This window comes from Odocoileus virginianus, chromosome 9, assembly GCF_023699985.2.
Source record: "Odocoileus virginianus isolate 20LAN1187 ecotype Illinois chromosome 9, Ovbor_1.2, whole genome shotgun sequence".
NCBI classification, from domain to species: Eukaryota; Metazoa; Chordata; class Mammalia; order Artiodactyla; family Cervidae; genus Odocoileus; species Odocoileus virginianus.
This window is the reverse complement of record NC_069682.1, coordinates 22,358,150-23,511,582: the sequence shown is the minus strand read 5'-3', so window position 1 is coordinate 23,511,582 and position 1,153,433 is coordinate 22,358,150. Positions and strand designations below refer to the sequence as shown.

The window sequence follows — 1,153,433 nt, the reverse complement described above, 5'->3', positions numbered from 1 at the left end:
TTGCCTTAACCTGAGCAATAGGACCCTCAGTTTTTCCACTTATAAATGGTGACAGTGATATTAGTTGCATAGTGTTTTATGAAAATTGTGTAAAATAGTCTAAACTCCTAAGCACAGTTGCTGACTCATGATAACCACTCAGTGAAGTGTTTTTATTGTAATGTCTGTTGTGATTTTGTTGCTGATAATGAATGAAGTTTAGAAGAGAGAGAAAGAGTTGTGGGTTGTGTTGCCGATGATGGATGATAGACATTGAGCAGCTGGAAGGGTCAAAATATAGAGCAGGATTCACCTTCATCCTGGGGCAGGACATGGGTACAAGGAGCAAGGTCGGTGATTGTTAAGTGTGGAGATGAATCAGAAGATCAGTTTGTTCAAAGTGTGTACAGCTTCAGGAGGAGGCATTAAGAGTGGACAGTAAAAAAAAAAAAAATGTTTTTCATAACCAGATATGATGAAAGACAAGATACTAACTAGACTTATTGTGACAATCATTTCATAATGTATACACATATTAAGTCATTATGTTGTACACTTGAAACCAATATAATGTTATATGTCAAATATATCTAAAATTTTTTTTAAAAAGAGTAAATAGTGGCCACACTGTGAATCTTGGTATAGAAAGTTTGGGTTTTACTCAGTGTTATCCAGAATCTCTGAAGATTTGTAACAAAAAAAATAGCATAAATGGAAACAATCTTTTAGTAAAATTAATTTACAAATTGAGAGCAGTAGGAAAAATGATGCTGGGTAGCCTAGTACCTCAGATATGAGATGATGCAAGGTTAGTAGTGGAAATTGAAAGGAAGGAGAATATTTAGGAAACATTCAAAAGAGAAGAATCAATTCAAAAAAGAGGAAAAGGGTGTTAGGTTAAGATACAAAGTCATGGATGGAAGTAGGCGTCTCTTTTCTTCACATCGGGATCTCAAGGTCAAGTTTCTTAAAGAATGTCTCACTAGTCTGCTTGGGCTTCCATAACAGAAAACCAGGTAATTCCATGGCAGCCCAGTGGTGAAGACTCTCTGCTCCCACTGCAGGGGGCATGGGTTCAATCCCTGGTCAGGGAAGTCAAATCCTGCAAACTGCATGGACAAATGAACAGAAAGAAAACCAGACTGGTTGGCTCAAGCAACAGACACTTATTTTCTCACAGTTCTGAAATCCAAAAATTCATAATCAAGGTGGCAACCCGGGTGGTTTATGGTGAGGCCTTTGTCCCTGGTTGACGGGTGGCTGCCTTCACACTGAGTCCTCACACGGTCCTTCAGTTGTGCATGTTCAAAGAGAGATCTTTTCCTCTTCTTACAAGGTCACCAGGCCTGTTGGATTAGAGTCATACACTATGATCTCATTTAACTGTAATTATCTCCCTATGGGCTCTGTCTTCAAATACAGTCCCATGGGGGCAGGGGGTTTAGAGCTTCATCATGTGAACCTGGGGCACGGGGTGGGGAGGGGACCCGCTTCAGTCCATAACAGTGGTGTTATGTGCTACTGTGAGACAAAGGACTATGATGTTTGAGCTAATGGAGAGGAAAATAATTTTGGCTTTAGACATGATGGTTGGTAAATCTATAGTGCCATTCAGTAAAACAGTCTGCAGTGATAAAAATGTTCTCTATCAGCATTGTCCATTATGGGAGCCACTAGTCACATGTGACAACTGAGCATTTAAAGTGGCTAGTGAGATCAGGGAATTGGAATTTATGTATATATTCTAAGTTTAACTATATTGGACAGTACAAGTTATAGAAATGCGATGCAGAAGCAGAGTAAAGAGGTTTTATCAGTAATTAGATAGTTAAGGCTTCTCCTAGCCTTAAAGTCTTGTACTATAGCTATTCACTTCAAACTGCTGCTTGTCAGGCATGGAAAATCTGAAGCTCTGAAAAGATATGACTGTTTCAGGTTAATGCAGCTAGTTAGTTACAGATCCTCAATCAGGGCTTAAATATTTATATGGCAACAGTCATGCAATTAGAAAGGTTAGCAGACGGCTGTAGATACACAACTGTTTGTCAAAGACTGAGATCAATGCTTTGGTGTCATCCCATGGATGTGACATGAAAGCAGATATAAGCTCGAAAGGAAAGAGTATGGGACTCCGTGCCAAGCCTTGATAATACTCATACCTAAATGGAAGGAAAAGAAAAATGACAAAAGGAGATAGATTCTTATCTGCCAAATGTATACCAACAATAGCCCCAGATCACCATCACCTAACATACTCCAAGTTTATCTCATAGAGGTGATCACAGTTTTAGAGTGAGAGCTCTTACACCCGCATCTCCACTACACATTAGCTGGCTGTCCGCAGCAAGCCTCTCAACCTCTGGTGTGCCTTCTTTTCCTCCTTTGCATGGGATTAATGGGGGCTTCCCTGGTGGCTCAGCGGTAAAGAATCCATCTACAATACAGTAGCCGCAGGAGATGCAGGTTTGATCCCTGGGTCTGAAAGTTCCCCTGGAGGAGGGCATGGCAACCCACTCCAGTATTCTTTCCTGGAGAATCCCATGGACAGAGGAGCCTGGCGGGACAGAGTCCACAGGATCACAAAGAGTCAGACATGACTGAAGCAACTTAGCACACATGCACATGTGGGAATAATGCTAAGACTTCCTTCTGAGGCTATTGAGAAGATTAAGCAAGATGGCTTGTAACGTACCTCCAAAGCCCTGGCACATAGTACATATTCTTTTGCTGTTGATGGGGCGTTTTTTTTGGTTTTTTTTTTTTTTGCTTTTTTGTTGGGTTTTTTTTTTTTTTTTTTGCTTTACCTATTTTTTTATTATCTTTTTTATTCTAATTTGTTGATTATATGTGTTATGAATACCTTTGCCCACTCCATCCATAGCTTGCTTTTTCACTCTCTCTTTTTCTTATTTTGGTCTTTGGGTATGTGGCACAGATGTGGGACCTTAGTTCATTCCCCAACCAGGGATCAAACCCACACTATAGGCAGTGAAAGCACAGAGTCCTACCCACTAGACATCCAGGGAGTTCCGCATGTTCTTTATGCATTAGATTTAAAAATGAAACTTGTTTTGTCCCCAACCTTGTTCCTCTTCCTGCATCCCTGATCTGGGCTAAAATAGCCTGGCCCTTCATCTAGTTGGTCTTTCAGGAAACCCGAGTCATCTTTGATTCCTTCTTCTTTGCCATTCCACACATTCAGTAACTCAGCAAGTGCTACTGATTCTTGCTCCGTAGGCTCTCAAAGAAGCCTCCTGTGTGCCCACCGCTCCTGCTCTCACTCACACTAGCACGCCCTGTCAAAAGTGTCTCTTCTCTGATGTGTTTACTGTACCCATCCATTCTCTACACCAGGGTGGGATCTGTAAACCCTCTGTCATTTTGCTCCCTCCCCTAATAGTTCCTTTTTGCAGACAGTGTTGAGATTCCTCAGCTCAGCATTCAAGGCCCTTCACAGCTTGCCCCTAACCTGCGTCTCTTTTCATATTTCACCTTTTACTTTGAACCAAGAATACATTAAATAAGAATCAGTGCATTTTAAAAATTCAAATGAATATTTGTCTTGTGACTCTGTGTGGCCCTGGGAGGAGGAAGCAGGTTTGGGTTTGTTATGGTTTTTTTTTAATTTGACTTCTGGGGAAAATGCAAAAGTCCCTATTAAACCTTGCAAAGAGATTCCTTACCAGTACTTCCTATAATTAGAGGGATCGTGTGTCCTCATTTGCCCAGGATAATCTTGTTTACAACTGTTGATTCTGTATAGTCTTTAGGAGCAACCTCCTTCCATTTCACCCACAAAAGCGTTCTTTGTTTAGTCCCTAAGTCATGTTTGACTTTTGGCAACCCCATGGACTGTAGCCTGCCAGGGTCCTCTGGCCACAGGATTTCCCTGGAAAGAATGCTGGTGTGGGTTGCCGTTTCCTCCTCCAGGGAGCTTCCTGAGCCAGGGAGCAAACCCACATCTCTTGTGTCTCCTGAACTGGCAGGGGGATTCTTTACCACGGAGCCACCAGGGAAGCCCCCAGTGTGTCCTAGTTTGGACAATAGGTTATGTGGTCACCTAGAACCTACCTTGCCAAGAGAAGTCAGTCTGAAGAAATGAAGGACAACCATGAAATGATTGTCCCCACACACGCATCTTCTTTGACCTTTGGCTTTGGAGTCTCTCTTCACTTCTGTCAGCACCTCCTATTTCCTCTGGAACCACCTCAGGGCCGCTCAGTCGTTTGCTGAAGCATCTCTTCCCAGGTACTGCTTCATATGTCCCACACCTCTTTATTAAAGATCAACTCGTGGCCCCATTCTCTGAACCTACTCAATGAGAAAACTAATAACTAAAAGGTGGCTAAATGTGCCACTTTCCCAGAGAGCATTTATGAATTTTGAAAGGACCTTAAGAGCCCTGACCAAAGGAATGACTAATGGAGGAATTTTAGAACTGTGTAGGTGTCAGCAGTGTCATTAAAGCGATGCATCAGAGGCCACGGATGGCATGAGGGACCAGAGGGACCAGGGATGACGTGAGCCATTGCTCACACCCCTGACTGACAGAATGAGGAGAAAGAGATGGGCAGGGGATGGATGGGGGGTGCGTGGGGAGCACATAGTAATGAATGATCCTGGAAATGAAGAGAAATGTGACAATTAAAGAAGGAAACGACAGGGAAATCACTGCTGGGGACTCCCTGAGCATGTATTTGGAAATTGAACATGAGAAAAAAAATCTTCAGAAGTAGAGGATACACAAGCTATTACAAAGAACCAGCAGTGTTCCAGCCGACCAAGTCAGGCAGCCACGGGGCAGGATGCATAGGATGATCCTGTTTTCTGGCGCTTCTCCCTTCCCACCCCCCCCCCAACCCCACCCCACCTCCCCGCAAGCTTTGCTTTGCTTAACACTGAGGGTTGCTCGAACATGAGCTTCTTGAACAATGAATGCCATTTGGGAAAAATAGATGAGAAGAAACTTTCTCAAGTGGAAAACTAAAGAGCTGACTTTAGTCAAGAGAGTATTTAAAAGGTGTCGGAAAGGGAAATGGGAAGAGAGAATAGATCCTGTGTGAGGAACACTTTACAAAGTTAAGACAAGAGAAAGGCATTTCGGAGTCTAGGCTGAGAAGGATAACCCTAAATGGGGCAATGAAATTGTATCTAGGAAGGAATTACGTAGAATGGGAGCCCTTCCATCAAAAGGGCAGGAGAAATAGACACTGGAGGCAAACAGGGTTGTATTTTCAGCAATTTGTTTCTTTCTTTCCTCACCACTTTCCTTCCTCCTTTCCCATGTTCTTCTGAGTCTCCTCCTTCACTTCCTTCCTTCACTGTCTTCCTAGCTTAGATGTGGACCTTTGACTGGGGTGCCTAACTCTGCCAACCCATATGGGACTCACCACACTCAAGGCAGTGACCTTTAGCAAGGTCAAACTGTCTCAGGACAAGGGAGAGAGATGATGGAGGAAATTGTTACAAGCAGAAGCTCAGTACCAAATATGGCCATATTCCTCTTTTAATAGAAAGGTTTGATTATTATATCTTTTCAGGGTCATATAGAAATTGGTCAAAACCTGATTCATCATCTGTGTAGAAGGCCCTGGGAGGTTGGGCTTTGTCAGCCTAGAAAGACTATTCTCAAAATATTGAAATGCTAATTCACACATGACTGATAATTCTGTGGAATAAAAACTCAATCTCATTTGTAATCAAGAGAGGAAAAAAACCAATTAAAATACATGCCTTTCATAAAAAAAATTGTATTAGTGAAAACTTAAAATCAAAAAGGAAAAATACCAAGATTTGTGATGATGGAGTAAAATAGATAATCATATACTATTTGTGGAATTATAAATTGGCATAACCATTTTTGGGAGACTGGACAATGTGTATCCAAAGCCCACAAAAGTTTACATAAAGAAAGAAATCACAAATATGCCAAAATAATTTTATACAAAGGTATTTATTCAGTGTTTTTTAATAGTGAAAAAATAGAAAAATATGCAACATTAAAAATTTATTTATCTAGGATTTTATTTACTTATTATAGAAGTATATTTGGCATATAACATTGTATAAATTTAAAGTGTAAACATGTTCATTTGATCGATTTCTGTATTGCAATATGACTGCCACTGTAGCAATAATTAAGTCAAAACCACTGTGAGATCCCTCTCACTTGTTAGAATGACTAGCATCAAGAAGACAGAAGATAACAAGTGTTGACAAGCATGTAGACTTATTTTCTGTTGGTGGATATGTCAATTGCCTTCAGCCACTATGGAAAACACTATGGAGGTGCCTCGAAGAGTTAAAATTAGATTTGTCATATGATCTAGCAATTCCACTGTTGGTTATATACCTAAAGGGTTTTTTTTAATAAATTATGGGGCCAATTAAAAATCATAAGAAATATATACATGAAGAATGCTCACGTTCTAACTTAAATTTATAAAGCACTTTATAGAACAGTATTACGTGTGAGTCCAACTCTTGTCATATTATATATGCACATTAAAAAGTTGTTGTTTAGTCGCTAAGTCATGTCTGATTCTTTTGTGACCCCATGGACTATAGCCCACCAGGCTCCTCTGTCCATGGAATTCTGCAGGCAAGAATACTGGAGTGGGTAGCCATTTCCTTCTCCAGGGGATCTTCCCAACAGGAGATCAAACTCACATCTCTTGCACTGGCAGGTGAATTCTTTATCACTGAGCCACCTGAGAAGCCCATATTTGAAAGTAAGATGGTTTATATATATGTAGATTTCTAGTTAATGTTATTTTAAAGAGTGAACTCTTTCACTTTGGCCAGGGTTACTGTACAGGTCCTGATGTGCCAGTATGTGTCTTGGCCCAGAACTCCTGGCCCTTGTGCTGCTTTATCTGACTAGCTACCTAGAATGCTTTCCCCACCCGTTCTGTCTTCCTCTCCCTCTAATCATTCTTCAGAAGACAGTTAAAAGATGACTTCTTTCCTAGAAGCCTTGCCTGATACCTGGCCCTAGTCTGGTTTCTCTGTTGTGTGCAGTCTTCGTATCTTCTTCCTTCAGAGATACTCCCAATTTGTAACAATTCACATATCTGTTAGTATAACCATCTTGTCACCATCATTCACACTTGAAGGTAAGCTGTACCAGCACCAAGACAACATTTCTTTTTATTCACTATCATATTTCCGTACCTAGCCAGTGCCTGGCCCGTATTTTGTGTTCAATAAATACCTACTGAATAAATGGATGAATACCTGAATATTCATGTTTCAATGAATGAATGAATGAGCATCAAGGTTCATCCTAACTTGATCTCCTAGAAATCTTCCAGATTAAATGATGCTCAAAATTGGTAAGAAACCCACAGGAATCCTCCAAGTTTGTTGTGATCTCAAGTCAAATAGACTTCGTCACTCAAGAGCATAGGTACCAAATCCTCAACATACATTTATTCATCTATTATGCAGTATAGAGGTTAAGATCACAGGTTCTAGGCTCAGTGGCCTAGTCAAATACTTGCTGTATGAACCCCAGAAAGTTATTGAGCAGTTCTGTGCCTTAGCCAATTCATCATATAACAGGAAATTTAATAGTACATATCTCAAGAAGTTGTTGGGAGAAATAAGTTAATAGAAATAACTCATAGAAACTGGCACATGGCCACAGTGTATGGGATCAATAAATGTTAAGTATTGTTAGCATTACTATTAATTTTTGTATCCCAAAACCCTTGCACTATGAACTGTGGAGGATGCAATGATAAATTAGGCAAGAATTGCCCTACAAGAGCTAGCAGTTAATCAGACAAGATGAAGAATGTAATCTTGGAATGCACAGATGAAAGAGGAGAGCTCAGAGAATTCAGAGGAGGGAGCAAGGTGCATCCAAGGTAGATTCTTTTCTGGGCATAAGATCAAAGACAAACTCTGATGTTGTTTAAACAGCAAGATCTATCTTGTTTACATTTTAATGAATTCAGATAGATACTCTTAACCAAATTAGACAAACTCTGCTCCAGCCTGGTTAGCCGCTCTAGCTTATTGGGGATGTAGTCCCAGCAAGGGGCAGCCACAGCTTCGTGCATGTTTTGAAAGGTTTCACACAAAGACATCTCCATGCCCATTCTCCTGAAGCCAAGCTGACCAGTGCACATCAACACCAGACTCAGAACGCTCCCAGCTGGCCAGTCATGGTGCACTTTTCTACAGACAATTCTCTTCTTATTTTTGCAAAAAGTTTGAAGAATCCCATGAACAGAGGAGCCTGGTGGGCTACAGTCCATAGATTCGCAAAGAGTCGAACACAACTGAAGCGACTTAGCCCGCACGTACACTTGGGTAAGGAACCTTCCCTGAAACCTTGTTATTCTTCTGTTGAGTCCGGTGAAGATGAGAAACCACTCTTCTTCTTGCTTAGCTATGGCAGTTCTCTGCCAAGATAAGATTATACCAGAGAAGACGATTATTACTTAATAAAACAGCTTGCCCAAGTCACTATTAATCATGACAGTTATTTTATGAACTTCTTAGAGAAGTATCACCTCCTACAGCCCAGTAGGCTTTTCTTGTATACATTTTCCCTTTCTTCATAACAATCAACAATCAATAAAGGGCATTTCTGTGCAATATTGCTTGCAGGCAGATAGCCCCACGAAAACTCCCCACTATCCCCATTACCTTCACCACTACTCCTCACGCATCCCTCCTTCCTTCAAGAAAGGCCTATTTATCAACCCTCCCATAAAGAATCAACCTGCAATGAAGGAGATCTGGGTTCGATCCCTGGATTGGGAAGATCCCCCGGAGAAGGGAAAGGCTACCCACTCCAGCATTCTGACCTGGAGAATTCCATGGCCTGTATGAGGGCTTCCCTGATAGCTCAGTTGGTAAAGGATCCACCTGCAATTCTGGAGACCCAAGTTCAATTCCTGGATAGGGAATATCCCCTGAAGAAGGAATAGGCTACCCACTCCAGTTTTCCTGGGCTTCCTTTGTGGCTCAGCTGGTAAAGAATCCACCTGCCAGGTGGGAGACCTGGGTTTGATCCCTGGGTTGGGAAGATCCCCTGGAGAAGGGAAAGGCTACCCACCCCAGTAATCTGGCCTACAGAATTCCATGAACTATATAGTCCTTGGGGTCACAAAGAGTCGGACACAACTGAGTGACTTTCACTTTCCATAAATGTACTACACTTGGTTTTTGGAATGAAATGACAGAGTAACACAGCTGGTGGACAGAAAACAAGGTCAGTCAAATCCAAATACAAAACAGTTTGGACTTTAAAGAGACCTAATTCATGTCATCTCGAAGTAGTTCAAAACCATTAAGTGACCACATGAGTTTTGTGGTTACAAACTCACACTGGATTTATTCAACAAATATTTGACCACTTTCTCTGAGTTATACACTGCGTTAGTTGCTGCTGATTTAATAGGGAGGAGTCTTGCCAAGGGAGTTTACTTTATATCCCAAAACTTGATGGTATTGTGGGGAGTGTCCTTTACTCCCAACTTCCAGAAGATGTGCTGATGGCAGTGACAGGAGCTGAATTTGCTTGTGTTCAACTCTCATTTTCTCAGCACCTATATGGTGCAAAATATTTTTTCAGTATGGCAGGATTACATTCAGGTCACATGATACATTGGCCCTCTCCTCACAGATACTACAGACTACTTGGGAAAGACCAATATTTGGACAGGTCAAAATACGTAACCCACAGCTTGAGGCCTTGAACACCAGGTTAAATTGAACCAAACTATCGGGATAAAATCAATTGATGGATGTTCTTTGAGCTACTCCTTCAACTTCCTCTTGGCAAGAGTTTTATTTCCCATCTGAAGCTGCTCTTTCCCGAGAAGGTCCAGATTAAGACTGCATAGAAGAGGGGCCTATGTAGAAAAAACAGCCTCCACAGGAAGCATGACAAGTGACATGTGTTTGTCAGAAAACCCAACTCAAACTGTACAGGAAATGAAGAAATAAATTGCATATGCTGTTGAAAAGTACAAAGATAGAGTGAAATTCAGATGCTCTTTGATCAGGACTCTGGCACAGCCTTGGTAGTGGTCTCCACTCTATCTTCCTCTGTATGTTATCTTCAATCTTAGGCTAGACTCCTTTAAGACAGGATGGATCAATGGATACATCAGTCCCAGGCCTCCAGTTTCCACATGGCACCACTTTGGAGGAAAAGGGAGCTTTTATTTCTCCAACCACCAAAGTCTTCCTCTCTACTGGGTCCATCTTAGTTCTTATACCCCTTGGAACTAATCACTAAGAACAGAGCAGTGTCAGGGGCTGACTGGCGTAGGTTTAGAAATAAGAAGGTGATCTCTAGGCAACCATGGCAACAGGGATGAGAATATGCCTTGACTGGTTCAGGTTAGTCAGGATCTCCCTGCTTTGGTTGAGGATTGGGGTGGTCAAGAGTCAGTCCTACCCACCTACCCCCTAACGATGTGTTAGGAAGCAGGAAGGGGGGCGTTTTGCCAGAAAGGAAAGCAGCAGCTCATACAACAGGTAGACCCTCCAAAACTGGAAAGATTCAGACTCATTGACTAAAAGAAGGCAGTAATATGGTAAGTGATATCTGGGGAAATGCTTCAGTCCCTGTAAAGCATTTAGTAAGAATGAACCACTAAACAAGAAGAGTGTAATCACAGGGCTGCTCTGTACACACAGCAACTCTGCAGACTGCCGGAGCTCAGGGTGACTACTGCTGTTGCTCTGGCAGCAAGCCCTCCTTGTCAAGATGGTTATTATGGGACCAGCTGAGCTATAGAAGCCTGGAGGGTACTTTAGTGCCTCCTTCATCTCAGCGACATTTATTACCTACATCATAACATAGCCCCCTCAACATCAAAAGGAAAAAAAAAAAAACTGGAGGAAGATCAGTGGCAGTGGAACCAACATACCTCCTTCTGGCCCCTTCTCAACACAAATCTAAACACCTTACCAGGCATGGGAGCAGGGTCCTTCATGGTTCAGAATCTCATGTGGCTCTCTTCTCTGAAGGGAGCAAGTCAGTTTCAGTTGCCACCTGCATGGGGGAGATACCACAGTGGCCACACGACGTGGATTAAAAACCCTGGTTTGGGGGTCTTCGAAGCTGGGGTCAGGGCCTGGCCACAGTGTGATGTCTCTTGTGTGACCTCAGTCCTCTTATCTTTCTGGGTCTCAGCTCCTCCTGTAAAATTAACTAACATTGCCCTATCACGTTTTAAGAGCCTAGGTTTTTATGATAAACTTCCGTGGTAGAAGAGTCTACATTCTAGTTCAAGATTGAAAAAGATGTTCTATCGTAGTTCTAGTGCCCCAATATACAGAGATCCGAATAGGGATTTTGTGGGGACCTCCCACAAGATCAACACTCCTGAGAGGAGACAAGAAGTAGAATTGGGAGATGGACAGACTGAACTGTGATGCAGTCTTTTGTTAGTAATTTTTTTTTTTTTTTTTTGGCTGCACCGCAGGCATATAGGGTCTTAGTTCCTCAACCAGGGATTGAACTCGGGCCTTTGCCAGTTAAAGCACTGAGTCCTAATCCATGGACCACCAGGGAAGGCCCTGCCTCACAGAGCCGATACAGGCCTCGCTGTCACCAAGCAGGAACAGTGGACCTGGATGGACCGTCAGGGCCCACGCTGAGGTGGGGAGGGTCTGGGTTTTAGCAACAAGGCACCAGGTGCAGCTCCGCTCAGCAAGAGGGCCTGACCTAGGTAAGGCACTTCTCTCAAGCTGTTGGCAGCTGCCTGATAAGGACGCAGCGTTACACTTCCAAACAGCCAACACCCCTGGAAACCAGGGACAGAATGCCTCCATCCTGAAGCGGAATTCAGGGGTCTGAGTGGCAGCAGCGGTACCCACTGCGTGTCCTGTACCCACATCCTCTAAGTATGGGGACCAGGGCCACGAGGGCTCTGTCTCTTCCCTTCCCAGTCTCTGGCCCTATAGGATGGCCCGGGGCACCCTTCTTTCCCTCTAGTGATTTCCTGAAGGGAAAACTAATGCTGGAGTCCCCCCTTGCCTAGCTTTCTTGGATGGTATCACTGAACATAAGTCAATTATGCAAACAGCCCTCAGAGGAAATCAGGCTCCTTAGTAGTACAGAGGATATCACTCTAACCCAGTGAGCACTGCCTTTTAAAGGGCATTTTAATTTATCCCCCCATAAAAAAAAAAAGAATTTGACGTGTTCAGTGTTACCTTTGAGATAAGCTCTACCCTTGTATATTCTTGTGACAGTCCCCTTGTGTGATATTATTAACATGTCCTTAATTTATACCTAGGGGAACCAGAGGCCCACAGCCTTTCTCTAGAGGGACCCTATGTCTGAGGAACTCTCACTTGCCTTTGGCTGAAAGTAAAAGAAGAAAAACTTTCCTTACAAACTGAAGCAATGTAGCTAATTTTAACATTCATTTTTTTCCCTTTACTCCACTGTTTTTCTCTCATTTAACTGTTTTAGAGTATACTTTTCTTCTATTTCTGTCCTTTGGTTTTGAGTGAAAGGCACATCTTAAAAATATCTAATCAATAAAGAAGATGCAATTCCATTATGCATCACTTCCTTTAATAGGTCCTATTTTAAACCTGGACTTCCTGGAACTAAGATAGCCAGTGGTTTATCAGAAATAATTAGACAATTTGAACAGAGTATATTTGCAGGTCCACAACTGCCTCTTGGGATATAAATTTATACAAAGCCATCAAAAGAATGCTGGTAAAATCACTCCACTTGAAATGACGTTCTCACTTAAATAGAATTATCCTATCGAGATTGTTCAGGGGAAAGGATGTAGAGACAGAACCCCAAAATGGTCTAGAATCAATCAGAAGTTTAAGTGAATTCAGCTTTCCAAATGTAACTCCAGTGTATGAGAAGACATATTCTTGGCTGAGGAAATTCTCACTGTTATAAATCAATTGCACTTTTGTTTAAAAATAAGAAATTTATTTATTTATTTGGCTGTGTAGGGTCTTAGTTGCAGCACACAGAATCTTCGCTAATGTTAGTTGTGTCATGCGAGAGCTTTAGTTGCAGAGCACAGACTATCTAGCTGTGGCACACGGGCCTACGTGCTCGGCCTGAGGGATCTTAGTTCCCCAACCAGAGTTTGAACGCACATTCCCTGCGTGGCAAGGTGAACTCTTCACCACTTGACCACCAGAGAAGTTCCTAATTGCTCTTTATTTTTTTTTAAACTGCAAGTCTACATTATGCTCCTCACTATTGGTCAGAGAAGAGTGTATCAAGAAGTGTTTTTAAAAATGTCCTGCCCTCAAGAAGTTATAATCTCACTGGGGCGAATAGACCAGCATATGAGATCAATAAAGCACAATGGAATCTAAAATACCCTGAGTGGAGTGGTAGTTTAGGGAGGGGAGAACCCAGTCACCGCAGGCTGATGTAGCTATGAAAGCTCTCACGAAGGGGTTAGGAGTGAAGCGTTTGAAAGCCCCAGTCAAACTACAAAAAATACTTTCTGGGAGGGGCAGTGTTTTAAGTGTTCATTACTTTTTAATGTCTTATCCGTAAATTATTGATTAGACCACTGAACACTGAGTTGTATTAATACTTGAGAGGACTAGCAGTGAGTCAGGTGAGCTCGGAGGGAGGAAGGGCCAAGAGAAGGTTTGCAAGCTGGAGGCGCCCCCTGAGGAAGGTCAGAGTGCATGAGAGTCCCCAGGGGATCAGCATGAGGGTGCTGACTCTGGAGCCCCGTGGACAGAAAGCCTCAAAGAACGGAAGATGAGGCAACCGAAGAGAAGTTCTCCCAAAGAGGTCTGCCTGCAACATGATTTAGGGCCAAATTTGCTGCCCCTCCACTGAATAGAAAGGGCATTGAGGAGTTTTATAGCTTCTCTTGTTATTTCAAAAATCCCTGGTCCTGGCATAGTCTGAAGGTGGAACTTCACAGCCCCACCCTTCTTTGCCAATTCTCAATCTTTCCAAGTTCTGGAGGGCATCACAAGCAGACCTGAGTCACAGCAGCATGACTCAGTACTTCCAAGGAGAAACCGAGAAGAGTGGGTAGTCACAATTGATAAGAGTAATTATGAACTGAGCAGGTATCCTGCCTGGCACTGCTGTACACAGTTACTAGTCAGTACTTCAGTTAATCTTCAAAAATCATACTTTGAGACTGTGGTTGTCCCATTGTACAGATGAAGACAGTAACCCTCCTGGAGGTTACATAACCTGCCTTAAAGGAGGTATTAGAAATGCGCTCCCTAATCCACTCATGGAATGAATAATTGATTGAACAATCAATCAAGAATGCTCCATAACCCCAGAGGTGGAGGACGCTACCCAAGAGGCTCACTGCATTCTCATTTCACTGAGAATGACAAGGGAGTCAGCATGGATGATGGCTGGCAGAATGATACTGGAAAGTCATGAGGACTCACACCAGCCAGGGCTTAGAAATCCAACAAAGGGCTGTAGACCCTACAAACTGCTCTCAGACTCCATCAGGAGGCTTGCACACCAGAGCCTGCAGTACTATGCCTGCAGACACTTCCAACTTGCCCATGGACACCCAAGTGCTCCAGACACCTCAAGCCCTACCATAGGTCTGGCTCCCCACAGGTCCCGATGATGAGCACAAGCCTCCATAGGTGACAAAAAAGAATGCTCCATGAGAACAGAAATTACCAAAATTATGAAGACTTGTAAAGTGCTTAAGTATGAACAAAGTACTTACATACATAGATGACCTCTCCTGGTTCTCACCACAATTCTCCAGGTAAGACGTTTTGCTTTCTCCTTCAGCAGATAAGAAAACAGACAACCAGAAAGGGTACATGACTCGCCTGTGACTTCTCAGCTGGTCGGAATCGCTTGAAACAAGATTCCAACGCAGATGTTTGGGCACCAAAGCTATTTTTGTTCCCACCAAGGGCTCCAAGACTAAAAGAACGAAGACCATCTGCTAGGGGAAAAGCTGCCCTCACCCAGATGAACACAGTTACAACTAACAGAATTGGTTGACTTTCCTATGACTATTATTTTTGTGATTTCCTCTATCCCTATTATCTTGCGTACAAAGCTGCCTTTTTTCAAAAGATTTGTGTGTGTGTGTGTGTGTGTGTGTGTGTGTCTGTGTCTGTGTCTGTGTGTAAGCAAAGAAGGCAACAGTACACAACGATTGCAGCCTACCCTGAAACTAGTCTTGGGCAGAAGAAAGGCTTAATCATAGTGATCTCAAGAATCCAGAGAGGAGAAGCCAGCAGAATCCTTGAGGGAGAGAGGGCATTTGAAAAAGAGAAAACAGAGCAGAGAAGAGTAAGAACAGATCTGAAAGGTGACATTAGGGCTTCGCTGGTGATAGACCTGCCCAGTCCCTGCCGCTGGGGATGTAACCACGGCATCGAGGTCCCTGGGAACAGACCTCTTCAGCCAAGCTTCCTGCCCATCATCCCCCAGGATCCAACCCACAAAGCCAACCCCTCTCTTGGAAAGACTGCGTGGAAACCATTAAGATAATGCAGTTCCTTCCTTGCTGACTTTGCCACTGGGAGCACCAGGCAGATCCCTTGAGCCAGACTATCTTTGAATGGAAGAAGTAGAGGAGCTGCTACCATGGCAACGCAGTTCCCCTGCCCATTTACACCATCCCTGAGCTGGGGGAGATCCTTGGAGGAAGGGGTTCCCCACTTACTTCACCAAGGCAGGGAGATCGCCAAGGACACACAGATGGAGAGGAGCCTTAGGGAATGTTCCCTCCAGCCCGAACTGGATGCTGGTTGGTTGCCATGGCAACCGGATTCCTTGCCCACCAAACCATGAAGGAGGGAGAGCAGCAAAGCCAGAGGGCTGCAGAGGAGCCTGCTCTTTCCAGTGCGGCTCTGGGCACCTCTTGGGCTGTGTGGGTAGCGTCTGTCTTAGATCAGAGGCATCCTTGGGAGCCCAGCCCTTTCCAGAGCATCTGTAAGGATGAGCTGGGTACTGGCTCTTTTCCATGACAAAATAGTACTGATGAAGTAGAAGGGCCAAAAGGAACAGCTAAAGAGATGGTTGCTCTCCATCTCAGCAGTGACTTTGTTATTGAGAAGCATCTGAATTGCAGTTTGAATTGAATTTCCTTATTTTGGTCTGAGTTTGAGTTTCCTTGGGTACATCCATCAACTAATTATATAACCTAATATTCAAATAGGTGGGGTTTGCTTCTTGGGAACTGGGAGTTGTTGTTGAATAGAGCAGATCCTGGAAAAGAACTTGATGCTGGGAAAGGTTGAGAGCAGGAGGAGAAGGGACAACAGAGGATGAGATAGTTGGATGGCATCACTGACTCAATGGACATGGGTTTGAGCAAATTCCAGGAGATAGTGAAGAACAGGGAAGCCTGGTGTACTGCAAGGAAGTCGAAAGGAGTCAGATGCTATTTAGCAACTGAACAACAAAAACAGGTTCTAGTAAGTTCACATATTAAAATTCAGTTTACACATGTGTGTGTGATGTACATGATTTAAAATTCACCAGAACTATGAAAGAAATGAAAAATGAACAGAAATAACAAAACTGTTTTAGGAGCCAAAAGGCATGAGTTCAAGAGTCAAAATGCTATTGATAACAAGAAGTATGTGACCCAATTAAATCATGACCTTTGTTGAAGTCAGAGAGCTGAGGGTCTGCATGCCTGTTTATTATCATAACTACTAGTCAAATCCAGAGACTAAAGAGTGAAAGGTGAATAAATCACACTGGTATATAATTGATTGGCCTTTTTTAAGATAGCTGTATTGAGGTATAATTGACATACAGTAAATGGAGCACATTTAAAATGTATTATTTGATAAGTTCTAACATGTGTATACCCTTTTGAAACCATCAGTGCAATCAAGTCAATATGTTCAAGTCTCCTCATACCTCTTTGTAATTTCTTCTTCCTATCTTTACCTGTCCCCCCATCCCATTTCACACCCAAGCAATCCCTGATTTAGCGTTTGTCAGTATAGATTCATTTGGATTTTCTGAAGTTTTATATAAATGGAATCAGACATTATGAACTTTTTTCAGTCTGACTTACTTTGTTCAGTATATTGATACTGACATTCATCCATGTTGTTCTGTGTATGAATACTTCATTCCATTTTAATGCTGAGTGTATTCCATTGTGTGGATATAGAAACTTGTTTATCCACACGTCTGTTGGTGGACATTTACGTTGTACCCTAGTGGCTCAGACAGTAAAGAATCTGCCTGCAGTATGGGAGACTCAGGTTCAAACCCCCTCCCCCAGGTTGGAATGATCCCACAGAAAAGGAATGGCTACCCACACCAGTGTTCTTATTTGGAGAGTTCCATGAATAGAGGAGCCTGGCAGGCTACAGTCCATGGGGTTGTAAAGAGTTGGACACAACTGAGCAACTAACACTTTCACACTTTTTTTCAATGTCTAGTTTGGGATTCTTACTCATAAAGCTGCCAAACATTTGTGTACAAGTCTTTCTGTGAACATATATTTCCTTTCTTTGGGGGGAGGGGGTAACCCTATGGTATATGTGAGTTTAACTTTTTCAGAAATTGCTTCCCAAAATGATTATACCATCAAGAGTATATGTGAGTTCCTAACAATGAGAAATCAGGAAGAGCAATTAAGGAATCAATCTCATTCACCATTGCAACAAAAAGAATCAAATATCTAGGAATAAACTTACCTAAAGAGACTAAAGAACTGTACACAGAAGATTATAAGACAGTAATGAAAGAAATCAAAGGTAACATAAACAGATGGAGAGATAGTCCATGTTCCTGTGTAGGAAGAATCAATATCATGAAAATGACTATACTACTAAATGCAATCTACAGATTTAATGAGATCCCTATCAAATTACCAATGGCATTTTTCACAGAACTAGAACAAAAAAGTTCACAATTCATATAGAAACACAAAAGACCCCGAATAGTCAAAGCAGCCTTGAGAAAGAAAAGTGGAGCTAGAGGAATCAAGCTTCCTGACTTCAGATTATACTACAAAGCTACAGTCATCAAGACGGTAGGGTTCTGGCACAAAAACAGAAATATAGACCAATGGGACAAGATAGAAAGCCCCAAAATAAACCCATGCACCTATGAGTACCTTATTTTGACAAGGGGGGCAAGAATAAACAATGGGGCAAAGACAGCCTCTTCAATAAATGGTGCTGGGAAAACTGGACAGCTACATGGAAAAGAATGAAATTAGAACACTTCCTAACACCATACGCAAAGATAAACTCAAAATGGATTAAAGACCTAAATGTAAGACCAGAAACTATAAAGTTCTTAGAGGAAAACAAAGGCAGAACACTCAATGACATAAATCAAAGCAAGATCCTCTATGGCCCACCTCCTAGAGCAATGGAAATAAAAACAAAAGTAAACAAGTGGGACCTGATTAAACTTAAAAGTTTTGCACAGCAAAGGAAACTATAAGCAAGGTGAAAAGACAACCTTTAGAATGGGAGAAAATAATAGCAAATGAAACAATTGATGAAGGATTAATTTCCAAAATATACAAGCAGCTCATACAACTCAATACCAGAAAAACAAACAACCCAATCAAAAAGTGGGAAAAGACCTAAGCAGACATTTCTCCAAAGAAGACATACAGATGGAAAGCAAACACATGGAAAAATGCTCAATATCGCTCATTATTAGAGAAATGCAAATCAAAACTACAATGAGATATCACCTCACACCAATCAGAATGGCCCTCATCAAAAGGTCTACAAACAATAAATGCTGGAAAGGGTGTAGAGAAAAAGGAACACTCTTTCACTGTTGGTGGGAATGTAAATTGATATAGTCACTATGGAAGGTGGTATGGAGATTCCTTAAAAAACTAGGAATAAAACCACCATGTGACCCAGCAATCCCACTCCTAGACAAATACCCTGAGGAAACCAAAAGTGAAAGAGAGACGTGTCCCATTGTTCACTGCCGCACTATTTACAATAGCTAGAACAGTGGGAGCAACCTAAATGTCCATCAACAGATGAATGGATAAAGAAGTTGTGGTATATATACACAATGGAATATTATTCAGCCATAAAAAGGAACACATTTGATTCAGTTCTAATGAGGTGGATGAACCTAGAACCTATTATACAAAGTGAAGTCAGTCAGAAAGAGAAAGATAAATGCCGTATTCTAATGCATATATACGGAATCTAGAAAAGTGGTACTGAAGAATTTATTTATAGGGCAACAGTGGAGAAACAGACATAGAGAATAGACTTGTGGACATGGGAAGAGGGGAGGGGAGGGTGAGATGTATGGAAAATATAACATGAAAACTTACACTACCATATGTAAGAGAGATAGCCAACAGGAATTTGCTCTATGGCTCAGGAAACTCAAACAGGGGCTCTATATCAACCTAGAGGGGTGGGATGGGGAGGGATGTGGGAGGGAGTTATATGTATACCTATGGCTGATTCATGTTGAACTTTGATAGAAAACAGCAAAATTTTGTAAAGCAATTATCCTTCAATAAAAAATAAATTAATTAAAAAAAAAGAGTATATGTGAGTTCCATTTTTTCCACATTCTTCCCAACACTTGGTATGGTCAATCTTTTTAGATTTTAGCCATTCTAATAGGTGTGTACTGGTATCTTGCTGGGTGATTGATTTTTATTGCATTTCCTCTCATTGGATCATTTTCATTGCCTTCTGGGTTCAGAAAAGCAACATCACATGAAATATAATGGGGGTGGATGGTGAATCAAACCAACTAACAGGCCACATGCCTAAATCTGCATTAATGAGAAGAAATTACACTTATTTCACCATAATTTTACTGTCAAATAATAACAGATACTGTGCAATGAACTTAGTACAAGATGTTGGGGGCAGATGACATTTTATGCTTGTCAGTGATCACAGTGACAGCTACTATTTATCAGGTTCTTATTATGTATCAGACCCTAAGCTAAGGGCTGACATAAATTCTTTTATCTCCCCAACAACACAGTGAAGTAGGCATTATTGTGCCCATTTAGCTGTTGATTGTTTCCATTTCATCTCAACATACATATAGAGTACTCACTCCTAAATGGGCAAATCGAGTTTTATATTACTATCTGCTGCTATAAAGAGGAACCTAAAGACAAATGATATATATAAATACAAATCTTATTTTAACATCCTTACAAATCTGCTAGGAAAATGAATATAATTCAGGTTCATGGCTGATCATTTAATGCATGTAAATATCAAAGTAAAAGTACTCAACCTTACTAGTTTAAAAATATGCAAATTAAGGGACTTCCCTGGATGTTCAGTGATCAGGACTCTGAGCTTTCACTGCAGGAGGTGCAGGTTTGATCCTGGTCAGGGAACCAAGATCCCACATGCTCTGTGGCCAAAAATTAAATAAATAAATAATATAAAATTTGAAAAAAATAAAATGATAGGGGATAATATTTTTTAAATGCAAGTTAAAGTCAGGCACTATCAGTTATATGTCAGCTATATCTCAATAAAGCCAAGTTTAAAATTCTGTTAATTTCAAAAACAGACCATGTCTTATTATCTATATCATTTTATGTATTTGCAGAGGTATGTTTACATGCACAACACACACATACACACACACAAACTAACAATGCTGATGAAGTTGTGATGGCCCTGGACCTTTCATGCATAGCCAGTGGGATTTTTAAATTGCAACTGCTGTTCTCAAAGGAAACTGGGCAGGATTATACTGGATTGGCCAAAAAGTCCTTTCAGTGTTTTGGTACCATCTTATGGAAAACCTAAGTGAACTTTTTTGGCCCACCCAGTATATATATCCAAAAGCGCTCCTACCACTTGACCTGGGAATTATCCTTCTAAAAATCTACCCCAAGGAATGAGGTTCATTACCTAAGATTTACCTAAAGGCTATTTATCATTGATTTGTCATAGTAAAAATGATAAAACCACTAAATTGTTGACAGTAGGAGAGAAGTTAAATAAACCTTGGTCCAGTCATATATGGTAGACTATTGTACATCTATTAAAAATTACATCACTGAGGCATATTTAAAGACAGCAGCCTCTGCCACCTTGTAATGCCAAGTGAAAAGAAAGAGGATACAAAATTATATGTAGAATATGGTTCCAATGTTGTAATAGAAATCACATATATACATACAATGAAACTTCATCAAGTATTTATATTTTGGGTTTTCAGAAAATAAGCTATAGATGGAAAAATACCAAAATGTAATAACAGTGATATTTTGTGGGATTTTAATTTTATTCTTTATGTTTTCCCTGTGTTTTCTACAGTCAGAAAGAGTACTTTTACAGCCAGAAAAAATATAAAAATATTTAGTTTTTTTAAAAAAAAAAAAGCAAAATGATAAATCAACCAGGCTATGACAGTTCATTGCCCAACTTCCTCCCTCACCTCTTCCATATAAAACAGGGTTGACAAGGCTTGGGAGAGCCACCCAGATTGGAAGTGGCAGCATTGTTGTGTGAAATGCAATGACTTTTCTACTCGTCCTCTAGAATCTGTAAAAGGAAGACTGACCCCTGGTGACTTGTATGGAAGCACTAAGACCTAATAAAAGCGTCTTGAATAAGGTCATTACCCCCACAAAGGAGGAGGAAGGCTGTGTCATGGCCTGATGTGCCTATTTCTAGCACTCGCCTTTGTGTGACAACAGTGCAACTGGATTATCAGCAGTAGAATCCTAGGAAAAGGCCCGACCAATAAGGAGTCAAAGTCATGTGAAAGGGTCAGAGGGAAAAAGACCAAGGACGCAGGGTGGAAGGGACTTCAAAGACATATTCTACTGCAGACAGAAAATAGACACCCATATATCAGCTGCATTCCCGACCGTCATGGGGAGTCACTCACATCCGGTGACATTGCTTTCTGTCCTTGATTATCTCAAATACAAGAAAATATTATCAATCAGCCTTTCTGAAAAATACCAACTAATGAGCCACATTTCCTTTTCCTTCATTTGTCTGTGTTAGCAGTGTCGATGCAGACCTTCCTGAAATAGAAGCCAGCACATTTCTTAAAACATTTTTTTGATGAGTGGCACTCCCAACTTTCCCTTTCCTATTATTTCTCGTCCTTCTCACAAGAAAAAGAATTCAAAAAATTTTTCCGATTGATTATGCTTTGGTTACTGGAAACTTTTTTAAAGCTATCTTTCCCAATTTGTTATCTCCATAACAAACTAAAAAGAACTCTATTGCCGATATTAATAAGAACTAAGAACATGGATAAAAATATGTTCAATCCATTTCAATAAGCTAATCACAGGCATAAAGAAACATTCAGAGAAGTTATTCATTGTCATGAGAAGATCCGAAAAACTGTCACTTTCAGATGCAATATTTATGAAATACTCCCATGCATTGAATCAGCCCTCCAGCATTTGCGCTGGCCAGATTCCGTTTAGTCAAGGCAACATTTACGGAGCAGCACAAACAATGCCTTTCAGAGACAAGAGACATGGTCGGCGGTAGGAGCCAGTCTTGTGTGACACGCCAGCACAGGCCTGCTGATGAAAAGCCTGTGAAAGGACATCATGGAAAATTCCTAGGTCCTGAAATCCTAGCACGGGGGAAAGGGAAGGTGCAGAGGCTACAGTGTGGGTGCACAAGAAAGGCTACGGAAACACAGCACAGAGAGACTTTCAGGTCCCCCGGCCCCAAAAGGAGGCCTGGAGAATGTTAATTTGCAGAGCTGCAGGATTGATCCCTTTCACTGTAGGAGCCTCTTAAAGAGTAGATAAACTTTCAGGGTCCCTTATGGGGAGATTCTTGCCCTGGGCAGGCTACTGATCATCGTCACCTGAGTACAGTCATACAGAAGGACAACACGAGGAAGCCTAGCTCTGTGCCTTTGGAAAGAAAAGCATCACACTCAAGAGAGTCTGGAGGGCTTTTATTAAGCAACATATTCACAGGTATCAATACAAATATAGAAGACAAACTTCATTTAAGTTCTGTAACTGTAGGAAAGCCTGTATATGACTTCCAGATCCTTACAAATCCATTTATTTCAGAAAAGACTCTAAAGATATTCCAGTTCTTGGACGAGGTCTGAAAAACCCTTAATTAAATTTTGAGATGTAGATGATGAAGGGACACAGAATAAAGGAAGACTCAGTGATCTTTGAGGTTGATCAGATTTAGGAATTTTCTTTCAAAAGTGTTAGAAACCTATTGGCAGAGAGGTTTGAAGACAGTGAGGCTGTCCATAGCAGGCAAGGGCTGGAATGGCCACAGGCAGCAGGTGAGTCCACTTCAGCCACAGATCTGCAAAGGCTCAGATCTGCTCAGAATCAGCCTTGGGATTGAGGTCCCTGGCTTCTCCAGGTCAGCCTACTCTTCTGAGTACCATTGAATCTCCTCTCTGTAAACAGAATCTGCCTCATGCCAGGGTCTCTCAAAGATAAGGTTGTTCAGGAGATAGCCTTCTGGAGATGCCTGGGATTAGAGAATTTGATCAATGTGTCTCAACCTTTAAATTCATATTTGGGTGCATATTAAGTTTGTCAAAAAGGTGGAGATCAGAAATTGAGGAACAAAATGAATGATCTTCAATTCTCGTAGAAAGAAATGGGAAAAAGAAGGATATGGCAGAGGAAAGCATCTGAAATGATAGATAAGATACGTTGAGCTAGAATAATAGGGTTTAAATTGAAAGCAAGCAGTTAGAAATAGAGACTTCCTAGTCCTTTCTACTCATATATGTTCAAGAGATAGATAGAGAGTAATCAAGAATGCATGATGTTCTGTGTCACAGTTATCATAGAGAACCAACCCCCCTACACACACACTTTAAATCTGAATAAAGAAAAGAACTCATGCTTCTGTGCACAAGTGGGGAGTAAAATATCAGTGACAGGCAGAACAGGTGTATCTGCCAGTCCCAGAGGGGCACCTTTACCATGGCCCAGGATTCAAGGTGGTTGATACACACTACAGGGATGTAATTGCAATGGACCAACATTTAGTGAGCACCTACTAAGCCCAAGGACTGGAGACTATGGAAACACAAAGACAAGTAAAAAGATTTTTCCCTTCTCAAGTTCACAGCCATCTTTTGGGTACCAGATGAGAATAGGAATAAGAAAGATATAAGTGAATTCAGTCTTTAGAGTTGTAATAAACCACCATCAAAGAAGCCAAACCTTTTGTTCAGAAAAACAGCAATCTGTTCAAACATAAGCCAAAGGCAGTAGGTCTCAGGCTTGGCCAGTCTGCCAAAGAGACATCACTTGTGATTTTAGGGGTTCCCAGTCTAAAATGGCAAACCACACACCCCCCACCACCACCGTTTTTGAACCCCCAGGAAATTCAAAATCCAGCATTTTGCATCTTTGAAGGCTTTTAGTATTTGGAGCAAGGTATAATGTCTGAGTACAGGCTCTGGGGTAAAGAGCCTCTGGTTTCAAAATATGGCTCCACCACCATCTACTGTGAACTGAAGTTGCTCAGTCATGTACGACTCTTTGCGATCTGATGGACTGCAACCTACCAGGATCCTCCTAGAATTTTCCAGGCAGGAGTGCTGGAGTAGGTTGCCATTTCCTTTTCCAGTGGATCTTCTCAACCCAGGGATCAAACCCAGGTCTCCCGCACTGTGAGCAGACACTTTACCCTCTGAGCCACCAGGGAAGCCCTGTGTCATCTACTCTGTCTTTGAGTAAATATCTTCCCCTCTCGGTGCCTCAGTTAGTTTATCTGTAAAATGGACACCTTCATCACGATATTGTTGAGAGAATTAAGTGACCCAACATCTGTAAAGCCTTTAGAAGCATTTCTGGGACACAGAAAGCACTGAGTAAACATAAGCCACTTTTATTGTTGAGGCCCTTGACTGGGAAGTTCTCACTAATCCTTATTAACCAACATCCGAACCAGGGCAGGAAGAGCCGTAGGCTTGGGAGGCTGGGGGTGAGGAGAAGTGGGGTAAGGGGCGAGAAAACAAATGGCTGGCTGGTTTTCTGTGCGGCAGGGTATCTCCCACTGTGGCAGTTCCAGGCTGGGACTAGGAAGGCAAGAGAGTTGCTGGGGCATAAAACGACAGGAGGCATTTGCGCTCAGTCTCAGGCAAACAAAGTGTTGCCTGGGCACCTCGCTTGCCTCAGCACAGCTCCAGCCCTGCCACACGTGCAAGCTGGTTTCCTCCTAAGGCTGGTTCCTTGGCTCCTGGTTTACTGTCATCGTTTTTGCTGAAACTGGAAAGGACATGGCCAAAGAGGTGAGAGAAATAAAAAGTTAGTCAACTAATTAGTCACCGAACATCTGTAAAGCCACCAGGAGTGAGTGATCCCAAGTGCGATGCCCTAACCGTGGCTGCCCCCAGGAGTAGTCCAGTCAACAGTGCAAGAGGTGGTGTCAGGACCCCCAGCCCCACCCACCCCACTCCCTGCCTGGAGAGCAGACCCTGTAAAGGCGGGTCTGTGACTGTGGTTTGCCGGGACGGCTGGATCAGCAGCAGGGAGAGAGAATGAGGCGGCTCCCAGAGTTCCTGAGTCTCTTGGAATGACTCAAGCTGACCTCATTTAATCCTACAGAAGCATCTTCCCCATGTTTATGCTTAGCATAGCTACCACCATAACGTCAAGTTCATAACCAGGAATCCACTCTGTCAGAGTCTGCTGTGTCCTGAAAGGGCCCCTTGCTGGGGCGCTCTCTGAGATGTGTAGGCGCCCCCTAGTGGTAAAGGTTTGTGCCATGAGCTGCAGAGAACCCTCGCGACCTGGAAAGCAAGGAAGGGCCTGAAAGGTGATGGGAAGACCGTAGAAAAAAGTGCCTTCTCCCTTCTCCAGTGCCAATGGGCACACCAAACTGGCTAGACCAGAGGCCACGTGCCTCACCTCTGCCAGAAAATATGGAGGAAGGATGGGATGCTTGCCAGGCAGAGGCCACACTGAATTTTCAAGAAAAGTCACTATCCGTTTGTCAAACGTTCTCTCTAAGTAGTTTCTGGAGTAGGGTAACAGGCACAACTTGTATGGACGCTGAGCATTGGGTTTCTTGCTTGTTTCCAGAGGAAACACACTGGATCCTCTCCGAAAACGGAATGAGGTTTCCTTCCCATCTGGTCCACAGGCTGGTAAGGGGACTGGAGATCAAGCTGCAGAGCCGGCTCAGACCCTAGGGCTGATCTTGTGGATTGACACGCTGGCCCTCAGTTTCCGAGCCGAGACTGAGTCAGAGTTGTTACTCATTATTTATAGTTAACATATAATGATCATTTGAAGAAATATAGTTGTTAGGATACATGGGCTCAGGTGCCAGACAGCCCAGAATCAAATCCCATCTTCATCCATTACCAGCACTGGGACCTTTGGAAAATGACTTCACCTTCCTGTGCTTTTATGTTCTAATTTGTAAATCAGGGATAATATATAGTAACTACCAAATAGTGTGACCCAGAGGACTGAATGAGTTAACTTGTATAAAGCCCTTAGAATAGAACCGGACAGATCATAAGTACTGGATGTTATTGTTGTTCTTGCTGTTGTAATTGTGTGCTAGGCACATAAATTATTGTGATTATTTGTCTGCTATCTTTTACAATAGTTTATAAAAACCTTGATGTGGACCAGTAGTTTTTCATTCCTTTTTGGACTACACTGGCCCTAAGGATAGATAATGTGGCCCATTTTGAGGGTCATAGTGGGGTCTAAAAGCATGTGTAGTGCTTGTCACATAGTAGGTGCTCAACCAAAGCCAGTAGTAACAGTAACCATCACTAGGAAACAAAGAGAGATGAAAATTCAAGACGGGTAGCAGCCTAGGCACGGATACTAACTAGATATGAGAATTGCAGCCTTCCCAGGCAAATTGCTTAAACCCTCTGGGTCCAGTTCCTCATACTGAAAAGTTTACAGTTGGCTGTTCTTTGAGGTAACTGTCAACTCTAACATTCTATTGTGTTCAGAGAATAACAACTGGCTGGGTAAGATGGAACTCTCATCAGGAGCTTAGCAAACACAGTAGTCTGGTGACTGATGAAAAGAAAGAATGGGAAGAAAGGGCAGCAGATAGCATTGCGAGGTGTGGTGGAGCTGAGTCATCCCTTCCTGGACCTCATCTGAAACAGCCGTCTACATCCCTCCTCCAGCTCCTACGGCTGACTCCATTTCTGGGTTCCCAGTTCATATGGTCTGATTAGGCATTACTAGTGAGGGGATATGCAGATGACACCACTCTTCCCCCCCCCCCCCATTTATTTTTATTAGTTGGAGGCTAATTACTTTACAGTATTGTAGTGGTTTTTGTCATACATTGACATGAATCAGCCATGGATTTATATGTATTCCCCATCCCGATCCCCGTTCCCACCTCCCTCCCCACCCCAGACACCACTCTTATGGCAGAAAGCAAAGAAGAACTAAAGAGCCTCCTGATGAGATTGAAAGAGGAGAGTGAAAAAACTGGCTTAAAACTTGCCATTCAATAAACTAAGATCATGGTATCCAATCCCATCACTTCATGGCAAATAGATGGAGAAGAAGTGGAAACAGTGACAGATTTTCTTTTCTTGGGCTCCAAAATCATTGCAGACAGTAACTACAACCATGAAATTAAAAGACTCTTGCTCCTTGGAAGAAAAACTATGACAAACTTAAACAATGTATTAAAAAGCAGAGACATCACTTTGCTGACAAAGGTCCATATAGTCAAGGCTATGGTCTTTCCAGTAGTCACATACAGATGTGAAAAAAGAAGGCTGAGCGCCGAAGAATTGATGCTTGAATTTTGGTGCTGGAGAAGACTCTTGAGAACCCCTTGGACAGCAAGGAGATCAAACCAGTCAATCCTGAGGGAAATCAACCTGGAATATTCATTGGAAGGACTGGTGCTGAAGCTGAAGCTCTAATACTTTGGCTACCTGATGCAAAAAGCCAGCTCATTGGAAAAGACCATGATGCTGGAAAAGATGGAGCACAGGAAGAGAAGGGGGCAGCGGAGGATAAGATGGTTGGATGGCATCACTGACTCAATGAACATGAATTTGATCAAACCCTGGGAGATGCTAAAGGACAGGAAAGCCTGGTGTGCTGCAGTCCATGGGGTTGGACATGACTTTGCAACTGAACAACAACAATGAGTGAGGGGGGATCTAAAAAGTACATTAACCTGAAATCAGAGAAGCAGATTCTTCCTGTTGCTCCATTACGAACTGGGTAGAAGTCACAACTTCTCTGCACCCCAAATCCACTCCCTCTTCAAAATAGGGAGGACACTGTCTCCCTTCAGGAAACTTCCCAGCAATCTTGGGAAGGTAAATGATTTCAACTTAGTAAAATGAACTTTAGGAATTTTGGACTGTTTGAGGAAAAGAAAATGATGATGCTCTGAACCAACTTTGGGTAGACTTTTAAAGACCAAAAATGTATACTATACCGTTTTGATGAGCTCTTCATTAAAAAGAAAAAAAAAAAGACTAATGCATACTAGAGGTAGCCTCAGAAAGTTGACAGTGGGAATGTCAATCAATAGAACTGAAAGCACAATGTGGATAACTTAAAAATTTTTTAAATTACTTGTAAACATCCTGCTCAGTCCCTCAGAGAACTTCAGATTCCATCGTTGCAAGGCTCTCAGCTTCCCTCCTATACTGTCCATCCAGGGCACTCTCAGGGAATGTATTACTGTAAATTTGCATACATTAGCATTATCAAGAACACAAAATGGTCCTATTATTATGTAAGCAGCCTCAGTTTTAACAGGCTGTCAGTCAACTGCCTCCAGGCTTGGCAGCATCTAGTCTGTTGGCAGATAGAACATTCCAACCTGCTTTTTCCTGTCATGTTTTTGACAAACATTATCATGAGCCAGGTGCCTTTTCGAGCCGTCACCTCATCTCGGGCAGCTGCCTTATCTATCAAGAGGAGCACCCATTAAGAACTGGGGATATTATTTCAGCAGGTAATTAACCAAGCTAAATGAGCATATAAATTCATTTCCAATTCAACTTTCCGTTTCTTTTCCCAGCTGTTAATAGAGGGAGCAGAGTCAGTAATGTGTTATGAATGAATGATGTGTGAGGTTATGTCTTAATAAAGAACACATGTCCGTGCACATTTTTACAGCCAACAATTAGGAGAACTCTGACAATTTCAAAACATCCACAACACATCCAAAAAAGCACTATTTTGTGTTTCATGATTGATTATAAATATGAAAAATTATGTTTTTTAAAAGGAGATTTTAAAAATGCATTTGCAATCAGAGCCTAATGCACTCAAAAGTCACTATATGCCTCCCCCACAGCCCCTGCAAATCTCTGCACCTGACCATGACCTCATTTCCCTTAAATGCCACAAACCAGGACATTCTCCAGGAAGATGAACTGAGTGTCCCATGTGAACCCTCCTCAACAGGTTTTATTTCAAAAGGAATGGGACCGAGGACAATGTCTTTAAGTTTGGATTCTTTGATTTAAAAGAAGAGGAACATTGGGTTTGCAATCTACCCAGTCACCACCTTCTCCCTTCAAGTAACCCAGACTTCAATCATGTGAACTACATTTGACATTATGCCCAAGACAATGAGTTTTCCCTCAGAGTAAAACAGATCTGTGCAGTTGGAAAGCCCAACTCGCCAAAAGGATGAGAAGGAGGACTCCAGTTACTCAGACTGGTCTGAGGCTAGGCCCCAACATCTACTCCATGACAAAAAGAAGACGACTTTCTATAAATGGAGACTCCAGTGAATTCAGGGTCGGGGGTTTCTTGGAACGGAAATCAACAGAAATGGAGTTTCTCTTAAATGATTAGTGGTTAACACTTCCCCTCTTCCACTCATAGCAGGGGCGAAGGTGACAGGACCCAGCTTCAAAAGATAACCCCTTCCCCATATGACAAGCTAAGTCCTGAGTGCAAATTGGTCCTGAACTTTGGGAAGGGCCAAGAGTAAACTCGGTGATGGGGAAAGAATAGTAAAGGTGAAGAGATTCCCGTCAAAGCAGAAACCAAGAGTCAGGTCCTCACACGTGGACCGTCACGCCAAGGAGCCACAGGATGCAGTTTGGCTATATTCAGAGTGCTCTGGTCAGGCAGGTCCCTGCCAACTTCTGTGCTGAGGAAGAATTGTGTTGACTAATAGGAAATGTGCATGAAGAAAACAAACATCACAGCAAATGCCTCTCGGCTCTAAAGCCAGAGGATTTTGATCTTCTCCAGGGTTTGGGGACATGGCATTAGGAATAAAGCCCAGAGGCACATCACCCTCTGTGCTGACTTCCTTGCCGTCTTCATTAGCCAGGTGACTCTCAGTGACCACTCATTCACTGCCGCCATTTACACAATTTGTAGAATATCTCAAATGTTCCGTGTTTCACATCTCAGGCCTGGTTGTAGGCATTGGGACTGCACATAAGACTCTCAGATGGGGTTTTTGGCTTCAGAAATTTATCTATGACAGCTTAGCCAAAGAAGAGACTGTTTACCTGTGGGTAATTATGAAAACGAAACCAGCCCTGATCTCGCTTCTTGGAGAAAAGGCCCTGTCAACACTCACTTCTCTGGAAACTAGCTGCTCCCCACAGGCCCTGGTGAAGGGACAGCGTGTCCTCTGACCACAGCTGATGGGATCAGACCTAGATACAGGACCCAAGATGAGCTAAGAGATGTTTTGCCCTGAGAATTAGAATTGTAATCCAAAGACTATCATCCCAGACAGTGTGGCTGAGAGACAAAGAGACCTGGTTTCCAACCAGGTGTACCTTGACAAACAGAGAATGTCTGGCTATGGGAAAAGGCAGAAGGAGTCAGATACCAAGAGGGAAGCAGAAGTAAGAGATTGCCCAAGGGCCGTGCAGAGATGAGAGAACCACTTCAGGTCCTGATTTGTTCAGCCCCGGTGGAACCTGGCTGTACGTCCCACCACAGGGTCCTTTGATACGGACTGGATTGAGGGTCCTTTGATATGGACCAGGCCCTTTAAGGAGCCAGGGCAGACACTGCTGGGCAGGGGAGGGGGGTGGCTGGAAGCCGATGCTGTGAGCAGGCCTGTAGGGCCAGGAGGTTGGACTGGCAACCTTTGCAGTTTCATTCCATTCATAGAGGAGCAGGTCCTGACATGTTCCCCTACCCTCTCTTACCCTGCCTCGGGCCCAACAGAGGGCCCACTCTGTGGCTGAGGAACACTTTTCAAATCCTTGTTAGAAGATATGGCTTCCATGACCTTCACCTCCTCTGTTTAGTTTCCAGCTTCTGCTTCTGCTTTCCCCCAAAGAGCTCTGTTAACGTTACCTGGTGGCTGCTTCCTGAGCCGTGAATCAGCGCGCTGTAATCAGTCCCTCTGTGAGCTATGAGAGAGCCTGTTCCTCTGAACACTCAGCCGGCACTCGATGCTTTCGACGAGTGCTTGGAAGCTGCATTGCAGTCTGGACCGATTTTCCATTTGTCATAGGAACATGTCTTGTTTTCACAGTTAGAACTCCTTGAGAGCCAGGGCTAGGTATTGTTCTTTTTAAAGCCCTGATATGTGATCACCTCTGTGTAAGAAGAAGACCTCTGTGAGCAAAATGACCATCAAGTCGTCTCCCCGGCTCCCGGGTGCAGCGCTTCTCTGCTCATCAGGGCTCGAGGAGATGAGACGACCCTGGACTTGAACTACCTCTTCTTTCACCCACAAGCCCCTTCTGCCCTCCATCCACCCTGGGGCGGCCCGGGAGAGACCTAGGGATCCAAAAGACCAACCCATCTTCCAGAGGGGGAAACCAAGGCCCAGAAAAACATCCCCCTCTCCACGTCACCCACCTCACCCCTCTCCACTGGCCTCTGTCAAATAGGTGGCTCCCTTTTGGTTTATGATGGTGAGGAGGAGGGGGCAGGCTGACAGTCTTTCTCTGCTTTTTTGTCCAGACTCTGGAAGCTGTGGGGAGCCTGGCTTTTGACAAGTCCCCCACCCCTGCTTTCAGATGCTAGTGAACCTGGCCCACTCCCTCCTGGCCACCTTTCTGGTCACAGAGTCCAGTCCAGCACTGACCTCGAATGACTGGTCACAGAACTTCTCTAGGCTTTTCTGATTTAAACTGTTTTCTCTGCATCACCCCCGACCACCCGCCAAAGAATTCATAAAACCAGGCAGCCTGGCCTCACTCCAGCTCCAGGCTTCCCCCCACCCCACAGGAGTTTGCTAAGGCTCCCTCCTGGGGGAGGGCGTCCCAGAACACATTTCTGTACCGATGACGTCCAGCCTCAGACAAGGCACATGTTATGCAAAGCAGGCACAAGATGGACAGTTTGGCAGGAGTTCAGTTACCTCAGTTCATGGCAACTCTCGCCAGCTGTCTCTGCAGAGGAAGTAGTGTGTTAATTAATGGGAAATTCGTGTGAAGGAGGTTCACGCCACTTATCAGAGCAAAGTGCCCCTCAGGAAGCCCAAGTCTCTCGAGAGTCATGGTGTTGAGCAGGTCGGGGGTGTTTGTGAAGGAAGAAGTGGCCCTGCCTTTCCTCCACAGCCTAGTACAATCTCTCCTGTCCCTCCTCCCCACACTAATGAGACACTTTCCTCCCCGTTGTCTCCCACGGCAGCGGAAATGAGTCTTTTCAGAACAGTCAGCGCCTGCAGAACCCAGCTCTGCAGGGAGGCCCAGCCGACAGTCACAGTGCCTCTGGCTGCAAACGTGGGCTCTAAGGATGCTGCTAGGCAGCCTCAACTCCTCGCCTCCCTGGGGGTGTTTCTCTTCTACTAACACCCCCTTCCATCAGCCCCTCGCAGAGCTGTGGCTTCTCTGTGCAGAGCATAGCGGACACCCAGCCCTGATCATGCTGCATGTCAATTACTGCTCCAGGCATCTGTCTCTCCCACAAGGCCCTGGGCACCCTGACACCGCCCCACCACAGTCATTGGTGCATATTGTGGGATGATTAAACATGTTGAATAAATGAATGATTGACTAAACTCCCAGGACTGGCTCTGGTAAACCCAAATAAAAGTGAAAACTACACGAGTACATGTGTACTATATCAAGCAGTACTACTCCAGAATATTTGCATTCTGAAAATCTTTCACCAACCGAGCTAAAGGAATTGGAGAATTTTAAGCACCAGGTCAGTGGGAGCAAGGAGGGTTTGAGGAAAACTCAATGACCAGTTAGGGAACTCTTCAAGCCCAGGGTGCAGGCAATAAGGTTGTGTGTGTGTGTGTGTGTGTGTGTGTGTGTGTGTGTGTGTGTGTTAGTTGCTGAGTCATGTCCAAATCTCTTGCGACCCCATGAACTGTAGTCCACCAGGCTCCTCTGTCCATGGAAATCTCCAGGCAAGAATACTAGAGTGGAGTGGGTAGCCATCCCTTCTCCAGGGGATCTTCCCAACTCAGGGACTGAATCCAGGTCTCCCACATTGCTGGCAAATTCTTTACCATCTGAGCCACCAGGGACCTAATAAGGTGGTAGAGAATTTAAAAGCAATAAGAAATCTGACCAAAATTGGTTTACTTTTTATTACCACTTTCTCCAGCAAGTTTAAACAATGTCATTGATAAAATACCTCTCCCTCTCTCCCCAGAATCTTTACCTGGTCTAAGTCGTAAGCAATCGTTGCAGTTTATTGTTGAGTATTGGTAACAAGAAAAGAGAAATTCTACTAGATTTCTTTTCTGAATGCTATTCTTTTAATTTTACAATTATTATTGAAAATTGTTTTGTTGTATAGAAGAGGTGGTTGTTAAAATAGGATCCACTCCAGATGTCAAGCTAATAATGCTATTGGGAAAATCCAGGCCACTAAAATCATATTATGTAAGTGATGCACCCACTGCAGACCAGCTCTGTCCCTACCATTCACTCACTAGTCCATCTCTGCTCATTTATCTTGTTTTCCTTTCTTCATAGCATTTTGCACTATCTGAAATCCTTCCTTCCCCCACCTCCTCCCCATCCTCTTCTTTCTCTCTCTCAGGCCTCCAGCTAGAATATGTTGTCAGGAGAACAGACTCTGTGTTTGTCTTTGTACTGTATATAGAAGGTGCTTAAAGAACATTCATTGGATTAATCAATTAATTAGATAACCTACATTTAAGGCCAATTTCTATTCCAGTCTTGAAATGCTGACCTGTGGATGGGCCTTGATGCCAGAAGTGGGTGGACCTTCGGCTGCAGGTCCATATCCTCTAATTAAGTCACTCTTTTTGCTCAGTGATGCTATGATAGCTCAAGTCACGTTGCTAAGGGCAACACACCTTTGCTTTTCCATCTTCATCTACTCCCTCAAAAAACGTACAAAAAAAGATCTTTTAGAAGTTCAGGTGTGAAAAGTCCCAAGGGAAGAAAAATGTCCCCAAACTATACTCTTATGTAGTCTGATCATAATTATAAAATCTCAGTTCATCAACTTGAACAATTTTTTTTAGCTACTACACTAGCAGATTTTAAAGATTTTGCTTCTTATTTATTTTTACATTTTGTTTTGGGGTTTTCAGAGAAAAAGAACATTAAAGACTTGAAGATGCAAAAAGATAAGTTTCCAGACACCATAGTTTATAGTCTAAGTTATATGGGGCAGGAGGAAGGAACACAGGTAGCTCATCACAGCCCTGAGGCTGTGATGAGGGGTGAGGCTGACAGTGGGACCCTTGGTCTGACCAGCACTGATTCCTCCTTCTCCCACATCCCCACGTGCAGTCTCCAGTTCTTAGAGACTTTAACTCCAAACTATTTCTCAAATCAAACCCTTACTATCCATTTATTAATAACAGTCTTCTGGTTTCTCCATTATCAAATCCCCCATCCATTCTACCCAAGGCCAACAATCAAACCATGCCTCTCACTGTATAAAATGCTCCAGTAGCTTCTCTTTGCCTAGAAAAAAGGTTCAAGCTCCTTAACGAGCCATATGTAGGCTCTCCATGTTGACACATGTATTTCTTGTTCTTCTTGCTCTTACCGATCTAAGAAACCCAGCTCTTGTAGTTCTTTGAACACCTTCCGAGGCTACTCATCTGTGTATCTGTGTATAGGTTGACCTTATGCCCCTAATCCTTTACCCAACCCTCTATTCTCTGATTGATTCCTACTTATCTTTAAAGACTCAATCTGTGTTACCTCCCCTAGGAAGCCTCCTTGAAAACACTTCACCCAGTCAGAAGTAGATCCATCCCTTCTATATTCCCAAAGATGTTTTTTTATCGTTCCTTGTATGTTCTCAAATAGTAACATGCCTGTGGATCCATTAACCTTTTAGACAGGAATTCCTGAGGTCAGAGACTGGATCTTACTCATTAGTGCTTAGAACGGTGTCTGGCACATAGTTAACCCTTAATGAGTGTTTGCTGAATGAATTAAATGAGTATCTGAATGACAGAGTAGCTGTTTTGTTCTTTTTTAAGTCATCCTTTTTTGAATTGAATTATTTGAATATATTTCCACTGAATTTTTATTTTATTTATGACTCTGACACAGGGCATGCAGGATCTCAGTTCTCCCACCAGGGATCAAACCCGTGCCCCCTGTAGAGGAAACAGAGTCCCAACCACTAGACCACCAGGGAAGTCCCAGAAAGAAGTTGTTATGACTTGAGTATATATTCTTAGAAATATCAAAAAGTAAAATTACATATCATCCATTTATGGACATATCCACATCCAAAGAAGAACTGTTTGTTTGCAAAAACAGTCATGAACATGTGATCACCCTTGTCATCTGGGGAAAAGTTGGCCCAAGAGCCAGTCTAGCTGCTGTTAGCCTTGCTTTCTCAAATTGCCCCATTTTGTGCGTGGAGGACTTTATTCTCTGGAGTTGCTTAGTTAGCACTTCTTACAGGCTCTGAAATAACTTACTTATCACTGGGTCTAGTTGCACCTCAGTTCAAAGCAGAAATAGAAACACAATGAGCTGGAGACAGGACCCGCTCATTTGGGAATTTGCTGAAAACAGAATCTTGATCTGGAAGCTTCTAGGGACAGCAGTTAATTCCATGACGATACATCTCTGTGTCTGGAAAGAGCTCTTTCAGCCTACACAAAACCTACAGATATTCTGATAAAACTCCCCAGTCTCTCTAATATGTGCTCAGCTTCACCCTGCTAAACACAGCCCACCTGGACAGCTGATCAGACTGTCCCCTCTACTCTTGAAGTACGAGGGTCAGAGCATGACAGCAGGTGTTTTCTGGGACTGGACACTCAGCCTCTGTATTTCTGTCATGTTTCCCTCAGCAGTCTTTAAGAATTAGGAAGATGTAGCATCACGGGTCATTGGAAAGCACATAACTAGGTACTGGAAGAATATGTGAATTGGAGGATTCTGAGGACATGAGTACAGGCTGGTCTTCCGAGATTGCATAACCCCAAATAGGGCTTTTCCTGGCAGGACCATGCCCAGAAGATGCCCTTGTAGTCATCAAGCCCGGGCCATGTGGTAAGGGCACACATTAAACCCTCAGTGAAGGTCCCCAAAGACAGAGGGGAGAAAGGAACAAAGAATAATAACAGTGACTGCCAGATGATGTGCTTTCATCAGGCTGGGACTAGAAGATTGTGCAAACTCCATGATAGAACAAGGTTATTGTCCTCATTACACTCCCAGTGCCTCTAAATGTCCAGAAACCCAGGTAGCAAGATGTTCCAGAAATTTCCCAGATCTCCTATAAATAACAAACAAAACAAAATCAGAGAAAAATGTGGAATCTGGTCCCAAGGCCACAGGTGCAAGGCCTGGCACCAAGGCCACAGAGGCAGAGCCCAGAACCAAGATCACCTCTGAAACTGACAGAACCCTTTGGTAACTGTTGCCAAAAGCACCTGATCATCACCAGCAGGCTTCCTGACTCCGAATTAGGCAAATAGCTCAGTTGGTAAAGAATCTGCCTACAATGCAGGAGACCCCAGTTCGATTCCTGGGTCCAGAAGATTCTCTATCCCCTAGAGAAGGGATAGGCACTCACTCCAGTATTCTAGCCAGGAGAATTCCATGGACTGTATAGTCCATGGGGTCGCAAAGAGTTGGACACCACTGAGCAACTTTCACTTTCACCCACCCCAGTAGTCCCTATAGTGCCCTAAGCAATCACCTAATGCCAACCTTCCAGCAGGAATTTTGTCTCAAGGCCATAAAAAATTGGCTACTAACTCATGAAAAGGGCCAACTCTCCCTGTCCTGTCAGGAGGTCAGCCCGATACTCTCGCAGTTCCCATATTATCTCTACTTTTCATCCTTAGTAAACTCACTTCGTTCTGAAATGCTCTGTGTCTGGAAATTCTTTTCCAGCCCGAGTTCAGACTGTCTCAACAAAGAAACACTTCTGTCAGCCATACATTTATTTGACATATATTTATTGACATCCCTCCATATGCCAAGCACTTGACTGGATCATCAACTAAAAGACTATGTCCTTTTTGTTCACTACTGTACTCCCAATACATGTTATAATACGTGGCACACAGTAGGTGCTCAATAGAATGTCCAAGTGAATTTTTAAAAATTTTTTTATTTGATGGGAAAATTAATTCAGTATATGAAATGAAACATTTTTCCCTTTTCTTTTTTTAGTGTTTGACATTTTCTTCATTCAAACTGATACAAAGCCCAAGGTTACCAGACTAATATACGAAGAGTGCTGTTTTGACTAAAAATATGAGTATGACTTCAACTACACTTCCGCTATATGTGAACTCTAACAATGAGCTAATTATTTTATCACTCATAAATCTGACCCAAAAACAGTCTCAAAAATGTGCTCCAAAAGATTTAAAATATGAAATGTCCAAATAAATTTTACAGAAGATCAGTTTCTAATATGACAGCGTGAGGGGCTCTGCAGACTTGTTTCCCAGTGAAATTGGTGAAAATTATTTTTAAAAACACCCATTTAAAACCCCTAAAAGTGGTTTGAAGGGCATACAGTAAAGGGGAAAAAGAAAATCCAAGAAAATCTAGGAACTTCCCTGGTGGTCCAGTGGTTAAGACTGTGCTTCCACTGCAGCGGGGGGCTCAGGTTTGAGGCCCTGGTCAGGGAACTAAGATCCCACATGCAGTGCGGCCAAAAGAAAGAAAAAGAAGATCTATAAAATTCAGTAAGAAAAAGGAATCGCTGGTATTTGAGCCATTCGCTTCCTGGGCTTCTGGGTTCCCTGAGGCACAGACTCCCCTCCAGGCTGGTGGAGCCAAGATCACAGTGCCTCCTCCTTCCAACCCCACCCCCTACCCCCAGCTCCCACTGGAGGACTGTCTTCCCAGGAAGAGAGGGACATCAGCATTTTCATCCAGCCTCAGCTCCCTGTTGCTGAGGTTAAGTTGTGGGCAAGTGTCTTGGAGAGGTGGGGGTTCCCGTAAGGCCCCACTGTTGGAAGGTAGGCTTTACCCTGGGTGCAGTACTGATGAAAATCCTGGGGCCCCCATCACTATTGGTCCAGCTTGGCAGGCAGTGGTTCGTGTTAGAAGTGGCAAAGAGTCAACTCCTAGGATGGGGAGTCACGCAGAGGAAGCCGTGCCATTGCCCATGCTCCTAGCCCTGCCTCAGAAATTTTGCCTGGAGGGAGCAAAAGATTCTGCAACTGATGGATCTTCAACTCCTTCCAGAGGAATTGGCTTCTTTTTGCAACAAATTTATAGAGAAGTTCAAGCCTAGGAGCTTTCATGGACAGTAATTATTGTAGTTGGGAGGGAGCGGGGGCAGGGAGGGATAGGGAAGAGGCTGGCTACTTTTCAGAAGAGCTCAGGTCAGAGGTGGCCTGGGTGGACCCCCTCCTGGGGTCAGAACAAATACCAGTGATCAGGGAACTTTTCCTTCAAGGAAACCTGAATGTGATTGGATTTGTCTTCAGAGCAATTTATGCCTCTGGGGTATTTCGGAAAATAATAGAGCGATTAATCAGCCAGCAATAGTGGAGCCTAACAGCTGGGTGTGGTCAGGAAAAGAGAAGACTAAAGCTCTATCCAACCCACTACTTTCCAGTGTGACTGCCCCCCAACCCACCCAAAGCTGTAGGTCCATAAGGAGCAAAATCTGAGGTTCAACACTGTGTGTGGGAGGGTGGGGGGAGGAGGGGGCAGGAAACTTCATTAAAACAATCTTGCCGATCACTAAAAAACTAAATTGGCAAATAACAAGCCCTGGGAAGTGGGAGTGAGGAAAGTACCAGAGTTGTGACAATATGTCCAGTTTCCAACAAAAAATTCCAAGACATGCAAAGACATAGGAAAGTATGACCCAGATCCTGGGCAGCCAACAGTGACAGCCTGTGAGAGCAAGCAGATGGTAGAATTAACAGAAAAAGACTTCAAAGTGGCCGTTATAAATCCTTCAGTGAAGGAAAGGAAACTATGACTAAAGAAGTTAAGAAAGGTATGATGATAACTGTCACATCAAAGAACATCAACAGAGTTATTAAACAAGTTCGTATATAAATGAATCAATGAACAGGTAAATGAAAGAACAGACTTTTAGCAGCAGGATTACCCCTGGCATTTGCACAGTCTAGGATAGACTAAAAAAATGGAGCCCTATCTACCATATATCTAAATATTTAAAAGTTACAAATCAAACTGACAGTTAAATAAAGTATGTGTTATCCTCATACTTTGAAAAATGTACTTTCATAATCACTTAGATACTTGGAGTATGACTGTGAACAACCCAACCCACAGAGTTCAAGCTCTGTCTCCCAGCCTTCCTCCAAGATCTGCTTTTGGCCATTGGAGCCACATCTGTCCTCAAAACCCCTCTGCAGGCCCTGGAGGGGGCCCACAACCATCTGATCAGGGAATCTCTGGGTATGAGATCCCAGAGTCTGGTCTAGATTAGTACAGGCAGAATCACCAAGAGGGCTGTTAAAAGATGGGACTGACTGCTGGTCCTATCCTTCAGAGTTTCTGATAGAGTGGCTCTGATTGGGATCCGAAAATCTGCATTTCTAACAAATTCCTGGATGACCTGATGCTGCCATTTTGGAGACTGAGATCTGAGAGCCACAGGTCTAGAAGGAAGATGGGCCATGGGCTCTGGGTGGGTGTAGCTTCTTTGGCCTTTAGGGAGGGCCCTTTGGAAGAGAGCCAGAGCAGGGTCTTCTTAAACACGGGGCCCAGGACAGGGCTGTCTTGTCCGGTGCTACTTGGCAGCAGCAGAAGGTATACCAGGTAGCCTGGGAGATGCAGGGGATAATGTATAATGGGGTGCCTGCAACTCTGAATGCAGCCATTTTTCTTTCAGCACTGGAGTCCAGTCATTTGATCAGAAAACACATACTCCCTAGCAACTGACCAGCCACTTTACTTCAACCAAGTCCAAGTGCCAAGGGGTATAAGGATGCTCTCATTCCTTCTCTCACTAGTCATGGGATGACACAGCAGCAGGGTCAACCGAGGTTCCAGAGAGAACAGGAACTGCTTTGTTCATTCTGAGAAATGCTAACTCAATTCATTTGAGCACAAACCCTTTTTCTGGAGTCTCCTCTATTAATGTCACGTGCAAGTATTTTGGGAATCGCAGTACTGCCCTGTTCTAACAGGAGATTCAACTGCCTCCCCCATCACTTTTAAAAAGATAACCAAGTAATCAAAAAAAAGAGAGATTTATTTTCTTACTTTCTGTAACCAAGGTGTAAGAGATGTCAAATGACAATCTGTGGTCACAGAAGAAAAGACGGAAAACAAAATGACATGGTAAAATCACAGTGTCCATTGTCTATGAAAAGACCCTGATGCTGGGAAAGATTGAAGGCTGGAGGAGAAGGGGATGACAGAGGATGAGATGGTTGGATGGCATCACCAACTCAATGGACCTGAGTTTGAATAAACTCTGGGAGTCGGTGATGGACAGGGAGGCCTGGCGTGCTGCAGTCCATGGGGTCACAAAGAGTCGGACAAGATTGTGGGACTGAATTGAACTGAAAGAGGCAGAGGAGTGGTCTGCAAGGGTTCAAGTTAACTCTACCGTGTTGGACAATCTTTTGTCCAACAGATTGATTTTATAAAATCTGCAGCTATAATCTTACTTTACATTGGGCACACCAAAACAGTAGTAGGCTGCTTTATTAATTTTTTTAAAGTTCATGCATTCTTTCAACAGGATAGCCATGACTAAAGTTTGGAAACAAAACACCAAGTCACGAAGGAGCCAAATAACCAAATCACCATTCCCAGGACCTACCTTCTCCCCCTAGCAGACTTGTACATCTTGAACTTCTCTTCCTTCCCTGTGGTCAGGAGGTCACCATCAGCCCTCTCATTTTCCAGGGGACAAGCCAGCACACTGAGGAAGTGACTTTCTCAAGGCCGCTGACCACTCATCCCTCCCAGACATGGGGGAGCAGCAGGGAGGTCATGTGCACCAGCAGATGAAGGGTTAATATGCAGCTTAGCCTCGTGAAATAAAACCCCCAGAATTTGCTCAAGGACATCCTTTAAATTCCTTTCCTCCAGCACTTTGTTTGCAAGCCCATAAATAGCTCCTCTTCAAACACAAACTGAAAGCCCAATCTAATAAAAGAGGTAAAACTGTTTCTGGGCTGAAGTGCTTATTGTATTTGCACAGGTCACGGCTGTAGTGTTCATTCTGATCTCAGTTTAAATAAGAGGGAAAGAATTTGGAGTACAGCATCCAGGAAGGTTTTCTTCACCCACCACAACTGCACATGTTGTCCTAGAGGCTGCCTGCTCATCAACGGACATAGACCTAGATGCTCAGAAGCCCTGGTCAGAACAGCTACAGACTCAAGTGTCAAGGGGACACTTGAGCTGGGAATTAGAAAAAGGAAATAGTTCCTGCTTTGTTGTTGGAACTCGCCTTAGATCATCAGCCAACAATAATGGTGGTGGACAGAGGGGAGAAACCTTCTCGTAGACTGCTCTCTAAGAAGGGGCTAAGTGTGGGTTTTTCACACTGGTTGGAAGAGCTGCTGACGTCTCATCTAATTCCATCCTCTAATTTTGCAAATAAGAAAATCTAGATCCAGAGCTTTGGTGTAGGTAAGCAGGCAGAAAAGGAAGGCGGAAAGGAAGGCGGTATAGGTAGCAGGCGAGGAGGGAGGGAGGCGATAAGTAGGTAGGTGGGCTCTTTACCAGGTACCAGTTCACCTCATCTGGCCATAGCTAGACTTCTTTATAAGCTCGTGAAGAGATCAGTAAGGGGTTTAGACAATTTATGTGTGAAAGCTTCTCAATTCACTCTTAAAATAGCAGCATGCCCATCTGAGGTGACTGGCTAAACTCCGAAAAAGAACATCACAGAGTCTTTGGACATAACCCTCATAAAAATAAGTGATTTGCTGGTAACTCTTGTAATATTCTCTTCTGTTTTTCTCAATGTTCCTAAATTTTTACATTTATAGGAAGGCAAAAGGAAGTGCTTTTATGACATTTTTCCAGTAGTTTATCTGAATATTCTCAGGTTCCCAGCTGCTTTATTCTGGGCTCGTTCATATTAGCAACACTTCTAGTGCATGGCACAGCATAAAGTGAATCTGGACATAATAACTGGTGAGAAAGAAGCACAACCCAGTAGATTGCTGAATTAATTAAAAGAAAAAAAGAGGCCAGGATACTGCCCTGAAGAAAAAAAAAACCTCCCCTGATGTCTTGTCTTGTGGCAGCAGTAGACACAGATGGCCTGTTAAAGACAAAAGCTTCCATGCAGTGGGAAGAGTCTCCTTCAGAAACACAGCTTCCATTATTTCAGGAGGGCATTTAAGGACACCAGTTCTTGGCTTCTGGACCTTGCAGGGGAGAATCAGCCTGTTTGACTATTGCTGACATCCACTAGGGGGAGGCAGCCGCCTTCTGTGGATTTCTACAGGGAGGAACTTCCAAAAGGCGATCACCTGAAATGCAAACAGAATGATGGAAGCTGGGAAAGGAGGAAGGTGTCTCTTTCGCCATGGACACGCCTCTCTGAAGAAGGCTCAATTCAAGGCTTTAGCTCTTCGTTCAACAAACAGTCGTTGAGGGGCTATATGATGCGCGTCTAAAGTAGGCAGTGGGAACCGTGGACATCACCACACGTGGAAACACCAGCCTCTCTTTCATTTTGGAGCCACGTATTGAGCTTTCCTAGTGGCTCAGATGGTGAAGAATCTGCAATGCAGGAGATGCATGTTCGATCCCCTGAAGGAGGAAATGGCAACCCACTCCAGTATTCTTGCCTGGAGAATTCCATAAACAGAGGAGCCTAGAGGGCTACGGCCCATGGGGTTGCAAAGATTCGGGACACTATCGAGCAACTAGCTAACTAACATGGAAAGTAGAAGCTGGGAAGCCTGTGATCTCATTTTACTAGTTGAAAACCGGTCAACTTTCACCCCACTTTCATCCTTCCTAAGTGATAATAAGGGTGTGTGAAGGAGTCAATACCAGTTGCTTCATCTCTCTCTGACTTCAGCCACATGCAAAGACAGTTAATCCCTTTAGCAAGAAAATTAAGCAAAAGCCCCTTTTTCCTTCAAAATGATAACTCCTTCCCGTAACCTAATTTCTGTAGTTTTATATTAAAGACGCAGCTCCTGGAGTCTTTGGCTCCCCTGGTGGCTCAGACGGTAAAGGGTCTGCCTGCAATAAGGGAGACCTGGGTTCGATCCCTGGGTCGGAAAGATCCCCTGGAGAAGGAAATGGCAACCCACTCCAGTACTCTTGTCTGGAAAATTCCATGGATGAAGGAGCCTAGTAGGCTACAGTCCATGGGATCGCAGTCAGGCACGACTGAGCAACTTCTCTGGTTCACTTGGAGTCTTCAAGAATCCCCTATTAAAACATCATTGACATGTGCAGGGAGAGTATGTTATAGTATTATTTATTAAAAACAGTAGCAAAGATGGGGACTTCTCTGGAGGTCCAGTGGCTCACCCTGCACTTGCAGTGCAGAGGGTACAGGTTCGATCCCTGGTCAGGGAACTAGATCCTACATTGCTGCATGGCACAGCCAAAAAAAATTTTAAAAAGCAAAATGGGAAAGAGACTAGATGCTCTATACCAGGGGAACAGTACTGATAAAATAAACTATGATGAAACCACAGGATATAATATGAAGACAACTTTAAAATCATGCATATGATTTTAATAATATGAGAAATGGTCACCAAATAGTGTTAGTTGAAAAACAGCATGCTGGAAGTCTAATATAAAAAATTATCTCTATTTTTTAATTAAAAAAAAAAAACCAAAGACACCAAAATCCTGAGACCAAGATCTCTAAAAGGTAAAATTACAAATGGACTTACATTTTGTTTTATTTTTATATTTTCCCACCAAACCTGTAAAAATGAATATTAATTTTATAATCAGAAATAATTTTTTGTATGCCATTATTCCTGAGAAAGGTGGATAGCTAAGTTTTTGTCAAAAGAAAAAGGGAGATTTACCAGCTAACAAGAGCTAGGGATAATTGACAGGATTACACAGGCAGGCCTGTAGGGAGGTGGTGGAGAGTGGGTGAAGGGCAGGAAGGAAAGATTGAGAAACAATTCTTTTTCTGGCTACCACCTTGGGTCATTCAGGCCTCACTTCAACTGCCTCTGTAACAGGAGAGCAGCACCGGACTCAGCTAACCACTGTTATCCAGAGTCAAGAATCAGGCAAAACAGAAAGACATCGTTGAAGACATTGCCTAAGGAAAACAAACCCTCTTGATAACAGTCAGATTCATACATAGACTTTGAGATCTTTATTTTGGTGACTTCGCAAGGCAGAGAGAACAGAATAATCAGTCACCATTTAAAGTTTTTTTTTGCTCTGCTCAACTCAATTCACATTGATTATGAATGGCCCAAATAATATTTAATAAGCTCTAAATGATGTTCTGTCCTTCATGGAATTCATTTGGTCATTTGCAGGTGTCTATGATTCAGTTCAGTTCAGTTCAGTCACTCAGTCGTGTCGAACTCTTCACGACCCCGTGGATGGCAGCATGCCACACCTCCCTGTCCATCACCAACTCCCAGATTTACTCAAAGTCATATCCATTGAGTCAGTGATGCCATCCAACCATCTCATCCTCTGTTGTCCCCTTCTCCTCCTGCCTTCAATCATTCCCAGCATCAGGGTCTTTTCAAATGTGTCAGTTCTTCGCAGCAGGTGGCCAAAGTAATGGAGTTTCAGCTTCAGCATCAGTCCATCCAATGAATATTCAGGAATGATTTCCTTCAGGATGGACTGATTGGATCTTCTTGAAGTTCAAGGGACTCTCACGGGTCTTCTTCAACACCACTGGTCAAAAGCATCAGTTCTTCAGCACTCAGCTTTCCTTATAGTCCATCTCTCACATCCATACAGGACTACTGGAAAAACCATAGCTTTGATTAGATGGACCTTTGTTGGCAAAGTGATGTCTCTGTTTTTTATTATGCTGTCTAGGTTTGTCATAGCTTTTCTTCCAAGGAGCAAGCATCTTTTAATTTTATGGCTGTAGTCACCATCTGCTGTGATTTTGGAGCCCAAAAAAATAGTCTGTCACTGTTTCCACCATTTCCCCATCTATTTGCCATGAAGTGATGGGACCAGATGCCATGATCTTAGTTTTCTGAATGTTGAGTTTTAAGCCAACTTTTTCACTCTCTTCTTTCACTTTCATCAAGAGACTCTTCAGTTCTTCACTTTCTGCCATAAGGATGGTGTCATCTGCATATCTGAGGTTATTGATATTTCTCCTGGCAATCTTGATTCCAGCCTGTGCTTCTTCCAGCCCAGCATTTCTCATGATATACTCTGCATATAAGTTAAATAAGCAGGGTAACAATATACAGCCTTGATGTACTCCTTTTCCTATTTGGAACCAGTCTGTTGTTCCATGTCTAGTTCTAACTGTTGCTTCTTGACCTGCATACAGATTTCTCAGGGGGCAGGTCAGGTGGTCTGGTATTTCCATCTCTTTCAGAATTTTCCACAGTTTGTTGTGATCCACCCACTCAAAGGCTTTGGCAGAGTCAATAAAGCAGAAGTAGATGTTTTTCTGGAACACGCTTGCTTTTTCAATGATCCAGTGGATGGTGGCAATTTGATCTCTGGTTCCTCTGCCTTTTCTAAATCCAGCTTGAACATCTGGAAGTTCACTGTTCACATACTGTTGAAGCCTGGCTTGGAGAATTTTGAGCATTACTTTGCTAGCATGTGAGATGAGTACAATTGTGTGGTAGTTTGAATATTCCTTGGCATTGCCTTTCTTTGGGACTGGAATGAAAACTGACCTTTTCCAGTCCTGTGGCCACTGCTGAGTTTTCCAGATTTTCTGGCATATTGAGTGCAGCACTTTCACGGCATCATCTTTCAGGATTTGAAAGAGCTCAACTGGAATTCCATCACCTCCACTAGCTTTGTTCATAGTGATGCTTCCTAAGGCCCACTTGACTTCACATTCCAGGATGTCTGGCTCTAGGTGAGTGATCACACTGTTGTGATTATCTGGGTCATGAAGATTTTTTTTTGTATAGTTCTTCTGTATATTCTTGCCACCTCTTCAGAATATCTTCTGCTTCTGTTAGGTCCATACCATTTCTGTTCTTTATGGAGCCCATCTCTGCATGAAATATTCCCTTGGTATCTGTAATTTTCTTGAAGAGATCTCTAGTCTTTCCCATTCTGTTGTTTTCCTCTATTTCTTTGCATTGATCACTGAGGAAGGTTTTCTTATCTTTCCTTGCTATTCTTTGAAACTCTGCATTCAAATGGGTATATCTTTCCTTTTCTCCTTTGCCTTTTGCTTCTCTTCTTTTCTCATCTATTTGTAAGGCCTCTGAGACAACCATTTTGCCATTTTGCATTTCTTTTCCTTGAGGATGGTCTTTATCCCTGCCTCCTGTACAATGTCATGAACTTCTGTCCATAGTTCTTCAGGAACTGTGTCTATCAGATCTCATCCCTTGAATCTATTTATCACTTCCAGTGTATAATCGTAAGGGATTTGGTTTAGGTCATACCATCTTTCACACCTTCATTTTTCTCCCAAAGGAAATAACTCCAGTTCTTTCATTAAAATGAAAAAATTACCTTGCACTTAATCACTGTGGGTACCATTGTAAGAAAGCATTTTTAAAAATCTGAGCCTAAAATGATTTTTCCCCCATATTCTTTTGCTTTCTTACCCAGAAAAACTGAAAAATCATTCAGATATTTGGGGTCAAAAAATACAATAAAATGCACTGAATATTGCCATTCTAAACTAACTTTCTAGGCATCGTGTCTTATATGGAACAGTAGCTTGCTTGGGTGTACCTAGAAGTCCCAGAGTCAGTGGAGGTTGCCATGCCATTTTCAAAGATTCCCCATTCCAACCTTCTTCTTCCCAACCCTACTTAAAGCATAAAGCCATGTAAGAAACATAAAAGGCCATGATGGTTTTCTTCAACTACAGAGACATATTACCTTGTACTTTCCTTAGCTTGACAAATGTTTCTAGTTTTAGGGAGGAAATGATTCCATGGAAAGAAATTGAGATTTCTATTTAAATATTACTTTAAATATTATGACACTACCTCAAGATAAATAAACATGTTTGAGAAACAATTGGAAGAAAAGGGACTATAGACATGGTACATGCTTGCACGCTGAGTCCCTTCAGTCATGTCTGGCTCTTTGCAACCCTATGGACTGTAGCCTGCCAGGTTCCTCTGTCCATGAGATTCCCCAAAGAAGAATAATAGAGTGGTTGCCATGCTCTCCTCCAGGGGATCTTCCCAACCCAGGGATCGAACTCGCATCTCCTGCATTGGCAGGCAGGCTCTTTACCACTAGAGCCACCATGGACATGACAGTAGAACACAGAGAACCCCCACAGAGGCTTCTCAGCAGTGGGGTGAGGTTCCAGTACCCAACTTAAGATATTTTTGAGGAGCAGTAAATAATTGGGGGTAGGACCTACAGGGCATGTGTAATGACTCTCAGAGTGTCCTGAATGGGCAGAGTATGTAAATCATACCTTATAGAATGGTGCCCAGAGCTGATTCATTTTGCATATGTGTCTGCTTATAGATACACTGATATATTTTTCCCCTCAGATGTTGCATTATATAGAACTGTTACTGAACCAGGTTCGCTTGTTAGATGCACAGCAAGCCAGACACTGAAATACTGAGGTTTGCAGCAGGGAAGGAGTTCATTCACAAGGCAACCAAACAAGGAGATGGGAGAACAAGTCTCAGATCTGCCTCTCTGAAGGTGAGGGGCTGGAGATATTTATGGGATAAAGAAGTAGGGTGGTCTTGGGTGTGGAGGAAGGTCCTTGGAGGTAGGTAAAAGGTGAGGTTATCAGTGTTCCATGCAGGTGTACTTGGGTTACATGCTTCTTCACGGTAGGCATAGTCAAAAATGGAGGCCCTTAATGTGATCTGACAGTGGTGTTTTTGGTCTTTTGATGTCAGAAGGTCATTTATTGACATGTCCTCTTTTAAGGTTGGTGGTTCCAACCAGTCTTAGCCAGTCTGCACTGGATAAGAGCTGAATCCAGGTTACTAAAAAACAGTGTAAGCTCTTGTTACCATAGAAACCCATATGCTAGAGGTGTTACCTATAGGGGTGGTTAAGAAGTCTTGTGATGCATTAGGTAGACTCTGTGAAGCTTAGAGGATATGCAAGTAAAGAGAAGGGGGAAGAAAAGAAAGAGCTAAAGCAAGCTTAATCAGCAAAGGGAGTTTACAAGAAGAAGGGTTTTTAACAAACTGTTCCTTTATCTTGTTGTTCTGTAAAACAGGCTCAAGAATTTCTGCTAGTCATCAGCCTCTGTTAATCCTTTGGGGCACGGTTTCTGAATATCTTCTTTAAGCTCAAGGCTATTTTGATTTCAGTATTTAGGGGACATGGGTAAGTAATTCAGAGACTTGACTTTCTCACAGCTGCCAGTATTTTAGAATTCTCCCGAGATTGCTTAATCTAAGAAAATTCTAGCCTCTTAAGCATTACCTCCAGGGAAGTTGTTATAAATTCAGAAACAAAACATTATGATTCATATAGAATTATAGGATTTTAAGGTTAATTTTCAGCCAGATTTAACTGTTGGCAATTCTCCTCCTCCTCCTGCTTTATAAGCATGAAATCTTTTAAACAAGAAATGAAATTCTAAGTGTTTCCAATGCCAAAAAGGAGAGAATTGATAAAATACAGTTGTGGGAATTTTCTGAAGTCCATACTGTTTCCTTGATTAAAAACATTGTGAGCCTGACAATCCCTTGGGATTCCTTAAAATTATTCTATGAAACAATCATAATGACATATAGTTGTGAGTGAGGCACCCTTATAAGATTAATTTCACCATCCAGCTGTTGAGATGTTTGCTATCATTCATTTTATTCACTTTATTATTGAAATGGCATATTAGAAAATAAAAATAAAATGAAATCTCAGTATAATGAGATTGAGACTGTTATTATCTTACCAGCTTTACACAACATGAAGTCTTTTAAGAAATATAGTGAACTATATCGTGAGTCTGTCCTAAGCACTGTATGGTGCCTATTCTCAAATAATGAAATACCTGCAGAAAACTTGTAATGACTTATTTTTGTCTTTGGCTGTGATGCCACTTAGTGATTCATGGGCTCTTGCCAGGAAGTTTAGTCTTCCTAAAGGGCATGACCAATTGTCACATTCATCAAAGGAACAATAGCATATTTGCATTTTGTTTTTGTTTTCAGTGAGTTTTTTTTTTTGGCTGCACCATGCATTTGGGATCTTAGTTTCCCAACAAGGGGTCAAACCCGCACCCTCTGCATAGGAAGTCTTAACCACTGGACCACCAGGGAAGTCCATAGCATAATTCCATTTTGCTAAAGCCAAGGAAAATTCTTAAGAATGAACGTAAACAAACCCCATCAACATGACCACAAGTAGAGTCAATATACAACCAATGTTCTGTTCATCTTACCAAAATAGGGAGCCAAATATTTCTCAAATGTATTCAAACCCATTTTACAGGAAGCATCACATTTCAGCTGCTTGCTGTTGTCTTTATTCTACTTGGTGGTGAAAAGAGCCACTTAGTCTTAAAGGCATAGCTTTTATCCTGTTCAGTGTGTCTGCCCTCTGATGCCCTCTCACAACACCTACTGTCTTACTTGGGTTTCTCTTACCTTGGACATGGGGTAGAGAAACGCAAGTAAGATGGCAGGTGATGTGAGAGGGCATCAGAGGGCAGACACCCTGAAACCATAATCCCAGAAAACTAGCCAATCTGATCATAGGACCACAGCCTTGTCTAACTCAATGAAACTAAGCCATGCTGTGTGGGGCCACCCAAGACAGACAGGTCATGGTGGAGAGGTCTGACAGAATGCGGTCCACTGGAGAAGGGAATGGCAAACCACTTCACTATTCTTGCCTTGAGAACCCCATGAACAGTATGAAAAGGCAAAATGATAGGATACTGAAAGAGGAACTCCCCAGGTCTGTAGGTGCCCAATATGCTACTGGAGATGAGTGGAGAAATAACTCCAGAAAGAATGAAGGGATGGAGCCAAAGCAAAAACAATACCCTGTTATGGATGTGACTGGTGATAGAAGCAAGGTCCGACGCTGTAGACAGCAATACTGCATAGGAACCTGGAATGTTAGGTCCATGAATCAAGGCAAATTGGAAGTGGTCAAACAGGAGATTGCAAGAGTGAATGTTAATTTTCTAGGAATCAGCAAACTAAAATGGACTGGAATGGGTGAATTTAACTCAGATGACCATTATATCTACTACTGTGGGCAGGAATCCCTTAGAAGAAATGGAGTAGCCATCATGGTCAACAAAAGAGTCTGAAATGCAGTACTTGGATAAAATCTCAAAAACGACAGAATGATCTCTGTTCGTTTCCAAGGCAAACCATTCAATATCATGGTAATCCAAGCCTATGCCCCAACCAATAATGCTGAAGAAGCTGAAGTTGAACGGTTCTGTGAAGACCTACAAGATCTTTTTGAACTAACACCCAAAAAAGATGTCCTTTTCATTATTGGGGACTGGAATGCAAAAGTAGGTAGTCAGGAAACACCTGGAGTAACAGGCAAATTTGGCCTTGGAGTATAGAATGAAGCAGGGCAAAGGCTAATAGAGTTTTGCCAAGAGAACACACTGGTCATAGCAAACACCCTCTTCCAACAACACAAGAGAAGACTCTACACATGGACATCACCAGATGGTCAGCACAGAAATCAGATCGATTATATTCTTTGCAGCCAAAGATGGAGAAGCTCTATACATTCAGCAAAAACAAGACCAGGAGCTGACTGTGGCTCAGATCATGAACTCCTTATTGCCAAATTCAGACTTAAATTGAAGAAAGTAGGGAAAACCACTAGACCATTCAGGTATGACCTAAATCAAATTCCTTACGATTATACAGTGAAGTGAGAAATAGATTTAAGGGACTAGATCTGCTAGACAGAGTGCCTGATGAACTATGGATGGAGGTTCGTGACATTGTACAGGAGACAGGGATCAAGACCATCCCCATGGAAAAGAAATGCAAAAAAGCAAAATGGTTGTCTGAGGAGGCCTTACAAATAGCTGTGAAAAGAAGAGAAGTGAAAAGCAAAGGAGGAAGGGAAAGATATTCCCATTTGAATGCAGAGTTCCAAAGAATAGCCAGGAGAGATAAGAAAGACTTCCTCAGTGATCAATGCAAAGAAATAGAGGAAAACAACAGAATGGGAAAGACTAGAGATCTCTTCAAGAAAGTTAGAGATACCAAGGGAACATTCCATGCAAAGATGGGTTTGATAAAGGACAGAAATGGTATGGACCTAACAGAAGCAGAAGATATTCAGAAGAGGTGGCAAGAATACACAGAAGAACTATACAGAAAAGATCTTCACGACTCATACAATCTCGATGGTGTGATCGCTCACCTAGAGCCAGACATCCCGAAATGTGAAGTCAAGTGGGCCTTGAAAAGCATCACTACAAACAAAGCTAGTGGAGGTGATGGAATTCCAGTTGAGCTATTTCAAATCCTGAAAGATGATGCTGTGAAAGTGCTGCACTCAATATGCCAGCAAATTTGGAAAACTCAGCAGTGGCCACAGGACTGAAAAAGGTCAGTTTTCATTCCAATCCCAAAGAAAGGCAATGCCAAAGAATGTTCAAACTATCACCCAATTGCACTCATCTCACACGCTAGTAAAGTAATGCTCAAAATTCTCCAAGCCAGGCTTCAGCAATACGTGAACCATGAACTTCCAGATGTTCAAGCTGGTTTTAGAAAAGGCAGAGGAACCAGAGATCAAGTTGCCAATATCCTCTGGATCATTGAAAAAGCAAGCGTGTTCCAGAAAAGCATCTATTTCTGCTATATTGACTATGCCAGAGCCTTTGACTCTGTGGATCACAATAAACTGTGGAAAATTCTGAAAGATTTGGGAATACCAGACCACCTGACCTGCCTCTTGAGAAACCTATATGCAGTCAGGAAGCAACAGCTAGAACTAGACATGGAACAACAGACTGGTTCCAAATAGGAAAAGGAGTATGTCAAGGCTGTATATTGTCACCCTGCTTATTTAACTTATATGCAGAGTACATCATGAGAAATGCTGGGCTGGAAGAAGCACAAGTTGGAATCAAGATTGCTGGGAGAAATATCAATAACCTCAGATATGTAGATGACACCATCTTTATGACAGAAAGTGAAGTGGAACTAAAAAGCCTCTTGATGAAAGTGAAAGAGGAGAGTGAAAAAGTTGGCTTAAAACTCAACATTCAGAAAACTAAGATCATGACATTTGGTCCCATCACTTCATGGGAAATAGATGGGGAAACAGTGGAAACAGTGTCAGACTTTATTTTGGGGGGCTGCAAAATCACTGCAGGTGGTGACTGCAGCCATGAAATTAAAAGACGCTTACTCCTTGGAAGGAAAGTTATGACCAACCTAGATAGCATATTAAAAAGCAGAGACAGTACTTTGCCAACAAAGGTCTGTCTAGTCAAGGCTATGGTTTTTCCAGTGGTCATGTATGGATGTGAGAGTTGGACTGTGAAGAAAGCTGAGCCCCAAAGAATTGATGCTTTTGACCTGTGGTGTTGGCGAAGACTCTTGAGAGTCCCTTGGACTGCAAGGAGATCCAACCAGTCCATCCTAAAGGAGATCAGTCCTGGGTGTTCATTGGAAGGACTGATGAAGCTGAAACTCCAGTACTTTGGCCACCTCATGCAAAGAGTTGACTCATTGGAAAAGACCCTGATGCTGGGAAAGATTGAGGACAGGAGGAGAAGGGGATGGCAGAAGATGAGATGGCTGGATGGCATCACCGACTCGATGGACGCGAGTTTGAGTAAACTCCGGGAGTTGGTGATGGACAGAGAGGCCTGGCGTGCTATGATTCATGGGGTTGCAAAGAATTGGACATGACTGAGCAACTGATCTGAACTTTATCCTATTCTAGACACTTGCCCAATGGATGCAGAGAAAAAGGTATAAAGTAATGAAGAAAAAATGCTTCTAAGATATAAATGGGTTTCCAGGTGGCTCAGTGGTAAAGAATCCACCTGCCAATGCAAGAGATGCAGGAGACACAGTTTCCATCCCTGGGTTGGGAAGATTCCCTGGGGGAGAAAATGGCAACCCACTCCAGTATTCTTACCTGGGAAATCCCAACAACAGAAGAGCCTGGAGGGCTGCAGTCCATAGGGTTGCAAAAGACTCGGACACAACTGAGTGACTGAGCACAATCACAAAATATAAATAGTTGAAGTAATCTGTTTCTTTCATAAAGTAATGTGTCTCTGCTTTTCAAAAAAAAGCCCAGAAAAAAATTGACACATGTTTAGCCCCAGTGTTGCCAATAAAAAACACAAACTCCTTCTAGATGGCTAGATCTATTTTTTTTTTTAACCTATTCACAAAGTGTCTACTTAGTGTCTACCTTCTAAAGAAAGACCTGCTCCAGAGGCAACATGGGAATTTCCTGGTTATGTGAAGTTTGTACACAAGCTATAGCTTGAGAATATTCCCCATTCAAGGATTGATTGGTTACTGCAAATTGGATAAAATAACTCAGGCTTTGGATTTATCTGAAGTTTGACTATTTTCTGGAAATTAAAAAAAAATTGACATTTAATAATACTGTGAATTTACTTGATTTTTTGAAACAAGATTTCCTTGATTTTTGGCTTTAAAGCCCTTGTTAGTTTAAAGTCATTCTGGTTTTAAAGCCAAAACGGCCTCTTTCAGCCACTCCTGTGCTTCAGTAAGTGGACCTAAAAACCCAACAATTTGATACAAATAATTTACAATTCTACCTGTTTTCCCCCCAAATCAAGCAAAAGTCTCACAGAATATACCATCCTATCAATAAGACTGGCCTTAATATTAGCTATATATAGGATAAGTACATATATAAATATTATATTCTATAATAATGTGCTGCTGTGCCGTCTCTTCAGTCATGTCCAACTCTTTGTGACCCTATAGACTGTAGCCCTCCAGGCCCCTCTGTCCAGGCAAGAATACTGGAGTGGGTTGCCATGTCTTCCTCCCGGGGATCTTCATCAGCCCAGGGATTGAACACGCAGTTATTAACATAAGATTAAACTCTTATGTCTCCTCATTGGCAGGTGGGTTCTTTACCACTAGTGCCACCTGGGAAGTCTATAATAATCGAACTGATCAAGCAGAGATACAGATCATTTGAAAACTAAAAAGTCTACTTAGGAGAAAAGTTAAGGATATTAAGATATAGGATCAATATGCAATAAAGCCTAAATATTCATTTGGGAATGTTTCACAAAATAAAAAAAAGTTTTATTTCTCATATGGAATTGTTATAGAATATCAGGTAAATGTTAAGCAGCACCTTACAGACAAATCTTTATCCCATAGGTAAATTCAGTTTGCTTATTATTAGCTTCTGTTGAAATCACTTTGGAAAAGAACTACCACTAAGGCAGCTCCTTCCATTTTTTTCAAGTCACAGGAGTACTTCCATATATTGAGCTGAATTCTACTACACTGTCCAAGTGAAGCTTGGTTTACTCCTCTTTCCTCCACATGACTCCCGTTCCACCATTGGATGCTAATCCTCACAGCTCCTTCCCAGGTGTCTCTATGGAAGGTCACACATCTCTAATTAGCTCATGCCCTTGTTCATTCATTGATTGAATATTTATGGAGTATCTATTAGATACCAAGTACTGGAGACATAAAAAAAGCTTTAACAGAGCTAATGGTTTTTAGGTAGAGATAGACACATATAAAGAGGTTTACTATAAAGTATGGTGTGTACACACACAGAGGTTAAACAGGCTTTGTGAAAGCCGAGAGCAGAGATATATTATCTTGGTTTTATGGGTGGGTGACCAGAAAAATCCTTAGAGTTGGAGTTAGCTAGGTGACTAATAAAAAACCATAGTGATCCCATTTTCCATATGCCAGGCACTGAGCTGAACTTCTTATAGATGTAATCTCATCCTTAGTAATATTGTAGAGAGTGGTTTTTCTCCCCCATCTTATAGATGAGAAAGTGGGGGCTTAGAAATATAAGTGCCTTAAGCAAGTTCACACAGCAAGTATCAGAGAGCTTCCGACCAAGAAAACAGCATATGAAACAAGCTGCCCATGTGAACCTCGTAGGTGGGACTCTATGTCTGAAGCTGCAGCCAAGCCATGCAGAGTTGCTGAATTAAATATTTTGGATTTAATCCCATAGCTATGAAACCTCCTGAAGGATCCACACTGGACAGGGGGATAAAAGGAGAATATTTACATGTGGAGGCTTTAGTTTGTTTATTTTTATTTGAAACCTTGTACTGCCAGTTTGCATGACTTAAATACCATCCATTCCACCACTGAAAATTTTACTCCTAACATCCATTCTGCTCATGAACACACTCTGTGTGGTGTAGACGTCAGTAATAATATTTGATGCCGAGTCACTCCCTGCACTCTGAAGTGTCAACCCCTAATTAGTACATTTCAGATGCTAACTAACCACCTTTGGAATGTGGATGCCTGATTAAGACACTTCAGCTATTTCCTCACTACTCTCAGGATGTAGATTACACCAGAATGTTTTTAAAATAATCAACATAGAGACAACATAACCCCTAGAGAGGGCTTGCTGCTAAAAACAGAAGAGAAAAGGGTCCCTTTGTGTCTATGTGTGTGTGTGTGTGTTGAGGACAAGTAGAGACGCCCTCTGAGTGACGAGGCTCCCAGTCATTTCCTTTTCCTGATCAGGTGTGCGGATGATGACTTAGGAACGCGTGAGCCTCTGTACCCCTTTGTCGGAAAACCCTCATGACGCCCTCCAGCTCTGCAATCGTGACCCATATCCCTCACGCCTTTTCCAGAACTGGGCCTTGCGGATGTGAAGTCAAGGCAGAGAGACTGTCACACCTGAGAACTGAGAGCATGAGCTGAAACGGAGGCTCCAGCGGCACCGTGTCTCCGCGTGGCTGGCCTTGAGGTAGCGGCGTGGTCTCTGGGCTCTGGCACCCCTGCAACAAGCCAGCCAGGCTGGGGTATCGGTGTGTGAGATCAGAGCAAGAGCCCGTCTGTCTTCCTCGGGTGTACGACAAAATCTACTCAGCACAGCAATTCACAAACGGCACAGGCCCTGCGGGACCCTTGGCCTGCCAGAATCCCACAAAACCTCTGACTCCCATTCCCAGAAAAACAGTAGAAGAGCTTATAGACACATACCCCATGATTCTGTGTGTAATTTCAAGAGGAATATGGCCCTCCCCCTTTCTTAAAGTACTGTGTCTCTTTCAGGGCCACCTAAGATAGACTTGTTTTGGAGGGCGAAAATATCACCATAAAATAAAGACTTTTTCTCTAATTTCATCTCATTTCAAATCAGATTCAAAATGAAGACAGAATTGTCTGGTCTTTGGAGTGCCCGACAGTGACAACAAGCACCCTGATTTCCATACTCTTGGTAATGTTTGGCCACGGCTGGGTGCTTCCTGGCAAGGATGCTAAAGAGGGGATTCCTGTACCAGATGGATGATTGGGCAAGATGCCCTACATATGGGCCCTTCAACCCTTAAGAGTCTGTGAGCTTCCGTTTTGAAGCATGTGCTAGGGAGGAGGAAATTTCCCCCTCCACCCCTTGAGCACTTGTGTCTGGGCTCATAGTAAAACTGACACAAGACAGGTTAACAAAGAAAACGGGACCCATTTTAGTTCTTGTACATGGCAGTCTCTCATAGAAATGGGACCAAAGAAGTAACAAAGCAGACAGCTTTTATACTCTTTAGACAAACAATAAATCTGTGAGGAATTCACAGGACAAAGAAACAAAATAAATAAAGAGCCAGACACATCTTCCCTGGGCCAGAGACTATGAGGAGGTGGGAATTGAGAGCCTGTTTCAGGGAGAGACCGGGGTTGGGTGGAGGCTGGGGGTGGCGGGGACCTGGGGAGACGAAGAGAGAGACGCCCTCCTTTCCTGGCCTGTCCTTCCACGTTGTTTCCCCGCAGCCCCAGTGACTGGGTCTCCCCCGTCACGCTGTGAGTCACTGCCTGTCTTCTCTGCCCACGCCCGAGAGCAGACTGCTGGAGGTCAGCGCTGTTCCTAACGTCTTCCTCTGGACCAAGTGTCAACAGTTAGTAACAGATGAGGCCAGGCCCGCTGTGTCACCACCCGCCAGAGGGGCCATCACCTCCCCGACCTTGCCTGCAGACAGATTCCTGCCTCCTAAAACAGGACAATGCCCTCGGGGGTGGGAACTGGGGCAGGGAGGCCACGAAGAGGAAAAATAGAAGGAGAAAATAGAAAAAAAAAAAATAGAAGGAGAAAAGTCTTCAAGAGACTGTGACCTGAGACTTCCCAGACGGGAAGCAGCCATGCAAAGCCCAAGGTTTTTCTCGAACGATTCCAGAATAACTATTTAAAAAACTGGCTTAATTACCTCTCTTGTCCCTTCCCCAAGGACCCTCACGGGAATGTGAGGAAAGAATAAAAAGCCCGAAGGAGAGCTTGCCCAAAGCTTTTTCCTCTCCTGTGTGAAGCCGGAAACGTATGGGAAACACAAGACTAGCGTGACGGAGAGGAACAGAAGGAGAAACAGGGTGTCTGCTCCTGCTAGGAGTGACCGCCTTCCTTCTGCCAGAGGCCAGGTACAGAGGAGGCGCCGCCCGCAACAGGGAAGGTGGCTGGAGGATGAGGGGCCCTGACCTGGTTCTCAGTGCTGTGCCTGGGGTCAGGTTTCTTTTCCTCAGCCGGAGTGTCTGGCAGTGTCCGCCACACAGTCACAAACAGGCTCAGGCACCCGTGAGCTTCCCGGGGCACCCAGTCACCACCGAGCAGGCGGCTGGAGGTGGCGCCCCAGGAAAGACTGACATTCTTGGGCTCAAAGATTTTGCATCTGGGCAGCCAAGCCCATATCAGGAAACCCAGGAGACCCCTTGCTTCATTGAAAGAAACACGGTGGTGGGTGCTGGGGGTGGTGTTTGACATAATCATGCATTACATCCTCACACCCCCCGGGGGGCGCTGTCTCCTGTGCCGACACGGTGAACTGCCTACCATTCAGTTCAGATTCAGCCACCACCCAAGCTTTGTGACTTACGACCACAAAAATTGGACGAGCTCCTTCTGGGAAGATGGCCCCATGGTTTCAGTGTGGTGAGTCTGCGTTCATGGGGAGCAGATAGTTCTTCAGTTCCTTCAGTACTCAGAGACTTTCAGTGTTACGTCTCCTCGGTAGACCTTGCTGAAGATGAGCTCCGTGTTTCTGCTGATGATCTGTTGGGAATGAGAGCAGCCTGGACCCATTTCTGGTGGAGGTTTACTCTGACCTTTTGTTGGAGGGTGTGTGGACAGTAGATGTCAGCATTCCTCAACCCTAGTCTTTCCCAGTCCAGCCAGCTTACCTGGAAGCCTGGCACCCTGGCTGATTGTACAATACAATTTTAGACTCTGAGTCACCTTAAGTTCTCTTCTTGGTATCATTTTGCATTAAACTCAGCAGCATTCTAAAACCTTGGTTTCTCCATGGACAGACAGGTAGACCTTCCAGACGCCTAACCTTCTGAAGCAGAGAGGCCTGGGCAGATGAAAGGGTTCTATATATGAGATGCCCACTCCCCTGGGACAGCTAGGTATTGGTACAGGGTCTGACACTTCCATTCCTACAAATAACTCACACCAGGCTGCCCTCAGCAAGATGGTGAAATACATCCAATTCATCTAAGACTTTTGCATCTCTCCTTACGTCAACACTGGCCAGCACATCCTTCCATTCCCACCAAACGGACCTTCATGCAGTAAATGTCCCTTGACATTTTTTTGGCCAAGCATTGTGTGCCAGGCTCTGGTCCAGACTGTGGAGGTGATACAGTGAAGATGCTATTTGCTATATAAATTTTCTTGTATACTTTCTACAGATACCAGGACAAAATGAACATCAATCAAGTATCCTCTTAAATAGAAAAATAAGTTACAAAAGGGAAGCCAGCAATGGAAGCATGGCTGAGGGGCGGGAGTGGGCAGGGGCTTCTCAGAGCGGTTGGAGTGCTATAAGCCTCAGTAGTCCCTGCCATGGGCCCCCACCTCCCCCAACCTGCCAGACACAGCTTTCCTGCTGGCTGCCTTCGATGTCCTTAGTCGGCTCTCTTGTTTCTAATCACGGTAGGATTTGATCAAAGGTGAGAACCAATCCCTGCTGTATTTAAAGTTAAATGATATAGGACAGACCAAGGGGCTAGCAGTAGACGCTTAATAATTATCAAGCCCCAATGACACACTTTTACAACATTAGACTTATATTAGTAATGTTGTATTCATGGGAACTACTCTGTAGTGACACCCGAAGAAGTTGTACCTTTTCAAGACCCTCCTCTAATCTCTCATTTCCCCCAAATGAGTTCATCTTTCCTTAAACGTGAGTTAATCTTCCCCTAGGCTCACACGATGTGTTGCTAGTCCTTCTTAATAGCAGTCCACACGCTGGGTTTGCGCTGCAATTGTTCCTGTGTGTGTCTTTTTCCTTTCCATTGAACTGGAAACTCCTGGGGTAACAGGCAGGTGTTGTCACCTTTGCATAACTTAGAGTACATAGTACGTAAGTGACAGAAGCGCTCCATGAATGGATCACTTTTTTTTTTTTTTTTTTGGTCGTGCTGTATGGTCTTAATTCCCTGACCAGGGATTGAACCCAAGACCCTGCATTGGAATCGCAGAGTCTTAACTAATGGACTGCTAGAGAAGTTCCACAAGCGAACCGCTCTTTAAAGAACTCAGACTTTGATTACAGACAGACCTGCATTCAAAATCTGATTCTGTCTCTTACTAACAAGGTGAACTCAGGCTACTTGATTAACCACCCTGAGCCTCAGTTTCCTCATCTGCAAAATGGAGATAACAGTCACCTCAAAGGAGTTCTAAAGATAGTACCAGGAATATGGTAGTTACGCTGTACTGTCTGACCCGTGTTATAATGACGATGGTGGGTGATGATGTAACATCTTCAGCTTCTGTGCATGAGCAATGTAATAAAACAGGCACCACCAGAAAACAGTTAAGAATTTCCAAAGTCTTCCTCACACCTGCCATGCTAGAGATGCTCTAGATGGTGGCTGGAATTTCTCTAATAAAAAAGAAGGTTGGCTGTGCTGCAGGAATAGACAGATGAATCATAATGTTTGCAGACATCCTCAATGAAAGTAAAAAGAAAGTAGCTGAAAAGATACATAAAAGAGCTTCATTGCATCCTTTTGTTAACCATTCAAAAAGAATATAGTTCATTCGGTAAAGAATCTGCCTGCAATGAGGAGATCCAGGTTTGATTCCTGGGTCGGGAAGATTCCCTAGAGAAGGAAATGGTAACCCACTCCACTATTCTTGCCTTGAGAACCCCAGGGACAGAGGAGCCTGGCAGTCTAGTCCATGGAGTTGCAAGGGTTGGACACAAGTTAGTGACTAAACCACCACACAGAAAAAAAAAAAAAAAGATAATTATTTGATCATCGGTATTTCTAAGGAAACTTCTGACAAAATTAACATTCCAACTTAGGCCAAATCTAGAGTCATCTTAATGGAAATTGCCGCCTCGCCTCCCCCCCCACACACACACTTTTTTGCCAATTTATTTGCTCCCAGAAGCTCATGTCCTTGGAGAGAGATTCTACCACACAGGAGCAGTTTAAGCACATTTTGGAAGCGTGGACCTTTCTGACAACATCAAGTTAAAGTCATGCCTCTACTCAGGATACAGGCCTTAGCTCGGAAGAAAGGTGAGTCAGAGCAGCAACAGCTGAAAACCAGGACCATTTCTTAAAGATGTCACCTCTGATTTGCTGTGTGACTCAAATCAGGGCTCTGTAACAACCTAGAGGGGTGGGAAGCGGAAGGGAGGTTCAAGAGGAAGAGGACTTACGTATACCTATGGCTGATTCATGTCGATGTGCGGCAGAGACCAACGCAATATTGTAAAGCAACTGTTCTCCAATTAAAAATATTTTTTTAAAAAATGTGTCCTCTAAGGTAAATGACACTGTATTTCTTCTCCCCAGTCAACTTTTACACACAGGCAAAATCGATTTAAAATAAAGATGCAAGCTGGCACTTAAATTGAAGAGATCATGAGAAGGCAAGGAGACAGGATAAGGAAGGGCCACCATTTACTTTTGGGGACTTCAGTGGGGGAGAATGGTGGTGACCCTGGGATATTTCAACAGAAAAGCCACCCGACTCTGAATCCAAAGATCCAGATATGAGTCCTGATTCCTTCACTTGAGAGCTGAGAGATCTTGAGATACTGTCTTATCTCTCAGGACCTCTGTTCCTCATCTCAAAAATGGAGATGAAAATACATCACTGACCTCACAGGGAAGTCAGTGAGTGAGATGGGAACCAAAGTAAAAGTGAAAGTCGCTCAGTTGTGTCCTACTCTTTGCAACCTCATGGACTATGCAGTCCATGAACTTCTCCAGGCCAGAACACTGGAGTGGGCAGCCTTTCCCTTCTCCAGAGGATCTTCCCGACCAGGGATCACACCCAGGTCTCCTGCATGGCAGGCGGATTCTTTACCAGCTGAGCCACAAGGGAAGCCCATGGGAAACAAAGGCACCTTGTAAATGAAAGAGCCACATCAATTTTATTTTATTTTATTTATTTTTATTTATGCCACACTGAGCGGCAAATAGAATGTTAGTTCCCCGATCAGGGATTGAATCTGCACCCACTCTACTAGAAGAGGGGTCTTAACCACTGGACCACCAGGGAAGCCCCATTCATTTTAAAGCAATTGTTTTGAACCCAATCGATTTTGTGAAGTATGTAATAAGAGGAGCAAAATGGATCAAAATACTAACAATGGTATTTATACTGTTGTGTTTAGGACAATAATTTTGTTTGAATTCTTATTTATACTTCTCTTTATACCTCATTATCTTGCCAACCTTTCCACAATGAGCATGTATTAAATTTGCAATCAGAGAAGGTTATATTAACTGGTTAATATATGTGTGGCTTAGAAATACACACCATGTAGTGAAAGCATAAAGGAATATGGAAGAGTGTTATGCACTGACATCAAGACAAGATTACACTGGGATAAGAAAAGAGACTTATCCCAATGTAAGGTGGAGAAGAATGCCTGGAGGCTCCCACTATATTGGTAAAGATCAAATTCTTAAGCAGGACCGTAGGTACACAGGTATTTTTTAAAATGATTTGTGCATTTTATATGTTTTAAATATTTCATTATAATTTTATAACAAGGTATCAGTGCTGGGTACAAAGGATTATGCACAAAGAAGCTTATTAAACGGTTACTTGCAACAGTCAGAATATTTTAAACTAGGGCACTTCTCCAGTGGCTAACACTTTGTGCTTCCACTACAGGGGGCATGGGTTCGAACCTGGTCAGGGAACGAAGATCCCACATGCTGCTCCGTGTGGCCAAGTATGTATACTAAGTGTCCAACGAAAGAAAATGGTTTAATAAGTTATGGCACAGTAAAAAAGGGAGGATAATATTAATATTATTATGATCGTCCTATGAACCCTAAATCACCTCATTTCGCTGAACGAGCCACTGCCTCTACCATTGAGGGTGGAAGATAGAAAACTCGAACCTAATTGAAAACTTGACTCTTCTTCATTTTCTCCAGTACTGTATTAAGGCTATGATCAGTCTAAATGTATTCACTAGATGAGTATTCCTGAGGAGTTAGAAATGTTCAGTTAGTATTGCACATCAGCCCATAACATGTAAGAATATTTAACACTTAAACAAAGAGATATGAAGAAGGAAAAATCTGAAAGGCCCAAGTGAGGTCACCACTATCAAGATCTACAAAACTTAGCCTTTCTTTAGCACACTTGTCTCTTTCCTTTCCAGATGAGAAGGTTTGATTTAGGTTGACTTTCTGTTTCCTTCCTCTTATCAAGTTTTGAAACTCAGGGGACAGTTTTTCACTTATTTAACTAGCCGTTAAGACTGATATTATATTGTAATGGACCTTGCCAAGGATTTTATATTTCTGTTCAACTGCTTCTGCACATCTTATCTAAGAATCCTAAGGAATGTAACTTTCAAGTCAATGATTAAATACAACTGGCTTTTTGCTCTGTTCTCCGGTGGTTAAATGGTGATCTTGCAGTTCAAGGTAAGTTATTTCCATTTTTAAAAATCCAAAAAAACATCTTATAAATGTGTATGTTGCTGATGCAGACATGGCTGCCAGCCACTAGATGTCGCAATGGTGAATTACAACCCTCCTCTCAGAGGGTTGCCAGGACAGGTCTCTAAGCAGAAAGGTAAGCTGGGTTTGTTCTCAGCCCTTCAAGGCCGCTGCTTCACCTCTGTTCATGTCAACAGATTAGTGATCTCTCCCCAACTTTCAGGAAAGGACCCTGCAGAGTTTTGTGTGAATGTGAAAACACAGATGACTTCACCAGGACTATTTGCCGTCCCTCTAACCCGAGGCTGACATTTTTACCCTAGGGGTTCCCCCACCCCTGGCACTTAGCAGTGGAAAACCCTTAATATATTCTTTCAATTCTTTTCTTTCTTCTCCTCGTTGCTAATATTTCCTTGGCTTACTTCCACCCTGTGACCACTGGTTTCACAAGAGAACCAGATGCAGTTTAGGGAACACTTCCTAAGTTTTCCTGCAGAACCTCTGCAGAGTTGCTGGGGCAAAGCCATTTGTGCTGACACTAAGGTAGACATTTCTCTGTGGTGCAGAAGGTGGCTGAGAGAGGTCCAGGGTCTTGACTTTGAGAAACAATTCAGAAATTGTGTGTAAGGGACCACAGTAATAAAAGGCATATCAAAAAAAAAAAAAAAAAGAGAGAGAGAGATGTGACCAGGAGAATATCCTATAAAAAATAAAATAAATTAAGATCTAATCAATGCTATTATACATGCTTCCCTTTTGTGCTATGCATGTGTGTCAGGGAAGCTGCTGGGACCATCTGTTAAATGTTTATTTCCATTATTACTTCTGAGGTGCCAAAAATCCTGTAATGGAAAAAAAGAAAAAAATGGCCTTTAGGATTGTTGGAAGATGATCAACAAAAAGCCAGAAGCCGAGTTCAGGCTCAAGTTCTGTCTTCCTTTTTTAAACCAGAAAGTTCTAGAAACAGGCAAGTTCACCTTCTCAGGGAATGACTACCTAGATATATTTTTGATACCACTTCTTTACGGCCGAAGGAAGGGGACTCTTGGGAGGAAGACAACTTGTCATTTGTCAATAGTTCTTTGAAAGGGCAGAGGAAGTAGAGCAAAGACAGGAAACAAAGCTTCTACTTTCCTTCTTAGCTCTTTTGGAAAAAAAGTTTTGAGAAGAAGGATGAAGTCGTCGGCCAAAATAAGGTACTAATGTTTGTCTGTACAATTTGATTATTCACGCTTTCCTTGCCCACAATTAGTCTGGATAATCAAATACTGAGTGACCCAGAAAGGCTGAAAGACAATGAGGCATTTTAGGGTGGCCTCACATGCTCCTGGGGTTTAATCCTGCTCACTGACATCCAAGAAGGGCCTCATCACGGAAAAACTGAACACGAAAATAATTAGCATCCTTGAACGAACCTTGAAAGTTTGTGTTCACATTGGATTAAGTTTTTAAGAGGAGAAACTGGGTTTTTCTGTTCTCTGAACTGTAAGAATTTGGATAGACTAAAAACTGAAACTGCCAGCAGCTTCAGAGTCAATAACCCTGAATCTCGTTGCCAAAAACTAATTTTAGTTGGTGAAAAGGAAAGTGAGAGTCTACTGTTTTGGCCCAGACTTGCAAATGACTAATTGTCATCCCCCACCCCCCGGCCCCCACCTAAATAAAAGCTTCTACTTAAACACTGGAGAGATCCCTGGAGAAGGGAAATGTTACCCCCTCCAGTATTCTGGTCTGGAGAATTCCATGGACTGTATAGTCCATGGGGTTGCAAAGAGTCGGACACGACTGAGCAACTTTTCACTTTTGCAAGACTGTTGCGTATTGTCCTCACAACCCAACCAGGCAGGTATTTAATCCATATGTTCCAGATGAGAAGCCAAGGCACAGGAATATAGAGTAACTTTCCCAGGATCTTATAGCTGGTTCTGGAACCAGGGCCTGGATACAGGTGATCTAGTTACAGAACTGCCTCTATAGAGCATATGGAAAGGTTTTCCACCTCTGGGATATTATAAAGATGGTAAGATGCAAGTAAACCTTTAAATTATAGAATTAGAGTTTACCAGCCACACAAGAAAATGGAGGTGATAGTTCTAATGATTGACATAATACTCTCATCAAAAGCCTATGATTCTATTGATTATGAATTCCCCTTTTTGTCAGTGAGGTTAATTCTGGACTTGATACAACATACCTTGGCTTTTAATAGATCATTTTGGCTTTGCAAAGAAATAGCAAAATGTATCATTTTGATCCTACCACCAGGAAATCTCTTATTTCCCCAGTGAAGGAGAGAAAAGAGATGAATCAAATCATTATAATTAATAAACCCCCCTCCATAGCATTGGTAAAGCACTTCTCCACATCTTCTTGCAGTTTTTTTTTTCTTTCAATTCTTTTACTCTTGACAAAAAGGAAGCTGAGAAGATGCATGTTGTTCAGTTGCTGAATTATGTCCAACTCTTTGCAACCCCTTGGACTCTAGCCCATCAGGCTCCTCTGTCCATGGGATTTTCCAGGCAAGAATACTAGAGTGAGTTGCCATTTCATTCTCCAGGGGATCTTCCCAACCCAGAGACTGAAACCATGTCTCCTGCATCTCCTGCATTGGCAGGTGGATTCTTTACCACTGAGCCACCTGGGAAGCCCATTTGAGAAAATGTTCAATTCAGTTCAGTTGCTCAGTCATATCTGACTCTTTGCAACCCCATGGACTTCAGTATACCAGGCTTCCCTGTCTATCACCAACTCCCAGAGCTTGCTCAAGCTCATGTCCATTGAGTTGGTGATGCCATCCAACCATCTCATGTTCTGTTGTCCCCTTCTCCCACCTTGAATCTTTCCCAGCATCAGAGTCTTTTCCAATGAGTCAGTTCTTCACATCAGGTGGCCAAAGTATTGTAGCTTCAGCTTCAACATCAGTCCTTCCAATGAATATTCAGGACTGATTTCCTTTAGGATGGACTGGTTGGATCTCCTTGCAGTCCAAGGGACTCTCAAGAGTCTTCTCCAACACCACAGTTCAAAAGCATCAATTCTTTGCTGCTCAGCTTTCCTTATGGTCCAACTCTCACATCCAGACACGACTACTGGAAAAACCATAGCTTTGACTAGATGGACCTTTGTTGACAAAATAGTGTCTGTGCTTTTTAATATGCTGTCTAGGTTTGTCATAGCTTTTCTTCCAAGGAGCAAGCATCTGTTAAGTCTTTAATCAGTGCCAAATCAAACCAAAGATTGACTGAAACAATTTCTGGATATAATTTCCAGGTCATTCCACATCACTGACATCATGAGACACAGATACCATTCAGGAACTATTTAGGACAAAAAAAACATAGTTTGAAATAAAAGTGTGTATTAAGATCATCTTGTCCCATTTGATTTCAGTGTCAAAAACTGGCATTCATTTCAGAAATCAACCTAAAAGGATTTCAGGGCTCTTCATGAATACATTAAATCATTCTCAGGAAAGAAAACTACTACTGAAAAAAAAAAATCAGAGTTTTTCTTAGTTATCTCAAAATTTAAGACAGTATCAGTAATGGCACCCTAAGAGTTGTTTTTGTGTTTTTTTAAGCACACCACACAGCTTCTGGGTTCTTAGTTCTCAGGCCAGGCATTGAAGCCAGGCTTATGGCAATGAAAGCTCAGAGTCCTAACCCCTGGACCACCAGGGAAGTTCCTGGTTTTCTTTATGTCATTTTTCTTTTTAATGGCACTCTAAGAATAATGTACACCTTAAAAAAATCTTCTCACACACATCATTTTATTAGATTACTGTAACAAACAAACATATACCAATTTTAAGATTAAGAGATTAAGAAATAGATCAAAAAAGAGAGGCCTGTACAGATGAGAGAAATACTCACTGATACTCTAATAAGAGTATCTTTTAAACGTAAGCTTAAGTACCCTAAGAGTTAAACAAATGTCTAATGCCTAGTTCTCTTACTATTGGAAGTGGAGATCACGACATGTGGGCGTAGGCAGCACTGAAACCTGGGAAGTGGGGACATAGCGCTGTTCCAAGTCCATTCAGAGCACAAATTTCATGGGAACCTTTCAGCCATCTATCATATTTCTGCCATCTTTTGTGATAACCAAAACACTAAGATAACTCCTTTCAAAGGGAAACCATTTCCTGTGACACTCTACCCTAGAACACAAACAAAAAAATTGTGAGTAGATATTAAACAAAAATGGTGCCCGCAGGGGCTTCCCTGGTGGTCCAGTGGCTAGGACTTGGCACTTCCAGTGCCAGGGCACGGGTTTGGGCGCTGGTCTGGGAGCTAGGATCCTGCATGCCACATGGTGCCACCAAAAAAAAACCAACAACAACAAAATAAAATAAAATTAGAGATTTTTTAAAATGGTACCCACAAAGAAACTGAAATATCCTATAATATTATGCACCTTAGGAAATGACTGCAAGACATAATGTTACATTATGTGAAGAAGGCTGCCCAACAAGCTTAGAATTCAATCATTTATTGTGATTTCTGTTTTATTGTCCATTATCAGAATGAGGTGAATGAAGTATACCAAGAATTCAATTAACTAAGACTTCATCTTTTAGATAGTAATGTACTGATACTCTGTCAGATATCAAAGAATTTAAACTTATAAAGAACTTTATAATTAAATTTTTAAATGATAAATGTTTATAATAAAGCAGGACAGTATTTTAGCGAGTTAACTATAGAAGAACATATAAATGCTAAGGCTAAAATGAACAAGAATGGTGGTTGCTCAGGGGATAATTTAAATGAAATAAATTCTGATTTGCAAATTGAAAATGCTAACAAACACATGGGTAGGATTTAGGAATGTTTTTAGTAGAACATGCTAAGAAAAGACAGGAGGAAAGACAAGCAAAACAGGTTTGGGAGTTAGGGGAGAAACAGAGATGCATTTGTTTGGAGGTAAAGTTCAAATCTCCACATGCTTCCATTAGTGAGTGAGTTGGTTTATTTTCTCTTCTTTAACGACGGTTTGGAGACTAAGATTTGATGGAATATTAGAGTGAATATTAAATGTCCAGTGAGATGAGAAAAACCATCACCAGCTCCTCTCCACTCTGTTCATAACAAATTCTGCACAGCTTTCTATTTCTGTGAATAGTAAAACCATCCCACTAGGTTATAAACCCTAATCCTTCTCCATGCCCCTCTCCTGTAATCTGTCACCAAATCCTATAAAGCAATGTCCTAAGTATTTCTGGAAACTGCTCACTCCTTTAGGTTCCATCATTGCAGTCCATACTCTGGCCTCCTTATGAGTCTTAGGTCTGCGAGTCTACTCCCTTCTATCTACCCCACGCAATTGCCAGCACAATCTTTCTAAATCAAGTGTTGATTATGGTATTCTACTTACTCTAAGTTTATGGCAAGTAAACTTATGTTACCATAAGTGATATCTCTTAGCTTTCAGACACATGAAAACTCATGGATCATGCCTGATTTTCTAGCTTCATCTTCACAAACCCATACATACACATTTTGTTCCAGGCAAGTTGAGTGATACATCCAGCACTCCCCACCATATTGTTCCCTCTGCTCACCAATTCACTTATATCAACTGTAACCTAACCTTTAAACTTTGACTCACCTGTGTCTCTCCTCTAGAATGCCATCTTTGATCCCTCAGTCTGATCTCCATGTCTGTCTTTTTTACTTCCATCCCATAGCCCCAGGTCTAAAACATGACCATGGCCTGAAGTGATTTAGGGAAGAGCCAGCCAGGCAGTGGTCCAGGGCACCAGTCTTCACAAAGATTTACATGTTGTTAGGAACACTGCAGGGCTTCCTTGGTGACTCAGCAGTAAAGAATCCACCTGCAGTGCAGGAGACACAAGGGACAAGGGTTCAATCCCTGGATTGGGAAGATCCCCTGGAGAAGGAAATGGCAACCCACCCTAGTACTGTTGCCTGAGAAATCCCATGGACAGAGGAACCTGGTGGGCTACAGTCCATGGGGTTGCAAAGAGTTAGACATGACTGAGCACATACACACAGGAATATTGCAGGAAGAAAAGATAGTGTTTATCAATACGATTGGCGCTTAGGATTACTGACAAGCTTCTAGAAATTAGAAGGTGAGAAGACCCGAGAATATGCTTGAGTAGCAATAAGGGGTTTCTAAACTGCCTTTCAAAGAGGATGAGTTTGGTTAGTTTTCATGTTTTTGTTTTGCTAGTAAGGTTTGTCCACGGGGTCGCAAAGAGTTGGACACAACTGAGCAACTTGCACTCACTTCTCTTTGCCAGAGCTGAGCTGCTTAGGACAGCACAGGAGAGGGTAACCTCTGCCAGAAGGTGTCCCTCTTTGTCCTTCGCTGCAGTGTTTGTCGCATGGGGGTCTGTGAGAAAACTGTAGTCACGCTTCAAAAGAAAAGTGCAACACATACTTAGAGAGTATCAGTTTGAATGGGGACCAAATATCTAACCAAATATCTAACTTAGCTTTCTCAGGGTACACCAAGTTTCTGGCTGGTCCTGATGATTGTATTTACTGTATGCTCTTATAATTAAGTTGAATTACTTGCCTAAGTTCTCCATAAGCTTCTCAGGGATTGAGACTATGAATTTTTTGCTTTGTTAACAAATCTGGAAAAGGTGCATATTCACCCAGAGTGTGTCATCTTGCAGAGTAATGATCCAAAGATCAAAAGTTGGCAGTATATATTTAGCACTGTTCAGAGAAGAATCACCTTGGGTCAAACAGGGAAGAATACTCTGTTTACTGAAGAGGTATTCTATGTTGTTTGATAAATCAGATAATTGTGAGTGAAATATCCCTGAAAACTATCCTTCTTTCTGTGGTTTGACTTCATATTTGCCAAATGAACTACTGTCTCCTAGATATCTTCATATAAGGGATGAAGAATCTTGGGTAGAAAAGACCAAATCTGTGGTCACTGGAAAAACACATCAACAATTATAAATAAATGTACATTTTAGTTTATATTAACTCTTACAAATGTGACTAGCAGAAGACAAAATCTCTAAATCTGTGCAACTTTGTGTACATGAACAAAATTTAATTTCTGGACCTCTCACTCTGGAAACCACATCTAGGCACTCTCTCCCTTTCTGAGGCCTTGGGAAAAATCAAACAATTTGTAATCATTTTACAAATCACAAATCTCCTACATGTGATTTTTCCCCTCTTTGACAAGAAGGACCTGCATATTTCAAAGGATATTTTAGGTTTGTTTTCTCCCTAAAATTTTGTTTCATTTCAGTATGACTTTTTTAAAATTTTGTTATGACTTTTGGCCAGTAGAAATTTTATCCTCTTGACCCAATTTAAGCTAATATTTTCCTTCTTTCTGCTGCCAGTAAAATAGTTATACTCAACTTTTCTCAAGAGAAAGATGTTCTGTATTTCTTCATAGTAGGCTACAACACTGAAGGGAAAAGGGGATACCTTTTGACCTGATGACTCTTTTTCTGGAAAATATACAGAATACTGTGAATAAATACGCTATTCAGATCTTTTAGGGTTAAATTACATGACTTTAATAGAGAAGAACCCTACACAGATGTGAAATTTACAAGAAATGATGTATTTTCTGGTAATGACCCATCTTGATTTGGCAGTTGTTTAAATATTATGTCAGTCAGTCAGTTCAGTCACTCAGTTGTGTCCAGCTCTTTGCTACTCCATGAACCATAGCATGCCAGGCCTCCCTGTCCATGACCAACTCCCAGAGTTCACCCAAACTCATGTCCATTGAGTCGGTGATGCCATCCAACCATCTCATGTTCTGTCATCCCCTTCTCCTCCTGTCCTCAATCTTTCCCAGCATCAGGGTCTTTTCAAATGAGTCAGCTCTTCGCATCAGGTGACCCAAGTATTTGGAGTTTCAGCTTCAACATCAGTCCTTCCAATGAATACCCAGGACTGATCTCCTTTAGGATGGACTGGTTGGGTCTCCTTGCAGTCCAAGGGACTCTCAAGAGTCTTCTTCAACATCACAGTTCAAAAGCATCAATTCTTCGGCACTTAACTTTCCTTATAGTCCAACTCTCACATCCATACATGACTACTGGAAAAACCATAGCCTTGACTAGATGGACCTTTGTTGACAAAGTAATGTCTCTGCTTTTTAATATGCTGTCTAGGTTGATCATAACTTTCCTTCCAAGGAGTAAACGTCTTTTAATTTCATGGCTGCAATCCCATCTGCTCTGATTTTGGAGCCCAGAAAAATAAAAGTCTGCCACTGTGTCCACTGTTTCCCCATCTATTTGCCATAAAGTGATGGGACCAGATGCCATGATCTTAGTTTTCTGAATGTTGAGTTTTAAGCCAACTTTTTAACTCTCCTCTTTCACTTTCATCAAGAGGCTCTTTAGTTCTTCTTCACTTTCTGCCATAAGGGTGGTATCATCTGCATATCTGAGGTTATTGATATTTATCCTGGCAATCTTGATTCCAGCTTGTGCTCCTTCCAGCCCAGTGTTTCTCATGATGTACTCTGCATATAAGTTAAGTAAGCAGGGTGACAACATACAGCCTTTGATGTACTCCTTTTCCTAATATTATGTCAGCCAATTATATTTAAAATCTCAGATTGGAGAGAGTTCAAGAAAAAAGGTAGCATCAAGAGCAAGTAAAATTATTTTCTGAAAACTTCAACTATTTGATTTGAGCCTTGTAAATAAAATTCAAAACAAATAATTTCAGGGCTCCATCACCAAATATAAAAATTGATTTAAAATAGCCCCTTGTGGATTTAAGTAACTTAAAATTATAAACCCGCCTAATATTTGTAAGTGAAACTAAACGTGCCATTCGCAACCTGCATTGTATAGGCCCAATAAAGTCTATGATAATAACTGAACAAGTAGCGCCACATCTAAACATGGAACCTCAGCTCAAGACAACTGTTACCACCACTGAAATAAAGACCCAAGAATTCAGACAGCAAGCAATAAAGAGTTTGGATAGAAAAATAGCTGAACTGAGTAATACACCTTCTGTAGGAAGCAAACAACTTTTTGATACAGGCCTCTGGTCTAAATCTTGCCAACTGAGTAGAGAACTGCTGTACATGATGTTGGTTTGGTTTCCTGTGTTTGACAGGTCCCTTCTCCATAACACAACAATTTGCTTGACTTTGCTTTCTTTGAACCAGAGGAGCTTATTCTACCTCTGATTTTAAAGGAGGCTGTTTGTTTTTTAAGTTTTTAAAGTTTCAAAGAGTGGCTGGAGTACACAGGCAGGGCCCACACCAATAACTATTTCACACACAGGTTTTAATCATCAGGCTTTAATCATCTTCCTACACAAAACTCTATTATTTATGTTCCCATGAGTTTGAGGCTCATGTGAAAACAGCTACTTTTTTTCTTAATGTTTTAAGTAGTCTGAATTACAAAATGTTTAAATGATCTAATGGATTGAGAGAAACAGTATTTGCCATTATCATTTTTGGAAGTGAATTGCTATTAAAATCTAACAAAAACTTCAAACAGAACAATTTATTACCTCCTAAACTCTATTTTGATGAAAAAAATTTTTACTATTCTCACTGATATCCAATTAAAAACCTTACAAATTCACCATATTTTTGACACTGTAAAATAATTTCAAAGATTGGAGAAGCAAGAAATTATAACCATTGCTCAAGAACTGATAATTTTTCATATTATAAACAAACCACACATTTTTATTTTAATACAGCTAAGATATGAAATACATTTTGATATACCATTAGAAAGAATCACAGATGTTTGGAAGTTCATTTTCACTAGCCTTCAATACAAATTTTATGAAACAGTATACCTATTGGATGCAAGTACAGATAAATATTAGACCATTTAAATGTCCACTAACATAAATGGATAGACTGTGGCATTCATTCTATAGATTATACAGTAATTAAAATTAATGAACTCTGCCTTCTGTCATCTGCATGGTTAAATTTCAAAACTATTGAATAAAAGAGAGTCATGGAATAATATGTATAGTATGATTCCATTTACATAAAATTTAAAAAGAGGCAAAACTGTACATACAAACAAGGAAATCATAAAGAGAAAATTTAGGATAGTGGTTACTTCTGAGGGAGAGAAGCGAAGATAATCAAATAGGAGCCACAGGAGGTGTCAAACACGAGGTATGTTTCACTCTTAAAGCAAAGTGGGGAGCAGCACATATGTGTTCTAATACTCCTCCCTGAACAGTACATGTACTTTACACATTCTGGAGAACATAAGAGGCAAGAAAGTGGAGACGACACGGGTAGACAACTCTTTTCGAAGAGGCTGGGTCTTGAATGGAATGTAAGTAAAAAAGTAGATGGTGGGGGAATGTGGCTGTTGACTTGTTTTGCTCTTACACTTTCTAAGATGTGAAAAGAGAGCATCCGAATGGTATAGAAAGGATGGTCCCATCAGAGGGGAGAAGCTGAAGCAGCACTAGAGGAGATAGCTGATGAAGCAAGTGACAGGAGTATTCTGACAGGAACAGAAGCCAAGACATTCCTGAAGGAATATCACCCAATTCAATCCAGGGGGAGCAGGAGAGGAGACAAACAGGCACAGCAGTTTCAGACACTTGGTGATAGGAAGCCATGTCTTCACTGATGGCTTATTTCCTCTTGACTGAGGCAAGGTCATTAGCTGAGAGGGAAGGGCTAGACTTGGTATTAAGAAAAAGTGAAAACATGAAATAAGAGAACCAACCAACTGGAGATAAAGGAATGTGCTCTCTTGAGCAACTCACTGTAACTATTTCCCTTGTCTGCCTATAATGTACTTCCCCTTCCTTTTCACCTAGAAAATCTTGACATCCTTCAGGACTCACTGCAGCTTGTGTCTTCTGTGACGCCTTTTCTGATTGGCCCATGGTAATCTGACAGCTCTTAACTATATCCCTTACTTTTTACTTTCTCATGAACTGTCTTGCAATAACTTCTATGTTGAACCTGATTCAATTTTACACATTGTCTCCTTCACTACAATCATGTGGGCAAAAATCATGTCTTTTAAAAACAAAACTGTCCCTCCCACTTTCAGAAAAATAGTGCATTTTCATACACATAGGAAAATTTACATGTATTTTCTAAACATATTGGCTACTGAAACACTTATCCTTAAAAAAATATGATAAAATAACTAAGACATACAGGAGTAAGTGAACTTTGAATCCTCCATTATTTTCTTGTAACTGCTCTTGGTTTTCAAGTTTTGGTTTTAGAATGTACTTTTTAGAAGCTGGAGATCCAAAGTTAATATAGTTGGTTTAATTTTTTAAATTTTTAAATGAATCATTTCTGCTCATTAAACTTTTACAATTTTTTTCTTGACAACCTGCAACATGTTTCTTTATGGAGACAGTTCTCCCAGAAAATGAAGCAGAATGTTATCAGCAAAGACAAATTATGTTAGGAATGCCATCTTGTGGTTGAGAGTAGTCCATTACATTAACAGGTCCTTTCAATGACAATCTTTTAATTCAGAAATAAAACATCCAAGAAATTCACAAATGGAAATCATGATTATAATGTATTGCTACTACAAAGGAAACACTAAATATGTGCATCAATTGCATGTGGTTTTAGCTGCCAAAAGGCAATGTTCACTGAAAAAAAAAAGACAACAGACAAATTATATAGGAATAGAGTCCAAATAATACAAGAAAACTGCTATAACTATAACCATACTTCTCTTAAGACTATTCAAATACTCTGAAGTTTGGAAAGCTTTTCTCTTGAAACAGATATGTAATTTTATTTCTATATCTACTACTAGGTAGTTCTGTTGATGATCACATCAGATTTAAATCTTGGGTCTTGATTTTTTTTGGGGGGGGTCTTGATTTTCAAACTACATCACCTTAACTATACACACCCCAAGGGGAGTGAAAGCTGGAACACTTATCTAATCCAGATGGTGTAGGATCCACTTAATTAACTATAGTCCAAAATGGAATCTGAGGAGAGTAAAAAATGCCAGCCATTTCTTAATAGATGAGCTTACTACTTCTTCCAAATAAGTTAACCATTAGAGTGTAAATTATCTTTCTAGTCAATAAAGAACTAATAATGGTTACAGATAGACTATGTTACAGCTATGCTGAAATATTTTAAGTGTCAGAGTAGGAGACATTTTGGTCCATTTAAAAGTGGGGGTGAAGGAGGAGAAACTGATATATCCCTCATGGGTGCAGAACACAGCACAAGGGTCCATGCATTATGCTACTTTCTGTCACTTCTAGATTAAGGATCCAAGGAGCATGTGTAGGGACAATGGACAGACCTAGAGACGACGCTACTGAAATTCCAAAAGATAACATCTATGTATAGACATATTTACATAAAAAACAAAATGTTATTTGTACTCAAAATCAACTTTTGTGATTTATTACTGCATGCTTTTCACCAGAATTTTTCTTTTACTCAGAAAACTTTCATATGAATTGATTTTGTACAAGTTTTTCCACGTGATTCTTCAGGACATTCACATCAGCTGCACAGACCTGGTGCTCCACCTTCCCCTGCTGTTTTGTTCTCTCTAGTAAAGCCTCATGTGGTGGAGGTAAGGCATTGTATGAACTTAGTAAGTAAACCTGACTTGATGAAGTCTGGTTGATTTCTCCAATCTTTAAAGCCTGCATGATAGCAGGTGCAAACTTGGAGTAATGAGCTGTAGAGGAGACGATCACTGGGCAAGTTTTGTCTTGCATTCTGTCCGCAACTACTTTCGCAATAGCAGTGTGTGGGTCCAAAATGTACCCCGAAGTGTTGTAGGTGGAGTGAATCGCTGCCAGGCACTCTCCCTCAGAGCACCAGTCAGCCACGAAATCCTGCTGAAGTTTCTCAACTAGGATCTTCTCTATCTGGAAGTGATGCTCCTCTTCTAGTTGATTAAACAGTCTTCTCATTAACTGTCCATCTCTATTAGCCATCAGGTGTAAATGTCGCTCCAGGTTTGAAGATTTGAGGATATCAATTGCTGGTGAAAAGGTCTGTGCTAGTTTTCTTTCCCTTATATCATAATGTCCTGTTTTTATAAAATCAGTCAAAACATGGTTCTGATTAGAAGCACAGATAAATTTTCGAATAGGGACTCCCATGGTTTTGGCATACACTGCTGCTAAAATGTTACCAAAGTTTCCTGTGGGAATACACACATCAACTGGGCTTCCAAAAGAAATAAATCCTTGGCTAACGAGATCAAGGTATGCAGAAGCATGATAAACTACTTGGGGAAGCAGTCGGCCCCAGTTTATGGAATTAGCTGAACTTAAGACGGTTCCATATTCCACAGCAAGAAAGCCAGTAAAATCAGAATCTTGAAAAATTCTTTTTATAGACGTCTGGCAGAAATCAAAATCTGATTTGACACCTACTGCCCATCCATTTTCGTTCTGACTGCCAATTATTTGTGCTTTTTGAAAATCACTGACTCCGTCTTCAGGAAAAAATGTGGCCACGGCTATTCTCTGCTTGTCATTCTTATTAAGACGACTAAAGCCATTTAAGACTGCACTTCCAGTGTCTCCTGAGGTGGCTACAAGTATCATAAAATTGCAACTTGGCGGAATACAGTGTGCAAAAAGATGGGGCATGAGCTGTAAAGACAGGTCTTTAAATGATCCTGTTGGTCCATGAAATAACTCCAGGATGAACTGGTTGCCTGACAGGTGCCTGACAGGGGCGATTTTTGAGCAGGCAAAGTTTTCCCCATAAGCAGTTTCAATCATTTCTCCCAGCCTGGCAGCAGGTATGTCAGCAGGATGTATACATTTTTCCAGAAGTATCTGTGCTCTTTCTATGTATGTTGCTCCTACCAGGCTTTTCCACTCCCCACAGTTTAACTTTGGAAACTCCTTTTCAGGAACAAAAAGTCCACCATCAGAAGCTAACCCCTCAATCACAGCTTCACTAAAGAATTTCATTGGAGCTTTCTGTTCACAGTCTTTAGGCCAAATGTGTCTTGTGGAAATGAATGTTTCTGAATCCACATCTTGGTATCTTTTAACTGCACTCAGCACTTTGTTGGCTACCTCCTCTGGGGAAGCCCCACTTTCACAAAAAACACGAGTATCATACCACTTCTTATAGTACTGTCTTCTAAATTTAAGTAAGTCTTTCACAGAGGTTCCAGAATTCTGACCTACAATCCTATCTGTTTTCATTAATTTTAGACGACTGACTATATCTAGTAGAGGTACATCCAGATAAACAATTATTCCATTTTTCTTTAGATGCCACATGCTAGCATCATGCATTGGGTTGGACCCAGTAAGGGAAATCACACTTCCAGATGCAGAGAAGTTTAACACGGCTTTTCCTTCCTCTTCTAAAAATTGCTCATTACCAACATCCTGCAATTTTTCAGACACACTCATATTCCAGGTTTTTTCAAGGATATCATCATCCACATCGATGACACAACAACCCAGTTTCTGGCCTATTATTCTGCCTACTGTTGTTTTCCCAGCACCGGGAGGTCCCATCAGGATAATATTTTTGTCTCCAACAAGTGAGTAGATGGAATGCCATGACTTCCTTAATTCCGCAAGCGCAAAGGTTCTTGAAAGAAATAGCTGTGGATATTTACCTGTTTTCACATGGATGCGAGACAAGCATTTCTGAGTTATCTGTTTCAGATGCTGACATTGCTTCAAGTGGAGCATTCTCTTTTCACTTTGCTGCCCAAGCCAACAGAAAAACTGGCTTTGACCCTTTTCAAAACATAAAGACAAGGAAAGACATTTGGTTACTAATTTCAATAGGCTTAACATACCAATAGGATTAAGTAGAATCATGCCCACAGTACATAAACTTAAAATTCTTCTGAATTTTATATGGCATTTAAAAAATTATCCAAACCTAAATTCTCACATATTGCATACTAACTTTTTAGTAATCTTTTCAAGCCTTAAGACAATGACTAATCAAAACTTTAACAATTTGTAACTATGAGCAACAGAAACTTCATTCCAAAAATGTTGTATCACAGATACTTTTTTTAAAAAGATACTAAATCAAATTACTATTTCTTTTCCTATAATGAAAATTGTCTCATGGTTCGTAACCCAAGTAAATAAGGATTACTTGGAGTTGGAATGCTATATACTTGCAATTCAAAAAGCTGAATAATCTCCATATTTCTCATTAGTTATATGAACATGTTGATAGACTATCATGTTACTCACAATTTTCTTAGTCAAAGAATTCACAACAAACCAGAATAAAATATCTGCTTATACAATGCTTAAATAATTTTCCAAACTATAGAACAAAGGTATGACCTTTTCTTTCTTACATGTCTTTTACATGCATACTGTTAAAAATCATTCTTATATGTTTTTCATGTTTCCCAACTAGCTTAAAAAAAAAAGCTAGTGAAAGATATAACATTATGTAAACACTTAAGGAAAATGGATAATCGACAGCAAACTCAAAGGCTACAGACCTATAACTTTCTCTGACTCAGACCATCACTTTCATTTCTATCCTATAAACATCACCAGTGGAGACACAACTCAAATCCCAGACTCCAGAGTGATAGCAAAACAACTCAGGAATGTTTCCATTGATAAGTGGACAAACTCATGCTGGCATCTGGAGAAGCCCTGTAATTCCCCATACTGGTCAATTCCTGTCTTTGGAAATACACTCACCATTACAACACCAGATGTTTGCCAGACAGGTGAGATGTTTAGTCATATGTAAAGTACAATTTAATAACTGCTACGATATTTATTTAAAGTGACTAGTAACTTTACAGGCATGTAGTGAGACTTTCCACATATTCCGTGGTACAACCAATAGGCAACTAAGCAGTATTAAACGTTAGATGGTGTGTTTAGACATGTTCTGAAAACTTTCCGTTATTTACTACTGTGATCATTCATGCTACTCAAACTGTGTTCTCTAACAAAACATTTAAACCATTTTCAGCTTACACTGAATTTAACTTACAAGTTAACTCAGAACTGCTGGGAGAAAGAATGCATTTCCTTATCTGGCTTTTCAGCTGGTATATGCTTAACTCCCACTGACTTGCAAACAGAAAACACACAGGAACCAATCTGAGGTGAAGAGTTTGTGGATGCTGAGGTAAATTCAGTCTGCAAAAAGTAGAGTCTATAATGGAAAAAATTTGAAGTTAATCATAACTGCATATCATATCATAAAATTCCACATACAGCCTATTGTTAAAATGTCCAATTGGAATTTTTTAAGTATAGAAAAATAATAAACTGACCCTTTTCATGGTTCTCTAAAGCTATTATTGAAAGATTAAGATACTATTTTCCAATATGTGTATCTTATGATAAGAAAGAATTTTACTAAACAGTACTGAATTTCTGCCATCAATATACAAGATACTATAACAAAAGGATAAATATAAGTTTACACAATGACACCTAAAATTTTAATGATTTAACTGTACATTCAGTGATCAGATGGAAAGAAATCAGTGGACTGAAAAGTATAAGTATCTGAATTACTCTTTTAGGTTGTTTATCCATCTGAATCATGATTTATATGTAATATCACCTATAAAAAGTGCAAACAAAGTGTCTGCCACACATGGGTACCTCTTGGCTATTTAAATGATTTATAATAAATTCAAACCATATAGCGCGGTGATGGGCACATAAGAATATTCACTTATATAGTAATATTAATATAATAGTAATATAGTAATATAGTAATATAATTATATATTACTATAATAGTAATATTAGCACTGTCATTCAGTGCTAAAAGACTAAAAACATATAAATTGAATCAGAATATGTAGGCACAAAACTAGGCCTTTTTTTTTGTTTTTAAAATAGTTTGGTTTGTTTATAAACCTTCAGAGAAAACAAGGGGCTAGTGTCAGTCTGTGTTAGTCACTCAGTTGTGTCTGGCTCTTTGCGACTCTATGGACTGTAGACCGCCAGGCTCCTCTGTCCATGAATTCTTCAGGGAAGAATACTGAAGTGGGTAGCCATTCCCTTCTCCAGGGGAACTTCCTAACCCAGGGATTGAACCCAGGTCTCTTGCATTGGAAGTAGATTCTTTACCCTCTGAGCCACCAGGGAAGCCCTTGTTTACAAACCTTCAGAGAAAACAAGGGGCGCTCATACATGTTGTGCGCAGGTTAATCCTTTCCCTGAAGTAAACGAAGGGTCAGAGAACTATACACTTGAACCCCATCAGCAATTTCTTTTCTTAAACTACTTTTATTTTGGTACAATTCTTTAACACTAATTATTTTGAGGACACTGTATTAAGCAGCTTGCTTAATCTCCTATTCAGGTAGCTTTTGCTTATAGTATCACAGAGTATCATCTCTTTTAGTTCCCAATGCAGAAATTTCTGATATATGTATTGGTAATAATTGTGTATTACCTGAGTAGCTGGTTTGTTTTTATGGACACTAAATTTTTTATCTGATCTTTTCCACTTTAGGTTGGTTGCTACAATGCTCAACACCAACTCCATTAAAAGCAAAAGACAAGTGTTAATGCACGTTAACTTCACCTTATCCTTTGTAACCTTACTCTTCCTTTGTTTTATACGAATTCAAAGTAGAAAATTGTGACAGTTCAATTTATCAATTCAGTATCAATATTATTTCACCATAAAAATCTTCCTGACACTAGCTTATAAAGTGCTTTAACATGTAACAAATATTATCATTTTAAAGAAAATTAAAGAAGTTACATACTAAATTTTGTTTTGTAACATGCAGCCACAAACTAACTTTAGGGTTTCAACATCCACTGTAGGCAAACCAAATGGCAAGAGAAGATGGAATAATGCCCATGGCATATAATATTTATCTGGAAACTGAATTTTTACTTAAGAGGTAATACAGTCAGTTCTCATTATTCATGGTAGTTAAGTCTATCAAGTCACCATGAATACGAATTAGTGAATACTGAACCATTGCTTCTGGGAGAAACACACACTGTTCCTAGGTTCTTGTGAGCCTCTGGTTACAATATTTTTGCCAACTGATCAATACATAATGTTTTATGTGTGTTTCTGCTTGCAGACATCTTATTTAATGTATACATAATGATTCATTACCACTGAACTCAGACTTTAATACATGCCTGAGGGAAACTTATCTAACGCACACATTTTCTCTGTAAGGCACCTGGTGGCCTCACTGCCTTAGGAACACAAGGCAGCACTTCAGCAGTCTGCTTGGGGGCCATTTTAGACAAGAAAACCAGCAACTGGAAGCACAAAAATGCAAAAAAATGTGGCACATAAATAGAATTCAGAAAAGACCCTTGTTTGCAGCAGAAGCTGAAACAAGAAGGCAGAGCATCACCTTACCTGACCCCAACTTGAAACATGCATATCTCCTGACTCAAATTTTTCACCACTGTGCATGTGGCCATGAGTGACTGCAGAAGTGCTGTGAGCATTAATTTGGGGTTATAAATAAACTTGAGCAAGTAGAATTCACAAATAGAGAACTTGTGAAAAGTGAGGACCGACTGCAAATCATTTTCCTTTATGATTCAAAGCCATATTATTAGGTGTTTTTCATTTACTTATATTTTAATATGCTTTTCAGTAAAGGGGTCATGAATAGGCAATTTTTCTTCAGCCCAAGAACAGAACTATTTCAAATTACAATGGGAGTCAATTACGTAAGAGTCAAGAAACAAAACCAGTACTTAAAGACCAAATCTCTCCACCTTAAAGTACTAAGGCTTTACTCAATCATTGATGTTTGCAAATAATTGATGTAGAGCCAAGTTCTACACAAAAGTATTTTAGTAAACTCTAATTCCTCAGGGGATGGAAGATGTATACCACTCCATTACACATTAATAATTTTTAAACAGGTTTTCTTACTAGTCGCTTACAGTGTAGTTTTTTGATCCACTAGTTCCAGTAGATAATTCTTAGACATAAAAGACCTTGTCAGAGACAAATGAAAAGGTAGTGATGTGTATCACAGCAAGAACTTTAAAAAACAGAAACAGAATGTCCACATGTACATATTAAATACTGTGTGACCTCAAGGTATGAACTTTAACAATTTTACTGTGGCAAGCTAATCAAAACTGAATATAGACTTCAAGGGAAAGAAAGTACAGAAACCACTTTTTAACACATTTTAAAATTATTTTCTAAGAATACTAACAAAGTTACATTTTTAAACCAGAAATACATATTACCTTTTAGCAAAGTATTCACAGTGATATTTTCCTATGCTTACACTAGATGATTGATAATTGAAATTATAAGCACATCAATTTTTACTTTCAAAATAGTCCAGAAAATTTCAGTTCCATTATAAAATTACCTAGTTTTCAATACTAACGGTAAACTTTCAAAATCTACTTAGTGAAAATGATTCAGCATTTATCACCCATTTACAATATTTGCTATTACTCTCCCAATAGGACACAGTACTTCAAAAATTATTTCATGATGAGAAGTTCAATGAACTTTTGAAAATATTTGTGCAATGATTATCCTTGTCATCCTGTTTTAATACAATCTCTATTTAAATTTCTAAGAATGACTAAATCTAGTCCACTATTTTATGAAGATATTCTAAAGTTTTAAAATATTCTTAAAAATTGCTGCATTTTCACAGCAATGTTGTTTTCCCATAAGTAATAAGAAAAAATGCAAATATACTAGGATATAAACTAACCAGAAGGTTAGAAGGTTTGCTTTTAATACGTAAAAATCCTCTAAACAAGCCCTCCAGTTAATTAGCTGACTGAAACAGCGTGGTGGAAGGCCCACACTTCAGTGCCACATGGTAATCACAGGGATCTTACAATCAAAGCATTTTCCAAATTCACCTCTCATCTTTGCCTTTATCTTAGAATCAAAGCCAACTAAGCCTTTTCTGTTGTTAGTCTTTTGCTATTAAGTATTCTCTTAAAGGTCTTGAGTATCTAATTAAAATGATTAAGTACTCTTTGTAATTCTATAACTTAGAAAAATATTGTAAAGACTATGTCTTATTTTCTTATTTTTTTATGTCTTATTTTTTATGTCTTTTTTTATGTCTTATTTTCTTCCCAGTTGTCCTATTTCTACTCCCATCTCTGACCATTTTATTCATCTAAGTAGACTGAAATAATCCTTAATTTAAAAAAAACAAAAAGCTAATTAGTATGTACAACCATTCATATAAGGTGTCTATGAAAACTACAACCCACAGGCCAACTGTAGCTCACTCCTGTTTTTGTAAATTACGTTTCATGGGAAAAAAACTTTGCTCATTCATTTTTTTTTTCCCCATTTCTTAAGTATTGTCTTTGGTTGCTTTGGAGCTATAATGGTAGTACTTGAGTAGTTTCAAAAGAATACATCTGGCCTGCCAAGCCCTAAAATATCTATTATCTAGCCATTTACAGAAAAGGTTCACTACCTCTGATGGCATACCAGTACTAATTCTCTGTGGACATACTGAACATAGGCATTTCCTTGAACAGGACTGACATTTTGAGTGAATTATAAAAAATCAGAAACATACTCTTCGTAAACATGCTTTCAAAAGCCAAGAATTACAGATAAATACCTAAAGGGGAAAAAAGTTCCTTTCCAAATGATTTAACAACTTCACTAAGACTGTATACTAAATACACTACAGTGAGACTTTAAATTCTGTTCAGTATTTTTAAAACCATAATAAATATACTGACATCAGTGAAATTACTGTATTCAGTAACAGCAGAAAGTCAAGACTAGCTGAGGTCAGTGGGTACTTACTAACTAGAGAAATCTAGTTTGCCCTTATTGGCTCTTTTAGGAACTGATAAACATAAAGAGTCCTTAATGTCTAATTAGACATGTTATAAACTTTGGCCAAGGACTGTACATTTGGCTAACTATTATCATTTCAAGTCCTCAGTTCAAACCTTAGCACATATAGAGAACAGAATTATTCTCTACACAAGCTAAGCAAAAATAACCAAAAACATGAAATACTCAAAGTGGAAAGAAAAAGGGCAAAGTAGCATATACATACAAGTATTTTGTAAACAGAAAATCTGATGTGAAGAACAGAACCATCAACCCCAAGGTGCCATTCATCTGAAATAAAATCTGTTAAACGCCTGGGATGAAAAAATAGAAACCTGACCAACTGGATAAGAAAAAACTAAGTTTATTCTTATCATCTGAAATTCACCAAGAGCCCAAGAGGATAAGCACCTACACATTCAGCAAACTTTGTTTTAGGTAAGAACTGGATTTATTTAGTGAGAAACAAACTCCACAGAGCATGATGGATCATCTCAGAAGGCAGAGCCTATAAACTCTTTTAAGTCAACAAAGCTACCACGCTGCTTTGTCTGCACCACCGGACACCCTGGCAGTGACAGGCCCAAAACTGGCCTCCTGTCTTCAAGCATCCTTACTCCTTTTGGGCAGAATGGCTTCTATAAGGTTGGTCAGAACCATACTGCCAAAATGTCTTTCAGAGCCTCTGGATGGCAAAGGCTTCTAAATGAGAGTCTTTCCGCAGTCAATATGGGAATCAGTAAGTTCATGGAAGATCACACGGATCGAACGGAATAAAACGGCTCCCAAGACTATTTTCAAAAAGGAACGCCAGAAAAATGGGAGGAGCATAAAATTCAAAGGCCTGTTTAAAAGGATTCTTCTGGTTTAGGCTGCTTGCTTAGAAAACAAAGTCAAGCCCTATAAGAGGAGGGGCCCGATAAAGAGGTAAACAGGGGGAGAAGGAGCGAGGCGCGAGAGTAAGGGAGACAGGTGGCCGCGGGGAGGACGAGGGGAGCGGTCCTGAGCGCACGCACAGGTGGCCGCACAGCTGAGCGCGAGACGCAAGCGGCCGGGAAGGCGGGCGCGGCCAGATTGCTGGGATCACCGCCCAACAGCGTACAGGGGAAGACACGGACCGGAAAAGGGCATGCGATGGGAACGGACTGATTCTACAGTTTCCCTTTCTCCTCAAATAACTCACCAAGGAAATCACACTGAGAAGACGGGGGGAAAGGAAAGGAAATGGGAAAGAGCTTCCGGGAGCCGTCAGCGCCGCCTCGGGACAAAGTCCCGCACCTCGGACTCCTGCCCCTGCTGGCCCACAGCCCAAGACCCAGGCCTCGCTAGGTCTACCTCTCCCCACCCCGCGCAGCGGCCTCTGCGCCTGCGCAAGGGCTGGCCTCCCCCGTTCGCGCGCCACGCCCACCGCCGAGCTGCCCAGTACCTGGTAACCGACTCGTCCTGCGCCTCACCCACTCGATCCTAGGCCTCGCCCTCCCTCGTCCTATCCTTCACGTGGGACGTGCGTCAGCGTGGCCTCAGTCGCTCGCCCCGCCCCCTAGGGTTGACGCCTGTGGATGAGAGTATCGTGTGACGCCTGCACAGCGGCACGGTTTCCAGTCTGTCTGTGGTAGAATTTATGTTTTTTTCCCAAATACACAGAGAAAAGAGCAACATTTTTAAGGGGACTCCATTTTCCACCCCTTTACTCCCAAAGGTACATATAAACTGTGGTTTTCACGTTGAGCTTCTCTGACAGAAAAGGAGCCTTTGCAAGAGGAAAGTTTGGAAAACTAGATTGCGACGCCACCTTCTCGTTGCCTAGTTACTGTTTCCACGGCAGTCGTTCCGTCAAAAACGCTAGACGAGCCCAAGAGTTGTAGAAGGGGTATTTTACTTTCTTGCCGAGAGAGGACGCGAAGAAGAGGTCACGGGGGAATTGCGTGAAAGAAACGTTAGTTCCTTGAGAAGGCAAGAGGGTAGGAGAGGAAAGGACAAGCTGTGAAGAAAGGGATGGAGATACTGCTATAGTGAGAAAAAAGCTAAGTAGTTTTCAGGACTCATATGGTGGCCATGGATCCAACGGGCCCTTCTGAGAGCATTTATAACCTCATACCCAGTGACTGGAAGGAGCCTCCACAGCCTCCTAGGTATGTGGGTAAGCAACGATTATCACTTGAAACAAGAATGGAGAAGAATTGTTCCATTTCAGGATTAAGTAAGCATCCTATGACTTTCAAAACGAGATTACGTTATTTTTAATCTCAATAAAGTAGCCTTGGGTGACAGCTGCTTAAAGAAGGAAGTTGTGAAATATAAGTATTTAGCTTCTCATAATTCAGAGAGAGGGTGGTCCAGTGCTGTGAGAGGGCCATTTTCTTATGTCAACCTCCTGTTCATACGTGTGTAATTATTCGTGTGTGATGTGGTATACAACATAGCCTGAAATGTCTTAGTGTTGAAAAAAGAGAAGTCACAATTTTATTATCCTGCGTTAGGATACTTGATATCTTGTTTCAGGAATTCACTGTTTCCTTTCTGACTACACTGCTTTCTCTAAAGAAAGATAATACCAGTTTTTTCCCAGGGGTATTGTCAAATATCAATTTCTATTTGTTTCTGAGCCCCTCTCTCTCTCTCTCTCTCTCTTTTTTTTTTTTTTTTTTTTGATGAAGCAAATGCACAAGATAGTGCCTAAGGTCTTTTTTTGATCTAATAGTTGATAGAAGAATGGATTGACAGAGACCCAAAAATATGTGATAGAGTTAAGATTTTTATATAGGTGTTAGAACCCCTTTAGTTCCCCAAATTTTCAAAAAGGTCTCACACAGTAAAGGTCTCAGTTACTCACCTGGGACTTAGCACTTACTTAAATCTCTAGGGACAAAAGAAGGTAAAGAATAGGGAAAATCTCTTTCCTCCTAGGATTTTGCAGCTTTTTACCTTTCTCCTTTTTCTTGTTCCAAGTCAAAACTACATTAAAAGAGCACTGAGCTAAAAACAAAAAATTAGGCTCTGCAACTGATTGGTTTTGTGATCTCTAATACATTATTAAAATTTGTTTTCTGATCTGTAAAACAAATTACATGAATGGATAATCTTTAAGGTCTTTTGGATCTAATTGTCAATTATCTTTTTTAGTAATTACTTGGAGTGCCTAACATCTTCAACAAGTGGACAGATCCTTCCATTTTTAAGCCCGAGTATCTTTTTTTAACCAGACCAATACCTATTTTGTTTTCCATTAGCTTCTCAAAATCTAGTAGAGATTGGAAATAGGAATTCAAAGTAAGATTTGGTACAGTTTCAGAGTTGATGAGAAGTGTTCAAATTAACTATTGCTGAATGGAGTTTTGGTCGAAAATTCCTGTATATTGTACAAGATAAAAGCTCCTCTTCTGTAACCCACTGGCAGATTATATTTTTCATAGAATCCTGAATTTGAATTCAAGATAGTTTATTAAATAGGTATTTTGTTTATTGGTAAATTTAAAAAGGTTTACTGTGTCTAGGTGGCTTTTTCAAGAAATTTTATAGGAAAAATCTTTATTTAGTTGGCAAATGTATAATATCACCATTGGGTAATGTTGCAGTGACAGCTCAAATTCCTTGGTTTACTCTGAAGAAATAAGTAGGAAAAACTGACTTATGGTGAAAAGAATAGAAGGCATCCAGATGTGATGCCAAAGAACTCTTTGTGTTAGGATAAAGTCAACCTACACTGCCAGCAACAACCAAGAGGAGTTTTTAATTTGACAAGATGTCATGCTTGAAAGACACTTAATTTATTAAAAAAAAAACCACACAGAGCATAATAAAGCACTTAACCAATTCTTTCTCTCCACTGTAACACAAATTGCCCTCACAGTAACACAATTGCCCTTACCCAGTCCACTTATTAGTAGTAAGAATTCTTGCTAAGAAAGAAATATATTAAGCTATGAGTCTTTGCATCACTGAGTTATATACCCAGTTTCAAGAAAGTTCACTGCAGCTCTTTGCAAGTCTTGAAGATGATTGTTCAGCTTTCACAAAGAGGCAGATTCCTTGGGGAAACCACAATTGATGGTACCTGATCTCCCATACCTCAGAGATTACAGTCTCCTTGGGGAACTGAAAGATAAACATGAAAGTGTTCGTTAACAATAAAACCATACATCATTGAAAACCCTAATGAGAGATGCAGATGCTAAATGAGAATTTAGAAAATGGATATGTGAAATCAAAGTGTGATGAAGGACACCCTCTTCCAGTTGAACTGTGAGCTCTGAGCAGTCTGTAGTTTACATGATTATGAAATGCTATAATAATATTGGCCTGAAATTTTATTATTATTATTTTTGGCCTGAAATTGTAAAACAGGCATATAGCAATAGTTAACCAGATGTTCGTCTAGTCGAGTAGGATTAAAAAAAAAACAACGAAACATCATCAGATTGTACCAACTTTTGGTCACTTTCAAATAAATTGCCGTGGAAATGTTTATCTAAAGACTCAGTATGACTTAATATATCATGACTGTTGGCAAGAAAATATAAGTATGGTATGTTTATTGAATATGACAACTTTAGTTTTAGAAAAATCTATAGCCCACATCTAATAAAAACTAAAAAGTAGGGCCAGTTGTCTTAAGTCACCCCTAGATCTTTACAATAAAACCACACCATCTAGAAAAAGGAGTAAAATGCAACTATTGAAAGTGTAGTGGAAGCAAGCTCAGTGTTCATCAATAGCTGAATGGATAAAGAAGATGTGGTGTGTATATGTATATACACACATATACATGCAATGGATTGCTACTCAATTATAAAAAACATGGAATTCTCCCATTTGCAGCAACATGTATGGATTTGGAGAGCATTATTCTTAGTGTAATAAGTCAGAGAAAGACAAATACTGTGATGTCACTTAAATGTAGAGTCTAAAAAATACAACAAACTAGTGAATAAAACAAAAAAGAAGGAGATTCACAGATAAAAAGAACAAACTAGTGGTTACCGGTGGGGGGGGGGGGGGGGAGCGGAAGGAGAAGGGGAATACAAGGGTGGGGCAAAAGGGTTGTTATGGAATTATATGAAATGTGGGTGAAACTCACATGATTTGAAAATTGTAAAACATTATAGCATTGAAAAAGCCTTTCATTTTAAAAAAAAGTGTAAGCTTTACATATATTAATTATGAAAAGATACCACATTATCAAGTTAAAATCAAGTTACAATTCATACATAGAGATACAAAATTTTTTTTGGAAAATTGAGATTAAGGGAACCTATTAATAGATCTTTTTTCATATGTTATTGAGATATAATTGACATACACTATTAGTTTCATCATTTAAAAAATTTGTAATTTTGAAAAATAAAATTATTCATATAGAATAAAATATCTTGTTTTCTATGACATGGTAAGCTTTTGGTTCACACACAAAATAGTGTAATTAATCACAAGATGCAATTTTTAAAAAGGTGAGTATACACACTCCTTTTAAGCTCAGAGAAGGTTATTAGTCAAGAAATCATATATGCTAATTACAGTTTCCATGGGAATTTGAAGACACAGATTTGGATTGAACATTATTTCTTGAAGGTATCTAATGTGCTCATTCATTTTGGACTGTAATTAATTCCTAGCCGTTGAGTTCAAGATTGAGGAAAGTCTTCTAAAAGCAAGAAAAAATTTAATGTTTCTCCACACAAACTTATCTACATAGTAAGATGAGAATACAAGTTACTGAAAGTGATATAGCTGAATTTCTGCTTCCAGTCAAGAATGGAATTTACCCTCTCACCTTAAGCAACTAAAACACCAGGAAAATATATGTAAAACAATGGTTTTTTAGACACTGAACAATAGGCAGCACAGAACGGTCATCCCTAAGTGAAGGGAAACAAGGCCTACAGTTGTCCCAATCTTCTTCCTGAAGAAAATCTCCAGACAAAAGTTCAGGAAAGAGAAATTAAAACAAAATCCAGCAGTTTCACTGAGTTAAAGTGACAGGATTCAGAATTTGAGGAGGTCAGTAAGTGAAGTGAAGTCACTCAGTCGTGTCCAACTCTCTGCCACCCCGTGGACTGTAGCCCACCAGGCTCCCCCATCCATGGGATTCTCCAGGCAAGAATACTGGAGTGGGTTGCCATTTCCTTCTCCAGGGGATCTTCCTGACCCAGGCATCAAACCCAGGTCTCCCGCATTGCAGGCAGACACTTTAACCTGAACCACCAGGGAAGCAAGCCATGTACCATTCATAGCACAGAGTACTATAGAGGAGAGAACTGCATAGATAGAAAATTATGGAAGTATACAGGAGGATTTCCCTGAAGTCTTTAGTTGACAGTCCACATGTATGATGAAACTACCAAGGCCAGAGAAATAACCAACAGAAAGCAGCAGAGCCAGATAAAGTTTATGTTCCCACCAACCAGAGTGAATCTCGTAAGATACAGGGGATTGAGTGGTGTGCTCAGAAATAAGACCAACTTAGAACTGGACTAAAAGCTTCTAGTCCCAGAAATATAATGTATATAACCAAGAGAAAAATCAGTCAATACAAACAGACAAAGAAATGATATCAGTGAGAGAATTAGTAGACAAGAACATTAAAACCACTAATTAAAATATTTTCATGTGTTCTAAATGCAGACAAAAACATGAGCAAGACATAGAAGGATAAAAAAAAATCTACGTTGAATACATAAATAATACTATGTCTAAATGAAAATAGTATACTGAATGGGGATAATAGCTAAGACACTGAAGAAAAAATATTTTTGGATTTGAAGACATACTAATAAAACAATACAAAATGAAAATGAGAGAGAAAAAAACTGAAAAGGAAAACAGAATCAGTGAGTTGTTGACAACATCGAGCAACCTAACACAAGTGTAATTAAGATCCCAGAAGGAGAGTAGACTGATATAGAAGAAATATTTGAATAGTGGTCAAAATTTTTATAAAATTAATGAGATATTTAAATTCGCAAATCAAAGAATCATTATGAACCCCAAGAAGGAAAAGGAGGAGGAGTAATAAGAGAAGAGGGAAACCATTCCAAGGGCAATTAACATAAAATTTCCTAAAACCGGTAATAAAGAGAAAAATACTAAAAACAGCCAAGGAAAAAAGAAACATTGCATACAGAGGAAGAAGGAAGGTCAGCAAAAAATTAATCAGAAAATACAAGAAGCCAGAAGTTTTAAAAGTCCATAATGCACAAGAAAGTGGTATGAGCTGGAAATTGGGATTTATACAATGACATAAAGATTATATGAAATGGTAAATATGGCTTCCCAGGTGGCTCGATGGTAAAAGAATCCTCCTGTCGCAGGAGACAAGAGTTTGATCCCTGGGTCAGGAAAATCCTCTGAAGGAGGAAATGGCAACCCACTCCAGTATTCTTGCTTGGAGAATCCCATGGACAGAGGAGCCTGGTGGGCTACCGCCCATAGGGTCACAGAGAGTTGGACACAACTGAGCATACACACATGCACACAGATGGGTAAAGTTAGTTTTTTTTCTTTTTAAATTTCTTTACAATATACTTAGCTTTTTAAGGGGAAAATAACCACAAGGAGTTACAAGTTTATAACACTCGTAAAACCTAGGATTAAGATGGGGGAGGGGTAGATGCAAGTATGCTTTTGTGAGGTTCTTATATCCTGTAGTATGATAATACTTGTAGTATAATACTTGAAGGTAGACTGTGATGAGGTAAACATATATATTGTAAGCCTTAGAACTTCTACAAAATAAAAACAAAAGATAAGACAGCACAAAATAAGAAAGAACCAGCAATGGGGTATGTAGAAAATAGCAAGATGGAGCAAGATGGAAATTTTAAATACCAACACATTTTTTAAACCACATTAAATGTCAATAGTCCGAACAAAATAAATCAAACTGTTAGAAAGGATAAAAATTCTATGTTCTCCCCTTAAAAATAAAGACACAAGAAAAAAGTCAAAGAATAGACAAATACTGTATTATTATAAATTAAAGGAATACTGGATTGGTTATATTAATATCAAACAGTAGATTTTGGACTATAGAATCTTAAGAGGGATAAAGAGTATTACTTTACAATAATGAAGTGATCAGTTTTCCAAGAAGGTATGATAATTCTAAAGGCTGTGCACCTACTTATGGAGCTTCAAAATGCATGAAGCAAAAGCTGACAGAACTAAAAGAAGAAATAAGTCCACAGTTGTAATCAGAGATTTCAACATCTCTCTTTCAATGATTATTAGAACCCTTGAAAATAGTATCCAACCAGTTTGTCCTGTCAGTTATGGAACACTCCAGCCAACAGCAGCAGTGTAAATTCCTTTTTCCAATGTATATAGAACATTTACCAAGATAGACTGTGCTTTGTGCCATAAAACAAGTGTCAGGAAACTTTAAAGGATTGAAATTTTACAAATTATATTTTTTTAACCATAATAGAAATTAATTAGAAATCAGAGTGCTATCAGGAAAATCCCCAAATATTTGGAGATCAAGCATAACACATGTAAACAAACTTCTAAAACGAAGACGACATCAGAAGGGGATTTAAAAGGCTTTTGAGCTGAATGAAAACGGAAGCATATCATATCAAAATTTGTGCTATGCAGCTATGAAGCAATGCCTAGGGGAAATTTTTGGCTTCTATCAGATAAGTCAGTTCAGTCACTCAGTTGTGTCCAACTCTTTGCAACCCCACGGACTCCAGCACACCAGGCTTCCCTGTCCATCACCAACTCCCAGAGCTTGCTCAAACTCATGTCCATCGAGTCGGTGATGCCATCCAACCATCTCATCTTCTGTCATCCCCTTCTCTTCCCACCTTCAATCTTTCGCAGCATTAGAGTATTTTCCAATGAGTCAGCATCAGGTGACCAAAGTATTGGAGCTTCAGCATCAGTGCTTCCAATGAATATTCAGGACTGATTTCCTTTAGGATGGACTGATTGGATCTCCATGCAGTCCAAGGGACTCTCAAAAGTCTTCTCGAACACCACAGTTCAAAAGCATCAATTCTTTGGCGCCCAACTTTCTTTATAGTCCAACTCTCAACATCCATACATGACTACTGGAAAAACCATAGCTTTGACTAGATAGACCTTTGTCGGTGAAATAATGTCTCTGCTTTTTTTTTTTTAATTTATTGATTTTTTTTAATTGAAGTATAATTGTTTTACAGAATTTTCTTATTTTCTGTCTAACTTCAACATGAATCAACCATACGTATACGTATATCCCCTCCCTTTTGAACCTCCCTCCCATCTCCCTCCCATCCCAACCCTCTAGATTGATAACAGAGACCCTGTTTGAGTTTCCTGAGCCATACAGCAAATTCCCATTGGCTAGCTATTTTACATATGGTAATGTAAGTTTCCATGTTACACTTTCCATACATCTCACCCTCTCCTCCCCTCTCCCCATGTCCATAAGTCTATTTTCTATATCTGTTTCTCCATTGCTGCCCTGTAAATGAATTCTTCAGTACCATTTTTCTGGATTCCGTATATATGTATTAGAGTACGAAATTTATCTTTCTCTTTCTGACGTACTTCACTTTGTGTAATAGCTCTAGGTTCATTCACCTCATTAGAACTGACTCAAATGCATTCCTTTCTAATATGCTGTCTAGGTTGGTCATAGCTTTTCTTCTAAGGAGCAAGCGTCTTTTAATTTCATGGCTGCAGTCTCCATCTGCAGTGATTTTGGAGCCCAAAAAAAATAAAGTCTCTCACTGTTCCCATTGTTTTCCCATCTGCTAGCCATGAAGTGATGGGACTAGATGTCATGATTTTTTGAATGTTGAGTTTTAAGCCAGCTTTTTTACTCTCCTCTTTCACTTTCATCAAGAGGCTCTTTAGTTCTTCTTTGCTTTCTGCTGTAAGGGTGGCGTCATCTGCATATCTGAGGTTATTGATATTTCTCCTGGCAATCTTGATTGTGGCTTGTGTTTCATCCAGCCCAGCATTGTGCATGATGCACCCTGCATATGAGTTAAATAACCAGAGTGACAATAAGCAACCTTGACATACTCTTTTTCCCAATTTGGAACCAGTCTGTTGTTCCATGTCCAGTTCTAACTGTTGCTTCTTGACCTGCATACAGATTTCTCAGGAAGCAGGTATAAGTATAAATATTTAAAGTCAAATAGCTAAAATTGCGCCTTAAGAAACTTAAAAAGAAGAAGAAAAATTCCAAATAATGAGATATAATAATGATCAGTGCAGAAATCATTGAAATGGCAAATGTGAACATTAGAGAAGACTTATAAGCAAAAGAAAAAGAACAAAGGAGAGAGAGAGACAGACAGACAGACTACCAATATCAGATATGGGAGAGGTTACATCATTATAAATGCTACAGATGGTCAAAGAGTAGTAAGTAAATACTATGATCATCTTTATCCTGGCACTGTTTTATCAGAGTAAAACTTTAATCTAGTTTGCCTAAGCCTGATGGACAGGGCTCAGATAATTATGTTTAATGACTATCTCCAAGTGAATATAGATATATATTATAGAATATAGATATATGTAAATTAGAAATGTATATCCTTTTAAAAACTTTGTATGATTCTTATTAAAGATAAATGCTACAGCCTTTTTTAAAATTTTAGGTATGTGTCGATTTTTAAAGCAACTGTAAAAGATGACATGCAAAAATTTAAAACTGCAATGAAAACTATGGGACCAGCAAAACTTGAAGTACCTTCTCCAAAGGATTTCCTGAAGAAACATTCAAAGGAAAAAATTCTACCACCCAGTAGGTTTTATCACTTTTAAATTTTAAGTGTTTATGGGTAATTTAACTAAAATTATTTTGTCTGTGAATATTAAATGTTCATAGTAATAACAACTTTAGCTCATATTAAACAGAATTTTAGAGGCTAGGAGAAAGCAGAAATCAGGAATATAGTACACCCACCATAGTATTCCTAGCAGCATTATTTATAATTGCCAAAACACGGAAGCAACCTAAGTGCCCATCAGCAGATTAATGGATAAAGAAGTTGTGGTATATGTATACAATGGAATACCACTCAACCATAAAAAAGAATGAACTATTGCCATTTGCAGCAACATGGATGGACTTGGAGGGTATTATACTAAGGGAAATAAGTCAGACAAAGATGTAAACTTTTTTATATCACATATATGGAATGTAAAAGATAAAGCCAACTGGTAAATATAACAGAAAAGAAGCACACACAGAGTAAACTAGTGGTTACCAGTGGGGAGAGGGAAAAAGAGAGGCAATAAAGTAGGGGATGAAGAGGCTCAAATTATTGTGTATAAAATAAGATACAAGGATATATTGTATAACAGGTGATATAGTCAAATTTTATAGTAATTATAAACAGAGTATAACCTTTAAAAATTCTGAATCAGTGTATGGTACACCTGTTACTTACAGAATACAAATCCACTACAATGAAAAAATGTATTTTAAATAATTCTCAAAAACCCCACTATGTAGTAGAAAAGGAGAGTAGAGAATGCTAAATTTCCTCCCCCAAAGACTTTCCTTTTGAAGGTGCAAGCATCTTGAACTACATCTTGGACTATATGATAAAGCCCCAACTCCAGCACCATCTTCAGATCTAGCCATATAACATCAATAACAAGCAACAATTATAAGAGTTCTAAACCCCAAATGGGCAAAATTGCTTGGCTCTAAACCATATCTAGTCTTTTCTCCAGGAAATGAAAATACAACCATTACTATCAGTTGTCAAAGCAATGACCAGTCTCATTTTAGCTCTGAGTATGGGCTTTAAATTTCTCAGATCTCGAAGACCATTAGGACAATGAAAGAATTGGATGTAATGGAAGAGGCTTCATGAATGAGAATCAGTTTCTTGGGCATGCTACCTGTGCAGCCACACTGGGCCCCGTGCTTCAAAGGATCCCACACTTGGTTTAATGCTCTGCTTTTGTTATCTTGAAATTCCTTTTATCAAGGAGTCCCACATTTTCATCTTGTGCTGGGCCTCACAAATGTTGTAGTCAGTTGTGGTCATAGAGAATATGGATATTGGGGGAAAGGCCATCAGAAAAGTGGAGAATAGATGAAAAAGGATTTGTGACAAGTATGCACGAAACAGCTTCTTCCCATCTTGAGTATGTCTTCCCTACTGGTTTTGGATAATAAACTCGAGGGCAATGTCTTTTAAACAGTTAGCCTCTTCCCGTCTTCTTGGATCAAAGAACTAACACAGTATGTCAAGCCCAATGAGGGTATCGCCTTTTGACAAAAGTGTAACTCCTTCTCCCTATGGCAATGTTTTGTGTCTCACAATCCTCTCATAACCCATATGCCATGATAAAGGATGAGGGCATTATTAGGAAAGATGAAAGAAGCAAGTGTAAAAATACAATATTAATGTTTAAATTCAGTTCTTTGAAAGTCTCTTGTCTTTTCCTCAAGTGTTATTTTGCAACCCACAACCACTTGAGAATACTGGAAAATCTTAAAATAGAATTTAATTCCTTAAGTGCCTTAGGACCAGTGACATTACTTGGGTCCTTATGAATACTCGCCAAAGTTAAGCATGTTACATAGCACAGCTACCAAACTGTAAATCCTAAGTTTCAAATAAGGAAAAAGAGATGAAGTCTGTCTCTCTTACAAACATATAAGGTAAAACAAACACAAAAATTCATTGGCCTTAAGAATAAAAAATTTGGGGTTTTGTAAGAGCTCTAAAGGTCCATCAAAATAAGAGAAAATAAAAGCCCATGCAGTGAAACAAAGTTGTAGGTAACATAGGCCAAACAGCTACCAGTCTGTGAATATGCTGCCTTTTTGAACACAGGAACTTGCTAGACAGACTGAAAAATACCTACCAGATATATGAACATTTCTCTGAATTCAAGTAATGGAACATCTGCATGACTATGAGACCCTGTTGATACTGCCATTTTGTTACAGCCTAACGTGAAAAGTGAAAGTCAAAGTCGCTCAGTTGTGTCTGGCTCTGCCACCCCATGGACTATATATACAGTCCCTGGAATTCTCCAGGCCAGAATACTGGAGTGAGTAGCCGTTCCCTTCTCCAGGGGATCTTCCCACCCCAGGGATTGAATCTCCCACACTACAGGCAGATTCTTTACCAGCTGAGCCACCAGGGGAGCCCAAGAATACTGGAGTGGGTAGCCTATCCCTTCTCCAGCAGCTCTTCCTGACCCAGGATTCAAACTGGGGTCTCCTGCATTGTAGGCGGATTCTTTACCAGCTGAGCTCGCAGGGAAGCCTAGAAAGACACCAAATCATTTGGCTTTCAGATTTGGAAGTCAGTTGTGGTCATAGAGAATATGGGTATCAGGGGGAATAATTTATGACTAGACATCCTCACTCCTTTTTCCAAACCTTCCCCCATTGTCCGCAAAGATTCAGACATGCCTGAGCAACTAAGCAGCAGCCCCATTGCCATCCTCTACTCTTGGGTTGATAGATGAGATGATGCTTAGGTAGATATACCATAGAGTAAGATGGGGGTAGGCTTTAGGCTTTATCCAGCACACAATCACAAAGCAAGATTTATAATTTACTTACTCAACGAGGAATGAGTTATCAGTCTTCCTAAACTGTTGCTTTATTTTCTGAGAATTCACTTTTGCCTCTTAAATGCATTTCTAAAGCTATAGTTAAGGAAGTCATCTGCATGCACTTTCAACTCATAATTAAATTTGGCTTCTAAATATTTCTCATGTGAACATATAAAAGCCTCTGGTTTTGAATTGAAAGAGACATGTGTACCCCAATGTTCATCGCAGCACTGTTTACAATAGCCAGGACATGAAAGCAACCTAGATGTCCATTGGCAGACAAATGGATAAGGAAGTTGTGGTACATATACACAAGGGAATATTACTCAGCTATTAAAAAGAATGCATTTGGGCCCCAGTCACTGAGCCACCGCCGAGGACTCAGCAACCTCCCCCTTGAGCCCCCTCGCTTCCCGACGCTCCGCCCCCCCTGCCCGCCTTCTCCCGCCGCCGCCTTCCGCAGGCCGTTTCCACCGAGGAAAAGGAATCGTATCGTATGTCCGCTATCCAGAACCTCCACTCTTTCGACCCCTTTGCTGATGCAAGTAAGGGTGATGATCTGCTTCCTGCTGGCACTGAGGATTATATCCATATAAGAATTCAACAGAGAAATGGCAGGAAGACCCTTACTACTGTCCAAGGGATCGCTGATGATTACGATAAAAAGAAACTAGTGAAGGCGTTTAAGAAGAAATTTGCCTGCAATGGTACTGTAATTGAGCATCCAGAATATGGAGAAGTAATTCAGCTACAGGGTGACCAACGCAAGAACATATGCCAGTTCCTGGTAGAGACTGGACTGGCTAAGGACGACCAGCTGAAGGTTCATGGGTTTTAAGTGCTTTTGGCTCACTGAAGCTTAAGTGAGGATTTCCTTGCAATGAGTAGAATTTCCCTTCTGTCCCTTGTCACAAGTTTAAAAACCTCACAGCTTGTATAATGTAACCATTTGGGGTCTGCTTTTAACTTGGACTAGTGTAACTCCTTCATGCAATAAACTGAAAAGAGCCAAAAAAAAAAAAAAAAAAGAATGCATTTGAATCAGTTCTAATGAGGTGGATGAAACTGGAGCCTATTATACAGAGTGAAGTAAGTCAGAAAGAAAAACACCAATACAGTATATTAACACATATATATGGAATTTAGAAAGATGGTAACAATGACCCTATATGTGAGACAGCAAAAGAGACACAGATATAAAGAACAGACTTCTGGACTCTATGGGGGAAAGCAAGGATGGGATGATTTGAGAGAATAGCATTGAAACATGTATATTATCATATGTGAAAAAGATCGCCAGTCCAGTTTCGATGCATGAGACAGGGTGCTGAGGGCTGGTGAAACTGGGATGACCCTGAGGGATGAGATGGGGAGAGAGGTGGGAGGGGGGTTCAGGATGGGAAACACATGTACACCCATGGCTGGTTCATGTCAATGTATGGCAAAAACCGCTACAGTGTTGTAAAGTAATCAGCCTCAAATTAGAACAAATAAATTAATTTTTTAAAGCCTCTGTTTTTTTAGGCAAACTGGTTATACCATCCTTACTTGGGTATGTTTAGTAGATGGGAAATATTTGGGTTGTAACAGGTTTATTCTCTGCTCCAGGCTTTGTAAGAATACCACAATTCAATTTCTGACAATGTTCACAACATCTCAGTAGTATGTTAAATAGGAAGAAGATAACTATTTTTGTATGTCAAGAACAGTAAACAATTTTACATATTGTTTAAGCAAATATATACATCATAGTCTACATATTACATTTTTTCATCCCCACTATCATGTAAACTCCATGAGAAAGGGAACTTTGTCTCTTTTGTTCACTTCTGTACCCACAGTTCCTAGAGCACTACTTGGGAACATAGTAAGTATTCAACAAAAACATATTGCATGAATTAATGACAAAGTGAATATTGAAAACTTCCTTTATAATGTTTGCAGGGGGTGTAGAATTATCAGGGGTATATTGGTTTGCTAGCGCTGCTGCCATAACAAGTATGTGCGTGCTGAATCACTTCAATCATGTCTGACTCTTTGAGACCCTATGGATTGTAGCCTGCTAGGCTCCTCTGTGCATGGGACTCTCCAGGCAAGAATACTGGAGTGGGTTGCCATTTCCTTCTGCAGGGGATCTTCTCAACCCAGATCGAAACTCTGTCTCTTACTGTCTCCTGCATTAGCAGGTGGATTCTTTACCACTAGTGCCATCTGGAAAGCCCCATAGAGTAGCTTCAATAGAAATTAATTTTGTCACAATTCTGAGAGCTAGCATCCCAGATCAGGGTGTTTCCTGGAATTATGTGAGAGTCCAATGGTTAGGACTCTGTGATTCCATTGCAGGGGTTATGGGTTCAATCCCTGGTCAGAGAAACAAATCCCACATGCCTCAAGGTGCAGCCAAAAACAAACAAAAACACCATCAAGATATTTCCAGGGTTCATTTCTTCTGAGACCTCTCTTCTTGGCTTATAGATAGCTGTCTTCTCCCTGTGTCTTCACATGGTCTTCCTTGTGTGTTTGTGTCCAAATTTCCTCCTTTTATAAGGAGATCATTCATATTGGATTAGGGCTCACTGTAATGACTTCATTTTAACTTAAGTCCCTCTTTAAAACTATGTCCAACTACAGTACCATTCTGAGGTTCTGGGGTTTAGGGCTTCAATATATGAATATAGGGGTCAGAACACAATTCAGCCCATAACAAGAGATCAATCCATTTCATAGACCTTCAATAATTAAATATTGTTTTTTTTCTGATAATAGAAGTTATATAAAATGATTTAAAAGTTCAAACTACAGAAATGAATAAAGACAAAGTAGTAAATGTGTGTGGGGTTAAGATTTGAGTAAGGTTTTGTCAAGATAGTTGTTGCCTTTGGTTCTGGGAAATAAAATGTAGTTATTTTACATTTTAGCTTTTTGACAAACCATTTCTATGTGGCTGTATCGGAACAGGTGAGTCAGAATGGTCAAGTCAAAGAGACTGTGTAGAAACAGCCATTTTCATCTGCTGCTAATTAAGAGAATGTGGAATAGAGAAATAGGGTAAACTCTGAATAGTAGTTATTTAAGGAGGTGAGATGTAATCAGTGAGGAGTGAATAGGAAACCTCAACAGTATTGGTAATCTTTATTTCTTAAGCTGCATGTTGGATGCACAGCTATTAAATGATTTTTATGCCTTGTAATAATAATCAATGATAAACATTATAATGATAATCTGCAAAAAATTTCACTGATTCTTGGACTTTCAATACCTCAAGTTTGATTTCTTTACTTGGTGATTTTAGAGTAACTTTCCTCTGAAAACAATTATTCATAATATTGAAAGTACTCAGAAAAACGTTGTAATGTTTCTTTGAACTTTTTTTCAATGGGCAAACTGAATATTTGTTGTTGAAATCTTTATAAGAAAATATTTTTATAATAGCTAGTAAAAATGTATTAGCTCACATATGATTTAGGGAGTTTATTTTCTTCCCTTAGATTTTTATATTGTTCTTCAACATATTGATTATTTCACATTTAATTTTTTGCATTTATTATTACTGATTTTTACCTTAAATATTTGAATATATTTTTAATACAACTCTAATATACTAATGGCAAAACATCTGGATGTTATAAATAATATTGAGTAGACATGTTTATGGTTTAACATTAACAGTGGAAATGTTATGTTTAACAGAAAAAAAGTTTGAATGGAATGAGCGCAGAAAGCCACCTGTGCCACTGAGGACTGAGCATCCAGTCATGGGAATACAGAGTGAAAAAAATTTTATAAATACAAATGCAGCTGATGTCATTATGGGAGTGGCTAAAAAGCCTAAACCAATTTATGTTGACAAAAGAACTGGAGACAAGCATGACCTTGAAACTTCAGGGCTGGTTCCGAAGTACATCAATAAAAAGGTAGCCTTATGATATATTAATAACATCTGATATGTGTAAAATAGATAGCTAATGAGAACCTACTGTATAACACAGAGAACTTGACTTGATGCTCTATGGTGACCTAACGGGAAGGAAATCCCCAAAAGAGGGGATGTATGTAAACATATAGCTGATTCACTTTGCTGTCCCAGAAACTAACACAACGTTGCAAAGCAACTATACTCCAGTAAAAATTTGTTTTAAAATTAAGTAGTATTGTTGCTATCAGCACAGGATTACAAAGCAATTACCTTCTAATAAAAAATTATAAAAATAATAGAGGAAGAAAATGGAATTTTTTCTAAAATTCAAGGTGAAGATTTGGCATAGATTGACCTATCACTAGCTAGTTAGCTCTTAATAGTTAGTTTTTAGCAAGCCGACAGCTAATGTGCAAGAAAAACAACGAACAAACTCACTAAACTTGGTTATTTATAAGATAATTATCATTTGTTTATATCTTTACCTGTCATTTGTCCCTATCAGTTAGGATGGCAATTTCATGTATATACTTTACTGACTTTGTCTACAGAGACCCAGACTCAGTATTTCACATAGTGCTGCCTATAATTTAAAGTGTTAGCAGTACTTCAAGTGATAATGCTTCTTCACATTAAAAACCTCTTCAAAGTTATGGTTCAGTAATTTCTCCTTTTTTTCCTATTACTGCTATAGTTTAGCTTTCCTAAGACTGCTATAGTCTTAGCTTCCAAAAGAGAAGATCTTTCATAGGATGACCAGCTGTCCAATTGCCTGGGACTAAAGGTTTCCCCAACATGCAGGGCTTTCAGTGCTAAAACCAGAATGGGGAAATTTTTTAAATAATAAAGTGTTATATAATTGAGTACTGCAATTTTTAAAAAGACCTGATATTCAAATTATTCATAAAGATTCTATTATTACTAATGGTGCTTTCTGACAAACTAATGGCTACCAGTGGGGAGTGGAAAAGTAGAGAGGATTAAGAGGTTCAAACTAGTATGGATAAAATAAATAAGCTACTAGGATATATTAAACAAGTCAGCTACGAGGGAAATATAGCCAACATTTTAAAACAGCTTTAAATGGTGTGTATAATCTATAATCTATAAAAATTTTGAACCACTATGTTGTACACCTAAAAGTGATATACTATTGTAAATCACCTTTACTTCAATTAAAAAAAAAAACAGTGCTCTCACTGAACAAATTATCTAGATTGTCAGTTCTCATTCCCCTGAAGTCTGTGTTTCATCCAAATCTAGTGTGGTGAAAGTACAGACAATTTGGAATGAACAACGACATGTAGTTTAGTAAAGGAAAACTGTAGTTGTTTTCCTTAATTTCAATTATTAATATATTTAAGAATTATAACACGCATTCTCTAAAGATACTCATTTTTGTTGAGGTGGAATTGTCGCTAGAAGCACAGTCATTATTGTAAATCTGGAAGGAATAACCTTTCAGAAGATTCTAGGGTTTAGTTATTAGTTTACATTATCTTGGGCTTCTCTGGTGGCTCAGCTGGTAGAGAATCTGCCTACAAAAAAAAAAAAGAATCTGCCTACAATGCGGGAGACCTGGATTCGATCCCTGGGTTAGGAAGATCCCCTGGAGGAGAGCATGGCAACTCACTCCAGTATTCTTGCCTGAGAAAAGAGTCAGAGTCAGACACAACTGAGTGGCTTTCACTTTCACTTTCTTCCACTTTACATTATCTTCGTAACAGAATGAGAGAAATGAAGAGCAACACAACTTTAGAACTGTCCATCCTATCAGTGTAGTATAAATAATTCACAGTACTATTTCAGTTTGAATATATTCACTTGTGTTTGGTTTGGAGTAAAACAGACCTTGAAAGTACTGAACAATAATCTAGTCTTTTCAGGACCTTCATTTCTATCTGAAAAGGTGCTTATCAGATAAGCATATGATTTCATTGCTGAAATTATAGAAGCATGGGTTTAGCTCTTTAAATGTAGAAGTTTAAAGCTTAAAAAGCTTATGAAAAGTACCTTAGAAGCCTATTTTACTTTGCATGTTTATGAAACACAAAAATGCTGGAAACACACATAGTATGAGTACAAAATTCTAAGAATAGTAATGCATAATAATGAACACGCTCAGTCACTCAGTCGTGTCTGAGCCTTTGTGACTCCATGGACTATAGCCTGCCAGGCTCCTTGGTCCATGGGATTCGGCAGGGAAGAATACTGGAGTGGGTTGCCATTTCTTTCTCCAGTACATAATATAACGTGTGCTTGCTCAGTCACTTCAGTGGTGTCCGACTCTTTGTGACCTTGTGGACTATAACCCACCAGCCTCCTCTCTGTCCATGGGATTCTCCAGGCAAGAACACTGGAGTGGGTTGCCATGCCCTCCTTCAGGGGATCTTCCCAAGCCATGGATTGAATCCACATTCCTGTGGCTCCAGCCTTGTAGGCAGATTCTTTACTTCTGAACCACCGGGGAAGCCTATGCTTAATAATAACTTGTGGCAAAAAAGAAAGGAAAGGAAGAAGGAGAGGAAAAAGGAAATTGTAATAGTAAGTGTTGAGGGGCTTGCATTGAGGTCATCCGGTGATCCATCATGATGAATCCAATGCCTGTTCACAATCAAAACAGGAGCCTCAAGGCCATTGTTAGAGAAAAACTACTTAGTCCCTGAGAAACCCCTGATGCTCAGTTGGCTAAGACACCTCAATAGGAGTCTAGGAGTTGGCAGCACATGACAATGAAGATTTCAGGCTTCTCTTTGAAACTTCCTCCTTCTATGGCCCCTGGAGGCTGCTCAGACTTCCTGTCCCATAGGGTGTGGAAAAGCAGAAATTTCATTCTCCTGGCTTTTTAAAACCATTTCCAACCCATCATTTCTCCACCATCTCACACACACACACAAAACACCCCTTTTCCTTTGACAATCATGCTGCAAACCGCCACCCTGTGCCCTCCTCCTCATGGCTACATTTTGTATCAGCCGCCCACTTTGATACATTTTCTGCCTTGAACAAGAAATTGAGTCTCCATCACAGAGACAGAAAAATGTTAGGTTAGTCTACCTGAGCTTGTCTACCAAGCAATGCAGATTCTCTGCTCCTAGTAATACTCTTGGTGGCTAAGCAGTCAGAGCTCAGGAAGGACTAACTCAACTTACTTTCCACTTATCAGAGTTAAGTTTTTAAATCTATTATTAAGTGAGACAGCAGGTCCATTTTAGGGTGATGCCATTTTTTAAAAATGAGCGAATCTCATGTTTTAGTTCCAAGTAAAGTATTGTGTGCCATGAGGGTAATTTGTTAGCACAGTGAAGCATGGATGTTGGCCTGAGTTATACAGCGATAATAGTAAGACAGCATTTCAAATTCTAACTCTGCCACTTATTTAACTCCATAATCTTTTTAACAGGTTATTAGATTTATCACAGCATTGTGAGGATTAAATGATATAAAATACATTAAGCACTTGACACAATACCTGGCACCTAGTAAAACTTCAATGATGAGTGGATATTATAATACATGCAATTATTAATAGTATGCATTAGCTCTCAATGATTCAGCACATGAGAATGAATATTTCAGATCAATGCAGCTTTTCCTCATCTGTGAGGTAGTTCTTTTTCTTAAACAGAATATGCCAAATATAATCTCTTGTGATGACACAGAATCATCATTATGAACCTCACTGATTGTACTGAGCTGAAAAGAGGTGCTGCTCTCAGGGTTTTCTGAAGTGGACTGAACTGGTTACCATTGAACTAATTTACCCAGAGTACTAATAACTAAATGCTCAGTGTACTGAGCAATTAGAGTTTATCTGTATAGTGCTTTGCAACTTTCCAGAGCACATTTATATTAATAGCTAAGGTTTCTATCCCTTGTTCAGTCAGGATTAGGTTGTGTTATGCTGTGGCTAACAAATAACCCCCAAATTTATGTAACTAAAAGTAACTAAGTTTTAGTGCTTCCTTGTGCTGCATGTCCTTTGAGAGCTGCTGGGAGCTCTACTTCCAGTCCTCATTCCAGGACTCAGCAACCCAAAGCATACCAGAGAGAAAAAGAACATGGCAAGCCATCCATTAGTTCATAAGATTCAAAAAGGACAGAAGTTACTTGCACTCCCATGGGGTAATGCAGGTCACATGGCTACATCTTACTTAAAAGGGGAGCAGGAAAGTATTGCTTCCAAGGAGAAGAACCAGGATATTTGTGCATAGTTTCAATGACTCATATCTCTCAACAGCTGCTTCCTCAGAGAGATCTTCCCTGACATTTTATCTCAATTAGCTCTCATGACTCTCCTTCTTCTTACTATATTTACAAATATTATTTTATAATCTCTTTTTGATGAGCTTTTCTCCCCACAGAAAACACATTCTGTGAGGACAGAAACTGCCTTTCTTATTCACTAGTGTGGGTACCACCAAGTACATCCTCAAATAGTTTTTTGGAGAATGAACAGGGAGTAGTTCTGTGTCTCTGCACAGTGGTATCAACACATTCACTAACTTGAAAGAATCACAGCTGATTGCTTCACTGTCAGTCCTTATAAGCAGCCCAGGAGCGTAAAATTGTATGTTGTATTTCAAAAAACAACCTTAGGGGCCCAAGTCATTTTTTTTTTTTCTTAAAGCAGATGTGCCTAGTAGTTTTAAGAGTCAGTTTTTACAATGCATTAGAAGCATTTAACTTCTTTTTTTAAAAAAACAAAATTATGCAAAAGAGAGCTCAAGATAAAAGCTGCTATTTCCCAATAGGAAAAAAAAAATCACTGACTTGTCAATTTGTAGTGTTTTGAGCAAAGGCTTTAAGTCTGTAACATTTCTTTTGCTCCTAACTGTTGCTTGGTATGTACACATATACAAGATAACTTTCAGGGTGTTTTTTTTTTTAATTTCTGAAAAATCTTTATAAGGATTACGGTGTCACACCTGAATATATATGTAAGCGAAATGAGGAAGTGAAGAAAGCCCAAGAAGAATACGATAACTATATCCAGGAAAACCTCAGGAAAGCAGCTATGAAAAGGCTATCTGATGAAGAAAGGGAAGCGGTTCTGCAGGTAAGTGTTCTGTAATTCACGACTGCGTGGAATTCTTTGGAACATTTCTGAAGGGAGGGCCTACCATCAATGATCATTAAGCCCAGCACTTTGATTTTTGGAATCAGAACACTGTCTTTTAGTTACAGTGACAATTACATGCAGCAAATCTGTTTCTTTGGGGAGAGCAAAATGTTATAATATAGGGATTGTTGAATAATAATTCGTTTCCAACTGAGTGAGCTTGTTTTTTCCTGAGTAGTGTCATAAGAAAGTTCACCATCTCCTTCAATGAACATGCATAAATAAAGCAAAAATGCATTTTTATTTCCATTTCCATGGCCCTGAATTTTTCAAAAATAATATTCATAAAATAGATATTTTTCACTAGGTGGAGCTCTAGAATAATTGAAACTGTCCTGTCCCTAGACCAACTGTTTTTTCTTTCTTATAAGCAAATGTCTAGATTTTAAAATAAAGAAGTGTTAGGTTTTACCTATGTTTTCTTTATTTTGACTAAAATAGACTTAAAGACACTTACGTTGGAGTTTTTAATGTAAGACTTTTATCTGAAGCATTTAAAATATTCGGGGGATATGAGCACAGTTGCTCAACCATCTTTAGAGAGTATTTAGTAAGCATCTACTTATATTCTTCTAGAGTCATCCTGTCTCCTATAGAGGTAAAAATAGTACTTGTTTTGTTACTGTGAAAGCTTTCTACAAAACCAATTCTAGTGACCTTTTCACAACAGAAAAAATATATATATTTTTACATTAATTTCTATTGAAAAATGGATTCATAGGCTGTTATAAATTCTTAACATTTTATCAGTGTCATCATAATCACCAATAAACATTTATTAAATACCTGTTCTGCGTAGAGTATCTTGCTAAGCCCCAAGGGTCATACAGATAAAATTTCTGCTCTGAATAATGTGATTTAGTTGATGAGAGGTGCTCTGTATATGTGTACATACAGAGATATGTGTCTATGAACTGATCATGTTTTATAAGGTTCCCAGGCATGAACATCCACTGCAAGATGTAGGTAGGTCTTTAGCTGAACCTTAAACTGCAGAGTAAGAAAGTATACCCCACAACAGGAGTGGCCTGAGGGCAGGAACCAAGTCTCTCTGTGGTCAGCAGTCTCTGCATTGTCTAACCTGGTGCCCAGTGTAAGCCTGGATGACTAATAATAGTGTGCTGGAGAGAAGAAGGGAGGACAGGCAGGCAAGAAGGCTGGCGGACCTGGCTGCCTGTCACTTTCAAGACGAGCTCTGCTCTAGGTTCCCTCCCTCCCTCTTTCTCTCCTTTCTTCCCTCCTTCTTTCTGACTCTGCCATTCTTAAACTTACGTGCTTTTGTGAAAGCCATTTTGTATCTAAATAATGCTGAAAGATAGGAAAAGAGAGGAAGAACTTCCCTGGGAAGGAAAAGGCTCTTTCCTCAGGCACCTCTGTAGTAGATCAGCAACCCTTGGTTTCCTAATGTGGTCATGCAGTTTCTTTGCATACACTCTGATGGACAATAGCTGACCCCACTTTGGATGCCTTATTAGCCTGAGTAGTGTAGTTGCCATGGTAACAAAGCCACTGGCTCTGTTTCTAACAAGCCCTGAACACTGCTCCCTCCCCTGGTTGAGCTGCGTGTAGTTCTGTGACAATATGTTCACATGTACCCGAATAGGATTCATCCTGCTTGTTCTTTAGAATTACAGTCCCATTATCCTGGAAGGAATCATCGGGCCTAAAGATTCCAAACTTCTCATTTCCCAGGTGAGGATATAAAATGCAAATATAGTAAGTGGACTCTTTTCTTCATCCATCCGTCCATTCATCTCCTGAACATCTACCATGTTCCAGGCCTTCTACCCAGCCCAAAGGATACTGTTGTGAGCAAAATAAATGTGGTCCTTACTGTCAAGGAGCTTGGAGTTTGTTTTACATTTGCCTTGGTTCACAAAATTATCAACTTAGCTAAGGAGGGACAGCTTCCCTGGTGGCTCAGTGGTAAAGAATCCACCTGTCAATGTAGGAGATGCAGGTTTGATCCCTAAGTCGGTAAGATACCCTGGAGGAGGAAATGGCAACCCACTCCAGAAATCTTGCCTGGAGAATCCCATGGACAGAGGAGCCTGACAGGCTACAGTCCGTGGGGTCACAAAGAGTCAGACAGAACTGAGCAACTAAACAACAACAAAGAGGGACGAAAACTCACATCAGCCAGTTTCCGGGCAGGTGTCTTCTCACCACATAGCACACACGTGCACAGAGTATAACAGATGGAAGCTCTATCCACCAGGGATTCAGAAAACATGCCGGACAGGGATTCTGAAGAGAATTCACAAAGGAGCTATTTACAGAGGTGAAGCAGCGCTAAGGGAACCAGTGGGAAGCACTGAGGCACCCAGGACTAGGGACAGTGGGAATCACCACCACCCTAGGCTGGAAAGGCAGGGGCTGGAAACAGCGTTACCAGAGCCAGGTGGGAGCTGGAGCCTGGAAGAGAGGGGTCCCTGGCGGGCACTGCAGTCACAAATGGAAGGGCCAGTTGTGTCCAGGTGACATCGAGGGAGGGGGAAGAAATGCCCCAAGCTCACTTTGTTCCCACCTGTGCCCTCCTTGGCTGAACTCAGGCAAGTATCCCCCACGTGTTGCTGGGGCAAACACTGGGGAAAGAGCAGCCCATAGCGATTAATACTGTCACCCCTAAACCGTGCCCCCTAGTTACAGAGCAAGACTAGAAGGTAAAAAATGGATGGGGGTGGGGTGGCATCAGAGGAGCCTGGAGCTGAAGACACTTCTCACTATTTTATGACAGTTTCTCCCTATATGAAATTTTTCCAAAATTAACAATATTGCTTCAGTATCAGACCAGAAGGGAGAAAAATTAAGACATAAAAATAAGGAAAAATCAGTATTGCTGCAGTGCATAAAAGATTTTTTTAGATGCAATATCTAAAAAACAGCAAAGAGGTTATTCCAATATAATCTGAAATATTAATCACATTTAGTTCCCATACCTAGCAGTTGACTTTGATCCAAATGTTATTGTACAAACTAGAATATAAAGCAAACTCTTCTTTAAAAAGAAATATTGTGAAACGTATAGCTGCTGTGACCACAAGTAATAGGGAAATATCACGCAAGGAGCTTTGAAAAACCTTTGATATTTCAAAGTGTATAAATACATAGATTTCACCTCTGCAGTGGGCACCCCTGTAGAGCGCTGTGGAAACACATTTCCCATTTCATAATGAAAGGCTGTGGAAAAATAGAACTCTTTTGAAGACTTCTCTTTGGAATACTTCTCAAACACTATTAAGAACTGTGTTAACCCATCCCCCTCTTTTTAAAATTTAAAAGATATTTTTCCTTCTATCTTGTTTCTTGATGTAATCTCTCTCAAGAAATGTTCAACATCGGTAGCCTTTTTTCTCAACAAATCTTCTCTATAAAGTATGTCCAATCCTGTAGTCATTTTTATCTTAATATGGAAATAAACCACTTTGTCCCCTGAAAGTTTATAAGATTGTACTCTGAGGGCTTATTATGAAGGTATTGTTATATAAGACAGTTCTAATTCCCTCATAAATCTAAATATATAGCCATGCTTTTTAAGGACTACATTTTCTTTCTTTTTTTGTAATCAATAATTTTAAATTATGCCACTCTTGAGCTCTTGCTAGGACTTCTAATACTATGTTAAATAATAGTAGCTAGAGTGGGCATCTTTGTTTTGTTCCTGACCTTAGAAGAAAAACTTTTAGCTTTTTATCTTGAGTATGATGTTAGCTGTGGGCTTTTCATATTTGGCCTTTATTATGTTGAGGTATGTTTCTTCTATGTGCACCTTGTTGAGAGTTTTTTTTTTTATCATAAATGGAAGCAGAATTTGATCATGCTTTTTCTATATCAGTTGAGGTGATCATATGATTTTTGTCATTTATTTTATTAATGAAGCATATCACATGGACTGATTTGTGGATGTTGCATCCCTAGAATAAATCCCACTTGATTACAGTACCGGCATACCTTGTTTAATTGTACTTTGTTTTATTGTGCTTCACAGACATTGAGATTTTTACAAATTGAAAGTTTGTGATAACCCTGCACTATCATATGATGGTGAGCACTTTTTAGCAATATGGTATTTTTTTTATTAAAGAATTTATTTTTTAAGACATAATGCTATTGCACACTTAATAGATTATGATATAGTGTGCATGTGTGTGCTTAGTCGTTCAGTCATGTCCATCTCTTTCAGGACTCCATGTCCTGACCCCATGAACTATATAGCCCATCACGCTCCTCTGTCCATGGAACTCTCCAGGCAAGAATAGTGAAATGGGTTGTCATTTCCTCCTCCCTAGATCCCGACCCAGGGCAGGTTATTTGTTTTATTGATGTGGTCTGGAACCAAGCCTGATATACCTCCAAAGTATGTTTGTATATGGGTCTTTTAATGGATTGTCAAATTCAGTTTGCTAATATTTTGTTGAGGACTTTCACACTTATGTTCCAAGGGATATTGACCTGTGATTTTCTTTTCTTGTGGCACCATGGTCTGATTTTGGTATAAGGATCATGCTAGCCTCATTAAATGAGTATGAAAGAGTTCCCTTCTCTTCTCTTTCTGAAGAGTTTGAGAAGGAGTGGTAATAATTCTTCTCTGAGTGTTTGGTAGAATCCACTGTCTGGTCTTGAACTTTTTATTTGTTAGGAGGTTTTTGGTTATGAATTTAATCTTTTTCCTAGTAATTGGTCCGTCCAGATTTTCTCTTTCTTCATGATTCAGTCTTGGTAGGTTGTATGCTTCTGGCAATTTATCTGTTTCTCCTAAGCTTCCATTGTGTTGGCATATAATTGTTCATAGCAGACAACATGATTCTTTGTATTTCTGTGGTATCGATTATAATAGCTCCACTTTCATTTTGTATTTATTTGAGTCCTTTCTTTTTTTTCTTGGTGAATCTAGCTAGAGCTGTGTTAAATTTGTTCATCCTTTCAAAGAACCAGTCATTATTTCACTGATCTTTTCCATTGTCGTTTTAGTCTCTATTTTATTTATTTATGCTCTAATCTTTGTTATTGCCTTCTACTAACTTTGGGCTTTGTTCTTCTTTTTCTGGTTCCTAGAAGTGTGTAATGTTAGGCTGTTTATTTGAGATTGTTCTTGTTTCTTGAGGTAGGCATTTATTACTATGAACTTCCATTTTTGAACTGCTTTTGCTGAATCTTATAAATATTAGTATATTTCCATTTTAGTTTGACTCAAGGTATTTTTAAACTTCTCTTTTGATTTCTTCTTTGACCCATTGATTGTTCAGTATCATGTTGTTTAATCTCCACTTACTCATGAATTTTCTAATTTTTTTTGTATGATTGGTTTCTAGTTTCATACCACTGTAATCAGAAAATATATTTGATATGATTTTAGTCCTCTTAAATTTATTAAGACTTGATTTGTGACCTAATATACGATATGTTCTGGAGAATATTCTATGTACACTTGAGAAGAGTGTGCTTTTTTAGTCATTTGGATGGAAAATTTTTTATATTTCTGTAAAATCCATCTGATATAACCTGTCATTTAAAGTCAATGCTTCCTTACTGATTTTCTGTCTGGATGATCTATTCATTAGTGTAAGTAGGGTATTAAAAGTCCCCTACTATAATCATAGTGCTGTCTGTTTTTTGCTTTAAATTTGTAATATTTGCCTTGTACATTATGACACTCCTACGTTGGGCTTCCCTTGTGGCTCAGCTGGTAAAGAATCTGCCTGCAATGTGGGAAATCTGGGTTTGATCCCTGGGTTGGGAAGATCCCCTGGAGAAGGGAAAGGCTACCCACTCCAGTATTCTGGCCTGGAGAATTCCATGGACTGTATAGTCCATAGCGTCGCAAAGAGTCAGACACAGCTGAGTGACTTTCACTTCATTCACTTCACATGTTGGGCACATAAATATTTACAGATGTTATATACTCTTGTTGTATCAACCACTTTATCATTATGTAATGCCCTTTTTCTCTTATTACAGTCTTACTTTTAAAGTCAGATTTTTCTGACATAAGTATATCTACCCCAACTTCCTTTTGGTTTACATTTGAATGAGATATCTTTCTCCATCTGTGTGTCAGGGATCATAATTTCGAGGCAATATTCCATTTTGTTTTACTTTCCATTTTTGTGTAAATAACATGATTGGTGTATCCATTGTGAACAATAGAAAGTATTAATTTATAAAATTTCATTGCATGAGTTCAATTAGTTTGATCATTTTGTCAGTGGGGCTTCTAGAGCATTGTGGTAAGAAATAATAACTAAGCAGAGATGGAAATAACCATTATTGTTCCTAAAGAGATTCCTAAATTTGAATTTGTTGGTTTCTGAGAACATTAAACATTAACTACCTTATTGAATTGGTGGCTCAGATGGTAAAGAATCTGCCTGCAATGCAGGAGACCTGGGTTTAATCCCTGAGTTGGGAAGATCCCCTGGAGGAGAGCATGGCAACCCACTCCAGTATTCTTGCCTGGAGAATCCCCATGGACAGAGGAGCCTGGCGGGCTGCAGTCCACGGGGTCACAAAGAGTTGGGCTTGACTGAGCAACTAAGCTCACACACAGACCTTATTGAATTAACATGACATTTCAGTCATTTGTAGAAGAGATTAATGGGGAGTATAGATCTCTTCACTATGTGGGGGAAGAATTCCTCCTGATATTGAAAGCACATAAAAGATCATCTCTTGTTAATTTGAATTTCATCATTTTATATGATTGCATTTAGTTGGAGACAAGAAAACATGTCCATGTATGTTAGAATCTAGTGTTTTGATGATTTCTCTGTTGAAGAATAAGGATAATATTTTTTTCTAAAGAAAAAAACTAAAATTTTTATAAGAAATATTTTCCTGTTCAAAAAAATTTTTTTTTTTTTGCTTGGGGATATCAGTTCTAAGTTGTTTTTACCAAAGCATATGCTAAGAGCTTAGTTTCATACTACTTATAATTCCACATACATGTATTTGATGGTAAAAACAAGTATAGTAAGATGAAAAACAAAGAAAATAAATACTCCCAATGGGAATTGAGCACACAATCAAGGACAGGGTTTGGCCTCTATACAGTCCGTTTTGTTACTGTGGCCAAGAACTTGATAAACACGTATCATTTTTTGGTTATTTTTGTCAGTTTTCTTTACCTGTTTACATTTTTCCTCCCAGTGCAATTTTCTTTGTGATTTACTCTGCTCCTGTGGTTTGCTTTGGTATATACAGTTTTCTTTACCATTTGCAGGGGCTGAAAAAGAACTGGGAAGAGGTGCATAAGGAGTTTCAGTCCCTCTCTGTCTTCATTGACTCCATACCAAAGAAGATTCGCAAGCAGAAGCTGGAGGAAGAGATGAAGCAGCTGGAGCACGACATTGGTGTCCTCGAAAAGCACAAAGTCATTTATATTGCTAATAAGAAATAGTGGGTTTTAAAAAATAAAATCATTTTAGCACATGGAAAAAAACACAGAAAACATAAAAATGAAACCATAAATTTTTTCAAGGAGGAAAATACTATGAAGAATAGAAAAAGTCTTTACCAAAATGCTTAAGCAGTGTTTAAAGAATAATTGGATTATTTACTTACATAGAAAAAAAATTTTTTTACTAGCATCAGGGTTTCCTTGTAACCTGATTAAAGTTTGAGTTTAGATTTTCCAGTTCTATAGCATAATTCATTATACTTGTTTCAGATAAACATTCATTTCTGGGTCCTGAAAAACTCAGCACTCAGAACTTCACATTTTTTTTCTTCACTGTGTTAATGCAAGAAACACCAGGTTAAAAACTGTAAAGTATTTTGAATTAGAAATAACTGTGTACTCTGTACTTTTACTACTCTGAAGTGTTTTCTACATATTGTTCCAGAGATCCACAAATTACATGTATTCTCTGGTAGCCTATGTCATTTGCAGCTATTCACACCTATTAATATTTTCAATATCCATAATGTTATATAGGCTGAGAGGTTTACATTTGAAGGAAGAAAAATTAAGAAAATAACATAAAATCACGGAGAAAACTTATAAATTGCATCACTGAGGATTGTTAAAGAGAATCACCTTCTTTCTGACATTCGACTTTCAAAACCTGCTATTCTAGGTGCCTTATATTCTATAATTTACTATATGTATTCCACTAATATGGGATATTATTTTTACTTTTTGGCTTTCTCTATTTTGTGTATTCTGATGTTTCTATTTGTAAGGTTACATAATTTATTAAGCAATAAGTTTATGTAAGTAAAGCTGTCTTCAACTCAAAATAAATGAGCCTATAAGTATCCAAGAAGGAAAAGATTATTTTATGAAATTTTAAATTATATAAATTTGGTAAAATATATGAAATTACAAAATATCAGAGCAATAGCAATTTTTACTATTTATGCCAATTTTTATTCTACAGACAACACAGGAAAAAAAATGACAATTTTTTTCAAGCTTTTTCACAAGCACAGAATTTGTGAGCATTGTAGAAAAGCTTACTTTAGTTAAAAATTTTTGTATAGGGGGTACTCTTTTGCCCCCTTCTGATGCCTATGTCAGAAGCTTTCTCTATCTCCTTTATACTTTAATAAAACTTTATTACACACACAAAAAAAATTTTAAAAAAATTTTTTTGTATACAAATATTTTTGAAAACTCACTGTAAACTTTTTGTCACATCTGTGTATAGGCATCATTTCTTTATTCCTTTATTGCTTCAGGACAGATGTAAAAATATATATAGCTGACCCTTTAACCATACAAGGGCTAGGGGCACTAATCCTCCACCCAGTTGAAAATCTGCGTAGTCAGCTTTTTGTCTACTAGGTTTCTCCATGTTCATGGTTTTGTTCCCTCAGAGTCAACCAACCACAGGTCACATAGTACCATAGTGATTACTATTGAAAAGAGTCCACATGTAAGTGGACCCACACAGTTCAAACTTGTGTCATTCAAGATTCAACTGTATATGATAAATTCTCACTTATCTAGAATTTTCTTCCTTTGTAAAACAATAATACTCCATTGTCTGGGGACTTCCCTGGCCATCCCATGGTTAAGACTCCGCGCTTCCACTGCAGGGGCCGTGGGTTCAGTCCCTGGTTGGGGAAGTTCTGCATGCTGTGTAGTGCAGCCAAAAAGGAAAAAAAAAGAGAGAGAGAACTCTGTCTGTATATACCACATTTTGCTTATCTGTCCTTCTGTAGATGGACACTTGATTTGCTTCCACGTTTTAGCTGTTGTAAATAATGCTGCTATGATCATGAGTGTACATATATCTCTTCAAAACCCTGCTTTCAATTCTTTTGGTCATAAGTCCAAAAGTAGATTTGCTGAATCATATGGTTATTATATTTTTAATTTTTTGAGGACCTGTCATACTCTCCATTGCTGCTGTACCATTTTGTTGTTGTTTAGCCGCCCAGTCACGTCCAACTCTTTGCAACCCCATGGACTGCAGCACACCAGGCCTCCCTGTCCCTCACCACGTCCCGTAGTTTGCCAAAGTTCATCTTCATTGCATCAGTGATGCTGTCCAACCATCTCATCCTCTGATGCCCTCTACTCCTTCTACCCTCAATCTTTCCCAGCATCAGGGACTTTTCCAATGAGTTGTCTGTTCACATCAGATGACCAAATACTGGTGCTTCAGCATCAGTCCTTCCAGTGAATATTCATTTTACCTTCCCACCAGTGCTGTACAAGGGTTCCAATTTCTCCACATTCTTGCCAACACTTTTCTGTTTTTCGGTAGTCATCATACTACCACTCCCACTAATAGTTGGGAGGTGTTACCTCATTTTAGTTTTGATTTGCATTTCTCTCCTGATTAGTGATGTTAAGTATCTTTTCTCGTGCTTATTGTTGTGTGTGTAGTGTGTGCGTGTTCAGTCGTGTCTGACTCTTTTGGGACCTCATGGACTATAGCCCAACAGGCTCCTCGGTCCATGGGATTTCCCGGGCAAGAATACTGGAGTGGGTTGCCATTTCCTTCTCCAGGGGATCTTCTTGATCTAGGAATCAAACCTGTGTCTCCTGCCTTGCAGGTTGATTGTTTACTGCTGAGCCATTTGTATATCTTCTGTGGAAAAATGTCTATTCAAGCCCTTTGCCCATTTTGTAAATTGGGTTGTTTGGATCTCTCTTGTTGAGTTTTATGAGTTTTCTGTATAATCTGGGTCTTAATCCTGGATCAAATATAAGATTTGCAAATATTTTCTTCTATGGGTTACCTTTTTACTTTATTGATAGTCTTTTGATATACAGAAATTTTCAGTTTTCATGAAGTCAAATGTGTCTGTTTTTTTCCTTTGTTAGCTGTGCATTTGGTATCATATCCAAGATGGTATCCCTACCAAATCCAAAGTTGTAAACATTTTATCCTACATTTTTTCCTCCCAAGAGTTTTATTGTTTTAGGTCTTACATTTAGGTATTTGATTCATTTTGAGCTAAGGTTTATATATAATGTTAGATGGGATCCAGCTTCATTCTTCTGAATGTGGATATCCAGTTTTCCTAACACCACTTATTGAAAAGTCTGTCCTTTCCCCATTGAGTGCTCTTGAACCCCTTGTCCAAAACAATATCACCATATATGTAATGGTTTATTTCTGGGTTCTCTATTCTATTCCATTGGTCTATATGTCTGTTTTATATGGTATCACACTTTATTACTGTAGCTTTGTAGTAAGTTCTTAAAATCAGAAAGTGTTGAATCCTCCAGTGTTGTTCTTTTGTGAGATAGTTTCGGTTAGTCAGAATGCTGTGAGATTCCACATGAATTTAGGATAGTTGCTTCTATTTCTGCAAAAAGGTAAAAGGGATTTTGATAGTGATTGAATCTGTAGATTGGTTTGGGTAGTATTGACTTTTTAATTAAGCCTTCCAATTCATGAACATGGGATGTGTTTCCATCTATTTTAATTTCTTTCAGCAACATATTTCAGCAATAATTTTCATTGCACAAGCCTTTCACCTCCTTGGTTAAGTTCATTCCTAAATCTGTTTTATACTATTGTAAATGGAATTATTTTTGTAATTTCCTTTTCAGATTGTTCATTGTTGGTCCATAGAAATACAACTGACTTGTGTGTTGATCTTATATTTTGTTGCTTTGCTGAGTGCATTTATTAATTATAATAGATTTTTTCTTCTGTGTATGAAATCTTTAGAGTTTTCTACATGGAATATCAAACAATCTGCAGATAATTTTATTTTTTCCTTTCCAATTTGGATGCCTTTGTGTCTTTTTCTTGCCTAATTACTCTGACTAGAACTTCCTGGGCTTTCCTGGTGGTTCAGTGGTAAAGAATTTACCTGTAGTGCAGGAGATGCAGGAGACGCAGGTTAAATCCCTGGGTCAGGAAGATCCCCTGGAGTAGGAAATGGCAACCCACTCCAGTATTCTTGGCTGGGAAATCCCATGGACAGAGGAGCCTGGCGAGCTAGAGCTCATAGAGTCGCAAAAGAGTTGGACATGACTTGGTGAATAAACAACAACAGAACTTCCTAATTCTAATCAAACATCCCTACCTGGTTCTGGATCTTAAGGGAAAAGCTTTCAGGTTTTCATGATGATGTTCATTGTGTGTGCTGAGTCACTTCAGACTCTTTGTTACCCTTTGGACCGTAGCCCACCAGGCTCCTCTTCCATGGGATTCTCCAGCCAAGAATACTGGAGCGGGTTGGCCATGCTCTCCTCCAGAGCATCTTCCCGACTCAGGGATCAAACCCTTGTCTCTTCAGTCTCCTGCATTGGCAGGAGGGTTCTTTACCACTAGCACCACCTGGGAAACCCTGTTTTTAGTATACAGCTTCCATTATGTTGAGACAAGTTCCTTCTATTCATAGTTTGTGTGTGTGTATTTATCCTGAAAAGGTGTTGTGAAGATCACTTTTTAAACTCAGAGATATCTCTCAAGTGATCAGTGCATTCTATCCTAGTTATCAAGCTATGTGGGAAGAAAAATCATAATCAAAATGGTATCTTGGCTAGAACAGAGCAAAAAAAAGTTATAAAAATCTCTTCAGTTAACAAAGCTCATTCATTCTCATTCAAAAAATACTGTCTGCAACAAGTCAGAAACTGTTCTGGTTGCTGGGTAGAAAAGTGAACAAAATGACTATATTGGAAGACAGACTATAAATATAAATGCATTTATTTATATTGAAATTGAAACTAATTGAAAGAAAAAAAAAACTGGAGGCTATTTTGCAAGGGAATAAAAAAGGAGCCCTAAATCAGATTTTGTAGTTAAGAGGCTGCATTTCTGAGGATCTGACATTTAAAAATAGACTGAAAAATGAGTAACAGTTAGGAGAGATGGAGAAGAGAAATATTGTGGAGAGAATAAAATATGTAAAGGATCTTGGATAGGAAACCCTCAACCCATAGGAGGAAGGCAGTCATTAGGGCTAGAGTGTACTTAGAAAAGGGAGAAAGATTTGGGAATTATTTTTGGTACCTTTTTTTTTTTTGGTCGTGCCTCTAGATCCCCTGGAGAAGGGAAAGGCTACCCACTCCGGTATTCTGTCCTAGAGAATTCCAAGGGGTCCCAAAGAGTCAGACACGACTGAGCAACTTTCACTTTCACTCGGCATGTGGGATCTTAATTCCCCGACCAGGGATTGGAACCTGTGCCTCCTGCATTGGAAGCACAGTCTTAATCACTGGACTACAAGGAAAGTCCCAAGAAGGGAGGAAGGTGCAGGTGAAGATGAAGAGGCAAACAGAGGCCATCGATGTGTTTTAAGTAGGGCAGTGGCACAAGGCAAGAAGTATTTTTCAATGATCACTTGCTACGTGGATTGAAGTGGAAGAATGAATGAATCTGGGGAGACTATCATAGTCTTCCAAGTAAGGAAGATGGTGGCATAGATCAAGACTAAAGTAGTGAAGACAAAAAGTAGTTGTTGGCTTCCAGAAATATTGGGTTTCCCTGGTGGCTCAGACAGTAAAAAAGTCTACCTGCAATGCAGGAGACCCAGGTTTGACCCCTGGGTCAGGAAGATCCCCTGGAGAAGGGGAGTATTTAAAAAATAAATATGTAACCTGATAACAGATTCAAAGAAGAAGAGAGCAGTTTTAAGAATGACAGTCACATTTCTGATTTGAGCAACTGGGCAGTGAGGGTACCACTTTCTGAGTTGGAAAAATCTAGAGGAGTAGTAGATTGGAGGATGCTATGGTAAAGAATCAAGAATAATCTTTACTATTGTTTCTTTCATTTCTTTTTCATTTATTTCTGCTTTGATCTTTATGATTTCTTTCCTTTTACTAATTTTGGGTTTTTTGTTTTTTTGATGGTGGTGGTTCTTTTTCCAGTTGTTTTAGGTGTAAAGTTAGGTTGTCTATTTGATGTTTTTCTTGTTTCTTGAGGTAGGATTGTATTGCTATAAACTTCCCTCTTAGAACTGCTTTTGCTGAATCCCATAGGTTTTGAGTTGTCGTGTGTTCATTGTTATTTGTTTCTAGAAATTTTTTTATTTCCCTTTTCATTTCTTCAGTAGCCTGTTGGTTATTTAGAATGAAAATAAAAGCTGGTTCTTTGAGAAGATAAACAAAATGGACAAACCTTTAGCCAAACTCATCAAGAAAAAAATAGATAAAATCAACAAACAAAATTAGAAATGAAAAAGTTTACAAAAGACAATGCAGAAATACAAAGGATTATAAGAGACTATTGTGAACAACTATATGGCAATAAAATGGATAACCTGGAAGAAATGGACAGATTCTTGGAAAAGTTCAATCTTCCAAGACTGAACCAGGAAGAAATAGAAATTATGAACAACCCAATTACAAGCACAGAAATTGAAGCTGTGATCAAAAATCTCCCAGAAAGCAAAAGCCCAGGATCAGATGGCTTCACAGGAGAATTCTATCAAACATTTAGAGAACTATTGCCTATCCTTCTAAAACTCTTTTAAAAAGATTGCAGAGGAAGGAATACTTTCAACCTCATCCTAAAAGGCCACCATCACCTTGTCACCAAAACCAAAGACACACACACAAAAAAAGAATATAATTTTTGACATGTATTTTTGATAACCGTGTAACATCTAGTTGGAAGTTGAGACAGATAGATATTTGAGTCAGAAAAGAGATCTGGGGTAGAATGATAAATCTGGAAGTTAAACAGCATATATGAGATCACCTTGGGACAAAGTAGTGAATGTGCTCAGCAACTCTTGCATTTAGAAGTCAGATGGGAGAGCAGGAAGACGCAAGGGCTGCTGAGTATCCTGAGAGGTCAGAAGAAGGAAGGAAGACAAAAAAATTTAAAAAGAAGGGTACCCTTCCCCCACAAAAAAAAATCTTGTTGTCATAATAAAAACATACTGAGGTCATTTTTCCTCACACATAATGTGCTTGATGACAAAGAACTGAAATTAGCCACAGACTAAGTTAATGCTAATTATCCCTGAAATTTAAAAATACTGTTTCACAAGATTGGTGTAAAAAGGCCATGCATATATTAATTTTTATTTTTAAAATTTTTTTAATTTTTTAATTTTTAAACAGTACATGCAGATATGGCCTTCAGATGCAGACTTTTTACTCTAAAGGATGCTCCATCTATAGGAAATAAGACTAGATGGGAATTTTTTTTTTTAATCTGCCTTCACTTAGGCAATCAGATGAGTGTTGCCTGTGAAGCAAGAATATACACATATCTAAATGATCCTGCTGATGTGGAAAACATCTGTGGAATTCTTTTGTAATAAAACGCATTCCTCTCACCCCTGAACCTCTACCACCAACTTGTTTGCTGAGACAGCCAGTGCTTTCAATTTTTATGTACCTTTTCAGAAATATTTTATGAAAGCAAAAGAATATATGTATGTATATATGAATGGATATTTACTGATGTGTGTATATATGCGATGTACATACATATATGATATATATAGATGTATATATGTCTATCACACAATATACATCTAATTTTATATATATACTTATATCTTTCTCTCACTTTTTAAAAACTCAAATAAGGGTACACAATAATGCTTGCCTTTTTCAGTTAATAAGCTCATTTTTATCCACATAAGGTTCTTCGTGGGGCTTCCCTGGTGGCTCAGTGGTAAAGAATCTATCTGCCAAGCAGGAGAGGTGGGTTTGATCCCTGGGTCAGGAAGATCCCCTGGAGAAGGAAATGGCAACTCATTCTAATATTCTTGCCTGGGAAATCCCATGGATAGAGGAACCTGGCAAGCTACCGTCCATGTGGTCGCAAAAGAGTCAGACACAACTTAGCACCTAATCAACAACAAAAACAAAGTTCTTCATTCCTTTTTGTAGATATATGGCATTAAATTGCAAGGTTGTATATATTTTCATCAACACCCTTTTGATGCATATTTAAGTTTTTTTCATTTGAGTTGTTTTCAATATTTCCCATTAAAAGCAATGCCTAAGCAGCTGACCATGAACATATACCATTTTACACATTTGGCTATACTTACAGAAAATCATTCCCAGGAGTGAAATAATTAGGTCAAAAGGTAATAAAATTTCTAATTTTATTAGAAACTACTTTTAATTTTGCTCTCTCTGTGTGTGAGAGAAAATATATGATGTATATACATGGTCCAAAATTCAAAATTCATAACTACCCAAAGGTGTGTAGCCAAGAATCAAGTCTCCTTCATGCCCCATTCCTGCAGCCTCTGAATCCCCTCCCCAGGATCAACCACTGTAACCAGTCTCTTGTGTGTTTTTCAAATAGTATTCTAGGCATATGTATATAAGAGAAATGTAACAATATATGTATCTATAGGAGAGTTACTCCAATTTGACAGATACATTTTTTTTTTCTGTCAAGTCGATGGGGATCAGAAGACTCTTGCCAGGACTTCCCTGGTGGTCCAGTGGCTAAGACTCCTCATTCCCAATGCAGGGAGCCCGGGTTTTATCCCTTATCAAGAAACTAGGTCCCACAAGCTGCAACTAAAGATATCCCCGCAGGCTGAAATGAAGATTAAAGACCCCATGTGCTGCAACTAAGACCTGGTGCAGCCAAATAAATAAATAAAATTTTAAAAAAGGAATTCCTTGATGGTATAGTGGATAAGAATCCACCTGCCAGTGTAGGCGACATGGGTTTGATCCCTGGTCCAGGAATATTCCATATGCCACACTATCGAGTGCACCACCGCTATTGAGCCCAAGTGCTGCAACTACTGAAGTCCGTGCACCTAGAGCACATGTTCCACAAGAGAAGCCACTGCAATGAGAAGACCAGCCACCAGAATGAACAGTAGCCCCAACTCTTTGCAACTGGACAAAGCCCACGCAAAGCAAGGAAGACCCTGCACAGCCAGAAATAAAATCTTTTAAAAATAAACTCTTTCCAAGAGAGAGATCATATAGTCCGTGAAAACACTTTTTAAGTAAGGGATAGCTTTTTTATTGTCCCGTCATTCATTACCAGCTACATGCCGTCAATACTGTAGATTCCATCAAGAAAATAGAGGTTTTGTTGATTTTTATTGTGTGTTCATTTTGGATGGAAGAGAGGCCACAGACATAGGAACTTGTTCTGTCCTCAGCCACATCATGCTGAATTTCCAATCTGGATTCATTGCAACCACCTGACATTTGCTTTCATCTTCCTACTGGTGGGGGTTTGTGTTTTCTGCTGACTCTTGTGTTTTGTGTTTTTTCTTTTTCTTAGAAAAGCACTGGAAGCCTACACATTTATAACTTCAGATTGCAGGCCATGTTCGGAGAACTTTCCTTAACACTATCCATTCCCATCTTTCTGTGCAAACTGTACTCCCCTGGCCTGAGCTCTTCATTTTCCTAGTATCTTGTTAAAAGCAACAAGGAACAGTCAACCCACCAAAATATTCTAAGATTTTACAAGCAGTCCCCCTTGAGAATGTAGCTAAGTCATGTGGTTTCTCTTCTGTGACAAGAGACAATTTTACCAGAAATAAGCTTCCCAGCCTGCCAGAGAATTTTTTCTGTCATCTCTCTGCCACCCAGTTCATGACTGTTAGAAGGCCTTTCTAGGGCTCAGAAACCTGTCAAGTCTTACTTTTCATAGGATTCTATTCCAATAATGACTCTTGTATCTTTTAAGTGGACATAATAACCAGATACCACTCTAAAGGCAGAAAACAAAGAGAAATTAAAGAGCCTCTTGATGATGGTGAAAGAGGACAGTGAAAAAGCCAGCTTAAAACTAAATATTCAATGGCATCCAGTCCCATCATTTCATGGCAAATAGAAGGGAAAATGTGGAAGCAACTTTCCTCTTTTTGGGCTCTAAAATCACAGTGAATGGTGACTGCAGCCATGAAATTAGAAGACGATTGCTTCTTGGAAGGAAAGCTATGACAAACCTAGACTGTGTTAAAAAGCAAAGACATCACTTTACTGATAAAAGTTCATATAGTCAAGGCTATGGTCTTTCCTGTAGTCATGTTCTGATGTGAGAGTTGGACCATAAAGAAGGCAGCACCCTGAAGAATTGATGCTTTCAAACTGTGGTGCTAGAGAAGAGTCTTGGGAGTCCCTTGGACAGCAAGGAGATCAAACCTGTCAATCCTAAAGGAAATCAATCTTGAATACTTCTTGGAAGAACTAATGTTGAAGCTGAAGCTCCGATACTTTGGTCACCTGATATGAAGAGCCAAGTCATTGAAAAGATCCTGATGCTGGGAAAGATTGAAGACAGGAGGAGAAGAGGGTGACAGAGGATGAGATGGTTGGACAGCATCACCGATTCAATGGACATGAACTTGGGCAAACTCTGGGAGGTGGGGAGGAACAGGGAGGCCTGGGGTTCTGCAGCCCATGGGGTTGCAAACAGCTGGATACAACTTGGCGACTGAACAACAACAATAACCAGTTTGGTATTACCTGCTCAAGGCCCCCTATTCACCAATAGAGTTCAAAGTTTCTTTTTGGCAAGAGAAACAACAGAACAGAGGGACATGGAAGCTGTCTACTTTCCTTTCTATCTCCTGGCCTTTCTGAGGACAATACAAGGGGTGAACCTTAGTCTTGTGCAATTCCCACATGTATGAGCTGTGCTTTTTGGACTCGTACAGGTTTCTTTTATCTTTATTGGCTTTGAGGAGACAAATTTTCTCCTGGGTAAGCTCTATGGCTGTACACAGCCAAGAGACTAGGCTTCAGGCCCAGAGCACCCTGGAGGTCACATGTGGTTCCATCTGGACAAACGCTTTACAAATTCCCTGGCTTCTCTTCAGAATGACTGAGATGACAGGCAACTTGCCACCCACGTGGTGAGATGGTGTCCAGCACCAACACAAAAACCTTATAGGATATGGGTGGTAGAAAGAGTGAGACTAGTGATTTAGGCTTCAAAATATAACTTCATCTTAGAATTTGGAACACTATCTTACTATATCATTAAACTGCTGTAGTTCTTTTGTAATGCACGCTAAAGCCTTTCCAGAAATCACTGTGACACACCCTTTGGGGATTTAAAATACAGTAGTAAAGCTTAAAAGAGTCTCTTTCTTCTAAGGGTATTTTATAACATAAAAAATGAAGAATGTGCCAAGGTTTCAAGTTTTCGAAATTTCTTGTTATTTTGATATTAGCCAAACAAGTTGATGACAATTGACCCATTACTTTAAAAAGTTGAATAAAATGGAAACTTTTCATACAGTAAAAATCTAAGCCAAGGGCCTTAAAGTGAATAATCCTCTTTGTGAAAAATGCATTCATCTTATGTTTTTAGTAGTAGCTCCTAAGTTTATTTTAAGCAATTATCTGGCAGAGATTCATCACATGACACTTTGGGTATTTTTTAAGACTGAGATATTTATTATATAAAAGGAATTTAATTATATTAAATGTTCCAGTTGATATTATTATAATCCCTTTAACACAGATATTGAGGTTAATTGTCTTAAAATAGTTTAAATGATTAGATACACACTATTGATACTATGTATAAAATAGATAACTAATGAGAACATACTGTATAGAACAGGGAATTCTACTCAATGCTCTGTGGTGACCTAAATGGGGAGGAAATTTTAAAAAGGGAGGATATATGTATATATGTATAATTTTATGTACCTCTAAGGAAGGAAAAAACCCTAACAATTAAACTGTCAGCAATGCTTTCTTATCACTTAGAATTTTTATTTCACACTTAGTGAAATAGCTCTTTTCACCTCAAGATGGAAATTTTTTCCTATGTATTCACATGTGACATAAAAAGACTAAGGTTAAGGATTTTTACCATTTTCTGTGCTGTCAGTAGTGTTGGTGATACATTCCATATGAGAGGACCCCAACATTGTCTTTAAGATTTTATTTCAAGCAACTGACCCTTCTTCTGCAAGTTTTGATGATAATGGTCTTTCCTCCAATGGCAAACATGTCCTTCAACTAATATCAAAGTTTGCCACTCTGCTATTCCCATGCCTTTCTGCATACACAAAATTTCTTCATGTCCAGGAATAATAGTAGTATCAGTTCAGTTCAGTTCAGTCACTCAGTCATGTCCGACTCTTTGTGACCCCATGAACCGCAGCACGCCAGGCCTCCCTGTCCATCACCAACTCCCGGAGTTCACCCAAACTCATGTCCATTGAGTCGGTGATGCCATCCAGCCATCTCATCCTCTGTCATCCCCTTCTCCTCCTGCCTTCAATCTTTCCTAGCATCAGAGTCTTTTCAAATGAGTCAGCTCTTCGCATCAGGTGGCCAAAGTATTGGAGTTTCAGCTTCAGCATCAGTCCTTCCAATGAACACCCAGGACTGATCTCCTTTAGGATGGACTGGTTGGATCTCCTTGCAGTCCAAGGGACCCTCAAGAGTCTTCTCCAACACCACAGTTCAAAAGCATCAATTCTTCTGTGCTCAGCCTTCTTTACAGTCCAACTCTCACATCCATACATGACTACTGGAAAAACCATAGCCTTGACTAGACAGACCTTTGTTGGCAAAGTAATGTCTCTGCTTTTCAATATGCTGTCTAGGTTGGTCATAACTTTCCTTCCAAGGAGCAAGTGTCTTTTAATTTCATGGCTGCAATCACCATCTGCAGTGATTTTGGAGCCCCCCAAAATAAAGTCTGCCACTGTTTCCACTGTTTCCCCATCTATTTGCCATAAAGTGATGGGACCAAATGCCATGATCTTAGTTTTTTGAATGTTGAGCTTTAAGCAAAGTTTTTCACGCTCCTCTTTCTCTTTCATCAAGAGACTCTTTAGTTCTTCACTTCCTGCCATAAGGGTGGTGTCATCTGAATATCTGAGGTTATTGATATTTCTACCAGCAATCTTGATTCCAGCTTGTGCTTCCTCCAGCCCAGTGTTTCTCGTGATGTACTCTGCATGCAAGTTAAATAAGCAGGGTGACAATATATAGCCTTGATGTACTCCTTTCCCTATTTGGAACCAGTCTGTTGTTCCATGTCCAGTTCTAACTATTGCTTCCTGACCTGCATACAGGTTTCTCAAGAGGCAGGTCAGGTGATCTGGTATTCCCATCTCTTTCAGAATTTTCCACAGTTTATTGTGATCCACACAGTCAAAGGCTTTGGCGTAGTCAATAAAGCAGAAATAGATGTTCTTCTGGAACTCTCTTGCTTTTTTAATGATCCAGTGGATGTTGGCAATTTGATTTCTGGTTCCTCTGCCTTTTCTAAATCCAGCTTGAACATCTGGAAGTTCACGGTTCACGTATTGCTGAAGCCTGGCTTGGAGAATTTTGAGCATTACTTTACTAGCATGTGAAATGAGTGCAATTGTGCAATGTAGATGTCAAGTTAAACTTAACAAATATACAGTCAACAACGGACAGAACTCAGTTGAAGTAATGACCAAGTTTGCTTATGTGTGTATAATGAAACATCAGAACTGCACCTGGTTGACAGTGATTATGAGATAGCATGAGTTCTAAGGCAGGCTTTTTTCAGAGACATTCAGATGTGAAAACTTCACATCTTATTATTATTATTATTTTACTTTTTGGCTGCACCGTGCAACATGTGATATCTTCATTCCCTGACCAGGGATTGAACCCATACTCCCTGCATTGGAAGTGTGGAGTCTTAACCACTGAACTGCCAGGGAAGTCCTGAAAATATATATCTTAAAATAGACGTAATATAGTAGTAGCCCTTCTACTAAAACATCCCCCATTTCCTAGATGTTACCTTTCTTTTAAAACCTAGCTCAAATCCAGCTCATTGTAGAAGCGCCCACAAATATTGCATCACTCAACACATCACATTGCTCACAGAACCCTGTGTATCCACTTACACAGTGGTATGTCACATTTGCTCTCTTTTTCAAAATAAACTCTTAGGAACAAGGCTGTAAGAATCCTCTTTGATATTGCTTAGCATGGCTTTCAGCTAAGACCTGGGGTGATGTCTTTCTGGGAAATTCAAGGAGCATAAAAAAGCAGTGGACATAAAAATGCCCACTTTGATGGTTAGTTTAGCAAACTTGCAGTTTGATCATTGAATGTGCAAACATTTTCCCTTATATTATAGCTCTTATCCTCACCCTGTAACACCTATCTGTTAAATCCACAATCTGTTGGGTTTGACTTCCAACAAATGCTTAATTTGTGCAGCTTAGATATTTCTGTGGAAATTTCCTACCATGATTACTCTACCATCTAACAGAGAAAGAGTTCTGTTCCTATGGTAACTGTTGTAGAACAGTGCATACTTACTATACCTCTAAAATATGCAGCCATCCTTATGGGAATACACGTCATCTTGAAAGGATTTTCCCCCTGCAATAAACATTGATTCCCCCCCCCCCCATATTTTCACCTGATTTCAAAATAAAACTTCGTTAAGATTTGCTAAGGAATAGTTTGAGGAGATGAGAACCATGGATGAGTCGGGCCCCTGCAGCTGTCTTGGGAGAGCAACACAGTCCTCAAGTGGGTTCTGGGAACACGTACCCAGTCCCTCTAAGGCTGTATTTCTCCTAGAGTCTGTTTTCCATGTATCATCATGTTTTCGGTGTTTGAGACGTTGCTATGCAAGATGATATAGAAGAGTGGGGTTTTTTTCCTAAGGCAATCAAGTTCAGCAAATGCAAGTTTAGGATGATGCTAAAGTTTCTCAGAAAAAGTTTAGAATTCCTTGAGGAATGATCTAAGAATGTTCATGATAAGAAAGAATAAATGTTGATAATGGCCTGAAATGTCATTCCACATGGTAGTTAATCAGTTCCAGGGTTTCTGTAACTATTGGTATTGCTTAAGCCACAATTTTAAGAAGGTTTTTCATTTGCATTTTTGCAAGCAGGAGAAGTTCTCCATTTTTTTTCTTCAAATTCATTAGCCTTAGGACTTCCCTGGTGGTCCAGTGGTAAAGAATCCACTCTTCCACTGCAGGGGGCGTGGGTTTAATTCCTGGTCAGAGAACTAAGATCCTGCATGGCTCGTGATGCAGCCAAAAAAAGAGAAATTAATTAGCCTCTCTGCTACAGGGACTTCCCTGGTGGTCCAATGGCTAAGACTCTACACTCCCAATGTAGGGGGCCCAACTGAAGGAGTTAGAAGGCACCTAAGTTGGTAGGGCAGCATAGGGGACTGATAAAAGAAGTGGGTGTGCAGTTACACCATTCACAGCAGGTCCAGGGGGAGCCTGCACAGCAGAGGCGTTATGAAGGATCTTAGCTGCCTGATGACTGAGGCGGTGTCAGCATCTGTGTAAAGAGGTTGGCGGAGGACGTAGAAGGTGTTTCCTGCTTCTGAGTTGGCCATGCTGGCTCTCAAACCCTCATTTCTGTGCCATCTCAGATCTCATGGACAGGAACACCTCAGAAAACCCCATTTTATGCTTTGCTTTCCTTGTTCATCAGCCCCAGCCAGAAAAGGATCATTGTCAGAGAGAAAGAAAACAGAGTTCTTCCTCATGGGCTTGGGAAAACCTTGCTCCCTATATCTGGATAAGAAGGAAGAAGGAATGGGAGCCTGAGATCTTAATAGCATATTGATTTAAAAATTTACCAGTAAACATTTTCCACAAATATTTTCCATGCTTTTGGTGTCCCAGTGATGATGTAGCTGATGACCAGAAGTACCAGAAGCCTGGTCTCTGGTTAAAATACTTTTTAAAAATTACTTTATCACTTATATACATAAGAAAACGTATCACTTTACATATATATATATATTTAATTAATAATTTATTTGGCTGTGTTGGGTCTCAGCTGCCACACACAGGATCTTCACTGCATCATACAGGGTCTTTGCTTATGGTGCAGACTCTCTAGTTACGGTGCTCAGACTCCAAAGTGTGGGCTAAGTAGCTGTGGCACACAGCTTAGTTGCTCCATGACATGTGGGATCTTAGTTCCCTGACCAGGGATCAACCCTGGGTCCCCTGCATTGCAAGGAGTGTTCTTAACCACTGGACCACCAGGGAAGCCCCTCTTATATTTTTAGGCTGCAGCTGATTTATTTCAGTCTTGGGCGTGTGAAGCCATCATTATTTGGTCAACGGGGAGGTATATGTATAAAAACATCTATTTCTATGTGTGCATATATGTTATATATATACATCTACCTATATCTCTCTATATTTATTAACCATATGTACCTATGTGTATATATAGAGAGATGGATGTATATATACAACATATATAAAAATAGATGTTTCACAGGAAAGTATACATACAGATGTCACTACTATCCAAATAAAGGCATAAAGGAGGGTCAGGATCATAGTGAGACTGAGAAAGGTCTCTTGTAAAATTTTTGTTCAACAATCTAAATGTAGAATTAAGCAAAGAGTAACACAATGAGAAATACTAGGGCTTAACCAAAAGAAAAAAAGACACAGAATTCATGATCTTTCATGCCTTACCTCCATGGTGAGTATTCAGCTCATTTGGAGGTTTATTCCCCTTTGTAACAGCCAAAGTCTTTCATCATTTCTGGGCATAACAACCCTCAGAGACAGACCAGGTGGTACCAGCTGCACATGATGAAAGAAATCACACGCTTTCATTGTGCAGAGTAATGAGAGAGGAATGGGCAGTCCAGACCAGCTGGATCCATTTCACTCTTTCAAGTGTGCATGCACACACACATACACACACAGAGCCGAAAAAGAAGACTCTGAATTTGTAGAGGCAGGTATGGAACCTGCTACCCAAAGGTCTAATATCTTCTGGGTCTGTTATGGTGAGCAAAGCAGCAGGTCTTGCTCATAGTAAAGAGTAAATTTGTTTATAAAATTGGCCAAAAAAAAGCTAAATTATTACATGACTACTCAAAGCCATGAGGAGCCAAAAAAAAAAAAAAAGAGAGAAACAGAGGTATTGCCACATTTTCTTCTCTAAAATAGTACTAATAGTAAACATATATATACATGTATGTATGTATGTATGTGTGTATGTATAGCAGCTACTAGGCTGTACATTGTTCTAAGTGCTTAACGTAAATAAACTCACTTCATGTTCATAATGGTAAAGAATCCACCTGCAATGCAGGAGACCCAGGTTTGATCCTTGGGTAGGAAAGATCCCCTGGAGAACGGAATGGCAACCCATTCCAGTATTCTTGCCTGTGAATTCCATGGACAGAGGAGCCTGGTGGGCTACAGTCTATGGGGTTGCAGAGTCAGACATGACTGAATAACTAACACACACACTCACACACAATGTTCATAAAAACCTTTTGATTATAGCTCAGTATGATTTTCCTCCTTTTCTAGAAATAGGGAAATTGAGGCACAGAAAGGTTAGATAATTGTCCAGGATCTTACCACTACTGACTGGCAGTGGAAGAGTTGACAACGGACAGTGTGAATGTTATAAAGAGAGGCATGCACTCAGACACCTGAAGCGTAAATGATGTACACCTCACCAAGATTTCACTTCATCTTTAGCATCCTTCTTGTCCCATAGTCCATCCACTTTCAGTTCAGTTCAGTTGCTCATTCGTGTCTGACTCTGCGACCCCATGGACTGCAGCACGCCAGGCTTCCCTGTCTATCACCAACTTCCAGAGCCTGCTCAAACTCATGTCCATTGAGTCGGTGATGCCATCCAACCATCTCATTCTCTGTCGTCCCCTTCTCCTCCTGCCTTCAATCTTTCCCAGCACCAGGGTCTTTTCCAGTGAGTCAGTTTTTCACATCGGGTGGTCACAGTGTTGGAGTTTCAGCTTCAACATCAGTCCTTCCAATGAACACCCAGAACTGATCTCCTTTAGGACGGACTGGTTGGATCTCCTTGCAGTCCAAGGGACTCTCAAGAGTCTTCCTCACCACCACAGTTCAAAAGCATCAATTCTTTAGCGCTCAGCTTTCTTTATAGTCCTACTCTCACATTCATACATGACTACTGTAAAAACCATAGCTTTGACTAGATGGACCTTTGTTGGCAAAGTAATGTCTCTGTTTTTTAATATGCTGTCTAGGTTGGTCATAGCTTTTCATAGCTTTTTCTATCCACTTTAGTGCCTTTGTAAGTGAAGTGGCACATTCTAACAGAATGTTAGAGGCTGCATCATGGAAAAGGCACTGGGAAACCAAGCTGGCCGCACAGGCTGCTCAGTGGATGCCAGAAAGTGTCCCCAGAAAATGGTGCCCAGAAAAGCCCCAAGGCACTGAGAGAAAAGATGAAAGGAAACTGGAGGGCGTTACCATCTTTGAGAAAGTTGACACAGCCTTTGAAGTTAGTAAGTTGTACATACCATACTCAATGGGGTCTCTCCTTTATTAGCCACTTCAGTACTAAGGATTTTGCATGTTTGTCTTGTTTTCCTTTACAAAGGTAGTATAAGCGCCAATATGCAAATTGCATAAGAGCCATGATCAAGTTTCTTATGTTGTTTTTTGAACGAATGATGGAGTTTCCAATTCATACCCTTTATGGGAGTGTGTTTGACACATTTTTCTGGAGGAAAGCTAGGAATCTGAATGTCCTCTGGGCAAAGTATTCTTAACAAGTCAGTATCTGAGTGCCACTGCAGTAAAAAAACAAATGTAACTCATTTTCTCTACCAGTTAGCTCTCTTATTTTGAGGTTTGGATCAGCAGACTCACTGAAGCTTTTTATCTGAAGATCCCGATCTCTGGGAGTTCTGCAGTCTTCTAAGCTACACAACCCCCACTAAATGCAAGGTGTAGACTGTTTCAGGTGGCCGTGTGCCTATAGTATTAGCTTACTTGCTTTATATTTGATACATCCACATATCAAGTCTTTAAATGTAGTAAATGTATAGACCCATATGGCTGATGGTTGTATGGCTCATTAGTGGATAAAGAAGTTGATGTAAGTGTTGTTCCAGAAGAAAACCCAAAAGGGACAGGTTCAGGCAAGATCAGAACTTTCCAGTAACTAGAACTCAAAAATGAGATGAGGTGCCTGCGAAGGGCTGAGTAACTGTTAGTAAAAGCAATCTGACCATAGGTCAGGAGTCCTTCCTGGACCAAATGACTTCTAATATTCCTCCTGTCACAGTGCTAAGACTGGTGATTATTGTCACAGAGAACTTGTTTTTTTTAAATGTTCATACACATCTAAGCACTTGGAAATTTAACAGAACCATTTTTTAGTAAGAAATTGAAAGGCAGAACTCTTAGTTAATTTTATGAATCATGCAATCTTAGTTTTCTAATTACTCTGGATAAGTTGGCAAGCCCTCTGCAGTGCTGGGACTCAGAATCACAGCTGAACAAGGGTGTGAGAGTTGTGGCCCATGAGGGCCTGGGCGTGTGCAAGGAATAGATACACTGGAGAGGAAGGAAGGGGAAGGAGGAAAAGTGGAATAACACAAGTGACAGTAATCCTGATACCAATGCAATCATCAGAATAACCTTATCAGAGAATCATGACTGTTCTCATTTTTTACTTGGAGGAACTGAATCACAAGATCATGAGTTCCAAGGCCATCAGTAAGTGGCAGACACAGGGCACAGACCGCACTGCTGTGACTCCTGATTTAGTTTGCCCCTACGTAAGGTGGGCTCACCTGTGCAGCGGCTTGCTCAGTTTAGCATGGGTGACTCTGTATTAAAGATGGGTCTAAGAAGAGAAGCTCATTTCTGAATCCTGCCATAAGTCTAATGAATTGAAAATATCAGTACTTTGGGAAGTATATTGCTCAGCCTTGAATGAAACTCACCTTTCTTTATATGAGATGGAAATAATATTAATGAGTCCTATAAGTGCATTAATTAATTACTTAATTTTTTTTTTTTTTGCACACCACGTAGCTTGTTAGATCTTAGTCCCACAACCAGGGATTGAACCTGGGCCGCAGCAGTGAAAGTGCAGAGTCCTAACCACTGGACAGCCAAGGAATTCTCTATATCTATTAATATTAGAAACTCAAACCCCCATTTTGAAAGACTAAGAAAAAATAGAAATGATTGAATCCATAATAAAAAGAGTGTAGGAATCAAGTTTTGATTTTGCTTTTTGACTCAAGCTTTGATATATGTTTCTCTATGTTCAAAACATAATCAATGTTTTCATTGTGTTTGGTTATGTTTCTCTATTGTAGAAACCACGGAATAAAGAAAACCCACTCACAAACTTTTCTCATGTTATTCCATACAGAGAGGGCTACAGACTAATTAAACATGGGTGTACTGGCTATCAGACAAACTTTTTCCTTTCTCTCTTCAAAACAGAGTAGAAAGAGTTGAGACCAGCATAAGATCTGTTACCCTAGGACACGAATTCCTAACGAAATTTGTTCCCTTCCTCCACTCCAGGTGGACATCTGACACTTTCTAGAGATATTTTTATTGCCACAGCTGGGAATGATACTGGTTTCTAGCAGGTAAAAGTCAAGCATGCAGCTAAACTTCCTACAATCCACTGAACAGCCCAACGACAGATACTTATTTGGCCCAAATTGTCAATATTGCTAGAGCTGAGAAACCTTGGTCTAAGACCTGGTAAAATGCATGGCAGTTTACATACCTGGGCACCCCCACTTACAAAATCTTATAGACCTCCAAACCTAGGAAATCTCAGCACAGTAGAGCTGCCTAGAGCTCTGTGGAAAGAGAACATCTTGCCTGTATTCTCCATTAATTTTTACAAGTTCATAAACTGGGCTTAGATAATTATTTCCACTGTCTTCTTTCTCTATTTTTTTTTCTCATTATGCAAAGGCCAGCTGTATTTTGAGAATTTTTGCTTATCTGTTACTTCACATGATTTTTCATGGTTTGATTTTTAGGCCACACTTTTCCTTTTTACTGAGTTTTATTTTTTTACAAGAATAAAATGTGGAAGAAGATTTGGAAAAAAAAAACACAAACTCTTAAAATGTCTAATCTCTCTAAGAATAAGATCATTGGAAACTTATGTCTCAGGTTTTCCGAATTAACACAAAATGGCTTCTGAACAACTACTCAAATGACAATTTCAGTAACATTCTCAATATTTATCGTTTTTAAATTTTGCTATTTTAAAAAATTCAATCTTATTGATTCAACAACTGGACTGAATTCAAGAAGTATGCCAAAAGCAAGAGCTTGGTAACATAAACTAGTTTTAAGACAAAAAAGAAATGTTGAAAAAGAGTGCAAAAAGGTCACAGGTAACAACAAAAAGAAAATCATAAAAGGTGATAGAACTTGAGTAACAAGGTGAAAAGGTAATGAGTATAAAGTCCAGGTATGACATTTATGATTTTTGAGACAGTCTGTCTCTATCACTTAAGCTTTGGCAAAATCCCCAGACCCACAGAGAAGCCTGAGTCATCTCTCATTCCTTTATTCTCTGTAAAAGGTGACCTGGGTGTATATTCTGTGACTGACTATGCTGAACATGCTGAAAAATCTGAGAATAAAAAGCCAATGACATCAATCCTAGAGTGAGAAACATATTATTTCCTGGTTATACATTTGGCCTTATCATACAAACTAGATTTTTTTGGTTTTATGTTCCTTCAGATGTTCTAAACTTAGAGATGTGTTGAAAATTTCTCATCTGTGCAACTTTTAGCATTATTTGCTCTGTGTGGGTTTGGTATGAATCAATGAGAATCAGAAGGTTATTTGTCAAGCCAAGAGACAAAGTCAGATAATCACCAAGTTGGCCTGAGCTTTGAGTTCAAAAGGATCATGATAGTTTTGCTGAACTAAGAAACAGTAGAGAATTTAAGGTAATGTGAGTAGTAAAGCAAGAAAACCGCTGACCACAGTAACAAAATAGCATCTAAAATGGTCTATAGAAACGGAGCATGGCTTCACCCAGACCCTCATGCAGTGCCCACTCCTTCACTGAGGGACAGCTTTTGACTAAAAGACTTTCCCTGGGACTTCCCTGGTGGTCCAGCATTTAGGATTCTGCATTTCCAATGCAGGGGGCGTGGGCTGGATCACTGGGCAGGGGACGAGATCCCACATGCCACGGGGAGCTTTCAAAAAAACAAAAAAGACTTTCCCCAACTGCTCCTTACAGAGACACTTAGAAAAATGCTAAGTGACTTTTAATTTGATCCATTCATTCTATTCCTTAGCTGTAAGTTATAAATGCATTTATGTTTGATGGAAATCTATCTGAAGAATATTCATTAATCTTGAAGTTAACTTATGTTATTGTCCTTCATATTCTAAACATGAAGAGCATTAAATCAAGCTATTTTTTCTTTCTAATATAAAAAAATAATAAAGCAGTAAATATAAAAGATCTCCATTACTATTAGAATCCATCACTATTTGTATTGATTTTACAGAGGCTTTTCTTGTAGCTTACTTTTGTTAAATTTATATGTAAATTTTATGATATAAATTATATATATATATATCTTCACAGATGGTGCTAGTGGTAAAGAATCAGCCTGCAATGCAAGAGATGCAGACAGGCACAGGTTCAGTTCCTGGGTTGGGAAGATTCCCTGGAGGAGTGCAAGGCAACTCACTCTAGTATTCTTGCCTGGAGAATCCCCATGGACAGAGGAGCTTGGTGGGCTACAGTCTGATCCAGAGGGTTGCAGAGTTGGACATGACTGAAGTGACTTTGCATGCAGCACGCACATATATCTATCAAGCTGATAACACAACAAATATAATTTCACGGAAAATACTGGCTCATTTACATGAAGAAACTGTAAGTGATATAGTGTAGGTTTATTTACTTAAAACTTCTCAACTGATCTGTTTATTAACCCAGAAATTCTAATTAGGGATTCTATTTAAAATTATTCTTCTTAAATAATAGATAAAATGTATTGTGCACTCCTTAGGTTATCTGGAAACATTATTTAAGCCTCACAATAGCCCCGAGAAGTAGGAACTAACATTATCTTCATTGAACAGATGCAAAAAATACGGCGAAGAAATTAAGAAACTTGCCCAAGGTCAGGCAGGAGGTGGTGGAGTCTGACTTTAAAGCTGAGTCTGCCTGACTTGGAGCCAAAAGCCTAACACAGAGTACCATAAACTTTTCATTAGTCTAGGTATTACTTTATGGACTACAGCAATAAAAGCACATTGTTTTAAAGTAGTCTATAGTTAAGAATTTATCATAAATTCAAATTGACTTTTTCTTATTAGTTCCAATTACTAAGCTTTTAATATATGTTAGCTAATACTCTACCCTCAAACCTCAAAGTATTTTTGTAATAAAATTTTATTCATGTTCAGTTAAAAACCCATGAGATTTACTATAATTTTCCATTGAAGAAAGACATTAATATTGCAAGCTAAATTTAGAACTGTATATCAAGAGTCTTAAAAATATTTATAACCTATAAGTTAGAAATTCCATTTCTAGAGAATTTATCCACCAGAAATAGTTAAAATATACATAAATATTTTATTAAAAACATAGTTATTTATGTATTTTTATAAAATAAAAATTTGGAAGTAATAAAAATATATTGAGGAATGGTTGGCATTGCCATTTCAAGTGATATTTATTAAGAGTTTACTATCCCATGGAAAAACACTTGTGTTATATGTTTATTTTACATATAACATCAAAAGGTATTAATATTGTTAAAATGTCCATACTGCCCAAGGTAACCTACAGATTTAATGCAATCTTTATCAAAATGTGAAATGCCTGTATCTATTGTAATATAATATATATAACATAATGTTACATATTATCCATTATATTTATACTATACATTCCATTACATATTATATGCATTATCTTATTTTATAAACATAAATTACATTTTATTTCATATATATAGTGACTTATTACACAGCCATAAAAAAGAAGCAAATCCTCCCTTTTATGATAACATGGATGCATCCAGAGGACAGTATGCTAAATGAAATAAGACAAGACAAATACTGTATACTCTCACTTAGAAGTAGAGAAAAGAGTGGTAATTTCTGAGGACTCAGGATGAGGTGGAATTTGGGAGATGATAAAAATGTAGCAACTTTCAGTTATAAGATAAATAAGTTCTGGCCATCTAATGTATGGCATGGTGACTAGTTAATAATACTATCTGGTACATTTTATATTTGCTAACAGAATAGACCTTTAGTGTTCTCATCACACACACACACAAAGACAACTGTGTGATTACTATGTGGATGTGTTAATTAACATGATTATGGTAATTATTTCATAATGTATAGGTATCCTAAGTTACTACATTTTACACCTCGTTTGTGTGTGCGCGCATGTGTATGTGTGTGCACACTCAGTCATATCAGACTCTTTGCGACTCTATGGATTGTAGCCCACCAGGTTCCTCTGTCCATGGAATTTTCCAGGTAAGAATACTGGAGTGAGTTGCCATTTCCAGGGTATCTTTCCAACCCAGGGATCGAACCTGTGTCACCTGTGTCTCCTGCATTTGTAGGCGAATTCTTTACCACTGAGCCACCTGGGAAGCCCTTTTTTATATCTTAAATACATACAATTTTTATTTGTTAATTATACTCAAAAAAGCTGGAACAAAACCAGAAACTTAAAATGAAAAGATATGAACAGAATTATTAAAACTTAGCAATTTTCACCCTCTGTGAATCAGGTTTGACTTGCCATGAATCCCACTGGTGCAGCTGAGGTAGTCAGTAGAATTAAAGGTCCCGAGTTAGAAAACACAGAGAACTCAGTTCCTTCAAGTACAAACCCCACAGGACTATTAACCTAGCCATTGCAATAGAATCTCATTGTCCTGGCTATGACAATGCATGACTTGCTATATCACATCCCAGCTTTGCCTCCTGGCTCATCTGGATATTCTATATGCTGGCAGTGTCTAAAAACAATGGCCTTTGGAAACCACCGCAGCCACCGCAGTTACCGAGAAAGGCAAAGGAGATTGTCACAGTGAGATAGCTTGCATCTTGCTACTCTGAAGGCTGACCTTGTTCGTAGTTAGAGGGGAAATAAAGTATGAATGATAGAGGGAGAGGGAGTGGGTGTGAGAGTAAATCCTTGTCTTCTAGAATAATCAAGTTTCATGTCCACTTGAAGGATGGCACAAATTGCAAAGCCATGACCTTTCAGAGGCTGAGAAAGGCCTTAGCCATGTCCATTTAAGTTTACTGCATATTTTTGGAAAAAAAAAAAAAAACAATGCATAGTCAGAAAACTATGTTATATTTTAAATATTTAGTCCTCTCAAATATAGTCTTTAAGTTCATTGCCTATTTCCAGATAAGTATAAATTTAAATATCTTATAATAATGCAATTTAAAAAACCTTTTATAAAACACCCTCTAAGAAGATTTGCATGGTAAAAAAAATAAAGTTTGGGAAACACTGCATTTTGCTATAGTCTTCTTGACTATTGACAGTACATGTTGGCATATTTAAGACTCCCAGACATTCCACAAGATAGAAATGTTTAGCTTTGCTTATCTCATTGTTTCTCAAACATAATGAATCACAATTTCATCTTTTTCAAACATAAAGAAAAATGAATTGAAACACACTTTGAGAAATGTTCCTCTAGGTAGGTCAGTGTCCAAATCTCTTTTTCTTTCTCAGTCTCATTTCCCATGTGAGATGACCTAGTCCACAAACCACTTCTCAGCCTCTTCCCCAAGATAAAATATAACCCTAAAATACAATGCAGAACCTGACAAGAGCTGGATTCATTCCTGGGATATTGCCAGTGGATGTCATACATCAACTGCCATCTGAAGAGAATCCATGTTCAGCCAAGAGAACATTCAGCTCCCAGTCCAGTTGGTCCTTACAATTCCTACAACACCAGGAAAAGTTTTCACTAACTAAACTTTCCTTGTTTTGTGTGTATGTGTGTATATTTGAAGTAGACATCTTTCCATTAGGAACTGGGCACTGGCTGAGGTGCCAATTAATTTTGCATAAGCTGCCACTGCACCCTTGGATGCTAATCCGCTCATTCATAACCACAAGGTATTGTGCTAGGGTCATGTACATGACTTGTGCCTCCAGCCCTGTGGATTTATTTAGTCCTTAGCCTCTAGTTCCTGCAGCTGTGTCCTTTCAATGACTGCTTTATGGTGGCCAAGAGAGTTGAGGACTCTGCCAGGACTCTGAGATCTGGAGGAACACATGGATGCATTATTCTACTCCGAAGCTTTCCAATTCCTGTTCCGGTCAGATGGGGGAGATGGTGGGAGAATATCTCTGAAGCAGCCAGCACTTACTGTTGATGGTATTATTCGTGTCTGACATTATTGCAAAAGAACAGACTTAAATTTTACCCCCGTGTGTTCTTCAGGGTAAGGTTAATTACCAGTGAAAGTGTCATAATGCAAAACATAAATTCTGAATTTAGCTCCTGGGTTGTTTTGTAAGAACTGCTATGGAGTCATTATTTTTTGCTTACTCTAAGACTACACATTGGATCCAGTCTGCTTCAGACAAGAGTCCAGGAAAGAGGGCTTACTATGCTAATTGAATACTAATTAGGCTTTTGCTTAAGTTGTTTTGTGTTACCATCATTTGCAACTATATTTTTTTCTGTATTTATGTCAAGGGGAAAAGAATACCTCAAAGGTAGCAAGATTCTTACTTATCCTGAATATTTGGAATAAAGTATTTTGCCACTTTTTTTTTTGTTTGTTTGTACTTGTAACATTTGTAAAGGGTTTTGTTCTACATTAAGAAAAAGCAAAATATCATCATCATTATTACTGGCTTTTGTTCACAATGGACTTCATCCAGACTCTAACCAGTGACTCTATGACTAACAATCTGAGTCACTAAGTTTCACATGTTTATGAATTTCAACACAATTCCCAGGCTGAGAGTTTTTTGTTTATTTTCATGTTTCAGGACTCAGAAAAAAAGCAAATGCCTTTCTGGATTTCAAATCTGGTGTCACTGAGTGACTGCGTGAACAACTCAGCACATAGACTGCATCACTCCTTCAATAAAGATTAATATTGGCAAAAGTTCAAGGACTACCAACTGTCAAAAGGTTAGTATATTCTTTTGTTAGGGGAAACACATTGAATGAAACCGCCTACCCTGGTCAGGCACAATTACCATATCTGTGAGTTATTTTATGACAGGAGGTCCTGGTGAGGAACATATAACTAACAAGCCACCACAAACTGGAAGAATTGGGGAAATGTCAAAAGGAGACTCCATGTGTCCTACCACCTCCCAGAATCCTTCTCGATGGCAGCCACCTTGACTGAGTCATGTGTGTGCCACCAAGGAAGGGGCCTGAGTCAGAATGATTAACCAGAGAAAACCAGGAAACTAATCCCATCATCATAAAGCCTGAGACTGTGTGCCACGGTGCGGAGCAGTTCTCCTGGGTTCCCTCACCCTCCTGCTCTCCACCCAGGTGCCCCTTCCCAATGAGGTCTCTTGGCTTGTCAGCACGTGTGTATCTTTGGATAATTCATTTCTAAGTGATAGACAAGAGCCCACTTTTGGGCCCTGAAATCAGTTCCCCTTCCTGCAACACTTTCAGGACAAAAGAGAATTCAGGTAACCATAAATATTTGCATTTTCACCACGGTAGTGATACTAGACAATTTCAGGATTGAAAATGGAGGACCCTCCAACTAAAAAGTGGATCAAGAGAAGGACTGAAAAAATGCCAGTATATTTCTGGTTATTAACTTTGCAAAGATGTAGTCTTTATCCTTACAGCTTCTTCAAAGGAGTATCAGAAAATGGACAATCTGAGCTAAAATACCATTTTTTTGTGTGAAAAATTCCATTATTTTAATAATTTTCTTTTTTTTTTTTTACTGTATCCACTCTCATACCAGTTCCACCTTATCCCTTGATTATAACTGTCCCTGATTGGTCACCCTACACCCATCTTAAAAAGCAATTACTGTGTCATTTTACCATCAGATAACATTATAAACATTTGGTCACACACTGTCACAGTATCTCAAATTAACACCTTACAGTTTTATAGCATTTTTCAAAGGATTCTCTCACATGTCACCTCATGTTAATCTCATCTTCCCATCCAGTAGAGAAAAAAAAAAAAACTTCATATGCAGTATTGTCACTCTTACTGATGAGAAAATTGAGGCATACTGTTGGACGTAATTGGCTTAGCCTTATTATCTAACTTCATATGGGTTATTACTAAAAAAACCAGAATCGTCATCTAAAGCCATTGCAGTAGATGCATAACAGAAATCTGAGATTTAGAAAGAATTTTTGCCTCTTTGTCCTCATATAAGGATTAAGCATAAAGTCAGGACGGATGATGTTATTCTTGGGTATTGGTTCTTGTAAATGCAATTTGTGATGTCAAATGTATACTGTATTACATTAATGTAGTCCAAAGTAGAGAAGCATAATTAGATCACACAAAATGTTATCAAAATATACAAAGATAAAAAATAAAATGAATTCAATTTAAAAAAACCATTTGTGCATCATTCTGTATTCTTCACAGGCTGTCCTGTGGGTCTCTATAGGATCTTCTTGAGATTCTGTGATCATTCAAGTAAGTGACTTTTTTTCATTGTGAACTTACTGGATTTTACATTTAAATTAATGGCCATTTTAAGGAAAGATTTATCTGCCATTTCCTTTACATCTTTCACAGTGCCTGGGCTGAGCACACAGTAGCAGCTTTTTTATTTCTTTAGAGCAGCTACATCTGTAAACTGATACTGAAGTTTCTTGTTCCCAAGGCCCATGTACCCACGGGTAAACCTGACTTCGCTGCAGTAAGACAGAGGGATTCCTAAGGTAAACCACTGCATTCCAACCTCTGAGTGTCTCAGCAGTTCAGATATCTGACTCTGAGCACACAGCTTCTCCACCATAACCTGCCCTGACGCGGGGTGGCTGGCTTCCCAGCAGTCTTCTAGACACTTCTGTCTGATGATCACCTTCAGTTCCTGGAAATTTTAGTGACTTTGGTTGTGAAGATGCTTCCTGGGATTGGTCTTCGACAATGAAAATAGAAGATGGTGCCTTACCTTTGAGAAAAGAGGTGGGTCAGACTATAAAAATTGCCCCAAACAAGCACGGCTGACACGTTTATCTGTGCAAGAAGCACATAAGCGCTAGTTAACAGGAGCCTCCCTGCCGCCCTTCCCCTGCCCCTCCCCAGCCGCCCCCCCCCCCCCCCTCCGGACAGCGCCTAATCTCAGCGATGCACGTGCTGGCTGTAGACACACCAGAGGCTGAAGGCACACAGGGCTGAGTTGGGCCTAATGACTAATATTTTCCCCACCCGGAGCGACATATTGATAACTATTTTCCCCTCAAACCAAGCAAAATCAGCAGTCCTTCCCTGCTTTGCGCCAGAACTTGAAGATGAACAAAATAGTCTTTCCGAGAGGCCCGAGTCCAGGTCGGGTCTTCAGACCAGAGCGGGCTGCAAAGGATGAAGCGAGATGGCAGAGACAGGGCAGTGAATACATTTAAAGGGAGAGCCGGGCCCTGGAGGAAGGGACAAAGAACCAGGACCATCTAAGGGGGGATCTGGGGTTGAATTAACAAAAGATTCATAAAAGAAGGCTTGTGAATTTGAGAAGAGCTATGGCTTTAAGCTGCAACCTGAAACAATTAAACTGACCATACGTTCTTTAAAAAGTGGTGAAGTGGATGACATGTAAACCACCCCCGCCCCGCCCTGAAAGCAGTAAAGGAAGGGCCGTCTTTCCAAGTACAGATCCTGTAACCGCGGGTTTGGTTCAGGGGTAAACCGCCGCACATCTCTTTCCAACTCCTGGCTGGGCAGTTAAGAGGGTTTTAAAAACACATCATACTTTGGTCCACAGCCGCACTTGGAGAACATCCTATACCGCAGGCTCTTTCGCGGATTTACTTGCGGTCAAGAGCACCCAAAAGTCAGCAGGCAGGATTCCAGGACCTTGTTAGCCTGAAAGCGGGGACGGCAGACTTAGGCAAGCGGGGGACCTGGGCACGTGTTCTGCGGCAGAAAGGGCGAGCCGCGGGCAGCCTGGGTCCCCCGGGTCCCCGAGCTCGCAGACGGGCGGTGGCCGCAGGGGACCCGCGCTCAGGTGGAGCCGGCCCCGCGGCAGCTGCGCCCCGACCTCTCCCCGCCCCCACCGACGCCCCGGGCCCTTCCCTTCGCCCCGCCCCGCGCCCGAGGACCCGCCCGGGATGGGGGCGCGGGCCGAAGCGCTGGAGCCGCGCCAGGCCCGGGGTCCTGGGTGCGCAGCGGCTCTCCCGCCCTGCGGCCGGGGGCGGAGCGGTCCCCCCTCTCACCCCCCACCCACCCGCTCCTGGCCCGTCACCCTCCCCGCTCGCTCCTTTCCTTCCCGCTTTCCCCGGAGAAACATGGCCGGGAACCGTGAGGAGGCGCCAGACTACGGGCGAGGCGTCGTGGTAAATGCAAACTCCGATTTCGGGGCCGAGGCGCGCGCTCCCCGCCCCTCCTTCGTTGGCACCCTCCCTCCCCCACCTCCTTTCTCGATTAAACGCCCGAAATGCATTCGGGAGCGAGCTGGCCACGGCTTTGTTCTTCCCTCCCAGCGGGTCGGTTCCATCTTCCCCCTCCCCCATCTGACCCCGCGCTTAACAGCCCTTCCCCCGGGTCCTCGGCGTCCCCACCTCCCCCCGACAGCCATCCGCTACTCCCCAGGGTTGAGCCCGCGTGGTTCCGGGTCCCACTCCCGCTGGCCGCCCGGAGTCATCCCTGGGCGCCGGGGGGGTTGCGAGGACCCCCGCGGGTGGCTCTTACGGGCCTCCGTGCTTACGGGCTCACTCCTGACTCCCCCAGCGCGGGCTTCACGTGTTGTTTTCAAAAAGGATCCCGAGAGTTGGCCAGGGCAGCTAGGACATTACGTTTGAGCTTTGAAACACCGGCCAGGGCTCTTACTGTAGGGCCTCCGCACGAGATCGGACTCGAGAGCGCCCCTCGAGAGAGCATCCGTGTCTGCAAAAAGACCCGCTGAGCGAACTCGTGTGTGTGGAGTATCAGAAGGTGTGGGAGGATGGGGTCCCAGACCAGATCCTCTTTATCCCTGGGAACCCCACAAAGTCAGCCATCGCACAGTGGGTACCCAAGGATCAGCATCCTGGAATCAAATCTGGTCTTGCGATACGGCTGCTGGCTTCCTTGGAAGGTAGTGGTTTTAACGTGTCAGGTTTAAAGTGAAACTGTGGTGAGGGTGGTGGGTGGGTGGGGCCAACTTCCTACTTTAAGATTCTTTGTTCAGAAATCAGCCTGTAATGTACAGATAATCCTGTCTGTGACTGAGGCCTGCAGGAGTGGGAGAGTTGGATTAGGAAACATCTCATCGTAACTGATCTGTTGGGGTTGAACTCTGTTGCTCAGGGTTGATTTCACAGCCAGGCCTGTTAGTCTTAAAGGAGTTCATTTATTTGTCATTGGGCTCCTGTTTATTCTGCTGAGTTCCAGGCAGTGTTCTAGTCTCTGGGAAAACCAGACAAACCCCTGTGTTCGTGGACCTTACATTCTAGAGAGGAGCACAGGCAAGCAGTATGAAAGCACCTACAGGAAGAATATGCCCTCAGACAGTGATACGTGCAGGGAAGAGAAAAGAGAGTCTTGAGACAGTGATTGGAGGAGGGCTGAGGCTGCTATTTTAGCTCAGATGCTCAGGTTGGCGCCCTGAGTGACGTCTGAGCCAAGAGCGGAAGGCTAAGGGGGAGATTGCCACCTGAAGATTGAAGAAGGGTACTGTAGCAAGTCCCCTACGTCCGAACAAGTTCCATTCAGAGAGCGTGTTCACAAGTCCAATTAGTTTGTAAGTCCAACGAAGTCAGCCTAGGTACCTAACTAACATAATTGGTTGTATATTACTGTAACACGATAATGTTTATAATACTTTTCAAAAATAATAATACATTACAAACAAAAAAATAAGACTTTTAATCTTACAGTACAGTACCTTGAAGAGTACACTAGTCCAATACAACACTTGTGTATACAGGGGCTGGCATGCACGTTTGCATCTTTGAAAGTTCACAACTTGAGGGTTCGTATGTAGGGGACTTATTCTCCAAGACGGCACCTGCCAAGGGCAAAGAAATCATTACGTTCTGAGAAGGAATCATAACATCCAGTTTTATGCTTTTTAAAAAAAATGATCACTCCACTTGCCATGCCGAGGTTGGTCAGGCCTAGATTTGGGGTGAAAATGTTTGAAAAAAGGAAGTCATTCTGTTCAGTTCTGGACAAGTTGAGTCTCTAAATGCCTGTAAAGCCTATGGGTCATGATGCACGGGAGGCAATTTGAAATTCCTGTTTGGAATTCAGGAGGGGGACTGGATAGATTGGAAATCATCAGCAAACAAATATTTGATGCTTATCAGTGGGCTTCCCTGATAGCTCAGCTGGTAAAGAATCTGCCTGCAATGCAGGAGACCCTGGTTCGATTCCTGGGTCAGGAAGATCTGCTGGAGAAGGGTAGGTTACCCACTCACTCCAGTATTCTTGGGCTTCCCTGGTGGCTCAGCTGGTAAAGAATCCATCTGCAATATGGGAGACCTGGGTTCGATCCCTGGGTTGGGAAGAACCCCTGGAGAAGGGAAAGGCTACCCACTCCAGTATTCTGGCCTGGAGAATTCCATGGACTGTATAGTCCATGGGGTTGCAAAGAGTCAGACATGACTGAGCGACTTTCACTTGGCAATGGATGTGAATGCCTGGTGAACATGGTGGGGAAATAAAATTATTGTTAAGGGTAGAAACCTGGAAATCCCCGGATGTAAGACACTTAGTGGGAGAAGCCAGTGAGGAGACCAAGAATGAGTAGAAAAGTAGGAGAAAGCAGATAGGGTGGCCAGTGCCTAAGGAACAGAGTTTTATGGAGGTGAGGGGGCAAAAGGACGGGCTTCCCTCGTGGCTCAGATAGTAAAGAATCTGCTTGCAATGTGGGAGACCCAGGTTCGATCCCTGGGTCAGGCAGATCCCCTGGAGAAGGAACTGGCAACCCACTCCAGTGTCCTTGCCTGGAGAATCCCATGGACAGAGGAACCTGGCAGACTACAGTCCACGGGATCACAAAGAGTTGGACATGATTAAGCACACACACATGTTCATGAGGGGGTTAAGATTGAGCAGGAGGGTCACATACTGCAGAAAGAGCAGGTAGCATCAAGATGGCAAAGACAGTTATGAAGCTAGCAGTAGTGAGAGTCTTTTAAACAACTATGCCATCAGTAGAATGGTTAAATACAGTACTATTATTTAATAATAGATATTCTTTAAAAGGGATGAGACCCATAAATGTGACTAATTGGAAAGGTAGATTTTTAAAGTCTAAAAAGCAAATGGTGGAACAGTGAATAACTGTTGGTGTTAAAAGAGGGCCTCTTGAAAGCAAGGTGATTTGGTGAAAGATAAAGGTAGGCAGTGTGGGGGTTCACCGAGGTTGGAAATAATCAAGGTATTGTGGAGATACTTCCTGCACTCTTGTCATTCTCTCCTGTAGAGCTTGGGATAATTAGATTCACATCAAGTTGTCTATGGGCAACTTGATTCAGAGTGAATTCAAGGTGAGCTGATGGCATCAAGTGTCAGGAGGATAAAGACAACTCAGGAGGAACGGTATACTGGGAAAGTAGAGAGCCCTCAAGAAGGAGCTGCAAAAAGCCAAAGGGAAGTTTCAGTACCAGTGGGGTAATAATATTGGGTTGGCCAAAAAGTTTGTTCAGAGCTGGGGCTGCTGTGGCTGATGGGCTGTGGCCAAGGTGGAGTGGAGGTGAAGTCGTTTGAGCTAAGGTGGGTGAAGTTGCCTCAAGATGGGGTAGCTAGAATGATCATCGGAGTGTGTATTGGAGTATCCAGAAATGAGGTAGTGAAGAGAATTCTGAGTTGGTAGAAACTTGGTGATGAAAATGGCAAGGGGCCTAGAAAACTTAAGTGTAAAATGAGTATAGTTTGTGCAAGAGAAGGGAAAATGAAGAGATGGAAACTGCTCTTGGCTGCATATGGCTTTCAGTTGAATTGGGGAAATGGGACATTAGTAGATTATTAACAGTACATGGGATGGCCAAGCCAGAGATGTGGCCCTAGGTTCAGAGACTCTGTTTAGGATAGCTGGTCACCAGTGTCCCCCCACTACCCCTCACCCTACTACTCCGCTGGTGTATCTTTGTGACTTCTCAGGGAGGGAAAAGATCTTTATCTGTCTGCCCTTTGGGCATCAGGTTTATAGATATGTTTTACTTTTACAGAACCATTATCAGAAGAACCATAGTTAGTACCTACACATGTGAATTTGGTAGGAAAATAAGGAGAAGAGGAAAATCTAAAATAATTGTGCTTCTGTTGTCTCCCTCCCTATCTGCCCATGGAAACGTGGTGGGAATCAGAGAAATCCATTGGGATCACAACTTTCCTAGGAGTGATGGGTTTCACCTTCCGGGTGTAGAACCTTCCATGGAAGAGGAAGGCATGCAGGACACAAGGTGTTATTTGGCCTGTGCAGTTCTCCCTTCGTTCTCCTGGTGGCAGATCTCCGGGGCCCTTCTTTTCGGACTTTGTTTGGACTCACGTTTCTCAACATGTGGTTCTGAGGCATTCGTCACACTGCACCTCCCTCCCTGGTTCTGGGCCTGTACTAGTGACCCCAGCTGGGCCAACTCCTGTTCTTGTCTGGGGTTCCCAGAAGCAGAGACTCCCTTCCTCTCCTGCGGTGGATGGGTCGATGTGAACCTGAAATTGGCAGCCGCCATGGTCATGCCTGAAGGAGAGAGTGGGGCCCATGGTCTGGGGCTTAGCAGCAGAGAGGAGCCGAGATTAGCCTTTTGTATGTGTTTCCAAACTGTTTTTATCCCCAGGGCAGCCAACTTGAAAAATAAAGCAGGAAATATTCTAAGCAAAAAATTAAGATTTAATGACTTAGAAAGAAGGTCTTCAGTGTATCTTCAAATGGGGAACAGAGGGTCCAGGGGAGTTCTGAGGTTTGGATGTGATGTAAAATGGCTTGGTGAATGTGTTTGTCACTTCCCCAGCTTGGCCGTATTTTGCGTCTTTGAACAGAGAAAGCATTGTTCTGAAAAAACTTAGAGCATATTATCTGTGATACTGAAACTATTTAAAGACTTCTTGTTTTGATTTTTCAAAAAGCAGATGAATAACATAATTATCTGCAGTTCCCAACAGCCTCCATTCCCTCAGGTCTGGGACACATTTACAATGCAATTTTGCATGTACTATTAAGGATAAACCAGTGGTTCCCTCATCTCTAATTGTCTTTTATCTTGACAGTGAAAATGAACTATTTCAGACTCATTTGGAAATAGACTGGTTTGGCTTATAGAATAGTGTTTAGAGAAACACGTTTCTTCTACTTTAAAATTTACAGCTTTAACTCGGGCCATGAGACTTTAGCAAATAGGTTTGAGGCACTTCTTTAAATTAATTCAAACGTAATTTTTAAGTAAACTATTGATGTTTCAGTATGTCTTCCTGGTTAGCATTTATTGCAGGGTACTGTAGACCAGATTGGAGAAGGCAATGGCAACCCACTCCAGTACTCTTGCCTGGAAAATCCCATGGATGGAGGAGCCTGGTAGGCTGCAGTCCATGGGGTTGCGAAGAGTCGGACACGACTAAGCGACTTCACTTTCACTTTTCACTTTCATTCATTGGAGAAGGAAATGGCAACCCACTCCAGTGTTCTTGCCTGGAGAATCCCAGGGATGGCGGAGCCTGGTGGGCTGCCGTCTGTGGGGTTGCACAGAGTCGGACACGACTGAAGCGACTTAGCAGCAGCAGCAGCAATAGACCAGATACTGATGTAAGAGTTTTATATCCATTATCTATCTTATTTAATCCTCAAGTTAGCCATATGAGGTAGGCATTGACTGTTTTATAGAAGAAAACCCTGACCCAGAGAGTTTAACGCCTGAGGTCCCACAGCTAGTAAACGCACCACGAGGTGCGTTAGGTTACTAATCCATGCTCTTTGCTGTTACTCCATGCTGCCTTTGAGCTACAGATTTCCAGTACAGTTTTTGTCTGTAGGTTTGTTTGTTGTTTTTTGTTTGGCTGTACTGTGTCTTAGTTGCAGTATGTGGGATCTAGTCCCCTAACTAGAGATCGAACCTGGGCCCCCTGCATTGGGAGCACGGAGTCTTAACCACCAGACCTCTAGGGAAGTCTCTATAGGTTTGTTTTATTTGTCATTGTATCATTCTTTTCTTTTTGGGAGGCATCATTTATCATATATTTATATATCATTTATCATATATGGAAATAGAAATGTACTAGGAATCTAAGTACATTATCTGTCCTTTTTATTCTCAAAACAACCCTGTCTTTGGGTTTTTATTGTGTTCTATTTAAAGGAGGGGGAAATGAGTCTCAGATAGAGTTTTCCTCATGTCCATAGTAAGTGTCGGAGCTGAGCCCTAGAACATGGACTAGAGGGTGGTCTCAGATTCATCTGGGCAGGGGCTACCGCAGGATTTCACGGTGGGAGGACTAACCCCCGGCCAGCACTGCACGGGCTCCAGGAGGTGGTGTGTGTGTTCTGGCAGGGAAGCCAGAAGGTGCTGTGTCCCGGGGCGATCTCCCTGGGGCCGGGTGCTGCTCCGGCGCCTCGTCTGGTCTTTATCATGGCCTGCCAGTGAGTCTTCTGGAAGCTCCTCGTGTTCCCTGGTGGTTCCAGGCACTGACCCGCAGTGTTGATAGTGAACAGCCGGCCCTAGGAGGTCTCGGGAGATTCAATTGTGCCCCTAGCCGATTTGCTGGTCAAGGCAGAGCCGTTGTGACGCTCTGCAAATACGCAGATGACACATTGTTTGACCGCCCGTCTGCCCTTGGTCAGGTAGGAATTTCCAGAGCCGTCAACAGTGGTGTCCTTTATCACGAGGAGAGAGACTGAGGGTTGGGTAGCACGTGGGTGGAGACTGTGTCATGTCTTCAGCGTTTTTGAGCCCCTGCGATATTCCGGGTCAGTGTTCTGAGCGCTGGAATTTCAACAATGCATGAGACAGACAAAGTCTCTACCAGAAGGAGCTAACGTTCCAGTGTGAGGAGACAAAACACATAAGCACACGTACACGTCACCCCCAGTGGAAATAGACGCCGTGAAGGACAGTGAGGCTGGGTAAGAGAGGCACAAAGGTGCGTGGCACGGAACAGGTGCTTTTTCACATAGGTGTCCGGAAGGCCTCGCTGTGGGGGTGATGTTTGAGTGGAGCCTTGAAGGAAGTGAAGGGTAAGCCATGTGGGCTTCCAGGGGAAGAGCGCTGTAGGCAAAAGAAAAGCAAGTGTAAAGCTCTTGGGGCAGAAGATGCTTGGGACATTCAAGCATCAGGATGGAGAATGGTGGCTGAAGCAGGTAGACAGCCCCAGGGATGAGTCAGAGGCCCTGAATCCCGCCGCAGGCCATGGTGACAGCTCCGGTTGTACTCTTAGTGAAATGGGAAGCCCTTGAAAAAAATCTGAGCAGAAGCCTGCAGTGATGTACATGAGGTACATTTTTCAAAGGAGGGCTCCAGCTGCCACTTGGGGGTGGAGGATGGGCGGGATGCCGGCACAGTGGAAGCAGGGAGGCAAAGTTGGTAGCCATGGCAATGGTCCTGAAAGAAATGGTGGTGGCAGGGACTGGAAGGGGGCAGTGGAGATGCTGAGAGGTGTGTGTGCATGCTCAGTCACTTCAGTCATGTCTGACTCTCTGTGACCCCACGGACTGTAGTCCACCAGGCTCCTCTGTCCATGGGATTCTCCAGGCAAGAATACTGGAGTGGGTTGCCATGCCCTCCTCCAGGGGATCTTCCCGACCCAGGGATCCAGCCCGTCTTTTATGTCTCCTGCATTGGCAGGCGGCTTCTTTACCTCTGGTGCCACCTGGGAAGTCTGCTGAGAGGTGGTCCTGGTTAAATTCTGAAGTAGCTGATGATAGGATTCACTGCTGGGTTGCAAGGGGGGGATGATAGAAAGGGGTCAGTTACAACTCTGCGGGTGTGACCTCAGCAGCTGAGAAGAGTTCCCCTTTACTGAGAGGGAAGGGATTCGTCTGCGGTGGATTTGGTCTGGTCAGTGTTCCAGAGCCTGGAACCGGGATGGGAGTCAGTGGAGTCTGGACCCTAAGTGGCCCTTCCAGAACCTGGTTTTGAGCTCCCGGTGAGGAGGCAGGGGAGAAGCAGGGGGATATCCCAGCATTTGATGAAGTACAGATAGGTTTTAAAACAATAGAAAACAGATGCGATGAGGGAGCCAGAGGCAGGAAGAGACCGAAGTCTTCTCAAGGAGCAGAGAGCTCTGAGGGATACAAGGAGTTTGGGCGGCCAGATCACACAGAGGTGGGAACAGTCGGCAAGTACTGGGGCCTGTCCTGAATTTCTGCGGATGATGTGGAGTTTAGGGTACGGGGGGGAGTGTGTTAGACAGGGAGAGGGTGCAGGTGAGAGACAGCAAATGAACAGAACACAGAGCTGGGGAGGATCCCGATTTGACTGCGGACCAATCTGAGGACAGGAGGAGATGGTATGGGGAGTTGGGCTGGGAAATTAGGATAGGTCTGCATTAGGAGAGACCTTGAAAGCTTACAGCTGTATGGAGAAGTCTGATGGAGGTGTGTGGGAGTAACCAGAAAACCCGAGACTGCAGTTCAGCTATGGTTTGGCTTGAGTGCCTTTCTGGATGATCTGAAAGTAAAGGGAACATGGTCTTCACTGGCATTTTCTCTCCTGCCTCTTTACTGTCTTAACCATCAGACTTGCACATCCAGTCCTGAGCAAGAGGGAGGCTTGCTAGCAGTCTGTCCACTATCTGAATACACCAGTTTTCTGGAGCAGTCGGTTCCCAACAGGACTGACTTGTGTTCCCACCACAGCACATCCTTTTGAGGTCTTTACTAAAATGACCCAACCACTCAGAAGTTTGGGTGCACAATAATACCAGGAAAGGTGTACTTTTAGTAGGTAACCTTTCCAAGGCAGGTGAGGTGATTACAATGTATAATATATATACACACTGTATATATACAATGTAATAGTATATATAATAATATATTATAATAATGTGGAGTGATACTGTCTGTATCAGTAGCCAGACTTCAGAGATAGTGTGGCTTCAGTTCCAGTTCACCAAATTAAAGCAAATATCTCAATAATGCAAGTCACAAATGACTACTGTTTTGGTTTTCCAGTACATACAAAAGTTAGGTTTACCCTATACTGTGGTCGATTAAGTGTACAATACCATTATGTCTAAAAAAAAAAATGTACATACCTTAATTTAAAATGCTTTATTGCCAAAAGTGCTAAGCATCCTCTGACAATGCAAGGTTGCCATAAACCTTCAATTTGTAAAAAAACAAAAAATACTATCTGCAAAGCCCAGTAAAATGAGGTATGCCTATAATTACAAAATAATGTAACTTATATTCATGATAATATTTATAATGTAAATATACATTGTATCTTTACCTTTGTGCACTCTTACAAACAGTACTGTCATGTTAGCTGTAGGTTGGGTTTTATCTTGTGATGCCAGAAGTCAGGAATGGAGTTCCCAGTTCACTTCAGTAGGTCCTTCATCAGGAAACAAATTACCTTGCTCCACCTGGCTTCTCATAGGTTGATGGAATACAATTGAATGCCGTATGGATCGTCAGACCTAGTCTCTTGTTTTCAGTGGTATTTGTTTTTACAAAGCATGCTCTTGTTTATTTATGTTTTTAAAAATAAATTTCCAATGAAAATGTTGTAACCAAAATCAATTGGTTTGCAGATTATGGATGACTGGCCAGGGTATGATTTGAGCTTATTCACGTACCCACAGCACTACTACGGAGACTTGGAATACGTGCTCATCCCTCATGGCATCATTGTGGACAGGTGAGCGCTCTTTGCCGAATCCGTTTTGTCTAGTCCTCTCCTGTGTGAATCAAACAGTATGCTCAGGGACCCTATTCCAGAGTCTCTTCTATACAGTGGTGGATAGAATGTTTATAGGACAGATAAATTGGAGTAAAATAAATCTGTGATTTCCTTGGATATTTGTTCAGGGAAAACAGTAAGAAGGCTGTACATACAAAAGATAGTAGTGACTATAGATAGTAAATTAGTAAAGCCTCAAAATAACAATGTCCTATACAGACTGATAAAAATGAGGGCCGGGAAAGCATTTGTCTCATGTTTTTCACAGACTCTTACCGGGGAGAGTTAAGAGGTGACCTTTATCTTCATTTACCTTCACAGGCCACACCCCTGAAGCCCTGGCTTTTCCTGCAATTTGCATTTATCTCGAATGAGTCCTGTCTCACAGGTTGGCCAGTCTGTGGACAATGATGTTTTCAGGGGTAATGTTTTGGAAATAAGAATATGTGCAGCTTAAAAATAGCAGCATGGAACTGTTTCTCCACTACTGTTTCTGGTTCTTTTGAACCCCTTGACACAGATGTCCTCTGGCTCCTTCCCAGCCACTTGACTCTCATCTTCTAAGCCCCTAAGTCACCCCCATGTGTTTCTTAGTTTTTAGAGAAAAGAAAGTAACAGAAAGTTAGTCACTCAGTTGTGTCTGACTCTTTGTGACCCTATGGACTGTAGCAGCCTGCCAGGCTCCTCTGTCCATGGAATTCTCCAGGTGAGAATGCTGGAATGAGTAAGCGCCTCTTCCAATTCAGCCTACCACAGGCGTCAGCACTTAAAGGTCTTATCCCTTCAACAAAGCTGCCTTAATGCCCCGACCCTTGCCTTTCTATGGACTTTTGATTTCTAGCACAAGATCAAGTACTTAAGCCTTCACATTTATATGAAAAGCAAGCTTCCTGTATTTCACACTCAGAAATCGGGGTGGGAGAATCTCTGAGAAACAAGGGCAAGCTGAAACTCGGGGCTCCCACTCCCCCCTTTCCCTTGAGCCTTTGTACTTCTGCCCCTGTTTTCTTAAACTGTGACTTTCTTCTGAGTTAAAATTTAACTTATGAAATAGATCCTCAGCCAAAGGAAAGTTTGAAAAGCACCGGCTGGTCACTATTCCCAGGATGTTATCTTTCCATCAGTGCCTGTCTGTAAGCAAAAGGAAATGTCATTCTTTCACTGAAATTTCTAAGATTTCCCATTGGTGAAGATCTGCATATTGCCTGTTCTCTCAAACTATAAAATATTATTAAAATAAGATCTAGTTTGGGATTTCTCATGGCCTCAGGTGGCCTTCCATGGAATACAAGTTTTGATCCTTAAAGGGAAGAAAGGTTCTGAGAAGAAATAAATGTGAAAAATTTGGCATCTCCCAACTTGTCGAACCTCCCAGTTGGCAATTCCTATTAAAGATGCAGATTCCTAAGTCATTTCATTAGAGAACACCCGATACTTGCTACCATTCTATTTCACTGGATTGGGAGGTGGATTTCTAAGCCCAGTGATACTCACTGTATGGCACCAAGGAAAACAGTTGCTCAATAAATTTTTCCTTTTTCAAATGTAGACAAATATGAATGCAAAACTCCTATTATTGATATGGTAGGGGAAAAGTGGTCTCCGCTATTGAATAGAATATTTATCAATTTCTTTTTGCACATACTTGGAAAGAAATTTCTCCCAAATTAATTTGATTCAGTAGCTGCATTGACTCAATATTTTGTTTAGTCCAGCCTCAGCCATTATGATGAATGTATTACACATAAAATATGGTGGAAGGTTAGAAAACATAAAAATACCTAATTTTGAAAAAGGGGTAAATTTTATAAAATATATTCAGCTTCCTAAGAATCAGTCTACTGGATTTCTCCTACCCAAAAAACAAAGAAAAAGGATACAGATTCTTGCAAAGGAAAGGGGTGGGGTGGGGAAGAAATGTGCTTGACTTTGGTAGTTAAACCAACTTCTCTTGTGCGATGGGCGTCTTTGTACTCGATTCACCTCTTAATAGCTCTCAGAAGTACTTTGTCTTCACATGAGTTTGGGAACCCCCTGGTTTAAACAAATTTTGTCTTCTCTCATCTGAAAATTAATTTATGACTTAAGTTAATTGCATCATGATACAGTACAGGATTGAATCCTGGCAAGGTTACCAGTTGCCTCTACAGGAGGCTTTCTGTATAGAAATTCTGATTCGTGGGTCTGGGATTGGGCCTCAAAAATGCCCATCCCCACCTTTAAAATGAATTTATTGAGATATAATTTACATACAACAAAACTCACCCATTGTAGGTAAATGACTCAGTGATTTTTAGTACTAGGCATTTTTTTTAGTACTAGTGATTTTAATACTAGTACTAGATTTAGTACTAGATTTTAGTACTAGTGATTTTTATGGCTACGCAACAATTACCAGCATTGTTTTACAATATTTCGTTGTCAGTCAAAAGTTTGTTGTCAATCTCTGCTCCTACCCACACCATCAGGCAATCACTAATCTAATTTCTTTCTCTCTAAACTTGTGTTTTCTGAGCTTTTAATATAAATTAAATCAATATCTGATTATTGATTCATCGATTGATGAGCACTTAGATTTCTTGTTTTGGCTACTGCGAATAATGCTTCCAGGAACATTTGCATGTAAGTCTTTGTGTGGACACATGTTTTCATTTTCTTGGATGGGTTTTTGGAGAGGAATTCTGAGTTTTATGGTAAGTGTAAGAAACTGCCAAGTATTTTCAAAATGGCTACACCATTTTTCATTCCCACCAGCAACGTTTGAAGGTTCCAATTTCTCCACATTGCTGCTGCTGTTGTTGTTTTAGTCGCTCAGTTGTATCTGCCTCTTTAAGACCCCATGGACTATAGCCCACCAGGCTTCTCTGTCCATGGAATTCTCCAGGCAAGAATACTGGATTGGGTTGCCATGCCCTTCTCCCTAGTTTCTCCACATACTTGCCAACATTTCATATTGTTTGTCCTTTTTAACTCTAACCATTCTAGGTCTTCCCAGGCTCGGTGGTAAAGAATCTGCCTGGCAATGCAGGAGACAGAGGTTTGATCCCTGGATTGAGAAGCTCTCCTGGAGAAGGAAATGGCAACCCACTCCAGTGTTCTTGCCTGGGAAATCCCACGGACAGAGGAGCCTGGCAAGCTACAGTCCATGGGGTTGCCAGAGAGTTGGACACGACCTAGTGACTAAGACAACAAAACAAAAACGTGGATATATAAAAGTGTTTCATCGTGGTTTAAAATTTTCCTAATGATTAGTTTGCTTTCTAGCTGTTCATACTTCTTTGGAGAGGTGCCTATTTAAGTTTTTTGCCAGTTTTGCAGTTGGGTTGTTTGTCTTCTAAATGAATTGTTAAGAGTTCTTTATATATTCTGGACACAGCCCTTTATCAGACATATGCTTTGCAAATATTTCCCACTAGTATGTGGCTTGTCTTTTCATCATTGGTATATTTTAAGAAGAACGTTGGGTGAAGTATTCTGTAAATGTCAATCAGGTCCAACTATTATATGGTACTGTTCCTTTAACTATATCCTTACTGGTTTTCTGCCTTGTTGGATCTATCATGTACTAAGAGAGGGGTATTGAAGTTTCCAACTACATTAGTGGATCCATCCACTTCTAGTTCTTCAGTTTTTTGACACTCTGTTGCTAGGTGTGGACACATGAAGGACTGTTATGTTTTCCTGGAGAACTGACCTCTTTTTATGACAGTAATGTCACTCTTTATTCCTGACAATTTCCTTGCTCTGAAGTCTGCTTTGTCTGAAATTGATGTAGCTTTTCCAGGTTTCTGTTGATTATGTTTGCATGGTGCATCTTTCTCCATCCCTTTAATCTGGCTCTTTTATCTGCATCTTTGTGTTTAAGATGAATTTCTTGTGGACAACATCCCTTAGGGTATTTTTTTGATCCACTCTGACAGTTTCTGCCCTTAATTGATGTTTTTAGACCATGTGTGCATGCTGTGCATGCTAAGTCGCTTCAGTTGTGTCCGACTCTTTGTGACCTATGGACTATAGCCAGCCAGGCTTCTCTGTCCATGGGGATTCTCCAGGCAAGAATACTGGAGTGGGTTGCCATGCCTTCCTCTAGGAGATCCTCCTGACACAGGTACCAAACCTGCATCTCTCACATCCCGTGCATTGGCAGGCAGGTTCTTTACCACTAGCACCACCTGGGAAGCCCATTTTTAGACCGTTCACGTTTAAAGTCAGGATTGATATTCTTGGTTTAGTCTCTGCCATATTTGTAACTATTTATTACTCATTGCCCTTGTTGTTTGTTTCTTTTTTTGTCTGCCAGTCTGTGAAGACTGTCTCCCCCAGCGGTGCATAGCTGTTGATGATGTGCAATTTATTTTTCTTGTTTTTCCTTTTAGGTTTTGCTCACCGGGGTTCACACCTGTGTCTGAATAGCCTAGTCTTTGGCCTAATATTGATGAGAGAGTGTTCTCAAGCACCTCGAGATAGTGAGGCTTCCACTCTCTGCTGATGAATGTGGTGGGGTGCCTGGCAAACACATTCATATTTCCAGGCTTTTTTTTTTCCTTTTTAAATTAATTTTTATTGGAGTATAGTTGCTTTGCAATATTGTATTAGTTTCTACTGTAGAATAAAGTGAATCAGCTATGTGTGTGTGTGTCCCTTCTCTTTTGGATTTCCTTCCCATTTAGGTCACAGAGCTCTGAGTAGAGTTCCCTGAGTTATATAGTAGGTTCTCATTAGTTATCTATCTTATACATAGTATCAATAGTGTATATATGTCCACCCCAGTCTCCCAATTCTTTCCAGCCTTTTCCAGGTCTTCCCTGGATTTTTACTTTCCACAGAGCTTTCTTGTGTCTCTTCTGCACAGGCTTGCAGGCTTCACCATCCAGGGATGTTTGGGTGGCTTGGGCCCACACTCGTCTCTGCTGTGCAAATGCATAGCTTCCTTAGCTTCTAGTCAGCTTGGGATATATGACGAGTTTGTCATGGTCCCCTCGCCCGTGAGTGTAACCTCTCGGAACTCCCTGTCAAATCCACGTCTGGTCTGTCAGCTCCTCAAACAGGACTGCAGCTTCAGGACGGTGGGGGCCCTGGCCCTCCCTGTTCACGTGCTACCACGCTGGCCACGTCAGCTGACTGTGCTCCTCACCAGGGGAGCAGTGCCCTCCGCCCCAGTTGAACTGCCTGGTTGAACATGAGAGCTGACGGGGCCGGGAGAATGGGAGCGTTCTCAGACGAGGATGCCACAGACCTGCTCTGTTTCTGCCTGGTGTTCAGTAGTTTCATGAATAAATGGTCTCAGTTTGGGGCACGCCTTTGGTGGGTCTCCAGAGGGCTGAAATGCTTGTTTTTGACAGTTTCATTCAACTTTCTACTTGCTTTTTGTGAAGAGGATGTGTTGACCTCCTTACTCCAGCATGCCAGAAACAAATGTCCCTTTTTAAAGCTCATGTACATGTTTTGATGATCATATTTTTGAGAAGCCGTGGTTGTCATTTCATGTGTGTGTGTGTATATACACGTATGTGCATGAATGGTAAGTCACTGCAGTTGTGTCTGACTCTGTGGGACCCCATGGACCGTAGCCTACCAGGCTCCTCTGTCCAGGGGATTCTCCAGGCAAAAGTACTGGAGTGGGTTGCCATGCCTTCCTCCAAGGGATCTTTCTGACCCAGGGATTGAACCTGCATCTCTTATGTCCCCTGCATTGGCAGGCGGATTCTTTATCACTGTGCCACCTGGGAAGCCCATGTGCATATATATACACCCATATAAAAGCATATAAAAATATATTGTATAAAGTATATATTATATACAGAACATATGTGATATAATATTTTACTTTTTCATATCATTCAATTCATCTGTTTTATTTCTTTAAGACCTGGCTGCTTCGGGTCTTAGTTGTAGCACACAGAGTCTTTAGTTGCTGCTTGCAAACTTAGTTCTGCAAGTGGGATCTAGTTCCCTGGCCAGGGATCGAACCTGGGCCCCCTACAAAAGAGTGCAGAGACTTAGGCAGTGGACCACCAAGGGAGTCCCAGTTCATTTATTTTAAATCTAATTCAGTTTGAAGTGGCAGAGGGAATTTTTTTTTTAAAGTATGCACCTTAGAACATGCCTCCATTCAATATTTTAGTGTTGTATGCATATATGGACAATGGACTTACAGATCTGAAACAATGAGAGAAAATATAATGACACTTCCAAATTAGGCGTTGGGTGCCAGCCCAAGGTTGCAGAACTTCAGGAGATACCATTCAGACTGTGATCTGTGGAAATGGTGTCCACTGAGATTGTCTGGGGCACCTTTCACATAGGTAACATGCTATCTTCAGTAAATAAAAGACAAATATTATTCTTTTGATAGTTACCACGGGCTTGACTTTTCCTCTAGTCTCGTCTAACGTGGTCAGGTGGGTGAGTCATTCTCCATTTCCTCTCTCTTTGCTTTAAAGTGAGTGTAATATCACCACATACCATCATAGCCTTGTTAAAGCTAACAGCCAGGCTCTGTAGTGATCAAATGATTGCCTTCATGATCTTTGACATCATGTTTTACACCGTAATCACTTTTTTTGTGACACAGAGGAGAAAAAATGTACCACCGATGATATGGTTATCAGAAATATGTTTTGAACACTCTCTCTTTGTCCAGCATTAACAGAGCTTCTTTATCTGGAGGCTTTGGTCTCCCAAGACCCTTTCCACTTTTCTCCTGCATAATCAAATAGTAGAGTACATCATGCAGTTTTTTTTTTTTGAAAGAAACAAAAATGCTCAGAAATGGTTATACTTTAATATGTCTTTTAATCCCTTCTTTCAGAATTGAACGGCTGGCTAAGGATATTATGAAAGACATAGGATACTGTGACATTATGGTCCTGTGTGTACTCAAAGGAGGCTACAAGTTCTGTGCAGATCTGGTAGAACACCTAAAGAACATCAGTCGAAATTCTGATAGATTTGTCTCTATGAAGGTTGATTTCATCCGACTAAAAAGTTACAGGGTGAGTTATGATTTACTCCATTTTGATTATATGATGTTTAGAATGAACAGTGTTATAAAACAAAAAACTAATAATGTTATGAAAATGAAGGATGTATTTTAATTTTAATTTGCAAGATACTACAACCTGTCATTCAAATAATGTTCTTGGTGGGGCAGGGAGACCCTCCTATCTATTGCTCATATAGCAAAAGAAGCTTCAGGAATGATTCATGCTTTCTTTTATGGCTATAAAGTTGAGTGGTTATTTCCTGGCGCCTAGTCTCATGAATGACTGTGTGGAGAAAGAGTGTTAAGGAAGTCCAGTGAATACAGATGTATTTCTGCTCTGGATACTGCTCTTGGTCCCAGAGATCTGTGTGAGGGTGTCCCGCCAGCGTTAGTACTTGGGTGACTGCAGTCAGGGCCCAGATATGAAGCACTAAAACCTGTAGGGATAATGAGTTATCAAGAGCGGTGAGACAGAAGACCAGGAAATCTCCAACAGAAGGCTCTTCTACCAGTGTGTGCTGGGTTTTCATGGCCACTCAGTTGTGTCTGACTCTTGGCGACCCAATGGGCTGTAGCCTGCCAGGCTCCTCTGTCCTTGGGATTTCCCAGGCAAGAATACTGGAGTGGGTTGCCAATTCCCTTCTCCAGGGGATCTTCCCGACCCAAGAATCGAACTTGGATCTCCTGCATTGCAGGCAGATTCTTTACCATCTGAGCCACCAGGGAAGCCCAAATCACTAGCTTTGAATTGTATTTTCATTGCTTTGGGACAAAATAACCACAAACTTAGTGGCTTAAACCAGCACATGTTTATCATCCTACAGTTTCTCTAGGTCAGAACTTCTCTGCTCAGAATCTTCCCAGACCGAAAGCAAGGTGTTAGTTGGGGCTTTGCTCACTTCTAGGATTTGGGGTCCTTCTCCAAGATCACTGGTCATTAGCAGATTTCAACCCCTGATTCCCTGCCAACTCTAGACTGGATTCACTTTCAGCTCTGAGAGGCTGCCCTGGGGTCCCTGCCTCGTGGATAACAGGCTGTTCATTGCAGGGCAGGAGAACTGCTCCCTTCAGTGGGGCCCTGCTCCTTTCTTTTAAAGACTCCCTTGATTAGGTCAGGTCTACCCAGGATAAACTCTTTTTGATGAACTCAAAGTCAGTTGACTAATCACCTAATTATGAGAGTAAATTCCCATCATATTTACAAGTCTCGCCCACAGGTAAGTGGAGGAGATTATACACAAAGAGTGTGCACGGGGACAGGGGTGGGAGGGCATCTTAGAATTCTGCCTACCCTACTGTTCTCTTTCTTTGACTCAGTTGCCTCAGCTTTCAAGCAGCTAGTAAATTTTTCATTTCTTAAGATACTCTGTATTTTCCTTATGACCTGTCGGGTCAGGATAAAATTGTTTTTTGGTTTTGTTTAGGGGTGGGTGTGTGTGTGTGTGTGTGTGTGCGTGTGCGTGCGTGTGGTGTGGCCATCTTAACTCTAATTTATTTGTTTCATCTTTGAAAATCTTTTCTCTCTTTAATTGTCTCTCATCCTAGTTTAAGTAGCTGTGCTTCCTTCTTAGAAGATTTTTTCCCCTGCTTACTTGACTCTGATCCTTATTGTAGAATCTTCTAAAATCTTTAAAAAATTAAAGTCAGGTTTATTTGAGCCTAATTTACATGCAATAGAATTTACCTCTGTCACTTTGCTGTTCTATGAGTTTTAACAAATGCATAGTCATGTAAATCACCACAGTCAGGACACAGAACAGCCTTTATCGCAAAAAATGTCCTTGTGTCCCTTGGTAGTTAATCCTTTCCCCAACCCCCAAGCTCTGGCAACCGCTGATACAGTCTCTTTCCCTGGAATTCTGCTGTTTTTAGAATGTCATATAATGTAATCAGATACCATGTGGCCTTAGTAAATCTGTAAAACTTAGCATCTTTCATTTGAAATTCATCGATGTTGTTGTATGTCCCAATAAAGCATTTCTTATTGTCAAGTAGGATTTCATTGTATGGATATGCCAGTTTTAAAATCATTCATCCGCTGAAGGATATTTGGTTTGTTTCCTTTCTGGGGTGATTATGAATAAGTCTACTAACGGGGGTGGCAGAAGATGAGATGGTTAGATGGCATCCCTGACTCAATGGACATGAGTTTGAGCAAACTCTGGGAGATGGTGAAGGACAGGGGAGCCTGGCATCCTGCAGTCTCTGGGGATCACAAAGAGCCAGGCATAGCTTAGCAGCAGCACAACAAAATATCCACATGCAGATTTTTGTATGTACTTATGTCTTTGTTTCTCTTGAGCAGATTTGTCTTGAGATTGCTAGGTTATATGGGGAGTATTTATAAGAAATTACCAAACTATTTTCCAAAGTGATGGAAAAATTTTGCTCCCCCACCAGGACTATATGAGAGTTCCAGTTGTTCTACACTTTTGGCAACACTTGGTATTGTCAATAATTCTTTATTTTTTCCTTTTTTTGTTTTACCCATTCAGATAGCCAGTAGTATCTCACTGTGGTTTTAATTTGCATTTCCCCAGTGAATAATGATGTTGAGCATCCTTTTATTTGCTTTTTTGTTGTTTATACAGTTTCTTTGATGAAATGTTTGTTCAAATATCTTGCTCATTTTAAAAATTGGGTTGTTTCTTTTTATTGAGTTTTAAGTTTCTTATATATTTTGGTTACCAATCCTTTATTAATATGTTTTTGAATATATTTCCTTTCAGTGGGTTGTTATTTTTGTTTTCATTAGAGTGTTTTTTTTCCCAAAGGGTGTAATTTAAAAATTTTTATAAACTCTATCATTTTTTCTTTTGTAGATCATAATTTTTGTGTATATAAGTAATCTGCTTAAATCTTTGTGTATATGAGTAATCTTTGCTTAATTCAAGGTCATGAAGACTTAGCCTCTATTTTCTTTGAGAAGTTTCCTAGTTTTAGGTTTCTAGGTGTATCCAGATATATAATTCATGTTGTGCGTGCGTGCTTAGTTACTTTAGTCGTGTCCAACTCTCTGTGACCCCGTGGACCACAGCCAGCCAGGCTCCTCTGCCCATGGGATTCTCCAGGCAAGAATACTGGAGTGGGTTGCCATTAACTTATTAATGTGGTACAGATTAAGATTTAATTTTTTTTCCTTTTTGCAAGTGAATGTCCAATTTTTCCAAGATCATTTGATGAAAAGACTATTCTTTTCCATTGAATTGCCTCTGATCTTTTATTGAAAATCAATTGACTGTATATTTGTGGGTCTATTTCTGAGCACTCTATTGAGTTCAGCTCATCTCTTTGTTTATTCTTTGGTCAATATCACACTGTTTTGATGACTATATCTGCACAGAAGTCTGGAATTCAGAGAGTATGTGTCCTTCAACTTTGTTCTTTTTCATAACTGTTTAAGGAAGTTTATCTTTCTATGTAAGTTTAAAAATCATGTTGTTGATGTCTACAGAATAACCTGTAATTGGTGTCCTGTAAAGGAGTGTTGGAGTTACACGTTTCTTCTGGGATGCATGCTCAGAGAATGGTGTGTTAGGGTGATCTGAGAGTGGGGGTGTTGGTCCTATGATGTCAAAAGGTCATCCATCAGATATTTACACTAGACCAGTTTAAGCGTTGGGATCTTGGCTGGTTTGACTTGGGTAAGACTAACTTTCTGCCCCTGAAAGAACAGCTGTACTGTAGCAATCCATATGTCAGAGGTGTTATCTGTAGGGGGTTGCTGAAAGGAGTCTTGTGATATATTGTCTAAGCGATGTGAACCTTGGAGGGTGTGCAGTTTTCAAAACAATTAAAGAGAGCTTAGTCAGGAAAGGCGGTTACAGGATGTTATTTATGAAGCAAGTTATAGTTTAAGGGATCCAACTGATGACTGCCCTTGGTTTCACTATTATATGTGGTAAACTTTTCCTTGAATTTCAATTTCTAATTGTCTGTTGCAGGTACATAGAAATTTTGTGTATTGAACACTTGACTTTTCAAAACTCTTATTAGTTTGAATAGCTCTTTTGTAGATTCTTCTGGGTTTTTCTATGAAGATAATGGTTTTCCTTCTTTTTTTCTAATTTGTGTATTTATTTCTTTTTATTGCTTCGCTGTACTGGCTAGGACTTCCTGTACAATTCTGAATGGAAAGAGTGAAAGAAAACATTCTTACCTTGTTATCAGTCATGGGATATTAACTGTTGCATCCTCAAATTTTTGTTGTATTGTTTTCATTTTCATTCAACTCAAACTATTTTCAAATTTCCTTTGTGACTTCCTCTTTCATTCATGGATTATTTCTTACTGTTTAATTTCCAAATATTTGGGGATTTTCCAGACATAGCTCTGTATGATTTCTAGTGTAATTCTGTTGCAGAATGAGTACTTTGTATGACTTCAACTCTTTTAAATTTTTTAAGTCTTGTTTTATGGTCCAGAATATGGTCAATCTTGCTGAGACTAATAGCATTATGATCCATGTCAGATTAAACAGTGTTACTGCTTTTCACCGTCCATTTCTCTAAACATCCTCTATTTTATCAGTGTTTTAACCTAGAGGCACACATTCTAACACTTCTTATAATGTATCATGTTTGTTTGTTACTAGTTCTGAACAAACACTTATATGTATATAGCTCCAGGAATATTGTGATCATTTTTGCTGCATCTAAACAGATATTTTTGGACTTCCCTGGTGGGCCAGTGGTTGAGACTTCTCTATTACAATGTAGGGGGTGCAGGTTTGATCCCTTTTCAGGGAACTAAGATCCCACATGCTTTGTGGCACAGCCAAAAAAAATTTTTTTAAAGCAATGAACAGATATTTTCAAATCAACATTATTTTTCCTGGGGATCAGGCTGTGGAGGCTCCAACCCAGGGCTCTGATGAAGGAGGAGGGAGAGAATAGACTTTAAATGTTTACCACCAGCATTGGTTCTCAAACACAGCACATTTTAGTGTTTGTCCCACCTTTAAATCATGTAGGAACCAAGCATTAACTGTGGTATCTCTCCTCTTCCCTTCTTACAAAATGTCCTTCCTCTTGTCCATCACCAAGGTGACGCAGATCATCTGCTGATCGATCACCTCGCATAAAAGCCTGCCTGCTCACTCAGAGCAGGCTCTCCCCCTGATTAAATACCCTCTCAGAAATGGATAGAAAACCGTACTCATGGACCAGGCCCTGAGGCAAACAGCCCAGCTTTCTCTGCTCACAGCATGTAAGCTGTCCTCATCCTGAGATGTGTTCAATGCCTTCAGCTTAGTCTTGAGCTGACCACCCCTTTACACACTTGAGCTCTTTCCACAGTCCCGAGGACAGAGACGTATTAAAAGCCCAAGCTAATAAAACCACCAAGGAAGGGAAACAGGACTAACTCATTTTCCTCTGAGGGTGTCTGGTGTTCCTGCATACCTCCAAACCGATTCATCTGGAGCAGACATCTCAAAAACGTCTTGGCAGAAACAATGGCCACTGAGGTATTCTTTTCATTCCTTCAGAAGTTCCTGGAGGGCAGTCAGGACTCTGTAGGCTGTTGTGGGTGCTGGTCAAAAGCATCATGTAGTTTTACTCCCTCCTATCCTTCTACTCTTTGATTCTTTTATTTGTTTGAGGAAAATGTTGGAAGTTCAATTTACTGAGAGGCTGCATCTCCTTGTCATAGCCATTGGCATTCGGAGGTCACTTGAGGGGCTCCTTTTCTAGGAGGGGTCCCTGTTGTTTTACGCCCTCCACTAAAGTTTACTAAGAGACCTTCCTGGGGTGTGGATGGGTCAGACGTCTCAAGGCAGTTTGACTTGTCTTTGTGTTGTGTTACACTTCCCATGAAACATGAAATGAATTTGCTGAATGATACCCATCTAGACAAAGATTACTTAGAAATTAGCATTAGGCTAATTCATTGGAGAGCATGGCCCACATAGTCCTGTTTTTTAAATGAAATGAGAGGCGCTGGCAGCCTGAATTCCTTAATATTTCAAGTTTTCCTTCCTCCTTCCCTTCTTTCATTTTTTCTTCTGTCCCTCTTTCTGTCTTTTCAGAAGTTTTCACCTAGCACTTGCTAGATTAATTAATTTAATCTCATTTAATCCTGACTGTAACTCTGCCAAGTATCTCTCAGCTTTTTTTTTTTAAACTGGTGAAGACCACATTAACAAATTGAAAGATAAAAACCATATGATTATCTCAATAGATGCAGAAAAAACCTTTGATAAAATTCAACATCCATTTATGATAAAAACTCTCCAGAAAGCAGGCATAGAAGGAACATACCTAAACATAATAAAAGCTATATATGACAAACCCACAGCAAACATTATCCTCAATGGTGAAAAATTGAAAGCATTTCCCTTAAAGTCAGGAACAAGACAAGGGTGCCCACTCTCACCACTACTATTCAACATAGTTTTGGAAGTTTTGGCCACAGCAATCAGAGCAGAAAAAGAAATAAAAGGAATCCAGATAGGAAAAGAAGAAGTAAAACTCTCACTGTTTGCAGATGACATGATCCTCTACATAGAAAACCCTAAAGACTCTACCAGAAAATTGCTAGACCTAATCAATGAATACAGTAATGTTTCAGGATATAAAATTAACACAGAGAAATTCCTTGCATTCCTATACACTATCAATGAGAAAACAGAAAGAGAAATTAAGGAAACAATACCATTCACCATTGCAACAAAAAGAATAAAATACTTAGGAGTATATCTACCTAAAGAAACAAAAGACCTATATATAGAAAACTATAAAACACTGATGAAAGAAATCAAAGAGGACACAAATAGATGGAGAAATATACCGTGTTCATGGATCAGAAGAATCAATATTGTGAAAATGACTATACTACCCAAAGCAATCTATAGATTCAATGCAATCCCTATCAAGCTACCAATGGTATTTTTCACAGAACTAGAACAAATAAGTTCACAATTTGTATGGAAGTACAAAAAACCTCGAATAGCCAAAGCAATCTTGAGAAAGAAGAATGGAACTGGAGGAATCAACTTGTCTGACTTCAAACTATACTAAAAAGCCACAGTCATCAAGACAGTATGGCACAAAGACAGAAATATAGATCAATGGAACAGAATAGAAAGCCCAGAGATAAATCCACATACCTACAGACACCTTATCTTCGACAGAGGAGGCAATGATATACAATAGAAAAAAGACAACCTCTTTAACAAGTGGTGCTGGGAAAACTGGTCAACAACTTGTAAAAGAATGAAACTAGAACACTTTCTAACACCATACACAAAAATAAACTCAAAACGGATTAAAGATCTAAATATAAGACCAGAAACTATAAAACTCCTAGAGGAAAACATAGGCAAAACACTCTCCGACATAAATCACAGCAGGATCCTCTATGATCCACCTCCCAAAATATTGGAAATAAAAGCAAAAATAAACAAATGGGACCTAATGAAACTTAAAAGCTTTTGCACAACAAAGGAAACTATAAGCAAGGTGAAAAGACAGCCTTCAGAATGGGAGAAAATAATAGCAAATGAAGCAACAGACAAAGGATTAATCTCAAAAATATACAAGCAACTCCTGCAGTTCAATTCCAGAAAAATAAATGACCCAATCTAAAAATGGGCCAAAGAACTAAACAGACATTTCTCCAAAGAAGACATACAGATGGCTAACAAACACATGAAAAGATGCTCAACATCACTCATTATCAGAGAAATGCAAATCAAAACCACAATGAGGTACCATTACACGCCAGTCAGGATGGCTGCTATCCAAAAGTCTACAAGCAATAAATGCTTGGAGAGGGTGTGGAGAAAAGGGACCCTCTGACTCTGTTGGTGGGAATGCAAACTAGTGCAGCCACTTGGAGAACAGTGTGGAGATTCCTTAAAAAACTGGAAATAGAACTGCCATATGACCCAGAAATCCCACTCCTGGGCATACACACTGAGGAAACCAGATCTGAAAGAGACACATGCACCCCAATGTTCATCGCAGCACTGTTTATAATTGCCGGGACATGGAAGCAACCTAGATGCCCATCAGCAGACAAATGGATAAGGAAGCTGTGGTACATACACACCATGGAATATTACTCAGCCATTAAAAAGAATTCATTTGAATCAGTTCTAATGAGATGGGTGAAACTGGAGCCCATTATACAGAGTGAAGTAAACCAGAAAGATAAAGACCAATACAGTATACTAACACATATATATGGAATTTAAAAAGTTGGTAATGATAACCCTATATGCAAAACAGAAAAAGAGACACAGATGTACAGAACAGACTTGGGCACTTTGTGGGAGAAGGCGAGGGTGGGATGTTTCAAGAGAACAACATCGAAACATGTATATTATCTAGGGTGAAACAGATCACCAGCCCAGGCTGGATGCATGAGACAAGTGCTCAGGGCTGGTGCACTGGGAAGACCCAGAGGAATGGGATCGGGAGGGAGGTGGGAGGGGGGATTGGGATGGGGAATACATGTAAATCCATGGCTGATTCATGTCAATGTATGGCAAAAACCACTACAATATTGTAAAGTAATTAGCCTCCAACTAATAAAAGTAAATGAAAACATAAATAAATAAATAAATAAAAATAAAAAATTGGTGAAGAAAAAGAGGCTCAGAAAATTTAATTAACTCATGTAAGGTCACACAGTAGTAAATAGTAGAGAAGGCACCAGAGGGCTGACCCATGTATCTCTCAAGCTTGTGCCCTTGCAACATATCACGTTTTCCACAAAATTTCACTGTTTCATGAGATATAAATATGTTTGCTAACATTTATTAAAGGAGTCGGTTGTATTTTTCTTCTAAAATATATATAAGACAAATATTAAGTTCATATATCAGTTATTATTGTCATTATGCAATAATTGGCCTTTAAGAAATGGTGACATTACTTGAGAAAATCCAGAAGTGGCATGAGAGAGAGAACATATTACATCTATTACATTCCATGTGCCCACAGGAGGCTATACTTTGTAGCTTGTTTTAAAACATCAACAAAACTTGTGAGAGTATTCATTGTTTATTTTACTAATCTAAGAATCTAATTTCAATTATTTCTCAAAAGAATTTATCTGAGGGGCCTAATTTTTCAGCTGATCTAATAACCCAAAGGTAACACTGCATTATGTGCGCACTTATTTGTTTTACACCATTACATTACACATTAAAAAAATATTTTCTTTTTCTTGAAGTAATATATTCAAATAGGTTACCAACCCAAACAAAAAATTTAATTGTGACAGTTTTATGGAATAAACAACTTGAAAATGCTCTTGCAATGTAAAGGGGGATCTACGGGAAAGGTTTAAGAAAGCAGAGACACAACTAGATTTTTCTTTTAAAGGCACCCTTCTGGCTATAGCCTAGACAGTAAAGAGCAGGACGGCCAGAGGACATTTAAGGAGACTGTGGGGTTCAAGTGAGGGAGTGATGCTTGTGCCAGTGTGGTCCCTGGGCCCAGATGCCAATTACTGACCTGCTTTTCAGCCCCACACCACACACACAAAAGAAAATGCTCTTGCTACAAACATCTAATAATACTAGGGGAATATAATAATAAATTTTTAGTCATTTATTTACTGATCATGGCACATGGGATCTTAGTTCCCAGACAGAGGGTTGAACCCGCAACCCCCTGCAGTGAAACCATGGAGTCTTAACCACTGAATTGCTAGGGAAGTCCCTAAAAAGCCTTTTAAATGCTTACTGGAGTTCATAGAAGGTAGGGGATATCCAAGGCAGAAATGAAGAGTCTGAGAATCTAAGCATAAATGTGCATGGGGGTGCTCCTAGGAGTGGGGGTTGGGAGTTATCTTAGTAATCTGACTTTAAGCCCCATGCAGAGACAGATGGCAAAGCCTTGAACTTGTATCAGATGGGACGTTAGATGAGACCCTCATGCAAAGCCATTGCCTTCAAAGATACATGCCCTTGCTGAAAAAAAAAAATCCATCGTTTAGTAATGGGAGACCCTAAGAAGCTAGCTTGTCATTCTTGGACTGCCCTAGAGGGGAAAGTAAATATCCCGGGAGAACTTTTCAACATGAATCTGTACCACATGTGAGTCTGAGGTTTTCATTTACTTTACCTGTATCATCTGGGAAACTCCAACCAGAAAACTTAATACTGAAATTGGTCTCAGACCACAAAACCCTCAAGATGCCTCGTAGAAGCAAGTGTAAAACCTCTGTGGAGGAAATACCTTAACTTCGGCCAGATTCCTACAGATAAACCTCACTTAACCTGAGCTCACAAACCCAAAGCACGAAAGATGCATAGAAGCAATCTTTCACAGGCAAGATTGGCTGGAAAAGTAAATAACAAAAATATGACTAAAGACATAAACAAAAGGATTTAAATAAAAGATAAGACAACACAAGAGGAAAAAATAAATGAGAACTTTTGGACGAGAAAGAACAGAATGTCTAGAGTGAGAAAGATACTGAATGAATGGATAAGAAAGTAACTCAAATAATAGGATAAACAGCAGATTGAAGTTCTTATGGGTATGAATTTTGAACTGGAAGATAGATCTGAAAAAATTACTCAGGAGGTAGCATGGATAGAGATGAAATATAAGAGAGGATGGGAGACATGAAAAGTTGAGTGAGAAGATACAAAAGATGTCACCTAGGAGTTCCATAAGGAAAGGCTAGAGACAATTGAGGAGATGTAATTTTTGATAAGATAATGCCTAATCATATTCTAGAGCTGATGGGAGACATGAATATCCAGGAAGCACATATCCAGTGAGATCACACATAGACACATCTGGTGAAACTGAAAGGCAAACCTGCAGAGTCAAAGAACAGATCATGAAAGTAACTGGGAAGAAATTAAAAATCCCCCCCATCCTATCAACAGACTTCTCCAAAGCAACAGCAGAAATCAGAAGACATGGTGTAGTAGCATCGTCATTCTGAGAGAAAATACCTGGTAAGTTAGATTTTCATTCGAGCTGATCTTGAACTCAAGTGTGGGGGCCAGCTATAGACATCAATGGTCACCTTCCAGAAGAGTTTCCTGATAATAGATGCTGGCTGAAAACACCTCCTAATTTATTTTAGTATATTTAGGGTACGTTTTAGTAAAAAGGAAATTGAATCCAGGTGAATAAACATAATGCGAATGAATTGACAGGCATGTAGGTAAATCAGCAAAGATTGGTTCAAATAATAATTGGTGAAATAATAGTACTGACTATGACCCATTTTATGGGAAAACAATCAAGGTGGAATTAAATACCAGCTCACACTCAGTTTTAAAAGACCAGAGTAAAAGCATTCTAAGGTTTTCTATGGTTTAGAAGTATAGGGAGGTTTATGATTTACAAAATTTCAGTTAGGTATGCCTGTTAAAGTGTAACCACTGAAAGAATAAGAATACAGTGTATATTATGTATACCTTCCCAGCAAATAGAAAGGATGAAATGGAATAAAGAAGACTCCAAACTTGATTGATTCAGTAGGAGAGGGAAAATGAGTAACAGTTGGTAACATTTATCCTATTTTACAAATGAGGAAAGTGAGATCTGGACTGTTAAGTAACGTGCCAAAGGTCGAACAGCTTGTAATAGGACTAATATTCAAACCCAAGTTCAACTCCAGAGCCCAAGATTGTGACCACTAAAACATACTGTGAATCTAGAGATGTGTTGATGTATTGAGATGTATTAGGCTAAAAGGAGGGAAATTTCAGCAAATGAATCAGCCTAATTTTTTCCCGAGGTTTATTTTGATATTTACTTACCTAGGTTAAGCCAACTCCTGTAACTGCTGGAAGAATGGCAAAATCTTTAAATAGACAACTGCTTGTTTTTCTGACATGTGTTATATTTGATATTAATAAACTATAAAATACCCTCCAGGAAAAATAAATAATAAATATTCACAGGTTTTATTTTGTAAATGATGGGAAATTATGCTTATTTTTCATCTTTGCCCCCTATGCCATGGAGGTTTTCCAAAAGGTTAGAACATTCATTCCGCCTGCTTCCTCTCTGGATTCAGTTAAAGCTGCTGCTCTTGGTAAGGCAGACCTAGCAGAATCTCCAAGAAACCTTGAACTCCAAGCTCCCTGCCAACTCTGGAGGCTCTAGAGGCTTGAATCAGAGACAAATGGGCATCGTTCAGCTGCCAGTTGAACTCCTCACCTTAGTGTGTTCTGAAGTGTGTTCTCTTTTGGGGTAAGGGTGGGAAGCCTTTCAAAACATCTATTCTAAGGGGCTTGGGGGTAAAGAAATGGGAGGATATGAGAGAAGTCAGGTGGAATATTGGTAGGTGCTAACAAGGGCCAGCTCTTTTGTACGTGGACGTATTATTTGCAGGCCTTTTCCTTTTATTCCCTCTGAAATGTTGCCTTGATTTAAAGCTTCATCAATCTTTGTACAATCCAACGTGAGGATAAAGTGTGATTCAGGGAACTATACTCTGATTTCTTCATGTTCTACTATTTCGATAACTAACCCGTGAGCAAAGTAAAGTCTTCATCGAACGTCAAGTCTTTACAAACCGAGAATTTAATTTGAGGCGGCGTAGTCGCCCTGGATCCCTTCCCTGCGCTACTTGTACGTGCCCTGCTTGTATTCATCAGTAATTCCTGTGTGTCGGCAGCACCGAGAGGAAGCTTTCTGGAGATAAAATAGAATGCAGAGTGGGCTGCAATGGGACCGAGGCGTTTGCCATGCAGGGTATGTGGGCCCCTGGGGATGCTGGCACCTTTATTAAAGAGGCTCATTAGAGCAAAGAGTTGGCCACAGACCTATTCCCATGAGAGGATTTTCTTCTCTCATTCCCAGAGTGCAGAACAAAGGCTTTAAGTCATCCTTTATCATCCAGGCTAGTGAGGAATGGGTAAGGGATAGATAAACCAGACCCAGCATCCCGAGAGTCAGTGTTTTCACTTCATTCTGCAAAGCCTTTCACTGTAAGTTTTCCACATAGTAAGGGGGCCTGAATGTTTCCTTTCTTTTTTTTCAATTTATTTTAACAAAAACAAAGATAAGAACTGTTTACTCATTTCTTCCACCTCTTACTGCCCACCCACCTCATCTGCACCTCTAGTAACCATCAATCTGTTCTCTGTATCACCGAGGTTTTTTCAGTTTCCATGCGTAAGTGATCATGTAATATTTATCTTTTTCTGACTTATTGCACTTAGCATAATGCCCTCAAATTCCATCCACATTGTTGCGAATGGCAAGGTTTTGTTCTTTTTTATGGCTGAATAATATTTCACTCTGTGTGTGTGTGTGTGTTTGTGTGTGTAACGCATCCTCTTCTTTATCCATTTTTATCAGTGGACACGTAGGTTGTTTCTGTACTGATTATTGTGAATAATACTGCAGTAAATATGCAGAAATCTTTTCAAATTAGTGGTTTTGGTTTTTTCAGATAAATTCCCAGAAGTAGCATCGCTGAATCATAGGATAGTTCCATTTTTAATTATTTGAGGAATTTCCATTCTTTTTTCCATAGAGACAGTATCAATTTACTTTCCTACCAACAGTGCACAAGGGTTTTCTTTTCTCCATATCCTCACCAAAACTTGCTATTTGAAATAGAAAATCTTAACAGACCAGTTACTATTAAGGTGATTGAATCAGTAATCAAAATCCTAACAAACACAAGTCCTAAGACTCAACAACTTCACTAATGAATCCTCCCTTTCTTTTTGAGGTGGGAAGTCCACCTTTAGTAGAGTCCCATCTTGGGCTTGGGGTGAGGAAAAGGATCCCAGTTTGATTCTTTAGAGATAGACAGGTGGAGAAAAGAGGTCCTCAGTTCCTGGAGATGCTGGTTGGGTCCAAGACAGGTGTGTGTGTATGTGTGTGTGTATCTATATACACACACACACATACACAGATACACTATATACATTATATATACATTTTACATATATGCATTATGTATGTTCGTGCCTTTTCAAGTGAGAAAGGGAGGAAAAATGAAAGGGCTAGAAAAGTAGAAGAAAATAAAGGAATAAAAGAGGGAAGTTAAGAGAAAAGAAACTCCAGAACGTACCATATTTTGTTAAATTCAAGACATCATTGATTGTAAAGAACACTGTTACTTTGCCTACCACTAAGGGCTTCCCTGGTGGCTCAGTAGTGAAGAGCCTGCCTGCCAATGCAGGAGACAGAAGAGGCATGGGTTTGATCCCTGGGTCAGGAAGATGCCCTGGAGGAGGGCATGGCAACCCACTCCAGTATGCTTGCCTGGAGAATCCCATGGACAGAGGAGCCTGGCAGGCTACAGTCCGCCAGAGTCACAGAGAGTTGGACACGACTGAAGCAACTGAGCATGCATGCTGGTTTTGGGCAGTCCTGAGTGTTTGAGTAGCTAATATGTGACAGAAAACGCTGTCTTTATCCTTTGGTTATTCTTAAATCTCAGGTCTTGTGATATTATTCCAATATTGTTTTGCAAATGGTGGGATAGTCCTTTGAGGCTACAGATTTTTTTCCACCTTAGTATCTAAAATATTTTTAATATCCTCAAAACATTTTTGTAGACTTCAAAGGGAGACTTATTTACCAAAGAATAAATCGGGGAGAAGCCTGGGTGGTTTGATTCAATCCACATAAATCCTTAAACGAAATCAAAAGCACATATGAAAACCAGAACATAATTTCTCCATGACCTCTGGACAGAGATGCTGAAACATCTGTCATGTTTATATGTTTACTGAAACAAGGAGTGTTGACATTACTTGTTTTGTCTTTGACCTTCGGTTCTTAAGATATATTTACTGTTGGTTTTCAGGATGCATGGATGAACAAACTTGGCATGAAGCAAATATCTAGTTTGGTTTTAAAAGAGATTATTTACCGTTGCTCTGGGGAGGTTTACTTTGAGATTCCAATTCATCGAGTTCAGTACATTAAAGAAAAATATGAAACCAAACCATTTATGTAATGTAATAAGATTGTGTTGTGTTCAGTCACTCATTTGTGTCTGACTCTTTGCAACCCCATGGACTATAGCCCACCAGGCTCCTCTGTCCATGGGAGTTTCCAGGCAAGAATACTGGAGTGGGTTGCCATTTCCTCCAAGAGATCTTCTGGACCCAGGGATCGAACCTTTGTCTCCTGCATCTCCTGCATTGGCAGGCAAGTTCTTACCACTAGCGCCACCTGGGAAGCCCGTAAAAAGTTAATGAAGGAATGGCAACTTGCTCCAGTATTCTTGCCTGGAGAATCCCATGGACAGAGGAGCCTGGTGGTCTGTAGTCCATGGGGTTGCAAAGAGTTGGACACGACTGAGTGACTAACATACAGGGATTATAGCATACGTTTTTAGTTATCATTCCTAGTCTTTATCTTCTGTCTGTGCATTTTATTAAAGTATACATTCTTTGTATTCAAGTTTACTTTCCCATAGAACACTGAGAGGGCAAATAAAGGAATAATGCAGAAGCAATGATTAAATTGTAGAGGCAACCAAGTTTTCAGAACACACTCTGGGGTCAGAGCTGTGCTTAATTCAGTGTCTGCCTCAGGCTGTGTTTGGATCCGGGATAAGGAGGCACACGGGGAGGGGGTGGTATCTGTTTTACCCATGCAGAGCAGGGGGTGCTGGGGAAGGACTCTGCTGCCCGCACAAGGTGAAGTCCAGAACAGCAGGCATAAGAGGTAGTTGACAGATGGACTGAAGGACCACAGTGTCGTACTATTGGTTCTACTATTAATAAAGCCTGATATACCCTGAATACTCATTTATGGCCAACTCTCTAAGTGCCGTATGTGTACGGACTCTCTGAACCCTCACAAGATGCCTGTGAACTGGGCACTACTAATTCTCCCCTTTCACAAGTAAGGACACAGAGGCCAGAGAGGCTAGTTAGACCCCCAAGGACATGCTAGGAAATAAAGATCTGTCAGACTCGTACGAGAGCTTTTTTTTTTTTCCGAGGAAAATTGCTTTTTGTGTTGGTTTCTGCCGTGCAACAGCGTGAATCAGCTGTAAGTATAACCTATATCTCCTCCCTCTTAAGCCTTCCTCCTGCCCCCTCCCTGCCCCCCCATCATCATCACAGAGCATCGGACTGAGTTCCCTGTGTTATTCAGCAGCTGTCCATTTTACACATGGTGGTATATATGCGTCGGTGCTACACTCTCAACTCATCCCACCTTCTCCTGCCCCCGCTGCGTCCACCAGTCCACCAAACTAGAATTTCTAACCAAAGTACCCCAGCTGCCTCTTGGCGCTGTGGAGGGGACAAAGGACCCCAGTGCCTAAGAGGTAGACAGGCAAAAGAAGGGAGCACCCCGGTTCTTCACGAATGCTGGGCAGGTTTCCAGGAGGAGACTTGGGCAAGGAAACAGAACAAGACACAAATGCAGAGGACAGTGGGTCCTGATCTCGAGAACAAGGCGGGTTGCCAAAGCCAGCAGGAAAAATGTACTACTAAGCCGTGGGGTGTTAGGTTCTGATTGCCTGCCCAACAGTTCCAAAGAGTTCCAGTCCCATCTGATGTTGGAGTTGTTCCTAGAGATGCGATGAGGCCAACCAGTAGGTGAAGTGGGAGTGGGGATCAAGTGACTTAGCTATTAGAGGCACCTGCCGACGAGGCAGGGCCTGGCCTCCACAGCGTGTGTGTGCTAGGAGTACTGACGGCAGCACATGCCCCAGGCTTCCAGCTGTGTTTCACACTCCCGTGTCGCCCCATGTATCCTTCACATGCATGCTGGACCCATGAAATTCAAGTGTACTGCACTTCAGCACAGTTACGTGTTAATAGTATGCATAAGTATGCTGAAAATCATTTAAATCCCCTTGTACCTGACCTTTTCCTGAAAGTATGCAGTGTGGTATTTTATTAATTATGTTCAGACAATTTCTAATTTTTTGGCACAAAAATAATCGCCAGCAGCAAAAATCCTTGTCCGTATTTTCAAGTGATGTTATTTAATCAACATTTTGTAACTGATGTAGATTATAAAATCTAGCATCAAGACCATAAAGCCTTTAAGAAATTATATATTCCATAGGTACTTTATAAACCACATGGGCTTTATATGCTAGGGGAGTTACCAAGGAATAATTTGGATTTAGATGGGAAAAAATAGTTGGATATAATAAAATGACTTGGGGAAAATATTTTGGGGGAAATTAGTCTCTTTAAAAATCCTTTATGATGGTCATTGTTCTATAACATGGTTTGAGTTTAATGTTTTGGTTTCAATTTTAGATTATAATATGGGTTACTTTTATGGTATGAGTTTGCCGTTACTAAGCACAGTACTCCAATTAGGTAATTTCAATGTATGTTAATATAATTTTGACATATTAAAATGCTTGAGGTCCATAGTTTTAAAGGACAAGAATGATTTCACATTGTTTTTTATTAATTTGTCATTCTTCTAGAGGCTAGTTTTGAAAATACTTCTTTTTTTGTTTGCCTAGCACTATTTTCTCCTGGAGAATAGACATGGAATTCGAACAGACATTGACAAATGAGAGTCTTCCATGAAAACAGGATGACTCTCCGGGGGGGAAAGGGCACAGCAATACGTCAAGGGCCCCGAAACTCACGCCAGAGACAGAAATGACTGGTCAGAAGCGCCTCCGGAAGAGACTCAGCAGTCACTGTAGGGCAGTAGTCGCGATGAATCAGCAGTGCTTTGGCTACAGACGCTAATCTAACAGCAGTGGGGAGCACGGCAGGCATGTGACGCGCGGAAGCCAGGAATTCCTCTTTCCTCTCTCGTGGACCCCTGCAGAAGTGCGGGCATGGGCTCCGTGCCCTGCCAGCCTCTGCGTGTTGTTTGGGTTGTAGAGTCTCTTCTGCTTGGGAAAGGCCGCTGGAAGAAATGGCTTCCAGAATCTGCCCCAGTTAGCATTCTGGTAAAGGCACACGTCTGAAGTTCATCTTGGCCTGTGTTTCAGAAATCTGAGAAGTGAAAATGTACAGTTTTCGCTTCCTTCCTCCTGTGAGGATAATTTAAGAACTTTTCACATGAAGCATGGTTGCTGTGGGCCTCCCCGGTGGCCCAGCAGGTAAAGAGTCCGCCTGCCAATGCCTGCCAGTGCAGGAGACACGGGTTCGATCCCTGGGTCGGGAAGATCCCCTGGAGAAGGAAATGACAATCCACTCCAATATTCTTGTCTGGATAATCCCATGAACAGAGGAGCCTAGCGGGCTACAGTCCCTGGGGTTGCAAAGAGTAAGACACGACTTAGTGACCAAACAACAACAACAGTATAGTTGCTGTGCAATGTTATATGTTACATGTGTACAATACAGTGATTTCACAATTTTTAAAGATTATACTCCGTTTATAGCTATTGTACAATACTGGCTGTATCCCTCATATCGTACAATATATCCTTGTAGCTTATTTTATACGTAGTAGTTTGTACCTCTTAATCCCCTACTCCTATGATGCCCCTCCCCCATGAAGATAAGTTCTTAAAGATGAAAATAGGACTTTTCTTTTCTTCTACTACTTTCTGAGCCCGAGTCACTCAGGAAGGTATTAATTATGCCTCTATTGTTCAGTTCTTTAGATCACTTCTAACTGTTGTTGAATTGTAGGCAGGGAAATACTTAACAATGGCAAGACAGGAAGGTGTGGCAATCGGGCCATTAGAGGGAAGGTCTACAGATTAGGTGGAGACCGCCTTGTCAGGAAGTAGGTGATGATGCCAGAGGGGGATCCTTTGAGCACAAAGTTTCCATAGGCTAGTCATTCAACAAATAATTATACCGTGGGTCAAGCCCTGTTCTAGGTACTAGGGAGACAGGAGTGAACAAAACAAATTCCTTGCCATTCTTCAGCTTACCTTCTAGGTTCAACAGACAGAAAACTTCAAAACAAAAACCAAAAAAGATATGAAATATTTCAAATAGTGAGAGATACTGCAGGGACAAATAAAGCTGGGTCAGAGAGAGAGGGTGAGTTGAGGAGGGTCAAGGGAGGAGTGGTTAGAGAAGATGGATTCTGATGGGGGGCATCGGGGCGGGGGAGGAGGAATGTGAAGCAAAGACTAGAAGGAAACCAGAGAGCACACTATATGGATAAGGGAGGTAAGCTCCAGGCTTCGTTGGGTTTTGAGCAGAGTGACACGATCTTACTTCTATTCTAAGGGATAAGTCTGTTAGTTGAGAGCAGAATGAATGGGGTCAAGATTGAAGCAGGGAGACATCTGGAAGGCCATTGTGGTAATCTGAGAGATAACAATAGGCTGAACCAGGCTGAACCATGTTTCCTGAGCAGGAAACGTGGTGAGCAGTGTTTGGATTCTGTATGTGTCAAAGCCCTGGATTCACTGTCGATGGATTTGACATTGTGTTTCAAGAGTGACTCCCAAGTTTTGGGCCTGTGCAACAGTAAGAACTGAACTGCCATTTGCCTCAAATGAGGAAGAGTATAAAAAGAGGAGGTTTGGAAAGGAAACCAGAAGTTTGATTTTGCGCTGTTTTTCCTCTTGTACATCTAAAATGAGCAGCAGCTGGATGTGCCAGTCTAGAATTCAGAGAGAAGGTTGAGGATGAAGAGGTCAGTGTATGGAAGGTATTTGAAGCCATAATAAAGGATGAGGTCACGCAGGGAGTAGGTAGAGAAGAGATCCAAGGATTGAGCCCCAGGGCATCGTATTGTTTAGAAACTAGGAGGACAAGAAGAAACTAGCACAGCAGTTGGAGGAGAAGCAGCCAAAGAATCATCTCCTGGAAGCCAAGTGAAGGTGGGGCTGATCAAAAATTCAGTTGATGGATCAAGTAAGAAGATTGAAAATTGACCTCTAGCTTTAGCAAGGTAAAACTTGTCAGTGGCCTTGACAAGAGCCAGGTGTCTTTAGGAACAAAGAGAGGACAGGTTCAGCAAGTGATGCTGTCAGCAATAGCACCCAACCTAGACGACCAGTCATTAGAAGTGGGGTGCAACATGGAAAATGACTCCTTGTCTAGGAGGCGTGTTAGACAATTCTAACATTGCCTTTAAGGAAACAGAAGTCAAATTTGGACAGTCATTAAGAAGAAAATAAGAGGCTCTGGTAAAAACACCATTTGAGTAGTAAATTCCCTCTGAAGCCCTTATTCATTTGGAAGCTAAAAGACTCATTCCCCTGTCCAAATGTCAGAGGTCTTTGAAAAGGCTTTGAAAAGCGTAATAAAAAAGAATATGAAGAGAAGAAAATGGAAGCAATAAGCATAAACTTTAGAATAAAGAGGCATCTGATCAAATTCCAATATTCCATATGAATTTTTGGTATCAAGCTACTAAATCTTTCTGAATCTGAGTGTTCTCATCTTTTAAAAAAAAAGGCTGTTCACGCCTACCTTATGGGAAGATTTTATGAGCAGTAACTTAGATGGCCCATAGAACACCCCTAGAGTACAGATTCATGCAAATTGATGATCAATAAATAGCAGCCACTATTTATTACTATCATTCTTCTTCTTATTATTATTATATCCTAGTTAGGTCTGAGGTAGAGGCCCTTTGTTTTAATGTGGAAAAAAATGAAGTATTTCTTGACATGAACCTAGTTGGCTGTGCCTGCAGTTTCAGTAAAATTCTCTGAAAGGCATTTCTCATAGCTTAGACCTTGTACGTAGCAGAGCAGGGCTCACGGCCATATTTTCTCGATATATTCCAAAACAAATTTCACTGACTTCTCTTAAACTCTACTATTTAAACCCAGATCATAGCCTGTGTTGAGGTTAAGATAATACCACAACCCTGGGATGCTGAGGGCAGAAACCTTGAGCGGGAGAGAACACCTTTCTGCCTGAGGATGTTGCCAGGCCAAGAAGTACATTTCTGTGAGGCTCTCAATGGCCACAAACTCAGCTTCCTTCTCTGGCTTCCTCTCTCCCTTATGTGTTTTTACAGTATGTACTCATGGGTGTTGGTTCTCTTCTCGGCTGGTCCACAAAACAGAAAGCAGATCGCAGAGCCCAAGGAAATAATTTTGTGAAAGCATGTTATGACTTCTTTTTATTTTCACAGTAACTCAGACCAAACTGGCATCTTTATAGTAGAAAGTGTCACATTCCTCACACTTGAGTAAAATATTTAGAAATTTTTCAAATGGGTGCTATGTCCTAAAACAATGTTTACTTGGAGCTATTACTGACTCCTTTTTCTTATTTAAATATATAATTTTCAGTCCAGGCTCTTTGATTTGTTTTTTCTAACTGACTTTGACTCTGAAACTTTATGGCCTTGAAACAGTTGAGCCAAGAGGTTCACAGGACAGTGTTGGTTTTGGATTTTGTTTTTGTACTACAGTTCGTGGTCATTTAATTTATCAACAGAAAAATTCAAACAGATATTCCCAGAAGTCAAGTAATTTCCCCAGAGGGCAAATAAAATGTCATTAGTTCCTTAAGTTTAAAATCTTCTAACTCCCTTTAGTAATAACCTTGGAAATCCTATTTCTTCACATGTGACTCAAAGAAAGATTTTTTTGTGCATCTTGAACGCACAGCTGCTTTGTATGCTAACCCTTATGTTTTTATTGTGCTTACTCAGTTGTATCTGACTCTTTTGCGACCCCATGGACTGTAGCCCGCCAGGCCCCCCTGTCTATGGGATTTTTCAGGCAAGAATACTGGAGTGGGTTGCCATTTCCTTCTCCAGGCGATCTTCCTGACCCAGGGATCAAACCTGCATCTCCTGCATTGCAGGTGGATTCTTTACCTGCTGAACCATCGGGGAAGCTCTAAATAAATTCTAAAACTTGCTTTAAAATCGTTGCTTGAGTGACCTTTATCGTTATTAGCATCTGACTGTAATCTGAATGAAAATACATTCTAATGGGGCAATAGAAATTATTTAGGCTAACTCGAAAGGGCCATTTCTGGCAGAAATGACACTAGTTTATTATAATTAAAATTTTCATTAAGCATCTCATAAACTTACCATACACATGAAGTTACTTAATGGGTCAAGCTTAAAGGAACAGCAAGATTGATGCTGAAGCTGAAGCTCCAATACTTTGGCCACCTAACATGAAGAGCCAACTCATTGGCAAAGACCCTGATGCTGGGAAAGATTGAAGGCAGAAAGAAAAGGGGACGACAGAGGATGAGATGGTTGGATGGCATCACCGACTCAATGGACCTGAGTTTGGGCAAACTCAGGCAGATGGTGAAGGACAGGGAAGCCTGGCGTGCTTCTGTTCATGGAGTCTTAAGGAGTTGGACACAACTGAGTGACTGAACAACAACAAAGATTGCTTGATGTCATTGCCTGATAACGTAACACTCCCCTCTCGTTGCTAACCTAACTTTGAACTAACAAGAGGAAGCCAGTTACAGGGGTTTTTTCCTACATGAGGGCTTCCCCCATGGCTCAGCAGGTAAAGAATTTGCCTCCAGTGCAGGAGGCACAGGAGATGTGGGTTTGATCCCTGGGTCGAGACGATCCCCTGGAGGAGGGCCTGGCAACCCACTCCACTATTCTTGCCTGGCGAATCCCATGGCCAGGGGAGCCTGGAGGGCTACAGTCCGAAGGGTTGCAGAGAGCTGGACGTGACTGAGCATGAACATGAACTCAGCATAGAGTTCCTCTACTGGGTGACTCTGCCTTCGAAGCTGGGCAGCTCTAGAAAAGGTAGTGTTTACTATAAAGTGGCTGAAATTTCAGCGGCAAATAGTATTAGAACCGTCTAAGAGGCCATGCTTGAAATCTTTTGTATTTGGTTTAGTGAAAAGATTTTATTGTATTGTATTGCCAAGTCTACTTTTAAAAAATGTAAATGGGAAATATTTTCTGAGATGAAAATGTAAACATTTTGTCTGTTTTTATAACTGTAATTTTGAGTTAATAAAGGGAAGACTTTGGAAGGTTTTGAGTGGAAAAATGACAGGATCTGACTTTTGGTCTGAAGGGATCACTCAGGATGCTATGTCTGGAATAGAATGAAGGGGCAAGAGGGACCAGTTAAGAGGTTACTGCAGCAATCCCAGTGAGAGGTGGTGGAGCAGAGTGGGAGCTGTGGAGGTGATCAGAAGTGTCAGATCCTAGATACATGTTAAGACAGAGGCAGGACGGTCGGATTATGAAAGGAAAGAGAATGAGAGGTGTCAAGGCCGACTCTAAGGTTTGGTGCTTAGGCACCAATTGGAGAAAAATATTTGCAAAATGTATCTGATAAAGGTCTTGCATGCAAATGTATAAAGAATTCTTACAACTCATTAATGCGTGTGTGGTTGCTAAGTCGCTTCAGTCATATCTGACTCTGTGCGACCCCATGAACTGTAGCCTGCCAGGCTCCTCTGTCCATGGGATTCTCCAGGCAAGAATACTGAAGTGGGTTGCCATTTCCTGCTCCAGGAGATCTTCCCGACCCAGGGATCAAACCCACGTCTCTTATGTCTCTTGCATTGGCAGATGGGTTCTTTACCACTAGCACCACCACCCCTACCACAACTCATTAATAGGAGGGCACACACCCAACTTTTACAAATAAGCAAAAGAGAGACTTCCCTGGTGGTCCAGTGGTTAAGAATCCACCCTCCAATGCAGGGCACATGGGTTTGATCCCTGGTTGGGGAACCAACTCACATGCCTCAGGGCAACTAAGTCTGCAATCTGCAACAAAGACCCAGTGCAGCCAAAAAAAAAAATTAAAAATTAAAAAAAAAAAAAAAAAGCAAAAGATTTGAATTAGGCCATCCACCAAGAGTGATGTATGAGTCACAAATGAGAACACGGGAAAATTCCTAGCATCATTAACCATCAAAGAAATGCACATCAAAACCCCAGTGAGATAGGACTTCCCATCCACTAGGGTATGTATAATCAGAGTCAGAAGATGATGTCGAGAAATTGAAACCCTCAAACTGCTGGTTGGAATGTAAAAATGTTTAACCACTTTTTAAAACTCTTTGATAGTTTCTTAGAAAGTTAAATATGCATTTGCCATGTGACACAACAGTTCTGCTCCCAAGAACTCTTCCAAGTGAAGTTAAAACATATTTTACACAGAGACTTGTATACAAATATTAATGGCAACTTTATTTATAATAACTCAAACTAGAAATAATTCAAATGTCCATGAACCAGAGAAGGGACACATGGTAGTAATCTGTGAATAGAATACTAGTCAGCAATAAAAAAGAATGGACAACATGCAAAGAGCAGTCCATGGCAACATGCATGAATTTCAATGCATTATGCCGAGTAAAAGAGCCAGACTAGAAGAGCTGCACATTGTGATTCCATTTCAGTGAAATTCTAAAACAAAAAACCCCCCAAACACCCAAACTATCATAACAGCAAGCGGAACAACATTTGCCAAAGGCTGAAGGTAGAGAGGAGAGACACGAGGGGTGCGGTGAGCTCTGGGGGTGATTCTTGATTGTGTTTGTGGTGATGGGAGCACAGCTGTATACATTGGTCAAAACTCATTGAATTATATGCTCAAAATTAGCATATACAAATTAAGCTTCCAAAGAGTCGATCTTTTTTTTAAAGTAGTTATAAGTATCACTGTCTTTATTTTTTAAGTTAGTGTATTTTAATTGTTTGAGATTCAGTAAATAAATGCATGGGTATACAGTGCCTAAGCAAGATTGAAAAAGCTACTGAACACTCTGGCCGTCTGTCTCCTTACCTGTAAAATGAAACCCGTTGTTCCTGATTTAGTTTTTTTAAACCGAAAAAGTCACATGTAATAACCATTTTTGTAAATTGTATTGAATTTTAATTGCCTCAGGTTCAGTTTTTATTTAATGGAATCCAATAGTGATTCATATGGTCAAGTATCCTTTGCAGAATGGGCTTGAATTATTTTGTAGACTTGCATTTTTTAACATTTGATTTATTGAAGCCAGATAGATCTATAAACAGATATTTCTGAGGGGAGAAAAAGGCTTGCTCTCACACTAACAACCAGAAATTCTAGGATTTTAGTTGATTCTCACTGAATTAACATCGATTATGGGGTTGACTGTGACCGTACACTACAGTTTCACATACATTATCTTCATCTTCCACAGCTATGATATACATAAGGAGATAAAAAGAAAAATCTGTGAATTGTTAGATGACTTGCTCATGGTCACCCAGCTTGCGATTGGTAAAACCAGAATTAAATCTTAGGCTTTCTGGCTTTATGCCCTTTCCTCAACCAAAGCTGCATTCTTCCCCTAGTCCTTAAAATACTTGTAAGTTGTCAAGCTAATAATGGACCTTAATTTGCTGATCCTCCATCTTCTGCCATTGTTCGGCTCATTGGACAGGTTTGTTTCATTTTTTTTTTCCATTGTGTTGGACAAATCTGCATGAGAACACAGCATTGTTTGATAGTCTGGCCATGGCACTGAGAAGAGTCCTTGTACTGCTCAGTTAGCCCCCTACCAAATTTCACTATGGTGCTAAGGGTTTTGTGGACTTTCTGTAGGAGGTGAGATGAAGGAGAGTGTCATTTTTTAATGTCGAGGGTAAATATGGAACAAGACTCTTTGAAATCTAAATTTAGTGCCGAGAATAGCATATTAGTCTTGATGGCACACTCCCAATGCAGGGCTGTGGGTTTGATCCCTGGTCAGGGAACTAAGATCCCACATGCTGAGTGTGCAACCAAAAAATAAATAAAGATTTTGGGGCTTCCCTGGTGGCTCAGATGGTAAAGAATTCGCCTGCAGTGCAGGAGACCCAGGTCCGATCCCTGGGTCAGGAAGATCCCCTGGAGAAGGGAATGGTGACCCACTCCGGTATTCTTGCCTGGAGAATTCCATGGATTTCTGGTAGACTGCAGTCTTTCGGGTCACAAAGAGTAGGAAATGACTGAGTGACTAACACAGTTAAGCATTGGAGGAAAGGGACATTCTACCCCTCCACAAAGCTGTCAAAATTAAGAAGAAATATACACAGTGTTTTAAAATTCATCCATTTGACTAACATTCACTGAAAGTCTATGCATCAGTGATTCTGCTAGATCCCGTCAGTTTGCGAAAACATAAGCCCCGCACAATCCCTGTCCTTGAAGAGACCACAGCCCAAAGGGAAAACAGTGTGATCACAGATAATGGATATTTTTATAATAAAACGAGTGTGCATCCCGGCTACTTATTTAAAAGTCCTGCAGTATCTCTCTAATCTTTCAGGTAGATGTTCTTTTATTTAATATTTATTATTTAGTTGGTTGTGCTGGGTCTTAGTTGCTGCACATGGGATCTAGTTTCCTGACCAGGGATCAAACCCGGGCCCCCTGAACTGGGAGCTCAGAGTCCTAGCCACTGGACCACCGTGGAAGTTCCTGAGGCAGATGTTCTCATCCCCACTTAACATATTAGGTGACCAAGGCTCAGGAAGTTTAGGTGGCTTGTTTGAGATTGATCTTCCCAGGGTGGGAGTTGATGTTTCCAACATCCACCCTCTTTCCTGCATTCTCAGTCCAGCCAGAGGTCTGTTTTCCTTGAGGTAGATGGAGTCAAAGGGGCTGTTTGGGAGAGAGGTTAACTCCTAATGTTCATCTCTTGCCTCCACACCCCACCTCGGTTACTAGGGCCTGAGTGGAAATCGGTCTCAGATCCAGTGAAGGAGTACAGTTGCACATGGAAAGTTCTAGCACTCAGCCCTTCCCAGCTCCTTCCAGCCCTGGCTATGCTCGCAGTCCTTAGAGAAAAAAACCAGACACTTTGTCACTTAAAATATTTCTTCCTGCCCCAGACTGTGAAAAATAACAAAATATGTAAAGAAACACTGTTTAGGCATTAAAAATGTTGCCTTGAAATACAGCTTGGAATCTTCCAGCCCTTTATTCATTAAAGGACAGAAGGCATGTTCAATTAAATTCAATTCATCAAAAATGCATTGAGGATCTGTTATGTGGCAGCTTGGGTGGGAGGGGGGCTTGGGGGAGAATGGATACATGTATAGGTATGGCTGAGTCGAGTCCCTACGCTGTTCACCTGAATTTGTCACAACATTGTTAATCAGCTATACCCCAGTACAAAATAAAAAGTTCAGAGGTAAAAAAATAAAACACTTTTATTTTTTAAAAAGTGCATTGAGAGTCTTCTGTCACCACAGGAGTGGGCATGTAAACATGTGATGTAGCCCTGGGCCTTGGAAGACTTTGTTAACGATGAAGCCATGGTCAGTGAAACTTTACTCTAAAAGGCTCTATTCAACATTCATGTTAAATGTCTTGGACCATATCCTAGAAAGCAGTGTTGCCCTCAAGTAAAATTTTCCCACATTTAATGCTCAAAACAGTTGGTTGCTAGAAAACTCTGTAAAGAAATTTTACTGAAAATCAAACTCTGAGGGCAAAGGTTATGACATTTTGTTGCCTGGCTCCAGAATGAAATAGTCTTTTATTCTGTATTCTGTATTTACACTGGGTTAGAATACTTCACTTTGAAATGTATTTGGGTGTAGTTTTAAAATGAGAAAGGACAGAAATGAAAAGAAAGAAAACAATTATTCAAAATATTTTTTTGTTAAGACATTACATTTGAAAGAATAGAATTTCTTCAGTAGTGTGGATGAAACTGTTATAGATTTTCAGACTCAAGTGAATTTTAATTAGCTCCAAAAACTATCATGTTGCTTTTTTCATAGAAATGATTTTTTTTTCCCCTAAAGAATTTGCCTAGAAGTGATTCAAATCAGATACTTTTATCCTGTGGGAATTCTAACTCATAAGCTCACCATCTCTCCATCTCCATCTTCTGGGTCATTTTCCGTTTTTATTCATATCTACACTGCCCCATTTTTCCATAATGTGTTCATGTGACTTTTATATTCAAGAAAGTTAAGACGTGAACTGCTTTCTGTTATGAAAGGATAGCACTATGACATAACTGTATGCCCGTATTCCAAAGAAACCCATTAAAGGAAAGATCAGCTAGCAGCAAAATCAGGAAAAGTGCCAGAACTGCCTGACATCTTGTCCATTTCTATGTTCCTCGGACCCTGTGCCTTTCAGAATCAGGGCTTGTGATGCTTAAGTGAGAGCAAGCAACCAGTAGCCCTCAAGACATCTCTGAGGAACAGCTGAGGCAAACCTCTTATGTGTGTTGCTCCTGTAAAATGAGGTCTTGTAGCAATCTCGCTTTTATTTCTTTGATAAATAAAAATGTTCCAGTTCACTGGCCTCTTAGCAGAAATGCCAAGGATACCAAAGAATCAAAGACAGGCTTTCGTGTTCCTTCTGTGTGGTCTGTATTCTGGCCATGTATCATCAAGGGAGATATTATTCTGTTTGTTCCACATGGTCAGGTAAACTCATTCATTCATTCTTACGAGTCATTAGTTCCAGGTGTCAGTGAGGCCCATCTGCATCTAGGAATTAGTAAGTGTGTGTGCACACATGTACACATAAGCTAGTATTATTTTAGCATTCAAATTATGCCACATTGTTTTTATTCGTAGTATTTCTTCATATCCAGCATCTAAGGATCCTCGTATAATGGGTGACCCAGGCCTCTCTTAACTTCAGAGGGGACCTGGCAGTCACAGTGTCATGAGAACTGCAGTGAGGCATACAGGACACAGAGGCATGCAGTAAGAGATGCGGGTTCCATCTGAGTTAGGAAGATCCCTTGAGAAGGAAATGGCAACCCACTCCAGTATTCTTGTCTGGAAATCCGTGGACAGAGAAGCCTGGTGGGCTATCGTCCATGGGGTGGCAAAGAGTCAGGCATGCACTTGGCATGCACACGTGTTGTACACAAAGCCTGGGAGCAGAGAGACTGTGGAGAGGCATCCTCAGCCGGGTCATGAATGCAGAAGAGGGCTCTCTCTGAAGATAAGAGGAGATGGAGTCAGGCTGAGGAAGCGGCACCTCCCACTGCACAGGAACAAGAAGAAACTTCATCTGGGATGGATGGAGGCCCATGTGCTTGGGGTGTCATAGGAAACAGGTCTACAAAGATGGGCCTGGTGACCTCTGAGGAGTTGCCCCTGACCCTCTGGGTCTAGAGGATGAGTGTTATATAGTTGTATAGTGAAATGAGTCAGGTAGAGAAAGACAAATACTGTGTGATGTCACCTAAGGTGGAATCTAAAAAACCAGTGAATGAATATTACAAAAAGAAACAGACTCACAGATACAGAGAACAAACCAGTGGTTACCAGTGGGAGCGTGGTAGGGAAAGTCAAGATAGGGGTAGGGGATTGAGAGGTTATACTGCACAACATAAAGAATATATCCAAGATTTTTAATAATCATGAATGGAGTATAACCTTTAAAATTTTTGAATCACTATGTTTTACATCTGAAATATACATAACATTGTAGATCAACTATGAAAATTTTAGTCGCTCAGTCGTGCCCAACTCTTTTGAGATCCTGTGGGTTGTAGCCCACCAGGCTCCTCTCTCCATGGAATTCTCCAGGTAAGAATACTGGAGTGGGTTGCCATTCCCTTCTCCAGGGGGTCTTCCCAACCCAGGGATTGAACCTAGGTCTCCTGCATTGCAGGCAGATTCTTTACTATCTGAACCACCAGGGAAGCCTGCTAGATCAACCATACCACAAGTGTGGTATTACACACTTGTGTAATACAGAAACATGTATTACAGAAACGTGCTCAAATTGTGAGTATACAACTCAATGAATCTTTCACCAAGTAAATATGAATACACTTGTGTGATCACTACCAGTTAACTACAAATAGAACATTACCAGTGACTCCTTTGCTAGTTTTCAACTTTTTAATTGGAGCAGAGTTGATTTACAGTCTTTCAGGTATACAGCAGTGATTCAGTTATAAATATCTATTCTTTTAAAGACTTTTCCATTATAGAGTATTACAAGATGCTGGATATCTGTGCTATCCAGTAGGTCCTTGTTTTAGTTTTCAACTTTTAAGCGATGCTCAGTAAATAACAATTTACTTAGTTTGTGAAGATGATTCAGTTGTCTTTTCTCACAGAAGTCTCTGTCCTGTGTTATTCCACTCATAGTGGGGAATTTGTGCCAAATAATCTACTCAGTCTTTTATGGTCTTAACGAAATCAGTAGATATTTGTTGAAAGAATAAATGAATGACTATCCAAACCAACCATTATGGCAGAACACCAAAAAAAAAATGGAGAAAGTAAGTTAGCTAGACTCTTTTAATGTATATATTTATTTATTTGTCTGCCCTGCATCTTAGTTGTAGCATGTGGGATCTAATTCCCTGACCAGGTATCAAACCTGGGCCCTCTGCCTTGGGAGCATGGAGTCTTAGCTCTTTAGAGCACCAGGGAAAAGTGAAAGTGAAAGTCGCTCAATTGTGTCCAACTCTTTGCAACCCCATGGACTGTATAGTCCATGGAATAATCCAGGTAAGAGTACTGGAGTGGGTAGCCTTTCCCTTCTCCAGGGGATCTTCCCAACCCAGGGATCTTCCCAACCCAGGAATCAAACCCAGGTCTCCCACACTGCAGGTGTTTACCAGCTTGAGTCACCAGGGAAGCTATAATTTTGGTAGATGACATTTGCTTGCTTTTGCTCCTAGCTCTGTTCTTAAGACCTTGTCACTCTGTGGTGGGAGGAGAAAGCTCTCTAAGCTTCAGTGTCACTCTCTTTAATCTCAAGTGTGAAGAAAACTGTAAAAAGTAACTTCCTCCTGGACTTCCAGAAAGAGCCAGAGAGGCCGTTTGCACTGGATTGCATTTACGAAGACTAGATTCTAACCCTGGTTCTGGTGTGACCTACTGAATTGCACAGTCTCAGGGAAAAGTTGACTGGGTCTCTCATCTGTGAAAAGACAGAAGTAGACAATTGCTAGAAATTATTCCTACTCTAAGATTCTGAGAGCTTCCCTGGTTGCTCAGAGGTAGAAAAAAAATCTTTCTGTGGTGCAGGAGACACAGGTTCAATCCCTGGGTCGGGAAGATCCCCCAGAAGAGGAAATGGCAACCCACTCCAGTATTGTTGCGAGGAAAACTCCACAGACCAGAGTAGCCTGGCAGGCTACAATCCAAAGAGTCACAAAGAGTCAGACACAACTGAGCACGCATGCACTACTACTAAAATTCTGACGACACCCACTTTTTTCACATTGACTAGCTGTATGTAGTTCAGGGTGCAGCCTCTGGCCACAGAGGAGGTAAGAATGAACTGGGCCTCAGTAGTGAGCCACTGACATGGTTCTGTGAGTTGGTCAGTCATATTAACCAGGCAGAGAGAGATCTGTGCCTAACTAGGATGTGAACTATCGCTCTGCAAAAGAGCAATTTAAAGATTAAGGGGGGAAAAAAAATCCCAGGCAATCTTATCCCTCTCCCATCTAGCCAGATGGGCAGCTTTGATGAGTAAATCCATCGATCGCTCTAAACCATCAGCCTTCTTTCATCCAGATTTACTGCAGCAGAATTTTCACTGCCAAAAGCGACTCCAAGTGTGCAGCCTCGCCCTGTCTGAACAGTGCAAGAATTGCGGTGATAATTGGGGGAGATTCTGAGGCTTTGGGCCTTGTGGATAGCCTGTGACAAGTCATCTGGGCTTTGGACTGTCCCATTTGGGGGAGTTAGGTATTCATAGATGTTCAGGAAGAGAAATTCACTGGAGTGCAGTGGTTTAACACAACAGGAAGACGTTCACAACAGGAAGTCGTTCTCGGTGTGACTAGTTCCACGACATGGGAACGATTAGAAATGTTCTGTGGCAGCCTTTTTGAAAACACGCTTTCGTGTGTATTAGTGAGGTTAGGCAGTGGGGAGTCATCCCTCTTTAAAAGCAACTTTCCTTTGGTAACATCTGTTTTTGTCTCACTGTGACAGCATGCACACGCTCTGACCCTTGCTGGTTTCTTGACGCTTCTAATTGCTGACATTCTGCCAGAAGAGAAACACCCAGTTGGTTTCTTTCTCACACAGTTGCAGGTTCCTTTTTTCTTACTGGCTTGATGTTACGCTGCTTGGCCATTCAAGAAACAAGAGCCTGACAATTGAGAGATCTTAATTGTGGCCTGAGAGCCACTACACATGCATAAAGAAATGGCGATAAAATTTCCTATTAAATTGTGTGATGATCTTTGAGCCATATGATTTTGAAGAGTTTAAGAGGATGAAACTCATTTCTGATGCTAAATTATTTTTTCCAGGTTGTAAGTCCTTTGTACTATGATAGTTTGAAGTTCAGTTTTCAGATTAGAAATTTCAAACACCCATTCTTCACAGGTGGCCATGAAGTAATTTCCTTTCTTAAGGATGTGCACAGGAAGCAAGGTTCTTCCTTTTTAATGCAACCTTTATGCATAGATTTTATTTATATAAAGTGTGCATCCCGAGTCTTTGTAAATAGCATCAGCCCAGTTATTTTTTTTTTAATTCTGAAAGCAAATGTACAAAATTTAACAGCTAAAATCCAGACTCATTGGGCTTGCAAGTGATGTTATATAGATTTGTTGATTTGGTTTGTAGGAGAAATGGCTGATTAAAAAAACAATCAGTGAATGGATTTGAGGAAACTACCTAAAATAAAGAGCTATATATCCCAAAGAGCATTTTCTTTTGGTCACCCAATTAGCACCTTCTTCTTTCTCTATCCTCACTCAAGGTTCTAGAAGATTCTGAGGTGTTGTCTGTGTTAATTAGCCAGAATAAGAGGACAGCTTCTTAGGAGGTGCAGAAATTGGTGAGGAAAATTCAGTTGCAAAAATACTAAGTTCCCTAAAATTATATAAAAAGTCAGCTGCAGAGATGCAGTTTCAGAGTTTCTGTTTTTTCTGGTTTACATTCCTGTTTGAGCTGAGTCATGCAATGGTGTGGAACCTACTGATCCAGGGCCTCAAGGGACTCTGGCCCAACACCGCCACCATCTCTCTCATGTCTTCTCAATACTTGTTCATCTTTTCTTAAGAATTTGTATTTGGAAAGAAACTCTGAAGAGTCAAATGTTTTAAGTTCTCTCAGTTTAGCAATATAAGAAATGATCAAATAAATTATGTGCTTTTCAAAAGGGAAGATTAGGTTGTATCAAGAAACGAGGTGAGGTCTGAAATTCTGCCTGTTGATAGGCAGTAGGCAGTAATTAAAGTTGTTTTGTTTTTCATTGATTTTCAAACCTTCACCAGCTAGCAATCTCAGTAGATTTTTTTTTCTCTTCATAAATAAAATCTGTGAACTCATTTCCAATTCATCTTCAATCTGCTTTCTAAATCTCCCAATTTTAGTGGGTAAGAATCCATAGATATCCACATCTGAACAATAAAGAAAATCCATAACAGGCAGCAATATTATTTAATTTGAAATACTTCCTGCAACATTGTTGGCTGTTCTCTAACAGAGCATTTCACTGTTGTGGTAGCATGTTTAAAATGACCATCATTTGTCATGTCATTTGTCTCTATTGTCTTGAAATCTTGGATTTTTAAAGACTCATGCTGAATTTTTCTCTCTCTTTCTAAGCTATGTGTTTCAGCATGAAATCTCTAATGATAGCATGATAGAGTGCACTTTCTGGTTAGTTAGAAATCAGTATGTTTTAGAAATGCTAGATTTCAGTGGAATAGATAAGCTGCTGTTTCCCATAACCAGTTCTTACCCACTGTGTTCTCTGGAAGAGTTGGTCTTTCATTAGTGGCAGCAGCTCTTCTCTGGTCCCATTCAGACAATGAGACTGGGGATAGTCATGCCCAGGGTAACCCCTGTCCAGTGCCCTTTATCCCAGACCACTTCCCAGCCACCAGGGAAATTCCTCTATGTGAAAGAGAGTAAGACATGTTTCCTCTTTAATCTCTCTCACACACACACAAAATTCGGTCCAGCTATTGGAAAGGAAGCACTAACAAATAATATCAGCAACTGAAGTTGCCCAGGTGTCCCTGATCATGAGGCTCCAGCCTCCATGCCTCTCACAGGGAATCCAAATCACCCTGTCAATCGGAGTAGTTGATCTCAAGTGGTTATTTGACACAAGGCAAGCTAATCCTTCCAGGTCACAAATACAATGATTAGAGTAGACGTGCGATCCAAACCAGACCAACCAAGTCTTCCTTGGAATTTATCAGAGGGAGAAACTATTTTCTCTTGGGCGATGAGGTTATTGGGATGAGCCCAGAGATGGAGTGGAAGCAGGCACATGAAAAGGAGAGGGTCTTGAGACCATCTCAGTCTCCGGTTCAGGATGCCCTATATTCATCCTGCTTTCCTAAGCTTAGTCATTCAGCTCTTCCTTAACAATCACCTTTCTGTTTAAATTAGTCCAAATGAGCTTCCTATCACTTGCACTTCAGAAAATCCTGAGTTGCATGTGTACCAAAAAGAATAATTTCAAACTCAGAGAAAAAGAGGTCAGGTCTGTGGTTACCAGAGGCAGAAGTTGGGAGGTTGGGGGAAGGGGGTAACTGGATGAAGGTGGTGAATAGGTACAAACTTCCAGTTGCAAATAAAAAGGTACTAGTAATGGACAACATGATGAATATAATTGACACCACTGTCTATTATATATGAAACTTGTTAAGAGACTAAATCCTGGGAGTTCTCATCAGATGAAAAAAGGTTTTTTGTTTCTTGAATCTTATATCTATTTGAGATGATGAGTGTTCACTAAACTTATTTTGGTAATCATTTTATGATGTATGTGAGTCAAATCATGCTGTATACCCTAAACTTATACAGTGCTATGTGTCAATTTCAATAAAACTGGAAGAAAAAAATAGTAAAATATTTTTTGGAAGAGCAATTTATGATACCAGTTTTAACCACTAGTAAGCAATGCATCATATGCATATATTTACAGACTTTTCAGGTAGCCCACTATGATTAGATACTTAGATCGCTTAAAGTGTTCCTGCATTGTAAATAAGGCTGTGATACATATCCTTATTCATAATGTATTGTGCCCATCTCTGATTATTTCAGTAGGCTTGCTACTAAAACCATGTGTGCTTTGAAAGCTTATTTTTTTAATTGGAATGTAATTGCTTTACAGTGTTATGTTGATTTCCACTGTGCGACATCGTGAATCATCCAGAAGTGTACATGTATTCCCACCCTCTTGAGCCTTCTTCCCACCCACCCCGCTAGGTCACTGCCGAGCTGAGAGCTGAGCTTGTGCTCTATAGCAGCTTCCCACTGGCTATCTTGGTTTACACACAGTAGTGTATGTGTGTATGTCGGTGCCACTCTCTCAGTTGGTCTCCCCATCACTTCCCCCCCACTGTGTCCCCAAGTCCATTCTCTATGTCTGTGCCTCTATTCCTGCCCTGAAAATAGGTTCATCAGTACATTTTTTGTTACTTGTTTTTCTCTTTCTGACTTCACTTTGTATGACAGGCTCTAGATTCATCCACATCACTTCAGTTGACTTAATTTTGTTCCGCTTTATGGCTGAGTAATATTCCATTCACACTGGCCAGAATGGGCCATCATCAAAAAAAAAAAATCTACAAACAATAAATGCTGGAGAAGGTGTGGAGAAAAGGAAACAATCTTACACTGTTGGTGGGAATGTAAATTGGTGCAACCACTATGATGAACAGGATGGAGGTTCCTTAAAAAACTTAAACATAGAATTAACATATGACCCAGCAGTTCCACTATGGGGAATATACCCTGTGAAAAATGAACTCAAAAAGACACATGTGTGGCAATGTTCACTGCAGCACTACTAAACGATAGCCAGGACATGGAAGCAACCTAGACGTCCAGGGACAAATGAATGAATAAAAAAAATGTGGTACTTTGAAAGCTTTTGATACATTATCACCAGATTTCCCTGCCAAACAATTGCATTTAATATGTACTGTATCCCCAGTAGCAGTTCATGGAAGTGTTGGTTCCCCCCCCCCAACACTGTTACCACCTCAGGATATCATCATTCTATCTCTTTAATATATTTCTCAATTATACAGGCAAAAAGTGCCAACTCATTGTTTTCTTCAGTTTGTACTTCTTGGGAAAAGGTCATTCTTATAAAGAAGCCCTGGCTCTCCTTCACATTTTAGAGCGTCATCACCATTATCACTCCACTGGGCCTCTGTGGCCACCTCACTCTATCAAAATGCTGACACAGTTTCCTGCCGTTGGAGGGTTCTGTCAGAACATCACGTTGCCTAATTTTGATCCAAAATACCAACAACATTCTTCATTCTAATAAACAGGGAAGAGAAAGCATCAAATACACATCCTGAGAGATGATAGCAGGTGGTAGGAGCATTTCGGCTTTCATTTGTCTGGATTTGTTTAGATGTGGTGACTGAAGGACAGGTAGGAAAGTCCTTTTGTGGACAGGGAAACCAACCTTTCCCAAACCACAGGCAGGGAAAGCTGAGCACCGAAGAATTGATGCTTTTGATCTGTGGTGTTGGAGAAGACTCTTGAGAGTCCCTTGGACTGCAAGGAGATCCAGCCAGTCCATCCTAAAGGAAATCAGTCCTGAATATTCATTGGAAGGACTGATGTTGAAGCTGAAGCTCCAATTCTTTGGCCACCTGATGCAAAGAACTGACTTGTTGCAAAAGACCCTGATGCTGGGAAAGATTGAAGGCGGGAGGAACAGGGGACGACAGAGGATGAGATGGTTGGATGGCATCATCGATTCAGTGGACATGAGTTTGAGCAAGTTCAGGAGTTGGTGATGGACAGGAAGCCTGGCGTGCTTCTGTTCATGGGGTCGCAAAGAGTCGGACTTGACTGAACGACTAAACTGAACTGACTGAAACCAACCTTAAGGAGACTTTCTTTGAGCCAGCTCTTGATTTTTTAATGCACCCACAATAGTTTCTCCTTTGGTATGGAGTTGGAATGACCTTGGATTTCACAGAGGCGCAGTGCCTCTCATTGCAGACTGAATGACTCACGCTCTGTCCTTCCTCTGTCTTAGTTCCAAACAGGGTACGTTTGCTCTCATCTTTTTCTCCCCTTCCATTAGAAACAGACTAAATCTAGCATTACACTCTCAGAAGTTGAACTTAGTGAACTGTGGGATTCTCATGAAGAGGCTTGAGTGGAGAAAGGCCAGGTCTCATAATTAAAGGCTTCAGGAAGCATTCTTTTGGGCACATGCCAGTGGCTTCTGGACCCTATTGTCCAGCCAAAGGCCCTTCTCTGCGTGTTGCGGTGTGAGTGTGATGTGGCCAAAGAGAGTGGATGCTTGAGGTTTTTTTCTCTGGGACAGTGCAGAATATGAAAGAAGGGGGAGACACTATATTCATTTCATTTTTAGGTTAAGTTGATGTTGACTTTTAAATTCCATTGGTCTGAGAATTACTATATGAAAAAAATTTTAATGAAGTTTGTACTGTGCTGTGCTTAGTCATTCAGTCATGTCTGACTCTTTGCAACCCCATGGACTGTAGCCCGCCAGGCTCCTCTGTCCATGGGTATTCTCCAGGCAAGAATACTGGAGTGGATTGCCATGCCCTCCTCCAGGGGATCTTCCCAACCAGGGATCGAACCCAGGTCTCCCGCATTGCAGGCAGATTCTTTACCATCTGAGCCACCAGGGAAGTTTGTACTAATGTGTCATTATTACTGATGTAATGGGTTAAAAAGATTGCATTAAATCATATTGATTTCCATTTTAATCAGTCTATTATATGCTATATATATAGTGGATTGACCAAAAAGTTTGTTTGGGATTTTCCGTAAGATGCTATAGAAGAAACTGAATGGACTTTTTTGCCAACTTAATATGTTAAATACAGTTTCCATATTTAAATATAGATGTTTATGTATATACTTGGGCTTCCCTGGTAGCTCAGCCAGTAAAGAATACACCTTTAATGCAGGAGATCCCAGTCCGATTCCTAGGTCTGGAAGATCCGCTGGAGAAAGGATACGCTACGCCCTCCAGTAATCTTGGGCTTCCCTGTGACTCAGACAGTGAAGAATCTGCCTGCAGTGTGGGAGACCTGGGTTCGACCCCTGGGTTGGGAAGATCCCCTGGAGAAGGAAATGGCTGCCTACTCCAGTATTCTTGCCTGGAGCATCTCCATGGACAGAGGAACCTGGCAGTCTACAGTCCATAGCATTGCAAAGAGTCAGAAACGACTGAGTGACTAAGCACAGAGGTGTATATTTGGCCAGCTTCAGCTTCACACCCCTCCTAGGTTTTAAGGCTTTCTTTCACTTGTATTCCAGAATTACATCTTTTCCCTAACCTCGCATCAGGTCCCCTCATATATAGAAAACTACTTTGTGTATTTAAATAAGAAAAATTTAGAGGTTTGCAGAAGAAAGGAGAAAAGCTGCATGGATATAGAAACAGAATGTAGAATATAATTTCTAATTCAACCTTGGTGTAAGTCAGATCTTCTCTGGACCTCAGTTTTCACATTATGAAAGGAGAGTTTTATCATTAGAAGAGGTAACACAACTAAATGCTGCTCTTTCCCCTCCTCTTCCTCCTCCTAAATTTTAGTGCAATTCCCCTTTAGCTCTTCACCTGCTAATAAGGCCAGTCCATAGGGTTAATAACCATCATTGCTTCTTACTCGTTAGTCAGAATGGGTTTGAGGTTCAGAGGTTGGATTAACTTGCTCCATGAGGCACATAAACCAGGAGCGGTTGAACTTGGACTTGAACCTATGTTATCAAGCTCCAGAGCCATGAGCTTAACCACTGAACTATGCCGTCTCCAGCGGCCTGGTAGTTCTCCAACTTTTTTTCAGCACTGAAACTTTTTAAGTGATATCTTCCATAAAACCTCAAAATTGGGGCTGCTCTAGGTCAGTGGGCACCGGGGTCTCGGCCGCTCAGCCTCGTGTACAAACTCAGGTGGGCCCCACGGTGCTGCCACAGACCGCTGAGTGGCAGGAAGTGGGAAGGAAACCACTACACTCTCATGACTACACGCGACCGTGATGGACGGAGCAACACCCACCTTGCCTCCTCTCCAGAGTCTCTGGGTGAAGACCAAGCAGTCAGGGTCCACAGAGGCCGAGGCCAGAGCGTGACTCACAGCTTGAGCAGCAGTGCCAACAGCCAGAGGGCCCGCAGAGCTGCCCTATTTTCATACTTCCTTTGAGAGCCACAGAAACATTATCAGGAGACATGCAGCATCTGTGCTTCCTCTGCCCTGATCCCCCCTCGCATTTCCAATAGATATGACAGGGGAGGAGCCCTCGGGCCTTCATTTTGGAGCACTTCTGCCAGTAGCATTGCCAAGTTGATTAATGGTCATTTGTATCTTTTTTTTTTTTTTTTTTTGCCACATCTCGTGGCTTGCAGGATCCCTGGCCAGGAGTTGAACCCTGTCCCCAGAAGTGAAAGCACCAAGCCCTAACCACTGGACAACCAGGGAATTCCAAAATTTGTATCATTTTCATGACATTCACCATAATGGTCAAGTCTAAGAGCTCTGCCATGGGTGGACCTGGGTTCCCACTCTGGCCCTGCCAGTGAGTGGGCTTGGATCAGTTTTTTAAATAAGATGCCATTTTCTCATCTGGAAAATGAGATAAAGGGACTTCCTTGGGGGTCCAGTGGTTAAGACTTCACCCTTCTGATGCAGGGAGTGAGGGTGCAACCCCTGGTTGGGGAACTAAGATGCCACGTGCCCTACAGCAATAAATGTTTTTTTTTTAAAAGAAAGAAAATGAGATAAAGCAAGTAAAACCCAGCACAACATCTGCCACAATAAAGGTTAGCTATGAATAATATTGTAAGTTAACAAAAGATATGTTTCTAGTTATAAGAAAAGTCAGTGTTTTAAAAAACTTTATTAATACATATAGTTATATAATTTTTAAGAGATGGACTCATGAAACTTTTTTTTTTTATTTTGGGTACTTCCCTTCTGAATTGCATTTGAATATTTTTTAATGATTTCCACAGTAAGTCTAGTTAATATCCATTGCGACATATAGTTACAGAACTTTTTTCTTCTTATGAGGACTTTTAAGATCTACTCTCTTAGCATGATGTAAGGTACAGCCTGTTGACTATCGTTAATAATACCAATTATGATAGTATTATGTATTTCAGAGTTGCATTTGACTTGTAAGTGAGTTTTCTCTCATTGTATAATATAGGAAGCGCTACTTCCATTTCATGGCACTTCAGTCAGAGGTGCCCTTACAAACACAGATGTTATATGATCAGAGTTTGGGAGATTTTATTTTCTATTGGTTAGCTAAATCCCAGGGTTTGAAGAGAATTTGGAAACTCCTCTTCCAGTTCTTCTCAACCAAATAAAAAGCAGTTATAAAAGTCGAACATCCTACGTGGCAGGTTTGGGAATCATGAATACATCCTTCATATTTCGCCATGTTGCAGTGATAGCAGGGTTTCTCCTTCTAGGTCTTTAATGCTTCAGAAATAGCTAAAGCTTTCATAGAATTTGAATTGTCAGTTTTCTAGTGAAGGAGAATATGGTTTTCATTGCCACTTACCTCCTGAAATACCTCGGTCCCTTCTACTCTGGACAAGTGTATTTCTAGTACCCACAATTTGTTATTACATTTCAGCTGCTGAGTTAGATGTGCTGGAAGGGCATGTGAGCACAAAACCACGGCTACACTACCTAATTGACCCTGGCGGCACTTATCATCAGATAAGTGGGAGAAGAAGAAAATCTATTTTGACTGTAAGGGTAAAAATCATAGTGTAAGAGCCAATCTGAGCAGATGAGGATCAGGGGTGAGCATGCAGAAGAAACAGATGGTGGTGAGTAAAAAGAAGCAGGAGGCCAGGAGTTTTACATAAGAAGTGTGACCTAATCAGAACCCTGGCAACTTGAATGTGATTTAAAAGCACATCTGAAAAAAGTTTGCTTTACTGGTCTCTATGGTGGAAATGGAGTGAAAGCTCTTGGAGCAAGTTTCTAGAACTTTTGGCCACAATAGAGTGTAAATTATGTAACATTATTCAAATCTGTTTATTGATATTTTTTAAACTGAGTTTTTACTTTTGAGTTTTTAAAATTTTCAAATATTGTTGTTGTTCAGCCATCAAGTCGTGTCTGACTCTTTTTTACCCCATGGACTGCAGCACACCAGGCTTACCATCTCCTGGAGTTTGCCCAAGTTCATGCCCACTGAATTGAATGCCATCCAACCATCTCATCCTCTGTCGCCCTCTTCTCCTTTTGCCTTCAATCTTTTCCAGCATCAGAGTCTTTTCCAATGAGGTGGCTGTTCGCATCAGGTGGCCAGAGTATTGGAGCTTCAGCTTCACCATCAGTCCTTCCAATGAGTATTCTGGGTTAATTTATACTTCAGCCAGATACGAAGTTCTCTTTGAAAATGGCCAGTCCACAAACATGGTTCGAGTCACATGTGGTCACAGCACACTTAGCACAGGATCCTAGAGAAGCATCCACTCATCCACCTATTCACTTGCCAGTGTGAGGCATTTCTGTTTTCTAGTGCACAGCACCCTCCTGCCCACTTGGTACATGTTGATGGACAGAGAGGTTTTCAGTTTGGGGCTATTCCAAGTACAGCTGTTATGAACATCTGTAACAGATATTTGTATGGAGATAAGCTTTTTTTTCTCTTGGTAAATACCTAGTGGTGAATAAATACCTGGACTTGGTAGTAGAGGCATATTTAACTTTCTTAGAAACTGCTCAACTGTTTCCCAGAGTGGCTGCACCTTTTTATATTCCTATCAAGTGTGAGTTCCACTTGCTCTACATCCTCACCAGCATCTGGTATGGTTGTTAATTTCAGCTATTCAAAGGAATAAAACCATCTCATTGTATTTTAATTTGTATTTCTCTAATGAATGCTGATGTTATGTATTTCTCTTTCCTTTTACTTTTAACCAGTTTGTTTCTGAACATGCAAAGTTGGTGTCTGAAGGCAGCATAGATCCAAATACCATCATACTAATCTGTAACTGTTCTATAAGTCTGAAATTATTCCAAAATTAAAAGTTTATGTTTTAAAAAAGAGTTATACTAAGAAAAACATATTTTATGTTTACTCATGTAGTCACCATTTCCTGTGCTGTTCATTTCTTTATGAAGATCCGCATCCCTTCTCATATCATTTTCCTTTTGTCTGAAGTTCTTCCTTTAATGTTTTCTATAGTACAGCTCTGCTGGTGATGAATTATTTCAGCTTTTGTTCGTCTGAAACCATGTCTATGTCACCCTCAGCTTTTGAATGATAGCTTTTCGGGGTATAGAATTCTAGGTTGACAGTCTTTTTTCAGTACTTTAAATGTGTACTTCCATTATTTCCTTCTTGTCGTTCAGTTGCTAAGTTGTGTCTGACTCTTTGTGACCCCATGGACTTCAGCACACCAGGCTTTCCTGTGCTTCACTATCTCCCAAAGTTCGTTCAAACTCATGTCTACTGAGTCAGTTATTTCCTTACTTGATTAGTTTCTAATCAGAAATATATCATCATTATTTTTATGCTTTGGTGTATTTTTCTTTATGTTGCTTGTACTTGGATTTTATTGAGCTTCTGAGGTTTGTGGATTTATACTTTTCTTCTAAATGTTTTTTCTCTACTCTTTGGTTTCAGGTACTCTAATTACATGTGTATTAGGTAATGTCTTAAAATTGGGCGACAGCTAGTTAATGATCTTTTTACTTTAAGTTCTTTTTTCTCTGTTCCGTTTTGGATACTCTCTATGGCTGTCATCAAGTTCACTAATCATTTCTTCTGTCATGTCCTGTTTGCCATTAACTCCTATTCATTGTATGACTTCTCTGTTGCTGCATGACATATTCCTACAAATTTAACATATTAAAACAACATATAGGCATACCTCATTTTACTGTGTTTCACTTTGTTTAGTTTCATATACTTTTCTCATAGATAGTTTCATACCTTTTTTTACAGGTTGAAGTTGTATCATGCCATTTTCAAACAAGTCTGTTGTCCCCATTTTCCCAACAGCATTTGCTCCCTGGTGTCTGTGTCACATTTTGGTAATTCTCACAGTATTTAAAATTTTTTTATATTATCATACTTGTTATGGTGATCTGTGATCTTTGATGTTACTATTATAATTGTATTGAGGCACCATGAATCATGCCCATGTAAGATGGCAAAATAATCAGTTGTTGAAATGACAACAAAGGATTTAGACTGTTCCGTAAAATTAGCTGGTGATGGAGCAGCAAGCATTTGAGGGGATTGTCTCCAGTTTTGAAAGAAGTTCTCATTCTACTGTGGGTAAAATGCTACCAATCAGCATTGCATGCTCCAGAAAAATTGTTCTTGAAGGAAAGAGTCAATCGATGCAGCAAACTTCATTGTTGTCTTATTTTAAGAAGTTGCCACAGCCACCTCAGCCTTCAGGAAATATCACCCCAGTCCATCAACATTACAATAAAACCCTCTACCAGCAAAGAGATTTCAACTCACTGAAGGCTCCGATGATGGCTAACATATTTTAGCAATGAAGTATTTTTTATTGCTGTTGTTAAAAGTATCAAATCATTGTTTCAGTGTTAGTCACTCAGTCATGTCTGTCTCTGCAACCCCATAGACTGTAGCCTACCAGGCTTCTCTGTCCATGGAATTCTCCAGGCCAGAATACTGGAGTGGGTAGCCATTCCCTCCTCCAGGGAATCTTCCCAACACAGGAATTGAATCCAGGTCTTCTGCTTTGCAGGCAGATTCTTTACCATCTGAGCCACTAGAGAAGTCCTAAAGTATCAATAGTTGTTTTTTTCATTCATTCCTTTTTGACTGCACAGGGTCTTCATTGCTACACATGGACTTTCTCTCATGTCAGTGAGTGGGGGCTACTCTCTAGTTGCAGTGTGAGGGTTTCTCATTGTGGTGACTTCTCTTGTTGCAAAGCATGAGCTCTTGGGCGTGTGGGCTTCAGTAGTTGCAGCTTGAGGGCTCAGTAGTTGGAGCTCACAGGTTTAGTTGCCCCATGACATGTGGGATCCTCCTGGACCAGGGATGAAACTCGTGTCACCTGCATTGATATGCAGAGTCTCAACCATTGGACCACCAACAAAGTATTTTTAAATTAAGAAACATACATTTTTTAGGTATAATGGTATTGCACACTTCATGGACTACATATAGTGCAAACATAGCTTTCATATGCACTGGGAAACCAAAAAGTCTGTGTGACTTGCAAGAGGGTAAATCTGGTCTTTGTTATTCTGTCTTGGCAAGAAACAGAAGTCAGTTATCCAAAGTATAATGAAATTTTGAAACTACCACAATAATAAAAATCATTGCCTTAAAGTTTTTTAAATTAAAAAGCAAGGTGTATGAGAAAATAGTTTCACGAGCTCCATTCTGTTAAAGACATTGTGACTTCTACTGCAAATGAATTTCTTGTAGGCAGAGGAAGATTACCTAAATGCCAAATAAATACCTGAAATTTCCAAAACTATACGCCATTTTCTGTGTAGCTTTGACCTTTGGCGTTACCAGTTGGTAGATATAAAATTAGATCCATGTATGAGTAGGCCCAAAGTGCATTGAATTGGGGTTGAGCGTTTCACCTCTAGCCAGTCAAGAAAGTATTCTTCAGTTTCTGAGGGTCCCCAAATGGGTCCTTACGTGTGTCTGCAGATCAGTCTGTCAGCTACAGTTAGCACAGAGCACCTGCCCCCTCCCTGGCCAGCCCGCAGTCCATCTGCCTGAGAAGCCTCTTGCTAGCATCGTTAAGGAAGCCTTCCTTCCCTAATGGGCTTTATTATGAGAGAGCCAGCCCTCCGGGTCTCCGGCTGGACCAGGTTTCCCACAGAAGCAGGGGCCCTAGGCAGTTCTGAACCTACCGTGCTTCAGACCTATCACCCCTGGAAGGAAAGCAGTTCAATCCTCCCAACATTGGGGCTCAAATGTAAACCAGTGAGCCAGACAGGGAACAGAGAGCACATCACACTCCAGCCTCTTCTCTCCCTGCCACCTCTGCGTCAGTCAAACTTTCTCTGTTCCACCCCTGACAAAACAAAGGCCCTTGTGCTCATCAGGCAAAGACAGCAAACATTTGATGGGGCATAGGGGGAGAAAAGTAGGTATTTCGTGCATTAGCAGTATCTGGATACAAAAACCAGACAGCCCAAATGCCCTGGTCCATAGTTGCTGGAGCTCATTAGCCTACATCATGTGGACGTTGTAACCTTCAGGACGCAGAGGTTGTCGGGTCTGAAGCCTCAGTTGAATGTCTCATTGACTTGTTATTGGATCATCTAGAAAAAGCTAAGGGCGAAAGCCACCTTCCCAGAGTGATCTGACATTCTCCTTGGCAGTCTCGAATAAGGTACCCTCCTGGAGTTTCTACATTCCCCATCTTTTGAGAAGGCACGACCTCTCCTGCATCAGGCACAGCTGTGGACTTCTTCCTCCTCCCACTCCTCCTCCAGGCTTCCGCTGACAGATTGGTCCAGCAGAGTCTCATTTCCTTTGGTGTCCTGAACCTTCCTTTCCACTGCGATTATAAAAACATTTATTAGAGAATAATTTATTCCTCAGGCCCATTGATAGAGTCCAGATTCCGTTCGTCTTATATGGATAGACAGATGTGCAGTGTTTTGTGCTACTTTTCGATGAGCAATGCTGTTTACACAGAATTTTCCCAAGACCACCCAACTCAGTTCGCATGTCATCTTCAGCTACTTCCAAGCCCTGGCTTCCAGAGGAAAAGAAAAAATTTAATAAGTCAGCGCCCCACCCAGTTTTGAAGACATGACTTCATACTGAAGGAATCTGCAAGCCTGCACTGCCAATCAACATGCCTACATCAAATAAACCATCTCTTATTCTGAAGAAGGGAAGGTGGCTCTAGAAGCGTTCTGCCCTCTGACCTCCTCACATGGCTCATGGCTCATTTAGGTACCTGGAGCAGTTGGAAGCCAAGACCGTAAATCTAAAAAATAATAATAGTAGATGAAACGCTTAATAGTTGAACCTCCCCAAGTCTTCCACTTTCTGTAGGTTTCACATAAATTGCCTTTCCACTCAGCTCTGAGTTATATCCAAAGATACTGCTAATGATTTTTTACATATAGAAAGTCTGCTGGATTTTTATGGTATTTGCATAAATTGGCTTTTTTTTGCTCATTCCATGATCTCTGAGAACCAAGTAGGGTGGTTGATAGTATCTGTGTTTTTCAGATAAGTAAATGAGAGATCAGGTGAGTTTGCCAAGGTGTCCCAGTGAGTAATCCATAAAGGCAATAGTTCTGATTGATCATAATCATTTATTTTCTTTTGAACAGTCATGTTTAATCTGGAAACATTTCCTATTTTTAAATTTGGTTGTGTTGAGTTTTATAGATGTGCCATTACATTATAGATGGATATGAAATATGTTACTTTGTTGTTTACCAAGATGTTAAGGATACATCAATGCCTTTTATTTGTAAGCCCTGTCTGAATTTTAGCCAGCGATTTGTACAGGAAATGTGAACCAGGAAGCAATATTCTAGGTTTCTTCTGTAAACACTGATAAATTTTAGTCATATGAATGACTGGGAATGTTACTCACATAAAGTACAGTAGAACTTGACAGAGTGGAAAAAATGACTGGAATAAAGGTTAAGATCCCTGGCACTAGGCCTGGCTCTATCATTAACTCAATTTTTAAAGTCCACATCCTTTCCTTATTTGGATAATAAAAGAGGAAAATCCGATTCAGTACGTGCTTATCAGGGGCTTACTGTGGGCAAGGTATTTTACATAATTTTTTTTCTTTTTTTTTTTTGGCTGCATGGAGTCTTCGTTTCAGCTCATGGGCTTAGTTGCCCTGCAGCATTTAGGATCTTAGGTCCAGGGTCAGACCCACATCCCCTGCATTGAAAGGTGGATTCTTAACCACTGGCCACCAATGGTTAAGAAGTCCTTACACATGATGACATTTAATTTAAACCTCACAACCAACCAAATGGGTAGGTGTTATTGTCCTATTTTATAGAAGAGAGGACCAACATCAGGGGTCTAAAGAAGGGGCAAGGTGGGGTCATGTTCCTTTCTGCATACAAAGCCCCACTTGGTATTAAGGAACCTAAAAAGATGAAAGGGGGATAGAGTCTCTCTCAGCGTGCTTTCAAAATAGCAGAAGTGAACAGATGCACAGCCAGTGAGCAGAGAGGCACCAGTTAATGAGAAAGAAGCAGGCACTGCATGAAATGGTGCTGAAGACCAGGGAAGCCCATCAGAAGGACCAGTTGATTCTGGCTGTTGGTGGGGGTCTGGGGGTTGGTGAGGGTCAGGTGACGACTTATCATGAGGGTGACTTTAATTTGTATATCTGTATTTTTGACAAGCAGAGATGTGGCAGAAAGACATTCTGGGTGGAGGAAGTGTCGGTAGGCCACAGTAACGACTCAGTCAGCAGGTTGGTACGGGTGGAGCCCGGACCCAGGCCGCTTGGTGTGTCCCCTCTGGCCCTGTCCATCCTTGTCGCCCAGGAGCTCGTTGGAAATGCAGACCATCAGTCCCATTGTAGAGGAGATCACCGTCTGCACAGATGATCCATGTGCAGAGGGGTAAAGGGTCAAGTCGCACAGAAAGGTAGCTTCTGATCAGACCCAAGGGAGAAGTATAGGGCTTACAGGTTAAATAGAGCAAGACGTCTAACTTATGGGTTAGGTGGAGCAAGACAGAGGGTCAGTCCCTGCTCTGTCTTCAGCTCCCATCACTTTTCAGCTGTGGGATGTTTGGCAAAGTTTGTTGTTATTGTTGTTTAGTCACTAAGTCGACTTTGTGACCTCACGGACTGTAACTCACCAGGCTCCTCTGTCCATGGGACTTCCCAGGCAAGAATACTGGAGTGGGTTGCCATTTCCTTCTCCAGGGGATCTTCCTGACCCAGGGATTGAACCCACAACTCCTGCATTGGCAGGCAAATTCTTTACCACTGAGCCACCTGGGAAGCTCTCAGCAAAGTTATTTTTTTTTTAAGTTACCTGTTGCCTCAAGATTTTTTTAATGGGCTTTATTTTTTTAGAGCAATTTCAGGTTCACAGCCAAATCTAGGGGAAAGGACAAAGAATTCCCATATACTCACTGCCCTCACACACCCTCAGCCTCCCCCATTATCAACATCTCCAACCAGATTGGTACCTGTGTCACAGCTGATGAACCTACATTGATTCATCATCACCCAAAGTCCATAGTTTACAGTAGGGTTCATTCTTGGTGTTGTACATTCTAATGGGTTTAGATAAATGTATAGTAATATGTATCCATCACCATGGTGTCATAGAGTATTCTCACAACCCTAAAAATCACTTTAAAAATGTGCCTGACCTTTTCATCTCTTCCTCCCCCAAATCCCGGGCAACTACTGATTTTTTTACTGTCTTAATAGTTTTGCCTTTTCCAGAAACTCATATAGTTGGAATCATATAATATGTACCCTTGTCAGATTGGCTTCTTTTACTTAGTAGCATGCATTTAAGCTTCTTTTCATGGCTTGACGGCTCATTTCATTTTATTGCTGAATAATATTCCATTGTCTGAATGTATCACAGTCTGTTTATACCTTCACCCACTGTAAGGTATCTTGGTTGCTTCCAAGTTTGGCAGTTGGGAATAAAACTGCTTTAAATATCCAAGTACAATTTTCCTTAAGTATTGTTTCAGTTTTAATATTTTTTTATAGAAGTGATATATAGTTGTCTTTCTCTGCCTGACTTACTTCACTTATTATGGTAATCTTTAGTTGAATCCATGTTGCTGCAAATGGCATTTTTATTTTTTATGGCTGAGTAGTATTCCAGTGTGTGTGTGTGTGTGTGTGTGTGTGTGTGTGTGTGTGTGTGTTTACAGATGTGTCTTCTTTATTCATTCATCTATCGATGGCCATTTAGGTTGTTTCCATGTCTTGGCTATTGTGAATAGTGCTGCTATTAACATTGGGTTATAGGTCTCTTTTTGGATTAGAGTTTTGTCTGAATATATGCCCAGGAGTGGGATTGCTGGATCATATGGTAATTTTATTTTTTGTTTTCTGAGCAACCTCTATACTGCTTCAGAGTGGCTAGGGTGTGAATTTTGGTATGGACCCAAGTGTTCGACTCTGTGGGTAAATACCAAGGAACATGATTGCTGGATCACGTCTCACAGGATTTTGTTTGGACTCATGTAAGCAGTGACCTTAGCATTATAGCACCTAGCATTCAGTAGATGGTTCTCAAAGTCAGACTTGCCCCTTATATGTATGGGGTTCAGGGCAAGAGAAAAAATGGAGATTCACCTGTCATGTGCCTAAATAGTTAAGGTTTTGAAACTTTATAGATTTGTCCGTGGCCAGGCTCAGGTTTCCAGCCAAATCACCTGAACTAGAGGCCGTAGGAGCGGCGCTCGTCCCGGCCGTGGACAAGCCTGGGCAGGGCCAAGTGCCTTCTGGGCAGGGCGGGGCACCAGCTGGGCCTACAACCTGGGTGGTGACCAAGGCTGCAGGAACCCCGCATGGGACTGGCCAGGTTAAGCTCTCCAGCGGGTTGGGACAGCTGGATTCTTCATGCCTCTCTTTGCTAACTCAGATGCCCTCAAGACCCTATCCCTGAGCACAGAGGTGGGAGGGAACACAGGTATCCGGGGACTCCAGTCTCTGAGGCACCTGCTTTGGATGATTTAGGGCAGCCAACTTGAAAACAGACCAATCCCTCTTTGTCTGGTTTCCCAAGGTAGGCCACTGCCACCTTCCCTACAACAGCTTAACTTGACCCTGCAAGTGTGGGGGGGTGAGGCGCAAAGCCCAGCTCAGCACACATTTCCCTGTTGCATAATTCCCATTAGCTCAAACTGGCCCCGAATTTTCTCCCCAAACTGCCTTTTAAGACCAAAAAGAAAACAAATGTCTTTGTGTTTTGGTATTTGTGACGTGCAGGACTTCTCTTGCCTGACTCTAAGGCTGGCCCTGCCCAACGCAATGACAAAATGAGACTCCTTTCTGTAGGCATGGGCAACTGCAAAAATATTTTGAGCTGAGAAGTCACACAAGGAAGCAGAACCTTGTGGTCCCAGAGTACAACCAGGTGGGAACAAAGGTAGATTCAGTCTAATGCCAGAAAGCAGTGTGTGTGCTGGAGGTCTCCGCAGCTCAGGGTGTCCTAGCAGTCCTCCCCCTCTGCCCTTCGTGTTTACCATCCCAGCCCCTGGCAATCTTAAAATGGGTCTGTAAGAGCTGGTGTAAGATTTCTTTAGTGTTGAACAACAATTTCCGTTTGAATTCTTTTATTTAGAATTATAGTTATAAATCTTCCCTGGGTTATCTACGAGGAAAAAACTGTGTGGCGAAAATGACCTTTCAAGAGATAGTTAGGACTTCACTGATGGTCCGGTGGCTAAGAATCCGCCCTGCAATGCAGGGAATGCTGGTTCGATTCCTAGTGGGGGAACTAAGATCCTCCATGCTAAGGAGCAGCTGAGCCCATGCTCTGCAGCTGAAGAGTCCTGCTGCCTCAATGGAAGATCCACGTGACACAGCGAAGATCTTGGGTGCAGCAACTAAGACCTAGTGCAGCCAAATAAATAAATATTTAAAAAAAAAATGATGAAGCTTATGAGAAAAAAAGAAAGATAGAAAAGTTACCACTGGGATATGGTCATCTACATTTGAACACGTAGATTTTACTGAAGTCCTTTAGGGTTGCTGACATGTGTCAAGGGCTCAACTTGTTTTTTCCTTCTGATCCCTAATTTTAAAACGTAATTTAAATCAAAGCAACAAATCCATACCAGGTTTCAAAGCAGAAGGATATCCTGCTTCAAGGTTTCAGAGTCCATGTAAAGCAATGTCACTGAATCTGTTCTTAAACTTAGTTTCATCCTTTCTGGAGTCTTTTATAACTAAATTGAAGTAAAGGTCCGTTTTTCTGCTTTTCCCTCCCTTTTTCTTGATGACCCTTCATTATTCCTACCAGCCTATAGCTTCTTCTTCTTATTGTGGTCGCTTCTTCTGACCCAAAATTGCTTTATTTCTCATAAAGAAAAGAGCCTTTCTCTGTTGGGTAGGGATGACTCTTAGCTAACCAGTACCTCTCTTGGAAAATGGGAATACCAGTCACAATAGAGCAGTAAATCATTGTCATTAAACAGAAAGCCGTTTTGTCCTTGAATAAAGTCTCAACCGTGCTTGTAAGAGCTGCACACCAAATTCAGGAAATGCAGAATGTACATGTTCCTTCAGCTGAGCTAAATTGTACATGCTGACATATACATTTTTTTTTCCTGGTTAAGTGCTAATTTGGCTTTAAAATACATCCTTTACTAATCATGAAATGAATGACTGATCTTAATAATTCCTGACGCATCTTAATAATTCCTGTTTTCTTATTCTTGATGTTCAGAATTCACATGGATTTTTGCATTTATATTTTTTTCCAAGTATTGAGAAGGCTCTTGGAAACCAGTGTAGTAGAATAGTAGTAATAAGAGTAAAGAAATAGTTTCTTTATGGGTGGGAATCACTCAGACATCACAGAGGAAGGTCTGTATTCTTTCAGTCTTACCATGTTCCAGGTTGCTCAAGTCAGCTTCCTTTGTGTCCACTTTCAATCGAACTTTACAGATGTTTTCTCATGTGTTTGTTTATCTGTAGTTTTTATTTTTTCTGTCTCCATTGGGCAATAAGCTCCTTCCAGTTCCTGGACAGCTGGAAGAAGAACTTAGAGCGAGGGAAACCAAGTGCTGCCTGAGAACACTTAGTGTTGTACTGTGGGTAGTGGAAGAGGTATTAAAAACATAGCAAACACATGTATGCAGATACTTCAGTGTAGCTCAGCAAACACTGGATGTGCCGGCCACAGGGGCTGTAATTAGGATGAAAATCAGGCTGTTGCTGTTTGTGCTGAAGTTTTCATGCCACTGGCAGTTGCTGCATTCTCAGAAAATTGTAGTTGGATGTGATCTTTTGACATTTAGAGAGTGTTATCAGACACAGATCAAGTCCAGAGGACTCCAGGAAAGGTTCCTAGAAGAGATCATGCCTGAACTGAGTCTTGAGGAAAGAGTACGAATTACTCCTTTGAAGAAAGACAGAGAGATGAGACAGGAGCAGCTACCAGCTAAGACGTGGAGGAAGAAGCAGTACATCGTGTGCTGGGGACGCCTAGGATCTCATGCAGCACGGTGATGCGTGATGATGTGTCATGAGTAAGTTGTCACTAATCATACTTATCAATATTTGCAGATATTGAATTCTCCTATAAATTGGTATGAAATCTTAGTCAAGGTTCTGTTGTTGACAAGTAGTGTAAATCCATTTTAAATTACCTTAAGCTAAGATGGTGAATCAAAGGGAAGAATTGGAGCAGCTCATGATCCCCAAGCAAAAATGCAGCCAGGGTTGGGAAGATTATCAGGAGCCCAGCCATCCAGTCTCCTGTTCTACAGATCGTCAGCTGCCATCTTGTGAAGCAATTTCAGGGTTAACTCTTTGCTGTACTGACTGTAAACGGCTCCTGCAAAGAATAGATGGGAGGTGATAAGGACAAAAGTGGGTCCAAGCATGATTTCCAGGTGGCTTCTGTCCACTGAAGAGAAGGATGGAAACAGCAGAGTGGAGTGATGTGGGTAATTATACCCACAAAATGGTTCACTCTGAAGATTCAGACACCACAGCTTGGGAGCTAGGGGATCACTGAGAAACCCTGAAGGGATGTACAGTGGGGCTTTTTAAACCAAGACTGTAGCCCTGATGCACAGTTGCCACAGGACAGGAGTCCTCCTTAACCACACGCCTCACGGCCGGCCGTCAGCCTCAGAAACCTTAACCTCAGAGCACGAGGCATTCGCGTATCAGTCATGGGCTCAGTGAACTGTGCAAAGAATCATCCCGAGGTCCAAGTTGAGAAACTTGGGTAGACATGCAAGTTTCTTAGACTAAAAGTAGATGATGGTCCTGAGGTAAGCAAGGCTTTAGGAACTGCTTCTTGTTACGCACCTGGTACTAAGTGCTCAATTCATATTAATTCATTTACTCCTCCCAATAATCCTAGGAGGTAGGAACTATTAACATTGACATTCTCTTTTTATAGGTGAGGACACTAAAGTGCTGAAAGGTTAAGTAGCTTCCTCAAGGTTGGACAACTCAGAGAAGGTGGGGCTGGGACTGGAACCCAGGCAGTCTGGTCCCCAAGGCCATGTAGGGACACCAGCTGCCTCTTTACCGTCACCGTGTTTTCCTTTCTCACAGCTCATCCACATATTGTAAGAATGAGGTTCTAAACAAAAATGATCTCAGAAACAAAGGGATATTTAAATGAGCAGGAACCAAAAAGATGGCGAGTCTATTTAAAAGGAAGCAAAAATATTGACATAGGAGTTTTCAAACTTTTTGGCTCCCACCATCTTACCTTGAGGGAAGATTCCCTGGAGGAGGGCATGGCAACGCACTCTAGTATTCTTGCCTGGAGAATCCCATGGGCAGAGGAGCCTGGGGCGCTACAGTCCATGGGATCACACAGAGTTGGACATGACTGAAGTGACTTGGCATATCTTACCTTGAACCCAGTTAATACAACAGAGATAAGTGGAGCTTCTCCGGGTGAAGCAAAGGGCAGACATAGAAGCCACTGCCCTGTGACCTCCACTTTGACTCTAGGTGGCTTAAAGGACTCAGGGACCCAGTTAAGGGTCATGTCCTACATCCACCACTGGTTGAAAAGGAAACACTGGAACTGATTCATCTCTCCTTGTTATCAGACTTGGTACCACATGTTAGAGTTTTTGAAAAATTTTTCAACACTTTGCAACATTTTCATTAGAAGCTCTCCAATTTGATCATTGAAACTTCTTATAATGAACTGTTTGTGGTTTTTTTTTTTAATATTTCCTTACTTATTTGTTATTTTTGGTTGTGCTGCGTCTTTGTTGCTACACATGGGCTTTCTCTAGTTGCCCTAAGCAAGCTCTACTTTGGAGTTGCAGTGTGCAGGCTTCTCACTGCCGTGGCTTCTCTTGTTGCAAAGAGCGGGCTCTAGAGCCCAGGCTCAGTAGTTTCAATACACCACGGACTTATTTGCCCAGCAACATGTGGAATCTCCCTAGACGAGAGATTGAATGAGTGTCCCCTGCGTTGATGGCAGAGTCTCAACCACTGATCACAGGGAAGTGCTATAAGGAACTGTTTTGGTTGGGGGTTTGCCTCTCTATTTGATATAGTGTCGTTGACCTTACTAGAGGAGAAGAGCTGAGAGGAAGGATGAGGCTGAAAAGAAGAGGGAAACAAGCAAAGTTAAGGCATCTGTGGAGGCTGAGGATGTTGAGAAAGTCTGTGCGTGTATGGATTCTGAAGCACGTCTCTCTGACTTTGGAAATGAGTGGCTGAGAGAGTGATTTTTTTGTTTATTTGTTTTCTTCACTCGTCCCCTTCCCGTTCCTCAAGAGGAATTCAGGATATTTATTCTTACTTGGCTATGTGTTTTCCTGAACATTATCTAAACAGCCCAAATTCTCTTTTGTACGAGCAGTCACTGTACATGCTGAGCTCTTTTTTGTACCTGGAGACCAGGTCACCAAAACTAGTAATTTCCAATATGTTCCTTTCTGAGGATGCCTGGACTAAATGTCGGAGACTTCCTTTGCTCTTTATTCATTTGTTTTAATTTTTTAATTGGAGTATAATTGCAATGTTGTGTTAGTTTCTCCTGTGCAACAGCGTGAACCAGCTATATGTATACATATATCGCTCCCTCTGGAGCCTCCCTCCCACCCTTCCTTCGCCATTTAAATAAATCCACACAACCATTACCAGCATTTCTACCAAGGTGTGTATTTCTCCTAGCCATTTCAGCATATATATTTTACTTCCTTAGTACAACCAGGACCCAGTTCTTCTCCATGATACTCTCAAAGATGCACTATTAATTTCTACCTTCTAGGAATGTTGTGGGGGATGGAGGTTGTTAACACAAGAATAATGCCTCAAGCCAGGCAATTCTAGAACTGAACTGGTTTCCCTCACTTACCAGTAGTGCCTTTTTTGGGCAAGCTACTCTAACTCTTACTGCGTCCAGTTCCTCATTTGTAAATTGGGGATTAAATAATACCTATTCTGAGCTCTGCTGAACCTTAGCAAGATAGATAAATTCATTCATATACAAACTTCTAGCATACGGAAAAAAGACAAAGAACCACCCAACTCTTGAGGCTTGTATAACTTGCTTTAAAAATCTACAGAGGTAGCAAAAGAAACTACAGGTCAGTCTTAACTTATGAAGATCAGATGAACAATCCCAATTAAAATATCTTCAAATCAAAATCAATGATGTTAAAAAAAAAGGATACATCAATCCTAGGAATAGAAGGATGTTTTTGAACCACTGTGCAGAGTGATTGCATCAATGACCCTAATTAAATGGCTTCCCTGTGTCTATGTACTTTGTTCTGTTACTTGATGATTGCTTCTCAGATTAATGCTGGGCTTCTTCGTATGTCTTGCTTTGCTAATGGGACAGTAAAAACTTGACTCAAGCAAAGGTGTTAAAAAAAAAAAAAAAGCAAAAGATCAGTGGATTCTGGATAGTCTTTGATTTTCTCCTTTGGATATCAGTTCCCATAAGAAGAAAATTAGTGGTTTTATCTAACTTATGGGACACTTTCAAACATTTCAAGCATTGTCTCCACTCCTTTGCAGTTAGGAATAAATGCTTTCAAACTGGAAGTAAGAGCATTTTAATGTCATTTTTTTTTTTCTCTTGAGCAGTAAGGTGAAAAACAAAATGCTGCTTGATTGGTAAAACTATTATATTGGTTGATTGACTTTTTTCTTTTTTCTTTTCTGATGACCAGTGCCGTGACAGTGTATCTCTAGGTCTAGACTCTGAGTTCCAAGTGACAGAATCCAATTCAAACTAACCCAAGAAAATTCCTTTAGGGGAATGAACTCCCTCCCCAAAAGAGGCAGGGCCTTCTTGCCAGAATAAGAGAGTAAAGCACTGAACTGGCCAGAGCAACAGCAGTAACTGAAGATACTTCCTGGTTTAGCACATCATATGTCTATTCCCTTCCTTGGTGTCTTCTCACTTAGGTTATCATTCGGATGAAGGGATTGCAGTGTCACCGCAGTCTTGCTTGGTCATGAAACCAATTGCCTATAGGATGTCCCCTTCAGTTCCTCTGATGCATCTTTGCAAGGAAGCCAGAAAATAAGTTGCTTGCCTTCTGCTATCTTTTCTGCCCCCATGTTATTCTATCGTGATATTTACTAAGAAACAACCCATATTTTAGTGTGTGTGTGTATGTGTGTGTGTGTGTGAGGTTTAATTGAGGCAGAATGATGTCCCGTATATGAATACTGTGAAAAGGAATGCTTATAATCTCTAATAGGACTTAAGTGAAAACTCTTTTTTCTTAAACTGAAGTATAGTTGATTTACAATGTTGTGTTAGTTTCTAGTGTACAGCAAAGTGATTCAGCTATGTGTGTACATATACGTGTGTGTGTCTTAGTTGCTCAGTTGTGTCTGACTCTTTGTGACCCCATAGACAAACCTGCCTGGCTCCTCTGTCCATGGGATTCGCCAGCCAAGAATACTGGAGTGGGTAGCCATTCCCTTCTCCAGGGGATCTTCCCAACCCAGGGATCAAACCCAGGTCTCCTGCATTGCAGGCAGGTTCTTTTACCGTCTGAGCCACCAGGGAAGCCTATACATATATATATATATAAAATATTTCTTTTTCAGAGTCTTTTGCATTATAGGTTATTACAAGGTATTGTGAAAAGTCTTCTAAATGGGATTCTAGTCTCATATTCCTGAATTCCAGAAAGTTCCTGAGACTTCATCATCCTTGTCTCAAGATCTAAGTGTAATAGTTCCTGATCTGTGGCCTTTTCGAATTGCCCATGATACAGATAAGGGATTGGACCCACATTGGTAATGAGGAGAGGGGTCTCTAACCTCTCTGGGAACCACAGTCTGATTGTTCCCCACTGCAGGGCTGTAACTGGGGCTGTTGGCACAGCTGACAAACACTAGGCCCCCTCCCCAGCTCCCCCCGCCATAGCCCCAGCCACCCCAGGGAAGTCCAGGAGCATGACTGTCTTCTCCAATTCCATCTGCCTCAGAATAGGCTCGGGCACCTTCCATGGTTTTATTTTGTTCCAAAATTAGATTTGCCTGTCCTCTCCCCGCTCCCTCCATCCCCTCTCCATACAGGCTTGACTGTCAGCCATTAGGATGCTTTGTCTCAAGCGCCGTAGCGGGAGACTGGCTCTTGGTAACCATAGGCAACCATGAATCAGGACCAGCTATTTGTGCTATATTTGCAAGGCACAATCCAGCTCCTGGCTGGGTAGATGGGGAAACGTGCTTTACAGCTTTTCTTGTATAGTAAAATATTATCTCCCCATTTCTGTTTAGAATGACCAGTCTATGGACGAGATGCAGATCATTGGAGGCGAAGATCTTTCGACTCTGGCTGGAAAGGTTTGTTTATGTGACTCTGCCCTGTGCCCACTGAGGCCTGGGTGTTTCGGGGAAATCAGTAACCTTCATTTCAGGTCAGCGCTGCAGTCCATTTCAGATACTCTCCTGGGCTTGCTAATTCATGCAAATGAATGTGTGGATCCTTCTAATGATTCCTCCTTTTATAAAACACTCCTTTTATAATGCTTCCAAGGCCTGACTTGGACCAAATCTTTCGTCTCCAAGCTTCCTTCAAATCTTATTTCAGACAACCTCACATTACAAAACCCCCTTAGCACTCCTTCTCTTTCCCATTTTTTTTTTCCTACTCACACTTCAGGTACCTCCTGAAAGGGAATTCTTTTCCTTTATTTGTCTGGTTTTCACCCTTCATCTCCTCCTGGGCACCAAAGCACTTTAGTAAGGCATTTAAACATGTTTGTTGAAGTGTTTAAAATTTAGGCAGGGAATTTTAAAAAAGGATATCTGAAGACTTTTTCATTTTTTAACACTTTGCCTCCCCCCACCGCTGTCCCCCGTTGAAAAAAGTGTATCCCATGAGATTATGAGGCAGGCACCTCTGATGTTAACTTGGAGTTCCAAATCTGCCAAAGCTTAATAATTACGTGAAAAACTCTTTGGATTCTGACATAAATCCATGCATTGGGAAGGAAGAGTGTTTCATCAAGCAGATGGTCTTTGTGCAAGTGTGACCTGAAATGCAAGTTTCGCCATGAGTGAAAGCAACACAGAATTTGTTTTTGTTCAGCTCTGCCGACATTATCTTGTATTCGTTATCCTTGAGCAACTTAAGCTTTCTAGGTGAAACGAAGCAGTCTGCTACACAAGCTTAATCTCGTATCTACAGTTGTTACTGGTCTGCAGTGCCCACCTGGGGAAGGGATAACAGCCATATTTAATAAAAATGTGTATAATAACACTAGGAACACTGAAGAGCCACAAGGCCTAGCTGCAAAACAGCGTCCTTCCTCTCCTCAGAAGCTAGCTTAGCATCTGAGTGTTAAATTGCTACCTAGTAGTAAACTGCGTCCTACAGAAACTGGAATTCACTTGTTGGTGTTAATGTATGTATCACAAGGCCGCCATTTGATGTTACTACATCGCTGCATAATACAACATCCTGGAAAGATTAAAAAAAAAAAATCAAAGCTATTTCCAGAAATTCATAACTTTTAAAGGAGCGCAAAAAAAAAAAAAATTGCACAGAAAAAGTGCAGTGTTTCTCTCCTGCCTTCTAAAATCATCTCGTATTTTGTTTTAAAGTCGTTTTTCCTCTTATGTGAGCACTGGATAGTCCCTTCCTTTAGGAGGTAGAGAGAGGATAATGGTTATAATGTTTTCAAAAAAGAGAGACTGAGAAGAGTTTGAAGAAAGGGGAGTTTCTTCCTGGGGGTGAAATGAGCAGAAGGAGTGATAAGGCTGTGCCTCAGTTTCCCCTTCTGCAAGTACTGCAAAGACCACCCGCCTCATGAGAAAATAGACATCGTGGAAGTTCAGGTAGGAGAAACGGCAAACCAGCCAAACAGTAAGTGTGAGCAGAGGTTGGCTTCAGTTTTTTGCTAGCACAACGAATGATTCGTCCAGGTTACCAGGTGCTGTTAGGTGATGTCTTTCTAGTCACTGTGTGTGCAGAGATATATGCATTCAAATTCATGGCAAGTAGAACTCCCTGGGCTTCTTGGATAAATATTTCTAAGATGTGTTAACATCGATTGATTAGCCAGGTTCTCAGCTGTCATGACAGCTTAAGATTCTGCAGTTCAGGGTTCCTAGGCTCACATCAGAAGTCAGTGTTTAATGAGCCAGTGTAGACCACACTCTGTTCTCTCACATACATCTGGAATCTGTCCATGTCTCTCCATCTCCCTGGTAACATTCCAGGTCTAGACCTTGCTACTCAAAGTGTGTTCTAGGGCAGGTGTCAGATAAACTTTCCAGGTCGGGGCAGATAGTAAATATTTTTTTCAGTTTTGTGGCCCATACAGTCTTCTGTTGCAGCTATTTCACATTGCCGCCATAGCACAAAAGCGGCTATTTGCAATAGATGAAGTGCAAACAAATGGACATGGCTGTGTTTCAATAAAATTTTATTTACAAAAAACAAGCAGCAGGCCAGATTTGGCCAATCAGCCATAGTTTGCTGACCTTTGGTCTAGGAACCAGCAAGGTCAGCAACTCCTGGAGACTTATTGAAAATGCAGTACCTCAGATCCCACCCCAGATCTGCTTAATTAAGTGTTCATGTTAACGAGGTGCCCTGATGATTCTATGCACATTAAAGTTTGAGAAGACTGGTCTCTAAGGCGAGACAACCTCTATCCCTTTTCTGGGCGGCTGTGAGCCACGCCTAACCTGAACCACTGCCTTCACTTAACTGTTGTTAAGACACTCAGTTGTGTCCAACTCTCTGCGACCCCATGGACCACAGCACACCAGGCTTCCTTGTCCTTCACCATTTCCCGGAGCTTGCTCAAGCCATGTTCATTGAGTCAGTGATGCCATCCAACCGTCTCATTCTCTGTTGTACTCTTCTTCTGCCTTCAATCTTTCCGAGCATCAGGGTCTTTTCCAATGAATCAGTTCTTCACATCAGGTGGCCAAAGTATTGGAGTTTCAGCTTCAGCATTAGTCCTTGCAATGAATATTCAGGATTGATTTCCTTTAGGATTGACTGGTTTGATTTCCTTGCAGTCTGTGGCACTCTCAAGAGTCTTCTCCAACACCACAGTTCAAAAGCATCAACTTAACTGTTGCCACCCCTCAAACCAGTCTCCAAGAAGCAAAGGGATTTTCTTAAAATACAAATTGGATCCCATCACTTGCCTACTGAAAACCTTTCAGCAGCCTGTCAATTAGGGTTGTCAGACTTAGCTTAAAAAAAAAAACACAAAAGCAAGATGCCAGGTTAAATTTGAATTTCAAATAAGCAATGAATAAATTTTCAGTATAAGTATGTCCCATGCAGTATTTGGAACACACTTGAACTAAACTGTTGTTCTTTATCTGAAATTCAAATGTATCTGGATGTTCTATATTGTGCCTGGCAACCCAGTGCTCTGAGATTATAATCCAAACTCCTTATCACAGCCTAGAAGACCCCGATGATCTGGTCCTGTCTCCTTTGTTCACCGCCTCCTCTCAGGCCATCACCACACCGGCTAAGCTCCTTCCTGCCAAGACCCTGGACAAGCTGTGACCTCTGCCTGAAATTCACTTTCCTCCCATCCTTCAGATTTCGGCCTAAAGACTTTTGTGTCAGAGAGAGGCCTTCCCTGAGTCTCTAAAATGAGCACAAACTCCTCCCCTCTAAGCCCCTGTCCCCCTATTCTCCATTAGCCTCTGTATCAGCACCCTCTTTCCACTGAAGCCCTTTCTATAATTTCTGGTGTTTATTTGGGGCTTATTTTTCATTTGCCTATTTCCCCACCAGGATATGGAAGGAGTGGAGGAGTGAAAAAAAAATTCACTGAACTTTCTTTCCCCGTAAAAGAATAAAGGGCTTCATATGGCTTGCCCTCCCTACTCCTTCTTTAGCTTTTCAGAAATAGGCTATCCATTAGGAGTTTGAGAGAACTATAAAGACAAATTTCAGGAATTTCCCTGGTGGCCCAATGGTTAATTCTTTGCGCTTCTGCTGCAGGGGGTGCGGGTTCGATCATTGGTTGGGGAATTAGGATCCCACATGCCGTGCAGTGCAGCCAGAAAAAAAATTTCAGAGGCCCTCTAGCATCTTCCCATCATGTAGAATTTATACCAGCTGGGAAAAAACTTGAAAGGCACATAACAATGGACAGGTCCTTTTTTAAATGGTGGTGGAAGAAAGTCTGAAACTGCAATAAATATCTGCCTGGGATGGAAGATATATTGGATGAATATCTGCATTGGAAGGGTTGGTACAGGTCATCATCTAACTTCTCCCTTCTCACAGAGTAATCACACAATTTCTCAATTAAAAAATTCACACTGAAGTTACATTTGTCATGTTACTACTCTGCCATGAACTTGTTCATGTGTTCTCTTTTAATGCTCAGCATCCAGGGAAGAACATTTAGGGGGTAGGGGGCCTTTCCATGCGAGACTTTTCCTTGAGCTTAAAGAAATCTGAATAAGGAATGATTTCTTAGGATTGTAATTGTCTTAGAAGAAGGTGAGGTTTTACTTGGGACCAGAAGGTCAGGGAATAGTGCAGAAGAGGGAGAGAGAATAGCATGTGGAATCGGGGAGGAAGAGGAGAAAACAGCAGACTCAGAGAACAGGAGTGGCCCCGTGTGACTGAAGGAAATTCATCAAAAAATAGCAAAATAATAATTTAAAAAACTGAAATTGGATTTGGTTTATAGAATATATCGGGGACTTCCTTTTCAGTCCAGCGGTTAAGACACCTCACTTTCACTGCAAGGGATGTGGGTTTGATCCCTGGTCGGGGAACTGAGATCCCACATGCCACAAAATATAGCTAAAAAAGGGAAAAAGCCAAAAAATAAAAAGACTATGTTGGATAACAAGTGTAACTTGCTCAGAAAAGCAAAGAGGAGCCCCAAAAGTTGTTGAGCTGAGGTGACATCAAGAAGCTGTGTTTTAGGGAAATGCACCTGACCAGCAGGCAGAGTTACCTGAAAGAATAGAGAGACTCCAGGTAGAGAAACCAGTGGGGAGATGGTGTGGTTTGAGCACTTGAACGTCAGGACTGAAGTGGAGTGAAACAGAAGGGATAGCCGTCTCCGAAGGAGCAGGATAACATCAGTGGTTCATGAGGAAGGAAAGGTTAGAAAATCACCTGTGTAATTTCCCATGTGTTAGAAACCCAGTAGGTTTACTGTGTCACTTAAGTCCTCTGTAGATGCCCAAGTTAAAATACTTAGGAAAGGGAGACTCCAGACAGCCCACATGCTCCTTTCTGTTTCCAGGCTTCTTTTATTACCTCTTCTGCCTGCGTCACTTCCTTCCTTCCTTCCTCTCTCTCTCTCTGTCTCCATCCTTCCTTCTTTCCCTCCTTCCTTCCTTGCCTCTTTCTTTCTTAAAAGCAAAAGGAAGAAAGCCCCCCAGAAAGGCTGGCTGAATCATGGTTCTAAATAGGTCATGGCTGCTGAATAAAGAGAGCCCGCAATGATTCATTTCAATGGCTCCTTCAGCTCACAGCGTTAAAAGCATTTCATTCGGGGTGTTTAAGCTGCCTGCACAACGCGCTCTCTGGCTGATTTTTTTTTCAAAGTTGGTTTAATCCTAGCACTTCATAAAATGTGTGTATCCTTTAAAGCAAGGCGATTTTATTCATGTTCAGGAGAAATCTCTGAAAGGGCGGAATAAAACCCAAACACACAGAAACAGGCCCAAATCCGGCAATGGGCAAACATAGATGTGCAGGTTAAGTGCAAGATTTCAGGAGACCTACCACTGTACCTCCCCTGCCTCCGCCACCTCAAATAAGTTTCTAATCAAACGCCAGAAATGAAGCATCAGAACTTGTCGAAATTTCCTCCTTGCCTGCCTGAACTATTTAAATCATTCCTTTCTATTGCATTTGACTAGGCTGAAAACAGTCGTGGAAATGCCCAGTGACTGATGATTCTGGCAGTTTTGTGAATTACCACAGAAAATGAAATGCTGGACTGCATGCCTTTCTCCATGGGGTTTATAGTCACACTCCCACGCAGGCTCAGCATCCATGCTCAGCTCAGCATCACTCCTGCCATCGTCCCTCAGTGGGGTGCAGCCACAGCCACCAAAATACATTGCTGCAGATTAGACTGTGGTGTGCTGGTCGCTTTACATTTTAAAAGACTAAAAGGAATAACCTATTTAAGAAAACCATTCTGATTTTCATCAGTCTGTCCTTTCTTTTCTTTTTCTCTTTCTTCCTTCCTTGCTTTTTCTTTAGGAAACCCAATGGGATGAGCTTCCACCAGGATCATGAAATAGCAGAGATAGGACATGCCGTGGAGGTTCCCCATAGGATTCTTGCCTGGAGCTCCCAGGCTACAGATTTCATTGGCTTTCTGGGAGGAAATGAGCTAGGTGTGATGAGATGACTACGACAGTAACTGGCGAGCATCTCCATCTCAGATTCAGTGATGGGAGACAGCAGATTGGAAATGTTTAAAGAGGCACAGTGTGTTCTAGAAAAAAAATTCCCAAGGCAGCCCGCTCAAGAAAATGGGAATTTTAGAAGATTTCTTAGTGCAAAATTAAAAGCAAAAGACATTTAATAATAGCTCAGTTAAGGAGGAACTGTACATCATTAAGTGGAAAGATAGAGGGGGGGTATATGATGAGCTAGAGAAAGAAAGGAGGTCAGAATTGTTGAGTTGTTCCACAGGCATTTCCTAAGCACCTACTACATAACAGTTTCCATGTTATATACTGATAGTATAAAGATGGGTTAGTCTTCCTCTCTTAGCTTGTGTCGCTAATCTTGGTCCACTAAAATGTAAAGAGATGAGTTTTCTTAGATAGTATTGAAAAATGCTTCCATAGTTGGGGTAGTCACTTCCTCTCTATTCTTGGGCTACTTCTTATTTTGCAAGACAGAGCCAGTGCTCTGTCATTAAAGTCATTGCTCTCGTTCAAGGTAAGCTTTTCACACAACAGGCAGGCCACTGAAGATCCAGGAGTCAATTCATGTACCACTAATGAAAGGATTTGAAAACATAGCTTATGTTCTATAAAGGAAAATAAATATATATATCTGATCGTTGCTCTGTAGAGCCAATAAAAAACTGTTAATTTTCTGCTTAATCCATTTTCAATAGCAGATGGTTTTTCTATACTAGTATTCCCTTGCCCATCATTTTTGATCCTACTAAATAATTTTACTTTTTTAGTACTGTTCATAACACAGGAAATTCTTTCTGTTGTTACAGATTTTATCAACCTGTTTGCTTTCTTGATCCTCCAAAAACCCTTTGAGAAAGACAATTAAACCATCACTAGTCAATGTTTTCCTCATCATAATCCTTCTAAGAAAAAAGAGCTTAGAATGGGACTTCCCTGGTGATCCAGTGGCTAAGACTCCATGCTCTCAATGTAGGGGGCCGAAGTTCAATCCGTGGTCAAGGAACTAGATCCCACATGCCCCAACTAAGAGTCTGCATGCCTTAACTAAAAAAAAAAAGAAGAAGAAAAAGAAGATATACTGAAAACTGAAGATCCTGTATACCACAACTAAGAACCAGTGCAGCCAAATAAATATTTTTAAAAAGACGAGCTTCCTGGAGAAGAAAAAAAAGGGCAGGAAACAGTAAGGGTTATTACAGTATTATAAGACAATGGACTATGATAGGAAAAAACAATTAAGAACTTCAGGAAAAATAAACAAGCTCTAAAAAGAGATACAGTATACTACTTGACTTTTTAGTGGTAAAAAATGTAACCTGTATGAGAAGATACAGTCATAACAAGGTAACATTTGGGCATGGGGGAAGGAAGTGAGATAGTGTGAAAGAATATAGTAAATAGATGATGTATAAAGTTGTGAGAATGAGAAATAGAAGTACAGAAAGAGAGACTCTTCTAAATTAAAGGACATTAAAGATCATTGCATGGTCTTAGACAAGCCAGTTACAACAGAAGCCATTTGAAATATACATATACTTGTGACCAACCTGGATAGCATATTAAAAAGCATTACTTTGCCAACAAAGATCTGTCTAGTCAAGGCTATGGTTTTTCCAGTGGTCATGTATGGATGTGAGAGTTGGACTGTGAAGGAAGCTGAGTGCCGAAGAATTGATGCTTTTGAACTGTGGTGTTGGAGGAGACTCTTGAGAGTCCCTTGGACTGCAAGAAGATCCAACCAGTCCATCCTGAAGGAGATCAGTCCTGGGTGTTCATTGGAAGGACTGATGCTGAAGCTGAAACTCCAATACTTTGGCCACCTCATGCAAAGAGTTGACTCATTGGAAAAGACCCTGATGCTGGGAGGGATTGAGGGCAGGAGGAGAAGGGGACGACAGAGGATGAGATGACAGGATGGCATCACCAACTCGATGGATATGAGTTTGAGTAAACTCCGGGAGTTGGTGATGGACAGGGAGGCCTGGCATGCTGCAATTCATGGGGTCGCAAAGAGTTGGACACGACTGAGTGACTGAACTGAACTGAACTGATGGCTGATTCATGTTGTTATACAGCAGAAACCAACACAATATGGTTAAGCAGTTATTCTCCAATTTAAAAAAAAAAACCATTTGAACAACTAGGGAAATTGTCCTGGGAAACCTAGTGAATGTGTACTAAGTTTATATGATATTAAGAAATTTTGGGAACTTCCCTTACAGTCAGTGGTTAAGACCCCAGCTTCCATTACAGGGGGCATGGGTTAGATCCCTGGTCGGGGAGCTAAGTTCCTGCATGCTGTCTGGTGCAACAAAATAGTAAAAGAAAAAAGAAAAGAAATTATTGTCAAATACAGAAATGTGGTATACATACACAATGGAATTTTATTAAGCCATTAAAAAAAAAATCCAAGGAAATCCTGTCATTTTCAACAACATGAATGGACCTTGAAGGCATTATGCTAAGTGAAATAAGTCAGACAGAGAAAAACAAATTCTGTGTTGTCTTACCCATATGTGGAATCTAAAACACAATAAAACCAAACAGAAACCAAACTCACAGGAAAAAAGATCAGATTTGTGGTTACCAGAGGCAGGGAACGGGAGCTGGTCATAGATACAGATTTTCAGCTATAATAAAAACAAATACTACAGATGTAATGTATAACGTGATAACTAGTTAACACTACTTAGTAATACAGGTAAAAGTTATTAAAAGAGTAAACCGTAAGATATGGCAGAAACCAACACAATATTATAAAGCAGTTATACTCCAATTAAAAATAAATCGATAAAAAAAAAGAGTAAACCCTAAGAATTCTTATCACAAAGAAGAAACGTTTTTGCCCCTTTTGCTTTTTCTTTGTGTTGTATCTACCTGAGAGGATAGATGCTGACTAAACATTGCAGTAATCATTTCACAGTATATCTAAGTCAGAGCATCATGCTGTACCCTTAAACCAACATAGTGAAGTATGTCAGTTATATCTCTATACAACTAGGAGAAAGTGAAAAAAAATAAAGTGAAATGTATTGTTCTCAGTTTTGTGTGTCGTCGTTGTTGCTGAGTTGTATCCGACTCTTGTGACACCATGAACTGCAGCATGCCAGGCTTTCCTGTCCTTCTCTATCTCCCAAAGTTTGATCAAACTCATGCCCATTGAGTTGATGATACCATCCAACCATTTCATCCCCTTTCGCCCCCTTATCCTCCTGCCTTCAATCTTTCCCAGCATTGGGGTCTTTTCCAATGAGTTGGCTCTTTGCATCAGGTGGCCAAAGTATTGGAGCTTCAACTTCAGCATCAATCCTTCTAAAGAATATACAGGGTTGATTTCCTTTAGGATTGACTGGTTTGATCTCCATGCTGTCCAAGGTACTTTCAGGAGTCTTCACCAGTACCACATTTCAAAGGCATCAGTTCTTTGGCACTCAGTCTTCTTTATGGTCCAGCTCTCATATCCATACATGACTCCTGGCAAAACCACTGTTTTTGTTAGATGAATTAATAGTTTTTGTTAGATGACCTAATATTTTGGATATGCATAGTATAAAATGCCATAACTTTAATATAAACATATAAGCATTTTGAAATACTTTTACCAGTTAGAAACACATCAATATCTAGAAAACTTTTAGACTTTTCTATTTTATTTTAAACATGTGTATGCATTACCTTGATTTTAAAATGTGTTTAATTAATTTTGACACTCTATCTCTGGATTTGTGCCTCTCCGAATTCTAATTCCCAGCTATCACTGTATCTTGTAGTTGAAGCTAATCTCCTCAAGAATGACTCTTGTTTTGCAAGGCCCTGAACTTTCAAAAAACAGATTTAATTATGTTCAGTGCACTTCATTTAATTAGGCAAGAATGCAGACTAACAGTTTTAAAAGGTTTTTCGTTGTAAGATTGAAACAAAAAGAGATTGTGGATTAGGACGTTAAATTAACCAAGTATTCTTCCAGTGTTCTGGTTGGCTAATAGGCCTCAATCAAGCTAAAAATGCACATCCTAACTAGTTGTGATGGATTGATGGTTAATAATATAGCAAACGCATTGAGAATACTAAGGGGACTTCTCCATCAGTGTGATCCATGGGGTATACTGTGGGCATGACCTATTTTTAAAACAGACAAAATAATCTTATATTTTAATCATAAAATTAAGATTCTTTTGTGAATTTAATGAATAAAAATACTATACTTGAGAGAAAAACACTTCCAGAAAGATATTCCACCTAAGAATGCAGTTGACACATAAGGTAGTCTAGTCCAGATTTAACAGAGTGGTTGGTTGGTTCACATTTTCATCATTTAGATCTCTTTTGCATGAGAGATAAGTAACATAACCAAAGTGTATGGTTTGACAGAATTTTTAAAGTAGTGTATGAATCATAGGGATAAATGGAAAGTTATCTAAAGAAAGACATTACATTGAGGAGAATATCCAAACCTTTTTTTTTCAAACGGGAATAGCATGTTAACACAGTGGTATTTTAATTTGATGGGGCAATATTGACATGTGACTACAAATCCACTTATTGGTTAATTTTGTCTTTAATAGTGTAATTAGTTATTGTTCCTTCATTCACAAATAACTACTGAGCATCTGTTTGCAGTATTTGTACTCGTGGCTGAGACTATGGAAGTAAGCAAGAGAACTGTGATTCCCTCCATTTCTTGCAGAGTTTATAGTCTAGTGGGGGGAATAGGTATCATTCAAGAAGTTAAAATGAAATATAATCTGTGTTCCTAGGGGAAAAGCAGAGGGAAGCCTTGAAAGCACAGATTAAGGAGTGTAACTACATCACTAAAAATATAAACCAAGCACCTCCCCTTCCTTGGGGTTGAAAATCCAAGAGTAAATACCAGATCCCTGGTGACTGTGGTGGCTACCCTGGTGTAGGGGTTTCCCCACTGAATATAGGATCCTTCTGCCCAGGGCTGTCTCCGTTAACAATGCTGTCTATCTGGGAAGTTTGGTGAGTTTTGTATCCCAAAGGGCTCAGGGAGGTCACTTGCCAGAATTATGGTGGTGGGATGACATTATGGATAATTCTTCAGACAGTAAAGGATCTAAAATCAGCCTGCTTCCCTGGTAGCTCAGCTGGTGAATCTGCCTGCAATGCAGGAGATCCTGGTTCGATTCCTGGATGGGGAAGATCCCCTGGAGAAGGGATAGGCTGCCTACTCCAGTATTCTTGGGCTTCCCTGATGGCTCAGATAGTAAAGAATCTGCCTGCAATGAGGGAGACCTGGGTTCGATACCTGGGTTGGGAAGATCCCCTGGAGGAGGGCATGGCAACCCACTCCAGTATTTTTGCCTGGAGAATCCCCATGGACAGAGGAGCCTGGTGGGCTACAGTCCATGAGGTCGCAAAGAGTCGGACACGACTGAGTGACTAAGCACGGCTCAACGCTAACCTGAATATAGATGCCAATTTTGCAGCATCCATGATTCCAGAAAAACTGGAAAAGTAAATCTGGAAGTCCTGGATTGTCTCCAAGCATTTGAGTTAGATGGATGGTGGAGGACCAGCTAAGCTAACTGTGAAATTCTAACTCCAAGTAAAATATGTGTTTATCTTATGAGCAGATTTGCATCATATTCTAAATAGTTTTTTTTTTAAATTTCAGAATGTCCTCATTGTTGAGGTAAGCTGACTTTTCTTTATCCATACTTGGAAGTTGAAAGACTCTAATGGTGAGTTTCGAAGTATAGAACTTGTTATCAAATTGACAAAGATTTATTGAATTCCCACTGTGTGCAGACTTCTCCAAATTTACAGAATAGGAGTCAACTAGAATCTGGCTTCAAATAACTTAGAATGGAAGCTTTGCAATAATAGTGTTTGGTATTTTATCCTTTTGTATCTAATGCCGCTCATGTCTAAATTGGTTCTTAGATCTATTTGTGAATCAGACATTTTCAAAGAAGAGAAAACTAGCCCACAGAACCACATTTTTTTAATAGAAAAACCAAGGTTAGACCTCTCCTCACCCTTAGTTCCGTATTCTTGCTCGTGACCTCTAATGACTCGAAACAAGTCTCCCTTCAGCATCTAAATCATAAATAGAATCAGTATAAAAATTTGCTATCCAGGGGAAAGCTATAATTTAATTCGTTTTCCTGTTGTTTTTTTTTTATTAAAAAGAAGAAAAGAGAAAGAAACAACGGGTCCTTTAGCCCAGCAGGCCTGTCTTATCAGCTGGCGAAAATTCAGGGGAGCTGTTTTTGTCGCGCTTTTGTTCCAGCCGCCTGGGTGTGCCATATGTATGTGCCGTTCTGACTCAGACATAACCCTTGAAGTAGACCCTCCAGCGAAAGGCACTGCCTGACCCTGGCTAAATTCAGACCTGTTGTTTTGATAATCAGCTCCCGACAGCTGATTTCTGTCCCACGGACAATCAATTTCGCCTGCCCATTCTGCTCTAATTGTGCAGCAGCTCATCAGCCAGGGTGAGCCTCTGCTCACGGCAGCCTCGTGCCCTCAGAGCTCACAGGCTGTCACCAGCTGCTGTCCACATACATCTCACTTCCCAGCCATCGAATCTCCTATTAAGTGGGGAGAGCACGTGAAGAGGGAGAGGGGGAAGCATTTATCTGTCCATTCAGCATATTCAGATGTGCATCCCATGTCCATGAAAATTCATGCGCCCCGTGTTGTGTTACATTACCTCAGGGCCAAATTTAGTCCTTGAATGCGCATGCACGAGTCCAAATGCATTTGATAGAGAGCCCCACATGCTCTCCAAATGCTGAATGTAGCCTTTTGACACAGCTCAAGGATTCTAGGAGGAAACAGTCACCAACATATTCCCCCCAAACCCAGCTTCCAGAAAGATGCACCTGTCTAAAAAATATAACCAGCTCTGCCTCCTACTTGGACTCCTAATTTGATGGCAATTCTAATTATGATGCATTATTAATAAGGACTAGACTCATCTGTCTGGATGAAAAGCCTTTTAACGCAGCCCAAAGGCATCTGGTTGAATTTGTCTGTCCTCTTTTCTAAGGATGTTGTTGGAACTGGGAGAACCATGAAAGCCTTGCTCAGTAGCATAGAGAAGTACAAGCCCAACATGATCAAGGTAGCCAGGTGAGTACTATGTTCACATCATCACTGCTTCTGTCTTTCCAAATCTGCCCAAGAGGGATGCTAACACAGGATGCTGGTTCCAAAGAATGTAGTCCATTCCAAACCACTAACCCTTTGCCCTGGGGCATTAGGGTTGACCACACTGAACAAACAACCCATTTGACAGCTAGCCTGAGAGAGAGGAAGAGGGAGAGGACTTGCTTTGCTGTGTATCTGAGCCCCTTTCAGATGCCTCTGTTAGCCGTTTCCAGGAGCAGCTGGCCGAGCCCCAGTGCCCACGCCCCTCTCCCTCCCTTTTGTCCAGAATCTCACTGATAAGGAGCCATAGGGAATTCGAGGGCTGTCCTGATGCCCCACATGCTTGAGGGGGAAAAAGAAAAAAGCACGTTTCAAATATATATTTTAATGATGTTCAATTCTATTTGTAATTCACAAACATTTTATCTGGATCACTGTAACATTTTTTTTTCTTTTAATGGTAGTTTGTTGGTGAAGAGAACACCTCGAAGTGATGGCTTTAGACCTGACTGTAAGTGTTTGGCGGGGGGGCGGGGGGTTGTCGGTTGTTTATTGGCTAGTGGTGGTTTTGTGTTTAAGACTCTTTCGTTTCCTAGTTGTCAGCATTCTATGTGAAACGGAAGCTATAAAAGATTTGATGGTCCCATAAATGCTCTGTGTCTCCAGCAACAGAACCGTCTACAACCAGGGGTTTTCATTTTCTAATTACACCTTTCCCAGGAACTCTGTTGTGTACATTGGATGTTTTTATTTTTAGGTTTTCTAAAATCTTTGCACCTTCACTCCTAAGAACTCAGCTAAAATGGGGTTCAGGGGTTGGAGGGAGATGTGACCCCCCACCCCTGGACTGACTTGGATGCACGGGATTCCTGCCTTGGCCTCTGTTCTCACCCATCTATCCTCTCTGTGTCTCCATTGGACGCAGAGAAGCACTGGGAAGGTTGAGCGGTTCTACCATCTCCAGGAACTGTGAGCAGAGAATGCACAGTGCTGACCTTCAGCAAGTTGGAATTTTAGCACACAAAGGGAAATCTGAGACTCTGCCCCACCACCTCCAAACACAAGTATAACCACACAGAGAATTAGAGCAAATGTCTCTAGATACCATCTTCACACTTCAGTTCAGACATGTGTTCTCAAGGAGTTTTCTCATCTAAAGCAGTTTCCTCCATCCTCCCCAGGATACGAATAGTTGTAATGCCAGAAACGATAAACAAGCTGCTTGATTATTTATTATTCTAACACTAGAGGCGATTTTTTTTTCACTTGCATGGCAGACTTCAGCTGGATTTTTATAACTTACATTTGCACTCAAACCTCTGGGATAATTTGGCTACAGTTCTCATCAGCAAGCTGAACAAACATTAGCGCGAGAAGCATGCTATGGATGGGTAATGTGCCAATGACATTGAACCAGTGATTCTTTATTATGAAAACAAGTTGCATTCCTGGGTGGATGTCTTAAATCTAGACAATGTTAGCTCTGGCCAGATAGACCCAATAACATGTTCCTATCTAGTTATTGGTTTGGGGAATATAATCTGAATATAGTTAGGGTCAGACAAGGTTAATAAACAGAAATCTTCTAAGGAAATAATCTAAAATACTATATAGAGGAAATTTCAACTGAAGTTGAAAGACAAGCACTTCAGACATATCCAGCTAGTTACAAATTTCTTGTGTCACAGCAACAGTATTAATAAAATAATAGCACTAGTAAGAGATTTTTTTTTTTAATTAAAAAATCGAAGTGTAATTGATTTACAATGTCATGTTAATTTCCGGGTGTGCAGCACAATGCTTCAGTTATACATATATATTTGGATACACGCATGCATGCTCGGTCATGTCCAACTCTTTGCCACCCCATGAACTGTAGCCCATGAAGCTCCTCTGTCCATGGGAGGCTCCTCTGTCTATGGGATTTCCCAGGCAAGAATACTGGAGTGGGTTGCCATTTCCTACTCCAGGAAATCTTCCAGACTCAGGGTTCAAACCCACCTCTCCTGTGTTAACAAGCGGATTCTACCACTGAGCTACCTGGGAAGCCCATTTGTCTACATATATATTCTGTTTTAGATTCTTGTCCCTTATAGGTTGTTACAAAATAATGAGCATAGTTCCCTGTGCTATACAGTAGGTCCTTATATATGGAATCTAAAAAATAAGTTGCAGATGAATTTATTTACACAATGGAAGACTGATAGACATAGAGAGAAATTTTGGTGTGTCTGACTCTGTTTTAAGAGCTACAAAGAGATGAACATGTTTAATCCTCACAGCTTTCCTCTAAAGTAGGTGCTATTGCTGTGCCCATTTTACAGATGATGAAACTGAACACAGCCAGGTTAAAGAGCTTGCTGGGTCACAAAGCTGTAAGTGTACAGTCGCTGTTGAGCCCAGGCAATCTGATTACTCTCATGGCTGTTACTCTTACGCTCCATCTGTAAGTAGCATCTGCAATTGCAAATACAAAGGGTAGGAACTGCACTCGCTTACCAGCTAGAGACCAGTCAGCTCTTTCCTGGCTGTTCTCCTGACCTGCTGGTCCAAGGTTCTTTTACTCCATGACAGCTTTGAAGGTTTGACCTTTTGAACAGACTTTTCCCCAGTCTGAGCTGCCCATGCGCATTGTAGAGATTGCGTTACTCACTGTAAAGTCATCATTATCTTAACAACCAGGGGTTCCTGGGATTTGCTAATATTCTTTTAGCTAACTCAGAATCTCTGTTTTTTGTCTTTCTCCCCGGATTTCTGAGGCTTTGTACTTTTTGGTCCTTTTTCATAGTTGACTTTTTCCTCTATGCTCAATGACACTTGTATCTTCTGACACCTTTTCTTCTGCTCTGCTTCTCCTCTTTGATTATTTTTCTCAAGAAACCTACAGTTTGGAGGGATCAAACAGGCTTTCTAACAGTGACACACAATGCAGTCCTTAGAAAAACAAGCCCCTCCCCTCTAGCACTTTCTGCGGGCAGGAGCCAGTTGGTTTCTTCATGTGAAAGCATCCTTGATCAGGAGGACCAACGAGGAGGTGAGTAGTCAACCACGGCGGTAACTTCCTCTGTGCTGTAAGTCCACTGGCTATGCCAAAGTACTGTTTTGTAAAAATAAGCAAGTACATCTCTCATTTGCAATACTGTAATAAACTAACAGAAGATTCCCCAACGTTGGAAAGAATTTGAAAAATCATTGGGCTATAGGAACATTTATTCAGTTTTAAAACCTGAGGAAGAAGAGCTATTTCATGCTCCTTAAGAATCCTTTTCAAGGACTTCCCTCATGGTCTAGTGATTAAGACTTTGCCAGGGTAGATCCCAGGGTGGGAATCTGAGATCCCACATGCCTCACGGGCAAAAAAACAAAACATAAAATAGAAGCAATACTGAAACAAATTCAATAAAGACTTTTTAAATGGTCCACATTAAAAAATCTTTTAAAAAATTCCTTTTCAATAAAAATCATCTTTCAATATATTCATTTTTTTACTTAACCTGAGTACCTTAACAGGCTGTGGCTCAGTGGAAAAGAATCTTCCTGCAAATGCAGGGGATGTGGGTTCTATCCCTGGGTTGGCAAGATCCCTTGGAGAAGGAAATGGCAAACCCACTCCAGTATTCTTGCCTGGAAAATTCCATGGACAGAGGAGCCTGGCAGGCTACAGTGCACGGGATCCCAAGGAATCGGATATGCCTGAGCGACTGAGCGCACATGCACACTCTCATCCTGACCTCAGTGGAGACAGAGTTAATTGCTGTCATCTGCATTGTGGAGTCAAAGGCTAGCATTAGAGTAACCCTTAGCCTTGTCTTCCTCAAGCTGAACAGTCTCATCTCCTTTCACCTTGTCTCTCAGGTTTTGCGTTCTAGCCCTTTATCCAGCCGAGGACACTGAGTTCAGTGGGAGGACGGCTTCCTATTCCCATATTACAGCATTGGGATACCTTCTGATTGAACTGCGCTTCGTGCTTTTTGCAGTGTTTCCTTTGGCATGATAGCATTGGATACTGCTTGCTTTGAAAAAACAGCACTATATGCCTGACTCAGACGTATTTCATGTTATCCGTGGGGCTTCCTGACCCCTTTCTCAGCTTTGTCTACAAGGACTGCAGTCATTTTTCACTGTCTGTTTATTGGTTTGTCCTGTCTCCCTGAGTAGTCACTCTGACCCGGGTCCTACTGGGTTCCTCTTATGCGTCGTTTGCCACTTTTCTCTCTTCTTTCTGCCTAATGGAAGGTCCTCACAGTGCCAACAGCAGCTTATGGTGACTTTATATTTATGTTATTTAAATTGTGTCCTTTTTTTTCCCCCTCCCTCTCTCTGTTCAGATGCTGGATTTGAGATTCCAAACTTATTTGTGGTGGGTTATGCCTTAGATTACAATGAATACTTCAGAGATCTAAATGTAAGTCTTGCATGCAAATGCCTAGCCCCGTTTTCACAAGAACATTGCAATGATAGCAATTTAACAGATTTTTTAAATAGCCACAATGATGACTGCCATTTATTGAGTGTCTTCTGTGTCAGGAATGTTTTGGACACTTGGCATTCTTAGTCTCAGTGAATTCCCACCACTGCCCAGCAAGGTTGGTATTAGGATGATGGAAGCAGTTATGATTGCTCTATTTTGTACGAAGGAAATAAGCAGAAAGACAGCTTGCTGCTGAGTTTTCTCCATCGTCATCAACTGTGTCTCCATCGACCATACTAATAGTCAATACTCAATAAGCTGTTTAATGTCAGTGCTTGAGATCTAGAAGTTTCCAGTTACAGTGGCTTGTAGCTCATAACTCTTTCCCCTTGGGAGAAATGGCTATAGACCTGGACCCTCAGGTGTGTGACCCTGACCACTGCTGAATGATCTGGAGGTAAAACATCAAACCCAAAGTGGACCAGTCCGTCTCTCTCCCCTGGGATTTAGAAACTTAAACAAGAGCCACAGAGACCAAGAGGTTTGGGGTTTAGGCCTGGGCTGCTTTCTGGAGCCTGTTTCTGGCTTCCACTTGCTGCACTACTCTGCTCTTCCTCTGCCTTTGCGAGCTACCCCAGTGTCCTACCAGTACAGCCCCCCGCACCCCCCTCCGCTTTGCCTACATTAACCCAACGCCATTTCTGTTGCTTGCCATCAAAATACTTCTGACACATTTCTGGCTACCCAAAAAGGATCAAAGGAGAGTCGGTATTTGTGTTTACTACAACTGTTTCTCTCTGCACTGTAGAAGCTGTAACTTTACCAGTAGGACACGTCTATCTCCAGCACTACCTATATTCCACAACCCTCAGCGTCTATCTTGTTTCAGATCTACAAAGCCAGATTCAGAAAAGAGCTCAAAACTCAAACAGTGAAGAAATTTTTGTCTTAGTGTAGTGGTCTCTTTAGATTTTACAGATACCTGTATGTGTACATATATGTGTATGTGCACATACATAATATGTATGTGTTATGTATATGCATAATACATACACATATAACTACATACACGTATAAATAAATACATATTGGGTTGGCCAAAAAGTTTGTTCATCTTTTTCCATAAGGTGGCCCTAGTAGCGCTTGGCTGTCTTCATTCAAAGCAATTTTGTTAAATTGTATTGTGACAGCTGTCATATCAGTGTGCATCTTTTTCTAAAAAATCAAAATTAGTGAATTTTTGTGTAGCCATTTTAATATTGAAGATGGAAGAAAAAAGCAACATTGTCGACATGTTATGTTTTATTACTTCAAGAAAGGTAAAGACACAACCGAAACGCGAAAAAAAGACTTGTGCAGTGTATGGAGAAGGTACTGTGACTGATGAAATGTGTCTAGCTCTGTTTGCAAAATTTCGTGCTGGAGATTTCTTGCTGGACAATGCTCCATGGTCAGGTAGACCAGTTGAAGTTGACAGCAATCAAATCGAGACATTAATTGAGAACAATCAATGTTATACCATGTGGGAGATAGCCAACATACTCAAAATATCCAAATCAAGTGTTGAAAACCATTTGTACCAGCTTGGTTATGCTAATCACTTTGGTGTTTGGGTTCCACATAAGTTTAGTAAAAACAAAAAACCTTCTTGATCATATGTGCACATGTGTTTCTCTATTGAAACATAATGAAAACGTTGTCTTTAAAACAAATTTTGATGGGTGATGAAAAGTGGATACTGTACAATAATGTGGAATGGAAGTGATTTTGGGGCAACCAAAGTGAATCATCACCAACCACACCAAATGTCATTCTTCACCCAAAGAAGGTGATGTTGTGTATATGGTGGGATTGGCAGGGAATCCTCTATTATGAGCTTTTTCTGGAAAACCAAACGATTCATTCCAACAAGTACTGCACCCGGTTAGACCAACTGAAAGCAGCTCTCAAACAGAAAATGCATAATCTTCCATCAGGATAACGCAAGAGTGCATGTTTCTTTGATGACCAGGCAAAAGCTGTTACAGCTTAGCTGGGAAGTTCCGATTCATCCACTGTATTCACCAGACTTTGCATCTTCGGATGCCCATTTATTTTGGTCTTTACAAAATTCTCTTCATGGAAAAATAAAATTACAATTCCTTGGAAGGCTGTAAAAGGCACCTGCAACAGTCCTTTGCTCAGAAAGATAAAAAGTTTTGGGAAGATGGAGTTATGAAGTTGCCTGAAAAATGGCAGAAAGTAGTGGAACGAAACAGCAAATATGTTGTTCAATAAAGTTCTTGGTGAAAAAGGAAACTGTATCTTTAATTTTTACTTAAAAACCAAAGGAAAAAAAAAAAAACCAAAGGGACTTTTTGGCCAGCCCAGTTCATATGTATTTAAATGAAGAGTAACGAAGTAGGAGATGATATTACTGCATCCCATTTTCTGCACTTCTTATTTTGTTAAGAGGCTGATGCATTTAAATCCTTTATTGTTTCAGCACATATGTGTGATCAATGAACACGGCAAAGAAAAATATCGAGTCTAAAGAAGTAAAATTTTACCATCGCCTCTCCAGATAACATCCTACTTACGACTACACTCAGGAAGCCAGCTTGTAAAATTTGTCTCCCAGGCATCTTCACTCAGCAGGACTTAAAATGGAAAAAAAAAAAAATTTTAATGAATGAGCTTTCTTTCCTGAGATTATAACATAACATAAAGAGTCCCAAAGGTTTTTAAGGAAAAGAAAGCAGTGCTTTTATTTGACTTGGTCCAAATTAAACACTCCACCTTGTGACTCACAAGTTCAGTCTACCTTCACACCCCTGAGAAACTCCTTCTTTTGTTTTGATAAAGTCATTATGGTTGATTACTATACCCGCACCTACTTACTCAAATGTTTTTCAGTTAATTTTTTTTTTTTAGTACTTCACTTTGGTGATATTTCATAGTCTTAAAACCTGGAAGCGTTTTCAGTGAACCTCTGAGCCCTTATACTAGAAATGCAACTGGATTCCATACTAATAAAGGAGGAAAAGGACAATTTAATATAAATTTCAGTTTGCACACTTCTGACAGGCCCTTATTATCTGCTTTGACAAAGCCTCTCTGAACAGCAGTGTTCGATGCATCTTAATGATGTTATGAAATGGGCCTTTGCCCAGTGCTCTTGATTGGAGCTTCCGGTATGTGATAACGGTATGTCATGTATGCTTGGATTTACTCAACTGTGTTTAATACTCTGAATTTTAAATAGAAAAAACACAATGGCAGCAAGGACCCTGGTCTCTCAGCACCACTTGTTTATTCGTTTGAGACTTGAACAAATAGCAAAATTGTGGGGGGAGGTGAAGGTGTTTTCAGTGCTTGAAACTGGGCAAGTATAAATTGTTCTTGTATTTCCGTCAGAGGGCCAGACACTATTATGTATTATCCTAAAGAAGAATACAGAGGCTGAATAATTTTTTTAAGTGGCCTTATGAGACTGATCACATAACCCAGTGCGCTACAGAAAACTAGGATACTTAACAAGTTTTTTCTGAATAACATTTTTTTCCATTTCCACTGTTTTATGGGAGGTTTTCTAATTTATGGGCATTTTAATTGAAAATAAACTTGAGTGCCAATAGAGCTGTTTTTTCCTCACTTCCTTAAAAGAGCAAATGCAAAATAAATAACTAAGCAGCCTTTGTTTGGTTCTGAACTGTATGTAGTGTATTGTTATCGGGTTCCAGCTTCCTTTAAAGTAATAAAGAATAAGAAAACTTGTTATGTCTCATAACTGCTTACTGTTTTTCTTCCGCCTTCGTATCTTTTATATACTTGTAGCCAATAAACTGTGTGTGAGCCAGTAGCTTAAATATACGACTGCATACGTCTTCCCTGTGGCTTTATTTTTGTTAACCTGGAAAAAATCCAGTATATGCACCAATATAAGCAAACGATTAAGCCAGGCTTGATCTGCTGCTTTTTTTTCTCTCTCTCTTCTTAAGCTTGTTTGTAAGAACAAGGAATTTGAGTTGTAGAAAGAAGATTTTCCTGCATATCTTTGTTCCAGTCAGAGAAGAAAATAAACCACACCCAGCTATCCCAAGGGGCCAGCAGGCAGAGGGAATTCTTTCTAGCTTTGTTCTACAGAAGAATCAGTATCCAAGTTATAGGTTGAAAATTTGATCTAACTGGCCAGTTTCTTGAACTGTCAACATAAATCGTCTAAATATAATTTCCCACTATGCCACATTTATATCAGAGGACCTAGAAAAATCTAAAGACATTTGATTTTAAATATAAAATTATCCAGAAAGTATGTATGATTGAAAGATTTTCTTGAAAATGTTGAATTTTAGTAACCATAGGTATCATTTTTGAGGACTGTAGGTTTATTCAGATTAGAAAGGAAATAGATCTACTTCACAAGATTTCAAGAAGGAATTATGAGAGTTAATACTGAAAAAGAAAAATCCATTAAACATACAAGAAAGGTAATCATTCCTGAAATGTTTTCCAGTCAGACAACATTTTGACAGTGATATCCAAGAACATAATCTTGGGAAGAATATTATTTCCTTTTCTCTTGAAAACTCTAATCTGTTTAGTACCACTGAGTTTATTCAACCTAGACCAAAAATGTAAAAGCATATCATCTGATTAATAGCCAATGCATTTATTAATTTAGTGTCCCAAAGCTGAGTAATAAGGGGGAAAAAGTGTGTGGCATGTTTCCCTGGAAAAATTTGCATTTGGTTACAATCAGCATACTTACTAATACTTTGGGACCTTTCAAACAGATCAGAACCCCTTGTTATAAACTGGCCCTTATTGGACTGGAACATTTCGCATATTGAACCAGGTATCCCCAAGCTGAACTGTGTGAGGGTCAGATCCTAATGTGTCTCTTTGGGTTTTCTTAATTTATTTTTTTTATTGAAGGATAATTGCTTTACAGAATTTTGTTGTTTTTAACCTTTGGATATCTTTGGGTATCACTTGTTTTGCTGTGTCTCAGGCCTGCGGAGACTATGAACACAGCCACCTCCTCAGACTCCTGTGCCATGAACTTGGATCTGCCCAGCGGAGACAGAAGGTAACCCATCCCACTTCTGAAGACCTGCTGTCATGGAAATATCGCCCCATTTTTGTAAACGAGTTACTATGTTCTAGGAAATTGAAACCCTAAACCACACCCTCCACCCAGATGTCTGGCTAATTTGGGCAAAAAATAGCATTTGGGAGTTTTGCTTACTTTGCCATCATAAAGTTCCTTTGGGTCCCCTGATGACATCTGAAGCCTGGTGGGCCAGCGAGCTTCGTGAAGGGAAAAGAGGATCACAGGGAAAAGAGGATCACAGGAGGGACTCTGGGAGTTGATGCTGGGAGGTATACAGAGTAAGGAAGGAGGATGCGCTAAGGAGGGCTGCGTGGTCCGTGGCCCCAGTCATGCCCCATGAGTGGATCTGAACACTGTGGAGCAGAGAAAGACGCCCGCAGGAAGAGCTGTTTTCCTAGCAGTCTTCATGCTACACAGTGGGGCAGCCTGGTGGGTCCCTGCATTTCACCGAGGATCCTGGTGCAGCTTTGCCACGGGGAGGAGTTCTAGGAAGACATCTCCCTTTGAAGACCCCAGGGATTTTGCTCTTGGGATGGGAAGAGTTGGGGGAGTTCTTGGGCTGGGAAGGGGGTTCACATCCAGGGTGCTTCATGAGATGTCCCCTCAAGAGACTTCGTGGGCCACAGGTGTCCACAGGGGGCCAGAGCACCCCCATGAGATGAGTGTTGATGACCATGTGTGAGAAAGCTCCGGACACCCCAGAAACAGCAATCACCTGAGTCATGCTGTTCCATGATGCTGGTGCCCTGGGTGAGGATGGCTGGCCCTGGGCCCCGGGGGGGTGGGGGAAGGACGGGCTGAAATCCACCCACATTCACTTGTCCAGCCTCGGACTGTGTCAGGCTTCAGGTAAGTGTGTCTTAAAGGGGTATCTTCTACTAGTCTACCAGAAAAGAGTGCATTTTTTGTTTGTTTGTTTTAGCAATTTCTCCTCCAGGAGTGCTGAGTGCTGGGCTTAGTTGCTCAGTCGTTTTTGACTGTTTGCAACCCAAAAGGCTGTAGCCTGCCAGGCTCTTCTGTCCATTCCTAGAAGAATCCCATCGCTTCTGGGATTCACCAGGCAAGAATACTGGAGTGGGTTGCCATGCCCTCCAGGGGATCTTCCCAATCCAGGGATCGAGCCCAGGTCTCCTGTATTGTGGCTGATTCGTTACCATCTGAGCCACCAGGGAAGCCCAGCAATGCTGGAGTGGGTAACCTATCCCTTCTCCAGAGGATCTTCCTGATCCACAAATTGAACTAGGGTCTCCTGCATTGCAGGTGGTTTCTTTACCAGCTGAGCTACCAGGGAAGCCTGAGGTGGCTTTTTCTGCCAGAGTGAGATTTACTCAGAAACAGGTAGGGAAAAAGATGGGGTGGGTGCTAGAGCACCGCATTTTCCAAGTGAGAGGAATAAGCCTGAAATATTGGTATGGTGACCTCATCCATATCCAGATCCTAGTGGGTGTGGACTAGTGAGTAAGCTATGAGTAAGGATGGTGAAGTGTAGGCAACTTGTTCAAGAAATCTGGCTCTGAAGAGACACCACAGCTAGAGGGCTTTTGAAAGGTGGAGCAGGCTTGTGGATCCCTGGGGGTCGTGTGGATAAGAATCCTCCTGCCAATGCAGGGGACACCACTTGGGTCCCTGGTCTGGGAAGATCCCACAAGCCACAGAGCAGCTAAGCCTGTCCAGTGCAGTGGTTAAAACTTCTCACTTCTGCCCCAGCCACTGAAGCCTGAGCCCTGGAGCCAGTGGTCTGCAACAGGAGAAGCATTGCAGTGAGAAGCCCTCGCTTGCTGCCACTAGAGAAAATCCACTCACAGCAGCAAAGATCCAGCACAGCCACACACACACACACAAGATGGAAGAGGCTTGTGTATCTTTATTTGCTATAGAGAACAAAAAAATCAAGCAAAATAGTAGAGTGTATTCATTATCGACAGCTGTATAACAAATCACCCCAAAACTGAGTGGCTTAAACCAATAATTATTTATCTTGCATGCTTCCAAGAGCTAGGAGTGTGGAGAGAGCCCAGTAGTGATGGCTCGTTTCTGCTCCATGATGATGGTTGCTTCTGCAAGAAGATGCAAAGGCTGAGGGCTAACCTGTCCGATGTGGCAGCCATTAGCCACGTGCAGTTACTTGAATTTAAATGAACTGAAGTTAAAATTTACTTTTCATTCACACTACACATTGTAGTTGCTCCATGGCCTCATATGGTAGTAAGCACAAACAGAAAATATCCATAATGCAGAAAGTTCTATGGGTAGCTGTGATCTGAAGGTCTGTCTGGTGGTTGATGTTGGCCTTTAGCCTGAACCTCAGCTAAGGCTGGAATTCTGTGTGGTGTCTCCATGTGGTTTGGACTTCCTCACAACATGGCAGCTGGGTTCCCTAGGCAAGTACAGAGACAGAAGCAGATGGATGCTGTATCGCTGCTTATGCGACAGGCTCGCTGCTTTCACATTCTGTGAGTCAAAGCAGATACAGGGATTTTCCTGCATTCAAGGGGAGGGAACACAGATTGCCACCACTCGGGACAAATAGCAAGATTTCCTGCCTTTACTGCAGGAGTTCCAGGTTTGATCCCTGTTGGGGGTACTAAGATCCCTCACGCCATGAGATACGGCCAAATAAATAAATAAAATGTGATTTCTTTCTTTAAAAAAAGAAAATAGCAACATCATAGTGTAAGAAAATCAACTGAGGGACTTCCCTGGCCAGTCCAGGGGTTAAGACTCCTCACTTCTGATGCAGGAGGTGTAGATTCGATCCCTGGTCCGGGAACTAGATCCCCCATGCCACATGATGCTGCCAAAAAAAAGAGAAAATCAAATGAGATGGCGTATATACTGCTGTGGCCATTTTCAGAAACCAGAAGATGAGATTTGCCACAGAAAGATGATGTGCCCCTCATTTCCCTACTAATAAGATTAGTGAAGGAATTGACTATTCAGTCGTCATAATGCATAATTGAATGTATGCCTGCTTGCACAGATTCTTAAAGATTACAAAACACTAGCTAGCCACGTGGGAAAATATGAGATGATGAACAGCAGGCAGTAGCATACCTTGATTACAGAGAGAAATACATGTCTTCCCACTGACAGTATCTGGAATAAATTAAGAAGACTTTGAAAGAGCAGTTTTATTTCTGTTATGGTGCTTTAAGTTTGAAACATAAAAAACTGTAAAATATTTTTTTTCACAAGCATCCTATAGATGTAAATTCATTTTAGTGTTTCCATTTTTATATGAAAAAATTGCATAATAATTTGGCCAAGAAAGTGATTAAGGATAGGGTCCTTAAAAACACAATAAGATTTAAATGTAACAAAATGAACAGTTACATATATATATATGTAGTTATATATATATATAAAACAGTTACATATATGTATTACATATATTATACTAGAAACAATACCCACCAAGTGAATTACAAAACAATAGATAACTCAGTACTAATCTGTAAGATTTTTTAATGAAAACTGCTCTGACTTATCTAATCTCCTAATATTGAAAGACAGAGATGGTTGACTGAAAAAAGAAATCAATGTAATTTGTCTTATCTTTAGTAAGAATTTTGGCTCTGTTATGTGAAGAATATTCATCAATAGCCTGAGAAAATGACTAATAGTATATAGCTACTGAGTGATTGCACAAATCCTTATAATTGCATTCAAAAGAGATCTGTCATGAGCATAACAAAACATCTCATGAAAGATTCAAGCCCAGACATTGGGAGTGTTGACATTTCATGAAAGATTTGGCTGCAACTATCGTGGGGCTTCCCAGGTGGCAAAGGGGTAAAGAATTCACTTGCCAATGCAGGAGATGCAGGAGATGCAGGTTCGATCCCTGGGCCACAAAGATCTGGAGGAGGAAATGGCTACCCACTGCAGCATTCTTGCCTGGAAAATCCCATGAACAGAGGAGCCTGGCGGGCAGCAGTCCATGGGGTAACAAAAAGTTGGACGTGACTAAGCATGCACACACGCACGCTGTGACCAAGGGCTATGCAAGAACTTAACAATAACTCGATGTAATTGTTTAGCACAAAACTCAGAGGTAGGAATTGGCATCTCCACTTTAGAGATAAGGGAATGAGTATCAGAGAGATTAAATCGCTTACCCAGGGTCACACAGCTTTGTTCAAAGCCCATAAAAAGGACATGTGCTAACAGAGGACGAATGAAAGAATTTTGATCTCGTTGTAACTCTAAGCTGTAACTTAAACAAGTAAGACCTGAGAGGTTCCACTCTTTGAGTTAGAGGCAAAGGCATGAAATGCTGAAGCCAAAATTCCAAACCCAAGTAATTCTGACTTCTGCATCACAAAGCTCTACTCCAGGCCCAGCCAGTCCTTTCCAGGCCTTGCTTTTATTCATCTATACATCCAGAAGAGACAGGCTTCCTCACTGTGTAGCTATGAGGAAAAATTCATTAATAGAAAATTGGTAAACCTATCGGCAATAGCAAACATCAAGATGCTTATAATTAACTTGAGAAAAAGAGATGGCCTGGGATGTTTACTTGCATCAAACACTGGGCTTCTCTCTGAGTCCAGCCTGCTAAAGCTACTTCCATCCAGAACCAGAGCTACTTCCAAACCTCTTGGTGAAGTCAAATGTCATTGAATGTATAGAAGGTTCAGGGCAGAGCTGTTCAGTAGGAAGACAATCTAGGCAAGGTCACATGGTGAGCAAGGGCTCTAGAAGTAAGTGCTGATGCCTGTGCAATGTGCAGTTCATCTGTTCTTGTGCCGTCAACAGAATAATGGTCCCCCAAAGATATCCACGCCCTCACGCCCATAGTGGCAAAAGGGACTTTGCAGCTAATTTTAAATTAAGGATGTTAAGACAGGAAGATTATCCCGGATTGTTCAGGTAGACCCATTGTAATCATAAGGATCTTCATTAGAGAAGAGCAGAAGAGTCAGACTCAGAGAAGAATGCGATGGCAGAAGAAGAGGTTAGAGACAGAAATTTGGAGATGCTCCCCTGGGGGCTCTGAAGGTGGAGGAAGAGGCCATGAGCTGAGAAATGGAGGACGTCTTTAGAAACGAACCAGCGAGGAGATGGATTGTCCCCTAGAGTTTCTAAAAGAAACACCTTGGGGATTTCCCTGGTGGTCCAGTGGTTAAGAATCCACCTCGCAATGCAAGGGACTTGGGCTCGATCCATGGTCAGGGAACCGGGGTCCCACGTGCGATGAGCAACTGGGCCTGTGCGCACTGCAATGAGAGAATCTGTACCACAGTGAAAGGGCCCACAGGACACAGTGGAGTTCCCAAGTGCCACAGCTAAGATCCGTATCAGCCAAATAAATACATGTTTTTGTTTTTTTTTAAAGAAAGAAACCTCTTGATTTAGTCTGGTCAGAGTTGTTTTGAACTTCTGGCTTCCAGTACTGCAAAATAGCGCATTTGTATTGTTTTAAGTCACTGAACATGTAACAGTTGGTTACAGCAGCCCCCTGATACACCTCCTGTATACCAGTGCTGTATGGCAGGGGAACCTTTTCTTCCACAACTTCTACAGGGAGGCAGCACACCTAGACATGGGGGTACCACACAAGATGGCCGCCACACACTACCCCACTCCCCACCAGCAGAGCAGGAAGAGTGATGCGTGGAGGCCTGTCTCTCCACTGGAGTCGGTGACAGGGCAGGATAAACCCAGGACTTTACTCACACCTTTAAACATCCACGAGATACATTGATTGTTCACTGCATCTGAGTGTTGCTAGACCTCCTTACTTCTGAGTGACATAAAAAGTGCTGACTTTCTGCTGAACGCTCGTGACTCAACACACCTGTGAAAAGCACGCACCCCATCGGGGCTGCGTCTGTCTTACTCAGTGTATCGTGTGAGCCCAGCATCACGCCTGGATGACCGTGAGAAGCACCATCACCATTCCTGACACCATTAGGTCACGTCCTGGTTGGTACGGTGGTGATGTGCTGGGAAACGGTGCATGGACCCCTCTTGTGGTGTTGTCTACGACTGGTTTGTTCCTCAGCGCCATGAAACCAGGGCAGATTCCTGAGGGCCGGCTGCCTCATGGTGTAACAAACGCTTTTAATGCCAGTTTCACTTCATGACATCATTTCTCACCACTCTCCGTGCCCACTGGACAAGCCTGTTTGCTGCCTGTGTGGGTGGCTCTCACTGATGGCTCCTTTGTCCTTCGGCACAAGAGGTATTTATTTCCACATTGCATGTTTTTTACTTTCTCTCTACAAATTCACAGCCATCTTGTCTACCTCAGTAGGAAGCCAGGTGCACTTCTATTAATAGACCCCCTTCCTAGGTTCCATGGTTCTAACGTGATCCTCCCTTGAACTCAAGTCTCCTGTTCTTACTGTGATTGGATTCATGAGGGAAGAGTCGAGTGGTCTCTTTTTGACCAGTGGTCAATTTTATAGATTGTGTGTGTCCCCAGGGAAATTGTAAGCCTCGAGAGGGGAGGAATCGTGTCTTCAGTCTCCTTCCTGTTATATTTTTACCAAGACATCAATTAGCACAGCATTTGGGCTTCAGTGAGTATTTGACAGATAGTTCTAACTTGTTTTGTTCTCTTTAAGATTTTTTAAGGTGGACTATTTTTAAAGTCTTTATTGAATTTGTTACAATACTGCTCCTTTTTTTTTTAATGTTTTGGTTTTTAGGCCACAAATCATGTGGGATCCTCGCTCCCTGACCAGATATCAAACCTAGAGCCCCTGCATTGGAAGGCTAAGTCTTAACCACTGGACCACCAGGGAAGCTCCTGGTCTGTTCTTTTCTGCAGGTGGAGAAGCGGACCTTAGTTTTGCTGGGGTTTCACCCTTGAGCCCCCTGGCCCTTCACTTACAAAATGAGGCAGTGGCTGGACCATGTCTAAAGGCTCTTTCGGGTCCAGGGTCCCACGGGCATATTTCTGTCTTAAGCGACGTCCCCCAGTCTGCCCTCTCCTTTCCTGCTGCTACTATCTGACCCCTCTGAAACCCTCCCACCATCATCAGCAGTCTGGAGGCATATTGGATGCTCACGGTTGGCCTGGCCAGCCCCAACACTCAGGAGCACTCTACATGTGGGGCATGGCCTTCTGAACAGATCTATGGAGGGTCTCCTTGTGTTTGAATAATGGGCAGACATGAAAATAAGCAGCCTTTTGGGGTTGCCACTCCAAATGCCTTCCCTACTCAGATTAACAAGGCTTCTTCCCCCTTCCTCTCTTGTATCTCCTCAAAACACTGCCTGCCCTGTAAGCCCTCTCAATGCCCCCCTGAGACGTGTCTGTCTCGTGCAAGAGCTATGGATGCCATTCCATCACAGACATGGGGAGGAGGAGATTGCCTGCACAGGTGGCTTCACAGGAGACGCTGGGTATGTATCTGATAAGGCAAATTATGAACTTGGGCAAGTTGCTCAACCTCGGACTTCCCTGGTTGTCCAGCGGTTAGGACTTCCCGTTTCCCTTGCAGGGGGTGCTGGTTTGATCCCTGGTCAGGGAGCTAACATTCGATAAGCCATGCGGCATGGCCAAAAGGAAAGTTGTTCACCTTCTCCTGCCTCAGTTTCCTTATCTGTAAAATCAGACCAAGAATGTTACTCACCGCATAGGGTTCTGGTGAGGGTTCAGGGAATTAGAACTAGGCCTGCTACTTAAGTGCTTAAGTAGCTGTTGGCTGTTACTATTATCATTGTCATTATTTGGGAGCTATTCAAGTTAAGGCTTCTCTGGTGGCTCAGAGGTAAACAATCCAGTGCTGAAGATTTGGGTTCTACCCCTGGGTCGGGAAGAGCCCCTGGAGAAGGAAATGGCAACTGACTCCAGTATTGTTGCCTGGGAAATCCCATGGACAGAGGAGCCTGGAGGGCTACAGTCCATGAAGTCACAAAGAGTCAAACATGACTTAGTGTTCAGTTCAGTCGCTCAGTTGTGTCCAACTCCTTGCGACCCCATGAACCACAGCACGCCAGGCCTCTCTGTCCATCACCAATTGCTGGAGTCCGTGCAAACCCATGTCCATTGAGTTGGTGATGCCATCCAACCATCTTTTCCTCTGTCGTCCCCTTCTCCTCCTGCCATCAGTCTTTCCCAGCATCAGGGTCTTTTCAAATGAGTCAACTCTTCGCATAAGGTGGCCAGAGTATTGGAGTTTCAGCTTCAGCATCAGTCCTTCCAGTGAACACCCACCCAGGACTGATCTCCTTTAGGATGGACTGGTTGGATCTCCTTGCAGTCCAAGGGACTCTGAAGAGTCTTCTCCAACACCACAGTTCAAAAGCATCAATTCTTTGGTGCTCAGCTTTCTTCACCATCCAACTCTCACATCCATACATGACCACTGGAAAAACCATAGCCTTGACTAGACGGACCTTTGCTGGCAAAGTAATGTCTCTGCTTTTTAATATGCTGTCTAGGTTGGTCATAACTTTCCTTCTAAGGAGTAAGCGTCTTTTAATTTCATGGCTGCAATCACCATCTGCAGTGATTTTGGAGCCCAGAAAAATAAAGTCAGTCACTGTTTGCACTGTTTCCCCATCTATTTGCCATGAAGTGATGAGACTGGATGCCATGATCTTAGTTTTCTGAATGTTGAGCTTTAAGTCAACTTTTTTCACTCTCCTTTTTCACTTTCATCAAGAGACTCTTTAGTAGTTCTTCACCTTCTGCCATAAAGATGATGTCATCTGCATATCTGAGGTTATTGATATTTCTCCCGGCAATCTTGATTCCAGTTGTGCTTCCTCCAGCCCAGTGTTTCTCATGATGTAGTCTACATATAAGTTAAATAACCAGGGTGACAATATACAGCCTTGATGTACTCCTTTTCCTATTTGGAACCAGTCTGTTGTCCTAGAACTAATATCCAAAAAAGATGTCCTTTTCATTATAGGGGACTGGAATGCAAAAGTAAGAAGTCAAGAAACACCCGGAGTAACAGGCAAATTTGGCCTTGGAGTACAGAATGAAGCAGGGCAAAGGCTAATAGATTTCTGCCAAGAGAACACACTGGTCATAGCAAACACCCTCTTCCAATAACACAAGAGAAGACTCTACACATGGACATCACCAGATGGTCAATACCAAAATCAGATTGATTATATTCTTTGCAGCCAAAGATGGAGAAGCTCTGTACAAGTCAGCAAAACCAAGACCGGGAGCTGACTGTAGCTCAGATCATGAACTCCTTATTGCCAAATTCAGACTTAAATTGAAGAAAGTGGAGAAAAGCACTAGACCTTTCAGTTATGACCTAAATCAAATCCCTTATGACAATACAGTGGAAGTGAGAAATAGATTTAAGGGACTAGATCTGATAGACAGAGTGCCTGATGAACTATGGACAGAGATTCGTGACATTGTACAGGAGACAGGAACCAAGACGATCCCCAAGAAAAAGAAATGCAAAAAAACAAAATGACTGTCTGAGGAGACCTTACAAATAGCTGTGAAAAGAAGAGAAGTGAAAAGCAAAGGAGAAAAGGAAAGATATTCCCATTTGAATGCAGAATTCCAAAGAATAGCAAGGAGAGATAAGAAAGCCTCAGCGATCAAAGAAATAGAGGAAAACAACAGAATGGGAAAGACTAGAGATCTCTTCAAGAAAATTAGAGATATCAAGGGAACATTTCATGCAAAGATGGGCTCAATAAAGGACAGAAATGGTATGAACCTAACAGAAGCAGAAGATGTTAAGAAGAGAGGTGGCAAGAATACACAGAAGAACTGTACAAAAAAGATCTTCATGACCCAGATAATCACAATGGTGTGATCACTCACCTAGAGCCAGACATCCTGGAATGTGAAGTCAAGTGGGCCTTAGGAAGCATCACTACAAACAAAGCTAATGGAGGTGATGGAATTTCAGTTGAGTTATTTCAAATCCTGAAAGATGATGCTGTGAAAGTGCTGCACTCAATATGCCAGCAAATTTGGCATAGTTGGGCTGCGCTTTGCTGGAGCAGCCATGAAGAGATACCCCACATCCAAGGTAAGAGAAACCCAAGTAAGACGGTGGGCCCTGAGAGAGGGCATCAGAGGGCAGACAGACTGAAACCACAATCACAGACAACAGGCCAATCTGATCACACAGGCCACAGCCTTGTCTAACTCAGGGAAACTAAGCCATGCCATGTGGGGCCACCCAAGACCGAGGGGTCTTGGTGGAGAGGTCTAACAAAATGTGGTCCACTGGAGAAGGGATTGGCAAACCACTTCAGTATTCTTGCCTTGAGAACCCCATGAACAGTATGAAAAGGCATGACTTAGTGAGTAAACAACAATCTGAAACCAACTCCCAGTAGGACTTTCTTCTGCAGGAGGATGGGTGCTTGGGCAGGACAGAGAGAGGTGAGGTCATGGCAGAGCCAGTTGGCTTGCTGACAAGCAGAAAACCCAGAGAGCTTCACACCCATATTTTTATCAGAGATAGTGAATCACAAGCATTTCATGTCAGAAAGACTTAACACTGAAATAGCTTCTAACATCTCTCCAATGTTTTTATCACACTGTTTTATCTAGGCCTTAAAAAAAAAAAGTTAAATCGTGCTTTGCAGGGTGGAGAAAAGAAACATCCCAAACGCTTGTCATTGCTCTTCTTTGTCTGTGTGTCTTTCATGCCTGATGAACCGCGGGCTGCTCAAATGATGGCGTCTGTGGAGAGCTCTTGGTGAGGTGGAACCAGCCTACTGAGCCTCATTCAGCCCAGTGTGAGGACAGGAGATGAGTGCATTGTTCTGAAGGCTGTTTGTTGCCCCATTGTTCCTCCGGCCCAGGCCTGTGCGGGACGGTTTGTACTCCGGCACACACAGTGGCCATTATGCCCCCGGCAGCGCCCCTCACGCAGCTGTGAGCATCTGTGCCCGAGCCAGCAGAGTGCACTCAGAAAGAAGCCACACCAAGTCAGGGCCCTCCTCGCCTCTGGGAGCGTCCTGGGCTCTCCCACGTTCCTCCTCCCACTTGGCCGAAAACAGCAAGCAGATTGAAGCCTGCTTGGATGTGTACCCCTCTGGGCTCTTCAGAGGTGAGGCTTTGGGGTAGCAAGTTCCAGCCTCCATGTGGAATCCCCATTCACAACTTGCCAACCCAGAGTAGGGGCGATGATACCCAGTGACTGGAGGTGCCTTTCCCCCAAGCTGAGGGTCTAATCACTGCAAAGCTCTGGGTCAGCAGTGGACGGGCATCCAGCCTGGTCATTTGCACCATGATGGCTGTGAGTTTAGCCTGGCACGTGGCTCAACAAAACTCTGTGGTTCTTTCAGGTTCCCTTTGGCCCACCTATCAGAGGACACGCATGTAGGTCATCAGAACGAGAAATACCAGCTCCCAGTTTGAACATGGGCGGCCAGGAAGACTGGGGCAGTGAGCTCCCAGACAGACATCCAGGCCCAGCAGTTGCAGCCACCCCCTCTGTGTGTGTAGATGTGACAGCTTTCTGGCCCTCACATTGAGCCTAGGGTCAACAAGGGCAGCCCTGGAGACCTGATCATTTCGTCTTAGTCACAATGCCTAAGTTGTTGGTTGATAAACACTGGTGCTTGAAGACTTGCTTGTATTAACATGAACCAACCATCTGGGCTGTTCTTGGGACTGCAGTGCTGATCATCAGAACATCTAACACAAGGAGCCAAAAGGTAAACATTCCCATAAAGCATATGTGTGTGGATATGTATGTAAATCTGTGTGTATAGACTTATCAGTATCAATCACTAACAAACGCAGTTTCTCTGTCTTTGCCAACAAATTTCCAAGTGGGATGTAATTTAAAACATGAGTTAAATAAATACAGATACGTAGATGTCAGTTCAGTGCCTCGCTGGCTACATTTCCAGTTTTCACTGTTCGATGTCACCCTGCGGTTCATTCCCAGAACAAAGAAGGAGGTGAACTTGCCCACTTCCAGCCACTAAATGCTGCTTTGCTTGTTCACCAACAGAAAGGAGTGTGAAGATATTGAAGGAAAATGCTTCCCTGGGAAGCATTCATAGGAGTCCATCACTTTCTCCTGGGACACTTAATTCTTTTTCCAATCAGGAAAAGATTATAATCAGCTTACCCATTTCTTCTCCACTCTTCCCTCCCAACTGTGATTTGGAGGTTGGAAGGACAACAAAAATAACTTCACGGAAAAGACTAAGGATTACTCACTAATTATGTTCCCTTCCCACTCATCCTTCTTGCCAATCTTGAGTTTTGCCAACTTTGTTTTTAAATGTTAAAAAGCAGAAGGAGGAGAAGGCAGCAGAGAACGGGAACAGATGAGGCCTTAAATCAAACGTGTTTCTGTGGTCCCAGCAAGGTGTGTTCTCCCATGTAGCAAGTGGCAACCTGAGGTCTACTTGCTTAAGGCCAGTATCTAATAGCAGTAGATGGAGCAGCCCCTTCAGGATGGAGGATGAACCAAACTAACATTAACTCTATAACACAATTATTGTTCTTCAGGGTATCCAGTGAAAAACAGATTTGAACAAACACAATATAAAAAACTTCAATGAAAAGAAATCTGTGAAACAAAATTCATAGGAATGAGTCACTTGTCAAGAGCATCTTTGCAAAACACTTGGGACTTCCCTGGTGGTCCGGCGGTTAAAACTCCTGGCTTCCAATGCAGAGGAACATAATTCCTGGTCAAGGAATTAAGATCCCACATGCGGTGCAGCCGAAAAAAGAAAAATAACCACACTCTAAAGTGGAGGTCTTCAAACATTTTTGCTCACAGCTCACCTTTCTTTCCAAAGAATTTTGAAAAGCTCTGCACTCCCTCACCTGTTTTAAAGATAACTTCCACAGTTTTTCCATGTAAGTATCCATGGTTGCCAAGGGTGTAATTTCCAGCAGATTGCAAATGTTAATGTTTTAAAAGAAAAGTACACATCACTTTGAAATGTGTCTGATGGAATCTAAACATGTAGACAACTTGATACTCATTTTCATCTGTTACCAAAAAAATACATAAAAATTCTTATGTAATATCTGGAGACAGTATGTCCTTTATTTTTATTTTTTCCATCTGCCATATAATTTTGTCCTAATGAAATGTACTTTTATCCTTGAAAGTCTTTGATTAGTCACACTGTTAGGCTTCTCTGTAACAAAATAGGTTTACAAACTGCTTCTGGCTGGAATTTGGGAGGAGGATTGGAGATTTATGGTTCAAGGGAGTGAAGCACCCTTAGGAAAGTGCTCACCAGGTTGCTTCAGCATCATGCTCAGTGTGAGAAGAGCAAACAGCATGGTGCCCAGGACCCAGGAGTTCCCACTGGTCCATCCCCTGTGAGCAAACTGCAGTGACTCAGCGGGTGAGCGGAGGAGGCAAGTAAAATTTGAAAGTGCTGTTACCTCGCAAAACCCTCTGTGAGACTTTAGGAACATGGACTTCCCTGGTGTTCCAGTTGTTAAGAATCCACCTGCCAGTGCAGGAGACACAGGTTCAATCCCTGGTCTGGGAAGATCCCACATGCCGTGGGGCAACTTAGCCCCTACACCACAGCTGCAGAAGACTATGTGCTCTAGAGCTGGTGCTCTGCAACAAGAGAAGCCACCACAATGAGAAGACCACACATCGCAACTGGAGACTGATCCCCCACTTGCTGCAGCTCGGGAAAGCCCACTCAGAGCAACAAAGACCCAGCGCAGCCAAAAGTTTAAAAAAACAGACTTCAGGCACATAAAGCAGCACTAGTTTAGCCTGAAGTGTGAGAGTGTGGCCTGAAAGTGGGAGAAAAGGTCTGTACCTGCTTTAGGGAGGCCAGTCCTGGGTATCATGGACACAGTGCACCCTGGGAACAGCCTGCATACCAGCCTCTGTAGCCCGATTCTGGTGGTGGCTGCCCCATGGGGGTGGAAGAACCCATCCCAGAAGCAGCACTAGGGCAACATCTGTGGGCAGCAGCTCCATTGGCAGGCCCACGATGACGGCCCTGACTGGGCAGACATACCCCAACATCAGGTGCAGCTTCCCCAGAGCGGCGGTGCCTTCAGCAGTTGCCTGTGTCAGTGGCAGCTGATGGGAGCAAACTTGACCAAGTATCAGGTCTTCTGCTCAGCTGAGGTTGAGGGGTTTTGCTGCAACTTCCCGGGCGATGTTACAGATGGCCAACACAGGAAAGACTTGTTTGCAAACCCATGTGAAATACCATTTGGGTCCCCCTCAAAAACATTGGTATGAACTTTCAAGGGTCCCAGAGAAATTCACTCAACACAGCCCTCTTTCTTGGCCTTAGATACCTGTGACCTGGGCAGACTTGAGGTCTGACAGAATTTCTCCAAAACTTTCAGTAGACCCGTCCATTGTTACGTGATGAGAAGCAGCTTGGAAATAAAAGATCCTGAGATGAAGTGTATCAGGATGGCATCTGAGTTTAACCCAAAGTACACTCCAAGCTATGAGGGTTTGCCTTTGCATAAACTGGGACTTTTCCAATATGGGTGATGACCTGATCTAATTAAGGGGAAAATGGTGTTAGTGTAGGTCAAATCAGTACAAAATAGTAAAGAAAAACAGAAGTTAGCCTGTTAAGGCCTCCCTCCCAAATCTTACACAAGAGAAGAAAGAGAGGGGTATTTGTTGATAACCAACTAGAAGTAAAGAGATCTTGTCTAGAAAATAACCATAACCGTAATGGAAAGGCACTGAGCTGAGCTTAGCTTTGTCTTTGGAGTGTCTGAAGTTCTCTGAATGAGAAGTCATAGAGGTATGCCAAGTATCTTACTGATGCATAAGTCTCCATCCTCTCCGCACAAAATAGAGGAGGCAGGCAGGAAGAGAATCTTTGTGCTCTAGGAAAGATTTCATGATGTAAGACTGAGGCCCTGCTTCTAGCAAATCACCAGAGATTCAGAATCAGTAAGCAGCTGAACCTGGCCAAGAATGTGTTCTGAAGAGAACTTGCAGTATCCACTCAAGCTCCCTTTGGTTTTTTTCCCAAGAAGCTGAGAAAACCTTGGACTGTAACGGCTCTGGGCTGGGAAAGCATTTGGGCTCCTGAAAACAAGTCAGCATGGGTGTGTTCACGTTCCCAGAAGCCCCCAGACTCTGCCCCCCATGGACACCCTTAACCCCACTGAGCCTGGACGAGGTGATGCTTTGACTCTGTGGAAGCGGTCCCCAGCCTTTTTGACATCAGGGACAAGTTCTGCAGAAGATAATTTTTCCATGGATCAGAGCAGTGGGATGGTTTCAGGATGATTCAAGTGCATCACATTTCAGTTCAGTTCAATTCAGTTGCTCAGTTGTGTCTGACTCTTTGCGACCCCATGGACTGCAGCATGCCAGGCTTCCCTGTCCATCACCAACTCCTGGAACTTACTCAAACTCATGTCCATGGAGTTGGTGATGCCATCCAACCATCTCATCCACAGCATTACATATACTGTGCACTTTATTTCTATTATTATTACATCAGTTCCACCTCAGATCACCAGGCATCAGATCCCGGAGGTGGGGGACCCCTGTCCTACAGGATCATCACCAGGGCTTTGCACATCCTGGTGTCATCCAGACAGAGCCTGCCTGATGGGGGGAATCTGGTAAAGGGGGGTTTGGACTAACAATCATGGGTAGCTGAAGAAGGAGGAAAGAATGGGAGTATAGGACTTCTGTGATCGGCAAAACAATTTTGTATGTCCTAATGTGCTCATCTGCTCTGCGTTACAACACTGAGAAGTGTTTACTTTACAGATGAAGAAACCAAAGTTTATAAAGCTGTGAGAAATTGAATCGGGGTAAAGTTGGAACTTGGAACTGACAGACTCTTGCTCCTGGGCGCTCTCCAACCCATTGCAGTCCTCCATAGGGAGAGGAGTCAAGGGGAGGTCACCTGCTCCATACGCTGGTCCCTGGCTCCATGTGCAGGTCCTCCTGCCCACCAGCCCCAGCCTTGGGCACGGGCTCAGGGCTGCAGAGAAGCCACAGCGAAATCTCATTTCTCATGAAAACTCCTCATCCAGACCTGGAGCTGGTCATGGCCTTCCAACATGTTGCATCTATTTATAGACTCAGATAAGGAAGGGGATTTCCTGAAGAGAAGGAAAAAGGAAACCTAAGGGTGTCACGTGGGCGTCCGAGAAGTCCCCTGGACCCTTTCTATTCACGGGTGGAATACTAGCTTCATCAGGCCAACTCGAACTTTCACCTTGGAAATATTGACGACAATTTACATAGAAAAGGAACAAGGTGGGGTCTTCAAATACGAGTCTCAAATACGAGTTTGTCATTTAAGACTTGGTTACTAAGGAATCAGTTCCACATCTTGTATTTGATCAACAGCTGTGACTCCAGACTATTCAGTTTTGTTTTTCCTCTACTGAGTCTGTTTAAAACCAAAGTAACAATCCCAGCATCTTGCCATTTGTAATAACAGCAGCCATAATCACAGCTGAAAATTATATAGTAATTACTTGGTGGCTCAGTCATAAAGAGCCCCCCTGCCAATGCTGGTGACACAAGAGACGTGGGTTTGATTTCTGAGTGGGGAAGGTACCCTGGAGAAGGCAATGGCAACCCACTCCAGTATTCCTGCCTGGGAAATCCCATGGGCAGAGGAACCTGGCAGGCTACAGTCCATGGGGTTGCAAAGAGTCAGACACGATTTAGTCCCTGAGCACACACACTACTGAATTTCTTTAAACCAAAGTAACTGTCCCAACATCCTGCCATGTGAAATAACAGCCATCATCATAACCAACAATTATATAGTACTTACAATGCATGAGATATTACTTTAATTTTATTCCCACAATGACCCTGTGATCTGGTTACTATTGTACCCTCAATTCAATGCATCCCCACTTCAGCATTTCATAGATGAGGAAACTGAGACATAGAGTATCTTGCCCAAAGTCACAGGAGTAGAACCAGGGTTCAAACCTCTGCAGTTTGGCCCCAGCGTAGGTACCTAACAAGTCTACAGGAGATACACTGCAGTCGTCCTTCAGCATCCACGGGAACTGGTTCCAGGATGACCTATCTCCCAACCCCCGCCCCTGCAGATACCAAACTCTGTAGATGCTCAAGTCCCTCATATAAAATGGCTTAGTATTTGCATATAACCTGCACTCATTATCCCATACACCTTAGGTATCATGTCTAGGTTTCTTGCAATATATAATACAGTGTAAATAGTTGTAAATACAATGCAAATGCTATGTAAATAGTTGCCAGTGTGTGGCAAATATTTGCTATTTGGAAATTTTTTCCAAGCATTTTTCATCCACGGTTGGTTGAATCCATGGATGCAGAACCTGGGGATATGGAGGGTTGATTGTTCTCTGAATTAGAAGGGTTTCCCTAACTATTAATTAGAGAAAGAATATCAGATGCCTCATCAGTAATACAGCACAGCTGTATTAGCATCATGATATCAGCATCTTTCTTCTTGTGCTCACTCGTGTCCGACTCTTTGTGACCCCATAGACTGTAGCCCGTCTGTCTCCTCTGTCCATGGGGTTTCCCAGGCAAGAATACTAGAGCAAGGTGCCATTTCTTTCTCCAGGGGATCTTCCCAACCCAGGGATCGAACCTGCCTCTCCTGCATCTCCTGCATTAGGAGGCAGAGTTCTTTACCACTGAGCCACCTGGGAAGCCATCTTTCTTCTTGCCTTTGCTTAAATTGTAAAGAAAGAAAGAAAAGAAAAGAATTCAGAATCTAGTGCCCTTAAGATGAAGTAACATCTGGTCTCTACTATCTGGTTAACTATTTTAATAATCTGTTTAGGTCAGATTTGCAGATTGACACTCAGTGTGACTCCTGGCTCCATACTCATTGATCAAAATATATGAAATAGTAGATAATTTCATTGTCAGCAAGCAAGGAGGCATTGGTGAAGACAGCAGTGGGTAAGACTTCAGGCAAGAGGGAAAGGCTGGAGTTGATTGCTGTCATTTATATCACTTGCTGCCGGCAGGCAAGGAGTTATGTTTACTAAAGAAAAGAGAAAGGATATTCCTAATTCTTTGTTGTTTGGAAACGTTTTCCCAATAACTCCTTCCATAGCAAACTATGGCCATTTTTGTTTCAAAGACCCACTCTAAAAGCTCTTCAGACTTCTGGTGAAATATAGTGAGTTTAACACAAGCCTATACACTTAATAAAATGTCAGTTCTAAAATGTCAGGAATAAATACGTCAATGGTGCAAAAGACCAAATGGATGATAGAACATCTCTCCAGATTAAAAAAAAAAAAAATAGGTAAAATGTGATGCAGAATGGAGACCCAGCCACCTAAACACCTGCAAGAGTAAACGACAAAGAACAGAGCATCAGTTTGCCCCCAGGGAGCCCTAGAAAGCCTGGTCTTGAGGTCATCAAGTACTGTGGAAGGTTGGTGAGGCAAGGACCTGAAAACATGGATGAAAGTCTGCATACACAGTGCGGCCGCTCTGGTTTTCTCTGTATAACCAGACAGACTATCTACCCTCCTACACACACACACACACACACACACACACACAGGGCAAGAAATTATCTTCAACCCGAGTCTCTTGATTTAAAAGGCCTAGGGCTTCCCAAGTGACAGTGGTAAAAGAATTCGCCAGCCAACACAGGAGATGCAGGTTCAATCCCTCGGTTGGGAAGATCCCCTGGAAAAGAAAATGGCAGACCACTCCAATATTCTTTCCTGAAAAATTCCATGGACAGAGGAGCCTGATGGGTTACAATCCACGGGGTCGCAAAGAGTCAGACATAACTGAGTTCCTGAGCACACAGCGCAGCACCTCCCACAAAGGATCCAGACCAGAATCATCCCTGGGAGATTTCTGAACATCGAAAACCAAGAGAAATTCCTTAAAATGTCTAGAGAGGAAAAATAAAAGCATTCACGTAACAAGTATCAGGAATCAAAATTACATTGAATTTCTTCATAAGGATAGTAGAAACGAGGGGTCAGTGGATCCTTACCTTCAAAATATAGGACTTATCAAAAAGTACTATGCTCTATCCACATTATCAGGATCTTTTTAGATATTGAAATCCTCAAATGTTTTGCCTTTTGTATGTTCTTTCTCAGAAAAATATTAAGTGTTGTTTTTCAGAAAAATAAGTGAGGAAACCAAGAAACAGAAATTATAGGAATTGGAGGATCCAACAGAGGATGACAGCTGGACAGACCTAGAAAGAAGTGACCTAGGTAGCAATAGGAAGGAGGGAAGGCTCCAGGGAAAAGATCTGAATTTAAACCACGACGACAGTACTGGATTGTTTGGAAAATAGAATCCAAAGGCATATTACAGAGCTAATGGAGTAGTTAGAGTTCACGATTGTAAGAATTAAGAAAATAGCCAATAACTCCAGGAACATTTTTAAAATTTGAATAAGAAAGGGAACATAGTGATGCAACTCTCCTGAGCTCAGCCAAAGAAGAATCACATTTACATAATCATAATAACATAAACTCCAAATTTTGATTTACTTAAAAACGTAAGTAGGAAGATAAAGTTCAGATCTAAATTGCAATATAAATTAGGAAGAATGGGAAGTGCCATTAGATTTCTAAAACTGGGTTCATAAGTTTTTTGTTTTGGTAATTTTATTATTAAAAAGATTTTGTTTAATTTTTACATTGTATTGGGACATAGCTGATTAGCAATGCTGTGATAGTTTCAGGTGAACATCGAAGGGACTCAGCCATACCTATACCTGTGTCCCTTCTCCCTCTAACTCCCCTGCATCCAGGCTTCCACATAACACTAAGCAGAGTTCCATGTGCTATACAGTAGGTCCTTGCTGGTTATCCATTTTAAATATAGCAGTGTGTACATGTCCATCCCAAACTCCCTAACTATCCCTTCCCCCAATCCTTCGCCCTGGCAACCACAAGTTCCTTCTCTAAGTCTGTGAGTCTATTTCTGCTTTGTAATGAATTTCATTTGTATCACTTCTTTTCAGATTCCATATATAAGGGATATCATACAATATTTCTCCTTCTCTGTCTTACTTCACTCAGTATGATAAGAGATTGCCATCATAAGTTCTTTTAATAAAAGTTGAAATTCAGGATAAATCCTTGAAAGGCAGTGTGGATGTGTCATCCCAGACATCTAGGGTGGCATGTGCCATATTTTTGTGTTGTCAATCCCTGCAGGGATTGCTTCACAGAGTAAATGAATGAAGTAAAAGAGTAACACTTACAAGACAAAATGCACAAAAATTAGAAAAATCAAAAAGAGTTCAAAGAAATAAAAGGTAACTTGCAGTTTATACTTGACTTAATTACTAAAATAATAATGTAAGAGTCTATGAGGGATTTCAAAAGATAGATAAGGTAATTTGGAGAGTTTATTCTTATTCCATTTAAATATATCTATGTGTATAAAGGTAGCATCTTATATATGTATATATATGCATATATATTTATAATAAGCGATGTGTATATATATGTATATTTTACGTATATTCCAGAATGTTCACAGTGATGGATGGGTATTATGGTGTTGATACTGGTATTGTGAATGATCTGGAATTTCATCTATGTACTATTATTGGTATAGTTAGGAAAAAACAGTTTTTAAATGAGTTCTTTTTATAAAGACTGTGTTTTTTGTTTACTCTCCCTTTTGCATTTATAAAATTACAACATTTAGAATTGGAAGGGACAGAAGAGTAAATTAAGATGGCAAGCTGAGCACAGATTTCTAAAAATGACAGAAAGGAGATGACATGTTTAAAATAACAAACCCACAATATAACAGAAAAATAAGATGAGATATTCTTGGTGGACTAGAAATAAGGAATTCCTAAACAGGAGAAGGCAGGCAGGATTGGAATGATAGAGGAAGATTTTTTTCAAAGAGCAAAAGTCTGTTGTAGAAGAAAGAAGTCATTGGGGAATGCCCCAAGCCTCCAACACCAAGCTTGGAGGTAGCAGTTATGAGAAGCAAGAGGGAAGCCCAGAGGCTGATGTAGAGGTAACTGGTTATAGAAATACAGTAGGAGCGGTCAGAGCCCTGACCCCCCTCCCTGCCTGTAGGCGGGAACAATGAATGAGAGCTTTGGAAAAATGCTTTGGAATCATCCAGAATGGGGAATCTCTATACCTAGAACATTGACTACTGGCACACCCCACCTGATAGGGTGTCCCATTCCTGCTAGAGAATAGTAGGAAGCAAGAAATCATTCATGGGGTACTTCCCTGGTGGCCCAGGGGTCAAGGCTTTGCACTTCCACTGCAGGGGAAGAGGGTTCAGTCTCTGGTTGGGAAACTTAAGATCCCACATGCCCAATGGTGCAGCCAAAAAGTAAAAAATTATAAAAGAAAGCATTCATAGACAGGATTCTGGGAGATTCCAGCTACAGTGATGAGCTTCCAGCTAAGAAAGGTCAGTCATTTGAAAACAAAGCAATCCTGCAGTATCCTGAATTGTGGTACCAGACTCTGAAAGTACCACTAGAAAAGCGTCCTCTTCTGAGGACAGGGAGCTTCTTCTGAGGGTAATCTTGTGAGAGAGAATGGGATATAACATCCCTGAAACAAACAGCATATTTTTTTAATGGAAATTATTAAAGGCTTGGAAATAAAAACTATGATGGTCAAAACAAGAATCTGCAGGATGGAGTCTGTATATTCCTTTCTACTAATTTCTTGACTGTCTCTTCATGGACAGGGAGCTAATCTTATCAAGCAGTCTATTCCATTGCAGGTGAGCTCAAATTTAAAAGCTGAGCAGTTCTCTGTTAAATTGAATCTTTTGTCTTTGCTTTCAAACCCTTTGGTCCTGGGTCCTTCTCTGGAGCAAAACTAAGTTGACTTCCTCATCTGCAAGAAAGCCTTTCAAATACTTGCAAACATTTATTATGTCTCTCTCTTTAGTCTTCTTGTCTCCAAGCTAAAACAGTCAATTCATTCAACTGTTTTTATCTGACAGCTTCCAGATTTTCTTCTCCTGCTCTTGATTATTCTCAATACCTAGGATAGAGGATACTTAAATCAGTCCTGGAGTCGCACAAGATGTTTCAGATGTGGCCTAATTTTCCCACAGCAATATTATTACTTCCTTTGGTTACTCAACTGCTATTAATAACATCTAAGCTGACATGAGCATGGTGCTTTCCTTGAAGAATTCCAGGAAATGAGTAAGTAGGTCTGTTTCTCTCATGTTTAATATCTGGATCTCTCTAGTAAATATTTAATAACCAAAAGTTTGGTTTCAGAGATTATAATAGATGCTGTTGGGGTTTCAAGGATGAATGCCACATAGTTGCTGCCCTCTGGAAGCATACAGTTTAGTAGGGAACTTAAGATACATGTATAAATAACCTCCAGTGTAGAAAGTGTAAGAAATGGTAGAATAGGACAGATACAGAACTAGGGGATCCAAAGGAGATACATAATCTAAAAACAAAAATCTTTCCTGATGAAAATGTATCTCAAGAAGCTGAGAGCAGAGTTCTTATTGCCCAGGTTCCTTGATCAGACTTTGCCTTGTGGTCTCTTCCAGGTACCAGCGCAGTTCAGTCCTCGGTATGGGGTTTCTGTTTTTTAAAGTTTTTATTGGAGTATATTGTGCTTGTGCTAAGTTCTGTCCTACTCGTTGTGACTAGTGGACTGTAGCCCACTAGGCTCCTCTATCCATGGGATTCTCCAGGCAAGAGTACTGGAGTGGGTTGCCATTTCCTCCTCCAGGGGATCTTCCCAACCCAGATATCGAAGCCGCGTTTCCTGTGTCTCCTGCAGGTGGATTCTTGACCACTGAGCCACCCGAGAAGCCCTTATTAGAGTATAGCTGCTTTACAATGTTGCGTTAGTTTCCACCGTACAGCAAAGTGGATCAGCCGTAGATATACACAGATCCCCTCTGTTCTGGATTTCCTTCCTCTTTTTAGTCACTATAGAGCACTGAGTAGCATCCCCTGTACTATGCAGTAGGTTCTCACTAGTTATCTCTTTTATGTGTAGTAGTGTATACGTGTCAACCCCATATCCCAGTTCATCCCACCACCCATTTTCCCCCTTGCTGTCTTTTTTTAAAATTTGGGTTTTTTTTTAATTGGAAGATAATTGCTTTACAATACTGTATTGGTTTCTGCCATATATCAAGATGAATCAGCCATAGGTATACATATGTGCCCTCCCTCTTGAACTTCCCTTCCACCTCCCACCCCAGCCAACTCCTTAGGTAGTCACAGAGCACCGGGTTTGAGCTCCCTGGAAAGTGAAAATGTTAGTCACTCAGTCATGTCTGACTCTTTGCAACCCCATGGACTGTAGCTTGCCAGGCTGCTCAGTCCATGGAATTCTCCAGGCAAGAATACTGGAATGGGTTGCCCTTCCCATCTCCTTTGAGTTCCCTGGATCATAGAGCAAATTCCCACTGACTGTTTTACGTATGGTAATGTGTGTTTCATGCTACTCTTTTTTTTTTTTAAGTATTTATTGAATTTGTTACAGTATTGTTTCTATTTTATGTTTTGCTTTTTGACCACAGGAGGCATATGGGATCTTAGCTCCTCACCCAGGAATAGAACCTGCATCCCTGCATTGGAGGACAAAGTCTTAACCACTGGACTGCCAGGTAAGCCACCCCACTCCTTGTTGTCTTAAAAGAACTAAAAATAGAACTACCATGTGACCCAGAAATCCCATTCCTGAGCATGTACCCAGGGAAAGCTGTAATTCCCTATTTATTCTTATTGTTTCCTTCTAGGCTAGAAAATAGCCTGAGAGGCCTGGGTTTAGAAATGAGCCTTTCCAGTGAACTCATCCCTGGGTAAATGTCCAAAAATATTGAAAGCAGGAACTTGAGTAGATATTTGTACAACCATGTTCATGGGACCATTATTCACAATGGCCAAAATGTAGAGGCGACACAAGTGTCCATCAATGAATGGATGAATAAGCAAAGTGCGGAATATTTTTCAGCCTTAAAAAAGAAAGTAAGGACTTCCTTGGTGGTCCAGTGGTTAAGACTGCATGCTTCCACTATAAGGGGCCTGGGTTCCATTCCTGGTTGTGGAACTAAGATCCCACAATGCCAAAAAATAAACTAAAAATAAATAATAGAAAAATCTTTAAAATTAAAAAAAGAAGTAATTCTGACACATGCTAAAACATGGGTGAACCTTGAATATATTATGCTAAGTGAAATGAGCCAGTTACAAAAAGAACAAATACTGTAGGATTCCACCTATATGAGGTGCCCACAAGAATTAGTTCATTGAAACAAAGCAGAATGGTTGGCAAGCAGTGGAGCAAGGTGGGAATGGGGAGCTGGTGTTCAGTGGGTACAGAGTGTCAGTTTTGCTGGATGAAAAGGAGATGCTGGAGACGGATGGTGGTGACGATTATACAACAACGTGGTTTTTTATGATGCTGCTGAACTAACTGGACACTTGAAATGATTAAAATGGTAAGGTTGTTTTGGTAACTTATTTTATTGATTGATTGATTGTGGCTGTGCTGGATCTCCGTTGTTGTGCGTGGGCTTTCTCTTGTTGCTCTGCTCGGGATTCTCATTTCGGTGGCTGCTCTTGTTTGGAGCTTGGGCTCGTAGTTGTGACACACGGGCTTAGCTGCTCCATGGCCTGTGGGATCTTTCTGGACTAGGAATCGAACCCATGTCCCCTGCATTGGCAGGCAGATTCCTAACCACTGGACTACCCGGGAAGTCCCAAAATGGTAAGTTTCATGTTATGTGTATTTTACTACAATAAAAAAAGTGTCTGCATCTTCTTGGGCCTTAGATATTATAGCATTCAATTCTTCTTCCCTTTTCGCGATTCTGAGCCACAACTTTGCTCTTCCTTCTAAGGCCTGTGTTAGCTTAGAGGTCCCGATGCAGGGCTGCCTCAGGGCTGCTGTAACTTTGACACGTGTTAGCCTGTGTGTTCCCAGAGCAGGGACTTGTCTTCTGGGACCACAGCCAACTAACTCACACTAGAATCTTCTAGGGCTAGACTCTTTTGCCATGTGGGGATCTCATCTGCCCACAAACCTGCCTGAAACAGCCCATCAGTTAACCACGAGCATGTTGGGCTTTGGTCTGGCCTGAGTCTGAAGTGAAGGGTCCCTGCCCCACCCCTGCCAATCTAGCATTTTCCACAGAAACTCATTTTGAAGGAGGCTGTTTGCCATCCTCCATTCTCTGGAGAGGCACCCATCTCAGAGTTACTTACTCAGTAGACAAGCCAACAGACTTGAAGAAACTGAAGCGATAGTGTCGTAAAGAGCAGTCTCTTAATTTATGTTGACAAAAGTTGTTTAACGTAAATTATTTATGATGCTTTACAGTTCACTAGAGACTGCCCACAATTCACTCAATAGGAGGCCATCAGCAGATAACCTGAGACCTTGGCTTACCTCTCAACTGTCGAATCCTTATGAGGAGGGGTGAGTCTTTTCAGGAAAGAAGAGTTATTCATTAATCAGTAAATATTTATTGATATTGATGGGATGATTACATGGTGTTATAATAATAGGGTTATGATAATGAGTCTGTGATTGAGTGGAAATCCACTGGTCACAGGTCTGTAAACATTCTGCTTTAAAAAAATATTTATTTTGGGCTGTGCTGGGTCTTTGTCGTGGCACACAGGCTCTCTCTAGTTGCAGAGAGCGGGGGCTACTCTTAATTGCCGTGCACAGCCTTCTCATTGTGGTGGTTTCTCTTGTTGTGGAGCACAGGCTGTAGGGTGCGAGGGCTTCAGTAGTTGCAGCGCAAATTAGTTGCTCCAAGGCATGTGGGATCCTCCTGGATCAGGGATCGAACCCATGTCCCCTGCATTAACAGGATCCTTCTTTCTTGGACCACCATGGAAATCCAGCATTCTGCTTTTGTACAAAGACTATTTCACCACAATATTATAGACCCTAAAGCAGTTACATCTGCAGGGTATCCAAGGAGCCCACAAGGGCCTCCCGTGGACTGCATTGTATCCCCTCCCTCCAAATTCATATGTTGGACTCCATACCCCCAGTACCTCAGAATCTACTTAGAGGTAAGATCCTTGAGGAGATAATTAAGGTCAAATGAGGTCGTGAAGGTGGCCTTCATCTGATATGGGTAGTGTCCTTACGAGAAGAGGAGATTACGACCCAGACACCCGCCAAGGGACAACCACATGAGGAAAAAGGGAGGAGACGCCTCTGTACAAGCCAGGGAGAGAGGTCTTTGACACCTTGATTTTAGATTTCGAGCCTTCAGAATTATTAAGCCTAACAGAATTAAATTGCTGTTGCTTAAGCCACCCAGACTGTAGTATATTGTAATGACAGCTATAGCAGTCATACCCTCCATCACAACCAGTCCACTCCTCTGATGCCTTTATAATCCCATTCCCTTCCGTGACATCATAGCCAAGACATTAGGACCAAACTGCTTGGATTCACGAAGGAGCCAAAGGAACACACAGCTCATAAATCTTCCTAACAACACAGCATACCTTAGGACGAAAAAAAAAAAAACCAACATGGTGGGAGGAGGTAGGGATGTACCAAGTTATAGCTCGGCAAGCTGTGGATCTATTAAAGAAGCATCTTTGTTTTTACTTATATTTTCTCCCGGAGTCGGGCTCTTCCAGCTTAGGAAGGCTTCCCGGAGCTGGCACTGTTGCGCTGAAAGCTGAAGAGCCAGGCATCTATTCGCCACCGTTGCAAAGAGTCTGCTGAGATTGTGCAACCTCTAAATAGGGGCCTCACTTTGATTAGAATGCACATTAACATGAAAACTCCCAAACTTCTATCCCAAAAGAAGGATGCCATTTCCAGCAGCCAGAGAGCGTAGGTGGTTAGCTCGAGTTCTGCTCTCCCAAAACGTCTGCCTTGTATTTCTCTTCCCTTCACAACCACCTTCAGCACACCCCAGTGGAGGAGCCATATGGTCACACCGCCTCCTCGCCCCGGCCATGCCAAGACTCTGCTTCTTCGGGAAACACTGCAGCCCCCAGGCTGAGATGCCTGGAGTATGAATCTTTGGCTCAAGCGTGATTCTGGTGCCATGGACCCGACCTATCGCCCAGATTTTCTTGCCAGGATTGGGAAGTGTTTTCTCAGCTTTTCCCTGATTTCTTAAGCTCTGTGCCCCGTGTGCTTCATCTGTTACAGCCCCTCCACTCTGGGTTGGTCCCTGGCTGCCCTGCTGACACTTGGATATTAGCTTCCAGTTCTCATCTGCTCACCTGGATGGTGCCCAGGAGTTTTCCCATTTTAGGGTTATAAGCCTGTCACAGGTACCCTGGTAAACACAGACTACCTTTTGAGATGCAGTAACAACTCCTAGGCCAAACAAACTCTTTGTCCCTTTTTCAGATCTAACTGCCCCGAATCTGGCCAATAGTTGAATACTCTGCCTTCTCATCTTACCAAAGGAATCTTTGTGCCCAACGCAGTGGCAAAACTATTTTTTTTTTGCATTTTCTCTTTTTTAATTAATTTATTTTAATTGGAGAATAATTACTTTACAAAATTTTGATATTTATTGAAAGCCAGAAGACTTCCCTGGTAGTCCAGTGGTTAAGACTTTGCCTTCCAATGAAGGGAGTACACGTTCGATCCCTGGTCAGAGAGCTAAGATCCCACATGCCTCGTGGCCAGAAAATAAGCATTAAACAGAAGCATTGTTGTAAAAACTTCAATACAGGCTTTAAAAAGAAATCTTAAAAATAAGAAAGCTGGGCAAAAGATTCCTCCCTAATGTTGTCTGCCATTGATAGCAAACCTGAGTTCAGCGTATGTTCTCACTGGAATATATGTTATGGTATAACATTCCAAGCATCAGAAAACATCATTCACAAAATATAAACTTAAGGCTAAGAATGCTGCTTCTGACCTCTGTTGGGAACCACTGCTTTCTGTCTCTGTGAGTCAATTGAACCAGTGTAATCACCTTTCTTTGAAACTGACACTCATCTAAACCCCTCACCAGCTCTTAGGCCAGATGATAGGTGTGCTTCTGTCATTTTGTCATTTTTGTTTCCATTTCCTCTTTTCCTAGTTGGCCACCTACATGCTGAATCACCTAGGATTCTGGGATGCTTTTCTTTTTTCCTCTGTCTCTCCACACTTAGGACTTTCTGATTGCACCATCTCTATTTGCCCAGAACCAGAGGCTTGAGTGTGCAGAGTTGTTTGTGCCCAAGGCTGTGCATTGTATGCTGGGAACAGGGTGGATGCTGCAGGCCCCAGCAGCTGTCCTAAGGAACACTAATTGCTGTGCTGAAAAACTGAGAAATAAAAAATGCCTCAAGGACGATGCCAGACCCATTGAAGGATAGAATCCATAAAGCACAGCTCCAGAAACTCCAGTCTTTCAAAGAAAACAGTCTTTTTCTCTCCCCCCAGTTATTTTACTTCCTTTGGCTTCATCCTGTTTTCTTTGACCATTCTAGGATCCATCCTTCCCAGACCTGAATAAGGCATATCAAGCTAACACACACACACATACACACATGCACGTGCACACACACACACAGAGCCCAGAATCAAGGTCTCTGCTGTTGTCAAGTTCAGGATTAGCTGGAAAAGCCCTGCCTTTCTGATCTTGTCTCCCTATCATGAAACGCCATTTTCCCGACACATTCTTGTAATCCATGGCCATTCACCAATCAGAAAGCCCAGTGGGGTGATATTTAATTCATGTCTGTCAATCACAACACAAAGAAAAGTCCTTCAGCTGGCCACCGAGAGAATCCTCTGTACAGAACAAAGAGTCCGTGGGGATCTGTGGTCCCAGCCTCGCCTTGCACTCAGGGGCGGGCTCAGCCGCGCTGCTGGCCCTTGCCTGGTTTCAGAGTAATTGTGGCTTTGGAAGCAGCTAGGCAGATTAAAAAGATTAAATCCACAGCGCGTCCCTTCGACACAGTCAGGGGAGAGGAAGATTGGGACTTTCATGTTTTAGCTCTTCAATCGCAGATCAGCATGTCCTTGGCACTGGACCCTCTGCATCGAATCCAAATATTTGAATTTTAGAGTAATCGCCATTGCCCAGCCCTCTGCACGGGTGGCTGTAGGAGCTCCGTGGTTTTTACACTGACATATCAGCAAAACAAAGCAGCTGAGATACGAATCTCGTGTATGAAAATGAGAAAGCTTCACTTCCCCGCTTTGCATTTATCTTTGGAAGTTAGAGGGATATGAATAATAAATAAATGAAATGAAACGCTTCCGTGGCAATTGTGGGTAACACAAACACAGGATTCGAAGGCAGCAGCTGGACAACAAAGGAACAGTGCCTCAAGTTCAAGATTAGCTCACCAAAGCTTTTTTTTTTTTTTTAATTCTCCAAAAACAGTCACGTGGAAGTACAGTGCGCTTCCTCCTCTCCCTGCCTCTCCTGTACCAGTCTTGGAATCAAAATGATCTTTATGTTGTCACTACCTGTCGGGACTTCAGCTGAGGCTCCTTGGTAATGCAAGCCACATATCTTTTTACTGCAAGTATCCTTTCAATATATCTTACACATTATTCATTCTAAATACTTTCACATTTGTTCACTCAATTTTAAGGAAGGTGAGGGATATTTTAGCAGTCCTTTTCTAGGCTCTTTTTACAACTGGAGAAAAGAATGCAGTAAGGAAGGGTGATTTAGAAATAAATGAGGGGTCGCGCTGGGGGAAGAAAAACAGAAGTCAGTGGTTTGGGGGATGGGAAAATACCTCGTTTTGAACCTTACCCTTCTGATTCCTAGCATTCTGACATTGGCAGGATCTCTAAGTGCTTTGATCCTCAGTTTTCTTCCCTGTTAAATGAAAATAATTCCTTTCTCATAGTAATCTCACTACAATTAAATCAGGTAACACAGGTAGAGACTTCCAGGCACACAGTTCAGTTCAGTTCCGGTCACTCAGTTGTGTGTGACTCTTTGTGACCCCATGGACCGCAGCACACCAGGCCTCCCTGTCCATCACCAACTCCCAGAGCTTGCTCAAACTCATGTCCATCGAGTTGGTGATGCCATCCAACCATCTCATCCTCTGTTCATCCTCTTCTCTTCCTGCCTTCAATCTTGTCGAGCATCAGGGTCTTTTCCAGTGAGTCAGTTCTTTGTATCAGGGGACCAAAGTATTGGAGCTTGAGCTTCAGCATCAGTCCTTCTAATGAATATTTAGGACTAATTTCCTTTAGGTTTGACTGGTTGGATCTCCTTGCAATCCCAGGGACTCTCAAGAGTCTTCTCTAGCACCACAGTTCAAAAACATCAGTTCTTCAACACTCAGCTTTCTTTATGGTCCAACTCACATCCATACATGACTACTGGAAAAACCATAGCTTTGACTAGATGGACCTTTGTCGGCAAAGTAATGTCTCTTCTTTTTGGCTCTTAGAAATAGTAGTTTCTTTCTTAAACCAACAGCTCATTGCCCATAGAGAGGGAACTTCCACCTCCTAACAGGAGCCCTGGAGCCCTGGGAGAGTTTCATTGATCCTGGCAGCTGACTGGCCTTGCAGGCTTGGCTCCTTAGGCTGGATGCCCATGGGCTCCCTAACCTGCTCCAGCAGTAGCAGCGGCCCTTCCAGAGGTTCCCCTGCCTCTCCTTCACTGGATTTGCTGCCTCTCCCATGGGTGGGGAGGGGTTTGGGGAAGAAGTTAACTGGTGAGACCAAGAGCCTTCTTGCTGACTGGTACGCTTCTTCTAGCCTATTAGCCTAGGCTGCAATTAATATTTCAAAATTAGAAAATCTCCAGGATATCTCCCTTTCACATGTGTCTGCCTTACAAATGCAGAAGCAACAACAGCAGTGTTCAAGTTTTTTAAAAAATGCACCCTGAGGACTTCACCCTGGTTCAGACTCTGCCTTCCAGTGCACATTGGTATAGCCAGGATTTCCTTCAGGCTTGGGCTTGGAACTTAAGACCCAGTTAGCTTTTCCAAAACCTCTGTTACCTCAGTGGTAAAATGAGGTGCTTGAATGAGAATATTTCCATTTATGAGCGCATTCCTTACGTAGCCTCCGTGTTTAATTACTGTAAACTAGGGAGAATAATGGGGCTTCCCTAGTGGCACAGTCGGTAAAGCATCTACCTACAGTGCAGGAGACCTGGGTTCGATCCCTGGGTCGGGAAGATCCCCTGGAGAAGGAAATGGCAATCTGCTCCAGTAGCTTGCCTGGAAAATCCCATGGACGGAGGAGGCTGATAGGCTACAGTCCATGGGTCGAAAAGAGTCGGACACAGCAGAGAGACTTCACTTTCACGTTTAAGTTATTGTGAGGCTTAAATGAGGTAATCCATGTAGTAGGTGTAGCTGTCAAGCCACAAATTTTGATACAAAAGAGATAGATATGTAATTTTTGAAAAGTCACATATTCTCTGAGCCCCAAGCCTCTGGGTTACTGGAAATTTAACTTTGAAACTTCTTGGACCTTTCTCCCCGCATCCCCAGAGTTCCAGGGCCTTCCACAGTGCCAGCATGTCGTTGGGGGTGAAAAGGAAGAGATCCTAGTCAGTCTTTTCGATGTCTATCGCCCCAGCCCACCTGAGCCTTTCACCCACTCTGCTGCCATGCTTGTATGGATGGAAAACAAATGCACAGCCTAAAAGTTGAGAATTATATTTTATTCAGCAGATTGACCAGGATGAAAGCCCAGGAGTCAGTCTCTTCTATACCTCTGAGGGACTGTTTCAAAGAGGTAAGGGAGGAACCAGGATATATAGATATCTTTGCAACAAAAGCCGGGTAGTAGAAACATCAAAGAATTACTGTTAATTAAAGAAAACCCAGACATCTCCAGTTAACGAATTGAGTGCTTTTCCGTATGGGAAGATACAAGAGGCTGAGCTCATTGAAATCATTCCTTTGATATGCAGTTGTCTAGGGCCAGTATCCTGTTTTTCTCCATCCTGAATCCCCCTCGGGCTGCACTGTTGTGATGGCTGCAGTGGTTGATGGCTTGATGATCAAAATGTCCTTTGTTTGCTGATATGGCTGGCGACATTCTTTATCCACACTTGAGAACTGACAATCTTGACTATGAAACTGCACACCTCAGACCGGGACTTGAATCCACAGCTTTTTAATTGAAATCGCACACTTGGTCTCAGAACTTAATGAAGATCAGTTTCTTGATGTTTCAGCAAAGAGAGAATTCAGTGAGAGACAAAGTGATAGGTAAGAAGTGGATTTATTTAGAAAGATACACATTCCCTGAGTTTCCCTGGTAGCTCAGCTGGTAAAACATGCAGAACACCCCTGTTCGATTCCTGGGTCAGGAAAATCTCCTAGAGAAGGGATAGGCTACCCACTCCAGTATTCTTGGGCTTCCCTGGTGGCTTAGATGGTAAAGAATCTGCCTGCAGTGTGGGAGACCTGGGTCCAATCCCTGGGTTGGGAAGATCCCCTGGAGAAGGGAATGACTACCCCCTCCAGGATTCTGGCCTGGAGAATTCCATGGACAGAGGAGCCTGGCAGTCTGCAGTCCATGGGGTAAAGAGTTGGACAGAAATGATCGACTTTCACTTTTACACATCCCATTGAGAGAATGCAGTTCATCTCAAAAGGCAAGAATAACCCTGGGAGAAACACTCCGCAGAAACAGTATGGGCCACCTCAGAAGGCAAGAGACCCTGAAATATTGTGTGGTTAGTTTTTATGGGCTGGGTAATTTCATAGGCTAATGAGTGGGAGGGTTATTCCAACTATTTTGGAGAAGCGGCAGGGATTTCCAGGAATTGGGCCACACCCGCTTTTTGACCTCTTATGGGCAGCCTGGGAACTGGGGTGTGTCATTTAGATGCTAACACGTTCAGTTCAGTTCAGTTGCTCAGTCGTGTCCGACTCCTTGCGACCTCATGGACTGCAGCATGCCAGGCTTCCCTGTCCGTCACCAACTCCCAGAGCCTAATCAAACTCATGTTCATCGAGTCGGTGATGCTGTCCAACCATCTCATTGTCCCCTTCTCCTCCCGCCTTCAGTCTTCCCCAGCATTGAGGTCTTTTCCAATGAGTCAGTTCTTCGCATCAGATGGCCAAAGTATTGAAAACAGCTTTAGCATCAGTCCTTCCAGTGAACACCCAGGACTGATCTCCTTTAGGATGGACTGGTTGGATCTCCTTACTATCCAAGGGACTCTCAAGAGTCTTCTCCAACACCAGAGTTCAAAAGGATCAATTCTTTGCTTCTCAGCTTTCTTTATAGTCCAACTCTTACATCCATACATGACTACTGGAAAAACCATAGCTTTGACTAGATGGACCTTTGTTGGCAAAGTAATGTCTCTGCTTTTTAATATGCTGTCTAGGTTGGTCACAGCTTTTCTTCCAAGGAGCAAGTGTCTTTTAATTTCATGACTGGAGTCACCATCTGCATTGATTTTGGAGCCCCCCCAAAATGAGGTCTGTCACTGTTTCCATTGTTTCCCCATCTGTCATGAAGTGATGGGATTGAGTGCCATAATCTTAGTTTTCTGAATGTCGAGTTTTAAGCCAACTTTTTCACTCTCCTCTTTCACTTTCATCAAGAGGCTCTTTAATTCTTCACTTTCTGCCATAAGGGTGGTGCCATCTGCATATCTGAGGTGATTGATATTTCTCCTGGCAATCTTGACTCCAGCATGTGCTTCCTCTAGTCCAGCGTTTCCCATGATGTAGTCTGCATATAAGTTAAATAAGCAGGGTGACAATATACAGCCTTGATGTACTCCTTTCCCAATGTGGAACCAGTCTGTTGTTCCATGTCCAGTTCTAATTGTTGCTTCTTGACCTGCAGTCAGGTGGTCTGGTATTCCTATCTCTTGAAGAATTTTCCAGTTTGTTGTGATCCACACAGTCAAAGGCTTTAGCATAGTCAATAAAGCAGAAGTAGATGTTTTTCTGGAACTCTCTAGTTTTTTCAATGATCCAACAGATGTTGACAATTTATAATGCTGACACATTACAGTGAGCATATAATGAAGTTCAAGGTCCACTGGAAGTTTAATCTTCCGCCATCTTGGACTTGGTTGGTTCTAACCAGTTTTTGTCATAACGTCAATGGCTAGGTCATCCTCTTAAATGTTGTACCCTGCCCCCTTCTCTCTGGTTTCTGTTGGCCTGGGAAGTCTAATGCCTATAGTCTCTTGCCCTCTCCGAAGTTTTGTCCGCTCCACAGGTCCCTGCCAGGAAGCGGTTCTTCCCCAGGGCTCTGGGACCCGTGTCTTCCCAGCACTGACAGTAAATCCCCCACTGCTGTGCATGGCAGGAGAGACCTTCACAGTCGGATAGCCCCCTGGTTCCCAGTACTTCTGATGTCTTTTCACAGGTGTCCTCTATGCCAGCCATGCCCAGGCACTGCCTGCAGCTCTCTGTGTCTGCCACGATCTCACACGCTTTACAGCTTAGCCTTTGCTGTCCTTTCTGTGTAGACTCTCCTTCCACCCCCTCTTCCCAAGTTAAATCAGCTGTTGTTCATTCTTAAGCTTAGGCTTATTCGTTGCCTCATTGAAGTTTTATTTTACCTGCCTCCAGACACACTGTGTCACCTGCACACACGCACCATGGCACCCAGCCCGTTGCATTGGAGTAGCCTGAGCACAGGTCTCTTTTTCACTGCTCGCCTCAAAGCAATTTGCGTTTCACCTGTGTCACGAGCGCCAGCCTGAAACAGCGCATGCCCAGTGTAGGTTGAAGTCAGCTTTCTTCTTAACTGCAGCCCTGTCTCTCAGCCTCCTCTTCCCTCTGTTCTCTCCTAACTGCCCTTGCCCTCTGCACCTGACTCCTTGGCAGCACCGTCCACATTTGAGCCATTTGGGTTATTAATGTGACTACCGGGTGACCGCAGACTTGAATGAATTACATGTTCCCTCTCCCTGCCTTCTAATTACAGAACCGGGAAGGGATCTCAGTGGTCAGTCAGTCCAACCTCCCATTTAGCACAGGACCTACTGTATGGATGGTTCCTCAGTCTTTGCTAAAATAACTTCTCAGGCTTTTATAGTACACGGATATAATGGTAGCATCATGGAAGACACCAGCAAGTGGGGTAAATATTACCAAGGAGACATCCTGGCATGCAGAAGCTGATTCACTCCATGGAGGAGAACAGGGCAGTCCTGAACCAATAGGGGCAGAGAAAAAAAAAGGGAGGGCATTTATTTATTTTTTTTCAGCAAAGCTTATTTTTCTTTCAGATTACGGACCGGGTGAAAAGGATGCTTGACTACCTTAATCTTGTGGGCTGTGGCCTGTGGGCTGGTTTTGGCTGGGGTTCTACAGGTGGAACGGCTACAGCCTTCTTCTCAGTCTGCGAGGAGCCTTTGTTATCTCCGCAGCGAGTTTTGGACTCTGACAGTTTTTGAAGAAGAAAAAAAGAGGCAAGGACAGTGGCTCTTTGTGTCTCTCAAAGGCAGCACTGTTTCCTCGGGCTGGCACAGCCCACGGACAACGTGCCGCCCTTCATGCGGGATTGTTTTACTGCCCCGACACATGGAATGCCCGGTGCCAGCCTTCATGTAGGAGAGAGAGGCTGGATGCCCCCCTGCGATGCCAGGACAACTCACAGAGCAGCAAATTGAGATCACCTTCTGATGATGGCTGTCGACAATCCCTCCTCATCCTCTCCTCGTATCCCTGGGGAGCAAGTTTCAGGGCGTGCTTCCTGTTACCTGACTCACTTCGGGCTCCTGTTGCCTAGAGGTCGATGTTGGTCTTGACCTTAGAAGTGAGTTTCTAAAGAGCTCTCTCACGATTCCTCTGTTTAGATTCATTTTCAAAAGTTGAAAGTCAGTGAACAGCTCTATCTTTGGAAATGCTTACCTGTTTTATTTTAAATTGAAGTATCGTTGATTTACAATATCAGTTTCAGGTGTACAACATAGTGACTCAATATTTTTATAGACGATACTCTATTAAAAGTTGTTTTAGGGAAGACTTAATCTCTTGGTGCAATCGGAACCCTTCATTCACTGATATATTTAACAGGCATTTTTGAAGACCAGCCCTGTGCCACCCACTGCACCCGGTGCTGAGATACCAAGAGAAAACATTCCAGTCTTCACAGAGCTTCTAGGTAAGTGACAGTTCCCTAGGATAAGTAACAAAGGGGGACTGTGTACCCCGGAGCACAGAGGAGGGTTCGTGGAACATGGCCAGCGGGAGTCACGGGGGCCTCCTGAAGTAGGCGGTAACCGCGTTGTCGTAGTGGAAACACAGAATTCAGCCAGGGGCTGGCAGTGATGACGGGCATACAGCATTGGGAAGTCAGTGAGAGAACCCAGTGCATTTAGGGAACTGAACTGAAGTTAAAATGGCTGGGGTGGGGGGTGGAAGGAGACACTGATGAAAAAAGAGATTTTGAAAACAAGCCTTGGGTATCCTTTGGATTTTAGAGCTTATTCTAGAGCTAACTGGGAGCTTTTGAGAAATTTTTGCTGGATGATGACCTGGTCAGGGACACGATACAGACCATGAGTCTGGACAATAAATGATCTCACACAGAAGGTGATGCGTTGTGAGGGGGCTGTGCCTGCCCAAGGAACACTGCTTCCACAAGAGACAAATGCGAGTTTCAAAAAGCTGGGATGTGTCCTTCATGCCCACTAGACTGTGTGGTTTTTGAGTTCCTTTTATTCCTGGACTTCTAAAACTTGGCTTAATAAGAAGTCATAGGTGCTCAACAAGTTTGTTGCATGAATGAATGAATGAATGATTCTGCCTTCTGGGAGACAAGGGACCAAGCGTCATCTTTCTTTCAGGTGATTCACATCAGATTTTCTGATACTTGAAGACCACTATTCCTTTCAGTCAGTTCAGTTGCTCAGTCGTGTGACTCTTTGCGACCTCATGAACTGGAGCACGCCAGGCTTCCCTGTCCATCACCAGCTCCCAGAAATTGCTCAAACTCATGTCCATTAAGTCTGTGATCCAACCATCTCATCCTCTGTCGTCCCCTTCTCCTCCTGCCTTCAGTCTTTCCCAGCATCAGGGTCTTTTCCAGTGAGTCAGTTCTTCGCATCAAGTGGCCAAAATATTAGGGCTTCAGTTTCAGCATCAGTCCTTTCAATGAATATTCAGGGCTGATCTCCTTTAGAATTGACTGGTTGGATCTCCTTGCTGTCCAAGGGACTCTCAATAGTCTTCTCCAGCACCACAGTTCAAAAGCATCAATTCTTCAGTGTTCAGCTTTCTTTATGGTCCAACTCTCACATCCACACATGACCACTGGAAATTCCTTTAAGTCTTGCATTTTCAGGTTCCACACCCTGCACTCAACTGTGCTTCATGTGATATGGTTCTTTCCCTACCTCATGTGTCCTTTTTCTCATTTGTCATTGTCCCTCTGATTAAAATGTGCTTCTGAGAAGTAAGTGCAAACACCCAGGTAAACTCTGGTCTCAGGAAAGGTTCTCAGGAACTCTTCGTCTGATTGCTTTTCACCTGGTTTTTTTGGCAATCACTTAACCCTGATGACTCGGATCCTGCTTGTACTAAATTAAAATCCTGAAATCTTTCCCATATGTTCTATTTTTAAATCATAGCTCCTTCTACAAAGATGAAATAAATTTTAAAATATGTCCCCTATTTGGGATATATGACTTATATCGCTTAATGTAGTGAGGATTATACTTTAACTTTTTGAAAACACAGCCTGTTTTCTTGGATCCATTGTTGCAGCCTATTAAGGCCATCTTCCAGTCTGATATCGTCTGTCTGCAAACACGATCAGTGGCAGCTGGTGTTCACTCAGTGTCCTAAATCAAACCACCAGGAGAAATGTTTCACAGACTAGATCCCTGTGGCATACCAACTAGAAACTTTCCTCAAGTCAGTATTTTCAGACTGAGGTCCTGATCCTTTAGTGAAACAATGTAGTGGGTTGAAATCAGCATTTTAAAAGAAGTATAGAAAAGAACCTGTCAGAGTTATTACATGTTGTTGTTCAGTCTCAGTCGTATACAGTTCTTTGTGACCCCATGGACAACGCTGGGGTAGTCCATGGGGTAGACAGGCTTCCCTGTCCCGCACTGTCTCCCAAAGTTTACTCAGACTCATGTATATTGAGTTGGCGATGCCATCCAACCATCTCATCCTCTTTCACCCCCTTCTCCTGCCTTCAGTCTTTCCCAGCATCAGGGTCTTTTCTAATGAGTCAGCTGTTCGCATCAGTTGGCCAAAGTACTGGAGCGTCAGCTTCAGCACCAGCCCTTCCAATGAATATTCAGGATTGATTTCCTTTAGGATTGAATGGGTTGGATCTCCTTGCTGTCCAAGGGACTCTCAAGAGTCCTCCAGCATCACACTTCAAAAGCACCTATTCTTCGGTACTCGGCCTTCTTTATGGTCCAACTCTCAAATCCATACATGACTACTGAAAAAAACATAGCTTTAACTATACGGACCTTTATCAGCAAAGTAGTGTCTCTGCTTTTTAAGATGCTGTCTAGGTTTGTCATAGCTTTTCTTCCAAGGACCAAGCATCTTTTAATTTTGTGTAATTTTAATTTCCATGCATGGAGTAAAGACAAGTTAGATTTTGTGAAACTGTGTCACAGTCATACACATATACACATATATTTTATTAAGGTCTATATTGCACAGTCACAGATGCAAACAATACTGTCCCATGAATCACATAGTTAAACTGGAGGATAAATATTGTGCTATCTCTTAAAAACATAGTAAATAGATTAACACAGAAATGAACTGAAAGTTCCATTGTCACTCTTGTAATTCTTGACTTTTTAAAAAATTAATTTTTATTAGAGTTGCTTTGCAATGTTGTTAGTTTCTGCTGTGTAGCAATGTGAATCAGTTATACATATATGTATATTCCCTCTTTTTTAGATTTCCTTGCCATTTAGGTCACCACAGAGCACTGAGCAGAATTCCCTGTACAACAGGTTCTCATTAGTTGTCTATTTTATACATAGTGTATATATGTCAATCCCAATCTTTCAGTTCATTCCTCCCTCCCTTCCCACCTTGGGGTCCATAAATTTGTTCTCTGCATCTATGTCTCTATTTCTGCTTTGCAAATAGGTTCATCTGTACTATTTTTCTAAATTCCACATATAAGCGATAATATATTTGCTTTCCTCTTTCTGACTTATTTCACTCTGTATGACAGCCTCCGAGACAGCATATTAAAAAGCAGAGACATTATTTTTCCGACAGAGATCCATCTAGTCAAAGCTATGGTTTTTCCAGTGGTCATGTATGGATGTGAGAGTTGGACCGTGAAAAAAGCTGAGCACTGAAGAATTGATGCTTTTGAGCTGTGGGGTTGAAGAAGACTATTGAGAGTCCCTTGGACTGCAAGGAGATCCAACCAATCCATCCTAAAGGAAATGAGTCCTGAATATTCATTGGAAGGACTGATGCTGAAGCTGAAACTCCAATACTTTGGCCACCTGATACGAAGAACTGACTCATTGGAAAAGACCCTGATGCTGGGAAAGTTTGAAGGCAGGAGGAGAAGGGGGCTTCAGAGGATGAGATGGTTGGATGGCATCACAGACTCAATGGACATGAGTTTGAGCAATTTCTGGGAGCTGGTGATGGACAGGGAAGCCTGGCGTGCTACAGTCCATGGGGTCACAAAGAGTTGGATACGACTGAGCAACTGAACTGAACTGATGACAGTCTCTAGGTCTATCCATAATTCTTGGCTTTTTGAAATGAAAACTTCCATTGTTTGACAAAGAGACAACTTCTTTCCTTTGAAAAGTGTTCTTGAAGCAGCAATCTAGCGTTTTCCAGGGTTTCTGCAATATTTCAGGTCCACTGTGGGAATACTGGGCCTCCAATCCCAGTCTGAGAGGCTCAGACCCACTTTGTTTTGTATGCCATAGTGCTGCCTGAGATTTTATCTGGGCTCCCAATGAGGGTGAAAGTTTCCTCTGGGTTAAAAAATGAAAAAAGTCAAAGACCTTGCTTCCTAATAAATTCATTAGAAAATGTCTTTGACTTGCTAAGTAAGCATGTGGAGAATATATGGTACTAGCAGACCAGTTTAGTTTTGCCTGAAATGCATGTTGGGACCATTTGTCACAACTACTTGTATCCTTCTGTTCAACCTACATGATACGTTTTCTAGATTCTAATGTTAATATATTGATTAGCAGTAAATGTGAAAGTTATTCTTTTGAAGACAGCAAATACTTTCCTATTGTTGGTATTCTCCTTACATGTTGGACTGTTGGTATTCTGGTTGTCGGACTCACCTTGCATCTAATAGTCCTTGTCTACAACCAGTTATTCTTTCGTCAAATATGATGTGATACAGACTTAGAGAATGAATTTGTGGTTGCCAGGGGGTAAGGTTGGGGGGAGGGGACAGTTAGGGAGTTTGGGATGGACATGTACACACTGCTGTATTTATAATGGATAACCACAGGCCAGCTCTGCTCAGTGTTATGTGGCAGCCTGGATGGGAGGGGGATTTGGGGGAGAATGGATACATGTATATGTATGGGTGAGCATCTTCACTATTGACTTGACAACATTGTTAATCAGCTATACCCCAATACAAAGTAAAAAAGTACAAGAAAAAAAAACCACACACACACAAAAGTGATGTGATAGCCTTTAAAACTGTTCACAAATATTTTAATCTCCTTGCTCAGGCAAGCATATGATAGAATTGCACTTCACTATATTGAAATTAGTCATGACCATGTGACTGGCTTTGGCTAATGAAATAAAAGGGACATGTGTCACTTGTAGGCAGAGGCATTTCATTTCTGGGGTAGGTATTATAGAGCTTTATCCCCCTTCCCACGTTGATTAGGGAAGTACTGGTGACACGGATGAGCACACCTGCCTTGCAAACCCACATCAGACATGGAACAGAGTGAAAAATAAGCCGTTATTGTCTTGGGCACCTGAGATTTAGGATTTATTTGTAACTAGAACAAAGCTAGCCCATTCTAACGTGTGTAAAAATACACTTACTTTCCTGTAAACCGTATCTATTCTTTGTTTTCACTTGTGTCTTCGTTTCTATAGTGATAAATCTTGATTATTCTTCTTACAACTCCTCACTGTTTATTGAACTGTAATAATTTGCTCTTCTGATTTTCCAGTGTTTTTTCTTTCCTGTGAAAGAGTCATATTGCAAGAATCTTTCTTGAATGAGTATCAATAGTGGGGCAGTTGGAAGTTGTACTTTTTTCATTATATTTGGCAAAGAAAAAATATACTTCTTTTTAGAGGAGCTCCACCCTTCAGCTGCAATGCATTACTGTCTACCTAAATGCTCTTAACTAGCCAGAAAGCAAATGTTTCCCATTACAAATGACATTTATCAGTTAGTCTCAGGAATAGGGCTCCTTCATAATTGATCTCGCTTGGAAGTAACCATTATGACTCACTACTGGATCTCTCAGTGCTTTCAAAGTGAAAAAATGCAATGGAGGATATGATTAACATTGACCTATTGCATCCTTCATATGTGTATATCAACCATCACATTTATTTTTCCAATAGGACATTTTTTTGGCTATCACTATTCAGATACCCTCCTGAATATGCCTAGTAGCCTTTCGTGTGCATTACTGCTTTACATTTTAAAGTTTTTCATATAACCTTCATCATTATATTTTTAGAATCTGTTATTTTATTTTGTGCTGTTGCCCATGAATTGAATTATGGGCAATATATGCTGTTGCCCATATATTGTTTAAAAAGAAAGTTTGAGCCAGTATCATTCAAACTTTAAGCTTGATCAAGAGGACCTCTCTGAAAGTCCAGTGGTCAAGACTTCGTGCTTCCACTGCCAGAGGCACGGGTTCAATCCCTGGTGGGGGAGCAAAGATCCCACATGTTTCATGGCACGGTCAAGAAATAAATATTTTAAATATGTTTGAAATAGCGAATGTCCCCAACTTCCCATTGGATTATGTTCTAAAAACTTACAGTCTCCTTTTTGGATATTGGGTGACACTTCCCAGAAACTATTCTGAAATTCATCATTAGTTTCCACTCTAGCCACTCAAAGCCAATTTAACCCCTAATTGACAAAGGTACACATTTATTTGGAGAAAAGTTTGTTCCTCTAAACTTTCTTTTTAAAAAATACTTATTTATGTATCTGGCTGCACCGTATCTTTTTTAATTGCAGCATGCTGAATCTTTAGTTGCAGCATGTGAACACTTATTTGTAGCATGTAGGATCTAACTTGCTGACCAGGGATTGAACCCAGATTTCCTACTTTGGAAGCACAGTGTCTTAGCCCCTGGACCACCAGGGAAGCTACTCCCCTAAATTTTCTTATGAGAAGGGAAGAAATGTGGCAGCCCTAGGAACACATTTTTCCCTTTTTTACAACCATGGACAAAAAAGTCTTTGCAAATCAGATATTTCCTTCAAAACACTTGTACTTAATTTCATACAGTAGCTTAAAAGATACAGATTGCCACAGGACTGGAAAAGGTCAGTTTTCATTCCAATCCCAAAGAAAGGCAATGCCAAAGAATGCTCAAACTACCACACAATTGTACTCATCTCACACACTAGTAAAGTAATGTTCAAAATTCTCCAAGCCAGGTTTCAGCAATACATGAACCGTGAACTTTAAGATGTTCAAGCTGGTTTTAGAAAAGGCAGAGGAAGCAGAGATCAAATTGCCAACATCTGCTGGATCATTGAAAAAGCAAGAGAGTTCCAGAAAAACATCTATATCTGCTTTATTGACTATGCCAAAGCCTTTGACTGTGTGGATCACAATACACTGTGGAAAATTCTGAAAGAGATGAGCATACCAGACCACCTGACCTGCCTCCTGAGAAACCTGTATGCAGGTCAGGAAGCAACAGCTAGAACTGGACATGGAACAACAGACTGGTTCCAAATAGGAAAAGGAGTATGCCAAGGCTGTATATTGTCACCCTGCTTATTTAACTTATATGCAGACTACATCATGAGAAACACTGGGCTGGAGGAAACACACACTGGAATCAAGATTGCCGGGAGAAATATCAATCACCTCAGATATGCAGATGACACCACCCTTATGGAAGAAAGTGAAGAAGAACTAAAGAGCCTCTTGATGAAAGTGAAAGAGGAGAGTGAAAAAAGTTGGCTTAAAGCTCAACATTCAGAAAACTAAGATCATGGCACCCAGTCCCATCACTTCATGGCAAATAGATGGAGAAACAGTGGAAACAGTGGCTGACTTTATTTTTCTGGGCTCCAAAATCACTGCAGATGGTGACTGCAGCCATGAAATTAAAAGACGCTTACTCCTTGGAAGGAAAGTTATGACCAACCTAGACAGCATATTAAAAAGCAGAGACATTACTTTGTCAACAAAGGTCCGTTTAGTCAAGGCTATGGTTTTTCCAGTGGTCATGTATGGATGTGAGAGTTGGACCGTGAAGAAAGCTGAGCACTGAAGCATTGATGCTTTTGAGCTGTGGTGTTGGAGAAGACTCTTGAGAGTCCCTTGGACTGCAAGGAGATCCAACCAGTCCATCCTAAAGGAGATTAGTCCTGGGTGTTCATTGGAAAGACTGATGTTGAAGCTGAAACTCCAATACTTTGGCCACCTGATGCAAAGAGCTGACTCATTTGAAAAGACCCTGATGCTGGGAAAGATTGAAGGCAGGAGGAGAAGGGGACGACAGAGGATGAGATGGTTGGATGGCATCACTGACTCGATGGACTTGGATTTGGGTGGACTCTGGGAGTTGATGATGGACAGGGAAGCCTGCCGTGCTGCGGTTCGTGGGGTCGCAAAGAGTCAGACATGGCTGAGCTACTGAACTGAACTGAATGCAAAATTAACTCATGTGGGAGTCTCATCTTCTCATTCAGATCTTCCTGCCATAAAATATTGATCACAATCTAGTAGGAATAGCAATCTAATAATAATTTTTAATGAGGTAATTCAGCTGCAAAATCAAAGAGAGGAATTGGAAAGACTTTGAACCTCTTAAGCTTAGGTGTGGATCTTATTTAGTAATAAATTGTGGGTGGGCTGTGTTCTGTCATCTTGACCCATAGATGAGCTGTTATTAAATATTGCTGAATATTAAATCAGCAGGGAGTTTGGTTTTAGACCTTGCTTGCTCCATTTTGAGAAGGCAACGGCAACCCACTACAGTACTCTTGGCTGGGAAATCCCGTGGACAGAGGAGCCTGATAGGCTACAGTCCATGGGGTCACAAAGAGTCGGACATGACTGAGCGACTTCACTTTCACTTTTCACTTTCATGCACTGGAGAAGGAAATGGCAGCCCACTCCAGCATTCTTGTCTGGAGATTCCCAGGGACAGAGGAGCCTGGTGGGTTGCCGTCTATGGGATCACACAGAGTTGGATACGACTGACGTGAGTTAGCAGCAGCAGCGGCTGCAGCTCCATTTTGAAAGCAAAAAAAGGGTAGCCCTTCAACAAGGGAGGGAAGAGGAAAATCTGTGATCCTGTAAGGGATTTATGTTCTCATTCTGCCTTTGATCATAATAATACAGTACTAAAAACTCCAAAAAAGATTTTTTTTTAAGATATAGAGAAAGAGATCTGAAGAGTGATGAATTTTGAAATATTTCCCCTGATAGCTCAGTTGGTAAAGAATCCACCTGCAATGCAGGAGACCCTGGTTCGATTCCTGGGTCAGGAAGATCCCCTGGAGAAGGGATAGACTACCCACTCCAGTATCCTTGGGCTTCCTTTGTGGTTCAGCTGGTAAAGAATCCACCTTCAATGTGGGAAACATGGGTTCCATCCCTGGGTTGGGAAGATCCCCAGGAGAAGGGAAAGGCTACCCAATCCAGTATTCTGGCCTAGAGATTCAATGGACTATATAGTCCATGGGCTCACAAAAGAGTTGGACATGACTGAGCGACTTTCACTTTCACTTCACTTTCAAACAACTATGCTCCAAACATTCAATAACCTTGAGAGCCAAAGTCTTCGATCACTTCTTAAAGAGTAAATCTAAGATAAGGTGTCCATAGGTTCGTGGATTTATCTCTGGGCTTTCTATTCTGTTCCATTGATCTATATTTCTGTCTTTGTGCCAGTACCATACTGTCTTGATGACTATGACTTTGTAATAGAGTCTGAAGTCAGGCAGGTTGATTCCCCAATGTTCATTGCAGCACTGTTTACAATAGCCAGGACATGGCAGCAACCTAGATGCCCATCAGCAGACGAATGGATGAGGAAGCTGTGGTACATATACACCATGGAATATTACTCAGCTGTTAAAAAGAATTCATTTGAATCAGTTCTAATGAGATGGATGAAACTGGAGCCCATTATACAGAGTGAAGTAAGCCAGAAAGATAAAGACCATTACAGTATACTAACACATATATATGGAATTTAGAAAGATGGTAACGATAACCCTATATGCAAAACAGAAAAAGAGACACAGATGTACAGAACAGACTTCTGGACTCTGTGGGAGAAGGCGAGGGTGGGATATTTCGAGAGAACAGCATCAAAACATGTGTATTATCTATGGTGAAGCAGATCACCAGCCCAGGTTGGATGCATGAGACAAGTGCTTGGGCCTGGTGCACTGGGAAGACCCAGAGGGATCGGGTGGAGAGGGAGGTGGGAGGGGGGATCAGGATGGGGAATACATGTAACTCCATGGCTGATTCATGTCAATGTATGACAAAACTCACTACAATATTGTAAAGTAATTAGTCTCCAAATAATAAAAATAAATGAAAAAAAAATAAAAAATTAAAAAATTTAAAAAAATAAAAAATAAATATACAGCCTTGAATGGGAAAAAAAAGAGTAAATCTAGAGTCAGCCTTGAGATTAAAAGGTCTTGAGAAGATTGTCTTATTGTAAAAGTTAGTTTTCCATAAATCACCAGTATTAACTTGTTTGTTCAGGTCAATAGATAGTTCTAGAAAGTTTGAAAAATCTAGGAAAATGTGAAATCAAATAAAGTATACTATAGGGCTTTTCTGGTGGCTCAGTGGTAAAGAATCTGCCTGCCAATGCAGGAGATGCAGGTTCGATCTCTGGGTCCAGAAGATCCCTTGGAGGAGGAAATGGCAACCCACTCCAGTATTCTTGCCTGAGAAATCCTATGGACAGAGGAGCCTGGCAGGCTTTAGTTCATGGGGTCGCAGAAGAGTTGGACATGATTTAATGACTAAAAAACAACAATAAGGAAATACATAGGGTCCTGAATTTGAAGCCAGGAGGTCTTGGTTTTAATTTCTCTCCCATACTGACTTCCTGGTCGCTTTAATGACTGATACTTGATTTAACCTTCTGCAACTATTAATATATCTCCTTGGATGACTTGCTCTCTAAGCCTTTTCCAACTTCAGTATCTCAGTAACCTGTCACTAGTCTACTCAGATAGAGGTATTTCTAGAGACTAAGGGCCTGGGAGTGACATTTGATCATCAGTGTCCCTCTTGAGCAATAGTGGTGGTAGCAGGTATAGCTGCCATTCACTGACATTTACTCTGGGCAAGATTCTATGCCGAATTCTTTAAATGTATTATCTCACTTAATCCTCAAAATATTGTTAGAGAGTTTGTGTATTTAGTCCAAGTCTTCCCAGCTATAAAATATCTAATGTGGAAAGAAGTAGTGCACGTTGATCTTTTTATCATCTGCTCATAAATTAGCTGCCGTAGCAGCAGCTTTAAATGGACACATAAATCTAATATATCCAATTTTACTGGAAATCAGATGTCTTGTGTGTACTGGCAACAGATTTTAGTTTAGGTAACATTTGGATCTATTTGTGGATGTTATTTATGTGCAGTGAGTACACTCATAAAATCATACAATGTTAGAACTATCAGAGCTCTTAAAGACATCTAGTGATGCGGTGTCCAAAATAGTAGCTACTGTGGTAGTTTAGTCGCTAAGTCGTGTCCGACTCTTGCGACCCCATGGGGTATAGCCCGCCAGGCTCCTCTGTCTATGGGATTCTCCAGGCAAGAATACTGGAGTGGGTTGCCATTTCCTACTCCAGGGGATAACTGTATTGAAATTTTAATTTTAACTAGTTAGTTCGAAAGCTTAGTTCCTCAATCACCACCTGCAACTCAGTAGACACATGTAGCTACCATATTGATCAGCACATTTATGGAATATGTTCATTGTCACAGAAATTTCTATTGGAAATTTCCAGTGACTACATTGTAATTCAACCCCTTTGTAGCTATCAGGATGCTTTTGGTTGCAAGTAGAAGAAACCCTGGCCCAAAATGACTTAACCAAAGAGTGAAAGAGTGGGAGTTTCTTGGTTCATATAACTGGATAATCCATGACTTGACTCAGGGTTCTTAAGGCCAAGTGGGTACCTACTCCTGTTATCTGTTTCTTTCTCGTGTCTACCCTCCCCTCCACCCAGTGACTCCGTTTGTCTTAAGGCCAGATCCATTCGTTGTAACTATAGCTCTAGTTATTCCAGACCTTCCCATCAGAGGAAAAATTTGGTGAGAGGAGAGGGAGTAGTGAGAAGAGTGAGGGAACTAACTTCTCCAGAGACTTACGCTCTGTATAGACATGTCTCACTGATCCAAAATTGATGATCTTTGTCCCTAAGTAATCCTTATGGCCAGAGAGATAGAATGTTCTGGGTTTAAGCCAGTCAGGCCCATGCCTGGATCAGTTCCACTGTAATTGCTATAATTTCATGACTAATTTACAACAGATCCACAAAGAGATTCCACACACCCCCCCCAAATATCAGAGTACTTTAAGTAGAAGAAAAGAATAAATTTTGGTGAGTTGCCTTCCAAATATCCATGGTACCTTCGTTTTTACTGCTTCTCCAAAATTATGTATGTGTTGGTTCTGTGGCTAAGACTCCGTGTTCCCAATGCAGGAGGGCTTGGTTTGATCCCTCGTCAGCGAGCTAGATCCCGCAACTAAAAAAGATCCTGTATGCCCCAGCTGATACCTGGCACAGTCAAATAAATATATTTCTAAAAAACATTTCTCTTGCATTCCTTGTAATACAAGTCCACACAGTTGAGGCTTCTGCATCTAAATTAATATTTTCTAAATCTCTTTGACACTCTAGAGGGTGTTATTTAGGGTGAAGAATACTGTTAACTAGGTTCACTTACAGTGAAAGGAAAAGTTACCCATAATCAATTACATTTCTTTCAATTCTTTGCTCTTAGTGTTTAGTTAGTAGAAAATCTGGGCCTTATATTTTTAGATTTCTGAAGTTTATATAAATGTAGAAAAGAGGAATGCCCAGCCTGCTTCTTCCTCAAATATAAATATACAAGAGAAGAATCCACACAAATCTGTTTACAATTTAGGACAACAAGAAGAAGAAAATAGAAAAAGTCATGGTGATGAGTCCAGAATGTCCAAGCCAGTTTTCAAGCAGCTGGCCTTTGAGTTACTAAGTGTGTTTATTTTTTCCATTCTCTCCTGAAACCATAGTTGCTACAAAATCCCGGAAACAGAACTGCCCTGAATCTAAAGCACTGCTTTATTCCATCAAACCCCAGTCACCAAACTGTGATTAAATGGGTGTGAAGAATAAAATAGCCCAAGATTCCTAAAATGTCACATATTTGCAGTTTGACCAAAATGAAACCCAGCCTGTAGGCTTGTCTTATTACTTTTTGAAAGAGGGAAAAGTGAATCTCCACGGAGATGCTCTTAAAATTCTCTTTATTTTCTTCTGAGAAATCATACCAATTCATAAAGAAATTGTAGTGCTAGTCAAAGGGTTCAGCATACCCACCAAATGGAGCCTCTCAGAGAAGGATGAAACTACCCAAAACTCTGGTGTGAGCTTTACATGCTGGGGCACTAGTAAGACAGCTTACGCCTGTCTTTCAGAACATGCCCACACCTTAGCTCATGATGAAGAGCTCCCTGTCGCTCACACTGGCTGCCTTCCATGAGGCCTTGATATCAAGCCTTTGGGACAATACCTGCAACTCTTTTCTAAAGAGTGAACTAAATGAACCAGCCCCTTTGACCTCTTAATGACCATTGAGTGTGATGGGGTCAGTTCTTCCTACCTGTGAGTGCCCATTATAGAAATCAGCAGACCCAAACTTAAAGATTCCAACCACAGATTCTGCAGGTTGGACAGTTATTTTCTTGTTTGTTTATCTGCTTATCTGTTTCAGAAGTTTTGGAAGATGACAATAGCACATATTATCATCTCATATTAGCTTCTTTTTGAAAAAAAAAAAAAAATTATTCATTTGGCTGTCCCGGGTCTTTAGTTGCAACACATGGGCTCTTTGATCTTCTTTGTGGCACATGGGATCTTTACTTGCAGTATGCAACCTCTTAGTTCCAACATGTGGGATCTAGTTCCCCACCCAGGAATGGAACCCAGGCCCCCTGCGTTGAGAGTGCTGAGTCTTAGCCACTGTACCACTGGGAAGTCCCCAAGTTAGCATCTTTTTTTTTTTTTTTTTTTTTTAATTTTTATTAGTTGGAGGCTAATTACTTTACATAATTACAGTAGTTTTTGTTATACATTGACATGAATCAGCCATGGATTTACATGTATTCCCCATCCCAGTCCCCCCTCCCACCTCCCTCTCCACCCGATCCCTCTGGGTCTTCCCAGTGCACCAGGCCCGAGCACTTGTCTCATGTACCCAACCTGAGCTGGTTATCCGTTTCACCCTAGATAATATACATGTTTCAATGCTGTTCTCCTGAAACATCCCACCCTCTCCTTCTCCCAGAGTCCACAAGTCTGTTCCATACATCTGAGTCTCTTTTTCTGTTTTGCATATAGGGTTATCGTTACCATCTTTCTAAAGTCCATATATATGTGTTAGTATACTGTAATGGTCTTTATCTTTCTGGCTTACTTCGCTCTGTATAATGGGCTCCAGTTTCATCCATCTGAGGAAGCTGTGGTACATGTACACCATGGAATACTACTCAGCCATTAAAAAGAATTCATTTGAATCAGTTCCAAGTTAGCATCTTAAGACAGCAACCAAGCCTATCACCTTAACTATCTCCTATGAGTTTCTTTCTTTCTTTCTTTCTTTTTTGTTTCTTAAGGTTAAAAAAAATAAAAGGTAACCAGAATTCTTTGAGCCTTATCTCCACCCCTCACCACACACCTGTGTCTTTCAGGATGTATGTTTAACAACATTGAGACAATAAGCATGCTGCTCTGGGCCTTATGGTACTATAATAAAGTGGGTTTTTTATGTTCTTATATGACTTTTCAGGTAATAGCTATAAGTCACTAATTAGATGAAGTAAGTAAATACCTACCTGAGTCCTTCATCAAGTTTAAACCTAAGGAAACTTACATAATTGATGAGAAAAATTCGACCTTTCCCTTTAGTTGGTATTCTCTGTTCCAATAGAAAAAGAAATCCCCTAATATTTATATACCTGTGTTATCCCTATGATGGTAAACAGGGATTCTGAGCCTTCACTCCTTCTAACTTACTGACAATAGCTAAAATCAATATTTTAAAAAAATTTTTTAAATTTATTTTTGGCTGCTCTGGGGCTTCATTGCTGTGCAAGGGCTTTCTCTAGCTGCGGTGCATGGGCCTCTCATTGCAGTGGCTTCTTTGTTAAGGGGCAGAGGTTCTAGAGCACAGGATCAGTAGTGGTGGTGCATGGGTTTAGTTGCCCCCAAAGCATGTGGGATCTTTCCAGACTGGGGACTGAACCCATGTTCCTTGCATTGACAGGCAGATTTTTAACCACTGGACCACCAGCAAAATCCTAGTGTCAATCTTTATATTAGCAGGATCCAAATGTTTTTTTACAGGTTTCCTAGGGAAATAGGCAATCAGTTCAGTTCAGTCGCTCAGTTGTGTCTGACTCTTTGCGACCCCATGAATCTCAGCACGCCAGGCCTCCTTGTCCATCACTAACTCCCGGAGTTTACTCAAGCTCACGTCTGTCAGGTCGGTGATGCCATTCAGCCATCTCATTCTCTGTCGTCCCCTTCTCCTCCTGCCCCCAATCCCTCCCAGTATCAGGGTCTTTTCCAGTGAGTCAACTCTTAGCATCAGGTGGCCAAAGTATTGGAGTTTCAGCCTCAGCATCAGTCCTTCCAGTGAACACCCAGGACTAAATCTCCTTTAGGATGGACTGGTTGGATCTCCTTGCAGTCCAAGGGACTCTCAAGAGTCTTCTCCAAGACCACAGTTCAAAAGCATCAATTTTTCGGTGCTCAGCTTTCTTCACAGTCCAACTCTCACATCCATACATGACCACTGGAAAAACCATAGCCTTGACTAGATGGACCTTTGTTGGCAAAGTAATGTCTCTGCTTTTTTTTTTTTTTTTTGTCTCTGCTTTTTAATATGCTGTCTAAGTTGGTCATAACTTTCCTTCCAAGGAGTAAGTGTCTTTTAATTTCATGGCTGCAATCACCATCTGCAGTGATTTTGGAACCCAAAAAAATAAAGTCAGTCACTGTTTCCTCTGTTTCCCCATCTATTTGCCATGGAGTGATGGGACCAGATGCCATGATCTTAGTTTTCTGAATGTTGAGCTTTAAGCCAACTTTTTCACTCTCCTCTTTCACTTTCATCAAGAAGCTCTTTAGTTTTCTTCACTTTCTGCCATAAGGGTGGTGTCATCTGCATATCTGAGGTTATTGATATTTCTCCTGGCAATCTTGATTCCAGCTTGTGCTTCTTCCAGCCCAGTGTTTCTCATGATGTAGTCTGCATATAAGTTAAATAAGCAGGGTGACAATATACAGCTTTGACATACTCCTTTTCCTATTTGGAACCAGTCTGTTGTTCCATGTCTAGTTCTAACTGTTGCTTCCTGACTGCATGTAGGTTTCTCAAGAGGCAGGTCAGGTGGTCTGGTATGCTCATCTCTTTCAGAATTTTCCACAGTGTATTGTGATCCACACAGTCAAAGGCTTTGGCATAGTCAATAAAGCAGATATAGATGTTTTTCTGGAACTCTCTTGCTTTTTCAATGATCCAGCAGATGTTGGCAATTTGATCTCTGCTTTCTCTGCCTTTTCTAAAACCAGCTTGAACATCTTAAAGTTCACAGTTCATGTATTGCTGAAACCTGGCTTGGAGAATTTTGAACATTACTTTACTAGTGTGTGAGATGAGTGCAATTGTGTGGTAGTTTGAGCATTCTTTGGCATTGCCTTTCTTTGGGATTGGAATGAAAACTGACCTTTTCCAGGCCTGTGACCACTGCTGAGTTTTCCAAATTTGCTGGCATATTGAGTGCAGCACTTTCACAGCATCATCTTTCAGAATTTGAAATAGCTCAACTGGAATCCCATCACCTCCACTAGCTTTATTCGTAGTGATGCTAGGCCCACTTGACTTCACATTCCAGGATGTCTGGCTCTAGGTTAGTGATCACACCATCATGATTACCTGGGTCATGAAGATCTTTTTTGTACAGTTCTGTGTATTCTTGCCACCTCTTCTTAATATCTGCTTCTGTTAGGTCCATACCATTTCTGTCCTTTTATCGAACCCATCTTTGCATGAAATGTTCCCTTGGGTATCTCTAATTTTCTTGAACAGATCTCTAGTCTTTCCCATTCTCTTGTTTTCCTCTATTTCTTTGCATGATTGCTGAAGAAGGCTTTCTTATCTCTCCTTGCTATTCTTTGGAACTCTGCATTCAGATGGGAATATCTTTCCCTTTCTCCTTTGCTCTTCGCTTCTCTTCTTTTCACAGCTATTTGTAAGGCCTCCTCAGACAACCATTTTGCCTTTTTGCATTTCTTTTCCATGGGGATGGTCTTGATCCCTGTCTCCTGTACAATGTCATGAACCTCTGTCCATAGTTCATCAGGCACTCTGTCTATCAGATCTAGTCCCTTAAATCTATTTCTCACTTCCAGTATAGTCATAAGGGATTTGATTTAGGTCATACTGAATGGTCTAGTGGTTTTCCCTACTTTCTTCAAATTAAGTCTGAATTTGGCAATAAGGAGTTCATGATCTGAGCCACAGTCAGCTCCCAGTCTTGTTTTTGCTGACTGTATAGAGCTTCTCCATCTTTGGCTGCAAAGAATATAATCAGTCTGATTTCGGTGTCGACCACCTGGTGATGTCCATGTGTAGAGTATTCTCTTGTGTTGTTGGAAGAGGGTGTTTGCTATGACCAGTGTGTTCTCTTGGCAAAACTCTGTTACCCTTTGCCCTGCTTCATTCCGTACTCCAAGGCCAAATTTGCCTGTTACTGCAGGTGTTTCTTGACTTCTTACTTTTGCATTCCAGTCCCCTATAATGAAAAGGACATCGTTTTTGGGTGTTAGCCCTAAAAGGTCTTGTAGGTCTTCACAGAACTGTTCGACTTCAGCTTCTTCAGCATTACTGGTCAGGGCATAGACTTGGATTACCGTGATATTGAGTAGTTTGCCTTGGAAATGAACGGAGATCATTCTGTCATTTTTGGGATTGCATCCAAGTACTGCATTTTGAACTCTTTTGTTGACCATGATGGCTACTCCATTTCTTCTAAGGGATTCCTGCCCACAGTAGTAGATATAATGGTCATCTGAGTTAAATTCACACATTCCAGTCCATTTTAGTTCACTGATTCCTAGAATGTCGACATTCACTCTTACCATCTCCTGTTTGACCACTTCCAATTTGCCTTGATTCACGAACCTAACATTCCAGGTTTCTATGCAATATTGCTCTTTACAGCATCGGACCTTTCTTCTATCACCAGTCCCATCCACAGCTGGGTATTGTTTTTGCTTTGGCTCCATCCCTTCATTCTTTCTGGAGTTATTTCTCCACTGATCTCCAGTAGCATATTGGGCACCTACCGACCTGGGGAGTTCCTCTTTCAGTATCCTATCATTTTGCCTTTTCATACTTTCATGGGGTTCTCAAGGCAAGAATACTGAAGTGGTTTGCCATTCCCTTCTCCAGTGGACCACATTCTGTCAATAAGCAATAATGATATGAATTAAAATGACTATAGGTCTTAGATCAAATACATTTTTCTGAATAATCTTAGAAAGGATAGGTTGCAATGTGGTGTTAGAGGAGATGTCAGGGATGACATTGGGGTAAAATCCAGTTGTGATGCTTCCTGTCTGTGTGGCCTTGAAAAAACCACTTGAACACTCTGAGATTCTGCTGCTTCATCTACACAGTGGGGGAAATAATGCCCCCATCCTTTGCCTTAATGGATTATTTATTAGAATACATGTATTGTTATCCTGAAGTTTGTTCGTGATCTAATGATCAAAGTCAATGGCCCTTTCTGTCTTTACATTACTCAAGCTCCCCACATATTCAGTTAGGTAGCCTCAAACTCTCCTTTCATAATGTAGCACACTTCCAACTTTAGAAAACTTTATATATCCATATCTTTTGTTGACTTTCTCCTGCCTCTGGAGATAATACTCCAGAAATTATCTCTTTGGGCTTCTCCTCTTCCTCCTCCTCTCTCTCTAGAATCTCATTGTTCCCTAGGGCTAAGTTTCCCCTTTAGAAGATGATTCTTATGTCTATGTCCCTAATCCACAGCTCTCTTCTGGGATCCACACTGTTTCCAATTGCATGATCAATAGATCCACTTAAAAAGCTCACAGATAATTAACACTCAAGATAAATAACCCCTCAAACCAGCTCTTCCTATTAGATTGCCATTTCTCTAAATAGCACTGTTTTCCCCCTAATTCCCCACTCTCAAATTTTGGGTATATAATTGACTCCCCTGCCCCTTCTCCTCCTTGGTTTTCATGTTTTGTTGGTTTGCCCTTTACAAAATCCTTTGTGTCTGTTTCCTTCCAAATTCTGTGATGTCACTGTGCTTCAGGCTTACCTTGCCTCTTGTTTAAACTATTCCAGTAGCTTCTCTTCATCCTTGCCTCTCTAGTTCGTTCACTAGATGCTCCCATAAAAATCTCCCTAAATCATTCTCCTAAAGCACATACTTCTAAAGACTCTGATTGGATATGAAGTCAAATTCAGACTTCTTATCCTGGTTCCACTTATTCATTCAGTGAATATTCATTGTTAAATGCTGGAAATACAACAATGAGAAAAACAAGCATGATTCCTGTTCTTGCTGAATTTTAAGCCTAGTAGGGAAGACAAACATTGCATGAAAAGGCAAACAAAAAGTTGATTAGAATTGTTAGCAGTTGATGTAAGAGAAATTAAGCTTATTTCAAATGGCCTCACCTGGTTGGAAGGATCCATGAAGGCTCTCACACAGAAGTTTTATGTTTATATATCATATATGTAGGGCTTTCCCAGTGACTCAGCGTAAAGAATCCTCCTGCAATACAGGAGACACAGGAAATATGGGTTCGATCCCTGGGTCAGGAAGATCCCCTGGAGGAGGACGTGGCAACCCACTCCAGTATTCTTGCCTGGAGAATCCCATGGACACAGGAGCCTGGGAGTCTACATTCTGTAGGGTCACCAAGAGTTGGGCATGACTGAAGCAATTTAGCATGCATGCAAGGAAATACCTAGTGGTTCTTCCCTTAGTAATTGCTACTATCCAGAATTGCTCTGGTTATTCTTGTCATGTGAAATAAGAAAATGAAATCAATACAAATATCAGGAAGAAGAGGAAACAGAAGCTCTTAGAGCTAAGGAAAGAAGCAACTGAGCATACACACACGCATCATTTATGTTGTTGTGTGTTCAGTCACCCCGTCGTGTCTGACTCTTTGCGACCCCGTGGACTATAGCCCACCAAGCTCCTCTGCCCGTGGGATTTTTCAGACAGGAATACTGGAGTGGGTTACCATTTCCTTCTCCAAGGGATCTTCCAGACCCAGGGATCAAACCTTTGTCTCCTGCATTTCCTGCGTTGGCAGGCAAGTTCTTTACCACTAGCGCCACCTGGGAAACCCATCATATATGTAGAGACTTATTTTCTCAAATCCTCTACTCATAATCCAACTTTCATTCAAATTGCACAACTTGGAATCCTTGCTTATGCCTTCTTCTGTGCTTCGTTCATGCTGAAGCTTTTATCTACAGTATATTCTGTGTGTCTTTCAAGTCCCACCTCCTCCATGTAGCTTTGTTAGTAATTTGTCCATTCATCTGTGATTTCTTGTTCCCTTGGTCCAATGATCCAATGATCTTGTTAAAACCCTACTTGTTTGGAAGTCAAGACAGAAGAAAGTCAGTTGCATGTCTAGGTATTAGAAACAAGCAAATGGAAGATGAATGCGTAAGAATCCATTTGAAATAGCATCAAAAATGATAAAACACAAACTTCTGCTTCCAGCCCAGTTTTACACTGCCAGTTGAAACAACCAAGCAACAACTAGAAAATTGATAAATGAATCAATAGATCAACCCAGACAAGACAGAGGAAGCAGTGACTGAAGCCAGTGAGCAGCAGGCAAAGGCGAGGGGTTGCTCAGAAGCAGAACGTAAATGAGGGATGTGCCATGGTTGCTGACCAAGGTTCATAAGCTCGAGAGCTTGAGAGCTTTTCGACTTCAGCACATGCAGAGGCAAAACCAGGTAAAACCCAGTTGACTTCCTGAGTTGAAGATGGCACTGAAGGTCCAGAGAGACCGTGGGAACTAGAATATTCAGGACAGAGGAATAGAGAAGAAAACTTTGCAGAAAAAGAGAAATCCAGACGCCTGCAGAAGGTCCCCGTTAGGTATGCAGCCAGGAATTGATCAGTGGGTGTCTGTTAGAAACTACTTGAAAGTGGACTTGAGTTAGTTGTAAGTGTTAATTAAGAACAGTCGAAAACTGGAAATAACCCAAAGATCCGTCAACAATTGGATGGACAAATTGTGGCATATTCATAGAATGCAGTATATTTATACTCAGCCATACCAACCAATCTCTAAAACAGGATGTGAGTGAAAGAAGACAGTCACAAAAATGTAAGAACCGTGTCTTTGTATACAGGAAGTTAAAGAACAGGCAAAACGGATCCATGGTGATAAGAGTCAGAACAGTAATTGCCCCTGGGTGTTGAGGCTTAACTGGAAGAGATGAGAGAACTTTCTGAACTGATGAAAATGTTCGTTGTCTTTATTGGGGTGGTGGTTTCATGGGCTTATATGTTTGTCAAAATTTATCAAAATGTGTGCTTCAGTTTTCTGCCCTTTACCTACATCTTGCTTTAAAAATTAGACAAATATTAACCTTGTTGGGTAATTAGCAGATAGATGATAAGTGATTGCTTATAAAGCTTGTGTTTCTGAGTATTTAATTTTTTTAAGGAGGCTTTAAATTTTTACTCTGTCAAGTCATCAAATATATGACATCTATTCAGACTTAAAATGCATCTGTTTTTACAAATTGTATAAAAATTTCAAGCCTTTACTTCATCAAAGAGTTAAAAGGTTTAAGAAGTAAAAAAAAAAAAAACAAAACCACCAGAAAACTGCTGAACCATGTCTGTAAAACATGTTACTGAAACGGAGATGAGATAGAACGGACTTCAAGAAATGAAACTCAACTATAACAAAAATAGAGAACGATGAAGAAAGGGAAGAACAATTAAAAATTACAAGAATAATTAAGTGCCATAGGACAAATGCAGTAGAAGTCGTGAGTGTGAATAACCCACAAGCCAGCATCCATGTAGAGGACCCTAAGTCAGTAAACATGCATTAGAGCTGGGAGCCCTGCCGTGACCTTGGTGCTGCTCTCATACCACACATACCTCTCATTCCACGGGACACAAATATGCCTTTCATATTAGAAAGAAGACTCTTTCCTATATGCTCGGCCTTTCCAAGGGCCATCAATAAGCCCAGGGACAGATGTTTGGACCGAAGCTTACTTGAGTTTCCTAAAACCTTCATTTCTTCCCAGACAACTCAGTCTTATTCTCTGAAAGTTTATTCACTGAACTCATTAAGTGCTTTATTTGAGAATGAGATTTTAACATGTGTTTTCAAGAAAATACATAATTTGAGAAATTATGTTCATATAATTAATAATTATAAAGATCTAGAATGGAGGTGGCATGCTGGTGACAGCACTTTTTTTTTTTTAAAACAGAATCTTGGGGTTATGAGACCAAGGACATGTAAGTTTATTTTTTATTATTTTTGGCCGAGCAGCATGTGGGATCTTAGTTCACCGACCCGAGATCAAACCCGTGCCCCCTGCATTGGAAGCACGGAGTCCTAATCAGTGAACAGTCCTGGCAGCCACTTTCTTGTGATTTGTTCACTCCATTGTCTCTGTTCAGCTGTAAACAACAGGAGGGCAGGAACTGTTTTACTCTTCTCTGTATCTTCCTCAGAGCCTTGAACATGACTGGAGGTTAAGCATTGCTTTCTCAATTAAAATTAAGCAAATTGGCTTTCACGTTTCCTCTCCATTTCCAGGCACTCGGAGTCCTCAGGCACAAGTTCTTCTAGTCTGCATCTTCATTGCTCTCTTTAGTGTGTTTTGATGCTCAATACCCTTTATTCATTTGTGCATCTCATTGATTTCTTCCCTCTTGCCCAAGGAGCTCAGCAGCTAAATAGAGGAACTGTTTGCATCCATGGGATGAGTCCTGTTTTCTCTATGATTTCCTCCAAAAGAAAGAGCAATAAATAAAGCAAGGCAAACATGAGCTGTGTCAACAGAGTAAAACACCTGCGGGACAACAACTCGAAGCTGACAAAGACTTATGCAACTTTTTAATGGTTTGTCCTCAATCCAGCAGTAAGATTTTCCTGACAGTAACTCTCTCCCTGCCAAAGAGAGCATGACCCTTGAATCTGGTAGAGAAATTGAGTATAATACTGTACTGTTGTTTCTGGGAACGCTGGACAAAATATGTGATTGCAGTCTTGGTCCAGAAAGATGTTGTACATAGATTAGCATATGAGACGGAAAATGATTCTAGTGATAGCAGTCAAAACATCTAAAATATATACAGGATGTACAGTCTGCAAAGCAGTTTTACACAGATTATAGCCCCTCCTCCCCCAACACATATACACACACACACCCTAAACCAAGGGGGTGGATTTAATTTTGTTCATTGTACAGATAAGAAATGGACTCTGAGCAATGGAAGTATTAGTCACAAAATCATGTTCTTCCTTCATATTTCTGACTCTTATAGGTGTACATTGACCATCTGATTCCGTTTATGAAGTGTGTAGTCTTACTGACCTGTAGTAAAACCATTCCTCAGCTTTGATACACTATCATATAATTCGTCAGGGTTGGGACTTCCCTGGTGGTCCAGTGGTTAAGACTTGGCCTTCCAAAGCAGAGGGTCAGGTCAATCTTAGGTTGGGGAGCTATGATCCCCTCTGCCTTGAAAACATGAAATAAATATTTTTCAAAACATGAAATAGAAGCAATATTATAACAAACTCAGTGAAGACTTTAAAAATGGTTCACATAAAAAGTCTCAAAAAAATAAAAATAAAATTCATTAAGGTGACTTCTGATTTAAAAAAATATAAAATTTCTCCCAATTGCCCATTAAAATAACTATGAAACTACAGAATTAAAAAGAAAAGTTATCCTAATACAATTATACAACTTATTAGAATCTGGGGTGAATCTTGACCAACAGAAAAGTAGATTTGACAAACATCAATGGAAAATATAGCAAACACTTGTCTTGTGCCAGGCATGGTGCAAGGTACTGGGAATGTATTTTTCAGTAAATACAATTGCAGTCACACTTACAGAGTTCACAGTCTAGCTCCGCTGACTCTAATCTCTCAGACATAGATTCATAGTGTATCTAAACTGCCCCAAAAGAGGTAGGAATATGCTTTTTACCATCCCAGGGATTCTTGCACTCAGACACCCTATATCTGTAGCAATTGGAATATTGGGTAGATGGTACTTGGTCTAGCGTTCCTAATCTGTCTCAAAGCCAGAGCACTGATTCGTTCTTCTTGCTCCTCATGACACTCTCCATTCCTCCCCACCCCCTGTCTTTCTATATTTTTGCATTAGCTGAGAAGTAGGTATATAAAGAGGGCTTCCCAGGTAGTGCAATGGTAAAAGACTGCACCTGCCAATTCAGGAGATGCAAAAGACACAGGTTCAATCTCTGGGTTGGGAATATCCCCTGGAATAGAAACTGGCAACTCACTCCAGTATTCTTGCCTGGAAACTTCCATGGACAGAGGAGCCTGGCAGGCTACAGTTCATGGGGTCACAAAGAGTTGGACATGACTGAGCACATAGCACACAGGTATATAAAATCCTTAGCGTAGCCCTTGAGTCCTAATAAGTTCCCATTAATATCAGACATTGTCATTATCATTTTTATTTTTATGACTCAGAGGTGATTATCATTCCAGAGAGTGATGGCACAGAATGTAGGGCTCAGGAAAACTGGTGGTAGTAAATTGCAGGTGTAGATTCCATGTGTCATGTTCCAAGGGCAGAGGGGCAAGATCAGAGAATGACAGTAGGAGTGCTGTATTAGGGTTCTCCAGAGAAACAGTACCAATGCAATGTATATAAAAAGAGATTTTTTTCATAAGGAATTGACTCACCCAATTTTGAAGACTGAAAAGTCCCAGGAGCTGCAGTGGGCAAGCTGAAGACTCAGGAGAACTGATCATGTTGTTCAAGTCTAAAGCTGGCAGGTTTGAAGAGCCAGTGTTTCACCTTGAGTTGAGAGGCAGAGAGAAAAGCAATGCCCCAGCTGGAAGGCAGTCAAGCAAAAGGAGTTCCTTCTCCTTCAGCTTTTTTGCTCTATTCATGCCTTCAACTGGTTGGATGAGGCCCACCCACATTGGGGCAGGTAATCCGCTTTATTCAGTCTGCTGTTGTTCAGTTGCTAAGTCAGGTCCAATCTTTGCAACCCCATAGACTGCAGCATGCTGGGCTTCCCTGTCCTTCACCATCTCCTGGAGCTTGCTCCAGCTCATGTCCATTGACCCAGTGATGCCATCCAAGCATCTTGTCCTCTGTCATCCCCTTCTGTTAGTCAGCCTACTCATTTACATATTAATCCTATCCAGAAACATGCTCACAGACACACCCAGAATTATGTTTGATCAAATATCTGGGCACCCCTTGGCCCAGTCAAGTTGACACAAAAATTAACCATTACAGGTACCTAGTGAGGATATTAATTTTTCAGTGATTCCATAATTTTGAAGTGCAAGGGGTGAGATGTCACAAGTAATCACAACAATTGGAAAAGACCCTAAAAACTGGAAAGTGAGCAAGTAGAATTTTAACCTGCTCTCAAACGGTAGATTTGAGAAGGGAACTCCATCTTCCCACAAATATACAGATTGGGAGCAGGACAGTCCACGCTTCTGTCGGTTGACAAAAAGTGTGAGCGGATCTTATTGAAGAATGAGAAGCGGAAGAAAAATAAGGGTCTATAAAATATGGTATAAAGCTAGAGGAAGAGAATAATCTCCACAAAGTTTTGAAGAATTTCAGGAATCTCTTTGCCTTCCTCCACAAAGTGCAGGAAAATGCTATCTCAGTGAATGAAAGCAGAATGACAAAGAGGGAAGAAAAAGTCTGAAAGATGACAGGATGAGATAAAAAGGCAAAGTAAGGTTTAAAAAGCAAAGTGAGTAAGAATTAAAAAAAAAAAATCAAAACCCAAAAACAGCACAGGTAAGATAAAATTGCTTTTCATTTATGAGGAAAACACACTGAATTTTCTGAATATGCAAGGGCTAAGGAAACACCTAGTGTTTCTTCCCTTAGTAGTTGCTACTATCCAGAATTGCTCTGGTTGTTCTAGTCTTCATGTGACATAAGAAAATTAAATCAATATAAGTATCAGAAAGAAGAGGAAAGAGAAGCTCTTAGAGCTATGGAGAAAGTTCAGTAAGTTGGTTGGTTATAAAATAAATATGCAAATTGGTTATTTTTCTGTATACCAATAAATGGTTTGAAAATATATAATCATAAATCACTATAATGTATAAAATACCTAAGAATAAGCATAAATAAGGGCTTCCCAGGTGGCACAGTGGAAAACAATCTGCCTGTCAATACAGGAGACTCAAGTTCCATCCCTGGGTTGGGAAGATCCCCTGGAGTAGGAAATGGCAACCCACTCCAGTATGCTTGCCTGGAGAATCCCATGGACAGAGGAGCCTGGTGGGCTACAGTCCATGAGGTCTCAAAGAGTCAGATATGACTGAGAACACATGCATGCAAGCATAGTAAGAAATAGGAATGACATGAGGGTAATACAGGAAGACAAATGACTGAAGAGAATACCGATGTTCATGAATAGGAAAATGCAGTATTCTATTCTTATATACTAAAAGTGAATTCTTTCCAATTTATCCATTTAGTACTATTTGTTTAAAATTGTAATGGGATTTCTTGAGATGACTCATCAAACAAGAATAACCATGAAACAAATTAGAAAAATATTACTACAGAAAGAGGCTTACTTTACCAGATTATCACTAATGGTGGATACAAGGTAAACGATGGATTTTCAGCTCTGATCTTGTTCTGCCATCCTAGCTCAGCTTCCCCCTGCTGGTGCACCCCAAATCTAGCAGGAAGTTGGAAGTCAGCACATCCAAAGCCCCCCTCCCCGAATAGCTCTCAAATTATCAATTGAATCCGAGTCGTGTGGATTCAGACTGTCTAATACTTCTGTTTCCACTATGACTATCCTGATCAGGCTCTTACCTCCCGATACCCAGGCTTACTGCCACCGTCCTTGCTCAGGTTTCTGACTCTATTCTCTTCTCTGTATGGGGGCTTCATCCAGTATTTCCTCTGGCAACCATGGTGCTACTTGATTAGCTCCTGTGATATCACTCAGTTTCATGCCTCAACACTTTTAGTGAATTTCCCCCCACCCCCGGCCCCGCCATTTATCTACTATATAGACTCTCTGCTCTTTAGATTAATTTCATTAAAGGTTCTAGACTTTTCAGTCCTTACCTGTCTTCTCAGCTTTCTTTCTCATGAACCTTCTTCCTGCCAACTATGGTCCAGTCAACATGAACTGCTCACTGGGCCCTGAGGATGCATCCTACTTTGCTATTTTTGTGATTGTACTAATTCTAAAATGCCCTTTCTTCCAATTCTGCCTGTCCCAGTTCTACTCCTTTTAATCTCATTTCACTTCTAATTGATTCCCTAGACCTTGGGGTTTTCCTGTATGTCCTTTGGTACCTCGTATTCTACCCCAAAGCATGATTATTTCTAGAAAAGTTTTAATCTATTCTACCAGAATATAAATTCCCTACAGGACATTGCTTATTCATCTGTGTGTGTTAATAACCTCTATCACAATGCCTTAAAAAGAGTAAATGATCATTTTATATGTTGAAGTCATTAATTCATAGGCATGCCTACAATTGACCCAAATAATTGAAAGCTTAACAAGTATTTTCCCTGGTGACTCAGACGATAAAGAATCTGTCTGCAATGCGGGAGACCCGAATTTGATCCCTGGGTTGGGGCAATCCTCTGGAGAAGGGAACAGCAACCCACTCTAGTATTCTTGCCTGGAGAATTCCATGCACCGAGAAGCCTGGAGAGCTACAGTCCATGGGTTCTCAAAGAGTCGGACACGACTGAGTGACTTACACACACAAGGATTTAGTTAAAGGAAACTGAGTGACATATACTGAGCTATCCATTCAAGAAACTCTAGAAATAGAACATGGAAACAATGATAGCTTTTGATCATTGTGTGGCTTTCCAGGAATGTTTTTATTTTTTACAATATCAGTCCTTCTTTATATTTTCAACCTTCTCTAATTTTTTCATTTCTTGACTTTTCAGAATGAACAGAAAGAAACCTAATTTTTCTTATTCAGCCATTTCATTCCATTAGTATAGACAGGGAGATAAACAGATATTTATGAAGGTGATCCAACTAAGATTTTACTATCCCTTAGTCTTCATGTCAGGCAATCTTGATACACCCAGGAAAAGTCATTTTAAAAAGGAAAAATAGTGTGTCATCAAAATAGTTTTCTGTAATATTAAAAAACAAGATGAGTGTGAAGCAAATATTAAAATTTTTTGAAATCATATTATCAATTTTATAAAAGGCATTTTGTTGTTTTTGAGCCGTTCAGTCATGTCCGACTCTTTGTGACCCTACGGATTGCAGCACGCTAGGTTTCCCTTGTCCTTCACCATTTCCTGGAGCTTGCTCAAACTCCTGTCCATTGAGTCAATGATGCCATCCAACCATCTTGTCCTCTGTCATCCCCTTCTCCTCCTGCCTTCAGTCTTTCCCAGCATCAGGGTCTTTTCTAATGAGTTGGCTCATAAAAGGCATATGAATTTTATTAATAGAAATAATTGACCATATTACTTGAAGTGCTTTGCCTTAATTAAATCCTCAAAATAAGATGAACATTATTGCCATTTTGCAGATTGGAAAACTGAGGAAAGAGTGATTGACCAAGTATGCAAAGCCAGGATTCAGTTTAGCTAGGATGTGGACCTTGGCCATGTGAGAGCAGAACTTGATGCCTTAACTGCTCTTCTATTTTGACTCACCATAAAAGATAATGGAGTACTTTCCTTCTTGTTGCAGCTAAATACAACTGAAAACCTGGACAGTATATATAAAACAAACATAAGAAGACTACATGACAAGATGTTCTGTGTCAGTAGACATTAGGGAAATGCAAATTAAAACCACAATGAGCTTTTACTACACACTTATCAGAATGGCTACAATAAAAAATAATGATAACACCAAATGCTGGCAAGGATGTGGAGGAACTTGATCACTCACACATTGCTGGAGGGAATGCCAAGTGGTAGAGTCACTCTGGAAAAGGCTTTGGCAGTTTCTTAAAGAAAAAACAAAACCCTGTAATTAGCATTTGACTCAGCGATTGCACCCATGGGTATTTATCCCAGAGAAATGAAAACTTACGTTCATGCAAAAACCTGTACACACATATTTTTACTGCTGCTTGATTCGTGTAACAGCCCCAAACTGGAAAGAACCCAGATGTCCTTCCTCACATGCACAGTAAGACAGACTGAGATGGCCACATCATAGAGAACTACTCAGTAATCACGAGGAACAAGCTACTGATACACACGACAGCATGGATGAATCACCAGAGAATTATGTTGAGTGAAAAAAGGTGATCCCAATAGGTTACAGACTGTATGATTCCATTTATACAACATTCTTGAGATGACAAAATTCTAGAAATGGAGGACACTATAATTGCCAAGAGTTAAGAAGAGGTGTGGAGTGGGAGAGATACGTGGATTGCAAAACAAGACAGCCAATTCTTGGTTGCAGAACAGTTGATGTTATGGTGATTACCTCAAGACACCACACCCCACCAAGTGATGGTAAAAACATATTATGGAGACCGTTTTCCCTCACCCACCCACCTACATTAATGCTTCCTGTTCCCACCTTGATCGTGTACCTGTCAAGTCTTTCATACATTTTAAAGCGGTTTCAGTTTTAAAGCTTCAATGTTTACTTCAAATTCCCATTAATTGGATTTATATACTGTTCTCCATGAGACTAAGAAGTAAAGCTTTATGTTTTTATTAGTCTTTGAAGTATTAGGGTTTATTTTGTTTCTTAAAATAATAGACTCAAATCTTAGCTTAAAAAAATCTTTTCTATGGAAATAAGGAAGAAGGAAAAAAAATCCCTTTGGAAAGGATGAATCCTCTTCTGTACCACTCAGAAAATCAAAGCTATTTTGATAAGTTTTAATTGCCACCTCACCCTACTTGTTTGACTTTATTTGAAACCAGAATAACTTCCTGTTGCATTGCCAGATGGCTAGTGATTTCATGGCGACATCGCCCACACGTGCTTTCATGAAGTCTAAACAGAACAGTTCACATTTCTGGGCTAAATCAGAACTTCTTAAATGCCTTCTGCTCTAGAATAAAAGAGCACAGAGATGAGAAGCTTTACACACTTTTTGAAGAGTCAGGCTTCTGCACACTTCTGTGATGTAACCATTCTCTTTTCCTCTACTTGCAACCAGAGCTGTGGGTACCAGTCTTGGCTGTAGGATGCAATCACCTAAGCAGCTTTCAAAAACACTGATGCCTGTGCCCTATCCCCAGAGGGCTGCAGTGATAGGTTTCCAATGTGACCTGAGTCTCAGGAGTTTTTTAAATTTAATTTTTATTTTATATTGGAATACAGTTGATTTACAATATCATATTAGTTTCAGCTGTACAGTAAAGTGGTTCAGTTACACATATACATATATACATTCTCTTTCAGATTCTTTTCCCACATAGATCACTACAGAATATTGAGTAGAATGCCCTGTGCTATACAGTACATCTTTGTTGATTATCTATTTCATATATATAGTAGTGTGTATATGTTAATATCAAACTCCTAATTTATTCCCTCCCCCCACATTTTCCCTTCAGTAACCAGAAGTTTGTTTTTGAAGTCTGTGAGTCTTTCTCTTTTGTCAATAAGTTCATTTGTGTCACCTCTTCTGATTCCACATATATATAAATGATATCATATGATATTTGTCTGACTTTACTTAGGAGGATAATCTCTAAGTCCATCCATCTTGCTGCAAATGGCATTATTTCATTCTCTTTAATGGCTGAGTAATATTCCATTGTATGTATGTACCACATCTTCTTTATCCATCCCTCTGTTGATGGACATTTAGATTGCTTCCATGTCTTGGCTATTGTGACTAATGCTGGTATGAACATAGGGGTGCATGTATCTTTTTGAATTATGGTTTTCTCAGGGTATATGCCCAGGAGTGGGATTGCTGGATCATATGATAGTTCTATTTTTAGTTTTTAAAGGAACCTCCGTACTTTATCCATAGTGGCTGTACCAATTCACATTCCCACCAACAGTGTAGGAGGGTTCAGGAGTTTTTAGAGCTCCTAGCCTGGATTGAGAAGCACAAATCATTATGCATTTGATCAAATCCACGTGCTATTTAATTTGCTGTTTTTATCAACTCAGTTCCTAGCCTGATGAAGCTACAATTTTCAAAATTATAATTGGAATTCTAAATCAGATTTTTACATCAAGGTTCTAAGTTCCCTCTTTAGCAATTAGCTCAATTTTTAAAATTAGTAAATTAGGGCTTCCCTGGTGGCTCAGTCCTAAAGAATCTGCCTGTCAATGCAGGAAACATGGGTTCAATCCCTGATGCAGGAAGATCCCATATGTCGCAAAGCTACTAAGCCTGTGAGCCACAACTATTGAGCCTGTGCTCTAGAGCCCAGGAGCTGCAACTACTGAGGCTCATGAGCCCTAGACCCCACGCTCTGTAGCAAGAGAAGCCACCACAATGAGAAGCCCACTCAGTACAGCTAGAGAGTGGCCCCCACGCTCTGCAACTGGAGAAAAGCCCGCCCAGCAATAAGACCTAGTGAAGCCAAAAATAACTAAATAAAAACAAAATAAATTATTTTTAAAAATTAATTAAATTAGTAAATTAGTGACCTTGATCTTGGTAATCATTCTACATCTATTTATATAAAATCATCAGGTTGTACCCTTTAAATACAGCTCTATTAATCAACTATCCCTCAATAAAATAAAATGCTCCTAAATTTTACTAGTAAAAAAACTTTAGCAAATTGGATTTTGCAGTTTGGGTGTCCGTGAACAAACTGGAGGTCCCTGACATGTAGCAGGTTGTAATTTGGCTGTAGCACAAATTTGAATGAGACACTTCACAGGCTGGAGAGCTGGGGCATGTACTTTTCCATTCAATTTTGCAATTTTCCTGTTGTTATGGCTAGGCTCACTGTATGGCATCTTCATGAGCACCTTTGGAAATGGCCAAAGAAAATGTTGGTGAAAGTGAAAAGATCAGTTCACTTTTGGAGTGAAGATATCCATCAAAAACATTCCACTGTGAACCATTTCTATGTTTCTATATTCATGTATTTTACTCACCTTCCTGCTGCACCCCTCAACATATGCACTCATATTCTCCACCATTTTCAAGAGCCACTTTTGAAAACTATTTATTTATTTGGCTGCTCTGGGTCTTAGTAGCAGCATATGGGACCTAATTCCCTAATCAGAGATTTAACCCTAGGCCTCCTGCATTGGGAACACAGTCTTAGCCACTGAACTACCAAGGAAGTCCCCTCAAGACCCTAATTATTTCTATAGTGTATTTTAGCAAAAGAAATAGCAAGTATCTCTTCTTTCCCAACTCTACCTCCTTATCACCATCCTGTTTTTCCTATGACTTCACTCTCATCCTTTCTTTGCCCCGTAGTGTACATCCTCCCAACTGAAAATGGATAAACTATCTTATGCTGTTTCTGTTAATACCTTGTGAATGGACTGAAGCCTTTTTCATGGTGTGGTATATGGTCAGTTGTCATCACTGTTTCCTGGGAGCCCTGATGGCAGGTAGTCTTTTATTTTCAGAGAAGGAGTTTGATAGAGACTTATTTTAAGCTTGTTAATTATGTTTTTCAGGCCCTCAGTGTTTTTATTCTCCTATCAGTTTGCCCTGACAGAGACTGAAGAAAGGCATGTTAAATTTGTCATTTAAAAAATGGAAGTAATGGTTTCTCATAATTTTAGGGGGAAATGGTGATCAAATGGTGATCAAGGCGCTGCTTCTTCTCATTCCCCACTCTCAATTCCACACCCCAAAGACAAATTCTGTTAAGTTTCTGATTTTCGTTGTGCTGTGGAAATAGATTATATTGTATACTATATTATGTCTAAATATATTGTATATGTTATAGAATGTGTTTCTGATATGTCTTCAGAGCTTATTTTGTGTGTTTAGTCACTCAGTTGTATCGTGTCCAACTCTTTGCAACCCCATAGACTATAGCCTGCCAGGCTCCTCTGTCCATGGGGATTCTCCAGGCAAGGACTGGAGTGGGTTGCCATGCCCTCTTCCAGGGGATCTTTCCAACCCAGGGATCAAACCCAGGTCTCCCGCATTGCAGGTGGATTCTTTATCAACTGAGGCACCAGGGAAGCCCAAGAATACTGGAGTGGGTAGCCTATCTCTTCTCCAGGAGATCTTCCTGACCCAGGATTCAAACCGGACTCTCCTGCATTACAGGCAGATTCTTTATCAGCTGAGCTACAGGGAAACCCAGAGCTTATTTTAAAGAACTAAAATAGTGCAGCTAAACGCTTGCCCCACCCCTCTTTTCTGTCCTTCCTTCTTCCCTTCTGAAGTTGATGTGTATTATTCTGTGATTTTTACACTTTTCATTCAGATGTGTTTATCATAAACAATATATGTTGCACATATGGATACATAGGCATATAATATTTACTCAAACCACTCATCCCTTCACAACTTACCACTTCACTCAACATAATTCTCTTGATATAAATTGATATTTGTTGATATATTCATTTTACCTGCTAAATAGACTTGCTTTGCTTACATAAAACTGATTTTACCTTTCACCTACTGAAGAACATATTATATCTGATTTCCTAGAAAGGGTTACTTTATACTTTCTACTTGGATACAAAAGGGGCAGTTTTTCTGGGGGAGACATATAGAAGTAAATTTTTTTCTAGAATAGACTATGTAGCTATGCCATTTTCCTAGCTATTATATTTTTAAATATGCTTGGCAAAATGGTTTTCATTTACTCAGCACATATTTTATTGGGTGTCCAGTATAAGCCAGGTCTGTTCAAGGCACAAGGATTTAGCAATAAACAAGAGACACATTTCCCGTTCTTCTGAGGTTTACGTTCTAAGCTGGGAAGAGAGGCAATAAATAAAAATATAAAACACCAGGTGGCAATTAGTGCTTTGAAAAATTAAAGTCTAAGGGGTGGGGAGAGAGCAGTTGGCTTGGGGTGGGGTGGGTGGATACTATACTATTTTAAGTGGGGGCAGGGGATCAGGGAGGACCTGTCTAGTGAAGTGGGAACAGCAGGTGCAAACAGTAGGTGGGCTGCAGGAGTGTGTGTGTGTGTGTGTGTGTGTGTGTAAGTGTGTAATAGCAAGGGTATGGGTGTGGCTGCACTAGATCCAATAGCTAGGAGGGGGATCAAACAGAACCAAGGTAAGAATTTGGAGGATTTCTCTGGTGGTCCAGTGGCTAAGACTCTGTGCTCCCAATGCAGGCGGCCCGGGTTCCATCCCGGGTCAGGGAACTAGATCCCACTTTCCACAGTGAAGGTCCAGCACAACCAAATAAATAAAATATATGTATATTTTTTAAAGTTAGGGCTCTTTATCCAAGTGAAATGGGAAGCCAGTAGATGGTTTTAAGCAAAGAAGTGACGTGATCTGACTTAGGTCCTAAAAGGGATGACCCTGGCTCCCATGTTGAGAGCAGACCAAGTTGTGGGCAGAAGCTCCAACACTGGTTAAAGACTGTCATCTTCATTCAGGTGACAGATGATTGGCTTGGATTTGCATGAGAACTATGGAGGTGAGTAGAAGCTGGATACAGTTTGATATTAGAGCTGAAAGTTTACTGATGGTGAGATTAGGGGTGTGAGAGAAAGTCAGTCAAGGCTGTCTCAAAGCTTTTGGTCTCAAGCAACAGGATGATGTTAATATGGGAAAAAGAGATGAGGGCATCTTACACTTGAGACCTCTTTTGAATCTCAAGGTGGAGATAACAGTCATAACAGCTTTTGCAAACAACCCAGGGGGTGGGGCCTGAGCGACCAGAGTTGCCATTTGCTGGTTTGATGAATTTATATTTCCCACCTGCAGTGTGTAAGAGCTTCTGTTTTCATCAACATGTCAACACTTGGTGTTATCAGACTTATTTTTGCCAGTCTGATGGATTTGAAATGGTCTCATTATCATTTTAATTTGCATTATCCTGATTCCAAAGATACTGAGCATCTTTTATGGTTAGTGGCCACATGTGTTTCCTCTTTTGTGAACTGCCTATTTATCTTTTTGTATTTTATTTATTGGTTTATAGGGGCTTTTTATAAACTGTCAATATAAATCTTTGGTGGGTTATATCTCAGCAACATACATCTTCTGCTGGTTCATGGCTTGTCTTTTCACATTATTTATATTATTTAGTCACTCAACACTTCTACATTAAATACCATAAGAATACTATTTCCATAACTCCCTGTAACCATTGAGGAAATTACTACCATTAACACTTTTTTCGCCTTTCTTTGTCCTTTCACCTCTCAATTTTTTGTACCCTCATTCTTATTCTAGTATATTATACTGACAGCATTATTACTTTTCGTTTTAGTATTTTTCTTTCAAGATTTACAATGTGTACATGCTATATAATCATGAGAATAATCAGTTGTTTCATTCCTTTTATATTTACTCCAAGTCTTCTCTTAGTGAATGACACGATCATATCAGAGAATTGTTTTGAGGAAAGGTGATGTATTTCCGAAATCTCTATATAGTTGAGTGTCTTTCTGCAGCTGTTTTTTTTGGCTGTGGTGCTAGCCACGTGGCATATGAGACCTTTCCCAACAAGGGATCAAACCCATTCCCCCTGCCTTGGGAATGGGGAGTCTTCACTTCCGGTGGAGTGGGTCCACCTCACTGGACCACCAGGGAAGTCAGCTGCTCCTTTTAAATGTGGATCACTACTTGATTGTCATCTTTGTCACATTCCTTTTTTCTTCAAAACTCTGTTCCTATCAGTTCATACTGAGAAGAGTTCTGAGGTCAGTAATGTTTTTTTTTTTTGGATCTGAGGTCAGCAAACTTTTTCTGGAAAGACCCAGATAGAAAATATTTTAGGCTTTGCAGGCAATACGGTCTCTTGCAATTAAAGTGCTGAAGCACCCACAGACAAGTAAACAAATAACCGTGGTTGTATTCCCATAAAGCTTTCTTTTCTTTTTTCCAAAAAACAGGCAGCAGACTGGATTAAGTCTGTAGGCTATAGTTTATCACTCCCTGCTTTAGGCAATTCACTTTTAGGATTCTTTTCTTTTTTAAAATTATCTGAGTTTAACAACTTCCCCCTCCCCACGAGTAAATATTCTCTTTTAATAATTCCTGAAACATGGTAAGTCCTTCTAATCTTTGACATTACAAAATAAGTTCACATATAGTTCAGACAAAAGCTAACCTCCTATACCAAAAAGATCTTAGAAATATGATGGTCCTTACATATAGAAGTGGTGAGATGGAAGGCTGTGTCTGTTTCTGGTATTAATAGCAATCCAGAAGTAGTCAATTCAGGCCTGCCACATCTCTGGCATCTTCCACAGGTGACTTCCATCTGTGGGTCAAAGGAGATGCTGACATTCTCAGTACCTACTATAAGATTTCCAGATAAAACATAGGTCACTCTGTTTAATTTGAATTGTAGATAAACAACAAATAATTCTTTAGTACAAGTATGTCTCACGCAATAATTGAGATATACTGAAAATGTGTTCCTTTACCTGAAATTTAAATTGAACTGGGCATTCTTTATCTTTATTTGCTAAATCTGGAATCCCTTTTTTTCAGCCATCATGAAGAGGACAAGGGGCTAGAAAGGCACAGGTTCAGTCTTTTAAGGGAAATCTCTAGAGTGGCAGACCCTCATTCCTGCCCACCATTCATTGGCTTGAGTTTAGTCTTAGGGCCACACCTACTTAGAAGGAAGGCTGAGAAACCAGGTCTAGCTTACTGACCACGTGGCCAGCCAAAATGCTATTTTTATGAAAGGAGAGAACAGATATAGGAGGGTATATTACATCTTTTAATAATTTTCTTAGTTCCATTACTTCTAAACTCTTTGTTAGATGCACTGGTTTTTCCAAATTGGATTTTGGTTACTTGTCCTCCATATTTTTCACCTCCTATCTAATCATTTTAACATTTTTGTCTTTTTCTTAAATATTTGAAGAATTTTTTAAAAGCCTGTCATCCTTCCCATTTTCTGCCAGATGTTTCTTCTCTTTTTTTGTCCCTACTGTACCCATGTGAGATCTTAGTTCTCCCAACCAGGGATTCAACCTATGCCCCCTGCTTCCCCTGGAAGTATGGAGTCCTAACCACTAGAACATCAGGCAATTCCCCATATGTTTCTTCTTATTCCTTATAATTCAGTTATTATACACACACACATATATATAGAGAGAAAGAGACAGTGGCTGAATTATTTTTGAGTGGATTCACCCAATAAAGAGCCATAGTAGGCGGTTGGACAAAGGCAAGAGGGTGGTTTCATATAAAGTGGCACAAGATTGGGCTCTCTCGTAGTTGCAATATCTATTTTTTTTCTTTCTGTGTTGCAATTTTAGAAAATTAAAATGTAATTGAAAAATCTTTGGGGAGAAAAGTGATGCAAGCATGCAGCTATCCTACTGAAGCCCAAATATGAATTGCCCTATATCATCGTGCAAACCTTTCCTATCCAAAAGTAGAATCCTCGGTTAGTTGACCTTGGGATTAGAAGAGAATGCAGGCAGTGATAGGAATAGAGGAGTGGGATCTACAGTGCAAGGGAGTTTTGAAAGATAGTGAGTTTCACTGAGTCAAGGATTGGTGGGGTCTTTAGATGTCTCTCCTCCTTCTGCTCTGAGAAGGTGAACGGGAAGGCTAGGATATTGTTTTCATTCTGAAGAAAAAGATTTGATTGCTCTGGATCAGGCCTACAATATCAAAATCAATTGCTAACACAGTTTCTTAGTTGGAATTGTTGGTATTTAGTTTTTTTTCCCCAAGATGATGAAGACATATTTCAGTTCTCCAGTTTGACTCTGGATTGCTACCCAGATTGCACAGTATTTTCACAGGATGTTCCAGCTCATATTTAGTTGGGTGGGTGGAAACCTTTAAAAAACTGGTCTCATATTTTTAAGGAAAACTGGAGTGCTTATAAATGGAAGTCACGATTCTCAGGGTAAAAGAAAAACGTGGACATTTTAATTCTTTTTCCTCAAAATATAGACATAAACTCTTCATAATGCTGATGAATATAAATACCATACCACTCAATTTTAATTATGGAGGTGCTGAAATAAATATTTGAATTCAGAAGAGAATGTCTGCTACATGATTATGGTTAACTGTGGGCTTTATTATTACTCCCAAAGTGCAAGTCCTTGTGAGTTCTTGGCATGGTAATGTGGTCAAAAATCAGTCAAAGTGGTAGAGTCAGGTAAAGAGATAAAATGTGGTACTTCTGGAAATTGAAGCCCACATCAAGTGTTCTTCTTGTGGGCACCTCTCGTAATTTATATTTTCCCTTTTAGGCACGTGCACACAGACACATATATATATCTTCCAGCAACTCAAGAGTGTTGTTGGATGGCCAGGAATTTCTTGAGGTATAAATATTTATCAATAATAGTCACACATTCATCATTCCTTTCTTGAATAATTTTGTAGTGAAATGTGCAAAATCTGTGGTAGGTATTATGGAAGAAGAAGAACCAAATGCCCTAGGAATTGGCCCTAGAGAAGTTTATAGTCTAGGTAGAAAAGGATATAATAATCAGCTTCCTTGGAGAAGGAAATGGCAACCCACTTTGGATTCTTGCCTGGAAAATCCCATGGACAGAGGAGCCTGGCCAGCTACAGTCCATGGGGTTGCAAAGAGTTGGATATGACTTAGTGACTAAATCACCACCAAATAATAATATAAGATTGTTTATGATCAAGTAACTTATTAATAGCAACAAATAAACATATAAACCACAAAGAAACATTCAAGCAGAGTACTGGTCCAAAGAAAGGAAAGACCAGGTTAAGTCGAAGGCAGAGAAATTATTCAAGTGTGTCTATTGTGTGTGGCTATACACTTGCTACACACTTGCTACACACTATATACTTTGAATAAAACAGCATCAATACCTTATAGATTAGAAATTAATAATTAAAGATAGATAGTGATCTTGCAGACAGAAATAATAAATCACATATTTAGCAGATGCTGAACATTAAATTAGTAAATATTTACACTATTTAAAAGAGGTGATGAAGGAAAGAGAATCCTAGAAATTATTTTTAATTTTTAAGTTTTTAAAATTTTAATTGGAGGCTAATTACAATATTGTGGTGGTCTTTGTCATACATTGACATGAATCCGCCATGGGTGTACATGTGTTCCCCATCCTGACCCTCTCTCCCACCTCCCTCCCCATCCCATCCCTCAGGGTCATCCCAGTGCACCAGCCCTGAGCACCCTGTCTCATGCATCGAACCTGGACTGGCAATCTATTTCACTATTTTATATTATTATTTATTATTTCTATTTTATGATTGACTGTGGCATGGCTTTTGAGATCTTAGATCCCCCCACCAGGGATTGAACCTGGGCCCCTGGCAGTGAAAGTATTGATTCCTATACACTGGACCATCAGGGAATCCCCTAGAAGTTACTTATTGTGGAAAATCACTGCCTCTCCTTGATTACAATAGTTAAATGCCTTGCCAGAAAGGTGAGTTTTCTGTAGTTATTCAATTCAACAAGCAAGTTTTTTTTTCAAAGAAATATTAGTAGATAATGTGTCTTTTTCTATTGTATGAGTAATAAATAAAATATACAGTGTAGTCTTAAAACCAAAAAAAGGCTTAATCCTCTGGGGGCCATTGGTCTTAACTGCCTTAGACACATAGTTCTGCAAATGCTTCATCCCGATTACACATTTCATCTGTGGAATTTGCTGGCAAACACTTGTGCTTCTTAGAATTGCCAACTTCCATACTGAGAGTAGAAATCACCCATAGATTATCACCAAATGACATTAGACCAGGGGCTAAGACAATTTATTAATAGTTCTATTTTTGGCTTTGACAATTGTGTCATTAACAAACTCAAAGCTGAACATTTTGAGGTTATAGTTCCCATCTTTAACAATGTCTTGCCTACATTGCAAGAATTCCAGTGTACAAGGTTGTCTTAGAGTTGCTATTAATATAACTGTAGGTGGCACCAGTGGTAAAAAAGGAAAAAAAAAAAAAAGAAAATCCGTCTGCCAGTACAGACAGAATAGACACGGGTTTGATCCCTGGGTTGGAAAGATCCTCTGGAGTAGGAAATGGCAACCCACTCCAGCATTCTTCCCTAGAAAATTCCATGGACAGAGGAGCCTGGCACATTAGTTATGCTCGAAAGAAGAAAATATCAGCCTTTCAAAGTAAAGAATTACTGTGAGTTCTTGCTTAGCCATGACATTTGGGATAAAGAATACCAAGGTACCAAGTGCAAAACTCAGTTAATTCCAAGTCTCCTCAGCTCCAAAGCTCCCCAGACCTATTGTTTCACTAAATCTCTCACTGGAACAGTTTACAAGTAGCCACAGGATTTAGGTTTGGCTGGTTTTCCTTTCTCCTGCCCTCCCTCTGGTGGAGGTGTTAATGAGTGAAACACCCAAGATGGGCAGCTGAAAACAACGGCCAAGCCTTTTTTGCATCCTCCACCAATTATACTGTCAGCCTTTGGAAAGGAAAAGGCTGCTGCTTCCCAGATGCCTAGAGGGCGTCCACAAGGTCTACTCAGAATGCATCTAAATGAGAGCTCAAGAAGTTATTAAAGTATTGTTACTGTTCATGCCTTAGAAAGGAATAGACCTGATTTTTTTTAAGCTGGGTTAATATGTTCCCAATAAATGCCAATGAAATAAAAGTATAGAGTTCCTATTGGGAAAACAGGACAAACCCCTCCTTCATAGTAATATTTTATATTACTATGTAATATAAATACATATTTACATGTATTTATAATAGTAATATTTATAGTAATATTTATTACTATAATAAAATAGTAATATTTTAATTGAATAATGTTTTTACCTTTTAAAAAACTCCTTTATGTCTATTGTCTCATTTGATGCTCTCAACAGCCCAACAAGAGTGGGAAGGTCCTGTCATACTGGAGATCCCAGGAGAGGACTAGGACTCAGGTTACCCAAATCTTAGCTCTGTGCTTTTTTTCTTCTGCATCTAGATAGCCTAATGCACATAAGATACATATGGTAGGAACTTTCCTAGTGGTCCAGTGGTTAGAACTTCGAGCTCCCAATGCAGGGGTTATGGGTTCAATCCCTTTTCAGGGAACTAGATTCCACGTGCTGCAACAAAGATGGAAGAACTTGCATGCCACAAGTAAGACCTAGCGCAGCCAAATAAATTAATTAATTTAAAAAGATACATATGGTAGCAAGAACAACAGAATCCTACTGATTCTAGATGTAGAGTTAAGTCAGTTACACACAAAATACAATGATCAGTACAGGATAAGCTAAGTAAATGCTGGCTACTGTTGTTGTTATTATTAAAACTTGTGTTAGAAGTAAGGATAGTGTTGTAGAGAAAAACATGGACTCTGAACCCTATGCCCTGGGCTTGAATTCCTGCTCCGCAGTGTATCTGTCTCATTAAGTTTTGTGTAAAGCTCTGGGAGGACACAACTGAGCGACTGAACTGATCTGAAAGCTCTGAGAGGAATGCTCAGATGACAGTGCTACATAGAGAGTAGTCACTGTTACTTGTTAGCTCTAGTACTTTACAGAAGTAAAACTGTGCCCTAGGTCACATGGTAAATGATGAAGCTAGACTGTAATCCCCATCCTTCCACTTATCTCCCATAGAAATGACTTTCTAGATTACATTGTGGGCATGCATGCTCAGTCATGTCCAGCTCTTTGCCACCCATGTACTGTAGCCCACCTGGATTCTCTGTCCGTGGAATTCTCCACGCAAGAATACTGGGGTGGGTTGCCATTTCCTCCTCCAGGGGGTCTTCTAGGCCCAGGGATTGAACCTGTGTCTCCTGAATTGGCAGGAGGATTCTTTACCACTGAGCCACCTAGGAAACCCCCTAGATTATGTTATTTTCCCACAATTCCCAAAATGTGTTTTACCTTCTTTTCACATCTCCTTCCATGGCCAACATTTAGTCTCCTTTACCAAACTGATGCTGGGAGGGATTGGGGGCAGGAGGAGAAGGGGAGGACAGAGGATGAGATGGCTAGATGGCATCACCGACTCCATGGACATGAGTTTGAGTAAACTCCGGGAGTTGGTGATGGACAGGGAGGCCTGGCATGCTGCGATTCATGGGGTCGCAAAGAGTCGGATACGACTGACCGACTGAACTGAACTGACTGACTGACCAAACTGAAAGCCTTTATTTCCAAAATCAACGTTTATAAAAATTTCCATGATAAAAACCTTAACCCTAGATGTCCTCAGCTGTGAGAGACTCAGGTTATGCCATGCATGACCATTTGCATTTGTAAAGAAGCTGTTTTGTGCTTAAAATTGTTTTTTCTTTCTGGCCATAGTCTGTACGCTCACCAGAGGTACACTACTTGAACCCTGTCTTTCTATTCACTTCTAGTTCATTTACTCTACAGTATCCAGAAGTGGATACTGCTATAGCCCAGTGGGCTGTTCAGTAAATTACCCACTGACTGGCAGGCATTTCTTGTTTTATTCTTTTTCTTCTTTTCTTTGTTATTGGCTGACTAGTTTTGTCAGGGGCTGTCCAGACCATGCAAATTTCACAGCCATATAAAAATGAGTCCTTCCTCTAATTAAGGCGAAGGACTTAGCTGTATATTCTAATGTTTGGCACCTTCCACTCTTAGGAAGGTCTAAAAAACCACAGCACAGGTTTTCAGGCTCCTGAGAGTGGTTTTGGATTTTTTTCTCAACAACAAAAAAACAGGACCGGAGGCTCGGGACTGCGAGCTGGGTGTGGACGGCGGGGTGGGTGGAGCGGGGAACTGTCTCTAAATCTTATAGGGAGAGTGTGGTTAAAAAAAAAGAAGGAAAAGATACGTAGACCCCAAAGCTACTTGGTTTTGTTCTTTTTTTTCCTCCCTCAGCGGAGTGGTGGCGGCTGATCAGACACAAAAGCTGGTAGTTCCCCTCCCGCGTGAAGATAAAATGCCCCTCAACAGCATCACCAGGAGGACTGGGAAAGGGAGGAGAGGCGTGTCTGGGAGGAGGCGAGGATGAGGGTGACAAGGTGACAAACCCCGCCGCCGCGGCCCGCTCCTCCACTGCAGCCGGGCGAGGACCGAGCTGCGAGCCACCACCCCGGAGCGGGGCGGGGTGGGAAGGGGAGACCGCGGGGCGGTGGCTTTCCCAGCGGGGGCGGGGCAAAGGGTGGAGGGAAGCCTGAGTCAGCAGGCCCTGATTGGCTGATGTTCTCTCATCGCGTCCTCCGATTGGGCCATTTGCAGCGGGAGATGTTGTGAAGCGCGGCGAGGCGGAGCGAGCCGCCAGGGGTCTGGGGCGAAGCCCCGGGATCTGGCTGGGAGGGGCGGCGGTGGTGCTCCCGGCCCCGCACCGCTGCGACCTGCGGGGAGAAGCGCCGCCACCTTCTCTCCCAGTTCCGCTAGCCGCGCCGAATTGTTCAGCTGCCCTGAAGATATGAAAAGGGCAAAGGATTGAATGAATAACGCTTCGCTGCGAACCCCCAGCCTCCTTAAAGAGAAGCTCTTTTGCTGTCAGGCGTTGAAAGGACACTCCCTTCTCTTGTCCCATATCGCACCCCTCCCGCTGCAGACAGGGGCAAAAACTCACCCGGACGCGTACCCCGCAGTCTGGGACCCTGACCGCCCCCAACCCCCCAAATCTGAGTATGTAGCCGTAGAATCCTCCCCCGCTCCCCAGCCCTGACGCCGAGCACAGGGTCCCTTCCCAGTGGAAGCCCAGGTTCCTGGCTGCTCCCGCTCAGCGCTCGGGAGATTGGAGAAGGCGGGGAGGGTTTTCTGTTTGGTTTTTGGGGAGGTGTTGGGGGCGGGTGAGGGCTTGTAGGTCCCGACGTACATTGGGAGGGGGTTGGCGAGCACCCCCACCCACCCCCGCCCCAGGCTAATCCCCCTGCCTCAGCGTCGGTTCCCGGGACCATATTATTCAAGACAGAAAATATTCAGCCCCAGAGCCTCCCCTGGGGAGGGGAGGGGAAGGAGGTGGAGTGGGAGGAGGTGGATCCAGGGAGGAAGAAGCGAGAAATCCGCCCCCGGGAAACAGCTCGGCGCGGCTGCGGAGCGGAGCAGTTCTGTCACTTGGCGATCGCGGGCGCCCGAGCGCGGCCCCGGCCCGGCCCGGCGAGGCGAGGGGAGAGTCCGGCGGCCGCCGCCCCGCCCCACGCCCTCCCGCGGCGGCCGAGAGCCCGGGGCCGGCCGGGGCAGGTCGCAGCGGTGTCTGGGAGCGGTCGGCCGGGGGCGGCGGCCTCGGAGCGCGGCGGCGGCTGGTAGCGCCAGCTCGTCCTCCCGCTCGGTCCGCTCTGCGCCCGGCGTGCGGGGCGCGCCGTCCGGGGGACCGGTCGGGCCCGGTGCGGATCTACTCGGCGCGCTTGCTCCGGTGCGTGTCTGCTTGACTTTCCGCCTCGGCGGACAGGGCGCAGCGCCGGCGGGCGGGTGGAGAGGGAGAGCCGGGCTCGCCGCGGGCTCCCTCCCTTCCCGCCACCCCGGGCCACCCCACCCGGCGCTGGCGCGGGGCCGGAGAGAGTGGTGGCGGGAGCCCAGCGGGGGCGGAGGGGCCGCGCCCGCGTGTGCGGAGCGAGGGAGGGCCGACGGGAGAAGGGAAGGGCACAAAGGCCGGCGGCGGGCGCCGGGGTCCCGCCGGCCGGCCGTGGAGGAGGGGCGCCTCCCGTGCGCTCATGAATATTAACCGAGCCTGCGGCCTAGCGCTCCCCGGCTGGGCCCGGCGTCCGGCCAGCGTCCCAGCCGCTCGCCGCGGCGCCTTGGAAGCCGGGCCTGGCAGGGCGCGGAGGGTGAGCCCCCTCAGTTTTGGCTTTTCCGCCGGGTCTCCCCACTCGTTTTTGAAAGTACATATTTGGGCCGCCCTTCCCGGGAGATCGCGCTCCCCGACCCGCCTCTGGAAGGGGCGGAGGAAATAGTGGTAGGTGGGTGGTGGTTTTCTCCCCCCACCCAAAAAAATTTTTTTTTCCCCTAGGCGGCTCCGGGGAAACGGGACGGTCGTGTCGAGGCGTAGTTTGGGGCGCGGCAACGAAATAAAAGTTGCTGGGGCTGCGGCTTCATTTCTGTGGCTCCGGAATAATGCCCCGGAGAGGGAGTCCCTCCCGCCGCTGCGCACACCTCCCAGCCCGGCCCCGCGCCGTCCCCGCCCAGCCCCGCCGCGGGCCAAGGAAAACAGCCGCCTCCTCGGGGACACCGGCCGGTCGGGGCGGAGGGCGGAGGGCGGGCGCCCCACGTCCCCTAGGCTGCCTGGAAACGCCGGCAGAGCCGCTGGCCGCGTCCGAGCCTGACTTTTTGTTTTTATTTTAGGGAGCTGGGGGGTGGCGGGGAGCAAGGCGTGTTTTTGAAAAAGTATTCTCCCATTTTAGCCTCTTGGGGACAAAACTTCTTTAAAGTCTTCTTATCCGGGTGATGCAGAAGAACATAAGCTCCCTCTCATTTGCCCAGAAAATACATGAATTTAAATGCACTTGAAAGGGGAATGTTTTTTTCTTGACGGCTGCACAAAGTCCGGGCATGTTTGAGGTAACCATCGTGCCGTTCTGATGTTTCTCATTTCCCCCTTGATTTAAAGATTTCCCCTCCTTCTCTTTCTTAATTTGTATGGGAAGATTATTTCATCTTTTGATTCATCAGCATGGGCCGAATTATCTTTCCAAGTGTTGGAAGGGCGAGCTTGGAGTAGACGCGTGGGCAAGGCCAAGGTCAGCGTCTGGAGAAAGTTCATGTCCTTTAACTTTTCCCTCTTTAGGAAAGATCTCTTTGGGAGAGGCTTCACGACGCGCTCGCATTGCCCTCGGACTTGGGTGGGAGGAGCGCTAGGAACGGAGGGGACTGCTTTCTGCAGTTGGCCTCACTGGCTGCCCAGGAGACTGGTCTTTGTTTTTCACGTCTGGAGAAATGGACGAAGACGGTGAAGGCCGTTGAAGTCGGAAGAAATCATCCTCAGGGCATTTGAAAGGCGCTTCATTGAAACCTTCATTTGTCTCAGCAACCCTGCACCCTCTCGGAACCTGGTGTGGAATTCTTACCTTTTTGGTGCATGGTGGCATTTCCCTCCCAATGTGGACTCCCAAGGGTTGGTCCCTTCTTTGTAATTTGAAATGAAATGATGGCCACACGTCGGACTGGTCTGCCTGAGGGAGATGGTGACACCAAGCTCAAGGCCTCCGGGTCCCCCACCTGTGAGGTAAGTGCAGAGCTTATGTCCCTGCCCTGCTGTGTGGCTTGTGTCTCTGAGGTGTCTGTCCTGCCAGTCGGGGGCGGGGGTCAGCTGCCTTGGGGGTCTAAGAAGATGGATCGGCTTTTGGGGCTTTGGGCTGAATGGTGGGAGTGTCCCCACCATACCGGTAGGGAGGTGAAACCTTGCTGGTTTTGTTTCTAGACACTTTAGTGATTCTTTTGCAAGGGCATTTTCCTTACTTTGAAGTGTCCTTATCTTGATCATCTCAGATCACAGAATTCTCCATTTTCAGGTGACTAGGAATACCACCAGCTTGTTTGCCTTCACTCCCCAACATCTGATAGTTTTGAAGCAGGGCTGGACAGGGGTTGGCTTTGTATATTTCATGTGTGTATCCAGGGTTCCCTCTGGAGATTGAGAGGGGGCAGCTGGAATCCTTGTAGCTCCTGGACCACTTTCTCTCTCTGACACTGATGCAGGTCCTGCCTGCTTGCTGTTGCTGTGACTCTCTGCTTTGGGTAGAAAACCAAGTCTTTTCCCATGGATGGTTTAGGCACAGCTTTGGAAAATGGCTTAATGGAACTGTCATTCCAACTGCCTTAAAACTCTCCTGCCTTCCCTGTTCTTCTGTTTATGCCCTTCCTTTCACTGCTTAGAAGTCCCGTGAGTGTCAGCCTGAGCTGTCAGGGGGCTCATAGTGCCTTTATACCAGCATCTTCCGAAGAGCCCAGAAGATTTTATACCAGGCTTCCTGAAATTTTTTGAGCAGGCAGGACAGAAATAGAAAAGCCGAGTATTGGTGGCACCCCTATGGCCTCTTGCCTCTCCTGTCTTTTTTCCTCATTATTTTTGGTGTTTGTTTCTATAATGGCTTCTTTGTGTTTACTTTGTTATTGATGGTTTCTGTAACTAGGTTCTTTTAGACTTTGCTTTTGAGATGCCTCTGTTTTTATGGAAAGGTTGACAGTTACTTTAGATAACAGTAACATCTCCCAGTGGGACATCACTGGCATGGTTTATTTTGTGCCTTGTGTTACATTTTAACTTTCTGGTCATTGAAACTGGGTCTAGTTCTAAGTGTGTGAGTTTTGGCATTTTGATAAAAATGACTCCAGTTATGTTTTTGTTGGTAAAGCAGCAGAGGAGCTTGCTTCATGCAGCTGACCTCGTACTGGATTAGAAAGTTTCTACAGAAATCACGGTGAGCTAATTCAGTGTGCCGTTAGTATACAGTTGATTAGAACGACAGCATAGGTTTACAGTTAGAAACAGTGTTTTACTTTTCGACACCTGCAAACACCTGCTTCCAGGTAAAAACGTGATTAAGTATAACACCACAATCCTCTGATCATGGTGAACCATAATAACGCCTTTTGGAAGGCCTAGTGATTGCTTAATGTGTATTGTTGCTCCGTAATGATAGGTACTGTGGTCCTGAAGCCTTATTTGTCATTGACTCCTGAAGACTTTAATTAGCATGCTATTTTGCATTATATTTGCAGGAACTAATGTTATTTGATTTTTTTTTTTTTTTGTCATTTAAAGGATGTCCCGGAAGCCAAGAATTTGTAATAGACACATCTTGTCCTCAGCTAGAAGGCAGTTTCCAGTCGCAAACTTGGCTTTTATTAACAATGGCAGTTATATATCTTTTAAGGGTGGTGAAATTTGTCTTCATTTAGACCTTACTGCTGATATAACCATAGTATTTCTAGTTTGAAAGCCAAGGGAATACTGTATTGTCTGTATTATGCTCATTTAGAGACACTATACAGTAGTTGGATTTGATATTAGACTCAGGTGTTGTTTGGCTTTTTAAACAATAGGCAGATAGTTTGTTTAGATTCTATATGGAAGCAGAAATAAAGGGGCTCTGTGTTGTCAGAAAACATTTTAAATCTCAGGATGGGGGGAAGTTGTATAATTACTGTCTGTTGTCTCTTATACTCCCGTGCACATTAAATCTTGTGAATATTTAATAAAAAGAGAGTTGCCATTGAAATACTTTGGGTAGCAACTTTGGGCTGATAGATATTTAAGTTTTTGAATACCACACTTAATTTTTGTGCTTAATTTTGTTAGAAGAATTACATTCTGGAGTAGTACTGCTATTCTTTTTAAAATTTTAAAAATCACTGGCTAAAAAACTAACAAAGAAAAAAATAATAGCTACACTCCTGAAATGGGTATTTGAATAATAAATTTGTGTGTTTTTACCTAACTAAGAGAGAGTATATATCTTAATATTAATGGTATTAGCCAAAAATTAACTTTGGCAGCACAGGAGAAATCAATGTAGGGAATTAGAGGAGTCCCTGTCTTATGCCTTATCTAATTGACTAACTCCACCTGCTATGAGTAAGGTCTGTTGCTTTGTTGAAAAACAGAAGCTGCTTGTTTATCTTAAATGTTTAGAATTTAATTGTGTTGCCATGTGGATAAGTGTAGGCATCACCCCCTCCCCCCAGGAGTATATTGGAAAGGTAAAGAACAAACAAATAACAAACAATCCTTTTCCAATAAAGAATTGTGACACTTTAATAAAATATATCCAACATAATACAATAAAGATAGCATAGATGTCAAGAGAGATGTATTTGAACATCTAAAGATATTTATTTCAAAGTTCATTCACTCTGAGCCAGATAAGTGTTTCTTTGGTGTGTGTGTGTGTTGTGCAGACATGTGTGTAGGCTGATCTGTGATACCTAGCCTTGAATAACTTTGCTTACAAATCACTTTGTATAGGCTCCTGAATGTTCTGTTGTATTACCTCTTTTTAAAAAAAGATATCACATAGCGTTTCTTCTTTATGGCTCAACTTACTTTTTCTTTCTCTTCTTTTCTTTTTAGGCAAAGCTCTCCAGGTCATATTGGTTTTCCAATTTCTAACAGTTACTTCATTTTTAATCTCTAGTCTGCCTGGTTGTCCAAGTGTGTAGCACTTTCGCTGTCTATTATTAGAACAATCTTATTTACTCATGCAAATTAACTTAGTTCATTTTATGTCTTGCTTCTTCACCTAGACTCAGATGATTCTGTGACTAAAAGGTCCTGTAAGCTGATGAAAAATGTTTGTTAGTTGGTTTTGGAACAGTGTTTAAGTAATAAAATAAGCCATTTTCCCTGCAGGAATTCATTCTTGTAAAAATTTGCACTTCTGCTGTTTTTCTGAAACACTGTACATTTTACTTTTATCCCAGGCTTCTCCGTTCCTTCTCAGGCTGTCCCTCTGTCCATCTCTCTGTCTCTCTCTCTTTAGGCTGCTTCTTCCTCTGCTGCTTCCTTCCTGTTGGTGTTTACTCGAGCCAGGCCTTTCCACTCCTCTCCTCTTTTCTCTCTCCCTGGGTTTCATTTTACATTCTCCCAGGGCATTAATCTACATGCCCGTGATTCCTAATTTACAACTCTATCTCAGATTATATGGCTACTCTCTAGACCTAGATAGCCAATTGCCTATTTATCCAAAAGCTTTTTTGGGAGATAAACTGCATGCTTTTGAAATTCATCAGATTCTACTCCAACCAATATCCTGCCATCTCCCTGACTTCCTTCTTTTAAGGACTAATCCTGCTAGTTATCTGTCCAACTCAAAACCCAGCCTACCATCCCTGACCCCTCTCGCTCCTCCTCCCTCCTGTCAAAGTCTTGTTGAGTCTACATTCCAGGTCCTGTTGCCACTCCCTGAGCTCAGGTCAGCGGCATCTCGGCGATGGTGATGAATCACCGACCAGGCTTCCTAACTAGCGTCCCAGGCTCTCTGCCTTGCCCCCTTCCCGCTCTGACCTGCCTCTGTAGCCAGAGGGCGCCTCCTGAAATAGAAAGCTGATCATTGCATTCCCTGACCTAAAACAGTTTTCTGGTTTCCCACTGCCTTTGGAAGAAGGCTCAGACTCCTGAGAACAGTCTTAGAGGACTTCTGGCCCGCCTTCTGCTTATCTGTGACCACTCCAGTTCCCTCCATGGCTGGTGGTTCTTCTGCCTGCCAGTGCAGGAGATGTGGGTTTGATCCCTGGGTTGAGAAAATCCCCTGGAGGAGGAATGGCAGCCTACTCTAGTGTTCTTGCTTGGGAAATCCCATGGACAGAGGAATCTGGAGGGCTACAGTCCATGGGGTCACAAAGAGTTGGACACGACTGAGGGACTGCACGGCAACCAGGGCCTGGCAATCTCCCTCTCTTCCTTTTAGGTCCTTATAAATCCTGTTTTTTTCCCTGGCTTCCTTCCATTCTCCCCTCCTCCATTGCCACCCCTCCTTGGCTGATTTTTACTCTCATTCTGGTCTTTTCTTCAGCATCACTTCCTCAGGAAAGCCCTCCCTGACCTTCCAAACCGGGCTAGTTGGCCCCAGTGCCTTATCCTCCAGCACCCTGAGCTTTATCAGGAAGATCACTTACTAGTTCGTTTATGTATATTCCCCTGGATTGCAAGCCCCATGAGAACTGGCCCATGTTTGTTTCTGGTGTGTGGTGCATAGTAGGTGCGCAGTAAATGTGTCGAGATAATGAGTGAATGTGCAGAAAGGGCTTTAGTTTTTGTGAACAGTTATCTCAGACCCCAGCACACCGCGCTGTCTTGACAGTCCTCCTGCCTCACTGTTCCCGCCTTCTCAGTTCCGGAAGTTTCCTTCCTTCCTTTCCTTGACCTGTCAGTCTTCATATACCTCAAGGTTCAATTTGGCCCTCTCTCCTTTCCAGACTCAGTTTCACAGTTTTAAATATCCAGTATAAGCTGGTCATTCATATACATACGTATATACGCAGATATGTGTGTGTGTGTGTGTGTCCACCCCGACTTTGCCCTTGAATTCGTGTTCCCCCATCCAGCTGACCTGCCCGCTCGCGTGCTAAGAAGCCACATCCCAAACCAGATTCCTCCTCCTCTCCAGCCCCTCCCCCTGCCCGGCTTCCCCGTCTGCCCTTTGACTCCGTCCACAGTGTTCCTCGTCTTAAGCAATAGCAGCCCCGCCCTCCCAGCCAGCGGCTCCGGAGCAGTCTCTGCTCCCTCTTTTTCTCTCCGGCGCCTCTCATGCAGATCTGACCGCCGCCGGCCCCTCAGCCTAGCCCGCCTGGCCTGCCCGTGGTCTGCCCCCACAGTCATCTGGTGGACCCCTCAGACGTCAGGTCCTGGCACTCATCTGTTCTGCTTCTCCTCGTGGCTTCTCACCGCTCTCAGGATGAAAAGGCGAGGTTCCCAGAGCAGCTGCAGAGCCCCGGACAGTCTCCCCCGCCCTCCCCGAGCTCACCTCCCCGTGGCTGCCGCTTCACCCCACCCTCGCCCTCCTGGTGCGCCCCGGAGCCTTCCCACTGGGTACCGCCTCCTCGGAATGCTGTCCCCTGCTGTGTGCAGGGCCTGCTTCCTTGTCTCCTCCAGATTTGCTCAGAAGTCACCTTCAGGGAGAATCTCCCCTCCGGCTCCCCATGACACCACCTGCCTCCTTCCTCACTTCACTTTTCCTCCCCGTCACTGACTCTCCATCTGACCTGCTCAGACCGTCTGATTTTGCTTATGGGTCTGGACAGATGATCTATGTAAGTGTTAAAACTACAGTTTGTTTGGTTCACCTGGTATTTTCATGTGCCTGGAAAGGAGTCTAGCACATTGTAGGCCTCAAATATTTTTTCAAATGAATGAATGCTTAAGGAAAATTTCCAAAATGTTCTTGAGTTTACATGTAGGTGTGCAATACCTGAATTCTTAAGTTAGGTTATACAACAAGGTGTAGTGTGAGATATAGGTTCTTCCTCAGACCTCCATTTCCGTTAGGATGGCTGCTCACGTCTTTCTTACCTTTGGGAAGCTGGTAACCAAGAAACAGTAACCAAGGCAGTGTGTAGTATAAATGTGTGAAGTAATTTGGGCTAAGGTAAGATACTGGTAATTAACAGACTAATGGGAGGGGAATCAGATGGGTGGCAAAAATGAAATACAGTCATCCCTCTGTATCCACGGGGCTTTGGCTTCAGGACCCCCCACCCTGTGGACCCAAGAATCCTTGGATGCTCAAGTTCCTTATATAAAATAGGGTGGTATTTGCATATGCCCTTAACATCCCCCTTTATACTTTAAATCCTCTCTCAATTACTTATAGCACCTCATACAATGTGAGTGGTATGTAAATAGTTGCCAGTGTAAGGCGCATTCAAGGTTTTCTTTTTAGAACCTTCTGGAAAATTTTTTTCTGAATATCTTTGTTCATTGATTGAATCCACAGATGCAATACCTTCAGATACAATGGGCCAACTGTATGTCTGAGGTTTTCTTTCTTAAACCAATTGGCCAGTATAGGAATGCTCCTTATGTTTTTAATATTTTTGATGTCATAAACATTTCATTGGAAGTTTAAAATTGATCACAACTTTGACGATGGCAAAATGTTAACAGTTGTTCATTCTGGATGGGGAGTATACTGGAATAGTATTATTTTTGGAATTTCTCTTTTTTGTTTTAATTCCAATGTTGCAATGAAAATGATAGCATTTATAGATTTAAATAGGTTATATGTTATCAGTCTTGTCAAAATCTGGTTTCTAGCAAAGCTACATTGCTTAAAATAATACTTAGACATTTTTTGAAAAGGATACACATTACACAAAACAATACTTAAACATTTTTTAAGAAAACATATGTCTTCTTTAACGTCAGCTAGATTCTTTGTAGGCTACTGATAGTACAATATAACATAACACTGTTACTTAACTTGAAATGTGTGTTCCTTCATATACCTGAATCTAAATGACAGAACACCACTGTATAGCAGGAGCTTTACACTGCAAGTTAGGGTGAAAAGTACAGCCTGTTGGAATTTAAGAAGTGTGGCAGCAACAGAAGTCTAGAATTGGAGGTATAGAGTGGGACCCCTCTCTAGCTGTCATGTGAGCTTAGAGCTGGGTACCCAGGTACTCGACACATTGTTAGTGTTTTGTAGCGTTCATTCCTTCCAAAGGAAACATTTTATGAAGACCTTGTGCCTTGCTAAGGGACTCTCTAACCCTTTCCTCATTTCTTTAGGTCACAGAATCTGATACAAGCGTGATACTCAATTTCTTTTGTTCTTTGCTTTGTGAAGGGACCCATCATCTTATTATATTTAACAACATGCTGATTTAAGTATGGGCAGTACTGAATGGAGAGGCACAGATGCTGTTATCAAATGCAGCTATTTTCTGTTACAGAAAGACCATATGGTAGGCACTTGTTTTTCTCTCTGGTTGATGTGATTACATTACTAAAATGAAAGGATATTGGACGTAGATTGTCCTAGTATTTATTTAATTTTAATTGACCATAAGGCATTAAATGTCTTAAAAATATTATGAGCCATCTATATATTCTGTTGGTTTGAAGCAGGAAGACGTCTTCACTCAAAAGCTCAGTTTTGGATTGCTTCCACCAAAATAATTTTTTACTTTAAGTTGTCATATTCTTAAAAAAAAATTGAGTTATGCAGATAATTAATTTCACAAAAAAATCTGGAAGATAGCCTTTTGTACCCCTAAGATAATCTGAAGATTGGTTGATTTCTGTACTGTAGGTTTAAGAAGTTTAGTGTGATGGAAATTGTTTTTTTGAAGCCCTCTTCTTTCTAGTTATCTGTTAACATGGAAACAATTGCACTGTGTAGATTTGTGAATAAGAGAATGGATTTAGAACCCAAATTGGGTATTTCTGAAATATTCATCTATTTTGGGGAAAGTTTTTAGGTGGATCAGAAAAACTGTAATCAAAAAACGATGAGTTAAAGAGCGAATTTCTTTTTTTCCTTAGGCCAGCTACTATTGAGCCTTCCTTTTGTTTGATACTGGGCGTGTTCTTCATTCAGACTTGGTTGCTTATTGCCTTTTCCCCTGGTGGCTTATCTCTGTTCTGAATAGACACCTGGTGTAGTTATGAGTGGTGGTGATATGTACATAGTCTGTTTGTAATCCCACAAATTCGTTTTCCTTTTTATAACCTAATGAAGATGTAGTCATTTGACTTACACTCTTTGGTTCACTGCATTAATCTTTAATAGATCTTGACAGGACTAATATTCTTAAGAACTGCTTGATTTTTTTCCTTACTCAGAATGGAGAGTATCCTTAAATATTAGGAGCTAGAATGATCTTGGGGATTAAGAGTCTTTCTTTTTTTTTATAACCTTGAGATATCTAGATGTTTTTAATTCCCAATGTTTTCCTAAAAATTCTATATTTAAAATAATTTGTGTTGGGACTTCCCTGGTGGTCTAGTGGTTAAGACTCTGCTTCCAAGGCAGGGGGCTCGGGTTTCATCCCTGGTTGAGGAACTAAGATCCCACATGTTGTGTGGCATGGCCAAAAAAATAAAATGAAATTTTAAAAAAATCATTGAAATTTTGAAAAGTCATTGGAAAAAAAGAATTTGCTTTAGGTAGATCAGTGAGACCTACTTTCTCCTTTGGGTTCTACATACTGACTCCTGGAAACATTAAATACTTAGTAAATGTGATGGAGAGGAAGTACTCTGGGCACCCAGTTTAAATCAGATCTTTATTATAATGCTTTTAGGAAACTGTTTTCAGTTTACTTATTTTTTAGTTTAATACTACATTATAGAACTCTCCTCTGCTTATAAGGGAAATATATATATGTGTGTGTGTGTATGTGTGTGTGTGTATATATATATATATATAATCAATTTTATAAATGAAGGAAAAGACACTTTTTTTTAATTTTATTTTATTTTTTGTCGATTTTTTTTTTATAGGCTAATTACTTTACATCATTACAGTAGTTTTTGTCATACATTGAAATGAATCAGCCATGGATTTACATGTATTCTCCATCCCAGTCCCCCCTCCCACCTCCCTCTCCACCCGATCCTTCTGGGTCTTCCCAGTGCACCAGGCCCGAGCACCTGTCTCATGCACCCAATCTGGGCTGGTGATCTGTTTCACCCTAGATAATATACATGTTTCAATGCTGTTCTCTTGAAACATCCCACCTTTGCCTTCTCCCAGAGTCCACAAGTCTGTTCTATATATCTGAGTCTCTTTTTCTGTTTTGCATATAGGGTTATCATTACCATCTTTCTAAAGTCCATATATATGTGTTAGTATACTGTAATGGTCTTTATCTTTCTGGCTTACTTCGCTCTGTATAATGGGCTCCAGTTTCATCCATCTCATTAGAACTGAGGAAAAGACACTCTTAAGAAGCCCTGTACAAAGATATTCATGAGAGATTAGATTTGTTTTGTGTGGCTGTGATGAGCAGAACTAGGATCAGCAGATAGACAGATGGGCCAATTTCCAGACTTCAGAAGAAAAATTTTTGTTAAATTAGAAGTTAACTGAAATTGAATGTGTTTCTCACGGAGGTGGGATGATCTTCTGTTTTACAGGATTACAGAGGGGATTCCTGCTTTGGTAGGAATTTAAATCAGACAAATCTGGATGATCATTAGAATCCCTTGGACCACCTTCCGGACAACAGGTTCTCGTCCCCATCATTATGTTAATGAATCAGAATCCTTGAGGATGAGACCCCCCCAAACCTTTGCTTTGAAAAAAGTCCCATGGTGATCTTCTGAGTTTGAGAAGAACAAAACAAAATGACATTCAAGGTCTGGGTTCTTAGGGCAGCCTGATTTCAGAACAGTTGTGACCAAATTAAAATCAACATAAAGAAAATAAGAAAAATGGGAGAAAATTTAAATGATTGTAAATCGGTGAATATTTCAAGCTTAAAATTATAATCACTTTCTTTATATAATCAAATGTATTTTTGTATGTCATTAGTGTAATAAAATAATATTCTTTTCAAATGAAGTAAACATGTCAAAAGAGCACTTTAAAATTCGACAGTAATAGGTGTACTTTTTTGTATGTAATACTTTCTGTTGTTGTTACGCTTTAATCAAAAGTTAAATATTTTAAAGTGATAGAGCTCTGGTTATATCAAAACTATTGTTGTTACTTTTTAGACTTACAAAAATCATTTGTTTCATATCAGTTCCAGGAAGGCATATTTTCTTTAAGCAAATAGCCATTAAAATGATTTCACTTGCATCTTAAAATCATTTGTTCATGTTAACTCTTCATCAAGAATAGAAGTTAACAGTGAAAGAAAAAAGTGTCTTTCTTTACTAAAGTATACATTGTGAAGGGTTTAAGAAATCATTCTAACATAAATCATAATAAACTAATCATTAAACAGATAATTTCTCTTTACACACCCTTCTCATTTAATACCAACAGCTGTTCTGTCTGTTCGTTGAATCCATCTTGTCTTTTGACGTCACTGATTTGTTAGACCCTTTGGATGGCATGCTACAAAGACAATCTGAACTAATAACAGAGTCCAACTGCCAGTTCTGCGAAAGAAGCAGGATTTCTTGAAGTCAGTGAAAGTGATACTGCACAAGGAGCGAAAAGCTACTCATAGAATCAGCCTGAGACCAGTGAAGAGATGCAGAGGGCATCATCAAGGTTGATAGGCTTCTCTAGAGAGACTGATTTGAATTCAAAGGATTAAGGGAAGCTTTGAGAACACTGATGCCCTTGAGGGCATTTACAAATATGGAGAAGTGACATTTTCTTCTGGGAAGTGATGCTTAGTTTGGACCCCATGTCTTAAGCTCTGTTTACCAAGGGACCTAAAGAAGTGGGCATGAATCTAGAAGAAGGTGATGAATAGATTTCTTTTGTGCTTTCTAAGTAGAGACAGTGCCACTAAGAGGGAATAGAAAATCTTCTGTAGTTGACTTAGAGATAAAGCTGTTTACACAGAGGTCTAGGAGTAGCATTTTTAGAAGTCCTGCAGTGTAATATTTTTAGATGTACAAACACTTCAGAGTCTGTATATTTTAGATGTCTTCATTTCTTTTTGTAAAAAACCCCTTTATTGAGGTACAGTTGACATGTAAAATGCCGTATATATTTAATGTATACACTCAGTGAATTTGAGGATAAGTTGTACACCTATGAAACAATTCCCACCATCAAGGCCATAAACATATTCCTTACCTCTCCAGTTTTCCTCCCATCCTCTTTATTAAGAGACTTTCCTGGTGGCTCAGATGGGTAAGAATCTGCCTGCAATGTGGGAGACCTGAGTTTGATCCCTGGGTCAGAAAGATCCCCTGGAGAAGGGAATGGCAACCTACTGTAGTATTCTTGCTTGGAGAATTCCATGGACAGAGGAGCCTGACAGGCTACACAGTCAGTCCATGGTGTCGCAAAGAATTGGAAATGACCGAGCAACTAACACTAACTCACTCTTTATTATTGTTGGTATTAGTGTAACATGTGTGAGGCCCACTTAATATAAAAAAACTACCCCCTTAGCAAATTTTAAATATGTTGTTGTTTCGTTCCTAAGACATGTCTGACTCTTTTGTGACCCCGTGGACTGTAACCCGCCAGACTCCTCTGTCCATGGGATTTCACAGGCAAGGATACTGGAGTGGTGTGAGCAGAACTGCAATCCCTAGCTGAGATGGAGATTGACAGAACGTCATCATTTATGGCAGCTATAACTGCATCTGCACTGGACCAAGGAGGAATGCAAATTCTCTTCCGTTTAGGAGAGGAACTTGGAAGAAGAATCATTTTTCCCTGTTTAATCCTTGGCCACTGCTGCCATTCTTGGCTGTCTTTTCATTTGATCACCATCATCTTTTTATTTAGCTATTACTTTCATATAAGTTACTCAAACATTGTGTTTGGATCAAGTGGGATCTCTAGGAAAAAGGCAGACATATAAAGCCTAAAATTTATATATATTCAGGAAGCATAAGGATACCCAAAAACACATGTCTTAGAAAATGAATACTGCTTGATTTCTATGAACTCCAGTGATGTGTTTGTTTGGCATGGATTTGACAGGCAAAGAGTTCGTCTTTTCTCGCTGGCTTTGAATTGACAGCAGACAAGACAGGCATCTTTTGGTAACCCATGAAAAGGATTTTGAATGTCAGAAATCAGTTTGCAGGATAAATGAATAAAGAGGAAAAGCATAAAGTGTCCACGTCAGGATTAAAAGGGGGACACCATTCAGAGCCCACAGACATTAAAAAGATAAAAAGGGAATATTTGAATAACTTTATGCCAGTGAATTTGACAATTTAGATGAAATGGGCAAATTCTGTGTAAAATTCTGATACCAATTCAGAGGGCTGTGTGTGTGTGTTGGGGGTGGTGATGGTGGGGTTTTCCTCACCAAGCAATTCTCTGACTTCAGAGCATTGAATGTCCTACAATTGAACTTCATTTGGATGCTGTCTACCCGGATATGGAATCGGATCCCCCAGGTTAAGGACTCAGTCCCGCAAGACTGCCCCCTCCTGCCCCACCGCCTCCTTACCTTCTGCAACCTCAGCGTCCAGTTGCAGGTCCAAGTTGCCACCTGAGTTTCTAGCCTACTGACTTAGATTGTTGGTCCAATGACCCCTTCCTTGGTTTCAGTTAATTTGCTAGAGTGGCTCACAGAACTCAGAGAAACATACTACTTACTAGATCATGGGTTTTATAATAGAGTGTAACACGGGACAGCCAGATAGGAGGGACATGGAGGGCAGGGGGTGGGGGAAGGTGTGGAGGGCCCACCCCCTCTCCATGTGCTCCACTCTCCCCAAATCCCCATGTGTTCACCAGCCTGGAAGCGCTCTGAACCTCAAGCTCTCGGGTTTTCATGGAGGAAAGATGGTGGCCCTTGAGTGGAGTCTTAAAGGACACGCAGAAATTTCTGAAGCAGGTGGTGGCAGAATATTGCAGGCAGAGCGAACAGGATGGCAGAGGCAGAGTGTGAGAGAATGATAAAAGAGGAAACCCACCAGAAGATGAGGGAAAAGTCATACTAAAATAAGCGCTTGACAGTCTATACAAAAATTTCCATTTAAGATTTTCCTCTGCCTCTGCTTCCCCTTCCTCTTTCCTCTGCTTCTGGGTAAGGATGTATGTATTCTATGAATGAAACGTACAGCTTGGAGTTTGGAACTGAGTTTTGCTGCTTTTCTTTCCAGTTCTGACTGTTTTTGAGACATTAAAGTTCTCCATAGAGGACCTCTAGTGTATTTGGTAACAAGAATCTGATTTTTTATAAAAGCTCGATCTAGCTAGCTGTAAGCAAGTAATTTTTGTCAACCTGTAGTATCTGTGAATTCTCACAAGCAATTGACCCAAAGACCCTGAGAAACAGTGATATTGGTGACAGTATTTTTTTTTTTTTTAAGCTTTCCTTTTAAAAAGAGTTAAATAAGAGAATTCTCCTTGTTAAATATCTTAATGTATCCTGGTTTTGTAGCTGCCTTCATTTGTTTAATCTTTGCTTCATTTCCTTCCTCTACTCTTTTATAACCTGTGAAACTACTGGGGTTTTATGGTGTGGTTTTGCTTTTCTATAGGTATTCTGAACAGGCAAGGTCAGGAAAAGTGAATCGGTCTTTTCTTTTTTGTTAGATTAGCTGCATGTATTTGTTTGTCTGCCAGCATAGTCTCAGATTTCCTCATAGGGAATCGAGGCTACTGCTGATGTTTAGCCGATCAGTTGTGTCTGCCTTTTTGCGACCCCATGGACTTGTAGCCCACCAGGCTCCTCAGCCCGCGGGATTTCCCAGGCAGGAATACTGGAATGAGTTGCCATTTCCTTCTCGAGGGGATCTTCCCAACCCAGGGATCGAACCCTCATCTCTTGCATTGGCAGGTGGATTCTTTACCACTGAGCCACCTGGGAAGCGCCATGAGGTTGTATAGTTGATTATTTATTTTGCCTAAAAATACGTATCAGAATAAAAAGTTAGCAGTCCTTTGATTTCCAGCATACGGTGTGCATCTATTTGTCTCCAGTTTTGTGTCACATCCTTTTAATGTTTTTTATTCCTATTATAATTTAGATATTTATGCTCTTTGCATTAACCTTAATATTTATTTCATCTTGATATACTGTTTATAAGTGCTACTGTTTCCTCGACACATACCAGAGAAGGCAATGGCACCCCACTCCAGTACTCTGCCTGGAAAATCCCATGGATGGAGGAGCCTGGTAGGCTGCAGTCCATGGGGTTGTGAAGAGTTGGACAGGAATGAGTGACTTCACTTTCACTTTCCACTTTCATGCACTGGAGAAGGAAATGGCAGCCCACTCCAATGTTCTTGCCTGGAGAATCCCAGGGATGGGGGAGCCTGGTGGGCTGCCGTCTGTGGAGTTGCACAGAGCCTGGACATGACTGAGCGACTTAGCAGCAGCAGACACATACAGTGAAGCAAAGTCGACTTCAGAAAATGTTTTAGGGTTTTCAGAGAGAACACTGAACCCCTGGTAATTACCGTAATACTGATCATTTACCTTGTTTACTCTAAGCAACTCCATGACATGTCTACTATTATATCTATTTTAAGCATGTGGAAATGGAGGTACAGAGAGCTTAATTAACTTCACCAAGGTTACACAGCCGAAAGGGGAAGATAGAAATTTAATGGATAGTGTGTTAATATGACCATAACAGCTTTAGTAGAAGGAAGAAAAAAATTTCAAGGAGAAAGTCTCTCCTTTGATTGAGATTTACTGGTTTCACCTAGATGGAAATAGTTTGTGTTCCATTAGCTAAATGGTAAACAGTTCAATGGCAGATTGATAGACAGCTTGAAAATTTTGTCAACCCTCTCTTTTGTCTCTTGGCAACCAGAGAACCCGATGACTTTATGTCTTTAAAGTGTCAACTTATGGTACACAGATGACTGGCCTCTTCTGTTGCTTCAGTGTATTAAATTCCTGAGCTAAAGCCATGTGCTGAATTTATTGAGTCTCAGGAATGGTCTTTTAAGACTAAGGTTTGGAAGAGAACTTTCTATAAGTGTTTTAAGTTTCTGCTTATCCTTTCTCCAGAGTGGTAGGTTGGTCATATATAAGACATATTTTGCTGAAGAAAGCCTGCAGTTCATTTAGAGCTGAGTGGCTGTGATAGGATTTAAGGTATAGGTGCTTCCACTTGTGATGTCTTCTTGTCCCACATGAAACATTTGTTCAGAAGAAATGGCAGGTCCATTGTCTCCTGAAGATATATGGAATCTGAAGTGTTTTCATGTTTGTTCATGTTCATTTTACCTGAGATGCCTTTCCCAGGTCTCGTTGTTTATGTAAACCCCACACTTCCTTCCAGGTCTGGCTCACATTTTAACTACTTGCTTAGAAAGCTTTGTCTCACCTTCATTGCAGCAGGTAGAAAAGATATTCTGGGAGATGGTCTTATACTCTGTAATCTTCTTGCCCTGTTCCTTTTTTTTCCTTCTGAGCTCCTTGCTGTCCTGTTACCTTATTTCCAGTGTTGCTTGTGCAGATCTATAATCCATCATCCAAAATCCTTGAGCTCTTCAGAATTCAGAAGTTTTCAGGTTTTAGAAATGTGTGATGATGCAGATTGTGAGACAGCCCGCAGCTATCAGAGTAGTCATTTCTACTGTAAAATGTATGAATATTTATTTGTGTCAGGTTGGGACAGGTCAGATTTCACTATCAATGAGTTGCAAAAATGTTTTGACTTTCAAATCTGTTTGACTTTTGGGAGTGTAGATACAGGATTATAGGTCCAGATTGCCTAATTTTTTAGGAGTGTAAACTGTGTACGAATGTGAGAATTGGACCATAAGGAAGGCTGAGTGCTGAATAATTGATGTTTTCTAATTGCGGTGCTGGAGAAAACTCTTGAGAGTCCCATGGACAGCAAGGAGATCAAACCAGTCAATTCTCAAGGAAATCAACCCTGAATATTCACTGGAAGGACTGATGCTCAAGCTCCAACACTTCAGACACCTGATGTAAAGATCCGACTCATTGGAGAGGACCTTGATGCTGGGAAAGATTGATGGAAGGAGGAGAAGGGGATAGCAGAGGATAAGATGTTTGGATGGCATCACCAACTCAGTGGGGAGGAATTTGAGCAAACTCTGGGAAATAGTGAAGGACAGGGAAGCCTGGCCTGCTGCAGGCCATGGAGTTGCAGTTGGACACAGCTTAGTGACTGAACAACATAAGCTGTATATTGGGAAAATACCTAGTAATCATATGCTACTATGATTTTTTTTCATTCTTTCCCTAGTGGAAATGAATCAGTACTCTGATCAGCTTTCAGAGGTGACCCATGTGTGTATTCTCTGCCTATCTAGTATTAACTGGTAGATGTTTCATTTCTTATTGTAGCTCCAGTTATCCCAGTTTTGACTAGTGGTAGCCTTTTCAGGCTTTCTCCTGTGTCCCTTATACATAAACCTAAATTTCTTTGGTAGCAGTATGATCTTTCAGCATATCTTTTATGTATATTTCCTGCCCAAGACACAGAATCAGCTATTCCTCCAGGAAGCCATGCTCTTTTTAAGATTAACTAATTAATTAATTATTTTTGCTTGCACTGGGTCTTTGTTGCTGAGTGTGGGTTTTCTCTAGTTGTGGTGAGTGGGGGCTACACTTAGTTTCTGCACAGGCTTCTCATTGCGGTGGCTTCTCGTTGCAGAACATGGGTTCTAGAGTGAGGGCTAAGTAGTTGTGGAACATGGCCTTAGTTGTCCTGGGGCACGTGGAATCAAGCCCATGTCCCCTGCGTTGGCAGATTCTTAGTCACTGGACCACCAGGGAAGTCTGTCATGCTTTATTTTAGTGGTAGATGGTATGCAAGATTGCACCTGGAAGTTAGAGACGTTCGTTGCTACTGGGTTGCAACTGTTTATGGTCCTTTTCGAACTAACATTTCATTTTGAAATAACTTTAGGCTCACAGAAGGTTGGAAATGTAGAGACTTCCTTTATATCCTTCCTCCAGATTTCCCTACTGTAAACATCTTAAATAATCACAGTACAATAATCAAAAACAAGGCAATTAGTATTGCTGCACTATTATTATTAAATTACACACTGTGTCTAGGAATGAGTTGTAAAGCTTGATTACAGCTGTATCTTTAGTTTCCAAGTTCTTTTCTTTGGGTATGAACTTTTTTTTAGTAGTTCTTAACTATTAAGAATCACCTGAGAACTTCTGAAAATCAAGTACCTGAAACCTTTCCTCGCAGCCCATTCCCTCCCCGCCCAGTCCCCAGCCTCTTTCAGAATTTTTTAGAATCTCAAGATGGGGATACAATATATGGTGTAGGGATGTAGGATTTTCACTAGAAATCTGCTCCGACAGCTTAATGAGATCATTTGAGGAAAGGTACAATTTGTGTTTGGCCCTCAAGTGGTGATAATGACCCCTTTACTCCAAGACAAAACTATCTTAAAATGATTCATGTTTACTGCTTCTAGTGCCAAAGACTCCTGTTATACTTAGAACTGTCTTTCCATATTCCATACTCATTGAACAAATATTTGTTGAGTACCTTCTAAATGGGCTTCCTTGGTGGCTCAGACGGTAAAGAATCTGCCTGCAATGTGGGAGACCTGGATTTGATCCGTAGTTTTGATCCCTGGTTTTGGAATATCCCCTGGAAAAGGGACTGACTACCCACTCCACTATTCTTGCCTGGAGAATTCCATGGACTGAGGAGCCAGCCAGGCTCTAGTCCATGGGGTCACAAAGACTTGGACACAACTGAGCCACTAATACCTTCTAAATACCAGGCACTGGGGATGCAGCAGTGAAAAAGTACAGACACGATCTGGTTGCTGCATTCATGGATGTATCTGGATGGTGGAAAGTGGGAACAAGTGAACAAGGAATGATAACAGAGTGCTGTGAGTTACAGTATCGTAAGAGAAGAGCGGAGAGCTATGAGTATATGCGGCAGGCAGACCTCCCCTAGTATAGGGGTCAGGGAAAATCTTCCTGGGAAGATTGTGTTCAAGCTATGTCAGGTAGGAGTTAGTTAGATAGAAAGAAGAATGTTCTGGCAGAAGGAACAGCCTTAGTTTCTGAATATACCCCATGACTCCAGCAAGGAAAAGGTTCCAGTATCTTACTGGAGAAAAATGTACAGGACCAGGGAAGAGAAAAATATAGAAGTGAACACTAGCCTTTATTGGGTCTTTTCAAAGCTTTCACGTTTTCATAGAAATATCAACTCTCAGCTTTATTCATATTTTATCAGTTTCTGTATTGTCTAAGCTACATAATGCTACCAAAAGTAAGATTGATTTAGAGATTTGTGTAAAAGTTAACTGTGTTAAGCATAAGTCTCATTTGGTGGGAACAGAAATTAAGTGGCTAGAAAAAATTTTCCAAAACATGGCAGGTGAGCTTGCCATGGGACCAGCCAGCCTTCATACAGTGGGACTTGAGAATTCTGGTTTGTCCAGCAAGTGTGTTAGGCAAAGGTCAATTAAACCAACATTGACTATAATTATAGTTTGGGGAATAACATGAGCTCATAGGAGAAAGGGTGAGGAGAGAGAAGAAGGCCAGGGTTAAAACCTTAGGGAGCACCACCAGTTAAGGAGAGAGAGAAGACAAACCAGCTAAAGATTTTAAAGAACTGGTTAAAAATAAGCCTTCCCACAGCCTCACTCTTTAGATTTTGAGGCCTTTGAATCTGACTTCCTACTTAGACTATGAATAGCCTTGCAACTTTGTTTCACCTGGCTTTTTGAACTTATTTGCTTTTGAAGGCTTTTTCAAAGATTCTTTAGGTGGTCCTCTGTGGGCAAGATCCCAGAAGATCCCAGAAACAGTGAGAAAGAATGTTTGGGAGATCAGCTGGAGGCACTTGTGGAAGTCCACGAGCAAGCTGAGGAGGGTCTCAATATAGGCAGTGACAGAGGACTCTGGTTTCTGTTTGCCTGACCAGGGGAACTTATGATGCACGTTTATGCAAAGGAGGTGATACAGAGCTGGGACAGGTTGTGAAAGGGAAGACCAGTTCCATTTTGGACACGTGGTCTAAGGTTTTGCGTGTACTTACTGAGAATTCAGACACATAGATTTGGAGCTTGGGAGAGAGGGTAGGGCTGAAGAGAAGTTTGGAAGTAATTCATAATGAAAATCATGAAGGATGACATCATCTAGGGATAGTATAAAATATGAGAGGTAGAATTCTAATTGAGACAGGAAGGAAGCCCATCTTAAGAATAGTAGTAATCATTTATGAAGAAGGAAATGGCATCCTACTGCAGTATTCTTACCTGGAGAGTCCCACGGACAGAGGAGCCTGGCGGGCTACAATCTGTGGGGTCACAAAGAGTCGGACGTGACTGAGGGATTGAACCACAGCAATCATTTATTAGGTGTCTGTTAGATACTGTTTCAAGTATATTACAGACACTATGTTATTTCATACTGAAAACCCCATGAGAGCAGGTGTTGAAATTGTCTCCATTTTACAACCAAATGAGTTGAGGCTCAAAAGTTAAGCTGTTAGCTCCTGTTCATACATTTGTAAGCAGGAGTTGAAATGATATCTGTTTTACTAAAGGTCTAGTCTTTTTTTCTTTTTTTTTTTTAACAAGAAAGAGATGGTCAGAGAAGTAGGTTGATGCTGCCTCAACCTAGTGTTGGGAGCTGGCTTGTTGTGGGTGGCATGATAGATTATGCCATTTTCCCAAGTTGTGATTTCATTGAATGTATAACTGTGAGCCTGTGATATCCAGAAAGAAGGAAAAAACAGTAATCTTTTTAAACAGCAAGTGATCATAAATATAGAATAAGAACTTTCGGAAGAGACTGTCCTTCTTGATGTAACAGAGTGAATGTAGCATCTTTCGGAAGATGGTGCTGTTCTGCCCGTGAGCTATTGCTGCTTGGACAGGAAAGGGAGGGGAAGATCCTCCTTGTCGGTCGCATCACTGCAGAGCTCTGGGAACAGGAGCTGAGTCAGAGAAGACGCGCAGGCTGCACTCTAGGCAGTCATGGCCCAGTTCAGGATCTTAGACTGCATGATCAACCACAACTGGAGTTTATTATGCAATCTCTATTGTGCATGGAGTGGTCAGGTTTGTTGGATACGTATATATATATTTGCTTTTTTACTTCAAAACTGCTGTAATATATTTAAAAAAAATTGTCAGTGAAAATGCTGGCTATGAAATCACTGTCTTCCTTTAACAGTGAAAAAGTAATCTTTAGATTATGACTTTTCTTGAAATACTTGTTTAGCTTGGCATATCTCAACTCTCATCATCTGAATTTCTCTGAAAGAGTTAACTCTGATTAGACTTTATTTGGAGAGCTTTCAGTGTGGGGGAGGGGAAGTTAGAACAAATTACTGAAAAAATAAAACTAGGAAAAATTAAAGCAATAGAATTGAGACAGATGAATGTTAGACTTTTTAGACACATTTAATATTATATCTATGAGAAGGTAGGCAAGAGTTGGAATGAGTTGCTTTTTAACTAGTTTTTCATTTTTAATGAAATAATAGTTCTTGATTTCTTTCATTATGGGATTAAATGTAAGTTTATTTTTGGATTCTGTTACTAGACTACTACATTGCCTTTTGAGAAAGTAGTTATTCTGCGATAGAGAAATTTTGCCACGTATTTTTTATTTAATGGCAGTTATCATATGCTTTTGAGTTTTCTACCCTAGGAAGCAAAAACTCTTGTTTCTCCCTTCAACCCTCAATCAACATTATTATCAAGTACAATCTGCTTTTGTAATTCATAAATAATATTGTTCATATTTAGCATAATAGCTTCTGTTACAAAATAGAAGCCTTATTGATAACTTCTATTCCAGTGATCAGTGAATCTTATGAATTATTTACCTCATAGAATTATTCATCACTGTGGGTCTCTGTCTTTGTTATTTTTAAAAGTTCTTTAGTATTGTTTCAAGTTTATTAATAGAAGCAAAACTAAATTTAAAATATTGAAAGCAGTGAATGACGTGATACGTACCACCCCCTTCCCCCACCCCCCACACACATACAACCTCCACCATTTCTCATGTCCCCATAAACATGGCATTAACAGAAGTTTATGGAACATGAACTTAGTTCCAAGTGGGACGTTTGGGTCTCTGTACCTTTCTTTATGTCCTATTCTTTTTGTTCCGGAATGGTGGAAAGATATTTTCGTGGTTTATATTGGGAGCAATAGACTAATGTATCAGAGACACTAGAGATGGAGAAGGTCATTTAGTCTATATTTCATCCAGCAAGAGATTGATCCCTCAATGCACTTTCTAGTTCTTTCCCTAATGGATTTACATTACCGTAAAAATATGGATTTCAAATGGCTACTTAGAGAATAAAAGAAGATAGATACTGCAATTATCTTAGCATGTAAAATTCATAATGTCAGGAGCTTACCAGAGCTGAAACTTGATATTAAAAAAAAAAAAAGAGTGTTTAGTCACCAGTTTGCCCCTATCACTAAACTTATTGGTCTCATTGTCAGAAAACTCTAGTTTGCGATCCAGGACCTCGTCAAGACGTCTTCATTGTAGTTAACCCTAAAGAAATATTTGGGCTGCAAAAGAATCACGGGATAAGTTGATCCAGTAAGTCTAACCGAAAGTGCTTTTGGACATGCGTTGGCCTGGGCTTTTGCAGGATTGCTGCTGCTACCTACCCTGTGGTTTAGACCTGATAATAGGCCATTTTGTTGCTAGCATCTCTCAGAAGAAGAGTTTGCAGAACTTAGCATGAAGTAAAGGCTTCCCTGGTGGTTCAGATGGTAAAGACTCTGCCTGCAATGGGGGAGACCTGGGTTCGATCCCTGGGTTGGGAAGATCCCCTGAAAAAGGACAGGACAACCCACTCCAGTATTCCTGCCTGGAGTATCCCCATGGTCAGAGGAGCCTGGTGGGCTGCAGTCCATGGGGTCACAGAGAGTCAGACACGCCTGACTAAGCGCAGCACAGTATGAAGTAAAACTGGCATGTGGCCACTGCTGTGGCTTCTATGTCACCGCTGCAAGTTTTTGGTGGAAGTCGCCAGCTTGGTGCTTTGGGGTCTAGGCAGTTTCCATAAAAGGGTAAAGGCAGCTGGGGAGAGTCAAGTGGAGGCCACTCGGGCCTGGAGGAGACTGGCCAACTAGGGATTCAGCTTCGGGAGATGGACGCCTTGTCGGACCTATTGTCACATGACTGAGTTTTCAAGAGAAACTGAAAATTTGCATTTTTGTCAGCAATTCATGCTATTTAAAAAATGTTGACTGATTCAGATTTTTTAAAACACTGAGATCTATGCAAAACACATCTGTGGTCAGATGTGGCTCTCAGCTTTCAATGTTCTGACTTATAGAAGGACTTAGGGCAATGGCTGGATTTATTTGAGTTTTATTATGAAGCTAAGCTGCCCAGGGACGCTGCTGAACACCTTTGGAAACTTAGGGTGTTGGCAGGGAGTGTGGGAGAGGAGAGGAGTGAATGAAAAGGCAGGATGAGGGAGGAGCTGGTTCTGTGTGACTCCAGCATCACTCACTCCCTCTGCTTCCTTTTCTAACAGTACCTGCATCATGATTAAATGAGGTGACCTGGGTGCAGTATTTCACACAGTGTGTGGATAACCACTCAGTACATACTTGCCATCATTAATATATTCTAGTTTGATACAGTGTACCTAGAGGTGATGCTCTGGAAGATTTATATTAAAAATAAAAAGATGGGCGTAAGGGGACTCCATTAATTTAATGTTTAGAGTTGTAGAAAATGGCTGTAAATAAAATGCATGGTCATGTGTAAAAACTGGCAAGTATAAGTTGATTTACTTAGTTCAGTACAATTCCTATTAATATTTTGATATGTTTACTGCCAGCTTTCTTTTTCCTATGCACAGTGTTTTCTCCCTCTGTGTGTGTGAGGGGCATTTTTTAAGTTGTAGTCATAATATGCACATTTTGTCTTGTTAGGATGTCATTTTTTTTGTGTATGTGTGATATCATTTTTAATGGCTGTATAATGTTTTAGCCAGAGGATTGATACACACACACACACACACACACACGCACGCATTTGTAACATTTAATATTTTATATATATAAATAATATAATTGTTTATCTGTTGTTGGAGATTTAAATTGCTTCTGATTTTTTGCCATTGGAAATAAAGTATGGTGAATATTTCTGTGATTAAAATTTGTTTTACTGTTTAGGATCGTTTTCATTGGATACAGTCTCAGAAGTGAAATTACTGGGTCAGAGTGATGCATAACTTTAACAAAACGCATTTTGGATTAAGAAAATCTTAGGAAACTATTCTTAGGCTTTGTGAGAGATGAATGACGTTTTAAGTTTTATAGACAGCAGTACTGTTAATGCCAACAACAGCATTCAGGAGGGAAGAATCCTGTGTTTTTTTCCCTCATTTTCCATGTTGATACATGAGAAATTTTAGATGTTCTTATCAGCATTTAGAACTTGGGGCTGAATGTGGACAGCAGAGTCAGATGTCGGGTATTAAAGCTTCATGTCGATGACAGCCTGTCATCCTCGTTCTGGATTTTCCCACAAGTCCACTGACAACATTGCACCATTCTGAAGGAAAACGCAGATGCGCCAGGCACGGGAGGTCCTGGCTTCGCCATTCTTTATGTGTGTCGGTATAGAGCTCACAGTCGGTTTCTAGCTCAGCAGCCAGTCTGATCCTGTTAAACATCGAACGTTGCTACTCTATTCGTAACGTTCTAAGTCTGTAGTTATTCTGCTCTAGTCTGGGGCCCCACGGACCGCCCAGGTCACTCAGCAGGGCAGCCTGGGGCCTTAAGTGCTGTGCCCGCCTTCCTCCATCATCACCACGACCCTGTTTCCGCTTAGGTGTTTCCCTTTGCACCCTGGGCTCCTTGCTCATCAGCCCCGCGACCTTTGCCCTGACTGTCCCCTCTTCCAGAAATGCTCCTCTCAAAGATCTGTGCCTAGATTGCTGCTTCACTTTCTTTAGGTTTTTACTCACTTGTCCCTTTCTCACTGAAGTGTTCTGTTCAAATTTGTTATAAGTGTTACGAAGGGGAAAATAATCATGTCATCCTAGAAGATCCACTTTTTTTCCTTTGAAAGAAAATTAGAAGGATGATTAGAAACTTTATTGTTTCACAGAATAGTCATTCTGTTGATATATTTATCAGTTCAGTTCGGTTCGGTCGCTCAGTCATGTCCAACTCTTTGAGACCCCATGAATCGCAGCACGCCAGGCCTCCCTGTCCATCACCAACTCCCGGAGTTTACTCAAACCGTGTCCATGGAGTCGGTGATGCCATCCAGCCATCTCATCCTCTGTGGTCCCCTTCTCCTCCTGCCCCCCAATCCCTCCCAGCATCAGGGTCTTTTCCAGTGAGTTAACTCTTCGCATGAGGTGGCCAAAGTATTGGAGTTTCAGCTTCAGCATCAGTCCTTCCAATGAACACCCAGGACTAATCTCCTTTAGGATGGACTGATTGGATCTCCTTGCAGTCCAAGGAACTCTCAAGAGTCTTCTCCAACACCACAGTTCAAAAGCATTAATACTTCGGTGCTCAGCTTTCTTCACAGTCCAACTCTCATATCCATACATGACCACTGGAAAAACCATAGCCTTGACCATAGACGGACCTTTGTTGGCAAAGTAATGTCTCTGCTTTTTAATATGCTATCTAGGTTGGTCATAACTTTCCTTCCAAGGAGTAAGCATCTTTTAATTTCATGGCTGCAGTCACCACCTGCAGTGATTTTGGAGCCCCAAAAAAGAAAGTCTGATGCTGTTTCCACTGTCTCGCCATCTATTTGCCATGAAATGATGGGTCTGGATGCCATAATCTTAGTTTTCTGAATGTTGAGCTTTAAGCCAACTTTTTCACTCTCCTCTTTCACTTTCATCAAGAGGCTTTTTAGTTCCTCTTCACTTTCTGCCGTAAGGGTGGTGTCATCTGCATATCTGAGGTTATTGATATTTCTCCTGGCAATCTTGATTCCAGCTTGTGCTTCTTCCAGCCCAGCATTACTCATGATATATATATATATATATCATGTGCATATATATGATATATATATATATATAAAGATCTATTTCAAGGATATATATATGTGTGTGTGTGTGTGTGTGTGTGTGTGTAAAGATCTATTTCAAGGAAGAAGAGCCAGAGAGGAATCCTGGGTTGTTTCCTTGAATTGGAAACCAGGAGAGAGTCATACTGAGGATCTTGGCTTAAGGTTTTCCTCCCTTCTATGAGGAAACCAAATGGAAGACAGAGGGGCTGGCGGAGAACTTTAAAATTTTTTTTAAAAATTTATTGCTTCTCCTTTGAGCGTCTCTCCTTCATTATTAAGAAGTAGTTGGTAGCTTAAGGTTCCCTTTTTTCCTTAGAGCTGTTAGAACCAGCTGCTGCTTCTCACACCACTCCAAGGAGGCTTTCCTTTGGTAACCAAGGGAATTGGGAAATAGGCCTTTTGACACTTAAGCTACTCGGTATGGTCCACAGGCCTGCAGTGTGTGTGTGTGCTCCCAGGAAGCTTGTAAGAAACTTTGAGACTTTCAGGGCCCCACCCAGACTGAAGAATTTCATTTTATTAAGACCCTCCAGTGATTCTTCTGCACTTTAAAGCTCCACCTGGAAAGAGTTAAAGCTGTTTTTTAATTATTATTATTAATTTTTGACTGCACTGGGTCTTCGTTACTGCACGGATTTTGTCCAGTTGCAACAAGCAGGCTTCTCATTGCAGTGGCTTCTCTTGTGGAGCACGAGCTCTAGAGCACAGGCTCAGTAGTTGTGGCACGTGGGGTCTTCCTGGATCAGGGATTGAACCCGTAATTGGGTTCTCTCCTGTATTGGCAGGTGGACTCTACCATTGAGCCCCCAGGGAAGCCCTAAAGCTGGTTTTTGTTTGCTTGTTTTTTAAACAGATGCTTAGTTTAACTGCTTTTCTTTAAATATTATTTACATTGTGTGTGTGTGATTGTTAGTTGCTCAGTCGTGTCTGACTCCTTGCAACTACATGGACTGTAGCCTGCCAGGCTCCTTAGTCCTTGGAGTTCTCCAGGCAGGAATACTGGAGTGGGGTGCCATTGTTTCCTATAGGTGATCTTCCTTGACCAGGGATCGAACCCATAACTTTTGCATTGGCAAGTGGTTTTTTTTACCACTGAGCCACTAGGGAAGCCCCATTTAAATACTTATATTTATAGTAAAGTTCTAAGGGATTAAGTGCTTCCTTTTAATCACTGGATAGGAGACCAGTTAATCCAGAATACCTGAACTTAAAGAACAAGAGCTCAACTTTCCTTGTTTTATGCTTCGTTATTAACATAGAAGGAAAAACCGGAACTATCTTTAACTTTTATTATTTTAATTCAGGTAGCCTGAAAACGAGGACTCCAGGTTAAGGACCCTGAGGATTTTGCCTTGCAAGGCATAATAGTGTCAATGGCCTTTTCTCTTGACTTGACCTCCAGTTCAGCCCTCTGTGTAGCCTGTGGTGTGCTGACTGCCCACTTCTATGCAGATGGCCTGGGCCTGGAGATGTGTAGGTGATTCCAGCGGGAAGAAGCTAGCTGTCGGGCAGGGTGAATATAAGATTAGCAGAAACAACATCCGTGTTCAGGGAATACGAGTGACATTGCCAAGATGTGCCGATGGCTGATTCTCCACAGGTAGAGCTTACAGGTGAAACCAGGGGGGCTGAGAATTCACGGACAGAGGCCTCTTCACTGTTGTTAAGAGAAGTCCAAAGCAGATCGTTTCTGCATTTCACCAGCAGTGTCAGAACTGCTGACCTAAAATTGGAGCTCTCAGAATTACTGGCAGAAGGCAGAAGAGATAAAAAAATATCCCATGTGCCTCTGTGACCAGACTTTCAACACCAGGGCTCGAAAATGCTGAAAAAACATTCCAAGAGCTTGATATTTTGTAAGAGATAAAAATAGAAAACATTTAGCGACCACTTAGTAGGTGTCAGGCACTTTATGTTGTTAACCTCCTTTAATTCTTCTACAGAGATGATATTATTTTCTTTTTAAAATTTATTTTAAAAAATTTAAAGGCTTATGGAAGTATAATTTGTCTACAGAAATTTCACTTCATAAAGCATAGAATTGAATGGATTTTGACAAATGCATCTGGTCATGTAACCGTCAGATAATCCATATACAGAACATGTCCCTCATCCTAAAAACTCATTCATATCCCTCTGGGGCCAGTTCCCTACTGCAGTCCACATTCTCTGGAAACCACTAATCTAATTTCTGTCCCTACATAATGGAATCCTATGGTGTTTAGTCTTTGGGGTCTGACTTCAGAGATATTATTTTCATATTCGCATTTTACAGGTGAGGAAACAGATGAAGTAGGGGTTAAGTGGCCAGCCACACAGCCTAGAAGCTGCCAAGCAGGATGGGATGTAAGCATGGGGAGAGGGATGGGCGTGGGTCAAACTCTGAAGTCTCTGCCCTTACCACTCACACTGTGCTGAGGGATTTGATACAACATTCTACGCATCAGCTTTTAAAACTAGTCATTCGAAAGCTGTGTTAGGAATGTCAGTTCTGTTCAGTTGCTCAGTCATGTCTGACTTTGCGACCCCATAGACTGCAGCATGTCAGGCTTCCCTGTCCATCATCAACTCCCGGAGCTTTCTCAAACTCATGTCCATAGAGTCAGTGATGCCATCCAACCATCACATTAAGAATGTGGAGTAAATGAAAAAAATTTTGTATGTATATTGGAGTATATATATATATTTCCAATTAATCGCTGCTGTAGGGAGCAACAGAGAAAAATGGAAGGAAAAAGGAGCAGGAAAGGGGGGAGGGGTAAAGGGTAGGAATGTCTGGAATGATGACTACACAGGATTGAAGAAGAGATAAAAGGTTGAAGAGCTGGCTAAGAAAGGTAAAGGAAACAATTTGATTTTGCCGTAAATAGTGGTAGCTGTGAGATTTAAGTGCCTTGTAATGTTGGTTAGTTGATGTCACTTTCTTAGTCCTTCTGATACTGAGACTTTGTTGTTCATTGTTCAGTTACTGAGTCATGTCTGACTCTTTTTGACCCTGTGGGTTGCAGCATACCAGGCTTCCCTGTCTTTCACTACCTCCTGGAGTTTGCTCAAACTCATGTCCATTGAGTTGGTGATGCCATCCAACCATCTCATCCTCTGTTGCCTGCTTCTCCTCCTGCCTTCAATCTTTCCCAGCATCAAGTTCTTTTTCAGTGAGTTGGCTCTTCACATCAGGTGACCAAACTATTGGAGCTTCAGCCTCAGTCCTTCCAATGAATATTCAGGGTTGATTTCCTTTAGGATTGACTGGTTTGATCTCCTTGCTATCCAAGGGACTCTCAGGAGTCTTCTCCAGCACCACAGTTTGAAAGCATCAATTCTTTGGTGCTCAGCCTTCTTTATAAACTTTAGCTTTGTTAATATATAAAAATATAAACAAATATACTATGAGTATAAGCAATTCTTGATAAATATTGGGTCTGCATGAACAGAGAAAAATGTTGAAATAAAGTTTTAAAAAGTAGCATTGTACTTCCCTGGCAGTACAGGGTGGTTAAGACTTCACCTTCCTGTGCGAGGGGCTTGGGTTTGATCCCTGGTCAGGGAGCTAAGATACCACGTGCCTCATGGCTGAAAAAAACCAAAACATAAAACAGAAGCAATATTGTTGTTTGTTGTTGTTTAGTTGCTAAGTTGTGTCTGACTCTTTGTGAGCCCATGGACTGTAGCCCGTCAGGCTCCTCCATGGAATTTTCCAGGCAAGATACTGGAATGGGTTGCTGTTTCCTTCTGGGGATCCTTCTGACCCAGGGATTGAACCTGTGACTTCAAGATCTCCTGCATTGGCAAGCAGATTTTTACTACTGAGCCAAGCAATAGTGTAACAAATTCAATAAAGACTTAAATGGTCCACATTGTTAAAAAATTTCAAAAAGTAATGTCATTAATGTTCTTTAGCGATATTCATAATTGCTTTTGAGCTGAAAACTGGTGAAGTTAGAATGTTGAGCTTAGTTTAGTTAAAATATCTAGTTTATATTGATGTTGAGCTTCAAGCCAGCTGCCTCTGGACTTGTCACTTAGAGAGCCCAGAGGCTGACTCTGTCTTGGCCTAGTATTCTTCCTGGGAGCTTTTGATGGGTGAAATCAGGTTTAAATGAATGAGGAAGACGAAATGGAAATCTCTGAAGGAAAAGGCAGATTTCAGGACAGAGCAAGTAGTCTGCGGATAAATAGGATGACAGAGTCGCCTGTTTTGATGATAGCTGAAATTGACTGCAAGGAGAAAAGCACTTACAAACATTAGCTTTCTGTGTTCCTCCTCCCCAGCCTTGGGGCAAACTGCTTGGCATGTTGGATGGCCTGTTGGAAAGAGTGAGCCTTGGACTAAGAGTAGAGGTTCCTGCATATCTGTCTGCTCTGCCGTCTCTTGGTTGTGTGATTCTGAACAATTCTGTCATTTCTCTGGATTTTAGTGTTCTTATCTATAATCTGATTAGCGGATTTTCAGGGCTTCCTTCTTCCAGTTGTAACAATAAGTAATTCTTTACGTCATACAAAGCAAGGAGGAGAGCCAGACAGAGTGAGTGGGCAAGGCAGAGGTTGCAGTCTTTGGTAATCTAATCTCGGAAGTGACATCCATCACGTTGGCTGAATTCCAAACATTAGAAGTGAATCATCAGGCCCAGCCCACACTCAAGAGGAGGGGACTTTTCGGAGGCAGGAATGCCAGAAGGCAGGGGTCACTGTTCTCTTTCTTCCTCTGTTTTTCCACAGTTGTCATTGATCATTATCTGTTTAAGAATTGGGAGATTTGAGAGGGGGGGCCCCCCAGATCACCTCCTGGTTCAGTGACTTAGAGAATTCATGAGGCAGTGGTACCTAGAACGGTCATTGATTACAGCAGAAGGTTTCAAAGCAAAATCAGCAACGGGCAAAGACGCGTGAGATAAAGCTTGGAGGAGGCCATGCACAAGCTTCCCAGGGTCCTCTCCCAGCGGAGTCACACGAGATGCACTCAGTTCCTCCAGCACAAACTGTGACAACACGTGTGACACGTCTGTCCACGAAGGAGGCTCATTTAAGACAAAGCTTTCATTAGGGGCCAATCATGTGACTAGCATATGCCAAAATTCCAGGTCCCCAGAAGGAAGGCAGGGGGTCAGCATAAACCACATTGTTTGCACTAAGAATTGAGGCCCGGAGGGCCACTCTTATCTGTGAGGGAATGAGGGGAGCCCCCCTGAAGTCCAAGTTCCCAGATGCCAACCATGGCCAACCTCTTAAGCAGGCCTCTCTGAGGACAGCAGTCTCAGACCTGCTGTGGGAACCCTCTTCTGCACGAATGAGAACAGGTTAAGTTTATCATAAATAATGGTGAGCAGTCAAAATATTCTCTTATATTGATAATTCTGGGCCTATGTTTAGTGGGGAGGTGGGGATGGTGCTTTTTACGGCCTGGAGATTAAAGAAGTTTACCTCAGGCAATAATCCCAGTGTTTAGATTCTGACTGGCCTGTTACGATGTATATTTGTAGTGACCTTAGGAAAAAAAATTTCCGTGGTATATTTCTTAAAAATCTATTTTTATTTATTTATGTTTTTGGCTGTAGCAGGTCTCAGTTGTGGCTTGGAGAATCTTTAGTTGTGGCATGTGGGATCTAGTTCCCTGACCCGGGACTGAACCTGGGCCCCCTGCATTGAGAATACAGAGTCTTAGCCACTGGGCCATCAGGGAAGTCTATTGGTGGTGTATTGATATACTGCATCTTTTGCTTCCAGGCATACTGACTCAGTGCCTGGTTTTTGCCTGACTGCTATGTCAGGCATTCCCTATAAGATGGTGAGCATGTAGGTCTGTGTTCCCGGAGATTGTAATCAAGTGGGGAAGATAGATATTAAACATGTAAGCAGAAATAAATATATAATTGCAAATAAAACCTTCCCTTACAGGAGGAGAAAATGCTCAATTTCTATTCATTTGCTACATTTTTTTATGCACCTACTTTGTGCTACTATTCTGACATGAACAAAAGTCCCTGCTCTTATGGACCTTACATTTTAATGGGAGCCAGTAAATAATAAAACAATATTGTCCCAGATTGTGACAAGCAGTATGAGGAAAAACTAAAACAGGATGGAGCGATGGGGAGACTGAAAGTGAAAGTTGCCCATTCGTGTCTGACTCTTTGCAACCCCATGGACTGTACAGCCCCTGGGATTCTCCAGGCCAGAATACTGGAGTGGGTAGCCTTTCCCTTCTCCAGGGGATCTTCCCAACCCAGGCATTGAACCCAGGTCTCCCACATTGCAGGCGGATTCTTTACCAATTGAGCTATCAGGGAAGCCCCAATGGGGAGACTAATTTAGATAAAGGTGGTCAGGAAAAGCCCCTCTGATGTTGAGACAGGAGGGGAGGGAGCAGGGTGCAACCTTTAAGAGTGACATAGCAAATTTCTAAGTCATGTCTGACTCTTTGCGACCCCATGGCGTGCAGGACATCAGGCTTCCTTGTCCGTCACTATTTCCCAGAGCTTGCTCAAACTCATGTCCATTGAGTTGGTGATGCCATCCAACCGTCTCATCCTCTGTCACCCCTTCTCATCCTGGCCTCAATCTTTCCCAGCATCAGGGTCTTTTCCAGTGAGTTGGCTGTCTGCATCAGGTGACCAAAGTATTGGAGCTTCAGCTTCAGCATCAGTCCTTCCAATGAATATTCAGGGTTGATTTCCTTTAGGATTGACATAGTCATAGGACATGACAAAGCCTGGTTAGCACCAATTAGGTCCAAGATGGTGGAAGAGTCCCCCTTTCTTCCTATTTCAAAGTCACTTCTCTGTGTTGATAATGTTTAAGCAGAATCCTAAATGAATTAGGGAAGCAAGCCATACAAATATCTGCATGCCAGATAGTGGAAATTGCAAAAGTAAAATCCTTGAGATGGAAAGAGCTTGGTGTGTTTGAGGCAGCCAGATGAGTGTGGCAGGAATCTGTGAACAGAGGGAGAGGCGGGAATCAGACATATCCAGGACTGGGTCAGGGAGAACCTATGAGAAGGGTTTTGGAGTTTCTTCCCAGTGTGATGAGAAGCCAGTTGTAGGGTTTTCAGCATGAAACTGACTGATCCAGATTTGTATTTAAACAAACATGTAAACATTGTACCTAGAAATAAAGCAATACCTAAATTACCTTTAAATCATAAATACATAGGTTGATGAATTTTACAAAGTGAATGCACCTGTGGCATCATTACCCTAATAAAGCTATCGATGCAGCCCTTCAGCCTCTTGTATCCCTGCATATTATCCCCTCCTCCAAAGATTATAACTCTCTAGGCATCCATCACCATGTATTGGTTCACCTTTTTCAATTTTATTATGAATGTTATTGCATTTGTGTTTAACTTTTTTCACTTAGGATTAGCTTTCAATTCATCCAGGTTCTTGCCTTAGCTGTAAACCTAAAAAAAAGTTATGTTTAGTAGTTTTATGAATACACCACAATTTATCCATTTTACTTTTGATGGCATTGGGCTCATTTCCAGTTTCAACCATCCCCAATAATGCTGTTATGGACATGTTTGCACATGGCTTTGCATGTATGGATTTCTGTCAAGTGTTGATCTGGGAATGGAGTTCCTGGGACACGGGATGTTCACATTTTATGGCCCAACATTGACAGATGCTACCAAGCAGCTTTTCAAAGTAGTTGTACCAGTTTATATTCTCATAAGCAGTATTTGAGAATTCTTGTTACACTATGTCCTTGCCAATAATTGTTTGCCAGTTAAAAAATAATTTTTTTAGCCATTTTGGTCTCTTTGTCATAGTGTCTTATGATGGTTTTGATTTGCATTTGCCTGATGACTGATGAGCTTGAGCATCTTTTACTGGCCCCTTGGATTTCTTTGCCCATTATTCACTAGTTGTAAGAACTTGGATAAGTCACCCAATATCTTTGAGTACAGTGTTAAAAATACACAAAAGAGGAATAATGTCATCGAATTTTCGGGTTCTTTGAATAGCCTATTTGAATTTGTAAACTAATGGGTTTTATACTGTTGTACCTGACTCAGAATTGAAACAAAAATAAGAACTGAGGCCTCAACCATGGGTCTGTATGTATCTCTCTCTCTTTTTTTTGAATCACATTGCCATGGTTAATTTGAGTTTCAGGTTCACATGAACTAGGAAGTATTTAATATTAAATTAGTACCTGGTATTAATGTTTAAGTTTGTTGATGTAATAATAATAATATAGACAAGTCTTGGGGCTTCCCTGGTAACTCAGCTGGTAAAGAATCCACTGCAATGCAGGAGAGCCTGGTTCAGTCCCTGGGTTGGGAAGATCCCCTGGAGAGGGTATAGGCTACCCACTCCAGTAGTTTAGGGCTTTCCTGGTGGCTCAGATGGTAAAGAATCCACCTGCAATGTGGGAGATGTGGATTTGGTCCCTGGTTGGGAAGTTCCCCTGGAGGGGGGCGTGGCAACCCATTCCAGTATCTTACCTAGAGAATCCCCATGGACAGAGGAGCCTGGTGGGCTACAGTCCATGGGATTGAAAAGAGTCGGACACGACTGAGCAACTAAGCACGTTTGAGTGACCAAAGCGAGTTAGTCTCCTTTAAGCAGCTTTTATCTTCCAGATGTTCTTAGGAGCTGCATATTAAATATTTTCTGCATCGACTCTATCTACTTGAATGCCAAGATTTTTAATGATAGAAGGAGCAGGCACTTTCCTGGGGGTCAAGTGGTTAAGACCTCACCTTTCAGTGCAGGGTGTTGCAGGTTCAATCCCTGGTCAGGGAGCAAAGATCCCACATGCTTCCTCCCCAAAAAACCAGAACATAAACACTAGAAGTAATATTGTAACAAGTTTAATAAAGGCTTTAAAGATGGTCCACATTAAAAAAATCTTAAAAAATAAAGATCCACAGAGAATGGGATTGCCCTTTTAGCCTTGCTAAGATGGATGTAGGAAAAGTGGTTTTCCAAAGATATTTTATAGGCAGACTCTTGTTTCTTTCTATGGAAATTATAATTATTTAATTAAATTTGAATTAATGCAATAGCGGCAACAATCACAAGAATATCAATATCACTAACAAGGATCTGGAAATTGATTTGGGAGATGGTCCAACCAGCTAGTATTTAAAGAAGTGCCCTGTGGCATCCAATTGAACCATAAACTGCTTGCACTATAGCCAAAGCAAAGGAATGTAAAGGAGCATAAAAAGCCCTTCTTTTAATACAAAATTTTCTTTGGGCTGTTCAGGTTGATCTGCATGATTAATGGTTCTTATTTCTGCCTTATAAATTTTCAGTAAAGTTTAGGATAGATTGGATTTGTATTTTTATGAGTGCTGTGTGTACTTTATAATACTTTAAGCTCCTCCTTATATAATATCCAGCTGGTTTAATTATGCTTATTTAAAAATTGTGAATGCACTTGGAAATGATTTTAGAGATTTCTAATTGCTATATATTTACTTTCTGGATGTGTTGTTGAATCATTTCTGTGTTTTAACCAATTAAAGCATTCTTTTCTATGTAAAAATATTATCTATTCAAGCAATTCATTTTATAATGTTTCCAGAAAAAACGTTATGTTGAAAGGCAATTGTATTTATGGGACATAAATTATGGAGTGATTAAAATAATTTATTGCCTTCCCAAAGGCTTTCTCCCTGGGTTCTTTTAAATAGTAAGCTCCACCAGGGCCTGTAAAATATGTTCAAAATACTTCTTAGTATTTAATCATTACTTTTCATGAACAAATTATGAAACAAGGACCTCCTGCACTTGGAATGTTTTCACTTAGCTGGGTTTTTGAAATAAACAAGACACAATTGGGTTGTGCATCTGAGAGGCTGTAAGCAGACAGTACATTACCACATTAGAAGTCAGAGGAGAGCTCCATTTCCAAGGCCAGTCTTCCCCTGGGGGATCATGGAGGCAGTTAGTGAGCGTCACGTCATCTGCCTTGGCTGGACATAGCAACTCAAAGTGGTATCTGCCCTGGTGTCTGGTGTTCTGAAGTTAGGGTGCATCCCAGTGCTCGGATTATTTTGAGCATGAGCCGCTTTAACCCTATTTCCTTGGGGAGTTTGTCTCCGCTCTGCCATCTGGGGTCTGCTTCTCCCAGTTGTCACCTCTGGGTCCCTGTGCACTTTAAGTTCCCTTTCCAGTTCAGGAATTTTGCTTTGGTTTCTATTACTGTGTTTTAAGACATTGCTGTCAACCCTCATTTTGTCTGAGAACTGTGTTCTGAACAGTGACAATGTGTTTTTTTGCAATTCAGTCTCAAACAAGTTGAGACTTGTGTATTCTTTTCTATGTTTTTTTTTTTTTTTTTTTTTAATTAATTTGTTTATTTGGCTGCCCTGGGTCTTAGTTGTGGCGGGTGGAATCTTTAAGATGTAGCACCTGGCATCCTTTGTTGCGGCAGCTGGGATCTAGTTCCGTGACCAGAGATCTAACCTGAGCCCCCTGTACTGGGGGCTGTGTTATTTATATTATAGGTCTTTAAGAATTGGATGCTACCTGCAAAGATGTTTAGTTTCACTACAAATGAAAGAAACAAAAAATTAAAACAATAAGAATCAGTTTTCATCTTAGCTTATTAGCAAAGAATGACTACCCGATGTTGGCAAGTATATGGATATAGTAGTCTGATACACTTGTCAGTAGGTGTGTGACTTGGTCCCTGTTTTATAGATGGCCCTTTGACACTTTGAATATAAAACCATAAAACAAAGGAACAGCATAATGATGTTACAGCAACTCCATTCTTTGGAATTTATCCTAATGACCTATTCCTGGTTTTTCACAGAAATTGGTCCACAGATGGTTGTAGTAGCAGTAGTAATAAGCAATAATAGTAGCATAAAAAGGCTTAATAAACTGTGCATTCCAAATAGCAAAAAGAAAAGTGAATAAATGAAGTTTTATTTATCCATGTGGTGAAATACCATGCAGTCTTTAAAAATAATGTATAGGTGTATGTTATATTGGGCTTCTCAGGTAGCACTGGTGGTAAAAAAATCTGCCTGTCAATGCAGGAGATGCCAGAAACGCAGGTTTGATCCCTGGGTCAAGAAGATCCCCTTGAGTAGGAAATGGCAACCCACTCCAGTATTCCTGTCTGGAAAATTCCATGGAAGAGGAGACTGGTGGGCTATATATAGTCCACAGTGTTGCAAAGACTCAGACACAATTTAGTATGCACACACATGTTATATTAACTCAGAAAGACATTCATAACATATTAAGTAAAAATAAGATTAGAAGAGCATTTTTCTTGTGTGTGTTTGTATATATTTTCATATGAAAAGGTCTAATATATATATATATATATATATATATATATGTATACGTATATGTATATATGTATAATATATCCCAAAATACTGGCATCAGTTTTCTCTAGAGGGATAATGGTATGTAAATTATTACAGTTTTTTTGCTTTATTTTCTAATTTGTCTTGAATGAATATATGCATCTGATAAATATCACTTATAATGGAAAAAGCAAAGGGTGCCTGATGCAGTAGCTGGTATCCTTGAATTGCTAAACCAGTCTGTTTGTGGTATAAAACAGTGAGGAAGTTCCAGGATCAGGAGATTGGAAACTTAGGTTTTAGCCTAAACTGTGTCACTGATTGGTCTTGAGACCAGCAAGTCTCTCTGGATCTCTGTTTTTGTGTTTAGTAAATTTAAGTTGGTAGAACTACCTCTCTGATCTTTAAACTCCTTAACAGACTGTTCAGGTTTCTGAGGAACTAGCAAAAGGAAGCAGGTTTCTGTACAAACTCTCCTGCCCCTGTTCCCAGACAGAGCAGCCCTGTATATTTGATATTTTGTATATAGAGCTTCTATTTGAAGCTTTCTTTCAACAAAAGGTAAAGACAAGGTGAGGGGAGAGAGAATCCTCTTTCGAAGAGGTAGTTTTATGTGACTCCCTTTAAGGTTTACACCTCTTCCCATTCATGGGGGCAAGTTTCTTGTAGGACAGAACTTACCTTATGTATCAGGATGCCCTTGTTCTGGAAATAACAGACTATGATGATCTACGTTCTTTGAGAGCTAGTGAGTAAAAGAATAATTCACATGGTATGGGGTGCCTTCATCCTAGCTAACAGAGAGAGACCTATATTTATACACATTTCAAAAACCATTTCAACATCTTTTATGAATTATTTTCCCGTTTGCTCCTGGTCCATTGGAGTAATACTCTCTGCCCAGTCTATCCTACTTCAGTTGGACCCTAATGAATAGTTCGGGTCACCGATCAGCATGTAACTTTAAGCAAGTTACTCAACCTCTTGGAGACTCAGTGCTTAATAAAATGGTGAATGGCCAAGTTGGATTATATTATCTCCATGTTTCCTTCCAGCTATGTAAAAGTCTGTGAAATTTTTCTATAGTTCAGGCTGAGGAAATTGAGGCAACTGTTAACATTGGTTGCCAGCATAGTGTCTTTGATCATCTAAAATCAGCGTAGATTCAGAAAGCTTTTTTGTATGGACTTTTAGCAAGATGAATCTCTGGTACTCTAGGTCATTACAGTGCTTCAAGCAAAATAGGGAAACCACATGATATGGGTCTGACCTTCTGTACCCATCTCTTCACTAGCTCTATACACGGTCAGTATCACTGTGTCTGCTCAGAGGGGGCTACAGTATTTCATTAGTAGCTTAGATGAACTGAAATTTAAGCTTGCTTCTTAATTCGGAGATTCCTGTCTGCCCAAAGGATAGGGAGGTGATTGTTTTTCCCCTAAAAATACAGTCTGTTCTCTGATTCAGAGTAAACAAAATTTTATTCATATCAGAAAAAAAGCAGCTTCTGAAAATAACCCTATTATCTGGTCATAGAGACTCTTTACAAGAAAATATGTGTAAAAATAGACATCTATATTTGAGCTTCTGTCTGTTTCACTCTCTGTCTAATGATATGAAATAGAGCTATATGCCCTACTGTCTCTAATGAGAAAAATGGGGAAGTACTTAAACAGGAGTAATTCCCCATCGGAATTTTAAAGCAATCGTTTTGTTTTTCACTGTCCTTATTTTATGTCAGCTTTACTCGTTTAATTCATGTAGATTTCATTTCTTTCCTTTTTTTTTTTTTGAGTCCTATTTTTTGTCAGAATTTGTGATGGGCACTGAATTAAGACATTATTCTCCTGTGTCCCCAGGAAACTACTTTAGGATTGAAAATATAGATGTATAAACAAGTAATTATAAGATGGTAGGGTATACCCTTCGCTTCAGGGGCTCTATGAGATACAGGCCCTGGGACACGGCCTCTGAGTATTGCAAGGCACTGGTTGGGGATTTCTGCTGTAAGGCACTGGTACCAAGAAAAAAGTGGATTATTCCACTAACACAAAGTGTTCAAAATGCAGCTTGTGTGATACACAATGATGCACAGCGATGCAAGCTGATGTGAAAAGTTACCATTAACATGGGTTCCTTATAAAAATTGATGAATTGTCTAAAAAAAAAGGACCCTGGCCCCTTATTCCAAACTCTGTGTGTGTGTATGAGAGAGAGAGAGAGAGACTACAACACTTTGTCGAACTGTGACATTTTAACCTTACTTTCCCCCCAATATTATATTTTGGGCATTTCCCCGTGTCATTAATTTTTTTTCATATTTCAGCTGTATCATAATTTACGTAACTCTTCCTTTTTTTTTTTTTTTTGCTGTTGTTGGACTTTGAAATAATTTCCGAATTGAGTTTATTATACCTTAGGCTGAACATTTTGTAAAATGAATCTTCACCCTCTTATTATTTCATTAGTTATTAGGATAAAAGATATAAAATTTAAGTTTCTTGATAAATATTGTCAAGAGGCCTTACAGAAAGATTGTGCTCCCAGTAGATGGGTATGAGAATTCTCGTGGTTTTTCCTGATTGAGTTTCGAATAATATCTTTTCTTCAGTGTCCTTTTCTGCTAGTAGAGAATATTGTTAATGAGAGACTTAACTAAACTTTAGGTTAGTAAAGTAATTCCTTCAGAAGTCCTTTGCAGAAAAATATTTTGGAAATTTAATACCTTTCCTTTATAATTTGAAAATCTTTTGTCATGGAATGAGATTTTAAGCTTAATAATTTAAGAAGACTTCTATCAGTATGGTGTTAAATTTGAGAAAGAAGGTTTCGTTGTCGTTGTTGTACTAAATGGTCATTCTGTCATTCCATTTTTGTGATTAGCAAATAACTTTCTGGCGAGTTAGCAGCAAATGAGGAAAGTAGATAAAACTGTGTCCCCCGATTCTGGTAGACATGCTTAGAAATAGATTATAAATGTTCCGTATGGCTAGTTAGGCTTTGAGAGCAGGGGTGAGTTGCTTGTACTAGTGTAAATTGTACGAGGCTGTAGATATCTATAGTGATATAATGCTCAGTTATTATTTTGGGTGTGTGCTGAATGTGGTTGACCACCACTGTACTTTAAAATATGTATTTAATGGCTTATTTATTTCTTTATATTATATAATTGGCTCTCTTCTTGCCTGTAGAAGTTTTATATTTATTAAAACATAGGCAAGGAAAAAGCAATTAACATTGAATATTAATATATTTATTAAAACATTAAATATTAACATAGTGCCACTACATAGTTTTTTGGGGAAGTACTTGAACAGCTAAAATTACATTTTTAGATTTTTTTTTTTTTCGTTTTAGATGTGTATTTCATTCAGTCATTCTATTCTATGCTCCTTTGCCAAAGGAAGGAGAAAAAGGTGTATGGAAAGCAGATTTAAATAGTTTTCCCCATCCAAATAGCAGTCATCATTTGTTACAGACCCATTTTTAATATGTTTAGATGTTCAGCAGTCAAACTGATGAACTTCTGAAAGTTTTGTTTTTGATAGGAACTTAGTTTGGAATTGTTGTTTCTAAAAAAATTTAAGTTATCTAAGGCTTCATTAAAAAAAAATACTTGAGGTATACAGTAGGTCATTCTTTTGTACAGATTCTCCTATGTGGATTTAAGTCTGCCGTGTAATGTAAAGAGATTAATATATTGAAATAAATTGTTGAGTAAGTTTAGTGTGTGCTTAGTTTTATTTGCTAATCGGTGGACTGATGAACTTTTCTTTTTAAATAAAATGTTGTTTAGAAGTCATTAAAATTGTAACGTTCAGCAAGCACTCTTTTTCTGAAAAACATATGAAAAACATAGGAAAAGTAAGTAAAAATTGGATTCAGATTGAGTTGAGTTCTTGTACCTTTTTGGGTAGAGAGGTTTTTTTTTAGAGAGCTCTCGAATTGGAGTTATATGTTTTACAACTATGGGGAGGTCACTTTATTTTTTTTGAGCCTCATTTTAAAAAAGATGTAAATAGATGCCAGTCAGCGCCATCATGGTCATTCATATGGCAATACTGAATGTAACACATGGAGCATAACGTACCCTGTGCCTGCTCGCTGGGTGCCAGCTGAACTTTCATCTTCATAGTTAATGCTAGTTAATAATTGGAGAGGTTTTGGTATAGGGCTGGTGATGTATCTTAAAGTGGAAATATTCCCCCTACATAGAGTGTAGGCTTTCTCTCCTTTAGGAAACAGCCCTGCAGTGTATAAATGTTTTTAAATAAATGAGAGCTTTTAAAAAAATTTTTTTTTTATTATTTCTTAGGATAGCACTAGAGGAATATATGTGAAACTTTGAGAGTGGTATGTTGACAGTCTGTGCACATGCAAAGGGCAGGTAGTTCTCCTAGTCCACTTGCCCCTTTGATAGAGAAGATGGGCTAGATGGCGAGTAGTGGCTGATGGTGGTCATGGTCTAGGTCAGGTTTCTGAATTACACGTTTGAAACTTACTATGTTAAGCTATAAAGATCTATCCAATACGAGGTAAATACCTTAAAGAAACCATCTAAATACTATGTAAACATAGGTAAATACCATTAAAAAATAAACCAGGTAACTACTATGTAAATACCTTAAGAAACTATGGTGTAAAAGATGTTTTTATGAACAGGAGATGTTCTTAGCAACTTGGTTTTTTCTTTTCTTTTTTTGCTAATAGCAAAATGGGAAAACCCTATTATTTAGAGGATAATAGATAAAAAGTGGTACATTCACGATGAAATTTTATGTATCAGTGAAAATCAATGAACCACAGCAGAGATTGGCTAGCTGTTCATCAACCCTCTTCTTCTTCTACCTGGTAAATAGCTAATCACATTCCCCAGCCTCCTTTACTTTAGTGAATATTTTTAATAACAGAATTAGGAAGTAATGTCAGAAGCTATTAAAGATGAAAGGATGAATGCAGCAAGCATGCCAGTTAGATTCAGTCATCTTTGCTTCTGGAATCAGTAATAAAGAGGAATTCTTTCAAATGATATGGAAAGTTATACAAATGCCAGATGACACATGATGATCCCATTAAGGTATCATCTTGAAAATGCTTTTTCTATTTTAGGAAACAAGCTCAGACTTTCCTTTAATATCACAAAAACGTTTATTGTTGGTCACAGAAAGTCCAAGGGACAAAAGTAAGTGTAATCTGATCCCACCATCGCTACTAGTAAGACAACCATGAGAAAATGTCCAGGAAATGGGTAATTTGTGAAGAGAAGTAAATTCTGATTTTTACCATTTTGTGAGACTGATAATATTGACAGATTCCCTGGTAGCTCAGCTAGTCAAGAATCCGCCTGCAGTGCAGGAGACCACGTTTCAAACCCTGGATCAGGAAGACCTTCTGGAGAAGGGCTAGACTACCCACTTCAGTATTCTTGAGCTTCCCTGGCGGCTCAGACGGTAAAGAATCTGCCTGCAACGCGGGAGACTTGGGTTAGATCCCTGGTTGGGAAGATCCCCTGGAAAAGGGCACGGCTACCCACTCCAATATTCTGGCCTGGAGAATTCCATGGGCTGTATAGTCCAAGAGATCGCAAAGAGTCTGACACGACTGAGCAACTTTTACTTTCATAACGTGGCGTAAGTAAATTAGAAATAACATTTCAAAATCATAGTGGTAGTCAAAACTAAGCTATTTATAAACAGTTCACACCATTCTTTTTAATTATTTTCATTTACTTCAGGTTTTAACATAGCCATCTTCTGTGAGAGTGAAGTTCTAAAACTGCAGAACTAAGAACTCATGTCTTCAACATGATGGGATCTGAAAGTAAATCTTAGAGAGAGAAGAAAGAAGAGTACTGTCTAGATAAAAATTATATTGAAAACCAGAATGCTGAATAGAGAAGGAAATCACATAGGAAAATATCAGCCAGTTCAAAACAATCTATAGTGAAACCATACAGAAAAGCAGGAGAAAGGACCCATCTTGACAGTCAACCAAGATGAAAGATATTATAAATGAATGTCCAATAATGAACTTAAAAATTAAATTGTAAAAAAAAAAATTGAGTAGTATTTTAAAACTTAAATCCAAGCATTTAGATTTTTCTCTTTTTTTCTTTTTCTGTTTTTTGGCTGCTCTGCATGGCTTGTGGGATCTTAGGGCCCTGACCAGGGACTGAACCCAGGCCCTCAGCAGTGAAAGCGATTTATCTAGATTTTTCAACTTCAGTTCCTGAGAGTGTTAAAATTTCTTTGGTCATTATCTTTTATCACTTAAATATTAAAATGTCTATTGAAAACTGGAATTAATTATTGGAAAAGTATGTCTGGATGCATCTAGATAATAAACATCAAAGTGGTTTCAATTGTTATCAACCTGGCTAAGAAAGAGACTTCACTGTCAAGAGAAGCTCCAAGCCCAGAGTTGTCAGGTATACTTAGCATGTGTGTGCAGGCCAAGTCACTTGAGTTGTGTCCGACTCTGTGTGATGCTGTGGACTGTAGCCTGCCAGGGTCCTCTGTTCCCTCCAATAAAAAAAAAAAAAAGACCCCTTGGACTGTAGCCCACCAGGCTCCTCTATCCTTGGAATTCTCCAGGCAAGAATACTGGAGTGGGTAACCATTCTGTTCTCCAGGGGATCTTCCTGACCCGGGAATTGAACCTGGGTCTCCTGCATTGCAGGCATATCCTTTACCACTGAGATATCTGGGAAACCCCTGAAGATGCAATACATATATACAATGGAATACTCCTCAGGTATAAAAAGAGCAAAATAATGCCATTTACAGCAACATGGAAGCAGGTGTCATCTTAAAAAGGGGTTGCATCACTGTGAATAAGTCTGGCCCTAAAATAAGGAAGAAAAATCTTATTTTAAGTAACTGGTACTACTAACATTATCAGTGGTAAAATTTTTTTTTAAAATAGCAAAGTATTTTCAATAATCCATAGGAGATGGACAGGGAGGCCTGGTGTGCTGCGATTCATGGGGTCACAAAGAGTCGGACATGACGGAGCGACTGAACTGAACTGAACTGAAGGCTTATAATCTTAGGTATATGATGGAATCAGTATTAGGATCTTATAGAATGAACATAATATAATACTTTTTTATGCTTTATTGTGAATGATTCCTGGAGTATACTAGGAAGCTATCCCCATTCTATTTAAATTAAAAGTAATTACAAAAGATAGTTGAGAGCTTCTATAGTTAGTGTGTATACAGGGATTCTTTCTTAACTTATTTATGTTTGCTTTCATGACAGCCCTATATCTTTAACCTCCGGCACACATATAGACTTCGTACTTTTTACCTATGCCAGTTTTTCTTTTGAAGCATCTTTGGTTAAGTGTAATTTACATACCATAAAAAGTCACCCATTGTAAGTGTACACTTCAGTGGCTTGTAGTAAATTTATACAGTAGTGAAACTTTATTTATAATCTACTTTGAGAACATTTCTTCCATTATCCCCAAAGGTGCTGTCATACCTGTGTGCATTCCCTTCTGTGAGATTTTTATTACCTTTATTGTTACATGATTAGTGTGTCCCCCAACACTTTCTCTCTCACTCCTCTTTGCTTTGTCTAGTTGTATCTAGTTTTTATGTTTTATTTTGGTTTCTTTTAACCTTGAGATATTATTCAATCAAGCGACCTTGTTATGAAGTCTTCTAAGGGAATCAGATGACAGTTCTTCGTTCCAGGCATGTGACCACTATGATTCCATCCACTTCTAGGCTTCTTACACTCTGAGGCTATTAGTACACGAATTGGTGCTCACAGTGGAGAGCTGCGACATGTATAGAGAGATAGCGTCTGAAGGGTCCTCTCAAGTGGAGGAATCGGACTGCTGTGTCCTTCGCTGTGTGCCTGCAGTTTGCCCTTGTTATAAAATCCAGCAGATCAAAAGGCTCTGCGGGTAAGGAGGAGAAAGAGTGAGGCACATGTGTGTGTTTCTTTTCATCTTCTCTCTTTACGTAGGAAGAATGGTAACCCTCCCTTCTCCCTTGTAGGGAAAAGGTAAGGAGACTGCAGAGGATTCAGTGTGATGTTCTTGGGAGGGTGAAATAATTGAGACAGCAGAGCTTTGTGACATTAAAAAAAAAAAACAAACTTTGTCTGCAGAGAGCAAAAATGAAGTTGCTTACTCTTTATCCCGTTTTCTCCATTTTGTAAAGAACTCAGTAGAACAAGACACAGAAGGCTCTATGCAGCAACTCGAACTATGACACCAGGATCCTAGAGCCTAATTTATATGGTTCAAAGGAAAAAGGAAGCTTGAATATGTTTGGAAGCTTTGAGGCCCAAGTCATAATAATACACTAGAAATAAATTTAATGCATGTAAACTGTTTAAAGTTGTTAAAGTCCTGCAGAAAAATAAAAGCAATACATTAGATCAAAGCGCTACTGGGGGAGAAAATCTATGCAGATTACACAATAGAAAAGATGATGAAAAGTTCCTTGGTGGCTCAGATGGTAAAGAATTCACCTGCAATGAGGAGACCTGGGCTCGATCCCTGGGTCGGGAAGATTTCCCTGGAGGAGGGCATGGCGACCCCCTCCAATATTCCTGCCTGGAGAATCCCCATGGACGGAGGAACCTGGCAGGATAGTCCATGGGGTTGCAAAGAATCAGAAACTGTTGAGTGACTAAGCAGAAACACAGTGTGACACAGGAGAAACACTCTAGCCTCAGATTCAGGAACTATGATTTTAATTCTTACTCTGAATTAGCCTACAAAAATCTTACATATGTCACTTAGCTAAACTGGGCCTCAGTTTCCTCATGTAACAGAAAATGATTCACTTATGTCTATCATATCTGAGATTCTTTTGGGCTTTAAAATTACATAAGGAGATGGCAGCTGAGCACTTGAAAAGGTGTTCATCATGGGCCATTAGGGAAATGCAAATATTACCACACCAAGATACCACCACACACATATCACAGTGACTAAAAGAAAAAAATAACAATACCAAATGTGCTCGAGAATACACCCTTGAGAGAGACAGATATGGAGGGAATGAACTTAAATGCAAAGATAAAATAATTTTCTCCTTTGGATCTCAAAAGGAGAATTCAGTCACAACCTAAAGCTTAACTAAACTCTTTGGATAATTAAGCTTAGAATAAAAACTTTCCTGCTACAAATTCTACCTGATTATGTATCACTTTTGCAACTGAGACTCAGCTTGAGTCCCCCATGTTGGTGTTTGCTGTTATTCACCCCCCCTCAAAATTTCCAAATCTTAGAAGGGGGAATAAGGTAAAATGCATTTATGATAAATGAGTTTCAAATGTGCAAAGTCTCCATCAGTGACTCAGAGTCTTGATTACTGTAGCTTTAAACAAAGTCCTGTAATGTGAGTCCTCCAGTTTTGTTCTGCTTCTTCAAAGTTTGTTTTGGTTGTTTAGGTCCTACTTCGGAGTGAATTTTAGTTTATCAACTTCTACACAAAAGTTTCCTGGGGTTTTGATTGGGATTTCATTGAATCTATAGATAAGTTTCAGGAGCATTGACAGTATAATACTGAGTCTTGAGCATTGAGCATGGCATATGTCTCCATTTATTTAGATCTTCTTTACATCTGTCAGTTTTGGAATTACAGTTTACAGGTCTGGCAAATCTTTTCTCATATTTATCCCTAAGTATTTTGTATTTTAAATGTTATTTTTAGGCTGATTCACATTATATGGCAGAAACCAATACAACTCTGTAAAACAATTATCCCCCAATTAAAAATAAAATTTTTTTTAAATGTTGCTTTTGAAATTTTAATTTCCAGTTGCCTACTGTCTGTAAAAGGGCTTCCTAGGTGGCTCAGTGATAAAGAATCCACCTGCCAATGCAAGAGACTCAGGTTTGATCCCTGGGTTAGGAAGATCCCCTGGAGAAAGAAATGGTCACCTACTCCAGTATTCTTGCCTGGAAAATTCCATGGACAGAGGAACCTGGCAGGTTACATACAGTACATGGAATTGCAAAGAATTGGACATTACTAAGCAACTGAGAACACATAGTGTATAGAAATACTGTTCATTTTTATATTTTATAATACTTGCATTCCATTGAATAGGACTTGGTCCAGTCTCCCTTACTGCAGGTTTGGGGGAATGCTACTATCTAGTGTCTTCCCACATGGAAAAGAAAATGAAATTGATGAATAGCTGACTAGTAATGGGGCTTCCCTGGTGGCCCAGAAAGTAAAGCATCTGCCTGCAATGCGGGAGACCCGGGTTTGATTCCTGGGTTGGGAAGATCCCCTGGAGAAGGAAATGGCAACCCACTCCAGTACTCTTGCCTGGAAAATCTCGTGGATGGAGGAGCGTTGGTAGGCTACGGTCTGTGGGGCCGCAAAGAGTCGGACACGACTGAGTGACTTCACTTTCTTTCTAACTAGTAACAGCCAAAATATTGACTTATGATGAAAATATTTAGGAAGACTCTTGAAAAATGATTTTTGGGAACTTTTTTTTTTTAATTTGAATACCTTCATGTAAGGTATATCGTTGTAGAGGAATAGATAAGATTCACCAGTGAAATGAATTAAAAATGTAGTAGAATCAAGCATATTCACGTATTTGTCATTTGATAAAGGTAACATTTCACAACTGCTGTGATGAACTAGTAATTTCATACAAAATCTTAACAGCCAGGTAGACATATTAGGTTTGAGATACCTATTAGATTGGGGAGATGTCTGGGCTAGAGATAAAAATTGCAGATATCACCAAAAGCCAGAGTAGAGGTAGAAAGGTCCATGGACTGAGCCCTTTTGTTGTTCAGTTGCTAAGTCATGTCTGACACTTTGCAACCCAATGGACTGCAGCACAACAGGCTTCCCTGTCCATCACCACCTCCGGGAGCTTGCTCAAACTCGTGTCTGTTGAGTCGGTGATGCCCTCCAACCATCTCATCCTCTATCATCCCCTTCTCCTCCCGCCTTCAATCTTTCCCAGCATCAGGGTCTTTTCCAGTGAGTCAGTTCTTTGCATCAGGTGGCCAGAGTATTGGAGTTTCAGCTTCAGCATCAGTCTTTCCAATAAATATTCAGGATTGATTTCTTATGTTCCTTAATTCAGAAGTTGGGCTATTGAAGAGATAGCAAAGGAGACTGAGCAGAGGGAGCCAGGGAATTAGGAGGAAGTTCAGTGTGGAAAGTCACATGGAGAAATTTTTCCAGCAGGAAGTAATCCCTGCACCAACTATTGGTTACCAAAGATGAGAGCTAAGAATTGACCGTTGAGTGTAACGATGTAGAAGCCTTCAGGGCCTTGACGAAAGAGCAGTTTCAGGGATATAGGGAGGCCACAGCCTGATTTAAGGGGACTTAAGAGACAAATGGGAGAAAAAGAATTAGAGATAGCATTCATAGATAACTTCCAAGGGGTCTTGCTCTAAAGGTAGAAAAACAAAGTGGAAGCTAGAGAAGACTGTGGTCAGAGAGGACTTTTGTTGTCCTTTTAAGATAAAAGAACTTACAAAAATGTACACACGCGCCATGGGAATGAGGTCGTAAGGAGAAAGCGTGATGTAAGAGAGGGAGGGAAGAATGGGTGGGACCGTGTCTTCGTCTGGGAAGAGGGACTGGGGCCTACTGTGTGAAGTGGTGGGACCTTAGAGCAGTGGGGAGTGCGGCCATTGTCACAGGAAGGAGACAGGAGAGGTGGGACGGTGGCAGAGAGGTGGGGAGATGTGGAAGGCGACACGGGACTCATCTTGGTGCTTCTGTGTTCGGTGTAGTAAGAGCGGGGTCATCAGTGCCAGGTGAGGGCAGGGGAGAAGGTATGGAATAGTCGTTGGATGAATGGACTGCAGAGAAATGGACGCCAACACTGAAGACTCGTGTGAGCTCAGTGATCATGAACTTGGAAAGCAGCTGACTTAATTTTCTGTTTTTGTCTGCCTATGTTCAACGGCACGGGTGCAGGTGCAGAGCAGGCAATGTTGATTTTTTTCCAGGGTTCGGTTTTCTCACATGACTTGGAGGAGGTGAGAGAAGGCAGAGGAGTGACCTGAAGCTGGTTTAAGGGGGAGGTGAGGCCATGGGGCGGTGAGGGGCTGGGAAGGGGCAGTAGGGTCAGCCTCAGATGGAAGAATTTGTAAGGGATGACGTATGAGAGGGATGAAGGGGTGGGCTCTTCGGTTTGAGATTGCAGAGGGCTTTTACTCCTGAGCAGATAAAAGCCAAGACTGGGGGGAGAGGAAAGCACACAACCGGAAAGCCGGGGTTTGGGAAGGATTATTTATGTGGATACGGAATTTACACTTAGAACCTGAAGCCTGGTCTCTTATTTTCTAATGTCCTTTGCTGCCATTGGACTGACAGCATGTTTAGGGTTCTTACTCAGCCACAGTTTTGTGTTTTTTTCATGGTTTCTGTTTCTTAATCCTTAATGCTCTGAGATTTTCTTTGTGTTGTCTTTCATTTTTTCTATTGCATTAACATTTTTTTTGTGACTTCTTTTTAAAGTTCTGTGTATAATAAATATCCCCAGCCATAACTCATTTTTCTTATTACTGCCATCATTTTTAATGACCCTAAGAGTCCGTAGTATGAATTTTTATAATTTATTCAGTTCTCCTGCTGGGGTTATTCTGGTTGTGTCAGTTCTGTCTCCACAAACCATGCTGCTTATCTAGCCTTAGATATTGCATTTAAAATTTTAACCTGTCATTATATGTCTCACTTTCAAGAGTTCTTTCTTGCTTCTGATTAACTTTTCATAGCATCCCTTTCTCGGAAAAAAATTGAGTTTTTGATAATGTATGTGATTTTTTATGTCACATATAGTTCATGCATCAGAATACCGTTCTTTTTCTCTAGTCAGTTCCCCTCTGCACTCAGTTATTATATTTTTACACATAACATTTCCCCCAAGTGATGAAATATATGGTGCTATATAGTTAACATTTAAATGTCTTTTCCTTTTAGGTATCAAAAAGTAAAGATGGAAAAGAACAAAGTGAAACTGTATCACCATCCGAAGATGAAATGTTCTCCTGGCCAGGTCCCAAAACAGTTATGTTGAAAAGAACATCTCAAGGCTTTGGTTTTACATTGAGGCATTTTATTGTTTATCCCCCAGAGTCTGCAATTCAATTTTCATTTAAGGTAAGAGAAGTAGTTAAAGTAGAACACAAGGCAGTTGCTGTCTCCTTATCTTCCTCTCATCCTGCCTCCTGTCTTTCAAGGATTAAGTTCATTTGGGTTTTTCCATAAAATGTTATGGAAAAACTCAAATAGACTTTTTGGCCAACCCAGTCTGTTTGCATTTTTATTATATTCTTTCCCGTCTTTTAGATATATTCCTATCTTCTAGAACAAAACTTTAATCTCCTCTGAAAGATCATACTAATTTTGAACTATGTATCTTTTTTTTTTTTTTACCAGCGCTTCTAATTCTAAACTTCATTCTGCTTTTTCTAATATCTAGAAAGGGGTAGGTTTTCTGGGCAGAGCATGCAGAAGAAATAGTTCATTAAAATATTTGGATAGTTGTAGAGTTAATTGGAATTAGATTCATACTTAACTTTCAGATATGTAATATGATGACAAGTCAGAATTTAAAAACACAGCTTCTCACTAGAGTGAATTACACTGATAGGCTTCAACATATAGGAACACGACCTAATAAAAGGCAAATGGAATCACTGTAATCTCAGCTGATGTGCTGAGTACTTGTTTTGTATTCTTTATTATTCTTTATGAGCGTTATCTCATTTTATTATTAGCCCCATATAACAGATGTGGAGACTGATCTGAGTCATGTAATGAGTAAGTGGTGGACCTAGGATTTGAATTCGGCCAACGTGAATGCCTGATGCTTAACTATTATACAACAGTGTAATGGAAATAATGACATTCAGAAGACTTGGGGGACTTTGACCAAGACACTTAACTTCTTCTGGGCTCTAGATTTCCATTCTAATTCCAGGGAATCATACTAGAAGATTTGAAAGTCTCTTCTAAATCTAAATGTCTATGAATCTAGGGCTGTCTTTTATAACATAGTGTCAAATTGCTTCTGAAGACAACACACTTTTTAAACTATATTTTTCTTGGAAAATATAAGATAAACTTTTAAAACTACTAAAGAATTTTTAAGAATTATGAACTATTGCTACCTTTGGGATTTAAACTGACCAGATTGGTGTTCCTAAAATGTATAAAACAGTTGAACTGGATTCCCTAAACTTCTACTTTACCTTAAAAAATGCCTTAAGTGGTATAACTTAGATACTAGGTCACGTAAGAGAGTAATAGAGTCCCTTGCTTTAATTACATATTGACTGAATTTTGTTTTTTGTCTTTTGGTTTTATTTTGAAGAAGAGTGTGGATCTTGATGATATAGAGAGTACAGATTTTAAAGGATAATTTTACCAAACATAGGTTTAAAATGCATTGTTACTGTTGGAAAATATTTCTAGAAATTTCAGTGGCACAGTATAACTGTTAGCAGCACAGTCTTTGGAGTTGAGCGTCTGGGTTTGAGTCCTGTCTCTGCCCTTTGCCAGCTTTGTGTCCTTGAATGAGTCTCTTAACAGAGGGTGACAGCCCCTTCCTCATGGGTGGCTGGGTTGATTAAGTGATATAATACATGTGAAACAGCACAGAAATTGGCAGACAGTAATTGCTCATTAAACCTCAGCGATTAATGCTATTATTTAACACAGATGTTCTTGCAAATAGGTCTCAGTCTTATAACTTTTACATGGAAAATATTTATTGAAATCTTTTCAATTTGAAAACTTGTTCATCCACTTCAAAGGAGTGTATAGAAATTAATATTGTAGAGCTTTCAGAAAATGCACCATTAATACAACAGTGTCTTTATTATGTTACGTAGCTGGCAACCTTGTTGCCAGAACAGTCTCAGAACAGAGCTTGTAACCAGGAAAAAAAAATTATGTATTTGGGCAGCCAAAATAAAGGTCAAAAATTACATAACAAATTATCAGCCTTCACTAAATGTCTGTTTTTCTTTCCATAGTACATAGTACATTGCTTTTCATATGATACTCAACAGATATTTGAATAAATGCATTTTTATGCTAGGTTTTCAAAATTGCTTTTCTAATTGCCCGGCTAGAGGTAGACAGCATGGCAGCAATGAACACAACCAAGTAGATAAACCTCAAAGTTTTAAAGATATAGCAACTTGGAACCAATTTATCCAAAGATAGTTCTGAGTGCAGTAATAGCCTTAAAAGGCACATTTTTTAAGGTTTAGTACATAAGTAATGAACCAGCCTGGCCCTCTCTTCCAGGTACTAGCTTCATCCATACACTTGCCTGCTTCTGACAGCTCCCCTTGGATGTCTGTTTTAGACAGCTTACACTCGGTATGTCAGAGACTGAACTTCTGTTGTCCTCCTTAAATTGGCTTTACCTGAAGCTTTTCCATCTCCATGCACGACAGCTTCATCCTTCTGGCAAAAGGCATTGTTAGCGAGATTGTAATTGGCACATTTTCAGGAGAGCAATTTGAATTTAGTTGAGCCTTGCTGTGATTTTACCAGTTTTAAACATGTATTCACATGAATTTATACTTTTTGTTTTGTAGGATGAAGAAAATGGCAACAGAGGAGGTATGTTTATAAAGTTTTAATTTTTCTCTGATAGTTTTTCTACTCATGTCCTACCATTCTTTAAGTAACATTCAATAAGATGATATAGTTTTTGGAGCCCACGTATAAAAGAGTCTCTAGATGTGAGGGTCATAGAAATTAAACATTTTTACTGTAGTCTTCAAAATTTTATGGATTCCCTTGTGTCCCCATCATCTGAATGTGTGATGATTTTATTGTCAATTATATGTCAGTGTTATGTAGGGGAATGTATCATGGTTCTAAGGAAAGTAATTGAGGTTTTTTTTAATGCAATTAGTAATTTTTTTTTTTTGCAATTAGTAATCTTATAAATTTAGTGATTTGGTGTGTGTTTTATCTACTAGATTCATTGGTTCAAATATTGAGGAATATTTTGATCCTTCTAGTTACTCTTGATTTAAACTTATTTAATGGGCTTGAAAGTTAAATCAGCCTGGGGATAGAGTTATTTTGTAAAAACTGCCATTTTTATTTTTGTTTTAATTTTATATGAACTTTAATGACTTAAAATTTATGCACAATAAAATGCACCTATTTAAAAAACTTATTTCTTGATAATTTTAGATGTTTAAAAACTTGTAAAAATAGTGATGAGTTTCTGTATACTTTTTCTTTCAACTTCTCCCAACGTTAAAAACATAACTATGGTACAACTAAGAAAATCAAGACATCAGCATTGGTAGGACAATCCTCTCTAAACTGCAGAATTTATATGGATTTTGGCCCTTTTCTGTTCCCAGACTTCATATTGCATTCACTTTTCACGACCCCTTGATTCTTGTAGTCTACGACAGCTTCTCAGTCTTTCCTTAAAATCCGTGGCCTTGAGTAGTATGGTTATTTTGTACAGTGTTCTTCAGTTTGGTTTTGTCTGATCTTTTCTTATCTTTTGTTTGAAGTGGTGCCTTTTTAGCAAGAATACCTATTTGCACCAATTAAGTGTATTGTTTACTTAAGGTTTTGTTTTGATAAATACATCACTTGGGAAACCACCAGTCCAATCAAGGTGTGATTCTGAAAAGAACCTTTCGATCATCCGTCAAGTTCCCTTGTGCTGTTGTGCCGTCAACACTGCTGGCCCTAGACAACCACTGATCTGCTTTACGTCACGATAGATGAGTTTTGCATCTTCCAAAATTTCTTATAAACAGAAAATACAATGTGTACTCTTTTTTTCCCTTTCACTTGGCATGGTGTTTTTGTTTTTGTTTTTTCAATAAGAGTATAGTCGCTTTACAGTGCCGTGTTCGTTTCTGCTGTGTAGCAAAGAGAATCAGCCACGTGAATACATACATCCCCTCTTGGATTCCCTTCGCATTTAGGTCACCGCAGTAGGTCTCATTATTCACTACTTTGTGCATAGTGGTATATGTATGCCAACCCCGATCTCCTAATCCATCCCACACCTTGTCATAGTATTTTTGAGATTCACCATATTGTATGTGTAGGTACTAATGGTACTACTTTTTATTTTTTCCTGAGTGGTTTTCCCCTGCCCGAGTAGGCCATACAGTGTTCAACCTCTCCCCCAGTTGATACACCTTTGTAATAGCATCTCTGATTTGAGGTGTTATGTTCAGGGTTCAAATGAGAAGAAAATGGTTTCTTTCAGCACTATGAAAAAATAATCTGAGTGTGCAGGGTGAGGTAGAACCCTTCATAGTTATCACCGTTATGCAAGATGGGCCACTCCTGTGTCACCATCTGTCGTGCTCCAGGGCTCAGGATGGATTCCAAATGTTCCTTGGCCTCAGTGATGAAAGGCAAAACTGACAAAACCAGCATCAGCCTGAGAAAGACATGGGTGCTCTGTCTCCCCATCACCCTGTGGATTGATGTGCTAAAGCCTGAGCTACTTACTGGACACACTGCACCTAGAGTTTAACACCTCGCGTGCTCCAGTTTCTACTGGGAGAGATACACTGCTAATAAATGTGGAAGGGCTTAGTTAGAAAACTGTACCCTGCAGGTGATTATATTTCTGACATATCTGTTCACTGAAGTGAGCAGGTTTCATTACATGCTTTGACTGGAGAGAGTAAAACATTTATAAGGGAAAACTTGAAAGATACAGATCCAGCTGAAGATTTGGACTGGCATGAACAAGCGAGACTAAAGGGTGTGGTCTGCTGCGAAAATTTACAGTTTAAATACTGTTTTATTTATTAATTTATATTTAATCTCATTGAAAAAAGGATTTGTGTTCACATGCACGTATTATACTAAGATAAAAATGAGATTAAAACATTCATGGGGGAGAGTGAAAAGTAGCTCAGTTGTATACGACTCTTTATGACCCCTTGGACTATACAGTCCATGGAATTCTCCAGGTCAGAATACTTGAGTGGGTAGCCTATCCTTTCTCCAGTGGATCTTCCCAACCCAGGAATCGAACTGGGCTCTCCTGCATTGCAGGCGGATTCTTGACTGAGCTAGGAGAAAAGCCCCATCTTTTCGTGGGGGAAAGGATGAATTAAACTGACACTCAGGAGGTTTAGTCAATATGAATGTGTGCTATAGATCCTACACTGTTATCAAAGACAGGCTATAAATTTGCTTTTGAGCTTTCCCAGTGGGGAAAAAAGGGAAAGAAGAAAGGATTATTATTTAAGGATTAGCTGAGGATTCACAGTTACCGTCTGCGATGCTGGAGACCTAGGTTCTATCCCTGAGTTGGGAAGATCTCCCGGAGGAGGGCATAGCAACCCACTCCAGTATTCTTGCCTAGAGAATCCCATGGACAGAGGAGCCTGGCGGGCTACAGTCCATGGGGTCGCAGAGTTGGACACGCCTGAGTGACTAAGCGCAAGGATTCCTGTTGTCCATAAGAAAACATCTGATTTGCACTGAAGTCTGAGACAGATTTCTCCTGTGGTTCCTCATAATGGAAACAAAGATAATGTAGTAGGTAACATCCTCAATACCATTCTTTTATATGAATATTTTTAAACACGTTCCTCAGTGTAAGTTGATTTCAAAAGCCCGTGGTCCCGTTTAGTCTAAAGAACTTCTCAACTGGGGACAGATTTTCTCCCCGGGGGACACGCGGCAACATCAGTAGACATTTTGGGGTGGCAGTTGGGGTGGAGGGGAGGGCGTGCTGCTGGCACCCAGCAGGGAGAGCTCAGAGATGCTGGTGAGAATCCTTCAATGCATCTGAAAGACCCCACCCCCAGGGAATTATCCGGCCCAAAATTCAATAGTGCCAAGATTGAAAATCCTTAGGTTATAGAGATGAACACTAAAACTGTGGCCCCCAAGAGTACAGTTCCCCAACAATCCAGCTTGATCTGGTGATCAATACTGAAGACTATTTAGGAGAGTGGATATTCAAGACTACATATCCAGTGATCTTTAATGATTATTATCCCTCACAACTGAATTTTGATCTGAAAGTAATCACTATAGTTTGAGATTAAATTATCTGGCTATTCTCCTGGCACTGTATGCTGTCAATGAGGGAATAATCATATGTAAGAAAAATGTTACAGTTTAAGAAAATATAGAGTCAGTATATTAATAATAACTAGAAAGATATAGTTAATATCTTAAAAATCAAATTATGTAAATGATTGAAATGTAATAAACATCTGGAGTCCAACAGATGGAGGGAGATAATAATTATAAGCTTGGTTAGCAATTTAATTTAAAAGGCTAATATGTGTGTTAGTTGCTCAGTCATGTCTGACTCTTTGCAACCTTGTGGACTGTACCCCGCCAGCTCCCCTGTCCATGGAATTCTCCAGGCAAGAATGCTGGAATGGATAGCCATTTCCTTCTGGGGATCTTCCCGACCCAGAGATTGAACCGTTGTCTCCTGCATTGCAGGCAGATGCTTTACCTACTAAACTACGAGGGAAGCCCTAAAATGCTAATTATAGAATTAAAATAAACACAGCAAAGCTAAGATTTTTAAAATAAGAGAAATATAAATTCAAACACCTTATCTCCTCCAGAGCAAGATCTGTCAAATTAAGATTATTTATGTCTGGAACATCTGTATGTTTTCTTCCTAAGAAGAAGAATGTGGAAAGTTACGAGAATACCTAAAGCAAATCATCTAGGTATGTTTGTAATATACTTGAAGAACTACTGCTTGATTTTTAAAAAATTTTTGGAGGGTGGTAGAAATTAATATATGATCGAAGACTTTATGCTAGGTGTCATAATACATGCTATTATCCCATTTAAGCCTCGCTGTAATGTTTTGAGATCAAATTGCCATTGCCAATATCCGCTGGATCATTGAAAAAGCAAGAGAGTTTCAGAAAAACATCTATTTCTGCTTTATTGACCACGCCAAAGCCTTTGACTGTGTGGATCACAATAAACTGTGGAAAATTCTGAAGGAGATGCGAATACCAGACCACCTGACCTGCCTTTTGAGAAATCTTATGCAGGTCAGGAAGCAACAATTAGAACTAGACATGGAACAACGGACTTGTTCCAAATAGGAAAAGGAGTACATCAAGGCTGTATGTTGTCACCCTGCTTATTTAACTTATATGCAGAGTACATCATGAGAAACTCTGGGCTGGAAGAAGCACAAGCTGGAATCAAGATTGCCGGGAGAAATATCAATAACCTCAGATATGCAGATGACACCACCCTTATGACAGAAAGTGAAGAGGAACTAAAAAGCCTCTTGATGAAAGTGAAAGAGGAAAGTGAAAAAGTTGGCTTAAAGCTCAACATTCAGAAAACTAAGATCATGGCATCTGGTCCCGTCACTTCATGGCAAATAGATGGGGAGACAGTGGAAACAGTGTTAGACTTTCTTTTTTGGGGCTCCAAAATCACTGCAGATGGTGACTGCAGCCATGAAATTAAAAGACGCTTACTCCTTGGAAGGAAAGTTATGACCAACCTAGATAGCATATTAAAAAGCAGAGACATTACTTTGCCAACAAAGGTCTGTCTAGTCAAGGCTATGGTTTTTCCAGTGGTCATGTATGGATGTGAGAGTTGGACTGTGAAGAAAGCTGAGCGCCGAAAAATTGATGCTTTTGAACTGTGGTGTTGGAAAAGACTCTTGAGAGAGTCCCTTGGACTGCAAGGAGATCCAACCAGTCCATCCTGAAGGAGATCAGTCCTGGGTGTTCATTGGAAGGACTGATGCTGAAGCTGAAACTCCAATACTTTGGCCACCTCATACGAAGAGTTGACTCATTGGAAAAGACCCTGATGCTGGGAGGGGTTGGGGGCAGGAGGAATAGGGGACGACAGAGGATGAGATGGCTGGATGGCATCACCGACTCAATGGGCATGAGTTTGAGTAAACTTCAGGAGTTTGTGATGGACAGGGAGGCCTGGCGTGCTGCAATTCATGGGGTCGCAAAGAGTTGGACACGACTGAGCGACTGAACTGAACAGAACTGATAATGTTTTGAGGTGTGGGACAATATTTGCCTTCTGTAGATGAGGAAACTAAGGGTTAAAAATCTGTAAAGTAACTTGCCAAGGATCATACAGCTAAGTGACAGAGTTGGACTTCCAAATCAGGCTTGTATAACTCTGAAGTCGATCTTTTTGAAACTGTTCTGTTGACTTAAATTGTTCCACTTATATAGTGTCAAGAGTTAGTAGATAAATACCAGATATATTTACTGCATTAGGAAATTAATTCTGTGAAATGTCTCTGAATTGAAAAAGTTGAGAACAAATGTTCTGTATTTGTGAACCCGTAAGGAGAAAGAATTCACAAGAAGGTCAGGGAAGCACGAAGTCAGAGGCCCCAGAGACATCTTACAGAAGCAGCCGCCCCTTGTTCCTGGAGTCTGAATAGCTGGCTGGCAGTGGACCTGGAAAGCTGAATGGGTTTAAAGAGTTCCTGGTGCTCTATATCCTTTTGCCGCCCAGGGCCAGGCTTGCTTTTGTCATCCCCGTTGGCAGTGGGGGGCTACAGGCTGGTCTACAGGGGCCTACTGAACTTACATTTAGTACTAACGGTACCATTTCAAATAAACTGATCAGATGGTCCGCCAGAACATATTCTCTGTGAAAAAATTTCTTCTGACTTGAGAACAGCTATTTATAGACCTGTTTTAAAAATACAACCTATTTGGAGACAGACGACTTGTAATCTGTTATTTTGATTCAGCTGAATGTTTCAATATTCATTTTATAGTCTCATTTCCTTTTCAGTCTTATTTTCAAGAGTATTGAGACTACAAAATCCTTTTCTATGAATTTTATGTAGTGAACTAGAATCCCAGCCTCCGGTGCAGTGATCCGAGTCAGTGCTTAGAATCACTGGAGAGAAAAGAATTCCCAGAATTTTATTCAAGCTCCTAAGAGATCCTGCTCGGTTGCCAGAATTCTGTGCAACAGTCGAAAGGTTCTGTTTTGTTGTTCTTTTCCTTTTGGCAATTTAGTGGAGTCTCTTTTTGCCACTTAACTTTCTGATTATTCTCTTTAACCAAGTTTTACATTTAGTTATATATTATTTCTCATATCTTGTATATATGTGTACTCTCTTGTTTTTTTAAGATTTTTCATTCTTATTGGTTAGTTTTCTGCACTGTAATACAGATGCTGTATACAAGAAAAAGGCCATTGAGGTAGATAAATATTGTTTGGTGATAATAATAATTGCTGACATCCTGTTGTCCCTTAAATCATAACTTCATAAATAGTCAAAATAAGAATAACTGAAGGTTTGTAATAACCATTATTTCTGTTTCACTTGTTCTATGAGAAAAATTCTAACTCCGCTTAGGTGTAGGGACACATCCAAGATTCTAAAATTTGTATATCATTTTGTTGAATGCTTCAGTAACTGTTGGATTTCTACTTTGGCATCAAATTTTATATTCAAGCATGTTAATGGTAGGAAAAAGAATACCTGGGGATTCTGTAAACTTTTTCAGTAGTAAAAATTTGTATTTTGTGATTGCAGTCCCTTCTGACTGAACAGCTCTATAGACTATGTTAGAGTTTTCTAATGAAGGATATTTTAGTGGCAAAAAATAGAACCCTCCCCATGCCTAAGCCACCTTGGGAAGATGTGTTAATTCTAAAAAACAAATAGGGCATCTCCAAATTCAAAGTTAAACACCACAGGATACTCAAATGTGCCAGACCCCAGAAATAGGACCTGGAAAGCAACGAAAACCAGAGTATCAACAACAAAATCTTGACATATGATCTTCCAGATGCCCAAACTCTATTTACAGGATGATTTAAATAATATTTACAGATAGTTTTGATTATACATGATTGTCTCACATGCTGACCGCTGTAGAAAGTACACGTTCACCATCTCCTTCCTTCCTTCCTTCCTCTCTTATCATAATAATTCCAAATTCCCCCAGAGAGAAATATAATTGGCCTAGTTCATCATGTAATGAACAGCACTCACTATGTTTAGAGAGCAAATGTTCTTCACTTTAATGAAGAGCTAAATTCTGAAGAGCTGAGAAAATTGAGTATATTTTATGCCATTGATTTCCATTAATAGATTGAAAACCTATTCCCTCAGGATAATATAACACTAAAATATGGACCTAAAAGTTGGTTAGAAGAAGAAATTCTTATTATGCGTAGATCTATGGTCTGTGGCGTGGTGGTAGGGTGTCAGGATTGTGTTCTTGTTACTTTTGAAATGTAGAAATACTGAGTGGGGTTCACTCATCTCTTATTGAAAAGGAGCATTAACTGAACCCCTTTGGATCCATTTTTAATTGTATTGACAGTTAAATTATTTGAATTCCTCTGGTAGTTATACTAAGTATAACTTAGTAAATATGTTAACATTTGGTATATTAGGTCTTTACCAACTGAGCTATCAGGGAAGTCCATATTAGCATATAGTAAATATACTAATAACTTGGTAAATATACTAAGTAGTTACATACTTTTATTAACTTCTAGTGCTGTTCAGTTGAACGTAAGTGTCTTAAGCTGTCTTGAACGTATTTTACAAAGTCGAATTGATGATGATAATGTTCATGGTGATGGGGGGATGGTAATGGTGGGGGTGATGATGGTGGTGGTGGTGATGGGGTGGAGGTGGCAGCAACAGCAGCTAACTTACAGTGTGCCGGTTACTGTTGTAAGGCTCTGTGTGGTTAACTCATTTAATCATCACAACTTTCTGAGATGGATGTTATCACCTCCATTTTTTAAACAATTTATTTATTTATTTTAATTGGAGGCTAATTACTTTACAGTATTGTGGTGGTTTTTGCCATACATTGACACCTCCATTTTTAAGGTAAGGAAATCGAGGCACAAAGTGTCTATGTAGCAAGTGGTAGAACTGAACAGTCTGATTCTAGAGTTTTCTCTCAATTCCCACCCCAGCTTCTCAGAAAGCTCTTTACTCTCACATAATTCATTCTTGAAGATGTGTAATAAAGAGGGTTCTGTTCCCTTGAAAGTCAAGCAGTATTAAAAAAAAATCACTGATTCAACTTTGAGATAAAATTTGGTTAACATTGTATTAGCCTTGCAGACTTGTTCTTTAGTTTCTTCTTTGTTTTTATAATTGAACATGTACTGTTGGCTTAAATCTGCTGGGCTTAAGGATAAAGCATCATAACTTTAATGTCTGCAATTAGTTTTCATCTTTGATTCAGTTACATAATGACAGGTAACACTTTTGTGTGTGTGTGTGTGTGTGTGTGTGTGTGTGCGCGCGCAGGCGTGTGTGTGTGTGTGTATGCATGAAATGATAAGAGCACTTATAGGTGTTTACCCAAGATAAATGAAACATGCCTGCAAAAATACTTGTACAGAAATGTTCATAGTTGGATTTTCATATTAAATAAAACCCTGAATTGAGCTGACCAAAATAGTAAACAGCATATGAATGGGTGACTAAATTGTGGTATATCTGTTTGTGGACTACACATGGCATCAGCGATCAATCTCAAAAACACTTTTTTTCTTGAGGTGAAATTCACTTAATATAAAGTTCACCATTTTAAAAGTGAACAATTCAGTGACATTTAGCACAGAATTAAAAGGTGTGTGTACAATGTGTATCTTGTCGCCTCTAGTTCCAGAACATTCCATCACCCCAAAAAGAAACCCATGTCCAGTAGGCAGTCATTCACTGTTCTCCCTTCACCCTGGTCCTGGGCAACCACCCATCTGCTTTCTGTCCCCGAGGAACTTAACCTATTCTAAATATTTCATATAGGTGGAATCATACCATGTGTAACCTTTTTTGAATGGCTTCTTCCACTTTAGTATTAATGTTTTCGAGGTTTGTACATGTGTCACATGTATCAATACTTCATACCTTTTTATGGACGAACAATGGTATGTTGTTTGCACATACCACAGTTTGTTTATCCATTCATTGGAGCTGTTTCTGCCTTTGAAAGTGAAAGTGTTAGTTGCTCAGTCCTGTCCAACTCTCTGCAACCACATGGACTGTAGCCCACCAGGCTCCTCTATCCATAATTCTCCAGGCAAGAATACTGGAGTGGGTTGCCATTTTCTTACTCCAGGGGATCTTCCAAACCCAGGGACTGAACCCAGGTCTCCTACATTGCAGGCAGATTCTTTAGTCTGAGTCACTATGACCCCATGGACTATAGCCCACCAGATTCCTCTGTCCATAGATTTCTCCAGGCAACAATACTGGAGTGGGTTGCCATTTTCTTTCTCCAGGGGCTCTTCCAGACTCAGGGATTGAACCCAGGTTTCCTGCGTTGCAGGCAGATTCTTTACAGTCTGAGCCACTAGGAAGACGCCTTTAGATTGTTGTGATTAGTGCTGCGAACATGCATGTACAAGTGTTTGTTTACATTCCTCTTTTTAATTCTTTGAGATATGTATGCAGGAGTGGAATTGCTGGGTCATGTGGTAATTATTTGTTTAACATTTTTAGAATCTACTGAACTGTTTTTCATACCACCTGCACCATATTTACATTTCCATTGGCAATATATCATTTACATATATCTTCTCTCATTCTGTAGGTTGTCTTTTTATTTTCTGGATAATGTTCTGGGATGCACAGTTTTAACTTTTGGTGAAATCCCATTTGTCTACTTTGGTTTCTCATGCTTTTCCTATGAAGCTTTATTTTGATTAATGAAGAAGGCAAGCACAAAAGAGTACACGCTAATTCCATTTATGTGACACTCTAGCAAAGTCAAATCTAAACAAATCTGTGGTTGCCTAGATAGACTGGAAAGGGCCACAAGGGAAGTTTTTGGCTTGATGGAAAGGTTCTAGATCTTGACTGTGGTGGTGGTTGCATGGGTGTGTACATTTGTAAAAGCTTACAAACTGTTAAATGGGTACAATTTATGTTAAGACATAAGAAAGTTGATTTAAAACAAAAAGAACATATTCGATTCAGTTATTCAGTCTACTGTTGGTGGATATTTAGATTTGTTTCCAATGTTCAGCTGTTTCAAGCAGTACAACTATGAGCCATCTTGCTGCGTGTACTTTGTGCGTGTATGTACTCATTTCTGGTGGGTGTGTATAGCTAGGAATGGCATTACTGAATCATAGATAGGAATCATAGGTATGCACACATTTGGTAGGTATGGCTAAAGCTTTTTCCAAAGTAATTATACCAGTTCACACATCATCAGCAGGATATGAGAATTCTAGTTGTTCCATATCTTCCCTAACACTTGACATTTGTCTTTTTAATTTTATTCATTTTAGTGAGTGTGTGGTGGTGTGGAATTTGGGTTAATTTAAAGTTTCTTGACACTGATGAAGTTGATTACCATTTATTTGGTTATTAGATATCAGTCCTTTTAAATAATTAATTTGTAGGAATCTTCAAATATTTTTGATGAAGACTTTCTTAGTTTTGTATTTAGCAGATATTCTGCTGTGACTTGCCTTTCAACTTCTTATTAGTAATTCTGATAAAGGGAAGTTCTTTATTTTAATTTAGTCCAAATTATCAGTCTTTTCTTTTATGGTTAGGGCTTCCCTTATGGCTCATATGGTAAAAAATCTGCCTGCAATGCAGGAGACCCAAGTTCAATCCCTGGGTCAGGAAGATCCCAGATTATCAATCTTTTCTTTTATAAAGTTAACACTTTGAATGTTATTGTAGAAATTTTTTTCTCCTACAAGGTCATGAAGATATTTTCTTTTATTATTTTCCAAATACTTTATTGTTTTGTCATTGACAGTTAAACCTACAATTGATTATTTTTACATGTAGTATAGGATCAAGGTTAATTTTTTCCCCATATGGATATGAATTGACCTGGCAATATTCATTGTTAACTCTGTACTTTTTCTACTGCTCAGTAATACCACCTGATCACACAGTATCTCTGTATGTTTTGGTTGGTTTCTGGACCTTATTCTATTCCAGGGATTGACATATGGCTCATTTTTGTACAGCTTCCAAACTAAGAATAGTTGTATATTTTAAAAGGTTATTTTAAAAAAGAATATGAGACAGAGACTGTATGAATCCTGCAAAGGCTAAAATATTTAGCATCTGGCCCTTTACAGAAGAGTTTGCCAAACTCTGTTCCATTCCATTGGTCACTTTCTTTGGAGCAAGACTGATCTTAATTACCACAGCTATATAATAAGGGTTGCTGTTAGACAGAATAAGTCTTCCAGTTTTGTTTTCAAGACTGGATTGGCTATTCTTGTCCATTTGCAGTAACAAACACACACACACACACACACACATTATGGAAAATCCTGAATGAACTTTTTAGTCAACCCAATACAAATTCTTCTGGAATTTTGATTGGTTTTATATTATTTACAGTAGTTGAATATTTGAAAATATTTAAAATATTGAATCTTTCAATCTATCAATGTGGTATATCTCTTCCATGAATGAATTTTGAATTTTTCTGCATCTTTTCAGATAATCATTGGGCTTTTTTTCTCCTTTAAGCTCTTTAAAATAGTGAATTATGGGCTTCCTCGGTGGCTCAGATAGTAAAGAATCCGCGTGCAATATAGGAGACCTGGGTTTGATCCCTGGGTCGGGAAGATCCCCTGGAGAAGGGAATGGCTACCCATTCCAATATTCATGCCTGGAAAATCCCATGGACAGAGGAGCCTGGCAGGCTTACAGTTTGTGGGGTCACAAAGAGTTGGACATGACTGAGGAACTAAGCATAGTGAATTACATGGAGTTATTTTTAAAATGTTAAATTGACTTTGCATTGTAGAACTAAACCAAGATTGTTCCTAATGTATGATACTTTTTATATATTACCAGATTTGGTTTTCTACTTTATTTAGAATTTCTGCATCTCTGTTCAAGGATAGCTTTCACATAAAGGTGATCTTTGGCCTTTTTGATATTTGGTGTATCATTTGGGTTCCCTGAGAAGCAAACACCAAGACAGAAACAGTGGCAAAATACTATTAGACATGGCACAGGTTAATTGCGGGAAATGCCTGTAGAAAGGGGCAGGCAAGGATGGGGAAGACTTAAAATTGTGATATAGGTCTGTCACCTGTGAAAGAGAGAAAAGGAAGGATTTGGTAGGAAGGCAATTATGGCATAGCTCTTAGAAGGCCTGTATTGGGCCAGAGAGAAGTCCCCAAGCCAAATTGGCCCTTAGGGGAATCCTGCTTTGCAGGGGTAGGAGAGTGGCAAATGTGACCTTCCTGTGAACATGATGGTATTTTATTTCTATTTTTGTGTTATATTTATATTATTTACTTATTTATGTATATGACTATATTATTATTTATAACATTTATATATAGTAAATGTATAATAAATATGAATATAAGTATATAAGTGTTTTTAAAATATGTAAATATAAAATATATACAAATTTAAAGAGATTTATATATATAATTTGAAACTATGATGTGACAAACCTAGACAACATATCAAAAAGCAGAGACATCACTTTGCCGACAAAGGTCCGTACAGTCAAAGCTATGGTTTTTCCAGTGGTCATGTACGGATGTGAGAGTTGACCGTGGGGAAGGCTGAGCACTGAAGAATTGATGCTTTAGAACTGTGGTGCTGGAGAAGACTCTGGAGAGTCCCTTGGACAGCAAAGAGATCAAACCAGTCAATCCTAAAGGAAATAACCCTGAGTACTCATTGGAAGGACTGTTGCTGAAGCTGAAGCAACCAATACTTTGGTCCCCTGATGTGACTATCCGACTCTTTGGAAAAGACCCTGAGGCTGGGGAAGATGGAAGGCAAAAGGAGAAGGGGGCAGCAGAGGATGAAATGGTTAGATAGCATCACTGACTCAGTGGACATGAATTTGAGCAAACTCTGGGAGATAGTGAAGGACTTGGAAGCCTGGTGTGCTGCAGTCCATGGGGTCGCAGAGTCGGACACAACTTAACAACTGAACAACAACAACACAATATGCACTTTTTTTAAAGATTGAAAGAGCTTGTAACTTTTTGTTGAAGGGAGAACTTGATAGCTTTCCACATGTTCAATAGTTTTCAAGTGTTTGAAAGGATATGTTGGACAAGGGGGAGTAGATGCTGTTTCACAGCTAGTGGAAGATGCAGGTAGCCTCTTTCCCTGATTCTCTTCTGGAAAATCCCTACTCGTATTTTGGACACAGTTAATCTAAGTGATTGTGGTAAACAAGTAGAGACTTTCTGCTTCCTCGTATACCTGTTCCTGAGAAGTGAAGACAGTAACGCAGACCTGATACAGGAAAATAGAAAAATAAGAAGGGAGATTCTGTCTTTAATCAATAATTGGTCATCAGAAGGTTCAAAGTAAAATTTTCCTACGTACTCAGACTAGTCATTATGTTTATTAAGAAAATGTTTTTATGTGTTACTTTGAGAACAGAGATCATTAAGGGGAGAACTATCATTGAATTTTTGAATTTTCATTGAATTTTGAATTCATCATTGAATTTTCGTGCCTGTTAAGTGCATGACACATAGTAGGACCACAAATATTTGTTGAGTAAATGTGTTGAATAAAGGGGGTGCCACAGCTTTCACATGGCACTATTCCCAAATGACTTTTCCCCAAACTGCAGAAGTTAGCACATTAGCATCTGGCCTTCAGCTGTTGAACTGTTGTCTCTTTTCCCAAAACTGTTCCTTTCTATTTTTCTTTCTCCCATCAGTCCCCCTTTAACACAAAGTCTCAATGACACTTTTTAAAATTAGGAATCTTATTTCACATAGTTAATAAGTGTATAAGCTGGAACACTAATAGCAAAAATACAGTAATCCAGGACCTTAGTAGGAATTTGCAAAATAAACTGGTACACTGGTCAGGTTGCATGAGAAGTTTAAAAAAAAAAAAAAATCACTTTAGAAGGCCCCAGGAAACCATTTTTACAATCTAAAATGAAGGGAATTTGATTACATTACAAGTAGGTATTATCAGAAATCCAATTTTTGGAGTAGATTTTAAGGCTTTGTAAGACATTTTATGAAGGTAGTTTGGCGGTCAAGATGATAAATGCAATTTTAAAATCTCTTTAATGGTTCTAAATCCTTTATGAAATATGAAATCTAGGAGTTCAGAGAACTAATTGGAGATACTGAACAACAGAGCTATAAAGGTGAAAGTCCAGGGAAGCACATGTTTGAAGTATTAATGTTCCAAACTATCCTGGAAATCACTTCTCTAAAGAAAATATTGTTCCAGAGATTACCTGTAACTAGGTGATTCTGAGCTATCTTTTCTTAGTTGCTCTGTGACTTAAGACCTTGATCACAGACACAGCCAAATAAGCACCCTTTTTTTTTTCCCAGTTAGTCTGTACTCAAAATATGATTCATAGATCCAGTTAATAATAAAAAGTGAATTCTTTTTTTTTTTTGGCCATGCCATGTAGGATGCAGGATCTCAGTTTCCCAACCAGAGATAGAATCTGTGCCCCCTGCATTGGGAACATGAAGTCTTAACCACTGGACCCCCAGGGAAGTCCCCCAAAGTGAATTCTAATAATGATGTTTAAATTGCTTTCAAAGTTTTAGCAGATAACTTCATCTCTGGTGTGGAACTGCAATAGAAATATTTTGCGTATGAGTGCTAAATGCATTAAGTCTAGAAATATCCTTCCTGTTGTTTATTCATTCTCTTAGCTGATATTTGTTGAGTCACTGCCATGAGCCAGTCACTAAACTAATTGCTGGGAAGGGAGCAATATGGCCTCTAATCTCACTTCCTTTAGCTAGTGATTCAGATGTCACCTGCTAGAGAGGACTTCCCTGCCTGTTTCCTAAAAGTAGCATTCCCACCCCGCCTCTCCTCTCCTCCCCTTCTCACCCTGCTCATTTCTCTCCTTCACACCTTTCACCATCCCGCCTCCTACTTTTTTTCTCAGACGTGTTTCTGCCTCAGTTGGATTGTCGAGTGGAAAGATTATTATTATTTTTTAAATGTTAAAAATAATTTGTTTGTATGTATTTATGGCTACACAGCATGTAGCATGTTAGTTCCCTGACCAGGAATTGGGAACTCAGAGCCCTAACCACTGGACTGCCAGGGAATTCCCAACTTTATTTTATTTTTAAATCTTTTTTAGGTATTACAGTTCAATGAGCTTTTATTTATGTATTTATTTTGGTCACCTTGCACGGCATGTGGGATCTTAGTTCCCTGGCCAGGAATCAAACCCACACCCCTTGCCTTGGAAACACAGAGTGTTAACCACTGGATGACCAGGAAAGTCCTCCCAATTTTACTTTGTCTATTACTTTTTTCTTTAAACGCAGAACAGTTCCTGGCCTATATACGTTTAATAACTCTATAGGATGATAGAAGATGAAGGTGTAAAACAGTTACAGAAGTGTGGGAAAAAAGGAGTCTGCACAACTGTGGCAGGGTCTGAGCGCGGAGAGTCATCCAACCACCAGGGAAGGGTTTCTTAGGTAGGGTGTGCTTGTGCTGAATAGGATTTTATCAGGTCAAAGGAAAATCAGCATTTGAGATTTCAGAGGTATTTTAGAAATTGTATTTGCCCAACCTTGGTGGTAGGACTTGGGGGTAGAATGTGTGTCACTGGTTAAAGATGAATTGTGATTTTTGCTTGGTTTTTCTGATATGAATGAGTGGATGGATGGAGGTACCACTGATTGAGGGATACAGAAGGGAAACACACCCTCCTGCTTCCCCAGGGAAAAGAGTTTAGTTTGGGATAAGTTAGAGCTTCTTGATGAGGGTGAAAGAGGAGAGTGAAAAAGCTGGTTTACAACTCAACATTCAAAAATGAAGATCATGGCATCCAGTCCTATCACTTCATGGGAAATAGTTGGGGAAAAAGTGGAAACAGTGATGGATTTTATTTTCTTGAGCTCTAAAATCACTGCAGATGGTGACTGCAGCCTTGAAATTAAAAGATGCTTGCACCTTGGAAGGAAAGCTATGACAAAGCTAGATAGCATATTAAAAAGCAGAGACACCACTTTGCCGACAAAATTACATACAGTCAAAGCTATGGTTTTTCCAGTAGTCATGTATGAGTGTGGGAGTTGGACCATAAAGAAGGCTGAGTTCTGAAGAATTGATGCTTTTGAATTGTGGTGCTGGATAAGACTCTGTAGAGTCCCTTGGACATCAAGGAGATTAAACCAGTCAATCCTAAAGGAAATCAACCCTGAATATTCATTGGAAGGACTAATGCTGAAGCTGAAGCTCCAATACTTTGGTCACCTGATGCAAAGAGCCAACTCACTGGAAAAACCCTGATGCTGGGAAAGACTGAGGAGAAGGGGGCGACAGAGGATGAGAAGGTTGAATGGCATCACCGACTTGATGGACATGGGTTTGAGCAAACTCTGGGAGATAGTCAAGGAAAGAGAAGCCTGGTATGCTGAGGTTCATGGGGTTGCAAAGAGTTGGACACCACTTAGTGACTCTACATTAACAACAACAACATTTCTAATTCCTGTAGAATGTTCAGTACCTAGTTGAAGTTTTAGAAGTGGAGCTCATAAGGAGAAGTGAGAGTTGCAGATAAATTTGGAAGTCATCATTATGTATGCTACAGTTAAGCACTAGTCATAAATAGAATCAGAGAGCATGATGACATCCAGCATAAAGATAGACCCCTAGGGAAGGCAACATCTTAGAGCTGGTCAGAGAAAGAAGAATCAGAAAGGAAATCTGATAATAAATTTTGGAAGGTATAGGGCAACCAGCAGGAGTTGATGGCTTGTTAATTAAGAGATGATCATTTTAGGGGAGGGTGGATAACTTGTTCATCCTAGAAGATTCTTTAGGATGTAGACTAAAAAGATACTGTTTGATCTGACCTAACTGACAAAAAGCAGATTGGTAAAGTTACCGAGAACAGTTTCAGTGCAGTGGGCAGAGGGAATCAGGTATGTCAGTGGGCTGTGACGTGAATTAGATCAGGGAATGGGTGGGAGGTGGGGGGTGGGCGTGTCCCCCAAAGATTCTTGTCAATGTCTGAGAAACCGTGGATTAGAACTAAAGAAATGAAGGTAGGTGTGAGCATGGACTATTCTTTATGAAGTAAGAAAATGAAGGGATGGAGAATGAGAGATGGTAGCTGTGTGGCAGTGTGGGGAGAAGTTCTGTTGTCTTTTTCTAAGTTTGGAAAGCTTTTGTGTGTTACGAGATCTGGAGAGAAGAAGAAAGAGATTGGTTTTACAGCTGAGAAGAGACCATTTGGGGAGCAAAGTCCTGAAGAATACTGGTAACTAAATCCTCATCTGAGATAGAACAAAGGGAATTAAGGGTGTTTTTGCTGTTTAGTTGCTCAGTTGTGTCCGACTCTTTGCAACTCCATGGACTGTAGCTTGCCAGGCTCCTCTGTCCTTGGGATTTTCCAGGCAAGGATATTGGAGTGAGTTGCCATTTCCTTCTCCAGTGGATCCTCCCGACCCAGGGATTGAACCCTCATCTCCTGCATTGGCAGTCGGGTTCTTTACCACTGAGCCACCAGGGAAGCGGAGGTATGGGTAGGAAAAGATTTTTTAAAAGAAAAAAAAAAGAGAATACAGTAGTTGAGATAGAGTGAAGTAAGAGATAGAGTTATCTAAACAGTGTGAGGAATCAAGATGGCAGAGCAAGTCCTTGAAGGTTATGAGAAGCTTGATATGGCAACCTCAAGGGAAAGGGAATTAAAATATTCAGTACAAGGAAGAGAGTCTAGTCAGCAGTGTCAAACGCTTAGCTCAACTGGGGAACTCTAAATCAGTGGGTTACACAGTTTCACTCAGTCGACATCGCACCAGGAACAAGAGCAGAGGGAAGGTCTGGTTGGCACTGTCCATAACTGGACCCTGGCAAGTGGAATGCTCTGGAAGGTCAAGGGGGAGAGGAAGTTGAGGTTGCTGGTGACTTTGGTTGTAATACTGATCTGTGGGTAAACTTATGAGAAAGTGATTTCTGAGGGAGACTGGAGAGTCTTGACGACTAGAGAGGACTAAGGGTTTGAAGAAAGATGGGCAGGTTTTATCAGTTACGTGGTCGGGCAGTGGTATGATCAGAAATGGAAAGATAGTTGGCTGTGGTCAGTGCACTGCGGCACATTTTTCTGGGTTTGCAGAGAACTTAAAATCTAGTACAACTGGAATAACAGGACTCTGAATCCACATGCAATACATACTTTGTGAAATTCCTGAAGCTTCAGAGAGGGAAAAAAACGATGTTGCAGAAACTTCAAATACTCCAGAAGACAGATCCCAGTTCCGTTTTGTTTGTCGCAGAGTAATCAGCTCCTGGCAAGTTGTCTGTTGTCCGAGCTCAGTAAATATTTGTTGAATGAATAACACCCTCCAGAGTATCTCTTGACTGGGAGATTTATAATGCTGGAAAATTATGGTTCGCAACTGACACCTAGTGGTGTTACTATTCAGTGACAGCATTTTCCTTCTTATTTCAGAGAAATCATACAGATCAGTGGCACAGGGAGGCCTGGCGTGCTGCGATTCATGGGGTCGCAAAGAGTCGGACACGACTGAGCGACTGAACTGAACTGAACTGAACTGAACAATAATAGCTTTATTCCTGAAACAAGTCTCTGAGTTGATTTTGGGCAGTCTTGCTATTGGCATTTACCAGGACTTTAATTTGAAACAATCAGCAGTAATATTTACAGAACGTCCACTGTATGCCAGACACTGTTGTGTGTGCCAGAGATTTTCATGTGGTGTATATTCTCTTGTATATAGGACCTCACTGAATTTGAATACATAGGTAGAGCATTCCACTGAGATTGGAAAACTTGTTCCAGAACTTAATTTTAGGGGTTTTTTGTGTGTGTGTGATTTTACATGCAAGACCTTTCTAAATTTATTTCATAGCTTTTAGTGCTAACATTTCTGTCATGAAATAATTTTCATTAATCTTAGGTAGGCTTTTAGGGAGATTGAGGTAAGGAAGTCTTGGGTTTGTTGTCAGTTTATATGCTACACATTGTGAAAGATAACTTTGTAGTATGGAGAACTGTGAACAGATTTTATCTTTCCTTCATTGTTGTTCAGTCACTAAATCACGTCTGACTCTTTGTGACCCCCGTGAACTGCAGAACACCTGGCTTCCCTGTCCTTCACTGTCTCCCGGAGCTTGATCAAACTCATATCCATTGAATCAGTGATGCCATACAACTATCTTGTCCTCTGTCACCCCCTTCTCCTCCTGCCCTCAATCTTTCCCAGCATCAGAATCTTTTCCAATGAGTCAGCTCTTTGCATCAGGTGTCCAATGAGTTGTAGCTTCAGCTTTAGCATCAGTCCTTCCAATGAATATTCAGGACTGATTTCCTTTAGGATTGACTGGTTGGATCTCCTTGCTGTCCAAGGGACTCTCAAGAGTCTTCAACACCACAGTTCAAAAGCATCAATTCTTTGGTGCTCAGCCTTCTTTATAGTCCAACTCTCACATCTGTACATGACTACTGAAAAAACCATAGCTTTAACTATATGGATTTTGGTGACAAAGTGATACCTGTGCTTTTTAATATGCTATCCAGATTTGTCATAGCTTTTCTTCCAAGGAGCAGGAAGTAAAGTTCTGATATGTTTAGTAATCATGCTGAAGTATTTAAAGTATTTATGAATGAATTGACATGATACCTAGGATTTGCACTAAAATACTTCAGGAAGACAATTCGAGTATAAATGAAACAAGATGACAAGTTTTAAATAATTATTTAAATTATGTTCATGAGCATAGGTTATTTTACTGTTTTTCTCTACTTTTGTAAATTCTGGACATTTTCCACACTAAAAAGTAAACAAAAAAATTAGACTGGTGAGGGTAGAAAGAAAGTTTGTTGTGATTAAGTTAGAACATGATCTGTATTTTAATATTTAGCAGATTTTATTGCTTTGCTGTGTTCCATTTGATGTTCTTTGAAGATGAGGTTGAATCGCAAGTGTGTGTTTGCTTATAATGGATGAAATGTGATTGAGACCTGACAGGTGACTTTATACTGACATTGTCTAGAGACTATTGGAATTTGGACTTTAAAGCTCATGAAATTTGTTGGACAACAGATTGGAGGCCTGGGAGCTATAATTTAAAGTACTAGCCATCACTATGGAAATGAGAGTTGTCTTAAGTGGAAGTTTGGAAACACCTAGGTTTAGAAATCTGGAATGCGATTTTTTTTTTTTCTTTCTCTCTTAGTGCTTCTCCCTTTACAGGGAAGAGAAGGGAAAAGGGCCCAGTAATCTGCCATGACAGTCCTCTTAAATTGGATTCTACTTAATTTTCATGTAGGACTTTTTTCATCATTGATACATGTGGATTTTTGATGTTAAACAGTCTGTTAGGCTCTTAGAAGTCTTTTGTATGCCATTAGCAAACCAGACCCCTAAAATGAAAATTAGAAGCCTGTTTTCTTCTTTTTTTTAGAAGTCTGTTCTAAACAATTTAAAAGGAGTTAGAACATATTTCAGGCAAACAGAAAAATAAAGGGGAAATGTAACTTCCAAATGCTTACTACCTTTGTCATCCTAATATGCCAACACCACCTCATTCTCTCTTTCTCTAAGACATAAATTATTATAAATATGACTAAGGCCTTTCTAACCATTTCTTTTCTATTCTCTTCCCCCCAGATGTAATTACTAGCTTGAATTTCGTATTTATCACTTCTGCCTTAGTTCAGTTTAGTCACTCAGTCGTGTCTGACTCTTTGCGACCCCATGAATCGCAGCACACCAGGCCTCCCTGTCCATCACCAATTCCCGGAGTTTACTCAAACCCATGTCCATCGAGTCGGTGATGCCCTCCAACCATCTCGTCCTCTGTCATCCCCTACTCCTCCTGCCCCCAATTCCTCCCAGCATCAGGGTCTTTTCCAATGAGTCAACTGTTTGCATGAAGTGGCCAAAGTACTGGAGTTTCAGCTTCAGCATCAGTCCTTCCAATAAACACCCAGCACTGATCTGCTTTAGGATGGACTGGTTGGATCTCCTTGCAGCCCAAGGGACTCTCAAGAATCTTCTCCAACACGACAGCTCAAAAGTATGAATTTTTTGGTGCTCAGCTTTCTTCACAGTCCAACTCTCACATCCATACATGACCACTGGAAAAACCATAGCCTTGACCAGACAGACCTTTGTTGGCAAAGTAATGTCTCTGCTTTTTAACATGCTATCTAGGTTGGTCATAACTTTCCTTCCAAGGAGTAAGCGTCTTTTAATTTCATGGCTGCAGTCACCATCTGCAGTGATTTTGGAGCCCCCAAAAAAGAAAGTCTAATACTGTTTCCACTGTTTCCCCATCTATTTCCCCTGAAGTGATGGGACCAGATGCCATGATCTTAGTTTTCTGAATGTTGAACTTTAAGCCAACTTTTTCACTCTCCTCTTTCACTTTCATCAAGAGGCTTTTTAGTGCCTCTTCACTTTCTGCCATAAGGGTGGTGTCATCTGCATATCTGAGGTTATTGATATTTCTCCCGGCAATCTTGATTCCAGCTTGTGCTTCTTCCAGCCCTGCGTTTCTCATGATGTACTCTGCATATAAGTTAAATAAGCAGGGTGACAATATACAGCCTCGATTTACTCTTTTTCCTATTGGGAACCAGTGTGTTGTTCCATGTCTAGTTCTAACTGTTGCTTCCTGACCTGCATACAGGTTTCTAAAGAGGCAGGTCAGGTGGTCTGGTATTCCCATCTCTTTTCCACAGTTTATTGTGATCCACACAGTCAAAGGCTTTGGCGTAGTCAATAAAGCAGAAATAAATGTTTTTCTGGAACTCTCTTGCTTTTTCGATGATCCAGTGGATGTTGACAATTTGATCTCTGGTTCGTCTGCCTTTTCTAAAACCAGCTTGAACATCTGGAAGTTCATGGTTCACGTATTGCTGAAGCCTGGCTTGGAGAATTTTGAGCATTACTTTACTAGCGTGTGAGATGAGTGCAACTGTGCGGTAGTTTGAGCATTTTTGGGGATTGCCTTTCTTAGGGATTGACATGAAAACTGACCTTTTCCAGTCCTGTGGCCACTGCTGAGTTTTGTAAATTTGCTGGCATGTTGAGTGCAACACTTTCACAGTATCATCTTTCAGAATTTGAAATAACTCAACTGGAATTCCATCACCTCTGCTAGCTTTGTTCATAGTGGTGCTTTCCAAGGCCCACTTGACTTCACATTCCAGGATGTCTGGCTCTAAGTGAGTGATCACACCATTGTGATTATCTGGATCATGAAGATCTTTTTTGTACAGTTCTTCTGTATATTCTTGCCACCTCTTCTTAATATCTTCTGTTTCTGTTAGGTCCATACCATTTCTGTCCTTTATCAAACCCATCTTTGCATGAAATGTTCCCTTGGTATCTCTAATTTTCTTGAAGAGATCTCTAGTCTTTCCCATTCTGTTGTTTTCCTCTATTTCTTTGCATTGATCACTGAGGAAGGCTTTATTATCTCTCCTGGCTGTTCTTTGGAACTCTGCATTCAAATGGGAATATCTTTCCTTTTCTCCTTTGCTTTTCACTTCTCTTCTTTTCACAGCTGTTTGTAAGGCCTCCTCAGACAACCATTTTGCCTTTTTGCATTTCTTTTTCATGGGGATGGTCTTGATCCCTGCCTCCTGTACAGTGTCACGAACCTCCGTCCATAGTTCATCAGGCACACTGTCTATCAGATCTAGTCCTTTAAATCTATTTCTCACTTCCACTGTATTGTCATAAGGGATTTGATTTAGGTCATACCTGAATGGTCTAGTGGTTTTCCCTACTTTCTTCAAATTAAGTCTGAATTTGAAGCTCCCGGTCTTGGTTTTGCTGACTGTACAGAGCTTCTCCATCTTTGGCTGCAAAGAATATGATCAATCTGATTTTGGTATTGACCATCTGGTGATGTCCATGTGTAGAGTCTTCTCTTGTGTTATTGGAAGAGGGTGTTTGCTATGACCAGTGCGTTCTCTTGGCAAAACTCTATTAGCCTTTGCCCTGCTTCATTCTGTACTCCAAGGCCAAATTTGCCTGTTACTCCAGGTGTTTCTTGACTTCCTACTTTTGCGTTCCAGTCCCCTATAATGAAAAGGACATCTTTTTTGGGTGTTAGTTCTAAAAGGTCTTGTAGGTAGGTCTTCATAGAACTGTTCAACTTCATCTTCTTCAGCATTACTGGTTGGGGCATAGGCTTGGATTACTGTGATATTGAATGGTTTGCCTTGGAAATGAACAGAGATCATTCTGTCATTTTTGAGATTGCATCCAAGTACTGCATTTCAGACTCTTTTGTTGACCATGATGGCTACTCCATTTCTTCTAAGGAATTCCTGCCCTTAATAGATATGATGGTCGTCTGAGTTAAATTCACCCATTCCAGTCCATTTTAGTTCGCTGATTCCTAGAATGTTGACGTTCATTCTTGCCACCTCCTTTTTGACCACTTCCAATTTGCCCTGATTCATGGACCTAACATTCCAGGTTTCTATGCAATATTGCTCTTTACAGCATCAGACCTTGCTTCTATCACCAGTGACATCCACAACTGGGTATTGTTTTGGCTCCATCCCTTCACTCTTTCTGGAGTTATTTCTCCACTGATCTCCAGTAGCATATTGGGCACCTACCAACCTGGGGAGTGTCCTATCATTTTGCCTTCTCATACTGTTCATGGGGTTCTCAAGGCAAGAATACTGAAGTGGTTTGCCATTCCCTTCTCCAGTGGACCACATTCTGTCAGACCTCTTCACCATGACCCGTCTGTCTTGGGTGGCCCCACACGTCATGGCTTAGTTTCATTGAGTTAGACACGACTGTGGTCCTGTGATCAGATTAGCTAGTTTTCTGGGATTATGGTTTCAGGGTGTCCGCCCTCTGATGCCCTCTCGCAACACCTACTGTCCCACTTGGGTTTCTCTTACCTTGGACATGGGGTATCTCTTCACGGCTGCTCCAGCAAGGTGCAGCCGCTGGTCCTTACCTTGGACGCTGCTCCTTATCTTCTCTTGGCCGCCCCTCCTGACCTTGAATGAGAGTAGCTCCTCTCGGCCCTCCAGCGCCTGCAGCCGCAGCTCCTTAGAGGTGGGGTAGCTCCTCTTGGCCACTGCCCCTGCCTTAGTAGAGTCATATTCCTAAACTTAGGCTTAGTGTTTCCTCTTCCTCACGCCCTGGGTTTGTTTGTTTTTTTCTTTGCCTGTAGCAGTCTACAGTCCCAGAAAAGAGAAGCAAAGATCATTTTTCATTCTTCAAATTTAACTTTGATATATCTGTCTCAGTCTACATTGTGGTTTCAATTATTAGGGGTCTGAAAAATAGATTTTAATTTCAATGAGCTATTTAATTGATTTTCTTTAAATAATTAATGCCTGGAGCCTTAGCATTCCATTATGTGACCTCTTTAGCTTTCTGCCTTTGTGGAGAGCACATGCCTTCTAAGGCTTATCTAACTTTCATATTAAGCCCAGTTTAATTTCAACAGCCTTTTCTTGTGTAGAGAGAAATAGAACATTTCTTTGTTTTTGTCTCTCTTTTTTTTTATAGCAAAGAAATCGATAAAAAAAAACTCAAATCTGTCATTATGAAAACAGATTTGTTTTCATTAAAAAAGTTGTTTGATAACATGCTTGTGAACACAGGGAGAAGGAAAATAAAAAAAAAAATCTCAATCTGAGTAATAGCCATTGTTTTCTGCTGCTTTGCTTTGGGTTGAAATGTAAGATGGTATTTCTTTGTTTAAAGAATTTTTATTTTAACTGCTAAGAAATACATTTCTCTTGTCCCTATAGGGAACAGAGAACTATAGGATTCCCTCATCTGTCCCTCTATGTGTCTTCATTATAGGCTCTTGTTTGTAACCGGTATAGTTCAAAATCTGTTGCTTCGGAAAATAATGGGTTTGCTTTAGTCTGCTTGCTCTGTGTACTTCATATTTCAAATTTTGAAACAATTTAAATCCAATTGTTTTAGGTTTTAGCATTCTGCAAAGAAGAGGGTCATTAGAGCTTCTGGCATTTAGATACCCATCTCTTTAATACACTGGGCTTCCTAGATGGCTCAGTGGTAAAGAATCCTCCTGCCAGTGCAGGAGATGCTGGAGTCATGGATTCGATCCCTGGGTTGGGGAGATCCCTGGAGAAGGAAATAGCAACCCACTCCAGTATCCTTGCCTGGAGAGTCCCATGGACAGAGGAGCCTGATGGGCTATAGTCCTCGGGGTCCCAAAGGGTCAGACGTGACTGAGCGATTAAGACAGATTTGTAGTCTGTGTCAGAGTTACTGGAAATGTTTTAGTACAGTCTCTCTTCTTCTTTTCGTTGTTCTTTGCTCCTTGTTTCTACTCTACAGCTTCCCTCTAATATGGCAGTTAAGTTTGTATCGTTCCTCTCTAGACCAGTATTTAATCATGCCCCGACAGTATGACAGGGCCGTGTCCCTGGCCTCATTCATCCCTGCTCTCTACGTAAACCTAAAGGTTTATCATCAGACTTAGCATAGTAGTAACATTCCTTAAAAACCTACTTGTACGAGGCATTATATAAATGTTAATAGATTCTCTCTTCTAATCCTTACAACAACCTTGCCAGGTGAAAATAAAATAAATGATCATCATTCTCATTTTTCCCATGAGTTAACTAGGGCACCAATAAATCATTTGTCTAAAGCCACTTGGGGATGGGATTGCCAGATAAAATATAGGATGCTGAATCAAATTTGAATTTCTGATAGACAATAATTTTTGCAAAATCCAATAACCCTTCTTGGAAAGTACATGGTAGAGCTGGGATTTTAAACCCTATAATCTGGTTGTAGGTCTCAAGCTGTTGACTGCTACATTATACTGGATATGGAGAGTAAAAATCATGCCAGCCTGGATGCTCATTCAGCATTTGGATGGCAGCTACTACCTATTCATTATTGTTTCTTTCAGTTGTTTTCCCCCCAACTAATTATATTGACACATATAATTAAAAATTATATGTGTAATGTAAAAGTATGTGCATTCTTTCTGATTTCAGAGTGTCACTTTCACCTTCAAGTAAATTCATATATGCTTTTTACATCTTGTTATTTAAGTCTTTACTAATTGTATGTTAAACAGCAAAATAGAATAAAATGGGACTTTTCTGGAGTACATGCTCATTTTAGCCATTCTTACTTACATAAGATCACCACCATCTTCTTCCTTTTCTCAAAGACAGAAAGATTTAGTTACATGTGTGTGCTAAAAAGACACATTTCTCTTTTCTTCTGGTAAGGAAATGACACTTGAATAAGGTCTTTAGAAAACTAAGAAATTATAAAATACACATGCAGAATTGAAAGAGACTTTTTACTGAGAATTGCCAAGGAAACCAACTAACTCCACCAAATTATCCTATAGGGAAGTAAGGGGCAAATTTTCCTGATGAATTGCCACAGGGTTGGACTTTTTAGTTTTGCATATCTAGAAACTGTAAAAAACCAAAGGCATAAGAGATTGAATGACACAGACTTTAAATGTGATGCTTGTGATTTCCAGTTCTAGTGGAACTTCAGAGAGCATATATTAAAAAGAAGACACTCTTAAAATTAATGAACTATGTGTTTAACATAAGACTCGAGTCAAGGCATATAGAAATTGAAGAGAGGGCTATTTCTTATTAAACCTGTCTGTAATTAATGGATGCCTCTGGAAAATTTTTCTATTGTCCAGAAGAAATTGGATAACATCTATAATAGTAATAGCAAGTTAGAATTCTCTAGAGAGTCTAGGAAGGAAAGTGAACAAGAAGGATCAGAGTATAACTCTTAGTTACAATAGTGTTTGCTGTAAGATTGGCCCTTCTTTTAGTCTACTCCATCTTCATGTGTTTTCAGGCATAGTATATTGAAGAATTGGTCAATTTGTGGCAAAGTCTCTCTGAACTTTAGTCGTAGTCATTGCCAAATTATTGTTTCCTTTATGTAAATTAAAACCAAATTATTTTGAACTGCATTTATTCTGTGTAAGTGGAAGTTCCTATCAGAACTTTCAGAGGTCACTATATTGCTCTCCAGCCAGTTTTTTACTATTTTGTAGAAGTCATTAATAGTCATTTATATTTTTGTGTTTTTTAAATGTAGGTGTGATATAATCACCTTTGGGACGTGGTGGACTGCAAGTCATTAATAAAAAGAAAAATGTGTCCTTTCTTTTATTATATAAATCTTTTCATGAAAGCACTGACTTGATGCAGCAAAACTTATTAAACCTTCAAATCTCTAGTCAAGAAAAAAGTAAATGGTTTTCTTTAAACACCCACTACTGTGAATGTTGAGTCGACTACATAAGGGCCTAGCCTGATTACCAACTTTTTTGGAATTAAGTGTTTGAATTTTAAGTGACTTATATTGAAAATAATTTTTTCCCCTTTCAAACTAGTTGTAAGCGAAAGCTTGATGTAAGGTTTAAATAAGAAATTTGTTCATTTATTGAGTAATGATTTATCGAATGTCCATTCTGTGCCAGGCCTTGTTAGGTGAACAATGACACAAATTTGTGAACCTGGCACAAATCCCTGCTCTTCATTTTAGTTGAAGAGACAAGCAACATGTAAGCAAATAAATGTGTAATTGTAAGTAGTGGATGACAAGTTCTGTGAAGTAAAAGCTTGGCACATACAGAAAAATTTTCCAAACTTTGTATTATAATTTTCAAAGTACAACAAATGCCCTGTCTTACTCAACAGTGAACATGTTTAAGGTATATTTGCTTTATCTGTCCATCCATATGTGTGTCTGAGTGTGTGGCTATCTAAGTTTATTTTTTTCCTCAAATCATTTGGAAATTATGTTGCAGATATCCTTATCATTATAATAATGGAAATATAATAATATAATAATAACATATGATAATTGATGATTACTAATACTTCATCCCGAAGTATTTCAACAGACATCTCTTCAGAATGAGGACATTCTTCCTTAGTAGGGAGTTAACTAGCATTTAGTTCTCTTACTTCCTTCAGTTGGGGCTGTCATAGCTAATCAAAAGTGACCAAAGGATTTAGACTATTTTCAGGTCATCTGAACATACAGAGTTTATAGAGTTTCCTTGGGAAGAGATCTGATAAATATAAATAGTTTTAAAAATTGAATGGCAGCTACTTTGCAGGTGTATTTTTATGATGTTTCAAATTTTTAATTCTTGAAAATATAAGACTAGTCTTCATCTAAACACTGTGAGTGGAAATGAACATTTATTGAGAAATTGCTCCAGCTATGAAGCTATGCTGAGCACATTTATATGTTATCTTTTTGAGTCCTAGAAACTTTTCAAGAGTGTTAAAACGTATCTCTGTGCAATGAAAGAGTAATGATTTCCTTAAGTAAAAAAAGTTTAATTAATTACAGCTGGACTGTCTAGTGGCAAAGCAAGGAATTTGGATACCTGTCTCCTGCAGGAAAGCACAGTTTCCACTGTGTCTTCTTGCATTTTAAGGAGAGTTAGCATTCACTACTTTTAGAGGATTTCTTTCAAAATAAACAGCTAAATATGTAAGAGGAGTTGATGATAGATGTTGCTTTATCTGTTTCTTTTTTTGAGTCACTTTTGTGGTTCAGTTCAGTTTAGCCGCTCAATTATGTCAGACTCTTTGCGACCCCATGGACTGCAGCACACCAGGCCTCCCTGTCCATCGCCAACTCCCGGAGTTTACTAAAGTAAACTTATGCACATTGAGTCAGTGATGCCATCCAACCATCTCATCCTCTGTCATTCCCTTCTCCTCCTGCCCTCAATCTTTCCCAGCATCAGAATCTTTTCCAGTGAGTCAGTTCTTTGCATCAGGTGGCCAAAGTATTGGAGTTTCAGCTTCAGCATCAGTCCTTCCAATGAACACCCAGGACTGATCTCCTTTAGGATGGACTGGTTGGATCTCCTTGCAGTCCAAGGGATTCTCAAGAATCTTCTCCAACACCACAGTTCAAAAGCATCAATTCTTCGGTGCTCAGCTTTCTTTATAGCCCAACTCTCACATCCATACATGACTACTGGAAAAACTAGAGCTTTGACTAGATGGACCTTTGCTGGCAAAGTAATGTCTCTGCTTTGTAATATGTTGTCTAGGATGGTCATAACTTTTCTTCCAAGGAGCAAGCGTCTTTTAATTTCACGGCTGCAGTCACCATCTGCAGTGATTTTGGAGCCCCCAAAATAAAGTCTGCCACTGTTTCCACTCTTTCCCCATCTATTTGCCATGAAATGATGGGACCAGATGCCATGATCTTAGTTTTCTTAATGTTGAGCTTTAAGCCAACTTTTACTGTCCTCTTTCACTTTTCAACAAGAGGCTCTTTAGTTCTTTGCTTTCTGCCATAAGGGTGGTGTCATCTGTGTATCTGAGGTTATTCATATTTTTCCCGGCAGTCTTGATTCCAGCTTGTGCTTCATCCAACCCAGCATTTCTCATGATGTACACTGCATATAAGTTAAATAAGCAGGGTGACAATGTATAGCCTTAATGTACTCTTTTCCTTATTTGGAACCAGTCTGTTCTATGTCCAGTTCTAACTGTTGCTTCCTGACCTGCATGCAGGTTTCTAAAGAGGCAGGTCAGGTGGTCTGGTATTCCCATCTCTTTCAGAATTTTCCAGAGTTTGTTGTGATCCACACAGTCAAAGGCTTTGGCATAGTCAATAAAGCAGAAATAGATGTTTTTCTGGAGTTCTCTCGCTTTTTTGATGATCCAACGGATGTTGGCAATTTGATCTCTGGTTCCTCTGCCTTTTCTAAAACCAGCTTGAACATCTGGAAGTTCATGATTCACGTATTGTTGAAGCCTGGCTTGGAGAGGTTTGAGCATTACTTTACTAGCGTGTGAGATGAGTGCAATTGTGTGATAGTTCAAGCATTCCTTGGCATTGCCTTTCTTGGGGATTGGAATGAAAGCTGACCTTTTCCAGTCCTGTGGCCACTGCTGAATTTTGCAAATTTGCTGACGTAGATAGAGTGCAGCACTTTCACAGCATCATCTTTTAGGATTTGAAATAGTTTAACTGGAATTCCATCACCTCCACTAGTTTTGTTCATAATGATGCTTCCTAAGACCCTCTTGACTTCACATTCCAGGATGTCCGGCTCTAGGTTGGTGATCCACACCATCATGATTATCTGGGTCGTGATGATTGTTTTTGCCTAGTTCTTCTGTGTATTCTTGCCACCTCTTCTTCATATCTTCTGCTTCTGTTAGGTCCATACCATTTCTGTCCTTTATTGTGCCCATCTTTGCATGAAATATTCCCTTGGTATCTCTGATTTTCTTGAAGAGATCTCTAGTCTTTCCCATTCTGTTGTTTTCCTCTCTTTCTTTGCATTGATCTCTGAGGATGATTTTCTTATCTCTCCTTGCTATTCTTTGGAACTCTGCATTCAAATGGATATATCTTTCCTTTTCTCCTTTGCCTTTTGCTTCTGTTCTATTCACAGCTATTTTTAAGGCCTCCTCAGACAACCATTTTGCCTTTTTACATTTCTTTTCCTTGGGGTGGTCTTGATCCCTGCATCCTGTACAATGGATAAAAATTCAGTTTTATAGACAACAATTATGGATTCTTTATATTTGACACTCAATCAAATTCTGTCCAGCGTTGCAGTCTAACAAAATGGATTAAATTTACCCCATACACGTATATGCATTCTTTTCTCAGTTACATTCTTTTTAAAGAGTCAGGGCTGTGTGTTCTGCTTCTGTTTCTGATTCAATAGATCTGAACACACTTCCTGGGTATGTCACTACTGCCGGTCTGGGGACCACATTCTGAGTATCTACCTGTTTGTCCTCTCTCAGTACTTACCTTCGTACTTATCACTTACTTTAAACGTTCTCTCAGCCGTGACTCTTTATTTTACTTCTGTGTATTGAGACTGTCAGTTTTTCTCAAATGTTAGTGTGTAGGTGAATCACCAGGGAAAATTGTTGACAAAGCAGATTTATTTTTTTTTTTTTTTAATTTTCCATTTATTTTTATTAGTTGGAGGCTAATTACTTTACAACATTGCAGTGGTTTTTGTCATACATTGAAATGAATTAGCCATGGATTTACATGTATTCCCTATCCCGGTCCCCCCTCCCACCTCCCTCTCCACCCCATCCCTCTGGGTCTTCCCAGTGCACCAGAAAAATATGGAACGCTTCACGAATTTGCGTGTCATCCTTGCGCAGGGGCCATGCTAATCTTCTCTGTATCGTTCCAATTTTAGTATATGTGCTGCCGAAGCGAGCACGACAAAGCAGATTTCTGATTGGACTTCAAACACTGATTTTTAGCAAGTCCTTGAGCTGGTCTATGGATAGCAGTTGGTGAAGTCCTGACTTTCGCATTTGATCACCTGCTCCTCATCACCATAACTGTCTGTTGTATTTGTCTCTGTTTTTAAATACTGTAGTATCATTCTTCATTCATATGTCTGTCTCCCTCCAGCATCCCTAAAGGGAAAGAACTGTTTTACTTTAGCATTATGACTTCAGTGCTTAATACCATGCAGTATTAAAAAGCAGTAGACTTGATAAAAATAAATTACTGAACAAATGAAAAAAAAAAGGCAGTAGGCTTGAATACTACCTGTATAATTTAGCTCTGTGATCTTGGAGAACTTACTTAATCTCCCTAAGCCTCAGTGTCCTATTTTGTTCCATGGTGGTAGTAATATTTACTCACTATGGAAATTAGTTCTCAGGCATGGGAGTATTTGGTGTAGTAATTTACATACAGAATGTTCCGGATAAATGGAAACCATTGCTGCTCTGGCGGTTGTGTTGTGAAAGAAGCAAAATAAATGTTTGAGTTTGTGAAATACTCTTAATAATGACTTCAGCATTCAAATTCAGGATATGTGTTAACACTTCTTTAAAAGATCTTGGCTTAATTGTCTCAGTTAAACAGTTTCCTGTTTTGCTATTTTATGAAAATATTGTGAAGTAAAACCATGCCTTGGATCTTTTTTCTCCCACAGGAAAACAAAGAAACCGCTTGGAACCCATGGACACCATCTTTGTCAAACAGGTGAAAGAGGGCGGACCTGCTTTTGAAGCTGGATTATGCACAGGTGCTGATATTTAAACAGACTCTAAATTTCTTAACTTTGTTTCTTCCATGTTTCATTTTCCATATTTTTCTTTCTCCTTCTGTGTGTTTCTTCCTTTCTCTTCATATCAGTTGTTACTGCTTTTGAGACCTAGTTCCTTGTAAGCTTCTTGATACCCAAATAGATACATTCTGACAGAAATACAGAGCTGTACAGGACTGAGCAACTTAGCACACACACATGCAATTTGTGGGCACTTTTGTTGTTGTTCAGTTGCTAAGTGGTGTCTGACTCTTTGCAACCCCGTGTATTGCAGCATGCCAGGCATCTCTTTCTATCATTATTTCCTTGAGTTTGCTCAAGCTCACATCCGTTGAGTCAGAGATGCCATCCCACCATCTCATCGTCTCAACCATCGCCCCTTTCTCTTGCCCTCAGTTTTTCCCAGCATCAGGGTCTTTTCCAATGATTTAGCTCTTTGCATCACATGGTCAAAGTATTGGAGCTTCAACTTCAGCATCAGTCCTTCCAATGAATATTCAGGGCTGATTTCCTTTAGGATTGACTGTTTTGATCTCCTTGCAGTCCAAGAGACTCTCAAGAGTCTTCTCCAGTACCAGAGTTCAAAAGTGTCAATTATTTGGCATTCAGCCTTTGTTATAGTCCAACTCTCACATCCATACATGACTACTGGAAAAACCATAGCCCTGACTAGACAGACCTTTGTCGGCAAAGGTCCGTGATGTCTCTGCTTTTTAATATACTGTCTCGGTTTGTCATAGTTTTTCTTCCCAAGGAGCAAGGATCTTTTAATTTAAAAAAAGTGGGCACTTTTAGTTACCACTTAATAATGGACTCTCAGAGGCCCTTTAAAACAACCTATTTTGCATACATTTAATTTTGAAAAAAATGAACAAAATAGTAAAATGATGAAGATATTTATTGATCTAATTAAAATAATCTTGGAGCTCCAAATTCCAGAAGAGCCTGGCCTGCCAGAGATGAATTAGTTCATTCCACCACAAAGAGTAGCTTATTTTTTGGTTAAAATGGTAAATTTTCTTTATTTTTAAAATTTTTATCAGTATAGTTGCTTTATAGTGTTGTGTTAGTTTCTCCTATGCAGCAAAGTGAATTGGTTATACTTATATCTATAACCCCTCTATGTTGGATTTCCTTCCCATTTACACCCCATAGTGCATCAAGTAGAGTTCCTGTGCTATACAGTAGAGTTCTCATTAGTTATCTATTTTATACATAGTACCAGTAGTGTATATGTATCCATCCCAATCTCCCAATTCATTCCATCCCCCCAAGTCCCCAAAGAGTAACTGAAGTCTCCAGTGCAATGCAAGCAAGCCCAGCTGCATATCTGCAGGATGTGGTCTGTTTCTTCTGAAATATTTTGTGACTTGTGATTTTCATAAAAACTAGCTAGGATTTAGTTTAGAGTAATGCAGACACTAAAATAGTTACCCCTTTCTCTTGTTTTTAAACATAATGTAAAATGGTAATTAACGAAAAACTAGCTTTTACTGCCTTTTGATTAAAATAATCTTTTCAGCTACAAATGTAAGTATTGGGTATCATTCCTAAGATACATTAGGATGCACTGTTAATTTGTTAATTGGTTTTTTTGGTCATAGTTAAGGGACTGTGCTAGCCACAGGAACAGTACATTTTTTCTGTTTTCTTCTTTCCCTTGTCCTTTCTCTCAGTTATTTTCTTTTCTGCTCCATTGAATTTTTTTGAGTCATCCAGAGGTCCTTTACCCCATTAAAATGAAGAACAAGTTAGTATATGTAAAGTCAAACCCATGTGCATACCCATATTTCAGTTCTGCAGTGTAACACTAATCAGTAAACTAAAGAAATTGGGAGAATAGGAGAAAGAAATTAATTGGACTGAAATTGGAGAACACTGAACTTCCCTAGTGGTCCAGTGGTTAAGACGCCACACCAGGGTTCTGTCCCTGGTTGAGGAGCTAAGATTCTACATGTTGCACTGCATAGCCAAAAAACTTAAAAAATAAATAAATAAAATTAGGGGATTTATTTTATTTATATAAATATATAAATATTTAGAAATAAAATACTTTTTGAGGTTCCTAAATTAATCAGTTGCTGCACTCTTCATTTAAAACATCATTATATCTCATAAGCTGGATATATTAAAATTTAGGTTCATTTTTATAAAAGATACTTTACAAAACAATGAGCAAGGATATATCAAAAATAAGTATTTACTCAAGAAGTATTACAAAAGTACTCAGAAGTGACATTGTAAAGGAATTCCTCATGTGTTTTTTTAATTCCTCTTTGAAGGTGATCGAATTATAAAAGTCAATGGAGAAAGTGTTATTGGCAAGACCTATTCTCAAGTAATTGCTTTAATCCAGAACAGGTAAGTCTTGACATGATTAATTTTGGCCAAAGATGGGTTTTATAAATCAATGAAGAATGTAGCTTTAATACAATATTGTATTCCTGTAAGAAGCTGATGCGATGTAAAGATAGGAAACCTTCCTTTAAAGTTGAAAATGCATTTGAAAGTTGCCAAGAGCGTACTACCAGAGGATGGTGTATTTGGTGGCTTTGTTTCGGCAGATTTACTAGATTTGTAATTAAAATCCTTTTGAGCCTGAGACGCATACATTTTAGATTTGTCATTAAGTCTCTTGCTTTTATTTGAAGTGAAAATCAAATTTGTTTATAATATGTATATAAATAATTGCATATATAGTTTATTTTAAAACCACTAAGATAACTTATCTTTAAATAGCTTACTGAGTAATATTCTTGGCTCAAATTTATTTAACAAAGACCACAAGAAATCATCTTTGAATCCACTTGTTTGCCTACTTTCTACAGAATAGGATTTTGAGTTTTAAAGGTAGAGTAGTATTTATAGAGTGACTGACTGTAAAGATAGTTTAGTCCAACCCTATTTCTCTCTGTCACACACCTAGACTTTTTCTTAAAATTGCAAATACAGAAATCAAAAGCCAAAGAGGTTGCCATGTTAAATTTTGATCAAGAATAAACCATGACTCTACTAGGGTCTGATTTCCAGATCATCATCACAAGAGGTTCTGCTGTTGCTGCTGCTAAGTCGCTTCAGTCGTGTCCGACTCTGTGCCACCCCATAGACAGCAGCCCACCAGGCTCCTCTGTCCCTGGGATTCTCCAGGCAAGAATACTGGAGTGGGTTGCCATTTCCTTCTCCAGTGTATGAAAGTGAAAAGTGAAAGTGAAGTCGCTCAGTCGTGCCCGACTCTTTGAGACCCCATGGACTGTAGCCTACCAGGATCCTCCGTCCATGGGCTTTTCCAGGCAAGAGTACTGGAGTGGGCTGCCATTTCCTTCTCCAACAAGAGCTTCTACCCAGATTCAAATACAGTAACTTTTAGGTGACCTATTGCTTTATATTAGCCACACTCAGCTGTCTGCAATTAAATTGAAGTTCACTGTTTTCTGAAGACTTTTATCAAGCTCCTCTAACCATTTCTAAAGCAGTTCATGCTATAATCTCACTTATTTACACAAGGATACTTGGTGATGTCAGTGGTAAAAAAAACCTGCCTGCCAATGCAGGAGATGTAAGAGACACAGATTCAATCCCTGGGTCAGGAAAATACCTGGAGGAGGAAATGGCAACCCACTCCAGTATTCTTGCCTGGAAAATCCCATGGACAGAGGAGCCTGGCAGGCTACAGTCCATGGCGTTGCAAAGAGTCGGACATGAATAAGCGACTAAGCAACTAAGCGACAACAACAATTTACACAAATGCCCTAATACGTTGCCACTTTCAGAGGTGGGTGATCATGATTTATTGATCTCAGAGTGTTCTCTTTACTCTTAGATTCTAGGCATTTCTGAGTGACACCTATTTGATCTTAAGTATTGAGGAGACCTGGGGACTGGAGAAGAATTGAAAGCCTCCCCAGAGGCAGTGGGGAGATCTACCCAAATTTTCTTTTTGAAAACAATTTAGATCATGATAAATATACCAGTATGTTTTGTCAGCCTATAATTTGAGAGTTTTCAGGGTATTTATTAACATGTCTTCTTTAAAAGTACCATTTTCCCAAAACAACCATAATTTAATCTTTGTTTTCCTCAAACTCCACATTATTTTTTTTTTTCTTTTTTGTTACTGATGCAGTTCATCTTTCACGGTAATAACATTTTGGAATGACAGTCTTAATTTTTCACCAGTAAAACAATTTGAAAAATTAAATAAATAAATAAAATAAAATGGTTTTTTTTTATGATCTTATTTTTCTTTTAAAAAATTGTGTTCCTTTTGTCTGCAGTTGGTAGCAAATGGATTAATGCAGCACAAAGCCATTGAGATTCTGCAGTGTATTAATGTAAAAATGTATCCTTGCAGAAGAATTTATCTAAGCATCAGTATGTATTTTCTACCAACTCTAAATGTTGAAATTCAAGTACTTACATATTTTCTTAGTAGAATTTATTTGAACCTGTGGTTCTTACTGGTTTACTATTCTCTTTGCATTTATGAACCTAAAAATAAGGGTTCAAATAGAGACACCGGTAAATTATTAGATTTTGGGTTTTTTGTTGTTTGTTTCTCAATCTCATGATTGTATTGGGGGGAAATCTATCCAGTATTGTTAGGATAGATACTGAAGCCCTAGCTGGGGACAGCACCACTATCCTTGCATATCTCAATGTAATTCTGATATCACAGGACTCAATATAATTTTTCCCTTTGAGCTGTTTTAAACCTAGAGAAACTTGTCTATTATTTCAGCAGGACATTTGCGGTACCAAAATAAAATGAGACTTTGAGCTATTCCTGTAAAAGCTCTAAGTTAAATCATGGAGAAGAAAGCAAATAGTTGAGATGCTATGTGGTTTTTAAAGATAAGGCATCATTTTGATGGTTGTGATGGTGAACTCTTACTTCCTTCTCTTCTGAGGCCAGGAGGGAATATTTCAAAATTAGGATGTTTAGTATTGCCTAAAATGTTAAATTGGAGGGTTCTTTGATTATTTTCATGTTAATGGATTTTTAACTTGATAAACAATGAGACTATGTGGTAAAAAATTGTAATTTGTTCTGTGACCTGAGATAAAGGAATACATAATTATATGTTGATGAGTTTTATTCCAGGAATATTCAATATAAGTAATATACTTGGTGTTTCTAAATTAGAAGCATGTTGTAAAGAACACTTGACCAATTCTGAATAGCTCAAACATATGTACATAATTATTATATATGCATAAAAATTATTACTTTTCATTTTAATGATTTGGATTTGAAAGTAAAGGTTTTTAAAATCTGTAAGTTAAACTCATAATCAACTTAAAGAATACTTGAGTTACCTCTTTTTTCCTTTATGTCCTTCTTGTATAATTTTTGCCTCCCTTAAAATAGTTTATGTATATTCAATTTCAGTGATACAACATTGGAACTTAGTGTTATGCCAAAAGATGAAGACATTCTCCAAGTGGTAAGTTTTATTTGTTCAAATATGTGGATTGTTTTGTAGTTATGAATGTTAATAAAAATTCTCTAAAGATAGAGGTGATTTAGATTTTTAAAAAAGATTCTAAGGGGGAAAACCCTTAAACACTTTTTCTCTATGCTTTATCAAAGAGAGAGAGAGACAGACAGAGAAACCATTGTCAATTTTTTACAGTTAAACAACATGAGAATGTTTTATTAATTTCACAGTAAACTTGCTGTTGTCATTTGGAATGAGATTCCTAAAGAGTTTGTTTGCCCCAGTGTTGCGTTCTAGATTATTCCTTTGACCAAAAGCCAAACCTCAGAATGCAAGTACATATCCCCAGGAATTAGACTTTTTAAAAAAATAAAAAGTCAGAAGTTTTATGAAAGCCATTTCTTAATTTTTCAATAAGTATTACTGCTTATAAATTAACTTACCAAACAGTTTTCAACAGTATCCATTCATTCCATTAGAAGGAATGTTCACAATAAGTACAGTCCACACCTTAAGGGAAAAATATGTTAACATCTTAGGGAGGGAATGGAATTAGATAGCAGAAAACCTATAGCATTTGTCTTAAAATATCTTTCTCCTCTTGAGAAAGAAAAAGAAATTGAATGGAGTACTTAACTCCTTTATTAAACTTAGATATTGCTGATGGTAAAAAAAGATGACAGATTTCGTTCAGGAATACTTTTCCTCAATTGACTTCTGTAGTTCAGCAGAATAAAACAATTAGATTGGGGAAATAGTAATGGCTGCTGAAGTTTGTGGTTTTTAAAAAACTTCCTTTTAGAAAATTGTCATTGCTGTTTCGGAGAAGGCAATGGCACCCCACTCCAGTAGTCCTTGCCTGGAAAATCCCATGGATGGAGGAGCCTGGTAGGCTGCAGTCCATGGGGTCGCGAAGAGTCAGACACAACTGAGCGACTTCACTTTCACTTTTCACTTTCATGCATTGGAGAAGGAAATGGCAACCCACTCCAGTGTTCTTGCCTGGAGAATCCCAAGGAGAGTGGAGCCTGGTGGGCTGCCGTCTATGGGGTCACACAGAATCAGACACGACTGAAGCGACTTAGCAGCAGCAGCAGAATTGCTGTTTTACTCACAACTAATGGAATCTTTATGATAGGAATCAAAATAGGGATGCTTTTCATTTATAAGGCATTAATTTGAACTTGGCTCAACCAAAGTTCTAAATAATCTTTGTAAACACTTTTTTTTTTTTTTTTTACAAAAAATATTACTAAAGCTAATCCTAATAATTCCACTTAGGGAAGCCTGGTGTGCTGCAGTCCATGGGGTCGCAAAGAGTCCGACACGACTGAGCGACTGAACTGAACTGAACTGAACTGATTCACTTACACATAAGATATAATTAACCAAAATTCATGGAGATCAACCTTATGTTTTCAAGGCAGGCTGATTTCATTTTGAAATGGCAGTTTTACTGATAAAAGATTATCCTTCTTAAAGTGCACAGTTCTGTTGATGTCAGGGGTGTCTGATCAAGGAGGGATAACCATCCATGATGGTTTTCTTAATCAAGTAGAATTAGTTGTAGGGTTCCTACCCTGATCATTCAGCACAATGAAGGAGTAAAAGTCATAACCATGGAAGGCAGTGAAGTCACTAGATTGAAAATAAAGAGGGGCTTATTCTCTAGGACTCTACTTATGCAAAGGACCAGGAGGTGATACTTAGAGGGTAGGGCAGACTTGACCTTGAACTGTTGCATTCTCCTGACTCAGAGATAGAGTGCTCTTCCGAAATAGAACTCTACTGAAGAGTCATCTTTAGTAGACTCTTTCCTTGCTAAGGTGAAGGCACTGGTGGGACTTTGTTAGAACAGTAAAAGAAATAACTCATTTCAGAGTGGCTGGCAATGAATAAATGCGGAGGGAAGGATCAAGCACAGAATGATCATCCTAGCATGCTGGGTGGTTGATGCAGGGGATCAACAGTGCAGTAATGTTCTAAGGATGTGATCAGTGGGAACTTTAATTGATGAAGTCTCCTTGTGTTTTATCTAAAGTAGAGGGAAACTACAAATTGTTGCACCACAGGGAAAAGTTGGTTCACTGGTCTGACCCAAGCAGACAGATCCTGAAAGTTCCTCAGTAAAGGGTCCTGATATATTGTAACAGAAAAGTCATATTCTTACAACTTGTTGTTTTATTTTAAGCATAAGAAATCAAAAGCCCAGGGACTACCCTGGTGGTCCAGTGGTTAAGACTCCACCTTCCAATGCAGGAGGTGTAGGTTCCATCCCTTCTTGGGATCCCACAGGCCTCACAGCCAAAAAACCAGAACATGAAACAACAGAAGCAGTACTGTAACAAATTAAACACAGACTTTAAAAATGGTCTACATCAAGAAAGAAATAAAAATTCTAAAAAAAAAAAAGAAAGAAAAGCCCATATCCTTGATAATAAAACCTCACCTTTAAACCCAGTCTTCCTTCAAATTTGCATGTCCTGTAATTTGTTAGGAAATTGAAGGAGTGTATATAGTTAATGTAGGTTATGCATTGTTCCCCGAAGAACATCAAAATGCAGAAACTTCTTTTCCACATAAATGTTTTTAGCTAGGTTATCTACAAGTGTCATTTTAAAAAGTTATTATAAAACACAGAGAAGATCTGGGATTTAAAAAAAAGTATGTGAAAATAAGGGGCCTTCAGAAATATTTATGTTGCTCTTAAATCTGTTACTTAAAATACATGCTTGTAAAGATGTATTTGTCCCTGTGAGGTTGAATATTCATTGTAAAGAAAACATGAAACATTTTTACAGCCACTGTAAGCATCTTTAACCCAAGAGAAAGCTTGTTTTCTCAGTTTACATATGTTTACCTGAGTAACAGCAGGATGGGGTGTCCATGAACTTTTGCTCCTCAAGTGATGTATAGACCAAGTGGTTCTAGAGGTCCTCAGCTCTCTTTGAGAGGTGACGTAGAAAATTTGATTTAAAACTTGCCTCACGGAAGGACTGGTATATAATAATAAATCTCATAATTTACAGAAGACAGTGATACAGTGTTGAAAAGCGTGAAGTATTGGTAAAACTAAGAATTCTTCATTATGTTATTAAACTAGTGCTGGTAATAGTACTCCTGTACTTGGCAGCCTCGTTTTTTAAACATGTCTAGATCCACAATATGCTTAGTTTTGTATTCACTTGAGTCGTGTGATAGTCTTATGTAATGATCTTTTAGACTATGATCATCATCTTAGACAAGTTCATATTTTTATGGTGATATTACAAAATAAAGAACACTTCCTGTTGCACTTTTAAAAAAGCGAAATGATTGTGTTGCCCTCTCAGACACTGAATGAAATAGTCATCACCCATCAAGTCGCTAAAGGGCGATAGTAATAGTAGCAGGGTTGGTTGCTCGGTCGTGTCCGACTCTTTGAGACCCCATGGAATGTAGCCCACCTGGCTCCTCTGTCCATGGAATTATCCAGGCAAGAATACCGGAGTGGGTTGCCATTTCCTCCTCCATGCGATCTTCTGGACCCAGGGCTCGAGCCTGGGTCTGCTACATTTCAGGCAGATTCTTTACTGTCTGATCCACCAGGCAAGTCCCTGAAGGGCAATGCTAATGGGGAAAAAAAAGTATGTCCTCAAATGGACCCATTGTAGGAGGGCTAGGTCTGAGCATTCTTTCCCCTGCACACCTCAAGACGTTTTGTTAAGCCTTTTAGCACCATGGACTCAAAATTGAATTTTGAGTTGATCGGTTGCGATGGCTGTGGAGATTCTCAGGTGTGTCTGGTGTTTGACAAGGGCGTTTGGAGCCTACTTCATCTTGTTCTCTGTTAGACACAGCCAGCTTAAACAGCTTTTCTGGTGTAACAGAGAAGAAAGTGATGCACTAGGACTTGAACCCACGCAGGTCTGAGAGTGTTTATAGCCTGTAGTTGAAGCTAAACCACCTTTCAATACCACCATTGGGTCCAGATGAAGGATTCCGGTGGCTGACAGAGTCACACTGCCAGTCAGGGTCCGAGCTATCAGGTCAGCCAGTCCCTGGGCTGTGCATCCACTGCCCTAGTTACCACTCCATGAATATTGTGACGTCCACTGAGAAATGTAATTTAACTGAAGTTTTCCTTTAGATTTATCAGAAGTACTTTCTAATAAAATAATTATTTATTCCACACTCAGTATACTATTCGATTTAAAATTAGGTGTCCCGTGTGTCACATGTGCATCAGGGTGGTCCTGCTTTAGAATAGGGAAGCAAGAACAGGAATTCTAGAAGGTTCTTTCATAGTTTGAAAGTTTGAAGCAGTTACTTTCTTCTGCCTTTTTTTTTAAATCTTATTTTCAATATATTTTTTAAAAAGAATCTGCCTTTAATTCATGAGACCCTAGTTCAATTCCTGGGTCGGGAAGATCCGCTGGAGAAGAGATAGGCTACCCACTCCAGTATTCTTGGGCTTCCCTTGTGACTCAGCTGGTAAAGAATCCTCCTGCAATGTGGGAGACCTGGGTTCGATTCCTGGGTTGGGAAGATCCCCTGGTGAAGGGAAAGGCTACCCACTCTAGTTTCTGAAGAATTCTGTGGACTGTATAGTCAGTCCATGGGGTCGCAAAGAGTTGGACACGACTGAGTGACTTTCACTTAAAATAATTATAAGAATATACATGCTTGTTAGAAGAGTTTCAAATGATTTAGAAAGGTATAAGCTGTCCACAACATCCCCTTCTCACATGCCTCACTGTGACATATCTGATATATATTTGAAAATTATACAGACACGATAGGTGGTTATTTTTGCTTTTGTCATAGGTACAGGTATTAAAATTAACAGATCATCCTATTAACAGTGAACTGGTAGGCAGGAATTTTAATCTTAGTAGCTTATTTATTCTGCAGTCTTTTCGTTGGTTTGTTTTTATTATTTACTAGACAGTAAATACAGTATGGTAATAGTAATACTATAGTAATAGGTATGGTAATAGTGATTTTGATGCAATTCTACTAAAACTGAACTGAAAGAGTATTTTTGGATTATTTAGCTACTGTTAGGCACTGTACACATAATCAAGATCCAGACTGTTAACATTTCATTTTATTTAAATGCTCTTTACAATGCTAATTCCAAATGGAGACATCTGTAAGTCATCTTTTATTACTCACTCCCCTCAACCCCTGCTTAGAGAACCCTTTGGATCTGTAGGCATGACAAGGTTGCTACTATTGTGTTTTCATTAGATATGACTTGAATTTTAACATGATAAACTTCTAAACTACTAAGCTACTATAAGATATAAAACTTAAGAACAAGGGTAAAGAACAAGAAAAAACATAGATTGATATTTGAAAGGACTAACAAAAAAAATTGGCCAGAGTTTGTTTTTTTTAAATCATATCCTGTTGAATTCCCAAGTGCTAATCTGTTTGAAAAAAATCTGAGTATTGTCTAGTTCCTTCAAAACTTCTGGATATATACTGTGAAGTATCCATTTGGACTTAAATGTAAAAGGGATTATGAGCCAAATATGCAATTCTTATGACATTGGTCTCAAAAATTTCTGGGCCTTGCCATGGATGGTTGTTGTTCAGTTGCTAAGTCATGTCAGACTTTTTGAGACCCTTTGGACTGCAGCACGCCAGGCTCCTCTGTCCTCCACTGTCTCCCAGAGTCTGCTCAAATTCATGTCATTGCAGACACACTTATTAATACAGGATGATTTTGACATCATTATAACAGAATATAATTATATAAAAACTATATAAAAGAATATCGTTGGATAAAGAATACTTTAAGTGATATTTTGTTCTGTTTAGTTGGTGCCTGTTGACAATTCAGAGATTCCCAATGAGTAGTTAAAACATTGAAATGTCTGACTGTGACGTCTCAGTGAAAGACTTATTTTCTGACTCACGAGAAAGCACGCCACAGTCACAGCTATGAGCAAGTTATAGAGTTTTAAATTTTGTTTTCAGAATGGGAAACTTCATCAATGGGTTCCATGTTCACCTGGAAGAGCTGAATGCTATAGTCTACCCCAGTGTTTGCCCAAGCCCTGGCTACAGCTTTCCTTAGTAGGCTGTTTGTTTTCCAGAAGAAAACCTAATGGCATTATGGGAGAAGAGGACTCCTTACAATGCATATTATCTGTTCCTCGTCTACTCCCCTAGCTTATCATGGAGCTAATGTCTGTCTGTTCCACACCTCTCAGCATAGCCATTGAAGTTTATTCTCATGATTTATCTGGAACACAAACTAAACAACAGGGGCCTTGGAGCACTGCTGATTTCCCCAGGAATGTGAATTGAATGTGTTGGTCTCCAAACGTTATGAGAAAGAGAAACAATAGATAACAGCCTTTTTTAGTATCCATGAAATGAGACTGTGTGAGGAAATTAAATACTACTACTGAACACATTCTTATTTTAGTTGTCTCAAGCATATATGCTTACATTAGACAACAATACTGTATCTATAAGGTATTCTGTTCAGTCAGTCCACTGGTAATGCATGGTCCATGTGTTTGTATTTTAAGGACCCCTTTGCCATCACTTTACCCAGAAGTGGGGACCCATGAATATAGACTATTTAGGAATTTTAGCATTATCTAAAGTATGTCAAATACCTTTTCAAGTATTTAATACTGGTTGACCAAAAAGTTTGTTTTGGCCAACCCAATAGTTCTGGTTATATACTTCTATTATTAAAAGATAATACTCTTCCCCGAATTTGAATAAAGGAGATATCTCTAAGTTATTAGTTCTAGAGCAGCATTTCTTAGCAGAAATTTGAACTGTGTAAAAACCCCCAGGAAAAAAATGGGTTCCATGGCCAAGTAAATTTGTAACTTCATGTTGAGTTTTACAGCATATGTTAATATGGTTGAGGTTTTGAGATGTCACAAACCCCACTCGCCAACCTTTACTTTATCGAGCATAGGGAATACACCACCCCCTCCCCTTTCAGGTGATGTTTCCTAAAACTGCACACACATGCTCTGGAAATACCGAACCAGACAGCACACTCATCCACACACAGGTTTCCCGTCAGTATCGGTGCGACTGTAATAAGCATGGAAAAGATAGGCTGATTACATCAGTGGCAAATACCCAAAATGTCTATTTGGATTGACTGTTTCCATACCTTTACAGTATTGTGGTATGCATGTTTTCTTTCATTTACTTGGCTTTCGTTTCTCACGGTCTCCTGGTTCAGATTCTATAGTATTCATTTTACATGAAAAAGAATTACTCTGGAAGCAGTATTTTTTTTATGTCCACTAAGTAGTTTTTTCTAAGCGAATCAAACAGGATAAAAGGGACAGCGTGGAAAGATCTTAATTTTTGAGGGAAACCCATTTAACCCAACAGTCGTTCTTTCATTCCAAAGTCCTAGTGTCAAGGCAGCAGCAGTCAGCTGACAGCTGGTGGTTGTGCTCCGATTTACAGGGGAAGGAGGAGGTTGTACTATTTTAAATGCATAATAGAGCATTCGTTTCGTCATCTGGAAGCAGAGATGGAAGAAGCTCAGGGGAACTGAGAGGCATCAATGTTGTTCCCGTGGAAGGGAAGCTTCCTAGCACATTATCAGACAGCAGCGCAGATCGAAGAAAATATCTGTCAGGAATGCATGTTACCAGATGTATTTTGCTTTCAAGAATGGTAGACAAATCAAATCAGAGCCAGATAAAAGCCTGAGAAATAGATGCTCAGAAGGAAACTGAAGTTAATCTTTATGCCTCACTGCCCTTTACTTCTCTTGGTACCTTCCAGAGGATTCAGTATAGATGTATTTTTAGCTTGCTATTTTCCAGCATCAATATGACAACATGATTCTGTCTTTATGTCAGTAAGCAGCTTCTACTATGTTTTCCTATTTTCTGCTAGCTACAATTTACAAAGGATGTCACAGCTCTGGTAAGAACTGCACAGAAGCCATTTCCTTGCTTTTTAAGTCATGTTTTGTAGAAATTTGTAATAAGCCAATCTATTAAAACTGTCAGTTTGCTTAGAGGAATCTCTTCGTGGTGTTAATCTTACTAATTTGCAGAATGTGTTTGTGATACATTGTTTTCTTTATTATTTTTTTCTTTTTATGTTTGATTTTTGTATCCTGTGCATAACTGGTGTTAAAACATAACATTTATCTGCATCCCTGTATATTTTTGAAGCATCTCACCCTCTCTCCTTTCTTAGTACTTTGCTGTTATGTTATGTTATGTTTGTGGCTGCACTTGAGCTTTGCAAGCTGTCTAATGCAAAGACAGGATATGAGATAGTTTTGAATTAAGCTTGTTTTGATTAGGGAAGAATATGTAACATGACACCACACCTAACTGTCTCAGCTGTTGAACATAATTCTGAGTTACCTTAATTAGCTCTGTTTTGTAGAGTCTCTGTATTTAATTTGTTGCTTTTAAGTTCTTAAAAATATTCCTAGATAATTTTATAAATAGTTGATAAAAAAAAATTGGAACTGCATGCTTGCCTGTTCATAATAGAGAAATGTCTCCTTAAAACAGGTAAGAGAGACCAAATAAATTTGTACAATGCAATTTTGCATGAGTGTAAAATAAAAAATATAAATTATATACAGGAAGATGAATTACCTTTATTCATATTTTATACCTTTAATATGCGCATATTCTCTATTTGAAAAATTTTAATAGTTAACATGGCTGTTGGAGGACCTAATTTATCAAAATGGATTATTTTTAGTGATTCAGCAGTTATTAATTGGCAAGACAATGTTCAATATAGTATTTATCATAGCAGTAGTGCCTGGAGTAAAGATGTATTTGGTGAAGATTTTTAATATTTTCACCTCACTCTGGCAAAAGATCAGGTTCTTCTTTTGCTGTGAGATTTATTAGGCAGCCATTTAACCTGCCAACTGCTGGGGGGGGGGTGGGAAACAAACATAAAACTTAAAAGGGGAAATTTTTGAAAGCAAGATGTCCATATCTTATTATGGCAGGTGGCATGGATAGAATTTGGTGTGTTTCAGATCTTTTGAGAAAGTAGGCAATTGTAATTTATATTTTTTGCAAATTTGAGAAAGTAGGCAATTGTAATTTATATTTTTTGCAAATTCTACAATTTATTTGCTTTCTAAGAGACTAGCTGAATTTGTGGAGTCCCCTTACATTGTGTCTGCATGCATGCTTTAGCGAATGCCACTCGGGAGCAAGGCAGGGCACCGTAAAATAAGAGTATATCACAAGATTGGAAATGTGTTCCTTTGATGAGTTTGAAGTGACCCGTTTCTCTCCTCTCCATGTAGGCGTATTCTCAAGATGCCTACCTGAAAGGCAATGAAGCCTACAGTGGCAATGCCCGCAACATCCCTGAGCCCCCACCAGTCTGCTACCCCTGGCTGCCATCCGCCCCTCCCGCCATGGCGCAGCCCCCTGAACCACCTCCTCCAGACTCAACAGCAAGCAAACCACAGACTAGCCCCCCAGTATTGACGCAGCCCAGCAGGGCCTACAGGATGGAAATCCAAGTGCCTCCGTCACCACCAGAGGTGGCCAAGTCCAACACAGCAGTGTGTGTCTGCAATGAGAGTGTAAGGACCGTCATTGTACCTTCTGAGAAGGTTGTAGATTTATTACCTAACAGAAGCAACCACACAGTTCCCGCTCACAGAACTGAGGAAGTGAGGTATGGCCGAAACGAACAGCCCTCTTTCAAAACAGTGACGAGAGCCACCTCGCCGCCATCCTCAGTTCCCACTGCCCATCTCATCCACCAGCCCGGCTCCAGGTCGTTGGAACCTTCTGGCATTTTACTTAAATCTGGCCACTACAGCGGACACTCGGAAGGTCTGGTGAGCAGATCTCCAGCTGTGGAGTCTGCTTCCGTAAGTGTCAACCACTACTCTCCCAACTCCCATCAGCACATAGACTGGAAAAACTATAAAACTTACAAAGAGTATATTGATAACCGGCGCTTGCACATGGGCTGCCGGACCATTCAAGAAAGGCTAGACAGTTTAAGAGCCGCCTCTCAGAGCACAGCGGATTATAACCAGGTGGTGCTGAACCGCGCTGCCCTGCAGGTACGGCGTCGGAGCACCTCTCAGGACCGAGTGCCCCAGTCCATCCAGGTCCGGCAGCGCAGCGTGTCCCAGGAGAGGCTGGAGGACTCTGTGCTGGTGGCGTATTGTCCGAGGAGTGCCTCTCAAGGCGCGCTGACATCTCCTTCTATTAGTTTTAGTAACCACAGAACTCGCTCGTGGGATTACATCGAGGGACAGGGTGAAACCTCGGAAAACGTCCATTCTGAATGTCCACCACCGGATGCAAATGGTGAACGAAAGCAGACTTACAAGTGGAGTGGGTTCACCGAACAGGACGATCGGCGAGGTATTTACGAGAGACCCAGGCAGCAAGAAATTCACAAATCTTTCCGAGGCTCCAATTTTACAGTGGCTCCGAGTGTGGTGAATTCTGACAACAGGAGAGTGAGCAGCAGAGTAGGGGGATCAGTGTCTCAGTTTAAAAAAATTCCAGCAGATCTAAAATCTCTGCAGCCCAGCAGAAATTTTCAAACTACTTGCGGAATGTCCCAGCCTCGAGGGATTTGTCAAGACAGGTCACCTCTTGGGAAAGTCCGAAGTAATTCTCTGAAAGCGCCTTCTACGCATGTCGCGAAACCACCCTCCAGCCAGAACTCATTTGTTTCTATCAAAGACCAAAGACCAGTAAATCATTTGCATCAAAACAGCTTATTGAATCAGCAAACATGGTTACGGACGGAAAGTGCCCCTGATCACCAAGTGGACCCTGGGAAGCCCCCCTCTCTTTCCGGAGCTTCTGTTAAGCCCCCGACTCTGGCAAGTGAGAATACTAGCACTCCAGATTTTGAGTTATCCGTCACTCAGAGGAACCAAGATTTCAGTGTACAAGAGGTGGAAATTCAGCAATCGAATGCTGTAGATAATAAAGAAACTGTCATCCTAAGAGAAAAACCTCCGTCTGGTCGCCAGACACCGCAGCCTTTAAGGCATCAGTCTTACATCTTAGCAGTGAGTGACCAGGAGACAGGCTCAGACACCACCTGCTGGCTGCCTAATGATGCTCGCCGGGAGGTCCATATAAAAAGGATGGAGGAGAGGAAGGCCTCAAGTACCACTCCACCTGGTGATTCCTTGGCTTCCATCCCATTTATAGGTGAGCTCACCTCATAGTTGTTGGTTAACATGTAAAACATGTCACAAATCTTCCAGCAAACTATTTCTAGTTCAACGGATCCAGGAATTTTACTCTGTGATCTTGAAACACTTGCTCTGAATTTTCTACACTCTGCTAAAAACCAGAGCCATAAGCTTTTTTTAAGTATTTTTATTAATTTATTTAGGCTGCACCTCACAGCATGAGAGATCTTAGTCTCCTGACCAGGAATCAAACTCGTGCCCCCTGCATTGGAAGGGCAGAGTCTTAACCACTTGGACTGCTACGGAAGTCCCCAGAGCCATAAGCTTTTACTCTCAAAAATTATTTCTAGTATCAATTTTCCTTTTTTTTTTATTTTAAACTTTGCATACCCAGTACCCATTGTTAATTTCGATTTTGATGAAACATATCCCCACCATCTGGGGGAGACTCAGCAAACCAAATTGTGCTTGGTTGTTGATTCAGCTGAAACAATAGCCAAGTAGAACAGTTTGGATCACTAGCAATCGACCTTTCATATCATCAGTGCTTTTCACTTTCTGAAGCTGCTTTCTTTATAAATTTTAATTCATGGGCCTACTGAAAAGACTTCTTTGTTGTTAAATTACTCTATCTTAGAATAAATCCTGGAATAGATGGGGAGAAGTTACTTAAATGACAAGGCTGTGCCCTGATCTGGAGCACCTATCATGTTCACTGAGGGTTTAGACTGCTCCCACATGCCCCAGGTATATTATCCACACATCAACCAGTATGTTTTTAAAAATAGAAATCAGATCATTTCACTCCTGATCAGAACCCTGGTTTAGCTTCCTATGTTACTCAGAAGAGAATCCAAAATCCTATGGCAGGCTAGGCCCTCCATGATCTGCCCCACAACCGCGCCGCACCTCTCTGCCCCTACCTCCCAGCCGCCCAGCAGCCCAGGAACACCCCCAGCACACCCTGACTCCGTGCCCTGGCACCAGCTCCCAGCCCTGGAATGCATTCCGGAGATATTCACAAGACTGCCTCTCTCTGAGTACATCTGGACCTCTGCTCAGAATTTCCTTATCAAAGCAGCCTTCCAGACCAGACTATCTGAAATACACACAGAACCTGACGTTCTCTATGTCCTTAAGCTACTTTGTTTATCTTTATACCACGTGTTTCCACTTGACTTTTTTTTTTAATTGCATCTTTCTCTGCAGATCTAAAGCCTAAACTTTGTGAGAGCCAGGATTTTAGATCGTTTTATTCATATCTTTGTCCTTAATGTCTGGAACCACTGCCTTGCATAGAGAAGGGACTCAGTAAATATTTGTTGAAATACTAGATGAATGATAATTTTGAGTCAATAGTTTAAATGTATAAACAAAACAAACTTTCATCATGTCTAAGATACCATCTGCTAACAACATTGTCATATATGTCCATTAGTAAATGAGAAATTTAAGCTATGGAGAGGTTAAATAACTTGCCCAAAGTCACACAGTTAATAAGCAATAGAGACTTCGCTGATTCAGCCTCATCTCAGGGCACAACTCCAGAGGGCACCATTTGTACAAAGTGCATTGTGAAGAGCGCCCTCTGGAGGTGTGTGATGCCAGCCTTGCTTTGAGGCCAAGGTCATACATACACTTCTTCAGCGGATAGGTTCAGGAAGAGTTTGCCATGATTTTGTAATATAATGTGGTTATCTCTGAGTGCTAGTTCAGACTTCTTCTTTTCTAGAGAAATTTTTTAAAGCTCTTGCGCTGTTGGACTGTCATTTGACATTATCAGAATCAGCTATAAAAAAAATTCCACATAACTCACATTTTAAAAATATATATGACATATTCAAGTTGTAAACATTGTAGGGAATCTCAGCCTAAATTGTGCACATGTTTATATCTGTAACCTTAAGGCTAGCCCCCCAAAATAGTTTTATTGTAGATTAAATGGTATAGAAATGATTGTCTTATGATTTTTTTTTTAAAACAAAAAAAGCCCTACAACCCATGGCTGTATTTCACAGACCTGTGAGACCAGAATAAAGGCATTATATTTGTTCCTACTTCATAAGAATAATATAATCCAATTATATTAGAATAATAAAAAGTTTTCTAGTTACATCTGTTAATATTTCTTCCTAGTTACTACTAGGTATAGGAATAAACCAAAAGGTCAGTTATGTTATTAAAGAGAACTTTGGCTAAAATATAAAACAAAAATCTGTTTAATTGTGTATACATATAAAGACTTAGAAAAATGATTAAAAGAGACCATTTTGTTTGTTCGTTATAAAATAAAAATGCTCACTAATTACTTCTGATCAAATTCTACTTCAAGTACTTACTTGAATCTCTTTTATAGTTCCCAGTGAATGACATCTTTTGTTTTATGAATCATGACTTAAAAGTCCCACAATATAGAAATGACTTTATAATCCATTTATTTCTTATATGCCTCCCAGGACCTTAATGTACTGCGTATGATTACTCTTATATGTCATTTGATTGGCACCCATGGAAAAGGGTAGAATAAAGAACTGAGATATGAACACAGAATTGATTTCACTGTTCGGATGTAAACAGTGGATTTTTACATGGATGTATTAAGTGTTCTTAAGTGCCAAAATTTAATATTGAAACCCTTTTATATTATTGAGCTTCAGAGTTTTATCTGACCAATAGATCTTTTTTTTTTTTCTTTTTCTTTTTAATTTTTAGCCACATCCCATGGCACATGGGACCTTAGTTCCCCAACCAAGGATCAAACCCACTCCCCCTGCACTGGAAGGCAGAGTCTTAACCACTGGACTGCCGGGGAAGTCCCTGGTGTTTGTCTTTCCAATCTAGCTATTTTTTAAAATATAGGTCTTACTAGGATAGATATCAGCATTGAAATGGAGTAAAAGAGACCATTTGCAATGTTTCTCGAAGTATTTTCTGGGAATACTAATTCCATTTGATAAAGGCAGGGGGCAAAGATTAGTGATCAAATAAATTGAGAAATGCTGAGTTTTAAAAATTAAGTTTGTTGTTGTCATAGAACTCTCAGGATCATGAATGTACTCCTTATATCTATCTTGTGAGTTTTCTAGGCAGGATATAGTACAATTTGTCTCAGAAGTATTTGACCGTGAATCCTTTCTTTCATTTAGAGCATTTCAGTTTAGTGTACCATAAAACATAGTTTGGTGAATGTTGGACAATGTTTTGTGCTTTTTATGAAACATTTAAATTAGAAGGAAAAAGAAGAATTAAGGCTTGCTTTTGTAGCATCACACTCCAGAGTCATCATAGTCTGTGATTTTAATAATTATTTTTGTTACTTGAAAGCATTATAACCAATGCAAATAAATAGGTGCTTTGGCTTTATTTCCCAAAATATCAGAGAATGGAGCCAATTCATTTACTTCGTTATCCGTGTAATGCAAAGATAATGAAATGTCTTGCAGGAAGAAAATATTCCAGCCTTTTGTTATACATTTAACATCTAATAGTCCTCTGGGGTCACAAGATTTAGAAAAATGAAGAAAATAAACCACTTTGTGTGTAAATTAGGAAGATCAGTCATTAGCAGTATTTTGTTTATACCTACTCACCCTTGTGGCTCAGCTGGTAAAGAATCCACCTGCAATGCGGGAGACCTGGGTTCGTCCCCTGAGTTGGGAATATTCCCTGGAGAAGGGAAAGGCTGCCCACTCCAGTATTCTGGTCTGGAGAATTCCATGGAATGTATAGTCTATCGAGTTGCAGAGTCAGACACGACTGAGCGACTTTCACTTCCACTATACACACATACCCTGTAAAGCTTCAAAGTATGTCCTGAAAATAAATTTCAACACCTGTCACAAGTAAACACAAAATACAAAATGAATAATGAGTTCCTAAGTAGTTTGTTCTTTAGTAGCAGGTAGTAAGGAATATTCTCCAATCTAGATTTTTAGTGTTTTTTTTTTCTATTTTTCATTGGAGGATAATTGCTTTAAAATGTTTTCTTAGTTTCTGCTGTATATTGACATGAATCAGCTACATGTATACATATATTCCCTGCCTCCATTCTGAGCCTCCCTCCAACCCCCTCACGCCACCCCTCTAGTCATCATACTACTACTCATAACTATTAATATAAAAAAGCCAGTTGTATTACCCACTTCAATTTCATCTAAAATTCGTACTCCCCTCATTTTTGCCATATTTTAAATATTTTCTCTTGTTCCTCTCACCCCAGAGTTGGCCAGTACGTGTGTACCAAATTAGGATTAGCCTAATAAATTTGGTTGATACAGCCTTGTTGACACTGGCATTTTAAACCAATTCAGAAATCTTAGAGCTTGTAGGATAGAGCTGGATCACAACATTGTTCTTTACAGCATCAGACTTTACTTCTGTCACCAGTCATCCACAGCTGGGCGTTGTTTTTGCTTTGGCTCTATCCCTTCATTCTTTCTGGAGTTATTTCTCCACTGATCTCCAGTAGCATATTGGGCACCTACCGGCCTGGGGGGTTCATCTTTCAGTGTCTTATCTTTTTGGCTTTTCATACTGTTCATGGGGTTCTCAAGGCAAGAATACTGAAGTGATTTGCCATTTTCTTCTCCAGTTCAGGAGAACTTAGTTATCTGAAATTTACCCAAAAGACATGGGCCTGGGTGACTAAACAATAATTCTGAATTTAATATTCACTCTTCTTAGCTCAGATTTCCCAAGTTTGAGTTGGCATCTTCTTACTAGATAAATTTATGTGTTTCAAGTGTAACAAAACTGCTCACCACAGAATAATTTTAGATGTTCATTTATCTTCCTTTTGGTAGTAGTGTTGACTTTTATCCTGAAATATTTCAGTCTGATCTATAGCACACCTTGTAGAATACCATGCTTATTTACTTAGGAAAAAAAATTTTTTTAAAAACCTTGTACTTATAAAAATTATAGAATTGTTTCCCTCAATCAGATTTTCTGGATTTTCAACTAGTTCCTTTAATATTGAAAGTAGATCCAATAATAACTACACTCTCAGTCGGATCTGTCAGTTTTTAAAATAAATTCAAACCTGAGAAGCCCCCTAAGAAATCCCCAGCTTATGAAAGCCCCTAAGTATTTTATGTTCCTACATAAATTAAACAGATAATTTTACCCCTGTTGTGGATTTATTGTTGTAGTCCTCTTGAGCTATAAATGACCCTTTTGATAATCCTAACCCAATTTCTTTATAGGGAATGAATTTAATATCCAAAGGAATTAAGTAGCTTTCACAAAGTCCAGCAAAATAGGATCTAAATCCTTTGACCTGCAGCTCAGTCTTCCCCATTCCTAACAGCTGGCTCATTCTTTGTGCTAAAATTAATCATCCTAAAGATAAATTTGTGAAATCAGTGCCTAATATTCATTAAATTATTTTAAGGTAAATGTTAGATTCCTCAAAATTAATGTTTCCGGCATTCGTTTGCTGGCAAGCTGGGTCATCTCTCATACACATGTGCCTCTCACATACACCCAAGCATGCTGTTGTATAGGTTTAGGTTCTGAATACCTGTGAACTTTGGTATCTTGATGATCAGTTTGGTGAAAGTGTTAATTGTTTGGTGAAAGAGTTAGTTGTGTCCAACTCTTCTCGACTCCATGGATGGTAGCCTCAGTCCATGGAATTCTCCAGGCAAGAATGCTGGAGTGGGTTGCCATTCCTTTCTCCAGGGGATCTTCCCGACCCAGAGATTCAACCCAGGCCTCCTGCATTGCAGGCAGATTCTTTACCATCTGAGCCATGAGGGAATTCTCTTAATTGTTTGGTAGAAGCAAACAATTTAATTTTGGGTAAAAGCAACTCATTTCATTTCTTAGACCATATTCTTGGAGTTCTTTGGAATTACTAGATTAGAAACTGTGTGAGTAGACTTTTAACAGATGACTCTGTCATTAACTGTTATTGCTGTGGTTGTGTTCAGATCTGTATCTGGTTCTTTTAATACTGGGTACCGATGATTAGTTCTGTCATTGTTATCATTAATGATGATGAGGCCATTTAACATCCCAATATTTATTTTCATTTTATCTTATAGATGAACCTACCAGCCCTAGCATCGATCACGACATTTCTCACATCCCCGCCTCTGCGGTCATCTCTGCCTCCACCTCCCAGGTACCCTCCATAGCAACGGTCCCTCCCAGCCTCACAACTTCAGCTCCATTAATACGACGTCAGCTCTCCCATGACCAGGGTATGTTTCATTGAGTAGTTAACGTGAATTGTCTCACGTTCTCAGCTTTCCACTTAGGGTACTGTGGTGATCGTCTCACCCTGAAAAAAGAATCTGGAAACTACGTGCACATATCTGAATGTTGGGTTTTACTTGCAGAATCTGTTGGACCTCCCAGCCTGGATGCCCAGCCCAGCTCAAAGACAGAACGATCCAAATCATATGATGAGGGCCTGGATGATTATAGAGAAGATGCAAAACTGTAAGTCTCAAGCGTGTTGTTTTAAATGCCTGTTAGTGGGTGCTCAGTATGCCCTTGACATATAAATACTGAATTTACTGATGTATTTTCTAACTTCGACATTAGAAATGCAAATAAAAAATAAAAATTGTTACGTGATAATACATTCAATTGAATTTTTTAAAAAGTGTTTAAAAATCAGTAATACAGTTGTATTTTATGATTCAAAAATACACATAAAATCATTCCTGCTTTAGACCTCTAGTCACGCAGTCCTACTCTCAGACAGAGCTATGCCATCTTTTATGTTAATTCCAGAGCTATTCCTTGCGTAAAATCATGCACGTTTGCATATGCTTATATACATTCATGTGTGTATTCTAATTATTTTTATAAACAAATGATATGTGCTCTACACACGGATCTTGGAGAGCTTTCAGTGTGTGTATTCCTGGCTCATTCTTTTTCATGATTGTCTAATTTTCGACTGAGTAGTTACACTGTAATATATTTAATTGGTATTCTATTAGTAGACATTTCGATGATCAAATCTTATGCCACAACAAATAGTCCTTCGGTGACTATATTTATACATAGTTCATTTAGCATATATGTGAGTGAGTATAGTTGGAAAAAGGATTGTTATATCAAAGGGTATGTATATTTTTTACTCCAAAATCTATTGCCAGTTGCTGTCCAGTTTGCTCTTCCTAGACTCGCTGCCTTAGGGGAGTGTGTGTGAGGCGTGGCCAGGGCAGTGGCAGTGACTGGCAGGGATTATTCTAACGATGCAGGATGGGATGTATGAACCATCTTCGCCTTTACTGTCCCTCACAGAAAGATACCGGTAACAGCCTCCTTTCACAGTCAGCTTCACCTTATTCCCAGCTACACACTGCTTCCTGCAGAGATGGTGGGACTGAGAGGAAAGGACCATGCCATCTTCAGTCACACATTAAAATCCTGTGCTCCTTAAGTGAATCTTGAATTACAACACAAAACAGCTTTGTCCCGTGAACTTAAGTTGTTTTGAAAAATCAATGTGAACCTGTCCTCCGAAGCCCTAGGCTTTTTTAGCTGCTTTCAGAGTTGTTCTCTGTACTGAAGCACCCAAAATAGGGTTGGAGGGAGGGGTGGTGGCCGTGACCGGCCCTGATACTGCGCTTGCTGCCAGCACGGCCACAGGCTGGGTGAGTGTGCACGTGCTGGTCCTCTGACCACTGATGGTGACCGCAGACCGCTCATTATTGGCAGTGTGGAAATCCTTAATAGAGCATTACAGCTATAGGTAACTAATAACATAAAGCTCAGTGCTTATCCTGAGTAGCTTTTTCTTTGTTCTAAAAAAACCAAGAAAACAAAATCTCACCTTTTATACAGAGATGGTTTTAACTTATAGTTTAAGAAAGCTCTGTCACTGAATCAAAAATTTAAGTACTTATAAAATTAGCTGTTTTTCCTTACTTGCATTGAACCCCAAACACTTAACATGGTAAAAATGAAAGGTCATCTTATTAATGAAAGAGGAGTTGTAATAATCAAATTACTTTTACATCTTAAGTTATTTTTATGCACTTATTACAAATATTGATAGATTTCTTTTCCAACAGGTCTTTTAAACATGTATCTAGCCTGAAGGGAATCAAGGTAGGTAGTCAATATTTCTAAAATACCAGCAAATGATAAATGTTTCTGTTAACTTTAATTTACTTTAGCTCTTCATAGAGAATTGTTTCTTTTATCATTAGGTATTTTATATTTAAGTGTCATAACCCTTTATTTTCTAAGCTTCAAGTGCATTTGGGAAATTGCCTTCTAAGTTGTGATTTATAAACATATTCATCAAATATATAATACTTCACATACACTGTGCTGATTTTCTTATTCTATTGATATAGGTTTATGGACAAAACTCTGACTGTCCAGCAGTATGTCTGTTTTTCTGTCCTCAACATTACTTCCCTCAGCCATCACCCCCTCAATATAATCCACCCCATCCACTCTTGTCTACCCTCCCCTCATACCTTTCCCTCCAAGTTGTTAGACAGGAATTTTGTTATTTTGCCTTCTTCAAAAATATTAGGGTCTTCACTTATACTCACACTTTCTGCCTTCCTTACCCTTATCTTAATAAATGCCTATACCTATTTTTTTTTTAATTTATTTTTATTTATCTGGCTGCTTTGGGTCTTAGTGGTAGCACTCAGGATCTTCACTGCATCATGTGGGATCTTTCATTGTAGTTCATGGACTCTGTAGTTGTGGCACGTGGGCTTAGTTACCCTATGGCATGTGGGATTTTAGTACCCCAACCAGGGATCGAATGCACATCCCCTGCATTGCATGGCAGATTCTTAACCACTGGACCACCAGGGAAGTGCCTTTTTACTTGGAACATTATCCTGTTAAACACAAACACCCACATTTCTTCCTTGGATTCCATCACTTTTCCCTTTCTCAGGACCCTTCTCTCTTCTGCAGAATCACTCTTTCCAGTGATTCAGTCACCAGCATGTAAAGGCATGTTCTACTATTTCCTGTATGTAAAAGAAAAACCTTCCTGGAATCCGCAACCTCTCTCTTCCCTATTTACTGGTCCTATTTTACTCTTCCATTTTCCACAGCAAAATTCCTTGGGAAAAAAATTGTCTGTGGTTTCCACTCCCCCATGTCATGTCTTTCTCAACCCACACATATCAGGATGGCACTGTTTAGGCCGAGGTTACCAATAAAAGACTAGTTGGTAGGGCTTTTTGTGTTTTTTCTTTTCTGGTTGCATTGGGTCTTCTCATAGCACCTGGGCTCTTTGTTGTAGAGCGTGGGGTCTAGAGCACACAGGCTCAGTTGCCCTGCAGCATGTGGGATCTTAGTTTCTGGACCAGGGATCATAGCCACATTCCCTGCATTGGAAGGCAGATTCTTGACCACTGAACCACCAGGAAAGTCCCTAGTTGCTTGGGTTTTTAACATATTTGATTTGTCAGGAGTAACCAGCATGATTTCTCACCTCCTGAAACACTTTCTTCTGCTGTTCTCCATTTCTGCCTCTGCCTAGTATATAAAATGTTGGAAGGTCTAGAGCTGGTTCTGACTCCTCTGGCCTCTCCATCTGCCCTCATTTTCTCAATGGTCTGCCCCAGAGATCTCCCTGAGTATATATCACTAGCCTTGACCTCTTCCCCAAACTTCAGCTCATGTGGGCTCCTGCCCTGCACCATCTGCAATGGGGGGTGTGTAATGAGCAGCTCAAGGTTTACACACCCAAGTAGACTTAGATGACTCCCCCAGATATGTATCCCTCAGCTTTCCCCATCTCTCAAAATCTGCTTCAGGTTGCCTAGTTGTTCAAATGTCAAATAACGGTAATTAGCCTGTTTTTCTCTTTTCCGTTTCACGTGCCAGTCCACTCCACCTCCAGGGCATACCCTGAACCTTTCCATTCCTCTCCGTCTTCATTTTTGCTCCTGTAGTCCCAGCTCCCATCATCCCTCACTTGGATTTCCATAGGTTGTCCTTTCATAGTTGTTCCTTTCAAATCCACACTCCAGGTAGCAAGCAGAGCAACCTTCCAGCTGTGTGATCAGATGATGTTCTCCCCTGATGCGTCACTTCATGGTCTCTCCCCCAACACTTCCTGCCACAGCTTGGAGTATCCTGAACAATCCATAATTAGCAGTTTCTCTTACTCCCATGGAAGAGCGAACGTTTAAAATGATAACAGTGAAGGACTTCCGTGGCAGTCCAGTGGTTAAGATTGCCTGCAACACAAGGGACTTGAATTCGATCCTTAGTTGGGGAACTAAGATCCCACACGCTGCATGGCACAGCCAAAACAATAAAATAGAAAAGATGATGATAACGATGAATGTATATTCATTAGCTATGCATTCTCCCTAAATTTTTTCTTTCCCCTGACTTTTCATGGTTGCCCCTTTTAAAAGGGTTTTCTCCAAATTTCATCTTACGTCTTCTTTCTGCTGACTTCCCTCAGCATCACCAATTTATAGCCACTACTTGATTTTTCCTTTTATTGCATCTCATTGTTTTACTGTCCAAATGGCACTAATCACAATCTGATCATTTTCTTGTTTTTTATTTTTTATTCTTCTTTGTCTTTCCTCACTAAAACTGTGAGCTCTTGAGAAGAGGAAAATTATACTATTTCTATTGTTTTTTAATGGTTAAAAAAATATTCCTTCAGGTGACTTTAAAAAATGATGCTCATCTTAAAAAAAAAAAAAAAAATAAAAATTTGTCTTATGTAATTGATAAAGTTGGCGGTTTTCAAAAGTAGCCTTTCATTTGGAAGATTTAGTAGAAGACTTTTTCAGCAAAACAATTTCAACATGCAAGTACTTACAAAGGAAAAAGCTGATATTTTGCTGTGTTTTCTGTGGCCTTTTCTGTAGATCTTAGACAGTCAAAAGTCATCAGAAGATTCCGGATCCAGGAAAGACTCTTCCTCAGAGGTTTTCAGCGATGCTGCCAAGGAAGGGTGGCTTCATTTCAGGCCACTCGTCACTGATAAGGGCAAGGTAGTACCTTTTCTCAGCTACTGTGAGCTTGTGAAATGCAGGCCCTGAAAAACCAAGCAGTCAGTCTGTATACAGAAAACGGCAACATATCCAGAATAAGAAGAGTTGAAAACATTTATAAGTATCTTTGTTGACATACAGGAAAAATTATTTTTAAAAATTCTGATCAGTGATTTAATTTAATACCTTTTAAAATTTAATCCCTTTTTTCATTCTTTATATCAATTGCATATGGGATACATTGTCTTTTATCGTGGCAACATTAAAGTGACATCAGAGTATTTAAGAAGGAACTCTGCTTCTCTTATTAAATAATTTATTACCCATGGATTATCACAGGGTGGTCCTTTAGGGAGTGGCAGTTCTCCATATTAATATTTAAAAACTTTTATTCAGTCTTGCAGGTTACTCTGTTAGTTCAGTTCAGTTCAGTCCAGTCGCTCAGTCACCTCCGACTCTGCGACCCCATGAATCGCAGCATGCCAGGCCTCCCTGTCCATCGCCAACTCCCGGAGTTTACTCAAACTCATGTCCGTCGAGTCGGTGATGCCATTCAGCCATCTCATCCTCTGTCGTCCCCTTCTCCCCCTGCCCCCAGTCCCTCCCAGCATCAGGGTCTTTTCCAATGAGTCAACTCTTCACATGAGGTGGCCAAAGTATTGGAGTTTCAGTTTCAGCATCAGTCCTTCCAATGAACACCCAGGACTGATTTGAGTTGCCTGTAAAATAGCTTTATCATTCCATTTATTTTATAAACATGAGGTATTTAAATGAATATCACAGTATCAGTATAGGCTTCATGAAGCAGATAACAATATAATAAAAATTTTACTAGAAACTTCCCTACAATATTTGGGCAGCTTAATTTATAAGAAAACTACAATACTGTCAAAAGAGTATCAAACATGTCTTTTCTTTAGAAAACCCACCTTGCATGTTGTTGCTTGACTGTATAAAATTGATCAATTTTGTTAACTAAATTCATCACTTGTACATATCATTTTGGAGTCTCCTTATGCAGTGTTTGTCATTTGCGTGATCTAAGACTTGTCTTACACCTTGCTTTTAAGATTTTTCTGATTGATCTTTTCCTTATTTTCTATTTCCTTAGCATTTTTTATGTATTTTCTATACTCGCTTTATCCTAATTAACTTTGTTCATTTTATTTTCCGGGCCCAGTTAAAGTTGAGGTTTCACCACCCTTGACTGATAGGAATGCAGTGCCCAACTTGGTTTGCACTCCACAAATTCTGTCTTTCCCCCGCTGACAGATGTATGTTGACGTAAAGCAGGCACCTGCCACCTTGGGTGAACGTTTCTGTATGTTAACAGCGCCACTTGTTGTGTCTGTCCTGCACTGAGATTTAGCCGAATGCTGAGCCTGTCTGATTTGTCTCATGTTCTCCAGCGAGTTGGTGGAAGTATTCGGCCATGGAAGCAGATGTATGTTGTACTTCGGGGCCATTCGCTGTACCTGTACAAAGATAAACGAGAACAAACGACTCCGTCTGAGGAGGAGCAGCCCATCAGTGTTAACGCCTGCTTAATAGACATCTCTTACAGCGAGACCAAGAGGAAGAATGTCTTCCGACTCACCACGTCTGACTGCGAGTGCCTGTTTCAGGCTGAAGACAGGGACGACATGTTAGCCTGGATCAAAACCATCCAGGAGAGCAGCAATTTAAACGAGGAGGTGATTGTCCAAAATGACATCGATAAAACCAACAACCTTCACAATGGTTTTTTAAAGGAAGAGTGAAAGAATCTGATACATCACTTAAAAAAAATAATAGTATGCTATTTTCACTTAAAAATAGGTGTTCAGAAGGGAAACTCAGGGAATTCCCTGGTGGTCCAGTGGTTAGAACTCTGTGCTCCCATTGCCAAGGGCATGGGTTTAATCCTTAGTCAGGGAACTGAGGTCAGGAACCTCAAGCTGCATTGAACAAAAAAAGAAAAAGAAGGAGAATTCAGTATACATATTAATATTTTATATTATTTTCACTTACTGGAAAATCATCATTACTGAGCTAGAGAAATAGATTATTCAGATATTCTGCATACTTTGTCAAGCAGTGAACTGATCAGAGATCTAGGTTCCTAGTCCTGGTCATTACCTTAATGACGAAGTACTCTGTTTCTTTATCTTAAAACCAGGATTGTTGTGGGGCTTATGTTACACTGAAAATGCTTCTCAAATCATGGTGTAAATTCAAAGAGATACTGATCATGTGATTTTTTTTTTTTTTTAATGAAATGGTACAGGCAAGAGTATAATATAGCCTATAGTAATACAATACTTGGATTCCGAGAAAACTTGCATTATCAGAAATCATGTGATAAACCAGTTTTTCTTTTTAATAAGGAGTTTCTAACTCACAGCCATCAAGATATTTTTATAGCAGAAATTCCAGTAGTGAAGATACTGTTTTTATGTGTACATAACTATAAACTCTACAGAGCAGATTCAGCAATGATTAAGTCTAGATTTCACTCAAGGGTGCCTTTTTCCTATCAATACAGTTTTTCTTAGATATTGTTCTCCTTTTGTGTGACCCATTGTTATGACAAAAAAAGAAAAACACAAGGTTCTTTCCTCTTACGGTATTCAGGAACACCTACATCAAACATAAAATTATGCAAATTATGTTCTTAAATTTAGTCATTTCCATTATATCCAATTTAAATCGTGAAAACTTAGTTCATAAGAAAAATGCCTATGCTTTTTTCCCTCTGATAGTTTATGCTCTGCCTTGTTTGTCACTAACAATGAACCCCAGATCCGTATCAATACAACCCTTTTTCTACAACCACCACTATAAAAAAACATCAGTGAGTTTTGTCACAGTAAAGACGGAAAATCAGAACTTGGATATAGATTTCAGCTCTAAGTAGCAGTTCAGAGGAGTTCCTGTTTGAATCAGCACCTGCTCTGTGCCAGGTGTCGTACTGGGCAGTAGATGACTTCATCTCTGAGATGTAGGGCTGTTTTAAGGGTTGATGGAGGTGATGCTTATGAAGAATGCAGCCCAGTGCCTGGTAGGTCATGAACATGTACTTCATGTCAGCCATCATCACTCTCATCTGATTTTTCAGACACAGATATTTTCACCCAGTTTTATAGCTCAGAAAGTAATAATTCACTGAGCATATGCCATATGGCAGGCAGTCTTTTAAGCATTTTTATATCAGTTAATCACAGTAATCATATAACTGTGTACCTACTATTATCATTACCATGTTTCAAACATGGGAACTATTTGACAAAGAGAGGCTAAGTAGTGTCCCCAAAGTCACATAGCTTAGAAGTGTCAGGACTAGGACTTACACCCAGGCAATCTTATTCTAGGTCTTAACCATATCCTTTTTCAGTTGGTAAATGAGGAGAATAGATTTGAATCTGAGAATTTACAAAGCCTGTATTCTTTGTAAATTATAATGTTCACTATGATCAAAATGAGACAAGTGAAAAATATATTTGGGGACACATGTCAATATATAACTGGAATCAGTAGGGAAAAATCATCATCTTATGGTCAACTCTGAGTTTTCCATACAGCATATTGTTGAGGTTAAAAAAAAAACAAAAACAGTTTTGAGCGTTTCTATTCTAACAATCTTTCTGGGGTTAGCAAGAAAAAAAACTGGCTCTCTGTTTCCCAGTCATTTATTAAAAATAACAGATGAGTTCAATAAATTTGAACACTGGCAACTTGCTGGTTGTCTAGGTACTGCAGAGGTACAGGAAATAAACAGAAAGCTCTTGGAAACGGGAAAGGCACTTGGAGCATTTGTCACTTCATGATGTTGGGTTGTGATTTGAATAGAGGTTTTAGAACCACTCCATAGTGTCAGCATTGAATGAGCAAAGTAGTATGGAGCCCCCACCCCATGCCCCCTGCCACCAAAAAAAAAAAGTAGGATCCCTATTTGAATTTAGAATTGACTTTCTCATTTTACCTTCTGTTTATTCTATAGGACACTGGAGTCACTAACAGGGACCTAATTAGTCGAAGAATAAAAGAATACAACAGTCTAATGAGGTGAGAATCCCACTGTGCCTCCTAGGTCATCAGGATGTAAAAATTGCTTGCTTGTTCACAAATGTCCCTTTCTTTCGGCAGCAAAGCAGAGCCATTGCCGAAGACCCCTCGCCAGAGTCTCAGCATCCGGCAGACCCTACTTGGTGCTAAAGCTGAGCCTCGGACTCAGAGTCCACACTCTCCCAAGGAGGAGTCAGAAAGGAAGCTTCTCAGTAAAGGTACTGACACCAGTGTTCCTAGATAAATGTAGGATTTAAAATTGGGACCATAGGGACTTCTTTGGCAGTCCAGTGGTTAGGACTCTGAGCTTCCACTGTAGGGGGTGTGGGTTTGATCCCCGGTTGGGGAACTAAGATCCCACATGTCCCATGGTGCAGCCAAAAAAATAAATAAATAAAAAGTAAAATAAAACAGGGATTGTAGTAAATCAACTGAATATAGTTGAAATATCAGTTAAAAATATTTTTTAATAAAACAAAATTGAGATTGCAAAGACGTTTTCATATTTTTCTGTGGACCTCAGCTCAGGGTGAACTAACCCAGAGATCACTGGGCCCTGGTCTAGGCTAGTGGGGCCTTTCTTAAGATGGGAGTCCAAGACATCAGTTCTTGTTAATACAATAAAAACCAAGAGAGGGAAAATACAACACATATATACACATCAAAAACTACCAGTTTGATTAATAATGAAAATCCAGGCACTTTCATTTTGAAATAGAACCAATACATTTCCTTTTGCTAAAGTCTCACTATAAAGATGTCACATTGATTGTTTTCTTGACTGTTGTAGAGAAAATCATGGTACAGATAGTCAAAAGGTGAAGAAGTATACATGATTCCAACTATTAATAGATTATCTGGAAGGTTGAAAGGAGTGTTATATTTGGAAGAGAATAGAATAGAATATGTTTGATAAATAAAGGTTACATTCTTTATAGAACAGGATTCTGACTTATATAAATCTTGATTAAGAATCTTTAAAGTCATGATTTAGATACTCTGGTTTCCATTTTCTCTTCTTATGTCATTTTCTATTGAAAAACAACAATAGATGAGACCAGTCCTCCAAAAGACAAAGGCACGTGGAGAAAAGGCATTCCAAGTATTATGAGAAAGACATTTGAGAAAAAGCCGACTGCTACGGGAACATTCGGGGTCAGACTGGACGATTGCCCACCAGCTCACACAAACCGGGTAGGAGACACCAGCCAACCAGACTTCCTAAAGTCATTAATTCAGCCGTAGTCATACTGGGACCTGAGTACACAGCCCTGCAGATCACAGGGCATGTCTGTCGGTCTGTTGAATATTTTCCTTGTCTTAACAAACCTTAGTTTCTCTAAGTGTTTCTGACCTGTATGAGTGTGTTGAGTAATTTTTGTAATGTTTTTTGCTAATGTATTGACTCTGAAATGGAATAATTATTCAACCAGTGGGAATGTATTCAAAATGCTTGGTAAGAATTCATTTTCAAGTCATGTGTGTTTAAAGAAGCATGGGAACAAGGGCTTGATTGAGAAGGTGTTATAGATGTAAATGTGTGTGTGTGTTTACAATGCCCATGTTAAGATTCATATCACGAGTGGGTGAATGTTATTCTAACCCTCGTCTTCCCCTCCACTCTTCTTTTATTCAACTAAACTGTTTCCACATTCTCTTATTTGCTCTTATTTCCTCCTTAGACTATTGTTACTATGGATTCTCCTTTCTGTCTTGACTTACTCATTCTTTCCCCACTGACTCAAATTCCTGTTGGTTTTATCTCTTCCCAGTTCTGCAATGTCTGTATTCATTTTCTCTGTATCAAATAACAGCAATTCATATACTGTTTCCTTTTTGATGGAAAGGGTCTTTTAGCTATGATACACATCTACTAACTGAAGGTAAACATTTATATGGTGTTAAATAAATGTTTATTTCTTGTTTTGCAGTATATTCCATTAATAGTTGACATATGTTGTAAATTAGTTGAAGAAAGAGGTCTCGAATATACAGGTATTTACAGAGTCCCTGGAAACAATGCAGCCATCTCCAGTATGCAGGAGGAGCTCAACAAGGGAATGGCTGATATTGATATACAAGATGATGTAAGTTTGTGTCTTTTTTTTTTTTAATTTGGGTATTTCTGTTTGAATTACTGGTCTGTGTTGTTGGTTTTTGTTATTTTTTTTCCTTTGGTGGTATTGACTACAAAAATACTGTCTTTTTATCTTGCATACCCAGAAATGGCGAGATTTGAATGTGATCAGCAGTTTACTAAAATCCTTCTTCAGAAAACTCCCAGAACCCCTCTTCACGAATGGTGAGTTTACCTCCACCAAAGACACCCGATGAAACAGTTGAACCATACATTGTTGGGAACCCACAGCATATTCAATTAAACTGGGAGAAAATACTTTTGTCAAAGGGAACAGGAGGTTTTGTTTAGTTCTTATTAGTATACAAAGCATAATTATGTGTTATTTTTGTGATCTGAATTGTTTTTCCCTCCTAATATATTTCAGGGAAAAGTAGAGTTTATTAAAAAATTGTTACAGTTCAGTAAAAATAAATATTATTCTGTTCATTCATGTTTACAGCCAAGTTGAACGTTTATTATTGTTTTCAGTGAAAAGCCTTCAGACACTGTAAGGTACAATTAATAGAAAAACATTTTTTCAGCCAAGCCTACTATTTGACTAAGATAAGACCCTGTAGCAGGTATCGACAGACTGATGTACCCTCAGCGAACTCACATTTTAGGGAATTTCCTGTATTTGATAAGGCTTGTATGTGCGAGTGTGCTCAGTCCTTCATTCGTGTCTGACTCTGCAACCTCATGGACGGTAGCCCGCCAGGCTTCTCTGTCCAAGGGATTTTCCAGGCAAGAATACTGAAGTGGGTTGCCATTTCCTTCTCCAGGGGATTTCCCCAAACTAGGGATCAAAACCATGTCTCTTGGGTCTCCTGCATTGGCTTAGGAGATATTAAAAACTATAGCAGTTTCAAAGACAGCGTTTCAAAAGGCTATTTGTGGTCTTCACTATTTTTTCTTTTTTTTTTTTTTGTTTTTCTTTTTAATTGTGGTTTGAAATTGAATCTTAAAGGGAAACTTGATTACAGCTTACTTGAACAATTTAAGATGAATTTGTTTTTTTGTTCTTACTATTGTTGTCAGATAAATATGCCGACTTTATTGAAGCCAATCGTAAGGAAGATCCTCTAGATCGTCTGAAAACATTAAAAAGACTAGTAGGTATTATTTTGTATTTTTGGAGGTACAACAAAAGTTCAGCATTTAAATCCATCATGCAAATAATATGTTTCAGATTCACGATTTGCCCGAACATCATTATGAAACACTCAAGTTTCTTTCGGCTCATCTGAAGACAGTAGCAGAAAATTCAGAAAAAAATAAGGTATGTAAACTCTTTATTGAAGAGATATGCTTTCAGTGGCTTCAGCTGAAAAGACATGCTTCCCTGCTTCAGCCCAAATAATCAAAAATAGGTTATGATTAAACAAAAGCTCTAAAATACATCACATTGCTGATCAAGTCCCTCTAAAGATCACTCTTAAAAGCAAAAGATCCCCAAAATATCAATTACTGCTTTTTAAAGACATTCTCTTTTATGTTTATCCAGCAAGAAGAATGAAAAGGTTTACTTTTTATTTTTCAACTGTATCTTAATATTTTGAATGTGCAATGCTTGCATAAAACAACAGTAAAAATGTATCAAGTGGTATACAATGAAAAACAATAGACGTTTCATTTGTTTTGGTTTAAACAGATAAGACCTTTTCTTTGTTTTGTTTTAATACCACCATATTACCTTTATCAAACACACCAAAATTTAGTATTCCTTTAATATTTTCTAATATTCTATTCATGTGTAGTTTTTCCTGATTGATTTAAAGAAATATGTTTTTTATGACTATCATGGAATTAAAAAAAACTCACACACCAAATAAACGAACAAACAAAACCAAACAAAAAAATGCATTGATACAGAGAACAGAGCAGTGGTTATCAGAGGGGAGGAGGGTTGGGGGTGCAGGGAAGGAGGGGTGGGGGTGAAGGGAGGGTGACAGGGTAAAGGGGATCAACTGTATAGTGATGGATGGAAACTGAATTTTTGGTGTGGGTCCCTAGATCAGTTTGATTTTTTTTTTTTAATTCTACAATGGTGTTTTACTCTCTGGTATGTTTTTGGGATTGGTTATTTAATATTTTAATCAAATCTTGAGGTTAAAAGATTATACTAAACGCTATAAGATATAACAAAAAAGATCTGTACCTTTGATAACTGGGTAGTTAAACAGGAATACAAAATATGGAAATAAACATATGAACATCTAGGCATGTAATACTGAGGTATTCATATTGGTACAAGGGTTAGCAAAAGGCTTTGAAAGTCTTGATTTAAGTAAAGATTTTATCGAAAGAATATTTTCAGACATTCGATTTTTACATATTCATGATCTTAATGTACCACTCGGGCAAATTTGGAAAATTTTATACATTTCTAGTTTTTAGTTTTTGAGGGGAGAGGTTTTCCCTATTCTTTTACAAATTTGATTCCCTTTGATTTTAATACTTTTGTCAGTTAATCCAGCTTTGGTAATATTTCTTTTTAGCTGTGTTGTGCAGTTCTCTGACCAGGAATCGAACCCACGCCCCCTGCAGTGGAATCATGGAGCCTTAACCACAGGACCACTAGGGAATTCCCTGTAATACTAGTTGTGAACTAGATAAATTGCTTTCAATCAGACACTTCTTTGAAAAAATGTCAGTTGTGTTGTATATTGTCATTAAAGCAAAAAAAAAAAAAAAAAATTTACATATAGATTGGTTTATGGAAATCCCAACCAGGAAGCATTATTACTATTTTACACACATCAGTCAGCCATTGTTTTGAATTCTTTTTCATCAAAAGAACCTTTCAGAAATAAAATGCCAAACATGCAATGGGAATTGAAGCCTACTTTCTTAAGAAACGTTGTGATGTTTTCTAATATGCTGTGTTGCAGATGGAACCAAGAAACCTAGCCATAGTGTTTGGGCCAACTCTGGTTAGGACCTCCGAAGATAACATGACACACATGGTCACTCACATGCCAGACCAGTACAAGATCGTGGAGACGCTCATCCAGCACGTAAGTTCAGGCTTCGGCTCATTGGGAACATTCTTTTTCGTGAGCAGCTGACAGTTGGCAGGGGAGAATATGGTTATAATTTTTTTTTCCCCCCTAAGAAAATTACCCTTTTTTTCTGTGCTATCCTCCAAACTATAGATCTCTTTAGGGGGTTATTTAATTTCTCTTTCTCACCTTTTTTATTTTAAATTTTAGCATGACTGGTTTTTCACAGAAGAAGGTGCTGAAGAACCTCTTGTGAGTATTGGCTGCCAGCATGTATACTCTTGTTCTTTTCACTGGGGACACGTGAGATGCTGACCCTACGACAGTGTTACCTTCCTGCTTCGTATGCTATTGTCTGCTTTGCCTCTCGGAAGCAGGTCTATAGCGCCTCAGTTTCTGATCTAATGAAAGTCCAAGTATGATGCTTGTTTGGTAATTAATTATATGCAAACAGTGTAAAAAATTAAGCATATGTCCTCCACTCAGTAATGTGTCTTTTACTAAATGTTGTTTGAATTTTAAAGAAAGTGTCTTTGAAGAGATGATGAAGAGATCTTTGTTTATTAACCATAGACAACAGTGCAGGAGGAAAACACAGTAGACTCCCAGCCAGTGCCAAACATAGATCATTTACTCACCAACATTGGAAGGACAGGCGTCTCCCCTGGAGATGTATCAGGTAACTCTTGCCTGGGCAGTATTGATCTTTAGGTTAAAAGCTAAATTTTTATAATGTGAAAGAGCAAATCAATTATAAGTAACAATTCACTATGGTTTTTTTTTCCCTCCTCTTCTTCTCTTTTTCCCTTTCCACTAATAAAAGAATGTAATCTTCCTTTTCCGATTGATCTTGATTATCTTCCAGTGACTGTAATGCCATTGGCAGTGCATGGAGTTGTAATGCTTGTCAGAAAGGAACTATGAGGGAAAATGAGCATGCAAACCACTGTTTTGTTCTTTTTTTTTTTTTTAATTCACAGTTTCCATGTAATAGTCATCACAAGGTAAAACAGATACCCGCTACTGAGTATGTGGTTGCTGTGATGGCAGAAAGTGTGGTCTAGACTATTACAAGTAATTCTTACTCTCTAGCTGGATGTTCTGTTGAAAAAGCAGCAAGTTAACTATGTAAAATGCTCACGGGGCAGCATTTCCATAAATGCAGTATATATTATCTTGTCACTACAGAGGTCAGCGTAAAAGTCAACCTCTGACATTTTCTTCTGTTTTCTATCGCCACCCTAATATTTGGTGAAATACTAGTTCTTGCAGGCTCTTTCGATGAAAGTTTTCTCCTGCCAAACTGTTGCAACTAACCTAGCATGTTTTACACCATGTTCTCCCTTTGTCTCTAGTTCGTGTTTTAGCCCTAAAGGGTTTTTTTTCCAGCACTTTACTGACACAGGCAAATCTATACTGATGTTGAACAGGCGAGATGGGAGGAGTCTATCACACGGTAATGTCGCTAGTGGATTCCGTGGTGTCCCTGATGGACAGCTGGAACTGTAGGAAGAAGGACGACTGTTGTCCACACTGTAGCTGCCTTATCTGCAGAAACCCCCGATTCCTGTAAACGCACACCGAGTTGATCTGTGGTGTACATTTTCTCTTACGATTCTTGTAAACAGATCACGACTACTTTCTTAAAAGTTTTTCTGCTGTTTCTTGTTATTTCTGAAGCAGACCATGAGGAGAAATAGCATGGTATGGTCTACCAGTTCTTAAAGTCATAAAGCATTGAGCCATGTGTTGAAAGGGGCGTGGCATGGGGCTCAGCTCATTAACTCTGAAAATCCATTTCCCTGAAGTTGAAAGAGAACATTTCAAAAATTGGTGTTGTCCTAAAGACTGCTAGCCCCTTCCTACCCTCTTTGTACTTGTACAATCTGAGTTTTTGCCAGACAGTAAAATGATGCTCTCCATTTTTCCATTTTCATAATAGCATTTGTTACTAGATAATTGGAAAACTGGTAGCAGTGTAACTAGTCAAAAGGATCCCTGACTGCACAGATGTGAAACCAGGGTCCAAAGCAGAGATCAGCATGATTTAACATGACACCAAAGTGACCTAGAAGCAGGGTTATCCGAATGCATATTATGCATACAGTAAATGCTTCTCAAATTTACCATTGACAGTCTGACAAAAATCAAAGGAGATAACACCAAGTCTGAGCATCTCAATTTGTAGCGAGGGCAGCCAACAATCTCAAACGTTCTACATTGTGTATCAGTTTCAGATACAGGATGTGGTACATAGTGTGATTCTTCAAAAGGTCTTTGAGCTGCTTTATTGCTAGATTGAATACTTAGAAAATTTAATAAACACTAGTGTTTCTGTTTTGTTTAGTACAGGGCTCCTTTGCCATCCCTCTCATTGAGCTGATTCTGCCTACAATTCACAGCATCCTTTCATGGCGGTGGCTTTCTGTGGTGCAGCTTGCATCTTTGTGAGCTCTGACTATCCACTGTGTTCTATTGTTTTTTGAGTTTTGCTTTCACATTTTGTTCTGTGCCTGTCTCTTCCATAAGTTTTTGCATTGTTTGTGGGAAGCAGTAAAGAATCTGACCAATACTGACAGTGTTTTCCTTAACTTCCCACAGATTCAGCTACTAGTGACTCAACAAAATCTAAGGTAAATTGTTTCTTACAGTTGGGAAATATTTTAGGGGGGAATTGCTTTGTGGCTGATGGTTATGATTCATATGTGGTACACCCCTGTCTGCCTCTGATGACACAGACTATAACAGCATATTATAAAGGGGAAAAGTAATGCTTAGAATATAATAGAGAAATACTGGATTGTGAATTGGGGTGTTGGGTTTATCTCAGCATAGTTTAGTATAATACAAAGAAATGGGCATTTCTCCCTTTGTTCTTATATGTGGAAATTTTTAACATACACAAAAGTAGAAAGACTAGTATGAGTCCTCATTATCCATCCTCAATTAACATACGGTCAACATTTGTCTAGTCTGCACCCCGCCCACTTTCCTCCTCCTTGGGACTATTTTGAAGCAAATGCCAAACATTGTATTTCATCTGTAAACATTTCAGCAGTGATATACACTTAATCATTATATATTTTTTATAAAAATATCCTTGCTTTCTTTTCAACAAGGTCACTAATTTTGTTTTTACAGTCAATTTTTGTTTACACAATTTGTGTTCTGTTGACAACACCACCAAAGTACACAACTATTTGGGTAGTTTTAAAGACATTCTTATAGTTAGAAAGTTTTTTATTTCAAATTTTGCTCTGCTGAGATAGTAGCAAGTGAAATTGTCAATAAAATTTTTAATGTTCTATTTGGAAATGAGACATGAATGCTACATACCATTTCTAAGCATACTGAGGTCACATATGACTAAATTATAATTTAATTTCTTGAAGAAAATATTGCAAAATATTTAATGATATATCATTCACTATCACTTATATTGTGATTATTACTGTCTTTTTAAAAAATTTTTTATCACCTTTTTACCCCAGCTTTTTATTTTGGAAATTTTTAAGTTACTGGAATAATACTTGGCATTCAAACCTTTTGCCCTAGGTTGGTAACTTTTCAGTTGGTAACTCTTGATATATACGTATGTAATTTTTTCTATGTCACTTGAGTTACTTATGATATGATAACACTTTACCCCTAAGTGCTTCCATGTGTGTTACCTCAGAACAAGGGCATTCTTCTGTATAATTACAGTATAATTATTGTACTCAGGCAGTTCATGAGTACAATACATTATTATTTCTAATGTACAACATTTACATACATTTGACCAGTCATCCCAATGATGTTTGTTTTTTTCTTTTCTTGTATACAGGGGGCAATCAAGGATTGATCCTTGCATTATGTTGTCATGTCTCCTTAGACTTACTTATTTTGGACCAGTTTTCTATCTCTTTCTGCCAGAATATAAGACTTCAGATTTAGATTTTTATGTTTAAAAAACTTTCTTGAAATTTCCTCCATCCCTCTTACTAGAAGCATATTTCTAACCTGTGATTATAGCAATCTCTTCATCTTAATCAATTATGGTGCAGATATCCAAATGATGTATTTTTGTAACAATGTTTTCAATTATAAAAGAAGTGAAAGTCATTTGCTTTAACATATATGTGATCACAGAATCATCAATGTTGGGAATCTTAAAGATAATCTAATTTTTTTCACTTAAAAAACAATGAAATTGAGTTGTTGAAAACTGAATCATTTAGTCAGTGTCATATGCAGCAAATGAGGGAAGAACAGGCTAAAGAAACACCAGATCTTCTAATTCAGAGCCCAGTCATAGCCATCATTCCTTGAGGTCTTCAACAGAATGTGTTAAAATGTGAATAACCATCAGAAAAGTCCTGGATAATTAGACAGTCCTTTATAACTTAGAAAAACAAAGTTCTGTACATCTGATTTGATTTTGGAAAGCCCTTTTTAATACAACAGCCTAAATTTTTACTTTAATTTTCAAGACTTCAGTATAGCAGTTCTATCTTGTCTAAAATTTTTATGACAATAGAAAAACCATACTTTCTGCTTCTGACTCAGCATACTGCCTGCCTGCTCATCTTAAATGGGGTGTGTTAAACCAGCTAGGGTTTATTGACACCCCACTCCCCCATTAACTGAGCCTTGTAGGCATTATGAACATGTTAATTAAATGGTCTTAAACAATTGTCATCAGGAACCTATTAGGCATAGCTGATGAAGCTGGTTGACTGCACGGCCACTTTCTCAATACAGGGCGTGACAGAATTTCTATGGTAAGGATTTAAGGTCTTGAATTGACCTTAGGTTTTTTGAACTTTCTGATTTGATTGTTCCTTGAGATCAGTGAAGACATTACCAAGCTAGTTTGCCTAAGGCCAGTCCCTGCAGATCCAGCCTGACTGAACTAATGGGAACCCAAAAGCTTCCTTGTCTTAATCAGCTTATGCGACACAGTATCTGTATCATGTGACATCTGTAATTAGAAAAAAGGTAGTCATAAGATTTTAGTAACCAGCATCAGAATATTATAGTCAGCTGTCAGAATACTGACTGTGAAACCTGTGTTCCAGAGGAAAGAACCTGTAGACCCACTGAGTATAGCAGAAGCAGGGATGGTCCATAGATACAGAAAAGTTAAAAACAATGGAGGGTGGGGGCCACCGAACACAAAATGTGTCCCTGAAAGACAGGTGTATGTGAGCCGTGTGACTTGGCTGATAAATAACTATTAGTTAGTCCCATTTCTAATTAATTGAAAATAAAAACTTAGGCACAAATTAAAAGGAGGCGTAAAAACCACACCTTGTTGACTTTAGTGGTTAAGAAATAATTGAGGGTGGGGGAAGGAAGGACTGGGAGTTTGGGATTAGTAGCTGTAAACTATTACATATAGGATGGATAAACAACAAGGTCCTACTGTATAGCACAGGGCACTATATCAATATCCTTGATATACCATAATGGAAAAGAATGTCTATATGTATTATAACCGAGTCACTTTGCTGTGCAGCAGAGATTGGCACAACCTTGTAAATCAACTATATTTCAGTTAAAAAAAAGTCTTTAAAAAAAAAAAATCAAGCAATAGAAATAGCACGCACACACAAAGAAATATTTGGGGGGAAACTTTTTCAGAAAGTGAACTCGATGACGTTCTATTCAAAATGTTATCTCTGCTTCCCAGGGTTCTTGGGGGTCCGGAAAAGACCAGTACAGCAGGGACCTGCTCGTATCCTCCATCTTCGCGGCTGCCAGTCGCAAGAGGAAAAAGCCCAAAGAAAAAGCACAACCCAGCAGCTCGGAAGACGAGCTGGACAATGTGTTTTTCAAGAAAGAAAACTCAGAGCAGGGTCACCACGACAGTAAAGAAGAGTCCAAAAAAGAGAGTGAGACACCGGGCCGAAAACAAAGGACTGTTGCTCCCAAAGAAAACAACACGAAGAAGGACGGCAGCGGAGGCGGCAGAGCTGAGCAGAGGGCCCCGCGAGGGGAGAGCTTGGAGCCCCCGGCCCCCCCAAGCACCAAGCAGAGCCGGTCACCCACCCTGAGCTGTCGCCTCGCCGTCCTGAGAGAGAGCCCCAGGGCCCTCGCGGCCCAGAAGACCTCCCATCTGGAAGACACGGGGTCCGACTCCGGCACCCCGCTCAGCACTCATGCCCCGGCTCCCTCTGCAAGCTTTCCCACCAGGAAGCCCCCCAGCCCCGAGCCCAGGCACAGCGAGCTGCTGGTCAGTGTCGGCAGCATCACCTCCGACTACGCCGGCACACCGTCCGCTCCCTACCTGGCCGGCCTCGACTCCAGCAGGCTGAGCCCCGAGGTGCAGTCCATGGCCGAGAGCCGGGGAGACGAAGCTGATGACGAGAGGAGTGAGCTGGTCAGCGAGGGCCGGCCGGTGGAGACGGACAGCGAGAGCGACTTCCCGGTCTTCCCTGCAGCCCTGGCCTCCGACAGGCTCTTGCGAGGAAAACTCCAAGAGGCGGCGAGGACCAGCCGGAGAAACTCCGAGGGCAGTGAGGTCAGCTGCACAGAGGGAAGTTTAACGCCGAGTTTAGAAAGCCGGAGACAGCTCTTTAGCTCCCATAAACTGATCGAGTGTGACACTCTGTCCAGGAAGAAATCCTCCAGGTTCAAGTCGGACAGCGGGAGTCTAGGAGACGCCAAGAATGAGAAAGAAGCCCCTTCCATCACCAAAGTGTTTGATGTTATGAAAAAAGGAAAATCCACCGGAAATTTACTGACACCACCAGCCAGAAGCGAATCGGACAAACAGGAACCCACTTGGAAAACAAAAATAGCTGATCGGTTAAAACTGAGGCCCAAAGCCCCGGCCGATGACATGTTTGGAGTAGGAAGTCAGAAAACCATCGCCGATCCTGCCAAAAGGAAAAACATCAAACGCAGACACACGCTGGGCGGGCACAGGGATGCTACTGAAATTAGTGTTCTGAATTTCTGGAAAGCGCAGGAGCAGAGCGGGGACAGAGAATCCGAACTTTCAGCTGTGAATCGATTGAAGCCCAAATGCTCCGCCCAGGACCTGTCCATCTCAGACTGGCTGGCCAGGGAGCGGCTACGCACCAGTACGGCTGACCTGAGCAGAGGGGACACGGGAGACCCCCAGCCTGAGAGTCTCGGCACCTTAGAAATGCCAACCAGGGACCCGCCCCTGTCTTTCCAGTCTGATGCAGACAGTTCTTCCAGCACCTTGGCTTCAACTAACAGGGCCCCTCTTTCCACACCACCACAGTCACCTGACCAAATAAATGGAGAAAGCTTCCAGAAAACGAGCCAAAACGCCAGTTCTGCAGCCACGGTCCAACCTCATCAACTGTCTCAAACCCCAGACCACAAAGCACAGTTCCATCCCTGTCTTTAAACTGGGGGTCCTTTCTGGAGCGAATAAAAGCTACTGTTACACTTTCCAGTAACTCTGTAAATATTTTCTTGTACCAGAATTGTTATTATGCAGCCTTCATTTGGGCTGGTTTCATCATTTTGCACTGTGAAATAGCTTTACGGTGCATTACTACAGCCAGAAGAACATATATATATATATATAAATATATAAATAAATATATATTTAAAATATATTGGATAGTTGTATACAAAGGAGCAAGGTATTTGTTGCAACTCACTGCATAGTGTGTACACCCAAGATAACTGAAGAAAATCTCTGGCGTTAGTATGCGGCAGATGTGTTCTTTTGGTTTCATCACTAACAAAAGTGCCTCATCATAAAAATACATTTGGGTTTTAGGGTGCCATATTGTTAAAATTAGATAACATACATTGAGCAAAAAAAAAAAAAATGTGTTTTATTGGTAACAAATTTCATCACATTTACCAGTTTTAACACAGGTGGATACAGAACTTCCATTCTCTAGTCATTCCAGGTGGATCTCTGAGTTTTCTATTCCAACTTTTAATACAGTTTTTGAGTTTTGTGTGACTTGAATTTTTAATCTTTCTGTAAAATACGTAACTTAAATGAACATATTATATGTGTATCTTTTCTTCAGATACCAGATTTGATATAAATGTTGTAACATAGGTGTGTAGATAGTGACCTGGATGGAACTGGCTTCTTTATGGAGAAGAATATAATTCTGCATGAGGACTTAATGGATCCAAACCTGTGTCATGCCTGTGTGCATACCCAATTAAACACTGGAAATAAAAATTGTTTTGGTGAACTTTGTATGGCTTGAAACTTACTCTTATTACTTACTAATATATATTTAAATGCTATTCATTTATAACTGCCATTATTCTAATATTTAGTTTTTTAGATTTATTTGAAAACTATCTATTTATTTCTTTGGCTGCATCAGGTTTCAGCTGTATCACATGGGTCTTCCACTGGTTGTGCCACATGGATACATAGTTGCAGTGTGTGACTTTAGTTGCTTCTCAACAAGTGGGATCTTCATTTCCCAACCAGGGACTGAACCCATCTCCCTCGCATTGCGAGGAGTGTTGTTCACCACTGGGCCACCAGAGAAATCCCAGTTCTGCCTTTTAAAAAATTACCTGCTCTTAACATTCCCCCCTCCTCTTTTTGGCTGTGTCTGGCAGAGATCTCTTACAAATGTTTCCATTGGCCTAACTTCACTTGTGTACACAAGGTAATATTTAACTTTTCTGGCTGACATCTTGTATGCTGTTTACCTTTTCATGGAGGTAATGAGTAAAGAGAACATGCATTTAGAAGTCAAACCAACTCTATACTTCCTAAATACATAAACTTGGACACATTATTTGACTTCTCTGAATTTATTCCCTTGTACAAACAATGATAACAGTATCCACTATAAGGGTTATTAGATTTAAGTGAGATACTATTCCAAAATATTGCTTGCCACACAGTACTTACAAAATGTATATCAAAGATATTCTTAGAAATAATGGGTACTTAAAGATTATTAAATTTTACAAAAATCTGTCCAGTTTTAAATTTCACTTGTGTCTCATTTCTAAAAGTTCTGTTTAGTTGTCTCAGCTTAATCAATTTTGAGATCCATTTTGTTTATATCACATTTTAAGTCTTCTTTTATGTCTATGAAATATTTAATCCATTGATGTTAGCATGAATTCTAGAACCAGACTGCCTGCTTCAAATCAAGGCTCTGCCATTTACAAATTGGATGAGTTTGAACAGCTACCTGGCTTCTCTGTGCCTTTCCTTACATATGGAATGCAAGAACAATCCTTGTCTCACTGTTACATGTGTTTGCTGTTATTATTATATTTTAGATCTGATGCTTGCCATAGCTTCAGTTCTATCAGGTCTGATTCTTTTGTCTTTAACTCCTAATTCTTTCTTTTTTTAAAATTTATTTATTTTTTTGACTGTGCTGTGTGGCATGTGGGATCCTAGTTCCCTGGCCATTGGAAATTCAGAGTCCCAACTACCAGACTGCCAGGGAAGTCCATAACCTCTTAATTCTTTAATCTGATATTTCTATTGATCCTTGCTTATGGTGATTCTGTTTGTATGTTTGGAGTGTCTATTCATACAAGTCAGAATAAGAGATTTATAATTTTATCATTGTCATTTTTGTGCCAAAAAAGTAAACCTTTGTCATGGTGCACCATAATTCAGTGTACCCAAATAATCATTTTCCCTCTTTCTATTTTTGAGAATACCAAAAGGCTGCTTTTTGAAGAGAAAGTGGGAGGAAGAAAGGCATTTGAGATGCCACTTAAGAGCTTTGTAAGTCAACGTAAGATTCCTAGTATCTCATAGTCACACAAGAGCCTCTGGGGAGTTTTTTTTTTTAGAGGAGACCTTTAGATTCAGAGAATAACGTCTCTAGTTTCCTAGAGAATTCAACACAAAAGCTGGAATATGACTTTGTATTATATTTCTAGGATAGATACCATTGTAAATATTAGGAAACAGTCATCCTCCCATTCCTCTAGTCCATTCCAATGGACATCGGGCAAACAAAATTCTTAAATCATAAAATTACAGCTTAAGTATTCAAACTTCATGGGGTTCCTCATCTTGCTGAGAAGGGTCTGTGGACTGAAGGAGCTTGGGTCCACCTCACCCCACAATTCTCCCCACACACTTTTCGTGTGCCTGTCACCTCCCTCCTTTCTCCTCCCCTTATCCCTGGACTATTGGCCACTTCCCCTCAGGCACCACTTCCAGCCCAGGTTCCCACTAGGGAAGATGAGGAAAGTTCCTGGCGGAGAGGTAAGCAGATGAGGTCACTTAAAAGCAGCGCTGTGTCTTTTCTAATTCCGGGGAAGACAGCGTGGCAGAAAGCCCCGTTCGTTCGTGCCTCGGTGCTCTGGGGGCTGGCCCTGTGAGGGAAGGGCAGCCTGAGCCCCCGGGACGCCCCAGGCTGAAGTCCCCTGTGGACACGTGTGTGCGTCTTCAGAAGTGCATGTGCTCTCAAGTCGGGAGTTTGCGTGCCACTGGGGCGATCAGAAGTAGGTGGCATTCTTGGAAATAGCTAAGGCAGGACGATTCTGCCCTGACTGAGAAGGGGGCTGGTTAGAGCCCAGGGTGGTAGCTGGACAGTGTGGCTGCCCCCACCATACTGGTTCCTTGAGAAAAGTTGGGGAAGGGTCAAGGCCTTGGCTGGGAGGGCTTTCCTTCCTTTGGCTTTGGTGTGACTCAGTAATTAGTAAATGAGCTAACCTTTCAAGTCTTTGGTCACCAGTTTTTTGTTTGTTTGTTTTTAAGATTTTTTTTTTTTTTTAAGTTTTGGGTTTTTTTGTTTTAATATTGCCAGCTTTCCTCAGTGCCGCCATCTTCCCAGAAACCTCTGCTGTTGCTATGGTAACAGTTCCTGGTCCCATAGTGCCTGGGGGCACTTGCTTGGCAGCCTAAGCAACCACTAACGCTGCCGCAAGCCTGGGAGATCCTGCTTGTCTGTGTCATCTCGGGGCAAGCCCGAGGTTTACCTTTTCAGAAAGTGGATATAGAAGGAAGGGGCAAGAGAAACGAGACACTCCTCCTCCCCTTTTGCCTACATGGAAAAGCGCTGCCTTTGTGGCCTAGCGTGCGCGAGGCCTTTCTTATTTTGGCTCCAACCGACTTTGACGACATCACTGCTGCTCCTTGTCTCAGGAGCAAAGCGGGTGTCCAGGCCGGCTTCCCTAAGTGGGTTCTGCCTCTCCAGCTCCGTAGAGCTGTTCCTCAGCCCTTTCCTCCTCGCTGAGCTTTAGAACCAGATGATTCTCCTTAACAGCAAATTCCCGGCCTCGCCCTGGTCAGCGAGCTTTCCACGCCCGGCAGTTAAGGGCTGGGCGCCCTCAGCTTAGGGCCCACGGGCGGGCGTGCCCTGCGGAGCGTTCCAGAGCCAGCTGGGGGCGTGCCCTGCGGCCTGGGACGCCCCGGCCTCCTCCCTCCCTCCCAAACCCTACTTGTGACGGCCGACAGACGTAGCATAAGGGTCAAATTTTGAAAAGGCTAAACTGTGGGACAAAAAAAGAAAGAGCTGGGGGTGTGAAGGCCAGAGGGAGCAGGCCCAGGGAACTGGAGACCCTTTTCCTTCTTCCCTGCTGGGGGCCCCAGTGTCACAGTCGACTCCTCCTGAAGGGCTTACCTCCCAGACGAGCGGCTTTTGGCTGGAAAATGGAGTGCAACCCACTCCCTCCCTGGCATATTCCGAGGGCCCGAGAACTGGATGGATACAAGCCAGACACCATCTTCCCGAGCTTCCGCCGCGAGGAGATCGGAAGGTCTCAGAGGTGAGTGTTGACAAGCCGCGTCGTTCTTGGTTGTGGGGTACTGTCTCGTGCATTGTTGGATGTTCGGCAGCACCCTGGCGCCCACCTAGGGCCCCCGTTGCGAGTCCTCAAAATTGTTTCCAGTTGTCTCCTGGGGGCACATCCCCTCCAGTCGGAAACCTGGGAGGCAGTTGTTGGTCCCCAGGAGATGGCGGATCCTCTCTGCCAGCGATGATGGGAGTGATGGAGTGGGTGGGGGTGGGGGAAGTGGGGGGAGTCTACAACCGCTACAACTGGACTCAGCGCATGCGCTGTGAGAATTCCCCAAGCCAAGTGAGTCGACCTCCAGGAGTGCGAACCCCTGAGAGTTTTGGATGCGCAGGTACTGACAGGTGCTTCGAAAACACGCCAGGGCCGAATGTCTTCTTTTTTGGTAGTACGTGACTTGTTGCGGAGGAAAATTCCACACACCTACCCCGCCATCCTGCTAGGGCTCGGGGGTACAACTAGGGTTTCCCACAAGTTGAGAGTTACTAAAACACAAAGGTAATGTCTTGGCATTCCTTGCGTTGAGGCACAAGAGTCTGCCGAGCCTGTTGGAGATGGTAGGAGCTGCATAGCGGAGCCCCGTGGGTCCCAGTAAAGGGTTTGGATTCTATTTAAGGCGCCTGGAATGATCTGTTGACTCTTAACAGGTGGAAATGCAACAGGGATACATATAAATTCGTACTTGAGTGCAGAGTATCAATTAAACAGTGTAGAACGGGTCTTGGGTGGCTCGGCATTTGTTTACGTGAAAAGACCTCGAGTGCTTTTGCTAACACCAGTGAGTGCACTGTGGGGGCCCTGCTGCTCAGAGTCTGCTAGAGACATGGGGGCTCAAATAGGAGCCAGATCATGAGACTAAGAGTGGAGCCCTCTCGCTAGGCTGTCTTGTTCAGATTTCAGTTCCGGGTTGAACCTTTGCTTTAGTAAGCTTATCTGAGTCAGGCCCTGGGTTTCCTGGGCTTCTTCCCTCACCCACATGTCAGTAGCTTCCTGCTCCTCCATCCCTGTCGTGGTCAACACAACTTCCTGTGGAAATCCCGCAGGTAAAAATGAAAGGACAGTAAGTTCATGGTGAGCAGAGGCAAGAGAGAGGGCTGTCTTGTGTGGAGTCACTCTCCTGCCCGTGGGATTTGAGCTCTTAGGGTATATATAGGAACCACAGTTCCTATCTTAGCTTCTCTGGCCAACAAGCACCACAGGAGGCGTGGCTTGAACAGCAAACATTTATGTCCTCACAGCTCTAGAGGCCAGAAGTTCAAGATCGGGCTGCCAGCTTGCTTGGGTTCTGTTGAAGGCTCTCCTCCTGCCTTGCAGATGACCATCTTCTCAGGTGTTTTTTCTTAGAAGGGCATTAATCCTAACAGGATGGCCTCACCCTCATCATCTCATTTAACCTTCATTACCTCCCACAAGCCCCGCCTCCAAATACCATCATGTTAGGGAAGTCCTAACTTAGAAAGGACACCAGCATTCAATCCATAACAGTTCTGGCCTCTGACACTTGGAATGCCGCCATTTTATGCTTGACTCTGTGATTAAAAGTAGCCTTCTTCCTACAGCCCTAGAGCACTTAGAGGGAACGGAGGGAACCATTCGTTTTCTAGTGCTTTATTTATCAGTTCAGTTCAGTTGCTCAGTCATGTCAAGACTCGTTGCAACCCCAGGCTTCCCTATCCATCACCATCCCCCAGAGCTTGCTGTCAGCTTGCTGTCCACCCAGTCAGTGATGTCATCCAACCATCTCATCCTCTGTCATACCCTTCTCCTGGCTTCAGTCTTTCCCAGAATCAGGGTCTTTTCCAGTGAGTCAGTTCTTCACATCAGGTGTCCAAATATTGGAGCTTCAGCTTCAACATCAGTCCTTCCAGTGAATATTCAGAACTGATTTCCTTTAGGATTGACTGGTTGCATCTCCTTGCTGTCCAAAGGACTCTCAAGAATCTTCTCCAACTCCACAGTTCAAAAGCATCAACTTTATTTATCACTTTCCCCCAAATAGGAATGATGGGAGATACTGAGTAGTTCTGAGAGGGAGGTCCTGAAATGAGGGCAAATGCCACCTGTCTCACACATTCATCCAGGGCCATTGGTGGTTCAACCACCTTTTGGTGGTTCAATTGGATAACTGGCCAAAACTGAGAAGGATGTTGAATTTAGTGAGGAGCAGGGCTTGCAATGGTGTGTGTGTGTGTGTGTGTTATGCTTATTTGGCTGGACTGGGTCTTAGTTGAAGCATGTGGGTTCTTTAGTTGTAGCATTCAAACTGTTAACTGCATCATCTGTGGTCTAGTTTCCTGACCAGGATTCCAACGCGGGTCCTCTGCAGTCTCAGCCACTGGACGGCCAGGGAAGTTCCTGCAATAATATTTTAGAAATATCTAGAAATGACCACCAGGTGGCAGAAAGCAAACAGTTGTTTGGTAAAATGCTGCTGAACTCGAGGAAGTCTTTAAGTTTTGGATGACACATATGTGAGCTTCTCAGCCATCTTCCACCAGGTTCCACCAAAAAGCATGGTCCTTCATGGTTTGTAGCAGTCCTGATATGAATCCCTGTGCATATGGAGGGACTTCAATCTCTGTACTTCTTAAATTTTTACTGATTACTTCCCACCACTTGGGGGTATGCCAGCTCCCCCAAGGATTATGCAAGGGAGAGTGTTTATAGCAGGGCCCCTAATCCTGGCTTCTTAGAATATTCCAGGCAGAGAGAACAGTTTGTGGCTCAGGGTTGTCTGATGGACAGGACAGACAGCAGGGCAGGTGGAGCAGAGGGAGGGACATGGCAGATGGTTTGAGCTGAGATGAAGGGCGGGTAGCAGCCAGCTCCCATAGGGCAGGAATTTGCTTTGTTGTGGGAGTGTATCCTTGAGGAATTTTGGACAGACGGGGCAGAAGGGAGGACACTCAGTGAGAGGGCATTCTTTTCTTCTGGAACCTATAAGGTGTGTCAGACCCGGCCAGACCCACCCACTGTGTGCTTCTGTTCTGTGGAAATGAAGACTGTCTGACTGCAAGCACCATACAGTGCCCTGTTTATTCCTGAAACTCTGCTTTCCTGACCCCACCTCCAGGGGACTGAACTCTTTCTTGTTTGTGAAATATTCCCACTTAGCTTGGTTTACCTGAACTGATGGCAGGGGTAAATAAAAAAGCGCTTCTGAGGGTACTGGAGGTGTTCAGGTCCCTCGGCTTCAGAATGAGCAGGGACCAGGCCTGGCTGGCTCTTTTCTGGCCCAGAGGAGACCAGAAGTGAGGAGGTGAGAGGCGCCCAGGCCCCAGTCTCTGGCAGTAGTGTGTGTGGTCCAGAGATCGCAAAATCAGAGAGGGGGGAAAGACAAGAAAGGAAACTAAATGGCTCAAAGGCAAACTTCATCTTCCTTACAGATCTAAGGAATCTTAACCCTCTAATCTGCCTGGAATCTCAGATCTAATCTCCCTTAAAGGGCAGCACTGAAAACCACTTTAAATGTTGCCTCAAACAGAATGTGATTAACTTCTATGGAGAAGCATTTAACTAATGCATTACTGAGCTGGCCGACTTTTAACAATATTTTTTATATTGGAGTGTGGTTTATTTACAATGTTGTGTTAGTTTCAGGCGTACAGCAAGGTGAATCAGTTATACATATACATATATCCATTCTTTTCCTGTGTAGATTATAACAGAATATTGAAGAGTTCCTTGTGCTACATCCCCCTTGTTGGTTATGTTTTACACACACACACACACACACACACACACACACACACACATATATATATAGCAGTATGTACATATTAATCCCAAACTCCTAATTTATCCCTCCCCTCCACAGCCTTTCCCCTTTGGTAACCATAAATTTGTTTTCCTAGTCTGTAGGTCTGTTTCTATCTTTAATAAATTTATTTGTATCATTTTTTTAGGTTCCACATATAACTGATACATGGTATTTGTCTTTCTCTGTCTGATTTAGTATGATAATCTCTAGGTCCATCAATGTTACTGCTTTTTGATGGCTGAGTAATATTCCAGTGTGTGTGTGTACACACGCAAAAGCTTGTGTCTCATTACCTTTTTAATTGAATTTTTATTGGACTAACGTTGATATACAGTATTGTATGTGTTTTAGGTGTACATAATCTCTTATTTATACATATACAAATATCTATTCATCTTTGGATTCTTTTCCCACATAAGTTATTACTGAGTGTTGAGTAGACTTTCCTTGCCTTACCTAGGTCTTTGTTGATTATCTATTTTATATGTAATATAATAGTTTCTGTTTTTCAATCCCAGCTTCTTATTTCCCACATCTTTGTTTTTCGGTAACCGTAATTTTGTTTTCTACTTTTGTGTGTCTGTTTCTCCTTTGTTAATTGGTTTATATTGTTACTAATTTTTAGATTCCACCTATAAAAGATATCATATGATATTTGTCTTTTATTTCCAACTTACTTCACTCAGTATATTACAACTAGACCCGTCTAGGTTGCTGCAGTTGGCGTTATTGAGTCCTCTTTCCTACCTCAGTGTGGACATAAATGATTTCTTTATTCGTCCACCTATCAATAGACATTTGGATTGTTTCCATGGCTTGGCTGTTGTGAATAATGCTGCTGTGAGCACAGAGGCACATGTATCTTTCTGAATTACAGTTTTGTCTGAATATATGCTCAGGAGTGGGATTGCTGGTTCATATAAGGTAGCTCTGTCTTTAGTCTGTATTGCTACTGCCCTGTGTGGGTTGGTAAAGGTGAAAATTGGTTCCTACTGCCCTTCATCATAGAGCAGAGACTTCTTATTTGTTCCATAGGGAATACTAGTTGGTAAAGTGTTTAAGTAAAGCCATGAATAGGGACTGAGGGACGTGTTACCGACCAGAGTTCTTGGCCTCCTTAATCAATAGAAATGGACTAGAAGCAGACAAGAAGTTCAGGCCAGTTTTACTGGGGTCCCTGCTGCAGCAGGAGGGAGCAAGAACAAAGAGATTCCCTGGCTTGTTTGCTTCCTGAGGCAGGCAAGCTTGTTCCTTGTGTGAGGGAAGGGAAGTGATGAGGCCGGGGGTCAGGCCAGGAGGGTGCCTTATGTGGTTCGCCCATCCCTTAGGTGGTGTTTCGCTGTGGGCTCTTCAGAAGTGGCAGCTGGGTTCTTTGGTCTCTCTGAATCTTTTGTCTAGAATTTGTCCCAGCTGCACATGCACGTGCTTTTTGGTTCCATACAGTTTCTCTGTATTCTATTTATTGAGGAGAGGTATGTCCAGATGCAGACATTGCAGCACTGCAGAAAAGGGTCCCAGGCCTGTGTCATTCTTTTCTGAGAGACTGTACACACTTATTCTTTAGGGGCTCAAGTTCTCCTGAAATTTCTTCCTGCTGGACAGGGGCCACAGACCCTAGCCTGCCCTAGAGGTGCAGAAGTCCCTCACTGACTGTTCCAAGAACCTGCAGGGTCCTTTTGCTCCTGCCAAAATTATGAAGTCCCTTTGCCCGGGCATATATTTCCTTAATATTAACTTTTACCTGTCCTATCGCCTTGATCCTGTGTAGCAGGAAGTATTAGTTACTGCACAAACTACCTTGTTCTGCTAGAAAGTACTCAAGCGGCAGACGGTTGTCAAGAACCACACCAACCAAGGAAACAGGAGAGATCCCCAGTCTTGTTAAGACTTCCAGTTGGAGCCCCCTCCCACTACATCATTTTACTCGTCTGTTGATGGTGCCTGTCTTCTGAACAGGTATCTCAGATCTTCCACTGACACTCAGGTGTATTGTTCTATTGTGACCTGTGGGGCTTCTGGAGGTGAAAACTTTAGTCTGGACAAATGTACCCAATTTGACATCCCTTGACGTTTGATAGCGGGGGCGGGGGTGGTGGTTGAAATTACTTTATAGGGGGCCCTTCCATTTTGGCAGTGGTTGATCACCAGCAGACCCCTCTTCCCAGTTTTAAGAAAAACTTGGTCCCTGGGGTTTATTTGTGAAGGAGCTGCTCCTTTCTCTGTAGTTTCAGTGGACACTGCCTTATGGGCATAGTCCTGGATTGCCATCTGATCTTGTCCTAGATTAATAATGTACCCAGGGTCTGGCTCACAACCTCATTTAGCAGAATGTAAGTAGTAAGAAAAGGCCGCCTTTAGGTCACTTCAAATGGGCTAAGCCTCAGACCACTCCTGGGGACTACACAGACCCTGAAGAGTGCAGTAGGAAGCAAGTTGGTCCAGGCTTCATGAGTTTCTTGGCAGAGCTCTGCTAAGGTTTTCTTTAGAGTGTGGTTCATTTTCTCTGCCTTCACTGAGGCCTGGGGTGCCGTAAGGCGTGTAGCTTGAAGTCTGTCCCTCGGGCCATGTGAGCCCCTGTGTGACTGGCTGTAAAAGAGGGCCCGCTGTCACTCTGCAAGGACTTCAGAAGTCCAAATGAGGGATTGTTTCTTTTAGAAGGGACTTACAGGAACTTCCCTGATGGTCCAGTGGTTAAGACTGGGCCTTCCAATACAGGGGGTACAAGCTCAGTCCTTGGTTGAGGAACTAAGATCCCACTGCCTCACAGTCAGAAAACCAAAACATGAAGCTGAAGCAATATTGTAGTAAATTCAAGAAAGACTTAAAAAAAGTCTACATTAAAAAAAATCTAAAAAAAGACTTCCATAGCCTCTTCAGATCAGGTGGGAAAGGTTTCAGCCCATCCTGTGGAAGTATCAACAATCACCAGGAGATATTTACATCCTGATCGTGGGAGCATCTGGGTGAAATCTAACTGCCAGTCTTCCCTCTGCATTGAATTGTCCTGAGTAATGAAGGGGGAATTGGATGGGTCTGTGGGTGATTATGGGCACATAAATCCCAGGCAAGCATTTCTTGTTTTACCGGTCTTTTGAGCCCCTCCCCTGAAGAAGCCTTTTGTATCAAGTCCCATAGTGCCTCCCTCCCATGGTGGATGGCATCATGTAAGCTCTTGGTGAGTTTCCATTGTTGGGCCTCAGGGATTAGAACCTTATCCTCCTTTTTATACCAGCCTATGCTTCCTTTCTCAGAGCCTCATTTCTCAGCATATTTGTGTTCCTGTGGGGAGTACTGGGCCAGGCTGGGGAGTGCAGGGGGGCCCATCACTAGAGCCATAACTTGAACAATCAAGGGGCCTGTTTTGCAGTTTGATCAGCTTTGCCATGCCCTTGGCTCGCAAAGGATCCATACCCCTGATGACACCCACAGTGAACTACTGCTCCCCAGGTCGGGAGCTGCACTGCTTCTAAAAGAGCCAGAACCAAATCTTTATGTTCTGTGGAGGAGTTTCTAGTGGTTATTAGGTTGGTGCAAAAGTAATTACGGTTTCAGACCCTGAATTTTAAATCATTATATAACTAGGCTCAAACACATCCTTATTAATCGAAATAGGAACTGCTGCAGTCAACACGTTTTTGCCAATGAGAGATAAATTTGTTTATTCCCATAGCACAAAAATCCATGCTTTGGGATTTGACGAACTCTTGAAAAGCATTTTCTGCATCCTGCTGGTTGTAGAAGTATTCTCCCTGCAAAAAGTTGTCAATATGCTTGAAGGAGTGGTAGTCAGTTGGCAAGAGGTCAGGTGAATATGGCAGATGAGGCAAAATTTGTAGCCCAATTCGTTCAACTTTTGAAGCATTGGTTTTGCGATGTGTGTTTGGGTGTTGTCACAAAGAATCGGGCCCTTTCTGTGAACTGATGCCAGCTGCAGGTGTTGCTTCTCTTGTTGTAGGGCGTGGGCCTCAGACTGCGGGCTCAGCAGTTGTGGTACACAGGTTTGGTCGCCCCATGGCATGTGAAGTCTTCCCAGACCAGGGATCGAACCTGTGTCCCTGTGTTGGCAGGTGGATTCTTTTTTTTTTTACCCTTTTAAAAATTTTTTAATTGAAATATAGTTGATTTACTATGTTGTGTTAGTTTCAGCTATATAGCTAAGTGATTCAGTTATATATATATATATATATAAATATGATCTCTTTTTAGATTCTTTTCCATTATAGGCTATTTACAAGATAATTCACACTTTTGAAGCATACAGTTCAGTGTTCCCCATTTTACCCTCTTCTCAGACCCTGGCAATTGCTAATCCAATTTATGTCCTGACATGTATTTTCATTTCATATAAAAGGAATCATATAATATGTAGCTTTTTGCATCTGACTTCTTTCATTTAGCACAAAGTTTTAAAGATTCATGTATTGTTGGTCCTTTAATGGACTGGAACCTGGTGGTCTGGAGTCGACGATAAGAAAGTAAGATAGAGAAAGAGGCTGATATCCCCTGGTTTACGCGGAAGGCCAATAGAGCTCTATTCTTAGGGGTCACGCTGCTGCACGTAGGCACCAGGCACCCTCTCGAGTGAGGTGAAGGCACAGTGCGCCTTCTCGAGAGGGTCTTAGAAGACCGGGCAAGAAAGTGAGCTCAGCGGGCCTCCGCGCTCCAAGGAATTAGCCTGAAAGAGAGAAGGAAAGAGAGAAAGACAGACACAGGGACCCAAGCTCTGATGGAGCAAAGGTGTTTTAATCAACATGTCGTGGGCATATATACTGTCTTACAAGGGAGTTATTCTCAGCAAAGATAAAGATTAAAATTCCAGATTTACAAAATACAAGGTGATCCCTATTAAAGAGAGAAGAGGGTACTTATCACCATAATGAGAAACTAACGAAATGCCTGGATTCCCCAGCCCTGGGAAAGGCGTGCCTCTTCTCTTAATCCCTGAATATTCAGGAATTAATAAGGGCCAAAGGTTTCCTGACAGATCCATAACAGCACACAGGAAGCCTCCTGTTAAATGCTTCCTGACAATGTATGTTTTAACATGTATCAGTTATTAGTTTCTTTCTGATGCACTGGTATACCACGTTTTATTTGTTCATTTATCAGCTAGTGGACATTGGGTTGTTCCCACTATTAGGCTATTATGTTGCTATGAATGTTCCTGTGCAAGTTTTGTGGGGATATATATTTTCACTTCTCTTGGATGATATGTAGAGTAGAATTATTGGGTCATATGGTTACCATAAGCTTAACTTTTTAAGGAACTGCCAACCTGTTTTCCAAAGTGTCTATGCATCATTTTCTATTCTCTTCAGTAGTGTATGAGGGTTCAATTTCTCCACATCTTTGCCAAATATTGTTACTGTCTTTTTGAATATAGCCTTCCTAATATATCTAAAGTGGTACCTCATTGTGATTTTGAGTTAAATGTATTTTAATTTGAAAGCATTTTTGAGAGTTTTAATGTATCCTTTATAACTAACAGTCATAGCTATTATTTATTGAATATCTCTCTAAACAATATCTTGTGGGTATAATTGCAGCTAGTCCTTCATATTCTAGGGATCCACATTCATGGTTCAACCAGCTGTGGCTCAAAAGTATTTGGGAAAAAAATTCTAGAAAGTTTCAAAAAGCAAAGCTGAATGTGCCATGCTGTTGACTGTTTCCATAGTATTCACATTGTACTAGGTATTATAAGTAACATAGAGCTGATTTAAGTATACAGGTGGAATGCATAACATACATGCAAATACTTTAGCGTTCTATGTACAGTACTTGAACATCTGCATATTTTGGTATGGGGGGACTGGTGTCCTGGAACTGATCCCCTGCAGAGACCAAGGGACCACTCTATTCCTTTTCTATGAAGTGTGAAGTCGCTGAGTCGTGTCCAACTCTTTGCGACCCCATGGACTGTAGCCCACCAGGCTCCTCTGTCCATGGGATTCTCCAGGCAAGAATACTGGAGTGGGGTGCCATTTCTTTCTCCTTTCTATGAAGAGATCAAAGTAAAGAAAGTCAACTGCTGTTTATGGTTTTCTCTGAAGTAGAGTCAGTTTTTGCAGTCAGGGCTGTCCAACACCCATGTCTTTATTGTGCAAATCCTTTATATGTTATAGAGACAACACTCGAATCTGGTAGTTCTCAAACTCCAGCATTTTAATTTCTACCTTGAGACGCACAGCCCAGAGAATCTTCATTTCAATGGAGAGACTTTAGGTCTTGGAGAACATCCTGGTCCTAAATCCTGGAGAAGGATCAGAAGGAGCCTCACTTGAGCAATTTGTCTTTTCTACTTACCCAGCGTAATCAGCACCATTCTGGTAGAATATTCAGCTAAGTGATGTAGCCTTGACTCCACACATTTATGTTCTTGTACTGATGTAGGTAATTTCCTGGCAGGTGGATTCTTAACCACTGGACCCCCAGGGAAGTCCCGCTAAGCTGCTGATCAGGGACTGGCAGGGCCTAAGGAGTCCATGTCAAGTTTTAGGAATTTGCTGAGCAGCAGTTGGAGCCCCCTCAGGGCTCCCAGCTTTAAGGGGTATTGCCTCTTCCCAGGGCAGGTTCCCCAGGCCTTAACTTTATTTTAATTGGGGGAACACATTTTGCCCTTCCTGACACTGAGGTATCCTCAACTGCAGGAGCTACTTATTCTCTAATTTCTTCGGGGCTGTCTTGGTGAATATTTGATGCCCAACATGTGGGTCACCTGGGGCTCCTTATAGATGCGTTCTCTGTTTGGATTTTTTCCCTCCTTGGACTTTACCCTGTCCTAAGAATATACTGGCTCCTAACTTATCTAGTGAATCACCCAAGGCTTTCTGTCATCTACAGAAAGAAGTGAGTAATAATAATGGACCTGACTCTGCAGTCAAGGGGAGACATAAATCACTTACCTTTGGCCATCCATCAATTCCAGTCCAGTGCAGTCACAATTGGAGAGGGGGCCAGTTGGCCATGTCAGAACAGAGCTGACAGCTCCCGTGTCTACAAGGCATTCAGTTCTCCTATCCGCCACGTCAAGGGTGATCTGAGGCTCTGCTGGGGTGGTGAGGATGGATCTAGTGGGATGTGGAGCTGGGCAGGCACTGGGTCCTGTCAGATGGTGTGTGGGCAGGAACCTCTCATCTAGACATTTGCAAGGGGTTGCCCCTCCGGCATCCCACAGGAGGGTGCCCAGGATGTTCCCTCTTCCCGTGCCCGCCTTTCCAACAGAACGCACACTGCTTCGGACCAGGAGCTTCCTGGTGGTCTGTCCAGGCTTCTCAGCTCTCCAGACTCCTCTAAGGGTGGTAGGTGAATCAGAGCAGCTAGAAGCTGTGTTTTCTTTATTAGCCTCTTATCCTTATTGGATAACTGTTAAGTCTCAGTTGTTAGAGACCTTGAAGGCCTCATCTACCAAGATTGACAGTGGGGTTTGGGGCCCAGCCTCAAGCTTGTGTAATTTTCTCTGGGTATCAGGAGTGGTCTGGATGATAAAACACATGGCCAATAGTGTCCTTCCTTCTGTGGACTCAGGGTCTGTCTGGTGTCTTCCCTGATTGCCTCTGTTGCCCAGCTCAGGAAGACAGCCAGGTTTTCATCTTTTTCCTTTGTAATCTCTTGGACCTTCTCATAACTTACAGGCTTCACCATATGCCTTTTCATTGCTTCTGATAAACGAATAATGTCTCATCTTCTGGCTGACACAGTCTTCACAGTCTTAGTGTGAGTCATGTTCTGGGAGTGCATCCCCACCCTCCTGATGAGTTTGGTGGTGTGGGTTGGTAGCCAATAGGCCATCTGCATGTTCCTCGCCTTTCTTAGTATACACTCCTTCTAATCCAGGGTGCAACAGGGGGCCAGAATAGCCACGATGCTCTGCCAGGTGAGAGAGAGCGCCAACCTCAGCCTGATAAATTCATCCCTAAACTTGTCAAGGTTCTCTGAGAACCCGACAAACCTCTCCTTACAAATTAACCCAGTTAGTTTAGGATCTCTTTGGGATGAGAAGGGGCCCCTTGAACAAGCACCTCAAAGTTACTGAAAGTCAAAGAGAATTTCAATTAGAATTTCGTATGTGGGAAGTTTGTCAAAAATTTTAAAAAGTTTTAAAACACCTGGTCAGATAGTATCATAGGTTTCTGTGAACAATACTCCTTGAGCTAAAGTCGGGGGAAAAAAAAATCAAAGGTAAATACAGATCACTTTAAGGCACAGCAACTGACATGATCTGTTATCACAAATAGCATTCCAGGACAACTTTGTTCTCTTTTGAGAGGAACCAAATCCTTTTGCACCAGCCTACTCTTAAAATCCATTTGCCATTTGGAGAAGGAAATGGCAACCCACTCCAGTATTCTTGCCTGGAGAATCCCATGGACAGAGGAACCTGGTGGGCTACAGTCCATGGGGTCGCAAAGATTCGGACACGACTGAGCGACTTAACTTTCACTTTCCTTTCTTTTCACTCTTAAAATCCATTTGCCTAATTAAATTTAATCCCATCTTAGAAAATCCTGACCACTTACAAAATTCTTAGTGTTTCTCTTCTTCAAACCTTTTGCAACTTTCTGTCACCATACGTTGTCCCTTATTCTTTCCTCATTCAGAAATAGCCAGCTCTAGGACAAAATCACATTTTTTTCCTTTCAACAAAATATATTTCCATTCCTCATGCATTCTTTTCTGATAACACACATCCTACTTCCCTTAAGCAACCATGAATTGTTCTTTACATTAGCATCCATAAGTTGATAAAGAACTTGGCAAGTTGGCACCAAACATCTTTAGTTTCTCTCTTATAAGACAAGAGTAGGTAAATTTAGACCTGTTTAGAAATTAATGTTCCAGTATTTTATATCTTCTTTGAAATGACCTGGATATTCAATTATTTCCTATCTTTTAACTTGATTTTTAGTTTCAAATTTGCCAAAATTTAGAGACTGCTTTAGATGGACATTTCCAAAACATAACTATTCCTATAGAGTTTTCCAAAAAGTTCTTATTTCAGTTACATTTACTTTGGTGTATTAGTTGCTGAGCCTTATCCAACTCTTTGTGACCCCATGGACTGTAGCCTGCCAGGCTCCTCCATCCATGGAATATTCCTGGCAAGAATACTGGAGTGGGTAGCCATTCCCTTCTGGGGATCTTCCCAACTCAGGGATCAAACCCACATCTCCTGCACTGCAAGTGGATTCTTTACCTCCTGAGCCACCAAGGAAATGTTAAATTTAAATTAAATTTTACTTAAAAATTTAATCATGTCAGATTTTTTTTTTCCTGTTGATGGATATTTTAACAGAAACTAACCCTAGGTAAGTGAAAGTATTATACTTATTACTGTAAGGACAGGTCTGTATAAAACCCACAAGCTTAAGCTAGAGAAGTTAGTTTGTACGGAACCAGAGATCTTACAGTTTTCCCACTTGAATCTAAAATGGCCCTCTTTTTTCCCTCGGTTTTGGGGACTACAGATGAACCAGGTAGGTAGTTCTCGAGAGCCCAGGCAGAATAGTTACATTGCAAAGGCAGAGGAGAGAAAAGTACAAGTTCCTGTATTTTCTTTTTGTTCTTTAAAATCTCACTAGGTAACTCAAGGCTGGAGTCTCAGGCAGTGTGGGCTGTGTTTGTATTTCAAGGCTTAAGTGTTCCAGGGGCAGCTGGACAGACAAAACTACAACACAGAGACACCAATCACAAAACAAAGGCACAAACTAGAAGTTTTCAGGATAAAGGGGACAGCCGTGTCGGGGTGAGGACCAAGGGAGAGGTTTAGGAGGAGGGACAGGAAAGACTGAGAAACAGAAAGAGACAGAGGTTGCTAGTTCAGCCCCCCTGCACGTGCGTTTTCAAGCACCAATCTGCTAGTTTCTGGAAGGGATCCAGGAAGGAGGGAGCTCCCTGTCCAGTGCCCACTGAGGTGATCAAAACCAGAAACTGGCTAGTTGTAGATCATCTGTGGATCCCCAACCCACAGGTGGGACCCTCATCTACACATCCACCAGCGTATAGAAGTCTGCTGCTTCAAAACAACCTGTCCCCACAGGACTTCTCTTGGCAGCAGGGTGATAAAGGTGACTCTCCCAAATCTCTGGTCAGGGAGAACCCACTGGCCCAAAGTCTGCAAAGTCAGAGGCGAGCTCTCCCATCTTTGCTGGTCACCGTCAAGATAGGCCCTGACAGCCAGCGACCTCACAGGCTGAGAGGAGTTATGCTGGAGCTGCCCCCCGTCCAGTCTCAGAAGAAGAGGACGGAAGTAAGAGGACAGAGAGGACAGAGAAGTAGAGAGAGTTTAGGGGAGTGAAGTGAAAGTCGCTATGTCATGTCCGATTCTTTGCGATCCCAGGCCAGAATTCTGGAGTGGGTAGCCTTTCCCTTCTCCAGGGGATCTTCCCAATCCCGGGATCCAACCCAGGTCTCCTGCATTGAAGGTGGATTCTTTACCAGCTGAGCCACAAGGGAAGCTTTTGGAGAGGGAGGGGTCAAAGGGGAGGGGGAAGTGATTCTTGAATGAGGGTCCTAAGGCCCCAGGGGATGGGAAGGCAGACAGTGAGACAGAAGGTTCAGGTGGCCACTTGTGACCTGCGGGGAAGCTGCTTTTGGTGGCGCTGGAGGTGCCCAGATCCTCTTCCCAGAAGGGGACAAGTGCCCATGTTGAGCACCACAAAATAGGTTACCGATCAGGGTTGTTTAGCTCAGTCGTGTCCGACTCTTTGTGACCCCATGGACTGCAGCACACCAGGCCTCCCTGTCCATCACCAACTCCCGGAGCTTGCTCAGACACATGTCCATTGAGTTGGTGATGCCATCTAACCATCTCATCCTCTGTCATCCCCTTCTCCTCCAGTCTTCAATCTTTCCCAGCATCAGGGTCTTTTCCAGTGAGTCAGTTCTTCACATCAGGTGGCCAAAGTATTGAAGCTTCAGCATCAGTCCTTCCAATGAATGTTCTGGACTGATTTCCTTTAGGATTGACTGGTTGGATCTCCTTACAGTCCAAGGGAATCTCAAGAGACTTTTTCAACCACAGTTCAAAAGCATCAGTTGTTTGGTGCTCAGCTTTCCTTATGGTCGAACTCTCACATCTGTACATGACTACTGGGAAAATCATAGCTTTGGCTAGATGGACCTTTATTGGTAATGTCTCTGCTTTTTAATATGCTGTCTAGGTTGGTCATAGCTTTTCTTCCAAGGAGCAAGCATCTTTTAATTTCATGACTGCCCTCACCATCTGCAGTGATTTTGGAGCCCCCAAAAATAAAGTCTGTCACTGTTTCCATTGTTTCCCCATCTGTTTGCCATGAAGTGATGGGACCGTATGCCATGATCTTTGTTTTTTGAATGTTGAGTTTTAAACCAGCTTTTCAGTTTCCTCTTTCACTTTCATCAAGAGGCTCTTTAGTTCTTCTTCACTTTCTGCCGTAAGTGTGATGTCATCTGCATATCTGAGGTTATTGATATTCCTCCCGGCAATCTTGATTCCAGTTTGTGCTTCATCCAGCCCAGCATTTTTCATGATGTACTCTGCAGATAAATTAAATAAGCAGAGTAACAATATACATCCTTAATGTACTCCTTTCTCAATTTGGAAACAGTCTGTTGTTCCATGTCCGGTTCTAACTGTTGCTTCTTGACCTGCATACAGATTTCTCAGGAGGCAGGTCCGGTGGTCTGGTATTCCCATCTCTTTCAGAATTTTCCACAGTTTATTGTGATCCACATAGTCAAAGGCTTTAGCGTAGTCAATAAAGCAGAAGTAGATGTTTTTCTGGAACTCTCTCGGTTTTTCTGTGATCCAACAGATGTTGGCAATTTGATCTCTGGCTCCTCTTCCTTTTCTAAATCCAGCTTGAACATCTGGAAGTTCTCGGTTCATGTACTGTTGAAACCTCGCTTAGAGAATTTTGAGCATTACTTTGCTAGTGTGTGAGTGAGTGAAAGTCACTCAGTTGTGTCCAAATCTTTGCCACCCCATGGACTATACAGTCCATGGAATTCTCCAGGCCAGTATACTGGAGTGGGTAGCCTTTCCCTTCTCCAGGTTGCTAGTGTATGAGATGAGTGCAGTTGTGTGGTAGTTAGAGCATTCTTGGAGAAGGAACTGGCAACCCACTCCAGTATTCATGCCTGGAAAATTCCATGGACAGAGGAGCCTAGCAGGCCACAGTCCATGGATTCACAAAGAGTTGGACGTGACTGAGCAACTCATACACACTTTTGAACATTCTTTGGGATTGCCTTTCTTTGGGATTGGAATGAAAACTGACCTTTTCCAGTCCTGTGGCCACTGCTGAGTTTTCCAAGTTTGCGGACATATTGAGTGCTGCACTTTAACAGTATCATCTTTTAGGATTTGAAATAGCTCAACTGGAATTCTATCATCTCCACTAGCTTTGTTCGTAGTGATGCTTCCTAAGGCCCACTTGACTTTGCACTCCAGTATGTGTGACTCTAGGTGAGTGATCACACCATTGTGGTTATCTGCGTCATTAAGATCTTTTTTGTATAGTTCTTATGAGTATTGTTGCCACCTCTTTTTAATATCTTCTGCTTCTGTTAGGTCCATATTATTTCTGTCCTTTATTGTGCTCATCTTTCCATGAAATGTTCGCTTGCAACCTCTAATTTTCTTGAAGAGATCTCTAGTCTTTCCCATTCTATTGTTTTTCTCTCTTTATGTTGATCACTTAGGAAGGCTTTCTTGTCTCTCCTTGCTATTCTTGGGAACTCTGCATTCAGATGGATGTATCTTTCCTTTTCTTCTTTGCCTTTTGCTTCTCTTCTTTTCATGGCTATTTGTAAGGCCTCCTCAGACAACCATTTTGCCTTTTTGCATTCCTACCTCTTGGGGATGGTTTTGATCACCGCCTCCTGTACAATGTCATAAACTTCTGTCCATTGTTCTTTAGGCACTCTGTCTATCAGATCTAATTCCTTGAATCTGTTTGTCACTTCCACTGTATAATCATAAGGGATTTGATTTAGGTCATACCTGAATGGTCTAGTGGTTTTCCCTACTTTCTTCAAATTAAGTCTGAATTTGGCAATAAGGAGTTCATGATCTGAGCCACAGTCAGCTCCCGGTCTTGTTTCTGCTGACTGTATAGAGCTTCTCCATCTTTGGCTGCAAAGAATATAATCAGTCTGATTTTGGTGTTGACCATCTGGTGATGTCCATGTGCAGAGTCTTTTGTGTTGTTGGAAAAGGGTGTTTGCTATGACCAGTGCGTTCTCTTGGCAAAACTCTATTAGCCTTTGCCCTGCTTCATTTTGTACTCCGAGACCAAACTTGCCTGTTACTGTAGGTATTTCTTGACTTCCTCCTTTTGCATGCCAGTCCCCTAAGATGAAAAGGACTTTTTTTGGTGTTAGTTCTGGAAGGTCCTGTAAGTCTTCATAGAACTGTTCAACTTCTTTGGCATTAGTGGTTGGGGTATAGACTTGGATTACTGTTATATTGAATGGTTTGCCTTGGAAACTAACAGCGATCATTCTGTCGTTTTTGAGATGGTCCCCAAGTACTGCATTTTGGACTCTCTTGTTGATTATGAGGGTTACTCCATTTCTTCTAAGTGATTCTTGCCCACAGTACTACTATTATAATGGTCATCTGAATTAAATTCACCCATTCCAGTCCATTTTAGTTCACTGATTCCTAAAATTTCGATGTTCCCTCTTGCCATCTCCTGTTTGATCACTTCCCATTTACCTTGATTCATGTACCTAACATTCCAGGTTCCTATGCAATATTGTTCTTTATAGCATCAGACTTTACTTCCATCACTAATCACATCCACAAGGGGGCATTGTCTTTGCTTTGACTCAGCCTTTTCATTTTTTTGGAGCTATTTCTGCACTCTTCTTCAGTAGCATATTGAGCATCTACTGACCTGGGTGGTTTATCTTTCAGTGTCATATCTCATATCTTTTTGCCTTTTCATACTGTTCATGGGGTTCTCATGGCAAGAATGCTGAAGTGGTTTGCCATTGCCTTCTCCAGTGGACCACGTTTTGTCAGAACTCTCCACCATGACCCATCTATCTTGGGTGGCCCTACACAGCAGAGCTCATAGTTTCATTGAGTTAGACAGACTGTGATCCCAGTGATCAGTTTGGTTAGTTTTCTATAACTGTGGTTTCCATTCTGTCTTCCTTCTGATGGATAAGGATAAGAGGCTTATGGAAGCTTCCTGATGGGAGGAACTGGCTGTGGGGGAATCTGATGGGTGGGATCATGCTCAGTAAATCTTTAATCCAATTTTCAGTTGATGGGTAAGGCTATGTTCCCTCCCTGTAGTTTGGCCTGAGGTAGGGGGCCTATGGTAGGGGTAATGACAGAAATAGCATCTCCTTCAAAGGGGCTTCTGCCAGCAGCTGCAGCTCCCAGGACTGTTGGATTTAGTGCCCCTGACCCCACAGCAGCCACTTGTTGACCCACGTCTTTGCCGGAGGCTGCCGGACACTCACAGGCAAGTCTGGCTCAGCCTTATGTGGGGTCATTGCTCCTTTCTCCTGGGTCCTGATGCGCACAGGGTTATTGGCCTCCTTAATTGATAGAAATTGTTCAGGCGAGGCTTCTACTGGGGCCTTGCTGCGGTGGGGACTGGGGGGAACAAGTAACAGGAGGGTCCCTTGCTCACTCACTTCCTGAGGAGGGGGTCAAGCTTATTCCTTACATGGAGTGAGGGTAGGGGTGTGTCAGTCAGAGGGGTGGACCCTGAGGGAGTGTTGTGTGCCGGAGGCATGTGCAGTACTCTGCTTTTGCTGGGCTGTTAGAGGTGGCATTTCCGTCTTTTTGTACCTTCCTCAGGAATTTGCACTTACTGCACATGCATGCTGTTATTTTTAGCCCCGTCCAGTGTCTTTGTATCTTGTTGCTGGAGGAGAGGGGTGCCTGGGGTGAGCATTGCAGTGCTAGAGCAGAGGGTCCCAGGCCCCAGCCTGTCTCAGATGGGGCCTCTTGGAACAGTCTCCATCCCACACGCCTCGCCTTCTGACTCTAAAACTGTGAGGCCAGAGACAGGCTTGCTGTCCCGTCTTCCTCTGCTTATGTGGGCATCTTTGTTTCTGAATTCTCCTGCCCTGTCCCCAGGCCCTGTGTCACCCGAATAGCTCTTGTGTCTTCATGAGCCACCCTCCTGCCAGCCCTTTTCCCAGTAGGAGTGGTTCCCCACTTCTGCTTTTCTGCTTTCTACATTCATAACCTGTAAACAGAGACCAGCCACGACATTTGAAATAATCACTAAGATAATATTCACTGTCAAGTGGGGCCTCTTGATAATGCACTTGAAATGTCTCATTTAACCAAATCTTGGAAACCATTCTGGGGACTTCAGGGATTTCTAGAAACTAAGGGAGGAGCTACATCTGCATTTTCTTGAAGTCAGATCCTTAAATTACTCCAACTACAAAAGGCATTTGAGTTCTATATGTGTTAAGCTACCTGCAGACCAGTCAGTATAGCAGATGCTGGCCCCACTGGAAGTATCAAAACATAAGCAAGACTCTGAAAAGCACCAGGTGACAACATCTGCTCAGAGGGTAAAAAACATGTCCATAAATTGCAACTATTTAGGAAAAAAAAAACAAAAAACAGTTGGAAAGTTTGAAAAAACATCTGTGATGACTGAGCCATACTTTTCAAGGGTGAATCTGCTGTTGTGTGGTAATAGCCACTTAAAAAACCTGGAGTATAGTTGCTCTACAGTGTTGTTCGTTTCTGCTGTACAAGCAAATGAATCAGCTGTGTGTACACATATATCCCCTCCCTCTCACCCTCCCTGCCTCAGGTCACCCCAGAGCTCAGAGCCCAGCTTCCTGCACTATATGGCAAGTTCCCACTGGCTACACGGCAGGGCACGTTTGTCATTCCCGGCCTCCCAGTTCATCCCACCCTTACCATCTGCTCTCTACATTCATGTGTCTCTTCCTGCCCTGCAGACAGGTTCATCTGTACCATACAGATTCCGTATACATGCATCATATACAGGATTTGTCCTTTCTCTTTCTGACTGACTTCACTCCTTATGTAGGAATCATCTATGTCTCTGCAATGACCCAATGTCACTCCCTTTATGACTGTGCGTGTAGATGCACCACATCTTCTTTACCCTTTGATCTGTCGGTGGACGTTTAGGTTGCTTCCATGTTCTGGCTGTTACAAAGTGCTGCAGTGAACTTTGGGGTGCAGATGTCTTTTTGAAGTTTATTTTTCTCAGGGTATATGCCCATTAGTGGGATTGCTGGTTGATAGGATAATTCTTAGTTTTCTGAGGAAACGCTATACTGTTTTCCATAGTATCTGCACCAACTTATATTCCCACCAGTGGTGTAGGAGTGTTGCTTTTTCTCCACACCCCTCTACAGGATTTATTGTTTGTAGATTTTTTGTTGATGGCCATTCCAATCAGTTTGAGGTGATGTACTCAGTTTTGAGCTGCATTTCTGTAATAATTAGTGATGTTGAGCATCTTTTCATGTGCCTCTTGGCCATCTGTATCTCTTTTTTGGAGACATGTCTAGGTCTTCTGCCCTCTTTTTGATTGGGTTAATTTTTTTCTTGATACTGAGTGTCATGAGCTGTTTGTATATTTTGGAGATCAATCACTTGTCAGTTGCTTTGTTAGTATTTCCTCCCATTTGTGGCTTGTCTTTTCATCTTGTTTGTGGTTTCCTACAGAAGCTTTTAAGTTTACTTGAATCTTGTTTGTTTATTTTTATTTTCATTACTCTAAGGTAGGTCAAAAAAGATCTTGCTATGAAAGAGTGTTCTACCTATGTTTTCCTCGAAGAGTTTTATAGCCTCTGCCCTTACATTTAGGTCTTTAATGCATTATAGCTTTATCCAGATATATGCCCAGGAGTGGGATTGCTGGATCATATGGTAGTTCTATTTTTAGTTTTCTGAGGAACTGCCATGCTGTTTTCCATAGTGGCTGCACAAACTTACATTCCCGCCAGTAGTGTAGAAGGGTTCCCTTTTCTCTGTACTCTCCTCAGCATTTGTTATTTGTGGACTTTTAAATGATGGCCATTCTTACTGGTTTGAGGTAGTACATCATTGTAGTTTTGATTTGCATGTCTCTAATAATTACTGATGTTGAGCATCTTTTCATGTGCCTGATTGATCTTTTCATTTGCATGTCTTCTTTGGAGAAATGTCTGTTACAAAGTCTTCTGCCCATTTTTTGATTGGTTTTTTTTGTTGTTGTTGAGCTATTTGAACTGTTTGTATATTTTGGAGATTAAGTCCTTATCTGTCTCATTATTTGCAAATATTTTCTACCAGTTCATTCTGTAGATTGTCTTTTCATTGTTTTAAAAATGGCTTCCTTTGATTTACAAAAGCTTATAAGTTGGATTAGGTTCCATTTTATTTATTTTTGTTTTTATTTCTATTCCCTTGGGAGACTGATCTAAGAAAACATTGGTATGATTTATGTCTGAGAATGTTTTGCCTAAGCTCTCTTCTAGGAGTTTTATTGTCTCATAGGACTTTCTTAACTCCTCAGATTAATCCATTGTGCAGGCACTATTAAAGACCAGTTATTTAAATGAATTATTTCACATAATCACCTCATGTTTTCGTAATACTAAGTACTGTCATTTGGAAATATCTGTAGACACAAAGAATAACCATGCCCTCCCCACATGAACATTCTAGCACAGGTTTTAAAGTACAAGTGGAACCGCTGCCTGGGGCCTTCTCTGGTTCTGCTGGCTCCTGGTCCTGTCCTCAGACAGCTGTCCTCTCTGATCCTGGAGATGCCCCAGGGCTCTGCTTACTAATTCCATTCTCTGTCTCCATCAGGCTGTTGGACTTTGGAACCAGTGGTTTCTTCTGATGCCCAGTGACACGGAGCAGGAAAGCTGTTATACTCAGGGGGCTGAAGCTGCTCCTCGTCCCACCCTGGGGGAGCTGGGGGCTGCCTGACTCCAGCCTGTGGAGGCAAAGGCTCCTGCAGGGCCACTGGCTAACTTTTTGATGCAGCAACTGGCTGATGAGGTTGGTTACCTTAGGGGTAAGAGCACTTGGCTCACCATTGCTACCTGATCACCAGTAATACAAAAGGAAGCTAGGTATATATTCTACCTTTGTAAAGCTTTCTGTCAAAGAAAGCATCCAAGCCATTTAGATCTTAGTGGAGGGAAATATCCTCAAGTGATGGAACACAAAAATTACTTCTCTTTGGGGCCAGTGCAGGATAAGCCGTTTTTTGATTATTCGTGCTCATTCACCTTTCAAAAATTAGAAGTTATCTAGTGCTTTGTCATCCATTTGAAATAAACTGAATTGTGATTATTTATGCAATGATTTGATTATTTATACCATATTTGTTATGTCATTTATTTAATATTGGAATATAATTGATTTACAATGTGTCAGTTTCAGGTGTGCAGGAAAGTGACTCAGTCATACATACATATGTGTCATTTTTTCAGATTCTTGTACCGTTTAGGTTACCACAGAATATTGAATGGAGCTCCCCGTGCTATACAGTAGGTCCTTGCTATCTCTTTTATATACAATGGTGTGTATATGTTAATCCCAAACTCCTAATTTATCCTGCCCTAGCTGTTTGCTTTTGGAAACCAAAGATTTGTTTTCTCGGTCTGTGAGTCTGTTTCTGTCCTGTAAATAAGTTCATTTGTATTTTCTTTTTAAGATTCCACATATAAGTGATATCATATTTGTCTTTCTCTGTCTGATTTAGTGTGATAATCTAAATCCATCTGTATTGCTGCAGAGGGCATTATTCATTCTTTTTGATGGCTGAGTAGTAGTCCATTGTATGTACAACAGCTTCTTAATCTATATGCCTTGACTTTGTAAATAGTGCTGCAGTGAACGCTGGGTGCATATATCTTTTCAGTTTATGGTTTTCTCCAGGTAAAAGCCCATGAGTGGGGCTGCTGAATCATCTGGTAGCTCTATTTTTAGTTTTTTAAGGAACGTCCAGACTTTTTTCCATAGTGGCTGCACCAGTTTACATTCCCACCAACAGTGTAGGAGGGTTCCCTTTTCTCCACACCCTCTCTAGCATTTATTGTTTGTAGATATTTTGATGATGGCCATTCTGACCAGCGTGAGGTCATATCTCATTGTAGTTTTGATCTCTCTCTAATAATTAGTGGTGTTGAGCATCTTTTCATGTGCCTCTTGGCCATCTTATATATCTTCTTTGGAGAAATATCTGTTTAAGTCTTCTGCCCATTTTTTGATTTGATTTTTTTTTTTAATTGAGTTTCATGAGCTCTTTGTGATTTTGGTGATTAGTCCCCTTGTCAGATGCTTTGTTTGCAAATATTTTCTCCCATTCTGAGGGTTGTCTTATCATCTCGTTGATGGTTTTCGTTGCTGTGCAAAAGCTTTTAAGTTTGATTAGGTCCCATTTGCTTATTTTGTTCTTATTTTCATCACTCAGGGAAGTGGGTCAAAAAAGATCTTGCTGTGATTTATGTAAAATAGTATTCTTCCTATGTTTTTCTCTAAGAGTTTTATGTTGTCTGGTCTTACATATAGGTCTTTAATCCATTTTCAGTTTATTTTTGTGTATGGTTTTAGGGATTATTCTAATTTCATTCTTTTACATGTAGTTGTCCAGTTTCCCAGCACCACTTATTGAAGTGCCTGTCTTTTCTCCATTGTATAATCTTGCCTCCTTTGTTATAGATCAATTGACCATAGGTGCATCAGTTTATTTCTGGGCTTTCTATTCTATTTCACTGATCTATATTTCTGTTTTTGTGCCAGTACCATACTGTCTTGATTACCATAGCTTGCAGCATAGCCTGAATTCTTGAATTCAGCATAGCCTTGATTCTTCCAGCTCCATTTTTCTTTCTCAAGATTGCTTGGCTCTTCAGGTCTTCTGTGTTTCCATACAAATTGTAATGTTTTTGTTCTAATTCTATGAAAAATGCCACTGTTAATTTGATAGGAATTGCATTGAATCTGTAGATTGCTTTGGGTAGTAAATTCATTTTCACAATATTGATTCTTCCAATCCAAGAACATGGTATATCTCTTCATCTGTTTGTGTCATCTTTGATTTCCTTCATTGGTGTCTTACAGATTTCTGAGTACAGGACTTTTACCTCCTTAGGTAGGTTTATTCCTAGGCATTTATCCTTTTTGTTACTATGGTAAATGGGATTGTTTTCCTTTATTTCTCTTTCTGATCCTTTGTCATCATTGTATAGGAATTCAAGAGATTATGTGCATTAATTTTGTATCCTCAGCTTTACCAAAATTCATTGCTGAGCTCTGGTAGTTTTCTAGTAACATCTTTAGGATTTTCTATGTATAGAATTAGGTCATCTGCAAACAGTGACAGTTTTACTTCTTTTCCAATTTGGATTCCTTTCTTTCTTTTTCTTCTCTGATTGCCATGGCTAGGACTTCCAAGACTATGTTGAATAAAAGTATCAAGAGTGGACATCCTTGTTTTGTTCCTGTTCTTACAGGAAATGCTTTCAGCTTTTCACTGTTGAATAGGTTGTTAGCTGTGAGTTTGTTATATATGGCCGTTATTATGTTAAGGTATGCACCCTCAATATCCACTTCCTGGAGAGTTTTTATCATAAAGGAGTGACTTTTGTTAAAACGCTTTTTCTGCATCTGTTGATGATCATATGATTTTTATTCTTCAGTGGGTTAATATGGTGTGTCACACTGATTGTTTTGTGGATATTGAAAAATTCTTGCATCCCTGGGATCAATTTCACTTGATTATAGTGTATAATCCTTTTAATGTATTATTGGTTTGCTAGAATTTTGTTGGGGATTTTTGTGTCTACGTTCATTAGTGATATTGGCCTGTAATTTTCTTTTTTGTGTATATTATCTTTGTCTGGTTTTGGTATCAAGATGATGGGTGGTCACACAGAATTTGTGATTTTGGGGAGGAGTTTCAGGATGTTAACTCTTCTCTAATGGTTTGATAGAATTCACCTATGAAGTCATCTGGTCTTGCGTTTTTGTTTGTTGGGAGTTTTTATATCACAGTTTCAATCTCAATACTTGTGATTGGTCTGTTTTTATTTTCCATTTCCTCCTGGCTCACTCTTGGGAGATTGTATCTTTCTAAGAATTTGTCTATTTCTTAGGCTGCAAGTGCCAGACATTTTTATCTCTCTTAAGCAGCAGGAGGAAACAAACCAGCGATATATTTTTTTATTTTCTTCTCTATACACATTTAAAAAGAGGTTTCTCTTAAAATGCTGTGTTGCCATGACACCTGGTTTCACCTGAAGCTAACTATTCTCAAACCTTGAGTTAACCAATACATTTTTTTTTTTTTATGGAAATGTTTATCGTAAAGCTATGTTAATTTACCCCAGACTTTGTAAGTTCCGCCAAATGGCCCAACCTACTTACTCAGGTATTTTTCCCTAATCTATGTAAATGAAACTATTTGTTTGGTAATCTGCCCTTCTACAAGATTCAAGTCAATCATTTTATGTCCAGGGATGACTTATCTGGTGCCATTCTAAATTCTAAGACATTCCTTTCTTTTCATTTACAGACTGTGAGTGACTATGTAACTTACATCTAAAGACTGGGGTGGGGGGGGTATTCTTTCTGCCCCCTTCTGATGCCTATGTCAGACGCTTTCTCTGTCTCCTTTATACTTTAATAAAACTTTATTACATTAAAAAAAAAAAAGAATTTGTCTATTTCTTATAGATTGTCCATTTCATTGGCATACATTAAAAATTGCTTGTTGTAATCTCTTATGATCCTGATCCTTTGTATTTCTGTGATGTCAGTTATAATTTTTCCTTTTTCATTTCTAATTTTGTTGATTTGAACCCTCTCTTTTTTTTTTCTTGATTGGCTGAAGGTTTATCAATTTTGTTTTATCTTTTCAAAGACCCAACTTTTAGTTTCACTGACATTTTCTACTTACTTCATCTCTATTTTGTTTATTTCTGCTCTGATCTTTATGATTTTTTTCCTTCTAATGACTCTGTATTCTTTTCTCTGTAAGGCATAAGCTTAGGTTGTTTGCAGTTTTTCTTATTTTCTGAGGTAAGATTGTTTTGCTGTAAACGACCCTCTTAGAACTGCTTTTGCTGCATCTCATAGGTTTTGGATTTTCATTTGTCTCTAGGTGTTTTGTGATCTTCTTGTATTTCTTCAGTGATCGATTGGTTGTTTGGTAGCATATTGTTTAGCCTCCATCTTTTTGTGTTTTTTTTTTCCTTTTTTCCTTTTTTAATTGAAGTAGAGTTGATATGCAGTATGTTTTAGGCATACAGCATATTCAGTATTTCTATAGATTATACTGCATTTGAAGTTATTAGAAAATACTTGCTATATTCCTTGTGCTGTGTATCACATATTGCATCTTGTTTATTTTATTACCAATAGTTCGTATCTCTAATCCTCCTCCCCTATCTTGACCCTCCCTTACCACCTCCCGACTTGTAACCAAGCCTGTTCTCTGTATCTGTGAGGGTTTGTTTTTTTCTCTAATTGGGGGTATAGTTGCTTTACACTGTTGTGTGAGTTTCAGCTGTACAATGAAGTGAATCAGCTGTATGCCTGCATTTGTTCCCTCACTCTTGGGCATCCCATCCCACTCGTCTAGGTCATCAGAGAGCACCAGACTGAGCTCCCTGGGCTCTGTGGCAGCTCCCACTGGCTGTCTCTCTTACAGGTGGCCGTGCACGCACATCAACCCCAGTCTCCCAGATCATTCCACCTTCAGCCCCCCCCACCGGTCCACATGTCTGTTCTCTACATCTGCATCTCTATACCAGCCCTGCATATAGGCTCATCTGTATTATTTTTCTAGATCCCACATATATGTGTTAATATATGATATTTGTTTTTCTCTTTCTGACTGACTTCACTAGGTGTGACAGACTCTAGGACCATCCACGTCTGTCAAAATGACTGAGTGACGCTCCTTTTAATGGCTTAGTAGTATTCCACTGTATACATGTACCACATCTTCTTTATCCATTCAGTCTGTCAATGGACATTTAAGTTGCTTCCAAGCGCTGGCTATTGTCAGTAGTGCTGTAATGAACATTGGGATGCATGTATCTTGGAATTAAGGTTTTCTCAGAGTATATGCCTGATAGTGTGATTGCTCAGTCATATGTTAGTTCTATTTTTAGTTTTTTAAGGCGCCTCCATCCTGTTCTTCATAGTGGCTGTATCAATGTACATTCCCACCAACAGTGCAAGAGGGTTCCCTTTTCTCCACACCCTCTCCAGGATTTATAGTTTATAGATTTTTTTATGATGGCTATTCTGACCAGTATGAGGTGTGATACCTCATAGTAGTTTGGATATGCATTTCTCTGATAATTACTGATGTTGAGCATCTTTTCACATGCCTCTTGGCCATCTGTATCTCTTCTTTGGAGAAATGTCTACTACGGTCTAATGCTCATTTTTTGATTGGATCATTTGTTTGATACTGAGTTTCATGAGCTGTTTACATGTTTTGGAGATCAACCCTTTGTCAGTTGCTTTGCTTGCAAATATTTTCTCCCATTCTGAGGATTGTCTTTTCACCTTGTTTATGGTTTCCTGAACTGAACTGAATGGTTTCCTTTGCTCTGCAAAAACTTTTAAGCTTAATTAGGTCCCATTATTTTTGTTTTTATTTTTTATTACTCTAGGAAGTGAGTCAAAAAAGATCTTGGTGTGATTTTTGAAAAAGAGTATTCTGTCTGTATTTTCCTCAAAGAGTTTTATAGTGTCTGGTCTTACATTTGGGTCTTTAATCCATTTTGTTTATTTTTGTGTATAGTGTTAGGGAGTGTTATAATTTTATTCTCTTACATATAGCTGTCCAGTTTTCCCAGTGTCACTTATTGAAGAGATTGTCTTTTCTCCATTGTATATTCTTGCTTCTTTTGTCATAAGATTAGGCGATCATAGGTGAATGGATTTATCTCTGGGCTTTCTATCTTGTTCCATTGATGTATATTTCTGTTTTTGTACCAGTACCAGACTGTCTTGATTACTGTTGCTTGCAGTATAGTCTGAAGTCAAGGAACCGGATTCCTCCAGCTCCATTTTTCTTTCTCCATATTGCTTTGGTTATTTGGGGTCTTTTGTGTTTCCATACGACTTATAAAACTTTTTGTTCTATGAAAAATGCCATGGGTAATTTCATAGGAGTTGTATTGAGTCTGCAGATTGCTTTAGGTAGTATAGTCATTTTCACAATATTGATTGATCTTCCTATGTAAGAACATGGTATATCTCTGTGTTCGTGTCTTCTCTGATTTCTTTCATCAGTGTCTTAAAAGTTTTCTGAGTACTGGTGATTTACCTCCTTGAATCAGGTTTATTCCTGGGTATTTTATTCTTCTTGTTGCTGTAGTATTAAAAAATGGTATTTTCCCCTAATTTCTTTCTGATCTTTAATGATTAGTGTTTAGGAATGCAAGAGATTTCTGTGCATTGATTTTGTATCTTGCAACTTTATCAGATTCATTGATTAACTTTAGTAGTATTCTGGTGGCATCTAAAGATTTTCCTAAAGGATTTTCTATGTGAAGTCATCTATCATGTCATCTGCAAACAGTGACAGTTTAGCTTCTTCTTTTCCAGTTTGAATTCTTTTCCTTTCCTTCTCTGATTGCCACAGCTAGAGCTTCCAAAACGATGTTGAGTAGTAGTGGCGATAATGTACACCCTTATCTTATTTCAGATCTTAGAGGAGATGCTTTCGTTTCTTTACCGTTGAGAATGTTTGCAGTGGGTTTGTCATATGTGGCCTTTATTAGATTGATAGAGGTAGATTCCCTCTATGCCCACTGTCTGGGGATTTTTATCATAAATGGGTGTTGAAGTTTTTCAAAAGCTTTTTCTGCATCTATTGAGATGATCATGTGGTTTTTATTCTTTAATCCCACTTGATCATGGTGTATAATCCTTTTGATACTTGGATTCTGTTTGCTGATATTTTGTTGAAGGTTTTTACATCTGTTTATCAGTGATGTTGGTGAGTAATTTACTTTATTTGTGGTAACTTTGTCTGGTTTTTCTATCAGGGTGATGATGGCCTCATAAAATGAGCTTGGGGAGTGTTCTTTCCTATGCAATATTTTGGAAGAGTTTTTAGAATAATGGAGTTAACTCTAAATATTTGACACAATTCTCCTGTGAAGCCATCTGGTGGACTTCTGTTTGTTGGAAGATTTTTAATTGCAGTTTCAATTTAATTATTTGTAATTTGTCTGTTTATATTTTCTATTTCTTACTGGTTCAGTCTTGGAAGGTTGTACCTTTGTAAGAGTTTGTCCATTTCTTCCAGGTTGTCTATTTTATTGGCATATACTTGCTTATAGCAGTCTCTTATGATCCTTTGTATTTCTGTGGTGTCAGTTGTAATTTCTCCCTTTTCACTTCTAATTTTATTAATTGAATCCTCTCCCCTTTTTTTTTTTCTTGTTGAGTCTGGCTAATGGCTTATAAGTTTTATATTCTCAAAGAACCAGCTCTTAGTTTCATTGATTTATTTTTCTATTTTCTTCATTTCTATTTCATGTATTTTTCTTCTGATTTTTGTGATTTTTTTTTCCTTCTACTAACTTTGGGTTTTGTTTGTTCTTTCTCTAGTTGCTTTAAGGGTAAGGTTAGGTTGTTTGCAATCTTTCTTGTTTCTTGAGGTAGGATTGAGTCGCCATAAACTTCCTCTTAGGACCACTTTTGCTACTTCCCTTAGGTTTTGGATTGTGTTTTCACTGTCATTTGTTTTTATATATTTTAAATTTTCTTCTTTGATTTCTTCAGTGAACTCTTGGTTATTTAGGAGAGTATTGTTTAGCCTCCACGTATTCATGATTTTTACAGTTTTTTTCCCCCCTGTAATTTCTAATCTCATAGTGCTGTGGTTTGAAAGATGCTTGATTTAAATTTTCATAATTTTACTGAGACTTGATTTCTGACCCAAGATGTAATCTGTCCTGGACACTGTTCTGTGTGCACTTGAGAAGAAAATGCATTCTGCTGCTTTAGGATGGAATGTCCTGTAAATATCAGTTATATCAGTCTGGTCTATGGTGTCATTTAAAGTTTGTGTTTCCTAAAAAGAAATAAGGTAACTTATCCTTTCATTGCACTTTGAAACCATTGGAAATGGGGCTTATTTTAATAAGGCAGAACTCTGGGAAATTTTCAGTTTCTGGTTTGATATTTGCATGTGTACTTTTATTATGCATTGTGTGCCAGGTAAGATTATGAATACATTTTGAATACTTAAAAAATAAGGCTTCTGTTTATTTTCTCTCTGGGTGATCTGTTCATTTGTGTAAACAGAGTTAAAAGTCCTCCACTAGTATTGTGTTACTGGCAGTTTCTCCTTTTGTGGCTGCTAGCATTTGCCTTATGTATTGAGGTGTTCCTATGTTGGGTGCATATGTAGTTATAATTTTATGTTTTCCTCTTGGATTGATCCCTTGATCATTATGTAGTCTTTCCTTGTCTCTTAGAGCCATCTTTATTTTAAAGTCTAGTTTACCTTATATGAGTATTGCTACTTCAGCTTTCTTTTGATTTCCATTTGCATGGAATTACCTTTTTCCAGTCTGCCACTTTCAGTTTGTATTGTCTCTGCGTCTGAGGCGGATCTCTTGAGGATAGTGTATATATATATATATGTAGGTCTTGTTTTTGTATACATTCAGCCAGTTGGTCCTTTGGTTGGAACTTTTAATCCATTTACATTTAAGTAATTATTGCTGTGTATGTTCTTATTACCATTACCATTTTCTGTATTATTTGGGGTTTATTTTTTCAGATCTTTTCTTCCTCTCTTGTGTCATCCACCTCTTGTGTCTCTAGCTTTCGTGGAAGAGCTGATTTGGTGATGATGAAATCGCTTAGCTGTTTGCTTGTCTGTAAAACTTTTGATTTCTCTGATGAATCTGAGTGAGATCCTTGCTGAATCTGAATGAGATCCTTGCTAGGCAGGGTGAGTAATCTTGGTTGTAGGTTTTTCCCTTTTGCTACTTAAGTATATCCTGCCTCCCTCCTGGCCTGCAGTTTCTGCTGAAAAATCAGCTGATGACCTTAAAGGAATTCCATTCCATTTATTTTTAAGAGAGAGCTTATTCTTAATATTCCTGAACTGCTGTTTTCCTAGTATGAGACTGCGATTCTTAGCCCTGATTTCCCATTAGAATCACCTGGAAAGACTTGACAGTCCCCTGAACAGGCAGCACTTCTGATCCCTGATGTAGAATCTCTGCAGATAAGACCCAGGCCTCAGCATTTTAAAGCCTTCTATATGATCCCATATTGTAGCTATGTTTGAGAACCTGGATAACCAGGGTTATCCCACATGCAAGATTGGGCTGCTGGGGTGTAGCCCACTGACCACTCTGTTCCCCATCTTTTCACATTTAATCAGAGAGGAGAAAGTGTCTGTAGCAGGTTAGGACCTGGTTCTAAATGATGCAGCCCCTTGCTAAACCCAGAGGCTCAGCTCTTAGAAAAGAAAAACCCGTTCCCCCTGACCGTCTCGAGACTTCTCTTGCTCTCCTCCTTGCAGTGACTTACAGGTTGGATTTCTTCTGTCGTTGATCACTTGCTCTTCCAGGTGTGAATGAAGAGAGAAAAAATGCTAATATGGTTAGTGGCATCATGGGAACATTCCAGAAAAGGCAGAACATACAAGTAGACCTGAACTCTACACATGGACCCTAAGTGCTGTTATTTTGTGGGGAAGGTGTCTCTGGCCTGGATCCTCTCTGCTGGATCCTTGTGCCTTTGGAGTTTGCCCTGCATTTTTCAGCTGTGGAGTCTATGTTCCTTATTCTATGCCAGTGGTTCTCAGCCAAAGCAGCAATGCCCGTTGGGGGCACTTCATGGTATCTGAGGTGGTTTTTTTCTTTCGGTCATCACAGTGATGGAGACAAAACTGGCATTTCATGGATGCAGGCCAGGGATACTAGGTGTCCTGCAGTGAGCTGCCGAGGAAGAACTGTCCCCTGCAAGCAGGACCATGTGAGGTCCCACTGGGCGTTTATGTAGTGAAGACCTGTTTATAATGATCTGAGTCTAGGGGTTAATTCTGTTTTGCAAATAAGAAGGTTTTTTCTGCCCCTGCATTCTTAAAATAGGCAATACAGTTTCCAGGAATGGGTAAAATGAGGGAGACTCGTAATTTGCTTTGTTGGAAGCTTTAAACAGAGTCGTTCACTGTTTGGAATGAGTCATATCAGCAAACATGGGGCTTGTCTCCAAATGTAGTGGAAGGTATTTGTTATTGAATTCTGCTTATCAGGTATAGGCTTGTGACAGCTTCCATATGTTATCATTAGTTAGGGCATTATATTATGTCTTGCTGGAAATTAGGTAGGATATGTTATCAATCATTTTATCTCTTACAAAACATTTGTAATTTTTTTTCTTGTTTAAAAATTTATTTTAGTTGGAGGCTAATTATAATACTGTAGTGGTTTTTACCATACATTGACATGAATCCGCCATGGGTGTACATGTGTTCCCCATCCTGAACCCCCCTCCCACCTCCCTCCCCATCCCATCCCTCAGGGTCATCCCAGTGCACCAGCCCTGAGCACCCTGTCTCATGCATCGAACCTGGACTGGCGATCTGTTTCATATATGATAAAGTACATGTTTCAATGCTATTCTCTCAGATCATCCCACCCTCGCCTTCTCCCACAGAGTCTGAAGGACTATTCTATACATCTGTATCTCTTTTGCTGTCTCACATATAGGGTTATTGTTACCATCTTTCTAAATTCCATATATATGTGTTAGTATACTGTATTGGTCTTTATCTTTCTGGCTTACTTCACTCTGTATAGTGGGCTCCAGTTTCATCCACCTCATTAGAACTGATTCAAATGAATTCTTTTTAATGGCTGAGTAATATTCCATGGTGTATATGTACCACAGCTTTCTTATCCATTTGTCTGCTGATGGGCATCTAGGTTGCTTCCATGTCCTGGCTATGATAAACAGTGCTGTGATGAACATTGGGGTACATGTGTCTCTTTCAGATCTGGTTTCCTTGGTGTGTATGCCCAGAAGTGGGATTGCTGGGTCATATGGCAGTTCTATTTCCAGTTTTTTAAGGAATCTCCACACTGTTCTCCATAGTGGCTGTACTAGTTTGCATTCCCACCAACAGTGTAAGAGGATTCCCTTTTTTCCACACCCTCTCCAGCATTTACTGTTAAAACGTTTGTAATTTAAAAGCAAGGATCATTTCAGAGGCTCGCTGAAGGGCCAAACTGCCCACTCACACCTGGGCCTGGGAAACCTCAGGAAACAAATCCTCTAGAAATGCCTTTTAGGAGGCAATTGGGAGCCTCTTACCCCAGGACCAGGAAAGGGGCAGTTCAACCAGGTGTGCGGAAGATTGTGCGCTGCGATAAAGGAGTGGTCTAGAAGGCGTGGCCATAGGGGTTGGGGCGTGGCCTGGCCTGAGAGTGGTGAAAAGGGTATGTGGCCTGTTCAGGAGGGGTGGGACCTCTGTGTCACCTGGCTGGGTTTCTCTGCTGTCCTTGCCCCATGCCCTTTGGGTTTAAGTCCTCCTGGGGCTCAAGGAAAAAAAGAGTCATGATCTGAGTTACCCACCCACCTTCACCTGCCCTCCAGGGATGTAAGATGAGACTATTAATTCCCTGACTTGAGCACTTCTCTGCCTACCCCTTCTTTTGAAGGTGGTGGTGTTCAGTCGCTCAGTCGTGTCTGACTCTTTGCTACCCCATGGACTGCTGCACCCCAGGCTTCCCTGTCCTTCACTGTCTCCCGGAGTTTCCTCCAACTCATGTCCATTGAGTCGATGATGCTCCCTTCTCATCCTCTGTCATTCCCTTCTCATCCTCTGTCGCTCCCATCTCTTCCTGCCCTTAGTCTTTCCCAGTATCAGGGTCTTTTCCAATAGGTTGGCTCCCCACATCAGGTAGCCAAAGTACTGGAGCTTCAGCTTCAGCATCAGTCCTTCCAGTGAACATTCAGGGTTGATTTCCTTTAGGACTGACTTGATTTGATCTCTGTGCTGTCCACGGGACTCTAGAGAGTCTTCTCCAGCATCACAGTTCAAAAGCATCAATTCTTCATCAAGAGGCTCTTTAGTTCCTCTTTGCTTTCTGCCATTAGGGTTTGATGGTGATGGTGTTCAGTTGCTCAGTCATGTCCGACTCTTTGCAACCCTGTGGACTGTAGAATGCTATATTTCCCTGTCCTTCACTATCTCCCAGAGTTTGCTCAAACTCACATCCGTTGAGTTGATGATGCCTTCCAACTGTCTCATCCTCTATCAATCCCCTTCTCCTCCTGCCCTCAAATCTTTCCCAGCATCAAGGTCTTTTCCAATGAGTCAGCTCTTCTCATCAGATGGCCAAAGTATTGGAGCTTCAGCTTTATCATCAGTCCTTCTAATGAATATTCAGGGTTGATTTCCTTTAGCACTGACTGAGGCAGGCAAAATCTGCCATCCAGTAATCCCTAAATGGACGACTTCCTGAATGATGCTCCATTTGGTCCAGGAGTGAAACACTGCCTACTCTGATCTGAATGGTCAAGTGCTTATCCTCTCACCTCATCCCAGATGGTTGACCTGCACTTTCTGTCTCTTACCAGCCTGTGTCTGCAGCTATATGGGAGGAGGATAAGGGCAGGAAGTATCTCACACACTTTTGAGCGATGAAGAGCCAACATATGCGAAGCACTTTGGGCTTCCTTGGTGGCTCAGATGGTAAAGTATCTCCCTGCAACGCAGAAGACCCAGGTTTGATCCCTGGGTCAGGAAGATCCCCTGGAGAAGGAAATGCAACCCACTCCAGTATCCTCACCTGGAGAATATCATGGACGGAGGAGCCTGGCAGGCTACAGTCCATGGGGTCGCAAAGAGTCGGACACGACTGAGCAACTTCACTTCACTTTAGCCCATAATCTGGCTCGTGATAGGGGACAGATGGCAGTTATTGTTGATGTGACTACAGACCTGAGGATTAAACACACACACACCCATACATGCAAGGCTGTTGAATCAATTCAGCATTTTGTGTAAATCTAAGGTTTCCACTGTGAGCTCCACTACCTTCTTGGTGGAGTGTGTGCAGTGTGACTTGACCTACCTCCCTCCAGGGAGAGCTTGTCTCTAAAGTGGCTCTGGAGCTAGAGGGCCAAGAGCCCCGGCAGATTCTGGGATTCTGTCCCCTAAAGTACTCTTGTGACCAGTTCTTCCTTTTGGACAGTCTCCCCTCAGGAGCGTGGTTGAGTGGTGTGTTTTCCTAGATGATATCCCCTGGTTACTTTAGCAAAATTAACTTTTGAATTTTGGGTTGAGGCAGTTTTCATTCCTTGACTCCCTCCAAAAGGGTTTCCTGGTTGTTCTCAAATGCTGTCATTTACAGAACATGAAGAGGGGAGAAGGTTCCTTCTAATCACAGGGCAGGTGGTGGAAGCCATCTGAGATGAATCTGGTTGGGGGTGAGGCTTGGCCACACCTGCTCTGGGTCCCCTTTAGTAGTTGTGTCCCCTGTTCCTCATGGGATTCAGCTCAGGGATGGCCACCAGCACCTCTCACCACCCAAGGCATCTGGGTGGGGTGATTTGGGGACACTTCCTCCCAGGCTTGAAAAAAATGCAAAATAGGTCTTACCAAGGACTTTTCTGTAACCACAATTGGAGGGCCTTGGCTTGGCTCCTAGTCTGTTTAGAAATATGTATTTATTTTGGAAAGAAGTTTAGCCTCAAGCAGCATTAAAATAAAAGCAGCCTCTTTAGTGCTGAGACACTATTAAAAGTTCTATATTGTAGCAGCGAGGGCTCAGTGCCCTCACTGCCACCATACGGTCACTCTTCTAGACTCCTCCAGCCACAGTGAGACATGTCTTACTCCCTGCCTGCCCGCTTTTGTGCCACCCCCCCAGCCAGACTGACAGTTTTTAAGGGAAGTTTCCAGTCATGATTGTAGCAGTGACAAGGACACCGGTCCCAACTAATCTTTATTGAGTGTGCTATATGTCAGGCTCTGTCCTAAGAGTTTTACTACGTCATGTTTAACCTCAGCAGTGTCCCTGTGAGGTAGACTCCATTACTATTTTCTATTAAGAGACAAGGAAGCCAAGACAACCTCCAGGTTGCACAGCCAGCAAGTGACCTGGTTGATGGATTGGTTATTGACAGAATCTGAGAAGCCCCCATGGTTTATTTCTAAGAATCTTTTTTCAGGTGCAGCCAGTTGGTTGAATGATGAGCTTAAAAGAAAATTTAAGATCATGGCATTTGGTCTCATCGCTTCATGGCAAATAGATCGGGAAACAATGGAAACAGTGACAGACTATTTTGGGGGGCTCCAAAATCACTGCAGATGGTGACTGCAGCCATGAAATTAAGACACTTGCTCCTTGGAAGAAAAGCTGTGACCAACCTAGACAGCATATTAAAAAGCAGACATTACCAACAAAGGTCCATCTAGTCAAGACTATGGTTTTTCCATATGGTGGTCATGTATGGATGTGAGAGTTGGATTATAAAGAAACCTGAGTGCCGAAGAATTGATGCTTTTGAACTGTGGTGTTGGAGAAGACTCTTGAGAGTCCTTTGGACTGCAGTGAGATCCAACCAGTCCATCCTAAAGGAGATCAGTCCTGGGTGTTCATTGGAAGGACTGATGCTGAAGCTGAAACTCCAGTACTTTGGCCACCTCATGCAAAGAACTGACTCTTTTGAAAACACTGTGATGCTGGGAAAGATTGAAGGTGGGAGGAGAAGGGGATGACAGAGGATGAGACAGTTGGATGGCATCACTGACGTGATGGACATGAGTTTGAGTAGGCTCTGGGAGCTGGTGATGGACAGGGAGGCCTGGCGTGCTGCAGTCCATGGGGTCACAAAGAGTCGGACACGACTGAGCCACTGAACTGAGAATCTGTTAGTAGTGGTTTAACAAAATCCAAGAGCTCACCCTACCTGACATCATTCCCTCAGTTAAAGGAACCAAGGTGCACTTTTGTGAAGGGAGCTCTGGGCACCTGGGTTTAATCCCTTCAGGTATGATAGTTTCCCCTCCAACTTCCTGAGCAGGCAGGCAGCGCTTCAGCCTTCATTACACTGGCTGACGCTGACCATCACTTATGTATCCTGGCTAGGGCTCCAGGAAGTCTGAGGTTCCAACTGGAAACTGTGTTTATCGGCTCACAAAGAATTCTCAGCTTGTCCATATACAAGAGCAAATAAGCTGACATAAACAGCTAGTTTGTGTATATATTTTCAATATACATTGTAACATATACATTATAATTTATATAATGTAGTTGTTGAGATTATGGGACATGATTAAAATGTTGGAGGTCTTTATACTTACAAAGTATAAGATAATGACTTTCTTTTCTATTGCTTTAATTTTGTATCTATATGAGATGATGGATGTTCACTAAACTTATTTCTTTTTAATTTATAAAAAATTTTATTGAAGTTGATTTACAATATTGTGTTAATTTCTGTTGTACAGCAAAGTGACTCAGTTACACATATACATATGTATTCTTTTTCTTACCCTTTTCCATTATGGTTTGTCATAGGACATTGCATGTAGTTCCCTGTGCTATAGGAGGACCTTGCTGATGGTCCCGTATATAACAGCGTGCCTCTGCTGAGCCCAAGCCCCCCATTCATCCTCCCCCTCGGCAACCGCAAGCCTGCTCTGTGTCTGAGTCTGTTTTTTCATAGGTATGTTCATTCCTGTTACATTTCAGATGCCACATATATGTGGGGTACATGGTATTTGTGTTTCACTTAGTATGGGGTCTCTAGGTCTACCCCTGTTGCTGCAAATGACATTATTTCATTCCTTCTGATGACTGAGTGATGTCCCACTGTGCATATATGCCACGTCTTCTCGATTCTGTCAGTGCACATTTAGATCGTTTCCATGCCTTGGCTTTTGTCAGTAGTGCTGCTATGAACACAGAGGTGCATGTATCTTTGCAAATTATAATTTCATCTGGGTATGTGCCCAGGAGTGGGGTTGCTGGATCTTATGATAATTCTATTTTTAGTTTTTGGAGGAAACACTGTACTGTTTTGCATATTGGCTGCACCAGTGTACATTCCCACCAACAGTGTAAGAGGGGTTCCCTTTTCTCCACACTCTCTCCAGCATTTGTTATTTGTAGACTTTTTAGTGATGGCCATTCTGACCATGGTGAGGTGGTATGTCATTGTAGTTTTGATTTGCATTTCTGTAATTATTACTGATGTCGAGCATCTTTCCATGTGCCTCTTGGTCATCTGTATGTCGTCTCTGTACACTAAACCTAGTGTGGTCATCATCTCATGACATATGTAAGTCAGATCATTACACTGCACACCTTATGCAGCAATATGCATATTGTGTCAGTTGTGTTGCATTAAAAGTGGACAAAAAAGATACCTGCCCTGAGTGTACCCTGAAACATGTGATTACAATGACTACTTAGTAGAGATGTACTAACATTTCTGGTGAAGGCATCCCAGCTCAGTAAACCTAAAGTCTGAGACCATTAATAATCAGGTGCTAAAGCAATAGTAACATTTGTATTTAGCACCAAACCAAGTTAAATATTGGGGGTGGAGGGTCAAAAAATAATGATAAGCAAGTCCCTGAGACTTCTTGTAGTCAGTTCATAATCTTGGTATTATTTTCACTAGTTTTTCTGCTGATATTTAAATGAATACATAATAGGGTAATGTTAGTGAGAATATTTCCCTCTAGACCAGTGATCTCTTTTAAAATTGAGAACTCAAAAAAACCAAAATCTTAGTGATAAAGGCATTTTATTTCTACTTTACTTCTACTGGAGATGAAGAAGCAAAAGTTAGTAAGAGTCCATCTAGGAAAGGAGGGTGGTAGACACTATCTGGTTTGCTTGCTGTCAGCTAACCCTTGCTAAGCCAGGAAGAAGGTTGGAGGTTTCATGGGAAGGCACTATATTTGTAATGAATTTCTCAGAAACTCACCATGCACTGCCCCAGAGCTTTCAGAAAACCCATCTGCATCTGGTTACATGTTTTCTTTCCATGCCCTCAAAGCCAAAAGCATTTAACTTGGTAACAGTTATGTTTGTTCTTTGACTAGGAAGTAGTTATAGGGACAAGGTACAAAAAATAGTAAGCATGCAGCCCTTTATTTAGTTTTGCAAAGTCTCTGCTTATAGTTCTGTATATTACATGACTGTGTTATACAAATACACTTATTTACAAAAACACTCTAGCTGTGCAAACTTGTTGCTTTTTAAAAATGTCTGGGAAGTCCCATTTCTGCCCATCCCAAGATAGATGTTTAAAGCATGCATAAAAATGAACTTTGGTGTGGGAAAACTACTCTATGTGCTGTCACATACAGTATTTTTGGTGTCTATTTATATATTTACAAAAATTGATCAGTTTACAGAACCGTACAGAAGTGTACATTTTAAAATCCACAATGCAGTAGTGTGGGTTACCAGGTCTCAGAAAACAAAGGGAAGATTTAGATACTGCAAAGAAAACAACTAGAGAATCCCAACATGTTGAAAAGAAAGAAAAGCAGAACTAGCTTGCTTGGGCTGGCAAATTATTATACATAATTTTTATGGCAGTGCAGCAGGGTTGATAATTGCCTTCTACATGTGCCTCTGTGTCGGCTTGTGTAGAAGTTCATTGGCTTCTTGTCTAGCACGCTACTTCCAAATGTACAATGCTATAGTATCAAAATGTTTTGGCAAAAAAGATCTCGAAAGGAATCATGAAGTTTTGACAAAAATAGAAATCTGTAATAAAGCTAAATAACACTAAAATAAAAGGAAATATAATAGTATCTGTTTTACAATTTGTATAGTCACACTTGTGTATTTCTCTGTTCACTTCTAGTCTCCGTAATGAAAAATATTTTTATACAAAACATACTAAAATTCTGGAATCATACATGTTTTACATGCTTAATACATTTTTTATTTTCCTGTCTCACACACACCCTTCTCTCTTGCCATACTCTCCTTTTTGGTAACACATGCTTGCTTCATTTAACAGGTACTGAATAGAGACAGTAAACACTATGTAATTAGAACAGCAACAAAGTAAAAAAAAAAAAAATAAGCTTTACTGAAGTCTGTTAATCCAGTATTTAGCACATACTTTGCATTAAGCCTCAAACAGTACAGCAATATGTTACATTCTCTTGTGAAAACAGTAAGACTGTTAAAAAAAACTTTTTTTTTTTCTTAAATGTAACTCCAACTTGTGTTTAATTGGATTTGGCCTTTAAGAGGTTTCCTTTGCTGTGGATGGGGTGGCTTTGCTTGAACTTCCGTTCTGTGCCTTGTAGCTGGTGAGGCTAGGAGTGTGGCTGCTCCTGATGCTCTTTGCACCTTGATTCAGTGAAGTGGGGGAGGCAGGGGAGGGCGGGGAGGAGGAGAAGGAAGGAGGGGCTGCTCGGCCATTTTGAGTCTGCAGTGAGAATGACAGATGGTGACCTTTACCTGTATGAGTGGGGCTCTGAAACTTTAAGGAGCCATTAGAGACAGAGGGGATCAGGGAGGCGGAGGGAGCAGGTCGTCCTGTTTGGGGGCTGAGAGGGTTAGAAGGAACCGATGGTTTAGTAGCAGGCGGATTAGGGAAGTTAGGGCCGTCACCACTAGAAGAAGGCAGAGAACCGCTTTTCCCAGAGCTGGGAGAAAGGGCTGGAATCTTAGAAGCAGGTAAGGAGGGGAAAGTAGGCTTACAGTCCCCACCAGCTTTCTTAGCACTTCCATTAGCCTGCAAACAAAGATGGCGGGAGACAGTTTGTCAGAAAGCTGGTAACACCATCAGTCCACAGGCTCTGGCAACACAGCCCTTCTGAGGATCATTAAATCAAAGACACCAAACCAAACTTAAACCAGTTCAAGGCCTGAGCTAAGTCTTGTCATGCTGTACTGGGCCTGGTAGAAACCCCCCAAGTGCCGGGCAGAGGATGTACAGAACAGGGAAGAAGGAAGAAGAGCACTTGGAGGACAGGCACATCATTCTCCTACCGTCTCTGGGTTCGGGGGGTGGGGGGGGCATGCGGGGGGCTGTTACTGGGGTGGGGGTGGGGCATCATGATAGTTAATATGCCTCTAGTGCGATGCAGTCCACACACACATTAGTACTGGTGACTTTCAGGGCAGCCTTTTCTCTCGGTTTTCCCTAGGTGTTCTGACGAACCACTACACTCCCCCAAGGAAAGCCACCTGGCCTGCCACCTTGTTTTTACAGGTCAACTTTGGAGTCACACAGTGAAAGATGTTTTATTGCGAGCATGCAAAAGCTTGGTGAGAAGTTCAACAAAGGCTTTGAGACTCTCTCTTCATGCCCCCAAATCCAGGATGTCTAGATAAACTGTATCTTAACAAAGAAAAAAATGCAATATTTGGTATAAACTAAGTCAGTGACTTGCTTCTCTTAAGCGCAAGAGTGTCCATCCAAAAGTGGGTTTAAGGTAAAACTACCTGGCGGTATTGGCGGGGATCCTGCAGTTTGGACTGCTTGCCAGGTTTGTCCAGGCTTCCGGGTCTGTTCTTGGAACTCATGGGGACTGGCATCCTGCTCGTCTGAGGGGTCCCGCTGGAGCCCTGTGGGGAGGAGCGGCAAGAGGGGGGAGAGAAAGGATGGTGTGGGTGGGTCATTCGAGGCCACCCCACTGGTGCAGAGAAGCTCAACGTGAGAAGCCACAGCCCTACATGCAGGACAGATCTAGGAGACGGACATCAGGAGACACCACTGGGGTTAATTCGGAGAATCAAACAATGAAACTGCCCCACTACTGATCAAACGGATTTTAATGTGAGTATCAGAGCAATCACTTCAACGGCAAATAGCTGGCCCAGCATCCTTGGGGTTTTCCCAACACCAGTCAGCAACAGAGGTAAAAACAGAAATCGATTAGCTGTTAGACACCTAGCTGTTGTTGTTTTGAAGGCGAGGGAAAAAGTGTGAGAGAAAGGGATCATGGTGAACAGACAACAAAACAAAACGAGCCACCTGAAAGGAAGCGAGTCAATCACAAGACACCTTTTGCTAATGGTGATTATGGCAGATTTAAGAAAGCAGCTGGCTCTTTTCATTTTTCCATCAGACCAAGATACCTTACGTGAAGCTGAAGGTATAGATGAGGGGGGCTCTAAGGCAGTGGATGCTTCATCCAGGACTAGCAAGGATGGGGGACCGGCCTCCTGGGCCGTGTGGGATGAACTTGCAACAGAATCTCTGTGGGAAGAACATGAGGTCTCAACTAGGGCTTTGGGACTCATCTCACTGATGGTATTTTCCAGCTGTTTGATGGTCTGCTCCAGGCTGTCCAACGTTCTGTAGGTATTTTTTCTGATTTCATCAGTTCTCGAAACCAGAGCAGTGCTCTCCGGGCTGGGATGCTCTAGTCTCCTGAGCAGGCTTTTAGGGGCGTCTTCGGATGGAGACCTACTGATCTCGAATCGCTTGGCTTCCTTGTGCTGCTTCAGCGTGCCATCCTCCTCCTCCTCTTCGTAGACCACCACCTGTAACGTCTTCTTCCCAGTCTTGGTGCCTGTGCGAATGGCTTGCGTGAGAGCCGCAAGCTGCTTCTTTGGGAATTTGAACTTGAACTTTTTCTTGGGGCTTTCAAACTGGTCATCAGTCACGTTACCCTGGCTTTCTGAGCTTGGAGAATCGGTTGGGTTGAACTTGATCTGCCCGGTTTTATTCACTTCCTGTCCTCCTGACACTCCTGTCTCCACTGAAAGGAAGTGTGGCTGCAATTTACTCCTAGCTTCCTGCCCTGCTCGAGGGCTGCCCAAAGCCCCCTCCTTAGGAAACTTTTGGGGAGTGTCATTCTGGACTGCAGGGTCTCCAGTCTCCTCCTCTTCTTCTTCCTCAATCTTTTCTTCCCTCATCATTCTCTCCAGTTCCTCGTCACACTCCTCAAATATGGTTGAAAGTCTCTTGTATGCAGCCCGGATGTCCATGGGTTCATCAAAGATGATGATCACGGGTTTCTTGTCCAGGCACACCACAGGTTCTTCACTTTCACTGCCTTCCTGCTGGGATATCGTCTCTTTTTTTGCATCAATGTTGACCGTCTGTACATCTTCCCCCTGTCGGCTCACTATATCATGGACCTCCCCGCTGGAGAGAACTTGGACCGCGGTTTTGGTGATCATGAAGGCAATGTTGTCGGTTGCCTTCTCCTCGCTGGGAGAACTTGGTGTGGACTCCCCTTCCTCACTAGGGGTCATGTTAGTATGCTTAGCTCCCTTTGGTCTTAGGACAACTTGGCCGAATTCTGTCATGGGAACCTCTTGGTCTTGAGTTTTGACATCACGAGTCGTCAATTCGGTTGATCTAGTGGTAATGGGAATGTGACCCTTCTCTGCATCTTCTTGTCCTTGCTGACTCTTTGTCTTCCCATAATTCATCTGATTCTCAGCGTCAGATGCAGGGTACTGCAGCCCGGAGATTTTAGGTCCTTTGTTGATTTCACATTCGAATGAACTAACACCAGAGAAACTAGAATTGACCTTAGACACATTTTTCTGGGAATGGTTTTTACTGTCTCTAAGTAAACTCTTAGTGGAGAGGGAACTTTCCTTCATTGAGATGTCAGTTTTGTATTCTGCTGTTCTTGCTGCATCAGAAATACTGTTTTCCACTCCTCTTTCCCACTTAGGATGGTCACTCGGCGTGAGAACCCCTGGGGTAACCTGAGAGGAAGGGTGGAGGGGGGAAACCACACAGAGTGATCAGAAATGGATCTGCAGAGGAAGGGGATCAGTCTGCATGGTATCAGCTGGAACATATCTGGTGAACTCACCTTCCGGGACTCCATTGGGGGGCCATTTTCACATTCAACATCAGATTTCCGTACGTCTTCGTGGAAAAATTCCAAATTCTGGTAGAATAGTGTAGGACACGTTACTCCACAAAACCACACCCCCGCCCCCGAAGTGGACTACAACTAGAGTGTTCCTTTAATTACACTTCCAAAACATGCGGGCCAAGCACGCCTGTTACACACCAGTCCAAGCCTACAGCTGTTTACCTTGGGTTGCTTGGTTCTCCAACTTCCAAAAATGCCCTGTGTTTGCACAAGATGAAAATCTCAATTAGCAAAATGCTTCAAGGATTTCAAATGTTGATAGGGGGAGCAGTTAAGAGAATATAAAGGAACTGATTCTGGACCAGCACGTCCTCTTTTCACCATCTGACTGTGAGCTTAGCCGACTCTAAAACCAGAGGATTGGGGTGGTGTTGTAGAAAGCACAATATATCAGCAGGCAGATTTTGATTCTGGCCCAGATCTGCCACTTAACTGTGTTATTTTAGGCAAGTCATCTCACTTCCCTGGGCCTCAGGTTTCTTGCTTATGAACCACGGAAACATTGGTTGGGTGTGGTACTTTGAGATTAAAAAATAAACCCCAGAATCATTATTTTTCCCTGGCCAAATCATAGCTTTGAAAACTTACTTGTAGTTTGTACTTGCACTTGCCAAGCAAAGTGTCAAAATAACCTTCAGACTAATCATAGCCAAGATGATCAAATCCCCATTCAGAGTGACAGTGCCTCCAAAATGTCATCTAAACATTTAGAAAACATACTTGAGGCTGAAGTGGTGACTGTGCTGTCATGATTCAGCTTTGAGACGCTGGGTGCTCTGATTTAGAGGGAGATGTGTCTGAGGTTCCCACCAAGATTCAGAGGGTGAGAGCCCAGGGGAGAGGACCGGGTGTGGAGAACGTGCTGCCTGGGGGGAGCCTCGGGCCCCGTCCACAGCCCTGACACCAGCCCCGCCTTGTCACTTCCAGGGTCGTGCTGGCCCTGCTTCTGGCGGCAGAAGCCCAAGAGGAAGAGGTGGTCAGAGCAGACTGGGACGTGACCCCAAGAAGGCGGCTGGGTTTAAAGCAATGACAACATAACGAAGCACAAGAGCCCAGGCCCCACCAGGGACAGCCTCGATCAACCCTACTGCCCAGCCGGAAATAGAGAGTGTCTGTACACATCCAAGGAGTAACAGAGAGACGACAGAGTCAGTGTTAATCACATGGAAATACGGCAGGGGATCTGAAGCGTGGCAGCCATCAAACACCTCCTGTTTAACCTCTCCTCATCCCCATCGGGCCCCACACAGGTGCAATGAGATTCAGCTGCTACAGTGTAGCAATATCTCTTGTCTTAAGATTTCAACTCCAAAGAGGGAGTCAGCATAGTCTGCTAGGACCTGAGTGTGAATATACCCAGAGGAGAAGCTGGCATGTGCAGGGCTGCTGTTCCGCTGACCCCGTTTACTGGGGGGTTAGGGCTGGCATCTGTTCTGATTGGTCAGTCCACGTCATACCCAGTGAAATATTTCAAATGCCACCCAGAAATATATGTATTTTAAAACAGATCTAGCAGCAAGAATGGATCTGCTTCATGAAAGGAAAATGACTCTCCTCTGATGGGAAGTCACTAAGGTAAAGATGTCAAGTGTAGGTTTCACATGACCTAGCGTTTTTGGTGCTGGGCTAGAAAAATGAAGGCAGGGATCAAAGCAAGTGAATTAACTTTATCAAGGGTAACTTGTTCACAGTTGTCATGTAATCTCACAATGATAACTTAGTCTCAGATAGTCAAGACTCTGCATGAAATGTAATTAAGCCTCATGAATGTATCTGTTTTGGGACTCTGAGATTTGACTGTTCAGACAACTAGTGAAGCAGAGGTAATAAGCATTTGGACAAGAAACCAAAATTAGAAACATAAGTTATACAAGTAAGTACTAGGCTAGCACTTCACAATAGAGAAGAATTTTAAGAAACATTTGATTTATGGAAGAGAAGATGAATAGCCCAAGAAGAGGTTAATAATGACAACAATTTGGGGACAGTTCTGATAGTCATGGTTATTATGAAGGAGATCAGTCTACTCAACATGATTATCCAGAAAAAGCACCTGTAATTAAACCTAGTGTTTAATGGCCTGGTGTTGGACAATCAGTATAGACTTGCTCTGTATTTGATGGACCCTTGATTGAGATCTATGTGATTGATGGGATATGGATTTCTAATTGTAGGGCAAGAAACCCCATGCAGCATTTTAGCAAATTAGAAAAATTCTATAGTGAGATGATGAGTTTCTGGAGGGATCCTCAAGAAGCCCCTGGTTAGTATTTTAGAAGAAACAGTCACACTGGTTCAAGTACAGCATATAACTTGGGACAAGCCAGGGCCTTCTATAAGGCCACAGAAGGAAACTGCTCAGACTGAAGAAGCAACATATTTCCATTGTAACTGTCACACATTCAATTCATACTAATAGGAGATTTTCTTCATGAGAAAGGTAAATCAACAATAATCTCCCGTGGTGCCTAGAGATCCCCCTAGCACCTGGTTAACAGTTTCATTTGCCAGATACGTGGCAGGCGGAGTTTGCATGAGGCCCTGGGATGGCTGGGGGCCAGCGAGCAGCAGGGCAGCCTCTGGCAGGGCTGCAGAGCTGGCAGCTGTAAGCCAGGACTGCATCTCTTGAAGGACTGTGCTGGGATAGCCCTCTGGTTTTGTGATCCTGTATCTTTTCACTGAACTTACTTATCCCTGGACCGAGGTACCTACATGAAGTAGCTACAGGGCTCTATGTTATGGCTGATTTGTTTGACTTTACTTAAAGGAAGCTAGAAGCTTTGAATTCTAAGATACAAGTTCCTGGCAGAAAATGTTAAGACTTTTTACCCTGAAACTAAGAGGCTTCATTCATAGAAGATGACTGTTTCCAAAAATCACCAAAGCTCCAGATTCAATTTACAGAGTTGAAGTTCAGACATTCAGGTTAATCTCCTTAAAGTCCTTAGAGGAAAGGAATTTACGCTAAGCCACCAGGGGCTTCCTTGGTGACTCAGCTGGTAAAGAATCTGCCTGCAGTGTGGGAGACCTGGGTTTGATCCCTGGGTTGGGAAGATTCCATGGAGAAGGGAACGGCTACCCTCTCCAGTATTCTGGCCTGGAGAATTCCATGGACTGTGTAGTCCATGGGGTCGCAAAGAGTAGGACATGACTGAGTGACTTTCACTTTCTTTAAAGTCCTTATGTCATGACATTGACCTTGTTTCAGAGCCTAGTTATCTCTTTGGAAACTTTGAGAATGACACAAAGTATAGTAGCACTAAAGTGATACTGAGCTTGTTGACTTGGAAGGTGCACTTTGAGAATCTGTAGTAGTAACAAAAACTCTGGCATCCTCAAACATGTGTGAACGTCTCCATGGTTACACCTGTGGATGGCAGGTCAACAATTTTGCTGAGCATTTTCTTCCTGGAATCTAAAGCTTTTGCTTACTTTTAATGTAGACATCTTTGGTCCAGAAGACACATTAAAAATTAGAAAAAGTGCTACCTGCTTCAGGTTTCCATTTTTTTTTCTCTTAAGAGTTCTAGAGAGTCTAGATGATGTCTTATCTTTGGTTTGGGGAGAAAATGCCTAATTCTGCATCTACGGTTGTGTGCTGTGTACAGAACAAAGCATCCACTCTGGAAACCCGAACCAGAGGTCTCTAGTGAACCCCAAGCTGTGTCTCCATTAGTTTAAGGAGGGGGAAAAAAAAAAAGGTGAGGAAAAGAGAGAACACACAGAAGCTCAAGCACAGGGCGATGTTAGTGTCAGAGCCAGGAAAGAAGGACGGCCACGGGGTGGCCAACGTGTAACTGCCACGTATTACCTTCTTCTCCTTGGGTGGGGCGGTGGCCCCCGGCCTAGTGTCTTTAACGTGGCTGTCAGCCCGGGACTGCTCAGCGTGACTGTTTGAATTTACATCCATAAAGGAACACTTCTGGAATGCCTAAGGAATTAAAATACTGAGGTTAACAAGGATGGAGTGCAGTGAGGCGGTCAGAGGGAACAGCTGGGAATCCAGAGGATTTCCCGGTTGAGACCCCAGCCTGGTCCTGCGTGTGGGACGTGCTGGGGCCAGGGAGTCGGTGCCCTGAGAACCGACTCCCCAGTTGACCTCAGGTCAGCAAAGCCCTTATTTTTGGGGCCAAGATGAAATGGACAGAGCCTTTGAAATCCAAGTCCTTTAATTCTGTTTGGGTGAACCTGATTTGTACTTAGTAGGGCTTCTTTGAAAGAGTTTTGACCCTTAAAAATGATGACTGTGTAAACGAATTAATAAGCTATCTTTCCAGTTTCCATTATATTTTTGCCAGTTTTATTGAGATGAAAGGGCACAAGATACTGTAAATTTTTAAACCTTAAAATGGAAGTAATCTTTAACAGTTCATTGTTTGCAGTAGCAACATAGTCCCATGCTCTGGACTATTCTGCTGTAGAATAAAGTGAATTTTGATCAGCCTGGGAGAAACCAGAACTCCACAGACTTGTCTCTCAACTCTAATGACTGTAGTTACTGGAGTGGAGGGCAGCCAGCTTTCAGAGAGAAAGCATCAACTGTGTATAGGGCAGAAACTCAGCGATAATATACATGATGTAAGAGCAGGAGAGTAACCCAAGCAGCGACGTTCCCTGAAATTACTGGTTCAGTCAGGCTGTATGACATCCAGTTAAAAAATACTGTTACCTGGGCCACACCTGGAGAATTAAGCCAGACTCTGCACTGTAGGACTTTTTTTTTAAGTTTTCAAATTTTTGTTTAATGGGACTAGGGTTGATATATAATGTTGTGCCAATCTCTACTGTACAGCAGAATGACTCGGTTATATACATAATACACGTTCTTTTTTAAAGATTCCTTTCCATTATGGTTTATCACATGATACTGAATATAGCTCCCTGTGCTATATACTAGGACCTTTTCATCCATACTATGTATCTTTATATAATAGTTTACATCTACGAATCCCCAACTACAAGCACCTCCCTCCCCCATCCTCTCTCCCTCGGCAACCACAGGTCTGTCCTCTGTGAGTCTGTTTCTGTTTTGAAGACAGATTCATTTGTGCCATCTGATAGTATTTCTTTCTCTTCCTGGCTTGATTTAGTATGATAACCTCCAGGCCCATCCGTGTTACTATAGATGGCATTATTTCTCTGTTTTATGGCTGAATGGTATCTATTGTATGCATGTGCCACATCTTCTTTATCCATGTATCTGTTGTGGACATGAAGGATGTTTCATGTTTTGGCTATTGTGAACTGTGCTGCTATGAACATAAGGGTGCATTTATCTTTTAAAAACTGGAGTCGAGTTGCTTTATAATTTAGTTTCCGCTGTACAGCAGAGTGAGCATGTACACACCCATCCCCCTTTTGGGTTTCCTTCCCATCTGGGTCACCACAGAGCGCCGAGTGCCCTGTGTCACGCAGCGGGTTCTCGTTAGTTATCTACTTGATACACAGTAGTGTGCGTGTCAGTCCCAGCACCCAGCTCACCCCAGGTGCCCTCCTCTACCTCCCCGGCGTCCGTATGTTTGTTTTCTACATCTGTGTCTGTTCCTGCTTTGCAGATAGGTTCGTCGGTGCCATTTCTCTAGACTCCCCGTATATGCATAAGTATAATTGTTTTTCTCTGACTTCACTCTGAAAGACAGTCTCTAGGTCTATCCATGACTCTGTAAATAGCACAGATCTGTTCCTTTTTAAGGATGAGTAATTCCACTGTCATATCTTTTTGCCTTTTCATACTGTTCTGGAAGGAGGAGAAGGGGATGACAGAGGATGTGATGGTTGGATGGCATCACCAACTAGATGGACATAAGTGTGAGCAGGCTTCGGGAGTTGGTGATGGACAGGGAAGCCTGGTGTGCTGCAGTCTGTGGGGTCATGAAGAGTTGGACACGACTGAACTGAATAAACTGAATTCCACTGTGTTGGGTTGCCCAAAAAGCTTTTTTCAGGTTTTTTGGTTTAGGAGTTATAGAAAAACCCAAATGAACCTTTTGGCAAACCCAATATAGATGGACCACATCTTTGTCCATTCTTCTGTTGATGGACATCTAGGTTGCTTCCATGTCCTGGCTATTGTAAATAGTGCTGCAGTGAACAGTAGGGTGCATGTTCCTTTCAGATCATAGTCTTCTCCAGACATATGCCCAGGAGTGGGGTTGCTGGATCATATGGTAGTTCTATTATTAGTTTTATTTTTTAAAGAAACTCTATACTGTTCTCCATAGTGGCTGTATCAATTTACATTCCCACCACCACTGTAGGAGGGTCCCCTTCAATCCACACCCTTTCCAGGATTTACTGTTTGTAGATATTTTGATGATGACCATTCTGACCAGTGTGAGGGGACACGTCATTGTAGTTTTGATTTACATTTCTCTAATAATTAATGATGTTGGGCATCTTTTTATGCGCCTCTTGACCATCTATATGTCGTCTTTGGAGAAATGTCTGTTGAAGTCTTCTAACCACTTTTTTATTGGGTTGTTTATTGTTTTGGTATTGAGTTTCATGAACTGTTTATCTTGGAGATTAATCCCTTGTCAGTTGCTTTGTTTGCAGATATTTCTCCCATTCTGAGGATTGTCTTTTCATCTTGTTTATAGTTTCCTTTGCTGTGCAAAGTTTTTGAGTTCAATTAGTTCCCATTGTTGTTTTTGTTACTCTAGGACTTGGGTCAAAAAAGATCTTGCTGTGATTTATGTCAAAAAGTGTTCTGCCTGTGTTTTCCTCTTAAAGAGTTTTATAGTATCCAGGCTGACATGTAGGTCTTTAATCCATTAGAGCTCTGTCCAGTATATGCCCAGGGGTGGAATTGCTGACTTCCACTCAGCAGTTCTATTTTTAGTGTTCTGAAGAACTGCCATACTGTTTTCCAAGTGGCTGTACCAACATATATTCCCATCAGTACTATAGGAGAGTTCCCTTTTTTCTTCACCCTCTCCAGCATTTGTTAATTGTAGACTTTTTAATGATGGCCATTCTGAATATTGTGAGATGGTATCTCATTATAGTTTTGATTTGCATTTCTATAATAATTAGTGATGTCGATCATCTTTTCATGTGCCTCTTGGCAATCTGTATGTCTTGTTTGAAGAAATGTCTGTAAAGTCTTCTGCCCATTTTTTAATTTTTTTTTGTTGTTGTTGAGCTGTAAGAACTGTTTGTATATTTTGGAGATTAAACCCTTGTTTGTCAAATTATTTGTAAATATTTTCTGCCATCCCATAGGTTATCTTTTCATTTTTAAAAAATGGTTTCCTTTGCTTTGCAAAAGCTTGTAAGTTTGATTAGGTCCATTTTGCTTGCTTTTGTTTTTACTTCTATACCCTTAGGAGACTGATCTAAGAAAATATTGATTTATTTATGATTTATGTCTGAGAATGTTTTGCCTATGCTCTCTTCTAGGAGTTTTATCATAGGACTTTAACTCCTCAAATTATTCTAATGTGCAGGCAAGATTAAAGACCAGTTATTTAAAGGAATAATTTCAAATAATCATCTCATATTTCTTAATGTCAGGTACTGTCATTTGGAAATACCTGTAGACACAAAGAATAACCTGTGCCCTCCCCAAATGAACATTCAGCACAGGTTTTGAAATACACACAGAGCTGATGCCCAGCATCTTCCCCAGCCATTCTGGCTCCTGGTCCCCCCCTTAGACACCCTGTCCTCTCTGATCCTGGAGAGGCCCCCGGCTCTGCTCACTAAGGCCGTTCGCCATCTCCATTGGGCTGTTAGACCCTGGACTTCAGAGCCAGTGGTTTCTTCCTTCTGATGCCCAGTGACATGAAGCAGGAAAGTTGCCCCACATTGCACTTGGGGCTGCAGCTCTTGCTTGTCCTGCCTCAGCGGGGCGGGGGCTCCTAACTCCGTAGAGCCTGTGGAGGCGAAGACGCCAGCTGGGCCACTGGCTGACTCTCTAGTGCAGCGGGCTAACTGATGAGGTTGGTTACCTTAGCAGCGGGCTAACTGATGAGGTTGGTTACCTTAGCGTTAGAGCCCTTTACTCACCACCGTCACCTGACCACCAGTAACACAGCAGGAAGCTAGATACTCTGCCTTTGCAAAGCTTTCAGTCAAAGGAAGCATCCAAGCCATTCAGATCCCAGTGGAGGGGACATCCTCAGTGTTGGGACACAGGGGGGCGTGCAGGGCGCTGCACAAGCCTAGAGGCTTTCAGCTCTTTACTAGTCTTGTTCACCTTTCACAAGTTAGAATTACCTAGTGCTTTGCTTTCACTTGAACCAAAGGGGTCATGATTTATATACCATGATTGATTATTTATACTCTATTTGTTATTTAATATTGGCATATAATTGACTGACAATGTTCTGTTAGTTTCAGGTGTATAGCAAAGTGATTCAGTTGTACATATACACATATCTGGCTTTTAAAATTCTTTTCCCATTTATGTTATCATATATTGAGTAGAATTCCCTGTGCTGTACAATAGGTCCTTGCTTCTTATCTATTTTATATATAGTAATGTGTACATATTAATCCCAAACTCCTAATTTATAACCCCCACAACGTTTCCCCTTTGGTAACCTAAGTTCATTTGCTTAGTCTGTGAGTCTGTTTCTGTTGTGTAAATAAGTCATATTTTAGGTTCAGTATTTCAAAACCCTAAAAGATGATGCTGTGAAAGTGCTGCACTCAATATCTCAGCACATTTGGAAAACTCAGTAGTGGCCACAGGACTGGAAAAGGTCAGTTTTCATTCCAATTCCAAAGAAAGGCAATGCCAAAGAATTTCAAACTACCACACAACTGCACTCATCTCACACACTAGCAAAGTAATGTTCAAAATTCTCCAAGCTGGGCTTCAACAGTACGTGAACTGAGAACTTCCAGGTGTTCAAGATGGATTTAGAAAAGGCAGAGGAACCAGAGATCAAACATCCATGCCAACATCCATGTATCATCGAAAAAGCAAGAGTTCTAGAAAAACATCTGCTTTATTGACTACGCCAAAGCCTCTGACTGTGTGGATCACAACAAACTGTGGAAAATTGTTAAAGAGATTGGGAATAGCAGACCACCTGACCTGCCTCCTGAGAAATCTGTATGCAGGTCAGGAAGCAACAGTTAGAACTGGATATGGAACAACAGACTGGTTCCAAATCAGGAAAGGAGTACGTCAAGGCTGTATGTTGTCACCCTGCTGGTTTAACTTACATGCAGAGTACATCATGAGAAACACTGGGCTGGATGAAGCACAAGCTGGAATCAAGATTGCTGGAAGAAATATCAGTAACCTCAAATATGCAGATGACACCACCCTTATGGCAGAAAGTGAAGAAGAACTAAAGAGGCTCTTGATGAAAGTGAAAGAGGAGAGTGAAAAAGTTGGCTTAAAACTCAACATTCAGAAAACTTAAGATCATGGCATCTGGTCTCATCACTTCACAGCAAATAGATGGGGAAACAATGGAAACAGTGAGACACTTTATTTTGGGGGGCTCCAAAATCACTGCAGATGGTGATTGCAGCCATGAAATTAAAAGATGCTTGCTCCTTGAAGAAAAGCTATGACCAACCTAGACAGCATACTAAAAAGCAGAGACATTACTTTGCCAACAAAGGTCCATCTAGTCAAAGCTATGGTTTTCCCAGTAGTCATGAATGGATGTCAGAGCTGGACTATAAAGAAAGCCGAGTGCCGCAGAATTGATGCTTTTGAACTGTGGTGTTGGAGAAGACTCTTGAGTGTCCCTTGGACTGCAAGGAGGTCCAACCAGTCCAGTCCTAAAGGAAATCAGTCCTGAATATTCATTGGAAAGACTGATGCTGAAGCTGAAACTCCAACACTTTGGCCACCCGATGCAAAGAACTGACTCATTGGAAAAGACCCTGATGTTGGGAAAGATTGAAGGCCAGAGGATAAGGGGACAACAGCGGGTGGTGAGATGGTTGGATGGTATCACTGACTCAATGGAATGAGTTAATGGAATGAGTTTTAAGTAAGCTCCAGGAGTTGTTGATGGACAGGGAAACCTGGTGTGCTGCAGTCTATGGGGTCACAAAGAGTTGGACAAGACTGAGCAACCGAACTGAACTGCTATTTGTGATATCATATATTTGTCTTTCTCTGACTTATGATGATCTCTAGGCCCATCTGTGTGGCTGCAAAAGGCATTGTTTAATTCTTTTTGATGGCTGAGTAGTAGTCTGTTGTGTGTATGTGTGTGTGTGTATATATATATATGTACCACTTATTCTTAATTTATTCCTCTGATGAACATTTAGGTTACTGCCATGTCCTGACTATCATAAATAGTGCTGCAATGAACACTTGGGTGCATGTGTCTTTTTGAGTTATGGTTTTCTCTGGATATGCCCAGAAGTGGGATTGTTGAATCATATGTGGTACTATATTTAGTTTAAGGAACCTTCATCTGTTCTTCATAATTGCCTGTACCAATTTACATTCCCACCAACAGTATAAGAGGGTTCCCTTTTCTTCACACCCTCTCTAGCATTTATTGGTTTATAGATTTTTGACTGGTGTGAGGTATCTTTGACTGGTGTGAGGCAATACCTCACTGTAGTTTTGGTCTGCATTTCTCAGAAAATTAGTGATGTTGGGCATCTTTTCATGTGTTTTGGGGGCATCTGTACATCTTTGGAGAAATGTCTATTTAGGTTTTCTGCCCATTTATTGTTTTTTTTTTTTTAATTTTTTGATGAGCTATTTGTAAATTTTGGAGATCAACCCCTTGTCAGTTGCTTTGTTTGCAAATATTTTCTCCCATTCTGAGAGATGTCTTTTCATTTTGTTTATAGTTTTCTTTGCTGTGCAAAAGCTTTTAAGTTTAACTAGGTCCTGTTTATTTTTGTTTTCATTACTCTAGGTGGTGGGTCAGAAAACTTCTTGCTGTGATTTATGTCAAAGAATGTTCTTCCTAGTGTCTGACTTACATTTAGGTCTTAAATCCATTTTGAGTTTATTTTTGTGTATGGTGTTAGGGAGTATTCTAATTTCCTTCTTTTATATGCAGCTGTCCAATTTTCCCAGCACAGATTATTGAAAAGGCTGTCTTTTCTCCATTGTATATTCTTGCTTCCTTTGTTATAGACTAGGTGACCATAGATGCATGGGTTTATCTTGGGGTTTTCTATCCTGCCAATACCATATGTTTTGATCACTGTAGCTTGCAGTAGAGCCTGAAGTCAGGAAGCCTGAATCCTCCAACTCCATTTTTCTTTCTCAAGATTGCTTTGACTATTTGGGGTCTTTTGTGTTTCCACAGAAATCATAAAAAGTTTTTGTTCTCATTCTGTGAAAAATGCCATTGTTAATTTGATAGGGATTGCATTCAATTGTAGGTTGCTTTGGATAGTATATTCGTTTTCACAATATTGATTCTTCCCATCCAAGTATATGGTATACATCTCTTCATCTGTTTGTGTCATCTTTGATTTCTTTCATCAGTATCTTGGGTGGTTTTGTGAATACAGGTCTTTTACCTCCTTAGAGACTGGTTTTTTCCTAGGTATTTAATTCTTTTTGTTGCTATGGTAAATGAGATTGTTTCCTTAATTTCTCTGATATTTTTGTTGTTAATGCACAGAAATCCCTTGCATTTCTATACATTAATTTTGTAATCTGCAACTTTACCAAATTCACTGATTAGCTCTAGTAGTTTTCTGGTGGCATCCTTAGAATTTTCTATTTATAGTTATCATGTCATCTGCAAATAGTGACAGTTTTACTTCTTTTTCAATTTGGATCCTTTTTATTTATTTTTTTTTCTTCTGTGGTTGCCATGGCTAGGACTTCCAAAACTATGGTGAATAATCGTGGCAAGAGTGGACATCTTTACTTTGTTTCTGATCTTCGAGAAAATGCTTTCAGTTTTTCACCATTGAGAGTGATTTGGTTGTGGGTTTGTCATATATGGCCTTTAATACATTGAGGTAGGTTCCCTCTATGCCCACTATCTGCAGAGTTTTTGTCATGTATGGGTGTTGAATTTTGTCAAAAGCTTTTTCTACATCTCTTGAGATGATCATATGGTTTTTATTCTTTAATTTGTTAATATGGGTGTATCACACTAATTGATTCCCTTTCCTCGATTGTGGTTTCCTTTCCACAGGCTCCAGGGCTGTCCTTCATCTTGCTTCTGGTGTTTGCCTCTTGGGGGAGGAGGCTGATCTAAGGGGCTTGTGCAGGTTTTCTGGTGAGAGCGGCTGCTTCCTGCCCACTGGTGGGTGGAGCTGTGTCAAGGGGTGGGTGTTTGGAGGGGGCTATGGGCTCAGATGGGGCTGTGTTCCTATTGATTGTTTGGCCTGAGGTGTCCTAGCACTGGAGCCCACAGGTTGTTGAGTGGGGCCAGGTCAAAATGGTGACTGCTTGGGGAGCTCACACCTGAGTACTTTCCAGGATGTCTGCCTCCAGTATCTCTGACCCCACAGTGACCTCACACCTCCCCAGAGATGCTCTGAGACCAGCAGGGAAGTCTGGCCCAGGCTCCTGTGAAGTCACTGGTTTCTCCCTGGGTTGAGAGCGTACAAGACCTGGTGTGCGTCTCCAGGAGTGGAGTTTCTGTTCCCCTCCATCCGGTGGAGTACTCTGACGCCAACCCTGCTGGCCTTCAAAGCCACATGCTATGGGGGCTCCTCCTGACACCAGCCCCCCAGGCTGGGGATTTGGGTGTGGGGCGCCACACTCTCACCTCTGTGGGAGAACCTCTGCGATACAGTCATCTTCCAGTTGGCGGTCTCTCACCTGGTAGGTACTGGATTTGATGTTATAGCAGCAGCTGTGTCCCTCCTCCCGTCTTATCTTGGCTGCTTCTCTGTCTTTGGATGTGGAGTGTCTCTTATTGGTAGGCTCTAGTCCTTTTTGTTGATGGCTATTCAGCAGTTAGTTATGGTTTTGGTGTTTTTGTGAGAGCAGATGAGCTGGCATCCTTCTACTCCACTAGCTTGTCCTCTTCCCCTTCATATTTGTTATTTACTCCGTAATTTGGGAGCAAATGCTATAATGAATGGCCCCAGCATCTGCCTATGCATCTTAGGACAGGCACCAGTGCCCGGCAGCCAGTAGCCTTGACCTACCAGTGTCTTGGTCAGAGGGCCCTCAGTGGATAAGGCCTCCATGCACTCAACTGTTTCATGAGTCACTAACTATAATCCATGCTTCCTAAGAATGAAATTCTCTGGCCGGTCTAAAAACCTGTAAGCAAACTGTTTAATGGAGGGGATTTCTCAGGCCAGTCTGAGTTTTAATAAGGCTAGATAGGGCTCATGAATGTGACAAATAAACCAGCAGCTCGGCTTTCCTTGGAAAACCCAAGCAGCTTAATGTTGGCAGTTGTTACCATGGAGAGCAGGATGGAAGAGCGGAGGTGGACATATAGCATGGTCTGAAAGTTCTCCTGCTCCAAATGAAGAAGGCAAATCCTTGGGCTGCACAAAACCATTGGTACCTTGGCAAACATGTTCCAGAGCCCTAAAGAAGTTTGATCTCACCACTGAAGGGGCAGAAAAGTCCCACACTAATTCATGAATCAAAATGAAATAGTCTACAAATAGACTTTGGTCTAGGAATTGTGCTTTATGACTGATTAGATAAGTTCTTAGAGGCGCAGATTTACACCCAAGATCTGAATGTGGGATCAACTTTGGGTGTAGCCCTGCACCCCATCATCATTCCTAGGAGTAGACTGGGTCTGTTAACAAATAAAAATCTAAAAATACAGTAACATTTCTCAAATAGACCAAAGAAGATGGGAATCAAGACTATTCTGCTTTTTGGAATACCTGAAAAGATGACGTTGACATTGACTGGGAATTCGGCATGGAGGACAGAAGGTCAAATGATCCCAGGCCCGTCGTTCTAAGAATTAGAGTGAAAGAAGGGCACCCCACTTGAAGGGGGCTTGAATCAGTCCTTAGAAAGGACTGGTACTTCTAATCCCCATCTTAACTCGTTATTGACCACAGACATAGTCATAGGTCTTTTGTTACACAAATGTTAGTGACCTGAGATGTGTCAGTATTCACTTAACCAACTGCTGGCCACGGGCCTTAGTTTCTGCAAAAATCCCTCAGTCAATAATGTGTTAAGTGCTTTTAAAATGAAGCAGAGACTATTCACACTGGAAGGAAAGTAAATCCTACTGGCCAGAGCTAGGAAAGCTTGGAATTAATTTTTGGGCATACGCTTCCTGAGCTGTTTTATGCAATGGTCATGCCTTGCACATATTCAGCGCCACCTGAGGCCCAGCCCAGAGATGTAGGTGACATGACCCAGGTCCCACAGGGCTCTCCCCATGCCCGCTCTGGCTCATGAATCTGAGAGAGACACAGCCAGGGTCCCAGATGGAAACGGCCGGGAGCCATGGTCAGTCACCTCTCCACATACCTGAAGTTCCGCCATGATTTTGTCTCCCTCTTCTTCCTCCTCCTCCTCCTTTGCAGAAGCAGTGACAGGGGGTGGCGATGGGGCCCAGGCTGTCACCGGCTCCTCGGCCGGACACTTTGCGGCTCTAGCCTGTGGACTTGGTCCAGCATCTTCACTGCTTGCCTGTGGAAGATTTGAACTACAGTTACTGGCTTTTCACCCCCAGATGCTGGCCAAAGGGGGTCAGATCACAGAAGAGCATGCACTGCCTCACTGCTAGGTGCCTCGGCTTCCTAGCTCTTCAGATCAAGCTAAAAGGCTGTTTTGTCCACTCGCATGTAGTTTGGGTTTTACCTTGCCCAAGGTGTCATTTTGGCAAATGAATTGAAGAATTAAAACTCCTTAACTTCAATGCCTTTTAAAAAGGTCCTCCTTGGAAACTGTATTTTCATTTAATATAAAAGACAAAGCTTGCCAAGTTAAGTGGAAGTGAAAGCTCTCTGAACCTCTGTTGATGCCTACAACAGTGTCAGCTAATCGCAGTTACCTTTGTAAGATGATCTTTCTTGTGCTTGCCCCTCAGGCCCTCATTTTCTGTCTTAGTGTGTTTCGCTGGGGAAGTAGCTGGTGAATTGAATTTCACATAGTTGCAGCTAAAAGTCAAGTAAGGATAGGACTCCTGGGGCTGAGTCTATTCCAATAGTATACTGACTGACATTTTCCCATCTATGGCGATTCCTTGGAGATCTAGTTCATTCTCTCCTGTTTGCTACCTTTTATGTTCTAAAGGACAGCAGAGAAGACCTTGTCTAGGGACATCATCTGAACCCATAGACCAGTTCAGCAGGGCATCACCCATCAAACCTTAGCAGTGGCACTCTCCTTCCTGCCAGTGTAGACCACGTCGCCCGACCTTGTGGTAGTGAGCCCAGATCCTGGCAGGTAGCTCCGCCGTGGAGGTGGAGGAGGAGGAGGTGGGGACCTACCCCCCGGCTTGTCCAAGTCCAGTTCTGAATTTGGAGAGTCTTCTGGAAAACAGTGTGTCATTGCAAAATCAGCTTTCAAGATAACATCCAGAAAGTCCACTGTATTTCTAGAATGTCAGTGAACCTGACTCAAAACTTCTTTCTTCTCTCCATGGTGCAACAACTAAAAATATAGGCCCTGAAGCCTGACTGGTTTGAAGTCCAAGAAAGGCCCTGAACAATTTAATTAACCTCTCTCTGCCTCAGTTTTCTCATCTGTTTAATGGGTTAACAATATTGTTTCCACCGGGTGTTGTGAAGATTAAATGGTTTGATGCACATAAAGCATTTAAAATAATGCCTGGCTTATAGCAAACGCTATGTGCAAGTATTAGTGTGACTTTTAAACAAATTTCTTACCCCAAAAAACTTTTACCTGGAGAGATGAAAGGTCAGAACCCTTGCAGGGCCTCCAGAGCTTTCATCCCTGAGTCTGAAAAGGAGGGTTCGGAGGAAGGCTTCAGGCAGAGGAGGTGAGAGTACAATCTGGCCCAGGAAGGGCCAGAGGGAGAGTGGGAGGCAGATGGGGTCACAGGACAGAGTTGGGGAGAAAGTGCATTTTTTTTGGTCGTGGTTATGTGGTTAGAAAAGGTCTCTCTGCTAATTAAAGGGAGAAGCAAATGCAGAAATGAGAGAATCAGAAAGTAGTACTGACACCAAAGGTTAGGAGATGCAGCTATCTGCTGAGCTTTCCTGCCAAAAATGCCCAGAAAAAGGCATTTCTTACTCAAAGAGCTTCAATCCTGTCCTGTATCAACATCCTTCCCTTCCTCCTTTTACCAATACTCTATCCAAGAGCTTACAAATGTGGTAAAGCCAGAAATTCAGAATCGGAGCTTCCAGCTGGCCTTTGCCCCAACTTTGGGGACTCACAGGCCTGGCCTCCCAGGAGTGTCTGTCTTTTCTGAGCAAATGACATGGAGTTGTTTAGAGGAGGTGCTTGAGGACTTTCTACTGAAAGTTTTAATAAAGGCCTGGGTAAGTCATCAGGGTGACAGGCCAGTGATTGCAGTGGACGGTTTCTGGCTTATGCAGAGGGTGCTGGGTTATAGGGTCCCGTCCCAAGGCCAACAGCCTGGCTCTGGTCTCCCTCCCATATGTAATGACAAAGGTTCTGTCTCTGACCAACTTGAAATGCACTGGGCTGCATGTAAAATAATGTCTTTGTCCATAATTTTAAGATCAGAATAAGGCACATGGTTTGTAACTAGTTGAAGATTTACCAGCTTGAGTTTAACAGCTATTTTATATTATTATGGAGACACTGATGCTTAATTTCCATAGTTTGGTTGGTTAAATATACCATCTAATAATTTTGATTAAAAAAAAATGAATCCTCCCTGTGATCTGACATCCCTCTGGGAGCTCATAAAATCTGGTGTTTTCTAAGGAGAGCTCTCAATTTAAACACAGCCCTCCTGTCCCCCAGCTGCTGTGGCAAAGAGTCATAAATTGTAAGAAAGGCAGAAGCTACACTTTTCCTTAGTGGATACTATTCTAGAATCCTAATGCAGAACACAGCTTTCCTGCTATGGTTATAGTTCTTCACCAGCAGTAGTCAATAAAAATTAAAACAGTAGACTCTAGAGACATCTAAGGGTTTGTTGTTTTCAATTAAAATTTTTTTTTCATGTTAAAATGGACTTTATTTTCCTCCCAGATTTGAGATATAATTGAACAAAATTATACGTATGTAAAGTATGCAACCTATTGATTTGATAAGCATAAATACTGTGAAATTCTTAACACAATCATTAACACATCCATCACTTCATAGTCTGGTATGTGTGTGTGGTGAGAATGTTTAAGATCTACTCTCTCAGCAAATTTCAAGTATACATTAAATATTATTAATTATTGTCAACATGCTGTACCTGAGATACCCAGAGTGTATTCCTCTTGTAACTGAAAGCTTGCATCCATTGACCAGCGTGTCCCCCTTCTGCTAGCCTCCCTGCCCCATTAATCCCCACGTGACTCCCTGCTTCTGTGAGTTCACTTTTTTTTTTTTAAGATTCCACCTATAAGTGAGGATATACAGTATTTGGTTTTCTTTGTCTGGCTTCCTTCATTTTGTATAATATGCTCCAGCTTCATCCATGTTGGAGAAGGAAACGACAACCCACTCAAGTATTCCTGCCTGGAAAAATCCCATGGATGGAGGAGCCTGGTGGGCGGCAGTTCATAGAGTCACAAAGAGTTGGACACAACTGAGTGACTTCACTTCACTTTTTGTCCATGTTGTCACAAAAGGCAGGAATACCTTATTTCTTATGGTTGAATAATGTTCATATATATATAACACAGTTATGCACACATATACATGAGTATACACTATATACATATGCACAGACTATATGTATAAATATGCAGTAAGTATAATGTACACATGTATATATAATAGGCATATGCATATCACATCTTCGTTATCATTTTAGCTATGAACTTTTCCATATCCCTTCACAAATAATGCAGCAATGAACATGAGAGTGTTGATATCTCTTTGAGATGATTCTGTTTCCTTGGAATATATACTTGGATATGGATTGCTGGTTATGTGGTAGTTTTATATTTAATTTTTGGAGAAACCTTCATACCATTTTCCATAGTGGCTGTACAAATTTACATTCCCATCAACAGTGGACGATGGCACTCTTTTCTCCACATCTTTGCTAACATATGTTATCTTGATTTTTTTAATAAAAGACATCCTAACAGATGTGAAGTAATATCTCACTGTGATTCTAATTTGAAATTTCCGTGGTTATGTTGAACAACTTTTCAAATAACTGTTGGCCATCTGTGTGTATTGGGTTTCTCAAAAAACTAAAAACAGAATTACCAGAAGTAGTATAGTACTATTGGGTATATATCCTCCCAAAACAGAAACACTAATCTGAAAAGATACGTGTACCCCAATGTTTATAGTCACATTATTTACATTTGCCACAATATAGAAGCAACCTAAGTGTCCATCAGCAGAGGAATGGATAAAGAAGGTGTGGTGTATATATTCAATAGCATACTACTCAGTCATAAAAAGAATCAAATTTTGCCATTTACAACATGGACTCTTGGAGGGTGTAAGTCAGAGAAAGACAAATACTTTATGCTATCACTTATATGTGGAATTAAAAAAATAAAGTAGTACACATATAACGAAATGAATCAGACTCACAGATACAGAGAACAAACTAGTGGTTACCAGTGAGTGCAGAGGGAAGGGAGGAGGGGCAAGATAAGGGTAAGGGACCAAGAGTTATAAACTGTTCTGTGTAAAATAGCTACAATGATTTATGTACAAAACTGGGAATATAGCCACTATTTTATAACTATAAATGGAATATAACCCATAAAAATTGTGAACCACTATTGTGCACCCAAAACTTATAAAAGTTTTTTATTGAGGCATAGTTGAGGTACAATATTATGTAAGATCTTTAGGAAGTGAGAGCTTGATCCCCTTCGCCAGCTTGTGCCCTTGTGGGTGGTCAGCCCACACAGCTCGGATAGTACCTTACCTGAAAGTTCTAATTTGTCCACTGGAGCATCACCCTTTGGCTGGGGGCCTGAGGCTGGTGGCATCTCCAGGTTTGGAATTGACTTCATAATATTGGCCTGGGCTTCTTCTAGGAGTTTCTCAAACTCCTTCCCATTATAGTGGTCCAGATTTTGCCTTTTCTCTTCCCATTTCCTTTCTGCTTTCTGAAGGAAAACAGCAATGAAGAAAGTTCAAAAGTCAGAAGGGAACATGAATTGATAAGTCTTGAGATTTGATGCTGGGGTGGGAGAAAGGATAACTCAGTGAAAGCACTGGTCAAATGATGCTCTGGCTTCTGTGTCCAGGGACACGTCTGCACATCAGACAAACCTGACCCTTATGCTGTCTGCTACATCTTAAACAGGCTGCCACAGACGCCCAAGTGATGTTCATTCACTAAATTATTACTGAGCACTTACTACATATTCTCCCAGCACTCATGAGAGGGACACAGAGATACACATTCAAAGGCATGTAGCCCGTAACTTTCTTTTTTTCTACACTGAGCTTTCATCATAGAGGAAATGTTCAAAGAAACAAAACAGCAGAACACTCACTAATCCTGTCTTAGTTCTGCTGCTGTCAAAAGAATTGCCGTATGACCTTCTGGGTCACATTTTACTATTTACCAAATGAAGGGGGTATTGAGATAATCTCTAAGCTCCATTAAGTTCTACAGTCTCTACACAGAAATATATACATTTAAAAATACATTTTAAAATATCTGTACATTTTTTGAAAGAACATTTTCCTGTGATTTTGACATGTTACATTATCATTTCAAAAAAGAGTGGAAATGAGTACCAGGATCAGTGGAACCCTATACTGTGAAAATAAGAAAAGACCCAGGAGATCACGGAATCGATGTATTTTACAGTGAGAACATGGGGGCCTGGCGAGATGAAGGATTTGCCCAAGATTCATTCTCTAGGAGTAACAGCCAGCACTGTCACCATCCTGAGCCTCCTGTTTTTTCCTTCCTAGCATTTATCATCACCAGAGCCTGGTCCCTTCTGTTCACTGCCTACCCCAGAACCTATGAAGGCCTGGCACTCAATCAGGCCCAGTAACATCTTTTGAGTGAATCAAGCTCAAAGGCAGAGCCAGTAGGAAGACTCGGGCCTCCTTACCAGGATCAGAGCATTTCAGAGGTGACCTGTGAATGTACTGTTGAAATTTAAAATACACACATAACAATGGTAATTATGCCTAGTAGATTCTCAATAGACATTTTTAAATAAAAGAATCATCCTACTGACCTCTTTGCAATGCAGAGATGTTTAATGTGGCAGGTCCACTAACTTTCAGGAGCAAGATGTGCTTGCAGCCTCCTCCCCACCCTGATAGGCAGAATCATCATCAATCACATTTCACCCCATCTTACAATATGCATTTTATAAGCAGCTAATTTAGTTTAGGGGGCACAGCCTCTGAGTCTGGAGCAGAGGGGAGCTGCCTCGTGTTCAGAGGCCCAGTGGCCAGGACTGTGACTTTCGTGGTTTTAAGTTGTCACCTCTTGGAATAAGTTATCCACTGCTGACTTGCAATAGAGGCAGGACTGGGGACCGAGGACACAGTCCTGAGTGGAGGAAACTTTAGAGAAGGGGAAGGAGAGACCCAGGGGAATGCAGTGTGCTGCACGAACACTGACTCCAGCTCCTGCTGAAAAGAATATTTTAAAAACACAGCAGGTTCTCTCTATACCCTGTGACTTTGAGACCTCCCTCTCTCGTCTCCTCAGACTTTGGTAACAACTTCCCATTCAGCATCCTTTATTTGAGACCCACCACCTCAATCAGTTCTGCATACTGTTTCCACATGAATTTTCTGAAGACACCACGTTTTATCACTGGTCCAAGCAGCAGCATTTCTCTGATATCCATGGAATAAAACCGTAGTCATCTGATACCGGGGAGTAATCTCTCCCAAGTCAGCCTCCAGCCCCTTTGGCCAGCCGTTTTTCCTCCTCTTCCCAGTAAACAGGTGTACTCAAGGCCCGACCTTCTCCATCTGAGAATGCCCTCATCAGCCTTCTCTGCTTACCCAGACTCTACTTCATTTTCCAGGTCACTGGTGAACCCTGCATTCACCAGTGGTGTGCCTGGCTCAGGGGGGCTGACTTCACCTTTCCTCCCAGAGTCATGTTCAGTGAGGTCACACTGTTGCTTTACTCAAAATCAGTAATGGCTGATTAAGTCTCCACCACAGAAACTGGCAAATGCTACAAAGCAGGCTTTTCCCCATTGTTAAACACTGTTACCACTGTCTCACCTTCCTACAGGTTGGGTGCCTGATTCTTCTCTGAAATATGATGGCCTCTTAGTCTGGCCATTGAAACAAAAAAAATCTACCATATACGTATATAAAATAGCTATATTTTTATGAAAAGAATATCAAAAAACCTATTTTCTGATAAAAATATAAAGTTATATACATCTTTGATACATATATCCACTGTCTCCACAACCAGACTGTCAATTCTTGGTGGGAAAGGACCCCATCCTTCCCCCTTCACATAATTAGGAGAAATGGAAGGAGGACCTACCTCGATAGACACCGCCCTGCTCCTGGCGCTCACACTGTGGATTTCCTCGATGAACAGGCTCTGCACGGAGGAGCCGTCCCCAGACATCTGCGGGGACGGCAGAGCGGAGGGGGCCTCCGGCGTGGCGGCAGGGGCGCTGGCGGGGTGAGGGCCCGGGCCCCCGGGCGCGTGCTGGGCGGGGTTCAGCAGCGCGGAGGAGAGCTGCGACGGCTGGATGACCACGGGAGAGCTCTGCGCGTGGTGGACGGTCAGGGGCACCACCTCCGCCTTCACGTCGCCGGGGACGCCCGCGCCGGGGAGGGGCTGGCCCGACGTGTGGGGGGCCTCCTCTTGGGCCTTCAGGACCTCGGCGGCCGTGGCCTTCTCCATAGCCACGTACTGCGCGGCCTGGGCTGCATCCGAGCCTTTCAAGAGCCCGTCAGTGACATGCCTGGGAAGAGACCACACAGCAGCAACCAGTGAGCCAGGTAACGCGCGTTTTCATTGCGCGGTGTTTACTTGTGCTGTGTCATTTGCAGCCCAGGCAAGATTTTTGTTGCAGAAATTAAGACATGCTAAAACCCCGAGTAGCAGCTTAGAGTTGAGGGTTTCCATAGCAACAGAACTGCCTCCTAGTGATCTTTAGCAGCGGCTTTCCTCTTCTTGCCTCAGGAGGTGGTCCACCCGTACTGCTGTGTCCACTGTTGGGGTGGTGGTGTCCTAGAGTGGACACATGATTCTAACCACAGTACCTGCACCTGTTCCAGGCCTGGGCAGCTCGCAGATGCTCGGTTCTGACCCAAAGCGTCCTTAACGCTCCGCTCTCTCCTGCTTTCACGGCTGCACATCTCGGGAGGGTGGTTTACATGCCAGTTCCTTTTACTTGCTCTTCCTACCGCTCAGCCATCGGGCCACCCCACCTGGACCTGACTAGCCTTTTTGCAACATCGAGAGTGACTGTGAATCTGACTGCCCGGTTAGTCCTCATCCTCCTCTGCTTTGTGGGGGTTGGGAGAAAAGGCAGTCATCTGATGCTCTGTCCAGCTCCACCCACACTACGGTGGGAAAGACATGACCTTCAGGGTCAGACAGGCTTGTGTTCGGCTATCAGCTACCGTGTTCTAGCTCTGTAATGCTGGCAACTTCACCGCTGTGGGCCTCAGGTACTTTTCTGTGGATTATAGTGAAGATGATGATGGTCTAATTCCTTCCTCTGGGCTGGTGGCTACGATCAGCATAGTCAAATGAAAGACACTGTCAAATGTGATACTCAACCCATAATTTTTAATTAGCCCTGCATTCTCTTCTTACCAAAATGTGTTTTTCTTTTGCTCTGAAAACAAGATACTGCTTCTACAGCTCCCCTTTGCTGCTCACTTCTTTGTCTGGTTCCTTCAATCTCAAATCCCCAAGGGTCTGTTTCCTCCTTTCCTTCTCCTGTCAGAGCTACCTCTTCCATCTTCGGTAATCACCTACATGAAGGCAACTTTCAACTCTTAACCTCTTTCCCCCGCCCTCTGAGTGAGGCAAGGACTCCTTCTAACTGTCTCTTGAACTTCAGTCTGCATTTCTAAGGGCTTCCTGGGCAACTCTGCTCTGCTATCCTTCCAGCACCTCAAACTCAAGACACAGAGAACCCCTCCAGCATCTTCCCAACCCGCGCAAGTTGCTCTGAACCATGACTTGTCACCCCCTCTGTCTTTGTCGGGCGCCAGGACATGTGCCCGTCCCTGGGGGCGTGTGTATTCCTACCTTCCTTCTTGTGTCTTCCACAGCACTGAGTACAGCACGTTAGAAAGATCCCAAGGAATAATTAAATAATATAAAGACTTGTGATGGGCAGCTTAATGGAGGCTATATTTATTTTTAAAGTAACTTAACTGTCTTTATCTATATCATTTTTTAAAATCGTTTTTCAGGGAAGAGAGGGAGGGTGGGCACTGTTACCAGCCAGCCTGCTATCTGTGTAAACACTTAATAAGGAAGGTTTGATTTAGGCTTTGTGGCTGGGTTACCACATTTAGGGAAGAGTTTAATGAAGAATCCTTTTAACATATTTTTATCCTACTGGAAGAAAAAGTTCACGCAATTTACAGTAGTGAGCCTATGAGAAAATGTAATTCAAGTACAATTTCTTCCTGTACCCAGGCAGATGTCTTCTCTGCAGGAAGAGGCAAGAGTTGCCTTAATTCAGATTTTTGCTGGCCTCCTGAAACTTATGCAGGAGATTATAGAGCTCTCTGTAGCATCAGCATCTCAAAAGAGGCTCTTTCCTTGAGGTCACTATTACTAGAAAAATCTCACTTGCTCCTTACGGTTAATAATTCATCTAAAAGTCAACTGCACTTTTAACATATTTCTCCTGCAAACCTATCAAAAGATGATAGTGATTAAAATTCTCCCAAGAATTTAGATGTTACCTATGCTTGTGACCGGTTCTCAAGTCTGGTTTAAGATCTAAAGGGTAGCATCTCTGTAATTTTCCTAGTTCTGTTTTTTTAAAAAAAGGAAAATTCAGGACTGATGCAGTTGGGAGGTGGTTTATGTGGTAGCTGTGTCTATTTCCCATGTGGGAAAGGAAGTTTTATAAGGGCAAGGGTTCTGCCTGGTTTATTCTTATACTCTTGACACCCAACACCAGGACTGGAACAGATAAGAACGTCCAAATATGACTGACTGCCTGGCCATGAGATCAGAACCAACAAGTCTGGTGTCAGACTCTCAGGTCCCACCCAGCGCCGCCCCAGCCCCGGCCCCCCTGGTCACCTCCGCAGCATGGTCAGGGTGTCGGTCAGGCCGCGTACTCTCTGCAGGAGACTGTCCAGCCTGTGCGGCTCCTCCTTCAGGAAGCGCACCGCCTCCACTTCTATGCGCAGGATGGCTCGCATCTTATTTTGTAAGGTTGGAAATTCTCCTGCAGACCAAGAACAGTGAGTGAGCCGCAGGAGCAAAGGCAAGACTAGCAGGCCCCACCTCAGACCCCAACACTGGACACGGTTGGGAAGTGTGGGGGTTCAGGAGGCAGAGTGGGTTCAATGTGACCTGGGCGGAGGGCGCAGCCCCTCGAGGTCTCATTTCCCGTCTCTGTGTGTGGGGTGGTCCACTGGGCCCTGAGTTGTATTCAGTGAATTTGGCACAGGTGCCCTGGTGCATTGTAAGAGCCCAGAGAAGGGAAAGGGTTATTAGAATCATTTATTCCTAAATATTACAGCAGCCAGTAAAATATTAATACCAGCTCCCAGCAGAGAGAGGCGCTTCTTCTGCTGTTCAGGGATGCATCCTGAGCGCCCAGAACAGTGCACAGTGGGTGCTGGACGAACACCTGTCCACGTGCACGGAAGAATCCTTCACCGTCGGACGGGCTGTCGGGATTCCCCTCCCCTCCAAGGAGGATGCTCACCTTTCAAGGAAGCGACGGCCTCTCCCACCTGGCGCAGCAGGAAAGCCCCATCCTCCACGTCTTTCAGAGTCACCACGCGGCTGGCCGAGGTGGAGTCCTTCTTCAGATCGTCAACGAAGTCTTCCAGGTCACTAGGGGGAAAGCCGACCACAGGTGGAGTGAGCGCGGGGGCCTTCTCTACGGACAGTGGAGAGCAGAGGACCCCGGGCCTCACCGGCTGGCCTCCCCCCAGTACCGCGGGTCCCTCCATGCCCACGGAGGTGGGAGCAGCAGCTGGGGAGGAGTAGCTTGGTTTGGCTTAAGAGACCCTTCTGGGGTGTGAGGTGAGGTTTCTCGGGGAGGCCCGGATCCGCCACCTGGCTGACAAAGGACCCACTCTTTGTTTTCAGTGGCGCTGATGTCGACTAAGGGAGGGCTGCGTGGACACTGATGTGACAGAGGACAAAGAGGGGGAGAGACGGTAAGAGGAGGAGCCCAGGCGCTGCAGATCAGGCTTTTCTACCTTGGCGCTGACCTCTGTGGCCAGGTCATTCTTTTCTGCGGGGGGATGAGGGGTGTCCTGTGCGCTGTAGGATATTTAGCAGCACCCCTGACCTTGACATAGTAGCCTCCAGGAGCAGCAGCAGCTCTAAGCTGACAAAAGTGGACAAATTCTTAGAAAGGCACTACCTCCCAAGACTGAACCAGGAGGAAACAGAAAAAAAATGAACAAACCAGTCATAAGTACTGAAGTTCAAACTGTGGTTAAAAAACTTTCAGAAGTCTCTAGGTCCATTGACATCTCTACAAATGACCCAGTTTTGTTCCTTTATAAGTCTAATAGTCTATTGTTGATATACTGTATCTTCTTCATCCATTCCTATGATGATGACCATCATAAAGAATGAAGTAAAAGGGAAAAATATATAACACATATATATGGAATCTAGAAAAATGGTACAGATGATCTTATCTGCAAAACAGAAATGGATACACAAACATAGAAAAGAAATGTATAGACACCAAAGGGGGCAGGGGTGGTGGGATGAGCTGGGCGATTGAGATGGCCGTGATACATACACACTATGGATACTGTGTGTAAATAGATAAGTAATGAGACGCTACTGTGCTCTGGTGACCTGATGGGGAGGGAACCTAAAATCCCAAGGAGGGATATGTACACATACAGCTGATTCACAGTGCTTACAGGAGAAACTAACAACATTGTAAAGCAACTATACGCCAATAAAAATTAATTAAAAAGAAAAAACTTCCAACAAACAAAAGTCTAGGACCAGATGGCTTTGTTGGCAAATTCTATCAAACATTAGAGAAGAGATAGCAGCTATCCTTTTCTCAAACTATTCCAAAAAATTGCAGAGGAAGGAACACTTCCAAACTCATTCTCTGAGGCCACCATCACCATACCAAACCAGACAAAGATGCCCCAAGAAAAAGAAAATTACAGGCCAGTATAAGTGATGAACACAGATACAAAAAAAAAAAAAAAATCAATAAAATACTAGCAAACGAAATCCAACAGTACATTAAAAGGATCATACACCATGATCAAGAGGGATTTATCCTGAGGATGCAAGGATTCTCCAGTATCCGCAAATCAATCAGTGTGATACACCACATCAACAAAATGAAGAATAAAACCATATAATCATTTCAATAGGTGCAGAAAAAGCTTTTGACAAAATCCAACACCCATGCTACTGATAGATGACAGTAGCAACCTCCTCTAACTTGACAGAAACAAGAATGTTCCACAGACATTGTTGAAATGTCCCCAGGGGTCACGAGGGGAACAGACTTGCCCCTGAGAACCTCTGGTTTATACTGACTGTCCCGTCAGTAAGGACTGAGTGTCCTCTCCAGGATGCAAAGAGAATGAATGATCACAGGTCTGATTTCTGGAGGGGGTGCATGTGCACACATGTACTCACCTCTGAGGGTACGTCTCCCACTTCAACAAACACACCAGTAATAACATCCTGTCTCCTGAACACATCAACAACCCCACCCTAAACAGATGTGTGCATGATTTCATTTTGCCTGCTGATCTGACAGTAGAAACCCCCGCTATTAAAGAAACAGGAAAAGAACTTTGATTTGAAGAACCACTAGGTGGCAGTAAGCGGACAGCGATTCCAGCGCCAGAACCTTGAGTGTGGGGCAGGCAGCAAGTCGACAGACTTCCAATTACAAGGACTAGGCGTGTAATCAACAACACGATAAATATAATTAACATTGCTATATGTTACTTATGAAATTTGTTAGGAGAGTAAATCCTAAGAGTTGTCATCAGAAGGGAAAAAGTTTTTTCTATTTCTTTAATTTTGTATCTATAGGAGATGGTAGATATTCACTAAACTTACTGTGGCAATAATTTCATGATGTGTGGAAGTCAAGTCATTATGCTGTCCACCTTAAACTATATGGGGCTGCATGTCAATTACATCTCAATAACACTGGAAGAAAATTTTAACTGGCAATTCTATAAAAACATTAAAAGGCTATATACTTTTTTAAAAGAACTTTTCAAGAAGAAACTTGAGACCTAGTTGTAGACAGTCGGGCTGTCATAGACCCATCTCAGACAAATGACAGCCTTAACACCTCATGGTGGGTGATTGTCTATAAGTGCATGGACTAAATACAAATTTGGAGCCTGTTTTTGAGATGCTGATAAACAGTGGTCAAATTTATTATCTGACTCTCTAGACTGCCACTGAGAAGGGTATTCTAATTTTAATCAGGCACACTGGGTTGGCATCTGATTTGACATAAGCTCCAGCTCAAATATCAAAGAGGTCGATGAGCATAACACTCCCCACCCTGTAGGCTTCTGGTGAGTATAGTCATGGAGAGAATTTGAAAGTTGCTCCCTTACAGTCCCATTTTGGGACCTTTCCACTTTCCAAAAAAACAAGAGAATTTACACATCTACAATGGAATACTACTCAGCCACAACAAAGAAAGGAATTTTGCCATTTGCAGCATTTACATGGATGGGTGTGGTGGGCATTATGCTAAGTACAACAAGTCAGAGAAAAATACTGTAAGCTTATCACTTATATGTGAAACCTAAAAAATTCAAAAACTAGTGAATATAACAAAAAAACAGTGGACTCACGGATACAGAGAACAAACCGGTGCTTACCAGTGGGGGCAGCGAAGGGGAATATAGTGGGAGAGCAGAAGGTTCAAACTATTTAAGTGTAAGCCAGGCTACAGGATGTACTGTACAACATGGGAAATATAGTCAATATTTTGTAATAACTATAAATGGAGCAAAACCTTTAAAAATTAAAAAATTTTAAAGTATTTTAAATATTTAATACTTTAAGTACTTTAAATACTTAAAGTATTAAAAAATAATTTAAAAAAATTAAAATGGCTTTGTGAAACTCAAAAAAAAACAAACAGGAGAGCTACCAACACTAGAAGAACCCACACAAATGACTATTCATTATACTAAAAGGTGAAACTGTTCTATGATAAATCTTCACTGCATAACAAAACATACATTAACATAAACAGATGGGCCTGCCCCAGTGACTGGGGTGTAATAAAACTTCGCTTATTTCAGTAGTGTGACTTGATAGATGCTTTCAATAAGAACCTCACAGAAGATGGGTAGCATTCAAGGCAGCATCTTTCATTGTGCATCAGACATATTTTACACTGAAATTCTTCTTTTGTGATTTTAACTACAGCTGAATAATAGGCGGATAATTTTAGTGCTGTGTTATTTTGGCTATTAGTTTTAATTTATTGAGATTAAATTCAGATTTCCCATTTATCATTGGGTTGTGCCACAGCTCCTTTTAATTCGATGGGTTGTCAAGCCCTACAGAACAGTGTGATGCTTCCAAAGAGACTAATAAACTCAGTCACCTGAGGATTGTTCAATTTCCTGAGGTCGGATGGAGGGCACAAGCCAAGTGTCCACAGATATCCAGAACCAGCAGAACTCTAATGTGCACATTAGGTGCTCAGCAAAGAAAGAGCTTGAGAACACCGTCTAGGAAGGCCTCCTTGGCCAAGACAGGCTTGCCTTTCAGGTTGAACAGCTATGCACGCAACCAGGGACTGACTGCAAGGGCCCGGACTCACCACAGCTTCCGGACGATCTTCTCCTCTTCGTGCAGGTACTTCTGCCTCTCCTGCTCCACCAGGACCCGCTGGCGCTGCACGGGGTCCTCCAGTCTCTTCATCGTCTCGATCACCTTGCTGCTGATTTCCTGCTCAGCCTTCCTCATCATTGCCTTTAGCAGCTCCTGGTTCTGCAGCTGTTGGACAAAAGAGACCACCCTCCATCAACTCTTGCTGGGCTGATAGGAGGGTGCCAGGGCGCCTGGCAGCCCCCAGGTGTGGGTCTGGATAAACAGCCCCATAGCTGAGTCTTCCTTTATTTCACTGTAAAAGGGAAGGGAGCACAGACTGTATGTAATATTGCTGCTTCAGCCAGCATCCAAGTTTGAGCAGCCAGCTGACAAGCACACTTTCATATCCCTGTCTGCAAAAAGCAGTCCTTCCTGAATGCTGGAGAGACATACAGCAATGGGCGTGAAATCTCACATGTTTTCATAGCGAGAGCCAAGGGTACCAGCTCTGGAGCCAAGTGGACTTACAATCAAACCCTAAACCTACTCCCAGATGCAGTGAGAGACTCTGGGCACGCTCCTTATCTCTCAAAATGGAGGCGTTCATCTTCCTTGCCTCTTCTGCTCTGAAAATTAAATGAGATACTGTTTGGTATAGAAAGGTACTCAACAAATGTTCATTTGACTGTGGACTATTTCAGCCCATCAATTAAAGGAATATCTGTGTCCCTCTTATTAATGGGTCCATGGACCAAATACCACGTAATTACAGACCATCACAACATAGTACTTGAGAGGGTGGGGAAGGGAAGGCCTGGGATTTGGGATTAGCAGATGTAAGCTATTATATATAGGAAGGATAAACAACAAGGTCCTACTGTATAGCATAGGGCACTATATTCAATATCCTGTAATAAACCACAATGGAAAAGGATATATAAAAAAGAATGTCTATATGTATATAACTGAGTTGCTCTGCTTTGCAACAGAGATCGGCACAACACTGTAAATCAACTATAGTTCTTAAAAAAAAACAAAAAACCTCAAAACACAGTACTTGCTGTCAGTGGTGGCAATGTTATTTGCAGACGAACCCTAAGGCTTTTGGCAATTAACTGATCTCCCTGGATTATACGTAGGCTGCTTACATACATAAGACCACAATTTCCACATAATTTTCCCAGGTGGTTTCCAGAGTACTCTTGTTTCTCACCCCAAAGTATAGGATGTGTGAGTATCAATCCAGGCTTTACAAATATCTAGCCAAACATTTGAATCCTGTTTCCAAGAGTTGTTACGTGGCTCCCTGGGGCAGGACAATTTTCTGACAGCACATACATAAAGTGAGCTCATTCAATCAGCCTGAAAAGCAGTAACTCTATCATACCTATTATGTCTGAAGTTCCCCTAAAATTTCAATTAGCTGTTACTGTTTCCTTCGTTTTGTGGTTTCGTAGACTGTGTATCACCTCACAGGAAGGATGACGCTCTACCAGCTGTCCATCATCCGTGCAAACAGAGAGGAAATGCCATCTGACTGTGTCACCACCTGCCTGAAACCTCATCATGGCTTCCATTTTTCTCTGAATAAAAATAAACCGTTTCTGGGACTTCCCTGATGGCCCAGTGGTTAAGACTTCGCCTTCCAATGCAGGGGATGCAGGTTCCATCCCTGGTCGGGGAACTAAGATCCCACATGCCTCATAGCCAAAACACCAAAACATAAAACAGAAGCAATACTGTAACAATTCAATAAAGACTTTTAAAATGGTCCACAGTAAAAAACAAAACAAAACAAAATTCAACATGGACCAGCCCTACAAAACCACCATCATGTTTGAACATCACCATCATCAACTGTCCATCCAGAGAACAATAGCTTGAGTTTACTTCCCAGTCTTCCTAAGTAGTTCCCAGCCTTCCTAATTAGCTCCCAGTCTTCCAATTAGTTCCCAGTCTTCCGAATTAGTAGCCATGCAATTGTGGGCAAGTTATTAATCTCTCTATGTCTCTCCAAAACAAACAGAAAGGGACAGTAGTAGTTCGTATCTCACGGAGGCGTAATGGAGCTCCGTGAGGCAATCAAGTGCTCACAGTCGTGCCTGGCACAAACCGAGCTCTCAGTGTAGATGAGCTGCTGTTAATGCGGAGGATAACTGTGGGGGCAAGACCTGTGGTTTTGTCTGGGAGGGAGCCAGATAAAAATGTGCCACCCTTGTGTTACCTCCTCCTCTGAATGAGTCACGATCATGCTTTCACACTCTCCTCGCTAATGCTGTCTTTTTATTGAGGTCTTACCGACACGCAGACTCTTGCTGAAAGGCAACACGTCTGGAGACAGTGCGCGGACAACAGCTTCCTGCCATGCCCTCTGCAGCTGTGGCTCTGCCCGCAAGGCGTGGGGAGGTCTGGCCCTTGCCCATATCACCAGCCTCCTCGCACCGCAGGCAGCTGGCGCTCTCTCTGCTCCAGCCACAGGGCCATCCTCTCTGTTCTTCTGACAGCCCGACCCCCTTCCTTTCTGCCACAGGGACTTTGCATGATACTCCCTCCTCCTGGTTAATTTCTGCCCTCCACAGAGTCTCCAGGACACCGTGCCTGGTACATAGCAGGCACTCAAATATGGGGTGAGCCACAAAGTTCATTCAGGTTTTTCCACCAAATGTTACAGAAGAACACAAATGAACTTTTTGGCCAATCCAGTATTTGTTGAATGTGTGAACTGAATTGGTAATAACAGACAATGGAAAATCCACGATTATTTGCCAGATGGTAGAAATGCGAGGTGACCTATGGCTCAGCTATGCCTTGAGCTCAGTGCTAATGCCCAGTTACTAAACAGACATAATAAACCAGCTGTTATCAAAATGGCACGCTCAAATTCAAGGCCATGTGTCAAATCCTATAGACCTATTCCCTTTGGGGGTTGAGGGTGAGTGGTAATGGGTACATAAGGGACAAATAAGATGACTAAATGCGTCTGAAAGTGATGGATACCTAGGTCCGTCCCCGAGAGATCCAGATTTAACTGGTCTGAGGTGCAGCGTGGGCGCCGGGAATTTTAAAATCCCTCAAGGGCTTCCCTGGTGGCCCAGTAGCTAAGACACTGGGCTGCCAGTGCAGGGGTCCCAGGTTCAACCCCTGGTCAGGGAGCTAGATCCCACAGGCCACAACTAAGAGTCTGCATGCCCCAACTAAAGATCCTTCATGCTGCAGCTAAGACCTGGTGCAGCCAAATAAATAAATAAGAAATGGAAGATATAAATGTATTTAGAACCATCTGAGGTTTTTTTTTTTTTTAAATGTGCCACCACAGTCTGAGCACTGTGGTCTAAGAACACTTTGATGGACAGATGACATCACTGTGCTGTGAGCTGAGTGGCACGGCTCTCCCTAACTCTTCTGCCCAAATCTCACAGACAAGCTCCAATAAAATTATGGTCCAATCATCAGTGGATACTGACAGTGGCTATGAAGCCAGAAATTACTGCTAGAATATTTCAAATCCTTAAAATTGAAATTCCAAAGATGGGAGAAGTGAAGCCCTGAGAAGTGAGGGGACCTGTTTAGAGTCAAATTCAACCCAGTAATTTTCCGATCACCGTCTACTAGACAGCACCAGACAGCACACAAGCAGCTTCTGGCACACAGCAGATGAATCCAACACATGTTCAATGCTTGCAAGACAATACAGTTGACCCTTGAACAACACAGGGGTGGCGGTGCCTGCCCTCTGTGCAAAAATCCAGGTATAGGGACCTCCCTCCCTGCTGGTCCAGGGGCTTGGACGCCATGCTCCCAATGCAGGGGGTCTGGGTTCAATCCCTGGTCAGGGAACTAGATCCCTCGTCAGGGAACTGGATCCCCTCATGCTGCAACTTCAGAGTTCACATGCCAGGACTAAAGATCCCACGTGCCACAGCTAAGACCCAGCGCAGCCAGATAAATACATATTTTAAACAATCCGAGTATATCTTCAGATTTAATCAACCTCAAATGCCAAGATTTCCTGGGTGGCTCGGTGGTAAAGAATCTGCCTGCCAATGCAGGACACACAGGTTCGATCCCTGGGTTGGGAAGATCCCCTGGAATAGGCAATGGCAACCCCCTTCAGTATTCTTGCCCGAAAAATCCCACAGACAGAGGAGCCTAGCGGGCTACAGTCCCTGGGGTTGCAAAGAGTTGGACACAACCGAGCAACTCAGCACACACTGTGAAAACCTATAGACATATCATAGGAACACAACTGCCTGTGATATTCAAATTACTCAACTGGTAACAGAGTCAGGGAGAGACTCTCAAATTATTCTGTTTAAAGTGGAGGCAGGGAGAGAGGCCTTGAGTTCCAGGCTGTATGACTCTCCCACCCAGAAAGAGTGCCTTAACCCAGACAGAGGGAGAAGAAACACTGAATTTCCTATAGCACATTGGCTGGTGCATGGGCAACAGTAAGTAAAATCACAAAGGAATAAAGACACGCATAGGTTCTGTTTCTACTTTCCCTGGGCCCCCAACCCTCCCTGTCTGGAGTTCTTCCCACTGTCTCTAGGACTTGCTCCCAGTGTGCGCAGAAAGCAGGGCCAGTGCTGACTGCTACTATATATAAAACAGATAACCAGTGAGAACCTGGGCAGCACAGGGAGCCCTCCTCCGTGCTCTGAGGGGACCTGAGTGGGAAGAGAATCTAAGAGAGGGGATGTATGCATACGTATAGCAGACTCACTGCTGGACAGGGGAAACTAACAACGTTGTAAAGCAATTGTACTCCAATAAAAATTAATTAAAAAACAGTGCTGAAGGCAGGATGTGTGTCAACATCTCTCTAAAGATGCTTCAGATAAATTAGCCACCAGCACTTCAAATCATTACATTTCGTTTTTTCTCAGCAGGGATTCTAAATTTCAATTTAAAAGAAATCTATTAAGATATAGCTTAGGACTTCCCTGGTGGTCCAGTGGCTAAGACTCCACACTCCCAAGGCAAGGGGCCTCGGTTCAGTCCCTGGTCAGGGAACTAGATCCCACATGCTGCAACTAAAGGTCCTGAGTGCTGCAGCTAAGACCTGGTGCAGTCAAATTAATTTTTTTTTTAAAAGATATGGTTTACAAGCTATAAAACTACCCATTTTAATAGTGCACAGGTCAATGAATTTTGACAAGTGTATACACTGACGAAAGCACCACTAAAAAGGGAGACATCTGTTCTCACCCTAAAAAAGCCTTCTCAACACTCTGCACTCAATTTCCCAACCCCCAGCTCAAGGAAACCACCCACCTGCATTTTGTCCCTTAGATTAGTTCTGCCTGTTCTAGAATGTCACACTCATGGAACAGTACACTGTGAAATTTTGTGTATCTGGCTTCTTTCCTTCAGTATATTGTTTTTGAGATCCAGCCATGCTGTTCGGAATTTTAGGGCTTCATTCTTTTTCATACTTAGTGGTTTTCTATTGTATGGATTTAGTACGTTGTATGTACTAACATTTTAATGCTTTTACATATTGACTTGATTCTGATCTCGCTTATATTCACTTATGTCTAGAAGAATCTTTTTTTAATTTGATATTACACAATCATGATTGTGAAGTGATTGTGAGCAATGCCAATTACTACTTTTAACTTTTCCATCCATATGCTTTTTCCTTTCTTCTAGCCTTACTGCACTTGCTAGGACATTTAGTACAGAGTTAAAGAGAAGTGAGAGGAGGCTTCCTTGGCCACCACGCGGTCCCAATTTTATGGAGAATATGGTCGTGTTTCACCATTAACTATAACGTTTTCTGTAGGATTTTCAGACATCCTTTGTCAGATTAAGGGAGTTTGCTTCTACTCCAAGAGTGCTGAGTGTTTTTATCATCAGTATTGAATTTTGTTATATGTTTTTTCTGCATTTACTGAAATGATATGATTGTCTTCTTTATTCTGCTAAAAGGTCAAATACATTGAATCATTTTTTATTCCCTCCATATTAAAACCATCTTGAACTCCTGGGATAAAATCCAGGGTAATGTATTATTCTTTTTATATATTCTGGATTCAATTGCTAATATTTTGTTAAGGATTTGTTACATACATTTCCCAATGCCAGGGGGGCCAGGTTTGATCCCTGGTCAGAGAACTAGATCCCACATGCTGCAACTAAAATGTGGTGCCCACAAATAAATAAAAATGTATGAACTAAGCACTGAAGAGAAGGGAAAAAAAAAAAGACTGAAGCATGGCCTTTCTCTGATCACTACCGAATGCCCCAGGTGATTAATAAAACCGCTCCGTGCTTGCTGGTCAAGACATAAACATCTCCCAGAACTGTGTGAGCTCTGGGAATTCTCTGGCCTACAGCCTCCTACTTTGTGCCTGGATCAGTGTCTTTCACAACACGTGTGCTTGGCCTGTTAGTCGATGATGGATCCTTTCTCCACACTTTGCTCTCGTTTGGTACTTGGCTCCCCAAATCCTAGCTGCATCAGCTCCTTGCCCCTAACTGGTCACGTGGTCAGTGCTCTGTTTGGTTTCTCTCTCTCTGCACTTCTGTGATCTAAGAAGTGTCAACAGACAGAAAGCTGAGGAAGTTAGAGGTTTTCTCCTTTCCTTTCATTCTCCCAAGGGTCACACTCCTATGCTGTCTGTTGTCCGATGCTGAATAGAGTTATTTCATGCATTTATTTTTCGGTGTTCCAGTTGTCAACAGTAGAAGGGCAAGAACAGCTATAGTTATCCCTACATCCCTAGAAATTTCAGTTGGTTGTAAATGCTGTGGCTTGATGTTTTTATAAAACTACTCAAAAATAAAAATTAACTGGACCATGGGACTTCCCTGGTGGTTCAGTGGCTAAGACTCTGCACTCCCAATGCAGGGGACCCAGGTTCGATCCCTGTTCAGGGAACTAGATCCCATATGCCGCAACTAAGACCCAATGTAGCCAAACAAATACATGTATATTTAAAAATTTTTAACTGGATGAAATAAATTATTTCTGTCAGCTTCCCTGAGAAGGTAGGAAACTGCTTAAACCAAATTCCACTCACCTCAGAATGGACATGTGCCTCACATACTCATTGTGAGTTTCATAGTGAGTTCTTAGGTAAAATCTAAGACTATCCGGTTTGCCAACAGTGTGGTTTAACTGAACTGATTTTGCTGTCTGGTAGTGACAGTAAACAGGGGCTGTACAGTGCATCAGGAAGTTTCATGACTGCCAGACCAGTCAGAATGACTCCTGACCAGGAGTTTTTCCCCAGTTAGCTCCCCAGGCTGCAGGCAAGCAGGTACAGGATGCCTGCTCACCAAGCACATGATATCTGAGAGATGTGCCCCATCTTAGCCAGCGTAGGCATGTCTAGGGCTTGACACATTGCATGGCAGCCTGACTGTCATCTCCTGTGCCAGTTCCATTTATTATTTCTGCCAGGTGGGGAGAAATAGGTCTGCTCAGTATGGGCCAACATCCTGCATGCTTTTCTCAGGGACATACATTCCCATGACCGTTGTTTTGAACATCAGAAGATAAATGAGACCCTGGCACATTCCTATGAGGCACTATCTTATAAAAAGACACCTTACGATAACGGTACTGAATTATATCGTTTTAAGTACAAGGGCTCTGTGTCCTGCTGTGTTTCTTTTTTATGTTGACGTTTTACCTCCTCCCTCTCTTGGAAGACATGGTTAATTCTCAGTAGTCTTAAAAATGGAACACTGAGTTCAGAATAATCCAGTTTTTAATTTATCAAGAAGCAGCAGGAGGAGATGAGGGACCAAGAAGAAAACTGTGGCAACTGGAGAAACATGTATCCATCTCAACGTTAGGCCAAGTTCAAGTTCACAGAACTTGAACCCTCTCTTCCAGAAAGATCTCTCTCCCTTTAGCCCATAAAGAGAGGCAGAACAGCAGTCACTCCTGTGGTACTGGATGACCTGCATAAAACCTAAGGATAGTGGCATTTTGGGACAATGATGTAGCTCCTCACTTTTTTCCTAAATCATACCAGAAAGGGTAATAGACAAAGATGATCACCTTTGGAAGGGCACAGTTGTTAGGCGCTAGGCCTTCCCCTGTCTCTTTCTGCTGTTTTCAGCTAACTGCAGGTGCAGCTCCTACCTGGGATGGGACCATCACAATATAAAAGGTCCATGTAGCTCCTATCAGTTATGAGTAAGTAGAGAACATGTTTGATTAGTCTCTGGGAAAGAGGTACATTGTTTAGAGTTAGGGCTTTGAAATCACCAAGTGTGTTGTTCATGCATACAGGGTATTTCTGCTTCACTCGTTGTGACAGCTGACTGAGATGTCAATTTCTATGTGGCATCTCAATGGACTAAGAATTCATAATGTCTGAAAGCAGTACCTCTCACCCTGGAACATTCAGAGTCACCAATGTCTGGTCTTTGATCCACAACCAATGAAGTCAGACTCTGGCAGTGGCACTCAAGTATTCGCATTTTTCTGCAAGGCCTCAGGTGGTTCTCGTGGGTAGCCAGAATTAAGAACTGTTCTCTTAGACTGAAAATTCACATTAGCCTGGAGAGCAGGAAAACGGGAGCAAAGTTCCCGTGGTTTTCATCATCATCATCTCAGGCTTTCACCTCCCTCGACATTCTTTTTGCCGTATTTAAATCTACACACCCCATGGTGTCTGCATCGAATTTCTACTTCTGAGAATAATCCATCAATTTTGCAAATGAAATGCTCACACAGGCTATGCCTGACAGTCTTGGATTTTCCCATTGATTTAATTATCTAATTACCAGAGCCGGCTGCCAAGCACAAAAAAGATTTCATTCGTTTTCACTATTTTATAACACAGTTCAAAGAACATTTGAATTTCTAATTCAATTTTTGTTCTTTTGAGACTGTTCTGGAGTTTCGGAGCTCTCTAATGATAGCTCCATTATTGGGCTTATAATCACTGTGGGCCTGCACTTCCCTTTTGGTGTATAATACATGTGCCGAGGGAGAACTGGTGCTGAGATGGCTGAGTTATTCTAAACTGGTTTGGTTTCAAACAGACTCCCCTGAAAGCTGATGGAGGCACAGAGGATGCCAAGACTGAGGCAGAAACAAGAGCATCCAGGTTAGGGATCAAAATGCTTCTCCTTCTCTGCTTCTCCTTCTCTGAGTGTCTGCACTTTAGAACTGCACCAGCGTCTCAGCTCAGGAGTACACCTGGGGACTTCCCTGGTGGTCCAGTGGTTAAGAATCTGCCTTGCAATGCAGTGGATGCTGGCTCGATCCCTGGTCAGGGAACTAAGATCCCACATGCTGTGGGGCAACTAAGCCCACTCGCTGCAAGAACTGAGCCTGCGTCACTAGAGAGTCCATGCACTGTGGCAAAGGATCCCACGTGATGCAACTAGGACCCAGTGTGGCCAAATAAAGACCTGTTTTTTTTTAAACAAAGAAAAGAGCACACCTGCTCCATGTTCTTTACCCTGAAAGCCAGGAAAGCTGAGCAGTTCGGGGGCAATTAAGGAACCTGTGTAATTAAGATAGCGACCCGGGACTGACTGTAGCACCTCTTTGTTTGAGAAGCTATGATTCTGCAGCTGAGCCTCCTCAGTTCAAGGGTTACAAGGAGTGGCAAGTTGTGGGAGGTCCCTCCCCGGCCCCCCACCCCGGCCAGAGGACCAAACACGGCCAGCCACTAGCAGGGTGATGCCGCCACCCCATACATCACAGCCCCCGGGTATCAGATTTGCCACTTCACGGCAATTCCACCTCTGACCCCACACCAACAAATGCTCACTTTTGAAAGCAGTAGGAACCACCTTGCAAATGACACATTTAGGACTTTTTTTCCTTGTGAGGGTACAAATGTTTAGTCACCAAGTTGTGTTTGACTCTTGAGTCTAGGAGCGCACAATTTCCAATTTGATCAGCAGGTGGCAGTAGAAGGCAGATGCAGTGCAAGACGGAGGCTGAACCTCCTTACCACCAGCAAAGAACCCAGGAGCTCACACGTGTGCTGGCCTGCACGCATGCCCTCTGGCCTGCAGATTATGAAATGAATTTTAAATTACCTTCCAACATTTTTAGAATGAACGTAGATATTTTATATGAAACATCTATGTGTCCTGTGACTTCCCTTTGGTCCAGTGGCTAAGACTCCAAGCTCCCAATGTAGGGGGTCTGGGTCTGATCCCTGATTGGGGAACTAGATCCCATGTGCCAAACTAAGACATGCTCGCTACGTGCTCAGTCACTTAAGTCATGTCTGACTCTGTGACCCCATAGACTATAGCCAGCCAGGCTCCTCTGTCCATGGGATTCTCCAGGCAAGAATACTGGAGTAGGTTGTCAATTTCCTTCCCCAAGGGATCTTCCTGATGGAGGGACAGAACCCGCATCTCTTAGGTCTCCTGCACTGGCAGGTGGGTTCTTTACCTGGGAAGCCCAAGACTTGATGCGGCCAAATAAATACTAACAAAACAAAAACCTCTATTTCCAGATTCTCTTGAGATACTGAAACATCTAGAAATGCTGGACTCATTTTACCAGGTTAAGGGCTGCCTGGAGTGGAGCGGCGACTGTCCATCAGAGGTGCCAACTCGCCACTGCCCTGCGTCCACTTGCTTGCTGAGTTACTGCCTGTTCACTGCGGGCAGTAAATCGTGCCACCCTGTACACCTCATTTCACTGGAAGTGTCTTAAAAACAGCAACGCAAGGAAAAGTGAATGCAAAGGATGGGGAACTTCCTGGCGACATGATTCAGGGAGGACTGAAGTGAACTTGCGTGGGAGGTCCGAGGGGTTTGGGATGCGCCAAACTAGCCTTTGGAGACCCGAGCTGAGTTGTGTGGTCTGTGATAGGGCTCAGGGCAGGCTCTCAAGTTAACCTTCCCTTCTGTTAGTTCTCCCGGAGGTGGAGGGCAGGGGAAATCACTGTCTTAGCTTTACTCAGGCAGTGGGAAGTGGAGGGCTCGCGCATGGCAAGCTGAAGTGAGAGCAGCTGGGGTTTGGAGTGCCCCTTCCTTAGGGGACTCGCGCACAGGAGCCTGCCTGCCCCCGAGGATGCCACACCTGTGGCTACTCCCCGCTCCTAACGTTTGGTGGACCACGAGCCTCCTCGAAGTTGAGGAGGATGCCTGGGCATCGTCTAAGCCAGCACTACATCCTCAGTCACCAGCCTGCCACCAGGGGCAGGGAGGGGTGAGGCTGATCCTCAGAGCAGACACATGATCTCATAAAGATACACCTTCCCAGTTCCTTATCACCCTGGGCCAGCCACGCCAAGTCAGATTTATGGGATTTAGTCACCATGCCTGGTGACAGGAAGGGTCATTTTCCCCTGCCCTTTGATTCCCGTGTAGTTCATATATTCCTAAGAATGGGAAACGGTAAGGTAAGTATTACGGAAGGCACACTATGCAAATAACAATGCAGATGTTTCTCTCAAATCATCGGCGATGGCTCCTTTTCCTTATGAATTCACCCTCTTGCTTGAACTCCTAGTTCTAAATACAAAGTTTTTTTTTTTTTTCCTTGTAAAACCCCTGAGCTGCCGGCAGCGCCTCTGCACGTGCTCATGGGGGAAGCGCAAAAGCCAAACCCTAGGAAGCAGGAAGTCCTAACTGGCTGTGGGAACGCTCCACCACGGGGCTCCTCTGCTTCCAGCTCTCCTCAAAAAAAAAAGGAAAACAACAACAACAGATGCTTAATGGTTTTTTCATGTGTAAGAAGCACGCGCAGCTTATAGAAGTGGCTACAGACTGTCGTTGCGGCGGAAGGCTCTAGACCAAGATGACGTGAGAGAGAGAGCAGCCCAGGGTGTCACGGCGCCTGCATCCTGGCCCTCAGTTATCCCTACAGAAGGATGCCGCAGAGAACGCCACCAGCAAGGTGCTGTGCGGGAGGCGGCGGACGGGAGGAGGAACCTGTGTCAGGGGAGACCGTCCACGGGGAACGCGGGCCGTACCTGGAGCTGTCGCATCTGCCGCAGCTGCAGCCTGAGCTCGGCCACGCTCCGCCTCATGTCGAGCAGGCTCGCGTGGACCGCGGAGGCGCTGGCAGGCGCCAGCTGGCCGGGCGGCCCCGAGGACTCCACTGAGGCGCCGAGAGTCTTCCCACCGGAAACCTGGGGAGTTCCTAGGAAAAAAGAGCAGTGAAATCCCTGAGATGCCAGGAAGGGTCAGTCAAAGCTGCAAGTCCCATCCCAACACAGAAAATCCCCATTCCCTCATTGTGGGGGAAAAAAAAAATCTTTAAAATGATATTGGCTCTCTAAAGGACAAAAAGGGGGGAATTGGGTTTAAATAAATTGGGGAACGTGCATCCAATGTTATAGTACGCAGCCTGGAGAAGTCATGTTCTAGAAGTTTGGTGCTGTAAGAAGGCAGATCGCAGGGCGGTAGGTGGAGCATGATGCCATGTTAAAGAAGCTAGCTGCCTGTCTGTGTATCTTATTTATTGGCCTCACCATACGGCATGTGGGATCTTAGTTCCCTGACCAGGTATGGAACCAATGCCCCCTGCAATGGATGCACAGGGTCCTAACCACCGGACCATCAGGGAAGTTCCTACAATTTTATAATAGAAAAAAATATTAATAATTTAGACCTCTGGGTCCTAACAGGGTACTCATGTGACTGTTCCTATAGGCAGATATATTCCAAGAAGACCCACTTAGTTCTGGTCAGAGATTTGGCAGGGGGAAAGCTAATAAGGACTGGGTACTCTCCTGAGTCGCTTGGAATTTCCTGACTAAAAGCAGCAGGCCCTCTGCACACATCTCCTTTAGTGAGGAAATCAGGCTTGATGCTAATATTCTTTGGGAGAACAACCAAAAAAAGGCAGCAGACAGAAACTCTTCCTGAACAGTTTTGCCACTGCCATAATTTTTTGCTCCCTGAGTCCAACTTAAATCATCCTCTTGTAGTTCCTAAGTCCATTTAGGAAGGGCCTGATTTGAGCAAGCTTGCTTCAAAAATGCCCCCAAGGGACTTCCTTGGTGGTCCTGTAGTTGAGATTCCGAGCTTGCAATGCAGGGTGCGAGAGTTCAATCTCTGGTCAGGGAATTAAGATCCCACATGCTGAGTGGCACGGCCAAAAAAAACCAAAGTGACCCCTAACGGATCCCCAGTAACACAGGATCAGCAAGGTGTGGGAATCAAAAGGAGATGCTATGCTATTTCCTGTTTACGACAATGCAGTTCAGTGGAACAGGCTTCACGTAGAGAGTAGACAAGGAATCCACAACACACAGACACACACACAGACACAGACACACACACCCACCCACCCCTGGAGGCGCTGTTCAGCCCTCCTTCCTGGAAGGGAGGAAGCAGAAGGTGTGCCCAGCCCAGGCTGCCTTCGCTCGGCAGAGCCCGCTTGCTGCTCCGTGTGTGCCTGGAGTGCTTAGAGCACAGTGGCCCCTCCGTCCATCTCCTCTCCTTCCCCAGGACACACTGCCCCGTGAGCCTCCATGGGCGGCCATGGGCCATGGGCGGTGTGCCAGTGGGCATGGAGGTGCCTCCACAGTGGCCTCCTGCTTGCTTGGCCTCAGCAACGCCAGTTCAGAGCTGATGGAGCACCACATCCCTCATCCCTGTGTGCCCGTCCTAACAGAACCCATCTCCCAGCTCTCACAGTCCCCTTGAGAAGTCGGGGGAACAGATGGGAAGCCTTTTAAGGATTAACAAAGGAGCCCAGCAGACAGACAGCGAGCTTTCTGTTACCTTTATGAGCCAAACCGGTCCCTCGTGTCATCACCAACAAAAGTTGGGCTAACTTTTGACCACTTCCCCTCCAGATGGAAAATCCCCCTTGAAAGAGCAAGATAGGGAACTTCCCTGGGGGTGCAGTGGTTAAGACTCTGCTCCCAATGTATGGGGCCCGGGTTTGACTGCTGGTCAGGGAACTAGAGCCCACGGGCCACGCAACTAAGAGTTCTTGTGTCACAATGAAGATCAAAGATCCCGTGTGCCGCAACTAAGACCTGGAGCAGCCAAATTAACAAACAGTTTTTACAAGAGTAAGATTTGCTATCTCTGCAGTTACTCCAGAGAGTGTTCTCTAACTGTGAAGGTCCTCAGTGAAAGGACATCCAGTAACATTTTCAACAATAACAGCTTGACTAAGTTAACACAGCGCCTCTAAGACCAAGTATTCTGAAGGGAAGACAATGAATTGGAAGTCTTTAAATCAGTCAAGGGATCATCACTCCATATCCTCAAGCATAGATGCATGTGTACATGCACACACACCACACAACGTCATTTGTACAAATAACGACAACGACATCCTCAAAGTATTTCTCCAACAGAAATGACACTGCACTATAGCCAGTTACTCCTGTTCCACAATGAGAACTGTCCTGAGAGTTCCTCAGCCAAACGAAGACACATATTCCTTCCACGATCATGCTTCTCCTCTTCTATTCTGAGGGCACCAGCACACCTCACTGCCATCCTCCACAGAGGAGAGGCCCAAGTTTACCTACCATCTGTGAGAGCTGAACCCTGATAACTGGCTTTAAAAATACCTTTCAGAACCAAGCTTCTCACGCTTATTTATAAAACTTCCTCATCTGTAACCTCTCAATCCACTAAACCTGGCTTCCGTAACCATCATTCACTGCATTGGCCCTTTATAAAATGGCCAATGGGACTTCCCTGGTGGTTCAGTGGTTAAGAACCCACCTGCCGGGGTTCAATCCCTGCTCTGGAGAGGCCCCTCACGCTGCAGGGTGACACAGGCCATGCGCCACAATTAACTGGGCTCGCGTGCCCTCGAGCCTATGCTCCACAACAAGAAGCCACCGCAGTGAGAAGCCCTCACACCGCAACGAAGAGCCGCTCCCGTTCACTGCAACCACAGAAAGCCCGCGTGCAGCAACGAAAACCCAGCACAGCCAAATATAAACAAGTAATAAAATAAATACGGTGGCCAGTAGTCAGCTGTCAACCCAGTAGACTCTGGGTTGCCACAACAGCACCCTGATGTGACGCTGGGCTTTGTCAGTCACTTCTTTTCTTTCTCAGGAACTTTGAAACTTTCCTTGCCCTTGTCTTCTTCCCTGCCCTGTCTTGGTCAGCCTCTTTCTTAATTTCTTCCTCGGCCAGCCTTCTGCATCCTGGCCTGCTTCTCCTCTCACTGGACATGGTTTCAAGGAGGTCACTTCCATGACCACCACCTGCCAAGGTCCCCCACACCTCTGCCTCCAGCACACGATTCAGCCACATCCCCAGACCTTACCGTCTCTTCAGGACCTTTCCACAAGCAGGTCAAATTCATTATTTCTACCTGTTTCACCCCCCAAAACCTCTTTCTGTCTCTCTTGAACTAATTTTAGCCAGTGGCCCTATTATCCACTCAGGTATTTAAACCAGAAACCCAGAAATCACTCTCAGTATCCATGTCCTAGCTGTCTCTCTTCCTGTCAGTTTCCTCATCTGTAAAATGGGTGTGGGTGTGATTGTGCAGGATGATGGAATTCACCCACAGGGACTGCTCCACCCAGTTTCTGGCACAAGGGGCCCCACTGCGGTTGCTGGGCTGTAATGATTATTTCTCTGGGCAGAGCGAGCGGGAAGAGCCCCTGCTGGATCCCCCTCCCCACGTGGAGCGGCAGCAGTGACAGGCTGAGAGCTACAAGCAACTGCCCTGAAGTCTGCGGCTGGAGCTGGGTCTGGTGGGCGGGGACCCCGAGTGGTGAATGAGTTCCCGCTTCATACTAGAGCCTCAGGACCTGGGATCCACTCTCTGAACTCACATGCGGGATGGGCACTTTCTAGTCTGCGGAGGGTGGTCGGCGTGCGGGTCACTCTTGGCCGCTCCCTTCTGTACACCCAGCCCTGTCCAGGCAATGGCCCTTCTCCCTCTTTCCAAGTCTGCTCTTGGGTAACTTACTTCAGCTGAGGTGTATCTTAATGTGGACTGTTGTAACAGGAAGAACATGGGTTTAGGGGTTGGCCAGACTGGCTGAGAATCTTTTTTTTTTTTAATTTATTTAGTTGGCTGTGCTGGGTCTTAGGTTGTGGCATGTGGGATCTAGTTCCTCGACCAGGGATTGAACCCCGGCCCCCGGCATTGGGACCATGGAGTCCCAGGACCTGGACCACCAGGGAAGTTCCCTGGAGGTGTATCTTAACGTGCGCTGTTGTAACAGGAAGAACATGGGTTTAGGGTTGGCCAGGCTGGCGGAGAACTTACTAGCTCTGTGGCTAACATCTTCCTTACAGGGTTATGTGTTTAAACGATGTAATACACTATAAAACACAGGTTATGACTTTGAAAAGGGAGGTTCCTTCTGTTCTTTTATACCCACGGTAAACCAGATATTCCTAAAGTAACAGGAAGTCTGGGCTTCCCTTTTTCAGGTACCCTTGACCCAACGAGCTCCTTGACTCACTACAGAATTCCGTGTACTTGTCTACAGAACAGGGATAACACTTCCTGTCTTGTCACTGACCTCCTAGGGTTCCAGAAGAATTAATTTATTTTGCACACCATACAAGGCTGCTATGGCAACGAAAGCCCTGTGGACCACAGGTAGCCCTGACACATCACAATGAGAAAGGCCAAACTCTGCAGAGACGCAGAGGAGCAAACCCATGTGCGTGTTGCCGATGGCATCGCAAATTGGCTCAGCCTTTCAGAGGAGAAAGCTGGCGGTGTGTCGCCAGTGCTCCTCAGCTGCTCGTCCCTTCGGACTCATTGATTCCACTCTGGGAAATGCATTCTGAAGAAATAACACCTGCTCCTTCCCTCATGCTTCAAAAAAGACACTGGCAAAAACGTTCAAAACAAAGAAACGAAACCACCTTTCTTTAAAGGGACTGGGGCACCTTAACACAAAAGGATGAGACATCAGGACAGGCTGGTGGAGCATGTTGACATGTGTCACGTGTGTATGAATGTGTGTTCAGTTTCCTCATCTGGAACATGGGAATCATGAGTGTACCTATCCCATGAGGCTGCGTCAGGGGTTAACAAGTTCAGGCATAGAAATGCGCTCAGAATAAATATTGCCTGGTACATAGGAAACACTCACTAAATGCTTCCTATTATTATTATTTCATCCCAGTGGCGTGGTGGTAAAAGAATCTGTCTGCCAATGCAAGAGATGCAGGTTCAATCCCAGGGTTGGGAAGATCCCCTGGTGGAGGAACTGGCAACCCATTCATTCCTGCCTGTAAAGTTCCACGGACAGAGGAGCCTGGCGGGCCACAGTCCATGGAGTCATAAAGTCAGACACTACTGAGTGGCTAACACACACACACACACCCCCACCCACCCCAGCTGAGCAACTAACACACACACACACACACACACACACCCCAACTGAGCAACTAACACACACACACACACCCCAACTGAGCAACTAACACACACACACACACCCCAACTGAGCAACTAACACACACACACACACCCCCCAACTGAGCAACTAACACACACACACACACCCCAACTGAGCAACTAACACACACACACACACCCCAAAAGGGAAATTCCATAAAGAAGGATACAAAACAGCATGTACACATTGATTACAGTGGTAGTGGATATTAAATCATTTCTAGAATAGAAGCCAGAGGAACAGAATGTTTCAGTGTCTGTTTAATGGTAGCACCTGACTTTATTAGATGTAACAGACATACAATACTGTGTAACTTTAAGGTGTACAATGTGTCAGCTTGACACAGTTAATGCATGGCCATAGGATTATTACCTATCAAAAACGTTATGTTCATCCTGTCACATAATTACCATGTCTTTCTTGGGGTGAGAACATTTAAGATCTGTTCTCTTGGCAACTTTCAAGTGCCCAGTTCAATACTGTTATCTACAATCACCACACAGTATGTGAGAACTTATTCATCCTCTAACTGGAAGCTGGTCCTTTTTGACCAAAATCTTCTATGTCCCCCACCCACAGGCAACCACCCATCTGCTCTCCGTTTCTGCAAGGTCAGTTGGTGCCTTTTCCCCCCATAGGTTTATAATCAGAAAATAAGTGAATAAATATCTCCCAAGCAAACTGGCAGGTGCTCTGAAGACAAGCTCAGCAGTTGCCACAAAACAATTCTCTGGCTGCAGTCAAGGTCGTTGGTTGATTTCTAAGCAAAGCAACCAATCTCTGTGAGGACTGGGAATGCTGGAAGAAGAACAGCCCTGCTGGCTTTAGAGCTGAAGAGCCTGAACTGGGCTAGGGCAGAATCAGGACCAGCAGACATCTCAACATAAGGCCCCAGTTCTGTCCATTCTGCCATGTGGCACTAACACCCTCTGTGGCTTCCCCCCCGTTAGCGGTTTCAGCCAACGTGCCATGTGCTTCTTGAGTAATTCAACAGCCAGATGTGTCCCTGGTAATGATGTCTATTTCTAACCCAAGGGAAAGGAAGACACCATGTTCTTGAGAGAGGCCCTCCTTGAGCCTGCAGGATAAGATGGATATCAAGTATACATGGACAGGGACTTCCCTGGCGGTCCAGTGGCTGAGACTCCATGCTGCCAATGCAGGGGACCCAGGTTCAATCCCTGGAGAGGACTAGATCCCACATGCCGCAACTAAGAGTTCCTACATACTGCAACTAAAAAGATCCCACATGCCACAGCTAAGACCTGGTGCAGCCAAACTAATGAGTAAGTAAATATTGGGGGAAAAAAAAGAGATCAAATGAGGCCAGACCACCAGAAATGCACATTTTCTATTATAAAAATGCATATGTATACCCGGATACTAGTGAAGTCAACAGGGAATATAGCTGGGGCCTTTTTGGGGGGAGTGAAAGTGTTAGTCACTCAGTTGTGTCCAACTCTGTGTGACCCCATAGACTGTCCATGGGATTCTTCAGGCAAGAATACTGGAGTGGGTAACCATTCCCTTCTCCAGGGGATCTTCCCGACCCAGGGATTGAACCTGGGTCTCCTGCATTGTAGGCAGATTCTTCACGGTCTGAGATAGCAGAGTCAGGCCTTTGGGGGAGTGCTGGCGTTTAAAAGCAGACCTTGTTCCAAGTACACCTTCTCCTGCCTTGACCCCTGTGGGCTCCCTATCAGCTCATTCTGTTTTCTTATCCGGTCACATCCTGCTGCTGCGCTGAGGCCCTTCCCCAGTGCAGAACCTTCTACTGCCTTCCCTGTGCATTTAGAATAATATCAAAATTGCTCACCATGGCACCTGTACATGCTTTGCTCTCTGCCTGGGTGTCTCTTCCTTTCCCTCCTCATCCTTTTGGCTTCAGTTTGTGTTACTTCCCCCAGAGAAATGGCCCTGGTCAAGGCTAGCCCTGATGGTTAAACATTCATCCTGCTTTTTAAAATTTACTTTGTTGAATATCCAGTAGATGACCCTACATAATTATATCAAGCCAATTATGAAGCCAATGATTTTCTCTTCTTGATTTAAAAAAAAACAAGTTACTTTTTTTTAAGGGTCTGAATTTTATGTATCAGCTTTCCATTATTTTTTGTTGGGAAACTCATGATGCCAAGTACAATCCAGCTGCCCTGTCCTCAGGGATATGAACCAAGGATGAAAGCAACAGCAGATGGTATGTCATCCCACAGGTTCTGGACCATTGTGTTTTTATTATTGCTTGTCTGTATATCCTGTACTTTTTCTTAATGTTTAGACACTGGTTTGATTCTTGGGCTTCCCTGGGGACTCAGCAGGAAAAGAATCCGCCTGCAATGCAGGAGACCTGGGTTCGATCCCTGGGTTGGGAAGATCTGCTGGAGAAGGGATAGGCTACCCACTCCAGTATTCTGGCCTGGAGAACTCCATGGACTGCATAGACCATGGGGTGGCAAAGAGTTAGACACAACTGAGCGACTTTCACTTTCACTTTTCATCATACAATGATCTGTCCCAGATCCATTTTCTGCACTGGATTAGTGGGTAGGCAGCCCTGTCCTAGGTTGCCCACTGTCCTTACCCAGTCCCAGGCACATAAGTATTTGTAGAGTATAGAACCTCATCAATGAATAAATGAATGAGGAAGTGAATAACTGAAGATGGAAGGGAGAGGACGAAATGGCTTAGTCCCAAACCCCACCTCGAATTAATTACACAGGTGACGTAGGGAGAGGTTAATAGGTCTAGAAGCAAACCACCCCATCCAAGACAGCTCCCAGACCTCCTGTGGGTCTGAAGAACACTTACCTGCACCATCTGTTTGGTTCTTACTGGCTGTGGTTTTCATCATTTTCTCGCTGAAGGAAAGAAAAAGAGAGTCAGCTCTGTAGTTTCCAAAATGCTTTTCTTCCCTGCTTCCATTCACTATTCCAAGCAATCAGCAGCAGCTAGTGATGGTATTAAGCAATGAAGGTATTCCAGCATCGGCACCACTTTTGGCCGGAATGGAAAAGGCTTCCCAGGGGTGCAGCGGAGGCGCACTCATGACTTTCAGCTGATGGAGGGTGTGGAGATGTGCAGAGGGCGGTGGCAGGCACTGCGCAGTGGTCCACAAAGCCACATGCACTGGGAAGCCCATTTACCCTTCTTGGACCAAAGTGTTACCTTCGACCAAGAATTACCGGAAACAGACAGACAAACAAACAAACCATGATTCATAGAGACGTGGATATTTTCAGCCTTGAAATGATTACAAGAAAACGATTGGAATGAATGAATGATCTTAATCATTAAAGAGAAACAGATTGAATTAATTTTGAATCAGGTTGCTTTCTTCTTTTTACCTAGAGGCATCTTTGCTATTACTTGTAAGGGGCCCTTTAAAAAGCGCAGATTGAACAAGGCCAGTTAAACTGGCAATCTGTTTCTCCATGGCTTGCATTCTCTCTCTGTAAAACAAGAGAATTGTTTGTTAAAGCTCTGTTGACTTTCGGACTAGTTTGTCGAGGGCAGTGATCATCTGAGGGTTATAAAGGTTCAACCTCCACCGAGCAGGCCTCCAAAGTTCAGCCCCACCTGGCTTGCAGAAACCAACAAGCCTGCAAATCCCCACCGAGTTTGAGATTTGATGGTCAGAGATGAGTACTGACCCAATGATCTTACTAAAAAGACCCTGGAGAGATCGGCAGAGGCCTCATGGAGAACAGAAAAGCTTCTCCCTTGGAAATAATTCTCTTTGTGCATCTTTGTGTTTTTGAGCCTTCCTGCCCTGCTTTTGCTATTTATTAGTCCTCTGCACCAGAGGGGTCCCAGGCCAGTCGGGGGAGGGAGTGGGCCAGGAACACACACTTTCAAGCTGTGCTCGTTCCGAGGTTGCCGATTTTGCTGTGAATGATGGAGACGCTTGTTGTGTGCCCGGTGTAGGACCTGCTGCACAGCCCAAGAGTACACAAGTAACCGTCTCTTGAGAGCACGGGAAAGTGTGATTGAAATCAATGTCTTCACACTAGAAGGCAGAGGGTCCTCAAATCGATGCCATAGGAATCAGAGGGCTTTTACGGATTCAGCAGGGAAACAATTACCCCCACCAACTTGGTCATCTCAAGACACGAATGAAAACAGTTCTCAGTTTTTAAATCATGCACAGACACCACACCTCTCTGTTCAAGGCTCTCCAAGGCTACACACGATTCATTTGGCTTCCAAAACAGGCTCACATTTCTGTATGGTCAGAGCAACAACAGTGTCATGGAACTATCACCGTTATTTCCAACACATTACAGAGTTCCACCACAGAGCGACCTGTGCTAAGGACGGAGCCATCACACAAGGCACGGCACACAAATTCAGTTCTTCGTGCTCAGTAGTTCAAGAGAGTAAAAGACAGAAGAAGAACTAGAACAGTGTGGCTGCCTGGACTACCATCGTACCCTCATCAGGAAGTGTCAAAGCCCAGCCTGAGACAGAGAAGCAGCCCCCACTCTTCTCTGGGGGTGGGGGGTGTCTCAGTCCCACGGGCCTCCTGGAGTGTGAGCAGTGGTAAAGGTTCCTGGGTGACAAACTGCACATTCAGACACTGGCTTTTAAACACAAGTCAACCACTTTATCTGGTACCCAACGGAAAAGGTCATGGGGGTCCGTTCTTTCACTTAAAACAACTGGTTATGTTGCACTTCACAAGAGATGCTACATCTGTACCTTGAACTTCAAGGGAAGTAATAGGATCTTCAAGAGTAATTTTGCTCATACAGTTTTTTGGCTTTGCACTTTGCCTTTGGAATATAACCCTCAGTGATGTAGAAAACACTGAGATTCATTTCACAATTACAAGCTTCTGACTTCAGAATTCCATGCAATTTTTTCTTTAGTTTAAAATGAATGGTTGTGTCACAATATTGAGTTTCTAGGATGTAAGTCATGCAGTCTGGAGGATTAATGGTTGTCAACCCACCATGGGGTGGGGCCAGAGGGTGAGAATAGTAGTAGTAGGATCTCTCTCAGCGAGCAGAGATATGCGTCTACCTGGAGTGACTTTCCAAGTGTTTTAAACCTCTGAGCTTGTGAGCATTTTCAGTTATGTGTGTGTTCTCAGCGTCCTGTCTGTCATAAAGCTGTGCATGGGGCAAAGAGGAAAATTAGTAAGAAATCCCACTCAAGAAAGCAGGTTAGGGACTTCCCTGGTGGTCCAATAGTTAAGAATCCGCCTTGCAAATGCAAGGGATGCAGGTTCGATCGCTGGTTGGGGAACTAAGATCCCACCTGCTATGGAGCAGCTAAGCTCACGCACCACAACTAGGGAGTCCAGGGGCTGCAACAAAAGATCCCACATGATGCAGTGGCGCTCCCGCGAGTGGCAACTATGACCCTGACACGGTCAAATAAATAGTTAATAAATAGAAAAAGAAAAAGAAAGAAAACAGGTTAATAAATACTCACTGGCGATCCCAAGTTTATCGGACCCAAGTTGCACAGCACCTTAGGACTGATGGGGTGGTAGCTGATCTCCAAGTGTGGGGCATACACACACATGCATTCTGGGTGGACATTGTTCAGAATCCCCAGTCTTCCCATGGTAATGCTGGAAGCCAAACTCATGACCCTTAGAGCAGGGGTGCTCTCAGAACTACCTTGAGAGGCACTAGTTTACCCCTCTTATTCAATCCTAGACAAACGCAAAGGGTTTCTTTTCTTTTCAAGTGGGAAAGCAGGGACTTCCATCGTGGTCCAGAGGCTAAGACTCCATGTTCCCAACACAGGGGGCCCAAGTTCAATCCCTGGTCTGGGAACTAGATCCCATATGCTAAGAGCCAGCATGGGAACTAGATCACATATGCCAGAACTCAGAGGGTCGGCATGCCGCACCTGCCATGACTAAGACCCAATGCAGCGAAGTAATTAAATATATATTTTTACAAAGTGGCAGGACATTCTTTTGGTTAGGAAGAGGCTTAATTGATTCTCTGAAGCTGGAGTGCAGGATACAAAGGCATGGTGACAAACTAACTGCCCCCAGGAGACAATAATATCAAGAGATGTGAGCAGTAGGTAAGTCCACAGCTACAGAGAATAAGCAGGAGTCTGTGGGAGAGAGAAAGGGCAGATGGATTCCAGTGCTGGCCTAGGCACAGTGTAGCTGATTAGGGCTACATCAGTGTTCTCTCTGGTCCCTCTCTGGTCCCCAGCTATCATGACCTGGTTTAACAAATCACCAGAATCAACCCAGACTCAGGACTTTGATCTTCAGCAGATTCATCACCATGGTGAGAACTGCAGGATGGTACGGCACAGATGAGTCCTCTCAGAGAGGCACCCACAGGGCTTCCTCCATGCCTTTGGCATCCTCCGTGGCGCAGTTGTACTCGGCCTCTCACCGTTCTTACCCCAGACAATGCTTTTAGGGTGAAGAGAAAGAAACCCCTGAACAGCACGCCACTCTCCTGACTTCTAGGACTGACGTGGACGGAGCCTGCAGACCTGCCTGGGATGAGGGTCTAGATGTTTTGGAGCGAAAACCCTGTGTTCAGTCCAGATACTCACATACTTGTTCTTCTGTTTGCATCTTTGAGGACAGGACTGGAAGCTCCTTGGGTGGCCTCTTCCAGGTTATGTCACCAGTGGGGTCACCAGGAAGGAGATAAGATCTATCAGAACATGGAGAGCTCGGAACACTTGAGCTTGACGGCCAAGGAGGGAGCGATTCTCTCCCCGTGCCCAGGAGACAGTGCAGGCCCCAGGCGCTGTGTACACGGACTGCACATGCGTGTTCCACTGTCTCGGCCAAAACCACTTTGCAAAAATACAATTCTTTTGACACATGGTAATGAGAAAACTTTTTCCCTCCTGTTTAATCATCAAAGTGTTTCTGGTTTCAGGATTCATTTGAAGGAGATTATCTGATTTATAAATTCATAAATAAGATTGTCTTTCCATTTCATGGCTGGTAATCTGGAAACAATTTTATGGTTTAACTAAATTACAGCAACTGGAAACTTCGGCAGCCTTCTCTCATGATGAAATGTTATGAAGTATGTTTTAAATGTGAAAGGGGGAAGAAAGAGAAATGCAGTGGAAGAAGAGAAATTAAAACAACCCTGTCATTTCACTGCAGTGGCAATTTTGTATGATAATCATTAGAATATTAAAGATGTTCAAGCTAATTCTTGCCAATATTGCTTGGTTTAAGGTATTCCAGGGTGGGTATAATTACTGTTGAAAAGATGGCTTAAAAGTGATTTCATAGACCATTTTATTTCATTCCATAAACCATATTTATGTGATTAGTATGTACGGTTAACTAGTCATTTAGTGTTATAAGTCAGCTTGGCTCAATGAATCTTCTCGGGGCTCAAGCATAATATTAATAAAAAATTCAAATCCAATCCAGAGAAAGTGCTGATCTCAGTATTAAATTCCTGCTGCTACAACCAGCCTTCCTGCAAGTCCCACGTCTGTGAAGACGGAGCAAAACACAGACTGCTCGTGGTCTGGTCTCTGTAGAGTCTAGGGAAGGGGGGAAAAAAATCTGCATCTGGGGAGATATTTTTAATGAGCATATCCATTCATACAAGTTTTTGATTCAACGTTTTGTGACTGGGGACTTGTCTTTGGACTGACCGAGGCCTCGTTAAGCCTGAAGTAAGTCTTTATCATTGTGCATCTAGGTAAATGAATGGCTATTAAAAACCAAGTAGTATGAGACAGGTAATTCCCCTATAATGAATCCTTAAGGATATGTTTTTAAATATCCAAAAAAAGTGTCGGGAGCTGGCTGATACCAGCCTACCAAGCTGATGTGCCTAAACTCCCAGTCTGCATTCACCTTGGCAACCAGCTACTAACCTTGGAACCTGGTGGTACAGGATACTCAGTATCAACTGCAGTAACCAGCGCTGGCTTTCTGAGATTACTAACTAGGTGGTTCTCTGTTCACTTCTAGCTCTAGTATTTTATGATTTTTTTTTCTGGTTCCTGCTCATTCCTTGTTATCTCTCTCCCCCCAGAAAGTTATAAGTGGTCAATGAGTCACCACCAAACATTCCTGGGCACTCAGTATGTGGTGGGTGCCATGTGAGCCGCTGCAGTCACAGCAGTGGATCAGGCATAATCGTCCTTAGCAACACCTTCTTCTCGCAAAGCCCACTGTTTCTTCTTGGGAGCAATCTAAGGGCTCCCAAGAAAACCTTTCATCCCAAGATGAAAACCCTTTCATCTTGGCAGTGCCAACAGCGCATTCCAGAACCAAAGAGTGAACTGGTTTAAAGCAAGGCTGTGCCCTTGTTTGTTCATGCCCTGATGCTTTGGCATGAGAGGAAAAAAATAGCAGAGTTATTAAAGACACTGCTTTTAGAGGAGGTCAACAGAGCACTGGAATTCAAATGACCTGAAGTTGTGGTAAAGCTTTAAATAAAGGACTCTGAGCCATGAACTCAGTTCTTCTGCCTAATGTTAACCTTTTAGTGAAAGAGCCGGTAACTGAAGACGTTCTTCCAAAAATGCCCAGTAAATAAAACTTGTCATGGAAACACCTAGATTTATTCAGGACACTGATGGAGTTGGTGATATCTGAGTGGGGCCACCGTGGCATGTACCTGTGAGTATCTCGGAGGTCATGGTACTGTCTGGGTACCACAACATGCTCCTTAGGGGTACTGACCATGTCGTGTATCTTTGTTTGCATCCTTAGTCCTTAGAGGAGGAAGACTGGGCACACAGAAGGCCACGAAGAAGTGCTATCTACAACCCTGATGTTGAAGGCTGCTGTCTCTCCCCTGCCCTCTGCTCATGGAGAAAGGAGACTAGGGCTCTTCTGCTTTCCCTTTATCACTTCAATCCGTCATCTGTCCGAACCCTCCGCATCTCCCCTGCTTCTGAGTTCTGCATTACTCATCCTTCAGGTCCCTATCAGCACTCAGGAAATTCCCTCACACCCTTGGGTGACTTCAGCACAGAAAGCTGGCCTCCTGTCTGCCACACCCCAGACCATCACTTTACGTAGCTCTGAAGCTATCCACACTGCTAACCCTTTCAGCAAGTTGGCACCACAGATCTCAAACTCTTCTTCAGACATTCTGACCTTAAAATCCTTACTCAGCATGACTTTACATTCTGGATTTGAAAACTCCAAAATCGTCTTTAAAAACAGCAATCTTTGGGGACTTCCCTGGTGGTCCAGTGGCTAAGACTCTGAGCTTCCAATGCAGGGGGCCTGGGTTCAGTCCCCGGTTGGAGAATTAGATTCCACATGTAACAACTAGAAGATTCTACATGCTGCAACTAAAACATCCCACATGCCACAATGAAGATGGAAGATCCTGTGTGCCACAACTAAGACTTGGCACAGCACCGCCCCCCCCCCCCCGACACACACACACACACACACAAAAGAACAACAAACTTTGGTGTCTTCTGTTTTGGTAACACAAACCAGCTCTGTGCCTGCACGCTGCCCTTTCCCCCTTCATCCCCTGCCATCAGTACTGTCTGCAAGTTCCTTTTAATTTTCCTGCTGTTTACCCAGCAGACTCCTCTCATACTCTCCCCTGTCCTGACCTCTTTCTCAGCCCCGCTGTCTCCGCTGGTATGGCTTTGCTCCTGACTGACTGAGGAGTGGAAGAGATGAGACGAAAGGGACCAGCGTGGTGGCAGTGAGGCTGACAGCAATGGCTGGAGCATCAAGGCATCTTTGGATACAGATCTGCGAGCATCCTCTGGTGTCCAGTGTGGCGTGTGACCAACGACAACAAGACACCAGGACTTTCAGCCCAAGTACTGGATGAAAGTCATACCCGAGATGGGAAGACGGGAGTCCAGAGTCAGGAAAAGCCCCAGCAAGTCTGAACACAGGAAGCCAGTGAACCAGTTCATGGCAGGGAACCTAAGAGGCTGAATGAACGTGGCACGCAGAGGAAACAGCGCCTGTCTTCCCCCAAGGGGCTTGCACTCCTTATTAAAAAGAGGCACCCCTTCTCTTACCCCCTTAACCCAACAAGAACTGCATCCTGCCAGACACAAAATTCTAGACTCACACAATTTTCTAGTTGGAGGGAACTTACTTTAGACCCCCACAGTTTTCTCTCCATTGTGGTTTGGTGATCTCGACCGAAGCAAAGGAAAAAAAGGGAAAAAAAAAAAAGGTGTGACGGACCAGGAGGCCGTGCAAAACTCAGCCACACCTAGGCCTTTGTGTGGTAGGATGACCCATTCAGAGAGGGTTCTGCCCAGCACAGCACTGCACCTGGAAACACTCCAGGTTGCCTTTAATCTATTACACAACCTACTTTCAGGGCGGGCCGCTCTGGCTGAGACCAGAACACAGTCCGAAGTCAGCTTTTAAACACACCATCCCCAAATGGTCCACACACACTGCTCCTCTGGGCGAAGGGGCTATGGCTTCGCCGTGTTAGGTCACAAGGTCTGGTGTTTCTTTTAAAAAACTTGTTATGTTCTCCTGGAATACAGCCGATTAACAATGTTGTTGAGATAGTTTTCAAATGGGCAGCAAAAGGACTCAGCCATACATATACATGTAGCCATTCTCCCTCAAAATCCCCTCCTATCTAATTTGCCACATACACAAGGTCTCTTATTTATGGAGAACTCTGCAGTTCACAAGGTGATTCAATACCCGTTTTTATTTCAACAGAACCCGGAGGAGGTTCTGTTGCCATCTAGATGCCAACTAGAACCCTAGCTGCTATCCCCTGGTTACAACAAGGACACTGAGGCTTCCTGTTCAACAAGGACCGAGGGGCAGAACGTAAGAAAACTCAGCTGGTCACCTGCCCTGCACTCCCTCCCCATCCAGTGCTCCCAGCTAGGCTCTGGGCCGCCTCCCATGACTCACCCACTGTCCAGGGCGAGGCTCCACTTCCCTGGTGAGCGCCCTTGCTCCCCAGGGCAAGCCTACACCCTGCCTCATGAAATCACCCACTTTGCATTTTCTTTCTCTTACCTGAGGGCAATTTTTAATATTCCTGCTCTGGACGTGACATGTCTTTTTTTTTTTTTTTCCAGTACAGGTACAAACCAGAATGAACAGCTGTTTGTTCCTATTCTGGCTGCCTGATCACAGGCCTGTATTTGACATTGGATTCCAAAGAGTGTCAAAAGCTATGGGGAGATGGTCTTTTGAGTGACCCTGAGGGGGTTATGGAAGGAAGCTCCCCACTCCCACCTGCTTTAAAAAATTATTTTTTAATTGTATATTTGCTTTACAATGCTGTGTTAGTTCTTATGTACAGCAAAGTGAATCAGATATATATCTCCCTTCGTTTTTGGATGTCCTTCCCCTTCAGTCACCACAGAGCACCCAGGAGAGGCCCCTGTGCCGCAGAGCGGGTTCTCATTAGTTGTCTGTTCTAGACAGGGTATCGATAGTGTACCGATATCAGTCCCAATCTCCCAGTGCATCCGATTCCCCTCCTTTCCCCGTTGGTGTCCATATATTTGTTCTCTACGTCTCTATTTCTGCTTTGTAAATAAGATCATCCGTACTAATTTTTTCAGATTCTACATATTATACGGTATTTTCTCTCTGATTGACTTCACTCTGTATGACACTTTCTAGGTCCATCCGCATCTCTGCAAATGACCCAATTTCATTCCTTTTTGTGGCTGAGTAATATTCCACTGCACATATGTACCACATCTATATCCATTCCTCTGTTGGGCATTTAGGTTGTTTCCACGGTGCAGCTATTGTGAATAGTGCTACAGTGAACACTGGGGTGCATGTGTCTTTTTGTACTTGCTTTTGATCTGCAAAATCTCAAGGTGGACTCCAAAGAAATAAGATAATGATTTTTAGGGAAAAGGAGGAAGGCATTTCCTATACTTGGCCTCGCTCATGTTTCTCTCTCTCTTGTCTTCTTAGATCCCTGTACTTGTTGGAAGAGTCAGGACACCCGGCCTTTATTACAAAGACCAAGAAACCCTGAGCTGCATGATAGTGAAAACAGCATTTGACCAGAGAAGTAGCCCTCATTGGTGCTTTGAGAAATGTCCTGTTTCTCCTTCTAAAAGTCTGCAATTAAGAGATTATATCCTTTCATCCTGCACTGTTAGTGGCAATGTAAATTGGTGTAGCCAGTTTGGAAAACAGTACAGAGGTTCCTTAGAAAACTAAACATAGAGTTGTTATATGATCCAGCAATCCCACTCCCTGAGCATAGATCCAGAAGACAAAAACTCTAATTTGAAAAGGTACATGCACCCCGATGTTCATAACAGCACTCTGCACAACAGCCAAGACACAGCAGCAACCTAAACGTCCATCAACAAATGAATGGATAAAGAAGTCATGGCACATATATAGCGTATAACAGAAGATTACTTAGCCATAAAAAAGCATGAAATAATGCCTTTTGCAGCAACATGGATAGACCTAGAGATTGTCATGCTAAGTGCAGTAAGACAGAGAAAGACATGCCATAAGGTATCACTTGTACATGGAATCTAAAATACAACACCGGGACTTCCCTGGTGGGCCAGTGGCTAAGAGTCCATGCTCCCAGGGCAGGGGGCCTGGGTTTGATCCCTGGTCAGGGAACTAGATCCCACATGCTGCAAATAAGAGCTCACATGCAGTGACTAAAAAATCTCACAAGCTGCAACTAAAAGATCCTGTACATAGCAGTAAAGATCCAGTGGGTTTCAGCTAAGACCCAGTGCAGCTAAATAAATAATTGGTAAAATATGACACAAATGAACTTATCTACAAAACAGAAATAAACTCACAGACATAGAGAACAGACTACTTATGGCTGCCAAAGAAAAGGCAGGCTGGGGGAGGGATGGATAGGGGAGTCTGGGACTAGTAGGTGCAAACTATTATATATAGGATGGATAAACAACAGGGTCCTACTGTATAGCCCAGGGAACTGTATTCAATACCCTGTGATAAACTATATGGAAAAGAATATGAATCACTTTGCTGTAGAGCAGAAATCAACATAACATTGTAAATAACTCTACTTCAATAAATTCATAATGGTTTTAAAAAAGACTAGATCCCTTCAGCTCCAGAGACAGACAGGGAGAGAGGAGGTGTTTACTGGCAATACACGTTGACCCTACAAGAGTCAATGCAGACTTTTTAAGACCCACAATTTTTGGAAGTTCAAATTAATGCTTCAGTTCCTTTCAGTTGCTCAGTGGTATCCGACTCTTTGCAACCCCATGAATCGCAGCATGCCAGGCCTCCCTGTCTATCACCAACTCCCAGAGTTTACTCAAACTCATGTCTATCAAGTAGGTGATGCCATCCAGCCATCTCATCCTCTGTCGTCCCCTTCTTCTCCTGCCCCCAATCCCTCCCAGCATTAGGGTCTTTTCAAATGAGTCAACTCTTCACATGAGGGGGCCAAAGTACTGGAGTTTCAGCTTCAGCATCAGTCCTTCCAATGAACACCCAGGACTGATCTCCTTTAGGATGGACTGGCTGGATCTCCTTGCAGTCCAAGGGACCCTCAAGAGTCTTCTCCAATACCACCATTCAAAAGCATCAATTTTTTGGTGCTCAGCTTTCTTCACAGTCCAACTCTCATATCCATACATAACCACTGGAAAAACCATAGCTTTGACTAGATGGACCTTTGTTGGCAAAGTAATGTCTCTGCTTTTTAATATGCTATCTAGGTTGGTCATAACTTTCCTCCCAAGGAGTAAGCGTCTTTTAATTTCATGGCTGCAACCACCATCTCCAGTGAATTAACGCTTAGACCTGGCTACAATTCTGAATCACTTCATTTATGAACAATCAAGTCCCCAATTCAAATAAGGGCAAGTGTCATCTCTGTGATCTCCATCAGACAGTGGGACAACTACTCCCAAGATAGGCTGGATGGTTGGGACATCCTTGCGGCTCCGGAGTGATTACCTAGCCACTGAGCCGTCAGGCTACTTAAGACAGGTGGGGGTGCAGCCACATGGAACCTGCAGGGAGTTTTAACCTTGCCAGGCTGAACCTAAACATGTATTCCTCTTCTCTTTGAAGAAAGAGGTTTTAGTCAGCAAGGAAAGGGGCTTATCTGAGTCTCACTAAGTTAGGTTGTTCTTAGTTTCTGGTTTTAGACCTAAGGCATCTGACTGACAACATCTCATGAATATTCAAGGCAGATGCAGGGGTACATTTTAATGTGATCTAATTAGTGGCAGGTGATGGCTTTCCCTTTTGAGAAACCAGTTTGTGAGAGCTTTTCGACAGTCCTTCCACTGGTATTTTTGATACAGTATCCCCTGGGTAAGAGTAGGGCTGTCTTCAGACATTTGTCAGTTGGTTGAATATGATGTTTATCAGATAGCTCTTGACTGAACTCAGTAGTCTAAGGAATAACTAGCAAATATTACTTATCCATAAAGCTCTATTCCTGTGAATGAAGTCATAATTCAATTTCTCAGCACCTCTGTAATCTGAAACTGGCAAGACATCAAATCCAGATGTCATTTTTCTTGGTAGCATAATGGGAGAGATACAGCAAATTCTGGATACAGATCAATCTGTCTTTCCAAATGGTATCTTTTCATTCCATTATGTAAATTCCTTAAATGCGTGCCCATCTTAGTCGGTATTCTCATGAAAGCATCCAGCCCAGCCTAAGTTCAGGGAAGTGCTCCCAGTTCTGCATTCATAGCAATTATTCTCTGTATCACTTCTTTGGAATTAATTATGTACAAGCCGTCCCCAAATTATGGCAGGCTTGTAATTGAAAAGTTTTCTCCTACTTTCATTGTTAAGAACTTGGAATAAACGGTGGTTGAATCTCCAGCTGGCCCATGCAAGCCTCTTTAACCTACAGTGTATTATTAGTCCTTTCATTGTTCCTCATTGTTTTCAAGGAAAACGTGTCCTGACTTTCCAGCAGAACTTGGAGATGCTGGGAGCGAATCTCCCTCTGCAGCTCCAGCCTCGGGGAAAGACACTTCCTCCTGAGTGAGTTGCACATCCTCCTCTCTTTTCTCTGCTTCACTGGGAGACCCTGCCTTTCTTAGGATGACAAAAAGATCAGCTCTGAGCATCACCTACTAATGCAATCCTATTGCTGTGGCTGTTCTTAAAAACCAGTTATTTAATGCACATTTGTGGCGCCAGAGCTTCCTGCGCTGAACTGTGGCATAACTTACATGCTAAAATATGCTTTTAATGTTTTATGACTATCTTCCCAGTTTGTATTCCTTGCAGGTGGGGACATATCTAAGTTTCTGCAAAGCATGCAGTCCCCAGCTAAGTACATAAAGAGAAGCTCGATAAACATTTATTGATCCCTAATTAGAGCTACACAGGAAAGCAATTCAGACAACAGCTGAATCGGTCAGGCACCATTAGGCATCAAAACAGGCATCTGATAACCTAATAACTTCAGCTCTACCTGGTCAGGTGTCCTTATCATCAGTCATACTGCTCGGGTGCAATTTGAAAAAGATGCTGTCATCCTGGCTTGTCTCTTAGCTCCTGGACTCAAGTCAATGTGTAACCCCCACTACTCTCCTGAAAGGGACTTAAAAGTGGCTTTGATACTCTCAACATTCTCATTTTGATGTTTAATCCCAGCTAATTCCATTCTTTGTGCATGCTCATGTTTATTCTCTCCTGTGCCCCCCCACCTGCTTTATGTTTTTCCTGGTATTCTATTTAACAATTGTCTCCCTGCTTCCTCCGGTATAGTCTTTTGTCCTCGCCATCTCTGTATATTAATCTTGAGCTTAGTAGCATTAGTAGAGTACTTTGCTCAAAGCAAGAACTCTCCAGCACTTACTCTATGCTGGGGGCGGGGGGCACATGGAACTTAATTGTACTGAGTTGTTCCATTGTATGAGGTAGGTGCTATGATTATCTCCATTTTACAGATGAGCAAATTGAGGCAGAGCAAGACTCAGTGATCTGGCAAACTTCCAATTGCTGGCAAGTGTCAGAACAGGGACTTGAACTCAGGCTACCTAGCTTTGGAGATCACGTTCGTAAACATGACAAGTTACTGCCTCTCAGTAAATGGTTGATCACAGGTTGATTGAATCAAGGTGACAATAGCAAGTTCTAACAATAATGAAGCTGCTTTACCAAGAGGTAAGGGTAGAACTGAAGTAATAATTGTCAAGATCCATGCTTTGGATTTGACAGCTTCTGGAGACATCTTTGGTTGTCATGACTGGGGACTCTGATACTGCTGAGCAGTGGGTGGGATGGGGGAAGGCTGGAGCTGCTGATAAACATCCCAGAGTGCACAGGACAGGCCCAAAATATCAAGAGTGCAGAAGTGAAGAAACCCTGCTCTGGAAAGATCCCAAGTCTAATTATTGGGTTGGCCAAAAGGTTCAGGTTTTTCCATAAGATAATGAACTTTTTGGCCAACCAGATACTCAGGAGACAACTGACGTGGCTCCTCTCTGACTATACATTCAAAAGGAAAAAAACCAATCATTCTTTTTTCCATCATTCAGATTCATCCCTCTAGCAGGATACAAAGTCTCCAAAGGTCTGCCAGGCACTGAACATTTTAAAACGACACAAATCTGAATTTAGACTTTGACTCAGTCAGCTGGTAAACCAAAGACATGTCCTATCCCTCAACACTACCAACAGGGTGACACTTGAATTGGCATACATGGACTATTGCTACTGTGTATAAAATGGGTAACTAATGTGAACCTTCTGTAGAGCAGGGGGAAGGCTACGCAGTGCTCCATGGTGACCTGAACGAGAAGGAAACCCCAGGAAGAGGGGATGTATGTACATGTGTGGTTGATGCACTCTGATGAACAGCAGAAGCTCACACAACAATGTAAAGCAACTACACTCCAGTTAAAAAAAAGTAAAAAAAGATATTCAGTGCTCACAAAATGGAAAGCAATGTAAAATGATTAAGAACAGACACAAGCTACCAGTTAGGCTGCAGGCTTCCTCCTGTACATAGATATTTCCTTTCCTTTTCTTTCTAAGGCAGGAAATCTGCAAAGCTTTAGAAATCACAGCAGACCTCTTGTAGCTTCTTTTTCTCCACATACAGATGCCCAGACAGGCAAAAATTTGCTCCCAAGTGCATTCTTAACTAGTTTTGTTGAATTTAGCTATTGTCAGTGCAGAATAGTGTTAAAAATATGATCTCAGTTCAAGTTTACCATGTGTTGAAAAATGTTATATTAGGAGGAATCTATCACACATTTGGAAGGAGAGCTATTAGTCACTTTGCAATGAGCACCCTTGAATTTTGAGTGTGATTTCGATATATTTCACATTATATGAGCTAAACTATAAATAGGAAATAGCAAAACATAAATGTCTTAAGAGTTTTACAATTCTTAAGGGCTGTTTTATGTGCCATGGGTAGGGATAATGATGCTGTTTAATGAAGTAATTTTATAACCTTGGGAAGACAGAGCCTCATGCCTCCTGTCATCTGTCACACACCATCTCCCTGGCACTGGGCCTCAAAGTCACATGGACCCACTGTCTTCGTGGAGTCCTTGCTGATGGGAGATCATCTGGGTAAAACCACCTTATCACTCAAGGTCATTTTCTTTCCAGAAGCTCAGACTTGAGAATTAGTGTCAGCCCTCCATATTCACAGGTTTTGCTTCCTCAGATTCAACCAACTGCAGATTGAATTTTTCAGACTGACTGAATCTGCAGATATGGAACCATGGATGTGCAGGGCCGACTGAACTACAAATAAGAAACCTGTGGATCTGGGTACCCACGGGCTCCCAGAAACAACCCCCATGGATGATTGTACTATCATCAAGGTCAAAGCAGTTATAATCCACTCTTTTACCTTGAAGTTTATGGCCATCCCAGGAAGAGGATGCTACCTCAAATATGTTCTACACTATTTTTTCCAGATCTATTATATATAATTTGTCACCACTAGATGCTTTGTGGAAGCATCTTTATAAGAAAAGAGATGCCAAATTCATTCAATCAAGGCACATGGACCAAGTACAAGATCAAGGTGAAATTATTTTGTCTTCAATTCATTTTCAAGTCAGAGCTGTTAGAAAATAGTGTTTAAAAAAAGTTACTGTTGGAAGTTTCCTAAGTACAGATGAAAAAGAAAAATTTTCTGGTTTCGAACATCCTGCAGTTATTGGGCTATTTTATAAATGTGGTCTTCGGAAAAGCATCTCAATCCAGTGGTGTCCCAAAGAAAGCCTCTCTACAGATTTCTCACTCTTCCTTCTTTGTTTCTGCAGCTGTACATCAATAGATGTAAAATTTCACTTGAGAGTTTCATGCAAGAAACCCTCAGATTTATTTCTTCTTTAGTAATATGAAATTGCAAAAGAAATTGGTTTGGCACTTAATAAGACCCTAACTCTAAAAGTTAGACTCTTGGGGGCTAAAGTTTCTTTACCAATAGTTGCACAGATTAAATATATCTAAAATAGCACCACAGTATAGGTGTGACAATGGACTATAATCTTGTGCTTTGGTAATTGTTTCTGGCATTCTTAAAATTTTCTTTGACATGGTGCTCACATTTATTTTTTCAAAATAAAATCTACCAAGAATGTTCTCTTCTTTCTTCCCCTGTTGCTTCATAATTGTGCTAATATACTAGCTGGGGCAGTTATATTTTAAATGACATGTATATATTTAGCAGCATAATTATGCAAATTTTACCATGTTGATGATTGTAAATTTCCTTTCAGAGCAGCTACTTAGCATTTTGTCCTGGTTGAAATGCTTAGAATTCACTCCCGAATTCACTTTTCTATTGGGTGAAGGTGGGGCTTACAGTTCTTCACTTACCAGGCAGAATACTGCCTAGTGGTAAAAGGTATGGATTCTTTAACACACCTGGACATTCTATGCCACTTACTGGCTTTGTGACCTTGGGCAAGTTTCTTAACCTCTCTGAGCTCAGTTTCTGCATCTGTAAAGTAGGGATGACAATGGTATGAACCTCGCTGGGTTGTCATGATGATTACATCATATGATGTATGGAAACTACTTAACCTCGCATTTGGCCAATAAAAGATTCTTAATAAATGATAGCTACCATCAGTGTTCTTATATTATCCCCCAGCAGTACTGCATTTCAGCTTAGTTATTAAGCTTTCCAAAAGAGTTTAAAACTGCCGTTGAAGAAGAGACCTGTCTAATTAACAGTGGGGTGCTGGGTGGGAGTGCTAACAGCAAAATGTCCAGACTCAATTCTTTTTTACCAAAGAAGTCATTCTTTACATACTTTTTGTCATGTGCTTGGGTTGAGTTAGTGGGGATGTTTAGGTGTTTCATTAATAGCAACTCTAAATGTACAGAGAGGAGAGAGTGTGTGTGTGTCTAGGGTTACAGGAGAAGGGAGTCTAGCCTACCCACATATATACAAGTACGCCTACCCACATATATACAAGTACGCCTACCCACATATATACAAGCACGCCAACCCTCTGGTTCCACCCACTGGAGATAAGCTGATTAACAGGTGAGGAATCATGTAGGCAAAATGTGAGATAAAATTCCTTCTCTGCTATTTCACATTTACAAGAATGAAAAAAATTGAAAAATGTAAAACTGTATTCTAAAACTACAACTATATGTCAGAATATGGAAATGACCACGACAGTATATTTTAAGTGAACATTAATCTTATTTTAGAAAATTAATCAAATTTTCTAATACTTGTTATTTTAGAAAAATGCTAATCTGGATTTTCTAAAAGTAGCTGCTGACATGTATGTCAGACAGAAATCCATAGCATTTTCTGAGCTTCAGTAAAACAAACCTCTGAGGAAACATAGGACCTGAAAATATACTGATGCTGTGTGTGCACTAACTCACTTTAGTCATGTCCAACTCTTTGCGACCCTATAGGCTGTAGCTCGCCAGGCTCCTCTGTCCATGGGATTCTCCAGGCAAGAACACTGGAGTGGGTTGCCATGCCCCCCCCTCCAGGGGATCTTCCCAACCCCGGGATTGAACCCCAGTTTCTTATGTCTCCTGCATTGGGAGGCAGGTTCCTTACCACTAGCGCCACCTGGGAAGCCCCATATTGATGCTACTTGAGGATAAAATTCTTCAATACTGATCGGGGGGCAGCAAAGAGGCGATTCCACATAGCGGAGGGTCCTTCATGTTGGTCCCACCCATAACCCAATCCTGGGAACTGGGTTCAATGATGTCCAGTTATATACACGTGGTAACTGCATGCATGATAATGAACCAGGTGCTGAGCGAGAAGCCAGACACCATCACTGCCCAAAGTGTGCCTGGAAATCAGCAGAGTGTGGATGGCTTAATGAGATACATGGTGGAATCAAGCTCACAGTCCTCTCCTACCCTCAAGGTGGGTCAGCAGCGGGGGTGGGGGGGTGGGGGGGTGGGAGCAGGATGGGTTCTAGCCCAGGAGATGAATAGGTTTTGTCTCCTGGAAGAAATTCTTATAACTCCAAGTCTCATCCTATCAGGGACACACACTTCCCAACCAGCCCCTCACAGCCCACCGAGGGGGATGAATTGTCCTTTCTTAGACGTACAAGGTGCAGGCTCCCTTAAGGCCCATCATGAAGAGTCCCCTCTAGTTGTGACACTGGTCTGTTCAAAGAGCCTCAGTATTTATCCCACACCTCTCAGTATTTATCCCACACACCTTTCTATGGTCACAGGAGGTGTGACCATAGGAGGTTTCCTTTGATTCTTAGAATTTAACTTCCTAAGGACTTTGGAAGAGAGAAAATGAATATCTTTTTCTGACTCTTAATTTTTCTTTGTCCTGAATAATAAAGTCAGTCACTGTTTTTGTTTTTTTTTTTTTCCAATTGTGTGAGAAGGTTAGAGCTTTAAAAGAAACACAAAACTTATGTTTATTCTCTTTCCATCTTCCTGGAATCTTTCTTCTGTGACCAGATTAGAGATGGCCCTTTCAGGATAAAAATCTGCCAAATAGGACAGAACTTTCTGATTTGTGTGATTAAGATAGTAAGATAGACATTTCACATTCCAGTCACAATTTTGGCCTTCTCTTTTACAAGGTTATGTAATAGTAAGTGATATGATCATTTTTGGTGAGGAGGAGGGAAGAGAGGTTCCAATAAGATACTGAGTGGCTGAATATCTGAATTGTAAATTCTCACTCCCCTTCTGAATTCCTGTATGACAACAGGTTGCATGCTTAATCTCCTTTGAACTCTATTTCTTTGCCTAGATTTTTATGACTATAATTAATATATTTATTGCCTTCCATCAACAAATCCAGGCTAGAGAAATTCTCTCTGTCAAAATCGACTTTTCTATAACTCTATAAATTTGAGGGTTTTCAAGATGTAGTATGAAGGTTCTAGGCTACTGAATTACAAAAACATGTAAATTAAAAAAGAAATTTAAATACCCAGAGTATCTTATCCACAAGAAAAACTTTGCTGATCTCAGTACCACTCCCAAATGAGTATTACACCGACACCATCCTAATTTTATGCAGATTTATGTTTTTATCACCCTGGATGACAGATAGTGACACATTCTTTTCATTTCCCCAAATCACATGAGAAAACAAAATTGCACTTCAAGAAAAAAAAACAAAACACAAACTGCCAACTTAAACAGTGGGCACTTGAACCACTCACTCCACCTTTTCAGTGGGAGATCAATAACGATCAGCTCTTGACTGGTTTCTCTGAATGGTTTCTTCTAAGCCGCTAACCAATTTTCTTCTGAATTATTCAGATATACACTAATGATGCTGCTGTTAGACCCACACGCGGGAGGCCCATTCTGACATCTCTCGTTGGGGTGGCCTGCCTGCCTGCCTGTCTTTAGCCAGGCCACTGGCCAATGCCACTCAACCACCAGGTTTAGAAACTCTTTGCAGACAAGAACCACCTTTGATCCTACTTCCCCACACCCCCACACCCTCCACCCAGCACAGGACCCAGAGGGCACACTGCTCAAGGCTGGCACCCAGCTAACTCCTGCTCTCTCCTGCTGACTCCTGCAGAGCAGCCCCAAACCACCAGGGCACGGAGCAGCCTCCCGCCACCCTCCCCGCCTTACCTGGTCTCTCGGTCTTTGGGTATGGTAGCCGTGCTGTAAGCGAACACCTGCTTCTCAACTAGAGGAGGGCCCAGGTCCACAATCCCGGATAATCCTGGAGTGCTCCGTGGCTTCTCAATGTACACCAAAGTGCCGGGCTCCTTCTTGAAGCCCTGGCGGCTAGGCGAGGCCCGGTCTGGCTGCAACGTGTGGGGGGGCCCGTGGGCGTTATGGTGACCGTGCATCTCCACCATCCTCAGGTCGCCGACTCGGTGAGGGGAGGCTGGGGGCGTCTTGGAGCCCAGAGTGGGCAAGTGGCTCTCTGGGTATTTCCTTGGCTTCTGTCTGTACAGTGACTGCTCCATGTGCATTTCCGCTTGCAGAGATGGGTTGCAGTAAGCACTGGCTGACCGAATTGCGGTGCGGTGATACGCGATGATGTGATCAGGGACATCCAGTGGGTGCCCGCCATGCGAAGACGCTATGCTCATCCGCCCCTCATGATAAAGGTAAGGGTCGGCATAGAAACCCTCGTTCCGGTACATGGCGAGGTTCTTGCTGCTCATGTCTTCATCTGGCTTCACATCTCTTCTTTCCAGGATGGCACTGGGGCTGGGGGAGATGGATCTGGAGACTGGCAGGCTGGAGAGTCTGTCCCTGGGGATGGTGGCATTACCAGGAACCACCATTGGGCGGGAGCCTCCGTATGGAATTCTGGAAGGAGAGGGAGGCATGGAATGGGGCACAGGAGTGGATGGTGGAGAGTTTGGAATGGCGTAGGGTGGGAGAGCTGTGGGTCCAGGTCGAGAGGCACCAGGGCCATCTCCTCTTGCATAAACAACTTCTCTCTGCATCTAGAAAGAAAGAAAGAAGTTAGAAAATCTACTTTGATATTCATGTGTTTAGAGACGTCTCAGTGTGGCTTCCCCGATAAAACCAGCTGAAGAGTGGCTCCTGCAAGATGTCTGTGCCCCAAGCCTTATATCCTGTACCCATGTTCCCTTACATGGCAAAAAGGACTTCACAGATACCCCATTAAGGATGTTGAGAGGGAGAGATTATCCAGGAGGACCCAATGAAATCACAAGGGTCCTTATCTGTGAAACAGGCAGGAGGGTCAATGTCATGGAAGGGGATGCAATGACTGAAGCAGAAAAGCAAGATGGAAAGATGCTGTCACTGAGTCCAAGCTCAAACTGCTCTCTGCATGACAGGCCAATAATCAAAAGGCGAGCTGTTGGGGCAATGGATAGAGACTTTATTCAGAAAGTCAACACATTGAGAAGATGGTGGACTCATGCCCCAAAGAACCATCTTGCCTGAGTCAGAATTCAGGCTTTCTTTTTTTTTTTTTTACAGTAAAAGGGGTGGGAGTAAAGTCAGACACTTCCAGGTCCCCGCCTGCCTCCAGAGGGGAGGTGTTAATTTCTTCTTCTCTGTGGTCATTCTCTATTCCCAAGAACCTATTTCTAATAGGGAATTCTATTAGAATCCCCCACTATCACTGTCTGTTTCACAGTCCTGTGGGAAAAGGGACCAAGACCCCTTTGGCTGGTTACTTTCTGCTGAACGGAGGTGATGAATATTCCATAGTCAGTCCTTTACGGCTATCTGAACCCAATGAAACCTCTGAGCATTATGTTGTCTACTTTGTAATTGAACTTAGGGCTTTGGTTCCAGTTTTCAATACATATACTAAATTCCTGTACTATTTATTTGGACAAGTTAAACAAATCGGTTGACCCTTCAATAGCTACAAGGGAATTATCATCTACTTCAGTTGCATAGGTATGCCTGTTGGAGGCAAACTCATGAACAGAGGTTAGTATAGTGCCCAAAGTTTTAATATAGTTGGCCACTGCTACGTGTTTTAGCATTTATGGATTCCCCTGCCGTGGCAGACAGCTGGAATGGCCTACCACACAATAGTTAAAAGGGGCCTAATTTAAGCCTGCTTCTGGGAGTTACTGATCTGCAGCAGGGCAACTGGCAAGGCCTTATTCGAAGTTCAGTTAGTCTCCTGACATTTTAGCAACTCTCCTTTTTAATGTGTGATTCATTTTCTTCTTTTCCTATTGACTGTGGTCTCCAGGATCAATGTTGTTTTAATGCCTTAAGCCCAATCAGGGCATGACTTCCCTATGGATGGCTTTAACCACCTCAGAGATTTTCTGTCCAGGAGGGATATGCTTCTACCCACACTGAGAAAGTGTTCAGGTATCTGAAATTTCTTGCAGTTTGAAGCATCTGAGAAATAGGTATTGAGTATATTTCAGTCCTCGGTGGTGCAGCTTCCTTGGCATTGAGTCCCCATCTGGGGAGGGCTGACAACAGTCGCTGGGTTATTTTTAAGACCTTGGGGGAAAAAACTCAGTCTCCTTTGCCGGGGTTTTCATGAGCACCATCTGCAGGCTTAAAGCATGTTTAGGTGAGACTCCTGATACTGAGCTTTTGTTGTTGTTTAGTGGCTCAGTCATGTCCCACTGTTTTGTGATGCTATGGACTGTAGCCAGCTAGGCTCCTCTGTTCATGGGATTTCCCAGGCCAGAATACTGGAGTGGGTTGTCATTTCCTCCTCCAGGGGATCTTCCTTACTTAGAGATGGAACCTGCGTCTCCTGCATTGGCAGACAGGTTCTTTACCACTGAGCCACCAGAGAAGCCTGGTGATGTCAAGCTATTCTGAAAGAAAAAAAAAAAAAATTTTTTTTTTCAGGGTGAGGTCTATCAGAAAGTCAATCAGTTTTTTGTTTTTCAGTCGCTAAGTCGTGTTTGACTCCCGTGGACTGCAACACGCCAGGCTCCTCTGTCCACCACTGTCTCCTAGAGTTCACCTAAATTCATGTCCATTGAGTCTGTGATGCTGTCTAACCATCTCATCCTCTGCTGTCCCCTTTTCCTTTTGCCTTCAATCAGTTCATCCTCCACGTTCAATTTTACCCTGGGCTCCTGTGGGGAATTGGACACTGTAAGTCCAAGGGAGCCCCTGGGCCTCTTTATTCAGAGTGTTCCTCTCTTTCTACCATAGGAGCACCTCTTTTATTCTTCTTCTGTTTCAGCTGAGGGCAACCCATTTTCCAATGTTTCTCCTCCTTACAGTAAGTCCATCGTTTCTTCCTCAACGGTGGCTTACCTCTCTGAGTTATCTTCCAGGAATCCAATGCCAAAAAAAGGGGGAATTTTGATTTGCATCTTTTGTTCTTGCTCCCTGAACACTTTGTTTTAAAAAATTTTTTAATTTATTTATCTTTAAATTGGAGTATAATTGCCTTACAATGTTGCGTTAGCTTATGCAGCACAACAATGTGGATCAGCTTCATGCATACATACATCCCCTCACTTTTGAGCCTCCCTCTCACTCCCCCACACCCCGCTAGGTCATCACAGAACACCGAGCAGACATCCCTGTGATATACGGCAGCTTCCCACTAGCTCTCTATTTTACAGACAGTAGTGCATGTCAAACCAGCATTTTCTGATTGACGCTATGAGGAGGAGAAGTCCTCAGCCGCGGCGTCAGGAACTGAGCCTGGATAGGAATGGAAGGTGGTGGAAGGGGTGGCTATATTGGCATAATGGCCAGAGTGGCTGGGACAGCCAGCTCAGCCAGAGGAGTTAAGGTTAAAGCAACATATCCTCCCTTTTATTCCTTTATCTTCCCTGATAATAGTACAAACACTTGCACATAAAGGATTTCATCAGCCTTGCCTGCTTTTTCACGAAATAGCTATAGAGTTATTCAGAAGCCACTGTAAAACACATGGACAGCAACTGATCATCTAACCATTAAAAGGATGCCTTTTTGCTTCGGCATCAACCAACTGGGATTACAAAGCAATTGAAGAGAAAATCGATTACTGCTGTGGCTGTGATAATTACTAAAATTATGACATCATTTACCAGAGTATACCAGAATTTTAGCAGTTCCATACAATTTCTACAATATGTATGTTAATAATGTTTACCCATGATATAATCTAAGAAATTTTTACCATCATTCATTTGACAATGCCTCCCATGCAATTCAACACACCAGATAAGCCCAATTAGCTTTTCTGATTAGTAATACAGATTTATTTTTATTAACTTTTATTTTATATTGGAGTATAGCCAATTAACAATGTTCTGATAGTTTCAGGTGGACAGCAAAGGGACTCAACCATGTGTATACATAGTTTAATATTTCTCTGAGATGCAGAGAAAACAACTGGAAGTGTTCCAGGGATCCTCTGAAAAATCCCAAAGTTAGCTAGAGGTCAAATGAACCCCACTTAGAACTTGATCTTGGAGACGTTAGTCAGAAATATCAAAAAGAAATTCTAACCAGTGATAATAAAAGATCTGTGGCAAACAGAGATCACTTAAAAGCAGTTCAGTATTTTAAGAAAACTTTGTCCTCTTAGAGAATCAAATCCAGGTTTTGTACCACTTTAAGATTTTTAAAATTACGTTCAATCTTATCTTAGGACTTAAGTTTCAAGTTACGAAAATCTGGAGAGACTGTTCTAGACAGACATTCCCAAGACATTATTCCCATAGAGTTTACCCCAAACTCTTTACTTCATTTACATTTTATTTACTTAAAAGCTTTAACACATTATTTTTCTTGCTAACAAACTTCGTAAGAGGAATAATAAGGCCGTATTTGATTTCCAGTAAACCTAGATACAATAAAAGTATTATACATAATGTTGTTTGTTATTATTTAGTTTATTTGGCGGTGCTGGGTCTCAGTTGCACATGGGCCCAGCTGCTCCATGGGATCCCAGTTCCTGGACCAGGGATGGAACCTGTATCCCCTGCATTGCGAGGTGGATCCCCAACCACTGGACCACCAGGGAAGTCCCTATATTCAGTGTTGATGACTCAGAAACATCTGTATCGAGCCAACAAGCTTAAGCTAACTTTCACACCAGATATTAATTCAATACTGAGTATTTCCTAGAGCTCATGAACCTGAAACCCATTCTGGTGAGTTTCTTTTATGTTTGAGTATTCAAACTCACTTAGTTTCCTTTAAGTCAATTAATCAGAGCTCTTGTACAAATCCATTATGGCAATGTCGCACATCTAAGTTATGTGCAAACACCTGTATAAATACACAAGGACATAGCTCCCATTCCAAAATTTTAGTCATCAGTTAGGTGCCACAATGTAAAAGCCATAAGTTATAAAAGAGATTGGATTCAGATTGGGTTTCTGGAAGAGAGGACAAATCAAGGTCACCTGTCTAGATGACTAAACGCTTTTACTAATATTAATGGAAAGGACACTTCTATTTGTAGCTTTCGGTGACATTAGGAATCAAGTGAAACGTTTCTCTCCTCCTTCAGAATGCCCACTTCTGGACAAGAACAGACAGTTTTGCTTTCTTTTCTTCCCTGTTTCTTTCCTCCATTTGATATCAGTCAAGTTTTAAAACAGTGAAGTCAGAAACACCAATACAGTATATTAACGCATATATACGGACTTCAGAAAGACAGGAACAACGATCCTATATGCAAGGCAGCAAAAGAGACACAGATGTAAGGAACAGACTTCTGGACTACGTGGGAGAAGGTGAGGGTGGGAGGATATGAGAGAACAGAACTGAAACATGTACATTACCATATGTAAAGCAGATGACCAGGGCAAGTTCCATGCATGAAGCAGGGCACTCAAAGCCCGTGCTCTGGGACAACCCAGAGGGATGGGGTGGGGAGGGCGTTCAGAATGAGGGGACACATGTACACCCATGGCTGATTCATTTGATGTACAGCAAAAACCACAATATTGTAAAGTGATTATCCTCCAATTAAATAATTTTTAAAAAAATCACAAAACTGATCTGGCTGCAAGTGGAGGAACAGTACCAAACAAAATGAAACCGAAAACTCAGAGGCCACACATAATCCTAAATAAACCCTGAAGTTTGGTCTTGGGATCTTACATACTCCAAAGACACAAGAGACCATAAATGACGTAATTAACACAACAAAGGTTATCAGTACAGGGTGCACAGGGTCCCAGGATAGCCTTGCCTAACTACCGTGGAGATCCTAACAGGTACTGTGGCGATACACTGTTACAATAAAACAGGGGTCCCCAACCTCCAGGCCATGGATTGGTACCTCCTTGTCAGATCAGTGGCGGCAGAGTGCGCAATAAATGCAAAGCACCTGAATCATCCCGCAACCATTCCACCCCCATCCATGGAAAAATTGTCTTCCACAAAACTGGTTCAGGGGCCAAAAAGGGTTGGGGGCCTCTGCAATAAGATAGAATGTCCCTTTCACCCATGGGTTCAAAGCTATAATCAGATCCCTTATCCAAAGTACACCTCAGAGAACTATCTACAGGCACAGTTGAAATATTCCCCATTCTTAACAAATTCAAGACCAGCAAAACACAAACAACACACACAAATGGTAGATTCCATCCAGGTGGTGCTAGTGGTTAAAGAATCTGCCTGCCAATGCAGGAGCTCTAAGAGACGAGGGTTCGATCCCTGGGTCAGGAAGATTCCCCTGGAGGAGCACATGGCAACCCAGCCCAGTATTCTTGCCTGGTGAACCCCATGGACAGAGAAGGCTGGAGGGCTAGAGTTGGCAGGGTCGCAAAGTCCGACATGAACGAAGCGACTTAGCACGCGTGCAAAGAAAACAAATGGGTAGAAGTCCAATAACTCTTCCCTGTCTCTAAGAGGGTACCCCATTCAAACACAAAACCAATTTGGCTTATTCTGGAGAGAGAAAGAAAAAATAAGCCCCAGAGAAGAAATAAAGTTTTTAGTTGTGCACACTGGAGTGACTTACCCTACTGTATGGAGCCCGCCAGCTCTCAGATGTCAATTCCTTGTTCCAGTTGCCAAGCACTGAGGCAGCCGGTGCCACTTCGGGACACTCTGAAGGACACGTCCTCAGGGCAAGTGGTCCTGGCAGCTGCTAGGATCTTATACTCAAAAATCCCCCAATCCCTGCCAGATAGCCATGAGCAGCAAGGCTCCTAGGTGACTCCCCCAAGTTTGTTTCTGAGTCCAAGCTCACACTGCTCGACACAACAGGCCAGGAACTTGAGTTGCTGGAGCAAGGAATGGTCACTTAATTCCAAAAGCTGGCAAGCCGAGAAGAAGGCAGACTCCTACTCACTAAGGGCCATCTTGTCTCCGTTAGAATTGGGGCTGCTTTTATACTAAAAGGGGCGGGAATAAAGTCAAAGGTTTCCTGTTTCCGGTCAGCCTCCGGAAGGGATGTGTTACTTTCGCCCTCCCTGCAGTCCTTCACAGGTGGTGGACCTGATCACACAAATACAAAGGTATTAACGCTCGTCACCTTACAGGCAAGGTTCCCAGAGATAGGCTATTTTGTATAATTTAAGCTTATAGGCAACATCCCTTTAGAGATTAACTTGTAATACTGGGTTGGCCAAAATGTACGCTCAAGTTTTTCCATAAGATTTTAGGGGAAAACCTGAGTGAATTTTTTTGGCCAACCCAACAGAATACAAAACATTCTACGTTACTGACTTTGGAGATGGAGGAGACAGCCATGAGCCAAGGAATAAGGCAGCTCCCAGAAGCTGGAAAAGGCAAAGGACAAGATTCTCCTTGAGGGTCTTCAGAAGAAATGTGGCAGAGCCAAACCCTTGATATCAGCCAGTGAAACCAGTCTGGACTTCTGCTCTCCACAACTGGAAAATGACAAATTTGTGGTGTTTTAAGCCACTAAGTTTGGTAATTTGTCACAGCAACCACAGGAAGTGAATATATCTGCTATAGAACTCAATGCTGTGGAATTTCAGGAAAAAATGGTAACAATGGTTTAAAAATTGAGGTCACAGCCTTTAAGAAACATGTGGCTTTAATGTATCCAAAGTGCTACAATGTTTTCTAAGATCATCTTGGGCACATTTTTCTAGCCTTAGCCCTGGAAAATAGATAGTAAGCATCCTTCTCATCTTTCTAAGCTGATACAATGTTGGGACATGGCCAGAGAGAAAGGAGATGGCGTGGGAAAGACTGGGAGGGAAGGTTAAGGGACTCCTGGTGCTTCACCATGAGATATCAGCTCTGAGAGGTCTGGGGGAAATGATTTAGGAGGTGAGTGCAATTGGAGGCAAATTATAGTAGGGATGGCAAAAAGAGAGAAGGGGGCAGGGAAGCCCAGGTATGGTGGAGGAGGAAGAACACTAACCGTACATCCTCTGAAGCTGCCATATGATGAGGAGCAGCATGTTGGGATAGGTCATCATAAGCCCCAGGAAGCAGAGATTTCTGGGCTGCTTCATTACTGCCCAGTTCAGGAGAGTGAGGAATCCCATAGGGTCTCCCACTAGCTCTCCTTCAGAAGAAGCAGTGAGTAAAGAATAGACGCTACTGATGATCCTATTTGCAGGGCAGGAATAAAGATGCAGACAGACAGTGGACTTGTGGACACAGGGCAGGGTCAGGGGAGGAGGTAGGTGGGACGAGTTGAGGGAGTAGCACTGACATATATATACCACCATGTGCGACTGTGTAAAATGGGCTTCCCTGGTGGCTCAGCAGTAAAGAATTCGCCTGCAATGCAGGAGACCGAGGATCTTCTCTTCGGTCCGGAAGACCCCCTGGAGAAAGGAGTGACTTCCCACTCCAGTATTCTTGCCTGGAGAATACCATGGACCGAGGAGACTGGTGGGTCCATGGGGTCTCAGAGTCGGACACAGCTGAGTACCTGAGCACAGGTGTAAGACAGACAGCTGGTAGAAAGCTGCTGCACAGCACAGGGAGCTCAGCTTGGCGCTTTGTGATGATCTGGGGCTGGCGGGGGGAGTGGGATGGGGTGGGGATGGGAGGGAAGCTCAAGAGGAAGAGGATATGTGTGTACATAGAGCTGTTTCACATTGCTCTATAGCAGAAACACAACACTGTAAAGCAATTACCCTCCAGTAAAAACAAATGAATAAATAAATAAAAGTAAAAAGGTTGTTCTCATAGACACAGAGAACAGATTGGTGGTTGCCATAGGCAGAAGGTGGGGGCTGGGGGTGTGAACTGGGTGAAGATGGTCAAAAGATGCAAACTTATAGTTACAAAATACATCTAAGTCCTGGGGGTTAATGCACAGCATGGTGACTATAGTTAATAATGCTGTATTGTATTTGAAAGTTGCTAAGGGAGTAGGTTTCAAAAGTTCTCATCACAAGAAAAGAATGGAAACTATGTGTAGTAATGGATGTCAACCAGACTTAGTGTGGTGATTATTTTGCAATAGATGCATATATTGGACCATTATGTTGTACCTCTGAAACCAATATAATGGTACATATCAATTAAATCTCAATTAAAAAAATTCAAGTTAATGGCAAAAGAGGAAACTGTTATAATTTGCAACTACTAATGTATTTAGCTAGGGGCAGAGTCAAAAACACAAATGAATTCAGGATGTGAAGATGTGATATTTTTGTTTTGAATAAAACCCGCCAAGGTCATGCTCACTGAGATTCTCCAAATGGCTGCAAAGGGCGGGGACAGAAGTCAGTGGCACCTCTCAAGCCCTGTCTTCAAGTTCTGTGATGACACAGAAGCCACGCTGCCATTCAGTCTTCTCAGAGGTGTGAGAGACAAGGAGAGTATAAATGACTGGGCTGGGCGAGGTAGGAGCATGAGGGGTGAGGATGTGGGCTTGAATGGACGGCAGTCAAGACGAGCAGCTAAGAGACCCATTGTGTGGGTGATGGGGGAAGAGAGAAGAAATAGGAGAGGCAATAAGGAGAAGACTGAAAAGGAAACAGAACCCAAGGCTCTGAATACAGACAGAATACATATCTTATCAGCTCATTCACTTAGTCCCACAGTATTTACCATGCACTTGCTAAGAATCAAGCCTGATTCTAAGACACAGCTCTAATCAAGCCCCAAACTTCCTGCCCTGGACAGGACATACTCTTGCCTGCATCGGGTAATGAGGATGCAGGGGATGAACCAGCTGGTTTCCCACAGCTTCCTTCCTTATCTTGTCACTGGAAGGACCCAGCAATGCAGAATCTCTGACCCGGGAACTTTGGTACACTAAGGTGGATTTCATAATGGAAACAATCAAGCAAAAATGCAAGCAAGATGCAAATACGTAGCAACCAAAAGGAATCCTTTCAGGGTACACTCCTGCATGCGTGCTCAATTGTGTCTGAATCTTTTGTGACCCCATGGACTGTGTAGCCCGCCAGGCTCCTCTGTCCATGGAATTCTCCAGGCAAGAAGACTGGAGTGGGTGGCCATTTCCTTCCCCAGGGGATCTTCCAGACCCAGGGATCAAACCTGCATCTCCTGCTCAGCGGGCGGATTCTTTACCACTGAGCCACCAGGGAAGTCCTTAGTGGTACATTACTTAAGCACTATTGAATTGGCTCCTCAGCTCGCTAAGGGTATCCCTCCCAATGTATGCAGGCTCCTCACTTGAAATTACAATGTTATCTCCACTACCCCTGCTTCCCCATCAGACATACACACACACATAATATGCTAGTCTGTTCACCTCTAAACCAGACGTGGGATATCCTCAAGCTGTCCTCACCCCTGGGACCCTCTCCTAGACCTGGGGGAGTCACACCTAGGCTAAAGTCAAGATCCTCCAGCCCACGTACCCTCAAGGCTCGGGGGCTCAGGGCCTTAGACCAGGAGGGCATTCCCAAGGTCACTGTGTGGTAACATACCCAATTCCCATTCCGAGTAGCTGGGGAAACCATATAACCTATGTCTTGCAGCAGATCAACGTGGATCCTCTATAAATACCTCTCCCACCCTGTCTTCCTCAATGCAGGGCTCAATGAAAAGAAAGATCCAGCTCAGTGGTAAGCAAGGTAGGGCTTTATAGGTGATAAAATACAAGAGTGTCTGGCTCAGCCAGCAGTGCACATTTGGTCAAATTCCCCACCCAATCAGACCACACAATGCAATAATCAACCCCAATAAACATAAAGATGAATTCAAACATGCCACTGTATGCAAAGAACCACATAGCACTCAAGGCTAATCAGGTAACAAACAGTAGGTACTGTTGTCATTATTGTTATTAATCCCCCCAAAAGACTAGGGTTTCAAATGTCTAGAACCCACTTAGAGAGTTAAGTCGGTCAGTCGTGTCAACTCTGAGATCCCGTAGACTGTATCCTGCCAGGCTCCTCTGTCCACGGGATTCTCCAGGCAAGAATACTGGAGTGGATTGCCATTCCCTTTCCAGAGATGGAACCCTGGTCTCCTGCATTGCAAGCAGATTAGTTACCGTCTGAGCCACCAGGGAAACCCACTTAGGATGAATAAAATCCTAGCAGGGTGAGTCACGACTCCCTGTTCTCTTTTTTCTTCATCTGGCTTCATCTTCATTTGGGGAATCCTGACCCCAATTAACACACGGAAAAATCCTCCCCCCTTTTCTGGTAAGAGAGTAAAAAGAGGCATCAATATTCCTAGGAGTACAGAACTGTCTAGAAGAATAAAGAGTATTAATGAAATAAAAATGTAAAGTTAATTTTTTTTTTTTTTTGCCCACGCTGTGGAGCATGTGGGTGTTAGTTCTCAGACCAGGGATCGAACCTGTACCTCCTGCAGTAGAAGTATGAAGTCTTAACCACTGGCCCACCAGGGAAGTCCTTAATTTTAATTAATAAAAAGTTGAGTAAATTTCTCTGAAAACAACAGAGGTAGGTGCCTGCATGAATGTTTTAAAAACATGTTTGGTGATGTGAAAAGAAATCGCTTGGAGGCACATTATATAACTAAGTGAAATGAAGTTATGTAAAGTTTAAAATTAAACACATGTAAAAAAAATTCATTAGAAATATCTCATTATTAGAAATATTATTAAGATATTTAATATATCTAATATATCTAATAACAAATATTATTAGAAATATCTCATTAGACTTTCTGGATGTCACGTGCAGATGAATTCAGAAAGAAACGTAAAAGTTAATAAACAACAACTCAGATGCGCTGTACATTCATACAGGGAACACACGTAATAGTCAAAATATTTAACATCCGCCAGCCAGTGCTACATGGGCACCAACCAGCCAGAATGGGACTTCGGCCAATGAGGATGAATCACGGCCATAAGCAATCAGTATCACGTGCCCGATGGTAATGCTGTTATGTCAGCCTGTCTTGTCTACCTCAAAATAATCTTGCCATCATCCAACTGGGTCACTGAATCAGAGTCACTGTCCACCTGAGTTACCCACAGTGGAGGTGAACACAAGCCTTTTGTTATGCCAGGACAGGTGATATAAGGTTAAATGTCTCCATCAATATAGGTGACATAGAGGTTGGAAGCCTTTGGCAAAAGTCTTATGTTGCTTGCCAACCCATGACTGACTTGCCAAAACTGAGTTATGAAAAGCACCTTGAGATAATTTCAACCTTGGCTCTATCTGGAGCCCAAGAAAAGAATGACATGATCTTCCCATCACTTAGTGGGAAAATGTTTGAAATCTGCCACTTGAATAAACCCTTAAAATTAGATAACTTGGGTTCACACACTAAAGGATACAGATCAACTAAAGGCAACTCACCCCTAGGATAGAGTGGAACATATGGGGAGATAAAAAGGAAGAATCTGCTTTAAGTCTTCAGTGTGATCTCCCAAGGAGACCACTCACTATTCCAATAAAAACTGGACTTAATATGCAGGAGATAGTCATTGTCTGATTGACCGAACCAGGATGACGATTAAGATTCTATAATTCACAGTTTAAAAAAAAGTCCCAGCCCTTTATGTTAAAGGAGGTACCTTCCTAGAATCAAGTACCTGCAGAGTGTTTTTGGCCATACCACCAAGCATGTGGGATCCTACTTTCCTGAGCGGGGATCCAACCCGTGCCCCTTGCAATGAAGTGCAGAGTTTTAACCACTGAACTGCGAGGGAAATCCCTGTGTTGTATTTTACCTGTGTTCTGGCTAACGAATAAAGAAATGACATTAAACACACTCTTGGTTTTTCCTGTACTGTTAATCAAAGTCAGACCTTTTAGGAGAAAATTATTTTAAACTTTAAAGGTAAGATAAATAACACACACACATACACACCTATGCACACAGTTGCTATTCACCTTAATATATACCTGAATCTTTTCCTCTCCCACCAATCTCCCTGATCCTCACTAATCTTCCCTAGTCACTAACATTCTCTATTATCTCATCTCTCTTAGAAAGTTGAATATCTGAATATGTTATATCGTTGACACTGTTAGCCCAGAAGCTTTACACACTGACGTCTTGATGTGAGCTTTAAAAATACCATTTTATAGCAAGAGAGATAACATAAATAAAAAAATAAAGATTTTTAACAGCTCCCCAGGACGCAACACAAATATTTATTTGCCTGCACCTTGGCCCAGAAAAAGAAAAGCTCATTTATCTGTACTGGATATTAATATATTGGTATGGGCTTTCCAGGTGGCTCTAAGGTAAAGAATTCTCCTGCCAACCAGGAGACTCAGGTTTGATTGATCCCTGAGTTGGGAAGATCCCCTGGAGAAGGAAATGGCAATCCACTCTAGTATTCCTGCCTGGAAAATCCATGGGATCACAAAGTGTCGGACACACCAGAGAGACTAAACAGCAACAAGATATATCAGCTATGCATAAAGAGGCTGTTCCCCATCATTTATCTGTTTTGTTGGGCACCATATCCCTCCTTCCATTACTGCCCAAACCACGGCCAGCTCTGGGTTGAGTCCTTCCAGATCTTATAAACAGCATAGTTGCTTCCGGAGCTTCTGCACCACGGCCCCAGCCGAGAAGCTGCCGGCCCTGCCCACAGCACACAGCTCAACCCTCTGTTTGGCTCGTCCTTCCCAAAGACTAGAACAAATGTGGGGTGCTTTCAAATGAATCAACGGAAGTCTGAGTTAGGAATCCTAACATTTCTGTATTTCGTTTCCCCCCAAACACCGTAAGTTATATCAAATGTTAATCATTAACAACTTTCTGCAATATAACAGAGGAGGAGAAAAAACTTAAAACTATTTCTAGAAGAAAGAAATCTACCACGAAAGATGTTTATTTCAAGTCATTTGGGAGACTGTGTCATATAATTTTGTCTCATTGTAGAGCACTGAAAAAAATGTGTATATACATATATTCTTTGAGGAAAGGGACTATCATGTACCATTTACTGTATTTCAAACCCCACCCTTCCAAGTCTAGAATTTGTAAACACACTACTCAAGTCAGACCATACAATGAAGTCACCGGACAAAACTGAAAATGACTCTTAGGAGACTCTCTCATCCTCAAAGAATTAAAGCCACTTACTTTTTCTTAAGGAAATCACCTGTACAACTAACGCCGGGAAAAAGCACATTGGCTGAGCTCCCAATTACGCGATTCCTTTGTTTGCTGGTTTCATCTAAGTCCTCAGTTCCACCCTCGGATATTTTAGACAGCTTTCTCTTCAGAGAAGAAATCACACACACACACAAAACCACAGATCCTAAAATGTTCCCCAGCTCAGTAAAGACCCTTCTGCTTTACCCTGTCTTCTGAGCGAAGCTGCTACAGGCATGGATAAAAAGGCGTCCTCCCCGTGATAAGCCAATTTCTCCTCCCCTTGGCAATTAGTCACTGAATAACCTCAGCCCACATCCAACCACAGGCTACCCCACGGGTGACTCAGACCTCCGACAGCTGCTTACACGGAAAACACACACCGACAAACCAACTCGGGGAGGCCTAGGTAAACTGGGTAATAGTGAGGGAAATATTAATACAAGACGGATCTTAGTGATGTAAAGAGGGTCACTAACACAAGCAAACCACCAACCACCAACAAATGAAATCTTCAGAAGACCCAACATGCTCATTTCCCCCAACTCTCAGACCAGTGTTCTGCTGGGGACCAGAGGGCTCCAGAGAAAACCCAGGTCCCCCAGGTCTATTCGGCCGCCGGACTTTTGATGTCCCCGAAGCCGAAACAAATGTGAGCCTTTTCCCCTGGTTGATAACACCGCAGGGTAAACAAGGAAGGTGACAGAGAAGGCTGTCTATTAATTAACTAGGCTGGTTTTACCGAGCTGAACTTTGAGAATCAGGCCGAGGCAGCACCAGGCAAGCAAGTGCAATCATTCTAGAAAACACAACTGAAATGAGACGGGATGAGAGAGAGGGCCAGCCAAGGCTGAGCAAAGAGGGTATTCGAGAGAGGGAACCGGAGCCCTTCTGCCCCACCCTCAACAAGACGGGGGGAGGAGGAGGCCAGGGCGGTCTCCGGAGACCCTTGTGGGCGACTGCTGTCAACACAGCTCTCTTGGTCCAGGGGAACAGGCACTAGGAGGTCTGTGTTCCCAGCAAGAAGTGGCTTGTGCTGCTCTCAGAGGAGACAGGTATGAACGCATTACCGACAAAAGGATAGAGAGAAGAAGCATTTCCTTAGCTCCCAGGTAGGCTGCGTTTAATCACCATCATGCTTCCTGAGCCCTCGGGGGCTGAATGGAGTAGAAGGCTATTCAAGTGGGAATCCAGTGACAAATAACTCAAAAAGCTGGGCTGGAGGCCACGCAGACCTCATGCCACGCCCCACAACCATGCTCTGGGCAGCCCCTGCATTTTTCAAACATTTTAAGGCCTCTAGAGGTTGGTCTTGCTGACCAAAAGAATTTCGTGACGTCTCCAAAGTTCAAATCCAGTCAGCGTCGCAAGCTTGCTAAAAAAACTGTTTACTGCCATCAGAAAGCTCTGTGGTCATGAAAAGAGGGAGAACGCGGCGCCCATGACATCGCTTCCCTCCTAAGATGTCTCATTTGAAACAATATTTGGATGAAGTGGTTGTAACAGAGGCCACCTAAGAGGTTAGGGAAGAGGAGACGGAACGTGGAAAGCCTTATTTTGATTTTTAATCTAATCGGCGAGAGTTTGTTATTTCTCACCAGAGTGTGGAAAGCACACAGTCTCGGCCCCTGACGCATCTGGTATACATTTGGCAGGTTTCGTTCCCTCCATCAAACGCGTGCATTCCAGGAAAGGGGGTGGAGGCGTTGGCCTCTCTGCTCTGATGAAGACGTGGTTCCACCCCTACTGTCTCCCCAAAGCCCCTGTTTTAGGGCATAAGATGTCCTAAACAGCACCATCCTTGTAAGAACTGACTTGCTCTTTATTTTTAAGATGTTTTTGATGTGGACCATTTTAAACTCTGTATTGAATTTGTTACAATATTCCTTCTGTATTATGTTCCAGGTTTTTTGGTGGTGAGGCGTGCGGGATCTTAGCTCCCCAACCAGGAATTGAACCTGCATCCCCAGGACTGGAAGGCAAAGTCTTAACCACTGGACCACCAAGGAAGTCCCCTACCTGCTCTTTCTATGGGCAGGACTGTTTGTCAGGTGAAGGAATGTGAAATGTCTGGGTTCTGCCACGCCCCTACCCCCAGGACACAGAAGCACTGAGCTGTCACTGCTATGGGCTACAGGAACCCCCCAAGCTCAGCACAGGGGCTCATGTCTGCTGCTTTAGAGGCAGGTGACTTCCGTGGACCCGGCTACCTTGGGAGTCAGTGAATGCAAGGTGAGAGATGGTCCTGGTCTCTTCCCTTCCTGCAAGTTCACAGCAATCTCCTCTCACTTTCAAAATGCCTCTGGGCGGCGCCTGAGCAGGACAGGCACAGCTTTGTCGGGACTAGAGCAGTCATCCATCGTCAGGAGTTTGAAAGCTGGCTCCATCCTGCAGTGAATCAGGATGAGTGAAATGCTGTCTAGTAAGGCTTCAGAGCCCAGCTCACCCAAGAGAAAGAGGAGTGCAGTAACCCAGAGAGGGCTGGGGGATCAGGCAGGTGAATTCCCTGCACAGGATTATCGTACCAGAGAACTCGGCTTCACCTGGGTGGTGCATGTCCTCCAGAAAACATCTCCTACAGGACAATTTCCCGCAGAGTTTGGTTCATTCTGGGGGGAGCACAAGCACCAACATCCCACAATCTGGTTTAATTATTTTGCCAGGTTCTCAGCTGCCTACCTTGGGATGCTACAGCCTCTGTGAACCTGCTCTTGCCAGCAGTGTGTTCAGTATCCTGCTATTCATTCCCTCTGTTCCTTTCACTGACTGGCACTTTGCAAAGTGGAAGCAATTTATTTCTAGTGAGTATTAAGAAAAGACAGGCTAATAAACACTCAGCATTACCTCAACAGGAAATATTTTTTATGCTCTGGTTAAGGCCAATGGTCTTGTGCAATGTATTCCTATCTCCCCTTTCGCTTCTGCTGCTTTATTGGCTTTTTAAAAAATTACATATGCTAAGAGAAAATCTAAACTGGGCTTATAAACTCGAAGATGCTATTGGGAAGGGAAGTGAATTTGATGCTGGAAATATTTCAAGTTCATCTTGCTTACACTGTTAAAATTGGAAAGAGGGTCCTTTGGAAGGTCTATTAATGTCTATTCATGTTTCATTTGGTCATAAATGGAATGTCTCCCAGACACGAGACAGACAGACTGTTGCCAAAATTATTTAATTCTCAGGGAAGAGATGGTTAGCTTCTGGCTGTATTTAAGATGAGTGCTATTCCCACAAATATTTTGACACACACAACTCCGCTGAGCTCCCCTGTACCAGACCCGCCGGCTGACTTAACACTGTGCCCAGTGGTGACTCAAGATCTCAGCAGGGAAACGGGTAACAAGTAACATGAAATAAATAATGTAACTTCCAAGCCACAATCAGTCACTGTGTGGAGTGCAGCACAGATAAGAGAAAACTATCCTTCTCTCACCAACACTCAGTCTTCTGTTGGGATGCTCCTGTATGATCCAGGCCAAGGACAAGCTCCGGTTATATCTAAAATAGTTACGGTCTGTAAAAGGATATTTTCTTGCTACCACTTGCAACAGATGGTACAAAGAACTCCTCATTATTTATCGCCATCTCTGCACATCCACCCATTTCCTGGACGGACGCTGTCTTTTATACACAACTCCCTTCTGGTACTTCTAGATAAGTCATCTCCATCTACCACCACCCCCCACCCCCCCCACAAATACAAATGTTCAGTGCCTTAGATTTTTTCTTTCTTTGTAGGACAGTTCTCCAAACTCCCATTTAATTAGTCAACATACATCCTGCAACAGATCATATATTATTTTGTTTATTTATAATGTTTCTTATTCTACAAAGGACTTTGCTTCTGGGGGGTGTGCCATACCATGTAGCATGCAGGACCTTGTTCTACAACCAGGGACTGAATTCATGCCCTTGTGATGGAAGTGCAGAGTCTTAACCACTGGACTGCCACACAAGTTCCCACAAAGGATTTTAGATGGCTGTGCGTGCACACACACATACACACACACATCCCATAATCATCATCCTTTGATTTGCCGTTTAGACAGTGTTTTCAATGATTTTATTTCATAACTCTCAGAATGCAGTGATATATATGTTTAGGTCCAGTGTCACTCTCCCCATGTGAGTGGCGAGAAAATAGAAATGATCGAAGTATCAGGAGATAAGGACCCTGCCCACCTTCTCATAGTATTAAGTAGTGAGTGAGTGTGAAAGTCACTCAGTCGTGTCTGACTCTTTGCAACCCCGTGGACTGCACAGTCTGAGGCGTTCTCTAGGCCAGAATACTGGAGTGGGTAGCCGTTCCCTTCTCCAGGGGATCTTCCCAGCCCAGATATTGAACCCAGGTCTCCCTCATTGCAGGCAAATTCTTCATCAGCTGAGTCACCAGGGAAACCCAGTAAGTAGTGGAGCAGCAAGAATTCCCCCTCTTGGGACTTCCCCAGTGGTTCACTGGTTAAGACTCTGTGCTGCCAGTGCATGGGAAAACGGGTTCAATCCTTGGTAAAGGAACTAAGATCCCTCAAAAGAAACCATCTTCAGCCTCAGCACTGTTACTACTTCTTTCTCTGTATAAGTGTGAAGTTGCATGTCCTTCAGCTCTCTGAGCAACTCTGTGAGGCTGATGCTCCCAAGGTCTTCCCTACATGGATTACTGAGGGTTTATACCCTTGAGTTTTGACCTTGAGTAGGCAGTCTGGCAAACTCTGTTTGAGGAAATACCTCATTTGTTCCACTTTCGGGTCCAGATTTTCACAGCAAAGGAAAAGGGTAACAGAACATCTCAGTGGGTTTAGGATCTAACTACCCAGGTACTCATTAAGTTTTATCTTCCTGCCTCAAAATGTGTTATATAATTATACATCACATTTAACTAATATCCAGGTGACCCAGTGGTAAAAAATTCGCCTGCCAGTGTAGGAGATGAAAGAGACTCAAGTTCATTTCCTAGGTTGGGAAGATCCCCTGGAGAAGGAAATGGCAAGCCACTCCAGTATTCTTGCCTGGAAAATTCCTTGGACAGAAGAGCCTGGCAGGCTACAATCTATGGGGTCTCGAAGAGCTGGACTCGAATGAGCGACTGAGCACACACACACACATATTAGTACACATTATGCTTATATATAACATGCTTACATATATTTACATATTATATGAAAAGTGAAAGCGAAAGTCCTCAGTTTTGTGGTAAAGAACCTTCTTGCCAATGCATGAGACATAAGAGATACTGGTTCGATTCCTAGGTTGGGAAGATCCCCTGGAGGAGGGCATGGCAACCCACTCCAGTATTCATGCCTGGAGAATCCCATGGACAGAGGAACCTGTTGGGCTACAGCCCATAAGGTCGCAAAGAGTCAGACACAACTGAAGTGACTCAGCTTGCACACATGTTATGTATATGTGTATGTATACACACACATACATGTCTTCGCTAGTCAAAGACACCAGATTGCTTATGGGATAAAAGATCCAGACCTCATCTGATTAACATTCTTTACCACTAGGACCCCAATCCCTCTACTGGGTGACATTCCTGGGACGATATTTCTCAGAGACGTGTTCCACCTCTGCCCCGTGCCCTGCTTAACTTTCATTTGGGAAACGGGTCAAGGTGATAAGGTTGTAAATGAAAAAAAAAAAAAAAAAAAAAGGCTGATTTAATATCATATAGCTTTAGGATGCTCACAACAATGCAAGAATTTTAAAAAATATTTTAGTTTGATGATAAAACATATCCTTACTGTATCCAAACCTACACAGAAAACTGACAATGATCTAAATACATAGAATTTTATGCTTCACGGCTACAGCTTAAAGGGTAGATATTCTTTAGAGACTGCGGGGAAAATGCTGGTAAACAAACTAATGAATGGATGATACCGAGTTGGAAAACAAATGGTCTTTCATTCTTGGTTTGCCCTCTCAAATTGTAGCTACTCAAAGTGAGGTCAATCTCTTTCTCAGGGCTTTAAACAGCCCCGGCTTCTTTTTTTTGGCCAGGCAGCATGGTATGTTGGATCTTGGTTCCTCAACCAGGGTTCAAACCTTTGTCCACTGCTATGGAAGCAGGGAGTTCTTAACCACTGGACCACCAGGGAACTCCCTGAGGAGTTCTTAACATCTTAGCTTCTTAACACCAAGAGCTCCCTGGTAGATTTAACCCCGTCAGGCCTGTTTCCTGTCTCCCATCTTTCCTGGAATCTTTTCTGGAATCAATTCTGTGTGCCTGGGTTGTAGCCATGGCCCTTCTATCGGAATCATCCCACTGCCTGAATCCTGCTTTGTTTTGCATTGATCGCAGAAGGGCATGTGCTGGTTCTATTACTAAGTGCCAGAACCAACAACACAATACAAGATGAGTGCTTTCAGCAGAGTCAATCTTCAAGGGAATTTTATGGATGGCTTCCAATGAAAGGTGTTTCAATCTTGCCATTATTTTGACCCTCAGCTGAACAGTATTAGCCAGAGCGTCAAAAGAAGGGCTGTGTGCGTGAAGAGACCCAGAGGACAACACTCCAGGACAATAATTCAACAAATCCACCAACTTCAATTTTTAACCTCAAAATAAACATGAAAAAACAATGATGGTGATCCAGATCAAAACAGCCCCGGTGCCAAATTTTTCCTGGGTTCACGAGAGCCACTTGCTTTTCTCGTAACAGCAACTTTTTTTTAGGCTTATTTATTTTTAATTGAAGGATAATTGATGTCCAATATTGTGTTGGTTTCTGCCACACATCAACACGGACCAGCCACAGGTACACACATGTCCCCTCCCTCTGGATCCTCCCTCCCACCGTCTGCCCCATCCCACCCCTCGAGGTTGTCACAGAGCTCGGGTTTGAGTTCCCGAGTCAAACGGCACATTCCCACTGGCTATCTATTTTACATATGGTCTATATGTTTCCAGGCTTCTCTCTCCATTCGTCCCACCCTCTTCTTCCCTTGCTGCGTCCACAAGGCAACAGCAACTCTTGAAACTAAAAGAAGTTCCATGGGATGAACTTATGGTTACCAGGGGGAAAGGGATAGTTAGGGAGTTTGAGATTGATATGTACGCACTGCTGTCTTTAAAATGGATAACCAACAAGGTCCTTCTGTATAGCACAGGGAACTCTGCTCCGTGTTATGTGGCGGCCTGGATGGGAGGGCAGTTTGGGAGAGAATGGATACATATGTGTATGCCTGAGTCACTCTGCTGTCCACTTGAAAGTATCACCACATTGTTAAATTGACTGTACTCTAATATAAAATAAAACGTTAAAAAAAAAGAAACCAAACAATCCAATGTGTGAATGGGCAAAGGAAACAGACTATTTTTTCCAAAAAGACATGCAGATAGCCCATAGGAATACGAAAATGTACTCAACATGACTAATCAGTACAATGCAAGTCAAAACCCACAGTAAATATTATCTCATACCTGTTAGAATGGCTATTACCAAAAAGACAAGAGAAAATAAGCACTGGTGAGGATGTAGACAAAAGAGCACACTTCTGAATTGCTGGTAGGGATATGATTTCATACATTCATATGTATATAATTTCATATATCCATATACATTATACAGGTAATAACATAATGGTTTCTATAAATATGTAAATAAAAATTAAATTATAGGGCTTCCCAGGTTAGTTATAAAGAACCCGCCTGCCAATGCAGGAGATGTAAGAGACACGGGTTCAATCCCTGGGTGGGGAAGGTCCCCTGGAGAAGGGCATAGCAACCCACTCCAGTATTCTTGCCTGGAGAATCCCATGGACAGAGGAGCCTGGTGGGCTATGGTCCTTAGGATCACAAAGAATCCAACATGACTGAAGTGTCTTAGCCCGCATATAGCACACCCAAAGAAGTTCCATGGGTATCCCAGGTATACTGAACATGTGAACTGGGAATTTATGACTGAGAATAGATGCCATATGTTATGTAACTATATAGATGCACAAACTTTCCCAGTTCTCATTAATTATGAAAGAAACAAAAAGTTCCAGGTTTATAAGTTACATGAATATACCTTTGAACACCCATCTGTTTTCAAAGGGTTTGGTTGAGTCTGTGACAGCGAATGAGAAGCATCTGCTCCTCTGGACCAGGTCAATGGCCCCGATTGCCCCCATCCAGGCGTCTCTCAGCAGTTAATGCAGTATGTGGAAGAGGAACACCAAACTGGGCATCACAGAACCTGCCTTCTGATCCAGGTGTTAACATCTGGCTCTTAATCCATAAGCAAGAAGTCTGACCTCTTGGGTCTCTAAGGCCCATCCCAACTACAACATTCTGTGGGTCCGTGAAATATTTTTTTAAATTTTTATTTATTGTTGACTGTACTGAGTCTTCACTGCTGCTTGGGCTTTTCTCTAGTTGCAGCGAGTGGGGGTGACTCTCTAGTTGCAGCGCATGGGCTTCTCATCACGGTGGCTTCTCATGTCTCGCAGCATGAGCTCTAGCGCAGTCGGGTTCCAGAAGCCGTGGCTCCCGGGCTCCAGAGCGTGGGTTCAGTAACTGTGGCGCGCTGGCTTAGTTGCCCCACAGCACATGGGATCTTTCCAGGACACAGACTGAACCCTTGTCTCCTGCATTGGCAGGCAGATTCTTTACCACTGACCCACCAGGGAAGCTCAGTCCATGAAATATTTAGTGAGTGGTCACCAGGTATGCAAAGCCCAAGGTTGAGGCTGAGGAAGGGAAAAGAACCTTTAAGCCACACAATTTGTACCTTTTAAGAGGAGAGAAGATGAAGCATGTACCTGAGTAATAAAAATAAGACAAAACCTGGACTTCCTTGGCAGTCCAGTGGTTAAAATTCTGTGGTGCCAAGACAGGGGGCCTGGGTTTGATCCCTGGTCAGGGAACTAGATCCCATTTCCCACAACTAAGAGCTTGCACCCTACACCTGAGAGTTCACATGCTGTAGCTAAAGATCCAGCCTGCAGCAACTAAGACCCAACACAGCCAAATAAACGAATACATTTTTTTTTAAGACAAAAGCAAGAATAACTTTGGCAAGTTTCAAATAAGTGCAACAGACAAACCCTCTGGAATCTATAGATGAATAAGATTTTCCTTTCTGGGATAGTTGAAGAATACTTCTCTAAAGAGGTGAGATTTAAGTGAGTCCATAAATGATGAGAGGAATTTCAGTAGGGAAGAAAGAGTTTCCTTTCTTAGGAATTTTCAGGCAGGAAGTAAGGCATGGTCATAGACCAGAGGTGGGGAAGTGCCAAGTGTTGGGGAATGGACAGACCTCTGATCTAGCCAGCAAATTATTCTCGGGCAGTGGTTCTGCAAGTTGATGTAATTTAACAACATCAGAATCACTCAGAGGGCTTGATGAAACACAGATTAATGGGCTCCATTTCCTGAGTGTCTGATTTAGCAGGACTTGGGTGGGCCTGAGAATCTGCCTTTTTAACAAGTCCCCAGATGATGCTGACTGTTGGTCCAGGGACCACTCTTTGACAAAAACTGTTCTAAGGAGCAAATCGAAGAGGCAAGCTCCCATCAAAATCTCCATTCTATTGTGTTGCTGTTGTTTGGTTGCTGAGTTGTATCCGACTCTTTTGCGACCCCATGGACTGTAGCCCGCCAAGCTTCTCTGTCCATGGGATTTTCCAGGCAAGAATACTGGAGTGGGTTGCCATTTCCTCCTCCAGGGGATCTTTCTGACCCAGGGATTGAACTTGAGTCTCCTGCATTGGCAGGCAGATTCTTTGCCACTGAGCCACTTGGAAAGCCCTCCATTCTCTTGTGGGCTTGGCTAAATCCTCATTCAGAAAGCTGACCTCACTCAACTTAGGGTGACAATCGTTAAGTGTTTCTCCATCTGTAAATATTTGCAATTAAATCTGCCAGGAAAAGATGGATATAGGGAAAGGAAACATTTTTGGAGACTTCTTATTTACCAGATGCTTTCCAAAATTCCCATTTAATTCCCAGCACATTTCCATCAGAAAAAGGATAAAATCCCCATTTGACAGATGAAGGAATGGGGGCCACAAAGTCAATACACCAGAGCCAGAACAATCTCGAACTCTCGGGTTAAGAAATCAGTGTAGAGACCTGACCTTCTCTGAGTACTCTTCAAAGAAGGGTACTTGAACCATTGTTCAAGAATCACTAGGATCAGTATTACTCCCGTCCAAAATCAGGCCCAGAAATACCTGAATGAAGTCATTTGGATTGAATATTGCAAGAGACACAAGAGGAGAGTTAACAGAGATCAGACCGCAATACTGTTATCTACAAACGTGGGGGAAAACCACCTTCCACATGATGACTCCAGGGCATCCAAGAGCCCCACACGAGTGCTCCATTTCAAAGGAATACCTTTATGTTTTCAGTTCAAATATCAAGCCAGCCAGCCAGCCAGCCAGTGGACAAGGCTCAGAAATCTGAGATGGTCAGCAAAACCACTGCCTCTCCTTATTTGGATAAATAACAGCCTCAAAGACAACCAGTTTGGGAGTCGAGCATACCCTGAGGCTGGGCTTGGCATGCTTTCCGCCCACGCCCTGCCAGGCCTCACCCAGCACGGACAGTCCCGGCTCCCTACCAGGTTCTACCGAGGCCAGGAGCCTCCCCAGCAGTCACAAGATCTGCTTCTCTGCATCCCAGGGACACACTGCTGGGCCTCTGAACACTCCTCCCCTTGAGTGATGCCCTGCATTCCTGACACGGGGTAATCAGGAGAAACCACACGGAGAGATACCCACTCAGGATGTAAGGAAATCACATGCCACATGACCGCCACAGGCCCACATCAGGCAAAAGGGAGCCCTGGTCTAGATGTCCCCCCGTCCCCACCCCAAACATTGCCCCCTGAAAGGAAAGAATCCTCTGTCACACAGGAGTTGAGGCAAGTGACAAAAATGCTTTGTCATCTCGGAGAACCTTCCCAAGTTCACGATGAGCAGCAAGAGGTTGCAACTCCCTTCAAAAAGAAACAGGCTCTAGGCTGACCCTAGAGAAGCTAGCTCATCTTCCCCCACTGCCCAAGCCAATCTCCAGCTTTTTTTTCCCCCCTCTTCTCCTTCTTTGTATTATCCTTTCTTTTACTTTTCTTCCTTTCTCAGAAAAGCAACATTGGGGCAAAATTTCTCCCACGGAGGACAGGGAGATATGTGTTGATAAACAGACAAAGGGAGTTCCTTAAAATCAGAAGATGTTTTTGGCTTGATTCTGAAAACCCTCAACTCTCAACAACTTCTTCAATGTGTTGAAACCTACAAATTAGTTTCCAAAGTCTTTTTTTTTTTTTTAAGATGCAATCATCCTCCCTTTGATCAGTACTTTTCTCCACCATGATTCAGAGGGAAGGCAGTAGGGTGTGGTGGAGAGAGCCCTGGATTATGAATGAAAAGACTTGGTTTCTGTTCCTGAGGACCTCCTTGGGCTGTGGTCTCACAGCCCTGACTGTGGTCCTGCCACCGAGCTCTTCCGAGACCCTGGTTCTGCTGCAAATGGGTTTGAGAAAAATTGCAGTTACCCTCCTGGTGCCGTGAACATCAAAAGAGCTAAATTATTCTTACTATGACTTTACATGCAGAAGAGTGTGGTCAGTAGGATTAATATCATCAATGAACAGTGATGGGCTCACTCCATGAATCGAGAGCAAATCAAACAGATAAGCCCCGCTGTAATATAGGCATAGAAGGGGGAAGAGAATGACATACTCTCTTCTTGAGAAACAAAAGCTCATTAAAGAAGGAAGATTCTGAATGTAGCCAATGCAAGAACAGAACACTGTATTATTTTCCAGAGATCTCATCCTTGAGAAAAATCCAATTATATATGCTATCAACTCACCGTCAAGGAGGTGCTTTTCCTCGTTCCTATTCCCAAATGAATTGGCCATCCTGAATCAAGATCAGGCAATATAAGACTCTGCATCCACTTGATAGGGCTTCCTAAGTGGCTCAGTGGTAAAGAAACCACCTGCCAACGCAGGAGATGCAGGAGACATGGGTTCAATCCCTGGGTCAGGAAGACCCTCTGGGGAGGGAACGGCAACCCACTCCAATATTCCTGCCTGGAAAATTCCACAGACTGAGAGCCTGGTGAGCTACAGTTCATGGGGTCACAGAGAGTCAGACACAAGTGAGCGACTGAGTACACACACACACACACACATCCACTTAATACTGGTTCAACTAGTAGATTCATGTATTCAGTTCAGTCACTCAGTCCTGTCTGACTCTTTGCAACCCCAGGGACTGCAGAACGCCAGGCCTCCCTGTCCATCACCAACTCCTGGAGCTTGCTCAAATTCATGTCCATCGAGTCGGTGATGCCATCCAACCATCTCATCTCTGTTGTCCCCTTCTCCTCCTGCCTTCAGTCTTTCCCAGTATCAGGGTTCATGTATTAATTATTCATAAAAATTGTGAGATGGCTGATGACCCACAGTTTTGTTTTGGATCTTGCTTCTTCCCTTCCTATCTTACCACTGGTGAGAACTTCTCTTTTGGAATGAAAAGAGAATGCATGTCATCACTTGCCTGTGACTGGAATAAAAGTTTTGGTTGGTAAGGAGGAAGCTGAACCAAGTAGGTAAAGGCAAGATTTGGGATGCGCTCAAAACTTCAACTATACAGTCTGAGCCCCACATTTGTATTAAAAACATGAACCTGTGTGCTTTAGAATACTTCTGGATAGAAAAATATTTATCTTTCAGTACTGCTCAAAAATTTTTTGACTTTTTTGATGCTTTAATGCAAATGTCAAAATGTTTTGTTATTGGGCATACATGAAGAGATGGCCTTGCATGTATATTCACTGTCTCTACATTTACAATATGAAAATACATTTGGGTAGTTTTCATATTATTAAGATGCACTGTGAATATGAGTACATATCTGTAGATAAAAATTCTCTGCCCAAATCTAAAATATCCAAATACCACGTCTGACTCATTTTTTATGCTCTAGTCACAGAGTAATACTGGATAGAAACTTATTAGCATTTCACCAAGTTTCTTTGGATCATTGTTATGAATAATAAAAAATACAGAAACATTTTAAAACAACATATTTCAGTCTTCAAATGGTCAGATTAACATAATTATAGCCTGAGCTTGCCAACAGTGGCACATTTCTCATTTTCATGAGAATACAGAGGTTCTATCCTGGATCACAAGCTAACAGGCTCCTTGGTCTAAATATATACAGTAAAATCTGCAGCAAATTTCTGAAGCATTAAGATCTGAACCCTGGAGATATCTAGTGAGTAATTTGCACTGCAGTGGAGCAGATTTTTTGTTGTTGTTTTGTTTTGCAGTTACACAGCTGCTAGGAAATACATTTTTAGATCCGATTTTCAAGGCAAGCAAAAATGATATCCAGTTTGTGGCTATGTACCCAGAATGTTCCCTGGGTCCCTCTGGCAAGGGAGTAGAGACCCACCTACAAAATGTTCCATTCAGTTGCCTTCCTCCTTGGAAGTGAAGACAAGGAAGTGAAGAGAGTCCTAGACACTCATGTAGGTGAAGCATCAGACTCTGACTGTGACACTCAATGCTTTTCCCGAGAAATACGCTTTGAAGTTTAAGCGCGCTATAGATTCGGTCCCCACTCTCAATTACCGCATCACTGACATCGCTACTATTTCCTATTTGGCTTTTCTTTTGGCAGCTCTTGCCACCATATCAAGGGCAAACAAAAAGGAACAGGTTCAAAGAGTTCAATCAGAGCAAGGGCGAGCATGACCTTTGATTTCACAGGAAAAGGGAAAAAAAAAAAAGAAATTAAGTGCATGTGCCGAGGGAAACACAGTCTTTGTATTTCAGGATATAGAGGGAGTTAGTGCCGCCTGAGCGAGGAGAAGCAGTCCTCCAGCTGAAGTGATACACCCAACTGTCACATCTTTTATCTGGACGGGTCTTAAATACATAAATCTGCTGAACAGTTCTGAACTGAACCGATTTTCTTTGGGGCCAAGTAACAAGATGCCGAAGGCCTCCAGGACTCAAATAAGAATTAGATTTTATTCTGACATCAAAACGGTGCATTGTTGTGAACCGTATCATGTTTAATGATGTTTTGCTCTGTCTCCTCCATAATTTGGGCTTCATCTTAAAAGCCCTGGTTTCTCCGCTTCGCTCAATTATAAGAAAACTGTCACCATCTTGGCCACATTCTAACACTAACTATATTACTATCACTCATAATGCTTTTTTTTAAATGTTTTAACCAATAACTTTCTAAATTTTAAAAAAATTATTTATTTATTAATTTATTTTTGGCTTTGCTGAGTCTTCATTGCTATGCTCAGGCTCTCTCTAGTTACAGCGAGCAGGGGCTATTCTCTGGTTGAGGTACGCGGGCTTCTCACTGCGGTGGTTTCGCTTGTTGTGGAGCACAGGTACACGGGCTTAGTTGTGGGATCTTTCTGGACCATGGGTTAAACCCCTGTCCCCTGCACTGACAGGCAGATTCTTAACCACAGGATCACCTGGGAAGTCCAGTGCTTTTCTTGACATCAGTTTTAAATTGACTTTTTCTTTCTTTCTTAGTTGGGATGAACAATAATATTCATTAACTCTCAGGTTCCCTGTGCTACTTGTCTTTCCAACACGTGACACAACAACATAATACAATCATTAAAATGTAAGAATCTGTTTTCCTTTTTGCTATCGAAACTCACCAGTTCCAAGTGAAGAACAACTCTGAAAATATTCTCAGTAGGAAGACGTGAGAGTTTCCAGCTAGGTTACCGTAGGAGCCGTTGCTTCAGCAAAGAGGCTGACTTTTGCAAATAATGCTATAATATTACCCAACCCTTTTTAGCCAAGATTGCTTTATTCAAAGCATCTCATAATTTGAAGCAGCTGCTGTTTTTCAGTTGACTTGATGGCCTATTCTCCTTCAATAAAAATATTGGATAATCTAAATCTGGTTAGTTCAAAATCCATTTATTTTGGGGCCAGGCCCATGCATTTCCAATTAATGAGCTCTGGCCCCATGGCAGGGTTGTGTTGCTATCTGGACAGGAAGGGGAACCTGGCTACACTTAACTGCAACACAGATGGCTCAGGGAAGTCAGATATACAGTATTCTCCTACATCAACCAAGAGAACACACCTTGGTGGGTCCTGTGGGATGAGAGCCAAGGCAGGGAGGCACTGGAGATGGAGAAAGAGCTGGTCTAAGGGACCAGCACTTGGGGTCCAGCCCTGTTTTTGGTCAGTCACATCTTAATTCTGTGATCTTTACCAAATCACTCCATCCATGCCAGGCCTCCAAAGTCTCGACTGACCGGGGTGGAAGGGGGGCGGGTTATAAAAGATGATGTATAAGACCTTCTTTCCACCTCTGAAACCCTATGAGTCCAAGTCATCTGGGCCTATTTCTTGAGGTAACACCAATGACACAGATCAGATTGTATTTCTTCAGCCACCAAGCTGGAGTCGCAGTTCAGGTGTCTCAGGAGCAGACGTATCACTCCTGCAAATTGCATGCAGACCCCATGGGAACAAAACAGGACAGAGAGGAAATGGCTTAGCACCGGGTGATTCGCAGCTCGAAGACACATTTTTTCCTCTTTAAAAAAATTAGTAAGTGCTTTTTCTCCTACAAATATATATATAAGTAACCTGATTTATATAAAAGTAGTTATATAAAGTACTGAGAATTTTAGAGTAAGTATAAAGGAAAGAATGGTCCCCAGAGACACACTACTATACATAAAATAGAAAAGCAACAAGAATTTACTGTATAACACCAGGAACTATATTCAATATCGTGTGATAACCTATCATGGAAAAGAATCTGAAAAAAAATGTATAACTGAATCACTGCTATATACCTGATATTACAATATTTATAACATTGTAAGTCAACTATACTTAAATTAAAAACAAGAAATGATAAAAGAGTGACCCACGGAAGCTCTCTACAAAGTAGGACCTTGGAATGAGGGAGCCTGAGCAATGTACTATGTAGTCTGGGCTTCCCTGTTGGGGGCCCAGTGAGAAGACAGAAAAACAAAACCTCAGGAAGGAGGCAACATGTGGATGCAAAGAATACCACCTGAAAAGGCCAGGACTTAAGCTTCCTGTCAGAGGCAATTTCCACTAACATCTGTATTTGCAAGAGCCAAGCTGAGAGATACAGTTTGGATATCAAAGGGCAGAGGGTGTGGTGTAAACTTCTCCCCAGGAATGGCTAACAACCCAGCACTCCCCCCACCCCAACCCCCGCTGAAGGAAAAGGAAGGTCCTGTTCCCACTGACTTTCCAAATGTTGGTTGTGAGCCAGCCCTGGATCCTACGCAGCCATGGAAGCTGGAAGAAGTGGCCTTGCTCCTGCAGCCCAAGCCCAGGGCTGGGGTGAGCAGCTGCATCCCTGATGATACTGCTGGCTGTAATTACTTCGCCGAGCGAATCACCAGGATATTTCTGCAGCCGAGTGGATGTCTCAATCTTCAGACGGTGGGGGGTTGAGGAGAGCCACAGCCCCTGCCTCTGGGGTGGCTTGAACCCTCCACCTCCGACGTTCTGTAACTTTCTTCCCGTCCTTCTCCTAACAGCGCTGCCAGGAGTCTGGAAGTGCAGCAGACAGGCACATGCAGGCCTGTCTCCATTCAAAGACACTTTCTCCCTTGAAAATAGGGCTCATGAATCAGCTCCTTGCCCTGTCCTGGGAAGATGGTTTTTCTGAGTGCCACGGCACATGAAGTGAAGGAGGAAGCAGGAAGGAGGAGATGGTAGTTCATCCACTGTGCTTTTTTTTTTTTAATTGGAGGATAATTGCTTTACAATATTGTGTTGGCCTCTGCCATACATCATGACTCAACCTCAGGTATACCTGTGCTCCCTCCCTCCTGAATCTCCTCTCACCTCCCACTCCATGCAGCCCTCCAGGCTGTCACAGAGCGCTGGGCTGGGCTCCCGTGTCACACGGCCACGCCCACCTGTTATCTACTTTACATATGGAGACGTCTGTTTCCGTGTCACTCTCAATTTGTCCCACCCTCTCCTTCCCCCACTGTGTCCACAAATCTGTTCTCTGTGTCTCTGCCCTGCTTTTTGCTACCCCTACACTACCGGACACTATCAGACATTTACTGTTTTCTTTTCACTCCAAGTAAGTTGCAGCCAGGTCCCTGGATAAACAACCAGTCTGCTACTAGGTTCTGGATGTTACAGATGAAACCAAAAAATCCAAAACATTTCTCTTGAAGCCAAGTAAGCATTGCTTATTTATAATTACTATTTTCAAGATAAGTTATCGGTATCTGACTGCAGACTTGGAGCCTTAGCTACTGGTAAGGAAGGGAGTGCAGTGTAGGATTTGAAAACAAGGACTACAAAGACAGTCAGCCTGGGGCTCAGGCCCACGAGTGTGTGACTTGTCACTTGATCTCTCTCAGCCTCAGTTTTCTTACCTTAAAATGGGTATAATAGTACCTATGCCTTACGGTTATAATGACCAAATGAAATAACATATATTATTTAGACCACATTGGTTAACAACTTCTCATCCATATGAACTCATCTATAAACGGAGATAAACATATTCAGGCACACATGTACCTTTAAAAGGAAACAGACTGACTTAAAAAGACATTGATCTTATTAAATGTCTTTAAAAGACATATATACAAAATATTGTGATTGAACTGTTATTGCAAGGATAAGACAGAATAGTTATCTCAAGTATATACAATTTCTGCCACAGATTTTTTTCTGGATTTTTCCATTAAACCTCATATAACAGGGATAGATCTGTTATATAAAAATTGCAGACATTTTAAATGTTATACATAAAGCTTAAATGGATATATCTCAAAGAATTTTTTAAAAACCAAGATAAAAAAGTCCTTTATATTTTAAAATGTAAGGTGATTTTCACATGAAAAATACAATAGATAATGTTTTCCTTGAATATTGAAGGAAACATACTAACCTCCCCCTCTGCCCCCCCAATTTGTACCACGCCTTCAAATTTTCAATTGTTTCAGAAACTGAATGCAAGTCAAATATCTTCGTGAACACTGAAAACTGTCACAAAACACATGCATCAATGAGATCTGTACAAGCAAACAACATTGACACTTGAAATCCTTTTCTAAATTATAAGGTTAAACAGAAAGATCACGAGATTAAACAGAGATTTATAGACTGGAGACAGCCCAATGCAACTTAAGTGGATTTTAAAAAACAGACCAACGCCAATAACAAAGAAGTTTCCTTCTAAGCAGTGTGCAAGAAGTTAAAATAAAAACCTAGCATTTCAATTCCACATGGCATTGAACTTGAATACAGAAAAATTGACTCATTTGGAGGTAAACGTGCTACAACAGGAACCCCAAATCCTGAAAACCCTATTTTGTTATAAAGGTACAGTTCTTACCTTACATCTTCCACAAACTGTTCTCTTCTAGAAGAAACTTTCTAGACGTTCAGAGACCTTGAAACCACCCATCTCTCGAATGCTTCCAGCTCCGCCTGTCTTGATGGTAACTAAATGCAAGGCTTGGGTTTTTTTTTTTTTTTAACAGAAGGAAGCTTTTAGTCAAAATATGTGGTTTAAAGGAGCAGTATCCAGCCTTGTTAAAACTATTTCACGGACATTCAGAGGTTTTGTTTCTCCTCTATGAAAGTTAAATCTGAGTAGGAAGGCATTTTTCCTGTCCCGGAAATCAGCATAACTAAAAACCAATGCTGAGTTAACGAGAAATGTTTCTTCCATGTGTTCCGTCTGGCAGAAACGGCAAGCCATATCAAGGGAACACGTGATGTTTATAAATACAATATGGCTCGTGTTGTCATAACCTCTCAATGACAAAAAAAAAAAAAAAAAAGCAAGAAAAAGCAGGCAGCCACACAGCAGGAAAGATGAGATCTGTATCATTTGGAAGCTGCCTGTCAGATATGCATATATTACTAGTTCTTGCACCTTAAAAAATAAAATAGAGCTGGAAGCAGTGAGGAAGGGAAAAAAAAAAACCTGCTCTGTAAAGCCACTGTACGAAAGTGTATAAATGATGAGTTGTGTTTGCCCAGCTAACAATTTCAATAAGAATAATTCCCTACCAACTGCAGCAGAAACATCTTTTCGCGTGTCAGAAAGACATCATAAAAGGGACATAATGAGGTACATACCTGGTAAGCCAGTTTTGTAGAGGTAAATCAACTACACTCTTTAGCAGATAAGAGAATGAAGGAAAGCTGGCGCAAAGCTGGCAACAGATATGAAAGTTACAGACGTCTGTATCACTACTGATTATTGACTGTCTGATCTTCTACTACAGGGGACCCCAACCTCTAGGACCTAATGCCTGACGGTCTGAGGTGGAGCTAACGTAGTAATAATAGAAATAAAGTGCACAATAAATGCTATGCACTTGAATCATCTTGAACCCTGTCCCCCATCCCCAAATCTCCCCAGGGCCATGGAAACATTGTGTCTTCCACAAAACCGGTCCCTGGTGTCAAAAAGGTTGGGGACCACTGTTCTACTAGACTGGACGATCTCTGTAAGGCAGGTATCATACTTGGCCACTATTATATCTTCGAAATCTTATACAAGAGCCCAAATCACAATCAAGATTCAATGCATGATGGTTGGGTGAGTGGGTCAGTGAAACTTCACAATCACTGGAAGTAGTTAACTGTTCCAAAATCATCACTCCTACTTGATAAGCCTGGAGGTATCTGAAATACTGATTACCCACTCAGTCTAAAAACAAGATGTGTCCTGCTGAGTTAGAAATAACAGTAAACCAAGATCTGTCTTCTTTAATTCGTTATCCAGAGATTGGCTTACTTTCGATCATGGGTGAATTTTACTCTTGAAAATAAAATGCAGATCTGTGTGCGTTTCTGACAACCAGTTAGTTTAATCTGACAAATCTGTTATTCTCACCCTAAATTATAGAGTAATTAACTGCAATAAAATTATATTTATAGGATGAGTAATTTTGTTAAGATGTTCTTAGTTCTCATTTTGGTCAGGAATTACTCCTGGGATAAACAAGGGAATGTGCTGTAAATCTCAAATATTTACATGTGCACATCACTGCACTGGTTTTAGCAGAGAAGGCATTAACTGAAAATGTGTGACGGGAAAAGTGCTGACATAAGCCCCTTTTCCATCCACGTGTTTAAGGAGAATGTCCTCAAAGCAGGACGCTGCTGCAGGGAAACACAGAGAGTGTGAAGATGAGTGGAATAGGGGTTTGCTCCCACGAAGCATGGAGTTTAGAAAAGAACTTCAGATGCGTACATCAGTAACTACAACACAGATGGGAAAAGTTGAGGGTTCTCAGAGAGGGGAAAGACAGGTGAGGTTCGATGGAATCAGAGAAGGGACAGTGGTTAGCAAGGCTTGGATAAGAGAGGAGTCAGGAAAGGCATGATGAAGATAGTAGCTGTCGAGTTAGGTCTTCAAAGATGGACGGCAGAATAAACAGAATCCTTTCACACTGTTGGTGAGACTGTAAATTGGTGTAGTCAGTATGGAAAACAGTATGGAGATTCCTAAAATAACAGAACTACCATATGACCCAGCTATTCCACTTATGGGTATTTATCTGAAGAACACAAGAATACTAATTGAAAATACATCTGTACCCTCATATTCACTGCATTATTTACAACAGCCAATATATGGGAATAACCAAAGTGTCCATCAGTGGATGAATGGATGAAGATGTGAAATATATACATGCATATACACAATGGAATACTACTCAGCCATAAAAAAGAATGAAACCCTGCCACATGCAACAATGTGTATGGACTAGGAGGGTATTACACTAACTAAAATAAGTCAGACAGAGAAAGACAAATACCATATGACCTTAGTCATATGTGGAATCTAAACAAATAAAAACACCAAAGTTAATGAACAAACAAAACAAAAAACAAAGTCACAGATATAGAAAAGAGATTGATGGTTATCAGAGGGAAAGTGGGTTGGGGGAAGGGTGAAATGAATGAAGAGGTCAACTGCAGGATAATGGATGGAGACTAGATGTGTGATGGTGACCACTCTGGAGTTTGTATATAGATACCACACACCTGAAACTTATATAATTAAAACAATGAGTAGCACATGGGTCCTGATGATGAAGACAGCAGTGTGGGGAAGGACAGTAGGGACCACTGGAGGGATGAGGAGGCCAGTTTTGGAGCTGGTCTATCTGCCTCTGAAACTAGCTCCATCTCTGATGTGCTGTGTGGCTTTGAGAAGGTTTCCTGACCTCTCTGATCCACATCTGAAACAGGGGGTTCATAAGAATTCCTCTCACACGGGGTTGTTCTGAACAAATGAGAGTGATTATGAGCACAATACTTGGCATGGTACCTGGCACAATGTGAGTCTTAGTTATTAGAACCACTGCCATTATGTGAGCGAAGGGAACATAGGGCAGCTGGGTCAATGAAAGAATGAGAGAATGAAAGAAAATTAGCTAGGAGTGGTTTCCTAAACTTCCGTTTCTAAGGGGTTTTCTTGTCTTAGCCTAAATCCCAAACCCTTCTTTTCAACCAGAGCACTGCCCCGTAGAAAAAAGGGCCTGAACTCTGTGGCAGGCCAACTTCACACAAACATACTAAATAATACATATATTTTTTCTTTCTCTCTTTTCTTTTGTTTGGCCATGCCAGATGGTAAGTGGAATCTTAGTTTCCCAACCAAGGATCGAACCCATGCCCACTGCAGTGGTAGTGTGGAGTCCCAACTACTGGACTGCCAGGGAATTCCCTTCTTTTTTCCAGGTGGGATACCCTTTTAGCCCAGTCAGACGAGAACAGAAGGGAGCATGTTCACTATAAAAGGAGGCCAGGAAACAGATGCATAATAGACACACACAAGAGAATCAAGAAGTGAAACAAATATTTTTAAAAGATATTTCACCTGTTTTAAAATCTTGTTAACAGCATCATTTCAAAACTTGCAAAACCTGAAGGGAAATGTCAAGGAAGGGATGCTGTGGGCTAAGTAGAGTCATAACCGGGTTGAAATCCTATGTTTGACATATACCAGCTGTTTGGGCCTGGGAAAGACGTCACGCCTCAATCTTATCATCTATAAAAACTGAGTCAGTGTGAAGAGTTGTTGACTCATTTAAATAACATGTAAAGTATTTAACACATTGCGTTCTATGTGGATGCAGAATGGTCTCATATTGAGAAACACAATGGAACAGAATGAATACTACTTATATACCATGACTGATTTCACAAGGAAATTAAGAGTCTACTCAAATCACTACAATTTTGCTCCCCTCCCCAAAAGTCAAATTGGAATGTATGACAGAAAGAAGATGAAAGCTGGAAAATTAAAAATAGAGGCCAGGCACAAAGCCAGCGCACACCAACCAACACACACACCGTGAATGCCTGTACGCTGGCTGTGGGTGGGCCACAAATTTAATTCTAAGCCTTAGAGTAGCAACACAGAGGGAAAATGATCACTTACAAGATTCAAAGTGTCCATATGATAAAAATAAACCAGGAGAAGCACAACTATTTCTGGTGATGAGAACAGAGAGATATTTATACAGTGGGTTCTCATTAATGACAGAAGATGAATAATACACCGTTTGTAGCACCATCATTATAGTACTCAACACATCGGCTTAACAAGCGCTTACACTTGCAGCAGATGAGACACTAAGACTGGCTTTCGGAGGCCTACAAAAGGAACATGAACGGGCGTGTGCCTCTGGAGAACTTATATTCTTATGGGATGGGATGCGATGCACAAGCATCTAAATGACTAAAACACCAGGAGAATGTACAACATGCCCCCCTAAAAGGAAATATTAAATCTGACAGAGAAGGCTTCACAGAATAGGCAGTCTTTTATTCATCCTCTAAAAGCAAGTTTTGTTTTTAACATTTTATTATGGATATTTCCACCAACCATAAAACTAAGTAGAGAAAATAACATAATGAACTCATAGCATCCAGCTCTGACATTTTTCAACATTTTACCAGTTTTGTTTCATCAATTTCCACTTTTGGGGTTTGTTTTGCCAGAGCATTTTAAAGCAAACCCCAGCAGCTGTACCATTTTAGCCTGTAAAATACTTCAGTGGGTCTCATTTTTAAAAACATAACCACTGAGTCATTATTATACCCAACAGAATTACCGGTTATCCGTTAATATCATCTGATTCCTAACACATGTTCAAACTTCCCAAACAGTTTCAAAGATGTCTTTTACATTTGGTTTGTCCCAGTCAGGATCCAAACGTGGTGCACACATGGCTTTTGGGTTGTTAGCGGACAGAAGAGATCTGAAGAGTGGAAGAGTGCCTCCGCCCACCCTTTTATCATACTTGTCAAAGGAACTGGGCTATTGTCCTGTAGTATGGTGGGTGGCTGGATTTCGCAGGACATCATGGAGGGAGGGAGAGCGCATTGCAGAGACTCGGAGCAGGAACTGAGGTGGCTCAGTTGGGATGGAGGTGATACGATGATAGCCTCTGCTATTCCCTTTTTTTTTTTGGCTGTGCAATGCCGCTTGTAGGGTCTTAGTTCCCTGACCAGAGATCGAAACTGTGACTCCTGCAATGGAAGCATGGAGTTGTAACCACCAGACTGTCAAGGAAATGCCAGCCTGTGCTAGTATTTTGCACAATGGGAAGTCGGGAGGTGACTTGGGAAATAGCTGCTAGGTTGGAATAAGAGTTGGGGAGACTGGTTAAAAGCGGTTGCATTACCAACTGAGAGAAAAATAAAGCATGCTGTCACGACAGCATCACAGCAGCGCTGCTAAGAGCCTGGGGTCTGCAGCCAAGCTGCCCGGATTCAGATCTCAACTCTGTACTCTCTCGCTGTGCGGCCTGGGGCAAATGTCTTCGACAGACTTAAGAACTGTTTTCTGAGCTATAAATACAAGGGCTTGTACCAATACCTGCCTCAAAATGGTGTCTTGAGGATTTAAATGAATTTATCCATGAACATGCTTCGTCAAAGGCACAAAAACGTTAGCTACTGTGAGAGTCACGATGCAGGCCAGGGAAGCAGGGTGGTGTGTAAGAGGCCTGCAGAGTGAGATGGATAGGTTCTGAGGACTGGTGGGATGATTTGAAAAACAGAAGTTATGTCACTGATAACTCAACTTTCAAAATCTTTTCTCTCCCTCTCATTTAAATACACAGGCACTGCACTCATAGACACACCATCAGCAGTCACGCCTTCATTCACAAACACAGGAAAACAAGCAGAAAAACGTTTGTGGTGGAAAGAAAGATCAGGATTTATGTTTTCTTCTTTGACAGGATACACCAGAAACATTGGAAGAATATCCATATTAAGACAACTGCTTGGAAGCTGAACATTGGTCTTACACTCTACAGAAATGGCAGAACTAGGGACAGAGTTTCAAGGGTCATCTACACTGACCTAATGGTTAAATCAGTAGTAACACAAAAATGACAAGTGGAAAGGTACAGATGAAAGAAAAAGAGCAAATTAAAACACACACACACACACATACACACACTCGTAAAGCCTGGCTAAAGGCCCTGCAGACCATGTAGAGGACGAGAGAAAAAAGAAGTTAGTGAAGAAGGCTGGGGTGTGTCTGCATGCATGCAAGGGATTCAGAGATGGCAGTGTAATGGAAACCAAGGTTTCTAAGGAGTCCGCCCATCACTGTCAAATGCAGGGCTCAGACAGAAGAGGTCTGGGGGCAGTGACTGATTTTGGCATTTGAAAGTTATTTAAGATGCAGAGCCAATACTGGGGGATGTGTTCTCTATGCAAATATGGAAACTGTCCAACAAGCAAGTAAAAATTGAGGACATAGAGAAAGCAGAGAACTGACTGATTGCAGCAAAGAACCTCGGGAAGTAATCTCAAAGCACACATGAAGGTGGAAAAGGGGCTTCCCTGTAGTCCAGAGGCTAGGACCCCTCACACCCAACTCAGGGGGCCGGGCTTAGAGCCCTGGTCAGGGAACTAGACCCCACACGCCACAACTAAGACCAATACAGCCAATAAATACACGAATAAGAAGAAAGTGGAAAAGCCTGAAAACTGCAAAAAAAACCCATTCAGTGAATGGGAAGTCCCTGGTACCCTCTGAGTCATGGAATGGAATATCTCATCTTCTGAATTGTACATGTGTGAATTACAAACTCATGAGTACATATATAATTTTAGCAAAAGGGTCCATTCCATGTGATGAGCTCAGCCCCTTGGGAACTGAATTATCAAAGCTACTATCTAAAGTGATGAAACAAACGCCAGGCAATTCATTTAGAGCAGGGTGATTTGCACCCATGTGTAAAGAATCAGGAGATGCTCAGTTTGAGCAGAGAACCACAAGTCTCCCTGGGTAGATTAGCTTCAAAAATGCTCAGTTCTGGAAGAAAAGAAAACTTTACATTGAAAAGATACACGCATCCCATTGTTCACAGCAGCACTATTTAAAATAGCCAAGACATGGAAGCAACCTAATTCAGTTCAGTTCAGTTGCTGTTGTGTCCGAATCTTTGCAACCTCATGGATTGTAGCACGCCAAGCTTCCCTGTCCATCACCAACTCCCAGAGCCTACTCAAACTCATGTCCATTGAATCGGTGATGCCATCCAACCATCTCATCCTCTGTCGTTCCCTTCTCCTCCCACCTTCAATCTTTCCCAGCATCAGGGTCTTTTCCAACGAGCTGGTTCTTTGCATCAGGTGGCCAAAGTATTGGAGTTTCAGCTTCAGCATCAGTCCTTCCAATGAATATTCAGGACTGATTTCCTTTAGGATGGACTACCTGAATCTCCTTGCAGTCTAAGGGAATCTCAAGATTCTTCTCCAACAACACAGTTCAAAAGCATCAATTCTTCGGTGCTCAGCTCTCTTTATGGTCCGACTCTCACATCTATACACGACTACTGAAAAAAACCACAGCTTTGACTAGACGGACCTTTTTTGGCAAAGTAGTGTCTCTGCTTTTTAATATTATGTCTAGGTTGGTCATAGCTTTTCTTTCAAGGAGTAAGCATCTTTTAATTTCATGGCTGCAGTCACCATCTGCAGTGATTTTGGAGCCCCCAAAAAATAAAGTCTCTCACTGTTTCCATTGTTTCCCCATCTATTTGCCATGAAGCGATGGGACCAGATGCCATGATCTTAGTTTTCTGAATGTTGAGTTTTAAGCCAACTTTTTCACTCTCTTCCTTCAGTTTCATCAAGAGGCTCTTTAGTTCTTCTTCTCTTTCTGCCATAAGGGTGGTGTCATCTGTATATCTGAGGTTATTGATATTTCTCCCGGCAATCTTGATTCCAGCTTGTGCTTCATCTAGCCCAACATTTCTCATGATGTACTCTGCATATAAGTTAAGCCAGCAGGGTGACAATATACAGCCTTGACGTACTCCTTTCCTGATTTGGAACCAGTCTGTTGTTCCATGTCCAGTTCTAACTGTTATTTCTTGACCTGCATATAGATTTCTCAAGAGGCAGGTCAGGTGGTCTGGTATTCCCATCTCTTGAAGAATTTTCCAGTTTGTTGTGATCCACACAGTCAAAGGCTTTGGCATAGTCAGTAAAGCAAAAGTAGATGTTTTTCTGGAACTTTCTTGCTTTTTCAATGATCCAGCGGAAGTTGGCAATTTGATCTCTGGATCCTCTGCCTTTTCTAAACCAGCTTGAACATCTGGAAGTTCTCGGTTCATGTACTGTTGAAGCCTGGCTTTGAGAATTTTAAGCATTACTTTGCTAGCATGTGACATGACTGCAATTGTGCAGCAGTTTGAACATTCTTTGGCACTGCCCTTCTTTGGGACTGGAATGAAAACTGACCTTTTCCAGTCCTGTGGCCACTGCCAAATTTTCCAGATTTGCTGGCATATTGAATGCAGCACTTTCACAGCATTATCTTTTAGGATTTGAAATAGCTTAACTGGAATTCCATCACCTCCACTAGCTTTATTTGTAGTGATGCTTCCTAAGGCCCACTTGACTTCGCACTCCAGGATGTCTGGCTCTAGGTGAGTGATCACACTATCGTGGTTATGTGGGTCATGATCTTTTTTTGTATAGCTCTTCTGTATGTTCTTGCCACCTCGTCTTAATATCTTCTGCTTCTGTTAGGTCCATACCATTTCTGTCCTTTATTGTGCTCATCTTTCCATGAAATGTTCCCTTGGTATCTCTAATTTTCTTGAAGAGATCGATAGTCTTTCCCACTCCATTGTTTTCCTCTATTTCTTTGCATTGATCGCTGAGGAAGTCTTTCTTATCTCTCCTGGCTATTCTTTAGAACTCTGCATTCAAATGGGTATACCTTTCCTTTTCTCCTTTACCTTTAGCTTCTCTTCTTTTCTCAGCTATTTGTAAGGTCTCATGAGACAATCATTTTGCCTTTTTGCATTTCTTTTTCTTGGGGAAGTTCTTCATCACTGCCTCCTGTACAATGTCATGAACCTCCGTCCATAGTTCTTCAGGCACTCTGTCTATCAGATCTAATCCCTTGAATCTATTTGTCACTTCCACTGTATAATCATAAGGGATTTGATTTAGGTCATACCTGAATGGTCTAGTGGTTTTCCCTACTTTCTTCAATTTAAGTCTGAATTTGGCAATAAGGAGTTCATGATCTGAGTCACAGTCAGCTCCTAGTCTTGTTTTTGCTGACTGTATAGAGCCTCTCCATCTGAGGCTGCAAAAAATATAATCAATCTGATCTCGGTATTGACCATCTGGTGATGTCCATGTGTAGAGTTGTCTCTTGTGTTGTTGGAAGAGGGTGTTTGCAACCTAAGTGCCCATTAATACATGACTGGGTTAAGAAGATGAAGGGGTTTTCAGGTGGCATTAGTGGTAAAAAAAAAACAACAAAAAACCCACCTGCCAATGCAGGAGATGTAAGAGATGTGGGTTTGATTCCTGGGTCGGGAAGATCCCCTGGAGGAGGGCATAGCAATCCACTCCAGTATTGTTGCCTAGAGAATCCCAAGGACCGAAGAGCCTGGCAGTCTATGGTCCACAGGGTCACAAAGAGTTGGACACGACTGAAGTGACTCAGCACACAACATGTATAAGCACGTATATATGTGTGTATATATACACATAAATATATATATATATACACACACCCATGAAATACTACTCATCCATGAAAAGAATGAAATATTCTCATTTGTAGCAACATGGATGGACCTAGAGAATATTATACTTAGTGAAGTCAAGAGAAAGACAAATATCATATGATATCACTGATACGTGGAATCTAAAAATAGCACAAGTGAATCTATATACAAAACAGAAACAGACTCACAGACATAGGAAAAACAAAAAACATATGGTTACCAAGGGGAGAGAGAGAGAGGGACAAATTAAGAGTGTGGGATTAATAGATACAAACTGTTATACATAAAATAGATATTCAATAAGGATTTATGCCGTATAGCACAGAGAACTACATTCAATATATTTTTTTTTCTGATATAATGAGATTTTTGTTGTTAGTCGCTCAGTCATGTCCAACTCTTTGTGACCCATGGACTATAGTCCATCAGACTCCTCTGTCCATGGGATTTTTCTAGGCAAGAATAGTGAAGTGGGTTGCCATTTCCTTCTCCAGGGGATCTTCCCGACCCAGGGATCGAACCCAGGTCTCCCACAATGCAGGCAGGCTCTTTACCGTCTAAGCCACCAGGGAAGCCCCATATTCAATATCTTATGATAGCCTACAATGGAACACAATCTGAAAGAATAACTGAATCACTTTCTGTACACCTGAAATTCACACAATATTGTATGTCAACTATACCTCAATTAAAAAGATAAATCCATTTTAAACATGCTCGCCTAGATGCTCAATGAAAAATACAGCACATGTCTTTTCCACTAAGCATCTATTCCACATAGGCTCTGAGGTGCATGACCTTGGTCCCACCAATGTTTTCCGAGTCACGCATGCATACTGGTAACAAGTGGGCAGCTGAGGACTAGCTCAGGCTGCGGGGAGACTGGCGGAGGGACCAACAACCTCACGTGCGGGACTGCGTTAGCCGACTCAGGTGAGCAGTTATCACCGAATTCCTCCCCTCCGTTTAGGCTAGAGCTGTTGATCCTTGCTCTGTCCTGGATTTCTCTCCTTTGCCACGGGCAGTGGGCTTACGCAGCTGTGTTGCTGGCAGGGCTCAACAAAGCTTCCTTCCCTTTGAAGGCAAGGCATCCACCTTCATCAGGAAGGAGAAAGAATTCCGACCCCCAGAGCCAAAAGGTGACGCTAAAGGGATTCTAGGTCTTTTAGCTCCTGGATTCATGAATAGGGGCCAAGTTGCAAAGTGCAGACATGACACCAAGTCAGGTTTTGTTTTGTGAGTGTGATCAAGTGTGGTTTATTCCAGAAATATAAGAATTTTTTTAAGTGTTAATTTTTAAAAATGGTTTTTCATTAATACCAGTTTATGACTCACCAAATTATAATATTGACAAACGAAAGAATGTTTTTATATTTGCCAATCAGATAATTATTCCATGAGACTATACATTTTAAAAATCCATTTTGACACAAAAGAGAAAACTGAAAATTTTTCTGTACAGAATTTTTTTGAGTCTGCTGGATGAGAACCAGCTTGCTGAACTGTGTCCACCCCCTTCTTTGCCGAGTTGGTTTTAAAACTACACTCTCTGTCTCATTTCTAAGTTGTCTTCACTGAAACCTGAATGCTTTTTCTGTGGGTTGGATGGTGAACATTTGTTTCTTCTCCCCTGGGGAGAACAGTTTGACTCTCTCCCAGAGAAAAGCATTGTCTAAAGTAGGCTGTGGGCAACTTGGAAAGTGACCACAAGGGTCTCGTCTAAAAGTAAAAATAGAGAAACACCACTGAAACCCAGAGTCAAAGTTCTGAATCCTAGCAGGCTCTGTCCAGATGGTTAATATTTGATTTTCTCCGTGCTTTACTGCTGGTCCTTATGGAGGTTCCACATCTGCTTAAGAGTTAAAAACAGGTGTCCTCCCCAGCCATAAACAAGATTTTCAGAGGCAATTCTAGGGCCCCTGTGTGGGCTCCGTGTAACCAAAACACAACTCCGAACACTATGAAACTCTAGTCTGAAGGCTAGACATATCAAAGAATAAGGATCTCCAAGGAGCAAAGACTCTTAAGATGTTGCTTTAGCAAGAGATGAATGAGGTCATGAAAAGCAAAGAGAAGCATCGTATTCGGCGCATACTTCGTGATGAGCATGACTCCATCTGTCTTCACGTGGAGCTGGTTTACATGGAAAGTGTAACTGACTAAAAATAAAGTTCCAAATCCAAGTTTTTCTGCAGTAGCAGCTCAGCCTCCCCTTCAAGTCACATGTCATTTCGGACATAAAAAAAGCAGTCGCGGAGAACACAAGAGGCCTCTTTCTCCAAAAGTGTGTAGGCTCCGATCCTACAATGTCATCACTCAGCTTGCAGTCCAGAGCCACGTGGAAATTTCCCCCAGCACTTTCTATTGCACCTCCTGACCTCTTGGTCCTCAACTCACAGGTCCTATGTGGTGGGCAGAACAAAGACATCTCCATCCAAGTCTCCAGAACCTGTGACTACACGGGGAAGGGGACGAAGGTGCCCCATCAGCTGAGCCTAACATAAGGAGATTATTCTGGAGAACTGGACCCAGTGTAATCACAAGTATCCTTAACAGTGGAAGAGAGAGGGTTGGAGGTGTGATGAGGGAAGCCATGTCAGAAAGATGCTACTTGCATGTGTTTAAAGACGGAGGAAGAAGGCTGCAAGCCAAGGAATGGGGCTGGCCTCCAGGAGCTGGGAGAAACGGGAGTTTCTGGAAAGGAATGCCAATGATCCCTTAGTTTTATTAGTTCACTGAAGTTATGTTGGACTTCTGACTTCTAGAACTGTAAGACAGTAATCTGTGTCATTTTAAGCCAGTGAATATGTAATAATTTGGTACACCAGCAAAACACAACTAATACTCACTGTCAGGAAGCAGAGTCCTTCAAGAACCCTCCTGGAATTCTAGGACAGGCAGTGCCTGGGTTTCTTTGGCAGTAAAACCTAATCATTTATTATTTTTTTTTCTAGTTCAACTCCAGCATCCAGTGCTAATCCTTAGAAAGGATGATAGAAAATGTCAAGGCATGTTCTAAATTTGGGGATGGGGGATGGGGAGGGGAGGTGGAGGTGCATCTGGAGAAGTGCATCTTTTTTTCCTGCTCATTTTTACTGCAGAAGAAGGTAGCATTAGCATTATTGTTAGAAATGCAATCCCATTCAAATGGACTTGCATTAGTGCGATTTTACAATCTGCCTTTTCAGGTTCCCTGTGCTTTATTCTTCAAAACATGCCTGTATGCTCTGAATATTTGGATATCTTCTACGATGCTCTAAATCTAGAGAATTTTAGCTCACAAAACATGCAGATTTTTGTACTTTGCCCTCAACACCATGCAGGTAACATTTGATAATATTTAACACTATTTGCAGTTGTAACAGCAAACAGTCCTGAATTAGAAAGTGAAGAATTTATTCAATAATTAGAATTCTGGGACTTGGAATAGCTGACAGAAAGATATTAATAGATTTTACATGCATTTGTGTACAGGTTTTGCTGTCATTGGTATGTCAGTTTTGCTTTAAATGGAGGGAAAAAATAGCAAGAGATCCTCCGAGTAAGGTAATTTATTACCTTTCACGTAAAGATCTTCAGGACCCCTTTGGAGTGAGGATATAACTAAATTCCATGCTTAGAGATGAAATAGGATGTGTCAAGCCCCGTCTCAACCCTCTTACTCCAAATAATGAGGGAATCTGACTTCTCTACCAAGAAACAATGCCATCAGACAAGAAGAAGAGCAGTTAAGAACCCCCCGTATCTGGTGTTTTAGTGTGATCACACCAGGACCACATGCCAGAGGAGGGATGCTCGTTCGACCCATAGAATTAAAGCAAAAATAGAACAGGAACACTCACCCTCATGTCTCCGTTCACAGTTTTCGGCGTGTGGTTGAATGCGTGGGCAGGATCCTTGTTGTACACTTTGAGAAGGGATCTGTCCTGAATGTTCCTGGAATCAAAAACATCAATAACTATGGCAGATGAAAGGAGCCTTATTGTGGCCATTTCCTTCTCCTCTACTCATAAGAATTAGGTAAAAGATATCTACAGACAGTCCAGCCGTTGTGTGCAATCAACCAGACAAAAAGTTCTTTTACCGTAAAAACAGGCAAAGATAAATAAGGCAAAGGAAAAAAATGACTTCAGCTTTTCTTTCCTTTTTTCCCCCTATTCCTCAGGAAAGTATTACTCTTTCTCCGTAGCTCTCCACCCATAAATATCGGGTAGCACAAACCTTCTTTCAAGATTCGGAGCAAGGAAAGCTAACACTTCATGAAACAATAAAGTTCCTATATCTACAATCTGTTCAAAGGGATTTGGTTAATATTTAAATATTTAATTGTTTACTTTGCCCAGACACCTGGTTTTCTGCTTATCTCATGAATGGATGCAAACGAAAAATGCTTTTTTCCTCCGAACACCTATAGCCAGGGAAAGAAAAGGTATTTGCAGTCCAGAAAAAAAGTACCATAAAGATCAAAACTAGTACCTTTATGATTTTTTTTCCCTTCCATAATGGATTTTTAAAAGATACTGTTCCTCATACAAGTTGGATTCCAGAAAAAGCAGTGGGTAAATGCTTCCGCTGGTTTGTCTCTCCCTTGGAATCCAACATTTAGAAACTCTAGAGTCAATCAGACTGCAGCAAAGGACAGAACCGCATTTGCTAACAGCCTACCTTAAAATTATTTAAGAGCTTATGAATATCTACGACGTCCTTCGCCCTCCATCTTCAGTTTTCATCAGCAGGAGAGGCCCCCCCGGGCATGTTCAGCCCCGTCTACACGGTGATGCCTGCCAGGGCTGGCACGGTGAGCTTAGGGAATCTGGTGCAGGAAGACACATTCCTTTCCTCCAGGTGCAGCCACACGTATTGTGGGCCGATCGCAATCACTGGGATGATTGGCTTGTGTTTTTGTTTTCAATGAACTGGAGGATCCCTGGACTAGTCTTGCTTCCTTCCATCAAATATCTGTCAGTGTTTGCTTTTAAGCGGTGACTAGCCCCAGCTTGTACCATCGCTCCACATTTCAAGCAGCTCATTAGAAGTCTGCTTAAGGGGAGGAGTGTGGTCCTTGTTACTGGAAGAGACTCAGTGACTAGGAAGGGAAGAACTAGAGGGAAAGGGTGTGGGGATTCAATGCAGGAACTCACCCCGTGGACGAGGGGTCAAATTCCCAAGTGACGATGTGAAGAAACTGAAAACCTTACTTAAGCCATGAGAAAAAAAAAATTCATGTGGTTCTGAAGGTATTTAAAACACAGGAGGTTGGTTTATGATTAATTTAGAAACATGTTCATCCAAGATGAACCAACAGAAAAGGCCCAGCTTGCGTTTGCCATGGCAACATTTACAACACAGAATTTCAACCTAAACTCTCGGTAGCATTTCCCCAAGGAAAATATGGACAACTCAACACCATGATGAAAGCTCCAAATGTTTAACAAATATACCCTCACTTCAAAAATACTGGGCGTGAATGGAATTTGTCTCTGGGTTTAGGATATTAAAGCCAGTGTCTTCAGGTAAAATCTACAGGCTACATTTTTTTTTTCCCTTGCTGGGAGAGGGAGCAGGCAAGGTTCTATTTAATGCTGATGGTGAAAGTTTATTCTACCATTCAAATAAAATATACTTGAGGGATTTTATGCAAAAAAAGCAAAGAATAATAATTCTTTGAAAGAACATACATGTTATCATCTTGCCTAAATAGTATATTCATCACCAAATAAAGACATTTAAATATTTTTAGGTCCACTTAAATATTTTTAGATCCATTTTTCATATGTAAATCAAAACTCTGAAAAGTAAAATTATAGACAAATTTATAAACCAATGACGTTCCCCTTACACATTTTCAATGAGACTTTTTAAAAATCAGGCTATCAGTACCACAGCCTAAGAATCAACCAGAACATCACTTTTGCAGATGGAAACAAACTGAAACTATTAACATTTAATGCGATCACTTCTTTCAAGTGCTGCTTTGTTTCATCAACTGAATTTGCATCAAGAAGGACCATTTCAGTTTGGAAGTTTTGGGGGACCTTTTCCTCTTTGTCTTCCCTCCCATTTCTCTTTTTGTGACTACATCACAATACCCCCAAAGAATGTGCAAAGAAAGTCTTAGTAGTCATACTTTGAGGCTTGGGAAAGAAACTCATGTCTAGGAAATCATGACTAGTACTATAAAAATTCTTGCATGAGCTGCAAGACAGTGGGGTCCAACTGTTTACAATAATCTCATCAGCCTTGAACTCCACAATCAAAAGTGGCTTTGCGTAGTTTCATGTGTACTTATTATTACCCTTCCCCTCAATTTCTCGAACTGTAAAAATTCAAGAAGATGGTTTTAAAGCAGCACATCCATGTTAAAAAAAAAAAAAAACACAACTACATGAGATTATTTTGTTGCAAGTATCAGTTCAGTTCAGTCACTCAGTCATGTCCGACTCTTTGTGACCCCATGGACTGCAGAACGCCAGGCTTCCCTGTCCATCATCAACTCCCAGAGCTTACTTAAACTCATGTCCATCGAGTCAGTGATGCCATCCAACCATCTCACCCTCTGTCGTCCCCTTCTCCTCCCGCCTTCAATCTTTCCCAGCATCAGGGTCTTTTCCAATGATCAGTGCTTTACATCAGGTGGGCAAAGTATTGGAACTTCAGTATATTGGAGTATATACTGCAAATATACTCTCTAAATATTGCGTGATTCCTTCATGGTTAAGTTCATGCTTTGTACATTAAGGATATTTTTTGATGACAGCTTGATCAACAATTTATGTCAAAAAACAAACATGAATTTCCTGATACTCATGAATATTTAAACATACTTTAAAAAAACAGAAAGGTTGGGCAACAGACATAACACCTATACCTTAGGGGCATGTGTCAAACATTGAAAGCTCTAAATTACTCATACACCTTTGTACAAGCCTAAATATGTCATTTCTGATCACTGTTAGAAATCTATATGCACTAGAGGCATATTTTTAAAAAGTAGTTCTTATTAATTCCATGATGAAGAAACAGGACAGTCTGCTATCCCCACAAGGAAGGGACCCAGAGAAACCAACTTGGGGCCCAGATGAGTTGAGAGGAGAACACTCTGAGGGAATAAACAATTTCTGATCAAGAATGTGGACAGTCAGGTTTGGGGCTAGGCTTAGACATTAATTGGCTGCATGATCTTGAATAAGTATTAACTCTTAAGCATCTGAGTTTCTGGTCCCATCAAATGAAAGGGCTGGGTGAATCACTCAATCTTTTTCTCAGCTCTAAAATGTTTAACAGCTATACTAGCAACAGCTCATTTGGGTCAACCTCAGTCCTGATTCTCAGGCTTGTTTGGCAAGAAGGGCTCAGATGGTCCCTTCTTTTCACGACACAACATTATTGGCATTGATAAAGCGCCTCCCTTTCTGTGCCACTGGCCACAGTAGGAATCCCTTTAGCCTCCTTTTAAAGTACATCTTATTATATCAAGAGTGGACTTCCTGGTGGCTCAGATGGTAAAGAATCTGCCTGCACTGCAAGAGACCCAGGTTTGATCCCTGGGTTTGGGAAGATCCCCTGGAGAAGAGAATGGCTACCCATTCCAATGTTCTTGCCTGGAAAATCCCATGGACAGAGGAGCCTGGTGGTCCAGGAGTCACAAAGAGCTGGACATGACTGACAGACTAACACTTTCACTTTTCACTGTTATACTAGGAGCCCTGGAGAAAGCCCACATGGAAAGTGTGATCCTTTAGCAAAGGCCAACTATTTAAAAAACAAGAAAAGGAGACAGCTTCTTGGTCTCCTTTCTTGCGGACAATAGCGTTGCATCCACTGCTTTTATTCTAACTCATTCATGTAAATTATGGCCCAGTGGGATCATTACCTAAAATGTCCACAGCCTCCGTCTATGAGAATGAGATCCCTTGAAAAGGAGTTGGTTAAGTTCCACCTGTAGGTATAACCTTCTACTCATATGATCTTCCTGGGCCACTGCTTCCCTAACTCTTACAATAAACAATGGACTGGCTCAATTTTTCCATTTTTTTCAGATATAACCTGCAAACATCTGTGTGGGAGAAGTCTGTCCTCACCTCTGTAAACCAAACTTTGTCAATGAATTCTAGAAAACCAGAGAGTGGATTCACACCTGGATAAGGTAAACCTGCTCATTAAGACAACAGCCATGCTGTCTTCACTGGGACACGGAGAGATGGGGACTTGGTACCAATAGTCAGTGTAAGATGGTGGACACATGTGAATCACCGCTTACCTGACATCATTTAGTTCATAATAGACATTTCTGCTTTCATCTTTGATGTAAATGGCGACACTGGGCGACTCCAGCATTTTCATGGTGAGCTGCTGTGGAAAGGCACTTACGAAGAGAGCACGGATTGTGTCTGCACTTGTAATTTCGTTCGGCATCCTGAGCTGCTTGGTTTCATCTCCGTACTGGAGATAAAGAACTCCTGCACACAAGATGGACACAGTTATCAGTCACAGCTCAAGACTCACATGACACACAGCACAAGATAAGCCACTTCCGTCCTACTGCAGGCAGGAATGTTCCAGGTGCGCTTGAAAAAAACCATGTCACAAGAGACGTAATCTTGGAATTTTCAAGAAACGCACTCTCTGGTTATGATGTAAATACCTTATTCTTTAGAGTCAAGGCAGGTGTTACAGAGGCTCATTTTTAACTATTTTAAAAACCAAAGGACAAGAAGCTAACCCTTGGTGGCCTAAAGCAAAACACAATATTTAATTCCCTTGAAATGTGTATTTAGGAATCTGATCCCATTGGGTGAATTTTTTTCCCCAAGTCTTTAATGAGGGACACAATCATGATAGCAACAGGCAAGTGACATAAAGTCTTTTTCTTTTAAGATTTGTTTTGAAGTGGACCTATTTTAAAGTCTTTATTGAATTTGTTACAATACTACTTCTGTTTTATGTGTTGGTTTTTTGTCCTCCAGGCATGTGGGATCTTAGCTTCTGGACCATGGACCAAACCCACACACCCTGCATTGAAAGGTTAAGTCTTAACCACTGGACCACCAGGGGAATCCCTAGATTAAGTCTTTATAGTCCATCCAGAAATGTGCTGTAAGTGGAAATGCTACAATATTTCCGGGGCTTTACTACATATTGAATGTTTCTACCAAAGAAAATATCTACATGAGTCTGGTGTCCTAATGTGTCGGAAAGAAAGTGGAAAAATATCAGTTACACCAGCACAAGCACAGGATGATAGCATCTTAGAGTTCTGGGGGGCATGCGGCTCCTGTGAACCATGCCTCCCAGCCATCGTGCCCCTGTGGAGTGCAGTCCCCTCCTCCTGGAGTCTAGGCTTGGCCACGGGACTCGCTTTGGTAAATGAGATGCTAGCAAGTGTGATGCAAAACGGAGGCTCGGCACATGTTTGCACATGAGAGCTTGTCTTCTTGTTGAGCATGCCTGTCTTGTCTGCATCCTCACAGAACCAAACTTCTGTGGACTCTAACTGAGCCACGCTGGGAGGCCACAGGAAGAAAAAAGTGGGAGCCCTGACTGATGCCCCTCACCAGGCACCATTCTCCAGCCAGGACCACCGGCCAGTTATGTGGGTGTGCCACATTGAGGGGAGAACCCTTGGCCCCAGGAGAGCCCTGCCAGAACAGAAACAAGACCCTCCCTGGAAACCCTGCCCAAATGGCAGAATCACAAGCAAACACATAACTGTCTTCAGGAGCAGAACTCTGCATAATTGCAGGGCTGGAGAAGCTCAGGAAATGAGGCACTAGATCCTCCTGAAGGTAGGAATGCAGAGTGCCTGGAAAGCATGAGGGCTGACTGAATTTTTTTAATGGTGCAGCACGCTTTCCCTGGTGGCTCAGCGGTAAAGAATCCTCCTGCCAATGCAAGAGATGCAGGTTCAATCCCTGAGTCAGGAAGATACCCTGGAAAAGGAAATGGCAACCCACTCCAGTATTCTTGCCTGGGAAATTCCATGGACAGAAGAGCCTGGCGGGCTATAGTCCATGGGGTTGCAAAGACTCGGACACGACTTTGTGAGTATACAACAATAGCAACAAGTTTCCCCATCTCCTTTGCATCCCATTCAGCCAAGCAACTCCACAAATCCACAGCAGAACCTGAAAGGGGAGGAGCCAGTGGACTGGATTCTGGCTCACTAGACATAGGTGAAGGTGTGTGAGGTCCCCTCTGTCAGAGTTCTGGCAAAGGGCTGACATTTCTGTCAGGAAACTGGAGGAAGCCCTGGAGGAAAGCTGACTGTCCTCTGAGAGGACACCAACAGAGTTTTGAGCAAGGTAAGATTCTGATTCTGTCTGGTCACCCCATAATGAAGCAGCCCAGGCCACACACAAGAGCTTCCAGTGAGTACGACCATGCTTCGCTTATACATGAACAGACCAGCAAGTATTACCAGGCATTTCATAAAGCCTCTTTCATGTTAGAAACAAACAGAAAACAGAAACTCAGAAGCAATGAGACAGTCTGAGAAAGGGGGAACATTTGGAGAGCAACAGCGAGCTCTGGGAACCATGAGAACAGAAAGGACAAATTCAGTGGCGAAGACAAAGTTGACGAAATCTCAAAAAGGGCACCAAAATAGACTAAGGAGTGGGAAAAGGGTGAGAACCAATAAAAAAAAAGAGAGAGCCTCTGAATTCAGAGCCTCTGAATTCCTAATAATGGGGACTTGGGTAAGGAGGTCAGAAAAAACCGAGCAGTTTTTCAAAGGTATTATAAGAATTTTTTTTTGTCTCCCCAAACCAAAGACATGAGGTTGCAGACTGAACAGGTTCAGGAGGGAGGGACTTCCCAGGTGGTCCTGTGGTTAAGACTTGGAGCTTCTGATAAAGAGGGGCATGGGTTCGATTCCCGGTCAAGGAACTAAGATCCTGCATGCTGCAAGGCGTGACCACAAAAAAAAAAAAAAAAAAAGTTCGTGAAATGCTAAAGGCACTCAGAATTGGCACTGAGACATTCCAGATGGCAGGGGGGAGAAACAGAGGTTCCTACAAGTTCCCAGAGGGTGGGGAGGAAAGTCACAAAGGAAGAAGCGGGAGTTAGAAGGGCATTCGCTTTCTCAGCAGCAGCCCAGAAACCAAAGACAATGGAGAAATGGTCTCGAAAATCCAGGAGAAATATTTTCTATCTAGGTCTATATTTATCCAAACCATCAATCAGGTCTTTCATTCAAGTCAGCTTCCCAGCCATGCTTTCCCTCACCACCTTCTCCAAAATTTCAGCACCCTTTCTGCCTCATATTTCATATCCCAACTCCTGCTTCATTTCTGTTCCTGAGAGCTTTTCACTATTTACTCTAACCTATATATTCACAATTACTAGTGTTTATTGTCAAAAGTGGAAGCTTCATGGGGCTGGGGATTTTTTTTTTGTTGTTAATTTTTGGCTGTGCTGAGTCTTCATTGCTGTGCCTGAGATTTCTCTGGTTGAGGCGAGTGGGGGCTACAGTCTAGTTAAGGTAGGTAGGCTTCTCGTTGCGGTGGCTTCTCTCGTTTCAGAGCACAGGCTCTGAGCACATGGTCTTCAGTAATTAAAGCACATGAGCTTAGCTGTTCCCTGGCATGTGGGATCTTCCCAGACCAGGAATGGAACCTGTGTACCTGGCATTGGCAGGTGGATTCTTCTCCACTGTACTAGCAGGGAAGTGCAGGAATTTTTTTTTTTTTTTAATAAAATAGAAGCTTCATGAGACTAGGTATTTTTTAAAAAATAATTCCTCTGGTCTCCTTTTTATTTGTTTACTTATTGGCCATTCTGCACAACTTACAAGATCCTAGCTCCCTGACCAGGGATTGAACCTGCATCCTTGGCAATGTAAGTGCAGAATCCCAACCACTGGACCACCAGGGAAGTCCCACCAGGGATTTTTTTTTTTTAATTGCATTTTTAAAAACAGGTTTTGGGGTTTTTTTGGTCAAGCTGGGCAGCATGTGGGATGTTAGTTCCCCAACCAGGGATTGAACCTGGGCCCCCTGCATTGGAAGCACAGAACCTTAACCACTGGACCACCTGGGAAGTCCCAGGGATTCTTTCTAAGATGTTTTTTTGTTGTTGTTGTTTGCCTTGGTATCCTTTGACTTGTGATACTACTTGTGATGTAGTAGGTTCTTAACACGTGTTTGTTGAATGAATGAATGGTTTATTAATATAGGTCATCCAAAAGGAATGTTCATTTTGGGATCTATTCCGGCTTTAAGAGCTTTTGCAACATGATGTAGGAATCTCATTCCTGATTTGGACACACACGAGACCCACATTCTGAAGTGTCCATCTCCTTGATCAGAGTAGTCCTTTCATACAAGCATAAGCAGCTCACTCTCTCTTCTCTATCACTGTTTTGATCCTCAGCTTCTTCAAGGAGTTAGTTTTCCAGAACTTCCACACTGCTACACATTTTGCAGAGTACAGAAAAAACCCTTTCAAGCCTGTCTGACCATAGATTGTGCAATGTTTCTGCCCCAAACAGGAGATGCGGTGACTCTCCATGTGATTGCTAATGTCATATCCGAAGGCCAGAACCACGTTTGAGGTCTGGGCCGCAACCATGCCTGGGCGGGGCCCCTGTTCAAGGACCACTCGTGGCCTTCCTACAGTCAGATATCACGGCCTCATTCCCCCCAGAAGGGCCTGGTTTTCATTCCCACACGTGCATTCTGTACGTGTGTGTGCTTGAAATAGAATTTGTAGGCTGCTCTGAGGGAAGGAAAAAAAAAATTGGGCCTGAACTATGGTTACCTCAGGGTCTGGCTAGTGCGGCTGCCAGCTGGGTACACAAGTCCAGTTACAGATCATGAAAATCCAGAGAAGATGGAAAAGATGCCTTTATGAACAGAGGAGAGCAGTCTTTTTACACTTGGTTCAGCCTGCCTTCTCAGTTCACGAAAGGTATTTAGAAACGCTTAAACTCAGAAGGAACTCTCTTAATCTATGGTGGCATTTTGTTGGCACGGTGGTGGGATTCAGCATGCCCTGGCATTCTGCCCTCACTCTGAGCGAGGGCTGGCTGCTCCAGATTTAGAGGAAGTCTGAAGGACTTTGGATGAGAAGTTCCCTTTTTATGAAGAAGGAAAGAGGACCAGGGAAATTATTTATTTATAGGATGTCTGCTCTGTGTCAGAAACAGTACCCATGTAATTTCACAGAATCAGCATCTCTGAAGAGATTGGGGTGATGCCCCCATTTCTCAGAAAGGGAGAAGGAAGTTCGGAAGGTCCAGGTAGCTCGCCTCAAGTTACAGGTAGTAAAATGGCTTAACTAACTTATATATCCCATTTGATCAAGCCACAAAAGCCACGATCTCTCCCTGGAAGCACACAGCCTCTGAATTTTGCATTAAGCTACATTCATCTCCTCCAACTGTCCTCTTGGACCATCATAGCTATCCTCACACTTTTAGCCCTACCATCTGCTGGAAGATGTGGAAGTATGATGGGGGCAGCTTGGAAGAAAGATTCCTGTCTTGAAATCAACCAAAGTAAATGATGACATGTGGTTAGAATTAATCCACGTGCTAGGGGGAGCGGAGGAAGGCCCAGAGCCCTGAAAGCAGGAGTGCTGAAAGGAACCCCACAGTATCTGCAGACCTTCTGAGAAACCTCAAGTGTTCTTCCATCTCAATGGCTCTGCAAAGGGAAAGCCCATTTGTCACCAACAGCTTTTGGTGACATGTTGTAAAAAATGAAATGCACTTGGCAGGTCATGTGGTATCACACACTGCTATAATCTTCTGAATCTCAGAGTCCATTCCAGAGTTTGGGATGGCTTCTAAAGTGTTCTTTATCTTCATATAGGATGTAAGGGTTTGCACTGTGTGACCTCACTATGAACTGAAGATTTGTGTTCCTCCAAAATGCATGTTAAAACCTTAATTCTTACTGTAGTGGTATGTGGAGGTGGTGCCTCTGGGAGGTGATTAGATCATGAGGGTGCCCCCCCCCCATGGGAAGAGCACCCCATCATGGGAATAGCACCCTTAGAAGAAGAGACATGGGAGAGCTTCTTTTCTATCTCTGCTCTCTGGTTTGTGGGGATACAGTGTGATAGCAATCTGCAAACCAGGAAGTGGGTCCTCCCCAGTCACTGACCTTGAACTTTCCAGTCTCTGCAACAGTGGAAAATACATTGCTGTTTAAGATACTCTGTCTTTGGTAATTTCTCACAGCACCCCAACCTCCTCTTCTTGCCCATTAACCCCAAATCATGCTACATTCCTAGGGCATCACAGTTGTGCTGGAAATTCTGCCGGTCTCTGACTTTATCAAGCACGCCCACTCTCCACACCGGGCTGTCCGCTTGGAGTTCTTTCTCACCGCTTCTTTGCTTGGCACACACTCTACCTCTGAACCACTTTCCCAAACACTCCTCCAACACTTTTCCATTAACTATTTAAGAATTTTTCTCAAATACATCTTACTGAAATTGCAAGCATGGCTTTTAATTCTGCATTACAATTAGCTGTATTCATCAGAGGGTAATATATAGTAAAATATTAGGTGTAGAGTAGCTGCTCAAACATCTTTTAGTTGAAATGAATTGAATTCTCCCTGTAATGTGGACAACTTAATCTGATGTGTGCCTGCCTTCTGGAATGCCTTCTACAATTTCCCCTAAATAGCATTTTTCACAGCCAGATGATGGTGACAATTCCAAATGACCTAAATTCCTCAGTTTCTCCAAATTCAATTTAAGACTAAGCAAATCAATATGTGCACTGTAACTATGGCAAACGGCTAATGCCTTAAAAATAAAAAGAGCTGTTAAGAGTACTTTCTGATGGAAAACTAACAGTTTTCAGTTTAATAAGAAAAAATATGATTATTAAAATAAAGATAGCCTCATGAAATTAACAAAAAAAAATTTTATTTTGGCTACTTTGGGTCTTAGCTGCATCAAGTGGGATCTTTGCTGCAGGCAGCCTCTCTAGCTGCTGCACTTGGGCTCAGCAGTTGCAGCACGCAGGCTTAGCTGCCCTGACGCATGTGGGATCTTAGTTCTCCGACCAGGTTTCAAACCTGTGTCTCCTGCATTGCAAGGAGGATACTTAACCACTGGGCCACCAGGGAAGTCCCAGCAAAGGTTTTCACAATACAATAAATAGTGCTGACAGGAGATGAGGAAGTGAGTTTTCTCACATACCAATGTTGGGAAAGTAAGTTGATGCTACTTCTCCAAAGAGCTATTTGTCAGTACGCATCAAGAGCCCCCCAAATATACATATGGTTTGAGCCACTTCTACACATTATGCACAAAGATGTATTTACCAAGATGCTTAATAAAGCACTGTTTATAAGAATAACAGGAGATGGGGAGGGGGGAGTGGATTCCAACATTAGAGGATTCAGGATTCACTTAATAAGTCAATTCATCTATGAAACATCCACTCACTGTAACACTGCTGCTGCTAAGTCACTTCAGTCATGTCCGATTCTGTGAGACCCCATAGACGGCAGCCCACCAGGCTCCCCCGTCCCTGGGATTCTCCAGGCAAGAACACTGGAGTGGGTTGCCATTTCCTTCTCCAATCCATGAAAGTGAAAAATCAAAGTGAAGTTGCTCAGTCGTGTCCGACTCTTAGCGACCCCATGGACTGCAGCCCACCAGGCTCCTCCGTCCATGGGATTTTCCAGGCAAGAGTACTGGAGTGGGGTGCCATTGCCTTCTCCACACTGCAACACTACACTGTTATTAAAAGGAATTCTAAATGAAAATGGCAATGAGAAATAAAGTTGTATTTTGTTAAGTGGCAAAGTATATTATGAAACAGAAAGGAACCAGATTTTTAAAAAATCAGTTAATCACCTTAATGGCAGTGATGGACCCAAGTCTTGTGGGGCCTGAAGTTTATGACAATTTTGACTCCTTAAGAATAAGACTACAAAGTTAAAAACAAAAACTTCAGTATGAAAGTAAATTATTGATTTATATCGGTCTGAACCTTGGTTTCCCCAGGTTCATAGTTAAGTTTACCTATTTGATGAATGTCCAGAGAGGTTGTCTTCGGGTGGTTAAGTTCATGGGTGATGTCCTCTTCATCAAGATTTTCTATATTTTTTACATTTTCTCAATTAGTATGCTTTGATTTGATCATCTTAAAAAGTAACTACCACAGATCTAAACAGACTGGCCAATTAGGGTTCCTACTCAGTTAATTGGGTAATTTTTCAAGACAGAAGAGATGGGCCACAGGAGGGGAACATATTAAACTTTCAGTGGAGCTGGCAGAATGTAAATTGGTATCTGAAATGGGGCAGACATTGGTATTTAAAATAAGTGAAAGATTCCAGTGGCTAATATCGTGGCATATCCTTAAGAGACTGAATTTAAGAGTCCTCTGACTTAAAAACAGAAGTGAAGGGGACTTTCCTGGCAGTACAGTGGTTAAGGCTCCATGCTTGCACTGCAGGAAGCACGGGTTCTATCCCTGGTTGGGGAATAAGATCCCACATGCTGCAAAGTATGGCCAAAAACTTAAAAAAAAAAAAAAAATCAGTTATCAAGAAAAAAAGAAAGGAAATAAAAAGAACAACAAGAAGTGTAATGCACTGAAATGTAGCTTGGAGGGACCTGCAGAAATGACTTCATTCATTCACGAGACCAGCCCCTATACTATGCCGGCACCATGCCAGGACGGGGACGTACGACGGTAAACCACGGGTCACACCCTGTGTTCTGACCCACACAGTGGTTCCATAAAATGACCCTGTTATTTAGACCTTGACAATTCAGATCTGACACCAGCTGACAGTTTGTTTCAGACACAGCAGCAATTTGAAGACCAGGCCGCATATGTTCCTTGAAAAACGCTAGCATGCCCCCTGATGTCAGAAACGTTTCACATCCTGAGAGGACGCATGCTGCCACACCTCTTCCTAGGGAAGAGCTTTTCAAGTAGGGGACAAAGCAAGATGGCAAGCATTGTCTTACAAAGAAGAGAATGATAATAGAAAATTTATTCTCCACGTTAAGTCTGGATGCTCCTTTTTTCTGGAATAACTACTCTTAGATTTTACTTTGATTTAGGTAAAGACCAAATCTTTGCTGCGGTATTTTAGGTGGATGACATCAATCAGATATTTTCTTATGTCTTTCAGACATGTGATATTTAAAGCCAAGGCAAGACTCCATTAAGTCTTTTAACTGATTTATCTTCTACTAGTTATAACTAGGCAACTACGGGAGACCCTCTGGAGAGTCTTAATGAGGGACTGAAAAATTGCTACAGCAATTTTAAGAGAAATTCTAATTTAGATTGTGCTTTACAGAGTCATGGGGCTTCCCTTGTGGCTCAGCTGGTAAAGAATCCGCCTGCAATGCAGGAGACCTGGGTTTGATCCCTGGGTTGGGAAGATCCCCTGGAAAAGGGAAAGGCTATCCACCCTAGTATTGTGGCCTGGAGAATTCCATGAACTGAATAGTCCATGAGGTTGCAAAGAGTCAGACACAACTGAGCGACTTTCACTTACAGAGTCATAATTGTGGAGCAACCCATGTATAAAAGTTAAATATTGTAGGGAATTTCCTGGTGGTCCAGTGGTTAAGAATCCACCTTCCAGGGAAGGGGACCTGGGTTTGATCCCTGTTCTTGGGCTTCCCTGGTGGCTCAGAGGTTAAAGCGTCTGCCTGAAATGCAGGAGACCCGGGTTCAATCCCTCAGTCGGGAAGATCCCCTGGAGAAGGAAATGGCAACCCACTCCAGTATTCTTGCCTGGAGAATCCCATGGAGGGAGGACCCTGGTAAGCTACAGTCCATGGGGTGGCCAACAGTCAGACACGACTGAACGACTTCACTCAGTCACTGGGAACCAAGATCCAGAAACGAAGCCCATATGCCGCAACTAGACTACACACCATGACTAGGGAGAAGCTGCAGACCTCAAATCAAAGATCCCGAGGCAGTCAGGGTAATACATACACATATACTGTATGTACTATATATGTATGTATACATATACAGTATACGTATAAAAGGACAACAATCAGGGCCCCAGAAAAAAATTAATTGGCCTTTTAGGGATATGAAAAGCGCAACTTCATAGAATTGCCAAAGAATGTTTACAAAGTATTAGAAAGACTTCGCTACAAATCAAATGTATATACCCATCCCTACTAGGAGATTTAAACATTGTGCATGGTTCTCAATCATACTGATTAGCAGATTTAAGCCCAGAGATTATGGACATTAGTGAGAAACCATCTGAGTTAACTGGAAATCTATTTTCTTCTACGTTAAAGTAGTAGTGTTTTACATAATAATAACCAGTAATTATTTTGGATGAATGAATATATCTTTAGAAAACTTTTCAGTATGAAATGATAGTTTTTATAGAAGTTACCTGTAGATCTATGAATTTTATTATTCATAATTTATTTTCTACTACTATGTGAAAATTAGCCTACTTGAAAAGATACCACCTGTCTGGTCCCCGAGTTGGGAGGAAAAGGCTTTGGGAGGTGTGACGGGCCGAACTTCTTTTCCCCTCTGGCCAGCAAACATCAGGATCATCAACAGTTCCCAGAGGAAACTTTCGGGGTAAATGGGAACATTGCTGCTTCTTTACACTTTCACAGCCAAAGTCAGGTGAGTGACAAAACACTACTATCATCCTGTGATGACTAATGCTGTAAACAAACGCCAGTAGGCCCATAGCCGTGACTCCATTTCATTGGACAGACTTCCTACGTTTCAAATTCACGTTGTTTCTAAAAACTGGACTATAATTGCTTTACAAAAATGTGGTGTTAGTTTCTGCTGTACAACAAAGTCAGTCGGCTCCCTCCCTCGAAGGCATCACTCCCACCACCACCCCCATCCCACCCCTCTAGGTCATCACGGAACACTCAGCTGAGTTTCCGGTACTTTGTAGAAGGTTTCCCACTAGCCACTGATCAACTTCATGTTTTAAAAGCAAGAAGTGGAAATGCTTGGACTCCAAAGAGCCTTTGGTGCCGCCTCTTCCTACATCTTTCCCTTCCCCACCCTCGTTTCTGGACTCCACATCCTAGTTTCCTTCTGAGGCCCAGCCTTCCGCCAGGGTCCCTGTCCCCAGTAATTCTAGTCTGTCTGTCTCTTCACTCTGAGGGGACTCATCCACTTTTCCAGCACCTCATGGAAATACATGGGGGATAAAAACCCATCCTTTTGCAAATGGCTGGCCTTTGCCACCCTCAGGCCTGGGGGTGCACACACACGTAATAAGACCTGAAATCGGGGAGCGCTTCGGTCAGTCGGAGGGTGATGTTCTGAGCACAGGCAGCCACTGACAAATATTCGGGAACACTCACATCCCCCTCCTGGCTCTTCTGCCCCCAGGTCTGTGGAGAAGGCAGAGCAGCTGCAAGCGTGACGGACAGGGAGGGTGCGGCACGCGCCAAGCGGCTGGCCCTCCTCGGGGCTCTTTTTTTCAGCTTCTTTCTGGGTGCCTGAGGGGGAGGCTCAGAATGTTTTGTGCTGAGTGGTGAGAAAGAGGGTGTGGGCCGTTCAGGGAATTCACATTTCACTGGCCTTCATTTCAATGCTTTTAAAAAAGACTTGCTCCATCACGTGAGAAACATAAAGGAACTAACCCATGCCAGCTCGCAGAGGAATCGTCAGTCTCTCTCAATGCCAGTGATTTGATTTTTTTTTTTTAATTGAAGTACAGTTGATTTATAACGCTGTGTTAATTTCTGCAGTACAGCCGCAAAGTGGCTCAGTTATACATATCTGATGGAAGGGCGGGGCTTCTGCGTGTAAAGTCCTGATGGAGTAAGGGGCTGGAGAAGAAGGTGACAAAGAGGCTTGTCCCGGGGGGCTACACTCCGGAGCCACTCCCCACCCCCAACATCGGCGTGTGCACCCCCAAGCGCTGAGGGTGGGGACCAAGGCTCTGCCGTCTGCAGGGAGTGTGTAGGGAGCTTGTGTCGGCAGGTGAGCATCACTTACAAGTGAAATGTGAAAGCAGCTGGTGGGAGAGGGGACCTCCCTGACGGCCCAGGGGTTGAGACTCCATGCTTTCAATGCACGGAGTACAGGTTTGATCCCTGGTCAGGAACACAAGATCCCGCATGCCCGTGGTGCGGCCAAAAAAAAAAAAACAGAGAGAGAAAGACGGAGGGAGAATCAGAAAGAAGCTGGGCTGCTGCAGGTTGAGGGTGAGGCAGAGCTCCTCCACCTCATGATCAAGCAGAGAACTCTGAGAATTTCAAAAATAATAAAATCAAATCTGCCTTGAGAGGTTGTTACGAAGGTACGCTGGTCAAAGCATGAGGCTAGAACATACTCCACCTAATAGGGGTCAGCCGGATTTCCAGCTTTAAAAACATTTAGACATTTGGGGTAGGAGGCTCTGTGTTCTTGCCCCGGGCAGGCTCCTGTGTGACACAGAAGTATGAGGGATGTTTCCCAAACATGGGCTAGGAATAGCATCCTCTACTGACAGCTGACTTTATGTCTATTTTTTGAGTGGTCCTCACACATGTGGGTACCTGAAGGTCCTCTACTTCTCCAGAGATTTACTCATTTTATTTTTGGTTGAATGTTGGCAGGAAAGTTGAGTCACGCTGAGCTGTTTTTCGTGTCTCCACGGTGTACACATGGGTGGACTGCTTTGGTGACAATTTCAGCTTCACATTTTTACCATGATGATTATGCACTAATTGTTCTGCTATTTGTTCACTATCGGATTCTTCTGAGATTTTTAACAGGCTTTCCCAGGCTGCTGTACATGTCCCCTCCACCATAAGCGGCCCCAGCTGCCCTGTGGACTCTCCCAGACAAATCCGGCGGGACTCCAGCCTGGAGTGGGCAAGTGATGGAGCGCGAGGTGGGTGAGGCTCTTCCTGCTCCTGCCCACCCGCTTCCACTCCCTGTCCTGCTCCTCCCATGTCCTCAGGCCCATGCCAGAGGGTGTGACTCTTCTGGAAGCCTCTTTGGGGTCTCCTGTCTTTGGCCCTCTCCACATCCTGCCCCAATGGAGAGATCTGAAATGTCCTTTTCAGCCCTGCCTGGAGGAATAAAGGGGGTCTCAAGAGACAGCACTGTGGAAAGTGTCCCCATTTCTCTAAGCCCCAGATGGGTGCTCAGGATTGTAGTCATGTGTGTGAGGGTGTGTGAGTCAGAGAGGACAGAGAATGGGGTGAAGATGGATCTGGCGGTCAAGTACGCCAAGCTGGGTTGAAAAATGAAAGTGCCATTGAAAAATGGCACTCGTCCTGGCTGGAAGGCGCTTTACAAAGCTTTGTAAATCTCTGTAAGAGCTTTTTTTTTTTTCTTGCTTGCTCTTTTTCTTCCTTCCTTCCTTCCTTCCTTCTTTCCTCTCTCCCTCCTTCTCCTCTTTCTTTCATGCCAGGTCTTAGTTGCAGCTTTGAGCTGTGGAATATGTGATCTAGTACCCTAACCAGGGATCAAACCCAGGGTACCTGCGCTGGGAGTGTGGAGGCTCAGCCCCAGGGAAGTCCCATAAGAGGTATTCTTATAATAATACGTTGGTTCTTGCTTTACAAGCAAGTGGGAAAGGAGAGAGATACAGCCAGTGGAACTCCAGGTACAAGAGGGTTAGGAGATGGGGCCACGGTCTCTCTCCGACACCTGGCCTCCAGCCCGCAGGGGCTCTAAGGAGGGGCTGGCCCTGAGCGCTGGGTCCCAGGACGTGACTCTCCAGGGCTGGGCTTGATGAGCTGAGCTTTCCAGTCTGTCCTCAAAAGACCCCGAGGGACTTTATTGTACCTTTACCTTCTGTTGTCCCCTGGTCCTTTCGAAGGGCATTTCAGAGATGTGACACATGGCTACTTCCTCCTCCTCCCCTTTTCCCCTTTGAAGTTTCGGCGCTGCCTTTTGAAAGCAGCTTCTGTCCTCCAGCACACGAGCACAATCAAGAACAGATGTCCGAGGGTGGTAAAAGCAGCCTGGGAGCAGTGGGTGGGGAGGGACGTGATGACAAAGTGGCCTGCTAAGATCTGTATCCCCAGTCTCCCCATCACTGCGGGCAAAACGCAACCCCTGCTTCCAGATCAAGCAGATCTGGTGATCCCCAATCACCTTTCTCCTTGCTTTCAGAGGCAAGAGCCCCTCCTCCCCACCCCTAAATGCCTCAAGATCAAAATGACAATTGTTGTTATTCTTTTCCTATTTTTTTGGCTGCGTCATGTGGCATGTGGGGTCTTAGTTCCCTGACGAGGGACCAAACCTGTGGCCCCTGCAGTGGAAGTGAGAAGTCCTAACCACCAAACCACCAGGAAAGTCCCATCATTTGTGCTCCTACTGTAATCCCTGGGAATGGCAATACGCCCACAACACTTCTACCTGCTTTAATAGCTAAAGAATTTATCAAGCAAAGCTGTCTTGGGCTGCCCCATCACAACACACATTGGACATGCAGAGTCCCTCCCCTGGGCTGGAGGTAACCTGGAGAAACAAGACCCAACCCCAATTGCTACCGTGTCCAAGCATCTGTGCATTCTCTCAGCTTTATCTTCTATAATAGCAATTCAACTGATACATAAACATCATGCTTTAAAACAAGCATACCAGAAGGGAGAAACACAGAGTATGTTCTCTTTCCATAGGACAAGTACTTCAACCTACACAGCATGCTTACGCTGGCTAAAACAACTAAAAGCAAAGGCAGACTCAATTGTTATTTTGATCCTGAAATGAAAGCTCTAGGGAGAAATGTTTATGAAACTTGGGGCGGTTTCAGATTGAGAGCAGCAGCACTGCATTCACTTCAGCAGAATCAGTACCGTGACAGACAGATCTCTCTCCTTCTAGAAGTATTTATTGAGTACCTGCATGTGCTGGCCAGCCTTCTATACTGGGGGTACAGCGGTAAGCTCAGAGGTCTGTTTCCACTGATGTACATAGACAATAAGGTCATAGAGGAGAGTGGAGATTGTGCCAAACAACAGGGAGTAAAACAAAACAGGGTGTGGGGGGCAGATAGCAGTGGGGTGGGAGCGGCTGGATTGCTATTTTATTCCCAGTAGTTGGATGTCCTGCTGATAAGGTATTTGAAAGAAGGGTGGGAGCCAGGCTTACAGATATTAGGGTGAAGAAATCTGGGAGAAGAACAGTCCAGACAGAGAGAGGAGTCTTGGGTCAGGAGCATGCCTGGGGCATGCAAAGGACTAGCATTTGGAAGACAGAGAGATGGCAAATGGATGGAGATGAGATCAGGAAGGGAGCAAGTGGTCAGACCGTGTAGACTGTTTACTCTCCATGAGCTGGGGAAACAACAGAGGGTTGTGTGCAGAGGTGAGACAAGGTGAGATTTATTTACCAGGGCTGCTTTTTTAAGCACTGACTACATGGGACAAAGATTAACATCAGAAGACCACAAGAACATAAGGCAATAATCCAGGGGACAGGTTATGGTGGTTTGGACCTAAGCAGAGGATCAGAGGTGTACGAAGTGGTCAGATTTCTGCATAGAGTCTGACAGCACAGTGAAGTGATTTCCTGAAAGACTCGACATGGGATGAGATTTTTAAAAGAAGAGTCAAGGAGAATGGCAGGGTTTGGGAGTGAGCAGCTGGTAGGAGAGGGCTGCAATGTACTGATGTTGGAAGAAGTAGGTTTGGTTGGGGGAATTAGAAGTTTATTTCTAGACTTGTTAAGGGTGAGATGTCAAGAGTGTGCATGCTCAGTTGCTCAGTCCCGTCTGACTCTGTGACTTCATGGACTGTAGCCCTGCAGGCTCCTCTGTCTATGTGATTTTCCAGGCAGCAATACTGGAGTGGGTTGTAATTTCCTTCTCCAGGGGATCTTCTTGACCCAGGGATCAAACCCACGTCTGTTGTATTGGTAGGTGGATTCTTTACCACTGAGCCACCTGAGAAATCTGAGGTATCAAATAGGTGATATGAAATACATATCTGGGGACTTCAGGAGAGAGGTCTGGGCCAGAGGGGTCATCATCATGGTTATGCACAGAGTGTTTGTATCCCCTTCCAAATTCATATGTTGAAGTCCCAACTCTCTACATGACAGTATTTGGAGGTGGGGACTGTGAGAGGTGATTGTTTGGATAAGGGGGTAAGGGTGGGGCTCTCATGATGGGATTAGTGCCCTTATAAAAAGAGACACCAGACAGCTTGCTTTCTTCCTTTCTCCATGCAGATGACCAGGGAAAGGCATCTGCAAGCCAAGAAGAGAGGCTCAGCAGAACCTGATCATGCTGGCCCCCTGGTCTTGGACTTCCAAGCCTCCAGAATTGTGAAGAAATACATTTCCATTGTTTAAGCCACCAAGTCTACAGTATTTTGTCATGACAGCCTGAGCTGACTAGGACAATCAAACAGGTGACACGGGGCACCAGGAGACTCCATCAGACCACTGAGGCTAGCGTTTAAGGGTGAGAAACTGAGAAGGAATCAACAAAGAAGGTCTAAGAGGAGTGGCTGGTGATAATGAAAGACGGCTGGGAGTGAGAGGTGTCCAGGAAGCCAGGAGAAGCTCACGTATTAAGGATAGGAAGTCCCAGCCTGCTGAATGCTGACAAATCAAATGAGAAAGGGCTGATGAACACAGGGTGGTCGCTGGAGACCTTGACCACAGCTGCCTGTATGGAACAGTGAAGTTTGGAATGGACAGGTTCAAGAGAAACCACAGGAGAGGAACTGGAGACAGTGCTAACAGAGAACTTTCTAGCCATTCTGTCAGATAGCTGGAAGGGGATATTGTAAAAAAAAAAAAAAAAAAAAAATGGGAGCGCTCAAGCTAAAGCGTTGGGTAATCCAGTCTCAAAATAGTCTCAAAGGATTGCGGAAGACTGGCAGGCAAGTCAGATGAGACACGGCTCAAATGCCATCAGTAATACGAGACATATTTTTTAGAAGATTTCAGAGTTTTGTTTTCGACCAAAACATTTTTGTGGTATTGTTACAATCTTAATGGAAAATTATAACAAACGTAAAAAATTGCAGTGGATCTTTTCTTTCAGAATTCTGCAGACACAAACAACTTTTGGTCACAGTGGTATCTGGCAATCTAGCTAGACCTTGTTTCTACACAGATATCTAATCTACCCTTGGCGGTGACTTTCTTGTTTATAAGTCATGTTCTGTGCATGGGTTGGATGTTACCTCCGTGATCTCTGTGGTATGCTTGGCCAGAAGCAAAAGCATCAATTTCCATTAGCAACTTCCTACTGATAGTATCTAGTCTCCAAATTCTAAAGAGAAACTAAAAATATTCAGTGTTCCCAGCTAGACTCAAGGAAACACCCTAGTGTCTGTTTAGATGTGAGATGTGATGCAAATGGAAAAATAATCACATTGGAGTTTTCATTTTCCATTGTTTTCTTTCTCTCTGCCCGAATAAGCTTGCCTAAGATTACTAAGCGATGCTTGCAAATATGATGGAAAACGCTGTCCCAATTTAAGAAAATCATATTTGTGTGTATGTGTATATATTTGGAGATGTGTGTGTATTATATATATACACACATGTATGCATATACACACAATTTCTCATAATAAATAGTCGAGTAAATTATACAGATGATGAAAGAATTCACCAAGCATACCCTTTTAGTAATTAGTATTCAAATGCACTTAAAATCACAATTATAAATTATTTAACCAAGAGTCTTGGGAATATAAGTGAAATAAAGGAGGTAAACGAATCAATTTAAAGCTAAAAGATAGGGCCTCCCCTGCTGGCTCGGTAAATAATCCATCTGCCAATGCAAGAGACTCAGGTTTGATCCCTGGGCAGGGAAGATCCTATATGCTGCAGGGCAAGTAAGCCCATGCGCCACAACTCCTAAACCTAGGTGTCACAAGAACGGAGGCCCATGTGCCCTAGAGTCTGTGCTCTACAACAAGAAAAGCCACCACAATGAGAAGCCTGCACCCACACTAGAGAGCAGCCCCCACTGGCTGCAACTAGAGAAAAGCCCGCCCAGCAGTGAAGACCCAGCACAGCCAAATAAAAAATAAAAACTTTTTAAAAAGCTAAAAGGTAGATTCAGTAACAATTCAGAAAAAACAAAAAAAAATGGTCTTGTATGCTTTCCTTACTTTCCAAAATACTTGTCATTTATTCTATTCAGTCTCCTTGAGAGTTAGGCTGACCTCTTTGCATCCTTCTGAATACTTTGCATTCAGTAGGTACTCAGTAGTACACAGCAGGAAACTTTAAAAATGTCTTCATTTAACTAGAAAAAATATTGATCAATTTGAGAGCAGCTGCTTTCTCAGGAACAGGTTTATTGAAGTGTGGCTTACTTGACTACATCAGGTGGAATTTCAGCCTTAATTTGACCTGACACATTCATCTGGCTGATACCCTTTACTGACTTCAGTTCTATTGATACTTTTTTCAATAGAGGGTCCCTCCCTTAAATAGCAAATTTTATAAAAAGAGTTTCGTAATGAGTCTTGTATGTGCCAGAAGGCATTTAGAATACCTCATTCACAAAAGGGAAAAAGAAAACAAGCTCAAAAGACTTGGAGAAGCAGATAATTTCAGTACTTTGGGGAAAAAAGTTACAATTTGCCAATAAAGAATGGAAGGAAGAGAAAGGCTTTTAGGCTGAGAAACAAAATTCAGGGTTATTTCGTTTCTACTTCTTATGCCAAATCTGCTGTTTGGTCAAATCATTTAATTCTTTTAACTTGCTCATCTGAAAGTTCCATAAACCTGCAATTCCTCAAATACTACCCAATACTTTTGGCTGTTTGGGGACATAAGTGATAGAGAACATCTCCAAACTTTAAAATCAAAGTTCCTTTTCCAACATGGAGGTATACAAAAATAAAACTGTACATTGTTACCGTTAACAAAGACCCAAGGGATCTGCCGATGTGGCTCCAACCAAACTCTGCCATTAAAGTATTGCCTGATCTGAAAGTTAACTAATTTTCTTTTTTTCGAAACAACTTTAGGGCATTACCTGGTGGTCCAGTGGATAAGACTCTGTGATTTCACTGCTGAGGGCACAGGTTTGATCCCTGGTGGGGGAAACTTGCCCCAAAGCAGTGCAGTGCGGCTGAAAATCCCCAACAAACAGAGCTCCCCCATCCCAGTTTTATGAGAGAAAATAACATACAGTAAATCGTACATATTTAAAATGTACAGACTCCCTGGTGGTACAGTGGATAAGAATCCGCCTGCCCATACAGGGGACACAGGTTCGATCCTCGACCTGAGAAGATTCCACACGCCATGGCGCCATGAAGCCCTCAAGCCACAACTACTTAGGCTGCGCCCAGGGAGGGCCCTAGAACCACGACAAGCGAAGCCACCTCAATGAGGAGCCCACAGACCTGCGACTAGAGGGGAGCCCCCGGTCTCTGCACGAGAGAAAGCCCACACACAGTAACGAAGACCCAACACAACCGAAGATAAATAAATAAATTAAAAAATAAAATGCACAAAACGTGGTAAGTTCTGATACACGCCTGTATCCATGAAACATTCACCACAATGAGGATAACGAATATCTCGTTGCTGCCAGACGTTCCCTCATCCTCTCTGCGATGCTCATCATATACCAAACAACCAAGGATTTCACTGCAGCCATCTTGTGAGGATGGAACCCTTTCTTTACAGCTGTTTGTGCAAGAAAAGAAACGAGCCCCCCTGTTGATTGCTACTTCATGAAATCAAATAAACTAGTGCATGTAAAAATGCATTCAAATATAAACAACCACATCACCTACTACAGTTCATTAATATATTCAACACATATCTACTGAGCATCTAACTATATGTAGGTTCTATATTAAAGCTTGAAAACACACCTAACAAAATGAGACATCTGCTCTCTCGTATCCTTTATGAGTCAGAGAGAGACAGGGGTGCCCCAGTAAACATACAAGCATATATTACATCAGGCAGTAACGATGAATGGTCCCCGAATTAAAATGGTTTGACTTATGTTTTTTGACTCTTTGATGATGCGCAAGTACTATTCGTTCAGTAGAAACCCAACTTCAAATTTTGAATTCTGATCTCTTCCTGGGCTAGTGATACACGGTAGACAATCTCCTGTGATGCTGCCAGTCAGCCATGTAACCACCAGGGTGAACAACCAAGACACTTAAAACTGTTCTGGACCCAGACAACCATTCTGTTTTTCACTTTCAGCACAGTATTCAATCAATTACATGAGATATTCAAACTGTATTATAAAACAGGCTTGCTGTTAAATGACTTTGCCCACCTGTAAGTGAATGCAAGTGTTCAGAGTATGTGTAAGGTAAGTTAGGCTCAGCTATAGTGTTCAGTAGGTTAGATGTGTTAAATGCATTTTCAATTTATGATACTTTAAAGTTATCATGGGTTTATCAGGACATAACCCCATCATAAGCCAAGGAAAATCTGTAGTCCACTGTAAGGAAATAAGGCAGGATATGGTAAACCTAACAACAAGGGAAATGATGTTTCAGAGAGGGTGAGCCCACTTCAGATAAGATGACATGTGAGTAAATACTGAATGAAGGGACTTCCCTGGCAGTTCAGTGATTAAGACTCCACCCTTCCACTGCAGGGAACACCTGTCTGATCCCTGGTCAGGGAGCTAAGATCCCTCATGCCATGCTTTGAGGCCAAAAAAAGAGAAAAAAGGTTGAATGAAGAAGCCACTCTTCTCACAGATGTCTAGGAGAAGAACACTTCAGAAAATATAAATATTGCTTGGGTAGGAATAAACTAGGCTGTTAAAGGAACTACCAAGAGGTCAGGAGCTGGAGCAGAGGGATGAGAGCAGGGTAGCAGAAGATGAGCCCTGATGGGGATAAACTTGAACTTATCCAGAGGGTGGGTGGCCTGGACTCTGAAGAGATGATGGTTATAGAGTACATGGAGCAGTGGAGTGATGTGATACAACTCAGGATGACCACTCACGCTGCTCTACGGAGATTGTTGGTGGCAAGAGGGAAAGCAGGAGAATCCGTTAGGAGGCCTCTGCAATAGTCCTAGCAATAGGTACTGGTGGAATAGGAGCAGAAGCAGTAAAAAGTGGTCAGGTTTTAGATATATTTTGAAGGTGGGCTGATTGCTCAGGATTTATTTGCCCACAGTGCTTTGAAGAAACACTTAATAATAATCCCAACTATATAGTAGTTACTATGGTTCAGGTATTATACTGAACATTTAACATAAACTAATTTACTCCTTACTACAACACTATGAAGGAGATCTACCTTTTATTTACAAAGACACTGACACACAGAATACTTGGGTAATTTGACCAACATCACATAGTGGTAGATGATGGAGCTGGGTTGTGATCCAGAGTAATCTGACTTGAGAGTCTGTGCTTCAACTATATGCTATCTGACTTCTCAAGGTTAATGGATAAGAGAATTAATAACTATGTTGATCCAGGTAAACCTTATGGAATCAAAAAATTGAGGAAAAAAATTTAATGGTCATTTATTGAAGACTCAGAGTCTCAAACAAAAATTTCAGAAATAACTTCTCTGTCTTTTGTGACAAAGAAGATAAATCAATTTTCTGTAGAGCCACTTTTTGTAGGTCCCCTCGACCAACGCTCCCTGGTCATTCTTCATGACTGTGGCCACGTGAACGGTGAGTCATGTTAAGACTACGCTGAAGGTGACCTTTGGGAAAAGTACTGACTCCAGAATAGGACTGGACATGAAGAATCAGAGCATCAGGGTCACTGTTGCCTGCTCTTTGGGGAATTCTTTCTGGTACTTTCCTTTTGTTCTTGCCTTACTAAAAGTATATTCATTTATCAAGGGCACCACATACACCCAGGGTTCCCCTTTTTAAAATCATCACTATAAATTTCTGGAAGATATTCTGCTTTTTATAACCACCTCTCTAGTGTCAATGTTGTTTTTTTTTTTTTTCCCTCAAATATCCTGAGAAATGGGTCAAGATTTAATAGATGAGAAAACTAAAGCCTCAGGAGGAGGCAAGGTTTGTCCAAGGTCTCCCAGTGGTTCTAGGACAAGAGCTGGGATCAGAATGCTCCTGATGTTTTTATAGATGGTGGTGAGCTCAGCCTGTGACAGGTGTGTTTCTGTTGTTTCATCAGATAAAACTGTTGTAGAGGGGCCAGCACACACATTCTGAAGTCTGTGCACAGAGAGGTGGGCGATCGTATATATTTTCAGAGTCTGGGGCTACATTTTGCTTAATGCTCTATTTGGGCTTACTTCAAGACTTCCTGCCAAGGCAGAAATCTGTACACATTAAGGAAAGTTGGATGGTTCAATAGTACACCTGATTATAATTCTAACTTCAGGAAGCAACACACTTCAAATCTTCTCCCAGTACATTCACCGGAGTCATCCGAAGTACAACAGATGAGGCATAAAATCTTTTATGAGCCAGTAAATAGAAGCTTCTGCTGAACAATGTTTCAAGTAAGATAAAAGTACTCCTTTTCAGTCCTATAAAATGGAGGGCTTTAGTCATTTATTCCAGGCAAAAAAAAAAACCCAGAAAAAGTTTGCTAGATCAGAGATGAATCTTCAAGGTTTCTTTTTTTCAGAGCTTTCAACAAACAGGGGAAACTCAGCCCTAACACCTCTTTCCTAACTATCCATTACCAACCTGTGTGTGTGTTTCTGTGTCATCCCCACAGGCTCCGTGAATGGGTGTGTGAAAAGGTATCTTAGAATACTTGAGCTTCAAGATCAATTTTAGCATCAGAAGAAACAGAAACAAGATTTACAAATGGGAAATTAACCAACAGTTAGATAGATTTGTGGTCTTCTTTGATCTTCAAAATATCGGCTTTTTCTCGTCCACACAGGACAAGATAAAAAAAACTGTATGCCTAATGCTCATAGCTTTATTGGGAAAACACTAAATTTGAAAGTTAACTGATGCTCTTTACTCCTGCAGATAACACAACTAGTTGAAGGATGGGTTCCTGTGATACCCAGCTTCACAAGGGCTGTTTAGTGTTGACAAAGAAAAAGGGAAGCTATGAAAGCTTTCTATTCTGCTATAAGTCGTGCCCATAGTTTGGGCAACGAAATGAATTGCAAAGAGTAGATGTGAAAGCTTTCTGTTTTGTCCATAGTTGAGGGATGATTCATATTTCAATCCATAAAACATAAAAACATTTCACCTTCAAAACAGTGTGAGCATTCTCCTTAGAAAAGTAATTTATTTCAATATTCATTATGCTCAGGAGGGCAGAATGGAGTTATAAAAATACAGACACATCAGAGAGCTCTGGGTTCAAATTCTGCCTCTTGGGACTTCCCTAGTAGTTCAGTGGTTAAGAGTCTGCCTTGCAATGCAGGGGACATGAGTTCAATCCCTGGTCAGGGAACTAAGATCTCACATGCCTCGGAGCAACTAACGCAGCACGTCACAACCAAAGAGTTCACACATCCCAACAAAAGATGCTGCAAAAAGATCCCACATGGTGCAAATAAGACCCGACGCAGCCAAATAAATACCATCTCCTCTTATTAAAAAAAATACTGCCTCTGTCACCTCCTGCCTTTGTCACCACCTTTAATAGATGTCATTGACCCCCATTTAGGGAGGCTGTTTCATCATCAGTGAGAAGGGGATAAAACTACCTTCTTTCAGAATGAATGACAGGAATTAGTAATGTTCGTAGGTTTCCAGACACAGAGCAGATACTCAGTAAGTGATTTTTGTATGAATTAAAATAGCATTGGTTGCTTTAGATGTCATTCTACTTTTTCATCATAAAGGAACATTAAATATTTGGTTTTCTGTTCTGAGACAACAGGAAGCTTTCTGAATGCTTTCACTCTGATCAGGTGCTCTGGTCTTACATTGTTTCTTGTTGGCATTTCTATTTTATTTTGATTTCAACTCCCGTAAAGAATTCATTAGAACTGATGCTTATTTACAATTTTCTGGAAAACATGACTACCAATTTATTTTTCTCACCATCACTTCACATATTTTGCTTCTTCCTCCTAGGTTTATTATACTTCTCAGTAAATTGTTTTTGCACTTTTTGATTTTGAAATAATTACAGATTCACAGAAAGTTAGAAAGAAATGCATAAGGAGGTCCCATGCCCCTGCTTCCAACAACAATGACATCTTACATAATCCAGTAAGAAAACCAGGCTATTGACATCAGAACCACCCATAAAGGTTACGCAGATTTACTTGTGTGTGTATGTGTGTGTGTGTGTGTGTGTGTAATTCTATGACATTGAACTGAAACTACTATCTAATCACAATACATAATTGTATCATCATAAGAAGTCTCCTTCATGCTACCTCTTTGTAGAAAGTCCCTTACCCCTGACAACTACTAATTTGTTCCCTATTTGTGTAATTTTAATAGCATTTTAAAATTGTTATTTATTTGGCTGCATTGGGTCTCCGTTGCAGTACATGGGCTCAGTTGCCCTGTGGCGTATTAGGTCTCAGTTCCCAGACCAGGGGTTGAACCCACGTGCCCTGCACTAAAAGGCGGATTCTTAACCACTGGACCACCAGGGAAGTCCCTTAATACTGTTTTCTATAAATGCAATCGTACCTTGAGAGAGTGGCGCCCCCTCCCCACTGTGCATGATTCCCTTCAGGGACATCCAAGTTGTCATGGCAGCAGTATTCCACGGCATGGAGGTACCACATTTTGCCTTCTGTTCACCCACTGAGGGACACTGGTGTGTTTCCAGCTTTTGATGTTACAAACAAAGCTGCTGTGAACATCCATGTACAAGTTTCTGGGTGTGTTCTCATTTTCCTGAGATAAATGCCAAAAAATGTCATTGCTTAGTCAGACTGTAAGTCTATTTCTAGTTTTAAAGGAAACTGTAAAACTCTTTTCCAGAGTGGCTGTATGGTTTTCTATTCCCACCAGCAATGTACAAGTGACCTGGTTCACTGCATCCTTGCTAACATTTGGTGTTATCATTAAAAATTTCAACCATCCTGATGTATGTGTAGCGATACCTCTGTACGATATTTAAATCTGCACTTACCCAAAAGCTAACGATGTACATATTTCTACGTCCTTATTTACTAGCTGTACATCCTTTTCTGTTGCAACATTCTTCCTGTATTTTGTCTATTTTCTAATTGGACTGTTTGATTTTTTTTTTTACTGCTGAGTTTTAGAGTTTATATATTTTATTTATTTATTTTAAAGACTTTTTTTTTTTTTTTTTGGATGTGGACCATTTTTAGTCTTTACTGAATTTGTTACAATATTGTTTCCGATATATGTTTTAGATTTCTGGCTCCAAGGCAGGTGGGATCTTAACACCCTGACCAGGTATCCAACCCACACTGGAAGGTAGTCTTAATCACCACCAGGGAAGTCTCTGAAAGTTCTTTATGTGTTTTAAATATTACTCATTGCCAGTTATATGACTGCAAATACTTTTCTTCCAGATTGTAGCTTACATTTTCACCTTCTTAACAGGGTCCATGTTTTTGGACCTATTTTTGGATGACGTCCATTTTATCAATTTTGCTTTTGATGTGCTTTTGGTGTCACGTCACTCTTCACAAAGCCCAAAGTCCTGGATCACATCTCTTATTTTTTTCCTAAAGGTTTTTATAGTTTCACATCTTCCATTAAAGTCCATGATCTATTTTGAGTAAACCTGTGTACAAGTGGGAGAATTACATTAAAGTTCTCATTTCTGCCTGCGGATGTCCAACTGGTCCAGTATCCCTTATTGAAAAAAGCTTTCTTTCATTGAATTACTTTTGCAATCTTTGTAAAAAAAATCAGATCAGCATAATTTTATGGGTGTATTTCTAGGTTCTCATTGATCTATGTGTTTATTCCTCTGCTAACACTGTACAGTTTTTAAATTTATTTGTATTCATTTGGCTGCACCAGGTCTTAGTTGTGGCATGCAGGATAGTCTTAGTTGTGGCATTCAGAATCTTTAGTCACAGCATAAGGGGTTTAGTTCCCCAATGAGGGACTGAACCCAGACGCCCTCCATTGGGAGCGTGGAGTCTTAGCCACTGGACCACCAGAGAAGTCCTATGGAATAATCTTGATTTGCATAGCTCTGTGGTAAGGCTCGAAATCAGGCAGATGTGAGTGCTCCCATTCTGTTCTTTGTCAGAATGGTTTTAGCTATTCTAAACATTCTATACAAGACTCCTTTGCCTTTTATATGAACTTTAAGCTTGTTTATGTTTCAAAAAAATCTTGCTGTAATTTTAATAGGGATTATTTTAAAACTATAGATCAATATGGAGGAACCTGACACCTTCACTTATTTTGAGATTTCCAATCAATGAAAACAGTGTCTCTTCATTTACTGAGCCTCGATTACTTTGCATACTATAATTTTCAGCATGCAGATCATATACATGTCTTGTAAGATTTATACCTAAATATTTAATTTTCTTTAGAGCAACTGTAAATGGCATTAAGCCTTTTATTTTAGCTTCCAAATGTCTGCTGTTAGTATGCAAGAATGCAACTGAATTTTATGTTAATCTTGGATCCTGTGACCTTGCTGAACTCACAAGGAGTTGTGTTTTATTTTTTTGGTACATTCTTTGGAATTTTCTGTCTAGATAACATGACTTGGCAATAGAGACAGTTTTATAGCTTCCTTTCCAAATGGCATGCTTTCTATTTCTTTTTCTTGTCCTTTGCACTGGCTAGAACTTCCAGAATTACGTTGAGTAAGAGTGGAGAGGTTGGTCATTCTTGCCTCGTTCCCAATCTCAGAGGGAAAGCATTCAGTCTCTCATTATTAAGTATGATGTCAGCAGCAGTGTTTTTTTGGTAGACGTTTTTTATGAAGTGAGGAAATTTCCCTTCATTCCTAGTTTGCTAGGAGTTTTGTTTTGTTTTTTAAATCATGTATGGGCATTGTTTTTTAAAGTGCTTTTTACATGTCCGCTGATACAGTTGATATAATCATGTGATTTTTTTTCTTTTCTTGTCTATGGACAACGACAGGCTTCCCTGGTGGTTCAGACAGTAAAGAGTCCACCTGCAATACAGGAGACCTGGGTTCAATCCCTGGGTCAGGAAGATCTCGTGAAGAAGGGCATGGCAACCCACTCCAGTATTCTTTCCCAGAGAATCCCAGGGACAGAGGAGCCTGGCAGGTTATAGTCCATGGGGTCGCAAAGAGCTGGACATGACTGAGCGATTAACACTTTCATCTTTTCATGGTAAATGACACTGATTATATTTCAAATATTGAACCAGCCTTGCATAAAAAGTGCAAAAAACCAGCACTTTTTAAATACACTGTTGGACTTGATTTGCTAATATTTTCTTGAGGATTTTTATGTGAAATAAATATGCTACTAGTTCTTTCAGCCAGAGTCTGTGAATGCTAAATACTGTTACTCTGTTTACCTGAAAATATGGCCCTCATTCTTAAGTAATGATCTTGTTGGTTAAAGGAATATTTGTTAGAGGTGATATTTCCCCCAGGATTTGAAAGATACAATGCCATTGTTTTGGGACTTCTTGCTTTCTCTTTTCAGCACAGTGTAGTGGTTTAGCACGTGGGCTCAGGGAACAGAGCTCAGGGTTCTGATTCTGAGTTTTGCTGGGCTGTGTGTTAGATTCTGCCTATCTGGCATGGAGTGAGTGCTTGGTAAGTGTCAGCTGCAATGGTGATTTCTTATACGTATGTCTCCTTCATTAGAACTCCTGTGTGGCAGTGATCCTTCTTATTCTAATTGCAAAACACTTATAGAACCCCAATTCTTCTCACCGCTTCCACTGCTAACACTCACCTCCCTGCTGCGGCTGCTGCTAAGTTGCTTCAGTCGTGTCCGACTCTGTGTGACCCCAGAGATGGCAGCCCACCAGGCTCCTCTCCGTCCCTGGGATTCTCCAGGCAAGAACACTGGAGTGGGGTGCCATTTCCTTCTCCACTCACCTCCCTACATGATGGCAGGACTTCTAACTGGTTTTCCCAACTTCTGCCCCAACCCCTTTAGTCTGTTCCAAGCCCAGAAGCCAGAATACAGTCTTTAACATGGGAGCAGTGCCACTGCTCATAATGCAACAGAGCCATTCCCATCTCAATGAGGACAGCGGGGCCCAACTCTCTGCTACTGTCAAAGCCCTGCATTGTCCAGTTCCCACTGCCTCTCCAACCTCATTGCCTAATCCTCTGTTACTATGTGACTCCAATCACAGTGGTCTTCCTGAATGCTCTGGGTATGTCCTTTTCTTAAAGTTTTTTCACGAGCTGATCTTTCTGCCTGGAATTCTCCTCTCTCAGATATAGGTGTCATTTCCATCTCTACATGCTCTGGATCATGGTGCCACTTTCTTTAAAAAAAAAAAAAAATTTATTTGGCTGCCCCGAGTCCTTCGTGGTGGCAGGCAGGATCTTTTAGTCACTGTACGTAGGCTCTTTCAGTTGAGGCATGCAGGAGATCTAGTTCCCCGATCAGGGATCGAACCTCGACCCGCTGCTTTGGGAATTCGGAGTCTTAACCCCTGGGCCACCAAGGAAGTCCCTCACATGCCACTTTCTAAATGATGCTTTCCTTGTCCATCCTTTTCAAAATGACAACTAATCAAGCCTTCATCTCTTCAGCACTCCCTGTATCCCTGCCCCTATTTTATTTTTCTCCTTAGCATTTATACCATCTACTCTATTAATATGTTTTGTTTATTCTCTGTCTCTCGCAACAGAATAGAAGCTCTAAAAGATCAGAGGATTGTGACTTTTTTGTGAACTGCACCCAGGGCTGTCTTAGTTGGAATTCCTATTTGTTAAAAGAATGATTTTCTTGCTGCCTACTTAACATAGCATCATATGTATTGTAGGTATTTAAAATGTATTTAATTAATGTTAAATTTTACTCTTTTACTCTTAAAAGGATTCCTTTATCACTTGACTGTTCTTACAAAGGCAAATGAAAGCATATGAAAGAATGCTGTCCTAGAAACACGTGAAACTCAGGGAACGCTCCCCTCCAGGAAAATCTTCACTGCACTGGACTCATCCATCTGCCTCGACCTCTTCAGCATAATAAGCAGCAACAATACTGGGGTGTTAACTGACCATGACCAGGGCCAGAGGTCCCCTGGGGCAGACAAGGGCTGGACGCCAATGGGGGAAATCCCTGAAGTGAGGAAGCTGGGACGTGGAACAGAAAGGCATGCCCTATGAGAAGTCCAGCTACTTTTCAATGTTTGACTCTACTGACATTTCCGAGTGTGTCAAGGGGCGGTGATGAGATGGAAGATAAAGATTAAATAAGGATCAAAAGCTCGAATGGCACAGGGCAGAAGGCAAGACAGATCGAGGACTTCCTTGGTGGTGCAGTGCCCATACACGTTCGATCCCTGCTCTGGGAAGACCCCACATACCACAGGCGCCACAAGAAGAGAAGCCACGGCAACAGGAAGCCCATGCACTGCAACCAAGAGCAGCCCCCGCTCACTGCAACTAGAGGAAGCCCACACACAGCAGTGAAGGTCTAGGGCAGCTAAAAGCAAATAAATAAATAAAAGGCAAGGCAGATCTAGCTAAGTAGGTTGGCTCTACAGTTTGCTGCAGTAAGACGGGTATTCCCATACTTCTTGTGAGGGTCCTGTGACTCACATGTGCTGGAATTAAATGCTCTAGTTCAAAGATGTGACATTTAAGGCCCCCGTATTTTCCTACCAAAGGATGAGGACAACTTTCCATCCCCTCCTGGGAGCCAATTAAAGCACCCTCACGTGGTGCTACATGGTAATGACACATTAAAATCTCCTGCAGGCCTGCTTGGTCGCTTCAGTTCTGTCTCTGTGCCACCCCATGGACTGTAGCTCTCGGGGCTCCTCTGTCTGTGGAATTCTCCAGGCAAGAATACTGGAGTGGGTTGCCATGCCCATTCCCCAGGGGATCTTCCTGATCCAGGGATCGAACCCGCATCTCTTACATCCCCTGCATTGGCAGGTGCGTTCTTTACCACTAGCACCATTTGGGAAGCCCAAATCTCCTAAGGTACAAAATCAGTGACCCCCTGACCAGCATCACCTGGGAATGAGTTAGAGCTGCAAATTCTTGGGTCTCACCCCAAATCTACTGAACCATAAAGCCAATAAGCAAAGACAGACATCGGTGTTTTAATGAGGTCTCTGCTAAAATTTGAGAACCACTATCCAAACTACCGCACAATTGCACTCATCTCACATGCTAGTAAAGTAATGCTCAAAATTCTCCAAGCCAGGCTTCAGCAACATGTGAACCATGAACTTCCAGATGTTCAAGCTGGTTTTAGAAAAGGCAGAGGAACCAGAGATCAAATTGCCAACATCCGCTGGATCATTGAAAAGACTACGCCAAAGCCTTCAACTGTGTGGATCACAATAAACTGTGGAAAATTCTGAAAGGGATGGGAATACCAGACCACCTGACCTGCCTCTTGAAAAACCTGTATGCAGGTCAGGAAGCAACAGTGAGAACTGGACATGGAACAACAGACTGGTTCCAAATAGGAAAAGGAGTACCTCAAGGCTGTATATTGTCACCCTGCTTATTTAACTTCTATGCAGAGTACATCATGAGAAACACTGGGCTGGAAGAAGCACAAGCTGGAATCAAGATTGCTGGGAGAAGTATTAATAACCTCAGATATACAGATGACACCACCCTTATGGCAGAGAGTAAAGAGGAACTAAAAAGCCTCTTGATGAAAGTGAAAGAGGAGAATGAAAAAGTTGGCTTAAAGCTTAGCATTCAGAAAACTAAGATCATGGCATCTGGTCCCATCACTTCATGGAAAACAGATGGGGAGACAGTGGAAACAGTGTCAGACTTTATTTTTTTGGGCTCCAAAATCACTGCAGATGGTGACTGCAGCCATGAAATTAAAAGACGCTTACTCCTTGGAAGGGAAGTTATGACCAACCTAGATAGCATATTAAAAAGCAGAGACATTACTTTGCCAACAAAGGTCTGTCTGGTCAAGGCTATGGTTTTTCCAGTGGTCATGTATGGATGTGAGAGTTGGACTGTGAAGAAAGCTGAGCACCGAAAAATTGACGCTTTTGAACTGTGGTGTTGGAGAAGACTCTTGAGAGTCCCTTGGACTGCAAGGAGATCCAACCAGTCCATCCTAAAGGAGAACAGTCCTGGGTTTCATGGACGGACTGATGCTGAAGCTGAAACTCTGATACTTTGGCCACCTCACTCGAAGAGTTGACTCATTGGAAAAGACCCTGATGCTGGGAGGGATTAGGGGCAGGAGGAGAAGGGGACGACAGAGGATGAGATGGCTGGATGGCATCACCGACTCGATGGGCATGAGTTTGAGTAAACTCGGGGAGTTTGTGATGGACAGGGAGGCCTGGCGTGCTGCGATGCATGGGGTCGCAAAGAGTCGGACACGACTGAGTGACTGAACTGAACTGATCCTAAATGATGCGTCAAGAGAAAGGATGCAAAAGCGATTGGGACAGTGAATCTTACTTGGGGGAGCATTCACTGATGAGGCCACTTGAGCACAGCTCTGAATGAAGTGAAAGGGGGCCGTGCAGAGGCGAGGGTCTGAGAGTGGGAGTTGAATCCAGGCATAGTGACAGCAGTGTGTCTAGTCCTGATGTAGCATGGCTAGGAGTCCAGTACGACTGAGGAAATGCACAGCATCAACTGTGTAGTTTTGATTTACGTATATTTTAAAGACTTTTCATGGTTACCATGTTTCCTTAGTTACACTGAAAATTCCTTGAATACAAGAACCAGATTTCATATATTTTCTAAACAACTCACTATGCACCTTTAACAATGCCTGAGACTAAACAGATTCTTAATAAATGTATAACCACATGAATGCAGAAAAAAAACAGAAATGGGCAAAACCTGTGGAGGAAAAAAATGAAGGATTTTTCTTTTCACGTTTAGCTTTATATTATTACTGGGAGAAAGTTAGCCAGAGACATCTGAAAACCAATTAATAGCTCCTAGAAATTTTGAAAGTAGATAAGTTGGTGAGAATCATTTTTAATGACATCACCAAACTTCTGAGAACTCAAATTCAGATGATAAGCTTCCGAGCTTTTCTTGATGGGATCCAATTAAGTCACTCCGACATGAAACAACTTTCATTTGCTGAATCAGAGGATGGCCCTTGAAAGACACCAGACAGAAAAGTAGTTGTGGATGATGAATCTGTCCCAGGGGTTTTAAAATTTTCCCTTGCAATGCTAAACAATCAGGTTGAGGCACTGAGCAAAGGTGGAAGCATGCCTGCATGCTAAGTCACTTTGGTCACGTCCAACTCTGTGTGACCATATGGACTGTAGACCTCCAGGTTTCTCCGTCCATGGGGTTCTCCAGGCAAGAACACTGGCATTGGCTGCCATTCCCTTCTCCAGGGGAGTCCCAACTCAGGGATGCAGCTCACGTTTCTTAAATCTCCTGCACTGAAGGCGGGTTTTATATCACTAGTGCCACCTGAGAAGTCCCAAAGGTGGAAGAGGCTGGAATGAAACCCAACTTAAACAGAAAACTCGACGCATCTAATTTTACTGTCTTAAAGAGAGAAATACTTCAAGTTTGTGACAACTGCCGTCAGCCTGTCCCCTTATATGAGAAAGAAAGTGTGAGGATACGAGTGACCTGAGTCCCTGTTTGGGCTTCCTGGGGCCGCCGTAACGAAGTTTGACAGACTAGGTGGCTTCACAACAGAAATCTATTCTCTCACTTTCTGAAAGCTTAAGTCTGAGACCAAGGTGTCAGCAGGGGTGGTGTCTTCTGCAGCATCTCTCCTTGGCTCATAAATAGTCATCTTCCCCATGTCTTCACGTGGTGCTCCCTCTGCACCTGTCCATCTCCTAACCTCTTCTTATAAGGACCCAGTCCTATCGGAGGAGGGTCCACTCTTATGACCTTGTTCTAGTCACCTCTTTAAAGCCCCTTCTCCTAACACAGTCACATTCTGAGATACCAGGGGTTAAGACATTAACATATGAACTTGGAGATGGAGGGGTGGGGAGAAGATACAGTTTGGCCAATCTCAGACCCTCAGAGAGTGGCTCAAACTGGTAAGTAACTAAAGACCATTGTGGTGGTGCCTTGGGGCTCACCGACTGTCGTGCTCAAAAGCAGCTTCTGGATGGAAACTCAGTCCCCTGGTGGTGCAGGTAGAACCTCATTTCCAGACCAGAAGCCACTTAGTTGCAACCCCTTGTCAGAGAGCTTACTTGAGAAATTCGGGTGGGAATTCACCCATTTCTTTGCCTAAAGAAATACACATAGATACACATAGAAGATATATATCTCCTAACAATGCCCATGTGTACTTCCTTCTGTTCTTAGACTCTGCCTGAAACATAAAAAGCTGCCACAAATCTCAGTTTCCAGATGTCAACTCTCTGGAGGCCACATTTAGGATGAGGGCACCAAGGATGGAATTTGACTTGGGTATGTAACATAAAGCTGGCATGCATCTTCATATTATTTTTAGTAGTTCATAGAATCATCTTTAAAAGCAGGTGCAAAAAATGTGTGTGAACTCATAGAATGAGATGAACATTAAGGATTATATTTTAGAGTCAGCTTTGAAAGAACAAATTAACTTGGCAAGGAACTCTTTAGGGTGCAATGAATTTTGCATTTACCAAAAAAATAAATCAATAAAAATAGCAAGGCATGGTCAACAGATTTTTAGGTAGAGTTTTCTTGGCAAAGGGAAACAACAGCAATTTATAAATGAAATATTTTTCCCTAAAAGTAATTCAATAGCTCAACTCTTGTTCCAACCAAACCATAGCAGAGAGTATCAGGGAACATCACCTGAAACCAGATACTTCCAACCTCATCCCTGGAGTCTAGAGTAAACAGTTGGTATTATCAGGAATTTGGAATTTGGGGAGAGATTTCTTCTCTAACTCTCTTCTGCCTTTCAAGCCTTCAATAATGACTGGGGACTTCCCTGGTGGTCCAGTGGCTAAGACTCTGAGCTCCCCATGCAGGGGACTAGGTTCAATCCCTGGTCAGGGAACTAGATCACACATGCTGCAACCAAGGGTTCACATGCCACAATTAAGACCCAATGCAGCCAAATACATAAACAAATATTAAAAACCAAAACAATGACCTGCTCCTCAAATTTTCCTCTCTATCTACCCACCCTGATGAGATTATTAATAGCCAAGGGTCAATCACCTGGGGAGTCAGGTCAATTATCAAGACTATATCAGCTTTTTCCATGTATCAAATTAGATCACTAGAAACCTACAGAGCCCAAAAGACATTGTTGTTCCATCTCTAAGTCACGTCTGACTCTTTGTGATCCCATGGACCACAGCAAGCCAGGCTTCCCTGTCCTTCACTATCTCCCAGAATTTGCTCAAACTTATGTCCATTGAGTCAGGGATGCCATCCAATCATCTCATTCTCTGTTGCCCCCTTCTCCTGCATTTAATCTTTCCCCAGCATCAGGGTCCTCTCCAATGATCATCTCCAATGGGCTTGGCCTTTGCATCAGGTGGCCAGAGTAATGGAGTTTCAGCTTCAGCATCAGTCCTTCCAATGAATATTAAGGGTTGATTTCCTTTAGGATTGACTGGTTTAATCTCCTTGCAGCCCAAGGGACTCTCAAGAGTCTTCTCCAGCACCACAACTCAAAAGCATCAATTCTTCAGTGCTCAGCTTTCTTTATGGTCCAACTCTCGCATCCGCTGGAAAAACCATAGCTTTGATATATGGACATGTGTCAGCAAAGTGGTATTTCTGCTTTTTAATATGCTGTCTAGGTTTGCCATAGCTTTTCTTCCAAGGAGCAAGCATCTTTTCATTTTGTGGCTGCAGTCACTGTCTGCAGTGACTTTGGAGCCCAAGAAAATAAAATCTGTAACTGTTTCCACTTTTTTCCCACCTATTTGCCATAAAGTGATGGGACCTACTAATAAGACGGTTTCAGACAATATCCTTGAATTTTGAAGTTTTATACAAAGAAACTTTCCATAAAGCAACTGTTAAATAAAACTATTACATAATATAATGTCAACAACATTAAGATACAGGAGGTCTTGGATTAAATGCTCTAAATGAAGGGCCCTAAACCTCTTCTTAAATAATGAAATTCACTGAACTCATTACATTTCTTCTTTTATCTTCTTTTTTCATCTTGGCTACAATCATAGCAATTATTCTTATCTTAATTTTCTTGACACACATATTGCGCCCAACTGGTACTTGTGTTAACTCTTGTCTTAATGATTCTTATATACTTTTATTGTTTTAAGCCAAATCAAATCTACTTTGGATGTATAGATTTATACGGATGAAACTTGTCTTGCTTTCTTTTGCTGACTTGTGAAATTTGATGAATAGTTCTTTTTGAATAAGAGTATTTTTATAAATACATCAGGAAAAAAAATCTAAACATTGTCTAGGTGTCTGAGTTTGAATGGATTTTATGATTGTGACAGAGAGAGAGAAATATTTCATACTGGCTAACAGATGGGCTTCCCAGGTGGCTCAGTGGTAAAGAATTCGCCGGCCAATGCAGGAGACACTGGAGACTCGAGTTCAATCCCTGGGTGGGGAAGATATCTTGGAGGAGGAAATGGCAAATCCACTGCAGTATTCTTGCCAGGATAATCCCATGGACAGAGGAGTCTGCCAGGTTCCAGTCCACTGGGGTCTCAAAAGAGTCAGATATGACTTAGCGACTGAGCACACACAAGTTATGGGGGGGCTGGTTTTCTGAAATAGCTTTGGAAACTGAAGTCACCTTTTCCAGCATTTAACCCTAGAGCTCCACCTGCAGTTTAGAAATGGTTGCCGATAAATTAACAAAAGGACTGGTGCTGAAGCTGAAGCTCCAATACTTTGGCCACCTGATGTGAAGAACTGACTCATTGGAAAAGACCCTGATGCTGGGAAAGACTGAAGGCAGGAGGAGAAGGGGACGACAGAGGATGAGATGGTTGAATGGCCCCGACACGATGGACATGAGTTTGAGTAAGCTCTGGGCGTTGGTGATGGACAGGGAAGCCTGGGGTGCTGCAGTGCACGGGGTCACAAAGAGTTGGACATGACTAAGCAACTGAACTGAACTTAACAAAAAGTATAACAAAAAGTAAAGGCCCAGGTTTAGCAACATCCCAGCTATAAAGGAGGAGGCAGAAGCACCACACTCCAAGTCTTCTCCAGGCCTTCTCACTGGTACTCAGCCAGCCAACGGCAAACCCTGTAATTTTTTTTTTTTTTGGACCAAATCATGGTCCATGACCAGGCTTCGAACCCATACTCCCTGCACTGGAATATCAGAATCTTTGTCACTAGACCACCAGGGAAGTCCCAGATTCTGTAAATGAATGGTAGCTTAGGGAGGGCCCTTAGATTCCACCAAATCTTCTATTCACCTTCACTGATGCTTTTCCTACCAGCATCCCGTCTGCAAAACAATCCTCAAGATGTTGGTAAAGGGCACAGAACTCCATAGGTACCACATTAACTGAACCATTTCCTCAAAATCTGAGAAATCTAAAGTTTCAACCCAGGAATGTTAATAGCAAGGGATTTCGAAAGACACTGGACTAACGTTATTTTTTAAAGTAAGTACAAACAAATCATGAGTCTACAATCTTCTACAAGAACACTCTTTCCTATGGGTGAACTGAGAGCCAAGAGGGTCAAGTTGGATAAGTACTGCCCTCCTTCAGAGGGCAAAGGGCAAAGCCAAGTTTGCCCTCTTGGCTTCTCTTTCAGAGAAACTCATATATGAAAATCCCAGGTTATAAAGGAGAATTGGGGGTGATTACCTGCATCACAAAAACATGTTCTGTGATACCAGAGGATTTCTTTTTTAAGAAACATTCTTTATTGAACTTGTTACAATGCTGCTTCTGTTTTACGTTTTGGTTTTTTGGTCATGAGGCAAGTGGAACCTTAGCTCCCTGACCAGGGATCAAACCTGCACCCCCTGCATAGGAAGGCAAAGTTTTAACCAATGGACCTCCAGGGAAGTCCGAAAGGTTTCTTGAAATATTTCCTTTCAGTGGTTAATTCCCAGTCCCAAATCTGTTTTTTCCCCTTAGCTTAAAGATCGATTCACTTTTTAAAAAACATTACCTTTCAGGACATTCATTACATCAAGAGCAAAAAACCTAAGAGAGAATCTTTTGACCTACCTGATACAGCCAAATAGAAGAGCTCAAGGAACCCATGTTATAGAAAGAAAATGTCTTCATGACTTCTCTATTATTCTCCAATGTCCCTTGGTCTACTTAATGCTTTTTACTGTGTGGGTGTTAGCAGTCCAACACAGCTCATTTGCCAAATGAAATCTTATATGAAAATGCAATATTTATGGTAGAGAAAACGCCACAGAACTCCAGAGCTCTGAAGAACACAGTTGGGAAATCACACCTCCAGTTCATTCTCCAGTTCACTGCCAAGTCTTTAGAAGTCATCAGTCTGTCCCTCCTGGTACCTGCCATCTTTTCTCGAACATGCGGAAGAGGTGGCACTATAATTGCTACCAAGTACAGCCAGTCAGATACCTTGTATCGGTGAGGGTTCAGTGCAGAGAACTGAACTGACTCCATCCAGCTGGTTTAAGCAAAAGAAGGATTTATTAACTGGCTTGGGAGTCACTGGGCTGAATGTTAACTGTAGAACTAGGAGATTGCACAACTCATTTGACAAGGGGGAAGCTTCCAGTGGTCCTGGACCACTGTGACTCCTCTTTGGAAGTCCAGAAGATGCTGGTCCCACTGCAAAGTCACACCAGGCCTGTGCCCTCAGCAGAAGAAAAATATATGCCCAGATTGCAACTCTATCAAGTGAGTGGCTATGCCCTGAGACCACTCAGCAAATGATGCTGAAGAAAACCCAAAGCATCCACAAATGTCTTGGTCCCTACTTCTGGAACCCAGCATATCTGCTATTCCAGAATGATTCTGCTTTCCAGCTTCCAAAGTAAAAGAAGGAATGCTAGAAGGAGACTGGAGTGGACCACAGTGGCCAGTCGCTGTATCCTCCTACCCCACTCACTGAGTTCCCAAGCTAGAAATGACCCTTTCACCTTTTCTTTGATGGCATCCTATAAAGGTCAGGAATGTGCTCCCAAGCTACTGACCTACAACCAAACTCTCTTCTGTAAATTTTAGTTTTTATAATATTGCATGTCAACCACTACTGGCACCTAAATCCCTTAAGTGCTTTCTTTACTCTGTACAGCAATATTGTTCTTTCCATGTGTCTGAAATTCTTTTTTTTTTTTAACTGTCCAGAGGCCAACTCTTCATGCTCAAACAATCTTAATACGAGGCTCACAGTCTTTGCCCATAAACCTTCTTGGTTTTCCACTTTACACATGGACGTTTCCTCCATCTTTTTCTCTAACCTCCTACTCACTCTTCTGCACAGGTGGGGAGGTTCTGGTAGCGGTGAACTTTCTGTTCCTATATGGTACCCATCACTGTCACCACCTCAAAATAAGAGAACAGCCCCAAAGATACTCAACAAGTCACATGCATTAAGCAAGTTCTCCCTTGAAGAGTCTCAAATCCTCTGGAGCCTTTAAAAATCATTCTTGTTTATTGAGGCTGAGTGTTTAAGAGGAATCTGCTACAGAAATGGCAGCACCTCTGGCTCCTGGGCTGGTAAGGAAGGTATCTTTTTCAAAGCTAACCGTTCAGGATACGGTCACCCAAGGCATCTGGCTGCAGCGAGGAGGAAGTTGCTGCTCTGTGTTTTTATATGAGTTTTATTTTCAAATTCCTGAGGGTACACGGAAGGGTGGGAAAAACTTGTGTCTCTTCTTTCCCTCACGGCCGACTGTGGAGCAGCCAGACCCCAGCCCCTGCCCGTGGTTGCGTTCCAGACAGACATTTATAAGACAGCAATGACTAAAAGGAAACGACTCCATCATTAAGACCCAGACCTAATAACCGCGGGACAATTTTACACGGAAATGATTTCTAAAGCTTCACTCTATGGCAAAATGGTTTTTACTTTCTTTTGGAGATTTCCTTTCCCCGAACCATCTCTCTTTTCACCAAAGAGAAAGGGAAGCAGAAATGGCATAAATTCCACTGAGAAGAATTTCATTTGGTCTCTGCATGTGTGGAGTGTGCAGGGGAACCCACTACTCCGTAGAAGTAAAGATTTAGAGGTGACAGATCTTTGGAACTTGGTCATGTTATAAATCAGAGCGGCTGAGCGAATTTCTTTCTTTACTTTTCAGCTTTGTCAATCTCTGAGAGTGACTAGTTGGCTCCCAGCATCAGACAAGATTTCTGCGTTTTGCTGTCACTTGGCCCCACCTGAAATCCTGAAATGAGAAGCTCCCACCTTGCATGCAGGGCAGCGCTGGAGACTAGTACCCGGGCACCAGCAATGCCTCCCTTCTCTATCCTAATCAGCGCCTCAGAGCTGTCCCATCTTTCTCTGGCACATCTTCTAAAAGCCTCTGCGCAATGCACCAAGCCCGCGCTCCTCCCATATCCTAAATACGCCAAAGCAGTAGAAAGGTAGGATTATTCAAGTGAAAAAATGATTAAGCCAGCAGGTTTATCTCCAGGCACAGGCTGCCTGAAGTGAAAGCAAGGTCGCATCCCCTCCAGGGAGCGGGAGCGGTGGGAGAATTGGTCCAGACCCTGCCCAGGACTGGGGAAGGGCGCCAGTGACACACTGCGCATGTGCAGAAGCAAAGCCTGGAGCCGGGCTCTCCCGCCCCCGCCTCTTCCGGGCCCTGTGGCTGGAGGTCGCCTGGATGATACGCGATATCCTTGGGGTGACACAGAGGCAGATATTGGGGTGAGGCGAGGGAGGCACTCACCTCAGGCGCACAATTTACGGGCCCCCCTCCAAAACTCAGTAATCAAGATAAACCAAAATTAACGCAATAATCCATGAAGAACCAGCCATGACAAATTTAAACACAAGGTGAACAGGACTTGGGTGGGAAGGTGCTAAAGTTCCGTGGATTAAGACAAAATGACACTGCACTGACCCCAAAGGAAACCCGGGGCTTGCAGGTGGCTCCCAGAGTGGGTTTGCAGATCACAGCTCAGTTTCGCCTGCAGCCTCTGTGGTCTGGGATCCTAAATGGCCTTCACCACTGAAATGCTGGGGGACCCCGATGCTCCCAGTTCTGCTCTCTGGGGAGCCTTTTGTTCCCATATCTGGGTATTAAATACAGTCAGGCACACAGGGACTTTTTGGAACAGGAGGCCAGCAAGGCCCCTGGCAGAGAGATTGTATATAGATTCTCCTTGACTCACTTTCCTGTTTATTTCCCACCCTGGCTCAATCAGATTATGTCCGGAAGGCCAGGTGCGGCCAGGGGACATTCCCAAGTCGGCCACAGAGAGGCGGCCAAGGGCAGCGCCAGGCGCACTGGCCCGGGCCAGCCTCATTTTCTGGCCCCAGGGCTCCTCTCGAAGGGGCAAACTTCACACTCCTCTCCTCTCCTTGCATTTCTCTTTCCATTCAGGAGTTGGGGAAATCACTGGCCCCAAAGCTCCTCCTGGAGCAGGAAGCATAAGCACCTCCTTTGCATTTGGGAATCTGCTGGGACTTGCCAGAACTTCACAGCAAGGTGTGCTTAGAGTAAAACAGCGTTTTGCATAAATTCAGCAGGCCCATGAGAAAATACCAGCCACGCTCAGCAATTCTTAAGGCAAGGTTGCCTGTCCTAACTCCTTCAGCCCCGAAGCCCAGAGGTTGGCTTTCCAAGGCAGCCAGTATCTATGGATACCTGCATTGCCAAGTGCACTTGGCTGTAGGGGAAATTCCTGCCTGTAAGACAAAGGCTCCATTATCCCACAGGCGTGCAGGTAAGGGGGAAGGCGCAGAAGTGTTTGTTCTTCTCTTTCGTTCTGTTTTGCAAAGCACAGCCTATCTTTACAGAGAAGTGAACCCCATTCATTTCCTGCAAAGCACAAAGGAGAAATTCCACTCCTTGGCTGGTTCCTGGGCTCCTGCCTCAAGCAGGAGTGGGGTTAAGAGAACACTAAGCCCTGTACTCTAGATGGAAAGTCCCAGGCTGGCTCCTACTGCCACTGCCAGGGCCCCGTGTGCTCCCTGGGGGCACTGCACCCTTGCAAACCCCACGCCTTCATTGGTAAATGGCGTTAATAGGAACTAGAGGGTCTTCCCACTCCTGCCATTTAATTAACTATGTTCCTCAGAAAACAAAAAGGAGATTTTCCATGGCTTTCATCTTTCACTAGTAAAATGAGGACCTGGATTATTAACCAAACGTGAAGTATACAAAACTGAAGGTTAAAAATGAATACCAATAATGCAAGAAAAAATGGGGTATTTTTAAATTTGTTTTGCTTTTCTCTTTAAAAGACCTGCGACAGGGCTTTCCTGGTGCTCCAGTGGTTAAAAATTCACCTTGCAATGCAGGGGACATCGGTTCGATCCCTGGTCCGGGAACTAAGATCCTACATGTCTCAGGGCAGCTAAACCTGTGCACCACAACTGCTGAGTCCATGCGCCCCTGCAGTCTAAAGCTTATGCCCCACAACAAGAGAAGCCACCCCAGCGAGAAGCCCACACACTGCAACTAGAGAACAGCCTCCTGCATGACACCAGAGACTCAGAGCAGCTTTAAAAAAAAAAAAGACCTAGGACAATGTCTGAACCCAATTTGCTCTGGTTACCATCTGTGACTGAGGAAACAAAATCAGGATACCTCCCCACATCCTTCTCTGTTCTTCAAGCAAGGCGTCTGCTCAGTTTTAAGAGGCAGAATTCAGCTGTCTTCTGCAGAGGCCTACCCTGAAGCCTTCTGTGGGTTGATCCGTTCCTGTCCCCTCTTTCTCCTGACCCCAAATGTCTGCAAACACAGGTACCGAATCAGAACATTGAGAAGGCAGGTTAACCTTATGAAATACCAACATGATGTCTAAATCTTGAGGATCTGTGCCTTTTGTTAAAGGGCCAGGAAGAAAAAAGAAGCAAAGCGAGATAGAAAGTGAATATCCAATATGAAAAAGCAGATGCTAAGTGAGGGCAGGGGCTTCCCAGGTGGTAAAGAACCCACCTGCCAATGTAGGAGATATAAGCGATGTGGGTTTCGATCCCTGTGTCAGGAAGATCCCCTGGAGGAGGGCATGGCAACCCACACCAATATTCCTGCCTGGACAGCCCCAGGGACAGAGGAGCCTGGGGGGCTACGACAGCCCATAGGGTCTCAAAGAGTTCCACGCAACTGAAGCGGCGGAGCATAAGCACAGGTAAAAGCAGGACAGAATCCTGTGTCTCTTCAAAGCCTGTTGAAAGAAAAGGCTACGCTAGACTCTTGCTAAGCCCCTCCACCCTTGCATGTGGTGGCAGGGCCAACAGCCCGGTGTTTCTGGCTTTCATGACCAGTCATGGGGGTGCTGGCTACACTGCACCTCTTCCTCCTGGAGCCAATCATGTCCTCCCCTGGACTGTCAGACAGTGGAGTGGGGCTCATACCCCATCTGTCCACAATTCTGAAACTGGGGAGGAGGTTCCTGAGAAATGAGGCTCATTTGGCAAAGTGGCCCTTGCTATTCCCTACCAGGACACAGACAAGCACAGCCAGCCTCTTGTTTGAGTGGCCAACCCCAGCCCGTTCTGCACGTGCCCAGCCCCAGAGACCGCCTGGACTAGATGCTTCTTCAGCAAGTAAATCCTCAAGGCTTCATGTTAAGTTGTCGGAGTTTCTGAGTACTTGAGGTTTTATAAGTCAAGATCAAATTAACATTCCGATGTAGGGGTCTGTGTTCAGAAGTATACACGCACACACATGCAGTAACAAAAATCAGAAGCCGCCTTTTGAAGCTTACCCAGAGATCTTTCTTTCGTCTGGTTGGTGGACCTCACCACCGGAAGGCTCGCCCGAGTCCGGCTGCCTCTGGAGAAAGGACTGGGAGTTTCTCCCTCAGACATGGCTTCCAAAGAATCAGCGGACGCCTCTGACAGATGCTCCACTGGGTCGCCCAAGTTGGGAGGCTGAGGACTGTGAGAGAGTTTGGGGCTTCTTGTCTGCAAAAGGCATTTGAAAGAAAGTGGGAAAACAGACTGTTACTACTTATGCTGAAGATATTTTCTATACCATCAAGATTTGCTGAGCTGGAAAAACAACATGGCAACGAAAAACAGTCCATTAGAAGGACTGGATATAGAAATAAAGATCCAGTGGGTCAGAATTTCAGTTGTGCAAGTTATTGGGAAAAAAGCTGTCCTTATCACTGGACATCAACATTGCAAATGCCGTTTCAAGCAAGGAGCTGAGGACAAGCTACATTACAGGCTTCCCTGGTGGCTCAGGTAGTAAAGAGTCTGCCTGCAATGCAGGAGACCCAGGTTCGATTCCCTGGAGAAGGAAATGGCAGCCCACTGCAGTACTCTTGCCTGGAAAATCCCATGGATGGAGGAGCCTGGCAGGTTGCAAAGAGCTGTGACACGACTGAGTGACTAACACTTTCTTCTTACACTACAGGAGAGGATGATAGCAGGGACTTCCCTGGTGGTCCAGTGGTTACGAATCTGCCTACCAGTGCAGGGGACTCGGGTTCAATTCCTCACTGAGGAAGATCCACATGCCGTGGAGCAATTACGTCTGTGTGCCACAACTACTGAGTTGCGTGCTCTGCAACAAGAGAAGCCGTTGCAATGAGAAGCCTGTGCTGCGGTGAAGAGTAGCCGCCACTTGCCGCAACTAGAGAAAGCCTGCTCGCAGCAACGAAGACCCAGCGCAGCCAATAAATAAATAAAAAGAATGATGGTACATCAGTTCCTTTTGCCAGACAAATTCGAGCGGTGGTTATAATCACAGCAGATGGGACTGTGCATGTTTTTATAACCTCACACGGAAGATGCCCTCACACCAGAGTAAATTGAACACAACCAGTCCTCTAAACTCCTCTATCTAGACTGTTTGCAAAAATCAATAAAATACAAATGTGAGAGAGATATTTCTATCACACTTGATTTCTTTTCTTTTGAGGCAGAAATTCCATAATTTAGACTATGTCTGGTTTTGGTTATCAGTTAACCTTGACAATCAGCAGAAAGTACCTATAATAACCCAGACACACATAATATATAATTGAATTTCTCTCTTGGTTATCTATGCTGTAATGAATGTGTAAAACATTCATAATTCATGTTGGTCAATAACACTTCTTGAACATATACTGAGCACTGTGAGCAACTGAGACAGACAGACAGATATCATGTTGCCTAATGTCAAAGATTTTCAAACTAGTTGGTGAAATTAGTGAAGGATAACAACACAAGATAGCGTATAATTAAGCTTACACCATGAACTGTTTGGTACGTCCATTCAGCCTTTCAACGAACACCTATCAAGTGCCTAGTATATTCCAGGTATATGCTAGTACACGTTTGGTGCTAGGAACAGAACAACAGACAAAACAGACATGATCCTGCCCTCACGGTGCTTACAGGGGACAGACACAGAAGCACTGATGGTGTGGATCCAGACTGGGGAGGGGGTGTATGAAAGTGGAGAATTGGAAAAGCAAGGTAACGGTAAGGGCGACGGAAGATGGGAGGAGGGGATACGCCGGGGGTGGGGGGTCGGGGGGGATGAAAAGACGAAGGCAGCGTGTGCAAAGTCTCCAAGGCAGAAAGAAAGAAGTGGTAAGCACTGGAGACCAGCAGACCCCAGGACCCACAAAGCCCTGGGGTCAAGGGGAGAATTCTCACTCTGACTCTAAGCTACCAGAGTGCCGGGAGAAGGGGGAGGGGTCAGGATCAGATACATTTTTTATAAGATCATTTGGGCTGCTGTGTGGAGGCTGGGGATTGTACATGTAGAAGGTCAGAGAAAGGAAGTCAGGGAAACTAGGGTGGGGGGGGGGGCTAATGCTGAATGAATGTGCAAGTTGCTTACTCGTGTCCAATTCTTTGCGACCCCATCAATGGTAGCCTCCCAGGCTCCTCCATCCATGGGATTTTCCAGGCAAGAATACCGGAGTGGGTTGCCCTTTCCCTCTTCAGGGGATCTTCCTGACCCAGGGATCAAACCCATGTCTCCCACATTGCAGGCAGACTCTTTACCATCTGAGCCACCAGGGGCTTCAGGTGTTCCTATGTTGGGTGCATAAATATTTACAATTGTTACGTCTTCCTTTTGGATTGATCCCTTGATCATTATGTAGTATCCTTCTTTATCTTTTGTAATATTCTTTATGGATAGGTGTTCATTGAATGAATGCCTGATCTCAGCTTTCCCCACTCCCAAAGCCCGCCCCTGCTTTCATTGCATGATTCCAGGCACCTTCTAGATGGCAAATGGATCTGAATTGATCAGACAGTGAGTCTTCTCGTACTAAATTGCCAAAGGTGCAGATGGTGGTGGGATACAGGCAGCCCCCAGGAGCTAGGTTTTTTGTTTTGTTTTTTTGGGGGGGAGTTGTTTGCATCCCTTAATTTCCTCTAAATTTTCCTAAGGATACTACTGTGCTTTGAAATTCAAAACACCAAAGCACTTACTTCTCAAGGCAGGACCAACTTTGTGGGCGAATAATCGACTCAAGTGTTTAAAAGGGTTCTGGGTTTTGTTTCATTCTCTGCTGTGGCTGTCTTGAAACCCTTAATAATTTTTGGAGCAAGGGCTTCCCAGGTGGCACAGTTGGTAAAGGATCTGCCTGCCAACACAGGAGACACAAGAGGCATGGGTTCGATCCCTATGTCAGGAAGATCCTCTGGAACAGGAAATGGCAACCTGCTCCGATATTCTTACCTGAAAAATTCCGTGGACAGAGGAGCCTGGTGGGCTACAGTCCAAGAGGTCACAAAGACTCGGGCACGACTAAACATGCACACTAAGAATCACACAGAGTCGGTCCTGCCTCAAGGGCACAGAACTCTTTCAGGGATGCCCAAGTGTGCCTGGCACTCTAGGGAAACCCTTTGAGGATGGGATCATCAGCTCCTTTTCCTTTTGCTAAACGTATCAGGAGACCCGTCTTGGTAGGAGCACTACTGTATTATCTAGACAGCCACACCTTGCTACAACTCTCAGGACATTTCCACAGAGGAAAACAGGAATAAGGTCAGCACAAAGCCCCTGGTACCCCCTTCATGGAGGTGGCCAGCCTGGGTGTTCTACAGGAAACTCTCAGCTCCGATGACCAACCCATGTCATAGATCCCCTGGAGAAGGAAATGACCACCCACTCCAGTATTCTTGCCTGGAGAATTCCACGGACAGAGGAGCCTGTGGGGCTATAGGCCATGGGGTCACAAAGAATTGCACATGACTGAGTGACTAACACAACACATCATGTCCAGAAAGACAGATGACCTATCTATTTGCTTGGGGTTAATTTTTCCATGCAAGGTCCCAAAGTAGTTTATTTTTCATAAAATCTGCTTCTGTTACAAAGATCCGGATCTGGCTTTGGTACTCTTTAAGAGTATTATTAGACTTAAAAAAAAAAAAATTAACCCTAAATCATTGCCCAGCTCACCAAGAGTTATATAAATTCATATCATCTTCAATGAAGTAGCTATCTGGTTACTATGCTCAGTGGAATATCAAGCCAAAATGTCCTCAGCCCTGACTTCGATAAGAAAAAAAAAAAAGAGAGAGAAAATACATTCGGTTTAGCAAAATGGACAAGTAATAATATTACTTGAAGCAGCATGAACACAATGACAGCTTCTGCTGTCTGGTCATCTTTGCAGCCTACAGCAGACATGATGCATTTGATGAGTTGTCATTTTCCATTGCAAAAGGCAATAATCCTTGAAGAAAATCAAAATAAAATTTCGATTTCTTGTTCAGGGTCATCTTGGCGGGCGTACGTATAAAAATAAAGATATGAGGGCTCAATCTTTTTTTTGAAACTTCCTATCCACAGCCATTCAGTTCCAAATATAAACGCCTGTTCTCGTTTTTATGTTATTCACTTTCTCATTGCAAACTATCACCGCATATTAGCAATCTCCTCACACCACGCTCTCCCTGCGGATGCCAGCTCGCTGCTGAGACATCATTTAGGGCAGAAAAAAGACAATGAAAATTGCTGACACTGGTGTCAGGCACTCTGTGATTTGACATATTAAAACAAAAAAAAGTCAAAAAGCATTTGAAACAGGGACTTGGTATTCAGTGCAGTGTGAGGTTCCAGGAGTTAAAAGGGCTGTATGTGGTTGTTGAGCTCACAACACATATAAGGGACATTTGGGGGCCAAGAATAATATACATGTAACAGCTGGACAAGAAGTTCTAAGAGGTGCATCACTGTGTCAGTGCAGGGCAGAGTGAGGTTTAGGGGGTAACTGCCGACATTAAATAATGGGTCCAGAGAGGAGGAAGCGCAGAGGTGAGGAAGAGCTAGGTCTGGTGAAGTCACGCACTCATGCTTTCTCTCTGTATGATGGCATTATGGCCAAGAGAAAGGAAGGTTTAAAAAAAAAAAAATTAACCTGTTTATTTTAATTGGAGGACAATTACTTAACAATATTATGTTTTTTGCCATACATCGACATGAGGCAGCCACAGGTGCACATGTCCCGCACCCTGAACCCCCTCCCAGCTCCCTCCCCATGCCACCCCTCTTGGTAGTCCCACAGCACCGGCTTTGAGCGCCCTGCTTCATGCATGCAACTTGCACTGGTCATCTTGGAAAGATATTTTAATATCCAAAAAATGGGTGGGAAGATACACAGTTCAGATTGGTTAAGAACACAGTCTTTCTTTTTTTTTTTAATTTTTATTAGTTGGAGGCTAATTACTTTACATCATTACAGTAGTTTTTGTTATACATTGAAATGAATTAGCCATGGATTTACATGTATTCCCCATCCCAGTCCCCCCTCCCACCTCCCTCTCCACCCGATCCCTCTGGGTCTTCCCAGTGCACCAGGCCCGAGCACTTGTCTCATGCACCCAACCTGGGCAGGTTATCTGTTTCACCCTAGATAATTTACATGTTTCAGTGCTGTTCTTTTGAAACATCCCACCCTTGCCTTCTCCCAGAGTCCACAAGTCTGTTCTATACATCTGAGTCTCTTTTTCTGTTTTGCATATAGGGTTATCGTTATCATCTTTCTAAAGTCCATATATATGTGTTAGTATACTGTAATGGTCTTTATCTTTCTGGCTTACTTCGCTCTGTATAATGGGCTCCAGTTTCATCCATCTCATTAGAACTGATTCAAATGAATTCTTTTTAATGGCTGAGTAATATTCCATGGTGTATATGTACCACAGCTTCCTCATCCATTCGTCTGCTGATGGGCATCTGGGTTGCTTCCATGTTCTGGCTATTATAAACAGTGCTGCGATGAACATTGGGGTACACGTGTCTCTTTCAGATCTGGTTTCCTTGGTGTGTATGCCCAGAAGTGGGATTGCTGGGTCATATGGCAGTTCTATTTCCAGCTTTTTAAGAAATCTCCACACTGTTTTCCATAGTGGCTGTACTAATTTGCATTCCCACCAACAATGTAAGAGGGTTCCCTTTTCTCCACACCCTCTCCAGCATTTATTGCTTGTAGACTTTTGGATAGCAGCCATCCTGACTGGCGTATAATGGTACCTCATTGTGGTTTTGATTTGCATTTCTCTGATAATGAGTGATGTTGAGCATCTTTTCATGTGTTTGTTAGCCATCTGTATGTCTTCCTTGGAGAAATGTCTGTTGAGTTCTTTGGCCCATTTTTTGATTGGGTCATTTATTTTTCTGGAGTTGAGCTGGAGGAGTTGCTTGTATATTTTTGAGATTAATCCTTTGTCTGTTGCTTCGTTTGCTATTATTTTCTCCCAATCTGAGGGCTGTCTTTTCACCTTGCTTATAGTTTCCTTTGTTGTGCAAAAGCTTTTAAGTTTCATTAGGTCCCATTTGTTTATTTTTGCTTTTATTTCTGAAATTCTGGGATGTGGGTCATAGAGGATCCTGCTGTGATTTATGTCGGAGAGTGTTTTGCCTATGTTCTCCTCTAGGAGTTTGATAGTTTCTGGTAGAACACAGTCTTTCTGTGGGGCGTTATTGTCCTCGTTTTGGCTCAGGAGAAGCCTTTACTCAGACACGCATTGTCTACAGCATGGCATTGGGGGCCCCTGCCCTGAGCCTCTGAAGAAAGCTGCCCCTAACTGGAAAGCTTCAGGAGGCAGAGGATGGTGGAAATGCTTTCTGAGCAACCAGGGCAGGACTTGAGGGTCTGGAAGGCTAGATTTCACTCAGCACTTCATGGACACACATGACACCAACTCACCTCCCTCTTCTAGAGGTTTCTCTAAACCATCAGGCGACCCCAAACTACCCCAAACTGGGAGTCATTTGGGGTCATGCAGGAAGGGGCAGCCCACATAACAAGGCCACCTGAACCCCACTCATCCATTCTAGTCTTTCCTTTTTCAAAAAAGGCTTTCCAGGGTGGTCCAGTGGCTAAGACTCTGTGCTCCCAATGCAGGGGGCCCAGGTTCAATCCTTGGTCAGGGAACTAGATCCCACCTGCCACAACCAAGAGTTTGCATGCTGCAACTAAGATGGAAAATCCCCCATGCACTTCCCAAGTGTGATGATTTCAACTCAAAATTCCAATCAAAAATGTGATGTCAATCAAAGAGAATTCTCTAGGTGTCATGCACTCTTATCAAAGATGCAAGGAGCAAGATACTTGAAATTCACAAATACTGAATGATTCCCTGGACTTTAGGTTTCTTTACCACCCCTCCTTCCAGCTCCACTAATGTCAGAAGAATTGACAAATTGCCCCATGGAAGGTTTAAACTTCAAAATTTCCTCACAGAGTCCTTTCTAGAGCCACAGTGCAGTTTTTGTTTTTTGTTTTTTTTTTTGCTCCCTCCTCTGCCCCTCTGGTTTCTGAAGTCTAAGGCTTCTGCTGGGTTTGGGTCTGAGGATGTGAAGACCAAGAGCTCCAATATGGCGCATGGGCTTCCATCTTTACATAAACACACCCAGGTTGCCAGCTGCAGCTGCAGAAGACCTGCCGTTCTCAGGTGTATCCCAAGACTTATAGCCTGGGGTGGGCGCTTTTGGAGCAATGGGCCCCGGTCTCCCCATGGCTCTTTACCACTTCTCACAGCTTCTGTGGCTGATGGCCAGAAAAATGAGACCAGAGCAAACATCTCCTTTCTTATGCTGATGGCCAATCTGGGGAATACACTGAAGACATCCCTGGTTCTAGAACATAACAGACTGATGTGAGAAGTGTATTAAGAGAGAGCTATACTTAGTTTTATAACAATTATGTAGTTGTTTAATTTGGATGGGCTTGGAGCTAACGACTTAGAGGAGAAGAAATCAGCTTTTGCTTTTTAATAGAAAACTTGGGTTTCATGCATTAAAGGGCCCCACTGGTAATACAAGTACACATGATTGTTTAGTGTGTATTTGGTTGCTTCATGGGAGTGAATCTGTGGACATCTGTCACTTCCGGAGTAACCAGGAACTTCTGGGCCTTATAACAAGCAGGACATGTATGCACACACGCCTCCCATTCTAATACCAACCTTCATCTGTGCATATCTGAAATCCTCATAAGGACAGATTTAAGTTTAGCCCTGAAAAATCAGTATTTCCCTTCCCCAGCTTGGACAAAGGGAATACATTTTTCTCTAGGATTTATTTTTGATGAATTATCCTTGATAAACTCAATTTATACCCTGTTTCTTCAAGGGTAATATTTCAAGCCCTTCCTCCCTCTTTCTACCAAAAGGGTACCCAGACATTTTTCATGATTTTCACCTGTGAAAACAGAAAGATGTTTGGTCTGGAGTAAAATCAGACGATTCAGCAGTTGAGCAAAGTACAACTGTGTCTTTTGTTTCCCCATTTTCCCTTCACTGTGGGTATTACTTCATTATCAGATGAGAAAGATGAAAAGGCCGTGAGGCTAAGCAGCCACCACCCCTTGCCTCCCCGTTGAGAGCCGGCCACAGGCGAGCCGAGGGAGCCAGGCAGGACCCCTTGACCAACCTGCTCTCGCCAAGCAAAGCCCCTTCTGCAGATGCCAAAAAACACTTGACAAGGACAGCTCTGTGCAGACACAGGGACTGCCTTGGCGGTCCAGTGGTTAAGAATTCACCTGCCAATGCAGGAGAAATGGGTTCTATCGCAGGTCTGGGAAGATCCCATATGCCTTGGGACAACTAAGCCTGGGCATCACAACTCCTGAGCCTGTTTTAGAACCTGTGAACCACAACTGTTGAGCCTACGTGCTGCCATGACTGAAGCCCATGAGCGCAGAGTTCATGCAACGAGAGAAGCCACTGCAATGGAAAGACCGCACACCGCAACCAGAGAAAACCCGTGCGCAGCAACCAGCGCAGCCAAAAAGAAATGCATCTGAAAAAGTGAGTTTTTTAAAAATTAAAACAGAGAAGCATCACGTGACACAAACACTCTCTCTCTCTCAGCATTTGTGCATCAAACGACTCTTCTGAGATATTACCAATTTATATTCCCTGGTAACTCAGCTGGTAAAGAATCTGCCTGCAACGCAGGAGACCCTGGTTTGATTCCTGGGTTGGGAAGATCCCCTGAAGGAGGGATAGGCTACCCACTCCAGTATTCTTGCCTGGAGAATCCCCATGGACAGAGGAGCCCAAAGGGCTACAATCCATGGGGTCTCAGAGTCGGAAATGACCGAGCGACTAAGCACACAGCACAGCTTGTCCTCGTAGCTGTCACCCAGAAACAAAAAAATGTTGGGACATCTACCCCCTATCCCCAATTCCTAGGGAAACTGCCAAACCTTTGTGTCCCAAGGTCTTTCCAGGGGGAAGGGCTGTGACAGTGCCTTAGAGTTACAAAGGCCACCCCAAAAAGTTCCTCTCTAGACTGAACTCAGAAGGTAAAGGCATTTGGAGGATGAGTCTGGGGTTGCCCACTCTTCCCCCAATAGGAGAGGAGGAAGGCTGCTAATTGGTCAGGAAGAGGCAGGTAAGTGACTTTCCCGGGCCAAGAAGAGGGTGCCAGTGTTATCGGTGCTGGTGGTGGCGATCTTCAAATTATGGAGATCTGGATTTCATTTACAGGGAGTAGCTCCCGGTGGAGGAGCGGTGTGTGGTGTGCTCGGAGCGGCAGAAAGTGTGTGCCTTGGTTTAGCTCGGCAGACAGTCCCAAGAATCGACCTGCAAATAGACCCCCAGGAGACTATCTAATGAGTCCCAGGGATCCCAGAAACTTTATCCAGTTCTATCAGATTAGACTCGATCCTTAGACTTTCTTTATGACCCCAAGTGATAAGAATATGCATTTCTTAATAACTGCTGAAATCAAGTCAGATTAATCGGATTTACAAAAATTTAAAAATTTGATACTTCCTATACTAGATGGTTAGGGAGAAAATCTGTACATAGTACATCTTTAATAGAATAAATCAATCTAGAAACGATTTAGAAGTCTGGTTAACAAATCACAATGGAGCCACTCTGTGGAATATGATGCAGTCATGATCAAGGTGTTTTAAAGAATTCTTTTTTCATAATTTAAGAAATGAAAGCAAAGGACTTCCCTGGTGGTCCAGTAGCTAGGACTCCAAACTCCCAATGCAGAGGGCCTGGGTTCAATCCCTGGTCAGGGAACTAGATCCAACATGCTGCAACTAACACGAGTTCACATACCACAACTAAAGATTGTTGTGGAAAGGAAAGATCAAGATCCTACATGCTGCATCTAAGACCCACAGCCAAATAAATAGAAAGAAAAAAGAAATGGAAGCAATACACCCAAATATGAGCCTTGGTTTCTTTTACACAATAGTATTATGAGTAGTGCATGTGTGCCAAGTTGCTTCAGCTGTGTCCGGCTCTTTTGAGACTTCATGATGGACTGAAGCCCATCATGATCCTCTGTTCATGGGATTCTCCAGGCAAGACTACTGGAGTGGGTTGTCATTCCTTTCTCCAGGGGATCTTCCTGACACAGGGATGCAACCTGGGTCTCCTGCATGGCAGGCAGATTCTTTAAAGTCTGAGCCACCAGGGAAGCCCTGAAAATGAAAGTGTTAGTCACTCAGTTGGAAGAAACTTAGCATATTGTGAGTAATGTGCTTTCTTCTCCTTTATTTCTCCAAAACGAGGATAATACTGCTTTTGCAGATGAGAGAATTACCGGGTAAGCATGATATTTTTAGAGTGGATCAGTGGAAGGGAAGACTTTCTCACAAAGCATTTAGAATCCAGAAGGATTCACATCTTCAGTGACCTGAAGGTACCCACACCCATCTCAGGTTTCTCATGTGTTATCTCCTATGGTTAGATTCCACGTAAAAGGTTCATCCTCCCAGACGGCCCCTGAAATGAGGACACGAATTCATGGGGAAAACACAGAAATGGAGTCTAATTTCCATTCTCATGTCATGCAAACTTTTGCAGGAATCCAGAATTGCACAGACTTCCAACTTCCAAAAAAGCAACAGTTAAAACAGAAGAGCCCAGAGCCGTCCATTCAATTTTGAACATGCAGATCATGCATTCACATTTTAAGGAAACAGACGCTCTCCTCCAGAGCTCTGATACCATTATAGTAACTTCATTTTAAGGCTCTTTCAATTTGACTCCAGGTAAATTTGGAATTTTAGCCATTTTCTATTATCTCTTGGATATTTTTCTACTTTCCAACCCCTTCATAATGTGTAGATGATGTGATTGTTTTATTTTTTCCTTTAAGAGGTCTGGCTCTGCCTGGAGAAGAGGACAAAGCAGGCTGACCCCCAGACAAGGTGCAGCTGCTCCCACTTCCGGGATTTCTGTCAACCGGCCGACTGCCCACCTCGTGTCCTACCTGGAACATAGCAGACTCGCTTCTAAAATAATACCTTGAATCAGCTGCTCTCTGACTTCCCTTCAAAGCCAGAAAGAGGTAAATCCTATTTAAAGGCTATAAGGCCTGGCTCACCATTATCTCTTTTGAGCGTTCTTCCATCAGCAAGTTCCAAATCTGGATCTCATTAGCTCAGCCCCCCACCCACCCCTTTCAGAAGCACGTTCCTGCAATTATTATTTAGTGGTGTGTTTCCTCTTGAAGGAGTTGATGTTAAAAAAAAGGCCGGATGAAGAATAGTGCTGTTTTCCTGTTGACCCTGTCTGTTATGTTGATGGATGTCCCTTTTCTGAAAGCATGAGCAAACAACGCTTCTTTTAGAATTTAAAACAAGGAAAACAACTTTGTCTCATGAAATAGTAGTATTTGTCTTATAAGGAGTATATCACATTTATAGAAAATATCATGTATGTCATAAAAGTCGAAGCTACATTTAAGGTTCAAGCTAATCAGTTAGCTACATTCGTAAATTTGTCTCCTCCTCTTAGGAGGTTTTGCCTTTTGATTTTTAGTTTATCCACCTGAAGGTAGGTGTCTCCTTATGGCAAGCTGCCTTAAATCAATCAGGGTTTTTTTTTCTCTCTCTCTCTCTTCTTTACTTTTGACAATAGACGGTGCGCATTATAAACAGTAGTTTCCGAGGCTCTGGCTCCTACCATTCTCCTTGGAAGAGGCTTGGGGCAAGGCGGCAGGTGCCATTGTAATTCAGAGAGCCTGGAATGCACTTAAAAGGCTCCGGGATAAAAGGTGTCCGCCTGAGGACCGCTGTTATTACAGTGATGAAAGGCACCTGCTTGCAGGCTTTCAAATTCAAGTAACATACGAGTAGAACACACAGTATGCTAAACATACACCTTAGAAGGCATCCTCATAAAAGCCATTAGTAAGCTCATCCCCACAGCCCAGACTTCGGTCTGGAGAGGACGTGGGGTCCAGGCCCCGGGTGATGCCCTTGGAGCTTAACTGCCTTGTGAAACTGAAGAAGCTTCCCTGCCAGCAGCCTGTCCTGGGAGGTCTGAAGATGTCCATCCCCACAGTGAAGAGCGCCTGGGGAGCGGGATCAGAGGGGATACTTGGTGCCCGAGGTCACCAAGCTTTGGGGCTTGTGGCCAGACCCTCTCCAGGCATCCTGGGGGTAGAGGCTGCTGTTATTTTCAAGCTCTCGTTTCTAAACACACACAGCCCATCACCACCACCTACTGCCCTCCAGTTTCCCTGGAATGATTTTCAAATGAAAACACACCTTGTGGAAATTCTGAAGAGGAGCTTTTCACGCCAAAGATTCTTTTTTTATTTTCTTTTTCAAATTTTTGGCCACATGTCATAGCATGTGGGATCTTAGTTCCCTAACCAAGGATCAAACCGGTGTCCCTAGCATTGGAAGAGCTGAGTCCTAACCACTGGACCGCCAGGGAAGTCCCAGGCCAAAGATTCTATTTCCCTCTAGTTCTGCTACAGGAAAGAATACCAGGGTTTGGAGAGGGAAGGAAAACAAAATTTAGAATGAGAGGACTTTCCTCTTGTTATCTGGCTGTTCTTGCAGAATGAGACTCCAATCCTGCCGTGCAGTGGCAGAGCGACCCCACAGGGAAGTTCTGTGAACCTTAGTTCTCACTTTTATAAAAGAAACAGTATCAGCTTGATGTAATTATGGTGAAGAGTCATTGAAAAAGATTCACAGGAATCTGTCAACTATAAATGATGGAAAACGTTTAGCTGCCCTTATACAGTACGATTCTCTTCAGGATGGTTTGAGATGGCTTGCCTCCCTACTGTACCAGGAGATTCCATGGTTTGTGGGTCCTATGTGAGGAGAGGATACAGCCCACCTCTTACTGCGATCACCTTGCCTAAAGTCGGTAAATGATTACCAACTTCAAAATAGAGATTCTGACATCCTTGGAGGCTCTGAGAGTCGCTCCTTTATCAAAGAGAAAGAAGAACATCTTCAATTTCCAACCTTAAATCTCATGCACTCCTCCTTCAAAAAAACCCTACTGTCATTGTAACTTGTGTTTTTAAAAAAAAGCTCTTGGGACTTCCCTGAGGGACCAGTGGTTAAGTGATGCAGGTGGTGCAGGTTTGATCCCTAGTCAGGAAACTAAGGTCCCACATGCCATGAGGTGCGGCCAAATTTTTTTTTTAAGCTCTTGAAAAAATTCTCACATATCCCATTATTTGCTGCTGCATCAAAAAACAAAACTCAGCATTGATCATTTATTTCAGGCTCTAAGGAAAAAAGAATAGTGAGGGGGACTCCAAACTAGAAAAGCCCACATCACCATGTCAGGTCTCCACCCTGTAAGCTAATGGCAGCCTGTGAAACTACAGGGAAGAGCTTCTATGTTCGCTTCCTTTTCTGGGTTTCTGTTTGGTGCACAGTATGTGTGCAAGGAAACCATAAAGATGTCTCTATTTTGCATGAATTACAGAAAGGCATGAGAACGGTTAAAAACACGTGGAAAAAATTAATGGTAAACACTCCCTCGGAATTGAGATGGGAGGGTAGGACCACAGGTCTCTGCAGCATGCGCTGCCCAACTTTTCTTTCTGTGTCTATCTGTTTGGGCAGGAACTTTCTAATTTGAGCTCCTGACCTTGGAAAAGGTCAAAGAGAGTGATTATTAAGAAAAGGAAGGGGAAGAGGTCACTGACACCTGACCGAATGGACAGGAGGTCACACAGACACAAAAGCCAGACTGCTGGATGCTTCTTCCTAAGCACGGGTGTGTTTGGGGCCTCACGGTAAATACCAAACAGTTCTTATCTAGGAGATAATAAAGAAACAGGCCACGTCTGGGACCAAAGGATGTGAGTGACCATGTGCCAATGGACTGGTTGGCACAGGTATGCAACTTCCCAGGTTTCCAAGTGCTGGAAATTCTCCTACTTCCTTCCAGCTGTAACATTCTAAACTGATGTATTAGGAAACAGGGGGCCCTAAGGATCATGGGGAAATAAATAATATATTGACACTGACTCTGGAGTCCCTACTCTGTAACTTACTAGCTGTGTGGCCTTGGGCAAGTTACTTAACATCTCTGTGCCTCAGCTTCCTCATTTATAAAATGGGACCCATAGGACACCTACTCCTGGGGTTGGTGTGGGAGGTTTAAGGCTTGTAAAGTATTCAGAACACTGCTTGGTGCTAGAGACATGCCTGCCCCTATTTTAACTGCAGTTTTGTGGGGTGTTTTTTTTAAGTTATTTTATTTATTGGCTGCACCACACAGCATGTAGGATCTTAGTTCCCCATCAGGGATTGAACTTGCACCCGTCGCATTGGAAGCGCAGAATCTTAGCCACTGGGCCACCAGGGAGGTCTCCATTTTTACTATTAAGCTGTATGTCAGTGACATGGTCTGGATCCCACACTGGATGTTTTGGAGTCATGTGAAGGAAGACTCCCCGGAGCTCTGAAGGTTGTTAGAAGGCAAGGTTTCTGTTTTCTGCCATGAGGAAGCTGATGCGGCCAGAGCCTCACTTTTCAGAAGGGCTGAACACATCTCTGAACTGCTGTTGCATTCCTGCTGACCCTACACCTCCAGCTGTGGGCAAGTACATGAAATACTTTGAAGCAAGCATGCTATTAGTGTTAATTTTTAATATTCACTCTCACAATTAAAACAAAAACGCACAAGTTTGGGAATGCTGCAAGCGTTTGGCTCCAAAAGGGTGAAACCAGGGCAGGAAAAGGGACAGGCTGACACAGATTAGAACTAAACACACAGCCGAGTGAAAAGGCAACGGGGCGAGGTGCGACGAGAAGAAAAGGTAAAGTACTAACTCGCTGAGATGATTCAATTTTCATCAAGTACCTTTGAATGTCAAGTTCTGCCTGAAGAGAGACCAGCATGCACTGCAAAGCCTGTGTATCAGGAGAAAAAAAGAGAGAGAGAGAGAGAAATAGAAAAGAAAAAGAGTGAAAACAGGAACAGAGAAAGAAGACTTTACCCAAAGGAGTCATCTATTTGTTCACAATGAAAATGCAGCACAGGGAAGCCCTCTCCCCCAGAGGAAAGGCAGGAAGGTGGCAGTTCCATCCTTAGGACTCAGAGAGATGCAGGGAAGCCAGCCCTGATTGGCAATGAGTTTCCCCCTAACTATCTCACCATGGGCCCTTCTAAACTCCCCTGGGTCAGGGGAGAATACGTCACCCTGGCTTGCTGTCCTTGAAGGTGTCTCAAGGCTGCAGGGGAGTAACCAGAGTCGGAATGAAATTCCTTCCTCGGTTAGAATGCAGTCTGCTGGTGAGCCCCAACCTGCCACCTGATTGGCACTGGTCACTGGCCACCTGGCTACTTGACGAGAGAGTCCAGGACTCTGTGCCTATGCTCTGCCACACGGGATGACCAGGACTTTTTCATGAGAAGATCCAAGGTGATCTTCTACTTACAGGAACAGAAGATCAGAATTATTGTTCAGGGAACAAACTCTGACATCTGAACCTGATTGACCTTGGAAGATGTCTTCAATTGACTAGGCTCACTGTACTGGTGTTTAAATATTTCAATTCTTGTTGATCCACTAATTTTTGGACTACTTAATTTTTTAAAAAACCATGGTGGAAAAATGTTGGTTTTTTTTTTAAAAAACAGAAACTTCATCATCTTCATGCAAGAAGAATAACTCACTCTTGCATCCAAAATTGGCCAATAAGAATGTAAAGCAAAGTCTTAAAGAGATGTCTATACAGCCATGTTCATGGTGACATTATTCACAGTAGCCAGGAGGTGGAAGCAACCCAAATGTCCACCAGCAGATGACTGGATAAACAAAATGTGGTCTATACATACTGAAAGACATTCAGCCTCATAAAGGAATCCTGTCACATGCTACAACACTGATTAACTTTAGAACTTAATACAAAGTGAAATAAGCCTGCCACGAAAAGACAAAAACCGTATGAGTTCACTTATTTAAGGTACATGGTCAATTCAGATGGATAGAAAGTAGTATGGTGGTCTCCAGGGGCTGGGGAAGGGGGTCCCCACATGTTTTTAATGCATGTGGATTTTCTTCCCCTATTTTTGTTTTTTAAGATTTTTTTTTATGTGGACCATTTTGCAAAGTTTTTATTGAATTTGTTACAATATTGCTTCTGTTTTTATGTCTTAGTTTTTTAGCCACTAGGCATATGGGATCTTAGCTTCCCAACTGAGGATCGAACCTGCACTGCCTGCATTGGAAGGTGAAGTCTTAATCACTGGCCCACCAAGGAAGTCCCATGCAGAGCTTCAATTTAATAAAGTGAAGAGTTCTGGAGACTGGCTGTATGACAACATGAATGTACTTAATGTTACTGAACTGTACACTTAAAAATGGCTGAGGTGCTAAGTTTTAAGTCATGTATATTTTTCCATAAATCTAAAGAAAAGAAAAAAAAAGGAAAAAAATTAATCAATGAGATTTCACGGCTTGGCAGCTCACTTCATAACTTACTGCACACACATAGAGATATATCTATATGGATAATCAGCATACACAGAGCCTCTAAATGCCGTCATAATTGAATTATACAATATCTATGATTCATATCACCACCACAGATTTAGATATAGATATGTACATGGACGGAGGAGCGCGGTAGGCTACAGTCCATGGGGTCGCAAAGAGTCGGACAAGACTGAGAGACTTCACATGTACTATGTGTATACTTCTTTTATCTCTGAATTTTTTTGTATTATTTAGAGCCTAGTCTCACACATAGCAGACACAAATCTCCGCAAGAAAAAGAACACTTGAATTCAGAGGGCTATTACCAAATGTACAAAAGGCAGGTTTCTAGACAAGAACTGTACTAAAATATTCTACCCAGATTGCACTCAGGGGTTAAAAAAAAAAGGAAAAGACCTCAAAGGAACTTTTAAATGAAAAGGGGAGTGACCCCATTAGAAGAACTGTTAGTCGACCTCCTAAAGCCCTTTTTGAGGTAAATATATTCTTGGTTGAAAGGGGAAGGTTGCTGTAGGGGGTCTGATCCATCAACTATGAAAGAAAGACCCTAATGCAGACCACAAGTAATAACACCCTGTAGGTACATGATAAATAAAAGAGTAAGATGCAAATAGGATGACAGTTGCTATGAAGAGACAAGAAGGACAAGGGTACAGAAAGTCACAGAGTTTCCATCTCAAGGAGATGTGGAATAAAAGGCCGAAGGCAGAGGACCTGGGAGGACATCGCCCGGCACAGAGACCATAGAGAACGGGAGGGTGAAGGAGACCTGTGCCCCGATGACAAGGCTGCCAGGAGGCGAGGGGCAGAGACCCCAAGCTCTCTCTGCCGGGAGACACAGCAACAAGCTTAGAGAACCTGGGCAAGAGGGGACAAAGGAAGTCACCAAAGCAGCCACTGTGGGTGAGAACCACCTGAAACTGAAGGCAGAAGGCCCAGAGAAACACCTAAATGGTTACAAGGTTCCACACTTAAAGCAAAACCAACTCTGGCTGCATCTTTCTTGCCTTTGTTGACTGAGGTCAGGGAAACGTAGAAGGTGGAAGAAGCAGAGCAGGAAGGATCCAGGGGTCCTGAGGAGGCAGGAGCTCATCTCAGCAATGGAGAACCTCCCTGGGGGTCCAATGGTTAAGATTCCATGCTCCCAATTCAGGGGGTGTGGGTTCGCTCCCTGGTCAGGGAACTAAGATCCCATATGCCGAGTGGCACATACCCCCCACCAAAAAAAAAAAAAAAATCAAAAAAGAAAATGCAATAGCTTCCACACAGAAAGGGCTTGAGAACTTGAAGCCACAGAACTGCAAGTCTCTACAATGACATAAATTTTCTCAGGATTACAAAATGAAACTCACAGGAAACTTTTCACTTTTCGCCAGGCTCCATCTGCGTGGAAAATGTTTTGAGCCCGACAGTAAGAAAGCAGAGAAAGAGAAGTGCATTTTATGAGGCCACTCACATACTCCTGTCAAATCAAGTGTGTAGAACTCAGAAGTCTCATTTATGGATTTTGACTATAAACTAGAAAATTGTTCCTTAAAAAAAAAATAAGTAAATAAAAGGACTAGGTGGGAAAGGAGTTGAATGTCTGTGAGTCTCTTCAGACAATGACAATGATGATCAAGTACTTTAACAATATAACGAGCTTACATCAAGACTAAGGGAAATGTAACTGGAAAAAAGAATGACAGGTCACCACCACAGGGAAACAGCCGGAGCAGCAAAAATAATAACGCTGTACAAATTAAACAGAAAGTAATTACCTGAAAGACTCCTAATAAATCTAATGGCTATCCGAGGACGTAAATGGCAGAGAAACTACAGATGTCACTGTTATATGGAATGGTACTTGGGATGTCTTTGAAAGACCAAACGGGGCTGGAAGGAAAAGAGGATCAACAGTTTTCATGCAGCAGACAGAACCAAAGATGAACAACATACAGTATTTATGGGACTTCGCTGGTGGTCCAGTGGTCAAGAATCTGCCTCGCAAGGCAACCAAACAATAAATGTCAAATGTCTTAAACTTTTGCACACTGCTTTGGTTTAGCCATTCTATTTTGAGCAATTAATTATAAGGAAATCTATAATAACCCACAAGAGAGCCCCACATGGTGCTGTGTTTGTATATTGTGAGGTGAGCACATGATGGAACCAATCAAATCAAGCATTCAATAAAGATGATGAGTAGCTGACTCTGTAACAACACAGAATAAAGTTCACACATATAATCATGCTAGAAAACTGGCAAATGTGGTTTTCTTCTGAATTTATATGCTGAGAAAAAAATGGATATAAAACAAAATGCTAATCCACGTGTGCTGTTGTTTCTTCGCTAAGTCATGACTGACTCTTTTGCAACCCCACGGACTGTAGCCCACCAGGCTCCTCTGTCCATGGGATTTTCCAGTCAGGAATACTGGAGTGGGTTGCCATTTCCTTCTCCAGGGGATGTTCCCAGCCCAGAGATCTAACCCACATCTCCAGCATTGCAGGCGGATTCTTTCCCGCTGAGCCACCAGGGAAGCCCCATGTGGGTTATGAGAGCATAAATGATTCTTTTATTCTTTATCTGTTCTTTCTAACAGTTCTAGAATTTACAAGTATATTACTTTTGCAATTAAAAAATAAGAAGTTATTTTTAAAAGTCACCTGGGATCTAGCATCAACTTATTTGTGCTTTTTCTGATTTCTTCCTACCTCCAAAAAAACTTAGCATTGAGTATGACTTATGAGTAAAACAAAAGGAGGAAAAATACTGTATTCATTAGAAAGTCTTAAAAATGGGAAGAGCGATAAGATTATATTTAAAGGCATTGCTTTTATCGCTTGTAATCTTGCCATTTTGCTTTCTCATGTGATTGGTATCAGTTGCACCACAAGGGGGCGCCTTGAACTTAGCAAGTACAGGAATGCAGTGGCCAGCATGATGGAAGGAAGCAGCTGACATGGGAAACTCAGGGAGCAAGACACACTCCACAAGGATTGCTTTGCGACGTCTTCACCCTCCTCAGTATATCCTCACGGGGTCCCTTGTATGAACACAAACTCACTTCGGCCAGTCTTTGACATAAAAACCACAGTGGGCTGACTGCTTGTGTCATGACTATCAGTGATGGAAGGGAAAGAGAGTTGATTTAAAATTAGAAGCCACTGTGACACAAAACGAAAGAAACCAACAAAAGCAGGCGTTGGGAAAACAGTCTTAGAAATAATTCTGTCCTAGAGACACAGAGTAACCTAGAGATGAATGCAGTTTCAGGTTATGCAGGGTGGGGGGAAGAAAAGGTTACTCAGTTGAAAAGTGTTCGTCACTCAGTCTCCTCTCTCCATGAGCGCTTCCGGGCAAGAATGCGGGCGTGGGTTGCCATTCTCTTCTCCAGGAGATCTTCCTGACCTGACTGAACTCAGCACTGAGCTCTCCTGCACTGTAGGCAGATTTTTTACCGTCTGAGCCACCAGGGAAGCGCCACCAGTTGAGAAACCCAACTGTAATACAATGCCTTTTTAAAGTGCTGAAAATAATAAAGATGGAATAAAATTAGGTGGACCTGTGAGGCTCTGTAAGTCATGCTAAGATTTATAACTGATACAACAACGCAGTAGACCTTTGAACAATTTGGGATCATAATAGGCTCCCCCATCCCCCCTGGTAGTTGAAAATCCATGTATAACTTCTGACTCTCCAGAACTTAACTACTAATACAGCCTACTGTTGACAGGAAGCCTTACTGATAACATAAACAGTTGATTAACACATATTTTATATGCTACATGTATATGCTACCTATATTTTATGCATTCAGTGACATATCTTAATTTTTTTGGTATTTCTAGGTTATGAGGTTCATCTGCAAGTTTTTTCAAACCACTGCAAATCTCAAAAAAGTTTTCCAATGTATTTATTAAAAAAAAAATCCACATAAAAGTGGACCCATGAAGTTCAAACCCATGCTGCTCAAGGGTCGACCGTAATCTTAAAATATAGCATGAAGTCTGAGGATTCTGAAGGACAAACACACAAATTAAAAAGGCTGCAACATGTAATAAAAAGAGTTCAGGGTAGAAATCATAAGAATTTCTGATTAAACTTCTGATTAAATAAAAACCTTAAGAAATCTTGAGAATTTCTAATTAACTAAAAACCCTCAGTAATTCTGTAGTGAATTTAGGACAATGATTGGTAATATGACTTTTGGCAGGAAAACTGGGCTTGAGCCTCAGTTTCAACACTTAATATCTCTGAAGACCTTGGGATGCTATCTTGGGCTGTGTACCTTGGAAATGCCACCTTCCCTGGTCATGTGTAGCTTCATTATCCATAAGATAGTAGAAATAGTAATAATAAGACTTAAATTAAATTACAGTTTGTTGTATGAAATAAGGTAACTTATGAAAAATGCTAACCCCAGTGCCTAGCATAAATAAGGCAGCACCTGGTTTAATAAGAGCCTGAGTGGGACTTCCCTGGCCGTCCAGCGGTTAAGACTTCACCTTCTAATGCAGGGAGTGTGGGTTCGATCCCTGATCAGGAAGGGAAGATCCCACATGTCTCAAAGCCAAAAAAACAAGACATAAAACAGAAGCAATATTGCAACAAATTCCTAAAGACTTTAGAAACAGTCCACATCAAAAAAATCTTAAAAAAAAAAAGTCTGATAAATAATAGGATTACTACCACTCCTGTGCAGTATGTGGCTAAGAGAAGTATCTGAACACCTCTGTGAAATGGGGGAAGGAGCCTGATTTTAAAAAAACAAATAAACAGTACATGTATGCATACAACGGAGTGCTGGTCTTCAAAGCAGTGGGTTTGCAGGGTCACACAATTACTTCTCTGACCTTACTACCATCTGCAAAAAAAACAGATTGTGAAGGAAGCCAGCACACCTGCTGCCTGTAGGGCCCCCAATTCAGCCAGTTCTTCCTGGAGCTGCACCACCAAGGTTCATGGTGGGCAGCCACGGGTGCCACAGCGACTCCAAAATATTCTAAGACTAACCCTGGTCATTCATCTTCAGTTTAGTGTTTTCAATCTCATCCTTTCTACCACCTAGAACAGGAGACCTATGAGATGCAATAGGTTGATGAGAGATTTGATACAGTCAATTCTCATGGAAATGAAAGGTGCACTGGGCATGCCTTTGTAAGAGTGACTGGTGTCTAGTGATCAGACCTCCAAGTCCCTTCCCTGATCCTCCACGTTCCCACATAACAGAGGGGGAAACAGTGACTTGGAAATACACCTGCCACGTGACATACAGTGTTAGGGAAGAGTTAACCCAGGTCATCTCCACTAGGGTGACAGGGGTCTCCCCACCAGGTACAGCCTACGGCCATCCCAATGACCAGCTCCTTCAAGACTGCTGACCTTTCCTTCACGGCATTTAATACCACTGGAAACACTTGAGACTTAACATACTTAGTTGCTTCTTCTCTGTCTCCTTGGCCCCCTACACACACACACACACACACACACACACACACACATATGACCACCAAGAAGTCAGGGTACCTCCAGGTCTTAGATTTCCCTTCTAGGATGAATGGATGGAAGAAGGCTGGAGGAGGTGGTGGTCTCCGGGAGCCTGGACTTCCTGCAGCCTGCTTGACTTGAGGGCTCTTCCCTGGACCGTCAACCACCTCACTGGGTCTGAGGAGTTCAGACACACGTCTCAGGGGCTGTTCTTACACCCAGCAGGCTAGCGAGCTCAGCCACACTTAACACCAGCCTCTCCAGCCCACCACGGGTCCTTGCTCCATCGAGAGCATTCCAATCCATCACCCCCGCTCCCCTATGCTTTTGTGCTCCTTGGCTGCTCTCTCTCACACCTTCTTGAAAGGAGGAAAATCTCCATCAGATATGGAATTTCTGTTTGGCAGGGTTTCCCTTCCATTTTCACCAATACCCTCCTCCCCTGGAACATGAAACTCAATCAAAAATTCTCAAGAAAAAAAGGCCTTCCAAACCGGAGGTTTCCATTTCTCCCTCATTATACAAAGGCTTTGCAATACATCCCATGCTCGCTTTAATATGGGCCTGTCCGGCAAGCTGCTACAGAGGAATTCGGCTTCATGGTGGGATGGAAGTGCCAGTTAACACTGGCCTTGGCTGTGATCTGACTAGACCTTGCCCTGGGAGCAGGCTTCTCATGCTCAAGACCTTAAGAATTTGGGGGTGGGGGGGGCGGGGGGTATAAATCAGAAGCTTATGATGAACACATACACACACTACTGTATATAAAATATATAACTGGGGCTCTCCTGGTGGTCCCGTGGCCAGAACTCCAGGCTCCCGACACAACGGCCAGGTGTTCAATCCCTGGTCAGGGAACTAGATCTCATGTGTCAGAGCTAAGACCCAATGCAACCAAATAAAATAATTTTTTTAAAAGATTTTTTAAAAAAGGACATAAAAAGATAGATAATCAACAAGGATCTACTACTGTATAGCTTAATATTCTGTTGTGACCCCATGGGCTGTAGCCCACCAGACTCCTCTGTCCATGGGATTGTCCCAGCAAGAATACTGGAATGGATTGCCATGCCCTCCTCCAGGGGATCTTCCCAACCCAGGGATTGAACTCAGATCTCCTGCACTGCAGGCAGGTTTTTTACCATCTTTTAAGGGAAGCCTCCTAATATTCTGTAAGAATGTAAATGAGAAAAGAATCTAAGAAAGAATGAATATATGTATATATATAACAATCACTTTGGTGTATATTTGAGACTCACACAACACTGTAAATCAACTATACTCCAACTGAAATAATCTTAAAGAAATTTTTTTTTTAAGAATTTTCATAGGGAGGAGAGGTGGAAGAACTGAATTTTAATAGGGAGGGGAGGCGGGGTGAAAAAACGGGGTCCTCTATTAAGCTGAGAGTGCAATTCCGATTCTCCTTTTTCTCCCACAGGAAAGGGTCTCCAGAGTCTGGGACCTCTTAGATCCCCAAATGTACCTCAGAAACACACTGATTCACACACCCCCGGCGCTGGCGCCTAGACCCACTGCTGGACGCGTCTGAATATCTTGTCTTTGTTGACCTACAATGAGGAGAGGCTGGCCTTTTCACACCCATCTACTCTGGAAGCTTCCAGGACGACTGGCAGGGGTATTTCAGGGGGAGGTAGTGTCCTGTGTACATTGTGTGTGTGTTGGGAAGTAAGACTGAGTGGTCCAGAAAACACTGGACTGACAGTAGGAGATGCCCATGTAACCTAACACAGGCATCAGCCTGGGCCTCAGTTGCCTTCAGTATAAAACAAAGAGTTTGAGATTTCTCTGATAGTCAAGTAGTTAAGACTTCACCTTCCGACGCATGGGGTATGGGGTTCGATCCCTGGTGGAGAAGCTATGATCCCATATGCCTCACATTCAAAAAACCAAAACATAAGACAGAAGCAATACTGTAACAAATTCAATAAGGACTTTAAAATGGTCCACATCAAAAGACCTTTCAAAAATAGAAAAATACATAAATAAAATAGAGACTCAACCTGTACCACAGAGCTTAGCTTTAGACCTGACTGCCTCTCAACACCCTGGGTCATACCAGAGGGCCCCCCTCACAGTCATTCCCAAGGACTGCTAAGCACATTGGGTCAGAGCTGCAAGTCCTTCATCACCAAAGCTTCCGCTGCAGGCGGGAAGAACCCGAAGCCAGAAGCTCCAGGGTCCTGCACCTGTTAACTGTTTTACTCTGAAGGACTTACTTAACCTGGCACCGGGTTTTGTACAGAGCCCATTAAACCACTGGGTCTCCCTTTGTTGTTGTTGCTTAGTTGCCAAGTCATGTCCGACTCTTTGCGGCGCCATGGACTGTAGTCCGCTAAGCTCCTCTGTCCATGGGATTCCCCATGGAATTGCTATTCCCTTCTCCAGGGGAACCTTCCCGACCCAGGGATTGAACCCGTGTCTCCTGTGCTGGCAGGCAGACTCTTTACCACTGAGCCACCTGGGAAGTGCACGTCTCCTTCCCACATCTGCAAAATGACAACAGCCATCCAGCTGACCTCACGAGGTCACCAAGAAGCACCAACGAGGTAAATGAGACAAAAGCACTGCTAACTATAAAGCTTTAAAAATAACAAAGCAGCGGTGTTGTTATTCAGGAGCAGAGCTTGAGGCATGCACACGGAGAAAAGAGCCGCTACCGCGTTTTGCTGCTTAAGAAGGAGCCCGCCTGCTTGGCTGCAGGGACACAAGACCTTCCACACACAGCTTCAGTTTGGGAGAGGATCAAAGTCCTGGTGGCGGATGTCAGCTCTCCTGTCCCCAGTTGGGGGCCTGGGCCACGATGAGAGACTTGCTGTCCTGAGATCCCGACACCCTCCTTCCCACGGAACTGCACACTTTCCTGACCCCGACCTAATTCCAGGTCAGATCTCTGGCTCTCTGCTGCCACATACGTGTGGATCCCAGCAGAGAGCGGTTGGCCAACCTTCCCACGCCCAACAGCCCATGTTCCTGAGAGCTCAGTGCAGGCCTCTGGCCTCATTTCCCAGCTTCTGGCCTATTAACCTCCAGAAACAACCCAAATACCTTTTCGGAGCTGAAAATTACTATGAAAACAAGTAAGCTTTACTGGCAGATAGAAATACCTTCTCATACATATACTCTTTTTTAAAAAAAATAATGATATACATTAGAAGATCAATGCTTTATTTTTTGTGTTTATTTTTCAGCCTGCATGGCATGTGGGATCTTAGTTCCCCGACCAGGGATCAAAACCATACCCCTTGCAGTGGAAGGGCAGAGTCCAACCACTGGCCACCGGGGAAGTCTCACAAATACTCTACTTGACAGTTCCATTTCACTGTAATAGCCAACACCTAAGAGAGTGATGCCATTTCTTCAATTCAAAAGTAGATGAATGTTATTTAAATAGACAAGGAACACAGGCTATGATCAATTGCTAATTTGTGTGATCAAACATCACCGTGATAATAAATACAACATAACCGGGGCCACAATTACAAATTAGTATTTTTCACATTAAACAATCTGTGGCGAGGCAAAAACACCAACACCACTACTAACAACAAAACCCAAGCAACAGCTCTCTAATATGATTTTAAGATTACAGGAATAGAGTTCATACATTCTCCTAGCTGGGTGAATACTATTGAGGGTCATTTTTAACATCCAGTCAAATCTTTTGCTCATAAAGTAAGTAAAGATTTCAATCTTTTGAAACAGAAGGTTGGATCTTAGCAGTTCTTCTGGAAGAAGTTTAATACGTGCACCCCTAATTACAATGAATTAAAATAGAATGTGTGCACATAACAATTCAACTCTAAACAGACTTTGCTAATTGCTTGGAAACAGCAGAAGCAAAAAGTTGAAAACAGGCTCTAAGTTACACAAACAGCCTCTGGCCTTACACTGAAAAACTGAGAGAGTGTGATCAGAAGAGAGCAAAGAGCCCTTTAGCAAAATTAGAAGTCGCAGAGCTCCTGCTCATCATCACAGATAGGGAACTGGGGGAGCTGGGGTGCAACCACAGTTCATAAACAATCACCAGGGCACTGAGTGATACCATTAAAAAGCTTTAAAAAAAAATTTAAGTGAATTAACCAAGAGTCTGTCACACAGAGTGAAGTCAGAAAGAGAAAACCAAATACCACATATTAACGCATATACATGGAATCCAGAAAAGTGGTACAGATGATCCTATCAGTAGGGCAGGAACAGAGATGCAGATTAGAGAGCGGCCAGGTGGACACAGCAGGGGAAGGAGACGGCGGGAGGAGCTGAGAGAGTACCACTGACATCACACTCACTGCCACGTGTAAAACTGAGAGCTAGCGGGGGGCTGCTCTACGGCTCAGGGAGCTCAGCTCTGTCCTGTGATGACCTTGAGGGGTGGGATGGGGCGGTGTGGTAGGCTCGAGAGGGAGGGGATCTAATCATGACTGATTCGTGTTGATATACATGGGGTTCCTAGGGGGCGCGAGCAGTGAAAGAACCCGCCTGCCAATGCAGGAGATTTCAGCGACGCCAGTTTGACCCCTAGGTGAGGAAGATTCCCTGGAGAAGGAAATGGCAACCCACTCCAGTCTTCCTGCCTGGAGAATCCCATGGACAGAAGAGCCTGGCGGGCTATAGTCCATAGGGTCGCAAAGAGTTGGACACGACTGGAGACTCAGCACAGCTCAGCACATGTGGAGGTACACCAGAGACCATCACAACGCTGAAAAGCGATTATCCTTCAATGGAAAAAAAAAAAAGAGGGAAGGGATACGTGTATACTTCCAGCTGATTCACACTGTTTTACAGCAGAATAACCCGGCATTGTAAAGCAATTATTCTCCATTTAAAATTTTTTTAAAAAATTAAAACTACCCTTCCAAGAGAAAGGCATAAAAACGTTAATGCAGAGAGGAAATACGTTAAAAATATATGTTGGAAGAAATCTGATGAGCAATAGGCTGCAAGAGAAAGATAAACACAAACGGTGACTCACAAACAAAATACAGAGCTATTGCAAAGGTGGTTTTCACCATAAACAAGCTCCAAATGGGTCACAGGCATTTCCACCTGGATCATCTGTTTGGTTGCACCATCTCCTGTCCTTGAGAACATCAGGCGAGTGCAATGCTAGAATGTCAACACCACGGGCTGAAGTGGCCTTCTCTTCCTTCCTCTTCTGGAGATTTAGTTTGGCAGTGTGGAGGTGCAGTAAGGTGACGGGGGAACTGCAGACATGGAGCAGAGGAAACCCGTATCATTGAGATGAGTACACCCACTGGTCTGAATACGTCTTGCGTGGACCAAGCCTCTCCTTTGCCTCAAAGATTCCTGAGCTGCCGTGGGTCTGAGGCTGCTGAGTAGGCCTATGGGGTCATTCTAGCGCTCGTGGGGGAGAGGGGGCTCGGCATCATTTCCATCCTCCAGCACTCCCTGGAGAATCTCACCAAAAAAACTGGCCAGCCTCCATCCCTCCCACCCGCAGATCCCTGCCAAGTCACATTCCCTGCTTGGGTCTGCACCCTCAGGCAGGAGGATTTAGGACAAAGAGGAGAAGGTCACTCTCACTTTGCAGGCTATTTGCTCCATGGAATTTCAACTCTCAGCCAGGGATGTCTGGCATCGAATCTCCCTCTTTTTGATCCCCTGGCCTCTCTCATAATTTACCAAGTATCATGATGGCCTTCTACATCGTTCATAAAGTTAATAAATTCCACTTGCATAGCAGCAGCTAAAGCACAGCAGCAGTTCCTTGGCCTCTGGGCCCAGTCACTCACGCTTTCAAGGCAAGACTGCAGAGCAAGGATAACCCTGAGTCTCCACTGACTCCTAGATTGACACTGACCTGAACATTTTGAGATGCAACAGAAGAGTTTGAAAATCAGAGCTGAGGGCAAAGTTGAAGCAGATAGGGCATTTGACTGGCTGGCATTTTAAAAAGATTATATTTTTAATGGAATGGTGGGGCTATGGCCACCATAATCTACAGCAGGCAGATCAGCGCCCACTTAGAAGCATAAAGCACAGTTTTTTAAGTTTATACTTAAAGTATACACCATACCTGGCAATTAACTGACTGCATTAATAGATGTAGAACTATTATGCTGCTCATAACTGTTCTGCGTGGAACACTGGAAAGAAGATAAGCCTTCTACGCACTCAATCGCTCTAAAGATTATCTTGTTGAGTCCCCCCTCCTCTCCATTCATCATGCAGACCTTCTATCAGCTGAAAAGACATGATGAAGTGGAATCCAGTGTTCAGCTCTGTTATAGATCGGTCTTCTCACTTCTTTCCCACTCCAGTGTCGGCTCAGAGGAGGAAGACAGGCTTCCCTGGGGCATACAGAGCCGTCATGCTGATGACGAGCAGCTGCCACCCAGGAACAAGAGAAAACAACGCAGCTGGGCAAGTGCTCCATCCCAGGGGTGTCCAGAAGGCTCATCCCTGACACTGAATTGCATTACACAGCCAGGCAGGTGAGCACAGCTCTTCCCCATCATGTTACCAGCCACCAGTGTATTGGGTTGGCCCATAAGTTCATTCTGAACAAACTTTTGGACCAACCCAATATATGGACCCTTGTCCTGGTCACCAATGACAAGGGCAGGATCTGACTTGTAAGCAGACAGGATAGTAGCTTGTGGATGAGCTGCGAGAGGAAGAGGGTGATTTTGTGGGCACTAAGGAATCATCATGTTGTTCAAAGAATGCCCCACCAACTGGCCAATGGAACCCTGAAGATTTCCAGCTCCATGGCGGGCTAAGCAGGGGCTTTGGATTCCATCATTAAAAGTGCAGACATGACTGGGAAAGAAACAACAGCAGCCTTATCAGATAGTGAGACTTAAGTGTCAGTAATTCAGGAGAATGTTTCTTGAGAGGAGATCTTGATAAGATGCAGGAAGCAGGAACCAGAAATGAAATTACTGGTGCAAAGGCGACTATTCCTGCTGTATAGTTCAGGGAGCTAAGCTCGGTACTCTGATGACCCAGGTGGGTGGGATGTGGGTGGGTGGGAGGAAGGAGATATATGTATATATAACTGATTCACTTTGTTGTATAGCAGAATCTAAGACAAACATTGTAAAGCAACTATATTCCAATAACAAAAAAGGCAACTATTCTTTACTTCATTGTTTTTCACGAGTTCATGAACCTAGACCCACAGTGGGAAAAGTCCAGTGCTGTCCAGCTCCCCTTCCCCCACAGGACAAATCTCCCCCATATTACCATGGGCAACAGGAACAGACTGTGGTCCAGACTGTTAGTATTCCTCTCTGGCCCACAGTGGTGGAACACAGCTTCAACCCACCCACCTGGTCAATGACCAAAAGGAGACAAGAATGATGCCGACCCTGGACTGTGCTGTGAAGGGCATAGTTATAGGGACTGACAGGAGCTCCAGAAAACAATGAAACGGGGCAGGGGAGAAAAGGAGGACTCTTAAGATGGGAAGAAAGGCAGCCAGATAGAAAGTTGTTAAGAGTTAGATTCCAAAAATTTATTAACAAGTCACATATTCACTCTTCTAAAAAGTAACAGTTAAAATATATGGCCCATTAGGTCTGATCAACCATAAACATCACATATCTACTGTCAGCTAGCTCCAGTGAATGTAGGAGGACAGGATTTGGAAACCATCTGTTTTATAAAGTTTCTTTCGGTCCCAGCACTTAACCTCATGCATGCAAACAAGACTAAAATGAAGACTCACTAACACAGTACAGAGGAAATTCATATCCTATTATAAGATCAACTCAATGGGTAAAAAGAATTCACTGTGTCCCTCCAGAGATGTCAAAATTAAATAACGGAAGCAGAGTTTTCTGGACTCTTCTCCAAAGGAGAGTTTTTCTTAATTGCTGGTGTTTTATGGTCATCTTGGGTAGTCTGAACAGATCGTGAAAGCGCATCAAAAGCATGTAGTCTATAAAAGACTTTCAAAAAATATAACAGGCAAGACAAGTTTATCAAATGACCATTAGAACTAAAATGCAATAAAAAAAATTATCTTTACATACAACAGAAGTCACACTGAACAATTTTGCTTTGGTTATTTCATGATCTCAATCAGACCGCCTCCCTCTCCTTCCAGTTTCATAAAGTCTGCCCCATGACTGCTACTGGAATTACATGATATGGAAGATTATTATCCTTCTGAGTTGATGTCATCATTACTTGGAAGCCAGGTCATAGTTTTTAAAACCAGGAAGCATCTGCAGTGTATAAAATTACTTTCAACTTCTGTAGCTTCTAGGCCTAAAGCCAAAAAGGTAATGAGTTACCTCAAAAATATTTTCTTCTCTTTAACAACAACAAAAAAATATGTATGTGGAGAGTAGGGGTTGAAGCAAAAAGCAATTTACACCAAGTTATCCAGGAGTGACAAGTAACTACTTATCAGGCCTGCTTTTAATCTTATTTTCTCTTACCTGTCTTTACCTCCAAGATCAGAATTCTTTTCAAGCCCCAATTCTGCATCCTTTTGACATCAGTCCCCCAAGGCCTGCTCTTTCGCTCTGGGGGGGTTAAAGACATTCCAGGCCCACAAGCTTTTCATTACTGATTAAATATCTTTTCTGCTGACCATGACTGCATGTGGACTTGTCAATGATCTCTATTCAGGAGAGGGATTCAATTCTTTATAAGAAGAAAAAGCACTTGGTGCTTTATTTCTCCACGAAACTCTCATCATCAAAAGATGTTCCATGCATCTACCAAGTGACTCATTTTCCCTTAATGGCTTTCAGATATTGGCATACCCCTTCTAGTGTTTATATTCCATCACTCCAAGCAGAGGAGGTAACACAGCCTCAGGTTATATGAGGAAGGTGCCACATCAGTGCATCTGGTAGAACAAGCTGGCCAGGCACAGGAGGGTGTCTGAGAAAGGGCACAGGCTTGGAACTAGACCGTCCTAGATATATATATGGTCTACCAAATAACTTTATTTTCTTGGGCTCCAAAATCACTGTAGATGGTGACTGCAGCCATGAAATTAAAAGACGCTTTCTCCTTGGAAGAAAAGCTATGCTAAACCTAGACAGCGTATTAAAAAGCAGAGGTCCATATAGTCAAAGCTGTGGTTTTTCCACTAGTCATGTACAGATGTGAGAGCTGGACCATAAAGAAGGCTGAGCACCAGAAATTGATGCTTTTGAACTGTGCTGTTGGAGAAGACTCTTGAGAGTCCCTTGGACTGCAAGGAGATCCAACCAGTCAGTCCTAAAGGAAATCAATCCTGAATATTCACTGGAAGGACTGATGCTGAAGCTGAAGCTCCAATACTTTGGCCACCTGATGAGAAGAGCCGACTCACTGGAGAGGACCTGATGCTGGGAAAGATGGAGGGCAGGAGGAGAAAGAAACGACAGAGGATGAGATGGTTGGATGGCATCAACTACTCAATGGACATGAGTTGGGCAAACTCAGGGAGATAGTGAAGGACAGAGAAGACTGGTGTGCTGCAGTTCGTGGGGTCGCAAAGAGCTGTACATAACTGAGAGACTGAACAACAATCAAATAACTTAGCCTGGCTGAGCCTTGGTCTTCTCAGCTGCAAAATGGGAACACCACCATGTAGCTTATCCAGAGTTTCAATGAAGAGTAAATGAAATCATTTCTGTGCCTGGTAGATGGTCCACACTCAACAAATACTTTTGCTTCGCTCATTCTCCAACCTCTGTTCAAAAAATTCTGCTAGAACACACCCAGATGTATGTGGATTCCCTGCTATGGCAAGGTTTTCTATATTACACATTGTCTGATTCTGCCTTCAGTCTTTCCCAGCATCAGCATCTTGGAGCCCAAGAAAATAAAGTCTGTCACTGTTTCCATTGTTTCCACCTATATGCCATGATATAATGAGACCAGATGTCGTGATAAGTATATTTAAGTATAAATAAGATATATAAATATATAAATAAGAGTATTTATGCTCATAAATACAGACTAAAAAGAAGTATCTGTTGTGAGCATATACTCAAGATCAACCAGTAAGTCCATTTGCTACACTGAAAGTGAAAGTTGCTTAGTCGTATTTGACTCTTTGTGACCCCATGGACTATACAGTCCATGGAATTCTCTAGGCCAGAATACTGGAGTGAGTAGCCTTTCCCTTCTGCAGGGGATCTTCCCAACCCAGGAATTGAACCCAGGTCTCCCACATTGCAGGTGAATTCTTAACCAGCTGAGCCACAGGGGAAGCCTAAGAATACTGGAGTGGGCAGCCTACCCCTTCTCCGGCAGATCTTCCTGACCCAGGAATCGAACCAGGGTCTCCTGTATTGTAGGCAGATTCTTTACCAACTGAGCTATCAGGGAAGCCCATTTGCTACACTACTCTGTTTTAAATCTTTTACCTCTTGGCCATGCTGCACAGCATGTGGGATCTTAATTCCCCAACCTGGAATCGAACCTGCCTCCCCTGCACTGGGAGTGCAAAGTCTTAACCACTGGACCACTAGGGAAGTCCCATGCTACAGTATTCTAAACCCACTGCATCCACGAGCAATTACAATGCATAAGCACTTACACGGTTCTAGCTGTCCACGTATTATCAGGTTATGTATCAGGAATGTTCCCCAAAGTTGCATAACAGTCAAACAAAATTTAATGGAATTAGTTTTCATTTCTTAGCTAATTATCAGGACTTATCTTTTTATTCGTATTTTGTCTTCAGTTAAAATTCTGCCATTTAATGTACAGCTGTGAGATAATTTGAGTCAAGTATGTCAACGTTGAAATGAACTAAAGTCACTTCTATCTTAGAAGTAACTTGATTGGTAATCCCTTTAGGATAAGAATAACCAAACCTTGATTGCATTGGGTGAGCAATCACCTCCTAGTTATATAGCAGTGTTCTTAAAGCCAATAAATAATATGTGAACCACATATACAAAGGGATCCTATCCTGTTTATTCACCTCAAAACTCAGCATTTCTTCACAAAACTCACAAGGAATTTGAGTATCTTTCTGGGTATGTGTGTGCTTCCTATTTTGGATTTTTAAAAAATTGTGCTCTCTCTTTATTCTATTACATTTTTCATTCTCCCTCTCCCCATGCTAATAGCGTAATCCCCAGCTATGAAAACAAAATGTCTTAAAAACAAAAATTGTGATGTAAAGACTTATGGCTTTTTCCACGGCATAACCCAGACCATTAATCTCCCACTCGCCAGTGCCAAGAGTGGTCAAAGCTGGCACGTATGTAAAAAATAAATGTACCAAGTTTCCATGTCTTTCTTCCTCTGAGAAATGTGAGGCAAGCGTTGAAGAAAGCGAGTACTCCAGGTCAAAGGATGTGAAACAATCTAAACGGTCCCCTTCCTCCCACTTTCCAGCCCTTGGAGTGTTTATCTAATGGAGCCTTCCAGAGTGTCTGGTGAGAAAGATCACGTACTGTGTCTTTGAGGAAATAAACTCACATCTCAAGCTTAGAGGCCTGAAATGTCCGTAGAAAACACAGCTTTGTGGATCCCAGGTGGAGGCCAATCAGTTGAAGAAAGTAAACACCTCTCACCAAGCGGCTGCCACCTCTGTCCTTCAACTCCTTTCACAAATGCTGCGGTTGCCCGAACTTGACGTCAGGGAGACTTGAGGTCTGAAGACTAGTTAGAAATTGCTGTAAATGTTTTTAAAGCAATTGTCTGGACGACTGCTCTGTGCCTGAACACGTACCAACCCAACTCACAGTTACTGACAGTAGTAAAAGTCTAACCAGGAAGTCTCTTCAGATTCTAAAACTATTCAGCTGACATGCAATCACATGGGTAACAGTACTGTGTGTATATTTTACTAATAAAAAATGAACAAAACCTGAATGCCCACTGACACACAAACGGATAAACAAAATATGGTCTATACACACAATGAAATATTATTCAGCCTCAGAAAGAAGAAAATTCTGACACATGCTATAGTACCGATGAACTTCGAGGACATTATGTTCAGTGAAATAATAAGCCAGTCACAAAAAGACAAATACACTATGATTCCACTTATGTGACGTACTCAGAGTAGTCAATTCACAGAGACAGAAAGTAGAATGTTGGTTGCCAGGGGCTAAGGAAAGGGGACTGGGGAATTGTTCTTTAAAAGGTACAGTGTTTCAGTTTTACTGGATGAAAAAGTTTGAGAGATCAGCTATATAACACTGCAAATATATTCAACACTATTGAACTGAATGCTTAAAAATGGCTAAGATGGTAAAAATTCAAGTAAAAAATAAAATTAAATATTCTAAAAAAAAAAGTAAAATCCTGTCAACTGTCAAAATAAAATGAGAGGGGGAAAAAAGTGATCAAGAAAGGGTAACTGCTAGTGTGGGTTCTCTACAAAATATTGGGTTGGCCAAAATGTTCCATCGGGTTTTTGAAACATGTTACAGAAAACCTTGAACAAATGTTTTGGCCAACTCAATATCTAAGTATATAAGGAGGATTCAAATGGAAAATTACTTCTAGCATATCATTTGTGATGGGGAAGGAGGTTAAGTCCCTGCCTGTGTATTTAGTGAAAGCTGTCTTACCCTAAGGGCTCACTCCAAGAGGGGCATGGCCGTGGACTTGATCGAGTTTGAATGAAGATCTCAGCCACGTTTCTCTTGGCCTGATGCTCCCTTTGGTATTTCCCCAATCTTTTAATTCCTTGAGATATTTAAGCACGCTCTTACCCCAGATGGGGCTTCCCTGTTGGCCCAGACGATAAAAAATCTGCCTTCAAGGCAGGAGACCCAGGTTTGATCCCTGGGTCAGGAAGATCCCCTGGAGAAGGGAATGGCAACCTACTCTAGTATTCTTTCCTGGAGAATTCCATGGACCGAGGAGCCTGGTAGGCTACAGTCCATGGGGTTGCAAAGATTCAGACATGACTGAGTGACTAACATTTTCACCCCAGATGCTGGACTATGTATAGATGCCCTCTGACTGTGATAACTGAGGTACATACATTGTTGCTGAGTCTACCTGGCCCTTCTTACTCAAGGCGAGTGTGATGTGTCGGCAAGTAACTGTAGTGTTGATACCAAACGGGCAGCTCCATATGCAGGGCTGAGCAGAATTCAACCAAAGCACTACAACACTCTCTCCAGTACCATCTGCCAGAGCTTTTCACTGACCTTCCTTACGTACTGAAGGAAGACACAGGCGCTCACGTTCAGTGTTAACCATCGGTGAAAAAATCACTATGCTTGATGTTTCAACCATATTGCTTCTCTGACTGGAGTCTGGGACCAAAAAGGACCCATGTCTGTTTAATTGAAAAGAAACAATCAAACTGCCCGTTCAGATTAAGATGGATCTCCTGCCTGGCTAGTCAATATGGGATTCTCAGAGATGGTCTCCAGAGTCGATTCTGAGATAAGAACAGTTCTTTATCGCAGCAACTCCTTGAATCCACCGTCTGTTTTAACTCAGGGTACGATCCAAGACACAAGCCTACCATTAAACATATGGAAGACAGAAAGAAATCTCATTTATTTTCTCTCCACATAAATGGTACGGTTTCTCCTTTGAACTATAACATGTACAAATAAGGAGATTTTAAAGCAAGGACCATTCTCTGACCACGTTTAAAATAAGTTAAAAGTTACATTCTTATTATTAAAAGTTCATCCTCTTTTAGAAAATACTTAATTAGCTCAGGGGAAAAAAAATCCTTCACTATTCACATTATTAAGTAAAGGAAAGCGTTAGGTTTCCACATTCCTCAACCGTAAGATCAGAACAGACTCTTGGAATCTACCCCAAAACCTCAACTTCCTGCTCTGCAAGATTTACCTCGGAGAGTGAAGAAGTTCCAATCGTTGCCAAAAAAGACCTTTATACGAAATCAATCAGATCAGGGCAACCCATAACTCTGTTTGATATGCCACATACTAAAAACGAGGCACAAGAAATACTAATACTTTCCTGGCTGATCTACCAATGTACAAATAGATAGAGTAAATGTCTTATATTTACGGAATACTGCCACGGAAGTGAGATTTCCAGATAAGATTTTAAAAATATCTTCTTAGATGCTATTTTTAAAAGATCACCTTATTTATTTTTAATGTGGCATACACTCAATCTCTCTAAGCTTTGTATCACTGCAAAAGCTAACACTTTTTGCATGACAAGATGTCACAGTGAATGTTAAGTTCTGATGTTAGTAGAGAAAATTGAGAACAGAGGTCCCCTCATTAAGTAGCCTCAAAATAGTGTGCACATGAATGGATCAGACTAATGACTAACCTTCTCTTTGTTCCCTTGCTTGACTCATATCTGAAACTATTGTTAACTCAGACATACTTGAATTGGAGAAAGAAGAAAAAAAAAAAAAAAAAAACAGTTCAATGAAACCAAACATACAGCCCAGGAACAGACTCAGAACCAAGCAGAATCTGAGGGTGTGGAGGTGGGTGGGAATGTAAATTGGTACAGCCATTATGGAGAACAGTATGGTAGTTCTATTTTTAGAATATTTTTACCACTGAGTGGGATCCTGCAATCCCTCTCCTGGGCATATATCTGGAGAAAAACAGGATACATGCACCCCAGTGTTCATTGCAGCACTGTCTGCAATAGCCTGGACATGGAAGCAACCTAAATGTCCATCAACAAAGGATGGATACAGAAGATGTGGTACATATGTACAATGGACTCAGCCATAAAAAGAATGAATAACGCCATTTGCAGTAACATGGATGGACCTAGAGATTATAAAAACTGAGTAAAGTAAGTTGGACAGAAAAGGAGAAATATTATATGACATCCCTTACATGTGGAATCTAACAAGAAATGATAGAAATGAACTTATATACAAAACAGACTTAAAAGAACAAACTTACAGTTGCCGGGGAGAAGGATGGGGGTATGGGATAGTTAGGGAATTTGGGATCAACATATACACATTACTATATTTAAAATGGATAACCAACAAGGTTCTACTGCATAGCACAGGGAACTCTGCTCAATATTAATTACGTGGCAGCCTGGATGGGAGGGGAGCTTGGGGATGTTTATGTATGTCTGAGTCCCTTTACTGTGCTCCTGAAACTATCACAACAGTGTTAACAGACTATACTCCAATACACAATTAAAAGTTAAAAAAAAAAAAGAGGGAGAGATGTAAGGTTAAAATTCATGACCATACCAAAAAAAAAAAAAAAGAAAGAAATCTGGATCTCACCAGGTGGTATTTTGAATCAGTGGCGAAAAGATTAATTGTACAGTCAAGGGTAGTGGCACCACTGATTAGCTTCTTAGAAAAAGAAAGAAAGCTGGGTCCCTATAAAACTTCTCACTTCAAAACAAACTTCAGAAGGGTCAAATATTACAACCTAGGAAAATTAAACTCTAAAGAAAAGTAAAAGGGGTCTGGATTTGATCTCTGCTCAGGGAACTAGATCCTACATGTCACAACTAAGACCTGGCCCAGCCAAATAAATAAATAAATAAAAAGACTAAGAAAAGAAGCACAGCATGGAACAACTGCATTTAATCTATACAAATATAAAAAGAAGCCAAGCATATATCTGGGGCTTCCCATGCAGTGCAGTGGTAAAGAATCTGCCTGCCAATGTAGGAGACACAAGAGATGTGGGTTCAAACCCCGGGTTGGGAAGATCTCCTGGAGTAGGAGCACTCCACTCCAGTGTTCTTGTCTGGAAAAAGAGTCGGACACGACTAAGTGCTGAGCATGCACACATGCATATTATCTGCTGGGACATGCATGTACCACCTTTAGAAAGGATCCAACAAGAGATTAACAATAGTTACTTTTAGAAAGAGGAACTGAGAATTGAAGGCAGAAGCTTTTAATTTTTTGGGTGTATACATGGCTTCAGGTAAGATTTGAAGATTGTACCACGTACCTACATCACATTTGGGCTTCCCAGGTGGTGATAGTGGTAAAGAACCTGCCTGCCAATGGAGGAGACGCAAGAGACGTGGGTTTGATTCCTGGGTTAGGAAGATTCCCTAGAGGATGGCATGGCAACCCACTGCAGTATTCTTGCCTGGAAAATCCCACGGACAGAGGAGCCTGGTGGGCTATAGTCCATGGGGTCACAAAGAGTCAGACATGACTGAGCATGAGCAGGCATAGTTTGTTTTCCTGATTTAATTCCCTAAAGTTTTCCCAGGAGTGTTTGGTTCAGATAAGGGAGAAGCTATACTTATCTAGAAGTGGAAGCAATGAGATAAACACCCAGTCTCACTGAAAAGAAAAGCATTCAACTCCAGATAGTGATTTAAATACAATTTAAATAAAAACAACTCTGTGAAGCCTCTATCAGGAATAGAGGAGGAGTCATCACTTTGGCATGACAATCTTCCAAGCCATCTCATGACTGTCAAAATTCAACTGGGGTTAATAAAGATTTTGCCAACATGCAGAAGACATGAGGGAATCAATCCTATTGCGTATGATGATAGAATGCTTCCAGAAAGAAAACATTAATTTGTAAGTTGGGGCACCGAGCCCCACTTTAGCCCAGGAAGAACACATTTCTTTTGCATAATGATGGCTGGTTATTTTGACAGGAAAAAGAAAAAGATAACAAGCAGCGCTAATTCATATGGACTTGGCAGCCTACTGAGCATAACACATATACACGGTTAGGAAAAAGTAGAGCAATCAGACCAGAGGATTTGCATTTTGATGGATTAGACGACAGAGAACTCTCTCCAAGTAACATGCGTCAGACACATTTTCACATTCTCTCTCTCTCACACACACACACGCAAAGAATATTCCTGCCACTAACAAGCTCGATTGAATGCTGAGATACTTCTGCCTACTTGAAAATAATTTCCAAAAGAAAATAATTTCCAAGCAAAGCCTATGATTCCTTGTAAGATGGATATCACAGAAGAAAAGAACAGTCAACTAAATGTGAGAGAGTGAACTCCATGACAGAGGGTGCTGTCTGGAGAGTTCTTTCGGTGGCAGCTTAAGGCCAAAGAAGACTCCCAGGAATAAATTTCGCCAAACAAAATTTCTCCTGTTTGGGTCAGAGGAGACTTGCCTGACCTCAGCCCTGTAGTGGTTGCCATGGGGATGGGAGGGGAGAGATGGGAGTTGGGACAAAATAACACGGCACTTGTGGTTGAGCTCATGCTTCTCCAGGACAGATGCTAAACCAGGCAGACCCCTTTCCTCCTGGATCCCCAAAGGCCTGGAGATCAAGTCCTGATTAGGTTCTCCTTTCATTCTTCTCATTTAAAAAAAAAATTATTATTATTTTTGAATTATTTTTTGGCTGTGCTCGGTCTTAATCAAGCACATGCATGCAGGCTTAGTTCAGGCGTGTGGCATCAAGTTCCCTGACCAGGGATCGAACCCGAGCCGCTGTATTGGAAGCGTGGAGTCTTGGCCACTGTACCACCAGGGAAGTCTCATAGATTCTCCTTTCCTTCCACATAGAACTACACAACCTACAAAGTAGGTCTTTTTACTGATATCATGATACTATGAATCCTTGGAATTAGCTACTCTGATGAACACATTCTCAACAGTCACCCTATTATCCCTGCAAGCGGGGAGAGTGGAGAGAAGACGGCAGCAGAAGAAAGGAGAGACTGCCCTGTGAGATGAACACTGGCTTTGGTGGGATCCTGTTGCCCTGCATGTCAAGAGATATTCATGCAGGATAGCCTCCACATAGTCATGACCCCTGCTGCTGCTGCTGCTTCAGTCGTGTCCGACTCTGTGTGACCCCATAGACAGCAGCCCACCAGGCTCCTCTGTCCTGGGATTCTCCAGGCGAGAATACTGGAGTGGGCTGCCATTTCCTTCTCCAATGCATGCTAAGTTGCTTCAGTCGTGTCTGACTCTGTGCGACCCTATGGACAGCAGCCCACCAGGCTCTTCTGTCCATGGAATTCTCTAGGCAAGAGTAACTGGAGTGGGTTGCCATTTCCTTCTCCGAGTCATGACCCCTAAATGCAATCAAACTGTGGAAAATACTAGAAGACTCAGGCAGACCTGGTGCAGCCCTGGCCTAGAACCTTCCCAGTGTGACGTCCTGTGTGAGAGGACTAGCCTCTCAGGATCTTCACTTTCTTTCCTCTAAAATAGTGACAATCCCCAGTGGAGAGCTGTGAAATTAGACTTGAAACACATGTAAAGCATGTTATCTGGTCCCGGGTTACTGGTACAAATAATACCAGAATTCCTGAGTATCATCTTCATCTTACCTGGGAGTTTGCTAGCTTCTGGACCGACTCATTCAATAGGTCCATGGAAGGCTGAAGTCAAGTCCTAAACATGCTACTTTGACAGTAAGACAGAAAATCCTTTACAAAGGATGGCACAGGATTTCTATCCACTTAGAAGGCTAATTTTCTTTAAATTGAAATTTTATTTAAGTAATTGATTTATTTATTTTGGCTGTGCCAAATCTTAGTTCCCCCACAAGTGATCAAACCTGTGCTCCCTGCAGTGGAAGTGTGGAGTCTTAACTACTGTGCTGCCAGGGAAGTCCTTAAATTGAAATTTCAGATTTAGGTAATAACTAATGAGCGGCTTTCCAGGTGGCATAATGGCAAAGAATCTGCCTGCTAATGCAGGAGACATGGGAGGCGTGGGTTTGATCTCTAAGTCGGGAGTATTCCCTGGAATAGGAAATGGCAACCCACTCCAGTATTCTTGCCTGGAAAATCCCATAGACCCGTAAGCCTGGTGGGCTACAGTGCAAAGGGTCAGAGAGAGTCAGACACGACTAGGTGACTGAGCACACACATGCAGTAATTAGTGAACTATGATGGTTTTTTTGAATGGACAAAAATTGGATGGCAATGCCCAAAAGGGGAAAAATATGTTCAGTGACTAAACTGCAATGTTACAACCGAGAAAAAGACATATTTTCTGTGCTCATAAAGAGATATCTAGAGACTTCCCTGGTGGTTCAGTGGCTAAGACTCCACGCTCCCAATGCAGAGGGCCCAGGTTCAATCCCTGGTCAGGAAATTAATAGAGTCCACATACCTCGACTAAGAATTCACATGCCCCAACAAAGACCCAGTGCAGTCAAATAAATAGATAAATATTAAAAAAAGAGAGAGAGATATGTCTAAAAAGGGATAATATCTGTTAAAAAAAAAAAGAAGAAGTTAGGAAGAGATGGAGAAGGTACGGGAAGACAAAGGATTATCTAAGAAGCTACCCTGTGTACCTGATTCCTATCAGGGTCTTTCACATGTAACATTATATTCAGCTTACACAATCCTGAGAAAAATGTGTTTCTTCAATTTATAGATAAGGAAATCAAGCTTGAAAATTTGCTTTAAAAAGCTGGTTCAGGCACCAACCTGGATCTAAATGTGTCACTTGGACCCAAAGTTTTCCTTCTCTATGTAAATGGAATTTATTCTAGAGATATTGGTTTACATTTTTCTAGACGTCCTTGTAAAAGAGTTTCTACATAATTCTGTTATGATGAAATTACTCTTCCTTAAGAGTTATTTGTATCATAAGAATCAATTCTGTCTCAATTTCAAAGCCACAAGAAAAGAATCTAGGAAATAAACTTAAAATATCTTAAACTGACAACCATTTAAAAGGAACATGTATTATTTCTATGCCAGGAAGAATATATAAATTTATACTATGTGAAAAGAAAACCCACTTCAAACCAGTTTTAGGTTAGACACAGAGGAATGCCTTGAGCATCCAGGTCAAAATGATAAAGTATGCTCAACATCTGAAAAACTTGACAGTTGCCTCTCTCTGAAGGATTAAACTCAGCCCAGCTTGAAGGCATGAATAATTTCATGAGGTTCTTTCCAGCATGGGCACATCCTAAAGGGCTTGCAGAGTCTCTCTCCGTCCTCCAGAAAGAAAGGGCCATTGAAGTCATTCACTTCACTGCCATTTAGATGTGACCCTTAGGATTGGGGGACGCAGGCTAAGAAGGTGGCTCTAAGTTTCATAATGAGACGGTAAGTGTTCTGAAAGAAAGTAAAAATGAAAGTCGCCCGTTCGTGTCTGACTCTTTGAGACCCCATGGACTATAGCCTGCCAGGCTCCTCTATCCATGGAATTTTCTCAGCAAAAATACTGGAGTGGGTTGCCATTTCCTTCTCCAGGGGATCTTCCTGACTCAAGGATCACACCCAGGTTTCTTGAATTGCAGGCATATTCTTTATCATCTGAGCCACCAGGGGAGCCCAAGTATTCTGAAAGGTACAGACAAAGGTCTTGTATTTTGGACACTAGAATCTCCTGGGAAGGTCCCTGAAAGAATCCTTGACAGAAGAACCTAGAAAATGACCCACACTGGGACAAAGACTATGTCTCACTTCTGAAGACTCTAAGGCTGAATTCAGCATTTGTTGGTTGTCTTCTAGACCTCAAACTCACTTGAACTTAGAAAACACTTTAAGAGTTTTCTAAAAATGTCCTATTCATTGTTAAAAATGGCAAAAAGTCTAGGAAAAAGGCAAATGAAAAGTGTGAAGTCTGCAGATTAACAAACTGCTGTGTGTCTTGCTCCCACAAAGTGAGGTATGCATGGACAGACAGTTCAACCCAAGATGGTAAGCCATAGGTCATGGAAGAAATAATGTATACACAGCACCCATTTTCCAGACTCCTTTCCAAGCATCAAAACGGCACTCCATCGTTATCAGGAAGTTTTTGGTTTCTAGTAAGAAACAGCTTATGAGATGTGGTATTATCTTTAAAAAATGCATTTCTTATAAATATATTTTTAAATTACTGAAAGGAATAAATTAGTGAAAAATTAGTAGAGCACTAATAACAGAAACAAAACCACTATGGAGTCTCCCAGAGTCTGGTCGAGATGATGACTAACAAATCCCACAGTTTTTACAATAGTGTGTAAAGCACTGTTGAAAATATTGTCAATTACTGGTTGGGTCACTGAGTAATTTGGAGTAAAAGCTGTGAAAGAATCTAGGTGAGGCAAAGCTTACTGTGTTTGCTATGTTCTAGAGGAAGCAACTGAGGATATTTACGGTGGGACAGGTGACATGGGAACTTCTATGGCAGCCTTTGTCTGTACATGTAAATGTTCTCATTTGAAAATAATATTGTCTATTTTTTGAAAATAATATTTTTATTGTGGCAAAGTATACTACATAAAATTTACCATTTTAACCACCTTTAAGTGTACAGTTTTGGCATTAAGTACACCTGCACTGTTGCGCGACCATCAGCGTCATCTTTTTCAGCTTTCCCCAGTGAAACTCTGTACCCTTTAATCAGCAACTCCCCATACCCCTTTCCCCCTAGTCTCTGGTAACCACCATTTCTCTTCCCATCTCTAGGAATCTGACCACTCTAGAAATCTCCCATGAGTTGGAATCATGCAATATTTGTCAGTCTCATTTGCTGAAGACCGTCCTTTCCTCATTGAACAGTCTTGGCATTCTTGCTGAAAATCATTTCAAAAACATTTTTTTCTAAAGCATTTTCTAAGCAAGCAACTCTGTCAAACTCAAAACAGAGTCTGTACCTTGTCTGAAAGCAAAACCTGCCCAGCGCTCTATACTTAACTATAGATAACGCAATAAATACTGTGGTCCTCCTCCTCTGTGCCAGGTCCCGGGTGAATCAACATGAACGCAGTGCTGAACTGGATGGGGTCACAGTGCCCTTGTCCATGCCGTAAAGGGTGACGCAGACACAGAAATCCACACTGAAGCTCCTCTGTGCTACATGCAGGGGTAGGAGGTCGGCACCCTTCCTGAGGCAAAACAGCCAAGACCCTACACTGCTTGTTTTGTAGAAAAAGTGTTTGCCAAATATAATTCTTAAATGCTGTGTGCTGTGCTGCGCTCAGTCACTTCAGTAGTGTCCAACTCTTCTGCACCCCAGTGGACTGCAGACTTCCAGGCTCCTCTGTCCATGGGATTTTCCAGGCAAGAATACTGGAGTGGGTTGCCATACCCTCCTCTAGGGGATCTTCCCAACCCAGGAATCAAACCCTCGTCTCTTGTGTCTCCTGCGTTGGCGGGCAGGTTCTTTACCACTAGCACCACCTGGGAAACCCTAATTGTTTAGATACCCTTGGCCAAAAGCAAAACTGGACAGTAGAAAAAAAAAAAAACCCTAAATTTTCTACTGTCTGAATATGTTCTTCATGTTCTTTTCTCGCTAGAGGTCTATTATCAGGGTGACTGGCAATAGGAATGCACCTATTTAAAGTGTGCAACTGGGGACTTCCCTGGAGGTGCGGTGGTTAAGTCTCCAAGCTTCTACTGCAGGGGGCAGGAGTTTAATTCCTGGTTGGGGAACTAAGACCCTGAATGCCACGTGGTGTGGCCAAAACAACAACACCCCTAGAGTATACATCTGAGCACAGAAAATGTAGCCAAAATTTTATAATAACTTTAAATGGAGTACAACCTATAAAAATATTGAATGACTATGTTGTACGAACATGAAATGGTAAATCAATTATATTTCCAAAAATAAATAAGTTTTTAAAAATTGCAAAAAAAAAACAAAGGGACTTCCTTGGTGGTCCAGTGGTAGAATCCAGCTTCCAATGCAGGGGACACAGGTGCCACCCCTGGTGGGCTTTGCAGAACAACTAAGCCCTTGAGCCACAACTACTAAGCCTGCAAGCGTCAACTAGAGAGAAGCCCATGAGATGTAACAAGAATCCTGAGTGCTGCTTCTAAGACCTGACACAGCCAAAAATAAGTAAATATAGAAATAAATATTTTTTTAAAACTTCAGTACACAGTACTTATCTTTTAAAAAAAAAACTGCAAAGCAAAGGTACACAATTTAACGGTTTTTAGAATATTCACAGGGTTGGACAACCACGATGGCAGTCATGTTCAGAAACCCCATGCCTACTAGCATTCGCTTCCCATCTCCTCTTAACATTCTCAGCCCTAGGCAACTACCAGTTTACTTTTGATCTCTGTGGATTTGCCTGTTTTGGACATTTCACAGTAAGTAGAATCATATAATACGTGATTCTCTCTGAGTAGCATAATGTTTTCAAAATATATCCATGATGTAACATGTATCAATACTTCATTCCTTTTTATTGCCAAATACTATTCCACTGTATTGCTGCTATTGTTTAGCCGCTAGGTTGTGTAGGGATACCACTCTTTGTTTATTCATTCATTAATTGATGGACATATGGGTTATTTCCACTTTTTGTTAATTATGAATAATGTGGTTAGGGACATTCAAGTACAAGTTGTGTGGATCCCATTTCATTTCAAAGATGATTAGAGAGGACATCTTTTGATTCAAACGACAGACAATTTCAGCAACAGGACTTCAAAAAAATCCTCAAGATTGGGAAATCCATTTTAGTGATATTCTAGCCTCTGCAGTCCATGGGGTCGCAGAGTTGGACACGACTGAACAACTGAACTGAACTGAACTGAGCCTCTAACAAATCATTCTAAAAATGACAACCTTCTAAACCCACAACCTAAGTCATACTTCATTCCACGTTATCATTCATTTTACAAACATTACAACTGTGTGCCAGGTAATGGGTTGGAACTGAAGTCAAGATGGTGAACAAGATAGACTTTGTCCATTTACAGAGCTGAGGGGCATCAAGGAGACTGTTAATTGAGCAAACAAATATAATACAAGCTTATATATACTACCGTAAAGTAATTACACAGTCATTAGAGGGCAGCTAAACACAGAGCCTCTTGATCAAGGTGAAAGAGGAGTGTGAAAAAGTTGGCTTAAAGCTTAACATTCAGAAAACTAAGATCATGGCATCTGGTCCCATCATCTCATGGGAAATAGATGGGGAGACAGTGGAAACAGTATCAGACTTTATTTTTGGGGGCTCCAAAATCACTGCAGATGGTGACTGCAGCCATGAAATTAAAAGATGCTTACTCCTTGGAAGGAAAGTTATGACCAACCTAGATAGCATATTGAAAAGCAGAGACATTCCTTTGCCAACAAAAGTCCGTCTGGTCAAGGCCATGGTTTTTCCAGTGGTCATGTATGGATGTGAGAGTTGGACTGATAGCTGAGTGCTGAAAAATTGATGCTTTTGAACTGTGGTGTTGGAGAAGACTCTTGAGGGTCCCTTGGACTGCAAGGAGATCCAACCAGTCCATCCTGAAGGAGATAAGTCCTGGGTGTTCATTGGAAGGACTGATGTTGAAGCTGAAACTCCAATACTTGGGCCACCTCATGCGAAGAGTTGACTCATTTGAAAAGACCCTGATGCTGGGAGGGATTGGGGGCAGGAGGAGAAGGGGACAACAGAGGATGAGATGGCTGGATGGCATCACCAACTCGATGGGCATGAGTTTGAGTAAACCCGGGGAGTTTGTGATGGACAGGGAGGCCTGGCGTGCTGGAATTCATGGGGTCGCAAAGAGTCGGACACGACTGAGCGACTGAACTGAACTGAAACACACAGCCGTAGTAGGAAGAGGAAAATGCCAGTAAAACCAATACAAATACACAGAGGACTTCCCTGGTGGTCCAGTGGCTAAGACTCCGTGCTCCCAATGCAGGGGGCCTGGGCTCAATCCCTGGTCAGGGAACTAGATTCCACATGCCTCAACTAAGAGTTAGAATGCCACAACTAAAGAGCCCAAGTGCTGCAAAAAAGATCAAAGATCACGTGTGCTGCAAGTAAGATCTGGCACAGTCAAATAAATAAATAAAAATGAATATTAAAAAAAAAATACATAACAGTTGAAAGCGATCCCAGGGTTTATCTCCTTCACTGCCTAGTTAATATCTAAAGTCAAACATAATTGCTCATACTTTTAAAGATCTCTTAGAAGGAAACATACATTGTTCCTCACAACCTTATCTCAACATTTTATAAGGGTCATACAATCTTTCTTTAAATCTATTTCAAATCCTTTATTCAGGAAAGTCTTTGCTCTCCTTTTTATCAGAAGAAATATAAAACATATCACTAATGTGGCTTTTTTAAAAAGTCCTTCAGACACTTAACATTAATAACTTATTCCTGGGGACTTCACTGATGGTCCAATGGTTAAGACTCTGTGCTTCTAATGCAGGGGGGTGTGGGTTCAATCCCTAATCAGGGAATTAAGATCCTGGCAGGCCAATAATAATAATAATAATATCACTTTATCCGAGTTTTGTTTCACCTGGACACTTTATTTTTCCCAATTTGTTAACCACCCTTATGACTCTTATCAATGACTTCACTCTTACTACAGAGCTAAGACTAGATCCTTGCTTACCCAAAGCTAAGACCTGAACTTACTACAAGATCCTCTCTTACCTGATCTTGTAGTTTGGCCTATTGATTTTGAGCTTTATACCTACAAGACCTTCTTTTAAACTATTCTGAGAGGGTAGTTGGTCCAGAAAAAAGGCAACTTACAGGGCTCAGAAAGAAACCAACTCAACACTGCTTTGGGTAAAAAACAAACCATCAGATAAACTCAAAATGTTTGTCTTCTAGGCGTGCACTCAAATTACTACCATCATGAGGCTCACATATGAAAATGCAAGCATCCTCCTATGCCCCCTACCCTTCTGCCTGACATTACCTTCCACTACTTCATTTATAACCATGCCTCCCAATGGCCAAGACCATCTTGACCTAAATCGCTCCCTTCTCCCCATTCCCAACAGCAGCCTGGTCATGTTCTGTGCTTCACACTGGATCTGGTACTGATGACTTTTGAATTGTCTCACTATGACCCTTTTTACCCATTCCACCAAGAACATTAGTTCCTATTTAAACACACTTTCAATATGCTCTGACAGGTAGCCACTTAGCTCAAGATTTGTGTAGTGAAAATAAACACTTCTGGAACTTCACTGGTAGTCTGGTGGCTAAGGCACGGAGCTCCAAATGCAGGGGGCCCAGGTTCCATCCCTGTTCAGGGAACTAGACCCATAAATAACAATAATACACACACACAGCCTGCTAAAAGATCTTTCCTCCAGCTCTTGTGATAATGCTCCCTACTCCCACTCAATACTACCAGATTCTACTAAAACAATGAAGTTATGCTTCTATGCAAGGGAAAAAGGTAGACAACCTGACCTATCTCTGTCATTTAAAACCAACTCCTTCCTCTGCGAACAGAGGAACAACATTTCCCTGTCTTGTTGTTTCCCATGTACTTAAAGAAGGTCTCCCTTGATGTGTTTTGAAAGTTGCTTCTCATTTCCTGCTAGAGCTCTGCTGTGTTTCTTTGTCCTCCTTGGCCCTCTGCCAGGCCCCTGCTTGGCAGCAGCATTCCTGTTCAGGTCTCAGCTATTCAAGCACTTCTTTGTTCATCCCACTGGGTTTCCTTCTACCTTCCCTACCCTCCTGAGACTGGCCTCTCATTGTTTACCCAACTTTCATTAAAGCACAGCCAGGATGGCAGGACTCTCCTGTTTTTTTCTATTCAACCTCTGTAGTGAGAGTTTCCTCGGAAATACCCGAAATCCACTTTCACAGATTAAGGTGTATTAATTCTGCTGACGCTTAGCCACTGAAGGGTCTAAAAATACTAAAGTCTTTCGCAATCGACATGCATCTAATGCTACGTTTGTAACAGCCATCTTCGCGGACTTTTCTGCTTTCTTCTCTAAAACAACCCCACTGTTTCTCTAGGAGTTGGTTTGGATCCATAAGGCAGAGGAGGGCCAGGAGACCCCTGACACCACCCATACTGATGACAGGGTCAGAGGTTCAGAAAGCCTGCACACCTCTTGTCTTCAACGAGAGATCTGCATCAAGATTCCTTAGAAGGGTTCCCTTCGCCTCATCTAAAATGTTTCTTTGGAAACTATGCGCTTCCTGTCTCATGACCTCCGCTTATATCTTCTTAAGTCACTAAAAGAATTGTTGAAAGGGTCAAACAGCCTTACTTTTCAAGTTCCTCCTTATTCTGAAAACAGTCCATGCTTTTGAGTCTCATGTAAGTTACACGTGAGACAAATCAAACAAGGTCTTAAGTCAACAAGAGAGATTCTTTTACCCTTATTTTTCCTTATTTTTTAAAAAGTATTTCCTATGTTTTAGGCAAACCCATAAAACCATATTCGCTTGGTGCATTTGCCTAAGTGCATTTCTCATTATTAATTCTCTGCTAGCTAATGGCTTATTCTCCAAACCTGCTCAAGATCCTTTCAGTAGCCTACTAATAGTAATCAAATAATTACCCCTTACTGAGTGCCTACACTGGGAGAAAGGCACAGCACTAACTACATTACATGAATATACTTAGATGTCAATAAAACCAGTATCATAAGTATTCTTGATCTTAATTAACTGGTGAGAAGATGAAGGCTCAGAGAAGTTAAATAACGTCTGGTTTGCTAAATACAGGAGTGTTTACACTCAACCTCCCACTGACGTGCTCCATCAGAGGGGACGCTCTATCACTGCTCCCTTAGGTCTGCAAAGGGCTAATTATCCAATGAGATGTTCTTACATCTTAAGACAATTTACCTTTCTTCCTTGGCTCTAGTAACAAGGGGAGTACTCTATAGTGTCTTACCTAGAGAAGAGATTTTTTTCATTAAGAGTACAGGAAGTCTTACTTTCCTCTGAGTAACAAGCACAAAGGCATGGATAGTTTAATACAGTACGAATGAACATGTTATAAATCATAACAGTGCTATTAGTGAATCCTATCAAACAATACCATTAGCTCTGAATCTTGGAAAGATACATACAAAAGGACAGTGATTTCCTATCTCATGCTGCAAATTCAATTAACAAAACTGGGACCCCAGCTTATACGGAGATATATTCGGAGACCAGTTCAGCACATGGAATCAGAGAGGTCTTAAGACAAGCTAGGAACAGAGACATAAATGTGGGTCTCAAAAATAGAGACAAAGCTATATTTAATCACACTGTTCCTGTGGACATTTTGTAGCTATGAAGAGAAGAGGGATGCAGTCATGGAAATTTGAAAACAGCATATCAATTACTCATTTATTCCTAGTAAATAAATAATAAGGACACTGACATTTCTGTTAACAGAGCTGTTTGACTGCTCAGTGGCCCCAGTTTGGGTCCCAATCAGAACATCACAGGGTCACACACAAAGATGACTAACATTCCAGGACAGAGGGCCAGGACCACATGCAGCAGATGGAGAACATCAGGTCCCAGAACGCTGGAACTGAAAAAAAAAAAAAAATCCACAGACCTGAGACTACACTCTTTAGGACTAGGGGTTCCATCCTGGCTCTGCCATTTGCTTGTTCCGATCCCAGGCAAGTTATATATACCCGCTGTGCCTCTATTTCTTCATCAGTGAAATGGGACTCAAAACAAAAGTAAGTAAAGACCAGAGGGCATTTGAGACTACCCCAGCAGTCTAGCGGTTAAGACTCCACCTTCCAATACGGTGGACATGGGTCTGATCCCTAGTCAGGGGACTAAGGCCCCACACGCCACGTCGTTGTGGTTTTTGTCCCAATTTTAGTATATGTGGTGCCGAAGCGAGCACTCGTTGCGGTCTTTATTCAGCTGCTCAGTTGTGTCTGACTCTTTGCAACCTCATGGACTGCAGCATTCCAGGCTTTCCTGTCCTTCAACATCTCCTGGAGTTTACTCAAACTCATGTCATGTGATGTGGCCAAAAATCTTTTTTTTAAAAACAGGTCTTGAGAGGTATTAGCACATTATAATATGTAAAGCATGGAGGACTCAATGAGCAATTCTCTTACGTTTATACTGAAAGGAGACTTTACGCAAATTAAGAAAATAGCAAAAAAGCATAATTAAAAATCACATATGTAACCACATTTTAGGAAAGACTGTTAAACATCTCACTTTCTTGCTATGCCCAAACTGGGTGTCACAGCGATGCATGTCTGTTGAACTAGTACTTATGAAACATCCATAACTGGCATCTTACTTTGCCTTGTGAAGCTAACACCAGGAGAGGTTTTTTAAACAATGCTGACAAGGGACTTGCTTGGTGGTTCAGAGGCTAAGACCACGCTCCCAATGCAGGTGGCCCAGGTCCGATCCCTGCTCAGGAACTAGATCCCACATGCCGAAACTAAGACTTCACAGCAGCCATGAAGACAGAAGATCCTGCATGCAACAACTAAGACTCGACGTGGCCAAATAAATAAATATATTTTTTTTAATAAATACAATTCTGACACTACTTGGGCTAGTTCTCACCAAAGAAGAAGCGATATCAATTTAGAAGACTACCACTACCACTTAAATGAATGTGAAGAGTTTGTACTTTTCATCTTTCAGAAAACAAAAACCAAACATTTATGCTATCTTGAAATGTCAAGAAACAAATACAACCAATGAAAGGAAGACTAAAAGTGGTATGCACAAAACAGTTCCAATGTGGACAAGAATTTGCCGTCTTACTCTGCTTAAAATTATTAAGCATCATTAACAAACCATCAGCTGTTGCATATCACTCTCTTCCCTAGTTACCCACAAAACACCATTCTATCTCAACTGTACCCTTCCTTACGTAAGAGAATTTTGAGAACCAGTATTAATTCATATAATACAAAGCAATTTCTATTTCCATTTCCTCCTCACTGCAAAATAAGAATGCCACAAACCAGTTTGTGGACAGCCCATTTTAGAAAATGCAAAAACAGAAGAGTAGGAAAATCCATTTTTGTTTGAGATAATACATGACCAACAAATCAAGAAGCATGACATTTAATAACACAGCCCCATTCACATCTATTTGTTTTTGGTAACCATGCCCTTCATACCTTTACATTTGAGAAACGTTAGAGCTTGCTGGAAAAAATGAATTAGATAAGTACAACACCTGTGTTACAAAGCTTTTGTCAGATTTGCTCAAACTGAGCTCTCATAAGTATTTGTATGGCATGAGCTAGATATTATTCCGCCATCAAAAAAAAAAGTAGCACTCTTTTTAATTCTTAGCTGGGGAAAGGGTGGAGGAAGCAAGTAGAATTTTTGTGATTTAAGGTTCTACCTATAAAATGTTAATTTCAAGTTCCTGAAGATTTGTAAGATAACAGTTTATAGGAAGGAAATTTTCCAACTTACAACATCTAACAGCATCAATCTAACTATTCTAGTGATGAAACAGCTTGATGGAAAAGATAAAGAAGTAAAAAGTGAATGTAAAGTAAGGTCCCTTTACTTTCTCAGGTATTCAAAGTCCTCATAATCAGCTGTCCCCAACCCTTTTGGCCTCAGGGACCAGTTTTGTGGAATAGTTTCAGGATGATTCAAGCACATATTTATTGTGCACTTTATTTCTGTTATTTTTACATTGTGATATATAATGAAATAATTATACAACTCACCATAATGCAGAATCAGTGGGAGCCCTGAGCTGGTTTTCCTGCAGCTAGACAGTCCCATCTGGGAGTGATGGGAGGGCGATGGGGAGCGGCTGTAAATACAGATGAAGCATCTCTCACTTGCTTGCCCACCCCTCACCTCCTGCTGTGCAGTCCAGTTCCTAACAGGCTACAGACCAGTACCAGTCCACAGCCTGGGCGTCGGGGACCTCTGCTCGCAATGGGACTTTCATCCAGACAGTCCCGAACTTGCTGAAATAGGAACAGAGCTCCCTGCAAGGCCTTAGGGTAAGTTGTGGCTCCTTTAACTGGTATATTTACAACTTAAATAGCCTGTTCCTGGGGCTCACTGCTGAGTTGTCATCATTTCATACACATGAAAAGATTTCAATGTCTAACAACAATAATAATTTCATATCTTTAAAAAGTTAACAAACATCTTATAGTCATTAAAAATAAAATGACATTAAATAATAAAAACTACTATTTTAAAAGGGCTTCCCTGGTAGCTCAGCTGTTAAAGAGTCCACCTGCAACGCAGGAGACCCCAGTTCTATTCCTGGGTCGGGAAGATCCCCTGGAGAAGAGATTTGTCAAAAGACAGAAAATCATTTCTGTCTACCTGTAGGACAGGATTTTTCTAAATGCTTTTTGAACTTTCTGAATTTCCCTAATGGATGTGATTTACTTAAAAAAATTATTTCCAGAGAACTAGATATTAATTCTCACCTTTACTGTGATTTACTTTGCAAATGAGTAAAAAAGAAATTTTTTAAAGGGACAGATTTTTTTTTCATTTATTAAAAACACCTGAGCTTTAAAAACATTACTAGCTTCAAAGTGAATGAAGGATGATAAGCAGGCACTTCCCTCATGGTCCAGTGGTTAAGGATCCACCTTCCAGCGCAGGGGATGAACGTTCAACCCCTGATCAGAGAAATAAGATTCCCACATGCCTCATGGTAACTGAGTGATGCTACTAGTGAAGGCCACCTGTCACAATGGAGACCCAACACAGACCAAAAAGAGAAGGATGATAAACAGACCAAAAAATCTACTTTCATCATCTCTCCAACTGCTAACATAGATGTTTAAATAAAAATCAGGCTCCCAAGATTTTCCCTGATATGAGAATTTGGATATTGGACCTATGGACATCCACCCTCTCCATCAAGTAGCCTCAGGACCTGATATGATAATTTGGATATTGGACCTACGGACATCCACCCTCAAGTAGCCACACAGGGCATGGTTTAAACAGTGCACAGTCATACAGATTGAAGGCATAATGATGAAACTATCAAAAACACTTTCCAATGATCCCTGACCCAATAGGAATCTTATCCTTCAATCTCACTCCACCATCCAGTTCATCACACCCCAGTTTAGATTCTGTGGTCCAGCTTCATGAGCAATTCCTTACAGTAGCTTCATCTACCTGACTCCATGTTGCATTAGTCTGGCAATCCATACAGTTCCAGTCAGGACTTCCTGGTGGTCCAGTGATTAAGAATCTGCCTGCCAAGGCACGGGACATGGGTTCTATCCCTGATCCAGGAACTAAGATTCCCACGTGCTGCACGGCAACCAAGGCCGTGCGCCAAAACCAGTTGAGCTCGCGTGCCCTAGAGCTCATGCTCTATAACAAGAGAAGCCCAAGCACCGCAACTAGAGAGTAGCCCCTGCTTGCAGCACCTAGAGAAAGCCCACGCACAGCAACGAAGACCCAGCACAGCCACAAAGAAAATAAATTCAAAACAAATATAGGTTCAACCTAACTATTTTCCACTAAGGTGCTAAAACTGCTGGAAAGAAAGAAAAAAAAAAACAAACCCACACAACTCTGCTTAATGGTCTTAACTTCCTTAACATAAATCTCAAACTTAACTCTGCTAAATGATTCTTCTACGCTTTCCTCGTGATTTTACTTTTCTATTTTCCAAGATTACAATCTATTTCACAGAGGTTTTTTTCTCCCCTCAAACTTCCAATATCCTTTTCTTACTCTTAGCTGATCACCTCCCTTTCTGTGTCACTGACAGGTGAGAACTACCTCACTCTCTCACCCTTATCCGCCAGATTTACGTGCCCACATATGATGCCTTTCTGGCTGCAAAGATGGAAAAGCTGTCTCTGTTCCTAAGGCTAAGCCTCCCACTTAATCCCAAGGCTTTGTGCAGTTTCTTCCCTCCTATAATCACACCCTTCTTTTCTCGAGATCATTTTCAGGAGCATACAAGCTTATTTTTAACACTGTTCATTTTAAAAACCAAAATTGATCATTTTATGTTCATGATTCCCTTTAACTATATAACCCAAAGATATACACATGTATGCATGAGGTCTTGTGATCCCACCAGCCTCCTCTGTCCATGAAGATCTCTAGGCAAAGAATACTGGAGTGGGTTGCCATTCCATTCTCCAGGAAATCTCCCGACTCAAGAGATCAAACCCAGTCTCCTGCATTGCAGGCAGATTCTTTACTGTCTGAGACACACACACACACACACACACACACACACACACACACATATTTGGTGAAGTGAAACAAAACATTATAGCTCTTACAAAGATGACCTATCCTTTACCTGAGTAGCTCTAAGTAAGTGAAAACCAAGTAATTTTCAGGGAATTACTTAGCTGGAGAACATGCTGTTTCATTGACAATGAAGCACATAAATGGAACAAAACTGTGCAGAGCATTAACAAAAATCTAAAACAGAAATGTGAGTCTAATTACTTGGCATTGCCAAAGGAGCTTTTCTTTACAAATTCATTGGAAGGGTTAAGAGAGAGTGGCCTCTCTCTCAAAGCCATGGATGCCTGTGTAAATCTTCTGAGAAAGAGGTGGGGTAAGTCACTGAGGTGGTTGGGAATGGTACCCTCTGTTTATTCTGGGTTGATGGGTTCTAGGAAAAAGGAACAATGGTGTTCTCTTAGAAACATCTTGAGTGGGCCTGGGAACTGGACCGGCCTGCCTCCAAGGGATGCCTGGGAGAGAGACAATTCTGAAAAATGCTAACATACATAGTATGGATGCAAAGGAGACTCCAGCCTATAGCACACAACTTAGGAAAGAAAGAGGCAGAAGACCACTATGGAACTTCCCTGATGGTCCAGTGGTTAAGACTCTGCCTTCCAATGCAGAGGACATGGGTTTGATCCCTGGTGGGGGAACTAAGATCCCACATGCTGGGGGGCAACTAAGCTTGCACGCCGCAACTAGAGAGTCCGTGTGCTGCAAAAAAGATCTAGTGCAGCCGGAAAAAAAAAAAAAGACCAGTACTGCAGACAAGCAGGTGAAAGGTGAATCCTAGAAACGTCCTTAGGCCATCTCCTCTGAATTCCAATGTAGGTAATAATGTTCACTGCCAGGATAAACTCCTTTTGTTAACAAAAGCATCATTAGGGCTTCCCTAGTGGTCTAGTGGCTAAGAGCCCATGTCTGCCTGCCAATGGAGGGGACATGGGTTTGATCCCTGGTTCGATTCCACGTGCTGAGAAATTGAGCCCACGTGCCACAAGTACTGAGACAGTGAACTGAAGCGAGAGAGCCCGGTTCTGAAACAGGAGAGGGCACTGCCCATGCACCACGGCAGCAGATGAGCCCCTCTAGCCATGACTAGAGAAAGCCCACTCACAGCAAGGAAGTTCTAGCACAGCCCAAAATAAGTAAATAAATCAATGAATCTTTTAAAAAATAAAAGGATCATTAAAATTTTTCAATAGCATGCAAATTTCATTTAACAATTTAGGCAATGGACTCATGAGTAATTTAAAAGAGGGTGTTGGATAGGGAGGTGGCAGTAACCCACCCTTGGTACCAATAGTCCCACAATAGTAAACCACCAATGCAACCAATTAGAGAGGATGGGTGACTTAACCAGTGCACAGTTTCCCACCTATAAGTACAAATAATTCTAGAACCCTGGATCAGAAGAAGGAGAACACCAAATCCTACCCCAGAGAATATAATTCAAAGAACACAAATCTAGACCAAAAAAATGGCATAGGGAGAAAAACCCACAAAAATACTGAAATTGAGTTTAGGAGAGAAACTAGCAAATCAACAGGTTTCTGTGTTTTCTTCATCACCACGCCAGAGTGTACATACACATCCACACCTGTCCATTCATGTCCACATGCAGAGCAAAAAATTCTGTCCCATCACTTCCTACTGTTTTCCTCCCTCTGCATCAAAAGCATAATTTTATCTAATCTTATAGCCAGACCAGACAAATTGGTGCATTATAGGATCAACTGGCTGCTTGTAATTAGTCTTGTCTGAGAGGTTTAAGAGGATCCATCCATATTGTGCTAAAAACTGCAAATGGTAAATGGTATGGCGGCTGAGTTGCCATTAACTCCGGGAACTTGGCGAGAGCCCTGTGTTCTCCCCAGGGTCTCATTTGTAAGCTGAAGGGCTGAAGAGATGACCTTCCCACTCTCATTTTCAGCTGCTACCCCAGGGACCACACACCTCATCTCATCTCAGTTCTATATATCCCCCCAGTTGTTCCCAATTTATCCATGACCCCAGCAACTGATGACGGTGGACACAGCTGAACTGCCATAGCCTGCCTGAGTTTTCCTCCCTGAAATCAAAGAGCTAAGCTCCAAACTTGAAAGGGAAAAGAAAATCCCAGAGACAAGATTCTACCTTCAAAGAACTTGCAAATCATGGCTCCACATGTCTGTTACGAGGGAGTAATGGAAGAATGAAGACCAGTCAGAAAACAGCCTCAGTTTCAAACTGCTCATTTCCAGGTGACTTTGGCAGTTTCTTGATAAACGGAAATGAGGATTTCTAGGATTATTTCAAGTTGAGAAGGTGGCACCTGACCAGCACTTTGACGATCACTGGCTTAGACCTCCCCCAACTCAAGTTCTGAACAGCCAGTGTCTGGAGCAGGGTGGGGGTCTGGGGGCCAAGCTCATGATCAACCCAGGAGGGCAAGGCTCTTTCAAGCAGTCCACGAATAAAAGCACATAAAAGTATTGTTATGAACAAACATGATGATATTAGGCGTCTATCCAAGAAATTAACATAGCAGCAGTGCAAGTTTGCAAGACCTGACAAGACTAGCATACAAACAAGTATCAACATCACTTTTCAAAAAAGTAGGGTCTAAGACACAAAGAGTCCTGAAGCAGCAGAACTATGAAATAAACAACTAATGGGCCACAACTTGGGAAGAAAAATCCAAAAATTCTTAATAATATGCCACCTTGCACTCAACCTTTTGTTTGTATTTTCTTCTCCATATTTAGTGGCTCATCAGCCCAAGAGCTAATGCTTAAGTTTGCAACATTTAATCATTTATAATAAAATTATTTACAACAACCTATGATTAAAATTCCAAAATCACTGCAGATGGTGACTGCAGCCATGAAATTAAAAGAAGTTTACTCCTTGGAAGAAAAGTTATGACCAACCTAGACAGCATATGAAAAAGCAGAGACATTACTTTCCCAACAAAGGTCCGTCTAGTCAAGGCTATGGTTTTTCCAGTAGCCATGTATGGATGTGAGCGTTGGACTATATAGAAGGCTGAGCGCTGAAGAATTGATGCTTTTGAACTGTGGTGTTGGAGAAGACTCTTGAGAGTCCCTTGCACTGCAAGGAGATCAAACTAGTCCATGCTAAAGGAAATCAGTCCTAAGTGTTCACTGGAAGAACTAATGTTGAAGCTGAAACTCCAACAATTTGGCCACCTGATGCGAAGAATTGACTCATCTAAAAAGACCATCATGCTGGGGAAGATTGAAGGCAGGATGAGAAGGAGACGACAGAGGATGAGATGGTTGGATGGCATCACCGAATCAATAGACATGAGTTTGAGTAAACTCCGGGAGTTGGTGATGGACAGGGAGGTCTGGCGTGCTGCAGTCCACAGGGTCACAAAGAGTTGGACATAACTGAGTGACTGAACTAAACTGATGATTAAAATTATTATTCCTCCTTTAGTTTTTTAGAAATACTTTAGTTCATAACTCTAACATTAACTATGACACATGAGCTCTGGGACTTGAAGAAGAAATATGACAAACACCTTAAGTGAGACTCACTCACACACACACACAACCCCCAAAAGAAGACCCCGCCATTAGGCAATCTTAATGCCACACAAATTTATCTTCCAGAGAAACAGATTCAGTCAGGAATTTCTTCCTCCCTAGCACAGCTGGTTTTTACATGGTATTATAAAGCAGATGGAATGCTAATAACCAAAAGCTAGAGGGTTGATTAGGCTGTTTGCAATCTGCACTTCTCAAATAAAGAACTATTCCTGAAAAGTAAAGGTCATTTAAAATGAACTGTATTCAATAAAGAGCTTCAGTGGAATACCAGGGCAGCTATTATTGACCATCACGAGATTCTTCTGGCAAAGCAGAAATGCAGCCTTGTTAAGGGATCTCTCCTGGTACACAAGGATGGACTCAACTGAACAATCGTTCATCTGACTTGGTGAACAGCACGCACAAAACGTCCAGTGCGAGTGTAGAAACTGTATGGGTTAATGCATTAATCCTATGTTCACTAAGATGCTTCTGGGTCAGGAGAAGGCAGGGCTCAAGAAGCAACAAAGATATGAACCCAGGTTCACGTCCCCACAAACGAAAGAGGGAAGAGTCACTTGTAAGGAACGTCTCTCTCTGAAGCATCTAAAAAAGGTGCTTTATCCAGTCACGAGTGGCTGGTCTGTAGTGTGGTCTCTTCATTCTGAGCCTCCCTTCTATCTCTGCTTCGCTCAGAGCAGAGCGAAGATGAGTGTCCACTATCTTCCAGATTCTCACCTGAGCAGTGGGAGAAGCAGGACCCAGGGCAGAGTTGCTGCTTCTTGGAGGTGGGACAGACATCCACCCACCTTGCTTGCTTTGAAGGACAGTCGTCCAACTGAAAGACTGAAAGACTCTTCTGGCCCACATGCACAAATTATTCCAAATGCCTGAAATTCTGTCCACTGGAATAACCCCTTGGCCACACCAGGGTCATCTTCTTCACTGGGGCCTCCCTGCCCCTCACACTGCCATTCTCGCCTCCTGGTGCCTGGAGGCCCTTCCCGCCTCTGGGCAGCGTGGGCTCCTCGCTGCTGGCTGTGCCACGCGAGTCCCAGCAGTCCGGAGACCGTACACGCCTGAGCCCAGCATCGCTGCAGCCTGGCCCCGGCTGCAGACACACTGGGGCTGAGTTTCTGTGTGTCGCCCACTCCTCTATTGTTTTTGGTTTTGTTTGTTCAACGGTGGTAAAATAAACACGATATAAAGTTTCAGTCCTCACCATTTTTCCGTGCACGGTTCGGTGGCACTCAGCATGTTCACGTTTGCTGTGCAACTGTCACCCCCACCCATCTCCAGAGGGCTTTCCAGGCTGCGGACACTCCCTGTACCCACTCACTCATGACAATCACTAACCATTCTACTTTCTGCCTGTAAGCATTTCTCTACTCTAGGTACCTCATAGAAGTGGAATCCTATTTGTCCTTCCATGACTGAGCTAATTCACTTAGCATAATGTCACCCATGTGTAGCATGTAAGAGGATTTCATTCCTTTTTAAGGCTGAATAATATTCCATTGGGCTTCCCAGGTGGCGCAAATGGTAGAGAGTCTGCCTGCCAATGCAGGAGATATAAGAGACACAGGTTCGATCCCTGGGTCGGGAAGATCCCTTGGAGGAAGGCATGAATCCCATGGACAAAGGAGCCTAGCAGGCTATAGCCTTGCTTCCAGGGGTCACAAAGAGTTAGGACATGACTGAAGTGACTTAGCACTCATGCATGCAATATTCCATTATGTGTGCACATCCCATTTTATATCTATTCTTCCATTGGTAGACACATGGACTGTTTGGCTGTCATAAATAATCCTCCCGTGAACTTGGGTGCACAAATGTCTTTGAGTCCCAGTTTTCAATTCTATGGAGTATATACATGCCATGAAGTTGAATTGTTGGGTCATATAGTAATTCTATTTGTAACTTTTTTTTTGAGGAACTAGTGCACTGTTTTCATAGCAGCTGCATCATTTCTTCTGTAGTTTTTAAGATGTCCCTGGGTGTCTGTGATGGGAATGAGAAGGTGGAAAACCCCTGGCGGGTCCCTCAGAATGACCTCCATCCTATTATATCAATGAATGGTGACTGCTACTGAAAGCTGTCTTGTTTTTACACAGTAAAAAAAAAAAGCAGCTGTTTTTCTCCATCAGTTCTGTTATTCTGATAAACGGTAAGGTGCTGTGATGCTCTGAAAATAGCTCAAATCGGTACTGACAGTTCAATACGGGCCTCCTGAAGCTAAAACTTCAACCAAAAAGGAATAAAAAGTGTAAGCCAGGATTAAGAGAATTTTTAAATGAATTTTTACTTTTGAGTCACACTTCAAAAACGTTGCAGACACACTAAGGTCTAAATCTTAATTGTTCACATTGGACTGAGAAAGCAATCAGCAGCAAGCATACAATTTATATCTATGATTAGCCATTCTAGGTCTGATCTACGGATTTGGGGTAGATGGGTACCAATTTATTTTTCCTCTATGGAGCTCCATGCATGAAGTGTAATTACAACTTTCTTTGCATTTTCTGTGGTGGGGAATTAAAATCATAACCTTCTTGGAGAACTGGAACGGGATGCCTTTTCATCCTTTAGTTTTTCCTCAAAATAAAAATAGATGCCAAACTGATTTTCATCTTATATTCAAAATAACCCCAACGGTTCCAGCCACATGACCCTTGGCATCACTGCTTTTATCTGATGAAACCACCAGTGTCAAGATGATAGTAATTTCAAAAAAATCGAGAGCTTTATTTATATGCTTAATTATATCACCTTTCCATGTGTCACATTGTTGCTTCATTATTATGGGTTTTAGTTAATGCATAGAAAAATTTCCCTGAATGAACATTTCACAAAGCTAGATACCTGAATTTTCTTATGCGCAAATTAATTTCAACAAATGCCAAGAAATTTAAAGTGCTTTGGCAAAGCTTGGTGGCTTTAATGCTGTCTTGAGAAAACTATGGCTTTGACTTAAAGCAGAGCCCCACACCATCCATTCAAGCCTCTCTGCTAGGGTCTAGTCCAAGTGCAGCGTTAAGGCTCACCCCCGGGCTCCTCCCAGCTCAGCTCACCTGCACAGTTCTCTCGTCCTCTCCAGGGCCCGCTCCACCCCGACCCCTTCCACCTCCTGCTCTAGTTCGAGTGTCCTCAGCTTCTAACTGCAACTTCCTTGTTTGGACTTCTGCGAATCTGCTTCACCTCCCTAATTCTACTGAACATTTCATGAAGAAAAGCAAACCTGGAAATAGTTTTCTCTGTTACATCCTTCTTTTACTGTCTCCTCCGACCTATTCCTGTCCACATCCTCCTACCCCCAAAACACACTCACTTCCATACTCACACACACACACACACACACACACCTCAAGGCTGAAACTGGACAGAAGAGAAAACAATAAAAAATAAGAAGATCAGGTATGCTGAGTAACAAGAGAGCTAGAAAGCATTTTTTTTCACGGTTGCAAATAAATCTTTTTTTCACTATACAATGAAGACACAGACATGTAAAAAAAAGTTCAAAAAGAGAGAAGGGGTGAACACGTTACTATAGCTCCACCATCCTAACTCCCCTGACCAGGTAGGAAGTAGAGAATATTTCCTCCTGCCTTCTGTCCTAGGCCTGAACTTGTTTTTCAGCTGGGATCATATTTTCCTTGCTCTGAGCAGAGTGCATCAGTCTTTCCTGTGTCTCCAGTCTCCATCAGACTTGCCTCCCAAAAGCTCCTCCGCCGCTGCCTCTTCCTCGCAGGTGTTCTCTGGGGCTCATCTCTGCTCTTGGTCTGAGCTCATCTCATCCCCATGGTTCCTGCACACGGGTACGCACAGTTCCCAAAGTGAGCACACGGCTGCCCTGATGTCACGGCTAGTGCACAGACGTGCTGAGGGACGCGTTACATTTCTGAGGGAAATACAGCCATATTTGACAACTGTTGGATACCATACAAAATACCAGCTTGAGGTAGCTTCCTGTTTCAACATGAAATCACCTACAATTCTTTGGATGATATCATCTTTGCAAAGCAGGGTTCTGAGAAGTGGTGATAAAAAGCAAGTTCAAGGTGAAACAGGAAACGTCCCATCTGTTTCTAAGGCATGAGAAGCTGTGCAGTGCCCAAGGAAGCATGTAATCCTAGTGGTTAGCATTCTCCAGAGAAACAGAACCAGTAGGACATGTGCGTGTACATAGAGAGAGACTGATTTTAGGAACTGGCTCACGCCACTGTGGGGGCTGGCAAGTCCCAAATCTGCAAGGCAGGCCAGCAGGATGGGGACTTAGGGAACAGCTGGCGATACAGCTGAGTCTGAGGACAGTCTGGAGGCAGGATTCCTTCCTCCCTGAGAGACCTTGGCTATTATCTCTGAAGGTCTCAGGAAGATTGCATGAGGCCCATCCACATTATGGAGAGTAATCTGCTTCTCTCAAGGTCTACTGATTCAGGTGTTAATCTCATCTAAAAAATACCTTCAGAGCAACATCCAGACTGGCCTATGACCAAACACATGGGCTTCCCAGGTGGTGCAGCAGTAAAGAATATGCCTGCCAATGTAGGAGACACAAGATCCCTGGGTTGGGAAGATTCCCTGAAGTAGGAAATGGCAACTCACTCCAGTATTCTTGCCTGGGAAACTGCATGGACAGAAGAGCCTGGCGAGCTACAGTCTATGGGGTCTCAAAGAGTCAGACATGACTCAGTGGCTGAGCACATAGCACACACATGGATACTATGCCACGTCAAGTTAGCAGTTGATAGTTAAAAAGTTAACTATCACTTAAGACTGAAAAAGACAGAGACTTACCTGGTGGTCCAGTGTTTAAGAATCCAAAGCAGGGGACACAGGTTCGATCCCGGGTCCAAGAAGATTCCACATGCCATGGAGCAATTAAGCCCGTGCGCCACAACTACTGAAGCCCACGCACCCTAGAGACCATGCTCCACAACAAGAGAAGCCACGGCAAAGAGAAGCCTGCTCACCGCAATGAAGAGTAGCCTCCATTCGCCACAACTAGAGGAAGTCTGCACACAACAACAAAGCCCCAGCACAGCCATAAATAAACTTTTTTAAAAAAGAAAAAGATACATATATATTTCGATGTGTTCAACTGTATTTTCAATCGGCCACTAAATTGTTAGGACATAAATTCTCATTTGGTTGTATGAACTTTATTGCTAAAATGAACAGAAAGTGTCAGGTATTTCTTTTGGCCTATGGGCACTGAGGGTGCTGTGAATGGAAAAAAAGCTTAAGAATATACCTACACATTGATGGCTGCAGCCCAGTATCCCCCAAATCCATACAGACATATTCTAAATGCTCGTCAATATACATACGTTCTAAATACATTTCAATATACATGTAGGTTCTAAATGCACATCAACACACATGCATATTCCAAGGCGAAGAATTCCCACAGCTACCTTACTTCAAATGTTCCAAAACTCAATTTCTTATTCCCTCCACCACGTCAACTATCAGTCTGACTTCCAGAAATGGATTTTTTAATCCTCACCACTCCTCCTCTCCATTAACCATCCCAATCCACCCACAACATGGTATGTTCTTGAAGCATAATACAATGATTTTCACCTAGGTCACATTTTATTATCAAAAGAAAATTAAATACGGATTAAAGCCCTTATCACAATTTATGGGTTTATAACTTCTACAGGTAGAATGTTTATTTTTCACTTCTTCCACGTCTTCATATTTAGAAAAAGCAGTCAAGATAGCTTAGGAGAAGTACCTAGCCCAGTGATAAATAAGGATTTCTCTTTAAGGGAAATTCTCCTTGATTTATATAATGACAGCACTTTGCCTCTAGTGAAACATTTCAGAGGCAGAAATTTCATTAAAGTGAGTCTTGATATGATGTTGATGCTGTTCAGTCGCTCAGTCGTGTCCGACTCTTTGCGACCCCATGGGCTGCAGCACACCAGGTTTCCCTGTCCTTCACTATCTCCCAGAGCCTGCTCAAACTCATGTCCTTTGAGTCTGTGACGCCATCCAACCATCTCATCCTCTGTCATCCCCTTCTCCTCCTGCCCTCAATCTTTTCCAGCATCAGGGTCTTAAAAGCCATCTCATAATAATAAACTTGAGCCCCCTCTCACCAAACCCCACCTCTGTTCTAGCGTAGAGTCCAGCCTCACCCAAATAGCTGATGTGTGGGTGGCTTAAAAGACAAGTATTAACATTTGACCTTAAAAAGCAAAAACCAAAGGGAGAAAATGTTCAGAAAACCAAAATCAAACATTCAATTTATCTATTTTTCCCCTGAGAGCATAAGCATTGCTGAGTGAAAGATAGTAAACTATCCCTGTACAAAAAACTTCGATTGAAAAGTTTTTCACTTATTTCTCATAATTAGAGCTGGAAACTACTAGAAGTTATTTCTTCTATTATTTCATTTTTGTTGGCAATATTTGCTCTATTGAATAAAGATGTATTCCATCATGCATAATAATATTTATGGAACTGCACTCCTGAGATACCAAGGCAATGTGATTTTTCTCTTTTAAGAAGGGGGACTTCTTATTCATTGAAGGCAGTAGGTTTGCCATTTAAAAGAAGCCAACCCATTCAAATGGGGCTTCTGCTATCACCAGCCCTCAACATACCTAAAGATGCACACAGTGCTATAAAAAATTCAGTACTCTAGTGGAAACAAACATTAAAAGGCTAAAAACAAACAATAACCTGGGGAAAGTCCATAAAATATTTGGTGAACGCTAAAAACTAGGAAGTATTATCATTTGATTGTATTTATCTAGTAGAAAAACAAGTCCACACTACAAATTTACAATGAAGGCAGCAAAAAACAAGTGAACTCAAAATTGGGGCTTTGGGGATAAGCAAGAAACCTGATATAAAAACATACTTGACAAAAGAACAGCACAGTGAAATATATTTATATTTCTCTGTGAAAGTATGTTCTTGGTTTATTCTCCTTGGCCAATGTATACATTTTTGGGCAATGAACTAGGGAAAAATCTATAGGCTGACTTATACACTGCAGTATTTCTGGTATATGAATTTCTCCACCCGGTCGACGTTTATAATAATTTATAATTGCAGCATTTTCTAGACTACACAATCTCACCAGCCCCTCCAGACACTCCGAATAAACATAACCTGATTTTTCCAACACTACTGCTAAAAATAAAAGGACCACACAGTGAGTATCTCTCACTGTCACAAGAACCATTGGAACAAGCCGTTTTCTTTAAATTCATTTCATTCCAAGCCTTTGGAAAATTAGCAATTCTCCATAAAAGATCACAGACTACTGGAGCCAGAAGGGATACGTGGGCATCTAGTCACCGACTTGGAAACACACTACTTCTTAAAAATTTACAGTGTTGTGTCAGTTTCAGGGGTACAGGAACGTGATTCGGGTATACATTCATATACAGAAAAAAATTTCAGATTCTTTTCTATTATAGGTTTATTACAAGATGCTGAAAATAGTTCTGTGCTATACAGTAGATTTTTGTTGTTTATCTATCTTATATGTGGTAATGTATATTTGTTAATCCTAAACTCTCAGATTATGCCTCCCTCCCCTTGCCCCTTTGACAACCATAATTCGTTTTCAATATCTGAGTCTGTTTATTTTATAAAACAGACATAGAATCACAGATCTATCATTATATCGGTTTTTTTCTTAAAGATTTCACATATAAGTGATATCATGAGATGTGTCTGACTTATTTCACTTAGTAAGATCATCTCTAGGTCCATTTATGTTGCTACAAATGTACTATCTTTTTAAAAGTTTAGAAAGTTTAAAAAAAACTTGAGAAAAGTTTAAAAGTTTAGCTGTAAAACATTCCTCTTGGCAGGTAAGAGTGATGACACTTTGGCTGAAGAAGGGGGTGGGAGGTTGGAGGTGGGGACGGGGGTACCCCGTCTTTCCCAGCTCACCCTCTGCCCCAGTCTGCAAAAACACAGAAGACTCTGAAGGGGAGTGAGATGCAATCTGAAGCCATTTCAGAGGCATTTTCTAGAAAGAGAGTGTCAAGAGTTGATAGAGTCAGCCAGACATGAACACAGGGTTACTGGAACAAGTCCACTCTGTACTATAAAAGAAGTTCAAGAACATTCAGAATTTCAACTGCTAATACTTAGAAGTGTAATGCTAAAGTTTACAGTCAAATCCACTATCTCACACAGGGTGACAACTCAACCTGATTTGCCCACGACTTTTCCAGTATGAAAACTGAAAGTTGCATGTCCTGGGAACCCCATCTCTGCCAGCAAAGGGGGACAGGGACAGTTACTTACTCTACCCTCCACATAACACTATATAAAATCACTCCCGCTTGCAACTGGCCTCATTCTGGAGTGACTCAAACCACAGCCATTCAGGAACAGATGAATAGCCCATACTGAATGCTTTGGCCACCTGATGCAAAGAACTGACTCATTGGAAAAGACCCTGATGATGGGAAAGACTGAAGGCAGGAGGAGAAGGGGGCGACAGAGGATGAGATGGTTGGATGGCATCACTGACGCGATGGAGATGAGTTTGAGTAAGCTCTGGGAGTTGGTGATGGACAGAGAAGCCTGGCATCCTGCAGTCCATGGGGTTGAAAAGAGTCGGACATGACTGAGCGACCAAACTGGACTGAGGAATACCTATTGGAATAGACACATTACCTAAAGATGATGAAAGAAACCTGGTATTTCCTACATCATGAGGCTGTGTACTGAACAAATGAAAAGCAGTAGACTGGGTTTCACCTCATCTTTTAGGTAGAGAGGGATACCCAAAGTGTTTTAAAGAGAGCATTTTCAGCTTAGTAAACAACTATCTTCTATACTATTGTCATTATATCTGATCTCTTTTTGATAAGTTCCTTTTATCTACTATTATATAATATCAAGATAAACAGTTTGCATTTAAATGATCAAAGGTTAAAATCATCACCAATAATAAAATGGATGATGCATAATCTGATACCATTTCACTGTTTATGTTTTTCAAATACTTAACTCCCATTCTGGCAACAGACACAATGACAATAGTTTCCATCAGTGGATAGTTCATCTGAAAACATAGGAATACTTAGAGCCCAGGGGCAAGAGATCTGGCTGATGTGCTGAGCCAGCATGGGATGGGAATAAGTCTGCCCCCTGTGAAAACAGAAGTGCTGTTTTCATGATTCACCAAAGCCGCACCTCCTTTCTTTCAAATACTCTCCAGCACGAAGGATCAACTCTCCAGAGATTAGGTGGAGAAGCATGTAGTTTGCCCTGTGTTTCTATCTCCTCTCACTACAGGATTTCCACTTTTGAAGCAGAAGATCTGACAAAGAGAAGAATTCCTTTTTGTCCTGGGGTCCTGTGAAAATCTTGGGCTCATTTTCACCTTTGAAAAACACTTACTCTCTGTCTCAAAATTGGTTCTCCCTTTCTTTAAAGGAGCAGCGCTGATTTTTTGCAGTTTTCTTTAACATCAGAAGCTGAGGCAGGAGCTGCTGGTGCTCCTGACTGCTTAGTACCACCTCCTCCTCTTCTCTGTAAGTTTCCTGTACATTGCCAACAAAGGTCCGTCTAGTCAAAGCGTGGTTTTTACAGTAGTCATGTACGGATGTGAGAGCTGGACTATAAAGAAAGCTGAGCACCGAAGAATCGATGCTTTTGAACTCGGGTGTTGGAAAAGACTCTTGAAAATCCCTTGGACCGCAAGGAGATCCGACCAGTCCATCCTAAAGGAAATCAGTCCTGAATAGTCACTGGAAGGACTGACGCTGAAGCTGAAACTCAAACTCCAATATTTTGGCCACCTGATGCGAAGAACCGACTCACTGAAAAGACCCTGATGCTGGGAAAGATTGAAGGTGGGAGGAGAAGGGGATGACGAGGATGAGATGGTTGGATGGCATCACCGATGCAATGGACATGACTCTGAGTAGGCTTCGGGGTTGGTGATGGACAGGGAGGCCTGGTGTGCTGCAGTCCATGGGGTTGCAAAAGAGTTGGACACGACTGAACTGAACTGTACATTGCGTCCCTCCCTGCACCTCCAATCTTTTCCCACATACTCTCTTTTCTCTACATCGGCCTTCTAGAGATGCCTCTGGGAATTGCTGGGTCCCACAAAGGAACCCGCCTGACAATACAGGAGACGTAAGAGATGCAGGTTTGATCCCTGTGTTGGAAAGATCCTCTGGAAGAGGGCATGGCAACCGACTCCAGTATCCTTGCCTGGAGAATCCCATGGACAGACGATCCTAGCAGGCTATAACTCATGGGGTCACAAAGAGTTGGATGTCACTAAAGCGACTTAGCAAGCACGCAAGCACAAAAGACCCTTGGTGCTAGAGACGGTCAGCACCAAGGCTAGATGAAGAACCACCCAAAAGACCCACATGGATGGGTTCTTAAGTAAACAATGAGTTCATTTTGTAGGCAGCAGGTGGGATCAAATACCACACCTGAATCTCCATCAACAGTCAAGGGGGCGAAGCGGAACTGGAGGAGGGTTTCTCCCACACACGCCTGTGCTCATAACGCATGTGAGAGTGCCACCCTGGACAGATGACATGACTTTGCTGAGGGGTTATCCCTCTACAGAGCGTTCCTGGGCTGCCTCTTCACATCACCCATGAGTCTTCACCTTGTTATCAAGATGCTTACATTCAAATGTTAGTCCTCTGCAGATCCATGCAATGGGTTCATCTTATAATATGTAAACAGCATGCTTAGCAAGCCAGTAAGGATTTAGCTTTTAAATGAAAGAATGGAATAACAGGTGTTTTTGAAGCTCTCTTGCTGAAGAGTGTCTTTCAGCAGCGAGTAAGGTTGGGCCCATCACTCATGAGGACACCCACCAAAGCTGTTTCAGTCGGTCTATAAACCAATAATTGACTTCAACATCAGGGTCTATAACCCTCAGCCTGATGCCAATTCCAAGCTGGGCACTGGCATCGGATGGGAAAACTCCCACCCAAAGAATCCTCTCACAAGATGGTTTCGGCAGCTTTCTATAAAATAGTCAAAATAAACACATTTCTGCAGGTGGTAGCCAAAGAAGCAAAACAAATATTCTCTAAAACCACCCCCCCGCACCATCCTGTAGGAGGGCGTCTGACATGAAAACACTCCAGAATTTCACATCGACTTTGTACTGAAAAGCTCCATTTGGCTCCAAACTCAGACAGCTTTAGCAACACAACCCACTGATATTTCCACAGCCACCCTCCTTTTCCTCTTAATTGGGCTGTTGATGAGCCTCACACTCAATGTAACGGGCTCTTCCAACACCCCTGTGCCGCTCACTCGGAAATAAGAGCATTCAATCACCAGGCTACTCTTCCCACGCCTGCCAACGGGAGCACACTGTCCTGCGATAAAGTCAGAGCCTGTCAACAGACGGGACAACAGCTTCACTCTCAGCTCTGCTGACAACCAGGGGGCCTCCAGCAGTGCCCTCAGAGGAACGTTTCTACATCTACCCTCCCACGTTCCCTGCAAATCAACAGCAGACCTGCGAAATATGTCCCAGGGCCCTGCTGATTTTCATCAAGAGGTTCATTGGAGGAGATGATGGAGGGGAAGCAGAACACTGGTAATGCTAAATTTTCCCTTCATATGTCTTTTTTTTTTTTTTCCTTAAGTATCTGACACTTTATCCCACCCATGATTTTATTTATTTATTTAATTTTGGCTGCGCTGGGTCTTTGCTGCAGCACACAGGCTTTCTCTAGCTGCAGTACATGGGGCTGCTCTCTAGTTGTGGCACAGGTTTAATTGATCCTTGGCATGTGGGATCTTAGTTCCCCAGCCAGGGATCAAACCTGCATCCCTTGCTTTGGAAGGCAGATTCTTAACCACTGGACCACCCAGGGAAGACTCCCTTCATATGTTATTAAACCAAGTCTCTTTCGCCAATTTCCACAGCTGGTGTATCTTTAAATACTAATTTTCAGAAAATCTATGACTTAGGGTTCCACTTTAACTTTCCTGCAGCAGAAAACATACTCAGCCTTCCAGGCATTTCTATTTATATCCGTTTTTCCTGAAATGACTTGTGGATGGGCCCCGGTTAGCTGGAATCTTCTCCTTCTTGCTTTTGTGTGGAAAAGCTAAGTGAGGGAACAGGCCTCCTGAGCGTTAAGTCCCCCTACTTTGGAGACAAAGCCTTGGCCTTGAAGAGGAGGCCTGGATTCCACAAATAAACTGCTATTGATATCATCTGCTTCTCCTCATGTCACCTTGGGTATCCAGAGAATCTGACACCAGCCCTGGGAGGAACATAAAATTCCACTGCAAGAAGACTCCACTTTGCAGGGCCGAGAGCTTCTCATCGGTGGGCCAGGGGGTCAGTGTGTCTAAAACAGCTGCCGTGTTTCTCTTCTCTTCCTCCTCCCTCTGCTGCTGAACAAAATTCAGGAGTCATCTGCCGTCATCTTTTATTACCTGGTGGCCTTAGCATGTTTCCCTGAATGTTTCAGTTTCCTCATCTGCAAAATGCAGATAACACTGCAAACGCATTGGGTTGTTGGAAGGATTAAACGAATTTTACACATAAAGAGTTCAGAAAAGTGCCTGATACGTGGTATAAGCAAAACAAACATCTGTGGCTGTTATTATATATAGTTTCTGAACAGCCATTTATTTGGTGGGTTAATATTAATAAAAGGCATTTCCAGAAAGACCTTTCCTTTTTAATATCCAATTTAGAAGAAACTGGAGAGTCAAGAAAAAAAAAACTGGGAAACAATCATGCCAGATTTTAGGAGGCAGCAGCACCAACAAATCTGAAAGTAACTATGAGCTCTTTGCTGTAATTTTCCCTCGGGAAAGTAGTATCTTAAAAAAAAAAGATTAATTATTCACATGTTACAAGTGCAAACAGCAGTTTGTCTGCCACTGGTTGTAAAGATTAAGGAGAATAGGCTTCATCCTAAGAAGTTCCTGTATGTGAGGAACATGTAGTACAGAAAAAGGTAGGGCAGCAGATTGAAAATAAGGAGCCAGCCTGTGCCAGGGAATGGCTTATCGGCCTTTAATTCTCATATTTCAGGAAGTGGACATTACCTTCACCTTACAGATGAGGAAACAGGAGACTAGAGTTGACTTCATTAGACTCAGGTTCACATAGTAAGTGGTAGCTATGATTCAAACCCAAATCAGATGGACTCAAGTCTAGGACGATTTTGTAAATTTCTACCAGCATTGGCCAAAGTGTATTCAGTGGGTTCTGAATGCAAAGAGATGTGAAATAGAGAATTCTATATCCAACTCTGTTGGGAGAAAAGCTGAGTTAAATAAAAGTTATAACTGGGTTGTCTTCATTGCAGGTCTTTTCAGAGACTTCAGTATGCAAATATATACTGTGGATCCCATAGTGTGACATAGTGTGAAATATCTGTCATACCACGGAAGCCTGTGTGTGTGTGTGTGTGTGTGTGTGTGTGTGAGAGAGAGAGAGAGAGAGAGACAGAGACAGAGATTCATTATGCTCTACTGTTCCATGGAATAGAGTTTGGTAACCCCACATTCATCCTGTAATGCTTTCTCATGGCATTGAGGGCAAACTCTTTATCCTTAAAACTAGGATTTGTTTTCACCCTTTCCTCCAATCACTAACATCTTCACTGTTTTTTGATGCCAGTGCTATTCATTCATTCATTCATTTGTAAATATGTTATGCTAGACATTCATTCATATATACAGTATGTTACGTTAGACATTATACCTGAGACAAAGGAAAATGACCCCTGGACTTCAGTAGACATTTATTTATACACAACTGAGAACTTTACTTTAGAACCCTGTTTCTGAGAGAGGAGGACAAGAGAGATAAAAGTAAGGATGGATAAGCACAGGTTTTTCTGGCTGCATTCAATACCTTTGTCCCTTTCAGAGAACAACACACAAAGCTCCGGGCCCACATTTAAATTAAACCCTAAGCAAGTTGATGACCTGCCCTATTCTCCATTCAGTAGACCTCACCTCATTCTCAAAGGGTAGGGTGAATTGCTTGTGATTTTGAATTTGGCCCACATCCAGTTGTCCAGACCACCCTATTACTACTTCACTGCAATCAATTATATTAGGTCTTCAATTCCTTTGATTCCCTTCCAATCCAAATTCCCCCTTTCTGGGGGTGACTCTTGATGGTCTAGCCAGTGTATTATCGAATGGCGTATGGAATTTGGAATGGCATTTCCATACGAGGCCCCTATAACATTCCTTTTCCAGGTTCCATTCTGAAACACATGTGCTATCAGTTAGCACAGGAGTCTGAGAAGGGACATGGCTGAGGAAGGGATGGGGAAGAAGAGGCGGGTATTCAAAAGGCAGGCTCCTCACACTGGCTCCCAACAAAGAACACAGTCCCCAAGTAACAGTTTTGATATGACTTCACAGATGTGATAAATTGGTTTATTATACCCAATTGTCTTGGTCTATAGTTTTCACCTCTGGAACTTTTTTTTTTGACTATGTAGTATGTGGAATCTTAGTTCCCCGACCAGGGATTGAACCCATGTCCTCTGCTGTTGGAAGCATGGAGTCTTAACCACTGCACTACCAGTGAGGTCCCTTCAGTCTTCTTTTACAGTTTTAAATGTCAGTGGTCAGTTAAACATGGCTGCTGGAATCAAGAAGAATTTTCTGTGGCTCAGGCAGTGAACCTAGGACTCAGGTGACTTACCCACCCTGTGTTTCCTTCGATAACAAACCGCTCAGCAGTTATTTTGGCAGGTCCACGGGAGGTTTTTCTCTACAGTGAGTGAGACAGCCTTCCTGTTCTCGATGGAGGCAGACACAATTCTGTCCCAACGGGAAGGAAGGACAGAGAGTGGGGTCGGGCCGTGTCCACATGAAGATGGCCCCCCAGCGAGTCAGCTTTCTGCGAGGTCTGACAGTGGGAAGCTTGACACAGGAAATAACCCCACCAGCAGCCACATTTTCAGTGATTAATCACACCCACCATCCATCCCTCTGGGCTCGCTCACAGAGGCCTTAGAACCTAAGAACTCTTGGGAAGAAGTCTGACCTAGACCTCATGAAAAAGAAGAAATTACACTCATTAGTCAATACTGGTTTCAAAAAGGAGACTCGTGAAGAACTTCACAATCTAAATGATCATCTGATGTTGTGCAGGAAACACATCCATTGTCAGAACGAGGAACCAAAAGAACCTTTTGTGACGGGGGAATAAAATAGACTTTCAAGAGAATCATGAACAGGAAAGTTACTGCTCTGTAATTATCAGCTTAGACTTTAAAAAGTGGGGCCACAACAGAAATCAAAATATAAACATCTGTGTTAGTGAGTGCCTAGCAGGGAGCTGTCAATCTCTCCCTGTAGGTATGAGCAGTAGACATGAGGAGCTAAAATGCAAAGGTTCAAGAGGAGAGGACTCTCAAAATACACAAGAGGAGAACAGACAGCTAGACATTAGGCAGTTAAAGTGGCGAGACCAGAAATGTCACATTCCAAACTGTGGAAGACAAGATGTCCCTTTGCAGGACCCAACAGAGAACAGGAAGTGAAATGGGACACCTGGCTTCGGGGCTACTGACCAAAGCGAAGTTATTTTTATCACTTGGAAGACACTGCTGCTGGAAGCACTGTTTCCCAGGCACGGATGCGGTACGTGTCCAGCCTGCCCCGATATATGTCACAGCTTCGGAGAATCACTCCTGCTGAAGGACGTCACTGCCGGCTAGCCATTAAGACACCCCGAGTGGCCAGAGAGGTGGTTTTAAACACCAGGCTAAGGACTTGGGAGTTTTGGAGAGAATTCACAGATGTAGGCGTTTCTTACTCTTCCATTATTATTTTTTGGGGAATCCACATCGCTGGAAAGAGGAGGCTGTTCAGTTTTCTATTGAGGCATTCAGCTTGGGGGCAAAATGCTTCTCTATTTCAACTCCTTAAGATTCCAGAAGGCTCAAGTGCCACTGAGGGTTGTGAAATAGCAAGAATGGAACAGCCATACCCAAAGCCGCAAATTACCAGTGCATTGGGGAAGTCAAATTATGTAGTGACCATCTATGAAGACTGAACTTCCAAGTGGGTTGTGGTGGGTCTTCACAGTAGAAAGGGCACATTAGTAATGTTGACACTGATACCACCTAGCACTGTTTGAAGGGTGATCAAGTAGCTGCTATTCTTAAAACAAACACACAAAAACCAGATATTGTTTTCCCAGGATAGGTATCAGCTGGTTAGCCAGAGTAAAAAAAAAATTTTCTAAGAAAATCTTATATGAGATTACTGTTGTTCACTCATTCTTGTCCAACTCTTTGTGACCCCATGAGCCACAGCACGCCAGGCTTCCCTGTCCTTCACTGTCTCCTGGAGTTTGCTCAAATTCATCACCATTGAGTCGGTGATGCTATCTAACCATCTCATCCATTGTTACCCACTTCTCCTCCTGCCTTCAATCTTTCCCAGCATCAGGGTCTTTTCCAATGAGTCGGCTCTTCTCATCAGGTGTCAGCAAAGTGATTTCTCTGCTTTTTAATATGCTCTCTAGGTTAGTCATAGCTTTTCTTCCAAGGAGCAAGGATCTTTTAATTTCACGGCTGCAGTCACCATCCACAATGACTTTGGAGCCCAAGAAAATGAAGTCTATCACTGTTTCCATTATTTCCCTATCTATTTGCCATGAAGTGATGGGACTGGATGCCATGATCTTAGTTTTTTGACTGTTGAGTAAGAGAGTATATCAACTGGAATTTGGAGATAATTTTTTTTTAATTTCATCATTAGACTAGGACCATTGGTACAATACTCTCTGTGCTTTATTTTCTTTTTTGGAATGATCTCTTTCTTTCCCATCTAGATGTTGAAGACTTCTAAACATGTCCCAAACATGTCCTTCCAGAGCACAGTCTCCGCTGAGCCCCAGAGCTGTATTTCCAGCTGCCTAGTGGATGCTCCATGGGCTCCACATGCATGTCCAGGCAGAACTATGGCATCCAGTCAATCTCCCCGTAATCCCACCTGCTCTCCTTCCTGGAATGGCATCACCACTCATCCAAGTAGATGTAATCATCCTACCTGTAAGGTGTCTCTCTAATGTGGTGGTCCCCTGCCCATCACAAATGTTTCTACTGTTTAATTTTATTTTATAAAGACTGATTTAGTACTGACTGTGTCTAAGAACTTTCTAAGACTTTCATCCTTTTTTGCCTTCCATCACCAAGAACCTACAGACCAGTCACCCTCACCTCCCATTTGCTCTTCCTAAGGCAGTCAAAGTAGCTGCACTAAAATACAAATCTCATCACAGCACTTTCAGACTCTAAGCTCCTGAAATTCCTTGTTTTCTGTGCTTCTTAGCATGGCCCATAATGGCCTTTATTACCTGCTTGTCACTTGTTCTTCACATGCCCCATGAAGCTTACATTGCAGCCGTAACAAACTAGGCACCTGACCTCACCTTGTGTTTCCCTCTGCTGGTGAGGGTTTTCTCTACCTCCCCCACTGCCCTGCAAGTTTAAACCAGAAATAAGGAAGTTTACCAAGAGAAGCATTTCCCAGCCTGGAGAACCCTAAAGGAAAATAAAACCCCAAGTGGACCTAAAACCCAACCCCAAGTGAAAACAGAACAGTTCAACAGAATGGAAAACAGTTGGGTGACTTTCTTAACCATATGGCCAGGCCCAAAAAATAAAACACAAGAACCTAATATAAAATAACAAATGATGAAGCAATGACAAACTGGAATACTTTATCCGTGCAAAAAGGAAATGTGGAGGAATTACACAGCTGTAGTCACAGAAGCAGCTGTTGAGTCAGCCAACTAGGGGAAAGACAGGCATGGAAATCAGAGATGGGTGATTTATGCTAATTGACTTATATTTGGTCTGAGTCCTCTCTATTTTGTATTTCTAAACCTCTTGTCAGCATCATTTCAAGTTCTACCCATTTCCAGCAAGTTTCATACAGCATTTTTTTCCAACTGTCTCTTCTCTGCTTTTACAGATGATGATGAAAAAGGAGATGAAAATGCAAGTGAACCCACAGGCCACTTCCCAAAACTCCCACGTATGCACATTCCATTAACTCAAACACAAGTGTCAGGGGTTCTGTGAGTGAGAACTTCTCAGATTAAGTGGAGAACACAAGACAACCAAGACAAACACGTGACCTGGACTTCCAGGACTCACAGTTTGGAAGACTTGAAGCCAACAGTCTGGGATGACCACCAGGCACTTCAAACACAGTGCATCTAACACCCAACTTGGGTTTGTCCTTCAAATTTGAACCTCCTAAGACCTTCCCCAGGTCACTCAGTGAAAACAGGAATCTTGCAGCTGCTAAAAACCAGACCTTGCTTGTGATGACTCTTGACTTCCCTCCCTCTGATGGGCCTCTGCAATGAGACCAAGAGCAAACCTCGTCACCTCCAAGAACCAGGATCTGACTGCTTCTCACCCCTCAAGCCACACCCCTGTCATAGCCCGTGTCCTCTCCTCTTCAGAAGCCTCCTCGTGGGTCTTCCTGCTTCTACAGGTTACTCTCCAGGGGGTCAAACTCAATCTTTAAAAAAAAAAAAATGTATGTAGGTCCTCCAGATGTCCAGTTCAGTTCAGTTCAGTTCAGCCGCTCAGTCGTGTCCGACTCTATTCGACCCCACGAATCGCGGCACGCCAGGCCTCCCTGTCCATCACCAACTCCCGGAGTTCACTCAAACTCATGTCTATCGTGTCGGTGATGCCATCCAGCCATCTCATCCTCTGTCGTCCCCTTCTCCTCCTGCCCCCAATCCCTCCTGGCATCAGGGTCTTATCCAATGAGTCAACTCTTCGCATGAGGTAGCCAAATGTCCAGACATCTCCTCAACTAAAAATTCAAGTCTTTACCACGCCTGCTTAACTACTGACTTTGCCCAGGTCTGTCTTTAGACCCGCCCCCAACACCCCTCCCCTGGCCACACCCTTCCCCTAGCCACACCCCCCCTGGCCACACCCTCCCCTGGCCACACCCTTCCCCTAGCCACACCAGCCACAGAGACCCCCTGCGCCCTGATCCTCAGACCCCGCCCCGCTGCGAGGGTTCTTCCTCTAAACAGTATCCTCCTGATGGCTTCCTGCCCTCCTTCCTCCTTGGACTCTGCTCAGACTACCCCTTCATTCAAAACTCCTCTATAAAAAGCACCCGGGAATTCCCTGGCAGTCCAGTGGTTAAGACTCCACACCTGCACTGCAGGAGGCGTGGGATCCATCCCTGGAGGGGAGAACTAAGATCCCACATGCCATGCAACACCGCCAAAAAGCATAAAAATAAATTTAAAAACTTAAAAAGCGCCCCACGTCTCTCCATTTCCCTTATCTCACCTTATTTTTCTACACAGCCCTTCCACCACAGGCCACTTCTGAGACCTGTACCCCTCTTCTCTGGAAAGTCAGTGCTAAGAGGGTGGGTCCTTCTCCCCCTTACCACTGTGCTTGCACACCTGTACCGCAGGACGTGACCGGCCCTTATCAAACACAGGCTGAGCAAGTGAAAGGGCATGAGAGAAGGAGATACGCACATAAGAAATGAAATGCCAGGTCAAAGGTAGTTCATTTAGGTAGAGACTCTATACTAAAAGAAGAGTCATTTGCCTTCTCTGAAAGTTTCTGTTAAAACAATGCCCTTCTCTCTCTGTAGGATTCCGTTTTAAAAAGTCAATTTGCATGCAACTCTGTGAAGAGCTAGGGCAGAAGCGAAGCCTACTTGATTCCCCGCTCAAAGCACACTGTGTAGTGACTGACAAGGATCATTATTAGACACAGGAGAGCAAAACAGCAACTGGTCATCGCCTGCTCTCATGGAGTCTCTAATGTATAACATTCGGGATGACAGCATGAATATAAAAGACTGAACGTGGAAGTTTTGCTGCCATTTTTGTAAGCAAAAGACTTCGTGTAATTCAGAAAAGGGCAAACTACTTTCCACCTAGAGTGATCGTGAACCTAGCTAGGTTCAGCATGTGGAGACAGCTGGACTTTGGGGAGAGGTAACCTGGAGAATCCCATGGACAGAGGAGCCTGGGCGGGTTACTGTCCATAAGGTCACAAAGAGTCATACATGACTGAAGCGACTTAGCATGCACGCACGCACAGAGAGAAGACCTAGGACTCTTTGAGATTTGAAGTGGAAGACATCTGCAACACCAAGGGCAGAGCTGGGCATGACTGTGGCAATCTGGTGCAGACTGCAATTAAATGCCAATTTTTCAGATACTGAAGACCTTGGTTTGAAGTCACTTTCAATATGCTTTATAATCAATTTATATTTTTTAAAAAGGAGATGTAAAAGGTTAATACCCTTAATATTAAATGCTTCAGGAAATGTTCTAGTCATTTTTAAGGCTTTTTGGGGGTGTCCTTAACACTTCATTTTTTAGTTCATTATGAAAATGTCACTGATACAAAAATAATGACCTGGGTCTAACTTTAATATGCCAAGACCAAAGAGAAATGTCAGAGTGGAGGGTATTATCTGCCCCAGATGCACTGAATTTTACTGAGATGCCAAAGCTTAGAAGCAGCATTAAGAAGGTATATACTGCCCAAGATGCAGACAAGGGTTAAAGGAACCAGGCATGAATTGCTAAGACCAGCCTTGGTAACAGGACTGGAGAGGGATATATTTATATCACACTTAGCCAAAGCCAATCCTGACAAACACATGATCAGAAGGAACCTGTGTGAAAACATTGTTACAAGAGAATCAAGAGGTGAAGAAGGGAAAAATAAGCAGGTCATAAAGGTCAGAATAGACTCAAGGGCCATGTGGTCACTTTTCTAAGGATTAACATTTAACTTTCAAAAGAAATCTGAAATTATCCCTCCCAAAGTGAACTGACTAAGCAGCCAACTCTTTGCACTACAAAGTAGGGGATTCCTTTCATTACTATCACTTAAAAGAAATTTTAATGAAAAATAGTTACTCACATTGTCTCCATTAATCCTGCCTCCGCCCAGGACACGGTGGAGGAGGGGAATAGGCAACAAAGCATCCCTATTAGCATAGTCTTAGTGATTCCCCAAGTGGCTCAGTGGTAAAGAATCAGCCTGCAATGCAGGAGACTCTAGTTCGATTCCTGGGTTGGGAAGATCCCCTGGAGAAGGGATAGGCTACCCACTCCAGTATTCTGCAGGAGAAGCGGGTTTGATTCCTGGGTCAAGAAGATCCCCCGGAGTAGGAAATGGCAATGTACTCCAGTATTCTTGCCTGGAAAATCCCATGGATAGAGGAGCACTACAGTCCAATGGGGGTTGCAAGACCTGAACATGACTGAGCATGCACATGTGATCTCCAAAGTAAAAGTGAAACCACTCTTTATTAAAAAGATCCGGGCCACAGGAAGTCCTTTCTTCTCATATCTGAAATGAAATAAACTAGGAAAGAATCTATAGGTAAAGTTGTTGCTGGATCCAATCTTGCCGGGGTTCTGAGGGCACAAAGAGAAGGAAAACAGGAATGGCTTGATGAGGGAGGGAAGTTGAGTGGAGGGAGACTTAATTCTAGGATGAGATGGTTAGATAGCATCACCGATTCAATGGACATGAGTTTGAGCAAACTCCAAGCGATAGTGAAGGACAGGGAAGCCTGGTGTGCTATAGTTCATGGGGTTGCAAAGAGTCAGACAGGACTTAGCGACTGAACGACAATAACAAGGAGCTGACAGATGGAATCCAGAGAGAAAGGCCCTGGCGCTGCAGGACAGAACTGGGCACCACGTGGGCTCTGGGAAGAGTGAGGGGGATCAACAGGAAGAGAGTGCCTGGGGAAATACCTTTTCTCATCTCCTCTTCCTTCAAAAAATTGTAGTGACTACTAAAAACAGAAACAATGAACATGTGTCAAAAACGCTTAAGCTGCCACGGGGAAGTCATTGACTTGCCAGAGAGACTCTAGGGAGTATAGATGTTTGGTGGAATTTCATAGAAGGGTCCCTTTGGGGAGAAAAAAGAGTCCAGAAGTATTCAGAAGGACAGTGTGGTTCAAGTCGGGAGTTTTACCTGCAATTGAGTATGGGTGTTGAAATAACTTAAAATCCCGAATTTTGGAGTCTTGACCCAGTCCAGCCCTGGGGAATCACAGAAAGCTCAGCCAAACTCGGTGGAAGCCAGTGTTGTCGCTTGTCTATTTGCCATTTTCAGAGTCACATTGTTGCAGGGAGAAAACCAATTCTGACTCCATGTTGGAAACTATTTCTTTGACTTGCTTTTCATTGCCTTTATGATTATAATCATACTCAGTGGCTTGCCTGGAGGACCCTGCCCCTCTGCTTGACCGTAAGTGTCTTTGTTTAGTTCAGGGAGAGATGATTTGTCCCTGCCCACCTGTGAATATTAGAGATTACCACACCTCTTCTGAAGGTTGGACATTTCTCTTGCAGATGTTTTTGCCAGACTGAAGACCCTTTCCCTTTACTTCCCCACTGTCCTCTCCATCTCTATTCTGCCTTCTGACTTTAGTTCCTCATTGTTTTTAGTTCTCTCGCTTCCCCAGTAGCTCAGCTGGTAAAGAATCCACCTTCAATGCAGGAGATCCTGGTTCGATTCTTGGGTCAGGAAGATCCTCTGGAGACACGATAGGCTACTCACTCCAGTATTGTTGGGCTTCCCTGGTGGCTTAGCTGGTAAAGAATCTGCCTGCAATGAGGGAGACCTGGATTTGATCCCCTGTAGAAGGGAACAGCTACTCACTCATATTCTGGCCTGAAGAATTCACAGCCCATGGGGTTGCAAAGAGTTGGACACGACTGAATGACTTTCACTTTCACTTTTTTCTTTCTCTCTGATCTGTAAAAGAACCTGGCATCCAGACTCCAATTAGATGGTTATTGTGAGGTACTAGCCTGCCATCTTCTCTGTCTGCTGGCTTCCTGATTAAAGTCTCTTCCTTGCCTCAACACTTAGTCTGTCCGATTCACTGGCCTGTTGTGTGGAGAGCAGAACAAGCTTGGACTCGGTAACATGACATTGGGATTATTATACATATTATCTACAATTTTTAACATCTTTGTATCTCTCTGCCAGGTTCTTTAACGTCATTATCTCTAATATTCACTCTTGACCCTGTAAGGATACCCAGAAGCCTGACTTCTGGAGGGTGACCAAGGCCACCCAGTAATAAGAGGCAGGGAATAGCATGGCACTCAAACTAGGGCACCTCCGAGTCCAAGCTCTGTCTTTTCCTCCCAACACATGCTTTCCACGCAGCACCCCAAACCCTGCTTCTCTGTGGGCGCTGACTCTTCCTACTCCCTCACTCTGACGGAGCCTTTACCATCTCTAGACGAGAGCTAATGAGCTGTCTTTGTCAGGCAGGTTCTCAAATCTATCATACCTCTTTTTATATCCAGAGATATAATTAATAAAAAAACTTGCCTAGTCACATACATTTTCAAAAAATCAACATAATATCCTAATTACATAAAGAAGACATAAAAGAGAAATTTATAACAAATCAGATACACTTCAATATGTAAATGCTCAAGTACAACTGCCTCAGCAGAAGGCAGAAGCAGGAGGTGGGACTTCTGGTGGTCCAGTGGTTAAGACGCTGTACTTTCAATGCAGGGGACACAGGTTCGATTCCTGGTCAAGGAATTAGGATCCCACATGCCATGTGAGCAAAACTAAAATAATAAATTTAAAAAAAAAAATAGAAAGAGGATGCTGGTCCCTCTACATGAGACCAGTATCAACTCAATAGCTACCCATGCAGCTGATAGGAGCAGTGACATGATCTTTCTGAAATAAACATATAATAAAGTTCTAAATAAAACAAAGAATAATATCTTCTTGATTAATATAGTGGTTGCATTTCTTTTTCTGAATTTTTTTTTTGTTTTAAATAGTGGCTGCATTTCTGGAAAATTCAGCATGTATTTAAAGTGCTTTTTGTATACATATGTATACAAATATATAATGCTTTATATGTATACATATATAAACATTTTACATTAAAATATTTATTTATATGAAACATAAAATACAAAATTTAAAAATTATATAAAATAGGTTTAGATTTTAGTGATATAAACACTATTTCACCACCCTCCCATAATGTCTGGCTGGTATGTTCTGAAGTCATGGCCTTACAGGGCTCAACTCTCACAGTGTGAGACACTCCAGGCGCCGCAGGGCATCTAGCATTGCTGGCTGGTGCTCTTGCAGATGACCCCCCTGGTAGTTGTGACAAGCAATATGGCACAGCGGGCGGTGCTTTCCACTGCTCTAAGCCATAGACAATATTCCTCCTTACTTCACAAGTTTCTCCCAGATCTTCATGGGTCCCCAGGCAGCTAAGGATACTTTAATATCACTTTCTTCAGTGCTTTAAAAATTCCAATGTATCATATTGTCATCTATCTCCTCCCATGGTTATCAGCAAATATGTGTGACAAGGATCACTCCGTTTTTGACACAGTGACAGAGAACAGCCCCTTGGACTTTGGCTGTTCCTAACTTGCTCCTGAAGAAACAGCTGCCAGGATGACACCACGATACACACCATACGGGTGCTTATTTCCAGATGTGAGCAATTATTTTTTGCACATAATCTATATTTAGACCCACCTAGTAAACTTTCTATACTCATCTACCTAAGGCCACTACTGCCCTAAAAGGGGATTTTTTAAATAATAAAACAAAAAACCCAAACAACTACCAAAGTGACCTGCAAGTAACAAATCAAAGATTTTAAGAAGAGAAGAGGGTCCCCATGATTTAAGATTAAAAATGGTCACAGAAAAATAACGCCTGCTGGGTGACATTTTCGATACTCGATTATGAGATCATCTTTCCATAAGCCAATAGAACAGCCTCAGCTTTTAATGCCACTCAGTCATTAACAACTATCCCTGCTTCACACCAGGGTCTGTGCAATGTAACCGAGCAGAACTTGACATTTTACGTGTGCTGGAATCATGGGGCGGGGGAGGGGGCACGTCAAAATTGGGCTCATTGGATCTGGGATGAGGACTGAGAGCCTGGATTTTGAAGAAGCTCCCAGGTGTGGTTGACGCTGCTGGTCAGCACACCACATTCTGAGTAACAAGGTACTTTAGGGAATCAAATAATTAAATTAAACAGGGACCCTGCCTTCAGAGAACTTCTTAGGTCAGGAGACAGGTATACATATGTATACACACAAATACCTTCCAAGTAAACAGAACAGCTACCTACTCTAAGTGCCATACAACAGATAAAATGCTATTCAAAGTCAAAGGAGGGGGATTTCCCTGGTGGTCCAGGAGCTAAGACTCCAAGCTCCCCAGGCAGGGGGCCTGGGTTCTATCCCTGGTCAGGGAACTAGACCCCACATGCTGCAACTGAAGATCCTGCATGCCACAATGAAGAGCGAAGATTTCTCATGCTGCAACTAAGATCTGATGCAGCCAAGTAAATACATAATTTTTTTTGTAAAGAAAAGTGAAAGGATGATTCTCAGGGGCGGCTGGGTATCTCAGTAGAGATGGTGAGCAAGGTGGCATTTAGGCTGGTTTCTCAGTAGACATAAGCTTGGGCATGTGGCCACAGGGAAGATAGAGTTGGCAGAGAGAATAAGTCTAACCAAGAGACAGCATCAAGAAGTGTGGCGTGAGGAAGGAGGTGAGGAAGGAGAAGAGAGGTCCCTTCCCTGTTGGGAGGGAATGACTACAGGAGGTGTGAATAAAATGGTGGAACCCGGGGTTGGGAAGCTAGCTTAAGAGAAGACTGGGAAAGACCCAGGACACTCAGTCAGGAAATCTAGAGCTGAGCTTACGACAACTATCTACAGAGCAGTGGGAGGGATGGATGAAGAGGATGAAGAGCAGGAAGAGAAACAGAGGCTCCGGACCACAGAAGAGGCTACTGAAATGGTCATGAGAACATTCAGGAAGGTCTGAAATAGAGACGGTCATAAATCTTTGAAAAGAAAAAAAATGCTGAGCCATTTATATCTGCATTTCCTATATCAGGCTTTCCTTTGAATAATGATCTACCTTCTCGCAATCTGACAAGCAAAGTGACAAGCATTTCTTAAAAGGTTTGGGAAAAATAGATATGTGAATTAAAAGTTATAAGACGATGCTCTTGGAGCACTCGGTCCTGTGTTACATTAGAAATAACTAAGAAATGCTGTCATTTTCCCCCCCAGAGACTTAAGATTTAAGTTTGCTATTAACGAATAATGTCCCACCTAACACAAAATACTCGGCCATTTTTCATCCTCAGAAGAGGTGGATGCACTGTGATTAACCACATTTTCCCTGACTCTGATGCCTGGCTCTGTGTCAGTTTTAGGTCACCTGAGAAAGAGATGTATTTCCAGAGAAAAGGGTCTGGCTTTGAAAAAGAGTAAGAGGCTGCCTCCAAAACATTAATTTACAGAGTGGGAGGATTCAAGGTTGTTCCAAGGTGGAAAATATTATAACTTGAAATCCCCCAATTACCACATTATTTGGCTCAGTCTTGTGATTTAACACTCTGATAATGGGGGCTTCCCTGGTGGCTCAGCGGTAAAGAATCTGCCTGCCAATGCAGGAGACTTGGATTCAATCCCTGAGTCGGAAGATCCCCTGGCAAAGGAAACAACAACCCACTCCAGTATTCTTGCCTGGATAATCCCATGGACAGAGGAGCCTGGCTGGCTACAGACCATGGGGTCGCAAAAGAGTTGGACACGACTTGACTTAGCGACTAAACAACAATGTGGACAATGCCCAAACTGTGTCTACCTTTTGGATCTTAAAGTTTCTGATCACTGACTCTTTTCCTCTCTCAGCAAGACACAGCAGAAACCTCTGAGATGTGCAGCAGACTGAACAGATATCTTAAAGGTTTCCATGTTCCTTTCTGAATCCTGATTAAGTTTGCATTCTTCTAAAGAATAATTTTGCTCTGAAGAAGTTTGCAGAATTGTACAGGGCAGCAGAACTATGTTCTGTTAAGGAGACTGATACACTGACTACACTTCTGTTTACAAAATATATATTGTCTCTTTTCTCCTCAGCATGAGAGTACCTAACTGCCATTAATTTGCCTAATGGAAGCAACAAATGACACACCCCTCGATAACAGAAAATGTGTCATATCAGTGTTCAGTCTCCATCTCACTGACATTTTTTTTTTAAATGGACTCTTTGACTATTAAAAGAAATCTTTATCTATACCGACAATTGCACTAAGAACTTTAATGGATGCAAACTAGTGGAGGGAAAGTGTGAAATGTACATGAAATAGGAGGAAACTGTCTGGACCAAACTAGGAGAAATGAAGCCCCAAGGTGGGCTGTCCCACCGCCTCCCCCCTTGGGGGGAGGGGACTTCAGCAAGGACAGATGTGGGGACACCCATGCCAGGTGCTAGCAATGCTACTTAAATAGCCCCTGCATGGTCTTCTCTGTCCCAGATGTGAGTTTCATTCATGGGCACCATGGTGACTCTGGCAGATAAACTTCCGGTAGAGAGAAGCTATTAATTGAAAACACTGTTGATAATGCAGTTGATGGAAGAGCAGACGACAGGGGGAACTTCAGAGGTTGAAGCTCACCCACAAGACATCCTGAACCTTGAAGCCCCACAGCTCATGCTTGGGTTGGAGATCCACAATGGAAATTTTTAAGCTGAGCCCCTCTAATCCTGACGGCTGCAAGCCCAATAAACACACCTGGTGACAAGTTAGGAGGAGAGTCCCTGAGCATTTGTGACATTTCCTCGGTGTACCATGAAAGATGTTGGGTGCTTTCTTCTGATGCATGAGAGGGAGGGGAGAAAACGGCAGGGAGATGGGTGGTTAAGTTCACGGCAGAGAAGGCAAGACAGTTAATTTAGCTACCAAGGTTAAAAAACACTTTCTGAGCTTACATTTAGATGTATTTTGAAGAGCAATTCGTAGCAAGCAGAAGTCAGATTTCTGGTTCATAGGCTGCTGCAACTAAATCCTAGATGTCTGTATATTTCTAGTGAGTGAGTGAAAGTCGCTCAGTCCTGTCTGACTTTGTGACCCCAGGGTCTGTCCATGGATTCTCCAAGCAAGAACACTGGAGTAGATTGCCAATCCCTTCTCCAGGGGATCTTCCTGACCAGGGATCAAATCTGTGCCCCCTGCAGTGGAAATGTGGAGATTTAACCACTGGATCATCAGGGAAACCCCAGACCAACTTTTTTGTTTGTTTCTTCTTAAACCCAAAGATACCCTGTATCCCCTCGTCACCCTCAGTGAAGACCTTCCAGAAGTGGTCACAATAAGGCAGTGACTCCCCACACAGAAAGCAACACCCTAAATTTTAGCTTGACTCAGACTTGGATCTCGTCAAACAGTCCACCTCAACCACGACCTGGGAGTTCTTCCTTATTAGCGAGACAGAGCAGTGTGAACAGTTTCCTCATTTTTGGAGTCGGCACGTGTAATTCTGCAATAGATTATCAGCCCACCATGAACAGTCTGGGACAAATTCCACCAGGGTTTAAAAAGTTAACAGAGTACGTTTAACTCTAGATGAACTATACAGACACCCACTGCCTTCCCACCCTTCCCTCTAACTTGGTCACAGTTTGTGGAACAAACATCTTTGACTTCCTCTGGCCCCAGAACCACAAGGTCTTGGGGAAAGTTGGCTTGACCAACCTGAGCTGCCAGGGTAGAGGAAAGTGAACTTGGATGGGCAGAGTGTGCAGCTGGAGGAATACATGGGTGATACAGAGCTCCAGGTTATTGGTCCATATGGATCCAATACAGTGCTTCCTGGGCCCAGATTCTGGAGTTTTCCATCAGTTAACCAATTTCCACAGCAAACTGTTGTGCTCATTTAGCCTTCATTCTAAACTACATCAGCTCAATCCTTTGGTTTTTTTCTTTTTTTTCCCATAGCATCATAATAATCCCTTTTATAGTTTCATTCTCACACATGCCTTGCTTAATTCTCCCATGAGCCTTTCCTGATTAGACAAGAGCCAGAGGTCTCATCGGAGAGGGAAATGGCAACCCACTCCAGTATTCTTACCTGGAGAATCCCAGGGACAGGGGAGCCTGGTGGGCTGCTGTCTATGGGGTCGCACAGAGTTGGACACGACTGAAGTGACTTAGCAGCAGCAGAGGTCTCATCAACGCATGTGTCCATGACAAACCTGGACAAACTGTTTCACATGCTACTGAATGCCTGAGCCACTACATAAAACCCCTCCAACGTCACTTCATTACACTTTGGGATATAAATGTGGGCCAAGACACAGGGACACATGTTAACTAAGATTCACCTAAAGCCCCGTGTATAATTTCACCTGCAGCACATGAACCTAAAGTCTTCAATCTTAAGACTCTGAGAATCCCTTGTATTTTAGTCATAGCTCCTAATTTTAAAAAATCTGATCCTTCGTAGGACTCTTTTTCAAATGGGGGATAGGAAAGCAAAAGGAAATGGGTTAATATTAACACTGTGGTAGTACATAAACACTGCAGTTTGACCAAAAACATACTTCTGATAAAAGTTTATGAGTGGATGGGTACAGAAATGTCACTGTCCCCAAAGACTGCCTTACAAGTGTCCCCACATGCCAAGCAAAAATGGGAGGAACAGAAGTGGGATGTTTGATCAAATTTTCTAAGATAAAAGCTGGTGTGAACTTCCCTTTGGGGATCGGACTCTGGGGCTGCCCAGGAGTATATAGCAAAAAGAGGCAGCTTGAGGGTCCTTGTTCACAAGGCCACCTTGGGGCCTATGCTTCCTATCCCAACACAACTGTAGTCGAGGTGAGGGTGGTGGCACCAAACAAGTGTTAAGTGGTGGCACTTCACATAAAACAGAAGAATCCATACAGATGATGAATGCAAACCAAACTTTGCAAAGAGAGGACAATCGGCTATCCCCATGAGATAGATTTTAATTCTCCCAAAATAAAAGGTCTTAAGAAAGATGTCTGGAGAAGGAAATGGCAACCCACTAAATATTCTTGCCTGGAGAATCCTGTGGACAGAGGAGCCTAGTGGGCTGCTGTCCATAGGGTCGCATAGAGTTGGACACGACTGAAGCGACTTAGCATGCATGCATGCATTGGAGAAGGAAATGGCAACCCACTCCAGTATTCTTGCCTGGAGAATCCCAAGGACGGGGGAGCCTGGTGGGCTGCTGTCTATGGGGTCGCACAGAGTCGGACACGACTGAAGTGACTTAGCAGCAGCAGCAACAAGTGAGATGTCTGTTCATATGATGGTTTGAAAAGCCTTCCTCCTATCGTATTAGGGCAGTGAGTCCAAACTCAGCAAATGAGAAAGAACCACCTCTCTTTTTTTGGAAATTATAAAACCTCACCTGAGAAATGAAAGACAATATTTATAGGCAGAGTTTGTAGGATAGTTTCAGAATTCCAACAGATGCCAACTTTGGGTCACTTTTCCATTTTGAGAAATTGTGATGAAAATCAGATTTTACAAGTTAGATTTTTTTTTTTTTTTTTTACCACAAGGAAGGCTTTCTTCTACAGAGGAACACACCCATGATATGACTCCTTACTCCTCCTCAGAAAATGACTCGGGTGTTCACCCATGCTTGGAGCTCTCCTCCTCTCTTTTCACTCTAATTTCTGCCATCACCCTGGGCACTCCAGGGCCCTGAGAACCTTTCATACCTTTGTCTCCAGGATCGGGGGTCTTTTCTTTTTGGCCTGAGTCGCCAGGCATGTGGGATCTCAGTTTCCTGACCAGGGATCCAACCCGTATCTCCCTGCAGAGAAGGCCTGGAGTCCTAACCACTGGACCACCAGGGAAGTCTCTTGGGTCTCTTTAGAGAATCCTTGCCAGCTCTTTGCCCTCATTAACAGCCACCCCTTGGAGAAGAGCCCACAACTGTTACTCTGGGTCTGAATTTTTCAGCTTTCTTTTTAATAAATTTTTAATTGGAGGATAATTGCTTTACAATGTTGTGTTGGTTTCTGCTGTATAACAACATGAATCAGTCATGCGAGTGTGCATGCTAAGTGGCTTCAGTCATGTCCGACTCTGCGATCCGATGGACTCTAGCCAGCCAGGCTCCTCTGTCCATGGGATTATTCAGGCAAGAATACTGGAGTGGGTTGCTGTGTCCTCCTCCAGGGGCTCTTCATCACCCAGGGATCAAACCTGTGTCTCTTATGTTTCCTGCATTGGGTTTTTTTTTTTTTTTTTATCACTAATGCCACCTGTAAAGCCATGAATCAGTCGTAAGCATACATATGTACCCTCCCTCAAGTTTCTTTCTCATTCCCTGCCTCCACTTCTGATGACAACTTTTCAGTTCCCACCATCACCTCCTCGGACAGTGTCTTGTCTTCTTCCAGTTCCCTCCCTGTTAAGCATCTCTTCCTAAAAGTTCTGGACTCCAATATCTATCACTTCCCCATACTTTTCTCAAACCCTTCATCTCCTTTGACCGTGTGATTCTTCCCACACCCACACAACCAAGCCTCAACCCCCACTCAGACCTTCTCTGTTCCCATACCAGGCTGCTGATCACGGCTGAAGAAAGCTCCCTAGCCTTGCTGAATGGCACCCCATCCTTCCATGGTCCTCACTCTCAGATGGGCTCCCACAGGGCAGTGGTGACCACCTTCTCACCATTTCCACACAAATGCTCCCTCAAACCTTGCCCATTCCCTTCAGGTTCCTTCCTCACCAGCCTCTTCTCCATTCTCAGCAGAAGTTCATCATGGAAAACTCCAAGGCAAGCAGTAAGCCTTCCCCCACTTCCCACAGCACCACAGATAATCTCATCTACATGTCCTCCTCCCCAAAGCAATTCCACGCACTGACTTTCTTGTGCCTTTGGGCTCTCTCCTCCCAGGCTTCCTTGGGGACCATATGCTTCTTACAGTTTTCTACGCTTAACTCCTCTCTTTCACGGTAACGTTCCCAGAAACAGCATCTCTATTCCCTACTTCTTTATGGTGAGAGCTGGACCATAAAGGAAGCTGAGCACCGAGGAACTAAAGCTTTTGATCTGAGGTGTTGAAGAAGACTCTTGAGAGTCCCTTGGACTGCAAGGAGATCAAACCAGTCAATCCAAAAAGAAATCAATCCTGAATACTCATTGGAAGGACTGATGCTGAAGGTGAAGCTCTAATACTCTGGCCACTTGATGCGAAGAACTGACTCACTGAAAGAGACCCTGATGCTGGGAAAGATTGAGGGCAGGAGGGGAAGGGGGCAACGGAGGATGAGATAGTTGGATGGCATCACTGACTCGATGGACATGAGTTTGAGCAAGCTCTGGGAGACAGTGCAGGACAGGATAGCCTGGCGTGCTGCAGTCCATGGGGTCGCCAAGAGTTGGTCTCGACTTAGAGACTGAACTGACTGATCCCCCACTTCACCTTCCTGACCTGCTAGTCCCTGACCTACTGCTCCTGTTCCCTAACTGATATGGCTCCTTCCAAGGTTGCCTGGATTCACTGCCGCTAAATCCAACACTGATGGCAATATCCTCACCTAAATATCTTAGTAGTATTATTTCATTTGTAACACTGGACTTTGTTATGTTTATAAACATGGCATGGTATGAGGAAGATAAGAGCCAGTAGAGAGAAATGGATTAAAAGTATAGGGGGAAAAACATATATGGATAGGCCTAGGCACACAGCAGGGGGTTAATACATAGCAGCTATATAAGTGTGAAGGGATCTAGCTTTTTGTAAGATGAAACCCAAAGGCTTCTCATCAGACTTGCCTGAAATGCACATTTGATCACACCACTTCCCTAAGGATGATCCTTCACTTGCTTCCCATTGTCCACAGGATGAAACCCAGACTTCTTGACCTGACGTCCAAGCACTTCATTGATCCAGCCCAGCTCCCTCACTTTCCAGATGCCCCAGATATCTCCATGTACATGATTGTGTTGCAGGTTCTTTAAACTCCTTATAGGCTACTTCCTGGACATACCATGATCTCTTTGTTTCCATGTGACTCTTTGTGTCTGGCAAAATCTGACTCAATCTTGAACAGTCAGTTTGAGGACCAGCGTCTCTGGGCAACCTTCCCTGGTCCAAATGGCCTCTCACCGCCTTGCTCCCTCTAAGGTGAGGTGTCCCCCGCTTGGGTCCCCCTTCATGTTCTGTTCCTCAAGTCAGCACCTACATTCTACATAGCAACCCTGTGCCACCTCCCCCTAGAGAACTGAGGCAAGGGCTGAGCACCATCCACACTTGCAGGTCCACTGCCTGCCACGTGGTTGCTGTCCAACACAGGCAGACCTCATTTTACTGCGCTTCACCGTTATTGCACAGACCTCATTTTACTGCGCTTCACCGTTATTGCACTTTTACAAACTGAAGGTTTGTGGCAACCCTGAGTTGAGCAAGTCCCTCAAGGCCATTTTGCCAACAGCATTTGCTCCCTTCATGTATCTGTGTCACATTTTGGTAATTCTCACGATACTTCAGGCTTTTTCATTATTATTATATATATTAGGACAGGGTTCCCCAACCTCTAGGATCTAGTAATGCCTGATGATCTGAGGTGGAGATGATGTAATAATAACAGAAATAAAGTGCACAAAGTCTTGTTCTTGAATCATTCTAAAACTAGCCCCCCACCCCAAGTCCGTGGAAAAACTGTCTTCCATGAAACTGGTCCCTGATGCCAAAAAGGTGGGGGACCACTATGTTAGGGTGATCTGTGATGTTACTACTGCAAAAAGATTACAACTCACTAAGGGCTCAGATGATGGCTAGCATTTTTAGCAACAATTTTTGAATTAAGGTAGGCACATAGTTTTTTTTTGAGTCATAATGCTATCGTACACTTAATAAACTAAAGTACAGTGTAAATAAAACTTTTATATGCACTGTACTAAAGTACAGTGTAAATACAACATTTATATGCACAGGAATCAAAAAATTCGTGTGACTCACTGTATTGCAATGTTCAGTTTATTGCAGTGGTCTGGAACCAAACCCGCACACAGTACAGTATGCCTGTGTATAATTGTTGAAGGAATGTAAACAGAAGTAGGATACAGTGCGGATGCCTTGTACAGACTGCTGTGAAGAGTAGGAAAAAAAGCTAAAGGAAATCTAATCCTGGGGACATCCCTGGTGATCAGTGGTTAAGAATCCATCTGCCAAGGCAGGGGACAGAGGTCCTATTCCTGGTCCAGGAAGATTCTGCATACCTCAGAGCAACCGAGTCCATGCCATGCGTCAAAAAATGACTAAGCCTGTGCTCTGCAACAAGAGAAGCGACCACACCAAAACTAAAGAAAGTTGTGGGCAGCAACGAAGACCCAGTGCAGTCAAAAAAACAAAAGAAAATTTTTTCAATCTAGTTCTGGGAGCAAAAGTCCATCAGAATCATGTCTCTTAGTCTACATATCTGTGATACAGGCAAATACTCTTGAACACACTTTAACATTTTCAAATTAAAATAATACACAGGAAGAAATGCAACCATAATATATGCTGCTCGACCTGCATCCCAACATCTTTCAAATAAACAAGCTGTGTTGGCAACTGAGTAATTAGAGGAATTTAGGAAGTGGGCACCTAAGTTGTGTGTCTAACTACATTATTTTAAAATCCTGTAGTACTTGCAGCCATGAAATTAAAAGACGCTTACTCCTTGGAAGGAAAGTTATGACCAACCTAGGCAGCATATTGAAAAGAAGAGACATTACTTTATCAACAAAGGTCCATCTGGTCAAGGCTATGGTTTTTCCAGTGGTCATTTATGGATGTGAGAGTTGGACTATAAAGAAAGTTGAGCATTGAAGAATTGATGCTTTAGAACTGTGGTGTTGGAGAAGACTCTTGAGAGTCCCTTGGACTGCAAGGAGATCAAACCAGTCCATCCTAAAAGAAATCAGTCCTGAATATTCATTGGAAGGACTGATGCTAAAGGTGAAACTACAATACTTAGGCTACCTTATGCAAAGAGCTGACTCATTTGAAAAGACCCCCATGCTGGGAAAGATTGAGGGCAGGAGGAGAAGGGGATGACAGAGGATGAGATGGTTGTATGGCATCACCGACTCAATGGACATGGATTTGGGTGAACTCCGGGAATTGATGGACAGGGGGCCTGGCATGCTGCAGTTCATAGGATCACAAACAGTCAGACATGACTGAGCGACTGAACTGAACTGAACTGATTGCTTTTCAGATGAGGATAAATTTCAAAGGCTGGTTGGATTGCAATTGGAAATATTATATTCTGCCAGCTCGGTTCTTCTGCAAGCTTTGAACTGACTTATGATGCCTTACTCAACCCATACGTTTCTCTGGTGGCTACCAAGTGACCATTTAAAAAGAAAATCAAGGGACTTCCCTGCTGCTCCAGTGGTTAAGACGCTACACTCCCAATGCAGAGGTCAGGGGTTCAATCCCTGGTCAGGGAACTAAGATCCCGTATGCCTCAAGGTGGGAAGTGGGGTGGGGCTGGGGGCTGGGAGGGGGAGATAAAAAGAAAACCAAAAAACTCTCATGTTATTAAGTGAGACCTGTCTTATACATTTAAATCCTAACCAGTTTGGAGAATCAAATTATGGTTTTAATTAATCAATTCTCAACTCATAAAGGAATTCATTGGTCACAGAAAGGGAGGTTTAGATGGAAATCAGGAGTCAGGTGTCTGCTGCTACTGCTGCTAAGTCACTTCAGTCGTGTCCGACTCTGTGCGACCCCATAGAGAGCAGCCCACCAGGCTCCCCTGTCCCTGGGATTCTCCAGGCAAGAGTACTGGAGTGGGATGCCATTGCCTTCTCCGAGTCAGGTGTCTAGTTTGGTTTAATCATGAACAATGCAAACATTTTCTTTAAAAATGTTAAACCACTTCTACTAACAGCCTTTTAAAAAATCCTATTAAGTAATTTCTTTGATTTCAACAAAATTCATTTCCATATTCACAGCAGGAATGTTATAGAGTTTAGACTATAAGCATGAAAGAGTATAATATAGTATTTTTTATAATGAGCTTAGGGGAACAAAACATAAAAGACAAACAAGCTTCTCCAAAAGAAAAAGGCCTTTAATTGCATCTACAGTGGTTTATGATTATTTCCTGTAATTAAAATTTGATTTGTCAGTCTCAGTTTTCTCAAACATGAATGTGGTCCTTTTGGACTCACAAAAGTTCTGACTGACCTAAACTTCCTAATTGAAGACTAGTGAGAGATGCTTCTGAGAAGTCAAGTCCAGGATGCTATTAAATTCAAATCCATAGGCATGGATTGGGGAATTTGCGTTATCTGCTTGAATCAAACATAATCACCCCCGCTACCCCTTATGAGTGAAGCTGACCAGGTGGTTATTCCAATTATTGCTAAGTAGAAAAATTCAGAGAGGGTGGATATTTTCTGTTCATCAAGACTTCCCTTCCTGGAGGGGACAGAATGCTTTGCTTGAGAAACTAACCTTAGCACTCAGAGTCTGGAGTAAAACAAAATTACCCTGAATTAGAATTTTTAACATTCCTTCAGAGAATGCAAAAACATCTGGGGAAGGCTTCTGAAGTCTCAAAAGCCAGCATCAGCCAAGGATAAAGAAGATTTAAGGGACTAACTGTCCTTGAAACGTTCTGCCTTGTTTCCCATTAAATTAAGTCTATAACAATACCTCCCACTGAGTCTTCCTTCCTGAGTTGTAAACTTCTAAAAGTAGGGTCTTTGGGACTTCCCTGGCGGTCCAGTGTTTAAGAATTAGCCTTGCAATGCAGAGAACATGGGTTTGATTCCTAGTCAGGGTGCTCGCTCCGGCAGCACATATACTAAAATTGATTCCTAGTCAGGAGCTAAGATCCCACATGCTTCAGAGCTACTGAGCCGGCCCTCTGCAACCAGAGAGTTCATGCGCCAGCAACGAAAGATATCGCATGAGGCAAGGAAGATCCCAAGTGCTGCAACTATTAATAAGCCGGAGGCAGTCAAACAAATAAATGAATATTTTTTAAAAAGGATAGTAAGAGTATATAAGCACAATTTCATAGCAAAAAACTGTTTTAAAATAGTAGGGTCCTTGCCTGCCTCATTTGATGTGTACAATATATATACGTGTATACATACATATATATATATATATATATATACACATATATATATATGGAGACTCCTTTCGTATATGAACAAATATATATATATATGTATACATATACATTTATTTATAAATTACCACTGAGCCACCAGGCTTCCCTGGTGTCAGCTGTAAACAATCTGCCTGCAGAGCGGGAGACCCGGGTTCGATCACTGGGTCGGGGAGATCCCCTGGAGGAGGGCACGGCAGCCCACTCCAGTACTCTTGCCTGGAGAATCCCAGGGACAGAGGAGCCTGGCGGGGTACGGTCCATAGGGCTGCACAGAGTCGGACATGACTGAAGTGACTAAGCAGCCACAGCATACATATATAAACTAAATGAATAAACCTTTAACTTGTATTAATAGAGGAAGGGTGAACCTTATTCTAAATTAATAAGAAATCCTGTAAAACTGAAAATTAATGATAGCATTAAGGAGTCTTAAAATACGTATTTTGGTTGTGAAAAATAAGTGAAATTATACAGAGAGCTCTTAAAACTCAACAGTAAGAAAACAAACAACCCAACAAAATAAATGTCAAAAGATCTGAAAAGACATCTCATCAAAGAAGCTATCAAAAATTGCAAATAGGGACTTCCCTGGTGGTCCAGGGGTTAAGACTCTGCACTTCCACTGCAGGGGGCAAGGGTTTGATCACCGTCAGGAAACAAGATCCCACAAGCCATGTGGGACACAGCCAAAACAAAACAAAGATGGCAAATAAGCATAAGAAAAGCTGTTCCATATCCCCATCAATGAAATGATCCCCATCAGTGAAATGCAAATTAAAACAACAATTAGACACCACTATTCACCTACTTTGGTGACGCTGTGGAGCAATTGGAATGCTTATTCATTGCTGGTGGAAATGGTACAGCCACTTTGTAAGACAGTTCAGTGGTTTCTAACAAAGCTAAAGGTACTTTTAGAAAATGCTACAGCAACTGTGCCCATTGGTATTTGCCCAAAAGAGCTTACGTCCACACAAAAACATGTCAATGGATATTTACAGCAGCTTTATTCACAACTGACAAAACTTTGAAGCAACTAAGATGCCCTTTAGTAAATGAATGAATAAATAAACTGTGCTACATCTAAACAGTGAGATATTAATCAGTGCTAAAAAGAAATGAACTGATCAAGCCATGAAAAGATGGATGTGTATGCTCATTCGCTTCAGCTGTGTCCCACTCTTTGTAATCCTATGGACTGTAGCCCGCCAGGCTCCTCTGTCCATCAGATTCTCCAGGCAAGAATATTTAGTGGGTTGCCGTGCCCTCCTCCAGGGGATCTTCATGATCCAGGGGTGGAACCCGTCTCCTGCGTTGCAGGCAGATTCCTTACCTGCTGAGCCATCAGGGAAGCCCCCTGGAAAGACATGGAGGAGACTTAATGCATTTTACTAAGTAAAAGGAGCCAATCTGAAAAGGCTACATGCTATATAATTACAACTATGTGACATGCTACAAAAAGGGCAAAAGTACGGAGATAGTAAAAAAAAAAAAAACAAAAAACCAGCGATTACCAGGGATTAGTAGTTGGTTTAACACTGATTAGCCAGATTACAGAGAATTTTTAGGGCAGGGAAAATATTGTATATCAGCAGTCTCCAACGTTTTGGGCACCAGGGAGGGACCAGTTTTATTGAAGACAATTTTTCCATGAACCAAGGGTTGGGGGAGAAGAGGGATGGTTTCGGGATGATTCAAGCGCATCACTTTTATTGTGCACTTTATTTCTGTTATTATTACATCAGCTCCACCTCAGATCATCAGGCATCAGATCCCGGAGGTGGGGGACCCCTGTCATGTATGATACTATAATGGTGTATGTATATATATATATATATATATGTATGTATGTATATATGTCTTTATACATTTGTCCAAAACGGTAGAATATACATCATCAAGACTAAACCATAATGTAAACTATGGACTTCAGATGATTACCATGCATCAGTGCAGGTTCATCAGTTGTAACATATGTACAGTCTAGGGACAGAGGAATTATGCATGTGTGGGGGCAGAGGGTATACAGGAAATCTGTCTACCTTCCCCTCTTTTTGTTATGAAACTAAAACTGCTCTGAAAATACTGTCTTAATAAAAAAAAAATTTTCTTTTTAAATATATCAGGCAAGTCTCATCTGAGGGGAAGTCTACAAAATATCTGCCAGTACTCCTCCAAATTGTCAATGTCATTAAAAACAAGGGAAGTTTGAGGACCTGTTACAGCCAAGAGAATCCTAAGGAGACATGATGACTAAAGTACTGTGGGATCCTGGAACAGAGAAGAATGGGACCGAATAAACTATGGACTGCAGATAGTGGTAATACCTAGCCACACTGGTTCATGAATTGTGACAAATGTACCACTTAAGATGTTAATAACTGGGGAAACTGTTTAGGAGATAAATGGGAACTTTTTAAGTTATCTTTGTGATTTTAAAATTGTTCTAAAATTGAACCTTTATTTAAAATCTTTAAGTGAGGGTCTCACTGGTGGCTCAGTGGTGAATAATCTGCCTGCCAGTGCAGGAAACACAGGTTTGACCCCTGAGTCCGGAAGATCCCACAGGCCTGGCAGCAACTGGGCCTGTGGCCACAACTATCGACTCTGTGCTCTGGAGTCTAGGAGCCACAAACTGCTGAAGCCCACGCACCCTAGGGCCCATGCTCCACGACAAGAGAAGCCACCGCAATGAGAAGCTGGCGCAACTAGAGAAAGGCCCGCAAAGCAGTGAAGACCCAGCACAGCCCCAAAATAAATTAATTAATTAAAAAATCTGTAAGTGAAGTTTTGAAAGTACATTATTTTCTACCAAACACTGCCCTGGCGGTCTAGTATCTTTGCTTTTGCCTTTTGGCCTGCCATATGGACAGAGGAGCCTGGTGGGCTACAGTCCATAGGTGAAAAAGAGTTGGACACAACTGAAGCAATATAGCGCACATGGGCTTTGGGATCTTAGTTCCCAAACTAGGGACTGAACCCTGGAACAGAACCAGGGGCGGAATCTTCTGCAATGAAAGTGCCAAGTCTTTTTTTTTTTTTTTTTTCCCATTTATTTTTATTAGTTGGAGGCTAATTACTTCACAACATTGCAGTGGTTTTTGTCATACATTGGAATGAATTAGCCATGGATTTACATGTATTCCCCATCCCGGTCCCCCCTCCCACCTCCCTCTCCACCCCATCCCTCTGGGTCCTCCCAGTGCACCAGGCCTGAGCACTTGTCTCATGCATCCAACCTGAGCTGGTGATCTGTTTCACCCTAGATATACATGTTTCGATGCTGTTCTCTTGAAACATCCCACCCTCGTCTTCTCCCACAGAGTCCACAAGTCTGTTCTATACATCTGAGTCTCTTTTTCTTTTTTTTGCATATAGAGTTATCGTTACCATCTTTCTAAATTCCATATATGTGTGTTAGTATACTGTAATGGTCTTTATCTTTCTGGCTTACTTCGCTCTGTATAATGGGCTCCAGTTTCACCCATCTCATTAGAACTGATTCAAATGAATTCTTTTTAATGGCTGAGTAATATTCCATGGTGTATATGTACCACAGCTTCCTCATCCATTCGTCTGCTGATGGGCATCTAGGTTGCTTCCACGTCCTGAAAGTGCCAAGTCTTAACCACTGGACCACTAGGGAATTCCCAGCAGTCTCATTTTAATAAGTAAAAAATATCAACTTGAAATAGGCCATCAACACATCTGATTAAGAAATACTGGCCTTTGTATGTGCTGAGATCATACTACTTAAATATAAAAACATTTTTCTCATGTATCTGATAACTGTTTCTTAAACGGAAAACTCTCTCTCTTAGGTTGAAGAATTATAATTAAATTAGTATTTTTTAATTTAAATCATTTGTTTACAGATGGAGAGAACGTCATTTTTAACAAATCTAGGCAAATTTCAAATTAATGGTGAAGTTCAACACCTTCCTATTTGATTTTACAACATGTTATCACTTTATAGTACCCCACCAGAGAGGTGCGTTTGTGACAGCTGATGAACATACACTGACACATTGTTTAATCACACAAAGTTCACCTTTTGTACTCCAGATTATTTCAGAAATTCAAGCAAAGCAAAACTGTTTTGCTTCTCTCAATTTTCTGTTAGATTTTTGCAAATGTTGTTTTGTCCTTAAACCATGGAACCTCCTTCCTTTTCAATTCACTCAAGTCATGGTCTTAGGCCCATTTAGAATCTGTTAGCATGAACTATATGAAACTACAGATACTCACCTATTTTGATACATGTAAGTGTCAATTTCAGTGGTTCCACGTGAAAGACTTCCACACTCCTTTTCTAAAGAATGTCACCGATAATCTGAGCACAGAAGAATACCAACTCCTTCAAACCTACCCTCCATCATGTTAAAAATGGTCAAGAGCTCATAGATTCATTTATTTTAATGAACCATTTCTTCCAGAAGATGAGTTCCCTGAGCCCTAGACACAGTGAATTTTCAAGTTAGTTTTTAAAAAAGTCAAAACATTAAACGTGGAGAATCAAATGACCAAGACCTTTCTTAGAACATTACAGTTCCAACCAACAGATGAAACTGAGCTCTTTCACTACGTCTCACTTTTTCTTGTCCATGAGCAGTATCATTTTCACTTTTCCTCCATAATAACAGATGTACTACATAACTTTTCCCCCTACACTGCAAAAAGAAGCAGCAAGAAACTTTCAACTGGAGTTAGTTGATGAAATTTTTTTCTATTTTCAATTTATTACATTTAAGTTTTGTAGGTTTTCACATAAATTTCAGATTTTTCATCATAGGCTCTAGTTTAATTACTCCTTTTAATTATAACAGTAAATAATTTAATAGCTATTTATATTTAATATGCAGGATTCATAAACCTTAAACTTATAATATCTTTCTTATACACTCTTTTCCAAACAGCCTTCGTTCCTTTTCATAAAGACTTCATTTTCTAGATAAAATTTCCACATACTCCTTACTCATTAGCATTTCCCAGTTAAATGGCAGTACGTCCCTTTGAGTAGCATGGTAGGTTTTACAAGTGATATGTTAAAGACAATTATGTCTGAGTCAGATGCCATTAACGCCAGAGGACTTTGGGCATGCCTCTATGGTATATGACAGATCCAGCAAATATTTTTCTTTTTTTGGAATCACCTACAAAACAGTTACAAAGACCAGGAGAGGGACTTCCCTAGTTGTCCAATGGTTAAGAATCTGCCTTCCAATGCAGGGAACCTGGGTTTAATCCCCAGTGAGGGAACCAAGATCCGACATGCCATGGGGCAATTAAGCCCACGTGCCATACTAAGACCTGATGCAGCCAAATAAATAAATAAATATTTTTTAAAAAGACAAGAAGAAAGTATACGTCCCTATACCTACTTGGCCCTAGCCCAAATCATCTCCATTAATTTGAGTTCAACCTCGGCAAACTCAACTATCTCATCTCTTCTACTTCCACTGTAAGCAATCTTCACAATAAGCAATCTTCAATCTATTTTTTATTTGAAAACAACAAGATGAGTGGTCACTTGATGGAGGCAAATTTCTATCTAGCATGACACTGTAAAGCATGGCAGTGATAATACCTAAATTCATTTTCACAAGAACATCAGGCTGTTGGAATTAGTGGACTTAAACTGCTGTGCTTTGGTTCGATTCTGATTTTGTGGAATGTATCTTGTGACTTGAGCTAGCATTGGTGACTGACATCACCTGTGTGGGACTGAGCCCAGAGCAACACTGGCTCCTGTGATGCCAAAGCCGCACAGGAGGGAAAGAAATCAGGAGCTCATTCACCTACAGGAGTAAGTCCTTGAAGGTAGAGGTGATGCAGTGTAGTTTTCCTATAGATTCCGAGATACTCTGTCAATTATGTGACTCATACATGCTTTCTGATGAAGATGCTATCAGAGATGACATGCTACATATCCAGCTGGGATTTTTCTAAAACTGAATACAATAAATAACGGACTCTACCGGCCCTTCACATAGTTAACCTGACACCTTGGTATAAGTAAGAAGAATTATAATTATTTCTAAGAGTGCTATGACAAGGTAACTTTACATTTACTGTTTAAAGACAACCTCTTAAGGATGAGATTTGCTAAAGAGCAGCAAAGGGATCGGAGAGCTGAAGTAGGATGGATTTCCAGTCTCAAGAGGAGGTGGATGAAGTTAATTTATATTCCTTATTTTCATGACTTGAGAACATGCTTGTGAAATGTTGACAAATTTAAAGGATTAGAGTGTACCAGATGCTACTTTTGTTTAAAAATATCTATGCATTGATAGAACACTGAAAATTATGAACAAAACTGAACAGCAATTGCTTCTTGAGGGTAGGTTTATAAGGTAGTATCTATCTATCTATCTATATTTTTTGAATATATATATATTTAAAAAGCTAACTAGCATTGATGCCACCCCACAAAACGTAGTGATGCACTTCCTAACAAAACTGAATCTTGGGTTTAGAGTCATTCCCTCTGAAATGCATACTACACTGGACAGTATGAGTCAGGACAGAAAGGATGTGTTGTGAGTAGATACAGAGAGTGTGGGGAAGGTCAAGATGCAAGTCCTGTGTTTACTGGACAGGCAGACACTGGACAAGACTTTCAAGAAAAACACTTTCAGGAAAAGCTCGCATTATTTCAATATTTTGCTCAAACAGATGTAATTTGGGAACTGTCCCCACCTGTGATTACTTTAGAGAAAACCAAGAAGCTGCCTGCAACAACTTAGGATTCCATGGGAGGGAGGCGGCAATTCTCTAAGGCTCAAGAAGGAGTCTACATGGTCTCTTAGTCACCAGAACCTCACACATAAATAAACCAACCAGTTTATTAACCTCTAATTATAAAACAGACACACTCACTGTAAACTAGTGAGATGGTGTACATTGGACACGTATTCATTCTATAGTCTCAGCTTTCCATAAGCTCCAGATCATTAACTCTATGCCCATTTCCTCCACAGAAACTACTTTAAATAAAGTGCCTCAAATAGAAATGCAATTTAGAGATAATAAGATCAGAGTAAGTTTCCCAAAGACAGAACATCATTTCTCTCAATGTGCATTTTGGATGTTTTTTTTTTTTTTACAGCCTTTCCTGACCTGGACCACAGCACAGACTTTTAAAAATGGACACCAGAGAAGGGTAAGGAGTCTTCTTTCTTGTATACATTGAGAACTTATCTTGACTACTAGTCAAACAGGAAATCGTCACAAGACCGAGAGTAGAACAAATGCCATAAGACTTATAGTAAAACAAATGCCAAGCATCCCCCGAAATTATTTTGATTCTAGTACCCTAACACGACTGATGTGACTTAGCACACACATAGCCTCACAATCTTCCATAAAACCTGAAGAGCTTCAAGGATTTCAATTTAAATATCCTCCATGTTACTGAAGGGAACAGTTATATTATACAATTAAAACCAACTGTTTTTACCAGCAGAATTGAACTCTTTGTGTTCAATTTGATTTGCAAAGGTAAAACATGTTAGTGAGGCATGGTTGCTACTGTGCTGTGCTTAGTCGCTGAGTCCTGTCTGACTCTTTGAGACCCCATGGATTGTAGCCTGCCAGGCTCCTCTATCCATGGGATTCTCTCCAGGCAAGAATACTGGAGTGGGTTGCCATGCCCTCCTCCAGGAGATCTTCCCACCCAGGGATTGAACCCGAGTCTCTAATGTCTCCTGCACTGGCAGGCAGGTTCTTTAACAGCTGAGCTACCTGGGAAGTCCGAGGAAAGTTCCATTCAGTTCAGTTCAATCGCTTAGTTGTGTCCGACTCTTTGCAACCCCATGGGCTGCAACACACCAGGCTTCCCGGTCCATCACTAACTCACTGTCCATCCAGTCAGTGATACCATCCAACCATCTCATCCTTTGTCGTCCGCTTCTCCTCCCGCCTTCAATCTTTTCCAGCATCAGGGTCTTTTCCAATAAGTCACTTCTTCCCATCAGGTGGCCAAAGTATTGGAGTTTCACCTTCAACATCAGTCCTTCCAATGAATATTCAGGACTGATTTCCTTAGGATTGACTGGTTGGATCTCCTTGCAGTCCAAGGGACTCTCAAGAGTCTTCTCCAACACCAGAGTTCAAAAGCATCAATTCTTTGGTGCTCAGCTTTCTTTACAGTCCAACTCTCACATCCATACAAGACTACTAGAAAAAGCACAGCTTTGACCAGATGGACTATTGTCAGCAAAGTAATGTCTCTGCTTTGTAACATGCTGTCTAGGTCGGTCATAGCTCTTCTTCCAAGGAGCAAGTGTCTTTTATTTTCATGGCTGCAGTCACCATCTGCAGTGATTTTGGAGACCAAAAAAACAAAGACTCTCACTGTTTCCATTGTTTCCCCCTCTATTTGCTATGAAGTGATGGGACCAGATGCCATGATCTTAGTTTTATGAATGCTGTGTTTTAAGCCAACTTTTTCACTCTCCTCTTTCACTTTCATCAAGGCTGTTTAGTTCCTCTTTGCTTTCTGCATAAGGGTGGTGTCATCAGCTTATCTACTATTGATATTTCTCCTGGCAATCTTGATCCTAGCTTGTGCCTCATCCAGCATGACATTTCACATGATGTACTCTGCATATAAGTTAAATAAGCAGGGTGACAATGTACAGCCTTGAAGTACTCCTTTACCGATTTGGAACCAGTCTTGTTCTAATGTCCAGTTCTAACTGTTGCTTCTTGACCTGCATACAGATTTCTCAAGAGGCAGGTGAGGTGGTCTGGTATTCCCATCTCTTGAAGAATTTTCCACAGTTTGTTGTGATTCACACAGTCAAAGGCTTTGGCATAGTCAATAAAGCAGAAATAGATGTTTTTCTGGAACTCTCTTGCTTTTTTCATGATCCAACAGATGTTGGCAATTTGAACTCTGGTTCCTCTGCCTTTGCTAAATCCAGCTTGAACATCTGGAAGTTCATAGTTCATGTACTGTAGAAGCCTGACTTGGAGAATTTTGAGCATTACTTTGCTAGCGTGTGAGATGAGTGCAATTGTGCAGTAGTCTGAACATTCTTTGGCATTGTGTTTCTTTGGGATTGGAATGAAAACCGACCTTTTCCAGTCCTGTGGCCACTGCTGAGTTTTCCAAATTTGCTGGCATATTGAGTGCAGCACTTTCACAGCATCATCTTTTAGGATTTGAAATAACTCATCTGGAATTCCATCATCTCCACTAGCTTTATTCGTAGTGATGCTTCCTAAAGTCCACTTGACTTCACATTCCAGGATGTCTGGCTCTAGGTGAGTGATCACACCATCGTGGTTATCTGGATCATGAAGATCTTTTCTGTATAGCTCTTTTGTATATTCTTGACACCTCTTCTTAATATCTTCTGCTTCTGTTAGGCCCATAGCACCTCTGTCCTTTATTGCGCTCATCTTTGCATCAAAATATTCCCTTGGTATCTCTAATTTTCTTGAAGAGATCTCTAGTCTTTCCCATTCTATTGTTTTCCTCTATTTCTTTGCATTGATCACTGAGGAAGGCTTTCTTATTTCTCCTTGCTGTTGTCTGGAATTCTGCATTCAAATGGGTATATCTTTCCTTTTCTCCTATGCCTTTTTCCTTCTCTTGTTTTCTCAGCTACTTGTAAGGCCTCGTCAGGCAACCATTTTGCCTTTTTGCATTTCTTTTTCTTGGGGATGGTCTTGATCACTGCCTCCTGTGCAATGTCATGAACCTCTATCCATAGTCTTCAGGCACTCTGTTTATCAGATCTAATCCCTTGAATCTATTTGTCACTTCCACTGTATAATCGTAAGGGATTTGATTTAGGTCATACCTGAATGGTCTAGTGGCTTTCCCTACTTTCTTCAGTTTAAGTCTGAATTTGGCAATAAAGAGTTCATGATCTGAGTCACAGTCAGCTCCTGGTCTTGTTTTTGCTGATGGTATAGAGCTTCTCTATCTTTGGCTGCAAAGAATATAATCAATCTGATTTTGGTATTGAACATTTGGTAATGTCCATGTGTAGAATCTTCTCTTGTGTTGTCTAAAAACAGTGTTTGCTGACCAGTGCGTTCTCTTTTAACAAAGGCTCTGCTAGCCTTTGACCTGCTTCATTTTGTACTCAAAGGCCACATTTTCCTGTTACTCCAGGTATCTCTTGACTGCCTACTTTTTCATTCCAGTACCCTATAATGAAAAGGACATCTTTTTGGGGTGTTAGTTCTAGAAGGTCTTGTAGGTCTTCATAGAGGCGTTCAACTTCAGCTTCTTCAGCATTACTGGTCAGGGCATAGACTTAGATTACTGTGATACTGAATGGTTTGCCTTGGAAAAGAACAGAGATCATTCTGTCATTTTTGAGATTGCATCCAAGTACTGCATTTCGGACTCTTTTGTTGACTATGATGGCTACTCCATTTCTTCTAAGGGATTCTTGTCCACAGTAGTAGATATAATGGTCATCTGAGTTAAATTCACCCATTCCAGTCCATTTTAGTTCACTGATTCCTAAAATGTTGACCTTCACTCTTGCCATCTCCTGTTTGACCACTTCTAATTTGCTTGATTCATGGACCCAACATTCCAGGTTCCTATGCAATATTGCTCTTTACAGCATCGGACTCTACTTCCATCACCAATCACATCCACAATTGGGTGTTGTTTTTGCTTTGGCTCTATCTTTTCATTCTTTCTGGAGTTATTTCTCCACTGATCTCCAATAGCATATTTGGCACCTACTTGGCAACTACCAACCTGTGGAGTTCATCTTTCAGTGTCCTATCTTTTTGCCTTTTCATACTGTTCATGAGGTTCTCAAGGCAAGAATACTGAAGTGGATTGCCATTCCCTTCTCCAGTGGACCACACTGTGTCAGAACTATCCACCACGACCCGTCCGTCTTGGATGGTCCTACATGGCATGGCTCACAGTTTCATTGAGTTAATGAATCATGTGGTCCATGTGATCAGTTTAGTTAGTTTTCTGTGATTGTGATTTTCATTCTGTCTGCCTTCTGATGGATAAGGATAAGAGGTTTATGGAAGCTTCCTGACGTATGGTTGCTGCTGCTAAGTCACTTCAGTCATGTCCGACTCTGTGCAACCCCATAGACAGCAGCCCACCAGGCTTCCCCATCCCTGGGATTCTCCAGGCAAAAACACTGGAGTGGGTTGCCATTTCCTTCTCCAATGCATGAAAGTGAAAAGTGAAAGTGAAGTCGCTCAGTCGTGTCCAACTCTTAGCGACCCCATGGACTGCAGTCTACCAGGCTCCTCCGTCCATGGGATTTTGCAGGCAAGAGTACTGGAGTGGGTTGCCATTGCCTTCTCCGACGTATGGTTAGTATTGTATTAGTTGTTCAGTCGTGTCCAGCTCTTTGCGACCCCATGGACTGTAGCCCACCAGGCTCCTCTGTCCATGGGATTCTCTAGGCAAAAATACTGGAGTGGGTTGCCATTTCCTCCTCCAGGGGACCTTCCCAACTGTACATAAAGGAGACTTCATTAATGTGCATTACAGGATACCCCAGGTTAACCTGTTATAGAAAACTGCCTCTTGAGTCTTTGAATTCTATACCAATTCTACACCTCTGGTTGGCTGATTGCTTCTTTATTTAGGTTTTAAGGTGAATGACCTGGGGATATTTGTTTCCATCAACCTGATTGTGAATCTAAAGGCACCATTGAAATGTCTATTTTTCTTGCTATCCTCAGAAGAGACTGCTTCACATCTACTCTATGATTCTCATTCTTTTCAGCTTACAATACAAATAGCTTATTATTTTTTGCAATCTATGTCTTATAATAAAGTAGTGCTGAAAAATTAAATAGAAGAAAGTTCAGCTGCCATATAGGCTACGCAAATGATTTGCTGGTGGTGATTTTTAAGCTTGATTTTAAATAAATTTATGAAGCATGGCGCTTTGCTATTTAAGGTATCTTGAAATTATAGGCTCACTCTCCCTAAAATTTCAAAAAGCATAGAGCTTAGGCTCTTAAGGGTATAGCCGTGATAAAAGCTTTCATAGTTATTTCTAAAAAGCAACACTTCATAATTTTCTCTCTCCACTGGTTCTCTAATATACTTGTAGAAGGAAGGCAACAGAAAACCAAGACTAAAAATAGCTGAGCTTTCCACAATTGGGCTACCTGCTTACTTTCCCTGTTCAAAGAAAAGAGGAGACACCATCTTGCAATAGAGGCTTCATAGACAACTGGGCTTCTCCAGTGACAGTCGGCATTTGATGCCCCATATCTCTTGCTTCTTCTTGTTGCCAATGGTTGGCCTGGCGATGGTGGTGAAATGGGAGCAATTAATCTGTAGATGAGGGAGGGCTTCCTTTAACAGTTGAAGGGTACCATCTGGCACGATTCCAAAGACTTGTAGTGTTTTTAATGTAGGATTTTCTCCAAGTTCAAGTAAAGTTTCAGGTATTATGTCATAGCACCAACTGAGTGATAGGTGTTGGAGGTAGCTGAGTAGGTAAAATTCTGGAAAGCAGTCATTTTTCAGCATGACACCATTGCTTAAGTCTAGGTGGACAAGACTGAAACATCTTCCAACTAAGGTAGAGACATCTGATCTCTGTAGATTCTTTCAGTACCCACTGAGATTCAGCTGGGTGATGGTCTCTGACACATGTGCAACAGCCACCTGTACATGCTTTTCAGTGAAATCATAGCACCAAGAGAGGTTCAGTTCACCCAATCTGGAACAGCTGCTCAGCAAAGTCTTCAGGGCAGATTCAGAGAATCCAGAACACTCAGAAAGGTTTAGTCACAGTAGATTTGTGTTCTGAGTAAGATTATCGACAATGGGATCTGAAAGTCGGAGGCCTTCCAGGCTGAGATTCTGCAACTTGGAGCAGTGAGACAGAAGGCCGTGCAGGGTAGACACATCGATCACAGAGTTCAACAGGTCCAGGTGCTGTAGACGAAAAGGGCTGAAATGTTCAACTAACGGTTGGTCCATAAATGATCATGGGCAGCAGAAGGCAACCACCCCTCGGGACAGGAGCCGATCAACCACGTCTGGGTAAAGGTTTCTGCCCGCAAGGTCTACAGTCTGCCAGAGAGACTTGTCAAACGCTAGATGATACCATCTCTTACAAATACTGGAGACTTTCAGGAGTTCGGGGAGGCACAGACAGGAAAAAATTCCTAAGAGCAGCTCGTCTGCAAGGGAGTCCCAAGAAACACCTGGGAAGTTCTCTCAGTTTAGCTTAGGTCTGCGGACAATTACAAAGTCCTTGTCACTCCCTTTGCTTTTCAGCCGTTTTCGTGGGGGGCTCTGTGGGTGGCCCAGGTTTGAAAGCAGTTCATGGGGGATGTTCTCCGACGTATGGTTAGGGGAGCTCAAATCATACACCCGGAGGGAGAAATTTCATAATCCCCTAGAGAACAACGTTTCATTGCAAAACCCATGGGCAATTCAACATCAGTTCTGCTTTTGCTGGGCCTTGATCTATGTAAATAATCTCCCTTATTTCTTAGAATATTTTGTCTCTATTAAGTCCTCCCCACCATCTTCCTAATAAACTTGTCTCAAAATCTACATTATTAAAATATAATTTTGTATAATTAGCTAACAAAAGATGTAGAAAATTCCCTAACCTTCTGTTTACCCTTACGATTGTTGTCACTAATCAAAATTGGTAAAATGCAAAGACGTCTCCAAGAGAGTATGCAACTATTCTGGTTGGGAGCCACTGTGTGCAGGGTGGTCCTCTGCCCTCATCTTCTGGCAATGCCCACTCCCCTTGGTCACCCCACCCACTCCCTTGGCTTCAAATGCCCTATGGATATAGGTAACACATACAGATACATGTCAATGAGACACAAATCTGTCCCTTCAGCTCACATATTTCTTCAGAGCTTTAACCTCTGTTATTTCACTCCCCAATGAACACCTCCCCTGGAACGTCCTCTATAATCCCAAACACTGCAGTCAAAGGCCTCATCTACCTTGAGTTCCCAAACTTCTCCTTCCTCTTGAGAAAGACACTATGATCCACTCTAGAAACTGAAGTCACCCTTGTCCCCTGCTGCTTCCCCTGCCCTCTCCTTCATTCAACGAGTCCTGTCAATTTCAGCTGCTTCCTACACCCTGAATCCATCCGCTTCTCTCCATCTTCCCTGCCACTCCCTCAACCCGAATCAGAGGCTCCTCCTGCCCCATACACCTTCTGCACCAGTACACTGTCTTTCAACAGCATCCCTCATCCCAGACCCCATCCCATCTCCACCCTGCAGCCAGTGGCCTTTCTAAAAGCAAATTTCAGTGGCTGTCTTCCCTCAACAAAAAATCTGGATGCGGACACGGCCTCCTGGCTCTGCTCGTCTTCTCTCTACCTTTTCCAACCCATCCCGTTATACCTGTGCCCATGTGCTTTGACCTTAGTTCGGTTCCACTAAAGACCAAAGCTCTCAGACTTCCCTGGTGGTTCAGTGGTTAAGACTCCTCACCCCTGGGCTTCCCTGGTGGGTCAATGGTAAAGAATCCAATTGCCAATGCAGGAGTCATGGGTTTGATCCCTGGTCCAGGAAGATCTCACATGCTTCAGAGCAACTAAGCCTGTGTGCCATAACTACTGAAGCCCTTGTGCCCTAGAGCCTGTGCTCTGCAACAAGAGAAGCAACCACAATGAGAAGCCCATCCCTCCTTGCACCTAGACAGTAGCTCCCATTCCCCAAAACCAGAGAAAAGCCCAAGCACTAATCAAGACCCAGCACAACCAAAAAAAAAAAAAAGACTCCTCATTCCCAATGCAGGGGGCCAAGATTCAATCCCTAGTCAGGGAATTGGATCCTACATGTTCCAACTAAGGAAAATATCCTTCATGTCTCAACTAAGACCTGGAGCAGCCAAAAAAAGAAAGCAAGCAAGAAAAAGAAAAAAAGAGCAGTGCTCTCTTCTCCCACCAGATTTCTGCAGATGCTGGTCCATGCACTAGGAAGCCCAGTCCTCCCGCTGCCTGCCCGGCTAACTCCTCTTCGGCAGCTCGGTAGAGATGCTTTGCAATCGTGGAAAAGTCTCCTAGCTCCAAAGTATGGGTTAGGAGCCCCTCCTGTGTGCTCTCACGTTACCAACTTCTTTCATCACAAAACTTCTCAGAGTTTAACTGCCTATTTGTTGGCTGTCCCCATTAGCCCATAAGCACCAGTTGTTACCCTGTTTCTCTGATATCTTTTGTGTTTCCAGAGCCCATCAGAACAGCTGTACCTGAGTCGGCACCCAAACATGGAGAGAATGAATGGATGAGACTCAAGTCTAAGGAGGAGGCGGCTTATCCAATGCCCACTACATGGCTGCAACCTGCCCGAGGCTTTGACTCAATTATCTCTCATCCACACAACTCTGCGAGCTCTGTATTACTTTCAGATGTTTTACAGATGAAGGTCAGTGGGATTAAACAGCTTTCTCCAGGCTGCAGAGCTCACACGCATGCTGAAAACCTGGCCTCTATAACTTCAAAACATGTTCCTTATCTTTGCAAACACTGCCTGGACTCCCCGCAGCCCACGCACAATGGCCAGAGGTCTACACATCAGCCTCCCAGAGTGACTCCAATCCATCTTCCACTCGACAGTCCTTCAAACATGAAGACTTGCCAGAAGTGAGTGGTGGGGTTGACCCTATGCACCCCCGCTGGGGCTTGAACGGGCTTCTCCCGGGTGATGTGACCCTTCTCCATTGACTCAGCAGGGCTACTTCTCCCTGCTCTTTGCACACAAAGCCTAAGAGACACACAGCATCACCAGGCTTTAAAGCATCTCACCCGTGACTCCCCCTTGAGCTGCCAAGACAGGGCCTCCGTAGGACAAAAGGCGGAAACCATACAGTTGCCATCCAGAGGCATCACAAAGAAAAGCCAGCACACCCTGGGGTGGGGTGGGGGAACGCTGGCCTGCAGGCCTGGTGGCGGTGCTGGCTCTAGTCTAGTGCGGGCTCCTGTCTTCCTTTTCAGCAGCCACCCCCACCTCGCCTCTGAGGCTGCCTCTAGACGGACCACCAGCCACAGACCTTCTGGGTCCACGGTGTGTGGGAGCCACTCCAGGGCCTGCCTCAGAAACACCTGAATTATTGGAAGGAAATTCAGCTAAAACATTGTGCTCTGCAAGTGACAAATCCAGGCTGAGTAACTGACACAGGCTGGATTTGGTAAGCTGCCACCTTTGAATGGGGCTGGAGGTAAGACTTGGTTTGAGCAAAGCGCGACTCTCCAATCTACAAAACTAGCTTGTAAGAGGATAAAACATCTGACTGTTGATTTGAAAGTTTTTGAAAAACTCCCACCCAGAATTCCACAGGATTTAGTAGTTACCACAAGAACAGAAAAGGATGTTCTCATGGTAGGCAGAACTAGATGGAATTGTAAGTCATTTTGTCTTGTACGTTTCTGAAAAGATCTTCCTTACTCAGGGGACATCAAAGCTGAAATGTCACATAACTCTATTTGTGTTTCTGGGTTCTGTTTAATGACATGGAGAAGATGGGGGATCAGCACATGGCATCGCAGGTTGTTTGTACTATTCTAGGAATAACAACCTGTAAAATGATCTGAAATGAAACAGCACTGATTCCAATGACTTTGCAGCTCAATTCAATGACAATTTTGCTAAATAAGGACAAAGACAACAGTATTCAAGCTGTTGAATTTCTGAATTAAATCTAACTTTTCTTCGACATTCTGTGCAGGCCTGGGCAGAAAGAGAAATGGTCGGGACTGGGGCAGCAGCCTGCCTCTCCTCCATCGACCAGGACAACACTGCCAAGTTCACTGCAGGGCAGAGTCTGGAAGTGCAGGTGAGAAAAGAATACTTATCAAGGAAGCCAAGAAAGCAGAAGTGATGGCTGGGAATCCCACTGCCGTAATGGCCAGTAAACCCTACTTTGGAAAATTCTATCAAGAGCCAAATACACTGACTGGACTTCCCTGGTGGTTCCAGTGGTAAAGAATCCGCCTGGCAATGCAAGGGACATGGGTTCAACCCCCGATCCCACATGCCATGGGGCAGTTAAGTCCGTATGCGGCAAATACTGAAGCCCTGGAGCTCTAGAGCCTGTGCTCTGCGACAAGAGAAGCCACCACAATGAGAAGCCTGTGCCCTGAAACTAGAGTGGCCCACAAGCTGCAGCTAGAGAAAGTCCATGTGCCGCAATGAAGATACAGTGCAGCCAAAAAGAAAGAAATAAATAAAAACTAAAAGAAAAAAAAAAGCAATTATACTGGTGCTAAAGTCAACCAAGTCAGGAACATCAATTTCACCTGAACTTTTTTGTTCCTGGTCAAAAAAAATTAATTGAGGCACAATTGATCAATGAAATTTTAAGGTATTCAAATTGTACTTCATTAACTTACATCTCAAGCAAAAGCTTAATGGGAAAAGAAGGCACTAAAAACCACTGTATACCATCCACTATATACAATCTGTTCTTATTATTCACAGCTTTTGTTATTTAAAACTCACCTATCTGCTCCAATTTATGTGTAGCTCCCACGTAATCCTCCCAGAACTTTTGCTGTCATTTGTGACATACACAGTGTGTGTGCTCTGTCGTGTCCAACTCTTTGCAACCCCATGAACTATAGCCCGCCAGGCTCCTCTGTCCATGAAATTTTCCAGGCAAAAATACTAGAGTGGGTTGCCATTTCCTCCTCCAGGGGATCTTCCCAACCCAGGGGATCAATCCCTCATCTCCTGTGTCTCCTGCATTGACAGGCAGATTCTTTACCACTGAGATACCTGGGAAGCTGACATGCACAGAGCAGGGGACAATTTGACTTGCAGGCAGAACACAGCCCCAGGTGAAGTCCAACAAGGCCACACTCGGTCTTCTCGTTTCAGCTCAGACTGTTAGGAAAAAAGTGTCCTTTTCTGCAGGCTATGTAACACCACAATTCTGTGTGTGAGAAAGAGAGAGAGAGAGAGAGAGAGAGAGAGTGTGTGTGTGTGTATGTGTGTGTGTGATTTCATTATTAAAGTGGCCCCCAAGGGAATTCCCCGGTGGTCCAATGGTTAGGACTACACGCTTTCACTGCCAAGGGTCTGGCTTCAATCCTTGGTAGCAGAACTAAGATTCCATAAGCCATGCCAAAATAAACAAATAACAATAAAAAATTAAAAAATAATAAAATAAAATGCCCCCCCCCAAATCGTGCCAAAGTATTCCTAGTATTCCTGAGTGCAGGATGGTTGTGATGTGCTTTATGGACAAAATATGTCTTAGATAAGCTTCCTTCAGGCACAAACTGCATTGCCAGTGGCCATGCATTCAATGTTGAGTCGTGAACCAACAATAAAAAATACTACATACAGTTTTTTTAGACAGAACACATATACAACAAGGCTCTGTGTTGACTGGTTGACAAGACTATTGGGACTGGAGGCTCACAGGAACCTAACTCCCCAGAAAATTCAATATTCATGAAAAATCCAGTATTCTCTAATTCAGTGTCTGTAGCAACTTTTTGGAACATAACTTCTTAGAATAACAAGAAGCAACCATGTTTCCAAATTACAGTGAAAGTATGTAAAATAAGACTTGGGGGGAAAAAGCAAGGGCTATTCAGCTATAGGATATTCTTTTTCTACTTTTTGCAGGTTTAAGAATTCTACAATTTCTGATCACTAGCTTCTATTGGAAAATATAGCCAGCTAATACTTACATATCCTCTCTAAATTGTGATGTTTTATTAGCAATTAATCATAATTATTATGATTAACTGCTAAATAGAAGTATAGTTTCACCTTTAAAAAAAGGTTACATTTCTTAACCACCTGCAAAATGGGCTTCCTCGAAATGAGAATTTCACAGGTGTACAATTCATATTCATTGGGGAGTTAAGACTTCAAGACCTCAAGCCTAATCTTACCTATGCTTCAAAGTAAGACTAATACATGATCACTCTGCAAAGACACTCTTCAACTAAAGCAATATGCAACATTAGGCCACTGCTTCCACTCAAAAACAGACTGTTTATTCAGCATAGATATCACACTGCCACTGGTCTCCAAGACTTATTTCTATGGAATGCTCAGTTTCAACAACTTGTTGTTAGAACAAAAATAGACAAATCCTCTCAATACCAGCAAAGTAAAACTATTTAACACAGTGCGAACACTTTGTAAACACTGTCATCTGATTTGGGTACCTCTTTGTTAAATCTATGTCCAAGTTTCTTAAAGTAAGCAATATTTGAATTTTCTTATCACCAAGTCTTAGAACATGTTCATTACTCCCCCAAATTACCCACTACTATTGAACCAATTTGAAAATAAGCAAAATATCAGACTCGGGTCTTCCCCCTCACTCACATGTTTCTTGTTATTTACATAAAATTAGTTCATATATATGTGAACTATTAGAATGACTCTGGTAGGATGTGGAACAGAAAACATGACCTTATTATTTATGAGATTTCTATTGTTTTTTGTTTCCTCGTTTAAGGTACATATTTCTCACTTATTGGTACTGCACTGGAAAATTTGTGGCACTTAAATGTAGTTGGGATCCAGATCTTCAATGTTTATGTTTGGGAGTATTACTCATGTTCTTAAATTGAGATAGGGAAGGGATGCCCCATGCCCTTCTCAAAGATAACCTGGGATTCTAATTAAGGATGTGGTGTGGGATAGTTGCATATAGAAAGAAGCAAAAGGTCTTTTTGTGGGATCCTCACTGGGTTGGGATAGTGAGCTAGATGTGACAGATACTGCCATGTCATTTGCCTCATGTACTCCAGAAGGGGGAACTGGGGGAAAAAAAAAAAATCATGACACGAAAGTAACAAGGGTATATTTTGCTTCAAAGAAATCTGTTAATGCCTAGCATGGACTCTTTAAGAATATCTCTAGAGAAAGAGGAACGAAGGAGAGGGTAATACTTAATTTAACGTTTATTTTTCAAACGTTCCTGTTTTGCAAAAGTTAATAAGAGTCTGATCTCCTGATAGTAACCATAGGGAACTTTATCAGTTTCTAAACATAATTCTTACTCTCTCCCCTGAGCTGGGGAAAGGAAAGAGTTGTCTCACATAGAAAATGCCAGCTTCTCTCTCTCATATATTTAGTGTGGCTAAAATCACCCATAGAAAATGAAATACTTATTAATGCTTTTTTCTTCCCAAAGGCTACTCTTCATAACAGTCAACAAGCCAGCTGGCTAAGGGGCAGAAGGGTGTGGACTTTTACACAGTGGAAGTCCCCTGACATTCCTCCCACAATCAGAGACCTCATTCTCAGAGCCCAGACTGCGGAGAAAGAATTAGGGTAGAAGATAGTCCCATATTTGCTCTTTTCATTAAGACTCTTCAAAGGACACTTTATTCTAGCATTCATTTTAGATGAAAAAGAAAGTCAAGAATTTTTTCTCCAGGCAAATAACTCATAAGAAGAAAAAAAACCCTTCATTATGATTTATTTCATAAGGATCATTAAATAATATGTGAAAACAGACTGCTGCTAAAATTTCAGGATGGCTGTTAATGGTTACCCTGAAAGAAATAAGTGAAAATTTTCAAAGAAAATTATGAAATAAATGTTACTATTTTCACAGCCATCTCAATTTGACTAGAAGATGGCTAAAATTTGTGTATGTACAGTTAATTTGCCTAGAATGTGACAGGCAACCTCTACATTTTATTTTCAACAATGACACAGTGGCTTGGTAGGGCTTCCGAGAATCTGAGTTCAGGAACTTATACTCTTCTCAATGGTCCCTGTCTAAGGGCTCTTACGGCTGAAAGAAACCTCAACGTCATTTCTTCATCTATGCAACTCAAACATTTTTTCCAATAGATGAGATTATCGAAGCCTAAGAAATTAAGACTAAGGTGACACATCGAGTTAGAGTGCGGCTGGATCAGAGCCCTCCTGCTTCCTGGCTGGGCCTGCATCACTAACCGGGGTCTGCAGTGAGCATCCCTGTCAACTCTGACCTGTGATTTTCCTGATTGTTCCCTCTTCTCCAATTTTACTGCCTAAACACACTGCCATCTGTTACAGGAATGGGACCCTGCCTGTGCGGTGAGAAGGGTAAAGGAGGCCCGAGGGACCTTCTAAAGCCATTGCTAGTGACAGACGATGGGGGCAGAGAAATGCCAGGCCGCCTCCCCAGCCCAGAGCCCCGCCCGCAATATTTCTCGTTCTTCTGGGCATTTCCATGGACTTTGGTCTCTTTGGGCTTCTTGGAATTACCCTAAAATATAGTGAGTCTGCAGGAACCTGACCATGAGTGCCATTTTATCTTGTATGGGGCCAGGTACTATTTTGAATGAAAAGATTTTCAAGTGAAGAGGTTGGGGAGTGGGGGATGGGCCAAAGAAAAATATGTATCTTTAGAATGAGGTATGTGCAAGGTGGGGAAGTTTTTTCAAAGGCTTGTGTATGTATAATATCATTTCCCTATTCCCTACTTTCTTAGTAAAAGGCCAGTGTTCACTAGGGAAATGGCTATTGTAAGAACTGAAATTAGCACTTTATGGTCTAGAATCTCAACCAAGTTTCTGACAGCTTGTTGGTTATACTGTGAGGTCTTTCCAATATCTATAACCACTAAACTGTATTCCTAGGGAAGTGATTATAAAGCTCAATTTATCTGAGTTCCTTACCCCAAAATGTGTTAATATTTTCCCCTTCAGAATATGTCTTCTGTCGATCAAAATAGAAAATAATCCTAAAATGAAATAGCGTTTTAAAAAATAATGCTAATGCCAAATTGGAAAAGAAAGCTTCAAGAGTGCTTTGAAAGTGGGACCAAAGTACCAATTAAAAGAAAAATTACAGGCAAATTAAGAGCATGCTTTTTCCATCGACACTGAACCTCAGCAATTTTCTCCACAATGACTTGAAAACCCTATAATTCTCAGAGAAGTCTGGCAGTTGCACCCAGTTTCTTTCAGCAGAGTAGAGAACTATGTGTTGTGGTTTGTAGTTCAAAGAAATATTACTTTACAATGGAAATGGCAGGGGGGATGGGCATAGGGAGGAGGCCAGGACTACTCTGAAGTATCATCAGAAAGAAGAAATCTAAGCTACACTTAACCACCATGTAGTAGCTGACCCCATCACCTTTATTTTTCATGCTAGCTAATTGGCAAAAAGATTTTTAAAAATATCATATTTCATGTAATTTAATGACAGTGTACTCTATTTCAACAGAGCATATGCACATGAATTGCCTTTACAACGATGAAGAGGGATGCTCTGAGTTTACATAGCACGGGGCCCCAATCTTTAAGTTTTTTTCTCTAATACCCCGCTAAAAAGAGGAACATCCTGAGAACCAGTTGAGGGGATGAGAGTGAGCTGCCTAGGACAGAATTCACGCGAGTGTCACGAAGCTGTCAGTGACAGTGCTCTGTGACCAAACTTACTCTTTACGTCATTTGACAATCCTGGGTATGGGTCCAGGATCATCGTTCAAAATGTGAAAGATTTACCAACAGAGATGAAGAAAACTGACTGCTCTCCTTTAGAAATCAAAGAACATATTGAGGATTTTCCATTGCCAACACCGTCCTTCTAAAGTTAGGGAAACAGGGGGACTTCCCCGGCAGTCTAGTGGTTAAGGCTTCACCATCCAATGCAGGGTGTGTGGCTTCAACCCCTAAGCAGGAAGTTAAGATCCCATGTGCCTCAAGGCCAAAAAACCAAAACATAAAACAGAAGTAATATTGTAACAAATTCAATAAAGACTTTAAAAATGGCCCACATTAAAAAAAATCTTTGACAAAAAATGTTAGGGAAACAGACCAGATCAGGGACTTGGGTTGACCCCAAAACTCAGCAATCTGATTTGGGTTCTGGCTCCACCACCCACTGCTCTCTCCTGTGGTGGAGGAGACCCTTCCATATCTGTGTGGATTTAAGCATGAGCCTATGGCAGATGATGACATGTTGGGAAGAGACGAGGGCCCTCTTCAAAATCACGGAATTGAGGTTTATTTAGGAGTTTACATAGCACGGGGCCCCAATCTTTAGGTGAGGGGGAATCACTTGATACTTCGCTATTTCTGAAAGTGCCCCTTGATAAGTATCTGCATTGTTTGAACATTATCACAGAATCAAACCTATTGTTTGGTGGCGGACTGTACTGAACAGAGACCAACAGCTGTCCCAAAGCAACATTCCTTTGGGAGAAAACCAACCCCACTCCTTCTGCCTTCAATGTGATAAGCTGAGTGAGTGGCTGATCAGATCCAAATATTAGTTTTCCTGTTGCTGCCAGATCATCATTTGCTCTACGCTTCTTGAGGACTGCTTAAAGCAGTCATGTTTAAAATGGATAAATCTTGCCAGGAGGTTAGCAAGTCAATTAAGGTGCAGGGAGAAAGCATGGTACAGTTTTACACCTCATTTTAAAGAGGAATTTCAAATAAAACAGGTTGTTGACATTCTTGATACAGGGGACTGTTAGTTCACTCAGTTTTATGAAAATCCAATATAAGAAAACCAACCTTTCTACCCCAAAGAATTAGGGAGCAAAAGATTTGCACCAGAATCCTTTCCTGTTCACTGAGAGCTTTTTTTTCTTTTTTTAACAGCATCATCCCTAGTAACTTACTGTTAGTGTCAGGACACTGATGATTAAGTGCTGGAGTAGGGAGCTTTAGGGTAAGAAAACAGTTAAAGAGATAGCTACCACTGCCAATTACAGGGTAACCAGAAAGCACACCATCTCTTTAATTAAATATAAGATAATTGGAAAAGCAATTTGATTTATGAAAATTCAACCCACACCCAAATTTCAAGAGTCTGTTTATTGTGCAACATCAGGCAAACCCTGCAGCAGTGAGCAAAACGTGAAGTTGTTTCTAGACTAATACATGCCAAGTGTGACACTCAGATGAAAAGAAAACAGATTTGTTCAACTGGTGCTTTTTCTCTCTTTATAGCATTATTACTCATATTAAGCCTTAACTACAAAAATAATTCGACTCTTTAAAAATGCCTGGCTAGCTGTATTAACAGGCTATGATTCTTTTTAAGATCAATTCAAATACCTCCTTCTCTCTGAAGTCCTTCCAAGTTCCCTCACCTGGGGAGAACTTTTTCATCCTCTGGGTTCCTCTAATGTCTTACTCATGTTCTCCACAGAAGATTTATTCCATCAGTTCTATAGATATGAGTCTCTGCCACCAGACTGAAGATCCTTGAGGACACAAATCATCTTTATTAATCTTTATGTTCCCACCAGCTACATGAATTCTTAGCTCTTAATGGATGCTTGATGAAAACGCATTTCATCATCTTTATGGAGAAGACAAACATAAAGTTATAAATAACTCAGTCTCATTGTAATCAAAGCCGACAAATTTCTACTCTACACTCTACACTTCACCCCCAGTGACAGCTAGTCACATGAGCTCAGTAACACAGTGGCAGATTTGGGGGGAGGACAGGGTTCCTGTCATCTACTCTCAGAGGACATCAGTGTAGAGCGGCACAGTGATCAAAAGTAGTGTTATCTGGGAAAGAAACGATGAAGTATCTGGAAAAGCAATACAAGTTTTCAAAGCTGCACAGACTTAGAAACTGAATACAATATAGCCTTCAATGTTCTGTATTAAAAAAGCAGCATTTTGGGGGCATTCCCTGGTGATCCAGTAGCTAAGACTCCCCTATCTCACCAAAAGGCCTGGGTTCGATCCCTGGTCCAGGAACTAAACTCCTATAAGCTGTGTAGTGCAGTCAAAAAAGAAAAGAAGAGAAAGTATCTTTTACCCTTTTCTTCTGAAATTGTACTGCTTTCTCCTTCCTCTCCTGTAAAGATAAATTTTAGAGGTCTTTGATTGCCTCTCTGGCTCGACTTATTCAGAGTTCCCCGACTCCTCGATCCCACTCACAGATGTGTCAGTCCCCTCATTTGACATTCCTTCTTTTAAACATTCACCATTTTTATCTTACTTTATTTTTTGTCACGTGGCATGTGGGATCTTAGTTTCCCAGGCAGGGATCAAACCCTCACCCCCTAGATTGGAAGCACAGAGTCTTAACCACTGGACCACCTGGGAAGCCCGTATTTAATGCTTTCATCCCTGCTAAGAAGAGGGAAATTTTGTCCATCTTGCTTGCTGAGTTATGACCACTGCGTAGCACAGTGCCCAGTCTAAAACAGATACTCAATCTCTTTATTCAGTGAGCAGAGGATGAAAGAGAGGAAAGAGAAAGAACCTTCACAGGAAGTTGGTTGCAAGACCTTAAGACAACAGACAGTGACGGCAGGATGGCCAGGGTTTCTTCTCTGTCTACTGAACTGCTTCAGGAAAGAATTCAGATACTGTCTTGAATGAAGACAAGAGCTTAGGAAAGAAAGTTAAGAGGAAGGCTGGATAAGGGACAGGGTATCCTGCTGTGGGATTAAGGAGTGTGAACTAATACAAGGATGGAAGTCAGTGTTGTCGGTTACAAAAGATGTTTTAATATTTTCTTTTCTTTTTGCCCCAAGGCTCCTCTGTTCATGGAATTCCCCAGGAAGAACACTGGAGTGGGTAGCCATCCCATTCTCCAGGGGATCTTTCTGACCCAGGGATCAAACCCAGGTCTCCTGTGTTGCAGGCAGATTCTTTACTGCCTAAGCCACCAAGCAGGTGCTTTTACAAGGCATCTCTCTTGTCCCTCTCCACGCCTCGAAAATATTACCAAAAATAGTTAATGACTTAATTTCAAGCAGCCTAACACTGTTCTGACCTGTATATGTTTTACGCAGCCTGCTTGCCTCAGAGCAGAGAAAGAAAAACCACCTTGCATGTCTGTGGATTTGAGGTGTCTAATGGACAGAGTGGCTTCCCAGGTAGCTCAAGGGGGTAAAGAATCTGTCTGCCAATGCAGGAGACACAGGTTTGATCCCTGGGTTGCGAAGATCCCCTGGAGAAGGGAATGGCAACCCACTCCAGTATTCTTGCCTGGAGAATCCCCTGGACTACGGAGCCGGGCAGGCTACAGTCCAGGGGGGTTGCAGAGTTGGACACGACTGAGTGACTGGGCACACACGCATGCACAGACAGGGTACATCGACCATGAAATCTATGACTACCCTGCACATCCTTAAATACTCCTCCCGAACCTACTCCTCAATAAATTTTAAAAAATTATTTTCATAATAAAAAATGTTAGAGGCTCTTCACAGAATTGTAAACAATTTCACTCGGTTGAGTAAGGCCAGTCAGGAACAATGCTTCTCAGAAAGAAAGAGCCCCTCAAACCTAAAAGACTAAATGTTTAGTGGTTGGTCTGCCAGACACACATGGGAGACAGTTAATTTATCTTTGGAAAACAAGGTATAAAGAGGTTTCAATGCCTTTTGAGAGTCAAGAGGAGCCAGTGGTGGCAGAAGGGGAAGCCCATCCTGGTCTTCTAGAGTCCAGAGGCCCTTTAGTAAGACATTAAAGGTACCAATCCACCCTGCTGCAGCGGGCTCAGACCCAGGCAGGGGACAAAACAGTGGAGTGAGTGAGTGAAAGTTGCTCAGTTGTGTCTGACTCTTTGCGACCCCCATGGACTGTAGCCCGTCAGGCTCCTCTGTCCATGGAATTCTCCAGGCCAGAATACTGGAGGGGGTAGCCATTCCTTTCTCCAGGGGATCTTCCCAATCCAGGGATCAAACCCAGGTCTCCCGCATTGCAGGCGGATTCTTTACCAGCTGAGTCACCAGGGAAACGGGATTTCCCACAAGGGCTCAGCACAGCAGAATGACCCAAGTCTTTCAAGTCTTTTTTCCTCCCTCAAACGGCCAAACATTTTGCACTTTTTCAGTTCAAAGCCACCTTCATGCAGACACCTGCCTTACAGTCACCAACAGGGGTGAGAGTGAATTTTTTTTTTTTTTTTGCCATGAGGCAAGTGGATCTTAGTTCCCCAACTGGGAATCGAACCCCTGCCCCCTGCATTGGAAGCATGGAATCTTAACCATTGGACCACCACAGGGGAAGTCCCAGTGAATTACTAGGGAAGTCCAAGTAGAAAATATATAAATAGATGCTAATCTTCAGGACATCTGCATACAGAGAGAGGGGGGAGAGGAGGAAGGATGGAGAGTGGGGAAAAGGGAAAGATGGAGGGTGGGTGAGTGTGCAAGGCTCTACATGAGGCCCAGGCACACACATGTATCAGCAGCGTGTGGGACGCAGACGCAGGGAGACTGACTGGGTGACTTCAGCTCAAAAAGTGCCAAGACACAGAGAGAGGAGCCTTCCTCTAGGGAGCACTCCATACGTGAGGGGAGCTTGACCCCTGTCCACAATAAAGTTACAAATGCCTCCTTACAAGACTGTATTTTATCTTTAAGGACAGCCCAAGAAGAACTCCCACTTCCCCAAACCCCTTACACTGGGAATCCCACAAGTGGTTACTCTTTAAGACAGATAATCCAGAGAAAATCATAATTCAAAAAGATACATGCACCCCAGTGTTTACTGCAGCACAATTCACAATAGCCAAGATATGGAAGCAACCTAAACGTCCATCAACAGATGAATGGATAAAGGAAAGGTGGTGTGTATCTATGCGTGTGTGTATATACATATATATAGAGAGAGATTAATACACACACACACACACACACACACACACACACACACACAAACGGAATATTATTCAGCCAGAAAAAAGAACAAAAGAATGCCATTAGGAGCAACACGGATGGACCTAGAGATTAGCACATGAAGTGAAATAAGTCAGAGAGATTAAGACAAAGATCATACAATATCACTCATATGTGGAATCTAATTTTTAAAAATGACACAAATGAACTTATTTACAAATCAGAAACAGATGCACAGATATTGAAGAAAAAAAAACTTATAGTTACTAAAGGGGAAATGTGGGGAGGAGAGATAAATCAGGAGCCTGGGATTAACATATATCACTGCATAAAACAGAAAACCAACAAGGATCTATTGAACAACACAGGGAACTCTATTCAATATTCTGTAAAATCTTGTATGAGAAAAAATCTGAGAAAAAAATATGTGTATGTGTATGTTTAATATGTATATGTGTATGAATACACATGTGTGTATTCATAATATGTGTATGTGTATGAATATGTATATGTTTAACTGAATCAGTTTGCTATACACCTGAAACTAACATAACACTGTAAATCAACTATACTCCAATAAAAAATTTTTTAAAAGACAGATAATCATCCAGACTTAAAGCAGCAACAGTCCACCTACCTAACTGGTAACACAGGCCAGTGTTCTGTCACGGCGACTTGTCCAACTGGGTCAATGAATATTTTGCCTTAAAGCCTTTTTCTCCTTGTGTGGCTCTCTCTAGACTGTTGAAATGATGTCTGCATTCTCCAGGGCAATCCTTCTTCTCCTCCCAGACAACAAACACATCACTGGCAGTGTTCTCTTCAATAACAACTCCACTCCTCTTTCATTTGTCACCTTTCCCTCCCTGAATCCTCTGTGATAACCCAAACGGGCTGAAGGCTGTGGTGTGGATCCCAGACAATGCAATGATCCTGTGTGTCCATTTGTTTCTTTTTCCCCCACACACACACAGAGTCAGGGAGCTTCGTTCTTCTGTGAAACTGGATCCTCATAGGTCAAAAACTTGATTTTTCAAAGGCCAAACCATTTTGTCTACTGTGTCTTGGCTCAGCTGCTGGAAAGAACTAAGGTGTCTAAATTTAGATTTTTCCCATGGCTTAACTCAGGCAAATGTCCTTCCCATGCGACATGCATGGCAGCAGGCCCTGCAACTCTGCCCGGCAGTCAAGTGCCCCCATCTCTTCTCACGGCCCTGGTTACAGGTAACCAAGCTGACACTGCACCCCCAACCTCCACCAGCCTCACCCAGCCTTCTTCACAGGTGGAGTCTACTTCCCTTGCCCGCTACCCCTCCTGGGACAAAACTTCAGAAGCTGCTTCTTCCCGCTCCAGCACAAAGCCCGAGAAGGCTCTCGCCAACAACAGAGTCCCGCCACCCCCAGCACAGGGGATCAGCTCCCCTCTCTTGTACCAACGCTCCCCCCTCAATTCCCACCACCACCACGGCCGCCCTTACCCAACACCTCACAGCCAGGGAAAGAAGAGCTGGCTAACCTGAATACAAAATTACAACTCGGGACCCATTTATCACAAAAACAACAGAAAACCCAGAGCACCAAAGACCAGCTCATTTGCAAACTAAATGCACAGCTATAGGACTATTTGGAAGGCAGGTGCCACACAACCCGATTAGAAGATAAATCTTTCGTGGCCACAAACAGTCAAATGTGGAACGACCCAGGTATCATACGGACAAGGGCAGAGAGGTCCTGGTATGCTGTTTCTGTGGCTTTGAGAATGAGCGCCCAGAACTGACACACTGAATGCTGACTCCGTCACGTGGCTCGGTAACGAGGTCTCTTTGATGAAGAGCCATTTTGAGCCTCCACCTCCAATACTGAGAATCTACTGTTACTTCACTTTTCCTCACTTTTCCTCAGGGCAGACTAAGGTAAAGAAGAGCCACTTCCATTCACAGATAGAACAGGTGAGGCGAGACCATGTCATATTCCAGGATTTAACTATTCCTATCAAGTCTAGGGAAGAGGTGGTAGTTGGATAAAGTTGAGAGTGGGCTGTTTTACATCTCAACATTGTCTTTTTAAAAATGCTTGTGCCTTTTGGGACTTCCCTTGCCGTCCAGTGGTTAAGACTCCATGCTTTCACTGCAGGGGACACAGATTCAATCTTTGGTTGGGGAACTGCCGTCCAGTGGTTAAGACTCCATGCTTTCACTGCAGGGGACACAGATTCAATCTTTGGTTGGGGAACTTTGATCTCACCTGCTGCACGGCCCATACACACACACACACACGTGTTTTCACAGTTCAAATGTTGACTATGTCACAAACAAAAACAGCAAATACTTTGTTTTCCCTGGTATCTGCCTCGGTAGAGGCTCCCTATCCATTTGGAGAGAGCCCTTCTAAGGAATATGCATGAAAACATGCTGCCGGAAGCCTAACTGCTCCTGTTGCATCTCCTTGCTGATCCATCCAAGAGGTCTGACCCTATCTTCGTTTCTCCAGCCGGCACTGCACACACACAAATCTGGGTCTATGACTCTACAATGTGAGCAGTTTGATTCTCATGATCTTTCCATCCTACTCAGGCCTTCCTAATGAAGTCTTAACCTTCCTGATTTCTTTACAGGGTGAGAAAAACAAACCCAAGGAAGCCCCCCCACCACCACCACCTCTCCAGTTTCCTGCAGGGGGACAGATCTGTAGGATGGAATTGTAATGCCATGGGAAAATGTTGGATTTCGACACCTAAGCTTGTTAGAACAACGGAGCCAAACACAGATGAATGGTCTGGCCCGTCAGGATCCAATGTCACAGGAGGAAAAATCGCAACCTTGGAGGGGGTGGGGTGTGTGTGGTGTGTGGGCCTATGGATGTGTGGGGGGTTGGGCCTGAGGGCAGGGATTGAAGTAGAAGTCTGTTTGGGTTTCCTCTCACACCCTGCTGCTTTCTCTAGAGGAGAAAGGGTGAGGGGCGTTGGAAGCCCAAGACAGAACATTCTCCCTCATGCCTGGACAGACCCCTTCTGCAGGGCAGTTGGAGGTGGGACCCCAGCAAGGGAGCTCACCCCCAGGCTCCCCTGTGAGCCTTCAGGGGTGCTCGGGCTCTTGGAGGGAGTGAGGAAAGGAAGGTAGAGAGTACAGCTCCAGAATTCAGGACTTTCCAAAAGGGACTCCCCCAAAATAGGGCCCATTTTTAATGCCAAGTATTTTGACAAAGTTCCCATTAGGGTAATTCCAAGTGACCTGGAAAGACGATGAGAAATGGCCCCATTTAATTTGTGAAAAAATCTGTGCTCTCATTTTCCTACTGAAAGAAAGGCTGGGACTTCCTCGGTGGTCCAGTGGTTAGGACTCCACACGTCCACCGCAGGGGGCGTAGGTTCAATCCTTGGACGGGGAACTAAGATCCCACACGCCCTGTGGTGCAGTCAGAAAAAAATGAAAAGAGAAACGCTCACAAACACCGACACACAGAAAGATAGCTCTGCTTAAAAAAAAAAAAAAGAAGAAGCAGAGTTCCCTGCAAACACCGTCCCCTGATGACTTGAGCTGGAATTCCATCACAATTGAACAGGGCAGAAGTAGCTTAACTCCTGCCCACATGTGTCTGCTAGAATCAGACAGGGCTTCATTTTCCAAGAGCTGCCCCTGAGCCCAGGGCTTTGAGGGAAAATTGCCTGCTGGAGAAAGCGATCACCCTTGTGATGACACAACGCTGATAGGTGTCTACAGGCTCATTAAACTGTAAGCCCCCCGGATGACAGGGATTTTCTGAGTGCTCTTTGCACCTGGGCTGGCTCTGTGTTTAGTCCCCATAATGCTCCTCTTTAATAACAGACTGCAGTCCAAGTCCCAGGTCCCCATTCTCAGCTTGGATCTTTCACAAACATGTCCCCTTTTTTCAGTTTAACGTGAGGACGCTATTTTTATTTTATTTAAATTTCACCATTCAACACTGAACCTAAGTTTATACTGGCCCTATGTTCAGACTTTTGGAGTAAAGATAGCCGGTAGACAGCTTTAAGGGTGTAATGTATTAAACACAGCCTTTGGATGAAACAATTAGTGGAAACCTAGGGGGTGGTATAATTGTGTACTTTTACACACTGCGGCTACAAGCAGAGGGATAGCTGAAGGAAAAACCTGCTCAAGAACTGAAAGATCGTTGCAAACAGCTTCAGAGTCTCTTTTTTAAAGATTTTTTTTTGTGTGTGTGTGTGTGGACTAGTGTTTTAAGTGTTCACTGAATTTGTTATATTATTTGCTTCACGTTTTGGCTTCTCAGCTGAGAGGCATGTAGGATTTTAGTTCTCCTACCAGAGTTCGAACCCACATCCTGTGCATTCGAAGTCTCAACCCCTGGACCACCAGGGAAGTCCCAACCTCAGACTGTCAAAGCCAGTCAGGATTTCAAACATTCCACGACACTGTGTGTGTGTGCATGTGTTTATGCACTCACTCATCTGGGCTCTGGATAATACAGTAAACAGCTAAGTATGTAATAGTTTCCCTTTCTACCTACAATCATTTTCCTCTCCTGTGTGGCACTTGTCACACACTTGTCACAGACAGTACGCCTAACTAGAGTTGCTCACAGAGACGCATGAACCCGGGGCAGAGTGCTTCATGGGCAGACCACCATCCAGCTTCTTAGGGTACCCTGTGCGGTCCACCGAAGGAAGAGCCAGAGGAGGAGTCAGGAGGCAGGGCCTGAATCAGGTCAAGGAGCACCAGAAGGCAGGACACTGGGGCCCAGGGGAGCCATCGGGATGTGTGCCCAAGCCACCCTGGACTCCTGAGACGCCCTGCCTTATCCATAGCCTTCTGCCCTTCCTCAAGAAGGGTCAGGACTTCCCTGGTGGTTCAGCTGTTGAGAAGTCACGTGCCAATGCAGGGGACACGTGTTGGATACCTGGTCTCAAAAGACTCCACATGCTCTGGGGCAACTAAGCCTGAGCATCACAACTACTGAAGCCCATGCACCCTAGAACCCATGCTCTGCAGCAAGAGAAGTCACCGCAATGAGAAGCCTGCTCACTGTAACTAGAGAAAGCCTGTGCGCAGCAACAAAAACCCAGCACAGCAAAAATAAATAAATTTTTTAAAGTTAAAAAAAGGGTCGTAAACTGGGTTAAATTCTCACAAGACTCAGGAAGGCTGAGCTGTGACCCTGAATAAGTCACCTAAGCTTTCTGGCTTCAGTGACCTCTGTCACCTAGGGATGGCTGGATATAACTTTCAGCTGCTGTGTTCTCTGACTCTCTGAGTTGGAATTTGCTCTGAGTTAGTTTTGCCTCGCAGATCAAGAAGACTTCACTAGGCAAGAGCAGGGTCTTGGAGCTGCATGAGGGAATCAGGGGTCCAGTTGGATGCAGGTTCAAGTGAGTCTTGGGGAATTGGGAATGTGGTTTCAAGGACCGACCCCTCTCCCATGCACACCATCCTCCCTCAAGAATATGGTTGGCACTTCCGGCCAGTCAATCCTAATGATGGTTTCCTTTGCATTTCCTCATAGACTCAAGTTTTAAAAAGCCATTAGAAAGCCAGGTAGGAGAATTCCTTGGTGCTCCAGTGACCAGAACCATGGCCCAGGAACTAAGACCACAAGTCATGCAGCACGTCCGAAAAAAAAAAAAAAAAAGGAAGAAAAAGAAAACCAGGTAGAAACGAAAGGGTCCTCTCTAAAATGAGGTGCTCTTGAACGCTCCATTCTGAAAGGGGGCACAACTCATTACCTTTCCTTATCAGGCCACCGGTACCATGACTATGAATTCCCTGACCTCGCCCCACTCATATCTTCTTGGAAAAAAGTTTTTTCTGACCATCTTGCTGCTGCTACTGCTAAGTCGCTTCAGTCGTGTCCAACTCTGTGCGACCCCATAGACCGCAGCCCACCAGGCGCCACAGGCGGTCAGTTCCTTCACAAAAATTCAGTTCTTCCCTCCATCCTAGCCCTACGTCGAATTTGGTAACCATGACTCATTTCCTAAAGCTTCGTTTCAGAACACCTTGATTCTGGCGTTGGAAAGTCAGGCACATGAAATGACAGACTCATCCAACGAATTCCTGTTTTAGGGCTTTTCATTCTTGAAGTTTTTCTTTTCCTTTTTTTAAACGTGAGCTTCAGCCAGTCTCTTTGCTGCCTCTGTGGCCGGAAAGCATCTTCCTCTTGGAAAGGGAGCTGGTCAACTTCCGGGGCAGCAAGGAGAGGTGAGGTCTCTACCGTCCACACCCTGCGAGCTCCCTGGCAGCTCGGCACTGCCTGTGTGTACGGATTAAGTGAGGAAGGAACAAGATGGCACATGCCAGACCTCACGCTTTGAAAAGGCAATCCAGACCAGTTCAGAAGCAATTGTTCATGTTTTGAGAGTCTCTTAACCAAACTCAACAAATCTGAACCAAAGCGGGAGGAGGAAGGAAGAAAAAGCAACTGAGAAAATTCTTAATGAGAAGCAGTTGGTATTCTACTCTTTGTGGAATTTCCAAATCCAGACTCATTATTTCAGGGTTCAGCATGGTGAAGATGGATTATATCTTACCTGGAGACGTTCTGTATAATCACAGAAAAATGCTTCCTGCCTTTTGTACAGAAAATGAAGGGATTTTTCAGAGTAAAGAAAAGCAATCTAATTACCACTAAACAAGGTTGAACTGCTGTGGGCAGTCATCCTCAGCCCCGAAGCGTAATTTAACTTGAAAGAAACCACAGTGACCTAAGGCCTTCTCTGGCTCTCCCCAGCACCAAATGGCCAGGAAGAACTCAGGCCCAAGGTGAGATGCCCAGGCAGTCAGGAAGGCAAGACACAGCAGAGGACAGACCCCCGGGGGGGGGGGGGCGGCGAACCCCAGAATCAGGCCACTTCTGTACCTTGTTCTTGTCTGCTGCACGGCAGGGCCCCTGACAGCAGAAACTCAGGAAGCCTCCTCCCGTGTCTGGCCTTTTGACAGACGGGCACACAGATGGCTCCATGTCCAGATCCGAAAGCAGACATCAGCAGTTACCCGGCGGATCCCCTGGCAGCGGGCGGGACCGGCCCCCTCCGCACTCCGCGGCCTTCAGCCGTGCCCACCCTTCCCGGAAGCTGGCCTGCCGCACCCCTGACAGAGGGAGGCCCAGGATTTGGAGTGTGATTCATGGGTAGAAAATACCGGTTTTTCATAGCTATGCATATGCCACTTGGGAGGGGTTTAGGTAAATCTGGATGTGGACACCAAAAAGGAGGGCAGAGAGTGCCTCTTTTACGTATATTTCGCTAGGCCAAATGGGCTCCGCCTGCCCACCACTCATTTAAGAAAATTCAAGGACTTCACTGATTGCCCAGATACTAAGAATCTGCCTGCCAATGCAGGGGACATGGGTTAGATCCCTGGTCTGGGAAGAACCCACATGCCTCGGGGCAACTAAGCCCATGAGCCACAACTACTGAAGCCCATGCACCCCAGAGCCTGTGCTCTGCAACCAGAGAAGATACTGCAAGAAGCCCGCACACCGAAACGAAGAGCAGCCCCCGCTCTCTGCAACTAGAGGAAGCCTGCGCACAGCAACGAAGACCCAGCACAGCCAACAATTAATTAATTTTTTAAAAGAGAATTTGAGTTGGACGGAGTGGTCAGGGCACGTTCACAGGCCGTTCCACGTCTCAGTTCACATCACAATGTATTTATCGTGTCTCCATCCCCAGGAACCAAATCTCAAAGTGCCAACGGTCTCCATCCACCTCAGCCGCTGGTCAAACTGCCTCATTCTCCAACGCAGTGCAGTCAAGGTGAATACACTTCATTTTTGGCCTCATCTGCCTCAAAACACACCAGGCTGGAACTTCCAGGGTAGAATCAACAGATGGGGAGGCTACGACACCTAAAAGTTGAAAACTACCCAAAGAACACATCTTAGATTTCCAGATGGCAGGACCTGTGCTACGCCCTCCACACCAGCTGTTGGTTCTCAGGACATGGTCTCCAAAGCACACAGGCTGCTGTGCAAGGGGTCACTTGGAGTCAGAAGTCTGAATACCCAAGGGGTGAGGTCAACTCAACTCACATCACCTCTCTAAGGCCGTTTCTTTACCTGTAAGATGAGGCATTGAATGCTATCTAGTCACTTTTTCAGCACTTCCATAATTTTTACAAACACATCCAAGGTTAACAGTGCCCAGTGTTAAAGGTGCCAGAGGGACTCACATGCCCTACCCTGCAACGTTCTGCCAACCTTCTCTGGGTGCCATCCTGTGGATTCCACAGGGGAGATGGTGGTTTCCACAGTTGCCAACTGTTTAGTCTCAAAGTCACGTCCAACTCTTTTGCAACCCCTTGGACAGTAGCTTGCCAGGCTCCTCTACCATGGAATTTTCCAGGCAAGAATACTGGAGTGGGTTGCCATTTCCTTCTCCAGGGGATCTTCCCAGTCCAGGGATTGAACCCATATCTTCTGCCCTGGCAGGGGGATTCTTTACCACTGAGCCACCTAGGAAGCTCACTGTTGACAATATTTTACCTCAAATCAACTATCACAAAACAAAAAAACTGAGTTGCACTGAAATATAAGTGATTTTTTTTTAGTTAAGAGCAGATGAGGGGAAGGCTAAGGTTTGATGTATCACAAGGTCACTGGAAAAACCCAAACTCAGGGACGCATGACGCATGTATCCTGTTTCAGACAGTTGCTGCATCGACTTAACAATTATTTTGTGGTCGAGGGGAAACGATTTAGTGATCTAAGTATGCACACAGTACATGAGGCCAGTGGAAGTGTTGAGAATTATGAAAAATACAGACTAAAAAAGAACAGAAGCACCGGCCTTTGACCTCTGGGTTAATGACAAGAATACTGTATGTGTTTCTGGACACCAGGTGAAGGGTCCTGGGGGACAAATCACAGACCCTCAAGACGCTGTAACTGCCTGCACTGGGGTCAAAACTGTGGGTTATGAGGGGCTGTGGGGAGCCAAAACGCCCCTTTAGAGACATCCCAGAGATGGAGGGAGGAGAGACTGGCTTAGTTACAATCATCCCCCACCCGCAAGAGACTTCTGCATAAAATAACACCTCAACAAAAGCTAACACTATTCTTCACTCTTCTGATTACAACCCTTTGTGCTACACAAGGGATAAAGCTCAGAGACTTCCCTGGTGGTCCAGTGGTTAAGAGTCTGCTTTCCAATGCAGGGGACAAGGTGTTCAGTCCCTGGTTGGTGAACTATAATCCCACACGCTGCTTGACAACAAAGCCTGTGCACCACGACTTGAGAGCCTGTGCACCGCAACTAAGACCCGACACAGCCAAATAAATATAAATAAACAGATATTTTAAAAAGACAGACAGAGAATAAAACCCAAACTCCTCTGGGCTGACAAGGACCCCAGCCACCTCTCCCAAGTCAGCTGGTTCTTCAAACCAACAGAGTCCTTCCTGTCATCACGACCCTCCACTTACTGCGCCTCTTCAAGGTCTTGCCCCGCTGTCTGCATGACAGGGTCCCCTCACACACACAGTCCTCTTTATTTCCTTCGCATTTTTCTTCTCAATCTGAATTTATTATCCCTCTTATGTTTTCTCCTCTGCCTCTCCCTCCCACCTCCCTCCTTAAGAGTCCAGGCTCCCTGAAGGCAGTGGCCTCGTCAGGACTGCTATAATCCCAGGACTGGTCCAACCTAGAGACTCAATCCACGCTGATGAATGAATGAATGACAGGGCAACAGTTCATTCTTTCTAAATCTGAAGATCCTGAGTCATTGTGTCATCTTCATACTAATCAAAACTAGGATCCCCTGGAGAAGGGAAAGGCCACCTTACTTTGCTGCTGCTGTCTAGTTACTAAGTCGTGTCCAACTCTCTACAACTCCATGGACGACAGTGTGATGGGCCTCCCCATCCTTCACTAGCTCCCGCAGTTTGCTCAAACTCATGTCCATTGAGTCCCATTGAGTCTGTAATGCTATCCAACCATCTCATCCTCTGTCTCCCCTCTTCTCCTCCTGCCCTCAGTCTTTCCCAGCATCAGGGTCTTTTCCAATGAGTCAGCTCTTTACTTCAGGAGGCCAAAGTATTATCACACTTAGTATCACACTTAGTAATTCAAGAAGCACTTTCACACAGTCCTTAAAACCACACTACAAGGCCTTTTCGAGAGTTGCAGAAAGTCACTGGCTCTGGACCTTCTGCTTGGAAGAAACAGAGTAATCTTGGACCCAGGTTCAAGTCCTCCATAAAATCAGGATGTTCTGTGAAGCGGCTCTAGCCAGCCTCCCACCTTGAACAATCAATGAGTACTTAAGACTTTGATAGGTAGACATTCTCATAAAATGCTTTGTCAGTGAACTTTCCTGGTGGTCCAGTGGCTAAGACTCCAACCTCCCAACGCAGGGGGCCCGGGGTTCGATACCTGGTCAGAGAACTAGATCCCGCATGCCACTAATAAAGATCCTGTGTGCTACATCTGTGACCAGGTGCAGCCAAATAAATAAGCAAATATTTAAACAAAGTGCTTTGGGAGATGTTTCCATCTCACAGTTTCTACTGCTTCTGGGAATCGAACATCGGCTACCTGCCAGGACTGGGGTAAGTACTTCTCACACTCTGCCTCTGATCTGTGTACCACCTGGCAGGGCTAGAGGTCTTAGCCCTTTTCTTACAGATGCAGAAATAGAAACTTCCTCAGATTAAGGGACTTGCCCAAGACCACACAACAACTGGCAGAACCAGTTCCCAATCCTCAGTCTGTCCAACAACAAAGGCCAGATTCCTCCCACCTCCCAAGTGCACACACAAAATGAAAACAGTGGGCCATCCACCGTGGGAGTCAGGCAGGCTAGGGAGACAGGTGGAGGATGGAAAATAGGGGGCTGTGATGACTGCAGGGGTTTGTACCCCCATCTTAATGGGGGCAGCTGCGACACAGTGCCAGTAGAAAATATAATAAAGGAAAAGAGGAGCTCGGTGTTTACTGATCATCTGACTTTTTTCACCGTCTTAATTTAAGAAATTTGATTCATAAGTAAAAACTCCTAATTCTACCAAGTTTTGGTGGCTTGTCACAATCTGTAGAAGTCCTTGCCCAGGCCTGTCTGGAGAGCCTGGCCCCAGGCCTGGTGCCTGGGACCCATACTTATTCTGCCCTGTACCAGGAATTTACCTATGAAAGTTGCCCAGTTTGTCCCTTCTAGTCCAGTGAGAACTTTTGCAATCACTTGTAAAAATATTGGCAACAGGAGAGAGCATGTTTGCAGGATATTATGCAAAGGGCTGGGAGCCACACCATTTTGTGACTATTCGTGTCTAAGAACCACTAGGCACTGTTCTTCCATCAGGGTGAGTTCTAAAGGTCTGTACATGGAGCGCAGGTTTCAAACGAAGGGATTTGAAGGATGTAGGAGGTTTTCTTCCTCTAATGCCAGGAGGAAGACTGCTTTCTAAGTGCATTCCTGAGACACCAGCTCTAGGTTTGTCTTCAGAAAAACTGCTAACAAGTAGCCAAACTTGGATTACTTACTCCAAACCCTGCAAGTTCTCCCTGCAACCCTTTAGAGCAATGTTGAAATGGCAAAGAAGGTAGGAGGTGCAAAAGAGGCGGTGAGCCTACAGAGGCAAGAGGTAAATCATGCCCTGTGTGATTATGATTCCCTGTTTGGAAATTCACCCTTGTGAAATGAACAGTACTTTGCATAGAGAACGCCTCCCGATCCCAGGAAAATGCTGCAGGTTTGCGTCAGAAATGCTGAGTTCAAATCCTAGTTCAGTTGCCTAAACAATTAACTACAAGTTTGGGATTAACATACACACACTACTATATACAAAATAGATAACCGGGACTTCCCTGGTGGTCCAGTGGTTAGGATTTTGCCTTCCATTAAAGGGGGTGTGGGAGCAATCCCTGGCTGGGGAATTAAGATCCTACATACTGCAGGGTCAAAAAAGCAAAACAAAAAACCGATGTAATACTGTAACAAACTCAGTAAAGATTTTATGTATGGTCCACATCAAAAAAATCTAAAAACATAAAATAGATAACCAACAAGGACCTAGTGTATACAGCACAGGGACCTCTACTCAATACTCTGTAATAACCTATATGGGGAAAGAATCTGAAAAAAATGGAATATGTACAACTGATTCACTTTGCTATAAACATGAAACTAACACAACAAGAACAAGCGTGCAATGCAGGAAACCCAGGTTGGCTCCCTGGGAGGGGAAGACCCCTGGAGGAGGAAACGGCAGCCTGCTCCAGTATTCTCGCCTGGAAAATCCCATGGACAGAGGAGCCTGGCGGGCTATAGTCCATGGGGTCTCAAAGAGTCGGACACAACCTACTGACTAAACCACCACATATTCCAATATAAAATAAAGATTAAAGAAAAGAGAATCAACTGTCTAGATTCTTCTGAGCCTTGGTTTCCTTATTTACATGGACGTTTATATGTAGGTTGGTAGGGTTTTTGAGAAGATTGTGAGATAACTTGTGTGAAAGTTTCAGCATAGAGTGGCAATTGTGAGCGTTGTTGTTGATGTTCTGTGGCTAAATTGTGTCTGACTCTTTGCAACACCATGGACTGTAGCACGGCAGGCTCCTCTGTTCTCCACTATCTCCCGGAGTTTGTACAAATTTATGTCCATTGAGTTGGTGATGATATCTAACCATTAGATGCTATCTAATAATTGTGGGCATTACAATGTACTTACTTGCAGTGGTTTGAATACATACAGGGAAATTTTTTATTGTATTATGTTGGCATGCATAAAGGCATTTCAGATTTGGATGTACATGTCTTAAAAAGCCAGTGGTATTTAAAACTTGGAGGAAGAAAATTTTGTATTTACCCCATGATACCAAAGTTCATTCCATTTCTCTAATGATACAGAAAAAGTTCAATTAGGCTTAAAAGTGACCTGCCACCACCCTGAGGCTACAGTAATTATATTCTCTTTAATGGAATTGCTTAAATTACAGCTTTCCTTGTTTTGCACATCACAGCCACTATCCCGCCCTTTTCTCTGTAAGCAGTAATTCCTCATTACTTCTTAGGTTAACCAACTAGTGCCAGGCATACACTTCTTCTCAAACTACCACGTTAAGAGGCACTTATTTTATACTGATTCCCTTTTGCAAATATTTGTACTTTGCAGCAGAACTGTGATATTTTAAGAAGCCAAAAAAGGATATATCCGGGAAAGAAGGTAAAGTTTCAAAAGAAGCTTTTGAGAAGGAGAAAGGTAGAAAAGTCTACTGATAATTACAGTGGTGATTTCCACTGATTTGTGTGAAAGGAACGAATACATCATTTGCGGTTTTAATGAACTCCCGGCATCTGAATTAAAAAGGAACTGGAGTTTAAAATAATGACTCAAGCTTTCTTCAATGATTCGGGAGCATAAAGAAATGTTATTTCTTTTCTTTTCAAAGGCAACCTCTGACAGGATGCCTTCTGTTCTCAACTTGTAAAACAAAAATCTTTTCAAATCTAGATATTCTGGATATTAAAACATGGATTTTTTTTTTCACCCTCACTGAGGAAACAGAATCTTAGTTGTAGTTACAGACTTAGCAAAGCCTACGCACCTTTTATCCCAAAAGGATCCCCACTAGCTGGAAAGGGGTGAAGGTTGGTTGTAAAGTATTTACACGCGAACATGAAGTGAATGTTTTATATAATGGGTCAGACGATGACGTGATCAAGGGAAGGTGAATTTAGTGCTGTTGTTTGACAAGTTCGGGCAGCTTAAACATGTTTAATCCAAATACACCTGAGGTTCAGAACCCCAAACAGCATTTATTTAGGAAAATGGAATCATGACCAGAATAAAGTGGTTTAGGGAAGTGTCTGCTGGGAATAAGACTTAGCCCTCCATCTTCAAGGGACAATGACATCAAAGTGCAAATCTTCTCCTGGGCTGGCACACAAGATGGAGAAAGTCACCTCCCAGCCCACCTGGAATGGCTGCCTGCTTCTAGAAGAACATGGGCTAGGCTGCAGGGGAGTATTATGCCCTCAGTAAAAATACAAACATTGGAGAAGTCTAGAAGTTAAAAATAAAAGCTCCCATCCTTACCAGCCCATGTGTCCTTCTTTCTGATATAGATATCATTCTAGCAATGTTTAATGGAAAGATAAGTACACAAAAAATAGACATGGTTTTGGATCAGGCCTTTTAAAAATAAATAGGATCCCACTCTCTACATTGCTCTGTGAATAATATTGCTTACTTAATGTAATAAATAGTATTGTTCACTTAACATGGCTTGGTTACACGTCCACACCTGCACATCCAGTCTATTTCATTTACTGGCATGACTGCAGAGAATTGTATTATCTGAATGTACCGTAACTGACTCCCAAGCAATCATGTTGACAGAATAAATTGATAAGCCTTTTTGAGAGAAAGTTGGGCAATACTTTTCAATATGAGTAAGCCCTGTAAAAAAACAGTAGAAAACTAGTAATCTGTCATCTAGGAATCTGTGCTTCAGATTTACTGACACCTGCACTGCAACACAGAAGGTCATAGCAGTGCTGCTCATAACAGGAAAAGAAAAGAGAAATAATTGAAACAGCAATTAAAAAGAGTCAAGTTAATAGATTACAGGGTCACTACTTTAATTGCTCTGAGGAGAGACTAGCTCTAAATCAGTTTGGGCTCTTCTCACCATTGTAAATACACACATACATTCCCCAAAGAAGAAATTAAAAATGGTCCTTTATGAAAAACCTAGACATCATATTAAAAAGCAAAGACATCGCTTTACCAACAAAGGTCCATACAGTCAAAGCTGCAGTTTTTCCAGTAGTCACGTACAGATCTGAGGGCTGGACCATAAGGAGGCCTGAGTGCCAAAGAATTGATGCCTTCAAACTGTGGTGCTAGAGAAGACTCTGAAAGTCCATTGGACAGCAAGGAGATCAAACCAGTCAACCATAAAGGAAATCAACCCTGAATATTTATTGGAAAGACTGATGCTGAAGCTGAAGCTCCAATACTCTGGCCAAGAATACTGATGCAGAGAGCTGACTTACTAGAAAAGACCCTGATGCTGGAAAAGATTGAGGGCAGGAGGAGAAAAGATGACAGAGGACAAGATGGTTAGATGGCATTACTGACTCAATGGACACGAGTCTGAGCAAACTCCAGGAGAGAGCGAAAGGACAGGGAAGCCTGGTGTACTGCAGTTCTTGGAGCCGCAAAAAGTAGGGCACAACTTAGCGACTGAACAAAAACAAGTCAACTGGCTAGAATGGCTATCTTCTGCAGTCTTAAAATTTACCTGAAAATGATTCAAATAAAGTTACAAAGGTGAAGGAAGCCCATGTAACCTTTCCTGCTGCAAAATTCAAAAGAACAATGAAAAAAAATGTCCCTCTGCACCAGCAGGTTGCATGACGGAGGCACATTTACCTGACTGATGTCTCCTGTGATTTGACGTTCATGTGACATTCTCAGGGGTGTTTACAAACATTCTTAATGTCAGAGGTGGAAAATTACCAAGGGCTCCTCCGAATCTGTTTCCTCAGCTATTCCAAAAAGTGTGTGTGGCCGCACCTCCTTCTGAGTGGTAGGTAGTGAGGCCAAAGAAAGGCCCTTCTAGAAAGTTCACAGTGTGCACTATGGATCAATAAAGGCGCCTCTCAGTGGGGTCCTGGCTGTCCATCCTGTGACTCTGAGCAGAGTGCAGAGCAGGGCAGACGGGCAGGGAGGGACCACAGCTCGGAGGACAGCGCCACCGTCGAGTTTACAGAGACTGACGTGAGCATCTGCATTCGTGAACACTGGTAAAAATGCTGGTGGGAAATCCATGATCACTTTTGCTGCTTAATCTATTTTATTAATTTTCTTTGGTTTTTTAATTCAGTGATTAATAGTTTTTAACACAAACTTCTTTGTTTATATATTTATTTATTGGCTGTGCCATGAGCCACATAGGATCTTAGTTCCCCAACCATTTTGGGGGAATTCTTCTCACCATTGTAAACATACACACACACTCTCTCTCCCCAAAAGAAGAAATTGAAAGTGGTCCGCTATAAGCGGACCATGCACTGGCAGCTCAGAATCTTAACCACTAGACCACCAGGGAAGTTCACCTCTGTTACTTAATCTTGAGCAACTGAGCAGGGGTGGAAGTGAAGAGACTCATGTGTGAGGGGAAGCCACAGGCTAGAATTCTAGGGCTCTAAGAGGCCACAAAAGCTATCACCTACCCTTAACCTCGGAGAAGGCAATGGCAACCCACTCCGGTACTCTTGCCGGTAAAATCCCATGGACAGAGGTGCCTGGTAGGCTGCAGTCCATGGGGTCGCTAAGAGTCGGACACGACTGAGCGACTTCACTTTCACTTCTCACTTTCATGCATTGGAGAAGGAAATGGCAACCCACTCCAGTGTTCTTGCCTGGAGAATCCCAGGGACAGGGGAGCCTGCTGGGCTGCCATCTATGGGGTCGCACAGAGCTGGACACGAGTGAAGCGACTTAGCAGCAGCAGCACCCTTAACCTTGGACAGACTATATTCATGTCATCACATAAAGTCATGCTCCTTTCTGTAAGATCTCTAGAAAAAGATTTCTCCAAACATGTAACAGTTTACATTTACTCTTGTGATTCACACAAAGGAGCAGTTCAGAACTGTTCCTGCTGCCTATAAAAGGATGCAAAAGCAGCAGAATTTCCTGTCACTGGGGTAAACCTTATCCAGGTCTCCACCTTTTGTTCCTCTCTGGTCCCTCCCTAAAGCCCTCCAGAATTCCATTCTTTTTAAAAAAAAAAAAAAAAAACTTTTAATTTTGCACTGGGGTATGCTGTTGAGTTGCTAAGTTGTGTTCAACTCTTTGCAAGCTCCAAGGACTCTGGCCTGCCAGGCTCCTCTGTAAACGGGATTTCCCAGGCAAGAATACTAGAGTGGGTTGCCATGCCCTCCTCCAGGCAATCTTCCTGACCGCACCTCTTCCATCGCCTGCACTGGCTAGTGGGTTCTTAACCACTGCTGCCACCTGGGAGACCCCCATGCTGTGGGGCAACTAAGCCTATACGCTGCAACTACGGAGCCTGGAGCCCCAACTAGAGAGTAACCCTAACTTGAGAGAAGCCCTTGTACCTAAATTAAGACCTAAAGCAGCCACAAATAAACAAACATTAAAAAAAAATTCCTAAGCTCAAGTCTCTGAGGAATGTCTGCTTCCACCAAATTATGTTTCTCCAGCTTAAAAGTTAAAGAAAATTTCATTTATAAAAAAAAAAAAAAAAAAAAAGTTAAAGAAAGAAAACCGAGAGGCAGATAGGCCCTGCCCAGTCCACCCTTCTCAGACTCACATTGAAGAGAAAAGCAATATCTCCTCGGATGCCGCCATTTTCCAGGATGACTTTTTTAAAAAAAATAATAAACCGATTTTTGGAAACAACTTCCCATCAGGTTCAAAACAGGGGTGTTTCTGACAAACTGAAGTTGATGAATAGCAAGGACCAGGGTCTGAGCCTAAGTAGCTGCTGGAAAACATCTTCCTTTTCATTTAGAAGAGCTTCACGCATGCCTCCCACAAAGAAAGTCCTAGTTCTACATCCTGAACTGCTAGATTTCAGTGCCTTTCTTTCTGAAGAAACAATTCTCAAAATCTTTTTTAAAAGAGAAAACTATAACACAGTTGACCTCTGAACAACTGAGTTTGAACTGGGTCAGTCCACTTATACGTGGAATTTTTTCAATAAATACATATGTGTACTGTAAATGTGGGGCTGCCCCGTGGCTCACTGGGTAAAGAATCTACCTCCGATGCATTAGACACAGGAGACATGTGTTCGATCCCTGGGATGGGAAGATCCCCTGGGGAAGGAAATGGCAACCCATTTCAGTATTCTTGCCTGGAGAATCCCATGGACAGAGGAGCTGGGCGGTCTACAGTCCACAGGGCTGCAAAAAGTTGGACACGACTGAACCGACTGGGCACGCATGCACTGTAAAGGTACTTTCTCTTCCTTAGGATTTTTTCTCCAGTTTATTTTATTGTAAGATACACTTATAAATATAACATACAAAATGTGTTAATCAACTGTTTATGTCCTCTGTAAGACTTCCAGTCAACTGGAACTAGTAATAGAAGTCGATAAATTTTGGGAGAATCAAAAGTTATACGTGGATTTTATACTTGCACTGTTCAAGGGTCAACTGTAATGAAAGATCACAATTCCTTGTCCTAAGAGGCTTTTAAAATTCAGGCATTACATCTTATTTGTAATATGCATAGACCTAGGTATGTTCTTCAACAGGAAATCTCACTATTAGTAAGTGATGGAGTCAAGATTTGCATCCAGGCGACCTGGGCCTTGAATCCCTGTCTTCAGTCCCTGTGATTCAATAAATCTTTACTAAACGCTGCTGGGTGAAAAACATGTTTCTAGATGCAATCACTACTTATGAATCAGCACATAATCTCTGAGCAATGTATAAATTAAGTGCAATAAAAAGCTTAATGGACTTCTAAAACAGGGTCTGTGGGTCAAAAAAAAGAAAATTAGAATATTCTTTAGTGACTCCGAATCTATGTGGAATTTCGGCACCCTGTGGCTGTCTGATTTCATGACTGGTTTCTATTTTAACCTGCAGCACAGTGGTTCATATTTGGAATCGAAACTTAGAATGAAATCCATCTTTGCCTGCAGACTCTGACCTTGAGATAATCAGAGCTTTGCCCAGGGTCCCAAACTAGAGTTGGGTACCATACAGTCTGCTGCCTTTCAGATGACCACTTTTAGTGAATTATGTAGGACAGAATCAGTTCGTCCTCAGTAGCTCAGAGATCAGAATGCTTTTAGGATTCCTCTTGATGACCTTACCTACCACTCCTGCTAAGAACCTTCTTCTGGGAGTGGGGAACCCCAACAATTCTGAACAGCCTGAGGTGGACAACTTGGAAACATCAGAGAAGTCATTAGGAAAACTCTGGAACTAAGAGAGTGTTTTCTCTGGCTGAAAACCCTGCTGTTAAAAATAACACAATGAAAAACATATTTGTCTCTGACACACAATGGATGTAGAATATAATTATGGACTGTTTTGGTCTGGGAGGGAGGTGCCAAGGTCTAGAATACAAAAGAGGAAAGACAGTGTGTTCGACCCAGGCTCCCTGTGGCTGTTCCCACAACCTCCTGGTGACTTGGTTTCTTGTTCAGGTAACAGCAAAACCCGACTCTTATTGCAGGGCCCAGAAACACTGCAAGCAGGTAAGAGTTAACCCTGTAAGTCTTTGAAGGGAGAAGCTCTATCAACAGCTGACAAGAAAAAGTAAAATAAAATCACTTCTCTCTAGCCTGTCTAGAAAAAGTGTCACAAATATAATTAATGTAAAAACACGAATATCCCAGCTCCTTCCTTTGACACACTTAACATTTTGTATTTTAATTACTTTGTAACAGAAATAATAGTTGCCTCTGGGAGTCATTTCGGGAACCCATTAATTTTGTTTTTTAAGAGATCTCTAAAATGAGGGGGAAAAAATAGCAGGAAATGTAGAAGGACAGCTTATGTTATATCTTTCAGTATCTCTCTGAGCCATGGTTTCTTCATCTGTAAAGTAGGAATTAAAAGAGTGGGCTAACCTCACTGGGCTGTTACAGTGATAAGATGAAGTGAAAGATGAAACCCTGTTACCAACAGTGCAGGACCATGGAAGGAGTAAATAAAAATAATCACTAATACGTGGAGCGTGCATTCTGAGAACTGTGCTACATGTATTTTGTCCTCACCACACCATGATTATCACTTCCATCTTAGGGAGGAGAAAACTGAGGCTTAAGGACATGAATTTACTTTCCTAAGGGGACACAGGTAGGAGACGGATTCAACACCCAGGAGTTCTGATGTTAGGGACAGGGTTCTCTGTCACTCGAATTGCTTTTCTGCAGTAACCGGGGTGGTCACCCAACAATTTAATATGAATATCAATGCTGGCGTTAATTCACATAATTGGATGGCCAAATTTCAAGAGGCTTTCTCAAATATGCTAAATCCTGTCCACGTGCTCCCAAATAGTTTTGCTTTCAAAAGCCCAAATTCCCATTTCACAGGTATCTTTATTTTTAACGCTGTGTTTTCACCTCATGCAGTGCATGAAAGAGAAAAATAAACGATTTTCATCGCCGTTTAAGCTTGGTGTACCTAACTATTCACATGGCAGCCTGATGCCCCCAAGCTAACCCCTTTAAGTCAACTCCGCAGACACACTGCTACCTTCAGCAAATGTTATCACACCCATATCGCTGGCAAGACTGTTTACTCAGGCTTGCTAGTAACTGATGCAAACAGAAAACCTCATACCACCAAAGTGAGGTTTCCTTCTGAAAGCACGCTTTAAAAACTAGTTTTATCAAACCATTCCCCCCACCACAGAAGACTTTATCTGTCTTAGAATTTACAATTCCTACTTCCTTCAAGCCCAGAAACTCTGATAGCTCAAACAGGATATATTTCTAGTCTTGTAAAATGCTGCTGTGAGAAAAATATACAGACACACTTAAAAAAAAAGTGTACAAGACAACATTGTAAAGCAATTATCCTCCAATTTAAAAAAAAATAAAAGAAAAAGAAAAAAAAAGTATAAGGTTCATAAACCAAGTTCTATATGATTCCATGGGTTGTATTTTGGGCATTTTGCAACTTGAAAATACAAAAATCACACAGTCCCAATTTTAGGTCTGTTCTAAGAGTTAAAGGGAAAAAAAGAGAGCGAGAACAAGAAACCAACATCTGGGAATAATCCACAAATATATATAATATCTCAATTCCCAGATCGTCCTTCTGACCCTTATCTAGGCATTTTTTATAGCGTTATTCACAGGGCAGAATCAGCATAATGCATCACTTGTTTTTCAGCTCTATTCAAAAATCTCAGTTCATTCAATAAAAAGCCCTGAAAAAACAGCCCCTGAAGCAGGAACACTCGAACATTCGGTGTGGGAAAGCCATGCTTATTGATTCAGTGCTTCCTGCCAAGAGAACAATGCAGAGAAACAGACCTCACAATGTTTCCAGATAATTTTCTGCAAGAACTCAGAAGAAACAGAACCCAGATTTACCTGTACCTGGAGCTCCACAGGTGAAACGGCAGTTAAAGCAGAACATCTAATTCAGCTTCTGGAAGTTTTCGTCTCTAATGGACTCCGGAGTCATCTCCTGAGCTGTCAGGTAAACCCCCCTCCATGTCTCTACGGTTTTCTTTCGCAGTTTTTCCCAGTGAAACTCTTCTGTCATTTGCATAACAGCTACTTCCAGCCTATAGGACTTTTTGAGTAGCTACTTGTTAAATTGGCTGTCTTGACATGCTCTTTCAAGCATGACATCATAAATCTCCACGGAAACCCTAACCCCACCTGCCTGCGGGCCAACGTTACCTGTCGGGTGAAGACTTAAACAGTCCTCTGAAATTGTTCATTAATGAAACCTTTTTAGGGGCTCTGGATCTCTGCACGGTATAATTTGTGCTGTTGGCAGAAACCTTGCCAAGAATGATGGTTTCGTTTTTCAAAGCCTGAGCTGTTTTGCAGAAAACAATGATCAAAATTATAGGCATCCGTTAATCTGCCCCTCCCCGTCTAACAATGCTCTTAAGCAGTTGAAGAAAAGCCTACAGTGGTCCATGCACCTCTCTCTGCAGGATAAAATTACCCTGAAAACTTTAGTTTTGAAAAACCTTCTATGAATACTCCTAAGGCTTTTTCACTTGACTCTCCAGCAACCCCCTTCCTGCTTTTTACCAGTAAAACTTGCAAAACAGGTTCTTTGCTGGAATGTGAGTGTGTGTATGTGTGTGTGCATTTTCTCTTGGCCTCTGTGTTTGTAGAGGTGGTAGGAGAAGCTGTTGAGAATTTTTTTTAACTCCTTCCTAACAGACTCATATCTTTTGTACTTTTGTCCTGGCTTATACGAAAGCACTGAAATTCACGTTCCTGACTTTTCTGGGAAAGGGTCAACAGGTTCTTCGATATTTACTCCTCCTTTCTTTCATTCATTCTGTACTATCCCTGATTTTATGGAATCCCCAATGTTGGTCTAAAGCTTGGGACAAATTTCTGCCAAACTTGGTGACATTGGGCTCAGCACCTTTTCTTCTCACTTCTAAATTCATGCCAGACACACCTCAAACCCCCAAGTCCAAAACCGATGATGCCGAGGTACCAGAAAGGTTTGAGCAGGAGTTGCTTCAAAACTATGAGCCTTTACAACAATGATGTCAAATGCCCAGTAAATGCCATCACGGAAAATTCTTTAGGGGGACCGAGCAGGGAGCTGGGATGCACCTGAAGGCAGCTCCCAGCAGAATCGACTACAACACCACGGGGTGCTGGGAAAGGCAGGGGCTAAGCGTGCAGCCTGCTCCAATTTGCCACAGATCCTGCTGCAAACTGCAACCGGCTTCAACAGATCTGTCCTCAAAGGTCAGAGAGCAAGTACTAACCCCCACACCGTGCTGAAGCTGCTCAGGTTATTTACAGAGAGGGCGGTAATAGGTAAAAGCACCATCTTTGCTCAGAATGCCAAACTCAGAATGGCTCTTTGCATGGAAGGAGCAGTCGATGCTCGGGGTGCCAGCCCTGACTCTTCTGAGAGTTGGCATCGCCATCATTCACTGTCCATAGATGAGACACTACCTTCCAAGAGAACCGAGAACTACACTGGTTTAATATAGCAGCCCGAGTAGGAACACTCCTTGAAGGCAGGACGAGGTCAGAGATTCAGTTACTGCCTCTGCGAGACGAAAACACAGCCAGATGAAGCCCAGGCCTGTGCTTCACCCAGTGAGCCACAAACAAGGCAGGAAAGAAAAAGAAAGAACCATGTCGAGGCTCTGTTTGGTGAGATCCAAGATGACGTGGAGGCTCTGAATTCAATGATGGTTATTCCTTAAAGTTCCATTAGGGAGAGGAGCATGGGCAGGTTGATGCAGCAGTCAGGGGGCTTTTAAATTAGGCCAGATCTCCCCTTTGAGTTATTTAGGAAATGACAATATCTCAGCTTTTACTTACTGAGTTCAAGCTTGGAAAAGAGAGGGAGAAAGTCAGAATCTGAAAGTTAAGCAAGTGGAGACAGTCCCACAAACAACTCAGATGTGAAAGCAACTTGATGAATGCATTCATTCCTCACTGACCGAAGACTTTGTAACCAATGAGGACATCATTATGAAATGTGACAATCTTGAACTACGTGGAGTAGGGAAAGTTTTGAGCAGTAATCTTTGCAACAAGGATAACAGATGGGAGGGCCAGGCATAAATGCCAAGATCTGCTGAGAGATGACCAGTCTAGTACTGTTTTTACCTACCATACCCCAAATGAAGAAACCATCAGGCAGGACCAGGTTTCAACGGCACTGTGACTTGTCTGCTTGCCTGACAGCATCTCAGCACCACACTGACCAAGTCAGAGTTCAGAACATGCATGTCTGTGGCTATTATGTCTTTACCATCTGAGCCGCCAGGGAAGCCTCTAAATTTGTTTCTAAATTTAGCAACATTTCAGGTCTCCATGATGGACATGGATGGCAAATATATTCTTTCTCTTGAATTTCTTTGCTCTAACCTATTTTAGGAACTTCCCTGGTGGTCTAATGGCTAAGAATCCACACTCTCAATACAGGGGGCCCAGGTTCGATCCCTGATAAAGGAACTAGATTCCACGGGCCACAACTAAGAGTTCGCATGCTACAAATAAAGATTCCGCATGCCACAATGAAGACTGAAAATCCTGTGTGCCACAACTAAGAGCTGGTACAGCCAAAAAATAAATTAAAAACCTACTTTATAACAGACATAGAAAACTACTCATTGAAAAAGTTCATGAAATGACAGGAACAGAAATAACTGGGGAAAGATCTTGGCTTTCACCACTGATGGCCTCAACTTCTGTTTCTTCAAAACATGAGTTAGAAGTTGTCATGGAGAAAAGGAATACCACATTGAGTAGGAAAAAAATAGCACTTTTATAATGAAAATAACCAAGCCTTATGTCATTTAATCCTCATAACAGGACTATGATGCAAGCATGATTAATATCCTCATGTTGCAAGAGGGAAAAGCCTCAGAGAGGTTAGGTAATTTGAGTTGCAGTTATTAAGTGTTGGAATCTCGGTTTGAATCCAGGCAGGCCCAATTTAAATCCAAAACTCATGTGCTTAACCACTAGGCACTGCTTGTAGTAGTAGTGTAGTGTTAATTGCTTAGTCGTGTCCAACTCTTTGCGACACCATGGACTGTCCCACCAGGTTCCTCTGTCCATGTAAGAATACTGGCAGGGGTAGCCATCCCCTTTCTCCAGGAGATCTTCCTGACCCAGGGATCAAATCCACATCTCCTGCAGGCAGATTCTTTACCTTGTGAGCCACCACGGAAGCCCAGGCACTACTATCAATAATTTAATAAAGTTGCTTATAATTGACATGACACATAAAATTTCTAGAAGAGGACATGGGCAAGACACTCTGACAAAAATTGTAGCAATATTTTCTTAGATCAGTCTCCCAAGGTAAAAGAAATAAAAGCAAAAATAAACAAATGGGAAACTGACAAGCTTTTGCACAGCAAAGGAAACCATAAACAAAAGAAACAGACAACCTACAGATGGGGAGGAAACATTTGTGTATTATGTGACCAAAAAGGGCTTAATTTCCAATATACACAGAAAGCTCATACAAGTCAATATCAAAAAATACAAACAATTTAATAAAAAAATGTGCATAAGACCTAAATAGACACTGCCCCAAAGAAGGCAAGGAGAGGTCCAGCAGGCGCATGAAAAGATGCTCCATATCGTTAATCATTAAAAAGTTGCAAATCAAAACTACAGTGAGATAAACCCTCGTACTGGTCAGAATGGCCATCATTAAGAAGTCTACAAATAACAAATGCTGGAGAGGGTGTGGAGAAAAGGGAACTGTTGGTGAGAATGTAAGCTGGTGCAGCCATTGTGGAAAACATCATGGAGGTTCCTCAAATAATGAAAAACAGAGTCGCCGTACAATCCAGCAATTCCACTCCTGGGCAAATACTTGGAAAAGACGAAAACTCTAATTTGAAAAGATACATGCACCCCAACGTTAATAGCAGCACTATTTACAACAGCCAAAACAAAGAAGCAATCTAAATGTCTATCAATAGATGAGTGGATAATAAAGATGTGGTGTATGTGTACACACACACACATGAATATTACTCAACCATAAAAAAGAATGAAAATTTTGCTATTTGCAGCAACATGAATGGACCTAGAGATTATCATGCCAAGTCAGAGAGAGGAAGATAATTGTATGAAATGATTTATGTGTAGAATCTATACAATAACACAAATGAACTTATTTACAAAACAGAAATAGGAACTTCCCTGGTGGTCCAGAGGTTAAAAATCTGCCTTGCAATGCAAGGGATGTTAGTTTGATCCCTATCTGGGAACTAAGATCCCAGAGCAACTAAGCTCAAGCACTGCAGCTACTGAACCCACAGGCCACAACTAGAGAGCCCACATGCCTCAATTAAGACCTGAGGCAGCCAAATTAATTAAATATTAAAAACAGAGACAGACTCACAGACACAGAAAACAAACTTTCAGTTAACAAAGAGGAAGAGGGAAGGGATAAATTAGGAGTATGAGATTAACAGATACCCACTACTACCTATAAAATAGATAAACAAGGTACTACTATACAGCACAGGGAACTGTATTCATTAGCTTGTAATAACCTATAACAGAAAAGAATCTAAATATATATATATATATATATATATATATATATGATGCTTTTGTGTGTGTGTGTGTGTGTGTGTGTGTGTGTATGTGTGAAAGTCACTCAGTCATGTACAACTCTTTGCAATCCCATGGACTGTCCATGGAATTCTCCAGGTCAGAATACTGGAGTGGGTAGCCTTTCCCTTCTCCAGGGGATCTTCCCAACCCAGGGATCAAACCCAGGTCTCCTGCAGTGCAGGAGATTCTTTGCCAGCTGAGCCACAAGGGAAGCCCATATATATGCATACTTATAACTAGATCCCTTTGCTATACACAAGAAACTAACACAATATTGCAAATCAACTATACTCCAAGAAAACATTTGCTTGTAATTGGAGATATTAAATAGTAACTAGACTAAGCTATGCTGAAAAGACTTATTTAGCAGACAAGTCTGAAAATATATTCAGCCATCCCTTGGTATCCACCAGGGACTGGGTTTTAGGACCTCTGTGGGTGTCAAAATCTGCAAATACGCAAGTGCCTTCTATAAAATGGTGTAGTACAGTCAGCTTACTATATCCACGGATGCAGAACCCACAGATATGTAACGTTAACCATATTGGATTGTAAGCAATACAGACTCTCTGCACATCCTCTCATATATACCAAGTCGACAGCTGGTATGGGGGCTGGAATAGTCTACACTGCGACACTCCATCAGCACAGCAACATCAGTGGAGCAGCAGCATTTGTTTAGCTGTAGGCTGTGTGCAGGCAAGGACTTCATGGAGCAGGATTAACCTGTTACAGCTCATAACCCCAGGACAAACAGAACTGCTACGAGACAGATAAGGCTCAAGAAACAGCAGACTCTCAAGAAATGTCTTCCACCTGAAGTTCTGGTGTACAGAAAAACTGACAAACATTAAAAACAGTAAAACCAGGATACATGTTGTAAATCCAGAGCACACTGTAACAAGTGTCACCAAATGCATAAGAGTACTTGGGTTTTTGAATGAGAACAATGGAAACCAACTGTGCTGATTCCCTAATGCTAAGTCCTTGATCTCTAGCTGTTTCTGTTTATATATGTTGTTTGCTTTAGAAGTTATACATTCACATTCAGTCAGCTTTTTCTACAATGCTGAGGTGATAGTCAATTTTATGTTTCAACTGTGACACCCAGTCGTTTGGTCACACAAGTCTAGATGTTACTGTGATAGTATTTTGGAACATTTAAGTCGGGCTTCCTTGGTGGCAGAGTGGCAAAGATTCTGCCTGCAATGCAGGAGCCATAGGAGATGTGGGTTCAATCCCTGGGTTAGGAAGATCACCCAGAGGAGGGGATGGCAACCCACTCCAGTATTCTTGGAGAATCCATGGACAGAGGAACCAGTGGGCTACAGTTTATGGGGTCACAAAGAACTGGACATGACTGAAGCAACCTAGCACACATGCACGCAACATTTAAGCCAGTTTACTCTGAGTCAAGCAGATTACCCTCCACAATGTGGTTGGGCCTCATCCAATCAGTTGAAGGCCTCAGGAGCAAAGAGAGTTTCTGAAAAAGGAATTCTGCTCAAGACAGTAACATAGAAAACCTGCCTGAGCTTCCAGCCTGCAGATCTGGACTCAAGGTGGCAACATCAACCCGTACCCGAATCTCCAACCTCCTGGACTGCTCTACAGATTTCAAACTCACCACTCCCTACAAGAGTGTGAGCCAAGACCTTAGGCTAAATCAGTCTCTCACTCATGCTCATTCTTGTTCTCACTCTAACCTATGGTTCAGTTTCTCTGCAGAACCCTGACTAACGGAGCAGGTGCTGCCAGTGTGCTTCTGTCCAGTCTTGTTTTTCTGGCTCAGGCTCTGGGCCTCTCCTATCTCCAATTGTCTGACAGTCATTTTCACTTGGAGCTCCTACCATCACGTCAAATGCAGCTTGTCAAGACTAAAGCCTGAGCAACCATTTGATATTAGTGAGCGTAAATGGTATTTAATAAAGAAGAATAGACATATTTGCTACCAAATTAAGATGAAGGAATATAATTAAGCCTATTGGTTATGACACTAGATATCAAAGAACTTTAAAAGGAATTTTCCTATTAAACACAAAGACTGATGATATATTAGGCTAAAATTGCAAGCCAAAAAAAAAAAAAAGAGGCAAGCTATGTTTTAGGTGGTTTCCAATATATATTCAGTATTAATAAAATTTGAAATCAAATGGGTAAAACATGCCACCAGAAGAATGTAAACAACTGTAAAGCAAGAGCAACAATGTTAATATTAACACACACTAAAAAAAAGTTAACACACACTAAACAATGTAAAAAACCTAATTCAGGGAAAAGGGCTAGTCATCATAAATGTGTTTGCAACAAATAAAACTAAAAATTATAAAACAAACATTTTTAGATTGCAAGAACAGGATAAAAATACAATTTGAGTGAGCAACTTTATTATACTTTGTTTAAAACTGAACAGCAGTAGAATAACAAAATAAGGACTGAGAAGCACGGAGTGATAAAAATAATAAACCTGACATATATATGTGCATGCACGGGTATATAAAATAAAGTAGATAATCTCCCATGAATATTTATGGCACACTTTACACTGACTGCATATTTGACTATTAAAAAAAAAAAAAAACTTTTAACAAGTCCATAAACAAATTTAAAAGTAGGAATCTTACAGATTGTATTCTCTGATCACAGTCAATAAAATTATAAATAAATAATGATTATCTCAGCTACTTAGAAAAGCAATATTCCTGGGTAATCCTTAAAAAAGAGAAAAATCAAAAACTGTAATTTTTACTTTTCTTTAAAGCAATGAAACAAAATATTTCCTACAAAACTGCAGGGCACAGCCCAAGCTGGTGTCAGGATATATTTGCCCTTAAGAAGAGGTGGCAAGAATATACAGAAGAACTGTACAAAAAAGATCTTCACGACCCAGATAATCACGATGGTGTGATCACTCACCTAGAGCCAGACATCCTGGAATGTGAAGTCAAGTGGGCCTTAGGAAGCATCACTACTAACAAAGCTAGTGGAGATGATGGAATTCCAGTTGAGCTATTTCAAATCCTGAAAGATGATGCTGTGAAAGTGCTGCACTCAATATGCCAGCAAATTTGGAAAACTCAGCAGTGGCCACAGGACTGGAAAAGGTCAGTTTTCATTCCAATCCGAAAGAAAGGCAATGCCAAAGAATGCTCAAACTACTGCACAATTGCACTCATCTCACACGCTAGTAAAATAATGCTCAAAATTCTCCAAGCCAGGCTTCAGCAATATGTGAGCTGTGAACTTCCAGATGTTCAAGCTGGATTTAGAAAAGGCAGAAGAACCAGAGATCAAATTGCCAACATCCGCTGGATCATCAAAAAAGCAAGAGAGCCCCTGAAAAACATCTATTTCTGCTTTATTGACTATGCCAAAGCCTTTGACTTTGTGGATCACAATAACCTGTGGAAAATTCTGAAAGAGATGGGAATACCAGACCTTCTGACCTGTCTCTTGAGAAACCTGTATGCAGGTCAGGAAGCAACAGTTAGAACTGGACATGGAACAACAGACTGGTTCCAAGTAGGAAAAGGAGTACGTCAAGGCTGTATATTGTCACCCAGCTTATTTAACTTATACGCAGAGTATGTCATGAGAAACGCTGGGCTGGAGGAAGCACAAGCTGGAATCAAGATTGCCAGGAGAAATATCAATAACCTCAGATATGCAGATGACACCACCCTTATGGCAAAAAGTGAAGAACTAAAGAGCCTCTTGATGAAAGTGAAAGAGGAGCGTGAAAAAGTTGGCTTAAGGCTCAACATTCAGAAAACAAAGATCATGGCATCCAGTCCCATCACTTCATGGCAAATAGATGGGGAAATAGTGGAAACAGTGGCTGACTATTTTTCTGGGCTCCAAAATCACTGCAGATGGTGACTGCAGCTGTGAAATTAAAAGACGCTTACTCCTTGGAAGGAAAGTTATGACCAACCTAGACAGCATATTAAAAAGCAGAGATATCACTTTGTCAACAAAGGTCCGTCTAGTCAAGGCTATGGTTTTTCCAGTGGTCATGTGTGGATGTGAGAGTTGGACTATAAAGAAAGCTGAGCACCGAAGAATTGATGCTTTTGAACTGTGGTGTTGGTGAAGACTCTTGAGAGTCCTTTGGACTGCAAGGAGATCCAACCAGTGCATCCTAAAGAAGATCAGTCCTGGGTGTTCCTTGGAAGGACTGATGTTGAAGCTGAAACTTCAATACTTGGCCACCTGATGCGAAGAGCTGACTCATTGGAAAAGACCCTGATGCTGGGAAAGATTGGGGGCAGGAGGAGAAGGGGTCGACAGAGGATGAGATGGCTGGATGGCATCACCGACTCAATGGACATGGGTTTGGGTGGACTCCGGGAGTTGGTGATGGACAGGGAGGCCTGGTGTGCTGTGGTTCATGGGGTCGAAAAGAGTCAGACACAACTGAGCGACTGAACTGAACTGAACTGAAATGCCTTCATTATTAAACAAGAAATACTAAAACCAAGTAATCTCAGGGAACTCCGTGGCAGTCCAGTGGTTAGGATGCAGCCCTTTCACTGCTGTGGCCTGGGTTCAATCCCCGGTCGGGGAACTAAGATCCTGCAAGCCATATGGCGTGGCCAAAACAAATAATAAAAAATAAGTAAATTCAGTATATACATTCTAAGAAACTATAAAGACAACAAAGGTAACAACAACAAAACAAAAACCCGAGGAAAAGACCATTAATTATAAAGTCTGCAACAAGATAGCAAACAATAATATGTAAAAGAAAAATAAATAGAAAGTGATTCTTTGAAATAATGAATAAAACAGGCATACCCAAGAAAGAGAGCAAAAATGACACTTGCTCTCTAGAAGCTTCCATGGGCACTAAACTTCCTAGTACATAACTAGAAGTAAAACATGTATGGAGTAGCTGGAGAAAGTATAAGGGAGATGGGATACGTACACAGCAGACTTGGAAGAGCAACGGTTCTCACATGTTTAATACTCAGCACTTCTGTTAATTCAGGAAATGCTAGAGACACAGGTTTGATCCCTGGCTCACAAAGATTCCCCGGGGGAGAAAATGGCAACCCACTCTGGTATTCTGGCCTGGGAAATCTCACGGACAGTGGAGCCTGGACGGCTACAGTACATGGGTTGCAAAGAGTCAGACGTGACTGAGCAACTGAGCTCGCACGCCCGCTTTTGTACAGCAGAATATTCCGGTCTAACCAAAATGTTTACAAACTAAAAGGGGGACTTCCCTGGTGACTCAGTAGCTAAGACTCTTCGCTCCCAATGCAGGTGGCCCGGGTTCCATCCCTGATTAGAGAACTTGATCCTCCTGCATGCTGCAACTAAGAGTTTGAATGCTACAACCGAAAGATCTCGAATGCTACAAATAAACATGCCACACGCTGCAACAAAGACTGAAGAGCCCTTGTGCCACAACCAAGATGCAGCACAGCCAAATAAATAAATAAATATTCAAAGAAAAAATTAATAACTATTGAAAGAAAAAAAAAGAATTCTTTAAAAAAAAAAACTAAAAGGAAAGAAGGAACAAAGGAAGGGGAAAGAAGCAATAGAGGGAGGCAGGCGAACCCAAAATATGGAATCCGTCAGTAGTGATTACAGTGCATACAGCTCATTCCTTTCTCACATAAATCAGCTGTCTAAAGTACTACACCAACCACTTGCTTTCCCCTTAGCATCTCAGCGTGATTGGAGAACTGCTGACTGCCCCAGTTGCGATCTCAGTAAATACTCATGAATTAAAGTCCCTGCACATTCATTAATCCCAAAATACATCTCAGGTGCAAACAAGACACGGAACAAAGCCTCCCACTTAACTGCAGCAGTAAGTTGCATCCCCCTCCAGTCTGTTGAAATCGATGCCTCGGTTCAAAGCTCCATGTGAGAGCCCACAACATTCTTCAGGCTTCCCAGTTCACTTTCCTACCTGCGCAGGGTCTGAAAACCTTGGATTAAGGCAAAGGAAGGAAAGAGAAGGCCTGATACGACACAGATGCTGAGATGAGGATGCAAAATGAGGCTGGTGCAAAGTGGGGCCCCGAGAGGGCAAATATGAGAGCCTTTCAAACGAAAGACACTACAGAATTTTGTCAAAAAATCCACTGAGCTTCAGACCAGATCTTTCTCCCCATAGTCCATCTCCAACAGCAGCTCTCAAGAGCTAACACTGTCCTTCCCCCTCCCTGCCCCACCCCCTCCTCTCGTGACCTCGGCCATAACCTTCCGCGGTGCTTCTCTAGTTCTTCAGGGGGTCGCACAATATGGAGGGATGACACAGGGGCTTAGTGACGTGCTCCGTGAACTGGCACAGCAGGGAGCACGGTGGAAACCAGAATCTCGGTCTCCGGGGGGCAGGGGGTGGGGTGGGGTGGGCACTGGGTATTCCTGTCTTCTCTACGACACCACCTGCAGTTCTTCATACCTTCATCCTTCTCTCATGAGTCACCGAGTCATTCTCATTTCTTCATTCGCGTATCTGATGTGTCGTCATCCTTCCATTCTGGCTGAGCTCCATGCCTGCTCCACGACTCTGGACCTTATCACTGCCGCCTGGACATGGCAACCACTTCCAGGCAAGCACCCAAGTTTTTCACACGGTCCCTCCTAGGTAGCACTAAAAAACTAACCTTTGAACTTTGCTTTTCATTCCAGTCGCAGAATGAAAGGAAAGTGCCCTGTGTCTGCCATTCCGAGCTTTCTGCCGGATGTTCAAGGTCCAGCACAGTCTGACTCCCCTTTGCTTAACCCCGCTGCCCTCCCCCTTCTCCAAATGGCACCCCCATCTCACTCAGACTGGCTTATCCAGTGACTCACCAGGGAGCCACCTCCATTCCTATTGCATCACTGCCTCTCCTGGCCACCCTCCTCCATCAGAATGCCTCCATGCCATCATCAAATCATTCCAGTCATAATCTGTCAATATCCTTGCCATAGATGTTTGTTGAATACCTACTGTGCTCTGGGCATTGAGGAAACAGATAATTAGGACAAGTTTACTGTCTCTAGGAGCCCTGAATCATTCCAAGAGACCCCACTTAACTTCTGGTCTCCTGTAAAAAAATCTTCCCTCTCCGAAATCTCCCAATGCTCTGCATGACATTCCACCATTTCTGAATGTGTCTCACAAGACAAAAGTCCCCCCACCAAACAATAATTCTTCAGCAAATAGGGTTTGGAAATACTGCCCGTTTCATTCCTCACCCACCTACTCCCAAATATCCAACCTGAGATTCACAAAGCCGTTCAGCATATTAAAAGATCTGACCAGTTCTGCAATGTAGAAATTAACTTTGGTTAACTAAGAATGTCCCCAAATTAGTAACTTTCTCCCCAAATAGCTATTCACAGCCTGGGGATCTAGGACTCTATAGAGCATACCTTTACAAAACACTGGTCTTGATCACTGCTATTGAGAATGTACAGTTTGCGCCGCCATAATGGTACTGGCCTTGACTTTCCCACCAGAATTCTCTCCTTGGTAACAATGCATTAAACTGCTACAGTAGTGATATATTATCTCATCTATCAGCACCCCAACACCATTATCTGTCTCAATTCTATGGTTAAGAAAAAGCCTCAGGGAAATGGACTGACTTGCCTCCTGTCACACAGCTGGGTGTCCTAGTGTATGTTAATTCGCTCATATTGGGCCCAAACATTGGTACTCTGTCCACTAACATGACATATGCTAGGCAGGGCAGGTATTGTGTTTTGTATTTTTTGATATATTATTTTGTGTTTTTTATATGATGCCGAACTCACAGTGCGGGACCATGATAAGTAACCATCTGACTGAATTAATCCAAGAAAACACTGCAGGGGAAGGGTGAGTAATGATGAAGAATTAAGCTTGATGACTGAGGAGATTCGGGACAATTCAGACGATTGCAATTTAAGTTTGCATCGATGTGCTGGACTAAATCACACCAGTCTCTTTTGGGGTTTTCTGCTTGGTTTTTAGAACTAATAAAGACTTTATCTATTATTTATTGTTTTGGCTATGCTGAACTTCCCCAACCAAGGACTGAACCTGTGCCCCCTGCACTGGGAGCACAGTGCTAGCCACGGAACCAGCAGGGAAGTCCTGCCAGACTTTTGCGGATTCCTCAATGCCAAAATCTCTGTCTAATTGTAATGGCAGTTTTCTCTCGGTTTGACTGAATGCCACCTTCCAGGCGTCTCCTGCCACTACACAGTTCTGCTTTGCTTTTCGACTTCCCTCACCTACTCCCAGGTACCCGTCAACAGATTTTCCAGTAGAATCTAATTTTGATTCCTTTTTTTTTTTTGGCAGAGCCATTCTTAATATAGCACTGTTCTCAAAACGTGTTCTCCTGCTCTTCCGCACAACACTAATTAAAATGAAAGCTAATGCAGGGGTTGGTGGCACCCAATTAAATATGGATCTAAAGCCGTGAGCTGTGAATGATCTCCATTCAGGATCCTCCTCTTCTTCTGTATCCTATATGATCAATGTCAAGTTTGCAAGCAAAGACTGCAGCCCCTCGAATCTAGTCTTTCTTCACTGAGACCCCACAATGTGTCCTATGATGTAGTATCCCAAATCTGCTGAAATGCCACCCACCCACCCCACCCTCTAAGCCACAATGCAAATTATCCATCTTCTAGGAAATATTTCTAGGCCAGTCCCTTCATCTGTTCCCTGGAGAAGCATCATCTGTTAAGTATTAGACTGCTCTTTCTATTGTTTTTTTAACTGTTGTTTTCCATCATCCCCAAATTTAGATGACTATTGTTTCCCTTTGATATATCCAGTATTATTTGAAATTTCTGAGAATGAGAAATTTTTTTTATACTGATGTTTCAATCCTATCATATTCTTTATTCACAGGCCTCTGATAGGTTATTAAACCCACACTCACATATACACTGACATACAAATAATATTTCCTCTAAATACAACGTGTAATTTTGTTATGACACATGCTCCTGTCAATCAGCAGGGTTGCTCCAGCAAAAATAACATTTTCTCAATTTTTATCTTTCTCAGATATACACTACTTTTCTTCCCCCTAAATTTCCTTTCTTCCCCAAATTATTAAAGGTTGATCTAAACAGGGGGCTGGCATTTCAGCCAATAAGGTGTGTGTGCATGCTCAGTCATGTCTGACTCTTTTGTGACTCCATGGACTATAGCCCGCCAGGCTCCACTGCCCACAGGATTTTCAGAACACTGGAGTGAGTTGCCATTTCCTCCTCCAGGGGGTCTTTCCAACCCAGGGATCAAACCTGAATCTCCTACATTGGCAAGTGGGTTCTTAACCACTCTGCCACCTGGGACTCACCCAATATGGGATGACCATTACATTTCTTACCTATTGATGCTGGGCAAACTGGTCCCCCCATTCTAGTCCTTCCTTATTTTAACATTTATTTATTTATTTGGCTGTATCAGGTCTTAGTTGCAGCACATGGGCTCTGCATTATGGCTCACACACTTCTCTCTTGTTGTGGTAAGTGGGTTTAGTTGCACGGAGACATGTGCAATCTTAGCTCACTGACCGGGGATCGAACCTGTGTCCCCTGCATTGAAAGAAGCATTCTTAACCACTGGACCACCAGGGAAGCCTCAGTCCTTCCTTATTTCTTTGGTGCTTTAGAGTATCTTTGGATTCCATCACCCATCAGAAAGATGAGATAATCTGGAGGTCAAGAGCAAGGGCTCCACACCCAGGTAACGAGATTAAGTCCTGGTGCTACTACTCACTTGCTGTGTCACTCTGGACGAGATCTAAAGGCTCTGTGTCATTCTGTTAAGTAAAGTTCATAATAAATAGTGCCTACCCCACAGAGTTCTGGGGAGGGTGGAATATACTAATATGTGTAAATAGCAAGTGTCACAATTTTAGTGGCTGCCAATAATATGCAGTCCTTATAGTTTTCTCCACTTCTCCACCACTGTAAATAATAGCTGAGAAGACAGTGCTAAAAAAAAAAGAAAAGCTGAACATTTAACTAAGATTCTCCACCTTCATGGCAGCCTATGGAGATGTTTCTATTTCTTGCCTCTTCCTACTGTGACTTGGTTTTATTGTTTGTTATGCATAATTAGATTTCTTTTTTTAAAATGTCTTTATTGAATGCTACAATATTGTTTCTGTTTTATGTTTCGGTTTTTTGGCCGTGAGGCATATGGGATCTTGGCTGCCTGACCAGGGATCTAATCCTGCGGTGGATCTAACCTCCTGCACTGGAAGGTGAAGTCCCACCCTTCTGGACCACCAGGAAAGTCCATGTATTCCATTTCTTTCTTTTTTTTTTTTTATTTTCTTTCCATTTATTTTTATTAGTTGGAGGCTAATTACTTTACATCATTACAGTAGTTTTTGTCATACATTGAAATGAATTAGCCATGGATTTACATGTATTCCCCATCCCAGTCCCCCCTCCCACCTCCCTCTCCACTCGATCCCTCTGGGTCTTCCCAGTGCACCAGGCCCGAGCACTTGTCTCGTGCACCCAACCTGGGCTGGTGATCTGTTTCACCCTAGATAATATACATGTTTCGATGCTGTTCTCTTGAAACATCCCACCCTCGCCTTCTCCCAGAGTCCACAAGTCTGTTCTATACATCTGAGTCTCTTTTTCTGTTTTGCATATAGGGTTATCGTTACCATCTTTCTAAAGTCCATATATATGTGTTAGTACATGTATTCCATTTCTTAACTGCCAAGATGTTGTTTCCTTTTTCCTTAAGGTTTAGGTAAGAAATTGGCCTGTAAACTCTGAGTCAGTCATTAGTTCAAACAGCTAAATATGTTTCTGCTGCTAAACATGGCTATTCCACCATCATTTTCCACTTTGGATTAGAATAAATTAATAGTGCTAAAGAGGAAATTCTTAGCTGGGGATCTATTTCCTTTACTATAACTTATAAGCTTTTCATTTTTGTATTGATTTATTTACAAAACATAAATAAGGTAGTGGAGGACAGAGAAGCCTAGCATGCTGCAGCACACAGGGTCGCAAAGCGTCAGACACAATTTAGTGACTGAACAACAAAGCAAAACTGTATAAAATCTATCCCTCCACAACATGAACCTTTTACCAGATCTTCACTGTGACCCAAGGCCTCCATTAACTGAATGGTGTATGGTCTTAGTGCCTCTTTAGTTCCAATTAGCCTACCTTCCAGGCCTTGCTGATACACTGATCCATGAATATCAATGCATGTTTGTGAATTTCAAACACTTTCACATATCTAGGTTGATTAGGGTGACAGACATTAAGATGACAGACAAAAATTTGATAAATTTGGGGTTTTCCACACATGACAGAGGGACTACTTGTATTCTCGAAGGACCCAACTGATCCCCTGAAATCCACGGCATGAGGCATGATCCAGTGTGACAGAAGTTCTATGACACTTAATCAAACATAAGTCAAAAGATGTCATTGCATGGGGATTAGGAAGTACAAACCATTATGGTTAAAATGAGCTACAAGGAGTACAACCCAGGGAATATGGCCAATATGTTATAATAACTAAAAATGGCATATATATAATAACCTTTAAAAATTGTGAATCACTACCTTTTACACCTGTAAAACATATTATTGTACATCGGGACTTCCCTGGCAGAGAGGTTAGGGCTCCTCATGCTTTCAGTGCAGAGGGCATAGGTTCAATCCCTAGTCAAGGAACTAAGATCTCACAAGCCATATGGTGTGACCAAAAATACATATTTATGGGCTTCCCTTGTGGCTCAGCTGGTAAAGAGTCCGTCTGTAATGTGGGAGACCTGGGTTCAATCCCTGGGCTGGGAAGATCACCTGGAGAAGGGAAAGGATACCCACACTCCAGTATTCTGGACTGGAGAATTCCATGGACTGTGTAGTCCATGGGGTCGCAAGAGTTGGACTGAGCGACTTTCACTTTCACATATATATATAGTACATCATGTATATTTAAAAAAAAAAAGATGCCGTTGCATGTAGATATAAATATATGTTAATATATTTAAATTACACATAAATGTAATTGATGGATTGTACAGATAGGTATCAAGTGTTATGTATCAATACAACAAAGTTGATAAAAACCACTCATTACATTTGGGAAAGCTGATATAAGGATAATGGGAGGGATTTCTCTCTTAAACTAGACTTCACAGCCAAAATCTGGATAAACCAAACATCCCTGTAGGTGCCCGATTCAAGATGCTACAGTGAAGGGAAATGACAGATGCCACTTCAGGGCCAACATATGTAAGAGCTGTGAGGAACCATTAGCTCTATCTTTTCCTGTCATGATGACTTGGAATCCACATGTTATGACAGCATCACCACACTATGGATGTGGCCTAAATCACAAAGTCATCGCAAACAACAGACTTTGTATGCATGAGAAATAAAATGTTTTTGTGTCACGTTACAAAAAAACTTACAGGGTTTTCTTGTTATGCAGCATAATCAAGACTATCCTGATTAATATATGAGTTGTAAGGTATATGTCTCCTATTGGCTCCTTTCTCATTATAACTCCCATTTGAATGACGCCGGCCAGCTACTGAAAGCTAGCATGCAGAGGGGAGAAGCCAACAGAGGCACCCTTGTCTGTGATCTGTGACATCAAACGCTTTCCCCACAATAATATGTTGCTTGCTCTGCCCTAAAATTGTGTTACCCTCACTCTTCAGTCTGTGGCATCAACATCTGAGAGGCACACAGTACAGCCTTTTAAATCACAGGCTTCCTGCAAGTGGAAGTGTTTTGATCTGCTAACATTGCCTCCTCTCACCTATGAACTTTGCTTTTCATCCAAAAAACTTCCTCTGTTGAAGGTAAGGTCAAGATTATACAAATTGCTGGTGGCATACTTTCCTTTTAAAAAACTATTTCACTTTCCACATTCTGTATATAATAGGTCTTCACAAAAACATGACACAGATCCTAACAGCTTCCTTTATTTTGCAAAATGGAGTTTTCTTCCCCTCTCTCTTTCCATTGTTAGTACCCATAACTGTTCTCAGGGAGTTATGAAGGAAGGGAGTAAAAATGCCTTCACTCTGCTGCCTGGAAGTAGTGCTCGGTTCTTAAGACCTGTTCCTCTGATTCAAGCACAGTTAAGACTTCGCTTGTCTTCCGGATTTAACTGTAATGGAATTTTCCATGATTCTTAACAAAATCAATTATATACCATCTGAAAAGGAGATATCAAAGGAATGGATATTTTTAACTGACATATATATATAGTTGATTTACAATACTGTGTTAATATCAGGTATACAGCAAAGTGATTCAGTTTTATATTTTTTCTATTATTTTCCATTATAGGTTATTACAAGATATTGAATTCCCTGAGCTATACAGTAAATCCTTGTTGCTTATCTACTTTACATATAGTATCTTTTGTATGTTAATCCCATACTCCTAACTTATCCCTTCCCTCTTTCCTTGGTAACCAAAAGTTTGTTCTCTATGTCTGTGGGTCTGTCTCTGTTTTGTATATAGATTTGTTTGCATTATTTTTTATGTTCCACACATAAGTGATATTATGTGATATCTGCCTTTCTCTGCCTGACTTACTTCACTCATTATGATAACCTCAAGGTCCATTCAAGTTGCTGCAGTCAGCATTATTTCATTCTTTTTTATGGCTGAGTAATATTCTACTGTATATCTACTCTTTTCCATAGTGGAGGAAAAGATAAGACTGCACTTGAACCAAAGTCTGTAGCTCCAGGTCCCACAGCACAGCTCCTCATCAATGAATAAAGTTCTTTAGAGGTTGTTAAAAAAAAGAGAAAATTGGCTAGAATGAACCAGAACTTGAGATGTTTAGAGTAAACAGGCTGACAGATAGTTTCTTTTTCTTCACTTCCATTGCTGGCAGCATAGTTACACTCAGGCTCCAGACACCCTGGACTACAGCAGACACTGGTAAGTGGCCGCAGACTCACTGGGTGCTGAGAACACAGCTCTAGTGCCACTTCCATGCAGACACTAGAGACACGAGTGAGATCTGTTGTTTAGCCGCTCAGGCATGTCCGACTCTTTGCGACGCCATGGACTGCAGCATGCCAGTCTTCCCTGTCCATCACCATCTACCAGAGTTTGCTCAAACTCATGCCCATTGAGTTGGTGATGCCATCCAACCATCTCATCCTCTGTTGTCCTCTTCTCCCCCTGCCTTCAGTCTTCAGTGAGATCTGAGGAATACTCAGAGAGCAACAAGGCCAGACAAAATGCTTCCCGGTCTTAAGGACCCCATTTTCAGACAGTCTCACTGTTCATGTTATCTCCTTATTTTAACTCTCCACAATGCTCATGTAAAAGGAAACTAACCTTTATCGCTTGCTCACTCTTTATTCTGAATGGAAGAACACAACAGACTTTTAGGTTAAAATGTATAATAGTCCCTCATCGACATGGGGGATTGGTTCCAGGACTCCCTGGGATAACAAAATCCAAGTATGCTCAAGTCTCTTCTATAAAAAGGGGTAGTACTAGCATATAATCCATGCACACCCTCCATACACTGTAAATCATCTCTAGGTCACTTGCAATACCAATACAATAGACATGCTATATAAAAAGTTGTAAATACGAAGGAAATGCTACATAAATAGTTGCCAGAACTCAGCAAATTTAAGTTTTCTTTTTTTGGAATTTTTCTTTCCCAATATTTTCTATCTTGGTTGAATCCAAGGATGCAAAACCCCCAAATAGGGAGGGCCTACTGCGTTCCTCTTTTCTCCTAAGATTTGATCACACTAGATATAAAAATATACAAACTAATTTTAACCACAGAGCAGGTATTCTTTACCTAGTTAATTAAATAGAAATTCTGTGGGTAATTGGAAATAAGGGCAAAAAAACTATTTTCAGAATGGTTTCTGAGACTAGGAGTGGACAGCTGGATTCTGCAAGTGTGAGGCCAGTTGGATATCTGTTTCTTCACTAGAAAAGACATGAAAGAAGACCATTTCCAAACTGTAGACTGACAAAGTGACCATGACCATGAGAGATGGCTAAAGTACAGACCTTTCTGAACTCAGAGCTATTTTGAAAAAGTAACTTTCCTTCTAGGTAAAATATGTATAGGAATCTATTTTCTGTGGTTATGTCATTTGCTCAGGAATTGAATACAATTTATTTTTTAAAAGAAATGGCAATGCAATGTCTCTATTACCTGATCCACTGTGAGCTACATAAGTTATTATCAAATTTTTAGAAAAATTACGGCAGAGGGAGAAAACACTAAGGTCAATAACAAATGGACAGCTCACAGACTTGAGAAATTTGGACCTTGCTTGACCTGCTGGCTTCTTGACTAGAGGGAAATTACTTAGCCTTCCTTTAGCTTCTTAGCCTCAATCCCTTCTGATTTCAAACTGCCATCAATCTTTTAAGCCTTGGATTCCCCATTCCTCTCTATGTTTACCAAACAAATGGTACCTATCACATTCCAATTGTATTATTCATTTAACAAAAATTGATCGTGCCTAATTTCGGTTGTGCACTCCCTTAAAACGCTGACTTTGCAAAGGTGATTCAGACAAGGCTCTTCAAAAGCATATTGTAGATGGGAGAATGAAACATAAAGAAAACTACAATGAAGGTATGATTAGATGCTACAATACAGGTAACTACAGGATGCTACGAGCAGCTCAGCAGGTGTGACACTGGGCTGGATTTGGAAAGGATTAATCTCTGTCCATGAATGCCTTATTTCTTTTGCTGACTTGGAGGCAGGGGCCAAGCCTCATCATCTGTATTTCTCACAATGCCTTTTCCGTGGTAGGTGCCAAATAAATAAATTATATATGGGATGAATAAATGAAAGAAATCCAAATTTGAAGCTCTTGATAAAGGAAAAATACATTCAGGTTTCAGAAATATAATAAAATTGTGTTCTGACAAAAGGGAAAAATTACTTCAAGTACTCAAATATGTGTTGGTAAAACAGTGAAATGACTTTAAACACTAATTTGAAAATAAGAGCCTCTGAGCCTCTTCTTTTGGTCCCCAGGAATCAGAATATTGTAATGCTGGGACTTCTCTGGTGGTCCACTGGCTAAGACACGGTGCTCCCAATGCAGGAGGCCCGGGTTTGATCCCTGGTCAGGGAACCAGATCTCACAAGCTGCAATTAAAGATCCCTTGTGCCGCAACTAAGACCCAGCATAGCTAAAAAAGTAAATAAAAATATTTTTAAAAAGAATACTGTAATGCTAAGAGTTGCCACTGAACAGGAAGAAAATCCATCATTTCCTTTCTCAATACTCCATGATACAGGTATTATCTTTCCTTTGACTGGAACAGGAAGATTAAGTCATTGGCTTCAAATCTTTCAGCCAGCATATAGTGAAGACTAGACTAGATTCCGACCCAGTCCTGCCTGACCCCAGAGCCATGCCCTTAGCTGCCAGATGACGCAGCTTCACAGCCTGGTTGCCCCCAGGAGTGAGTCGATAAAGATTCCATTATGCAGATAAGCACTGCACTGCAATTGACATGTGCCATTTTTTGAAGATCACAGAAGAGAGTAAAGAAAACCTTTTTGCCTTTCAGTCATTTAGACTGAAGAAAATTCTTGACTGACTTATTTTCAAAGACTCAAATATAAATTTCAACCATGAGTCTTCCAAGGGTTTGAATGCATATGTCAAAACATAAGGTGTTGCGCTCTCCGCCTGATGCTCTGTGATGACCTAGAGCAGTGGGATGGGGGCGGTGTTTAAAGGGAGGCTTAGGAGGGAGGGGATGTGCGTATACCTATAGCTGATTCACACTGTTTACAGCAGAAACTCATACATGACACTGTAAAGCAATAATTCTCCAATTAAAACAAAATAAAAACAAGGTGTGCTCTGATTCTCCTTAGGTTGGATACCAAGGAATTAGAACCTGAATTCCCTTAGCACTGAGCATTTTCATCATGTTATTTTTTATTTCTTCCATTGGCACTCTTCTCACTAAAGCCACTTTTCTGGAAAACAACCAAGGAAACAGCCACCCCTAGAGTGTATGGTGGTTACGACCTCCATATCTGGAAAGTCCATCAGACTTGTGATATTTGCCTTTCACCTTAAGGCTGGTCATGTGATCTTCCTGTAAAGGAAGCCTGGAATAATCCACAGTCAGAAGATCTGGGAGGAACAAAGGGTGTCTTGAAGAAAAGGACAGGAGAGAGGAAATGGGCGACAGGAGAAAAAGAATGAAAAGGACAGAAGGTGAAGTGCTGTCCACAGGAACTTCCTAAATCATCACCTAAGCTTATCTCTAATGTTTACAATGTTGATTAAGATTCCTTTGCAACTCAGCAGCAGAAGAAAAAATATATACACAGATCCAAGCATGGAAAACTGACAGTCAGCTTGGAAAACACAAGAATTCATCCTGAATTACCCAGCGAAGGGGCAACTGACCATCTGAGGCCAGACTACGTTATGACAGAGATGCAAGAGACGGGAGGTTGGAGACTGAAGTCACTCGGCCAAATTCAGTACTCCCTGTCTTCTGACACCATCCCATCGCCCTTTACAACCTTCTCGTTAGTTTTAGGATCACCATGTAACAACTTTCCCCAAAGCCATCATCATCATGGTAGGAGAGAGAATTATGACATCACAAATAATAATAGTACAGTAATAACTGAAATTCTTTAATGAAAAATATACCATTTTTGACAGGATAATTTCTATATATCTCAGAAAAAATATACATATATCAGCCTTCCTCACGCATCACATAATCAACTTTCTAGCCTCCTTTACCCAGGCTCCCATCCCTATGGTCTCAGGCACACACACTCCCTCACCAAATCCCTGATACCGCATACAGAGACCACACTGCCTGCTCTACAGGCCATGGTCTGCAACTTATAGACCAGAGGAATAAACAAGGATTCAGACTTCACTGAATTCAAATTCCAGCTTTTCCTTAGCAAACTGTATAACCATAACTTCCCTGAGTTTCCTCAATCTGAACAGCACTGGATAAAGTATGATGCCTCACATATTAAGACACAGAGAGAGGCACAAATTCCATTAATTAAATGGACAGTGACCCAACTATCAGTAGAAAATAGGGATATCTTTATTTTCAGTCAATTATATCTCAATAAAACTGGGGGAGGGAGGTTACATAAATGATAAATAGAAATAAAATAATATAGAGGCATTCTCTATATACACTTGAAGCCAGCCATCCTCTTCTTAGTGAAGAATTCATCTGCTCCTCTCCATATCAACCTAGATTCTTCTTTCTCTTCTTCTGGGCCTACTGCCTCTTGGGATGTGAACATGTCAACATACAGTTCATAAGGCATATTTCACATGTTTTAGGCACTCTGATAAAGATTTCATAAAAGAGAAGGTTTCATTTAAAGGCTCAAATGAACTGAGCTTAAAGCGTAAAAAACTGAGGCCAACGCCAATCACCATTCCCACAGATGATAAAAAGCTGAGTTAGACATCACTTTCGTAACTAACTGGCAAGAGAGCAGACTTAAAAACACAGAACTTGTCTCTACCTGGAGTGTCAAAATCAATACCTGCCTGCTCTCAACCCTGACCACAAGTATTGCTAAATGTTCTCCACTTCCATTACTGTGGTCTCCATCCTCAGATGGAGGCACCAATCTGTGGGCTACAGAGGAGCTCCCGTCTCCTGTGACCCTAAACCCATGCTGTCCCCTGAAAAGTAATTGCACACAGTCAAGAAACAAAAACACCCTGAGCCACTGTCGGGTGATAGCTGTGTGGCTGTCAAGATAACCTGAGAAAACAGGTAGCTGCTGACAGCAGAGAGCCAAGCATGCAGAAGAAAAACATCTCTGATAAGAAAAAAGAACAGAAAACAAGACCCTAACGTCAGCTTCTTAAGGTAAAGGGGTTTGTCACAAGTCTATCTGTCTGTGTGCTCTGTTTTAGCCCGAAAAAGTATTTATATTCATTCATTCATACACTCATTCTTTCACTGTGCCAAGCACTCAGTGATAAGGGGGTAGGCGTTAGCCGATACCATGCTTTACTCAGGTAAGATATACTTCTGCGTTGCCCGCATTTTAGATATATTTGTGGTTGAACCTGGGACGTTCTTATGGGGGAACTGCATATTCTCTGGTCTCTCTTCTCTCACTTCCTGTTCTCTTACTGTTGTTGCTAAAGAAGGCTGAGCCTTCAGGTCAGATCTTTTCTGCAATCTGCCTCCTCTCCCCAAGCCGACAAACAGATCTGTGACTATCCAGCAGTGGGCACAATCCACTCAACTGTTTTTTTTCCCTTTAACCTGAAGGTCACTGTGCTTTCCCTCATGTTCATTAAAGAATGAGCTTTGCACAGGGAAGGAGAATCAGATGAAGGCAGGCAAAAGGCACCAACTTCCAGTTAGAAATAAGTACAAGGCACATAAAGTAAACATGACAAATATAATAACACTGCTGTATGTTACACAAGAAAGCTGTGAGGAGAGTAAATCTTAAGAGTTCTCATCACAGGAAAGAAAAAGTTGTTTTTTTATTTCTTTCATTTTGCATCTAAATGAGATGATGGATGTTCACTAAATTTTCTGTGAGAATCATTTTATGATGAATAGAAATCAAATCATTATTCTGTATACTTTAAACATACAGTGTTGTAGGCCAATCATATCTCAATAAAATTGGGAGAAAACGAAATTAAAAAAAAAAACAAGAATGAGCTCGGCCGAGTGAAAATGGCACGATATTCGTACCTGGTCTCTCAGCCTCTCCTGGTGGCCCATGATGGCGGTGGCATGATGCGGGTATTTCTGCTTCAGATGTTCCAGGAAAGCTTCTCTCTTCCGGTCCATCTCCGACGTTTGCATTCCCAGGATTTCTTTGGAACTTCGAGGCCCACCTAGAGTGTGTCTCCTTGGGATGTTGCGGGAAGATCTGGAAGCTGAAACACGGCTGTTCCCATTAGAAAGACGCTCCTTGGTTCTGCGACATTCTGCATCTTCTAAGGATGTCACCTGCAGGTTGCTCTTTCCTTGTTCTGAGAAACAGAAAAGATACAGCTCACAACTAAAGATTTCACACTAGAAGTCTCATTTACAGGACACCAAGTGCGTTTGTGGCAGCTGTTAATGTATGAGTGTAACTTAGCAGATTTGTGTGTGTGTGTGTACGTGTGTGTGCACATGTGCACGCGCATGTGTGTACCTACACAGCAGCAGGAAAGAGGGTAAATCAACAACTAAAAGAAATATGAAAAACTGCACTTTAGAAATAAAGATATTGCAGCAAAAATGAAAAAAAAAATTCTACAATTTCTCTTTCCCTGAGGGTATTCAAAACCAAAACACCTGGTCAGACCAGTTTGTAGGCAAGATCTCCTGGAGAAAGGAATGGCAACCCTCTCCAGTATTCTCGCTTGGGAAAGCCCATGGACAGAGGAGCCTGGCGGGCTACGGTTCATGGAGCCGCAAAGAGTCGGACAGGACTGAGTGACTAACAACGTAACACAACCTGGGTTACCCTTCACTCTCATCTGTAGTTATGGAAAAGTTAACTTCAGTGACTATGATTATTTCTTTATTTTTAAACATAGTTTCATCCTAGTAACAGAACTTCTTACAATTTTATAATCTGAAGGCAGGGATCCTGCCTTCAAGCCAAGATTAAGGACAAACGATGAGACCTCTCTCAGCCTCACTGTTTTCATTAATAAATTAAGCATGGCTGAACTGGTATTAGATATGCAAATTTAAATCTTAGTTCCCTGACCAGGAATCAAACCTACAACCCCTGCAATTGAAGCATGGAATCTTAACCACTGTACTTACAGGGAAGTCTCTAGTTTTTTATTTTTAAAACGTTTATTATTATAAATAAACTCAATTATTTTTAAAAATAAATTTCCAATTTAAGAGGGTAGTTGCTAATTATTTATCTTCAAAAGTTAAGTACAGAAAATACATCCAATATTTAAGAGTTCTAGAGCAGAGTCTCAGAGAACTAATTTTTTTTTAAGTCTTTATTGAATTTGTTATAGTATTGCTTCTGCTGTTTATGTTCTGGATTTTGGGCCATGAGGCATGTGGGGATCTTCGCTTACCGATCAGAGATAGAACCTGTACCCTCTGCACTGGAAGGTGAAATCCTAACCACTGGACCACCAATGAAGTCTCAAGAACTAAAACTTGATGCCAGTGACATAAACCAACAAGTGTTCAGAGTTCATACATAAACCAACTCCTCCAAAGGCAGTGCCATCAACACGGTTTTTCTCTTCTTTACCTGCTGCTGCTGCTAAGTTGCTTCAGTCGTGTCCGACTCTGCATGACCCCATAGATGGCAGCCCACCAGGATCCGCCGTCCCTGGGATTCTCCAGGCAAGAACACTGGAGTGGGTTGCCATTTCCTTCTCCAATGCATGAAAGTGAAAAATGAAAGTGAAGTTGCTCAGTCGTGTCCGACTCGTAGCAACCCCATGGACTGCAGCCTATGAGGCTCCTCCGTCCATGGGACTTTCCAGGCAAGGGTACTGGCGTGGGTTGCCAATTGCCTTCTCCGCTTCTTTACCTAGAAATACCTACACCTAGAACTGTAGGTGCAACACCTGTTGGTCAGACACAGAAAATATTGTAAACATGGGCTCATTTCCCTGCTCCAGTTTTTCACCCCTAGGTGAGTGTTCTGGGAGTAATTCTTCTTGTTTATCCTTCACTTCTCATTACATGGCTAATTATAGCATCTCCATCAGACCATCAGACACTGATGAGGAAAGAGAAGGAAAAAACAGCCCAATTAGTTCATTCTACTATTCATTAACTTCAACAGTACCTTTAGAAGGGGGAGAAGATAGAACTATTGGTTTAAAAGATACTGAGAAAAATAAAGAAAAAGGCTCTGGGAGGCAGACATAGAGAACGAACATGTGGGCATGGTGCAGGGGAAGGAGAGGGTGGGACGAACTGGGAGGTTAGCACTGACATATATATATTACCATGTGTAAAACAGATAGCTAGTGGGAAGCTACTGTATAGCCCAGAGAGCCCAGTCTGATGATCTGATGACCTAGAGGGGTGGGATGGGGTGGGGGGGTAGAAAGGAGGTCCAAGAGAGGGGATATATGTATACATATTGCTAACTCACTTGGTTGCAAAGCAGAAACACAACACTGTAAAGAATTATCCTCCAGTAAAAATTTTTTAAATAAATAAAATAAGAAGTCTCTCAGACCCAGCATGAAATAAGAGAAGCCCAAATCACTCTTGAAATCATGGAACTGACATCTGGAAGAATGGGTGGAAACTGTTTCCTTTTCTTCCAAAGATGACAGGAGAAATCGTCCACTGAAAATCGCCTTCAGCATGGGAGTCCCTCAAGTTACACACAATTACTGAGTGAAGTCTTTTTCAGGCAGGGAAGGGATGATGGTAGGAATTAAAACCCCTGAGTTCTAGCCCTCCTCCACTCTTTACTATACATATGGTTTCAGTCAAACCAACTACTGTCAGATCTCTGTCTTGATTCCCTACCTACAAAATGGAGAGCTCAATAATACTACCTGTGTTACCAATACTGAGGACCAATAAAAAAACTGTGAGAAGTTGATTGTCACTATTATGAGTTTTCATGCATGTGTTTTCTTTTGAATTTCCCTTAGCACCCAGCCCACGCTAATCATTAGTTGTTGTTTGGTCGCTAAGTCATGTCCAACTCTTTTGTGACTGCCATGGACTGTAGCATGCCGTGCCACTCCCCCTCCACACCACCCCCGGCGCCCCGGCCCCCCGGCCACGGCTCCTCTGTCCATGAGATTTCCCAGGCAAGAATACTAGAGTAGGTTGCCATTTCCTTCTCCAGGGAATTTTCCTAACCTGGGGACTGAACCCTCATCTCCTGAATTTACAGGGTTCTTTACCACTGAGCCATCAGGAAAGCCCCAAAAAATCATTAGTAAGGATCCAATAAATACGTCTGAGTGAGTTGGGAAAAAAAAAAAAAAAACAGATTTGGGGAAATTAATTCCACTTATTTACTCTACCTTTTCATCATATAGGGGCTTCCCAGGTGGCTCAATGGTCTAGAATCTGCCAGCCACTGCAGGAGACGCAGGTTCGATCTCTGGGTGGGGAAGATCCCCGGGAGGAGGAAATGGCAACCCATGCCTCTGGTGATGGCTACCTTGTCTGTGGTCTCTTCTCTAAAGACACAGAGGTAACAGGAGCTATTGAATAAAGACAGGTGTGGAAAATGTTGCACCTCAGGTTGGGATATATGTGGGCAATCTGCAAAGATTTAAACTTATGCTTTTAAGTATGTGCACATGAGTTTTGCATTAGTCAAATTTTTGAGTACTTGATATAACAGAGTTGACTTCTAAATGGATTTTTACAGTTACTTTTGAGGGGGGGGCGCTGTGCAGTGTGACACTCAGGATCTCAGTTCCCTGATCAGGAATCAAACCGGTGCCCCCTGCAGTGGAATGGCAGAATCCTAACCACTGGATTGCCAGGGAATTCCCTTGATTACTTGTGACATCATGAAAATAATATATTTTAAAAGTTATCCTGGACAGCTAGATTAATTAGCAAAATGGAATCTCTGAAAAGGTGATTTCTTCACGTGGATGTAACACACAAATATACACATCCACCCAGGAGGACACACACTCATGTTCCTCAACTACCAACAAGGGCAGAAAGTTCTACTGGGCCTTGCTCTGCCACATGAACTCACAAGAACTATCCTATTTCATCTCAGGATCCTCAGAAGAGGTCAAGACAGCCAGAGCAGCAGCCCCTTGGAGACTGAAAAGTTTCCCACGTTCTTTGAAATAAACTGGGAAAGGAGGAAGGAGAGAGAGAGTTGGAGTTCAGGGTCATCTGTCAACATCCACCTTGGAGCAGCCCCACCTCGCTGACCCTCCAACCACAACCCTTTTCACACCTGGCACTAAGGAGGTCACATCCATCTTAGGTTGTGTGCTAAGTCACTCAGTTGCGTTCCACTCTTTACAACCACATGGTCTGTAGCCCGCCAGGATACTCTGTCCATGGGATTCTCCAGGCAAGAATACTAGACTGGGTTGCCATTTCCTTCTCCAGGGGGATCTTTCCAACCCAGGGATCGAACCCAGGTCTCCTGCACTGGCAGGTGGGTTCTTTACCACTAGTGCCACCCGGGAAGCCCCCCACCTTAGGTTACTTTTCCATTTTTTACTGTCTTGTGGATTCTTCTAAAATGTCTCCAGGTGCTTACGGAGGTTTAATGTAATGTGCAGGACAGCAGAAACAGACAGTAGATGCACCAGTGGCTAAATGCACTGGCTTCTCATTGCCCTGGGGACCCACTACCTCCCTCAGCCTCACCTGCCTGCCTGGCAGCTCACTGAGCTCTGGATCCCACCTGCTCACAGATCACCCTGCTCCACTTTCATAGCACCCGCAACAAACCAATGCGGCTCCTGCACAAAGCTGTACAACCCAGCTGTTCGACTCCTGCACAATGGGCTGTACAACCCATTCCCATCTACCGTGACCCTGGAGGGGTCACTGGAGCTTTTTCCTCTATGAGATGCAGTTCTTGGAAGCGATCGACTCCCACGCCCGAGGCAGAGGAGACGGCTCTCCCATTCAGGTCATGGGGGGAGAACAGGACCTTTTAGTTGAGGAAGAAACAATCAAAGGGGAGCAGGGAGGACTCGGAGTCACAATTCCACAGCCAGTGGAGTCTCACCAACTCCACTGTCCATGCAGACACACTGCCCGAGGCTTGGAAACAGAAGCTCAGTTCTGGCCCTTGTCTGGAAGGCACTTTGGTGCTAACATTTGAGCCTGGGTGTGTCGGGCTGTTTGCTATTTTGGGAATCAGTGTCAAACAAATAATGAAGCTGGAGTCTGAAGACAAGGTTTCCAGTTTTCCCCTTCCTGCCCCTCCCAGCCTCTGATGGCCCAGAGCAACCCCTCCCGCAGGGCAAAGAGCAAGATGGGAGCTTCCAGGGGAGAATGGTCCCCAGCAACCTTCCCCGGAGCAGGAGTGGGGGGTCGAGAGTACACAAGTGCCAGAGAGAGGCTCTTCCGAGTTTCAAAGGGCTTCCGGGCTGGGATGGAGACTTCTGGAAAGGAAAAGTAGAAAGTGGGGGGCTGGGGAGGGGCAGGGACTAGGCAGGCAGAGGACTATGGAAGACGGGCCACCCCAAGGAGACACCCACAGAACAAATTATCCTGCAGGCAAGAGACCACAGGAGCTGCCGAGACCGGCTTCGCCACCCCCACTCAGGGTGCCTGGGCTGGCTCAGCTGACCTGCAACCCAGGATCTGGACCTGGCATTGTTCCTGCTTTCCATGCCTGCTTGCCATTTGAGAGCCAAGAACAGGGCGGATGGCCTTCCTGAGACTTCACTCCTGGATCAATTTAGGAGGATCCTGTCCTCCCGGGGAAGGAGTCCCCCACTGCTTCATAGTGGCTCCTGGTCAGCTGTCTCTAGGGTGGCGCTTTCTAGACTGTGTTGGGATGCTCTCTTGCATTAGAGCATCATGGGGAGCTACAGTTTTGTCTGGCTGTACAACGCATTCCGATCGACCGTGACAGCAGTCACAGGTACGTCCATGTATTTAAACCGGAACATCCTTCTGTGCACACACAAGAAAATCAGGTTTTTCAGTCCCCTTCATCTAGTTGGGATCTTGTTCTAATTCCACTCAATGCAACGTGGGAAGAAACTATGTGGGCCACCTTTAGTTCTGGTCCTTGACCTCCTGAGTCCTCTTTCCTTCCCTTTCTTCTTTCCCCTTTGGCCAGGTAAGTGCAAAAGCTCCAACAGAAACCTCCAAGACCCTGGGGAACTGTCATCATAACGAGACGTCCTTTGAACGACTTGGGTCCCAGGGTCACCTGGAGGTAAACCACCCCGATACACTTGGCCAGGAATGTCCACATTCCACTGTTCAAAGCAAAAATTAACCTTGATTACGATAAACCTCAGACATTACAGCAATCAGGTCATCTGACTCCTAAGTATCACATATACTGTTGGGACACACAGAGTTCCTCCATTTTTTCCAGCTCCCTTCTTAATATCGTAAAGATCACCACCGGAGACACACTGGCACAAAAATGAACAGCCAAAACCAGGGCATTATGTAGATTCCTCTAAAAAATCTTACAAAAGTAAATAAAAGAGGTTTTTGGTAGAGATTTTACACAAAATAGGAACAGCCCCTCCCCTATCCAGAAGAGCATTCTTGTCTCAATGGTTGGTTTGCTGATTGACTTATTTTTTGCAAGTGTTTATTCAGTGCCTGCCCTGTACATTGAAAGGAGTTAGGAAGTGTAGTGAAGTGGTGATCAAAGTAGACGTAATTCCCTTCCCTCATAGGGGAGGCACATTATAATTAAGGAGGCAGACAACAAACAGATAATATGTAACATGAATGTCAAAAGTATGGTTTTTCCAGTGGTCATGTATGGATGTGAGAGTTGGACTATGAAGAAAGTTAAGCACTGAAGAATCAATGCTTTTGAACTGTGGTGTTGGAGAAGACTTGAGAGTCCCTTGGACTGCAAGGAGATGAAATCAGTCCATCCTAAAGATCAGTCCTGAATATTCATTGGAAAGACTGATGCTGAAAGCTGAAACTCCAATACTTTGGCCACCTGTTGCGAAGAACTGACTCATTGGAAAAGACCCTGATGCTGGGAAAGATTAAAGGAAGGAGGAGATGGGAACGACAGAGGATGAGATGGATGGCATCACCAACTCGATGGACATGAGTTTTAGCAAGCTCTGGGAATTGGTGATGGACAGGGAAGCCTGGCGTACTGCAGTCCATGGGGTTGCAAAGAGTCAGACACAACTGAACGACTGAACTGAACTGACTGGTAAGTGCTTTGAAGGTTAAAACAGGATAAGGGACAGAAACTGATGGGCAATTTTAGAGGATGCCTTGGAGCAAAGACCAGAATGTCTGGGGACCCCCAGGAACCCCTCCACCCCCTACCTCCCCTGCCAGGGCTGTACTCTGCAAGGCTGCCAATATGATTTTTTTTTCCAGCTTCACTGAGATGTAACTGACATGTAATCTTATTTGATTTTAAGGTATATAATATATTGATTTGATAGTTACATACTGTGAAATGATTACTACCACAGTGAGTACTAGTATCTTAAGACCCCAGTGAATCAGGGGTGGTAGGGGCAAGCAGGTGGCTGACACACCTGCACAGGGGTTTCAAGACTTTGGGGCCAGACCGAAAGCAGTCGCCTCAGGACTGCTATGGGCGGACATGGGCATCCTAAGGACCACTCTGGGGAGCCCAAGGGCCTTCAAAAGAAGCAGGATATTGGACTTCCCTGGTGCTCCAGTGGTTAGGACTCAGTGCTGCCTCTGCAGGGGGCAGTTTCCATCCTTGACTGGGAAACTAATATCTCACACAGCACATGGCCAAAAAAAAAAAAAAGCATGATATAGATTCAAATTCAACCAACTAATTACTAAGCACCTCTCTGCACTTCACACTGTTTACTACCCAGCAGCTGACAGTTCAGCCCTGGGAGCATGGGAGCATCATCGATAAGAATTATTCTCAAGGTGACCATATGCCCAGTTGCCAAAACAGTTCTGGGTTACAACTGTTGTCCCATTGAAATTATTTATAGTGGTTCCTTTCACTCTCAAAACTGTCTCAGTTTGAACAAGTTACACGATCACCCAACAGATCCTTATCTATCTGTAGATTGATAAACTCAAAGCCCTAGGGTGGTATAATTAGCTTTTTGTTCAGCACGTATTTATTGATCGCTGTCTCATGCCTGGTGCTCTGTTAGGTTCTGGGGATGTGAAGACAAAGAAGTCATGGTCTTTGCCCTCAAATATCACACTCTCACTGGTATTATTACAATGCCAAATATGATCAAGCCCACAAGGAATCATGGGTGATGCAGCCATCAGAGGCTGGCCTCCTTTGCATGGTCCTCTTGCATATCGAAGCACTGGAGAAGAGGCCACACCCCTTCACAGCATCATTTTCACCCAGGACTCAATGGGGATCTTAGAAATCTAACCTGAATTCTTAGCCCCCTTTTATGCGCTCCCCAGCCACCTTTCTAGCCTTCTTCTGCCCTCAGATCCAATCCTGGACCATCTCTAACAATCCTGGGTCCCCTCTTCTAAATTCCAGCCACAAATATCCAAATTGCAATCAACATCTTCACTTGGATGCCTGATAGGCTTCCAGATCCTACCATAGCCAAAATATTTTCTGCTCTCCACTTCCAAGTCACAAACACCCTCTCCGCTACTCCTCTCCAACACTTTCCCCTTCAGGTAAATGACGACTCCCCAGAAGCACAGAGCAAAATTTCTGAAGTCATCTCTGACTCCTCTGTCTCTCTCATATCCTGTATCCAATCCCTTGGCAAATTCAGTTTCATCCTCAATATATATCTAAAGTCTGCCTTCTTACGACCACCTGTTCTCCTCCCCTACCTGCTGATCCAAAAACCTGGTGACTGGTTTACTTTGGAAGCTTCCTAACTGGGCTCCCTGCTCTGCCCCCAACCCCACTCGGGTGATTCTCAGTAGAGCACCCAGGACTACCTCTGAAGAAACCTCTCAGACCCTCCAGCAGCTCCCACCTCCCTTGAAATAAAAGCCAAAGTCCATACTGTACTATCAGAGGCCCTACCCGACAGGGCCTAGAATTCTCTTAACCTCTTTTCTATCCATCCTTTCCCCATGTTGTTCTTTGAAAATGCCCTTTTTGTTCCCTCCCTCACTTCTTTCTGATGTCCCTTCAAGTATCACAGCAGTGCTTAGTCGCTCAGTCAGTCCGACTCTGAGACCCCATGGACTGTGGCCTGCCAGGCTCCTCTGTCCCTGGGGATTCTCCAGGCAAGAACACCAGAGTGGGTTGCCACTCCCTCCTCCATCAAAGTGGTGAGGCTGTCTCTAATAACCCTACTACAGTTTCACCCCTGTTCCCCCCTTATTCAATATTCTCTCTGCCTTATTTTCCCCCACAGTTTAATAAACTTACTGGATAAAACATAAGATGCCCAGTTAAATTTGAATTTCAGATAAATAACGAATAATTTTTAGCTTAAGTGTATCCCAAATACTGCATGGGATATACTTATACTAAAAAAAAAATTTTATTTTTTACCTGAAATTCAAATTTAACTGAGCCTCTTTTATTTCTGTTTGCCAAATATGGCAACCCCACCATATAACATGCTGTTTTACTTATCTGTTTGTTGTTTTCGTCCTCCACACCCCTTCCCCCAAACTTGGCCCTTAGAATATAAGGCAAGGGCTTTTCATCTATTTTGTTCATTGCTGGATCCCCAGAAGCGAAAACAGTGACTCCCACAGAACGATGCTTGATATTCAGTGAATAAATGAAATAAGGTGATCACACTGCATCAGTCTCACCATCAGCAGTCTCTGAAGTGTCTGAACTGCTGTGGTTGTTTGTAAATTGTTTCTTAAATCAGTTCCACTCTCTTGCTGCGCTTCTAGACTCCGAGTGTTTTTAATGCAGCAGAAGTCCAGAGGTTGAATTCCTGCTGTAGGTCCCTGTCTATCAAACAAGGCTGGGGAGGGGGCCCCGCTGCCCAGGGGCCCCCAAGGAGAGTGTCCTGCTTTCACAGCACAAACACAGCCAGCAAGCGGAGGACTCGAGTCCTGATTCTCCAGGGTTTACTGGTCTAAGTTTCCTGCCTTTCACCGGGGGGAATGTCTATCTCTTCTAATTGCATTTTCTTCTGTCTGGCTTAGTTTTGCATTTTCAGTGTGGATGAGTCATGTGTGACTTCCCTTTTGCCTTTTTAAAAAACACACACCTTTTCCCCTGTGCATTGTTGCTACTCCCACGCACAGCACTGCAGCCCCGAAAGCATGGCTATTAACTGGCCCTTGGATGAACCTGGGCTAAGGTGGGGGCGGGGAGGGTTCTGGATTGTGCGGGGTCCAAACCCGCTGCCTTCGCGATACTGCATGCAAGGTAGGCTCCGGAGTCACAGACGTCAGACACTGGACGGCCCAGCCGAGGAGCCCTTTCTCCACCCAACCCCACTGCATAATTTCTTTGGAACGACATAAGCTTCTGGAAGTTCCCTACGGAAAAGACAAGTCTATTATAAACACAATCAAAGGGAAACTGCTCAGAGAAAATCTATTACAACTGTCTTAACAGCTCCCAACTTTTGAATTCGAGCATACAGAAAATTCTCACAGCTTCATCTCTCCTCTCCATGGACAAGTGCTCCTCTGCTGTTCCATCCGGGAAAAAAAAAAATCCCCAAACTGCGATTTAACTCTCAAATACGACCAAACCTGCCTCCGACGCCTATGCCTCGTGGAATCCCCCCAACCAATGAATGAAGTGTTGCCGTCCCCGAGAGACCTTTCCAGAAAGAGCTCCTCTCTCCCGCGGCTGGAGCAGTGAGCACGGAAAGCTGCTTTGGGCGATGTATTTGTCACTGCCTGGAGATCTAGCAAATACTGACGGCTTACGGGGCTACCAGTGTAACACCACCCCGCCGCTTCTTTGGCTGCTTAAGAAAATCCTGCCAGAGATTTAAAAAAAAAAAAAAAAAAGTCCAGCCTACAGCTCTCCACTCGGTTGGGAAAACGCACCACCCAAGAAATACGCCTTTTCTGTGCCAGGCGCTCGCTCTGCAGTTATAAAAAGCAGCAGCCAGCAGCGAGGCACACGCGGAACCGTAACTCCATCTTTGAATGAGAGCCTCTTACTTACCCGGCATCTGTCTGCTGTCTGCTGAGTAAGGAAGGCATGGCTCACATTTCTGGCTTTCGTTTTCTTCCATTGTCCCTGCCTCCGGCCCAGGCTCCTCTCTGGTCTTTAAACTTCAGAGCGCCGTTCTGAAAAAACGCTTCCAGAAAGCGCCTGGAAAGGGGCCCGGGGTGTGGGGAGGAGGGGACGGTGCGAAACCCCACCCCAAACTACTCTCCACTCCGGTGCAAAGTCTCTCTCGCCCGGGAAGACTGCATTCCAGCGCCCGGCCTCCCGCGTCCCTCCGCGCGCGCGCGTCCCCGGGTCCGTCCGTCTGTCCGCCCGCCGGGTCCCTGAGGAATGCGGGCTGGGCCCCCCGCCCGCCCCCGCTCCGCGCGCTTCCCCGAGGCCCCAACAGGTGATGCGCTGTCCAGCCCGGGACCCACGCGGGCCCCCCGAGGCAAACTGCGGCGACTCCGCAGCCGGGGAAGGAAAACATGGCCCGGGATCGCCTGCAGGAGCCTTTGCTGGAAGCCGGTTCTCCGTCTCTTTCATCTCACAGAATCAGCCTCCCCAATAGGCTGATATCCTGAAAAAGGAACAGCCGACTGCGAAACGTCCCAAATTTCAGTGAAATCCCTATTAAAAAGGGCAACGAGAAGGACAGGTTATATGCTGAAGGTTCTTAAGTAAACACTTCACCAAGCGTTTAGAGCTTGATTAACAGAGAGATACAGCTGACTTTACACACAGTCAGTTTCAGTCTCTTCGGCTGGACTTTACCAAGTTTGCACTCCTTTGCCTACACTTTCTGAACAGTTCCTCCTCCCCAACACACATAAACACACTCACGTTGATCACAGATCTGAAAAGTAAACTAGTAAAGTCAACCTTCTGAATCTCTCTAGTTCATTAAAATATCAGAAAGGCACTTCAAATGCTTTTCTTTGGATGGGCAGAGTTGCATCCAGCATACTCATTCTCCCTTGAAACTACCTACAAACATTTATTTTGTTCTTTACCCGGTCCTTGAAACACTGGCCGATTTCCCAGAAAGTGAAAAGAGGAGGCACAGTGTCCACAAAAATTAAAGGAAAAAAAAAGTGTACATAAGCTGTGCAATGTACATGCTGCTATTTCAGATATGGGCAAATCACACACTGCCTAGCAAGAGGGTGATCTTTTAATCTGTAGGAGCCGCATCGTTTGGTAGGGGGAAGGAGGATGATTAGCCTGCTGACCATAACTTGGCCCAGTTTACATATCATTCAGACAAGGTTTTAGATTAATTTAGATGAAGATTATGTGCAGAACAATGACTGGCCTATCCTCCAGACTCTGACCTTGAGTCACTTTTGTACTTTGGCAATGTGGGGGACATATTTTGGCCATTTCAGAGAGAAAAGATTTGGAAGCCCATGAAGGACAAGGTCATCATGCAGGAAGTCATATCAGGTCATCGTGCAAGGTCATCACATCAGGAAGGAAAGAAGAGATCCGCTCAACTCCTAGAAGGATTTTTCTTGAAACCCAATAAGATGTTGTGGATCTTCTAGAAAGTTAAAGCCAAGCCCAGTAGCACTGAAGGCAGGCAACTGGGTTGACCTGGGCAGTCAAGGACCTCGTGACTTTGCAACAGGCTGACCTGGTAATCTTGCTTTAAGGAGGAACTAATCATACACACTTTCTGTCCTGGTGGCCTACAGCAAAGGCCAGACGAATCTCCTTTTAACCTGGTTATTTCCTTTGGTTCAGAGGGTTCCTGAAGGAGGGATCTGAATTCAGGCCCCCAGGTCCAGATTATCTGGGTCCTTGTCTAGCTGTTGAGTATTTGTCTTCAAATTATTAATGCCAGAAAGGATGGGGCGGGGTAGAAGGAGCGAGCATGGCAGGGCAGCTCCAGATGTCAGCCTAAACCAGATGTCCCTGGGCTTGCGGCTGTGACACCAACCCACCTTGATTTGGTGTGTGGAGAGCCTATTCCTGGCAGTGTCTGCCTGTCTCTTGACACAGTATAAAGGCAAAAACCCCAGGATGAAGGAGACAGCAAGGCGCCTACAGTGGCGGTCTGTCCTCAACAATCTGTAGCACCCAGTCCTACCCAGGGCTCTTCCAGACTAGCTCAACCCAGGCAGAAAAGAGGCACATTTAGAGGCAGATTCTGCTTGCCTGGGACTGTTTGGAAAGTGTAAGGGCAGATAAGCTCTCTTGTCAATTTCAGATAAACCAGATGGGGGCTCTCCCACCCATCTCGCACTCTGCTTAGTTCCCCGGCAGCCCAAGGAACCCCCTTGGGTCACTATGTGTCCCAGCCCAGCAACCCTCCCCTCCCCCTCAAGCAAAGCCCTCCCCTCCCCCTCAAGCAAAGCTGACTCTGGCCTCTGAAGACATTCCTTGAAGCAAGATTCTTCAGGGAGTGCACAGAAGAAAAAGGCATTTAGCAATGAAGATACTTAACATAAATCATTAAGAACCATGAAATCTAGATATATATTTACGGTAAAGCACGTTCTCTTGAGTAGTCAAACTTTCTGATCGTTCTATGGGGAAAAGCTTCTATTGTACTAGTACTGGCCCTTTGTTCCTCCTCGAGAACAGGAACTGAAAACACTTGGAGAGGCTCTGTATTAATGCCACACATCACTCCCCAAAGCACAAAGCCCTCGCTAAGAACTTTTTGCTGATTGTCAGTTTCTCTGAGCGGGGTCTCTGGCAAACAGTAACCCTTTTCTGCAATCTCCATTAGCTTAGTAATTCAGATCTTCATGAAACATACTATTATTGTCATTGCTGTTACTGTGGGATGTTCTTTCTGGAAGAAACACTATTTGAACTAGATGTACATGAAGCTTTTCGGCTTCATTTAACGTCTGGGTTAAAAAAAATTGCTATGACAAACCAACCTGCCTACTGCCAGACTTTGAAATTTGTTGTGAAAGGCCTAAAGAAAGCAGGAAGCACTTGAAATGTGAATTTTCCCACAGACACATAAAGACCTACAAGAAAGTTACCAGCAGGCTGTATTTTCAACTCCATTTCGGTTAACCAGGAAAGGTACAAGACGATTTCTTGGTTAATGGCCACATACGTTGGCAATTCATGATTCACAATGAGCTAAGACACAGGAAAGTATCATTCAAAAAGAAAGACAGCTGATGAGATACTAGTGATGTAAGGAGAAATGGTGATTTTTGCACCCAGAGCAAACCCATTGTTGGTTGTGATAATGCAATTTCAATAGGCATTACCATGATGGACACTAATCACAAAAATCATAAATATCGTGTATGACTTCTGGGCAGGCATATTTAATTATAGGGCTGAGGAAAGCATGTCCGTTTTCTTCATCTAAGTTTTTCAAGAAAAAATCTCTAGAATAAGCATTCGTGGAATCATGCTGCTATGTTTCAATTTTTTTCTTTTCTGTTTTACTTTAAATCCTATTAAGAACAGGATAACTTAAGATGATATGACATTGGGACACAAAAGAAATAATTAATGCTTGCTGAAGTCATAAAATGTAATCTTCCAAGGTTTCCATAACTGTGAAAATCAAACAAAACAAAGTGAAAAACAAGCCACAATGTTTCAACCAGAGACCTCAGGTCTGTTGTGTGATGCATCTTCTCTTCTAAAGGACATGCTGTTGTGTGTCACTCTGCAAGTCAGAAATAAAGGACTTTTGACAACTGGGAAAACGTTTGCTTCAATGGATGATCTGGTGAATGAAATGCAAGATCTTCAACCCTCCTGTTGCCAGCAGTGTGTCAGCTGGCTAGGGTGACGGTATACTTAAATATAAACCAGAGCACTTGTGACAGGGAAAGGAGACACCGTTAATAATGACAACAGGACAAGATGCAGAAACTACGACTGTCCCTGGCAAGCCAGCACAGATGGTCACCTAAGTTCAAGATAAGCCCTCCGTACTGTGCGGTTTCCAAATGTGAAATGAACATGATAATTTCTCCAACACAGACCTCACAAGAGAAACTTACATATTAATTAAATGTGTGAACTTCATCTCTTTATTACAAACCCCACCAACAATTTCACATCGGGAAACACATCACAATACAATATCCTGCATGATTCAGTCATCAAAACAGAGTTTTCCTTTCTGTATCTAGGACAAAGATCTCACAGATGCGACCAGGTCATCATTTATAGCTCCAACCTTCTCTCCAGAGAATTACCCATCTTCTTCACAGTTCTTAAAATCCTAATTGCTGCAAGGAGACCCTGCCAGCCAAGGATAAGTGAGGTGGCCAAGAGCCTCCCCCGTCCCCCCAACCTCCTCACGTCTCTCTATTGCGATGTCCTGGAACTTTCCTCCCCTACATCGTAACAAATTCCTCATGTGGATATAAATATGAGCCACACTTGTATCCAATGTGTTAATGCTTTAAGCAGATTTGCTTTCTTTTCCAGAGAATCCATTGATGTTCATTTTTATAGGGGTTTCTTTTTATCTCTTTGAAGTTGGTAGATGCTAGAGAGAACAGACCTTGTCTACACACCACTGCAGCGATGTTGTCTTGTGTGCACCATGGTGGGGAGGTGCCAGACCCTGGTCACTGCAGACCCCGTCTGGATCCTAGGTGGAAGCTTTTAAGTGAGAATCGCAACTTGTAGATGCTCGCGCCTCTTCTACCAGAGCGATCTAAACCCCAACGTATTCTACAGAATTCCAGGGTGGAATCCACAGAATGTGAGAACGTCCACAGATGTAAGCGCCCTGCTGGCTGCCTCGCTTTTCCCAGGAGTGCCGTTATGAACCCTTTCAATATGGAATATTTGGTGAGGCCTCGATGGAAAGAGACTTCCCGGGCCTATTTCTGCTTTGGGCTTGTCCACGTGGCTTTCCTCAAAGCAGTGAGTTCTTGGGAGTGGAAAGGGCAATGAGAACTACAGGAGCCAATCACAGAGCCAGAAGGCTGGGATCCTGGGGTTCCTTTCTCCCCACTCGCCTCTCCCATTCTGCAGATGAACAAACTGAGGTCCGGAGTGTTAATGCCAGTCAGGCTCCCATCTCTCCTATATTGTGGTCAGCCTTTGCCCTGTTATACTTGCTAAGTATTTAGGATTTTTTTTTTTTTAATTATTGCAGTATAGTTGGTTTACATTGTTGCATTAGTTTCAGGTGTATAGCAAAGTGAATCACTTTTGACGGTGTTGATTTAGTTGCTACGTTTTGCAGGCGGAATCTTTACTTAACTGAGCCACTAGGGAAGCCCATACATATACATATATCCATTATTTTTTAGATTCTTTTCCCATATAGGTCATTACAGAGCATTAAGAAGAGTTCCCTGCACTACACAGTAGGTCCTCATTAGTTATCAATTTTATATATATAGTGTGTATATGTCAATCCCAATATCCTAATTTATCCCTCCCCTCTACGTAGGATCTTTTATCCTTTTCTCTCAAAACTGCCCAAGGGAATCTCTCAATTATTCCAGCTCCTTTTGCTCTCCTGAAATGAAGAATCAAGTCAGGGTTCGTAAAAGGGAGTGTATACTTGGATTCTAAAATCAGTCTCCCCTTGACCATAGCATTGGGTCTGGTAATACTGGGGTTGGGCGTGGGGAGCACTGCTGTAAAGCCACGTGGCATCAGGCCTTGCGTCATTTCTGCTCATCAGGACCTGGTGTGCATGGTGTGTTAGCCACTGGGCTGCTTCTGCACCACCGTGGACCATTCCAGGAGGGCAGGGCTTCCCTGAGCAGATGAGGCTGGGACCAGCCATCAGAGATGCTGGGAAGGAGCCCTGACTGGCCAGGAGGGGAAAGAGCCTGCGAGGTGAGCTGGGGGAGACATGGCCAGTAAGTCACACCTGTCCAGCACAGGGGTGAGGCGTGAGGGCTCTGAGAGTCCTCCCTGGAGATGACCTTGATTCAGCAGAAAGCAGGGTCTAGACCTGCCTCCTGCAGCCCAAAGCAGGTGGGGGGATCCTTATTGCTCCCTACCTTGAGCCTCTGCCCCCACCTCTAGAAGTCAGAGCTCCTCGCCTTCCCGACCAAGGCAGGGAAACTCATTTGAAACTGGACTGATGGCCTCCATATGCTTTAATGCCAAGCATACGCTGAACTAGACTTTATTTCAATAAAGCATTTAATTTTTTTTTCAGTTTAGTCATCAGTTCTCAGCTTTGGTGAGTAATAGCCACAAACTTTATTTGTAAGAGAACCATAGACAGCAGAGAACGGAAGGGTCAATGCAAATACATGACCCTTCAGTTCACCCCAAGGGGGCTGACAGGTGTGTATGTGACGCAGAGATGGCGCAGAGCTGGCCACGTTCACCCCACACATGCAGTGCGGCACTGTGGGAGCTGCGAGGGCACGGGGTTATCCTCAGCCTCGGGGCACTCCTAGGATGCGGGGTGCCCCCAGGGGCGCAGGATGCCCCAGGGTGGGGGTGATGGATGCTGCAGCAACCCACCCCACCCCGAGTGTCAGCTCTCCAGCATCTCCACCCTCTAGTTTTATAGTCAACTTTTGAAAACCAATCACATGCTTCAGAACTTAAGTGTTTTTACAGTGATTTCATTTTTCTCTCTCCCACCCCAGCCCCCAGAATTTAAAGGACAGGGAGAACTTATATTTCGTGCAGATGGGAAAAGCAGTTTTAATAATGAAGGACCTGATTTCTGGAGCCAAGTGGGTGTGTGAGGTGCTGACCCTGGGGTAGAAGGGGGATGTAAATGAAGATGCCCAGCATTTAGCAACCAGCCACTCCATGGCTCAGCTTCTCTGCCTTCTAGCTCCAAGGAATTTTGTGTTCATCCCCACGTGCATAAAACTCAGTGTTTCCCAGATTATGCTGTTTTGCTATTGAACTCTCCTTTTGCAAACTTTATATGGACAAGGCTAAGTGGGATCAAATATAATTAGAAGTTGGGCAAGGGTTTCCATAACACTATATTAAGAGTCTAATCTGTGTGACATGATTGATTTCACAGCTGCAAGGAATGAAATGATAACAGGTAGTTTCTACTGGTGCCTCACATATACAGGTACCTCATTCAACACACCCACACCAATATGCATAAGACCCCAGGACCCTGATAAATGGCAAAGTGTACACAAAGCAAAAAGAGGATCAGAGAGCAGTTGGTGATATTTCCAGGCTTGCCCAGCTCACAAGCACTTTCTGAGGAAGTTTCTGGGGAAGTTTCTCTATGCCGCCGCCAGGCCTGACCTCCAGCAAGTGGGGATCAGCAGCTACTGTGGAAAACTGTACAGATGTTCCTCAAAAAACTAAAAATAGAATTACCACATGATACAGTGATTCCACTCGTGGATATATATCCAAAGAAAATGAAAACACCAATTCAAAAAGATATATGCACTGCAATGTTCATAGCAACATTATTTACAATAGCCAAGACATGGAAGCAACCTAAATGTTCATCATTACATGAGTGGATAAAGAGGATATGGTATATACACAATGGATTGTTACTCAGCTATAAAAAAAGAATGAAATTTTGCCATTTGAAACAACATGGGACCTGGCGGGTATTATTCTTAGACAAGTAAGTCAGAGAAAGACAAATATTTTATATCTTCACCTATATGTGGAGTCTAAAAAACAATTGAATGAATATAACAAAACAGAAGCAGACTTTTAGATAGAAGATACACCAGTGGTTACAGTGGGGAGGAGGGAAGAGGAGCAAGATCGTGGAAGGGGATTAAGGAGTACAAACTACCAGGTATAAAATAAATAAGATACAGCACAGGATGTAATGTATAGCACAGGGACTATAGCCCCAATACTTTAGAATAATTTTAAATGGAGTATAATCTATAAAAATATCAAATCACTATGTTGTACATCTGAAACTAATACAACACTGTAAGTCAACTATAGTTCAATTTAAAAATTTTTTTAATTAAAATAAATAAAAAATTGATGATGGGGATGCTGACTGGCAGAAGATTGATAAAATAAAGACCATTTTGAGGGCTCTTGCATTTCAAATGAGATATTTACCTTGCAAACTGTAGGCAATGAGGGATGAATGGAGCAAATCTGAACTTTAGAAAGTTTATGTTGGCACAATGGAGGCTAGAGTGAATGGAGGGGGGGTTCGAGGGGGAGGGGCAGAGATGAGCTTCAGGGTAATTAGTCAGGAACTATAATAAACGAACCGTTTCATGGCGTGTCTGCTGGAGTCACGGACAATGTCTCTCTGTTACCCTTTCCCGCCTTCTCCATGTTATTTGTTCACAAAAGCAAGTGCCCTGCCATCCGCCCACCCTGGTTTAAAAATTCTCCCAAGGAGAAGCTCATCCATTTCACACAAGTTTGAGTCACTATGACACAGAAATTACATAGACCATCAAACCAGCCTCTGCATTTATCCAATAAGAAGAAAAAGTCAACAACAATAAGCGTGGCCTGGTGAACAAAAAATCGAAGGACAACAAAACAGAGGCAGGCAATTAGTAATTTAAAAAGTGCTGTTGGGGGGGACTTCCCTGGCAGTTTAGTGATTCAGGCGATTCCTGATCAGGGAACTAAGATCCCACATGCCTTGCGGTCAAAAAATTTTTTTAAAAAATTAATTAAATAAATAAGATGATGAAGATCCCACCTGCTGTGTGGCCAATAAATAAATAAATGAAGAGATGAATGTAGATAGTTTCAAAAGGTCATATTACTATCAATGGCACCCCACTCCAGTACTCTTGCCTGGAAAAGCCCATGGACGGAGGAGCCTGGTAGGCTGCAGTCCATGGGGTCGCTAAGAGTTGGGCACGACTGAGTGATTTCACTTTCACTTTTCACTTTCCTGCACTGGAGAAGGAAATAGCACCCCACTCCAGTGTTCTTGCCTGGAGAATCCCAGGGACGGGGGAGCCTGGTGGGATGCCGTCTATGGGGTCGCACAGAGTCGGACATGACTGAGTGACTTAGCAGTATGTTTATTAAACAAAATAAAAAGGGCTGTTTGGGGGACTTCCCTGTTGGTCTAGTGGCTAAGACTCTGTGCCCTCAACGCAGAGGGCCTGGGTTCCATCCCTGCTCGGGGAACTAGATCCCACATACTGCACCTAAAGATTCTGGGTGCCACAACTAAGACTTAGAGCAGCCAAATAAATAAAATATTTTAAAGTACTGTTTAATTTAGGTTCTCAACTTATGTGGAGGCAAACTCTTGTTCACTCTTGAGCTGTGTGATCTTGGGTCAGTGGTTTTTTTAACCTCTCTGGGCCCTGGGGTTTCTCATCTGTAAAATGAAGGCTTTAGGCTGGATAAATACTGAGCCCTCTTAATGATCACCTGATATCTCAGTTCTTCCATTACTGTGTTTCCAGACAAACCAGGTTAGTATTAGGAAGGAAAGGTAATCACTCAGACTGGCTCCTCTTTGTTCTGAAGCAGCTCTTCCATCCAGAGCCCCAGTTGGACTGATGGAAGTGAGCTTCCTGCCACTTATGCTTTATTCTCAGTGTTCTTCCTGGAGCCCTAATACTGTCTACACATACACACTACAGCCTAGTTTATTTTTTTAAAAAAATATTTATTGATTGATTTGGCTGCACAAATAATATGTATTGATTTTGGGTCTTAGGTGCAGCACACAGGGTCTTTGATGTCTAGTTACAGCATGCGAACTCTTAGTTGTGGCATGTGATATCCAGTTCCCTGACTAGGGATCGAACCCAGGCCTCATGCATTGGGAACTCGGAGCCTTAGCCACTGGACCACCAGAGAAGTCCCTACAGCCAAGGTCTTGAGGCCTCATCTTTGCAAAGAGTCTGGGCTCTAAAGTGAGAGAGACCACATAGCTTTAGGCACCTTGAGCTGCTAATATTTCTGCATGGAGGAAGCACAAACTGAGTCCAGGCCTGAGTCTCTGCTCCATCCATTACTTGTTATGCCAACCTGGGCAAATTATTTCAGTTTTCTTGCTAAAGATGGAAAAAATAATAGTATCTACCTCACAGGGTTATTCTGAGGATAAAGAAGAACAGAACCTGGCACATCATAAGTGCCATTTTAGTGTGGTCGATGAAGAAGCAGAACGTGATAGGCAATTCATCAATCTCAGTGATAACATGATAAATCAGCCTTCATCATCCACAAGTGGGTCATGATCCCTGAGAGATCCAGACAAGTGACTAAGCCTGGTGGGTCTAAGTAGAAAGCGATATTGCTGGGAAGACCCCAAGATCCTTTGGTGGTCATCAGGCCATTCCCACATGGTGACACACATAGCCATTCCCTCTCTACTCAGTTCAGGGAATTTATTTTGGCACTTTTCTTCAATACCCATAGGGCTCTCAACAAAGATAAAATGTACCGACCTTAGTAACCTAAACATAATGGAAATACCAAGAACAGATTTGGATGGGGCATGCCCAGTGACATCACATTTGTAAGACTGATTGGGAAAGTTAGAACACATTGAAATTTAGTGTAGGAAGCACCTGCCAGGAACAGCTTGTTCTTCCAGTTAGAGAGACTTGGGGTCCCCACCCTTGCCCCACCAATAACTTTTCTAAAAAGAAAAATAGGCCTTTATAAAAGCATTTTTACTTCGTATTGAGACTAAAATCCAATTCATACAACCCTAGGCACCCAAAGAGAATCAGCCAGAGAATTCTACACAGCTGAGGGGGGCAGGATACCTGGAATCTAATCAACACAACACTCTGAACACACAGGATGGATTTATAGTATGTTTAGAAAGGAATTTGGTCACCTCAGGGCTCCCTGATTTTATGAAGGGGAGAATCCATAAGCAACACAGCACAGGAGTAGATTTCTATTTTTGGATATTGCTTCAAAGGTCCACAAACCAATTCAGAACACCTATAGGATCCTGGCAGGGAGGTGATGGACAGGATGCGGGAGTGATGGTGGATGCTGCTGGACAGGTAGTGGTTAGTTCCACAAGTTCCACACAAAGAGCTTGCAAGCGGTATAGAGTCATGATCTGTGTTTTGGATCAATTGGTGTGGAGAGTGGATTTCAGAGAAGCAGGAAAAGGGACTACACTAAATGTCTATTGTAACAGTTCGGGAAAAGAGATATGAGAATCTGAACTTAGGAGAAAGTAAGGATTAAAAGACCAGCCAGTGCTTTTTTTTATCATTTAAGAATTTATTTTATTTATTAAGTATTTATTGATTTGAAACATGAGCACTTTTAAATTTCAAGGGAGGACTTCCCTGATGGTCTAGTGGTTAAGAATCTGCCTGCCAATCCAGGGGAATGGGTTTGATTCCCTGGTCCTGGAGGATTTCATTTGCAACTAAGCCTGTGGTCCACAACTACTCAGCCCAGGAGCTGCAACTACTGAAGCCTGTGGGCCCTAGAGCCCACGCTCCACAACAAGAGAAGGCCAAGCACTGCAACTGGAGCAAGCCTGCATGAAGCAATGAAGACCCCAGTGCAGACAAAAATAAATACACAAATAATCAAATTTTTTACATTTCAAGGGAAAGTTGAAGGCAAGTTTTCATTTTTAAAAATTGAAGAATAGTTGATTTACAACATTGTGTTAATTTCTGGTGTACAGCAAAAGTGATTCAATTATATATACATGTATATATACACATGTCTATGGGCTTCCCCAGTGGTTCAGCAGTAAAGAATCTGCCTGCAATGCAAGAGCGGCAGGAGACACGAGTTTGATCCCTTGGTTGGAAAGACTGCCTGGAGTAGGGCATGGCAACCCACTCCGGTATTTCTGTCAGGAAAATCCCATGGACAGAGGAGCCAGTGGGCTACAGTCCACAGGGTCACAAATAGACACGATTGAAGCAACTGAGCATGCATGCATACATATAAGTTATTTTTTGTATTCTTTTCCATTATGGTTTATCACAGGATATTGAATATAGTTCCTTGTGCTCTGCAGTAGGACCTTGTTATCCATCCTCTATATGCTAGCTTGCATCAGGAGCAGGTAGATTTGAGAATGACTTTAGGAAGTGAGACTGGCATGATATAAAGATGAATTGCATGTGAAGTGGCAGAAGTTGGGAAGATAACCTCATAGAGCTGAACAATCTTAGGGGACATATCAACATCTCACCTACGTTTTTACACTGATGTAGTCAGGTTAGGACTACCACAGACAGACCCAGCTCTTTCCAAAACAACTTCGCTCTTCTGGCAGCTTCCTGTTGGTATGTTTTTTTTCCGTGTCAGTAACCAGCATTACATATTCTAGGAAAAGGGGGAAAATTCAACATTCTGCCAAGGCCCTCATTTTTTTTTTTTCCATAAAGTTAGGATTAGCTCTAGGCACATCACATGGCATTAATTTTGCATTACATGCAATCTGATTGATTACGGTGTACCAAATTACAAATAGCTGCCAAGAAGTCTCATGACCATTTATCAAAAAAGACACTGTAGGTATGAGTTATTAAAAAAAGGATGTGGCAGAAAAACTGGAGTTCAACTAAAAACATATTAGTCATGTAGGTCCTTTTACAATTCTAAAATTTCTGTGCCTAGTGATGTGTCCAGGTTGCCTTGGGTGTGATTTCTAGAGCCCTGTGTAAACTCTGGTCTAATTCCACATCATAACAAAATGCAGTAAGTCCTCTGCCTATGAACTTTCAAGTTGTGCACTTCCAAAGACTTGACGTCAACATCAACATCAGGCGTGTTCCATCAACATCAGGCATGAGTGAAACTGCAGCTTGCCCTCTGTCTCCTGTTGCTGGCAATAATTCAGCTCCACCATCTCCTGCCTCCTCTCCCACCTCCCGTCAGTAACCCTTCTTGCCTGTTCTCTCGATGCCAGTCCCTGTATGCCAGCTGTTTATCATAATACTACACTATAGGGACTAAAAATGCTTTCTTTATTTTTTGTGTTTGTTTTTTATGTATTATTTGTCTGAAAAGTATTATAAACCCATGAAAGTACAGTCCTATATAGGCAAATGTGTTAGTTGGGTACCTGGGCTAACTTGGACTTACAAACAAATTGGACTTATGCACTCACTCTCAGAATGGAACTCCTTTATATGTAGGGGACTTACTCTATGTCAGCTTTATGTCCAGTACTGAGCACAGTGCCTGACCTATCGTAGGCATTCCGGAAATGTTTATTGAATGAATGAATGAAAGTAAAAGGCAACTGTGGGCAGATTCAATCCTCAGGACCTGAAACCTGGCCGAGGAGTGTCTGGCCCATGAATTCAGAAGAGGACACAGAAGAGAAGCATGGCCATCTACACCTCTTCCCTGGATCCAAGCACCTCTCAGGCTGGCTTTGGGGTTTAGGATCTGCCTGGACCCACATCTTCTCAAATCTTCCTTAATTATATCACTCACTACAGAGACAGAGCAATTAGTCCAAGGGCACCAGAGTGTAAGGAGCAGGAATTTAGCAGGCATTTGGCCACCAGAGGGCAAGAGAGTCAAAAGCCTGCTCCTGCTCCTCAGTGCTGCCCCTGGCAGGGTGGAAACTTCTCTCCGCATTTCTTTTTACTAATTGTCCCCAATACTTGGTACAGCGGGAATTCTAGTATGATTTAACCCCCGAGCTATTTACAATATCCACCTTGGGCAATGCTTTCCTTTTTTGCTAATAACCATTTAAAAAAGAAACCAGGATACAATCAGGAACATTTTCCAAGGTTGACCAAGCAGAGCTGGGTAAGGTCACTTCTTTGGGCAGCAATTTGCTTGGAAACTTTGAGGCTGGGCATGCTCCTGAGAATGGCTAGGAGGTGTCCCCAGAGGCCGGTACGTCAGGTTGGGGTGCCAGGTAAAATATAGGGTGCTCAGTCAAATCTGAGTTTCAAATAAGCAATGAATATTTATATACTGACCACACTGTGAGGCATGTGGAATCTTAGCTCCTGAACCAGGGATTGAACCTGTGCACTCTGCAGTGGAAGTGCAGAGTCTTAACCACTGGACTGCCAGAGAAATCCCAATAAATACTTTAAAATATAAATCTGCCCCAGTGTGGGGGTCAATCTACTATTTTTATTGAATCCAGCCACCCTTCCTGTGTGGAGTGCAACTCTTCCTGCACCCCCCAGGTAGGTGCCTCACTCATCTGCCTTAGCTCACACCACCTCCTCTGTCCGGGATGCTCAGCCCACGTCACCACCCGATCATGCTCCTTATTCAAGGTCCGGCTTGAGTGTTGCCTTCTGCTTCCTTTTCAGTGCTCTTAGGGCCCCGCATCCCTACGTGGTGATGTGGTTTACCACAGCTGCCTAGCACTTCAGGTTGGTTGTGTGTGTGCCATGGGATCAGTGATGCTCAGTGGGGGCCGGAAGGGAGGAGACAACTTTGGTCATTCTGCAGATTCCTATATATGGGAGAAAAGCAAGGATAGAAACTGCTGTACTGGCTTCCCAGCCCTCCAGTCTCCCTCCCGGGCCTCCCTCCGGTCCGCAGCTCTCCTCTGTGTTTTCCAGGTCTAGAACACTGACCAGCTAGTCAAAGAAACTCAACATAAATTACATTCCTAAAATAATTTAATCAGCAAAGCCCTAGTTCTTTGCTATTAAGGAAAAAAATCTCCCATGGCTCCCTTTCAGGCCCATTTTATCTCTCAGCTGCCTATCCTGCTCACTTCCTCACCCACCTTGGTACCATCTGATTTTCTAGCATCCCTACTTCCCTGGGAGCACTTTCAGTCATCCCTTTACTGGTTCTCCTGCCCTCGGGCCCTTCCTTCCATTTGGTTTTTAGCCACCTTTCTGTTGGTGGATACCCTAGAGAAAAACTCTTGTCCCCACCCCCACCACTGATACCCAGAGAGCCTTCAGGATGCGGGAAGAGGCACACAAGAGCCTGTGTTCCTGGTCCAGGGCAGCTGGCAGGCTCAGAGCCATCACGCAAGGACGACTTGGGTTTCAGTCTAAACAAGGACACATGCTCCTGGGCCATCTGCCTAACAATTCATTCAGGCAGGATCTGGAGACAGAAGAGAAGGCACCCTGAAATGGTGAGAAGAGGAGGGCTTAAGAAAGCCATTGCCGAGTTTCCACAGGGGTGGGAGGGGCTCAACACAGGCCCACAAGGGAGGCTACAGTCAGCACTGGGACTGACGCTTACCTTTTCGGGGGCCTAAAAAAGCAAGAGGAGGGAGCACCTGGTACAACCTGGAGAGAGTGCTCCGGGCGGGGGGTGGGGGGGTGGGCGAGGGGCTCCGCCTGGCAAGGTGTGTACTCCCGAGGGTGACCCTGCAGCAGGGAGGAGGGGTGGGCCTGCCTCATTCTCCTTGATCTCCGGGTTTTATTAAGTGATTGTGGAAACTGAATTAAATAGCAAATTCACGAATCTGGGAGCAGGAACTGTGTGAAGAGTGAAGACAGTGTGGTCCAGGAAGGTCCATGGATCAGCCCTTGCTTCTGCTCTGGTCTCCCGACACTCATCCGGGTCTCCCTCTGGCCTCTCCGTGGAGTAAGAAAGGTCATGAAATCTGGGGAAATGGTACAACGCCCACATTGCACTGGGCGCTGAGGACTGTGGAGGGATGGGGAGGGAGGAGAGAGAGAACAAGTGTGGCCACAGTGAGCCCCACAGACTTCTGGGTCAGGAAGTGAGCAGAGGGTGAAAATAAAGGCCAGGACTCGTGGGGAACGTCTCCTGGAAGGGATAGAAAGTGCTTTATAGTCTCCTTGGAGATTTTTCATTTTACTTTTTTTGGCTGCATGGCATGTGGGTGACTGAGGATGGAACCTGTACCCCATACATTGGAAGTGCAGAGTCTCAACCACTGGACCACCAGGGAAGTCCTCTCCTTGGAGAGTTTTAATAAAAACAAACATCAAAAGACACGGCAGTCCTTCCTTGATGCCTACAGAAGTATTTGTTCAGGTCAACTATATAATGACAGGGGCTAAAAGTGAAGGGTCCACAGTTGAATTATCATTGCTCACGACCAATGATATGTTGGCAGGGAGGCATGTCTCCCACTCCCTGACTTTCCAGAAGGTAGGATTTCCCCCCAACAATCTCCTCAGCTCCTCACTCTTTCCCAGAGAGGAACGGGGCTTGTCTAATCTCACACTGTCTCTCAGCCTCTCTCTGGACCCCCCTGTTGGAAGGGCTGAGATGGTCCACATGAGTCTGAAACTGGGGTAAATGTTGGCCTCATTCTGGGCTGCAGCCCACTGTGGCCCTAACCCTATGCTATATTTTAGCATCCACTTTGTTAGTGAACCAAGCTAATATTTTAGTCTCAGTTTGTCTTACTCTCTCATTTGCTTCTTAATTTGTTCAGAACTTCAGTAAGGAGAGTGGGGCCTTTTAAAAAAATCACAAACTATCCCTTAGTATGTGTTAGTCATTATTCTAAACTCTTTGAATGTGTTTTCAAATGTAATCCTTACTACAGTCCTAGGAAGAAGGTATTATTATTATAACAAGACATTCAGTGGCTCCACAAAGCTCTCACCCTTAGGAAGAGGAGGAACTGGGATTGGAATTCACATAAACTGTAGAGCACAGAAGCCACCTTCAGGCGATGCTGCCTCTGCTAGGTTCCTTTTGTGGTACAAGCCTCTGTTTTTTCTTTCCTTCCTCTTTCTTTTTTTTTTTTTTTTTTTTTTGGTGGTGCCAGAGGGCTTGTGAGATCTTAGTTCCCTGAGCAGGGATTGAACCTGTGCCCCCTGCAGTGGAAGCCTGGAGTCCTAACCACTTGACTGCCATGGAATTCCCTCTTTTTTTTTTTCTAACCAAGTTTAAAAATTCTCTTTAAAACAACAAAGCAAAGTACTTGTACGTGTCTGTTCTTTCTACAAAGAAAACACAGAAGAGGGAGAAAATCGGAGACAAAACAAATGTCTTTCTTTGAGAGTTGAGATCTACTCTTATACTTCAAATGTTACGGCTCAAACCTTTTTTCTCATCTACTATTGACACAGACAGAGCTATCTAGATTAGGGCAGCTAGCAGCACACTTATTTCCTCAAGGAGAGACAACTTAAGCCCTCATTTTTGGTCAGGTGAGATGGCAGCGATTTAGTGAATTCCTCCCTGTAGCGAAAGGAGGGCAAGTATGACGTGACCCGATGGCTGAGAAAATGAGGAATAAGTTTCTCACGCTGCATTTATCACTCAGCAGGACACATGGCAAGCCAGGACCCTCCTGGCTCAGCACTTCAACCCTGGAGGGACACTGCCAAGGAGCTGTTTAAACCGGTCACTGGCATAAAATCTTTTTTTCTTTTTCTTTTGGCAGTGCCGCACAGTATGTGCGTTCTTAGTTCCCTGACCAGGGATCAAACCTGTGCCTCTTGCTGTGGAGGCATGGAGTCTTAACCACTGGACAGCCAGGGACATCCTATAAAATCTTGAATTAGACGTCTATTGCTTTGCAGCCAATATTCCTTCCAGATTGAAATGGAGCAGGACCCCGAAGGGCCCTTCAGGTACCAAACTCCATCCGTATCCCCATTTCTTGTTTACAGAAAAAGGCTTTAGTTTCCTAGGCCCTCCCTGAGTGCCAAAGAGCAGGTATAGGCAATAACTAATTATGAAGGTGAGGGAATGCAGAAACAAAGGAAAAGCAGTTTAAACAAGAAAAGTAATGACAACAGTTTGGTGATAAAACACTGTTCTAGTTTCTCCTCATTCTTCACAAGCTGGAATCAGGATTGACAGGAGAAATATCAATAACCTAAGATACGCAGATGATGTCACTCTAATGGCAGAAAGTGAAGAGGAACTAGAGTCTCTTGATTAGGGTGAAAGAGGAGAGTGAAAAAGCTGGCTTAAAACTCAACATTCAAAAAACTAAGATCATGGCACCTGGTCCCATCACTTCATGGCAAACAAAAGGGGGAAAAGTAGAAGCAGTGACAGATTTTCTTTTCCTGGGCTCCAAAATCACTGCAGACGGTGGTGACTGCAGCCATGAAGTTAGGAGACACTTGCTTCTTGGAAGGAAAGTGTATTAAAAAACAAAAACATAAAAAAAAAAAAAAAAGGCAAAAACATCACTTTGCCAACAAAGGTCCATATGGCTAATGCTATGGTTTTTCCAGTAGTCATGTACAGATGTGAGAATTGGACCATAAAGGCTGAGTGCTGAAGAATTGATCCTTTCATATTGTGGTGCTAGAGAAGACTCTTGAGATCCTCTTGGACAGAAAGGAAATCAAATCAGTCAATCCTAAGGGAAATAAATCCTGAATATTTATTGGAATGACTGATGCTGAAGCTAAAGCTCCAATACTTTGGCCACTTGATCAAAAGAGCTGACTCATTGGAAAAGACCCTGATGCCGGGAAAGATTGAAGGCAAAAGGAGAAGAGGGCAACAGAGGATGAGATGGTCAGATAACATCACCAATTTAATGGAGGTGAATTTGAGCAAACTCAAGGAGATAGTGAAGGACAGGAAAGCCTGGCGTGCTGCAGTCCATGGGGTCGCAAACAGTTAGACACAACTTAGTGATTGAACAACAAGTTCCTCCTCAAGGGATAAACATAATAATCTAAATGATGTCTTTGAGTCGTTCTGCAGGAACTAAAGACCCCCATCCACCCCTCAAGGTTTAGGATGGTGACTATAGCTGAGCACAAACACTTGTACCCAAGACTAGTTAACCCAGAAGGCTTATAATTAAGATTCCTGAAAATACACTCTGTACCACTATGGAGAACAATATGGAGGCTCCTTAAAAAACTAAAAATAGAGCTACCATACAACCCTGTAATCCTATTCCTGGACATACATCTGGAGAAAAACATGATCCAAAAGGATCCATGAACCCCAATATACATTGTAGCACTGCTGAACAATAGCCAAAACATGAAAGCAACCTAAATGACCACTGACAAGAGGAATGGATGAAAAAGATGTGGTACATATATAGAATGGAATATTACTCAGTCATTAAAAAGAATGAAACAGTGACATTTGCAGTGACATGGTTGGACCTAGAGAGTGTCATACTGAATGAAGTAAGTCAGACAGAGAAAAAGAAATACCATTATGACATCCTTTATGTATGGAATCTAAAAAGAATGACACAAACAAAAGTGAAGTTGCTCAGTTGTGTCCAACTCTTTGGGACCTCATGGACTGCAGCCTGCCAGGCTCCTCCATCCATGGAATTTTCCAGGCAAGGATACTGGAGTGGGTTGCCATTTCCTTCTCCAGGAGATCTTCCCAACCCAGGGATCGAACCCAGGTCTCCAGCACTGCAGGCAGACTCTTCACTGTCTGAGCCACCAGGGAAGCCCTGGTGATACAAATGAACTTACCTACAAAACAGAAAGAGATTCAAAGACTGAGAACACAAAATTATGGTTGCCACAGGGAAGGGATGGGGACTTTTGGAAGATCATGTACACATTGCTATATTTAAAATGGATAACCAACAAGGACATATTGTATCACACATGGAACTCTGCTCAATGTTATGTGCCAGCCTGGATGGGAGGAAGATTTAGGGGAGAAAGAATACAGGTATACATATGACTGAGTCCCTTCACACTGTTCACCTGAAACATTGTTAATCAGCTATACCCCAATTCAAAGTAAAAAGTTCAAAGTTTAGGGGGAAATGCAGGTCTTGAAATCATATTAAACAGAGTAAAACTATGCTAGGACAAACACAGTAGTGCAAAGTTGTTGGATAACTTTTTAAGAAGACTGCATGACAAACATGTGCTTATGGTCCTTTCCTTAGCTTGAAATCATGTGTTCATCAGAGCACTTAAGTGATACAGATTATACAGTGTTTTCTTATAGATTGTATCCATATGGTAGCTAGCTGGAGAGACCTGGCTGGTGTTTCCTGGAGTAGATGCCAAAGGATGGGAAGATGTTAAAAAAAAAATAACTAATCGGCAGCCTGCCTAGCCTTAAATATGACACTTTCAGTGGCTCTTCTAACTTTGGAATTCCTAGACATCGCTGGGCTTTCCCAGGACATATGGGGGAACAGGGAAATCTGTGGGTAGGAGAAACTTCGGGGCTTCTTACAGCTGTCCGTCAGGGCAGTCCTGCCACGGGAAGGCTCTGAAGGTAACTTCTGAAGCCTCGAGGCCAGAGCTGCTCCCCACTCTACAGTGACGAGGTGGCTCAGCATCCCGCGCACACCGAGCTGTTCTGGAAAATTCTGGCTTTGGAAGAAAAGGATGAGGGACTTTTAGGTAAGAATCTGCCTTCCGATGCAGGGGACAGGTTCCTGGCCAGGGAACTGAGATCTGGCACGCCGAGTGCCACAACTAGAGAGAAGCCTGAGGGCAGCAAGGAAAGATCCCAAAGGCGCAACGGAGATCCTGCACACCACACGCCACAACTAAGGACTCACCGCCGCCAAACAAGTAAAGGTTAGGAAAGAGAAGGAGAAAAGGATGAGAAATGGCTGTGGCATATGACCTTCTATACTAAGCAAAACCTTCCTCTGCTATTTTGCTACTGCTGGGTAAGAGTGTATGTATATGCATGTGTGTATGGGGGAAGGGTGGGGTGCAAGACTACTTTAAATTATTATATTCATCGTGGGAATTTTGAAGTTTTACACCAAGACAATTAATTATTATCCGGAGCTGCTTCCTAGTCTCTGGGTCACATTATAAAAATATTTCTAGACAAAATATTTTGAGCTCATCCTATGATCACTCTACCCCTTCAGCCAACTACCTAGTAATAAAAAATTTGCATTTTATTTTTTTTCCATTTATTTTTATTAGTTGGAGGCTAATTGCTTTACAACATTGCAGTGGTTTTTGTCATACATTGAAATGAATTAGCCATGGATTTACATGTATTCCCCATCCCGGTCCCCCCTCAAAAATTTGCATTTTAATGATAAGAGTATTTTGTCTCAGGACTTATGTTAATGTTTTCATAAGTGGCATTATTTATTCCTTTCAACAACGTGATGCAGGTAGGTATCATCCCCATATTACAGATAAGGAAAATGAAGCCTTGCACAGGCCAAGTAAGAAGCCCACAGACACACAGCCACCAGGGGTGACGCTGGGGTTTGCAATCAGGCAGTCTGACTGCAGAGCCCAGGTTCTCAAACAGTCCACTGTACTTCTTCACTGAGGCTCAAGACAGTGTCTCGTCTCCTGGAAGCTGGAAGGAACCACCAAAAAACACCTACTTAAATAGATGACTGCTGATGATCAAAGTATAAACACGTTATAAAAAAATTGGCTCTTTAAGGCCTCATCTCTGTCCTTCCTTCAAGACAAAGGACAATTGCATTTTACTTAGAAAAGTACCATGAAACATCCAGAACATACACCAGCAGCTGCCGAATCCAGTTAAGAAACCTTGCAACTTCAATGCCGATCCACTACAGAAACAATTGCTGCTGCTGCTGCTGCTAATTCACTTCAGTCGTGTCTGACTCTGTGCGACCCCATAGACGGCAGCCCACCAGCTCCTCCGTCCATGGGATTTTCCAGGCAAGAGTACTGGAGCGGGGTGCCACTGCCTTCTCCGACAGAAACAATTACTGACTGCTAAATCTGCACCTGGTCCTGTGTCAGAGGCCAGGGACTCAGAGATGCAAATGAAGGACCCTTTAAAACATGTTGTTTATTCATGACTACGATCCTCACACCCATGAGGATCCCCCTCAAGGCATCTTAGAAAGTTCCTGAAGCCTCATTATTATAATTATGGTTTATCTCTTGGAGGCTTCAATTTTACTCCAAGATTAGAGATGGGGTGGGGGAATTAAATCATTTAATAGCAAAGTAATTTAAAACACTTCAAACAAACTTTTAAAACAAACACAGATATCGTGGCGTTGAATAAAAATATTGCCTTATTTTTAAGACAAAACACTGGACTTTGAAGAAATTGCATGCATGAGGTCACCCCTCCCCCAGCGCCCCCATCAGGGTTACACCCTTGATTCCCAAGGGCACTTGTCTGTTTTCTCTGCTGATAGGGGTTCCTTCATAATTGGGTAGAAACAGTTAAAAAGTAAGAATATATTAATTAGAGAAGGGACAGCTAAAAGGCAAAGAATGTATTAAATAGTGAAGACACACAGAAACAGTGATATTTTCTAGAAGCTGGACCTGCCAGAATGAGAAAGGAAATAGATGACCTGGCGGGAGGGGACAATGAGGAGATTAATTATGATGACTTCAGTCAGCTACAAAAAGTTATGTGAACAAATATAAAAGAGAAAAGAATGTGAGAAAGAGGCTTAGTGAACACCACACTGTGTGGCCAGGGAGGAAGTTCAGGTTAGGAAAAACTGAGTGAAAAATTGGATCCATAATCAAGTTTTCAGAAACTGTTTATGAACAGTTCCTAAAGACAGCAGGCTGACAGGTCAGGGTTGTGAGAAAAATTTCCAAGGCACATAAATAAAGCTGTCCTAGAACTGAGACACGGGCTTCCTGCAGTCCATGGGGTCACAAAGGAGTTGGACACGACTTAACGACTGAACAACAACAAGAACTGAGACAAAGCTGGAGGGAAGAAAGAGGAGGAGGTTATGGTGCTAGAAACATCAGCTGAGTACAGTGTAGAGTTGAGAAAATGGAGTAAAATGAACTGGGGAAGCAAGAATGAAAAGTGGTTAGACAAAAAATGATAGCTGAGGAAAACCAAAGAGAGCCAACTTGTATGTAATAGGTGTCTCTGGAGAAGACCAAGGACAAGAAAAAGGTGTAATTATGTCCAGAGATCATTCAAAACGCTTTTCTGAAATAAGTCTTAAATGTACAGATTGAAATACAGGGTAAGAAAAAAATGGATGCAGATCAAATAGATCCTGAAGGAAAAGTCAACTCTGGAAGGCAGACGGTGACAGCACAAAGGCTTCAGAGGTGTCAAGTGCAACTTGAGAATTTTCCACCCTTTACTGTCATTCAAGTAGAAAGGCAAAGGATTTTCAGTTTCAAGAACTCAGGAAAATAACTTATGTAAGCCTTTTTGAAGAAATAACTGGAACAACAGACCAAGAGAGGATTGAAAAAACTGGAGTCAAAGAGCTGCCTTGAGGACAGAGTCCATCTGGTACTAAAAAGCATAATTTTGCAATGTGAATTTTATGAACAATGGCCATTGAAAATAACAATATTGCTAACATGTCCTGGGAAGTGGAGGGGAGAGAGAATAGAACTTAAGAGTACATATTAAGAGAAGTTAAGTTGATTTTTTGTTTTTTATGTGAAAGGCCAAAAGGCATTCCTTAAAGATGGTAAGTCAGGTAATAGATGTATGGATTAGTATTCTGATTTCTTTAAATAATCATGTGCATCACATAATTATCACTACTTTTTGATGGGTAGAGTACTTAAGGACCTAGTCTCCTAGCAGTTTGGCAGTTTATAATATGATATTGTGGACTGTAATTACTATCTGTGCATTAGATCTCCAAGACTTATTCTTCTAGTTGTAAGTCTTTACCTTTAACATCTCCCCATTTTCTCCATCCCAGACTCTGGCAACCACCATTCCACTCTCTATTTCTATGAATCTGGCTTTTTTAGATTCCACATATAAGTGAGATCATACAGTATTTGCCTTTCTCTGTCTAGTTTATTCCCCTTAGCATAATGCCCTCCAGATCCAACCATGTAATTGCAAATGGAAGGATTCCTTTCCTTGTCATGGCTGAATAATATTGCTACAGGTTATTTTCTAAGATAAATTAAAAATAATAAAATAACCATCACAAGGAAGAGCTTCAGGACTTCCAAGGTGAATGCTAAAAAGAATGTCTTGGAGGAGAATCTAATTAAAATTTTACAAACTAAAGAGAATTGAGTAGTGTCCTGGTACACACACTTGAAGTAAGCTACTACTTCAATTGGAATTCCTTATACTGTAGGGTTAACATATGGCATATCTTTTGGATGGCATCATTATTCAAAATTGGGGTCTTACCTGAAGTTTTATGGGCTCACAGCACAAGTGTAAAGATTTTTACATCAGTGACAATTACGGAAATGGTGATGCCCAGGAGTCCCTTTTACTTATCTATTTTTTTTAAGATTTTTTTTTTTTGATGTAGACCATTTTGAAAGTCTTTATCAAATTTGTGACATTATCACTTCTGGTTATATTTTGTTTTTTTGGCATGTGGGAATCTTAGCTTCCCAACCAGGAATTGAACCCATAACCTTGCACTGGAAGGAGAAGTCTTAACCACTGGACCACCGGGGATGTCCCATGTCCCCTTTTAGATCATAGATAAATGGAAATCAGGGGCTGGAAGGGGAACCTTTTCTTGAGGCTCTCTTGTTTCATTTTAGGTCAGTGACTTGAAAAATATTATTTCAGCACATGTCTCTCTTTTTGCACACAGAAATGCCTATTTTATAAACGGTACACATATGTATTATATACGAAGGTAATGAGAGAAATACTTTTCTCTCTGAGATAATATAGTTTTTACCTCTCTATGAACCAAGAGCAGGGTGCACCGGCACATCTGGGATTTCCTTCTTATTTAAATAACTGTCTGTGGGGTTGGGGGTCCCAAATATAAATGAGGCTAATTAGGAAAAAGAACGATGTTACGTTGCTCCTGACTCTGAGTCTAATACTTCCAGCTATGTGGCCAATTTTCCTGTTTCCATCAAACCTACTCTTCTGGCCAGTGACCTTCCAATTAGCTGGAAACCTGCCCCGGACAGCAGTCAGGATATTGAAAGTTTCTGGAAGCCAGGAAGGAGCATTGGTTGCATACGAGGCCTCCATGACGTAGAGGACTAGCAGACTGTGTCCTTGGAAGGTGCTTAGTCAGTGTGGGTGACAGTCTGAATATACTATACAAATGGGAGCTTATTTGCATTAGAAAAAAGATCTGGGCTTTCATAAACTTCTCTTCATGAAAAGGATTTTGCTAGGTATACTAAAAAAAAAAAAAAAAAAAAAGGAAGATAGCATCTAAAATGAACATCTGTTATAACAGCTGTGCCTAAAAGCAGATTAAGGTACAACTGCCACATAAAAAGTGAAAAAGGGAAATATCTTCCCATTTTACTCTGATGGAATTTAAAACTCCTCCCATTTATTACCGAGTCATTCCACTGGAATTCATCAGCACATTTCAAGTCCCACAAATGAAAAACCACTCTGTTATAAACCAAACATAACTGTTCCACCTACCGTGGAATGCCTCCGAGTTCTAAAATCAACAGACACCCCACACAGCCCTGGGTCTCCACTCATTGTCCTCTGTTTCAGATGAAAGAGTTTGTCCTTAAACATAAACACTAGAACAATTAACGGGCAGCGGTCCCACCAGACACCACCCTGGTGTGGGTGGCTGTCACTTAGAAGGGAGTGATTGCCCTTGGAGAGGGCCCAGAGGAGACACGTTGTTATGAAGGTGGTGAATGATGTAGAAACTGCCTTGTAAGACATGCATTTGAGGGAACTGGAGCTATTTTCTTTGCAGAGGAGAAGGCTGGTGGAGACACGGTAGTTGTCTTAATACATTTGAAAAGTTGTCACGGGGAATACAGAATAGATTTCCTCTGTGTTGCTGTGAGGTGTAGAACCACTGTCAGCAAGTGAGTTCATTTTGAATCATTACAGGAAAGATATTCTGTCTAATTGGATTTAGTAACAAAGTTGGTTGATTCCTAAAATAGACGGGGAGCTCCCTGTCGCTAAGAATAACCAAATAGAGGGGAGATGAGAGTGGCACAGAAATTGTGTGGGGACATTTCTCATCCAGGAATGCAGAACCAACCTATTTGACCTATTTTTACATGCATAGTTTAAAGCCTTTCGTGTAATTTTTGAAACTGAGAGAATAATGATCTGAGGGTAATTATTTTTAAGACACAGAGAGTAATTTAGCCCCATTGCTTCTTTATTCCATATTCTCTTTGTGAAGATAAATGAGAAGCAGATGATGAACAGAAAAAGGGAAGGAAAATCAGAGTGTAAAAGGAGAATCCACAGCCTTCCATTGTCCTCTCTTTCTTGGAAATTAGGCTACATGTGAATACTCATCAAATGTAAAGCACTGCACACTAAAGTACACCATCATTAAAGACCAACTCATTCTTGCAAATAGTCTCTTAACATCTTTCACTGGACCTGAACTTTCTCCAGCAGCACCATGATGTTGGTACAAAATGACAGAGTCCTGGTTTTTATTTGTTCTCTTCATGGAAATTCTATCATATCCTCCAGTATATCTGAGCTCATCTGTAACTGCTTAATATGTCAACTTAAGAAAAATACAGGTTTTATTTACAGGTTAACTTGAAAGAACATGCACACCTTTATTAAGCTTGTCCTCCGTCAAAGGAACAAACAAATATAAGCAAAGAGTCCTACTGACTCCAAAGTACTTCTTAAATGAAACAAAATTAAAATGAACAAAGCTATCATAACCTCCTTAGAGAAATGAGTCACTTTTGAAGATGAATTGAAAAAATATAGAACTCAGCTGAACACCAAATACCAAGTAAGAAAAAAGAGACAAAGAAACCCCTTTGATGGAAAAACATACTTGTGGTCTTCTAACCGGATCCCCATTGGTGCTAATTATTTCCACCATTCTCTCAAAGCCCATTTAAATTCCACTTCTTCCATGAGAACTATGAAAAAGTACATGATGGGGGTCACCTGATTATTTCAGAGGTATTTCAAAATGTGTATACCTGGAGCTGAACTTGTACCCTTGCCCTTCCGTGTCAGTGTTACATGACTTCAACAACTGTTACCAAAACAAAAATGAAAGACATCCCTTATAGTTCCCTTTCTTTCACCCCATTAATCCCAAAATACTACTAATAGCAAATCCCACCTTATCCATCTTCTAAGTACCCTTGAATCCACCCTACCACTACCACCCTGGACAAACCCATCATCTTCTCCGTCTTAGACATTTGCAAAAGCTTCCCACTCAGCCCCTGAAGTTACGCTCTTGCTCCATCCAGACTCCAAATGATCTGAAAGACAAAACTGATCTCTGACTGCTTCCAGCCACCCTTGCGATAAGTTCCAAAGAGCTCAGCCTCAAGGTCCCGCAGGATCTGGCCACTTGGTCCATCTCCAGCTGTTCCTCCTGTTCCTCTCACTCTCCTGCCTGAGGACACAAGTCATGATGCTCCCCACCCGTCCGAAGAGGAACGAATCTCAGCGCTTTCGCTATCCGTTCCTCCTGCCCCTCTCCCGCTTCCACCCTCTTCAAGCCAGATCCTGCTTCAGATCTCACTCTACATCCTCAGTAAGTAGTCCTCGCCCCCTGACCTGCCAGATTAGGTCCTCTCTTAGGTATTCCCACAACTCTTTACATCTCCCCTTTATAACTCACATCATATGGTTAAGTCTTTTCTCAAACTAGGTTAGCTATTCCAACTTGCTCAGTTGCTCAGTCATGTCCGACTCCTCGTGACTCCACGGTTTGTGGCCTGCCAGGCTGCTCTGTCCATCGGCTTTCCATGGAGTGGGTTTCCATTTCCTCCTCCCAGGGATCTTTCCAACACAGGACTGAACCCACGTCTCCTGCACTGGCAGGTGGGTTCTTTACCACTGTATCCCCTGGGAAGTCCTTATCCCAGATACCTAGCATCTAATTTCTGCTCAAATAGGTGTTGAATGAAAATATTAATGACGTGCTGTCTAGGTCAGTGATTCATAAACCTCCTTGGGCAGGAAAACTGCCTGGGAAATGAACTGGCAGATCCATGAGCAGTCCCAGAATCTGTCTTTTCGACAATGACTCAGGGGACTTTGATGCAGACTGTCCTTGACTCACAGCTTTGGAAAGCAATACTCTAAGATATAGAGAGCAAAGGGAAGAAAAGCGGAGTTGAGGTTAAGGAGACACAAGGGAGCAAAATGTGAGAAGTCAAATAATAAGAGACAATTTGTGTAACTGTTCAAACAACCACTGAAAATCTGAAGGACTAGATGACAGACTGTCAGATGAGTTCCTCAGAGAATAGAGCCCAAAATAGCTAGAAGCAGCTAGTAGAGGACTTCCCTGGTGTTCCAATGGCTAAGATTCTGCACTGCCTGTACAGGGGACCTGGGTTCAATCCCTGGTCAGGGAACTAGATCCTACATGCAACAGCTAAAAGTTGGAATGCCACAACTAAAACAGCACAGAAAGATAAAGATAAAAAAGATAAAGATAAAAAAAAGTCACCTATGTGACATTGGACAAATTATCTAAAAAATAAATAAATAAATAAAAATGACAGGAAGAAACTCCTCCAAAGTAACACCTGACTTGTAATTTAAATACAGGGCTAAAATTCAGGATAGTTAAAAGGAAATACTATTAAAAAAATAATAATATGCCACATTTCCCCAAACACCAAAAGACTTCTTCATAAGGTAGCTTTTATCTACGTTATAAAAACATAGAACAAAAATATCAAGTCTAAAGGAAAAGTGACACGTACATCATGTCATGGAAGCCCTTAGTTCTAAGAATGTGAGTGCTGAGAAATTTCAAAGGAAATGAAACAACTGAAATATAAGTTTAACTTTGAAAGTTAACATGAGAAGACTCCCTTTTTCCTGTCTCACTTATTTCATGTCTGCTTTGATAAGTTGTGGAGAGGAATTGAAGGGGATCAGGATACGCTTCCCTAAAATATGTCACTTTGGCATTTGGGACTAAAAGCAATTAGTAAACAGTAGACATAGGAGAAACTGTCTGGTCTCCCTCTTTTTACCTAAAATCAGGGCATAAACGTCCCTTTGTGAAGGAGGCCCCTCATTCCTATACTAGGAAGAGGAGAGAAACTCATTGCTGGAGACAGCACCGAGGTGAGTTTGCATAAACAAACCTACCAAAAGGACCCTTATCTTCCATTAGTTTCACTCATATATTTTCTAGTCACCTTCCTATAAGTTAACATCTCTCAAAGCCCATTCAAGGAAAGCCTTTGTTAAAGTGGTATATAAGTCCCTGAGTCTCACCACTTCTTTGAGTTTTTCTTTTCAGAGAACTCTCATGCATGTAAAATATGAATAAAATTTATATTTATTTTTTCCTTTTAACTTGTTTTTTTGTCTGTTAAATTTGCAGGACCCCATACATTGAACCTAAGAGGGTAGAGGAAAAAGTTGTTTGTTTTTTTTTTTTTTTCCCCTTTCCTTCAACAGAACCTATTTGCTGGAATTATAATGGAACAATCCATTACATGGTGGCTGACTGAATCAAGGTGGGGGTGTGTAAAAAGGTGCAAAGGAAAACTTCAGAATTTCACCCTAACTAGATCCTGTCACTGTACACACAACCAGCCTCTACACTTCTACCTATGGAATTTGCAGGTGGTACAGGGGTGGAGTTCAAAAGATTAGACTTCCTGGTTCTATCACTTCCAAGCCAGACGGATTGATTTACCTTATTTCAGCTGCAAATTCTTTATCTGTGAAATGGGGATACGATTGCAGGCCATCCTTACAAGGTTGTGAGCAACCTTACTGAAGCATTTAAACAGTAAGTCACTTTATTTATGTTTTTAGTAAGTCACTTTATAAATAAAAGGTATTATTCAATTCTATCAATACATAAACCAATAAATAGGCCTAAAGGAGATTTAGTATTTTTCCCTTAAATTATTATGCAAGTGACATTCAAGGAAACATTAGTTATAGGAGATGATATGAGATAAAATGGTAAAACAATTATGAATGATGCATAATAGTCTCAACATGTATACTTCATCTCTTTGGCCTCACTTCATTTTCTTTCCTAAGAATAAATAACTTAAACCCCAGCAGTACATCAGTGTCACTCTCTGAAGGCTAAATACTGCATAAATGTCTATCTGATATTCAGGAAAAGTGCCAAACCTGGTGGTATCTGTACACACATTAGATAAAAGATTCAGCAAACAGATGCTCCTTTTTGCAATCAGCCAAGAACTTCTAATATTCTGACAACTTGTTAATCAACCGACATATGGTATCACTTTAGTAAACACAACACTTGGATTTTGCTTTCCAGGGCATTTTCTGAGAGATATAATGGTCCTGACTCATCAACACTATTCACTGGAAATCAACGGAAGTTAGCCTCCACCACCACCTTAAATTTGTTTGATTACTTGGGGAAAAAATAAATATAGGCATTGATTTGGATTTCATGCTTTTTTTTTCTGAGTGGAGATTTTTTTTAAATGCCATCCTTTGAGACATTTGTAAAAGCAGTAGAATATCTTTATTACACAGATTTACATATAGATGTGTAATATGTAAAATACCTATAGCTCTTGTGTTAGTTTCTTAGGGGTAACAAATTACAGCGAACTGAATGTCTTAGAATAAGATAAATGTGTATTTTCACAGTATTGGAGGCTAGAAGTCTGATGTCAAGTTGTCAGCAGGCCCTTGCTCCCTGCAGAGCTTCTGAGGAAGATTCTGTCCTTCTCTCTTCCAGCTTCTGGGAGCACCAAGCCGGTCTTGGCTTGTGGCATATAACCCACCTGCACCTGGTGGTCTTCCCCCGTTTGTCTGTGTCCAGAATTTACACACACACACACACACACACACACACACACACACACTTATATTTGGGCATGTCCTGTGACATGTGGGATCTTAGTTCCCCAACCAGGGATTGAACCTGAGTCCCCTGCATTGGAAGCATGGAGTCTTAATTTCTGGACCACCAGGGAAGTTGCCCAAAGAGGAAAGTTTAATATTTTTCTTTTCCTTTTAAGGACACCAGTCACACCCTGCACTCTGGTATGACCACATCTTAACCTGGCGACATCCACAAAACCTATTTCTAAATAGGGTCACATTCACAGACATAGGTGGGGTCAGGACTATAATATATCCTTTTTGAGTACACAGTACATCTCACAACAGTTCCAGACAGACATCTCACCTTATGAGATGATTCTATAAGGCACATGTGAGCGTTTTCTCACAATATTCTTACTGTGGCAGAATTTCCTTCCTTTTTATGGCTGGATAATATTTTATAAAAATCCACTTCTCCCCTTGTAACATCCCATATCCAATTTACAGAGTAAATTCTTTTAACTCTACCTTAAAGCTGCATCCCACTGATGAACATATTTGCAGGGCAGACATAGAGAATATGGACATGTGGACACAGAGGAGAGGAGGGAGGGAAGGGTGGGACAAATCGAGAGAACAGCAATGACATGTATACACCACCACATGTAAAACAGCTAGCTAGCGGGAAGTCTCCGTGTAACACAGGGAATTCAATCTGATGCTCTCTGATGACCTAGGGGGTGGGATGGGGTAGGGGGTGGGAGGCTCAGAGAGAGAGGGTGTATGTATAGTCATGGCTGATTCACAATGTTGTGCAGCAGAAACTAACACAACAATGTAAAGCAATTATACCCCAATGGGAAAAAAGACTACTAATATACCCCACATGTGACCCATCCCCCTCCTGCACTGCACCCATGTTGCCAAAGTCACCGTCTCCTCCCACGTTAACTGCTGCAAGAGCCCGCCCACCTGTCTTCCTGTCAAGAGGTTTGTAGTGACTTTTTTAAAAAAGGATCTCATCAAATTCTCAATTTTCTCTCCATAATTCTACTTATTTTGCATGTGTTTGCACACATGTAAGTGGGAACATACTTGTTTGTCCTTTCTAAATGGATTCCCTGAGACGGTACATTTAGCTTTAAAAATTAAACTAATTTGATCAATTAAAGTTATAAGCAATATATAGAGCCTGAGAGACTTGAATTCTGGACAAACATGGGATTTTTAATCAATGAAATGTAAGCAAGGGAGAGACAAAAGTGTCATCCTACAGAAGTGCCCAAATGCAGAAATTTAAACTTTATTAAGTGGTCTGATTGGTGGTGGTGGTGGTAATTCAGCCATTTCAGTCATGTCTGACTCTTTCACAACCCCATGGAGCCTGCCAGGCTCCTCTGTCCATGGGATTTCCCAGGCAAGAATACAGTCGTGGGTTACCAAGTGGTCTGATTATGCAATTTAAATATTTTAGCAGAGCTGTAACCCCAAATGTACTAGTTTGAAACAATATGTTCTGATGTAAATTGTTTGCTGGGGAGAGGCAAGAACACCCTCTTCTTAGGAGGATGTGGTTTCCCTAAGTAGGAAATGGAATCCTTGCTCTTCAATCTTCTAGCAGAATCATTTTGTGTGATAGGAAATTGGGTGTATGTGTGTTTGTGCCTGCGGGTGTGGGTGTGTGATGGGGGAATGGGGGGTCCTCTTCTCCCCGAGGCTCTAGGGGTGGCTTGATGTGGACTCTGAGATGTGGAGAGGCCTGCTGTATGCCCTGTGATGAGGGGTGATCTAACTAGGTCACAAGGCAGCAAGCTCAGAGCTAGCAAACCTGGAAAGTCTGGGTTTGGGAACTCTCAGAAGGAGTAGTAACAATAACTTGTGATCCTTTTCAAACTGCCCTTACATTGTCACCAAGTGTCCAGGAAGCCCATTTCCAGTGACAGTGAGATTCTGTCCCTGCTGGGCCCTGAGTTCCTTCTCCAGAGGGTAGTGGTGGACTTGACAGTGGCCTTGCAGAGAACTGGGCCTAGACATGGGACATTTCCATGGTGGGCTACCAAGGCTGAGGTCACGGGGACCACAACTAGTAGATGGATGGACATGATGGATGTCACAAGGGACATGGTCCGGAGGGAACAAGAAATGTTCAGAAATGCTTCTCATGGAAATTGGTAATCTCATATGACAAATCTGTGGCGCTCAGGCTTCATAACTGGAAATTTAAAGGTGATACAACTTTCTTCTATCAGGTTTGGGAGGCTTCTACCTCCCAGAGGCAGAAGAGACTTGAGTCACTCAAACTAACACCAATATCAATAATATGGTTGATATTAATATTTATTTAGCAGTTCATATGAACCAGGCCATATTCTAAGCTTTCTAAATTTTAGAATTACCTAGGAAAAAAAAAAGTCCATTTTTAGAAAAAGTTTCCACTTTGTATATCTACAGAATATTTTAATGTAACAAAGTTGAACAATCATTTTAGAGGATTGAGACAAATCAGTTTAGAAGTTGAATCCTTAGTTTCTGTAACTATGACGATATTGTCTAAGTAGTCTAGGTAACTTCTGAGCCTTATGCTTCTGTGAATCATCTTGTTAATTAACTTCACTGACACATCAATTTGGGGGCAGAACAAAGGAAAGTCAATTGTTCATTTGAGAGTGAGCCAGGAGGGTGAGAGTAGGTCTAAGGCATCATGTCAAAGGGAGAAGATAAGGAACAGATCAGAAGATCACAACCTAGACACCTCTAAGAACAAGATGCACAGAGACTCTGAATCTGAACTTGAGGGCAGACAAGGAATCAAGAACAGCACTGAACTTGCTGGTCAACTGTGAGGCCTTAAACAAGAGTTGTTCTCATGTAGGCAACTAGAAATAGCCAACATTTATAAAGTACTTACTCTATGCCTCGTATGCTCTGACCACTGGACATATGCTAACTCATTAAATCCTCACAAAAGCTCATTAAAACAAGTGCTTTCACTGTCTCAGTTCTACAAGAAAATGAAGGCACAGAGAGGCTGACTAACTTTCTCAAAGGCACACAGCCAGTATATCTTGGGGCCAGAACTTGAATCCAGATAGTCTGGTTCCAGGGTTTGTGCTCTTAAGAACAACACAGATTGCTTCTCAAAATTGGGACTGAGCTGTCATCTCCCAGAACCTTGGCACAGGCTTTTTATCCTGTCTCTCTGAATGTGGACATGAAAGAATATCTTCTTGGCATAATGGAAGCAGGAAAACAGCTCTTCTAAGGAAAGACAAATTTAGTGGATGTGTTAGTCGCTCAGTCATTTCTGACTCCCTGCAACCTCATGGACTGTAACCCGCCAGGATCCTCTGCCCATTGGATTCTCCAGCTTTCCCTTTAAAAGTTTTCTCCTTGTTTACCACTTCAGGACAAGTTACAAAAGGAACTTTTAGCTCCCATTCAAATAGCTGCTCTCTCAATTAAAAAATCCAGAATGACACATTTATTCAGTTCTTTTCTGTACCAGCCTGTGTGAATTACACACTCAAACACTTTTGGGTTTAAATTCTGGTTTCATCATGTATACTAGTTATATGACTTGTGTCAAGTCATTTGCCCTCTCTAAGCTTCAATTTCCCCTTTGGTAAAACAGGAATAAAAACAGCACCAACCTCAGAGGATGTGAGGATTTAATTAAAACAATGCATGTAAATTGCTCCCCACAGCTCCTGGTTGGTAGTAAGATTTCAGTAACTCTTGGCTATTTGCTATGATTTCGATTATGATGTTGATCACCATTATCAGAGGGATGACAATATTTTAAATAGTTTAAATTCTTTCTATTAAACATTTTAATAACATTATTTGTTTAAAAAGCATTTCTGAGCTTCTTGTAAATATCTAGGCTAGTGAAGTCTCTTCCAGGCACGCTACACTCCCTATTCATGAGATCTTTCCAACAAAAATGTTCCTTGGAACTTTTCTTGTCAGGCAGTATATTTTGCTATTATAAGTTCACTATAAAATGATGATGGGAAAAAAAATGATGATGGGGCTTCCTTGGTGGCTCACTGGTAAAGAATCTGCCTGCCAACGCAGGCGACACGGGTTCAATTTTTGATCTGGGAAGATCCCACATGCCGTGGAGCAACTAAGTCCTTGCACCACAAATATTGAGCCTGTGCTCTAGAGTCCAGGAGCCACAACTACTGAGCCCATGCGTAACAACTACTGAAGTTTGCACACCCAAGAGCCCATGCTCTGCAACAAGAGAAGCCACTGCGATGAGAAGCTCACGCATTGTACCTAGAGAGCAGCCCCTGCTTGCCACAACAAGAGAAAAGCCCGCACCAGCAACGAAGACCCAGCACAGCCAAAAGGTAAGATAAAATAAAAAATAAAGCTATTTGAAAAAATTAAACAAAAAATTACAATGATGATGAAGATGATAATGATGGTGATAAAGATGACAGTAACAAACCTTTTCTCTTTGAGCACTCACATTGGAATTTGTACCTAATTCGTCTGAGGATAATTCTGAAATTCCTATAGAATGAAGTCTCTAGGTGAATTAATTGCTTCATGTCTTGTTTGTTCTTGGCAAATTGGTCCTGTCAATCGAAGCTCCTAGCTGTCCTAACTGGGCTGACAAGGCTCAGTTTTGCTGATGTAGGTTAGAGAACAGAGGATGTTCAGAAAACATGGCATCTTTACTTTTGCAAGAATATTACCCTGAAAAAAAAAAAAAAACAGGTCCATTTGGGACCCCATTCAAGGCAATTTTATAGTCAGAGCAACCAGAGGCCATGAAACTACAAACCATACTATTTTTTCAAAAATTTTCAAACTTTCAAGCCTTGTAGACTTCTCTTGGAGTTTTTAGATGAGCACAACTTCAGTCAATTCAGAACAGAAATGGATGTCGATAGTTTCAACTCTTTGTTACCTAGAGCAGTAGAGGTGGTAAGGAGATGAACAAAAAGTCTGAACTGGGGAGGGTTTTTGACCTTCGTGTCCATTCACCACCGCCTTTGTCCTCTCTATCATAGAACATGGGCTTATATATGGAACACTCATCCCCAGACTGCAGTATGAAGAAGGCTGCCAAAGAAGAACCTCCCCTGGGAACATATCCAGACAGCACATTCCTGCAAACACCAGTGACCCTACATTTCACAGGAAATAACGGAGTCAGGAAAGCCAGGAAAATAATGGAGTCTCCAAAGGAGGCAAATTTCGCACAATGGACTTAGGGACAGATGGGAGAGTGTCTCTGTTTCCTTTCAAAACCAAAGAACAGAGATACCTGAAAAAGACTCACTCATCCACACACAAAGGCCAGTTCCCCCTGGGACTCCCACCTTCTTCTCCTGCTCTGGGAAGCAACTCTATTTCCCTGCTCTGAAGTCCCCACTTGCCGCCAGGCAAAGGGCACCAAATACTGCAAGATACTGAACATGAAATGAAGTCTTTTCAACGCTGCTGTATTTAGGACAGAAACAAACTAGCATTGGAAAATGTTATTCTAAATTTAGTTTGGGATTTTGTATAAAGCATGAACATGTGTAGATAATCAGACTCAATGGCCTCTATATTAGGACAAAATCTGTACATTTTCCATGGTTAGCAGAGATGGGCTGGCATAATGTATTCAACCACTGAAATTAAGGATAGCTTGTTTCTGGGGAAAAAAATCTGTTAAAGTCTTTTGAATATTAGTAAATTATCTGAAAAACCACAATGTAGTGAGCTTGGATTTTTCCCTCTTTTACAAGCTTCAACTGCTTTATTTACCATAAATTGTTCAGGGTTAGAAGCGCCATGTTTGGGCTGCCATGAAAATAAGATGACAACTTAAAGGAGAAGAGAAACGTATCCCATATTTCTAAGAAGCACCTTCTCACCTGGAAAAGTCTTGGCAATCTATGGTGCCTGACTCTGGCCCAGAGAACCAAGGATAGGTTAGTTCAGTTCAGTCGCTCAGTCCTGTCCAACCCATAGACTGCAGTACACCAGGCTTCCCTGTCCATCACCAACTCCAGGAGCTTACTCAAACTCATGTCCATTGAGTTGGTGATGCCATCCAACCATCTCATCCTCTGACATCCCCTTCTCCTCCCACCTTCAATCTTTCCCAGCATCAGGGTCTTTTCAAATGAGTCAGCTCTTCCCATCAGGTGGTCAAAGTACTGGAGTTTCAGCTTCAGTTTCCAATGAATATTCAGGACTAATTTCCTTTAGGATGGACTGGTTGGATCTCCTTGCAGTCCAAGGGACTCTCAAGAGTCTTCTCCAACACCACAGTTCAATAGCATCAATTCTTTGGCACTCAGCTTTCTTTATAGTCCAAATCTCACATCCACACATGACCACTGGAAAAACCATAGCCTTGACTAGAGGACCTTTGTTGGCAAAGTAATGTCTCTGCTTTTTAATATGCTGTCTAGGTTGGTCATAACTTTTCTTCCAAGGAGCAAGCGTCTTTTAATTTCATGACTGCAGTCACCATCTGCAGTGATTTTGGAGCCCCCCCAAATAAAGTCTCTCACTGTTTCCATTATTTCCCCATCTATTTGCCATGAAGTAATGGAACCAGATGCCATGATCTTATTTTAAGCCAATTTTTTCACTTTCCTCTTTTACTTTCAACAAGAGGCTCTTTAGTTCTTCTTCGCTTTCTGCCATAAGGGTGGTGTCATCTGCATATCTGAGTAACCTCGATATTTCTCCCAGCAACCTTGATTCCAGCTTGTGCTTCATCCAGTCTAGCATTTCTCAGGATGTACTCTGCATATAAGATAAATAAGCAGGGTGACAATATACAGCCTTGAGGTACTCCTTTCCCAATTTGGAACCACTCTGTTGTTCCATGTCCAGTTCTAACTGTTTTTTCTTGACCTGTATACAGACAGGTTAAGCCTGCAGAAAAATCTGACCAACTGGTGATAAACTGAGTATCACCATCTTTTCCAGATGGATATTTCATTCATTCATGTGTTTTTTTTAACTCATTATATGACAACTAGGCATTGGGATGTAGTAGGAAACAAAAAAAATTCCCTATCCTCATGAAGTAAGCCTTCAGTTGCATACACAATAGAACTCAAAGACATATGATAAATGCAGCAAAGCAAAACAAGGCAGGATAAAGGGTAGAGAATGATTGTGGTGTGGTCCAGGGGATGGGGGGGGGGCACCGCTGGAGATGAGGGAAGGTGTGTCTGTGGCGTTAATATTGATGATCTTTGTACCTAAATGAGGGGGTCAAGAGAGCCATGCTGGCACCCAGAGGAAGAAGTTTCAGGTGGAAGAAACAGCAAACACAGGCAAACACCTGGAGGCAAAGGGTATTTTATCAATATGCACAGCACTATGGAGAAGCCAGAGCAGACAGAGGGGAGAGTGGTAGAATAGGGTCAGGAAAGTCCAGCCAGACCACAAGGATCTTGTCAATTTCATGTCACGTGCTCATGAGATGCGGCAGTGTATTCATTGAGAGCTGTCTCAGTTTTAAGGCCCTTTAACGTTTCTTAAATTTTTTTTTTTTTTTTTTATGTGGACCATTTTTAAAGCCTTTATTGAATTTGTTACAACATTGCTTCTGTTTTATGATTTGGATTTTTAGCCATGAGGCACATGGGACCTTAGTTCCCTGACCAGGGATTGCACCTGAAAGCCCCGCATTGGAAGGCAAAGTCTTAGCCACTGAACCACCAAGGAAGTACCACCCTTGGTAACTTCTTTTTTTCATTTTTTTATTTATTTATTCAGCTGCGCTGGGTCTTCACTGCGGCATGTGGGATCAAGTTCCCTGAACAGGGATAGAATCCAGGTCCCCTGCATTGGGAGCACAACACCTTACCCACTAGACCACCAGGGAAGTCCCTCACCCTCGGTAATTTAAAGGGAAAACAAATAAAAGTAAGAGTGGCCACAGCACACGACTTCAATGCTCCGAAGATATTTGGAAACACTGCTGTATCTCATGCCTCTGAAGAGTTAACTACGCTCATTAGAGCGGCCAGCCTTCCTGCCTGGTTTATCAGACCCTGCTGGCAGCTGGAATCTCGTGAATTATGCCCCTCCAGCCCCTGGATCATGTGCTTGGCAAGCAGAGCCGAGGGGGGACTTACATACACCTTCAGAGCTGCTGTTTGATGGTCTGGATGAAAAATGGCCTCTTTAGACTGTGGGGCTTTTCTTTGCTTAAAAGAAGAATGATTTCTCCAGGAACTCAGAGGTGGGGTGCTCTGGAATGCAGGGTGTCCTTGGAGGCGAACACACGTGAATGCTGATAATGTCAGGTGGTGGCCAGGGACAGGCCAGGACGGGCCCAGGGGACGCGCTGAACGGGGGCAGCCCCTTCTGATGCTGCAGGGGACGCAGGAACCCTTCTGATATACTGGGCGAGCCAGCACTTTCTCTCTGCCTCACTTTATCATCCAGAAAGGAACCTCATTCTTTAATAGTCAGCTATTCAGTCTGTCATGTTTCTCTTTAAAAAGAAAATGCAGGGATCCTATCGATGGACAGCCCTCTCCACAACCCCACCCCTCCACAAAAGGTCTCCATGGCCCAGAGGAAACGGCCTGCAATATTTCAGCTCCTGCTGAAAAGTTTTCTTTGGAAGGAAGCCGTGCTCTAGTCAGACAAACCCAGGGCTGAATCTCAGCTTATCTACCTACTACTGGCGTGTGTCCCTGGGCAAGTTACATACTTTCTTCAAGCCTCAGTCTCTTCGTATGTAAAAAGTAATAATTCCCTCCTTATATGTAGGCTTTTGGGATTGGAAATTATATGCCTGTATCTTTATCTCTGGGCTTCCCTGGCGGCTCAGTGGTAAAGAATTCGCCTGCCAATGCAGGAGATGTAAGAGAGGCAGGTTCGATCTCTTGGTTGGGAAGATCCCCTGGGGGAGGAAATAGCAACCCACTCTGTATTCCTGTTGGGGAAATCCCATGAACAGAGGAGCATGGCAGGCTGCAGTCCCTAGGGTCACAAAGAATTGGACATAGCACACACTGCTACCTATAATCTTATAATGGAGGCCAATGAGTTCACTGTTGTCGGTGTTGGGGAGAGGTAGAAAAAGCCTCAGGCTCTCAAAGATGAGAGGGTCTGCATGAGGCCCCTTACAAGATTACTGCCCTGGGCCTGGCAGAGAGAGGTCTCTCCATCTCAAGTTAGGTTTCTCATAGGAAAAATAAAGGCACCTTTGAATTTGGGTAGTTAACCAACAAATGACTGCACAAATACCATGACAAAGATTTTGAATTCCACAAAATTCTAAAAAGGACACATACAGGGCATCACGTTGCTTCATTCTTTTGTTATGTCTAAAGTAACACACGTATACCCACTCATGCACACACACACACAACCTTCCTACGTCTCGTAGCTATAGGTGTTATTGAGTGTTTTTTTATCAGGAAGATGAAAGGGGTTCTTGAAAGCAGAGATTAGAGAAGACCAAGCAAAATAGAGTTTTATCAGTTTACTTTCATTAGATACCTTTTCTCCCCCTCAATATTGTCTTTTTAAATTTTTTTTTACTTTTAAGAAATGTACTGTCCTTTAAAAAATAGGTTATGTAAAACCCAAACTTGACTTTTAACTTATTCAACTATCATTCCTTTCCAGAAAACTGACTCCTCCAGCTAGCAACCACCAAACTGTTGCCTGTGGCCCTGGCTGTCCCAAACGTGATTTCAGTGGGTCTTTCCTTGAACTAGCTTTCATCAGGCACAGGAAATGCCTTCTCAGGACATCCACCCATTGGGGAATAGTCTGATGGGTTTTCCTAATGATTTATTTATCAACGAAGGAGGGAAAGAGCGTGGTGGTATTCTCTCCATCTAGCCACTCATTTTAGGAAAAAGTATCTTTGAATTTTTAAAAATGACTTGCCCAAAGGTCTACAAAAATCTTTTGAAGCTGCAGGAAGATGATGTTCAGAAAATTAGCATTTAGTCCTCTCCCAGGGAGGGTGCGTGGAAGGAAGGGAAACTGAATCTGCAGTACTCACAGGCGTGTCTCGAATTGTGGGTTTTATACATGGTCTTGTCACCTTAGCCTCTGACAAAAAGAAGCAATAGTTCACCCAAAGAATAAGGAAAGGCTTGAGAAACTCTTACTAAAGTTTCATCAGCCAGCCCTTTCCTGCTACAACTAGGTGACTGCATAATTCAAACTCAGTGTTGAAAACACAATGGCTTAATATTACTTTTTTTTTTTTTTTTTACTGCTCCTGACTTCTACCATGCTCTGTCAAATACCTTTTGCCTGTCCATTAATGACAGCTCTGCTAGATCGTACAGACTGCTGGTCACTCTCCATTATAAAAAGTCCAAGCCAGTTGAAAACTCCAATCTCATATCCAGTTAAGATCTCATCTCCTCTGTCCCCCAGCACAGGTTGGACTGTGGCTCTAGGGACATCCAGTAGGGATGGGATGCAGTCTGCCTCTCAGCTCCTCCACCTTTCCCTCCTCCAAAATTTGACTCTGTGGGTTTGGGCAGTGAGGAGGGATCAGATGAAACCTCTCTGGGTGGTTTTCTTTGCTTCTAGGTCTAACACAGACAAGGTCTCAGTATCTACAGTATGACAGGATCCAAATGTGGCTCTTGATTGACTTTTCTGGATGACTTTGCAGGGTCTACACGGTTCCTGGAGATGGGAGAACAGGCCCTTGTTCAACCTCCCCCACCCCCACGTAGCCCCCACTACCAGCATCATTTCCCTGCCTCTGTCTCCACCCTAACCTCCAGCCCCATACATACATTCTCTTAGAAACCTGGGAGCCTTGTCTGCTAGTGGAGAACTTCAAGATGGTGCCAACCTGCTCATGGTCCATGCAAGAATCTATCCATCCTTGCTACCACCATACTGTAAGCACCGCTGGCTTCATGGCCAGTTCTTTCCTCTAATTTACTCTGCCATCTCTCTCCTATTTCCTTTCCCCAGGTCAACCAGGCACAGGAGCTGATGGGCTGGCCTGTCACCTAAGCAGATGTGGCAAACAAGAGAGGTGCCAATCTTCCCCTCTTGCCAGTATCCTTCTTTTCAAAATCAATCTTCCCTGGGCTTGAAGGGATAAACATCCCTTCTGTCTTCAGGGAAGAAGCCCCTCTGTCACAATGCATTCATGGAGTGGTCCCAGTGACTCCAGGAAACCCTTCTTTCCTCTGCTCCCCTTCTTGGGACACAGGTGTTGTTCTAGTAGCTGGACCTGTTCTTCTTGAGACCTTGGGGAAAGCATCTGCTCCCACCCGTTGGGGGTTATCTTTCATGTGTAGGATACTTGAAAGCTCTGTGTTCTCAGATTCAGTCCCTACTTAGGGATTCCAACAGAACAGGAAAAAGGCCCAGTTATTATTCTTTCATATCATTAACCAAACATCTCTTCAAACTGACCTCCATCAAACCACAAGCCTTGGACTTCCCCGGCAGTCCAGTGTTTAAGACTGAGTTTCCACTGCAGGGCGGCGCAAATTCAATGCCTGGTCAGGGAAGATCCCACGTGCCACGGGTTGTTCCCTCCTCCCTCCCCAAAAACCCCACAAGCCTTTCCAGAATGATCAATTCATTCATCCACCTAACAAATATTCCTTGAGTGCTTTTCCTGTATTGCACACTGCTGGAGGCACTAGGGATGTGGCAGCAAGTAGGACGATGAGGTGGTCTCTCTCAGCTTACATTCTGCTGGAAGTGAACACCTTAAGCAGGCATGCCCACAAGATGACTGGAGATCATGCTGAGTGCTCTGCGAGGTAAGATGAGGGTAGAATGATGAGGAGGAGAAGGGAGCCGCTAAGCCTGGTGGCCGGAGAAGGCTTATCTGAAGGGGAGATTGTTGCACTGGACCTAAATGATGCCCAAGCAGGGCAGATGCAAAGGCCCTGAAAGGAGAGTTTGGCATGTTGAAGGATTTTAAGATAAGCAGGTGGTGGTTTTCCCATTCTCACCTTAGATTTAAATCTCCCATGATGCTTCTTCCCTTCCCTCTGCTTGCTCCAGGCTAATACATGAGATAAAGAATTCCACTGTTGGGGACTTCCCTGGTGGTCCAGTGGCTGGGACTCCACTCTCCCAATTCAGGGACCCGGGCTCGATCCCTGGTAGGATAACTAGGTCCCACCTGCCGCAACTAAGAGTTTGCATGCTATAACTGAAGATCTTGCATACTGCAACGAAGATCAAGTATCCTACGTGCTGCAACCAAGACCCAGCACAGTCAAATAAATATTAAAAAAAAACAATAAAACAAAAATACTCCATGGTTCACTCTGGTCCTAGTCCACCTTGAATATGTAAGGCCATTATAGCTGTGGCTTTAGACTTTGAGATTTTAGACATAAATGAGCATTTCCATCCATTTGTTTCAGTTATATGCTATGAAGTATCCTTATCAGTAGCTCTGGCCAAACTGTCACCCATGTAGACAGTAGCCACCAGGAAATGGATAAACAGAGCTGTAAGGCTTCCCATGCCCCAAATCTTCCTAATGGGGTTTACAGATGAATTCACTTGCTTATTGAAGTTGGTGTGTTACACCTTAAAACGTTATACAAATAAAAATGTTATTGTGAGGCTTACTTACTAGGATGAAATATGGATAATGAATAAAAAAGAAACAAGGTCCAAGAAAGCTCTAAGGTACCATTTCTCCAGTTGGTTTATTGCTTTGAAATAAGAGAACTCTCACTAGAATTGCCCATTTTGTTAAAATCGCCTTCATAACATTCATGCCCCAAATGGCATATTTCTTAGAGGCATGGAATTTTAGCACTGAAAGATATCTTTGAGAAAGGTTAAGCAGCACTCCAAATTCACGTGGCATTCATAATTGCCAGACTTGAACTTCAATTCAAACTTCTCTACCCACAGTCCACTAGTCTTGCCACTGCATTGCAGGACTTCTAAGCTAAGAAACATTACCTGATATACATTATATCAAGCACCAAGGCCAACTGTGTTCTCAGCACACTTAGATTATTGTGGAAGCAGCCTTCAAGATGGCCCTCAATGATCCCACCTCCCAATATTCATACCCTTCTAGAATCCCCTCCTAGGGGATACCAAGGTTGGTCACTATGACCAACAGAATATGGCAGAAGTAATGGTATGCCACTTTCGAGCCTGGTTATAAAAGACTGTGACTGCCATCATGGTCTCTCTCTCTTGAAGAAACCAGCTTGGGAAAACCAGCTGCCACAGTGTGAGGATGCTGAGAGAGCCTATGGAAAGATCCACATGGTGAGGAAGCGAGATCCTCAGCCAACAGCCAGCAACACATGAATGAACTTGGAAGCACCTACTCCAGCTTCATGTGATTAGAGCCCATCCAACAGGTTGACTGCAGCCTCATAGGAAAGCCTTAGCTTGAACCACCTAACTAAACTGACCCCAGGTTTCTAATAAAAAAAAAAAAAAAAACAAAAAACCAACTCATGAGATAATAAATACTTACTATTCAGGCTGACGTCTTAAGGGGTCACTTTTTGTGAGCTATAGGTTAACTGACAGGCACAGTGTTTCTCAGTTCTTCTAAAGCATCCTCGGTACCACATGATGGCCTGTACCACTCAGGGATAACTCCATCATCTCATCCCTTCTCACACAGGAGAGGGATGGACAGACATTTGCCCTGCTCAAGGACCTGCCAGAGCTTGGTCTCTGCCAACGTGGATGTAGAGGGGAGAGGATGGCCCAGACAAATGCTAAAAATACTTCCTTATGGACAACTCATGGCAGGTGTCAGCCTATGCTCAACTTTCATTGAGAACCTGGAACAAAGGCCCGGCAGTAGTTTGATGTTCACAGAGAAGAATGAATGCAAGGTATGACTTTATGCAGACTTCCTTTAAATATGCACAGTATTGCTGCTATTTTCATGCTTTCAGAGAGTTGCAAATTTCCAGAGACTGCTCTTTCCTTGCCCTAGATTTGGTGGAAAAGATTTTTAAAGATGCCAGTGAACTCAAAATTCATATTAACCAGTTGCAGGCATGTGGACACATTTCTAAAAAAAATTTGCAATTGAGGGCATGCGATATGCTGGAGTGCCTTGTGTCTTAAAGGCACCTGAGTCATCCCACCCTTGTTTCTCAGCTAGACTATGTCTCTTTCCTTCTTAAGAGGTCAGTTTGAGTGCACTAGATTCATAAAGCCTTTCTACAGAAATGCTCTCTAGTTAGTATCATTTCTTACCCATCTCCTTCTCACCACTAGTCCTCAGGTATGAGTAGAATTGAGCTTGGTTCAGCATCCCACTTCTCTCTGGGGGTGTCTGTCCTGGCTCCCCATGTTAATTCTCTGACTTGAAAGATATTCAAGACTTTGAACAGTGGGAGCTTAATAAATGTCACCAAAGAGCACCAGTGCTTGAGAGGCTGGCATGAAGGAAGGAGCTGGATAATGATCAGAATGGGAACTCAACTTGGAGATGAACTTTCTCTAGGGTGACTTCACATATCGTGTGCTACCTTCTCAACTCTCCTGTGAGGTAATGGGGCAAGAGAGATGAAGAAAGGGGGAGGGAGAAGGTAGGAAGAGGAGAGAGGGAGGGAGAGAGAGAGAGAAGGAAGGGAGGGAGGAAGGAGCAAAGAGAGAAGAAAAGAAAGAAAAAGAAAGGAAGGAAGGGATGGAGGGAAGGAGGAAGACAGAGAAAGGAGGGAAGGAAAGAAGAAAGAAAGAAAGAGGAAGAAAGCAAGATAAAAGCTAAGAGGGAAGGAGGGAAGGAAGAAAGGAAAATCCGTATCGACTGTTACACAGCTGGGGACACAGGGAGGAAAAGTCTTGTATGCATTAGCAACGTCTTTCAAGAGTTAAAGCTCAAGCTTCACATAGTCAGAGGTGAAGGCTGGATGAGAACCACCCAAAGATCTGACTAACAGTGAGATCTGAGGGGCTATTGGAAGCTCTCTTGCCCCTCTGTAGCCTTTCTTCCCACAGTGGCTGAAATCTACCACAATAAATGTTTGTATGCCAGTGATAGTCTTTTGAAACAAAAATACTCTTAGAAGTATTAACCTGCTCCCTGTTCTTAGTATTCTGTGATGAAGAGGTTTATCAGAACACATTTCCTCAGGGTTCTGAGGGAATAAGAGTTTATGGAAGAGGAGACAAGATCCCATCAAATTTAGACCAAGAGACAGCTTGTGAGGACAACTGTTTCTTTGGGGAGACAGAATTGTTCATTCGCTTCTTATAAAGACTGATATCAAAGGTGAGGCTGTTTACTTTTTGCAAAGTTTACAGGTAAGGAACTGAAAGTAAAGCACTCCTAGGAATTTCAAATAGAATATTTGAATTTTAAAATAAGAATGTATAGACATGTGGGGGCCTGGTAGGTAATTAATGCTATTAAATTTAAGCACTTTGAGGACCACCATGTTGGTATTTCAATTTTAGCCACAGTAGAGCCAGGAAGTGCAAAAGTTGAAGCTCTCACGGCCAAAGTAATTTATCCCTATTACACACTCTTGACAGAATTCTTACAAGCCCTCAAAATTTGTGTCTCTAATATACTCAGCTTGCTGAGCTGCTTTTGCAAAAAAAGGACATCACCGTTAGCCCCTTCTGGGCAATATGGTTACATTTTCAGCCACATTAGGACTCATGGCATTTATTTTGCAAGGCAAAGAGGAATAGCCATTTGTAGAACTTCTTGGTGGGAGGGGGGGCAAAATAGAACAGGGAGACCATTGTTTTACTTTTCTCTATGGAAATAGAGCATTTAAGTTTGACATAACAAGGCCCTTTTCAATTGGACGTTGAAATTAAGAAAAGAATACCACTTACAAAATATAAAAAATGTGAAATACTTAGGGATAAATTTCACAAAAGATGTATAATACATGTACACTGAAAACAACAAAATATTGCTTGAAAGGTTAAAAAGACATATGCAAATGGAGATATACACTGTGCTTGTGGGCTGGAAGATTTAATGCTGTTAAGATGTCAGTTTTCCCCAAATTGATGTATTCTGATTGACATTCCAGAAGGCTTTTGTGTAGAAACTGACAAGATGGAGAGGACCTAGAATGGCCAAAACCACTTTGAAAAAGAACAAAGTTGGAGGACTAGCACCATCTGATTTCATGACTTAATTATAGAGCTATAGTAATCAAGGCAGTATGGAAATAGCAGAATGACTGACAAAGAGATCTCAGACTAGAAAATCCATAAATAGGCCTACATGTAGAATAATTTCTGAAAAAAGATAGAAAGGAAAGTCTATGGGAAAGAACAGGCTTTCAGCAAATGGTGCTGGAACAACTGGATACCAAAAAAGCAAACAAAAACTTCAGTTGGTATCTTGTACCAGATTAAAAAGTAGTACTACTTTTTTTATACTTTTTTATAAATCATAGACCTAACTGTGAAAGCTAAAACTGTGAAACCTCTAAAAGAAAACAGAGGAGAAAAATCTCTGTGACCTTGAGTCAGGCAAAGTTTCCTTGGATCTGACACCAAAACCAAAATCCATAAGAGAACAAATGGACAAAATGGACTCATCAAAACTTAAAATTTATGCTCTTCAAATGACACAGTTAATAGAACAAAAAGATAAGTCAGAGACTGGGTGAAGATCTTTGCAAATAATATATCTGATAAAGACTTTGTATCTATAATACATAAATATAAAATGACATCTTAATATTAAATACAGAGCTCTCAGAACTGAATCATAAATAAAAATTTAAAAGTGAACAAATGATTTGAACAGATACATCTTCAAAGAATATACAAGGATGAGAAATTAGCACCCATAAATATTCAACATAATTGTGCATTAAGGATATACAGATTAAAACCACAAGGAGATACATTTCTTTTAGAATGTTTAAAATTAAAAAGACCAATCATACCAAGGGTTGGTGAGGTAATGGAGCTATTGAAACTCTCCTACTCTGATCTTGAGTACATCAAATGGTACAAGAAATTTGGTAAGCAGTTAGAAAGTTTCTTAAAAACTTAAACATATACCTATCATGTGATGCAGCCATTCCACTCTAGGGTTTACTCAAGAACAGTGAAAGTGTTTTTAAAATGTACCTGGAATTTGTTTTAATCAAGCCTGGTAAGACACCCAGATGTAGAAATAACTGTCATGAAGGAAGATGATTTACTCATAGTTCCCTAGAAATAGGAGGCGTGGCACGGCACACTGGGGTACCCCAGGGGTAAGCACCCAGGTCAGTCAGGGGGGAAGAGGCCTTTACTCTGTCTTTTTCGAGAAGGAACAAGCAAGTAAGGGTACGCAGGCGAGGCAGGATTCAGGTTGACTAGTTATGGTATCAGCAGTCTCCAAAGTGTAAGGGTTGCTCCTGGTTGTCTAATACCTGGCCCTTGGATAATTAGGGCAGGTGGAGAGTGGCTCAGAGTGTGAGAGCACCAAAAAAGAGGCGATGGGGAGGAAGTGCTCCGGGTTGATTAGCTTGCAAATGAAATGCGCACTTGACCGGAGGCGCAGTCACTCCAAGATCACCAGATGTCATAACATCAGAAACACATGGTTAACACAGAAATGAGACGTCCGTTCAGATGTCTTTGTATGTAATAGCCTCAAGGTGAAAGCAATTTAAATATATGTCAACAGCTAAATGGATGAGTAGAACGTGGTATATCCAAACAATCGACTGCTACTCAGCAATAAAAGCACACTTTCCTGGTGGCTCAGACAGTAAAGAATCTGCTACGATGTGGGAGGCTTGGGTTCAATCCCTGGGTCGGGGAGATTCCTTGGAGAAGGAAAGGGCTATCCACTCCAGTATTCTTGCTGGAGAATTCCATAGACAGAGGAGCCTGGTGAGCTACAGTCCATGGGATTGCAGAGAGTCAGACACAACTGAGTGACTTTCACTTCACTCCTCTTCAATAAAAGGAAGAAACTATTGATAAATGCAACCGAATAGATGAATTTCAAAAATAATTATGGTAGGTGAAAGAAGGAGATAAAAAGGAGTACGTATGATTCGGTTCATTCTAGAAAATGCCAATCAATTTATAGTGACCCAGCACATATCAGTGGTTGCCTGGTGATGGGAGGGGGATAGAGAGCAACATTAAAAGTGAGGACAAGAAACATTGGGGGGCGATGGCCCTGCCATTATACTGATGGTGGTGACGGGTTCATTGTATATACACATGACAGGTCTCATTAGATTCTACAATTTATTATTTTTTGAAGATGAATCTTTAATGAACTCCAGTAGAGAAAGACTTTTTGAATTTCAAAATGGGAGAATAAATCACTAAGGCAAAGACTGATAGGTTTGCCTGTATAAAGTTTGAGTGAATATTCCATATATCCTCAAATAGTACAATTTAAATGTACACAGTTCTGTAGGCAGTCATCTAGCAAAGGTGGGCCAGAGAATGAACAACAGTATATAGGCCAAGGACTTCCCTGCTAGTCCAGAGGTTGAGAATTCACTGTGCAATGCAGTGAATGTGGGTTCAATCCCTGACTGGGGAGCTAAGATACCACATGCCTCAGAGTAACTAGGCCTGAGTGCTCAAACTATTGAGCCCAGGTGACACTAGAGAGTCTGCAGTGAAAGGAAAGATCCTGCATGATGCAAGGAAGCTCCTGCATGCTATAATTATGACCCAACACAACCAAATAGGTAACTAAATAATATACATATATATATATATATAAAAGCCAGTATCTAGGTCAGTGGAATTACTTCCAGTCCTGATTAGGCTGCAATAGGCACCTAAAAACCTTAGTGGCTCAGTCTCCCCATTTCCATAAATTACATGTGAGTGTTTATTTATATTATTTAGGTTTATTCCTAAAACCAAGGTGAAATAGAAATGAGTTCGAGAAAATGTGTAAAGCTCCAAGCCCTTCTTGAAGGAAGTATAATACCATGTAACCACAGTCTATATTTTTACTACTTCCCACATTTAGAATGAAATGTATCTAGAAAACACAGAATAAGATTCCAGACAGACATAACCACAGTTGGTGTTCTTACCTTCCAAAGCATAAACTAACCCTTTCTGGGCTGCTATTTCAGCTGCTGGTGGATCCTAGGGTACAGGATTGCAATCCTGAATGGTACACGAAGGAACATTTGCTTCCAATACCAGCTGTAGTCAATCAACCCCAGAGTGAACCAGACAGTCAGTCCCCCAGCCAGACCTCATGGTGGAAGGGATAAAGGGCCTGCCTGAGATGGGCCCACTGACTTCAGGGTAACGGTTTGTGAAGGTGACAATAGGCCCTAAAGGCCCAAAACAGCGGGTTTTCACTCAGCAGGCACCCTTCTGATTAAGTCAGCTTTGTTGACATTCAAGAATTTATTTTTTTTCCCCAAACAAAATTATTCTTAATTCCAGCATGTGTAAATTTGTTTCCTTTTCTCTACTGGTCATTTGAGACTCATTTATTCATTAATAAAGAATCTTGAGAGCATTCCACAATTTCTAAGAACAGATTGTTTTTAATGAGAAAAATAAATCCAAACTTAAGAGTTTTCCCTTTTAACTAAAAGATTTGGCACTTCTTTTCAAATAAAGCAATACAATCTTTCTTGACAAAGAGAACTTGTACTTTCTAAAGGGAATAGGAAGTACAAGGTATAGTAAAGTTTATTTTTTTAAAAGTATCAGACAATAGATGAAAAAGGCATAATATGTCCTGCCTTATTTAGTCTAAAAGGAGATTTATTGGATGTGGAGGAAGACTGTGAAGTCTTACAGAAGTAACACAATCTCCCCTTGTAAAGACTGTCATTACACTGAAAGCCACTGCCTATTTCTGTGTCCTTCATGCATAAAGAGCTAGAAAATGCTAGTTTCACAAAATCAGAATTTTTTTGTAATTCATTAACTTTCAGTTTTGACACATACAGCAAATATTTTACATACTGATTTGCAAGAAAGGGTTTTTAAAAGGCTAAGTACCGATCCAGTAAATGAGAAGGAAAGGAAGATGGGACCCGGTGCTCTTTTTCTATCTGTGGATATCTACCACAATAATAACATTTTATTTTTACAGCGCCTCGCTACCATTTGCAATCTGGGCATTTACAGAAAATGCGTGCTAGTCAAACCAGAGATTAAAATACATAAAACCACATCAAAAGAAAATCATACACTCATTGCACGATATACTCAATGCTGAAAGATAGAGAGACAGAGAGAGTTTATTACCCATATCTAAGAACCAAAATGTTCTTCTTCTATTTGCAGGTCAGGAATAGAAGCACAGATGTAGAGAATGGTCTTGTGAACACAGCAGGGGAAGGAGAGGGTGGGATGAAATAAGAGAGTAGCACTGACATGGATACCCCACCATCTATAAAACAGCTGGCTAGGGGGAAGCTGCTGCATAGCACAGGGAGCTCTGCTCAGTGCCCTGTGAGGACTGAGAGGCGTGGGGTGAGGGGGTGGGAGAGTGGTCCACGGGGGGATATATGTATGCCTATGGCTGATTCACATTGTGGTACAGCAGAAACTGACACAATATCATAAAGCAATAATACTCCAGTTAAAAAATAAAGAAATCTAAAACTTAGAAGAAAAAAAAAAATCAAAGTTTTCTTGAGACATTGGAAACTAAAAAGTAAGAGGGAGAAAAAGGGAGGCAGAACAAGAGAGAAAGGCTGTTTGAAAGCTACTCTAATGTAAAATGTCAGATCTGACCTATGGTCACAAAATTTGATTACTCCGGTTAACAGGAAGGGATTTAACTTTTATCTGAAAACTGACAAGGTTGAGGTTAGTATGGAAAAAACAACAGATCTGGAGTTAAATTCAAGTCTTAGCACTGAGACTAACCCCATTGTGTGACCTCAAATAATTCACCATCCCTTTTGGCCCTCAGTTCCTGAGCCTATAAAACGAGGGGACCGAAATAAATTCTTCCATTGGGTCTATGTAGCACTATTTTCACTTTGTTTTTTACTTTTTGGCTGTTCTGGATGGCTTGTGGGAGCTTACCCAGCTAGGGATCAAACCCTCAACCTCTGCAATGGAAGCCGGGAGTCTTACGTGCACTGGATCACCAGGGAAGTCCCTCTATGCAGCATCATAAGCCAATGGTTCTCTGGTGAAACCACAAAAAAACCTAATAGTGCTTCTAGCAAAAGACCCTTAGTGGGTCAGTCAGCAAAATTTAGGGATAAAGTTAAGCAAAGAGGAAGGCAGATATATTCTTTCCTGAGATAAGAAAGCTTTCTGTCTCCAGAGAGCTTTTATATCATCATGAAGCGCTCATGCCCAGACGACTCTACCCCTGACAGCATGGGGTCTGTCCCTCTAGTATACATGTCACAGCATTGTATTCTTGGGACATCCCTCTTCCAGCTTGCATCATGGAGCCTCAAAGCATGCCTGGCACACTCTGGATGCTCAGTGAATGAACCCCAGGAAGATCCCTCCTCAGGTCAGATTTCTAGCCCCACCTGGAGCAAGTGACATTGGGCAAGTCACTTTCCCAGTCTCTCAAAGCTTCAGTCTCCTGATCCTTAACATGAGGTTTTTATTCAATGAGGTAAAACTATGCAAAATTTGATCTGAGTAGAGCAAACTACTGTGGAACAGCAAAGTATGTGATGTCTGTCTTTACAAAACTCTTATAACAGATACAAGAATTGTGACACTTTTCTAGGACTTGGGTCTAGTAATTGCCCCAAGTGTGTCTCCCTTCTCTGACTTGTTATCTGTCTGTTCAGCTCCAGGCACAATGGACCTCAGAACTTTTGGGATAGTCTCCAGGAACTGGAGGTCTGATCTCAGTTTCTCCAGTCTTCCAAGGGTAACAAGCTTGTCCATATCAGGTGTGAGCTGGTTGCTGCAACCAGGCTGGTCTCACCTCTATGTCTACCAGGAGGGAATAACACTCTTCAGCTCCAACTCCGAAATCCTTATGGGAAAATGATGCCCTCTTTTAAGATATCAGTTCTATGAGACTATCTACTTATGCGAATAAGCTACTGGAAAGGCATGAAGAGCCTAGAGAAGGAAGGAGAGAAAGAGTCCTAATGACAGAGACCTTGGAGGCAGCCATGCTTGATGCTGATACTTACTGTTGTTTAGTCCATAAGTAGTGTCCAACTCATTTGCGACCCCACGGATTACAGCATGCCAGGCTTCTCGGTCCTCCACTATTTCCTGGAGTCTGCTCAAATTCATGTTCATAAGTAGGTGATGCTATCTAACATCTCATCCGGTACTGCCTTCTCCTTTTGCCTTTTATAAACAGCTCTATCAAATCATTCACAACTGGCATCTATAAAATCCAGGAGGTCTTAAGGATGATGCCACAGAGAACCTGAAGACCAAGCAGTAATCAGGGTGTTTACAAAACACCCTGATTCTCACTCAAAGATTCTCACTCTGGCACAGAATAAAGTTTTCTGTGTCAATGATAATAAAAACTCACTGCAGTTTTCATATGGTTTTTTAACACACAAATGAGATTAATGTCTGAGGGTCAGAAATAAGCATTTTATAGAAATAAAAATATATATTCAGATAAAAAATAGTATACATTTTTCTTAGTACAATTAAATATACATAAATGGGAAAAATACTAAGCTTAACTTTAGTTTTAACTTTAGAAACCCATGTCTTTCTATTTACATGTAAAAGATTACCATCAGAAGTAGCAATTCTTCAACATAATACTACATAAGTGTTCTATAAAATGCAGTTCAAATATGTGCAAGAAAAAATTCAAATCTATTCATAGGAATGAATGCTGTAGTTAAGAATGCAAAATAGTCTTAGTAACTTAAAACTGAGAAAGAAAAAAAAATCTCTTTTAGGGATAAATATTCCATATATGGGTTTTATTCAAAGGCAACTTATTTTTAGGAAGCTGGAGAGAAAAAAAATTTCTTAGCTCTTTTGGACTTGTATGTTCAAAAGTGACTATTTATATTTAAGCTAATATTTTAACCTTGTATTTTTTAAAACCAGTGTTTCAGCAAAACATACATTAAGTTTAATAGCTTTTATTTTAATTTCTAAAATATGTCATTGCAAAGTGAATCCAGTCATAGAGTCTAAAGTTCTTTTTTCATATGACTAAATGATTTTGTTCAACATACAACTCTGGCATTATCATGATTTTACCGCTCTTTAAATACAGTGCGTCTGAGGGACAACTTACTTTCTAAAACTCTGAGATATTTACTAGGTCCTTCCAAGAACTCCCAAAGTGATGCTTTCAAGGTTTAGAGAGGCTCTCTAAGAATTTACAATACAGATCATTTTAAGATGTTTTTCTTTTACAAAATGGAACGTGTTTAGAGAAATAAACACAATCTTCTCTTCACCTCCATCCCCCAACCTTACTGAATTACAAAAATAAAAAAATTACATTTGCAAACTTTCCAAAGGAAACAGGGTGCTTGTTTGAACTCTGCAATGAAAACGGTGGTCGAACAGAGCAAGATGCCTGTATTTATCAGTGAGCCAGAAGCTACTATCCAGACCCTTCCAGAGCTGCACAGAAAGCCCACTTAAAACTGCAGATCCTGGGAACTCACCAGATCATTGTGTATTGGAATCAGAAGCCCCAGGGATTTTGTTAGGCAAGGGCCCTGAAATTTGTAAGCCAAAGCACGTGGTGTTGAAGAGACAGAGCGACGCTCAGATCCCTGAAGGAATTCCAAGTATTTTCCAAATCTCTCCGCTGCCTGACTTTTTTCTTCCTCCCTATAAGGGAGGTACAGAGGTGGGTCGTTGTGGCTTATCTCCTCCCACCTGGGTTCAACAGACAGAGGCTAGGCTATTGTGCTCACCTTGTTTGATATTTCAATCAGGGAATTAATAAATTTTGCAGGGTGGGAAGTTGTTCTGCATGGTTTATGGGATCTTAGCTTCCCAACCAGGGATTGAACACGGACGGGCCCTGGAAAGTGAAAGTGCCCAATCCTAACCACAGGACCACCAGGGAATTCCCTAATAAATTCTTGATAATGATCAGACTGTGTCCGGTTAAGAACTCGGTTTCTTCATAGATCAAATCTTGCAATCGTGCCTGCATTCTTTTTGTGATAACATTTTCTAAAAAGAGAGTATTTCCTCTATAAATTGTCTACAAACAACTTAGAAACATAGTCTATAAAGGATAATGGGCAACTTTGGAATTCTCTTCAAACATCAAATGGTATTCTCACCAAATACTCTGAGAGGTGCTGAACAAATAGAAAAATATATGTGCAGGCATGATTTTGTGTGACTCAATCATTGTTTCTTTCCTGACCAAAGATTACAAATGCAAAACTAAGTGTTTATTTCTTATCACAAGGAGATGCTTGTCTCCTTTCCTAAACTAAAGGTTGAATTTCTTACAAAGGTGGGGAAAAAAAACAAAAGAGAAAGAAACTCATATGCTGGTTACTCAGTCAACGCTTATTTTCTGGCTTTGCTTTCCTTGAAATCTTGTCTATATGATTCCTCTATAACAATGAATAGCCAGAATAGCGCTTATAAAAGGTCTGCCTATGTAAGTGTGTTACATAATTATAATTTAAGCTCCCACCTAATTTCAGATTATCAACACCTGGATGTGTTTGTGAGCAAAGCTTGAAACTCCAGTGAAATAGACAAGGAAGAATAGAACAGTTGTCCTTGACCAAATTGTTTAAATTTGTTATCCTGGTTTGCTAACAATTCAAGACCCGTTTGTGCAACTGCTGCCCATCGGGCAGAGATAAACACGACCTGCAAAGGTAGGTTTGGGAGACTTGGGTGTATTCTTCTGTGTAGCTCCAAAAGAAAGACTCTGCAACGTTCAGTCTCATGCTAAAGCGAATTCCAAGGCATTGTTTGATCTGCATTGAAAACCCAAATAAGATGATAATCATTAACTCACACGAGTTCCCTGTTTACAAAACCGTTGTGACCATTTGGCAGCTGTAAATAACTCTTTGTCCAGGATTGGAAAACTCACGGAGAAGCAGGATATATAAATTATAAAAGATGTGAGAGGTGGGGTTAAAAGAGATACATGGAGTAACTTAGAGGACACTAAAAGTCAGGTGACCATAGGACCTAAGGAAGAAGTAAGCACAAAACATCTAAAAATAGCAGAACTGGAGGAAATGGTCCCAGAGGGATTTGATGTGCCATTGTACTCAAATCCTGCCATTTCAGTTCAGATCTATAAAAAGGCATCTTGTAAAAATACATCACCTCCTTCCTATCTATTCAGTAAAGATACTGATTACACATCCTGTTTCATACTGGTAGTCCTTAATGCCCAGATTTCCAACTTTCTTACTTTATAAGGTCAGTCTCATGTTACATTGCTTTTCTCTGTGAATTTACATGGATCACAAAATTGAGTCAATAGCATTTCCCCCCTCTCATCCTTGCAACCAACAGAGGAGGCTTGAGGGTACAGCTGATGTGAGACTGGCAAATACATGTAAAAATCTGCATCCTTTCTACTCTTACTAGGGCTCACTATACTTTAAGTTTTGCCTTTTATCTTTTCTTTTATTTCCTTTTGCCTTAGCTTTATAAGAGAAGCTACATAAATATTATTTTGTTCCATTTTCTTCACACTAATCAATTAAAGGCTTCTGAATGACCAATATGTCACAAATGACAGAAAAAGTGAGATACAAACATTGAAAATTTAGTCCCTCATTGAAGATTGAAAAGTACCATACTTTCAAATTTGAGTGTAGGCATGAATAAAAATAAAATTCTTTATTTAATAAGCTTTTCTCTAATCCTTTAAATTTTAGTTTTTTTAAACAAGTATATTACATTACAATACTGTATAGTTTCAGGTGTACAGCTAAGTGATTCAGGTATATGTATAAATATCAGATTATTTTCATTATAGTTTATTATAAGATAATTGAATATAGATCTCTATTCTATACAGTAAATCCATATTGTTTATTTTATATTTTATTTTATAATAATGGCAATTTTTACCTATTAATCCTATAACTCTTAGATCCCTCCTCACTTTCCGTTTGGTATCTGTAGGTTTGTTTTCTATGTCTGTGAATGTGTTTCTGTTTTGTAAATAAGTTCATTTGTACTATATTTTACATTATACATGTAAGTCATATCATATAATATTTGTCTTGCTCTGTCTGACTTACTTCACTTGGTATGATACTCTCTAGGTCCATTTATGTTGTGACAAATGATATTAGTTCAATTTTTAAGGCTGAGTAATTTGTTGTTGTTCAGTCACTCTAGTCGTGTCCAACTCTTTTGCAAACCCATGAGCTGCACACGCCAAGATTCCCTATCCTTCATCATCTCCCGGTGTTTGCATAAACTCATGTCCATTGAGTTGGTGATGCCATCAAACCATCTTGTCCTCTGTCTTCCCCTGCTCTTCCTGCCTTCAATCTTTCCCACAATCAGGACCTTTTCTAGTGAGTCAGCGCTTCATATCTGGTGGCCAAAGTATTGGAGCTTCAGCTTCAGCATCAGTCCTTGCAATGAATATTCAGGACTGATCTCCTTTAGGATGGACTGGTTGGATCTCCTTGCAGTCCAAGGGACTCTCTAGAGTCTTCTCCAACACCACAGTTCAAAAGCATCAATTCTTTGGTGTTCAGCCTTCTTTATGGCCCAACTCTCACATCCATACATTACTACTGGTAAAAACATAGCTTTGACTATAGGACCTTTGTTGGCAAAGTAACATCTCTGCTTTCTAATATACTGGCTAGGTTAGTCATAGCTTTTCTTTCAAGGAGCAAGCATCTTCTATTTTCATGGCTGTAGTCACCATCTGCAGTGATTTTGGAACTGAGTAATATTCCATTGTATATGCACACACATATATTAATATATATATTCACATACACACATCTTCTTTATCCATTCATCTGTTGATGGATCCTTATGTTGCTTCCGTATCTTGGCTATTATAAATAGTGCTGCTATGAACATTGGGGTGTGTGTATCTTTTCAAATTAGAGTTTTTGTCTTTTCCAAATATATGCCTGGGAGTGGGACTGCTGGATCATATGGCAACTCTACTTTTAGTTTTTAAAATTCTAGTTTTTTATGTACCATTGGATCCTCTGTTTCTATACTTCTGCAGATTGTGTAGATTTACTCTAATGATGCAGACAGCCAACATGTGTGTTACTTTTTACTCACCTAAAGTCTTGCTGCTCTCATAGGAGGAGGTCAGGTATGTAAAGAAGACCACCCCATCTCAATGGTGACTCGCTGAACCAATCAAACCCTGGTTCTTGGTGAAACTGAACATGGGACACATAGGGAAACTTCACTAGGAAATTACGGCTGCCAAATAAGTAGAAGCAGAAGGCAGCTGAGTCCCTAACATGGGAACAGATGTTGATGAGATGACCAGATAACCACGTCACTACAACTGTTGTGGCCAGAGGGCAGCTGCATCCTGCATGGCTTTCCTGTTCCACCAGGTTTCCACGAGGCCATGGAGACACTTCCCTCCATATTTCTTTATTTAACTTTAAACCTTCTTCAACTACTGTGCCCTTTGCAACCCTAAAGAATCTATGTGAAAATTTATGTGAAACAACCAGAGAACTGCGCCTTACTATTTCTCCTCTTTGTCCTACTTTTTCTTTTCTTTTTTTAGAAGATTATTATCAATATTATTTGGTCACACTTAGAGGCATGCAGGTTCTTAGTTCCCAGACCAGGGAGTGGAAGCATGAAATCTTAACCATTGGACTACCAGGGAATTCCCTCTCTACCCTAGTTTTTAATGGTGTAAGGAGACATTTCTAGCATGGTATAGATTCATGGCTTTCTCCTATGGTGGAATTACGGTATTTTTGGTCTTTGTTAGTACTAAATTCTTTCTCTCTGTGTACATGCTGAGTTTTAGTATCCAGACCAGTACATTCATAACAGCACTAATCTCAATTATTAAGCCTCTGCTCTCATGACCTGGGTACCAAAGGCCCCATCAGCTTGGTGATTAGGATTTCAACATGTGAATTTGGGGGGACACAAATATTCACCCCACGGCAAGGAGTCTAATTTTTCTGCTTTGTTTCTACCCTCAGAAAATGTGTAGTCTGCCCACCGAATAACCCAGTGAGAGGGTAAAGGGATCCTTGTGTTTTCTATTTTGTGTCTCAAATTGGAATTCATTTTCCAAGAGAAATGAGATTGGGTGTGATAAGTTTCCATGGTCCAGCTTAGTTATAGATTTAACAGATCCTCAAAGGATAGCCTAAAAATCTTATTAATTATATTAACATCATTGTTATGGGTTACTTGGTTCTAAGTTTTAATAAGTTCAATTAAAATAACATTTAAAAAATAAATATAACAGCTCTGTAAGCTTGGACTACATGCAATATATTGATCTTGGCTCCTTCTGAACGATCAAAAGTAGAGATCAGATTCAATTTGCTTTTATCATCTATGGCTTTTTGGCATCAGAAGTTCGATGGACCTCAGATTTGTATTTGTGAAAGGACAGTGGCTGCATATCATCAGACCACAGCTGTTCAATCCAGTGACTTAACTCAGAATTCACTGGAAATATTCTGGAGTCATGATCTGACCCTCTCCAATGGAATCCTCTGAGGGCTAAGAATGATGCTATTTTACAATGCTAATAACCATCCGAGGGTGAAGAACACTGCTAATAAATTCTTTCTCCAACCAACCCAGATATTAAATGCTGTTGCAAGATCAACATTAATTCTCCCTGTACTCCTTTTTTTCCAAACGATTTGTTCTGGAAGAAAGAGTCATTTTCATTATTGTCCACTATACATCTAAAGTTTGTTTCTCATGGAGGTATTTGGGTTTTTTTGTTTTGTCATTTTTTAAATCTGGCTGCCCTGGGTCTTAGTTGAGGCATGCAGGACCATGTGGAATCTTTTAGCTGCAATATGTGGGATCTAGTTCCCTGAGCAAGGATTGAATGTGGCCCCTGCACTGGAAGCACAGAGTCAGCCACTGGACCACCAGGGAAGTCCCATTTGTGACTTTAAAAGTTTGCCGAAATCTCCTACCGAAAGGTTCGTGTGTGCATGCGTGCTCAGTCGCTTCAGTTGTGTCTGACTCTTAGCCATCCTATGGACTGTAGCCCTCCAGTCTGTCTATGGGATTTCCCAGGCAAGAATACTGGAGTAGGTTGCCATGCCCTCTTCCAGGGGATTGTCCTGACCCAGGGACTGAACTTTGTCTCCTGTTGTCTCCAGCATTGCAGACAGATTCTTTACTGCTGAGCTGCTGGGGAAGCCCACCCAAAGGTTTGACATCCTCTCAAAGAAATCACCCAGTTCTTATTTCTCAGAGTACTTGCCACGAAGTCATTAAAGCCCCAAGAGCCTCAACAGAGATCCCAGAGGTGTGAGTGTGGAGTTACCTGTGTCCAAGTCATACATCAAAGGAGGCCAGATGCTTTCTAAACAAGTTTCCCAATTAGAACTCACTAGCAGTGATTAGAAGGCCTTCTCCCACTAAACAGCTTGGGGCATGAATCCACAGTCAGGGCAGGTCAACTATCTCATTTCAGTTTAAGATTTTGCATTTCACTAAGTCCTGAGCTGATCCTTCCCCCAACTCAAAAGAAACAAACAACAATGCCCCCAAAACACTTCCCTTTGTACAGTTTTGCACCAGGCAGGCAAGATATTCCTCAACACAAGAGGACTCTCTGGACTTTGTACAGGAGATTCTTTAACCCAGAAATCATTCCTCCTATTTGCAAGTGGCTGGCTGTCCTTTCCCTCCTCCACACTCTCTCCTGTCCACAGACCTCTGTCCACTTACAAACTGGGAAGGCAAGCATTCTACGTTTGTGCATTGGACCATTTTGTTCCCATCACTGAGTAAATCCTCAGGAAACCCTTGGAGAAAGATTAAATTTCTTAATCAAGTAACTCCTTCCATTATCAAATTTAACATTCCAGCACTGCCCAGTAACTGCATGAAAAAGATTAGTGTGGATGACTAGACAAATCTGTGACCAACTATTACAAATTAAAGATTTTGAAGTTGGAAAAGTGGAGGAGGACAATTTTTTTTCTGCAAAATTGTGCCGATTGTTCTCAAATATGCAAACTCTATTATGAAGACTACTAAAATTCTGAGACTATTTTGTAAAATTATTTATGCTGTCATAATTTAATAGCAAAATTAATAATTTTTTCTCATAGAAGTCCTAGTCTTTGGGACTTCCCTGATGGTGCCGTGGATAAGAATCCATCTGTCAGGGCAGGAGACAATGAGTTCCATTCATGGACCAGAAAGATTCCACATGCCCTGGAGCAAAAAAACCCATGCACCACAACTACTGAGACTGTGCTCTAAAGTCCGCCAACCACAACAACTGATCCAGTGTGCTGCAACTATTGAAGCCCTCACATCTAGAGCTTGTGCTCTGCAAGAAGAGAAGCCACTGCAATGAAAATTCCTTGCACTATAACGAAGAGTAGCCCCCGCTCGCCTCAACTAGAGAAAACCAGCATGCAGCAACGAAGACGCAGCGCAGCCAAAAAAAAAAAAAAAGAAATCCTGGTCCTTATGACTACTCATGATATATTACTCATTTTCTTTTTTTTTTTTTAACACTGTCTTTCCTTTATTCGTCCTCCATTGGCTATCTATTTTACATATGATAATATAAATTTCCATGTTACTCTCTCCATATATCTTACCATCCTCTCCCTTCTCCCCGTGTCCATACGTCTCTTCTCTATGTCTTTTAAAATTGATACACAATAAAATTGACTTTTGTGCATGTGTTCTCCATGAATTTAATAGTTCTTTGAATTCGTGTGTGTGTGTCCCCAGTTGTGTCCGACTCTTTGTGATCCTTTGGACTGTAGCCCACCAGACTCCTCTGTCCATGGGATTTCCCAGGCAAGAATATTGGAATGGGTTGCCATTTCCTTCTTCAGGGGATCTACCTGACCCAGGGATTGAACCTGCATCTCCTGTGTCTCCTGAATTGCAGGTGGATTCTTTACCACTGATCCATCAGGGAAGCTTTTGGCTAAGACCAAGTGTAGTATCTTTGAATTTAAACATATATAGTTTATGCAACTGTTACCACCATCAGGGTACTTAGAAGTTCTAACATCCACTGAAATTCCCTCTTGCTGTCCAGTTGCAGTAATAACCCCCAGCACCTAACCACTGATTTCCTGTCACTATACTTTTGGCTTTTGAGAATGTCTTACAAATGGAATCATATATTAGGTAAACTCTTTTATCTGGTTTCTTTCAATTTGCATAACTATTTTACGAGTCACAGTTGTTTGATATACACAAGTGTCAAAATTTGATTCCATTTTTACAACCGAGGACTATTCCCCTACATGTACTGTAAAACAATAAACAGAAACCTCAATTAAATAGAGTTGGGAGAGGGACTTCCCTGGTGGTCCAGTGACTAAGACTCTGTGTTTCCACCGCTGGGAGCATGGTTCAATGCCTGATGGGAGAACTAATATCTCACATGCCAAGAGGCCAAAAAATAAAAAAAATAAAAATAAAATATTAATAAATTGGGCCAAGATATTTTTAAAATACTATTAAGAAAATAGAGTTGGGAGACCAGAAGAGGGAGCTCTCACACCCTGCGTTGGTTGCCCAACAGGAAGAAGACCTGTCAAGGCTAAGCCAATGACAAGCCACAGACTCTGTTTATGTAGCCTCCCAACTTCTTTTTCCCCTTCCTTGTGTTGCCCTTTCAGGGCTTGTACATGGCTTGCAGACTCAGATTGTAATTCTCTGCTGATCCCAAATAAATCCATCTTTGTTGGAGAGATACTTGGCATTCTATTTGTTTCAGGTCAGCAGTATTTATCACAGTATGTTTAACCCACTCATCCTCAGAAGAGGATCTGGGTTGTTACCAGTTTTTGGAGATTATAAATACAGTTTCTCTAAATATTTGGGTAGTTTTTGTGTGAACACAAGCTTTCATTTCTCTAGGGTAAATACCTAGAAGTGGGATTGCTGGATAAATATTGTTAGTATATGTTTAACCTTATAAGCAAAACTGCCAAGCTGTTTTCCAGCATTTTGCATTCCCACCAGCAGTATGTGAAGGTCTCATTTGCTCTGCATTCTCACCAACACATGGCATTGTCAATCTTTTAAATTTTATCTACTCCAATAGGTTAATGGTGTTATCTTATCATGGTTTAACTTGCCTTTTCCTAATGACTAATGTTGAACACCTTTTCATGTGCTTATGTGCCAACCATATAAACTTCTTTATGGTTAAGTGTTTGTTCAAGCCATTTGCTGTTTTTTAATTGGGTTGTTTTCTAACTGTTGAGTTTTAAGTGTTCATTATTATTGGGTACAAGTCTTCTGTCAACTATCTGATTGTTAAATGTTTTCTTCCAGCCTATTTCTTCCAGCCTTACAGAGTAAGTTTTATTTTTTGATCAAGTCCGATTTTTAATTGTTGTTAAAAATAGTTATTATCTATAGCTTTTTAAAATTTCTTTCTCTTTTACAAATCTATAGTAAGAATATATTAGTTTTACATTTTAAGTTATGTTACTTAATGCAAAATGAATGCCCTTTGCAATTAAAAAAAATCCCAACAGAATTCATTGGTGCATTTGAAAGAACTGCCAAACATGATCTGACATGTCTACTTAAACCCTGGCTTTTTCAGACCATGAGTAGAAAAGAAGTGTTTTTAATAAGATGTCATGACATTGGTTTAATCAGAGAATACACAGATAATTATATCTTAATGCTTCATAGTCATTAGTATGAACAAGGTATTTTTGATGCTGAAACCTTCCAAATACAACATACATCTTTACAGTTTCCAAGTTCAGGCTTGGCACATCCTGGTAGAGTTATAAATGACTTATGATACTTAATGTAATAATATGATTTTACTCTATGCTTTAAAGCCACATGTTTAAAAAGTGAACTTAGTTCATAACAATTTGAAAGAAAGTCGGGACAAAAAGTCCTAGTTCTCATGCCACCTTCAGGGTGCCAGACATCCCAAGAAAAGCGGGTTTGTTCCAACGTGGTGTGGCCTTTCAAAGGAAGTGGAGGTGGCACAGAAGATAATGCTATTTGCAAAGTGTCCTTCTCTCTCCTGAATCACCCCTGGGAAAGTGCTCTCCTGAGGGCTCAGGGATGCGGCTGGAAGTCCAGGCATCTGTGGTCACTGGGTGGTGGCAGGCTTCAGTCCCCAACCTGCCTGGATGTCAAGGGGCAGACAGAACTCTGATCCTGCCAGCAGAGTGAGGGTGAACTTGAGCCTCTGCAGTCTTCAGACTCCAGGTAGTGTCCAATATACCAACAAACTCTTTACTTTTGTAAAGGGCCTAATAATGACCAATGCCTTATCCAATGTGATTCCATGGGATTCATTTGTATTTTTTAAATTTTTATAAGACTTTTATTTTTTATTTTTTGGCCATGTAGCATGTGGGATCTTAGTTCCCTGACCAGAGATTGAACTTGTGCCTTCTGTGGTGGAAGCATGGAGTCTTAACCACTGAACCACCAGGCAAGTCCCATGGGATATGTTTTTGAAACAAATATGCTGGAATTTACACACTGAATGAACACTGTAAACTTCAAAGGAGTTACCTTATTTTAACAATGCCACCATCATTCAAGCTATCTTTGATACTCTACTTTGAACCCTGACAGTTTATAGTACACTTAAAATAATCTTTACAACGATGGCAAGATTTTGACTTTAGGGTAGGCCTGATATTGTGTAAGTCATCAAAAAATGAGAAATCTGAATAATTCAGTCTCACTCTGAGCTAATTTTAAGGGTCAGCGTGTATGTCCTTACAGCATGAAGTGCTCAGCCAATGTTTTCTAGAAGAACAAGGCCTAAAATCTGTTGTCAATGGTGGCTTTCTTTGTGAATAGCAATTTAAGATTCTAAAGTAAGAAAGCTGTTGCCTTAAATTACTATAAACTTACTAAAAAGGCTATGTTGTTGTTTAGTTGCTAAGTCATGTCCAACTCTTTTGTGACCCCATAGACTGTAGCCCGCAAGGCTTCACTGTCTATGGGATTTCCCAGGCAAGAATACTGGAGTGGCTTGCCATTTCCTTCTCCAGTCGATCTTCCTGATCTTCCTGACCCGAGTCTTCAAACCCGCGTCTCCTGCACTGCAGGAAGATTCTTTACCACTGGGCCACCAGGGAGGCCCCAAAAGGCTATAATACTCAATAAAAACAAATCACAAATTCAGCAATGGTAGGATTATCAGTATAAATTCATACTTACCAATGGGACCATTGGTTTGACTATGTCTTGGTATATCTGTTTCCCCTTTTTCTTTTTTTATTTTAAGCAGCCTGTACATTTTATAGTCAGTCACAGTGGGTCTGTATAAGAATATTATGACGTCTCAAACACAAGTATTAGATAAACGAATATATCCATATAATGAAGACTTGGGCCTTAAGAGGCCCAGATTTTAAAAGTTCTATAATTTTCAATAGTACTTTAAAAATGTATTTCAGTTCCATGCTCTGCTTCTTTTATAATTTATCCATTTTTCGATGACTCAACTATCTTTGCAACATCGATTAGTCATGATGTTTGCAGATTCCAGAAGCTACAGCACAAATCTGGAGAGTCCCCAAGGCACATGGAGATATACACATATGTGTATCCTAGTCCCTGGGCTGGGAAGATCTGTGTTGCTATTTCTAAAAAAATTCCCTCATACAGAGTGAAGTAAGTCAGAAAGAGAAGAACAATACCGTATATTAACGCATATATGTGGAATCTAGATAAATGGTATAGATGATCTTATTTGCAAAACAGAAATGCAGACACTGATATAGAGAACATATGGACACCAAAGCGGGGGGTGGGGGTGGGGGATGGGATGAATTGGGAGACTGGGATTGACATACCTCTAGCATTGACACTATGTATAAAATAGGTAACTAACGAGAACCTGGCTCCCCTGGTAGATCAGCTGGGAAAGAATCTGCCTGCAATGCAGGAGACCCCGGGTTGAGGCCTGAGGCGGGAAGATCTCGGGAAAGTCCCTGAGAGGGGACAGGCTGCCCACTCCAGTATTCCTGGGCTTCCCTGGTGGCTCAGCTGATAGAGAATCCACCTGCAGTGCAGGAGATCTGGGTTCAATCCCTGGGTTGGGAAGATCCCCTGGAGAAGGGAATGGCTACCCACTCCAGCATTCTGGCCTGGATAATTCCATGGACTTTTTGGTCCATGGGGATGCAAAGAATCGCACATGACTGAGCGACTTTCACTTTAATGAGAACCTGTTGCATAGCACAGGCAACTCAATGCTCTGTGGTAACCTGATTGGCAAGGAAGTCCAAAAGGGAGGAGATACATGTATCACGTTTTCAGTACAGCAGAAACTAACACAACATTGTAAAGCAGCAGTGCTCCAGTAAAAATTAACGTAAAAAATAAGCAAAGTAAATACAATAATTCTTTTACTTCCTTTTCTCTCTTATTTGCAGTGAGCTCCCCAGATTTGCTTCTTCCTATCATCATCTCCTATTCTAACACCCTTTTTGTCTGCATCTTTAGTTTCCTGGGGAGAGTAACTAGTATGTCAAACTTTTAAAATTGTGTCAAAATTAAGTATATAGTCCTTGATGAATAAACTGGAGAGGAGTGCTGTCTCATCTTTTCAGCGTGAAGGTTGTAATCATGTCTACATTTACTGCCTAAAGATCATTTAAATTAGGCTTTCTGTTTTGGCTGAATTTTGCATAGATCAGGTTTCAGATCCCAGTCTATGGGTAGGTGAAATGTCAACATAAGCCCCTTTGACATAAGCGTGGAGAATCTGATGCTGAGAAAGCTTAGCAACAGAGCTGTGGCTAGACTATCTCTTCACTCTAACATTTTTCTGCCTCCAGGCTGTGATCCATGCTCTTTTTGCTCTCTGGGGCTCTCCACAAATGTCACCCTTACCTCTCCCTGGCTGCATGGACAGGTGAAGTCTCACATCTCTCCCCTCTTCCAGCTCTGTCCCCCTTCAAAGTCTGAGACTGCACTGGAATAATGTTCAAACTCTCTGCTCCCCACTCTCCATTTTTCTCCTGCCTCCCAGACAACCTAAAAAAGCACTGAGGACCTGTGACCTGCAAACTCAGTCCCACCCAACCCCTCAGCCAATCCCACTTAAGGCTAGAAGACTGAGAACTGCCATATGGGGGTGGTCTCTTGTCCTCACCTCAGTATGGAGGGAATCTCAAGACCGATAGTCCTAAAGCCTCCCCACCTCAAACCTTCCATCGATTGTTTGGTCCATGAAACAGAGCATCTTCTGTGGCTTATGGATTTTTCCCTCTAGTTCTTTTGCCAAGACGGGGACCGTAACCTGATTTGCAGCCTGCTTCTTAGAAAATATCCATCCTCCTCCTTGTCTTAAAGGAACCGAGAAGATAGTTGGTATTCCTGGTCACCAAAAATGTGCCAGGCACCGTGCTGGGTAATCTGTGTGTGGACTGAGTTATCATACATTATTATTATTATTACCACTTTATAGATGAGGAAACTGAGGCTTAGAGGAATGATATTACTTCATCAGAGGTCACAGAACTGGAGTGTTGGAGCTGTCTGTCTGAAAAGAAGCCTTTCTTATCTATACAGATTTAACTCCCAAACCTCCTTCAAGATGAAATTATTACCTTCAGGTATAACTTAACTGAATTTATCATCCCCACTGCCTACACTTTCTTGTTTCCACACCCTACTTATCACATTAACTCTCTTTGGTTATCACCCTGATCTATCTAGAAATAAACTGATGCCCCCACACCTTGCTGGACACTGTCAGGTAGACACTGGGCCCCTAACATGCAGGTCAGCTCAACCACAGGGCTTCTCCTTTGGCCCTGGTCCCTGCCTCGTCCTTGATGCTTGCCTTTTCTGAAGACTTCCCACTGAGGTTTCAAGCACGCCTTAGGCTTTTACCCAAGCCGGAGGTCAATGCTTTCTGGCTTATTTTCCATTACTGCCCCATGCCTGGCTTCAGCCAAATGGAAATAATTGCGAGCCTATATGCATCTGCTATGCTGTTCTGTCTCCTTGCTTTTTTTTTTTTTTTTTTTGGCCATGCTGCGCAGGATGCATGATCTTAGTTCCCCTACCAGAAATCAAACCACACCCCCTGCAGTGGACGTGCAGAGTCTTAACCACTGGACCACCAGGGAAGTCCTATCCTTGCATTTATTTTTTTTAAAGGACAATTAAAAGAGCAGTTTACAATCAATTAAGGGAGAGACAAAGAGATCACCCATACACCCCCTGTCTTCACCCATGCATAGTCTTCTCTCCGTTATCAATATTTCGCATGAGAAAGGTGTTCTCTTTTTTTTTGCCAAGGCTGAATGTACATTGACACATCCTTTGCTTTTTTGTTGTTGTTTGTTTGCTCTGCTAGAAACGTCTTTAAAAAAGCTCCAACAGCCACCCATCCTCCCTAGCCCATTCTGAATCTCTGCACGTTTAAACCTCTTTAAGTAGTCCGCTGCATGTGCCTTCTCCACATAGCCTTTCCTCAGGCACACTTCCACTCCAGCTAGAAGCAAGTGCCTTTTATACATGGCCTCCCAGAGCACTTTACTTGTATTTCTCCTGGGGCATCTCAACAGAATTCAAACATAAACGGCACAGTGAACAAATCAGTTATGTCAGCTGTAGTCATAAAAGAGTACTGTTTTTGCTTGTCATTGTCCCTTTAAGCCTGATCGAAGAAATTAGCTCTTCTCTGCTCCTGATGAAAACTCCTGCAAAACTGACTTTGCTGATCATTCCTAGTTAAGAAAAAGTTCTAAAGTAACAAAACAGAGTCTCAATTCGGATGAGAATGCCCAGCTCAGGATTCATCAGCACCTGAACCATCTGTGCTGTGCTTTGTCACTCAGTCCTGTCCAACTCTTTGTGACCTCATGGACTGTAGCCTGCCAGGCTTCTCTGTCCATGGGGATTCTCCAGGTGAGAATACTGAAGTGGGTTGCCATGCCCTCCAGGTGATCTTCCCAACTCTGGGGTCGAACCCAGGTCTCCCACACTGCAGGTGGATTCTTTACCGTCTGAACCACCAGGGAAGCCAAACCATCATCACCTTCCATCCAAGGCTGCCTGCAGGCAATGTGGTGTCTTCAAGATAGACAGTTTGGCTTCCTGTCTCTTTCTCATTCCCATCTTCCTTCACCCACTAACTACTGTTTCTGACCAACGTCCATCGCCACAGTTGAAGTATGAAAGATAGATCTTTCAAAGGAAAGATCTCTTTGACTGACAGAATCATAAGAGAGTGCGGCCAACATTGAAAGCAGACTCTTTTTCTCTAAGATCACTTTTGTAGGTTCTTCAGAGATTTTCCCAATCTGAAGTCTTCTCCTGACCCCCTGATGCAGCTGTATTCCAACCTGGCACTCCTTTTTAGCCCCTGGGCATCTAACGGTCCACCTCCAGCACTTCTCTGCGGATGCCCCATTACTCTGGGGCCGCCATATTGGAACAGAATCTATGACGCCAACATGCAGGTTGATTTCAACACAACAGTAACTTCCCTTTGCTCCTACCTTCCGAACAGCTAACCAGTTATGCTGTATCCCCCTCCCAATTTCTCAGAATTGAGGGAGACTTCAGTCTACTGTGTCCCCCTCCCAAACTCAGAAGGTAGAGGTCAGGCTCTCCAGGTTGTCCTGTACAAGTCAGTCTTACTAGAATTTAAGTGAAGTGGCAGACGGCCTGTAGCCTTTAACCTTAGGGATACTGGCGGAAACAAAGAATGGTTTAGAAACATTTTAATTAATTTTTAAAGAAGAAATCCTCCTCAGGTAATTCTCTCTCAATTTTCACTTTGAGACCTTTTATATCCTCTTTGTAGCTAAGAAGATTTTAGGTTATAGAACATATTTTTGAAGCTCTATACAGTCAGCAAAAACAAGACAGGGAGCAAACTGTGGCTCAGATCGTGAACTCCTTATTGCCAAATTCAGACTTAAGTTGAAGAAAGTAGGGAAAACCACTAGACCATTCAGGTATGACCTAAATAAAATTCCCTATGCTTATACAGTGGAAGTGACAAACAGATTCAAGGGATTAGATCTGACAGAGTGCCTGAAGAACTATGGATGGAGATTCGTAAAATCATACAGGAGGCAGTGATCAAGCCATCTCCCCAAAAAAGAAATGCAAAAAGGCAAAAGGGTTGTCTGACAAGGCCTTACAAATAGCTGAGAAAAGAAGAGAAGTGAAACACAAAGGAGAAAAGGAAAGATATACCCATTAGAATGCACAGTTCCAAAGAAAAGCAAAGGGAGATAAGAAAGCCTTTCTCAGTGATCAATGGAAAGAAATAGAGGAAGACAATAGAACGGAAAAGACTAGAGATCTCTTCAAGAATGCTGGAGAGGGTCTGGAGAAAAGGGAACCCTTTTACACTGTTGGTGGGAATGCAAACTAGTACAGCCACTATGGAGAACAGTGTGGAGATTTCTTAAAAAACTGGAAATAGAACTGCCACATGACCCAGCAATCCCACTTCTGGGCATACACACTGAGGAAACCAGATCTGAAAGAGACACGTGCACCCCAATGTTCATCGCAGCACTGTTTATAATAGCCAAGACATGGCAGCAACCTAGATGCCCATCAGCAGACGAATGGATAAGGAAGCTGTGGTACATATACACCATGGAATATTACTCAGCCATTAAAAAGAATTCATTTGAATCAGTTCTAATGAGATGGATGAAACTGGAGCCCATTATACAGAGTGAAGTAAGCCAAAAAGATAAAGAACATTACAGCATACTAACACATATATATGGAATTTAGAAAGATGGTAACGATAACCCTATGTGCAAAACAGAAAAAGAGACACAGATGTACAGAACAGACTTTTAGACTCTGTGGGAGAAGGCGAGGGTGGGATGTTTCGAGAGAACAGCATCGAAACATGTATATTATCTATAGTGAAACAGATCACCAGCCCAGGTTGGATGCATGAGACAAGTGCTCGGGCCTGGTGCACTGGGAAGACCCAGAGGGATCAGGTAGAGAGGGAGGTGGGAGGGAGGATTGGGATGGGGAATACATGTAAATCCATGGCTGATTCATATCAATGTATGACAAGACCCACTGCGGTATGGTAAAGTGATTAGCCTCCAACTAATAAAAATAAATGAAAAAAAAAAAAAGAAAATACTTTTATCTATAAAAAGGAAATAATAAAGAGATGAAATAAAGAAAAAAAAAAGAAAGAAAATTAGATACCAAAGGAACATTTCATGCCAAGATGGGCACAATAAAGGACAGAAGTGGTATGGAACCAGAGATCAAATTGCCAACATCTGCTGGATCATTGAAAAAGCAAGAGAGTTCCAGAAAAACATTTACTACACCAAAGCCTTTGACTCTGTGGATCACAACAAACAGGAAAATTCTTAAAGAGACGGGAATACCAGACCACCTGACCTGACTCCTGAGAAATCTGTATGCAAGTCAAGTAGCAACAGTTAGAACCAGACATGCAACAATGGACTGGTTCCAAATTGGGAAAGGAGTATGTCAAGGTGGTATATTCTCACCCAGCTTAATTAACTTATATGCAGAGTACATCATGAGAAATGCTGAGCTGGAGGAAGCATAAGCTGGAATCAAGATTGAAAGAAGAAATATCAATAACCTCAGATATGCAGATGACACCACCCTTATGGCAGAAAGCGAAGAAGAACTAAAGAGCCTTTTAATGAAAGTGAAAGAGGAGAGTGAAAGAAAATGTTGGGTTAAAACTCAACATTCAGAAAACTAAGATCATGGTATCCGGTCCCATCACTTCATGGCAAATAGATGGGGAAACAATGGAAACAGTAACATAGACTATTTTTGGCTGCTCCAAAATTACTGCAGATGGTGACTGCAGCCATGAAATTAAAAGACACTTGCTCCTTGCAAGAAAAGCTATGCCCAACCGAGAGAGCATATTAAAAAGCAGAGACATTACTTTGCCAACAAAGGTCTGTCTAGTCAAAGCTATGGTTTTTCCAGTAGTCATGAATGGATGTGAGAGTTGGACTATAAAGAAAGCTGAGTGCTGAAGAAGTGATGCTTTTGAACTGTGGTGTCAGAGAAGACTCTTGAGAGTCCCCTGGACTGCAAGGAAATCCAACCAGTCAATCTTAAAGGCAGTCAGTCCTGAATATTCCTTGGAAGGACTGATGCTGAAACTGAAACTCCAATACTTTGGCCACCTGATGCAAAGAACTGACTCACTGGAAAAGACACTGATGATGGGAAAGATTGAAGGCAGGAGAAGAAGGGGACAACAGAGGATGAGCTGGTTGGATGGCATCACCCACTCGATGGACATGAGTTTGAGTAGGCTCTGGGAGTTGGTGATGGACAGGGAAGCCTGGTGTGCTGCAGTCCATACGGTTGCAAAGAGTCGGACATGAGTGAGCGACTGAACTGAATTAAACATATTTTTGATAATCCTTTGTAAACCTCCACCTTGATCTTGTATTTAACTTTGGAATTTCACATCTATTAGACCTAACTTAGAGTCACACTTCCAATTTAACATTCTGTGACACCAGCTAGAACCCAGCTAGTTATACAGATAGCCTACTCCTATAGGAGACTATACACTGCCTGAGGACAGAGACAATATCTGATTCATCTTACATTTCTCAAAACATCTAAAATTGAGCATCCTCCCTAGTAGGGAATATATAGCTATTGCTACCTGGGATGGGCATCCTTGGTCCAATATTTTCTTATAGCTACTAGTATTCAAGATCAACCACGGGGCTATTTTTGCATACCCTGTTCAGTTCAGTTCAGTTCAGTCGCTCAGTTGTGTCCAACTCTTTGCGACCCCATGAATGACAGCACTTCAGGCTTCCCTGTCCATTACCAACTCCTGGAGTTTACTCAAACCCATGTCCATCAAGTCGGTGATGCCATCCAGCCATCTCATCCTCTGTCGTCCCCTTCTCCTCCTGCCCCCAATCCCTCCCAGCATCAGGGTCTTTTCCAATGAGTCAACTCTTCACATGAGGTGGCCAAAGTACTAGAATTTCAGCTTCAGCATCAGTCCTTCCAATGAACACCCAGGACTGATCTCCTTTAGGATGGACTGGGTGGATCTCCTTGCAGTCCAAGGGACCCTCAAGAGTCTTCTCCAACACCACAGTTCAAAAGCATCAATTCTTTGGTGCTCAGCTTTCTTCACAGTCCAACTCTCACATCCACACATGACTACTGGAAAAACCATAGCCTTGACTAGACGGACCTTTGTTGACAAAGTAATGTCTCTACTTTTTAATATGCTGTCTAGGTTGGTCATAACTTTCCTTCCAATGAGTAAGCATCTTTTAATTTCGTGGCTGCAATCACCATCTGCAGTGATTTTAGAGCCCAAAAAAATAAAGTCTGGCACTGTTTCCACTGTTTCCCCATCTATTTGCCTTGAAGTGATGGGACCAGATGCCATGATCTTAGTTTTCTGAATGTTGAGCATTAAGACAACTTTTTTACTCTCCTCTTTCACTTTCCTCAAGAGGCTTTTTAGTTCCTCTTCACTTTCTGCCATAAGGGTGGTGTCATCTGCATATCTGAGGTTATTGATATTTCTCCTGGCAATCTTGATTCCAGCTTGTGCTTCTTCCAGCCCAGCGTTTCACATGATGTACTCTGCATATAAGTTAAATAAGCAGGGTGACAATATACAGCCTTGACGTACTCCTTTTCCTATTTGGAACCAGTCTGTTGTTCCATGTCCAGTTCTAACTGTTGCTTCCTGACCTGCATATAGGTTTCTCAAAGGCAGGTCAGGTGGTCTGGTATTCCCATCTCTTTCAGAATTTTCCACAGTTTATTGTGATCCACACAGTCAATAAAGCAGAGCAGCAGCTTGCTTTACTGGAGCAGCCGTGAAGAGATACCCCACGTCCAAGGTAAGAGAAACCTAAGTAAGACGGTAGGTGTTGCGAGAGGGCATCAGAGGGCAGACACACTAAAACCATAATCACAGAAAACTAGCCAATCTGATCACAGGAACACAGCCCTGTCTAACTCAATGAAACTAACTCATGCCGTGTGGGGCCACCCAAGACAGACGGGTCATGGGGGAGAGGTCTGACAGAATGTGGTCCACTGGAGAAGGGAATGGCAAACTATTTCATTATTCTTGCCTTGGGAACCCCATAAACAGTATGAAATGGCAAAATCATAGGATACTGAAAGAGGAACTCCCCAGGTTGGTAGGTGCCCAATATGCTACTGGAGTTCAGTGGAGAAATAACTCCAGAAAGAATGAAGGGATAGAGCCAAAGCAAAAACAATACCCAGTTGTGGATGTGACTGGTGATAGAAGCAAGGTCTGATGCTGTAAAGAGCAATATCACATAGGAACCTGGAACGTCAGGTCCATGAATCAAGGCAAAACCTGTTAATGATCCCCAATTTAAAACTATTAAATATGTGAGAGAGACTACTTGGTGTTCATCTGATCCTATTTCTTTTTTCTCTTGGCAGCCATTTAAGGCTTCATTTTTCAGTGTCCTTTGCAGTTAAATGAGGTCTTATGATGGGGTTCCAGCCAATGGAATGATGGCAGAAGGGCCATACAACCACTTGCAGGTGTAGCCCAAGGTAACCTCCCAGGAAGTCCTCTGTGATTGGCTCCCTTTGGTGGGCTGAATGCAGAGAAGGTAGGGGCCCTGGATATAGCAAAGCCACATGTTGCAAGTAGCTTGGGTCCTTGAGTGACTTCTTAGAGCAGAACCCTCACACTTTCCTCATCCTTACACCACTGGACAATGTGAGTAATAGACACACCTTTTAGTGATAAGCCACTGAAATGTGGATACTGTTTATTACAGAACTATGCCCATTAACTGGGGCTTCCCAGGTGGCACTAGTGGTAAAGAAGCCGCCTGCCAATGCAGGAGATGTAAGAGATGAGAGTTTGATCCCTGGGTTGGGAAGATCCCCTGGAGAAGGGAATGGCAATCCACTCCAGTTCTTGCATGGAGAATCCCATGGACAGAGGAGCCAGGAGGGCTACAGTCCACAGGATCACACAGAGTTGGACATGACTGAAGTGACTTAGCAACACACGTGCCCATTAACTAACACAGAGGTCTAGATTCTCATAATATAATCATAAAAGCAACCTAGGGAAATTCTCCTAGGAAGGATTTTGTCAGCTCTCCAGAGAAAGTATCAACAGTGTATTTCCTTGGGTTCCAGGTAACATGATCTATTTCTTTCTGTGACAGTTCACATGCTCCCACCTGAGATACAAATTTCATAACTCTTTTTTGGTTAAGTGACTTCCTTTTTAGTTAAAAGAAATACAGAGGAAGTCTTTTCTTCTCCCATCATTTCCTCAGAAGCAACAGGCTTGTATGTCTATAATTCATTTTTAAGAAAAGATGTTTATTGGGTATTAAGTTGTAGAGCGGTCACGATTGTGGAATGCTAACCTTGGGACCTGGCCTATTTTTTTGAAGGACTGCAGTTCGGGATGTAGTAGGCTGTATTCTTGGAGGAGGAGAGAAACAAGTTCATTCAACCATGCAAATTAAATTACAAGACTTGGAATCATTGTTTCTGTGAAAATATGATCTCCATACTGTGTTAGTTCTGACACTCTTCTCAGATTTTCACCATAACAGTTCCATTTGCCCTTTAAATAACACAGGATCAGTGAAATGTCTCTGGTGAAAGAGATGATGTATTAAATTCCAAGGTTGATTTTGAATATCTTTGCTTCAGTGTTCTAAAGTTAAAAGTACCTTGAATGAAACACCATGTAATCAAAGAACAGGGGAACTATTATTGATGAGTATAAAACCCTACATTTGTAGAGCCTAAATTAGTCTCAAAATCCATCTTGGATAGCAGTGTGTTATCCTATTTTTAATAAAATATAAGAAAAGTGATTGCAGTGATCGCATGTTTTCTATTACTGTTTCAATATTTAATAACACTGAACTGTAATAATTCTTTATGTTTGAATCAAATCATTCATGTAGTAATCTAAAGATGTATGTTTTCATTCTTTCACGAGGAAGAACTGTTATCACTGTTTCATCAGTCTTGCAAAATGTTAGCTTTTTATCTTTTAAGCATACCAAAGGTAGATGATAGCTTGCACTCTTAGGTTAAAGATCTTCAGTTTAAGGAGTTGTTACCACCAATTGCTGCATTGATTTCACAATGGCTTTGGGATTCTTGACATAACTATAAACTAGCTACAGATTTTATAGAAAAAATTGCTGGAAAAGGTGATGATGGTGATCAACCACACACTATTGCAAACATATTCCAATGATGACAGATTTAATATTTACTGAGAACTTTTATATGCCAGTCACTAGGTGCATGAAAAGGATATTATTTTGATTTTTTTATGAGCATCTAGATGATTTATCAGTTTGGGGGTGGTTCCTGAACACTTATTTCTTTATAATGTTCCGTTCTTAAAGTATAACGCTGGAACCCCATGGGTATTCTTCCAACTGTATTTGCTAGAAGTTCATTTAGGAAGTCAGTACCACCATCAGCTGCTGTGATACTGATTATGCAAATTAAGAGTTCATGGAGTCACAGGAAATGCTACAGAACATAAAACCTGGTAACTGCCTTACAACAGCCTATAATATTGTATCTAGCCAGATCCAGCCTTCTCAATTCATGTCAATCACACATATTTTAACATAGGAAAGGAGTGTTGCTCAAGTCACATTTCAAATACCCAATAGTTCCAAATCAAGTAAGTTTGCATTGACAGGTTGAGATATAATTTATACACCGGGGGAAAAGGGGGTGTGCAAAGAAATATTTCGTGTGAAAGATGGCAGGAGGAAATGATCAATAAGTTTCTCAACTAGCAGGGAGATGCAAGTCCTATTAGAAAGAAAGAAGAAGGCAGCAGGTGTCAGAGGTAATGTGGGACAGGGTATATGGGCAGAGACCCATGAGACCCATGAATCTGCACCAGATGAAGAGCAAAAATGGGTCACTGGAATGCCACAAAAGAGGAAAGAAAGAAGAACTCAGGGGCTTCCCTGTGGCTTGGCGGTAAAGAATCTGCCTGCCAATGCAGGAGACTCCAGTTTAGTCCCTACTCTGGGAAGATCCCACTTGCTGAGGTGGAACAAAGCCCGTGAGCCAGAACCACTGAGCCTGTGCTCTGGAGTCCGTGAGCCAGAACCACTGAGCCTGTGCTCTGGAGCCCGTGAGCCAGAACCACTGACCCTCTGCTCTGGAGCCCGTGAGGCAGAACCACTGAGCCTGTGCTCTGGAGCCCGTGAGGCAGAACCACTGAGCCTCTGCTCTGGAGCCCGTGAGCCAGAACCACTGAGCCTGTGCTCTGGAGCCCGTGAGCCAGAACCACTGAGCCTCTGCTCTGGAGCCCGTGAGCCAGAACCACTGACCCTCTGCTCTGGAGCCCGTGTACCAGAACCACTGAGCCTGTGCTCTGGAGCCCGTGAGCCAGAACCACTGACCCTCTGCTCTGGAGCCCGTGAGCCAGAACCACTGAGCCTCTGCTCTGGAGCCCGTGAGCCAGAACCACTGAGCCTGTGCTCTGGAGCCCGTGAGCCAGAACCACTGACTCTCTGCTCTGGAGCCCGTGAGGCAGAACCACTGAGCCTGTGCTCTGGAGCCCGTGAGCCAGAACCACTGAGCCTCTGCTCTGGAGCCTGTGAGCCAGAACCACTGAGCCTGTGCCCTGGAGCCCGTGAGCCAGAACCACTGAGCCTCTGCTCTGGAGCCCGTGAGCCAGAACCACTGAGCCTGTGCTCTGGAGTCCATGTGCCAGAACCACTGAGCCTGTGCTCTGGAGCCCGTGAGCCAGAACCACTGAGCCTGTGCTCTGGAGCCCGTGAGGCAGAACCACTGAGCCTGTGCTCTGGAGCCCGTGAGGCAGAACCACTGACCCTCTGCTCTGGAGCCCGTGAGGCAGAACCACTGAGCCTGTGCTCTGGAGCCCGTGAGCCAGAACCACTGAGCCTGTGCTCTGGAGCCCGTGAGCCAGAACCACTGACCCTCTGCTCTGGAGCCCGTGAGCCAGAACCACTGAGCCTCTGCTCTGGAGCCCGTGAGCCAGAACCACTGAGCCTGTGCTCTGGAGTCCATGTGCCAGAACCACTGAGCCTGTGCTCTGGAGCCCGTGAGCCAGAACCACTGAGCCTCTGCTCTGGAGCCCGTGTGCCAGAACCACTGAGCCTGTGCTCTGGAGCCCGTGAGCCAGAACCACTGAGCCTGTGCTCTGGAGCCCGTGAGCCAGAACCACTGACCCTCTGCTCTGGAGCCCGTGAGGCAGAACCACTGAGCCTCTGCTCTGGAGCCCGTGAGCCAGAACCACTGAGCCTGTGCTCTGGAGTCCATGTGCCAGAACCACTGAGCCTGTGCTCTGGAGCCCGTGAGGCAGAACCACTGACCCTCTGCTCTGGAGCCCGTGTGCCAGAACCACTGACCCTCTGCTCTGGAGCCCGTGAGCCAGAACCACTGAGCCTGTGCTCTGGAGCCTGTGAGCCAGAACCACTGAGCCTCTGCTCTGGAGCCCGTGAGCCAGAACCACTGAGCCTGTGCTCTGGAGCCCGTGAGCCAGAACCACTGAGCCTCTGCTCTGGAGCCCGTGAGCCAGAACCACTGAGCCTGTGCCCTGGAGCCCCACAGGTCACAGCTACTGAAGCCCACTTGCCTAGAGCCCGTGCTTCGTAACAAATGAAGCCACCACAATGAGAAGCCTGTGCACCACAATTAGAGAGTAGCCCCCACATCCCTCAACTACAGAAAGCTTACACACAGCAACAAAGACCCAGCACAACCATAAATAAATAAATAAAAATTGTAAAAGGAGCTCAATGAACAACTGGAATGAAGCAGCCAATCTACACAGGATGAAAGGAAGTTTAACCCAGGTCTCCAGAGATGGGCAAAAAGGATTGAGACAGAAGTAGAAATGGTAGGACACAAATATAGAACACAAGAAATAGTAGGGTCATATAGTAGAGGGATGGCTATGTAAAATCAAGATCGTCAGTGAGGAAGAATATACTAGCTTTAGAATTAAAAATGAATGGCTATATTCTTTAAGGACATTTAACATATCTTTATTGTTTATCTCCATATTCATTTATGAAATTTAGAAGTATGAAGTCTACAACATAACAATGGTCAAATGGCAACTTCAAGTGTCCTTTCAAACAGCCCTGCTAAAGTCTTAGGGAAGGGGTACGACTCTGCCTCCCCATACACCTTGGTTCCAGCAACTTACTGATTTTTAATGACCTTATATTTCTGACATCCTTGACCAAATATAATAAATAATGGGTGAAATCAATACTAATGAGAACATACTGTATAGCACAGAGAACTCTTCTTAATGCACTGTGGTGACCTGAATAAGAAGGAATTCCAAAGGGTAAGGGATATATATACACACACACATATATACAGCTGATTCACTTTGTTGTACAGTAGAAACTAATACAACATTGTAAAGCAACTATACTCCAATAAAAATTAATTTTAAAAAGTAACTAAATAATAAGTAATGAATATGAGGCCTTCATCCTGCTTCTCCTCTAATCTAGTTATTCCCTAGTTACATTGCAGCAAGTCACATAATTGAAAACTTAAATTGAAAAACAAAAATAACCAAAATCCTAAGGCAGAACCATCTGCCCTGGGATTTTCTGTACATTTCTCACCGACTCAGGATGGCCCACCTCTAGTGTTCATCCCACGTGACCCTGGCAGAATGAGATGGCTTCCCTACACAGAGGGGAAGATTACTTGGAGAAGTGTCTTTGGACGAAACTTTAGGTAAAGTAGGTTTAATTCAGTTTCGGCTGAAAAGAGCTCCGTTGCTTTTACCAACCAGGCCCAGTGAGGGCCTTGGCTATGAGAGCTTAGGTAACAACACTAAACATACAGTATTTATCGTTAATGCAGAATTATTAACATGGTTTATGAAACTACTAGTGACTCTTTTATTTCCAGCCTTTGGCCCTAGCTACTCCTGGTTCAGGCTTGATAAGCTTGGGGCTTAGAGCTCGTCTTAATTGCTGATGGAAAACTGTGTTCCGTTCTTCCTGGGACTGCATGCTCCTTAGCCACAGATGCCAATTAAAAGCTTTGTTGGAGAACCAGAGGAATGCAGAGCACAGGGAGAGGCCCGGAAGCCCCTTTCACATCCCGCATGGGTGAATAAGCCTCTATGGCCTGCCAAGCCGCACATCAGTAGGTCATGTGCATCAGCACACTGGATTGACACAAGCTGCAGAAAAATTCTGAGGTCAGCACTTTCTGGAGCCAGCCCTTTTCATTCCAGCTGATAAGGATTTAAACATGTTCATTAGCCTTGCTGATCCCAGTCCTTCTAAATGACAAACATATTATAATTATTTTTACAGGCAAGTAACATTATCTAGTGTACAGTCCATATTTGATAATTTTTCTATAAATGATTACCATTGACCCTTGTATATCCCTCCTGTGATCATCCGGGGTCAAGTAGAGGTTAATGTTCTGGCAAACCACTTACAATCCAGAGGAGCAACTGTTTTGGTAGGGATTACAGCCATTGTAAACCGCAGATGAGGGTTTGAAACGGTAATTCATAATTAAGAAAATAAAGAGACTCAGCGTCTGTGCTCTGATCATGCAGCTAACAACAGACTCCACCTCAGCATAAACACAGAATGAAACCCAGCAACGGGATGGGTTTATTTTTGTAATAATTTGTTTTAGATATTTAATCTTAAATAACATGGTGAGGCCTCAGAAATAACTTTGGGTATCGAGTGTTGAAAGAATATTTGTTCTTTTTTTAAAATGAATCCTTTGTTTTTATTTCAACTATGCCTTATTACTAAGTTGTTGCTTCCAAAGAGAGTTTTGGAGTAAAATATCACAAAATTATTACATGTTAAACAGAAACTATAAAAACTTCCAACAGTGTATATTTTGAAATATGTCATGTCTAGATGGGATTCAACAGTTAAGGTTCTCTTTAGTCCACTAATTATTTTGCTTGGCGATGTGTTCTTTGGCATGTCATAAAAATCACATGTGGACAAAGCAGATTGAGGAATAGTTACAGCAATAAAAGTTGAATACAGTTCCTCTCATGTCTGTGGACTTGCTTAGATGCTACGGTGAAGGAAGGAGAACAGGCAAGCATCCTGAGAAGAATTAAGCAACTCTGATTTTTATGATTTGTTACAAAGCTGCTCAGAGGCTATGAGATTTGTTGGGAAAATTTCTCAAGGTAGTAGAAAAATCACAGAATTCTATGGTCAGAAAGGGCTTTGGGATTTTCATTATAACCTTTAAAACTTACCACTTTCAGAAAATAGTATTTGTTCCTCTGCAGCACACTCCCCACACATTTTTCAAACTAGGATATAGCCCCTCCCCATCCCATTATCCTCCACACACCAGGCTGTGGTTGAGTTTATTGTGTTAGTTCAAAAGAATGAAACTCTTCAGCAGTTATACAGCAAAACATTCAAGGGCACATTAATAATTTTCAAGTTGATTTTTGGATAGACTACATTTCTACAAAAGCTGGCAAGAAAATTTTGCATGGAGCAAATTCTTAGGCTTTTTTTTTTTTTTAATGTCAAAAAGGTCAAAGTAGGACTCCTTGTTCTGAAATTTTATTCTCAAAAAAATTTGAAAACTTTCCCACTACAAATACTCAGAAATAACAGATAAACAGACATCATTCTTTTCTCAGTAAATGCATTACTGAGCTTACAAAAAAAAAAAGAGAGAGAGAGAGAGAGCAAGAGCAAGAGAAAAAGAAAGCGAAAAGAAAGAGAATGCCAGGTGTAAGATCTGTGGATCTAAAAAGCAGTGTGGTAAGGGCACAGATAGTGGTCTGCACCAGCGAAATTTACAGGGCCCCAGTAAACCCAGTCAATCCTAAAAGAAATCAACCCTGAATATTCACTGGAAGGACTGATGCTGAAGCAGAAGCTCCAATACTTTGGCCACCTGATGCAAAGAGCCGACTCATTGGAAAAGACCCTGATTCTGGGAAAGATGGAAAGCAGGAGGAGGCAACAGAGGAGGAGATGGTTGGATGGCATCATCGACTGGCTCAATGGACATGAGTTTGAGCAACTCCCTGAGATAGTGAAGGAAAGGAAGACTGGCGTGCTGCAGTCCACGGGGTCATAAAGAGTCAGACATGACTGAGGGACTGAACAATAGTAACCCAGAAGGTTGGGTTTAAATTCCTATGTAAGGGCACGGACAGGTGATACAGTCCCAGCAACTGGACACAGTAATGCCTGTCTGTCTTTGTCTTTACCAAGCAATGGGAAAAGATAGTGTCAGAATTTATAATCAGGGTTGTATGTGTGGTCCAGGAATATCTGAGCCAAGGAATTAGCCTAAGGATTAATCCTAGGACACCAAATACAAAATGTCCCTGAAAGAGACACTCTGATTGCACATTTTTATACAGTATGCCCTACTAATAATGAATTTATTGTTCTAAATCACACATTACACGAAAAGACGATCCATCAGAAGACCACACCACCAGGCACAACAAATAGAAGCCGGAATTCTAAAACTTTTGGATAAATGAACAAAATAACAGATTATTTCATATAGATTTTAAATAACTAACACTAAATGAAATACAAACCATATGGAAAGAAAAACATAGTATTAAAATACAGTAGTTGGACTATCTAGAAATGAAAACTACAGCAATGGAATGAGAAATTCAATGGAGAGGTAAAATAGCTCTTAAGACACAACTGAAGGAATTCCCTGATGGTCCAGTGGTTAGAAGCCGGTGCTTTCACTGCTGAGGGCCCAGGTTCAATCCCTGGGTATGAAAGATAGGTTTAAGGAAGCAACTCAAAATGTAGCAAAGTGAGATAAAGGGATAAATATAAAGTTGAGACCGCGTAAATTGAACAAAAAATTCAACATGTCTAGTATGAATTTTAGACAGTGAACAGAATTACTGAAGCATCAAAATTCCAAGATATATGCCTGTATGTCACAGAATTGATAAAATGTATGATTCCTATGAGTCAGGAAGAAATCAAGATAAAGAAAAGATAAATTCATGAGATGTATTGTAGTAAAACAGCAAAACTACAAAGTCAAAAGAGATCTTAAGAGCAACCGGTAAGGAAAGATAAGTTATACCAAGGAAAACCAAAAAAAAAAAAAAAAGATAAAATTTGGTCATACAATACATCATACAGAAATATAAATTCTAGACAGATTCAAGACCTCATTGGGAAAGAATATAACCATAAAACTTTTTGAAGATAGAAAGATAGCTTTACAAAATCATGTAGGAAAATATTTCAGATTTCTCATCATACAAACCATAAAGGAAAATATTGACAGATTTAACCATACTTAAATTTTTAAACTACTACATAACGATAATAACACAAATAAGTGAAAAGACAAGTTATTGACCAGGGCAGTTATTTGCCAGTTATATGTCCCCTCTCACAATTATTGTCCAGAAAGTAAAGAAAGTGCCTACAAATCAATAAAAGATAATTAAAGAGAAAAAATAAGTAAAATATATCACACAAAGTTCTCAGTGGAAGGCACCGGAATGCTCAATAACATTATATAAACATACTCAACTTCACCAGTAATTAGAAAGTCCTTAACAAGAGATTAACAAAACAAAATGTCTGATAATACCCAGTGTTGGGAAAGACACGGGGAAACAGAAATGCTAAGTCAGTGGTTCTTAACCCTAGTTGTACATTAGACTCACTGAGAGAACTTGGAAAAAATATCAGTTTTGTCTCTCATCCCCAGAGATTCTGATTTAATGTGTCTGGGGTGGGACTTAGGCATCGGTGATTTTAAAATACTGCCTAGGTGATTCTTTCTGTGGCCAGAGTTCAGAACTACTGCTCAACACTGTTGGTGGGTGAAATAAACCAGCAGAGTTTGGAGAAAAGTTTAACAATCTCTAGGGAAGATGTGTCTCCCTACGACCTGACAATTCAACTTCTAGGTTGAACTCTATTTAAGAAATTCTAGCTAAAGTGTAAGAAGATAGCTGTACTGTTTAGATATCAAAACTTCTGAGAGAGTACAAATATGCCTCAGTAAGAAAATAGATAAATCAACTTTGGATTATTTGTGTAATGTGATAGTATCCTGCAGTTATAACAAAATCAACTAGATACCTATATATCAACATGGATACATCTCCAAAACAACTTTGAATAAAAATAAACTAAAGAATATATAAATATAAAAGACAATGCTTTATATATTTTAAAAATTGAACACAAAATAACAGTATAACCACAAATAGATATTAGATATGACCTCATATATATATACATCCATGTCTGGATCTGAAAGCCCACCCTCCACACACATATACTAACACACACATACATAGTAATACTAAAGTACAGTACATAGGAATCATACATAGCAATTTAAGGATAATTAGTCTCTTGGGAGGGGAAATAAGGGAAATGTTGGGGGAGTGTATTTATAATGTGCTTCATCTTATTTTGGGCTTCCCTTGTGGCTCAGGTGGTAAAGAATCCGCCTGCAATGTGGGAGACCTGGGTTCAGTCTCTGGGTTGGGAAGATCCCCTGGAGAAGGAAAAGGCTACCCACTCCAGTACTCTGACCTGGAGAATTCCATGGACTGTATGCGGTCACAAAGAGTTGGACACAACTGAGCGATTTTCACTTTCACTTTCATTTTACTTTATACATTAGCTGAACAAAATATAGCAAAATAACATATATAATCTTGGTGGTGGGTTTGCAGATAATCAAGATATTATTTTTGTGTATTTGATATATTTCGTATTAAGATATTTAAAAGGCAAAAGAGTAATGCAATTGGTATGATCATGGGGGCATATCTTTATTTTTTAATAGTTGAAAAAAACTATATATTAAAAACATAGAACTGAAAAGTAAACAAAAAAGCCATTGGGTTTGGAAGCCAGAATTCTCATCCTAGTTCTGTAGCTAATTAGTGACCTGTGAATCATTTTTTTACTTCAGTTTCCTCATACATACTGTAAAGGAGTTGGATAAGATGATCCAAAATCTACCCTAGTTTCAAATTTCAGCAATTCTGAAGTTGTGAAAGGATAGTATTTCTGAATTCAATTCTTCTCTCTCCTCATCAAATATAAGCACTCACCTTGTAGCAATATATTTGTTCCAAAATGTAGTCATGGATTATCCCAGAAAGCAATGCCCTAAGTGGTAGTCAATAAACAATTGATTACATCAGATGTAATCAAGGCAGCAAATTAGCTTAAAATGTTTCCATGACCCAGAAACAATACAAAAAGCAAAAAAAAAAAGTGTTATTAAATCCCCATAGACTTCCATTTCCTAATTTATAAATGCATTATTTCTTCACTCATTTATTCTTGATTATTTCATATGTCATTTGTCCTGAATCATCACTTATAAACCAGCTTCTCCCAATTTGTTTTTTTTTCCAATTTGTTATATGTTAATAAAATTTTCATAACAGTAGGCATTAATAGCAAATTTACTGAATATATGCTTTATGATTGAAAAAAAAAAAATCTGAGCCTTCTCCCTCCATACTCTCCACCTTCTGGTAGTTTGAAAGTCTGTTCTAAGCGTCTTATTTACTCTCAGTGAAAACCCAGCCCGACATGAACAGTTAAACACACTTGCTCATGAATGTGCTATTTTCTCCCCAGGAATTTGATGCTTTTAGCCAACAGTTTAATTATCCCCATAACCCTGCAGAAAGTGAAGGACAGAAAAGCATGGTGTGAGGTGAAGTCACACTTTACAGACAGTCTAAGGCAGAGCACAGAGAAATGAAATCGATTTCCAATACAAGTCCTAATGCTCACTGCTGAAGTCCCAATTTCTCCCCCTACTCCAACCCAGGCCACTGCCTATGCTCTCTCAGAAATGTTATTTACGAATAAAGTCATACACAAAGGAGCCTGGACAATCCATAACCTTGGTCATTAGGTGAATGAAGGAAACAAAGACAACAAAGAAAAAGAAGACAGGATACTAGTTGATATCAACTTTTCTTGAACCTTTTTTGTCCCTCCTCCATTGAACCACTGTTCCTCCTCCAATGAACCTCCTCCACTGAACTTTTTTGTTTCTCTTCCATCTTGAAGGAGGCTCTCTGCACTACATGCATTACAGGTAAGGCAGGGAAAATTTAATGTCCTATGTGTCACAGAATATTTAGTATCACACCTGGCAAAAGAAGGCACTCAATATGTGTTAGATGTCATCATCATCATCACCTGCTAGTACCACAGGACACAGCACTTGAGATTTGTCCAAGCCTGAGTTTATAAAAGAGCAGCCCAAGGCGAAGGAAACTTTCTACAGAGGAAAATCTCCAAGCTTTCAGAGATGACCTGATGACCTGATGGCTTCTGAGATGCAACAATGTAATTTCCAGGCTTCCCTGGTGGCTCAGCAGTAAAGAATCTGCCTGCCCATGCAGGAGACAGAGGGTCCATCCCAGGGTGGGGAAGATCCCCCGGAGGAGGAAATGGCAACCCACTCCAATATTCTTTCCTGGAAAATACCATAGACAGAGAGAGGAGCCTGGTGGGCTACAGTCTATGAGGTCGCCAAGAGCCGGCCATGACTTAGTGACTAAAGCAATAACAATGACAAATGTATTTTCCATTATTGAGGGAGAGAAATTATAGAGGTCCACTCTCACTTAGCAGGCAGATAATAGCACGCTTAAATATGGCAAAATCTTTTTCTTAACTGGTGAAGGAGGAGTGTGACAAGCAGGAAAGCTCATATTCTTCATGGCTCTCCTTTGTAAGGGTCAAGCCCCCAAACTGCCCTCACTGATGGGTAGCCAGCCTCCATAACCAGGGCAATTAGGGCAACACTATGCCCCATAAAAGCAGCACACATCCTTAGGCACAACTAAATCAGGAAGCAAGTAATTCCTCTAAAAGCAACCGTTTTCCAGGAGAGCAAAGACCAGACTCTCACGTGGCTGCATTTTTCTCAGGTCCCAGCTCACCCCACGCTTTTGGGCCCTTCAAGATTGCACCATTACCACTAACACTCTCAAAAGTGGGCCACAGATTCCTGTTGCTCTCAACAGGACTTAACCTTTGGACTACATTTAGCTGCTATACAACATGTAGGGAAAAATTTAAAAGCTACCCATGGAACTGAAATAACATCTTCTCCTAAGGGAAAATAACAGATGGCTTGGCAGATAATGATCTTTAACTGACAGGCTACTCAGTAACGAGGCCAGTGCCGGGAGCACTTGGCTTTGGAAACCAGTGATGAACTGGAATCATGCTTCTTAGAGGACAAGGCAGACCGTCTCTACAGACTAGGCAAAGTTGGAGGGAGGAAGGAATGCAAACACCCTCCATTCGTGGAAGGGACTTTAACTTTTATCTTTCTTTTGAAAACATCATTTCAGACCAGCTGGTGTACAGACAACTGTGGCCTGGATGATGGCTTTAGTGGTGGCAGCGGGGGAACTCGGGTTCCCAGGGTTCCCAGCTCATTCTGATTGTTCATTCTCGTCCAAAGATCAGACATGGCCTGACTTTGAAAGCAGCCAGCTCTTTGTTTACTATTGCTGGGGAGGTAGCCATCCTCTGATAAACTGATGGCAGCTACCACATCAGGAGGGGAGGGCAGGGGTGGGGAGGTGAAGGGGATTAGGAATAGGGAGGGAAACAGGACATCTTGACCACATCTAGTTTCCTCCCCAATGACAACCTGATCCTGCTAGATCAGCTTGACAGCTCTTGACTCTTGGAATCTGGAGGAGGCAACAGCACGTGCACAGCTGGAGCTCAGTTTAACAGTGTAATCAAGAAAAGATAATGTCCACTGAAATGTTTTAATGTTTCAATGCCCTTTTGCCACTAAGATTTTTTTTTCCCCACATTTGCTACATGATTGCATCATATTTTCAAAAGAAGGTTCACAAGAGTCAGAGCTTGTAACAATTTTCACCTTGGAGATTTACAGGACCTGTGGCAAATCTCCCTAAATATTCTAGAGAAGTCCACAAAAGTTGATTTGCCTTTTAGGGCAACCATGCTCTTTACTGGCTTCTTTTTCAGTCTAAAACAGAGTCTACATTACTAGAGGAAATGAGGCAAAAGATACTCACTTGAGACACTAATGAAATTAAGTGATTCTTGTCATAAAAACATAAACATTGCTATAAATATTACCTGCTACCTGCTAAACAGTGTTAAGAGCAGAACATTTCATATCTCATCTTGTAATTAATTTATAAGCTAGCAAATCATTTTACTTATATTTAGAATTCAACTGTTCACTGAGATTACAATATGCAAAGAAGGTGCTTATTAGGGGGTTAAAAAGGAAGAGAAGAAAACAATAAAGACAAAGTACTTACTTGCCTGTGATATTTTTAAAATAATCCCGAATTTCAAATGTCTTTTTTTGTTTAAGAGCAAAGACTAACCTGAGCTATAATCCTTTGATCCTCAGGGTAAACTCCATTCCTCCATAGGACAAATCTTTGAGAAATCTTCCTTTGATATTTATTTCTCCCCGTATCCAAGCTCTACTAGGAAGCAGTCAAAAGCAAAAGATTGTCCTTACAAAATAAAACGAAGTGAAAAAAGGCCACGAAGTCCAGAATGTAAGCAGCAAAGGAGAAATAAAACTTCTCCCAAAGTAATATCTAATTCAGAAGAGTAACTGCTCTCCTATCTCCGTTTGTGGGCGTCCTCTTGTGTTCCTGGTAGCATTTCTCATCATCCAGCCAGTGCTGTTTTACAGCAATGCGAGGATGTTTGAAGAGAAATGAACTCATTCTCTGAAGCTCCTTGTAGTAAAGGAAAACATATGGAGGATTTCCTGCTGAGGCTTCCCTACCGAGGCACAAATTCGAGGGGGTGTGGAATTTACTTGTTAAGGCTCTCTGTTTTCTAGACTCAGCAGTATCTGCTCAGCAATGAGCCCACATGGGCTGCTGCTGCTGCTCTGCAGAGAACTCTCTGATTCTGCAATAACCGCCCCCCAACCCCAACTGAGAGGACTCGGAGGAAGAGGGTCCACAGAATGCTAGTGCCCACGTGTCACAGTCCCTGTTTCAACCACATCTGACCTCCAGGACAGGTAAATGCACGAGGACATTCTGCTGGACGTTCCATTGGAATACAGGTTCTTCCCCACCCTTTTTTCCCCTCCTGTCCCTTCATCTTCACCTCCTGATTTCTTTCTTTCTTTTTAAAATAATTTATTTGGCTCCTCTGGGTCTTAGCTGCAGCATGTGAGATCTAGTTCCTTAACCAGGGATCGAACCCTGGCCCCCTGCATTGGGAGTTCTGAGTCTTAACCACCAGTTTTATGGCAAGTTCCTCACCTCCTGATTTCTTATCTGAGATAAACAGTTTCCAAGCCCGTGTACTTTGTGATCACATTCCTGAAATTAATTTAAAATGTTACCAATGCTTCCTTTCCCCTTCCACCCTTCTTCATTTGAAAGTATACTTCTTATAGCATAAGGAACTATATTCAATATAGTTAAACTATATGGAAATACTATAAACTATAATGAAAAAGAATGTATATATATATGTGTATATATATATATATATATATGTGTGTGTATATAACTGAGTCACTTTGCTGTGCAACAGTAATTAATACATTGTAATTCAACTACATTTCAATTTAAAAAAGAAAGCATACTTCTAAGGATAGCACATCTCAGAATAAGTTCTGAAGATACCTGGTTGGCTCAGGAATGTTAAATTGCACATTTGATGAATGTAGTGGTCTAATAAGCCACTCATCACTACAGAGCCCTGCCCATTCACCCCACAGATTAATACTATTTAGTTTGAAAAACAAAACCAGAAACAGCAAATATCTCAAAACTGCCCTCTAAAACCACTATTTGTGGGTGACAGTGAGGTCACTAGCAGCCATCAGAGGATTTTTACCCTATTAATCTAGCAGTTCCTTTGACAAAGCATCAACTAGGTATTAATCTCGATTATCCTAATTACTCACTCGAACTCCATATCCAGCTTTTCTATTACAAACTGGTGTTAAATGTTCTCTAAAAATAAGTTCCACATGATCTTTCTGTGCCAATGTATTTGTGGAAGAACTTATTTTGTGGAGGCAAATGTTTCCACAAGACCAGCTGAGTGACAGCATGAATGATTAAAGGAGGTGAAGCTGGGAAGACAGAAGGAGGTGTGTAAGTTGTATGTAAAGCTATGGGCTCTCTGTGTGTTGGGACAAAGAAAACTTTTGTGGACTTAAGAAAGAAATTTTTAAAATTATCTGGAAGTATATTCTATATAAGGGATCCACAAACTAGGGCTCAGGGGCTGAATCAGGCCCTCTTCCAGTGTTTGTAAATAAAATTTTATTGGAACATTTGTTCACATACAGTCTATGGCTGCTTCCCTGCTACAGTGGCAGAGCTCAGTAGTTACGACAGAGACCGTGCAGTCCACAAAACCTAAAAGATTAATGCCTGGCCCTTTACAGAAAAAACTTGCAGACCCATCTTCCTTATGATAAAGGGTCTCCAGAGCAGTGGTTAACCTTTTGGGCACCAGGGACCGGTTTTGTGGAAGACAATTTTTCCACTGACAGCGGGGGGATGGTTTCAGGATGATTCAAGACCATTACATTTATTGTGCACTTTATTTCTATTGTTATTACATCAGCTCCAGCTCAGATCGTCCGGCATTAATCCCAGAGGTTGGGGACCCCTGCACTAGATAACTATGAATATTTAGGCTTTTTTCCCCCTGAGTTGTGTAGTCAGAGGTATCATTCTAATTGTAATTAAGGAGTGTCCTTCAATGTTCTCCCACTCCTCCCAGAGTAGATGTGGCAGGAGGGTTTCGCAGGGGTCTGGGGTAGAGGTGGAACCCTGAGCTTCTGGGGAACAAAACAGATCAGACCACATACGGGGCTGTAGGATGACAGAGTCAGGGGCAGAATCCGGACATCATCAAGGAGGGAAGCCAGAGAAGCAGGGCTTCGAGAAGCACCATAAAGCCGTAAGTGTTGGGGGGGGGGGGGGCGGCGGGGAATAATGAAGATTAATCACAAGTCAGGATGTGGAATAGGAAGTGGCTAGCGCAAGCTGTCAGAACTAAGACCTTGAGGAAAATAAGGATGTTGGATACCTTCTTTCTTGTGGCCTGGTGGAAGGGTGACTCAGTTGCCCCAGTATGGACTTTACCAGTGTGAAAATGGGAACCTGCATCCGGGAACCTCCTCAGCCCCAAGGAATCCAGAGAGTTGTCTTCCCTGATCTGGGGCTGGGCAGGAAGCTGGGAAATCAACCTGAGAGGAAAATCCTCAAGGACAGTAGCTGAGCTGTTTCCGCACTTAGTACCCGTGTGTTTGGGAGTTTGGATAAGAAGCAGGGAGCCATTCTGGTGCTTCTGAGGCCACCAGGAGTCACCAGAGAAGTGCAGGGCCTCTGTTCCCAGGGAGCAAGTGATTTCACTGTGAGAAGGCGCACAGGAACAGGAAAAGAATAACCTCAACACAACCCGTAAACAAGTGTGAGGTCATCCGTGCTACTGGACAGTTGTCAGGCTGGCTGTTTCACCCTGAAGCCAGTCTGCATTTTTTCCAGAACAGCTGACTTGCATGATTTGATTACTGCCTGTCTCTCTGAACTCTCTGCTTCACTTTTCCCAAACTCCCCAGTGATCCCAAATTTTGCTCGGGTTTTGTTCTGTTTTTAAACACACTTACTTGGCTGTGCCAGGTCTTAGTTGCAGCACATGGGATCTAGTTCTCTGACCAGGGATTGAACCCAGGTGCCCTGCGCTGGGAGCACGGGGGTCTTGGCCACTGGACCACCAGGGAAGACCTCTTGCTCAGGTTTTAGGTTTAATGCCTTCTCCCTAAATAAGGAACACTGATCCACCTTTCTAGACCCTGTGAGTGTAGCTATTTTTTCCCTCATCTATCTGTAAGTCAGCCCAGTAACAAATATTTCTGCAGCTGTAACTATGTGCCAGACACTGTGCTGAGCTTGTGGTGAAGGGCTGAATCAGAGAGGCAGAGTCTCCGGCCTCACGGAGAGGAAGGGGAAACCCAGAAACATATAACCAGGATAATTTCAGATTGTGACGTGTTTAGGGAGAAGCATAGCCTGTAGAGGAATGGTGAGGTGGGTGGGGATTCTGTCTTAGGTAGGGTGGTCCCGAGATAACCTTTCTGAGAAGGCGATGTCTTAGCCAAATGCCAGAAGCTGAGAAGGATTGTGGTGTCCAGGGAACTATGAGAGCTGTAAGTTCAAAGACAGAGGTCAGAAGGAACTTGGCCTTTCCCCCCAAAAAAGACACCAGTGCAGCATAGTGGCCAAGTGGGGGTGGGTTAGAGACAGGCAACGATCAGACGGTGTGTGGTCTTGTAGGGATGATAAGGAGGTTTGGACTTTTTCCAAGGGCAGGCCAAAAATTACGGGGAGGATTGAAGCAGGGGAATGTCTACAATTGATTTATGTTTTCAAAAGGATTTCCCTAACCCTGCTGTGGTGGATGGACTGGAGGGAGGTAAGAGTGAAAGTGAAATCAGCTGAGAGATGGTGTTAGCCGGGATAAAGTGGTACCAGCCACAGTTTTCAAGGGAAGAGAATGGCTTTGAGGTGTATTTTGGAATACGGCAACTCTGCCTCCAGAAATGGTCACCTGAAAAAATCATCTCATTTGGTTGCTCAGGCATTAACTCTTCATTTCCACCCACTTGGGAGCAAGCGGGAACCTCATTTCCCTTTGTCACCCTGGCACTCCAGGACCCAACATGTGCCTCCCACAGAGAAGACATGTGAGTCTTTCTGTCACCTGTGTGTCAGGTGTTGTGAGTGAAAAGCCACAACAGAGCAGGGTGGGTCTCAAAACAACACAGGGAGGAGACACTGCTCTGCAAAAGGCATCTTTGCTTCCCGAGTTTGCACATTTGGTCAGATAAGCAGAGGGCTCTCAGCATCTTTCCCAGCTCCTTCTAGAGTGTTCCTTCAGAGAAAAGCCCGCATCACTGGAAAGGACACTTTGCTCAGATGCTCTTGCAGGCAGGGTTCTGTGGGCTTCCACGCTCTCACAGACGTAGATTTGGTCCTGATGTAAGTGAGGATGAACAACTGTCCAGGATGCATCTGCTCTGCAGGTGTGATCAGCAGGCCAGTATGGCGACGTTGGGGCCAGCACTGTGACTGGAGCTGTCACAGAGACCCACGGCGAGATGGTCCCATACTTGGTCTAACTTGGTAACCGTCTTGATTCTTGATAATTATGAACTAGGGGCCTGCATTTTCATTTTGCACTGAGCCATACAAATCATGTAGCCGCTCCCACCAACAGTTCTGGGGTCAGCTTCTTCTACTCTGGAGGGAGCCAGGACCCTGTGTTCCCAGAGCTCTAGGTGTGGTGACAGCCTACAGCGGTCTGGAAGCTTCCCGCCCCGGGGCCACAATCCAGGAGTCACTGACTGGGACAGCAGTTCCGGGGTCCTCGTCTTTCTCGTTGTGACTGAGGGAGGCCAGGTCTGCTACAGGGCCTTGTTTCAGGAGCCAGTTTTAAAATTTCATTGCTTTTTAATTGGAGGATAACTGCTTCACCACACTGTGCTGGTTTCTGCCATACATCCTCGTAAATCAGCCACAGGTCTACACGTGCCCCTCCCTCTTGAACCTCCTCTCATCTCCCACACCATACCACCCCGCTAAGTAGCAGGAACCATTTTTTGAGGCCCAGCTTTGGTCCTGATCCTCTGGCCCTCTAACAGTTTTATGAGCAAAATTCCTTTTCTGTTTAAAATAGAGTGGATTCCATTATCTTCAGTCGTGCGCATCCCTTATGAAGGACACATTCGGAGGAAAGGCCTGGCTTCTGAAAACCCTTTCTCAGTGTTTTATCAGATTTTGCACTGTTGAGGTGGTAGAATTTAGTGATTACATTGAGAGTCCATGTTCTGGATGTGCAATTTCTTTCTTCTTTCTTTCTTTAGAAAGAAGAAAGGGCTTTGTTTGGGCTTTGTTGTGGCATGAAAGCTTAGTTGCTCTGCAGCATGTGAGATCTTAGTTCCCTGACCAGGGATTGAACCCACATCTCCTGCATTGGAAGGTGGATTCTTAACCACTGGACCACCAGGGAAGACCCTAGTTCTGTTTCTAAGGCAGAGAACCTGAGTTGCTGTTTGGTAGGGATGGATGTGGATACGTCCCTTTAATCATGAGTGAAAGTCACTCAACCATGTCCAACTCTTTGTAACCCCATGGACTATACAGTCCATGGAATTCTTCAGGCCAGAATACTGGAGTGGGTAGCCTATCCCTTTTTCAGGGGATCTTCCCAACCCAGGAATCAAACCAAGGTCTCCTGCATTGCAGGTGGATTCTTTACCAGCTGAGCTACCAGGGAAGCTCCTTAATTGTGAAGATGCATTTTCTTCTGGATTGGTAGACTGCTGATTCCCTCTGGGGGACCTGGAAGCATACCTGTCTATAGTCTCACTGGAATGACCTACTTCCAAGCAAGGTCACATTCTGAGGTTCTGGGAGAACATGCATTTTGTGGGGTCACTAAACGACTCACTCCACCAGGGTTCAGATTGCAGCCTAAGGAACAAAGTAAGGGGATCACTACACAGGAGTCAACCATCTTGCCCTCATGACTGTTTGTTCCTGGCCAACTGAACCAAACAGCTATAGACACATGAGGTAACAAAGACTCACAGGTGAGCACACCGGTGTGGCAGGAAGGGAAAGATATATAGTTTGTTTTACCTTCAGATACATCCTACCACTCACAGAAGAGGTGCCTACCACCCTGTATACATAGTAATACCTTACTTCCTTCCAATGCATTTATTGTCAGAAAATCTTAAAGTTACCGGGAAATGTCCACAATTGACCCCAAAGAAACCCTCAGAATTATCATGTCCCTCGTCTAAATTTTTTTCTCTGCTGCAAATGTATCCCTTCAACTTTGTGCTGCATAGGAGAAATTTCCGCAGGACCATCAGCAAAAGACCAGTGTTGGTGAAAAAGAGCAGGGCCCCTATGGTCCGGGCCTCCCACATCCTCAGCCTGCTTTTTGTCTGTGGAAAACTGTTAGCCAAATGATAAGTTTAATCAGAGACATGACAACACGTGGAAACAAAGGAAAACAGTCAAAGGAGACCAGATAGTAAAAAGGTACTCATTAAGGCTGGGCTTCTCTGGTGGCTCAGTCAGTAAAGAATGCGCCTGCAATGCAGGAGGCTGCCAGCAATGCGGGAGACTTGGGTTCGCTCCTTGGTTCGGGAAGATCTCCTGGAGAAGGAAAGGGCAACCCACTCCAGTCTTCTTGCCTGGGAAATCCCACAGACAGAGGAGCCTGGCAGGCTACAGTCCATGGGGTCACAAGAGTTGGACATGACTTAGCAACTAAACCACCACCACCAATTAAGCATAGTCAAGGGCCTTTAGCTCCTTCTCAAGGGCTATGAAAAATATTCTGAGTCATATCCCGTGAGCTGGTTTGTAGATACTGAAACCTCCACCAGGTGGATGAAGTTAACTACATGATGAGTAGATTGTACTCATGACATAAGCTGCCACAATTCCAAGAACTGGCCTCAAAGAAATGGAAACTGACTGTGGAACTGAAGATTAACTGTACCTAAAACAACCAAGACAACACTAGGCAGACCACTGAAGACCAATTCAACATGACTGTCAGACCTGACTGTGCTGTTTTTGCATGTAGCCCCCTCCCTCTGTCTATAAAATCTGTTCCCCACTGACTGCCTGTCGGAGGCAGTCAGCTTTTGGACAGTTGTTTTTCCTATGCCAGTTGCCGGCATCCAAAATGTAGCAAACTTTCCTTTTCACCAACCTGACCTCTTTATTGGCTTTTTGAGCAGTGAGCGGCTGGACCCCCACCTTTGGGTAACATATGTGCAGAAGAGCAAAATGTCAGGCACAGTCATTGAAACTAATGTCGCCTCACCCATGTACAGTGTGATGACTTTTTGCATTTCCAAATCAAAAAACAATTTAAGCTATTTTAGATGCTTTTTTCCCCTACTTCAATGGGATCTAATTCTTTAAAGTTGAGGAAGCAAGTATTTTCCCCCAAAATGAATACCTAAAATGACACTACAAAATATTGCCTTAGGATGGAGATTTTTTTTTTAAAAGGGCACAGAAGAGAAGATTGCATTACTAAACTAGACAAAAAGCTATTCCACCAGCACTCCTTTATTGTTTTTCACTGTACACATCTTGGCATGAAAGAATTACATTTACCAGGCAGTACTGAAGCTGTTTATTCCCTTCTTATTCCATTAATTAAAGTATAATACAATCACTTGAGTTGCTCATAACCAATATTTGGGAGATTAATATAGGATGCTATTCTTTTGCTCATATTTGGCTTCTGCATGGTAATGAGACAGCAATAAAGTTTATGTTCCCATAACATGTAAGAACTGTATTTTGCACCAAATAGCTAACATCAAAAATAACTACGGGTATAAACAAACCACAATACAATCATTCTTGGCATACATTAATGTGTCACTAAAAACATTAGTACAATGCCCACTGTAGCTACAAAAACCTGAATATTTAAGTTAAAAGAATGCATAAAGATAAAAGCATTAAAAATATGTCATGTCTGAAAAAAAATTTTGAAAATATGTTTTGGTGGTTAGCTAACAAATTATCTCACTTTTAATATGCACTTTGAGGAAACTAAACATTGTATTGTTCTAACCTATTTGTCCCCCAGTAATTTAAAATTCAAATTTAAAATGCAGAAACATTACTGGTGTAATAGGCACTTTAAACCTATGCCATTTTGCCATTTGGTAGGTAACATTTCACATTTATTTTGAATGATTTCTCACAACACTTTTCCAACAAGATTTGTAATCTATTTGCTTTAGGTGGAGCCACAGGAAGATAGGACTTTACATAAATATGCCCCAATCTACATGCATTTTTCTTCTCCAGCCACATAATTACGTACTTTCATTTCACTGTTAAAGGGATGCCAAACTTAAATTTGCATGTTTTTATTGCCCAATCATAGCAATCATTAATAATGAACACAAACTCTTTTGGAAAATGAATCTCCTTTTTTTTTTTTTCTTTTGCTCCCTGAGGGCAATGAATAAAATCACAGACTATCCTACTTTACATGTGAAGAAAGGAGAACTCTGAAAATCTGTGCTGATGGTTGACTTTCCTATGATGGATACAAATCCACAACTAGTCCATCTTCATAAGAAGACAGAGATTAATTGATTTACCAATTTTGAGAAGGAAAATAATAAACCACAACTCTCTAGTATAAACTCAAGTGTAAGACTATCTGAAAGTCCTGTTCTCAACCACGGTCAAATATACTTGATGGACATGGAAAAAATGATGACTGAAAAAAACATATGAATTGTCAGCTACAATCAAATGGAACTTTTATTTCAATTACACCCAATTCCAAATCATTCTTAAAGCAAACCTTCTATTGCTCTAATCTCTCTTATCACAGATTGATCTCTTGTCATTTTCTTTTTATTCCTGGAACAAGCATTCCATTCATCCTTTAACTTTAAAGCTTTTTTTCCCCTCTCCCTTTCAACATTCTTCATCTACCCCTGAACATCCATTTGGAGTTCTGTTCATTTCAGATCCCCTTTAGCTTACTTTCCACTCCATCACCCAATTTCCATCTATTTGCCTTTTGGCTGGTTTCCTCAGCACGTAGAGAATTATTGACAGAAAATGGGAATCCAGAGACCAGAAAGCTGTGGATCAATGTAAATACTGCTCAGTAATATACCCAGTGAACTCAAGTGTGTTTTAAAATAAAGACTACAGTTCAACTGAAAAGTTAATGAACTCAACTAGCTACACAAAGCAATTGTCACAATGAAAAATTAAAAAGGCAACTGGGAAGGCAGACAAAAGAGTTGGTACCTTTCTTTCCATTTGTGACATTACATAATTTAAACATCCATAGAGACATTTGTGTGTTTATTTTGTTTTATTCATAGTGCTGATTCTATTTCTCTGATCTCTTTTTCTTTTTTTCATTTACTATATTTTTCAATTGGAGTATAATTGCTTTATAATACTGTGTTAGTTTCTGCTATACAACAAAGCCATTTCTCTGATGTTTAAGTAAGAGTGATGAATATGGTAAAAAAATAAATAAATAAATAAATAAATAAATAAATAAATAAAGCTATAGCCAGTGTTGTGAGCTCTTTGCTTTTTCAAATCTCCCCCATCATTCATTGGTAGATGTTACCTAGATTTCTATCTACTTTTTAACCTAGGGGACATATTTAGATCTTGGCAATTTGAGTTGACTTATTCAGGAAAATTTAGTAAATGGCAATAACTGCTTTTTGAAAGTTCAAATATATTTTGTCTATTGCATTCTCTTTGCCCATTAATTTTATCTTTCCATAAAAAAGCAACTGAGTTAGTAAAAAAAACATGATTTCTAACTTCACATTTTTTTAACCTTTAGTTGGCTTAAAGGGTTCTTTTCTCTTAATGTTTGTTCAACTCTTTCACAGTGGATTTAAGCTAGGCTTTCTGGGCAGTAAATTCTAAGATGTATTGTGTTAGCATCTTTTAAAACTTTAAGCACCACATTTTTTTTCTTTTCTTTCAGCTCTTATTTACACTCCAAACTACGATGTCTTTTTAAGCTTAAGAACCCTTCAGTCATTGAATTCTAGTTAATAACATGATTATTAGAGGACTTTATCTGATTTTTGCCACCTAAATAATTTTGGCACTGATGTAATTTTATAGTTTCTGTCCCTGCCTCAATCAAGGTCAGTATTTTCCTAAAGATGTATGAGTTCCTTCTGTTATAGACAATCCCTATGGTTACACAGTTCCTCACAACTAACGAATAAATTAAAATAGCCTGCTATAGGACGGCGGGCTGGGAGGTGGGGTCAAATCTGACACCTCTAGGCTTCCAGAACCTTTCTGGCTGCTAATTCTGACAGCATCTTTCTCCTCCCCCCTCTATCCTGCTCTGACATGAGATGCCTGCTGGGGGCTTTGAACCCCCTCCTTGGTGCACCCCCAGACCTTTGCCTTTGTGCAGGCAACTCCATTGCATCACCTACCCTGTCATAAAGAAATGCGATTAAACCACTGATTTTTCATTTATATTTTTCTCTTTCACTTTATTACTTTCATGACCAACAGAAAATAACTTATCAATGATATCACAGCCAGCAACTTGCCAGAACTATCCTGCCCCTTTGGAACACTAAGCAATATTCTTCATCCCTTATATGAGAACAAGAGTCTTTTAAAAGGAAAGAGATTTGATTGCTAGGAGATTTGGTGTGGCAAAACATTTCAAGATATACTGTATATATTTATTTGAGTGATTAAATTGTTGATGGGGACTTTGTATGAGGATTTGGTTCTATCCTGTGCATGTAGGCAGAAAAATATGTAAACTGGTCAGAGCACATTGAGATGTATTCTATTGTTCGTCTGGCACAGAATTTTAATAATAGAAAGGCAAGACAAGCTGAAATATTCAATGAGAACCTAATTTCTGTCTTATTATTCAGCTGAAGGTAAGTGAGATTTCCCTGTGCTCATAATTTAAGAGGAAACACACAGGGGTTTTATTCTGTCATGTAAAAGAAGTCAACTCATAGGCATTTCAGGGCTTGAATGGGAGAGGTACATACTCTGTGACCTAGTTCTCTTTTATCTTTATAATTTAGAATCCAAGAGCTGGTTTTCAGATTCCGAGTCACCTCATGGAACAAAATAGCCACTGGTGTACCATCCACTAAATCTGCATTCTAGGGTGGAGACTAGAGAAATGGAAGATGTTTGTGTGTCCTCTTTTAATTAATAAATTAATTTTTACTTTTTAATTTGAGTTTAGTTGACCTACTATATCATATTAGTCTCAGATGTTCAACATGGTGAATTGATATTTTTATAGATCACACATCATACAAAGTTATTATAAAATACTGACTATGTTCATTGTGCTGTATCCCTGTAACTTATTTATTTTATAATTGGTAGTTTGTATGAAACTCTTAATTTCCTTCATCTATTTTGCCCCTCCCCCATTCCTCTTCCTTCTGGTAGGCCTTGGTTTGTCGTCTGTTTCTCTTTGCTATATTTGTTCTTTTTTTTTTTTTTTTTTGCTTTTTAGATTCCACATATAAGTGAAAACATATAGTATTTGTCCTTTTCTGTCTGACTTATTCCCAAATTGTTGCACATTATTGGCCCCTCTTTTTGAAGACATTTTCCTGAAGTCCTGTATACCAGACCACTTCAATCTCATTGTCTGGACTATACTTATATCTAGCAATTCCATTTCTGGGTATTTTTTCACAAAAACCAAAAACACTAATTTGAAAATATACACACATTTCTATGTTCATTGCAGCATTATTCACAATATCTCAAATATGAAGCTCATTGATACATGAATGGATAAATAAGATGTGATAGATATATAACTAACTATATATAACTACATAACTACATATATATATATATATATATATAATGGAATATTAATCAGCCCTAAAAAGGGAATGTGCTCCTGTCTTACAGCAACATGGATAGACTTAGGAGGTTTTTATGCTAAGTGAAATAAAGTGAAAGTGAAAGTCGCTCAGTCATGTCTGACTCTTCGCGACCCCATGAACTCTACAGTCCATGGAATTCTCCAGGCCAGAATACTGGAATGGGTAGCCTGTCCCTTCTCCAGGAGATCTTCCCAACCCAGTGATCAAACCCAAGTCTCCCACATTGCAGGTAGATTCTTTATAGCTGAGCCACAAGGGAAGCCCAAGTGAAATAAGTCAGACAGGAAAAGACAAATACCATAAGATTTCACTTAGAGGTTGAATCTAAACAACAAATGAACAAACAAAACCAAACAGAAACAGAATAATAGATACTGAGAACAAGCAGGTGGTTGCCAGAAGAGAGGGGTGTAGGGGAAAGAGTGAAATAGGTGAGGGAAATAAGGAGGGCTAACCTTCCATTCAGAAAATAAATGAGTCATGGGGATGAAAGGAACAGTATGGGGAATACAGTTAATAATAGTATAGTATCTTTTTATGGTGACAGATGGTAACTAGACTTATTGTGGTGATCATTTTGAAATGTATAGAAATATCCAGTCACTGTTCTGTGCACCAGGAACTACCATTGTTGTAGGTCAATTATACTTCAAAAAACAAACACATTCACAGAAAAAGAGATCAGATTTGTGGTTACCATAGGTGAGGGGAGGGGGGACTTAATGAAAGACGATCAATAGGTACAAATTTCCAGTTACAAATAAGTATTAGAGTTATCATTTATAACATGATTAATATAATTAACACTGCTGTATATTATATATGAAAATTGCTAAGGCAGTAAATCCTAAGGGTTCCCATCACAAGGAAAATTGTTTTTTCTTTTTCTTTTCTTTTGTACCTATATGGAATGAAGCATGTTCACTAAACTTAGTATGATAACTGTCTCATGATGTATCTAAGTCAAATCATTACGCTGTACAACTTAAACTTACAGAGCTGTGCATCAATTATATCTCAGTAAAACTGGAAGGAAAAAAAAAAGCACATTATGACAGATTTCCAAGTGAAAAATGTTAGACTAAACACGACACAACTGTCATTTTTATAGGTAAAATGACCTAATGGCAGCAATTTCATATGATTCAACCTAGTACTTACATCAGGATATTTGGATCACCTAATTGTTTCAGAAAACCTTGATGACTCTAGCCTTTCAATTTAACTGAAAATCAGCTCCCAGGCATAGCAACAATCTTATGTAACCAAAACAGGAATCAATGAAAATTGCAAATGTTTTCAAATCACATTCGAATTCTGGATTTAGCATTCTCCAATGCAGTCACCATTTCCATAAGAATGGATGCCCTGGGCAGTTGCCATTAACTATTAAAAACTTAACAACTAGTTTTAATGAAAGTTTTTTTAAAAATAGTATTTAAACTTGTTAGAGGATTTCATGAATAATTTACAGGCATATCACAAAGCTCCACTAACGCCCATCTGAGGAAAAACCGCAGACCTCGTGCCAATACTGTGTGTCCTCTGCTAGCATCTCCTGCTGAGATGTCTTCTCTGCTGGGTGCCTGCAGGAATACCTGCTATTAGCACAGGGGTGCTGCTTTCCCCCAGGTGTCACTATGCTTTGACCTTGACTGTTACTGTGATTTGAGTGAGCAAACTGCCCTTTGTTGTTTTAGTTCTTTTGAACAATAGTCATATGTGGAGCTTTTTTTTTTTTTAAGAAAAAGAAAAATCATAAAGACTTAAAAAAAATGCTTGTTGATTAAAAAAAAAAACAATGCTTGTTAACTGGGTTACCTTTTCCAGCAAAATGACCAAGAAGTTCCTATTACTGAACACTCTGCTTAGGTCCCTTGGATATATTCTTTGTATGTGTTTTCTTAGAGCAGTTAATAACAGGCTTGTTCTTTTTTTTCTAACCCATTTTATTTTTTTATTTTATTTATTATTATTTTTTCATTTATTTTTATTAGTTGGAGGCTAATTACTTTACAATATTGTAGCGGTTTTTGTCATACATTGACATGAATCAGCCATGGATTTACATGTATTCCCAATCCCGGTCCCCCCTCCCACTTTCCTCTCCACCCGATCCCTCTGGGTCTTCCCAGTGCACCAGGCCCGAGCACTTGTCTCATGCACCCAACCTGGGCTGGTGATCTGTTTCACCCTAGATAATATACATGTTTTGATGCTGTTCTCTTGAAACATCCCACCCTCGCCTTCTCCCATAGAGTCCAAAAGTCTGTTCTATATATCTGTGTCTCTTTTTCTGTTTTGCATATAGGGTTATTGTTACCATCTTTCTAAATTCCACATATATGTGTTAGTATACTGTAATGGTCTTTATCTTTCTGGCTTACTTCACTCTGTATAATGGGCTCCAGTTTCATCCATCTCATTAGAACTGATTCAAATGAATTCTTTTTAATGGCTGAGTAATATTCCATGGTGTATATGTGCCACAGCTTCCTCATCCATTCGTCTGCTGATGGGCATCTAGGTTGCTTCCATGTCCTGGCTATTATAAACAGTGCTGTGATGAACATTGGGGTGCACGTGTCTCTTTCAGATCTGGTTTCCTTGGTGTGTATGTCCAGAAGTGGGATTGCTGGGTCATATGGCAGTTCTATTTCCAGTTTTTTAAGAAATCTCCACACTGTTTTCCATAGCGGCTGTACTAGTTTGCATTCCCACCAACAGTGTAAGAGGGTTCCCTTTTCTCCACACCCTCTCCAGCATTTATTGCTTGTAGACTTTTGGATAGCAGCCATCCTGACTGGCGTGTAATGGTACCTCATTGTGGCAAATGAGGTGGCAAATCAAATGCTTTGATTTGCATTTCTCTGATAATGAGTGATGTCTAACCCATTTTATAAGAAAAATGTAACAAAACAATTTTCCTAAAGCTAAAAGGAAGAAAATGGAGAAGCAAAATATCTGGGATAATTTAGATGATTTATAATGCAAATTGCATCCTACTAGAAATGCATCCTTCATTATAAGAATTGATATCCTTTCAGAATCGTTTAGAAAGTGAAGAGTTAATGGTATTTCTTGCCTTTAAGGCAACTCTCTAAACTGGGCCAGGACACAAACTAAATGACAGTCTTGCTAAAAGCCACATTCACTTTACGTATTAAGTGCTAGGCTTATGTAACAGTGAAAATGCATCCTAGTTACAGTAGAAGCTGAGGATCGGTAGATAGACTTGAAAAAGAGTATGGTGTAATTTGATAACTTTTAGTTATGTTTCTTTTGTTGTCATTCTTTTTTTTTTTTTAATAACGTTTGGACCCAAAGTATGGAATATGCAATTATTTGGGGGGGATAAATCTCTCCAGATTCTGAATGTACTACTGCTGCTTCCCAGACGTCAGGCATTACAGAGAGTTCTCTCTGGAGAGCTTGAGAACAGACACCCACAAGGCTGCCATCTGCAAAGACACCTTTTATTCTTAGTCCGTGAAACAGCTGTGCGTCCTGGTGTCCTCAGAAGTTGCTGGCCAAGTAGAGTAACAACTTGGGCTCGTTACCAACATAACTCTTCTAACAGCTGCCTCACACCCTTCTTTCCTAGAGGAGTGATGAAAAAACCCTCAAAGATCTGAAGACCACTGAAATAAGACACATGGATCTTGCAGAGGGATTGCTAGAAGGAGAACCAGAGAGAAGAGGAGGCCAACTAAAGAAGAGGATTGGCCTAATGGTACATGAATAGCTACCAACACCCTCCTATCAGGTAGAATATTATTGGCAGGCAAACAAAACACAAGTAAATCAAATCAAGGCTTTCTTTTCAGGCAGGGAAAGCTTGGAAGAGTTGCAAGGGGTAATAACCTCCCCAGGGTCAGAACTAGGAAACTTGATGACCTCTGTAGCAAATAATAAAAGGGCCTTACTTTCTTCCTTCTAAGAGCTGGAAAATGATTTGCCCATACAAAAGTAGGATTCACGAGTGGGATCAGAGAGGGAGCTTTAAAGCTTTTCTTGCTGTTGTTTTTTTCAACCATGTGTGGTCGGACTGAAGTAGATGTAAGGACTTCCCTGGTCCAGTGGCTAAGACTCCGTACTCCTAATGCAGGAGGCCTGGGTTCAATCCCTGGTCAGGGAACTAGATCCCATATGCCACAACTAAAGATCTCATGTGCCACAACTAAAACCTGGTGCATCCTATTAAAAAAAAAAATATATATATATATATATATATATATATATTTTAAATTAAACAAATAAACTGGGTGTAGTCTTGGGTGTAGTATTGAACCTCTGCCAAGACAGACAGTGGTAAATTCAAATGGAAGTGTCCCCTCCCTCTCAGTGACCTTATCTGTCTGTCTGTCTCTCTCTCTCTCTCTTTGTCTCTCTCACACACACACATTCTCTCTCTCAAACATGAAAACTACAAAGTCAAATAGTCTGAAGTCTTAACACAGAGTGACACTATGGAGCCCCACTTAAGCCTACTTCCCATCTCCCTACAGAGCTCAGAGAAATCCCGCTGGTACCAGAGCTGCCAGGAGGTGATTAGCATGGATTTTGCTTCACTAGAGTATGTGAGCCCTTAACTTGGACCTCTGGTCTTTGTGGACAGGACTGGGCAAAACCTTCTCCACTCCCCAGCCAAAAGCAAGCCCTTCAGAGCCTCAACTGAGTGGTTCTGGCTCCCTCCCTGGAGGGTTTTTGCAAGCCTCAGTTCCATATTTCAGACATCTCCTTTCTCTGGGCCCTAAAGTGTAAAAATGTCAGTGGCTCAGTCATGTCCGACTCTTTTCGTCCACATGGACTATAGCCCGCCAGGTTCCTCTGTCCATGGGATTCTCCAGGCCAGAATACTGGAGTGGGTTGCCATCCCCTTCTCCAGGGATTGAACTCAGGTCTACCGCATTGCGAGCAGATTCTTTACCTTCTGAGCCACCAGGGAGTCCCCTTTGCTCCGGGCTGCATAGACCTAAAACCTCCTGTATCCTCCCCCTTACCCTTAGGTAAACAGTTCCATCCTCCCATACTTGGGTGAGGTCTCAGCCCCTACACTGAGCCAGGTCTCTGCACTCTCTTCTCCAGTCCCACCCTTCCAAGAGGCCCGTGTGCTCCCTTATTTCCATAGAATCTCATGTGCCATGGTGAGAGCTACTCCGCTGCCTTTGCCTTGAAAACCATGGTGACCGGGTCCACAGCCCACAGGCTCACAGGTTACCGCGTTATCATCTGGAGCTCACTGGCCTCTCCTCTAGGTCTTCTCTCCAAAGGCTGGTGGAAGGCAAGAGGAAGGGAGGGTAGGATGCCCCGCATTATGGGGACTGCGGCTTCCAGTCCCAGCTAGTCTCCCTGGAAGAGAACGCAGGCACATCTCAAAGCTGCCCTGGCCGTGGCTATGTACAGAATGCGGTCTGGCCTCCCAGAATCCTCGGCCCCTCCCCCCCACCCTTCCCCTGCCCCTCCCCCCCCAAAAAAGGGGCCTACCTGCGGAGAAAATGGGCTGCATAAACAACAATGTCACTTCAGCTTTCCCTGCAGATGGTCCTGATTTGGAGACGGCATGCAGACTGTCTTTGAAATCTGACTTCTGTTTTTTAGGCCACTTGGAATTCTTCTTTGTAACCCTCATTGACCCCAGGACAATTTAGTGACCTGACATCATTAGCTTTCCCTGAAACTTTGTTCTCTTTTCTTAATGTCTTACTCTTTAAAAAAAAATCACCAGAGTCTAATTTCTGATTCTGTTTTCCATTCTCACTTCCAAACACAATGAGTTATCAAATTCTATATTGCTTTTCTCTCCATTCATATTCTCACCATTCTAATCCAGGCCCTTATGACACCGTGCTCTGCCTATCACACAGTCATCTTCATGTTTTGCTGTTGTTCAGTCACTAACTCGTGTCCAGGCTCCTCTGTCCCTGGGATTCTCTAGGCAAGAATACGGGAGTGGGTTGCCATTTCCTCCTTACAGGGGATCTTTCCGACCCAGGGACTGAACCCGCGGCTCCTATATCGGCAGGTGGATTTTTTACCACTGAGCCACCAGGGAAGCCCAAAATAAGGTTCTGGGGTGTGTGTGTTAGTTGCTCTGTCGTGTCTGACTCTTTGCAATCCGCCAGACTGCTCTGTCCATGGGATTCTCCAAGCAACAGTACTGGGGTGGGTAGCTCATCCCCTTCTCCAGGAGATCTTCCTGACCCAGGGATTGAACCCGGGTCTCCTGCATTGCAGGTGGATTCTTTACAGTCTGAGCCACCAGGGAAGCCCAGTAGTGTTTTAGTTTTCCCCAATCACTCCTGCACACAACAACCAAATTAAGAGCACATGACATTCTTGACTTTTCTTTGCAGGCATGGATGTGTTGGGCAGCTCGCCTCTTCCTGTATAGAGTGCACTGAGCTATATATTACTAAACCCACTAACAATTTTTATTTCCTTTCAACAGGTATCTATTGGGTAGCTGCAGTGACTTCCACATGATCCTTAGCTCTAGGGAAACCAACAAGCCAACCCCATTTCTTTCCTGTCTTTTAGAGAAGGGGGGTTGATATTTAAGATAAATGCTCAGAGAGAAACTGTGAAAGCAAGTAATGAGGGAAGCCAAGCGAGTCTCCGGGGTGATGGGAGGCTTCTCCAGAAGAGACATTTAAGCTGAGTGCAGGTGGAGAGGAAAAGTACACGCAAGGGGCCCGACTGGGGAAAGAGTATGACACATCTGTGGGAAGAAGGCTGGCTAGTGTGGCTGCAGGCAGGGATTTGTGGGGCAGCGCCTTGGGGGAGAAAGGCCAAAGTTCACTGGGGGCCAGGCCGTACAGCACTTGGAGGATGGTTTGAGGAATTTGGGCTTTATTATAAAAGCAATGGGAAACCACAGGCGGGTTGGAAGCCGAGGAATGTAACAATTTACTGTGTTTTTAAAAGATCACAACTACAAAGTGGAGAGGGTTTGAAGAAGATGCTGCTGGGTGACCAAATCAGGGGGTGGTAGTGGAGACAACAGATCGGGGGGTTGGACCAGTTTGGTGCCATGGCCACCAGTGGAAACAGAAAACACATGGATTCAAGAGAGAATGATCAGATGAGATTGGGTATGTTGGCAAGGGGAAGGAATTGGGAGATTGGGATTGACACATATACACTACGGATAAATTTTTTTAAAAAGTAAAATGTTAGTTGCTCAGTCGAGTCTGACTCTTTCTGATCCCATGGACTATAGCCTGGCAGGCTCCTCTGTTCATGGGGTTTTCCAGGCAAGAATACTGGAGTGGGTAGCCATTCCCTTCTCCAACACTATGGATACTGTATGTAAAACAGAAAACCAATGAGAAACTATTGTATGTCTCAGGGAACTCTACTGAGTGTTTTGTGGTGACCTAAATGGGAAGGAAAATCCAAAAGTGAAGGATATATGTACATGTATAACTGATTCATTTTGCTGTACAGAGAAATTAACACAACATCGTAAAGCAACTATGTGCGTGTTAGTCGCTCAGTCGTGTCTGACTCTGCAATCCTGTTAACTGAGGCCCACCAGGTTCTTCCGTCCATGGAATTCTCCAGGCAAGAATACTGGAGTGACTGGCCATTCCCGTCTCCAAAAGCAACTATACTCCAATAAAAATTAATTTAGAAAAAAAGAGAGAATGAGACATAGGGATCAGAAGTGAGGGAGAAGGAAGAGACAGATGGGGATGCGAAGGAGGAAAACTGAGTTCTTAGTCTTGAACAAACTGGGGACCTAGGAGAAGCAGGTGTGAGTTGTGGGAAAGCTTAGGTGCCAAGCAGAGTTTGGGACAGTTTAGTCCAAAGCAGATATATCTAGTAGGTAGTAGTAATAGTACATGTCAATCTGGAGCTCAGAAGAGAGTTCCCAGGGTGAGAAATTCATGGGCATATTTGGTGATTGAGACCGTGCAGGTGGATGAAGCTTTCAGGAAGAACTTGTAGGGTGAGAAAAGCGTGGTCTCGTTCCGAGGCTCAAGAAACGGCCACATGAAAAGACCGAGGAGATGACAAGGAGCTTGCAAAGGGGGCTCAGAAAGAGAAGCCGATCCAGCAGGGGGAAAGTACTGCAGGAGGATGCGGCTCCCAGACAGCAAAGGGCAGAACGTCTGTCAAGGTGTTGAATGCACTCTGCCAAGGTGTAGTAATCCCCATGGAGCCACGGTGGTCATTAGTATAATTTGTTTTTTCATTTGTTAGCTTGAATTCCATTTGGGGTGGTGCCCCTTAAGCCATCTGATATTTTTAAACAATATACAGTAGAATCTACCCTGTGCTGTAGAGTTCTCTGGGTTTTGACAAATGCAGAGAATCAAATATTCACCACTAGAATCATCAGACAGCACAGTTTTCCCTCGCCCTCAAATTTCTATATGCTGTCCCTTTACAGTTGAATCTTTCTCAGCCACTCCTGAAAACCAATGATTTGTTTTCCATTCCTAGAGTTTTGTCTTTTTGAAAATGTCACACGGGGACTTCTCTGGTGGTCCAGTGGTTAATACTCCATGCTCCCAATGAAAGGGGCCTGGGTTTGATCCCTGGTCAGGGAACTAGATCCCATGTGCCGAACCTGAGTTTACATGCCGCAACTGAAGATCCCGCATGCTACAGTGAAGATCAAAAATCCCATGTGCTGCAACTGAGACCCAGTACAGTCAACAATAAATAAATGATCTTAAAGGAAAAAAATATCACATGGAATCATACATTATGTGGCCTTTGAGCCTGGCCTTGCTATATATAGCAACACATATTTAAGAATCATTTATGTTATTACATGAATCAGCAGCTCATTCCTTTACAATGTGGAGTAGTATTCCATCTTGCAGATGCACGTGTTGCAAATTGTCTATCCATTCACAAGCTGAAGGAAATGCTGGCAGTTTTCAGTTTTTGTTGATTATGCATAGAGCCATTGTAAACATCTGCAAGCAGGTTTGGCCCGAGTATAAGTTTGTATTTTTCATGGGTGTGTGATTGCTGAATTTTATGGTAAAGCTAGGTTTAACTTGATGATAATGAGTATTGTAAAGACTTTTGCAGAGGTAGTAAGGTCACAACAGGATTGGAGAGAGTTAAGAAGTAAGAGAGAGGGACTTTCCTCATGGTCTAGTGATTAAGAATCCACCTGCCAATGCAGGGGACACGTTTGACCCCTGGTCCGGGGAGATCCCACATGCCTCAGAGAAACTAAGCCTGTGCATCACAACTATTGAGACTGAGCTCTAGAGCCTGCACACTGCAGCTACTGAAGCCCGAGTGCCCCAGAGCCTGTGCTCTGCAACGAGAGAAGCCCCTGCTCACTGCAACTAGAGAAAGCCCGCACACAGCAAGGAAGACCCAGTGCAGCCAAAAATAAATAAATAAAAATTTTAAAAAATTTTCTAAAACTCATAAAAGAAAAAACCCAAAGAAGAGAGAAGGGATGAAGTGGTTACAGTAGGTAAAAGCAAGGCTCTAGAGAGTTCTGGTTGACACAGAGACAGTGAACAGGGCTGTGTTTGGACGTGGCCAAGGGGTTACGGAAGGGAGGGTTTGGCAAAGATAAAAAAGACTTACCCACATTTAAAGACGAAGAGAAGGAGAAAGCAGACAGGGAGAAGCTGAAGATAAGAGAAAGAGGAGGGTGTGGTGAGAAGCAGAGAACAGGATTGCTGAAAGGTTGGGAGGGACTGGTTTTTGATTCGAAGGTGTTACCCCCTCCATCTTACTGGGAAAGCAGGAAAGTGACCAGCCTTTCAAAGCCCCAGTCTGACCTTTATGTGACCTCATAGGAGACAACAGAAGAGAATGTCGGACCTTTCAAATGACCCAGCCTCATAAACCCTTGACCCCAACTGGACTATCTCATTATTACATCATGCTTCCACGCTTCTCTAAGAGCCAATGAATGTTTCTGGAAGACACAGTCCATCACCTTTGCTTGTCTAGCAGTGATGGAGCAGGTGCTAAGGAAAAGAAGTAAAGCTACAGATTCAACCAATTGCTAATATTTATCCCCAGAGGTATGTTTTGCCTCATTTTCTACAAAATATTCAAATGATACTCAAAGTGTGAGCTCAATGTCACAAATAACCACCCGATCACCAAACAGCCCCCAGATCACAAGATCTGGGTATGTACAGGACTTTTGGGCAGGTGTCACAGTCATGGAAAGTCCCCTAACTTTGTACAGTTCGGCATCTTAGCCAGCCTTCTTGATAATATAAACAAGTTTCCTTGTTAGAGACCCAGACATTGACCCCTGATAATTCCAAGTGGTGGTGACTCTTCTGTGACTCATTAATGAACAAAGCAGGCTGTATTTTTTCCTCCTGTTTGCACCCTTAAAAAGAAAATAGTGTCACAAGAACGAGACCCAGTAAGAGCGACAGCATTCTATCATCCAGAATGATGATGGTGCAAGTCGTTGGGCAGACTGGGGAGGAAGTGATGGACTGAAGACCTTCAGGGAACATTTGGATGACTGCAGCCAATCATTCAAACTGCACACCACTCACCGTGATATGCAGCGGAGCAGTTTGTGAGCCAGGACCGATAATAACAGAGCTAGTCATTGGATATCAGATTTAATACTTTCAAAACTCATAGGAATGAATAAATCTTTTGGGGAATAGTTCTGCACAAAAGAACTTGCTGCGGTAATCTCATTTTAATGTACCTGAAAAAGCAAAGGGTTTAACGTCAGGAAACATAATCTCTGATTTTTGGGGAAGAGACTTGGATACAATCATAAGTCTAATATAATTAGGGAAGAATGCTACAGATGGCAACTTGGGCTGCGAATCCAGAAATAATCTACACAGGTGACTAGTGTTTTAATGATTTTCGGTTATTGTTTTGATTTTCTCACCTGCACTGTTACATATTGCAAGCCTGTCATACTATAAATACATTTGCTTATATGTTTGAGAAATTCCTTCCAGAATACTTAGCACCATTAAAGCTAAAGCTAAGAATGTTAGGAAGTAGCTCTGTGATTGTAAGTTGTTGCTGGATTTTGAATCACTCCAGAATCTCCAGAGCAAGCACTTAATGCTGGGAGATGGGGATCTGGTGTGGGTTAGAGAAATAAACCTCCTCTCAAAATGCTCACAGTTCCCTCCCCCCACTTCTACACTGTGCATCTCTACTCCTGGTATGAAGAGGGAACAACTCACAACATGCTCTTTCTAACTCCTGTGCAGCCAGGAAGTGCACACACCTTCTAATCCCTCCTACTCTTAAACATGTAAATGTGAAGCAAACATGCAAATGTGAAGCAAACATGTGAATGTGAAGCAAACGTGAATGTGAAGCAAACATGTGAATGTGAAGCAAACATGTGAATGTGAAGCACGCTGGGCTCTGTCACTGTGAGCAGGAACACTGATGTGATGGAGCACACATCACACATTTAAAGCCCACATCACGTGGCTATAATAGGCTCTCCTTCATGGCTTCTACAGACTGAATGCTCAGGTCCCCCCAGATGCATACGTTGAAATCCTAATCCCTGGGCTTCCCTGGTGGTCCAGTGGTTAAGAATCTGCCTGCCCAAAACACTCTCCAACATAAATCACAGCAGGATCCTCTATGACCCACCTCCCAGAATATTGGAAATAAAAGCAAAAATAAACAAATGGGACCTAATGAAACTTAAAAGCTTTTGCACAACAAAGGAAACTATAAGCAAGGTGAAAAGACAGCCTTCAGAATGGGAGAAAATAATAGCAAATGAAGAAACAGACAAAGGATTAATCTCAAAAATATACAAGCAACTCCTGCAGCTCAACTCCAGAAAAATAAATGACCCAATCAAAAAAATGGGCCAAAGAACTAAACAGATATTTCTCCAAAGAAGACATACAGATGGCTAATAAACACATGAAAAGATGCTCAACATCACTCATTATCAGAGAAATGCAAATCAAAACCTCAATGAGGTACCATTACACGCCAGTCAGGATGGCTGCTATCCAAAAGTCTACAAGCAATAAATGCTGGAGAGGGTGTGGAGAAAAGGGAACCCTCTTACACTGTTGGTGGGAATGCAAACTAGTACAGCCACTATGGAGAACAGTGTGGAGATTCCTTAAAAAACTGGAAATAGAACTGCCATATGACCCAGCAATCCCACTTCTGGGCATACACACCAAGGAAACCAGATCTGAAAGAGACACGTGCACCCCAATGTTCATCGCAGCACTGTTTATAATAGCCAGGACATGGAAGCAACCTAGATGCCCATCAGCAGACGAATGGATAAGGAAGCTGTGGTACATATACACAATGGAATATTACTCAGCCATTAAAAAGAATTCATTTGAATCAGTTCTAATGAGGTGGATGAAACTGGAGCCCATTATACAGAGTGAAGTAAGCCAGAAAGAAAAACACCAATACAGTATATTAACGCATATATATGGAATTTAGAAAGATGGCTAACGATAACCCTATATGCAAGACAGAAAAAGAGACACAGATGTACAGAACAGACTTTTGGACTCTATGGGAGAAGGCGAGGGAGGGATGATCTGAGAGAACAGCATCAAAACATGTATACTATCAAGTGTGAAACAGATCGCCAGTTCAGGTTGGATGCATGAGACAAGTGCTCGGTGCTGGTGCACTGGGATGACCCAGAGGGATGGATGGGGAGGCAGGTGGGAAGGGGGTTAAGGATGGGGAACACATGTAAATCCATGGCTGATTCATGTCAATGTATGGCAAAAACTACTACAATATTGTAAAGTAATTAGCCTCCAACTAATAAATATAATTGGGAAAAAAAAAAAAGAATCTGCCTGCCAATGCAGGGGATACAGGGTCCGTCCTGGTCTGGGAAGATCCCACATGCACCAGAGCAACTAAGCTCATGCACCACAAGTATTGAGCCTGTGCTCTAGAGCCCAAGAGATGTAACTTCTGAGTCCACATGCTGCAACTACTGAAGCTGGAGTGGCCTAGAGCCCGTGTTCTGCAATAACAGAAGCCACCACAATGAGAAGCCCATGCAGTGCGACTAGAGAGTAGCCCCCCCGTTCGATCGGCTAGAGAAAGTCCGCAGCAACGAAGACTCAGTGCAACCAAAAAAAATTAATGAATGAATTAAAAAAAAAAAAGGAATCCTAATCCCCACTGTAATGACTGTAGGACGTGGTGCCTTTGGGAGGTGATTAGGTCATGTAGGTGGAGCCTCCAAGAACAGGATTTGTTGCTGTTCAGTCACTTAGTCATGTCTGACTCTTTGCGGCCCCATGGACTGCAATACTCCGGGCTTCCCTGTCCTTCACCATCTCCAGGAGTTTGCTCAACTCATGTCCATTGAGTTGGTAATGCCATCTGACCATCTCATCTTCTGTCTCCCCTTTCTTCTCCTGCCCTCAGTCTTTTCCAGCACAGGGTCTTTTCCAATGAGGCGGCTAAAGTATTGGGGTTTCAGCTTCAGCATCAGTCCTTCCAATGAATAGTCAGGGTTGATTTTCCTTCGGATTGACTGATTTGATCTCCTTGCTGTCCAAGGCACTCTCAAGAGTCTTCTCGAGCACTGTAGTTCAAAAGCATCAATTCTTTGGTGCTTGACCTTCTTTAGGGCCCAGCTCTCACATGTGTGCAAGGTTACTTTATAACAGAGACCCCAGAGAGCTCCTTCACCTTTTCTACTATGTGAGAGGAGTGAGAAGATGGCCATGTGTTAACCAGGAAGCAGGCTCTCATGAGAACCCGACCATGCTGGTACTCTGATAGAGAACTTCCACCCTCCAGAACTGTGAGAAATAAACTTCTGTTGTTCAGTCTATGGTGCTTTCTTATAGTAGTCTGAACTAAGCCTAGACTGTACAAATGGCTTTTGCCGATGGCATTAAATAGATAGTCAGAATTGGGGATTCTATCTCTGCAGAATGGAATAAAGTTAAGACAACTGAAAGGTATAGTTTAAATCTTTGGCATTTTGCACCCATTTACTCACTAATTCATTTATTCAAATGTTTATTATGTTTGCCAAGCACTGCCTATGTAGAGAAAACCTGAGCTAAAAGATAACTACCACAATAAAACTTCATAAATTGATATTTGGATCCCTTTATTTAACAATATGAGACTCATTTGGAAAGTATGTAAAATTTAACACTGAAATAAATAGTAAAACAATGAGGGACATAAATAGAATTTCAGAAGATTCTTCAAATCATGCAGGACTGTGGTTTTCAAAAACCCTCACTTTAGAAGCACCTTTAGAAGGTGCTTTAGAAGCACACAACGAAAACAAATTAAAAAGAGATCCCTCTAATATAAAAATTGTCTCAGTGTTTCTTAAAGAATTGCCCTTAGGCCAGGATTTAACCTGGTCATACTTACTATCAATCTGTCAAAGTAATAAAACTACCTTTCTTAAAGTTTTTCTGGGATTCATACTTCAAACTAGATCAGACAGACATTTTTTTCTGCCCCCCACCCTGACGCCCACCGCTTAGTCATTGTTAGTTTTAAAACTTTTCCTGTAGTGTGGGTTTCACTTAAGGATTAACAGATTTTCTGAGTTTGGAGATCACAGACATCATGCATGAATCTCCATATTAGATGAATGCTCCTATTCAGAGAAGGGGTCTCCAACCTCCAGGATCTAATGCCTAATGATTTGAGGTGACACATATGTAATAATAATAGAAATAAAGTGCACAGTAAGTGTAATGCTCTTGAATCATCCTGAAATCACCCCCTACCCTGTCTGTGGAAAAACTGTCTTCCATGAAACAGGTCCCTGGTGCCAAAGAGATTGGGGACTGCTGCCTTAGAGGACAGTGGGGTGACCGAGGACCATGTCAGGAGAGCACTGTTACAACACCCCTGCACCAGCTGGAAACCTCAGTGTCATTTAGCCAATTAGTCCCAGATGAATAGAGGAAGGAAACACAGCATGAGGCAGTTGAACTGCTGGTTCAAGGTCACCCCATGAGGGTCTCATGGGAAACTGGGAGCAAGCACCAGGCTGTGTCTGTTTCTGTGTCTGTGACTATCTCTCTCCCTTTCCTGGGGATAAGAAACTTCTATTTTTATTGCTAATTTTGATATTTTTGAGCTTGAGATGGCATTTCTCAGTCATTCCCTCTCTATCCTTCATTAATGTTTGGCGTATCTATTATAGAAAAAAATACATTCCTCATTAAACAGCAAAGTTATGACATTTATGGAACATTAGCCAGAAAATAGGAAACTAAAGCTTTATTCCAAGTTCACTTAAACTGCATCCTTGATAAAATTCAGGATTCTTACAAGAACCAAAAAAAAAAAAAAAAAAAAAATCAATCTGGACATACTCCTTATTTGAAATCTTGTACACATGGAAACTTCTAAAGCAGATACGAGAAATAATTAGGCGAACAATCATTCACATGTCTTTGCTGACATTAAAATATCCTGGCTAATGTCAATCTGGTAATGAATGAGTATCTGTACTCTCCAAAACTGAGGGAGACTATACTATTAGAAATGCTGTCAGAAGCAAGGGGAATGAATGCCTAAATTTGCTCAAGTGCCAAAGGCAAAACTGGCTCTAGAAAAGAGCCCCCTTTGTCAAGGCTCCTTTTTAGAGTTACTTCCACCCTGTTTTTAGTATTTCCTCCTTTTAAAGCCTTGTTCTAATAACAACCATACTTCCCTGATAGCTTAGGTCCGCCTGCAATGCAGGAGACCCTGGTTCAATTCCTGGGTCGGGAAGGTCCCTGGAGAAGGGATAGGTTACCCACTCCAGTATTCTTGGGCTTCCCTTGTGGCCCAGCTGGTAAAGAATAGGCCTGCAATGTGGGAGGCATGGGTTCGATCCCTGGGTTGGGAAGATCCCCTGGAGGGAGAAAAGACTACCCACTCCAGTATTCTGGCCTGGAGAATTAGTCCATAGGGTAGCAAAGAGTCAGACACGACTGAGCGGCTTTCACTTTCACTTTCATTAATAACCAGCACCAGACACCACATCACAAACAATCTCACCTGCCCAATGTGAGGTGTACATGAATGCTCGTCTGTGTGTGTGTGTGTGTGTGTGTGTGTGAGCGTGCGTGTGTGTAGGGGGACAGGGAGGGCAGCCAGTGGACTTGCCTTCAAGTGATATAACAAATACATTTAAAAATTGAGATTATATATGGCTGTGTATTTGTGAGGTGGGCTGGGGAGGCTGATGGAGATTACTGGTCAAAGGTGCTAAAGACTTTGTTGGTGACTCCTTGGTGCCTCTGGGAACCTCTGGCTTCTTTTACTCAATCCAGAATGTGAGTTAGGGCAAAGGAAGCGGCAGAGAGCACCTGAAATGGGATAGGTTGTTGGTGGCAAAGGACTGGAAGTCATATCCTTTCCCAAAAGGATTTCTTTTTTTATTGAAAGATAAATTTTTAAAAAATTTATTTTTTATTGGAGTATAATTGCTTTCCAAGATTGCCCAGAGAAATATCAACAACCTCAAATATGCAGATGATACCACCCTAATGGAAGAAAGTGAAGAGGAACTAAAGAGTCTCTTGATGAAGGTGCAAGAGGAGAATGGAAAAGCTGGCTTAAAACTCAACATTCAAAAAATTAAGATCACGGTATCTGGTCCCATCACTTCATGGCAAATAGATGGGGAGAAAATGAAAACAGTGACAGACTTTATTCTTTTGGGCTCCAAAATCACTGCGGATGGTGACTGCGGCCATGAAATTAAAACACGCTTGCTCCTTGGAAAAAAATTTATGACAAACCTAGACAGCGTATTCAAAAGCAGAGACATCACTTTGCTGATAAAGGTCCATCTAGTTAAAGCTATGGTTTTTCCAGTAGTCATGTGCAGATGTGAGAGGTGGACCATAAATAAGGCTGAGCACTGAAGAATTGATGATTCTGAACTATGATGCTAGAGAAAGACTCTTGAGAGTCCCTTGGACAGCAAGGAGATAAAACTAGTCAATGCTAAAGGAAATCAACCCTGAATATTCATTGAAAGGACTGATCCTGAAACTGAAGCTCCAATACTTTGGCCATCTAATGCAAAGAGCCAACTCATTGGAAGAGATCCTGATGCTAGGAAAGATTGAGGACAGGATAAGAAGGGGACAACAGAGGATGAGATGGTTGGATAGCACTGTGCACTCAATGGACATGAGTTTCAGCAAACTCCGGGAGATGGTGAAGGACAGGGAAGCCTTGTGTGCTGCAGTCCATGGGTTCACAAAGAGTTGGATACGATTTCAACGAAAGAAACAACAACGACTGCACAACAACAACAATAATAGCTTTATAAAGTTGTGTTCATTTCTGCTGTACAACAATGTGAACTAGCTATATGTATACACATATCGCCTCCTTCCTGGGCCTCCCTTCTCTCTGCCCCACCCCACCCCTATACAGGTGCTCACCACAGAGTGCCAGGTCAAGCTCCCTGTGCCAGAAGCCAAGCCAACAGACGTGCTCTTGTCTAGGTTTCATGTCTCCTAAACAATTCTGTTTATTCCTTCCCTGTGGTCAGACTGCCCTACATGAACTGAGCAGAATAATAAGATGATTGGCAAGGCAGTCTAGTGCTTCCATGACTGATTTATTTCCTCAAATGATCATAGTTCTTGATATTCCAAAATCTAGGAACCACTGAACTATATATCATGACCTACATTTTGCTTAAAAGTAAAAACTCTACCATTTATATCCCTGCAGTATGCTTTGTCAGAGGAGATGGCAGTAAAAACAACTCCACCCAATTGGTCAGAGGTTTGTCGGTCGGAATCTGAATCAGATGCCCCAGATGAGCCTAAGAGACTCTGAAGATTCCTCCCTTCATCACGTTTTGTTCCTTAGCTGAGCCAGCCCCTCTGCAGCATCCGACACCTTGCAGGTATTTCCTCCCTCTTGAAATCAGCCCCCAGTTGGTCTGACAGCAAAACAGCAGCCTGGCTTTCCTCCTGCTGAGTGACTTTTCCTGAGTTCCTATGTGTGGCCCATTTCCACATTTACCTGTCTCTGAAAGGATGATATTCTTTATTTGTGTCTTAGGTCTTCTCCTCTCTGCAGATTTCATTTATTTTCATGGCGCCCATTACTAACTATAAAGCTGTAGCTCCTAAATTTATTTCTCACTGAGATGGAGAGAGTACATATAAAGCATTTAGTGTCAGCATACAGGAAGGGCTTATTCTCTTTCTCAACTATTTATTGAGAGCATATATGTCCCAGGCCTCATCCTAGCCACTGTAGATACAGAAGTAAGCAAAATGGACAAAAATCTGTGCCTACATAAGCCTCCATTCTGACAGGTAGACCATCATAAGCAAGATAAATAAGTCAAAATAAATAGTACAAAATAGACAGTATCAAGAAGATGTTACATATTTTAGGGAAAATATGATTCAGAGAAGGTGCATATGTAATGCTTGGGTCGAAAATATTTGCCCAATAAAACTAGGTGCTCAGGGGGTCTTACTACAAGAATGACAGGTTGAGCACAGGTCTAAAGGAGACAGGGAGCCAACTGTGCCAATTTCTGGAGAAAGAATGTTCCAGACCACAGTGGGGAAAATGTAAAGACTGAGCAACTAGCAACTATAACATGTTAGCTCTTAGGTTTCTTGCCCAAGTTTCAGCCTTTAATTAGACATCTCCTCTAGATGTTCCAGGGGCACCTGAAACTCAACAGGTCTGCATTGATCTCAAGAGTTCATCTTAGACTGATGATCATCTACCTGTTTGATGCACCCTCCCCTGTGATCCCTGACTGGGTGAACAGAACCCTCATTCACTGCCTGAAGCAGAAACCCAGGGCAGCCTCTGCTCCCTCCTTCCCTCTCCCCTCTGTGGAACTAGATGCATTTTCTTAATGTAGTCATTTTAGATTTGCATTTGGTTTTAATTTTGCTTTATCACCTTTCCAATTAAGCAAACATAATTTAATTAACATTTGATGAACAAAATATTGAGATGTGTGTCCAAGTACTTGGGGACAGACAGTGCTATTCCTCTACTGTGTCAAGGTGCAGGGTAAGACGTGGAGACCAGTTCTCTCCTGAGTTATGCAAAGGCCTGCCTATCACCCAAACTCTTATGTCATGAAGCTAACGAGCATCTATTGAGCATACCTGTTATACTATTTAATTGTATTTTTCATAAAACCAAGACCTGGAGAGATGAAGTAGTCTGAATAGTGAATAGTAGGGTTTGGATTAGAGCCCAGGCAAGGTGGTGCCCAGATGCTCTGTATCAGCAACGTCCTCTAGGTCTTGTGCCCACTGTGACCAGGAAACCACGACTGGAGTCAGACAGGGAGACAGACCGTGGTGTCTGGGCAGCAGTGCGGTCCTGGGAGGAAGGCTATGCTCACCACAGGCCCTGCTTCTCTCCTGTCCCTCTTCAGGAAAACTTGCCCATGGTATCTCACACGTGCTTTATTTTTATATAAAGTAAAAAATTATGAAAAGGAAGTAAAAGACTTCCCTTGTGGTCCAGTAAGACTTTGCCTCCCAATGCAAGGGGGTGTGGGTTTGATCCCTGGTTGGGCAGCTAAGATCCCACATGCCTCATAGCCAAAAAACCAAAACATAAAATAGAAGCAATGTTGTAACAAACTCAACAAAGGCTTTTAAAAAATGGTCCACATAAAAAATCTTAAAAAAAAAAAGAAAGCAAAGGTGTCAAACAAATAACAGACATCCTCAAAAATGCGGAAGCCCCAAAGAATTGGGACAAAGGCAGGTACCCTGTGTGAGCACAGAGAATTCCTTGGAGGAGAAGTTACCCACAGTCCACCAGTCATTTCTGTCCAGAGACTGAATGGCAAGTGAGGACAAAGCCCCATGGCTTTCAACAACAGAAGGCTTCTTTCCATCTTCCTGGACCAACTCTGGCAGCATTAATGCCATGTTTTGTTGTTGTTATTGTCAGACACTAAGTCATGTCAACTCTTTGCGACCCCATGGAGTCAGCAAGCCAAGCTTCCCTATCTTTCACTATCTCCCACAGCTTTCTCAAACTCATATCCATTGAGTTAGTGATACCATCCAACCATCTCTTCCTCTGTCACCTCATCCTCCTCCTGCCCTCAATCTTTCTCAGCCTCAGGGTCTCTTCCAATGAGTTGGCTCTTCACAATAGGTTGCCAAAGTACTGGAGCTTCAGCTTTAGCATCAGTCCTTCAATGAATAGTCAGGACTGATTTCCTTTAGGATGGACTGGTTTGATCTTCTTCCTGTCTGTGATTAGTCCTGTCTTAATTGCCTGGGAGATCTGCCAAAGGGAGATTTAACCCTATGATCTAACTCAGTGAAGTTAAAGATGCTCTCCTGGACCCAACAGGGCAAGGCTGTAGTTTCTACTCCTATGGGAAGGAACATCAGAAAGTAGGTGGTTTCCAAGGAGTTCTAAAAACCTGCCTGAGCTTTCAGGTGTGCTTCAACCTACTAGACTCTGCACATAATTTCATGGGCTCATGTGAAAAGTGAGGCAGGAAGCTGAAAGCATCCAATGTAACAAGAAGGGAGAGATGTGGGAGGGGGCAGCGGCAGGAGATGAACAGCTGGCACAGGTCACGCTCTCTGGATTCCTCAGCAGATATGGTCTCAACGCCAACGCAAAGGCTGTGCCCAGGGACCTCCCTAATGGTAAAGTGGGCGAGGATGAGACTCCGAGCTCCTCGTGCAAGGGGTGTGGGTTCAATCCCTGGTCAGGGAGCTAGATCCCACATGCCACATCTAAGAGTTTGCATGCCCCAACTAAAGATTCTACATGCTGCAACTAAGACCAGGTGCAACCAAATACACAGGCACATTTATATATATTTACATGTGTGTGTGTGTGTATATATATATATATATATTTTTTTTTTTTTAAGAAAATAGGACTTCCCTGGTGGTACAGTAGTTAAGAATCTGCCTTCCAATGTGGGGGACATGGGTTCAATCCCTGGTCAGGGAGCTAGATCCCACATGCCACATCTAAGAGTTTGCATGCCCCAACTAAAGATTCTACATGCTGCAACTAAGACCAGGTGCAACCAAATACACAGGCACATTTATATATATTTACATGTGTGTGTGTGTGTGTGTGTGTGTATATATATATATTTTTTTTTTTTTTTTTTTAAGAAAATAGGACTTCCCTGGTGGTACAGTAGTTAAGAATCTGCCTTCCAATGTGGGGGACATGGGTTCAGTCCCTGGTTGGGGAACCAGGATCCCACACACCTCTGAGCATCTGAGTCCATGTGCTGCAGCTACTGAGACTAGGAGCTCTAGAACGCATGCACCAAAACTAGAGAAACCCACTTGCCACAATGAAGATCCCGAGTGCCACAACTAAGACCCAATGTAGCCAAGTAAATAAATAAATAAATGTTTTTAAAATATAAGGAAAAAAGAAAAGAAAATACAAATTCTGGGCTTTCATAACCCAACACAGCACACTTCAGGAATCCTACAAAGACATTTCTGCAGCCTTGAGATCAACATGCCTTTTAAGATATCTCTATTTATAGCATCCATTTTGGCCACCCAGCTCATTTTATTTAGACTTCATAAAAGCAAATGAACAATCAGGAGAAACGACACGGGACACCAAACACTCTGTCCAAGGCTTATTGGATGGACATGGGGCTCTTTGGAGTTTGGAACCACAGTGTAAAGATCACAGTATTATCAGATGTGCAAAAGAAATGATTTCCAGCACATCCACAACATGATCACCCCACCAGACTTAAGGAAATCAGCAACTCATTTTCAACTATGACATAAACCCTTGTGAAAAATAAGAAAAGCTTTCAAATAGGTTTTCATGACACTCTAACTTAACCGAGTTGCTCCCCTATTCATTGTCATGTTGCTCCAAAAATAACAACAATCTCTACAGTTCAGGCTCTACTTGTTTAAAAATAATTTTGACAAATGTTAAGATTAAGTTGGTCATCATATTTTTCAGTGGGAAAAAGCATTTACTAAGTCATGAATACTCCAAAAGTGTTAAGTAGAATGCTTACATTGCCTGGAAAAAACACGTTGTTCCTTAAAGACCATTTATATACCAAAAATGCACATATGAAGTCAATGTGCTAACTAGAAATAATTTTTATTTATATGTTAAGTCAAATATACTTGGTTAACCTAATTTAAATGACTATGTAAAGTTGGAAGAAATTAAAATATTGCTTCTTTTAGAACCTTAAAATTGAGACTGGCCTTTTCTCCTAATTATGGTTAATTAGTACGGTTTTATTATAACAGTAAATCACAGGGAACCTTCTAGTTTCATGGGTGGATGATGCCAATTCTAATCAGGACTGCTGACCTAATGCTTGAGGAAGGATTGGCTGTTTCCGGAAGGACCCATTAATGACTTAGGAAAACAGATGTGCCACTCAGCAATGCTAGTCATGCCAAGGACGGAGTGTCCCTGCTTCTTCCTCCATCCTTTTAAATAAAACCAAAGACAAACATTGACCCAGGAGCTCTGGATAAACAACTACACAGCTTATAGTATCGTCATGGTTTGAAAAGGACTGCACGGCCAGGAGTCAATACCAATGCAATAAGCCTGTTTTCATCTCTCACTCTACTAACATTTTACCAGACCTGGGATACCTACAAGAAGCCTTCAATAAAAATAAGGAAGAGAAGGCCTTAGAAATCTGAGTATTTAATTAGGGACCCTTTGGTTGCATGTAACAGAAACCCACTGACTCTAGCTTAAACAAGGTTTACAGGTTTAAACCTTAAAAGAAGGTTTGAAAGATGTGGGATCATTGCATACAAGACACACAGATGCAGATTCACAGAAGGGCCACATGAGCCTGGATTTAGCAGTCTTATCAGTCTCTCTCACCTATCTCTCTGCAGGTCTCTTTATTTTTTTCTCCTATCTTATATGCACTGGGCTAAACTTGGATGTGCCAGGATATTCTGGTTAAAGTACCCATGTAAACTTCCTATCACCTTTCAGATCCAATTTTAAATTTTCAGAAGAGATTAACTGTCATATCAGTAGTGTCACCTATAGTCTGGCACTGGGGATGTGAATATTGCTACTGACATTGAAACTGTATCTGTGAGTGATAAGGATGTTAGATAGATGTAAGCTGTACCACCATCCCCAAAGTTACCTACAGCCAGCATCAGAGGTGGCACTCCCCTTTGCGAAAGATCAATTTGGGTGCAAGAAAATGTTCTTTCATGGAATGGGTAATTTCTTATACAGGATCAACTATACAGATCTACTGGAAGCATGTTTCAGTACCAAGGAAAAGGAATAATCAGACATGTTATTTATATTTAAGTGGACGAATTTCCTTTTAATGACAATATGATACCATGAAGTGGTAAATGATATTATTCCATTTATTTTCTTTAGGGAAAAGGAGATGGTTATCATGTTTATACAGAGAGAAAATGATAAGGAGTGGTCATCTGATAAACAGTGAATCAGGAGAGCTTAATGGTGTGAACAGAAAGTTCCCAGTCCCAGCTCTGGCACTCAAGAGTTGCCTCATGGACCTACAATAAATTCATCTGCCCTCCTCGAGGGTGTGGGTGACTGCTGTTCTTCCATAGCTCCTACACCGTGCCTCTACTTCAGATGTCACAGATACACATCACAGAACATCTCCCCCTCTCTGCATTTCAGTATTTGCTTACTTTATTCATGTCTCTTTCATCGTTCTCTTTTCCCATAATCCCTGCACATTATGGACACTTGACAAATCCTTTCCTGAGTCAGTCCATTAATGGAGGGGTGAAGGGAGTTCAAAGAACTCTCCAGTGTGCTTTACATGCAAGAGGACCCCAATGGCCATGGCACCGACCACACTCTCATGAAAGAAGAAAACCGTGAAACCAACTGTCAAATATCATATAACACTGCTTATGTGCGGAATCTAGAAAAATGATCCAGATGAATTTATTTGCAAAGTGGAAAGAGAGACACAGACGGAGAGAACAAACATTATGAGTGCCAAGGGGGAAAGGGGGGAAGGAGAATTGGAAGATTGGGATAGACATATATACACTATTAATATACGTATAAAATAGATAACTAATGAGAACCTATGGTACAGCACAGGGGACTCAATTCAGTGCTCTGTGGGGACTAAACGGGAAGGAAACCCCACCCCGAAAGCGGGTATATTAACATATGTATGGAGAGCTGATTCATTTTGTTGCACAGCAGAAACTAACACAATGCTGTAAAGCAACTCTACTCCAATAGAAATTAATTGAAAGAAAGAAAACAACTATCTACTGTGGCCCTGAATCCTACACAAGAAAACAGGTTCAGAGAGCCTCACTCAGCCAGCTGGAGGAAACCCCAATGTTTAAGCCCAGCGACCTGCTCACACATGAGCCTTGCTGGCCACCGTCCAGTGTGAGAAGTCTCACAGGAGAGAGAGTTCATTCTAAAGTAGTTGGATTTGGCTTTTGCTGGGGAGAAATCCTAGAAAGTTGTGTTGAGTCTAACAAGTTAAAACTGCATAGTAACACTGTCCCTTCTACAGGCGGCCTGACTTCTCAGAGTCCCCAGAGCACCATTCTATCTGGGTTTCCTCTCTGTGATTGTGGCCAGTGCCTAAACCCCAAGGCCCAGTTCAATTTCTTGGGCCAAATTCTTCCCTAAATACTGTTTCTTCCTTTGACCCTCCTAGTCCTGTACATCTGCATCTCCTTTAAATTACATTTTTACTGTACATTTTAAAAGAGTAGTTTCAACTTTTTAGACCTGAGAGTATAATAGCATCCTTTTAAAAATGTCTGAACTCACAAGATTTCCAATCTGTCTACCTCTTTTTCTAGTATTCTCTTTGCATAATAAGGAGAATAGGCTTTTATGTCATTGGTTAGGACAGGAGAGCAGGGGGGAGAGGACCCCAAGTTTGGGTTATAACTCTCCAATTTTTGAGACCCTCTTGATAATGCACTTAACTTTTCTAAGCTTCAGCTTCCTCATTGTAAAGGGGGCTATCAGGGGGGTTGAAAGAGCTGCTCTGTATACCTGGAAGCAAATTTAACTTCCAGAGGCAGAAGATGTTCCCCAAGAGAGTGAAAGAAAAGTTACCTGGCCCGATCCTGTCCCTCTTTGATGTGTTTACTTGCTGTGTTCTTTTCTCTTTTGCATTCTTTTTAAAAAATATTCTTTTCCATTATGGTTCCTCACAGGGTATCAAATACAGTTCACTGTGCTCTGCAGTACGACCTTGTTATTTTATCCATTCTGTACATAAAAGCTTACATCTGCTAATCCCAACCTCCTACTCATTCCTCTCTCAAACCCTCACCCCTGGCAATCACCAGTCTCTTCTCTATGTCCATGATTTTGTTTCTGTTTCATAGATAGGTTCATTTGGATCATATTTTAGATTCCACATATAAGTGATTTGTATGGTTTTTGTCTTTCTCTTTCTGACTTACTTCACTTAGTATGATAATCTCTAGCTGCATTCATGTTGCTGTAAATGGCATCATTTCATTCTTTTCATAACTTCCATTACATATATATATATATACACACACACAAAACTGAGCATGCACACATGCATATATACATATGCAATTTGCTCAGTCATGCATGCACACATATATGTGTGTGTGTGTATGTGTGTGTGTGTGTATACACACACATACACACACACACACACATATATATATATACAGTCTCTCAGTCGTGTCTGACTCTTTTGGACCCCATGGAATGTAGCCCGCCAAGTTCCTCTGTCCATGAGGATTCTTCAGGCAAGAATACTGAAGTGGGTTGCCATGCCCTCTTCCAGAGGATCTTCCTGACCAAGAGAATGAGCCTGCGTCTCTTATCTGTCCTGCATTGGCAGGCAAGTTCTTTGCCACTAGAACCACCTGGGAAGCCCATATATATCACATTGTCTTTATCATTCATCTGTGGATGCACATTTAGGTTGCTTCCACGCCTTGGCTGTTGCAAACAGTGCTATGAACATAGGAATACATGTATCTTTTTGAATTATAGTTTTGTCTGGACAGACACCCAGGAATGGGGTTGCAGGATCATACAGTAATTCTATTTTCAGTTCTGTCTGTGTTCTTAGTCTCCATCTCCCAATCCTCCAAACTGCTTCCAAAGTTACCTTGATATCATAAATTCGATCATGTCACTCACCCTCTTCTCAACATTCTTCAAAGTCCTGCTGAATTAGCAGTGTTTGAAGCACAGCTAAGGTTTCTGTGGTGGTGGCTGCTTAATAATGACCTTTGTCATTTGACTTTTAAATGTCTTAATGATCCTTCAAGCTATTTGACTGCAATTGTCAGGGAGTACACTCTGCCCCTCAATGAATCTTACAAGGGTAATACATTACTGAGAATCTGAGATTAAACATCTCAATAGCAGCACACAAATGATCATGCTATTATTTATGTTTACCCTGTATGTTTAGGGAAAAACAATGTTTATTTCTTCTTTCCTGATGAACTGACCAACCTTCCATTTAGGCTGTCTGCACTAAACTAGTGCTTCTCAAGAGATCTATCCTCTGGAATTGGGCTTTTACTATTAAAACAGAGTCGACATTTTCCCTTTTTACTTTTCAGTAACAGTCACAAAAAGTAATGCTACTGACAAAGGTCCATATAGGCAAAACTATGGTTTTTCCAGTAGTCATGTACGGATGTAAGAGTTGTACCATAAAGAAGGCTAAGCACCAAAGAATTGGATGCTTCTGAACTGTGATACCGGAGAAGACTCTTGAGAGTCCCTTGGACTACAAGGAGATCAAACCAGTCAATCCTAAAGGAAATCAACCCTGAATATTCATGGAAGGACTGATGCTGAAGCTGAAGCTCTAATACTTTGGCCACTTGATATGAAGAGCTGACTCATTGTAAAAGACCCTGATGTTGGCAAGACTTATGGCAAGAGAAGAGGGCAACAGAGGATGAGATGGTTGGATGGCATCACTAACTCAGTGGACATAAGTTTGAGCAAAGTCCAGGAAATAGTGAAGGACAGGGAAGCCTGGCATGCTGCTGTCCATGGGGTCACAATGAGTCGAACAACAACTGAATAACAATAGCAACTGAACAACAACAACAAATGCTGAGGCAGCACTTCTAATCAAAAATTCTGTCTGCTGAGTTAAAAGATGGTGAAAAAATAAGCAAAATAATATTCCACTATTTTTGTCACTTTCCAAATATATTTTCCTCATCTCTCTTCTCTCTCTCCTTCTGCGACACACTTCCCCATTCCTTTCTCAAGGAAAAAACACTCACTACATTTTTCTCCTACATTCTGACCATGACGGCCAATAATGCATTTTCAGGGTCATTGCTGCCGTCACGGTTCATGTTTAGAGTCATCTGGTAACTGGTGGCATTTAGCTAAGCATTCAGCATGGTGTAAATATGCTCTTCATCTCATGTAAATCCTCACCACGGTGTGTGTACTTGATCTTTTACTCACTTTTTGGTATTAGAAGATCAACAAAGCAGAAATGTGACTTTCCAACACATGTGCTTCAAAATCAGAAATCATCAAGCAAGGCATTTATTTAATAAAATATTAAGTTATGAAGAAGACTTTGAGACACCCTCTCTTCTCTATTTTTGCTATCTCTAGTTTCACTATCTCTGATTTCACTAAGCAATTAAGGCTCAGATTTGGAGAAATATCTGACTGCTAGTGGAAAGAAGCAAGCTAGCCTTAGGATGGCCAGTGTTAAGTGTATGAAGTTCAACTGGTTTTTGTTTGTTTTTTTAAAGATTATTTTCTTGTGCTTGTTAAACATCCTCCCTTTATTTCTCTCTTTTTTTAAATACTGATTTTTTTTTTTTGGTTGTGCCACGTGGCAGATGGGATGTTAGTTCTTTGACCAGGAATCAAACCCATGCCTCCTACAGTGGAGGCAGAAATTCTTAACCACTCAACTACTAAAGAAGTCCTGGTTAAAATTTTAAATGTATAAATGAACCAGTGAGAACAAAAGTACTTATCAAACCATTTTTTCTCCAATGAAGGTTTTACAAACAAAACTTGAAATATTTTGTACACCCCTGATTTACTTACAGAGAAGATGATTACATGATTATCCGCACAGTTTTTACAATTTCTAGCTGCTTAAAAGGATAACTGGAAAAGAAACAATATCTTTAGTAATTGGGGATCATCCATTAAGGGAAGTTCTAATTCCCTCAATGATGACACAATGTTCCCTTTAATCAGACTTAGTAGGTATGCTGACTCATAAAGGGATTTATTTAGTAGATATAGTATCTACTTTCTCAAATATTCATGATGATTGTAGCAAAATCCTTATAAATAATAACAAGGCTACAATGTCATGCAAGCAACATGACTACTTGTTGCATTCCATAGACATGCTTTCAGTGATGCATATACATGCCCTGAGTAGAAAACAATTTATATTTATTCTAGAATTCCATTTTCTAATGTTCATTTGCATGTTGTTCTCTAAATAGTTTCCCCCCTTTTCAACCTTTCTATCATCTGATAATATGCAAATGGAACTACATTGAAAACACTTCCAGCAAAATTGAACAAATAAGCACTGATGTCCCTCCCTTGCCCCCATGGGAAAACAAGCTGTAGCTCTTACATTTTGAGAATTTTAACTATTGAGTTCCTGCTTGGGTCAAGAAGCAAGATGTAGATACAAAACACACTTCTCTCAAATGTATTGGGCCCCATTATAATAAGATCTAGTAACTAATTTACATGTTAAGGTATTCATGTCTACAGAGTACACATTTTATTAAAATTAATGAACTGCTGTATCTATCAACTGCTGTCCAATCATAACCCTCTACAGATATAAAAATTAAATAATTATCATATTTATATATCTAGGTGTGGTGTTTTTTGTCAGTTCATCTTTCCTAGGGATTGTTGGGTTTCTTGAGTTCAGATATTAAAGTCTTTTGATCAACTCTGGAATATTCTCAGCCATTATCTTTTTGAGTAAAGCTTCTCAGATTCCATATGGTCTCCTTCTGGACATCCAATTAGACTTACGTTGGACCTCCTCACTTTATTGTTTGTATTTTTAACCCTTATTTCATATTTTTTATCACTTTGTCTCTCAATGCTGTATTATTAGGGATTTTAAAAGTCTCCCATGCTACTGAGCCATTTAACAAATTCACTGAATTTTCCTTTAGTTATTATATTTTCATTCCTAGAAAATCTTTTGTTTACATATTACAGGTCAATATTGTTAGAATATATTCTTTAACTATATATAATACACTTATTTCATCTATAGCTGATAATTCTAATATTGGCAAATTTAAGTAGATCTAAAAATTCTACAATTCTTTTTCCCTTTCTGACCCTTATTTATGATCACTTGTTTCTTTACATATTTTGTGAGTTTTTATTGTGAGCTCAAATTTTTGGACTTTTACCTGTGGGAACTAACTCTTAGAGATCTGGATATAAAGTATATTTTTTCCAAGATAACTTTTGTCTTCTGACAATAGGCAGCTGGAGACACAACCAGTCTGGTACCATTACATAAAACTTTTGGCTTTTCTGGCAGGGGGAAGAGTATTTGGAACTTTCCCTACTCTAGGATAATGAAACTTTAGGCCCCAAAACTATGTGAGTGAAGACACAAGGTCAGGCATACTCATGACATTCCTTTCTTTTATTCTGCTTCACACAGAGGCTGAGGCTGAGCTGAGAGCTTTATCCAAGGATCCTCTCTGGTATTTTCCTTGCTCATCCACTGATGGTGTCAACCTGATTTTGCAGAGGGCTCTAATATGACTACAAGTCTTCTTGGCACTCAGGATTTACTTCTCCATTGAGTGTCTATTAAAATCTCTTGGGTCACAAGGGATGGACAGAGATCATTAAAGCAAACGATGGCTTTAGCTTTCAGATATTCCTCTGCATTGAAGATTTCTTGGTTTGGCCTTTATTTTTGCCTCTGAGAAATTCCTCTATTTTCCTGTCAGATTAACCAGGCATTTCAAAAGAAATATATGGTATTTTTAAAACTCCAGTGTTTTTAGCTTTGTTCTCCTGGGAGGGCATTCTCTGAACATTTCTTATGTATGATTTTCATTATTATTTGTTGTTGATTCATTTAGATATAGCTATTTAAAAATCTTTGTGAAATAATTTTGATAGGGCAAAAATAGAATAGATTTGAGACTTTACCAGTGTATTATCTTCATATATTCAAGATGCTTCTTCACAAATCTTGAAGAATGAAAATAGGCATTTTACTATAAAAAATTCACATTATGTTCTGCTAGAAATTGAGGTAACAAATGAGCCCTCACCTTCTGAGAAAGAAGTTCATAATTGAAAACAGAAAATGCCACTTTCAGGGTTATATTAGGCTATAATAATAAATCCCATAAAATAATTCTTTGATAACAAATATTAATTTGCAAATAAGAATGAAATGATGTTGAACTTAACATTTCCCCATCACTGAGTCTTTCTGCCTAAGTGGAGTAGGGGTACCCTCTTCCATGTGATAGACTTTGTGGATACCCAAAGCTGCAACCAATCAAAAACATTTTGATTCTGATGGTAATTCAGTTAAATATGATGTTATGTTAAGTAAGCACTATAGCATAGGTGGGGCTTCCCTCATAGCTCAGTTGGTAAATCATCTGCCTGCAATGCAGGAGACCTGGGTTCGATTCCTGGGTCGGGAAGATCCCCTGGAGAAGGAAATGGCAACCCACTCCAGTATAGTTGCCTGGAGAATTCCATGAACAGAGGAGCCTGACAGGCTACAGTCAGGCTACAGTCCATGGGATCGCAAGAGTCGGACACGACTTAGCGACTAAACCACCACCACCACCACCATAGCATAGGCTAGAGTTCAAGGCTTGCCTAATTTGAAATATAAAACATTTCAGAAAAAATTCTACTTGGGGGCATGAACACATTTGTTTCTGTTGGGAGAGATTGTTTAGAATATTCTGACTTGGATTTTAAAAGAATGTTCTCAAGTTGGTGTACACAAGCCTTAAGACTTTGGTCCTATCTCTGCCCCCGCACTGACTCTCGAATGCTGGGATGCTCTGGAGTCCTGGGCCACCTTCTCTTCTCAGACATGGGCTACACTGTCTTTCCTATACCTTACAGAGACGATTTCATCCAGTCCCATGCTTTAAATAGTTTTTATATATTGATGATCCACTTATCTGTATCAGCAGTTCCTACCCTTTTCTGAGTTCTAGATCCATGTTTCTAATTTCCTTTCTCGCACTGCCTCTTGAATATTGACTAGCTGGCCCACATTCATATCACGAACAGAACTTTTGGCTTTCTCAGTTCTTTGCCTTGCTCCCCATTACTTTCTGTGACTTTGCCTTGTGTTCTGTTTGCCACAGAATCCACATTATAAAGCAAGCCCTGTGGAACCACAGGCTTCATCTATCATGCCCTTCAACTTGGTTAAAATCTAGAAGAACACCTGAAAAATAGTAGCGGCCCAGTAATTGTTCATGGAAGAAATGGAAAAATGAACATCCATTTCTCATTCGAAATCATTTCAACAGCCCCTTCCCTCCCTCCAAATCTTTTCCTCCAGTTCTCTTTTACTCCATCAACACTGGTCTACTTTCTCAGTTCTGTCGCTCAGTTGTATCTGACTCTCTGCAACCCCATGGACTGCAGCACGCCAGGTTTCCCTGTCCATCACCAATTCCTGGAGCTTACTCAAGCTCATGTCCATCGCATAGGTGATGCCATCCAACCATCTCATCCTTTGTTGTCCCCTTCTCCTCCTGCCTTCAGTCTTTCCCAGCATCAGGGTCTTTTCCAATGAGTCAACTCTTCACATCAGGTAACCAAAGTATTGGAGTTTCAGCTTCAGCATCAGTCCTTCCAATGAACACCCAGGACTGATTTCCTTTAGGATTGACTAGTAGGATCTCCTTGCAGTCCAAGGGACTCTCAAGAGTCTTCTCCAACACAACAGTTCAAAAGCATCAATTCTTTGGTGCTCAGCCTTCTTTATAGTCCAACTCTCACATCCATACATGACCACTGGAAAAACCATAGCTTTGACTAGACGGACCTTTGTTGGCAAGGTAATGTCTCTGCTTTTTAATATGCTGTCTAGGTTGGTCATAGCTTTTCTTCCAAGGAGCAAGTGTCTTTTAATTTCATGGCTGCAGTCACCATCCTCAGTGATTTTGGAGCCCAAGAAAATAAAGTCTGTCACTGTTTGCGTTGTTTCCCTATCTATTTGCCATGAAGTGATGGGACCAGATGCCATGATCTTGGTTTTCTGAATGTTGAGTTTTAAGCCAGCTTTAAATTCTCCTCTTTCACTTTCATCAAGAGGCTCTTCAGTTCTTCTTTGCTTTCTGCAATAAAAGTGGTGTCATCTGCATATCTGAGGTTGTTGATATTTCTCCCGGCAATCTTGATTCCAACTTGTGCTTCATCCAGCCCGGCATTTAGCATGATGTACTTTGCATATAAGTTAAATAAGCAAGGTGACAATATACAGTTTTGACATACTCCTTTCCCAATTTGGAACCAATCTGTTGTCCAGTTCTAACTGTTGCTTTTTGACCTGCAAATAGATTTCTCAGGAGGCAAGTAAGGTGGTCTGGTATTCCCACCTCTTGAATATTTTTCCACAGTTTGTTGTGATCCACATAGTCAAAGGCTTTGGTGTAATCAATAAAGCAGAAGTAGATGTGTTTCTGGAACTCTCTTGCTTTTTCAGCGATCCAATGGATGTTGGCAATTTGATCTCTGGTTCCTCTGCCTTTTCTAAATCCAGCTTGAACATCTGGAAGTTCACCGTTCACATCTGTTGAAGCCTGGCTTGGAGAATCTTGAATATTACTTTGCTAGCATGTGAGATGGTGCTTTGCCATTTTCTGGTCTACTCTGCCATTTTCTAAATGCAACATGGTCTTTTGTAAATTTTCTAATTGCATTGTTTCATTTTCTAAATGCAACATGTCTTCCCTCCTATTATCTGAGAGAAATAGCCTGCTCTGCTTTTTCCATGCACTCATTTCAATTTTGTACATAAATTCTGTATTCAGAGAATTCTATTTAGATCAGATAACCTATCTCAGTCATTGTATGATCGTCCTCAAAGTCAAGGACCATATTTTAGGATTTTTAAAAAAAATGTTCTAGTGTTTAGCACAATGTCAGACATAGAGTAGATGGTATGAGGTTTTTCTCTTTTAAATGAGTAAAGGCATTATAGCAATTATATTATCAGATAACAACCTCATCACCAAGATCAAATATTAAAACACTGGCTCAAAAAAATCTATCTAATGGCTCTAACATATATTCAAATGGAGCATTTTAAATTTATTAATTCCAAAGTAGTGAATGTACATAATATAAAATAACATAACTGAAAGTCAAAGTGTTAGTCATTCAGTCATGTCCAACTGTTTGCTACCCCATGGACTGTAGCCCGCCAGGCTCCTCTGTCCCTCAAATTCTCCAGCCAAGAATACTGGAGTGGGTTGCCATTCCCTTTTCCAGGGGCTCTTTCCAACCCAGGGATCAAACCTGGATCTCTTGAATTATGGGCAGATTCTTTACTACCTAAGCCACTAACATACCAGCGTTATATATTCATAAAGTATATTCTGCGGTCTGAGTAAATAATTGTTTAAAAAATGAATTTCTTTTGGGGCTTCCCTGCTGACACAGTGGTGAAGAATCATTTGCCAATGCTGGAGACACAGGCTCAATCTCTGATCTGGGAAGACTCCACATGCTGCAGAGCAACTATGCCCAGGGCCGTAACTATTAAGCCTGTGCTCCAGAGCCGGGAGCAGCAAGCGCTGAGCCCATGTGATGCAGCTACTGAAGCCCACACACTCGAGAGCCCTTGCTCTGCAACAAGAAAAGCCACCACAATGAAAGCTTGCACACCACAACTAGGGAGCAGCCTCTGCTCGCCACAACGAGAGAAAAGCCTACACAGCGACAAAGATCCAGCACACCCAAGAATAAATAAATAAATAAAAATTTAAAAAAGAATTTCCTTTAAAGCCTAACTTATGCGTTTGTAAAGATGAATTATCAAGATATACAAAATATAATAAAAATTCTATTCTTGACGGATACATTCAACTGAAATTTCTTGTTTAAGAAAGGATTGTTTACTTGCTTGTGGTTTTCTCTAATTTATTTTGGTAATATAAATTTACATTTTGGAAATATGGAAAATAAAATTAATCTGAACTCATTTGAGATGTTTTTTCTGTTGCAAAAAAAGGGTGAGAAAACCACACAGGTAGAGTTTTGTATTTGATTTAAGGCCCTGGAAATCATTAACTCAAGAAACCATAATAGTTAACCAGGTATAGCAGCATCATTAAGAAGACCTTTCTTCTGTGAAGATTTTCAAATTCCCAGACACTTTCCTACCCATATCTGGCCATGAGCTAAGATACATGGTATTATGTGATTCTAGAGGAGATAAATGCCTTATAAGCAGACAGACAAGTAGAGACTCATGGTCGTTTTCTCATAAATGTCCACTCTTAATAAAATTATTCTTAAGGACATATACAGCATATAATGATATACAGAGATAATTTATTAGCTTGGGAGAATTTTTATAACTATATCCCCCAATAACAAGGTAACCACACACTCTTTCATCTGATTTTTAAAATTTTTTTAATTCAGATTTTTTTTTTAATGGCCAGTTCTGATTGATTCACTTGCTTAAACAAGCCCAGTGAAATAGAAGGATTTTGAAGATAAGCTGGCTCATTAGATCTGACAACTTAAAGTTAGACACAATATATACAACAAAGGAAAACCCAAAGTACAGGTAATGAAAGTGAAAAGTAGCTCAGGTAGTAAAATATTCTACTGAGCTTGGCAAAATTTCTCATTTGTGATTGTATACAATCTCCTAAGCTTTAATAGAAGAAAAACTTCACTGGGACACAGATCTAAATTTTGAAGGTACTGAATAACACAGATTTTAGAGAAAGATTTGCAAAAATAGAGTTTGCCAAATTAGGTTTCATCTCTAGTTAAAGGAGAAACAGAAAATCATTTTGTGATTTTCTAACTTTATCAATACCTTTCTTTATCAGGTGCATTAGAGATAAGCAACTAAACATAAACATAATAAGAGTGCTCGCAACTTTCCAGCATTAAATGAATACTAATTATAACTTAATTACATATATATTAATAATATCCAAAAAGAATTAGTACAACCATTGTCTAGTCATCTTGAAGTTGGAAGAAGCAACTTAACAACAGACAACTAGGAGTATAGGCTGCATAGTACAAGAGACGTTATATATCAGAGGTCAAAAGGAGTCATGTCAAGGAAGCAAACATTTGAAGGGAAATTAGTATTTTTTGCGGGGGAGGTGGAGTTGGGTGGGGGTGTTCCATGGTGGCTCAGGTGGTAAAGAATCTGCTTGCAATGCAAGAGATTCAGGTTCGATCCCTCGGTGGGGAAGATCTTCTGGAGAAGGGAATGGCTACCCACTCCAGTATTCTTGCCTGGAGAATCCAATGGACCAAAGGAGGCTTGCCGGCTACAGTTCATAGGGTTGCAAAGAGTCAGACATGATTGAGCGACGAACACTCTCACTTTTTCACTAGTAGTTTTTGCCTTTTCCTCATAGGCTAAAGGAAAGGGAAAAAAACACTGATGACATGGATCTTCCCTGATGGTCCAGTGGCTAAGGCTCCACACTCCCAATGCAGGGGGCCTAGGTTCGATCCCTGGTCAGGGAACTAGATCCCACATGCTGCAACTAAGAATTCATATGCTGCAAGTAAAGACCCCACGTACTGCAAAGAAGATTGAAGATCCTGAGTGCTGCAACTAAGACCCAGGGCAGCCAAATCAATCAATCAATCAATTATTGTTTTTTAGAAAAAGACATTGACTTAAAGAATGCACCTTCAGTCTTGATCAAAAGAAGTAACTCCAGGCTTTTTCTATATGTATCAAAAGAGAGATAAATGATTTTAAAGTTTTATTACACTCTAAAATTCTGAGACTATTACTTCTCTTTTTTCTTCAAAGGCCTATGCTACTTCAGTAGCACTGAATGCAATGCATTCAGGTGCATTGCATTTTTTATCAGATATGAGAGTTACTGACCTTTCTGGGATAAATGAAATATGCCAAAGTAACTAATAATATGCAGATTAACTCAAAGGAAACCCCAGATTAATTTTAAGAGGTGGTTTCATACTCCTTCACTGACATATTACATGTTAACAGCATCAAATAAGCAAATGAAATATCAGAACATATGTTCTGTTTCTTACTTTTCATCTGTTACTAGGTGGAAGAAGACAAATGCAGATAAGATTAGTCAAGGAAGGTAAGGAGAACTCAAAGTAATCGTTCATTTCCAATATTCACACAGTCATAGTTCATACTACGCCTTGTTGGAGAAAAATTGCCATTAAACACTGGTAAACAACATTAAGAAGTGTTTAGATTTTATTTGTAAAACAACTGTCCTAGGTTGGGAGCTTCAGTAACAGGTTCGAGAGAGACTTACAGACCTATATAGTTGTGTAGTGCATGATTCTGGACTAATTGGTACCAATAAAGAGTCAAAAGTATGATTTCTGTAACTGTGTGAGCATGGTACTTCTGCCCTCTTAAAGAAATGCTGTGTCCTTGACCTCAGCTCTCCAAAAAAGTGAGAGAGGCAAAGGCAATCAGACACAGGAACTTATATAATCAGTACAAAACCACTGCTGCTTCTGGAAGCGAAAGTTGCTCGGTTGTGTCCGACTCTTTGTGAACCCATGGACTATAGAATCCATGGAATTCTCCAGGCCAGAATACTGGAGTGGGTAGCCGTTCCCTTCTCCAGGGGATCTTCCCAACCCAGGGAACGAACCCAAGTCTCCTGCATTGCAGGCAGATTCTTTACCAGCTGAGCCACAAGGGGAGCACAAGAATACTGGTGTGGGTAGCCTATCCCTCTAGACAAAGTGCAGGCCCTATCAGTGGGTGATAACTACTTACTGATATTATCAGCTTCTTACAAGTAAAAGTACTCCACAGATGACATCTTTTAGTGTCACTGCCTACTTATAGATGTGATTACCTCTCAGCTGCTTCCCTGTGCAAAAGTCTAATGTACAAGGGCCTAATGTCACTGCAGTCATAAACAGAATCCAGAATGAATCTGAACCCTACTAGAGAGAAAACACACTTGTTGTGCTCCAGATATTAATCTTTTGCTGTTGCTGTTGCTGTTGTTCAGTCACTCAGTCGTGTCTGACTCTTTTCGACCTCATGGACTGAAGCATGCCAGGCTTCCCTGTCCTTCACCATTTCCTGGTGTCCATCAAGTCCAACTCATGTCCATCAAGTCGGTGATGCCATCCAACCATCTCATCCATTGTCGTCTCCTTCTCCTCTTGCCTTCATTCTTTCCCAGCATCAGGGTCTTTTCCAATGAGTCAATTCTTTGAATCAGGTGGCCAAAGTATTGGAGCTTCAGCTTCAGCATGAGTCCTTCCAAAGAATATTCAGGACTGATTTCCTTTAGGATTGACTAGTTTGATTTCCTTGCTGTCCAGGGGACTCTCAAGAGTCTTCTCCAGCACTGCAGTTCAAAACAATCAATTCTTCAGCACTCGGCCTTCTTTATGATCCAACTCTCACATCCATACATGACTACTGGAAAAACCATAGCTTTAACTAGATAGACCTTTGTTGGCAAAGTAATATCTCTGCTTTTTGATACACTGTCTAGGTTGCTCATAGCTTTTCTTCCAAGGAGCAAGTATCTTTTAATTTCATGGCTGCAGTCACCATCCACAGTGAATTTTGGAGCCCAAGAAAATAAAGTCTGTCACTGTTTCCATTGTTTCCCTGTCTACTTGCCATGAAGTGATGGGACCAGATGCCATGATCTTGGTTTTTAGAATGTTTAGTTTCAAGTCAGCCTTTTCACTCTCCTCTTTCACTTTCGTCAAGAGGCTTTTTAGTTCCTCTTGGCTTTCTGCCATAACAGTGGTATCATTTGCTTATCTGAGGTTGTTGATATTTCTCCCTGCAATCTTGATTCCAGCTTGTAAGTCACCCAGCCCACCATTTCGCAGGATGTACTTTGCATATAAGTTAAATATGCTGGGTGACAATATACAGCCTTGATGTACTCCTTTCCCAATTTGGAACCAGTCTTCATGTCTGGTTTCTAATGGGTGCTTCTTGACCTGCAAACAGACTTCTCAGGAGGCAGGTAAGGTGGTCTGATATTCCCATCTCTTGAAGAATTTTCTACAGCTTGTTGTGATCCACACAGTTAAGAGCTTTACCATAGTTAATGAAGCAGAAGTAGATTTTTTCCTGGAATTCTCTTGCTTTTTCTATGATCCAGTGGATGTTGGCAATTTGATCTCTATTTCCCCTGCCTTTTCTAAATCCAGCCTGTGCATGTGGAAGTTCTTGGTTCATGTATTGTTGAAGCCTACCTTGAAGGATTTTGAGCATTACTTTGCTAGCATGTGAAATGAGCATAATTTTGCGTGGTAGTTTGAACATTCTATGGCATTGCCGTTCTTTGGGACTGGAATAAAAACTGACCTTTTTCAGTATTTTTTTTTTATACTTATTTATTTGGCTGTGCCAGGTCTTAGTTGCTGTGTGTGAACTCTTAGTTGAGGCATGTGGAATCCAATTCCCTACCAGGGATGGAACCCGGGCTTCCTTTGGGAGGGGAGCACAGAGTCTTAGCCACTGGACCACCAGGGAACTCCCTAATCTATCTGATTCACAGAGGTGGACAATATTGAACTCCAGGTATCCAGAGATGGTCTCAGCCCACACGTGCTGCCGGCAAATAAGATGCATGTGAGGTTACCCTGTGTGCACACCAAACATCATAGGGCATGCAATCAGGGGTGGACTACAGGCTTTTCCTGGTGTGGGTACATGTGTGATATCTGTGAAAACACCTGTTTCTACCTTTCACAGCAACTCGTGGTAAACAGAGATCCCATCGTGCTTGACTTAGAATATTCAGGCTGCATGTGCTCTTGAAAGCTCTGTACACACATTAGGCTAAGTCATTAATCTTCACCATGACTTCTCCCCATAACCACATATTATTATTCTTTAATGGTTGAGAAACTCAGAGAAGATAATTGCCTTGCTCAAGGCCACAGAAGGAGCTTGTGTTAGAAAAAGAATTAGACTTCAGTGATTTTTGGCCTACAGGCTTGTTCTTGGACCACCAGGTCATATGTGATGGAAGAACCTTTCTTGAATTGTACGCAGAATATTTGTGTTTCTGTGTGTGCATGCCCATACACACTCAAGTCTGCAGGCAAGAGTATACATGTTGGGATCTCAAGGTCCTATATTCAATGAATCCTTTTGAGACTCAATACTAGAAAAAAACTTACAGAATTGTGATATACTTATTAACTTAGAAATTTGTTCTCTTCCCTTTTCATTTTTTTGTTTTGTCTGAGAAATAGCAACCCTGGGCAACAAATCAAAAGGCTGAAAACAGAAGAGCATATTCTGAAATATAGAATGTCACCAGACAGTTATTTTCAGGGTCCAGTCCATCCAATCTCAAGGCTTTGATTAATTTTTAATAACTTCTTTGATGGAAGAATTGTTTTTCTGTCTTGAAAGGTGTCTTGGCATAGTGGTGAAGTGTGTAGGTTCATGAGTCAAAATCAATGGAGGTAGAAATCTGGTTCTACCTTTCTCTGTCTGCCTTACAATCTTGGGAAAATAACTGAAACACTTTTCTCAGTTTTCTCATCTGCAAACTAGGGATGTCAGAGAATTATTGCAAGGATTACATGAGAGAATATACTATAATGTACTTAGAACTGTGCTGGGGGGGCTTCCCTGGTGGTCCAGTGGTTAAGACTCCATACTCCCAGTGCAGCGGGCCAGGTTTCATCCCTGGTCAGGGAACTAGATCTCACATGCCACAACAAAGAGAGCTGGCATGCTCTAGCTAAAGACTCAGTGCAGCCAAAAAAATAAATACTTTTTCTTTTTTAAAAAAGAGCTGTACTGGGCACATAGGATGACCTCAATAAAGCTTAAAGTCTATCATTATCATTACTACAAGTATGCAGGAGACAGAGCTACTTTTTTTTTTCAAGCCAAGCTAGTGGTCAGTGCTCCTGTCATTTCTAAAAAAAAAGTGTTTTCCTTTATTTAGAAGAGTTAAGAGGCTATATAAATGAATAAAATCAGAACAAAATAATTTGAGGAAATATACTTAAAAAGAATTCAGGAGAGTACAGAAAACCCAGGAAGAAATGTCACATTCTCAGATGTTGACTCATACTCTATTTCTGAATAAAGCTGTTGGCACATATTATCAACATATATTTCAACATTTATCTTCCATGTGGTGAGTTTTCATCTTGACAAAAGTTCTCCATGGGTGAAAATTAGATATTAATGCTATCGTCCTAAAGTTTGTTGATTGCCAAGCTCTTCTCTTTCAGAGGCCAATGTGGACTCTTGGCTCAGAATGAAAAGACACCAACATCATAGTGAGGTAGTTACTCACATCATTAAACATGAAGGAATGGTACCCTTAAGCTGGAATAGACAAAGATAACTTCCACAGGGAAACAGAGCACACAGATCTACTGCTTATATACAAACAATAACTCCATGTATTTTGGGACTCAACATAATCACAAAAAAGTTTCTTGGAAATTAAAACTATGATGATGATCAAAATTAGAATAACTAGAAGATAAGGTCAAAAAATCTGGAAAACATAAAAAGGCATAAAAGTATAACAGAAAGATAAGTATGAGAAAATTGATGCAATAGATTTTAACAGCCAATTCATAGAAGATGCATAAAAAGAAAATTAGAGCAAATATAGAGGAAGACATTATAAAAGAATTAATAAAAAAGAATTCCCAGAACTGAAGACTATTACTTTTCAAATTGAAAGGGCTCATCAAGTATCCTGTGAAAGTGAATGGGAAAAATCCCACACTTTCAAATACTTCAGAGATATTTCAGAACTTCAAGGCTAAAGAGGAAATCCTCAAAGCTTCGAGAGAGAGAAAAAAATCACCTACAAAGGAATACATGAAGGCGTGAACGACATAGGACTTCTCGTCAACACTTCTTGATCCTAAAAGGTTATGGAGAAAAGCCTTTAATATTATAAGGGAAAAATTATTTTGGGTCTAAAACCTGTCCCAACTAACTGTTGAAATGGGAAGAGAGAATAAAGATATTTTTCGAACATGTATTATAAAAACTCAGAAGCTTACATCCCATTTAGCCCTTCTTATGAAGTTTTCAGGAATGTGCTCCGGAAGAGAGAGACCTGTCCAGAGGTTCTAGAAATTAGTCAGGAAAGAGTCGGGCAGAAAGATTGAGGGATACAGAGATAAATATCTGGAAGGAAAGGAGTTTTATAAATAGGATAAGATCCATTTGTCCTTATGAGAATCAAAAATGCTGAAGAGAGAAGACTGGAAACAGTTTTAAGGCTATCAGAGGAAATGATGATAGCACACTTTTTGGTTTAGCAATGAAAACATTTATGAGGTCTATTACTTATATACTTTATTGATTTTCAACTTTTAGAATTATCCTATAGACAAACCATGAATTATGAAAATGAAAAATAACTTGTCAACCTTTTTAATAAGAAAAGAAAAGGACAGAAAGACAAAATTTAAGGTAGAGAGGGAGACATGGAATAGAGGTAAAGCGAAAGCTCACTACACTAGTTTAAGAAACAAGCTAAATGAGAGACTCTTCTTAAAGTTAAAAAGGTACAAGAATACACTTACATTACCAGACAAATTACATAAGGGAAAAAGCAGAAGTCAGGTCCATGAGAACCTACATAAAGAGACTAAACTAAATCTTGTGGATCAAACAAGATAAACATTCTAAAGAACTAACAAACACTAAGATCCTATCGCCATGGGCAGGAACATACACCAACTTCAACACAACCTAAGATGGCATGACTATTATTTGGATTTCTTGATATTTTGAAAACCACTCTAAGTACAAGTTTAACACAACTCAACCATCCTATAAAGAGAACCTTAGCCCTGTTCTGCAACAATTAAAGGTTTCTGTTGGTTCTATATGATATGATGCGTGGCCATGAGAAAAGGATTCTGATTAAAAAGAAAAACAAATATACATTCTGATGACTGTGGTCTTCATCAAATAATCCAGTCCTGATGTCAATTTCAAAATTATTGCAGTGGAATTTTTCCTTTTAGATAGTCTGCATCCTCTTAGGCAGACTCAAAGGAAATACCACCACATTGTTTCATTATCTGTCCCTAGTTTATTTTTAACAAAAACTTGAATTATCTATATTGACCTTGTACCTTGATAATCATTCCTGGTTTTAAATAACTTTTAACTAACCCCTAAATCAAATCTGTTATCAAAGAAAAACTATTTTCATCCACTAAGTCCATTCAAACCCTATAGGCTGCTAAAAAAAAGTATTTTGAATAATCTTCAGAATAAGTGTTTTACCTTAGATCGTTGGTTTAAAAACTTCTTTCCCAGAATACCTTACACAGATACAGATATATATATATATATATATATATATATATATATATATATATATACATACACACACACACCATATAAATGTTTGGACACTCTTCAGATTGAGGTAATTTACCTCTCTTTTTAGAAGAATTTCTTAGACTATTATACTGTCAAAGAGAACTTTCCTTTGAAGCAGCCAAAATTCAGTCTATTAAGCAACTTCCAACAGCACTTTTAAAATCCTTCCTTGTTCACGATATGCATCTTTTATAAAGTATTTTGATTAACAAAATAGCTTTGTACAAACACGTCATTGATCATAGTGGATAAAAGAATAATAATCCAGATTAATAAAAAAATTTAAAAAATTTCCAGAAAGAAATTTGTATCCTTGAAATAACATAAAAATGTATAACTACATATTCATTGGCAACAGTTTTTAATTGAGTAGAGGTCAGGATTAAAATTAAACAATGAACTTATTTTTTTCTAGAAAATAAAAACCTCCATTTGTAAGATTAAGAATATTAAAACAATTTTTTATTTTAGCAGAAAATCACAGGCCAAATATTACAGGTTTGGTAGAGAGCTCAAAATGTATTAAAATAACTATTATAAATGTTTCTTAGTGACCTAATATGTAGTTCTTGGTATAATGGAGAAAATTATTATAATATTTTAAGCTAGATTTCATTGCCCTCTATGATTATATACACAAAAATAATAGATGCCTTTATTTGGTTACTTCATTTCTCAATTCCAGGTCTAGTATTCAACAATATTCTTTCTCAGGGAAACATTCTAATAATCACCTGAGAAGACTCATTTAAATGTTCCAGGTAACAATGTTAGCAGAGATTTTTGTCATGCTTGGCCAAGAACCATATCATTAGATTATCATTTCAGATACAAACTGACTTTTAAAAGAGACTGCAAAAAACTAAGCATGCAAAAATTCTTTTGCAGTTAATGATGTGCTTCTGGGAGATATTCTTGTTTGTTTCTTTTCATATAGCTAAGCAATAAAAAAGAAACTTCATATGAATATAACTGGATTAAGAAAGTGTGTGAAACACAATCAAGAGTAAAATCTCTCTTTCTCAAAGAGAAGTGAAGACAATTAGTTTTTCTTTGATCATTTCTTAATTGATGAAAAAGTTGTATTACCTGCATCTTCCTAATTATTGGTTATTTTAGCAATGCACTCTAGGATTTTAGAAAATGTCACACTCACACAAACGGGTAAGTTTCTAAAACCATGAAGAGTCTTATTCAAGTTACATAGCAGTATTATTAAGAAAGAAGTTTCTAAGCCCAAGCTGAAAAAAGCAGCTGATTTAAAACATTACCTTTGTGTGGTGAAGTCTTCCGCTGGGCAGGAGTGACTGCCGTTTGCACCTGCTGCTGTTTGACCAAATTTCCTTCATTCCCAGTTTTCAAAATCTTCTCCCCTAAGCTGTTTTTTTTCTGTTTGCTGTTTAAATCATCCCTTCTAGACGATGGCAGCTTGGAAGCTGCATTAGCAAAGAAAGGTCTAGCCAAGCGAGAAGGTTTGGACATTTTAAACAGCAGGAAAAAACCCAAACAAAACAATAAAAAGAACCAACTCCAGAATGTTACCTGCTGGGGCAGCAGCTTCTAAAAAATCCTTTGAGCTTCACTTTTCGGCTGCTACAGTTAACAGTATAAAGTGCCGCTGGATGGAAAGTGCTGGCTGCCACTGGGGTTTCTTTTAAACAGAAGGCATCATGCAGTCACAGAGCCCACTTGCTTGACCTGTGGAATGTACATGTGTGTTTCGAAGACGCTGGTGACAGTTTTGCAATGGTACATGCTCCAAACTCAGAGTGAACAGGAGATGCTGGAAAAGGGAATGTAATACAGACACACACACACACAAACACTCCCTAGCATGCACAGGCTAGATGACACTGGACCACTCCAAAGTGGAAAAAGAATGTAAATATCGCCCCACCCACGCAGGTATGATACGTGAAAATAATCCAGATGTGTGGTTTATAATACTATGAAGTGCATACCATGCTTAGTTTCCAGGCATTAGTTCAAGCAAGTCAAATAAGTACTTCCTTGCTTAGCACATTTCTATATTACATTCCAAGGGTTGATCATATAACAAATGCCCACCTGCATAATTACTTCTCCTGCTGGTTACAGAACATGAATAGTACCGTGGAAAAGGGGTAAAACAGAAGAGTTTAATTTCCACACATGTTTGGGCTGCCATAGGGTACCTACTAATTAATGAGAAAGGGAGTTGTGTGTCTGCAAGATGTGGGGCAGTGTGTGTGTGTGTGAGGTTGGGGGGGTCTGAGGAAAAGATAAATTATTTCATCTTTTAAAGGGTTTAGACTTCATTCTACTGAACAAATGAATACTTGTAGTTACCATGCTTTTTGGAAAGACCAATAGTAGCAACATAAAAATAAGGTGTGTTCAAGGGGTCATATTTCTTGAGGCTGAAGACATTCCTTCCACCAACTGAACACATAGCCTGCATCAGGGGCACACAACCCCTTCCCCACGAGGGGCAACCATTTTCCTCTCAGTTTCCCATGTCAGTGATTTTTATGACTGGGGTTAAGCCGCTTCCAACCTCAATTATTCTGCTTTCCCTCAGGAGGAGTCTACACAAACTCCCTGTGAACTATAAAAAGATTCTGGGAATGTGTGATCATACAACTCCACTCCAAGTGTAAATACCATGCTATTCCCCGTTTATAGTTGATTAATGTGCAGCTTCTTAGCACTTTATCAGAGGGAGAATTACGAGTTGGAAAGAGTATAAATTCTGGAATCAATTGGACCTGAAGTTACCTCTAAATTCTAAATATGGACCCAGCCCTTTTTTTTTTTTTTCATCAATAAAATTGGAATAGCAATTCAACTGAAGTGACAGATCTGCACCTTGTCTGTCTGGCACACAATATCACTCAATAAATGTGAATTTCCTTGCCCTGTCCTTCCAAAAGTTTACAGTTTTAATGATTCCCAACAGGTCTAGTACAGACTTATAAAAGATGAGAGAGCTACAAAATCAAATCCTTGACCCAGACCAGAGAGAGCACAGTAAGATTACATTCCTGATTTCCGACCTGTAGATTTGGGAGAAAGCCATGTGAGACCAGACCCTTGATGGTATGAGAAATGTGTCCTGCCAACGAAATGAACTAACTCACTACATTTGCAAATACCACGCTACCATAAAATCCACCCCTATAAATACCTGAAAGCATAACTACCAAATTTAAGTGACCCCTTTGCTTATTACAATTCTGTCCAAATGGGATAATTGATGCTTTAATTTATCCACTTTTTATCTTTTTCTTCTGCCTGAGGACCGTGGCTTTCTTAGACTTCTGTGTGTTTCTTCATTTACTTCATCAGTCAGCTTTATTTTCAAGACACATTTCACAAAGAAACTGACTTGGACCACATTGTAGACAGTCAAGTAGAGAACATCAGAGCTGTGTTGGGACCTAGGGTCTGGCGGTCAGAAAAGTTCACTCACCAGCTAAGTGACCACTCTTAAGGCCAGGCCCACTTGTTAAATCATGCCTCAGAATCATGACCAACAATGACATATTGTGCAAATATGAGGTGTGCAAAGCAAGTAGCTGCTGAAGACCCCTGGTACATGTCTATGCTTGCAGCCTGGACAGCCAGCTGGAAGGATCGGGTCAAGGAAAGAAGCATAATGTCATCCTAACACCATTGGAAGCAGGTGATTAACCTGTGCAAAATGGATGGAAATATTTCTGAAGAATGGAATTGCAGCTCATCCCAGTGTGCACTCGTTCTCTGGGAGAATCCAGTATTCAGTTCAGTTCAGTTGCTCAGTCGTGTCCGACTCTTGGCGACCCCATGAACCGCAGCACTCTAGGCCTCCCTGTCCATCACCAACTCCCGGAGTTCACCCAAACCCATGTCTGTCGAGTCGGTAATGTCATCCAACCGTCTCATCCTCTTTCGTCCCCTTCTCCTCCTGCCCTCAATCTTTCCCAGCATCAAGGTCTTTTCAAATGAGTCAGCTCTTAACATCAGGTGGCCAAAGTACTGGAGTTTCAGCTTCAACATCAGTTCTTCCAATGAATCCAGTATAATTAGACTCATTTTATGGTGCAGGGAGAAAACACAAGATCATCTATGGAGCACTATTTGTAAAGGTTGAGACTGCTTAGTCAGGTTTTCCTGAGAAACAGAATTAATAGAACCCACCTGTCTACCTATCTATTCTGTTAAACATATATATACACACACACACAATTGGTTGTATATAAATAGGATCTATGTTTTATATATGTGTGTGTGTATAAAACATACATCCTATTTATATACAACAAATTTATATATATATATATATATATGTATATACCTACCTATCCTGTTATATACACACACACACATAAATATGTATGTATATGTGTATGTAATAGCAGCATACATATATTCATGTACATATCTCTTTCTAGCTCTCTAACTATCTACTTACCTATCTATTTTCTGTTGGTTCTGTTTCTCTGGAGACCCCTGAGAATACATGTACACACACACACACAAATACACACACACATATATATATATACAAGTACATCCATGAAGCTCCACGTCAGGCCCAGTGGATTCAAACGGTGGGAACAGCACAGGAGGGACTCCCAGAAATTCACAAACACCATTCTCAGGTGACTCTGATGCTCAGTGGGCTTTGGAGCCACACTAGGTCAGCTCCCTCCCCTGGGCCCCGACTAGTGGCTCCTGGATCAGGTTCTTCTTGGCTGCCCTCCAGGTGCTGCTGCACCTCGGGGCGTAGGGCTACCTGCAAAGTTGTTTGCTCTTTGGCTCCTTCCATTTTTTAGAGCCCACCTGCCAAAGCAGTTTATGTGGTGTGTCCCTTATGGCGGCTCCAGGCGTTCTCCCGTCTGAGAACACTAAACCCATTTCACTTGTCAAGTAATCAGAGTTTCAGTAAATAAACCTGGTTTCAGTAATATATTTCAATAATTCAGTAATATTTGTCTTACCTTGTCACTCAGAATGCAGACTTCATGTCTGCACCAAAAATGCATCCATTTAAACAGCATTAGTTCATCTACAAGGTTAATATTTTGAAGCATGTTGAAGAACACCACATGATTCAATGTCTTTCCTCTATACTCACTTCAAGTGTCCTGGGATGCTTTGTTCCTCAGTGGTTATCAAACCCTCAGGCCATCATAAAGTTGGTCAACAGTGATGGTTTATTTCTACTTTAAACCAAGAAAATAACTGAAAGCTGACACAGAAACATTTGCCTGGCCATGTACCCCAACAAAACCCTTAAAGAAATGGAAGATGGACATTAAGAGGAGAAGCTTTATAAATTTTTTTCTATGCCTCATTTCAAAAAAGAATCTTAGTTGACTTACAAAATATACACACTACTAGAATGAAATTTATTTAGTCGCTCAGTGGGGTCTGACTCTTTTTCGACCCCATGGACTGTAGCCTGCCAGTTTCCTCTGTCCATAGGATTTCCCAGACAAGAATACTGGAGTGGGTTACCATTTCCTTCTCCAAAGGATGTTGGGATTGAACCTGCAATCTCCTGCACTGCAGGTAGATTCGATACTGCTGAGTCACCAGGGAAGCCCAGAATGAACTTAATACACAGTTAAAACAAGAAATAAATAATAACAGAGGCTAGAGAAAAAGTCAGAACATGGAAATGTATTTCCACACTTAAGGCAGGTAGCAATTTGACTCTAAGCTCCCTGCACAAAAGAGGAAAGGGAAAGAGGAAAATCTGTGGTCTATGTTACTTCATCATTGGTTGATTCCAAAGTTAGGGAGCTGCCATTGTATCACAAGTATCTTGTTTGAATTGTGAGTGACTAGGCTACCCTGGCAGCTCAGATAGTAAAGAATCTGCCTGCAATGCAGGAGATCCAGGTTCAGTCCCTGGGTTGGGAAGATCCCCTGGAGAAGGGAATGGCAACCCACTCCAAGAATTTGCTTGGAGAATCCTATGGACAGAGGAGCCTGGTGGGCTACAGTCCATGGGGTTGCAAAGAGTTGGACACGACCAAGCAAATAACACTTTCCTTTTTCAGAGAAAAGACAAGCACCTTACAGAACAAACCCTAATTTTCTCTAGGATATAGCACACATCTATTGGCTCATTCCAAGAAAGCTCCTTTAATCTACAGTAGACAACTTTTCTCCTCTGATCAACAGGCAACTTGCCCATCTACTCCAGATCCTAAAAACATTCCCAGACTAGGATTGTTCCCTCGCCGAGCTTTTGGACTCAGGTTTAGTTTGAATTCTTGGGCTTTCTTCCCACTTTTTATCCTTTCTTGGTTACTCCACAATGATCTAACCGCAGCATTGCTCAACACTCTGGATCTTGATATTAGCTTCTCCTTTAGACTTTTTGTAACAAGCCTCTTACATGTACCAGTGATGACCTTGACTCCCTGGGGAATCTAGATTTTCTTCCTGAGTCTCATGATCTCACTGTCAGTACCTCTGGAATTGGCTGATCATCCTTTTCAAAAAGAAGTTTTCTTATTTCTCAAATTCCAAGTACTTATGCAGTCTATTCTAAACCACTCTTTCAGTATGAGAACATCTTACTGAACCACTTTCAGTGTTATCAATAGAAGTCCATCACTAGTGTTCATTGTACTTTGGCTCTTCCCAGACCTCCGCCCCATATATCTCTTTACTTAGCTTCACATCTAGATGCCTCTAGCTTGGCCCACCTTCCTGGAAATTCACATTCTACAGGCATAATTCCTCATTGGAGAGGCAACATTCTGATGATTAGAGGATGGGGCTTGGATAAACCAGCTAGCTCTTTCAAGGAACCCTCTTCCTCCTGGCTCTGACCCTCTGCTATAGCTCCTGAATTCTGCTTTTGGAACCATCCAAATCCCTCCTATAGGTTTTGAACAGACCTTCTCTTGTTTTGACCTGAAAATTCAGATCATTCATAAGGGAGTCTCCTCCCTCATTTCCACATGATCCATTAGAGAAGACTTGCATGGGTACCTCCCTGGTGGTCCAGTGCTTAAGAATTTGCTTGCCAAAGCAGAGGGCATGGGTTTGATCCCTGGTTCACGAAGATTCCACTACACCTATACTCTCAACAAGAGAAGCCACTGCAATGAGAAGCCTGCACACTGCAATGAAGAGCAGCCCCCCGCTTGCCACAACTAGAGAAAATCTGCTCATAGCAATGAAGACCCAGCACAGCCAAAAATAAATAAGTAAAATGTTTTCAAAAGAGAAGTTTCACATGGAGAGAGTTCTGTGTACTAAGTGGGTTTTTCCCCATGATCTGCAGACTTGCATTAGCCCTGGCCACCTTCCCGGGCAGCTACACTCTCTCAGAAGGTGGAATGATGAGTGTCCTCCCATCATAGTGTGGAGGGGAAGCTGCAGATAGGGACTTGGTTACCCCAACCTGCAGGATGTCCCCTAGGTTGGTGAGAAGATGGAGATGACAATCCATGTCCAATTGAGGATGTAAAGGTCCCCCAAGGCAATAGAGATGCCTCCCACGATGGAAGTACTGCACATTTCTGCAGGATCCTGGCTCTCCTCGAGAGAGTAATGATCATGAACAGTCATTGTTAACACTTACTGAGCATTTTTGGAGTAGGGAATGGCAACCCACTCCACTATTTTTGCCTGGAAAATTCCATGGACAGAGGAACCTAGCAGGCTAATGTCCATGGGGGTCACAAAAGAGTTGGACACAAACTAAGGAACTGAGCACGTTGTGCATTTTTATATGCACAACATGGTTCTAAGTAATTTTATTCTTCACAGTACACTAAGAGGAAGAACACAGAGAAAACTGATGATAGATGTTTGGGTAAACATGCACAGTGCTGGTCTCTGGACCACTGTGTTCATGGCCAATCTGGTATGTGCTATCATTCCCATCTTACAGATGAGTAAAGTATGACACTCAGAAGCCTAGAAACTCACCTCAAATTTCACAGAGTGAAGGTACTGAAGCTGAGATTTGAAATCAGTTTGGCTCCAGAGACTGTCCTTGGGTCTAGAAATCAAAAATTTTATTGTAATCCATACTACACACTGAGTGTGAACACGCAGGGACTGTTCAGTCACAGCGGTGACCTGGGAAAAGTGCCTCAGTCCTCTCAGATGTCCTGCCAGCCGCTGAAAGCACTGTAGGCCCGGAGCTGCAAGGGATCCAGCTGGGGCTGTGTGCCTGAGTCTAACATAACAGGGAGCTTCATAGAAGCTCCAGTCTGGAAGCACAGATCCCGTGTTGGGGAGCAGAGGTGAGAGCTGCCCTCTGGAGGGTGTGAGCGAGGAGTTTCTGATGTGAAGCCAACAAGCCTGCAGAGAAGGCCGCGGGAGAAGAAGCCTGAGGGTGGCAGCCGTACTTTCCCGAGGAGGACAGGTGCCTGAATATCAGCATCTCCTGGGTGTCTTGCCCTTTCGCATCACTGCCTCCTGATCTTGCTTTCTGACCACGTGTCAAGCAAAACATCTTGGTGAGATTGGTCTGGTCCACCAACAGAGAAATGAATAAAGAAGATAGGGTACATATATACAATGGAATATTACTCAGCCATGAAACGGAACAAAATTGTGCCATTTGCAGAGACAAGGATGGACCCAGACACTGTCATTTAGAGTGAAATCAGAAAGAGAAAAACAAATATTGTATATTAATGCATGTTATGCGGAATCTAGCAAAGGGGTATAGACGAACCTATTTGCAGAAATAGAGACACAGATGTAGAGAACAAACCCACGGACACCAAGGGGGATTAAATAGGAGATTGGTATTGACATAAATATACTACTGATACTATGTATAATACAGATAGTTAATGAGAACCTACTGTACAGCACATGGAACTCTATTCAGTGCTCTGTGGTGACCTAAATGGAAAGGAAATCCAAAAAGAGGGTGTAGGAATATATGCACACATATGGCTGATTCACTTTGATGTATAATAGAAATATGACATTGTAAAGCAACTCTACACCAATAAAAATTAAAAAAGAAAAATTGGTCTGCCTTTGATGCTCACTCTGCCTATAGAAACACCCTGACTTGTTACATCACTACAGAGAAGTCATTTCACTGCTCATGACCAAATCACCTTGAAAAAGGTGTCCTAGTATCTTCTCTGTTTCAATTCTAGGGTTGTTGCAACAATCAAGTGACATTAAAGAATATGAAAGCATTTTAACAATTGTAAAATAACACATGAATTAAAGGTAATAATTTTTGTGGATGTAAATGACCAATTTTCCTATTTGTCCTGCTTGAAGACTACTTAGGTTTCCTAGCAGAGTCTTTTATAAAGTACTGCTGCTGCTGCTGCTAAGTCACTTCAGTCGTGTCCGGCTCTGTGCGACCCCACAGACCGCAGCCCACCAGGCTCCTCCGTCCCTGGGATTCTCCAGGCAAGAACACTGGAGTGGGTTGCCATTTCCTTCTCTACTTTTATAAAGTGAACGGTCAGCAAAGTTTTTCTGTAAGGGGCCAGACAGTAAATATTTTCAGCTTTGAGAACTGTATGATTCCTTTTGGAACTATTCAACTTTAGAAAGCAGCCACAGACCAAACATGAGTGACTGGGCCAGGCTGTGTTTCAATAAAACTTTATTTATAAAAACAAATATGACCAAGTTAGTCATTGTTTGTTGATCTCTGTTCTATAGCAACCAATTAACCATCTATGGATAACAATACCAATCTAATTCCTGTCTCTTTGACTAAAACCTGCTTTATGGATTCCTTGCCTTATTTATGTGTAACTGAGCACACTCTCTGCTCTGGGTCCAAATCGAGATGTGAACAATTTCTCAAATTACCTTCCTCTAGTTGGACATTGCATCACATTCAGTGACCAGAGGTAAGTATCTCAGTGGTCTCCAAGAACAGCCAATACTGATTCAAACAATAATAAAACACAGCAGGGCCAGGAATACCCCCCACCACCTTGGCTGGCTGGATCCTACCTTGCTTTGCCATTTTGTACCAGTAATTTATCTACATAGGTTGCCAGATGTAAGGAGTCATAGTCTGAGTGCCTGGGTAACTGAATCTGTGGTCTGAACTTATCCTGTAAAATTTTTCATGCTTCGGAGGTTCAAGACAAAGACTTGTATGTTCAGATTCTTCAATTTCCTAGTTAAATGTGACAGAGAGATTTCTTGATTTAACAGCTCTAATTTCTAAGAATCCTTTAAAAAGCATTTTTTTATGAGTTCAATAAAAGTTGCTTTACACCATGATGTCACCCATCTGCACTTCTACATTGTAAAAGAACCTTAAAATTATTTAGGACATGCTTCGGTATGTTATAAAATTGTCACTGCCAAGAAGAACTTTTTTGGTTTTTATTGCAAAACACTCCCATACATAGAAGGCAGAACAACTTTATCGGAACCAACCATAGATTTGGAAGCAGTCTGAAAAAGTAGTCCAAAAATGTGTTAGACAGCCAGGTTGTGAGGGAGGCTGGAATTTAGTAGTTACAGACGGCTGGTTTTCCATGTGCCATTTTAAGAATTGTATCTGCTCTAAGCACAAGTTAAAATTGTATATTTAAAAGTGGAATCCTAAAGTAAAGATCAGCTATTTTTTTTTATTAGGCTGGACTTCAGTGATATTATTGAAAGAAAACTTAAAATATTTACAGCTTGGACTTTTCTGATGGTCCAGAATCTGCCTGCCAGCAGGGGACATGGCTTCAATCCATGGTCCGGGAAGATTCCACATACCGAGGAGCAACTAAACTCATGCACCACAACTACTGAAGCCCACACATCAGAACTAGAGAAAGCTTGTGCACAACAATGAAGACCCAGTGCAACCAAAAATAAATAAAATTAAAATATAATCCTTGAAAACACAGAGTAACCTAAAATGTATTCTTATGACTAACTGGTAATAATAGTTTCTTCAGATTTATCCATGAGGTTTTAAAATACTTGTAATTCTAATGGGCAGTCCCCTTTTACTTATTCTAAAAAGTAAATGAGACAATGGTGATGGAGGACACCTCCTACCTCATTTAAAAAAATTTTTAAGTAGATTTACACAGTTCTGAGAAGAAGAAGAAGAAAAAACAAACAAACAGATAAATCCAGTGAACACTTGAAGGAGGCAAGCAACACATAGTGATTATTTGGCGAGTGCATGAGCTTATTAATTCTTGCTGTAACTTTTTGATCCATCTCCCAGAGTAACAGAAATAAAAACAATAATAAACAAATGGAACCTAATTAAACTCAAAAGCTTTTGCACAGCAAAGGAAACCAGAAACAAGAAAAAACAACTCACAGAGTGGGAGAAAATGTTTGCAAACGATGTGACCAACAGTGAATTAGTTTCCAAAATTTACAAACACCTCATGCAGTTCAATATCCAAAAAATAAACAAACCAATCAAAAAATGGGCAGAAGACCTAAGTAGACATTCCTCCAAAGAAGACATACAGGTGGCCAAGAGGCATATAAAAAGATGTTCAGCATCACTAATTATTAGAGAAATGCAAATCAAAACTATGAGCTATCACCTCATCATTTCATATTATGATTGATACTACCAAAATAATCTTTCAGTGAAGTCTTAACAATTAGGTTTCTACAAAGAGGAAATGGGAATGTCTATGAAACCACACACTCTGACCAAAGTAATTTACTACCAAAATTTTAAACTTTGTCAGTCTCTTGGATGTAAGAAAAAGTAATCTCATTATCATAACATGATTTTTGTTATAAATGAGGTTGAGATTTATTCCTGAAGTTTATACATATTTTTAAAAAAGATGATGTGACTCCATGTGTATGTTTTAAAATTATCTTGCTCAAGTTCTTAGTTATAAAACGTCCCACATGTTGAATATTCCAGGTCAGCAAAAGTCAAATCTTAAAAAAGGAAAAATTAAGAAGAGGTTATTTTAGAACTTCCAGGCACTTGTGGAAATATGGAATGACATTTCGTTCAACAGACACCAGCTACTTTTTTAAATACCAGAGAAATTCTCTCTGGTTTTCATAAGCTTTCAAATGCTCTGATTTAATGGTGGCGAGGGGTTCAAGAAATCATGATGTGAATGAGAAAATGGAACAAATTAAAAATGTGCTATGTATTCAGTTACCTTTTAATGCACGATGGGGGGAAAGTGCATCCATTAAACATGAAAACATCTTGAGATGTGATCCACCACCAAAGTCAACACAAGTGTTGTTTCTAAATGTTTAAATATTACAGTTCCCTTCTCTCTTTATTCAAACCACAGTAAATTTTACACAAAAGTAATACAGAAATGAGATGCCAAAAGAATAGTGAAATTAAAAAATGGCTCTTTGAATATAAGATAACACAGTTTTCAACATTATTCAATGCCTATAGGCACATGAAAAGATGCTCAACATCATTAATCATTATGGAAATGCAAATCAAAACCACAATGAAAAATCACCTCAAGCCCATTTGGATGAATGTTACAAATAAACAGACAAAAATCCCTCCAAATCAGAAAATAACAAGAATTAGGGAGGATGGGGAAGGACTGGAATCCTGGTGCACTTTGGTGGGAATATAAAATGGTGTAGCCGCTGAGTAAAACAGTATTGGTGGTTGCTCATAGAATTAAATGTAGAATTACCATATGATCTGACAATTCTATTTCTGGATATATACCCAAAATAAATGAAAACATGAAGTTGAACAGTTATTTGTACATGTTCATAGCAGCATTATTCACAGTAGTCCAAAGATGCAAGTAACACAACTGTCCATCTATAGATGAATGGATAAACAAAATGTGGTATATGCATACAATGGAGTATTGTGCTGTGCTGTGCTTAGTCGCTCAGTCATCTCTGACTCTTTGCGACCCCATGGACTGTAACCCACCAGGCTCCTCTGTCCATAGGGATTCTCCATGCAAGAATACTAGAGTGGGTTGCCATGCCTTCTTGCAGGGGATCTTCCCAATGCAGGGATTGAAGCCAGGTCTCCTGCACTGCAGGCATATTCTTTACCATCTGAGCTACCAGAGGGCCTCCCTGACGGCTCAGATGGTAAAGCATCTGCCTATAACGCGGGAGACCCAGGTTCGATCCCTGGCTTGGGAAGATCCCCTGGAGAAGGAAATGGCAACCCACTCCAGTACTCTTGCCTGAAAAGCCCAGGGATGGAGAAGCCTGGTAGGCTACAGTCCATGAGGAAATTCTGACATAAGCTATAACATAATGAACCTTGAAGACATTATGCTAAGTGAAATAAGACAATCATAAAAGCACAAATATTGTATGCTCTCACTTATATAAGGTACCTAGAGTAGTCAAATACATAAAGAAAATAACCATGGTTACCAGAGGCTGTATAGGGACTTACTGTTTAAAGCATAGAGATACAATTGAGGAAGATTAAAAAAGTTCTGGAGGTGGATGGTGGTGATGGTTGCACAACAATGTGGATGCACTTAATACCACAGAACTATGCACTTTAAAATAGTCAAAATGGTATATTGTATCACAGGAAAAGTTCTTCAGATTCACATTTGCACACAGTTGGCACTGTAATTTCCCCTCGTGAAACTAGGGCTAGACAACGGTCCATCTTCTCCCTCACTCCAATTTTCTGTAGCCTCTAAGCAATGTCTAGATGCAATTCTATTTTCACATGATGGATTTAAGGAGATAGGCAGGGACTTCCCTGGAGGTCCAGTGGCTAAGACTCCACGCTCCCAATGCAGGGGACCTGGGTTTGATCCGTGGTCAGGGAACTAGACCCCACAGGCTAAGAGTTCGCGTGCCGTGAATGAAGATTCTGCAAGCCTAAACTAAAAGACCTGGTGTAGCCAAATAAATATTTTTTTGAAAAAGGAGATCAGCAGAGTTACTCTGCTGCCAGAAAAGTGATTTTTTTTTCCTTTGAGACCAAACTTCAGCTGCCACCAGACCCAACAAGTCCCCTTGCATTGTCACACATCTGAGCAAGTGGAGGATGCAAAGCCCTTGGAACTGGAATTGAATTCCATTCTCTTTCTTACTTTAACAAAGACAAATGCAAACAACTTCTCCCATGGTAATGAGCAAGACTAGAGATGGATTTGCCTCAAAAAGACTCTGAAATCACCTTTTTAGAATTTGTCTCCTGTCTCTTCTTCCCTGCCACTGTCTTTTCTTCTCTTTGGAAAGCATCTCTTTTTCTTGAAAGGAATAATACATCCTCCTCAAAGTGAGGGAGAGATTTCCCCTCGTGACTTTCAAATTCTTGCTCGCAAATTCTTTGGCCCCGACTTTCCGTAATTTATCCCAAATTACACTATAGAAGCTCCTGTACCAGAATGTCCCATTTTTTTCTGAGTGAATAAATAAAGATCCACTGAGCAGTCTGCATTTGTTTTTATGTGCTTGCCTTAGTCCCTGAATACTCTTTAGAGTGGATGAAAGGAAGAATTTATACCATGCTGTGCAAGAACAGTCTATAACCCTCATATCTCTGCAGACTCATGTTCGCAAACAAGGCAATGCAGATATTTATGCAGAGAAACAGAGCAGCGTGCATCTTCAAGAGTGGTTTGGTGTTTCTCTGTTTTTAGACACGTCTAATTTCCAAAAGCAGATGAGGCTCTAAAGTCTCTTTTTGAATTGTTTTGCAACCCCAATCTGTGGTAGGATTATTCAGATGATTCTTTTCATCTCTTAAAAAAAAAATCACAGGCAAAAAAATGTACCGACTTAGGCGAAGTTAAGAAAACTGTGAAACAGGGTTCATTTTCCATCATTGTTTAATGTCATTTCACAGTCCTTGGCTTCCTTCACTCCTGTTTCTTCTTTGACATCTATTTTTATGTCCTCAGTTCAGTTCAGTTCAGTCGCTCAGTGGTGTCTGACTCTTTGCGACCCCATGAATCGCAGCACGCCAGGCCTCCCTGTCCAACACCAACTCTCGGAGTTTACCCAAATTCATGTCCATCAAGTCGGTGATGCCATCCAACCATCTCATCCTCTGTCACCCCCTTCTCCTCCTGCCCCCAATCCCTCCCAGCATCAGGGTCTTTTCCAATGAGTCAACTCTTCGCATGAGGTGGCCAAAGTACTGGTTTCAACTTTAGCATCAGTCCTTCCAATGAACACCCAGGACTGATCTCCTTCAGGATGGGCTGGTTGGATCTCCTTGCAGTCCAAGGGATTCTCAAGAGTCTTCTCCAACAACATAGTTCAAAAGCATCAATTTTTCGGTGCTCAGCTTTCTTCAAGAGACCCCTAATTCTAACCCGTGGAAAATCTGCTTTCGGGAAAAGCTCTTTGTAGGATATTTATAATATAGAATTCTTTTTTAGGTTATGCAAAAGTTTATTATGCAGTATTAAAATTTTAAAATATCAAATGTAACACTTATTCATGAAAGCGGTGTTGTTGTTCAGTTGATAAGTCGTGTCTGACTGTTGGCGACCCCATGGACTACAGCACACCAGGCTTCCTTATCCTTCACTATCTCCCAGAGTTTGCTTAAGTTCATGTCCAATGAGCTGGTGATGCTATCTAACCAGGACGAGAGGATGGAAGCAGTAAACTACTGATATACCACATAAATGATATTTAGGTTTTTAGGCACACCTCGGATAATTTTTAAAGATTCTGAGATACAGCAAATATAAAAAGGCTCTATACTAAAATGTAAAGATAAAAAATATAAAGGACACATACAGACCCATTGCCTAGCTTTAGATATAAAATACTACCTTTGGAGAATATGAAATCCTCTAAGTGCTTCCAATTGGTCATTTAATCCTTGGGCCCTGAGCCCTCCTTCACTGGATTAAGCTTTAATGATTCTCTTGTTTTTCTTCATAGTTTTGCAAGTGTAGATCTATCTATAGACATTATATTGTTTGACTTTGCTTTTTTCATTTTATAGAAATGACCTTAAATAGTACTTGTGCTTCTGTAATTTACTTTTGGACTTTCCTGGTGACTCAGTGGCAAAGAAACCATCTACCAGTGCAGAAGATTCAGGTTTCATCCCTGAGTCAGGAAGATCCCCTGGAGAAGGAAATGGCAACCCACTCCAGTTTTCTTGTCTGGGAAATCGTATGGATAGAAGAGCCTGGTGGGCTATAGTCCAAGGGGCTGCAAAAGAGTCAGACATGACTTAGTGACTAAACAACAACCATTTATTTTAGCTTAGCATTGTTTCTTGAAATTCCTATATGTATCTACATAACAAACTAATTCATTCATTTTCACCTTGTATAGTGGTCCATGACATGAGCATATTACATTCTTCAGTTGCTGAACATTTGGTTTGTTTTTAGTGTGAGGAAAAGATCCTTTTTCATTTTTTTCCCACATAAATAATCGAGCAATCAATTACACCACATCACGATACATCCTTTCCTGTGGATCTGAAGGGGCAGCTTTCTCATTTATTCATTTCCATTTTTGAGTGAGTCTTTTCTGAATTCTTGGATATGTTTTGTTTGTCTATTTGTCTATCCCTCCTGTGTTGTGCTGTCTTAATAATTAGAGCTAAATAATAATAAAAAAGCTAATGTGGGTTGATATTTAAGATATGCCAGATACTGTTCCAAGTACTTTTTACCTGGTAACTCATTTACTCCTCATTATTACCCTGTGAAGTTGACACAGTTATTATATGGATGAGGATACTAAGGCTCAGAGAAATAAACTGTAGGTATCTAGGCAGAATTAAAACCCAATATGTACAAGCATATTGTGCAAATCTGACTTGTATTTTTTTTACTATGTATGTGTATAGATAGATAGATTGATAGATAGATAGATAGATAGATAGATATAGATATATTTAATTGGTTGCATCGGGTCTTGGTCGAAGCATGTAAGCTGAGTAGTTGCAGCAGTGAGCGGGCTTAGCTGCCCCACGGCTTGCGGATCTTAGTTCCCTGATCAGGCATTGAACCCTTGTCCCCTGCATTGGAAAGCAGATTCTTAGCCATCGGACCATCAGAGAAGTCTCCTGACTCACATTATAAATCATGATATCTGGCTGGGCAATAGCTCTTCTTAAGGAGTGTCTTGGGTATTCCTAGTACTTTGCTCTTCCATGCAATTTTATAAACATCTTGCTAAATTATACATAAAACTAAAGCTATTAAAAATTTCCCTGGTTCTAACAAAAAAATCCAGGCCAGATGATTTCACTGGTAAATTCTACCAAACATTTAAAGAAGAATTAATACCAACCCTTCTCAAGCTCTTCCAAAAAAACAGAAAAAGAGGGAACTCTTCCAAACTCTTCTTGCCAAAATTACCTTGATACCCAAACCAGATGAAGACACTGTAAGAAGAGAAAATTACAGGCCAGTATCCCTGATAAAAAATCCTGATTAAAATATTAGCAAATTGAATTCAGCAGTACATTAAGTATCACACACTACCACCAAGTGGGATTTATTCTAGGGGAGTAAAACTGATGCTTTTGAACTGTGGTGCTGGAGAAGACTCAAGAGTTCCTTGGACTGCAAGGAGATCCAAGCAGTCCACCCTAAAGGAGATCAGTCCTGGGTGTTCATTGGAAGGACTGATGCTGAAGCTGAAACTCCAGTACTTTGGCCACCTCATGTGAAGGGCTGACTCATTGGAAAAGACCCTGATGCTAGGAGGGATTGGGGGCAGGAGAAGAAGGGGACGACAGAGGATGAGATGGCTGGATGGCATCACTGACTCGATGGACATGAGTTTGAGTAAACTCTGGGAGTTTGTGATGGACAGGGAGGCCTGGTGTGCTGCGATTCATGGGGTCCTGAAGAGTCAGACACGACTAAGTGACTGAACTGAACTGAACTGAACTGAAGAATGGTTCAACATCTACAAGTCAATCATTGTGATATATCATTTTAACAAAATAAAGAATAAAAATCATAAGATCATCTCAATAAATGCAGGAAAAAAATATTTGACAAAATTCAACATTTTTTCATGATAAAAATACTAAACAAACTGGGTACATAGAGAATATACTTCAAAATAATAAAGGTGATATCTGACAATCCCACAACTAAAATCATACACAATAGTGAAAAGCTGTAAACTTCTCTTCTGAGATCAAAAACAAGAATGTCCACTCTCTCCACTTTTATTCAACTTAGTATTAGAAGCTGCAGCCAGAGCAATTATGCAACAAAAATAAAAGGTATCCAAATTGGAAAGGAAAAATTAAAACTGTCTCTATTTTAGATGATATGATATTTTGTATGCTGTTTAGTAGCTTCAGTTGTCTCCAACTCTGTGCAAACCCAAGGATTGTAGTCCACCATGTTCTTCTGTAAATGGTATTCTCCAGGCAAGAATATTGGAGTGGGTTGCCATTTCCTTCTCCAGATATTATATATAGAAAACTCTAAAGATTCCACCAAAAAGCTGTTAGAACAAATTTGAAAATTCAGTGAAGTTGCAGTATATAAAATCAATATACAAAAATCAGTTACTTCTCTGCATAATAAAGCTATCAGAAATAGAAAACTGTAAAACATTGATGAATGAAACTGAAGAAGACAGAAATAAATGAAAGATATTCTGTGTTCATAGACTGGAAGAATTAATATTGGTAAGATGTCCACACTCTTCAGAACTATCTACAGATTCAATGCAGTCTCTATCAAAATTCCAGTAGCATTTTTCACAGAAGTAGAATGCTGAAGTTTGTATGGAACCACAAAAATCCATGCACAGCCAAAGCAACCTTGAGAAAAACAAAGTTGATGGCACCATACTTCTTGATTTCAAACTATATTACAAAGCCACAGTAACCAAAAGAGAATCATATCGGCATTAAAATAGACACATAGATCAATGAAACAGAATACAGAGCCCAGAAATAAAGACATGCACATATGGTCAACTAATTCATGACAGGGGAGCCAAGAATATACAATGGTGAAAGGATAAACTCTTCAATAAATGGTGGTGGGAAAACTAGAAGAGAATGAAACTGGACCCCTATTATACACCATACACAGGAATCAACTCAAAATGGGTTAAAGACTTGAATAAAAGACCTACAGCCATAAAACTCTTACAAGAAAACACAGTAAGCTCCTTGACATGAGTCTTGGATTTGAAATCAAAAGCAAAGGCAACAAAAGCAAAATAAAAAGGTGTGGGGGGGTGGGGATTACATCAAACTAAAAAAAAACCCCTCTGCACAACAAAGGAAATGCTATGATGCAGTTCATGGGGTTGCAAAAAGTCAGACAAGACTGAGTGACTGAACTGAACTCATGACTGTAATTATTTTTCAATATATCAAATGCATGCTTAAACTTACACAATGAATGTTATATGTCAATTATATCTCAATATAGCAGGAAAATTATTTCATCAGTATTGTATTGAATCTAAATTTATGTGATTGAATCTTCCTAACCATTAACATTACATTTCTGTCTGTTTATTTAGGCTTTAATAATTTATTTTTAGCAGATTTTATAATATTCTGAAAATTGCACATCTTTGGTTAAATATATCCCTGCAGACCTTATCTTGTTTATGCTACTGAAAAGGGTGTCATTTTAAAGTTACATTTTCTGTTTGTTGTTGTTTAGAGGAAACACAATTGACTTGAAACAATTTTTGGCTTGCTTCTGGCAATGACAGAATAAAAGAGACCAGATTTACCCTTCCTCTTCAAATAACTAGGAAAATAGACAAAATATAGGAAACAATGGTTCTCAGACATTGTACAATGCACAGCACAGGAAAGTGATTGCTGAGAGATAAAAACAAATGAGGCGTGCCCAACGAATGTCTCTGGTTACTGTCTGGGAGTTTCCAGACCACAGTGAAGGGAAAGGACACCCAAACAGAGGTCAGCTATCTCTGAGCGGAGGAGACAGAGTTCAAAGTTGAGGGAGGCAAAAACACGGATTTTAGGGAAACATATCACAAGAGGGAACTACACAGAGGTATGGAAATGCATGGGGTATTTCCTCTGATGACAACAGAATTACAAATCAGTGGCAGAGAGCTATTTGAAAAATCTCCAAATGTTAAATAACTCATGAGTTAAAGGAGAAACAGACCCAAGATCAAGTTGGAGAAAACTGATGTCTTGAAAATATCAAATCTTCCTACTCATGAATATGAAATCTCTCTTCATTTAGTTAGATATTTGACTTCTTCCATCAGAGTTTGCAGCTTTTTTTCTCATATAGATCTGGCTCATAGTTTATTAGATTTATACCTAAAGTATTTCACTTTTTTGGTATTAATGCGAAAATAGTATTATGTTCTTAATTACAAATTTGAATCCTTGAATGCTGGTATATAGGAAAGGAAATGACTTTTTTAGTATTAATTTATGAATTTATAATAATACAAATTTATATAATTAATACAATATCTTACTAATTATATCAAGATTAACATAAATTTAATAGTAAATGTATTGATTAATTCTTAATAACATATCAATTAATGCCTATATATTATAATTACTATACTATCAATATATAATATTTGCATAATTATATTAATTAATAGTAATATTATTTGATACTAATATATTGCATCCTCCTACCTTGCTACAATTGCTTATTAGTTCCAATAATTGTCATCTCTTTGGAATTTTCTCACTTCCAAGATCTTATTAAGGGGTTTCTTTAGTAAAGAATCTGCCAATGCAGGAGACACGGGTTCGATCCCTGATCCGAGAAGATCCCACATGCTGCGGAGCAACTAAGTCTGTGCGCTACAGTTACTGAGCCTGTGCTCTAGAGCCCGAGAACTGCAACTTCTGAAGCCCGTGCACCCTAAAGTCTGTGCTCCGCAAGGAGAAGCCATGGCACCGAAATTAGACAGTAGCCCCCTCTTGCCGCAGCTAGAGAAAAACCTGTGCAATGAAGACCCAGAATGGCCAAAAATTAAAAAAAAATAAAATTATTTTAAAAAGATCTTACTAAATTTCTTGCTTGTCCACTGCTCACTGAAATGGGAATACAAGTTTAAGGTGAAGAGCACTGGATTTCTCTCATTGATATCCTATCAACTCTGCTACTTTTACTGACAAAACTCTTGGGTGTGGATTTTCACCTTTCATTTCAAGCCATCCCTCTCTGACAGTTAAACTGCTAGTTTTCACATCCAACCCCACTCATGTAAAGCTACAGATGGCATCTGCCAAGGTGCTGCTTGTAGTGGGGTGTCTGGACTAACTCCAAGTATGAAGATCACAGATTTCTACCATTCCCACTCAAAGTTCTAGAGGTTTTTCACGAAAAAATGCTTCATAAGTATTGTTTGTGTAGGGTCAATTTCCAGGACCCTGATATATTTTTGAAATTTTGTCCAGTCTCTACATATTTTTAGGAGAATGAATTTAATGATTTTTTAATGACTTCAAATTTTTTTCTTTATCATTCTTGTCCTGCAGTTTCACAATAACTTATCTAGCTATAATTTTATTTTTACTTTTTCCCACTTTGGATTTTTTGGTCTTGTGAATCTGAGAATTGTTCTATCATTTCTGGAAAATTCCCAGCCATTATTGTACTTTTTCCTTTTGGTTTGAGATTTAATTGTTTTGGGCATCTTGATTGAGATGTAATTCACTATCTTCTCAAATTTTGTTCTACCCTGATTTTCTATTATTTCCAAAGCTAGAAGTTGACAAACAATGATCCATGCTCCAAACAAGGCATGTTGTCTTTTTGTAAGTAGAGTTTTATTGGAAAACATCCAGACACATTTGTTTACATGATTACCTATAGCTGCTTTGCACTACAATGGCAGAGTTGAGTATTTCTTGGAGTGTTTTTCAGAGTACCATTTTGCACGGCAATGACAGGGTTGATAGAGCCCTTGTGGCCCATGAACCCTAAAATATTTGCTATCTGATATTTTTACAGGAACAAGTTGCCCCCTCCTGTCCTAAACCTCCCAGTCTGACATGTGTTCTACCCCCCACCCCAATATAATTTCTTCATCTTTAAACTCTTTCATTCCTACCTCCTCTTTGCCTATGTGGCATTCTTAATTATTAATCTATCTTCTGATTTACACATTCTTTCTCCAATTAGCCTAATCTTATGTTTAAAGCAATTCCTAAGTTCAATTATTATATTTCTCACTTCCAGAATGCCAATTTCTTTTCAAATTTCACATTGAATGTTATACAACTTGATGATGGGCCTCCTTCGTGGCTCAGCTGGTAAAGAATCTGCCTGCAATGCAGGAGACCCAGGTTCAATCCCTGGGTCAGGAAGATCTCCCGGAGAAGGAGATAGCTTCCACTCCAGTATTCTTGCCTGAAGAATCCCATGGACAGAGGAACCTGGTGGGCTACAGTCCATGGGGTCACAAAGAGTCAGACATGACTGACTGACTAACACACAAAACGCACAACTTTATGGTACTTGCTATATGCTTCTAGCTTCTTGAGTGTATTAAAGACATAAAACTTACATATTCCTGGGGTGAAAATTCTAGCTGAAATTCTTCACTTTGTTATTTCTCTTGACTTTTGCCAATAGTGTTCTACTCCCTTGTGTTTGGTAAATGTTTTTGTGAGCTGATGCTCCTTGGAAACCTTTTTCCTAAATGCGAGGCTTAGGTTTAAGATGCATTCTTTCAGAGAAGATTTGCATTTTTCCTGTCAACCACCTGGGAGACTATCAACTTGATGCTGCTTTAAACTCAAATTTTGCCCTTTTTGGGGTGGTTACAATGATTACCTGGTAGGACTGAGCTTCATGCATTTTAAAAACAGATATTTTCTTTCTCCTGCTCCTTGCAGAGTGAAGGCAGAGGCAAGAAATTTTCTCTATTAATTGTCTATGAGATGTGGGATTTTTTAATACAATCCCCTTTCTTGCTTTTTATCTAAGTCTCCAATATATTTGCTCAATCTGCTCTGGTCCTTTCTTTCTTTTTAAAATATTTACTATTTTTATTTTTGGCTTTGCTGGGTCTTTGTTGCTGTGTGGGCTTTTCTCAAGTTGTGGCAGGCAGGGACTACTCTCATTGGAGTGTGTGGGCTTCTCATTGTGGTGGCTTCTCTTGTTGTGGAGCTTGGGCTCTAGAGTACAGGCTCAATAGTTGTGGCACATGGGCTTAGTTACTCTTCGGCATGTGCGATCTTCCTGGATCAGGGATGGAACCTGTGTCTCCTGCATTGGCAGGCGGATTCTCTACCACTGAGCCACCAACCTTTGTGTGTAACTACTGGAACTCAGGTTCCAGGTCACAGGGAATTGGCTAACAACCCAGAATAAACTTCTGTACTTCTGTGGAATTGTACTTTCACATAATATGTGGCCTTTGCAGGTATTCTTTCACTTTCATAACAGCTCAGGTGTACATGAAAATTAGATGTTTTATTTGATCCAGGATTTTAGACATGCTATATGAGTAAGAGTTGCACTTAAAGTTTAGTGCATTGTATTGCTTAAATGAAAAAAAAATTAGCCATTTTAAGGTTAATTCCTAATTCTAAAGAAAAAGATTATATCTTAATATTGGCATCTGTGTGATTGGCATGTGGGATCCTTCAGTTTCTGCAGGGAAACTGTTAGCTGCTGCCTGTGGGATCTACTTCCCCGACCAAGGGTGGAACCCAGGCTCCCTGCACTCTGAGTGCAGAGTCTTAGCCACTGGACCACCAGGGAAGTCCCTTCACAGTCTTTTTTAAAATTAATTAATTAATTAATTTTAATTGGAGGCTAATTACCTTACAATATTGTAGTGGTTTTTGCCATACATTGACATGAATCAGCCATGGGTGTACATGTGTTCCCATCCTGAAACCCCCTCCCACCTCCCTCCCCATCCCATCCCTCAGGGTCATCCCAGTGTACCAGCCCTCAGCACCCTGTCTCATGCATCGAACCTTGACTGGCAATCTGTTTCACATATGATAATATACATGTTTCAATGCTATTCTCTCAAATCATCCCACCCTTGCCTTCTCCCATAGAGTCTGAAAGACTGTTCTTTACATCTGTGTCTCTTTTGCTGTCTCGCATATAGGGTCATTGTTACCATCTTTCTAAATTCCATATATATGCATCAGTACACTGTACTGGTGTTTTTCTTTCTGGCTTACTTCACTCTGTATAATAGGCTCCAGTTTCATCCACCTCATTCAAACTGATTCAAATGAATTCTTTTTAATGGCTGAGTAATATTCCATTGTGTACATGTACCACAGCTTTCTTATCCATTTGTCTGCTGATGGACATCTAGGTTACTTCCATGTCCTGGCTATTGTAAACAGTGCCGCGATGAACATCGGGGTACATGTGTCTCTTTCAATTCTGGTTTCTTTGGTATGTATGCCCAGCAGTGGGATTGCCGGGTTTTATGGCAGTTCTATTTCCAGTTTTTAAAGGAATCTCCACACTGTTTTTCACAGTGGCTGTACTAGTTTGCATTCCCACCAACAGTGTAAGAGGGTTCCCTTTTTTCCACACCCTCTCCAGCATTTATTGTTTGTAGACTTTTTGATAGCAGCCATTCTGACTGGCATGAGATGGTACCTCATTGAGGTTTTGATTTGCATTTCTCTGATAATGAGTGAAGTTGAGCATCTTTTCATGTGTTTGTTAGCCATGTGTATGTCTTCTTTGGAGAAATCTCTATTTAGTTCTTTGGTCTATTTTTTGATTGGGTCATTTATTTTTCTGGAATTGAGCTGCAGGAACTGCTTGTATATTTTTGAGATTAATTCTTTTTCAGTTGCTTTGTTTGCTATTATTTTCTCCCATTCACAGTATTTTAAAGGAAATGTCTTAGAGGATACAGAAAATCTCTTTGCAGCCCTCAAAATTTCCTTTTGCTTAGTTATTGCCTATCTTTTACTTTGTTAGTTCTAGGCATTTTCGAGAATGAGAAGGTCACTTATATGATAATCAAAAAAGAATGATACTTGATTTAGGACAACTTTGATGATTATACACAATTTTAGGGTCAACATTCACTATAACAACAATATTATTATAATAACTAATACTTACTGAAAAATTTGTATTAATTTTTATCTTATGTGCCTTATTGTGTTTAGTTTTTAGAAAAATTTGAGTATGACTATTATTTGTTAGCAGCAGTTCAACATGATTTTAACACTACTTTAAAAAAAAAATTCTTAGTGGTCAGAATGATTTTTGAACTCCTAGAAAAAACAAAAAGTAACTTTTATGTATGTGAAGATATAACGTGGCCATATTTCATCAGCACTGATTTTCCTAAAGTTTTGACAATCTTTCCTGAAGCACTAAAAAATACTTTTCTACCAAACTTGAGATTTCTAACTGAAGCTCATGAGTTAGATGCCATATTGATCTAATATACTATTAAGTGGCCAAATGGTACAATTTATCATGTCCACATGGAATTATGGGAAATTCTCTCTCCTTTCTCATTTCTTCACATAGCAGGCTAATGGTAGAGGAGCTATCATTTCAGTCTTTTGTTTCCAACAAGCAAATGCATGTAAACAAGCAATTATTTCTGTAGCATACATTCTCCTACACTGTTTAAAGCAACGATTTGTTTATTTCAAACTGTAAACTCTACTTTCTGCATATAAAACAAATTACTTTTTGCATGAATATGAGAACACATCATTTCTCTAAGTTAGCTAGTAAAAAAAATCTCTCTCCCGCCATCACAAATTAAATAGGTTATTAAATTCCATTACCTTAAGTGCATGCAAGTGCCCCTGGCTTAAGAGAAACATTTCTGCAGATGCTATTTATCCAAAGTCAAAATTGTCTTTTCTGGGTAGCTATGAAATAAAGATTCATGACCTTACATGAGGCAAAAAGAAAACAAAAAACAAATAAAGATCAATTTATGTAAAAATGATGTCATTAAGCTCTGCTGAATGTCTTGGTATGTCACCTGTTGCTTCTCAAGAAAATATAACCAATGACATTTTACACACATTAATGTTTCCATTCTATAATTCAGTGGGAGGAGTAGGTTGAATGCTTTCAGTGACACATCCCATGGTTAATGACATTATCTTGGGTACCGATTCTGAGTTTCACTATGAACACATCCATTTATCCTTCACTTTCAGATTTTCATCTTCAGTTTCTTCCTCCATCTCCACCTCCTTCCCTTTCCTGGCCATGACTTAAGGCCAAATTTCCCTTCTCTCTCTGCATTCCAGTACTAACTTCCCTTTCTTTGCCTCACATATAAAATTCACTGTGTTTTCATCCAATCTCCATAACTCCTGACTTATCTGAAACCTGGCCCCAAAAACAGGACATTTCTGAGTCCTATATTTCTGAGATGATAACTGAAGGCTATCTCCACACCACAGAGTCACTCAAGTAGATGGTACAGAGCTTTCAGTCAGAGTGTGATCAATTCTCATTTTCTGTTGCAGCACAGTGTTCATGTTCGGTAATATCCAATGGACTGAGCAGACACTAAAACACTGTTCCTGGGGAGAAAAGAGGGTATAGTTCAGGAGAGCCTCTGGTCACAACTTTTTTGTCAAAGGATTAATACATAACCTTTTTAAATGTGTTTTGGTCCAGGGGCATCTTATGTAACGTATATGGTTGATTCAATAACATGACTCACGGCTAGCAGCACTGTCACTCAAGCCTGAATGAAGTTTACTGAGCACATACTTTGTCAGTAGGGCACCTCACAGCCTTACTGTACTGGATTGCTGAGGAGACCATCTGCTCTTTGTTTGGGGGCTATTTTAAATGGTAACATCATCAACACACAGTGCAAAAATGTGACATTAAAGTGTCACGAAAATGACACTTATTTACAGAATGAGCCCAACAGGGAGGCAGAGGGTGGCCTTGTTCAACCTCAGCTAGAAATATGCCTGCGTTTTCAGCAACTTGTCCTTGAATGACTGTGAAAACACTTAAGAATTGAGTTATTAAATTTTAGTGAGCAGGCAAATTTACTAATATGGGCTCTGTGAATGATGAAAACTGCATTTCAATCATAAAAAGTGTTACGGGCTAAGATCGAACTCACATCGTCTTCTGCGATGGCATGTCGGTTCTTCACCACAGGTACCATCTGGGAAACCCAGACTAAGATGCTATCAGTGGCCAAAAAAGGTCCCAGTTTTAAAAGGCACATTTTCTACTGACTGACACATGTGGAAACTGGCATCAACTTAATCCAGCTGAAGTTCAAATTTTTTGATAAAACTGTATTTTTAAAAAGTCTTCCATTCTGTTGTCTCTACTGGGTCCTCCTAAGTTACAGTTCATTCTAATGGGTGTTTCAATACTCCAAAAGTTCTGACTTTCTAAAAAATCCCAAGCCTGAATGGTTTCGGCAACTAAACACAGAGTTCAATATTGTCTTTAGAGAAACCCCTCACTAAAGGCAAGGGGAGAACTTTCCCCACTCGTCCTAAAGAAAGAGACTACTATCTCACCGCTGAACCTCTCACTTTTCTACCACTAAGGAACTCCTCTCTTGCTGTGCTCCAAGTCTGCTAGTTTTATGCAAAATGCACTCTCTGAGCTTTTTTTCTTTTTTTTTTAGCAGGATCAAGACAGTCACAGGGCTGGTGTCTATGGCAGGGATGGGTTTAGGGAAGGCTGCCTTGGAAGACTTCTGGAAGGATGAACTGGGGTTTCTATTTTTTTTAATTAATTTTATTAAAAAATTAAAAAAATTTTTTTTTTGGCCACATCATATGGCATATGGGATCTTAGTTTCCCCAGAAGGGATTGAACCCGTGCCTCCTGCATTTGAAGGGTGGAGTCTCAACCACTGGACCACCAAGGAAGTCCCTGATCTGGGGTTCCAAACAGTGAGATTTGACAGGAAGCCAAGATCTTCGGTTTATCTAGCTTGGTTTTCTCTTTAAGATTCACCCTGAAATCTGTTTCAATGGGAGTTTAAAACCATGTTTCAAAATCCTTTCTGATGTGAATTCTGAAATATTCTCAGAACGTCAACACGATCCTTTGCCCAAGGACTCACCACCTGTCTGCACAAACACTTTAGGTCTGCTTTAGATCACAAAATGAAAATAAAGCTTCAAGGTGAATTCAGAGAGTAGCATGGAAACATATACATTACCATATGCAAAATAGATAGCCAGTGGGAATTTGCTGTAGGACGCAGGGAACCCAAACCAGTGCTCTGTGACAATGTAGAGGGGTGCGATGGAGTGGGCGGTGGGAAGGAGGTTCAAGCGGGAAGGGACATATGTATACCTGTGACTGATTCATGTCAACGTATGGCAGAAACCAACACAGTATTGGAAAGCAATTATCCTTCAATTAAAAATTAAAATTTTTTTCAAAGTCTTATTCAGATTGCCTTTAGGTTTTTTAGTTAAATGTAGAAATGTTTCTTCCTTTTTCTCTTTACTTTGTCTTGGTCAAAGAAAATGTCAGTGTCGATTCTGTCTAAACGTAAAATCATGCCATTTGATTCCTGGGGGAAGAAAAAAACCCACATGAAACATATACTGAGATGCTATGGGCGAAAGCCTGATTTAGAAAAGCCTTTGTTCTGTGGTGGAGGCTGCCATAGTTCTTCCATTGCATCGATTTTTACTTACACAATTTAATGAGTAAAAACATGCAGACTGACAATCCACAAGAATCATCAAATAGCAATTACCAAGAAACAAAACGGCTTTAGTGAGAGGTGAAGAAGGACAAAAAGTATCATCAAATGAGTTTTAAAGTTTTTTAGGTAGAGCACTGAGTTGAGCGTTTCATTTCCCCTGTAACTGATTTCTTTTGCTTCAAGAGAAACCCACAACTTGTTGGAATCTGATTCCTGCAGTGTTATTAATAACACAGAGGCAACAGTACTGCCAGCAGTCTGTTTATAAGCATGTTAGGGGGTCATGAGTATGCTTCCTTGAAGACAACTGCCCAGAAGAAAATAAGAGAATACCTCCCCTATGTGTGGAGGTTCCTTATGTAACACGACACTGAGGAGTTGTATTATTCGCCTCTGCCTGGCTCATTAGCTGTGTGACCTTGGCCAAGTTACTTCGTCGTGGCCATGTTCCCTCAACTGTAGACTGTAGTTTATTACCAAAGTTTATTATCACACTGAACTGGACAAGATCTTAATAAGAGAATGGATTTACAGCTCTTGAGTGCTCTGCATTCAAGGAGTCATCGTTGATAAATTATTTCGGCATCATAATTTCATCTTTTGGTTATTCTGCACTTTCTGTGCCTGTCTTCCACAGCCAAGTGGAGCCCACACCCCAGGGATACAGCGTTTGGGGTGACAGCTGTCTCATAAGCAGGGGACGCTGTCCAGGGCGGGGAAAGCAGTCAGGCACCAGAGGGAGAAAGAAGTTAGCAAAATCTGAAGTGTCTTTATTACAACTCAACTGGTTTTTAAAATTTCCATTTCTTTTCAACAAATATGTTTTCTTCCTCTCATGGAACTAAGAACATATGTGCTGCCTGGCAGATGATTTCTGCAACTCTTAAAGTTGGGACTGGGGAAGGCTGACTCACAATTTCTTCCACGGCACGTGTGAAATCTTTCAGGAAAACTTGGAGCCGGGAAGAGCCGTGGGATTTTTTTGATGCTCTCCACTGCCTTTCAATTAAATTGGTAAAAAAGAATAGATTGATTATTTGCTTCTATTTCTGACCCTTTAAAACTATTTTTTAAAGCAGTAAAGCGAGATGGGATGAACAAAAGGTAGCAACATGGAAAGAAGATCACATTTGCAAAGGGTTTTAGCTTTTCCATCATCTGAATTATCTGGTCTTGGGGAATCCCTGTGATTCAGGTTTGACCTGTGACAAGGACAAAGGCTCTCCGAGATTCCATAGCCATTGAGACTTTATATGGACTCTATTCACTGAGTTCTTTGCACTACACTGCATACTATTTTTTTTTTGAATTCACATAGTTCAGCTTTGATTATAATTAAAGTATTAAAAAGTCTGAAAAACTAGAACATGATTCTTGTTAAAAGAATACATTTGGGGAAATGTTCTTTGGCTATCCCTGTAATTGATCAAGTGTTTGATGGAAGTTATTTTACTAGATATGCGGACCCTGAGATCCATGCAAAAACAACAAATCAAGGACATTAGCTACACGACCTGTTGTAAAAGGTGCAGGGATCAAGTCTGATAGCCTGTGGATAAACATACAGATTCATTCAGTGTCATGAGTTGTCTTTCAAAGTATTTTATGTGTTGTATACAAATTAAACGCCCTACTAATGGGAAAGATTGAAGGCAAAAGGAGAAAGGGGTGGCAAAGGATCAAAGATGATTAGATAGCATCACTGACTCAACGGACATGAATCTGAGCAAACTCCAGGAGACAGTGGAGGACAGAGGAGCCTTCGGGGGGAGTCCACAGGATTGCAAAGAGTCAGACACGACTTAGCGAATGAACAAACAACAACAACCATACAAATTAAATATGAAGTCCAATAATGGTCCCTTACAGATTTGACAAAGTATTTCTTTTAAGCACTTTCCTCATAATGCCTTCTAGGGACTGCTCCCTGCAGAAGGCCTGTGGGTGGTGGTCAGTGGCAGTCCTAGAAGCCAGAGCAGGACCTGTGGGTGAAAGGTGGGGAAATGCAGGGAAGCAGGACTTGGAGAGAATGGACCCCAGCCTGAACAGCGGCAACCACAGACTGCAAAGCTCCCCCAGCTCAGAAATCAAAGGCACTCCAATAACTCCTGCAACAGGGGCCAGAGCAAGAGTCAGGAGCCAGAAACACTAACTACAGGCTAAGTGGCCGTCATTCTGATTCATTCCAGAGTTTGGTTCAGATCCTGGGCTCACCACTTAATGGCTGAGTGACCTTGAGCAAAGTACTTAAATTTTGCAGAGTCCTGTTTCCCTGTATGTAAGTGGGGAAAAGACACTTCCCTGTGCATGGCTGGGAGGATTAAAAGATATCACCTACACTGCAGAGCACGTGCACACAGCAGACATTGAACAAATAGTAGTTATTATTTCATATCATTGTGATTATCCACAATCTAGGGATTGTTAATATCACCCAATGCTATAATTTGAAACACATTTATTCCTTACATTCTAACAAACTAGTTCAAAGCCTGTTTTTCAAATACATTATCTAGTTTGAGCTTTAAAAAAAAAATCCTTGTATATGTTCTGCTCTGCTTATCAAAGGCTCTCCGTAATGTTGACCCAAGGGTAAGTCAATTACACAGGATACTGTTCTGCCTATTATTCTTTTTAAACCACATTCCTTGTGGTACTGGGTCAATTTCTTTACTTCCTATTCCCTCTTACCACATTCCATAGCCTAAAAAGATGCCAGTTAAGCTTTAACCCTCCTTTGAAAGTGAATTTTCATCTCTACTCTTTTTTTTTTAAAAGTTATTTAAAGTAGTGGCAAGTTCTTTGAGTGCCCTCCAAACCCCAACCCAGGCAACAAAATAGTAATAGGAGAAAATTATGAGTGCTTGGGCCAGAGTCCTCCCGCTGAGCATGATGACTTTGTAATGAACTATGCATCCATAAACGGTTGACTCTTTGATCTCTGGCCACTTGCACAGCCCTAAAGAGAAAGGCATTCCAATCCAAACCACACAAAGAGAGAAGGAACACAGGTTATTTATGGGAGCCCACTGACTCTGAGTATAGCCTGGCTCTTTCAAGATTCAAATACACACATCATTTTGACTGCCAAATCTGCTCCCTCCCCTCATGGTGTCTAATGGGGCTGGAGTGTAGGAATGTCTGATCTCTGGCTTCTCCTTGGGGTGAGAAAGGTAGCTGGTTTGGCAGAGAGACAGACACAACAGTATTTATAGAGACAGTAGAAAATCGACTCCATATGCCTAGGAAAGGAAATCAGAGTAAATCACCAGGAGCTTTAAAAGGACTCCTGAATTCCCTTTCGGAGGTTCAGCTTCTGGCCGAGAGTAAACAGGACCTACTAACCAGCTCTCCAGCCGTATAAAGTCCAGCATCCACATGTCCTCTCTTATCTGAAGGTGTTCCACCAATGTTGTCACTTTACAGAAGGAAACACTCTATATTTCCTTGAATTCAGAAACTGTTTTGCAAGTCTGTCTCTTGTATTAGTGAATTTCCTGCATCATAGCTAGTATAAACATGGAAGCCATGAATCCTTGATTCTGAAGTTGTTGAAACTAAGTTCAGTGACCTTTTGCCAGTGACTCTAGAGTTATGATGTTTTGGGGTAACAATGCAATTTGGCTGTATGTCGATTCACACTGCTCACTAAAGCAAATCCAAGGTGATAACCACTGTACTGGGATAGGATCTATCTCTTCTCTATCTTAACTTCCTGTGGATCAAATACCAAAATTTTACAGTATGGTGTGAAATGGTAAGGGCTATATGAAGACTTCTGTAATGCGACCCCATGAACTGTAGCCTTCCAGGCTCCTCCGTCCATGGGATTTTTCAGGCAAGAATACTGAAGTGGGTTGCCATTTCCTTCTCCATCTATGATCAGAGGAAACTCAAAATGGAAATTACTTTTATTAGTATTAAGTATTGAACTAGTGGATTTTTTAAGGGGAACACTGACAGAAATCACCCACCCCACTCCTCACACCCAGCCAGGCAAGATAGTTGCCACTTGCATGAATCATCTTAGAATAGGAGGTCCTGGTAAGGAACACAGAACTAACAAGTTACCACCAATGGGAAAAATTTGTGAAAGGTCAAAAGGAGAGAGGAGATGCTGCTATGTATGTCTTATTGATCTCGTAGAATCCTTCTTGCTAGAATCCATCTTGGCTGAGTGACACATGCCACCAGACTTCACCAGGAAGGAACGATTGGCCAGAGACCACCTGGAAGCTAACCCCAGCCCCATAAAACCTGAGACTGAGCCACGTGGCACAGCAGTCCTCTTGGGTTCTTTTACCCTCCTGCTCTCCACCCAGGTGCCTCTGCCCCAAAAAATCTCTTGCTCTGTCAGTGTGTGTGTCCCCTCAGACAATTCATTTCTGAGTGTGAGGGGTCCCCCCTCCTCCAGCAGATTTATGATCATAATTTGGGCCAAATGAGTACAATTAAAGCTGGGGGGTTGATTTGGTCATCCCACCATTCCAGACACCCAAATCCACCTCTGTAGGCTGGTCTGGGCAAAGCAAAAGAAACTCAATGAAACTGGCAAACTAATTTTGCTACTTTTGTGGGACCTTGACCTAGATCAAAGTCATTATTACTAGGTAGGCCTTTAAAAGGATCTTACTTATGATTCATTCTATTTACTCCATAGATACAAAGTCATCAGATACCTACAGGGGTTCACATACTGTCTGCCAAAGGTTCATGATCTTTGAACATTCTCTTATTCTTTAGTCATCATGATGGCTTCAAGCCAGAGTCTGAACACAAAGACAGGCACAAAAGTGTACATAAAACATAGCCTGAAAGGTAGCACCTATAACGACAGAGCTACCTGAAAGCTCAAAGAAAGAATGGCTAAAAAAATAAAACAGCTGGATATCAGAATGAATACACATTGGAGGAAGAGTGCATGGTTGGACTCAGATGTTTTGTTTCACTGGGCTCAGGGAGGAATTAACAGAAGCCAAGTTTTACAGATAGGCCTTTAGCTCATAATTCATTCACTGTCAAGATGATGAATGCTCACTTTATGATTTAATAAAAAGAGAGACTTACCTAGCAAAAAATGAAGAGGAGGTGTCCTCCACCAATAAGTGGCACAGCCTTTTGGGGTGACACCCAGGGGCTCTGGATTGAAGCTCCAACCCCGTCTCCCAGACACACAGTGCACAGCACACGCAGTGCAAATTCAGGACCTCAGTCTCTCCATCTGAAAAATGCACATAATATTATGTCATGGTTTCCATCAAGTGACTGCTGAGCAATTAGAAATTTAAGCTGATTAAAACATACAGGAAGGATATAGAGTACAATGTATGCATGATGTGAAGAGCAGAATGGGTTGTAATCCTGTATATGCCTCTGTACAAGTTACCCAAGTCAGAAGCTTTTAACTTCCAGTTTTTCACAAAGCCTTAGTCAGACACTACCAAGGAATGTAAACACATTAAACTGATCAACCATGAAAAGAAGAGCAGACTAGTATAGTTTGGGCTTTCCTGGTGGCTCAGACGGTAAAGAATCCTCCTGCAATGTGGGATACCTCAGTTCCATCCCTGGGTTGGGAAGATGCCCTGGAGAAGGGAATGGCAACCCATTCCAGTATTTCTGCCTGGAGAATTCCAAGGACAGAGGAGCCTGGCAGGCTACAGTCCATGGGGTCACAAAGAGTCAGAAACGACTGAGCAACTTTCACACTTGTGTCACTGGAGGCCGCAGGAAATCAGGAAAGGCCAACTGAGAATCAGAGACTGAATGAAAGGCTGAGTTGTCTCTGATTTACCTCTCTGTGTTGGGAGTGATGGGCAGCAGGGATTGCTGGATCATTTCAAGAGCCTGATGCACAGAGAAGTCTGGATTCCATCAGCCATGCCAATGGGAAGTAACCACAGGACTGGTGACCCATAGCGGGAGGCTGGGCCACTGAAGAACTTGAGTTGCCCAACATAAAGATACTGAAATTGTAGATGAAATCAAGAGAACCCTGTCTGCAGAGCAGGAGTCCAGGATCATTGAGGAACTCCAGAAAACTGACCTTGACTTTGCCATCTTTCCCTACAGCCAGCAGATTTCTATGCTGCCAGGAGCTCTAGTAGTTTAGCTGATGCCAGTGAACTGAGTGAGTACAGAATAGGACAACCTTTAGGACAACATTTCCCCAAATGGAAGCCTGTTTACTTCAATTCCTCTTAGTATCCAGAGAAACACATTGCTAACTGGAAAGAAAATCCTGGATGAAACTATGGGGAAAAAGAATCATTGAACACAATTAAAATGTGTCAAAACACATTACTGAGTTTTGACCCTAAAATAGCCATTTGCAATCATTTGGTTGTTAAAAAATAAAAAATACTTGGTAGTACCTGAAAATCTCATCTTTGTATAAAATAAAGAGGTCTCTAGAATAATTTGAATTGTTGTTTAGTTGCTTAGTTGTGTCTGATTCTTTTCAACCCCATGGACTGTGGCACACCAGGCTTCCCTGTCCTTCACCTTTATAATTTGAATACTGCCACCCAATTTGTAAGATTTTGGAAGAGAGCGCTTGTTTAGTAAATTTTAATTTCAAATCAGCAGAACTCCAAAGTAGTTCAAAATTTAGAGACGTCAGGATAAGAGACGTATGAAACCACTGAATCTGAATGACTGAAGTGTTATTGTTTGACTACTGCAAACTATTATTGGTCGCAGATTTATGGAAAACATTATATGATTCAGAGCAACATTTTAATCAATCAGAAGGTTATCCTGTGCCAGCATAATCTTTGTGAGGAAAGCAACTGTGAAACTTGCCCCTTTTTGCAACAGAATTTCTCTCTCTGGTCCACTGGCTACCAATTAAATTTTCTCATTTATGAAATCCAAATGGTTGCACTAGATAGAATACAAGAATACAAAATGAGATTTCTCCTAAATGTGAAATAGCTGATGGCATTCACAGTTAAAGAAATACTATTTGATATATGGATACCAAGGCGGGAAGGGTGGTGGTGAGAGGAACTGTGAGATTGGGACTGACATATACATATACTATTAATACTATGTATAAATTGGATAACTAAAGAGAACATCCTGCATTATGGGAACTCAACTTAAAGTACTGTGGTGCTCTGAATGGTACAGAAATCCAAAAGAGAGGGGATATACATAAAAGTGGGGCTTCCCTGATAGCTCAGCCAGCAAAGATTTTGCCTGCAATGCAGGAGACCCTGGTTTGATTCTTGGATCAGGAAGATCCCCTGGAGAAGGGAATGGCTACCCACTCCAGTATTCTTGCCTGGAAAATTCCATGGGAAGAGGAGTCTGGCATGCTGCAGTCCATGGGGTCACACACAAAGAGTCAGACACGATTGAGCAACTTTCACTTCACTTCATATATGTATAAGCATGGCTGATTCATTTTGCTGTGCAGTAGAAACTTCCCCATAGCTCAGATGGTAAAGAATCTGCCTGCAGTGCAGGAGACCTGGGTTCGATCTCTGGGTCAAGATCCTCTGGCGAAGGGAATGGCAGCCCACTCCAGTATTCTCGCCTGAAGAATCCCATGGACAGAGGAGCCTGGCGGGCTGCAGTCTGTGGGGTTACAAAGAGTCAGACACAACTGAAGTGACTACTACCACTAGAAACTAACACAACATGGTGAAGCAACTAGACTTTGATAAAATCAAGTTAAAAAAATAAAAGCTTTATGAACATTCAAAAAAAAAAATCGAAATACTGTATTAAGAGTACAAAGGTCAGGGGTTCTTGTGTATTTGGGAGAAGATATTTGCAAAAGAAACAACTGACAAGGGATTGATCTCCAAAATATACAAACAGCTCATACACCTCAATAACAAAAAACAAACGACTCAATCAAAGAAAATGTGTGTAAGACCTAAATAGACACTTCTCCAAAGAAGACATACAGATGACCAACAAACACATGAAAAGATATTCAACATCACTAATTGTCAGAGAAATGCAAATCAAAACTGCAATGAGGTATCACCTCACACCTGTCAGAGTGCCCATCATTAAAAAATCTACAAACAATAAATGCTGGAGAGGATGTGGAGAAAAGTTCCTATTAAATAAAGCACTTAAACTCTTTGCTAGCTATTACTGGTTCAATCTAAAACAAAGAAGATATCTGAAGCTGAAGAAATGACGTCACCCCCTAAAACACACGTTTTATTTCTCAACGCATGATGCTAATTGTATAAAGGTATATACTTTTAACTGAGTTGGATTACAAAAGTATACAATGCTAGAAATTATTACAATATATTAACCCTGCTTAGAACAATGTTATGAGTTCTATAATAATTTAATAAATCAATAAAGGGCATACGGAATTTTTACTAGCCGGAGTCTTCTGATACATGCAATGTGGGAGACTTGGGTTCAATCCCGGGGTTGGGAAGATCCCCTGGAGAAGGGAAAGACTACCCACTCCAGTATTCTGGCCTAGACAATTCCAAGGACTGCATAGTCCATGGGGTCACAAAGAGTCAGACACAACTGAGTGACTTTCACTTTCATTTTCTAACACATTTTCTCTTTGAAAATGGAGTATGGGGGAGGTCTGCAAGGGGAGCTGTCCAAAACCCAAGGCCAATTCCTGTTCTGGGGAAATTCTCTCCACTGTACACACTTGTTCAGAGTATCTGTCTCCTCATCCTCCAACCTTAGGAAACTGAAAGAGTCAGTTCCTCCTCAGATCTTCTCCTTTCCTTTCCCCTCATCACTTTTCAGCAATCCTGGAAGCCAGGGCCCAGACAGGTGACCTAAGCTCTTCTCTAAACCCCAAGGAAATGACTCAAAGACAGTGGGATGGTTAGACACAGTGATGGTGTCAAGGATGGCAGTGGCCTTGCCCTCATCACGTTGTTCCTGTTCCTTGACTGTCAGAACCCAACTGGCTCTGCCCAGGGACCAGCCCTGGTCTCAGCAGCTCAGAGTCTGTGAATCCTCAGTTTCCCGGTTCAGGTCAGCTTCCTGCTGACCTTTCAGCAATTGGGAACTCTTCCCAGAGCAAATACATAGCCTTTATCTCGTTCTTCTGGATCTTCCTGTTCAAATCACCCAAAAGACTAACCCAAACAAATACCACCAAATACACATAAAACAAGGCAATCTAACTTATTTGTATTTTCATTTTAAGATGCAATGCAGAGTTTTCTTTTGTTGTGGTGGTTACTGTTCAGTTGCTAAGTCATGCCTGGCGCTTTACAACCCCTGGACTGAAGCTTGCTTGGCTCCTCTGTCCTCCACTCCTCTGTCCTCCAAGATCTCCCAGAGTTTGCTCAATTCATGTCCATTGAATTGGTGATGCAATCTAATCTAAGAGTTTTCTTACTGTTTAATATTAGTGGACAGAAGAAAAGTTTAAAAAATATATATACATATATGGCTATTTAAGTGATAGAACTATTCTCAGAAATGTGACTATAAAACCATCCCAGTGAAAGACATTCAACTGTGCATATCTGAATATAAAGCTAAACATACTGTCTCTTATACTGTAACTTAGTCAATACCTCCTTTTTCTCTTGGAACTATTTCCAGAGTCTAAATAAAGAACCCCAATCAAACAATGACTCAGCTCTGAATCAGTTTTAAGTTAGCCATCTTTCTCTATTAGAATCATGCCTGTGACTTTGCTCATAGAAAGCTCTGTTTATGATAGTTCTTTATCGATCCACAGGATCACTGTGACCTTTTATAAGTATCCAGGTCCCTGACCAATTCTCCCCTATTATTCAAACTTAAATTCAAAACACAGCGTCATGGAAACCGAACTAGCCTTTCAAATATATTCAACATAGCTGGAAGATTGAAAAGCATGAGTCAACACTTTAAGATTTGCCCCAAGACACAGCCTTCCCAGTGCCTTGTCTAAATTTAGGGTAATTGCTCTAGATACAGGCAGAGCATCCTTCTCCCTCCATCTATCTCCCAAGTCGTCAAATTGGCACTGGGATGGGAGTCAGAGAGAGGTAGAAAAGAGAAATAAGTTCCTAGAAATAGATTCTCTGGGGGTAAAAACGTACTGCCACCACTGCCTGAAGTTAAGGATTGAAATCATATTGTCTCCTCTGTATTGAGGTTTCATTTTACTGAGTCAACATGTTAGCAACAAAGATATTTCTGGTTAGGGCCAAGACTGCAAAGTACTTCAAAAGTCAGGAAGTGGATCACAAAGAAAGAAAGAAGAACCCAGAAAAGAACATTTGTTTGAAGACTGGTAAGATTAAGTCTTTTTTTTTTTTTTAAAGTACAAATGAACTTACTTTGAAGGCAAAGGAGAAAGAGTCAAGTGGAGGATAAAATTGAAAATAGTTGAGAGAAAGTTCCTGGGGGTTGGTTTGATAGGATCCCAAGCTCTGGCCGAGAGACTGGTTTCAGAAAAGAAAATGAAAGCACCTCCCTCTTTCCCCCTGGCTTCGGGGAACCAGGAACAAAAGACCTCTTTGTTCCCAAAGGGCAGTCACTTAGGTATGGGCGTGGCTTTCCCCTCCCTCCATCCTGCATCAGTCCCTGTTTCTCCCTTACAATCGATTTGGCACCGGCAGGGAGAAAGAAACAAGAAAGAGAAACAGGACCCCAGAAATAGGCACTGTGGAAGGAAATACATGGCCACTGATGCCTGAAGCCTTTAATTCCCTTCATGAATGAAATGCCACAGAAACGCTGTCAGACAGTCCAGGGCCTGAGTTTGTTGAGTCTGTTTATCTGAAATTAGATGCAAAGGAGATGTTTGACTTCCAAGAAATAAAATGAATTGTCATGGTAGAGAAGGTTTCATACAGGAAATACTATCCCGAAGCCTTGGAGCTTGAGTCCCCCCCCATAACTACCTACTGCAAATTATTTTCGTAATAAAAATGAGCTCCCAGAACAAACTAATTACATGGGAGAGCAACTTACACTTTACTGCAGTCTTCACAATATATTTTTTTCCCATCAAATGTGAGTTAGCCAAAGTAATTAGGAAAAATGATTAGCAAAGCTCTTTATTGAATATGGATCCAAGTCATTAAAAAAATAAAGCATTTCTTTTGAAAATGGCTTTAAATCTACATTTTCTCCCAAGCGACCGTCTATTTTCCCTTCAACAATAGCTTTTTGGGGACATGTGGTAATCTAAGAGACTATAACTCTTCTCCTGAAATAATACCAAGTTCCTTTAGCCTTTCATGATAGAACACTAAGTTGGTAGAAAGTCGGTAGGAAGTTGGCTGCTTCTTTGCAAGAGACCACTGAAAGAACAAACTGCTGAAGTCGCAGTACAGATCATTTGAAGTGAGACCTGGGAATTACTTCTACTTTTGAAAAAGATGAGACCACCAGGCTATGTATGCTGTTTTTCAATTCTCAAGTAACGCTGGGTTTCTGAGAAGTAATGGTCGGTTCTGAAGGCATTTGTATCTCCTCTTTATACCTTTACTTTTTAAAATATTTTGGATGTTTAGGAGTAAACAAGGATAAAACCCATCTAACTAAAATTGCATTTTCCCATGTGAGTTACTTAGGTTTAATTGGAAAATCCACAATATAAGTTTAGCATTTCTCTTTTTTTTTTCTTAAAAAAATTTTTTTTTTTGTATTCTTGGCGCTTAGGCTTGTAGAAAAATTTGACTACTAAAAAAAGCCTCTAAAAAGTAACAAAGATGGAACTTAAAATTCATTTCTTGTCTTACACTGTTGGTGGGAATGTAAATTGATACAGCCACTATGGAGAGTGGTCTGGAGGTTCCTTAAAAAACTAAAAATAGGATTACCATACAACCCAGCAATCCCACTCCTGGGCATATACCCAGTAAAAACCATAATTCCAAAAGATGAATGCATCCCAATATTTATTGCAGCAGTGTTTACAAAAGCCAGGACATGGAAACAGCCTAAATGTCTATCAACAGAGAAATGGATAAAGAAGATGTGGTACATGTATACAGTGGAATATTACTCAGCCATAAAAGGAACAAAATTGTGCCATTTGCAGAGATGTGGATGTACCTAGAGAGTGTCATACAGAGTGAAATAAGTCAGAAAGAGAAAAACAAATATAGTATATTAACACATATATGTAGAATCTAGAAAAATGGTACAGATGAACCTATTTGCAAAGCAAAGACAGAGACACAGATGGTAGGGAACAAATGTATGGATACCAAGCAGGGAAGGGATGGGTAGGAGAGATTGGGAGGTTGGCGTTGACAATATACATATTACTCTGTGTAGAATGGATGGCTAATGAGGGTTTGCTGTATAGTACAGGGAGCTTTACTTGGTGCTCTATAGTTACCTAAATAGGAAGAAAACGAAAAAAAAAAGGGGGGGGTTGTATGTGTATGTCCGGCTGATTTACTTTCCTATATGTGGCAGAAAAATGAAAGTCATGTAGTCGTGTCCATTTCTTTGGGACCCCAAGGACTATATAGTTTATGGAATTCTCCAGACCAGAATACTAGAGTGGAAACCCGTGGATTCTTTTTCAGCTGAGTCACCCAGGAAGCCTAAGAACACTGGAGAGGGTAGCCTGTCCCTTCTCCAGAGGATATTCCCGACCCAGGGATCAAACTGGGGTCTCCTGCATTGCAGGCAGATTCTTTACCAGCTGAGCTACCAGGGAAGCCCTGGTATGTATACGTATGACAGAAGTGGGCACAACATTGTGGAGTAACTATACTTCAATAAAATTTTTTTTAAAATTACAGTTCTTCTGAAATGTTTTTGGTGTGGATATTAAAACATAAAAATAAAAAAAATTCATTTATTGAATTATTAAATTTTTATTTTATGTGTGTGTGTGTGTTAATTGCTCGGCTGTGTTAGACGCTATGACCTCATGGTCACGCCCCATAGACGCTATGACCACTAGGACCCCATCAGGCTTCTCTGTCCATGGGATTCTCCAGGCCAAGAATACTGGAATGAGTTGCCATTTCTTTCTCTAGGCAATCTTCCCAACCCAGGGATTGAACCTGGGTCTCCGGCACTGCAGGCAGATTCTTCACCATCTGAGCCACCAGGAAAGCCCAACTTATACGTGCAGATAAAATTGATTGGTATAACTTCCTATTATTTCATGAGAATTTCATTATTTAGATCTTCATGGAAAACGCAGCTTCTAAGCACTTTGGTGTGGCTATTAGCGCTACAAATGAACCAACTGATTTTTTCCCCCATCTTTCTTCCAACAGACATTTATCATGTGGCTATTTTGGCTCAAGCACTGTGTCCATTGTTGGATACATAGTTAAAAAAGGAAATTGCAAAAAAGAAATCGCCAGGTCCAGCTTTTACGCTCATTGTCTAGTGAGGAAAAGCCCTTTGCAAGGGGTGCTGGTCCAATGCTCTCTTGTTACAGAGAAACTATCTCCTTTCTATGTCATAAAGCTACTTTGACCCTCTATTCCCCAAACCCCACTGCTTCTCCATCACAATGAAGCAAGAAGGGGTGAACACACAACTATGGTAACTTGACTTTCACAGACCTTGTTTCCTGAAGAATGTAAAGATAAGATGCTTATTAAATGTCTCTGAAATGATTGTGTGTCTGCTTCACCTGGGCTTCCCCAGTGACTCAGCAGTAAAGAATCCACCTGCGGTGCAGGAGACATAGGAGACATGGGTTCCATCTCTGGGTTGGAAGATTCCCTGAAGGAAGAAATGGCAACCCACTCCAGTATTCTTGCCTGGAAAATCCCATGGACAGAGAGGCCTGGCAGGTTACAGTCCATGGGGGCCAAAGAGTTGGACACAACTGAGCACCTGCTTGCTTCATATAAAGTCGAGAAGAGCTGAGTAAGGTTTTGGAGGCATCTGGACATTGTCAGAAGATGGAGGTGGGAAAAAGAGGGAAGCAGAGAGCCTCCTTGTCTATGAAACAGGACCCTTGCCCCTTTGCTAGGGGTTCACGTCAGCACTGCAATACCAATTTGAACTTGCAAAGTATATTTCTGTCATTTGTGACATTAATCACAGCCTCCCAGTGAGATGGGCCATTTTATGACTTTCATTTCCCTCCACAGAAATGAGACAAAAGGTTAAATGACTTTCCCAAAGTCAATAATGGACTTGGGACCTGGATTGAGAGTTTATAAATCGCTATCCTGTGCTGAGAGCACTCAACAAAATGCTTAACCTTGCCAAAAAAAAAAAAAAAAAAATCAGGGCTCAGTTTTGCTGTTTAATTATAATTAAGACGCATTAGGCAAGAAGACAGCACTTGATTCATAGGGCAGTGACATTATCTTACTGCTGTGTCAGTTGAAGAACTCAATGTTCTTCCAACTTCTCAAAGTTTTCAGGAGACAGTCCCTGGATTGCCACCTCAACCTGCGTTTATTCCCAAATATCATATATTAGCAAAACTGCCCTAAAACAAGTTAAAGTGTTAGTCGCTCACTCATGTCTGACTCTTGGTGACCCCCATGAACTGTTGCCTGCCAGGCTCCTCTGTCCATGGAATTCTAATACTGGAGTGGATAGCCATTCCCTTCTCCAGGGGATCTTCACCACCCAGGGATCAAACCCAGGTCTCCTGCATCGAAGGCAGGTTCTTTATTGTCTGAGCAACCAGGGCTCCAAGAAAACGTTAAGTACTACTGAGGAAAGAGTCACAAAGAGTCAGACACGACTGAGCAACTGAACTGACTGAACTGACTGAGGAAATAATGAAAATTTTAGGAAAAGGGAAAATGCTCTCTTAATAATGAGAAAGTGATTTACGCTAATTTGGCTGGGATAGAATTGATAAGCTAGAAAATCCACTAGAGTAGTAGTATCCCAAAATCTAAGATTATGAACATGTCAGGTTCCCTAAACTGTGATGGTTCCAGAAATTACTCTATTATTTGTTTTTTCATTTTCCAAACTGACTAGTTCTTCCCTAAAAGCTAACAGAGTGCCAGAGAACTGACTTGTTATTTCGCCAGATCCCCTGGGAGACTAAAAGTTCTCTGAAGGCAGGAGTAATGCCAGTCCCAGGGCAATCCTAACACGAGGCAAGTGAAAGTGAAAGTGAAAATCACTTGGTCATGTCCAACTCTTTGCAACCCCATGGACTATCCAGTCCATGGAATTCTCCAGGCCAGAATACTGGAGTGGGTAGCCTTTCCCTTCTCCAGGGAATTTTCCCAACCCAGAATTAGAACCCAGGTCTCCCGCATTGCAGGTGAATTCTTTACCAGCTGAGCCACAAGGGAGACACGAGGCAAGGACTGAACAAAACACTCAGCCTAGTGTGAATCCATCTCTAGTGGACCGTGCCGCCCTTGGAGACTTTTAAATTTTAATAACATGGATTGGAAGCAAATCTTTACAAACAAATTTTCTTTTTTTACAACTTGGGTTTGGGGCATTCCATAATACATTTTTTTTTTAGATTTATTTATTTTTTTATAACTTTTTTTTTCCGTTTATTTTTATTAGTTGGAGGCTAATTACTTTACAATATTGTAGTGGTTTTTGCCATACATTGACATGAATCAGCCATGGATTTACATGTGTTCCCCATCCCGATCCCCCCTCCTGCCTCCCTTCCCATCCCATCCCTCTGGGTCTTCCCAGTGCTCCAGCCCTGAGCACTTGTCTCATGCATCCAAACCTGGGCTGGTGGTCTGTTTCACCCTTGATAGTATACTTGTTTCAATGCTGTTCTCTCAGAACATCCCACCCTTGCCTTCTCCCACAGAGTCCTAAAGTCTGTTCTGTACATCTGTGTCTCTTTTCTGTTTTGCATATTGGGTTATCATTACCATCTTTTAAAATTCCATATATATGCATTAGTATACTTTATTGGTCTTTATCTTTCTGGCTTACTTCACTCTGTATAATGGGCTCCAGTTTCATCCATCTCATTAGAACTGATTCAAATGAATTCTTTTTAAAGGCTGAGTAATATTCCATTGTGTAGCTCAATTCCAGAAAAATAAATGACCCAATCAAAAAATGGGCCAAAGAACTAAACAGACATTTCTCCAAAGAAGACATACAGATGGCTAACAAACACATGAAAAGATGCTCAACATCACTCATTATCAGAGAAATGCAAAATCAAAACCACAACAAGGTACACACCAGTCAGGATGGCTGCTATCCAAAAGTCTACAAGCAAAAAGTGCTGTAGAGGGTGTGGAGAAAAGGGAACCCTGTTACACTGCTGGTGGGAATGCAAACTAGTACAACCACTATGGAGAAGAACAGTGTGGAGATGCCTTAAAAAACTGGAAATAGAACTGCCATATGACCCAGCAATCCCACTTCTGGGCATACACACCGAGGAAACTAGATCTGAAAGAGACACATGCACCCCAATGTTCATCGCAGCACTGTTTATAATGAAGTCAGAAAAATGGCCATTTCGGATGAGAATTTGAACAGCAACATATTCCCAATAAAACTGAATTTGGTATTGGTTTTAAGGGGAAGAAAAGCCAATGTACTCTTAATGTTCCTGTCAGATATACTAAACATTGCCAAAGCTTTAAAGTTTAAATGCCACTCTAGGGCTTTCAGAAAGCTGCTGTACGGGGACAGAAACAGGTTGTGTGGTCTGGATTTGACTTTGGTCAAGACCAAAATGATGAGTAATGGACGCAGCTTCATATTGCCCCCTGGTGGTGTTATGCTCAATGACGCTCAGAAACATCCTCAAGGTAGGGGTAAAACAAATAAAGATATTTGACTTCCTTAGCAACACCTTCAAGAAAGGCTTCTGAGTTTAGACTTAAAAGCATTTAGTTTCAAGCCTTCCTCAATTTTCATACATCTCCTGTATTCCACTTTGCCAAAGCTTGCCCTGGGTAGCAGGAAGGCAAACTCCTTGTAAGGGGCATTTAGGATTTGAACAAACCCAGCAACCCCCACAGAGAGCCCGTGTATAAGATGGTGTTGAGCAGAGGGACTGTCCCAGGTCCTAAAATCAGCACAGAGGACGTTTCCTATCGTCTGCATCCCTAAATCCCAGTTCCTCAAACTCCCACACCCCTACCCCAGGTATGACAGGGCGGCCAAAGACCACTGAGGCCATGTTTGGCTTCAGCAGTCATGAACTTAGAAAACAAGAAAGGCTTAGAAAACAAGAAAGCCTTTTCCACCCAAGGTTTCTCTATGCCAAGCTGGGTAAGGAGTACAACACTGTCATTACCAGGTTAGTCCAAAGAAAGCTGGTTCTGTCACTCATATCTCTCCCTTTTCCTCTAGGGAGACCCAGATCTACTCATAAGCGAAGCAGCCATTAAACTGGGAGTACTTTCCCATCGATCAGGGAGAAGAAGGATGGCTTTTAACCTCAGGACGATCTCTGTGTTCTCCTGAATGCTTGGGAGCCTGGGCCGAGCCCCAGAAGACTCAGACCTGCCTTCCTCCAGCGTCTCCTTAGAAAACGCTGCCTACGCCCAACCAAGCTCCTGACTCAGAGACATTTCAGACATTGGCTGGACAGCAACCTGGTCTCTGGAGCTTCGCATGGAGGTCCTGATCCCAGCTGGGATTAGAGGCTGGGCAAATAGCACAGCACAAGAAAGAAGGGCAGGAACCCCGAGGCTTTGCTGTTCCATCAACGTGTGCAGCTGGGGATGAAAAGAAGTCTTTCAGAGTCCATGGGAAGAAGTGACGGCAAGGCTCTTAAGTGACACATCTGTACGAAGAAGGGTGGGGTGAAGCTGGCAGTGACAGTACCGATTCCCTTGTCCCTCAGTGTTGACTCAGTTGATCTGACTGGTTCAGTGAGTCTGCCCTCTCTTCCTCTCTAACCTCCCCTACCCCATCCTGCCCTCCCTATGTGTCCTTTCTGGATTTGCAGGCTCAGTGGAGTGGGACAAGCTATGTGACCTGACCAGGGCCCCCAAACTGGCTCTTCTGGTCCATATGTCAGAACCAGGAGGGATGCTGAGCTGGACAGTGATGGGGAACAATGACCCCCACTGACAATGCATACCGTGACCTCACAGCTTCCAGACCATTGGCTGGGACACCCCAGCATGAGGGCTGCCAAGAAAAGATGATGGAACTTGGTTCTCTTGGCCTTTGTTATCTGCCAGATAAATGTATCTTATGGGAACCACCCCTTATCTTGACGATCCTCTCCCTCACATCAGGCCAGGAGCATATTCAAGTGATTTCCTCTGGAGGCTCCCGACACCTGCCCTCACCACTTTCCTGCTTCTCTCAGGTCTCATTCTGACATATAAGAGGTCACAGTGGGGTAGGCAGGGTGTTTCACCTTCTTTTGGGTCATTCACACAATATACTGACAAAGCTACTGGAAATTGAAGCCCTGTTGCTTCTATTTCTCTGTTGCTTTGTCAGAGCCATTACATTTTGTAATCTCTCTGCTTTGTCAGCTTATGCTTTTTGAATGCACTTCTGAATACATATTTGCCAAAACAATTTCCACAATGAAAAAGCTATAAAGACTTATAAATCCACAAGGGGAGCACAACCCAAAGTACTCCAGCTTGTTTCAGTTTTGTGGTTTGGAGAGTATTCTTTTATATCGCTACAGAGTCAGAAAAGTAATTTTACCCGAGGAATAGCTCGTGAAATGATGGGTTTTTGGGAAATCATACAACTTGGCTTCATGTCATTATTTTAATGGATTGCAAAGCAGTTTATCTCCCCTACTTTCCAACTGGAAGATGTTATTTATTCAGAGGTGGGAAGATTGTTGTATTTAATGAGATAAAGTGTTTCAGCCTGGTGTTCAAGTCCCTGTAAAACCTATCTACCTAACTATTCCTCACCATGAGCCCCTGATGCCCCTACAGCTAATTTTCCTTTTGGATCCTCATATATAATGTGTTTATCACTAGCACAAAGTGTGTACACATGCTGTTCCTCTCCTAGAATATGATTTCCACCTCTTTCATACATCTAGAACGTATCTACATTTCCTGGTCCAGCTCAAATCCAGGGCAGTGTGCAGAAGTCACTCTCTTTGCTCAACCCAGCTCTGACCTCTCAAACACACACAGGCACTCATCTGTCACTTCACCTCTGCACCCAGCTATTTGTTTTCTAATTAGATTGCAAGCTCCTTGTACTTTTATGTTCCCATTAAGTGCTGAACCCAGGGCTATGCCTGTCTCAGGTGCTGAGTAACTAGATGATGGAGTTCATGGAAAACAGCAGAGAAGCCAATGCAAACAGGATTATGGGAAGATTGTTTAGCATCACATACAAAGGTGAGTTGTAAGTGATGCTAAATGCTGGCCAGGTAGCCTCAGGGTAGCAGGATCTGACCCTTCCTTTCCCATACAGACATAGGCTGGGTTTGCAAAGCATAACTTTTAGTAGAAGTCAGGAAAATAGCCGAACAGTTTGATAATTCAATCCACTAAGACAGCACAACTTGATGATTCTGGTTCTAAATATAATTCATGCAGATAGAAGGGCCTCTGTTTCTCACTTTGCTTTTCACGTACAGTCAAAGGCAGATGACTCTTGATTCTCCAGGTAGAGGTTCTAAGTTTTATTGTCATTTTATTTCACTTGCCTACAACTTCTTCATTTATAAAATGAGGGATCTGGAATATTAAATTGTTCTGCAGGATTCTTTATATCTCCATTCCCTATACACTTATAATCTACTTCCTTTTTCTTCAGCTCTTCTTCTCTAACTTTCACCTCATTCATCAATTTATTACCCATAACACCCATTGCTACCAGGTAAAAAAAGGCATTTCATCTGTTCATCAAGACTTCTTGTAAAAATGATATAGAGCAGCAATTTAAAAATAATTAAAACACGATTCCTTAGTTTTCAGTGGGTCATGGCTCTGTCGGTCTTCCTATAGTAATTTAGATTTTACAAAGCAAGTATTACTTTAAATAGATACGCCTGCTTTGGAAAAAAACAAAAATAGTGTGTGCTTTTTTAAAATATATTTTAGATAATCTCCTTTTTTAAGCACCCACAAACATGACTCATCATTAGGAGAGAAAAGTACCCATAGAAACCAAATTCAGAAAAGAATATAGACTCTTGTGATTAAATAGAAACAGAAAGACCACCTCATTTTTAAAGGATATTAATAATAATGAGGGAGTTACATTGATATTTATTGTAACGAGATAAAAAATGACTTTTAAAGGATTAATAAAAAGAAGCAGAAAAGGGAAAGGTTTAAGAATTCACAAATAAAAGGGGCATCTTGGTGGCTCAGTGGTAAAGAATCTGCCTGCCAATGCAGGAGACACAGGTTCAATCCTTGGGTCAGGAAGATCCCTCGGAGAAGGAAATGGCAACCCACTGCAGTATTCTTGCCTGAGAAATTCCATGGACAGAGAAACCTGGTGGGCTAAAGTCCAAGGGGTCGCAAAAGAGTCAGACACAACTTAGCGAGTAAACAACAACACACAAAAAAAGATGAAAATCTGATCCCTTGACTTGCATAGGGCTTTTGATAGCCCCTTCTTAGTTGGGACATTCATGCCATGACTGACTTTTGAAGTTAGGAGACAGTACATTTAATCAAATAGTTCTTCTGTCCTTTTGTACTGCTTATCACCAATGAATTAATCCCAATAAATGTATTTGCAAAACACTCAGCTCCTTAATATCTCCAACTTCATTATACACGACTAAATGAAAAGGGTGACAGAACTATTTGAAAGTATTTAACACATTATAGTAAATTTTATATTCAGAAAAAGGTTTAAAGGTCTATTGTTTTCATTATATAAATTCCAGAAAGTTGAGTTCCGAAAATACTAGTGGATCTTGGGCTCTGCTAACTGCTGTAGAATTGAGGCAACGGCTGCATTCTGGGTGTGACCTTGAATGGTCACTAGCCCTGTTGAGTTCTGAAATCTGGAAAATGAGCTGATTTGGTATTTCACTACTAAGACTGTTTATAATGACAAAACTGTGTACCTCCATGCCGCATCCTTTTTTGCCAGACCTAAGAAGACAGCTATAATTTTCAGGAAAATCTAGTTTTAAATAGACATACACACATACACCCTGCATCCATTTTATCTGATGACTATAACTGCAACATCTGTCATCCTTCCAACTTTGGCAAAATATTTAAGTAAATTACTGATGGTGAACATCACTTATTTCTGCCAAGCTGAGGTATGATACAGTTCATTGCTACAACCTAAGTTTTCTCTCCAATCACTAGAAATTTTGTTTCACAGAACTTAGCTTGTGCTGATACTTGCAGAAGAGTTAATGAAGTAGAAGTTTTCTCAGAAATGAAAATAAAAATTAATGGAAATTTTGCTTTTCATTAATCACATCACCAAATCAATGTTTTACATCAAGTTATTCTGTAACAAGATTCTAAATTATGTTCCTAAGAATTTCTGTGTAAAACATTTCCATATGGTAAGAGTCTGTAAAATTTTATAACACATTCACAAATCATTGTGACAAGGAACACTGGTATTAATTTCTTAAAGTCAATGTCTTTTTTTCTGATATAATTTTACGATTTTATTTCTTCTTGCTTTGAAACTTAAAAAAAAAAAAACAAAAACACCCAAATGCTTTCTTAGAAAACCAAAACCAGATACAGAATCAGCACCATAAATGAACGGATTACATAGTTCTCATGTATATAATTTTTAACCTAAAGTGTCCATTCTTAGTCTATATTACAGCACTCATTCTATTTCTCTTGTGTTACTTATAGTCGGCTGCATTTTGTAATTTATTTGTTCATCTGGTCTTTGACTCTCCAGCTACAAGTAAGCGGGTTCAGGAAAATGAAACTTCTCTAGGTATTCCAAGCAGAAAGAGATATTAGCATAAATAAGAGAATTAGAGGGTTACCACAATGCTGAAATGGTGGGAGGAGGACAATTAAAGTTTGCATTAGCTTGAATGTATAAAATACACAGTTAATGAGAACCTACCGCACAACACAGGGAGCTCTCCTCAGTGCTCTGTGCTGACCTAAATGGAAAGGAAATCCAAAAAGGAGGGGGTATGTGTATACGTATAGCTGATTCACTTTGCTGTACAGTAGAAACTAACACAGCATTGTAAAGAAATTAGACTCCAATGAAAATTAATTTTAAAAAATAATGGTTAATAATAAAAGCAACAGAAGGAAAAAAAAAAAAAAAGAAAGTTGGGAACTTTCTGAAGGCATAGGAAAGACTGGTGATAATCATAGCTGCCTGAATCACCGAAACTAGTGATGATACCAATACCAAGAGCTACTGGAAAGTCATCTGCTAGAGCTCAGACGCCTGCCTGTAGAGCAGCGTTTGGCTTCGGTTTACTTTCCACATCCAGTGAGGATGCCTCATTGGCAGAGTCTAATCTGAAGCCCTCCTGGCAAGGCATTCTGGGAAATGAGCTCTCAGGCTTCCAGCCCCCATGACAGTGGGTGGTGCGTAGAAAGGAGTGTTTCTGGCTTCCTACAGATAACTCTATACAAGCTCCAAATGAGAAAGATCCAACTTGCTTTCATATTCTCCCTACTGAGAGAGAGAACATAAACTTTTGAGTCTCAGGATCTTTTACACTCTTAAAACTTTTTGAGGATACCTATGAGGGTCTTTGCTTACATGGCTTTTGTCTAACAATATTTGCCATAATAGAACACAAACTTGTGAATATTTAAGTGTTAACTGACTTCCCTGGTGGCTCACACGGTAAAGAATCCTCCTGCAATGTGGGAGACCTGGATTCGATCCCTGAGTTGGGAAGATCCCCTGAAGGAGGGCATGGCAACCCACTCCAGTATTTTTGCCTGGAGAATCCCCATGGACAGAGGAGCCTGGTGAGCTATAGTCCATGGGGTCACAAAGAGTTGGATATGACTGAGTGACTAAGCACACCACAGTGTTATTTTAGCAATTCATTTAAAATAATAATGAAATCTTTACATAGTAACATAAATTTAATACTTCTTATGAAAAAATGGCTGTATTTTTTCCAAAGTAAAACAAAAGCAGTGAGAAGCATGGCAATGTTTTATATTCTTGTAAATCTTTTAAATGTCTGGTATAATGACAATAGCTTCTCTATCTTCTACTAAGATAGTAAGAACAAGACTGAAAATGTAAGTAACATTAGGGTTGTCATGGAAGTAGTTTGGCCTTTGAAGATCACTTGAAATTTCTCAGGAACACTCAGCTTCCCTAGACCACTTTATTAACCACTGCAAAATCACATCCTTAGGTCCAGTGGTTAAGAATCCACCTGCCAATTTAGGGGACACAGGTTTGATCCCTGGTCCAGGAACTAAGACCCCATATGGCTCAGGTCAACTAAGCCTGTGCACCACAACTCCTGAAGTCTGCATACCCGAGAGCCCATGCTCCTCAAAAAGAGAAGCCACCATCATGAAAATCCTGCATACTGCACTGCAACTAGAGAGTGGCCCCTGCTCGACACAACTAAAGAAAGCTGGCAAACAGCAGTGAAGACCAAGTACAGCCATAAATAAATAATTAAAAATTAGAAAATCACATCCTTAGCCACTAGCCTCATCACCTGACATGACAGATGTGTAAAAGTTATCTGATGAATGAATTAATGAGTAAAAATACATGATATTCCTGCACTTTTCCCTTTCCAGTGTTTGTACGTGTTGTATGTGCAACAATCTGTACATGTTTCCCAAGGAAGCCTTCCTCTTGCCTTCATTCTCAAGTTTTGTCGCTAGAAAACAAGGAGCATGAGAGGCCAGATTTCAGAAGTGACATAGTTGGACTCAAACCAGCCTAAGGTAAAATTGTAAACCAGATGAAATGTTCAATGCTCCCCTTATCCCTTGTCACAGAATCAGAATATCCTTTTCAGAAGGGACCTGCAAGATCATCATTCATCCCAATGCTTGAGGCACAGTTTTTGGAAACTCTTTTTCCCAAATTGGACATACTAGTGGGAGCAGGGGGTGGTTGGTAGTGTCAAAAGTATTCAAAGCCACGGAATAATCCTGGAATATAAATTTTACTTAAAGTCTCCAGGGTAACAATATTTAAACAACTATATCAAAACAAAGGTACATTATGAAATGTATCATACATTGAAGTGTTTGTCTTAATTCTGTACCTCTTTCTGCCATGTGACTTGCAGAGCAGTAAAGGAGGCAATGATTTGGTGCTTAGCCATGTGAGATGCTTTGGACAAGAGAATGGGGGCAGAAGTGACAAGGTTCTTCTTCTGACCCAAGACTCTATGAGGCATCATGCATTTCTGGTCACCCTTCTTGTGATCCACCATGAGAACCTGCTTCAGGTAGTCTGGTCCAAAGTGAATGAGGAGACCTGTGGAGCTGACTTCAAGCCAACCTAAAGCTTGGAGCCATGTCAAACAAATCTGAAGAACTATGAGCAAGACAAACATACTTGCTGTTTTGCTCCTTAAGATTTTGATTTTGGTTGGTCTCAGTACCTAGCAAATGTTGACTAAAATAAAAATTGATACCGAGAAGTAGAGTGCTAGTAATAGATATCTCCCCAGCACTGGCTATGAGATCAGCTGACAGGAAACAAAGAAGGAAATCAGTATAGGAGAATGGAAAAATTGTGACTTATGTTATGTAACTGATGAACCAATTGATAAGACTGTCCTCTGTGGTAATTCAGAGGACAGAGAATATTCATAACAACTTGGTGGGTGAGAAAGTTTTGAGGTAAAGTGTCAATAGAATGAACTGGTTCCTTTGGTAAAGTACTATAAGAAAGAGACAAATTTAGAAAAGGCCAGTTTGCAAACAACAGAAAGCCCAGGAATTTGGGGACTTGTAGGGTTGGAAAATAAAACCGTTTCTTATCAAGTCAAAGATGAAGCCAGTAAGACATGGCCTTTGGAATCGAATGGTGAGTATGGCTTGAGCACAAGGAATTGACAGGAATCAAATACATGGAAAACTTGCAACAGTTCTGAGATAATTATATTGGCAGGACTACCACCAGCTTTAATTAAAAGAACCTATGACTGGCTATAAAAAGACCTAAGGGCAACCAACAGTTCACAGGCAGAGATGTGACCGAGACAGCTTCTCAGCTACTTGGAAGGATACATTCAAAGCAACCAACCTTCTTCAGATGTGGCCTTGAAAGATGATCTAAAAGGAAGGGCCTCCTGGCAGAGAGAGCCAAGAGCAATGGCGAACCATGGAGTAGGACCATGGAGAACCCAGGGAACAGAACTGGGACCAATCAAGGAACACTCTCTTGTTTATGACCAAGCAACATTTTCACAGAGCAATTTGAGAATTACAGTTGGCTAGTGACTACTATGTGCCTCCCATTCTGGATCTGTCAAATGTGTTTGGCATTAAACCTCTTCCTCTTCCAACATTAGATGTTAGGTACATAGAGATGTATGTATGTGCATAGAGGTGGGCAGGTAGCTTGCCTTTTTAGTATGTACATCTCCAAAACTAAAGAAGTCCCTCTGGCCGTGATGTCAATCGTACGATTCAGGACTTTGAGCCTGATGTTGGGATTAGGGGCGACTTTGGGGAGTCTCAGCATGTAAATGAATATATTTTATACACAGGGGTGAATAATTACGGTCAAGAGAGAAGGCCGTGGTTGACTGGATAACTTGTCTCAATTCTGCATTTCCTCCTGTGATTTTGCACTACAGTAGAGCACACTGAATATATACTTGTCCTACTGATTTGGGGCTTGAATTATCCCAAGTCAATACCAGCTGAAACTGTTACTGGTAGATTTGATTCTGCTCTGTGGAAACTTAAGGCCTCAGAGAGACAACCTCCAGATAATGCCATCTGTCACCTGTTTGAACAGTCCCCCAATCATCTGAGATGCTCACCTGTCAGCCCTCTCCACATGAGTTCTCTGTTTGGCTTTCAGAGCCCCCCATTTGTCAAACAGGACAGACAGCCAAGGTCATCATACCCTGAGCAAAGCCTCCTCCTGAGACAGACACACCAAAACAAACAATAAAAAGAAAGAGAATGTCAGAAAATGAGAAACTGCAAAGAACAGAGGAAAACTTGAAATATATTCAACCCTATCATCAGACAGAGAAAATACTGTCACCATAAAATAAACCCAGGAGGCCATAAAAGAGAAATAATCAGTGAGTAAAAAAAATAATTCTTGGTAAATAAAATCACCAACATTTAAAAAGCTTAAACACTAACAACTAAACATTGATAATCAAGTTGAGAAATAAAGTTAAAGAGACCCTCCAGAAAGCAGAGCAAAGAGATGAGAACCAAGAAGCAAATGGTTTATTTTAAAATAGAAAATCAGTTGTTGCTGCTGTTCAGTTACTAAGTTGTACCTGACTCTTTGCGACGCCGTGGACCACAGCACGCCAGGCTTCCCCATCCTTCACTACCTCCTGGAGTTTGCGCAAGTTCATGTCCACTGAGTCAGTGATGCTGACCATCTCAGTTAGATAGAAAACCAGTAAATATCAGAAAAGGGACATTCCAGGTTGAGAGCTTTGAAGCAGCCCATGCAGAGACATGAGGATGGGTGGGAGCGTCAACCCTGCTCCCCTGGAGGGAAGGGGGTTGACGGTGATGCGGTAAGCTGGCTTCCCCATGAAAGCACCAGATGGGAGAGGACAGAAGTGTGGGGAGGGAGGCAGGGCTGAGAAAGGCAAGGACAGCTAGCGTGCTGAGGGTCAGGCAAGAGTGCCCTCACATCCCCCCGGGGAAGGCAAAAAATATGTTTTCTGTACCTATGTTTTATTTTACAATAAAGGGGAAAAAACTATCCTAATCAGAAAAAAAAGAAGAGCCCACAGGAGACTTTATTACAATAGATTTTCCCTTAGGAGAAGCATGAAGAGAACAAGTTTTTAAGAGAGCATAAAATGTGGGATTGTTCATGTCTTGGGAATTCAACATTTTTCTACCTTAAAATATAAATTCTACTAATGTGAGAATAAGCAGAGAAGGATTTGAGAGAGCCCACTGGCTCTGCCACCCATTGGGACTAGATGTGAAAACTTGGGCACGTAAGTCAGCTTCTCTGGGTATCAGTGAGAACATCAGCAAAACCACTTAAAATTTCAAGTCCACAAATCTAATGAACGTTGTGAAGGGTAATATTTTTCTCTTCCATTTTCTGTGGTCCAGAGTGACTCTGTTTCCTTATTGGCCACTCTGCCTGAAATGTAGAATCTTAGCTCCCCAACCAGGGATCAAACCTGTGCTCCCTGCATTGGAAACATGGAGTCCTAATCACTGGACTGCCAGGGAATGCTCACAAAGTTATTTTATATAGGAGCATTTTAAAATTTCTTTTTAAAAAACTTATTTTGTATTGAGGTATAGTTGGTTAACAATGTTGTGCTAGTTTCAGGTGAACACTGAAGGGACTTGGCCATACATACGCATGTATCCATTCCTCCCCAAATTCCCCTCCGATCCAGGCTGCCACATAACCCTGAGCAGAGTTCCATGTGCTATACAGTAGGTCCTTGTTGGTTATCCATTTTAAATATAGCAGTGTGTACATGTCAATCCCAAGCTCTCTGACTATCCCTTCCTCCATCCTTCCCCCTGGAAACCCTAAGTTCATTCTCTAAGTCTGTGAGTCTCTATTTCATAAGTAAGTTCTTTGTGTCATTTATACACGAGCATTTTAATCAAGACATACAGTCATTCATTGGAGACACGACTTTGAGGAAAAGATACAGCTGGGTTTCTGCCCCACTCTTCTTGGTCTGTTCTTGGGTTCCCAGTATTTAGGAACATGAAACTCTGCGGCCATCCACATATCATTCTCATTTTGCTATCCAGGTAACAGGCAAGAAGAAATAACTCAAGTAAAGTACATTAAGATTGCGTTCCTTCCATATCCTCACAGGACCATCTGAAAGAAAATGGCTAGGCCAGTGACCTCCTAAGAGGACTTTAAAACTTTGCTTAAGGAAGAACTTAACATGATTCTTTAAAGTAAAGAAAAAATACAACTTCTATTTATAAACATATCATCTTTTAGTTTGCATTTTTTCCATATGTGTTTAAAAGCATTTAATGTATTAGTATATATTTGCAGAGTAACGTGTATACATTCTACATGGATGGAGGAGAATGTATTACTGGAAGTATTTGGAGTCTGTTACTTCTACAGCTACTCCCTTAATTCTCCATACCATTGTGCTTCAAAGCCAAAGCCAAATGCCAAAGGCATATACAAAAGCCCAACACGAATTCCACATGAAATATTCACTGCCCTTGAGAAATTCTGCTCTAATTAAGATTAATTGATCAGAGTAACTTCAAACCAGTGTCAGAAAAGACACCCACACATTTCCTTTGTTTTCTGTTCAGAGAAATATGTTTCTGATTAGAAGAGGTGGAGCAAAGAACAGAGGAACATTCAGAAGGTTCTCTTTCCTTGAGAAAGGTCAGGCTGAAGGTTAAAGGAAGGTATTGCAGTCTCAACTCTTGCAGAATAAAGACATGTCTTGAAGAGTTTGCAGAATCTTGAGAATGCCTCTGAATACTCAGCTTGGATCTCAGACTCAGGACGTTTCCATTCTTCATCTAAAATCACCATGATGATGATCATTGCCATTTTATGAGCACAATGTGTCATGCTACTCCCCTATCGGTGCTGGAGTGAGCAGTCATGTTTAAGGAGAAGTCTGAGAAATGAGCAGTGGAGGAGAAACTCAGTGGGAGTATGTGGTAATGGAATTCTAGTCTACAATTGCTAGGAGCCCACAAGTTTTTCCGAAGGATAAGAAATAAGGGATGTTATTCTTAAGCAGTAGCTTGTGTGCATCTAATGACCCCAGACATAGTCCCCATGGTAGTAACTGCTCCTGAAGCTCTCTTTTCAAATTAGAGGGCTGCTGAGTGAGCAATCTGACTTATTCCTCTTGGTCTATTTGGTTTCTTTCAAATTACCTGGCATCTGCATTAATGTAAAAGGAAACATCATTGGGAGCAGCTATTAATATAGAAAATAACATTAACTTTAAACTGTGGCCCCAGGGAGCTGGGCAATGAAATCTTTTACAGGTGTTCATTAATTTTTCATTCTATAGGACACTGGTGAGGGCTTTTAAACATAGAAAAATGTAGAGGATTTTCTTTCCCAACTGTTTTGCTTTTTGCGAAGCTGGGTTACCTCAGGAAGTATCCATCAGTCCTAATCCTTCCCTTTCTTCACCTTCTTTCCTTCCTTCCTCCCTTCTCTCTCCCTCCTTTCTTCCCTTCCATCTCTCCTCCCTCTCTTCCTCACTCCCTCCTTCCCTTCCTTTCATTGGAGTGTGACCCAAGGACCACTGGATGAAATCAGGAAAGACCTCTCTCCTCATCTAACTCTGCCACTTACTAGTTGTATAACTTTGGGTAAGTGTGCTAAACTCTCTGAAGCTTAGTTTCTTCATCTGTAACATCAAGGTAATAATGCTTGCCCTCCCTCCCTAAGCAGGGAAATGAAAGTGCTCTATAAGCTTCAGAGTTACGTACATTCTGAAAACTAGGGGATGGAACATGGCACAAAATTGGTTAAAAAAAAAAAAAAAAGAAATTTGACAACCTCTGAAACCATTTCAAGATGTGCTTCTCTTCCTGCAACTAAATCAAAATTCTTTTCAAGCCTTGGGTTGCAAATCATTCTGATGGAACTAAGAAGGACCTAATAATACAAGAGACAACATTTTTTTCAAGGGTACTTGTCGTTCCCTTTAGATAGAAAACATACATGAAAGAGACCTCTGTCAGCGGAAAAGCTTACAGACTAAAAGTCATAATCATCTTTAACTTTTAGCTATTATTCTGCTGAGAAAGAGAGTGGTGTCTCGTGGGGTTTTTATTAGCTCTCTGACTGCAAATGACTTTGCCCCTGTTCTTCTTTAGAAAAAAAGACTCTTGATTTAAGCAAAGTATATTTCATCTTGTAAGATCAAGAGTTTTCCCTTGACCTGGTCAGTGCGATCTGATATTGTCCTCAGTGGGACTTCATACAAAATCTCTGACCCCTACTTGCCCATGAGCAGCTACTGACATTTCAAGATCCAGCATCTTTGGGAACCAAAGCCTTTGGACTTCTTCCTTCTAAATTTTCTCCACAGAAACTTCATTCTTCTAAATCTATATAGACAATTTTGTCCTTACTTCTAATCTCTTTAGCACCTAGAAGAGTACTGAACCTACAAGGGGATACTCATTAATTATGCACTGATGGAGTATTAAGGAATATTTTCTTGTGTACAAAATATTGTGTGAGCCTGAGTCAAGAGGGAGAATTTTGACAGAGATGTATGTGTTATCTGCCTAGATATAGAAGTTGTGCCTTTGGGCACAAATTATCATATTTTAATATGCCTAAATTGTTATTAACAATTTACCAGTTGCAGTTGATTTGAGAACAGACTATTTATCAAAATAATCTTGTAGAGGAAGAATGTGTCCAGCTAACTTGTTACCCAGTTAACTCCCACTTCTCAGTAACAGGAAAAGGGGCAGTCTGGACTGATAAAGACCTTGAGGGACTTCTCTAGCAGAATCTGCCTTGCAATGCAGTGGGGGGGTGTGTAGGTTTGATCCCTGGTCAGGGAACTAAGACCCCACATGCCTCAGGGTGACTAAACTCGCACACCACAACTACTGAGTCCACATGCCACAACTAGAGAATCCGAGCGCCACAGTGAAAGATCCTGCATGACACAACAAAGATCCAAATAAATAAATACTAATAAAAAGCAAGATCTCGATTTCTAGTTCCAGTTTTGCCACAAGCTGCTTGGGTGGTTGTGGATTAATTAATTATCTCCTTAAGACCCAGTTCAATCCTTCGTCTAAAAATGAGTAGATGTGATTGGTTGATCTAGTTAGGTCCAATACTGAGCTGGGAGTCTCTGAGTTCATTCCAGATCTGTGGAGGATGAATCCTAAGAGAGGCACAAAGTGCTACCAGGAGCAAGCTCCACTCCCACAGAAACAAGTAAGTTCCTCTCATTTGCATGGGGAACCCAGGTAAGCTGTCTGGGAGATGGGTTCACTAGGTCAAAAGGGGACTGGGGCATGGGACTGTAACACAAGGAACCAACTCTATTTTCAGATGGAAAAGCCCCATTACAGGGATCAATTGTGATATTTTCAGAAGGGAAAAAAGAGAATTAGAAACTTCCAGGAACTCAACACAATCTCCAGGAACTCAATACAATATGGTCATGTGTGGTTGGGTGGTAGGGTGGGGTCTTTGTCCCTTCGAGGCTCTGATAACTGCTGGGGTCTCATTTCCCACCACCAATAGTATTTTCCACGGCAAGTCACATCTACCCTGGTAAATGCTCTGAGTCCCTCTAGGTAAGTTCCTTGTGACTCAGACATGAAAGTTAGGGAGGCACTGGCCTGTGCATTTTCATCACAACCAAGGAAGTGCTTGGGGTTACCTTTTATTTTCAAAGTAACTTTGGGCATTACTAATTTTGTTTCAGAGTGGAAAGGAAAAGCTGGATGATGTTGCTGTGGGGACAGCAGGTTGAAATCTTAACTTCAGATACTTGCTTTTTATAAAATGTGTCCTGCCTGCCTGCCAAGCATTTCCCTGAAACTCGATCTCACTTCCAGCTTGAAAGGAACGAGGGGAGCCAGAAGAGAGGAGCAAGGGTGCTGTAAAATTGGTTGGCAAAGGAAGTTTTAGGGGCCAACTTCTCCTGATAAAAATAGTCTCTGCCTCTGAAGCCAGCAGCTTCCATGGAGATTCTTAATTGAAAATGCATATTTTCCGTGTAAGGGGAAGGGACACTGGCAAGCCATCGCTCCAGCCCTTCTACTTCCATGTGTATCAGCTGTGTGCACCACTGACCCAGGGAAAACACGCTTTCTGCAGTGTGCTTTGAGTAATTAAATGAAACTGCTGAAGTTAATTGCTAAGGAGAAACAAAGAACACAGCTACACCCAGAACTCTTAAAAAGGAGCCAGAAGTTTTCTGCACCTGGATGATGGCCAAGGAGGAAATGTCTGTCCATAGGAGGCAAGGACAATCATTAAGCTTAGGAATATTTTTTTCAATTATTATAAAGTGAAGAGAAAGAAGTTCCTGAGCTCTTCTTCACAGTAGGCGTTGTACTAGGTGTTTCAAGTAGCAGAAACTGTAGTAGTAGTGATGATGATAAACAACAGATGGTACATGTATTTTTCACCATGTAATATGATCCACGTTCAACTTTAAGTGCTTTATCCATGTTATCTTACTTAATCTCCACAAGCCCTCTGTATTAATAATGCATTTGTAGAAGAAAAGACTGCAGTTCAGAGAGGTTAGCTATTTACCCAACATCACACAGTTGATAAAGGAGGAACTAAGATTTGAACCCTGGTGTAAATGAGTATAAAGCCCAGGTCCCTGATCTCTACATCAGGATCACATACTTAATAGTTCATAGCATCGTCATTTTATGGACAAGGAAACAAATTTGAGGCTCTGATTTCTCCAAGGTTAGCATCTTAGGAATCGGACATAGACTTCAAACCCAGTCCTTCACAACACATGCTCTTACTCCTCTGCCCAGTATAAAACCTTCATTATGCAGCTTATTAATAATGAGCCCCAGAAAGCTGTAAGCATTTTACTTTGCATTTTTCAATCTGGGGTGTATACTGAGTAGAGAGGAATGCTTCTTTCTTTTGGTTGATGAATTAATCCCAATTGCTTTCTCCAGCAGTCACCTCCTTTTTCATTTTCAACTTTGAAAAAGTTGGTTATAGGGACTTCCCTGGTGCTCCAGTGGTTGGGACTTTGCCTTCCAATGCAGGGGGTACAGGTCAGATTTCTGGAGCTAAGATCCTACATGCCTCTTGGCCAAAAAACCAAAGCAGAAGCAACATTGTAACAAATTCAATAAAGGCTGAAAATGCTTCACATAAAAAATTCTTTAAAAAAAAAATGAAAAGAAAAACTTGGTTATGGGTTTGGTGGTTACTCTGTTAACATTTGATTCTAGAAAGATTCCAGAGAGCTGCACATGTAAGCCCAGGGGGAACGTGGTTGCTTTTCCTTCCTGAGCTGAATTGAGAATTTTTTTTGAGTCATTCTTTCTTGATCAGAATTTGGTCATGGGGCGGAAACTGCTGACCAAGATCGATGTGAAATCTGTGACATGGGAGAAGCAAACTCCCAACAAGAGACTCACAAGAACCAGTTTCTCAGCATTACTCTGATTGCCTGTGATAAAGCAGAACTTTTGCAAGAGGGAGCAGTGTGCTTGTTTGAAGTGTGTTCAGCAAGTTATGAATTTGCTAGCCAGTATTCCTCAATCTGGGCAAAATAACTGTCTTTTATCTGAACAAACACATAAATTTGTTGCCCGAATATAAGATGCCATTTTATGTGATTTCGGCATGAGCCTCTGTGAGGCTGGGAACCATTTCAGGAACAGGCAGTAAGCTGTCCTTAAACTAAATTCAGGCATATCTGGCTTTGAGTCCCAGCTCTATCGTTTATAAATGGCATGGCTTTGGAGATATCACTTAATCTGTCCAGTCTTAGATTCATAATCTGTAAAACAGGCTGCTTCAAGGATTAAATCAGACAATATTTGTAGTGCAGAGCAAGTGATAAGTGATAGGTATGATTATCATGATCAGGATAGAATTGTTTAATAATTCTTTTTTCCCACTTTAGAGCTATTTTTTCTCCCCTACTTAATTCTCTCCAGTGGCTCAGATGGTAAAGACTCTGTCTGCAATGCAGGAGACCCAGGTTTGACCCCTGGGTCGGGAAGATTCCCTGAAGAGGATGGCAACCCACTCCAGTATCCTTGTCTAGAGAATTCCTTGGGCAGAAAGGAGCCTGGTGTGCTGCAGTCCATGGGGTCAAAAAGAGTTGGACAAGAGTGAGCAACTAATACTTTCACTTTCATGATGATCATGATTAGGATAAAATTCTTTAATAACTCCCTTCCAAAAAAAAAAAAAATAATAACTCCCTTCTCCTACTTTGCTGCTAAGTCGCTTCAGTTGTGTCCAACTCTGTGTGACCCCATAGACAGACCACCCCACGAGACTCCTCTGTCCCTGGGATTCTCCAGGCAAGAATACTGGAGTGGGTTGCCATTTCCTTCTCCAATGCATGAAAGTAGAAAGTGAAAGTGAAGTTGCTCAGTCATGCCTGACTCTTAGTGACCCCACTGACTGCAGCCTACCCAGGGTCCCTCCATCCATGGGATTTTTCAGGCAAGAGTACTGGAGTGGGTTGCCATTGCCTTCTCTGTTCCCTACTTTAGAGTCATTTTTTTCTCCTGTACTTAACTCTCTTTGCACCTAAAGAACAAGGACATAAAAACTCTTAACTCATCAGCATCAGCTGACAAAGTGATCTCAATTTTATGATGATAGAGAAAAATCAGACTTATACATAGCCTTTCAAATTGAGCCTTTTCAATTCAAGCAAAATATTTATCTTGACAAAATGTGTATGAAAGCCAAATGTGGTAATTTTCTCATGAAGTGTAATGTAAGTTCTATGTATATTCTCTCACAAGAAAGGAAATTCTTGTTTAACAAAATAATCATAAAAATTCATCAACCATCAATCAATATTTAATTCTAGAATATTCAGAGGGTGACGCTGGCAAGACAATTCATTGAGGTAAAGAATAGTTTTTGTTTGTTTTACAAATGGTACTACCTGGAATGGAAGGAGGGGTTCATTCAGTCTGCCACGAGTTTTCTAAATATAATCAGATTTCAGACATGGTACTTGGTACCTTCATTCAGAGTTCCTTTATGAACATGTGTGTGCTAAGTTGCTTCCATTGTGTCGGACTCTTTGAAACCCCATGGACTGCACCCACCAGGCTCCTCTGTCGAGGGATTCTCGAGGCAAGAATAGGAGAGTGAGTTCCTCCTCCAGGGGATCTTCCTGACCCAGGGATCCAACCTGCATCTCCTGCACTGCAGATGGGCTCTGGACTGCTGAGCCACAGGGGAAGCTTCCTTGGTGTACATCTGAACTTAAAATGAGGCCACCAGGGTGGATCTTAATTCAATATGACTGATGTTATTACAGTGGAATAACTGTAATAACATGTAAGTTATTACATGTTATAATAAGTAATCAGTAATAACTGTAATAAGTGTAACAGTTATTACAGTTATTACAGTGAGTCAGTCACTCAGTCATGTCCAACTCTTTGTGACCCCACAGACTGCAGCCCACCAGGGTCCTCTGTCCATGGAGTTCTACAGGCAAGAATACCGGAGTGGGCTGCCATTTCCTTTTCTAGGGGATCTACTCGACCCAGGAGTTATTACAAAAAGGGGAAATCTGGACACAGAGATAGATACTCACAGAGGAAGTACAATGTCATAGAGGAAAGACAATGTGAAGAGACACAGAAAGAAAGTCATCTGTGATCCAAGGAGAGGGTCTTGAAACCAATCCTTCAGTCAGAGCCCTCAGAAAGATGAAGCCCAGTGGACACCATAATTTTGCATTTCTGCCTACAGAGCTGTGAGACAATGCATTTCAGTTGTAGAAGCCATTCAGTCAACAATACTTTGTTTCAGTAGCCTTAGCAAAGTCATACACCATCAATTGTTGCTGTTTCTCAAAATAACAGTTTTCCTAGACTTCATTAGGTCTGTTTCATTCGATTTGCCACAATACAAAAAAAGTGCATGGATTACTTTAAGGATAGTTTCTAGGTGTGATAGCACATGAGAAAGTTCACTTTTATCAGCCAACCCATGGTACACACAGAGAGAATCAGGAACAACTTTGAATGCAGTTCTTGCTGAATGATTATTTCCTTTCTAATTTATAGGAACTGGCACAAAATTTGTTGTTTGTATAACATTCTTATTATGAAATGTTTTAAAAGTCTTCATCTCAACCTGCTTCCAACTCACAGCACTGATGGCTGATAGCATCACAAAAATGTTTCTCAGTGCCATTTCAAATATTATTTTTGGATAACACGGTCTGTAAAAGGTCACATGAAATATAATGAATGTACAGATTAATATCTGAATATAACCATGAGGAAGTATAACATTAAAAGATAGAATGATTGTTAGGTTACAGCTGGAGGAAAGGCACAAAGATAAATAAATTAAAATGTATTAATATGATATTTTATGGAAATTGCACTTTTATGGGGTCCTACAGAAGTCCTCGGTGACCCATGAACACTCCTATCTTTAAAGTGTTTTATGAATTCCACTGAACAGCTTCCAGTGCAAATTCTAAAATTCCCTGGAGGCTTTATTTTAAAAATCCTCCAATTTATAATCCATAAAAAAAGCTTGAACATTCTTAATGTATTGTAATATCATATTTTAGTGGTTTTGGTTTCCTAAGAATATCAAGATATCTCTTTTAAATATAATGTGCTTTAAATTATCTGCCCTCAGATAAAGTTGTTAAATCTATGGCTGTCAAATCTTATCTTGCTATTATAAAATAAATAACATAAGAGTGATTGCATGAAATATAAGATGAGCTATTGAGTAATTAGCCCATATTCATCTGTTCCTTTTAAAATGAATTATTTTGAAAAAAAAATAAAATGAATTATTTTGAACATACACAAAGGAAGAAAGCCTTAATGAACCAATTAGAGTGAGTCAAACTGGGTTAGATTCCTGAAACTTTAATAGGTATTTGTTTTGCTTTGCTTAAATTTCTTAAGTGAAATATTCATTTCAGTTATTTATTTCCCCTTGTCTCTCTAGGACATTATTCAACCATGAAACAAAGTAGAATCAGAAGAAGCAGAAATACTGTGTTCAGCTATTTCCTTTTCTTCACAAATACTGTTTTCTTTCTGGAATGAAAAGACTGCTCTCCAACTTCATTAAAAGAAGAGCATAGTCATTTAGTTAATCAAATCCATGATTCATAAGCAAGGGTTGGGGTTGGGGGAAGCTTTTCCATTTTTTTTCAAATTGCAAGCAGGGGCTAGGGAAGGTATTTTGGATTATTGTAAGACAAGTGAATGAATGCCAGGAAGAGACATGTGAAGAGCTATACTGATCAATGGCCTCTCAACATATGACAATTTTTAGCACTGATGCTATATGCCACAGTGTATGTAGGAGACATTGATTGTTTTGTCTTACCAGACCTTTTCCTTCTTTCCTTGATGGCACCTCTCTTTGTTTAGAGATCCATTCCAGCAGACAATGTTAAACTCATGGTTCTAGAGAGAGGCTGTCATAGAACACCTCTTCTAGGCTCCAGGAAAAGACGCACAGCCCAACTTCGTCACTGAGAGCCCTTTTTAGAAATTTTCAAGCAACATCGAAAGAAAGCATAATGGGGAATTCCCTGGGTCCAGAGGTTGGGACTATGTGCTTTCACTGCCGAGGGCCTGGGTTGGATCCTTGGTTGGGGAAATAAAACCCCACATGCTGTATGGCCAAAAATAAGAAAATAAAGTATGGTGACAACCTTTGTAAGAAAAAGCGCAGAAAGTGCCTGAGAGAGTAAAACTGACACCCAACATATAACAAAGATGAAAGATGACAAGAAGTAAGAGGCTCCAGCAGCAAGTTGGTCTTCCTATGGCACAGCAAGCTGCCAACACAGTCTCCATTTTGCCTGAACTGATGGGGTTAAGTTCATTTTTCTTGCAACCAGAACAGTCAACCAGTCTTTCTCTATCTCTCTCTTTCTCTCACTTCCTAGAAAAGTTAGAAAGAGTTGTTTCAAATGAATGAATCATTCACAGGGGAAAAGTCACAGTTATTCCTCAAGAAATTCTCACATGAAACCTGCATTTGATTTCAATGTGAGAAGAAATCTCTCTTTTGCACCCTCTCTTAAATCTGTTCCCTGCTTTATTCTCACTGTTAGTTGAGTTCAAGATTTCTTTCTTTTTTTTTTCCATCTAGAAAGTATTGCTAAAATCATCTGGGGTCATGCTATTCTCCTTTACAAGGACGGTAAAGCCTGTCTTTATTAACATTTATAGGCTTGGTGTGGCATTCAAGGCCACCTCCTATGGCACATTGCCTCCAGTCACTAGCCTCTATATAGACCCTTAAGATGTCTGAGTTCTACTAGAATTCTCACTCCTCAAAGTGCCACATGCTTGACTGCCTTTGGTCACCAGCTTTTTCTCTCTCTTTTTCAAAGATCTTTTTAATGTGGACCATTTTTTAAAATATGACTGACTCAATGGACATGAATGTGAGCAAACGCTGGGAGATAGTGAAGGACAGATGAGCCTGGTGTGCTGCAGAGTCAGACATGACTTAGTGACTGAACAGCAATGATTTTTTTAAGCCTTTATTGACTTATAACATTGCTTCTGTTTTATGTCTTAGCTTCTTGGCCCCAAGGTATGCGGGATCTTAGCTCCCGGACCAGGGATCAAATCCTCACCCCCTGCACTGGAAGGTGAAGTCTAAACCAAGGGATTGCGAAGAAAATCCCAGGAAATTATATTTGAATGGGAGGAACTTTCCCTCTATTTGGCAGATCTGGATTCTGCTCATCCTCACGTGCGTGCATGTGCTCAGTCATGCCTGACTCTTTGTGGCTCCTCTGTCCATGGGATTTTCCCAGCAAGAATACTGGAGTGGGTTGCCATTTCCTTCTCCAGGGGATCTTCCCAATCCAGGAATCAAATCTGGATCTCCTGCGTCTCCTGCATTGACATGTAGGTGGACTCTTAACCACTGAGCCTCCACGGGAAGCATGCTCATCCTTACCAGTCCCCATTAACCCATAGAGAGTTCCTCAGCTCCACCCCAGGGGCTCCCTAGGATGGCTTTTCTTTCCTTCTTTCTGTTAGCTTAGTTGCAAATATTTGTTTTCTGTCCAAGAACAGTAAGTTATTTCACTTACTCACTGAACAAATATTTAGCGTCTCTACGTGTGGGGCCAGGTGTTAGATGCTGGGGATACAGCACTCAATCACCTCCTCATGAAGGTCTGTGAGTATGTTTTTGTGGGACACGCAACTTCATTATACCACTAACTATACAAATAAACTCTAAGGATGGAGACATCAGCTGAGGGGAGAGTACGGAGTGCTCAAAAGGAGTGTAAGAGCTAGAAGACATGCAGGTGGAAATCTGTGTGGGCAGGAGCAGATCTGGCAGGAGAGAACAGGGCTCATTTGAGGAAAGGACCAAGAGCAAGTGAGGCTGGAGAACAAAGTGCTGGCGAGTTAGGCGAAGGCAGTGCTCGTCGGGCCCCATGAGGTCAGAGTGAATAAGGTCACAACACTGAGGGCAGCTTCCCCACTGGAAGAGTTCTCAAAGGGGGAGGAGCATGACGAGACTTACATTTTAAAGGACAGATGCCTATTCAAAGGAAGGGAAGAGGCATGGGCAGGGGATTAGAAACAGGACCTGAGGGTGAAGGGAAGGCAGGGAGGGGGAGAGGTGGGTAGGCTCCTCATAGGACCTCACAGTAGACTCCACAGGATTTGGTAACCGATTAGAAGGTGCATCAAGGCTAATGCAGTGAGGCAATTGGCCTACCGCCTTGAATATGTCTTCAAGGATGCATATTAAATTGAACTACTGTAAGGTTAGGCAGAGTGCCAAAGAATTGATGCCTTCAAACTGTGGTGCTGGAGGAGACTCCTGAAAGTCCCTTGGACAGCAAGGAGATAAAACCAGCCAATCTTAAAGGAGAGCAACCCTGAATATTCACACTGGAAGGACTTATGCTGAAGCTGATGCTCCAGTATTTTGGTCATCTGAGCAGTCAACTCATTGGGAAAGTCCCTGATGCTGGGAAAGATTGAGGGCAGAAGGAGAAGAGGGCATCAGAGAATGAGATGGCTGGATGGCATCACTGATGCAATGAACATGAACTTGGGGAAACTCTGGGAGCTGGCGAGGGACTGTGAGGCCTGGCATGTTGAAGTCCATGGGGGTTGCAAAGAGTTGGACACGATTGGGTGATTGAACAACAACAACTACAACAACAACTACAACAACAACTAAAAGGTTCCCCTAAGTTACCAAGGACATGCAGCCACTCATGTGATATACGATAATGCTAAGATGTTTGTGTGTGCGTGTGTGTGTGTGTGTGTACTGCATATTTTCTAGGCCTTAAATGCTTAAATGTGGGGTAAAAATCTGTCAAAGATCTAGGAGCACAAAAGTACCAAGAAAGATCACATTTTCATTGAACTCCAGCTTTTACTTTTTAAATTCAGTTTTAGAGAGGAAGAAGATTAAAATGGGATCATTAGACACTTCTCTAGTGGTCCAGTGGTTAAACTTCATGCCTCCAATGCAAGGGGCAAGGGTTCAACCTTTGGGGTCAGGGAACTAGATCCTACATGCCTTGAGGTCCGGCCAAAAACTTTTAAAAAATAAAATGGGACCATTAAAGGTGTTCATAAGTTGTAGCTCTCTTATGGATTCACCAAACAAAATGACTCTGAGAGTTATTTGTCTTCATTGAGTCTGGGCTTTTGCCTGGAGGTTTGGAAAATATTTCTGTAGTAACTTACTCTACTGATCTACATAGTCAATAAAGCTCATTTTCTTTCTGTTCAGCTATCATGTAGTTCCCTCTTTCAGTGTTTCCTCCAAATTTATCAGATGCCATATCTAATCTAAAGATCTTGGGCCTTCCACATTTTCTCTTACTGTTCCTGTCCATTTAACTGCTCAACTGAAAATAGAATCTCTCTTCATCTCTTAGATTTCTGTGATGAAATGGACTGAAAGAAAATGAGAAACCATCCTTAACAACTAGGGTTAACTACAGGAATAATGGCAAATCAGCTTAAGAGGTTTATAGTTAAGCTCTCCATTAGCAAAAACCAAATATATGATAAAATCTCCAAGCGATTATACTCTCCAGACATCTCGCCATTTGTTGGATAGTCTCAAATGCCAGGATTTGCTTCCTCAACCTCCTTGCATTTCATCACCCACAGCCTTTCCATAGGCCAGACAACCTACCCGATGCAGACTAATGGAGGCTGAACAATCCCATCCCAAACACTAGTTCTTTATGATGAGAGTGATTACAAATGCCTGGTCCATGGGGGACAGCACCCAAGACACTATAAAGGGTGGGAGAGAAGACTTTTGATGGATAAATGGATTGAAAAGTCATTCATCGTTGGTCAGTGGTCCCCAGATCACCTTCTCAGAGGGAAGAGACCCCACTGGAACTATCACCTCAGTATTGTAGAGTAGGAAGGTGATGGTGATAATGAGGTGAATCTGCTGAGGTGCTCCCATGGGTGGGCACTGCACTTCGTGCGTGCGTTCTCTAATCTGTTCCGCAGGAAAGCATTACCTTGAGTGGACAGGTAGGCGCTAAGGACTCACACTGGGGGAGCCAGAATGCATGGGTTTGAATTCACACTCTGCTGCTTATTGGCCGTGTGACCTTAGGCAAGATGCTTAATCCTTTAGTGTTTCAGTTTTGTCTTCTGTAAAACAGGGGTTCTGACGTTGCCCATCTCAGTGAGATAGTTATGTAGACTAAGTGGGTTAATATCCAAAACGCACATTAAAAGAACTTGGAATTGTAAGCCCTATACCCTTCCAATAAGCCCTCCACATATTAGCTGTTACTGTTGGTGGTATTATCATCTTTATTATATAGAGATGGATAGACTGGATTAAGTGACTTCATCTAGATACTGTATTGGTAAGTGCAAAGCCAGGGTTCAAATGCAGCTCTTCTTCACTGAAAAGTGTATATTCTTTCTATTGTTTTCTCCCCTCAAATCATGGCTCAAATCCAAGCCCTGCCATTTAGCTTTGAGACCTTGAGTCAGTGTCTGGACCCTCTTGAGACCCAGTTTTCTCATCTGTAAATGGAAGGATGGTACCAACCTCACCAATGTGCTGTGATGATTAAATGAAATGATACATCAGGTGCTCAGTGCAGAGCAGGTAATCTGTATATGTTCATTTCCCCTCCTTTCTCATTGAGGAGTGAACCCGTGGCTAGGTTGCATAAGAATGTTCCTGCTTGCTGAGCACATCTGCTCTAATCTTTCTGGCAATTGAATTACTAGAGGACGAAAGCCCCAGATAGTTTTAAAGACAAACCAAAGAGCCAGTTGGAAAAAAAAAAAAATCACACTGCAGCCTTGTTCAATGGATGCAGAAAGTGACAAACTCTTCAAAGAGCTGACATCTTATCACACAAATATATTTGCATCTGGCCTTTGGATAAAACTGACCTAAATCAAGAAAGTATTGGTTTCATAGCAAGAGAAGAGCTTTATTTATAAATTTTGAAACCCATAATGTTTTCATTGTTGTTGGGAAAACACTCAAAACCACCTGGAAATGAACTGATTCTTTTGCGGAAGATTCTCCACCAATTAATTCAGAAGTCAGCTCTGTATACAATTGACTATTAGGTCAATCAGTTCACCAATAATAATAATAATACCTAAACGTTTATTCTGTGCCAGGTATTATGCTAAGTGTTTTAGATTCATCATTTCATTTGATCTATTAGAGCAATAGCCACACAAGGCAGATGTTATTATTACTTCTATATTATACGTAAAGAAACCTAACTTGCCAAAACCCACTTGGCTAAGAAGGGGTGAAGCTGGGTACAGTAAAGACCCTTACTGCTTCTCCATATGGGTTCTTTCCTACTTCTTGGCAACACAGGAGAACTATGCTACTCAGACGCTGGTAGTTAGTCAAAACCATAAGACTTTTCTAGCCAATGAAACATGGATAGGAATGATGAGTGACAAGACTTCCCTGGTGATCCAGCGGCCAAGATTCTGCACTCCCAATGTAAGGGGCTTAGGTTGAATCCCTTATCAGGGAACTAGATCACCCAGGCCGGCACTAAAAGTTCGCATGTTTCAATGAAGGTCGAAGATCCTGAGAGCTGCAATAAGACCCAGCACAGCCAAATAAATTGTTTTGTTTTGTTTTGTTTTAAAGAAATTATGGGTGACACATAGAGGCCAAGGCATTCAAGAGCCAGTGTGTCAATTTTATACTAACCTTTTCCCTTTTCTTTGCAAGTTTGGAACCTGCATGTTGAGACAGCAATGTCTCAATTTGGGAGGAGCCTGAATTCTTGAGACACTGGAGATGGAAGAGAGCCATTATTGACCTGGATCAGATTTTACATAAAAGATAAATATACTTACAGTATGTTAACCCATAGATATTTCAAGATTAATTTGCTCATGAAGCATAAGCAAATACAACCCCAACTTCAACACCATGTTAGAGCATCGGGCAGATTTCAGACCCAAACTCTTAGCCATGATGTGATGCCTTCTAGACCAGGGTCCCAGGCCTTTTTGGCACCAGGAGCCGGTTTTGTGGAAGACAATTTTTCCACAGACCAGGGCAGGGGTGGGAGATGTTTTGGAGGTGATTAAAGCACATTACATTTATTATGCACTTTAGTTCTATTATTATTATATCACCTTCACCTCAGATCATCAGGCATTAGATCCTGGAGGTTGGGGACCCCAGTTCTAGACTGTGTACCTCACTTTCACTAACAGCCCCATCCTAAAGTTAGCTTTTTAAAAATATATGCAACATAATCAAATAGAATTTCTCAAATGTCTTCTCCCTGAAAGTAGACAAGAAGTGGCATTAACAGAACCCCTTGTGTGAAGTCCCCGGTATCTGCGGTCGCCCGTCAGCACTCTGAGCACAGGCAGTCCAAGTGATGCGGAAGTGCTGCTGACATTCAGTCATACATTTCTACCATTGAGTCAAATCCTCCCGCCTGAAATGATGATGGCTGGTCACAGTCACCCAAGTGAGTCTCAATCCACAGATAATAATAACAACATTAACAGCTTACATTTAGGAAATGGTTTAAGATTTACAGGTTACGTTCATACACACTATCTCATTTGTTCCTCATGACAATACTAGGCAGTAGGCAAGTCCAATGTTACTATCCCCATATCATAGATTAGGAGACCGAAGCTCACAAAGACTAAGGAATTCTAAATGGCAGAGCTAAAGCCGAGATTCAGATTTTCCAGATCCTAGCACCTTGCTCCTAGATGGAAGACACTGGCCAGGAAGAGTACGAAGAAGAGTCTTGTTCATCCTGCCATGATAGAACAACTCCAGAACCCCCAGCTGATGCCAGGTCTTTAGAACTGCCCTGTTTACAGCATTCAGCTGGGGGCAGTTTCTCTCAGCAGTAGACACTGTTAGAGCCCCCATAGTTTTAGGAACAGATCACAGCAGGACTGCCTTTTACAAGCTTGAATTCCACTATATTCCTACCTTCGGAAAATACCTGCTGAGCACACAGAAATGATGGGAGGACAGAAAGGTCTAGAGTGCATGGGTGGTGATGGTTATAGCAGAAATGTAAAATAAGAGGACAGAATAGTTTCCACTCAAAAAATCCATGGTTCTATGGGTAACGACAAATGAAGTCCCCAGAAGAAGGCAAAGCTGGCCAACAGGTGATGTAGAATGAGGTTGCATATCCACATGGTATTGGCTGGATGCAAGCCAAACTTCCATCACTTAGTCTCTGCTTATTACAGAATTTGGCCCAAAAATTGCTGAGCAATTATTCTCTTGGAACAAGGATGATAATCCCTGTGTGCAAGCTATTTCCCAGGAGAAAATCACCCTTTTCAGATGGCACGTGAATACTTCCAGCCTTTTAAGCCACATTGATTGAATGTACATTTCAGTCCACAAAATGAATCTCTGGTGTCCTAAGTAAGTGAACACTGCTTCCTATACGCTCAGCTTGGTCCAAGTCTGCATTGCATGGGAAAAAACCAGAGAAGTTAGCTTTGAGGTTCTCTGAGGAATATTTTAAATGATAAGAAATGAGACTAATGTTTTCCATTTGGAAAGCTATGGCTACATCAACAGGAAGAGGGCATTTGAGACACTAGAAGATTTGGGTCTGTGAAGTCGTTTGCATACAGCAGATTGGGAAAGCTATGGCATTTGAATGCAGGCAGAACTGAGTTGGAATCTTGATTTAGTATGACCTAGGGTCAATTATTTTATTTTCTGACCTTCAAGTTTTCTCAAAACTAAAATGAAGACATTTAGAGACTCTTAGAGTTACCTGAATTTGCCTTGCTTCCTCTTACCAGTCTTATTCTTACTGTTTCCTTTGAAATATCCTTCCCTCCAGCTTTCCTGGTACTGCTTTCCTGCTTTAGGTGTCAGCTCAGATGCTCTTGCCTCTTCTAGGAAGGCCAGCCTGCCTTCCTAGGGCTGGATTAGGTTCACAGGATCACACAGGTTCTTCTTGTCCCAGATTTCACTTGTACCTTTCACATCAATGGTAATATCTAATTTATGTGTTCATTTCTCAACTGGAAGTTTGTTAAGAGCTAAGGCAGTTTCTTTTATCATGGATACTCCATTACTGGCACAGCAAAATGAATATCTGTAAATCATCCGTTCACTCATTCAAGAAGTACTTAAGCCTACTGTACCTCAGGACTTGTTTTAGACTGTGGAAATGCAATAGTAAAGAAAAGAAAAAAAAATAATCTGAGTTCTCATGGACCTTACATTCCAGTAGGGGGAAAGAGACAATAAGCAAGTAAATAATACATATAATATGCCACATGGTGATGTGTTGTCTCCAACCTCTTCCCATCCCAAACACAAAACCACCCCATCCCTTTCTTTTCTATATCCTTGGATCCAACCTCAGCCCCATCCCAGTCTCTAATCCTATCCCATTTTCATCAGTCTTTCCCCAACTAGAAATTCATTTCCATCACCATCCCCAGTGAATAAATTAATGAATAATAGAATTACTTTTTTTTTTAAAATAATACCAGTAAAGGCCCTGGCACGGGCCTGGCCTAATTATATGCTCAATAAATATTTCTTTCCCCCTGTCCTCCTGTCTGCAATTGAGTCTTATCATTTATGTCTTTAAAACTTCTGTGGATCAGAACTGATGAAACATAAAGATAACACTATGAAAACATACAAGAAAAAATGTTGTGAAGTACTTCACCATACAGCATTTGAACTTAATCGTAACTACTGTCTACTCATAAGGCAATCAAAAAATTCTCACAGCATTTCAATGTAGGAATTACCAAAAATATCCCAATAATCTTATGGAGGAAAAAAGCCCTATAACTTTGCAGACAGAAGCTGGATAGTTGCCATAGTTACAACTATTACATAACTACTATTTGCCTGGCGGGTCAATACTTTGGTACTAAGTCTTCTGGGGTTAAAGAGTTAAAGAGAGAGGGATCTTATTTCAAATTTCTGCTCTGATACTTACTAGTCCTGGAAGACTGCAGTTCCCCTTAATGCCTCTCATCTGATTTATTAATCTATTTGATTGAGATAAGAAAATCATCAGCCTCCCATTGTTATTATAAGGATCCAATGAGTTTAACAATTTAGAGTCTTGGAAGAGTGTCTCACACACAGAAGGTGTTCAGTAAACATCAGCTGTTATCATTCTGATTCTAGACTATAATGTTCTCCCATTGAATTGATTTCCTGTGCAGCTGAAGATGGCTTAGCAAACAAACCAGAGAATTTTAATTATCGAGAAGTTACAATTTTCTCATTTGATATTTCTCCATTGCTTTATCTGCACAACACTGAACACTCTTCAACTGTTTAAAATAAAATTTCATTCACAGGATTTGCATTGTCAAGAGCATAACTGACTTTCAGCTGAGTTGCCTTTAAAAAAAAGAGAGACAATCTTTTCTTCAATTTTATAAAGATTAAATCTAAGAAAAGTAAAAAATAAAGAAATGTTGATGTCTACTTTTCTGGTAAATGAAATTTATAGCTGCAATTTCTTTGGGGGTATCTGGATTTAATGCATTTGTAATGTTATTTCCGGAGAATACAAGTAATCATTGTCAGAGAATCACATTCTCACTCTGCATATGTCATACAATCTTGTGTACTTCTACAAATTAAATAACATAAATAACTCTGAGAAGCAACAAAACCACTGGAGGTGTAAATATAGATGAATCAACTGAAAAATAATCAGACTTACAAAATCTCATCAGAGTCCCCTAGAAAACAACTGTCCTCTCACTGCTTATTTTCTTTTGCACACAAGGGTATTCTGTTTTACTAGCACTCCCCATATATTTTCTGTCAGGCTTTCACAGGGTCTGTGAACTTGACAAACACCTTAACTTTCCAAATATTTATTTAAGACTTCAAGGGCAGGTCTCAGAATCAGCCCAACCATCCCTAAAAGACAAAAGGCCAATAAAGAATCTTCTCTGGCTCTTTTAGTTCTCTCTCCCACTTTACTTCATTCACTTTTCCTCTTTTCTTTTCAAAACATCTAGCTCTTTCTACCTTTGGTTATTTTTTTAAATGTCCCTTTAATACCTATGCTACCAACTTGTGAGCCTGTTGAGGGCTCACAGTCTAGCAGATTGCCTTATAATAGATTGGCATTCAATCAAAGTTCCAAGAATGAGTACAGTTTACAGATAGATAAATAATAAAATCCTATCAGAATTACTAACTAAGCCAGAATTAAACCTGGTTCCTCAGACTTCTGTTTGCATGGCATTTTATTCATTAATTGATCTGTTCATTCACTCATCATTTGTTCATTCATTTATTTATTCAATTTATTAAATGCCTACCACGTGTCAAACACTATTCTAGCAATTTGGGATACATCTATAAGCAAAATAAGAACAAAGCAAAAACAGAGACAGAACAAAATAAAATCCTTGCCCTCACGAAGCTTAACTTTTAGTGGATGGAAAATGATAGTAAAGAGTAAAGAACAAATAAAACTTTTCTGATATAGAGGGACTCAGCTTTCTTTTCAAAACTTCACCATAACTAACAGATATGGCATCTCTCATTTCTTTAAATTTAAAACAAAACTTCCCTTAATCCAGTATCACTTCAAAATACTAAACAAAACAGCATTTGAACTATAACATTCAACCCAGCCCTAATTTGGAACTCTGCTGAACAAGTACCATAAGTGGTCTTCTCTGTATAATTTAATAAACAATGTGTCAAGCACTGTTTTAAGTGCATTGTGTACACATTAACACAACAACCCTATGAGCTATTATCATCCTTACTCTACAGCTGAAGATATTGAAGCACAGAGAAGTTGAGCATCTTGCCTGTGGTCACACAGTTGATGATAGCTGGGATTTGAACCAAGGCAGTTTTCTCTAGAATCTGAGTCCTTATCTGCTAACAGACTAACTTCTCATGTTTCTACTGGTACCAGCAGCAAACAGTCGAACCAACATCATGAAGGCAAACAAACTAACAATGTTTAATATAATTTTGGATATAAAAACTCAGAAAAGATTATCAGATTAGGTCACAGACATGTTGGAAAGTCTCTGTTCCATGTTGCCATCAGTGAAAGGTAACTGAGTAAATGACCAGCCTTGGAAAGATACAAGTTGATGCCTCAAGGAAAAAGATCCTCTTCTCTGTCAGGGCTGGGTATTGGTGGGAAGGCAATAAATCTTCAATTATCCAAAACTGGATTGGGTGCATTTCCCCTTATGTAGATGTTTCCTCTTAACTTTCCCCTTATTAGTCATCACCATTTAAGATGTCACCTACATACTTACCTTAGTTACTGTTTGTATCCTTACACTAGAGTTTAAGCTCCATGAAGGCAGAATCTTTGTCTGTTTAGTTTCCTGCTACATTACCGTGCCAAGAACAGTAACAGTCACCTGGTAAGGCACTCAACAAAAACTTATTGAAAGGATGAAGGAATTTAGTGGTAATTTTACATTTTTAATGCAACTGCAGTCACCACCTATTACCATCTCTTGTTGAAAAAAGAGTCAGAGAGGAAAGATTATGAGATGCAAAAATGTTACCTTTACTGCTTTGTGTAATTAGGTGAAAAGCTTTGGTATGGGATGAAATGTACAGGTCTGGCTCAAAGAAAAGGTTGGAATGTTTATCTATGAATTGCACATAATGTGATTACTCTAATTACAAGTAGAAATAGGGAATTAGCTAATGAGATCAATATTCACTGCTTAAAAGTCATAATCCAGACTTTTGGCAGCTAAACAAAGACTCTTTTGAAATATTTTTAACTGCATTTTTTTCAAGATACAAATGCTTCATTATTCATGTATACACATTTGTCCTTTATATTTTAATTCTACTAGGATTAAATGCAGTGATCTTCCAAAGTTTCTCCCAGACCCCATCCCTAGAAATCAGAATATTATCCAAACCTTTTAACCATATAAAGATGGATTTTTACAGACTCTTGAAGAGTCTATATGTAGACTGTTATGTGATGATAAAGTCCTGTCAGGTAAGTATTAGAATAATAAAGAAGGAAAAGAAAGAGGAAAACAACATTATCAGTGGATAATTTCTGCACAAAGCTGTTCTATATTACTGCTTTTTAATTTCTTTGGAAGGTGAAGACGTCAATTGCATTTGCCTAAAAATTGTTATAATGGGCAGCGTGAATTAAAACTCCACCATGGCTGTGTGTATGGGTAAAATATGGATTTAAAACAAATACATACATAATTAAAGAAACACTTACACAATCTGAGTCCCTGAAATAAATCAGGAAGCCTTAATGGGATTTTAGTCAGGTTGTTTTTCTACATGAAATTTTCTTCTACCTGCCAAGTAGCTCCCTTAGTGTTTTTTTTTTTTTTTTTCCCCTTTTCTCTCTTTCTTTTTAAAAGAACAGACATTGGGGGCACACAGTCTATGTGTATTTTCTTCAGACAGACACCTGTAGAGAAGGATGGGAAACTGCCCAGAAAAATGGTTAACTGTGTTTATAAAGTGGGTATTTGCTGTTGTTCAGTTGCTAAGTCATGTCCAACTCTTTGTGACCTCATGGACTGCAGCACACCAGGCTCTCCTGTCTTTTATTATCTCCCACAGTCTGCTCAAATTCATGTCCATTGAGTCGATGACGCCATCCAACCATCTCATCCTCTGTCACCCCTTTCTTCTCCAGCCCTCAATCTTTGCCAGCATCAGGGTCTTTTCCAATGAGTCAGCTCATTGCATCAGGTGGCCAAAGTAGTGGAGCTTCTGCTTCAGCATCAGTCATTCCAATGAATATTCAGGATTAATTAAGATTGACTGGTTTGATCTCTTTGCTCTCCAAGGTACTCTCAAGGGTCTTCTCCAGCACCACAGTTCAAAAGCTGAAAACAGGTACAGAGACTTGCAGAGCTCTTCTATATGGGTAGACTTTATACATCAGAACAGACCTTCTATTCCTTTCTTGTTAATAATAGTCCTGTAACTTCACATGTGCAGAATCCTACAGAAATGGATCCTTTAAATAACAAGTATTACCACTATTAGAAACTAGATATACTGGAGAATCATTTCCAAGTTCCAGCAAATGCACCAATTATTTTTTAAAATCAAATATTTGCATCAGGTGGCCAAAGTACTGGAGCTTCCGCTTCAGCATCCGTCCTTCCAATGAATATTCAGGATTGATTTCCTTTAAGATTAACTGGTTTGATCTCTTTGCTGTCCAAGGTACTCTCAAGGGTCTTCTCCAGCACCACAGTTCAAAAGCATTATTTCTTGATTTTAAAAAATCCCTCCAACATAATGAAAGAATTGTGAGAGCCCCTTAGTGTTCTGCTTTTTTATTTTAGGTAAAGTTTATTTTGATTTTTTTTTTTTTTTGCACAGTTTTCAATACAATCTTTTTGTGTTTTGATAAATGTGCAGTTGGCCCTCCCTATCAGGGTGTTCTGCATCCATGGATTCAACCTACCAGGGATAAAAAATATTTGAAGAGGGTGTGCAGAAAAGGGAACCCTCCTACACTGTTGGTGGGAATATAAATTGGTGCAGCCACTATGGAGAACAGTATGGAGGTTCCTTAAAAAACTAAACATAGAGTTACCATAGGATCCAGCAATCCCACTCCTGGGCATATATCTGGAGAAAACCATAACTCGAAAAGATACATGCACCTTGGTGGTCCAGTGGTTAACAATCTGCCTCGCAATGCAGGGAACACTCTGCATCTTCCCTGGTCCGGGAAGGTCCCACATCTGCAGGGAATAGGCCCATTGACCACAACTACTGAGTCAGTGCTCTGAAGCCCACGTGGCACAAATACTGATGCCTGGAGGCCATAGAGCCCAGTGCTCTGCAACAAAGGGAGTCATTGCAAGGAGAAGCCTGTGCTCCACAACTAGAGTAATCCCCTCTCTCTGCAACTAGAGAAAAGCCCACGCAGCAACAAAGATCCAGTGCAAACAAAAATAAATATAAATAAATATTTTTTAAAAGATAAATGCACCCCCAGTGTTCATGGAGGGCTTCCCTGGTGGCTCAGCGATAAGAATCTGCCTGCCAGTGCAGAAGGCACGATTAATTCTTGGGTCAGGAAGATCCCCTGGAGAAGAAAATGGCAACCCACTCTAGTATTCTTGTCTGGGAAATTCTATGGACAGAAGAGCCTGATGGGCTACCGTCCATGAGGTCACAAAGGGTCGAACACTACTTAGTGACTAAACACCAACAACAAATGTTCATAGCAGCACTATTCACAATAGCCAAGTCATGGAAGCAACCTAAGTGTCCATCAGCAGATGGATGGATAAAGAAAATATGGTATATATAGACAAGAGAATACTACTCAGCCATAAAAAGAATGAAATAATGCCTTTGCACCAACATGGATAGACCTAGAGATTACCAAAGTAAGTGAAATAAGTCAGATAGAAAACAACAAATATCATCCAATATCATTTACATGTGGAATCTTAAAAATAATACAAATGCACTTATTTTATAAAACAGAAACAGACTCACAGATGTAGAAAACACACTTATGGTTACCAAAGGGGATAGAAGGGGGAGGGAAAAATTTGGAATGAACAGATACAGACTTCTATATATAAAATAGATAACAATAAGAACCTACTGTATAGCACAGAAAACTATATTGCTATACAACTGAAACATTGTAAATCAACTATGCTTCAATAAAAAATAAAAATAAAATTTTGAAAATAAAATTGCAGAAATTTGCAAAAAAAAACCAAAACGAATTTGCCGCATGCCAACAACTATTTACACAGTATTTATTTGACAATTGTTTACAATTACAATAACAATTGTTTATATGACATTCAGGGACTTCCCTAGTGGCTTGGTGGTAAAGAACTCCCTGACAATGCAGGAGATAAGGTTCCATCCCTGGGTTGGGAAAATCTTCTGGAGGAGGAAATGGCAACCCAGTATTCTTTGGGTTGGGAAGATCTCCCGGAGGAGGAATTGGCAATCCAGTAGTCTAGCCTGGGAAATCCTATGGAGAGAGGAGCCTGATGGGCTACAGTCCATGGGGTGCAAAAGAGGTGGACACAGCTGAGCGATTAAACAACACAAGAACATGGCATTTACACTGTATTAGTACTGTAGGTAATCTAGAGAGGATTTAAAGTATACAGAAGGATGTGGGGAGGTCATATATTGTAGGTAATCTAGAGAGGATTTAAAGTATACAGAAGGATGTGGGGAGGTCATATACAAATGCTCACCATTTTATATAAGGGAATTGAGCACCACAGATTTTGGTATCCTGGTTGGGTCCTGGAACCAATCCCCCCAGGGAAGACCATACACACTTCTGTAACCACCTCCTCTGAAATACAGAATATTTCCATTACCCCAGAAAGCTTCCTCATCTTCTGCAGTCAATTTCTCCTTCTCTCCTTATTTTCCTTATCTACCATTTTTTGGAAGTGTCTTGTACTTTATACACAGACATACATACATATATAGTTGACCCTTAAACAATGTGGGTTTAAACTGTAAAGGTCATGTGGGTTTTTCTCAATAAATATACAAAAATACACGTGTAGAACATCATGTGTAAGACTTGTACTGAAGTGGTTAGCTTATCCTTACATAGGCATAGTCAGCCAGTCTGCTCAGTCGCTCAGTTGTGTACGACTCTTTGCGGCCCCATGGACTACAGCACGCCAGGCCTCCCTGTCCATCACCAGCTCCCGGAGTTTACCCAGATTCATGTCCATTGAGTCAGTGATGCCATCTAACCATCTCATCCTCTGTTGTCCCTTTCTCCTCCTGCCTTCAATCTTTCCCAAGATTGAAGGCATCAGGGTCTTTTCAAATGAGTCAATTCTTCACACATAGGCATAAGGTGAGTGATATTTCAAGAAATTAATAATGCATTAGTTTTCTTACTGTTTTATAACTATCCTTTCAAAGAATTACATTACTATACAATATGGCTCTCTTATAACTGGAGAAACTGCATATCAGCCTATCATTTCAGATATTTCAGATAACTGGTTTTTAAAAATGTAACAATTTTTCCAAAATTATATTATGACTATAACTGTAATACTGTATGCCATACAAGTTTTATAACTATTCATTCATTATTGTATGGGCTAGGCTACTGTGAAGTAATTCTATTGATGACACTAGTCAACATAAAACAATCATAATGCTGCTGCTTCATCTTCAGTGTGTGAATTGCTATTAATATATAAGTAAATGTGAATTTCTTTTTTACATTATCTTTTCATTGTTGATGTCTAGTGTTAGTAATACATATAACACCTACACTGTTTTTATCATAAAGACAATATTGATGTAGGTAGTGATAGACTGAGAAGAAGGCTGAGCACCTAAGAACTGATGCTTTCAAATTTTGTGGTGCTGGAGAAGACTCTTGAGAGGGCCTTGGACTGCAAGGATATCAAACCAGCCAATCCTAAAGGAAATCAACCCTGAATATTCATTGGAAGGACTGATGCTGAAGCTGAAGCTCCAATACTTTGGACACCTGATGCAAAAATCCAACTCACTGGAAAAGACCCTGATTCTGGGGAAGACTGAGGGCAGAAGGAGAAGAGGGAGTCAGAAAATAAGATGGTTGGATGGCATCACTGACACAATAGACATGAGTTTCAGTAAACTGTGGGAAACAGTGAAGGACAGGGAAGCCTGACCTGTTGCAGTCCATGGGGTTGCAAAGAATCAGACATGCTTAGTGACTGAACAACAACAACAACTGATAGACAATTTATCTTATAAATAGATGATAGATGATGTAAACTAGTAGTATCGGGAAATACAATACAGTACTATAAATGTATTTTCTCCTAATAATTTTCTTAACATTCTTCTTTATCTAGCTTACTTTATCATAAGATATAGTATATAATACATACAGCATACAAAGTATGTGTTTCCCAATTGTTTATGTTACTGGTTTATGTTATTAGTATTTAAGTTTTGGGGTAGTCAAATTTTATACATGTATTTTCAGTTGGCACCCCAACATTGACATTGTTCAAGGGTCAGTTGTGTGTGTATATATTTTTATACATATTTTTACTCTTGGTATGTTGTATTGGCCAGGGTCTCCGATACCAAGAACAGAAGTGGGGAGAGTAACCATTCTTGCCTATCCTTGTTCCTTGTATGTAATGGATCATCTTCCTTTAGTTGATTTCAGGATTTTATATTTATTTAGCAGTGCTGCTGTGATGCACTTAAGTGGGAGCATGTGCTTGAATTAGCAAAATTTATTTTCTTGAGACATGTCAATCTGTAAATTAATATCATTCACAAATTTAGGGATGTTTTGGCTATTTTTTTTCTTCATGCCTTGAAAACATACCTTTATTTGTACTAGAGTCAATGCCAGGATTACCAAAGGAGGTCATTATTTCTTTAAATACTTTTTCTCCTTCATTGTTTCTCTCACTTAATTTTTGTTCATTTTTTTTTCTCTCTGCTCTTTATGATGTATCATTTTTTAAAATCTGAAATCAAGGTAATAGACTGTGTCTCTAATCTACTGTTAAGTCGATCCAGTGACTTTTTTTCATTTACGTCGTACTTTTCAGTTCTAGGATTCCCATTTGATTATTTTTTAAAGTTTCCATTTCTCACCTGATATTCTTTATTTGTCTACTCATTATCTTTATTTTCTTAAATATATTTATAAAAGCTGTTTAAGTCATTTTTTTGCTAATCCCCAAATCCTTGGCTTCTCAGTGACTGTTTCTATTTGCCACTTTTTGTTTTTTTCCAGTCACACTTTCTTTTTCCTTCACATATTTTTATTATACACTGAACACTGTCAATAACATGTTATCGAGGCATTGAATTTTGCTTTCTTCCTCTGAAGAGTGTAGATCTTTGTTTTAGCAGGCAGTTCAATTACTGGTTGATTATTTTGACATTATGAAGCACTGCTTTTTCATTTTGTTAGGACAGGTGACTGTTTTGACATTGTGAGGCACTGCTTTTTCATTTTGTTAAGAAGGTCAATTTCACTTTTTATTTCTAATCTTAGGATGAGTCCTTAGTCTTGGGATATAGACTTGACTCCTAATGCTTGGCTCTTCTGTAATTTCAGGGGAATTTTTTTTTTTTTTTAAATGTTTACCAAACCCCTCTTACTCTGGTTCATGGAAACAGCAGCTATTCCAAGTCTTATGTGCAATCTGAAGAAATTTCTGTTTGTTCTTTTTGAGTGGTTCATTCTCCAACTTTAGGAAGTTTCTTCACATACCTGTGCTGAATATACTCAGCAAAAGGCCTGAGTGGGGCCTTCTTCAGGTCTTCAGTGCTCTCTGTCCCTCCAAGCAGCTGTTTTCTCTCTGATAGCCTGCCCTGTGAACACTACCCACCGTGGCGGCCCTGAACTCCCCAACTCTATCTTCCCCACTCCAGGATTTTTCTGGGCTTTGCCTCGGTTTCCTTCCACAGTACTGGAGTCTGGAGATTCACTCCAGGAAAATAACTGGGGCAATGATAGGGCTCATCTCATTTGCTTCTCCTCTCTCAGGAATCACCATCCTACACTGCCTTCAGCTAATGTCTGAAAACCATTGTTTCTTATACCTCCCCCAGTTTATTCATTGAGTCAGGAACAAGGAAAGGAAAGCAAGGGACCTATTGCTCCAATTTGGCCTGAAGCATATGTTCCTACTTATTTGTGATGATACCAAATTCAGTAGGATGCTGGAGGGAAGCAAAGAAGGGATAATTGGCTGGTGTATGGATCTTCCTGTTAGCTATCTTTTATAACGGGGCTTTTCTCTCTCTCTCTTTTTTTTTTTTAGAAAGCAGCATATGAAACCGTGGTTAGTGGGGCTGGAAGAGGCATAGGTTCTGGTGAACAGAGTTGAGGCAGCACGGCCTAATGTATAAGTAAAGAGGGTGGAATCTGGAAGGAGAGTTAACTACCAGCAGCAGGTCAACCTCAAGGAGTTGGGAGGCCAGGTTCCAGGAACGAGTCTGAGAAGGCTGGTTGGTCAATGAGTCACAGAGTAGCCAGGCAGGAGAGCATTTGTTTGTGTGAACATAGTATTATCTTGGTGGCTCAGGTGGTAAAGAATCTGCCTGCAATGCGGGAGACCCGGCTTGGATCCCTGGGTGAGGAAGATGCCCTGGAGAAGGAAACGGCAACCTACTCCAGTATTCTTGTCTGGAGAATTCCATGGACAGAGGAGCCTGGCATGGGGTCGCAGAGAGTCAGACATGACTGAGCAAGTAACACAATATTATCCAACCAAGAGTCTAAGAACACCATTCTCTAGTCCTAACAGGTACAACCCTCCCTCATTTCCAAACACTTCCAGTCCTATGATTGCATTTTATGTTACCTAGCTTTGGCACAACTTTACGTGTGTCAGCTTCCTAGGGCTGCCATAACCAATCACCATTAACTGGGCTACAGAAACTGATACTCTGGAGCCCAGAAGGCTGAAATCCAGGTGTTAGGAGAGCTGTGCTCCCACTGAAGGCTCTAGGGAAGATCCTTTCTCGCCTCTTCCTGGGCTCTGGGGTTTGCTGGCAATCCTTGCTGTTTTTTGGCTGTAGCTTCATCACTCTCATCTCTAGCTCCATTGTTACATAGTCCTGTCTGTCTGTCTGTCTGTGTCTCCTTGTCCAAATACCCCATTCTGCTTCCTTGTATTAAGACACAAGCCATTGAATTTAGGGCTCACCCTGATCTCATACAACCTCATCTTAATCTGATTACGTCTGCAAAGACCCTTTTTCCAATTGAGGTCACAGTCACAAGGACCAGGGTTAGAACTTAAACATATCTTTTAGGGGGAACACATTAAACCCACCATAGATATCTTCCTTTGACCCTCCACCTATACTCTGTCCTTCTCTACCCTTTTCTCAGCCTCTGGAAGCTGACCTAAATGGAATACATCAATGGACCCCCATGGCCTCTGGTTTCCAGTTGGATTCAGCAGATGGGAAGTCTCAGGAGGAGACTAGAGGAACTGAAAAGAGTAGGGTCCGAGAATTTATTTACCAGGTTTCTCTCTGGGAGGTGACCCTAATCTTGCCATGTGCCTTGACAGAAGGTCACCAGGCCACCTGCTGTAATCAACTCTGTCTCATTCCTGGTTCCAGTGAACATTTCTTCCTACTCTCTGAAACAAGGGGTAGGGATAGCTTGGCTTATGATAGCTCTTGCATATCCATCTTGCAGCCTCTTTGTCAACAGTCCCTTTATTAATAAGCCATTGAAAATTACCCTAATTTGTGTGTGAAATGTTTCCTATTGGGATCCTGATGTTTATCCACCATTAGCTGGACTTCCACTCTTTTAAATAAACTTTATATATATATATGTGTGTGTGTGTGTGTGTGTGTGTGTGTATACATATACAAATATATAAAATCTCTTTCAGCACCAAAACTTAGAAGAAAAATTAACTGTTTTGATGAAAACCTTTAGAGATAACATTATCCACTCTTTCTTAAATGCTGGTGCAAACAACTCAATATATCACTAACGATACAATTACTTTATTACAAATATTAGTCTTAGTTTCAATTATACAATTTTCTGTCTACTTTCTATTTATCTATTCCCCAGATCCAGCTCTGAAACCTCATTTCCCTTGCCTTTATTATGTGTGTTTCTAAGTGTCTCCCTTTGCCTCACTCCTAGTTTATTTATGTCTTGGTCTGAGAATCATATAACCTAGTCTACACAATTTCAGGTAAAAGTGCAGGTTACACTGAGAATACCAGGCTAAATTAGAGCCAATACATGCTGAGTAAGGACAGACAAAAGTGCATTCCTTTAATGCAAGTGCGTGCATGCATACGTGCTAAGTTGCTTCAGTTGTGTCTGACTCTGACTCTATGGACTGTAGTCCACCAGGCTCCTTTGTCCATGGGATTCTCGAGGCAAGAATACTGGAGTGGGTTGCCATGCCCTCCTCCAGGGGATCTTCCTGACCCAGGAATCAAATCTGTGTCTCCTGTGGCTCCTGCATTACAGGCAATTTCTTTACCATTGAGCCACCTGTGAGGCCCCTTTAATGCAAGTATTTTCTAGCAACTATTGTGAATGTTCAGATGTATCTCCGTTAGTGGCCTGGGGTTCACAGAAGTCTGATATTTGGATAATCATGTCCATTTATACTGACTTAAGTCAGTTTAATAATTAGCAATCAACCTATGGTCTTTGATTGCCTCCTATTCATTCTTTAACTTTCGTAGCTTTGAAACAGAGCAGGACTTTAACACCCAGGGGTTTCCATCACTTTCCCTCCACTGTCACTCATCTCCGTACAGAACACAGGCCTTACTCGTCCTGGTGAGAAATGCCACCAACACAACAGAGGAATATATGAATAGCCCATGCATTTTTAAGAGTCAGCAATTCCACACTCTGGTCAATATTCATGGTATTTATCCTTGGAGGCTGGGAAATTTAAAGCATTGTTTTGAATGTACTTTATTTAGAGAACTTTAAAAATGGACTCTAAGACCACTGTGTAATTTTGGTGAGCAGAAAATTATGAGACTTACTAGAAAGTGACTTGGTGACTGTTGAAAATTAGCACAATGATTTCACAACCAAATAGATGAAGGTTCAGAAAAGCAAAGGTCTTGCTCCGGGCACAAGGGTTGGTGGCCGAGCAAAGAACATGTCGTGGGCTCCCGGAACCCTCATCCAAAGCACAACCCTCATCCCAGAAGCCAATTCAGCCTGTGTGTGAAGAGTGCTGCCCTCTGAGGTTTTTCAAGTAATAACCTTTAGCCTGAAACTCTATCAACTTCTGTGATCGCCCCTCCCTTCAAGAGTCATTACGCAGCTTGCAGAGAAGATGTAAAAACGGAATACATTTTTTTGTATCTAACAGGTTCGAGCTCTACAACGTTCAGCAAAGAATATGCTGATTTTATCATAAAGGAAGTGAAATGGGCAAAATAACAGTGATCATAAGCAGTGCTGAAATGCTAGTACAATGCCTCTATGGCACTTACATTATAAATCGCCTGAAGTTCTAGCTAATTGGCTAACTAATTGTTCTTAACAGTTTCTTAGGATATTCAATTTGCCTGTCAAAGTAACAGTAAAAAAAAAGGGGGCCATTGCTTGTAAATGGTCCTAATTTTTCTTAATATTTGTTCATTTTTCTAAGCAAATGTATTCACTTATTTATTTCTGCTTCCTCATTATCATAATTAGTAATTTCAGTGTGCAGACAGCTCTTCTACAATCTGAAAACCAGGCAGTAGCGACTAACACCGTCTATTTGACTACTGTGAAGAGAGATAAGACCTAATGACTTCAGAACTCATACTTATTAGAGTAAAAACAAATGTTATTCCAACAGTATGAAGTAAAGATGATGTTAAATATTTCCAACAGTATGAGGTAAAGATGATATTAAATATTACTATCTAAAAACCATAAAGAAAAATTTCCATGAGGACAGGATTCAGTAGTCTCTGAGGAAATTGTGTGTGAAAAATTTTACAGTTATTCCACACTCCCCATGTATAAATTTCTTCATGGTTGTGTATTAGGTCCCTGGAGTTGATGATACATTATATTATTGCTTAAGCATCTTTGAAGAGTGAACATTTCTAAGATAATTTCCAAGATTCTCTAAAGTTGCACTTTAAAGGCTGAAAGAATCTGGCTCAATTTATGTACTTGGCCTAGCACATACGTGACCATCAACAACCAGCTGTTGAATGAATGAATATTGTATGAAGCAATTAAGAACTATGCTAGGTCATCAATACTGTTTTGAACCACACAGGCTACTGTTGGTGCAAATAATCAATAAATGATCTACAATAAGAAAAGAAAAGAACTTTACTTGATCCAAACTGATGATGATAGTCTGGGAGACAAAGATTCGAGAAGCACTTGAATTGTGTTCTGCTGGACTACAAAATAGGAAAGGCTTATAAAGACAAAACCCACAAAATTAGACAAGTTGTTTGCCAAGAATTAAGATTGAGGCTGACAAGAAAAAAGGGTGCTTGTTAAGCAAGAGCTGGTTGGGGTCCGAAACGGCTGCATAGTTAGTAATACAAGGGGAGAACTTAAGACCATAAAGCTGCAGCCAACAGCTGCTAGCAAACACTTTTGAGAATGACTGGTGGTGTCTTTGAGCTTGATCCAGTTCAGAAAATTCAAGCTCTCGGTCATGCAGGAACTTGTCTGAGATCACATCCACAATGGCCACTGGCTCCATCCGAATGCCTGAATTGCAGTTACTCCACTTTGATTTTCAAATGCATTCTTTCCTTTAATGGTTAAAGCAGATATAAAACGCATGCCTGACAGGCCATAAGACAGGCTGTTCTAGTTAGCACAAAGTTCAAGCCAAATCATGCAGAAGCCAGAATGACTTCCCCAGGTCTCAATACGTGAAAACTTTTCCTATCACTATGCTGTTGGCTTTTCTCACAAGTTATGATGAATATTGTCCGCTGACTCCCTCAGGCATACCCTCATCCTTCTGCACTTTATCTATGTCCGATTACCTTCAGTCAATAGGAGAAAGGGATGGCAGGAGACGGACGTGGGAGAAGGAAAAAGCCAAGGTTTACTTTCCTGCCCCTCCTGCTGGCTGCTGTGGGGGTTTTCTACCAGCTCTTGCCAGGTGCTCTTCAGCATCCAGCTCTCTCCATGAGTTCAGGACCGCCCACCACTTTTGCCTTTTCAACTGAAGAGTTGACACTTCCGAAGACACCAGCCTGCGTGACTTCACTGGCCTCTGCTGTGTCCCTGGAAACCCTGTCGGCTCCAAACAGCCTCTACCACACTCCTCGATTGTTTGAATGAATCATCTGTTTCCTGCCAGGACTCTGATATATAAGAGTTCTAAGACATCACACGTCACCTATTAAGACAGTAGAAGACAAATCCACCATCACCAAAGAGAAAGGAAAATGATACTAATTTGTTGTAGGTGAGCCAATACTTTCAGGTCAGTCTGAGGAGGTTTCCTATACTTGAACAAGGATAATCCATCCATCAATAAGTATCATGCAGAGACTTTTGAGTCAGGGGCTGGGCTGGGCACAGAAAAATCATAAGATATAATTCCTGCCTCCAGGAGCTTATGCTATAGTCTTGGTAAGCGTTAGATGAAGTGACCTGGACACAGTGAATTTCTTTCTCTCAGTATCTCTAAGTACAGGAGTAAAAGACAAGGGCACACGTATGAGTAAGATTATCTAGATTCAAATCCTAGCTTTGCCATTTCTCATTCTCTCTGGGACTCAGTTTGTTTATCTATAAAATGGAGATGCTAATGTCAATACCTGTCATCCAGGGGTGTTGGGGGATTTACTCAAGACATTCACATGAAGAAGTTAACGTGGTGTTAAGGGAGCATGTGCTTAGGAAGCACAGAACAAATGCTAGTGCTGTTGTAAGTGGTACCTGATAGAGGCAGACAGGGTGAGTTAGTTCACAGTCTAGAAACAGGAACTGCAGAGAACTACAGAAAAGCACGTAACATAATATTCTGTTCCTACATTCTATACCACAACCATACTCCCAGCAGACTTGCGACAAGCTATGCATCTTTTAATTTTGAAAAAGACAATGAGGCATTTGAACTAAAGTTCCACGTAATTGACATCCTGGCACTTCAGGAGACCAATGTGAGGGACACATCAGAGGAAGGGCATGGCCAATACCGAGGGGCCATCTATGGTTGTGAAACATACAAGGTCAAGTGGCTACTGAAGGCATGGACTCCAAGGAGTTAACTTGAGGAACACCGTCTTCACACTGAGTTAACTTCTGTGAATCAGATGGAACTAAAGCATAGGGAAGAAGCAGGCAGAATGTCCTTAAATGTCCAACTTCTTCCTCAGGAGTCGTGGATACACTGGAAAGGTCTATTTCACTGATCCTGGCTTCTGTTAAAATGATAAGCAGCTCAATTTCCATATTATCCTTTTCCAGCAAAATGCAGAAACTGCAACTTCTGAAAGACCCTGCCAGTTATTTTGGTATCTACATTGTAAGATGCAAACCAATTCTGAAAACATCCAGATGTGAGAAAAATAAGTGCTGTAGAATTGAGCATAAAAAATGGATGATACAAAGTAAATGTGGACACCACTCTTGTGGAAGCTCTACCACTGTTCCCTGGAAGTTCCAACCATTTTCTAATTGGATTATTTAAATAATAACTAACTTCTGTACATAAGATGACACAGAAGCAGACATTACTGAAGCTTGACATTTTTCTGTTTCAATCTAGGGGCCAATTTTAAAAATCCCTCATTTTGGTGTGTCCATATTTCCTTTTCTTTCTAACTGGTGCTGATTTCATGGTCATTAGCCAAAGAAGAAAAACTGAATGAATAATCAACAGTAAATGAAAGGTTTTGTGTTTTAAAATTGATTTGTACTCTGACATTGCGGTCTTTTACAGAGTCATCCACATTCACACTCACTTTTCTTCCTGACTGACAGCCCCACCTGATTCAGTTTCTGCATAGCTATCCGCTTGTGCAAATTTTTCCTCTGACTTGCCAGTCACACTGGTCTTCTTGGGGATGCTCTCTCATGCCATACTTACTTGCACCTTAGAACACGCTGTTCTTTGGGCCCATCTTTGCCCCCGTTAACTTCTTCTTCTTATTCAGACCTCAGTTTACAGTCATCTCCTCAGACAGAGAGGCCTGCTGAGACCTCTCTATTAAAAGTAGCCACTCTGCAGCTACGGCTTCACTGTATTTTAGTTTTCCTTGTGCAAGTGAAGAAAATACCGTCTGGAGCCACACCACCTATAACTAATGACTTCTGTGAACCCTTGATCTGTAAGGACCTCAATTTCCTCACCTAAAACACAGATGATCACTGTATCTACATCACAGGATTGCTTGGAACAGGACACATATATAAGCACATATGCATGTAATTTCTGGCTCACTGACTCTTTTCCACATCTGAAGGCTCCAAGTTTTATGAGAACAAGAATCTTTCTTATTCCCTTTTCAATCCTCTATGCCCAGGGCCCAGAATAATGCCTATTACATGCAGTAGGCACTCAATAGCCACTTGTTTAAAGAATGATATTTATATAAATAAATAAATGTACAAATTGATAGATAAATACCACAATCATTAGCAAAGAGTAGGCCCATAGTGATACTGAAAAAGAAAATGTAAACACTCCTATTTCTCGGCAGCTATTTTCTCAGGGAGTTGGTTTTAAGGGAGTGTTCTCAACTAGAATGTGTTATCTGCTTCAAAAATGAAGAGCTAGAAGCCATGTAGATCTAGATCAGGGCCCTATCAAGTGGAACCTGCTGGGAGAGGTGGCGGGGGTAGGAGGGGTGGCGGGGGGGGGGTGTTGTGTCACTCAGCAAGAGCTTCCAGATGTGGTTTGCTTGTGAAATGCGAGAGCATAGAGTCTCAGAAAGGGACTGAATCGCTGATGATTATGCCAAAGCCAGCTAAACCCACACAGGTATATAGTGTCGCAGATTCTTCTTTGAAGTTGCACATTTAACACATTATTGACTGGGGGATTTTTGCAGAAACTAACACCTGTGGCCAGCAACTTGTTAGGTAAGTGAGTATTGAAACGTCTCCAGTCAAAATAACGTTCGGGTAACAAAGGATGTACTAACACATCTCTGGTCAATACGTTGTTAAGCCGTAAGCAAGATACCTTGCAGGAACATGGACTGGCTGATTTGCTGAGGACCAGCTGCCGCATCTAACCAGAATCTAGCAGCACTGGTCCTCAGTGACTGGATGGGTGATGCAGGCTTATGGTGACTTTTTTACCCATTTCATTAGTGATTATCATGATGTTTATTTTTATATGCGAATTCTCTGTCTTGCATTCAGTGTCACATCTATTTATCACATGATAGTTTCAGCACTGAGCTGGGAAAAGAACCACCTCTGGAGGCTGGAACAGCACATCTGTTTATACCTGCATCTGTGCTACAAAACCCACACACCAAAAACAGGTGATGTTCAGGGGACATAAAGCAAGAAAGCATCCAGAGGCATTTATTCTGGGAAATGATAGAGGGCTGATAAATCTCATCTCCAAAATATTTGCCCAGAAGGCAAATACATAACCATTTTATCTGCCTTAAGATTCTACTTTCATGAACACACATCCTCACTGTGAATTCTATATGAGCTTCTCACTGCAGGAAACCAGCCTTCTTGTATAGTAAAATAAAATGAGATTTTGGTGCCTCCAAACACTATCTTAAACTTACTGGAAGTTTTATGTAGCCCTAATTCTCATATTACTTTCATGTTACACTTTGAATAGAGTAATTATCAGTAGTATTACAAGAGGAGACTCTCAACTCACAGATAACATCTGACTATAGACACACACACCCCTTTCTCCCTTTCTTGTGACTTGCTAAGGGAAAGACAGGCAAGAGAAAATGGTACTGTTGCCAGAGCAGAAATCCACATGCAGGAAACATTTTCAAGCAGTTAAAACAAATAGGATACATTTGCTTCTCAAATAATTTCCTCTAAGCAGAGAGGGAGCGAGATGGGGATTGAAGAGAAAGAGGAGAAGATAAGGGGAGGGAGGGGGAGGGGCAGATCACATTTTTCCAGGCACTTGGATGTACAGTCTTCCCTATACCCCCATCATTGTCATCAGGTTAACATGAGAGGAATATTAACTCCACCTTAAAAATGAAAAAAAGGGCCTCCCAGGTGGCATTAGTGGTGAAGAACCTGCCTGCCAATGCAGAAGACGCAAGAGACAAATCCCTGGGTTCAGTCCCTGGCTGGGGAAGATCCCCTGGAGGAGGGCTGGCAACCCACTGCAGTCTTCTCACTGGTAAAATACCATGGACAGAGGAGCCTGGTGGGCTACAAAGAGGATTGCAAAGAGTCAGATGTGACTGAGCACCCAACCACCCACACACACACACACACACAGACTTTGATAAGCTCAAGGATTTGACTTCTGATACTTCTTTTTATGTGCAGGAAGCACCAATGGATACAATGCTGGTTTGTTAAGCCCTTCTCCCCCTCTCAATCTTCCCCTGGGGAGAGGAAGTGACTCAGTCTATCTGAGAAGCAGAGAGGAGATGCCAGGCTGTCTAGGTCAGCCTCTCTTCCTTCTCTTTCCTGAGGATCAATGTGCCCGAGCAGAGTTTTTATCCTGCATCTCCAAGACCAGGCTTTGCCCCAGTGGGAGGAGGTCATCCTGGACCCAGCACCACTGTGATGGAGGATGGGTAAATATACACATCCTGAGAGTCAATGAGAGGAAGTCTACTGGCCAGCAGATATAAGCCTAAATCTCCCGCCTCATCTCTGTCCAGAACACAGGTGCCATGTTGACACCCATCTACTTCCCACTTGGTTTCAATTCTCAGCAGATCAAAACTCAAACAGAAAAGAGAAGTGTTGTTTTTACTGGATCCAAATAAAAAGTGTTGTTTTTATTTGAATCCCAAATCCTAAGTTTGGGGATGTTCAGTAACTTATCACAGAGCTAGAAAGAAACATGGATCAGAGATTAATTCAGCCTGCCTATACTCGCCTGGAGTTCCATCTGCCTTTTTCACTCCAGGAAGAAGAAAGGGCAACACCTCAGTCAGAGGCGGCAAATGCTGAAACGGTTGAGGATTCGTGAGAAAAGGATGCTAGTGCCTATGAAACACGAAACAGTGTCAAAGCTAACTGTGCAGCAGCAATTCGCTCAAGTCAAGAAATCCTTTCAAAAACTTGGAAAATTATTGAGCCAACTGGAAAAGGCCGGAGACAGCTGGAAGATGCTTATCCTGGTACAATGCAGTGTGCAGGTGGGTGAGAGAGGAGAGGGCACTTAGTGTGGACCTTCTCTTAACAGGCCTCTAATCTACTGCCCATCTCCCCACTGGAGAGAAGCCCCAAGGGTCTCCTTCCTGGATGTCTCCCAGAGTGCGGGTCCAAACATGCTGGAGAGGAAAGTAGGTAATCCCCATCCTTCACAGACCAGGGATTGAACCCATGCCCCATGCAATGGAAGCGCAGAGTCTTAACCACTGACCTGCCAGGGAAGTCCCACTCCTTCCCCTTTTTTCTTTTTCCTTCTGCTGCCAGAGCTGCTGTCTCCCCAGCCCCTCTTCTCCTTCCTCTCTTTTCTCCTCTTCCTGCTCTGCCCCTCCCTCTCCCCCTCCTTCTTCTACATTTCTAAGTTATTTTTAACACTTTGGAGAACCCCCTCAAAATGAGAAATTTCACCTCAACGACATTTTCAGGTCAGGAGAGAGGGAACAGCATGTCAGTTTCCATCTCTGAGAAGAGCTCAGATTATGTCTACCAGAGTAACCAAAATGTTTTCTCTCAGTAAGTCTACATTTTAAAATGTCTAAATTGAAACCGTTATCTCTTGTTTTCCATAACAGTAAACTCTGTACCTGAATTCACTAGCATTTGCAAATAGCAATAATGTCCTCCACTCTGTCTTTCAGCCCTGATGATAAAGTCATAATGAAGAATGAGCTGAGCGCCTATTACTGAGGCCTTATGCACCTGATCTTATCTACAGCATTTCATTTCTCTTTTCATTACAGATTATTTCAGAAGTTTTAAATATAATGGAGTGGGAGAAAAATCCCTGGAGGAATCTGGTGTCGTAGAGGCAAAGGTACGGTCTCAGTTTGCTGGGGCCCTGCTCTGTGACTCTGGATTATTTCCTGAAGCTCTGCAAGTCCAAATTCCTTCCACCACAATATGGGAGGATGGATAGGATGGCTTTAAGGTGATTTTCCTTCTGAAATATTCTGCTTCTACTGCTGTTTCTCTGTTCTCCTTTTGTCAGAAAATTTGTAGAACCTTTATGTCTTCCTCTCCCAGGTATTAAAATTCTTACATTTTCTTTTCAGGCAGAAGCCTCTTAATTCACTTGCACACCTTATGTTCATGATTAGAATTTTCCACTTGTTCTTTGGGGATTGCGGTAATTATAGTTTCCTTTGATCAGTCTCCAGGATTTTCAACTTTAATCACTTGAGAAGGCACATAAAGATAGGCGCACTAGTTTCCTGTTGGTGTTGTAAAACAATTACCACAAACCCAGTGGCTTAAAATGACACAAACTTATTTCCTTATAGTTATGGAGGTCAGAAGTCTGAAATCAGTTTCACTGGGCTTAAGTTGAGGTGTCAGCGGCTTGGTTTCTCCCAGGGAGAAGAAACTGTTTCTTGGCCTTTTTTTGCTTTTAGTGGTCACCTGTATTCTTTGGCTTGGAACCCTTTCTTCCAACTTCAGAGCACATCATCTTATCTCTAGCTCTATCATTACACCCTCTGATTTGTGTAGTGAGGTCTCCATCTGACTCACTCTTTTAAGACCCTTGAGATTACATGTAGAGCTCACCCAGATAATCTCCTCATCTAAAATTCTTTATTTAAACACAGCTGCAAAGTCCCTTTTGCCATAAAAAGTAACATTCACAGCTTCCAGGATTAGGATGTAGATATCTTTAGGGCCTATCATTCAGTATGTCTCTCAACATTCTGAGCACAGAATTATTATTTTTAAAAGTCCTACTTGGTTTCCCTTATAATCTGCATCAAAGCTAAGTCTTCACTGTACTTTTAAAGTTATCATGTTATCCTTTCTGCTATGGTCTAAATGTTTGTGTCTGCCTAAAATTCATATGTTGGAATCTCACCTCCAAGGTGATGGTATCAAGGGTTGGGGCCTTTGGGATGCAATGAACTCATGAGGGCAGAGTCTTCATAAATAGAACCAGTGCTCTGACAAAAGAGGCCTGAGAAAGCACCTTTGCCCCACCTGCCACATGAGGACACAATCTGAAATCAGCACTCTGCAACTGGAAGAGGAGTCTCAGAATTGTAAGCTATAGATGTCTGCTCTTTACAAACCTCCTAGCTTATGATACTTTTCTTCCTTATTTATTTATAAATATATATATTTATTTATTTGACTGCACCTTTTAGCATGCAGGATCTTAATTCCCTGACCAGGGACTGAACCTGTGCCCTCTACAGTGGAAACATGTAGACTTAACCACGGACTGCCAGGGAATTCCCTATGATATTTCTCTCATAGCAGCCCAGATGGACTAAGACATCTTCCCTTTATTGGCTAATGCCCTCAGTTCTGGCTAGGTTTTCCTTTACTCTGTCCCAGGCTGACATAATCCTTAGCAGCATTTTCTGTCATTAACATAACCCCCTCATAGCCTTTAATATCTGTTGAATTCTGATGCTCTCAATTCTTGAGTCAAGGATACACATAGTCACAGCCTGGCAAATAATAATGTTTTGCTAATAATAAGTTAGAAGCAGGGTTATGAACCAAGTACATTGACATCTGTTCTGAAAAAGAATAGGCAATTACCTCCAGCCAGATCACTTAGGGGAAGAATCAGCTCATCCTCAAGCACCCTCCCCAAAGAAAATCCCTGAACTCTGCAAAGACTGTGATTGAACTCTGCAAAAACTATGCTGAGCATCCATCTTGAAACAACACACATTTTAAATTGGGGACGTTGGAGCCTTCTGGTGACTAGATTCTGATTTCCCTGCAAAGTTTAAGTGGGATCCTTGCGTTACACATGAGGTATCTGTGTGAGGGCAGACAGGCATTACTGTGTCTACCATTGTAAGCAGCACTTTTCAGGAGACTGCCCTCTGCAGGAGGCCCCTTTTAGCAAAGCTATATTGTAAGCGGGCTTCCCTGCTGGCTCAGGTGGCAAAGCATCTGCCTGCAATGCAGGAGACCCGGGTTTGATCCCTGGAGAAGACACTCCAGTATTCTTGCCTGGAGAATTCCATGGACAGAGGATCTGGCAGGCTACAGTCCGTGGGGTCACAAAGAGTCAGACAGACTGAGTGACTGACACGTTGTAACTAATTTTAAACCAGGCATCCCCATGCTCTACTCTTTTCCAGTCCATGCACATCTTTCAGATCTTTGAAGCACACAGTACCTTACTTAACTTGTCGGTCCTTGCCACAGATCAAAGAAGTGGAAATGAAGAATAAGTAATTAAGAGATGACCAGATCTCTCCCTTAGCCTCTCCTTTCAGTAATCTCATGAACACACTGTGTGACCAAACTGTGTGGACAAGATGAAGTCTACAGGAAGATAACAAGAAGTTGATGACTCTGTACCCCCATTTCAATGACTGACTGAGATTCCTTCTTTTCTTCCCTTTAAAAGTTTCATGGCCAAGCAGAATCTCCAATGGTGGCCTTTGGGGAATGTTAAGCCCAAAATCTTCCCAGATTGCTGTCATTCGGATTAAAAGGTCTTTCTTTTGCTACAAACATTTATGAGGATTGATGCATAAGTGGCATGCAGCAGGACCCCTGATTTGATAACACAACCTGTTCATTTCAGTTCAGTCACTCAGTCAGGTCCAACTCTTTGCGACTCCATGGACTGCAGCATGCCAGGCTTTCCTGTCCATCACTAATTCCCAGAGCTTACTCAAACTCATGTCCATTGAGCCAGTGATGCCAACCAAACACCACCTCATCCTCCATCATCCCCTTCTCCTCCTGCCCTCTATTTTTCCCAGCATCAGGGTCTTTTTCAATGAGTCAGCTCTTCCCATCAGGTGGCCAAAATATTGGAGTTTCAGCTTCACCATCAATCCTTCCAATGAATATTCAGGACTGATTTCCTTTAGGATTGACTGGTTTGATCTCCTTGCAGTCCAAGGAACTCTCAAGGGTCTCCTCCAACACCACAGTTCAAAAGCATCAATTCTTTGGTGCTCACTTTCTTCATAGTCCAACTCTCACATCCATACATGACTACTGGAAAAACCATAGCTTTGACTAGATAAACCTTTGTTGGCAAAGTAATGTCTCTGCTTTTTAATATGCTGTCATAGCTGTTCTTCCAAAGAGAAAGCATCTTTTAATTTCATGGCTGCAGTCACCATCTGCACTGATTTTGAAGCCCCCAAAAATAAAGTCTCTCACTGTTTCAATTGTTACCCCATCTATTTGCCATGAAGTGATGGGACCAGATGCCATGATCTTAGTTTTCTGAATGTTGAGCTTTAAGCCAACTTTTTCACTCTCCTCTTTGATTTTCATCAAGAGGCTCTTTAGTTCTTCTTTGCTTTCTGCCATAAGGGTGGTGTCATCTGCGTATCTGATATTATTGATATTTCTCCCAGTGATCTTGATTCCAGCTTGTGCTTCATCCAGCCTGGCATTTCACATGATGTACTCTGCATATAAGTTAAATAAGCAGGGCGATAATATACAGTCTTGATGTACTCCTTTCTCGATTTGGAACCAGTCTGTTGTTTCATGTCCAGTTCTAACTGTTGCTTCTTGACCTGCAGACAGATTTCTCGGGAGACGGGTCAGGTGGTCTGGTATTCCCATCTCTTTAAGAATTTTCCACAGTTTGTTGTTATCCACACAGTCAAAGGCTTTGGTATAGTCAATAAAGCAGAAATAGATGTTTTTATGGAACTCTCTTGCTTTTTTGATGATTCAACAGATGTTGGCAATTTGATCTCTGGTTCCTCTGCCTTTTCTAAAGCCAGCTTAAACATCTGGAAGTTCTCGTACTGTTGAAGCCTCCCCTTTCACTGAGAGCCTCTCCACTTTCAGAGAAAGCTTCCCCTTTCTTTCTATGAAGCCCTACAAGATCTCTAGAACTAACACCCAAAAAAGATGTCCTTTTCATTATAGGGGAATAGAATAAAAAGTAGGAAGTCAAGAGATACTGAAGTAATAGGCATATTTGGCCTTGGAGTACAAAATGAAGCAGGGCAAAGGCTAACAGAGTTTTGCCAAGAGAATGCACTGGTCATAGCAAACACCCTCTTCCAATAATACAAGAGATGACTCCACACATGGACATCACCAGATGGTCAATACTGAAATCAGATTGATTATAGTCTTTGCAGCTTAAGATGGAGAAGCTCTATACAGTCAGCAAAAACAAGACTGGGAGCTGACTGTGGCTCAGATTATAAACTCCTTATTGCAAAAATCAGACTTCAATTGAAGAAAGTAGGGAAAACCACTCAGGTATGACCTAAATCAAATCCCTTACGATTATACAGTAGAAGGGACAAAGAGATTCAAGGGATTAGATCTGATAGACAGAGTGCCTGAAGAACTATAGATGGAGGTTCATGACACTGTATAGGAGGCAGGGATCAAGACCATCCCCAAGAAAAAGAAATGCAAAGGAGGCAAAGTGATTGTCTGACAAGGCGACAAATAGCTGAGAAAAGAAGAGAAGCAAAAGGCAAAGGAAAAAGGAAAGATATACCCATTGAATGCAGAGTTCTGAAGAATAGCAAGGAGAGATAAGAAAGCCTTCTTCAGTGATCAATGCAAATAAATAGAGAATAACAATAGAATGGGAAATACTAGAGATCTCTTCAAGAAATTAGAGATAGCAAGGGAACATTTCATGCAAAGGTGGGCACAATAAAGGACAGAAGTGGTATGCACCTAATAGAAGCAGAAGATATTAAGAAGCGGCAAGAATACACAGAAGAACTATACAAAAAAGATCTTCAGGACCCAGAAAACCACAATGGTGTGATCACTCACCTAGAGTCAGACATCCTGGAATGCGAAGTCAAGTGGGCCTTAGGAAGCATCATTACGAACAAAGCCAGTGGAGGTGATGGAATTCCAGTTAAGCTATTTCAAATCCTAAACGATGATGCTATGAAAGTGCTGCACTCAATATGCCAAAAAATTTGGAAAACTCAGCAGTGGCCACAGGACTGGAAAAGGTCAGTTTTCATTCCAATCCCAAAGAAAGGCAATGCCAAGCTCAAACTACCACACAATTGCACTCATCTCACAAGCTAGCAAAGTAATGCTTAAATTTCTCCAAGCCAGGCTTCAGCAGTACATGATAACACCATAAGAGAAGGAAGTGATGACAATGTGCTTGAATCTCAAACTGATCTTTCAATCATACGGAGCCAGGAGAACCCACAGGGCTCTTTCTAAAGGAACGTGTTCACTGGATCAGAAGACAGGGCTGTGAGGAGCCTGCAGCTGTCTGTTTTGGGATCCAGCTGCAGGGAAGTGGAGTTCTATTTCACTGGTCCAGTCTTGCAGAGAAATCATCCTTTCCCAGTTGATGTAAGAATCCCACTGCATGCCAGCTGCTGAAATGGTTGAGTGCATGCCTGGGTCAGGGACACCCAGTTCTGACTCTGGAGCAGCCACACTCATGCAAAGACCACCATCTCAACATACGCTCGCAGGAGACTTGCTCTCTGGGGGCATTTTTTTTTTTTTTTTTTTTGCTGGTGTATTGACAGTGCAGTGGAAGCTGAAGCTGAAGCTCCAATATACTGGCCACCTGAGCCACCGGAAAAGACCCTGATGCTGGGAAACATTGAGGACAGGAGGAGAAGGGGGCAACAGAGGATGAGATGGTTGGATGGCATCACTGAGTCAATGGACATGAGTTTGAGAAAACTCTGGAAGATGGTGAAGGATGGGGAAGCCTGGCATGGTGCAGTCCACAGGGTGCAAAGATTAGTCACGACTGAGAAACTGAAAAACAATGAACAGTACATTCTTCTTTAAATTCTAAAATATCACAAAACAATTATGATATATGAAATGTGAAATCACTCATGTTCCATCCAAGCCTGGGAATACTCTGGACTCAGCTATCTTGTCCTGAGCAGGATCTGCTGGGGGCAGCTCTGCCAAGACGCAAGGGCTCATGGATACCTTCCTGCTAAAGCAGCCGTGGGAATGGTGACATTCCCAAGCAGTCTCAGCTGTGACCCTGCAAAGGCCTCAGGCAAAGGTTATCCCAGCTAAAAACAGCTGCTCAAAAGGACTGGCTGAGGGTCAGTTATGCTACATTATCATGACAAGTGCCATTTGGCTGCTTGTTTTTCCATTTGCTTTTCACATGGTGGACGAGATAAGCCAATTTGTCCTTAGCATCTGGGGTTTTTTTTTTTCCTTCTAAGAATAGTGGGGTAAAACATGTGTTACCTCTCAATTGAAGAAACAAATCCTATTTAAAACTTTAAGCTAAAACTGGTCTAGCTCATTATATACACACATATGTCTGTACAGATAAACATGATACGCAGTGTGAACCTCAAAACAGAGTAACCAGGTGATCAAACCTCACCAAAGGCAACCTGGAGACACAGGCCACTCCTAGCTCCAGGTGATGAAATCACTCTCTCTGTCCCCCCTCAAAGATCAGACTTGGGATGAGCAGTCGGGGTGGGAAGCAAGCGTCATTTGTCAGTGACAGCTGTTGGGACAGTTGGTTGCGGGTGAAGTGCCAGGGGTAAGTCTTGTGTTACCTCCTTGGAACTCTCTGGCTGGCTCCACTTCTCTGACTTTTCTTTCCATATTGACTGTGACAGACAAGTTCTGGGAAATGGAATTTCCCAGCTCAAAAGCAACTCACTTTCCTCTCACATGGCCAGAGTCCTGGACTCCAGATCTGTGATCTGTTACTTAGTCCTGCTGTCTTGTCTGCCTGTCTGTCTCTCTGCCCCAACACCTGTTCCCTGTTGCCTCCCAAGGCAGTCCAGAATCTCCTCTCTTTCACCCACCCACCTCTTTTGACCAGATTGGAGGCTTGCTGTCAGGGACTCACAGGACCAGAACTGGAAGAATTTGACCCTGAGTCCCCATGTCCCCTGGAGTAGGAAGCCTGACTGCCCTGGCAACTGGATGGACCGAAGTCATAGTGGCTCCTTTTTGGTGAATGCGAGTGGCTTTGGAAACTGAAATTCAGTAAATCTTCCATTCTGCATGTTGAATCAGTTTAGGCTCTCTGTGGAATGCTGTCCTTCTCTGAGCTTTCCTCTACTATTTCCTGCTAAATTGGGGCGTAATAGCCACTACAGTGTTGTCAACATGTTAAAATGAACTATGAAGTATGGTCTAAAACTATAACTTTAAAATGTGGGGGCCGCATTGGGGTGCCTATATTCTATTGCATAAAAAGCGCATGTGAGAGAGAAAAGAAACAATGAATCAAACATTTCCAATTCCAGTTTACTAGGGTATAAGTATATGTTCCTAAGCTACATTGGCAAGAAACCCTCTAGTCACTTATTCCTTCTAATAACCTTTATGTGGAAGTGCTTTTATACTGAACACTTGAAAGCTATAATGTGCTTATTTTAATCTAGATCTATACATTAAATAAACAAATAGATAAATTTACAACAGTAAATCAATCTCATTAAAAAAGGGATTGCAATACAATGAGATAAATCTACCTCCCACTGAAGTGGAGCTAGCAAGCAAAGGACTTCTCCAGTGGCTCAGCAGCAAAGAGTCTGTCTGCAATTAGGAGACTCAGGTTCTATCCCTGGGTCAGGAAGATTCCCTGGAGGAGAGCCTGGCAACTGACTCCAGTATTCTTGCCTGAAGAATCCCATGGACAAAGGAACCTGGCAGGCGACAGTCCATGGGGTCTCAAAAGAGTTGGACATGACTGAGCGACTAAAAAATGACAACAACAATAGGGATGTTGGCTAGTTTGGAGGAGAGATCGTCAGACCGTGGTTGAGTCAGAAATACTCAGAGCCAAGAAAGGAGGCCAAGGATGAACAAGCATTCATTTAACCTCCTGAAGACCCACAGCTGATGTGAAGTTGAACAAATGCATCCTGTGTCAGCCACTCTCACTGGACATTACTTAATCTGTAAAGCTATCTTCACATGAACATTTTCATTAGAATGGAGCAAGCAGACATTCTGAGTCTGTAACCTGGACTGTGGTATATTCAATCAGAGGCTGAGTATTATTAAGTGATTTAACAGAATATGGAAAACCATCATACAGTAAATGTCTGTAATATACCCACGGTGCTCAGATATTCTGCACAGCCCTCTAATTCTTTCTGTCCCATTATACAGTGTGGCTTTAAAAAAAACCTCCACTCCCTTTATCTTCCATTTCTTTCCCCCTCAAATTAGCCAATGATCAATGCTTTTCTCTGATATATTCCTTCCAGGAAATGGCCTTGAACTTTCCACCATCACATCTACAAACGTACTTCTCTCTCTGCCCAAATCTCCTTCCTAGGTCTGGTCATTGGCCCTGGCTTCCTCCCAGTCTTACACCTTTCTCTCTCCTTGGTCTCTCCTTAGAGTCATCTTTCCAATACCTCAAATTAAAATAAACCCTTTGTTTTGTGATAGTTGTAGATTTCCAGAAAAGTTGTAAAAATAGTACAGAGAATTTCCACCTACCCTACACCCAGCATCCCCTAATGTTATCATCTTACATTAACTGCCATGGTACATGTGCCAAAATTAAGGACCAGCTTGGATGTACTAGGACTACACCAGTTTTCCCCTCATCTCCTTTCTTCTGTTCCTAATAGCATTTTAACATATCCTCATCTCTATAATATTAAAGCCAAACAACAGAAAGCCTCTGTTACGAATCCACGACATCCTACAGTTAACACCCTCTCTCTGCCTTCTTCCTCATAGATACTGTTTGCACCTCAATCCATGGTAATCACTAGCAGTCTGTACCCAGGTTGTTTATGACCCATCCATTTCCAAGTCCAAGAACCACTTTTTTTTCCTTAGCTATATGCCTTCCCCGCTGCATTGATCAGTGCCCCTAGTTTCTTCCTGTGCAATTTTGCTTTCCTACTTTCCATTCCCCCCTGCCAGGTATTTCTCTTTCTTCCTCCCTCCTCTCCTCCCCTCCCCGCCCCTTCTCTTTTCTCTGGTGAGATTCTCCCTTTCCTGCACATCATCCAGGGTTGGCTATTTCAGGTCTGATCTATAATTTCTTTTCTTTTCCCTCAAGGGATTCTCGCTGAGATATCCTGCTCAATTCTTCAATTAATAAATAGATCAAAAGACTCACACTTACATCTATACTCCAAACCTCCCTGGAGCACGGCAGCATCAGAGCATAACTACATATGTCCCACTCCCCAAGCCAGGTCCCCAGCAGCTGGAGCCCAGCTCCGCCCTGTCCTGGCGCTGGGCTGGGGATATGGATTGTACCGAAGCTGGATACAGAGTGCTGTCAAACATCACAAAGCAGGCATCTCGCCTTCATATTCTCTTCATTTTGAATGGGTTTGACTGCAAAGGAGAATCGTCCTGGATCTAGACCCTGAGGCTGACAGGCATTCACACTGTCCCCAAGCCTGGGCTGGGGTGACACAGGGTGAGGGAGGAGGACTTGTCATGGCATCGATGATGCCCATGGAACCGTCATGGGTGAGTAAGAGCTGTCATCAGGATTCTGTGCTGAGGTGCAGGAGAAAGAGGGAAGTGTGTGCACTGATGACTGGCCTCAGATGCGCCCCTCTGCCTCTTCACATCTCGGGTAGGACCCTTTGTAAGCTGCATGCTGCCACTAAGAAGACATTTTCTTCCATCTGGAAGGGTGGAAGCCTGGCCAAGACCTACCCTTCCTTCAGACCTTGGCCCCAATGTCCCCTTCCTAGGGCTGTCTTGCTTGAGCCCTCAGGCGGTTTTGGATCTCTCTCCTGATTCTGCTTCTGATCACATACCTGCCTCAGCGTTGTGTCCAGCCCTCCACTAATGCAGGAAATGTCGTCGGTGTGGACTGCTGCTCCTCCAGCATCTCGGAAGTGGCGGCTCCAAGGAGCTTTGGTGAATGTCAGTTGGGTGAATGAAGGGTTGAAAGCATGAATACAAACTGGCTGCCTTGCCTTGCACACGTGAGGACCACAGATGGAAGGAGGAGTTACCTCCACCCCCGCACCGTCCCCTGGATGCTTCTCCATTTGACTATGTGCCTCCCTAGTATGTAAAGACAGAATTAGAAAAGGGACAGGAGAAGTAATATTTTTATTAGTCTATTTAAAGAATCTGGCTGATTTTTTTCTCTCTTGGAGTGTACACCAATGAAGAATGCCAACACTCTTTTGGAAGCAGGAATTTCCCTGGCAGCCTGCCTCTCACTCCACCATCCCTGGACTTTCCAAGGGCCTGTGAGCAACCCCCTCACTTATCTCTCCATACCAGCCCCCAATCCTCTAATTAAATCATCTTCCCACTCTCCTCGCCCCCACAACTTCCATCCAAAAAGCACCTCCAGCCCCCCATACAAGTTTATAAGGCATATGTGGGGGCAGGGCTAATAAAGGAGCAAGGGAAAGCCTCTTCTTCCTTTTTTAGGAACAAAAAAGCGCTGGGTAAAAAGCCAGTACGACGGAGTTCGGCGCGTCTTCTCTGACAGCATAAACTCATGTACTTGGGAGGATGTCTCTTCGTGGGCATGATTTGGTCTGACAGCTCCTTTATCTGCCCTGCAGGAAAGGAGCCAAATGCAGAGCCTTCTGGGGAGTTCTTCCCAGTAAAAAGAAGTCTCCATTAAGACTCAGGCTGCCTGTCACAAGTCATTGTGAACGCAAAGGCCATCTCAGGAAAGGACAGTTCCCGGGGCTGACCTCTGCTCCTAAGAATAAATGAGTGACAATCACACTGCTGTGGTTTGCTCTGTAGCTGGCCACGCCACATTGGGCGCCGTTCAGACAGCTCAGGAGAGACAGTGACGTTCTAAGGGAAACAGCACTGACAGACTGGCCGAAGCAGGCATGTCTGTGTTACTCTGTTTACAAAGAGCAGTGAAGTGACACTAAGGCTTTCAGCAACCCATGCCCTCTCTTGCTACCCAGGCCTACGTACCTGCTCTCTATTTCTGCTGCTCTGACTCTGCTCCTCAAATTCTTTCCAGGGAACATAGATTACATTATTCCGATCACATGAAAAAGCAAGTGACTTCTTTATTGTGTTATGAAATGTCTTGAATTTACCCGGGATCCCAACAGGTCATACTGGTGCTCCCAGACCTTCTCTAAAAGACTATCTTAAATGCTCATTTAAATCTGGGTGCAGGGGGTTTCCTTGGTGGTCCAGTGGTTAAGAATCTGACTTGCAACGCAAAGGACACCAGTTCGATCCCTGGTCTGGGAAGATTCCACATGCTGCGGGTGAACTAAGCCTGTGTTCTGCCAACCGCAACTACTGAGCCCACACGCCACAGACCCTGAAGCCCGTGTGCCCTAGAGCCCACACTCTGCAACAAGAGAAGCCACTGCAATGAGAAGCTGCACCAGAACTAGAGAGTAGCCCCCGTTCGTCGCAAAAAAGACCCAGCACAGCCAAAAATAAAAATTACATTAAAAAAAAATAGAATGCAAAAAAAAAAAAAAAATCTGGGTGCAGAAAGGTGGACAACAGCTCCCAAAGGCTCAGAACCTGAGGCCTGACCCACTGGGAACCATCACCTCCATGTCAATTTAGATCAGTGTGTTACCTTCCTCGAGAGTATCTGCACTTAAAGTTCCCCTCAAAACTGAGGAGCGAGGTGGCTTTATCATTAATGGATCACAGCATCAGAGAGCAGGTAAATGGGAGAGGAGGGAAGGGATGCAGGTCAAGGAACCACGCCCCCTAGTAGCAAGGAAGTGGCAGAGGAGGGGTTTCATTAGTATCCATCCTGCCTGCTGTTCATCACGACCTCAAGCAGTTGATGCGGTCACAGCTCAGCTTAGGCTGTACAGAGCCAGGTGATGATTGACAAGGGAGTCTTATCTCAGCTGTTTACCAACCGCGAAGTGCAGATCCACGCAGAAGGAAGAGCTGAGGGTAGTGCACAGCCCCTACTGTCTTAACTGGATCATCATCAATGCCATGCCTGGACAATCACCCTCGGCAGGGAAGTCAAGACCATCCAGTGCTTCATTAAAACACTGGGTGATGCCGGTCCAGTTTTCCCACACTCATAATTATTACAATTTCCTTCTCAAATCTATTACTTATGTGTTTTTAATTTGGAAGTTGGGTGGGGAAGAGAATGGCTAGTCAGAGAAGCAGAACCCCTAAACACACACACACACACACACACACACACACACACAAATACATCTTAAAAAAACATTGCTTCCTACAGCAATTGATCTTATATGTGATGTGCGTGTTAGTCACTCAGTCATGTCTGACTCTTTGAGACCCCATGGACTGTAGCCCACCAGGCTCCCCTGTCCATGGGGATTCTCCAGACAAGAATACTGGAGTGGGTTGCCAGGCCCACTCCAGGGGAATCTTCTCAACCTAGGGATTGAACCCAGGTCTCCTGCATCGCAGGTAGATTCTTTACCATCTGAGCCACCAGGGAAGCCCTTCTTTTATGTGATGGTAAAACGAAAAGGGTGAACATGTTTTCACTTTAATGGTAAACGCTATAAAGTTGACAATGATGATAACATTTCTAAATGGAAACACCCATAGGCCACCTGTGGAGAACTGGGATTGTTTTGGGTGCCTTCTTACCATTTCAAAGTGATAAAGAGTCCGAGGCAGGTAGATAATAAAGTCGGTCTAGAACCTTGTGGACAGTTTGCCCAGTTGTGGAAATACCTCTGAACTCAGAGCCAGATGACTTGAGTCCTGACTTTTCACTTATCAGAGATGTGACATCGGTGGGTCACTTACTCTACTTTCAATATTCTCACCTTTAAAATTGGGTTACTGGTACCGACATCACAACATATTTGTATGGAAGAAATGAATAATATATGGATTGGAATCTGGGATTCCATCGCAGGCAGGGACGTCTCCACCCTCAGTGTTCTCCTAACCAAGAAGGTAAATACAAGTAAAGGAAGCTGGAAGGGCTGTATCTGTTGTGGTTGTCAAACCTTGATAAACCCTTCTGGAGGCATTTGCTGCCACCTTCTCCCTATCACAAGAAAAAAATCTTAACGCAGTACTATTTTGTGTGTGTGTGTGTGTGTGTGTGTGTGTGTGTGTGTGTCTATATAATGGTTTAGTCACTAGATTGTGTCTGACTCTTTTGCAATCCCATGGACTGTAGCCTTCCAGGCCCCCCTGTCCATGGGATTTCCCAGGCAATAATACAGAAATGGGTTACCATTCCCTTCTCCAGGGGATCTTCCCAACCCAGAGATTGAAACTGGGTCTCCTGCATTGCGGGCTGATTCTTTACCATCTGAGCCACATGGGAAGCCCAAATTTTCTTTAGTGTGTGCATCACTGACTCCAGTCCTGAGTAATAAAAAATCAGCAGATCCTTGGAGGAGCCCTGAAGTCCACCGTCTGCAACTCCATGCCTGTGGACCCATCATGTTTGAGATCTTGATAACAAGGCCTGGACCAGGGGTTTGATCTCTCTCTCCACCAGCACCCTTCATGCTGCTTGGAGCCAGACATCACCACTGTGGACCAGCCCTCAGGCTTGTGGCTGTTCATGATGCAGAGGGACGGCTTACACCTAGTGTCCCACTGAATTCAACAGCTTCAGGTTGTCTTTATCTGCCTTGTCATTTTACACACTGACAGTTTCTTTTACCAGATTTAATCTACTTTTGTGTAGTATTTCATTCTCTTTTACTTAACCTAGAGCCTTGTCCTATAGGAGGTTCCCGCTAGCTTAGGGGCGCTCACTTTTCTTTCCCTGGTGAGGATTGTAAAGACTTCTGTAGCAGCCAGGGGTGCAGATGGATTTATTGCCCATGATCTAATCCCAGAAATTCAGATATTTCCCTGGGAGTCTGCCTGTTCTCCTCTTCCTATATAGAAATCCCCACTTTTCCCTGCTTCTTCAGAAGACCTTTTCACCTAAGGTTCAGAAATGTCCACTTTTCCCTCAGCTTTTCTTTTCTACAGTAACTTCCATTTTATAACCATTTTTCTATCTCTTCTTCCTTTTTCCCAACTCATGCTTTTGCTCAGTTTTCTTTAAAACTATTTTTTGATGGGCCTTTTAAAAAAATTTAAGCACATTCTTCACTTTTAGTCATTTCATCTGAGGGCTTATTGGTTGCCTTGAACTCCATCATCTTCACCTTTGACCTTCTGTCTCATCTATGAACCTAGGCAGTCCTGTTCACCTACGTGTGCTGGCCCCCAGGGCACCACCTAAGACTCATCTGATGGCCAGAGGTACACGGAACAAGCTTTACAGTGAAGTGCACTTGGCAAAACAGCTGGGTGGTGACAGTAACCTACAAGCTGCCCTACCGGTGTCTCAGACTTCGGAGGAAGACACAAGCCTGGGGGTGAAGATGGAGCAGAGTCCGAGCATAAGGGTCGGTCACTCAGGAACTTGGGCTCCATCCTTCCGGGAGAAGGAGACATTAGAAACGTTGACACTGAAAAGACTGGACATCCGCCACTGCATGTCCAGCTGACCCATAAGTTCAACTGAGAAGTCAGGGTTGGGTCGGAGAATGAGTCATGATAGAAACTGTGCTCCAACGTGGTCACCCAGAGAGGCTGTCTTGAGAAAGAAAAATCAAGGGTGACACCTGGGCAGAGCAACAGCTGATTTGCCAAGCTGACTTCTTGGCAAACCAACTCTTCCCGGTTTGCCAAGGAAGAGTTAGTGGAGGAGCAGAGACAGAGCAGTCGGGGGTGGGGGGAAGTGAGAAGAGAGCTTCTCACAACCATCAGGGGAAACAGGGGTACTGGCTACAAAAGGGAAAGCATTAGCCTTGGAACTGGAGAAAGTACAGTGGAGCAGATGAAATCCAAATTGTGGAAAATTTATAAAACAAAGCAATACAATGTTCACTACAACACCACTTACAATAGCCAGGAATGGAAGCAACCTTAATGTCCATCAAAACAGGAATGGATAAAGAAGACGTGGTATGTATGTACAATGGAATATCACTCAGCCATAAAAAAGAATGAAATAATGTCATTTGCAGCAACACAGATGGACTTAGAGATGGTCATACTGCGTGAAGTTCAGTCAGAGCAGGACAAATAGCGTATCATACCAATCACTTCTTAAGTCTGAATTCCTTAGCAGCAGACACCCATTCACCATCTAGGTCCTGCCCATCTTCTCATCCTATGTCTGTGTCATCACCTACTGTCTTTGCTCCAGCCACACACTGAAACCAAACTTGGCCCCTGACTTCTGCGTCTGCCTTCAGCTCTTCCCTCCACCTGGGATTCTCGCCCAGACATCTTCCCAGGGTCAACTGTTCATGTTCCAAATGCAAACTCTTTCCCTGACTACCCGATCCTATATCACTGCCAAGCCCATGCCATTAACCCCACAGAGTCCACACCTCCCTAAAATGATCTTCCTCTCTTTGCTGCCAGGTTTCCCCTTTACTCTCAAATGTCAGCTGTGAGAAGAGAGTTATGCCTTGTTCATGGCTGTCTTTCCAGAGCCTAGAAAAGGGGCGGACATACAGTTACCACTCAGTAATTATTTGTTGAAGAAAAAGAGGAGGAAGACAGCAAAAAAAAAAAAAAAGAAATGAGGGAGAAAAGAAAATAGATGAAGTCTGTTTGCTGAGAACTCAAGCAAAGCAGCAGCCCAATACTGATCAGTAGGCCGTTTGCTTCAACACACAAGGGAGAACAGTGTGCAGTTTTCAAGTCAATTATTTATGTGTAGAAATCCATCAAGGGCTTTAAGCTGCCTCTGACTGATTCACATACACTGGTGTTCTAAGTACTTCAGTGTATAAATATTTGAGTCATTGAGGAAGGCAGTTATTTTTCTCATAAACATTCTTCCTGAGATATAATTTAGCCCATTAAATTGCACATGTTCTCAAAAAAGGCATTCATAAAGTGTAAAGAAACTCAGTCGTGGTGGGTGGCAGTGGTCTTGTCTGATCATTAATTACAAAGAAACTGAGCCAGGATTGGGGGCGGGGCAGATTTTACATCAGCTCTACAGTAAGACTTCTCTATTTTCTGATGTCCACGCACCTGTTGGGCTTCAGGAATAAGAACCACAGCTTTGCTTGTCTTACACTATGGACTGTCTCATACATTCCAGACCACCTTGCAGTAATCATGAAACGAACGCACATTGGGGATTTAGTCCTAGAGATGATCAGTTTTCTTTTTTTAAATTTCTGTTTCTTTCTTTTTTTTTCCTTTTTTTAACCGTACCATGCAGTCTGTGGGATCTTAGTTCCACAACCAGGGACTGAATTCACGCTGTCAGCAGTGAGGGTGTGGAGTCCTACCAGGGAATTCCCTGACCAGCTTTCTTTAGCAGTCCACGGAAAACTATATTCCCAGACACAGTTCTACAAGAAACTGCAAATTGGGAGCCTGTGAAATACTTTTGGTACTAAGAATACTTTATGTAAATCAAAATAAAAATTGACCGTAATTATAAGTTTTTGTTATTGTTGTTCAGTTGCTAAGTCATGTCTGACTCTTTGCAACCCAACAGGCTCCTCTGTCCACCACTATCTCCCGGAATTTGCTCAAATTCATGTCCACTGAGTCAGGGATGCTATCCGACCATCTCATACTCTGCTGCCCTCTTCTCTTTTTGCCTTCAATCCTGAGATGTCGATGTTCAATCTTACAATCTTCTGCTTGACCACATCCAATTTACCTTGGTTCATGGACCTAACATTCCAGGTTCTTATGCAATATTTTTCTTTACAGCATCAGACTTTATTTCACCACCAGAAACATCCACAACTGAGCATCATTTCCACTTTAGCCCTGTCGCTTCATTCTTTCTGGAGCTATTAGCAATTGCCCTCCACTCTTCCCCAGTAGCATACTGGACACCTTCTGGCCTGGAGAGGCTCATCTTCCAGTGTCCTATCTTTTTGCCTTTGCATACTGTTCACGGGTTTCTCCAGGAAAGAACCCCAAAATTTTTTTAAAAAACTAAAATCACTCATAACCCCAACCCCCAACATCTACAAAAATAATTTATTTCTCCACTTCTTAGTTTTTGTTTAAGTATATTCCATTTTACATCTGGTTATTCTAAGAAAGCAGCAAGTAATGAAGTGATTAGGAGCATAAGATCATGAGAAAAGCCTTGGTTATACGTTTGGGGTGTGTGTGCAAGTGTGTATATGTATGTATGTGGGGTTGGCCAAAAGGTTCATTCAGGTTTTTCTATGAGATGTTACAGAAAAATCCAAATGAACTTTCTGGCCTACCCATATGTTCATACTTCTCTGCATGATCGTCTCAGTCTTGGATTTGGGGGGAAAGTTTCATACTCATTGTTCAAAGTTTCAAGTTTTGGGGGGGATGATAATGATACACTGTCTGATTCATGAGACAGTCATAAAATATTTTTCCTTTTTATTAAAGAATGGGTCCTTTCCAGCTAATGGATGCAGGTGAGACCCCCTCTCCCTTCTTGTTTCTGCTCTCAGAAGTCCAGGCAAAGCACTTTGTGGGCTCACCTTTAGGCCATCTGATAGAATCAAAGGAATCTCCCTGGACTTCCCTGGGGGTCCAGTGGTTGAGAATCTGCCTGCCAATGCCGGGGACAGAGATTCAATTCCTGGTCTGGGAAGAGTCCACATGCCTCGCACCAACTAAGCTCAAGTGCCACAACTACTGATTCCATGCTCCACAAGAGAAGCCACTGCAATAAGAAGCCTGTGCATCACAACTAGAGAGTGGCCCCTGCTCACCGAAACTAGAGAAAGCCTGCACGCAGCAATGAAGACCCAGCGCAGCCAAAAATAAATAAATAAATAAATATTTTTAATAGGGTTCTCCCTGAGGATCCTGGAGTCTGGGGCTCCCCTCCAGCATTCCCTTACCTCTATGACCTTGGGCAGGTGACTGAACCTTTCTGATGTCCTGCTGCCATCCTTTATAAAGTGGAAGACACACTTTAGGTGCCCTAAGGAAGGCCAGCTGATGGCTGAACTCCTTCATCTCCAGGCTGGTGGCTGTGGGTGGGGCAGGTCATGGCTTGGGACACACAGAAAGCCAGTCCCTACATGAAGAAGCCTGAAGAGACAAGCTCTCACGACTCATGCTGCTCAGGCCCCTCTTGGCTCACTCAGCAGACAGCACATGAGCTCCAGGGTCCTGGGAAGACATCCCCCCATGCAGGTCAGAACTTTATCAGCAGCAGCATAATAAGCAGCCCCTTCCTGGTCTGACAATCAGATGGCAGGCTGCACACTGGTACTTTAGGTACCTTGCTTGGCAATAGGGGGACTACTCTGCAAGATATCCAAGTCGATGTGAAATCTATTCCTAAACACACACTCTCAGCCATGCACTCATCCTTGTGATGGATGGAAAGAGTAAGAGATTTCAAGTTCCTGGGCCAGGATCAAAGTTTGGCCCATCTCTGACTAGTTGAATGAATGTGGGCAAGTTATTTAACCTTCCTGGTCCTTTCTTCTCTCACCTGCAAAACTGGAATACTAAAATTTTGACCCTCAGAGAGTTCTTTGACAGACTCAATGATAAATAAGATAATGTAGGTGTAGTAACTTGATTCTGCTCACCAATATTTCATTTTCTCATTTTCTTCTGGGTCACAGTGAGACTGAGTCCCCCTAAAACTGAGTTTCTCTGCTGAGTTTATGATTAATCTCTCTCTCTAAAACTTTATTCCCTTTCTTGTCCTGTACCTGTTCCCCTCAGAATTGAGAAATATCAAAGAAAATAGGGGACAGGAACTGAGCAGGACTCTGCAGGGCCCTTTCATGTCCCCAGCTTCTTGTTTGGTCTTCCCTGGGTTCCAAAGGGCAGATTCAAAAGCAGAGTCAAACACTTCATGATTTGAGAAGTAAGGGAATACGAAATAAAGGGAAAGCAGCCAAGCAAGAAAAGTACTGATAGTTTAAACAAGAGTTGAGTAATAAAACAAGTCACAGAACTCCCCATTCCTCCTCCACAGATACACATAACAATCTGATGCACTTCTTCAAGTTCTTCTGCAGGAACTAAGACTCCCACCCAGGCAGAGGATGGTGACCATATGCTGACCACAAGCACACAGACTACAGATTGGTTGGAACCAGAAAACTGATGATTAAGATTCCCAAAACACCACCCTGTTACCTCACCACCAACCAATTAGAAAGGAGGTGGAGCTGATCACACACCCTGCAACCCTCACCCCAGTGTTGCCTTTAAAAACCCTTGCCTGAGAGCCACTGGGGAGCTTGGGTCTTTTGGTGCCCTGAAATGAATGCTGTAATTCCCTTCACTGAAATCAGGTATCAGGAGACTGGCTTTGCCAGGTGTCCAGAGAGAGGACCCAAGTTTGGTGCAGTAACAACAGGATTGCACATGCCTGCTCCCACTCCCACGGGGTTGGACGTGGTCATATGACTTCTTCGGACCAGTGCAATTTGAGCAGAAGGGACATATATCATTTCCAGGAGAGCAGTTAAGAGCCAATACATGATTTTTTTCCCTATATTTCCTTTCCTTGCTGTGATGACTCTGTCAGTGAAGCGGGGAAAGGAGCAGAGCACAGTCTTTAACAAAACGACAGCTGTTGAGGATGTGGCAGAAATCGGTTAGAACCAACTGGGTCCAAAACGGCCAGAGATTCACTTCCAGTGGACCTTGAGCCTCATTACGAGTTCACTGTACTACACTAGCATCTAAACGACACACTCACAGGCTCCATGACAGTTCTGAGGCTGACCATAAAAGGACAAAAAGGGGGCAATGATGCAATTTCTGGAAATCCCTGGCCTTTCCTCAAAGTAGTTGGAATAATCCTCCCATTCATTATCATATGAAATTACCCAGCCTATAAAAATTAACCACCTCATACTTCAGGGTCTCTTACTTCTGAGATGGCCCACACTGTCTGTGTGGTGTTTATCCCAAGGTCACTCTCACTTTCCAAAATGACCCCATCCCCCTGGGCCACTTTTGAGATGGACCGAACATGCATTCTGTCTATGGAATGTGTATCTCTCTAAATAAGTCCACTTCTTACCTAGCACTTTGTTTCTCACTGAATTCTTTCTATAAAGATACAGAAAGAACCTGAGCTTCATTAAGTCCTAAGACCAGGTGTGTGATCTCAATTAAAAGACCACAGGTTCGAACTCTAACCTGGATTTTGGCTGGGTTTGAGTCCCAGTCCACTGGTTCTAGTTCCAATCTGAGTTATGCAGTTTCAGCAGCCCATTGACACTAAAGTACCCCGAGCAAAAGCACTCCTGACCCAGGAGAGAAACACACTTCCCCCTGAGGCTGACTTTGCAAGTATGAGACATGAACTTTTGCTGTGTTATGCTAAAAAAATTTTGGACACTCATAAGTATGATAAAACCTAGCCTATCCTGACAAATATATATATATAAGAAAAACTTTGCCAAATATAACATGCTCCATAAATACTATTTATGGCTATTTCAGGTATCTGTTGAGATCATGTGATTAATATCTAACATGGTAGCACTATGAAATATCTGGACTACTGCTGAGGTAACCCATTCTTATTTCAATGCAGTCATCAAATGTCTCAGAGCACCCATTATGTTTCTGATACCATTCCAGGCAATACATATCCAATACTTTCTCTCTGATATTAAAATCTTTTAAAAACCAATTGCATTTACAGTTGGCATACCCTTTGAAAGCATAATGATGCCTCATCATCACATCAAAGACTAATACAAGTAAATCTTCCACTTTGTAGAACTCTCTAGGCTACTGTTAGTCATGGATAGAGAGGGGCTGAACAAAAATATTTCAGTATATAGAGTGCTGAAGTGAAGTGGAAATTGTTCAGTTGTGTCCAACTCTTTGCCACCCCATGGACTATACAGTCCATGGAATTCTCCAGGCCAGAATACTGGAGTGGGTAGCCCCTTCTCCAGGGGATCTTCCCAATCCAGGGATCAAACCCAGGTCTCCCGCATTGCAGGCAGATTCTTTACCAGCTGAGTCACAAGTGAAGCCCATATATAGTGCTGGGGAGGAAGAAATCTTCCTCTATCCTTCCAAGTTCTTCTGGCTGGTCTAAGAATTAAATTGACATAAGACAGATTAAGAGGAGAAAATCAAACAAAAGTTTAATAACATGATGAAGGAGAGCTGAGTAACTCCCTCAAATGGCCAAAACGCTCACTTTAAATGCCATCTTTAGCTAAAGACAAAAGAAGACACTGGACATAGTGCTTTGGGACACTAAAGGGGAGGAAGCTAATTTGCATGGAGATGGAAAAGCACTGAGCCTATATTCTTTGCAGATACCTCAGGTGATAGCTCCATTCTGGGAACAATCCCTTTATCTAAATTCTTCAGGCAGCTAAGGGGCAGGTGACAAGAAAGACTTCCTGAGTCTTCTTAAAAATGGTCAACGTAATTTAATTATCATGCCAACGAGACATATATTAGGGTGGTAAACTTTGCTTCCCTACATGGAAACATTCTCCTTCAAGAGCTACATGGTGATGAATTTGTATGTTCCAGCACAAGAACTTCAAGCTGTTGTTAAGCAAATTAGTCTGCCAACCCTTGATAATCTGAAGATAGGTGGCTGACTGTTTATGAGTCATTTCCCCCTCATTTAATTTAAGGGAAGCACCATGCACCTGTCCCCAAGCCCCAGGACTAGGTTTTCAGATTCTTTTCTAATATCCATCAAAGAATCACGCATACTTGATAGAAACTAGTAAGTTCGCAATGTGTGAGTTTTAAGGAAATGCCAATTAATTCACTTAATTTTATCAATTAACAACAAACTAAAAAGATGAAAGATTGATTTCCTTGTTTTCATCCCCATTTCTGGTATTTGTGTGGACTTGTAACAAACTCATCTTCCAGACAGATCTTGGAAGACTTCATTTTCCTACCCACGTACAGTATTATTCCTCCCTCATCCGTGATTTTGCTTTCTGTGGTTTCAGATACCCAAGTCAACCATGGTCCAAAAACATTAAATAAAAAATTCCAGAAATAAACAGTTCATAAGCTTTAAGCCATGCACCGTTCTGAATAAGGTGATGAAACCTCCTCCTTCTGGCTCCATCCAGCCCAGGACTTGAATCATCCCTTTGTCCTGCATATCCCACCCAAAAATCCCTCAGTAGCCACCTCGGTTATCAGGTTCACTGTCATGGAACTGTAGTGCTTGGGTTTAACTGATCCTCACTTCACTTAATAATGGCCCCAAAGCACCAGAGTAGAGATGCTGACAATGTGGATGATGCCAAAGAGAAGCTGCAAAGTGCTTCTAAGAGAAAGGGTGAAATGAGCTCAAAGACCCTTTTGTACGCTGAGCTTGCTAACATCTACAGGAAGAACGACTCTTTTAACTGAAATTACTAACAAAAAAGGAAATCTGTGCTCATTTTGCTGTCACACTTCATACTGCAGAAGATAGACTGTGCTAAGTGATAAGGGCTGAGTTAAGATAGAACAGGCATTAAACCCGTACAGTAAGGTATTTTGAGAGCTCACATTCACATAACTTTTATTACAGTATGTGGCTATAACTACTATTTTATTATTAGTTACTGTTACTAATCTCTTGTGTCTAATATATAAATTAAACTTTATCAAAGGTATAATTAGGAAAAAAAAATGTAGCATATATAGGGTTTGGTACTATCCATGGTTTTCTGGCAGGAGGTAGATGGGCCTCACACTGCCCCAGGGTAAGCAGTTGGGGATTTTGTTTGCTGTGGACCAATACTCCAAGATGAGAATAGCAGGACAATTGAGAGAGGAGGCTGGGCCCTGCCCAGATAGAAGATAAGAGACCACATATTTCTCATTCTTAAAGTCAGGAGACCTCCCTGACTACACACGCACAGAAAGGCTCCCAGGAGATCAAAAGGGGAGTGATGCTAAGTGTACCCACAGGCCTCTTCAGCGGAATCCACCTGGGCTGAGAGATGTGTGTGCAGGCATGGGAGGATCCTGAGATACACCAAGTTTGAACTCTGAACTAGGCAAATCAAGATGATTGACTGAAGGAAAACCTGGAAGAAATGCCCTGTAAAAGTGATTTAAACTGCCACCAGGGCATGATTCTGTCTATAAGCCAGACCATGTGTCTGTCCACACATACGGCATTCTTTTTCCTCCTAATAAACACTTTACTTGTTTCCCTACTTCCTGTCTTCATGGGAATTCTTTTCTGCAAAGCCAAAAGGCCAGGGCCTTGTCACTGACCACTGATCTAGTGGCTGCAATTCAGTGCTCTCACTGCCACAGTCCACCTCAATCTCTGAATGGGAACTGAAACCCTGCTTCAAGCCACCGCAGGGTCCAAGATCAGGTTCATCACTGGGGGTTGGGGAAAATACTCCCTGAGGATAAAGGGGGAACATTATTTCAGAGTGGTATATTCTTTCACAATGGTACAAAGGAGTTTAAAAGTTTTCATTTTTAACTAACTCCAATCCCAACTGTTCCTCCCTCCTTTAAGAACTCTTCTGTCATTAACACTCTGCCCTTGACCGCTCTCCAGCCTCTCACAGCTTTCTCTTTCTTGCACCGCTTCAGTCTTTCCCTTGGCTGTTCTGCTATCATTTTCTTTCCACAATATACTCCAATCTACCGACCACTCAGCTCTAACAGTTTGGCCACCTGATGCGAAGAGCTGACTGATTGGAAAAAACTCTGATGCTGGGAAAGATTGAGGGCAGGAGGAGAAGGGGCGACAGAGGATGAGATGGTTGGATGGCATCACCGAGTTAACGGACATGAGTTTGAGCAAGCTCTGGGAGATAGTGAAGGACAGGGAAGACAAGTGCTGCAGCTCATGAGATCACAAAGAGTCAGGTATGACTCAGCGACTGATTCAACAACAATGGACCACTTATGCCCTCTGATGAAATGAACTCAGACCCTTTTGTCAGATCAGTAGGGCAGTCCTGCAGCTATATCCAGACCTCGACTCTGTTGAGTATTTCTCCTGTCTTAACTTTCCTGTGCTTCAGTGGCCACTCACGTGTCATTCTTAGCACAATTATATTGCCACAACACTTTTGTCATATTGATGGTCTAATTATGGGACTGTGTAATGCATCCAGTTGCCTGCTATTTGATGCTGCCTCTTAAGTCCTGCTATGAACTGTTTCAGTAGATCAGCATGGCTCCTTCTCAAACTCTTGCATGATTCATCATATGTAAAGAGTATGTGGCAAACAAGAAGTTTCATCTGACTTCACCTCAGGAGGGCAAGATACTTTGACCTATGTTTCCAGTCTAGTGCTCATGTGTTCATGTCCATCCATCCAGACTTCTCATTCCATCTCCATGAGAGGAGAGGCTTGTATTTGATACTGATGTGACATGAAAGTCACTCCATCGTTTCCGACTCTTTGTGACCCATGGACTATACAGCCCATGGAATTCTCCAGGCAAGAATCCCGGAGTGGGTAGCCGTTCCCTTCTCCAGGGGATTTTCTCAACCCAGGGATCGAACCCAGGTCTCCCGCATTGCAGGCAGATTCTTTACCAGCTGAGCCACAAAGGAAGCCCAAGAATACTGTAGTGGGTAGCCTATCCCTTCTCCAATGGATCTTCCTGACCCAGGAATTGAACCGGAGTCTCCTGCATTGCAGTCAGATTCTTTACCAACTGAGCTATGAGGGAAGCCCATTTGATACTGAGCTGTGGTTAAAAATACAGCTCCTTCATGGCTGCGTGTCAGACAACTGCTGACCAACACACAGGGAGCTGAGATAAATGTTGGGCTGACCAGCAATGTACCTCATGCTAGACTCAATACAGAAGTTCCATATTCTTGCTGAAAGTTTACCTTCAGGGTTGAGTCTGCATTCACACCTAAGTGAGCTAGCTCTTTAATATTTCAGTTTTTAGTTAAGTAACGAAAAGGCACAACTAGAGAAACAAGACTCCATAACAGATTCAGCTCTCTAAGTCGTTAAGTTTTGGAGCTAAATGTTTGATTTCCAACATAAGTTATCTTGCAGCATTTTTATATACTTTCTTATGTTTGTGTCCCTGGGCTCAGGCCTCACTTCCTGCTTTATACCAGTAAACTTTATTTTCTGGAGAACAGTATCAACAATTTGTCAACTTGAAACCTGTTAAGGCAAACACCGTATTATGGGGTATTTTCTAAAGTTCTTTATATTAGCAAACAACAGCAAAATGGCTAAGATATAGATGTTGACATGAGACTTCCTTAGTTTAAACCCTTGCTTCATTCCTTCTTACACTGCTATCTTGAACAGGTTACCTAGCCTCTTTTTATATAAATTTTTTTTCTTTCTTTTTTTTTAATTGGAATATACTTGCTTTACAATGTTGTGTTATTTTCTGCTGTGCAGCACAGTGAACCTATTTGTACAAACATATCCCCTCTTTTTTGGATTTCATGTAAATGTTCTTAAATTATAATTACCTTACAGGAGGATTGTAGCAAATATTAACCTTAGGAAAGCAACCCTGTGAAGCTTCATGTTGGACACAAAACAAGCACTCAATGAATGTTAGAGCTTATTATTCAGTTCAGTTCAGTTCAGTTCAGTTCAGTCGCTCAGTCGTGTCCAATTCTTTGCGACCCCATGAATCACAGCACATCAGGCCTCCCTGTCCATCACCAACTCCCGGAGTCTACCCAAACCCATGTCCATCGAGTCAGTGATGCCATCCAGCCATCTCATCCTCTGTCATCCTCTTCTCCTCCTGCCCACAATCCCTCCCAGCATTAGGGTCTTTTCCAATGAATCAACTCTTCGCATGCAGTGGCCAAAGTATTGGAGTTTCAGCTTCAATATCAGTCCTTCCAAAGAACACTCAGGACTTATCTCCTTTAGGATGGACTGGCTGGATCTCCTTGCAGTCCAAGGGACTCTCAAGAGCCTTCTCCAACACCACAGTTCAAAAGCATCAATTCTTCGGCGCTCAGCTTTCTTCACCGTCCAACTTTCATCCATACATGACCACTGGAAAAACCATAGCCTTGACCAGACGGACCTTTGTTGGCAAAGTAATGTCTCTGCTTTTTAATATGCAATCTAGGTTGATCATAACTTTCCTTCCAAGGAGTAAGCGTCTTTTAATTTCATGGCTGCAATCACCATCTGCAGTGATTTTGGAGCCCAAAAAAATAAAGTCTGACACTGTTTGCACTGTTTCCCCATCTATTTCCCATGAAGTGATGGGACCAGATGCCATGATCTTAGTTTTCTGAATGCTGAGCTTGAGAAACCTGTATGCAGGTCAGGAAGCAACAGTTAGAACTGGGCATGGAACAACAGACTGGTTCCAAATAGGAAAAGGACTACCTCAGGTATATTGTCACCCTACTTATTTAATTTTTATGCAGAGTACCTCATGAGAACGCTGGGCTGGAAGAAGCACAAGCCGGAATCAAGATTGCTGGCAGAAATATCAATAACCTCAGATATGCAGCTGACACCACCCTTATGGCAGAAAGTGAAGAGAAACTAAAAAGCCTCTTGAGGAAAGTGAAAAAGGAGAGTGAAAAAGTTGGCTTACAGCTCAACATTCAGAGCTTATTATTAGGGTTAAATAAACGTATTCAAACAAGATGGGTCAAGGTCAATGGAACAAACACTTATTAAATGAAAATAATTAAAGGAAAAACACTTATTAAAGTCATAATACCTATGATACTTTGAGCACCTACTATACGCACTTTTACAAACATGATTTTACTTACTCTCCACAGAAAGTTTGTTTTTGTCTTATCAATTTTGCAAGTGATTGATGGATAGTTAGAGAAGCTTCATAATTTATCCTTGTTCACAACAGACAGGATATGACTTGAATTTAAATCAAGTCTTTCTCTAACTACTGCCTTCACACTCATCTCTCTCTACATTTCCACCTTAACTCCTAGACACAAGGCTCTCTGCTGACCCCTCGTAGACATTACCCTGATGAATGTTACATCACTCCTGCCTTCAAGGATCTTCCATTTCAGCAAGTGACAGATCACTATTTTATAGGACAGACTGACATTAGCCTTTTAACAGAAGTACATATTATAGACTCTACCTATGCAAAATGTACTTGGTGAAAGGAAGCTCTTTCTCAGGTTAACAATCTTTTAAAATTTAGTGAATATCCAATGATCATCTGTAGCAATATCAAAAGTTTTGAGAGACAAGGAAAAATGCTTCATTGTTTGGGAATAAGCCATACATCACATCTCTGATTCCTGGCCAGTAAATGCCCTGAAAACCTTCACATGTATCCCAAATAGGGACGTCCATGGCGGTCCAATGGCTAAGACTCCCTGCTCCCAATGCAGGGGGCCCAGGTTCAATCCCTGGTCAAGGAACTAGACCCCATATGCTGCAACCAAGAGTTTGTATGCCGCAACTAAAATCCCACATGCCCCAACAACGACTGAAGATTCTGAGTGCCGCGACTAAGACCCCGTGCAGCCAAATAGATAAATAAATATTTTTAAAAATATCCAAAATATTCCCTGTCCACACTGAGAACCACCACAGTTGTATATTGTGAAATCTATTTAGCTGGTGCCAGTGAGGAAGGAAGGAACGAACAAAGGAGGGAAGAGAAGAGGGAAAGAAAGAAGACTAGAAAAAAACTAGAGCAAAAAATATCAAACATATCATGAACCTAGTAAATTTAATTTTTGTTTTACTGTGATATGTGGTATTTTTCTGTGTGGATGCATGTGTGTGTTTTACAATACATATCCTAGTGGCAAACCAGACAAAACGAGAGTAATCTGGGGAAATGTAATTCGTGTTCATGGAAACAGTGACATGGTTAGTGTCAAAGTCTGAAGCAACTGTCCTAATGAGCCCACTGGGCTTCCCTGATTGTTCAGTTGGTAAAGAATCCACCTGCGGTGCAGGAGATCCTGGTTCGATTCCTGGGACGTGAAGATCCTCTGGAGAAGGGATAGGCTACCCACTCCAGTATTCTTGGACTTGCCTTGTGGCTCAGTTGGTAAAGAATCCACCTGCAATGTGGGAGACCTGGGTTCGATCCCTGGGTTGGGAAGATCCCCTGGAGAAGAGAAAGGCTACCCACTCCAGTATTCTGGCCTGGAGAATTCCATGGCTGTATAGTTCATGGGGTTGGAAAGAGTCAGGCAGGACGGAGTGACTTTCACTTTCACTTTCAGGCCATTGGAAACAGAATTCATGTGATCCATACCCTTCAAGGATTTCAACTTATTGAAAAGTAAGTAAATAAAGGTGTCTATTTGTTCTTCTGTAAAAAAAAGAATGTTTCACACACACACATGCACATGCATAAATATTCACAGGCATCTCTCAGTCAAAGAAGTTAGACTCTAGTTCTATGAGCTTTCTCAGGGCCTGCCGAGTAGACCATGTGACTTCTTTCATTCACATGTTGTGAGCATCAAAAGGACATAAGTGAGTCAAGTGATTTAAGGGCAGTGTTCACACCAGGGCAGGGGAAGCTGCCAGAGTTATATTCAATTACAGAGTTAAGGTTTAGATATACAATGCCTGCTCTCTTTCTCTCTAGACTTATATTTCTTCTCTGTTGATCCCAAAATTGAATATGCAAGTCACACATACAAAAAGATGCTTCAATTTCATTAGCCATTAGGGAAATGCAAAATAAAACCACAGTGAGCTATCACTTCATATCCACTAGATTGGTAGACATTAAAAATTCTGGCCATATCAAGCATTGGCAATGCTATGAAGTAGCAAGAACTCTCATGCAGAAATGTAAATTGGTTTATAAGTATTTTAGACATCAATTTGGCCATAACGAGTGAAATTAGCATTGTGTACTCCATCACTCAGCACTTCCCTGGGTTTATATTCTAGAAAAACACTTGCACAGGTACATACAAATGAACAAGATGCTGCAAGCAAAATTGCTCCAGAGGTATTGGTTCTAAAATAAACAAACCAACCAATCCTGGAAACAAGAAGTTCAGAAAAACCACAGTGGGTAACTAAGTTATGGAATGGTTATATAATGGACAATATACTGCAGTAAAAATTAAACAAACAATAGCTATATATATAAGCATGGTTTAGTCCACAGTTTAGTGTTGAGTGGATCCAAAGAAAGTTGCATTAAGCTTTCAAAAAGAAGGAAACTCTAACACATGCTACAGCATGGATGAATGCTGAGGATATTATGCTAAGTGAAAAAAGCCAGATACAAAAAGGCAAATAACGTACAATTTCACTTATATGAGGTATCCAACACAGTCAGATTCATAGAGACAGAAAGTAGAAAGCTGAAGCTGGGGGTAGGGAGACGGGAAATTGTTGTTTAATGAGTATACAGTTTCAGTTTTGCAAGATAAAGTGTTGGAGATTCATTGCACAATAATATGAATATACTTAATAATACTCATTTTATTGAGCTATGACAAACTTAGACAGTGTATTAAGAAGCAAAGACATCACTTTGCTGACAAAGGTCAATATACTCAAAGCTATGGTTTTTCCAGTAGTTATATACAGATGTAAGAGGTGGGTCATAAAAAAAGGCCAAGTGCCTAAGAATTGATGCTTTCAAATTGTGGTGCTTGAGAAGACTCTGGAGAGTCCCTTGGACTGCAAGGAGATCAAACCAGTCCATCCTAAAGGAAATCATCCCTGAATATTTATTGGAAGGACTCATGCGGAAGCTGAAACTCCAATACTTTGGCCACCTGATGGGAAGAACTGAGTCATTGGAAAAGACCCTGATTCTGGGAAAGATTGAAGGCAAAAGGAGAAGAGGGCAGCAGAGGATGAGATGGCTGGATAACTTCACTGACTTAATGGACATGAACTTTTGCAAACTCCAGGAGATAGTGGAGGATGGGGAGGCCTGGTGTGCTGCAGTCCATGGGGTCACAAGGAGTTGAACATGACTTAGTGATGAAACAACAATTTAATAATGCTGATCTGTACACTCTGAAAAGAGTCAAGGTACTAAATTTAAAGTCAAACATATTTTACTACCATTCTAACTCACAAATTTTTTTTTAAAGTTGCAGAAGAATACAGAGTATAATTCAACTTTTATAGATCTCAAACACCTGCAAATTTGCCATACAATTCTTAGAGATACAAGCATTCATGGTAAAGTGTAATAGAGAATAAGGTGATGCCATGAAATGGGACAGAATATGCAGGGGTCCTCAATGATGACAGTTATGTTCTAACCCTTAAACTGGGTTTTGTATACAGTCTGATGATTGTAAATACATAATGTATACATCTTACAAATACATAAAGTTCTTTTTTCCCAAGCAAAACAGTTGCAGTCTGAATGTCAGAATTGAGATCAGCATGATGGAGTATATATGGTACCCAGTTCCAGGTGAGAAAGTCACTCTGGTATTATAAAGAACCTGATTTTCTGGTTAGAGTCAGAATTTATGTACAGTTTGTTCAATAACATATGAGTAGCCACTGTTTTCTTATACTCCCCTAGCAACAGCTAGGCATTGGCATAGGAGAAGCCAGTCATATCATAGATGCTTTGGCAGTGTCTCTCTAAACTTTATTAGTCTAACTCAGAATAGAATTCTACTTACAAAACAGGGGAAATTGAGGATCTGGGAAAGAAATTTTTAAGAAAACAATTTAAAAATCATTGACCATTAAACAAAATGGCATGCCAAGTCAGACTAAGATATCACATTTTTATAATAGGTTGTAAAAGATTTTTGGGTATATTTAAGAAAAGAACGACCCTTTTAGTTCTACGTGGATCAATAGTTTGTCTTTGTGTCAAATAAAACTAAACATTGTTATTCTATTATCATCCTGAGTTCAGCAAAGATTGAAGATAATGAATGAGTTCCAAGCTGCTGGTTAGTTTTCTTTCCTCCCAGGTTCACACATGTCCTGGGGAACTAAATAGAAATGTCTTCAACATGGGAAAGACTGTGGTACACCCATGCACCCTGGGTCCATAGCTGGTCAAGTCCATGGGTATTTATAGCTCCCACCTTCCATATTGGCCACCATCAGAGAAATTCGCCAGCCGAAGCCCTGAGTCCACCTTTCCTCTGGCATCAGTGAGTGCCACAAAGCATGGAAACAGTTCATACTGAAACCGGGAGCAGACTGACGGGAGAGATGAGCAGTGACCCCATGAGAGACTGGCCCAGACTTCCTGTGAGTGTCCAGGAGTCTCTGGTAGAGGCATGGGTCAGCAGTGGCCTGCGGCAGGGTCGGGGGCACTGGGTGCGACAGTGTGTGCATGGGACCTTTAGAAGGAGGTCGCCATTATCTTCATTACCTCTACTAGAGTTTGGTCTCAGGTCAAACCACAAGGAGGGAACAAAGCCCCATCCATAAACGGAAAATTGAATTAAAGATTTACTGAGTATGGCTCTGCTCATCAGAACAAGACCCAGTTTCCCCCACAGTCAGTCTCTCCCATCAGGAAGCTGCCATAAGCCTCTTATCCTTATCCCTCAGAGGGCTGACAGAATGAAAAACACAATCACAGAAAACAAACTGATCACATGGACCACAGCCTTGTCTAATTCAATGAAACTATGAGCCATGCCGTGTAGGGCCACCCAAGTTGGATGGGTCATGGTGAAGAGTTCTGACAAAACATGGCCCACTGGAGAAGGGAATGGCAAACCACTTCAGTATTCTTGCCTCGAGAACTCCATGAATAGTATGAAAAGGCAAAAAGATAGGACACTGAAAGATGAACTCCTCAGGTCGGTAGGTGCCCGATATGCTACTGGAGATCAGTGGAGAAATAACTCCAGAAAGAATGAAGAGGCAGAGCCAAAGTGAAAACAATGCCCAGTTTGTGACTGGTGATAGAAGTAAAGTCTGATGCTGTAAAGAGCAATATTGCATAGGAACCTGGAATATTAGGTCCATGAATCAAGGCAAATTGGAAGTGGTCAAACAGGAGATGACAAGTGTGAACATTGACATTTTAGGAATCACTGAACTCAAATGGACTGGAATAGGTGAATTTAATTCAGATGACCATTATATCTATTACTGTGGGCAAGAATCCCTTAGAAGAAATGGAGCAGCCCTCGTAGTCAACAAAAGAATCTGAAACACAGTACTTGGGTGCAATCTCAAAAATGACAGAATGATCTCTGTTCAATTCCAAAGCAAACCATTCAATATCACAGTAATCCAAGTCTATGCCTCAACCAGTAATGCTGAAGAAGTTGAAATTGAACAGTTCCATGAAGACCTACAAGACCTTTAAGAACTAACACCCAAAAAAGATGTCCTTGTCATCATAGGGGCTGAAATGCAAAAGTAGGAAGTCAAGAGATAACTGGAGTAACAGGCATATTTGGCCTTGGAGTACAGAATGAAGCAGGGCAAAGGCTAACAGAGTTTTGCCAAGAGAACAGACTGGTCATAGCAAACACCCTCTTCCAACAGCACAAGAGAAGACTCTACACATGAACATCACCAGATGGTCAATACTGCAATCAGATTGATTATAGTCTTTGCAGCTGAAGATGGAGAAGCTCTATACAGTCAGCAAAAACAAGACTGGGAGATTACTGTGGCTCAGATTATGAACTCCTTATTGCAAAAATCAGACTTCAATTGAAGAAAGTAGGGAAAACCACTAGACCACTCAGGCATGATCTAAATCAAATCCCTTACAATTATACAGTGGAAGGGACAAAGAGATTCAAGGGATTAGATCTGACAGAGTGCCTGAAGAACTATGGCTGGAGGTTCATGACAGTGTACAGGAGGCAGGGATCAAGACCATCCCCAAGAAAAAGAAATGCAAAAAGGCAAAATGGTTGTCTGACGAGGCCTTACAAATAGCTGAGAAAAGAAGAGAAGTGAAAGGCAAAGGAGAAAAGGAAAGATACACACATTTGAATGCACAGTTCCAAGGAACAGCAAGGAGAGATAAGAAAGCCTTCCTCAGTGATCAATGCACAAGAAATAGAGGAAGACAATAGAATGGAAAAGACTAGAGATATCTTCAAGAAAATTAGAGATACCAAGGGAACATTTCATGCAAAGATGGGCTCAATAAAGGACAGAAATGGTATGGACCTAACAAAAGCAGAAGATATTAAGAAGAGGTGGCTAGAATACACAGAAAAGTGAAGTTGCTCAGTCGTGTCTGACTCTTTGCAACCCCATGGACACTAGGCTCCTCCGTCCATGGGATTTTCTAGGCAAAAGTACTGGAGTGGGTTGCCATTTCCTTCTCCAGGGAATCTTTCCGACCCAGGGATCAAACCCAGGTCTCCCGCACTGTAGTCAGACACTTTACCGTTTGAGCCACCAGGGAAATCCTAGAATACACAGAACAACTATACAAAAAAGATCTTCATGACCCAGAAAACCACAATGGTGTGATCACTCACCTAGAACCAGACATCCTGAAATGCGAAATTAAGTGGACCTTAGGAAGCATCACTACAAACAAAGCTAGTGGAGGTGATGGCATTTTTTCAGTAGTCATGTATGGATGTGAGAGTTGGCCTATAAAGAAAGCCGAGCACTGAAGAATTGATGCTTTTGAACTGTGGTGTTGGAGAAGACTCTTGAGAGTCCCTTGGACTGCAAGGAGATCAAATCAGTCAATCCTAAAGGAAATCAGTCCTGAATATTCATTGGAAGGACTGATACTGAAGCTGAAACTCCAATACTTTGGCCACCTGATGTGAAGAACTGACTCACTGGGAAAGACATGATGCTGGGAAAGATTGAAGGCAGGAGGAGAAGAGGACGACAGAGGATGAGATGGTTGGATGGCATCACTGACTCAATGGACATGAGCTTGAGCAAGCTCCAAGAGTTGGTGATGGACAGGGAAGCCTGGCATGCTACAGTCCATGGGGTCGCAAAGATTCGGACAAGACTGAGCAACTGAACAGAACTGAACTGAACTTCCTTGGGGTGAGATTGGGGTGAGAGAATGAAGTGGATAGAAATGTACAGCAAGAACTCCGTGCAGTCTGTGGAGTGTGAGTGTTAATGAAAGAGTGACAATTCATTGTGAAGAATTTTTTCACTTATTGAAATAAAATCTAAAGATGCATCTAATATAAATTGGATGGCATGATGATGATGACAGAATTAACAAAAACAAAAATAAATGGGAAAATGGACAAAAATGACCCTGCAAATACAGTAAGGAAATATGGAACTATTTGCCTTTGATCACTGTTCTGCTTTTTAAAGAGACTTTAATGCCAAGCTGTGTTTTCTATAGCATAAATCAGACAAGAGGAATTAGAAACCTATTTCTTTTACCATCAAATTCTGGTTAGCTGATGATGACATGACTTAAGTTGTGGGTTTATTTTTCACCCAAGTTCTATCAAAATTCTTATTGGTATCTTTTCTTTATAACATAGAACATACAACTCTCTCAAACTTGTGAACCTTGAATAAAATGAACAAGTAAGCCATCATTATTAAAAAGACATTTAACACAATAAATGAGGTACACTGTCCAAATTGTCCAGGAGATTTCTCTTCCCTGAAGGAAATGGAAACTGATGCTTAATGTGTGTCATTAATAACTCTGAATTCAAGGGCTGATTTCTGTTAACGAGAGGCCAAGGTTCGTCAGCAGACTCTCAGTCCCCAGGCCAGCAGACACTGAACATATTACAGATGACTCACTTGGCTATACCAAATGTATAAAACTCAACAAGGCTTCTGAAGCATGCCTCTGGGGACTGGAAACAGCCTTCCGGCTTACTGTAATGATAATTTTATTTCCATTAGTTAGAAGAAACCAGACTAAAGGGAAAATCTCATAAAAAGTACTGTTTGCTTAAAAGTTACCCATGTTCTCATAAAAGAAACCTCCACATATATTACTAACTGACAAGCAATATTTAAAAGGGGATTTTCAAATTGAACAGACATTAAGACCTTTAATAATGTCTTTTATTTATGCTTTGATTGAGAGTTTGTTGAAATGAATGGCATTTATTTTCCATTTATATGTATATTCCTGTGGTTTTCATTTTTAAAATCAAGCACATAAGAATTCAAAAACAAACTAGTTTTTTAATTAAAAATATAAAAATAAATAGTTCCTAGACTTAAGAAAATATCTGAAATTGTAATGAATGAGAGAAAATTAACACTTGGTGGGTAAGGAGATAAACAGACAAATCTCCCTAGAAAGAATTTAGGGACCTTAACTTCTAACATCATCATGACCAGGTCTTCTTCCAGAGACAACCAGCCAAAATATACAAGGCAATCATTTCTAGACAATGGACAACAGAAGCACAAGAAAGCAATCTCTGAAAGAAGAGTAGTCCAGAGGTGAGCACCATAAATACCTTGGAACTCTGTCTGAGGATAGTTTTCTGACTCACATGAAGGGCTGGCGCCCAAGTAAGCACAGCTGCTTTGCTGTCCAAGGAGGCAGGGATCAGAGTTTGAGACAGTTGAAGCTGCTGAAACCTGAGTGGCTGAGTCCTCGAGGCAGACAGCTGCCAGGGTGTGGGAGAAACAGACCCGGAAGACTGTGTTTTCCCCGCAAATCCTTTGCTCAGGGTTGGGCTGCGTATGCACAAAGCAATACATAAGGCTTACCAGAAGGCTGCTGTTACCAGGCTGAGAGCCAGAGATACTGAGATCAAGCAGTGCTGGCTAATTTTGGATTTCTGGCTCAATCAGACAAGAGAAATTTTGGTAATATCACAATATACAACACTGACACTACTGAAACACCAGAAAGGGTATGTCTTAAGAGAAAGGACCATAACTTGCAGTAAGACTTCCATTATACTTGTCTATCAACTGTAAAACTCTATCTCATCAATATCCACAGGGGAGACAGATCTACCTGAACAGCTTAGGAAACACCTTGGACCTTCCACAAATCCAATCTAACAAAGTGTAGAAAGGCTTACTACATATTTCATATGATCATTTAGAAACCAAATATCAATTTATTTTAGAGAAAGAAAATAGAATCTAGTTTCTACAACATGTCATCTACAATTTCCAATATCAGTCAGACATTACTGTACATGTGAAGAAACAAAAATGTTGTCAAGAGAAAAAATAGTTAATACAAACAGATCCTGAGGCCACCTGTATGTTGGAATTAGCAAACAAAGTTGGGTTTTATTTTTTATTACTGCTTTATCAGGAAATGGACTTCCCTGGTGGCTCAGATGGTAAAGTGTCTGTCTACAATGCAGGAGACCTGGGTTTGATCCCTGGGTCAGGAAGATTCCCTGGAGAAGGAAATGGCAACCCACTCCAGTACTCTTGCCTAGAAAATCCCATGGACAGAGAAGCTTGGTGCAGGCTACTGTCCGTGGGGTCACAAAGAGTTGGGAATGACTGAGTGACTTCACTTTCTTTCTTTTCTTTCTTTCTTTATCAGGAAATAAATTAAGTATGCAATAAATCAGTAAGAATATAGAACATCTGAAAAATTCTACCCATCAACTTCATTGAACTGAAAGATCATTTTATTCAATTGTATTATACATATTTATTTTGATAGCAGAAGAACATCAAGATATGGCCATAATGCTGAACCATAAATAAGTTCAATAAACTGTAAAAATTTGCAAACTGACAAAAATGTGTGTTCTGATCATAAAAGAGTTATATTAGATATCAGTAACACTAAGATATTTTAAAATTCTCAAATGTTTGAAAATTAAACAATACAATTTAAAATAATCAACATATTAAAGGAGTTAAAAATAAATCAGAAAACCTTTCAAAATTAATGATAATGAAACACAACATATCAGAATATGCAAAAAATAGGTATAATGCTTAGAGAAAAGTTTATAACTCTGACAAAGTTTTTTAAAAAAGGAAAGATTTAAAATCTGTTATCTAAGTGTCAACCTTAAGAATTTAGGTAAGGAAAATAAAATTAACCCCAAAGTGAATAGAAAGAAAAAAATAAATATAAGAGCACAGATCAACACAAAGAAAATAGAATATTGACAAACATTTCATCTTTGAAAAGATTATCAAAAATGATAAACTCTTAGCAAGACTAATTATGGAAAAATGAGAAAAAACAAAAATTACTGATATCATAATTACCAAAATATTATCTCAAGAGGAAACAAAAATATGAACAATGCCTCATCTATTCAAGAATGTGAATCCATAATCAAAAAACTTTTCACAAAGAAAACTTTATGCCCAGATAACTTCCTTGGTGGATTCTGTTGAATATTTATGGAAAAAAGTAATATCAATCTGACATAAACTCTTGAAGACAATCTGGTAAATGGAAAAAGATGAGAACAGACATTGCACAAAAGAAGGTATGTAAATGGAAAACGACCCATGAAAGGTGCTCATCAGCATTCAGTTCAGTTCAGTTCAGTTGCTCAGTCGTGTCCGATTCTTTGCGACCCCATGAATTACAGCACATCAGGCCTCCCTATCCACCACCAACTCCTGGAGTCCACCCAAACTCATGTCCATCGAGTTGATGATGCCATCCAGCCATCTCATCCTCTGTTGTCCCCTTCTCCTCCTGCCCCAATCCTTCCCAGCATGAGGGTCTTTTCCAATGAGTCAGTTCTTCACATCAGGTGGCCAAAGTATTGGAGTTTCAGCTTCAGCACCAGTCCATCCAATGAACACCCAGGACTGATCTCCTTTAGGATGGACTGGTTGGATCTCCTTGCAGTCCAAGGGACTCTCAAGAGTCTTATCCAACACCACAGTTCAAAAGCATCAATTTTTCGGTGCTCAGCTTTCTTCACAGTCCAACTCTCACATCCATAATGACCACTGGAAAAACCATAGCCTTGACTAGATGGACCTTTGTTGGCAAAGTAATGTCTCTGCTTTTTAATATGCTATCTAGGTTGGTTATAACTTTCCTTCCAAGGAGTAAGTGTCTTTTAATTAAATGGCTGCAATCACCATCTGCAATGATTCTGGAGCCCAAAAAAATAAAGTCTGACACTGTTTACACTGTTTCCCCATCTATTTCCATGAAGTGATGGGAACAGATGCCATGATCTTAGTTTTCTGAATGTTGAGCTTTAAGCCAGCTTTTTCGCTCTCCTCTTTCACTTTCATCAAGAGGCTTTTTAGTTCCTCTTCACTTTCTGCCATAAGGGTGGTGTCATCTGCATATCTGAGGTTATTGATATTTCTCCCAGCAATCTTGATTCCAGCTTGTGCTTCTTCCAGCCCAGAGTTTCTCATGATGTACTCTGCATATAAGTTAAATAAGCAGGGGGACAATATGCAGCTTTGATGTACTCCTTTTCCTATTTGGAACCAGTCTGTTGTTACATGTTCAGATCTAACTGTTACTTCCTTACCTGCATAGAGATTTCTCAGAAGGCAGGTCAAGTATTCTGGTATTCCTATCTCTTTAAGAATTTTCCACAGTTTGTTGTGATCCACACAGTCAAAGTCTTTGGCATAGTCAATAAAGCAGAAATAAATGTTTTTCTGTAACTCTCTTGCTTTCTTGATGATCCAGCAGATGTTGGCAATTGATCTCTGGTTCCTCTGCCTTTTCTAAAACCAGCTTGAACATCTGGAAGTTCACAGTTCACTTATTGCTGAAGCCTGGCTTGGAGAATTTTGAGCATTACTTTACTAGCGTGTGAGATGACTGCAATTGTGCGGTTGATCACATGGACCACAGTCTTGTCTAACTCCATGAAACTAAGTCATGCTCTGTGGGGCCACCCAAGACGGATGGGTCATGGTGGAGAGGTCTGACAGAATGTGGTCCACTGGAGAAGGGAATGGCAAACCACTTCACTATTCTTGCCTGAAAACCACATGAACAGTATGAAAAGGCAAAATGATAGGATACTGAAAGAGGAACTCCCCAGGTCAGTAGGTGCCCAATATGCTACTGGAGTTCAGTGGAGAAATAACTCCAGAAAGAATGAAGGGATAGAGCCAAAGCAAAAACAATACCCAGTTGTGGATGTGACTGGTGATAGAAGCAAGGTCTGATGCTGTAAAGAGCAATACTGCATAGGAACCTGGAATGTTAGGTCCATGAATCAAGGCAAATTGGAAGTGGTCAAACAGGAGATGGCAAGAGTGAATGTCGACATTCCAGGAATCAGTGAACTAAAATGGACTGGAATGGGTGAATTTAACTCAGATGACCATTATATCTACTACTGGGGGCAGGAATCCCTTAGAAGAAATGGAGTAGCCATCATGGTCAACAAAAGAGTCCGAAATGCAGTACTTGGATGCAATCTCAAAAATGACAGAATGATCTCTGTTCATTTCCAAGGCAAACCATTCAATATTCCAAGCCTATGCCCCAACCAGCAATGCTGAAGAAGCTGAATGGTTCTATGAAGACCTACAAGACCTTTTAGAACTAACACTCAAAAAAGATGTCCTTTTCATTACAGGGGACGGGAATGAAAAGTAGGAAGTCAAGAAACACCTGGAGTAACAGGCAAATTTGGCCTTGGAGTACAGAATGAAGCAGGGAAAAGGCTAATAGAGTTTTGCCAAGAGAACACACTGGTCATAGCAAACACCTTCTTCCAACAACACAAGGGAAGACTCTACACATGGACATCACCAGATGGTCAACACCAAAATCAGATTGATTATATTCTTTGCAGCCAAAGATGGAGAAGATCTATACAGTCAGCAAAAACAAGACCAGGAGCTGACTGTGGCTCAGATCACGAGCTCCTTATTGCCAAATTCAGACTTAAATTGAAGAAAGTAGGGAAAACCACTAGACCATTCAGGTATGACCTAAATCAAATTCCTTATGACTATACAGTAGAAGTGAGAAATAGATTCAAGGGACTAGATCTGATAGACAGAGTGCCTGATAAACTATGGCCAGAGGCTCATGACATTGTACATGAGACAGGGATCAAGACCATCCCCATGAAAAAGAAATGCAAAAAGGCAAAATGGTTGTCTGAGGTGGCCTTACAAATAGCTGTGAAAAGAAGAGAAGTGAAAAGCAAAGGAGATAAGGAAAGATATTCCCATTTGAATGCAGAGTTCCAAAGAATAGCAAGGAGAAATAAGAAAGCCTTCCTCAGCGATCAATGCAAAGAACTAGAGGAAAACAACAGAATGGGGAAGACTAGAGATCTCATCAAGAAAATTAGAGATACCAAGGGAAAATTTCAGGCAAAGATGTGCTCAATAAAGGACAGAAATGGTATGGACCTAACAGAAGCAGAAGATATTAAGAAGAGATGGCAAGAATACACAGAAGAACTGTACAAAAAAGATTTTCATGACCCAGATAATCACAATGGTGTGATCACTCACCTAGAACCAGACATCCTGGAATGTGAAGTCAAGTGGGCCTTAGGAAGCATCACTACGAACAAAGTTAGTGGAGGTGATGGAATTCCAGTTGAGTTATTTCAAATCCTGAAAGATGATGCTGTGAAAGTGCTGCACTCAATATGCCAACAAATTTGGAAAACTCAGCAGTGGCCAAAGGACTGGAAAAGGTCAGTTTTCATTCCAATTCCAAAGAAAGGCAATCCCAAAGAATGCTCAAACTACCGCACAATTGCACTCATCATTAGTCATCAGGAAATACAAGGAAAAAGCCACAATTACAAACTAATCACACACCCATTAGAATGTCTAATATCAAAAATTCTGACAGTACCAAGTATTGACAAGAACGTAGAACAACTGAACTCTCACACATTACAGGTGGGAGTATAAAATGGTCCTATCACTTAGAAACAATTCAGTAATTTCCTGTAAAGTTATACACACACTTATTCTATGAACAATAGAATTCAAGAAAGAGATGAAAATATATGTCAGTGCCATAGCTTCTGCTGAAAATTCAGAGTAGCTTTAGACATAATAGCTCCAAACTGTAAACCACTCTAATATCCATAATTCAGACAGATGATTTCATATGCATGGTCACATGTATAACTATCTGTTCAATATCTCACTTATTTCTGCCTAGAAATGGCCTGTGGGGGGTGGCGGGAGACAATGAATTAGAGCAGAGAGGGATTAGGGGTTGGGGGGCAGGGAAGCAGTGCAGGCAAATGTCTCCCCTACCTTCAGTCTTGGTATGATGGTTACTGAATGAGGTCAAATTAGTGTTAGTTAAGTTCTCCAATTTGGCCCCCAGGTTTAATGCCCAAAGGTGGGAGCCTTGTAAAACAAGTAACAGATGTTTAGTAACCTGTTTCCTGAACATATCTTGGACATTATAGGTGAGAGTGGAAATGTCTGGAAAGCTACACAAAACCAGCTTCAAATTTTATTGTATTCTGTTTTGTAGATGTAAAATTCTGGTAAAGATACTGCAAATATTTCTTTATTACAGAGAACAATCTTGCCTATGAAGAAATCCTTAAAAAGGCACCAAAATTTTAGGAGAATTAATGTAACTTATATGACATTTCAAAGAGAACTACTTCACAAGGGAGATAGATAAGAGATGTTCACCAGACACCATTTACTTGGGTATCCCCAAAATCAAGGGAATCCAAGTCATAGGAAAAAATTCTTAGTTATTTTTATAATTTAGGTTCTTTTTTTCTGTTTTAATCTTCTGGCCATGCTGCCTAGCATGTGGGATCTTAGTTCCCGGACCAGCAACTGAACTCCCATCCCCTGCATTGACATCATGGAATCTTAACCACTGAATCACCAGGGAAGTCCCTATTTCAGGATGTTAGAGGCCAGTCACAACTGGATCTTCATAGAAGCCCAATAAAGTAGATTTTTATTTAAAAGAAGCTGAGAAAATATGATATAAAAAGATAACTAAAAATGAGTATTTTACAGACTATTTTCAGGACTGGCTTGTATTCACCGATATAATTTTGTTTCTCTTGTGTGACTGTAGATATTGATCCCTCAGGACAGATGTGAAAAGATTCACATTCTTCAGACACTGATTCTAACTCATCCTAATGGTTGCCTATAGCTGTTTCTTTACTTTTTTTTTTAAACAACTCTAAGACCATCACTAATGGAAAAATTTCAAAGGAATCTGATTTTGAGATTAAAAATGAATACCACCCTCTAGCAAATACACAGTCTATTTTCTGCATCCATATCTTGTCTAAACAGAAGAACTTACATAACACTTTACATTTTTTAGAAATACTCTGACATAGTTTACTAGATATGATTATCAAATAATGGTGTAAGTTATTTTTATCCTTTTATTTTTTACAACTGGGGAAATAGACTCAAAGGGTTTAAATGATATCCACAGGCTAAGAAAGTAAGACAATGGCAATACCAAATCTAAAATCTAGAATTCCTGTCTCAGCCTGTTTCTCTAACAAATAAATATAGCCCAAAGTATTTTAACTATAAAGGTGACATTAGGAAGGGCTTCAAATTTCTTAGTAAATTTACAAGATAAGACATGGGGAAATGTCTTCTCTGATGGTACACCAGTTGAGGAATTTGAGTCCAAAATTCAAAATTCATAACATTTCAGTTATTCCTTAAAAAAATTTTTTTTAAGTTAAAAAGGTTCCTAGCTCCTAGCATTAGCAATCTATTATTAAATCACATTTTGGGGGAAGAAGAAAAAATTTAAACTATAATAAAGATCCTAACCACCTAACCTCAAAGATGTTACATTAGTAACAGAAGGCCTGTCTTTTCAGAAATGAGTACAGAAAATGAAACTGAATCTGAACTTTGTGTCTCTCCTTGGTTTAAAATCAGTTCCTTGGCTCTCGGTGATTGATAGCTTTAACCTCAGGGAACACACAAGGCTGCTCACTGCTGCCCCCTAGTGAACATGTTACAAATGAAATAAATTGACCAAAGCCCAGCAGATTTTTCATTCTGAAGCTCTAAGCACATGTTGGCCTCTGGCTAATCCGGCTGCTTCCACAATCGCTCTCCTGAGGCAGGCTCAACAGAGTGTGTGTTTCAGAAAGGGCTTTGAGGAAAAAGTAACTGACTGGTAGGGTCAGGCAAACATATCCACATGTCCACTGGTGCCAATCCTTTTGAATGAATGAACAAGACATCAGATTTTCAAAGAAATGTGTTTTAGGAAAACCTTGTTTTCTGATCAAAATAGGAAGACATCCAAGTTGGTGACATCCACAAAGTTAGCAATAAGAGTGATACTTGGTACTCAGGATTGCAGGAAATCAGAGAAGCTTGCTACTGGAACATCAGATTTTCTCTTTTTCACTCTTTGTAAAGGTTGGGCATATGATAACAGGGGCCAACCTCAGGATAATGATTCTTCTAGTAACAGGTTCAGACCCTGCAGCCACCCTCGGCACTAAAGGCACGATCAACACTATCATAGTCAGAGTGGAATCAGAAATACACATTATTACATTTCAAATAGAAGGAAAACGCTCCACATTTGCTGAAGTGACTATGGGAAATAACTATCTTGTCTGGGCACCCAAATTCCACAAATAATACACTGCTTATGGGTACTACAATTGCTAGTATTTCAGTGACTTGAAAAGCAGCTCCATTTAGAGCTGATTGCACAAATGACTTATATAAGCACACAGCTTTAAACAGGGGTACAGAGGAGAGAGATTTGTGGATGAAACCAAAGGTAAGAAGAAAAATCTATGTCCTTCTGTTTCCCTTTGCTCCTTCATCAAATGTACTCAGTCACTAACTGACCACCATCCCTAACTGTGTGTCTATGTTTTGTTCAGCGCATCAAATGTTTATCAAGTACCTCCCAAGTGCCAAACACAGGACTATGTGCTGAACATACAAAGATCAACAAGACACTCTTCCTGAATATGTGGAGGTCAAGTCTATAAATGAGCTGAGAAATTTGAGAGATGCATTTATCATTCCGATTTGTCCCCTATATTGTTTCTATATGCAACTCCCCCTCGGTGAAGTCCCTCATCTTCAAATCTACTCCCCATAGGACTTCCCTGGTGGTCCAGTGGTTAGGAGTCTCCCTTGCATTGCAGGGGATAGTGGTTCCATCCCTGATCCAAGAAGATCCCACATGACATAGGGCAACCAAGCCCACAGGCCACAACTACTGAAGCCCACTCATCCTAGCACCTAGGCTCTGCAACAAGAGAAGTCACCACAATGAGAAGCCTGCACACAGAAATTAGAGAGGAGCCCTGGCTCGCCACAACTAGAGAAAAGTCTGAGTATAGCAATGAAGACCCAGCACAGCCAAAATTAAATAAAAAAAAAATTTTTTTTTTAAGTTTAACTATATTCTTCATCACTATTCCCATCTGGAGATTTCAGCTTAGGTACTTTGTAATAATGCACTGTGAAGTATAAAACTCAAACACCACCCAGTTTCTTTGGCTGGAAGAAGTAGAAATGCTTCCTTCCAAACGCAGCCATTTAAGCAGCCAGGAGAGGACAGCGTGGGGTGACAAGAGCCGGAGAAGAGAATGAAAGGTGGCACTGTGACCCATCCCAAACCGTTCTGTTTCCAGTTGAACTTCCAGGAGGTGTGCAGGTGTGCTCAAGTTGCTTCAGTCATGTCCGACTCTTTGCGATCTGCCAGGCTCCTCTGTCCATGGGATTCTCCAGGCAAGAATACTGGAATGGGTTGCCATGCCCTCCTCCAGGGGATCTTCCCAAACCAGGGATCGAACCGGGATCTCCTGCGTCTTCTGAATTGCAGGTAGATACTTTATGGCTGAGCCACCAGGGAACTAGTGACTGTAGAGTCCTATGATCATTAGCATCCTGGGGAAGCCAGCAGGTGCCAGACCCTCTGCTATTCCCAAGAACAGGAGGCGACACATGAGTTCCTTGGAACAATCCTGAAGCCTGCAGTGAAGGACCAATCTGCTGGAATAATTTCTCTAATTCTACCACATATCAGTGCCTGTGATAGGACAATGAGAGAGGCAACTGGAAAAGCAAGACATTATGTATTACAGCAAATAATTTCACTTTTCCCTGGATTACAGTCTGGCTACTGGTGAAAAAGAGGCCTCACCACCTTGAAAAATCATTTTTCTCTGAGACTATTGCATTGACAGAGTATTACCAGGCTAAATTGGTGTCAAAGATGACAAGAGTTCAGGCTACGGCTTGCCCACTTGAAGGGAAAAGAGGGAGGTCACCAGACCTACAGCACCGCTCCCTTTTCTGTTGTCGCCATGTTTCCAGGGCTCAGAGGTCTCTGCACATCCACAGAGCACACTTTCAGCTTACAGCATGCCTTCGAAGACACTGTAAGCCACGGCAATAGAGCACATATCACAGCAAAGCTGGTCTCAGGACTTCCCTGGTGGTCCAGTGTCTAAGAATCTGTGCCCCCAATGCAAGGGGCATGGGTTCAATCCCTGGTCAGGGAACTAGATCTATCATGCTGAGTTCACAAGCCACAACTAAGACGCAGCACAGCCAAATAAATAAAATAAAAATAAATACTTAAAAATAAATACTAATAAAGAAAGCTGGTCACATGAATTTTTGCACATAAGAGCTATGTTTATACTATACTATTAAGTGTGATTATATCTAAAAAATAATGTATATACCTTAATTTTAAAATACTTTATTACTAAAGAATCCTAGTCATCATCTGAGCTTTCAGTGAGTAGTAATATTTTTCATAATAGTAACATCAAAGATCACTGATGACAGATCACCATAACAAATGTAATAATAATGAAAAAGTTTGAAATATTTTGAGAATTACCCAAAGGGGACACAAAAGACAGGAGGTGAGATAATGCTGTTGGAAAGTGGTCCTGATGGGCTTGCTGGATGTAGGAATGCCACAAATCTTCAATTTGTAAAAAAAAAAAAATGCAGTATCTGCAAAGTGCAATGAAGCAAAGTGTGAGGTATGTCTGTTGAAGGGAATGGCAACCCACTCCAGTAATTTTGCCTGGAGAATTCCATGGACAGAGAATCCTGGCATGCTACAGTCCATGGGGTCACAGAGTCAGACACGTCTGAGTGACTAACACTTTCACTTTCATGCCTGTAATCAACAATGGGTAAGAAAAGCACACTGATTTTTTTTTTTTTGAATACAGCAACCAACACTCAGGTATAATAAAATAAAAAAAATAACACTATGTTTTTAAATTAAATTTTATTTTTAAAGCAAAAATATCTAGTTTACATACTACTTTTTATTCTGCACAATTTAAATTTTGAAAACTAAGATCTGAAATATTGCCTAGGTTCAAGCCTTTCCTGTAGATTATTTGCTTAAGGTCAAGAGTAAGTTAGGGTGTTGGCTAGATCTAGCCAATGTTTCATCACAATTTCACTTAGCTCAAGAAATTATTATTTCAATAAAGCATAGTATTAATTGAATGGCTCTTTTAAAACAAAATATTTATTTATTTGGCTGTGCCAGGTCTTAGCTGCAGCACTCGGGATCTTCGATCTTCATTGTGGTATACAGGATCTTTAGTCTCAGCATGTGAACTTCAGTTGCAGCATGCAGGATTTAGTTCCCTGACCAGGGATTGAACCCAGGCTCCCTGCATTAGAAGCACAGAGTCTTACTGTGTCTTACTGTGGTCTTACTGGACCACCAGGGAAGTCCTTGTTTGGCTGACTGCAGTGACCATAATACCTCAAGGAATATATATTCCCTTGCTTTTGATCCTTTGATTTGTTTTCTTAAAAATGGAGCATAAGTTGAAAGCAGGTATTACTCTAACTGAAAACACTCTAGGTTCAAGTGTCAGATGGCTTATCCCTCTGGCAAAGTCCACTGTAAAAGTGAAAACTCTCCCACCACAATTTAAAGTCACTCTGTCTCATTATCTCTGTCCAAGCCCTTTGAATTATTTTCTAATTAATCCATTAATTGTGCCATTAGCTACAGTTTTTCATTCTTAATCTATTTTCATTAGGAATCACACATGTATTTTCCAGTCTATGCAATGCCTCACAAAGAAAGAATTTATAAACAAATTTAAATCCACAGTGAAAATTAGAAGACATTACAGTCCTTCATACTTAACACAAGAATTATTGTTGGGAGCTACTCCCAGTGAAACCTTTTGTTGCCTTCAGTGGTGAACAAAGATTTAAGTTCAGGTTTTGTTTCTTTTTAATGAAGGTGACAGTTGTTTTCCCAATCATAAATCAATCAATCAATGAAAACCAATAAGATGAGAATAAATTATTCCCAGATGCTATTCTATGCAAAACAAAACAAAACATACATCAAACGCAAGGGAGTGTTGAATGATGCTTCCTAACCACCAATCAATGGACACGCAAGGTGAATTTGGGGCACCCCGCACCCTCTTTCTTCACCCTCATCAGCCAATGTGTCCTAGTTCCCCTTCAATGCTTTCTTCTTCCTCCTCCATGGCATCTGCTTTGGGAAAGGAGTAAGTAGTTCCTCTTTGGCAGTGATATGTCTGGTTTTCATGGAACCATGGATTACATATCATAGGTCATCTGAATAGCCACACTTTGATATCAATGGATAGATAAGCCTCCTGAAACATTCAGTTCAGTTCAGTTCAGTCACTCAGTCGTGTCCAACTCTTTGCGACCCCATGAATCGTGGCACCCCAGGCCTCCCTGTCCATCACCAACTCCCGGAGTTTACTCAAACTCAAGTTCATCAAGTCGATGATGCCATCCAGCCATCTCATCCTCTGTCGTCCCCTTCTCCTGCCCCCAATCCCTCCCAGCATCAGGGTCTTTTCCAATGAGTCAACTCTTCGCATGAGGTGGCCAAAGTATTGGAGTTTCAGTTTCAACATCAGTTCATCCAATGAACACCCAGGACTGATCTCCTTTAGGATGGACTGGTTGGATCTTGCTGTCCAAGGGACTCTCAAGAGTCTTCTCCAACACCACAGTTCAAAAGCATCAATTTTTCGGTGCTCAGCTTTCTTCACAGTCCAACTCTCACATCCATACATGACCACTGGAAAAACTACAGCCTTGACTAGATGGACTTTTGTTGGCAAAGTAATGTCTCTGCTTTTTAATATGCCATTTAGATTGGTCATAACTTTCCTTCCAAGGAGTAAGCGTCTTTTAATTGCATGGCTGCAATCACCATCTGCAATGATTCTGGAGCCCAAAAAAATAAAGTCTGACACTGTTTACACTGTCTCCCCATCTATTTCCCATGAGGTGATGGGACCAGATGCCATGATCTTAGTTTTCTGAATGTTGAGCTTTAAGCCAGCTTTTTCACTCTCCTCTTTCACTTTCGTCAAGAGGCTTTTTAGTTCCTCTTCACTTTCTGCCATAACGGTGGTGTCATCTGCATATCTGAGGTTATTGATATTTCTCCCAGCAATCTTGATTCCAGCTTGTGCTTCTTCCAGCCCAGAGTTTCTCATGATGTACTCTGCATATAAGTTAAATAAGCAGGGTGACAATATACAGCCTTGACGTACTTCTTTTCCTGTTTGGAACCAGTCTGTTGTTCCATGTCCAGTTCTAGCTGTTGCTTCCTGACCTGCATACAGGTTTCTCAAGAGGCAGGTCAGGTGCTCTGAAACATCGCCTAATGGCAATCTCTGCTGTACAGTGGCTCAGGTTTGAGATATTGCTATCTTCATCTGCTTAGTGACGTTTACTTGATTTTTTTTTTTTTACTTTTTGGCCAAGCTGCCCAGCATTTAGGACATAAGTTCCCCAACCAGGGATCAAATCTGTGCTCCCTGCAGTGGAAGCTCAGAGTCTAAACCACTGGGCCAGCAGGCAAGTCCCCAGTGAAGTTTGAGAATGTGAACATGATATTACATTTTATCCTGATTATCTTATAGGAATGAAGGGAAGACAGAATGAAAACTCTGATACTACTGATGAGGAATATAGACTCTTTAACAAGATAACAAATCTCTAGCCTCAACTGAATGCTTATTAAAACTAAGAAAATGCATGCTTAATTACGAAGAAAGAATTTAAGGATATGTCCTGAATAGTAAAACTATATCATTGAAGATTATAGGAAAAATATAATTAGGGACTTAATTTTTTAAAATCTCTATAATAGAAATTCCTTTTAATGTATAAGTCTATTTTTCAATTTTCCCACATTTGACATCTTCAGGAACACATTATATGTGAAAATAGAGGACTTGCTTTGGTTTTCTTCTAAGGTAATTCAAATAGAAAAGCTCTAGACATCCAACTAATATAGTATTATATGCTGTGTGCAGATAACATACTACTTTTGTCAAAGATCTGACAGTCGTTCAAGGTAGAAGTTCAAGTACAGGACTGGATTTATAGGTGAACTCAGAGCCACCTTGGGCTTCCCAGGTGGAACTAGTGGTTAAAAAAAACCCACCTGCCAATGCAGGAGACATATGAGATGCGGGTTTGATCCCTGGGTTGGGAAGATCCCCTGGAGCCAGGCATGGCAACCCACTCCAGTATTCTTGTCTGGAGAATCCCATGGACAGAGGAGCCTGGTGGGATATATATATTCCATAGGGTTGCACAGAGTCAGACACGACTAAAGCGACTTAGCATGTAGCACAGAGCCACCTTACTAGGTTCACTCAGGCTCCAGACTCATATAAAGGTGAGACAATGGCTGGTGGATCTAGACTTGAGAACTGTGAGAACAACAATGAATAGTCTGAATCTGACCTTGAATGCCTGTCACTGGTAAGGACCAAGAGACTGAGTGTGAGGAAAGACTGAGACCACAAGTTTCCCAAATTGAGAAATAGAAGCCAATATTGAGTCATTTCATCCTAACCAGGAATTTGGTAAACCTCAACACTGGGATTTTTGGTATGTGCTTTGGTGGGTTTTAAATGTATTTGAAATTTGTGTCTGACTTTGAAGCTGGTGAAAGCAATAAGACTTTAAGAGAACAGAAAGAGGTGTTCCATTTTGCAGAAGTGGAGTCTGTATTTTATCCCAAATAACAGGATTCCCTGTTGGCTCAGCTGGTAAAGCACCTGTCTGCCAGTGCAGGAGATGCAAGAGACTCGAGTTTGATCCCTGGGTCAGGAAGATCCCCTGGAGAAGGAAGTGGCAACCGCTCCAGTATTCTTACCTGGAGAATCCCATGGACAGAGGAGCCTGGCAGGCTATAGTCCATGGGGTCACAAAGAGTCGGACATGACTGAGCACATGCACACACACAACTTGTATAAACCGTACAAGTTTATGTTGCCCATCACATCTGGTATGTGATTGTATCTTAGTTAGTGAATTGGACAGGCATTCATGTGAGTGAATCAGACATCAGAACAGAAGGCTGGGCTGTCAAAACAGAAATGGTGGGAAGTGACCTGGCTGCAAGGCTGAGTGAGAGGAGACAGCTGCACGTGAGCCCACTAGGCCAGGTCCTCATGCGAGAGGAAAACGATACTTCTCATCCACAGACGTGGGCACTGGGCAAGGTATCCCAGATGCCCTCTACAGTCAGTGGAGGGAAAGATCACTGGATGAGACTGTAGGGTGGCTAAACTTGCATTCATACAGATCAATTCTGAAGTGTAATGGACATAATCTTATCAAAGTCAAGCATTCTATAGCTCTAGCATCAATCTTATATAATGTACTTTCATCAATTAGATTTTTGAAAAGTGTTTCTTAACCACAGTAAATCCCTTTCCAGCAATTTAGACAAACTAAAATGATTTGCAAAATAGGATGAGAGATTTATGTTGTCATCATTTTCCCAAACCATTGGGGTTACAAGGAAGCATAAATATTTTAAAAGTTCTCATGATAGTTAAATTCTGTCTTTGGCAATTTATTACTTTACAAGAGGCAGATTACTGAGATTTATTCTAGCAATCACTAATTGTTTTTAGATTATGCATTAATATATTCATTTCATAATTGTAAGTGAAAGAATGCATACTAATGTTCAAAGCTGTAGTCCTTTTTGCGTTTAACGAACTTTAATGGTTGAAAACTTAATTAAATAGATTCAAAGTGAAATCAGATTTCAGTGATGAATGTGCTTATCTTTCATCAAAAGAGACAATAGTTTCATGTCATAATGAGCTACTAGCTCCATGTTTTTAGCAATATTTGACCCGATGTGGATCATCAATCCATTATTCTTACCACCTTTTCATATATAGCACCCCCCCCACCCTCCCACGGTGTTCTCACTTTGCCCCATGCATACCTTGTAGCTTCAACTCTGTGGCTCCTTCCTCCACCTTGTCCACCTGGCAGATTCCACCCTGGCTGAATTCACAAGCAGCTGAATGTGGCTGGAAAACACATATATCACCATGTTGCTTATTTCCCCCCAAACCTGTAATCCTTCAACTGCCAGTCAATTCTGCAACTCCCTCACCCACTGACTTACTCATTTCCCTTATGTGTATTCCACACTCTGCTCTCTCCTCAACCCTCTAACCACCCCTCTCCCCCATCACTTTTCCCCAGACAGGCACATGACTTGCTCCTTACCTCCTTTGCTTCCCTGATCATACCTCCTGTTACACCACAAGCCCTATCTGAGCTCTGCTTTATTTAACTTCACTGCATTTACCACAACCTGGCACATCACATCTTTTACTTATTTGCTTATTAATTCTGTCCCTCCCTTGGCATACAGGCTCAAGAAAGCCCAGTCTCTGATACAGAGCCTCAAACATGAACGTAAATATTTGTTGAATGAAGGTCTGAATCTTTTATATCATAGCAAACAAACTCCTCTGGAAAAAAAAAACTGAATCAAGAGAAATATAGTGCGATTGTTTTAAGCAAGAAGGAAGAGCTGACCCAAGCTGCACCTGGAGCCCCACCCCTGGATGCTATCCACTGAGTTTGGTGACACAGATAAAACATTCTAGCACATAAGTGTGCCTCCCCCCACAAAGAATGTGAAGAGTACGTCAGTTCAATATAAATCATGTCTGGATTTTTCTTGCTGTGATCTGACTCAGTGTCTCATGCTGCTTGGAGCCAAGTTGTCTCATTAGTCAGTCTTCTTGTTTTAGAGCTTTCCTGCCAGGAAGAAAGCAGAGGGCACTTGCCCCTCTTTGCTGAGACGGTTCGCATCTTTGTTAGCAGTAACTTCTCTGCACTCTCTGTAGATGCAGTTGAACCAGTGCCCCCGGCAATCTGGCTGCCATGGTGCCTCTGCGGGAGCTTGACAAGGAACAGTGGAAACACGATGCCTTTATGTCACCACAAATCAAGATTTCACTGTGTCTGCGAACCTCTCTATCAGGAATATTGCATCACAATATGAATCTTTTATACACCTGTGTTTATCTGGCATCTGGCAAAATGATGCTAGTGAAGCTAGAAGAGAGATTCTTAAAGCCTATTTGATATTCAAGTGTCAATTTATATCTAATGTTAAAGCCTTTGAGAGTGAACATTTATTCAGAAGCTATCAAAGAGAATTAGCTTCCTAATTTTTAAAAACCATTGTGCATATCTGATGGGGTAGAAGATCTATGGCTCACTAAAAGCTATTCATATACTTCTAGAAAAACTGTAATTACTTTAGGCAAAAATATATTAACTTCTCGAGATACTGAAGCATACACACTGTTAATATAAACATGTCAATTATGGAGTTGTCACCCTTTTCCAATATTCATTATTTCTAGCTATAGAAAGAGTTTTGCTGATGAATGGAAAACATTAGGCTGAGGGTTCAAGGGAACTGTCCTAGAAATGTTAAAAATAATAACTATCATTTCACACAACAGGACACATTAAAAAAACATTCTCCCATAGATATAAAAGTTTATATAAAAGTAAAGTGAAGAATCAAACAGGCTGTAGTGATACAGCTGAGGCTTATTACATCGTTTGGTCTAATGCCTGCTATGGAGGAGACGGCCCCTGGGCTCTCTGCCTTACATATGATCACATCTAATAAAAGTCTTAGAAACTTCAGTATCACTTAGAGAGGAAAACTGGGGCTTCCCCAGTGACTCAGATGATAAAGAATCTGCCTGCAATGCAGGAGACCCAGGTTCAATCCTTGGGTCGGGAAGATCCTCTGGAGAAGGGAATGGCAACCCATTCCAGCATTCTTGCCTAGAAGATTCCATGGACAGAGGAGCCTGGAGAACTACAGTCCATGGGGTTGCAAAGAGCTGGACACGACTTGAGCGGATTTCTCTCACTCAAAGAGGAAAATTAGACAGATGATCCATTTGTTAGCTGAAGAAAGTCCAGCTGGTGACACATAAGCTTAAAACTATGGCACCTGATGCTAAAAGGAACCTTAGATTTGACCTTGTCCCATTGCACAGTTCTGGGAATGGACAACGTTGAAAAGCTAAAAAGAAGTTGGCATGATCAAATCACTTAGCGGCAGGGTATAATTTCCATGCTGGGGACTTCCCTGGTGGTCCAGCAGTTAAGAATACTCCTTCCAAAAAAAAAAAAAAAAAAGAATCCACCTTTCAATCCAGGGGATGCAAGTTCAATCCCTGGTCTGGGATCTAAGATCCCACATGCTGCAGGGCAACTAAGCCTGCATGTTGCAACTAGAGAAAAGCCTGCGTGCCCCAGTGAAAAGATCCAGTGTGCCTCAGTGAAGATCCCCCATGCTACACCTAAGACCTGATGCAGCCAAGTAAGTAAAATACTAAAAAAATAATTTCCACACTAAGGGACACATAAATCAGTGTCTCTACTGTACTGCTCTGCCCCTTACCCCAAACCTAACTCTTCCTAACTCACCCTTCGTTGTTGTCATCAAATATAGTTGTAGAATTTCATGTTGGTCTCAGATACAAGTACATATTGCTTAAATCTATTTCTTTTCCATTGGAAGAAGGGTAAATGTTTCAAAGCCAAGAAATAAAAAACCACTGAATGGTAGATTCCAATTCGATCACTGCAAGGTGGCTTTCCAAGGAAGTGGAATTTGTGAAAGGAGAGGCCACGAGGGATGGGACACAGACCCGAATTATAACAGGTGTGTGAGTGCCCTTGTTTGTGGAAGAGCTCCATTCCACAGTGACCCCAAAGCATATCCACAGAGTATAATCCATACCCACCACTGAGCCTTATGAAGCTGGAGGTTATGTTTTCATGGGGGAAACACTGGAACAAGTTAAAGTGCTGTAAATGGAAGGATTTATTTCTGGATTCTTAATTCTGTTACACTGATCTACTGTCTAACCTTACTATCCTGATTACTATAGTTTGTAGAAGTCTTGAAATTGGGACATGTGAGTCCTCAGATTTTGTTCTTTTTTGAGATTATTTTTGCTGTTCTGGGAACCTTGAATTTTTGAACAAATTTTAGCATCAGCTCTTTAGTTTTTACAAAAACCCAGCTGGAATTCTGATAGAGATTGCACTGAATCTGTAGATCAACTTAGGGAGTATTGTCATTTAAATAATGTTACATCTTCCAACCCAGGGATGTCTTGGGAAACTGGGGTGTCTTCTTTCTTTCAATAATATTTATATTTTTCAGTGTACAAACCTTATATTTACATTGCTAAATTCGATCCTGATAATTTTATTCTTTTTGATGCTATTATAAATAGAATTTTCTTAATTTCAAAAAGAGAAAAAGTCAAAATGGAGATCAACCACTCCTTTTCTTGGTTATCCTGGAACTCCACCATCCAAATCTTTGAAGGAGGTTGCACTTAGAAAATAATGGTTCCTTCATAATATTTTTCAAAGTCATGACCTCTCCTCTATTACTGCCTGCTTTCCTCCTATCAGATGCCTGGCTCCCCGCTTCTATAAACAGGGATCCTAGAACATGTGTCCCTTTTCTTCCTACCTGATTATTTGTAGTATTGACCAATGGAGACGACAAAGATAAAATCAGGATGTTAAAATTAAGACTAGGAGTTCTTGATTCTGGCTACAGATTTGAATTAACTGGAAACAAAGTTGAAAATGTGTTTGTGGACTCCACCCCCAGATGTAACTGGTCTGGAGTGGAGGCCAAGCATCAAATATTTTTAAAAAGATCTCCAAATACTGGTATATATTTACTACAGCACTATTCTAGATAAAGAAATGTCAGCAGAGATTAGGAATCATAAGGGGTCTTAACTGGATGATAAAGTAACAGAACTTTAGGCATGTAGAGACAGTAGAAGCTTAAGGGCCGCTTTGTCATAGTGGTGAGAAAACTGAAGTCAAGGGATGCTAAGTGAATAAATCAAGATCTCAGAATTAACTGGAGAAACAGCCAGAACTCTGGTCACATGATTCATGAGCTAAGTGAGTAATGAAGGGACATCTGAGAGAATTTAGAATATAGATGAAAAGAAGTGACAGCTTTACCGAGAAAATACAAAACATATGACATATCAAGAGGTAAATGTCATAACACCATCAAGGAGGGATTAATAGACAAATTCATGATGGCTCATGGCAGACTTCTAGGAGAAGCTGGGAGTTTCAGCTATGATAACTAACCATGAAAATCAGGGTAAAAACCAACGGGACTTCAGTTCAGTTCAGTTCAGTTCAGTCGCTCAGTCGTGTCCGACTCTTTGCGACCCCATGAATCTCAGCACGCCAGGTGTCCCTGTCCATCACCAACTCCCGGAGTTTACTCAAGCTCATGTCCATAGAGTCGGTTAGTTAATATCAAATAGGAAAGACGTTTGGGTGAGTTACAGAAATGATCCTATAAATACTGTGTATTTTCTTACTATATAAGTAAAGTATGTATTTGATAAAGTATGTATGCACAATCAAATAAAGTGCAGTGCTTGGCATACAGTAAGTGCTTACTTAATGACTGGAGTTGTTTCCTTTCACTGCTGCCAGCATGCAAAGTCCAAATGAACTGGACTGCGCATGTTCATAAAACTGGAATACTTGACTAGCATATTGCATGTGTACTCATGTTTTCTTGCCTTACAATGGTGTAAGTTTGGCATTTTGTAATCTGCATTTACCTAAGGCAAAGAATATTTTAACTTTCAATTTAATTCTGAGCAATGAGAAAGAGAGATGGGTTATAGGACCAAAAGAGACAAGCAATGGGACTCTGCATGTTCTCCCTCCAACTTTCCAGGCCAAATGTGTCTAGGACAAGATCAGTAACTTGGGAAGAGGTGATGGTGTCTTGGGTCAGACTTGGAATATGCAAATATTTCTTCAATTCATTCACCTTTCTATGACTCCTCGTCCCATCTTAGAATTGGGAGTATAAGAACTAACTTTCAAGTAAGAGAGGATGCAGCTTGCTCAATGATATATTCTAACACATCACAGAACATCTTTATAGAATAGGAATTCCACATAAATTTATTTTAAAAGATAAATTACATACTCTTAAGAGTCATCTTTCAGAAAAATGGTCTTATTGTTAAGAAATTATTTATAAAGAACATTAATCACGACCCTGTTTATTTTCAGTGTTTGTTAAACATAATCTGATATCATTCTTGCAGTAAGAATTGCAGTTATTTCACTTAACAGCTCTGGTGCTCTGAAAAGATGCTATGGTGTGGCAGGTTATTTCTCCCTACTTTTAATGGCCCCAGCTATCATCCTTATACTGTGTTGTTCTGACTTCAATCTCCTTTAGTAGAATATCCTACTTCTTATGTGGTTTTTTATTTTTTACATAATTTTTACTTGAGTGAGATACATGGGCTTGGAGCAGTCTTTTGTCACTTACTGGTACTTCACTTACCAGTAAGTGAAAGCTATTTAGTTGTTTATTATTGTTTGTTTCACTCTGAAAATTCTGAAAATCTGACTTCAAAATACTAAAAGTCAACAAAAAACTTTAGGAAGAACAACTGGAAATCTATCTCCATACCTATTTCTATTCTAAAATTAATTATACATATAAACGTATAAAATGTATCTAATAAGTACAGTCATTAGAAATTAAATGCTCACTTTAGTTGGCTGACTTTTCTGAACTGCTCTGTTTTCACAAACCTTGCCTCGAGAACAGAGGAAGCAAGCTCAGTGAGCACGTAGAAGTGTTTAAGGCTACTAGTCAAGGCAAAGCAGTGTTGAAAACAAAAGCAAGGGGGGAGAAAAAATCCAAATAATTAACTTGCTAATTGTTTCTGTTAATGTGAACGCTAGCTGGTGGAGATGTTTCAGTGGCGGCAAACGAAGCCCTTTGCAGTCTTGGCAAGGCCGGTGTGGGGCAGTCTTTGGGGGAACTGTCCCCACGAGGCAGACAGTGCAGTCAGCCCGGCAGCTTCTGTGCTCAAGAAAATGCCAACAAGCTTGCTCTCCTCCCAGCTGAGAAGGAGGCTTTGCGGTAACGTTTACACCTCGTTCACTTCCTACCCATTTCTCCTCAATATTTGAAAATCCATTTATTCTTTCCAGGTTTATTCTGGGACTGCCTTCTTCCTGTATCTGCTCTGTGAAACCCTGACCTTTGAAGGCACCACTGATCACTTTCCCAGGCTCCTCTTGTGTTTCCAGATCACACAGTCTCAGTCTGGGGAGCCTACAATTTCTGACCACATATTGGGTTGGCCAAAATGTAATGTGGTATGGCCAAAATGTTCCATAACATCTTATGGAAAACCCGAACAAATAATACTTGCAGTATCTCTTCTGAATTAAATTTTGGGAACTATTTTTTAAAAATTTCTCTCCAGATAGGCAAATGTAATCTTGTAAAGATCATGCAACAAACAGATCATTTGACCCTCTCAGAAAAGCTGAATTAAATTGGAAAGGAAGACCATGCTGCTGGCACAAATGGGTCTGTGCCAGAGGTTGTGGACATGATCCAGCTCACTGTCACAGATCCCTGGGGCCTAGCACAGTGCCTGCCATGGAAACACTCAATGCATGTTATTTCAAGTGGGAAATTGAAAATGACATATTGATGTTGCTGCTTACCATTGCTCTTGCTGTTATTAGCAAATGGTGATTGATTGCTACTGAGTTTTCATTAGCAATTATTGAATTCTCCTAACAACCTGAGGTTCAGTCAGTTCAGTTCAGTCGCTCAGTCGTGTCCGACTCTTTGTGACCCCATGAATCGCAGCACGCCAGGCCTCCCTGTCCATCACCAACTCCCGGAGTTTACTCAAACTCATGCCCATTGAGTCAGTGATGCCATCCAGCCATCTCATCCTCTGTCGTCCTCTTCTCCTCCTGCCCCCAATCCCTCCCAGCATCAGGGTCTTTTTCAATGAGTCAACTCTTCACATGAGGTTAGGGCTGGAGCCTTCAAATGACCTTGCACTGAAGAAGTGGTAACTAACGTGTCATTCAAACCTCCCCTTCTTAGAAAGATTGGCAAACTTGTAACTGATCAACTTGGGGAAATGGAATGGAAGGGGGACATGCTTGGGTTAACCATAGCCAATGATTGAAGAAAAGTGACAGAGTCTGTGCTCGAAGCAGGGGAGCTGAATTGTAATGATGGTTTTTCAGTGGTCAAAGTTCCCACCAAAGAACTTGACTGAAAAAGCAAGAATAAAGACACAGTGGTTGGATGGCATCACCAACTCAATGGACATGAGTTTGAGCAAGCTCCAGGAGTTGGTGATGGACAGGGAAGCATGGAGTCCTTCAGTCTGTGGAGTCGCAAAGAGTTGGACACGACTGAGCGACTGAACTACTGAACTGAACTTCCATCTTTCAGTGGGTCCCCTGTTGAGGTTGGGAAGGAAGCTGCAGCTCACAGAACTGCCTTAGGAAAGCAAGACCAAAGCTAGATAACACCACCAGCGCTGATAGGTGGGAATATCTGCTACATTTTCAAGCTTGGTTCTGACTGGCTATCAAGCTGACAGCCTACTAGGTCTTCCTGCCCACCAGAAAGTCAGGTTTAGGGTTTATCCCATTCTGATTGGCTTAGGACTGAAGGGGCTGAGTCTGAGGATGAAATGTTACCAGCACCTGAGTGCAGCTCATAAAGGTAGAGACCTTGAGTCCCTTCTAAGTGGAATGTATTGATATGTTTCAAGCAGTAGTGAAAATGACTCTTCAACAGATACTCAAAACCTGGTACTTAGAAAAATTATAATAACAATAATCATTGATTGGAAAATGATGCTCTACTACAGATGAAAAGTTCAAACAGTTAGGACAAATAATGCTTTCAGAAAAAATTCTTAGAAGTATTTCACATTCATGTCCATTAGGTGACATTATTATTCAGAAATCAATGTAAAAATAGTCAAGATTGTAGCTTTATATACAAATAAGCCTACATTCAAATCCCAGGTCCTTGGTTTCTCCAAGGTTTCTCCTTGGCTATTTTTTATTTAAAAATAAAAATATGATAAGCAATTTCACTCCTGAGTACTTATCTGGAAAAAAAAATAAAAACACTAAGTAGAAAAGATGCATGCACCCCAATGTTCACAGCAGCATTATTTATGATTGCCAAGGTATGGAGCAACCTAAATGTTCACCACCAGAAAAATATCTACTTCTGCTTTATTGACTATGCCAAAGCCTTTGTGTGGACCACAACAAAGTCTGGAAAATTCTTAAAGAGATGGGAATACCAGACCACCTGACTTGACTCTTGAGAAATTTGTATGCAGGTCAGGAAGCAACAGTTAGAACTGGACATGGAACAACAGACTGGTTCCAAATAGGAAAGGGAATACGTCAAGGCTGGATATTGTCACCCTGCTTATTTAACTTATATGCAGAGTACATTATGAGAATGCTGGGCTGGATGAAGCACAAGCTGGAATCAAGACTGCTGGGAGAAATATCGATAACCTCATATATGCAGATGACACCACCCTTATGACAGAAAGTGAAGAACTAAAGAGCCTCTTGATGAAAATGAAAGAGGAGAGTGAAAAAGTTGGCTTAAAACTCAACACTCAAAAAACTAAGATCATGGCATCTGGTCCCATCACTTTATGGCAAATAGATGGGGAAACAGTGAGACTTTATTTTTTGGGGCTCCAAAATCACTGCAGATGGTGACTGCCGCCATGAAATTAAAAGACGCTTACTCCTTGGAAAAAATGTTATGACTAACCTAGACAGCATATTGAAAAGCAGAGACATTACTTTGCCAACAAAGGTCCGTGTAGTCAAAGCTATTGTTTTTCCAATAGTCATGTTTGGATGTGAGAGTTGGACCATAAAGAAAGATGAGCGCCAAAGAATTGATGCTTTTGAACTGTGGTGTTGGAGAAGACTCTTGAGAGTCCCTTGGACAGCAAGGAGATCCAACCAGTCCATCCTAAAGGAAATCAGTCCTGAATATTCATCGGAAGGACTGATGTCAAAACTGAAACTCCAATACTTTGGCCACCTGATTCGAAGAACTGACTCATTTGAAAAGACCCTGATGCTAGGAAAGACTGAAGGCAGGAGGAGAAGGGGATGACAGAGGATGAGATAGTTGGATGGCATCACTGACTCACTGGACATGAGTTTGAGTAGACTCTGGGAGTTGGCGATGGACAGGGAGGCCTGGCATTCTGCAGTACATGGAGTTGCAAAGAGTTGGACTTGACTGAGGGACTGAACTGAACTGAACTGTTCATCAACAGATGAATAGATAAAGAAGATGTGGTTTACATACAATGGAATATTACTCAGCCATAAAAAATGAAATTTTGCCATTTGCAGCGATACAGATGGACTTGAAGGGCCTTATTCTAAGGGAAATAAGTAAGTTTAAGTCAGAGAAAGACAAATACTGTATGATATCACTTATAAGTAGAATCTAAAAAATACAACAAACCTGTGAATATAACAACAACCAAAGCAAGGAACAAACTACAGATACAGAGAACAAACTAGTTGTTACAAGTGTAAAGAGGGAGGCAAGATAAGGGTAGGGGGTTAAGAAGTACAAACCATTTTGTATAAAATAAATAAGGTACAAGTGTATATTGTACAAAACAGGAAATATAGGCAGTATTTTATAATAACTATAAATGAATATAACCTTTAAAAATTGTGAAGCATTATACTGAACAGCCATAACTTGTGTAATGTTGTACATCAACTACATCTCAATTTAGATAAAACACTCAGTTCCTTCACCACCTGTTAATATTTCCAGTCATGGGAACCTAATCACTTTATTTCATTCCACTGATCCTTAGCGTCTTCAAATTTAAAACTGGCATAATAAGATGGAAAGCAATTTTTTTTTAGAAAGCGCTGACAGAGTTGGGTTGTGCTCTCACTGGCTATTATCACCATTCCTTGGTGTCACCTCATTCATTTCCTGGTGTTTCCTTAAGTATCTCTGTTTGGTAGAAGGAGAGAGGTAGGAGTGGGGCGGACACAGAGCTATTCATTATAGCTGGATTCATATCATATACCTTTGTTAAGATGCCTTGGGGGACTTTCCTCGTGGTCCAGTGGTTAGGAATTTACCTGCCAATGGAGGGGACATAGTTCCAATCCCTAGTCTGGGAAGATCCCACATGCCATGTGGAAACTAAGTCCATATGTTACAACTACTGGGCCCGTGAGCCCGAGAGCCCGTGCTCCACAACAAAAGAAACCACCACAATAGGAAGCCTGGATGCTGCAATGAAAGAGTAGCCCCTAGTCACTGCAACTAGGGAAAGCTGTGAGCAGCAATGAAGACCCAGTGCGGCCATAAATAAATATATAAATAATTTTTTAAAAATGCCCTGGGGCAAAGAAAATCCAGAATAGGAAAATATGGAATTTGAAAGTTGAAGTACTCAAACCCCAGGAAATCACTCTCCATGTGCCAGTAGCAAAGGCAGTATCAAAGAGCAATAGAAATATTCCGGAGATGCTTCTGCCTCCAGAGTCACTCCCACCTCTGGACGGAGTCAGAATCTGTTCCCTCAGCCACCCCACTCCCAATGTGAGAATATCCTCACCTGTAACTACCCTTGCAAAGAAGGCAGTAACCAGAAGGAATGCTAGGGGAAATTCAGCCCAGCAGTTCACTCGGGGTGGGCTATATTTAAGAAATTCTGTATTCTTCAGCCTGTGCCCAGAAGACAGTATTTTGACAGACAGTATTTTTTCCCAATTGACAAAATATTGACAGAATATTGGAAAAATATTGACAAAAATGTTTTCATGAAAAGCAGATATCCAGAAACTTTGGGCCAAGTGGTATCCATGAAAATTGTTTTATAGGCACATAAATAATGAAACTAGTCACATGTAAAGTTCTTGGCACTGATCTTACCAGTGTAGTGGCCACAACTCACACTCTCAAGAAACCATTTCAGAAGTGAGTTGGTGAGAATGACATCACTGGGCTAAACTTATCTCCAATCCACAAATAAACTGTTTGAAAATGTCAGAACTTCATTCCTAGCAGCAATAAGTTACTTACCTCAGAACTGATGGAGACACACCAGTGCGTAAAATAACACGGCTGAGAACTCCCACCTAGCCTTATACTTCCCTTTTGGAGTTGATAAAAATGATGCTCAGAAAGCATAAATAAATTGCTTGAGGTCACACAGTTATTGAGTAGCAAAACTGCCACTGACTGGAAACCAAGTCTGCTGATCTGAGGCCAATGTTCTTTTTACACAACACATCACATTTCCTTCAGCCGAGGCCCAAGGTGTAATTCAAGCGCACATCTGTTCAGTAAGTGCTGGATGTGACTCACTTTTCCTCCAAGATTTATACTACCTTCTCACTAGGAAAATCGTCTATTCCCCATTTAGCCACTGGACCACCTTTTACCAGGTGGGTGACTATACCGCTATTTCAAAATATATGCTACTTATTCTAAATCTGACATTTTATGGTCACACCTTAAGCTGCAAATAGATGTACTTTGGGCTGAAAATATATTTACAACAACTCTGGGCTGAGTGTTGCTTAGACAAAAATTTGGGTCTTTACAGAATTATTTATTGTAGCAGAGAGTCTTTAATTCCGATGACAAGGTGGCCTGTAGCAATGTTTAATATTCATTCACTTTTATTCAGGCAGAAAATTGACATTAGGACAGGTCTATTCTTATAAAAGACCTAGTTTTTCCAAAAAGAAGACACTTTTTCAAATATGATTCAAATACAGGCATGGAAACGGTAGCCCCAAATTGTGATATCAAGTGATAACTTTGTATTAATATTAGCAACTGCAGCCAATAAAATGCTTTTTCAAACATCTGAGAATGCCACATGCTGAGAGCTGGAACTTTGCTGATAAAGAGGACAGATAGCTCAGGCCCTTCCATGTGTCCTAGGCATAGGGCACAGAGAAATGAAGAATCCTCCCCTCCTGAGTGAATTGACAGCCACGTATTTGCTCAAGATCTAGGCTGCAGATGTTGGAAAATGTTGACCTTCAGAAAGAACAATGAAGCAACCACTACATCTTGACCCAATCAGATTGCTAGGAGAGTCATGGCTTGGTAACAGATGGATGGGTTTTTTTAAATCCCATACAAACAGACTTACAGATAAGGACAGAGGCGTAGACAAATACACTTGCCTGCTCTTCCTAGAGCCCCAGGCACAACTTGAGCAGTAGATTGGGTGTCCCTGTGCCCTGACGTCAAGGCAGCCTCTGCCCAGGCTTTGTTCAGCCTGTCTGCCGGTCTATCTTTACATCCTTTATACGAAGACTGGATTAACTCAGCAGCTGGCCATCTGGGCTGCTTTCCCAGCAACAAAGAAAGCCATGTGGTCCAGAGGCATTTTGGGGATTGAGAAAGGGTAAAAAGCAATAGAAAAACAAACAGCCTGAACCAGAGGGGGACGAGGGAACACGCGGAAGGGCATACTGTGACTGCAGAACAAGCATTCCATCCTGCCAGGCTTGCCCGAGCTGCCTCTGAGCTGTGGCATGAGGGTTCACAGTTCTCAGAGCACAAAGGTCTGGAAACAGAGTGGTCTGAATTGGGAGAAAAGCAGGGAAGCTCTCGGGGCATCCTGCCTCCTGAGACTGGGTGGGGTTCCCAGGGGGTTGGGTCCCTCCCACTAGAAGAGGATACACCTGGGGCTAAGAGGACAGTGACCACTAGAAAACCATCAAGATGAAACCAACCCCCTTGACCACCAGGGCTCACATTAGGAAGGGGATTTCTTGCTCTTTGGAATAATAAAGGGTTGATATACTGACAGGAAATATTAGGTCCTTATCTAGCAAAGATAGAAACTGGCTAAAATATAAAATATTTTCTATTAAATATTTACCTACTTTCATTTTAGTGCTTTTTAATCAATAAAATAGAACCCATCCAGGCCCAGTGGGGAAATTGTCCCAGAGGCTTGGTCAACTTGAAGCAACCATTATGCTATTAGTTCAGCAAATAAGCAAATTTCATTGAGATGGGATGACTGACTATCATAAAGACAGCAATGTCTCTCCCTCAAATAACATACAATATACTGAAGGTATAGGTAGACTCCTAGAGAGTTGTGTGTTTGGTTTGGTACAGTAAGGATTATTATTATTTTTTTTTAATTTTTGGAACTGGGTGAAGTAATTTGACGTTCACATGGAAGAATTAGTCTCCAAGAAAATTTTGAATTATAGTAAAGAGGAATACAGCATCTTGTGTTTGAGGCTGAGAAGGTCATCGATTTGCCTTACCAGCTGTAAAACTTATTTTAAAGTTTCTTTAATCAAACCAATGGGAGCAGACACATAGATCAATACAGTATCCAGAAAAAGATTCTACTTTTCACGAGAAATTGACATGTGACAAAAGTGGCATTTAATTTAGAAGAGAAAGGATGGCTTGTTTAGTTCTTTCTCCACTAAATTAAAATGTAATAAGGTTTAGTAGACTTTGCAGGCATCATTGACTAACCATTTTGAGGAAGCAAATTTGGACCTCATCCCACACACAAAAAGGTACTAGATGAAATAAAGGTTTAGCTGTTTAAAACGTTAATAACAAAATGAAACAGAGTTCTTAAGCAACAAGGAATTTCCAAAACTATAAAGAAAAAGGCAATTTTGATTAGAAAAGAAATTAAAGAAAAACATTTGAAACAATAAATGATTCTATGATATCAAAAGACAAGTAAGAAAATGTAAAAATTATTTGCAAATCACATGAGAGATTGAGAGTTAAATTCTATAATACATAAACGGATAAGGAAAGAGCATAGAAATCAGTACAAAAAGGAACAAAGTATCTGACTTAAACCTCAAAATATAATCCACAAAAGAGAGTCCAAATGGTTAATTAATAAATGAAAATGATGCTCAACTTCACCAACAGTCTAGAAAATGCAAATTTAATGTACATAAGATGCCATATTTTATCTATCAGGCTGGCATTAATTACAAAGAACACTAATCCCCAGTGCTGGCTAGGCAAATGGAAAATTTCTCTCATGCATTGCTGGTGAAAACATGAGTACTAAATTTAAGAAAGTAATCCATAACATCCAGTAAAATAGTCGTGTGTGCACGCTCAGTCATGTCCAACACTTTGTGACCCCATGGACTGTAGCCCACCGGGTTCCTGTCTGTGGGATTATCCCAGAAAGAATACTGGAGTGGGTTGCCTTTTCCTCCTCCAGGGGATCTTCCTGACCAAGGGAATGAACCCGAATCTCCTGGATTGGCCGGTGGATTCTTTACCACTTGAGACACCTGGGAAACCTCTCAAAATAATTGTAACGTGTACCATTATTTGTAGTGACCTTTCCACACAAAGAAACCTCCAAAATAACCTGAATATCAGATGTCAACGGCTAAACAAATTATGGAACTATTAAAAAGATGTACAATATGAAGTGTCACATAATTATTAAGAATGAGTTAGGTTTGCCTTTGGGGTTGTTATAATTACTTTTCCCATTTCACAGATGAGGAAACTGAAGAACACAGATGGTAATCAATTTGCTGCAGGTCACAGAGCTAAACATTGCTGGACCTGGGTTACAGATCCATGAAGAGCATTTCAAAATGGAGGCCACAGTCAAAGTTATTAAGGGTTGCCAAGAGTCTGGAAGTATAAATAATGAAAAAGGACACTGAACTTGGTAACTGAGAGGCCACCTTATCCTAGATAGGGTCTGAGTTCAATGGCTTTAGGAGAAGAGCACATCAGAGTCATGTGTGGATGTGAGAGTTGGGCCATAAAGAAGACTGAGTGCCAAAGAACTGAAGCTTTTGAACTGAGGTGCTGGAGAAGACCCTTGAGAGTCCCTTGGACAGCAAGGAGATCCAACCAGTCAATCTTAAAGGGAATCAACCCTGAATATACATTGGAAGGACTGATAATGAAGCTGAAGTTCCAGTACTTTGGCCACCTCATGGGAAGAACCAATTCATTGGAAAAGACCCTGATGCTGGGAAAGATTGAGGGCAAGAGAGCAAAAGGAGAAGGCGACAGAGGATGAGATGGCTGGATGGAATCTCTGACTCAGTGGACATTGAATCTGAGCAAACTCTGGGAGAGAGTCAAGAATAGGGAAGCCTGGCATGCTGCAGTTCATGGGGTTGCAAAGAATCGGACCTGACCTAGTGACTGAACAACAATAGCAATGCCAAAGAGTAAACAATGGCTATTTTTTCAAACAATGCAACAGCCAGTAGCAAGAGACAGGAAGATGGTTTTAATGACTTGCCTCTGCCTGAAACCCTACCAAGGCTCCTTAACTCTCTTAGAATAAAACTTAGAAAAAAACTCTTGGAACAAGGTTCTATCTGATCTGGCCTCCATCTACCATTTTGGTAATATCATCTGCCAATCTCCTCCTATGCACCTTGGCTCAAGCGGTAAAGAGTTCAACTGCAATACAGGAGACAGAGAAGACTTGGATTCGATTCCTGGGTTGGGAAGATCCCCTGGAGGAGGAAATGGCAACCCACACCAGTATTCTTGTCTGGAGAACCCCATGGACTGAGGATCCTGGTAGGCTACAGTCCGTGGGGTTGTGAAGAGTCAGACACGACTGAACATGCACACACTACTCATCTCCTCTCACCAACTGTGCTCCAGCATCATCTGCCAGGTTTCTGTCCCCAGCATAGACAGTCTCCTGCTGGGGAGTGTCAGACTCCACTGTGCCCTTGACCTGGAACCCTATTCCCCCCATATGTGCATCTCTTTATTTATCTAGGTCTCCATCAAGTCTCCTGCTCAGAGGCTTTCCCTGATCAACATACGCTAAATAGCATTCCTTCCACCCCTGTCATGTTCAGCCACTCTTTTTTCTTTAGTTTTTTTTCCCCAGCCCTCATCACCACAATCAAATATTTACTTATTTAGTGTTTGCATTCCAAAACCAAACATGAGCTCCATGAGAAGAGGGACTTTGTTTTTGTTTCTTATAGTACCTCCAGCAACTGGAAAAGTTGATACATGATAGGAGCTCAATAAAGCTTTGTTAAAGGAATTAAGAAATAAAGTTGGAAGGAACTGTACTTCTTCCCACAAAGCTCATAATTTAATTGTGTGTAGATAATGTGCGTGCGCACATACACACACACACACACACACAATATTCAATTGAGTACAAGTTCATGGAGGGCAAAAACAGCACACAAGCCTCATAACATAGACAGTGGGCTGAGGTCAACCAGAAAACAGTTTGCACAAGTGAAGAGCTTCAAGTGAGATTTGAGGAAAAGGACAGGAGCTTGGATTGATAAGAAGGGAAGTATAAGTGAGGGATGAGTAATGTTTAATATGAAGACAGGAGGTGAAGGAAGATTCAAAGAGAAAGTCATGTGGAACTCACCAGTTCTCTGGAGGGCTCAAAATAATATCTTTTTCAACCTTAATAAAATCCATAGATTTTATTCAGATCTGCACACTTGTACTCTTTAGCGAGTCTGGCTGTATCAAGTTCTGTAGGATTTTATCACAGAAGTGTCCACCACCACACTCAAGATACTGAGCGGCTCTATTACTACAAGACTCCTTATGTGACGTTTTACTAACAGAGATGCCATCCTCCATCCTCATCAGCCTGGTTATATCTTACATGATTAATTTGTTCTAAATGGATCTACTCTTTCAGGGATACAGACTTTGTTGTACAGAAAACAGTGTTCAAAGTAACACATCAGTTAAAACTTTATACTAAAATGTTCATCAAATCGGAAGCTTTTCAGGCCAGTTGTGTACAAGGAGACTTTGAATCAAAATAAGTTATCTAATTTAGAGAAGAATGAACCAGGGTATTCAATACTCCCCACATATTCTCCCTGGAGAAGGAAGGGGCAACCCACTCCACGGTTGTTGCCTGGAAGATCCCATGGACAGAGGAGCCTGGCAGGCTACAGTTCACGGGGTCGAAAAGAATCTGACACAACTGAGTGGCTGAGCACTGAGCACCCCCCTCAATCCTCCTCTACCACATTCTGTTGTTTGGGGAAGGACAAATCAGATATTTTTCAGAGTTAGCGTCCCTAGACGAAAGAACAGCTTATTATGTGAGCATCAAGAAATGTGATGCAGCATGCAGGAACTTTAGTTGTGGCAAATGAGATCTAGTTCCCTGACCAGGGATTGAACCCAGGCCCCCTGCATTGGGAGTGCAGAGTCTTAACCACTGGACCACCAGGGAAGTCCTGCAACTAATACCTTGAGCAGTCAAATAAAATTAATAAAATAAGAATAAATATTAAAAAGTAAATAAATGTATTGATAATACATTTGCTTCTTGAAATGCTCATGATTATTTGAGGACATGTCTATAACATGTAGCGAACTTGAGGGACTGTCTATAGTAACAGCAAGGTATTGGAAAGAACACGGCTTGGAGTTCAAAGACCCAAGTTCTGTCACTTATTAGCTGTGTGGCTTTCGGCAATTCCCTTAGCCTCTCAGAAACCTCTCAGTTTCTTTCCATAAAATGAGATGAAAACTTGTTATGTTGTTACAAAGATTCCATCCCTTAATGGATGTGGAAACATTTGGTAAATTGTTCTGCAAATACAGACAGCCCATTTCTTTTGTGCTGGAGTTAATTATGGGACTCTTCGGTCAGTAGGCACTGATGCTCTTTCAGCTCTATGCTTACTTTTCTCTCTTCAGCACATTACTAGTCTTCACTAAAGCATCTTGATTTTATCTTTGGGGTCTCCACTGGCCACTATTACAAATAATCAGATAGGAGGAAAAGGGAGACATGTTCTCAGATCTGTCTTTACAGAAGCAAGGGGCGAGGCAACTGATAGGAGGATAGTAGTCAACAGCAGAGGAAATGTCATGGCTTTGGAAAATATTATGAAGGAACCATTATTTTCTAACTGCAGAATATAATCCTTCAAAGGCTTGGGTGGTGGAGTTCCAGGACAACCTAGGAAAAGAGTGGTTGGTTTTCAATGGTACAGATGAAGCTATCAGTGGGGCAAGAATAGAGATGCAGACTCAGAGAACAGACGTGTGAACGCAGGAAGGAGAGGGTAGGACGAACTAAGCGAGTAACACTGACACAGATACACTTACAATTGAGCGAGTAACACTGACATAGATACACTTACTGTTGTTGTTGCTTCAGTTGCTAGTCAGTCGTGAGTGGGGTCTGGCTCTTTTGCGACCCACAGACTGTAGCCCACCAGGTTCCTCTGTCCATAAGACTCCCTAGGCAAGAGTCCTGGAGCGGGTTGTTGTTTCCTTTTTCAGGGGATCTTCCCCACCATGTGTAAAATAGCAGGCTAGTGGGAGCCTGCCATAAACCACAGAGAGCTCAGTCTGGTGCCCTGTGATAACCTAGAGGGGCAGGACGGGGGCGGGCTGGGAGGGAGGCTCAAGAGGAAGGAGATATATGTATGGATGTATATATCTGATTCACTTGGTTGTTCAGCAGAAATTAACACAACATTGTAAAGCAATTATACTCCAACTATATAGATATTAAAAATAAATTTAAAAAATTAAAAAGTAAAATTAGGTCTTCTCTAGTGGCTCAGTTGGTAAAAAGTAAAATTAAAAAAAAAACAAACAGTGGTTGGTTACCATTTTTCACCAGTGTTTAAACTTGCTTTAGTAAGTTCCCTCCATGGAAACACACCTCCAATTTTACAAGGCACAGTGACGGGTATAAAGTATGCTTTATGAACATGCTTTGGGCTCAGCATTGCTGGAATGGAGGTCATCTGCATTAAGGGGTAGTCACGCATCTGTCACAGTTCTGGCCTGTGTCCCAACTTTCAAGGCCTCCCCTTTCATAACGTCTGCTTTCTTGGAAAGCCAGCAATGGAAGGTCGAGTCCTCTCAAACCGTGAACCTCTCTGACTTCTCCTTCTGCCACATCTCTCTGACTCTTAACTGGAGAAAGTTCTCTGCTTTCAAAGCTTCACTCAATCAGATTGGGCCCACTCAGATAATCCAGGACAATATCCCTATTTTAAGGTCTGTAACCTTAATTATATCTGTAAAGCATGTAATGTGACATATTCAGTTTCCAGGGATCGGAGCATGGAGGTGTTTGGAGTCCATTCTGCTCATCTCACTGCTCATAGCCCATAAAATGACCACCATAAACTTCTTGCATCTGTGTATTTCATGACTCAATCCAAGTTAACATGAAATTTTACAAAGTCTACCTTTCTTCATGCAGGTTTCATGCCTGTATTATTAGATTAAGAGACATTTCACTGCCGATCTGTTGGGGCTGCTATAAACAAAAATAATACAGACTGGGTGGATAAACAACAGATGTTTATGCCTCACATTCCCAGAGGCTGAGAAATCCAAGATCAAGGTGCTGGCACACTTAGTGTCTAGTAAGAGCTCGTGTCCTTGTTTGTAGACAACTACCTGTCTGCTACGTCCTTACATGGCCAAAAGGACAAGGGTGTCCCCTGGATCCTCTGTTATAAGGAAACTAATCCCATTCATGAGGGCACCACAATTGTCATATCACCTCCCAAAGGCCCCAGTTGCTAACACCATCACAGTGGGGATTAGGTTTCAACAGATGAATTTTAAGGGGACACAAACTTTCAGACTATAGCCCCTACCAAAATCCTTGAAGAATCATAGTCCTTGTATAAAACAGAATAACGAGTTTTTCTCCCCTCCAAAAAAAATGATACAAAAGAACATTTTAAAAAATGTAATGTTTCTTGACTTCAGTTATGCCCATAGCAAGTTGAAAGCAAGCCCTGAAGACAGTTATGGTCTGCATGGTTAGCGTTATAAAAATTCCCTTATTATTGCTATAGAAGTAATATATTTAAATAGTTTTTTAAAACTGGATGCTTAAATTGTTTATAAATAAAGGAACAGAGGAAGTACTTAGAATAATAATTCTTAACTCCAAAATTGTTTGTTTACCCTATCTATTTTTAAATATGGTTGGTCCTGTGTATAGATATTCCACTACCATGTGTAATATTAATGTCCTTAAATGATACACTTTTTACAGGTGGCAAGGGAATCATGTCAGCTTTGATGGAGGTTATATACTGGAAATCACACTAAAAGGAATATGGAAAAGCGAAACGGAATAGTTCCAAGTAGGCTGGAAGCAAAGAAGAATATTAAATTATCACCCAGGAAACCAGAGGTAGAAATTTTTAAAGAGCTCACCATTAAGGTCAGTTAGAGTTTAGTGTCAAGATAAAAGATATATATATATATGTGCATATATATATATATATAAACATATATATATTTCCTGGGTGATAATTTATATATATATATATATATATATATATATATATATATATATGCATTTACCTAAGCTGTATGAAGGAACAGAAAGCCAGAAAGAACAGAGCATTAAGCAAGAAAAGCCCTGTCCTGGGTGGTGAGGTCCAGGCTACAGCTGCTCCCCACACTGAAGAGGAAGCTTAGGAGGTCAGTGATAGGATAGGCAGAGATTCTAACCCTCCCCCCTCTTAGACAAGTGACATTCAGCTGCGTGGCTGCAAATGCCATTAGGCAAATGAGCAAATGACAGTGAACGAATATGCCTTTGAAAGTCTACATGATATTCTAATTCAGAAGTGAAAGTCTTAGATGTCTGTGACCCTGAGTAATTGTTTTTGTACTAGCTGCTAAAAAAATCACAGTAAAGTCATTTTAGACACTTCGGTCTAAACACAGGGAAGCTTTTACGAGGCTAATAAACCCATCTCTACTATGTTGTAAATTCACATATTTCAAAATTCTTTTTTAAGTATATAACCTTTTCTGAAGTACACACTGTACGTGGTTTTGGAACGAAAGCACTGCAGCATGCCACGGCCGGAAGGACTAAAATTGAGATTTTAAAGTGAAGTACTGAAAAACAGCTGCTTCTGTGGAAGAACCCCACATATCACTACAGCTACAATCTGACTACTGCAGGCTGTGGTTATGCCCTGGGCACCAGAGAAAGACTGGCTCAAGGCCTGTGGTTAGTGGAAGGTTGTGGCATTGTTTTTCCAAATATGATTCTGAATATATTTGTATTTCACCTCAGGTTAGAAAACCAATCAACTAACCAACAATGACAATTTCACCCAAATTTACTCATGTCATGACACAGAGAGTTTAGTGCGTATTGTTGGAAAGCTGTAGGGTGAAGCAGCTATCAGTCAAGGGCAATACCAAAGGGCAGAAAGATCCAGAAAGCACTAAACAACAGAGCTGGGATGAATTGTAGAGGTCCTCTAATCCAAAGGTTCTCAATTCATGGGCTTCAGGCTGCTATCATAACAAAGGAACAATAAATTTATAGATGTCACAAGCCTCATATATAGCACACACTCATACACACAAACACATTCACACACAGTTGCTACATTTTAAACAATAATATATTTAAATCAGTTGTGTTCCCTTTTCCTTTCCAAGATAGCATGTTGTGTCCCACTCTTTGTGACCCTATGGACTGTAGCCTGCCAGGCTCCTCTGTCCATGGGATCCTCCGGACAAAAATATTAGAATGGGTCTTTTTTTTTTTTCCATTTATTTTTATTAGTTGGAGGCTAATTACTTTACATCATTGCAGTAGTTTTTGTCATACATTGAAATGAATTGGTCATGGATTTACATGTATTCCCCATCCCGGTCCCCCCTCCCACCTCCCTCTCCACCCGAAACCTCTGGGTCTTCCCAGTGCACCAGGCCCGAGCACTTGTCTCATGCACCCAACCTGGGCTGGTGATCTGTTTCACCCTAGATAATACACATGTTTCGATGCTGTTCTCTTGAAACATCCCACCCTCGCCTTCTCCCAGAGTCCACAAGTCTGTTCTATACATCTGAGTCTCTTTTTCTGTTTTGCATATAGGGTTATCGTTACCATCTTTCTAAATTCCATATATATGTGTTAGTATACTGTAATGGTCTTTATCTTTCTGGCTTACTTCGCTCTGTATAATGGGCTCCAGTTTCATCCATCTCATTAGAACTGATTCAAATGAATTCTTTTTAATGGCTGAGTAATATCCCATGGTGTATATGTACCACAGCTTCCTCATCCATTCGTCTGCTGATGGGCATCTAGGTTGCTTCCGTGTCCTGGCTATTATAAACAGTGCTGTGATGAACATTGGGGTGCACGTGTCTCTTTCAGATCTGGTTTCCTTGGTGTGTATGCCCAGAAGTGGGATTGCTGGGTCATATGGCAGTTCTATTTCCAGCTTTTTAAGAAATCTCCACACTGTTTTCCATAGTGGCTGTACTAATTTGCATTCCCACCAACAGTGTAAGAGGGTTCCCTTTTCTCCACACCCTCTCCAGCATTTATTGCTTGTAGACTTTTGGATAGCAGCCATCCTGACTGGCGTGTAATGGTACCTCATTGTGGTTTTGATTTGCATTTCTCTGATAATGAGTGATGTTGAGCATCTGCCCTCCTCCAGGGGATCTTCCTGACCCAGAGATTAAACCTGCATCTCATGTTTCCTGGGTTTCCCTGATAGCTCAGTTGGTAAAGAATCTGCCTGCAATGCAGGAGATGTGGGAGACCCCGGTTCGATTCCTGGGTCAGGAGGATCCCCTGGAGAAGGGACAGGCTACCCACTCCAGTATTCATAGGCTTTCCTTGTGACTCAGTTGGTAAAGAATCCGCTGACAATGTGGGAGACCTGGGTTCGACCCCTGGGTTGGGAAGATCCCCTGGGAGAAGGGAAAGACCACCCACTCCAGTATTTTGGCCTGGAGAATTCCATGGACTGGATAGTCCATGGGGTCACAAAGATTTAGACACGACTGAGCGACTTTTTCACTTTTTTCTTATGTTTCCTGCATTGGCAGGTCGGTTATTTAACACTAGCACCACCTGGGAAAGCCCTTCCAAGATAGTAGCCAAGTTCTTTGTACAACACTGGCTCACAATTAATTTTAATTTTTCCCTGGGTTTTATTTTCTAAAGCCCTGAATTCTTTGGAGGAATTAAGAGTGGAGAAGAGAGGTGCAAGGTTTAAGTCAAAGGAAGGAAGGTTTTCCATCCTGTAAAAGATATGAAAGTCTTTTGAGATTGTCCAGGAGACTGGAAGGAACAATAGAATCAGTGGGGTAGGGAATTCTCTAGTTTCCTAGGACGTCTGGTACATCTGGGAAGGTATACCATCCAACAACCAGAACTTTTAGACTCAGCAAAGATTATCACATGCAGAAAATGAACAAAAGGAGGCAACTGTAAAAGAAGCAAGTGGTTTCAGACAATGAGTATTTCAGGGCTAATCAGTGTGGGCTAAAGATCGGAAGGATCTTAGGGTGGAAGGGGGAGTCCCAGTAATGATTATGTATGTGTGTGCTCAGTCGTGTCTAACTCTTCACGATCCCATGGACTGTAGCCTGGCAGGCGCTTCTGTTCATGGGATTTTTCAGGCAAGAATACTGGAGTGGGTTGCCATTTCCTCCTCCGGGGATCCTCCTGACCTAGGAATTGGACCTGCATTTCCTGTGTATCTGTTACATTGCAGGTGAAACCTTTCCCCAATGAGCCATGAATGAAATTAGATAAATTACTAGACTGACAAAATCATCTTTGTGATATTCAGAGCCAGATTAAGTAGTGTTTTTAAAGTGACATTTCACACATACCAGAACTTACTGTATAGTACTGGTGTTGTGCTATAAACATGCACACAAGACTACTCTGAAAATGTACACAGATGTTGTGAGAAATAAAATGAAGTTTGATTAAAAGAAGTTCTAAGTGTGACTTCCTTGGTGGTCCAGTGGTTAAGACTCTGCACTGGCAATGCAGGGGCAAGGGTTTGATCCCTGGTTGGGGAAGTAAGATTCCACATGCCATGCCACACAGTCAAAAACTCCCCACACCTTCTCTAAAGGGGGAGACATGGCCCTCCACTCACACTGGATATTCCTAGAGGCAGTACAGTTTCCTAACTAGCTGTGCTCAGAAACACACAAACCACTGATGAAATGCTGATGCCTGGGTCCCAGCCCTAATGCTTCTTTTTTTGCTGCACTGCATGCAGGATATTAGTCCTCTGTACTCTGTGCTAAGTCGCCTCAGTCATGTCCAACTCTGTGCAACCCTATGGACTGTAGTCTCCCGGGCTCCTCTGTCCATGGGATTCTCCAGGCAAGAATACTGGAATGGGTTACCATTTCCTCCTCCAGAGGATCTTCCCAATCCAGGGATCGAACCCGTGTCTCTTCTGTCCCCTGCATTGGCAGATGGGTTCTTTACCACTAGTGCCACCGAGTCCCCTGACCAGGGATCAAACTCATGCCTTTTGCAGTGGAAATGCAGAGTCCCAACCACTGGACTGACAGGGAAGTCCCGGCCTTAGAACTATTGATTCTATTCCTTTTACCTGCACCCAGCACTCTCCAGGTGATTCTGATGCATACATAGGTTCAGGGACCTCTATCTCCTTCAAGATACAGGCATGAACAAATCTATGAAGTAGTTTTAGTTACAGCTGAAGATCATCATTATCAATGATAGAGCTTTGCTTCTAGCAAATTCTTCCTTTAATGGACCTTTGAGTCTCCTTTCTATCTCTGGCCTCCTATTCAGTCCTATCCTTTTCACTCTAATAAATAATTGATCAACTCTACTGGACAACATATGTTCACTAGAGGCAACAAAGTAAACTCTTGTAGTCTGAGAAATGGAGTTTACTGACTCATAGAGTCCATCATAAGTTAACAAAGTGTGGGGACTTTCTCCTTCTGAGATCATAACTTATCAGTTGAAAGCACTGCAAAATCTTATATGAATTTATTTCAAAAACATTCATTGAAGGACTACTACATTAGATGTGCTCTGTGAGGAACAAGGCCTATGAAGTTATCTTAACTGTTTGTACCTTCCTCCCTTCATGAAGATCACAGCTTAGTGGTGAAGAGGAAAATTATCCTATCCCTATTTACACTTCTGCATCTGGCTTTTCCCCTACTGCAATACTGTCAGCTGGCATTCTTTGAAATTCATATTAAAATAGTGTTGGGAAGAAATGAGAGAATTGAGGACATGATTACTCTTTTCTTTGCTATTTGGGGAGACTTAAAGAAATGAAAGTAAGGAGCTGGTAGCACTTAAGATGAAATTACCTTAGCCTCTAATGGTCAGCCTAGCTCTGTGCTAGGATTAATTTTGTCTAGAGGACATTAACCATGGGGCAAACTCTTCTGTTTCTTGTAAAAGCTGCTGGATGATCCAGGAAGCTAGGACAATGAGGCACCTGTGGGTTGTTCTTTTTAATTAAAAACTCTTTAATGGGATGGACTTTCAGGCATTTACTTGTGGTAAATGCTAGAATTTGGTCCACCTCATTTTGCAAAGTTCAATTTGTAAATCGTGTTTAAAAATAGCCTCGTGGTTTGAACACACAATAAAAAATCTACAGCAGAACCTGAAGGATGGACTTATAGGCTATTCAGAATAGAAAGCAAGTAAGATTGCAAAGTGTCTGTTGTATGGATGGATATTTGTAAATGCCTGGAAACTGGCAGAGGGCTCCTGAGAAAACAGAGAGGGTCAAGCAAGAGACTGTCACATTGGGAGACCTTGGGCCATTACAGCTGAGAATGGGTTTGAACAGAAAGTCTTCTGATCAATCTACAGAATAAGAGTTGAGCTATCCAGAGAGCTGGAAGGATAAAAAAAAATCCAGTGAGAGCAATTGTTAAGCAGTTAGTGAACTGTGAAGCTCAGCTGTATGGAGAATGCTATCCTGATATGAACTTTCAGAATGTTTCTTAGGAAGGATCAGTGGAGTAACAGTCTGTTATCTGGGAGCAAATGCCTCACTTCCCATTATTTCAACACAAATCTAGGATCTTGGCCCTTA

The 1,153,433-nt window shown here is 41.7% G+C and overlaps 5 protein-coding genes, 3 long non-coding RNA genes, 3 other non-coding genes and 2 pseudogenes across 41 annotated transcripts; 7 read left to right on the top strand and 6 right to left on the bottom strand.

Moving 5' to 3' along the window:
• Positions 1–72,665: 72,665 nt before the first annotated feature.
• Positions 72,666–85,525, bottom strand: THNSL1 (threonine synthase like 1). The gene is made up of 3 exons (XM_020911659.2): positions 85,337–85,525; positions 79,348–79,512; positions 72,666–78,104 (listed from the first exon to the last, which is right to left on the bottom strand). The coding sequence occupies exon 3, from the start codon at positions 78,054–78,056 to the stop codon at positions 75,825–75,827; it is 2,232 nt and encodes a 743-aa protein (XP_020767318.1). The 5' UTR covers positions 78,057–78,104; positions 79,348–79,512; positions 85,337–85,525; the 3' UTR covers positions 72,666–75,824.
• Positions 85,526–85,548: 23 nt separating this feature from the next.
• On the top strand, positions 85,549–117,780 carry ENKUR (enkurin, TRPC channel interacting protein). Of its 3 annotated transcripts, none has more exons than XM_020911666.2 (5): positions 85,549–85,852; positions 94,749–94,894; positions 101,371–101,594; positions 106,509–106,655; positions 113,938–117,780. In XM_020911666.2, exons 2-5 carry the CDS (start codon positions 94,786–94,788, stop codon positions 114,112–114,114), a joined length of 657 nt encoding a protein of 218 aa, XP_020767325.1. In that variant the 5' UTR covers positions 85,549–85,852; positions 94,749–94,785; the 3' UTR covers positions 114,115–117,780. The 3 variants fall into 3 exon arrangements, with proteins under 3 accessions (XP_020767325.1, XP_020767324.1, XP_020767326.1); XM_020911665.2 differs by having other exon boundaries at positions 85,549–86,285; XM_020911667.2 differs by lacking the exon at positions 85,549–85,852 and adding an exon at positions 86,270–86,353.
• On the top strand, positions 98,038–98,685 carry LOC139036580 (eukaryotic translation initiation factor 1 pseudogene; annotated as a pseudogene).
• Positions 117,781–141,438: 23,658 nt separating the features above from the next.
• Positions 141,439–144,887, bottom strand: LOC139036581 (uncharacterized). Its single transcript, XR_011489398.1, has 3 exons — positions 144,740–144,887; positions 143,786–143,898; positions 141,439–143,055 (listed from the first exon to the last, which is right to left on the bottom strand). It is a non-coding gene; the product is annotated as an uncharacterized lncRNA (long non-coding RNA).
• PRTFDC1 (phosphoribosyl transferase domain containing 1) lies at positions 144,126–239,332 on the top strand. 4 transcript variants are annotated; one of them, XR_011489397.1, is made up of 9 exons: positions 144,126–144,368; positions 153,700–153,806; positions 160,660–160,843; positions 217,914–217,979; positions 229,672–229,689; positions 231,052–231,134; positions 231,617–231,663; positions 234,030–234,186; positions 235,481–235,557. XR_011489397.1 is itself a non-coding variant. In XM_020911664.2 (9 exons), the coding sequence occupies exons 1-9, from the start codon at positions 144,144–144,146 to the stop codon at positions 238,094–238,096; spliced, it is 855 nt and encodes a 284-aa protein (XP_020767323.2). In that variant the 5' UTR covers positions 144,129–144,143; the 3' UTR covers positions 238,097–239,332. The 4 variants fall into 4 exon arrangements, 3 of the variants coding, with proteins under 3 accessions (XP_070328174.1, XP_020767323.2, XP_070328175.1); XM_020911664.2 differs by lacking the exon at positions 234,030–234,186 and adding an exon at positions 238,049–239,332 and having other exon boundaries at positions 144,129–144,368; XM_070472074.1 differs by lacking the exons at positions 144,126–144,368; positions 234,030–234,186 and adding exons at positions 144,962–145,108; positions 238,049–239,332.
• A 9,141-nt stretch (positions 239,333–248,473) lies between these two features.
• LOC139036579 (uncharacterized) lies at positions 248,474–253,615 on the top strand. Its single transcript, XR_011489396.1, has 3 exons — positions 248,474–251,661; positions 251,900–252,271; positions 253,080–253,615. It is a non-coding gene; the product is annotated as an uncharacterized lncRNA (long non-coding RNA).
• A 65,873-nt stretch (positions 253,616–319,488) lies between these two features.
• ARHGAP21 (Rho GTPase activating protein 21) lies at positions 319,489–451,339 on the top strand. 5 transcript variants are annotated; one of them, XM_070472068.1, is made up of 26 exons: positions 319,489–320,521; positions 321,890–322,327; positions 371,382–371,561; positions 374,015–374,039; positions 406,330–406,422; positions 408,726–408,804; positions 411,833–411,887; positions 419,760–419,789; positions 421,156–423,046; positions 429,078–429,236; positions 429,375–429,477; positions 431,067–431,103; positions 433,866–433,991; positions 435,401–435,685; positions 437,971–438,035; positions 438,117–438,253; positions 439,087–439,229; positions 439,967–440,122; positions 440,259–440,337; positions 441,193–441,266; positions 441,344–441,433; positions 443,046–443,171; positions 443,367–443,408; positions 443,730–443,835; positions 445,758–445,789; positions 448,831–451,339. In XM_070472068.1, exons 2-26 carry the CDS (start codon positions 322,247–322,249, stop codon positions 450,520–450,522), a joined length of 5,886 nt encoding a protein of 1,961 aa, XP_070328169.1. In that variant the 5' UTR covers positions 319,489–320,521; positions 321,890–322,246; the 3' UTR covers positions 450,523–451,339. The 5 variants fall into 5 exon arrangements, with proteins under 5 accessions (XP_070328169.1, XP_070328170.1, XP_020737980.2 ...); XM_070472069.1 differs by lacking the exon at positions 319,489–320,521 and adding an exon at positions 320,785–320,933; XM_020882321.2 differs by lacking the exon at positions 319,489–320,521 and adding an exon at positions 321,344–321,663.
• On the top strand, positions 326,453–332,513 carry LOC139036578 (uncharacterized). 2 transcript variants are annotated; one of them, XR_011489394.1, is made up of 2 exons: positions 326,453–327,852; positions 331,685–332,513. It is a non-coding gene; the product is annotated as an uncharacterized lncRNA (long non-coding RNA). The 2 variants fall into 2 exon arrangements; XR_011489395.1 differs by lacking the exon at positions 326,453–327,852 and adding an exon at positions 327,981–329,508.
• LOC139036878 (U6 spliceosomal RNA) lies at positions 405,494–405,600 on the bottom strand. The gene has a single exon (XR_011489732.1). It is a non-coding gene; the product is annotated as a U6 spliceosomal RNA (small nuclear RNA).
• Positions 451,340–493,388: 42,049 nt separating the features above from the next.
• KIAA1217 (KIAA1217 ortholog) lies at positions 493,389–1,014,975 on the bottom strand. Of its 21 annotated transcripts, none has more exons than XM_070472065.1 (22): positions 1,014,855–1,014,975; positions 827,839–828,122; positions 659,660–659,858; positions 617,261–617,459; positions 612,843–612,936; positions 566,693–567,525; positions 548,055–548,159; positions 547,519–547,568; positions 539,326–539,495; positions 527,424–527,599; positions 523,320–523,450; positions 522,686–522,833; positions 519,941–520,370; positions 517,376–517,559; positions 513,694–513,857; positions 512,851–513,012; positions 502,291–502,410; positions 498,642–498,677; positions 498,414–498,491; positions 496,714–498,303; positions 496,078–496,200; positions 493,389–495,364 (listed from the first exon to the last, which is right to left on the bottom strand). In XM_070472065.1, exons 2-22 carry the CDS (start codon positions 827,950–827,952, stop codon positions 494,870–494,872), a joined length of 5,601 nt encoding a protein of 1,866 aa, XP_070328166.1. In that variant the 5' UTR covers positions 827,953–828,122; positions 1,014,855–1,014,975; the 3' UTR covers positions 493,389–494,869. The 21 variants fall into 21 exon arrangements, with proteins under 21 accessions (XP_070328166.1, XP_020737958.2, XP_020737957.2 ...); XM_020882299.2 differs by lacking the exon at positions 1,014,855–1,014,975 and adding an exon at positions 982,565–982,760 and having other exon boundaries at positions 513,694–513,854; XM_020882298.2 differs by lacking the exon at positions 1,014,855–1,014,975 and adding an exon at positions 982,565–982,758.
• TRNAG-CCC (transfer RNA glycine (anticodon CCC)) lies at positions 534,224–534,296 on the top strand. The gene has a single exon. It is a non-coding gene; the product is annotated as a tRNA-Gly (tRNA).
• Positions 758,215–768,624, bottom strand: LOC139036577 (S-phase kinase-associated protein 2 pseudogene; annotated as a pseudogene).
• Positions 1,014,976–1,144,713: 129,738 nt separating the features above from the next.
• TRNAG-CCC (transfer RNA glycine (anticodon CCC)) lies at positions 1,144,714–1,144,786 on the bottom strand. Its single transcript has one exon. It is a non-coding gene; the product is annotated as a tRNA-Gly (tRNA).
• Between the last annotated feature and the right edge of the window lie 8,647 nt (positions 1,144,787–1,153,433).

Coding starts and splice junctions, on each gene's coding strand:
- ARHGAP21 (XM_070472068.1), top strand. CDS start 322,247: ATGATGGCCACACGTCGGACTGGTCTGCCTGAGGGAGATGGTGACACC. Junction 322,328..371,381: donor CCGGGTCCCCCACCTGTGAG/GTAAGTGCAGAG, acceptor TTTTCCTTTTAG/GTATCAAAAAGTAAAGATGG. Junction 419,790..421,155: donor CAAAGGATGTCACAGCTCTG/GTAAGAACTGCA, acceptor CTCTCCATGTAG/GCGTATTCTCAAGATGCCTA.
- PRTFDC1 (XM_020911664.2), top strand. CDS start 144,144: ATGGGGGCGCGGGCCGAAGCGCTGGAGCCGCGCCAGGCCCGGGGTCCT. Junction 153,807..160,659: donor CATGGCATCATTGTGGACAG/GTGAGCGCTCTT, acceptor CCCTTCTTTCAG/AATTGAACGGCTGGCTAAGG. Junction 231,135..231,616: donor AACATGATCAAGGTAGCCAG/GTGAGTACTATG, acceptor TTTTAATGGTAG/TTTGTTGGTGAAGAGAACAC.
- THNSL1 (XM_020911659.2), bottom strand. CDS start 78,056: ATGCTCCACTTGAAGCAATGTCAGCATCTGAAACAGATAACTCAGAAA.
- ENKUR (XM_020911665.2), top strand. CDS start 86,200: ATGGTGGCCATGGATCCAACGGGCCCTTCTGAGAGCATTTATAACCTC. Junction 86,286..94,748: donor GAGCCTCCACAGCCTCCTAG/GTATGTGGGTAA, acceptor TTAAAATTTTAG/GTATGTGTCGATTTTTAAAG. Junction 106,656..113,937: donor AAAGGGAAGCGGTTCTGCAG/GTAAGTGTTCTG, acceptor TACCATTTGCAG/GGGCTGAAAAAGAACTGGGA.
- KIAA1217 (XM_020882304.2), bottom strand. CDS start 838,907: ATGGAAGAAAACGAAAGCCAGAAATGTGAGCCATGCCTTCCTTACTCA. Junction 612,937..617,260: donor TATGAACTAAATGATGTCAG/GTAAGCGGTGAT, acceptor TTTTGATTCCAG/GAACATTCAGGACAGATCCC. Junction 502,411..512,850: donor AAATCATGGCGGAACTTCAG/GTATGTGGAGAG, acceptor TTAATTCCTTAG/GCATTCCAGAAGTGTTCCTT.